The 1015577-nt window shown below is 44.0% G+C and overlaps 3 protein-coding genes and 3 non-coding genes across 7 annotated transcripts; 2 read left to right on the top strand and 4 right to left on the bottom strand.

Annotated features, from left to right (window-relative positions):
- Nucleotides 1–63462: 63462 nt before the first annotated feature.
- On the top strand, nucleotides 63463–67834 carry SERTAD4 (SERTA domain containing 4). Its single transcript, XM_068985598.1, has 3 exons — nucleotides 63463–63637; nucleotides 64826–64941; nucleotides 67067–67834. Exons 1-3 carry the CDS (start codon nucleotides 63463–63465, stop codon nucleotides 67832–67834), a joined length of 1059 nt encoding a protein of 352 aa, XP_068841699.1.
- Nucleotides 67835–151612: 83778 nt separating this feature from the next.
- Nucleotides 151613–513228, top strand: HHAT (hedgehog acyltransferase). Its single transcript, XM_068986339.1, has 12 exons — nucleotides 151613–151715; nucleotides 168951–169083; nucleotides 182058–182125; nucleotides 216862–216975; nucleotides 230371–230565; nucleotides 233359–233574; nucleotides 244396–244567; nucleotides 287150–287300; nucleotides 332579–332614; nucleotides 417505–417706; nucleotides 457595–457739; nucleotides 513113–513228. The coding sequence occupies exons 2-12, from the start codon at nucleotides 168993–168995 to the stop codon at nucleotides 513202–513204; spliced, it is 1482 nt and encodes a 493-aa protein (XP_068842440.1). The 5' UTR covers nucleotides 151613–151715; nucleotides 168951–168992; the 3' UTR covers nucleotides 513205–513228.
- Nucleotides 195379–195493, bottom strand: LOC138090922 (U5 spliceosomal RNA). The gene has a single exon (XR_011145894.1). It is a non-coding gene; the product is annotated as a U5 spliceosomal RNA (small nuclear RNA).
- Nucleotides 495372–495478, bottom strand: LOC138090933 (U6 spliceosomal RNA). Its single transcript, XR_011145904.1, has one exon. It is a non-coding gene; the product is annotated as a U6 spliceosomal RNA (small nuclear RNA).
- A 9270-nt stretch (nucleotides 513229–522498) lies between the features above and the next one.
- On the bottom strand, nucleotides 522499–942826 carry KCNH1 (potassium voltage-gated channel subfamily H member 1). 2 transcript variants are annotated; one of them, XM_068986173.1, is made up of 11 exons: nucleotides 942748–942826; nucleotides 912919–913042; nucleotides 908253–908359; nucleotides 891077–891205; nucleotides 879555–879673; nucleotides 842656–843129; nucleotides 758443–758872; nucleotides 641694–641893; nucleotides 635124–635376; nucleotides 611127–611323; nucleotides 522499–523347 (listed from the first exon to the last, which is right to left on the bottom strand). In XM_068986173.1, the coding sequence occupies exons 1-11, from the start codon at nucleotides 942824–942826 to the stop codon at nucleotides 522499–522501; spliced, it is 2961 nt and encodes a 986-aa protein (XP_068842274.1). The 2 variants fall into 2 exon arrangements, with proteins under 2 accessions (XP_068842274.1, XP_068842275.1); XM_068986174.1 differs by having other exon boundaries at nucleotides 842737–843129.
- On the bottom strand, nucleotides 828221–828292 carry TRNAF-AAA (transfer RNA phenylalanine (anticodon AAA)). Its single transcript has one exon. It is a non-coding gene; the product is annotated as a tRNA-Phe (tRNA).
- Nucleotides 942827–1015577: the final 72751 nt, after the last annotated feature.

Genomic DNA, 1015577 nt, shown 5'->3' with positions numbered 1-1015577 from the left:
TTTGTTTGTATATTCGGATATTGCTAGAATGCTTATTTCCATAAATCTAAGCAGTTAATATTAAATATGGTATTATGTTTAGTGAGAAAATAGTAACTTCCCCTTATCTCTGAGATTTATTGCCTCTCTTGCCTTTTACATCTGGCTGAAGCTGTGAACCTCTTACCAACACTTCATTTGTCAGTCTCTGAATGTGCTCACCTCCTCCAGATGGTATTATTTTCAGTAACAAGCAAACCACTTATACCCTCAAGGTCAATCCTCACCAGTGATTCCTATTCGTAGCCTCTGTTAATGTTGATAAAAGTAATACAAAAGCACCTAGAGGAGAAAAGACCCCTAATGCAAAGGACCAATGTCTTAGTGCCCTGGTATGACACCATAAATACTCAGATTAATACCAAAGATGATTTCAGTTGTAATGGAATAGAAGCCAATTTCTTGGAAATGAGATTTTGGGTCATTATGTCCTAAATTCTCACCTTTTGGTCTTTTCTCTTCCCTCTCTAGCTTGAATTTAAATTTGGTGAGAAAGTCTTTTTTAAAGTCCTGATTTTAAATTGTTACACGTTGACTTAACTGGGCACATTTATTAAAGAAAAAAAGAAAAGGAAGACTGAAGTAAACAGTCATGAGAAGGCTTTGGGCAGACAGGGTGCTGGTCCTGGTGGGGCAGTCTTCTTGCGTAACTACTGAGAGTATTTACAACATTCTACAATAACGTCACATTTGTTTTGTGAGGGGAGACCAAGGTAGCTTTTACATATAAATTGGCTCTCTCAGTATTGAAATATATTTAAACAATTATTTGAAACACAGCTAGGAAATAATGGTGACATTTCTGACAGTATTTTGAAATTATAAATATTACGTTAAATTTACAAGGAAAATTTCCAGTAGTGGCTTGCATTACAAAGTTAATTTATCATGTCTCTACATAATTCTATTGAGATGGCCTTTGTTTCTGTGGTGAAGATAATAATATAGTGGCAACAATTTTGAGGCATCTTTAAAGCTGTCATAGAGGAGCTAGCCAAACTTTGGCTAGATTTTTACTAGAATGTTGAAATTATACATGTATCAATATACTTTTCAGTTCAGTTAGCCTTGATGAAAAACAGTTATTACATGAGTTTAAGGGTCTTGATAAATGTTGGCATCTGTTTTTTTCTAAAACTCATGATGGTCATCACAGCTCAACACTCTTGTATTACATATTTGTCAACATAATGTAATTTTTATGGAAAACTCAATTAGTGGAATCTTTTATTCAATATTCCCATATTTTGCTTCTTTCCATCATCATTTCTCTTCCTTTCTTCTTTTGTTGAGGCAAGAAGCTTAATAGTATAGTTTCTACAGAGCTTTCTTACTTATTTTTCTAATAATGCATATAACTATGTGATGAAGTTTAAATGCTCTGTGAGCAAAACTCTATTAAACAACCTGAAGAAATGCACTGCTGACTAACATTTCCCTTGGTCTTAAATTGTCTCCGATGTATTTTCTAGAGTCTGCACCATTAATGGATCTTATTAATATAGCGTCTGTATGGTTACCAACAGTGCTGTATTATTGCCACATATTAATTTGCATTTTTGATCAAAAATATGAACAGATGCGTGTGTGAAGCAACCCATTTTATAGGATGAGCACATATTTAACCGTTTTCATGTAACTGAAAATGTGCTGTATGTTGCATTTTATTCCCGTATTGACTTTTCTACTATCTACTCACCGATTGTCTCGGTGCCTTTTTCCTTTTGTATTATTGTATTACTGAAAGAAATTGCTGACCTCTGTGTAAACAGTGTAAAATCTGTTAAAATTATTAATCCAAGGAGATTTTAATGTCAGTTTAATTTTCCAGAGAATAAATTTTTGTGTGGGTTACAAGTTACTTTTCTTCACTTTTCTGTAACAAATCTCTTTACATTTTAGTACTCATTTGGAACAGGTAAACATGTGACTGCTCTGTTGATGATACCCAAAAATCAGCCTGAATGCTTATCACTGACAAATAAGTGTTGCTGTGACTGTTACACAAAATAAAATAATGTCGCCTTCATAAGCAGATATCAAGTGGATATATATAGACGTTGTTAAGATCTTGAGTTTAAAAGGAATCTTATTTAAATGTGCTATAAAATATTGCTATCAAGATGTTTGGGTTATATTATTTTCTTTTAATTCTAAGTCAAATCTGACATGCAAAGAAAATAGACCGCAAACAAAGTTAAACAGTTTAAAATAATCTCCAAGTGTTCAAATCAGGAATGAAACTAAGTAGCTTTAAAATGATAATATGTTTAGCTGGATTAGGCACACATATACAGTGTTATCTAGCTTGCTCTTTCATTTATTGCAGACTTGTCATAATTCCTATCAGTACTGTCATTCTGTTTAACAAAATAATTTTCCATTTGGCAGGAATAGTTTGTTGATTTTTAATTCTTTTTTATTAGGTTGTTATTATATGTTTCCCAAAGACCTTAATTTAGATATTTTTCACATTTCATTCCCTTGTCCATTTCATTTCCAGCAACAAAGGTGCTATAAGAACAGACTGAACAAGTACTCTTTTCCATATTCAAAAGAATCTAAACTTCTGGTGTTCTAAAATTTATAGAAATTTAAGTTGCTACCTTCTCTGATCTCTGATTATCTTTGAAGCTTTAGTTCCATAAATAAACCAGAAGCCTTTTTTAAATTAATTTTTTAAATAGTAGAATAGCAATGTCCAATTAATCTGGGTTCTTTTCCTTGTTATTAGTCATCACTACTTAAACACAAGAAAAATGTGAAACACTTCTGCTTAAAATAAATGGGCTCATAATTTAATCTCCAACTAAGTTTACAGAATTTCTATCCTTTCCCAGTGCTTGTTGCTTTGTCCCCCATCCTCTTAACATCCTAGGCTTCCACAGTTAAGACATTGAAGAAGGAAAACTAACAGTCTTGCTTATGAGTTTACTCTGAAAAAAAGTCATCTGGGTCATGACTTGTCCTTCACAGAATTAAAATTAATCTAAAAGTGAAATTCCACCAGAAAATAGATACATCTACATTATAACTAGCAAATCAATAGTCATTTTTTATTGTTACAGAGGAATTGAGTTTATTCATCATACCGTGTGTTCATACTTAAGATTAAATTTTAATTGCAAATTGACTAAATCCTTTATCTTCAATATGCAAAATAATACTTAAGTGAATTTTTTTCTTTCCTAAGATTGATAATCTTATTTATCTTATTTTGATAAAATATTCCATGATGTTTCCCATTTGAAGATAAAGTCATTTCCAATTCAAAACTAAAAGGTCTCAGTTAAATATACGAAATATTTTGTTTGAATAGTACTTTATAATGAAACATAATAGTATAATACACTAAAGGCTTCTATATATAAGTATAAATAAATGCCAAATAAATAAGGACACGTATTAGGAAGGTCTGATAAATTCAATTAGGAAAATGGAAAAACTGACAGCACATTCTCAGCTGATACAAAGAAATATATCTAAAGGAAAACCTTCCAAATAATACTTTAAATATGCCCAGTGTACCAAAATTCGTGTTTGTCCCTTCTTAGCCATATGACCTACTTACATTTCTTGATCTTCCTTAAAATTAGGTATGGCTGTGTGACTTGAGTTCAACCAATGGGATGTGAGCAGAAGGTGATGGACACTGGTTTCAAGGAGGCTTTTTAAGAAATAACGTTGTGCTCTCCATGCCATCGTTCCCTTTCCACTGGAGACAGAAGGAAATGAAAAACGGGAGATGGCAGAGCCACGAGTTGGGAAGACCCTGGGTCACTGACTCACCTCACAGAAAAGCAGGACCGAATACATACGTCTTGGAACGTTAGTGTTAGGTAGGCAGAATAGGAAAAAGGAGTCCCAAATGGCGGTGGCTAAAAGCCAAGGGGAAAGCCCGCGAAAATAGAGCGAAGGAAGGTCCGAGGACCGGAGTGAGAACCTCAGGTGAAACAGACAGCCCTCCTGGCTCGCCCGATTTACTTAGAGCAGGCTCACGGGGGCGGAGACGAATGTATAAAAGGAGGAAGCCTAGGATTGGGACCTCTCGTCTTTTGGGTCAGCCCACCTCCTCGAGGGTGTACTATCCTTTGTTTTTCCTAATGGGACTGAGCTGTGGCACCGATTCTTCTGTCACTTCAGGTTTTTGCGACGGTGAGACAGAACCGGGGAAATAACACTCTCCCCCGATGTTACCATAAATGAGAAGAAAAACTTCTGTTGTATTTGAGCCTTTACACATTTCGGACTCATTTGTGACTGCAAACAATTGAAGCTAAAATATTGGGATCTTCCAGCGGGGTTCTGGGAGGATGAAAATCTGCAATATGGTACATTGGTTTAGCAGCCAAGCAGCCAGAAGAGAGGAAATAGATACAACAGGCTGATAAACTGTAACCCACGTTATGCCAGGGCAAAACCTTTTTACTTGGAAGGGGGTCCCTGTGATTACTGAACCTGTAACTTAAGGAAAATGGATACAAGAGTCAGAGTAACAATGTGTTGAGATGCTTCTTTGCTAAAAGATACTACAAGAAGGCAAGAAATAAATGGTCTTCCAGCAGAGATTGAGGGGAATGGAGAGGGCCCAGAGACTAAGTGCTTTAAGCATTTGAAAAGTCCACTGCTTCTGAACCCCAAATATTGAGATTATACTAAAATGGATTTTGAGTTTAAAAGGCCTATGAAGACTGTGCAAGAAAGCAAAGGGACTCAGCTATGTCGCAAAGATAATTTTGAATGTGTTGCCTCTTATTTTAGAGGAATGCAAGGTAAACGTGTGTGCTCATGGAGCAAACTGAAAGTTGTATAGCTCACAAGAAGGAAATAATTCTCAACACCTACTTGCAATGAAATCATAGCACACAAGAGAAACGGAAAACCTTCCCAGAAGTCAGAGCAGGGAACCATTGAGAATAATGGATAAGGCAGTTTCTCTAGGAGAAGAAATGCAGAGAAAATCAAAACTCCTCTACTAAGAAGGAAGTAGGGGGTTTCACTGTGATGAATCAACTTCTGCTGTATGTTTCTCATTCTCATTTTTTTCAAATGAGAATTCTAATTGCAGTTATCCACTTCCTGTTCCACATTGTATATGCGGTGGAGGTCAGGGGTGGATAACTTGTCTTTAAATCCTGATGTCACTGAATTATCAAAGTCAAACCATCAGGTAAGGAGAGTGCATCACCAGAGATAAAACTTTGAAAGGATTGCAGGAGCTGAATGTGACTTGAGGGTGTCTTCCTTAGGGAGAATGTAAGCTATTTAATAAAATCTTTGTTCTCCTTTTCCTAGACACACATGACTACCTTTTCTGCTCTCTTGCAAATATTTGTGGCTACGTGTTCTAGCCACCTGGATGTGAAAGGAAGCGACACAAGTCATTTCTAGGTCAAATGCCTGCTTCACTGTGTCTCTCCCCATTCATTAGCTGACGGCAGTCGCCCAAAGGGATGGTGCATGCAGGATCAAAGGAGCCTTGGTTCCTGAATCACTGCTTCGAGATCGTCTTACCACCATCTTCCTATGTTATATGAGCAAGAAATAAACATCTGTGTGTTGGGATGTTATACATTTTAGGCTCCTTTTGTTTTCCCAGCACCTACCTTACAATAATAGGTAAGTTCACAGATTCCAAGCTAGCAACTGAGAGAAGTCTGATGTCACCATTGTCAAAAAAAATAAAACTTTTGTACGAGGCGAGGAAGGACAGCCTCTGTCTGACCCCTGATTGTTTAGTGGCCAAAAACCAAAGAATGAGGTAAGTCTCAGGAACACTGCCTGCAGCATTACCTCAAGAAGTTATTTTTAGGAGCCGGTTTTAAGGGTATTAGAGCGATTCAAATTGCTCGTCTCTCCAACTTGACCAGAGAAGCAGGTTTGACTGTGACCCAAGAGATGTGATGAGGTGATGGGTGGAAAGCCTAAAACCTAGGCATCAAACCCAGAGACAGACCGAAAGCAGTAAGAACGCTGGAGAAATACAGCGTGAAGAGAGGAGGAAACCCAGCTGGAACAGATAGTTCAGCAGAAAACATTATGAGAGACAAGGTGACAGATTGTTTAAAAAATAAAAACACCTTGAATCCCGTCCAGAGACTTATGGACTTAAGATTTAGAGTAGATGACTGAGTTTAAGAAGGGTAGGCTAACAGGGGATCAATTAGGAAGCTATTCTTAAAATCTAGATGTTTTACAAATATTAAGTAACTAGATATGAAGGGATACCAGCAGTTTAGCTTAGATGGGTAGAGAAAGTCTTAAAAATGAGATTGGTGAAGGGATTTCCTGGTGGTCCAGTGGTTAGGACTGTGCTTTCCCCACCAAGGGTCTGGTTTCAGTCCCTGATTGGGAAACTAAGATTCTACAAGGCACAAGGTGTGGTCAAAATAAAATGGGATTGGTAAGACACTGTTAAGGGAAAGTTTCTAGAGCTTGATGAGTAATTGAAAGGGCTGGTGAGGACACTGCATGAGAGAGGATGGGATTGAATAGCATGATTTTTGAGGAGCAGGTAAGTAAGGAGTAGGGCCATTGATAATGGAGTCCGGAAAAGAAGCTGGGTTTAGAAGGGTTGGTTTCAGCTGTGTTGACTTCCAAATGACATTTTGTGGAAAACGTCCATGAATTGGAAATGAAGGACTGGAATTTAGGAAAAAGATACAGACTAAAATGAGTTCGGGGACTGGTGCAAAGCCATAAGTCACAGGAGCCAAGAGCCAACCCATCATCGTGCTAGAATGTGAGTCCTCTGATGACAGGAACTATTTATCTGTTTTGTTCACAATTGCATTCCCAGTGCCTAAAACAGAGTCCAGGGCATAATAGATATTGATGAATTTCTGTTTCTGACTGAGTTTGAGATCTTGAGAAGTGTGGATGAGAGGATTTTTTGGTGGGTCTTTTTTTGGAGGGGCGGGGTTCTTTGGTTTTGGGGAGGTTTTTTGTAATTATTTATTTCAATTGAAGAGAATTACCCAGAAAGGCTCTATTTAATGTGCATTATTTACCAAGGCAAGAAAAATATACGAACACATTTTAGAAACCTAGTACCTGAAATGAAAAAATTTCTTGTCTAACCATGAAATTTGATTTATGAAGCCCCATGACACATACGATTTCTGGTTCATTTAATTGATAAAAATTCCATTCCTGACATAGTTATAATTGTTAACAGGAAATAGCATTATTATTAAGCTAATATTAGTGCCTAACAACTAACTAAAGGTTGCTAATGTTTTAAATTTTAGAACAGTTTTATGAGGGGAGGATAAATTAGTAGTTTGGGATTCATATATACACACCACTATATATATAAAATAATCAACAAGGCCCTACTATATAGCCCAGTATACTACTCAATATTCTGGGAAACTTGAATATTTTCAAGGAAACTACTCAATATTCTGTAATAACCCATGGAAAAAGAATCTGAAAAAGAATGGTTATATGTATGTGTATAGCTGAATCAGCTGTACATCTTAACACTGTAAATCAACTATGCTACAATATAAAAGTTAAAAAAAAAGTAAACAACCCAAAAAAATCAGATTTACAGAAAAAGAATAGCAAAATGAGTCCCTGTATATCCTGTACCCTGTTTTTTCTATTATTACCATTTTTTATTTGTTGCAATTAATGAACACATATTGACATATTCTGGTTAGCGAGAGTTCATCATTTGATCAGATTGCCTTAGTTTCCACTTAATGGCCTTTTTCTCTTCCAGGACATCACACTGCATTTAGCTGTCATGTCTGCTTAGGCTCCCCTTGACTGACAGTTCTTAGTTTTGATGACCTTGACAGTTTCAAGTAGTTACTGGTGAGGTATTTTGTAGAATGTCCCTCAATTGAGCTTTTGCCTAATGTTTTTCTCTTGAATAGACTGAGGCTATGGGTTTGGGGAAGAAGACCAAAGAGGTGAAGTGCCATTTTCAGTACATCTTATCTAAGGTACATACTATCCACATGCGTTATCACAGGTTATGCTAACTTTTGATTGTTAGATTTCTCCACTGTGAAGTTTTCCTCTTTCCTCTTTGTATACTGTACCATTTTGGGAGGAAGTCACCCTGCAGTGACCCTTAAGGAATGATGCTCCACCTTCTTGAAGGCAGAGTATCTGTGAAAATTACTTGAAGTTCTGCACAGGAGATCTGTCTCTTCTCCTATTCCTTCCTCTCTCTCTTTCATCCTCTCTTTCTAGAGCCTCCTTACTTTCTGGCACTATGAGATGCCCCAGCTCAGATCGCCTTGTACATTTCTGGCCCCAGTTCTGAATCAGCCATTTCTCCAAGAAGTCTGTGTTCCTGTTATTAGGGAAAGGTATCAGAAACCACTGTCTGAGCACTAGATATGCTTTTTGCTATTGTGATCTCATTGGGTCCAAGCCTTCTCAGGGGAGAGGAAATAGTGTGTATACTAACCTATGTATACACACATCTACAAATATGTGTTTTACAATCTGTGTCTGTATTAAGCTAAACATGCGTTCATACTGTCTTCAGCTCTAACCATTACCACATGGATCTTTCCAGCCTCCTCTCCTCACTTGTCTGTAAAATCCCACTGCGTCAGTGAGCTTTCACCATCCCTCTGCTATAGTGAGAGTGAAAGTCGCTCAGTCGTGTCCGACTCTTTGCAACCCCATGGGCTCTTGCTGGATCTGTTCAATTCTAGTATATACGTATAGCATATCACAGCTGTTACCCCATACCCCGTGAATAGCAACGGCATCAACTAGGGAACGGTACAGCTTCTTTTCTTTATTCTTTCTTTTTTTCCAGATTTTATTTTATTTTTTTACTTTACGATATTTATATTGGTTTTGGGTCCACTCATTTTCAAAGCTACTTAAGTGAGCACCTTCCCCCCCTCCCTTCAGTGAGGTTGTCTTATACATTCCTAATACACTTATTTTATCACATCCTGCATCCCACCCTGGGATTCCTTGACCACTTGAATGATTTTTAAATTTTTTCATACATTAAACTTCATTCATCATATGATAAACATCTACAGGTTTTAATAGGCTGATAGTGTCATGTATGGGCTTCCCCAGAGACTCAGCGGTAAAGAATCTGCCTGCAATGCAGGAGTTAGTTGCAGGAGATGGGAGTTCGATCCCTGAGTCGGGAGGATCTTCTGGAGGAGGGCATGGCAAGCCACTCCAGTATTCTTCCCTAGAGACTTCCATGGACAGAGGAGCCCGGTGGTCTACAGTCCCTAGGTGGCAAAGAGTTGGACACAACTGAAGCGACTTAGCACACAGTGTCATGTATCTATCATTACAATATCATACAGAATAGTTTCACCATCCTGAAAAAAAGAATTCTGTTTAACTACTCAACCCTCTTCTTCTCACCTCAAGCCTCAAGCATTTACTTTTTACCATCATTTTTTGGCCTTGTTTAAAATGCCATATAATTGGAATAATATTGTGTATAGCCTTTTCAAACTGGCTTCTTTCACTTAGCAATATGTATTAAAAAATTACCCATGTATAGTTTATCCATTGTTTATACCTTCACCTACTGAAACACTTCTTGGTTGCTTCCAGTTTTTGTCAACTCTGAATAAGGCTGCTACACAAACATTTATGTGCAGGTTTTTGTGTAGACATTAATTTTCAAACTAAAATTGGGTATATATCTATGCATGCAATTGCTGGATTGTATGTTAACATTGTGTTTAGCTTTGTAAGAAACTGCCAAACTGTCTTCCAAAGTGGCTGGAGCATTTTGTGTTCCCACCAGCAATGAATGAAAATTCCTGTTGCTCCACACCCTTGTGAGCAATTGGTAGTTTTGGGGATTTCAGTCACTCTAATAGGTACATAGTGATATCTCACTGTTGTTTTAATTTGCAGTTCCCTACAGATGGGATATATGGTTTCCATCTGTACATTTTCTTGACTGAAGTATATATTCAGATCGTTGCTCATTTTTAAATTGGTTTGTTTGTTTTCTGAATGCTGAATTTTAAGGGGTTTTTGTGTATTTCACATACAAATCCTTTATCAGATAATATGTTGTGCAAATATTTTCTCCCAATCTGTGGCTTGTCTTTTCATTCTCTTAACATTGTCTTTCATGGGCAGAAGTATTTAATTTTAATAAAGTTAAGCTTACCTGTGCTTTTCTTCATGGACCATGCTTTTGGTTTTCTACCTAAAAACTTTTGACCGAATCCATGGTTACCTGATTTTCTCCTTTATTTTCTATTAAAATTGTTATTGTTTTTGCATTTGATTGTCCAATTATCCCACCACCATTTGTTGAAAACACTATCTTTTCTCCATTGAATGGCCTTTCTCCTTTTTAAATATAAGTTGACTGTATTTGCATGGGCCTATTTCCAGGCCCTCTGTTCTTTTCCATTGAACTGCAAGTCCATTCTTTGACAAAAACCATGCTGTCTTAATTAGTGTAGCCTTACAATAAGTCTTGACAATCAAGTGCTGCACATACTCTTATCTTCGTTCTTCTTCAGGATCATGTTGGTTATTCCAGATCTTTTGCCTTTCTGTACAAACTTTAATATCAGTTTGTCAATACCTACAAAACAGTTCATTGCAATTTTACTTGGAATTGGGTTGGATCTTAAGATCAACTTGGAAAAAACTGACATCTTCATAACATTGAATCTTTTAATTGAGGAACACAAAATATTTCTTCTTTTATTTAGATCTTTAGATGATTCTTTCATCAGATCTTTGTAATTTTCCACAGATAGCTCCTACTTTGGTAGACTCATATCTAATATTTCTTTCTTTTTTGTTTTCTTCATCCACCTTACCACACGGCAGCAGGAATCTTAGTTCTGCAACCAGGGATCGAACCCCTGCCCCCAGCAGTATAGAAGTGTGAATTCTTAACCACTTAACTGCCAGGGAAATCCCTAATATTTCTTTTCTTTCAATTGTTGTGTTGTTTGGTCACTAAGTTATATCCGACTCTTTGTGACCCCATGGAGTGTAGCACATCAGGCTCCTCAGTCCTCTGCTATCTCCTCAGTTTAGCTCAGTCGCTCAGTCACGTCCAACTCTTTACGACCCCATGGACTGCAACACACCAGGCTTCCCTGTCCATCACCAACTCCCAGAGCTTGCTCAAACTCATGTCCATCGCGTTGGTGATGCCATTCAACCATCTCCTCCTCTGTCGTCCCCTTCTCCTCCTGCCTTCAATCTTTCCCAGCATCAGGGTCTTTTCTAATGAGTCGGTTCTTCCCATCAGATGGGCAAAGTATTGGAGCTTCAGCTTCAGCATCAGTCCTTCCAATGAATATTCAGGACTGATTTCCTTTAGGATGGACTGGTTGGACCTCCTTGCAGGCTAAGAGATTCTCAGGAGTCTTCTCCAATACCACATTCAAAAGTACCAGTTCTTTGGTGCTCAGCTTTCTTTATGGTCCAACTCTCACATCCATATATGACCACTGGAAAAACCACAGCTTTGACTAGATGGACCTTTGTTGGTAAAGTAACGTCTCTGCTTTTTAATATGCTGTCTAGGTTGGTCATAGCTTTTCTTCCAAGGAGCAAGCCTCTTTTAATTTCATGGCTGCAGTCACCATCTTCAGTGATTTTGGAGCCCAAGAAAATTAAGTCTGTCACTGTTTTCATTATTTCCCCATCTATTTGCCATGAAGTGATGGAACCAGATGCCATGATCTTAATTTTCTGAATGTTGAGTTTTAAACCAACTTTTTCACTCTCCTCTTTCACTTTCATCAAGAGGCTCTTTAGTTCTTCACTTTCTGCCATAAGGGTGGTGTCATCCGCATATCTGAGGTTGTTGATATTTCTCCCGGCAATCTTGATTCCAGCTTGTGCTTCATCCAGCCCAGCATTTCGCATGATGTATTCTGCATCTAAGTTAAATAAGCAGGGTGACAATATACAGCCTTGATATACACTCCTTTCCCAATTTGGAATCCGTCTGTTGTTTCATGTCCATTTCTAACTGTTAGCTTCTTGACATGCATACAGGTTTCTCAGGAGGCAGGTCAGTCTGGTATGCCCATCTCTTGAAGAATTTTCCACAGTTTGTTGTGATCCACACAAAGGCTTTGGCGTAGTCAATAAGGCAAAAATAGATGTTTTTCTGGAACTCTCTTGCTTTTTCAATGATCCAGTAGATGTTGGCAATTTGATCTCTGGTTCCTCTCCCTTTTCTAAATCCACCTTGAACATCTGGAAGTTCATGTTCTGTTGAAGCCTGGCTTGGAGAATTTTGAGCATTACTTTGCTAGCGTGTGAGATGAATGCAATTGTACGGTAGTTTGAACATTCTTTGTCATTGTCTTTCTTTGGAATTGGAATGAAAACTAATCTTTTCCAGTCCTGTGGCCCCTGCTGATTTGTCCAAATTTGCTGGCATATTGAGTGCAGCACTTTCACAGCATCATCTTTTAGGATTTGAAATAGCTCAACTGAAATTCCATCACCTCCACTAGCTTTGTTTGTAGTGATGCTTCCTAAGGCCCACTTGACTTCACATTCTAGGATATCTGGCTCTAGGTGGATATGTGGCTCTATCCATGGAATTCTCTAGGCCAGGATACTGGAGTGGGTAGTCATGAGCCACTAGCAGGAAGCCCTGCTAACTCCTGGGTTTGCTTAAATTCATGTCCATCGAGTCAGTGTTGCTATCTAACCATCTCATTCTCTGCTGTCCCTCTTCTCCTTTTGCCTTCAATCTTTCTAGCATCAGGGTCTTTCTTTTCTTTTTAGTCCTATTATGAATTGCATTGTCTTTAATTCAATTAATTTAATTTCACATTCCAGTTTTCATTATTCATATGTTGGAAAACCACTGATTTGTATATTAATCTTGTGTCCTGTGACCTTTCTACACTCACTTAGTAGTTTAAGAGTATTTATTGTTAATTCTTTGAGATTTTCTACATAAACAGTCAAGTCATCTGCAAACAAAGATAGTTTTATTTCTTCCTTCTCCTGTGTATATGTTATTTCCTTTTCTTTCCGTACTGCACTATCTGGGACTTCCAGGAAAATATTGAAAAGGAGTCGTGACAGAGGACATCACTGCCTTGTTCCCAATCTCGGGGGGAGTTTGTCTAGTCTCTCATCATAAGGATGTCAGACTGTAGAGTTTTTGTGGATATTCTTTCATTTTGAGGAAGTTCTCCCTTGCTACTAATTTACTGAGAGTTTTTATCATGAATAGGTTTTCAATTTTTTCAAATGCTTTTTCTGCATTAATTGATACTGAGCATATGATTCTTCTTTAGCCTTGCATATCTGGAGCAAATATCACTTGGTCGTGGTGTATAATTCCTGTTATATATTGTTGTACTCAATTTGCTGATATTTTGTTGAGCATTTTGCGTCTGTGTTATGACAAATGTTGGTCCGTAGATTCGTTCTTTGTAATGTCTATCTGGTTTTTGTATTGAGGTAATTCAGCTTCATAAACGTTTGTTAAAGTTCATCTGTGAAACTATCTGGGCCTGGTTCTTTCTTTTTTTGAAGGTTTAAGTTACTGATTCAATTTTTTAATAGGCTAAGCCCTATTCAGATCATCTATTTCCTTTTGTGTGTTTTGGTACTTTGTGTCTTTCAAGGAATTTGCCCATTTCATCTAAGTTATCACATTTGTGGGCACAGAGTTGTTATAATTATATTCCATTATATTTATATATAATTATATTTGTATAACTATATTCTATTATTATCCATTCAGTGTACATGGGACTTATAGGGCTGTTCCTTCTTTCATTTCTGATATTAGTAATTTGTGTCTTCCTTTTTGTTGTTCCTATGATAGCTGGCCTAGAGGTTTATTAATTTCATAAACATTTTGTGAGACCATCTTTTGGTTTTGTTGATTTTCTCTATTGATTTCTTATTTTGTTTCATAGGTTTCAGCTGTTTTTATTATTTATTTTATTCTGCTTCCTTTACTTTTAAATTGGTCTTTTTTTCCCCTAGTTTCCTAAAGGTGGAAATTTAGATGATTGGTTTTATAACTTTCTTCTTTTCTAGTACATACATTTAAAGCTGCAAATTTTCCCTTTAAGCACTGCTTTCACTATACCTCACAAATTTTGATAAGTTGTATTTTGGGGTGTTTTTTAGTTTTTGGCCACCCCAAGCAGCCGTGTGGATCTTGGCTCACTGACCAAGCATTGAACCCTCACCCCCTGCATCGAAACATGGAGTCTTAACCACTGGACCACCAAGGAAGTTCTGATAAACTGTTATTTTTTATTTTCATTTAGTTTAAATATCTTTTAAAATCCTCTTGAGATGTCTCACCTGTCATATGTATCATTTAGAAGCATGTTATTTAATTTCCAAATCAAGAAAAGTAGTTGATTTCCACTTTGTTCCATTATTTCTTATTTTAAGGATATAAGTGACAATTTCCAAGCTCTATATTTTGGAACTGAAACCAGAAGTCCTTGGAAAGGTTTTAAACCTTTGAAACTATTTTTTTATCTGGAGATATGACTTAACTGCTGGGCTGCATCACACAGGCTTACAAGGCATGAGCTTGCCCAGCTTCAAGACTGAAGAAAGTGCCTGGAGTCAGCAACAGAGATGTCAGTGGTTTAATGAGTGGGGGAGCCTGGTGATGGGCAGGACATGGTGGCAGGCTTGCTCCTGGGGGGTGGAGGGTGGAGAGATTACCAGTTACAGGGGAGTTATCATTGATGTCAGGTGGGCTCATTAGTTATTAGGGAAATCAGTAAAGAGGAACACCCCTCACTACCCCTTTGATAAGAATAATCATTATCTGGGGCAGAGGCAAGTGTGTAGGAAGGTCAGTCATGTGCTGGTCAGGCGGGGGATAGACAGAGAGCAAGAGGACAGCCATCTTGAGAGGCCTGACCATACCCTTACTCAGCATAGTTATGAGTTTTAAACGACTTGGCTGAGATTATCTAGCACTTACTTTTTAAATGTTTATGTACTTTCATTTATTTCCATCTTTTCAGGCTTAATGGAAGGAAACTCATGAGCTTTAGCATAGTAACTTCATATGCTTGAGAGACATTATTAAATCAATGATTTTTATTCTGAAAATACGAATACCTTCTAAAAATCCTATTTTACAGCTTTACCATACTCTAGATCTTTCTGAACTACCTTAACATCATCATAATTTGTGAGATCAAAACCATTACTTAATCATTTATTAAGGGTCATGACATGATAAGGGCTAACCTCATGACTCTACATTTTATACCACTCATTTTCTTTATTTCTGGATCACAAAATGATTATAAGGATTCAATTTTAATTATTTAAGAAATTCTGAGCTAAAGTTTTATTTAAACAAACCAAAAATTTTGAGATTTATTTTTAACCACTAGGCAGTATTTTGCTATAGCTGTCCTTAAACTATGCAATACAGATGTTCACCCAAATTAGTTTCATGTTCTGTTAACTGGAAGTTGCCATATACTGCATACCATACATGCATATAGATACATATAGATATCCAGAGAATTTGAAAGCAAAAAAACTATGTTAAACTTCAGTGGAGATTTTATTAATGAATCAGAAACAGTATTCTAGAATATTAATTTTGAATACCAGCTTTATAAGTGATAGGATTTCAGACTACATGTGTGAGTATGTGAGAGAAAGATTGAATGTATGCAAAATTTTTCTTTATAGAAACACTCATACTGTCAAAGGACTTTAACCATTTATTATCTGAATCTATACTATAGATTTTATGATATCAATTTTTTATTATTTGATAAAAGTGAAATATTTTTAAAAACCTACTTTAATTTTACTTAGGCCTGAAAACCAACAAGGCAAAAAATTGTTAAGGTGCAAGGCTATAAGTCTGTAAATGGTATCCAGGCTTACAAAAGCTATAATAGTTGGTTCTTTAGGATTGGGGAGCGGGGAGGGCAGAGTGGAGTTTTCAACAAGTATCTAACACATGAGTACAATCTGAAAAGAGAAGTACCTATTGTCTAGGGATTGTGATGAAGAAGTAGCAGATTGAACACAGGCATGAAGACATAGGCAGCATGCTTCTTTTGGATTACCATGCGTCCTTGATCATGGCTGGAACATAACATGTGAGGACGCAGGATGAAAGATAATGCTGGAGAGACAGCCAAGGACTGGCTCATAGAGGGCTGTGTTTGCCTCTCTGAGAGTTTCCTTTACCAATGGGCAGAGGAGGGTTTCTGAAGAGTGAAAAGTTAGATAGCAACAGGATGAGATTTTCATTTTCTTAAGACCATCCTTGCAGCAATTTGAAGGATGCATTCAAGCAAAGGGAAAAACTAGAAGCAGAACCTCCTATGCATAGGTCATTGCAGTAATCTAGGTAAGAAATGTTTGGACTTGGGCTAGGATAATAGCAGGGGGGGAAAGGAGAAAATATTCAAAAAGACAACAGGCCTTGGTGAGTGACTAGATGTAGAGGATTAGAGAGGGAGAAGTAGAGGAAGATACTCCATTTCTGGTTTGGACAGATGGATAGGGGATGTTGCTGACTACTGAAGGAGGGAGAACAAGGTGAGCCTCTCTCAAGGTAAGTTTGTTTCAGATGTCTGTGGGGATAGCCCAGAGATTTCCAACAGGTTGTTGCATATGTAGGTCCCAAGTCTGGAAGAAAACTCTGAACCGAAGAAATGAATTTGTGGTTCATCAAATTGCAAATTATCTGAAGTCTAGATAAATGGGGTTTGTTACATGCCAATAGTATATAGGACAAGCAATATATGCTACATGGGTGAACATTTAAAAAACATTTAGGCAACACTAAACCCAATGGGAAGATGGCATAGTGTCTAACCAACACGCCTGCGTGCGAGCATGTTTAGTTGCTTCAATCATGTCTGACTCTGTGCGACCCCATGGACTGGAGCCCGCCAGGCTCCTCTGTCCATGGAATTCTCCAGGCAAGAATACTGGAGTGGATTGTCATGCCCTCCTCCAGTACCAACACTCTTACCACTCACTGAAAAGGACTATTATAAATTACTTAGAAGAGACTTCAAATAAATTAAATGACAACAAAAATTTTTGCACTAGAATGTAGAGCCACCATAATTAATTAATTAATTAATTAGTGTTTTTACTTAAATTGCTGTTGTCCTTCTGCCAGTTAACATCATTTTCAGGAACTAGTTCTTTTTGTTTGTTTCATTTTTATTTTGTTTGTGTTTTTAATTCTGTTTGGAACTAGTTTCTACCATTACTGTTCTATAAATGTTTGCTGGATGGACAGTAACTACTAAATAAATAATGAAAATTTTATGGGCTGATTAAAGTAACATGTTGAACAATATAAAATAATAAAACTGATTTTAAAGCAAAAACAGTTACACATTACATCGAGTGTTGTGCTTTGGTAGTCTTGAAATATAGTGTGCAACTCATCCATCTGAGTAACACAGCCTTATTCAAAACATTTTAAAAACATATTCTTTCAATATTTTCAGAGCTTCCCTAGCAGCCATACAAGAAAAAGACTTCCTTGTTTTATAGTCAAATTTCATTGTTTATAAAAATCAGACTGCTTTTCCTTTTTGAATGTTTTATTATGGGAAATTTAAAACAAATACAAAGTAAACAGAAAAAAATGAACTTTTATGTACAGATTTACTACTTATCAACATTTTGTTGTTCTTGTAGTATCTCTACGTTCATATACATGTCCCACTCTCCCTTAATTTTTATTTATTACTTTTTAGTTTTTTAAGGTAAATTTTTGCATACATTGAAATGCGTGAATGTTAGCAGTAATTTAGACAAACAGATGCATCTTTGGAACACCACACCTCTATTGTGATATAGACAGTTTTCATCCAAGAATGTCCCCTGACGTCCATTAATCAGTTCCACCTAAAAGCAACCACTACTGCCATAAATTTGTCTTATATTAATTTTGCCTATTCTAGAATTTCAGTTAAGTGGAATCACACAGTCTGTACTTCATGTCCAGCTTCTTTTGCTGAGCACAAGAGCTATGAGATTCATCTTTGTTGTTACATGTATCGGCGCATCATTCCTGTTTATGGCTGGATAACATTCCATTGGATGGATAACCCACAATCTGTTTATCCATTCTCCTTGTCCCAGTATCTTATGGTTACATAACAAACCACTTCAAATGAAAAGCAGCTTAACAACTGACCACCCTGTATTTCACTCATGAATCAGCACTTTGTGAGTGGCAAGGAAGGGACAGTTTCTCCCTGTTCTACATGGTGTCAACCGGGGTGCCTCAGAGGCTGGAGGTCACTTGAAGGCTAGAGGCTGGAATCCTCTGAAGGCTCATTCCCATGCCTGACAGTGGATGCTGGCTGTCAGCTGGGAACTCAGCCAGGCCCTTGGCTTCCCCACAGCCGGGCAGCTGGGCTCTGAGAACAAGCATTCCCAGAGAGCAAGGCAGAAGTGTGGCCTTTTTAGGACCTAACCTCAGAAATCACAGAGCATCACTCCCTTCATGCTCTGTTGCCCATCACAGTCATAAAGTTCTATCTGTTCAGCAGAAAAGCACATAGACTTCATGACTCGGGAAAGTCGATGTCACACTGTAAAATGTGTGAGATATAACACGTCATGATGGCCATCTTTGGATAGTGCTATCTGCCACAGTGCCTATTCTGGCCACAAGAGTTCACATCCCTTCCACATACAAAGTACATTCGACCCCTGTTCCAAGAGTCCTAAGCCTCTGACCATTACGGTATTCACTGACAGTCTGAGCCTCATCACATCATTCAGCTCTAAGCGTGGTTGAGGCTTGGGAGCAGTTCCTCGAATTCAGCTCCTTGAGTAGAGTTCTGAAGAACTATGAACTAAAGAGACAAGTTATATACTCAGTATAGACTCCCCATATAATGATGGTTCAGGCAGAGGATAACCACTCTAAACCCTGCTGTTCAAAAGAGAGTTCTGCTCTCTGAGTAGTCCTTTCTTTGCCATTTAATGTAGAAGGGCTTTTCTTAAAAGCCCTTCTCGACCTAGGAATCTCTGTGGGGCTGCTATGAGACAAGGCCCTCAAGATCTTTAGAAAGATTTTTTTGTCTATTTGAAAAGGTTCATAAAACACCATCTTGTCTCTCTGAGGTCTTAACAAAGAAATTTCCAGTCATGTCCTTGGTTTCATATTTAGACCACATTTTTCTGCAGCACCATTGATTTTCCTAGAAGCCATTTCTTAATTTGAGTGTCATTTACCATCTGGAGAGGCTGAAAATGAGAAAGTTCAATTTTTGTACCCAGCAATTCCTGGTTTCTTCTAAGTTTAAACTGTTCTTTCTCTCATCGCTTTTTTAACGCACAGCCAGCGAAAGGTCAAGTGGCATGTTCACTATCCTACCTGCAAATCTCCTTAATTAAATTATTGACTACGTTAGGTACATTTCCTATTTTCTCTGTTACTGCAGGTGACTTTGGGGACAACTCTCCACCACTATAAAACAAAGGACTTTTCCCCCCAGCCCCCAATAACATTTCCTCAATTTCTTTTCAGTTGATAATGAGCTGTCAGCTAGGACGCTTATGCATGAATTTGTCTTGTTTCCCAGCACCATAGTATCTGGGTTCAAACAGCCAGGGTCCCAGGAGAACTGGCATTTGTATGACCTAGCCTGAGAAGTCACATAGTGTCACTACCTCCGTTTTCTGCAGGTTGACACAGTTGCAAAGGTCTATACAGGTAAGAGTGGAGGGAATATGGGAGGTGTAATATGAAGTGGCAGGCATCTCTGGGAAAGAAAATCTGCCACACTACTATTGAGAGATATTACTTAGTTTTCCTGATGGCTCAGATAGTAAAGAACCTGCCCACAATGTGGGCGATCCCTGGGTCAGGAAGATCCCCTGGAGAAGGGAATGGCAACCACTTCAGTATTCTTGCCTTGAGAATCCCATGGACAGAGAAAGGAGCCTGGTGGACTACAGTCCTTGGGGTCACAAAGAGTTGGAAACAACTGAATGACTAACATTTTCACTTTTACAGTTTTAACTTGTATCTTACTCACAAGTCTGGGTCCCAAATGATATTTTTATATTTCTGAAGATCAAACCCATTTTCAAGGAACTATAACTAAGGTAGTGAGAAGAATTCAGTGGAGGCTTTCAAATACCAAGAGCTTTTATAAGTATTTTGAACAAAGATATTGGAAAGACTGTCTGAACCTATATTTAATTCTAACTCAACCCTTTAAAATAGATTGTTTATCCAAGTAATTGACTGCACTGTCTACTTTGACTATAAAGATGAGATTATCACTATCAAGGAGGGAATTAAATTTTCCTGGCAAGGGACAGACTAGTTAATTTCCCAAGCTCCCTTGTGCTGAGTCACTCAGTTGTGTCCGACTCTTTGTGACCCCATGAACAGTAGCCCACCAGGCTCCTCCGTCCATGGGATTCTCCAGGCAAGAATACTGGAGTGGGTTGCCATTTCTTCTCCAAGCTTCCTCCCTAAAACCTGCCAATAATTTTATGAGACCTTTGATATTGTTAATTATTAGCATGCTTGATTTTTCTTTCCCATTAGCACTTTTCTATGAGGAAAGTCAACTAATACATACTTTCCATGAATAGAGCCCAAGAGTATGCAACAATCTAATTGTATGCTTAATTCTTCGAAGAGGTAGCTTTTTAAAATTTGGTTGTAGGGTCTGTTGCTAAACTCTGTATCCGGAGGAGGACGTAACTAATGCAGACTTTTAGGGCATCCCTGAGAAGTATTTAATATAGAATCCTTTCTGCTATATTTGAGACTCTCAATGCATGGAGAATATTCTATAGATATATGGAAGAGGCCTCTCCTCTTGAAAACTTCTAGCTATAAATAAGCTATCAGTGGGGAGTATATACATTCTTGTCACCCCTCTGTCATTTATAGGGAGAAAAGCAAGGGAAAAAATGGAAATGTCAGGTATAATCATTTAGTCTTATTAGTTGGGACCAGTCAGAAAAGAATAATCATACTTACTAAAAGAGTGACAGCCCCTCTGGCTACAAAAGAAAAATAAGCACAGGATATGGTTGCTTGGGGTGGCCACAGATATTCTGGATCTTTGCAGTCACCCTGAATAGGATTTTTGACTTAAAAGTAAGAGAAACAGAAAGAGTAATAAAAAAAAAGTTTCTTACTCAAAGTTGATTAATGAGGTATATTTTAGTGAAAATTAGCAGGTTTTACTTGGGCGTTTTTCTTTATATACTTGCTAGATAGGTATAACAGTTGAAATCTTGTTAGTAATAGTTACAAGCTCCAACTTTTAAAACACCTGAAACTAACAAACACAATCCAATAATTTAAAAAAACAACAACAACAACAAAAGATTTTAAAAGAAAAGGTTGCATATGTACAATGTCAAATAAGCATGCTTGGAATGACAGCCTTCACTTGGGACCATGTAACTGTTACCAAGAACTCAATGCCATTCACTGTTGCTCTATTCTAATTGTAGAAGGAAGGGAATACCTAACCTTTTGAATATCAGATTTGCAAATACAGCCATAGCAAGGCTCAGATGGTAATATGATTTTAGAAAATAGTGTAAGTAAGTCTTTAGAGAAACTGACAGATTTTTCTCCTAGCTACATTATGTGAGCCATCCTTAGGAGGGTTGCTATGGCTCCTCAGCTTTCTCTTCTAGATTTAAGCATCAACCTATTTTTTCCAAGTCATTTGACCTTCTCTTTTCACTGATTCTTCAATTGACTCTACTTTGTCATTGAGAACAAGGAGAGAGAGCCTTATGGAGATGGTGGGAGTTGAAATACTTCTTAAAGGATAATAAGATATTTAGAAATATAATTTAGATCAATTTGATTTTGAGTCATTGTAGTATCTTGATTAATGAATTGTTCTATAAGCCAAAGAAGGCTGAGCGCCAAAGAATTGACACTTTCAAACTGTGGTGCTGGAGAAGAGTCTTGAGAGTCCCTTGGACAGCAAGGAGATCAAACCAGTCAATCCTGAAGGAAATCAATCCTGAATATTCATTGGAAGGACTAGTGCTGAAGCTGAAGCTCCGATACTTCGGCCGCCTAATGCAAAGTGCTGACTCACTGGAAGAGATCCTGATGCTGGGAAAAATTGAGGGCAAGAGGAGAAGGGGGCGACAAAGGATGAGATGGTTGGATGGCATCACTGACTCAATGGACAGGAGTTTGAGCAAACAGGAAGATAGTGATGGACAAAGAAGCCTGGTGTGCTGCAGTCCACGGGATCACAAAGAGTCAGACACAACTTAGCGACTGAACAATGACAAAGTAAACTTAAACTAGTCATACTAATTAGTAAGAAATAAATACCGATTTTACTAAAATATACTAGTATATTTAATAGTAATAGAATAGTAATACTAGTATACTAATAGAATAATATTACTATTACTAATAGTAATATTAATAATAGTAAAATATACTAGTATATTTTGGTAAAATATACTGAATATATGTGTACTATATATATAAATATACTAAAATATTATTAAATCAGTATAATCACTCACTATTATACAGAGTGAAGTAAGTCAGAAAAAGAAAGATAAATACCATATTCTAACACATATCTATGGACTCTAGAAAAATGGTACTGAAGAATTTATTTATAGGGCAGCAAGACAGAGAGAATAGACTTATGGACATGGGGAGAGGGGAGGAGAGGGTGAGATGTATGGGAAGAGGAACATGGAAACTTACACTACCATATACAAAATAGATAGCCAATGGGGATTTTCTGTGTGGCTCAGGAAACTCAAACAGGGCTCTGTATCAAGGGGTGGGATGGGGCGGGAGATGGGAGGGAGATTCAAAAGGGAGAGGATATATGTATACCTATCGCTGATTCATGTTGAGCTTTGACAGAAACCAACAAAATTCTGTAAAGCAATTATCCTTCAATAAAAATATAAATAAATTTTTAAAAATTAAAAGTCTTTGTTCTTTTGAATCATTATTAAATATAGATAGATAATAGGTAATAAACCTTCTTTAACACTATATTGGTAGGTGATAAGGAATCTTAAAAGGTAAAAATGAATTTTGTTATTCATATTATTCAAAGTATGTTCTAGATTTTTGAGTCCGTATTTTCTGAAAACTATTAGGGAGGTTTGTCATTGCCTTCTCATTGCCACTACAAACACAATCACTTTTTTCCCAATAAAGTTATTTCTGATTCTCTCCTTCATTTTGATTTTGACTTTGTTCTAAATGGATCTCGCTTTGACAGCAATGGAGTAAAATTTCTTGAAGGGGAAATTGCTCCGTATGATAGTTTTGAAATAAAATACCTGCCAAATTGGATTGATTGGAGCTCTGAATGCAGCAATATTAAGTGAAGAAGTTATCTTCCATAAAAACCTTTGGGTGAAATAATATGTGAGTTACAGGGTTATATTTCAAGATGTCAAATTGGGGTTCATGGTATGAAAATGAAATGCTAGCTGAAGTAATGCCAAATGCACTAGAAACTAGAGACGTGTGCCTAGGGCTTGAGACATAGAAAAGAAAGAAAAATCATTTTGATTATTCAAGGCTTTTTAGTCATTTTTTCTTGAAACCCATTAGTGGATGGTCACCTACATACTCATTACTACTACAAATCTAATCACTTTGTTCCCAATAAAGGTGTTTCTGGTTCTCTCCTTGCTTTTGATTTTGTTCTAAAGGAGTCTCTCTGTGACAGCAACAGAGTGGAATGTCTCAAAGGTCATTTGAGACATCAGGTGGTAGGTGAGGGGTATACGGAAAAAAAACCAGGCATCACAGTTCTTAAATCAGCCACTCTCAGACTTTCATGTGCTTGAAAATCACCCTGGGTAGAGGGGAGTGGGGAGGAGTGTTAAGCATACCGATTCTCCAGCCTCATCCTCGTAGCTGCATCCCAAGATACCGCAAAGGTCAATGAGTTTACCTCTAAGGCCACCTGAGTAATTCTTGACTGCATCTAGGCATCAGTTCCTCTCGAGGAAAATTATCCTTTCTGGTTCCTTCCTCTGAAAGCACTTTTTATGTTTCTTCTGACATCTGTGAATTCTGATATCATCTAGAAAAACTTCAGGTGCAGCATTTACTCTTAAGTGTCTTTAGGGTTTGAATGAGTGTGTATACTCTGGAGTTCTAAAAATGTTACCTGGCTTAAATGTTGACTATGAAACTGAAATATACTTCTTATCATTAAATATTGTTTTTAATCACTTCAGTTCATGTATGTGTTCATTAAATATGTTTGCTCTTAGCAGGACATTTTATTTGGGCAGGAGCTTCTCATTAACCCTTGTCACCACTAGAATATTTTTTGACCTGAGCCGAGTTTATAGGTACTAAAGAGTAGGTTCAATCAGCTTGACTTCATTGAATTGCCTTGCATCCATTGATATACGCATGGACTGAGGCTCCATTCCATAGGGGAAGAGGCAAGAATGAACTGCCATGCAATGCAGTTTAAGGATAAAACAACATTTCTGATGAACTGAGGTAGGACCAAACCAAGTCCAGATCACGAAATGGCTATGGGATCCCTGAGAACAAGGGGGGATGTTTTAATTATTGTTAAATAAAAAGCAACCCTCAAATTATATGCCTTATTAGGAAAAAAAATCACATATTTTGCTCATAAATCTATAGGTCAGGAATTGAGACAAGGTGCAAAGCTCATGTGTGCTCAGTGATTCTGAAGGTCTTAGCTGGGACGATCCTAAAATTTGGAGCCCCCACGACCTCCCCTAGCCCTGTCTCTCTCTCTGCACCCAGCCTGTCCCAGCTTGAGCATCCTCAAAGCATGACAGCCTCTGTATTTTCACACTTTTTACATGGCAGTTAGGCCTCTGAGACAAGTGTCGTCAGAGGCCTGGCAGAAAGCTGCAAGTCTTCTTATGAACTAGCCTCAGAAAGTCCCAAAACATCATTTCTACCATCTTCTATTTGTTAAGTAAGTCTGTAAAACCAGGCCAGATTCAAGCAGAAGGAAATAGACTCTGCTTATCAGTGGTCAGAGTGGTGAGGAATTTACAGCCATCTTCAGACTTCCATTATTTGTCCTCTGGCCACATTATTTACATTTATTGAAAGTGCAAAATACGCTTACCCCCTCCTAAGAATCCCCAAAGTCTCATCCTATTTCAGCACTGACCCAAAGTCCAGCATCTCATCATGTATATCAGAATGAAGTGCTTCAATGCCACTGCTTAAATACAATTCCTACCCTTCTGAAGACCTGGGAAATAAAGATACAAGCTATCTGCCGTAAGGTAACTCCAATAAACACTGCCGTTCAAAAGAGAGAAGTTTGGAAGAAAAGGCTCATAATAGTCACTGGTTCACAGTAACCATGAGTTCCATCCAGATCCATATCAAGAGTTCATTTGCTCTGAAGCCATTTCTTACACTGAGAATCTTCCGCTGAAAGAATCTGGGGATAAGATGGTTTTATTTTCAAACCTACAAGAGTCCTGCTCCTTAATAGGTTTCTCTAGATTCTCAAAAATTGAACAGTTCCTTGAACAGTTCCTTCTTTAATTTTTTCCCCTCACTCCTCATATTTTGTAACAGGCAACTAGGAAAAGCCAAGTGGCATTTTGAGGATTCTGCTTCAAAATCTATACAGCCAGATGCTCAAGGTCTCTCTCCCACATTACCACAGGCAACAGTTTGGCTACCAGGAGAGAATGTGTGTGCCCTTTCTTCCTGCCTCTGGTAGCATTCCCCCACCATTATTCAAGGCCTTATGAAGAGTCTCCTGAGCCCTTTCCAGTTTCCACCTACCACCTCGTCCCAAACCAGCATCCCATTCTTGACACCAAATTCTGTTCAGGTATCAATGCTGTGCAGCTACTCAAAATAACAATCATTTGTTCTGCTCATGAATCCATGGCTTGGAATTCAGACATTAAACAGTGGGAAGGGTTCATCTCTACTCTGGATGTCTGGGGCTTCAGCAGGTAGAACTTGAAGGGCTGGCTGGAAGCTAAAACAGAGTAGGAGCTGGGCTTGGGTATCCTTACAGTGTAGTGGCCTCAAGGTAGTCGGACTTAAAATTAGTAGCTCAGGGGTCCACGAATGAGTGTACCGGGGCCCAGGAGGAAGCTCCAAGGCTTCTCTTGACACAGCCTCAAAGGTCCGTGAAGGTCACTTTTGCCTTATTGTATTTGCCAAGTAAGTCACTATGGCCAGACCAGGTTTAAGGGGAGTAAAATTAGATTCTACCTGTTAAGGGGAAGAGTAGCAGAGAATTTGCACCCATCTTTGTTTGAAAGAGATCTACTTTTAGAATATGATTTCATTACTTGGAACATGAACATTTGTATATATTGCAATATCAAATGATAGAGAATGGAAGGTAAATAGGTGATTGACCATAATCAAGAAAAATTTAGACCACTGGATTGATGAAGCAGATACTGCTATGCATTAGGTTTCATATTCGGATTCTTTTAACTTTGCAAACTTCTCTCAAATTTATTTAGACACAAGGTGTCAGCACAACCTTGAACCTTTAATTCTCATCAAAATATCCAGGTAATTGAGTAAGGAAGAGTTGGTCTAAAGAAGGCAATGTAGTTTAGTTTCTCTATTTTGTTTGTCATTCAACTTAGTTATTTAGTACTGATAATTTCTAAATGCTGTAATATAAACTCAAAGGGGTGCTCAAAAATGATATTAAGAAAAAGCACAAAACTGTAGGAAGGCAATTAAATGTATCCAGCGGGATAATAAATCATATGAATTTTACAGAAATAATTTTTATGGTAAAACCCTTAATATGATATGAACACTGTGTAAAGTTTACTTTTGTTGGTTCTGTGACTAATGTCAGAAGTTATGCCTCTCAGACTGTTGATAATAGGAAGCTGTCTCTACAAATATGTTTTTACTAACAGGTACCTGCTCTTGTTTAAGCAGAATTCATGCAACTGTTTTTAGTAATAAGTTAAAGAACATATTTTTCCAGGTTTTCACTTGTTATAACAGGAACTGATTTATTTGTATCCCTCCATTGATTGACAGAATCTTACTTCATCCAGTCTTTAGAAACAAAGCTGGACCTTACTTACTGATAAAAGTGTCAATTTAACAACAACAAAAAATCTAACAATCCCAAATGTATATGCACTAAAACCTGAATATTTGCGTTCATCCTCAGTTATTTTCTTAGGATGAGTTTGCCAGATCTAGGTATATACATTCTTAACCTTCTGATAAATCATGCCCTATAGCTCTCCAGAAAGGTTGTACTAACTTTCACTCTTAGCCAGAAGTATATGAAAAATGCCTGCCTCTCTTTATTTTCACCAAAATCAGATGACCATTCCATCTAAAATAGTTTTAAATGTGGTTTTATTACTCTTGATTTCTCCGATGATAGTGACTGCAAAAGTCTAGGAATATTTTTATAAACAGATTCATATCTGCTTTCAAAAAAACAATGAGAATGGTGCTATTTGTATGTAAACCTAGTGCTTTGAAAACGCTTCAGAGCAGCTCAAAACTTTTCTTTAAAGTTTGATATGGAATGGTCATGTCACATAAACATGTGTATGTGTGTGTGTGAGAGAGAGAGAGTGAGTGCTGAGGTAAGTAAATTCACCCCTCACAGCCTATGTATCTATTTCTATCACTAAACTGTTACATCATTTTATATTAATAATAATCAAAGTGTATGTTTTGTCTGATTGTGACCTTCTTAAAGTCACAGATTTTTGTTTTATATGTTTTTGAACTATCTCACAATTACAGAATCTGGTATGATAACCATTCAACACATATTTGGAGAAGGAAGGCTACAATGAAAGAGGAAATGAAGGAGAGAGATGTGAATTTCGACTTGGTCCTTGTCCACAGAATCACAGATTTCACTTAGCACAATCCTATTAAGGAGGTTAACTGTATTCTTTTAAAAATTAACGTGTTGAGCTCTAAATTAATCAGTTATAATAAAATCCATATAGAATGCCTACCTAGAGCCCATCGGAAAGTTCTCTCTTGTCTGAGTCTTTTCATAAACACTAGCCAATAATCAGTAATTACACTAGCCAGTAATCCAGGTCTATGGCCCAACCACCAATGCCAAAGAAGCTGGAGCTGAACGGTTCTATGAAGACCTGCAAGACCTTCTAGAACTAATACCCAAAAAAGATGACTTTTTCATCACAGGGGACTGGAACGCAAAAGTAGGAAGTCAGGAGATACCTGGAGTAACTGGCAAGTTTGGCCTTGGAGTACAAAATGAAGCCAAGAAAACACACTGGTCATAGCAAACACCCTCTTCGAACAATACAAGAGACGACTCTACACATGGACATCACCAGATGGTCAATACCAAAATCAGATTTATTATATTCTTTGCAGCTGAAGATGGAGAAGCTCCATACAGTCAGCAAAAAGACCAGGAGCTGACTGTGGCTCAGATCATGAACTCCTTATTGCAAAATTCAGATTTATATTGAATAAAGTAGGGAAACCCACTAGATCATTCAAGTATGACCTAAATTAAATCCCTTATGATTATGCAGTGGAAGTGGCAAATAGATTCAGGGATTAGCTCTGATAGAGTGCCTGAAGAACTATGGATAGAGGATCATAACATTGTACAGAAGTTGGTGATCAAAACCATCCCCAAGAAATTCAAAAGGCAAAATGGTTGTCTGAGGAGGCCTTACAAATAGCTGAGAAAAGAAGAGACGCTAAGGGCAAAGGAGAAAAGGAAAGATATATCCATCTGAATGCAGAGTTCCAAAGAATAACAAGAAGAGATAAAAAAAAAAGGCTTCCTCAGTGATCAGTGCAAAGAAATAGAGGGGAAAAAATAGAATGGGAAAGACTAGAGATCTCTTCAAGAAAATTGGAGATACCAAGGAAACATTTCATGCAAAGATGGGCTCGATAAAGGGAAGAAAGAGTATGGACCTAACAGAAGCAGAAGTTATTAAGAAGAGGTGGCAAGAATACACAGAAGATACAAAAAAGGTCTTCATGACTCAGATAATCATGACGGTGTGATCACTCACCTAGAGCCAGACATCCAATGTGAAGTCAAGTGGGCCTTAGGAAGCATCACTACAAACAAAGCTAGTGGAAGTGATGGAATTCCAGATGAGCTATTTCAAATCCTAAAAGATGATGCTATGAAAGCGCTGCACTCAATATGCCAGCAAATTTGGAAAACACAGCAGTGACCACAGGACTGGAAAAGATTAGTTTTCATTCCAATCAAAAAGAAAGGCAATGCCAAAGAATGTTCAAACTACTGCACGATTGCACTCATCTCACTTATTAGCAAAGCAATGCTCAAAATTCTCCAAGCCAGGCTTTGACAGTACATGAACCAGAACCTCCAAATGTTCAAGCTGGATTTAGAAAAGGCAGAGGAACAAGAGATCAAATTGCCAACATCCATTGGATCATCGAAAAAGCAAGAGAATTCCAGAAAAACATCTACTTCTGCTTCATTGACTACACTAAAGCCTTTGACTGTGTGGATCACAACAAACTGTGGAAAATTCTTCAAGAGATGGGAATACCAGACCACCTTACCTGCCTCCTGAGAAACCTGTATACAGGTCAAGAAGCAACAGTTAGAACTGGACATGGAACAATGGACTGGTTCCAAATTGGGAAAGGAGTACGTCAAGGCTGTATACTGTCACCCTGCTTATTTAACTTATATGCAGAGTATATCATGCAAAATGCTGGGCTGGATGAAGCAGAAGCTGGAATCGAGATTTCCAGAAGAAATATCAATAACCTCAGATATGCAGATGATACCACCCTGATGGCAGAGAGTGAAGAGGAACTAAAGAGCCTCTTGATGAAAGTAAAAGAGGAGAGTGAAAAAGCTTAATGTTCAAAACACTAAGATCACGGCATCCAGTCCCATCACTTCATGGTAAGTAGATGGGGAAACAATAGAAACAGTGGCAGATTTTATTTTCTTGGGCTCCAAAATCACTGCAGATTGTGACTGTGCCACAAGATTAAAAAATGCTTACTCCTTGAAAGAAAAGCTATGACAAACCTAGACGAAGGTTCATATAGTCAAAACTACGGTTTTTCTCTTGAGAGTCCCTTGGACTGCAAGGAGATCCAACCAGTCCATTCTAAAGGAGATCAGTCCTGGGTGTTCATTGGAAGGACTGATGCTGAAGCTGAAACTCCAGTACTTTGGCCACCTCATGCGAAGAGCTGACTCATTGGAAAAGACCCTGATGCTGAGAGGGATTGGGGGCAGGAGGAGAAGGGGACGACGGAGGATGAGATGGCTGGATGGCATCACTGAATCGATGGACATGGGTTTGACTGAACTCTGGGAGTTGGTGATGAACAGGGAGGCCTGGCGTGCTGTGATTCATGGGGTCACAAAGAGTCGGACGCGACTGAGCAATTGAACTGAACTGAACTGATGGTTTTTCCAGTAGTCGTGTATGGATGTAAGAGTTGGACCATAAAGAAAGCTGAGTGCCGAAGAATTGAAGCTTTTGAACTGTGGTGTTGGAGAAGACTCTTGAGAGTCCCTTGGACTGCAAGGAGATCTAACCAGTCAATCCTAAAGGAGATCAGTCCTGAGTATTCATTGAAAAGACTGATGTTGAAGCTGAAGCTCCAATACCTTGGCCATCTGATGCAAAGAACTGATACACTGGAAAAGACCCTGATGTGGGAAAGGTTGAAAGCGGGAGGAGAAGGGGATGACAGAGGATGAGATGGTTGGATGGCATCACTGACTCGATGGACATGAGTTTGAGCAAGCTCCAGGAACTGGTGATGGACAGGGAAGCCTGGCGTGCTGCAGTCCATGGGGCTGCAAAAAGTCGGACACGATTGAGAGACTGAACTGAACCCAATAATCTGCCTTTCACACTAGTGAGAGACTTTGAACTGGAGTGTTAAGAGTGCTGGTTTTCCTTGTCAGAATGTTATTTGCGAACTTTCTCAACCCAAATATAGGGGATTTACATCCCTTTCTTTCCTGGTTAATTTTAAAATTTGGCTTTGTTTTATTGAAATGAGGGTAAATTTCTCATTACAATTAGAATTTTGTGTAAAACACTTGTAAAAGCCAATATAATGAGGATTTTACTAGTCTGAAACCTGTTTAACCAGAATTTTGCTAGGCATTCATAATGATAACACTGTGCATTGCTTTGAAATGCACTCTGAATTACCAAGGACTTAATTATATTTAACACAGGCTTATACATAACATTCAAATAGTTCAAAAACTGATGTTGCATGCAGAATCAGGAATAATTTTAGAGCAGTAGTTTATTTTAAAGATTATCAAACTGTATCATTATACTCATGAGAGAACAGAGGCCCCAGATAAGTGAAGTCATTTGTCTAAAGTCACACAGCTTGTTAGGGTCACAGTGGAGCTGGATCCCAAGTCTATTGAATTTGAGTCAATTACTGTATCCATTGATTTTGCTAGGTTGACTAACAGAACACTTCTCTCTTCAACTGATCATATTCCTTACCTAGAGAATAGTGAGAATTTTCTGTAATAATAATACAAAAGAATTATAGGCCAAATGGCCAGTCACACAAAATATATTAGATCTCCACAATAAAGAAAAGTTAATTACCTTAGGTCTGAATATTTTTAAATGGAACATCTCAGAATTACTTCTTCAGCCTAAATTCCCCCAATTTTTTTTTTTATAACTATAGTTTGGGCACAATGATAAGCATCTGGTAGCTACTTGTTAGCTAACAATGAAGAATGATAAGAAGTAACAAGAAGTAACTTCGTCCTTATTTTTCTTCCCCTTAATGATCAAGCTGAGCAACTTTATCTCTGATGAGAGATATTAATGAATATCTGACTGTGAAATCCCTTGGCACCTGAAAAGACTAGAAATTTATTTATTACTGATAGTATATGGTACTTGATTGTGAAGCTTTCTGCTGGCAGAGGTTTTTTTTTTCAAAGATTCATCTTTCTCTTGGAGTAAATATCATATTTTTAATTATTCATAATGTTTTTCCTGTTTTACCACAAGCTTCCTCAGAGGACAGAGTGCATTAAGGCTCATCTGTTACTATAAGAGTGTGAAGTGTGAATAGGCTATATATATATATGTATACATATATATGTATTAGCATTTCATTGTTATTCTGAGCAAACAAAATTAAACGTGATTTGCAAATGCTGCAGTCAGAAACAACAAAAGGGGTAAAGTGAAGCAACAAAGTTTATACTGCATCCACACCAGAAAAAGTAAATGAAAAATTCTCATAGCTGAAGTGGAAACTAGGAAGATTTTACATCCTTAACATCTATATTAGGGAAGTAAAAATGTGAGCATGCCTATAAATATGAACAATAAAGCATTATTTAGATTCATGCTACAGACTTACTCTACAATTGTGGGCATCTTCTATTCAAGCTAAGTTTGGTGACCTTCTTTTTCTCATATTGAATATTGCTGCTCATATTGAATATTTCTAAGTCTGACTCTTTGCAACCCCACGGACTACAGCGTGCCAGGCTTCCCTGTCCTTCACATCTCCTAGAGTTTGCTCAAACTCAAGTCCATTGAGTCGGTGAGCCACCTAACTGTCTCCTCCTCTGCTGCCCCATTCTCCTCCTGCTCTCAATCTTTCCCAGCATCGGGGTCTTTCCCAATGAGTCAGCTCTTCGCATCAGGTGGCCAAAGTATTGGAGGTTCAGCTTCAGCATCAGTCCTTCCAATGAATATTCAGGGTTGATTTCCTTTAGGAGTGACCAATTTATCTCCTTGCTCTCCAAGGGACTCTCAAGATTCTTCTCCAACACCACAGTTTGAAAGTATCTCTTCTTCGGCACTCAGCTTTCTTTATGGTCCAACTCTCATATCCATACATGACCACTGGAAAACTATAGCTCTGACTATATGGACCTTTGTCGGCAAAGTAATGTCTCTGCTTTTTAATATGCTATCTAGGTCTGCCATGGCTTTTCTTCTAAGGAGCAAGCATCTTTTAATTTCATGACTGCAGTGACCATCCACAATGATTTTGGAGCCCAAGAAAATAAAATCTGTCGCTGTTTTGATCGTTTCCCCATCTATTTGCCATGAAGTGATGGGATCAAATGCCGTGATCTTAGTTTTTGGACTATTGAGTTTCAAGCCAACTTTTTCACTCTCTTCTTTCATCCTCAAGAGGCTCTTTGGTTTCTCTTCACTTTCTGCCATTCTCATTGCCTTTCTTGGCTTATGTCTTTTAGGAAATTGCTTTATTTCATGTTGTGAGGTCCCAGAAGGAAGTGGAGGTAAACATATGTCCTTAATCTGTCACATTGGTTATATTATTGTTGTTATTAAAATAGCAGTTTGTGTATAGGAAACCAAGTTGCCAGGAGCCAGTCATTTGCAGACGGTGTTCCTTATTTACTCTCAAGTATGAAGAGATTATGGAGAAGCCAATGGCACCCCACTCCAGTACTCTTGCCCGGAAAATCCCATGGATGGAGGAGCCTGGTGGGCTGAAGTCCATGGGGTCACTAAGAGTCGGAAATGACTGAGCGACTTCACTTTCACTTTTCACTTTCATGCATTGGAGAAGGAAATGGCAACCCACTCCAGTGTTCTTGCCTGGAGAATCCCAGGGACGGAGGAGCCTGGTGGGCTGCCATCTCTGGGGTCACACAGAGTCGGACACGACTGAAGCGACTTAGCAGCAGCAGCAGCAGGAAGAGATTAAGCTTTATCCTTCATGACCCAGAGTGCAAGCCAAGACATAACCAGAGTCTCCTTCAATCCATCTCAAGCTTCTCTGATCTAGTGTGCACACTCTCACCCTTAAGCCCAGGAGTAAGATCGCCGGATCCTGTCTCAGGAATCTCTGGTGTCTCCACGCTCATCTTGCACCTCCTGAATCTTCCTCCTTCCTCTTACTCCATCCTTCAGCTGGAAATGCCATCCACTTCCTCTCCAGGCAAGGAGACATTGCTTTATTTCATATTCCAAGTTCAGTTATGTTGAACTTTATGTTCAGATCTCTGAGCTTTGGTTTTGGTATGTGAAGGGAAGCCTTGACATTTTCTCTCTCAACCACGCCTGGCTTTTAAGATGTTTCTCTCATTCAAATGCAAAAAATGACAGTCAGAACTGAACAATAACTTTGTTTTTCTAGCTGTATCTGCCCGCTCCCTAAAACAATGAAATATTGATTCAGTGAGTTAAGACATCATCCAGTGAGCTTCTCATTTTAAGAGAAATTTAAAACTGCATTAAACTCTTCAAAATTATTATATCTATTACAAATGTACCCGAAAAAGCCATTTCAAATACAAAATATCAGGGAATTTAAAATTGTTTTAGATTGTCGATCGTCGATGAGAATGAGGAGAAGCAGACATTTTCATACATTGTTTTCGCACATTTCTGGTGGCTGATGAGTATAAATTTACTAATGAATGAATCTATAGGTCATTCAGTCTATAGCGGTTGCCTCTACAGTTCAAAACTGGCTCCTCTCTGCTCATCTCTACCTAACCCTTTTCTCTCTTCTCTGAAATTTTAGACAAGTGACAATAGAAAATCTCTAAACATGGAGAATATTAAGAAAGAAATTAATTGGCTAATTTTCTCTTTTATAAATAATTTAGATTGCAAACCAATTTACATACATGAAGGGCATAACTTTCTGTTACCAATTATGTTTTGAGACTGGGGACAGGTTATCTAGTCCATTCATGTCAAGAAGCATGTTGTTGTGAAATGTATAGATTCCTTTTCATTTTGGCCATCTTGATTGTATTTTTTAATCTATTAGTTTAGCGAATTTCTAATTTGCTAGAGATGTTGATGCTTGAGGCCTTAAAAGATTACATTCATGTAGGATATCTTGATGCAAATTTTCTGTTCTCTGAGTAGTAAGCTTTGCATTTCCATCTAGATCTACCCTATAGGCCTAATGGGAGAAATTTTTTTTCCTATTCCATATCTCTTAGAATGAAACTTTAAGAAGCAAAAGAGACTTATGATCAAATTACATGACAGATTAAGCACATATGTTTACCTCCACTTCCTTCTAGAACCTCACAACATGAAATAAAGCAATTTCCTAAAAGGCATAAGCCAAGAAAGGCAATGAGAAAGAGATAGGAGATAGCATAACATGTTAGAATTTAGAAAGTAGATAGATGAGTGGCAAATGACTTACTAGATAAAAGAATGCTGAAACTTAAACCAACAGTGAGGCAAAGTAGGGTTCAGTTCAGTTGCTCAGTCATGTCCAACTCTTTGCCACCCCATAGACCACAGCACGCCAGGCTTCCCTGTCCATCACCAACTCCAGGAGCTTACTGAAATTCATGTCCTTCGAGTCAGGGATGCCATCCAACCATCTCATCCTCTGTCGTCCCCTTCTTCTCCTCCCTTCAATCTTTCTCAGCATCAAGGTCTTTCCCAATGAATCAATTCTTTGCATCAGGTAGCCAAAGTATTGGAGTTTCAGCTTCAGCATCAGTCCTCCAATGAATATTCAGGATTAATTTCCTTTAGGATGGACTGGTTGGATCTCCTTGCAGTCCAAGGGACTCTCAAGAGTCTTCTCCAACACCACAGTTCAAAAGTATCAGTTCTTCAGGGCTCAGCTTTCTTTATGGTCCAACTCTCACATCCATACATGACTACTGGAAAAATCAAAGCTTTGACTATATGAACTGTTGTCTAGGTTTGTCACAGCTTTTCTTCCAAGGAGCAAGTGTCTTTTAATCTTGTGGCACAGTCACCATCTGCAGTGATTTTGGAGCCCCCCAAAATAAAGTCTGTCACTGTTTCCATTGTTTCCACATCTACTTGCCATGAAGTGATGGGACCAGACACCATGATCTTAATTTTCTGAATGTTGAGTTTTAAGCCAGCTTTTTCACTCTCTACTTTCACTTTCATCAAGAGGCTCTTTACTTCTTTGCTTTCTCCCATAGGGTAGTATCATCTGCATATCTGAGGTTATTGATATTTCTTCCAGCAATCTTGATTCCAGCTTGTGTTCCATCCAGCCCAGCATTTTGCATGATATGATATACTCTGCACTTAAGTTAAATAAGCAGGGTGACAATATACAGCTTTGACCCAGAAGCAAGACAATGAACTCCACAGAACCTCAGAAATACTCAGAAATTATGGGTATCATATACCTCAAAGTATTGGTTAGGTGGGGCTAAAAACAGGACCGGGTAAATCCATATTGGAAGCAGTTACAGCATTCAGATTCCTTCCTTCCCTCAAATAGTGACTACTTGTGAATCATCCCAGTGGAAGACTGATCTGCTCTCTGAAGGTGGCACAGTAGGTCATTCAGGATATAGGATATTGGGAAGTCAGAGAAGGGATACCCTGCTAGTAATGAAAGTCTATATATGAAAGATGAGAATCTCATTGCCTTTCTTTATTCTGATGCCCAAGAATGCTGGCATCCAGGCTGATGCCCTGAAGCAGAAGATGGGAAATTTGACCAACGCAAGAGACTTGATACTGATTACAAAGGGCACTTATAATACCGTACACCCTGACCACCCTGTGTATCCCTGTCTTTGACTTCCCAGTGTCCCTTGTCCTGAACCCTAGGATGAAGATCACCATTCTAGAAGTACCACCAGCACTCGCACAAAGACTTGAATACAGCATGCTAGTGCCTCACTCTTCAGTAAAAACACACAATAACGGAGAAAGATTGTGAGATGGAGTTGACTTACTGTTGCAGAAGGGGGAAAAAAGGACTGAGATGGAAAATGAGAGGGGAAAATCAGAAGACCAATGTGGAGTAACAAGTAATCCATGTAATAGGACTTCTAGAAGGAATAAGCAGGGAAAATGAAGAGGAGAGTGTTATTACAGAAATAATCCAAGACAATGTCCTAGAGTTCAATGACATGAGTTTTCAGATTATGCTCAACACTTACCCATGCCAGGATACATCATAAAACATCAGAACCCTGGTAATAAAGAGAAGATCCTAAAAGCTTCCAAAGATGTTTTAAAATATATATACAACAGATGAGGAGCCAGCATAGCATCACATTTCTCCATAATAACAATGGAAAGCAGAAAAATGTAACAGTATTCAAAATCCTAAGGAAAATGATTTTCAACCCTTATTCAAAGTTATTTTCTACCTACCTTGGTTAGACAGAATTCTCTAACTAAACCAAGGATTTAAATAAGAGAATAAAGACATTTTCAGATGTGCAAAGTTGGTATTCTGACTGAGACAAGGAAAATTTATTATGAAGAATTATTTTTTGTAGATAATTAACTATTAAATGTGATTTAAAAAAAAGAATCCTAGGGGAGGAAGGATAAATTAGGAGTTTGGGATTAACATATATACATTCCTATTTAGCACAGGGAACTCTACTCAATATCTCAATATTTTGCAATAACCAATAAAGGAGAAGAATCGGAAAAAGAGTGTGTGTATATATGTATACACACACACACACACAACTGAATCACTATACTTGAAACTAACACAACATTGTGAACCAACTATACTTCAATTTAAAAAAAATAAAAATAAATCCCTTTTTAAAAAAACCTAAAGCACACAGGAATACCAAGTTATTTCTTCTAGGGCTGAGGCAGAGTACCCCAAACCAAGGAAGGAATAAACTCAGAAGAGCCTCCTCTCCCTCAGGCTGAGATTCAGACCTCATCACAGAGGGCGCTGCTGAGGCCCATTTGCTGGTGGAGATGTTCCCCAGGGTACCGCAGGGCAAAGCTGGTCCATAGGAAGCTGCCCACCGGGATGTGGTGAACTACAGCCAGCATGCAGGGGCCACCCACTGGAACAAATTGGAGCTGGCTCACTAGATGTCACCTGTTGGAAAACTGAATGAACTCACTGGAAGTGAGTGGAGAAAATTATTAGAGGGCCAACTACAAACTATTGAAGGGAAGTTTCTACTCTGGCAGTGAGTTTGGAGGTGAATTAACAATAGATGCATAAAAAACTAAGCAAAAGAAAGAAAGGTAGGAAAGAAGAAACTGAACCTTGACAATTACTAATATAAGAGGAAAAAAAACTTCTTTTATAAAAAAGGTTAACTACATGGCTACTTGTGGAAAGTTTTTGCATAATCATAAAGATCTAAATAAATATTCAACTCACCAAAAATCATGACATTACTATATTAGGAAGATGAAAAGAGAAGAACAAGAAGACATATGTGAGCTCTGAAGCCTCATCTTACACAGAAATCAATAATAAATGATATTCAAAGTGAAAAATATGAAGAATAAACATTATAAAGTGTTATTTAGAAAGAAGAAGAGAAATACTAAAAGAAAAACATAAAAGTGTTACAAGTGGTTGTTTCTGGGTAGTAATAATTGAGGGTAGGGAACAGGTGGGATTGGGGCTATTGATTTTAATTTTAAGAATTATAGAATATTGACATTTTGAACCGTGTATGAGTATCCTCAGTAGAAACCAGGGGAAAAACAAGCAGTTAAAGTAAGTTCTTCTTTAAGTTTGTTCAGAGCTTAAGTCTGGGTTAAACATATTCCCTCAAATTATTTCCATCAAAGACTGATCCCAGGGTCTGTCTCCCTGCTTTGGACACATTCTCAGAAGAATAAAGTCTTTAGGCAGTAAGGACACCCTCCTCCAATTGTGTGATAGTCAAAACCAATATATTCTAGAGGGAATGAGAAACTGCAAGATAAGCATGATCCATCTTTACAGTGGAGAGTCAAGATTACCCAAGTGTAACCCATGGAAAGCTTTGCATGTGTTAGCAAACATACCTATGTTATGGAGGATGGCAGAACATTCATATATGTCTTCAGATAAAACCCCATGAAATGTGTTCATTCTTTGGTGTTACAGACACTGCAGAATAAATATAAAGTACAGCTGCTAGAAGTTACTTTAAGGAAGGATAGAGATTTGTAATACTTTAGCTGCTAAGATATACACATGGTTACACTGTCGTTAGAACTTCTGGGGAATCTCTCCTTCCATATACATGACCCTCTAGCTCTGCAGATGGTGACTGCAGCCATGAAATTAAAAGATGCTTATTCCTTGGAAGGAAAGTTATGACCAACCTAGACAGCATATTAAAAAGCAGAGACACTACTTTGCCAACAAAAGTCCATCTAGTCAAGGCTATGGTTTTCCCAGTGGTCATGTATGGATGTGAGAATTGGACTATAAAGAAAGCTGAGCACCGAAGAATTGATGCTTTTGAACTGTGGTGTTGGAGAAGACTCTTGAGAGTCCCTTGGACTGCAAGGAGATCCAACCAGTCCATCCTAAAGCAGATCAGTCCTGGGTGTTCATTGGAAGGACTGATATTGAAGCTGAAATTCTAATACTTTGGCCACCTGATATGGAGAGCTGACTCATTGGAAAAGACCCTGATGTGGAAAAGAGTGAGGGCAGGAGGAAAAGGGGACAACAGAGGATGAGATGGTTGGATGGCATCACCAACTCAATGGACATGGGTTTGGGTAGACTGTGGGAATTGGTGATGGACAGGGAGACCTGGCGTGCTTGGTTCATGGGGTCGCAAAGAGTCGGACATAACTGAGCGACTGAACTGAACTGAACTAGCTCTGCAGAAGTACATTACTTTTCAATTCAGTGTGTCAGATGGATACTGAACGCTTGATTGTGTGTTACGGGTTGAACTGGGTCCCCTCCGCCACCAACATTCATAGGTTGAAGTCTTAACACCCAGTGTCTCAGAATGTAGCCTTATTTGAAAATAAAGTCACTGCTAATGACTAATAAGGTCATTAGTTACCATGAGGTCATTAGAGTGGGCCCTAATCCATATAACTGGTGTCCTTATTAAGAATGGAAATTTGAACATAGAGACACACACAGGGAGAAGATGAAGGCTTGTGAAGATGAAGGCTGAGATCTTGGTGATGGTTCTACAAGCCAAGGAATGCCAACTATTGCCAGCCAACCATCAGAAGCTAAGGGCCTGGCATGGAACAGATTCTTCCTCACAGGCCTCAGAAGGAATCAATCCTGCCAACACCTTGCTTTAGACATCTAGCTGCCAGAACTGTAAGAAAATAAATTTCTGTTGCTTAAGTCACCCAACTGGTGGCAATTCATTATGGCAGCGCTTGTGAACCAACACAGTATGTAATATGCTTTCTCTATGAAGTGAAGGTCTAATTCCCAGATGATCTTTTTGTTGCAAATCTTTTCCAGAGAGTTAATATAGGTATGGTGTATCTTCTCAACATAAATGCATCACCAACTGAGTTAAATTCCTTTTTAGAGTTACATTCGTATAGTTGTGCACGAAGAGTTGGAAGGGGGGTGGGGGGAGGATGGGAGATAGCAGAGAGAGAAAATGTAATTACAGATTTCTTTAGACTGAATGAATTCATTTATTTTTACACCAGGGAAGGAAGGGATCAGATTCATTAAGACTTTCCGATTGCATTCTTTATTTGATTGTCTACCTAATCCATGTCCTTTCAGTTTACATTCGTTTGTAAGTTTTCTTCAAAGATGACTGCACATAGTTCTGTGTAGAATGCTTAATATCTATACACTGCAAGGCAAGAGTAAGGCTGCCTTTCCATTTAAAATACTCTGATACCAAAATACTGAGCATCCAACTAGATAACACTGTCCTGAGACATATGTGTTACACAGAAGTTCAAGTGGCTTAGGGAGCTGTGGAAACAGATGAAGCTGTTGCCTAACACAGAAGAATTTTCTAATTAATGACATGTACATGTTTCAGGGCAGAGTCAACCACGGATGTCTTTAGAACACATGGTCTACCTTAGTGCACACATCCGGAGTATCTCTGGAATAAAGGTCTGAAAACACTCATTCTTCTTAGTAGGGAAAACTTCACTGCTGGCACTTCAGTCTATACATTCAAAGTGGAGTTGAGAACTGTGATACAGCTATGCTGATAATTCAAGTCAAAATCACATTTTCTTTGATTGTCTGGGTGTTACAGGCAAACATAGGAAACTATTAACATGAATTATTATCCAGAGAATTGATTCAGTTTTTCATTTCACTTTATTCATGTAAGCATGATCTAAATCATTGAGTGAGAAATATTCCTAGCAATGAACTGCATTTCAAACCTTGGTAAAAAGTCATTTTTTTAATCAAATGGTCAAACATAACAATAATAACAGTGATTCCTTACACATACATGGTTTTGCAATTTACAAGCATCTCCCTATGTGTTACCAAATTTGATCTGCTCAATTTGTCCCCCAAGGTGGGAACTGGTCAGAAAAGTGAGGAAACTAGGGGTCAAAGGATTGAATAGAAACTGGTGGCTCAGATGGTAAAGAATCTGCCTGCAATGCAGGAGACCCAGGTTGGATCCCTGGGTCGGGAAGATCCCCTGGAGAAGGTCATGGCTACCCACTCCAGTATTCTTGCTGGAGAGCCCCATGGACAGAGGAGCCTGGCAGGCTACAGTCTATAGGGTCACAAAGAGTCAGATACAACTGAGCAACTGACACTTTCACTTTTCACACAATTTAGGACTTATGAGTGTTTATTCCACTACATCAAGTGTTCTAAAACTTTTTTGTACCACAAGCCTCTTAAGAAATTTGCAGAAGTCTTTAGACCCCCTTCTCAGAAAAATGTTTTTGATTGTGTATTAGAAGCACCATATGATTACAAAGGATATCAATTAGATTAAAATACAATTACCAAAATATTTTCAAATGTTTGATTCAGTGATATATGTGCTTCTTTATTAATGTATTAAATATCAATATACAGCAGCCAACCTCATAATTACCAAAATTTCAAAGATATTGAAATTGATATATCTCCAACAACTGCCCTGTGATATGCAAGTGCCTGTAACTCCTACTGGTGACCACATAACTGGCACGGCTACATATGAGACCTTGGGAGTCCCCAATAAATAGTAAATCAAACCGGATGTGATATTAGAGTTTTGAATGGAAATAATTATTTGATCAGTTTCTGGAGTGGTCCAGGAACTCTAGCTGGGTTGCAAAGAATGTAGTAGCTCGCAGTAGCTTCATGTTAGACCAAGGTGCAGGGTATCATCCCTGGAAATTCTGGAACCCAAGCTGAGTTATACTCATCCTAGAGCCAGAAAGTCTCCTTCAGTGTATATGGTGGTGGCATTTTTTCTATCAACAAGGATTATTTACTGGGAACCAGGAACTAAGTGGACCCTTCCTCAGTATCTCGATCCTATCTTCAGTTATTCAAAAGCCAGTTAAAAATCCAGAGATTAACAGGAAACATTTATCGTGATAATTGGGTTAGACTTTCAAGAGAGGGACATATATTCTACTCAAACCATTGCTTCTTCCAATAATCTTGATCAATTCACCTGAGAGAGGGACATATATTCTACCCATACCATTATTTCTCCCAATAATCTTGATCAATTCACCTGTGTGCCTGTGTGTGAAAATATTTTTATAGATTTTTTTTCTTAGAAGTCATAGATTTGCCAAAGGGCATTGAGAAGATAGTATGAAGGGCTCCCACATATCCCGTTCTTAGCTTCGCCTATCGTTGGCATCGTATACGTGCTCGGTTGTTTTTGTTGTTCAGTTGCTAAGTTGCACCTGACTCTTTGCAACCCCATGGACCGCAGCGTCCTCTGTTTCCCACTATCTCCTGGACTCTGCTCAAATGCGTGTCCATTAAGTCAGTGAAGCTATGTAACCGTCTCATCTTCTGCTCCCCCTACTTTTTGCCTTCAATCTTTCCCAGCATCAGGGTCCTTTCCAATAAGTCGGCTCTTCACATCAGGTGCCCAGAGTATTGGAGCTTCAGCATCCAGGCAAGACACTACAACTACAGAATGTCTGGCTCTAGGTGAGTGACCACCCATCCTGGTTATCAAGACCTTTTTTGTATAGTTCTGTGTATTCTTGCCACCTCTTCTTAATCTCCTTCTGATAGGTTCTTACCATTTCTGTCCTTGATTGTGCTCATTCTTGTATGAAATGTTCCCTTGATATTTCCAGTTTTTTGAAGAGATCTCTAGTCTTTCCCATTCTATTATTTTCCTGTATTTCTTTGCATTGTTTATTTAAGAAGGCCTTCTAATCTCTCTTTGCTATTATCTGGATCTCTGAATTCATTTGGGTGTATCTTTCCCTTTCTCCCTTACCTTTCACTTTTCTTCTTTCCTCAGCTATTTGTAAAGCCTCCTCAGACAACCACTATGCCTTTTCGCATTTCTCTTTTGGAGGGACGGGTTTGGTCATTACCTCCTGTACAATGTTATAAATCTCTGTCCATAATTCCTCAGGCACTCTGTACCAGATCTAATCCCTTAAATCTATTTGTCACTTCCACTGTACAATCAAAAGGGATTTGATTTAGGTTATACCTGAATGTCCTAGTGGTTTTCCCTATTTTGTTCAATTTAAGACTGAATTTTGCAGTAAGGAGCTCATGATCTGAGCCACAGTCAGCTCCAGGTCTTATTTTTACTGACTGTATAGAGCTTCTCCATCTTTGGCTACAAAAAAACATAATCTGATTTTGTTATTGACCATCTGGTGATGGTCATAGGTAGACTTGTCTCTTGGGTTGTTGGAAAAGGCTGCTTGCTATGACCAATGCGCTCTCGACAAAACTCTGCTAGCCTTTGCTCTGCTTCGTTTTGTACTCCAAGGCCACACCTGCCTGTTATTCAGGGTATCTCTTGACTTCCTACTTTTGGATTCTGATCCCCTATGATGAAAAGGAAATCTTTTTATAATTATTATTATTATTTTAGTTCTAGAAGGTGTTGTAGGTCTTCATAGAACTAGTCAACTTCAGCTTTTTCCACTTCAGTGGTTGGGTCATAGACTTGGATTACTATGATGTTGAATGGCTTTACCTTGGAAACAAACGGAGATCATTCATTACCATTATTATCATCATTAGTTTGGTACATTTTACAATGAATGAACATATATTGATACATTAAAATTAATTGAAGTTCATCATTTAATCAGATTTCCTTAGTTTCCACTTAATGTCTTTTGGGGTTCCAGGATACCACACTACATTTAGTCATTCTGTCTCTTGAGAAATCTGTATGCAGGTCAGGAAGCAACAGTTAGAACTGGACGTGGGACAACAGACTGGTTCCAAATAGGAAAAGGAGTACATCAAGGCTATATATTGTCACCCTGCTTACTTAACTTCTATGCAGAGTACATCATGAGAAACGCTGGGCTGGAAGAAGCACAAGCTGGAATCAAGATTGCCGGGAGAAATATCAATAACCTCAGATATGCAGATGACACCACCCTTATGGCAGAAAGTGAAGAGGAACTACGAAGCCTCTTGATGAAAGTGAAAGAGGAGAGTGAAAAAGTTGGCCTAAAGCTCAACATTCAGAAAACGAAGATCATGGCATCCGGTCCAATCACTTCATGGGAAATAGATGGGGAAACAGTGGAAACAGTGTCAGACTTTATTTTTGGGGGCTCCAGAATCACTGCAGATGGTGACTGCAGCCATGAAATTAAAAGACACTTACTCCTTGGAAGAAAAGTTATGACCAACCTAGATAGCATATTCAAAAGCAGAGACATTACTTTGCCAACAAAGGTCCGTCTAGTCAAGGCTATGTTTTTTCCTGTGGTCATGTATGGATGTGAGAGTTGGACTGTGAAGAAGGCTGAGCACCGAAGAATTGATGCTTTTGAACTGTGGTGTTGGAGAAGACTCTTGAGAGTCCCTTGGACTGCAAGGAGATCCAACCAGTCCATTCTGAAGGAGATCAACCCTGGGATTTCTTTGGAAGGAATGATGCTAAAGCTGAAACTCCAGTACTTTAGCCACCTCATGCAAAGAGTTGACTCATTGGAAAAAACTCTGATGCTGGGAGGGATTGGAGGCAGGAGGAGAAGAGGACGACAGAGGATGAGATGGCTGGATGGCATCACGGACTCAATGGACGTGAGTCTGAGTGAACTCCGGGAGATGGTGATGAACAGGGAGGCCTGGCGTGCTGCGATTCATGGGGTCGCAAAGAGTCGGACATGACTGAGCGACTGAACTGGACTGAACTGAACTGAACTAAACTGACTGGGATAGTTTCTCAGACTGTCCTTGTTTTTGATGACCTTGACAGTTAAAAGGGATTCTGGTGAGGCATTTTTAGTCCCTCTGTTGGGGTTTGTCTGATTTTTTTCATGATTAGATTGCAGTTATGAGTTTGGGGTAGGAAGACTGCAGAGATGAGGTCCCGTCTTCATCACATCATATCAAGAGAATATACTAGCAGCGTGATTTATCACTGTTGACGTTGACCTTGATCGCCTGGCTGAAGTAGTGGCTATCAGGTTACACTATGGTCACGTTACTTTTTTTCCCTCCTGACAATTCAATTTTTACATTTCTGTAATTAATTAGCAAAGAAAAAATGACTCCAGTACAGCATGTTAATCTAGTCCTTTATAGAAGCATAGACGTAGATGAGATTTGGGGAGATTAGTTAGTTCAGTCTTTGGGCCCAAGCCATCCTGCACAGATGGGTTTCTGGCTGGCCTACTTTTAAAGATAAAAAAGGAAGGGAACTCCACAGCAAAAGAATTCTGAACTCTTGACAGTTGACATTCTACAGCTCAATCAACAAATAAGTAGAATGTCCTCACTATGTGCAAGCTGCCTAGATAGGTGTGTAACTCCAAGGCCTTTATACTATCTTAGATGTTTTCCGGAACAAGTTGGTGTATATGTAAATAAATATATGAGTAGAGAGAGAAATGACTGAATAAAATACAATGCAGTATATAACACAGTGGGAGTCAGGACGAAAAAATTGTACTGAGCAGTTTTAGACTCATAAAATCTAAATTTATGTCCTGGGCCCACCAGATTGAGGTATACAATTGGAGACCAGTCATTTAGCCTTTTTAAACCTCAGCTTCCTTAACTGTAAGATGCAGATAATCATACCTGCTGTTAAAAATCTGTACAAGCCAGATGACATACAGAAAGCATCAGGTATGAAGGAGGCCCTCAGGGCACCATGGCTATTGTTGCTGCACAAGGAATAACCTGGTGAATCCCACGTTAGAGTCATTCTAAATTAAGTGGAATCTGTTTTAGGGGCATTTTCCTCTACTGAAAGTTGAGTTTAGGAGATGCACAGTGTACATTCTTCTCAGTTCTAGTCCTGATTTCCACCTTTCTCTGCTCCTTTCTTTCTCCCCTCCCCCTTTTTTTTCTCTCCCCTCCCTTTTTTGCTGTATTCTGTCATCTCCTTGCTGTCCCCTTCGAGTTGCTGATGCCATCACCGACTCGATGGACATGAGTTTGAGCAAGCTCTGGGATTTGGTGATGGGCAGGGAAGCCAGGCGTGCTGCAGTCCATGGGGTCACAAAGAGTCAGTCACGACTGAGCGACTGAACTGAACTGCTGCTCCTTTAGACTGCTGGAGCGTTCACATCATCTCCCAACGCCAAGCCCCCATCACAGGGGTATCTCTGAAGCAGCAGTTTCTTAGTGCCTGGTAGAGAGAGGCAGAGAGCTGGAGGCCGGGGGCAGGGGGAGAGGGAAACATTTCTGTGCCTTGGATTCCTGCATGTGTTTGTTTTGTTTTAAGTGGTTGCTTTGCTGATCCTATTACTGTAAAGGGTAATGATATTTGGGAATAAAAGTCTATGAATAAGTAATGATAATAGAAGTAAGAACCAGAACTGTGGGATACAAAGCGTGTGTTAAAAATAGTCTGTCATTTTCAACTCTGCCTACTAAGCCTTTTCCTAGATGGAAAGACACAGAGCTTTTGGGAGAAGAACAGGCAGCCTGAGAGCCGGACCACAACCAAAGGCAACCGCCACTCCACAGCAAACCAACTTCTCTATTGTGGTCAAACTCTATCTCCACCAACACCACCGGGGTTCTCTGTTGCAGGCAAGGCAAGTTTTTGTTTTTTTTTTTTTTCAAAGCTAAGTAACCAGAACAACAAACATAAAATGTGTTGATTTAAGAATAGCATTGAAACATGTATATTACCATATGTGAAACAGATCGCCAGTCCAGGTTCGATGCATGAGACAGGGCGCTCAGGGCCGGTGCATTGGGATGACCCTGAGGGATGGAATGGGGAGTGAGGTGGGAGGGGGGTTCAGGATGGGGGACACATGTACACCCGTGGCTGATTCATGTCAATGTATGGCAAAAACATTACAATATTATAAAGTAATTAGCCTCCAATTAAAATAAATAAATATATTTTAAAAAGAAGAATGGAAACTGCAACATGAGAACATTTTAAGGTCCACTTTGAGAACCTGATGTTTCTTGGGCACAGTTATTCTTCTTGCGGAGCATCTGTGGTTGTGTACATTGCTGTAATAGGAAGGCCACCCAGGGATCCAGTTAAAGCGCAGACATGAGCCAGGCTGAACCATAAGGAAATATGAGGAGAAGAGACTGTGGCTCAGGGTGAGAATTCAAACCCGAGCATCTGAGACATCATGCATTCCATTATCCAGAGTCCTGAAACTCAGCACAAAGGGCAGCCAAGTCCCAGTTCCAGTGAACTAAGAAGAAACAGCCAACTTACAAGAAGCAAGGACTCTGTGCTCAGAACACCCAGCCTATGGTCCACAAAGGCCAGATCCTCAGGCAGCAAGCCGAGACACTGCAACTGATGTGAGCGATTGCTCTGGTGCCAATGGTGACCTCAGATTTATTGCTTTAGAGGCTAAGGTCACAGGCTAAGGCATTCTCCAGATTGAGCACAGACATGCCACCCCCTCCTGCCTTCCCCCCATCAAACACCGGGAGTCTGTTAGGGCAGAACTGCACAAATGGGAAACACCCATCAAATGCGGCAGGAATATTAACTTCACTGGGAAGCCTTTATATGCCATTACTTTAGAAAGGATTCCTTGTTAGTCCTACCATTAAACAATTAAATTGTCAGAGATGAATTCTGTGCATGTGTGTGCAGAGCGGGCGTGTGTGTGCGGGATGTGTAATTTCCCACTCAGGTGATGTCTGCGGCAGGTCGGTCTCTCTCTCTCTCTCCACCTCAATTGAATGCTTTCCCCTTTACATTGTTGAAAATAAATACATCTTCCTGGTGGCATAAGCAGTTTTTGTTATGAACTTTGATATGCCTACGCATTTTATACCACTCAGAAACTAGGAGTACAAAATGAAATGCTCAAAGAGGAATCTGTCTTCAACTAGCCCCCTGCTGAAACATGATTCCTTACTCCCCTTTCCTGACACTAGTTATTGACACAATCAGTTTACTTCACTGGCATTGTGTACACAGATGTTGTATGAAATTATCTAAATCAAGCTGGTGCCTACAGATGGGCAGAGGGATGACCATGTGCCATAATTCCCTTACACTTTCATCCTAATTAGAGCTTTAGGCCCTCACAATACCGATTTCCTTCTCCTTGTCTGTTTTAAAATGTTTGATCTGTGGAAATCAAACAGGCTTGTGAAAAGCACACACATTCTGCTTAAATCCATTGTTGATTTGTTCAGTAAAGAGAGAGCATATCACTTACAACAAATTGGGTAATATTTAATAAATAGAATTAAGGTCACAGTTAAATCTCTATAGTTTTACATAGCTTAAAATTTTACTCAATTAGATTATATCCTTGCCTTTGTCGGCTACCAAAATGCTTCTTTGAGGCTTTAATATTTTTAAAACAGCAAAAAGAAAAAAAAATAGAATACACCAAGATGAAAAGACCCCTGGAAATTACACATATATAAGGCAAAAAAGCGGGCCAAGAAAATAAAGCAATTTCTATAAATCCTCAAGCTTCTGAAATAACCATGTTGGATAATTCTCTATATGCCAATGGACTTATTAGTCACCTAATAAATGCGTCGTGCTATGATGGCATCAGTTCAGTTCAGTCAGTCACTCAGTTGTGTCCAACTCTTTGCGACCCCATGAATCGCAGCATGCCAGGCCTCCCTGTCCATCACCAACTCCCGGAGTTCACTCAGACTCACATCCATCGAGTCAGTGATGCCATCCAGCCATCTCATCCTCGGTCGTCCCCTTCTCCTCCTGCCCCCAATCCCTCCCAGCATCAATCTTTTCCAATGAGTCAACTCTTCTTATGAGGTGGCCAAAGTACTGGAGTTTCAGCTTTAGCATCATTCCTTCCAAAGAAATCCCAGGGTTGATCTCCTTCAGAATGGACTGGTTGGATCTCCTTGCAGTCCAAGGGACTCTCAAGAGTCTTCTCCAACACCACAGTTCAAAAGCATCAATTCTTCGGTGCTCAGCCTTCTTCACAGTCCAACTCTCACATCCATACATGACCACAGGAAAAACCATAGCCTTGACTAGATGGACCTTAGTTGGCAAAGTAATGTCTCTGCTTTTGAATATGCTATCTAGGTTGGTCATAACTTTTCTTCCAAGGAGTAAGCGTCTTTTAATTTCATGGCTGCAGTCACCATCTGCGGTGATTTTGGAGCCCCCCAAAATAAAGTCTGACACTGTTTCCACTGTTTCCCCATCTATTTCCCATGAAGTGATTGGACCGGATGCCATGATCTTCGTTTTCTGAATGTTGAGCTTTAGGCCAACTTTTTCACTCTCCTCTTTCATTTTCATCAAGAGGCTTTTTAGTTCCTCTTCACTTTCTGCCATAAGGGTGGTGTCATCTGCATATCTGAGGTTATTGATATTTCTCCCAGCAATCTTGATTCCAGCTTGTGCTTCTTCCAGCCCAGCGTTTCTCATGATGTACTCTGCATAGAAGTTAAATAAGCAGGGTGACAATATACAGCCTTGATGTACTCCTTTTCCTATTTGGAACAAGTCTGTTGTTCCACATCCAGTTCTAACTGTTGCTTCCTGACGTGCATATAGGTTTCTCAGGAGGCAGGTCAGGTGGTCTGGTATTCCCATCTCTTTCAGAATTTTCCACAGTTTCTTGTGATCCACACAGTCAAAGGCTTTGGCATAGTCAATAAAGCAGAAATAGATGTTTTTCTGGAACTCTCTTGCTTTTTCCATGATCCAGCGGATGTTGGCAATTTGATCTCTGGTTCCTCTGCCTTTTGTAAAACCAGCTTGAACATCTGGAAGTTCACGGTTCACGTATTGCTGAAGCCTGGCTTGGAGAATTTTGAGCATTACTTTACTAGCGTGTGAGATGAGTGCGACTGTGCGGTAGTTTGAGCATTCTTTGGCGTTGGCTTTCTTTGGGATTGGAATGAAAACTGACCTTTTCCAGTCTTGTAGCCACTGCTGAGTTTTCCAAATTTGCTGGCATACTGAGTGCAGCACTTTCACAGCATCATCTTTCAGGATTTGAAACAGCTCCACTGGAATTCCATCACCTCCACTAGCTTTGTTCGTGTACGATGGCATAGCCAATATCAAAACATAACCTGTTGTTCTAATATTCAGCATCATAAAATGTTTAGCTTATCTGTTTTATAACAATGTGAAAGTCAAAGTGTTAGTTGTTCAGTCATGTTGGACTCTTTGCAACCCCATGGAGCCTGCCAGGCTCCTCTGTCCATGGGATTCTCCAGGCATGAATATTGGAGTGGGTAGCCATTCTCTTTTCCAGGGGATCTTCTCAACCCAGGGATCGAACCTGGGTCTCCTGCATTGGAAGTCAATTTTTTACTGTCTGAGCCACCAGGGAAACCCTTATAACAATGTACTTATCTGGAAATAAGTAAAGGGATTTTGAAACCAAAATATAAATAGCTATACTTTCTCCACAGACTGCTCCTCTTTGGGGTCTCATTCCCCTTTGCTTATGTGGATTTTTTTTAAAGGATGACAAAATTATGAATTTTAGATCCTATCCTTGTTTATATGGTGAGATTTCTATTTAGGCTTTAGATGAACTGGAGTCCACTCTGCTGGCCAGCTCTGGATCCCCTCACATGACCCTGCCACCCCCTCCCTGACCTCACCAAAATCTGTCTTCAAGTTACAGATGGAACACTGCACCATCTGTACTAGATTCACACTTCTGAACTAGAGCTCTGGCATAGCTGGACCCATGTGTTTAAGTTTTTGGTCAAGAAAAAACATTTGGGTCAAGAAAAAAATCAATATGCCATTGATCTCAAAGGAAGGAAAGGAATGAAGGTGAAAGAGATAGTTGCTCAGTTGTGTCTAACTCTTCGAGACCCTATGGACTGTAGCCCACCAGGCTCCTCCGTCCATGGACTTCTCCAGGCAAGAATACTGAAGTGGCTTGCCATTCCCTTCTCCAGGGGATCTTCCCAACCCAGGGATTGAAGCTCAGTCTCTTGTGCCTCCGGCGTTACAAGCAGATTCTTTTCCATTTGAACCACCAGGGGAAGGAATATGAGTAGAGAAATCTCCTTGGAAGAAGAAAAAAGAAAATAGAACAGGAAAAAGTGAATACCCAGAAAGTATTCATGCAACCATTTTTCATTTATTTACTATCTCGGTTCAAATGTAAAACATTAAAATCACCCCGCCCCCGACATACACATACTTTGACCGTTTCCTGCTCACATAATTCTACCTTCTGACAATAGCACTGCCATCTTTCCATATATGAAGATTTAAACCTTAGAGCTAGTTTCAATCAATCCAGTCCCTTATCCCTTGACCACACCATCTAAGCACTTGCTGTTAAACCTCACGGGGGTGGGGAGGGTCCTCCCTCCCTGTCTCTGGTCTCTGGTTATCCAAGTTCCACCCAACTTTCATGCCTCACATGACCCATCTTTTCCCTGAAGACTTGGGAAGAATATACACTTGGGGGTGATATACACCCAAATACCACACTCTTGTATCTAATATAAGATTAACCGCATTAAAAGTGTTTTAACAGAAACTTTTGAGTGGCAAAAGTTATCAAATTTGTGGAAAGAACATCTCTTTACAAATTCTTACTATTCACTATTATAGGTGCCCATAAAATGTACCCCGAACAAGGGATCATATATGTTGCGTGATTTCCATTCAGAAATAATACTTATTGGCTCATATTATATCTGAAATCATGTCATTAATTATTAATTACTTTGATTAAAATTTGTGTGGGTATTTAGGAGATTCCTATTACAGGACAAATATCCCTGAAAGAGATAACACTCCAAGCTCATTATCAATGATTTACTTCTTTTCAGGGATTTTCTCGGGATTCTTGGATGAAATATCAAATCCCCTTCTACCTGTGATGATAAACCAGTAGATTCAGTCACATGAGAAAACACAGCATGTAACCACTTCTTTACTGGGATGTTGGGACAGCAGGAAAGACTGGCTGCTACCCCACATCCACCACCCCCATTCCAAATTTCTTCTTTAAATTTACTCCAAAGGAGACTTAGTACACCATAAAATACAAATATCCCTAAGAGAGGTCACACATAGACCAAAACAGTATTTTCACCTCTGAATAAATGCATTTATCAGATTCTTCAGGTGTTGACTCAAGCTTTTTAGTCGTAAATTCTCTGTCATGTCTTCAATTACTTCATCAAGTCCTAAGACTTCAACCTCCACAGTTATTGAAATCATCCTAAATTTTTATAATTTCCTCTCAAATTCTATCCTTGGCCACCCCAGAATATTCAGATGTCTGTCTGTCGGATATCTCTGTCTGTTCCATGAACATTTCATACTCAGTAGAAGCAAAAGCAACCCACTCTAATCCTTTCAAACTTTCCTCTTCTCAATTGTCGCGGGTTCACTGAACTACTTGGTACCTCTAGTAGAAACCTCAGTTACCTTTCACTCTTCCCGTCCCTACAACCAATGAATGATAATATCCTAAAGATTCTAACACTGCAACATCTCATGTCTGTCTCCTTCTTCCACTTCAGGGACCACCACTGTAACACAGACCTCCATTTCCCCTCACCTGGGCTGCTGAAACACCACTCTGCACTACACGCTCATCTTTCTAAAGCTGGACTTCGGCTCTGTCATTCTCCAATTCAAAATCCTTTATTGTTCCCCATGGCTTATTAAATTAAAATCAAACTCATCTTGGCTTTCAATGTTTATTATCCTATGACCTCATCTACCTTCTACTTTCACATACTTGTTTTTTACCCCTCCAGTAAAACTGGAATACTCCCTGTTGTCTGAATATGGCTTTTGCTTTCCAACCTATGTGCCTCAAATGGCTTCCTCCACTTGAAATACTTTCATCCATTTTCCATTTCCACTCATTAAGAGCCTATCCTTCAAGATCAACTTCAGATTTTACTTGCTTCACTAAGTCCACCTGAAGTTTCCCACCACTGATCTATGCCCTGAATTACTAAACAATACCATTATTTTATGTCTGCCTTTTGCTGTGCACTATGTTGACAACTCCCTAAGTCTGGGAAGTGTCTTTTTCCTCTCTACCTCACCTGCAGTGCCTAGATCAATGCTCACATATAAAATGCACATAAGTCTTGAAAGTTTCTGAGCAAGTTTGCATGGAAGATGAGAAAGACAATAGAGGAGTTCCTGGCTTCTGAAAGGGCGGCTATGCGAAGAAGTGACTCTACAGGGTCCTGGAGAAGACCTTTACACACAGTTTGTAACCTGAAGACTATAGCTTAGGACAAACATCTCGGCAATGGGTGGAAATCTGCATTGCGGGGAAAGGCAGGCCAGTCCAGAGCACTAGACCCACTTGGATGAAAACATGGTACTGGGAATTTTCAAGGAAGATGGCAGCATGAAACAGTTTGGGTGCTTGGGGATCTTGGGAGTGTCTTCAAGTCCTCGAATGCTCCAGGGCAGATAAGAGCACTATGTCTGTTTTAGCCTTGTTTGGGTCTCTGTACACATGTGAAACTGTCAGTCAATTGCTCAATTAATCAGTAAATACTTCTTGAGTGCTTTCAGTATGCCAAGCATTGTGCTAGGTGCTGGAGACAGGTGAATAAAACAGACAAAACGCCCTGCCCTCAAGGACCTTTTTAGTGAGAAGTGATAAATAGAATAAATGCATAAAATACAGAGCTTGTTAGAAGGTGATAAATTCTCTGGATAAAAATAAGATATGGAGATGAAATGTTAGTATTTTGAGTAGAGTAGTCAGGCTTTGTTAAGGTGATATTTGAACAAAGACCTGGAAAAGGTAGAGCACTGATCCAGGCATCTGTCTGGGGAAGGAGTATTGCAGACAGAGGGGACAGCCGGTGCAAATGTCCTGAGGTGAACACAGGCCTGACACCCCAGAGCCAAAGTGGCTGGAGAGTGTGGGGTCAGAGGAGTCAAGGAAGACGTTCAGCCTGTGTAGGCCACTGTGGAGATGTGGTTTCTACACTGAGTGGAATGGAGAGCATTTAGGAAGAGTCTGAGCAAAAATTGACATCATCGGCTATTGGGCTGGGATTGAATACAGAAATGACAAAAGACCAAAGCAGGGAGACCAGGTAGGAAGCTATTGGAATATCCCAGGCAAGAGTGATGATGGTGGCTTGACCCAGGATGGTGGCAGCAGAGATAATGAGAAGTCATCAGAGTCTGTATGTGTGTCCTCAGTTGCTCAGTCACATCTGACTCTTTCACGACCCATAGACTGTGGCCCGCCAGGCTCCTCTGTGCGTGAAATTTTCCAGGCAAAATACTGGAGTGGGTTGCCATTTCCTACTCCAGAGGATCTTCCCAACCTAGGAAGATCCCAACTCAATGTCTCTTGTGTCTCCTGTATTAGCAGGCAGAGTCTTTACCACTGCGCTACCTGGGAAACCTCTAGAAAAACATTAAAGCTAGATCCTTAAGGATTTGTGGGTATAGCAGATATAGGGTGTGAAGGAAAACAATGTCAAGGACGACTCCTATGTATAGTATGGTTTATTAACTGGAGTGGAGACTATTAAGGAAGGTGTAATTGGGGGAACGGAGACAATTACGGATTTTGTTTTCGATCTGTAAATCTTCTGATGTCTTTAAACATCTAAGTGGAGTCTGGAGATCAAGAGAAAGGTCTCAACTAGAGATCTAAATTTGTGAGTCATTAGAATGTAGACAGTATTTGAAACCTTGAGACTGAGGGTTTTCCACACAAGAGTAGTTTCAAGAAGAGACAAGGTTCAATGACTGGGCTTTCAGAGGTCACAGAGAATCAGTAAAGGAAACGGAGAAGGAAGAACCAGTTAGGTAGGAGGAAAACCAGGTGTGTATGTTGTCCTGGAAACAGAATAAAAGTCTTCAAGGAAGACAGAGTAATCAACTTGTTCAAATGCTGTTTACAGATCAAGAAAGATGAGAACCAAGAAAAGCCCTTTGGATTTAGCGATGTAGAGGTCACTGCTGTCATTGACAGTGATAGTTTCAATGGAGCAATGGGATAAGAAAGCCTAAACTAGAAAGGGTTTGAGAATAAGAGAAGAGGAATTGGAGAGATTTAATATTAGATATCTCTTTGTGTTGTTTTTTTTAAAAAAAAAGATTGCACTTAAAAAAATGCCAGTAATTCATACTTCTTATAACCCAAGTGGGCACTGTGTCCATGGTAATCTGAATATGTCAAATTTTACTTGAGAAATTCCCCTTTCAAATGACAAGTTTTTGAGAAATGAATTTCAGCAGTTTTAAGTCTGGCACTCTCTTTGTTCACTGAGAAAAAACAATCACTGTCTTCAGTGAATTTGCAGCTCAAGATATTTTAAGTTTCATAATCAAACTTCTGTCTTGGAACTTCATACACACACACACACCCCCATCCAAGAATGATGACATCATAGCTCTCAGGTTGAATATTTCAACTCATAAATTACATTCACTCATTCCAAATATGTCATTATTGATTTATAGTGAGTCTTTTCCTTGTGCCATAGCCACCACTTACTCACTTTAAATTTTTAAATGACGTTTCTTGTCCCACGGACATCTGACTGCCTCCTCTACTTGCAGACATTAGTTCACGCTGTCAACAGTTGAGCACCAAATCTCGACTAACATTAAGCTTGAGATTAAAAGGAGACCAGGGAAAGCTTTCAGTAAAACATGCTAACCTAACATATCTGAACAAGACAGGGTCAAGTTCATACTCAGAACCACAAGGGTACTGTGAAGTAAAATGATATCATACTTCTGTTATGATGTCATTTTTTATAACATTAAAGCCAAGAGTCCTCCCCACCCAAGGCCAATGCCAGTTTCCCAGAAGGCTCATTTCTCAGAGCCAAGGCTCCAAAGATGCCAGTGCAACCCATGCTGATTCTTAGGTCTCGTGTTATTTCTCAATTTTATGCTTAATTTGCTCCTTTTGGTTTTACGCATTTTGACGCAGCCAAGGGTATGTGGGGATTTCCCCATTGTCCTTTAAATGCTATAAAACTTTAATATAGCGAGATAAAAACAATAATAAGCCATGCCTCCAAGCCCTCACATTTAGTTCTTTGAGTTAGACACTTATTTAGATTTTCAAGTACTTGTACTGCTTTAAATGTCTTTGTGTCTTTCCTTACCCTCTATCCCCTCTGAAATGAAAATTACATTTTTACCCATAGAATGTTTACAATTCCTAAATTATCATTATAATGGCCTATACATGAATCACCCAATGCAATTTAATCTGGTTCAGGATAAAGCCAAGATGGATGCCCAATTCCCAGTTTTAGGCTTGCAATTCTGAAACATCTTTTGGAAAAAAATGAAATAGTGCTCCTGGAAGTCTGTTGAGTTAGTCTGTTTTCAGCATAATTGCCTTCTCTCAGCTTCCTAATACCCTTAAAACCTCTGAGAGTCTTTAATGTACAAAGTTCAACAAAAATACCTTCAAAGCAGATTAGTTCTAATTATGTTTAATATTTGTTTGCTGCTTTATTGAATAAACTACATTTGCTTTAAGAAAAAAAAATTTCACTTAACTGCACGTCAGTCACCCAAATTTTAAGCATAGGAATGAAATGGAAAACATTTATTACACAAATTTAATTACAATTCTAAGAAATAAACATGCAAATTAGATAGGGTTCAATTTGCAGATGCTAATCCTCATCCTTGATCTTGTTCCTTTCCTCCCTGATTTTCAGTCTGTGCCTCTTCTTGATTCCTAGGGAGCCAGGCAGCAAGAGGTTTGGTTTTTCACAGTCGGAGGATCACTGTTTTAAAGAAGTGTTATATTTAGCACATCTGGCATAGTAGCAGTAAACAAACATTATAGTCTTTGTAACACTTTTGCGCAGGTGCCTTCCCCCCATTTTATTAGGTCTCTGCCTTCCAAGTCTCTGCGTTCATTGCACCTGAAATGACCCATCTCGACTATGGAGGGGTCCCTAGACAAAAGTTATGAATTAATGTTTCCAAAAAACAAACTCCAGTGGAGCCCAATATAGAGGAAAATTACTATTTGCAAAATAATGTGATTCCGGAGCTTATATTACATTCTCTTGACCAAGAACAACCTCCTTTATTACTTTTTTTTTTTTTTTCCTGGAGGTTTTCCCCGGAGGCTCCCCCACCCAGAAAGAGTTGCCAATTCCAGTTGCAGTCGGACCAAGGGTGCTTTTTTGATACACTACACACACACAGCTCCGGCGGGGAACGGGCGGGGGCGGGGGCGGGGGCGGGGGCGAGCGGCGAGGGGAGAACTGCTCGGGTCCTGCAAACACAGCTGTTTCTCATCTCCGTTTGCTGTGGCAAAGGAGAAGAAAGTCTTTTGCAAAGGGTGGGAAAGGCGCAGAATTTTTTTTTTTTTAATCACACGCATACACAACAACAACAAAAGTAAACCAAATTTTTTAAAAAGAGAGAAGACATCTCAGAAGGTTGCAGGGTGAATATAGTCTTCGGCTGCAGCCGAGCCCCCCCAGGGCGAAGGGGCCGGAGCCCGGGAGCGCGTGGGGTCGGGGCTGCAGGCTGGAGCTGGGCCCGCGTGTCCCCGGGCACCGGGAGGGGAGGGGAAGGGAAGGGAGGGCGGGAAGGAGGGAAGGAGGCAGGGGGCGGGCTGGGGTGGGGGCGAGGGGAGGGCGCCCCGTGTGCTGCCTGAGGAGCGGCGGCGGCGGCGGCGGCGGCGGCGGCGGCGAGAGGGAGGGAAGGAGGGGGGCGAGCGGGCGCGCTTGTCATGTTGCCTCGCTCACCCTGGGGGCATCGTGCAGAACCTCTCCTCGGAAATCCACGGGGAAATGGCAAACAGGATTGACGGGTTTCACACGCTCCTCGCTAGACAGAGCCGCTCATTACCATAACCGTCTGCAGCGACGGCGGCGCGGCGCCCCAGTCGCGGCGGCGGGACCTGCCGGGACCCTCGCCCGCCGCGCACCCGCGGCCGCCACCAGCACCAGCACCCGCACCTCCCCGAACCGGGCCGGGCCCCGCACGCGCGGAGTGTGCACCGGCGGCCGGGCTGGCGCCGAGCTCGGAGCGGGCCAGCAGCAGCTCGAGCGCCGCGGCCGCCGCCGCCTCCCGGCTGACCCCGCGGTAAGAGCCGGGCTGGGCGCGGGCGGCGGGCAGCGGCCGGGGGCGGAGAGGCCGGGCCGGGTTGGAGGGCGACGGCCGGTCCCCTCGGGGGTCTGCGGTGGCGGACCGGTTCCCCCGCGACCCCCGCCGGCCGGGCGATCGCCGAGTGGGCGCGCACCGGCCGGAGCGGGACCCGGGCGGCCGGTGGAGGGGGTGGAGGGGCGGAAGAAGGGGAGAAGCCGGAGAGCCTCTGCGCGCGGAGGCGGCGCGGGCTTTTCTCCGCGGGGCTGGCGTGCGCCGCGGAGCCTGTACCCGGGCGGGAGCGGCCGCCGCCCGCACGCGCACCGAGCCGACTCTAGGGGCCGGTGGGGACCGCGGCTCCGGTGACACCCTGGGGTCCTCAGTAGCTGCTTAGTCGCCTATCCCCGGGTGCAGAGTCAGTAGGAGGTATGCCCCCCCCCCCCACCATCCCCAAGGTCTGGATAACGCGGCGGTTGGCAGGTGGGGAGGGAAGGACGGTGGATGTCAAGAGCGCGCGTTTGCAAGAAAAAGGAAGAGCTGCAAGAGCTGACACCTTCTGTCCCCCCCCCCCGCCACCTCCGCCCCCGCACCCTCCCCGGCAGCCGGGCCGCGCTGCGGGCGGCGGCGGCGGCGGCTCCTCTGTCCTCAGCTCACCTCCCTGGCGGGCCCGGTTGCTGCCCGCCTGGTCCACGCCTCCGCCTCTCTCCTCCCTTCCTCCCCTCCCGCCTCCGCGGCCCTAGCAACTTTCCGGAGTGTGCCCGGCCGGGACCGCAGAGGCGGCGGGGGGCAGGACGAGGAGGGGGGAGAGGCGGCCGCGCGAGCCGAGGGTGGTGCGGGCCGGGCGGGAGGTGCGGGCCGAGTCCCGGCCGCTCGGGCCCCGCGGAGGCGGAGGGCGCTCCCGCAGCCCCGGGGCTCCGGGCGGGTTTGGCCGGCGAGGGAAGGGAGGGCCGGGCAGGCATCTGCTGCGGGCTGGAGCGCGGGCCGGGGCCAGCCTCGCCAGAGCCCTGCCAACCGCCGTGAGTCATTTCCTTGGAATCCTACCTTTGGTGTTTATTTCCCTTAGAAGGAAACTTGGTTTAAAAAAAAAAAAAGAAGAAGAAAAGAAAGAGTAATCATAGCTCTTATTCTTCAGGAGAGGCGCACGGCTCCAGCACCGCGGAAAGACAACTTGCCTTTGTTCCCAGACACTTGGGGTGGTGTTTACTTTCTCCCGCGGCGGATGGCCGGCGGAGCTCTGCCGGCTTTCCCCCGAGAGGGGCTTGGGATGGGGCTCCCGACCCCCGGGGGTGTGCCACTGTGGGGACTCGGACATCGGCTGCTGCCCACCTGCAGAGGGTGGGTCTCCAAACCTCAGACCCCAGTCTTGGGCGTGGGATGGGGAGACCTGGCACCCCGGGCTGGGCTTGGACCCCCGCGTCCCCCACCCTCATCCCCCTCTGGTTTGGCGCTCCCATTCCCAGCCCCAGGATCCGACCTAAATCTCTTGGCCTTTCAAAGCAGCAGCTGAGAAATGTATCTCCCAGGGCAGACAGGTGTACCGCAGAGACTGCTAGAAAAGCGACATCTGCCTGTTTGGAAGGATTGAAAGGTTTTTATGCCACTCACCCAGACCCTGCCACCACCAACCCAAGTTTGTTGATAGCTTGTTAGGGACAGTGTCAGATCAAGGGCTTGATTCCACCTGGGCAGGATATCTAAGACTGACAATCTCAAAGACATACTGAAAATATCAGCTCTTTTATTTCCGTGCTTTTCAGTATTGGATTTAGACCTCTGAACTGCTCTAATGCTCTTCATAAAATGTTTTCCAATGATGGATGAGAGGGATGGGGTGGGCAAAGAATGACTGAGATCCCCTGTTGGGTGGCAGGCATCACTGAATCTGCAGCTACCCTGTCCTCTGTGCCAGCCACCCCTATTAGCATCATAATGGCTCCTAGGAGAGAAGCAGCCCAACTCATCTGGAAGAACCATAGTGTGTAAAACCAGCTGGTAACTTTACTGTGAACATTTGCTGGCAAAACTTGACACCTTAGCCCTGGGCCTTTGGGGAATGCTTGAGGTGTCATTCTGCTACCTTGGCTGACAAAACAGACATGCAGGAGCCTGAGGAGAAAAGATTAAGGGCTTTCTAGTTTTTATTTTTTAAACCCTCTTATAGACAAAACACACTTTAACACCTTTCTTTTGCATCCACTCACTTCTGATGTTAAAAAAACAAAATCTACCATAAATGTGCATCTCTGTAACTTTATGTAGTATTCACAGCTGATACATTTGTGAATTTCAACTTCTGAACTCAGTGGCAGAATTACAATGTAAATCTCATTGTACTGAGAAAAAAAAATGACAGTTTGGATGTGTACACAAAATACAAATAAAACAATCATGCGATATCATGGCTTACTGCCCCATTCTCCAGTTCTTCATGAACATTGAACTTGCCTCCTTAATTTACTAACATTCCAGTGTAAGTTCTAAATGGACTAGGAAGACTCAATTGCAAAATTTCCTCCCCGCTCCCAAATAATTCCAACTTATTTATATTTTATTCAGACTTTTATAAAGTACTTGTGGAACTCAGCCCCTCCAGTTGAGGATTTTGTGTGTAAAAGTTTCCCATTCAAAAAAAAAAAAAAACTTACTGAAACTAGATAGTATAAAAGAAAGAAACAGCCAAGATAAAAACTATTATGCCATGATTCAAGCTCTAATGCATAAGAGTAGAATTTCATGTGCCGGAAACAATACTAACAAATAGAAACACTGAAATCCTTAACCAAAAAACTATACAAGGATAAGTCATTAAAATATAAACAAACTCTTACTAACATAAAACAGCACAGGGCCCATATAATGTCCTATTAAACAAAGGTAATTGCTGCTAGGGGCCTGCAAATGTTTCCCTTGTCTTAGGGGTATGGATTTGTCAACCTGCTTTAGTTTATATGTAATAAAATTTCCACATAGGCAAAAAATGTGGATCTTATTCCCAGAATCCAACACAAAAATAAGTGTAAATTTCAAGTGAGAAAATAACTGTTGCAGTCAATGAGACAGGGCTATGGACTCTGAGAAAAAGCTCTGTAACTCTTGTGCTCCTGGCAGTGGCACTTCCTGATAACAATTGTCTCTTCGAGTAGGGTAAGAAATTGGACCATTTCATGAGAGTCTTCTAGGGAACAGATTATCATGAGGCTTGATACCTTGTTTGGATGCTGAGTTTGAGCATCCATTCTTTTGGGTGATAGAATGGCTTAGTTTGTGAAATCAGCGTGATCTAAATTTCTTGATTGATGACTCAAAGAACAGAATATATGGTGTGTCCGACCATTTCTTTTTATAGAACTTTTTTTCTCTTGAAATAAGGTTTTCCAACAAGTCCTTGCTGCCACTTTTAAAAGAAAAGGGGTGGGTGGTTCAGACAGGGAGGCCTGGCTTGCTGCAGTCCATGGGTTGCAAAAAGTTGGACACAACTGGACAACTGAACAACAAAGGTGTGTTAGTGGCCTAAATCAGCTGGGTCCTCGTCATAGCCGCTGACCTGGACTTCTCCGCTGTATGTCAGAAGGCCAGGCTTCCTTCTCCAGTGAGGTTGGGGAAGAATTTCAGGTCTCAGGGAGAAACCTGGGTGGTGGATGGAGTCACTGCTGCGAAGAGCTTCTCGCATGGCCAGAAGGCCATTTCCACTCAAGCCATTTCCCTTTCGCCTGCTGCCTTTCCTCCTTCACCTGGAAGTGGACCCTTGTTTTAACATGTAGGTAATAATAGTCTCCTACAAGACAACAGTAGATTACCCTTACCCCCCAAACATTACAAGCTGTATAATTTGGAGAAGAAAGCAAGAACTAGACCCTTAGCGTCTTTCAAAGACAAATCAGTCTTCAAGAAAGCAGAGGACTGCTCTGGTCACATCACTTTTTTTGACCATTCTTTAAATGGCACAGTGATAGTGGAGGTTTGGGTCTCAACAGAGTCAGGCGGCTAATAAGGCACTGAGGCTGCTGGCTGTCACCGCCGATCTATGGCCACGAGGCCTTTTGGCTTCTTCCCCCTTGCACTCACTCTGGACCCCACCTCAAGCCCTACTTAGGACCAAGTAAAGACACTGAGCCCCCAGGAGAACGGCCCTACCACCCCAGGTGCAAAGTAGCCCAGGGCGCATCTTAAGGGCAGAGAGGTCTCCCAGTCTCCCCGCAGACCTTGGGGAAGGGTGTGAACTGCCCAGGAGGGCAGTGGTGTGCTGCCTCTTGGAAAGTTTCTGCCTTGTGTCTGAGCTTTGCGGTGTGGAGTTGTCGGCTGCCTCTGGCCCTGAAGCCCTGGCTCCTGTTTAATATTCCGCCTGCTCCGTTGATGTTGTGCTTGGCTCCTGTGGGACTGCAACTCACGGCTGGAAACTGGAGCCAATTTTCTGTCTTCATCTCTCAGTGTTTTGACTGGAGGCAGATCCAGTTCAGGCCGATCAGGGCTGGTAGAAACAACTACCAAGTGTGTCTCTGTCTGCTTCGCTTTGGGAGAAGAAAGTGGAGGGAGCCCCAACATGTTGTAGAGGAACTGGCCCTGCGGAAACCGAGGAAGAGGGGGCCACGGGCAAGTGGAACAGACCAAACCTGAGAGCATCAGATGGAATTCCGCTGAAGATTCCTGCCTCCCCCAGCCTTTTCTTTTGATTGATTAGTGGATTTCATCAAAGGAGACTCTCGGGGGACTTGACTAGAAAATTGATTTTGCCTTATTAATAGAAAGGAAGCGGCAAGGGTTTTGGCCTTGGCTCTTAGGGGTACATTTTCTGCGGGAAGGTCAGGAGGAAAATGTGTTTAGAAGGCAAGGCAGCTGTCTGGAAGAGGGCTGAGGGGAATCTGAGAACAATAAGAAATGGGGTTTTAAAGATCCGCCCATGAAATGCAGATTGCTGAACACAGAGGCTGAGCTAATAGCTGCAAGAGAGTTTACCGAGATTTTTCTTTGAAAAAAATTATGTTTCAGGGCAAAGAGGAGGAGCAAGATGTAAAAGTTTCCCAAAGCAAAGGAAGGAAGATGCCAAGGCCGTGCTCTGGCTTGCTCTTGATTAGGGCTCTTTTCTTTCTTTTTTTTTTTTCTTTTTCTTTTTTCAGATCTGAGGCTGTCAGAGATGACTCTGGTTCTGTCCATGAATAGATTCTGCGAGCCCATTGTCTCGGAAGGAGCTGCTGAAATTGCTGGGTACCAGACACTATGGGAGGCTGACAGCTACGGAGGCCTGAGCCCCCCGGGGCCAGCCCAGGCTCCCCTGCAGGGAGACCGGGGAGCCGGTCCCCCCCTGGCAGGTACTGCCTTTGACCTTTCCCTGCTGCCCTCTGTGGCCAGACTGGTAGATGAAGGTGGTGTCTAGGGTGCCCTCAGCTCAGGAGGGTGCTCCAGGGACTCCAAGGCCCCAAGGAAAGGGCCAGGAGTGATGTTAATTGCATGCAGACCTGAGTTTCCGTCAGATGCTGCTTCAGGTAAAAGTCAGGCATTTGTATTTTTAAGAGACCCAAAGCAGATCTTGAAACTCTTCAGTCTGACTTTCAATTTTCTACCTTCTGGAACTGTATGGATCTCTCAGTGCTATGCAAGCCCTCCGTGGGCTTGACAATGAAATCTTTATCCCATGAGACATAAAGGAATGTGCCCTTTGGGCCAGCAGCTATGTGGCTCTTCTTTTTATTAAGCACACAATTGCCTTTGGTATTATAGGTAAAAAAAATTTGTAAGCCCAGAAAAAAATATGTCCTCCCTGATTCATTAGCCCTATGCTCTAAGGTGAGCTCCTTTGGATTTTTGTGTGCTACTAGACTGGAAAAAAATCCAAAACCTAACATGAAAACAAATACTTGGTGATCCCCGATTGGCTAAAAAGGAGTAAAAGCTTGGTCTTTGAAAATTAGACCCTATTTCCATTCATGGTTGATATGTTGGATTTTTGAGAGCAAAGAGGACTTTTGTTACCCTGAAGTTTAATTTTAAATGAAAAAAATTTGAATTTCATATTTCGAAAGAAGGAATATTATAACTCCAGTGTACAGATAATCGTTTGTTTACTTACTGAGAGCCAGTAATATTTAAAAGTTGTTCAGTTATTAGTCCTTACAGTTAAAGATACATACGTTTGAAAAATGGTGTTATCATGAATTTAAGTAAATAATCTGAATAAATACAATATTATTTCAGTTATTACATTACTTCCCTTTTTGAATTTTACTGTTTCCCTGTGCATAGAATTATGATTCTGAATATTTTATAAATGCTAAAATGTGTCATTTTCCTCTATAATTGTCTAGAAATCCTTGCCTGGCCTGGGTCACAGGATTCCTCATGATAGCAACTATTAAGACTAATGTTCATTTTTAATCACCACATGTACAGACAAATACGTAGCCAAGTTATCTTCTAGAAGGCAAGGAAAGAAAAGCATTTTGTTTGGAGAACCTCTGGCAAACCGCATGTCATTTGTCATATCTGATTTATTACCACAGGATCACATTACAGGGGAATTTCAAATCCTATAACAACATCCAAGATCACATACTTTAAGAGGAAGTATGTGGAAGAAGAGGATTTTCACCCACCACTCAGCAGCTGTAGCCATAAAGTATGTTTTTTTAATAGTCATTATTTTTATTAAGAGTTTAAGATACTTAGTAACAGTTGCTTGATCCATTTCCAGAAATTAAATTGTTCCACCCAAGCAATGAAAATGAGCCACTTCTCAGCAGAGCCATATTAATCGTTGTCACTTTTTGGGGTCCTGTGTTATTTTTCACAAGTATTTGAAGAAAGAGCCAGCAAGAACTCCTCTGTCCAGAAATAACAGAATTATATAATCCAAGGAATGCCTTTTTTTTTTTACTAATGATTTCATTTTTCTCGAGTTGCATTAAGGGTTCGTGGTAACTGGCACTTTCACATGTGCAGAAATGCACTTGTTCTTTCCAGACCTGCTCCCCGTCTCTGAGCTGAGGCTCCCACGGCCAATGCCACCTCTGTGCCCACACGGGGGTAGTCACCCAGGGGTTTTCCTGACTTCTCTGAGGTGGACTCCCTATCCTTTGAATGTGTGCATGAAAGTAGCAGTGTCCTTCACGGTACATTCGTTACATGTTTTCTTTGTGAAAATATATAATTCATTCCCAAGAGAAAAACCAAAGCTAACTTTTTTTGCATGAAGAAGAAGGAAATGACAGGATCGGGAAAGCGCACAGAAGTCTAAAAGTGGCTGTCTAAGCTTTTGAAATACCAATGCCTTTTCCTATGGTTACCTTCTTTCAAAAACTATGTGCTGACTTAGTCGAGGAGAGGATAACCCAGGCCGTAGTTGTCTGAAATGCAGAGAGGATGTTTAATTTCTTTCTAATTCATCTCCCTCTCTTCTCACTCCATCGCCCTCCGGCCAGCCTTTCAGTGTTGCTCTGCCCCTGCTCATAACAGGACATCAGCACGCATTGGCAGGCGCTGGGCTTTCCCGTGTATGTGTAGTTCCTGCCTTTGGTCAGCTTGGGCTGGTTTAATTCACAGCTCCTGAGGTTAGCTTTTTTTTTTTTTTTTTAAATGACCTGGAAGAGGTGGGCCCCAGGACAGAAGCATTTTATGTCCATTTTGGTTTCTGTGCTGTGGCTGTAGCAGTTTTCCAAACTGCTGCCAGTTTGTGCCAACCATCACACGGTAATGGCATCACACAACCTGGGAGCGAGTCCTCTGATTTCTGGTCTGCATCTCTCCTGCCCAATTCTAGAAGAAGCCTACTGTGGCGCTGCAACCAGCAGTTCCCTTTAGGGTTTGAACCTCTTTCCTTATTTTTGTCCCTCTATCAGGCAAAGATAATTGTAAGAATGAAACCCAGAAAAACAGCACAGGAAGCGTGAGCTCATACTCCTGATGTCTTGCCAGGGTTTGAAATATGATTCTGATGACCTGCAACTTGGCATCTTCTAAAAAGCATTTATTGACATGGAATAGATGAGTATGTGTGTGTGCATGTATATTTGTATACACACATATAAAGGCCCAGAGTTTCCCAGGTGGCGCTAGTGGTAAAGAACCCACTTGCTCATGCAGGAGACATAAGAGACACAAGTTCGATCCTGGGTCAGGAAGACCCCCTGGGAGGGCATGGCAACCCACTCCAGTATTCTTGCCTGGAGAATCCCATGGACAGAGGAGCCTGGCGGGCTATGGTCCAGAGGGTTGCAGAGAGTCCATAGGGATGCAGAGTCAGACAGGACTGAAGCAATTTGGTATGCACATTAAGGCCCAAGTGTCATAAGAGTCCAGCTTGATGAATTTCACAAAGTGTGAAATAGCCATGTAACTGGCCTCCAGATTAAGCAGCAGCGTAACCAGCAGCTTAGAGCCTCCCCAGTGTCCCTTTCTAGTCACCATTTCTCAGCTCTCCGAAGAAACTCCCCCTCACTTGTAACAGCATAGGTTAGTTTTGTGCATTTCACTATCCCCCTCACTGCACCATAAGAGAGCGGACATCCTGACCTGCCCCTGCCGAGGTCTGAGTTGTGGCTGGATTCCCCAGTGCTCAACATCACCAGTCAGTCTGCTAGGAAGGGGAAACATTAGCAGCCCCCAGGAGAGCATCGCTAAATGAACCCGAGGGAACCCAGACCCCAGCATCCCCAGGCCCAGAAACTGCCAAGAGAGAAATATGCTGGGATGAGATTTTAATAAAGGCCACTTCCTAAGCTTTCTCTTCCCTTTTTGATTTTTAGACCATCTCGATCTTTGAGGAGCGAGCCCACATCCTTTATCTGTCCTTAGAAAAGCTAAAGTTTATCGATGATCCTGAAGTGTACCTCCGAAGATCTGTGCTTATAAACAATCTGATGAAGAGGATCCATGGAGAAATTGTCATGCAGAATAACTGGTGCTTTCCTGCCTGCTCTTTCAATGGCGCCTCTGCCCAGGAGTGGTTTATGGCTCAAGACTGTCCTTACCGGAAACGACCTCGGATGGCCAAAGAGGAGTGTGAAAAGGTCCATGCCTGCTGCTTGTACCAGGAATGTGGTGGTCACTACCTAAATTTACCCGTTTCGGTCAGTGCTAATGTCGGAAGTGCCTCCACCACTGCCTCCTCTTCCTCCCCCTCCGCGTCTTCCTCTTCCTCTCCCCCTCTGCCTTTGCCGAGCTGTTCCCACCAGGTGGATTTTGACATAGGCAGCACACCTGTTTACAAGGGTGATGGCCAGATACCTGCCAGTGAAATCTTTGTTACTAACGTCCGGTCACTGGGTGTTCAGGAAAAGGCCAAATTAAATGATGAGAAAGTAAATGATGATACCAACAGGGATGGTGGCCCCCTGAGCCATGGACCTGTGGGCAACGACCTTGCTTTTGAGGGCAAAGGCCAATTTTATGATTATTTTGAGACTGGATATAACGAAAAAAGCAGTGTAAGTGAGTCTTGGAAGAAGTCCTTAAGGAAAAAGGAGCCTTCACCGAGTAACAAACTGTGCTGCAGCAAAGGACATAAAATATGAGCCGTCTTCTCACGCAAACGTTGAAGCATGCACAGCATGATCAATTAGCTCTCATAGATTTTATTTTGAATGGATTTTATAGTTTTGTACAACTGATACAGTTATGCCATGAACATGCCGTGTCGTTTAAATGCCTGGAGAGCAGATTGCATAAAACATCTGTATTGTAGGCATCGGCAAGCTACTCATAAATGTGGTGACGTTACCGAGAAGACAGTTGACTTAATGCTTAAACGTATATCTTAGTTTTTTTACCGAGAAGATCAGCAGATTAGACTGGGGGACAGTGTGCCCTTGTGCTATTTCCACGACCCGCAAGGAGCCTGTCGCTAGCGATGAACCTTCCACCTGTTTGCCAGTTAATTAGGTAGTTATTTGGTAAGCAAATCAATATAACCAGCAAAGGATGTCTGCTACTTCTCTGTGATACAGTATTTTTTTCTGAATAAAAGACTGAGGACAGGGAGCTAGAAGAAATGGCTTCCTGGTGCTGTTAAATATTTGGATTCAACCGTCTTGTGTGACAGAGGAAAATAGGACAGGAGGAAATGAAACACCTGACCAGGGGCAACAATCAAGGATATGAGTAGAGGGTGATCCCTGCAAGTTCCTGGCTTGCCTGTGATGGGTGATGAGGCTTTTAGAAAGGTGTTATACAGGGCGATTTTTGGTGCCTTACTTTATCTTAATTTTTGCCAATGTGAAAATTAAGGATAAATCAGAGTACAGCAGGGATTTAACAAACAGGAAAAAAAATACAAACAGGGTGGATCAATATTGTTTGGAAATCTTTAACGTCGAACTGTTGCGTTCAACTTTTGATTCAACATCTCTATTCTTCCTTTATTTTTTGATGCCCAATTGCTTTTGGATTTGGCATTTTTAGAAAGGGATGGAGGAAACAATAGAGAGAGCTGTTAGAGACCAGCACTAGCTGCTCAAGCTTTTCTATGGCAACGGTCTGTTGCTGGGGTTTGGGTTTTCTGGGTTTTGGGTTGTTTTGTTTTCTTGTCCAATGCAGTTCATGAACCAGTAGCATGCATCATACTTTAATCTGTTTTGCATCATTTCACTCGTTTAGATTATAAAAGCATGTGGTTTTTTATATATGACTTTTGCTGTTGATTACGAAGCACAATGTTAATACACGATGTGGTGATCAATAAGGTTTTATCTTAAAGAATGTAAAGATTTTCGTTTGGGGAAAGTTATTTTGGAGAAATGGGACTCAGTCGGCAAAAGCTCCTATGTATTTGGCCAACATTTTTCTCAGTCGTTTTTTTTCATGTGTACGTTGGCAAGAGTGTTCAGAGGGGCCCCTCTGACCATCCTTCCTTCCATGCCAGCTAACTCCTCCTGCTAAACTCTATTTCCATTTCCGAGGTTACTGACTGACTTGGGCCTCCTTACACAATACTTCACAGGAACCAAATTCCAAATGGAGGAAATAAGTTAAGTCCTCCCTGTTTCTCCAAGATAAAGCTTTTTTTATTATTGCTATTAATATTAAATATAGGTCTCATTCATACAGTGTATGAGTAGGATCGTCATTTGGACAATGTCCACAAGGACCAATTTTTAAAACCCGTTCTTGTGTAATGGCTGAATAGTCTAGTGATGTTTTGTCCTTTATTTTCAATATTTGATAAACATTTGATGTTGAAAACTTAGATGATAGATGCTTGTATATGAATGTGTTGTAATAAAGTGAGGTTTTCTTGATATATATTTATTAAAATGATCAAAATTCATTCAGATTTTCGTATTTTAATGACTGTTGGCTGTTTCTCTTTTCCGTTGCTCATTCTCCTTTAAAAGAAAAACTCAAAGTCGCTAGAAATTGTCACGGACAGTGGCCACACAGGCATTTTCAGAGTTAGAGAGTGCTTTTTGAGAGGCCCATCCAACAGGTGTTTTAGAATGGTCCTTGTTTGTAGGTTTAGATTACTGTTGATTTAAGAGCATAGTGTTAATATATGACATGGTTAGTGATGGATAAGGTTTTATCTTAAAGGATCTGAAGATTTTTTGGCTTTTGTGAAGTTTCTGAAAAAAAATAGCATAATATGAAGTCATAAATATTGAATCCTAACTGATTCTTTTTGAATTGTCAGGTTGTCAATTGACAGTTGTCATATATAAGTGGTTAAAACAGCTGTGGAGGTATTCCATTTAATTCTGTATTATTGTTGTTCTTAGAGGCTAATATTGCACTTGGTAAGAGAGGCGAGCTTGGAACTTCCTGGTGGTCCAATGGTTAAGACTCTGTGCTTCCATGGCAGGGGTGAGGTTCAGTCCCTGGCGGGGGAACTAAGACCCTGCATGCCACCTGGTACGGCCAAAAATATCTTTTTAAAGGGAGTGGGCAAGCTAGTTGGAAAGTAATTTGCCAAATGCAGCATTCTTATTATGAGCATACTACATCATGGAAATTTGAATATGAAAGAAAGGACTTTTGTTTTTAAACCCCGCCGCTGCCCGCCTCCCGCCCCCACCAGCCCAGCGTTACCAGATAATGGTGGCCAAAGCTAAAGATAATGGTGAAATGATGGAGTTGGTGATTTTCTAGAGAACGCACTAGCGCTTCTCTGAAGGATGAGACCTGCCTTTGAATCCAGTAGCATTAAAATGCATCATAGTTCGTAATCAAGTTTTTGACTGTAGGACAGTTCCAGCATACTTAAAGGAATACATTTTCTTTAAAGAAAAAAATAATCCCTAAACATCCATCCAAACATCAAAAATGTTCCTACTGTTGTTATGAAAGCATTATGGCCTCCTGTGTGATATCTACTCAAGAGATATTAACTTAGATTTTCCTGAGTGGACAAGGCTCCCCTTCATTGTAAGTTAAGCCTCTGAACTGGGTTCTCTAGTTATATCCTCAAGAGATGGGAAAAGCTAAAACTGCCCTCCACACCACACCGCTGTCTCTCTACCTGGAAATAATACTCTGCTTTCTTTGCTTTAAGGAAAATCTCATAGGGCCAGAATCCAGACTTTTAAAATTTAAATGAGGGGAAATCTTCACTCCAGAAAATGGCCCAGCTCCCCAGAGTTTGCCTTTAATTGCTACTCCCCTAGGCACCTAGGTGCCTGTCTTTAACCAAATCATTAACCTCCGCCTCTGGTCCTTCCTCTCTTCAAGCGGGTGATTTGTAGATGAGAGCCTGGCAAAGGCTCTTTAAAAGGGCAAAGGTATCATCATCTTATGCTTTGATTCTTAAAATCCTATTATTCTATAGTTCACCTTGAAGGGAATAAGACTGTAAGGACAGGAACCTGGGGGGAAAGTAGGAAAAACTTAAACCAGGTGAAAATAAATGACCCTAATCAATAATAAGGGTCAAGGATCTTCCGCCTGATATTTGAAGACAATGGAAATGTTTATCAGGCCAAAGATCCTTGACCCTAATTTGTTACATAGATGCTGAAGCAAGTGCATGTAATAGTCTTGGCTTTTAGAGCTCATAGATAACTTCATCAAAGCATGGCTACCCGCCCCTCCAAATGTGAACTTGTATTACAGCTTTCCTTGAGTACTTCCTTTCTGTATATCCAGAGCAAAGAACAACTTGCAGAAAACATGGGTGTTAAAAGGTATCAAACTCACAATAAATATCAGGCAGGGATATGAGGACATTTGCAGTGCAGCTAAGCTTTTATATCCTTCAAACAAACTATGAGCAACAAAAGTTTCTGAAAATAGTTGTGCAAATCCATTTTGATGACAACCCCTGAAATTTGTAGTCATTGTATTTGTAGTGCAATCACATTGCTGCCAGTTTTACTAGGCCTTTTCAAAAACAAGGATTTGGCATGGCATTAATGATGGTTTAAACTAGATGCAGAAATGTCCCGTGAAGATAAGAATGACATCAATATTTAATAAAAGAGACAATATATGTTTTCTAGGAATTCATTTTAAGATTGTTGTGTTTTGATTCTGTGGTTTAAAATAAATGCATTAAGGATCTTTTAAATGAACTACACGATGCCTCCGGTGCTTTCTTAGAGTTATATAGTATAGCGAATAAGCAAGGCATAATCTCTTCCCTTGGCTAAAACTTCTCCATTTTATGTGATGTAGCTACATAACCTGAGGTGAAACAGTTACTAGTTTAGAGATTGTTTCCAGCCTTGTGTACTTGCCATATTTTAGCTGGGAGAATTCACTTAGGAAAAGCACTTGCAAAGATGTAAGTTATGAACACTTGAATCTCGCATCCTGCCATAAAGTGCATCAGCAAGTGAGTTTAATAAAACATGCTGTTTAAAATAGTCTGTAATTTCCTGTTTCTGCATTTCCCTTCACTATCTGTGACAGGCTGAAGAGCGATGACTAAACGAAGGGGATTTACACAAGCTAGTCTGGTGGTGTTTGCAAACCATCACCATGAGATTCTTCTTCTTTGGTAAACAATTCTCTGGTGGGCTGTCTATGGCTGTTTTTTTTTCCCCTTGGTGTTGGTCCAATTTGTTAATTTTTAAAATGCAAACCACTTATTCACAGCCTGGAAACACCTGCTTTTGACCGCAATGAAACTGATGGAACGTACAGAGATGAAATTAGTCATTTCTCGTGAAATTTCCCATATTTCTCAACGCCTTTCGAGGCAACTATTGCCTTGATTTGAAATTATGAAACCTCATAAAATGCCGTATCTTGGGGGGGAACACACACAAAAAAAGAACTTGCAGAGATGCAAGTTGTGTCCCTGGTATTTTCCAGGCAAGAGTGCTGGAGTGGGTTGCCATTTCCTTCTCCCGGGGATCTTCCCCACCCAGGAATCGAACCTGGGTCTCCCGCATTGCAGGCAGATGATTTACTGTCTGAGCCACCAGGGAAGCCCAAGACAGTGGGTAAATAGCAGAACCTTGGGGAGGGGGGCTGGCTTTCAACAAACATTACCACCATCCAGGTCATTCCATGGGAGCAGCTGAGTCCAGGCATCAGGTGTGATTCTCCACGACACTGTCAGATTGGTCTGCTCGCACCTGAACCCAACCTGGATATTTCTAGACACGGTGCTTTTCTGCAGATGTCTTCTGAGGCAACTGCAATGTGCTAAGCTCAGTTCAGTTCAGATGTGACATAGCCCTGGTATTCTGGCCATCTAGAAGTGAGCAGATCTCTCTGAAATGCACCTGGCACAGCACCCTGGCATCTATACCATCCTCAAAACTCATACCACCCCTGTCTGCATAATAAGGAAAAGACGGAGAATGACAGGCAGCAAGGCAAGGGATTTCAGCAACAGGTTGGGGAGTTGATCTCTGATGGAGTGGAGGGGACGAAGTCTGAGGAATGCAGCCCTCTGCATGCAGAGTGTACTCTCTTTAAGGACCAGTCTAAAGATTAAAAAGGAAAGAAGGTGATTTCGGGGGGAGGGGTCAAACCTCTTTATAAAGACAGGAAAAACCATTTCAGGGACCTAAGGATTTCCTTAATGTTTTTTTCAAGAAGAGAGAAATGGCTAGTCTGTCCTTTCAGGGGGCTGGGAGGGGTTCTCCTTGTTGTTCTTCAAGCCTGTAATGCTGTGCTTTTCAGACAACCCAGCAAACTGTCTTTGTGAGTAGGTAAAGGCATTAGCTCATCTCTCCTGTTCTGTTCGGGCACAGGGGTTGTGGGTTTCTCGTGAAACTGGAATGTAGCACAGAATTAAGAGAGTGGGATTTGGAGTCAAACTCCCCGAACACAAATTCCAGCTCTGCTAATGTAATGCGATGTGGAAACTTGGCCTTGGTCAGCAAGCCTTTTTACTTCCTAGTGCCTCACTTTTCTTATCTGTAAAATGGGATGGTGTGCAGTACCCACCTTGTCAGGTTGTCAGGATTCAAGACTTTAATATTAGGGAAGTGACTTGACTGCCTGGGTACACAGTGTGGATGTAAAATAGCCTCCATAACTTCTCCACTAATGTGCCTGAATCCCTTGAAGCCTGGAGGTGACAGTACCACACCCTCTCTTTGGGGAAAGTATTCTGCCTCCTAGATTCTGTACAGCAAATTTGAAATTAAACAGGGGGATGGTGTCAAACCTTCGAACCTAGTCAAACCTGTGAACCCAGGGTGCTTAGACAGCTAGGAAAGCAGTCATTCTGAGATATTTTTAATATTTCAAAAGCTTATTGGAAATCATAATGTTTCTAATAAGCAATTGTGCAGGAAATAGTCACATTTCTGTACCTTGTCATATTTCTTTACCATTGGTTAGAATTAAATCATCTCTGAGTTAACAGATCAGACTGGGAAGAAACTCAAAACATGAAGGCATTATCTTTAATAAATGCAATTTATTTTGAGGATAAACTCTTTGGCTATGGGAAAGGAGTAAGAGGTATCCTTTACAAATGAAAAGATTAAAAATGACTAACCTCTGACTCAACCCTAGGATTTGCCAAAGATCAGGTTTATCCAATCACTGTATTGAATGATTCTCTTAGACCTGATTTTTACTCAGAAAAAAAAAAATACAGTATTGAGTAAATAGATTTATTAATAGATCAGCATTATTCCTCATGGTTCTATACCTGATCATGGAGGCCAAAGCAGAATTTTGTGTATAATTATAACATTGAGGATGTGGCCTCAAAGTAGTTATAAAAAAAAACTATGAAAGTTTCCACTTACGAGACCTAAGTTTAAAAAGTTCAGCTAAGGAGTGCTTGTCCCTACTTCAAACTCTTGTATTTTCCCTATGTTGTCTATAAACTCAGAGTCTTCACTGATGACTTACATGCAAATAGGGTTTCATATTTAAAAAATTACATTTCTATCTCTCTCAATGTTCCAAGAGTATTTTCCCAAAAGGTCAGGTATACCTGTAGTGATGCTCGTTGATTGTTAGGACTGAAATGACCACAAAAACTGAACCATATTGTTTGAGAAACAGAAATTGGTGCCAGAATGAGAGAAAATGCAGTGTTGTGCTATGATGGCTCCAGAGCTTCTCTGGGACAGATTCTTCTCCTACCCAACCGGGCTCTAGGATCTCATGGGTGACACTAGTAGCTGTCATTTGAGCCAGCAAACAGCTGAAAGGGGCATGGGGGAGGGGTGGGAGAGGCAGGACACCTTAGCTTACCCAGGGAGATCTGGGCTGGCCAGCTCCAGACTCCTGTTCTCCCCATACTTGGCAACTCAGCAGCTGGAGTAGGTTTTTCGTTTTTTCAGTGAGTAGGATTCCTACCAATAAGGACAGTCAATTAGAACTCTTAACTAGTCCAGCCTTAACCTTTACTTTTAGCCCAGATGACAACATACAAGGGACATGAAGCATGGGGTTGGGGGGCATGTATCTATCTGGAAATGGTACTAGTCCTGCACAGGAAGGACCCATAAGGAAATCTGGGGGCCATAGGTCCATCCCGGTGTTGTAATAGATGATGAATGAATAGATAAAGGCTCGGAAGAACCCTGGGATGGAATTTGCAAGACCTGATTGATTTCCAGTTCTGACTGTCACTATAGAGCAGACAAGGTTTAACTCAACCATTCTAACATGGTGTAACTTCTTGTTTTCTTATGGTCCCTTCCATTGGTTTCTGATCAAATGACTGCTGTTTCTTAACCATAACATTATAACCAACTTAATGTTGAGAGCTCTAGATTAGGAGCTAGGGGACAGGTTCTTGCCTGGCTTTAACTACTCCCTCCGCTACCCACTAGCTGCCTAACCAACTATAATACCCTAACTTTTCTGGGTCTTAATCTCCCATCTGTCAAATGATGAAGCTGCCCTCAAAGGGCCTCTAAGATGGGTCTCCTCTGGCTTAACATCAGGGACTCAAAACAAGCAGAGAGCTTTCCAAGATTTTCACTAGAATTTTGTATCGGCTCACTCCTTCCTTTCCTTCCCCAGGATGCCCTTATTATTCGCCTCCCCGCCCCGTGAACCCAAGACATTGCTTTGGGATGTTTCTTAAAGAATAAATCTCTTGAGTTTTCCGGTCCAGATGATTGTTTTCTGCATATAGCTGCTAACCAATTGCCTGAAATACATTCCTGCAGATACGCCACGCTCCCCCGCGGTGTCTCAGTACACGTACCCTCCCCCTTCCCAGAGAGGTCTCTCCCCCACCCCGACCTATTACATTCGCAGCCAGCCAGGCACAGCGCCGCTCCGCCTGATGCAAAGATTGTCCTTCCCTTCAAGCAACCAGCCTGCCTGCACTACGCAGGCAGGAGATCCGAGAACCCTCTTCTCTCTCGTGTTTACGAGTAATAAAATAGCGGACTTTCCCCCTTCTTTTTATGAAGACAGTCCTTGCAGCTGTGACTGTAACTGTTGTTGGGATTTTTTTTTTTCATATGAGCCAAGATTATGGTCCCGTAACCCAATTAGTGTCATTTGGTGGTGGTCCAAGTGCTTCCCCTGCTCGAGTTTTAATTTGGGGATCCCCAGAGGCTCCACATCTGTAGCCGGCCTGTTCTTCCTCTCCCCTTATTTGCTCGAGGTTTATGGGAGGATTAGCTGTGTGGTCTGGGAGGCGGCTGCTTCCCTTTCATCCACACGGCTCTCGAGCCGCCGAGGAGCCTTTTACTTTTCATCCAGCCCTGGCACCTGGAGGCGGCAGCCCGGACGACTGGAATGAATCAGTGGATGCCCGGCAGGTCCCGAGGGGCGCGGCCCTGCAAGCGTGGGGGAGGGGAGGACGCGGGGGAGGAGGGAGCCGCTTAGGAGTCGGGTTGGAGTGGGCGGGGGGCGGCTCACCACCCAACCAGGCTGGGCCAAGCTGGGATCCAGAGCGCAGGTCACCGAGCACACCCCCTCGCCACACACACACAACACACACACACACCCCGCCCCCACTCCCTGGCTGGCGAGGACTGGCGAGGGCTCGGGGCGCTCATTGTGCAGGCAGCTGGCACCAGCTGGGAAGGGGAATTAGCATAACAAAGAGCCAGAGCGAGTGCCGCGCGGCCCGGCGGGGGCTCTGCGCAGCGCCCCAGGCTCGGAGGAGCCGCGCTGTCACCCAGCAGTCGCGCGCCCCGGCCGCCGGGGGCCGGAGACCCTCGGGGTTGCGGGGCGGGACCCCACTGCCGGCATTCGCGCCCCCTCGCCAGGTCGCCCAGAGCCCCAGCCGCCAGAGGAGGCAGCCGGGGCGGGTGTGAGTGTCGGCGAACGCGTGAGCAGGCGTGTGTGTGTGTGTGTGTGTGCGCGCGCGCGCGCGCGCGGGCATGGATGCTGCGGGCCCCTCTGAGTGTGCGCCTGGGCGTGCCTGTGACTCCGTCCGAGGCCACCTGCACCCCGGAGGGGACCCACTCGCTCCCTCCCCACCTAGGCCTCTTTGGTTTTTGCTTCCCTGGGGCGGAAAGGAGTCGCTGGTTCCCAACGTTGGCGGCCCCGTGGAACCTTCTGGGGACCTTTTACAATCCCACCCACCACCACCACCACCACCCCCCGGCCACTGCACCCCAGACTCGCTAATAACAGGACCTCGGGGCTGTCCAGCGCGGTCTCCCACCCGTCCTAGGGTGAGAGTCGGGCAGAAGCGCTAACCAGGCTCCCAGCCAGCGCCCGAGGAGGCGAAGGCCGCCGACCCCTGAGTTTGGGGCCTCGGAGCTTCGCCCTGGCCGGCTGAGGTCACGTGCACAGTCCTCCCACACTACCGCTCGGGTCTCAAGCTTCCGACTGGGCAACTTTATCGCCGTGTCTGCAGAGCATCCTTGGGGCTGCCCGTGGGAAGAAAAGTATCGGAAACTAGGCCTCTGTTGAGTCACGAAAGGTCAACAAAGCATCAAATTCTGCCGACCGAACTGGAGCCCGGGACCGGGGGACTCGAGGCCCACGATCTTGCCACTGTGACATTAAAAACAAACACGGATGTTTCATGCGCAGCAGAGCTCAGACTGACCAGCCCGGTCCCTGGAAGGACCCTGGGAGGACGGTGGGGAAGAGTGGACCCACGGCCCGAGATGACACAGACGGGAAGACATCCCTAGAAGATGCCCGCGGCCTCTCCTCGAGGCGGGATGACTGCGCCACCTTCGGCCTGACCGCCGCCTCCTCCGCTCGGCCCCGCCCGCAGTCCAGTCCCCTGCAGACCCCGGCTCCCAGCCCCCTTCCTACAGGAAGGAAAAAGGACTGCACAAGCCGTTCGCCGCCACCCAGGAGCTGTCTGCAGCTGCGCCGCCGGGGGTGGGGCGGGGTGGGGTGGGGAGCGCCGCAGCTCCCACCCAGGGACCCCGGAGCGCCAGCTCCGCGCCTCGGGGCCAGCGCCTGGGTCGCGCCTCCCTGCCCTGCGCACGCTCCTTGCTTGCGGGCGCCGGGCGTCTTTGAGGTTTCTCACGAGTTCCGTGATCGCAGTCCCTGGCCTCGGCTGCGTGCACAAGCCCCCAGGAGAGGGAGAGGAGGAGAACTGTAATGAGCTGCGGGGGACTGTATCAGTCCCAGGCTCCCCCGCCACCCGAGGTGTGCGTTTCCAGGAGTGCAGCCTCCATCAGGCGCTTAGCACCAGCATGCTCTGCAGCGGAAGGGGCCTCTGTCTCAGGCTTTCACTCGCCCTTCTCACAGTCCGGGGGACCAAGGTGCAGGGAGGTGAAGGAAATCTCCAGGTTTCACAGCCCTCTGACTGCCCGCTCAGCTTCGCTCAGCTGCACACCAAGGCTCTTTGATAGGCCAACCCAACCCGGGTGCTTATTACCAGGCCCCTATTCTACAGTCAGAGCCCCAGCGCCCAGGAAAGGAGCGGCCCTAGAAATGCAGGCCGCAGTTGCCCTTGGAGGTTCCGTGGAGAGCAACCGTGTCGAAACCCTGAGCCCCTAGCCTGAGCGCCGGCCCTTCTGAGTTCAGGAGTGTGGCAGGTGCAGTGGTCTGAAGGGGCTGGTGGTGTCTGATGTTGTTATTATTAAGAGTTCAGAATTCTCCTAGGTTCTAACAACTGCATTCATTCTCAATAAATGGTTTCTTAATAATCATTTTAATTAGCAAAAAGGCTGTCTTATTAAAGCTAATTAAAGGCAATTTGGGAACCTTATTTTCATACAATCATAAAATTAGAGAAACAAGAGGATGGAGAAAAGGGGAATGTCTCAGTCTTTCTGCAGAGGGGGCAGGGAGGAGCTGGCAAGGGAGACCCTACCCTCAAGCTAGGCCTGCAGGACTGGAGTGCCCTGGGGGATGGGCAGGGACCCTCAGTCTTGCGGAGGCTCCTGATGTGCTGGGGACAGCTTCTGGGAGCGAGCCTGTGTCCACATTCTCCAGCTGGACTCTGAGTCCCCTGACCCTCTCCCTCTGACCCGTAATTGGCCGGTTTTCTCCCTCTAGGTATCTCTAAATGGGAATGAACTGCCATTACAGACCTCACTCCTTCTCAAAAGCTCCCTGTCTGTCGCCAGGCATTCTTTCCCGTCCATTCTGTGGCTGACTGTCCAGAATCACCAGGCTACCAGTTTTCTCCCCTTCTCAGGCCTCTCAATGCCCTCCAGATCTCAGCCCAGGCCGTTTGCCCAACCCCACCTTCTGCCCAGCCACTTTGTCTCCTCAGTATTCTCCCCTGCTGACCTGCTCCTTCTCATCTCACAGCCGTCACCCCAGCTTCTCCCTTAGCCTGGGGTAACCTTGCTCCGTATCCTCATTTATGCAAAGAGTAACTTCCCCTCAAGGCCCATTCAAGGTCCACATTTTGTATGAAAACTTTCCAAGCTGGTCCACGATATATGAAATGTAACATCCCCTCCCCTATCTATAATGACGTTTCAACTAGAATTTTTTTTTAATTATAAATTAGGAATTAATCATGGGTTTTAGCATTAGTGACCTCAGTTAAAATCCTGGCTTTCCATAAATTTGGGAAGTGGTTTACAGGCACATCCTCGCTATAAGTACCTTGTGTCTAGAAGGTGCCTTGACTTTCCTGAGCTCTGGTTTCTTCAGGAGGAAATGTGTGTGTGCGCTAATTCATTTCATTCGTGTCCGACTCCTGGCGGCCCTAGGGACTGTAGCCCACCAGGCTCCTCTGTCCATGGGATTCTCCAGGAATCCTGGAGTGGGTTGCTGTGCCCTCCGCCAGCATGAGTAAATGAGGCTAATAGTAATACCTACACTACCAGGTTGTGTGTGTTAGTCGCTCAGTTGTGTATGACTCTTTGTGACCCCATGGACTATAGCTCACCAAGCTCCTCTTTCCATGGAATTTTCCAAGCAAGGATACTGGAGTGGGTTGCCATTTCCTTCTCCAGGGGATCTTCCCGACCAGGGATTGAACCTGGGTCTCCTGCATTGCAGGCAGATGCTTTACCATCTGAGCTACTAGGGAAGTCTGTACCAGTCTGGGATATGTAAGTAGATAAGGGTGTAAGTCATTCTATATAATGTAGGCATATGATGCTAATAGCTCTGTGATCATTGTCCTTGTTGATGTGGGACACAATTCAGTGGGTATGAACAAGGGATTCCCTGGCTGCCTGAACTCCTGCCAGCCTCGTCTCTAGGGGTTTCAGTGCCTCAGATCCTCCCTTTTCATCCCTTCTCTTCAGGGTTCCTTCCAAACCTTGGAATAGGATTCTTCTCTGTGGACCACAGGACAGCTGTTTGTGGGCACATACTTACTACCAGCGTCTAGCGTCAGAACTCAGCACAAGATGACTGAACGTCATCTTGCTTTCTTGCTTTAAGTTGCTCAGCCACCATCTTCAGCAATCCTTTCTATAAATGAACTCATTCTGACAGTTAAAAAGAGCTCTCCAGTAAATGCTACTGTAACACAGACAATTCTTGCCTGTGCTTGAAAACGTAGCTTGGGATATCTGCAGAATTTGCGCAGCAGACCTTGCACTTGTCCTTATCTGTTGCTTAGGCTGCAGGATAGGGAATGGCTGTGGATCAGCCAGAGCCTCCCCGCCTGTTCACCCCTGAGCATCTTTTCCATGAAGTCTTAACCGTGGCAGACCTGACCGCAGAGGATGGACAATGAGCAGATCACGACGTGCTAGTGTTTAGCCGCCTGTTCTCCAAATAACTGTCTAAATAGGACCTCTGCCTTGATAATAACTATTATCCCCAGACCTTATGTTTATTAATGTCTCCTTAACCAGAAGGAAGCACAAACCTATGACACTCTCATTCTGATCAGCAGCACACTTTCACCTACCAGGGGCTGTACTCAAAGACACAAATTAGCCAGCAGTCTGCTGCATATCAGACACACTATATATTTTCTTCATCTCAGCCAAGGAAGGGACTCATTTCCCATCCCTGAGCATCAGTGGCTGTGTGAGCCCCACCACAGCTTCCGATGGGGCTGGGACTAGCCTGACATGGATGATTAAAGCTCTGTGTTATACAGCAGTGGCTGTGTTTGCAAGGAGATGGAGGAAACCTCACAGGACCCCTGGGGCAGGACACAACGCTGCTCCTCAGAAAATCCCCTTTAAAAAAGTTGTCATGAAATCCAATTAACCAGCTGGAAGGCCAGCATGGGCAGCCCTCCTCAGGGTTAATAAATAATAGAACATGCCCTGCATTAGAAGGGGTATCTCTCTTCTCTGAGCTCAAAGGCTGTGACAAGCCCTCTCAGCAGGAAGAAATGGGTAACACCCCTACCACCACCCCTCTCCCCCAGTCCTTGAAACCCCAATGGGTCCAGCAGGGAGGTCCCCTAGACAGAGGCCCCAGCATCCCCGGAATGGGGAAGGGGCATCTCCTTCCTCTCCCTACACGACAAGCTGCAAGTTCATCAGTCCAGCCCTGAGAGTGAGGGAATAAGGGCGCTCGTCTTGAGAGGATCCAGCATAGGAATGGGTGTCCCGAGCTCTAGTCCTAGTTCAGGTCAGGCCCATTCTCAGTTCTGCGGAGGCTCCTAACCCCAGCTGAACTTCATAATGAGTCCTGTCAAGGGGCCATAGCAGGCCCTTCCTTGCTGGTCCTGTCTCCAAAGCTGACCGCCCTGGACTTTGCTTCACTTTTGCTGGACCAACACTCTTCCACAGAAATATAATGCGAACCAGGTGCATGATGTTAAATTTTCTAGTGGCCACATTAGAAAAATTTTTTTCAAAGAAATGAAGAAGTGAAGTAAAGTCACTCAGTCATGTCCAACTCTTTTCAGCCCTGTGCACTGTAGCCTACCAGGCTGCTCTGTCCATGGTATCCTCCAGGCATGAATACTGGAGTGGGTCGCCATTTCCTTCTCCAGGGGATCTTTCCGACCCAGGGATTGAATCTGCGTCTCCTGCATTGCAGGCAGATGCTTTACCCTCTGAGCCACCAGGGAAACCCTCAAAGAAATGGGTGACACTAATTTTAATAATTTTAATAATATAGTTTATTTAACCCAACATGTACCAAACAGTATCACTTCAACATATGCTCTGACTCTTTGCAACCATGTGGACTGTAGCTCACCAGGCTCCTCTGTCCATGGAGTTTTTCAGGCATGAATACTGGAATGGGTTGCCATTTCCTTCTTCCTGACCCATGAATCCAACCCAGGTCCCCTGTATTGTAGGCGGATTCTTTACTACTAGCACCACCTGGGAAGCCCTCAAGATGTAATCCACATAAAAATAATGAATGAGATATTGCATATTCTTTTCTGTTGTGTATTAAGTCTTTGAAGTCTGGTGCGTATTTTACACAACACATACCACTTAGGACAAGACACATTTCAGGTGCTCAATATTCACAGGTGTCTAGTGGCTACCAGCAGTTCAGTTGAGTCACTCAGTCGTGTCCAACTCTTTGCCACCCCATGGACTGTAGCACACCAGGCCTCCCTGTCCATCACCAATTCCCAGAGTTCACTCAAATTTATGCCCATTGAGTCAGTGATGCCATCCAACCATCTCATCCTCTGTCATCCCCTTCTCCTCCCACCTTCAGTCTTTCCCAGCATCGGGGTCTTTTCAAATGAGTCAGATCTTCACATCAGGTGGCCAAAGTATTGAAGTTTCAGCTTCACCATCAGTCCTTCCAATGAATATTCAGGACTTGATTTTCTTTAGGTTGGACTGGTTGGATCTCCTTGCAGTCCAAGGGACTCTGAAGAGTCTTCTCCAACATGGCAGGTCAAAAGCATCAATTCTTCGGCACTCAGCTTTCTTTATGGTCCAACTCTCACATCCATACATGACTACTGGAAAACCATAACTTTGACTAGACAGACCTTTGTTGGTGAAATAATGCCTCTGTTTTTCAGTATGCTGTCTAGCTTTGTCATAGCTTTTCTTCCAAGGAGGAAGCATCTTTTAATTTCATGGCTGCGCTCACCATCTGCAGTGATTTTGGAGCCCATATTGTGACCACTATATTGGACTGTAATACTGGTACCCTTGGGCTAAAGCCTAGCTCTGGGTCTAAGCCTGGATCTTGCTGATCTCTTATACAAGGAATTATGAAGCTCCCACCTGGCTCACCATTACGTCCCTTTTCCTCCCTGTTGTCCTGGCACCATATTCATGCTTCCTGGGGACCTCCAGCCCCGCTCTCTAGTTCAAGGCCATGGGACCACAGAAAAGCACTGAAAGCTCTCCCACTCTCAGCAATTTCCAGTGAAAACTCCCAGCACTGGAGGGTTAACGTCTTGGGGTGGTCTGGCTCTGGTCCATTTCCTCCTCCCATCATCCCCACTCCCCAGACAGGGACACATGGGCCATCCTAGCATGAGTAGAGCCAGGACTGGGCAGGCAGGGGATGGGAAGGGGCTGCAGACAGCTGTGTTCACAGGGTGGCAAGGGCCCCTGTCAGGAGCTGAGTGGTCTTTAATCCTCTGTGCTACCAGAGAGGCAGGATGTGGGTGGCAAGTAAAGTCTTGTCAGGGAAAATACTGGCAGGAAGGTAAGCCACATGCCCGAGTGACTGCCAACTCTACCACACCCCTCCTTTGAAGTCGTGCCTTGGTGCCATGCAGGCCAGGTCAAGCCTGTGACAGACAGCCCTCCCCGAGTGCGTCTAACTGGGTAAGAATGTGTGTGTCCTAACTTCTAATCAGGGTGCGTGTGCCTGTCTCTGCATCCCCCCCAGACTGTGAAGATCCCAGGGGAATGAGTCCCGGGTTCATATGTTCTGAGCCCCAAATTTCGACATGAAGTCTGAGAAATAGGAATGTGATGGAGAGAACCACAGGGCTGGGACATATGGCACTGTACTTACCAAGTCTGCCCTCCCTCCCGACTGCTCCCTGCCACCTTGTGGAACAGAACTGGGTGGGTGACCATGTGACGGACTGTGCCCATGGTCGATGTGTTGAGTGGAGGGACGTGAGGGTTACAAGGAGCAGACAGCTTTGATGGAAATGATGTTCACAGGCCTGGACTGTGGAACGTGACACAGCCTCGCTGAAGCCCTGGGGGTGGGGAGAGGACCACTGGTCAGTAAGGGAACACAGGTAGGTTTCACCTCTCATACCAGGAATTCAGTGAGTTCTGGCTGGAGGTCACAATCCAGCCCCTAGGTGTTAGGAAAGGAAAAAGTAAGCCGGTTAATTGAGCTCTCACATTTATAAAACATTTTATGGTTTATAAAACCTTTTACTTCAATTATGATATAACTCTCCTAACAATCCTATAAGGTTGCTAGGGCAGGTATTACTATTTTTATTTTACAGATAAGAAAACTGTGGCTCAGTGGAGCAAAAGACTCCTTCCAGGGGCAATGCCAAGATAAACAGGCAGACAGGCCTTTCCAGCTTCGAATTCTCCAAAATCATCACCCATTAAGATCTTAGAGCAGGGTTCTTAAAATTTGAGGGTTTTAGTTTTGGGGAGGAATCTGGTTAAAACTTTGAATCTCCTCACTGAAAATATGGACTTTAAATGGTCCACAACCCCCTTGAAATTTTACAGAACATATTATATGTCTGTTATGGGGCAGAGTACATCATGAGAAACACTGGACTGGAAGAAACACAAGCTGGAATCAAGATTGCTGGGAGAAATATCAATAACCTCAGATATGCAGATGACACCCTTATGGCAAAAAGTGTAGAGGAACTAAAAAGCCTCTTGATGAAAGTAAAAGAGGAGAGTGAAAAAGTTGGCCTAAAGCTCAACATTCAGAAAACAAAGATCATGGCATCTGGTCCCATCACTCCATGGGAAATAGATGGGGAAACAGTGGAAACAGTGTCAGACTTTATTTTTTTGGGCTCCAAAATCACTGCAGATGGTGACTGCAGCCATGAAATTAAAAGACGCTTACTCCTTGGAAGAAAATTTAAGACCAACCTAGATATTCAAAAGCAGAGACATTACTTTGGAGATTAAGGTCCATCTAGTCAAGGCTATGGTTTTTCCTGTGGTCATGTATGGATGTGAGAGTTGGACTGTGAAAAAGGTTGAGCGCCGAAGAATTGATGCTTTTGAACTGTGGTGTTGGGGAAAACTCTTGAGAGTCCCTTGGACTGCAAGGAGATCCAACCAGTCCATTCTGAAGGAGATCAGCCCTGGGATTTCTTTGGAAGGAATGGTGCTAAAGCTGAAACTCCAGTACTTTTGGCACCTCATGCAAAGAGTTGACTCATTGGAAAAGACTTTGATGCTGGGAGGGATTGGGGGCAGGAGGAGAAGGGGACGACAGAGGATGAGATGGCTGGATGGTATCACTGACTCGATGGACACGAGTCTGTGTGAACTCTGGGAGTTGATGATGGACAGGGAGGCCTGGTGTGCTGCGATTCATGGGGTCTCAAAGAGTCGGACACGACTGAGCGACTGAACTGAACTGAACTGATGGGGCAGGAGGGAGTAGAGGGAAGGAGAAACAGGATCAGAGTTTTAACAGAGTCTATGATGTCCAAAAGGTTAAGAATTAGAGAGCTATTCCAATGCCTTTATTTAGCAGATAAGGAAACTGAAGCTCAAAGAGGGTCAGTGAGGTACCCAGGATGACTCCCCCTTGGGGCAGAGGTGGAACATCTGAGTCAGGCTGCTCTTTTCACTGTTCACCAAGCTAATGAGGTGTACCGGGACCCTGAGCTGCTCTTGGATCCAGGAAATCCCAGCTTGGGAAGCAATACAAAGACTAAGAATGGATGTACAAAAGCAGGAAGCGTGATGGAGCTCCCGACTTGTGGGACAGCAGAGGGAAGGACAGAGGGAAGCAAGGGGATGTGCACCCCAGTTGAAGAGGCCAGGGCGGGGCCCTGGGTAAATGAGGTGGGCTTGCTTTAGAGTCCCACTTCATTCCCTGGCTTCCCTGGTGGCTCAGACAGTAAAGAATCTACCTGCCAATGCAGGAGACCTGGGTTTGATCCCTGGGTTGGGAAGATCCGTGGAGAAGGGAATGGCAACCCACTCCAGGATTCTTCCCTAGAGAATCCCATGGACAGAGGAGTCTGGTAGGACTACAGTCCATGGGAGTCACAAAGAATTGGACATGACTGAGCAACTAACACTTTCATTCCCCGGAGCTAAATTTCCCCCAGGATGAGCCCCTTTCCTCATACTGTGTAGCCACAGTCTCCTCAAACTTTGCCCCTGTATCATCTGAAATAACAGACTCCTTCTTTGTAAAATTAAAAAAAAAAAAAAACCTGAAATTTTCTCCATCTGGTTTAAGTATAATGAGATTTATTATGGACATTGGGAAGACTGAAAAAATAGACTCCAGCTGAGTTTCTAGGACAACTCCCAGAGCCACGCTGCAGATCTGGCGGTCACGGGAGCCGCTGCCCATGTCAGGAGCAGGCGGGTGCTGCCTCCAACCCGCAGTGGGCCTGCCCCAATCTGGTACCAGCAAAAAGGATGACCCCTGTGACATCCCGTCTCTAGGTAACACTGTTCTCAAGAAAAAGTGTGTCTGACTGGTGGAACTTAAATCCCTTACCTGCCTTCTCAGAGCAAGGGAAACTGGAAAACAAGAGCAGTTTCATTTTATTTTGCTTCCCTTGGGAAGGTGGGGTGTATACCCTGAAGAACTGTTAGAATATCGAGAGGGTGTCTTAAAGATTTTGAGCAACCACAAATAACGTACATCTATGATAGTGCACCTTAGGAAGCAGAGGACATAGTCCCAAGAGGTTTGCTACGAGAATTAAGTTTTTTGAGGTCTCTCATTTTAATTTAAATATTTTTTGAAAATTCATGAAACTTCTGTATTTTATGTGTATATATCTCAATCTATCTACCGATACAGACGTAAGTATGTATATATGTTGACAGAGCGCACATATATACTCCTAAGTATACACACACACACTTCCCTCCTAGCTCAGTTGGTAAAGCATCTGTCTGCAATGCAGGAGACCTGGGTTTGATTACTGGGTCGGGAAGATCCCCTGGAGAAGGAAGTGGCACCCCGCTTCAATATTCTTACCTGGAGAATCCCATGGACAGAGGAGTCTGGTGGGCTACAGTCCATAGGGTTCAGTTCAGTTGCTCAGTCATGTCCAGTTCTTTGCGACCCCATGAATCACAGCACGCCAGGCCTCCCTGTCCATCACCAACTCCCGGAGTTTACCCAAACCCATGTCCATTGAGTCGGTGATGCCATCCAACCATCTCATCCTCTGTCATCCCCTTCTCCTGCCTTCAATCTTTCCCAACATCAGGGTCTTTTCAAATGAGTCAGCTCTTCACATCAGGTGGCCAAAATATTGGAGTTTCAGCTTCACCATCAGTCCTTCCAACGAACATCTAGGACTGATTTCCTTTAGAATGGACTGGTTGCATCTCCTTGCAGTCCAAGGGACTCTCAAGAGTCTTCTCCAACACCACAGTTCAAAAGCATCAATTCTTCTGCGCTCAGATTTCTTTATAGTCCAGCTCTCACATCCATATATGACTACTGGAAAGAGTCAGACACAACTCAAGTGACTTAACACAAATACATATACACTATGTATCTATATATAGTAATGTTTCTATAAAAATCATCAGATAGAATTAAGGTGCTGAGGAGGATATTTGAAGCTAATCTGGTTTTCTTAAAACCTCAATTGCGCACACACCTAGAGCCTTAAAGATTTTAGGAAGGGATAGTAGCAAAATGTCCTGATTTATCTGGAATAGGCCTGGGTCAGGCTTGTGGGCCCAGCATAACCTTTAGTAACCTCCCTTCCCCTCTCCACAGCGTCCCCATTTCGATGAGCAATGATAAGTCATCTGATTCCTGGGGGACACTGGACAGGTCTCTGGCCTCTAAGGATGTGCTCACAGAGACGTCATTGCAGCCTGCCCCGGCGATCCCAGCGGCTGGCTTTGAATCCCTTGGGGAAAACTTGTCGGTCAGTCGATTCATCTTCATTCTCCTGCTGTCAGGTATTGGACCCCCAGGCCCTGCCTCACCACCCCGAAACAGTCAACTGGAGACCTCCAGAGATGTGAGCTTCTGACTCCCGCTCCCTAAGAACTAAAGCTACAGCTCACACTCACACTCAGCCTGTTGTTCTATTGTCCTCACCGAGCCATGGCCATTCAGCTGCTCAAAACTGCCTTTCTGTAGGAACCACCCCTAACCCCATCCCACTGTAGGTGTAACCCCTTTACATAGTATTACTAAATGTAATTCCTTTAGCATGGCCTCACTTCGCGCAAAATTCACTGGAGCCTGTTTTCATGCTAATCTGATGAGTTTCAAATGTGTTTCATTTGCTACAGTCCTGCCTCCCCAATCAGACTGGAGTCTCCGTCAAGAGCTGTCTAGTGGGAGATCCCTGCATTCAAGGATTGAGTTTTTCCCAATGAAACTGAGGTTCCCTGAGGGCAACAAACGGTCTCTCCTATCAGATAAGTGCTCCCAAAGACCCAAATCCTATAATCGGGAAGATAAAGATTTCATCTCCTCCTGGTATAGCCTTCTATGTCCGAAGTTAGCTCCCAAGACTCTGGGGCCGTTTTAAGCACGAAGCTCCTTCTCCTAACTCCTCACCCACTTGGGCTGGGTGCAGGGGTGAGATTTGTCCCTGTGACTCCTGCTCAAAGCAGTTCTGATTTTTCCAGACTGCCTGGGCCTCCGGGCTGCAGAGCGGACTCCTTGCTTAATGAAGCGCATTCTCCATCTGTGGTCTGGCCCTCCTGGCAGCCCCAGCTGCCTGGGGCCTGACTTTGGGGAAAGCAGTAAAGAAGTCCCCTCATCCCCGCCCCCCCACCCCAACCAAGTACACACCAGGGGATGCACTCCTTCACAAGCCAGCACTACCCCACCCATTTTAGGCTAATGAGATCCAGAGCCCACACCAGGGCTGCTCTGACTGGTTTGACCTATTTAATGAAAACAGCAGCTTCCAAAAATGGAGGCTCTGCTCCAAGGCTCTGCCCAGGGCCACAGAGACAGACTTGGGCGTCTCTGGCCAAGCTCGGACTTTGGCATTCCTTCTCAGCCCCTGACTTTCTTCTCTCCCCTCCCTCCTTCCCTCTTCTCTGTTTTCCAACATCTGTGTCCAGAAAGGAAGAAAAACCCTGTTTGGACTGGCTTCCTTCCATCTGTCATTTTTTTTCCCCCTCTTTCAAACGTCTTGTCTAAAGCAGAGTCAGTTACATAAACATTCCACCTCTTTCCATAAATTGGCCGCAGTTTCTGAACAATAGAGTTACTGTGAAGGGGAAGAGAGAGCCCAAGGCCACACCCCACAAGGGCTGGTCCCCTAGCCAAATAGAACCAGAGACTTATTCTTTCAAAGAACCAAAGAGGAAATCCAGAATCTTCAGGCGAGAGCTCTTCTGTTGTGCTTGGAACCGTTTCTTCACCAACCCCCTTCTTGCCCTGCCCCTCCCTCTGCCATCCTTCCATCTCTTTAGCTACAAGCTGTTTGAGCGGCTGCCCGATTTCTGTGTTTTCCCTCAACGGCCTGACAGTGTGTGTCAGTGTACATCCCTGTCCTTAGGGCAGAGTGTGTGGATGATGGACTTGGTGGCGGTGTGTGTGTGTGTTTTCTGGCTTGATTTTTGGAGGCACGCCCTGAAGATTTTGTTGCCTTTTTCTTTAAATAGAAACAGTTGGACCTCACTAATTCAGACCAGTTGGAGAACAGTCTGGAGGGGAAGGAAAAAAAGTCTGACTCTAACATAACATGCTGAAATGTAGGCCTTCTTATTTCTCCCAAGTTCATTGAGTTACTGGAACTGGACTAGCCACACTGGCAGATACGGTCCTGCCAGACCTGCTTCGTGTATCAATGGAGTTTGTTATCAGCATCCTTTTGAATATGTAATTAAATCTGAGGGTTGCTCAGGGTGTGAAAACACATTGTTTCATAATAGGTCAAATATCTTCAACATGAGTAGCACTTCTCATTGGCTTAGGAAACTGTCTTCTTAGCCAGGCTGTGTGCTCTTTAAGGACAAGTTCCATATCTTATCCATTTGGTGAAGTCACTCAGTCGTGTCCGACTCTTTCTCACCCCATGGACTGTAGCCTACCAGGCTCCTCCGTCTATGGGATTTTCCAGGCAAGAGTACTGGAGTGGGTTGCCATTTCCTTCTCCAGGAGATCTTCCCAACCCAAGGATTGAACCCAGGTCTCCCGCATTGTAGGCAGATGCTTTACCATCTGAGCCACCAGGGAAATCCATGTGGTACCTGGGGCCTATTGCAGCTCCCACTAAGTGTGCAAAATATGTATTGAATAGTGGATGGATGAATGAGTGGATGGAGGGATAGACTGATAAGACGAATGGGCAGGAATGGAGGCGTGGGAAAGGATCCTTGGTAGGAAGGTCCGTACAGAACTTACAGTGGCCTCACGGATGTGTGGGAGAAGTGGCAGAGATCTACGTCCGAGCAAAAGCGAGTAACTGAGAGCCTTCCCACAGCTCCTGCAGCAAGTGGCAGGAGATGACGAAGGCAGAGATGGTCGGGATGCGGCTGCGGCCGTGAGTGAATTCTGAGAGTTCAGGGGAAGCAGAGGTAAGGACGGCTAGGATGGAAGGTGATGGGTGGGCGCAATGTAATCATGCGAACTGGATCTGTGATTATAGAGCAGGTCTGGGGCTGGAGGAAGACGTGGGTGGGCAAAGGTGAAAAGAGATTAGTCTGTTTTGAGTAAACAAAGTTGGGGGATGCTGTATCACTTAAGATGCTTTTTGACTACAAGTAGCAGTTAAGCTCAGCTGGCTTACATCAGTGGTTCTCAACAGGGGATGATTTGATCCCCTAGGGAACATTTGGCACCGTTTGGAGACGTCTTTGGTTTTCACAGCTGGGACTGGGGCAGGGTGGGGGCTGCTACTAGGATCTAGAAGGTGGAAGCCGGGGGTGCTGCTCAATATTCTGCAGTGTGTAAGGACGGCCACCCACAATGAAGGATTACGTGGCCCAAAATGTCAGTAGTGTTGTCGATGAGAAACTCTGGCTTAAACCATTTATTGTCCCATATCACAAGCAGTTCTAGGTCAGTTATTCTGTTCTCTCCATCCATTGGCTTGCCTCTGCCATTTATGGGACCGGTGTTCTCTCTGGACCACAAGAGCCTACAGTGACCCCAATGTTACATCTTCACCCAAGAGCATCCTCCTGTCCCTTTTTAAAGCTCACCTTCCCTTCTTGTCTCACAAGCCTTGTACCCCATGCTGACTCCTGTCTCAGTCCTGGGCAAGGGGATGCCCATGATTGGTTTTAAATTAACTGTGATTTGTCACCCCTATCCCCCTCCCCCCACACTGGTGCTGGGTTCTGAATCCCAAAGGCAATTTATATTTTAGAAAATATTGTGTCTTCCAGAGAGGAGAAAGTGTGCCGAATAGTTCATGAGAAAAGCTCCTAAAACTGAGAAGGCTGTCCGTGATAGCTCAGTTGGTAAAGAATCCGCCTACAGTGCAAGAGATCCCAGTTTGATTCCTGGATGGGGAAGATCCCCTCGAGAAGGGATAGGCTACCCACTCCAGTATTCATGGGCTTCCCTGGTGGCTCAGCTGGTAAAGAATCCACCTGCATTGTGGGAGACCTGACTTCGATCGCTGGATTGGGAAGATCCCATGGAAAAGGGAAAGGCTACCTACTCCAGTATTCTGGCCTGGAGAATTCCATGGACTGTATAGTCCATTGGGGGTCACAAAGAGTCTGACATGACTGAGCAACTTTCACTTTTCTACTTTCACTTTCTAAAACTGAGAAGTGTGCTCCTGGCCCTCAAGGCTATAGCTTGCCACTCACCTATCCACTTTGTATCCTCTGCTCCCTAAATCATTCGTTCCATAAGTGGTAGATGTTACAGAATGCCTTCTCCTGTGCTAGGGGTGAAACAGGTATGGTTGCTGCTGGCCCAGAGCCTTTGCTCTTGAAGGGGAGATATTGATCAAACGATCTCATGGAGGATGTGCAATTACAGCCAGAGATATGCTATGGTTTAAGAGTATCTGGAGCTGTGACAGCATTTGACAGAAGATCTTACAGGGAGGATCGGGGAAGAGTCACATCTGAAAAATGAATAAAAATTGATTAGGTGAAAGATGGGGAACAGAGGAGATTTTCCTGGGAAGATGAGCACTTGTGCGTGTCCCTCTGTCAGGAAGAGCACAGCTCAGTCCCGGAACTGACGAATGGCGGTGGGAGCGATCTAGGGGAGGATGGCCCAGATTTTGAGAGGCTGGGCAAGGGTTGGATCTCCTATGGTCTTGTATTATGTGCTAGGTATTCTAGTCTTGATCTTAAGGATGTAGAAATGTCATTTGAGTGCTCTACTGTGCTGATGGCAGTCTGAAGAATGACCGGGAGAGAATCAAGTGAGATTCGGAAAGATGGGGAACAGCAGGTCTAAAGGCAGGTGAGGAGGGTTGGTGGCTTGAGCCGGGCTGGTAGTGAGGGTGAAGAAAAGGTTGTTAGATGAGGGAGATATTTAAGAGCGAAAATGACAGAATTTGTTGTGGGTCGAGGGAGAGAAGAAAGGGTTACAGATGAGCTCTAAGTTTCTGGATTGTGAAAATGGTAAGACGGTGGAGCCATTTGCTGAGAAAGAAAACACTGGAAAAGGAGCACTCTTGTGGGAAAATTAGAGTTCAGCTCTGGACATGGTGGGATGGCAGTTCCCTTGAGACCTCCATGTGGCGATGATGAGTAGGCATTTGGAATATGGCTCCAGAGATCAAAGGAGAAGACTGGGATGGAAATATATGCGTAGGAGATATCAGCGTACAGATGGTGTAGTGGTTGTCTATTAATGAGTAACAAATTACCTCAACTCTTAGTGACTTAGAACAACACCAGTCATTTATTATCTCTTATGGTTTGGGTCTGTTGGGACTTTGGACAGGGTACAGAGGGGATGACTTAACTCTGTTCTACAATGTCTGAGGTCTCAGCTGGAATTCTCCATGGCTGGGAGCTGGGAGCTGGAATTATCTGATGTTGATGTTGGCTCTTGGCTGAGACCTTAGCTTAGCTGTTGGCTGTAACACCCACATGTGGCTTTCTCCATGTGGCTTGGGCTTCCTCACAAGGGGATGGATTGGTCCTAAAAGCAAAAATCCCAAGAGAGAGAGCCAGGTGGAGACTGTGTCATTTACATGACCTAACCTTCAGTTCAGTTCAGACCTAACCTTAGCAGTCATATAGACTGTCACTCCCACCATACTTCACTGGTCCAGGAAGGCATAAGCTGCCACCTGGATTCAAGGGGAGGGAACTCAGATCCCACTTTTTGGTGAAAGAGTGTCAGTTACATTGTAAGACGAATATGTGGGATGGGATAAATATAAAAATGTGTCTATCCTTGGATTATACAATCTGTCACAGATGAGAACTGCAGGTAATGAATAAGATGTCCCAAGGAAAGAGAATCTACATGAGAAAAGAGCCTAGAATGGAGGCTTGGAGTCATCCCCCCACGTCAGTATGCAGGAGATGAGTCTATAGGAGAGACAGAACGAGCAGACGAGGAGGCAGGAGGAGCGTATGGCATCACAGAAGCCAATGGAAGACAGTTCATTCACTCATGCACCAGACTTCCTCAAGTATCTTCTGTGCCAGCCTGTTCTGGGTGCTGGGACTATAGTAGTGAATGCAGAATTCTCTGACTTCATGACGATTACATTCTAGGAGAGAAATATCCAGTTAATTGAGGATGGAGAAAAATGTGCCTGGATGTAGTGTCATGAAGATCAATGGTGACTCTTTTGAATATGATGTTATTTGGAAGCCAGATTGGGAAGGTGAAGGTAGCTGCAGGCTTCTGGAGGTAAAGATGGCTGCCGCAGAGCCCCGGCTGGGCATAGCATCCTCTCTATAGTCCTGCTGTCAGTCTGGGTGTCTGTATTGGCTCTTCACGCCCAGGGACTCAGAAGTTGAAAGGGGTTGAAGCCCCACTGAAACTGGAAAGGGACCTGGATGAATTTTTCCTGGGTTCCACACACTGTTGTTTGGGAGGGAACTGAGAGAACGCCCTGCCTTCTGCACCCCCTCCTGCCAAACCTTAGCCAGCAGCTGTTATCTTGCTTCCTGTCACAGGGTTTTCCCTGGATGCTCCTTGGGTACTGCCTGGCCCCATTCAGAACCCGCAGCCCAGACTCCAGCCCTGCTGGTTTCCTTGCAGGCTATGCCTGGTCATTCCTTTGATGTCTGGACTCCCTTCTTCCCTCCCTCCCTCCTTCCTTCTTTCTACCCCTCCCCCCGTGAGGCCCAGTTCAATACTCCTCTATGGAGAGACACCCGCTCCAGCCTTCAGGGATTCCCTTACCCACTGCCCTGAAGCTTGGCCCTGCACCTGCTGTGGTTCTGACTAGCCCATGATGTGTGTGTCCTATTTAGTCTCCCCAGACTACATGCAAACTCCTTGAAGAGATGTTCCTTATGTCTTCACAGAGACCCTGAGCAGAGCTCAGCATTGAGCTAAGCAAAAAACTGAGGACCAATATTTGTTGCATGCATTGAATCAATCAGTGCAGACCCCCACTGTGGCCTCCCACACTTGCCCAGAGTACACATCCTTTGAGTTTGTAGCAATAACTGAATCCAGGAAAGGGATCTGGGTGATTTTTCAGGAATCTGCTTCCAGAACTCCTGGGGAATAATAGGATATGCAGCCGAAGAGACCCTTTTTATGACTACGAAGCTTCTATCTGGGAACAGGGGATGGAGTATATGGTTCCCCAACCCCCAGAACTGTTCTTACATCAGGTAGGCAAAATACATGAACTCACAGCAACAGCTGAGCAAATCCATTTAGGTACAGTGAATAAATACAGACTAAAGTTTCAGCCAAAGCCTTGGACTGTGAGGATCACAATGAACTGTGGAAAATTCTGAAAGAGATGGGAATACCAGACCACCTCACCTGCCTCTTGAGAAACCTATATGCAGGTCAGAAAGCAACAGTTAGAACTGGACATGGAACAACAGACTGGTTCCAAATAGGAAAAGGAGTACGTCAAGGCTGTATATTGTCACTCTGCTTATTTAACTTCTATGCAGAGTACATCATGAGAAACGCTGGGCTGGAAGAAACACAAGCTGGAATCAAGATTGCCGGGAGAAATATCAATAACCTCAGATATGCAGATGACACCACCCTTATGACAGAAAGTGAAGAGGAACTAAAGAGCCTCTTGATGAAAGTGGAAGGGGAGAGTGAAAAAGTTGGTTTAAAGCTCAACATTCAGAAAACTAAGATCATGGCATCTGGTCCCATCACTTCATGGCAAATAGATGGGGGAACAGTGGAAACAGTGTCAGACTTCATATTCTGGGGCTCCAAACTCACTGCAGATGGTGACTGCAGCCATGAAATTAAAAGACACTTACTCCTTGGAAGGAAAGTTAAGACCAACCTAGATAGCATATTCAGAGAAGGCAATGGCACCCCACTCCAGTACTCTTGCCCGGAAAATCCCATGGATGGAGGAGCCTGGAAGGCTGCAGTCCATGGGGTCACCGAAGGTCGGACATGACTGAGCGACTTCACTTTCACTTTTCACTTTCATGTATTGGAGAGGAAATGGCAACCCACTCCAGTGTTCTTGCCTGGAGAATCCCAGGGATGGGGGAGCCTGGTGGGCTGCCATCAATGGGGTCAGACAGAGTCGGATATGACTGAAGTGACTTAGCAGATAGCATATTGAAAAGCAGAGACATTACTTTGCCAACAAAGGTCCGTCTAGTCAAGGCTATGGTTTTTCCAGTGGTCATGTATGGATGTGAGAGTTGGATTGTGAAGAAAGCTGAATGCTGAAGAATTGATGCTTTTGAACTGTGATGTTGGAGAAGACTCTTGAGAGTCCCTTGGACTGCAGGAAGATCCAACCAGTCCATCCTAAAGGAGATCAGTCCTGGGTGTTCATTGGAAGGACTGATGCTGAGGCTAAAATTCCAATACTTTGGCCACCTCATGTGAAGAGTTGACTCAATGGAAAAGACCCTGATGCTGGGCGGGATTGGGGGCAGGAGGAGAAGGGGACGACAGAAGATGAGATGGCTGGATGGCATCACCAACTCGACGGACATGAGTTTTGGTGAACTCCAGGAGTTGGTGATGGACAGGGAGACTTGGCATGCTGTGATTCATGGGGTCGCAGAGTCGGACACGACTGAGCAACTGAACTGAACTGAAAGGTTTAGCTGAGGCAGGGTAGTCCTCTCTAGCAGTATTCTTCCCAAGTGACATGTCTTAAATTTGATGTGAGTGAAATACAAAGCCTCACCTGCTAGCTGCATTGCATTGTGCAAACTGCACAACCTTTCTGAACTTCAGTTTTCCAGTCTTTAAAATGGAATAATTCGTACCACAAGGGATTGTTAAAACAAGTGAATGAGATCATGGATGGTCAATTCTCATTATTTGTGGGGTTCTTTCTGTCTTTGCAAATCCAACCTACTCACTCAAATTTGTAAACCTAAAATCCATATTTGCTGTGTATTTAAGATCATTCTTGGACATGGATAAAGATGCAGAAATTTTGAGTCAGTTGATATGCACGTTTCCAGCTGAGGTCAAATAAGGCACACTCTGCCTTCTTTTTCCTCTCTCATGCTATAAACAAGTGTCTGCTTTGTGGTTTATTTAGTGCCATGTTTTTGGCATTCTTGTGCTTTTTGATGACAATTTCTCTGTTTAAAATGGCACTTTTAAACAGCGCCGCAGTGCTCCCTCCAGCACAAGGCGGCTGTGATGTGCCTCACGAAGAAAAGACGTGGGTTAGACGAACTTCACTCAGGCATGAGTTATGGTGCTGTTGGCTGTGCATCCAATGTTAATGAATCAAAAATTCATGTTAAATAAACACATAAAACAAGGTCGTGTGTTGATTGGTCGATGAAAATGTAGCCAGAGACCCACAGGAATCTACCACCATATTTCCCCCAGGAGTGATGGTTCAGTGTTTGCTCATTTGAGGGTCACAGCAGCTTTACAAATGAGATGACCACAACACTGAGAATGGACAGCGGAGGAGCGCCAGAACAGCGTCTGGTGTAGACAAACGTTCTGGAAGCGTGGACTCTGAGCCTCAGTGAGAGGAGGGCAGGAAGCACTCCAGGTAGTTTATTGCCAGAGTTGTTCATGCCTTGCCAAGAAGTTGGTTTCTGCTGCTGCTGCTGCTAAGTTGCTTCAGTTGTGTCCGACTCTGTGCGATCCCATAGACAGCAGCCCACCAGGCACCCCTGTCCCTGAGATTCTCCAGGCAAGAACACTGGAGTGGGTTGCCATTTCCTTCTCCAATGCATGAAAGTGAAAAGTCAAAGTGAAGTCGCTCAGTTGTGTCCGACCCTCAGAGACCCCATGGACTGCAGCCTACCAAGGTCCTCCGTCCATGGGATTTTCCAGGCAAGAGTACTGCAGTGGGGTGCCACTGCCTTCTCCAATGGGAGTTTCTAAGAGGGTCAAAAAACTGTTTTTGCCTGTCGCTGCCCTTCTCTCCTGGCAGAGGCAGTATTACAACCATGGGATATAACCAGCCTTCAGAGCTCTGTCTGGTGCTCACATTATGTTCTTGTTACTAGGTTTCTGTCTTACTCCTCTTCTAGCATTGGATGCCTCATATTTCTGTCCCCAGACAAGGACCTCGGGGCAAGGGCTATGTTGTCGCAGCCTGGGAGCGTGAGGCTCTTTGGTGTGTTGTTTCTGCCCTCATTTCCTCTCTGTCCCATCTCTCTTGTATTTTGTTGCTTCCACTTTTGTTGTTCTTCCCAGAGGAAGAAAAAAAAGAAACAAAAGCCTTGTCTCCATCCAGGTTTTTTGCGCAGGGCGAGGACCTCTCTGAACTCCAGCCCTGGAGCAGGATGTTGAAGAGTGGGGGAGGGGAGGGACTCCGGCCACCAGGCTTCCCCCAGAGGAAGCCCCCCACCCCGATCGGGCCACTCTTGTCTCCTCCCAGGCCTGGTGGAAGCAGCAAGAACAAGGGGAAGGGGCGTGAGGTTTTCTCCACACCTGGATCTCATTAGACTCCCATTCCCGAGACTCTGGGCTCGCACACTTTCTCTCCAGGCAGCCAGTTGCAGAAAATCTGTAAACCTGTGTGGAGGCCAGGCTTCAGGAGGCAGCTCTGCCTGAAATGCGAGGGCTGTGGGTACTTGATCTTTATCAGAGCCTCTCTGCCTTCCCGGCCTCCTGCCAGCTCCCCGTCGCCCCCAGCCAGGATCCTCAAGGAATTCAGAGCCTGGGGATTGTATTACCTTCTGAATTCTATTAGCACAGTCTGGCTGGAGTGGGGATGGGGGGCAAGGGGGATAAGTGGGGGGGCGGGGGGCATCCAGCAGCCTCTGGTGCCAAGCAGGCGCCTTTGGTTGCTTGTCTCCGTTTCTCCAGCTTTCACTCCTCCCTGCCCCCATCTCTCAGGTTCTCTGCAGGGAAGGATGTGGATTATGTATATATAAACTAAGATATGGGTTTTCAGATGTTCACAGTAGAACAGAAACTAACAATGATAGTAATAATAGCAAAACTGTGTGCCAGGCACTAGTTTAATTGCTTTGTATATATCAGCATATTTAATTCCCAAAATATCCCTATTTTACACCAGGAAACAGATAGACCTATATGACCTCCAGGACATCAACAAATCCCTGTTTTGAACTGCTATTTTGTCATAACTCTAAAGAGGAGTTAGATGAGATAAAGCTAAGGCACTTTTCATCACCAATTTCTTTTTTCTTTTTTTTTTTCTCTTTGTTGGTCTCTTTTAGTAACAAGGAGGAGGAAAAGGAAGGAGAAAGAAGAACTGAGTTCTTGCTACAGAGTTCTTGTAACAGAATAGGCAAATACTTTTGTGAAGAGCCAGACAGTAAGTATTTTAGACCTTGAAGTCAGTGCAGTCTTTGTCCTCTGTTGTCACAAATACTTGGCTCTACTTTCCATGGCGTGAAAGCAGCTACTGAAATACGTGAGCCAATGAGCATAGGTGTGCTTCAGTAAAACTCAACCAAATAGGAAGAGGGCTGGATTTGCCCCTCTGGCCAGGTTGCTCTCTAAGAAGCCTGATCACCCAGGCAGGGGCCCTGCCGGCAGAAAGCTTACACTCTGCTCCAGGCTTCATCACGGGATGCATGCAGGTGACAGACAGATTCCATTTGTTAACATGTAAATTGCGTACACGTGTAGACATACATACACATACACACACAGTTCCTCAGGTTTATGTCCATTTACACAAACTAAGCTCCTTTTTGCACATTGTTTGGCAGTTTGCATTTTCAGCTGACATTTGAACAACATGAGTTTGAACGGCCCGAGTGCACTTACACAAGGCTATTTTTCACTAAATGCATACTATAGCACCAGGTGATCTGTGGCTGGTTGAAACTGAGGATGCAGAATTGTGGGTGTGGAGGGTTGACTGCACAGTTACGGGTGAATCTTCTACAGCTCTGAGGCGGGTGCCTGTAGCTCCCTCGTTCTTCAAGGGTCAACGTAGTATTAAGTTGCCAGTTACTGCTCACTCTGTGTGCCAGCCGCTGTCCTCAGAGCTTTTCATATATTATCTCGGTTCAGCCTCCCAACCGTTCCATTGACAGGAATTAGGATCCCTGTGTCAGTTTGCTAGGGCTACCATAACCAAGGACCACAGACTGGCTGGCTTCAACAACAGAAATTTATTTACTTTCTCACAGTTCTGGAGGCTAGAATCCACAACTAAGGTGTTGGCTTCTTTTAAGGCCTCTCTCCTTGGCTTATAGATGGCCATTTTCTCCCTGAGTCTTCACATAGTTGTCATTCTGGGCCTGTCTCCCCTGGTCTCCTCTTCCTTATAAGGATATCGGTCATAACGGATTCGGGCCCACCCATATAACCTCATTTTACCTTAATTACCACTTTAAGGACTCTTCCCTCATAGTTCAGTCGGTAAAGACTCTGCCTGCAATGAAGGAGACCTGGGTTCCATTCTTGGGTCAGGAAGATCCCCCGGAGAAGGAAATGGCAACCCACTCCAGTATTCTTGCCTGGAGAATCCCAGGGACAGAGGAGACTGGCAGGCTACATACAGTCCATGGTGTCGCAAGAGTTGGACACGACTTAGCAACTAATTCATCACACCACCACCTCTTTAAGGGCTTCCCTGGTGGCTGAGCTGGTAAAGAATCCGCCTGCAGTGTAGGAGGCCTAGGTGCGATCCCTGGGTTGGGAAGATCCCCTGGAGAAGGGAATGGCTACCCATACCAGTATTCTGGCCTGGAGAATTCCATGGACTGTGTAATCCATGGGGTCGAAAAGAGTCGGACACGACGGAGCGACTACCCTATCTGCAAATACTCACATTCCGAGTACTAGGATCAAGACTCCAACGTGTGGATTTCAGGGATTAGAGTTTATACCTCAGCCCTCAACAATTCCTATCTATAGACAAGGTAATAAATAACCTGGAGGACAGAGTATCTGCCTAAAGGTCACACTGTTATTTGAATACTTTGCCCCCAAACCCATATTCTTAATCCCTTGAAGGGAGTTTGGTTGTCACAGGAAAATCACAGCATTTTTGGAAATCAGAGATTATGGTTGCAGAGAGCTTTATGATTGAAGGCTTCTCTATGAAGAACCCTTAGAGTAATAAACACCAACTTGGCCCTTTCTGATACTAGACATATGGTCACTTTCAAGAGGAGGAAACTATCCCCTCCCCTGACCCCTCACCCATTAGGAATTGGCCTGGAGCCCACCGCATACCACCACTGTCTTCCTCATCCTGTTCCTTTCTCTCCCACTCCCTCCTTGTCCTTCCCCACTCCCCTGACACCCTCCCAGGGGGAGAGATTTCATTCTAAGGGCCCAGTGAAAGGCACCAGGCCTCAAGAGATATACCCCTGAGACAGATTAGGGCTTTCTTAGGACCACTTTAACCATGGCCCCACAGGGATGCACCCTGCCATGTGAAGTGACCACTGAGCTATAGGGCTGCAGCGGCCACAGGGCAAATTCAGGGCGACTGTTGTCACTAAGGTAAATAAACAAGGGATTGCGTGGGCTGAACATATTTCTTGGATGAGATAGAATCACTCACAACTCCTTGATGCCTAGTAAGTTTTCCAGGAGATTCTTTGGGGGTACTCTATACACCATTCAATCCATACCCTGACCCCATTCTCCTCCTTCCTTGAAAAATAATAAACTTCCTTTTACCATGGTCTTTTTTTTTTTCCTTCTAACTTCATGTCCTTTCTTTACCTGTGCAGTTTGTATGTATTCATCCCACTGACACTGGTGTCTGTCCTGGTCTGTCTTTTCTGCCATTCTCCATGTCCGACTCAGGATTCCCTGCATTGTGTCTTGTGTTTTGTTTTTCTAAAGTTGGCATAATTCATATTCAATGAAACGCACAAATCTGAAGAATTAAATTTCTGTGAATTCTGACACTGGCCTAAGCCACTCCTTTCAAGACACAGTAACTTCCATCACCCTAGAAAGTTCTCTCATATGCCCTTTCCTAGCCAGTCTTCCTTTTCAGCTACACTCCCATCCCCAAGCAACTGCTATCTGGATTTCTTTCACCATTGATTAATTTTGCCTCTTCTAGAACTTCATACAAAAGGAACATAGAATATGTATTCGGTTTGTGTGGTTTCTTTGGTTCAGCATAATGTTTTGGGGATTTATCCATGCTTATTGCTTTCTATCCCAGCAGTGTTCTCCTTTCTATTTCACTGAATGCATATATCACTGTTTTCTTATCCATATTTTTCTCTGATGGACATTGGCGTTGTTTGGGAGTGAGTGAAGTTGCTCAGTCGTGTCCGATTCTTTGCGACCCTACGGACTGCAGCCTACCATGCTCCTCCGTCCATGGGATTCTCCAGGCAAGATACTAGAGTGGGTTGCCATTTCCTTCTCCAGGGGATCTTCCTGACCAGGGATCAAACCCGGGTCTCCCGCACTGGAGGCAGACGCTTTAACCTCTGAGCCACCAGGGAAACCCCATAGTCATTCAGTTCAGTTCAGTTCAGTCGCTCAGTCGTGTCCGACTCCTTGCGACCCCATGAATTGCAGCATGTCAGGCCTCCCTGTCCGTCACCAACTCCCGGAGTTCACTCAGACTCGCGTCCATCGAGTCAGTGATGCCATCCAGCCATCTCATCCTCTGTCGTCCCCTTCTCCTCCTGCCCACAAAATCAGCCACTAGGATGCAAGAATCAGAAAGTCATGCCTGTGCGTCTGAGCTTTTACCAACAGCCTTCAAATGGTAGGTATTTGTCTTCAGAACACAAGTGACTATGCCTCTGAGAAAGAGTTTCAGCATATTTTGTAGCAACTTCAGATGAGCAACTGCTTTTGGCAAACCTCTTGGCTTAAACAGCCTGAATAGTTGAAACCTGGGTGTGGCTTTTAAGGGAGTTAATAATCTAAACATAGGAAGCAACCAAGGAAGTCTTTCATCTGGGCTCTACAGACCTCCAAAGGAGTCCCCGAGTACAGCTCGTTCTTAATATGAGACAGGCTGGGACCTGGACCCTTTGCTACAGTGCTTGCACCTGGACAAACATCTCCTCTAGTCAACAAAATATTACAAAGACCCTATGAGGGACTAAAAATAGCTGTGTGCATGTGCAGTTGGGGCAAACTGTGAGCAACAGGATACAAAAAGACCAAAAACCCAACTGCCACTGCTGAAAAACCAGGAGGAAAAGCAAGGTACATTCATAACCCCTGCACTCACCACCACCAAAGAGGTGGGCAAACCACCTAAGCTACCCCTCCAGCCCTACCCCTGGACAGCTCCTGCCCTCAGGTCAGATAAGGAGCCAGCTTGATCCCACCCACAGGGAGCGAGCCTGCAAGAGAAACTTTTCACTTATTCTCACTCGCCCACACTGCAGCAGGGGCGCCAATAGAGTGTTGCCTCAATCTCTTGTCTGGCCTCTTATCAATGCCTATTGATTGATTATGGAGGCCAAGCACCCTGCTCGGTAACAAATCCAGCTGGTTTCCTGGGTAATCCCATGTATTTATCTTACATATTTGAAAACTATTGGCAGAAGGGGTCCCGAGGCTTCACTAGTCTGTCACAGTTGACCATAGTACCAACAAAGATCAAAAGGTTAAGAATCCTTGGGGCCTCTCTCCCTCTCGTCTCTCTTTTCTCTCCTCTCTCCTTTGTCAGTTTTCCTAGCAGCGCAACCGCAGGACAAAAAAAATGCCCTCGGACGCTAATAGTGATCCCTTCTCAGAGCGTACATTTGATATGTTTGTTTAAAAATGAAACATCCCTATCAGGGGAGAATGGGGAAAAACAAAGGTGCTGACCCCCCTCTCACTATTTAATGTGGAAGAATTTGTATCCCAGGCTTATTTGTATTTGATGGCTTATTTGTATCCCAGCTCCCTCCAGAAAGGACTTGCAGCAAATAAGAATATTTCGACATAAGCAAACCAAAGTCTTGGGCATTGGACAGCAGGAGAGAGAATGCAGAAATGATCCTGGAATAGGCTGGCACAGACCCGCTCAGCTGTCGAAATCAGCATTAGCATTTGGCTCTGTTCCAAAAAGTTCCTTCCTCATCTTCAGAGCATATCTCAGAATCTAATAATAATCTATGTGAGTTATTTTTTGTCAAACTTAAAAAGCTTGGCATGTTCTGTCCTTTAATAATCCTTTCTCAGAAAAGGTAAAAGTTGCTTAATAAATCTCAGGAGTGATGGATGGGATCAGTCAAGAGGAAGAAAGTTTACTTAACAGTCATTTGAGTTAATCAGTCTTCAAAATATTTTTCCTGGAGAGGAATTGGACACTTCAAGACATTTTCTATCATAACAGTGAGAAGTGGCTTTGGTACTTAAGTAGTAGTGGGATCATTGTAGGACACTTCCAGATCCCAACTCTGGGTACAGTTTGGCCTTTTGAATACTAGTCACAAACAACACGGTACAACTTTGCAAGGTATTATCAGAAATAATCACGAATAAAAATTCTACTCAGTCCCAGAGATATGCATTAGTCCTCTAGTCTATTGGTTTGGCCCTAATACCCAGGTCCCTTCCTTTCTATAGTATAGGATCACCCAGATTTATCTGAGATGGGGACTTCCCTGGTGATCCAGTGGTTAGGCTCAGATTCAGTCTCTGGTCTCGTGTGTGTACCCTGTTGTGTCTGACTCTTTGAGACCCTATGGACTGTAGCCCACCAGGCTCCTCTGTCCATGGGATTTCCTAGGCAAGAATACTGAAGTGGGTTTCCATTTCCTTCTTCAGGGGATCTTCCCAACTCCGGGATCGAACTTGCATATCTCTGGTCTCTTGCACTGGCAAGCGGGTTCTTTACCACTAGCGCCATTTCAGTCTATGCTCAGGGATCTAAAATCCTACATGCTGCCCCTGCAGCGAGGCAAAAAGAAGACGAAGGAGGAAAGAAAAAGGAAAAAAAAGATTATCTGGACACATTTCTAGCCTCTTCTGCACCTCAGTAGATGGTAAGGAATCCACCTGCAATGAGAGAGACTAGGTTCCATCCCTGGGTTAGGAAGATTCCCTGGAGGAGGGCATGGCAACCCACTCCAGTATTCTTGCCTGGAGAATCCCATGGACAGAGGAGCCTGGCGGGTACAGTCAATGGGGTCACAAAGAGTTGGACACAACTGAGCAACTAAACACAGCACAGCATAGCAGCATGAATGTGTGGCTGAGCCTTGGCCAATGAGAAATAAGCAGAAGTGATATCATTATTTTAGCAAAAAGCTGGAGCCATCATTACCTCTTATCCCCTTCCCACTGGCTGGAAGATAGAAGTTATGGCAGGAGCTGAAGCAGCCATCTTAGACCAGGAGGTAGCATCACAACCAGCAAGATAGAAGAAACCTGGCTCTCCAGGAAGGAGAAAAAGCCTATATTACCAACAACAGAAAACCATGCTCCCAGCCCTGAATCATCTACCCTGATCTTTATGTAAGAGACACCATTATTTTGGCCTTTAGCATAGTAGCCAAATCTCTATTCTATCCCATCTTGGCCTCAACCACATTTCTTCCTGCTCCTTGCTACTTTTATCCTCTTCTAGGCTCCATTTCATCCGGAAGTGGGGGGGGGGGGCAGCATCTGACATGTTGCCACCATGATCCTTACCAATGTTTCCCCTCCCTCACTCACTGTAGTTTGTATCACTTCCCCATCCGATCCCATCCTCAGTTCTCCACCAAGGCCTGTCTCTAGACAATCTGTGATCTCCAACTTCTGAAAAGAATCCACTGAAATAAAAACACAAATGCTGATAACATTTATTCAGCGCTTACCATATGCCGGTTTCTGTTTTAATTACTCATTACAGTAATATCTAAGCTAATTACATTTTAACCTTTCAACAACCCTTTGAGGTAACATGTTTTATTCCATTTTGGAAATGAGGAATCTGAGGCACCACATGATGCCACAGATCATACGAGGATCCTGATTCCAGAAATCTGAAACAGAGATACGCAAGGAGAACGTCCTTGAGGTCACTGGAGAGTATGAGAGCCAGGATATATAGGACCAGGGAGGCCCTGGAGCAGCTGTAGCTTCTTTGATGGCCCTGAAACCCACCTGCTGAAGACAGAGTCTTCCTGCCCAAGTCACTGTAGGTGACCAGCAGAGCCTGAAGGAGCTGGCCCTGTTACTCCAGGCTGTCAAGTTTTGCAGGACAAACTGAAGGGAATCCCCAGGAAGACCTTCCTAAATGTGTAATTCCACATACCATGCCCGCTTCCCATCCTCCAGCACTGTCTCCATAGCCCCTCTCCCTAGACCTAGCTTGGTCATTGACCAAATCAGTCTTCCTCCCCGTGGACCACCAGGCCCAGAATCCCCGAGCAGGTCTTAAGCTTAGCAGGGGATTAACCACTAGTACTAGAGATGGTTCTGGGAAGAACCCTAATAGGGATGTAGAGATAAGCTGAGAAATTTGGGGGCCTCCTCCTGCACCTCCGGTTCTCAGGAAGCTGCTCCACTGCTCTCAGGGTACTCCCTGCTCTGCCTTCCCCTCCTTGCTCCCCTCACAACTTAGTTCCACTGTTGTTATAAATGGGGTTCTCCCCCAGGGCCCCCAAGAATCCTCCAGCTCCTACCCTCAGGCCCTCTCATTATATCTAATTATTTTTTTCTTTGTCAAGCTTTGTGTTTAATTAGAACCACATTCTAGCAGAGAGTAGCTCCCCAAGCCAGACCCCCAGAGGGCCCTAGGAGGAAGAACTGGTTCTCTTCTCTTAGCCTGGGGACAGCTGGGTCCTTTCCCTACCCCATACAACAACCAGCTGAAAGATGCCCAGTACAGGCACGGAGAAATCAATCTGCAGTTAAACATGCCTGCTCAAAACGGAGACTCCCTCTCTCTCTCTCTCTCATCCTTCCTCTTACCACCTCGAACATCTCTGTTTCTTGCCCCGCTTGCAGCTGAGGCAAGGACGGTGTGTCCCCCCAAGTGAACACAGTGTGGTTCCTCCTCTGATTAAAGTGGGGAGTTGTTTGTCCATGGGGGGAATTTAACGCTCTCCTACTAGGGGTGCCACAGCTTGTTCCTTCTGCTTTAAACTACCATAGAGTCAACGAGACGTATGGGCTCTATTATTGCCGTTCTGCCAAAATGGCTGAAAGGACAGCATTGATGATGGTCGACAGTTACTCTGTATTTATTCCACCTTTCCAAGTATGACTTCCTGGATTACAGGGGCTGATCAATTAAACTCTGTTTCTCAGACTGCCCTGCAGCTGGGATTCTGGATGAGGATTTGGTTCTGCCAATCTGATGCACTTGATGCAAATAGGCAAAGGCCCTCTTCCGGCAGCTTTGGCTACCTGAGAAATCTACCCAAGAACCAGGCATTCCAGCTCATCTGACCTCATGGTCTTGCCCAGAGTAATGCTGGAACGTGCCGTGAGCGTGGCTGTGTAGACACCGTGGGTTCTGCAGCAGCCCTCCAGCGTTTTGTCACCAGTCTAGTAGGTATCAAGAGGCAGCAGCTGTGCTGGTGGTGACAGATTCCTGATCCCTGCATCCAGCTATAGCCATTGCCATGTGGGTATTTTAATTCATCAGCTTCAGATTCAACCTCCTGGATGTCATCTCCCCTGCTGGGAGAGTTCTGGAGGGCTGTTCTGGGAACTATTACAGAGATATCATCTAAGCCTCCTGCTTCAGCCCCTTCAACAATTTTTTGAGCAACTAACTTCCAACAGAGGATGGCGGTGGATGAGGTGGTTGGATGGCATCACTGACTCAACAGACATGAGTTTGAGTAAGCTCTGGGAATTGGTGATGGACAGGGAGGCCTGGTGTGTTGCAGTCCATGGGGTCACACAGTCATACATGATTGTGCGACTGAACTGAACTTCCAACAGTAAATCAGTTATAAAACTTCCAACAATAAAACAGTTATAATGGTTTCTGTTACTGATACAGCTGAACTCTTTTGAAGTAGGAAGCTTTGAGAGAAAAGAGAATTGAGAACTTTGGGGAAAAAAAGTTTTAGATTTGCCAATGGAAAGGGAAAGTCATAATAGTCTTCTTGCTGAAATGCCCATAAAAAAAGCAAGAAAGGTATTTCTTTATGCCAATATTTATTACAATTTGGAAAAAGGATTTAGATTTCAAGCTTACCCAAGGAAAGTTTAATTCATTCATTCAACACTTATTTTATGCTGAGTCTAGTTCAGGCCAGGGAGTCAAATGAAGAATAAACCATGATCTTTGCCCTCCAAGTACTTGGGGAAAACATCCAAAGTTAGAAAAACAAAAACAAGGTAACTTGGAAAGGGATTCTAATCAAACTTTGAGAATAAGACCAAGCTTAAATTGTGATTGATGACTGTTAAAATTAACTGGTTCTGTATAGCTATTTCCCTGAAATCCTTTTTGGAACTGACATGAGTTAGTCCTTGCCTATGTCCTTGCCTATGTTTTTCTTTATTGAAAAGCTTGCTTCCTGAGCATTTTATGTAAATAATTCAAATTCACAGCAAAAAATTATAAATTTCATTTTTAAAGTATCTAGAATTTTTACCATTCCAAGCTAGACCTTAGGTATAACACACACACTGTAGTTTGGAATGTGATAGCAAAGTATGTGCCACCAGCTGGGTGCACAGCATTCCAATTCTGGGGAAAACAGAGCATCCTGAGAATATTTGTAAAACTAAAGTTTTAAAGGGACAGCCATAAAGGGCTACTGGTTAATGTTACATCTACATAGCCAAACTTTTTTTTATAATATTGACCAATTAAACCCACTGGTTTATAGCAAGTTCCCACTAGCTATCTATTTCACATATGGTAGTATATATATGTCAGTGCTAATCTCCCAATTCATCCCACCCTTCCCTTCTCCCAGCCACTTCCACAGATCTGCTCTCTACATCTGCGTCTCTACTCCTGCCCTCGAAATACACTCATCTGTACCGTGGGTGGGATGGGGGGGTAAGTGGGAGGGAGGTCCACGAGGGAGGGTGTATATATATACATACAGCTCATTCACTACATTGTACAGCAGAAAGTAACACAACATTGTAAAGAAATTATACTCCAATGGAAAAAAAGAGCCAATTGCTTATTCTAACAGGTACAAAAAAACCCTTCTCCAAATTTTTCCCTTCCACAGGGCAGGGACCTTATCTATTCTATTCAGTGCTGAATCCCTAGCAACTAAAATAGACATATGTGTGTGTTAGTTGCTCAGTCTTGTCTGACTCTTTGCGATTCCATGGATTGGGGCCTACCAGGATCCTCCGTCCATGGGATTTTCCAGGCAAAAATACTGGAGTGGGTTGCTATTCCCTTCTCCAGGGGATCTTCCTGACCCAGGAATCAAACCCAGGTCTCTGCATGGCAGGCAGACTCTACTGTCTGAGCCAGTAGACATAGCTGGGCTCAATAAATACTTTTAAAATGTTGAATAAATGTTTTAAAAGGATCCTCCTGGCTACTGGGTGAAGAATGAAAGGCTATGAGGAGCAAGATGGGAAGCAAGGTGGCCATTTTGTGGGCTCCAGGTGTGGATGGTGGTGACTTGGGTTAAGGTTGCTGATGGAGATAATAATAAGTAGTCTGATTGGAGATCTCTTTAGAATGTGAACCTGTCAGGACTCGCTAAAGGACTGGCTGTGGAGTGTGGGAAAAGAAAAGGAGTCAAGGATGACTCTTAGATCCAGGGGCCAGAGCAACTGTATGAATCATAGGTTCGCTGATGAGAACTGCAGGCCTAGGCAGGTGTGCGCTCTGCTTGTTCAAGGAAGAACAAGGAGGCCAGTGAGTGAGCTAAGGGGAAGGTGGTGAGCTGAGGTCACAGAATGGCTGGAACCAGATTCCAGGCAGCGTGGTGGCCAAAGAAGACGCTGAGTGTTGTTCGAAGTGATGGCAAGGTCTTGGAGGGTTTTGCAGGTTGTTGTAACATGACCTGATTTGCATTTTAAAAGGATCACTTGGGCTACAAGTGTAGAAAATCAACCATAGAGAACAAGAAACAGAAATTAGGGAGACCAGCTCCAGGTTATGGTAGTGAGCCAGGCAGGAGAGCGGGAGAGTTGGACCAGGCTGGCAGCTTTGGTGGGGAGGAGACAAATGCGACTGGGTCTCCCCTGTGATGAAAACTTGCTTCTTCTCAAGCACACCAAACTCACTCTCTCATCTGGGTCCAGACTGTGTTTCGCTGTCTCATTTCATGCAGGTCTCTGCCCAAATACTACCTCCGTGGAGGTATTCTCTTAATCCTTTTTTTTTTTTTAAACTGAAACATAGTTGCTTTACAATGTTGTGTTAATTTCTACTATACAGAAAAGTGATTCAGTTATGCATATATATTTTTCACATTCTTTTTCATCATGGTAGGATATTGAAGAGAGTTCCCTGTGCTGTACGTTAGGATCTTGTTGTTTATCCATCTACATTTTGATGCCTTCTTGAATTTGGTGCCAGATACCCTCTTTTCTTTCACTCCCTTTCTCTGCTTCTTCATTTGTTGTTGTTGTTGTTGTTTTCTGTTTGTTTCTTTTGTCCATGCCATGTGGCTGGTGGGATCTTAGTTCCGTGACCAGATATTGAACCTGGACCCTTGGCAGTGTAAGCGAGGAGTCCTGACTGCTGGACGGCTAGGGAATTCCCTCCCTGCTTCATTTTTATTCACCTTTTGTTCTTATTTCATTTCCTCGCTTTTATCATCTGTCTTCAAGTTACACGAGGGCAGGGTCTTGGTTTTTGCCTTTAGTTCAGTTCAGTTCAGTCGCTCAGTCGTGTCTGACTCTTTGCGACCCCATGAATCGCAGCACGCCAGGCCTCCCTGTTCATCACCAACTCCCAGAGTTCACTCAGACTCACGTCCATCGAGTCCGTGATGCCATCCAGCCATCTCATCCTCGGTCGTCCCCTTCTCCTCCTGCCCCCAATCCCTCCCAGCATCAGAGTCTTTTCCAGTGAGTCAACTCTTTGCATGAGGTGGCCAAAGTATTGGAGCTTCAGCTTTAGCATCATTCCTTCCAAAGAAATCCCAGGGTTGATCTCCTTCAGAATGGACTGGTTGGATCTCCTTGCAGTCCAAGGGACTCTCAAGAGTCTTCTCCAACACCACAGTTCAAAAGCATCAATTCTTCGGCACTCAGCCTTCTTAGGCCAGTAGCTATAAACGGACTCTCCATAGTTCAGTTCAGTCGCTCAGTCGTGTCCGACTCTTTGCGACCCCATGAATTGCAGCACGCCAGGCCTCCCTGTCTATCACCAACTCCCGGAGTTCACTCAGACTCACGTCCATTGAATTGGTGATGCCATCCCACCATCTCATCCCCTGTCGTCCCCTTCTCCTCCTGCCTTCAATCTTTCCCAGCATCAGGGTCTTTTCAAATGAGTCAGCTCTTCACATCAGGTGGCCAAAGTATTGGAGTTTCAGCTTCTGCATCAGTCCTTCCAATGAGTATTCAGGACTGATTTCCTTTAGTATGGACTGGTTGGATCTCCCAGTAGCTATAAACAGACCCTCCCACAGGTCTTTGATAAACAAAATGAAGCACTAGTGTAGGAGCTGGGAGGGTTTTCTTTATATAAGAACAGGGTTTCATATGCAAATGTATAGTGGAAACATGCTTTACGGGCAGGGGAATATTCAAACCATCTTAGGGAAATTTCTGTTTTAAATACCTGTTGACACACAGCTAACACAATGGGAGCACCAGTTGGTCCTTACGTGGATGTGAGCAATTTCTTGCATCTCAACACAGGTTTAAATGAAAAGACTATTTTAGGTAACTTATGACTGATTAATCATCTAAAAATAGCACATATCCACAATACATATCTTTATATAAATGCACGTGTCAAATGTGTATATGCTCTTTTATTATTTTTTTTAAATGCTGTCTTACTTTTCATTTCCTTTTTGTATGGTCAGCCCTAGCCCCATTTTCTACCCACCTTCCCTGGTGGCTCAGACAGGTAAAGCGTCTGCCTGCAGTGCAGGAGATCTGGGTTTGATCCTGGGTCAGAAAAATTGCCTGGAGGAGGAAATGGCAACCCACTCTAGTTCTCTTGCCTGGAAAATCCCATGGACAAAGGAGTCTGGTAGGCTACAGTCCATGGGGTTGCAAGGAGTCGGACACGACTGAGCGACTTCCCTTTCACTTTCATAATGCCTTTAAGATAGAGCATGCTTTTCCATGTTTTCTCCAGGCTCAGATATTTTACACAGAAAATATTCATATACACATACTGAGGAGAGGCTATTCCTTGGTTCGCAAATGTGGGATCATAGTGAAGTGAAGTCGCTCAGTCGTGTCCGACTCTTTGCGACCCCATGGACTGTAGCCTACCAGACTCCTCTGTCCATGGGATTTTCCAGACAATAGTCCTGAAGTGGATTGCCATTTCCTTCTTCAGGGGATCTTCCCAACCCAGGGATCAAACCTGGGTCTCCTGCATTGTAGACAGACGCTTTACCATCTGAGCCACCAGGGAAGTCTATATATACACACCTTTTCTCCCCACACCTTACTTTTCTCCCTCAGTGATATCTCATAGAAATTCCTTTATGTAATCTGGCATACCTCTGATTTTTCATGTTCATTGGTTACATACGGTTGATATTTCATGGTGTGGATGTACAGTAATTCATTCAGCTACTCCCTTTTAGAAGGCATTCTATGTTTTCTGTTTTTTTGCTCCTTTGAACTATGCTACACCACCCATCCTTGAAATGTGCAGTGAGTTTCAGAGCCAGAGGTGAAGTTACCTATTCTTTCATTCAATCCCATAGCTTTTTTTACAACTGAGGCAATGAAGATCAGAAAGGGAAAAGAACGTGCCCAAGATCACACAGCTCTTTAATATTTCACAAAAATTGGAATGGCCATTATTTCACGGAATCTTCACAAGCAAGGAAAGTATTATCATGTCAACCTTAAAGGTATAAAAACTGAAGCCAAAGAGACTAATTGCTTTGATTTCATGGTCCGTGAGGGCAAAAGCCAGGGGTGATAGCCAGGACTTTTGATTCCTGATCCCAGTAGATTCTTCCACTTCTAGTTTTCTGGATGCCATTAACACAAACTGTCTTCAGCTCAGTTCACTCGCTCAGTCGTGTCCGACTCTTTGCGACCCCAAGAATAGCAGCACGCCAGGCCTCCCTGTCCATCACCAACTCCCAGAGTTCACTCAGACTCACATCCATTGAGTCAGTGATGCCATGAGCCATCTCATCCTCGGTCGTCCCCTTCTCCTGCCCCCAATCCCTCCCAGCATCAAAGTCTTTTCCAATGAGTCAACTCTTTGCATGAGGTGGCCAAAGTATTGGAGCTTCAGCTTTAGCATCAGTCCTTCCAAAGAAATTCCAGGGCTGATCTCCTTCAGAATGGACTGGTTGGATCTCCTTGCAGTCCAAGGGACTCTCAAGAGTCTTCTCCAACACCACAGTTCAAAAGCATCAATTCTTCGGCGCTCAGCCTTCTTCACAGTCCAACTCTCACATCCATACATGACTACTGGAAAAACCATAGCCTTGACTAGATGGACCTTAGTTGGCAAAGTAATGTCTCTGCTTTTGAATATGCTATCTAGGTTGGTCATAACTTTTCTTCCAAGGAGTAAGCGTCTTTTAATTTCATGGCTGCAATCACCATCTGCAGTGATTTTGGAGCCCCCCAAAAATAAAGTCTGACACTGTTTCCACTGTTTCCCCATCTATTTCCCATGAAGTGATGGGACCGGATGCCATGATCTTCATTTTCTGAATGTTGAGCTTTAGGCCAACTTTTTCACTCTCCTCTTTTACTTTCATCAAGAGGCTTTTTAGATCCTCTTCACTTTCTGCCATAAGGGTGGTGTCATCTGCATATCTGAGGTTATTGATATTTCTCCTGGCAATCTTGATTCCAGCTTGTGTTTCTTCCAGTCCAGCGTTTCTCATGATGTACTCTGCATAGAAGTTAAATAAGCAGGGTGACAATATACAGCCTCGACACACTCCTTTTCCTATTTGGAACCAGTCTGTTGTTCCATGTCCAGTTCTAACTGTTGCTTCCTGACCTACATATAGGTTTCTCAAGAGGCAGGTCAGGTGGTCTGGTATTCCCATCTCTTTCAGAATTTTCCACAGTTTCCTGTGATCCACACAGTCAAAGGCTTTGGCATAGTCAATAAAGCAGAAGTAGATGTTTTTCTGGAACTCTCTTGCTTTTTCCATGATCCAGCGGATGTTGGCAATTTGATCTCTGGTTCCTCTGCCTTTTCTAAAACAAGCTTGAACAACAGGAAGGTCACGGTTCACGTATTGCTGGCTTGGAGAATTTTGAGCATTACTTTACTAGCGTGTGGGATGAGTGCGATTGTGCAGTAGTTTGAGCATTCTTTGGCATTGCCTTTCTTTGGGATTGGAATGAAAACTGACCTTTTCCAGTCCTGTGGCCACTGCCGAGTTTTCCAAATTTGCTGGCATATTGAGTACAGCACTTTCACAGCATCATCTTTCAGGATTTGAAATAGCTCAACTGGAATTCCATCACCTCCACTAGCTTTGTCCGTAGTGATGCTTTCTAAGGCCCACTTGACTTCACATTCCAGGATGTCTGGCTCTAGGTGAGTGATCACACCATCGTGATTATCCGGGTCGTGAAGATCTTTTTTGTACAGTTCTTCTGTGTATTCTTGCTACCTCTTCTTAATATCTTCTGCTTCTGTTAGGTCCATACCATTTCTGTCCTTTATTGAGCCCATCTTTGCATGAAATGTTCCCTTGGTATCTCTAATTTTCTTGAAAAGATCTCTAGTCTTTCCCATTCTGTTCTTTTCCTCTATTTCTTTGCATTGATCGCTGAAGAAGGCTTTCTTATCTCTTCTTGCTATTCTTTGGAATTCTGCATTCAGATGCTTATATCTTTCCTTTTCTCCTTTGCTTTTCACTTCTCTTCTTTCCACAGCTATTTGTAAGCCCTCCCCAGACAGCCATTTTGCTTTTTTGCATTTCTTTTCCATGGGGATGGTCTTGATCCCTGTCTCCTGTACAATGTCACGAACCTCATTCCATAGTTCATCAGGCACTCCATCTATCAGATCTAGTCCCTTAAATCTATTTCTCACTTCCACTGTATAATCATAAGGGATTTGATTTAGGCGATACCTGAATGGTCTAGCGGTTTTCCCTAGCTTCTTCAATTTCAGTCTGAATTTGGTAATAAGGAGTTCATGATCTGAGCCACAGTCAGCTCCAAACTGTCTACTGGATGGCTTTTGTTAATTTATTCTAGACTTTAACGGGGCACCCTGCCTGCATAAAAGTTTTGCTAAAAGAATGACACAGTTTGGATTCAGAACACACTTTTCTTACCTATTCAGGTTGAAGTCATGGTTGAAGTTGTTAAAAAACAGACTTTGGAACCAGACTGATTTCATTTGGAGTGCTGGCTTTGGCACTAACTTTCAGCATATGAGTCAGAATCCCTGAAACCCAGTCTCATCTGTAAACTCGGGATATGATTGTACTGCTCCCACCTTATCAGATGTTGTTAAGATTAGACAACACAAGATGCTGCTGCTACTGCTAAGTCGCTTCAGTCGTGTCCAACTCTGGGCGACCCCAGAGACGGCAGCCCACCAGGCTCCCCCGTCCCTGGGATTCTCCAGGCAAGAACGCTGGAGTGGGTTGCCATTTCCTTCTCCAGTGCGTGAAAGTGAAAAGTGAAAGTGAAGTCGCTCAGTCGTGTCCAACTCTTGGCGACCCCATGGACTGCAGCCCACCAGGCTCCTCCATCCATGGGATTTTCCAGGCAAGAGTGAGTACTGGAGTGGGGTGCCATCGCCTTCTCCAAACTCAAGATGTGTGGGCAGACAGGACAGTGCCTGGCCATAATAAGTTCTTGATAAATATGAGCTATTATTTTGGATGTTTGGCGCCACCCAACTGACTGGTAGATATCTATGCTTTCTAACTGTTCTTTATCTGAGGTAGGAACAGCCTTTCTCATCGCAGGCCCAGGATAGGATGTCTTTGATGGTTGCCCTCTGGTTTCTTCATAGGCATCAAGTAAGAGAGACCGGGAAAGAGTTTTCCCTTTTTGCATTGCTCAGTGCCATGAAGTGGAGGGGAATCTGCCTCTTGAAAAGGAAAGTAGGAACATTCTGACCTTCCTGAGTGTGCCTGCCTGTGTGAGACACTGCGAGTGCAGACATCTTTTAGCAACAGAGCATTAACTGTCAATGGATGTGTTACAGCTACTTGAGTGCCTTCTCCTTTCCAGGAGAAAAGCCATTTTCAAGCCAGTTGCTTGCAATGCATCAAGTGATGAAATACAGATAACAAATTGTGCATTTGTTTGGCTTCATGCTTATTACACCCCCGCTTCTGGAAAGCATTGCACTTAGCCCCTTAATAATCCCTCTCCGGAGATCAATTACCAGGATTTATCTGGTTCCTCGAGCATAAAAGTGTTTTATTGTTTTTACTTTTGCTCCAAGCAAAGTGTGAGGGGGTAGGCCAGGTTTAAAGGGACTGTCCCAGGCAAGAGTGTGAAGCTGGGATGATCTGCCTTGCTTTCCTGTCTACTAAATCCTCCTCAACAGGAAAGTAGGGAACACTTGGAGGCATTCTCCCTGAGGAGGGACCAGGCCCAGATGTTCTCATCTCTGATTATTCGCTCATAGATCGTAGGCTTGCAGGTGCCTGGAAAGGTGGGTGCCACTTGAGGGGAGAAGCTGGAAAGTGGAGCTAAGTCACCATTTCAGACCAAATCATTTTTCCTCTAAAGTTTCGCTGTAATCCAAACCAGTTGAGCATTTGAGAAGAAGTAGGTACCATGAAAAGGGGTAATGGAATTAGCTTTCATGTTTTTCCAGGACTCTAAACCATATTTCCTGTCACAACTGTACATTATTAATACAAGGCATCTGTTAGCACAGAACTGCCCGAAAATGTGCACCCAAAACCTTACATCTGGTTTCGATAATTTATTTCTGACATTTGTAGTTGGTGGGGAAGAGGGGGAGGATGGGAAAAAAGGGGGGAATTAAACCAAGATGTTGCCTTTAACCCATCAGAAGCTCCTAGTCTGAGCCAAAAGCCTGAGTTCTTAACGTGGTTTTTGCATTAGGTAATATAATTATATTAATTTAGCAGCAAATAGCGTGACTCCAGGCCTGGTGGGTGTGGGTCCACGCTCGCTTTTATCCTGCCTGCTCGGGCTGCAGCAATTAGCTTCCTCTCGCGAAGGGGATTAGCAGGACCACCCCCCGGCGGCGGGGGTGGGAAAGGGGGGGGCTCGCTCAGAGCTGTCAGGTGTCCCTCGGCCTTCCTGGGCCCCCTCCCCCGCCCCGCCCCTGCAATTAATTCCCTCCCCTGCTTTGCGCGAGACAAAGCGGTCTGATCCCGAGGTGTCCGACCTCCCGCCCCCTCGTCGCGCCCCAGACCTGGTTCCTCCAGCAGGAATCGCCCCAGGCGCTGGGAGCCCGAGCCGACCGGCCGGGTCTGAGACCCGCCCCAGACTTTCCACGATCAGATTTCAGCTCGACTAACGAGGAGAAAAGAAAGAAAGAACGCGCGACTTCCTCGAGCCGGAGCCGCTGGGGCCCCGGGGAGGGGCGAGAAACGCGGCCGCGGCGGGAGGAAGACGCCGGGAGGCCCCAGGCCCGGCAGGAGGATGGGTCCGTCGGGCACAGGTGCCCGAGGCGAGCTGCCCTTGACGCAACGCGGGCGGGCCCTCTGAGCCTCCAGCTCAACCGTCGTCTCCCCAGAAATACCCCCTGCTTCTGCCGGGGCGTCAAGGTCGCTGATGCTCGTGTGCGACGAATGTCCGCTTAAACCCGTGGTCCTGTCACCCCGCCGGGGCTGGGGGGCAGCGCCCAGATTGTCAATAGAACACTCACAAAACGGGGGCTTAGTGGCCTTTGGAGCGGGGGGTGGAGTGGGGGTGGGGGTGGGGGTGGGGTGTCTTTTTTTAAAGGCAAGAGACTTTCTCTAGATTCTTTAGCTTAGAAAGACAGGTTTTCCGTATGTTTAATATCAGGACCTCAAAGATCAAGTCAAACGGCCTTCTCCTTTCCCAGATGAGGGAACTAGAAGCCAAGAGAGAGGGTTTGCGTTCTGCTCAGGGTCACATAGGTCACGTTTGTGGTTGGGCTGAAACCAGAGGAACCAAGTCTGTTGAGCCCAGTTCAGTGCTTTCTGCAACTATGATGAAAAAAAAAAAGCTTGGCTCTGTGGGGAGGAACGGGGAGACATCCAGGCCTGACTTGGACAGCCAGGACTGAGGCTTAGTCCGGGGTTCAGATTTTCCTGGAGCCGGTCCACCAGCGGTCAGGCCACATGTGAGTAATAAAGGATTGAGTGTTGTATACTTTAGACTGGTTCCCCTCTTCTTGGCCCCCTTCCCCGGCCTTAACTTCCTTTTGGAGTCCCTACTGACTTCTGGGTGTCCACCATGGGCCCTGTTGGAAAATTTTCAGCTCCATCTCAGAATAAAAGGAATGAAAACCTGGGGAAAGCAGCCAAGAAGGAAAGCCACAAATACGCATCTGGCTGCAGCAGACGGAGCAGCTCCGAGTGTGCAGCGATGCACCGTGACGGCACACTGCAGACGTGGAAGCTGCTTCCCCAGGACTGTCCCTGAGAAGTGAGAGCTGCCCCAGCGGCAGTCCTCCTGCTGCCCACCCAGGCCCTGCCAAGTTTCTGCAGACCGTGCGAAACAGCAAGAGCCGTGGGAGTCAGCCAGCCATGAGCTGGTATTCTGACTCCACAGCCCACTGGCTGGGGCCTTGAGCAAGTTGACTTAGCTTCTCTGAGCCTCAGTTTCTTTCCTGTTTACAAGGGTAACAGCAGGACTGCTGTTGTTCAGACGCTCAGTTGTGTCTGACTCTTTGCGACCCCAAGGACTGCAGCACGCCAGGCTCCTCTGTCCTGTACTATCTCCTGGAGTTTGCTCCGACCCATATCCATTGGGTTGGTGATGCCATCCAGCCATCTCCATCCTCTGCCACCCCCTGCTCCTTTTGCTTTCAACCTTTCCCAGCATCAGTCTTTTCCGCTGGGTCGGCTCTTTAGCCACCTGATGCAAAGTATTGGAGCTTCAGCTTCAGCAACAGTCCTTCCAATGAATATTCAGGATTGATTTCCTCTAGGAAATAGGACTGTGGAGACCCACAGCCATATTGTAACTTTCATGAGTCCTAGACACTTTTTTGCCTTTGTGGCTGTGGGCCCCCTCCTCGAAGTTTTTTTTTTAATAAAACTATTTTATGATTGCATGAGAATAAAGATGAGTGTACTCATGTATTCTAACATTTTTAAAATCTAAAGCTTTACTGTTCTGTTTCTACAAAGAAAACATTTTCATAGGCCTCCAAAAGTACTGTGGACCCTCCGTACGGATAATCCTAATGGCGAGTGGGCCCTGTTTGTACCCATCAACTCAGAGTCTGTTTTGGGGGCAGCCCAGACTAAGACATACTAGGTTAGAGGAACTCCCGCAAAGAGGCTATTGAGAAGGGAGTGTGTGGGGTTGGGGTTGGAGGAAAGAAAGGAGCAGCTTCATAAACTCATCACCCATCTCTCCCTCCCATCCAGTCTCCACCCCGTGCAGGCTGTCATGCCACTGCCCTGAAGGATGCGTCAGACCATGCTTCCTTTACCCGAGGTGTTCCCTCTGCACGTCCACCCCTCTGCTCATACCAGGCAAACAGTGAGGCCCAGCCACTCCTATAGCCCTATCTCCTCCATCTCTTTTCAGGGACAGGCCTCTATCCTGCCCCTGCTGCGGGGGGACAGAGGGGGCGCTGCATTTCTCAGAAGGCTCTCTCATTGCCTGCCTCCTGGCGTATCTGGCCATGCCCTCTGCTACCCCCCCGACCCTTCCTGGAGCAGGCCCCCTCCTCAGCTTCTGAGAGTCTCAGGAGGAGAGTAGACAGGAGGAAAAAAAAAGCCGCTCTTGTACGATATTAGCCTTTCGCCTGTCTGAGGCTGGATCCTGCCCTCCCTGGGGGGCTCAAAGCTCTTAGGCTTCTCTTCGAGCTACCAGGCAACTGGCAGGGACTAAAGAGCTTATGTTTCTTAAGTGGGAGTGGCTGGTGTTTATCAAAGACTCATGTGCGGGCTCCAGAGGCCCCTCTAGACGGTGGCGGAGGCCTGTCCTGAGCTCTGTGGAGGCAGGAAGTTCCCGGCTGGGCTGGGGCTTGCTGGCTTTGCTGGAACACTGGCAGGATCTGAGGGAAGCATTCCTCACGAATGTCTCCTTCAGAGGCTGCTGGATTCCTTTAACAGCTAATTAGTGAGAAGTCGCTACTGTGATGGGGGCTGACCCAGGCCTTCCTCCACCTCCTCCTAGGGGTCAAGGCCCCTGGGGAGGCCAGCCATGCTTTACCACGGCCATATTTCCTCCCCGACGTCAGCTGTTTCTTCAGGAGTCATCTCTCCAGCTTTCAGCCTTTTTTTTCCTTCAGAAACAGGCTTTTCCCTGACAAGTTTGCAGCTCAAAAGGAGCCGGCTCCTCTTAACTGTTGAAATCAGGCGCATCTGGAAGCAGTAAACTTTTCAACAGGCTGAGAGGAAGAAAAGACATATTGCAGGGGATGGATTCACCTCTGGGACTAATTATTCTTTATATTTCACCCGTCACATTTACAATCTTCGTCAGAGCAAAGAGACAATAAATGATCTCATTAAAACCCAGAAAGATGCTTCTCCCTATCGAGAAGAACCTTGTCTCAACGCCCTGATCTCTGAGAGGGTCGTGTCAAGGAGGCTGGCGTGGGGCCTGGGGACCAGGGATGGGAGGGGCAGGGCTCTGCCAAATGTTTTCCCTTGTTTGAATACAGTATCTTATTTTTTTCCGTCACTGGAAATATCCTTTTGAGTCTGAAATCAAAATCTTCTCCAGCCACATTTTTCCCCGAGGCAGAATCCTGTCGGGGGTGGAGGGGGTGGGGAACACAGTGACCCAGAGAGAGAATGGGATTGTCAGGTTTAAAAAAGTATCTAAACCAAGAGAAAAAGCAAGAAAGGGAGAAAGAGAAAGAAAAAAAAAATTATCTCAATCACCTCATCTCTCTTCCCTATCAAAAACCCATCCTGGTGGAAAGATTCCAGAGGAGAAAGACACTGCATGAGAGTCTTCCAGGGCTGGGGGGACCCCCACAGAGCCATCTCCCTTTTCCAACTATATACAGGGGTGCCCAGACAGGGCCACCACTCCCTAGAGTCCTCCCAGTCCACAACTCCTAATCCTTCACCAGCCCCAGTGGCTTTAGGGCAACTTAGAAGCGATTCCTCAGCTCCTACTCGAATCCCCAGTCCCGGGTATGTGTGCAGGAGGAGAAATTCTCTCTCTTGGAAATCTCAGGTGTTGGCCTCTTGGTGGCCATGCTGCTGGGAAATCCTGCCAAAGGGGGCTGATGGGTTCTAGGTCCTTGCTATTTAAAGTGTGATCAGAAGCATTAACATCACTTGAGAGCCCCTTCCACGCCCACATCTAGGACATTTTAACAAAACCTCCAGGTGATCTGTATGACTACTAGAGCTTGAGAGGTAATGCCCGAGGCCAGTAGTTCTCAATTTTTCTTTTGGCTCAGCTCACCTGGAGGGCTCTTTAAACCTCAGGATGAGACCCTTAACCTCAGAGATTCTGACTCAGCTGAGTGGAGATGCTGCAAATTTGCATTCAGATACATCTCCAGGTGGTATGGTTGCTGCTGGTCCAGGGACCACACCAAGCTGATTCTCAAGCCTAACTGCACATGCTTAGGAAATATTTTAAAATACCAATTCCTAGGTGCCACTTGAAGAAATGCAGATTCAAAGGTCTGGTCATCTAGTAACAGGGTCGATCGAACAATGTGCATCTAACAGCTGACAAAGCACTGACAGTATTATACTTACTCTTGGGGAATGAGACACTTCTTACAAGGGATGAGGCAGTTCAGGCTCTGAGAGCTTATGTGAATTACCTAATGTTTTTTAGACACTGAGTGAATGAGCCAAGATTTGAACCCAGTTATGCCAGACTTATGCTTTCTCACCTCATCACAACTTGCCTTAAGAAAATAATTTTCAAGATGGTGAGTCCATTTCAGTTATTTTAGCTTCATGATCATACTTGAGTCAACTGTTCATAGGGTTTCCCAGAGGTGATTTTATGGGTCTCTGGAGCCTGGTTAATGAAAAGATAAGACTGTTTGGTACTGAACAGCATCCACTGCGATGCAGGTAATATCCTACAGTACTTAGACGCATACCAAATAAATTCAGTGTGTTTTCTCTGACCTTGCCTACCCTTTCAATTTAACCTTATGAAGATTTTTTTTTTTTTTAAGAAAAAGCAAAAAGACCTAACCCTTTCTTTGAAGGTCAAAATGATCAGCTTTTAATTTAGCTTGTCTAAATTGATGAGTTCACTGTGTATCCACCTCCAGTGCTGATCACTGCTATAATGCCCAGTGAAGCTTTTTTTTTTTTTTTTAACGGCATTTGCTTGCATTGTAAGTACTAGCTGTTGATGGAAAGGAAAAAAAAAAAAAAAAACCCACACAACATTGTATGCCTCAGGCCATATTTATGGGGAAAAAAAAATCTTCCCCTGAATCTGTCCTCAGATCTTTTTAAAAGTTCAAGTTGAGATTTCCAAGCTGGCTCCAAAGGAGAACAATGCCCTCTGGGTGTGGGTATGGGATTGGGTGTGGCTTGTCTTCCGGCAGCTTTTGAACAGGTGTCAAAAAAAAAAGGCCAGTTTGAAATAAAGGCTCTTTTTGCCTCAAAGAGAGCCATAACCAGGTCAGAAATGTCCAGAGGTGTCTTTGAAGGAAACAAACAAGCCAATTTTCTGCTCCTTGGGGTCTGGAAGGGAGCAGAGCCGGTATTCTCCCATTGCCCGAGCACTTTCTCCCACAGGTGTTTCTGGAAGCACGGAGATCAAACGACTAAGCCATTTTCTGCCTCACAATTACTAAGTTGGGTTTTTAACTTGTAAAACTTTCTTCTTTCAAAGCCTAGTGCTACTTTTATTTTCCCTCCCCTCCCTCACCCCACAGGGGTGGGAATCAAGGTGTCATTAGCCATCCCCAGAAAGGGAGCCAAGGGTGCCTCTGAGATGTTGTAGCCAGGAAATATTTTTAGAAATTAAAAAGAAAAAAAAAAAATCTCCTGGGCAAATGGTGTCGATCTTGTGCTGTTTGGGGAAAGTGGCTCATCAGAGTAAATGCCTCTTTCTCTGATGCCTTAAGTATCCTCCCTGCCTCAGATGAGCGGGTTATTAAGGTAATGTTACCCTTTATTGCTGAAAAGCAGTGTAAATAGACACCCAGACTACAGAGATTACCTGCTTTCAAACTGCAGAAATGAGACACTTTCTCTTACAATTTCCTTTTCCACCAAATAGCATACCCTGTTTACTTGGGAGAATAGTCACTTTCTTGTAATGACCACACCCATTCACTCAGACAGCAAAAGCTGGCGAAGTAAGTGTAGCTATTATGTGGGCAAATCTTTGTGTGTCTTGCTCCTCCTGTGTGCTCTGCTGAGTGCTCACTGCCCTCTGTTCACTCACGTACAGAAAGTACTTTGTCTTTTCTGGTGAGCACTCCTCGACAAGGCTCAGAGAACTCCCCGTCCTAGGACAGAGGATGCCTCTTGACTAAAGTACAGAAAGTACTTTGTCTTTTCTGGTGAGCACTCCTCGATAAGGCTCAGAGAACTCCCCGTCCTAGGACAGAGGATGCCTCTTGATTAATGGGAAGCAAGCAGTGCATGAAGCCTGGAAACCCTGAGACTCGGGAAACCCTGAGACTCGGGGAGAGACACAGCCACCTGCAGTTGGAGAGCCCCTAGTTTGAGGAAGAAGGCACAAACCTGCAATGAGGAAACTCACATATACACACATATACACCTAGGCACACATAGGCATACGTATCAACATCGTTGTTTAGTTGCTAACTTGTATCTGACTCTTGTGACCCGACAGACTGTAGCCTGACAGGCTCCTCTGTTCATGGGATTTCCCAGGTAACAATACTGGAATGGGTTGCCATTTCCTTCCCCGGGGGATTTCCCAACCCAGGGATTGAACCTGCGTCTCCAGCAGCACTGGCAGGTGGATTCTTTGCCACTGAGCCACCAGGGAAGCCACCAGAGTTGTGCCCATATGTATGTGTACACGTATGTGGGGCTTCACATACATATGTGCACAACCATATATGTTACATATTTCCACTAAACATTATATTAAAATTTTTTCCTTAGAATGCATATAGGAAAGTGACACTGATAAATAACGTTGAGACTTAATAACAAGGACATAATTAGTATCAGTTGACCTAAACGCTGGAGTTAGTGCTGGAGAAATAGGTCTTAAAGGGAGAGAGCAAAGCCTGGGGATGCGCTGAGGGCTTAATCTCAGGCTAGGAAAGAATGGCAGAAACCCCGCCTGCTCCTTCCCAACAGAGATCTCTTCATCACCAAAGCACAATAGCTTCACCCAGCCCACTGTAACAGGATAAACAAGTTTGATGTAACTTCCAAAGCTATTTTCTATTGTAAGTTCCGTTTATTGAATAAAATAGCAATTCAACATGTTTGCAAATCATGGCGCTGTTAGATGCCAACGCTGGCAGAGATTCATGTGTTTACTGTACGGCTCGCCTGGATAGGCTCTGAGACGCAGCAGAGCATCATTGTGGAATTCCAAACAGCTGCAAGGAATAAGTTGAAAGCAATTTCAGCTAATCTTTCAGGGGGCTGTGTGGCATGGTGGAAACTGGTTCCAGATAGCAGAAGGTACTTATTTTTAGTCTGAAGACTCAGAACAGCTTCTGGACACTTGCTTTTTGGACTGATGAAAACAAGAGCGAGACTGTGACATGGTACCTCGCATTTAATATTGTCTAAACATGAACCTGGAGCTTTCCAGGTGGTGATAGTGGTAAAGAACCTGCCTGCCAAGCGGGGAGACATAAGAGAGGCAGGTTCGATCCCTGGGTCTGGAAGATCCCCTGGGAGAGGGCGTGGCAACCCACTCCAGTATCCTTGCTTGGAGAATCTCATGGAGGAGGAGCCTGGTGGGCTATACAGTCTACGGGGTCCCAAAGAGGCGGGCATGACTGAAGTGACTTAGCACGCGTGCACGCAGACATGAACCTGGGTTTGCTTTATGTTCGAAAACTTCTTTTCAGCGTTCTTTGGGCCTGGTTCCCAGGCTCTGGGAAAATGTATAAAAAGTAAAGATGTGATCCACTGATGGAGGGGAATGGGAAAGCTAACACTACCTCCTCAAGCCTGTCCAAAGGATTCCAAAGTTCTGCAGAGACCTTGTCACGGAGCTAGGGTGAACGTACTCAATAGAATTCACCTGCACGTATTGGCCAGAGAAAGGTTGATCTTGCTTTCCTCGTCAAAGCACATTTTCAAGATGGAGACACAGACTTTGGTGGTGTTCCACCAAGAAGTCCCCCTCATGTTATGCTGTCCAAATTTGGCCACAGTAAAACCAGGACTCTGCAGGCCCGATGCTTGAGTACTGTGTTTTGCAATGATTCCCAGCCCCATCCCACCACCATGTCTTGCCTACAGCTCATGGAAGCTCAGCCTAGAGGCCGCGTTTCAGTCGCATTGAGACAAGGATGGGACCCTCTGCTGCTGCCTTTTGCCAGTAGCTGGAGCACGGTGAACACAGCCTTGGAACTCACTGTAAAGTAGAGGAAAAAAAAAGAAGCACACAAGTAGCCAGGCTGTCTGCCTCTTCCCTTCTGCCCCGGTCTTTGGCATCGAGGTAGGCCTAGCCTGTGTTCCCGCGCCTGGCTGCTTGCTGCCAGTTCAGTTTCCCAGGACTTGGGTCTGATCCCAGTCTCACGCCTCACATGGAGCTGGCTGGTTCCTGTTAGCATTTCAGTCTACCCCTAACAGTGAGCATCGTGGCTGCCAAGATCTCATGAAACTGGATTCCCATTTGGCCCCTTCTGATCAGACCCTGCTGGATCACTTTGCCTGCCTAGAAACAGACGGTGGCTGTGCCACGTCTCTTGGACCAGTCTGTTACAGCACAAGGAAGGCTGCATCTGGTCCATATATTCTGATTCAAGTTACCTCCTGTCTCCTCAGCTTGTGGTGCAACAGGCTCTGACCTGGAACTCTGTGTAATGCTAGCCCCCTTTCAGAATAGTTCCTGAGAGCTATAACCTGTGCTAAACAAAACAATTTCAAGTGAGGAGACTTGAAGGAAACTTTTATCTATTTTTCAAAGTCTCCAGAGAAAGTTCCCAAGAACATTCTAGAAGATAACATGGTTCTATTTGCTTAGCACTTTAGCTTAAGTCAGAGGTGATTTATGACAAAGCCTTTTTCAAACACGTTGATCTGGTGTTCTGGCTAGCTTTGACCTGCCCTCAAAAGAATGTTCTGCCCTGAAGCAGGCCCATCTGGTCAGACATAGTTACACAAATGTGTAGGTTCTTGCAAATGGTCCATCAGCTTCCAGAGAGAAAAACAACCAGCTGAGTCGTTAGTTGTGTCTCAGAGTACTGCTATTTTCAAAGCTATTTTCATTGAGACCGTCTGCCTGGAGGAAAACACTTAAATCTGTGTGTTATGAAGTGTTAGGCTAGTGACATTCAAAACTGTTAACACTTAGACAGTTTTTAATTTATTAATGGACTTTTCATCTTTTAAACTGGCTTTTTCAAATCAATAATAATCTCTGTTAATCAAAATGCATACGGAAACACAGTTTATGAGTTGGTCATTATTCTTTCTTGCTATGGAAAATTAGCCAACAACTGTTCAACAGACCCACACAACCAGCAATAACTTTGATATATAGTTAATAACAAATGTATTCATGATTTTTCACTATCTTCCTTGTTCTCAGTGATAAGAATCAATATAAATGTCTTGCATTAAGATTTGTGTTTGTTCATTTCTGGTGTGTACAAAAGAAATAAAACAGTATTCCCAACAGTTAATATTTTAATTGCTTTGTTCTTTTCAGTGTATTTTAGAAATAAATCACTCTGGTCTTATCCATTAATAAAAAGTTATTATGACTTCAAATCCTCTTTTGGCTACATTGTGCATACAAATAAATATAGAATCCTTTGAAAATCTACTACATACAAGTCATTTAAAACAGAGCTGTTTTCAAGACCTTTCTACTAAGCTGTGGAGACCTTTTTGTTAATTTACGAAGCCTTTCCTATGACAGGGAAAGCAGATGAAATAGTGACAATCATGGTTGAACTGGTGGTGAAAAGCCCAGAGCCTGCCAGGAACTACTCCCGGAATCTCAAGGTCTCTCTCAAGGGTCACCTCCAAGTATTCAGGCTACCGTGTAGCACAGTAAAAAGGCTCTAGCCTGACAGGCAAAGTGTAATTTCAACCCTAGCTCTTCCTGAGTACCAAGGGGCGGTCACCTTAACAGCATCAAGCCAAATTTTACTGATTCTTCTTGCCACATATTTAACGAGGACATTGGACCTATTTCAACAAAGTCCTACCCAGACTCCACAGAGATGTCTCACGTGTCCTTATGAATAGTGACCATGTTATCAAAGACAACAGGCAGAGTCTCCCAGGTACATCCCCTTGCCCTGGCCCTGGCCCTATCCAAGGTCCTCTGGCCACAAAGCCTCTTTGAGGGTGCCTCCCCATACTCCAACTTCTGGCCAGCTTAGTCAGAATTTCAACATTCAAGCCAAAGCAACTAAAGTTAGAGTCCAAAACTGGCAATCCATAAGGGCTAGAAAGGGCTGTGTTCTGGCCCATCTGTCCAGCAGCCTGTGTCATGCTGGTCCCTTGGGGATATAAGAATGATACTGTTGGGACTTGCCCAGTGCAGTGGTTAAGAATCCCCCTTTCAATGCAAGAGGTGTGGGTTCAATCCCTGCTTGGGGAACGAAGATCCCACATGCCACGTGGTGTAGCCAAAAAATTAAAAATAATAAAAGATAAGTAAATAGAGGGCTACTCTTGCTTCAGGCCTCACAGCGTCCTTCCTGAAGACCAATCTTACAGCTTTGGCTCAGGCTCTCTTCTGCAGGGCGCAAACACCAAGGAGGAAACACAACCCATCCTGGCCTTTCATTTTCACCCCACCCTTCATCACTAAACTTCCTCCCTTCTCTTTCAACCCCATACAACAAAACCACGAACAGACTACTCTCATCCACTCAGCAATTTAGGTACATTCTGCAACACGTGTGCACCTCCATTTGGGCTCAAGATGGAATTCATCCGACTATGTTACTTGGAACCAAGTGTGATATCAGCTGTCCTGCTTTTTCTAGAATGAGACCATTGACTTGTTCAAGCCACGGCTCTGAGCCCAGCCCCCGAGGTGCCATGAGCTCAGACAGGGAGAAGTGCTCAGGACATGAGGCAGTTTCAGCAAACACGTCAATCCCCTTGGCTCTCTGAATGAACATGCAACCCAAAGGGCAGCTACCGTCTTGATTATGTTTCCCGGAAAACTACGAAGAAAAACAAACAAACCAGGCAACCACAAAAGCTATTTCCTGGCTCTCCCAGCAACTCTGACTTAGTTCTGAGTGGTTGTTGTGTTTTTGTTTTTGTTTTAAATCCCTTCCTTTGGGGAACAAATTAAAGTTGTGTGTTTATTTCTGCAACACTGAGAAACACAAAGAGAAAGCCTCCCGAAAGGATGATCCCATTTCCCGTTTCAGAGATTTGCCAACAACACATGAAAAGGAAAAATAAACTTGAAAGGTGTTGCATTATATAATAGATCTGCCCTTTCATATTCCTTATAAATCCATTTCTATTTTAAATTCACTCAAGACATGACTGTCACCAACTCCCCTCATCCCCTTCCCTGCCAAAAGACATAGACAATAAAGTGAATGATCACTATATACCTAGTATATGTGTTACGTAGTAGTTCCCATTCTCAGGTTCCTCAAAATATGGCATAAACGTGTTTTTCCTGATGTCTACATGAGTCAGTCCAAACCTTAGGGATTTTTTAAATGACAATTTATATTCCAACAATGTCATGGTCTCACCCATGTCTGCGAGATTAGGTGCGATACAGATCAAACTGAAATATTATCACATGCACTAGATTGTTAGGGAGAGATATCCTTACTGTGGCCTCCCTGGCTGGTCTAGGCTAGTCCTGATCTTTGTGTCCCAATACACAAGTCACATACGTAGACTTATCCCAGTCAATGTGGGTTTCCTACTCGGTCCCTGCTCCCGAGGTCTAGAGGCTAGATTGCGTGAGTGGATAGGAGGCAATAAACCTGGGCTATCAATGCAACAGGTCTTTGAGCCTTTCCTGTGCCACCCAGTGGAAGGTTCCTGCCCTATTTTTCCTGGTGGGTGGCCCCTGGGATTTTCAGGGGATTGACCACAGCCTGGATGGTAACAGAAGCCACTTAGCCCACAAGTTTCCCCAGACGGAGGGAGATCTGCGCCCAGTGAGGATGCACTGGCTGATCCAAGATCTCCTTGGGAGGAAGGTACTTTCTAGAGAGAGCAGCAGAGGGCATTGGAGCATGAAGGTAGCATGCCCCACTGGCCTGGAAGAACTTAAGTGTCAGTTTCCTAGGGTGGGAGAAAAGTTGGAAAGACCCTGAACATTCTTTTCAGGGAGAGACTCCCCCTTCTTGAGTACTTGTCTGGGTTGGTTACAGTTAGTGGCTACTTGTAGTCCAGCATTTTCAGATTCTTCCAAGAACAGCATTCTAAAGCAGTCTTTCTTCCATCAATAGCAGTGGCCTCTCATAACTGTGATGTGTTAAAAGTTATGAGAAAGTTATATGTTAAAAGTTCTTTTATGGTAGTAAAAGAACTCCTTTCCAAGGTGAGGGAGGGATGGAACAAAGACAGTAGAGGGAACTGAGAGATACACATGTGCTAGGTTGCTACAACAACTGTAATAAATTATCCTAAACTTGGTAGCTTAAAACAATAGAAATTTATTCTTTCACAGGTCTGGAGGTCAGAAGTCCAAGGTCACGGTTCTTTCTGGTAGCCCTGAGGGAAAAAAATCTGGTCCACACCTCCGTCCTAGCTTCTAGTGGCTGCTGCAATTCTAGGCATTCCTTGGCCTGAAGAGGCAACACCATAATCTCTTCACAGTACCTTCTTTACTGAGTGTCTTCTCTCCTGTGACAAGACACTTGCCATTGGATTCAGGGTGCACCCTAATTAAGATCCTTATTTAACGACATCTGCAAAGTCTGTTTTTCCAAACCAGGTCGCCTTCACAAGTTCTAGGTAGACATCTCTTTGGGGGGAGATACAATTAACCAACACAATACGTAAAGGAAAAGCAAGTAAATTCAAATATGAAAGGTAACCAACATAGCAATAACAATTGTAAAACAGATAAAACAGATCGGAGTTATGAACTGGGAGTGACAATATTGAGTTATAGTCCTAGTTAAGAGTCATTAATGACCCACTCCAATATTCTTGCCTGGAGAATCCAATGGACAGAGGAGCCCGGTGGGCTACAGTCCATAGGGATGCAAAGGGTCAGATACAACTGAAGTGACTTAGCAAGCCTATACACACAGTAGTGATTCTGCAATCTTGGGCAAGATCCTCCCTTTTATAGACTCAACTGCTACATCTTGAATATGAGAAAATAGATTAAATGAGCTCTTCCAGCTCTGCTGTCCGATGGTACCATTTGAGAGTCTTCCGTCTCTCATGTGTTCATATATGTGTATACACATGCACACACACACACGTGCATGCAAAGCACACACCTCCCTACTGCAGATCAAGCTAGACACCTTGCAGACATCCAACTGAGTCTAGGATTTATACTTTCTTATGTGGGGAGTCTGGAATCTCACTTCCATTGTGTCATGTTTGACTTGGCTGGAGGAATTTATTTGGCAGCGCTTAAAAATGCCACACCTTTACATGCTGAGTTTTTCCACAATCTTCTTGTCCTGGATTTTGGAACACTTCCTTTCCTCTTTTCCATTCAAGGATTTCAGTCTCTGGTCTTCAGTGTGTCGACTGTTCCCTCTGCCCCACGAGTGGTCACGTCTCAGATGGTGTGTCCTGGCTCTGGCAGATCACTGAAAAAGAGGGTGATGGATAAAGAAGAGAGGCTTGGGAATTCCACAGCTTTGTTTCTTCACGGAATTCCTGATGGTATAATGATCAAGCACTGGAATTTACATCACAACCTTACTCCAGAAAACATGCATCTAATTGGGGTGAATTAACTGTGTCTTACTATCCCACACAGCTACATGTGAGGGCTGGGCAAAGGAAGAGTGTAGTCATGGAACACAGGATAAGAGCTGGAGAAACTGTGTGCAATTGTCTCTATGTGTATGAATGCTTAGAAAATATAAGTTTTGTGAGAGAACAGAGGTTACTATCTTGTTCACACCTGTACCCTCAGCACTAGCTGGAGGTGTGCACATTGTAGGCACTCTTTAATTTCTGAGTATGAATGAAAATGAACATACGGATCAGTCTCTTAGAGGAGTACAGATCCCATGCAATGCCTTCATTTCTGATTCATTTTCTGTAGACAGAAGTGTTAATAGGCTGACACTTATCTACTAAATAACTGATGATCTCAAAATGATTAAAGGTATTAAGGGAATACCTTCTGTTCCTTATTAGGTCTGGTGGTGGTTTAGTCCCTCAGTCCCACTCTTTGCCACCCCATGGACTGTAGCCCATCTCTGTCCACGGGATTCTCCAGGCAAGAATACTGGAGTGAATTATCATTTCCTCCTCCAGAGGATCTTCCGGACCCAGGGATCAAACCCAGGTTTTCATGTGCTGCAGGCAGTCTCCTGCACTGGAGGCGGATTCTCCACTGGCTGAGCCACCAGGGATCACCGTCAGCTCTTGAGTCAGTTCAGCTCAGTCGCTCAGTCGCGTCCGGCTCTTTGCGACCCCGTGGACTGCAGCACGCAGGCCTCCCCGTCCATCACCAACTCCTGGAGCTTGCTCAAACTCATGTCCATCGAGTTGGTGATGCCATTAGCTCTGAGGTCCTTCCATTAACAGGTTATTAAGAAAAATAACCCTCTACTTACTTGTTTTATGAATTTAGGTATTTCGATGTTGATTTTTCTTAAACTTCTCTTTGCCTCCTCGTCCTCCTCACTGGGCACGCTCCTAAACACACACACACACACATCACACACAGGAGTAGTAGAGAAGGGCCGGGTCTCTGCCACCAGCTTGTCCGCAAAAGAAACAAACAGGTGGTCTGTGTGGCCACCTAGTGGATCCTCTTCATCCCTGCAGCTCCTCAGAGCTGCTGGAGGCGCTGAGGGAAACTGAAGGCGCGAGGTTCTCGGAAGATTCCCCCGACGTGCTTGGGGGCTGGGGTGGGGGAATGTTTGCCTGAGGAGAAAGGAGGCTGAGAAAGAAGGCGTGCCCGGCTCGGGGGGCCGCCCCACTTCCTCAGGGATGGGTGACCAAAGGCTGCCGCGCGCGCCTGAGGCTGGGCGAGCCTGACCCAGACGGCGGAAGTGACGTCATGGCCTCCTCCTCGGAGAAGCCTTTGAAACGGAGGGTGGGGGTGGGGACCGTGGAATGAGTGCCAGGGCGAGACAGAAAGTCCTTGTTTCCCGGGAAAGGTCAGCCTTTGAGAGACTTTTGAGCAAAGATCACTCGCCTCAGTGTTCAGCTCTCCATTCTAGTTCCTTTAGAGAATTGTCTGGGGACAGAGAAACCGCAGTGATGATGGAGGACAGAGAAGGAGCACGAGGTGGTGCTCAGAGAACAAGGCCGGCAAAACTCAGCAGCTGCTGGGAAATGGAGTTTGAATGAAGAGTTACGGCCAGGAACGAGGCTCCTAGGAGAAGGCGCTCTAGAACCTTCGCACAGGGTCCTCAATTTGCATGGATCTTTGCTGTTCAGTTGCTGAGTCTTGTCCGACTCTTTGTGACCCCAATGGATTGCAGCACGCCAGGCTCCCCTTTCCTTCAGTATCTCCCAGGGTTTGTTCAGATTCATGTCTATTGAGTCGGGGATACTATCTAACCGTCTCACCCTCTGTCACCCCCCTTCTCCTTCTGCCTTCAATCTTTCCCAGCATGAGGGTCTTTTCCAGTAAGTCGGCTGTTATCAGATGGCCGAAGTATTGGACTATAAGGAAAGCTGAGTGCTGAAGAATTGATGCTTTTGAAATGTGGTGATGGAGAAGAATCTTGAGAGTCCCTTGGACTGCAAGGAGATCAGTCCTGAATATTCATTGGAATGACTGATGCTGAAGCTGAAACTCCAATATTTTGGCCACCTATGCGAAGAACTGACTCCTTGGAAAATACTCTGATGCTGGGAACTATGGAAGGCAGGAGGAGAAGGGGACAACAGAGGATGAGATGGTTGGATGGCATCACCGACTTGATGGACATGAATTTGAGTAAGCTTTGTGAGTTGATAATGGACAGGGAAGCCTGGCATGCTGCAGTCCATGGGGTTGCAGAGAGTTGGAGACGACTCAGCGACTGAACTGAACAACTTGCCCCTGCCTCTGGCAATCACAATCTGTTCCCTGATCTATGAGCTTGGTTTTTTGTTTTGTTTTGTTTTTTAGATTCTACATATAAGCAAGATCTTACAGTATTTGTCTTTCTGTGTCTGACTTATTTCACTTAGCATAATAACATCACCAACTTGAAGGATGTGAGTTTGAGCAGGCTCCAGGAGTTGGTGATGGACAGGGAAGCTTGGCGTGCTGCAGTTCATGGGGTCGCAAAGCGTCAGACATGACTGAGCAACTGAACTGAACTGAATGGCCTCAAGGTCCATCCATGTTATTGCAAATGGCAAGATTGCATTTATTTGTTTTTAAATTGGTGTATAGTTGATTTATTAGTTTCAGGTGTGAAACATAGTGATAATGATATTTTTATAGATTATACTCCATTTAAAGTTATTATAAAATATTGGTTATACTCCCTGTGCTTATATTAATGTTTGTATCCTATTTATTTTTTATTATTTTTAAGATAATTGTATTTTTATATATTTACTTATTTTTGTCTGTGCTGGGTCTTTGCTGCTGTGTGGGCTTTTCTCTAGCTGCAGCAAGCGGGGCGACTCTCTAGTTGCCGTACACGTGCTTCTCATTGCGGTGGCTTCTGTTGCTGATCATGGGCTCTCGGGAGCTTGGGCTTCAGTAGCTGTGGGTCCTGGGCTCTAGAGCACAGTCTCAGTAGTTTGGTACCTGGGCTTAGTTACTCTGTGGCATGTGGGATCCTCCTGTGTGAGGGGCTGAACCCGTGTCCCCTGCACTGGCGAACAGATTCCTCACTGCTAAGCCACCAAGGAAGCCCCTCTATTCATTTTATACTGAATGGTTTGTACTTCTTAATTCCTTTCCCCTATCTTGCCTCTCTCTTTTGTTTTTTATATCTCGGAGTCTGTGTCTGTTTTGTTATATTCATTTATTTTCTTTCTCAGATTTCACATCTAAGTGAAAACATGCAGTGTTTGTCTTTCTCCATCGGATTTACTTCACTAAGCTTAATACCATCCAGGCCCATCCTTGTTGTTACAGATGGGAAGTTTTCCTTCTTTTTAATGGTTGAGTAACGTTCCATTGTACGTGTATGCCACATCTTCTTTTCCCCTTCATCTGTGGATGGCTACTTAAATTGCTTTCATATCTTGGCTATTGGAAATAATACTGCTGCGAACACTGGGATGCAGGTGTCTTTCTGAATGAGTGGTTTTGTTTTCTTCAGTGCATACCCAGGAGTGGAATTGCTGGATCGCATGCTACTTCTGTTTTTAGTTTTTTGAGGCACTCCATACTGTTTCCCATAGTGACTATAGCAATCTACATTCCCATCAGCAGTTCACTAGAATTCCCTTTTCTCTACATCCTCGCCATCTGTTATCTGTTATTTTCGATGATAACATTCTGACAGATGTGAGGTGGTATGTCTTCGTGGTTTTGATTTACATGTCCTTGATAATTAGTGACGTTGAGCATCTTTTCATGTGCCTGTTGGCCATCTGCATGTCTTCTTTAGAAAACTTTATTCAAGTCTTCTGCCCATTTTGTAATGAGGCTGTTTGCTCTTTTCATATTGAGTTGTATGAGCTCTTTGTATATATTGATGCAAATATCTCCTCTCATTCAGTAGGCTGTCTTTTCATTTTACTGATGGTTCCCCTTGCTGTGCAAAAACTTTAAAATTTAATTAGACCCCCTTTATTTATTTCTGCTTTTCCCTTGCCTGAGGATACAGATGAAAAGGAATTATCACTAAGACTTAGGTCAAAGAGTGTCCTGCCATGTTTTCTTCTAAGAGTTTTTATGGTTTCTAGTGTTACACTGAGGCCTTTAATCTATTCTGAGTTTTTTTGTATATGGTGTGAGAAAGTGTTGTAATATTGTTTTACATGGAGCTGTCCAGTTTTCCTAACACCATTTATTGAAGAGCCTCTTTTCCCCATTGTATATTTTTGCCTCCTTTGTTGTAGGTTAATTGACCATATGTGCGTGGGTTTCTTTCTGGGCTTTCTGTTCTTTTCCGTTGCTGTGTGTCTGTTTTTGTGCCAGTACCAAATTGTTTCTATTACTGTAGCTTTGTAGCATAGTCTGAAGTTAGGTAGTATGATACCTTCAGATTTGTTCTTTTTTCTCTAGATAGATTTGATTATTTGGTGACTTTTGTGGTTCTAAGGAAAATTTAGTATTGTTTGTTCCACTCCTGTGAAAAATGTCATGGGTATTTTGATAGAAATTGCACTAAATCTGTAGATTGCTTTGGTTAGAATGGACATTTTAACAATAGTAATTCTTCCGATCCATGAACACAGGGTAACTTTTCATTTATTTGTATTGTCTTCAATTTCCTTCATCAGTGTCTTATAGTTTCCCAAGTATAGGTCTTTCACTTTCTGGGTTAAGCTTATTCATGGATATTGTATTCTTTTTGATGCAATTTTGAATGGTATTTCTTTCTTGCTTTCTCTTTCTGACAGTTTATTACTAGTGTACAGAAAAGCACAGATTTCTGTATAGCAATCTGTATCCTGAAACTTTACTGAAATAATTTATTAGTACTAATAGTTTTGTGGTGGAGACTTCAGGGGTTTCTATCAATATATATGCTATCATGTCATCTACATAGTACAGTTTTACTTCTTCCTTTTCAATTTGATGCCTTGTATTTCTTTTTATTGCTTGATTGTTGTGGCTAGGAATTCCAATACTGTGTTAAATAGAAATGGCACAAGTGAGCATCCTTGTCTTGTTCCAGATTTTAGAGGAAAATCTTTCTTTTTTTTTTTTTTAACCACTGAGTATGATTTTAACTGTGGCTTTGTCATAAAAGGTGTTTATTATGTTGAAATATGTTCCCTCTATACCAACTTTGATGTGAATTTTAAAAATCATGAATGGTTGCTGGATTTTGTCAAATGCTTTTTCTGCATGTATTGAGATTAGTATGTGATTTTTACCCTTCATTTTGTTAATGTGGTATGTCACATTGATTGATTTGGAGATATTGAACTATCTTTGCATCTCTGAAATAAATCTTACTTGATCATGGTGTATGATCCTTTTTATATATTGTTGAATTCAGTTTGCTAATAATTTGTTGAAGATTTTTGCATATATTTAATTTTGTGATTGAATATATTTTTGATTATATATATATACTTAAAATAAGTAATTTATATATATATATAACTTCTTTATCCATTCATCCATAGATGGACACTTTGTTTCCATATCTTCAGTTCAGTTCAGTTGCTCAGTCATGTCTGACTCTTTGCGACCCCATGAACCGCAGCATGCCGGGCCTCCCTGTCCATCACCAGCTGCTGGAGTTTACCCAAATCTATGTCCATTGAGTCAGTGATGTCATCCAACCATCTCATCCTCTGTCATCCCCTTCTCCTCCTGCCCTCAATCATTCCCAGCATCAGGGTCTTTTTAAATGAGTCCGCTCTTCACATCAGGTGGCCAAAGTATTGGAGTTTCAGCTTCAACATCAGTCCTTCCACTGAACACCCAGGACTGATCTCCTTCAGAATGGACTGGTTGGATCTCCTTGCAGTCCAAGCGGCTCTCAAGAGTCTTCTCCAACACCACAGTTCAAAAGCATCAATTCTTCGGCCCTCAGCTTTCTTCACAGTCCAACTCTCACATCCATACATGACCACAGGAAAAACCATAGCCTTGACTAGACGGACCTTAGTCGGCAAAGTAATGTCTCTGGTTTTGAATATGCTGTCTAGGTTGGTCATAACTTTCCTTCCAAGGAGTAAGCGTGTTTTAATTTCATGGCTGCAGTCACCATCTGCAGGCTGTTGTAAATGATGTTGCAGTGAACATGGGGGTATATATATCTTTTTGAGTTAAACTTTTCATTTTCTTCAGATAAATAGCCAGAAGTGGAATTGCTGAATTATGATACTTCTGTTTTTATTTTTTTGAGGTATCTGCATACTGTTTTTTGTTTGTTTGCCTGTTTCCAAGCTTTTTCTTTTATTAACTTACTTTTCGCTCCACTGAGCCTTTGTAGCTGCATGGAGGCTTTCTCTAGTTGTGGTGAGCGGGGGCTACTCTTTGTTGTGGTGTGCAGGCTTCTCGTTGCAGTGGCTTCTCTTGTGGCCGAGCATGGGCTCTAGAATGTGGGCTCAGTAGTTGTGGTCCCGGACTAAGTTGCCCTTCAGTATGTAGAATCTTCCTGGACCAGGGATCGAACACGTGTCCCGTGTGTTGGCAGGTGAATTCTTAACCATTGGACCACCAGGGAAGTTCCCTCCATGCTGTTTTCTAATTCTGTTTTAAAACAGGATTAAAATATAATCTCTTTTGGGTAGCTATTTGGGAGTTTTCTTCTCTTTAGTCCTTCTTCTTTCAGTCTTTGTAGCTGTAGAGGACATCTGTCTGGGGATTAGAGCTTATGTCTACCCTGTTTTGGGGAGGAAAGCAATGTCTGGCTCAACATGATGCTCTGTCCACTGATGGCAAATCTTCCCACATGGCCCCATTATTCTGAGCCAGCATCAGTTCCTAAGTCCAAGTTTCCATCATTACTTCTCCTCGCCTATTTCATCCTAGTCTAGACTCTGGGTTTTTCATGTCTATTTGGCTCACTCAGGGTCTCATATTCCTTTCTCATCGTGGCCACAACAAATTTTCACATCTTTTCCCACCTTGGCAAGATGCCTAGAACTCTGTGTAACCATCTAGGCTACCGTTTTTGTGTTCTCCTAGCACCATTCTGGATGTAGCAGTTCTCCCAGGAGCTGTTGTTCTTCCTGGGACATTCTGAGAGGACAGACACATGTGCCCTCTGCTATGGCATTCCTGGCATGTGCAAAGTTCATTGACTGTGGCTACAGTAGGGAACACATTTCATATCATGACCGACTACATGCGTACAACAGCTTGATGAAACAATATTTAGCATTACTCCTTGCAACGTAGTCTGGTATTTTCTATTGCATTCCATTCATTCTGGTTTTAATGCATTCAATGCATCAATTTTATTATCCAAGAGTAGGTCTCAACCCACAGTTTGAAAAACATTGCCCTAACAGTGAGTTTCTATCAGTCATTAGTCCTGGGATTTGGTTCGTGGGGTGTACACTGGGCCCCACACCAAAAATCAGGAAATCATTTCACACTTGTTTTGTTCTTTCTTAAAATGCACAGCTTTTGGAATAAAAGAAAGTCCTGCTTTTCAAGATGCTGACTCTACTACGAGTTTAAAATAAATCCATTCAGACCTTCAACAGACTTTTTATTTTCAGCTTTTTCCACTCCTTGACAGAGAAGAGTATGCATAGAATATGACAGAATGATAGAGGAAAGAGGAGAGGAAAGAAGCAGAAAGAAATCAAACCTCAGTTAATATTTCCAAACATCTTCTGTTCTATTGCTCATGGTAATAATAATAGTTGATAATGACTGAGTGCATATTATCGGTCAGGCACTGTGCTTAGCATTTCACATTTATTATTTCAGTTAATCCTCATACCATCTCAATGATATGCTACGAATATTATCCCCATTGTATAAAAAAAAAAAATGAAGGCCAACCTAAATTTGACTCTGTTTCCTCCCTCAGCATCTAAAGACCATTTCTCATTTCTACTTCCTACTTTAGGCTTATTCTACCTCCATAAGATGAGGGATGGGGACTAGACTGTCTCAGCTAAAAAAGAGCTCAACAACCCTACACAAGGCACAGCTGCTTTCTATGAAGTCTGAAAAGTAATGGTCTGTTGTAAGCTTGCAGTTTGACCTGCACACAATCTCTCCTCTTCTCTTAGTCACTTCCCATCCAGTGCTTCCTATGGTCTAGAACACAAGGTCATCTACAATTCCCTCCCAAACTAAGGAGGGAGCCCTTCCTGGTTCTTATCAACCTGGAGGTCCTCACAGGAAATGACTCTTGCAGCTTTTCTTTATCTTTTCTAAAACCTACATCTATCAAAGGGGGAAAGATGTCTGGATAATGGAAACAAGAGATAAATCACAGACTGTTAATTCTTGCCCTTTCCAAATTATCTAGTTCATGTATTCATGTTTGTTGACTGTGTCCTATGCACTATGCTACGTACTTCTGGAGATTCGGTGGTGAACAGGACAGGTCAAACTCTTGCCCTTCTGGAGTTTAGATTCTAAAGGCTGGGGTCTCCAACCTCTGGGCGAGGACCAGTATCCCCCGTCAGATCATCAGAAGCATTAGATTAGAAATAAAGGGCACAATTAATGTAATGCACTTGAATCATCCCCAAACCATCCCCTCCCCTTACTCAGTCTGGAAAAACTTCCATGAAGCTGTTACCTGGTGCCAAAAAGGCTGGGGACAACTGCATAGGGGTTGGTTTCAGGGCAGGGTAGACACTGATAGGTCAGGTGCTTTTTGACCTTCTCTCAAATCACACCTCCCAGGAAGAATGCTTTTTGCATAACAGAGAAGTTTATTCCTTCTCTTCTCTTTTCCCCACCCAACAAGATAAAAAAGTTTTGTAAAATAACACTTACTTTTACTACGTTAAAAAAAACGTAAAATTGCTGCGATTCATGGGGTCGCAAAGAGTCAGACATGACTGACTGACTGAACTGAACTGAATACTTGAATGCAGTGTAGAAAAAATGCCCAAATAAGCAATACAAAATCAAAAATTGGGCAAGATTTTATTTAATGCACTAGGTGCTTGTAAGCCTCTCAGTTTATTCCTATCCAGAACATACAAGGACAATACTCTGTGTATGAATGCACAAGCCTGTTTCTCTCCTTTGTTTTAATCAGTTTTAAAGTTTGAAAATCCTGGTTCATACCATAATGGTAATAGTGATGTACTCTTTTTACCTGGCAATGGGGAGTCTTCTTTAATCCCACCCTAAAATTGGTAACAAATTTAATGCCTTATGATCATCCTTTAGTGAAAATGAAGAACTAAGCTGCAATAATTCATCTGCCTCTTTGGGGCACCAAGTTTAGGTCAATGATTCAGAATTTTCAAAAAGAAAATAGTTTTTTTCATCTGAAGGAATTTTCCTAATATTTATCATTTCTCTGCTGGAAAGTAATGATTACAAATTTGAAACTGAGACATGGAATGTAACAATACCCCTACCCAGACAGGTTCCAAATTGGGAAAGGAGTACATCAAGGCTATATATTGTCACCCTGCTTATTTAACTTATATGCAGAGTACATCATGTGAAATGCTGGGCTGGATGAAGCACAAGCTGGAGTCAAGATTGCCAGGAGAAATATCAATAACCTTAGATACACAGATGACACCAACCTTATGGCAGAAAGCGAAGAGGAACTAAAGAGCCTCTTGATGAAAGTAAAAGAGAAGAGTGAAAAAGCTGGCTTAAAACTCAACATTCAAAAAATGAAGATCATGGCATCCGGTCCCATCACTTCATGGCAAATAGATGCGGAATCAGTGGAAACAGTGAGAGACTTTATTTTCTTGGGCTCCAAAATCACTGCATATGGAGACTGCAAACCATGAAGTTAAAAGACTCTTGCTCCTTGAAAGAAAAGTTATTACCAACCTAGACAGCATATTAAAAAGCAGAGACATTACTGACAAAGGTCCGTCTAGTCAAAGCTATGGTTTTTCCAGTAGTCATGTATGGATGTGAGAATTGGACTATAAACTAAGCTGAGCACTGAAGAATTGATGCTTTTGAATTGTGTTGTTGGAGAAGACTCTTGATAGCCCCTTAGACAGCAAGGAGATCAAACCAGTCAATCCTAAAGGAAATCAATCCTGACTATTCATTGGAAGGACTGATGCTGAAGCTGAAGGTCCAATACTTTGGCCACCTGATGCGAAGAACTGACTCCTTGGAAAAGACCCTGATGCTGGGAAAGATTGAAGGCAGGAGGAGAAGGGGATGACAGAGGATGAGATGGTTGGATGGCATCACCAACTCGATGGATGTGAGTTTGAGCAAACTCTGGGAGTTGGTGATGGACATGAAAGCCTGGTGTGCTGCAGTCCATGGGGTTGCAAAAAGTCGGACATGACTGAGCAACTGAACTGAATTTGATTTCAGTCTCTGTCCTTACTGTCCTTTTCAATATGTTGCAACAATACTGGGAACAAAAAGGAGCTAGGGTGATTGCTTTCATGTCTTACTTGCCATAACAACATGTCACTTGGAATCCTGAACATGTTTAGCTTGTTGAATTTTTGTGTTGTTTTCTCCCTGAAGTTAGAAATTTCAATTCATTAAAAATATCAATATCAGTTAAATATACTAATTCTAAATCCCAAACATCATCTCTAAAAGTGAGGTTGCTTGCCAAATGAGATTGCTTTTTCACTAGAAAAATGTGACTGTCATTTCTGAGTTTACTTATTATGCTTAATACTTCCCCTTGGGTTCCCTTAGGACAGTCAATGAACTTTATTCAGTATGCTTCAGCAGGAGGGTCTGGCAAACTCCAATCTGAACAAAACACATCAATATTTTGGCTAGTCCATGACCTGTCTTTAATATATATAACAACCTCCATCATGTTTTTTTTTAACACTTCCATGAGATCCAGCAGAATAATTTCTAGATATAAGTAGAATTCCTACGATGCTGATTTCTAAGCACAAGTGTTATTAGTAGATTTAACAATATTCAAATAACTTTTTGTTTTCTAGCCATTTCTGCTGGTTCCATTTCTCGTACTTTCTTTATTATTTTTCCAGTTTAATAGATATTGATCAATGAGGCATTTTTTCCAGTTTTGTTAATATATCTGATCCAATGTGTGTGGAGTTAAATTTAGACTCACATAGACACACATGCACACACACATACATCCCTTGTCATCTTGCATAAACTAGAAGAGCTGAGTAACTTACATAACAAAATAGCATCCATGCTATTTTGGGGATGGATCTCAGACCCAATACTGGATTTTAACCACATGAGGAGCATGACTTTGGAAGATTCTGCAATAATGCAGACCCAACTAGAAACAGTATTATCCCAAAGAGTTGTAAATTTTAATTTATCAGCTGGTTTAGCATTAAAAAAATCACATGCATCATTTCTTTTCATATTAGAGTAATGTTTTAACATCTATATGAGCCATTTTCTCTTTTGCCAAACCATATGCAACAGAAATCTTATTAACAATCTAAAACAACTAAGAAATTGTGCCAATACTTACTTGCCTTTTGTTTTCATTTAAAAGTGTTTGAGAGGCTTGTTGACAAGTTCAGTATGCTATGCTTCAAAGAGTCCTCTTAGTTCTGAAGGCGTCATTACAAATAATATATTGGGATTTGTCACTTTTGTTGGATTTTACTCACTGAAAAAAATACTGTAAATCATCTGCCTCACAAAATCTTCTGATCTTTTTTTCTTTTTAGCATGCACCTCCAACGAAGTTGAAGCTTACTATTAGAGCTGATATTTTTCTCAAGATTGTCTACAGTTCTAGATATCTGGAGGTTGAACTGGGATGTTCCTCTAATTTTCCCTCCATCATTCTTTTCTCTTATAATGATAGGGGGAAATCCCATTAAAGGGAAATCATGCTAATTTAATTAAATGTACATTTGATGCAAATCTGAAACATATCCTATTTGATAATGTCCTTTCAGAAAAATGTTTTACAATGAAGTCTGCATAATGTTAATATAAAATATATTTTGTTAATTGTCCTGTAATGATGGTCATACCCACATCGTATACCAAAAACTCAAATGAGATATTTATTAGTAGAAGACAGAATAACTTGTACTAGTCAACTGAAATTCATCATAACCTTCCATTATTTCTCTTAATTCTGTTCACAGCAACCGGATTCAGTATTTCCGGCAAGTTCACAATTCTTAATAAAAATCCAATGATGTGTTCCTTCTATTCTACTCTATTATATTGCACTTTGTTAAAAAAAATTAAGTCTGGTTATAACCCATTAGCTTTATTTTACAATCTATAAATGTATTATGTCTTGCCATTAGCCTGAATAATACTGGCATAGATAATAAACATGAAAAAAAAAAAAAACACGAGAGGTTCAGAGAGAGGTAGTGCTACAGGAAAATATTTAAAAAATGACATGCTAGCATAGCGAATGACTGGGTAAGGAGTAATTTTGCCAGTATGGTCAGGAAAGGTTTCTTGGAGGAAGTGACATTAAATTATGTTCTGTAGAATTTAGGCTACTGATATGAGCCCATGCTTCAATATTTATGGATAGTTTGAACCCCAGCTACACTACAACCTCCTGCAGGACAAGACTTTTTCCACGTGAAAGAAAACTCCCCCAGCATTCAGTCTGTGCTGTGTGTGAAATAGCTCAATGCTAACTATTGCAAACCACCGTCTAGCAGAGCTGACATCCTCGCAGGTGGAGCAGATGAGAGCCTGTGCCAGGCGGTGAGGAGGGTTGAGAAGACCCTTGAATCTTCTCCATTATTGCCTATGCCTGAAATTTCTTAATTAGAAATTCACTCCTTTGTCTTCAAGCCTTTATCAACTAAGTCTTAACAACCATTTATGCCTCTGTGGAATCAGTATAATTTCTATGAGTCATAGTTGAATTTACAAAGAAGAGTTGGCTGGCTAATCCCTCCTAAGCACTAGTCCTGCAGGCTGGAGAGTGGCTCCCAGGTGCTCAGGGTTGCCTGTCTAGACAGGAGGCCCCACCAGGCTACTCAGGCCCCACTAACTGAGAGGTCTAGAGAGAAAACAGACCCAGTGAAGGCACCTGATTAATGACTTCAGGATTAAAATAATGGTATAAAGAGTGACTGACCATTAATTACCCACATTTACATGCTAATTTTGATATTTTTACTTTAAAGAGACATAATACCAAGTCAGAAATTAGTTTCCTCTTTGAAACCTCAATTATCATCAATTTTGGTCAATTTACTCTAGCCTCGGTTTGCTTCTTAACTCCAGCGAGGAATCTCTCTGGCTTTACTTGAGTGGTCAGAACAGAAGTCTTCCAAGGCAAGGCAGCTCTGGCAATATCTGGGCCCTGGACTGGCCCTTCAGCTGGGAATCAGAGAACGCCAGAACCCTGATGCTTTGCTCTGAGACAGGCACAGATCACTGAAGGTCAGATAATCGCACCTGTGTGTAAAGCATTGTGTGTGTGTGTGGAGGGGCAGTCCTCTTCTCTTCTCTCAACTTTTCTCCTGGTGTTTAGATTCTGATCTATCTTACCTCTCACTTCCAACAGGAACTGAATATCCAACCATTCATTCTTTCCCCTCTACATACTCTGGTGTTTCAACAAATGGTGTTGAGAAAACTGGAAATTCATATGCAAAAGAGTGAATCTGGACCCTAACCTTACATCATATACAAAAATTAACACAAAATGGGTCAAACGTTTACTCTAAAGTACACAAACTATAAATTATTAGAAGAAAACAGGGAAACATTAGGGGGAAAAGTTTCATAGCCTTGGATTTGGCAATGATTTTCTGGGTATGACACCCAAAAAGCTGACAACATAGTAAAAAATAGATAAATTGGACTTTATCAAAATGAAAAAGTCATAAAGTTGGGACTTCCCTGGTGGACCAGTGGCTAAGATGCCTCACTCTGAAATGCAGGGGGTCTGGATTCAATCCCTGGCCAGGGAACTAGATCTCATATGCTGCAACTAAAGATCCTGCATGCTACAACTAAGGCCCAGTGCAGCCAAGTAAATAAATACAAATAAATATTTTTTTTAAGCCATAAAATTAAAATATCTGTGGACACAATCAACAGAGTGAAAGGGCAACCCACGAATGGGGAGAAAATAATATATTTGACAAATCATATACTTGCAAATCATGTATCCATCATGTATCTGATATCTAGAATATATAAAGATCTCCTCCAACAGTTCAACAAAAAGACAACCTGATTAAATAATAGGCCAAAGAGTTGAATACACATTTCTCCAAAGAAGACTTGTAAATAGTCAATAAGCACATGAAAGATGGTCAGTATCATCATTGCTATTGTTCATTCTCTGAGTCCTGTCTGATTGCAGCACAACAGGCTTCCCTGTCCTGCACTATCTCCTGGAGTTTGCTCAAACTTCTATCCATTGAATTGGTGATGCCATCCAACCATCTCATCTTCTGTTGGACCCTACTCCTTTTGTCTTCAATCTTTCCCAGCGTTGGGGTCTTTTGCACTGAGTTGGGTCTTTGCATCAGGTGGCCAAAGTATTGGAGCCTCAGATTCAGCATCAGTCCGTCCAGTGAATATTTAGGACTGATTTCTTTTAGGATGGGCTAGTTGGATCTCCTTGTTGTCAAAGGGTCTCTTAAGAGTCTTCTCCAGCACCACAGTTCAAAAGCATCAGTTTTTCAGTGCTCAGCCTTCTTTACAGTCCAACTCTCACATCTATACACAACTACTGGAAAAACCATAGCTTTGACTCTACAGATATTTTTTAGCAAAGTGATGTCTCTGCTTTTTAATACGCTGTCTGGGTTAGTCATAGCTTTTCTTCCAAAGAGCAAACTGCTTTTAATGTCATGGCTGCAGTCACCATCTGCAGTGATTTTAGAGCCCCCCCCCCCCCCAAATAAAGTCTCTCACTGTTTCCATTGTTTCCCCATCTATTTGCCATGAAGTGATGGGATCAGATGCCATGATCTTCATTTTTTGAATGTTGAGTTTTAAGCTAGCCCTTTTCCACTCTCCTTTCACCCTTATCAAGAGGCTCTTTAGTTCCTCTTCACTTTCTGACATTAGAGTGGTATCATCTGCATATCTGAGGTTGTTGATATTTCTCCCTGTTATCTTGATTCCAGTTTGTGATTCATCTAGCCTGGCATTTTGCATGATGTACTCTGCATATAAGTTAAACAAACAGGGTGACAATATACAGCCTTGACATATTCCTTTTCCAATTTTGAACCAGTACATTATTCCATGTCTGGTTCTAACTGTTGTTTCTTGTCCTGCGTACAGGTTTCTTAGGAGGCAGGTCAGGTGGTCTGGTATTCCCATCTCTTTAAGAATTTTCCATAGTTTATCATGATCCACACAATCAAAGCTTTAGTGTAGTCAATGAAGCAGAAGTTAATGTTTGTTGTTTTTTTTTTTTAATCCCCTTGCTTTTTCTATGATCCAACAGATGTTGGCAATTTGATCTGTGGCTCCTCTGCCTTTTCTAAATCTAGCTTGTACATCGGGTAGTTCTCAGTTCATATACATTTAAGCCTAGCTTGAAAGATTTTGAGCATTACCTTGGTAACATGTGAAATGAGTGCAACTGTACAGTAGTTTGAACATTCTTTGGCATTGCCTTTCTGGTTGGAATGAAAACTGACCTTTTCCAGTACTGCAGCCACTGCTGAGTTTTCCAGATTTGCTGGTATATTAACTATAGCACTTTAATACTATCATCTTTTAGGATTTTAAATAGCTCAACTGGAATTCCATCACCTCCACCAACTTTGTTCATAGCAATGCTTCCTAATGCTTTGACTTCACATTCCAGGATGTCTGACTCTAGGTGAGTAACCACACCACCATGGTTATCTAGGCCATTAAGACCTTTTTTGTGTAGTTCTTCTGTGTATTCTTGACATCTCTTCTGGTTCTGTTAGGTCCTTGCTGTTTCTGTCCTTTATTGTGTCCATCTTTGCATGAATTGTTTCCTTCGTATATCCAGTTTTTTTTGAAGAGATCTCTAGTCTTTCCCGTTCTGTTGTTTTCCTTTATTTCTTTACATTGTTCACTTAAGGCTTCTTCTCTCCCTTGATATTCTCTGGAACTCTGCATTCAGTTGGATATGTCTTTCCCTTTCTCCTTTGCCTTTCAATTTTCTTCTCTTAGCTATTTGTAAGGCCTCCTCAGACAACCACTTTGCCTTCTTGCATTTTTTCCCTTGGGGATGGTTCATTAATTATTAGAGAAATGTAAATCAGAATCACAATGATGGGATCATCTCATACCCATTAGGATGGTTGCTATCAAAAATCAAAGAAACAAAAAACAAATAAATTCCAATAAAACAGCACTGGTGAGGATGGGGAGAATTTGTAATTCTTGTGTACACTGGTGGGAAAATAAAACGTAAGAGTGCAGTGGCTGTGGAAAACAGTATGACTGTTCCACAAAAATATGAAAAAAATAGAATTACTGTGTGATCCAGCAATTCCGCTTCTCCTTATCACCCCAGAAGAATTGGAAGCAGAGTCTGGAGGAGGTATTTGTATACGCATGCACATAGCAGCATTATTCATAATAGCCAAAAGGCAGAAGCAACCCAAGTGTCCACTGACAGAGAATGGATAACAATTGTATATACGTAAAACGGAGTAGTATCCAGCCTTACAAAGGAAGGAAATTCTGATACATGCTACAATAAAGCCAAGCCCTGAAGGCATTATGCTAAGGTAAGCAAACCACTCCTAGAGGACAAATGCTGTATGATTCCACTTACCTGAGTGACCTACAGTAGTCAGATTCATTGACAGAAAGTAGAATGGCGTTCCCAGGGACTAAGGTAGTGGGGAGCTACTGTTTCATGGGCACAGAGTTTCAGTGCTGCGAGAGGAAGAGTCTGGAGTGGTATAACAAAGGGTATAGACTTAACATTTCTGTTGAGCATAACTGTATGCTTAGCAATAACTATGATGGTAAACATTGTGGTATTTTACTACACAATTTTTAAAAAGTCCATGCAATTAAGCTTGCCCCCGTTGAGAATGTAATTTGAGGGGACAAAAACCCGAGGCTTCATATAATTTGCTAAATTTAAAAAATACTTAAGGCACTTTAATTTTATATGGTTATGTAAATGACTAAGTAGATAAATTAAGCGTAGAACAATTTGCTAAGATAGATCCTAGGTTAACAGATAATGTGCAGAGTTGGTTAAGGTGTTTCTATGTTTATATTTAGGGAAACTGTTTTAACTATTAGATAGTTTCAGCATTTAATGCATGAGTGTGCAAAGGTGAGATTTTAGAGTTTTAAAACTGATAAGTCCTTTGTTTTTTAGGCGGCACCACGTTGAGATTTATCTATTATCAAATTAATTAATCTCAACAAAAATGTAAAAAAATTAAGAATAAAGTTCTACCACCCAGATTTAACTTTATTTCCTTTCCAGTCATTTTTCCATGCATAGATATAAAAAGAACTTAGTTACGATCATATTACATATGAATAGTGACCATTATTTTTAAAAGGTTGCAAATATAATAGATCACAAAATGTGTAAATTTTTGTTTAATTTCCACTTCTTTATGTCTGGAAAATTACAGAATTTCAGGATATTCCCCCTCTTCTCTAGTATACTTTGGTACATTATAATATTTTCCTTATTATAATAAAATTGAAATGATGTAATTTAAAATTGAGGGACTTCCCTGGCAGTCCAGTGATGAAGACTCTGTGCTGCCACCGCAAGGAGCACAGGTTTGATACCTGGTTAGGGAATTAAGATCCTGAACCCTGCGGCCCAAAAAATAAATAAAATTAAAAATGTAAAGAGCATTTTCTAAGTTATGGATTATTTCCTTAGAATCTATTCCCATAAACAAAGTTCAAAATCAAAAGATTTAAACATTAAGGGTTTTCATAATTGTAAGGGTTTTGATGCTACCAAATTGTTTACCAACCTAAAAAGTGTCTGACTGCTATCACACAGCACCCTTGCCAGCCTTTAAAATTATTAATTTTTGTTAATTTTTTTGGTGAAAAATTGTTATTTTACTTTGCACTACTTTGAACTTTTTGCATTATGTTTGTTTCCTAATTGTACATCCTATATTTTTCTCTTTCTCTTTTTTTTAGTATTTATTCATGTGTCTTGCTCATCTACAACTGGCTTCTATATTTTAGTGATTGTATTTAATCTATACTTAGTAAGTAATAACACTTTGTATCATAGCTTCTGCAAATACTTTTCCCAGTCTATTGCTTACTTTTAAAATTTGACTATTTTAATTTAATTGACTTTTTAATTTACCTATGATGAAATCAACTCTTATTTTCATTTTGTGTTTTCCAGGGAATATGTTGTGTGTGCAGAATGGGGTTAAAGGTAAATGACAATGAACCTACATTACTATCCAATTGCATGATTTAGAAATAACACAGGGGCTGTTACATCATTCCTGACCCTGAGTCTGACACTTGCTCTGCTGAGTTCTTACTCCATCTGTCTGTCTGCCAAACCCTTTGGGTGAGGGTTGCCAAATCAAATACAGGATGCCCAATTAAATTTGAATTTTAGATAAACAACAAATTAAGAAAAAAATCAGCACATCTTAAATATTTCATGGGCCATACTGATATTTTGAAAAATCATTCTTTGTTCATTTGAGATTCAATTGTAATTCAGTTCAGTTCAGTCCAGTCACTCAGTCGTGTCTGACTCTGCGATCCCATGAATCGCAGCCCGCCAGGCCTCCCTGTCCATCACCATCTCCCAGAGTTCACTCAGACTCACGTCCATCGAGTCAGTGATGCCATCCAGCCATCTCATCCTCGGTCGTCCCCTTCTCCTCCTGCCCCCAATCCCTCCCAGCATCAGAGTCTTTTCCAGTGAGTCAACTCTTCGCATGAGGTGGCCAAAGTACTGGAGTTTCAGCTTCAGCATCATTCCTTCCAAAGAAATCCCAGGGCTGATCTCCTTCAGAATGGACTGGTTGGATCCCCTTGCAGTCCAAGGGACTCTCAAGAGTCTTCTCCAACACCACAGTTCAAAAGCATCAATTCTTCGGTGCTCAGGCTTCTTCACCGTCCAACTCTCACATCCATACATGACCACAGGAAAAACCATAGCCTTGACTAGACGGACCTTAGGCGGCAAAGTAATGTCTCTGCTTTTGAATATACTATCTAGGTTGCTCATAACTTTTCTTCTAAGGAGTAAGTGTCTTTTAATTTCATGGCTGCAGTCACCATCTGTGGTGATTTTGGAGCCCCTAAAAAATAAAGTCTGACACTGTTTCTACTGTTTCCCCATCTATTTCCCATGAAGTGATGGGACCGGATGCCATGATCTTCATTTTCTGAATGTTGAGCTTTAAGCCAACTTTTTCACTTTCATCAAGAGGCTTTTTAGTTCCTCTTCACTTTCTGCCATAAGGGTGGTGTCATCTGCATATCTGAGGTTATTGATATTTCTCCCAGCAATCTTGATTCCAGCTTGTGTTTCTTCCAGTCCAGCGTTTCTCATGATATACTCTGCATATATGTTAAATAAGCAGGGTGACAATATACAGTCTTGAGGTACTCCTTTTCCTATTTGGAACCAATTATAATTAGGCAGCCTGAATTTTTGCTACACCTGGCACTCCTACTTGGGGCTAGGTTATTAACACTTGCTTCCTTAAAGTCATCCTCTATTACGGTTGAGGGTGGGGATGGTGGGAGCTTACAGGAGCTAGTATCTGTTCTCAGAGAGTTTGTACTCTGGTTTCTCGCAGAATTTTTGCAGTCAGAAACATAATCTCCTGGACTATATCAATGACTGCTAGAAGAAACTTAAGAGCACTGTGTTTTCCTGCTACCTAATGACTCGATGGACGTGAGTCTGAGTGAACTCCGGGAGATGGTGATGGACAGGGAGGCCAGGCGTGCTGCGATTTATGGGATCGCAAAGAGTCAGACACGACTGAGTGACTGAACTGAACTGAATGCAGAGTTACCCACATGTATCTGATCACAGAATCACCTGAAACTCTCTTCCCCTGGGGAGTCTGATTCTTTCCACGAGAAGAAGGATCCAAGTGCCAGCAGTTTTCACAAGAGCCCAGGTGACTCTCCTGCTCAGATAAGTCTGTGGAACTCTGGCAGCCCTGGCCTTGGAGGCCTCTGAGTAACACCTGGCAGGAAGTCACGGTCCCAGACAGATTCAGATCTCCCACTCTTACAACCTATTCAAAATCACTGACAGAACATTCCGCAGTGCTGATCATCCTTGTAAGTTGCTTTGTCGTTCACAAAGTTCATCCCTTTTGGTCTTCACTCTTAATTCTTCAGGAAAGCAGGGAAGCTTATTTCCGCTTTACAGAGGAGGACAGGGAGGCTCACAGGGGCTAAGATCACACGGCAAGCTCTAGAAGCGGTCCGAGCAGCAAAGCCCGCCTTCTTTCCACCCCACCAAGCTACCTCCTTTAGCCTGCAAAACGTCCGTGGGGACCACTAGAGCCGGATTTCAGGTGACTTCCGTTCTCAAATCTGCTGGCAGCCGCAGGCCTGCAATTAACAAACGAGGTGCATAGATCGGTGCCTGCAATTAACAAGGGGTGGAGTAGAGATCGGTGCCTGCAATTAAAAACAGAGGTGGAGGAGCGATCGGTGCCTGCAATTAACAAGGGGTGCAGCGATCTGTGTCTGCAATTAACAAACAGGGGTGGAGAGATCGACGCGCTGCTAAGCGCAGGCACCGGGGCCCGCCGGCGAGCGGGGGCTGGACCCCGGTGGGCCGGCTCCGGGCTCTCCCGGTGCGGAGGGGCGGGCCGCCTTCCCACTGGTCCGCTCCAGCCGCGCGGCCTGCTGGCCACAGTTCCCAGCGGGCACCACCCGCTCGCGAGCCCGGCAGCCCGGGGCGGCGCGCGCCGGTCCGAGGGCGGGGACGTGCTCCGAGGACGCGCGCGGGGCTGGGCCTCCAACCGCCGCTCGCAGGGAAGAGGGCGGCTTCCCGCAAAGCCCGCCGCCGCCGCCGCCGACTCGGAGGTGCCGAGGGTTGTGGGGGAGCTCGGGGCGCGCGGGAACATCGCCGTCGCCCGGCGCGGCCCGGAGGTTGGTAGCTGGTGACCGTAGAGGGTCCTAGGGAAGTTAGGCATTGACTTTTTGCTTTAGGTTGGAAAACAAAAAGAAACGCACCAGACGCTTTCCGTTTCCCATTCCCGTGCCTACGTGCGCGCCCGGAGGCGGGGCAGAGGACGCGCCAGGTCCCGCGCTGGAGACAAAGGCGGCGGCGGCGGCGGCAGTGGCCGTGCGCCCTGATCAAGGCCGGGCTGTCCGCGGCCGGCCGAGTCCGTACGCTCCCCTGCCCCGGCCCCCTCTCCCTGGCCTCGTTCCAAGTTGGCATTGTTGCGGGAAGTGTGGACGCTCGACCCCTTGGCGGTCTTAGAAGTTTGCTGGCCTGACTTGCTGCGGCTCCGGGGACAAGCCCCCCCCCCCCCCCCCCCCCCCCCCCCAGAGTTAGAGACTTCTTGCTTTCTACTCTCCGGACTCAAGTTTCCCTCTTTTCTTTTACGCCTGACCTTTAGGTGGCACAGTCTTTACGTGGAAGGCCCTCCTCCCCGCAGTTCCTACCAGAGCGGGCGGGAGAGGTACTAGGATGGATGGCATTGGCGTTAAGAAATGTACCGCTTGATTGGTTCGTGGCTCTTGGATCAGGGTGGTCAGGCCATTGAGTTGGCATCCCGGGTGGTTTGTATCATGTGGGGATGAAACTCATTGTTTCTGTCTTACTGTGCCTCCTTCATTCATTCGCAGAGCTGTTTGCCGCCACGTGATAAATGCTGTGGGAACGCTAGGAGAGGAGGGGGAAAGCTTTCCTGAGGAGGGGACTTTATACTGGACTTTGAAGAATGATTTTTTTTTCCTTCCCGTGTTCATGGTCCATCTTTTCTGTATTTTTTTTTTCTCCCTCTTATCTCAGTGACAGACTATAATTGTCATTAAGTGTTGGATCAGAGCTCTGACCTGAAAGATTTAACTAATAGTAACAGGGATGATGTGCTTGTTAGGTGCTTTAAATCCAGCATTTCTAAACCTTGCAGTAACCGGGAAGGATAGTATTAACCCTTGTCACAGCAGAAGAAAGAAAGGCTTAGAGGAGATGCCAGAGCCACAGAGAGTAGGTGTTGGGGTCGGGTTTTGCACTTCTCTTTCTGGAGCAAAGCCTATGCTTTATTTATTGCTTATTTTGCCCCCTCCTTGGGAAGTAGGTTATGTAGACTAAGGGTGAAGGCCAAGTCTCTGGAGACAGCCGTCATTTTTGCGGGTGGCTCTGTGTCGGTGTTAACTCTGTGGGTGATGTCAGGAACTAGCCAGGCTGATGGGCTGCTCTGGGGCTCAGACAGTAAAGGATTCACCTGCAATCCTGGAGGTCCAGGTTTGATCCATGGGTGGGGCCTCCTCTCTCTTCCCCGGAGAAGAAAATGGCAACTCACTCCAGCATTCTTGCCTGGAGAATTCCATGGGCAGAGGAGCCTGGCAGGCTACGTCCATGGCGTCACAAAGAGGTGGACAGAAGTGACTAGTGCTTTCAGCCAGGGTGAACCTTACTCATCTGTGTCTCCTTCCAGGGCAGGGCCTAGCCGAGGGGAGGCGCTTCTTAACTGTTGCCTGGGAGCTCCCTGGCGTGGGTGAGATCCTTGATTCCTTGTTGGGTGCTTTACCCATTTTTTTTTGTTGCCATGGACTTCTTTCAAGTCTGCTGCTACTGCTGCTACTGCTGCTGCTGCTGCTGCTAAGTCGCTTCAGTCGTGTCCAGCTCTGTGCGACCCTATAGACAGCAGCCCATCAGGCTCCCTGTCCCTGGGATTCTCCAGGCAAGAACACTGGAGTGGGTTGCCATTTCCTTCTCCAATTCATGAAAGTGAAAAGTCAAAGTGAAGTCGTTCAGTCGTGTCCGACTCTTAGCGACCCCATGGACTGCAGCCCACCAGGTTCCTCCATCCATGGGATTCTCCAGGCAAGAGTACTGGAGTGGGCTGCCATTGCCTTCTCTTTCAAGTCTGGGGAAGCCAATTTTTAAAAAGCGTTCAAAAATACATAGTTACAAGTTCTATTGAAACAGCAATCATAGTAGTACAAACCCCCACAATTATAATGTATTTCTTTTTTTAAAAAAAATCAATCCATTAAATAGCAAAACTCAGTGCTGTATCAGATAAGGTCTCAGGATTTCAAAGTAGTGATGCCTGTGTGAGGGATATTTTGCAGTATTTGCAACAGCTGCACTGTGGCATGACGGAATCTGTGACTCTTATTGGTGACAGTCACTGGAAATGCTCTGGCTCTCCACATATATAATCAAATGAACTCCTGAATTTCAGAGGTTCGTGAAAATAAAGATGTATGAAAAAAGGCATTGGCGTTCATGGGTGGAATTCAGGAGGCCATGAACGCCTTGTGGATAGAGGGCTGCGTGTCTAGGTTACAAGCCAGGTTAGCCGTGGTTTTGCTTCCTGCACTGTCTTGCTGGCCACACAAGCATTACAGTTTGTTTCCTTCTCCTTCACTCCCTGTCTCCTTTCCCTCAGGTCCACAGTTGTTTTTGATGGTCAAAGCTGTTGCAAGAGAATTGCTGGATTCTTTACCTGCTCCATCTGCGCTGGTCTTGCTCTGCATAATTCTGCTGGAGAATATTCCCACAACAGTGGTTTTGTTATCTAAAGCATGACCATCTTCCCTTCTTTCCTTCCGTCCAATGATGTATGATGTTACCAATGTCAGGCAAGAAGGGAGTTATCACTACATGTCCTACAGATGTTTTAAAAAATCTTCAGATGTTATTGTGAACAATTTAATGGTAGTACATTTAAATATTCAAGTGACATGGACAAGTTTTTTGAATAAAATATCTCAAGACACAAGAGCTAGAAAATTTGTATAGTTCCATATCTGTAAAGAAATTAAATTTGTATTTAAAAACCTTTTCAGAGTATAATTTCCAGGCCCAGATGGCTTCACTAGTGCAATATTACAAACATTTAAAAAAATAAAAAAGAAGGAATACTCCGTGACTGCTTTTATGAGGCCAGCATAACCTTGTTACTAAAGCTTGATAAGGAGGTTACAAGAAACTCTAGGCCAGACTCTCATGGAAAAGACACAAAAGCCCTAAAAGAAAGTATTGGTAAATCAAATCTAGTGACCTATACCTGTATTTATGGGACCCTGCTTATTTAACTTATACGCAGAGTACATCATGAGAAACACTGGGCTGGAAGAAGCACAAGCTGAAATCAAGATTGCTGGGAGAAATATCAGTAACCTCAGATATGCAGATGACACCACCCTTATGGCAGAAAGTGAAGAGGAACTAAAGAGCCTCTTGATGAAAGTGAAAGAGGAGAGTGAAAAAGTTAGCCTAAAGCTCAACATTCAGAAAACTAAGATCATGGCATCTGGTCCCATTACTTCATGGGAAATAGATGGGGAAACAGTGTCAGACTTTATTTTTTAGGGCCTCCAAAATCACTGCAGATGGTGATTGTAGCCAACGGTCATGTGTGGATGTGAGTTGGACTGTGAAGAAAGCTGAGTGCCGAAGAATTGATGCTTTAGAACTGTGGTGCTGGAGAAGACTCTTGCGAGTCCCTTGGACTGCAAGGAGATCCAACCAGTCCATCCTAAAGGAGATCAGCCCTGGGTGTTCATTGGAAGGACTAATGTTGAAGCTGAAACTCCAATACTTTGGCCACCTCATGTGAAGAGTTGACTCATTGGAAAAGACCCTGATGCTGGGAGGGATTGGGGGCAGGAGGAAAAGGGGATGACAGAGGATGAGATGGCTGGATGGCATCACCGACTTGATGGACGTGAGTGAGTGAACTCTGGGAGTTGGTGATGGACAGGGAGGCCTGGCGTGCTGTGATTCATGGGGTCACAAAGAGTCGGACACGACTGAGTAACTGAACTGAAGCTGTGACCAAGTTGGATTTATTCTGGGAATGTAAACTTTGTCTAACATTAGAAAATCAATAATTGTAATTTAGCCACAGAATAAAGGAGAAAAACTACTCAATAAAATTCAGCACCCATTTGTGATAAAATTTCTTTGTAAAACATTGAGAGATTTAAAACACTTAAAATAATAGAGGGTAATCACTGCTCCACAGATAACTCTGTGGATTCATTATAAGCCCAATTGAAATCCCAACAGATTTTTTTTCAAAAGTAGCCAATAAGCTAATTTTAAAATATGTATGGAAATTCTAGATGATCTTAGTAAAGGAGCAAAGTTGGAAGATTTAAGCTGCTAGATGAGTATGTAGTTTGTCAGTGTGGTGTGGATACAGTGCCAGATAGACCATGGAACCGGGTAGAGAATCCATAAACAGGCTCACAGGTCTGAGATCTCTTGATTTATAACAGAAGTGACTCTGCAGTGCCCTAGGGAAATGAGAGTCTTTTCAGTCAGTGTTCCTGGGCCAACTGGATATCCAAATGGACAAGGTGAATTTTGATCATCTGCCTCACCCAGTATACAAAAATTAATCAATATGTCATACGGCTAAATGGGAGATCTCAAACAAGAAAGCTTCTGGAAGAAAGCAAAGTAGAACACCTTTATGTCAAGGTTTATTGAATAGGACACAAAAAGCACTAATTATAGAAGAAAATATTGGTACGAACTACTGTTCATCGAAAGATTCCATAGAGAGAAAAGGCAACTTGCAGGATGGGTGAAGGTCTATTTGTAAGGGCTATATCCAATAAAGGACTCATTCCCAGAATGTAGATACAGTTTTTCACAAATCATTGAGAAAAAGATAGCCCAGTAGAAAAATGGGCAGGTCACTCCCAAATAGGATTTTCAAATACACAATAAACATATGAAAAAGGGATTGACCTCATTAGGAATCGCTGCTGCTGCTAAGTCACTTCAGTCGTGTCCAACTCTGTGTGACCCCATAGACGGCAGCCCACCAGGCTCTGCCGTCCCTGGGATTCTCCAGGCAAGAGCACTGGAGTGCATTAGTAATTAGGGAAATACAAATTAAAACTACAATGGGATATCACTCTACTCACCAGAGTGGCTGAAAAATACAAACCCCTGTCAATGCTGAGTACTGGTTAGAATATGGAAAACTGGACCTCTTATACATGATGGTTGATGGGTGTGGAAGTTAGTATAACTGTTTTGGAAGTTGTTTTGAAGTATTGCAGTATCATTACTAAAACTGGGCAGATGCATCTCCTATGACTCAGCTGCTCCGTTCTTGATAAACTCTGAACAGTAAGGCAGATACATTTGCACCGAAAGACATGTAATAGTATGTGCAGAGCAGTATTATTCCTAATAGCTTGAAGTTAAAAACAACTCACGTGTTCATCAATAGTAGAATGGACAAAATTGTAAGCAAATTGCTTATACAATGGAATACGCCACAGTAATGAAAATGAACAAATCTGCTTAACACACAACATTGGATGAGCCTAGCAAAGGTAGAACTGAGAAAAAGGTGGACACAGCAAGAGTTAGTGCTTTGTGATCCATTTTTTTGGGGAAGTTCAAAAATGGACAAAAGTAAATAAACTAGGGTGTTTAGGAGTCCTGCTAGTGGTCACCTTTAGTGGAATTGAAAGGACAGAGAGGGAATTCAGTTTTTTATCTAAGTAGTAATTATTGGAATGAGTTTGCTTTTTGGAAGCCTTATACTTAAAAAAAAAAATTAAGCCTACTGTAATACAAAATTCAGTTAAATATATTATTAAAATTTTTGATTCATTCAGCTGCCCCTAATCTGGGGAGTGTAAGATGTGGTGAGCATGAGTCTGGTGATTAAAAAGGCTTCAAATAGGTTGAGAATTTTACCGGGAAGGGATGCAATATCACATCAGTAACTTTTCTGAGCTAGGGGCTGATAAATCTGCCTCCTTTTCTTCCAGTCTTTAACAGCAGAGATCTGGCTCAAGGGCAGTTCATATAAAAGGACTTAGAGTTATGTTGCATATTAAGATTGACAGCAGTGGGAGATGGAAGCTGAAAAATGCTGAGTTGAGAACTGAACACAAAGTTTTGTTTTCAGGTTTCATTTTCTTGCAGCTGAAGTTTTTAGTTTATAACAATTAGATTAAAATATTCTGATGTTTTATATAAATCCTTTTAATGAAGTACTTTCTTCCCACTTGACCATGAACTAATTGAGGTTAGGGGTGGCATATTAGTTTCCTATTGTTTCTGTAACGAATTACCATAAACTTAGTGGCTTAAAACAGCAGAAATTGGTTATTTTATAGTTCTGGAGATCAGAAGTCCAGACTGGGTTGTCGGGGCAGTATTCCTTCTAGAGATTCGGTGTGGTCGGGGGGTTGTCTTTTTTTTCTTTGCTAATGTTCTCTGTCGCTTACATTCCTTTTATTCTTGGCCCCTTCCTCCATCTTCAGAGCGTATTCCTCTGACCTCTGCTTCCGTCATCCTCTCTCCTCTCTGTCCCTGACCTGCCTTCTTCCCTCTTAGCAGGGCTCTGTGCTTACATTAGGCCCATGTGGATTATTGGGGATAATGTCCCCATCTTGACATTTTTAACTGAATCACATCTGCAGAGTCGCTTTGCCATGTAAGGTAACATATTTACATGTTCGGGAAATAGGGCATGCACGTTTTTCTAGGGGAGCCATACCTGGCAGATCCTCCAGATAGAATCTATTTTGTCTTCACAAATAGCACAGGTCCTGATTCTCTGTAGGAGCTCATTGATGTTTGTCGGATGCAGGAATGCGTCCCGGTTTTCACTGTTGGAAGTCTAGCTTCCCAAGAGGAGAAATGATGGTCTTGTCCTGCTCTGGCTCTGCACACCTGGAATTCTGTGCTCAGCTCTAGGCACCTGTACTGTAAAGAGACAACTGACAGCTGATAAAGGCTCTGGGAACCAAGCCATGGAAGAAATGACTGAAGGCAGCCTGGGGTTTGTCCTGGCAGAGGGCTTGGGGTGGAGCGGATGGCATTAATTATCTTTCAGTATTTATGAGTATGATTGGCAAGAATAATGGTTATTCTTTCAGCATACTTAATAATCATGGGAATAATACTAAAGACAACAAGAATAAGCATTTTAGAGCTTACCATGGTCAACGTAATGTTCTATCTCTTTGTAAATGCATTTAGTCGTCACGCCAACTCTCAGAAGATAGTTACCATCTCTGTTATATAAGTAAGGGCATTGAAGCACAGAGAGGTCATGCAACTTGTACGAGGTCACACAGCTAGAAAGTAGCAAAGCTGGGATTCAGCCTTTGGCGTTCTGACTCCAGAGCCATGCTTTAAACTATCACACTATCCTGCCTCTGTGCTTTCAGTTTCTCCAGGTGCAGTAAGACTAGTAGCAGAATGCTTTTTAGAAATGGAGGGGCAGATTTTGACTCAGTTTAAGAAGAAAAGAGAGAACAATAAGAACTTCTTTGAAATAGAGTTCCCCTGCTTTGCAGTGTTACTGGACATGGTCAGGTAGGGTATTGTACTGAGTCGGCCAAAAAATTCATTTGGGTTTTTCTGTACCATCTTATGGAAAAACCTGAACAAACATATTGGCCAACCCAACAAAAGAAATTCCCAAACTGGCTCGATCAGACGAGGCGACAGTACCGATATTGAGATTTGGTTTGGGAAGGTAATTCTTTAAAATATATGTCTCTCAACCTTTATGGCATTTTACCTAATAAAGATCTGTGAGATGTAGTTTTCCCATTGCCTCTCCAGATTTTACTTATTAGCAATTCTAACATCCTCGTGTGGTAAGCCATGTCTCTGCCCCTTTTTAAGATACTCCCAGCTGGCGCTAAAGAACTTGCAGACAAGAGACGTGGGTCAGTCCCTGGGTTGGGAAGATCCCCTGGAGGGCATGGCAACGCAGTCCAGTATCCTTGCCTGGAGAATCCCATGGACAGAGGACCCTGGCGGGCTACAGTCCATGGGGTCGCAAAGAGTGGGACGCAACTGAAGCGACTTCACATATACAGACTCCTCCAGTAAAGAGATGGAAGCTGTTCTCTCTTTCCCCCTGAGTCTGTACTGAGCTTTTGACCAATAAAACGTTCTGTGAATTCTGGAGCCTGGTGCTCAAGAGACCTTGCCCCTCTTGCTTTTGTGCTTTTAAGACCCCGGAGCCACCGTGCTATGAAGGCCCAGCCTACTAGAGGACACATGCCCACGTGGAGGAGAAGTAAGGCACCTAGGTGATGGCTGGCACCAAATGCCAGACTTGTGGGTGAGATCATTGTCCCCTCCAGCTGCCTTGAGCCAGAGCAGTGACAGTCATGTGAGCTGATGCCAGGTGGATCTGCAGAAGAATTGCTCAGATTGCCACCCCCCCGAATCACAGGAGAGAATACAGCTTGTTATTTTAAGCCTCCATGTTTTGGAATGATTTATTGCACAGTGACACATAGCTGATACCTAATATTTTGGAGCATATTTGGACGTCGTGATAACGTATTTTTAAATATTCAGTAATTAGACTTTTGCCCAGCCCAGTGGACCTCTCCAATCACAGCCGATCATTCCAATGTATTGATGAAGCCTTTCTGGGTTTAGGAAAGTGTTTCTCTTTAGAATGATGTGGGTAGAAGAATGAGACTTTTAAGCATGGTTGGGAAAACACTGTACTATGAGAAGACTCCATGAATCTGGGCTTGGTTTTTCTGGTAGAAGTCATGTAATTTATATTCTGCAAAACAGGTCTCTGTTTCAACAAGTTGGACTTGGAAAAGAGTAAAAGTCTCCTAACATTTTCCCCAAATGTGCTAGAATATTGCTCTGCCCTGGCATTTTCTTTTCTGTAATGCCTTTGTCGTTTCAGTGGGCATGAGTTTCTTTTGCTTTATTACTTTGTGGTTTCCAGAGTGCTCATTTGTTCCTAAATGTAGAACTATTTCAAGTTTACTCAACCCTTATCTCTATATAACTGCTGACTTTCCCCTCATATCCGAGGTAAATTGGTTTAGTTCGTCTTCTTCAGTAAATCTCTTAAGAAATGTGTGAGTTAGAGGTTTCCTGTGTATTCGGATTACATCTAGTTGATTTTCTTCCTGGGGAGTATCTATACTATATGTAACTTTAAATTCTTTTCCATGTGTATAGCTTGTATTGTCTTCTAGCTTTCCTGACGAATTGATTTCATCATAGATGCTGAAAAAAATGAATCGGGTGAACTTGAAGAATAGGGAGGTGGGTGAAGGAAGGCTCTGGAATTAGACTTGGTGAGTATGAATCTAAGCTCTGCTGCTTAGATTTGTGTGATTTGGGGCAGATTTCTTGATCCTTCCGGGCTTTGGTGGTCTTTTGTGTTAATGAGGTTACCAGAAGTACCAACCTCAGAGCTGTTATGGAGATTAAGTGAAAGAATACTTTTAAAGTGCTTTCTCAGCGTAGGTAATCAGTCAATACTACTTATTAGAGTACAGTTGAGTTCAGTTTACTTTCGCTTTTCACTTTGATGCATTGGAGAAGGAAATGGCAACCCACTCCAGTGTTCTTGCCTGGAGAATCCCAGGGACGGGGGAGCCTGGTGGGCTGCTGTCTCTGGGGTCACACAGTCAGACATGACTGAAGCGACTTAGCAGCAGCAGCAGCAGTTCAGTTCAGTCGCTCAGTTGTGTCCAACTCTTTGCGACCCCATGGACTGCAGCACCCCAGGCTTCCCTGTCCATCACCAACTCCCGGAGCTTGCTCAAACTCATATTCATTGAGTTGGTGATGCCATCCAACCATCTCATCATCTGTCGTCCCCTTCTCCTCCTGCCTTCAATCTTTCCCAGCATCAGGGTCTTTTCCAAGGAGTCAGTATTAGAGTACAGCTGTTACTTAACTCTGGGTAAACTCAGTAGAGAAATATTTCAGTTTAGTTAGTTGGGCATGATGATGGTGATGGTGCTGGAGATCGTTAGCTTCATGCTGAGGTTGCTGTTTTAAAGTCATCTGGTGCATGGGAGTATTTGGCTCCTCTGTCCGTGGAATGCTCCTGGCAAGAACACTGGAGTGGGTTGCCATTCCTGTCTCCAGGGGATGTTCCTGACCCGGGGATTGAACCCAGGTCTCTTGAATTGCAGGTGGATTCTTTGCTGTCTGAGCCACCGTGGAAGCCCAGGTGCTATTTAGACCCTATTTAGTGCTAAATACCAAGGGTGAGGAGCAGGAAAGAATTTAAAGAGGAACTGTTGGAATCCATTTGTTGTACTTAGCAACAGTAAAGATAAAGGACTTTTGAAAAGAGATTGGAAATCGCTGGGGAAAAGCATCTTACAGAAGTTGTGTGTATGCACACTTCAGGCTTTGGCACAGTGAGCTGTCCTTTTCTGCCAAGAGTAAGGAACAGGATTTCTGCCTAAGAGAGTGGGAGTTGAGAACTTGGGTTCTGTTTTTTGCTCCATTGCTGGCTTCTCTGGGTCCTTGGGCAGATTGTGTCTTTTCTCTGAGCAGGACTCTGATCCCTGAAAAAAGAGCTAACTGTTATTCCTCCTGGTGAGAATGAGAGTGGATGGCATCTTTGAAAGCAGGTGGAGTGTTAAATTACAACATGAAAGCAAATGTACATTGCTTCAGTATAGAAAACTTTCTGTTCCTGGAGGAAGTCTTGCTGTTTTCCAGCTAAGATTTTATTATGTGGGCCCCATGAGTTCTATAGTTCCCAGATAAATATAGTACTTTTTGGAACTACTCAGCCTGGGGCTCTTCTACCCAATACAAAGTAGAGAAATCCTGTTCATCCAGTCTGACTTCTTTCCCTTAATCCCAGGAAAACCTTTGCCATGGTTTTCTTCCAAGACCTAATCTTAAATGCATTTTCTCTCTTAGTCTTCACTTTGTGCCAGTTCCTTACTCTCATCAGTAATACCAGCTTTGAGATAATGTAGTCTTAACAGCTTTGGAGATGCTGTTTTAGGTCCTTTATTCCCCCTCCACCCCACTGCCTCCTGGACTAGTTTGGTGCCATGTGCAACTTGATTTTTCCTACTGTGTTGCATGGTTCTAGAATTTTCTCTCCACTTCCTACAAAGGGCCTGAGTCGCTGACCTCCCTGCCTCTCGACGCTACCACCATGTCAAAGGTCTTCTTCCTGAAGCTTCACACAAAAATTAAATGTCATATATGTTTAAGACCCTTTGCCACTTGGCTCTAAAACTGCCCACATTGTTTCCTTCTCAAGGTCCTGACCAGTATTCCCTCTGAAGTGGAAGTGCTCTCAGGCACATCTTTACCATCAGATCTCCCGGTAACCCTCCTTAGCTCTCACATCAGTAATGTAACCTCCTTTATACAGATTGATCAGGTAGATTCCTACTTTAAAACAGTCCGTGGTGTTGTAGCTTGGCTGTTTCATATAGAAATCATGATGTAAATGGTGATGAGTTTCTAGGCTATTGAATATGCGAGTGTTAAGTCGCATCAGTCGCATCAGTCATCTCTGATTCTTTGCAACCTTGTGGATGGTAGCCTGCCAGGCTCCTCTGTCCGTGGAATTATTCTCCAGTCAAGAATACTGGAGTGGGTTGCCATTCCCTTCTTCTCCATGAAATCTTCCTGACCCAAGGATCAAACCTGGGTCTCTTGCATTGCAGGTGGATTCTTTGCCGTGTGAACCACAAGGGAAGTCCAGGCTGTTGCATGGATGCACACTTAACTGATAATGTTGCTGCAGCCCTGAATCTATGCATGCAAAACAGAAAAAAGGCATTACTTACACATTTGAGTAAGGATTCCTTTAATTTCATTGTGGTAGCTTGTGCCTAAAGAAGAGCATAGTCACATTTAGAAAATTGAAACATTAGAAACGAGAATTTTCTGAGCCTTTAGGAACCTTTGTGAGTTTGGACATTAAAAAAAAAAAAATTCTAGTTATATTCCCAAAGGTGCAGCTTTCTTTTCTTTGATACTGTTGCATCATTAAATTCCTTAAAACATATCTACCCTGATTGGCTCTCTGAGTGCGCAGCTGAAACTAACAGAGGTGGGGAGAGAGCTGGAGAGAACAGTCTTCTTGAGATAAGTGGACAAGAGTTGAATTATTAAGGAAGAAAGATCTGTTAAGGACAAGTGGGTGTGTGTGTGATGGTGGTGTTTTGAGATTACATTCCTGGGATTGTGAATGGTGAGGCAAGAAGAGTGAATACTTCATAGAATTCCTTTTGGGGCTAAGAAAAGAGATGGTGAGAAGAGACGCTGGGCAGAAAGCTCTCCAGAGGGCCCCCAAGGACACATTGTTGCTGTCTGGGGTAGCCTTGGGCTGGATGTGGGGACGGGAGGAGGATGAGACATTAGAGAGAGCTCTTGGGGGTGCGGATGAGCAGAAGAAGGCCCCGCAGCGGGTGGGATGCTCAGTTCCTCCTCCCATGGAAGGTCAGTTGCTGCTGCTGCTAAGTCACTTCAGTTGTGTCCGACTCTGTGCGACCCCATAGACAGCAGCCCACCAGGCTCCCCCGTCCCTGGGATTCTCCAGGCAAGCACACTGGAGTGGGTTGCCATTTCCTTCTTCAATGCATGAAAGTGAAAAATGAAAGTGAAGTCGCTCAGTCATGTCTGACCCTCAGCGACCCCATGGACTGCAGCCTTCCAGGCTCCTCCATCCATGGGATTTTCCAGGCAAGAGTACTGGAGTGGGGTGCCATCGCCTTCTCTGAAAATAAATTAAATTCCTGAGCCAGTCAGTGGCAGAGCCTGGTTACCCCCCAGGTCTGCCTGATGCAGAATCCACTACTGTTTGTCAGCAGGAGGCCGTTTGGTCCAGTCCCCAAATGTTAAATATGAGAACACAGCCCTCCGCTTTGTTGCTTGTTACTGAGTATCTCTGTGTATATGTCTGCAGAATGTATACGATATAGCCAAGAGCAGCGTCAAACATTTGAGTTTTCTAGTTTTCTGACAGTTAAGTCACTAATGCAAGAGAATTGTCCTCGAAGGAGAATGTTCACTAAAAGCTTCAAAACTGCAGGAATTCTGGAAGTTTTAGTTATTCTCCAAGATTATTTATGTTCAAATTTCAGTAGCTTTTGAAGGGGGTTCAGCTCTTTGCCAATTGAGGAAGTTATCCAACAGAGTAATACCAGCATCCTTGGGAAGGAGAGCAAATACAAAACTCAGAGGTTGTAACAATGACGCACTGCATAGGACAGGGATCTCTGTTCAGTGTTCTCTGGCATCCTGGATGGCAGGGGGGTTTGGGGGGAGAACGGATACATGTATATGTATGGCTGAGTCCCTTTGCTGTTCACCTGAAATGATCATAGTATTGTTTATCACCTGCATGACAAAACAGAAAGTTAAAAAAAAAGCCCAGAGGTTGAAATTTACTTATCACTAAATGGAAAATTACTAATCCTACAAAGTCCCCCAAAGAAATCTTAACAGATTCTGGAAGGTGCCAGGTATTTAAAAATAAAGGGTTGTCGTTGTCAAGTCGCTTCAGTCGTGTCTGACTCTGCGTGATCCCATAGACAGCAGCCCACCAGGCTCCCCCATCCCTGGGATTCTCCAGGCAAGAACACCGGAGTGGGTTGCCATTTCCTTCTCCAATGCATGGAAGTGAAAAGTGAAAGTGAAGTCACTGAGTCATGTCCAACTCTCAGCGACCCCATGGACTGCAGCCTTCCAGGCTCCTCCATCCATGGGATTTTCCAGGCAAAAGTACTGGAGTGGGGTGCCAGCGCCTTCTCCAAAAATAAAGTGTAGTGGTTCTGAAAAGTACTAGGGGATCCCACGAAGGCGTTGTTGAAATTCCAGGGCTTAGAGAGATTGGCCGTGGAAGTATGAGTGCCAGATTCTGGGTATTCTAGGAGCTCTGTGGGAGAAACTCATGCCTCGGCAACTTGTAGGTAATTACCAGGGGATCATCTGGCTGGAGGACCACTGATTTCTGACTTCATATTTTATGAAAGGGAACGTTTATGTCCCTTCCTGCTGTGACTCCCTGAAGAAAGGGGTTTGTGAGTAGTAGGTTCTGAGCTAGACTCTGAGGGCAAAGAACTCTGTGAACTGGTACTAAAGGGGCTCCATCCCTGAGGGGTGAGGGGGGGGGCCCAGGGGTCTCAAAACCTGGATTTGAGCCCTGGCGCCCTTATTTCTGATTGAATGACCTCACCATGTTCACATTCATCATCTATAAATGCCTGCCTCCGGTGCTCCACATACTTCACCCAACTCTTGTGAAAATACAATGAGCTCATGGGTGAGATCTGAGTTTTGGCATTACTGTCACGTATTAGAAGTGCTTGGTGGGGGCTTAACATTTTGCTCTTGTTTTAATTTGACTTTGACATATGTGAGAGGTTTAAGTAAAGCAATGACGGCCATAGAGGGGTTTACATTTAGCTAACTCTATGTCATTTGGGAACTGATCATTTAATTTGCAGAATTTTAGGACTTCCTGTTACCTGCTTTATTACTTAAGAGTCTAGACATGGCTGCCGTAACAGAGAGCTTTAGAATGGCACAGCCTTAAACGACCTGGGAATGCATTTCTCTTTCATGTAATAGTCCAGAGATGTAAGAGGTCCAGGGCAGTTTGGGGGGTGGGGTAGGGTGGTACATGCAGTCAGGAACTGAGGCGCCTCTGTCTTGCTTTTCTCTGCGGCTTTACCCTCCTGGTCTAAAGGTGGCTGTTCCAACTCCACCCAACAGGAAGAGGATGACCGCAGCCTCAGCGCCAGAACTATTCAAATATCCACCCTTGGATACACTGTATGCGCTCAGCATCCTTGTGTCCAGATAAAAATTCAGGTCCTGTGCAAGAAGGGAGACTGCGTATACAGAGTGCGCAGCTCACAGTCTGCCAGTGGGATCAGGCTGTTAGCTTCCCTTTAAGAAGCGCCTGGAAGATGGAAGACACGGTGGTTTTGTTAATCCAGTTTTATAAACCACTGTTGGGATGACATTGGAAGGGGAGAGCGAGGAGGATGAGGCTGTTGGGTTAGAGGAGGCTTGGAGGTGGTTTGTGCTTTTGCATGTATTAACTCGGCTGCTGGCTGGATCTTTAGTTGCGGCATGTGAACCCTTAGTTGCAGCGTGTGGGATCCGGTTCTCTGAGCATGCAGTCCTGGCCACTGAACCTCCAGGGAAGTCCCTGGGGCTCCCTTCTCTTCAGGCTTTTGAACAGTAATCTTTTATTTCTGGAGCACGGGGTGGTCCCATCCTGCTGTGCTCGGTGCCCGTGCTGGGTTCTGTGGACTTACGTCGTGGTCCCTGCTCTCTAAAGGTCCGCTCTGCGGGGAGACGGGTGTGGCAGCAGTGAGGACAGATGTGGCTGGTGTACACTGTGCTGGAGGCAGGCGGGCGGCGTGGGCTCAAGGGGAAGACCTGCCACCCTGGGCAGGCAGGGTGTGTGTGTGTGTGTGTGTGTGTGTGTGTGTGTGTGTGTGTGGTGTGGTGTGTGTGTGGTGTGGTGTGTGTGTGGTATGGTGTGGTGTGTGTGTGGTATGGTGTGGTGTGTGTGGTGTGTGTGGTGTGTGTATGTGTGTGATATGTGTATGATGTGTGTGTGATATGTGTGTGTGTGATGTGTGTGTGATCTGTGTATGTGTGTGATGTGTGTGTGATATGTATGTGTGATGTTTGTGATATGTATGCATGTGTGATGTGTGTGTGATGTGTGTGATGTCTGTGTGATGTGTATATGTGTGTGATGTGTGCATGTGATATGTGTGTGTGATATGTGTGTGATGTTTGTGATATTTATGTATGTTTGATGTGTGTGTGATACATGTCTGTATGATGTGTGTGTGATGTGTGTGATGTGTGTGTGATATGTGTGTGTGATGTGTGTATATGTGTGTGTGTGCATGATGTGTGTGTATGATGTGTGTGTGATGTGTGTGATGTGTGATGTGTGTGTGAGGTGTGTATGTGTGTGTGATGTGTGTGGGGTGTGTGTGATGTGTGTGTGTGTGATGTGTGTGTGATGTGTGTGATGTGTGTGTATGTGATGTGTGTGAGGTGTGTGTATGTGATGTGTGTGATGTGTGTGTGTGGTGTGTGTGTGTGATGTGTGTCTGTGATGTGTGTGTATGATGTGTGTGTGATGTATGTGTATGTGATGTGTGTGTGATGTGTGTGTGATGTGTGTATGTGTGATGTGTGTGAGGTGTGTGTGAGGTGTGTGTGTGTATGTGTGTATGATGTGTGTATATGTGTGATGTGTGTGTGTATGTGTGTGATGCGTGTGTGATGTGTGTGATGTGTGTGATGTGTGTGTGGTGTGTGTGTGTGATGTCTGTGTGATGTGTATGTGTGATGTGTGTGAGGTGTGTGTGTGAGGTGTGTGTATATGATGTGTGTGATGTGTGTGTGTGGTGTGTGTGTGTGATGTGTGTATATGTGTGTGATGTGTGTATATGCATGTGTGATGTGTGCGTGTGTGATGTGTGTGTGTGTGATGTGTGTGTGTGAATGTGTGATATGTGTGAGGTGTGTATGAGGTGTGTGTGTATGTGTGTATGATGTGTGTATATGTGTGATGGGTGTATATGTGTGTGTGTGATATGTGTGTGATGTGTGTGGTGTGTGTGTGTGATGTGTGTGATTTGTGTGTATGTGTGATGTGTGTGAGGTGTGTGTGTGATGTGTGTGTATATGATGTGTGTGATGTGTGTGTGTGATGTGTGATGTGTGTATATGTGTGTGTGTGGTGTGTGTGATGTGTGTGTATGTGTGTGTGTGATGTGTGTGAGGTGTGTGTGTGATGTGTGTGTGTGATGTGTGATGTGTGTATATGTGTGTGTGGTGTGTGTGTGATGTGTATGTGTGTGTGATGTGTGTGTGATGTATATATGTGTGTGTGTGATGTGTGTGATGTGTGTGTGTGATGTGTGTGTGTGGTGTGTGTGTGTGATGTGTGTATATGTGTGTGTGGTGTGTGTGTGATGTGTGTGTATGTGTGTGTGATGTATATATGTGTGTGTGATGTGTGTGTGTGATGTGTATATGTGTGTGTGTGATGTGTGTGGTGCGTGTCTGATGTGTGTGTGATGTGTGTGTGTGGTGTGTGTGTGTGATGTGTGATGTGGGTATATGTGTGTGTGTGATGTATATATGTGTGTGTGTGATGTGTATATGTGTGTGTGTGATGTGTGTGGTGTGTGTGTGATGTGTGTGTGATGTGTGTGTGTGTGTCTGTGTGTGTGTGTGTGAGATGTGACCAGGCGGGATGAGGTCATGGCGGCGGAGGTGTCCCTGGGAGGAGAGCTTGCGTCTTGCCGAGTGATGGTCCCTGGGAGAACAAGGGAACTAGCTGGCGATGGGGATGCGGCGTTGTCCTCTGGTGTGTGTTTTTGGCTTACGGCTTTTATTTCTGTTTCTCTTCCTAGAAACTCTCGGCGTGGGCCACAGAACTCTTTGTCACAGAAGCAATGCTGCCCTGGTGGGAACTGTCCTTTTACCTGTTAGCTTCCATAGGCTTCCACTTCTATTCCTTCTATGAAGTCTACAAAGTCTCCAGAGGTAAGGTCCTAATTTTTCTAAATTTGTGTCAGAAAAGCAAGGTAGGGGCGGGAGTGCTCAGAGGTGGAAGGTTCAGGAAGATGGCCTCATGGGCGCGGGATGGCTTGAGCTCTGCTTTGCTTTCCCCTGGTCTTGGACAGTTTGAATCGATGACCTGAGTCGGTGGAGTTTCCACCCTAATCTTGGATCTTCTAGGTGATCCTGTGGCTGGTCCTCTGAAGGAGGAAGGTTTGGTTCAGTGGCTACTGAAGGCCGTGGAGGTGCTTGGCATTGGTAAATAGTAGTAACCTCTTAAATTTCTCCCTTGCCACTGCTCCTCTCGGCCACGTGGAGGCTGCCCACGGTGTCGGAGGCCTGGACTCCCTTCCTCTTCTTGTCCTGCTGTCTGCTGTGCTTTTGTGCACATGTTGAAGAGGAACTGTTACCAAGCCCTTGGAAGGGGGATGGGCGCTCCTTTCCTTTAAGGGCATCTTGGAACAAACATCGCCATGTCACTTCTGCTCACACCAGTTGACCAGCGCCAATTCCCGTGGCCCCAGCTGGTAGGCTGGGAAATATTGTGGTTCGCTCGGTGGCCATGTGTTACATAAAACTTCCCTTACTGGGGAGGAATGGAAGAGAGAATTTTTGCGGGTCCGTGAGTGGTCTCTTCCATAGCCAAGGACAGTTTCCTAGAGGTGATGGTGAGCCTTGTCTTAAGGAAGAACAGAAGTCAGCCAAGTAGAGAAGAGGGCAGAGGCTCTGTGGACAGAGGTGGGTTTGCAGGCAAATGGACAACCGTGTGCCATGCCGCTGGGGTGTGAGGAGACACAGAATGGCCTGGGAACTCCGCACCGTTTGGTAGGGCTGGTGCTTGGAGGGAGGGGCCCAGGGGTTAAGCTTAGATCAAGGAGTGGGGATAGGCTGTGAATGACTCTGTGTATTCCTTTGGCTGAGGCTGCTGCTGCTGCTAAGTTGCTTCAGTCGTGTCCAACTCTGTGCGACCCTATGGACAGCAGCCCAGCAGGCTCCTCTGTCCGTGGGATTTTTCTAGGCAAGAGTACTGGAGTGGGTCGCCATTTCCTTCTCCTTTGGCTGAGGAGTCTGGACTTTATCTTGAAGGTAGGAGAGTTTGCTGAAAGTAATTGTGCTTACTGAAAATGGCAAAGGTGGGTTTGAGGGAGCACAGTTGGCAGTGCTGAGCTCTGGGTGTCTGCCTCCGCATGGATCCCTGGGCTTGGTTTGTATCGGCGGGATCAGCCTTGCTCCCATTCTACACATGTCTCGCTCAGAGCTGTGGGCTTGGTCACAGAGACTGACCGTTGAAAGTAGATGAAGACGGTTGGGTCAAGGCCATCCGAATAGCTGCATTCCCCTGCTGGAGGCTCTTAGCTCTCAGGCCCCATGTGCACGGAGCTCATCTGCTCTGTGTCAGGCACCTTGTTAGATTCTTTCTGTACCTGTCTTATTCCATCTTTAGGGCAGCCCTGAGATGTGGTGTATTACTTGGCAGACAGGCTTGGCTGCAGAAACACAGCCTCCGCAATGACTGTAGTCAGGGCTGGTGTGGTGTCTGGAGAGCACCCACGACCTTGGCTCCTTCTGCCACGTTCCCCTGCCGTCCTTGACACGTGGTTCTCCTCTCATGACATGAGGTGGCTGCTCCAGCTCAAATGCCATCTTCACTTCTTTTCCCAGAAGGAAGCAGGGAAGGGATGGGGAGGACAGACCCTCTTTTCCAGAGCATAACCCTGAAAGTTCCTTTATCGTGTTCATCCAGGTACTGTTCCCTAGATCCTAGCCCTGTGGACTCAACTGTGAGGGAAGCTAGTAAATGTAATCTTTGGTTGGGAGGCCATTTTTTTCCCCCAGCAGAACTGAAGGGTTCTATTATAGAAGAGGAAAGAAAGAATGGGTGTTAGCAGTTAGTCATCAGCCTTTTCCATAAATGGAGTGTCTTTGTTATCCATTGTTACATAACAGATCACCCTGAAGCTTTGTGATTTAAAACAACCACTGCCGTTTGCTATCAGTCACTGTTCTGGGAGTTTTTTTCCCCTTTTAAATAGACTGTTTTTTTAAAAGCTGTTTTAGGATCACAGCAAAATTGGGCAGGAAGTACAAAGAGCTTCTATGCACTCAGTGTCCCAGACAATCACAGCCGCCCTGACTACTAGCGTCCTGCACCAGATTTGTTACAGTTGACAACCTGCGTTGATATATCATTATCACCCAAAATCCATAGTTTACTGTAGGGTTCATTCTTGGTGATATTCATTCTGTGAGTTTCGAGAAATGTAAGTTACATGTTTACATCATTATATCAATAGTATCTTACAGAGGAGTTTCATGGCCCTAAAAATCTTCTGTGCTCTGTCTGTTCATCCTTCCCTCCTCTAACCACTGGCAACCACTTATCCTTTTACCATCTTCACAGTTTCACCTATTTTCATTTAAAAAAAACATTTTTTTTTTTTTTTGCCACACCATGCAGCTTGTGGGATCCTAGTTCCCTGACCAGGGATCAGAACCTGGGTCCCCTGCAGAGTCTTAACCACTAGACTGCCAGGGAATTCCCCAATTTGACCTATTTCAAAATATCATATAGTTGGAATCTGAAATCGTGTCTTTCACTTAATATGCATTTAAGTTCCTCCTTGACTTTTCACAGCTTGAGAGCTTATTTCTTTTTAGTGATGAACAGTATTCCATTGTCTGAATATAGTGGTGAACAATATTCCATTGTCTGAATGCTCATTCACTGATTTAACGGCATCTTGTGGCCTCCTAGTTTTGGCGATTCTGAATAAAGCTGCTGTTAAATCTGTATGAAGGTGTTTGTATGGACATTACAATACCCATTACTCCCTTTGGGTAAATACCGAGGAGCAGTGGTTGAATTGTACGTTAAGAGGATGTTTATTTTTTATAAGAAACTGCCAGTTTTCTTCCAAAGTAGCTATATATCATTTTGCATTCTCACCAAAAATGGGTTCCTGTTGTTCCACATCCTTGTAAGCATTTGGTGTTGTCAGTGTTTTAGATTTTGGCCATTGAATTATTGTCTTAATTTGCATTTTCCTGATGATGTGTACTGTGGAGCATATCTTCGTATGCTTATTTGCCATCTCTATAGTCCTTTGGTGAGCTGTCAGGTCAGGACTTCTACCCATTTTAAAATCAAATTGTTCATTTTCTTATTGTTGATTTTCAGCAGTCTTTTTTGTATCTTTCAGATAATAATCCTTTATCAGATATCTCTTTTGCAGGTATTTTCTCCCAGTCTGTGGCTTACCTTCTCATTCCCTTGACTGTATCTTTCACAGAGCAAAAGTTTTTAACTTTAATGTGCCCAACTTATCAATTTTTTCCTTTCATCGGTTATGGTGTTATATCTAAAAAGTGTATCTATGGTGTTTAATCTAAAAAGTCATTGCATACTCTGATACTATCCTTTAGGAGTTTATAATCTTGTGTTTTACATTTAGATCTGTGATATCCATTTGTGATATCCATCTGTGTGTGTCTGGATTCTTTTTTTTAATTTTTTTTTTGCATGTGGATGTTCATTTGTTCCAGCATCACTTGTTGACGAGATACTCCATTGTATTACCTTGGCTCATTTGTCATAAAGACTGGCTGAGTAAACTTATGTGGGTCTATTTCTGGGCTCTCTATTCTGTTGCGTGGATCTCTGTGTTCTTTTACCAATACCAAACTGTCGTGCATATCATAGCTTTATAGTAAAGTCTTGAAGTTGGATTGTATTGGTCATTCAATTTTATTTTTCTCTTTCAATATTATGTTGTATATTCTGAGTCTTTTGCCTCTCTGTGTAAACTTTATTTATTAATTTTTTTTCTGTGTAAACTTTAGAATCTGTACCAAGAAGATACCAAGTTTGTTGGTATCTACAAAATAACTTGCTAGAATTTTGATTTGGATTGCATTGACTGTATATAGGTCAAGTATGGCAGACCAGACACCTAGACAATATTGTCTTTCTATCCATGAGCATGTAATACATATATCTCTATTTATTTTGTTATTTGATTTCATTTGTCAGAGTTTTGATATTTTCCTCATATAACACACATATTTTGTTACTTAAATATTATATTTTGAAGGTGCTGTTTTTAATTTCAAATTTTACTTGTTCATTACTGATATATAGTAAAGCCATTGACTTTTGTATATTAACCTTGTATCCTATAACTTTGTTACAATTGCTTATTAGTTCCAGGAGTTTTTAGGTTGATTCTTTGTTTATTCTAGATAGACAATCATGTTATCTGTATACAAAGACAATTTTATTTCTTCTTGACATTCTGCTTACCTGCTATTTCATTTTCTTCTCCTTATTGCATTAGCAAGATTTCCAGTACAGTGGTGAGAAGGAACATCCTTACCTTTTCCTGATCTGAGCAGGAAAGCTTCTAGCTACTCACCATTAAGTATGATGTTAGTAGGTTTTTGCAAATTTCTTCACCCAGTTAAGAAGGGTCCTCTCTTATTTCTAGTTTGCTGGGAGTTTTAAGTCCTAAATGGGTATTGCATTTCTTTTTTCAATGGTTTTTGTGCAGTCCATGGGGTTGCAAAGAGTTGGACACGACTGAGCGACTTCATTTACTTACTTACTTATTGTTTCTTTAGATTTGCTCTGCTCTTTCTCATGTCAACTTCATGAGTTGAATGCTTGTTTATTTTGTGAGAAATCTGTTTGTGCTCTTGTGTCTGGTTGTTTTTCTCAGAAGGATTTCCAGAAGAGGAATTACAGAGTCAAACTACATGAAAAAGATTTTAAGGTTCTTGATAGATAAACCCGGATCATTCTCCAGGAATTCTTTGTCAATTAACACTCTTTCTGTTGGAGGATGTCTACCTTATTGTAGTCTCAGCCTTTATTCTTCAGTCCATCTCACGTGTATTTGATATATGGTATGAAGTGAAGAGTTGAGTTATTTATTTTCCCACCTAGATAACTGAACACTGTAAGTCTTTCTTTACTGAATTTTAATGCAATCTTGAGCATGTACTAAATTCTTTTATGTATACACACGCACACATGTGCACACACACAATTTGAGGGCTGTCTTTTCCGGGGGCTGTCTCTTCTGTTTCATTGTTTTTCAATCAGTTCTTACATCAGTACTGTGCTGTTTTAATTATTTTTGCTTTTTGAATGTCTGAGTATCTGGTGGAGTAAGTCACCACTCTTTTTTCTTTATTTCCATTCTCAGCTGTTCTTACTGATTTACTCTTCGAGATATGTGTTTGAAATTGTCAAGTTTGAAAAAAATGTCATTAAATAATTTAAACTCTTGTAACATTGTGTCTTTTCATCAAGGAGTATGGTATTTTTTTCTCAAGGTTTCTCTTATTTCCCGTAGTAAAAGTTCATGGTGTCTTCATAATAGGGCCTGTTAAAATTCCTGTTAAGACCGTTTCTAAGTCTTTTTTTCCTTTTGTAATTGGGATGTTTTCTAGTTGTATTTTCTGTAATTTCTAGCTGATTATGTCTGGTCTGTAGTAAAGGTGTTTGTTTTGATTTCTCTATTTTATGTTACAACAGTTATTTAATTCTCTTAGTGTTTGACGTTTATCATTTGATTCTCCTGGTTTTCTGTTTAGATAATATCATCCATACGTAATGATAGTGGTTCTGCTTCATCTGGGCTTCCCTGATGGCTCAGTTGATAAAGAATCTGCCTGCAATGCAGGAGACCCTGGTTTGATTCCTGGGTTGGGAAGATCCACTGGAGAAGGGATAGGCTACCCACTCCAGTATTCTGGCCTGGAGAACTCCATGGACTGTATAGTCCATGGGGTCGCAAAGAGTCGGACACCACTGAGCACCGTTCACTTTTTGCTTCATCTGTTACTACTTAACCAGGACTACTAGAACAATGTAGTAGTTGGAAAAGAATGCTATGCTTATTTTAATCCTTACATTAATGGAAATCCGTATATTGCTTTACTCTTAGTGATAACTGAATAAGCTTTGGTCTGGGGGAAAAAAATCACGTTAAGGTATACTTTGCTCCCTTTTACTAAAGTTTTAAGATAAGCAATATATGTTGAATTTTATCCATTTTTTAAAGTATCTATTCAGATGATCACATAGTTTTCCTTTCTCAGCCTATTGATATTGTCACGCAAGTGTATGTTCCTCGATTCTTTGTCCCATCACAACAAAGATTTGGAGTGACGGACATTAAAGCCCCCTCGGTGAGTCACAGCTCTCAGGTCTGGGATAGACCGTGTTATAGCTCTCAGGTCTCACATGGACCGTGTTATAGCTCTTAGACAAATCAGTGTTACAGCTCAGTGTTACAGCTCTATTTTATTTAGAAGATAGCAGGAAAATCCATCTTCGAGGCGTGAGGGCACGTCGATCTAAAGACACGGGAAGAGCGCCCCAGCGCCCGGGAGGGAGAGAGAGAGCTGGCTCTGGCTCCTCTATTTATACGTTTCTCTCTCCCTGGGCCTGTCCTATGTAAACTGGGCCAGCCAGGAGTGTTGCTTGTTTTACCTGAGGTCCTCACTCCGGCCCTCAGACCTTCTTTTGTTTCATTTTCGCGGGCTTTTCCCTTCCTTCTCTGTAGCCACCGCCATTTTGGACTCCTTTTCCCTGTTCTGCCTGCCTAACAATATCACTTAAAGATTTTTCCATTATGGTTTATATGGATTCCTACAACAAACCTACTGTGACTAGCGTATTCTTAAATACACTGCTTATTTCCTTGTTTAAAAAATATTAATAATTTTGAAATGAGATTAGTTGGCCTACAGTTTTGTTGTTTCATCTGCAGATTTCAACATCAGCATTTTATTAACTTTCTGAAATGAATGAGGACGCTCCCCCTCTCGTAACATGGAATGGCTTAAGCAGTGTCAGATTTTGATGTTATTCACTTGTAAATTTGTCTAGCCATGAAGCCTCTTTTTAAGTAGATTCATTAAAAACTTTTCAGTATCTTTCAGGATTCTTGGTTTATTTAGGTTTTCTTCTCAAGTCAGTGGCATTTTATTTTTCAATTTCATTGACGTTTTCAAATGTACTGACATACGGTTGTATATCATATTCTTAGAATGTCTTGAATCCCACCTGTCTCATTTCTCTTGTTTTAGGAAATTTACTAAAGGTTTTGTCTATTTGATAGATTGATTCTCTCTTTGAAGAACAAGCTCTTGGATTTATTTATAAATTCTACCATTTTTCTGTTGTCGGTGATTACTTTCTCATGAACAGCGGCTATCTTAGGTCATTTGGGTTCACAGAGCCCAGGCTCACCTCTCATGGAATAGCTGTCTTCCTGAAAAGTCGCAGTTAAAGACATTTTATAAAAGGAACTATGCTTTTTATTGAGTTATTTCACAGATATTTTAGTTTCATTTCTTTAATCTTCAGTGACAAGCAGTTAATGTTTTGCCAGATAAACTCTGTGACACCAGGGAGCCCTGATATTTAAGCAAATATGGAGCAGATTATTTGAATTAACCGCCTCCAGTTTCTTTTCTTTCTCTTATATATATATATATATATATACACACACATAGTAGGTGGTCTTAAAGTGGGATGCAAATATAGTTGAACATATTCATCTTTGGGCTTTTGTTTGTTCCTTTGCACACCTGTTCTTATCACTTGTCACTAATCCCAGCTAGTGAGAAAAGGATACAGCAGCTCATTGATAGATGAATTCTTTCATGTTCATTTAACACACGGACCTTTCATGAAGGATGGGCTTTGCCAATCGGAAAGTAATTTTTGCCACTTACTTTTGTGATTAGAGGAGTTTGGTTGCAAGATGGCTGGTTAGTTATGTGGGGCCCCGTTCAGGATGGGGATGAAGGCTACCAATCCTGTGTTTGAACAGCTGGCCTTGCCCTTGGAACCAGGGAGCTCGCTGCCCATGGAGAGGGCCACTAGAGTCCTGTCAGTTAGTAAAGCCTTGTGGAAGGACCCAAGTGCCTAGACCCTGCAGGAGGCAAGCCTGTCTAGATAGCCAGCAAGGATAGTGGGTGTTATGACTCAGCTGAGGCTCCGAACATGCAACCTGGTAGGGCTGCATGTTATACTTGACCTTTGTTTTCTATGTGGCTTCCCTAGTGGCTCAGTGGTAAAGAATCTGCCTGCAATGCAGGAGACCCGGGTTCGATCCCTGGGTTGGGAAGATCTTCTGCAGGAGGGCATGGCGACCCACTCCAGTGTTCTTGCCTGGAGAATCCCATGGACAGAGGAGCCTGGTGGGCTATAGTCCATGGTGTTGCAAAGAGTCGGCCACGACTGGGCAGCTAACACTTTCCTATGTTACTCGTGGCCAGGGTTGTGGCAGATTGTCAACTCCCTGCCTTCCTCCTGGGATTCTGAGTCTCCTGGCCCACTCCTTCCTCTCAGGCTTACACCGGTGTTTCCTTCCTAGGCTGATATTGTGGGGAGGGGCTCATGGGGGCCAGCAGAGAGTCTGCTTTCTTAGTGCCTGAGATAAACCTCTGGACAGGGTGGGGCTGGAGGGCTTTTGAAGGCACCCCTCAGGGTTAGACTCCATAGCGCCTCACTCCTCAGGCCCCCTGCTTCCTCAGCCGTTGCTCTGTGTTGGATCAAACACAAGGACATAGCTTATGCGTTGCTCTCTGCTGGAGCGTCTCCGTCTCAGGCTGGGGCTTCTGCCTCTCCGGGAAGCCCTAAGGATTCCCATGCAAATTGCATGCCTGGTGCCTGTCTGGATAGACCCCAGAATTCCTAAGGAGCTGTAGATGAACTGCTCTGTCTGTGATGGAGGTTTGAAGGTCATTTTTGTCCTATGTTGCTTTGCACCCGATTTACATATATGATACGTGTTTACTTGGGCCATTTTAAGACCACTTTTTTTCGTTCCCTGAGTGGGAACTGGAATAGAGGAGAGGAGGCCCTTGGACCATCTCATGGGAAAACCAGCACCTCGTCTCTCGCCTGTGGTCGCGTCTGTGAGCACATCTGAGAGCTGCTTACTGTTAGATTCTTTTATCTTTAGAAGCCCATCCTTTCTGCTCCCTTCTCCACTTTCATTCACCACCACATTCTTCTACAGCTACCAGCTTCCTAGAGAAAGAACAATCCCTAGGAGCTGAATGGAATTCCTCAGATGCTAGAAGCATTTGAAGGACAGATAAGCCACAATTGGGCATGCTAGTCTCTAGCAGTGGCTTGAGTCAGATGAGGGTATGTGTGTGTGTGTGTATTTCCCTTGCTTTTTACAACAGTTAGAGATTACAGTCTCTAATTACCCCTGCCCCACCCCAGAATTGATTTCCCATCAAACTGTTGATGGTGAAAGGGGTAGTTTAGTTACAGGCTTTAAGTGAACAGTTTACACCAGCCCTTAAAATGCAGATCTTCTCAGTAGGTGGAACAGGGCTTTGGTGTATCTTTTTGTCAGGCGGTGGTTGGTGGCGGAGGGCTGGGGGAGAATCAACAGCAGACTTCATATTGAGCGCTCATCTGTCGAAAGTGCTTCATTTCTACGCTCTCGGGCAGTTCTGTACAGCACTGAACTTTGGGAAGTGGAACCAGGGCATCTAGAAGAAAGGGCTGGCTCTGCTCACAGTCAGGCCTGTGTGGTGTGGAGAAAAATCACTCAGCCAAAGAAAGCTGGTTTCTGTTTGCAGTGTACTTTTGCTTAAGAGTGTGAAAGGGTGTTGCTCGGTTGTGTCCAACTCTTTGCGACCCCATGGACTGTAACCCGCCAGGCCCCTCTGTCCATGGAATTCTCCAGGCAAGAATGCTGGAGTGGGTTGCCATGCCCTCCTCCAGAAGATTTTCCCAACCCAAGGATTTAACCCAGGTCGCCTGCATTGCAGGCAGATTCTTTACCATCTGAGCCACGAGGGCATCCCTGAAGAATGTGTGAGTTATGATGAAATCTCTTGCCCAGGAGGTTCCTCACCTAAGAAGGTAGAATCGGAGAAGTTCTAAGGGCCATCACTGTTTTCCAGAAAGACCTCCTGCTGCTGCTTGGCAGCTTCCATTCTCCTGCTGCTGCTGCTAAGTCACTTCAGTCGTGTCCGACTCTGTGCGACCCCATAGACAGCAGCCCACCAGGCTCCCCCGTCCCTGGGATTCTCCAGGCAAGAGCACCGGAGTGGGTTGCCATTTCCTTCTCCAATGCATGAAAGTGAAAAGTGAAAGTGAAGTCACTCAGTTGTGTCCGACTCTTGGCGACCCCATGGACTGCAGCCTACCGGGCTCCTCCATCCGTGGGATTTTCCAGGCAAGAGTACCTAGGTCAGCTGAATCCTATAGCAATGCATTTCAGCTGAATCAAGACAGTCTGGAGACAGCGACCACCAAAGTATCACGGATGGATTTATGTTGTAATGAATGTCATGCAGCGTTTGTTTGTGTCGAGAAATCAGACAAAGGTGACTGTAGGGTAAGGGAATTAGAGAAGGTGAGGTTCAGAAAAAGAACGAGACCAGCACTTTCTAGGAACCTTTAATGAAGTGAGAAGGGGCAGCAGTCAGATTTGTGAATACTAATCAGTATTAGAGCTGCAGCACTAACCCAAGAAAAGAGTAAGTACATATAGGCATATATGAGGAACTCTGCTGTCTTAAGGGGGCCTGTTCTTCTCCAAGGTGGTTCGGAGTAGTTCTCTTTTAAATGGCTGGGCAAGGAATTCTGGAGATCAGCCAGAGGCTGGACCGGCTGGGAGCTGAGTGTAATCAAGCTTAATGTCCATTTTTTTCTTCGGGTGAGAGAGTTCTTTGTTTTGCACAGAATGGTGGGGAGGCCCTGGAGGGGAGTCTTAACTCCAGGCTATTTTGAGCCTCATTTCCTTCAGTGACTGGTAGAAATTCTCCAAAAGCTGAGGGAGGATTTTGGTCTAGGATGATACTGTTGTGGCCGTAGCCACAGGTGAGCTCCTGGGATGTGGCTGCTTCAGATTGAGATGTGCTTTAAGGATAATGTGTCCATGGAGTTTTGAAGAATTAGGAAGAAAAAGGAATTGTGTAATTGTTTAGCGTTGATTCCGTGTTGAAATAATATTTGGATATATTGGGATAAATAAGATATATTGAAATTAACTTCACCTTAAATTTTTGTCTTTTTTTTCTTTTTACAGTGTGGCTACTAAAAATGTTAAAATTATAAATATGTCTCACATAGTATTTCAGTTGGATGGTGGCAGGATGGGGTTTCATCTTGATTCTCCTGTCTACATACGATTCCTTTTTTCCCCACTAGAGGGCGATGTGTCCTAACCTGGGGGCGTCTGGCGCTTCCTGCCGACACTTCCATGCTTTGGAATGTACCCTTAGAAGAAAAGAACTCCAATTTTTTGCTTTCTTTCAATTCTGCGTAATTCTGATGTTTCTGGAGGTTGCACTTTGTAGGAAAGTGAAACCGAAAGAGAGGAGTCAAGAAAGCAGAGGGGTTTTGCCCCTTCTTATTGATAGCGTTCAGAGGGACCTGCTGCTGTGTTGGGTTGTTGCAGCTTGCTGGTGGTTCTGGGTTGGCTTCCTGGAACTTGAGTCTGTGTACACCACCACACACATATACCTACCCAGTGTGGCACGTGTGCAGCTGCAACAGAAAGGACCGGGGCAACCACACACTGCCACGCCACCCCCTGCACCTCGTGGAATTCAGTGTGAGCTGACCTAGAGCTGGGGCCTGGGGGCCCTGGGCCCAGTGCTCTGTGGACCTCCTTTTCTGTCTTCCCTGGAGGCAGTGCTGCCTGCGCTTGGAGGATGGAGCTGCTGTTCGCTTCAAGTGTGTGTGTACATCTGCCCTTTGACCCTACTCCGAAACCAGCATCATTTCAGGATTATGAAGTCAGGTTTCCTTTGATCTTTCTTGGTTCTCCCTCGTGGTCTTCTGTGTTTTTTGTTTGTTGGTTGGTCTGATAAGAACTGGATTTTTTTTTTCTTCTTGTCTATGCAGTCTGTGCCCTTTTGGTTGATCCCAGCCATCTCTGGAGGCTTCATCACTGCCCTCATACCGAGGACTTTTCTAAGTCTTTCCCTCCAGCTGAGGCACTCTTTTGAGCTCCATCCAGCTGCCTATTAGACATCACGTGTGTGTGTGTGTGTGTGTGTGTGTGTGTGTGTGTGTGAGGTAGTTGCTCAGTCGTGTCTGACTCTATGATCCATGGATTGTAGCCCACCAGGCTCCTCTGTCCCTGGGATTCTTCAGTGAAGAGTACTGGAGTGGGTTGCCATTCCCTTCTCTAAGGGGAAGGGAGTTGAACCCAGGTCTCCTGCACTGCGGGCAGACCCCTTACCATCTGAGCCACTGGGGAGCCCACATAGACACCCGGAGAGGTCAGTCACTTAGACCCCAGACTCAGCCCCGCAGCTGAGCGTCCTCACCTCCCACGCATGGCATCCATCAGCATCGCTGTAGTTTCTTACTGCTTGTTTGTGTCTCTTACCCAGGATACAGCAAGTCCCAGGAGGGCAGTAGCCGTGCCGGTCATGTTCTGCTTCCTTCCTACCATTTCACACTGTGCCTGGTTATTGTTCATTTTTAAACATTATTTGAATGAAAGTTTTAAAATATTTTTGTTTTAAACCAATTTTACTGTTCAGTTATAAGCATATGTATTACCATTATATAATTCCATCAGTGATCTTGTTAGCATTATGCGATAGGCTGTGATCACCATCATTTTGTGCCACGGTCTGTTCAAAAACTTTTTTTCACCATCTGTGCAAGTGAGGCATTTGCCCTCATCCCTCCTGTGGTCCCCTGCACCGGGAACTTTCACTCTTGATCCCTCTCCTTTTGTGACCCTTATGGCAAGTTAAAGGGACGTTGCCATCAGCCCCTTGTTTTTCCAGGAACCGAGGTCACAAAAATGAAGGAGTGTGACACCTCTCCATGATTGTAGCTCAGTCCAGAGGCAGCTTTTCTAGGCTGTATGCCAGTTTCTTTTAATGCCTCTCCTATTAAACCAATGCAGTTTTATTTAGATTTATTGACTAACAGACCCTGTTTTTCTTGTCAGAACATGAAGAGGAGCTGGACCGAGAATTTGACCTGGAGACTGGCACTTTATTCGGAGGATTAAAGAAGGTACAAAGCGGATTAATGATAAAACCTTTTCAGTTTTCAAACCTGATCTCAATATTTTGCATCACTTTTGTATTTGGCGTTGGCCCAGGCATGGTATTCAGCAGTGACTGGAAATTAAATACCTTTCTTGTTGAAAAAGGTGTGTGCACACGACGTGGAGTATGGGCATTCTGCACGCTCTATCTTTATGTTGCCTCATGTTCTCCTCCCAGAATACTAGACATGTGGATCAGTAACCAATTTCCCTTTTGTAAAGATGAGAAAGTTCCTTCCTGATCTAGCCATACAGTAAGTCCCCTACATATGACCCTTCAAGCTGCAAACTTTGAAAGATGCCAGCTTGTGTTGGCATGTCCAATCACGCAAGTTAGTGTACATGTCTGTAAGAATCCTGTAAGATTAAAAAAAATGTTTTCTCTGTTTGTGTTTGCTTTTTTATATATTATTTGTGTGAAAAGTATTATAAACCTATTATAATGCAGTACTGTACAGCCAGTTGTGTTAGTTGGGTACCCAGGCTAGCTTTGTTGGGCTTGCGAACAAATTGTATTCATGTGCACACTCTCGGAATGGAACTTGTTCGCATGTAGGGGCCTGGACACTCCCTGTGCCAACTCTGGGCAACTATAGACCTGCTTCCTTCCTGCCTCTAGTGGCCCTGGCCATCCTGCAGGGCGTGCTGGGCATCGCCCGCCCCTCTGCCCCCTGGTTTCATGGCAGCAGTGAGCTGGCTCACTTCCCCTCCTCTGCAGCTCATTGTGCCTGCTTAGACAGCAGGCAGGGTGGCTGCCGTTGCTTTCCTAGAGGTGACAGGTAGCACTTCTGCTGGTGGCAAGGCAAGCAAGAGTCAACATCGTCAACCTTCTGGTTCCAGCTGGTCTGGGGTCTCCGTGCTTGCAGGCAGCACAGTTACCTTCTTCCACCCAGTGGGGGTTTCAGTATCTGCAAAACAGCTCGAAAGATATGGCTCAGACTCTATCTATAGACTTTGTGAAGAAACGGGAGGTCCTTGACTTTGTCTAGTGGGTAAACTATTATTGTTTTGCCTTGTTTGACTTTCCTTTTTTTTTTTGCATTTTTCTCACGTCTCTGATTAGACTTATTCTCTGGCTAAAGCTTTCCTACAGACAAGAGGCAGGTGGAGGACGTGGGATGCAGGGAGGGGTCTGTCCTGTGAAGGCCCCACAGGGTCCCGCTCTGGTTACAATGGGAGCTAGTCCTTGTGTGCGTCTTGAATCTACTCTTCAGAAATATGCCGCTGTTGGGCTTCTTGCAACAGGACATTTTTTTCTTTCTTAAATTTTAGAGTCATCATTCAGACATTTCAGATAATAACGAATTGTTTGCCGGGGACACAAATAAGTAAACTCATTTTAGACTAAGAGACTTTTCCTGTGAGAAGCTGAAGGAGGATCAGGCCCCACGGATTTCACTGTTGCAGGCTCAGCCCTCCTGGGTGTCGCTGTTGGAACCCCTGGACAAAGGGCCCTTGTCTGCACTGTCTTCCCAGCTCCCGCCATTCCTGCCACTCTGTCACAGTCAGCTGCTTGACTTCCTGCCCAGCCTTTAGAGTCCTGGGGACGTGACCTCTTCTGTGCATTCTTTGTGACAGGCCGCTGTGATGGGCACGGTCAGTGGGTGTCAGCATTCAGGCCGACTCTGCCTTTGGGGAAAAGTGTGCAAGGCCCAGGGAAAAGCTCCAAGTTCAGTTCAGTTGCTCAGTTGTGTCCGACTCTCTGTGACCCCGTGGACCGCAGCCTGCCAGGCCTCCCTGTCCATCACCAACTCCAGGAGCTTGCTCAAACTCGTGTCCATTGAGTTGGTGATGCCATCCAACCGTCTCATCCTCTGTCATCCCCTTCTCCTCCTGCCCTCAATCTTTCCCAGCATCAGGGTCTTTTCCAATGAGTCAGTTCTTTGCATCAGGTGGCCAAAGTATTGGAGTTTCAGCTTTTCAGTGAACCTAAAATGTTCCAAGGTTCTGAAGTTCTATTCTGAAAGGTCTCTGTCCCTCCGTCCGGCTGGCCATCCGTCTGTCCGTTCATTTGATGCTGTTGAGCCCCTCTTAGCCTCATCTTTCTGTGTCTCATTACCCTGCATAGGGAGTGGGTAGTTTGGGGTCTTCGAATGTAGAGGGAAAGTGATGAATCAGGGTGGGTCGCCAACAGACAAAGGAAATTGATTCTGTGTGCTTGGAGAAGACCATGAAATAGACCCAGGGGCCATGTGTAGCAACAGGAGCTGCTAAAAGTCTCATTTCAGCTAAAATAAAAGCTCAGTTGGCTCTGAGTGTTTCCTTTGGAGGTTATGGGAGGGGATAAGCAAATGCTATTCTGATCCAAATTCTAATAAAAAAACAGTATTAGGTGTGACTAGAAATGGTGAACTTTGGAAGGGAGTTTTCATGTCCTTTAAATATTGCCAGACCTCAGCACTGTTGTAGATGGCGGGCAGGGCAGGGGGTGGGGAGCTATTCTGTAACTTGTAAGGTGCTGAGCCGCATCCCTGGATTCTGGATGCCTGGAGTCCCTGCTGTTCCAAGTCATGACAGTCGCTAGTGGCTTCAGGCATTGCTGCATGTGCCCTAAGGACAGAACTGCCTCTCTTTGCGAACAGCTGCGCAGTAACAGAGAAGGGCTCTGTCATGCTGGTTCGGCCGTTTCTTTCCTTTGCTCTTCCCGTTTCCTCCTCTGGCTCGGACCTCACCTCTTCCCTCTCAGGTCTGCACTCTTGCTTCACATCTGAGCTCCGGTGTCTCCTGTTGCGGAATTTTTACCTGGACCTCTAAACTGGGCTTCATGCTCATAGTTCCCAGCCCTTCTCTGCCTCTCTTTGTATCACCTTCCACAAATGCAGCTTTTAATGAATGTGTTCTGTGCACAAGCCCATACGGGGTGCTGGGGACACAGCAGTGAGCCAGACAGACAAGGCTCCGGTCCCAGGGTCTCCTACTGGGAACAGACCGACCATAAATAAAGAAATAAACGTGACAGCCGCAGATTGAGCTAAATGATATGAAAGAAGTGAGCAGGGTGATGTGCACTAATGCCTTGGATCGCATCTTTACACTATTATGATAAGTATATTTGCACAACTTTTGTCTTGTATTATCCATCCTCTGCCAGACTGTGAGTCCCACAGGGCAGGGCTGGGATTTAATCAGTCCTGTATCTTCAGTACCTGGAACAGAGTTGGTGAGTATTTTACTGAATTTAACTGCCGGAAAGAGTGAGGAACACTGTGCCAGACTGCACCATTGGAATAAAATGCGTCAGTCCTAAGGTCACCTAAATAGACGCATAGGTAAACGCTAGGTGGGACAGTGTTGACAGTCAGAACAGGGCGGCACCCCTGCGGGCACAGGCGGCACCCCTCTGCTTCTGGGAGAGGAGGACGACCTTCAGCTGAGCGCCTCAGAACGGGCGGGCTTGGCAAGGTCCCCAGCAGCGAAGATGTTCTTCCAGAGGAAGAACTGTTTTTGGAAAGGGGATGAGTGTGTTAGGGTGATGGTGACTCAAAGCCAAGCTTTGGGACAGTGAAATGGTGTTGGGCCTGACCACAGTCCCCCCAGTTGTTGCTTAATGGTAGAGTTTGGAGGATTGATTGTAGCCCAAACCAGGAATACCGCTGGGTCTTGTCATTCCATCAGAGTAAAGCTGCTTGCTTTCGCCAAGAGGCCAGGGGCGGTAGCTGCAGCTCTCAAGGACTGTTGAGATTCCATATGCTGTGGTGTGTGCCTCCTGTTTTGTGACGTCTCTCCTTCCAGGCTTGGCAGTGCCTGCCCGCATGGGCTCCAGTGGCTTCCTGGAGCGGTCGTGTGCAGAAGCCTGTGTGTGGTCAGGGAGCAGTCGAGCTCGACGCCTTTCCGGTTCTGGCCATCTGTCTTGGTGTTTGCTGGTTCCATTCTCACTCCCCCCACCCCCACCCCTGCCTAACATTCTTGCTCGATGTCCTAAGAATATAAAGAAGACATTTTAGTGGCTGTGTTTCTTGCTTGGTGTCTCCAGATAGTAGGCTCTGAATCAACTGATCATTCGTGAATGAAGCTCTATGTTGGGCTATGTTGTCATGAATTTTTTTCCCTTTATATTTATTTCTGATTCAAGATAGTTGGCATAATGGAAAGAGCACAGGTTTGGGGTTGGATGGACTCGAGTTTAAACTGCAGTTTGCTCCATTTTGGAAAATCATTTACCCCATTTGAGCCTTAGTTTCCTTTTTTGGAATATGGGCATGGGAGGTCTTGTTGTAGAGAAAGAGATAATGGATATAAAACACCCAGCATGGGGACTTCGCTGGTGGGCTCTAAGACTCTGCTGTCGATGTAGGGGGCCCAGGTTCAATCCCTGGATGGGGAGCTAGATTCCACATGCCACATGACACAGTGAAGGTCAGATATCCTGAGTGCTGCAACTAAGACCTAACACAGCCAAATAAATAAAAAAATATACAAAAAAACCCACCCAGCATGTACGTGCTTGGTACAGAGTGGACCCCCAGTCCATGCGGTGGTCATCATTTTATCCTTCCATGGTTGATGACATGCTTGCTTTAGAGCTAGGATTTGTTGATTCCCCCCTCTCTAGCAAGGAGGTAATGTTCTACAGAGGAACATTTCAGTCTAGAAGGAGGTGGTTGCTACTGAAAGGAGCTCTCCAAAGCCTGATATGTTATGAAGGATTTTGCATGTAATCAATTACAATTCTTGCATGTAATCAATTACTCATTTCTTTCCCGAGGACACCTCTTCCTGTGAAAGTTCTGAAACTGGGGTCCTCTTGTAAATAAGTTCTTTCAGAAGTAAAATCAGAGAGGAATTTTCAGTGCCTGCCAGAAGGTTAGAAATAAAAGACAAGTCAGAGAAGGAAGCTTGACCACTAATGTCTTTGAATATTAAGAGAGAAAAGGTTGTTTCTGAAGTAAAGATACAATTTTTAGCTACTAAGTTTTATCCATCAAAATTTTAACATTCAGTTACTTATAAATTAGTTTATATTTTGATACCAAAACCCCCCCCAAAAAACCCAGAAAGCTCTGTGCTGAATCATTTAACAAGTATTCCTTGAGTGGCTACTGTGTAAGAGGCTTCCAGGCTGGGTACTAGGAGGCTGTGACCTTCCAGGCTCTGTCTCTGTCCTCACTGGGCCTTAAATTCAGGGGGCAGTGATGCTGAGGCAGTGAGGTAAGTGATGTAACCACTCGCCGGGCATGGAGAAACAGAAGCTGCCTGTCACCCAGACGCACAGGAATCAGAGGTGAGGTATTGCGGAAAGAAGGAAATAGCAGGCATAGAGACTGGATTTCAGAGAGTCAGTCAGCCTGGCTGGGAGGTCGCATGTGAGAGGAAGAAATGATACAAGATAGAGTCTGGAGCATAAAGGCCATCGGGTCCCGTATGTGGAGTCTGGACTGTATTCAGAAGCAGAGGATGGTTACTGAAGGGAGTGAGGGCATTGGCGTTTCTTCTGAGGCCTCTCTCAGGAGCCCTGTGCTTTCCCCTGCCTTGCCCGTCTCTCCTGATCTATCCCACTCAGAGTCTGCATATCCCTGGAGTTAACACTCTGGAATGTAGAGCTCAGGCTTGTGTGCTAAGTTGCTTCAGTCGTGTCTGACTCTTTACAACCCTGTGGCCTGTAACCCTTCAGGCTCCTCTGTCCACGGGATTCTTCAGGCAAGAATACTGCAGTGGGTAGCCATGCCCTCCTCCAGGGGGATCTTCCTGATCCAGGGATCGAACCTGCCACTCTTAAATCTCCTGTATTGGCAGGCGGGGTCTTTACCACTAGCCCCAATGGTGCTCAGAACCCACGCATGGCTCCCCATTTCTTACCATGTCAAGCCCACGCTCTGAGGCTGACATTCAGCCCCTTTCCATTTGTCCACTGGCCCGGCCTTGTTCCAGCAGCCTCAGCTCCTGTGTGGTCCCTCTGAGCTTCCAAGTAACAGGACCGTCTGACATTCCCCAGGGACATCTTGATGTTCCTCCCCGTGATCTTCATGCAGACTGGTGGGCGCCTCCCTCCTGCTGGAGGAGCAGCCCGCGCAGAACCTTCCCTGATGCCGCTTCCTGGCTCGTCCCCCTGCTGGCCTGGGCTTCTCCCTCCCACGAGCTCCATTCCTACGACTCCGTCCCGAGCTGGTGTTACATATTTATTTATGTGACTGCACCGGGTCTTCGTTGCGGGGCGTGTGGATCTATCGTTGCCGCACGTGAACCCTTGTGGGATCCAGCTCCCTGGTGAGCGATTGAATGCAGGCCTCCTGCACTGGGAGCAGAGTCTTAGCTGCTGGACCACCAGGGAAGTCCCAGGAGTTACCTCTTTTAGACATAGGAGGATCTTTCATCTCTGCCTGACACAGAGTAGGCATTCAGGAGTGGCTGTTGGAAGGTGGACACGCCTGGCTGGTCGGGACTTGCTGGGCAGGAACACTGGTCCCTTGGCAATGCTTGCCGAGTTCCACGTGTCTAACGTCTGGCGGGTTTAGACAATGTAGGCCGTCCATCATTTTTCCTTAAGCCGTAGCTCCTCAAAGACAATTCTGGTGTGCTGGTTATGTCTCTGCCTCCCTCCATCATATGGGGACAGATTAATAAGTGGTTTGGCTGTGCATGTGAATTTTCAGCCTGTCCTTAGTATCAGAAAATTGGATTTTACGCAGCTTTGCCCTTTCACAAGAGGGGCTGCTCAACAGAGGCAGAGTCCTGTGTCCTGTGCCAGCCCAGGAAGAGAGAGAAGGGGCTGGGGGGGGGGTGTGTCCTCCAAATGGGGGGGCAAGAAGCCCATGGACTAGTGATGGGAGAAAGGGCCCCGAGCACACGTTGGGCTTGAGTCCCTCTCGTCAACACAAAGAACTCCTGCCCTTAACCTGCCAGTGCACTGTCTCTCGTCTAGTCTCACCCCCACCGGCCGCTGGATGTCCTTGATGTGTCGGAGATTTGCAGCCAGGCGGGGGAGAGAGTGAGGCAGCAGTGATTTCTCGGGGAGGGCAGGAAAGGGAGGCTCTGCCTTGTGTAAAAATAGGGTCTGCAGTGCAGACGGATAAACATCAGATTTGCATTGTTAGCTCAGCCGCTAAGTCCCCTGCTCAGCCCTCCTCTCTTTTTTTATATCTTCTAGCTCGTGGAAAATATGATTTATTTCATTCAAAGTTTCTTGAAGGAGCCAGGAGAAGATAAGGTGAAGTTAGAACCAAGGGTTTAGCCCTGCAGAACTAGAAGATCAGATGTATGTGTGTGTGTGTAAGAGAGAGAGAGAGGTTCTCCATGAATACTTAGTAACATCTTGAGGTGGTGATATAGATTTGGAATTGTGAGAAATTTCTCAACCACAAACCAGTCAGTTTACGAATTCTTTGCTAACCAGCTGGTTTGCAGTAGGTTCTGTGGGCTGAGGGAAGTGAGAAGCATGGTTCCTCTCCTCAGGAAGCTTATACTCCACCCAAGAATGCCAGGCTGCCATGTCCTTTTTGTAAGGATGATGTTCTGGTTATTTAACCAAGGGCAGCAGTGTCAGTTAAGCTGCAGAGACAGCAGGTGTACACAGCTAGGACGACCGGCCCTATTTGTCTGTCCTGCCTGAGAATTAGCACTTGCATTACCTTTTCCAGAGTATTTCCGTTTGTATGAATGTCTCGGGTTGGTATGTTCCTGTGTGCTGAGTCACTTCATTAGTGTCTGACCCTTTGTGACCCCGTGGACCGTAGCCCGCCACGCTCCTCTGTCCATGGGATTCTCCAGGCAAGGGTAGTGGAGTGGGTTGCCGTGCCCTCCTCCAGGGGATCTTCCCGACCTAGGGATCGAACCTGTGTCTCTTACGTCTCCCTGCATTGGCAGGCGGGTTCTTTACCCCTGGTGCCACCTGGGAAGTATACTGGTTGGTATAGCCAAATGTTTCTGGGAGAATTTCTAACCTTGGAATGACAGGGAGGGTTTCCTGGAGGAGGTGGATCTGACCTGAACCTTGAACAGAAGGATTGTGTGTCACCTTCTTTGATTTCACTCTTTGTAGCTCCTGGTATTTGGAGGTGGGAGAATTAAATATCTTCCGCTCCTACAGTCTCGCGGCCAAGTGATACATCGGAAGGAAAGAGTCCAGATCTGAATTCTGCCACGTGTGCAAACATTTATTTAGTGGCAGGTACAAAATCTGCCACTGAACCTGTTCTCTGTCTTGAGGCTCTCCAGCAAGTACCTTGTAGGAAGGATTCATCTGAGCTTTGGCAGTTCTACTCTGTGGGCTGGAGCAGACACCCTGCTAGTCTGATGGAGGGGCAGAACTTTGAAGTGAAGGGACAGAGAAGCATGGGAGGGAGTGTTAGGAGAAAGACGAGCTAGTAAACTCTCACATGCAGCTTTAGATACCAGAATTGAAATCGTTTGAATTGTGGCCATGTCTGGAACTGAATTTCCGACTGGGACCATTCAGATGCTAGCTCAGACCTTGTGGAATGTGGATTCTGCATTTGGGCATTGTTAGCTTAAAGAACTGGGTGTTGTTTTTCAAATCCTAGAAGATGATGCCAGATGCCTCCTGAGAAATCTGTATACTGGTCAAGAAGCAACAGTTAGAACCTGACATGGAACAACGGACTGGTTCCAAATTGAGAAAGGAGTGTCAAAGTTGTATATTGTCACCCTGCTTATTTAACTTTTATGGAGAGTACATCCTGTGAATTGCCAGGCTGGATGAAGCACAAGCTGGAATCAAGATTGCTGGGAGAAACATCAATAACCTCAGATATGCAGATAACACCACCCTTATGGAAGAAAGCAAAGAGGAACTAAAGAGCCTCTTGATGAAAGTGAAAGAGGAGACTGAAAAGCTGGCTTGAAATTCAGTATGCAAAATACGAAGCTCATGGCATCCGGTCCCATCACTTCATGGCAAATAGATGGGGAAACAATGGAAACAGTGACAGACTTTATTTTCTTGGGTTCCAAAATCACTGCAGATAGTGATTGCAGCCATGAAATTAAAAGACGCTTGCTCCTTGGAAGAAAAGCTATGAGCAACCTAGATAGCATGTTAAAAAGCAGAGACATTACTTTGTTGACAGAGGTCCGTCTAGTCATTTCAGTTCAGTTCAGTCGCTCAGTTGTGTCTGACTCTTTGCGACCCCATGAATCGCAGCACGCCAGGCCTCCCTGTCCATCACCAACTCCCGGAATTCACTCAGACTCGCGTCCATCGAGTCAGTGATGCCATCCAGTCATCTCATCCTCTGTCGTCCCCTTCTCCTCCTGCCCCCAGTCCCTCCCAGCATGAGTCTTTCCAATGAGTCAACTCTTCGCATGAGGTGGCCAAAGTACTGGAGTTTCAGCTGTAGCATCATTCTTCCAAAGAAATCCCAGGGCTGATCTCCTTCAGAATGGACTGGTTGGATCTCCTTGCAGTCCAAGGGACTCTCAAGAGTCTTCTCCAACACCACAGTTCAAAAGCATCAATTCTTTGGTGCTCTGCCTTCTTCACAGTCCAACTCTCACATCCATACATGACTACTGGAAAAACCATAGTCTTGACTAGACGGACCTTAGTCGGCAAAGTAATGTCTCTGCTTTTGAATATGCTGTCTAGGTTGGTCATAACTTTTCTTCCAAGGAGTAAGCATCTTTTAATTTCATGGCTGCACTCACCATCTGCCGTGATTTTGGAGCCCCAAAAAGTAAAGTCTGACACTGTTTCCACTGTTTCCCCATCTATTTCCCATGAAGTGATGGGACCGGATGCCATGATCTTCGTTTTCTGAATGTTGAGCTTTAAGCCAACTTTTTCACTCTCCTTTTTTACTTTCATCAAGAGGCTTTTTAGTTCCTTTTCACTTTCCACCATAAGGGTGGTGTCATCTGCATATCTGAGGTTATTGATATTTCTCCCGGCAATCGGCTATGGTTTTTCCAGTAGTCATGTATGGATGTAAGAGTTGGACTATAAAGAAAGCTGAGTGCTGAAAAACTGATGCTTTTTTGAATATTCATTGGAAGGACTGATGCTAAAGCTGAAGTTCCAATACTTTGGCTACTAGTTGCGAAGAACTGACTCACTGGAAAAGACCCTGATGCTGGGAGAGACTGAAGGCAGGAGAAGGGGACAACAGAGGATGAGATGGTTGGATGGCACCACCGACTTGATGAACATGAGTTTGAGTAAACTCTGGGAGTTGGTGATGGACAGGGAAGCCTGGCATGCTGCAGTCCATGGGGTCGCAAAGAATCAGACACAACTGAGTGACTGAACTGATCTTTAAGAACAGTCCCGTGGGGTAGATGAGGTTGTTTACACAACACATCCTGTGTGAGTGCTCCAACAGATGGGGTTCTGAGGGTAGGAGGAGCAGAGTTCAGTGAGGCTTGGAGCTGAAATCTAGGGAGAGATGTGAGGGAGTGGGGAGAAGAGGAAACACTTCCTTCTCCCAGTACATCCCCTAAAAGTGGTGCCTGTCACCATTCTTAAGAAGGTTACTACCTTTTAAAATCATGACATGATAGATGATAAGTCTGTTAAAAAAGAAATTAGAAGCAGCCTCCGGATAACAGTGAGATCATGGGCCCGTGGGAGATGTGAAGGGTGGCATCTCTGTGTGCGGAACTGACTGAAGCTACTTTGAGGATCACAGTGGCTGCTGAAAAATTCAAGATAAGTGAGGGTTATTCCATCATAATTTTGCTCTTGGGTTTCATGAAGGCAGTTCTCCAGCTAAATTCAGTCACACGTGTAGACATTTGTTAGGCAAGTGGTGGAAACTGGTTCATACCTGTCCATCTCATGGGCCCAATGAGGTCGTTTTAGGGGCTCCTTTTCTTTTAGGAGCCACCTCACGCGAAGAGTTGACTCATTGGAAAAGACTTTGATGCAGGGAGGGATTGGGGGCAGGAGAAGGGGACAACCGAGGATGAGATGGCTGGATGGCATCACTGACTCGATGGATGTGAGTCTGAGTGAACTCTGGGAGTTGGTGATGGACAGGGAGGCCTGACATGCTGCGATTCATGGGGTCGCAAAGAGTTGGATATAACTGAGCGACTGAACTGAACTGAACCATGCATGGAGTGTTACTTCCACGGATATTTTTACTGAGTCTAAGCTCAACAGAGGATGAGATGGTTGGATGGCATCACCGACTCAATGGGCATGAGTTTGGGTAAACTCCGGGAGTTAGTGATGAACAGGGAGGCCTGGCGTGCTGCCGTCCATGGGGTCGCAGAGTCGGACAGGACTGAGCAACTGAATGGAAGCGAAGCTCGCTTTGCTTGCAACGTGTCAGACCAATAAATCAGATAAGGTGTTGAGGCAAGGAATACAACTTTATTCGGAAAGCTGGCAGGCTGAGAAGAGGACAGCCTAAGGTCTCCAAGTAACCATCTTATCAGGCGCTGGATGCGTTTCTTTTGTAGAACTCGGAGGGGGAGGAGGTGAGGAGGTACAAAGGCCATTAATTCTGTCAATCTCGAAATGGCTATCCTGGGGGAGGAGATGTGTTTCTTATTTCTTGCAGCCATTCATAGATGTAGAGAGGGTCAGGGTGTTGCCCTGGATAAAAGAAAGGCATTTTGGTTTAACATTCAGGCAGAGGGGCAAGGTTCCGGAGGCGCAGGCACACCATTTTGTACAGACAGGACCCTTTCAGTAAACAAAAGCAACAGGAAGCAAAGGTTAAAGTAAACACATGAAATCAGATCCTATTCTTCCTGTAACACTGTGACATGATGGACAGAGAAACAATCTGATGTCAGCTGCCCTGAAGTTCTCCAAACGGTAGATTTATATGAAGCTTTTGGGCCTTTGAAGGGGTCCTCAGGGCCATCACTGAGAGTGTGTGTGTGTATATATATATATATTTTTTTTTTTTTTTCGAGTTACTTTAACAAATTAATTTTATTTTTAATTGAAAGATAATTGCTTTATAGAATTATGTTGGTTTCTGCCAAACATCAACATGAATCAGCCATAGGTATACATATATCCCCTCCCTCTTGAAACCCCTGTTGGGGGGAGTGTGTGATTTCCTCCCTTATGTCTTGCTGCAGCTAAGATTTGAAATGTTGGACCAGTGTTACAGCTTGGTTACAGCTCCATTTTATTCCAAAAAACATAGTACCCTTGAGGTGTGAGGGCAGGCCAACCTCAAAAAAGGAGAGGCTCAATATTGGCTCCTTTTTTTATATGTTTTGGTTCCTCCCCCGGAGCCTGCCCTGTATAAACTGGGCTGGCCAGGAGGGCTGTTAGTTTCATCTGAGGTTCTCCGGCTCAAAATCTTCTTAGGCTTTTTTTTCTCTGTCTTTTGGCCACTGCCATTTTAAACTCCTTTTTCCTATTCTAGCTGGCCCTGCCCCGCCCCGCCCCGCCCCGCCCCGCCCCGCCCCGCCCCGCCCCGCCCCGCCCCGCCCCACCCATTTAAAATTAATTTTTAATTGAAAGATAATCACTTTATAGAATTGTTTTGGTTTCTGCCAAACATCAACATGAGGTCAGCCATAGGTATACATATGTCCCCTATAAAACCCCCTGGGTAGGAGTTCCCTGAGTGATACAGCCAATACCGGTTGGCTGTACATTTTACATATGGTAATATAAGTTTCCATGTTAACCTCTCCATATTCCCCATGTGCTTGCACTCTTGACTATGTATAGGGTAGAGAAGAGAAATGATTTTCAAGTTGTTTTAGTGTGTCTGATAGGAATCACCGATAACTGGCAAGTCCAGACTTTACCTGGTATTACTCACATGACTTAAACCTGTGATATTTTTACAGTTTTACAGATATTTTTACAGGACTTCCCTGGTGGCTCAGACGGTAAAGCGTCTGCCTACATTGCAGGAGACCCGGGTTCAATCCCTGGGTTGGGAAGATCCTCTGGAGAAGAGAATGGCAACCCACTCCAGTACTCTTGCCTGGAAAATCCCATAGACTGAGGAGTCTGGACCATTGGGTTGCAAAGAGTCAGACTGAGCGACTTGACTTCACTTCTGTCAAACAAAAATACCCAATGGAGCCTTGCTTTGTAAAGTTCACACTTAGACAGCTGTTCTTTTTTGGGGAATTCTCCTGGCCTGGTTAGGTTGTTGTTTCCTTCTCCGGGAGAATTTTTCTGGCCAGAGTATTGAACCCGGGTCTCCTGCATTGTAGGTAGATGCTTTACCGTCTGAGCCACCAGGAAAGCTCCAGCTACACTGACTAAAACACAATGCTGACAAACCCAAATCATAGGGTTCTTCTTACTAAAAACTGTCCTTTCTTTGTACCATCAAAGATCAGCCTTGTTAAAACAAGGCCTCAAAAAATTAGTTTAACTCAAGGTTGTTCCTCTCCACGGAAATCTTTAGTAAAAGACGAAAGATTTATACGATTATGAAGAGAAACCAGAGTATACTGTTAGTTTGCTAAGCTTGCGCCTCCCAGTAACTGCAACCCCTACTTCACTGATGGTGGTTCGTTATCCCAAGGGTTACTTCCTGCCTAAAGTTTAAACAAGGAATTGTGTAAGCAAACTTCTCATAGTTAGAAGTGTTGAGCTGAAAAAAAATATTATTTTAGGCCTGAAAAGATAGTACTCTGCAGGGCATGACGGGTATGCAAATGAGAAGTCTGAGTCCTCAACTTCCCTGCAACACCTTCGTCTTTATAGCTGTACCTCTGGAGCCGCCACTAGGGGGCGAATCAGAGGTCCACGTGGCTGGGCGCTCAACCTCCTCGTGGTTCAAGCACGGAAACCGCAGGTTTTCTAAATTGTGTATTGTGACTTCGAATGTGCTGCTTTTCCTTTTCTTTCGCTAACCATCAGCACAGTTAAAATACAGAACCAGGAAGAACTCCCTTGCTGCTTCTTTCTAGTCATACCCATCCTGTTCTCCCTATCCTTTTTTTTTTTTTTTAAGCATCAATTAACCATTTATTGGATGCTAAAATTGGGCAAAAAGTCTTTTTTAAATATTATATTGGGGCATAGTCATCCTGTTCTCCCTATCCTTAACCCTCGGAAGCCACTGTTTTGTTTTCCATCCCATGATTTTGTCTTTTGAGAGTGTTCTATAAAGAGAATCATACGGTATGTAACCTTTTGAGACTGGCTCTCTTCCCGCCCCCCACCCCCCCCCCCCCCCAGGTTAATGTCCTTGAGATTCATACTTATTGTGTGTCAAGAGTTTGTTGCTTTTCTTTGCAGAAAAGGGGTGGAGCGCAGTTTGTTTAACCATTTGATCCTGCAGGACATTTTGTTTGTTTCCAGCTTTTGACTATTGTAAACCTGATGTGAATATTTGTGTACAGATCTTTCTGTGGACTTGTTTTATTTTCTCAGGGATAAATACCCAGGTATTTGATAGCTGGATTGTATGATAAGTTTATGTTTGATTTTATAAGAAAACTGTACAAACTTTTTTCCAAATGGCTCTACCATTTTATATTCCCACCAAAAAAATGTATGAGATACTTAGTTTCTCTGCATATTTGCCAGTACTTGGCATTATTAACAATTTAAATTTCAGTTATTCTGATAGGTATGTAGTGATATGTCATCATGGTTTTAATTTGCATTTCCCTAATGGTTAAAAGCTGGTTTTAGAAAAGGCAGAGGAACCAGAGATCAAATTGCCAACATCTGCTGGATCATGGAAAAAAGCAAGAGAGTTCCAGAAAAACATCTAGTTCTGCTTTATTGACTATGCCAAAGCCTTTGACTGTGTGGATCACAATAAACTGTGGAAAATTCTGAAAGAGATGGGAATACCAGACCACCTAACTTGCCTCTTGAGAAATCTGTATGCAGGTCAGAAAGCAACAGTTAGAACTGGACATGGAACAACAGACTGGTTCCAAATAGGAAAAGGAGTGTGTCAAGGCTGTATATTGTCACCCTGCTTATTTAACTTCTATGCAGAGTACATCATGAGAAACGCTGGACTGGAAGAAACACAAGCTGGAATCAAGATTGCCGGGAGAAATATCAATAACCTCAGATATGCAGATGACACCACCCTTATGGCAGAAAGTGAAGAGGATCTAAAAGGCCTCTTGATGAAAGTGAAAGAGGAGAGCGAAAACGTTGGCTTAAATCTCAACATTCAAAAAACAAAGATCATGGCATCTGGTCTCATCACTTCATGGGAAATAGATGGGGAAACAGTGGAAACAGTGTCAGACTTTATTTTTTGGTGCTCCAAAATCACGGCAGATGGTGACTGCAGCCATGAAATTAAAAGACGCTTACTCCTTGGAAGAAAAGTTATGACCAACCTAGATAGCATATTCAAAAGCAGAGACATTACTTTGCCGACTAAGGTCCATCTAGTCAAGGCTATGGTTTTTCCAGTGGTCATGTATGGATGTGAGAGTTGGACTGTGAAGAAGGCTGAGCGCCAAAGGATTGATGCTTTTGAACTGTGGTGTTGGAGAAGACTCCTGAGAGTCCCTTGGACTGCAAGGATATCCAACCAGTCCGTTCTGAAGGAGATCAACCCTGGGATTTCTTTGAAAGGAATGATGCTAAAGCTGAAACTCCAGTACTTTGGCCACCTCATAAGAAGAGTTGACTCATTGGAAAAGACTTTGATGCTGGGAGGGATTGGGGGCAGGAGAAGAAGGGGACGACCGAGGATGAGATGGCTGGATGGCATCACTGACTCAATGGACATGAATCTGAGTGAACTCTGGGAGTTGGTGATGGACAGGGATGCCTGGCGTGCTGTGATTCATGGGGTCGCAAAGAGTCAGACACGACTGAGTGACTGAACTGAACTGAATGGTTAAATGAGGTTGAACATGTTTTCATGTGCTTATCTGTCATCTCTATATCCTCTTTGGTGAAATTCTATGCATATCTTTTGCCAATTTTAACTTGGATTTGTTTGCTTTATTTTTACTGTTGTGTTCAGAGTTCTCTATATAGTCTGAATACTAGTCCTTTGTCAGATGAATGGCTTGCATATATAATTTCCCAGTCATTACTTTGAGTTTTTATTCTCTTAGTAGGGTCTTTCACAGATGTCCGGTTTATCTTTTTTTTCCCTTACAGACTGTGCTTTTGGTGGCATGTCTAAGTGTTCTTGGCCTAGTTATATGACCCAAAGATTTTCTCTGTTTTTCTCAAAAGTTTCCAAGTCTTGCATTTTACCTTTAAATCTAAATCTTTAAATCCTTTAAATCTGTGATCCCTCTTGGATTAATTGTTATATTAATTTAGGTAGAGATTTCTGTCCAGTTGCTACTCCACCTTTTGTTGAAAAGACAAATTCCTCTATTGAGTTGTTTTGCATCTGCGTCATAAATCAATTGGCCAAACTTGTATGGCTGTATTTCTGGGTTCTCATTTCTGTTCCATTGATCTATGTATCTGTCTTTACACTAACAGCACATTTTCTTAATTACTGGTAAGTTTTAAATAATATAATTTAACTTTATTCTTTTTTCTCAAAGATTTTTTTTAGCTCATTTTAGCTCATTTTTTAGCTCATTTGTCATTCCAAATATGCTTTAGAATACGCTTTTCTGTATCTACAAAACATCTTGCTTGGATTTTGATAGAATTCTGGTAAACTTAAGATCTATTTGAAAACCTGATGTCTTCTTTATATTGAATTTTTCAATCCATGGACAGTGTATGTTTGTAGATTTATTTACATCTTTTTTGAATTTACTTCATTAGTATTTTGTAGTTTTTAGCCATCTAAATTCTATGCATTTTTGTGGGGTTAGATTTATACCTAAGTATTTCTATTTTTTAGTTTTTATAAATGGTTTACATTTTAAATTTCAATTTCCACATGTTCTTTGCTAGTATATAGATGTACAATTGGCTTTTATTGAGTTGACCAAAAAGTTCATTTTGGTTTTTTCATAAGATGTTATTAACATGTTGATCTTAAGATCATAACTTTATATTCTGTAAGATTGTAACTGGTCTTTAACTTTTCTGGACTCATTTAGTCCTAATTATTATTTTTTTTTTTAAATTTCTTTTTGGCAGACTTGTTGAGTTTTTCTAAATAAACAATCATGACATCTACAAATCAGGACATTTTCATGTCTTCCTTTTCGATCTATGTAACTCTTATTTTCTTATTGTGCTGGCTAGGACTTCCTGGACAATGTTGAAATACGAGTTGAGAGTGTACGTCTTTGTTTTTTTCCCCAGTCTTAATCGTTCAGTGTTTCCGCATTATGTATGATGTCTCTAAAGGTTTTTTGGCAGATGTTCATCTATCAAGTTGAGGAAGTTTCCCTTTATTCCTAGTTTTCTGAGAATTTTTATGAATTAGTGTTGAATTTTGTCCGATGTTTTTTCTGCATCAATTGATATGATCGTGTGATTTTTCTTCTTTAATTAAGAATGTGTTAATATGTTGGATTACTTTGATTGATTTTTGAATATTGAACCAGCCTTGTATCCCTGGGATTAAACTCCACTTGGTCTTGCTGTGGGCTTTCCTAATAGCTCAGTTGGTAAAGAATCTGCCTGCAATGCAGGAAACCCCAGTTCAATTCCTGGGTCGGGAAGATCCCCTGGAGAAGGGATAGGATACCGACTCCAGTATTCTTGGGCTTCCCTTGTGGCTTGACTGCTAAAGAATCCTCCTGCAATGCGGGAGACCTGGGTTCAATCACTGGGTTGGGAAAATCCCCTGGAGGAGGGAAAGGCTATTCACAGTCCATGGGGTCGCAAAGAATCAGACATGAGTGAGTGACTTTCACTGGTCCTGGTGCATACTTTTTTTAGTATATGTGTCTGGACTACATATATAAAGATCTTTGATTTTTGTTGTGGCATGCGGGGTTTTTAGTTGAGGTGTGCAGCACCTTTAGTGGTAGCATGCAAGCTCTTATTTGCAGCATAGTTCCCTGACCAGGGATCAAACCTGGCCCCTGCATTAGGAGCTTGGAGTCTTAGCCACTGGACCACCAGGCAATTCCTGACAATTTTCTTGTCTGTGTTCATGTGTTCAGTGTCTGAATTTGACTGATTATATATGATCTTGTATTTTTACTTTCAGATTTCATGTGTTTATTGTTATGCTCATAAAAGGAGTTGGGGAGTATTTCCTCTTTTAAAGAGAGCATCCTTAGATGTCAGGTAGATTTCTTCAGTGAAACCACATGGGACTGGAGTTTTCTTTTTGTGGATTTCAAAACTATGAATTCAATTTGTTTGGTTAAAATGATGTGTTCTTATTGGGTGTGTTTTGGTAGTTTGTGCTTTTTGAGGAATTAGGCCATTTATTCTAGGTTGTCAAATTTATGTATGTAAAGTTTTTCTTAGTATGCCTTATTATCCTCATAAGATCTGTGGAGTTTGTAGTGGTATCCTTTTTATTCCTGATTTTGGTAATTTGGGTCAGCTTCTTTTTTATTTTTGTTTATTTTTTTAGAAGTTTGTGAACTTACTGACTTTTGCAGAGAAAACCAGCTTTTTGTTTCATGAGTTTTTTTCTGTTTTGGATTTCATTGATTTGTGCTCTTTATTTCCTTCTTCTTGCTTGCTCTGTGTTTGTTTTGTTCCTTATTTTCTAGTTTCTTAAGAGTTTTGATATTTTTACTCTAATAGAACTGTTTAGTGTTTTGTATTTTCTAAGCAGTAACTTAGCTAATATTTTGATAAATTCTTTTTAGTTTTATTCAGTTATAATTATTTTTTATTTCCCTCAAGACTTCCTCTTTGACTTGTGTTGTTTAGAAAAGCATTTGGAGATTTTCCTATTATCTTTTTGATACCCTGGTGGCTCAGAGGGTAAAGTGTCTGCTTGCATTGCAGGAGACCTGGGTTTGATCCTTGGGTCGGGAAGATCCCCTGGAGAAGGAAGTGGCAACCCACTCCAGTACTCTTGCCTGGAAAATCCCATGGACAGAGAAGCCTGGTAGGCTACAGTCCATGGGGTCACAAAGAGTCGGACACGACTGAGCGACTTCACTTTCACTTTCTAGTTTGATTCCATTGTTGTCAAAGAGCATACTCTGTTGAAATTCTTTTAAATTTGTTGGCCTTTGTTATTTGGCCCAGAATATCATCTGTTGTGGTTGAATGTTCCATGGGAGCTTGAATAGAATGTGTATTCTGGTGTTGTTGAATGGCATATTCTATAAATGTTGATTAGATCCTGTTGGTTGGTAGTGGCAAGTGTCTTTGTATCCTTAATGATTAATCTGGTATGACTAATGGTTAATCTTAATGATCTGTTTGGTAGTTTTATCAGTTGCTGTGAGAGAAATGTTAAAATCTCCAACTATAGTTGTGGATTTCTCTGTTTCTATCTGTTCTATCAATTTTTGCTTCATATATTTCAAAGCTTTGTTATTTGGTGCATACATGTTTAGGGTTGTTGTGTCTTCTTGATGGATTGATTCTTTTGTCATTACTTAATGATCCTTTTTGACTCTGGTGATTTTCTTTCACTGAAATCTACTTCATCTGATAGTAATGTAGTCACTACTGCTTTCTTTTGATTAATATTTGTAGTTTAGTTCAGTTCACTTGCTCAGTCGTGTCTGACTCTTTAGGCAGCCACCTACTGGACAAAGGGGACAGAGTGAAAAGATACATGGGAGAATCCTCCCACCTACTCGTTTTTCTGGTCTTTTATGCAGTACGTAAAATTCAAAGAGAGAGATGGCAAGTGAGATTATGAGAAGCTCCCATCCTTCCCACTGGGCAGATGATGGCAATAACGTCAGTTTTTCCTTTTTCTCTCTTTTATTATTCTTATCTTTCTTCATTGACCTTCCCCAGGGCCCTTCAACATTTTGGGATTCCATCTGGAGTTCCAGTTTGTGGGTATTTGCCTACCACAGAGATGTTACATATTAATGAGCTTTCTTTTTTTTTTTTTTTTCTTTTTAAATAAGGAGCATACTTTATTTTAATATCAGTTGCTAGAACTGAACAATGGGTTTCTGGGTACCCAGAGGCAGAAATAAAGTTTCTTTTCATAAATTTTTCTTGACTGTATGAAGACTCTCTAAAAAGAAAGCAAATTCTTTAAGCATGGGGGGCATTTTAGGGGCCACGGCTTCCAAAAGCTGTGTACATGCATGCTCAGTTGTGTCCAGCTCTTTATGACTCCATGGACTGTAGCCCACCAGGCTCCTCTGCCCATGGGATTCTCCAGGCAAAAGAATACTGGGGTGGATTGTCATGTCCTCCTCCTGGGATCTTCCAACTCGGGGATCAGACCTGTGTTTCTTGCACTGGCAGGCAGATTCTTTACCACTGTGCCACTTAAGGGCTAGGACCATTTTTTTCTCCATGTTACTGTGACTTTGTCTTTTTGTTATTCTGGAGAAGTGACACTAATGAGATGCATGATTTATTAGCATAGTTTATAGCTGGGAAATCTTGTGAGTTTATATAATTTGCTGTCTAGTGATTCTATTCTGTTGCTTTTTTTTTTTTTGGTCTTGATCCCTAACTTATTTATCAGCTTTATTACTTATTTACAACTATTTCTCCACATGCCTTATAGAAAATATGGTTAGTGTTTTTCTAGTTTGAGAGACATGGGGAATAAAATATAGGTTTTGTGTCTTTGATTTCATACTAGAATTTAATATTTCTTTAAAAGAAATTGGTTCTTTGTTAGCTTTAGGAAGAAAGGGAGAAATATGGACTAGATAAAGTGGGGAGAGAGAATCTGTAGATGTTTTATCACATATGCTCACGTGTCGTGAATAATCTGGAGCAACTTATAGAAAGTAGGGAAATGGAGGAATGGCCAGAGGATGTTACTGAGTTTGGGTTGGCACCTAGGTTGAAGAGATCCAAAGAATACATCCACATTAATTAGGACCCCTTGACGAGTGAAGTCATCTCGAGAGGTTTTTACTTCCCTCCTTGTGTGGAAGACCTCCCTCCCCCATTACACCCTGGCCCCATGTCCCAGGCTTAGATCCTGAGGGCCAGTTAAGAGACTGGATGGTACATGGTAAACAGTGCAGTTTGTGTTGGTCCTATTGACGGCATCCTCACCCTTATGAGCATCTGCATCTCCTGGGCAGATGGTAAAGACATTTAAGCAGAGATTTGCTGTTTATAGGAGGAAAAAAAGTTTTGTTAGTGGAAACATTTTATCTTTCAGGAGATGTTGGTTGGGGAAAGAGTGTTGTCTCTGGGAACTGTGGGCACTAAAATGATTCAGTTCAGATTATTTTAGAAATAGCAAATCATCCTTTGGAAGATAAAGAAAACTCTTCCAATCATTGCTAGATTAATCATTAGCCTGAGTTCACCCAGAGAACAGTACTGCTTCTGTGCAGAATCCCTACAAATTAATCCTCTTTTTTTTTCTTTTCCCTTTGGAAGTTTATAGGCCATTAAGGTGAGCTTGTTGCCTTTGAATGTGCAGGGGAATGTTTCTGGATTCAAGTATCTTATAAAGGTCTTCTCTATTTATAGATAACTTTTCTCAGTGTGTTTGGGAGTTAGGTATGGTCTCAAAGTAAATAATATGCACATAATGCTGTTTAGGAAATAGATACGCAACAGCGTTCAGTATTTCTGCTCTCCTTGTTTTCCATATTTGAGGAGAAAATAGTTATGGTAATGAAAAATATAAGACTAGTGGGTAAGGTAGATAGTTTCTTATTTGGGTTTTGAAATACAGAAATAGATGCACTTATGAATATGAAACACTGCCTTCATTATCCAGTTCTAGAACACTCCTTGGTGGAGAAGGCAATGGCACCCCACTCCAGTACTCTTGCCTGGAGAATCCCATGGATGGAGGAGCCTGGTAGGCTGCAGTCCATGGCGTTGCTAAGAGTCGGACACAACTGAGCGACTTCACCTTCACTTTTCACTTTCACGTGTTGGTAAAGGAAACGGCAACCCACTCTAGTGTTCTTGCCTGGAGAATCCTAGGGACGGAGGAGCCTGATGGGCTACTGTCTATGGGGTCACACAGAGTCAGCCACGACTGAAGTGACTTCGCAGCAGCAGCAGCATTAACAGCAGCAGAACCCTCTTTGGACTTATCTACCTGGTGTTTTTTTCCCTCCATTTCATTTCTCTCCACTGAATAGACTTATTTCAGAACAGTGTTCTTCACGGTGAATAACTTTCATAATGCTTCTGTTATAAAACTAGAGCTGGATTGCAGTCAGAAAACAAATCCTTTCCAAAATATGTTGACCAGGGTTCCACTGCAGACAACAGCATCCACTCCAGCCAGCTTAAGCAGAAGGGACTTTATTGCAAGGATTTAGACATTTCAGAATAGTCAAAAGGACTGTGGGGACAGGTAGTAAGTAAGCTCCTGGAGAGCCACCCTTTAAAACTGTGGCTTCAGCCCAGCTCCCGGCTTGAGAACTGAATGCTCTGGTGCACTCGCGAAAGCTGCCACATCACATACAGCCCCTCTGGACTGACTGGACCCTGGTGGCTCCACCATGACTCGTGCAGGAAAACAAGGGCCTGTGCCAGCGTTCTCCCAGAATTCTCAAAGCCCATACACTTTTGTGTTCATTCTCTCACCTTCGAGTCTTCATGTATGTATTTCCTCATCAGAAACTAAGTCCTAAGGAGACATGCTAGCTACACGGAATTTTGGGAAATGGAGTTTTTTGGCTTCTAACCTCTGATGTATAGGATCATGCTAGGAGGGGTTGAGGAGTATTGATTGAGGCTCCCACATGGAGCAGATATTTTATTTTGAGGAGAAGGTTAAGATGGTCGCTATCCCATGGCCTTTTAGATGTTGCCCTTTTCTGAATTCAGATGTTCCTCTTTCGTTAACCATGGATTCATTCCTTTTCAGTCTGGTTTCTAGAACCTTTCTTCTTTCCTTTCTTTTGACTAGGTTTGAGGGAATCTTGAGCAAGTCCACTCCCTCAGATTTCACCTATGAATATCTCTGCCTGTTTCAGGACACAGAGCTGAAAACTTTTAGATTTTTGTTTCTTGGGCTATCAGAGTAAAATAGAGTTTGTTGATTTTTTTTGTTTGTTTATATATCATTATTTACTTAACAAACATACAAAGTACTTAAGAAGTATTAGGCCCTGTTCCAAGTGTTTTCCATATTTTAATTTATTTAAATCTTATAATTAAACCACAAGATAGGTCCTCTGTTATGACCACTCTATTTTGTCCATCTCTGTAGAGCGAGTAATTGATGTAACCAGAGAGTGGGCCTTGAATTGGTGAAGGTCATCTGCAGAGCACATCATCCACGAGAAATATTCCGTGAGTTTGTGTTCTCCAACTGAGATTGTAAAGGCCTTTAAGGACAGGTATCATTAAGGACTGTGCTTACACTAGATTCTTAAAAATGATAAGACTCTTCATACATCATTCAGGTTATGCAACAAGCTTTTATTGAGCATCAGTATGTGTTGATTTCTTGGAGGATGTGCTGTTGCTTAATCGCTCAGCTGTGTCCGACTCTTTGCGACCCCATGGACTGTAGCTCACCAGGCTCATCTGTCCATGGAATTCTCCAGACAAGAATCCTGGAGTGGGTTGCCATGCCCTCCTCCAGGGGCTCTGACCAACCCCAGGCATTGAACCCAGGTCTCCTGCACTGCAGGTAGATTCTTTACTGTCTGAGCCACCAGGGAAGCCCTTCTTGGAGGATACAGTGCTGAATGCATGTAGTCCCTGTTACAAGGGGGATGCCTCAGTTTGGAGAGGCAGCTCAGTAGCCTACAATTCAAGCACAGTGTGATAAGTTGCCGTGATATGAGTAACCATGGTGCATCATGGACGCATAGATGAAGGCCAAGGAGTCCATAATATAAGTGAATGGATTAGGAAAGCTTTTCCTGAGAGAGCTTGCTTGACCTGAGGCCCGAAGGACAGACAAGCCATCATTATCGTGATGTTTGAGGGCAAGTTTTTCCAAGTTAAAGGGAGCAAAGGGTGGGAAGTTTCAGCCATGGACACAGCATATTTGGGTAGTCAGTGATGCTTTGTTGAGGAACTGGGGAAGAAAGGTTGAGTAGGATGATGAAGGGGTGGGCAGGGCCAGGAGGAGCTGCATGCGTCCTGCTAATATTTCTCTGGAGTGCTAAGCGGGGAACCTGAAGAATATTAAGCTGGGGACTGGCTTGATCGCAGGTGGTGTTAAAGCACCGTGAAGAGGAGATTGGATGGGGGAACAAGCCTAAATGTGCACATAATAGTCCCTGCCTTCGAAGTGTGTCCAGCAGAGTACCGGGAGAGAGAAGATGTGTTTTCCCTGGATAACCCAGGCTCATGGGAGGGTTGCGGCTGAGGCGCCCATGGCCTTCCTCTGCGTCAGCTGCAGAGTTCAGAGCTGATTGTAAATTAACAAAAAGTGCCATCCAGATGACCGACTCTCACTAATAGATAAGTGGTGGATCTAGGAGAAATGGTAAGCCTTTGGACCATCTCAGGCCCTTCACTTCTTTTTGGGGGCATGGCTCTTCCCATTTGTATATGCCTTCCACGTGGCTGCCTTTGGACTACGCCATCACAGTTGAGTAGTTGCCACAGAGACTGCGAGTGGTACCTAACCTTTTTGACACTAGGGACTTGTTTTGTGGAAGACAGTTTTTCCGTGGACTGGGAAGTAGGGGATGGTTTTGGGATGATTCAAGCTCACACGTTTATTGTGCACCCTATTTCTAATCTAAGGCCCCTGTAGAGCACAGGTCCTGCTGTATAGCACAAGGAGCTATCTTCAATATCCTATCATAAACTATAAAGGAAAATAATGTGAAAAAGAACGTGTATATATATATGTATAACTGAGTCACTTGCTATACAGCAGAAATTAATTCAACATTGTAAACCAATTGTAAACCAATTATACTTCAGTAAAATAAATTTAAAAAATTCTAATCATATAAAGAAGGACTGACCAGCCTGAGGTCACATAAGGGTAGATGAGAGAAGGAACTCAACCCTGGACCCAGGAACTCAAACCTGGGTCTCCTGAACACAGTCTGGTCTCTGCCACATACAGCTCACCACTGGCTGTCTCAGCCACTTGGAGAAAAAGGTCACTTTCCCTGCGTTGTGATAGACAAACTCGAGGGAATGACCCCGTAGTCCATGGGGTCGCAAAAGAGTCGGACATGACTCAGCAACTTTCACTTCCACTCCAAATCCATCCTGCTTATTGCTATCAAAATAATCACACTGAAACAAGGGCTAGCAAGCTTTAATAAAGGGATAGATGGTAAATATTTTCAGCTTGTGGGCTATACCAGGGATCTCCAACCTCCGGGTTGAGGACCAGTACCTTTTGTCAGATCAGCAGGGGCATTAGATTAGAAATAGGGTGCACTATAAACGTGTGAGCTTGGATCATCCTGAAACCATCTCCCACTTCCCATGGAAAAATTTTCCTCCACAAAACAAGTGTCTTGTGTCAAAAAAGGTTAGGTACCACTTGCAGTCTCTGTTGTGAAATTTCCAAGTTTCTTCCACTTGGAGAAAAAGGTCCCTTTCCCTGCATTTTGATAGATGCAAACTCGAGATGACTATAGTACCTGCTGGAAACAGGGAGGCCTTCCTCTGAGGCCATCCATTATAGTCACTTTCCGTCATGTTCAACATCAGAGGGATGTTGAAGTCTGCCATCTCCCTGTTAGTGATGTTGACCCCCTCAGTTAACTCTCTGAGCCTCTCCACCCATGCTCCCTTCAAGACCCCAAAGAGTGGAGAAATCAACGTCAGATGTAACTCTGTTGAGTCAGCGGAAGTAGCTGAACATTTTAGCTAGGCTGCCAATGTTTCCCTAAGTCTGAGGAATTGAATCTTGCAATTCTAAGGTCCTGAAGCCTCCTCCTGTAGGCACTGAGCCAGGACTGGCTGCACCTGGAAGATCTCTGTCAAGTCCTCTCAGTTCTTGACTGCGTTTTTGGACGGTAGTCACTCTGCCAGTCAGGGCTGATGTCCTCGTTAAGTAAATGGCCATGTTGGCCTTTGTGTTGGTCTTAACAGGAAGAGGAGTTCAGACAAACTGAAAGAATTACTGAATTGAAAAAAAGATTCAGGTGCAGAGTCCTGCAGACTGACAGGATTAACTTTCCAGGGAGCACTTTGTATCATAAGGTATTTTCCAAGGCTAATTCTCACCCCCTTATTTCTAGCCGTTTCTGACGTTTGCCCCCAGGATGAAATTGGCATGTTACAAGCAGCAGATCTCTAAAGGGTCTGTCTTAGGAGGCAGGCAGACTCGGGGCAGGAAAAGACCTTGCTGAAAGACCCAAGTTCTCTGTGATGCTCGTAACTCCCTGTGGGCAGAGGGTCAGTTTAGGAACCCTTTTGTTTTTGGCCTTCTCAAACTTGGTGTAGACGCTGTGGAAAACATGGAAACATTAAACATAGAATCATGAGTTGGCCCAACAGTTCTACTCTTAGGTATATACCCATAAAAATTGAAAATGGATATTTAAACCAACACTTGTACACACGTGTTCACAGCATTATTCGCAGTAGACAAAAGCGGGAAACAGCTGAAGCATCCATTGATGAATGAGTAAACAGAGTGTGGTATTTCCCTACAATGAGATGTGATTCAGCTATAAAAAGGAATGGTGTACTCACACGAGTTACAACGTGGATCAACCCTAGCAACATTGTGCCAGGTAAAAGAAGCCAAGTCACACAGTGTAGAACTCCATTTAGATGAAATTCCCAGTGTAGCCAAGTCCATAGAGACAGAAGGCAGATTTGTGATTATCAGAGCCTGCAGAAGAAGGGGGATGGGAATAACTGATTAATGGGCACAGAGCTTCCTTTTGGGGTGATGAAAATGTTCTGGAACTAGATAGGGGTGGTTGTTGCATGACATTGGGAGTATAAATGCCACTGGTTCATTCTGTTATGTGAATTTTACCTTAAAACAACAATAACAACAAACTGCCCAACTCAAATGTTTTCAGAATCCCTAAGTTATGGAGTTTCAGTTTGATTAAATCCTGGCAAATAAGCTTCTAATATTTGAGTTAAAATTTCAGCTACTGGCAAGAGCAGTGATTTCCTGAAAAGCAGGCAAAGTCCTGGGAGAGTCTGGGTTAAAAAGCCACTGGTGGACTTGGAGTAACTGAATTTATCTCTGGGATGATTTTCTCCGCTTCCCTTGGGGTGTCTTGGTAGGCGCCTTGGAGCTTTCCTTGGCACTGGGTGCTTAAACATTTCAGTCCAGTGGCCTGGCCTTATTAGCCATGGGATTGTGTTATCTTCAGCCAGTGTTAATTCAGCATGGTCTGAGGAATGCAAGAAAAAGCACAGAAGGAGAGTTTTGGCCATCCCCCTGTGATAACAGTGCAGGACTCCAGCTAAGAGGCCAGAAGTGAGTGCTGTCATTTGGTGAGTTTCAAGGCTGATGAGATTTATGGCTAGAATAAGGAAAACTTTGCTCAGTGGTGAGTTGGCAGTGTGAGATCTTCATTTGCCAGGTATTTTTCTCTTTTAACTTGTTGTGCTTGAACTACCAGATGATTTTGAAAGCGATTTAAACTGCCAGATACAAGTACACATGTCACTTGGCAACATTAAGGAATCACTGAGAATTCAAAACATTAAAAAGTAAACATTTAGTACACCCATGTTCATTATCCATAACAGCCAAGAGGTAGAAGCAACCCAACTGTCCATCAACAGGTGAATGGATAAACAAGACGTGGCGTGCCCATGTGATGGTGGAGAATTACTCAGCCTTGGAATGGAGGGGAATTCTGAAGTAAGCTACAACGTGGATGAACCTTGAGGACATTACACACATGGAACAAGCCAGACACAAAAGGTCAAATACAGTATGATTCTACTTATACGAGGTGCCTATGGTAGTCAAATCCGTAGAGGCAGAAAGCAGGAGAGTGTGGTCAGGAGCCGGGGTCAGGAGGAATGGGGAGTTACTATTTAAGGGGCACAGAGTTCCAGTTTTCAAGACAAAAGGAGTTCTGGAGATGGATGGTGGTGATGGTTGTATACTAATGCGAATGTTCTTAAGGTCACTACACTATGCACTTAAAAATGGTTAAGATGGTAAACTTTATGTTATATTTATTTGACCACATGAAACACAGGTTTTGCAGCCTGAGGACCTGGGTCTTTAAAGTCGGGCTCTGTCGTATATTAGCTGTGGGACCTTGGACACGATATTTAACCTCCCTGAGTAGAGTTTTCCTTCTCTTAGGTTATGCGGTATGATTCTGCCTACAGCGTAGTCAGTCTGTGTGCTGTAGTAGTTTCTTCCCAATCTGGAGAAGAGGCTGGACGAGGGGGAACTTTCTGGAGCAGGGTAGGCTGGCAGTGTGGATGTGGAAGTTGGAGGCCTGGATTGGCCCCATGGACATGTGAGGGGGAATCACCCCCACACCCTCCAATGATGGGCAGTCAGTCAGGATGCTGTGTGTAGGTGAGTCACAAGCTGTTCTCTTAGTATTTCTTTCCTTTAGCCTGGAAAATAGTTGCTTTTTCCACTCTCTGAAAGCCGTCTGAGGCGTCTGCTTGTTCTGCCCTTCATTTTACGCACAGGAAGGCTCAGGGCCAGGTAGTTTAAACATGACTCATTCAAGTCTACAGAGGGGGAGAAATGTGATGAGAACGTGGGTCACGTGATTTCACACCCCCACTGTTGTGAAGGCTCATTGAGTGTTGGGCATTCATTATACAAATTTGTGCTTAAGTCAAGGTTCTTGCTCTCAGGAGCTTACCATTTTTTTCCCCTCTAGAGAGAAAATACATGAAATAGCTGGAATAAAGAGGGCTCGCATAAATGTACTGTCGTAAAATGTGCTGGGATTGAGGTGTGGATGACAGAGAAGGGGATGCAGCGAGGTCCACCAGGAAGGGCAGAGGAAGCTTCACACCTGAGCTGACGTGTCTCTGGTTATGGGGCGTTAAGGAGGTGACTGACCCTGGTGTTGGGAACAGTTTGGTCAGATGGTGGGTGTGTGTGTGTGTGCGGGGGTGTCTGTGTGGGTGTGTGTGTCTGGGTGTGGCAGAGGAATCCAGGTGGAGGGCTTAGCACAAGTAGAGACGCATCATGGGAAAGGGCTGGCCCTCTCTAGTTGTGGCCAAATAATTTGCCTGCTCTGACCACCAGTTGATTCATCTGTAACATGGATTAAAAAAGAAACAAGAAACTACCTTAAGCGATACCCAGAATGTTAAGTAGTGATTTGCATGAGAGGGAGGTCTCAGTTGTATCTCTAGGTATGTAGATGGATGACACCACTGGTCCCTGTCTTGCTTTGCAGTGGATTTCAGAGTGTGGAGAGTTAGTGTTGGTACCGTGACCTCCTCAAGGCTGAGGAATTCATATTTCCCCACACTACCTACTGTGGAACTCTGCTGTCTGTAGGAAGAGAGGCTCAGATCCTTTTTCTTGTTGAGTGTAGGAGAAACAGTGTTTCACCAGGAAGTTATAGTCACTGTTGAAGAGACGCAGAATCATCAAGGCTTTGTGCTTAGACTTCTCTGTTCTTGCCTTGTTGCAGATGAAAGCCTCAGAATGAATAACCGTGCTGCTCACTCAGTGGACTTTATGCTTGAATCTAGGTGCTTTCTATGGTGAGCAGGATGGTGCTTGCTCTGTTTGTGAATATTAGGTGGTCTAACTCTATTCCCAGGTCCTCGCCTGGGAATGGCGAGGGGTGGGGTGAGCTGTTAAGGATTCTCTGGGCTTACAAACAACGTAGGGAATCTTAGATTGATGATGTCGATCTCTGCTACTGGAAATGTGATCCTCGGGCCAGCAGCGTGGCGTCACCTGAGAGCTTGTACCACAGAATCCCAGGCCCCATCCCGGATTTCCTGGACCATAATCCACATTTTAGCAACACCTGTAGGTGGTTTGTATAGCCACTGAGGTTTGGGAAGCACTAATGTTGAAGACTGGATGTGAATCTTAGAGTTCAGGCTCCCCTTTCTTTGTGGAGGAGCCTTAATGGTTCTGTCTGGCTAGAATTTATCCCTGGTTTATATCTGACTCCCTTACAGACCTGAGGAAGAGGTTTCTTATTATTTTTAGTTTTTATTTTGTTATTTTGGCCACACAGCATGTGGGATCTTAGTTCCCTGACCAGGGATTAAACCTGTGTCCCCCTGCTTTGGAAGCGTGGGGTCTTAACCGCTAGACCACCAGAGAAGTCCTAAGAAGAGATTTCTGATTGACTAAAAACTGTGGGATCGAGATAGGAAATGGGGAAGGAACAGAAGATGAAAAAATTGTTCCTGACTTGACACTTTAAGATTTACCTTAAATTAGTGATTGAGCTCAGGGTCTGTAAGACTTTGCTTACAGAATCCGTCAGGCAAGTGTATGCTCCTCGGTTTTTGTCTCGTCACAACAAAGACTTGGAGTGATGGACATTAAAGCCCCCTCGGCGTGTCACAGCTCTCGGGTCTTGGACAGACCGTGTTATAGCTCTCAGGTCTCGAACAGACTGTGTTATATAGCTCTTAGGCAAATCAGTGTTACAGCTCAGTGTTCCAGCTCAGCGTTAGAGCTCTATTTTATTTAGAAGATAAAATCCATCTTCAAGGCATGAGGGCACGTCGATCCAAAGATGCGAAGAGAAGAGTGCCCCAGCACGCGGGAGAGAGAGAGAGAGAAAGAGAGAGAGAGAGAAAGAGAGCGAGCGAGCTTTGGCTCCTCTTTTTATTTGTTTTTCTCTCCCTGGGCCTGTCCTATGTAAATCGGGCCAGCCAGGAGTGTTTGTTTTACCTGAGGTCCTCTCTCCGGTCCTCGGACCTTCCTTTGCTCTATTTTCGTGGGCTTTTCTCTTCCTTATCTTTTAGCCACCGCCATTCTGGACTCCTTTTCCCTGTTCTAACTACCTAATAGAATCAAGTGAGTCAGATTCTTCTTATCTGAATCATTAACTGCTACTTATTGGCCATCTTGCTCTATTCATTAACTTGGCTTTTCTGTCTGGTTATTTCCTTTAGGTAAATATATTTTAAATAGATGTAAGAGAAACATTTTTATTTCCTTTAAATGGCCATTTTTCTGAAAGAACTAGTGATGAAAGACTGTGTCATTTTATTGATGGGATTTTACCAGCTCAGTGTTTTCAGTAGTCCTGGGCCTTAGGATGAAGCATAAAGAATTTTTTGTTGGTTTGTTTCCTTTCTAAAAAAAATTTTTAATGTTTTTAAAATTAATTTTTATTGGGATAGAGTTGCTTCACAATGTTGTGCTTCTATTGCCCAGCACAGTGACTCAGCTATATGTATACATGTGCCCCCGCTGTTTTGGATTTGAATGTTGGTTTTTAGTGTCTTTTTTCCTGCACCCCTGTTACAAAGGGGCCTGTTGCTAGCATGCCCTCATCACATGACCTTTGTGCCTTTAATCAGTTGGTTGACTCTCCACTGATTTGACATTTTTGAGATGAGGCACTGAGCTGTGGACCAGGGGTGAAGCCGGGCTAACGCTTTGAGTTCTTTGCTCTGTGCTGCCTGGGTGGGCAGTGTGGGCCTCCCAGGCCCTGATGCAGCCAGTCTTTAAATGGAAGGAATTGGACCGAATCTATGACTGTCATGGGATACGGGCTGAAAGGTTGTTGCTGAGCTGTGAAAGACGCTGGGATTCTCGGCCTCCAGAGGAGAAGAATTCAGTCTGGGACCAGTGACGAGGCTTGATAGCTCAGAGCTTTTGTGTAATAAAGTTTTATTAAAATATAAAAGAGATAGAGGAAGCTTGTGACATAGACCTCAGAAGGGACAGAAAGAGTGCCCCCCTGCTAGTCTTTAGCCAGATGTTGTATAGCTACCTAGTTCAGTTTAGTTCAGTCGCTCAGTTGTGTCCGACTCTTTGTGACCCCATGAATTGCAGCACACCAGGCCTCCCTGTCCATCACCATCTCCCCAAGTAGCTACTGGCAGTCTGCTAATTAAAGAAAGGAAATGTCTCAAAACTCAGCGATTCATACCAGGCTCCTTACCCACAACATGCATTTTGAGATAACACTGGCACAAGGTGAATTGTCCCGGGCCATAAAATGATTGACATGAATCTTGAAGAAAGGCAGGCTTCCAAGCAAATACAGTCTCATTAACACAGCTGAAGAGAACATTTGCATGAGTAAAACATACTGGTCTGTCAAGTCAAGTCGGTTCTGAGTCTTAGGCAGAACCGACTTGAAGACAGAGACTAGGGTAACATTAACATAGCTCAAGACAAACAGTTCATAAGGAAAATGCATTGGTTAGCTCAGGGTTGGAGAAAAGTTCAGTTCAGGTGGAACCAGGTATCGTCATGGCAACACAGAATTTTAAAAGAAACCTCTTTTTAAATTTGTGTAGAAAAAAGGGAAAAATCTAACACTTGTAGCTTGCTTCCTCCTGCCGCTTGAGAGAGATAAAAAAAAGTCTGACACTGGCAGCCTGTTTCCTCCGTTTGGAGACCCCTGGCCTTCCTGCCTCTTATCCTCTCAGGGCTGTATGAGCAGGTTGTGTGTGGATCAGGATCTTGGGTGTGGGGAGCACATGTTGTTTCAGAAGCACAGTACCGTTGTCTGTCTTTATTTGGAAAATAGAAAACACTTTTTTTTTTTTTTTGAAACAAGAGGCAGAATGTGAAAGCATGATTTGATGTTAGGGGGTTCACATGGGATGGAACGCACGTGGGACCACCAGTTAGCAGCAAGTAACAAAATTTTTAGTGACCACAGAGTGCCAGGTATTGTTTTAAATTATCAATATGCATGTACTCTCCCTTAAACCTCACAGGTCCCTAGACTGTCAGGCCTGATAGCATATAGACAGGCAGAGAGGTGACGTGTCTTGCTCACGGTCATCACAGCCACTGTGTGGGTGGATGTGGGATCCAAACCCAAGCTGAGTCGGCAGCTTGACTGCGTATCTGCTACCTCTGCTTCCATAGTCTGATATGAATCAAGATCCCTTTAATCTGTCCTTTACCTTCTGGAAAAAAGAGTTTTGTAATGTATGTAACTTGTATGAAATTGCCCCTCAGTCCTCACGTGCAGGAAAGGAAACAAACAAAAATCCTGTTTTCCTCTAAATCCAATTAAAAAATTGGTTCAGGGAGTTCCTTGGTTGTCCAGTGGTTATGTTGTAGCCACGCGTTCCGGGAAACAAACTCACTCAGAAGGACAATGCAGATCAGTTCAGTTCAGTTCAGTTGCTCAGTCGTGTCCGACTCTTTGCGACCCCATGAATCGCAGCACACCAGGCCTCCCTGTCCATCACCAACTCCTGGAGTTCACTCAGACTCACATCCATCGAGTCAGTGATGCCATCCAGCCATCTCATCCTCTGTCGTCCCCTTCTCCTCCTGCCCCCAATCCCTCCCAGCATCAGAGTCTTTTCCCATGAGTCAACTTTTCAGATAGTGGAGTGCAATTTATTACACCGGCGGGCCCAAGGCAGAGTCTCCTCTTAGCCAAGGACCCCAACCAGTTTTTGTGAAAACCTTATATACCGTAAGTATATGTGCTGAAACCCACTTCCCCAAATTCCCTGAAGCTAGTCTGAACAAAGGAAAATAAAGATACAATCAAAGTTAACCTGTGAGTCATATGCCTTAAGCCTAGGTAGATAACAATGGATAATTGTCAATAAGCATAATAGAATTTATGATTCTATTCAGTTACGTAGATAATTAGGATATTCTTTTAGGCAACGGAGAGTCTAGGTACGAGCCCTGGGGCTCTTCCATCCAGGGGATCTGGTTTTCCAGTTGATATGTCGTTTCCATAGATATTGAGCGTAGCACAAAGTCCACAGTCCAGCCCACGATGGAGTCCTGCTTTCAAGATTGAGCCTGTTCTGTCTGTTTCCTCCTTCAGTTAAGACTCTGTACTTCTACTGCAGGGGGCACTGGTTCTATCCCTGGTCAGTGAACTAAGATGCCACACACTCCGTGGCTTGACCAAAAAAAAAGAATTGGCCTAAAGTTCCACACCTAGGGAGGTGTTTAGTATCAGTGGATCAATAATCAGTGGAGGATTCCTTCCCCACTGATCCAACTGGATAGAAACTGAGGGCTTCCAGTCCTCATTCCTGCTTGTGGGCCATTTGAGAGTGGCCAGTCACCGTGTTTTCTCCCTCCATGCTCAGCTTGGCTGCTGCGATCTCCCTGGGGCTCCTGAGGCCAAGGCTCTTGGTTGTGAGTCCCCAGGTGTCCACGAGTCCATTCTCGCCAGAGGTTTTCACCTGCCCCTGTCGGGGAGCTGGGTAGATAGCCTAGAATGGGTACAGACATAGGATGCTGGTGGACACAGAGCTTCCCGAGGGGAAGGGAAGTGTATCTTTCATTCTTTCCTCATAAAGCTTATAGGGAATGGGTCAATTTCTTTATCAAATTATCCTCCGGCCTGTAATGACAGCAAGATTTAACATGACTGATCTTATACAATTTTATTAGTATCCAGTGTACATTTCTCTTGTTGGTGAAAGCAGCTAAGTGACCAAACTGAGATAACCTCATTAATTATTTGTCCTATCCGCTTGACACTGAGGATATAAAGGGAATTCTTTAAGTCTATGTTACGTCTTTTATAACATAGGGTTAATAATAGTTTCTGTCCCACAGAGGGTCCTGGGGTGGGGGTGGGGATCAGCTTTAACAAAGACCTTTGAGACTGGCCAAGCTGGAGGGAAGCGTATAATAGTGGTGTGTGTGTGTGTGTGTGTGTGTGTGTGAGAGTGATGGAGTAGAGACTGGAAATGTTGTGTCAATGCCGTTTTATAGCATTTGAACTCACATTGGCCTTTTCTTGCAGTTATTTTATTAACTGGAGTTTGTGTTCTGCCTCAAATATGTATGAAGATCTCTCTGATAAACTGCTGTTTCGACCTGTTTAGGACCCGACCGACTTTGAGTGGAGCTTCTGGATGGAGTGGGGGAAGGAGCGGCTGGTGTGGTTATTCCTTGGCCACATGAGCGTGTCTCAAGTCGCCAACCTGCTTTCGAGGAAGGTACGGTTATGTGCATCATTTCCAGTTCAGCTTCTTCTTTGCTTTTTGTCAAGAAGGAACCCTGAGCTAGGAAATCAGGGGGCATGGATATTGGCCTTTGAAGCCTGGAAAAGGTGAGAAAGGTTTGTTACTGGTCAATAAGAGAAATTACCAGATAAAAAAATAAAAGCAAGACGTAAAAATAAAAGATAAAGATGTGATAAATTGTTACTGTTGGATAGATACTGCATAATGACTTAACATACATATGTTGTGAAAAGATTACCATGATAAGCTTAGCTAACACGCATCATACAGGTACAAAAAAAAGAGAAGAAAGAATGTTTTTTTCCTGTGATGAGAACTTTTAGGATCTCCTTGCTCAGCGGCTTTCAAGTATATCATCGCAGTAGCCACAGTTGTCATGGTGTACACTACAACTTACTTTTCCGATAATTGAAAGTTTGTACCTTTTGACCACCTTCATCTAATTTTAAAGAAGCTTCCAAGCACACCTAATAATAAAGAATACATGATTTTGCATTCCTAAACTGATAATGAATATACCTACCTCAACCTCCATTAATGAGTTTCTTTTCTTCCACAAGTTGGTTTGGTGGTTTGTTATGACATCAACCTTTCTAGAAATTTAACATTTTTATTTCTAACACAAAGCTGCTCTGCCCATACGTGGGTGACTTACTACCCCTAGGTCTCAGCTTTCCCTCTGAGCTATCCCTAAAATGAGTAGCTCAGTATCTGTATTTTCTTTCCCTGTTGCGGGGAGAAGAACTATTTTGGGGAGGATCTGTGAAATGAAGCTGTTATCATTACCGCTGCTGTGGGAAAGGGCCAGCTGTTGTGGAGTGGAAGAGTCCGGGATGACGGATTAGTTCCTGGACTTGCTCACTTGTTAGCTTTCTGACCATGGAAAGGCTTTTCACCACCGAATCTTAATTCATCATTTTCTATAAAGTAAGGTTAATGAAATAATAAAATTTTTTTTCTTTTTAAAAAATGGTGGGCTTCTCTCTGTTTACAATAACCAAGACATGGAAGAAACCTTAATGTCCATTGACAGATGAATGGATATAGATGTGGAAATGGACTGTCATGTTAGTTGCTCAGTCGTGTCTGATACTTTGCAATCCCATGGCTCCTCTGTCCATTGACCTCTCCGGGCAAGAATACTGGAGTGGGTTGCCACTTCCTTCTCCAACAGTGGAATAGTACTCCGCTATAAAAAGAATGAAATAATACTAGCTGTAGCAACAAAGACAAATCATTCAGTGTCACAGTAATCCAAGTCTGTGCCCCAACCACTGATGCCAGACAAGCTGAAGTTGACCGGTTCTATGAAGACAACACCTTCTAGAACTAACACCAAGAAAGGTGTTCTTATCACCACAGGGGATTGGAATGCAGAAGTAGAAACTCAAGAGATACCAGGAGTTTGGCCTTGGACTACAAAATGAAGCATGGTGAAGGCTAACAGAGTTTTGTCAATGAGAACATGCTGGTCATAGTGGACACCCGTTTCCAACAACCCAAGAGATGACTCTACACATGGGCATCACCAGATGGTCAAAACTGAAATCAGATTGATTATGTTCTTTGCAGCTGAAGATGGAAAAGCTCTATACAATCAGCAAAAACAAGACCTGGAGCTGACTGTGGCTTAGATCATGACCTCCTTAGTGCCAAATTCAGGCTTAAATTGAAGAAATTAGGGAAAACCACTAGCCATTCAGGTATGACCTAAATCAAATCCCTTATGATTATACAGTGGAGGTGATGATTAGATTCAAAGGATTAGATCTGGTAGACAGGTGCCTGAAGAACTATGGACTGAGGTTCATAACATTGGACAACAGAGGGTGACCAAAACCATCCCCAAGAAAAAGAAATGCAAGAAGCCTAAATGGTTGTCTGAGGAGGGTTTACAAATAGCTGAGGAACTAAGAAAAGCAAAAGGCAAGGGAGAAAGGGAAAAACATTCTACTGAATGCAGATTTTCAGAGAATAACAAGGAGAGATAAGAAGGGCTTCTTCAGTTAACAGTACAAAGAAATAGAGGAAAACAGTAGAATGGGAAAGACTAGTGTTCTCTTTAAAGAAGTTGGAGATAGGAAGGGAACATTTCATGCAAAAATGGCCACGATAAAGGACAGAAACGGTAAAAACCTAACCCAAGCAGAAGAGATTAGGAAGAAGTGGCAGGAATACACAAAACTATGCAAAAAAGGTTTTAATAACCTGGATAACCACAGTGGTGTGGTCACTTACCTAGAGACAGACATCTTGGGATGTGAGGTCAGGTGGGCCTTAGGAAGCGTCACTATGAACAAAACTAGTGGAGGTGATGGAATTCCAGCTGAGCTGTTTTCAAATCCTAAAAGATGATGCTGTTGAAGTGCTACATTCAATATGCCAGCAAATTTGGAAAACTCAGCAGTGGCCACAGGACTGGAAAAGGTTAGTTTTCATTCCAATCCGAAAGAAGGACAATGCCAAAGAATGTTTAAACTATAGAACAGTTGCATCATTTCACACGCTAGCAAGGTAATGCCCCAAATCCTTCAAGCTAGGCCTCAACAGTACGTAAAGTGAGAATTTCCAGATATACAAGCTATATTTAGAAAAGGTAGAGGAATCAGAGATCAAATTGCCAACAGCTGAAGGATCATAGAGAAAGCAAGGGAATTCCAGGAAAACATCTACTTCTGCTTCATTAACTATGCTTAATCCTTTGACTGTGTGGATAACAACAAACTGTGGAAAGTTCTTCAAGAGATGCGTTTACCAGACCACCTTACCTGCCTCTTGAGAAACCTGTGCGGGTCGTTAGAACAACTGGACGTGAAACAATGGACTGGTTCAAATGGCAAACAGCCATCTGACTGTTCAAATGGCTCAGATGGTGAAGACTCTGCCTGCAGTGCGGGAGACCTGGGTTCTATCCTGAGTTGAAATGATCCCCTGGAGAAGGGAATGGCTACCCACTCCAGTATTCTTGCCTGGAGATTTCCATGGACAGAGGAGCCTGATGGTCGCAGAGTTGGAGCTGACTGAGGACTAGTACTTTCACTTTTTTTCAGTTCAGACAGTGTGAGAGGCAGATTAACCATCTATTTGTGGCCGGATGGGCCTCCTCCTCTCCAAATTCGCTCCATTTTCAGCTCCTGTTTTGCACCCCCCACTATCAGAAAACTACCTAGTTTAGGATATAGATGTTCCTCTGGTTAATTTGCTTGTGGCTCTTACTGTTAGGAGACCCTATTCAGGATGGCTCAGAGCTCCTGGCTGAAACCCAGCTTTGTCACTTTCAAGCAATGCAGTCTTGAAAGCCAGTTAGTTAATATCTCGGAGTCTTTCGCCTCATTTTGTGCATCAGGGATGGTACCGCTTGCTTCCGGGGGTGGTGGTGAGGGTCTAATAGTTCTCAAGGTTGTGCTAGCGTATGATGGTAGCCAGTGAAGAGGTGGCTGCCGCGGGGGCCTGCTGGCGTTCGCTGTGTGCCGTGACTGCGGTCTGCGTGGGCTCCTGGGAGCAGTTCCCTCCGCGGTGTTCAGAAAGGAGGCATCTGTCTGAGATTCTGAAAGCCCAGAGGGCAGAGGCTGTCTCTTCAGCCATACCTACATTCCTCTCCCGCGTGGCTTTCTCTGACCCTGTTTCAAGCTTGTGCTGGCTTGTGGGAAGAAGGACAGGGAGACACAGACCAGGAGCTGAGTGAGAAGTGACACCAGAGATGCCTCTTGGGAGGAGTGGGCCACATCTGCCTGGGGGTGTCAGGGAAGCCCCCCCCCCCCCCCACCAAAGGAGGTGGCTTGAAGAGGGTGGAGCCGTCTGCTTATTTCAGCCTCCTGCATCTCCTTACAGGCCTGGGTGGACAGGTGGGCTTGACCTTTTATCTGTAGTGCACATCTTAGGCAAACTCAGTAGGCAGTTTTGTTTGCAGTTTTCTTGGAATGAGGCAGAGTTCGCACTGAGTCATCTGTGTGTGTGTGTGTGTGTGTGTCCCATCCCTCTGTGACCACAGGTTTGATTTGTGCGACAGCTGTTGGGCAGGGTTCTGTGAGGCTGGAGCACACTGCTCTCTTTGTCCGTGTCCGCTTGGTCCTTATGTAAGTATGAACCTCAGCTCTGGCCCCACCACCTGGACTGAGCGTCCCAGATGGCCTTAATTTGGGTGGCTGTTTTTGGTACTTTTTCAGGGTGGAATATTTGGGCTGCACTTGTCTTTTATCTCCCTGTCTCAGGGGCATCATGAACTGTGGATGATGCTATAGAGACAGGCATTATCACTGCCTGTGGTTCCAACCCTGAAGGATGCTTCTGGGCTCCATACTCTGTCTCGTCCCATCTCTCCCTTTGCTGGCCCCAAAGAAGAGGTTATTTTCAAACGCGTGATTTTCTTTTTCTTCTTTTTTTATTTTTGCCACGACAAGTAATAAAAACTTTCCACTGGGCTCCCCAGCCAAAGTTAAACGCCTTTTCTCTGGGTTGGGCTCTCTTGTTGGGTTTTGGCAAGGCTGGGTTGGGGGCAGCACCCAGGGAGGGGAGGCTGAGGAACGGCTCTGAGCTTTGGCTGTGGGTTTGTTATGCTTGGAGCGTGTGTGGGGCGGGTCAGACAGTGGCCTCCTTTCTTGAACACCCTCACCACCTGAGGCATAGTGTTTTCTGCTCTCAGAGCCAAAAACACCCCTGGGTGAGCTTTTGGATTAGGCTGGGTGCCCTGGCTGACCACAGGGTACCTTCTCACCCAACCTTTGACCGGCAGAACCCACATTGTTAGCGCTGGGCCCTGACCAGCTGAGCTCATCGGCTTCAGGCCTTATGAGCGTGGTCCCGTGGCGTTGGCTGAGATGAGGAAGCTCACCTCTGGAAAGCTGTGGTGCTCCTTTCCAGCATATCGTCAAAACCACACACCTAATAGGAATCTCACGCACTAATGGGTTTCTTGGAGCCAGACTCCTCCACCTCCATCAGGGCCTCTCTTAAGAGGGGTGAGATTGACTTGGTTTGGGCCCACTGGCCTTTGCCCCAAGGAAAAGCAGGCTAGAATGCAGTTGTCTGGACTCTGGGATGGCTCTGGGATTTTTTTTCCTGTTTATATATCTCACCTATATTCATATGAGGCTATATCACATATATTGACATATATATACTGGTAGCATCTGCAGTTGATTATGTAGTGTGTAATAAATTATGCCGTGCATAAGCATTGTTGAGAGACTTCTTTTATTTATTTCTCAAACAATGCCCGCTGAGTGGTTTCTGGGCAGATGTACAAAAAGAATGAGTGCACAGCAGTCTGGCCCAGTCGCCAACAGGAGTCTTCACCAAGGCTTAACGGTTTCGCTCCTCCCTGCGGAGGTGAGCTAATGAGGGAAACCACTCAGGCATATCCTGCTATCACTCAGCGCCCGCAGCCGAGAGCAAGCTAAAGCAGGCGGGAAGGAGAGGGGGCCTGAGGGGGGCACGGCCAGCCCAGCTCTCCCTGTAGCTGAGTCCCGGCTCCCCGCGAGGAAGATTTGGAGACTATAGATTTGTAAAACGAAGGGCCACAAGTCCGTGGTTTTTCCTCAGGTGCTGATTTCGGCCTTTGGAATGTGCCAGTTGAATTTGTCTGTCTCTCTGAAGCCTTCCCTGGCGTGGGAGGACTCAGGTTCTCATTCATAGGTGGGTGCCTGTGTTTTCTCAGCTGAGCACTATTTGAGGCTTCCCCCAACACACGATTTGTAAGAGACCTCAGTAAGTGAAAACTGGAAGTAGGCAGTGAGATGCGGCATAACCCCTTCCTACCTTATTTGGAACAGCAAAGCAGTCTTGGTTCATAAGGGGTTAGGTGATACAAGCAGACACTTTGGCAATCAGCCAGTTTTCACATTAGTGACTAAAAAGCCCCACATTTTGGTGCTTATTTCTTGTTCTCAGTCATAACTGCCAGGTTAATTCCCAGTACTTGCAGAAGCATGTCCATCTATCCATCTACCCATCCATCCATCCACCCATCCATCAATCTACCCATCCACCCATCCATCCATCCATCCATCAATCCACCCATCCATCCATCTACCCATCATCCATCCATCCACCCATCCATCCATCCATCCATCTACCCACCCATCCATCCATCCACCCATCCATCCATCCACCCATCCATCCATCTACCCATCCATCCATCCATCCACCCATCCATCCATCTACCCATCCACCCACCCACCCACCTACCCATCCATCCATCCACCCATCCACCCATCCATCCATCCATCTACCCATCCATCCATCCATCCATCCACCCATCCATCCATCCACCCACCCACCCACCCACCCACCTATCCAGCTATGCTAACCGTTCATTTGTCTAGCATTTCTGAAACACTTGCTGTCAACTAGATACCCTGTTAGATTCTAGGCTAACATTACTGTATGACAAACAAGACAGGATATTGCTTTGTTAAGGGAACCTATGCAGAGAGAATCAGTTGTGCCCTGTTTTAAGAAGTGGTTCGGTGTTAACACAAGGAGCAGTAGCAGCAGAGGGCAGGTTTGCTCCCCGATTTCAGTCTGGCCCAGTGCCATCAGAAAGTGCCACAGTGGTTAGTCCTGCCTTGTCCAAACTGCCACAAAAATAGAGTGCAGTTTCTTTCTTATCGTTTGTTAGACTTTAAAAAAGTTTCTCCTCTTGCCCTGCCTTCTTTTTGTCTCTTAACCTGGAATAAAGAGCATTAGAGGGGTCAGGATAGTTCTGGTGGGCTGGCATCCTATGCTCCAGCAAAGTTCACTCAACCCATCTTATTGATGCAAGTTTCAGGTTGCTCACACTTTGATCCCCTTTAAAAGAGCATGGTAAATGCAAGTTAAAGCCACTACCAGAATGGTTCAGACAGAAAACAATAACACCGCCAAATGCTGGTGAGGAAGCGGCATAAACTGGATCGCAAGCATGTTGCTGGTTTTTGTTCAGCTGGCCATTTGTGTCCGACTCTTTGCAACCCCATGGACTGCAGCACGCCAGACTTCCCTGTTCATCACCAACTCCCCGAGCTTGCTCAAACTCATATCGATTGAGTCGGTGATGCCATCCAACCATCTCATCCTCTGTCATCCCCTTCCCTTCCTGCTTTCAATCTTTCCCAGCATCAGGGTCTTTTCCAGTGAGTCGGCTCTTCTCATCAGGTGGCCAAAGTATTGGAGTTTCAGCATCAGTCCTTCCAGTGAATATTCAGAATTGATTTTCCTTAGGATTGACTGGTTTGATCTCCTTGCAGTCCAAGGGAAACCTGGGATTGAACCAGGGACCTTTAGATTTTTCAGTCTAATGTTCTCCCAACTAACCTATTTCAGCTCTGTGTTGCTGGTAGGAATGTAAGATGGCCACTCTGGGAAATTGTTGGACAGTTTCTTATCGAACTAAACTTGTAACGACCATGGAGCCCAGCAAGCTCACTCTTGGGCATTTATCCTGGAGGCATGAACACTTGGTTTTACACCAAACCCTGCGCATATATGTCCATTTCAGTTTTATTCATAATAGCCCAAAACGGGAATACAGCCCAGATGTCCTACAACAGGTGAATGGTTAAAGAAACTATGGTTCATCCGCCCCATGGAAACTACACAGCAATAAAAAGGGGCAAGCCTTTGATACTCACTGCAACTTGGGGGGAGGGGGATTTCAGGGAATTATGTGGAAAAAGCTAGTCCCGAAGGTTACATACTGTGACTAGAAATGACAATATCTTAGGAATGGAGACGATATTAGTGGTTTCCAAGGGTTGGGGATGTCAGGAAAAGGGAGATGCATGAGATGCTTGAGGGATGGCATGGTTTGGTGTCTTTCCTATGGTGGATGATGAATCTATTTGAGATGAAACTGTATGGAATTAAACATACACACACGAATGAAAGTGAAACTGGGAAAACCAGAATGCTTGTGGGTTATAGCAATGTCAACGTCCTGGTTGTGATATACTTTGGTTTTGCAAAATATTACAGTAGGGGGAGATTGGGTCAAGTATCCATGGGATCTCTCTGTATTATTTCTTTTAATTCCAGGTGAATCTGCACCTATCTCAGTAAAAATCTCAGTTAAAGAAAAGCATCGTGTTGAAGTAATACTTGATTAGAATTTAAATCTCTTAGTTAGGAAGATCACATTTCAGTTCAGTGCAATTCAGTCGCTCAGTCGTGTCTGACCCTTTGCAACCCCATGGACTGCAGCACTCCAGGCCTCCGTGTCAATCACCAACTCCTGGAGCTTACTCTAACTCATGTCCATTGAGTCCGTGATGCCATCCAAGCATCTCATCCTCTGTCGTCCCCTTCTCCTCCTGTCTTCAATCTTTCCCAGCATCAGGGTCTTTTCCAATGAGTCAGTTCTTTGCATCAGGTGGCCAAAGTATTGGTGTTTCAGCTTCAGCATCAGTCCTTCCAATGAATCTTCAAGGTTGATTTCCTTTAGGATTGACTAGTTTGATCTCCTTGCAGTCCAAGGGACTCTCAAGAGTCTTCTTCAACACCACAGTTCAAAAGCATCAATTCTTGGGTGCTCAGCTTTCTTTATTGTCCAACTCTCACATCCATATATGACTATTGGAAAAACCATAGCTTTGACTAGATGGACCTTTATTGGCATTAAATTAAGATTATGTTTTATTTGTACATGTTATGTGATCAGCATAACTCTTTGTGCCTCATTTTAAGTTCTCAATCATAACTGTCATTTGAACCTCTTAAATGGATTGGTTTGTTTTGACTTTTAGGCAGAGTTTTAATTAGTGAGTTAATTTTTTTGGCTGCGCTGCACGGCTTATGGGATCTTAGTTCCCTGACCAGGGATTGAACCGGGGCTCTTGTCAGGGAAAGTGTGGATTCCTAACCTCTGGATTGCCAGGGAATTCTCTAGGCAGACTTTAAAACCTTGAGCTTGACATAAAGTACATGTGTGACCAAACCTGTGCGTACCTGCCCAGATTGCCCTGGGAACCTGGGAAAAATGTCTTTAAAGTCCTTCTAGGAGGAGATGAATCAGAAGTATTGTTTTGGAATAAAACATAGCAGACTTTCTTCTTTAGTTTTAAAGAGTTAGCAGTTTCCTAGTATATTTGATGTCAGAGGCTCAAAATCTAACATTTAAGCATTTTCACTTATGAGGTAGACACAGGTTTGATAAATACGTAAGTACTTTTGGAGTAGAAATAGGTAGGGCGGGGCTGTCTTTAGGCCTTTGCGTGTGTACAGGGTCTTCGAAACCCTTGGAAGAAGCCCTCCTCCTCCTCCTCAGGGCAGCACGCCTCCCATGCTGCTGCCTTACTGCTGGGCAGGGGTTAGTGTCCATCTCTTGCCCTCTCTGCCTGGCTTCTTGCAGGGGGTGTGTGTGTGTGTGTTGCTGGGGGTGGGGGATAGGGTTGCAGGAGTGTGCCTTAAGGCAGCAGTCGCCAACCTTTTCCGCACCAGGGACTGGATTCATGGAAGACAGTTTTTCCACAGCCGGGGGTGGGAGGAGGGGCGATGGTTTCGGGAGGATTCAAGTGCATCATTACGTTTGCTGTGCACTTGACTTCTACAGTTATTATTACATTGTGACATATAATGCAATAATTATACAACTGACCATTAACACAGACTCAGTGGGAGCCCTGCACTTGTTTTCCTGCAGCCCGAGGGTCCCATCTGGGGGTGACGGTAGGATCGCCTGCCACTCACCTCCTGCTGTGTGGCCCAGTTTCCGTCAGGTCACGGACTGGTACTGGTCTGTGGCCTGGGGGCTGGGGACCCCCGCTTTAAGACTGCATTGATGGTGGGGACTGCCCTGCACTGGTGACAGAGGGCAGGGCATGGCCGTCTAGTCGCGCTGCATCAGCATTTTAGCCCTGTTTTGGAATTTTCATTGCAGCTGTGTAGGTTGCGGTTACATTCACTTTACAGGTGAAAAATCAATATTTCTGTGAGGTTCTAATTTACGTAAGGGCTTCTCAAGTGGCACAGTGGCAAAGAATCTGCCTGCTAATGTGGGAGGTGCAGGAGGTGTGGGTTCCATTCCCGGGTCTGGAAGATCCCCTGGAGAAGGGAATGGCAACCCAGTATCTCCAGTATTCTTGCCTGGAGAATCCCACAGACAAAGGAGACGGGCGGGCCACAGTACATGGGGTTGCAAAGAGTTGGACATATCCGAGTGAGCATACACAATTTATATATGTTTGTAAAAATATTTTATTTTTTAATTTATTGCTTAAGGCTGTTGCCGTGTGTGGGCTTTCCCTAGTTGCAGAGAGCCGGAGCTACTTTCCACTTGCAGTGCGTGGGCTCCTCATTACAGTGGCTTCTGCCTGGAACACGGACTCTAGGCAGGTGGCCTTCAGTAGTTTCAGCGCACAGACCTAGCTGCTCCATGGCACGTGGGATTTTTCCCAGACCCGGGATTGAACCTGTGTCCGTTGCATTGGCAGACAGATTCTTTACCACTGAGCCACCAGGAAAGCCCTATACAGGTTTTAAAATAGGTAACTCTTTTTAGATTTTTCACATTGCTCTGTTTTATCACCTGACCACTGTGAATGCATATGGTGGAGTTGCCTTTGCCCGTTGGGGTCAGTGAGTGGGTAATAGGGATTTCAAGAAGGTAAGGTTCACATGAGCACATTTGCTGTGATGTCTTAGAGAGAATGGTACTGAATGTTGCCTGCCTGTACTCTGACAGGAAGAAGATGGTGAGGGATGAGAATATAGGATGACCTTGTGAGCCCTCAAAATAGCGTCTGTGAGCTCAGGTGAATTCATCAGACTCTTCGGAGCAGATGGAGTTTGCACAGCCCTGCTAGTGGTTCCTGAAGGTTCCTGCAGCTTTTCCGAGTTGAAGCAGCTTAAGTCCGTGGCTGAGTTCCCAAATGAATCCCGACAAACAGGCTTTTTCCAAATGGATCAAATAGCACTTAATAAAACATAGCTGTGTTACGGGTGTGTGCGTAGCCACGCACACATGGGAATGGATTCCAAGTGGTAAATGTTGTGGATCCTGTTTAAAAAAACACCCCCCCCTTTTTTTTCATTTGTTAAAGCTACTTAAAATACTGTTGGCAACCTTTTTCCTTATAATTGAACTCTGTCCAGAGGTGAGTTTTTAGGGGAAAGTGTGAAGCAAACTTATGTGCTATTTAATGTGGGTAGTAGGATGGAAAAATAGTAAAAATGAACTGTAGATTTCTCTGATTTTCTTGGAACTTCAAAGTGGCTGACCCAGTTGTTCATTTAAAATGTTCTCCCTTGGGTTAGAGTATAGATTTGGGAGATAATTCTACTTCGGCAATATTTTGGAAACGTTACCATTGAAAGACGGGATTTATAATTTGCAGTCCACATCTGTCTTTCCCTTAAAGAAATCATTTTTTCCATAAGAAGACCCAATTTTAAGTAGTCCTCACTTTTCAAGTCAGTGCATTCATGGAAATCCTATCTATCTGTGTGTGTGTGTGTGTTTGTATGATGTATATCATTTTTAAAGTCTTTATTGAATTTGTTACAATATTGCTTCTGTTTGATGTTTTACTTTTTTGGCTATGAGGCATGTGAGATTTTAGCTCCCCGACCAGGGATCGAACCCACAGCCTCTGCATTGGAAGTCGAAGTCTTAACCACTGGACTACCAGGGAAGTCCCTGGAAATCCTGGTTTTGAATGCCCATCAAACAGACACATCATGTTTCCCTATAGGAATAGCTGCTAGTATTTGCAGTGTATGCAGACACTGCTGTAAACATTTTACACTGTTAATTTAGTTCTCACGACAGCCTCATGAAGCAGATGCCATTATTCTAATTTTATATGTGATTTAAAAGAGAGATTTAGTAACTTGTCTAGGGTTAAACAGCTAGTTAATGGGGACATCAGAATTTATTTAGGCAATTAGACAGCAAAACTTGGTAATTCTACCCCAAAGATAATTGCCTCTCAAACACTGTTAAACTGTTATTGTGGGTTTTTTTAAAGTAAGGATTTACCAGCCAGATATGACCAAGAATGTATTGTAAAAGCAAAGACATGTTAGTTTTTTTAAACTTTTTAGTTTTGGGGCATAGCCAATTACCCTAATTCTTTACCAGCTGAGCTGGTAAAGAATCTCCCTGCAATGCAGGAGACCTTGGTTCAGTCCCTGGGTTGGGAAGATCTGCTGAAGAAGGGATAGGCTACCCCCTCCAGTATTCTGGCCTGGAGAACTATACAGTCCGTGGGGTCGCAAAGAGTCGGACACGACTGAGTGACTTTCACTTTCATAGCCAGTTAAATGTTAACGATAGTTTCAGGTGAACAGTGAAGGGACTCAGCCATAGGTATACATTATCCATTCTCCTCCACACTCCCCTCCCATCCAGGCTGCCACATAACACCGAACAGAGTACCATTTGCTATACAGTAGGTCCTTGTTGGGTATCTGTTTTAAATATAGCAGTGTGTCCATCCCAAACTCCCTCTATCCCTTCCCCTATCCTCCCCCCGACCATAAGTTCATTCTCTGAGGAAAAAAACATGTTAATTTATCTATTTAGTTATTCAATGTCAATAACTATAAAACTTGAAATAGAAAAATTCTCTCCTAAGGTAGTAATAGATGTATTAATCAGATTTGCTAGGCAAAGGCCTCAATCTCACCCACTGAAAGCAGGTACTTTTTCTGTGACCTAAATTTGACTGTGAATAATATGCTAATGAAAAAAAATGTAATTAGATATTTACTTTTAAATCTGTGGTTTAGACTTTAGGAAGCCTTTTGTGGTTTGGATGGCCCAGTTTCTAAAGAAGACTCCCAAGAAATGTACACCAGTGCTTTCTCTCACCTTCGCTTTCGCAGAATAGTGCAGGTAGTGGCTGGTGTGCCAGGCTGGCACTTTTCCAGCTGTCTTCTGGCTTCCGTAATGTCTGTTGGAATGTCAGCTCTGTGTCTTATTGCTGTGGGATCCACTGGCCTGTGGCTTTGGCTGAAGGCAGGAAAGTAGCTCCTTGCTTCTGGGTGAATCTGGTGAAGTTCTTAGGACCTGGGGGTGGGCAGCCATCACTCTGGGGAGGGGTCCCCAGCCTCCAGGATCTAATGCCTGATGATCTGTGGTAGAGCTGATGTAATTGACAGAAATAAAGTGTACAATGCATGCAATGTGCTTGAATCATCCTGAAACCACCCACACACCCCAACTCTGGTCCATGGAAAAACTGTCTCCACTGGTGGCCAAAAGGTTGGGGACCGCTATCTGGGGTTAATATTGAAGGTCCTTCTGAATCCTCTTCGTCTGTGTTAACACTAAACCCCCAGGACAATGAGTTTGGTTAAAGGGTCACAAAACAGAACCTTCAATGGCAAAGGCTGTTAGCTTACTTTCTCTTTTCTGTCTCTCTCTCTCTCTGGGTCCTTCTCTGTCTGCAGCACAAACCCTGGATCCTCGCAGCCTATGGGATGTGGGCCTGCCGCTGCGTGCTGGGGACCCGAGGCACCGCCATGGTTCTTATTCACACCACCGTCTCCTTCTGTGTTGCTCAGTTCCGGTCTCAGTTCCTATCATGGGTGTGTTCTCTCTCTCTGCTCTCTACACTAAGACTGCAAGATGTGGAGGAAGTTAAGGTAAGAGCCTCTGTTTTTTTTTTTTTTTTTTTTTTTTTAATATACCAACGGGAAGGAGAAAACCTGTTTCGCAATGCCATTATCCAGGTAGATGCCTTTGTTTTCAGATAAGAGTCAATCCAAGAACTGGGATGGGGCTCCCCCTCGTGGCCGCAGAGGGTGTTGCATCCTGCAATCCTTTGTATCTGACTTTGTCTTAGCCCTCCAGACGTGACTGAGGGGCTAACACGCTTTAGCCCTTGGAGGCTGTCCACGGCCGACCCTGTACCTTTCCTCCCAGTTTCGGTAAGCATGGATGGTGCCAGATGTCACAGGAACAAAAGGAAAAGGAAGCAGTAATCCCCTTGTTGTTTAGTTGCTAAGTCACGACCGACTCTTTCTTGACCCAATGGACTGTAGCCTGTCAGGCTCCTCTGTCCGTGGGATTTCCCAGGCAAGAGTACTGGAGTGGGTTGCCACTTTCTCCTCCAGGAATAATCCCCTATGCTTTTAATAAAAAATCATCTGTAAACTTCTGCAGAGTTTATAGGGAATTCTCACATCTTTATTTCATCAGAAGCCCACGGTGGTCCCTGAAACAGGTAAGGTATTTTCCTTGCACAGAAAATCTTGGGAAGCTTCTGATAGTCTTCCTTTAACCACGTGTTCCTGTGGCATTTTAACTTTTGTCCATTTGTTCACCCATTTGTTCACTCATTTATTGATTCATACGATGGCAGTTAGAGTTGGAGAGCCCTGGGCTGGCCCAGACGTGGGAAAGGACACAGCAGGAAGAATGAGCCGGTGGTTTTCTAATCTCTTCTATTTGCTATGTGTCCTCCTCTTAAAACCAGAGGCAGTATTTGACCTCTGAGTCTCAATTTCATCATTTGGAAAATGAAGGTACGAGCTGCTCTGCCTTCCTCATGGAGTTTTCTGAGGACCTAACAAGATAATGTGTTAAGCAATTTTGTAAAAATGGTAGCATTTTGAAAATTCAAGTTTGTTTTTCTTTTTTGCTGTTGTTAGGCTCTCTTAATTCTTTTTTTCACTCTCCCCAGTAGACTGGCGTGAGTAGGTCAGGTGGCAGCTCTCTCCTAACAAAAGATACTTAACTTCCCAGAACGATTAAGCTACCTGATTATTTAAATAAGTGTGCTTAAAATCAGATTTGCGATAAAAATAAAAACAAATCCACGTCTAACTTTTGGGGGATCTGGCAAGTATTCAAAACAGTCTCCGATTGTAATGATCATTTATTTGGGGACCACTAGCATCAGTTATGGGCATTGGTGGTGAATAAATTATGTATGTTGGTAGTGTGAAAACTATTGCCAAAGAGGAGGGAGCAAATGACCAGCAACTAGTTGCGCTGGGTTTCCATACTTTCACACATGCAGTTTTCTTGATTTTTCTTGGTGGCTGCTGAAGTCTTGGACATGGAGTAGAAACACTGTTCAGTGCTTAATTTTTCTGTGTAAAGTCTTGAAAGACTCTCATGGGTCAAATGAACTACTCTGTCCTTTGTCCCAATTCTATTTTTTGTACCTATTTTCATCACCTAGTTTTCTCATTAAAAAACAATACATACATATTTTAGAAAATATGGAAAATGTAGAAAAATAGATTATAAAATGATCCATAATTTTACTCCCTCAGTAGTCTCAAGATTTTATCACAGTTGCTTTTGGTCTTTTGTTCTTCGCCTAGTTTTGTACAAAGTGCTTGTTATTTCTTATTTCATGCTGTCTTGTGTACCTGTCTCCTGTGTGAGAATTCAGGTTCATTGAAGGCAGGGACTATTTCTTTTGATGATGTGTCTCTAAAGCTTGTTTGGAAAATAATCCTCCACTACACGTGAAGCCAAATTAATGACAGAGCCAGAGGAAAAATATGTTGAAGACATAAATCCCATGTGACGTTTACAGACACACATCATTTTATTGTGCCTTGTGGGGATTACTCTTCTAACAAATTGATTTCCTGGCACACCTTTCTTGTGGACTTTACTCCTGTGCACTCCCCATCACCAGCGCCACCAGCTCAGCTCCACCACAGATCATCGGGCATCAGATTCTCACAAGGAGTGTGCAGCCTCGGACCCTGGCACGCACACTTCACAGTAGGGCTCGCGCCCCTGTGAATATCTAATACCGCTGATCTGACAGCAGGTGGGGCTCAGGCAGTAACGGGAGCCGTGGGAAGTGGCTTGAAATACAGGTGAAGCTTCGCTAGCTCACCTGCCCTTCCCCTCCAGCTGTGTAGCCCGGTTCCTAAACTGGCCACAGACCAACAGTGGCCTGTGGCCCAGGGGTTTGGGACCCCTGTAGTAAGCTGTAGAATAGTGTAAACCTAGCTTTTATGTGCAAATGGGATACCAAGCAAACTGTGTGACTCATTTTATAGCAAGGTTCCCTTTATTGCGGGGATCTGGACCTGAGCCCCCAGAGTCCCGAGATCTGTCTGGATAGGTCTCTCCGTGTCTTCAGAGTTGTGGAAGGGGCTTTCACAGTACCCCTCGGATGTAGCTAATCTCCGTGCTATGCACTGGTGTGTCGCGCGGATGCGTATCTGGGAAAACCCTCACCCTCTGTTGCATCAGGCTTAACGCGAAGCCGATGGCCGACGTTAGGGACCCTCTCCTGCTCGTTAACTGCTTGCTCTGATGATGCATGATGTTTACCAGCTGTTGGGTGGTTCTCGGCTCCCGGGGTGGGACAGCCGCTCTGCCCGTGGACGAGAGCTCCTCCCCTGGAGATTGGACGGTGTCTGTCCGCGACACTCAAGGGCTGTTCTCTGCTTGTGACTCCGCAGAGAGGGTGGTGCACGACCGAGAACGAGTGCTACCTGCTGCAGTTCACGCTGGCCGTGCGCTGTCTGTGCTACAGCAGCTTCAGCCTGGAGCTGTGCTGGCGGCCCCCGCCGGCCGAGCGGCCCTGCTACTCCCTCCCCTGGATGCTCGCCTACGTCTTCTACTACCCGGTCTTCCACAACGGGCCCGTCCTCAGCTTCCCGGAGTTCATCGCACAGGTAGAGCCTTCCGAGGACTGCACGGGCATTCCTGCCGGGATGCTTCTGTCCTTGTTGCTGTGGTCACTCGTGAGTCTTTTCACATTGTCGCTCAGTCGCTCAGTCGTGTCTGACTCTTTGCAACCCCATGGATGGTAGCCCGCCAGGCTCCTCTGTCCACGGGATTCTCCAGGCAAGAATCCTGGAGTGGGTTGCCATTTCCTTCTCCAGGGGATCTTCCTGACCCAGGGATTGAACCCATGTCTCCGGCATTGGCAGGTGGATTCCTTACTGCGGAGCCACCAGGAAGCCCATACTTGGTTGCCCACAAATGTACAACACACATGGTTGTCGTGAATTCTGACAAGAAGTGAAACACTGTGGGGAGATTAGCCTCCGGATGAAGGTCGCCGTGTCTCTTGCGCATGTCGGGTGTAGGGGCCCCACCCAGATTCCCAGTGGACTGCGGTAGCCAGAAATAATTACTGGGCACAGCCAGGAGCTTGGGCGTGGGCATCCCAGGCAGGCCAGCCACAGAGAAGGAAACCCGGGTTTTCATGGACTTACTGGGAAAATGGAAGGAGACACTGACTAAGCGGTTGGTTGGCAAATAGTTGGTGCCCTTTTATTTTCACAAACTGCTTCTGAAGTAGCTCTTCTGTGGCTGGGGGATTGTTCAGGGGGACCTAGGTGGGATGACAGAGTGAGGTTGGAGGGGGTTTGAAGGCAGTGCAGTGGTGTGTCTGCAGGTCTGGGTGTCTCTTTCTGCCCAGGACCGTGCCTGCCTCCTGGACAGCAGTCTAGTCCGAGGCTCACAGCAAGCTGCCTTCATCATTCCCACCTCATTTTCCCTCCTACTTTGGATTCCTTTCCTCATTCCACAGCCAGCGTCGTGGAAGATGTGTACTAGGTTAATTCACCCAAAGTGTGAGTAATCAGTGATGCCTAAAAACAGGATTTCTCCAAGAATATTCCTGCCCCCACCCCCCCTGCCCAACAAGAGAATCCTCATGGAGGTGAGAATAGTAAGTGCTTGCACGTGTGTGTGCAGGCACACACATGTATACACATGGGCACACACGGGGGGCCTGGACATGTTGAAGAGCAGGGCCAGCAGCACTGTTTCACATTTCTGGAGCAGGCACCCCGAAAGGTGCCCCCTGCACAAATAGGAGGGTGCTTAGAAATCCCTTATTTTGCCTTAAAAATTTCACATTGTATTCAAACATTACATTTCTGCATTAAACAATAACTTAATACTTAAAAATTGCCAGTTAAATCATTAAACTTTTTTCCCTCTGCAAATGTTTAAGGGAAATTGATATTCTAGGTGGATGTATTGATATGTTTAGCATATGGTTTCTCATACTTCAGTTTGGGTTACCTGGGAGCATTCTTTTGCCATGAAGGAATTTAAAATCCGTGTTTGAAAATCATGGTTGAAGTTGTTGTGTAAAAGCCAGAGGTGGTCTAGTGATGGCAGCTGATCTTCCAACTCAGTGATTTTTTTTTTTCAAACTTTAAACTTTTTATTTTGTTTTGGGGTATAGCCGATTAACAATGCTCTGGTAGTTTCAGGTAAACAGTGAAGGGACTCAGCATGCATACACATGTCATTCTCCCCCAAATCCGTCTCCCATCCAGGCTGCCGTGTAACACTGAGCAGAGTTTCATGTGCTGTGCAATAGGCCCTTGCTGGTTATCCATTTTGAATACAGCAGTGTGTACATGACCTTCCCAAAGTCCCTAACTATTTCTTCCCCCCCAGCAACCATAAGTTTGTTTTCTAAGTCTGTGAGTTTCTTTCTGTTTTGTAAGTTCATTTCTATCCTATCTTTTTAGAGTCCACATAGAAGGGATGTCATATGATAATTTTCCTTCTCTGTCTGACTTACTTCACTCAGCGTGACCATCTCTGGGTCCATCCGTGTCGCTGCACGTGGCCTTATTTCACTCTTTTCAATGGCTACCGACTCAGTGATTCTTAAAGTGGGGTCCCTCGACCCGTGGCTGCAGCCTCACTTGAAACTTGTCAGACATGCAGATTCTGAGGCCCTGCCCCAGACGTTCTGAATCAGAAACCTGGGGGGCGGGGGCCCTGAGTGTGGTCCTGATGCTGCGAGGTGGAGAATCACTTTCCTAAGTTTTTTTAGAAGAAGAACTTCTTCTCCAGAGGTGGGGGCCCTCCTGAGAAGATTGGGGTGGGGTAGGCCCAGTGTAGGGTGGGTTCAGTTCATCCACATTTTGTCTCTTTCACAACCTCCTTGTTGTTGGAGAAGGAAATGGCAACCCACTCCAGGATTCTTGTCTGGGAAATCCCGCGGACAGAGGAGCCTGGGGGCTACAGTATATGGGGTCGCAAAGAGTCAGAGGCGACTGAGTGCGCACACATGGCGTGGCCATCGTAAGTTTCAAATTTTAACATTGCAGTCAGTAGCTTTTGGGCTTAATATCCGCAGCACACCCCCACCCTTCTCTTGAAGACAGATAATAATTCTCAGAGAAACACAGACTAAACCCATTAAGAGGAAACAAATTATTTTCCAAACCGCCTCTTACCCATTAAGGAGCTCATTCCTGTGGGATCCGTACTTCGCTGTTTGGCAGATCACCATTCTTGTTAGTTCTTGTCTCCTCCTTTCTGACTGTCCCCTGTAGTCTGGAGGGAATTTGAGAGGCGGGTTGCAGGGTCCCGAATCTGTCGTAACAGAGACGAGCTCTGAGGGCATCGCTCACCTGAATCCTTAGCCACAGGCTCTCGATCTCTTGAGTTTCTGCCAGTAGAGGCTCAGGTATGGAGACTCTGGGCTGCACCTCTGTCTATTCTTTCTCCTTTTTTTTTCTTTACCCCTTTCAAAATGGTAGCAGTTGCCAAAAGCAGAAACACAAAGAGGCAGATTGAAGCCTTTCTCTGTAATCTGGGAGAATTCCTGGAAAAGTCAGCTTAGAAATGGCAAGATGGTTAATAAGCTACAGGGCAATAAAAAGACAAGTGATTTCTGTGGTTGCTGGGGGTATTTATGGGCACTCAACTCCTATGAGAAAAACGGGTCTAAAAGGAGAGCAGTTAAACTACTAAGGAGCTGACCTCATAGCGTGAAAGGATTCCATCAGAGACGCCGGGAGGGGAAAGACTGGGAGGGGATGGAAGAAAGCTGGCCGGCAGAGCTTGTAAGCAAGGTATGCTCTGAACAATGCTCGCGTGAATGAGTAAACATCATAGGAAACAGAAGAGTTGAAATTTGGTCCTTAGCCTCTCAGGCCAGCACGCCCAGTCTCTGAAGGACAGGAGAAGACTTGCCACCAGGGGGCAGCAGAGCCTCACTGTGGAAACCCACTCAGCCCCACAAACCACAGTGGTTAAAATGAGAGCCTTAGGTCCACCCGAAGAGACTTCTTTCGCTCAGTTTTTGTTTCCTTTAGTGTGTAACTTTACATGCCCAAGATGAAGCAAGCATAGAAGAGGTGCCTCTGTAATGCATGGCGTGTGATATGTGTACGCATCAATCACCAACAGGGAAAGCTGGGCCTGTCAACAGGCCCCAGTGTTAACTCAAAGGCCATCTCTAATGGCATTTGGAGTCTCAGAAATATGGGCCCCGTCTGTGTTTCTCCCAGGGGTCTGTGGAACTCAGATACTGAGCCAGGGGTGAGGTGGGGGACAGCGTGGGGGAGGTCTAGCGAAAGACAGGAAATGCTGTTTATTTGCTGAGCTTGGAGCCTGGGGCCACCCTGTCCTACTCTGAGCAGGCTGACTCATGCAGTGAGGAGCTGCTGTGTGTGCTGGGGGGCACTGGAGGGGACTTTCCTTGCTGAGGGCTGTGCTCCTGCCCCAAAGGGAAGAAAGTGAAAGTCGCTCAGTCGTGTCCGACCCTTTGCGACCCCATGGAGTATACAGTCCGTGGAATTCTCCAGGCCAGAATACTGGAGTGGGTAGCCTTTCCCTTCTCCAGGGGATCTTTCCAACCCAGGGATTGAGCCCAGGGCTCCTACAGTGCAGGTGGATTCTTTACCAGCTAAGCTACCAGGGAAGCCCAAGATTACTGGTGTGGGTAGCCTATCCCTTTTCCAGAGGATTGTCCCAACCCAGGAATTGAACCAGGATCTCCTGCATTGCAGGCAGATTCTTTACTAACCGAGCTATGAGGGAAGCCCTGAGGGAAAGACAGTGCTTAAATAGGGAATGTGGTTGATGGTTAAGAGCAAAACTCCCGAGCCCAGCCCTTTAGTTACAGGGTTTGAATCCCTGCTCTGCTTTGGCTTGAGAGCATTTGGTGAGTCACTCACCTTATTTGTGACTGCATTTCCTTTTATCAGTATGATGGGAAAAATAATACCCCCTAGATAGGACTGTTGTAAGGACTAAATGATTTCGTCTAGGTAACGTGGCTTGACGTGTTGTGCACTCTGTTATTGTCGTTACTGTTATCCACAACTGAGTGTCATTTCTGGAGTATGTTGTTGGAGGAGGTCACTGAAAGGCTGGGATCACTGGTTGACCCACGGTCTGGACCTGGGCAGTCAGAGGCCCCTCACCCCCCCCCCCCCCCCCCCCCCGCCCTTGGATTGTACTTTCCGCCCATGATTCCCAGGCTGGGAGCCGTTTCTGGGGCATAGCTTTGACCTTGAGAGAGGAAGGTGTCGTTGAGACCGTCTGAACTGCCCACGTGACTAAACCCAGGAAAGGCCTCTGTTTCAGCTTTGAAACTCTGCCGGTGGATGCAGAGATCCGCTGGTGTTGCGGCGCCCGTGACGATGGCTGCCTGTCAGCTCCCTGGGTTATTAACCCTGCCCTGCCAGTCCAAGCAGCCCACTTGTTTCCTTGGTCTCTCCTTATAAACGCTGGGCTGGAGGAAGCATAAGCTGGAGTCAAGATTGCCGGGAGAATATCAATAACCTCAGATAAGGAGATGACACCACCCTTATGGCAAAAAGTGAAGAGGAACTAAAGAGCCTGTTGATGAAAGTGAAAGAGGAGAGTGAAAAAGTTGGCTTAAAGCTCAACATTCAGAAAACGAAGATCTTGGCATCCGGCCCCATCACCTCGTGGCAAATAGATGGGGAAACAGTGGAAACAGTGGCTGACTTTTTTTGGGGAGTGGCTCCAAAATCACTGCAGATGGTGATTGCAGCCATAAAATTAAAATATGCTTACTCCTTGAAAGGGAAGTTATGACCAACCTAGGTAGCATGTTAAAAAGCAGAGACATTACTTTGCTGACAAAGGTCTGTCTAGTCAAGGCTAGTTTTTCCAATGGTCATGTATGGATGTGAGAGTTGGACTATAAAGAAAGCTGAGCGCCGAAGAATTGAAGCTTTTGAACTGTGGTGTTGGAGAAGACTCTTGAGAGTCCCTTGGACTGCAAGGAGATCCAGCCAGTCCCTCCTAAAGGAGATCAGTCCTGGGTTCTCATTGGAAGGACTGATGTTGAAGCTGAAACTGCAATACTTTGGCCACCTGATGCAAAGAGCTGACTCATTGGAAAAGACCCTGATGCTGGGAAAGACTGAGGGCAGGAGGAGAAGGGGATGACAGAGGATGAGATGGTTGGGTGGCATCACCAACTCGATGGACATGAGTCTGAGTGAATTCTGGGAGTTGGTGATGGACAGGGAGGCCTGGCATGCTGCGGTTCATGGGGTTGCAGGGAGTCGGACACGACTGAGCGACTGAACTGAACTGAACTATTCTCTGGGAACCAGGGGCCAGTTTCAGGTCTCACCTGGGGAGGCTCCCATGGATAAGAACTCACATCTGTTTATGCCAGACCCGAGGCCCTGGGGGTCCTAGCTGGTAGATGAGGGTGGCAGTGGGGGCCATTCTGGGCACGATTCTGGGCAAGGGCCATCCCAGGCCTCAGAGGAGGTCAGCGGAGGATAGATGCAGGCAGTGGCTACAGGGGTGGGCCCAGTCCCTGAGCGACCAGGGCTGGCAGTCACTGTCCCAGGCAGACCACTCAGGGTTTGGGGTAGGCTCCAGAAGGCACCTGCGGTGATGCTAACCATGAGGAGGAATACTCACTGAGCACTCACCCCAACCAGGCTTTCCGTGTTCTAACACGTTTCATCCTAGCAACAGCCCGCGGAGTAAGACACTTGTTATTCCCACTTCACAGACAGTAACACGGAGGCAAAGAGAGGCTAATGGAGTGCACGTTGGGGTGGGGGAAATAAAGACTGGAGCTTTGTTGCCAGCTCGGTGACCCTCACGGGAATTAGAGTGAGGATGCAGTGTGACGTGTGGACGTGCGGGTCTGGACCCTCAAGCTGGCCAGGCCAGGTCCCAGTTCTGCGGCTGCTACCCCGACTTCAGGCTCCATTCGCTGTTCTGGCAGAGACCAGTGGGTACCACCTGCCTTGATCTGGATGCAGTGAGGGTCTGACTAGGGAATCATTTCCTGGGGAAGGGGTATGGCCTGAGACCGTGGGCTGGAGAGAAACGCCTTCATTATAAAGCAACAAGACTTGGGCTACAGTGCCCTGGAGCCAAGTACAGAGGCTGGGGTGGGGGTGACTCGGTTGAACAGTTGTGTCTGGGGAAGGCTTCTCTGGTGCTCTCCAATGTGGGTATTATTCATGTGTGAAAGAACCTTTCAGCTTTGAGAACTGTCACCTTGAATCATTAGAAAATCTCTGAAAGGCTTTGATATTCCTTTTTATGCAATTTGCATGAAATGAGCTTTTAAAATATAATGTGTTTTACAATGCACTTTGCAGATGAGTTAATGTGTGTTTTATCGTGGAGTCTTCACTAAAAATTCCCATTGGTGGCAGTTTCCAGTGGTCTTAAGGTTGGCACTGCCCTCGGTTTAAAACATCTCTGGCGAAATGCTTTGCTTGCCGAAGCTGAATAATGAGCAGCCCTGCTCATTAGGTGAGCTGTGTGTGGTGTGTCTTTTCTTCCTGCTGGATCGACAAGGGACAGATACAGTTTTTTAAATAAAAGGGAGTCAACTCGATGGAAGGTATACAGGGGTTGTAATAAAGACACGACTCTAAAGAAAAGCTGATATCCATTCTTTTTAAAGTAAAAACAAATAGAGTGAAAAACTGGGTTGTTTTCCTTCTGCTGCATTTGCCGGTGTGATTAAGGAATAGACATTTCTCATACTCTGACTGGGGAGGCATCCGGCATCAAAAAGGCAGCACTGCAGAGAGAAGTCCAGCCCTTCTGGTCCAGGATGCCACATAATTATGCCTTTCTCAGCCTGGGGAGGAAGTTGGGCCCTGGGAAGGATAGGTAAGTCATTAGCTGGAAGCCAGTCAGGGACACACGCACCTTGTGTTTCTTCCTAATTACAGATCTTCGGGTCCCTTTAGATGGTGCCCTGTGTGGGGAAGGAAAGGAGGGCCTGTGGGCTGCCCGTGGCACATGGTCGCCTGAGCTGCAGGCGATTGGCCAGACTTACCTTCCCGATCGCCTGGCGGGACCCTTTGTCCTGATCCGGCAGAGGCTCTCCTGTCTCTTCTCTGCTCCCGGGGACAGGACTGCGCACCCAGTGATGCCTCGCGACCACAGGTGCAGGTCTGGTCCTCAGGGGACCTGAGCTGGGGCTTAGCTGTCTGCTCATGGGCCTGCAGGTCATGTGCACCGTTGCTTATTTAGAAGCTGGAGACAGTTGTGCAAAGATGGTCTTCGGTCAGTTCTGCTTGTGAGTTGTTACCATGTTCAATCAGGGAAGCTGCTTTCCTCCGAAAGTCTGGCACCAAGAAAGGCCTTGCCCACTGGCCTGGAGAGGAATTAGGTGCCTCTTGTGTCTTGGCTCAGCTGATTGCCTTGGTGTGAACTGTTCTAGCTGCCACAGGCTGATGGACACTCTGCCATTATTTCTTCATTTGCTGATGCTCATTAAGTCCAAATGCATTTGCTTTGCTAGACAGTGTTTGTTTCCTCTTTCTTGCTCCACTTTGTATGGCAGTCTGTGTGTCTCTTCAAAGGACCCAATTTTGTTCTTTTTAATGGCTAAATAATATTCCATTGTGTAATATATGTACCATATTTTTTATCCATCCATCTGTTGATGGATATCTAGGTTGATTCCATGTTCTGGCTATTGTAGATAGTGCTGCAATGAATATTGGGGTGTATGTGTCTTTTTGAATTTTGAGCTAGAGAAGGATTGATTTTGAACAAAGGGAAACTTAGCATATAGCTAAGAAAATCTCTGAGTGAGGTGGGAAGGTAGTTGTTTCGTCACTAAGTTGTGTCTGACTCTTTGCAGTCCCATGGACAGTAGCCCACCAGGCTTCTCTTTCTGTGCATTTTTCCAGGCAAGAATACTGGAGTAGGTTGTTATTTCCTTCTGCAGGGGATCTTCCCGACCCAGGGATTGCACCTGAGTCTCCTGAATGGCAAGTGGGTTCTTTACCACTGAGCTGCCGGGGAAGCCCCAAAGTGGGACGGTAAGGAGAAATAAAGATGGGGCTGGCGCAGAAGAGAGAGAGAGGCAGGCCTTCTCGTCGAGGATGCCGCGCTCCCCAAAGCATTTTTGACAAGAAGGGTGCAGAAGCAGAGCGCTTGTCTCTCTATTGGAGAGGACCAATGCCTTCACGCTATTGGAAACGTTCATTACTTTCCCCCCAGTTACAAAAATAGTAGCAGTTTAAAATAACCGAAGACCCTCACCATCCAAAGATTACCATCACTGCTGCCATTTTGGTGTCTCTCTCTCTCTCTCTCTCTCTCTCCAGCCTTTCATGATTTATGCAGATTGGTATCAAAAAATAGCGTTTTTGTGACTATGTATGATTGAGGTGCGCGCATGCATGTAACCAAGCCCCAAGCCCCTACTGTTGGACCTCTGCCTGATTTCCTTTTTCTTCTCAAGTAATGCAGACACAAGGGATCAGGCAGGTCAGGGGTCTCTTAACTGAGGATTTTGCCATCCACTGGTTCACTGATGCTCTGCTGTGGACTTTGTAGGGTCTCGCAGAGCAGGCACGCTTGAGGTAAGGATTCAGATGAAAACCACCCTCAGTTATTCTTGGAGAAGGGAAGGGGGGTGGGGGGCGTTGCATTGGCTGTGGCTGTAATTACAGTGAACTGTGATCCATGCCAGACTGCAAACCGAGGCTTAGCTCCCTGGATAACCTCGCCAGCCAGCACTTCCCCTGGCAAACCTGGTGGCATGGGTCTTTCAAAGCAGTTATTAATACTTTCGTTTCCTAACATGTTATCTTTCTCAAGTGAGCTGAAGAAAACGAAAGGAAAAAGGAAATTCCCGTAGTTTGATCGGCTTACGTTAAAAAAGTAAAACCAACAGCTTTCCTGGGTGTAGCTAACCCAGCAGATGACAAAAGGGTGAAAGCCATCCACGCAGGTGATTGCAGTTTCTCTGTGCCAGCCCGAATTTCTTGGTCTGGCTTCTTGCTGGAAGAGGAGAGTTTGAGACCGTGGTAGACTATATGCTCAAGAATGGAATAAAAATGAATTCCTGGGAGTGCAGGTCACCCGTCACCTCTCAGGGCTGTGCCTGCAGCCTCTCCTGGCTGCAGTGGGGCTCGGTGTGCCCTGATGGTTAGAGGAGAGGAGAAGTCAGAGAAGGACGCCCAGATCAGTTTCCCCAGGGCCGGGCCTCCCTTGTTTTTGTGGTGTCTGGAGCCGTTCTTGTCAAAGGCTGAATCGAGTGCATATCTTCTGTCCTCCAATGTGTGCAGCTACAAGTTCGCAATTAAGGCATCCACTTCCCCTCTGCATTTCAAGGCAGCCTTCAGCCTAATAAAATCATGTCAGTGTAACATCCAGAAAACTTATGTATGCTCTCTTGGCTTTTCGTTTGCTTGCTTTGCCTTGTTTTTTGATGGTGCTGGGTCTTCATTGCAGCATAAAGGATCTAAATTCCCTGAGTGTGGATCACACTAGGGCCGCCGGCACTGGGAGTGCAGAGTCTTAGCCACTAAAGTACCAAGGAAGTCTCTCTGTTGTTTTTGTGTGTTGGTCTAGGATACATCAGGAATGACCCTCTGCCCTGGATTTTTGCAGGGGTGAAGGGTGCAGAACCCCTTCTTGGTTTTCTGCGTTGGGCTAGCTTGTGGCCCCCACAAGCTATATTCTTACTCTGGGACAGAGTATTCTAACTCGGACGTGACTTTTAAAAAACTTTAATTGAAATATAATGTGATTTACAGTGTTGGCAGTCGTTTCAGGTATACAGCAAAATGATTCAGTTATTTCTGCTTAGTCACTTCAGTTATGTCCAACTGTTTGTGACCCCGTGGACTGTGGCCCGCCGGGCTCCTCTGTCCATGGGATTCTCTAGGCAAGAATGCTGGAGTGGGTTGCCATTCCCTCCTGCAGGGTTTCTTCACCCCTTCCAGGGATCAAACCCACGTCTCTATGTCTCCTGTACTGGCAAGTGGGTTCTTTACCACTAGCTGTCTACTTGTTTACTCTTTTTAAGATTCTTTTCCTTTATAGGTTATTACAAGATATTGAATATAGTTCTCTGTGCTATACACTAGGTCCTTGTCTGTTACCTATTTAATATATAGTAGTGTGTGTCTGTTAATCCCAAACTGTTAATTTATCCACCTCCCCCCGCCCCCCTTTCCCCCTTGGTAACCATAAGCCTGGTTTCTATGTCTGTGAGTCTGTTTCTGTTTTCTAAATAAGTTCATTTGTATCCTTTTTTAAGCTTGCCGGTATATGTGATATCATATGAGATTTGTCAGACATGATTCTTTTCACCCAAGAGCACTGAGTGTTCCCAAGGCAAACTAAACGAACTCTCCATTCGGAGATAACAGCGATAATGAGAAGTTATAAAAAACGTTGTCTGGGGGACTCTGAAAGGTTTTAAAAATGGTGGTGCCATCCGATGACTTCTTTCGTTTCCCCTTTAGATGCAGCAGCAGGAGCAGAGCTCGCCGAAGACCAGCCTTTCCATCCTTGCCTTGGGGCTGGGCCGTCTCCTCTTCTACTGGTGGCTGGCAGAGCTGATGGTGCATCTCATGTACATGCATGCCATCTACAGCAGTGCCTCCCTCCTGAGGGCCGTCTCGAACTGGACCTTAGGTAACTGGTGAGATCGCCGGCGGTAGAGCAAGCGTCAGGAGCGAGCTTCACGGGGAAGCTGGTCAGAGAGCAGACAGGGGTGTGGTTGCCTTCAGCAAACCCTGTATTTTTTAACCATGTTCCTCTTGTGGCCAAGATGACGCATGAGTGAAGTGGCTGACCGAGGTTAGGGCCAGGTTTGTGGGCTGGGAGCCAAGGATGGTAGCAGCCCCTCTTCCTGATGGAATTCCTGCTAAGCTCAGCTGGGTCTACATCTTCCTGGTGTGGCCAGCATTGCACTGGACAGGAGTCCCTGCTAAGAGCTGGTGCTGTAAGACCGAGTTCTGTAGTCATCCTTGTTTTCGTGTAGGATGTAAAGCAGAGTATAAAGCTTTAGAGTCAGACAGATACAGGCTTTATTTTCAGATTGAAGTGTAGTTGATTTACAACGTTGTATTAGTTTCGGGTGTATAGCAAAGTGATTTGGTTGTACATATGTGTGTGTGTGTGTGTGTGTGCGCGCATGAGCACGCACGCACGTGTGCTCTGTGCTTAGTTGCTGAGTCGTGTCCGACTCTTTGTGACACTATGGACTGCAGCCCGCCAGACTGGGCTCCTCTGTCCATGGGGATTCCCCAGGCAAGAATACTGGAGTAGGTTGCCATGTGCTCCTCCAGGGGATCTTCCTGACCCAGGAATCAAACCCAGGTCTCCCGCATTGCGGGCAGATTCTTTACTGACTGAGCCAGCAGGGAAGCCCATATGTGTATATATACACTCACACACACATGTGTGTGTAGGTAAATTCTTTTTCAGATTCTTTTCACTTATAGGTTATTACAAATATTGGGTATGCTGCTGCTGCTAAGTCACGTCAGTCGTGTCCGATTCTGTGCGACCCCATAGACAGCGGCCCACCAGGCTCTCCCGTCCCTGGGATTCTCCAGGCAAGCATACTGGAGTGGGTTGCCATTTCCTTCTCCAGTGCATGAAAGTGAAAAGTGAAAGTGAAGTTGCTCAGTCGTGTCCGACTCTTTGCGACCCCATGGCCTGCAGCCTACCAGGCTCCTCTGTCCATGGGATTTCCCAGGCAAGAGCACTGGAGTGGGGCGCCATTGGGTATAGTTCCTGGTAGATCCTTGTTGACCGTCTACTTTATGTATAGTAGTGTGTGTCCGTTAATCCCAAATCAGTAATTTATCCCTCCCCTCAATTTTCCCTTAACTATAAGTTTGTTTTCTATGTCTGTGAATGTATTCCTATTTTGTCAAAAGTTCATTGGCATCATTTTTAGACTCCACATGTAGGTGATATTGGGCTTCCCTGATAGCTCAGTTGATAAGGAATCCGCCTGCAATGCAGGAAATCCCGGTTCAATTCCTGGGTCAGGAAGATCCCCTGGAGAAGGGATAGGCTACCCACTCCAGTATTCTTGGGCTTCCCTGGTGGCTCAGCTGGTAAAGAATCTGCCTGCAATGCGGGAGACCTGGGTTCGATCCCTGGGTTGGGAAGATCCCCTGGAGAAGGGAAAGGCTACCCATTCCAGTATTCTGGCCTGGAGAATTCCATGGACTGTATAGTCTGTGGGGTTACAAAGAGTCAGACGTGACTGAGTGCCTGTAACTTCACGTAGGTGATATCATGATATTTGTCTTTCTCAGGCTCACTTCACTTCGTATGATAATCTCTAAGTCCATCCGTGTTGCTGCAAATGGCAATATTTCGTTCTTTTTATGGCCGAGTAATATTCCACTGTGTGTGTGTGTGTGTGTGTGTGTGTGTGTGTGTGTGTGTATATATTTGTATAAAATATATACACCACATTTTCTTTATCCGTTCACAGTCAGCTGTAGGTTTGAGCCTCGGCTCTATCAGCCGCTAGTGGGCAGCCTTTGACAGTTTGCTGCAACTCGGCGTCTTCGCCTGTTCAATGAGCAGACTCACCTTTGCAGGATTGTTTGGAAGGATAAGTGAAACCATGTCTGGTAGATAGAATTAATGGTACATGCTCACGTAGGCCCCTCTGTTGGCCCTTATTTCTTATCTACCCATTTCTTTTGAAGGAGGGCATGGCAACCCATTCTGATATTCTTGCCTGGAGAACCCCCATGGACAGAGGAGCCTGGCAGGCTACAGTCCATGGGGTCGTAAAGCATTGGACATGACTGAGCAACCAAGCACAGCACTCATTTCTTTATATCTGCATGTAGGTGGGGTGGAGGTCTTATTTCCTCAGCAGGACACCCTATTAAGTCTCTAGTAAAAGACTTCTCCGTGTAATGCCACTGTTCTTATTCCTCTGGCAAAAACAGCAGAGAACATGCTCCTTTCTGAACAAAATCTCCCGTTTCTTTGTTTGTGTTCCTTTCAAGAGCTTCCGCGGTGGCTGAATTCAGCTGTGTGGTCTGACCTCCAGCCTGGGGCTCCGATGGGAAATGGGTGGTCTTCCGGTCAGATTAAGCTGCTCTCTGCCGGGGGCAAGAGTAATGGCCTGACTTCTTATCTATTTGGTGATTTATAGATTTTTTTTGTTTTTTAAAGAGAAGTCTTGATTGCCCTTGTTATCACACAGGCTTAATCAGAATGTTTTAAAGGAAGATGCCTTTCAGGATTGGGAGAATGCTGAGTCGTTTTAATGAGAGTCCCTTCTTCCCAAAGAAAATCTTTTTTTTTCTTAGTTGGAAGCAACTAATAATCTAAGGCTTTAATGATACACTTAGGCAAACAAAATAGGATTAAATGATGGCTTGTGCTAAATCAGATCCCAATTGTACTGCATCCAAATTAGGAGATTATCCATTTGGATGATTTTAACTATGAAAACTGGATAGCAGAACTTGAAATGGTGCTTAAACAGTAAGGAAGAGCTGTTGTCTCAGACAGCTAGTACTCTTAAGGTCAGAGCTAAGGGTGGTAACTCCAGTGGCTAAAAAGTCATCAGTGATCCATTTGGGCGCTTATCACTCAACTGAAGAACTAACCAGAATCCTAGAAGTCCTTAGTTTGTACCCACAATTCCATCACTTTTCACCCCCCTCCACAAAGTAACCTGATCTTAGGGTTTATCATTCCTTTTTTTTTTTAAATAAAAAAAAATTTATTCTTAGAGCCACTTTAGGATTAGAGCAAAACTGATAGCTCAGTGCAGGAATTTCCCATCTGTCCCCTGACCCGCACGTGCACAGCCTCCCGCAGTATCAGTGTTCCCACCAGAGTACATGTTACCGGCGATGAACGTACAGCGACACGCCATTGCCCAGAGTCCCTCTGTGTATTAGATCTGACTCAGTGTTATATACAGTCCGCGGGCTGTGCAGGATGTGTCCACCGCTCTGATACACGCAGAGAAGTTTCAGAGCCCTGACAATCCCCAGCGCTCTGTTCATTGCTCCCTCCCCTTTAATCCCCAGCAACCGCTGATCTTTTTAATGTCTCCATACTTTTACCTTTTCCAGAATGTTGTGTAGTTGGAATCATACAGTATGTAGCTTTTTCAGGTTGACATCTCTCAGTTCAGTTCAGTTCAGTTCAGTTCAGTTGCTCAGTAATATGCAACTCAAGGCTCCTCCATGTCTTTTTATGGTTTGATAGCTCATTTAATTTTAATGCTGAATAATATTATCTGGATGTACCAGCGTTTATCTGTTTGCCTAGTGAAGTATGTCTCAGTTGATTCTAAGCTTCGCGGTTATGAATAAATTTGCTACAAACATCCACATGCAGGTTTTTATGTGCCTGTAAGTTTTCAAGTCCTTTGAGTAAATACCAATAAATAACCACAAGGGCTTGATTTTATGGTAAGAATATGTTTATTTTTGCAAGAAACTGACAAACTGGTCGTTTTTTCCCAAACTAGCTTTTTTTTTTTTTTTTTAGTTTTCCAAAGTGGTTGTATCATTTTGTGTTCTTACCAACAAAGCATGAGAACCTGTTTCACATACTTGTCAGTATTTGGTGTTGTCAGTATTTTGGATTGTGGCCGTTCTAATAGCTGTGTAGCAGTATCTTATTGTTGCTTTAATTTGCAATTCTCTAGTAACATGATGTAGAACATCTTCTCATATGCTTATTTGCTCTCTGCATATCTTCTTTGGTGAGCTGTCCATTCAGATCTTTGCCCGTTTTTAAATTGGATTGTTCCTTTTTTAATTGTTGAGTTTTAATGGTTCTTTGTATATCTTAGAGGCCAGTCCTTTACCAGATGTCTCTTTTCAAATATTTTCTCCCAGTCCGTGGCTTATCTTCTCATTTTCTTGACAGTGACTTTAACAGAGCGAAAGTTTTAATTTTTATAAAGTCTAGCTCATCAGTTATTTCCTTCATGGATCTTGCATTTGGTGTTATATCTTAAAAAGTCACCACCATGTCTGAGGTCGCCTAGGCTTTCTCCTGTGTTATCATCTAAGAGTTTTATAATTGTGTGTTTTATGTTTAGGTCTATGAGCTATTTCAAGTTAACTTTTGTGAAGGGTGTAAGAAATTAGACATGAATTTCTTCCAGCACCATTTGTTAAAAACACTATCTTTGCCCCATTGTATTGTCTTTGCTCCTTTATCAAAGATCGATTGACTGATTTATATTGATGAGTCTATTTCTGGGCTCTCTACTTGGTTCTGTTGATCTTTTTGTTTATTCTTTCACCAATATCACACTGTCTTGATAATGTAGCTTTAAAGTAAGTCTTGAAAGAAAAGTAAGTCTTGAAAGGAAGGCAGATAGGTGCAGGCCTTCACCTCTCATCGTTTCTTCCAATGCAGGTAGATTATTCTGAGTCTTTTGCCTCTGCATATAAGCTTTAGAATCAGTTTGTTGATATCCAGAAAATGACTTGCTAGGGTTTTTATTTGGATTGCATTGAATCTATAGATGGAGTATGGAAGAATGAATATCTTGAATATCGTGAGCTTTTCTTTCCACGAACTGGCTATTTATTTAGTTTTTCTTCAATTTCTTTTTCTTCAGAATTCAGTTTTTCTTCAGACTTTTATAGTTTTCCTTCAGACTTTTATAGTTTTCCTTATATATAACTTGCATATATTTTCTCATATTTTTACCTAAATATTTTTTGGTATTAATGTAAATAGTACTATGTTTTTAGTTTCAAATTCTATTTGTTTATTGTCAGTAAATAGGAAAGTGATTGACTTTAATATATTAACCTTGTCTTCCCTAACCTTTCTACAATCTCTTATTCCAGGAGATTTTTGTTGTTGTTGTTGTAATTGTTTCTTTGGGATTTTCTACATTGACACTCGTGTCATCTTTAAGCAAAAGTAATTTCTTCCTTCCGAAAATATATAGGACTTCCAGTATTATATGGAAAAGGAATGGTGAGAAGGGGCAGCTTTGCCTTCTTCCTGATTTTCACTATCAAGTATGATGTTTTTAATTCAGTCTCAAACTAGAAAGATTCTATTTTCTTGCCATTAAGTATTATGTTCGCTGTAGGTTTTTTGTAGATGCTTTTTCTACTAAGTTGAGGAAGTTCCTTTCTATTCCTAGTTTGATGAGAGTTTTTTATCATGAATGGGTGTTGGATTTTGTCAAATGCTTCTTTCTTGCATATATTGATATTACCCATTTTTTCTTCTCTAGCTTGTTGTTGTGATGGATTGCATTAACTGATTTTCAGATGTTGAATCAGTCTTGCATACTTGGATAACTCTCATTTTTCATGGTGTATAATTGTTTTTATATATTGATGGATTGGTTTGCTAATATTTTGTTGAGAATTTTTGCATGTATGTTCATGAGAGATATTGATATGTAGTTTTCTTGTAATATTCAATTCAGTCGCTCAGTCATGTCCAACTCTTTGTGACCCCAGTGTATCCTTAAGAGTTGTCCTAAATGAAATGGAGACAAGCCTTTAGGCCCACGTGTCCTTTAGCCACTGGATGTGGGCTATGTCAGAAAGGGGTATGACCTTGGATGAGCCAGGTTTCTCGAGGAGGCAGTCCCCAAAGCAGCTAACAGCTGAGAGTTTTTCTGGTCACATTTCCGTCGACTGGGATAACAAGCTCTTCCTTCCTGGAGAAAGATCTGATTAGGATAGCATGGTTTCCACCACAGCAGTTTTCCGTGGAAGTGTCCCCTTGGTCGCTCAGAGCCTTGCTTTCAATAGCTGCTTCTTTCTAGGTGATTACACACAATTATGATTTGATTAGCCGTTTCAACACGGTGCGCGGAACTTCCAGAGTCTCGCTGATTATTACTAGCTGGATTTTTACTGCCTTAAGCCTCCAGGAATCCGGATAATCAAGATTTCCTAGCTTTCCCCTCTAGTATCTGCTTCTTAATCAGTCAGTTTCTTCCTTGGAAGTAGCAAAAAAACAACTTTGGATGATTGATGCAGAAAATCAAATGCCTTCAAAGGAAAATGGGTAGGTAGGTAGTTCACAGAATCACAGGGAGGGCTGGACACCTGAATTCGGGGCAGGCAGCCAGGAATCCAAGCCCAGAATATGCCACTGGGCTCTTCCGTGAGGGGGCCACTGCCCTCAGCACAGCCTCCGCTGGCACCACTCTCTGTACCCCGAACTGTCCACATCGTCACTGGCCTTGGGGTGCCATTTTTAGTGGCAGTGCCACCAGAGTGTCCCTGTCTAAAGGGCAGAGCCTAAGTGGAGTGCAGGGGAGTCTGGGGAAGCAAGTGTCTGGCAGAGTCTACTTTTCTAGTAGGAAGATTGCACCCACGACAAGGACTTGTCAGATGGGGAGTTAATTCCCTGAACACAGCAGGATAGATGCTGGGCCTCTTTACGCCTTCCCAGGAGCCTTCTGTCCTGTCTCCATCTGGGTTTGTTGATTTCCACGCCTGCTGCTTAACTGCTGTCCAGGGAAATTCCTTTCTTCGTTATCCTGGGGATTCCTTTTGCTTCTTGTGTGTGTCGGAGGCTTGTTCCCCGGCATACGCGTATTCTTTTAGTTGCTCCGCCTGTTTTGACAAAGTATATCCCCCAGTAACCTTTCTGAAAGAATATGCAGGGGAGGTCAGTTAGGGATTTCCTACATGTCTGAAATGATTTTATTCTGCCCTCTTCATGCTCTTAAAAAGGTGGTGAAGTGTGGTCCTCATGGTTGGAAATCATTTTTCCTCCCCAGCGTTTTGAGTGCGTTGCCCCGTTATCTTCTGGCTTGTGGTGCTGCAGTTGAGTCTGATGTCATTCATTTTCTGCATCTTTCGTATGAAATTTGACTTTTGAGCCTCCTTTCTGGGAGCTTTTAAAGTCTTCTCTTTGTCCAGGTGTTCTTAGTCACCCAGTTGTGTCCGACTCTCTGCGACCCTGTGGCCTGTAGCCCGCCAGGCTCCCCTCTCCATGGGATTCTCCAGCCAAGAATACTGGAGTGGGTTGCCATTGCCTCCTCCAGGTTCTTCCCCACCCAGGGATTGAACCCATGTCTCCTGTGTCTGCTGCATTGCAGGCGAAATCTTTACCTGCTGAGCCATCGGGGATGCCCTCTGTTTGTCTGGAATGCTCTAAAATTTCATAATGTTATGTCCTGGTTTGGGACTGTTATATTTTCATCATTTGAACTAGATAGAGGTTCTTTCGAAAAAAGAAGCTCATTTCCTTTAATTCTGGCTAATATTCTTGAATTATTTTGCTAATGCTTTCCTTACTTCCATAATTTAATTTTAATTTTTTAGCTCTTTCTTTGATGCCTCTCATTCAGTTGTTGGACCATTAATTTTCTAATACTTTTTCTTTTATTTTTTTCATCTCTCCCCCCCCCCCCACTCTGTTTTCTGGGCTATTTTCTCAACTGTCTCCTCTTAATCCATCTATTTCTTTTTCTTTAAAATTTTTAGCAGTTTTAATTTTCATGAGCTCTTTTTGTTCTTCCAGTGTTGGTCTTTCCTAGCCTTCTGTTTTCACGGATCATGGTAGCTTTTCTTAACTCACTGATGATGTTACTAATGTGTTTGAAGGGGACAGTTCTTCTAACTCACTGATGATGTTGCTAATGTGATTGAAGGGGGCAGCTCTTCTCTTTGCATTGCTCCTCCTTCCAGGCTCCTGCTTTCTCCTTTGTTTCGTTGGCCTTTCATGTTAATGAATGAGTCACTCTTGACCCTTTATTTTTGAGAGTGAGGCTCGTAGAGGTAGGGACAGAGTTTCTTGCTTCAGTTCAGTTCAGTCGCCTAGTCGTGTCTGACTCTCTGCGACCCCATGGACTGCAGCATGCTAGGCTTCCCTGTCCATCACCAACTCCTGGAGCTTGCTCAAACTCATGTCCATCGAACTGGTGATGCCATCCAGCCATCTCATCCTCTGTCGTCCCCTTCTCCTTCTGCCTTCAGTCTTTCCCAGCATCAGGGTCTTTTCCAGTGAGTCAGTTCTTTGCATGAGGTGGCCAAAGCGTTGGACCAGATTTCTCTCTTACTGACTGTCGTAGCCCCAGTTAAGCTGCACATAATGGAAACCTGACTGCAGCAGTAGCACGACCACGTAGGCAGTTGTTTTTCTCACATAACAAGAGATGGAAGGATGGGCAGCTCAGTGCTGGTGCAGCTTCTTACTGGAGTGGGTTGCCATGCCCTTCTCCAGGGGATCGTCCCAACCCAGGGATCGAACCTGGGTCTCCTGCATTGCAGGCAGATTCTGTACCATCTGAGCCACCAGGGAAGTGTAGCTTCTTTAGGGAGTTACAAGTGACCCAGGCTCCTTCTAGCTCTCTGTAGCTTGTGGTCTCACAATGTCTCAGGCATTATAAGAAGAAAAAAGTTGGAAGACACAAAGGTTAAAGGTGAGTTTCAAATCAGCTTTACCTTTTATTGGAAAAGCAGCAGTTTTCCCAGAAGCCTGATGGAGTGGAAAGTTGGTTACTACGCACATGTCAAGAAAGGGAGACATTTAAAAATGGGCCTGTGAGGTTAGCTGTGAGATAACGCTTGAGATAACGCTTGAGAGCCGGTCTTTCTGTGACTTTTTATTCTCATTATTACAAATCGTCATTCCCAACTATGTGCTTTCTTGCCCATTCTCCACTCCTGACCATAACTTCTCCATGATTGTATGGTCCTTTGCTTTCTCACAAGTTGAAGAGAGTGTATATGAGAGTGTGTGTGTGCGCGTGTGTGTGCACTCACGTTGTATTTGTATGAATGTGTGTATGTATGTACTCTTTGAATGTCTCATACCTGTATGCTTGTCCCAGTGTATCTGTTTTTAAAATTTTTATTGCAATGTAGTTACTGTCATTTGGATTATACAGCAAAGTGAATCAGCTATACACATACCCCCTCTTTTTTGGATTTCCTTCCCATTTAGATCAGTGTGTCTGTTTTGAGTGAAGCTGTGAGAAGCTGAGAACACTGCTTCCTGTTATTGGGAAAAGATCTCTTCTCGTTTTCTGAGGCGATTTCTTTGTGGCAGCCCCCTTTGCTTGGGGCTTCACTTTCTTTTAGGACCCAGACTTTTGAGAAAAAGGGAAGAAAAAGACTTTTGAGTGGCTACTGAAACTTGGAGGCCAGATGTTCGTTGTCAAGTTTTGAGGGGGTCGGGGTGGGGAGCTTATTTTTCTGACAGACACCACCTGAGAACTTTTCCCCAGCAGCAAAGGCTTCTGTGTACATATTTGTCAGATGTTGATGCCTCTGAAGCCAGAGCAAGATGCAAAGATTAGAGTAGCTTGTTCTGTAAAAATTTCTTATGCAGCCTGGAGGATAGGTAGACGGGACCACTCAACCAGCAGACCCCTAGAGCAAGTCATCTGAGACTGTCACTTGTAGCCTCTGTGGTTATACTCGCCTCTCTAATTATCCCATCTCCTGTGGCATTCTTTTTAGATTCTCGGTCATTCTCCGTAGCCAACAGTCCTCAGTGGTTAAAGTCTGAACTTGGGTTGATATCCCTAAGGGAAAAATGATTAGGTTAGCTGTGTTAACATTTCTAGTCCACTGCACTGTTTGATTTGTGGGAAGTGAGACCTTACTTCTGGATATTTTTGGGTAGTTAAAATTCACTAAGAAAATGTACTCAGCCTTCAGAAGCATGGATGATGAATTATTTCCTTCCAGCATTTCTTAGCAGGATCTCAGGCTCACTCAGTGTCCTTACAAATAAATTAAAAAAAAAAAAAATCAAGACGCGAGATCTTATCATGCTAACAAATCTCTTTCCTTGTCTGCAGACCTATGACCAAGAACATAAATACTATTTGCTCTTGTGCTCTTTACCCTTGAGTCTGTCTCCAGCCATGTTCCTGGCAGTTCTGCTGCAAAAATTATGAACATTAGAATCTTAGGGATGGAAACCAGAAATTTCATAGAGCTTCAGTTCAAGAACTCCTTATAGCATCCAAGGCTAAAGGTATAGTTCCAGGGCCATAAAGATGGATCGGCCGAATACAGCTAGTCCCAAATTATTGTCCAAGACAGGAGAATAGAAGCCAGGGGTAGAAAGTCCAGTAGGCTTTGAGTTGGGTGACCAGGGTCATGAGAACTAGGAGGCTGTCCTGAATTGCTAGAAAGGAGTTCTGCAGGTGAAGATGAGGTTTTAGGAACAATACTGACTAAACGAAATGATGAGTTTAAAGCTACAGTTACAAGGCTTATTGCTGCTGCTGCTGCTAAGTTGCTTCAGTCGTGTCCGACTCTGTGCGACTCCATAGACGGCAGCCCACCAGGCTCCCCTGTCCCTGGGGTTCTCCAGGCAAGAACATTGGAGTGGGTTGCCATTTCCTTCTCCAATGCATGAAAGTGAAGTTGCTCAGTCATGTCCGACTCTTAATGACCCCATGGACCGTAGCCCACCAGGCTCCTCCATCCATGGGATTTTCCAGGCAAGGGTACTGGAGTGGGGTGCCCTTGCCTTAATAGCTTATTAGAAGTTATCAAACTGGGACTACAAAGAAATTATAAATACACAGAATCCCTCAGATTTCTACCTGTAAGGCACTCAAGGGGTTCTGCAGCTGATCAAGGAAAAAGACTTGGGCAGGAGGTGGAAAAGACTTGGGCACGGAGGGGGCAGTAGTGTAGCAGCTTTATCTGGGTGATGCTCTGGCAGGCTGAGCTCAGGGGAAATCCCTCACGGTGTGAGGGACTGTATTGTGGAGGTCCAGAGGCCGTATTGTGGGGGGTGTCCCCATTCGGAAAGGGAGGAGGGCAAGAGAGCCTGAGAAGAGTGGAGTCAGGGAGGAGGGGGCGTCTAGATGATGTGGCTTAACACGATGCCCCCGAGGCTTTGAGTCCCAGCACCGAAAGGCTGCCGTGGCGTGGGGTCTTTGTCGCCCTGAGGTGTGTCTGTCTGCGGCTAGTAGGTCTCAGCACAGTTTCACAGGGTGTGCAAAGCAGGCACGCTCTAGGTGGCAAAAGTGTCTGCTTGTTTAGGCTATGTTTAAAATAACTGGATGTATAAAAGTTTGAGTTTGGCACTAGTGGGGATTTGGACTGATGGGCCTCAGCCAATGTGAAGAAAGAAACGATGTTTAGGAGTCAGTACACAGAAGCCAGTGTCGGCTCACTTATGTAACGCTGCCTCCTCTCAAGGTGGTGCTATCAGTGCGTCGGCATTCTGGATAGGTCCAGCGGAGGGGACAGACCAAAAGCAGGTCACGACCCACCTTGGGTCGGAGAGTATGGCCAGGAGGTGGAGCCCTATATCAAAGGAACTGTGCTGTCATTATTCACAAATGAGCTAAGTGATTCTCACCTTCTTTGGTTAGGTAACAAGGATGTCAGGGTGAATAAGGCAAATTCAGCCCCTGTCCTGGCATAATGCATGGTTTAAACAGTGGTTTTAAAAAATTAAGGGGAAAAAAAACCAATTCAGGGTGATAGGTCCTGTGCTGGTGGGAGTCCAAGGTGCTGTGGAAGCATAGAGAAGTACATAGCTCAGTCTAGGGGGGTCTGGAAAGGTCTCTCAGAGAAAGTGATGCCGATGAGGAAACCTGTAGGGTGATTAGGAATTAAACAGATAATGGAGGAGGGAAGAAGGATTGGGAGAAGGATGCTCTAGGCGGAGGAACCAGCGCATCCAGAAGTCTGAAGACGAAAGGTCTACGGGCGTATTTGAGAGGCAGAGAAGGAAGTTCAGCACGGCTAGAAGCTCTTGTGATGTGTCTGTATGTGCATTTTGATGGAAAGCAAGATTGAAGTGGAGGCAGGCAGACAAGAGGTGATGGAAAGTTTCATGCTCTGTGATAATGAATATAAAAGCAGATTTGGGAGATTCATGGGGTAGAATTGACTGGCATTGCTAAACCGTTGGCTCTAGGGGGTGAGAGAGACAGGGTGGAGTCAGGGAGGGAAGGCTGGAATTCGGCCTTGGGCATCTACCATCTACCTTTTAATTCACGTATACTGAGACTCTCTACCCGGACACCCTTGCAACTAAACACATCTCCCCAACTCTCCTGGGAGCCGCTGACAATTACAAGCAGCCTCTATCAGCTTCTCTGGGGGTGGTGCACTGCATGGACGTATGTGCTGGTGTTTAAAGACAAGTCTGAAGTTAAACTAGCCGTTGCCTGTGTCGCCTTGAATATGTAGAGAATTTCTGAAAACTCAGTGCAGGGTACTTAGTTTTCTTTTGTTCCTGGTTCTAAGGTTTCTCGGCATTTGAGATTGGATGTGAGTTCTCAGTTACTCCATTGCTTCTGAATTTTGGCTGATTCTAAGGGGTGGGTGGGTACAGTTAATTAATCACAGGCAATAAGACGGCTTCCTTTCTGGCTTCTGGCTTCAGACATTCTTATCCTTTGGTCTTTGAATCTTTTTGAAAATTTCAGGTCAGTTTCATAAATTTTGTTAGTTGCTCTGAAGGGTCATGAGGAAGACACAATGTCTATTGTCTGTGAATTTGCAATGTTTTGGAAGGGACAAGCAGGTGGATATCCTGCTAATACTCATATTTTTCTGTGCTCTTAAGGGTTAAGAGCACAGAATAGAACCTGTCTGGGAAATAGGTTTGTTAAATCCTTTCGCTAATATCTGTTAATGATGAGCGGATATGGATCGTGACCTCCATGTGACTGGGTCTCTCTTTCATCGTTGTTTGCCTGTCATAGAATAAGTGCTCCGTACATATTTGTTAAAAGGATCAGCAGCGAACAAATGGATTCTTTTGTTGACTTTTCTGTTGTCAGCCATACGTTTTGCTTTTTAGTTGATGTCTTCTTCAAGGCATTAATGATGCAGGGAAATTAATGGAGGGTGATGGTTCAATGCTAAAATGAGATTTTTCTTACTCATAATGGCTTTTGTTGAATACTTGCAAAAAAATTCCTCTGTGTGTGTGTTTTATGGGTTGTAAAAAATGTTGCCAAACTAAGAGCACCTAATGGGACAGGATGAAGGAAAGCACTTTAACTAAGGACAGAAGTGTCTTGGAGGCAACTCAAGGAATCCGTTGTTGGTGATCTGCAGATGCTTTTGGTTTGAGCAGCAGTGTGTGTGCAAGTCAAAAAAGTGTTATATTTTGTTCTGATGCCGAGTACAGAGGGTGTCTGGCAGGGGAGGCAAACTCAAAAGAGAGTATGCTGAGAGAGAATGACCAGCTGACCTGGTTTGTCCGGGATGGTCCTGGGTTTGGCACTGAGAATCTCCTCCTGGAAAACTCCCCAGCCCTAGACAAACTGGAATGATCGGTTTCCCTGTATGAGAACTCAGAGTTGAATAGAGAGCAGATGGAAGTGGTACTTCCGCACACTCAGGCCAATGCGTGTTTAAAGGAGAAGGGTTGTCAAGAATGGCTTCCTCAAGAGGCCTATGGAGGAGGCACCCAAGCTGGTCCTGCAGAGTCCAGTTTTGCACAGTGAGAATTACTCTCAAATGGAATGGTTTGCAAAGACCCCCTGGGCACCTGGTACATTGGGCCATCATCCCCTCATGGTCCAGGGATTTCTTTGGAGGTGAAATATTTGGAAGATTTTGACCTCTGAAACTTTAGAGCCAAGTTTGACCTACAGATTGTCTAACACGAATTCTACAGATTAGCAGGCTCCGAGAAACTCAGTGGCCTTTTCGGGGTCACTGGGGGTTGGTGGCCAAGTGTGGGTCGGAGCCAAGTCTGTTGATTTCCAGGCCTCTGTTCTTTCTGCTGCGCTCACCAGTGCATGAGTGTTGCCAGCCAGGGCTGATGGAGGTGTCCTGTGAAAGGGGTGAGACTGTGAACCGGTGCTTTCTCTGCCTTTGTGATGTGGATGGATGGTAAGGAATGAGGACTAGGAGGGGGCCTGTGGTCACGTTTTGCAAGTGCAGTGCTGATTTTAGACAACAGCAGCTTGTTGAATGGCCTGAGAATCTTAAGAGCTGCTCCGGGAGGCCTCGGGAGGTAGGGGTTGGTTATTAGGAAATCTCATGACTGCTGGGCCTTCCCAGGCAGGCAACTCGGTGGCAGTTTTCACAGAACTGCAGGTCCAAAGGTCTCTGCCAAAAGAGGCCTTGCTTGCTTCCCTGGTTGATCTTTCTCTGCACCCTCCTGAGGCCAGTATCTTACGGAAATGCATTTCTAACAGCTGCATGCTCACCAGTGAGTCTGCTAGCAGTGCAGAGAGTTAAATCTGCCAGTTGCCTTCCACTTGCCCCATTTCTCTTTTGTTTCTCATCCAGATTATTTGCAGAGATTTGCGTGTTGCCCTGTTTTCCTTCCAACCTACTTTTTAACTGAATGTATTCTGAATTTTTCCGCATGTGATGAAATAGTCTTTTAAATTCTATGCCCTCAGAGGATGGCTTTTGCTAGTTTGATCGCACTTCTTCCTATGATTTTACTGTATTGAGTAAAAATCAATTTTACTGTGGAAAATTCTGCTCTCTTGCAAATAAAGCTTCTGAGAGCGTATTTGCACAAGCCTTTCTGAGCTCATCCCTCCTGATGGTCCTGAGGGAGGCATCCTAGGTCAAAGGTTTTGGCTCCTGTGGCCAAACTGGTCTTTGGAAAGAGAGGCCATTTTTCTTCCCCTGGGTCAGCAGTGTTTAAGCGTGAGTGTGGAGGGCAGTGATTTTTTGGTGCCATTTGTATGTAGAAGGCGTGTATCCTCTCTGCCTTCACCCCTTCCCTCCCCACGCCTCCCCGCTTCTCTCTTCCTCTCCCCCTCATCCTCTTTTCTTGACTCTCTTCCTCTGCCTTCCTCCTGGTGGGGGGTTGAACATCTCTTTGCCATAGGACAGCTGTTAGAGGTTTTATCTGAGAGAGTTCTGGAAGAAATGGCTGTCAGGCTGCCATCCGAGCAGTGAACTGTGGCAAAGCAGGATGGCCGTGGGCCTCGGGAAGATGCGTTGTCAGGGGAGGGGAGGTGAGTCAGGCAGTTTCTCCCCACGTTTCTGAAGCGGGCTCTTCTAAAAGACAGCGCTCCCCTCATGGGAGGTTTGCTGAGTATCCTGGAGCTCCACTTACCTGACCGTGGAGGTCATGAACCCATCACTTATCTGTACGGGTTTTCATAGATAGGATTCCCACCAAAAATAATCCATAAACAGTCTATAATAGGAAGAGCAAAGAGTTTTATTTGAGCCAAGCTGAGGACTATAACCCAGAAGACAGTCTTCCAGATTACTTGAAACAGCTGCCCCAGAGAAGTGTGGTTTTCAACACAGTTTGACATCTTGTCAAAATAAAGAACATCAAATAAGTCAGGGATACATGTATTCAAGGTTAAAAAATAAATGAAAGATCATGTACGCAGTGAGTCAGTATGGCTTTGGCACCTGGGAACGTAGTCTGATCTTTGAGGGAGGGCCAGCATTGGCATCCCAGGACAGGGATGCATCAGTCTTTATTTTTAACATGAGATTCTTTACTACTAGTCAGCGTGCCCTTTTCTTTAATAATCAAAGCAGATGGGCAATGTATGTTTGATAGGCTACAAACAGGCTGTTTTAGTTAGCATAAAATTCAAGTTAATACCTGTATAAGCCAGAATGACTTCCTCAGACCTCACTATATGAAAATTTCTTTGATCACCACCAACTTTCCTCCTGCTCCCCAGATAACCTGTGTTCCAAGCTTTTCACACACCTCTTACCCGTTTATGGAAAGCATTGTAAGTTCATCAGAAACTTGAATTGTCGGGCACTAGGAATAGCGAATGAATTGAGACTTTGAAATTCTGGGGTGTAAAACCTGTTCTAGAACCCTGCGACTTCTGTGAAAAGCGACACCTTTCCACAGTGGAGTGATAGATTTCCACTGTGCTGAAATAAAATCAGACTGATCCTCTTTAACAAAGGCCGTGTGACTTGGCTCCTCCCCACCTCCCGAGTAGCCTCTTACTACCCTGTGCTTGCCCTCTCTTCCCCACCAGGCTGAGCTTCTTGTTCTTTTTTAGACGTTGCCAGTGTTGCCTGATTTCAGGGGACCATGCTGGGCTCTTCACTGGCTCTTCCGGTTGGAACGTTCTTCCCCTTCATCATTGTCTATCTTCTTGTCATTTGCACCTCAGCTTAAAGGTCCTTTCCCAGAGAAGCTTTCCAAATGGAAATAGCCAGTCAGCGTTTTACATCACCTGATTTTATTCTCTGCTCGGGGCTGATCGCTGTCTGAATTTTCCCTTGTTTGTCTCTCACCACTGAATATATGTTCCATGGAATACAAACCTTATTTAAATTCATCATCCTTAGCCTGTATGAGAAAAGAATCTGAGAAAGAATACATATTTGTATATGAATAATGGAATCACTTTGCTGTACACCTGAAACCAACACAGCGTTGTAAATCAACTATACTCCAATAAAATTTTTTAAAATGTGAAGTAGAAATCTTAGATCAAAAGATTCATCCACACTGTAGCATGGAAAAAAAAAATTGTCATCCTGGTGTTTCCAGTGCCTAGAGCTATAAGTTGCTGATAATTGACATTCCGTGACTAGTTGTTATTACAGGAATAGGGCTGTTGGTCAGGCAAAATTCCTTTATGTTCACTGCTGAGAGCTGGCTTCCTTTGTAGACTGGCTTGGGGTTCAGAGAGATGAGTTTTAGTCATAATCCTGCACGTGTGCTAAGTCACTTCAGTCACGTCTGACTCTTTGCGACCCCGTGGACTGTAGCCCACCAGGCTCCTCTGTCCGTGGGATTTTCCAGCCAAGGATACTGGAGTGGGGTGCCATTTCCTCCTCCAGGGGATCTTCACAACTCAGGCATCAAATCCACATCTCACCGCGTCGGCAGGTGGGTCCTTTACTGGTAGTGCCATGTGTAGTCACTAATTCTGCGATCTTGGAAAAACCACTTTCCATCTCTGATTCTCAGTGTCTTTATCTGTAAAGTGAGAATCATAGTATTTACCCAAAGAACCCCAAAGGGTGCTTGAGAGGAGGAGTTGTGGTAAGGGCTGTACAAAATCTGTGTAAACGTCTAATCATTCAACAAATGGGAATTATCATCACTTATTTATTGGAAGGACATGGAACTACCATGATGCCTCTAGAAGCTGGGGAAAAAGGACAGGGAAGCCTATTATAAACAGCAGGGCATGGTGTCAGCGCACCGTGGAGCAGAGATGTGGGTCTTGGTCAGCACTGGACTGATGGGAGCTTCACTGGAGGATTTATCATCCCTGTGAAAACCTTCTGCCAACAGAAAGGGAGGTGGTTTGGCCAGAACTCACCTGGGAAGTATCCAAAGTCTTGATAATACTCATTTAGCAGTTGACTGGGGAGGGATGAGCCACTGTTCCAGAGATTCGCGTTGTCCCATCCAGCAGCAGAATATTCCAGCTGTGGGCAGACGATGCCATCTCTCAGAGCCGGATTCATTAAAAGTGCCCTGGTTTCTTCTCACTAAGCAATTCTTAGTGCCTGATAGATTTTCTGTGTGGCTGACCAGAGAGAAAAGTGGCTCTCTTAGGGAGAATAATGAGGGCAGAGTTACCTTGCATGGATGCTATGCATGCTAAGTCGCTTCAGTCGTGTCCAGCTCCTTGTGACCCCATGGACTGTAGCCCGCCAGCCTCCTCTGTCCATGGGATTCTCCAGGCAAGAGCACTGGAGTGGGCAGGTGATAGTTCTCACCCTATCTTGGTACATTGGTGTTCGAGTATTAGAGTCTGTCTCTGTGAGCTCGGTGGATATGCATCTGCCCCTGGGCCCAGATCTGCCCTCAAGGAGCGTCCAGATGGGGGTGGTGTGGAGCAGCCTGGCTGGGGTGACCTGCTCAGGGTACAGCTGCCTTGTCCAAGGGCACCTACTCGGTATCACGGCTTTATATTTGCAGTGTGATCTTGGTTTAATCTGATGTTCTTTCTAGCTGGAGATTGCTGAATGTGGCAATAGATTTGTGTGTGTGGGGGGGGGATTATCTGCATCACTAGTTCAGGTGGACGTACTAGAAAGGGCCAGGAGGTGGCAGTAAAAGCTAGGCAGTCATTTGAGCAATTCCAAGTAGACCGCGCTTTATTAGTCCAATTTCAGCCTCTCCTGGGCAAATTTACAAGGTCTGGAAAGTGGGGGTAGAGTGGTGGTGCCTGGGAAATCCTGTGGACAGTGGAGCCTGGCCGTCTGCAGTCCATGGGGTTGCAAAAGAGTCAGATAAAATTTAGCGATTAAACCACCACAACAAAAAGGGTGGTGGTGTTGCTGCTGGACCAGAGAGAGGTAGTCTTATCAAAGTGACCATTCCTATCCCATCATCACAGTGTCCATGAGTCTTACCACTCCTAAGTTCTTCTCATGAAACTCTGTAAAATAATAAAAAATCTTAACATACTCTAATATCCAGATTTTTTGGTAGAACATGTGTATATAGGGTGTCGATCAGATTTCACTGGATTTTAGCTGTGAGTGCCTCCTAGCCCCTTAGCTTCTAGAGAACATGAGCTTGACTTCTCATCTCATTGACTGAACAGAGCCCAGTGCTCTTCTGAGACTTCCAGTTCATGGCCTCCCCTGTCTCTCATCTCTTGCTTTGGCGGAGTCTATTCTGTTTATTGAATTTATTTATTTACTCGATAGCAGTGATCATTATCTACTCTGACAGCCATTTCGTATATATTATTTTTAATTTTAATTTCGTGGCTGCACTGGACAGCATGTGGGATTTTAGTTCCAGTTCCCCTACCCAGGGGTGGAGTCTGCACCCCCTCACATTGGACGCGTGGCGTCTCAACTAGTGGACTGCCTGGGAGGTTGAGGGATCAGCTGCGGTCCCCGCTGTGCATTGCCTTCATTATCACTGGGTACTCGGTTCTTTTCTTTGCTTAGTGCATACGCGTGCGTGCAAACACTCGCAGACAGACAGATGCACGTACAGACACCACCTCGCCCCTCCCCACATCCCGAACTCAAATCTCTTCAGGCAAAGCGTTGGTGCGTTTTAGAGGATTTTAGTAACGGTTTGGCAGAAAGTCACATGAACAACTTGAAATGCACAGCTGGCGCTCCCTGGTTCCTCTGCCGGGTCTGGGACTCAGGCTGTGGTCCCGGCCATGCTGCTCCATTCTTCTCTCTGCCCTCCTCCTCCTCCTCTTTCCGCCCTTCTCCTCTCGAGGAAAAAAACGACCCCCCATTTTCACATAGGTAGATCTTTCTGAAATAAAGCAGATCACCTCACTTCCTGCTTGGTTCCTCAGGTCTTTTTTACTGTGCAGTTGTGTTTCTTAGCGGACGGATGACCCTCTCTGATCCCGCCTTTCCCGGCCCTGAAGCTGCAGCCCCATTCCTGGCAGTACTTCTCCCCCTGGCAGATTGGAACATTTAAAAACTTTTATTGAAATATAGTTGTTTTGCAGTGTTGTGATCATTTCTACTGTAGAGCACAGTGATTTGGTTATACGTATGTATACGTTCTTTTTCATACTCTTTACCATTATGGTTTATCCAGGATATTGAATATAGTTCCCGGTGCTGTCCAGTAGGACCTAGGTGTTTATCCATCCTGTATACAATAGTCTGCATCTGCTAACCCCAAACTCCCGATCCATCCCTCTTGCACACCCTTCCCCTCTTGGCAGCCACAGGCTGATCTCCATGTCTGTGAGTCTGCTTCTGTTTTGTAGATAGATCCATTTCTTGGACCATTACATATCCTCACGCTTTGTGCACGTCGTTTCTTGAGGTTTCCTTCATCTGACTAACTCCTCCCTCAAAGCAGCTCACTTTCTGGACTCCTTCCCCAATGGCTTAGATTCTGACGATGGCTCCTTCCAGCCCCAGTGACTGGGATGAATGACTTTTGATTAGGAGAGCGAAGTTGAGTGTTCTGATCCCGAATGGTCACCAACTTTTAACTCTGTGCATATTATGGGAGTTGAGATGGGCTCACTGATTGTGAAATGTCGTGTAAGTGTGAACCGTGCTCAAATCGGGTTGTGGTCAATGAAAAAGTAATGGTCATTTCATTCACGTCAGTTCAGCAAGGTTTCATTCAGCCTCCAGAAGGGAATTCCTATCCACTCATTCATTCTCCAGACCTGCATTAGGCACATATGGGATGCCAGCTACTGTGTAGGGGCCAGAAGTACAGAGATGAAGTAGAGGTGTCCAGGGCCAACTGCATCTATAGTTTTTGAATTCAAGAGAAATATCGGTGTTAGAGTTGCGTGTTTGGGGTTCATAGTGAATGGGTGGCCATTAAAGCTGTGGGAGCAGGTGATACCAGGTGCGGAAAATGCAAACCGCGTAGATCGCTGGGGTGCTGGGCATAGCCTGCTTTTCAGATATTTTTTTCTTGTGAAAGGAAAGGTGCCCAGAGTGAAACTTTTGTTTTCTGAAAGGTTGAAAGAAATCATTTTATATCTTTTATCATTGGTACCTTTTAAATCATGTTCACATACTCTAAGGACTATCACAATAGCAGAGGGAACATATACTGTAATGAGTCTATAGGTTAAATGAACACATCGGTAAAATCTAGAAACATTTTTTCCTGAAATGTTAACAGATTTGATAATTACCTGAGGATTTACTATTTGAGGAGGCTTTGATAATTTTCAGTGACTCCTTACACTATGAAATAGAATGGTGTTAAGTTTTAGTAAGCGATTTGAGCACGACTTAAATTTCTTGGTTATGTGTATATATTTTATTGAAGTACAGTTGATTTACAGTGTTGTGTTAGTTTCAGGTATACAGCAAAGTGATTCAGTTATATGCACATAGATGCATATATTCTTTTTCATATTTTTCCATTGTATGTTATATAAAGATTACAAGATATTGATATATAGTTCTCTGTGCTGTACAGTAGGTCCTGTTGTTTATCTATTTTATGCATATGTTAACCCCAAACTCCTAGTTTATCCCTTCACCCATCTGGTCCCATCACTTCATGGCAAATATTTAGGGAAACAGTGGCTGACTTTATTTTTCTGGGCTCCAAAATCACTGCAGATGGTGATTGCAGCCATGAAATTAAAAGACGCTTATTCCTTGGAAGGAAAGTTATGACCAACCTAGACAGCATACTGAAAAGTAGAGACATTACTTTGTCAACAAAAGTCCATCTAGTCAAGGCTATGGTTTTTCCAATGGTCATATATGGATGTGAGAGTTGAACTATAAAGAAAGCTGAGCGCTGAAGAATCGATGCTTTTGAACTGTGGTGTTGGAGAAGACTCTTGAGAGTCCCTTGGACTGCAAGGAGATCCAACCAGTCCATTCTAAAGGAGATCAGTCTTGGGTATTCATTGGTAGGACTGATGTTGAAGCTGAAACTCCAATACTTTGGCCACCTGATGCAAAGAGCTGACTCACTGGAAAAGACCCTGATGCTGGGAAAGATTGAGGGCAGGAGGAGAAGGGGATGACAGAGGATGAGATGGTTGGATGGCGTCACCGACTCAAGGGACATGGATTTGGGTGAACTCTGGGAGTTGGTGATGGACAGGGAGGCCTGGCGGGCTGTGGTTCGTGGGGTCACAAAGAGTCGGACACGCCTGAGCGACTAAACTGAACTGAACTGAACTGAACTGAACCATAAGTTTGTTTTCTGTGTCTGTGGTCTCTTTCTGCTTTGTGTATAGATTTATTTGTGTCATTTTTTAAGATTCCACATATAAATGATATCATATGGTATTTGTCTTCTGACTTAATTCACTTAATATGATAATCTGTAAGTCCATCTACGTTGCTACAAATGACATTATTTCATTCTTTTCTTATGGCTGAGCAATATTCCATTGTGTATAGACACCATATCTTTATCCATTCATCTGTGGATGGCCACTTAGGTTGCTCTTCCATACCTTGGCTATTGTAACTTGGCTATAGAGTAATATGACTTTCTGAGGAGGTATTTATTTTACTAGAGCTCTTTGCAGAGAAACCTGGGGCTTCCTTTGAAGGTGGAAGATGAGAACTTTCATCCTTTGGAACTTCCATTCACGTCCATTGAGTTGGTGATGCCATCCAACCATCTCATCCTCTGTCATCCACTTCTTCTGCCTTCGATCTTTCCCAGCATCAGGGTCTTTTCCAGTGAGTCAGTTCTTTGCATCAGGTGGCCAAAGTATTGGAATTTAAGCTTCAGCATCAGTCCTTCCAGTGAATATTCAGGACTGATTTCCTTTAGGATTGATTGGTTTGATCTCCTTGATTGTCCAAGGAACTCTCAAGAATCATCTCCAACACTGCAGTTCAAAAGCATCAGTACTTCAGCACTCAGCTTTCTTTATAGTCCAACTCTCATATCCATACATGACTACTGGAAAAACCATAGCTTTGACTAGATGGACCTTTGTCAGTAAAGAAATGTCTCTGCTTTTTAATATGCTGTCTAGGTCGGTCATAGCTTTTCTTCCAAGGAGCAAGCATCTTTCAATTTCATGGCTGCAGTCAACATCTGCAGTGATTTTGAGCCCAAGAAAATAAGGTCTGTCATTATTTCTATTGTTTCCCCATCTGTTTGCCATGAAGTGATGGGACCAAATGCCATGATCTTAGTTTTTTGAATGTTGAAACTCTAAGTCAACTTTTTCACTCTCCACTTTCACCTTCATCAAGAGGCTCTTTAGTTCCTCTTCACTTTCTGCCATAAGAGTGGTGTCATCTGCATATCTGTGGTTATTGATTTTTCTCCTGGCAGCCTTAATTCTAGCTTGTGCTTTATCCAGCCTGGCATTTCATATGATGTACTCTGCGTGTAAGTTAAATAAGCAGGGTGACAATATATAGCCTTGACATACTCCTTTCCCAATTTGGAACCAGTCTGTTGTTCCATGTCTGGTTCTAACTGTTGCTTCTTGACCTGCATACAGATTTCTCAGGAGGCAGGTAAGGTGGTCTGGTATTCCCATCTCTTTCAGAATTTTCCACAGTTTATTGTGATCCACACAGTCAAGGGCTTTTGTGTAGTCAATAAAGTAGAAGTAGATATTTTTCTGGAACTCTCTTGCTTTTTTGATGATCCAGTGGATGTTGGCACTTTGATCTCTGGTTCCTCTGCCTTTTCTAAAACCAGCTTGAACATCTGGAACTTCACAGTTCATGTACTGTTAGAGCCTCGCTTGGAGAATTTTGAGCATTACTTTGCTAGCGTGTGAGATGAGTTCAATTGTGCAGTAGTTTGAGCATTCTTTGGCATTGCCTTTCTTTGGGATTGGAATGAAAACTGACCTTTTCCAGTCCTGTGACCACTGCTGAGTTTTCCAAATTTGCTAACATATTGAGTGCAACACTTTCACAGCATCATCTTTTAGGATTTGAAATAGCTCAACTGAAATTCCATCTCCTCCACTAGCTTTGTTTGTAGTGATGTTTCCTAAGGCCCACTTGACTTTGGACTCCAGGATGTCTGGCTTTAGGTGAGTGATCACACCATCGTGGTTATCTGGGTCATGAAGATCTTTTTGGTGTAGTTCTTCTGTGTATTCTTGCCACCTCTTCTCAATATCTTCTGCTTCTGTTAGGTCCTTACCATTTCTGTTCTATATTGTGCCCATCTTTGCATGAAATGTTCCTTTGGTGTCTCTGATTTTCATGAAGAGATCTCTAGTTTTTCCCATTCTATTGTTTTCCTCTCTTTCTTTGCATTGATCACTGAGGAAGGCATTCTTATCTCTCCTTGCTATTCTTTGGAACTCTGTCATCAGATGGGTATATCTTTCCTTTGGTGGCACAAGATTTTCCTTTGAAATTCCCTGCATATTCTCTTCTTGGATAACTTGGCCATGAGTGTCAGAATGAGTCTGAAATGTTACCTTTGAAGATCTGTCTTAGAAACAAGAGATTGAGCAAGAGAGCTGTCTTTTTCTACACTTGAAAATCAGAAAATAGGAGTGAACAGCAACAGGAAGTTAACCTCACTTTCCCCAGGAATATTGCTTTTGACAGTTTGGTATTTGTGTTTAAACATGGGGAAAGGGAGTAGGAGGCGGATCTTCTAACTGGGAATATCTCAGACCTGACCAGACGTAACCTCCCAGGACTTGTTCTGCATCCAGATTTCAGGGCTTTAACCCAAATCTACTGAATCACAATCTGAAAGGAGAGGCCTGGGAATCTCTGGGATTAACAGTTTTCTCAAGTGATTTTTTGGACCAAATAAACTGGATAAATACTGTTATCGATGAAGCTCGTGGGAGGGCATCTTGTTATATGGAGACATACTTCTTGGGGTGCAGTTCCTGGTGATTCCAGGACTGATAAGCATGTTCATTATTCTGCCTCATGTCATTCTCTCTCTTCCCCTTCTTATAATTGGCCCTCTCGATTTTTCCCCTTTCAGACTTTCTGTGCTCACAGGATAAGAAGGAGTTAGAATTGTGCTGGTGTTAGTCCATCTTGTTCACTCTGCCCTGCTAATGCGTTTGGTTCGTGGGTGAGGAGGAAGTTGACTATTTCTGGCTAAAATTCAGGGTTCTAATGGGGGCTCTTATTGCCTTTATTTTAAATTAGCTGATACTTTGGAAAAATAAAAAGCATAAACATATAATTAACCCCTATATAATCATCAGCCAGGTTCAACAATTATCAACTCGTGGCCATTTTTCTTTCATCTGTATTCTCTCCCTTACTATTCTGAAGCAAATCCCAGATGTTTTATCATTATGCATAAACATCTCAGTAATATCACTAAAAGATAGTAATTCGGCTTTCCTTTTCTTTTGTTGTTCATTAAAAAATACTTTTTTTTTTTTAAATAGTGTTTTCAGGTATACAGCAAAATTGAGAGGAAATCACAGAGATTTCCCATATAACCCCTGTTCCTCCAGCCCATCCACTATAAACATCCCCTATCAGATAGGGTACATTAGCTACAATTGATGAAGCTACAGTGATGCATCATTATCACCCTAAGTCCATAGTTTTCAATAAGGGTTCATTCTTGGTGTTTTATATTCTAAGGGTTTGCATAAATATATGATGACATATATCCTCACTTTCTTTTGAACATCAGAATCTCATAAGAAGACAAAATATGTCAACCTGAGAGTATCCATGAATTTGAGTTTAGGAGTTTAGGATCAAGAAGGGCAAAGTCAGTGACTTATGGCTTTTCTTTAAAAGACCTCAAGAAGATCACATTTCTCGAGTACATTACTGAATCATGATTCACCATGGTAAATCCAGGTAAATGAGGTTATGGGGATAAAAGAGAGTTTTGGCAAGGGGTTTGGGAGTGATTGAAGGGATGGTGTGGTGAAAACAATGGCAAATGAGTTGTTCCTATCTTATAGGTAAAGATACAGTGGAGCTCTGCGGAATGTACATTAGAGTCTTTTTTGAAACCTTAACTCTTCACTGGTTGGACTTTAGAGGCCCGTCTCCTAGGCGTGCGCAGTCAGAAGGTTGTGTAGCTGTGTTTAAGCGCCAGCTGTTGTTGAAATAATGTCCATGCACCTATCTAAATGCTAATGAAATGCTAACAAAGCCATCCATGGGCTTTTTCTCCTTCTACAACATCACAATGAGGGAAGAGGGATCAGACAGTTGACATCTGATGTCTGGCTTGAAAGCGGAGGACGCAAACATATGTCAAATAGCCTAAGGGTTTCTTCATTTTTTTTACCCTTTGGAGGCATGAGATATTCCAAAGTTTGTTAAGATACACCAGAAAAAAAATAGTTTTTATAAATCCTCTCCTTGGATTAGAACCCTGAAGTTATTTGAAATTAATTCAGTGTGAACCCGAAGCTACCCTGGGATTTACTACTGTGGGACTTCGTTCAATTACAGATGCTCCATGTGGTGTGAGGGTAATTTCATGGTGCATGCTTGCAGAATGGGTGAGATGGCTGCTCTGTGCGGTATCATAAAGGGTAGCAAGTTGCACCACAGTTATTTAAAACACTGACTATCCTTTGCCTTCCCTCTCTCTCCCCAATATTCCTCAGAATACTCTGATCTTTGCTGATCCCTACCTAACCCATTATTGTGCCCAGGTAGCTTAGCGTACAGATAACTTCTTACATAACATAAGTATATTTTTCTTTTAAGCAAAGTTGCTGTATGGAAACCTGAACTGATACTTTGGGGAGGCAGTTATTTGCTTCCTAAAGGGATTTTTTGACTCCTGGAGGGTTCGCAATAGAATAGTTTAAATAGTAGTTAATTTTCAACTCTTTTTGCACATAGATTTTTGCAGAGCACTTCTTTTGGGCAAAGTGAGTCACACTGAGGCATCAAAATTCAAACAGTAATCTACACCTGGTCTCTACCTGCAAATTTGCTTTTCAGAGTTTTCAGGTCACTCAGCTCCATGTAAATTTCCCTCGTTTTCCCACATGACTTCATTAAATCTTACAGAGCTGTATGTATAGTAGGACTTTGCTTTTGCTGTGTAGGGTCTTCTTCCCTCACAGGTTTTTGATGGAGAAGGGCTTTTGTAGACTTAAATTCTTAATTCAGTATGTCTATTCTGTTACATGACAATGATCATTTTGCAAAGATTTTAAATTCATTTTACCATTTAAAAATGCTTCTGGAACACCTTGATATTTGTTAAAGATTTATTTTGTGATGTTTAAGATTTATTTTGATTTTGTGCTTTATTGCGGTTTATAGGTTTTCCCCTAAAGATATTAACAATTTTACAGTTAAAGAGGACAGGCAGGGACTTCCCTGGTGGTCCAGTGGTTAAGAATCTGCCTTCCAGCTCAGGGAGTACAGGTTTGATTCCCAGTCAGGGAACTAAGATCCCAGGTGCCACGGGGCAGCTAAGCCCGTGTGTTGCAACTCCTGAGCCCTTGCACCACATCTAGAGAGAAAGCCTCATGCCGAGGTGAAGATCTGGCATGCTGCAACTTCGACCCAACAAAGCCGAAACAAAACGAAACAACAGCAAAAAGAGAATGGGCAAATAGGATTTGGTATTCTATCCAGATAACCTTTTTTTCCTCTAGCAACAAACCCTTTCTTTGAGGAGAGGCATTGTGGGGGTTTGTACTCTAACAAGAAGAAAGTTTTGAAAACTACCTTTTGAGTTGACTTATATGCCCAAAGATTAAGCATTTTGGAAGGTAAACTCTCTGAGTTTCTGAGTTAATAACTACTTATTTTGATGCTACAGGATCAGGATTCTCAAACCTGTGAACCCAGATCTGCTCAGCACAGTGCGTTTGTTTCTTGCATATCTTTGTTTACAGTGCGCTCCTCGAGGCTGGCTGTTCTGAGTATCTTCAAAGCGCTGTCTCTGCTTGGTTTTTTTTTTTTTTTTTGGCCCCTGCTCAGAATATCTCCTTCAGCTCCTCGTGACTGTGCCCTTGCTGTCCTGTCATCTGGTCTGCCTCTAGACTCTGCTCTGGGCCTAGTCTCAGGTGGATGTGAGTCTAGTCCACGTGGTGACCTGGAGGCCGCAGATCCAGGTTCGCGTATTCTGACTCGTATTTGCGTGTGCTCTTAGGCGAGTTTTGTAACCTTCTTTGCTGCTCAGTTTCCTATCCATAAAATGTGGGTCATAATAATACCCATGCCCACCGAGAGGTATGCTGTGAGAATTAAAAATGATGATGCGCACAGCCTGACATATAGAAAGGGTCAGTACTTCGTAATCAATAGCTGCTATTGTTACGCCAGAATGTATTCTCAGAAACTAGTTTGTTGGTAAACTTGCCCTGACAGTGAGGCGATATTTTATGTGCATACACACACTCATGTGTGAGCTATTTAAACAGTCATTAAAATACAGTGAATGTGTTTACCCATCACTTAGTTTGAAAAGTCTTACCGACATAGTTGAGCCCCCGTGGAGATCCCTCCTGATTGCCTTTTCCCTCCTTCCTTCTAAATGGTAACCATCGTCCCAAGTTGGGTGATTTTCACGCTCATGTGTTTCCTTACACGCTCACTGCACGCGTGACTTTGTTTTAAAAATAGCTGTTGGTAATGAATACGACCCCTGGAAGAGACCCTGAGTCATTTGGGGAGCCACATGTGAAGGGTGCAGGAGGTCCCGTTGTCACTATCGTAGGGGGAGCAAAAAGGGCAGAGCTCTGACCCACCCCCCGTCAGCAGAGCCCAGGTCTTCGTCCCCTTGCTTGGCTGCTCCCCCTCCTGCAGTGAGGACCCACCTGAAGACTATAGCCTGGCCTGTATGTTGCTTGGAAAGAAATTGTGTGGCCAGAACGTTCCATCTTCAAGATGACTCTTGAATGACTTGAGTGTGTTTTTGCTTCATTTGTCACTCACTCTCTTGGCTCATCTCCTTTTGAGGGTTTGGGCACTTTGATAAGTGCTCCTCTAGCCTCTTTTGCCTTCTTGCCTTCTCCACGCTCCTTGGTTTGGCATTACTTGCACTGAATACTCAGTATTTGCACTTCTAAGAAGCAGGATTCTGTGAAGTGCTCTTGGGACGCACTGGGACGACCCTCCTTTTTGAGCCTTGGAGGGCCGGTTGCTTGGTGTGGGTGGCTTTGTCATTCTCAAGTACAGCCAGTTATTTAGTGCATATTATCACTGTAGTATGAGCGGGGAATCTTGTTATAGAAACCATGCCCAGCTAGGGAAATGATGGGTGTTTACGTTAGTTAGAGATTCTGCTCCGAATGGTGTCGTGGGTGAAGTCTAAACTCATTCAGTTCAGTTCAGTCGCTCAGTTGTGTCTGACTCTTTGGAACTCATTACTGGGTTCCAGCTGGTTTCTCCTGTAGCAGCTCAGTTATCCATTTAGCACAGGAGCTGAGACATTGGCACCTGCCTGGTGGGGGCTACAGGTTCAACTTGTAATCCTTAGGTTTAGGTTGAAACTACAGAATTAGCTGTAGTCATTTATTCCCAGAGTTCAGTGCCCAGGCATAATCGAAATTTCCTTTCTCTCCTTGGCCTCGGCAGGCTGGGCAAGGCTCACGAGCACTGTTGGCATCTCTTACCAGCATGCTGTTCTTTCCTTCTTGACTTGAGTGCTTGCTCTTCTGGAGCTCTTGGTAGCAGTTCCTCAGTTTTGTTATCTCATGCCCTTCCCCATCAGTCATGTTTACTGACTTGGTTTCTCAGCCCCAATTCATTCCCCTGACAAAGAGCATTATAGAACCACCACGAGGCAATAGCAATCTTTTTTTTTTTTTTTTTTTTTTACTACATGCTGAATGGTCCTATTGACATAAAAGACAAAAACAGACAAAACTAGTGGATACTATGAGAAGCCAGGACAGTAGTTGTCCTTGGAAGAGTGAAGTGACAGGTGCGAGAAGGGGTTTCTTGGACACCAGTAATGTTGTGTTTCTCAGAGGTCCTGGGGCACAGGGTGGGTTCAGTTGGAGAAAGTTCACTGAGCTGTACACTTACGCTTTATGAAACTGGCAATAGCTCTCTTTTCTTCAGTGTCTCTGGGGACCTGTGAACATCACAGTAATTCTGACCACTGGTGTTGACCTTCCCAGCACGTGAGCTTCCCTTCCTCCCAATGTTCCCAACGTGGAGGGAAAAATCTTACAATTCTATATGATTCTACTTCCTCTATGTTACGGTTCCTGGTCTGTATTCTGGTTGACTTTATCTTTGTACTTCTAATACTTAACCCAGCTTTCATATATGAAAGGTTCCGTTTTTATTATTGTGGTAAGAACACTTAGCATGAGATCTACACTCTTACTCATTTTTAAGTGTAAAATACAGTATTGTTCACTGTAAACATGAAACATTCTTATAAAGAACTTTATGCGAGAAGAAACGTTCATAAAATATCTAGGCCTTCTAATCTGAGCAGAATAGTTCACAGAATAGTTGAACAATCACAGAATAGTTCACAGAATCTAGAATAGGTTAGAGGTGGGCAAGATGAAAGTGACTGGAGTCACTGGCTTTGGAGCAGAAAAGGTCTAGTGGGGAGGTCAGGGCATGGACTGAGGCAGGAGCCCAGGACAGGTGGGAGCGGTGGGTCAGGGTGGCACAAGCTGGTTGGGATGGGTACGACCGTGTGTTGGTGCAGAGACCACATGCCTTCTGAAAGGGAGTGAAGCTGGAGCCAGTGCCTTTCCCCAATGGCGGGCATCCCAAGGACAAGGGTCAGACGGGCAAAGATGGCCAGCGGAGGCAAAGGTGACCAGCGGAGCCAAAGGGTGTCTCTCTCCAATCCTTGGCAAACCATGCCATAAGACATGACTCGATCCATTCTCTGGTGTGTGAAGGCTTTTCACCAGCAAATGCTGAATTATTCTTCAGGTCTGTAAGGGATCTAACAATTCAAGGGGGATCTAGTACCACTGAGACTCTTGTTTACCCCCAGGAAGAACTTCCAACCCGTAGCAACATTCGATGGATATGTGATTCTGTACTGAGCACCTGCTTCTTAAAGGTCCTCATGTTCAGCCATGTGGGGATGGGCTTTGAGCACCTGGCCTGCTTGCAGACAATATGAGCAAGTTCACAAATGCCCAGAAGGTAACATGCAATGCATGTGTTAATGCCACTTCCTCATGTATGCTACAGGTGATAGGATACTAGATAGATGATAATTTCATAACTAGAAATTATGAAATATTTAAATGAAATATATTTTTTTAAATCTAAGGATTTATATAAAATCATCTTATATATTACAGGAAGAAAAACTTACACGCTTATAATAAAGATGAATAGAGAGAGTTTACTTTGGAAGCATGGCCTTTAGAGTGGGAGAGGTCATTGATTTTGGAAACAAGAGACCAGGGTTTTAAGATCCGGTGTTTATAACCCCTGATACTTGAGGAGGTCATACTTCTCATAAATGTTTGTTGTTTTAATCTGGCATATGGGAGTAATACTTATGACCCAGGGTTGAATAAAAATAGCAGTGGGATAATATGCATGAAAGTGCATGTATTTTTTCAGTCCATTCCTTCACTCAGCCAATAGCCATTGATCCTGTCCATGTGGTGCCAGGCACTGCTTGGGACTAAGGGGCTGGAGGTAGAGAGGACAGCTGTGGCCCCTGCCCCATGGAGCTTATAGTGACCAGACAGAAAGCTGCCCCATGCTATGAACTTGCAAGGACGCATGTGACTGTTTTGGCTGGAGCTTTTAGGAAAACTTTGTGAAATAACGGCGTTAGGTGGGTCCTTGAAGGTTACAGTTTCTGCAGACGAAATGGAGAGAGGAGGACTTCTAGGCAGAGAAATGACTGTGAGTGAAGAGAAAGTAAAAGGTGCAACTGGGTAAAATGAGTAATTCCAGGAGGAAAAGTGAGTTGGGCCTGACTCATTTTCCCTTCACACCCTCCCCCGCCCCAATATGAGATTCTTCAGCCTCTTGTTTGAGGACCAGAAGTGAAAAGGGGGAAAACCCACATGGGAGACAGTCACCAGCTGCTTTGTATAAATTCAGATTATGGGAGGTTGTATCGCATGCAGAGAGAGTACGGATGGCTGGGTAGATAGGGTGTCAGTGGAGGAGGGGCTGAACACCGGAGAACCGCCACATTTGGGCCCTTTTCTCAATCTCCTTCCACAACTCTTTGTAGAATTAATCTCCTCCTATCTCAGAGGTCTGCTTTCTTTCTAGTTTTGAGGGAGAGAAAACCTCATTCTCTTTTGGTGTGAATTTTTTAAAAAAATTCCTGGTTTCATTATTTATTACTGTTTCGGCGGTGCTGGATCTTTGTTGCTGCATGGGGTTTCTCTAGCTGTGGCCAGTGGGGGCGGCTCTCTGGCTGTGGTGCACGGCCTTCTCACTGCAGTGTTTCCTCTTGCTGAGGAGCACAGGCTCTAGGCACACAGACCTCAGGAGTTGTGTCTCCCAGGCTCTGGAGCTCAGGCTCAGTAGTTGTGGCCACAGACTCAGTTGCCCTGTGGCACGTGGAATTTTCCTGGACCAGGGATTGAACCCCTGTCCCCTGCATTGGCAGGCGAATTCTTTACCACTGAGCCACCAGGGAGGCCCCGCCTCATTCTCTTCTGGACAAGCTGAATTTGAGGCCCTTCCATTTGGAGGTGGCACATGGATGATAGAATTCACCACACAGTCACTTTTAAGGCATTCACAAGCAGGCAGCTAGGACTTTTCTTTCTTTCTCCCTTTCCCAGCTTTGTTCTTGATGCTGGGAGATCCCATACATGTGAAAGATTCTTTATCTTTTAAAAAAATAACTTTGTTTTTTCGTTTTTGGCCTTGCCATGCAGCTTATGGGACCTTAGTTCCTTGACCAGGGATTGAACCTGGGCCCTTGGCAGTGAAACCATGGAGTCTTAACCACTGGACCACCAAGAAATTCCCATCACAGAAGATTCTTTTACTTGGTGGCAGATCTGAATTTCAGTAGTGACTTAATCCTCAGAATACAGGAAAGGTTTTAGAATATCAGTCTACCTCCCAGAAAAACTCTGTTATCAAGGAGTTTTCATATGACAGGATAAATTATCAATTTAGTTACTTTACATGGAAACATTTATTGAGCATTAATTATAATGGTGGTTTAGTTCCTAAGTTGTGTCTGACTCTTTGTGACCCCATGGACTATATCCTGCCAGGCTCCTCTGTCCATGGGGTTCTCCAGGCAAGAATACTGGAGTGGGTTGTCATTTCCTTCTCCAGGGGATCTTCCTGACCCAGGGATCAAATCTGGGTCTCCTGCATGGCAGGTGGATTCTTTACCCACTGAGCCACTAAGGAAGCAAAAATGAAAGTGAAAGTTACTCAGTCCTGTCCGACTCTTTGTGACCCCACGGACTATAGAGTCCAGGGGGTTCTCCAGGCCAGAATACTGGGGTGGGTAACATTTTTGCTTCTCCAGCGGATCTTCCCAACCCAGGATTCGATCCAGGGTCTCCTGCATTGCAGGTGGATTCTTTACCAATTGAACTATCAGGGAAGCCCCCAAAGTGAAAGTGAATGAAAGTCACTCAGTCATGTCCGACTCTTTGCAACCCCAAGGACCGTGCAGTTTATGGAATTCTCCAGGCCAGAATACTGGAGGGGGGAGCCTTTCCCTTCTCCTGGGGAGCTTCTCAACCCAGGGATCTTAACCCAGGTCTCCCACATTGCAGGTAGATTCTTTACCAGCTGAGCCATAACGGAAGGGCAGATATTAATTAGGTGCTGAGTACAAGAGGCATAAGATATAATTCCTGACCTTGAGAAGCTTGTGGTCTCACAGGATGGGTACAGTTGTGGTCTGCTGTGATAATTATATGGGGCTTCCCAGTTGGTTCAGATGGTAGAGAATCTACCTGCAATGCAGGAGACCTGGGTTCAATCGGGAAGATTGCCTGGAGAAGGGATAGGCTACCCATTCCAGTATTCTTGGGCTTCCCTGGTGGCTCAGATGGTAGAGAGTCTGCCTGCAATACAAGAGACCTAGGTTTGATCGCTGGGTCAGGAAGATCCCCTGGAGAAGGGATAGGCTACCCACTCCAGTATTCTTGGGTTTTCCTGGTGGCTCAGGTAGTAGAGAATCTGCCTGTAATGTAGGAAACTTGGGTTCGATCCCTGGGTCGGGAAGATCCCCTGGAAAAGGGAATGGCAACCCACTCCAGAATTCTTGCCTGGAGGATTCCAGGGACAGAGGAGCCTGGCGGGCTACAGTCCATGAGGGCAACACAGACCATGAGAACATAGTTTGGTGAGAGCCTGGAGAGAGCAGGGGCCTGCGTGGCTCACCCCCTCACCTTCAAGTTTTTGTGTAAATGTCCTCTTTTCGGTGAGGACCACCCTGACTCCCCTTTAAACAACAGCAGCACTCGCCACTTCTGAATTCTGAGTTCCCTTATCCTGTTCTTCTTTTTTTTTTTTTTCTTTTTCCATTGCATTTGCCACCCTCTGTCCCAGTTGGCTGTTGCTGAATAGCAAACCATCCTCAAACTTGGTTGAAAACAGTGATTTCCTCTCTCGCTCTTCTGTTGGTTGACGGAAATTAGTTGGGTGGTTCTTGCTTGGGTGGTTGGTGGTTCTTGGTTGGTGGTTCTTTCCTTCTCCTGTGGTTGCTGCCAGATATCAGCTGATGCTTCAGGCATCTGAAGGTTCTACTGGACAGGACATCCAAAGTGGCTTCTCACTCCGTTGCAGTTGAGGCTGACTTGACGGGGAGCTCAGCGGGTGCTGTCCTCTGGAGCATCTTCACGTGGCCTGTCTACATGCCTCAGGTATCTTGCAGCCTGGCAACTGGATCCAAGGGTAAGCATTCCAAGGGGCAGCAAGCAGAAGCCACTAGGCCAATGGCAGGCTGCACTTGGAATTAGAACAGCATCACTCTTTCTGTCTCTCTGGGTCCTCGGATCTGCCCAGATTTACTTTTGATGGGGGAGTGGAAAGATTACATTATAGAAGGGCACGTGGGAGAGAAAATAACATTGCAGACACTGTTGGAGAATACATTCTGCCTTGCTTTCTTAGTATTCGTATAGCATTTGCTTATTTTTATGTCTGCTTTTTGTTGACTCCTGTGAAGGAGGAAGCCCTATGAAGGCTGGAATATCCACTGAATAATGTGTACCAAGCATCTACAGCCTTACTTGGCACAAGGAATAGTTGTAAAATGTTCTAAGAAATGTGTCTAATCCATTGTGTTCAGATCGTCGCCTGTTATAGAGGTGTGGGTTTTTTTTTTTTAACCATGCTTCTGGTTTACATTCTTTGCTGTCACTTTTAACTGACTCTATAAATCAGGGACCTCATCTCTTTATTCAACACTGTATCGCTCAGTACCTGGTAAGTGGTTGGTGCTCAGTAACTATATATTAAATTAATGCATAAGTTATTGATTCTGCTTGAAACAGAGAAGTTATGAAGAATAAACTATATTTGAACTGGGATCTGAAGGGTACATGGGATTGTTTCAATGGAAGGAGGAATAGGGAAGAAAGGGAGAAGAAAATGCTGAGAGCCAAAGGGAAGGATAAATGGGACTGTGATGAAACTGACGTGTGAGTCTCCTGAAGCCTGGGTTCTCCACATGATATGACCCCCAGTCTGCCTTTGATAACATCACCTGACCTGCCTCTTGAGAAACCTATATGCAGGTCAGGAAGCAACAGTTAGAATTGGACATAGAACAACAGACTGGTTCCAAATAGGAAAAGGAGTACGTCAAGGCTGTATATTGTCACCCTGCTTATTTAACTTATATGCAGAGTACATCATGAGAAACCCTAGGCTGGAAGAAGCACAGGCTGGAATCAAGATTGCTGGGAGAAAAATCAATAACCTCAGATATGCAGATGACACCACCCTTATGGCAGAAAGTGAAGAGGAACTAAAAAGCCTCTTGATAAAAGTGAAAGAGGAGAGTGAAAAAGTTGGCTTAAAGCTCAACATTCAGAAAACGAAGATCATGGCATCCAGTCCCATCACTTCATGGGAAATAGATGGGGAAACAGTGGAAACAGTGTCAGACTAATTTTTTGGGCTCCAAAATCACTGCAAATGGTGATTGCAACCATGAAATTAAAAGACACTTACTCCTTGGAAGGACAGTTATGACCAACCTAGATAGTATATTGAAAAGCAAAGACATTACTTTGCCGACTAAGGTCCATCTAGTCAAGGCTATGGTTTTTCCAGTGGTCATGTATGGATGTGAGAGTTGGACTGTGAAGAAGGCTGAGCACCGAAGAATTGATGCTTTTGACCTATGGTGTTGGAGAAGACTCTTGAGAGTCCCTTGGACTGCAAGGAGGTTCAACCAATCCATTCTAAAGGAGATCAGTCCTGGGTGTTCATTGGAGGGACTGATGCTGAAGCTGAAGCTTCAATACTTTGGCCACCTCATGCGAAGAGTTGACTCATTGGAAAAGACTCTGATGCTGGAAGGGATTGGGGGCAGGAGGAGAAGGGGACGACAGAGGATGGGATGGCTGGATGGCATCACCGACTCGATGGAAATGAGTTTGAGTGAACTCCGAGAGTTGGTGATGGACAGGGAGGCCTGGTGTGCTGCGATTCATGGGGTCGCAAAGAGTGCGATTCATGGGGTTGCAAAGAGTCGGACACGACTGAATGACTGAACTGAACTGAACTGAACTAGTGATTCAGCTGTCAGGCGCTTGGGACATGCTTGTTGAATGAATGAGCATAGCATATGAACTCATCTATAACTTTTTTGAGAGAAAGGTGTTAGGTTAGGCAGAAACTAAACTTAACTCCTGATAGTGAGGGGTCTTTTAAATATAAACTCAGGAAAAAATATTTTAAAGTATTTTAAAATAGCTAAATTTTGCAGTTTTGAATATGACAAAAGTGAGTTCAATTTATGTATGTCGAATAACTTTTCATCAGAGCACAGTCACTTGTCTTGTTTCTTTTTAAATTTTTACTGGAGTGTAGTTGATTTACAATGTTGTGTTCAGTTCAGTTCAGTCACTTAGTCGTGTCCGACTCTTTGCAACCCCGTGAACCGCAGGATGCCAGGCCTCCCTGTCCATCACCAACTCCCAGAGTTTACCCAAACCCATGTCCATTGAGTCGGTGATGCCATCCAACCATCTCATCCTCTGTCATCCCCTTCTCCTCCTGCCCTCAATCTTTCCCAGCATCAGGGTCTTTTCCAGTGAGTCAGCTCTTCACATCAAGTGGCCAAATTATTGGAGTTTCAGCTTCAACATCAGTCCTTCCAATGAATACCTAGGACTGATCTCCTTTAAGATGGACTGGTTGGATCTCCTTGCAGTCCAAGGGACTCTCAAGAGTCTTCTCCAACACCACAGTTCAAAAGCATCAATTCTTCGGCACTCAGCTTTCTTTATAGTCCAACTCTCACATCCATACATGACCACTGGAAAAACCATAGCCTTGACTAGATGGACCTTTGTAGGCAAAGTAATGTCTCTGCTTTTGAATATGCTGTCTAGGTTGGTCATAACTTTCTTTCCAAGGAGCAAGCATCTTTTAATTTCATGGCTGCAATCACCATCTGCAGTGATTTTGAAGCCCAGAAAATAAAGTCTGACACTGTTTCCACTGTTTCCCCATCTATTTCCCATGAAGTGATGGGACTGGATGCCATGATCTTCGTTTTCTGAATGTTGAGCCTCAAGCCAACTTTTTCACTCTCCTCTTTCATTTTCATCAAGAGGATCTTTAGGTCTTCTTCACCTTCTGCCATAGTTAAGTCTCTTGTATATAGCAAAGTGAATTTTACATACACATGTATCCACTCTTTTTTAGATTCTTTTCCTATATAGATCATTACAGAGTATTGAGTAGGTTTCCCTGTGCTATTCAGTAGGCCCTTGTTTGTTATCTATTTTATATACAGTAGTATGTATATGTCAATCCCAATCTCCCAATTTATCCCTTTTCCCTATCCCCCTGGGTAACCATAAGTTCATTTTTTTATATCTGTGATTCTGTTTCTGTTTTGTAAACAAGTTCATTTGTACCATTTTGGGGGCTTCCCGGTGGCTCACATAGTAAAGAATACATCAATAATGCAGGAGACCAGGTTCAATCCATGGGTTGGGAAGATCCTTGGTGAAGGGAATGGCTACCCACTCCAGTAATCTTGCCTGGTGAGTTCCATGGACAGAGGAACCTGGCAGGCTACCATCCACGGGATCGCAAAGAGTCTGACACAACTGATTAAAATTCCACATATAAGCAATATCATATGATATTTGTCTTTCTTATGTTGCCTTCTAACATATCATATGCTTAGTGGGAGATTGGTAACCCTTAGGGTTAACCGCGAAACCTTAGACCAAATCTTACACCGGAAAAACTGATCTTTAGGTCAAGGGGAAAGAAGAATGAGCCATGCATCCGTCGTAGGATGATGCAAATCAGTAGCGAGGAGGCAGGATTGTTAAATTCATGGATATAAACACATTTTTTTTCCTGAAAGACTAAGCAATACAGAAATTACAGTTATAATGCTTTTACAACCACTATTCACATTTCTTTTTCTATGAGCTTATGAACCAGTTACTGAAATGTCAAGAAAAAAAATAAGCCTTTTGTATCTTAATGCATAAAAAATAATCAATATCAGATAAATAGGGCAGTTGTTGCATATTGCTAAATATGTGATTTCTTATGCTTTCCATCTGTATTGAGGAAAAAGTCCCCAGTAATCTTATCTTCAATTAGATCTAGCCATAGAATGCTATTAAACATCTGTACAAAATTAACCCTTCCCTCATAGCCCAGTTCCATAGGACGTGAAGTCGCTCAGTTGTGTCTGACTCTTTGCGACCCCATGGACTGTAGCCCACCAGGCTCCTGTGTCCATGGGGATCCTCCAGGCAAGAATACTGGAGTGGGTTGCCATTTCCTTCTCCAGGGGATCTTCTTGACCCAGGAATGGAACTTGGGTCTCTCGCATTGCAGGCGGTGGATTGTTTGCAAATGCTGAAGATTGTTTGCAAATAGTGATCCATGAAAATGTAGATTCAGCTATGGATTGTAATTAATCTGCCTCATGTATAACAGCTATACAAAAATAATGTCAAATTAAAGGCAGTATTTGAGACAAGGAATAGCCCATTCTCCCTGATCTTGTACCCTGTTAACAAGGAAAAGAAACATCTGATGCTTCATCTATGAAAGACCCCTGGGTGGCCTTAACCTTCCTGAGCTTCAGTAGATACACTCTTCCATAGGCCCTTTGATATCTTCAGTTCTTCAGACTGATCTTTGTCAGCTCTGGAAGCTTTATGCCTTTCAATTAGTCTTTCTTACTATGTCCTGCCTTTTGGTAGCTCTGGGATTTTTCTGACTGGAGTCTGGGGGTTCATATTGGAATATTTTATAGTTTCCCTCACTGCCATATTAGACAGTGCAACTGATTTCTTCACTATTCAGTATATTCCTGTGGCACTCCGCCTGCCCAAATGCTTTTAAGATGGTGTTAACACACATCTCCCATTTCTTGTGTATGTACACACACATACACATACACATTCACACACATACACACACTAGCTTTTTTCTTATCTCTTTTCATACATCCAAGAAGGCTACCATTTTATAGCAACTCTTGCAACAAATAAGACCATAGTCTGGTTTCCAAAAAGAACATTTTTGATAACTCCTGAGTGGGACTGACACGTGGTGATTCCTGGGGTTTTCTCCTTGTAGGACATGTAGAACTGGAGCCAGGACAGGCTCTAAGGGGCAGGCTAGGCCTGAGGTTTAGTCTCTAGGAAAGCTGAGGCACTGGAAACTCCCACCGGCAGTGTAGCTCGACCTATCAGAAAAATTCCCGTAGCCCCCCGCCCTCGCCAGACCCGAGCCAATCCAGATAGGGATGCAAGGTTTAATAGTCCCATGCGTGCATACGGTTTAGCCAATCAGCTATGCTGTTACAGGAACAAAGAATCGTCTGTATAAATGTAGATGTGATTCAGAGCTCGGGCTCTTGTCGGATTCCACTGTGCTGGATGAGACCTGGGCCCTAGCTCGAGCTAGCAATAAAGCCCTTTATGCTTTTGCATTGCTGTGGACGTCTTATTCTCTCAGTTTTGGGGACTTGGACTTCGGGCACAACAATGTAGCTCTCGAATTTGAACTGCTGTTTACCTTTGTTCAAACTGTTTATTTGGGCTTCCCAGGTGGCACTAATGGGAAGAAGCCACTTGCTAGTGCAGGAGACATAAGAGACATGGGTTCAATCTCTGGATCGGGAAGAGATTACACTCCATTATTCTTGTCTGTAAAATCCCATGGACAGAGGAGCCTGGTGGGCTACAGTCCATAGGGTTGCAAAGAGTTGGATACGACTGAAGTGACTTAGCATGCAGGCATGCACACTGTATATTTAGAAAATGGCTTATGTATTTTCTTCTGGCTCAGAGTTACTTTTTACAGCCACACATTTCATGGCAGTGATTGCCATGTAACAACAAAAGGACCAGGCAGTAGCATCTCTTGCTACTGCTAATTTAAGGCTTGGTTATTTCCTTAAGCCGATCAGCCCTGTCACTGTCGCTGGCCTGCTTCATTTCCCTGCACACTGGGGAAGGTGAGTTTGGAGGCTGGACAGCACGTGGCCACAGGTCATCTACTCCAGGGTTTCCTCGGGCACTTTGCCCTTGTTCTTCTCCTGGCTTCACCTCCTCACCCCGCTGCTGAGGCCAGCAGCTTGCTCAGGTTGATGGTTCCCCACAGACGGATAGCTCAGGTTCCCATCCTCCTCCCAGGGTGAAGAGGCGGGGGCAGCTGGCTCAGAAGCCCATGAGGGTGTGTTGATCAGTGGAGCATCTTGAGCTCTAGCTGGAGACGCGGGTCCCGCTCTCAGAGGGGCAGGTGGACGCCCGTGGGAGCAGAGCGTGTGTCTCCGCCTCAGATCTCACTCTGTGCCCACACTCTGAGTTCCTTTCCTTCCAGAGAGACATGATTCTGGCCAGGAAGATGCTGGTTCTTGCAGCTTGGGGCCCTTTTTTTTTTTAAGTAGCTTTATTGTGCTACAGTTCATATATCATACAGTCCATCCATTCAAAGTGTACAACTCATTGGCTTTTAGTATATCGCGGATATACTATCCATCCGTGATACGACAACTATCATCACCATAATTTTTAGAACATTTTCATCACCTCAAAAATAAGCCCTAAGGACTTCTCTGGTGGTCCAGTGGCGACGACTCCGAGCTCCCAGTGCAAGAGGCCCAGGTCAGGGAACTAGATCCCACGTGCTGAAATTAAGAGTTGGCAAGCTGCAACTAAAGATCCCACCTGCTGCATCTAAGACCTGGTACAGCAAAATAAAAGGAAACCCTACTGTTTAGCTACCATCCCGCATAATCTCATTTCCCAGCCCCTCAGTGGTAAGGAACCAGTAATCACCTTTCTGTCTCTATTTATGTCTTTCTTTTCCTCTTCTGGAGTTTCACATGAATGGAATTGTCACACGAGTGTATGTCATAACAAAGATTTGGAGTGATGGACATTAAAGCCCCCTCGGCGAGTCACAGCTCTCAGGTCTTGGATAGACCATGTTATAGCTCTCAGGTCTCGAAAGGACCATGTTATAGCTCTTAGACAAATCAGTGTTACAGCTCAGTGTTACAACTCTATTTTATTTAGAAGATAGCAGGAAAATCCATCTTCCAAGCATTGAGGGCATGTCAATCCAAAGACGCGAAGACAAGATCGCCCCAGTGCGCGGGGAAGAGAGAGAGAGCTAGCTTTGGTTCCTCTTTTTATATGTTTATCTCTCCCTGGGCCTGTCCTGTGTAAATTGGGCCAGCCAGGAGTGTTGTTTGTTTTTCCTGAGGTCCTCACTCCTGTCCATGGACCTTCTTTTGTTCTGTTTTCCCTTCTTTGTCTTTTAGCCACCACCATTTGGGACTCCTTTTCCCTATTCTGCCTACCTAACAATCATACAATATGTGGTCTTTTGTGGCTCACTTCACTTAGCATGATGTTTTCAACATTCATGTTGCAGTGTGAATCTTCATTATTTTTTTTATGGCTGAATAATATTCTCCGGTATGACTTACTATGTTTTGTTTATCCATTTGTACATCAGTGGACATTTGGGTTGTCCAACATTTGGGCTGTTGTGAATTATGCTACTGCATACATTTGGGTGCAAGTTGCTGTGTAGACATCTGTTTTCATTTCTCTTGGGTGTAAGCCCAAGAGTGGAATTGCTGGGTCATATGGTAACTGTGGGTTTCCCAGGCAGCGCTAGTGGTAAAGATCCCACCTGCCAATCCAGGAGATGTAAGAGACGTGGGTTCCATCCCTGGGTGGGGAAGATCCCCTGGAGGAGAGTACGGTAACCCACTCCAGTAATCTTGCCTGGAGAATCCATGGAGAGAAGAGCCTGGTGGGCTACAGTCCATAGGGTCACAAAAAGTTGGACATGACTGATGCGACTTAGCATGCATGCATGGTAACTGTATGCTTAATTATGTAAGAATTGCCAAATATTTTCTAAAGTGGCTGCATCATTTTACTTTCCTGCCAACACACAGTGTATGACGGTTCCAATTTCTCCATATTTTTGCCACCCTTGTTGATCTGACTTTTTACACTTCTCGCCATCCTAGTGGATGTGAATTCATGTGAGATTTTGAAAGGACTGGGGAAGGATTTTTTTCCTTTCTAATAGTTTTTAATGCCATGTATGTGTGTATACACACACACACATATTTATGACTTCAAAGTGTGCCCTTTGCTAGTGTCTGTAAAAGCACAGCTGCTAAGGGGTCCTATTGCTTACAGTAATAAAGCAGATTTCAGTATTTGTTAATCCAAAAATCTCACCACCCAGAACCGTCGTGGGAGACAGTGAAACGTGTGCATTGAGAGGAGGAAGGGGAGTGGTGGGAGAGGCGGGAGCAGGTGGTGAGTTTCCTGGAACGAGCGTCCTTCCCAGGAGATGGCTCCACTTCTTGTCTCTGCGTCTGATGGGTCCCTCTGTCTTGCAGGAGGTCTGGCGCTGGCCCAGGTGCTCTTCTTCTACGTGAAGTACTTGGTGCTCTTCGGTGTCCCGGCTCTGCTCATGCGCCTGGATGGACTCAGGCCGCCGCCGCTCCCTCGCTGTGTGAGCACCATGTTCAGCTTCACGGGGATGTGGAGGTCAGTGGCTCTGTCTGTCAGGCTCCTTCGGGGATATCCGGTGGGAGGAGCCACCATCCTTTCTCTGCCCTTCGCTCAAGTCCCCTTTGGCACTTAGGTTTTTTTAATCTAACAGATTGATAATCCATATTTTCCGAACCTCTCAAACATAATGTCAGGCTATGAAAAGTTGGGAGATAAAGTTTCTCACCCAGTTTGTGTAAAGATGCACAAAAGGCTGTGCCTAAAGTGGTTTCTTACCAACTTGGGACATAATATATATACTGATGATTTTATTGCTGTCTGTTTTTCTTGAAAATGACGTCTTTATATGTGGGACTGTAGACTAAAAAAATAGACTTAATTTTATTTTTTATTTTTCTTAATACCAAAAACGTAAAAAAAAAAAAAAAAAAAAAGAAAAAATAGATAGACTTAGTTAATAGTACAGGGCAGGCATTTAGCTCTCAGATCCAGAGCAACATACTTCAAATGTGAGTTTGTTTTTTGTCTTTTACATGGTAATAAAAATGATAATGGTACTGATAATACTCATCTCTGAAAGTCGTTTTGAAGATTAAAGAAGCTGATACATACATATAAAGCATCTGGCACACAGGAGGTGTCTACGAACGTTAGCTTTTATCCTTCTAACTCCTGTACTCACGCACTTTGGATAGGCTGGTGCTTTTTCTGAGTGTTCTTAGTCTTCTTGATTTAGCCCCATGGACATACAGTCTGCCTGGAGTCTCTGTTCTAAAAGATCTCTCGGCCCCCCTGCCGTTTCTGGCTGTTGCTCTCCAGATGGGCTTGCTTGCTGCTGGGTTTTATTGTCGCTTCCAGTGTGGAACCGGTGGCAGGCTGGTGCTTGCAATTGCAAGCCTAATGTAAGAACCTGAGGGTGGGAACTCACGCATCTGTGGGAGGCAGTATCTACTTAAACTGTGTTCTTTAGAAGCCTCCATTTGGCAGCCCCCTCGTCCTGGCCCTGCTCAGAAAATCCATTCTGGCTCATCCAGTCTTATATTTCATCCCGGAGGTCAGTGAGTATTGCTCTCTCTAATGTTGCTCTTGCAAAAGGGGGTAGCTAACAGGCAATATCCTAGTTTTCCATCATAATTTATTACAGGGACTGAATTGATCTAAGCCTCTGTGAACGCAGTTTATTTTTGCTGCCATCTGCTTCTTTGGATTGGAAATACTATCTGATTATTGTAAAGAATGTAAGTAATTTCTCTGATTTGTCTTTAATTACTTTATCGAATATCATAGGTTGCCCAGCTGTAATGGCAAATTTAGGAAAAGGGGCTCTCTCTAGCCAGGGAGCCAGGAAGTGGTTTTGTTTGGAAGGTGAGCCTGATGGGAAGGCTTTATTCATTTTGATGTGTTCATAAAAGTAATTTACTGAATAAATGGGTTTGGACCTAAGCATGACCTATGGGTATGTCACAAGTCCCTTGTGGGCACCCGGCAGGGTTCCTCGGCCTGCTTGATGTGAATGCCTGCGCTCAAGCATATCTTGGGAAGCATGTTCTCCTAAAGAGCTTCTCTAGTGTTGGTTGGGGTAATAAGTAATCTTGACTCTTGGCAGCCATGCTGGCTCTAGGCTAATTAATTATTTTTTGTCCAAGATCCTCTGTTGTGTACAAACCACTGAGGTGCAGAAAACATATCTACCAAGACCTTTGTCATTCTTGTTAGAAACTAGACTTGAATAGTGTGGACCCTGAGTTGTTGAAACCTTCTCCTCCATATCAGTTACTGTGGGCAAGAGAGTGATCATGAAAAGTTTCTCCAAGTGACTCCTTGGAGTGATGTGCTTCTGAAGCGAGCTGTATACAAGGGAGTGTGTGGAAATGGCAAACACGGTCCTTCCTGGGAGTGACCTCAATGTGTGTCCTGGCTTCTTTCAGCTTGCGTGGGTGTGGATTTCTCCCATCACATTTGCTTTAGCTTCTTAAGGGTTTTCTGATTTGCCACTTGTATTTAGAGACACTCAGGGCTTCACTCTTGGTATACAATAACTATTCCACATGAAGTTGTTGAATTTAGGAAGGGAGATGAACTCTTTTTGAGGAATTTGGTGCACAGTTTAAGGCTCAGAAGAAGTAGTTTTTAACTGAGAAAAGAAGGAATGAAACTTACAGATTCTCCTTTGCACGCTTTCCTCTATCCTTAGTTTATCGTGTTCATAGTCAGGATCTGGTCGCATAACCCTATAGTGGTCCTGGTCCTCATCTTCTCTGACTTTTCTCCTTAAGAAGACATGTCAAGGGAAGACAAAAATTTCAATTTGTAATTTCTATTTACATCTAATATCTCTGGGCCATCACTGAGGCATTGCTGCAGACTGGGCATTGCTCCAGCCCCTTCCTGGGTTTAGGTTCAAGTTGAATTGAGTCATGAGCAGCTGGGAAAGCTGGTGATGCAAATTATTCTGCTCCACTGTGGCCGCCATTCATACAGTGACACAAAGGGCATGGTGGATGGGAAGTGGAGGAAAGAGGCTTAAAAACCATCTCCAGAGATTGTTTAATGGCTACCTAAGCTTCTAGAAAATCCACACTGAATGAGGTTTAGAGCTGAGGGTGAGAGATGGATTTTTAGCCCCCCATTTGAAAGGAGCCGTACACATCTGAACTCCATGCTGATGGACCGCACTCTCAGTCCACGTAGCAGCGAGAGAAGACTTGCAGCCAGCAGCCTACTGTAGCAGAGGAATCTGAGCTCTACATCACACAGGAGGTAAAACTGGCCATCAGCTGAGAGATAATGTTCCTTGACATGATAGTTCAAATTGATCACGAAAAATTGCTATTTGCAGAGACGGCTCAAACCTGAAAGTTAGGACCTGACTGACAGATTTATTATATATATATATATGTATATTTTTCCTATTTGCTCTTCTGTTTTGTATAATTCTTGCTCAAATATTTGCAGGCAGAACAAACCGCTAAGGAGTCTGTGTTTTCCCACTTGTGTGATTTTTCTGTGGCTGTACAGACATGAGAAATTGAGAATTTTCTGCTTAATTTTTGGGTTTCATGGTTTAATTTAGGTAGGCTGAGGTCTGTAATGAGCATCTTTTGCCAGAAGTCATTAAAGATGACACTGCGTGTCTAAGGTTCGAAATTAGAACTCTGATTTGATTTCTAGCTGTGGAAGCAAAGTGTGCAAAGTGATAGAATTTCCCATGGTGGCTGGTGAGTTACAGGTCAATTTCAATTATCCCCGGAATTTCTCACAGCTTGCCCTCTGAATTTCCTGAATTATGATGCTCTCTGGTCTTCATAGGCAAACTCACCACTACTTATTCCAGAGGGATCTGGGTACTGTTGGTGGCGACTAGGCCTTAATATATGGGGACATCTATGAGCTGGGATGGCAGGAACCCAAGCCCCCCTTTTCAGTGGGGCTTTGAGTTGGGGCTTTCAGTGGGTCAGTAGAAGAATTTAGGTCCTGATAGCTCAGTTGGTAAAGATTCTGCCTGTAATGCAGGAGACCCCAGTTCAATTCCTGGGTCAGAAAGATCCCCTGGAGAAGGGATAGGCTACCCACTCCAGTATTCTTGGGCTTTCCTTGTGGCTCAGCTGGTAAAGAATCTGCCTGCAATGCAGGAGACCTGGATTTGATCCCTGGGTTGGGAAGATCCCCTGGAGAAGGGAAAGGCTACCCACTCCGGTATTCTGGCCTGGAGAATTCCATGGACTGTATAGTCCACGGGGTCACAAAGAGTCGAACACGACTGAGGGAAAGTTCATATCAGTATCAGATAGAGAGTTGGTTCAGGCCTGCAGTAGGTGATAAAACCAGCCACACTAACTACTGGCTTCGCTTGAGTCCTACCTTTGAATCATGTTTAACCTCAGGTTGCAGGGCAGGATGGCAAACATGGAGTTTGTGAAACACTATCTACCAGCATGGTTGGGTGGAAAGCAGGGGAAGTGTGAACATAAAGGAGAAAAAGATGCTTATTAACAGGTGCTGTTAATAGGGGCTCACTTTTTTTTTGAAGATAACATAGTAACTAAGGGCTTCCTATGCAAGGTACTAGCTGTGTAATATGGGCAAATAATTAAAATTCTCCAGGTGAATCTTTTTGTTTCTAAAATAGAGATAAGAATAGCACTTGCCGCATAGCAGTGAGCTGAGGGGTGATTAAGCCTGGGGTATAGTCGGTCTTCAGGAGGTGATAGCTTCTTACTGTTTTGCGCTGGAAAGTGTAGCAAAGCCAGAGGTGCCTGAGAGATGGGCAGGGCTGGGGAAGCAGCAGGCAGGGATGGGACTGGCTGGGGAGAGGCTCTGGTCCAGCTCAGAGCCTGAGATGTAACAGTTCAGGGAGCCGGAGTGTGGTAGACAAGAGACGGGCTCTGCCCTCAGTGGGTAGCTTGATCCAGTCACTTTTGCCTCAGTTTCCCCATCTGTTAAATGAGAGCCAGGCTCTTTCACTAGGTGATGGCTATGATCCCTAGTTCTGTATTAGCCCCACACTGGATGGATATGAGACCACTAGTATCCTGGTGCTGAAGTACTCCCAGCCCCCTCCCCTCTATGTAGTTGGACTTGTGATTTAACCTCCTTATGCTTGCATTTTCTGGGGTATTAAAATGGGGCAAACCATAGTGCTTGTCTCACTGGGGAAGTACGAGGATGAAGTGAGCTCATGTACTAAAACAGTGAACACAAGCAGGCAGCATAGATACGAACATATTAGCTACTAATCGTAATTGCAGACATGAGGGTGATGGTGGCACTGTTTGTTTTCTAATTTCCGAGAAAACACAGGCCTGGGAGGGTGAGTGGTTGAGGAGGTGGACAGTTGAGGGGGGGGCGGGGCAGAGATAATGTATGGAAGGTGTGGGTTTCAAAATGGAAGCATGGGGTCCCCAACATCTAGACCATTGGAACCTCCCTCTCACCCTTGTGGGAGTTCTCTTTGCAAATAGTTTCCACTACTGGGCATTTGCAGGAGTCTAGATGGGAAAACAGTGGAAACGGTGCCAGACTTTATTTTTTGGGGCTCCAAAATCACTGCAGATGGTGAGTGCAGCCGTGAAATTAAAAGATGCTTGCTCCTTGGAAGGAACGTTATGACCAACCTAGATAGCATATTCAAAAGCAGAGACATTACTTTGCCAACAAAGGTCTGTCTAGTCATAGCTATGGTTTTTCCAGTGGTCATGTATGGATGTGAGAGTTGGACTGTGAAGAAAGCTGAGTGCCGAAGAATTGATGCTTTTGAACTGTGGTGTTGGAGAAGACTCTTGAGAGTCCCTTGGACTGCAAGGAGATCCAACCAGTCCATTCTAAAGGAGATCAGCCCTGGGATTTCTTTGGAAGGACTGATGCTAAAGCTGAAACTCCAGTACTTTGGCCACCTCATGCAAAGAGTTGACTCATTGGAAAAGACTCTGATGCTGGGAGGGATTGAGGGCAGGAGGAGAAGGGGACAACAGAGGATGAGATGGCTGGATGGCATCACTGACTCGATGGACGTGAGTTTGAATGAACTCCGGGAGTTGGTGATGGACAGGGAGGCCTGGCGTGATGCGATTCATGGGGTTGCAAAGAGTTGGACACGACTGAGCGACTGAACTGAACTGAACTGATGGCTTAGTTGTAAAGCATCTACCTGCCAATGCAGGAGATGTGGGTTTGATTCCTGGGTGGGGAGGATCCCCTAGAGAAGGAAATGGCAACCCACTCCAGTATTCTTGCCTGGAAAATTCCATGGACAGAGGAGCCCAGGGGGCTACAGTCCACAGGCTCGCAAAGAGACACATCTGAGCTATTAAACAACAACAGCTGGGCATTTGTACTACCTCATGCTTTGGGTACCTCTGTTAGTCTACCCTTCTCTCTTCTGAGTCCCATCTCCACAGACTCAGAAGACTTGTTTTCTTTCTTCTTACACTCATACTTGAATCCCTTCACCTTTTTCTCCAAATGCAGACTTCTGTAAATCAAAGCAGGAAGGGGACCTCAGGTTGAGGCAGATTTTAGGAACTGTCATTAGGTTTTACTTCCTGGATTTACTTTGACTTCAGAGACAGTTTCTCTGCTCTTCTCTCTATTTTCGTCCTGTGTGGGAAGTATTTTCAGTCCACATACTACTGAGCGACCCTCAGACTTCTTAGAGTAAGGAGCGCTTTGATGCAGGGAACTCCAGAACATTCTTCAGATGGAAGGCTTTCGTTGGTCACTGGTCACCAGAGCCTAGACGTGGAGTCCAGCTACCTGCATTTGAATCCTGGCTCTGTTCCCTGTTACCCAGTGACCCCTCCGTGCCTTAGCTTCCTTCTCCGGAAAGCGGAGATGTTACAATACTCACCTCTGGGAACAGCCACCCCGCGCTTGTCACAGCGGCAGCCACGTTCCATGCAGTAGTTGTCTCTTTACTTGCTCACTCTCCAGCAGATGATGAGCTTTTGAGAGCAATGATCGAATCTTGCTTTGTTTCACATTATGTCCCCAGGTCCCTCCGGGTTATCCAGCCTGTAGTGGGCACTTTGTAATTTTGGACACGGGGTCTGAAGAGCCAGATTTTTGGATAGTTTGATCTGAATTCGGGATGGTTGCTCTGTGTCACCTGCACTGACATGTCCTTGCTCAGGTGCATACGCACACCTTGGCCTCTGTCGGTACCCCGCCCTCTCCATCTCTCTGTTTTTCTCATTAAATGTGTGTACGTGGCATGTCAAAATATTGCGTCTTCTTGCAATTTTCCTGAGAGTGAATCTGCCGGGTGAGGGATGAGGGACGCCTGCCTTTCTTACTTAATTATTATTGTTATTTTATCAGACCTTGTGCCACATCCTTGATACCAGGTGACGGGGAAAGGGTGCAAAACTTATAGGAAGAAAAGAGATTCCATTCAGACGTGGATGTGAGAGAGGAGTTTGACAGCTGTTTGTCTTGGGAGACAGGATTCTTCCGAGGCAGGGGCTTACCGTGGCAGATGAAGACTGTGGAAGCAGGATGGGGACGGAAGTGCTTTGAAAACATGCCCTCCCAGTGAATATGGTTGACCCCTGAACAGTGCATGGGTTGGGGTACTGGCCCTCCTGATGGTTGAAAGTCCACATATAATTTATAGTCAGCCCTCTGTGATTCTGCATCCTTGGATTCAGATACCCTTGGACCACGTAGGACTGCAGTATATATTCCTGAAAGAAATCAAGTGTAAGTGGACCCACACAGTTCAAACCTATGTTGTTCAAGGGTCAGCTGTAATAGTAGGAATAATAATAATAGTATTAATAGCAGTAATGGCAGCTGCAGCAGCAAACTCTAAGTGCATACCTCATGCCAGGCACATTTCTAAGTGCTTTTATGTATTTATTTAATCCTCACAAGACACATATGGTGTAGGTTCTGTCATCCCCGTCATTCACAAATGATGAAACTGACAGAATCACACAGTTTAAATCCTTCAGTGACACCTCTGGTGAGTGGTGGCACTGGGATTTGACCCCAAGCATGTGGCTATAGCGTCTGTGACCGTGATCGCTGCCTTTCACCATCTCCAGTGAGATGGAGCTGGGGTGGGTCTGGAGTGAAAGGCTTGTGTGGTGGGTTCTGGGACTCAGGGGTACCTGAGGATGATGGTGGCTTCTTTACTGGCTCCCTGGGAAGTGAAGGACTCCAGATTCCCCAGAGCCCTGCCTGATCTGGCCCCTGCTACTGGCTCTCATTCTCTGTGTTTTGAGCACTTGCCATGGGACAGTCTAATGGGGACGAGGATGTGAATTTAAAGATGAATAGAATTGCATTGTGACAGTGGCTGTGAAGGGGAGATCCCTGGTGCTCTCACAACCTGTGTAGAGATTTGTTCTCGTCAGAAAAGCTCCTCTGCTGAGATGTGGATTGTTGAGGGGAAGGGGAAAGAGTATTCCAGGAGGAGGGAACGGCATGTCCAAAGGCCCTGTGGTGGGAGGCCATGGCAGTTCTCTGGCCTAAAGAAGGCCATCCTCCTGGACTCTGCAGGGGGTGAGAAGAGGGGGCAGTCGGGCAGTGGGTTGACCTCCCTGCACCAAAGGGAAGAGGAGATAGGGAGTCGCCACTTAACCCTGGAAAACCGCCTTAGGGACTGGTGTGGAGTCCCTGGGGCTTCTGTTGGTACCTTACCTCATGTTGCAAACGGCAATCCAGAAGCAGCTGTCTCAGTGCGGGGTGGGGGGGGTGGGGCCTTCGCCTGCGGCCGCATAGACACTGACTTTGTCTCCTGCATTGTCCCCTCCTGTGTCTCCCGGCCCCTGGCCGCCCTGCTGGCTGTCCTCCTCCTGTGTTTCTTTACCTTACGTCAGGCTGGGTCATGTCCTCTTTGCCGACAAGGATGGAAAATTGCTCCATATCTGCTGATCTTTAACCTTCTGGGCCCTCAGCATGATCTTATTTCTTTTTCACACCCTCCCTTCAGCAAACTAGTGTTGCTTTTTGCCCCACCTCAGTTCTGAGGATTAAATTCAAAGTGCAGCCTACTATTTCTCTGAAACATTTATAGGTATTTTGATATTTCAGTTTTACATTTGTGTGTGGTCAAGTCTCTTATTCTTTTCCTGTATAGTTCCTACCTCTGGTGATAATTGAAGAAAGTCCCGTTGACATTTATTTATTTTTGTATAAGGCAAGAAGCTTTCATTTGGGAATATACAAGCTACTGAAAGTATTTTTCTGTAGATTCTCAGAAACCTGCTGTCTGTAGTCTCTTCATCAGGTAGCATTGGACCTTGGCACATAGTAGGCCCTCAACATCTGCTATTTCCTAAATGTAAGGTAATCCCCCATGGCCCCTACTCCTTTCAAAGATAAAAGGGAAATTGGCTTACATGTGAAGTGTGGGTCAAATTTCATTTATTTCCGATGGCTAACCTGCCATCCTGATGGCATTTATGGTGCATTTATATTAATAAAATGCTGCCTATTCCCATGTAATCTATTGCTTGTGTGATACCTGAGGTTCTTTTTGGCACGCCACCCATAGCACATCTTGAAAATGTCACATTTCTATCTTTTCTGTATCGAATGACTTACTGTTAGAATCCAAGAGGGAACTTGTGTTTCTTTATTGGGTCTGGTGCAGAAAAGACAAGAGGGTGTGAGTAAAGATAACAGCTCTTTCATTCCTCCTCATTAGAAGCTAAAAACCCGCAAACCAATCAGCCACCATCACCACCACCACAACAACACGAAAAGAAAAACTGAAAGGACTTTCGTTATTTCTGGGACAATAGAATAGAGAGAGGCTGTCCTCTTGCTTGCAGTGGGTGGGAAGGAGAGTGAAACCCTCATTGTGAACCATCAGTGGTGTTTGTGCGAAAGCAAAGGATAAGGCTCCAATTTGGAGCCTCTGAGGACAAGAAAGGGGCTGAAGTAGGCATCATCTGGGATGGGAAGATTATGCCCACGGAGGTCTGAGTCACTGAACCTCAGATTCTCATCCCGGGACCCCCTGGAGCTGTCCCTCCATTGCTTCTCCTCTCTGTCTTCGGTGCCCATTTTGTATAATATAATGTGTCCTGCCTATGGCCTGGGCTTGGGAGGAGTACGACCAGCTTCCGTAGCTGTCAGTTGAGGGGAAACCAGGCTGTTGCTTCTCTGTCTTGACTGAAGATTGCTCCTGGCATCACAGATGGCCCCCCGCCCCCCTCCCCCTCCCCCCCATTGCATGTTCCTGGGAAAATTTGGTCTAAACTGTGGTCAGATTCCACATTACTCTTGCTAGTGGACTGCGGAATAGGCCTCAAATGATAGTGTGTATTAGAATCATTCACAGGGCTTGGCAGAGTAGGAGGTCACATCTAGATTCTGTTTGAGTAATTTGGGGTAGGGCCCACAAATCTGAATTTTGTCAAGCAACTAAGGAGCTTGTGTGGTGCACAGGCTATACTTTGAGAAGCAGCCATCACCCTTAGCCTTAGGAAGGAATCCAGGTTCTTGCAAAGTCCTTCCTGGTCTGGCCCCTGCTACTGTCTTTCATTCTCTATATTTTGACCACTTGCCATGTGACAGTCTAATGGGGAAAAGGGAGGTGAATTTAAAGACAAAGAGAACTGTGCCATGACATGTTGTGAAGGGGATATCCATGGTGCTCTTTAGAACCTCATCACAGAAAGCTCCTCTGCTGAGATGTGGACTGACTTGAGATCTGAAGGTTGAGGTGGAGGGGAACGAGTATTCCAGGAGGAGGGAACGGCATGTCCAAAGGCCCTGTGGCAATTCTCTCATGTGCGTCTGGTCTGCAGACAGCACGTGTGTGGGCATCATTGGAGATGACGTTGGATATAGGTGGCACCTCTGACCAACGATGACCTTGTTGGCTCAGGGAGGAGTTTAGAATTCAAACAAGGACTGAGATTTTAGGACTTCAGCACTTTCAGCCTGGTTGAAGAGGTTTGAGCCTGTAAAGAGATAAAAAAAGGGTTGGCTAGAGAAGGCAATGGCATCCCACTCCAGTACTCTTGCCTGGAGAATCCCATGGACAGAGGAGCCTGGTGGGCTGCAGTCCATGGGGTCGCTGAGAGTCGGGCACTACTGAGCGACTTCCCTTTTGCTTTTCACTTTCATTCATTGGAGAAGGAAATGGCAACCCACTCCAGTATTCTTGCCTGGAGAATCCCAGGGACAGGGGAGCCTGGTGGGCTGCCGTCTATGGGGTCGCACAGAGTCGGACACGACTGAAGCGACTTAGCAGCAGCAGCAGCAGAGAAGGTCAACTTCTCTTGATAAATAAAAAAGAAAAACTGGAGAGCATGTTTTACGAAGAAGAACCAAGAGAGTGTTTTGAGAAAAGAGGAAGTGGTCCCCAGAGCCCAGTGCTTCTGAGAGGTTGAGGTTGATAAAGCCTTTGGGGTTTGTCAACTGGAGATTATTACTAACTTTATCAAGAAAGCTTGTTTCAGTGGAGTAAAGGGGCTGGAGGCTGGATATGAAGGGTTTTAGTGTGAGTGGGGAGGAAACCCTTGTCTCCTTACAGTCTCTCCCTCAATTCCATGTTCTGGCTCTGTTGGACTATTTGCTGCCCTCCAAGGCTCTCTGAATGCAGAGTTCCAAAGAATAGCAAGGAGAGATAAGAAAGCCTTTTAAAGTGAACAATGCAAAGAAATAGAGGAAAACAGCAAAATGGGAAAGACTAGAGATCTCTTCAAGAAAATTGGAGATACCAAGGGAACATTTCATGCAAAGAAATGGTAAGGATTTAATGGAAGCAGAAGAGATTAAGAAGAGGTGGCAAGAATACGCAGAAGAGCTATATAAAAAAGGTCTTAATGACCCGAATAACACAATGGTGTGGTCATTTACCTAGAGCCAGACGTCCTGGAGTGTGAAGTCCAGTGGGCCTTAGGAAGCATCACTGCAAACAAAGCTAGTGGAGGTGATGGAATTCCAGCTGAGCTATTTCAAGTCCTAAAAGATGATGCTGTGAAAGTGCTGCACTCAATATGGCAGCAAATTTGGAAAACTCAGCAGTGGCCACAGGACTGGAAAAGGCCAATTTTCATTCCAATCCCAAAGAAGGACAATGCCAAAGAATGCTCAAACTACCACACAATTGTGCTGTTTTCACTTGCTAGCAAGATAATGCTCAAAATTCTTCAAGCGAGGCTTCAACAGTACATAAACCGAGAATTTCCAGGTATACAACCGTATTTAGAAAAGGTAGAGGAATCACTCCAGTATTCTTGCCTGGAGAATCCTAGGGATGGGGGAGCCTGGTGGGCTGCCATCTATGGGGTCGCACAGAGTCGGACACGACTGAAGCGACTTAGCAGCAGCAGCAGCAGAGGAATCAGAGATCATATTGCCAACAGCCGAAGGATCATAGAGAAAGCAAGTACATTCCAGAAAAACATCTACTTCTCCTTCATGAACTGTGCTAAATTCTTTGACTGTGTGGATCACAACAAACTGTGGACAGTTCTTCAAGAGATGAGAATAGACCACCTTACCTGCCTCCTGCGAAACCTGAACGCACGTCAAGAAGCACCAGGTAGAACAAGGCATGGAGCAATGGCCTGGTTCCAAATTGAGGAAGGAGTATGTCAAGCCTCTGTATTGTCACCCTGCTTCTTTAACTTATATGCAGAGTACATGATGCTAAATGCTGGGCTGGATGAATCACAATGTTTGAGCAAACTCCAGGAGATAGTAAGGATAGGGTAACACGGTATGTTGTAGTCCATGGGGTTGCAAAGAGTTGGACACAGCTTAGCGACTGAACAACAACAACAATATATATGAGTGTGTGTGCGCTAAGTCGCTTCAGTTGTGTCCAGCTCTGTGCGATTCTATGGATTCTAGCCTGCCAGGCTCCTCTGTCCATGGGATTCTCCAGGCAAGAATACTGGAATGGGTTGCCGTGCCCTCCTCCAGGGGATCTTGCTGACCTAGGGATCAAACCCGCATCTCTTTTGTCTAACTTGCACTGGCAGTTGGGTCTTTACCACTACTGTCACCTGGGAGTGTACGTACATATGTGTATGTGTGTAAATGTATATATATAATTATGCACAGACACAATTATAAAATATGTATGTGTGTATATGTGTCAGGTAGGGCTTTGTAAGCTATCATGCATTTTATCTGAGTTAGATAGTTTACTATTTAGTATTCTCCAGAGAAACAGAACCAGTAATACGTGTAGTTGATCCTTGAACTGTGAGGTCTGTTTATACACGCATGGTTTTCAATAGTTAATACTAGAGTTGTGGTAAATACTACACTATCAATAGTAAATGGTAGACTGTCCACAGTCGGTTGAATTCATGGATTTGGAGGGCAGACTTTAAGCTGTGTGTGCATTTTTGATGGAGGCAGTGGGTTGGAGCCCCTACCCCCACAGTGTTCAAAGGTCAACTGTATATATGAGGAGATTTATTTTTTTTTTAGGAACTGGCTCATGTGACTGTGGAGGCTCAGAAGCCTCACCGTCTGCCATCTGCATGCTGGAGGCCCAGGAAAGCTGGTGGTGTGATTTAGTCTGAGTACAAAGGCCTGCTAACCAGGAGAACTAATGGTGTAAGTCCTGGTCCAAAGGCCCGAGAATCTGGGGCTGATGTAAGAAGTTCTGAGAATCAGTAGTATGTGTGTCTGAGGGAAAGAAATATATGTCTCAGCTCCAGGAGACAGTGAATTCCCCTTTCCCCTGCATTTTTGTTCTATTCAGAGCCTCCATGGGTTGGGTGATGCCCACCATTGCTGAGATTTGTTGTTGTTAAGTTGCTCAGTTGTGTCTGACTCTTTGCAACCCCATGGACTGCAGCATGCCAGGCTCCTCTGTCCTTCACCATTTCCCAGAGCTTGCTCAAGCTCATGTCCATTGAGTTGATGATGCCATCCAACCATCTCATCCAACCATCTCATCCTCTGAGGGTGTATCTTCTTTATTCAGCTTACTGATTCAAGTGCTAATCTCTGGGAAACACTCGCAGGAACACACCCAGAAATAACATCTTACCAGTTATCTGGGCATCCTTTAACTCAGCCACGTTGACACAAAGTGAACCATCCCTGATGGGCAGTCATGGAAAGGATTTGAGCTGGAAGTGACATTGTGCTATGTTAGGAGACTAGTCCTTAGGGGTCAGGGCAGGAGCAGTGAGCAGGTAAGAGGGTGTGGCTGTCACCCAGAGCCAGGCCTTGTCATTGTGATGCTCACAGCTTACTTTCCAGCCCCTCCCCTGCCCCTAAACCACTCCCACTTTACAAAGGGAGCCCAGCCTCAGGAGGAACTGAGGGCTGAACCGCAGGACTGCTGTACCCAGTGCTGCGGGTGCCCGTCTAGACAGAGGTGGGCTCCAGGTTGAAACTGAACTAATTGAAGCTTTAGTTTCTGTGAAGTAGTTTGGCAGTCTGCACTGTTGGGCTTGCACATTCAAATTACTTTAAATCCAGGGCGCCAAGTAATTAGATAGAAAAGGACTCAGTTCATTGTTTTTCTTAATGGAAGGTACGTACGTATTCTTACTCTTTTGACTTAACTTTTCACAGCCACGATCACAGCCCTTGAGAACCACACCTCATTCCCCTTGACAGGGAAGGGGAACGTGGCCAGACAGATTGCCTGCGTGGAGGTGTTTGCAGCCAGAGTAGAGTGTAGAAAGAATTCGTGTCACGTTGCTGCAACGCTCGCATGAATACAGAGAAGACTTTGGGTGATGCATTATTAAAGGCACGCGCGGCCTTGTATACAATTTAAGTGTGAACTTATTAGCATTTCAGGCTGATGCCACTTTTAGATTTAATTAGGTTTCAGGCTTCAATCGATTTATTAAATGAATTTCTCACTGCTTAAAAGGTGTAATATGTTCACGACAGTAGCCTTTCATCACTCTCTCCTCATTTCCTCATGCACTCAAGCAGATCTTGACTTCCCATCTTGGATTTAGAGCCCGGGGTTCTTTCCTGAAGATACCGTGTTGTTTGGTGGAGCCTCTGCATTGTCCGACATAAATGCACCTCTTGTAGAGTTACCACCAGTAAATTTAGCTAGTGCGCAAATAAGAGCGCTGTTTTCTGTCTCGGTGGCCGTGTGTCACTGTGAGTCTTCCTACTGTTAGGTTGGCATGGAGTCCACGGACCTTTATTTCAACTCCTAGGAGAAAAGCATTGAGACTGTTCAAATAGTGGAAAATTACATGTAATGAATCAAACCATATTAGTGATTCTCAGGATGGGCTGCAGAATTAGACCATAACATGCAGTCGTTTACAGTGATGGTGACCTTCGTGTGGAAGAGTACAATGAACGCCTCTCTGAGCCTCTGGAGGGTCCTAACCCCACTGTTAGTGTTGCCTGCCTGCCTGAACTTGAGTCAGCTATTGGGCCACTGAGCTGGGACTGCCTCATCTCTGAAGTAGGGCTCCTGATACTTCAGCATCCTAAGGCAGGGAGGGGTCTGCTTGATTTCTAATGGTTCCTTCCAGCTTTTTGCCTTCCTTGGTGGCTCAGTGGTAAAGAATCCGCCTGCAATGCAGGAGACCTTGGTTTGATCCCTGGGTTGGGAAGATACCCTGGAGAAGGGAAAGGATACCCACTCCAGCATTCTAGCCTAGAGAATTCCATGGACTATATAATCCATGGGGTTGTAAAGAGGCGGACATGACTGAGCCACATTCACCTTCACTTCCAGCTTTAGGTTTCATGTATGTGTGTGTGTGTGTGTGTGTACACACACCTTAGTATGGGGGAAGGGGAAATGGTATTAAAAATAGATACGTTTCTGGTTGTGTTTAATAACTATCTAGACAGTATCTGTAATACAAAGTAGAAGAAGTAATGTATTTCAGATTTCTCACAAACTAGGACCTCAGCTCCCAGAAGAAAGTTGTTTGCATTACATGTACTCTGTATCTTCAAATGTATTGCATTTTGAAAGTTCAGTCGGAATGGGGATTAAGACACAGCAACCAAAGTAGGATAAGTATAAATACACATTTCTATAGCATAAATCTCTTTCTGTAGTATACAGATAAATCCCTTTTTACCACAGAGCAAAAGTTGTGTTCAGAATGCTATGAATTCACAATATAGGGGGAAAAAAAATGAGTAAAGAAGTAAAGCCCAGAGGCAGAATGGGATTGTGGCTGATTGGCAGGCTCATCTTTGAAGAGAGGGCTAATTTTATTTATTTTTTGCAAAACTCAGCATGGGGGATAGGATATATAAGAGGTCTGTGAATTAAAAAAAAATAACTTCAGATTTTCCACCTGTTTATTGTTCATGTAGGAATGATAAACCCTATCATTAACTCCACTCCTGATGTCTTCCAGAGGAGAGAAGTGCTGGGCTGCCATGGAGCTGTAGTTGTAGGGTTTCCTATGATCTGGAAGATTTCCACAGCCCTTCTGTCTTTTATGACTTTAAAGAGTTTGATTCTCCCTTATTTCATAGGACATTCCCCATTTAAAATTTGTCTGCTGCTTCCTTGTGAGTAGATTTAGGTTGTATCTGATTTGGACATCATGTATGGAGACAGATCATGTGCAGCTGTGCCAGTGGTAACGTTAGTTTCCTCCATCCTGGAAGAGTAAACTGGACACGTCAGTGGATAATGATTAATATCCTGTATGTTGTTGTTTTGTCGCTAAGTCGTGTCCAACTCTTTTGTGACCCCATGGACTGTAGCCTGCCAGGCTTCTCTGTCCATAGGATTTCCCAGGCAAAAATACTGGAGTTAAACAAATGTGGGAGAGGCTACTGTTTCCAATAGAAGGCCGAATGCTAACTAATTAGTGTCAAAGTTGGAAAATCATCTTTTTACATCTTTCTCCTCCAGGGAGTCTTCCCAACCCAGGGATCAAACCTGCATCTCCTGCATTGGCAGGAGGGTTCTTTACCCTTGAGCCACCAGGGAAACCGCAATCTACAACACAGTTACTACTATATGCATGCTAAGTTACTTCAGTTGTGTCCAGCTCTTTGCAACCCTATAGACTGTAGCTGGCTTGGCTCCTCTGTCCATGGGATTCTCCCAGCCAGAATACTGGAATGGGTTGCCATGCCCTCTTCCAGGGGATTTCCAGACCCAGGGATTGAACCTTGCTTTGGCAGGCAGGCTCTTTACCACTGGCCCCACCTGGGAGATGAAGTTACTACTATAGTTACATTTTTTGCCCTTGTAACTCATAAACATTCTGTGGGAGACATATTAGTATCATACCAATATTCTACTCTTCTTCAAGACTTTCCCCCACATTTAGCATTATGTGTGATCCTTGCCCAAGCCAGTCTTTACATAGTGGTTGTAAAAAGATGATTTTCCAACTTTGGCACTAATTAGTTAGCACTCGGCCTTCTATTGGAAACAGCAGCCTCTCCCGCATTTGTTTCACTCACTATTATCTGTATCTGTATGGTTACAGCACTTTCTATTTTCCAGAGGTTTATAATTTATTACTGTACTTAATTTTTTAGTGCTCACGTTGTTGCAGCCTTAGCTGGTGGGGGCCCCATCCTCCTGCCATGGACATGCTCAAGTGGTTGGGCTGGATACTTCCTATGTCCAAACCCTGCCTGCCATCACCTCTCCCTCTGGGGTCCCAGAAGTGTCTACTTGAACCTCAGTGTCTTGCCTCAGGTCTGGTGGCTTTGAGAAGTAGAGGGAGGGAAGCAGGTATGTGAGGATGTGAGTGAGGAAAGAGAGAGAACAAAGCGGCCGGACCTCCCCCGTGCAAGAGGGGACCCAGGACGTGGATGAGAGTGGGAATGAGGGACACACCTGTGTGCTTGACCGTTAATGCAGGAACTCCTCCCTGTCGTACATGAGGCACAGTCAGGGTCCTGAAAGATGACCACTCCGAGACTAGTCCTCTGTGGGTTCAGGATCTATAGACTTCTTCACCAGTTGCCTCTGCTCAGAGCTATGGCCTCATCCTTGCAATCACAGATGTTTAAGAACTTGGCCTATTTAATCGCTTCCTCGGGTGCCCCCACCTGAACCGACACGTGGACGTCTTCCACCAGCCATTCTTCACGTCCCAGGCCCGTTTGGTCCATGAGATCCAGGGCTACATGTTGTTTGTGTTGTTTTGTGTTTCCAGGGCCATCTCATAAACTGTGATGTTGGGCCTTAGTTTCTTTTAATGCTGCAAGAGGGAATAGAATTATGATCATCAGAATCCTCCTCAGCCTTAAAAGTCTCTAATTCTGAAAACTGAGGTAGGAATTTTATATGCCTGAATTGATATTGTCACATATCTGTCCTTTCCCCTCAGCCCAATAGATTCTGCTCTTGGGTCAAGCAAAATACGCATTTCACAAGGTTACCTTCTTTCATAATGTCTTATTCTCCAAATTATCCCTGATGATAGAAGGATAATCAGGATGTTAATTAATGCATTTGCAGGCTGTAACATAGATATGTATAGGCACAAAGTATTCTCATAAGAAGGGAAATGGATTTCTGTAACAGTCTGTGAAAGGGCACATTTCTGAATTCCTCTGAAGGCTACATTAAGTTAATACTTACCGTAATGAAGCCACTCCAATCAGCTTCTCATTTCTTCTTCGCTCATTTTGAAGGATTGTTCTGGAGATGCTGAAAGTGCCATTCACGTTATTAATAATCGGAGCTTTTGACCAGAGACTGGGCGCTCTTCCTGGCTCTCTGACCATCTGCAGCCCTGTGTCCTGATCTGCTAGGTGATGGTGGGACTGGCAGAGGGTGTGTCCATTCAGGGGACAGTCAGGGTCCACCCACAGACCCTCAGTGTGGGAGAGGAACAGCGGTATATCAGTGTCGTACACCCATATATCACACCTGCTCCTGAGGCAGGTAAGGATAGCGGATTTGTCCCAGTATTCTTTCTGTAGTTTGTGTACTTAAGAAGTTAGGGACTTCTGCAAACTCAGGAGTCAAGAGTATCCAGCTCAGGAGTCAGTGTCATCTAAGAGCAAGCCTCTTGGTTCTCTTCTTGTTGGTGTCAGTGACAAGACAGCAAGTGTCCCCTCCTCCATGTCGTTAAATCCTGCACCGGCTGCTGGCCTAAAGGAAACCTTGATTTACTCTTCATACTGTGGCTTTGAAAACCTCATCAGCTGTTTTTCAAAAGGAGGGGGAAATCTGCCCCTGAAGACGATGAAAAGGAGCAATAACAAAGCCCCCCAGTCCCTCTCAGCCTAAAGCCATGGAATTATTTTATGTTGTTTTCATTGAATGTGCTTCTTGCCTGTGATGGGATTTTTCAGGTTTCACTTCCAAGAAGTCCAGACCTTGGGGCAAAGGGTGGGAGAAGTCAGAACAGAACGGAGGCTGCCGTGCATCTGAGTGGCTGTAGGGGAGCCTGAGCCTCAGCCAGATGGCAACACAGCAGGTGTGAATGGCGAGAGGCGCTCAGGACCAAGGATGAGCACACCGGGCTTTGCAGAACTGGGAGGGTGTGGTGCTGGCTACGTATGCCCAGGATCAGTGTAGACTCAAAAATAATGGAAAGCAACCAAGAAGGCTTTTTCCCAATGGAAGAAGGTAGACACGGTTTCCTGCAGAGCCACACAACACCTCTTTGAGTTTCTTCCTGGACTTCAAAGGGAGTGATCTGTGGGGCATCCAGGGGGAAGACAGGGATCAGGAGTGTTCTGACGGAAGGTTTGTGGAGGTTGCCCGGAGCACCGTCCTCCTCCACGCTTGTTTCGACGACCGGGAAGGATGGATTTGTTTCATTGTGATGAGCTACAAGGGATGGGTCGTGAATAGTTTGGAAGAGGGGTGCAGAGTTGCTAGAGAACTGGACATTGCAGGAGTTCGTAATCCAGAGGGACACCTGTAAAAGTCACCTGACTCTTCCTTCCTTTCTCCTGGGCTTCCTCTAAACCTTCTGTATCACACATTGCCTCATCTCCTTCAGGTCTTGACTCAGGGGTCATCTTCAAAGTGAGACTCAGCCTGACCATCCCACCCATCTCCCTTAACCGCCTTTATTCTTTCTGTTGGCTCCAGTATTCACCAGCCCCTAACATGCTATAGTACCTGTAATGTGTGTTGATTATTGTGTCTCTCTCCTTGATGGAACAGAAGCTCCATGCTTGTCTGTGTTGTTCACCGATGCCTTCCATGGGCCCAAGCAATGCCTGGCACCTAGTAGGTGTTCATTTATTACTTGCTCAATGGGTGAATGAAATGACTAAGATAGAAAACATTCACAGAGAGCCAAGAAGCTGAATAAGATCTTGGTTTGTGTTATTGTTTATTTGCTCAGTTGTGTCTGAGTCTTTGCAGCCCTGTGGACTGTAGCCCTCCAGGCTCCTCTGTCCATGGGATTTCCCAGGCAAGAATACTGGAGTGGGTTGCCATTTCCATCTCCAGGGGATCTTCCCGACACAGGGATCAAACCCTTGTCTCTTGCATTGGAGGCAGATTCTTTACTGCTGAGCCATTCAGGAAGCCCAAGGATCCTGCTGCTGCTGCTGCTAAGTCGTTTCAGTCGTGTCCGACTCTGTGCGACCCCATAGACGGCAGCCCACCAGTCTCCCCCGTCCCTGGGATTCTCCAGGCAAGAACACTGGAGTGGGTTGCCTTTTCCTTCTCCAATGCATGAAAGTGAAACGTGAAAGTGAAGTCGCTCAGTCACGTCCGACTCGTCGCGACCCCATGGACTGCAGCCTACCAGGCTTCTCCATCCATGAGATTTTCCAGGCAAGAGTACTGGAGTGGGGTGCCATTGCCTTCTCCACCAAGGATCCTGGAGGAATACTATTATCAAGATTGGTGTAAGACTGGTATAAGAAGGAAAGGGAATTTCCATAACCAAAGATGGACAACAAAAGCAATGCTTTCATGAATGGTTTACCATAAATTCTAGCAACTGTTTTGCACCAGTGGGTACTTGTTCACTCAAGACTCAATCTCTTTGATTTAAAAAAGGCATTACTTTGATTTTATTCATTTCTGGTACAACTGAACTTGAATATGTTATTTCTTTCAAATATGACAGTTTTGCGAAAAGGTTGTGTTACTGCTGGAAATAGGTTTCTGCTGGCCCTAAAAAGCCAGGTGGAGGAAGTGGGGAGGTTGGTGAAGCTGGAGGGAAGGTAGTGGAGGAGCAGAGAAGGAGCCCAGGCCTCGGGCTGCACTGGGATTCTTTAGAAGGAATCGCGGAGAAGTTGCTCGGAGGCCCTGTCAATGTAACTGCATAATTGCTCTCCATAATTAAATACAGACATGCTGTGTAAACACTGATTAAACTCTTCGTGAGAGGGAAGTAGGACTAATTTGAGGATCTGATTTTGTGCTCCTTGACTGGTGTTTATAATTGTCCCCATAACATTATTCCATTTGTTCTCAGCCTCCTCAAGTTTTTGTTGTTGTTGTTGTTTATGGCAGTTCTTCTTGACCAGGGTCTCTTTTTGTAATGTTCTTTGTCTCCTCCATCACAGTTGGCGTTCAGTATAGTCCTGGTGACTGTCAGCTGCTGTGTTTCATTCCGTTTCTTATTTGGAGCTTACAAAGCTGAGGTTATAGATCACGTGTCCTACATGCTGACTAATCTGGAAAGTCCAGGAAAACTGCCCCTGACCGTACTAATCAGAGCACAGACCTCTCGAATGCATGCCTTGAGTTAAAGAGGGGCTCAGTGGAAAGTTCTGGAAGCTTATCCCACTTCAGGGGCTTCCCAGGTGGCTATCCCACTCCCAAGGATTTGCCCCTACTGGTCTGTAGTGCTCCTTTTGGGAAAGTCATTATATCACACCCTGTTATTTCAAATGAGCAGAGTGGGCTTATCTGTAGGAGGCATAGTCCTTAAACATTTTTCCACATCCTAGCACAACCACTGAGATAAGGAAACAGAGAATCTTATGAGCCCATTTTATTTACTTATTTTTATTTTTGGAAGTTGATTGTAGTTGATTCGCAGTGTTGCGTTCCTTTCTGCTGTACAGCAAAGTGGCCCAGTTATGCGCGTGTATATTCTTTGTCGTGCAGTTTTCCATTATGGTTTATTACAGGGTGTTGAATATAGCTCCCTGTGCTGCACAGTGGGACCTTGTTGTTTATCCATCCTGTATATACTAGTTTGCATCTGCTAATCCCACACTCCAAGTCCTCCTCTCCTCCTCCCATCTCCCCCTTGGCAACCCTGCAAGTGTTTTCCTTATGAACCTATTTTAGAAAGAAAAGTAACTTGACAAAGTCCATGATGTATCTGAAACACACCGTTCTGAGATCTGGTGATCAGTCAAGAGGCCCCTAAATCAGCCCAGGTTTGGCATCTGAGGTTGGCTTCCTGAAGTCTGATAAAGAAGCAGACTCTGGGCTCAGAGACTACCAGGCCTTCAAGTTACACTGTGCCTCAATGAAGTGATGAGCCAAGTAATGTTTTAGAAGAAGGGGAGACAAATAGATTTGTTAAAGTAGAAGAGAAGTAGGCTTTAACATATTCTAAAGAATAAAAAATGGTAAAGAATCTGCCCGCAATGCAGGAAACTTGCACGAGACTCAGGTTCGATTCCTGGGTTAGGAAGACCCCCTGGAAGAGGAAATGGCAGCCCACTCCAGTATTGTTGCCTGGGAGAGCCCATGGACAGGGGAGCCTGGTGGGCTCCAGTCCATGGGTGTTGAGGTCCTTTAATGGACCGGAACCTGGTGGTCCAGAGTCGACTGATAAGAAAGTAAAGGAGAGAGAAAGAGGCTGATATTCCTTGGTTTACGCAGAAAGCCAGTAAAGCCCCTGGCACGAGGCTTGTCTGTTCACGAAGGCCTCAGGCACCCTCTCAAGGGGGTGAAGGCACAGAGCGCCTTCTCGAGAGGGTCTTAGAAGCCTGGGCAGGAAAGTGAACCCAGAGGACCTCTGTGCTCCAGGGGATCAGCTGAAAAAAGAGAGAGAGAGAGAAAGAGAAAGCAAGACATGGGGAGCAAAGCTCTGATGGAGCAGAGGTGTTTTATTCAACATTGTTTAGGTATTTATACTGTCTTACAAGATAGCTATTTTCAGCAGAGATAAAATCAGAATTTACAAGGAAACATGAGGTCACCCATATGAAAGAGAGAGGATTGTAAATAACCACTTTTACCATAAGGTTCATAAAAAGGAAGAGGGTACTTATCACCACATAGAAAAACTAACGAAGGAAATGCCTGGATTCCTCAGCCCCCAGGAGAGGCTTGCCTCTCCTCTTGATTCCTGAATATTCAGGAATTACTAAGGAACAGAGGATTCCTGACAGATCCAAAGCAGCACACAGGGAGCCTCCTGTTAAATGCTTCCTGGTACATGGGGTCGCAGACAGTCGGACATGACCGAGCAACTAAAGAGCAACAATAACAGCAAAGAGAGAAAAGTGTATCCCTGAGCATCTCAGAGAAACGTCAGTCACCTGCCGACACTCTGCCAGAAGTAAGGATCACAGATTTAAGTGACGAGGACATGTCTTTACTGATTTTCTTGAGCCACCTTCATTTGGCCTTGAGACACCCTTACTTAGTCTCGGCTCCCGGGAGAATTCTCTAGAAGATATCCCCTCTGGTCATGAAAAATGAGACTCAAATACCAAATCTGAGAAAGTTCATGTTCACCCAAGAGGTGGTATTCTAGCTGAATCAGATGCCTCATAAAAGTTCCCAGGTTTGACATGCCTCTGTGTCCTCAGGCAAATGTCTGTAATGAGATTATTGGTCAGAACTCATGTTCTCACAAAAGGGATGAAACAGGGCCCACAGACCTGACGGTGGCATTCTCCTGGAAATCAAACTTGCGGTCTGTGGCATTTAACCTGGGCGTCATGTTTTAATTTTTGTCAAGTTCAAGCTCAGTATTGGGAAAGATGGTGAAGATGTTGATCTCCTAAGAAAAACATTCCACAGGAGAGATTTTTTTTTTTACTTTCAATTTAGAAGAATACTTAAACTTTTTCACACCAGAGACAAAAACAAAAGCACATTGCAGGGAGCAGGCAAAACCCAGAAACTACCTAAAGAAAAAGTTGAGAAGAGCCAACGTGTGTTTAGGTTTCTTCACTATGTAACCATCTCATGTAACCTGCCCAAAGACACCAGTTTTTTATGAGGTTAAATGAAGCCCTTGGTTGGCAGTGGGAAGCGATGGAAGAGGGTGTTTTCTTTATGTGCTGCCAAGCCTGGCCCAGGCCACTCAGGCCGTTCTCAGCAGGACCACCACCGGCCCTCAGAACTGGCCTCCACACCGCCTCTGTCCCCTCACGGAGGCCAGGGTGGGATCCTCGTAGAAAGGGAATCGCTGGTCTCTCATTCCTTTGCTTAACCATGTTTAATGGCTGCCGCAGGCCCTTAGGATCAACCGCAGACTCCTCTGATGTGCAGGCTTCTTGAGAGGCGGAGTAAAGGTGAGGTTACTGCTGTGGGCTCTGGAGCCTCCTGGCCTAGGATTTGCCTCTGTTGCTTCCCAGCTGAGACCCCTCAGGCCAGCTGTTTGTCTCCTGGGGCTTCTACTGCCTCCACTGTAAAATGGAGAAGACAGTAATAATAGAATCCTTCGGGGCTATCAGTTCAGTTCAGTCTCTCAGTTGTGTCCGACTCTTTGCAACCCCATGAATCGCAGCACGCCAGGCCTCCCTGTCCATCACCAACTCCTGGAGTTCACTCAGACTCACATCCATCGAGTCAGTGATGCCATCCAGCCATCTCATCCTCTGTCGTCCCCTTCTCCTCCTGTCCCCTATCCCTCCCAGCATCAGAGTCTTTTCCAGTGAGTCAACTCTTCGCATGAGGTGGCCAAAGTACTGGAGTTTCAGGGCCATAGTGAAGACTAAATTAGTTCTAACACATGCCGAACACACAATAAACTCTATCATGATGTCTGTTTATATTCTATTCTCAGTTTGCCTGTGCCCCTCGTTTGTACCAAGGAAGCAGATTCCTTCCCCACCTCCATTCACCTACTGGGACATATTTCCTTCGGTCTCTTGATTCTGTAAGCTGCTTTGTTTTTCTGGAATGTTGCCATACACACACTCTCGTACACATTTATCTCCATCCTCTGCGTTCATCTACTACATCCTCTGGCTAACTCTTCAACCTCCAAAGCTCGGCTGCTTTACTCTGATCAGCCCACCTGGATACTGCTTGCATCTTCTTGACTCCACTGCTCCAGGTTTTCCTTTAAACACACCATTTATCACATAATACAGTGAGGGCCTGTTCACAGTGAAGTCTTACTGCTCTTATCTTTGTGAAAGAGGAATTTGTCTTGCTCACGTCTGCATACTCACTGTCTGAACACTGTGCTCATAAAGGACGGCTGGCTGGATGGTTGAGTGGAGGTTACCAGTGAAATCTGATCTGGTGATATGATAGGAAATTTCCCAGGGCAGCCCCTTTCAGTTCAATTCAGTTCAGTCGCTCAGTCGTGTCCGAGTCTTTGCGACCCCATGAATTGCAGCACGCCAGGCCTCCCTGTCCATTACCAACTCCCAGGGTTTACTTAAACTCATGTCCATCGAGTCAGTAATGCCACCCAGCCATCTCATCCTCTATCGTCCCCTTCTCCTCCTGCCCCCAATCCCTCCCAGCATCAGAGTCTTTTCCAATGAGTCAACTCTTCGCATGAGGTGGCCAAAGTTTTGGAGTTTCAGCTTTAGTATGAGTCCTTCCAATGAACACCCAGGACTAATCTCCTTTAGAATGGACTGGTTGGATCTCCTTGCAGTCCAAGGGACTCTCAAGAGTCTTCTCCAACACCACACTTCAAAAACATCAATTCTTAAGCACTCAGCTTTCTTCACAGTCCAACTCTCACATCCATACATGACCACTGGGAAAACCATAGCTTTGACTAGATGGACCTTTGTTGGCAAAGTAATGTCTCTGCTTTTGAATATGCTATCTAGGTTGGTCATAACTTTTCTTCCAAGGAGTAAGCGTCTTTTAATTTCATGGCTGCAATCACCATCTGCAGTGATTTTGGAGCCCAGAAAAATGAAGTCTGACACTGTTTCCACTGTTTCCACTGTTTCCCCATCTATTTCCCATGAAGTGATGGGACCAGATGCCATGATCTTCGTTTTCTGAATGTTGAGCTTTAAGCCAACTTTTCCACTCTCCTCTTTCACTTTCATCAAGAGGCTTTTTAGTTCCTCTTCACTGTCTGCCATAAGGGTGGTGTCATCTGCAAATCTGAGGTTATTGATATTTCTCCTGGCAATCTTGATTCCAGCTTGTGTTTCTTCCAGCTCAGCGTTTCTCATGATGTACTCTGCATAGAAGTTAAATAAGCAGGGTGACAATATACAGCCTTGAGGTACTCCTTTTCCTATTTGGAATCAGTCTGTTGTTCCATGTCCAGTTCTAACTGTTGCTTCCTGAATGTTAGGTCCATGAATCAAGGCAAATTGGAAGGAGTCTAACAGGAGATGGCAACAGTGAACGTCGACATGGTAGGAATCAGTGAACTAAATTGGACTGGAATGGGTGAATTTAACTCAGATGACCATTATATCTACTACTGTGGGCAGGAATCCCTTAGAAGAAATGGAGTAGCCATCATGGTCAACAAAAGAGTCCGAAATGCAGTACTTGTATGCAATCTCAAAAATGACAGAATGATATCTGTTTGTTTCCAAGGCAAACCATTCAATACTACAGTAATCCAAGCCTATGCCCCAACCAATAACACTGAAGAAGCTGAAGTTGAACGGTTTTATGAAGACCTACAAGACCTTTTAGAACTAACACCCAAAAAAGATGTCCTTTTCATTATAGGGGACTGGAATGCAAAAGCAGGAAGTCAAGAAACACCTGGAGTAACAGGCCTTGAAATACGGAATGAAGCAGGGCAAAGGCTAATAGAGTTTTGCCAAGAGATTTCACTGGTCATAGCAAACACCCTCTTCCAACAACACAAGAGAAGACTCAACACATGGACATCACCAGAGGGTCAACACTGAAATCAGATTGATTATATTCTTTGCAGCCAAAGATGGAGAAGCTCTATACAGTCAGCAAAAACAAGACCTGGAGCTGACTGTGGCTCAGATCATGAACTCCTTATTGCCAAATTCAGACTGAAATTGAAGAACCTAGGGAAAACCAGTAGACCATTCAGGTATAACCTAAATCAAATCCCTTATGATTATACAGTGGAAGGGAGAAATAGATTTAAGGGACTAGATCTGACAGACAGAGTGCCTGATGAACTATGGAATGAGGTTCATGACAGGAAACAGGGATCAAGACCATTCCCATGGAAAGAAATGCAAAAAAGCAAAATGGCTGTCTGGGGAGGCCTTACAAATAGCTGTGAAAAGAAGAGAAGCCGAAAGTAAAGGAGAAAAGGAAAGATATAAGCATCTAATGCAGAGTTCCAAAGAATAGCAAGGAGAGATAAGAAAGCCTTCCTCAGCGATCAGTGTAAAGAAATAGAGCAAAACAACAGAATGGGAAAGACTAGAGATCTCTTCCAGAAAATTAGAGATACCAAGGGAACATTTCATGCAAAGATGGGCTCGATAAAGGACAGACGTGGTATGGACCTAACAGAAGCAGAAGATATTAAGAAGAGGTGGCAAGAATACACAGAATAACTGTACAAAAAAGATCTTCACAACCCGGATAATCACGGCGGTGTGATCACTCATCTAGAGCCAGACATCCTGGAATGTGAAGTCAGGTGGGCCTTAGAAAGCATCACTACAAACAAAGCTAGTGGAGGTGATGGAATTCCAGTTGAGCTATTTCAAATCCTGAAAGATGATGCTGTGAAAGTGCTGCACTCAATATGCCAGCCCATTTGGAAAACTCAACAGTGGCCACAGGACTGGAAAAGGTCAGTTTTCATTCCAATCTCAAAGAAGGGCAATGCCAAAGAATGCTCAAATTATCGTACAACTGCACTCATCTCACACACTAGAAAAGTAATGCTCAAAATTCTCCAAGCCAGGCTTCAGCAATACGTGAACCATGAACTTCCAGACGTTCAAGCTGGTTTTCGAAAAGGCAGAGGAACCAGAGATCAAATAGCCAACATCCAGATGCTGGATCATCAAAAAAGCCAGAGAATTCCAGAAAAACATCTATTTCTGCTTTATTGACTACACCAAAGCCTTTGACTGTTTGGGTCACAATAAACTGTGGAAAATTCTGAAAGAGATGGGAATACCAGACCACCTGACCTGCCTCTTGAGAAACCTATATGCAGGTCAGGAAGCAGCCCATTTAGTTATAGTTAAAATTCACCTGCAGATGGACTCACTCCATCATGTTTTCTAAGCCGTTACTAATCTGTAGTAAACTTAGCTGGTTTGCTGTGTCTTCCATCCTCTCATCCTGGCTGTTACCCTCTAAATATGCTCCTCTGTCATCAATCTTTCTTTAAAATAAGCATTTGAAATTGAGGGTGACGTTCCTGGTGTGGTCTAGTGAGCACAAAGATGCATTATCCGTTCTTCTGTTCTTCTATTAAAGTGGACAAATGCTAGCATTGTTATTATTCTTTGCTTCCCAACTTTGATGATTATTGAGCTCACTGTTAAGTAAACTCCCCAAATCTTAAGGTGCTTCTCTGATACTACCTTGCCTGTATCCAGTACATGCAGGGCTTATGGGCCATAGTGAAGACCTTGGCTGCTCTTCTGAGTAAGATGGGAAGCCATTGTTGGGTTTAAGTAGAGGAGAGAAGTGTCCTGCATTTTTAAGAGATCATTCCAACTGTACTCTTGATAATGGCCTTTAGGAGAGCAAAGGGAGCCCATTAGAAGGCTATTAATGAAATAGAGGTGAAACCTTTTCAAATTCTGAATATAATTTAGAAAGTAGAGCTAACGGGATTTCCTGATGGATTGGATATGGGGATTAGAGGGTCAAGGATGACTGCAACGATTGTGGCAGTGGCATCTAGAAGGATAGAGTTACAATTAGTCGAGATGGGGACGTCTAAGGGAGGAGAAGATGCAAGGGGAAGATCAAGAGTTTAGTTTTGGATATGTTAAGTTTCACACTTCCTTCAGACATCCAAGTAGAGATGTTAAAAAAGGAAGGAGATATATAGGTCTGGGATGTAGGAAAGAGGTTTTGGTTGGAAATACCAATTTGGGAGTTTCTAGCATATAGGTAGCATTTAAAATTTGGATATAGGGAAAAAAATTGGATATAGGATTGTGAGATTGCCAAGAGAATGAATATATAGCGGAGAGACGAGGACCAAGGACTGGTGAGCTCGAGCTCTCTCATCTGTCAGGTTGGAGTTGGCAAAGCCACCTGAGAAGTAGCAGCCAGTGGGTTATGAGGAGTGACTAAATGAAGGTCAGGGAAGATAATTATATAATAGATTACAAATTTAATATTAGCATGCATCATATATAACAGTTGAGTATGTAATAAATGCTTCATATAAACATATGTTTCAGTTCAGTTCAGTCGCTCAGTCATGTCCGACTCTTTGCGACCCCATGAATCGCAGCATGCCAGGCCTCCCTGTCCATCACCAACTCCCAGAGTTCACTCAGACTCACGTCCATCGAGTCAGTGATTCCATCCAGCCATCTCATCCTCTGTCGTCCCCTTCTCCTCCTGCCCCCAATTCCTATGAGTACAACTATATATACTTCCCTGATAGCTCAGCTGGTAAAGAATCCCACTGCAGTTCAGGAGATCCTGGTTCGATTCCTGGGTTGGGAAGATCCGCTGGGGAAGGGACAGGCTACTCACTCCAGTATTCTTGGGCTTCCCTGGTGGCTCAGCTGGTAAAGAATCTGCCTGCAATGCAGGAGACCTGGGTTCGATCCCTGGGTTGGCAAGATCCCCTGAGAAGGGAAAGGCTACCCACTCTAGTATTCTGGCCTGGAGAATTCCATGGACTGTATAGTCAATAGGGTCGTAACGAGCCAGACATGACTGAGTGACTTTCACTTTCACTTTCTTTCATAAGTACAAATAGATTAGAAAGTGTATGTAATGGATTACATCTGGGGAAATAACCAAGAATCAGAATGCCCTGGGTATTGTGCTCAGTTCTGCTGTTCTTAGTACTTAGATTTTAGGCAATTTAAATAACTTTTTTTTATTTTAGCAACATTTGTAGTTCATCTGGAAAGTGGGGATTTTAATTCTGGTCTTACTATCAGAGTTATTGTGAGAATCTGTTGAAGTAATGGATATCAATATGTTTTCTAGCACATGCTTCCTCTCTCATCTATTTTGTATGTATCCATATACACACATACATGCATATATATGTGTATTTATGAGTATATGTGTATTTATGAGATTCCACATATTTGGTATATTGTTAATGTGTCATGAATCACTCAGGTTATGACCTTTGGGCAGGTTATAATCATTTTAGTAGGTTGAAGACAGTGTTTTGAAAAATAGAATAGAGAATATCACTATGAATTGCTCAGAGTAAAGGTAAGTCAGATTTCTCGAAACTCTGTTTCTGTTACATATCTGTAGTCATTATCTATTCCAGATTGTCCCAAAAGTTAGCAGTTTAAAGTAACAAGCATTTATTATTTCTGAGAGTCGGCGACTGCCGAGTTGATGGTTTGACTCAGGCTGAAGGCAAGCTGTCCTCTAGGTCTTCGGTCAGAGACTTGACTAGTTTGGAGGGACCATTTCCAAGCTCGCTCTTGAATGCGTTGGCTGGAGGCTCTGTTCCTGGTCAGGTGGGTCTTTTCTTCAGGCCACTCATAGCTGGCTTCCACCAGACCACATGATCTGAGTGAGAGAACAAGAGAACATCCCCCAGACAGAAGCTACAGTTCTCTCATTACTTCCACCATGATTCTCTTCTATTCTCCTAGTCACACAGACCAGTCCTGGCACAGTGGGGTCTACACAAGGCTGTGATAGCCAGGAGGCAAAGACCATTGAGGCCCATGTTGGAGAGGGCTACCACAACCTCTCTGTGTATTTGTGAATACTGGCTTGAGATATAAAACTTATTTCTTAATGTGGATCACGTGAAAAAAATTTTAAGAAACACTGCCCTGCGGTGTCTCATACTGTGTGCCGTTGAACAGAGGCATATGTTAGCTGGCAGAAGCCCATTTAAGAAGCTCTGCTTTTGATACTATTTTATACCCATGGTTAGTTACTAGTGACTTTGATCATGAACCAGTGACTGTTTTTTTTTAACAATGAAACAATACAAATAAAGTCTAAATGGACTATTCATCTTTAACCAAAATGAGCCTGTGTGTGAGTCTTGTGTCCTTTCCTAGCCCCCCTGTCAGATTCCTGTAGTGCTGTGTCATTTACCCATCTGGTCATCTGCCAGCACCTGGGCTGTTTATGGCTCTCACTTCAAATCTGTGGCCATATTTTATGCCAGCTGTGTGACTTGTTTCATGTATCTTGTAGAATATGATAGCTGGGTTTGTGATAGTAATTATATTTTCTGCTTTTTTTTTTTTTCTGTTTAGTTATTGGCCTGTGAGTGTGGTTTGAATTATGAGGTTGTAGGAAATTTTACATGTAGATAAAGGGGTTTCAGCTCAGTTCAGTCAGTTCAGTCACTCAGTCATGTCTGACTCTGGGACCCCATGGACTGCAGCACACCAGGCCTCCCATCCATCACTAACTCCTGGAGTTTACTCAAACTCATGTCCATTGACTTGGTGATGCCATACAACCATCTCATCCTCTGTCATCCCCTTCTCCTCCCACCTTCAGTCTTTCCCAGCATTAGGGTCTTTTCAAATGAGTTAGTTCTTCACATCAGATGGCCAAAGTATTAGAGTTTCAGTTTCAGCATCAGTCCTTCCAATGAACACCCAGGACTGATTTCCTTTAGGATGGATTGGTTGGATCTCCTTGCAGTCCAAGGGACTCTCAAGAGTCTTCTCCAACACCACAGTTCAAAAGCATCAGTTCTTCAGTGCTCAGCTTTCTTCACAGTCCAACTCTCACATCCATACATGACTACTGGAAAAACCATGGTTTTGACTAGATGGACCTTTGTTGGCAAAGGGGTTTACTTGTAGCTAAAGAGAGAAGTTTATACCTAAACTTTTGCTTTGCGAAGAAGGCTTATTACATACATAACAATGTGCCTGATTTAAAGGACTCTTATGGAATAATTGTAGCTATGACTTATAATGTAGCCTGCTTTGAAAAGCAAATCTGTTTTAGCTTTCTTGACTGATTAAAAAAAAATAGCGTTAAGTGACTGACAAAGAACAATCTTTGAAGCACTAATAGACTGTAAGCAGGCTAGGAAGTCTCTAGGTAAACAGTTCAGAGACCAGTGGACGCACAGCACTAAGTAAAAACATATGGCCACTGGCTTCAACTAAAACTGTGGGGGTTTCACGATGGAGTTGCTTCTTAGGGGGCAAAGGGAGTGCTGTCAATTAACTGGAAAGTGGCTATTTTGCAAGAAGCCTCCTGGTTTGTTCTCTGCTCTGTGTGCTTTGAAATGCTCATGCTGCTTTTCAGCCCTGCAGCCTCCGGTCTCTTCTGACTTGTTGAGATCACCTGGCTGAGGGCTTCTCTCCATCACCAGTCACAGGGGAGGGTCACATGAGGACTGTTATTGTCAGCAGGCTCCCAGGGACAGAGGCCCCTTAGTTCTTAAAACTCCCCTAGCATCTTGGGTTTACTGTGATTTTCTATGTATCAGTTGCCTCCCTAAGCTGTAAACTCTCATAAGTGGACACGCTCCCCAGCACCTGCCAGTCATTGGCCCAAGGTGGGGACTAGACACAGGCTTGTTGAAGAGAGGAAGAAGTTCAATTTGTTATTCTCTTGAATGGGTTTCTGTTCAGAAAAACCAGGTTTGTGGTGGTAATATACACGATGCTGCTTGTTCTCAGTGATCCTGTTAAGTGTAGTAAAATTTAACTTTCCTTGAAATATGTGACCTTAAAAGTGTTGAAGACTATTTATAATACCGCCTCTGTTTCTTTTAAAAAGTGTTTATTTCTTGATTTTTGACTACGCTAGGTCTCAGCTGTGGTGCGCGAAATCTTCCTTGTAGGGTAGGCTTCTCTGTAATTTCAGCGTACGGGCTCCAGAGGGCCTGGGCTCTGTACTTGCAGCTCTCAGGGTCCCTAGCTGTGGTGTGTGGGTTTAGTTGCCCCCATGGCATGTGGGATCTTCAATCAGGGGTTGAACCCGCCTCCCCTGCATTGACAGGCAGATCCCCAACCCCTGGATCACCGGGAAAATCCCTCATTGCTGTTTCTTGAAGTAAGATCCTTCTTTCCCCCTTAGAAGCCTATGTCATTTTCAGTAACAGCCAATGGGCGGAGGACTTAATTTTCATAACAGGAGATGTGGCCCACTGATGGCATGAAGGAGCTGGTTGAGGACTGCTGAGCTAGAGAACTGGAGATCTCTTGAGGTTCAGAGATCTCTGTGTGTACCCCTGAAGGCCAGAGTCCTTGTAGACTGGGCAGCAGCATCAGTCAGCTCTGTGAAGTGCCTTCCTCTCTATGTTACCGAGCCAACCTTGGCTCCTCTCACGCATGTGCTGTAAAGCCAGTCTACCTATGCTGGGTTGTGGTGAAGGAAAGTGCAGTGTTTATTACAAGGGGCCGACAAGGAGTCCCAGAAAGCCGGTGCTCAGAAAGTCCCGACTCTGCAAAGAGTTTCAGCAAAGCATTTTTTAAAAAATCCAATTCGGTTTTTAAAGCTTATTTATTTATTCACTTTTGGCTGAGCTGGGTCTTTGTGGCTGTGTGGACTTTCTCTGGTTGCAGAGATCGAGGGCTACTCTCTAGAAGCGGTGTGCAGGCTTCTCATTGCTGTGGCTTCTCTTGTTGCTGGAGACCCGGGTTTGATGCCAGAGCGTCTGCCCACAATGCGGGAGACCCAGCTTCGCTCCCTGGGTCGGGAAGATCCCGTGGAGAAGGAAATGGCAACCCACTCCAGTACTCTTGCCTGGAAAATTCCTTGGACTGAGGAGCCTGGTAGGCTACAGTCCATGGGGTCGCAAAGAGTCGGACACGACTGAGCGACTTCACTTCACTTCTCTTGCTGCTGAGCACTCTAGCGGGGTGCACTCGGGCGTGAGCAGTTGGGGTTCCCGGGGCCTAGAGCACAGGCTCAGTAGTTGTGGCGCACAGGCTTGGTTGCTCTCCGGCATGTGGGATCTTTCCTGACCTGGGACTGAAGCCATGTCTCCTGCGTTGGCAGTTGGATTCTTTATCACTGAGCTACTAGGGAAGTCCCTAGCAAAGCATTTTTAGAGGCCAGCTGAGGGTAGGGGAGTTCTAGGTCCTGTGATCAGCTCCTGCACAATTCTCTGATTGGTTAATGGTGAGGTAACAGGGCAGTGTCACAGGGGTTAATAACATGATCAATCTTGAGGCTCCAGTAGACCTGGAGGCTATATGCTCATGGTCATCAAGTATTTAGTTTCCATTTGGTGGGGCTTTTCCATGTCTGTAAAACAGCTTAGGAAATGTGCACCGAGTATAGTTACCTAGGTGCTTCAGAGAGGAACTAAAGGAGAGGATATGAGGCAGGGGGGGCTCTGTCCCTGGAAGCTTCCATAGGGTCCTGCTTGGTTACATCCAGAACACTAAACAAAGGACCGCCAATGAAGTTGCTATAGGTTTGGCCCATGGACCTGGCGTTGGCACTATAACTTTGGGAAGCAAAAGCAAATGTTTGCACGATGGTCTATGGAAAGTCCAGAGCTTTGGTGTGCATTGGCGCTCTGCCTTGCTGTCTCTTGACTTTTCTTGTTGGCTCTGCAGGCTGGTCAGCCCCAGGCAGTATGTCCTGTCTGGTTTGGGTGAGACATCTGTGTCCTGCTGCTTCAAGCCTCGAGCCTTGGACCGTGATGCAGCCCTGCAACGCGCCCTCCTCGTCGGTGCGTGTCTGCGCTCCGCTCCCCACTCCCTACACAGCACCCCCTACACCTGCGTCTGTCTGCTGGCTTCCCTTTGACAGATACTGCTATGTAGCCTCTTTGTTTTCCTTCTGAATTTCAATGAAGAGAATTTGTTAGAAAGTTGCGGAAGGAAAAATAGCCATGCTCTCTTTGATTAGTTGGAGCCATGTAGGTAAAAGAGATGCCTAAGGAGAGGCTATGTCAATAACCTGAGAGAGGCCACAAAGACTTGGGGACCCATTGTTTTAAAACCCTGAACTTCTGCTTTTATTTTGGACAGTCGAGGAGGAAATAAATGCCAAAGGGGCATTCTCAGCCAAGTTCCCATATGTAATTAGTATGAAAATAAGGCTGAAGAGGGAAAGGATACAAATTAGTGAGAATGACACTAATATCAAATTTATTTATCAAACATCATTTTTAGGTATAGTGACCAGTTTCTTTGAAATTCAAATTATGATAATGAATCTGCTGTTTTGGTATAAAGAAGAACCTGTGTCCCTCACCCCACTAAACACACTTGGGTCTTATTTCTTTTCAGACCTATTGGCCTTAGATTACTAGGAGTGGCAGAACCAAATGGGTGACTGTCCCAGGGAGTGAAACTAGATCCTTGACAATCATGTGATGCAGTTTTTCAAGCCATAATGAACAGCTTCAGCAAGCACGAGGCATGAGTAATCACTCATTGTCACGTTGTAGCCACAAGAGAAATGCTGTGCGGTGGAAGATTTCAGTCAGATGTACATGTACATGTACAGAGAAGACTTTTCAGCTTTTAAGACTGTGTTAACATCTGCTCTGTGTTAAATTCCTGTGTTTTGGTGGCATTTAGAGGATAAGTATTGACTTTTTAAATTGTATAGTTCCCAATCCCAACCTTTTGAGGCCTGAGCTGCTTTATCGAGGTTCCTAAAACACTGAGTATCTTGGGTCCAGTTTACTTTACAGATTAGAAGCTGAGGCCCCTGTCTCTGTATAATCTTTCCTAATGGGGAATAAAAGGCAAAGGTCAGAGGTTCTCATTCTCTTTTTGGAGATAATTCAGTAGTTGTGTTCAGGGGCAGCCTGGGCAGAAAGATCAGTTGAGCTGTATCAGCAGGGATATTCCATCAGGGATATGATTTCTCTCCTTAATCTTGTTGCTTCTGGTTGCATTCTGGCCATCATCACTGCACATGCTGCCTTGCAGAAAGAAGAGTACATTTATCATCATCTCCAGTGGCTCTGGAGCCAGCTGTCTTCTTACTCAGCAATATTTTAGATTCCAATCCATAGTGATATTCTGTGAGGGTTCTAGCAACTGGCTTCCAGGGAGAGGAGTCTAAGTACTTTGGAATTGACATGCTCCCTAGAGAGCACTTCCCACCCCCTACTAGCCAATTGCTATTTATCCCAGCTAGAATATTACCTCCTCTGGGAAGCCCTTCCTGCATGCCTCCCCTGCTGTCATAATGTAAATACTTCTTTCCTGAGCTGCTAGACACTGTGTTTGTTTTGGGTTCTTCTTCTTCTTCTTTTTTTTTTTTTCCACAAGACCCTGTGCATCCCATCAGTAGGTGCTTTAACTTTATTAATGCGAGGGGACTCCCTCTTCCATAGTCCTACCTCATAACTAATATCCGCTATTAAAGCACTCACACATCACTGTGTTTCAGGTTCCCAAAGCCTAAATTGTATTTTTGTTAAGAATAAAAAAAATTGTCCTAGTGTAGAAATTACAAACATAATCTTTCGATAGGCGTATCTCATATTGATTTACAATATATGTCACTTAAAAAGCCCTGAATTTTTAATGAGATGTGAGTTCAAGTTGAAATTTTAGGAACATCCTTGCTTAATTGTAAGCAAGTCTTTTAATCTTCATTCTTGTGTTTGTTTATTCATTCACGCATTTATTGAACCTGTGGCATAGGTCCTGTTAGACACCCTGTGTTGGCTTCCTTAGCTAGAAAATGGGCCTAATATTCAAGCTCTACCTTCCTTGCAGTTTGTTAAGAATTGTCAGACAGTGCTTTGTAAATGTAAAGCTCTATTGAGACATTATTATTTATGATTATTTTAATAGACAAGGACTTGTGTGCAAAAAATAGAATAGAACAAAACAGCAGATATTTGCTTTTTTGACAGAATTTGTTATAGCCACATCAAAAAAGTGTTATGGACATATCAGAGAGCACCATCTGGGGTGAATCAGCCGCAATTCTTCTTTCTTTCTTGCTACCTACATTTGAAATATAATCCTGAAAATAGGAATCCTACTGGCTTAGTCTGGGTGTCCTTCTTATCCTTCTCAGGAAAGCGGGAACAGGGACTGACTATCTCACTAGCACTGGACACAGTGGGTGAGAGGTAAGTCCCCAGAAGGATGTCAGACCTCCCCTCAAACAGGCAAGCAAACAGAAGCAGCAAACGTCTACCACATAAATCTTACCCATTTTTTCCCCAGCGGATGACTTTGTCTCATACTCTGGTATAAGGCCTCCGTCTACTACTCTGCAGGCTTCTGCACACATCACCTGTCACAGTGGAAAATTTACCCCTGGATGAACAAACAAAACCACCTCATTTGTCTCACCCTTCTAAAGCTACTCTCCTCCCTCCTCTCCTTCAGGACCACACCATGTATACAGCATTGGAGTTATTCGTACCCACTGTCCCTGCTTCCTCGCCTTCCCATTCAGTCTTCTCTCTGGCTTGACTTCCACTTCAGTCACTTAGTGAGACTGCACTGGTCCAAGCTGCCGAGGACCTTCATGTTAGCAAATATGTCTCGTGGGTATTTTTACGTGAAGACATGACAAGCAAGATGAGCTTAGACCCCTACCTCATGCCATGTGCGAAAGTTAACTTTCAGATATCTTAGAGACTAACACTGAAAGCGTGGTCCATAAAAGAAACACTGATAAGCTGGACCTTGAAGAACTCAAAACTTCTGTGCTTTAGAAGACAATTTTAAGAAAATAAAAAGACAAGCTACAGACTGTGAGAAAATATTTTCAAGTCACACATTGGATAAAGGACCTGCTTCTGGTATGTACACTGGGGTAGGAACTTAGCTTTCTTGTTCACTGTTGTATCCTAAGCATCTGTTGCAGTTCATGACATTTGGAAGGGGCTCTGTACATATTTGTAGGATAAATGAATGACTATAGCATTAATGCAGTTCAGGGAAGACTTTTTAGGAACAGAATAAAGTCGGAGGAGGAGAGAAAATAATCTTGAACGTTTGTAGAATGTCTGTGAACCACTTGTAACCGTGCTAGGTTTGTTCCTTTTTGGATCCCCATGCCATAGGGAAGGAAACAGAGACCAGCAAGGATGATTTATTTTTTTGCCCAAGATCAAATACGACTAAGTGGGAGAATTAGAGTTCACACCTTGGTTTCTAGTTGCGCATCTAGTGGGCTATGGTTTCTACTCTAGTTTAGGAAAGGTCTTCACTCCTGAGCCATCTAGGCCTGGCGCTGTGCCTTCTCTCTGTCTTTCTCCACCAGTGTGACATGTCCAGATCTCCAGGCTTTGGGGCTATTTCCCCAGAATTTGCTCCCTGATAATCTGGTGGTGAACACACGGGTCTGATGCAGGGAAGAACTGTCGTGTGAAAACCCAGCAGCAGCTTTCACTCTGTTGGTTTTGGAGAGTATGTCCTCCCAGGACTACAGTTCTCATGTCCTAACTTTCCATCAAACTGTATTTCCGCAAATATGTTTTGGCCGCCAACTGGGGTCTGACTGGCCTAAGTTCACTTTTACTTTTTGCTGTTTTCCCTGCAACACTTTTTATTCTTGACTGTGCAGGCTCTGAATCTCAGATTGATAGGCAGGCTAGATCCAGACGGGACCAGACTATGGAAAAGCATGAGAAAGTCAGGGAATGGCATGCTGCAGACTGTATACATGGCTTGTACAGATGGCAGGGGAGATGGCATGACCTGATGCCAGTTATTCTATGATGTCAGCAAGAAGCCAGTTCTAAGTATTGTGTCTTGGGCATTCTCAGAAAATAAAGACATTGATTGAGGCTGAGAGGAAGGCAATATTGTGACATTTGAATAAAGAACTGGGTCTCCAGGAGATCTGGACTGTTAGACTCAGCTTTGCTGCTAGCTGTATAGTTGCGGTTCAAATTATTTCATCTTCCTTATCCTCTCTTGCCTAATCTGTCAAGTGAGAAGGTTAGAGCAGATAAACTTTAAGGCCTTTTCCACTCTTTGACATTAAATTAGATAGCCCAGCCAGAACTAACCAGGGCTTCTTGAGCATATAAACTTTATTCTCCTGGTGATTTGATTCAATGTTTACCTCCAACTTTCTACATCAGTCTTCAGACTTCCCAGATAGGAATGTGACAGTTATACTTTGGCAGTCCATTTAGGGGATAAACAAGTCTGGAGGTGAAAAACCATAAGGGTTGTACATTGAAGAAGACAAGGGAAGGACTGAGATCTGAACATGGTACCTCACCAAATACTGCCCGCCTGTGTCATGCTAACTGGCCACGACAACAGAGATTCTAAAACATATCTCACTGATTATAGGACATTTGCAGCTTCTGGCCACAGTTTACTACTTTTTTGTTTGTTTGTTTTTTATTCCTAGCTCCTAAACAGCCAGGATCAGCCTGGGAGGAAGGACCAGGCCTCTGAAAGGCAGACAGCCTGTCAGAGTAGAATCGATTCTGGATCTAACTGTGGGCTCTGGCCCGAGTTCTGCCACGGACATGCTGTGAAGGCCCGACGCCTCCTTTCTCAGAATGGGTGCTCTGTGAGTAGGCGTGAGGGCACCACCACTCTGGCAGGTTGTTGTTGCTGTGTTCAGTTGCTAAGTTGGGTCTGACTGCACCGTGCCAGGCTCCTCTGTCCTTCACTGTCTCCCGGAGTTTGCTCACATTCATGTCCATTGAGTCAGTGATGTTCTCTGACCATCTCATCCTCTGCTGCCCCCTTCTTCTTTAGACTTCAGTCTTTCCCAGCATCACGGTCTTTTCCAGTGAGTCAGCTCTTCACATCAGGTGGCCAAAGTAGTGGGGTTTCAGCTTTAGCATTAGTCCTTCCAGTGAATATTCAGGGTTGATTTCCTTTAGGATTGACTGGTTGGATCTCCTTGCAGTCCAAGGGACTCTCAGGAGTCTTCTCCAACACCACAGTTCAAAAGCATCAATTCTTTGGTGCTCATCCTTCTTAATGGTCCAACTCTCACATCTGTACTTGACTACTGAAACAACATAGCTTTGACTAGATGGACCTTTGTCAGCAAAGTAATGTCTCTACTTTTTAATATGCTGTCTAGGTTGGTCATAACTTTCCTTCCAAGGAGCAAGTGTGTTTTTATTTCATGGCCGCAGTCACCATCTGCAGTGATTTTGGAGCCCAAGAAAATAAAGACTCTCACTGTTTCTATTGTTTCCCCATCTATTTGCCATGAAGTGATGGGACCAGATGCCATGATCTTCGTTTTCTGAATGTTGAGTTTTAAGCCAACTTTTCACTCTCCTCTTTCACTTTCATTAAGAGGCTCTTTAGTTCTTCACTTTCTGCCATAAGGGTGGTGTCATCTGCATATCTGAGGTTATTGATATTTCTCCTGGCAATCTTGATTCCAGCTTGTGCTTTATCCAGCCCAGTGTTTCTCATGATGTACTCTGCATATAAGTTAAATAAGCAGGGTGACAATATACAGCCTTGATGCACTCTTTCCTGATTTGAAACAGTCTGTTGTTCCATGTCCAGTTCTAACTGTTGCTTCCTGACCTGCATACAGATTTCTCAAAAGTCAGGTCAGATGGTTTGGTATTCCCTTGTCTTTAAGAATTTTCCACAGTTTGTTGTGATCCACACAGTCAGAGGCTTTGGTGTAGTCAATAAAGCAGAAATAGATATTTTTCTGGAACTCTTGCTTTTTTGATGATCCACAGATGTTGGCAATTTGATCTCTGGTTCCTTTGCCTTTTCTAAATCCAGCTTAAACATCTGGAAGTTCATGGTTCACGTACTGTTGAAGCCTGGCTTGGAGAATTTTGAGCATTACTTCACTAGCATGTGAGATGAGTACAATTGTGTGGTAGTTTGAGCATTCTTTGGCATTGCCTTTCTTTGGGATTAGAATGAAAACTGACCTTTTCCATTCCTGTGGCTACTGCTGAGTTTTCCAAATTTGTTGGCGTATTGAGTGCAACACTTTTATAGCATCATCTTTTAGGATTTGAAATAGCTCAACTGGAATTCCATCACCTCCACTAGCTTTGTTTATAGTGATGCTTTCTAAGGCCCACTTGACTTCACATTCCAGGATGTCTGGCTCTAGATTAGTGATCACACCATCGTGGTTATCTGGGTTGTGAAGACCTTTTTTGTACAGTTCTTCTGTTATTCTTGCCACCTCTTCTTAATATCTTCTGCTTCTGTTAGGTCCATACCATTTCTGTCCTTTATCGAGCCCATCTTTGCATGCAATGTTCCCTTGGTATCTCTAATTTTCTTGAAGAGATCTCTAGTCTTTCCCATTCTATTATTTTCCTCTATTTCTTTGCATTGATCACCGAGGAAGGCTTTCTTATCTCTCCTTGCTATTGTTTGAAAGTCTGCTTTCAAATGGGTACATCTTTCCTTTTCTCCTTTGCCTTTTGCTTCTCTTCTTTTCACAGCTATTTGTAAGGCCTCCTCAGGCAACGATTTTACCTTTTTGGATTTCTTTTTCTTGGGGATGGTCTTGATCACTGCCTCCTGGAGGCATTAGCCCAGGCTCAGTCTAATTCGCTGATGGTTATCAGACATGAGTTGCTTCTATGGGTGTGACTGAATATTTGGAGATGCTTCCTGAAAGTGACTGAAAGAAGGAGTCAGAAGCCTGAGGCTAGGTGGCAGCTTTAAGTTCATTCATTCCGGTTTTCTATATGACGGTTCAGTCTCCTCTACACACCCTTTGAGTCCATGCTTGAACTCACCTTGTAGTGAGGAACTCCCTGCCTTGCTAGGATATTGTAGCTTGCTCCACAATTCGTTTTCCTCTCTCAAGCTGCTCCTGCTGTTGATTGATGTTCAGACGACAAGAATATCCACATCACACACACACACACACACACACACATAGAAGATTTCCTGTTTTTACTTTCCAGAAAGAATCAAGAATAATATGCGCAGGATCACTGCTTATGTACCCTCATAAAGAAATCTTGGTTTATTGTGAGGAGGTGGCTGTGAGAGATTACTTTCTCCAAAGGAGAGCAGAATAATTGTACTACAGTTTGGTAGCTATCTTATTTCAGGAGAGAAGCCCCACTTCTATCCGTGGGTATTTATTTTATGTATTTACAGGTTATACTTGGTGTGTTAAATAATTACTTTTGAGCATCTCCTATCTGCAGTGTCCTGTGCAAAGGACCAGGGCAGACAGCGGCGTTGGTGTTTTATTACAGCATGTCAGTCACAGGTTGATTTGTTATCCACCCGGATTCTTGGACTCTAATGAGTAGAAATTGAAAAGAGGCCAGATGAGAAATTCGGAAAGGGTGTTGTTTCGACTCCTGCTGCAACATGATGGAAGGAAAACAAGTAACAGGTTCGCTTGCTTACTCTCAAGGAGGGGCCAGCTGGTCCCTTAAATGGAGTGAGGGTTGGGGTGGATCCCTGGTTCGGGCTGGAGGAGTGGCTTGGGTGGTCTGCCCAGCCCCCCGTGATGCTCTGTGCAGGGGATCATGCACAGGACCCTTCCTTTTGCTCCAGGCACCTCAGAAGGGACAGTTGGGTTTTGGCCTTTTTGTATCTTTTCCATAATCTGTCCCAGCTGGCCATGCACACATTTATTTTTAATCTGTTATAGAATCTTTGTATTCTGTTGCTCAAGGAGATGTTTGTCCAGGTGCAAGCACTGCAGTAAAGGGTCCCAGGTGCCAGCTTGTCTCCGATTCACCAACAGCTATTTGTTGAGAATCTGCTTCGTGGCTGCCTCGGGTTCTTCCCCTTACGGAGTTTGCCATCCGCCGAGGGAGGCAGTGTTTGATGTCGATCACACTGTATTGAATCATTGTTGACTTTGCCACCTCTTCACGAGGCTCTGCTCTCCTTGAAGCGAGGTTACGTGCCGTGCATTACTAAATTTCCCCCACCTGGCACACTCTAGGCAGAAGGTAAATATTTGTTAAATGAGTCAGTGGCTGGATACATGAAGGGAAAAAACACACACTTTGGCATCTGGTGCTTTAAGCTAGGTCTCGACTCAACAGTTTGCCAGCTAGGTGGCTGGGGATAAGGACAGGCAGTTTTATAAAATAGGAACCTCTTTTGCAGTGTGGTTGTAAAGATTAAAAGAGGGAATACACAGAGTGCTTCTTATGCCTGCATACTAAGTTGCTTCAGTCATGTCCAACTCTTTGCAGCCCCATGGACTGTAGCCTGCTGGGCTCCTCTGTCCATGGGATTCTCCAGGCAGGAGTACTGGAGGGGGTTGCTGTTTCCTTTTATGTCCCTTTTTAATTTGACGTCTGCCGATTTATTGGGAATGGGGCTTCCATTAAAACAACTCTCAAAAATTGGAGGGAAGGAGAGTACTATTTATTGAGTACTCTTGATGCATCAGGCACTGTGCTCAGCTCTGCATCTGTTCTATCACTGAATTCTCATAACCTCCCCAAACACCATGGACTGTAGCCTGCCAGACTCCTCTGTCCGTGGGATTCTCCAGGCAAGAATATTGGAGTGGGTTGCCAATCCCTTGCCCATCCCTGTGAGTAAAGGACCTCCGTTCTCCCTAGGGAAGCTGGAGGCCGGAGCATTGCCATAGCTTTCCAGAGCCTGGCTGACTCTAAGACCCAAGCAGGTAGACAGTGCCTGGATTGCTAAAGGGAGCAAGGCAGGTGGGCTTACTCGGGGTCGGGCAGCCACGTTGGGAGAAACTGAAATCAGGTGGAGGTGGAAAGGGAGCAGGTACTTCAAATCAACGGCCATTTTCAATGAGTAATCATGAGAGGCAGCGAGAGCTCGTGATTTTAGTGGGAGGAGCAAGTAACTTGAGGCTTTTAGGGCTCAGTTTGACTCCCAGCTTCATCCTGTCCTAGCTGTGAGCTTTGCGCCAGTTACTTAGCCTCTGTAGTTCCTTCACCAGAAATAGAGACGCCAGTACCTACCTCCCTGACAACCACATGTGTCTGTGAGTAATGAACCCAGTAGTTGCCACCTTCTAGATAAAGGATAATTCGTGTGAATATTATTAGGTTTTTCATGATGCCTTCGGGGCTTCTTCCCCTCCCCCACCTCTGTTCTGGGGGTCTCTGGGATTCCCTCTGTGTCTGTTCCATCCTCTGCTGCCTGCAGCACTGTCCATTACTTTCTGTAGGTGGTGTAATTGAAAAGACAAAATCTTTGTTTTAACCCATACACACTGCTGCTGCTGCTAAGTCACTTCAGTTGTGTCTGACTCTGTGCAACCGCATAGATGGCAGCCCACGAGGCTCCCCCGTCCCTTGGATTCTCTAGGCAACAACACTGGAGTGGGTTGCCACTTCTTTCTCCAATGCACGAAAGTGAAATTACTACCTCCTATATCGCAGTTCTGGCAAATTTACAATCACTGTCCGTCATATCAAGATTTTACTTACATGGCTGAGCAACGTAGCCTTGGTTTCGGTTGAGACGAGGGAGCATTTCTGTTTGGTTGTTGTTGTTAAATCTGTGTTAAATATGATTATAGGAATTGATCTCATCCAGGTCAATATAAAATCAGCTGAAACAAATCAGCTCTCCCTGCAGGTATATCCCCCTCTAGAGCTCTGTTCAGAGACTTATGAGTAAATGGAATTTAGGTATCTTGACTTTGATTTTCTCTGAATTATAGAAATATTTCAGGTGAGTCACAGAGTAACTGAAATACTCATATTTTGGCTGTGTTTCTCTCTCCTCACCTACCCTGTGTCTATAATCTGTAAACAGATGCTGGAAAGCATCTTGTCATTTAAAGGTATCCCACAAGAAATTGTATTTAGTATTATATGTCAGGGGGGTGAGCTGAGATGTTTTACGGTCAGCGCTAGGGTAGACCCGGATGATAAGGGGACAGTCAGGGCCCGGGCAGTTGGACCCCTCTCTAGGGTGAGTTTTTGTGTCCAGTGCTCTTTCTCTAGGGACAGAATTGACCCAGGCTGGTTGCTAACCTGGGAGGCCAGTCTAGTGGATGGGACATCACCACCACCATCAGGTGTTAGGAGTAGCGATTACTTCCTGGTGGGCAGAGGCCACCAGTCATTTTACTCACAGCCAGACCCGGAGGTAAGAGAGGACACCAGCTAAGTGGTTGGAGGTTTAGGGGGAGCAAGCATGGCCATTAGGGAGAGCAGAGCAGCGATGGACTGAGTGAGTCTGGTGGTGTCGGGGGAGGCTGTTACTGAAGGGGTCCACCACCGCCCTGGGCCTGCTGGATGCTGGCGTGAGGCCCAAGCACAGTGGCTGGCATGGACACGCGTTCTCCCTTCCCTGCTAGAACAGACCTGGATGGGGCCGGGTGGTGCTCTCCTATGAAGAAGCTCCAGGGACTCGAGCTGGGCGGAGATGGAGGCCTAGAGGTGACCATTCCCCACCCCTGTCCTTCCCTTTGGCCAGGGTGGTTTGCTGTTTTTAAACCATAACTTCATTAATTTTTGAGTAAATGAGACAGCTAGTATTATAAAAGGACTCCCTTTTTTTTTTTTTTTTAAGTGGTGAAATCCACTCTTTTGGACTCTAAGAGGAGGAGGTTAGCCTTGTAGAGACAGTTTTCCTATGGTAGAGCAGTGAGCAACTCTGCATTAGAATCACCTGGCAGGCTCGCTAAATCTGATTGCTGGGCCTCATCCCCAGAACTTCACAGTTGGTGTGTGGGGGTGGGCTGAGAAGTTGCATTTTCAGCAAGTTCCCAGAGCCTGAGGCCATGGCTGCCCCAGCGGACATACCCGGGGAATCACTATCATGGAGGAACCCGTGTGTTCCCCATGCTGCAAATGTAAGTGATGGCTATTTCGTCAGCTCTGCCACTGCTGTGACTATCTCCTATTGATATGCTTCTCTTTGTCTTCCTTCCACAGGCATTTTGATGTTGGACTACATGATTTCTTGGTTAGGTAAGCCAATAATTTTTATTTTAGATATCATTGGCATAGCCTGTCTATTATGGAATACTGAGATGAAAATAAAGCCCTTGTAAATATCTTGATGAATAATGGCAACTGTATAGTTGTTAGGAACACACTGCCAGCACTGTTGTGTGTGTGTGTGTGCTCGCGCCTCCCAGAGTCACACAAGGATAGCCAGCCTCTTTAAACAATCAAAGGGATTTATATCTGAAATGGTAGTTACCTAACTATTGGGCTGCTGCAAAGACAAATAGAAAAGAGAGCCAGCCCGCATTCATACATTAAACAACCATCTTGACCAGTCTGCCCTCCACTGAATTTAAGCTTTTTAAAAACAGAATCTACTGGTGGTTTTGAGCTTCCCAGGTGGCTCAGTGGTAAAGAATTCACCCACCAATGCAGGAGATGTGGATTCAGTCCCTGGGTCAGAAGATCTCCTGGAGGAGGAAATGGCAACCCACTCTAGTATTCGTGCTTGGAGAGTTCCATGGACAGAGGAGCCTGGCAGGCTACAGTCCATGGGGATGCCAAAGACTAGGATATGACTAAACGGCAACTGGTTCTTCTCCAGTCATTAAGACACCAACTTTGTTCATAATTCAAAGAGATTACAGATAGCCGTTTATATCCTAGTATATTGGTGATTTGTTAACCGAGTTGACTTATGGGGTGTATTAATGCCAACTAGTTATTAAACAGAGATTAAGTGGAAACATACCAGAATATTAAGAGTTGCTAAGAATATGCATCATATTTTTCCTGCTGTAAACTTTGTTGTACTTTCTAGATTTTCATTATACTGAGCATGTATTTATTATTCCAATAATGCTGGGAAGTGATCATTAAAAGTGCCTATCAAAAATATATGTGGAAAGCAATAATGGTTGCAGAAGGACTGTAAGCTGAAGATTACAAGGAAACCAGGAATCATGTAGAGTCATTTGCTTTCTGAAACTGTGTGGCTCTAAATGCTAATTAATTCTAAGAGTCCACTAATAAACAGTCTTGTAAATCACATGTGATTATTTCTGGGTAGATGTTACAGTGGTTCAGTTCTCTGCGAGGCACGGCCATCTCCTTGTGGGTAAAATGCTCTCTGAGGAGAAATATACATCTTTGGCATCACCTCGATCCTAAAACAGCAGCATTTCCTCTGTGCCAGATTGCATATGGTGGTGTCCCAAGAGGGGCCATGCCTACCTTGTCCTTTCTCTAGGTCCTTATCCAAGGCTGTGCAGTGAAATTGCACAGTGAAATTCCTTGGCCTGGGGAATATGGATTATGCTGGCTTTCTCCAAGCTCTCACACATGGAAGGTTGTGTGTAAACTCTTACCCGTGATACATCAAGGGTAAATGTATTTTAGCAGGAGGGATCAAGGGTCCGTGGTCACAGGAAAGGAAGGCATGAGAATTTTGTGTCTAAACCCATCATAAAAGCCGTCTGAATGAACTTCAGGGAGTAGATTGGAGCTTTTGAGTCAGTGTCATTGGTATTTCGTGTTACTCCTATACTGCTATTCACAAGAGTGCTGTGGTGCCTGCAAGTTTGTACTTGATAACTTTCTGAGTGCTGGGAACACGTCTTAATCCCCTTTTCATAATTTAGTTATATAGAGAATCAACCCTTCAACAAAAATTTGTGTAGGGGTGACTGAATGAGTAAATGCATGAAATGAAGCAGAAAGGACTGGAGAGTGAGGATTACAAGAAGCTGTTTATTTAACAAATAATTATCAAGCCTACCATGTGCCACTTGGTTATTTCTGGGAATACCATGGTGAGAAAGGGAGACATTTGATTTAAAGCTTGCCCTCAGCTCATTGCTTGCCAGCCTTGTGGTTTGAGCAACCTGAAGTGAGGAGGAGGGGTGGTCCGCTTCTGGGACCCCTCCTTTCTGTCCTTTTTCTGGGCGCCAGCTGTGTCTCCCGTGGTAGGGGAGGAGATGGAGGGAGTGGTTAAGTGTCTCTAATGTAATTGGCGTTGGGATCCCCTGACTTTGGCAGAAGGCTCTTTTGTGTGAGTGCTAGTAAGATGCTCAATGAGTCACCTTAATCTGTTCTGAGAACCAAGCAGAACTGGGGCTTCTTTCCACCCTACCGTCTTCCTGCAATTCCTTTCCTTTACTCTGGTCGGGGGCAGAACAAACCAACACGCCTGTGGTTATCCACTCGGGGAGTGAGAGGTCAGTCTCTCCTTCTGGCAGGCATGCCCAGTCTCTGGATGAAGTGTCTCTATCGCCTCAGCCACCTCCCAGCACATGTCAGCACTCCCCACTAAGCCAAGAGCCTAAGGATTCTAAATCTCTTCCTGTCTTGCTGTATCTCACTGGTCGCTGAACCCAGGGTGGCAGGGCTCGAGCTGGGAAGCCAGAAGAAAACTCAAGGGGTGGTAGGAACTGCAGACGTGTTTATTCTCTAATGGCGGGTACGGCAGCAAAAGGGTCTTCTCAGGTGGGGCTTATACATGTTTACAGAGCAAAAGTGGTCCATGGCTGAGCGGGTACATCGTGAGGGACATGCAAGGTGCTCTAAGTGATCTCAGCTGTCACGTGACCATGTATTTACAAAACGTGGAGCGAGAGGCCTTGAGGGTGAGAGAGCCTGACCACTGCCATCTTGGCTCATTTGCTGTTTCCCTGGACTTCTGTGGCCTCCTCCCAGCTTGGGGATGGGGTGGGGCAGGGTGTGGGTGGGGGAGCTGGTTGAGGGGAATAGTCATTTCTCCATCTCCTAGGAATTCCAGGATGGTGTGGGGGGTGTGACCTCTTTATTTGCAGCTGTTTTTAGAAAGCGGATCCTTTCTGCGCCCATGTTGTGGGTGGGCGTGGGGAGCAGAACGCAGACCTGGTGGGGACTTAGTGAGAACTTGGGGACTTGGGCCCTTTAGTGAGAACTGTTTCATCAGCATGTCAGTGTGAAAGCCAGGTTGAAGAGATGAAAGCAGGAGGTTGGGGAATGGCAGCCACAACTCTTTTTAAAAGTTAAGCTGTGATGGGGAGACAGAAAGACCAGGCAGCTGGTGGAGAGGGTGGTTTGCAGGAGGATTTTGTTTTTCCTTTTTAATTGGAGGAACATTTAGCCAGCAGAAAGTCTTAAGTGCCCTTTAGACTTAAGAAGGTGGTTTCAGTTGGGTGGAGAGAAACAGCACATAATTGCCAGGGCAGAGGAAGGGAAGCCTTGAATGGTGATTTAGTGACCTCAGAGGGCCTTGGCATATCAATGGAGAGATTGATGTATCAATAGAGAGATCCTTAGAGGATTAGAAGAATGAGGGGGGTGGGGGGGTTAATACTCCAGGAATCCTTCTCAGTCTGTGATGACCAACAGAAGAAAATATATTTCCATTTCTAAAAAGAGGACATGTTGGAGAAATTGGCATAGACTTTTTTTTTTTAATTAACTGCAATTATTGACTCCAACTAACTCTTAACATGTACTCTGGGTTGTCAGGCTGTATTGAATGCTTAGTGTTTGGCAGGAAAGAAACTGCAGCATGCCTGAAATTAATCAGCTTCATCTTTTACGTTGATGGAAGCAATGTCAGCTTCTCTGGAATGACATCAATTTCCACAAAGCCAAGAGCCCTATCTGTGATCTCAGCCTAGGCAACTGCAGGGAGGGACATGTTCCCTTTTAAGTTGTTGGCGTGTTTCACTGGGCTGTGGGGCAGGAAGGAGCTGTCACAGTTAATGAAATGTGAGCATTTCTGGTGTTGGCGTTTTATGACGACTGTGGGAAAATTCTGTGCACTCAATCCTTCTGCATCTTATAGAAACCAAAGGGAAGACTTCCTGGAAACAGTAGTCACAAATCACTGAAGAATATTCTCAGAAGAGCATTAGCTAGAGTTCTTAATGTGATGCTACCAAAGAAAAAGGAAAAAAGTGGCCAATCTAGGAAGAGAAACACAGAAGAAAGTTGCTCTTTGATTTTAAATAGGTAACAGGAAGGCTTGTTTAAATTTAGCTGAGTTAAGTTTTGGCAAGAAAGTAGAATTGATTAGTGATGTTTGGTTTGATTCTTGCTCTTTTATTTTACCCATAATTGTAGCCAGCCCCACCCCTTTTATGAAAGATACACTGTATTTGCTTTGTATCTACCCACCTGCCCCCTTCTAAGTACCTCAGATCGAGGAATCATTTTAAGTGATACAAGATGCTCTCATGACTTTTAAAGGAAAATCTCAAAACATCCTTCTTACATATTGTCTGAAAGATGAAATTTGTCAGGGGTTTTGTTTTTTAAACAATTACTCCTATGCTTGTGCATGTGAAAAGCAGAAAAATGTTCACCCATGTTTTCTTCTTGCTTTCTGTGTTATTTATATTTAGCTATGTAATCCATTGTAATACCTATTTCAAATAAGAGTCTAACTTAAATACTGGGACTTCCCTGGTGATCCAGTGGTTATGATTGGGTGCTTTCACTGCTGTGGGCCCAGGTTCAGTCCCTGTTTGGGGAACTAAGATCCCACAAGCTGGGAGATATAGGCCAAAAAAAAAAAAAAAAAAGTAAAATATGTTTTCTTTACCATCACTTTCCCTTTTTGTTCTAAAGTGCATGTGTGAGCACTTCAGAGCCACTACTTTTGTCCTTAGGACAATTTTTTTTCGTTGAGTATATTTTTATTGGAGTATAGTTGCTTTACAATGTTGTGTTAGTTTCTTCTGCTTAGGAGACTGTTTTGATATTCTGTCAGGACCAGCAGAAATGCCAAGTGTGGCGGAGATGCCAGGGGTACATTTTAGGCAAATAGAAAAAGGCAGTGGGCCTCAGGCATGGCCCTGAAGCTACTTGAGAAGCTCTCTGGAGCTGACACAGTCATTGAAAGATAAATTCCTTTACATAAGCGAGCATATTCTGCTTAGAGATCCTTCAACATAGTGCCGATTCAATCCTGTACAAGTGCTAATGTTTCTATGAAATAGCTCCTCTGTGCGCTTTTGAAGCGTGATTTTGTTCCGGTGAGAGAGAAGGTAAAATGGGCCAGCCGCTCACTTCTGTAGTGTCCTTTTCTCCTGAAGGTTGATCCTGGGACCCCGCCATGGTCGGGACTATCTTTGAATTGTCGGAGGGCAGCACACTTCAGTGATGTCAATGAATGGTTCATGGAAATCTGAAATGAGCAAACTGGTTTTGGTTTTCTCTTGGTGACAACCTCTACCTGACCCAGTCACAACACCAGCCCCACAGCAGAACAGAAGTGTTGTTTGGGTTGAAAACATTAGTGTTTTGAGCTTCATGAGTCATAGGGTAGTCTGTAACCTCCTCTGTTTTGAGCACCCTGAAGTCCACCACCACATTTGCTGCAGTTTAACAGTAGCAGTCACAGAGTTGGTAAAGAAGTCTGCTCACCATCATTTGAAATTATGTTTGGGGTCGTGTGATGCTCACCTTGCATCTTTAAGAAGCCTAGTAGCCAGATGACTCGTCAGTTTAATTCAGTTGGTCAGTCATGTTCAACTCTTTGCGACCCTGTGGACTGCAGCACACCAGGCTTCCTTGTCCATCACCAACTCCCAGAGCTTGCTCAGACTCCTGTCCATCAAGTTGGTGATGCCATCCACCCATCTCATCCTCTGTCATCCCCTTCTCCTCCTGCCTTCAGTCTTTCCGAGCATTAGGATCTTTCTCAATGAGTCAGTTCTTCGCATCAGGTGGCCAAAGTATTGGAGTTTCAGCTTTAGCCCTTCCAATGAATGCTCAGGATTGATTTCCTTTAGGATGGACTGGTTGGATCTCCTTGCAGTCCAAGGGACTCTCAAAGTCCGGTTGAGTCTGATCCCTCGCCATCTCTCACATCACATTTTCCTTTCTGCTTCTGGAGAAAGGATATTCACCTTTGTCTGTGCTTTGGGCTTCTTACCTCACAGAGTTGTAGTGGGGTATATAATATATGCCACACAGTCAGCTCCATGCCTGGAAACAGTAAGGACTTAGTAGGGGTTAGTTTTTTCCTTCCTTTTCCCACCCCCACTTCAACTCTGGAGTCAGGGTAACAGGATTGAGTCCTGGCCCCTCTCCCACCTTGGGGTCACTCACTAACCCTTTCTGAGTTTTTGATGACTTCTCTGACGCTGTCTCTCCCTACTCAGAAGTAGTCAGTGATTCTCTTTTCCTGGGTCAAAGCCAGACTAACCCACCCTGTGTAGGGCCCACAGCAGTAGGTCTTCAGATTCATTTGTTCCATGGCTTTCTCCAGGAATCTTCCAAGCCTAGGGATTGAGCCCAGGTCTCTTGCAATGCAGGCGGATTCTTTTACCATCTGAGCCACCAGGGAAGCCCTTTTCCATCTCATCTCACCTTTAATCTTTTGTGTCACTGCCAAATGGGTCCTCATGCTATTTTCCATCTTTCTTCCCACTTCCTGGCTGCTTTTCTTGGCTTGTGTGTTCCCTGTGCGTGAAGTGCCCACCTGCCCCCATATTCAAGTCCATCTCAAACGCTGCTTCCTCCATTCTTAGCACGTGTCTCCATTTTGGGCCCATTGTCTTTTTTTTTTTTTTTTAACATGTTACGCATCAATTATCTCAGTTTTTAAATAATGCAGTGATTGTTCCCGTTTAAAGAAGAGTAAAGCTACGGACTGGGAAAGCTCACTTGCTCGGTGACGGGGCTGAAACCAGTGTCCCTTATCTGCAACCCAAAGACGCAGAGCATGGCGAAGGGGCTGAGCATTTGGGACCATGAATTAAAAAAAAAAATGTTTGAATGAATACATCTTATTTTTCAAAAATGGAACAGGACTTAGTAACTATCTCCTTTTCATTAAATCCATTTATTTATGCAACCAATTAAGTGGTCTAAGCACTGTTTCAGGAACTGGGATGAAAGCAGTGATGAGCTAGACAAAGTCTCTGCCCTCCCTTGCCTGCATGGCAGTGGGTGAAGCCAGAGAGGAAATGAGCACAGCATTGCCCGTGCTGCGATGGAAGGGCAAGGCGGGGAACCCCCTTTGATGGCGTGGGCAGGAAGGGCCTCTTGGAGGCAGTAGGTGACACTGAGTGAGAGGCGGGTGAGCTGAAGGAGGCAGTAGGGGAGATCTGAGGCCAGGCTGCTTCAGGCACCAGGGCCCTGAGACCAGAAGGAGCCCACTGAGAAATGGGAGGAGGGGGGAAGCTCGTGGGGCAGGAGGGTATGGAGCGAGGAGCCAGGAGTCCAAGATGAGTCTGGAAGAAGAGGTGACAGCCAGGCTGTGAAGAACGGGTTCTCTTTCCGATGCAGTTGGTGCCACAGAAGGGTTTTAAGTAGGGGAGTAACAGGATGGATCTGTGACAGGCTGAGCTAGAAATTTAGTGACGTTAGCCGTTACCATGCTGTTCCCCTGCAAGCTGGAGCTTGGTGACCCAAGAGAAGGCTCTTTGACAGCCAGCTCCTGTGAAAGCCACTCTGTGCTGAGTAACAGTAGCCCCAAATGATCCTTTAATTTCTTTCTGCTTTTGTTTTCTTGCTGTGTTGTACAAGGCATCATGATACACATGGCCGTGAAACTGGAGGCAGTTGGATGGTGATGGAACCCGGCAGTACGCCTTTGGAGAGAGTGGGCTGGCTCTGGGAAGCCCACTGGGACGGGGTTTGCAGCTTTCTCGTGGGCACGTGTAGCCGTCTTGTCATTTGAGCTCCCTCCCTGTGGGGTCTCTGAAGGCCTGGGTCTTAGCCCTCAGTTTCTGTCTCAGGGTCGCTGCTTTTGTATGTCAGCCACCCTCAGGACAGGAGACCTCCGTCTAGAGCACCGATCCCCGCTCTGGGCGGCCGGAAGGAGAGCACCATCTGGTTTGCACATGAAAGCTGCTGCACGATGAGTCGGGATATTCTTCCCTCCGTATTCTCCGCTGGTATATTCTCAGTTTTTGTCGAGAACACAGCCGCTTCCTGGCTTCCCCAATCACGACTCCTGTCAAAGACAGCGTTTCTCTTTCCCTAGACTCAAACACCTGGAAGGATCTGTGGTCCTTTCCTTTGGAGAATTTTAGGGGAGAAAAGCCTTGATGACTGTGTCCCGCATTACAGTACTTTTCAGGTCTTAGACGATTTCTCAGATCCACTCTCGCTTCCTTCCTACTCCTACCATGTCTGAGGAAAAACGTTGCAGAATTATTCATCTTCATGGCTGCACTATATCGAGTTGTTATTTAGAAAATCGAGATTAAAAAAGAAACTCTTTATCCTCCAAGAGTTGAAGTGCATAATTCACTTCCCACCATAGATAGCCTTTATCAATATAGATTTTCTGGTGAATAAATGTATCCTTTAAAAAAGTTGAAAGCCCCTGGTGAATTAATTGAGAAAATCTGCAATATCGCCGCATAATTTTAAGTGCACAAAGCTCTGGGTCAAGGATGCTGCTGAGCAGGATGGACTGTAAGGTCTGTGGTCCAAACCAGCGAAAGCAGAGTATTTATTTAACAGGACATTTGGTAAGCGGTGGTGGTGTCTTTTTTTTTTTTTTTTTTTAACTCTTCCTGATTGCTGGGGATTGTTCTGACTTGTCAGATTTCTGCACCGGATAGAAGCCAGAAACTTGCTTTCCTTTGTAATAAAAGTATCAGATTCCTTATCCCCTCTATTTATTTTAATTTTACTTATTTTTTAATTGGTGGAAAATCGCTTTACAATGTTATGTTGGTTTCTACCATACAACATTGTGAATCAGTCGTATATATATTCCTTCCCTCCTCAGTTTCCCTCGCCTCCCCCCATCCCACTGCTCTAAGTCATCAAAGAGTGCCAGGCTGGCTTCTCTGTGTTATTTAGCAACCTCCCACTGCCTATCCATTTCACACATGGTAGTGTATATACGGTCAGTGCTACTTTCTCAGTTTGTCCACTCTCACCTTCCTCCGCTGGGTCCACAGGTTCTAGATTCCATATGTATTTGTTCATATGTGATACTTGTTTTTCTCTTTCTGCGTAGCTTATGCTGGGAATGACACAGGAAGGGAGGGGCATGTGGAATGCGTTCTGGTGAGCCAGGCGGCAATGCCGTCCAGCAGGTGTCTGGGAGGAGCCACTCGTCTGAGCCCAGTGGCAGGCACAGTAGAGTCCGCATCAGAGCCGTGGTGGTGGGATTTGTCAACAGTGCCTGACTGCCCAGCCCTAAGCCTGGCTTCCAGACCCTCTCTCAGAGGTTGTGCAAGCTGCTGATCCTTCCTTACAAAGTTCCTTTGCTGTTAAAACTAACCAGAGTGGATTCTGTTATTCGCGATGAAAATATCTGCTGTAGCTACTTAGCCAGTGATGTTTGGGATGTCTCGCTCAGCAGGGGGAGTCCGTGATCTTCACTTGGCTTTGCCCGCCAGCTGCATCGATTCCACGCACCAGAATTGAGCAAAATTGCAGCTATTTTTGCATAACAGAAGCAGCCTATGGAATGGAAAGGGCAGTGGATCAGATACTGAAGGCCGTGGCTCTCGTCTGCTTTACCACTCTCTGGCTGCAGTGATTCTGTGCAAGTCACGTCTCCCCTTGGGGCCTTAGTTTTCTTATTTGTAAAATGAGAAAATAATATACCAAATGAACTCTAAGGTCCCTTCCAATATCAGCAGCCTCTGAGCAGCTTTTATTATTACAGAGCTGCTTCTGTTGTCCAGACCTGCACTACTTAATACAGTAGCTACTAGGCACTTGTGGCTATTAAAGTGTAAATGGTTTAAAATCCAACAGAATTACAAATCTAGTTCCTTAGCTGCACTGGCCATATTTTAAGTGCTCCATAGCCATGTGTAGCTACTGGCTATCATCTTGGACAAGGCAGATAATAGACCATTTCCATCATCATAGACATTCTCTTGAGGAAACACTGGTCTACATGACAATGACATTTGTCTGCTTCCTTTGTAGAGATGCTGGGTGTTCTGTTGTATTTCAGCCTGCTTGCTTGAAAGATCAACATCCGTCTCATTAGCCACTCATGATTCTTCTCATGGGTGTGCATGCCAGCTCAGTTGAGTCAGACTCTTTGCCACCCTGTGGGTTGCAAGCCACCAGCCCTCTGTCCATGGGATTCTCCAGGCAAGAATACTGGGGTGGGTTACCATTGCCTTCATTCAGCTTGCCCCGAATAGAATTCCTTATCTACTCTTCCCCTCTCCCAACCCTATGCTTTGTCCCATCCCTATTCTCCCCGTCATCTTAAAGAGTGGCTCCTCACCCATGTTAACTAAGACAGAAACCTTGGGGTTGGGTTGGAAAGGCCCTTCTTCATCATACCCCCATATCCCCCATTTTGGCCCCTGAATTACATCAGTTCCTCCTGTTAAACATTAACTAACCATGCCTTGTTGGCCCCATTCATATTGTATGCACCATGATTGACCCTCTCATCGTCTACTTTGCTTCCACTGTGAACCTCATCTTTGCTTTCTTCCTCATTCCAGCCTGTCCCCTCAGCCCACCCCCAGGAGAACTGAATCAAAGTACAGTTTACAGAAAACCCAGCAAAAGGCAGTTTTAATCAGCCATTCTCCTCCCTTCACAGCCTTTTCCAGACTTAACCATTGGCCTCATGAGCAGCTGTGTTAAACTTCTTTCTGTTCCCTGAACGAGACTCGCTCATTCATATTCTTCTTGGTATGTGTGTTTGCTTCCTTCTGCCCGTATAGACCTTCTCAGCACCCAGTCTGGAGGTCACCTCTTTTGCAGAGTCCTTGCTGACTCCCTGGAGGAGTGAGGTGCTCCCCATGGGGGTGCTCTGCATCTCAGAGGTCATGGTCGGTGGCTTGGGGCTCAGACTCGGGCTGCCTGGGTTCGAATGCTGGTTGTGTCACTATTGACTGTGACAAATTTGACATCTCTGTGCTTGACTTTCTTCATCGATGTAATGACTGTTCATAATACCTAATTCATGGGCCTCTATGAAGATTCAGTTCAGTCGCTCAGTCATGTCCGACTCTTTGCAACCCCATGAATCACAGCACGCCCGGGCTCCCTGTCCATCACCAACTTCCGGAGTTCACTCAGACTCACTTCCATTGAGTCAGTGATGTCATCCAGCCATCCCATCCTCTGTCGTCCCCTTCTCCTCCTGCCCCCAATCCCTCCCAGCATCACAGTCTTTTCCAATGAGTCAACTCTTCTCATGAGGTGGCCAAAGTACTGGAGTTTCAGCTTTAGCATCATTCCTTCCAAAGAAATCCCAGGGCTGATCTTCAGAATGGACTGGTTGGATCTCCTTGCAGTCCAAGGGACTCTCAAGAGTCTTCTCCAACACCACATTTCAAAAGCATCAATTCTTTGGCACTCAGCCTTCTTCACAGTCCAACTCTCACATCCATACATGACCACTGGAAAAACCATAGCCTTGACTAGATGGACCTTAGTTGGCAAAGTAATGTCTCTGCTTTTGAATATGCTATCTAGGTTGATCATAACTTTTCTTCCAAGGAGTAAGCGTCTTTTAATTTCAGGGCTGCAATCACTATTTGACTTAATATGTTTAAAGTGCTTAAAATGGCGCTCAGCCTAGAGCAAGCATTTAATAATTGTTCATTGTTGTCCCTATCAGTGTACTGTACTTGACTCCTTCATGTACTGGGATGATAGCAGACTGAATGGTAAGTGATCACACCATTGCAGTTATTTGGGTCATGAAGATCTTTTTTGTACAGTTCTTCTGTGTATTGTTGCCACTCTTGTTAATCTCTTCTACTTCTGTTAGGTCCATACCGTTTCTGTCCTTCATTGTGCCCATGGTTGCATGAAATGTTCCCTTGGTATCTCTGATTTTCTTGAAGAGATCTCTAGTCTTTCCCATTCTATTGTTTTCCTCTGTTTCTTTGCATTGATTACTGAGGAAGGTTTTCTTATCTCTCCTTGCTATTCTCTGGAACTCTGCATTCAAACGCGTATATCTTTCCTTTTTTCCTTTGCCTTTCACTTCTTTTCTCAGTTATTTGTAAGGCCTTCTTGGCTGACCATTTTGCCTTTTTGCATTTCTTTTTCTTGAGGATGATCACTGCCTCCTGTACAATGTTATGAACCCCTGTCCATAGTTCTTCAGGCACTCTATCAGATGTAATACCTTGATTTTTTTTTTCACTTCCACTCTATAATTATAAGGAATTTGATTTAGGTCATACCTGGATGGTCCAGTGGTTTTCCATATTTTATTCAATTTAAGTCTGAATTTTGCAATAAGTAGTTCATGACATGAGCCATGGTCAGCTCCTGGTCTTGTTTTTGCTGACTCTATAGAGCTTCTCCGTCTTCGGCTGCAAACAATATAATCAATGTGATTTCTTTTGACTTCCTACCTTTGCATTCCAGTCCCCTGTGATGAAAAGGACATCTTTTTTGGGTGTTAGTTCTGGAAGGTCTTGTACGTTATCATAGAACTCTTCAACTTCAGCTTCTTTGGCATTAGTGCTTGGGGCATAGACTTGGATTACTGTGATGTTGAATGATTTGCCTTGGAAACGAACAGAGATCATTCTGTCATTTTTGAGATTGCACCGAAGTTCTGCATTTCAGACTCTCTTGTTGACTACAAGGACTACTCCATTTCTTGTAAGGGATTCTTGCCCAAAGTAGAAGATATAATGGTCATCTGAATTAAATTCACTCATTCCTGTCTATTTGAATTCGCTGATTCCTACTCTTGCCATCTCCTATTTGACCACTTTCAATTGATCTTGATTTATGGACCTAACATTCCAGGTTCCTATGCAATATTGCTCTTTACAGCCTCAGACTTTAGTTTCACCACCAGACAGTCACAATTGGGCATTGTTTCTGCTTTGTCTCAGCTTCTTCATTCTTTTTTTTTTTCTTTTTATTTATTTTTTAATTGAAGGATAATTGCTTTACAGAGTTATGTTTTCTCTCAAACCTCAACCTGATTCAGCCATAGGTATCCATATATCCCCTCGCTTTTGAACTTCCCTCCCATCTCCCTCCCCATCTCACCCCTTTAGGTTGATACAGAGCCCCTGTCTGAGTTTTTTAGCCATACTGCAATTTCCCGTGGCTGTCTATTTTGCATATGGTAATATAAGTGTCCATGTTACTCTCTCCATACATCTCCCCCTCTCCCCTTCTCCCCGTGTCCATAAGTCTGTTCTCTGTCTGTTTCTCCACTGCTGCCCTGTAAGTAAATTCATCAGTACCATTTTTCTAGATTCTGTGTATATGCATTAGAATATGATATTTATCATTCTCTTTCTGACTTACTTCACTGTGTATAATAGGTTCTAGGTTCATCCACCTCATTAGAACTGACTCAAAGGCACTCCTTTTTATGGCTGAGTAATATTCCATTGTGTATATGTACCACCACTTCTTTATCCATTCATCTGTTGATGGGCATCTAGGTTGTTTCCATGTTCTAGCTATTGTAAATAGTGCTGCAGTGAACAATGGGATACTTGTGTCTTTTTAAATTTTGGCTTCCTCAGGGTATATGCCTAGGAGTGGGATTGCTGGGTCCTATGGTGGTTTTATTCCTAGTTTTTAAAGGAATCTCCATACCGTCTTCCATAATGACTGTATCAGTTTATATTCCCACCAAGAGTGCAAAGTGTTCCCTTTTCTGCACACCCTCTCCCATCATTTATTGTTTGTAGACTTTTTGATGATGGCCATTCTGACCAGTGTGAGGTGATATCTCGTTGTAGTATTGATTTGCATTTCTCTAATAATGAGCAATATTGAGCATCTTTTCATGTGTTTGTTAACCATCTGTATGTCTTCTTTGGAAAAATGTCTGTTTAGGTCTCTTTCCCACTTTTTGATTGGGTTGTTTGTTTTTCTGGTATTGAGTTGTATGAGTTGCTTGTATATTTTGCAAATTAATCCTTTGTCAGTTGTCTCATTTGCTATTATTTTTTCCCACTCTGAGGGCTATCTTTTCACCTTGCCTATAGTTTCCTTTGCTGTGCAGAAACTTTAAGTTTAATCAGGTCCCACTTGTTTACCATTGTTTTTATTTCTGTTACTCTAGAAGGTGGGTCATAGAGGATCTTGCTTTGATTTATGTCATTGAGTGTTCTGCCTATGTTTTCCTTTAGTAGTTTTGTAGTTTCTGGTCTTACATTTAGGTCTTTAATCCATTTTGAGTTTATCTTTGTGTATGGTGTTAGGAAGTGTTCTAATTGCATTGTTTTACATGTAGCTGTCAAGTTTTCCCAGCACCAGTTATTGAAGAGGGTGTCTTTGCCCCATTGTATATTCTTGCCTCCTTTGTCAAAAAGAATGTACCCATAGGTGCATGGGCTTATTTCTGGGATTTCTGTCTTGTTCCATTGGTCTATGTTTCTGTTTTTGTGCCAGTACCATACTGTGTTGATGACTGTAGCTTTGTAGTATAATCTAAAATCAGGAAGGTTGAGTCCTCCAGCTCCATTCTTCTTTTTCAAGACTTCTTTGGCTATTCAGAGTCTTTTATGTTTCCATATGAATTGTGGAATTTTTTTTCTTCTATTTCTGTGAAAAATGTCATTGATAATTTGATAAAGATCATGTTGAATCTGTAGATTGCTTTAGGTAGTATAATAATTTTCACAATATTGAGTCTTCATATCCAGGAACATGGAATATCTCTCCAATCTGTTTATGTCATCTTTGATTTCTTTCAACAGTGTCTTATAATTTTCTGTGTACAATTCTTTTGTCTCCTCAGATAAGTTTATTCCCAGATGTTTTATTCTTTTTGTTGCAATGGTGAATGGGATTGATTCCTTAATTTCTCTTTTTGATTTTTCATTGCTAGTATATAGAAATGCAAGTGATTTCTGTGTATTGATTTGTATCCTGCAACTTTGCTAAATTCACTGATTAGCTCTAGTAATTTTCTGATACTATCTTTAGGATTTTCTGTGTACAGTATCATGTCATCTGCAAACAGTGAGAGCTTCACTTTTCCGATATGGATTTCTTTTATTTCTTTTTCTTCTCTGATTGCTACAGCTAGGACTTCCAGAACTATCTTGAATAATAGTGGGGAAAGTGGACACCCTTGTCTTGTTCCTGATCTTACGGGGAATGCTTTGTTTTTCACCATTGAGAATGTTTGCTGTAGGCTTACCATACATAGTAAAGGCCATATGCCTTTACTATGTTGAGGTACGTCTTTCTATGCCAGTTTTTTGAAGAGTTTTAATCATAAATGGGTGCTGAATTTTGTCAAAGGCTTTTTCTGCATCTATTGAGATTATCATATAGTTTTTATCTTTCAGTTTGTTAATATGGTGTATTACCTTGATTGATTTGCATATATTGAAGAATCCTTGCATCCCTGGAATAAACCCAACGTGATCATGGTGTATGAACTTTTTGATGTGTTGCTGAATTCTGTTTGCTAAAATTTTGTTGAGGATTTTTGCATCCATGTTCATCAGTGATATTGGCCTATAGGTTTTTTTTTGTGTGTGTTGTCTTTGTCTGTTTTGGGTATCAGGTTGATGGTGGCCTCATAGAATGTGTTTGGAAGTGTGTTCCTTCCTCTGCAATATTTTGAAAGAGTTTTAGAAGGACAGGCATTGGCTCTTCTCTAAATGCTTGATAGAATTCTCCTGTGAGGCCATTGTTGTTTTGAGAGATTTTTTTTTATCACAGTTTCAGTTTCAGTGCTTGTAATTGGTTTGTTCATAATTTCTGTTTATTCTTGGTTCACTCTTGGAAGACTGAAGTTTTCTAAGAATCTGTCCATTTCTTCCAGGTTATCCATTTTATTGACATATAGTTGTTCATAATCTCTTATAATCCTTTGTATTTCTGCATTGCCTGTTGCAGTCTTTCTTTTTTCATTTCTAATTTTCTTGATTTCTTCACTCTTTTTTTCTTAGTCTGGCCAAAGTTTTGTCAATTTGTTGAACTTCTCAAATAAAACCAACTTTTTGTTTTATTAATCTTTGTTAACTACTGTTTCTTTCATTTCTTTTTCATTTAATCCTGCTCGGATCTTTATGATTTCTTTCCTTCTATTAATTTTGGGGGTTTTTTGGTCTTCTTTTTCCAGTTGTTTTAGGTGTAAAGTTATGTTGCCTATTTGATGTTTTTCTTGTTTCTTGAGGTAGGATTGTATTGCTATAAACTTCCCTCTTAGAACTGCTTTTGCTGCATCCCATAGGTTTTGAGTTGTTGTGTTTTCATTGTCATTTCAGCCTCTTCATTATTTCTGGAGCTATTTCTTCACTCTTCTCTAGTAGTATATTGGGAACCTACTGACCTGGTGGGTTCATTTTTCAGTGTCATATATTTTTGCTTTTTGGTACTATTCATGGGGTTCACACTGAAACCCATGGTCGACACCGAAATTAGATTGATTATATTCTTTGCAGTGAAAGGTGTAGAAGCTGTATACAGTCAGCAAAAACAAGACCGAGAGCTGACTATGGCTTGGATCATGAACACCTTATTACCAAATTCAGACTGAAATTGAAAAAAGTGGAGAAAACCACTACACCATTCAGGTATGACCTAAATCAAATCCCTTATGACTATACAGTGGAAGTGAGAAATAGATTTAAGGGACTAGATCTGACAGACAGAGTGCCTGATGAACTATGGATGGAGGTTTGTGACATTGTACAGGAGACAAGAATCAAGACCATCCCCAAGAAAAAGCAATGCAAAAAAGCAAAATGACTGTCTGGGGAGGCCTTACAAGTAGCTGTGAAAAGAAGAGAAGTGAAAAGGACAGGAGAAAAGGAAAGATATAAGCATTTGAATGCAGAGTTCCAAAGAATAGCAAGGAGAGAGAAAGACTTCCTCAGCAATCAATGCAAAGAAATAGAGGAAAACAATAGAATGGGAAAGACTAGAGATCTCTTCAAGAAAATTAGAGATACCAAGGGAACATTTCATGCAAAGATGGGCTCGATAAAGGACAGAAATGGTATGGACCTAACAGAAGCAGATGATATTAAGAAGAGGTGGCAAGAATACACAGAAGAACGGTCCAAAAAATTCTTCATGACCCAGATAATCAAGATGGTGTGATCACTCACCTAGAGCCAGACATCCTGGAATGTGAAGTTAAGTGGGCCTTAGGAAGCATCAGTACAAACAAAGCTAGTGGAGGTGATGGAATTCCAGTAGAGCTATTTCAAATCCTGAAAGATGATGCTGTGAAAGTGCTGCACTCAAAAATGCAGCAGTAACCACAGGACTGGAAAAGGTCAGTTTTCATTCCAGTGCCAAAGAATGCTCAAACTTACCGCACAGTTGCACTCATCTCACAGGCTAGAAAAGTGATGCTTAAAATTCTCCAAGCCAGGCTTCAGCAGTACGTGAACTGTGAACTTCCAGATGTTCAAGCTGGTTTTAGAAAAGGCAGAGGAACCAGAGATCAAATTGCCAACATCCACTGGATCATCAAAAAAGGAGAGTTCCAGAAAAACATCTATTTCTGCTTTATTGACTACACTAAAGCCTTTGACTGTGTGGATCACAATAAACTGTGGAAAATTCTGGAAGAGATGGGAATACCACACCACCTGACCTGCCTCTTGAGAAATCTGTATGCAGGTCAGGAAGCAACAGTTAGAACTGGACATGAAACAACAGACTGGTTCCCAATAGGAAAAGGAGTATGTCAAGCAAGGCCGTATATTGTCACCCTGCTTATTTAACTTCTATGCAGAGTACATCATGAGAAACGCTGGACTGGAAGAAGCATAAGCTGGAATCAAGATTGCTGGGATAAAAATCAATAGCCTCAGATATGCAGATGACACCACCCTTACAGCAGAAAGTGAAGAAGAACTGAAGAGCCTCTTTATAGAAGTGAAAGAGGAGAGTGAAAACGTTGGCTTAAAGCTCAACATTCAGAAAACTAAAATCATGGCATCTGGTCCCATCACTTCATGGGAAATAGATGGGAAACAGTGGAAACAATGGCTGACTTATTCTTCTGGGCTCCAAAATCACTGCAGATGGTGATTGCAGCCATGAAATTAAAAGACACTTACTCCTTGGAAGGAAAGTTATGAGCAACCTACCCACTCTGGTACTGTTGCCTGGAAAATCCCATGGACGGAGGAGCCTGGTGGGCTGCAGTCCATGGGGTCGCTAAGAGTCAGACACGACTGAGCGACTTCACTTTCACTTTTCACTTTCATGTATTGGAGAAGGAAATGGCAACCCACTCCAGTGTTCTTGCCTGGAGAATCCCAGGGATGGGGGAGCCTGATGGGCTGCCATCTATGGGGTCGCATCTATGGACATGACTGAAGCGACTTAGCAGCAGACAGCATATTAAAAAGCAGAGACATTTCTTTGTTAACAAAGGTCCATCTAGTAAAGGCTATGGTTTTTCCAGTGGTCACGTATGGATGTGAGAGTTGGACTATAAAGAAAGCTGAGCACCGAAGAATTGAAGCTTTTGAACTGTGGTGTTGGAGAAGACTCTTGAGAGTCCCTTGGACTGCAAGGAGATCCAACCAGTCCATCCTAAAGGAGATCAGTCCTGGGTGTTCATTGGAAGGACTGATGTTGAAGCTGAAACTGCGATACTTTGGCCACCTGATGTGAAGAGCTGACTCATTTGAAAAGACCCTGATGCTGGGAAAGATTGAGGGCAGGAGGAAAAGGGGACAACAGAGGATGAGATGGTTGGATGGCATCACCGACTCGATGGACATAGGTTTGGGTAGACTCCGGGAGCTGGTGATGGACAGGGAGGCCTGGTGTGCTGCAATTCATGAGGTCTCAGAGTCGGACACGACTGAGCAACAGAACTGAACTGATGGGGTTCTCAGCAAGAATGCTGAAGTAGTTTGCTATTCTCTTCTCCAATGGACCACATTTTGTCAGAACTCTCCACCATGATCAGTCTGTCTTGGATGGCCCTACACAGCATGGTTCCTAGTTTCAGTGAGTTAGACAGGATTGTGATCCATGTGATCAGTTTGATTAGTTTTCTGTGATTGTGGTTTTCATTCTATCTGCCCTCTGGTGGATGAGGATAAGAGGCTTGTGCAAGCTTCCTGATGGGAGAGACTGACTATGGCAAAAACTGGGTCTTGTTCTGGTTGTCAAGGCCATGCTCAGTAAGTCTTTAATCCATTTTCTGCTGATGGGTGGGGCTTTGTTCCCTTCCTGTAGTTCAGCCTGAGGCCAAACTGTCGTAGGGGTAATGGTGGTAATGGGGACCCCTTCAAAAAGACTTATGCTAGCCTCCCAGGACTATTGTAGTCAGTACCCCTGACCCCGTGGCAGGCCACTGTCGACCCTTGCCTCTGCCAGAGATTCCCAAGCACAGACAGGCCAGTCTTGGTCAGTCTCTTGTGGGGCTGCTGGCCCTTTCTCCTGGGTCCTGGTGCACACACGGTTTTGTTATGCCCTCCAAGAATCTCTGTTTCCCTAGCCCTGTGGAAGTTCTGTGATCAAATCCCACTGGCCTGCAAAGTCAAATTCCCTGAGGGTTCTCAGTCCCTTGGCCATATCCCCTCGTTGGTAAATCTGTTGTGGGGCCGGAACTTTCACAGCAGTGCAAGCACCTCTTTGGTATAATTGTTCTTCAGTTTGTGGGTCGCCTGCTAGGTGGCTCTATGGGGCTAATGGTGACCTCCTCCAATAAGACTTAGACCACACGCCATGCCTTCCAGGACTGCTATAGCCAGAGCCCCTGAGCATGTGCAGGCTACTGCTGACCATGCCTCCACAAAAGTGAAGTGAATTCACTCAGTCGTGTCCAAGTCTTTGCGACCCCGTGCACTGTAGCCCACCAGGCTCCTCCGTCCATGGGATTCTCCAGGCAAGAACACTGGAGTGGGTTGCCATTTCCTTCTCCAGGGGATCTTCCCGACCTAGGGACTGAACCCAGGTCTCCTGCATTGCAAGCAGACTCTTTAACCTCTGAGCCACCAGGGAAGCCCAGTGCCTCCACAGGAGACCCTCAAACACTCAAAGGCAGGTCTGGCTCAGTCTCCTTTGGGTTTCCTGGGTCCTGGTGCACACAGGTTTTGTTTGTGTCCTCCAGGTGTCTCTGGCGGGTATGAGGTTGGGTTTTAAACGTGATTGCACCCCTCCTCCTGCCTTTTGCAGCTTCTCCATTGCCCTCGCTCATGGGGTATCTTTTTTTGGTGGATCCCGACCTTCTCCCGTCAGGGGATGTTCAGTAGCTAGTTGCAATTTCGGTGTTCTCGCAGGAGAAGATGAGCGCACGTCTTTATACTCCACTGTCTTGGATTCCAGATTCCTGGGAAAGTGTGGCTGTAGTTAAAAATTACTTATGCATATGTTACCCTAGCATGTCTGACGTCCTCACTTAGACAGTGGAATTGATGTATTGAAGGGAGAAGACCTTCAGTAGAAAAATGCATAGTGTATCCTATTAATTAATATACTAGAATGGGAGGGTACTTTATCACTGATAAGTCAATAACTGTAATAATGTCAACATTTAAGATGAATACTCTTGTATTAATCAGAGAAGATTCATTTGCAATCAGAAAACCTTTACCCAAATGAGAAAAATGGATGATCGTACCATCAGTGAATTAGGAGTTTGGCATACCCTGCAGTCTGTAGGAATGAGAATGTGCTGATGTACCAGGGAGTATGTAGGAAGCTTCAAGTCAGTGTAGTTAGTGAGTCTCTTTTGTTTTGGGGGATTGTCAAAATCCTGGTGTGCTTGTGGGAATATGTTACTCATTTGAACATTAACAGTGAATAAGTGCCGTCTTGGAACCTTGGGGATGGTTCCAAATGTTAGTTGCCATATAAGATCAAGGTCTGTTTCAGTGAGGATGATTTCTTCTGTTAAGCTGGTGGACATCACACAGAACATCAAAGCAAGAACAGCTATGAGGATAGGGGTCAACCTGCTGTAAGGGAGGGACTTGGTCAGGCACCGCCTAGTTCCAAAAGATCAATGTTTTCCAAGAGTTGTGGGAAAAAAAAAAATTGCTTTCTGAGTGTGGTGGACATTTCCTTCATACTCTGGCTGTTCAGGACCTTTTGAACGTCTTTCTGGCTTTGCAAAATGCCTGGCCTTCTGAACTCTGCTTCCTCAAAGTACAAGTCAGAAGTCACTTTCTAGGTCTCCTTGGCAGCTCGTGCCAGAACGTATCCCAGGCTCTGTATCTCAGATGCATCCGAAGGATAGCTTTGGACGTGAGTCAGGAGAGGCGTCCCATGGAAATGGTTCTGGCGAGAGTGGCGATGGCATCTGCAGTGGGGTCTGCTGGAACCGGCTGGGATCAGTTGTCTCCCAGCCCGAGTCACTAGCCCACCAGATATCCTGTGACCTGATGCCCTGTAAGAAATTTCTGTTCTGCCTCAGTTAGCCAAAGTGGATTCTATTGTTTACAACTAAAAACTCTGAATGGTATATGAGACTCTTAAGCATGAACAGGATCAGGCCATAACCAGTTCTGTTCTCACAGCAACTCCCCATGCTGCTGAGGGACCATGAGAATCTCACGGTAATTGGATAAAGTTTCATCCCTTGGTTGTGCTGCCAATTCAAGGCGTTTCTGCTGTAGTGTGAGGCATACAAACTTGAAAAATATGGTTTCATGAAATGGCACACAAAAAGGATCATAGGATTTATGGAAAAACAGAGTTGGATAGGTCTCCTCAAATATATGAAACACCATCTAGAACACTAAGAAAAACCATAATAATCCTAACAAGACTGTCAGCTCAGTTGGAAAGTCACACTGAATTGCTAGGCAACAAATATTCTAGGAAGTATAAGCGTTTGCCTTAAAAGGTGAGGGTATGCATGGATAGAAGGGAGGGATGGAGGCTGCTGAGTTCTGAAGATGAGGGTAGAGGGAGGTGGGGATAAGTACTTGGAGGCTTTACACAAATTTGAGTGTTGACAGAGAAGGCTGCCCCTGGACGCTTGTTTTGTGGTGGCCTTTTACACTGCGTCTTTGAGAACTGTGTGCTCCATGCGTCTGTGAGAGAACACGTGACCCAACCAGGCCAGTGGGAAAACGGAGCAGAAGAACGGGTACCGGGCACAGTGATGTAGTCGGCTTTGTTTGTGAGCTTTGTGTTCGGAGGCTTTTATGTGTATTTACATGCTAGGGGCCTTCTCTGGTGACCCAGTGGCTAGGACTCCAAGCTCCCAATGCAGGGGGCCTCGGTTCAATCCCTGGTGAGGGAACTAGATCCCACAGGCCACAACTGAGAAAGATTCCATGTGCCGCAACCAAGACCAGGCACAGTCAAATAAACAAGTAAATATTAAACATATGCTGAGAACAAATACATGTCAGCTGATACAATTTATGTTTTCTCTGGACACTGTTCTCTTATTATCAATGACAGATACACTGTGGTATTTAGAGAAATGTGCTGTAGTAGGTGAGAGTATACTTCAAAGTGTTCTGTAACCCTTAAAAGCTAGAGGACCCTTGGCCTGTAGATAAAGGGACTGTGGGATAAAGGATTATTTAAAAGGAGGAACCCCAGGAGAAGTGTAGACTGTGTTATTGCTGAAGGCAAGAGCTGTGACCTCGCATAGCAGTTAGAGACACAGGCTTTGGATAGACCACCTGGGTTTGAGTCCCTCTTCTCCCACATGCTGGGTCTGAGCCCTGGTTTGATCATCTGTAAAATGAAGATTATAATAAAGATTGTACCTTAGACTTGTTCGCACATGCGAAGTCCTTGGGGCAGTCTCTTGAATGATGGCTGCTGTTGACTTTTCATCCATCATCTATGTTACAGTTGGCTTCAAGGGTAAGGAAAGCTTGCGTGGAAAACTTGCTGTCAGGGTCTAACCCATAATAGGCATTCCGTCCACATCTGTTGAATTTGAATCCAGTGAGAAATATCCACAGAGACTGCAACCCCACTGTTTCCTTTCTTCCTACCAAGTCAGTGTGGAAACCGTTTTCTTGGCCAGGACGGGATGCTGTATTGAGGGAACTGATCAGGGAGCACGTGCTGGACTGGTGGTCTGTGAGTCCCAGGTGCCTGGGGATAACAGAAAACCCCAGGGAAGGTCAGACCTTCAGAGCAGAGCCTGAGTAGGAAGAACAGTCTGCCACCAGCTTGGTTTCCATTGTGATCAGGCCATTTCAATGAAAAGCGCTTTAGATGCTGGAAGCCCACAGCATCTGTTTCTAGTTGAAAGGTTATTTACAGACAGTATGTTCTTCACAGTGACATTTGTATGTGTTTATTAATACAGAGCCTACTGCAGTAAAACTCAGGTTGGAAATGGAAATAGATAATTATTCTTGAAGCTTTTAATCATTTTTTAAGCAAAATAATGAACTGGAAAGCATTTAGCTGAGGAAGAGCATCTGATTCCCAGGCAGATTATTCAGTTGGGATGAGATGCAAATATATATGGTCTCTTTCTGCTCTCTGCTCTCCTCTCTCCCAGGGCAGGGAAAGGGGAGGCTCCTCATTTTATCTGTAGGTTCTGTGGTATTTTTCAGTCATAACTGATGCTTCAGAGGCCCATGATTCTTGTCCTGGCTTCTCCATTCATCTCATGGCTTTGGGAAAGTCACTTTATGTTTCTGGGCATCAGTTACCCATCTGTAAAAGACCTTATGGTCTCTTCTAGCTCTGACCCAATGTCACTGTAGAATTCTGTGCCTTGGTAAAAGTGGAAAAAGTCCTGTAAGCACTTGAGCTGTCCAAGAACTCTGTCTGGTCTTTTTGAAGCCCCAGACTGGAGTAAAGATGCTAGATTTTCTGTTTGATTCAGCGCCATCCACAGAGCTCCTACAACATGCAGAGGATGTTAAGACCAGTGAGGGGACAGAAGAATAAGCAACTGCTTGAATTTCCTGTGGTCTAGTTGGAGAGGGAAAACAAACGTTTATGACATAATCAGAAGGATTAAGCCAGCTAGAATTGCCAGGGCTCAAGCTTTCTCTGTTGTGGAATGTGGAAGGAAGAGAGTCCTCATGGGCAATCTAGGGCATGGGACAAATCCCTAAGGACAGTATTTACAACTGAACGATGGGGCTTGGTTTCCTGCTCTCCTTGCTGAGCCAAACCTAGGCTGTTCCTTTCTTTCTTTTTTTAATTGAAGCATGGTTGATTTACCCTGTTGTGTTAACTCTGCTGTACAGCAAGGTGACTCAGTCACACACATATTTTCCATTATTTTTTAATCTTTTCCATTATGGTTTATCACAGGATCTTGAATATAGTTCCTTGTGCTATATGCTAGGACCTTGTTGTTTATCTTAGACTATTTATTTTCTGTCATTTTTTAAAATATACTTGAGTGGATCTTCTTCCCTCCCTCTTTTTTTCTCTAGAGTTTGAAAAGCCCATGGCACCTAGGGCAGCTCATTGTTTAATATAAATGTCCCGAATGGTGGAACCCGCCTCCGCACCCCGCCAATCCTCACCTTTGAGCCCCACTTTTGTTACTGGCACCTGACCTTGAGCATGACCAGGGCATGAGATGCAGGTGACTGGCACTGAGGGGCCTGGCCCTCTGACCACGCTGCTGTTTGAGCAGTACAGATGCTGGCAGCTGCTTCTAAAGATGGCATTTCTGACAATGGTCACCTTCAGGGAAGTGGGTGTGGTTGGAACAGCTGTCTGCCTGGGAGCTGCCCTTTGATTTATGTCTGGAGATAGCTTTGCAATGTGTGAGTATGTTTTTAATCACATCTGGAATTGATAGACAGCCTGAAGCTTTCACCTGCCCAGAGCTTCACTATCCTGTTACATGCTGGGGCAGCAACTTTCTTAACCACTTGTATATCATGGGTTCTTAGAAATGTTTTCAAGCCCAAAGAAATCCAGCTTAACATCACTGCTTTAAATCAGGGATATTTAAAGGGGTTCTGGAGTCCTGCCAGCAAAGCTCTTGGCTAAAATGAAGTTTGGGGATTTTGATATTCCTGCTTTTCTCTAATTTTTTAAAAAATTAACTTTGATAATTCAGTTTTGCTAAATTTCTGAGAAATCAATCTTGACTCTAAGAAGGGAACAAAACACCCTAGTTTATTTTTTTGTAATTTTTCAAAAATTTCAAAAATTTTTATTTTTAATTGAAAGATAATTGTCTTACGACGTTGTATTGATTTCTGCCATTCTACAACATAAATCGCCACAAGTGAATATCCCCTCCGCCTGGAGCCTCCCTCCCATCCCACATCTCAAGGGCATCACAGGGCATCCGGCTGGGCTTCTGTGTTATATAGCAGTTTCCCATCAGCCTTCTAGTCTAATCATGGCAGTGCATATATTTCAATGCTATTCTCTCAATTCATCCCACTCTCCTTTAAAGAAGCCCTAGTTTAAATGAATCTGTGTTGGTACCTGGCGGGTGGGCATAGTCACGGTGCAGAAGCCTAATGTCCCTCTGGGGAGATGGGATTGGGTCAAAGATCACAGGAGGTGGGCGGGGGTGGGAACTGTTGCTGCCTGCCAACCCCGAAGAGCCTGGAGGCCACTCAGGAGTGCCAGACTATGGTTCACGAGGAAGAGCATCTTTGCACACCTGCTGGCTGCCCAGCGCTGGGGCCGACTGCCCCTTGATCTGCCGACTGCCCTCCTGGGTGCTGCTTTTGCTGCAGCTGGGCTGGTGCCTGTGGGCCCACGGTGGCATCCAATTCCTTCCTGGCCCCTCCGACCCACACAGAGCCTGATGAATTTTCTTTTTAAATGTCACACTGTGTCACTGCATTAGTGCCCTGGAGGATGTGTGTGCTCCTGTTCTCACATGGTTACCTGAGGCCATGAGGTAATGATTGTTCACACCACAGGGAATAGAGATTTATCATCATTATCATAGGGCCTCGTATTTCACTTATTTTTTATTTTGCTGCATGCTCTTTTTATTAAAAAACAAGTCTTCTCTTCCCTGGGCATGCAAGTAGTCATAGCATTCCTAGAGAAAGCCCAGATATACAGGGTCAGGTTTTCTGATCACATCAGTGCTAAGACAGAACTCTATCCCCTGTGTCTGACTTTCTGATCATCAGCAAGGACTGTCTAGATTGGGGTGATCTTTACTTTCTATGCACATACTTCCATACAAGTAGGATGCACTTGTATCCTTTTGGAAGTCATTTTGGTAGAGCCTTGGCTTTGCATCCAAATTTACATCACTAGTCTCCCTGATCAGGCTTCTGCTTTCTGTAGGATTACCCAGCTCTGTTGAGGGGTCAGGGAGTTGCAGAGCGGCCTCCCTGGGATAGAACCAATGGGCAGATGGCCTCCTAGCCCTGATGAGGGCTGCAGCTCTGCATAGAGCATTGGGTTACAGGACTTGGTCTCAGATGCCAGCATCTTCGCCGCCTGGCTATGTGGACATGCCTGTGTAACGATCTCCTCATCTGCTGAGGGAAGACAGTATCCAAATCTCAGGGTTTGGGGAGTTTGGGTTAGGTGACCTCTGCTGAAAAACTTGATACCCTTGTAAAGTATCATGAGGTTAATTACCAGCCCACTGTTCTAACCCACTGTGTTGTAATTCTGTGTTGTAATTGGAGAAGGAAATGGCAGCACACTCCAGTGTTCTTGCCTGGAGAATCCCAGGGACGGCAGAGCCTGGTGGGCTGCCATCTCTGGGGTCGCACAGAGTCAGACACGACTGAAGCAATTTAGCAGTAGCAGCAGCAGGGGGCTGATAACATGGTGATCAGTTGCCCCTTGCTGTGTTCTAAGGTGAAAAAAAACAAATGTGCCTTGCTTTCAAGGATATAAGAGAAACATTTTAGATATATAAAAATAGTCTTTTATTGTTGATGATTCTCTGGACATTGGCTGGAATCCCTGTGGTTAGGGGAGGGAGAATAGTTAGGAGAGGAGGGCCAGTCAGCTTGACATACAGAAGCTCTGTCTATACACTGCACATCAGACATGGATTGGCCTTTTATAACAGAAGCTACTTTGAGGGCGCTCTTGCTGGTGTGTGTGTGTGCGCACACACATGTGTGTACAGCAAGGGTTTTGATTGACTTTTTTGAATGGAGGAGAATCCTTGTATATAGCATACCCATGGGTGTATTTCCAAGAGCCAAAACCCAAATAAACAGTGTTCCACGCAAAACTAAAATGACAGCAGAAAACATGCAGATTTCCGAAGACTGTTGTAACCAATAGCATGACCTCCTCAATTCCAGAGCCTGGTAGAGCATCCTAGAAGGGGGGCATGGGGTCTCAAGGCTTTCAGCAATTACTCAGCCAGGTCCTTAACTCAGAGCTGCTCCAGAGGGACCTGGAGCCCAGGCAGTGCCTGGCCCTGTCCATGACCATCAGAGTGCTAATGGGTAGCTGGTCTGATTCTGTTAAAGTGGTAGAATTTTTAGAAATATTTTCTTTGTAATTGGGGAAAATACTTTTAGAGCTTTAGTTAGGTAATCACTGAAGCTACCGCTATGCCATATATAAATAACTATCTGAAGGCTCTGAGACATCTGTATAAATTTAGCCCATTGCGTCACACAGACTCGCACCATCCCCAAGCCATGCAGCCCGGAGGCTCTGACTCCTGTTGGTTCACAGCTGCTGCTGGTATTTTGAGGATGAGCCTCAGAGCATGTTTCCAGTGTTCTTTCAACACCCTTTGTCTGATCAGACAAAATATGTCCAGGTTGTCCCAGGTTCCCTCTGGGGAACCCAGCTGTCTGCTGATTTTGTATGTGGCTGCCCCAGTCATTCAGGGTTCAGCACCATGTTACTGCTGGTGGGCTGGGGGCTTCTAGGGACTGTCTCTCTGCACTGCATCATTAACTCGTTCAGTTCTTTCTGTGCATTGACTGAGAACAAGAGTTTGGACTCTTGTTTAGGAAGGCAGAGAACAAAGTGAAAGGCAACAAATTGTTCCCTTTGTCTTATTCTTCCTTTTTTGAAAATCCTTATTGGAGTATAGTTACTTTAGTTATAGTTATTGCTATTGTTATAGTATATAGTTATTATATACTAAAGTATACAGCTATACTTTAGTATAGTTACTGGAGTATAGTTACTGTAGAATGTTGTGTTCCTTTGCTGTCGTTCACTCACGGCCGACTCTTTGTGATCCTATGAAATGCAGCACTCCAGGCTTCTCTGTCCTTCACCATCTTCCGGAGTTTGCGCAAACTTGTGTCTATGGAGTCGGTGATGCCATCCAACCATCTCATCCTCTGTCCTCCCCTTCTCCTCCTGCCTTCTATCTTTCCCAGTATCAGAGGCTTTTCTAATGAGTTGGCTGTTAGCATCAGGTGGCCAAAGTATTGGAGCTTCAACTTTAGTCTTTCTAATGAATATTCAGGACTGCTTTCCTTTAGGATTTACTGGTTTAATCTCCTTGCTGTCCAGGGGACTCTCAAAAGAGTCTTCAACACCACAGATCGAAAGCATCAATTTTTTGGTGCTCAACCTTCTTTATGGTCCAACTCTCACATCTGTACATGACTATTGGAAAAACCATAGTGCTAACTATACAGACCTTTGTCAGCAAAGTAATGTCTCTGCTTTTTAATATGCTGTCATAGCTCTTCTTCCAAGGAGGAAGCATCTTTTAATTTCATGGCTGCAGTGATTTTGGAGCCCCCCCAAATAAAGTCTCTCACTGTTTCCGTTCTTTCCCCATCTATTTTCCATGAAGTGATGGGACTGGATGCCATGATCTTCATTTTTTGAATGTTGAGTTTTAAGCCAGCTTTTTTACTCTCCCCTTTCACCTTCATCAAGAGACTCTTTAGTTCTTCTTGCTTTCTGCATATCTGAGGTTATTGATATTTCTCCTGGCAATCTTGATTCCAGCTTCTGCTTCTACTAGCCTGGCATTTTGCATGATGTACTCTGCATATAAGTTAAATAAGCTAAGTGACAATATACAGCCTTGACATACTCCTTTCCCAATTTTGAACCAGTCTGTTTCATGTCCAGTTCTAATCTGTTTCTACTGTATAGTAAAGTGAATCTACTGTGCGTATACACATATATCCTCTTTTTTGGATTTTCTTCCCATTTAGGCCACCACAGAGCACTGAGTAGGGTTCTCTGAGCTATACAGTAGGTTCTCATTAGTTAATTTTTTCAACTGAAGAACAGTTTTGAGCAACTACAGTCATTTAAAGTCTTCCTACATTATTAATTTTGTAGAAAGTAATCTTTTGGGTCTTTTTATAGGTAATTAAATGCTGTGAAAACTTTTAATAATTTTCTTAATAATTAGACACAGGGATTAGAGCATCTTTTATATTGCATGACATTTGTTCTTTCAACAGTTGTTCAGTTCAGTCATTCAGTTGTGTCCGACTCTCTGTGACCCCATGAACCATAGCACACCAGGCCTCCCTGTCCATCACCAATTCCCAGAGTCCACTGAAACCCATGTCCATCAAGTCAGTGATGCCATCCAGCCATCTCATCCTCTGTCGTCCCCTTCTCCTCCTACTCCCAATCCCTCCCAGCATCAGAGTCTTTTCCAATGAGTCAACTCTTTGCATGAGGTGGCCAAAGTACTGGAGTTTCAGCTTTAGCATCATTCCCTCCAAAGAAATCCCAGGGCTGATCTCCTTCAGAATGGACTGGTTCGATCTCCTTGCAGTCCAAGGGACTCTCAAGAGTCTTCTCCAGCACCACAGTTCAAAAGCATCAGTTCTTCAGTGCTCAGCTTTCTGTATAGTCCAACTCTCACATCCATACATGACCACTGAAAAAACCACAGCCTTGACTAGACGGACCTTTGTTGGCAAAGTACTGTCTCTGCTTTTTAATATGCTGTCTAGGTTGGTCATAACTTTTTTCCCAAAGAGTAAGCGTCTTTTAATTTCATGGCTGCAATCACCATCTGCAGTGATTTTGGAGCCCCCCCCCCCAAAAAATAAAGTCAGCCACTGTTTCCCCATTTATTTGCCATGGAGTGATGGGACCAGATGCCATGATCTTAGTTTTCTAAATGTTGAGCTTTAAGCCAACTTTTTCACTCTCCTGTTTCACTTTCATCAATGAACTCTTTAGTTCTTCTTCACTTTCTGCCATAAGGGTAGTGTCATCTGCATATCTGAGGCTGATGTTTCTCCTGACAATTTTGATTCCAGCTTGTGCTTCCTCCAGCCCAGCATTTCTCATGATGTATTCTGCATATAAGTTAAATAAGCAGGGTGACAATATACAGCCTTGAAGTTTGTATTCTTTGCTTTTCTCCGTATAGATTTTAATCAGAATGGATTAATTTTTTGCCATTATCAGCTATCATACTACATCATGAAAATGAGTTATTTCCATCTCAGAAACTGAATGCAGTGTATAAAAAAGTAAAATGCAATATGCTTTTTGCTAGGTATCAAATTTTTAATAGATACTGAGTCTGAATACATTTCACTTCATCTAGGGGTTTATATATAGAAAAAATAGTATGTAGCCATTGAAAAACAGCTGCACTATAAAACAAAGGGCACACCACCCCATATCTCAAAGGAAGAGTACAGACCTGTAAGGTGATTTTAAATATTTCTCCTGTTTCTTATGATAGAATTCTTTACTCAGAATGAAACAGGAAAATGTGGCATGTAAGAGCTAGGAGTGGTAAGCCATAGATAGAGGACAAGAAGGGACAAAAATGGAGTTAAATGAAATAATAAAGGATTACAGGAAAAGCAAGGATGCTATCACATAATTAAAATTCACTTGGAGAATGTAAAGATCACAGTTGACTCTTTAGAATCTTGACTCATACGTGGAAGGCAGTCTTGAGATGTTCTTCCACATTGAAGTAGAAAAAAAACATGACCATTATGAGAGAAAATAATAAATATGAAGAATAGGCATCAAATTAGGGAAGTTCCTGAATATGAAGCCAGAGCAATGAGAGCAGAAATCATTTGAAAAAGGAAAAAAGAAAACTTTCCTGGGCTTAAAAGGACTAATCATATTATAGACAAAATACACAGAAAAGGAGCCATATGGAGGCACAGTCTGCCATAATTTTTAAAATTCCTGAACCAAGGAAGGATCTATATAAAGATTCAAGCAGAAAACAAGGTTGCTTATGAAGACTAAAAGGAGGTCAGACATCTGTGTGATAATACTTCATGCCAGACACAGTGAAATGATGTTTCCAAGTCCTGAGAGGACAAGATGGTGATTTGAGAATTCTTTCACTGGAATTGTTTTCATGTGGGCAGTCAACAGAAGGACTGCTCTAAATATGCTTTGGGGTGCCTGCCATGGTCAAGCAGTCTTCTTGTTGAGTCGTCTTCGGCCATAAGGACACTGAGGTGTCGATGGACACTTTAGCCACCTGATGTATCATCTCCAGCTAACCTGGTTGAACCAGGAATGGACGTCTCTTGGAAGTAACTTAAGAGTTGGCCAGCAGAGATGAGCCGAGCCTGTGAGATTGTTCACGGATTTTAGAGGAGAGAAGATGTTATGGTTGGTTTGAAGACTGGAGCTAGAAAGTCACAGGGATGAGAGCATTGTTAGCACTGTGGCAAGTCAAGCCCTGTGCAGACTACCTTCTGGGAGAAGCAGAAGCTACGAGGAGGCAGAGAAGCTGATGTGGGGAGAGAAGGGAAAAGAGACCAGAGAAGCTGTGAAAGGAGACGGAGTTGCTGCCTCAGGTCCTTTCTTGTTCCCACGAAGCCCCTTCCTCCTTTGAGTTTTATCCTGTGTCCTTACAATCAGTCCTCTTGGACTTGAGCAAGTATCTGTTCCTTCCAGTCAAGAAAAGTTCTACTTACAAGGGCATTTTCAGATTATCAAGGACTTAAGAAGTACTACCTTGCAACCTGGAATTGAAAAGGCTGCTTGAAGTAGAACAAAAATTACAAATCAGATAATCAAACACTATGTAAAATTTGGATTGCCCTGTGGGCCTGTCATCAGGCTTATTACTCAGTGTATCACTAAAATCTTCAGGCCACTCATGACCTAGAGAACCGTCCTGATGGCTCCTAGCCACTATCACGACATAGAAGATGGCAGAGCATTTGGTGCTAATTTTCACAGTGGCACCAGGATGAAACTTTAAAGAATGTTGTTAGGAATCATTATTCCCATTAATAATTTAGGCAATAATTCTGTAATCTGACTTAAAAGATGTTCCAGAACAGCTTCTCTTCAGGGTAACATTTATTATCAGGACTTTCAGCAAATATTTACTGAGAATTAACAGTGTGTAGTCTACTTTGTTAGCTAAAGGTCATCTGTTGATTAGAATGATGGTTAGAAGAGAAATAATCATCTTACAGATTTTTCATAGGGAGTTATCTTTTTAAAGAATTACTTTTTGGAAAATTGAAGCATTGTTGATTTACAGTGTTGTATTAGTGTCTGGTACACAGCAAAGTGACGTAGTCATACATGTAACATATATGTACATATGTTCTTTTCCATTATGGTTTTAAACTGTAAAGCTCAGAGGAAAACAGGCAGTATACTCTATGACATAAATCACAGCAAGATCCCTTTTGACGCACCTCTTAGAGTAATGGAAATAAAAACAAAAATAAACAAATGGGACCTAATTAAAGTTAACTGCACAGTAAAGGGAAGAATAAACAAGATGAAAAGACAGCCCTCAGAATGGGAGAAAATAATTGCAAACAAAACAACTGACAATGGGATTGATCTCCAAAATATTTAAGCAGCTAATGTAGCTCAGTATCAGAAAAACAAACAGCCCAATCAAAAAATGGGCAGAAAACCTAAAAAGACATTTCTCCAAAGAAGACATACAGATATCTGTGAGGTATCACTGCACACCGATCTGAATGGCAGTCATGAGAAAACCTACAAATAATAAGTGCTGGAGAGGATGTGGAGAAAAGGGAACCCTCTTGCACTCAACAGGAAGACAAGAGTTGGGAATGTAAATTGATACAACCACTAAGGAGGACAGTATGGAGAAACCTTTAAAAAGTGAAAGTTACTCAGTTGTGTCTGACTCTTTGCAACCCCATGGACAGTACAGTCCATGGAATTTTCCAGGCCAGAATACTAGAGTGGGTAACCTATCCCTTTTCCAGCAGATCTTCCCGACCCAGGAATTGAACCAGGGTCTCCAGCATTGCAGGCAGATTCTTTACCAGCTGAGCTATACCTGGGAAGCCCACTAGGAATAAAACCACCATATGAGCCAGCAGTCCTACTACTGGACACATAGCCTGAGAAAACCACAGTTGAAAAAGACACGTGAACCCCAGTATTCATAGCAGCACTGTTTACAATAGCTAGGACATGGAAGCAACCTAGATGTCCATCAAGAGATGAATGGATAAAGGGGTTCTGACAGGCGCGTTTTTTGGGCTTCCTTGGTAGCTTGGACAGTAAAGCATCTGCCTGCAATGTGGAAGACCTGGATTTGATCCCTGGGTCAGGAAGATCCCCTGGAGAAGGAAATGGCAGCCCACTCCAGTATTTATGCCTGGAAAATCCCATGGACCGAGGAGCCAGGTGGGCTACAGTCCATGGGGTGGCAAAGAGTCAGACACAACTGAGTGACTTCTCTTCACTTCTTCACATATATACAGTGGAATATTTCTCAGCCGTGAAAAGAACTCATTTGAGTCAATTCTGGTAAAGTAGATGAACCTGTTACACAGAGTGAAGGAAGTCAGAGAAAAACAAATCATATTTTCACACACATATATAGAATCTAGAAAAATGGTATTGATGAATCTATTTGCAGGGAAGGAACGGAGACTCAGATTAGAGATGGACTTGTGGAGACAGTGTAGGGAGGAGAGACTGGGGTGAATGGGGAAAGCACTGGAGCATGAACGCATGCACACTGCCAGGCTAGAGAGACAGCTGGTGAGAAGTTACTGTGAAACACAGGGAGCCCAGCCCCACCCTTGGTGATGACCCAGAGGGATGGGGGAGGGGAGGAGAGAGAGGCTCAAGAGCGTGGTTATGTGTGTATAATTGTGGCTGATTTGCGTTGTTGTATGGCAGAAATCACCACAATGTGGTAAAGCAAATTTCCCCCAATTAAAAATAAATTAAAAAAATAAATATAACTGCAACAATATAACAGGAATCCACAGTGTAGCCTAGGAAGGAAAGGGAAAAACATACCAAAATAACTGACATGATTTTCTTTGGTGGTGGGGCAGGAAGTGTTTTCTTTTTTTTTCCTTTTCTCTCTCATATAGTTTATATGTGTATGTTAGCTTCAGTGAGTAAGTACTGATTTTTAAGTGAAAGATAAACTTTATATTAAAAGTTAGAAATAATACTGAGCAACATTTCCAAATAAAACCATACTTATGGTTATCATAGTGAAGTCGTGCAATTGTGTCTGACTCTTTGCGGCCCCATGGACTGTGGCCTACCAAGCTCCTCCATCCATGGGATTTTTCAGGCAAGAGTACTGGAGTGGGTTGCCATTTCCTTCTCCAGGGGATCTTCCCGACCCAGGGGTCGAACCCAGGTCTCCCATATTGTAGCTAGACGCTTTGCTGGCGGAGCCACGAGGGAAGCCCCAAAACAGTATTAATGACTTACTGAAAACCTGCTCCTCATTGGGTACCTTTTTTGGGGTTTTTATAGGCATGTCATCCTAAATCTTGTGAATCCAATAGAGAGAATGTGGTTATTGCCATTTTCTAGATGAGGAAATGCGTGCTGTTAGAGGTTGAAGACTTGACAAGGCCTCACAGGCAGTAACTGGCGGATCTGGGGGATTTGAGTCCAGATCCATGCTCCTCGCCAAGTCCTCTCCCTAGCCCACAGCGCTGCTTATTCATTTCTGAATAAGCCAGGGATTGAGCTGGGACTTGGCAAGCTTGCATCATGGCGCTGGAATTAATCGCTCGGAAGAGGAATAGATGTTGGAGAGAATCCAGGTTTTTGAAGAAAGATTATTTAGAGAAACCACCAGGTATATGATATGGAGCAAGCCATCTTTGTCTGCTCCGCTGAAGCTTTAGTTTCTTTGTGAAGCTAGGGACTTTGGTCATTCAGTTCCTTAAGCATCTTGTCACTCTTATATTCTTGGGCTCATCTAAGCAAGTACACAGACCAAAATTGGGCTCATTTCTTTGCCATTGTTGATGTTTGTTTTTGCTTTAGCAGGTGTTTGAGATTGGAAGGAAAAACTGATGGGCAATGGTTTCAAATAGGAAAAGGAGTACATCACGGCTGTGTATTGTCACCCTGCTTATTTAACCTCTATGCAGAGTACATCATGAGAAACACTGGGCTGGATGAAGCACAAGCTGGAATCAAGATTGCCGGGAGAAATATCAATAACCTCAGATATGCAGATGACACCACCCTTATGGCAGAAAGTGAAGAGGAACTAAAAAGCCTCTTGATGAAAGTGAAAGTGGAGAGTGAAAAAGTTGGCTTAAAGGTCAACATTAAGAAAATGAAGATCATGGCATCCAGTCCCATCGCTTCATGGGAAATAGATGGGGAAACAGTGAAAACAGTCTCAGACTTTATTTTTTGGGGCTCCAAAATACTGCAGATGGTGACTGCAGCCATGAAATTAAAAGACGCTTACTCCTTGGAAGAAAAGTTATGACCAACCTAGATAGCATATTCAAAAGCAGAGATTACTTTGCCGACTAAACTCTGTCTAGTCAAGGCTATGGTTTTTCCAGTGGTCATGTACGGATGTGAGAGTTGGACTGTGAAGAAGGCTGAGCACCAAAGAATTAATGCTTTTGAACTGTGGTGTTGGAGAAGACTCTTGAGAGTCCCTTGGACTGCAAGGAGATCAGCCCTGGGATTTCTTTGGAGGGAATGATGCTAAAGCTGAAGCTCCAGTACTTTGGCCACCTCATGAGAAGAGTTGACTCATTGGAAAAGACTCTGATGCTGGGAGGGATTGGGGGAGAGAGGAGAAGGGGACGACAGAGGATGAGATGGCTGGATGGCATCACAGACTCGATGGACGTGAGTTTGAGTGAACTCCGGGAGTTGGTGATGGACAGGGAGGCCGATTCATGGGGTCGCAAAGAGTCGGACACGACTGAGCGACTGAACTGAACTGAAAGTTATATAAAGTACAAGAGAGTTCAATTAGAGAATATTGAAGTTAAAGTCTGAGAAAGCAGTACTAATCATGCAATACATAATCTGGGGTGAACAGTGATTTACAAATATGGGATTACTTTTTCTCTTGAGTTGTACATTTTAATGGAAAATTCTGATTTTTTCATCCTAACCAGAATCACAACAGATGTTGCAGTATGGTCCTTAATGACACAAATTGCAGACATCAGTTCAGTTCAGTCGCTCAGTCATATCCGACTCTTTGCATTCCCATGAACTGCAGCACACTAGGCTTGCCTGTCCATCATCAACTCCTGGAGCTTGCTCAAACTCGGGTTCATTGAGTTGGTGATACTATCCAACCATCTCATCCTCTGTCATCACCTTCTCCTCCCACCTTCAATCTTTCCCAGCATCAGGGTCTTTTCCAGTGAGTCAGTTCTTCGCATCAGGTGGCCAAAGTATTGGAGTTTCAGCTTCAGCATCAGTTCTTCCAATGAATATTCAGGACTGATTTCCTTTAGAATGGACTGATTGGATCTCCTTGCAGTCCAAGGGACTCTCAAGTCTTCTCCAACACCACAGTTCAAAAGCATCAGTTCTTCAGCGCTCAGCTTTACGGTCCAACTCTCACATTCATACATGACTACTGGAAAAATCATAGCCTTGACTAGATGGACCTTTATTGGCAAAACAATGTCTCTGCTTTTGAATATGCTGTCTAACTTGGTCATATCTTTTCTTCCAAGGAGTAAGTGTCTTTAAATTTCATGGCTGCAGTCACTATCTGCAGTGATTTTGGAGCCCAAGAATATAAAGTCTGTCACTGTTTCCATTGTTTCTCCATCTATTTGCCATGGAGTGATGGGACCAGATGCCATGATCTTAGTTTTCTGAATGTTGAGTTTTAACTAAATTTTTCACTCTCCTCTTTCACTTGCATCAAGAGGCTCTTTGGTTCCTCTTCACTTTCTGCCATAAGGGTGGTGTCATCTGCATATCTGAGGTTATTGATATTTCTCCCGGCAATCTTGATTCCAGCTTGTGCTTCATCCAGCCCAGCGTTTCTCATGATGTACTCTGCATAGAAGTTAAATAAGCAGGGTGACAATATACAGCCTTGACGTCCTCCTTTCCCAATTTGGAACCTGCCATGTCTGGTTCTAACTGTTGCCTCTTGACCTGCATACAGATTTCTCAAGAGGCAGGTCAGTGGTCTGGTATTCCCATATCTTTAAGAATTTTCACAGTTGTGATCCACAGTCAAATGCTTTGACATAGTCAATAAAGCAGAAGTAGATGTTTTTCTGGAACTTTCTGGCTTTTTCTATGATCCAACGGATGACAGCAATTTGATCTGTTTCCTCTGCCATTTCTAAACCCAGCTTGAACATCCGGAGGTTCGCAGTTCACATACTGTTTAAGCCTGGCTTGGAGAATTTTGAGCATTAATTTGCTAGTGTGTGACATGAGTGCAATTCTGTGGCAGTTTGAACATTCTTTGGCATCATTGCCTTTCTTTGGGATTGGAATAAAAACTGACCTTTGCCAGTCCTGTGGCCACTGCTGCGTTTTCCAAGTTTGCTGGCATATTCAGTGCAATACTTTAATAACATCTTCTTTTAGGATTTGAAATAGCTCAACTGGAATTCCATCACCTCCACTAGCTTTGTTCATAGTGATGATTCCTAAGGCCCAATTGACTTTGCATTCCAGGATGCAGGTAAGGATCTAGCTGTAGGTAAGTGATCCACACCATCATGGTTACCTGGGTCATAAGACCTTTTTTGAGTAGTTCTTCTGTGTATTCTTGCCACCTCTTCTGCTTTTGATAGGTCCATACCATTTCTGTCCTTTATTGAGCCCATCTTTGCATGAAATGTTCCCTTGGTATCTCTAATTTTCTTGAAGAGGTCTCTAGTCTTTCCCACGCTATTGTTTTCCTCTCTTTCTTTGCATTGATTACTGAGGAAGGCTTTCTTATCTCTCCTTGCTATACGTTGGAACTCTGCATTTAGATAAATATTTCCTTTTCTCCTTTGCCTGTAGCTTTTCTTCTTTTCTCATCTATTTGTAAGGCCTCCTCATACAAACATTCTGCCTTTTTACATTTCTTTTTCTAGGAATGTCCTGATCACCGCCTCCTGTACAGTGTCACAAACCTCCATCCATAGTTCTTCATACACTCTGTCAGATCTAAATGCTTGAATCTGTTTGTCATTGCCGCTGTATAATCGTTAAGGGATTTGATTTAGGTCATGCCTGAATGGTCTAGTGGTTTCCCCTACTATCTTCAGTTTAAGTCTGAATTTGGCAATAAGGAGTTCATGATCTGAGCCAGTCAGCTCCCGGTCCTGTTTTTGCTGACTGTATAGAGCTTCTCCATCTTTGGCTGCAAAGAATATAATCAGTCTGATTTTGGTATTGACTATCTGGTGATGTCCATGTGTAGAGTCGTCTCTTGTGTGTTGGAAGAGGGTGTTTGCTATGACCAGTGAATTCTCTTGGCAAAACTCTGTTAGCCTTTGCCTTGCTTGTTTTGTATTTCAAGGCCAAACTTGCCTGTTACTCCAGGTATCTCTTGACATCCTGTTTTGCATTCTAGTCCCCTATGATGAAAGGGACATCTTTTTTGGATATTAGTTCTAGAAGGTCTTGTAGGTCTTCATAGAACCGTTCCACTTTAGCTTCTTTGCCTTTAGTGGTTGGGGCATAGACTTGGACTACCATGATATTGAATGGTTTGCCTTGGAAATGAACAGAGATCATTCTGTCATTTTTGAGATTGCACCCAAGTACTGCATTTTGGACTCTTGTTGACTTTGATGGCTACTCCATTTCTTCTAAGGGATTCTTGCCCCCAAGAGTAGACATAATGGTCATCTGAGTGAAATTCACCCATTCCAATCCATTTTAGTTCACTGATTGCTAAAATGTCGATGTTCACTCTTGCCATCTCCTGTTTGACCACTTCCAATTTATCTTGATTCATGGACCTAACATTCCAGGTTCCTATGCAGTATTGTTTTTTACAACATCAAATTTCACATCCATCATCAGTCATATCCACAACTGGGCATTATTTTTGCTTTGGCTCTTTCTCTCAATTTTATCAGAAGTTATTTCTCCACTCTTCTCCAGTGGCATATTGGTCCCCTACCGACCTGGGGCGTTCGTATTTGAGTATCATATATTTTTGCCTTTTCATACTGTTCATGGGGTTCTCAAGGCAAGAATACTGAAGTGTTTCGCCATTCCCTTCTCCAGGGGACTATATTTCATCAGAACTCTTCCCAATGATGCATCCCTCTTGGGTGACCCCATGTATCATGGCTCATGGTTTAATTGAGTTAGGCAAGGTTGTGATCCATGTGATCAGTTTGATTAGTTTTCTGTGTTTGTGGTTTTCAGTCTGTCTACCCTCTGACAGGAAAGAATAAGAGGCTTATGGAAGCTTCCTGATGGAAGAGACTGACTGTGGGCGAAACTGGGTCTTGTTCTGATGGACGTGGCCATGATCAGTAAATATTTAATCCAATTTTCTGTTGATGGGCGGGGCTGTGTTCCCTCCTTGTCATTTGACCTGAGAACAAACTATGGTAGGGGTGATGAAGACAGTAGCGACCTCTTTCAAAAGTCCTTGAGCACACACGGTTGTATTCAGTGCCGCTGACTGCAGCAGCCCACTGTCGACCCACACCTCTGCTAGAGATTCCTGGATGCTCACGGGCAAATCTGGGTCAGTCTCTTGTGGGGTCACTGCTCCTTTCTCCTGGGTCGTGGTGTGCATGAGGTTTTGTTTGTGCCCTCCAACAGGCTGTTACCCCAGTCCTGTGTAAGTTCTATAATCAAATCCCACTGGCCTCCAAAGTCAAATTCCCCTGAGGTACTCAGTCTCTTTGCCAGATCCCCAGGTTGGGAAATCTGTTGTGGGTCCTAGAACTTTCTTAACAGTGCAAGAATTTATTTGGTATAATTGTTCTGCAGTTTGTGGGTCGTCTGCTCAGCAGTGGCTCTGTGGTGGGGTTAATGGTGACCTCCTCACAGAGGGCTTAAGCTACCTGCTGTGTGACCCAGGTCTGCTGCACCCAGAGCCCCTTCCACTCTCCCCCTTTCTAAGTGGGCAACGGCTGGTTTCTGGGACTCTTTGTTGTTGTTCAGTCGCTTAGTCGGGTCTGACTCTTTGAGACCCCATGGACTACAGCATACCTGACTTCCCTGCCCTTCACCATCTGTCCGAGCTTGCTCAAACTCATGTCCATCGAGTCTGTGATGCCATCCAACCATCTCGTCTTATGTTGTCCCCTTATTCTCCTGCCTTCAATCTTTGCCAGCATCAGGGTCTTTTCTAATGAGTCAGTCATCTCTATAATACTGGGGATGGGGGCCTTCATGGCAGGAGCTGTGCTTCTAAATTTTGACAGCCAGTTATTCACCTCTATCATTGGTGGTCTCTACCTGTTTGCAGTAATTGTTGATGCTTAGGGTCAGGGAGAGGCCTGAAGCACACTCTCCCTATAGACCCATCTTGGCTCCAACTTTAGCCGAGGTTTCTTCAGTTAATTCCAGAGAGCTTTCTGCATTCCACCCCCCCACCCCCACACACAACATCTCTGCTTTGCCCTGGACTCTCCCAACGTCCTTCCAGCAGCCTTGTGACTTGGGCAGGTGAGAGTGATGAGGAAGGTTTACATGAGCGAGGCAGATGGTTGAAAGCCTTGTCTTCTGGATCCAAAACTGTACCTGCCCACCTCCCCCCTTTCTAAGTGTTTTGTATGTATTATTTCAGTTAAATCTCAGGACATCCTTTGGAAGCTGGAAAGTACTATTGACTCCACTTAAAGTTAGAAAGCTCAGATAGTGTCAGTAACTGTGCAAAGCTGAACAGCCAAACATTCACTTAAGTAGTTCAACTCCAGGACCTGAGTTCTTGGGCATGTATATCAAGGCCACATGGAGGTGGTGGAAGAGTCCCTGAATAGCCATGCATGCGTGGCTGGGGTAAAGAGCTGCAGGGGTAGGTCTGTGCCTCTGAAGACGGCTTAGGGTCATCCCCTACGATTGGGATTTATGCAGTACTTGTGAACCCACACTCTGAAAAAATTACACATTACTCATAAAGATTGACTGTCCGCAAAAAGAATATCCACATCCACAGGGAACTTCTGAGAGCTTACGTGGAATCGTCAGCATCGTGGTCTGAATGAGTCAGCCCAGGGTCCACACAGCGTTCCAGGTCAGTCACGTGACTCCTTGGTGAACACCTTCTTGGCTGGCCAGGGGCGTCTGTCAGGGTTCATTCCAGTGGTTGCCCATAGTGCCCATGTGTCTCAACAGGGCAACTGACCAGTTGGTGGATTCATCTCGCTCTTTCCCCTCCCCGCTGAATATCTTTCTGGATGCTTTCTCTGCCTTTAGCCCTGCTTTTTGCATGGCAAAGAAGGGTGAAATTCAAACCATTTCAAGAGGTGCAAGAGGAGAAGCTGTCACTATTGATCGACACGATGCCTTTACATCCCTATAGCCCTTGACTATTCTGCTTTCCCATCTGCCAGACTCCTTCCTGGAGATGGGAAATAAACAGAGTGGGGAGACTGGCTTCCACTACTAGACTCCTCTTGCTGTCACTGAGCTGTTAGCCCTGCATTACCAGAGTCACGGTTTTCCTGCTGGTATCATTGTATTTGAAGAACTCACCCTGATACCTCCCCGATCCAGCAGAAACATTCCTTTCTTCTCCTGTTTTTGCTGTTTCAGTGTTAGGCTTAGGAAATTAATACAATTCTGGAACTGTTCTTGCTGCCTGAGTGTTTTGTGTAAAAGAATCATATTGTTCTAAATCATACCAAGTATGTATTATATAGATATTACATACATGTGTGTGTAATTATATATTTTTGATTTTTTTACATTTGCAAAAGGTGTAGGTGCTGTTCTTAGAGCTGGTTGCCAACAGAGGTGGTTTAATGTGGCACTGTTCCTCACAGGCAGGCCTCATGGAGAAAATTATGTTTACTTCACTGTAAGAATTGGAGTTAAGCAGAGGTTTTAATTTTCCTGTTCCAAGGTCTCTATAAAGCCTCAGTCCTCCTGAGAAGAGGGAAGACTCATTTAGTGAAACCCTGATCAGGAAATAACAAACTTTTTTAAAAAAAAAGCAGATGTGTTTTGAAGGGAAAAAAATTCATTTTCATAAAAGCAGGCTAACTAGAAGGATGGGGGAGAAGGTGAGAAGGAGGGTTAGCCTTATAAGTGGGATGGTTCTGCATGCTTTATCTAAAATACTGAAGGGCTTGCTCGAATAATCTCTCAACACTTCTAAACTCACATTTTATGAATTATTGTATTTTTTTGCTTCATTTAATTTGCTGTGAGGCTGTTACCATTTCTTCATAGGATCCTTCCATTAACCTCCTCGCTATGTTCTGGTTATTGCCTGCGTTCTTTTCCCTTTTAGTCCATCCTTTGCACTGTCTCATTACCTTCTCAGAACATGGATCAGAGTCTCCTTTGAAAGTTCCCCTGTGCCCACGGGATCAGAGGCCTGCCAATCAGAAGCTTTCATGTCGGACCCAGCTCACCTTTTCAAACTTACTTCTCGATGCCTGCTTTCCCCATCTTGCACTTAACGTTGGAGCTTAAATGCATGTTGGTCCAGAAGACGTTGTTGATGGTTCTCCCCTTCGTACATTTGGGTTGCACACGACCTGTGAACTGTCTGTAAGATTGAAGATCTGCCTGTTTTGTGGTCCGTGGCTCTCTCTCGAACACCAGACCCTGATGAAAGGACAGAGGAGGAAGGGGTCTGCGCTCCCATCCCCTCTGTTCTCCACCCCTGGCCCTAGGGCAGGATCCTTTCAAACTCCAGGCGTCTCCCTGGAGAAGAAGGTAGCTGTGAGTACACACAGTCTTCATGGCTTTTGACCCTGTGGATTCCTGTTCAGTGACCTTATCAAGTATCTTTATCCAGGGACAGTTAGGGGTCTGGTGGGGCTCCAGGGTGTCTTCCAGAGACGATTGTGTCAACTATTCACAATCCAGTTTTTACCTGGGTTCAGGCCTCTTAGATGTGGCTCTCTCCTTGTTCGTCCCAAATGTATTTGTTAACTACAGCTCATGACATTTCCGCAAGATCTGATCTCTTCAAGAGTTGTTACTCAGTAAATGGTGCCGTTGCTTCTCCTGGTACATGGACCAGCCTGCAGGGGTCATGTCTGACATCTCGTCCTCACCTCCACGTGAGTCTGTTACCAAGCCTGTGGATTTTAAGTGCTTAACGTCTCCCAGATCTGCCCACCGTCTCCAAGTCTCTGCTGTTACCCTCCCCACTTGTCTGGACAATGGAAATAATTTCCTGTCGGATCAACCTCCATTTATTCCCCCAGTCCATTCTCCATATTGTAATGAGAATACCTTTTTACATACACAGTTCTGATCTTGGCATCCTTTGCTTAAACACTCCAGTGGTTTCCTTGCTTTGAGGATGAAGACAAAATTCTTGAACTGACCCGTAAAGATCAAAGAGACTTCTTTGCTTTGGCCTCTCACCTCTCTTACCCCTCCAGTCTGATAAGCTACTGAACATCCCTTGCTGTCTGCCCTTCAGCCTCGTCAATTTTCTTTTTGTCCTTGCATGTACGCGTCCCCTTCCTGCCACAGGGCATTTGCACAAGCTATCCCATTTGCTTAGAACATTATCTCTCTCTCATTTGCTTAATAAACTTTAACTTTGGAACTCAATTTAGGACTTCCCTGGTAGTCTAGTAGTTAAGACTCTGTTTCCACTGCACAGAATTTAATCCCTAGGGGGAACTAAGATGCCACGTGGTGCAGCTAAAAAATTCAAAAGAAAAAATCCTTCAATTTAGTCATTACTTCTTCAGGAGACCCTTCTCTGATCTTCAAGTCAAATCTTGCTAATATTTCTCTCTAAATAGTGTGTTGTACCTCTTTGAGGCCTTATTTCAGTTTTTCATTTATTTGTTAAACAGTTCAGTTGCTTTATTTCCCTGTTGAGCCGTAAGCTCCATTAAGGCAGGGAGCTGTCTGATTTTGCTCATTATTGTATCACCAGTACTTGGCTCAGTACCTGGCACTTGATAGCTGCCTTTAAATGTTTGTTGAAGGCTACGAGGAAGGACATTTACAGTACACTTAGTTCATGTTGCTTTCTCACTGAAGCTCCTCTTTTTCCTCCTCCTACTTAAGGTTCAGTCTAGATGCCTGATCCTAGGTTCTACGGTCCTGGTCCCCAGTAGCCTGAATTACTCTGTAACTCACCTGATGAGTTGAGCTAACATCGTCTCAGGGTCTGCTATACCTGGCAACACGCTGCTCCTTGGGGGTGCAAAGATAGAAAAGACGTGGTCCGTGACACAGAGTAGCCCGTAGCTCAGCAGCCTGCACTGTGACTGAGTGCCATTCTGAGTGATAACACAGAGTGATGGTGAGATGCAGAAGAGGGGCATCAGCTCAGCCTGGGGAAACCAGGGAGTGTTTCAGAGACCGCCCCAGGGGCTGGGTGTGAAGATCTGAGCATGATCTTGCTGAGCACGGTGAATGCGGGAAGAGGGCATTGTTGGTGAGGAAGGTGTGGGCGCCGACGTGGGAAGATGCATGTGTGTTTGGAGAGAATGAGGGGCAGTGTGGCTATGAGCAGAGGTGTCCGGCCACGTGGGGGCCTGTGGTCGTTACTGACCAGGGTTCTTGGCCTCCTTAATCAACAGGAACTGATCAGAGGCCGGACAGGAAGTTCAGGTGAGTCTTGATTGGGTCCCCTGTCGCAGCCGTGGGGAGGGAGAACAAGCAGCTTGAGCGTTCCCTTGCTCCCTCACTTTCCAAGGGGGAGCAAGCGTCTTCTTTCTAAGGGATGAAGGTAGGGCTGTGTCTCTGGGCTGGGCTGAAGTGTGGCTTGGGTGGTTTGCCCACCTCTCTTAGCTGGTGGTGTGTGCAGGGAGCATGCGTGGTACCCTGCCTTTGCTCCAGACACCATAATTTTGCCTCCAGCTCCTCAGAAGTGGCAGTTGGGTTTTTGGTCTCTTTGAATCTTGTTGTCCACAATCTCCCCCAACTGTGCATGTACAGTTATTTTTAGTCCCTTGTAGTTTCTTTGTATTTTGTTGCTCAAGGAGATGTTTGTCCAGGTATAAGCACAGCAGCAAATGATTCCAGGTCCCAGCCTGTCTCATGGTGAAAGGGGAGCCGTGAGGGTCAGGCCAGGGAGCTGGGACTTAATTCTACCCAAGCAGTGTGGAGCCTCTGCATGGCTTTAGATACAGGGTTAACAGGATCAGATCTGTGTTTTATATTGATAGCCTCTATCAGTATGGAGAGTGTGGCATCTGGTGGGAGCAAGGATGGAGGCATGGAGATAGGTGAATGGGTTGTTGCCATGATCTGGACCGTAATGAAAAGGGCTTGAATCTTTGCCATTGAAGCGGCCGTGGGCAAAATGGAATGATACGAGAGACATCATGAAAGTGGAAGAGACAGGACTTGATAATGAGTGAATCTTGATGGGTAAGAATGAGGGGAGAGTGGAGTCAAGGATGGCTTGGGGCTTAATTAAAATAAGGTGATAGATAACAGTGCTTTGAAATGAGCTCGTCAAGGCTTCTCTGGACCCTTTCAAATGGTCCTGGGTGGCCTTTGTGGTCTGTAGGTAGCAGGTTGGGTTGAAATACAATACAGGAAATTAAATTTAATAGATTGCAAGGAAAAACAATTTTTTTGATAATTTGACTACAGCCTGAGCAGAAACTTGAACTGGTTTTCTATGAAAAGGTAAGGTGTCTGACTTGTTAATAGTATTAACAAGAAACGGCAGGGGATGATCCTGTTAAGAATCTGGAATCTGGGCCCTAAGCTATACTCTTTCTAGCTGTGATGAGGGCACATTGGTTTTATCCTGTCATTAAGGCAGGTCACAAGGGCCTCTGGTTAGCAACCCTCCAATAATCTGGTTACTATTTTTATTTTCTGAACTTTCAGACCCCCACTGTGTACAGAGCATTGAGTTGGGAGCTGTGAGGAATACGATTGACCTGCAAAAACCTCATGTCTTCTAAAGCCTCTGGTGACTCAGACTCCCAGGTGTTCCCCTGGACAGCTTTCTTTTGTCAGTCTGCCCAAGTACCCCCAGGGACTGCAGAGCCTCCCCCAGGGACTCGTTGCCCCTGGCCTGCACTGGAGCCGGGCTGTTTGGGCAGGTGTGTGACCCTGCCCGGGTGCTGGTTCCTGTATGTGTATATATGTGTGTGTGTGGAGAGCTCAGCAGATTGACTCTGAAGTGCTGATGGCTGGAAGAGTCACAGTGTGAAACTGTCCACGTAAAGGGAGTGTCAGCAATAGTGTGGGTGTTCACACGAAGGTTCGGGGGGGACTGGCGAGGCGGCTGCGCTTGTCTTCCCGTCTCTCTCGCTCTGCTCACGGTCACCGGAAGTGATGGGCCATCCTGCCGAGTCACTGAGGTCTTATTTGAATGTTTCCATCTGCTCGGTGCCCCCTCGGGGAACGCTCCCACAGACACCGCAGAAAGGGATCTGACCCAGTCACCCAGGCCAAGTGAGCCACCGTGAACTCAGGCCCGATCGTGATTGTAGTCCGTGTTTGTGTCCCCGACCCAGGTGTGGTGGCAGACAGAGGAGGTGCAGGGCTTCTGGGGGCTCTGTTTGAGGAAATATGACATCAAGCTTAACACAGACAGCAGCTGCTTTGAAAGCCTGTATCCCCACAGCCTTCAACAAGCCCTGCTGCTGCGAAGTCGCTTCAGTCGTGTCCGACTCTGTGCGACCCCATAGACGGCAGCCCACCAGGCTCTCCTGTCCCTGGGATTCTCCAGGCAAGAACACTGGAGTGGGTTGCCATTTCCTTCTCCAATGCATGAAAATGAAAAGTGAAAGTGAAGTCGCTCAGTCGTGTCCGACTCTTAGCGACCCCATGGACTGCAGCCTACCATGCTCCTCTGTCCATGGGATTTTCCAGGCAAGAGTACTGGAGTGGGCTGCCATTGCCTTCTCCACTCAACAAGCCCTAGAAAAGAGTAAATCTTTATTACTTATTTGTGAGCTGAATGAGTGAACAAATGAATAAGAACAAACAATTGAATGAATAAATCAGGGTCCAAGCCAAGGACCCAGAGGAGGAGGCGGGGGACTTGATGAACCAGTGATGCAGGTGGGTAGAGGAGCCTGGGGCCAGGCTGCAGCTTGATGCCCAGGCCCTCTTCAGGGCTCTGATTGTCCTGGGTGCCCTGGGGAGCAGACAGACCGTCCTAGATCCACTCCCCAGGACGAGGGTATGCAGTGCTTCACCACGGCCCTCTGGTTGGGCGGGGCCTCCCAGATGGTAGACGACCGTGCAGTACTTAGCATGGACTCTGGCGCCTGGCTCCCAGCTTTCAGTCTTGGTCCCGCCACTTACTGCCCCGGGCAAGTAGGTTCTTAGAATGAAGGGCCAGTGTTGAGCCACTGGCAGCGAGACCTTTTAAGGAATGCCTTTTTTTTTGTTTATATACAGAGGATGGGCTGGCAGAGTGCAGGCCTGCGATATTCGGTCTCTAGGGAGTTCATGGTAAGCTGGCAGGGGTCCTGAACCCATGAAGCTGCATGAAGAAGAGTGTGAGGAGAATCCTGGCTCTAGGCAGTCCTCTGTGGCTATTTCGTGGGAAGCCATCCCTGCCCCTGCAGAGTGTGGCAGTGAGAAACCCCGAGTCTCAAGTCCTGTATTAACTTGGGGCAGTTGTGGGCCAATTAGGCCTTACTTTTCTTCTCTTTAAATGGAACAGTGTAATACATGCCCTGTTAACTCTACGGCATTACTACAGCATAAAAGTGAAGAAGGGGATGGTTTGAAAACATTGATGTCTATAGATGCAGTTTTATATTTTCATGAAGTTGGATCCCACTCCTCACTTCCATTCTACCTTTTAAAGCAGCACAGTTATCATCAGTCCTGGGACACATGTTCCAAAGGCTCATTAAGGCCAACAAGGAGGTAGTTCATTGTCAGTCCGCGCTCCCTGTTGGCCATCCTTCGCGTGCACCAAGCTGATTCCCAATGCAGACCTTGCCACTGGTTCCTGAAGTGCTTTAGTCCCTACCTCTCACGATCTAAATGTGACTTTCCCTCATGCCCAGCTTACGTCTCACACTCTGCTCCAAAGCTGTTTGACTCTTCTAGCCGCAAGGAGTTCTCTCTTTTCTGAAATCCACAAATCAGCATTGCCGTATGCTTCAGCTGGTGTGGGCTTCTAACAACTTGGGTATATGAGCCACGGTTAACATGTGTACATCCAAATCAGTCCAGCAGGAAAAGCACTCTCAGTCTTGAGATTGGAATCTGCTTGTCACGATCTCTATGTCCTTGTGTGAGTAACTTAAGCCCTGTGAACCTCAATTTTCTCAGCTGTGAAATGGTGATACCAATACCTACTTGAGGGTTAACTGATGCAAGCTGAAGAAGGGAATGGTTTGAAAATATTTACCTATAAATGTGATTTTTTATTATTATTAGGTTGGATCCTACTCTTCACTTTCATTCTGCCTTTTAAAATAGCATAAATAGTTACCAGTTCTGGGACACATGTACCAAAAGGCTCATTAGGGCCAATGAGGTGCAGCTTAAACAATGGAAAACTGAGCCAGGGTGACGGGCATGTGGTAGGCATTCAGTAAATGCTGCTTCAGTTCCCTTCTGCCCTGCCTGGAATGGCTTAGGGAGTTGGGGAGGAAAGGTGGAAAAGAGATATTTTTAACCACACCAAAACCCAACATCTGCTTCTCACTGGCTTGTCTCGTCTTCAGAAGTGATGATTTCTCAACAGGAATGAGGATGTTTTCTGAAGACCGACATGTCTATAGTTGCAGTTCTCATCTATATGCCCACAGGTGGACTCAAGAATCCTACCATTAGCCAGAGGGTGCTTTTCAGCAGAAGTCTTGGGTTCCTTGTATGATGGGCTTCCCTGGTGGGGCTCAGATGGTCAAGAATCTGCCTGTGGTGTGGGAGACCTGGGTTTGATCCCTGGGTTGGGAAGGTCCCCTGGAAAAAGGAATGGCAACCCACTCCAGTATTCTTGCCTGGAGATCCCCATGGACAGAGGAGTCTGGCAGGCTACAGTCCTGGGTTGGGAAGGTCCCCTGGAGAAAGGAATGGCAACCCACTCCAGTATTCTTGCCTGGAGAACCCCATGGACAGAGGAGTCTGGCAGGCTACAGTCCATGCGGTCGCAAAGAGTCGGACGCGAGAGGGACTAACGTTACACTCTAGTGAACACATTAAGTGCCTGCAGAGGTTCTTGGTGCCGCCCTCCTGCAACCCCCTGTGGAAGTGCCAGGCCTGAAACAAGAGAAGCTTTGCCCTCCCCACCCCTTTCCTGTTCCATGACCAGCTGGAAGGAGGGCACCCAGCCCTCCGTGTCCCCATTCTGATAATTCTGCACCATTTTAGAGACAGCTCAGCTTTAGTAAATCTGCTGAAAATTCTAACCCTGCTAGAAGATTGGTAGTTTGTTTTTCTGATTGTGCTTCTGAGTAATCCCCCGGGAGAGGCAGCCGGGCTGCTGGCTTCCCAGACTAGCCGCCAGTGACTTTAAAGTGATGAATGCTTTCCCCCTTCATTATTCAAGATAAAACTTTATCATCACAAGGAACAACTTAATCAAAATGCCAGGAATCCTCTCGGTTATAAGAAATGTATTGGAACGATTCTTTTTTAATCTCAAGTCATAAAACCATTTTAAACTTTAAATGTCATGGCAACGTTAATGAACGATTTATGGAGGGGAAAACAAATTGGTTTATCGGCTCCCGGGCTCCTCTGGTAACCAAGGTATCTTGAGAAGCCTTTGTCTTTGTAAATAGACATGCAGGCTTTGCAGAACGCCTGAGCTCCTGAAAGTTTTGTAGTGTTGAAGTTTTGGAAAGGCGAGGTGGTTGTTTTAATTCACTGTCAAGGCCATTTCAGTTACACCTGAACTCTGATTTTCTGCAAAGTGGCAAAACCGGACTTTGATAGGGGACAGACTGTTCTTATTGACAGTGGACTACGATGTGAAGAGCTCAGTTTCTTTTCTTCTTGCTTCATAATTCATGACCGGCGGTTAAAAAAAAATTAAGAAGTTTGCGGTGACTTTGTTCCCTCAGCGTTACTGATTGTCTAGAGAACAGCTTTCCCCACGTGTGTATTCTTCGTGACAGCGCTCTGATTTTCTTTCTGTGGATAAACAGAGTCATGAAGAATGAAGGTGGTCCACAGGGAAGCAGATGGTGGGAATAAGTTATGAGAGAACTCCTCTGGGCGGTAGAATTTTCCGTTTAGATTCCTCTAAACCTCTCATAACTTTGAATGCTTTGGGAGAAAGTTTCGTCTTTGACAAATAATGACTGTTTTCCATGTTTAAAATGTAAATCCTTTAGACGGTGTACTTATCTCTTTCAGAGATGTTTTTCCCCAAAGCCTGCCTGTGTCCTGCACCTGGCTGAGACAGTGAGTTATCTGGGAAACAGACTCTCAAGTGGAGATTGGAATGCAGATTCGTGTTTCCAGCAACCCCCAACCTTTGTTTTTGTTTTTTGTTTTTTTTTTTTTTAACGTTGTGGAAGTATAGTTGATTTACAATGTTATGTTAATTTCTTCTGTACAGCGAAGTGACTCAGATATATATTCTTTTCCACGTTCTTGTCCATGATGGTTTTTCACAGGATGGATAAACAGCCGAGTCCTGCTGTACAGCACAGGCAACTGTGCTCAGTATCCTGAGTGAACGTTCTTTCCTGGGAAGTGCTCTTGGGACAAGCACCCTTGAACAAGCGCAGGCAGCGGGTTGCAGCAAAGGGGAGACTGATCTGCTATCATTTGCACAGAGGCCTCCCTGAGTGAGCCCGGCGGGTGGCCCTGGAGCTGGGATGCTCTTCCCAGCTGAGACAGAGGCTCGACCTTTCCAACCCTCTGCTTCTTGGCCAGTTGCTGGATGCAGCTGCCTCCAGGGAGTGGCTGGGCTCATGGTAGCTCCCTTTGAGGGCCATTCCTGGAGAGAGAGACTCCGCTCCCTACCATCAGTGAGGAAAGCAAGTGGACGTGGCTGTCCTGTGCGGTTGCCCTCAGCATCTCTTTGAGAAGCGTTCTTCCCCTTTCCCCCCTCTTGGGGTGATTCCTGTCCTCGCTTGTACTTGGCCTCTGCGTGACCACGGCTGCCCCTCCCTGTCCCCCCCTCCCTCTCTCACCTCTTTGTTGGACCATGAGCTCCCTGAGGGCAGAAATGGGTCCTCCTCCGTCTCTGGTGCTGGAACTTACTGCGGTCCCTGGGCTCAGTAAGCGCGGGTTGAATGAGGGGCTAAATGCAGTTGCCCGTTATTGCAGCAACTGTGAACTATCTGCTTGTTCTGCAGCGTCTTGTTGTTGCTACAGCAGACGGAAGTGCTGAGGAGCAGGGAGGAAGCGCTGAGGAGCAGGGAGGAAGCTAGGTGCAGACCTGTGGGAGCTTTCCTGCCCTCAGTGGCTCCAGGGCTGCCCAGAAGGATGCCATCAAGGCTGGCCTCTTGGCCCACAGCAAGAAGGGTCAAGCCCTGCGATGCTGGATCCCATGCTGAATGTTCTGGCCCCTGCCGCCTGTCTTCCTCAGCTCTCAGCTGAGGTCCCCTCTCTGTACTCTGCCTTCGAGGCTCCCAGAGGGATTGGGGCCCAAAGAGGCGGCACAGCTTCCCCTGCCTCAGGAACCATCCAGGAGAGAGGTGGGGCGTTATTTCTTCCATCGAGGGGCTTCTAGGATCATGGAGAAGATAGGCACAACCCCATGCAGGCAGAGGAGACTTTTGACCCAAGAGCATGAGCAGGGCCATGAAGCCCACAGCCCTCAGCATTTTGGAGGGCAGCTTGCTTATCTGGGGGGGTTTCACCGCCTCCTCCAGGTTCTGTCCTACCTGCTAGCCACCCACAGAGCATCCTACTGTGCTTTGCTCTGAGGCCAGGGTTAAGCATCTTGGTCTTCAGGACAAGCTTAGTGCCCTGAGGTGTGAGCTTCCCAGGTCACCTCTCTGTGGACCTCAGTGTCTCCCTCTGCAAACAGGCCTGGGCTCAGAGCTGCTGGGGCCACTGCTCCCCCGCCCCCCGCCCCCTCTGGTTCACCCTGGGCCCTGGATTCTCTGATGCTGGTGCTTATCCGCCTCATTACTCCCCAGCTCCCTCCCACCCCTGTCTGGGGTTGACGTGTCGTAAGAAATGGCCCTGAAATTGTTTTCTTCCCTGGGTAAAATATTCATCCTGTAGATCTGTATTTTTATTGAAAGTTTCAAGAGGCGCAGGCTCCGTTTATGTTGTCATATATCACAGGCACGTAAAGCCTTGCAGTGAATGAGCGAGTGGAACCGAGGGCTGACGGGGTTTGTGAGCAGTGTGTGTGGACGGGCAGGTGAGTGCCTGTGAGTGCTGGCAATTCAGTAGTAGTAGTGGTAACATTAGAAGTAAGAGTAGTAGCAGCAGCAGCAGTAGTAGTAATAGAGTAGTAGTGAGAACATAGGTGAATAATTTTAGAATAAGAGTGAAAGCTGCCCAGTCATGTCTGACTGTTTGCGACCCCATGGACTATGCATATACAGTCCATGGTATTCTCCAGGCCAGAATACTGGAGTTGGGTAGCCTTTCCCTTCTCCAGAGAATCTTCTAACCCAGGGACCAAACCCAGGTCTCCTGCGTTGCAGGTGGGTGGTTCTTTATCAGCTGAGCCACCAGGGAAGCCAAGAATACTGGAGAGGGTAACCAATTCCTTCTCCAGGGGATCTTCCTGACCCAGGAATCAAACTGGGATCTCCTCCATTGCAGGTGGATTCTTTACCAGCTGAGCTACCAGTTCAATTCAGTCACTCAGTCCTGTCCGACTCTTTGTGACCCCATGAATTGCAGCACGCCAGGCTCTCTGTCCATAACCAACTCCCAGAGTTCACTCAAACTCACGTCCATCAAGTCGGTGATGCCATCCAGCCATCTCATCCTCTGTCGTCCCCTTTTTCTCCTGACCCCAATCCCTCCCAGCATCAGAGTCTTTTCCAATGAGTCAACTCTTTGCATGAGGTGGCCAAAAGTACTGGAGTTTCAGCTTTAGCATCATTCCTTCCAAAGAAATCCCAGGGCTGATCTCCTTCAGAATGGACAGGTTGGATCTCCTTGCAGTCCAAGGGACTCTCAAGAGTCTTCTCCAACACCACAGTTCAAAAGCATCAATTTTTCGAGCCCATAATTTGCACAGTTGGAGTTTTGTTCACTGCTATCTCCTCAGTAGCCAATACAGTGTCTGTGATAATATAATGGTTTAAAATATGTTTGAATGGGGAATTCCCTGGTGGTCCAATGGTTAAGTCTGTGTGTGTCCAATGCAGGGGGTGCAGGTTCAATCCCTGGTCAGGGAACTAAGATCCCACTTGCTGCATAGCCAAAAATTTAAAAAAATATATTAATGAATGAATGAGTGACTTCCAGGAAAACCATAACTCTGATTCAGAGGACAAAGCGTCAGTTTGCTGCTCTGTCCTCCTGGCTTGGCAGACAAGCCTTAGTTCCATGTTGTGCTTCAGTGATGCTGTAACTCTGAGGGTCAGGGGAGTGATTTCACGGTTCAGTGAAGTTTGGGTCAGAGCTCAGTGTATGGTTTAGGCCTTGAAGGTTGAGGATTGGGTCGGGGGACAAAGGCACCAATCTCTACCCAGCAACCAGGCCACCCTCTCTGAGTCATGGGTCAGTGTGTGTGAGTCTGTGGAGGTGCTGTAAGCATGTGTATCTGGGGAGTGCTGGGGAGGAAGGGGTAGGTTCCAGCTTAAGCCCATAAAGGTGCTGTGGTTGTTTAAGTGGGAAGATGCCATCCCTACACCATGGCCCGGAGAGTGAGGTTTCCTGGATTTCCTGTCTTTGGGGATGAATTTATACTCTGGTCTTCCTCAGAGTGCCCCATGTGACGAGTGGAGGTCTGAGTGAAGGATGAGTAAACTGGTGGAACTTGATGCCAAGCGAGGTTTTGCTTTTTATTCTGGAAAGCTGGTGAAAATCCACAGCTGGGACAAGAGGCAGCGACTCCCACCTCTCCCACCCTGCCAAGTTCAGAGTGCGCTGCCAGGGCTTATTGAAAGTCCTGAGTCAGAGAAGCAGCACGGCAAGCCCCGTCCCACCACCCGCCTGTCAACATCAAGGGACTGGAGAGAGGAAGGAGGGCTTAGGAGAGGTGAGGTGTTCATAAATAGAGGCTCTTCATTTCCTCATCCCCACTCCTGCAGGAAGGAGAAGGTATATCTCTGTGATGCTAAGAGAGGAGGACCCCAAGAAAATAGCTGATAAAGTTTGAGAGTGCCACCAACTCTTCCCCCTCGGTTAACTTGTGACTAATGATTATCTCTGAAAGTTGTCGAGCCACCAGGTTTGCAAAAGTCTCAAAGTTTCTGTGGTTTAGAGATGGGCTCAGGAGAGAAATGGAGGGTTTGGAATGGGCGTGCCTTCCAGCAGTCAGCTCTGTGGCCACCTGGCAAGGCTGGGATACCTGAGCTTCATGTCTGTTGGATGGGCCTCCTGGAAGGTGGCTGGTCTTGAATCATCTTGCTGGCATCTTCTCTTCTGCCCTTCTCCTGCTTTTCCTTGCAAAAATAGCTGTCCACTAGATAAGGGATCCCAGAAGCAAGAGCACGTGGTCTCTCTCTCTCTCTGAGAGACCAGAGGGTGAATGGGAAGTCGAAGGTGAACCCTGAGTGCACATCTCACACCCGGATGCTGGAGGAGGGGATCCCTGCTAAACACCAATAACAGCTGACCACAAAAGCCTGGCATTTAGGACCCACTGCCACAGGGAAAAACTAACCACCTGCCAATCTGGAGAAGCAGGAAGAGCCCACAGAAAGGGGACTGCCTCGTACTGTAATCACTCATCTGAGAAGGACTCGCTCTTTACCTGTTTCTCCCATGACCCCACTCTGACCCCGGAAGTGAAGCACACACCAGGGTAGAAGAAACATGTGCCTAAGAACCCACTTCCCCTTCTCTCTGAGCTGGGAGAACACTCAGCAATTCCTGCCTCTGCTGGGGGGACAGGAAGGAGATGAGCTTTAATTCACGTTTGAGATTGGAGTCGTAGGTCACGTGACCTGGGAATGGCACTGAACAGTGGGAGTTCCTGGGAGGGTAGAGATGACAATGAATAGCCGGGGCTGTTAGGGAATTGTCAGAGAGACCGTCGGTAAGCCACTGTCGGAACAAGTCCTCTGGCTCTTTGTTTTCAGAGGGGAGTTTGTGCTGTTTCACACTAGCCAGTCGTTTTGCGTGTCACCCTTAATAACCATCAGATACCAGGACTTGGCAGCATGGAGTGATCACACAGGAGGGTTGAAGCCTTTAGAGGCTCGCCGCCAAACCAACTGAACTAATGGCCTGAGCCTCGTGTGTGTTTGACAGTCAGGGACGGAAATGCTCATTGGGTGCTGTGGAAACCTAGTGATAAATTCTGTGCCGGCAGCCTCATTAGTATGCATGTGTGTGGACTCCAATTGGATAAGGGGCAGGGAAGTGTTATTAAACCCGGCAAGGAGAAGTGGGCCAGCTGAGCCTGGTTAGTATTGATTGGAATTTCTTCCCACCAATTAATCTGCTTATTAATGTCAATGTTTGGAGTCTCTGTTTTCATAGGAGCCGCCATCTTTGTTCTTTTTCTCTCTTGCCCTTCCTTCCACCTGATTTTTTTTTTTTTTTTTTGCAGTGACAGTTTTCATTTGAAAAAGTAATTTGTGAGTGAGGACTCAGCCCTGTAGTCTGCAGAGAATTTGGTCTTTCGACTCTCTTGCTCCTCTTTTCCCCTACCTTGTCTTTTTTCCCCCCATTTTTTATTGAAGTATAGTTGACTTATAATGTTGTGTTAATTTCTATTGTACATCAAAGTGATTCAGTTATATATACACACACACATATGTTCTTTTCCAGTATGATGTCACAGGTACTGAATACAGTTGCCTGTACTATACGGTGGGGCCCTGTTGTGTATCCATCCTACAAATGATAGTTTGAATCCGCTAATCCCAATCCGTCTCTCCCTTCCCCTTCCTCTTGGCCCACCTTGGCAAACACAAGTCTGTTCTCTGTGTCTCTGAGTCTGTTTCTCTTCTGTAGAGAAGTTCCTTTGTGTCATAGTTCAGACTCCACATATAAGTGATATCATATGGTATTTGTCTTTCTCTTCCTGACTCCCTAGAGTATGATAATCTCTAGGTCCATCTGTTGCTGCAGACGACATTACTTCATTCTGTCTTTCTTTATGACTGAGTTGTATTCTATTGTAGATAGGTACCATATCTTCTTCATCTATTCATCGGTCAACAGACATGGAGGGTGCATCCGTGTCTTGGCTTTTGTGAACAGTGCTAAAATGAGCACTGGGCTGCCTGCATATTTTCAAATCATAGTTTTCTCTGGGTCGATGCCCAGAATTGCCACCATCACCACCCTGTCTTTTCTCCACTAGTCTGCCGCTCTCAGGAGGGGCATGGGGAGAGAGTGGCCTGGGGAGGGGGCAGCAGCTGCAAGTCACAGTGCCACCAACCACCTCCTCGTGTCACAGCCTGCAGAGAGAGTTTCCTCTTAAGTGGCATCTTTTTTCTAGTCTTCTTAAAATAAGTAACCCCCACTAAACTTTCTATAATTTGACTCCATCTTTGCTAAAATGGCCATTCTACTAAGTCAGTGCTGTGTCCTTTTTGCTTATCACTGCATGCCTTATCTGTGGTCACCCCTAGACACTGTTAAGTGCATGAACATGTGGAAGTGTCCAATCCCATCCTGTTTCCCACTTCTCCCCACTTGGATGCTGGGGGCTGCCCTCCTTGCCGTCTTGCCAACACGTGGTGCCCCTTCCTCTCATCACCTCCCTACCCCTGCACATCTACTCCTTTCACTTAGACACATGTAGATCATCCTGCCAGCCCAGAAGCAGTCCAGAACCCGACACGACAGCACTGCTTTTGTGCCCACGTTACACTGATTGCTGTTTGGCCGATGCTATTGATTAGCTCTTTGAGTTGAAAACTGGAATTGAAGAGACCAAGACTGTGGGATCTCACTTCATGCTATTTGCCCCCAAATAGCAACTCATTGACCACGTATTTTACTGCTAAACAGGCCAGTCACTCGCAAATGGGTATAATTTGTTCTAGAAGAGTAAGTGTGTCAGACTTACCATAATTCAGTACCACCAGAAAAACAGCTCAAAGTCCATGACCTCCTGCAGGCCCAGACAGGCATGTCATCTTTTTGTGTGAGGAAGGGGGCAGCATCATGGCTGCAGAGGCAGGGGACCCAAATCGTCGTGAGGTTTCCTTTAGACTGTGCTGCTTGTCATCCACACTCAGTCCTTACCCCTGAGTGTGTTGAAGGAGTGTGGAGAAAGCCCAGTGACACCAAAGACTCTTAGATGACAGAGACCTCAGGAAGAGAGGCTATATTTTCTTCGAAGGAGATAGTTCATTGAAGGAATAAAGTACATTGTGTTATTAACTGACACTTAGCAAATTGCTGGATAAATGATACAGAAAGAAGGTCTTATGAGTCAGGGACTGATTCATTATAGTAAATACCCCTGCAAGTGTCAGTTTCCTTGGATGACAGATGAATCCCAAGTAAGCCAGCTTCCCCACCCTGCCTTTTCAACTGCACAATCCCTGGTTCAGAGTTGAAAAGTTTTATAATCTTGCTAGTGTAAAGATCATAACCCAATCACATTTCTGAATAATGTCTCCTGCTTTGGTGGTAGATAGCAGAGGGCCGGTTATTTGTTGGCTGCTGTCAGAGAAGTGGGTGAGGTGTTAGCCTATTATTCGGGTGCACAGGAGCTTGTCGGCAGAGCAGACCAGATGACACTGTCCACATGAGCTTTCAGACACATTTCCTAGGAGGGCCAGAAGAGCAGTCTTCCCACTTGGCCTTCAACTGTGTCTTGGGCAGATGTTTACACTTCACATGGCCCTGGGTCTGCAAGGAATTTTTTCTTCCGCTTAGGCGATGACAGTGGTTGGTTCCCCTTTGTATATGGAAGTAATTCCATATTGAGGGCTTCCTGGGTGGCTCAGTCGGTGAAGAATCTGCCTGCAATGCAGGATATCTGGGTTCAATCCTGGATCAGGAAGATCCCCTGGAAAAGGAAATGGCAACCTACTGGGGTCCAGCCCCAGCTGGATCCAGGGTATCCTCAGGGGGATGGCATCAGTGACCTAGACGAATAATTTATTTAGAGATATAGAGAGAGATAAAGAAGGAATATAGCAGTTAAGAAAAGATAGGAGATAAAGAGGCTAATATTCCTTGGTTTACGCAGAAAGCCAAAAAAGTCTCAGAGAAGAGATTTGCTCTGTTCATGTAGGCCACAGGCGCCCACTTGAGTAGCGGAGGGTGCCCTGCCTTGGGCTCCCTCTTGTGTGGGTCTTAGAAGCCCGGACAGGAAAGTGAACTCAGAGGGCCTCTACGCCCCAGGAAGTCAGCCTGAAAAGAAGACAAAGAAGGACACGGGGAGACCAAGCTTCAGTAAGCGAGGCCCAAACTTTATTTTCCAGGGAAGCTTATATACCGTGAGTTGTACGTTGAAAATAATGGAAGATGCATAGTCATGCAGGGTCAGCAGTCCTGACCCTTATCGGGACCAGGCGTTCTCCCTGCATTCCTTCTGATATACAAAGATCTTGGGTGATTTACATCATCTTCTGGCCAGGGGGCCTTCTAACATCTTATGACCTTTTCTGATAATGATTAGTCAGCAAGAAAACTCATATTCTCCAAAGGTGATTTTTCTAAAGTCGGGCGCCACCCTCCAAAAGCACTAGATAAGGTTGTATTCCTATAGGGTAAAGGTGAAGTGGGCTACAGCATGGGAGGAATTTATTAACTCAAGGTCTAATGTGGTTAAATCAAAGGACATTGTTCACAAGCTTTAGAGAAAGGTGGTCAGGGACAGCCCCCCGTTAACATCAGAGGTGTTGGTGAGAGGCATGATATAGTAAAACAAACAGATTCTGGTTTTGGGGTAGATGCTCGAGAGGGTTCAGGGGGTCCCTTGAGGCCTGATCTTATCTTTGCCCGTCAGGTCTCTTCCTCATGACCTTTGCCATGGGTGGGATCTCCTGTGCTGGCTCCCGGCAGCAACCCACTCCAATATTCTTGCGTGGAGAATCCCCATGGACAGAGGAGCCTGGTGGGCTGCAATCCATGGGGTCACAAAGAGTTGGACATGACTGAGTGACTAAGCACAGCAATACTACAGAAAGGATCAAGGTAATGAGAGCTTGAGCTGAAGGCTGATGATTTTGTTTTGCAGAGTGCTATAGTCAGAGAGTTCTCCTGCCTGGATGACCCTGCATTTATTTCTCTTGTTCCTTTACTCGAACACAAAGGATGCATTTGTCTCAAAGGTCAAACATTTGCCCCTGCCAGGACTTGTCTTTGGGTCTGTGTATCTGTTTCTGTTGGCTTGAGTGGTTTGTAATGTTTAGTGATTCTGGTGGGAGAATTGCTAGGAAAAAAGAATAGGGAAGGGAGAGAGCTGTCTGGCATTAGGTAAAGGAGTTAGTAATTTTTCTTGCTGCTCCTGGTTGGTTTTGAGGTATTCCTAGCTGAAAGGACTTACATGTTTTGGCAAAGTGAGGAGGGAAAATACTTTCTTTTCTGTGTGGCTGAACAATATCTGCTCTTTTCTTCATAGCTGCAGAGTAGCTCTGTAGGTAAAAGGTTCTTGCAGGATTAGGTATCTATAGTTTGGGGTCAGATGGTTGGTATGTGGTTTACTAGGACATTCTTAGGAAAGATGCCCAAAGAAATTGAAATGGAAGGCTACATTCTGTCTTGGCCTCAGATTAGTTGCAAGTATATAAGTTGCTGAGTATATAAGATACTTCCTGGGCTGGAAGTAGTGAGGAGACTGGATCTGTAAAGTTTCTGTGTATTTCATAATGATGTCCAGTAGTAACTCATGAATGGGATAACATCTAACTTGGAAGATTCCTCTTCAGCCAGTTCATTATTAGTCAGTTGATAGAAATCTACCTGCAATGTAGAACACACGATTCGATCCCTGGGTCAGGAAGATCCCCTGAAGAAGGGAATGGCTACCACTCCAGTATTCTTGCCTGGAGAGTTCCATGGACAGAGGAGGCTGGTGGGCTACAGTCCATGGGGTCACAAAGAGTTGGATGTGACTGAGCAACTAACACTCACTTTCAGTTGATAGGAATTTGCTGAGCATTTGCTGTGTGCTTTGCACTTGTAATGGATGTCATAGGGAATAGAGACTTACAGGCATGATTTGTGCACCCTAGAAGTGTATCTCCTAGTTCAAGATAGAGTAACATATGGGAAAGAGTAGTAATGGGCTTCCTTCATGGTCCAGTGGTTAGGGTTCTGGACTTCCACTGCCAGGGGCTCAGGTTCAGTCCTTGGTCAGGGAACTAAGATCCCACAGATTGAGCAGCATGGCAAAAAGAAAAAAAGATAAAGATGCCAGGAAAGAGTAGTTCATAACAGTGAGTCATCTATGCATGCATGCATGCTAAATCACTTCAGTCATGTCTGACTCTTTGTGACCCCATGGACTGTAGCCTGCTGGGTTCCTCTATCCATGGGATTTTCCAGGCAAGAATACTGGAGTGGGTTGCCATTGCTTCCTCCAGGGGATTTTCCTGACTTAGGGATTGAACCTATGTCTCCTGCGGCACCTGCATTTGCAGGCAGATCCTTTACCGCTGAGCTACCAGGGAAGCCCCATGTCATCTATAGTGAGATTCTAAATTATGTCATCAGACTCAGTCTTGCTTTATTTTTTCACAGAAAGCATTATTAATTTTGTTAATAAATGGGTAATCAAAATTATTATGGATCAAAGTATATCACCTATTCACCTTTTAAGAGTCCTCCATCAGAACCCTTCATGAGAGCAGAGGCCCCGTCTCTTCTGTTCACAGTTTTCAGATAAACAGTTTAATCTCTGTCTGCTTGGCCCATATTTGGCACTCAATGTTGAATCAAAGGACTGGACTCTAAGTGCTAGAGGAGGGGATTGCCAGAAAAGGCCGATGTGAAGCAAGACTTAGTAATAGGTCTAATCTTTGCTTCCCTTGATGGAGAAGGAAATGGCAACCCACTCCAGTATTCTTGCCTGGAGAATCCCATGGACAGAGGAGCCTGGTGGGCTACAGTCCATGGGGTCGCAAAGAGTCGGACACGACTGAGCGACTTCACTTTCACTTTTCTTTGCTTCCCTTGAGCATATAGCTCTCTGCATCCACTGTATATAGCTTTTAGCTCACTTTGCAGGGTTAACACTGATGTTTGGAGTGGTAGAGCTGGGGATTTGTATCCAGGTCTGTCCGGCTCCTAAACCCCCATATTCCTGCTACATGATGCTGCCATCCACAAAAATGGCCACGTCTTCCCCGCTGCCCCTGAAAGGTCTGGGAGACCACAAGTCAGAGACAGAGATGTGCTCGACCCGGCTTTAAGTCGATTTAAGTCGATCGCCATGCTGTGCTGGCTGCTTTGCCGTGACATTTTTCAACCATTTAGTAATTTTGCTACCCAAGAAAATTGAGGTATTTTTTTGGTGTGTGATAAAGTTGAAACAGTGTATTCCAGACTCCATAACTTATTGTCTGAGAAATTATAGCATTTCTCCCCAAAAATATCTCTAATGAAGCCAAGAACCTGATTAGTCTGAAATAGTTTGGGTAGTGGTCAGGAGAGCTAGGGCTTTGGTCCACTCTGACATTGGAAGGTCCCACAAGGCTGTTCAGTGGGACCCAATGTTTGTTTCTTTTGGTTTGACCACCTCATAGCTCTGTAAAATGTTCCTGTACTTTCCTGTCTCATGAACCTTAAAATCATGTGAAAATGGGGGTATTGAGTCCTCCAGTTTCTCTCTGGCATCATTCTAAGGACCAAGCCCCACCTTTGAACTGGTATTTAGTTCTTGAAGATTAAATAGAGTTCTTATTCTCTTTTAGAAATGTGAACAAAGAAGAAAAAGGTGAGAGTGTATCTGACATCTTGCCTGTCTCATATATTGTATCATATCATAGCTATCTCTTGCCCCTCTCATATTTTGTGGGCTTTCCCCAAATGGGATTATTCTGAGACATGTTTGTGGTGCAGAGCACTTAAGTATAGTTTAGAAAGAGCCAGTGGCGAGGGGGCCGCAGTGGCATCATCGGGTAGCATGAGCAGAGGGCAGCATGATGGATCCCCATTTTCTCTTTTCCTTTTTGGTTTTGAAGGCTTGCAGATTAAGAAAAGCTACACTGTGAACTGTCCTGACTGTGGAGGTGGAAGGAAGCTATGTCAGTCCCCTCGAGCTCTTGGGTGGATTGTAAACAGCAGGCACTTATTTCTCCCAGTTCTGGAGGCTGCAGGTCTGAGATTCGGGTGGTGCCAGCATGCTCAGGCTCAGGAGGGGGCCTCTTCAAATTGCAGATTGCTGGCTTCTCACATGTCCTCGATGGTGGAAGGGGCAAAAGAGCTTCCTTTTATAAGGGCACTAATCCCATTCCGGAGGGCTCCACCCTCATCATCTAATCACCTCCCAAATACCACCTCCTAATACCATCACGTTGGGGGGTTAGGATTCAACATATGGATTTAGGGAAGAGAAAAACCAATCCATTGCAGAAGTTAATGATTACTGAGGGCAGATTCTCTACAAGATTCTTTCATATGGCTTTTCTCAAAGAATTGAGGGAGAGATCGTGACGTGGCCACCCTTCCTAGTTTAAATACAGACTCAGCTGCCAGCCTTCAGTCCCCAGCTGAGGTTTGGGGCAAACTGTGGAACCAGGTGGTTTGCCTGGCCTTATGCTCTTTGGAGTTGTGTTACAGCCCCTGGGTGATCATGGGCTACTTTTGGGGGCAGAGAGTGGGGCTATTGGCTTGGTCATAATGAGTTTATAGGATTAAAAGTAAGACTGTTCATGGTCTTGAAATAAAAGCAAGGCACTTAACCATTCTGTACTCATCTTGCATAAATTGTGTATAAATGAGTTGTAGGTGAACCAGTTGAGCTATGAGTTAACATTGTACGGTGACAAGATGTCAGTTTCAGAGAGTTCTGAACCCAAGTCTAAAACTCACTGGGTAGTTTTCCTCTACTGAAAAGTGGGGAGTTTTTAACTAACCTGATAGGCTTAAATGTGGCAAGTGCCCAGCCAGGTGGCTGGCATATAGAAGGTGATGGATGAATGTTCATTTTTATTCCTCTTTCAGAGCTATTCACACTGCCTTACACTGCTGTCTCTTTGAACATTTGTTTCATCAGTCAGGTTGTCAGTTCCATGGGGTTAGGGATTGTGTCTCTAGCGTGCTTTTATTTCTCATTGTGCCCAGTGCAATGCCTGATACCTAAAAGCCATTTAATAAATCCTTAACTAAGATCATGGGATCCAGTCCCATGACTTCATGGCAAATAGATGGGGAATCAGTGGAAACAGTGTCAGACTTTATTTTTCTGGGCTCCAAAATCACTGTAGATGGTGACTGCAGCCATGAAATTAAAAGACGCTTACTCCTTGGAAGGAAAGTTATGACCAACCTAGACAGCATATTAAAAATCAGAGACATTACTTTGCCAATAAAGGTCTGTCTAGTCAAGACTATGGTTTTTCCAGTGGTCATGTATGGATGTGAGACTTGGACTATAAAGAAAGCTGAGCACTGAAGAATTGATGCTTTTGAACTGTTGTGTTGGAGAAGACTCTTGAGAGTCCCTTGGACTGCATGGAGATCCAACCAGTCCATTCTGAAGATAAGTCCTGAGTGTTCATTGGAAGGACTGATGCTGAAGCTGAAACTCCAATACTTTGGCCACCTGATGTGAAGAGCTGACTCATTGGAAAAGACCCTGATGCTGGGAATGATTGCAGGTGGGAGGAGAAGGGGACGACAGAGGATGAGATGGTTGGACGGCATCACCAACTCGATGGACACGAATTTGGGTAAACTCTGGGAGTTGGTGATGGATGGAGAGGCCTAGCGTGCTGCAGTTCATGGGGTTGCAAAGAATTGGACACAACTGAGCAACTGAACTGAACTTAGTGATAGTGGAATGAGCACTTTCTGGTCCTGTGACATTTTCATGGAGACACTGTTGAAGTGTGTGTATCTCAAGCACTTAGCCCAGTGCCTGATGCATAGTGGATACCCAAAGTAGGGAATGAATGAATGAATAATGAGGCAGAGATTAACTGAGTATGATGAACTTCATCATATTAAATCAGCCACTACAGAGCACAGGCATTGCAGGGACTAATGCAGCCTTAATTACAGGATTACAGCTCACAAATACCATGCAATAAGCCAGTTCAATTTTAGGTAGCTATTGAATGCTTAGGAGATTGGGAATTATTGCTATTTCTAGAACACCCTTTAGCATAAAATATACTAGCCATACAAATCATGTAAACACTAATTAGGGTACTTGGCAATAATGTGTATTTTTTCTAATCTGAATTGTTGACGTTTGGGACTCCCACTTACCAGCTTATTAAGGAATGTAATGCTCATAAAGAAAAGAGTGCCTTGTAGAAGTTCTGTTGAATCCAATCACAAAGGGTAAAGAGGTGGGGATAGGTATAAAATTCTGAACTTGCTGTGGATGTGATGACATTAATTCCTTGGACAAGGAGCAGGCTGCTTTGTTTTCTCTTTGAAGAAAGTGTCTTCTTCTCAGGTGTGTGCTCCTTGTCACCACGGCCATCAGATATCTGTTGGGTGCTTGCTGTATGCCCAACACTGTTTGAGCTCTTTACTGTCCAATTCCAGTTCATCTTTATGACGTGTCTGCATAAAGTGGATTTTATTATGTTCATTCTACCAATCAGAACCCTGAGATGCAGAGCCTCACAACTATTAAGATTGTTTAAAAAGTTTAAATCATCATAACTAGACACAAATACATCTTTATTAATCAAAATAGGAACTGTTTGAATCAACACATTTTTGCCAGTGAGAAATAAGTTTATTGTTCTAACATGAAAATCTGTGCCTCGGGATTCAATGAACTCTTGGAAAACATTTTCTGCCTCCTGGTTGTCAAAGCGTTTTGCCTGCCATTAGTTGTTGAGATGCTTGAAGAAGTGGTAGTTGGTTGGCAGGAGGTCAGGTGATTACGGCAGAGAAGGCAAAACTTCATAGACCAATTTGTTCAACTTTTGAAGCATTGCTTGTGTGACATGTGGTTGGGCGTTGTCATGGAAAAGAACTGGGCCTATTCTGTTGACCAGTGCTGTTGGGAGGCATTGCCATTTTTGGTACATCTCATCAATTTGCTGAGCATACTTCTTGGATGTAATGGTTTGGCCAGGATTCAGAAAGCTGTAGTGGATCAGACCAGACAGGGACCATCACTTTTTTTGGTGCAAGTTGGGCTTTGGGAAATGCTTTGGAACAACTTCTTGGTCCAGCCACTGATCTGGTCATTACCAATTGTATACAATCCATTTTTCATCGCACATCACAATCTGATTGAGACATGGTTTGTTGCTGTTGAGTAGAATAAGAGAAGACGACAGTTCAAAACCTTTTTTTTTTAATTTGCAGTCACTTTATGAGGCACCCAATTATTGAGCTTTTTCAGTTTAGTTCAGTCACTCAGTCGTGTCCAACTCTTTGTGACCCCATGAACTGCAGCACACCAGGCCTCCCTGTCCATCACCAGCTCCTGGAATCCACCCAAACCCATGTCCATCAAGTCGATGATGCCATCCAACCATCTCATCCTCTGTCCTCCCCTTCTCCTCCCGCCCTCAATCTTTCCCAGCATCAGGGTCTTTTCCAATGAGTCAGCTCTTTGCATCAGGTGGCCAAAGTATTGGAGTTTCAGGTTCAACATCAGTCCTTCCAATGAACACCCAGGACTGATCTCCTTTAGGTTGGACTGGTTGGATCTCCTTGCAGTCCAAGGGACTCTGAAGAGTCTTCTCCAACACCACAGTTCAAAAGCATCAATTCTTTGGCACTCAGCTTTCTTTACAGTCCAACTCTCAGATCCATACATGACCACTGGAAAAACCATAGCCTTGACTAGACGGACCTTTGTCGGCAAAATAATGTCTCTGCTTTTTAATATGCTGTCTAGATTGATCATAACTTTCCTTCCAAGGAGTAAGCGTCTTTTAATTTCATTGCTGCAATCACCATCTGCAGCGATTTTGGAGCCCAGAAAAATAAAGTCTGACACTGTTTCCACTGTTTCCCCATCTATCTGCCATGAGGTGATGGGACCGGATGCCACGATCTTAGTTTTCTGAATGTTGAGCTTTAAGCCAACTTTTTCACTCTCCTTTTTTACTTTCATCAAGAGGCTCTTTAGTTCTTCTTCACTTTCTGCCATAAGGAAAACAATAAAATGTGAGCTTTTTCACCTTTCCAATTTGCTTCAAATGCCAAACGACCATAGGGTGGTCTACGCTGAGTTCTTTGGCAACTTCTGTAGTTATAAGAGGATCAACTTCAATGATTACTCTCAGTTGGTCGTTGTCAACTTCTGATGGCCAAACACTGTGCTCCTCATCTTCAAGGCTCTCACCTCCTTTACAAAACTGCTTGAACCACCACTGCACTGTAGGTTCTTTAGCAGTTCCTGGGCCCAATGTGTTGTTGATGTTGCGAGTTGTCTCTGCTTTTTGAACTCGAGTAAGAAAATCACTTGAATTTGCTTTTGTGTAATATCATTTCTGTAATCTAAAATAAAAATACACACCAACTAATAAGTCATTAGTGAAAAACATAAAGCAATAAATGCACATTACAATGATGTGCAACATTACCACATTTAAGAGTATATTCCAATAGCAAACAGCAAAGCTCAACAGTGCAAAACCGCAATTACTTTTGCACCAACATAATAGGGAAGGTGGGATATAGAAGCCAGGGGAGGAGCCATGTTCTCAACCACTGTACTTTAAGGCCTCCCTTATTTCACTGCCCCTGGATCAGGTGATTCAGCCTGTGGGGAGCATCTAGAGGGAATAAGCATGTCTCCTGGGCTTTTGGGGGTATACATATAAGTAACAGACTGGGTCTCAACACTTTGGCATTCAAGTGTACTAAAGAAAATGAAGCAATTGAAAACATACATAATTATAAGCATTTAAGAGTAGCCGAAAAATTGTGTGGGAGGTCAGGGGTTGTCCTTTGGGTTTGGCAGCTGAATGATTTAATCTGGGAAGGAGCTGCAAAGTGAAGCTGGGGAGGGTGGGTGGGTTAGTGGAAAGCAGTTTCTGAGAGAGTGGGTGGGGAGAATTCTTGAGCTCTGCAGAGAGGGACATCCAGGGAGTGCTTCTTCAGGGTCGCCTCCTGAGGGTGTCTGTGGCCAGTGATTCTGGAGACTGATGGCAGGCAGCTGGGAGCTGCTTCTTGCGCCTTCAGGAGTGCATGCAGCCGCTGTACGACAGATCCAGCTCTCAGCAAAGGTGTGAAGGAGAGAATTTGGTCTTGGTGCTTCTCTGTCATTTTTTCCTTAACCCTTCTTTCTTCTTTTCTTTGCTCTCACGTGGGTCTTCACCTGTGCAAAATCATTTCCCCAGCAGTACGCCTCACCAGAGCCCTCCTATCCATTTCTCTTGGCTTTGACGAGTGTAGCAGAGCATCGTCTGTATATTATCATCTCTGTGTACCTGTTCTGTGTGGGGCTGGCTAGCTGACTGTGACAAATGAACCCACAGTCACTGATAGTTTTGTCAATGAGCCAGTGAAGCCCCTCCCCCCAGCTTCACACGAGTGCCTAGAGGTCTGGGGACAGAGCCCCCTGAGAAGTTGCTGACACTTTCAGAACGAGGCAGAGTGAGAAGCCTGCAAAGGAGACTGAGAAACAATGGCTCTAGGGATAAAAGGAAAATGGAGAGTGGTTTCATTGGAGCCAAGGGAGGAAAGAATGTGAGTAAGGAAGGTGAAAACACGGAAGGATGCTCATGATAGATTAGGTCAGTTGAGGGGTTTCCTAAAGTGGTACATATGAGTATTTATAGAAAGATGTCAGGACACAGACAAAAAGGTCATTGGTGGTGGTTTCTGGATTTTTTATGTATCTCTTTCCAAATTTTCTATTATGAATATCAGTAAAATCATCAAAAGAGGAAAATGGAAGGCATAAGCAATGCCAAATGTAACAGACAACTAAGAGAAAGATGTAAATATATCCATTGGCCTTGGCAATCTGGAGACTGTTAATGACCTTGACAGAAGTTGTCCCAGTGGAACGTGGAGGGACTTAAGTCCGATTGCTACCAGTTCAGGAGCAATTGGGAGGGGAGGGCTTGCAGACTTTTCTTTCAAGGATTTTGAAATCCTTGACGGTGAAAAAAGGAGTTGGGATCCAAGGTGAAGAAGTAGATGTTGTGGGGTAAAAGAAAGGTGTTTATAAAGTACGAAGGATTGGAATATGTCTTTGAGCTAAGGAAAGAACCAGTTCCATTGAGCTGACAAGGATACAGGGTGACTGATGGAGCATGGTACCCTGGGAGGCAGAAGGGTATAGAACCAAAGAGTAGAGTTAGCCTCAGTCATGGAAAGGACATCTCTTCCACTGTGGATGAATGAATGGATAGGTACCAGCAGAGATCAGAGTGTATGTGGTTAGAATAGGGCACTCATATATGATGGTCCTGACTTTCTCAGAGACATAGTAGGTTCAGACTTTGGTATGAGATAAGGCTGGCTTGGAATAAATGTCACAGTGGGCTTCATCATTATAGTAGGTTAGATGTAGGCTCTATGAGGGCAGTTTTCTGTGGCACATTCCTGAACGCCTCCTCTGCTAATCATAGTACCTGGAATATAGTAAGTTTCGTTGTTGTTATTTACTAAGTTGTGTGCAACTCTTTTGCAAGCCCATGGACTGTAGCCCACCAGGGTCCTCCGTCCCTGGGATTCTCCAGGCCATAATACTAGAGTGGGTAGCTGTTCCCTCCTCCAGGGGATCTTTCCAACCCAGGGATTGAACCTATGTCGTCTGCCTTGCAACTGGATTCTTTACCACTGTACCACCTGGGAAGTCCAATATGGTAAATACTCAGATAATTGTTGATGCTGTGAATATATGATTAGAAAAAGAATGTGGTATTCCCACTCAAGTTCTTCATGACTCAGGTCATTCCATAAATGCAGTCTTTTCAGATATCACAGTCCTGGGGGGAACACAGACAGATGGGAAATTGTCTAGAAAAAGGGAAACTGCAATTTGGAACTGGGTGTAAAAGAATGAATAAAGAAACTGAAGATATGTTGTGTCTAAAGTCAAGCCTTTGGAAAGAGATGAGAGCCGTCATCAGGTGTTGTGACAGACTGCCGGTTGAAGACCGGGTACCCATGTTCCATATTGCTTCCGAGAGGAGAACCATGGTCAACAGAAGTATAGAGAAGCATGATCTCTTTTAAGTTGTCCTAAAAGGGTGGAAAAGACTGTTTCAAAAAGCCATGACTTCTTGGTCACTGAGAGTGTTGAGGTGCAGGCTGGATGGTATCCCTCCAGTCTCCAGGGTCCTTTGTGACAACAAGAGGGGAGCATTCTGACCTCGAGACTCTGAGGTGTAATAATACATTTCTACCAGATTTATTGAGTTAGGGGTACATGGGATTTTTGTCATCTCATCGTGATTTGGATGCTTATCTAGAACTGTTATGCTTTGCAGCTGCAAAAATAATTTAGGTTCACAGAAATGACTCTGAGGCACTAAAAAAAATGCTGAAGAGACATCTAAATCAAATGAAATACTGTAGAATGCCCTGAACCTAGTGATTGAGACCTATTAGGGACTCAGTAGATAGTTAAGAAGTATTAGATTAAATACTATCTATCTTTTTAATGTTAAGCATACAGGTTATTTATACCTCATATCCATAGTTATCGTGGGGAAACCACTTGATCCATTGAAAAGAGCATGCATTTTGGAAGCACATCCGAATCTCCTTACCACTCCACCATTAGCTGTGTTTCTTCTCATCTTTCAGACAGCTCAGCGTGATCCCCTGTGCTTTTCACCAGTTGGTCCCCACTTGAGAAGGAGCCTGGGGAGCAAAATCCCATTTTGACGGCCTACATCTTTCTCCAGTGCTTGGGATGTGACTGTTTCCTGGCATGGATGATCATGTTAATATCCAGTTCCATGGCTGACATCTTTGGACTTCTTAGGATTTTTCTGTATGAATGGTGGCATTTTTAATCTACAGAAGACTCTGGATTTTGTGACACACGTTGGGTGTCATCCTTAGACTGTCTCTGTAGGATGCCAGCTCTTAAAACCCTAACCTCTCAGTGTGCACCCAAGACTTCCTGCGATTACTGAAGCTTCTTTTGAATAAGCAGCATTGTCTGGACGTCATCCTGGCAGCTCTCGCTGCATTAAGGGGAACATGCTTGTGGGGCATAGTTTCCCGGCCATGGGATGATATTCTTGCTTTGTTTCCGTAAGTGTTGCACTGGCGTGGCTTTGTTGGATGCTGCTGCAGATTTATCGTCATTCATGCTTAGACCCAAGCGTTCTCAGTTTTCCCTCCCAGTGGCCAAACTTAAAAGGCATCATGTCTGGTAAGGGATGATAGGTCATAATCATGATAAATGAGAGGCAGCTGAAACAGTTCTGTCAAAGCTGGTTTGTCAGAGTGCTGATTTCAGTCCAGTGAGGGAGCAGCCTCTTTATTACCACCAGCAGCCGTTTCTCTTTGATTCTTTTTAAAACAGCACTTCAGCTCCTGAGACCTTTGTTTTTCTTCCTCCTGGAAACTGTCTTCAGCGGCAGTGTTTCTGACAGGGGTGCCTGTAGACCTGCTGGCATTTTCTCCTGTCTCTCTCCCTTTCTAGCCATTGGATCCCATCTATGGTGACCTCTGCCAAACATTTTTATTACCAATGGCTTGCTGCTTGTTAAGAAAATTCAGAGTGCATAGGTTTGCATTGACAAAGCAGATACATTGTGGGGTGGGGGTGGGGGTGGAAATTTGCTCTTAGGAAAGGATTTGTCACCTTGAGTCAAGATTCACTGCAGGTTTCCTTCAGATAATGCTTTCCCTGTGCACTTTGCATTAATTCCTAAGTTAGCTTCATGGCAGCAGAGGGGTGGGGAAGTGGCAAATTCAGAGCATAAGTTATGGTTTTAGGAGCTCTATGTCCTGAAAATCTATTAGAGAAGACAGATCTTTCTGTTTTAGTAGAGAACAGAAGCAAAACAGCACACTGTCATAATTGGTCATAACCTTTCGAGAACATTCGCCCCTACGTCCCAAATGCTCCAAACTATAATACAGAGACCTCACCCCTAGTGGGCCCCTAGCCCTGGAACTTCTACCAGTTGTAAATCAAGGCCTAGATAAGAGACCCTCACTGACATCTGTGACCCTGGCCTCCGCATCCACCTTCCACAGAGACTGTGTGTGTGTGTGTGTGTGTGTGTGTGTGTGTTTGTGTGTGTGTGTGTACTTGGAAGTGATATTCATGGCAGAGGAAGTGATTTTGTTAGCAAAGTTAAACCAAGTGATCTAGCCAAAGCCACACTCCTGTTGGTCTCATGAACGCCCTCCCCTCACACGTATCTAGTAATGATGAGCGTGTCCAGGGTTTCATTTGAGACTTTTAAAGTTAATATCACAAACCTTAAACCTCCCAATTTGGGTGCTTTGATATTAAAAACATTTAACACACTGAAGTTTTGCTCTTTGGTTAAATCCCCTTTTTTCTTCTGGGTGCTTCCAGCAACTTCCTGGGGAAGTTGAAGTTGGTGTGTCCCACCTCTTGCTCCCCTCACTTAGGGGAACCTGTGGTTAGCATCTGTGATTTAGTCTGACTTTGTAAATATCAACCCGTAAACCCCACAGCACTTTAAAGAAGAAAGTGGCGGACCAGACAGTGAACAATGACGTTTACTCTTGAGGTCACACTTTAAGCTGGAGAGTTCTCTTTTGTTTATAGAGAGTTTCTAGGAAAAGAAGGGAATGAATGAGTCAGAGAAATGAGGAGGATGAGGAAAAGAACAGGAAAAGAAGGCAGTTGATCTGTGTGTGTTAAGCACCTCCTGAGTTCAGAGTTTACTTTAGACTCGGTGTGGGGGGGCGGGAATAAAGAGAGAAATGCTACAATTCTCTGATCAGTGTCTTGACTGCGAAATGGGGAGTCCCACATACCCTCAGACCTGATGTAGTGGCTTAGAATTGGTAAGAAATAGCACATCAATTGGTCTGAAAGGAATAACTCAGTCCGAGATGAACACCTGAATTTTGCAGAGATGAAGAATCGGCCACCCACATTCAGTGGGATCAGCTAGGGAGATTTTCCTTGAAGTGAATGCTGAGCCCATTTTGAAAGATCAGATGGTGGAAAGAACAGCCAGGGATCTTGTCTGATTGAGGGGTGGACTGGCATGGTTGTGGGGCTCAGACATGGGAGAGAATGAAGTCCTTTAATTGGAGTGGAGAATCTATTTTGGAGACTCACAAGATGGAGTTGATGGCATAGGAGGGAGTCAGCTGGAGAAGGATGTTTAAAAAGCCAGGCTGGTGAGATTTAATTTAGGACCTGATGCAGTGGGACCACGGTAAGCAGGACCCCTTTGTCAGACTGGATGCTTCTGAGGACAAAGAATTGGCCTCTCCTTTGCCCGAACAGGTCACTTCTGCTTTTGCCTGGTTGGCCAACCTACCGTGCCACCATGGAAATACAGAGTTCACACCTGTCAAGACTGTGGGCCCTGACCAGCATGGCTGCCTCAAAATCATCACACCACAAACCCAGAAGAATGGAACGCTTCAGCCTCCAGCCAGGCATTTCTTCAGTGCACTTGTGTTCAGAGCACGTTTGCCTGGAGACCCCTAGGGCATTGTACCGACACAGTTGTTTTTGAGTGGTACCCGTTTGTTTCATAGTGAACCTCTTCCTAACCGCGGTTATAACAGTGAGAAGATGAGGACCGGCAGGGGATGGGGGTGAGAGGCAGGGATCAGAAGGGAGCCCGGGGGAGACATGGCACAGCTGCTGATAAGAGGGGGCGTGTGCCCCAGAAGCGGTGGTCGTGTGGACCCTGGGTTTGGGATCTGCTGATGGGGCAAAGGTTGAGAGGGGGGTTAGGAGCAGGGAAGGACACGCTCTCCTCTCAGCCCCCTCCCTCGGTGAAACAGGGAAGCACAGGTACCTGCATCCTACAGACATCCGAGTTTGCCCCACGCAAACCGCTGGCTCTTTGTACCCTCCCTCTTTTAATCCGATAGCTGCTTTCAGCATCCTCTCAGGAGGAAGGTGGGAAGACAGGCAGGCAGCCAGGAAATCTTGGTGGTTATTAAACTGAGGCTTTGAGGACCTTTTTATTAGCGTTGAGACTCAGCTCTGCAGCACTAAAGAGCACAGACTCCCGCTCTCTCTCCTCTGCTCAAACCTCCCAAGAATCTATTTTATGTGGTGTTTATCTGTAACTTGAAATAGATGTGTGCCCAGGGGCCCTGGGGACTGCTGAGGCTTCAGCGTGCTCTCAAGCAAAGAGGGTCAGCGGCCCCGAGGGGGCAAGTGGGGCTCCCCTTCTGTGCTCCCCTCCCGCGGGCCTTCCCGTCTCTCATCTGTGACTGGAAGCTCATTGTGAAGGCTGGCGTCTTAAAGACTTGCCTGGTTTTCCAGTCTCTGAATGTGAGGACTGTGATATTGTGAGGACTCATGCGTCACTGAGACTCTAACCTTTTGGAACATTAGTTAAGTGTATACATGCCCACTTAGTTGGCTGTGTCTGACTCTTTGCAACCCCATGGACTGTATGTCCTGCCACGCTCCTCTGTCCATGGGATTCTCCAGGCAGGAATACTGGAGTGGGTTGCCACTTCCTTCTCCAGGGGATCTTCCTGACCCAGGGATAGAACCCCCATCTGCATTGGCAGGCAGATTCTTTTAACATTGTGCCGCCTGGACAGCCTTCTGGACCATTAGTAGGCAGCTTTAATGGGTTGAATGAGTAACCTGCATAGTATTGATACTTTCTGGCCCTGCCCACCCAGCAATCCCTCGTTATAAGGAAAGGACCTGGTCACCTGACTCTTGTATCTGTACATAAGAGGGGACCACAGTGGAGGATCTGCAGTGGTTGGAAGGTGAGGTGTTGATAATGGACCAAGTTGCAGTAGAAGCTACTTTACTCTGACCCGCCCGCACAGCCTCTGCAGGCTCATCTGTAGCCGGTATCAGAGGTTTGGAGAACAACTGGCTGTTCTCTGGGTTAAGCTTAATCAACAGATCTGCATGCTTGTTGAATCCATAACTTTTGAAGGAAAATTGAATATGCCCCTCCCCCAAAGATGCCACTTTGGCACGTGGATTATTCCGAGCCGAAGGCAATCAAGATCCAGCTGACTCAGGAACAACGTTTCCCTCTAACTTAGCTATCTGAAAGAATTTGGGTAGGGGGCCTGTACCAGAAAAAGAGCTATTACCAGAGAGAACATATTTATCTGAAAGACCATCTGCAGGGCAGGGCAAGGCTCTAATTGCCCTAACATCTGCTCTTCTGGTACTCCTGTGAATTCCCTTCCTGCACGTGGAAGCCCCAGACCCCATCCCATTCCTCAGATCAGGGCATTCCTTGACTCTCACTGTCTTGTGGACTCCCTGGCATATGTAATGAAATTTGTTTTTCTTATTAATCTGTGTTTTGTTACTGTTAGTGTTACACCAGCCAAAGAACCTAGAAGAGCAGGAGAAAAAATTTTCCTCCCTTAGAGCTTCATCGCCTGAGCACTAAGTGGCCTGGTTCTAATGAAGGCATATTTAACGCTAATGGTTTTAAGTGAAAAACATCCCTGAGCAAGCAAGCCCAGGGGTCTTGGTGTCTTCATGTGGTTATGAAGAGTATAGGGATGCTAATCATTATGATAATGGCATCCTGTTTGTTCCTGAATGCAATAGGAGTGTTAGTCTCCAGATTCCTTCAGTTCAGTTCAGTCTCTCAGTTGTGTCCGACTCTTTGCGACCCCATGAATCGCAGCACATCAGGCCTCCCTGTCCATCACCAACTCCTGGAGTGCACTCAGACTCATGTGCATCGAGTTGATGATGCCATCCAGCCATCTCAGCCTCTGTCGTCCCCTTCTCCTCCTGCCCCCAATACCTCCCTGCATCAGGGTCTTTCCAATAAGTCAACTCTTCTCATGAGGTAGCCAAAGTATTGGAGTTTCAGCCTCAACATCAGTCCTTCCAATGAACACCCAGGACTGGTCTCCTTTAGGATGGACTGGTTGGATCTCCTGCAGTCCAAGGGACTCTCAAGAGTCTTCTCCAACACCACAGGTCAAAAGCATCAATTCTTTGGCACTCAGCTTTCTTCACAGTCTAACCTCTCACATCTATACATGACCACTGGAAAAACCATAGCCTTGACTAGATGGACCTTTGTTGGCAAAGTAATATCTCTGCTTTTTAATATGCTATCTAGGTTGGTCATAACTTTTCTTCCAAGAAGTAAGTATCTTTTAATTTGATGGCTGCAATCACCATCTGCAGTGATTTTGGAGCCCCCAAAAATAAAGTCTGACACTGTTTCCCCATCTATTTCCGATGAAGTGATGGGACTGGATGCCATGATCTTCGTTTTCTCAATGTTGAGCTTTAAGCCAACGTTTTCACTCTCCTCTTTCACTTTCATTAAGAGGCTTTCTAGTTCCTCTTCACTTTTTGCCATAAGGGTGGTGTCATCTGCATATCTGAAGCTATTGATATTTCTCCCAGCAATCTTGATTCCAGCTTGTGCTCCTTCAAGCCCAGCATTTCCTATGATGTACTCTGGATATAAGTGAAATAAGCAGGGTGACAATATACAGCCTTGACGTACTCTGTTTCCTATTTGGAACCAGTCTGTTGTTCCATGTCCAGTTCTAACTGTTGTTTCCTGACCTGCATACAGATTTCTCAGGAGGCAGGTCAGGTGGTCTGGTATTCCCATCTCTCTCAGAATTTTCCACAGTTTCCTGTGATCCACACAGTCAAAGGCTTTGGCATAGTCAATAAAGCAGAAATAGATGTTTTTCTGGAACTCTCTTGCTTTTTCGATGATCCAGTGGATGTTGGCAATTTGATCTCTGGTTCCTCTGCCTTTTCGAAAACCAGCTTGAACATCTGGAAGTTCACGGTTCACATATTACTGAAGCTTGGCTTGGAGAATTTTGAGTATTACTTTACTAGCATGTGAAATGAGTGCAATTGTGTGGTAGTTTGAGCATTCTTTGGCATTGCGTTTCTTTGGGATTGGAATGAAAACTGACCTTTTCCAGTCCTGTGGCCACTGCTGAGTTTTCCAAACATGCTGGCATATTGAGTGCAGCACTTTCACAGCATCATCTTTCAGGATTTGAAATAGCTCTACTGGAATTCCATCACCTCCACTAGCTTTGTTTGTAGTGATGCTTCCACTTGACTTCACACTCCCAGGATGTCTGGCTCTAGGTGAATGATCACACCATTGTGATTATCTGGGTCGTGAAGATCTTTTTCGTACAGTTCTTCTGTGTGTTCTTGCCACCTCTTCTTAATATCTTCTGCTTCTGTTAGGTCCAGACCATTTCTGTCCCTTATCGAGCCCATCTTTGCATGAAATGTTCCCTTGGTATCTCTAATTTTCTTGAAGAGATCTCTAGTCTTTCCCATTTTGTTGTTTTCCTCTATTTCTTTGCATTGATCGCTGAAGAAGGCTTTCTTATCTCTCCTTGCTATTCTTTGGAACTCTGCATTCAAATGGGAATATCTTTCCTTTTCTCCTTTGCTTTTGGTTTCTTTCTTTTCATAGCTATTTGTAAGTCCTCCTCAGACAGCCATTTTGCTTTTTTTTGCATTTCTTTTCCATGGGGATGGTCTTGATCCCTGTCTCCTGTACAATGTCATGAACCTCTGTCCATAGTTCTTCAGGCACTCTATCAGATCTAGTCCCTTAAATCTATTTCTCACTTCCACTGTATAATCATAAGGGATTTGATTTAGGTCATACCTGAATGGTCTACTGGTTTTCCCTACTTTCTTCAATTTCAGTCTGAATTTGGCAATAAGGATCTCGTGATCTGAGCCACAGTCAGCTCCCGGTCTTGTTTTTGCTGACTTATATAGAGCTTCTCCATCTTTGGCTGCAAAGAATATAATCAGTCTGATTTCAGTGTTGAGCATCTGGTGGTGATTCCTTACCCCACATGTATTTTATCAGCTGATCTTTACAGCAGTTCATACTTGAAGGTGATTTCATTCCTCCGAGTATATGTTCAGTGTACGGACTTAAACAAAGGCTTATTGACAGGATCACGGGTGCAGGCACTGGTAAGTGGCAGAGGAGGACCAAGGCCATGTCTCTAGCTACCAAGTGCTGCCTTCCTGCTTGTCTGGTGTTTTGCTGCTGTTGCTGCTTGGGCGTGGTCTAGTGTGGTAAGGGCAGCCGGGCTGAGCCTCTCATGATCTTTCAGCCTCTTCTGCAGAGGGGAAGATAGAGTTTTGGAGGAGCTAGAGTTTGGGTTTTGATTTATGAGGGAAAGCTGAATGTTTCTCTAGGATGGAAGTTACAGGCTTGGGATCATCAGCACAGTACTTCAACCCCCTGATCTATTGGCTTTGTGGTATGAAAAAGTTAATTTTTTTTAAGGGTGTTGGCATCTAATGAGATGAACCTAGAGGTTTAAATGTAGACTGAATATGTTCACGCATGCACACTCAGTCATGCAGTTATGTCTGACTCTTTGCGACCCCGTGGATTGTAACTGCCAGGCTCCTCTGTCCATAGGATTCTCTAGGCAAAAATACTGGCATGGGTTGCCATTTCCTCTTCCAGGGGAGCTTCCCAACCCAGGGTTCAAACTCACATCTCCTGCATCAGCAGGTGGATTCTTTACCACTGTGCCGACTAAATATAGCTGGAGTTTAATCTCTATTTTATAAATTCCACAGTATTCTGTTGCAAAATAGGACATAGCATTTTTAAATAGGCAGTTTTTCATAGCTGCATGTGAAACTTTCATCTTTCAGTAAAGATGTTGGCAATTAGCTCAGCTCAAATGTGCCCTCTGCTTTGAAAGTGACCTCTCTTTTAGCCTTCTGGAGAGGTAAGGTTTGCAGTTGCCCGTTAACCAACTGCTGTGCTGTGCTTAGTCACTCAGTCGTGTCCGACTCTTTGCGGCCCCCTGGACTGTAGCCTGCCAGGCTCCTCTGCCCATGGGGATTCTCCAGGCAAGAATACTAGAGTGGGTTGCCATGCCCTTCTCCTGGGGCAGCAGCTCTGAACAGCACAAATTTATTCTCTTGCAGCCCTGGAGGTCAGAAGTCTGAGATGGGTCTATACCAGAGGGCTATAATCACGATGTGGCTGAGCTCCGTTCCTTGTGGAGTCTTTAGGGAAGAGTCTCTGTGTTTCCTTGCCTTTTCCAGTTTTGCTGGCTTTTACTTATTAAAATTCCATTACGATGTGTGCTGGGTAGAAAGATACTAAAAGCAAATCATATTTTCTGCATGTCTCTTCCTTTGAAAACTTTTAATAGTAAGTAAGTCGCTCCCTTTGTGAAAACTAAACACCAGTCCTTTGTCCACCAGCTAGAGAATGAGGCTTTGACTGGTGGGTCATCACAGGCTTTGGCTGATAGAGAACTCGGATGTGGCCAAGGCCAAAGCTAAAGCCAGGCTCGAGTCACGGGAGCCACTGCCCCTGAGAGCTGGGTTTAGGGCATCTCTGCAGAGAAGCCTAATCCGGAACTCGGGGGAAGCCCAAGTGAACCCTGGTGAAGCGAAGGTGAGGTCACCTTACTGCCGATGCAGTGCAGCCACATGTCTTGCCCTTCCCAGCTGCTGAGGGCTCTGGCCTTTAAAGGGCCAGTCCTTGCAAGTTTTGACATTTCTTGAAGTTGGAACAGCTCTGGGGGCTGCGTGACTGTGACTTTAATGGGGGAAGGAGGATTACAGAGCGTGGTGAGACCGCAGGGTCCTCGGGGGTCTGTGTTCCTTAGGAATGGGTGTCTTCTGAAGTCTCTGCCAGTAACGGGGGCAAGTCCTTATAACCCTTCCGTGTTTGCTAATCGCTCACAGTGTGTCTGTGGCAGTGGTGACAGTCTATCAGAAATGTAAAAAGCTACTGGAGACTATGAAAAGTAAATGAAAATTAGTGTTAGAGATATAAATACTGTTGACCGGTAGCTAATAATAGCGCATGTGGGCATGCGCATATATATATACACTCACACACATCTAAAACTGCCGAAGGGAAATTTAGTTGAAATGACCATCATAATAGAAGAGATATCTTCTGATGAATAACTGTTCAGTGCAGTGGTACAAACAGTAGGTTCTCTGGGTTAGAGACTGAGAATATTTAAGAGAGACTTTATAGAGGAGTTGGGAAACCAGAGAGGGTAGAGGATGTGAAAATGGTGTGCTCAGAGGCACAGAAGTGTGAAAGCCCCATTTGTTCAGGATTTCAGGACTGGTGGGAAATAGGGTGGAAAGATAGAGCAGAGCTGGAATAGAATGTCAGCCACTGCCTGCCCCATCCCAGCCAAGAAATAGATCATTGCAGATGGGAAGTCAGCAAGCCCACCTCGGCTCAGTCCACAGGGCAGTGAAAACCAAGGTTTTCTGCGTCTTAGGTGCCTCATCCCCTTATCTTGCTGGGGTCTGGAGTTCATGGCTAAGGGTTTGACAATAACTTGGCAAGCCGGGAAGCTGTTGGGGAAGTCCTGGGACAGAAGTGTTGTGATTTTAAGAGTAATGTCTTTACCACGTGGATTCTCACCACCCCTGTCCCAACTGCCAGACACATTCTTGAGTTTTTCCTAGTGATTATGAAGGAAACAGCTACTTTGTTTCCCCTTCACATACATCTGCTCAGTTCAGTTCAGTCTCTCAGTCGTGTCCGACTCTTTGTGACCCCATGAATCGCAGCATGCCAGGCCTCCCTGTCCATCACCAACTCCCGGAGTTCACTCAGACTCATGTCTATCGAGTCCGTGATGCCATCCAGCCATCTCATCCTTGGTCGTCCCCTTCTCCTCCTGCCCCCAATCCCTCCCAGCATCAGAGTCTTTTCCAGTGAGTCAACTCTTCGCATGAGGTGGCCAAAGTTCTGGAGCTTCAGCTTTAGCATCATTCCCTCCAAAGAAATTCTAGGGCTGATCTCCTTCACAATGAACTGGTTGAATCTCCTTGCAGTTCAAGGGACTCTCAAGAGTCTTCTCCAACACCACAGTTCAAAAGCATCAATTCTTCGGCGCTCAGCCTTCTTCATGGTCCAACTCTCACATCCATACATGACCACAGGAAAAACCATAGCCTATTCAGCAACAATCCCCAAGTATCAGCCTCTTATGCCCAACTTCTTACACAGTCAGACTTCTGCACGAAGCCTGCCTCGATAAGGTGTAGTCTCTGCTTGTGGGGCAGAAGGAAACCGTTTAGTCTGTTTTTAACATTTTACTTGTATTTTGGCTGCCCTGGGTCTTGTGGCAAGCCGGGGCACTCTCTCGTTGCGACGTGCAGGCTTCTCACCGAGTGGTCTCTCTCGTTGTGGAGCAGGCTCTCGAGCGGGCCCCATAGTTGTGGTACACGGACTTTGATCTCGGCATGCGGGATCAAATCCTTGTCCCATCCTCTGACAGGCAGATTCCTAACTGCTGGACCACCAGGGAAGTCCCTATTTAGTATGTTTAAAGCTTGAACTGTGGCTTTCTGGCCCAGAGTTCCTTGGCTTAAGTGTTAGTCGCTTAGTCATGTCCAATTCTTTGCAACCCCTTGGACTGTATCCCACCAGGTTCCTCTGTCCAATTCCCTTCGCCAGGGTATCTTCCCGACCCAGGGATCGAACCCGGGTCTCCTGCATTGCAGGCAGGTTCTTTACTGTCTGAGCCACCAGGGAAGAAGCCCTCCTTGGCCTAAACGCCTTTGTAATTCATGAGCACCTTTCTCCCTAGTAAGATTTCTTTTTGTACAGAGGCTGTTTCTTCAGTTAATAAAATGCTGGTGGATGTTTCTGTGGAAACTGCTTTGCAGATGTGGTTGAACAAGAGGAACATATTACCAAAAAAATGCTCTCACTGTGGTAAATAGCTTCGTAGAACACAGACCTGGGGGATTCTGAAACTAGAACATTCTAGGTTCAGATTTTACCTCTTCTGTATAAAATAGGTCTGGTTATTAGTTCTTCGCAAAGTTATTGTAATGATTAGAAACAGTATACATAAAAGCACCTGATATTTAGTACAGAGTAGACATGGTAAATAACGTCTACATTTTATATCAGTTCCTCCTCCTGAGCAGGGGTTTGCTATGTTGCGTTGATTCTGTTTGAGATGGTTTTAAATTAAGAAGGTGGCACAGTTGATGGCAACCACCCCAGGCAATGTTCTTTGCAAGCAGTGACCCCACGAAGCCAGCAGGCAGGGGTAGGGGGCAGGCCTTGTGCAGACTCAATCTCCCACAGTTGCTGACAGGAAAAAAAAAATCTTTTTAGTTTTGCTTTGCTGAGAAGGTGGTGCTGAATGCTTTTTTCCACTGGGAACTCAGTTTCAGTGTGCAGCGGATCTCAGTAAGTGGGGTCACACCGCTGCTTTTCTAAAAGGAGACGCGTTTCTGTTTTTATTAATCATGGAACTGACATGAGCCTGGTGGGATTTGTGAAAGGAAACAGGTTTATTTTCCTTCTTGCTTTATCCACTGCCTTCTAGAAATTAAGAGAGAGGAAGGGAGTTTTTTTGGTTTTCCAGTCGGGAGACCATACCCTCTTCTGGTTTAAAACAAGCAAACTCATATTGTTGGAGACCTGCCATTTGTGAGTTTCTGGAATAAAAGAAATTCTCAGATTTTTGTCGGCTGTCATTATTGAAGGAAAGTAGCAAAGCCATGATGCCAAGAGATGCCTAAAATAGCTGTGCATGTAATTATGGGACTAGATACTTTGTCGTCACAAGCTTGGAATTATGTTCTTTTGGGAGTTGAATCTAATATTAAGGACCATTGATGTGGATGGACAAGGAGAGGTTTTTATTCTATACTGAGGTTTTCTAATATATATTCAGTTCAGTTCAGTTGCTCAATCGTGTCCGACTCTTTGCGACCCCATGGACTACAACACACCAGGCCTCCCTGTCCATCGCCAACTCCCGGAGTTTACTCAAACTCATGTCCATTGAGTCAGTGATGCCATCCAACCATCTCATCCTCTGTTGTCCCCTTCTCCTCCTGCCCTCGATCTTTCCCAGCATCAGGGTCTTTTCCAATGAGTCAGTTCTTCCATCAGGTGGCCAAAGTATTGGAGTTTCAGCTTCAATCTCAGTCCTTCCAGTGAAAACCCAGGACTGATCTCCTTTAGGATGGACTGGTTGGATCTCCTTGTAGTCCAAGGGACTCTCAAGAGTCTTCTCCAACACCACAGTTCAAAAGCATCAATTCTTTGGCGCTCAGCTTTCTTTACAGTCCAACTCTCACAGTGCAGCTCATTTTGATAAAGTGAGATACAACAACAATCTCAACATAAAACCAGTGTTGGGTGAGAAGAGTATTAGGATTGGAATGAACTTGTTTTATAAAAACTATTATCTGCAAAATTTCTGTTAACAGCAGTTACTCCTTATCCTTTTGAACTTGGTTTGACCACTCCATTTTTTTTTAACATGCAACCTTCTTACACACACAACTGATTGTATGACGTGAAGGACAGCCTCATAGAGCACCATGATGGAGCGGTGATTATCTTTTTGCAAGTTGGAGGCTGCAGAGGTTTGTGGTCCTTTTTTTTTTTTTTTGGTCTGTTGAGTATTCTGCAACAATAACCAAGTAGCCTCTAGGGGGCAGCACAACGCCAGTTAAAACCCTTGTGCCTGGGGCTGTCGGTGGGGTTTTTCTGACTCATTGTCCAGCCCTTCTTGGTCCATGATGCAGCGTCCTGCTTCTCCTGGCCAAACTCGCTCGCTCTCTAGACCTCGCCAAGGTGGGGGTCTTTACCATTACGCCTCTAACACCCTGCTTGCCTCCACTCACCCTGTTCTTTCCATACGCGTAAGCTCCCCTGGTCTACTTTGTACCATATGATACAGCAAACAACTCCCACGTCAGCTTAATGATAGAATTTCTTTGCTGTCGTTTCACAACCAGCTGTACCTGTCCTATGGGCAGGAGCAACCTGTTATGTCTTTGTGTGTCTCATAATACCAGCACTCCTCTGGAGGCCTAAGTAAATCCCTGGCCACAGCTGGATTATTTCTTAGTCTGTAGTGAGTGCTTGATGGGTATTTGCTGACTTGATTGTTGAGACGGTCTTGTTTCTGAACAAGAGAAAGTATTTTCTTTGCTTCACTTGTTTCTGAAATGCGTGCATTCTCACGTGGTTTCTGGTTTGTTTCAGATTGAGATGCAAGATAGGAGGGCTTTCAAAATAAGCCCGGAGGTGCAATGGAAAACATTAAGGCTGGTGCCAGAGATGCATGTTTGCATCTAGGTTCTTCTGTTCTCAGCCCCCCTTTTTCTCACCCAAAAAGTGGGGCTGTCTAAGCTGATCAGATAATTTGCCATCTGACCTGGAGTATCTTTGAGAGTGAAGGAGGACATTTAAAAATATTGATAATCACATAGTTGTTGCTGTTCAGTCGCTCAGTCATATCCGACTCTTTGCAACCCCATGGACTGCAGCACGCCAGGCTTCTCTGTCCTTCACCATCTCCCGGAGCTTGCTCAAAATCATGTCCATTGAGTCGGTGATGCCATCCGACCATCTCATCCTCTGTCATCCCCTTCTCCTCATGTCTTCAATCTTTCCCGCATCAGGGTCATTTCTGATGTTGGCTCTTTGTATCAGGTGGCCAAAAGATTGGAGCTTCAACTTCAGCATCAGTCCTTCCAATGAATATTCAGGACTTAGTTCCTTTAGGATGGACTGGTTGGATCTCCTTACAGTCCAAAGGATTCTCAAGAGTCTTCTCCAGCACCACAGTTTGAAGGCATCATAGTCCTTAGAAGTATTTATTGACTGGGGAATGGTTTTTATATTGTATCTTTTGGCTTACCTATGAAAGTGTTCTATTTAAAAATTATTTTCAAAATAACATTTCCAACAAAATATTAAAATAATAAATAGGACAGCCTGTCAGTGGGTTCGGTGGGTTGGCATGCTAGAACAGCATATGGTGTTTCAAAGAATCGGGTCAAGTGATACATATAAAGTGCCTAGTGCCATTCTTGGGACACATGGTGTGTTTAGGAAATGATCGTTTCCTTTTCCTTTATGGAATAAGGTTGCACAAAGAAGCACTGACAGCAATAAACAAGGACCGATAGGCTTTTTAAAGAGACCACTGCAAGGAGGGTGTTTTTCTAGCTCTCCAGATCCTGACAACACAATGTGAGTTTGGTCCAGCTCTAGCAGGAAAATACTGATTGAAGAACACAGTTCTGCTTGTATGTGGTCAGACAGCTGTCTCAGCAGTAGAGAACTTACCCAAGGGGGGCTCTGCCTTCTGGCTGCCCTGTGAGCACAGAGCTCTTCTCCTCACTTGTGAATTTGTCGCTACTTCTGGGCAACTTGCCTGGAAAGCTGGAGGAATCCAGCCTTGGCACCCTTCGTCTGCAAAAGCCATCCTGCCGTTTAGGGGCCTGAACTCAGCAGTTGTGCTTAAATACTGGGTCTACCCGAAACTTGATAGTTTGAGCTGTAAAATACATACCTACCGTGAAGGTTGGTATCCCCCGCTCAGTCATGCCTGACTCTTTGCAACCCCATGGATTGTAGCCCACCAGGTGCCGCTGTCCATGGGATTCTCCAGGCAAGAATACTGGAGTGGGTTGCCATGCCCTCCTCCAGGGGATCTTCCTGACCCAGGGATCGAATCTGCGTCTCTGACGTCTCCCTGCATTGGCGGGAGAGGCTTCTGTGCTTGCCACCTCCTGGTGTGATGGAGCATTCAGGGAGCGCCCTGTGGCCTCCTGGATGTGGGGGAAGGGTCTGCATACGGTGAATAGCGATGTGTGGCAGGAGAATCAGGCCGGGAGCGGGTGGTGCTGGGGGCCAGCACTCCGCAGGGCTCCTCACGGCCTCCTCTTTCTCCAGGTACGTGTACATCCCAGCGGGCGGGTCACAGCATGGCCTGCTGGGGGCCCTCTTCTCCACTGCGATGACTTTCGCGTTTGTGAGCTTCTGGCACGGCGGGAACGACTACCTGTGGTGCTGGGCCACCCTCAACTGGCTGGGGGTCACCGTGGAGAACGGCGTCCAGAAGCTCGTGCGGAGGCCGCGCGTCCAGCACAGCTTGGTGAGCAGGTGCTGCCTTGTGCGGCAGGGACAGCCAAGATGGGCGGACTGGGTTTGGGAGGGGAGGAGGTCATCACGTTTACCTGCAACGTGGGCCATTTCTGCCAGATTGACTCAACATCCAGTGTGTTCCCGGAGCCAGCACAGCTGAATAAGAGGTGGTGGCTCAGACGGTAAGGCGTCTGCCTGCAATGCGGGAGACCTGGGTTTGCTCCCTGGGTTGGGAAGATCCCCTGGAGAAGGGAAAGGCTACCCACTCAGTACCTTGCCTGGAAAATTCCATGGATGGAGGACCCTGGTGGGTTACAGTCCATGGGATCGCAGAGTTGGACACGACTGAACAACCTCACTGGTTCACTGGCTGTAACTATAAAATAATACATATTTATTCTATGAGAATTAGAAAATTCAAATGAGTATAAGGAAGATGTCTCCTGAAGAGAAACCACTGTTAAATCCCTTCTAAATTATTTTTTTGAACAAAACCTGTTTTAGTTACTGTGGTTTTGACTGCTCGGTGTCATCTTTGCTGTGTGTGGACTTTTCTCTGGTTGTGGCGAGTGGAGGTCTCCTCTCTTGTGCACAGGCACAGTTGCCCCACTGCATGTGGGATCTTAATTCCTGGACCAGGGATCGAACCCATGTCCCCTGCATTGCGAAGTGGATTCTTTCTTTCATTCTCCAATGAAGGGTACTTATGGCATTGTGCTGGTTTCTGCCATACAGCAGCGTGGATCAGCCGTAGGTGTACGTATGCCCCTTCCCTGTTGAGCCTCCCTCCCACCTCTCACCTCCCACCCCATCCCGCCCCTCTGGGTTGGCCCAGAGCCCCGGTTTGAGCTCCCTGAGTCATACACCAAATCGCCACTGGCGCTCTATCTTGCAGATGTTGGTGTATATGTTTCCGTGCTCTCTGTGCCCATTTGTCCCACCCTCTCCTTCCTACCCCCGCCCCCACCGTGTCCAGAAGTCCGTTCTTTGTGCTGCACCTCCATTCCTGCCCTGCACATAGGTTCATCGGTAGCAAGGTGGATTCCTGACCAATGGACCACCCTTTCTTCTAAATTTTTTCTCTCCTCTCTATACACACGCACACACGTACATCGCACACACATACATGTATAACACTTAAAACATACCGTTATCCTAGAGATACAGTTGTATCAGGACTCTCTTCTATGTCATCAAATACATTTCTAACAACCCTTTTTAATGGCGTTACAGAATTCCATTATGTGGCTATACCATAATTCATTTAACCAGTCTCTTATCATTGACATATTATTCTAACTTTTTTTGCAGTTAGCAGTTGCATTGAGATGACTATCATAACGGGTGAATTCTTGAATGTTTAACATTGCTAAGTTAAAGATTTTTCTTACCTTTAAAGTTTGCATGCCTGCTGCTTACCTGTTCCTTAACTGCCCAGTAGATCAAGTTGCCAGTTTGCATTTCTACCAAGAGTGCCTGAAAATGCCCTTGCCAATCCTGAGTAGTACTGGTATTTTTAATCTTTGCTGTTTCGATAGGTTTTAGCACCATAAAAATCAGCTAAGGATTTAAGACACATTCACACCCTTTAGGAAAATAACTTGGGAAATTAAGCATTTTTCTTTACACACGTATAGGTGATTTAAAAGTATGAGCAGATGTTTTGCCATGTAAATGTGGCAAAGGACGTATTAGAATCTTACAGGAATCTTCAATTCTGAATATGCCGCTATATTCCGATAACTCTGACAAAAGTAGCTAAAAAGAAATATGCTATTATCAGTGTTGATGGCAGGCAGTAAAACACAAAAAATTTACTGGGAAACGATGAAGTAAACTCCCCCAGTATTTGCAGCTAAAGCAAATATATTTCAAAAAGTCAACATCACCAAAATAGAATACATTTGAGTGTTTTTCTATAAAGATAGCTGTGTGTGTGTGTGTGTGTGTGTGTGTGTGTGCACACTCAGTCGTGTCTGACTCTGCGACCCCATGGATTGTAGCCCACCAGGCTCCTCTGTCCAAGGGATTTAGATTTCAATAAAAACTGAATCAAAGCACATAGCAAAAATATCACTCCTAAAGGAATTTAAGTATGTGCGTATATGTTTAAAGATAAATATTTTATTCAGTTCTAGTACCCAGCAACCAGCGGGAAAGAAATGTCAGTGAATTCCAATAGAAAGTGGAATTTCAATAAGAGTCATGGCTTTGTAACACAAAGAAAAACCATAAAAAGTGGTATAATAAAGGTTACACACTTCACCCTTCAAATCTGAGTAGTCTTCCCCAAAGCAGGAACCACATCAACCATGAAGGCCAGAAAATTCTTTTCAGCCCAGATTGAAGCCCTGTAAATGTACCCTCATAAAGGATCTGACATTACCCGTGAACTTAATCTTAAGAGTTCTGTGGACTTTGAGCCATGGATTATATTACTAATAAATCCAAAGAATCTAAAATATTAAATGAGTAACCCAAACTGTGCGATGTAACCTATGACTTATTAGAAAAAAAAGTGTTAGTTGCTCAGTTGTGTCCAACTCTTTGCGGCCCCATGGACTGTAGTCCACCAGGCTCCTCTCTCTGTCCATGGGGTTCTCCAGGCAAGAACACTGGAGTGGGTGGCCTTTCCCTTATCCAGGGGTCTTCCCGACCCAGGGATCCAACCCAGGTCTCGTTCATTGCAGGCAGATTCTTTACCATCTGAGCCACCAGAGGAAGCCTTACGGCTTATTAGTTTGGGCTAAAAATGGAGGAAGGCAGTAAGATGACTTGCTCACAGGGTGAAGCACTTGAATGTCTGCTGTACCACATCACAGCTCATTCCAGGACCTTCACGTGTTTACCCCATTTGAGCTTCTGCCCACAGTTCAAGCACCTAGGTGTACAGTAATTTTTGAACATGCAATTTTTTTTGGTGAGATATATATCTTGTATATTGCAGGTGCGGTGTTTACTTATTTATTGAGCAAGGACACATTTTGTAAAACCTGTTTTTAGCACCTGTCTTGCCTCTTGAGAGCCTGGTGATTACTTACGGCTACTTAGACTCAGGAGTTCCTTAAGTTCAAGGTCAAGACCCTGTTATTATTTGTATTCTGTATGGTTAGCTGTGTGTCTGAGTTCATTTCAGTACGTCAGTACACAATTAAGGCTTCTAAATTGGGCTTCTTCTTTAGTTCTTTTTCCACCTGTCCACTCAAGGAGTTTTCCTCCGTTGCTCTTTTTCTTATACAGTTCAGTACAGATGCTGTTTTCCTTCCAAAAAACATGGCTGGCATTCCAGATGTACATAGCCTTCTGAGTAAACAGTTTCCCTACTTGGGTTGCCTCCTCCTCTCTTTTTATGAATCCATTTCCTATTCTTTTCTTTATTGAGATATAATTGCTGTACATTATGTAAGTTACAGGTACACGAAGTACAACATAGTGATTCACAATTTTTAAAGGTTACACTCCACTTAACAGTTGTTATAAAATAGTGGCCATACATTTACCATTTGGGGGACCACAGTCCAAATAAAGACTTACTGCCTCCTTGGCACTTAATTTCATCTGATTTTAATCTTCCCGATGATCTGACAGTGTTTTTACAATGGGAGCGCACTCCGCATGGCCCTTACGCACTCTCCCCATGCGTTCATCCTTCATCTGTTTTTTTAAAGTGATGGATTGAAAAGTATGTGAATAACAAGGATTATCATCCCTTCTTCTTTTGTGTCTTCTTTAACCTCAAAGCTTTGCCTGGGGCACAAGAGATAGTAAGATTTTTTTTTTTTTTTTTGCCATGCTGAGCAGCTTGTGGGATCTTAATTCCCCAACCAGGGATCAAACCCAGGCCTTTGGCAGTGAGAGCACAGAGTCCTAACCACTGGACCACCAGGGAATTCCCTGGAGTGGGATTTTATTTCTTGGTGACCATGGAACACTCAGTCAGAGCTGAGTGTTGAAAATCAGAAGCCCTCTGACGTTCCAGGCAAGACTCTCCCCTGAACTTTATGCAAGAGTGGAAATGTCCATTGTGCTGTCCGATCCGAGTAGTCATGAGCCACACTGAGTGCTTGAAGTGCGGCTATCATCCCTGAGAAACTAATTTTTAAATTTATTTAATTAATTTGAATCTAAGTAGCCCCTGTGTTCTTTGGAAGGAATGATGCTGAAGCTGAAACTCCAGTACTTTGGCCACCTCATGCGAAGAGTTGACTCATTGAAAAAGAGTTTGATGCTGGGAGGGATTGGGGGCAGGAGGAAAAGGGGATGACAGAGGATGAGATGGCTGGATGGCATCACCGACTCGATGGACATGAGTTTGGGTGAACCCTGGGAGCTGGTGATGGACAGGGAGGCCTGGCGTGCTGCAATTCATGGGGCCGCAAAGAGTCGCTGAGCGACTGAACTGAACTGAGCCCCCACGTGGCTAATGGTTTCCGTTTTGGGCAGTATAGTTCTAGAATGTATCCCTTTTCTAGAAAGAAGAAAAAATAGAAGAATATAGTATTTGACTCTGCTGTAATTTAGGAGGGTTTTTATTGCTGGTGGGATGCCTCCTATATGCAACTGGCTACTGAACCTCTCCCCCCTTGATCATCTCACAGATGTCTCAGACTTAGCATGAGGAGTACTGACTTGGTGAGCCACCCGGTCCCCAGTAACTCCAGCTAGCTCCTCTCCCTCCAGCTTTCTCTGCTTCTGCAAAAGCCACCGTCGTCTTGCTGGTCTCTCATGGCCTGGCCCCTCAAGGGGCCCTTTGTGCCTTCCTCTCTCGAAGCCCTACCTGTATGTGCTGTTCTTTGCACCTCCCAGGTAGGTCTTAATTTCTAAAAACCGTTTCCATTTCCACTGAGTCATCCTAACCCCACTGTTACCATTTCTTGCCCAGTCTACCAAAGAGCTGTGAACTGGTCTCCCTGCTTCCACTTCTGCCTTCTTCAGCTCATTATCCTCACCGTGCTGAGTGATGCTTCTCAATACATGACCTAACCAATTAGCCTCCAATTAAGATAAATAAATTCAAAAAATAAATACCTAACCGTGTTGTTGTCCTTAAAAATCTCTAGAGGCATCCCATTTTCTTGGGACTCAGTCCCCAGTATTGAAGATGACCTGTAAGACCTTGGCTGGTCCTAGTCTTGCTCCCTCTCTGCATGCTCTCTGGCTCTCTCCTCTCACACCCGGTTCCTCCTCCTGTTCGTTTTCACACCTGGCCCCTCCAGCCCCAGCTCCCTGGCACAGGCTCTTCCATCTCTAGGATGCTCCTATTCCTTTCCCTCCTTTTCATCCTTCTGACTTCAGCTTGAATGACAGCTTGCTTGGGTACCATTTACTGATCCTCCTAAGTCAATCCGGTCCCAACTGGTAACCCCTTTGGGGTACCTTGTATGTGGTCTCTTCAGCTGTACTTATCACAGTTACAATGAAATGTTCTTTATACAATAGCTTGTTTAATCTTTATCTCCCTCTCTGAACTGGTAAGCCTCCTGACATCAGAAATCTGTATCTGTTGCCAAAAAATCTTGGCTCTGTGTGCACCAATGTCAAACAGAAATATGGAGACAGAGTTATGGAGGAGAAGGAAAGAGTGGTTTTATTACTTTGCCAGGCAAAGGGGGAACACGGTAGGCTGGCACCTCAAGAACTGTGTCCCCCTCCTTGGTGAGTTGGGAGAGGTTATATCGTCAGACAGGGGTACGTGATAAGGATCAGGGCAATAACAGTCTTCACCCCTTCTGCAAAGTTTCAAAAGGATGGCGTTGCTGACTGGATTTCAGTGTCATGGAAAGTAGATGGAGGAAAAGTGGAAACAGTGACAGATTTTATTTTCTTGATCTCTAAAATCACTACGGATGGTGACTGCAGGCATGAAATTAAAAGATGCTTGCTCCTTGGAAGAAAAGCTATGACAAACCTAGACAGCATATTAAAAAGCTGAGACATCACTTTGCTTTCAAAGGTCTGTATAGTCAAAACTGGTTTTTCCAGTAGTCATGTATAGGTGTCAAAGTTGGACCATAAAGAAAGCTGAGTGCTGAAGAATTGGTGCTGTAGAACTGTGGTGCTAGAGGAGATTCTTGAGAGTCCCTTGGACAGCAAGGAGATCAAACCAGTCCATCTTAAAGGAAATCAGTCCTAAATATTCACTGGAAGGACTGATACTGAAACTCCAATACTTTGGCCACCTGATGTGAAGAGCCAACTCATTGGAAAAGACCCTGATGCTGGGAAAGACTGAAGGCAGGAGAAGGGGATGACAGAGGATAAGATAGTTGGATGTCATCACCGACTCAATGGACATGAATCTGAGCAAACTCCAGGAATTACTGAAGGACAGGGAAGCCAGCATGTTGTAATTCATGGGGTTGCAAAGAGTCAGACACAATTTGGCAACTGAACAGCAACAAAGGGCCTTACACGCTCCTTCTCCTAATCTTGACGAACCTTTCTGGCCCCTTTAATCTTACCTCAGGTGGCTTTATTGCTGCTTCTCCTTTGATTAGCAACTATTCTACCTGTTGGAACTCAGAGAAGGTCAGGGAGGCTGGAGTCTTCAGGCAAAGGAGGACAAAAAGGCTTCTGTGCCCAGGAGGCCCACAGGGCCCTGCTCGGCATCATATCCTTGACACACATCATGATGCCTGGCACAGTGTAAGCATGCAGTATATGCTTGTTGAATGAATGAAGGAGTGAATATATTTTCTGACTTTACTGAGGGGCATGTAAGAGGAAATAAGCTTATGCAGCAGCTTGAAGAATGTAGATTGGATACTGGAAGAACTCACTAAAACTGAGGCTTATTGAATGTTATATGGGGAGATTCTTTCGTAGCAGGATAAATACTAATTGGTCTAGTGATGGTAAAATGCTATTTTAATGTTCACTGTGTGTGTGTGTGAGAGAGAGAGAGAGAGAAAGGGGTAGGGAGCAATTAACCTTCCTGGTACCCTGCTGCTTTATGATAGAGGGGGATTATTGGCTGTGACTCACTGAGGCCCGGAGCTGCAGGAAGCTGACAAAAGGCACTTTGACAAAGTACCAAGCAGGGTGGATGAAGAGAAGTTACTGCTAAAGCAACATGCTTTTTCTCTGTATAAGTACTCTCCTGGGGAACTAGAATTTGTGTTCAGCATGGAAATCTTTTAATAAGTGGAAACATTTTGAAGCCTCAGTAGAGACACACTACTTGCCGATTCTTGGTTTGATCTCTGCTTTGAAAGAAGACACCTTCAGGCTGCTTGTTAGTCATTCCTACACAAAGGACAATCTACATCCCAAGCTGCTCACCCATCACACCTCTGATTTCCATTTCACTGAATAATTTAAATATGTCCTCCTCCCCCAGCCCTTGTCCCTTCTTCTTTGCCCCAAGAGCGTCCTGCTGAGCTGACTGATGTTCTTTCTGAAGCAGTAAAATATCTACGTAGAGACTTAATTAGGAAAACAGGCCACCAGTGAAAGGCATGGAGGGTCAGTCCCATGGTTTTCAGAGGGACCTGATGCTTTTGTGTGTCAGAAAGACTGCAGAGCTCTGTGGTGATGTCCATTTCAGTTTATCAACTATATTGATCAGTTTGATTTTGAAGAGGAAATTGAGAGATCAGTCAACTAGAGAGGATAATAGATTGTAAAACTATTGACATGATCTACCCAGTGATTTCCTAGTTCGGTGGAATCCTAACTCATCAACAGGCAGTTGGCTTGGCTAGAAAACCTTTTCACTGGAAGTCAGTAATCACAGCCCCAATTAACTCCCTGAAGAACTACAAAGCAAACTGGTCTGAGAAGAGTTATTCTGTTGGACAGTGACTCATGATCTTCCATTCGTCCTCCACTTGGATCCATTTCAACAAAGATCAAGTGCTACCAGTCAATAATCACTTTTCGTCAGACCATAACCCTTCTTAGACTGAGCCCATTTCAGTTCAGTCATTCAGTTGTGTCCGACTCTTTGTGACCCCATGAATCGCAGCACGCCAGGCCTCCCTGTCCACCACCAACTCCTGGAGTTCACTCAGACTCACGTACGTTGAGTCAGTGATGCCATCCAGCTATCTCATCCTCTGTCGTCCCCTTCTCCTCCTGCCCCCAATCCCTCCCAGCATCACAGTCTTTTCCAGTGAGTCAACTTATTCTCATGAGGTGGCCAAAGTACTGGAGTTTCAGCTTTAGCATCATTCCCTCCAAAGAAATCCCAGGGCTGATCTCCTTTAGAATGGACTGGTTGGATCTCCCTGCAGTCCAAGGGACTCTCAAAGAGTCTTCTCCAACACCACAGTTCAAAAGCATCAATTCTTTGGTGCTCAGCCTTCTTCACAGTCCAACTCTCACATCCATACATGACCACAGGAAAAATCATAGCCTTGACTAGACGGACCATAGTCGGCAAAGTAATGTGTCTGCTTTTGAATATGCTATCTAGGTTGGTCATAACTTTTCTTCCAAGAAGTAAGCGTCTTTTAATTTCATGGCTGCAGTCACCATCTGCAGTGATTTTGGAGCCCCCAAAAATAAAGTATGACACTGTTTCCACTGTTTCCCCATCTATTTCCCATGAAGTGATGGGACCGGATGCCATGATCTTCGTTTTCTGAATGTTGAGCTTTAAGCCAACTTTTTCACTCTCCTCTTTCACTTTAAAGAGGCTTTTTAGTTCCTCTTCACTTTCTGCCATAAGGGTGGTGTCATCTGCATATCTGAGGTTATTTGATACTTCTCCCGGCAGTCTTGATTCCAGCTTTGTGTTTCTTCCAGCCCAGCGTTTCTCATGATGTACTCTGCATAGAAGTTAAATACGCAGGGTGACAATATACAGCCTTGATGTACTCCTTTTCCTATTTGGAACCAGTCTGTTGTTCCATGTCCAGTTCTAACTGTTGCTTCCTGACCTGCATACAGATTTCTCAAGAGGCAGGTCAGGTGGTCTGGTATTCCCATCTCTTTCAGAATTTTCCACAGTTTATTGTGATCCACACAGTCAAAGGCTTTGGCATAGTCAATAAAGCAGAAATAGACATTTTTCTGGAACTCTCTTGCTTTTTCGATGATCAGCAGATGCTGGCAATTTGATCTCTGTTTCCTCTGCCTTTTCTAAAACCAGCTTGAAAATCAGGAAGTTCACGGTTCACGTGTTGCTGAAGCCTGGCTTGGAAAACTTTGAGCGTTACTTTACTAGCATTTAGGCAGAGCCAACCGTCAGTTTTCATTCCAATCCCAAAGAAAGGCAATGCCAAAGAATGCTCAAACTACTGCACAATTGCATTCATCTTACATGCTAGTAAAGTAATGCTCAAAATTCTCCAAGCCAGGCTTCAGCAATACATGAACCGTGAACTTCCTGATGTTCAAGCTTGTTTTAGAAAAGGCAGAGGAACCAGAGATCAAATTGCCAACATCTGCTGGATCATGGAAAAAGCAAGAGAGTTCCAGAAAAACATCTATTTCTGCTTTATTGACTATGCCAAAGCCTTTGACTGTGTGGATCACAACAAACTGTGGAAAATTCTGAGAGAGATGGGAATACCAGACCACCTAACCTGCCTCTTGAGAAATCTGTATGTAGGTCAGGAAGCAACAGTTAAAACTGGACATGGAACAACAGACTGGTTCCAAATAGGAAAAGGAGTACATCAAGGCTGTATATTGTCCCCCTGCTTATTTAACTTCTATGCAGAGTACATCATGAGAAACGCTGGGCTGGAAGAAACACAAAGCTGGAATCAAGACTGCCGGGAGAAGTATCAAATAACCTCAGATATGCAGATGACACCACCCTTATGGCAGAAAGTGAAGAGGAACTAAAAAGCCCCTTGATGAAAGTGAAAGAAGAGAGTGGAAAAGTTGGCTTAAAGCTCAACATTCAGAAAACGCAGATCATGGCATCTGGTCCCATCACTTCATGTGAAATAGATGGAGAAACAGTGGAAACAGTGTCAGACTTTATTTTTGGGGGCTCCAAAATCAATGCAGATGGTGATTGCAGCCATGAAATTAAAAGACGCTTACTCTTTGGAAGAAAAGTTATGACCAACCTAGATAGCATATTCAAAAGCAGACACATTACTTTGCCGACTATGGTCTATCTAGTCAAGGCTATGTTTTTTCCTGTGGTCATGTATGGATGTGAGAGTTGGACTGTGAAGAAGGCTGAGCCCCGAAGAATTGATGCTTTTGAACTGTGGTGTTGGAGAAGACTCTTGACAGTCCCTTGGACTGCAGGGAGATCCAACCAGTCCATTCTAAAGGAGATCAGCCCAGGGTGTTCTTTGGAAGGAATGATGCTAAAGCTGAAACTCCAGTACTTTGGCCACCTCATGCAAAGAGTTGACTCATTGGAAAAGACTGTGATGCTGGGAGGGATTGGGGGCAGGAGGAGAAGGGGACAACTGAGGATGAGATAGCTGGATGGCATCAGTGACTCAATGAACGTGAATCTGAGTTGAACTCCGGGAGTTGGTGATGGACAGGGAGGCCTGGCGTGCTGTAATTCATGGGGTCGCAAAGAGTTGGACACGACTGAGCAACTGAACTGAACCTTGTTGCTCATTAAGGGAAATATTTCAGCACCCTTTGCGGGAGACACATTGCAGCTGGAGAACTCGTCTTATTGAGACGTGTCCCGTCCCCCCTGCCTTTTTTTTTTTTTTTTTTTGCATATTCTTTCGGTGCTTCAATGCATACTGTGCACTGGTGTATATAGTGGTAGAGTCTATTATTAGTCAGTTCCACCCGCTCATGAACAAGGTATCTTGCCTGATCTCTTGACAGGATGATCATCTTTGCAGTAGCTGCTTTGGATTAAAGAGGCAATGAACACATGGAATGAGGAAAACCTTTTCTTTGTGAGGAGCTAAGGGTTTATATTTTAAAAAAATGGACTTGTCTTTATAAACATCATAAAATACTGATTGACCTATTCTTCTCAGGCATTGTGCAGAACAGAGGTCTGGGCTAGAGACAAATGTTTGAGAGCATGTAGCTTATATTTTGGAGCCATGAAAATGTCTGAGACTTTCTAAAGAGAAAGAATACAGAAAGAGAAGAAAAGGTAACTGCCTAAAAATGAATCCAAGGACACCAACATTTAGAAGTTAGATGGAGAAAGAGGGGCTTAGAGGTGGGAGGGAAATACAGAGGATGATCTCATAGAGATGAAGGAAAAGAAGGTATTTCAGAGAGGGAGTGGAGTGGTCCACGGTGTTGATGCTCTTAGGGGGCAAAGTAAGGTGAGATTAAAGAATGATTATGGCTCCATGTCAGAGTGCTAACAGTAAAAGAAAAGAGCAGTGAGTTGTTGTCCCCAGCCCCGTGAGTTTGTGATTTGGTTGCAGAGGCAAGATGTGTGCAAACCAGCTGAGGACCAGTATTAAGACATTATGTGCAGAGTCCTGGGGGCAGCTGATGTTCCTGAGGTGGCAGAGTGAGCCGGGCTTTTAGGAAGGTTTATTTAAAGAGCTGGGGCTTGGGTAGGACTCGGAAGATGTAAGATGGGATTATGATAGGTCAGTAGAGAGAAGACACGCTCGAGGCCCAAGGAATAGCACACACGACCCGTAGTCAGGAGTGGGCACGCTGTGTTCAGGTGAGGAAGCTGCCTTGACAGTCAAGGGGCTGTCATCAGGGAGACTGGAGGAAAAGAGGTTAGAGAGACCAAGCAGTCCCCACTCTAAAGAGATCTGAATGCCAGATTTAAAAATACAGAAATGCAAGCCGCTTAACCAAACAGGAGAGCATTAAGTTAACATATTGATCCCACACGTCCAATTAGCCTGTTGTACCAGCTTGCTCGCCCTCACCAGGACCCCTAGGTCTGGAAAGAGCAGTGCCCATTGTCGTGAACAGTGTGTTCCCTGGTGGATGACGACATGTTGGCACCTCCCTCATTGTCTGCCACCCCGAAGGACCATTAATGACGTGGGGAGGGCTGCGCTGTTCCCTGGCTGTACGTTTTCTTCTCTGGGGGAATACAAACCCATGCTTTAACCCCTCTTGGTCTGAGTGGGAGAATTCTGCAAATCATTCCACCTGTTAGTTCAAACATGTTTAGAAAGACAAAAGCACTTTTAAAGGTTCTCGTAAACTTCCCATTACTGAGTCCGCTGACAGCATAGAGTCTTGGAATAGAGTCAGATTTCAGGGATTCAGACCCTGGGGTCTGGCCGGCCCTGGAGTTTTCTGCTGCCTCGCCTGTCCCTCCCAGTTTAGGCTTGAGCTGGGCAGCGGCTGCTGTCTCATTGTTGCTGTGGTCCTGGGACTCCTGTCCGTTCTCCCCTCTTAAGTGCACATCACAAACCCTTACCCTGGGGAATTGTAGCCTTGGAAAAGAATACTGAGCCAAAGATGAGATCCATGGCTTGAATGGAAGTAGTTGAAACAGGCTTGTCTAGGTGGCTTGTGAGATGAGGTTCTTTACCTGAGAGACCCTGATTTCTGCTTCTACAGCACAGATAAGTGGTGGTCCCTCTGATCAGGCTTGCTTCTCTGATAGCTCAGTTGGTAAAAGAATCTGCCTGCAACGCAGGAGACCCTGGTTCGATTCCTGGGTTGAGAAGTTCTGCTGGAGAAGGGAATGGCTCCCCACTCCAGTATTCTGGCCTGGAGAATTCCATGGACTGTGTAGTCTACTGGGTCGCAAAGAGTCGGACAGGACTGAGCAACTTTCACTCCACTCTGACCGCAGTGTAGTGCCTAGCAGTTTTCTAGGGATGGACTTGGGAAGAAACACAATCTTACTATGTACCTGCTAAAGTGTTGGATATGTCTTTCTGAATCTGGGTCTCTTTTTTTCCTCCCAGAAAATCCAAATTACTGACTGAAGGTGTCAGAGCTTGAGTTTCCAGTGTTCCTACTATCAGTGGAGGGGTAAAATAGCCCCTTCTTCCCCAAATAATATGCACATACTTAGCACAATGTGTTTTTACAATGTGTATTTATTTACAATGTATATATATTATGTATAATATATGTTGGGTATATGTGTTGTGACTGTATATAGCATATATATACAGACACACATACACGGTGCATTTTTATATGTGCATATATATGTGTGTATATATTCATTAAAGCTCTGAGAAGTCAGAAATGTGCAAGACTTCGAAAATATCTCACATTCCTTCCAGGGCCTAGAAATAAAAGCTGCTTAAAAAAGCATATTGAACAGCTGCTGGCCTTGTTTGAGATGAGCTGGATTGGAATAAATGTACTTGTGATCACCAGCATATATAGAAACACAAATTTAAGGTGGCTCTTGCTTTTTCTTCTGCTGTCAACCCTGTAATTGACTCAGTGGGCCAGAGTAAGTGTTGGAAGGGTCACTGTGTATCCCCTGAAGGGTGACAGGAAAGAATATAATAAGAGGTACAGGACATCTACCAAGCCAATTATTCAGCTATTGAAACTGATGATATTAAAATACTTTTTACTGTGAGAAGGTGAAGAGTAAGGATAACAGGTACAATAAAAATTCATCTTCTATTTAAAAATACAAACAGAAGTGTGTGGAGGGTTATACACTAAAATGTCAATGATGGCTAACTAGTTACTGGTGGGATTATTTGTAATGCATATTTTCTGGTTTTTGCTCACTTACATTTTCAGCCTTTTCTACAGTGAATAGGTATCATTACCTAATCAAAGGTTATTGAGAGAAAAGGGAAGAGAGGAAACCCACTGTCAGGAAGCTTTGCTTAGCTGACCCTGGATGGTTGGTTTATGTTAGAAATTGGAGGTTAGTCCTTCTCCGGAGTAGATGAACATGAGACTATTGTAAGTGCCATGCTCTGCCATACAAGGAACTCTGCCAGACTGCACAGAGATCTTTCTCATTCCTTACGTTATCTACCCATCACAGCAACCCTCAGGGCAAATGTTACTACCTCCACTTTTATAGATAGGGAAACTAGAGACTGGGAATGTAAGTAATTTGTTTAAGAACAGATGGTTGGTTTGATTAGAAAGGAGTCCAACTCGGTCACACATGATCTATTCGAGCTTCTTTGACTGCAGACAAGGAGTCTTCCTCCATCCTCTAGCTGCTCAAGTAACTCATCTACGCTCCATCCCCTGACACTTGTGCACTCTGGCATTAGGTGAACTGACAAAACAGCCCTCAGTTCTTAGACCACCTGTGTTTTGAGTGGCTCCACACAGCCTGTCTGTGGAATAGCTCTTCTGGAAAATTGGCCCAAGAGAAGTGAAAATGTTCCCCAAAGCACATCTACCGTGGGATTTTAATAAGTGTTAGTCACTCAGTCGTGTCCGACTCTTTGTGACCCCATGGACTGCAGCCCACCAGGCTCCTCTGTCCATGAGATTTTCCAGGCAAGGATACTGGAGTGGGTTGCCGTTTCCTTCTCCAGGGGATCTTCCCAATGCAGGGATCGAACCCAGGTCTCCTGCACTGCAGGCAGATCCTTTACCAACTGAGCTTCAAAATAAGTAGCATCATTTTCCCTGTTATACAGCGGGAAGAACTGAAACTCAGGAAGTTTAAAAAATATGTTTATGATTCAAAACTCAATATTCCACAAGCTTTCATTTAGATAAATAAATAGAAGAGCAGTCTCCATTCCTCCTGCTCTTTGTTCTTAACCCATCAGAAGAAACTAAGTTCTCTTAATTGTTTCTGGTATTTACCTCTGTCTTTCTAAAGTGAAGTTGCTCAGTCGTGTCCGACCCTCAGCGACCACACGGACTGCGGCCTTCCAGGCTCCTCCGTCCATGGGATTTTCCAGGCAAGAGTACTAGAGTGGGGTGCCATTGCCTTCTCCGTTGCCTTTCTAAAGTATATTCTATTACTCTTCATTTATAAATTATAAATAGTAACTACTTTCTACATGAGGTTTTAACCTCTTCGACCTACTCCCCACTCCTCCTAATGCAGTAATCTCTATATTTTTTGTTAAATCAGAAGTCATTGTTTACATTATCATTACTATGTTAAATGTGGCTCCCCCATTAGCTTCCAAACCAACTAGTGTACTATAATTGCATTTCCTTTCTTAGTCAACTGTCTCCCCAGCCCAGATTAAGAATCGCCTTGCCTGTTTTGTTTGAGTAAGTAGTTTATTGTCGTCATGTCTTTCCAAACTTTTCAGATGTGGTCAGGCCTCTCTGGCAGTCTGTCAATCTCTTCTTCAGCTGGAGAATCTTTCTTGAAGACCTCCCACCCTCCCTTCCCATCTGGATTATTTATCGTCAGATCTGCTGTACAGCTGTCATCATGACATGTCTCCCCTCCTTTCTGCTAGGTTGTCTTGGCCTCAGATTTCATTGTTATTTTCCCCCTTCCTTTGATTTTCTGGGTCACATCCTTCAGTAGCTTCCTAAGAAAAGAATCATGGATGATATATATATATATATATATATAGAGAGAGAGAGAGAGAGAGTGAGAGAGCGCGCGCGCACACGCGTGCTAGTAGTTCTAAAACTCTCTTTATACCCTCATATTTAATTGATTATCTGAGCACTGAATTTTAGGTTGAAAGGCAATTTATCCTGAAAACTTTTCAAGATACTGTCTTCTAGTTTTTAATGTTACTGTTGAGAAATGCCATTTGATTCTTGATTCTTTGTGTGTAATCTGTTTTTCTCTCTAGAGGCTTAATGCAGGTATCTTTGGTAATGCTGAAATGTCACTCTACTTACTGTCCTTGACTTTAGAATCTGTCTAATGCTATTTATTTATGGGAAAAAAGCTTCATTATGGATTGGGGTGGGGAGAAAGAGGGGCTTTTATCTTTGTGGCCTGTATGCTCATAACCCAGCTTTTTAACCAATCTCTTTGTGTTTTCCCCACCAGGGTTTACTGTGCCATCTGTGGTATATGGTGTCTCTAATGCCTGTTACTTCTGGGGACCTGGTGTATGAATGACTTTCTTCTCTTTGGCATCTAGTATTCAGGTTTCTCAGCTCTGTTAATTTATCCATCTGCTTTCTATCTTATAAAGATGGTTTGACTTTGCTCATTTGCTGTTCACTGTTCACTATTTGCTTCCATTCCCTGACTGTGGGAATTATACCTTTAAGAAGATTTATACCTTCTTAAATGTTTACTCCTCATTTTAATGGGGTTTATAAAGGGAGCAGAGATGTCTCATCTACTGTGTTTAACTGATTGTTGCTAAAAGAATTTCCTGTGATGTCATTTGGTGAATCACTTTGAAATGCTTTACCTATTTGTCAGTTGTAGGTTTTTAAATATCAAATTTGCTTTAAAAGCAGGCCTTGCCCTTAAGTGGTTGCTTTTGTGTTTGAACAGGATATAGCTGAGGCCATAGCTGTGACATCCTAGGCTTATTTAGTTGCCTCCAGGGACCTCAGTGCTGATTAGAGAGGAAGGCTTTCAGTACCATGAGCAGTCATGACTTGGGTGTGATGGTCATCTCGATTCTATCATCCCACCCATGTTCTTTGACTTGGTACTCAAGGGGACATGGCCCAGCTCTAAGGTCATTCATTGGAAAGATTCCTAGGTTTCCTTTTTTATTCTTTATGGAGTCATTCATGACCATATGATCTTGGAGAAAAATACAGATATGGCGGAAGTTCCTCTAAGATACCCATCACTTTGCTCATTCGCTTCCCTCTCATGAAAATTAGCCATTGTTATCAGATTGCAGGATAGCCTTGCTCAGCCTTCCTACTTTGTGTATGTGTTTCTGTAGTGTGATTTAGAAATATATAAATATTCTAACATTTGCACTTCTTTCCTTCCTTGTGGTATGTTTTAAAGATATTCCTCTATTAGAGAATGCAGAGCTGCATAACTGGACATATTACGGATATATCATAAATTGATTTATTCTATTGTTCAAGTTCTTCTATTGAAAATTTAGTTTGCTTCTAGTTTTTTTTCTTTTGAAAACACAGCTTCAGTAGGATGCCTATCCATGCCTCCTTTTCATAAAGTGTTTCTTTAGAGTAGATACCAAAAATAGAATAGAGCAGAAGTTGGTAAACCATGGTCCAGGGACCAAATCTGGTCAGCTTCCTATTTTTGTATGCCTTCCAACAGGAGTGCTCTTCACATTTTACAGCTGTTTCATTCAGTGGTCTGTACCTCCCTCACTGATTTCAGATCACCTTCACTATATTGTAAATATCCGTATACACGTGGGTTAATTTGGGGGTTCTCTTTTCTGTTGTATTGATCCATTTGATTATTGCTGTTTTAAGCACTAGAGTTTTGAATGTCAGAAATGAAAGTGCTATGCTCCTTTTCATTCTGTTTCTGAGTTACATTTGCTGTTTGTGCACATTGCTTCTTCTATAGGAATCTTAGAATTCCTGAAAAGTGAAGTTTCTCAAAACACCCTTTGGCATTTATATTGGAATTTATCAGATTTGCTTTTAATTGTATCTTTATTTGAGTCGACTTATCTATGCTGCTGAGTCTTCCCAGCCTTGAATACTTATTCAGGTCGTCCTTTATATTCTTACATAGGGTCCATCATTTCTTAGAAGACTTGTGCATTTCTTTTTGGATTATTGTTGTGTGGGAAAGGTATTGATTTTTGTTTTCAGTTGATCATTTTGCATCTACTTTAGATAATTTTTTTTAGCTCTAGTGATTTTTCAGTTGTTCCTATTGAATTTATTAGATTAATGGTCATATCATCTACAAATAGTGGCAGTTTTGTTTTTGCCAACAATTTTAGCTTATATTGCATTTAATTGTCTTACCCGTGGTCCATTAGTACAGTTTTGAAAGACAGAACAAAGTATTTCTTTTTCTTGAATCTAGTGGGAATACTTTCTCTGGATTTTTAACATACCGTCTTTATCAACTTAAAAAAGCTTGCTTTACTGGCATTTATTGAGTGATCATGTGATTATTCTCCTTTATTTACTCCCATGAGTTACATGGATTTGTAATAATTTTAATAGTGAATCATCCTTCCATTCTGGGGATAAATCTTACTTGATCAAGAGTTCTTTGAACCATTCCCATATTTGATTTGCAGCTATTTAATTTAGAATTTTTTAAATTGAAAGATAGTTACTTTATAATGTGTTGGTTTCTGCCGTAAAATACCAATCAGCCATAAATACACATATACCCTCTCCCTCTTGAACCTCCCTTCCACCTCCATATCCCACACCTTTAGGTCATCATAGAGCATGAACCTAAGCTCTCTGTGCTATACAGCAACTCCCTACTAGCTATCTATTTTATACATAGTAATGTATATATTTCAACCTGACGCTCTCAATTCATCCCACCCTCTTCTTTCTCCACTGTGTCCACAGGCCCATTTTCTGCATCTGTGTCTGTATTCCTGCCCTGAAAACATGTTCATCAGTACCATTTGTCTAGATTCCATATTCAGTTCAGTTCAGTTGTGCAGTCATGTCCAACTCTTTGCGACCCCTTGGACTGCAGCACACCAGGCTTCCCTGTCCATCACCTACTCAAACTCATGTCTATCACATCAGTGATGCCATCCAACCATCTCATCCTCTGTTGTCCCCTTCTCCTCCTGCCTTCAATCTTTCCCAGCATCAGGGTCTTTTCCAATGAGTCAGTTCTTTGCATCAGGTGGCTAAAGTATTGGAGTTTCAGCTTCAACATCAGTCCTTCCAATGAACACCCAGGACTGATTGCCTTTAGGATGGACTGGTTGGATCTTCTTGCAGTCCAAGGGACTCTCAAGAGTCTTCTCCAACACCACAGTTCAAAAACATCAATTCCTTGGTGCTCAGCTTTCATTATAGTCCAACTCCCACATCCATACATGACTACTGGAAAAATCATAGCTTTGACTAGATGGACTTTTGTTGGTAAAGTAATGTCTCTGCTTTTTAATATGCTCTCTAGGTTGGCCATAGCTTTTCTCCAAGGAGCAAGCATCTTTAATTTCATAGCTGCAGTCACCATCTGCAGTGGTTTGGAACCCCCCAAAATAAAGTCTCTCACTGTTTCCATAGTTTCCCCATCTATTTGCCATGAAGTGATAGGACCGGATGCCTTGATCTTAGCTTTCTGAATGTTGAGTTTTAACCAACTTTTTTCACTCTCCTCTTGCACTTTCAACAAGAGGCTCCTTAGTTCTTTGCTTTCTGCCATAAGAGTGGTGTCATCTGTGTATCTGAGGTTATTGATATTTCTTCAGGCAATCTTGATTCCAGCTTGTGCTTCATCCAGCTCAGCATTTCTCATTATGTACTCTGCATATAAGTTAAAGAAACAGGGTGACAATATACAGCCTAGATGTACTCCTTTCCCGATTTGGAACCAGTCTGTTTTCCATGTCCAGTTCTAACTGTTGCTTCTTGACCTACATACAGATTTCTCAGGAGGCAAGTCAGCTGGTCTGGGCATTCCCATCTTTTGAAGAATTTTCCACAGTTTGTTGTAATCCACACAGTCAAAGGCTTTGGCGTAGTCAGTAAAGCAAAAATAGATGTTTTTCTGGAGTTCTGTTGCTTTTTCGATGATCCAGTGACTGAGCGACTTTCACACACAGTGGACTTGTCCAAGGGCTGGCTATTCCCTTGGAGATTCCATATACATATGATAATATATATTTGTTTTCATCTATCTGATCTACTTCACTCTGTATAACAGGCTCTCAGTTCATCCACCTCAGTTCAACTAACACATCCATTCCTTTTAATGGCTGAGTGATATTCTATTGTATATATGCACCACAATTTCTTTAACTATTCATCTGTTGATGGGCATCTAGGTTGCTTCCATGTTCTGGCTCTTGTAAACAGTGCTGCAGTAAACATTGGGATACATGTGTCTTTTTGAATTATGATTTTCTCAGGGATTATGACCAGTGGTGAGATTGCTGGGTCATATGGTGATTTTATTCCTAGTTGTTTTTTTTTTTTTTTAAAGGAATCTCTATACTGCTGTCCATAATGGCTGTATCAATTTACATTCCCAACAACAGCACAAGAAGGTTTCCTTTTCTCCACATTCTCTCCAGCATTTATTGTTTATAGAATTTTTGATGATGGTCATCTGACCAATGTGAGGTGATACCTCATTATAGTTTTGATTTCCATTTCTCTAATAAGCAATGTTGAACAATCAGAAAGATAAGTTAAGGAAACTATTCAATTCACTATTGAAGTAAAAAGAATAAATACTTAGGAATAAACCTACCTAAGGAGACAAATGAAGATCATGGCATCTGGTCCCATCACTTCATGGGAAATAGATGGGGAAACAGTGGAAACAGTGTCAGACTTTATTTTTTGGGGCTCCAGAATCACTGCAGATGGTGACTGCAGCCATGAAATCAAAAGACGCTTACTCCTTGGAAGAAAAGTTATGACCAACCTAGATAGCATATTCAAAAGCAGAGACATTACTTTGCCAACTAAGGTCCGTCTAGTCAAGGCTATGGTTTTTCCTGTGGTCATGTATGGATGTGAGAGTTGGACTGTGAAGAAGGCTGAGCCCCGAAGAATTGATGCTTTTGAACTGTGGTGTTGGAGAAGACTCTTTGAGAGTCCCTTGGACTGCAAGGAGATCCAGCCAGTCCATTCTGAAGGAGATCAACCCTGGGATTTCTTTGGAAGGAGTGATGCTAAAGCTGAAACTCCAGTACTTTGGCCACCTCATGAGAAGAGTTGACTCATTGGAAAAACTCTGATGCTGGGAGGGATTGAGGGCAGGAGGAGAAGGGGACGACAGAGGATGAGATGGCTGGATGGCATCACGGACTCGATGGACATGAGTCTGAGTGAACTCCGGGAGATGGTAATGAACAGGGAGGCCTGGCGTGCTGCAATTCATGGGGTCACAAAGAGTCGGACACGACTGAGCGACTGAACTGAAGGAGACAAAAAACCTATATGCAGAAATCTGCAAGACACTGATGAAAGATGACACAGAGAGATATATCATGTCCTTGGATTGGAAGAATCAATACTGTAAAACTGACTATACTACCTGAAGCAATCTCAGATTCAATGCAGTCTCTTAGATTACCAATGGCGTTTTTCTTAGAACTAGGATAAAAGATTTCACAATTTGTATGGAAACATAAAAGATCCCAAATAGCCAAAGCAATCTTGACAGAGGAAAATGGAGCTGGAGGAATCAACCTTTCTGACTTAGACTATACTACAAAGCTATAGTGATTAAGACAGTATGGTACTGGCACAAAAACAAAATGTAGATCAATGGAACAAGATAGAAAGCCCAGAGACAAACCCATGCACCTATGGGCAACTTATCTTTGATGAAGGAAGCAGAAATATATAATGGAGAAAAGACAGCGTCTTCAATAAGTGGTGCTAGGAAAACTGCACAGCTACATGTAAAAGAGTTATTGGTTCTGCATGGGATACTCCCAACAAGAATACTGGAGTGGGTCACCATGCCCCCCAACTAGGGGATCTTCCCAACCCAAGAATAAAACCCAGGCCTCTTCTATTACCTGTACTGGCAGGCAGAATTTTTACCACTAACACCCCCTGGGAAGCTATGGTTTTTCCAGTAGTCATGTCCAGGTATGAGAATTGGACCACAAAGAAGGCTGAACCCTGAAGAATTGATGGTTTCTAAGTGTGGTGCTGGAGAAGACTCTTGAGAGTCCGTTGGACAGCAAGGAGATCAAACCAGTCCGTCCTAAAGGAAATCAACCCTGAATATTCATTGGAAGGACTGATGCTGAAGCTGAAGCTCCAGTACTGGCATCTGATGTGAAAAGCCGACTCATTGGAAAAGACCCTGATGCTGGGAAAGATGGAAGACAGGAGGAGAAGGGGGTGACAGAGGATGAGATGGTGGGATGGTGTCACGAACTCCATGGAAGTGAGCTTGAGCAAGCTCCGGGAGGCAGTGAAGGACAGGGAGGCTGCAGTCTTGCTGTTGTTCAGTTGTTGAGTTGTATCCGACTCTGCGACCCCATGAGCTGCTGTAGTCTATGGAGTCTCAGAGTTGGACATAGCTTGGCAACTAAGCAACCACAACATCAGAGTAACGCTGTCATCATCGAGAGGGTGGAAGCTTCCCATGGTTTTCTACTCTCTGAAACTGCTCCTATGAAATGGTAATTACCTGTTCCTTGAATATCAAGTAGAATTTGCTCAATAAGCACATCTGGGCAATTTTTCTTCTAGTGTAGAGCTTTGACCCCTGTCTCAGTTGTTCTATGTTTATGCTTTCTTTTAGTCTTCCGACTTTTTCTATGAGAATTTTAGATACTTTATACTTTCTAGATAAATTATCTTTTACCTAGTTTTCCAAATATTTGCCATTTATTCTCCAGTGATTTAAAATGTCTTATATGTCATTTCTTGTTTTTTATTTCACCTTATTTTCTCATTTGGTCACACTTGCCAAAGATTACCCATTTTATTGTTCCCGTAATCCAAGCTTTTAGTTTAAGTGAGTCTAATTTAAAGTAATTTGCTGGTGCATTAATTTTTGCTAAGCTTTGTTGTTGGTGAGCATACACTTCTTGATAAATTTTTAAAATGTTTTTACACTGCTTTTTTGGCTTAGTACATGTACAGTTTGATTATGGCCCACATGTGTATGAACATTGTGTATATTCACTGTTCAGCAAATCTATTAGACAAGGCCTAATGATTCTTATGATAACCCGCAAATGACAGAAACTTTACCAATTTAATCATTTTTAAGTGTACAATTTGGAGTCATTAAATACATTCACATTGTGCAGCCATCATCACCATCAATATCCAGAATGTTTTTTACCATCCCAAATTGGAACTCAGTGCCTGCTAAACAATTACTCCTGTTACCCCTTTCCCCTCATCCCTGGAAACCACTATTTTCTTTTTCTATGACTTTGACTATTCTAAGTGCTATATATAAGTGGAATTGTGTAATGTTTGTCCTTTTGTGTTATGATTATAACTTTCCATGTTGTAGTATCTATCAGAATTTCCTTTCTTTTCAAGACTGAGTAGTATTTCCATTCTACATATATATCCTAGACTGTTTACACATTTATGCATTGATTGATATTATGATTGTTCCTGACTTTTGTCTATTGTGAATAACACTGCTATGGATATTGATATCCAAATATATGCTTTGAATATATACCCAGAAGTGAATTGCTTGATTATATGATAATTCTATTTTTAATTTCTAAGAAACTGCCATACTGTTTTCCTCAATGGCTACACCATTTTGCATTTTCATTAAAAGTGCATAACGATTCAATTTTTCCATATCCTCATTAGCACTTTTTTTTTATTATAACCATCTTCATAGGTGTGAAGGTGTGGTTCTTGTGTCTCATTGTAGTTTTTATTTGCATTTCCATAATAGTGACGTTGAACATCTTTTCATGTGCTTATTGACCTTTTGTATATCTTTGGATAAATATCTAATCAAGTCCTTTGCCCATTTTTGAATTGGGTGGTTTTTCTGTTGTTGAGTTGTAGGAGTTCTTTATTCTGGATATTAACCCACTATTGATATGCAATTCTGAACATTTTCTCATTCTATGGATTGCCTTTCACTCTGTTGATAGTGTTTGATGCAAAAAATTTTTAATTTTGGTGAAGTGTGTAATTTATCTCTTTTTACTTTTACTTGCCTGGGCTTTTTGGTATCCTATTCAGAAAATCATTGATAAATTCAATACCATGAAAATTTTTTTCCTATATTTTCTTATAAGAGTTTTATGGTTTCAATTCTGATGTTTAGTTTTTGGGGTTGTCTTTTTGGCTGTACCACACAGTGTATGGGATCTTGTTCCCCAACCAGGATTGGAACCCACACCTCCTGTATTACAAGAGTGAGGTCTTGTACTGGATCACCGGGGAAATCAGTGATGTTTAGATTTTTGATTCTTTGAATTAATTTTTGTATCTGGTATAACGTGAGGGCTCAGATGCAGTGCCTTGCATGTGGATATCCTGTTTTCTTAGCACCGTTTGTTGAAGAATTTAACTACCCCAGCCTTTTTTGGTTTACATTTTCACAAAATATATTTTTTTCATCCCTTCACTATGCAGGTCCTTAATGCTGAAGCGAGTCTACTGTAGGCATGATATAGTTGGATCTTGTTTTATAATCCATTTAGTCACTCTGTTTTTTGATTGGATAATTTAGTTCATTTACATTTAAAGTAAGACAAGGCTGTGGTTCTAGTGTGATTAGATTGACTAGTTTTCTGTGAGAATGGTTTCAGTGTGTCTGCCCTCTGATGCCCTCTTGCAACACCTACCATCTTACTTGGGTTTCTCTTACCTTGGGCTTGGGGTATCTCTTCAGGGCTGCTCCAGCAAGGCACAGCTGCTGCTTCTTACCTTGGACATGGGTTATCTCCTTACCGCCACCATTCCTGACCTTCAACGGGGGATAGCTCCTCTAGGCCCTCCTGCGCCTGCGCAGCCACAGCTCCTCGGGATGCTCCTCCCTGCCGCCGGCCCTAGCCTCAGGCTGGGGTGGCTCCTCCCAGCTGCTGCCCCTGGCCTCGGGCTCAGGGTGGTTCCTCAGGGTCACTGCCCCTGGCCTCAGGCGCGAGGTGGCTTCTCCCGGCCGCCCCTGACCTCGGACGTGGGGTGTCTCCTCCCGGCCCCCCCGACCTCGGACGCGGGGTAGCTCCTCTTGGCCGCCGCACTGACCTCGGACGCGGGGTGTCTCCTCGCGGCTGCCACTGACCTCGGACGCGGGGTAGCTCCTCTCAGCCACCACCCCTAACCTCAGACGCAGGGTGTCTCCTCCCGGCCGCCGCCCCCTGACCTCGGGCGCGGGGTAGCTCCTCCTGGCTGCCCCTGACCTCGGACACAGGGTAGCTCCTCTCCGCCGTTCCTGTGCTGTCGCAGCCTGGCACTCTAGGCCGCTGCCCCTGATCTCGGACATGAGACAGCTCCTCTCACCAGCTCTTGCAGCCACCTGCGCTTAGTGCGCCGGCACTCACAGCCCCCTGTGCTTAGTGCGCTGGCTCTCGTGTAGAGTCTTCTCTTGTGTTGTTGGAAGAGGGTGTTTGCTATGACCAGTGCATTTTCTTGGCAAAACTCTATTAGTCTTTGCCCTGCTTCATTCCACATTCCAAGGCCAAAAATTTGCCTGTTACTCCAGGTGTTTCTTGACTTCCTACTTTTGCATCCCAGTCCCCTATAACGAAAAGGACATCTTTTTTGGGTGTTCTGAAAGGTCTTGTAGGTCTTCATGAAACCATTCAACTTCAGCTTCTTCAGCATTACCGGATATTATCATAACTGTGATATTGTCATTTTTGAGATTGCATCCAAGTACTGCATTTTGGACTCTTTTGTTGACCATGATGGCTACTCCATTTCTTCAGAGGGGTTCCTGCCTGCAGTAGTAGATATAATGGTCATCTGAGTTAAATTCACCCATTCCAGTCCATTTTAGTTTGCTGATTCCTGGAATGTCGACATTCACCCTTGCCATCTCTTGTTTGACCACTTCCAATTTGCCTTGATTCATGGACCTGACATTCCAGGTTCCTATGCAATATTGCTCTTTACAGCATCGGATCTTGCTTCTATCACCAGTCACATCCACAGCTGGGTATTGTTTTTGCTTTGGCTCCATCCCTTCATTCTTTCTGGAGTTATTTCTCCACTGATCTCCAGTAGCATGTTGGGCACCTAATGACCTGGGGAGTTCCCCTTTTGGTATCGTATCATTTTGCCTTTTCCTACTGTTCATGGGGTTCTCAAGGCAAGAATACTGAAGTGGCTTGCCATTCCCTTCTCCAGTAGACCACGCTCTGTCAGACCTCTCCACCATGACCCGCCGAAATCAGATTGATTATATTCTATACAGCCAAAGATGGAGAAGCTCTATACAGTGAACCAAAAACAAGACCAGGAGCTGACTGTGGCTCAGATCATGAACTCCTTATTACCAAATTCAGACTTAAATTGAAGAAAGGGAAAACCGCTAGACCATTCAGGTATGACCTAAATCAAATCCCTTATGATTATACAGTGGAAGTGAGAAATAGATTTAAGGGACTAGATCTGATAGATAGAGTGCCTGATGAACTATGGAATGAGGTTCGTGACATTGTACAGGAGACAGGGATCAAGACCATCCCCATGGAAAAGAAATGCAAAAAAGCAAAATGGCTGTCTGGGGAGGCCTTAAAAATAGCTGTGAAAAGAAGAGAGGCGAAAAGCAAAGGAGAAAAGGAAAGATATAAGCATCTGAATGCAGAGTTCTAAAGAATAGCAAGAAGAGATAAGAAAGCCTTCGTCAGCGATGAATGCAAAGAAATAGAGGAAAAGAACAGAATGGGAAAGACTAGAGATCTCTTCAAGAAAATTAGAGATACCAAGGGAACATTTCATGCCAAGATGGGCTCAATAAAGGACAGAAATGGTCTGGACCTAACAGAAGCAGAAGATATTAAGAAGAGGTGGCAAGAATACACGGAAGAAATGTACAAAAAAGATCTTTACGACCCAGATAATCATGATGCTGTGATCACTAATCTAGAGCCAGACATCTTGGAAAGTGAAGTCAAGTGGGCCTTAGAAAGCATCACTACAAACAAAGCTAGTGGAGGTGATGAAATTCCAGTTGAACTGTTTCAAATCCTGAAAGATGATGCTGTGAAAGTGCTGCACTCAATATGCCAACAAATTTGGAAAACTCAGCAGTGGCCACAGTACTGGAAAAGGTCAGTTTTCATTCCAATCCCAAAGAAAGGCAATGCCAAAGAATGTTCAAACTACCTCACAATTGCACTCATCTCACATGCTAGTAAAGTAATGCTCAAAATTCTCCAAGCCAGGCGTCAGCAATACGTGGACTGTGAACTCCCTGATGTTCAAGCTTGTTTTCGAAAAGGCAGAGGAACCAGAGATCAAATTGCCAACATCCGCTGGATCATGGAAAAAGCAAGAGTTCCAGAAAAACATCTATTTCTGCTTTATTGACTATGCCAAAGCCTTTGACTGCATGGATGACAATAAACTGTGGAAAATTCTGAGAGAGATGGGAATACCAGACCACCTAACCTGCCTCTTGAGAAACCTATATGCAGGCCAGGAAACAACAGTTAGAACTGGACATGGAACAACAGCCTGGTTCCAAATAGGAAAAGGAGTACATCAAGGCTGTATATGTTCACCCTGTTTACTTAACTTATATGCAGAGTACATCATGAGAATCACTGGACTGGAAGAAACTTAAGCTGGAATCAAGATTGCCGGGAGAAATATCAATCACCTCAGATATGCAGATGACACCACCCTTATGGCAGACAGTGAAGAGGAACTTAAAAGTCTCTTGATGAAAGTGAAAGAGGAGAGTGAAAAAGTTGGCTTAAAGCTCAACATTCAGAAAACGAAGATCATGGCATCCGGTCCCATCACTTCGTGGGAAATAGATGGAGAAACAGTAGAAACAGTGTCAGACTTTATTTTTTTTTGCTCCAAAATCACTGCAGATGGTGATTGCAGCCAGAAAATTAAAAGACGCTTACTCCTTGGAAGAAGTTATGACCAACCTAGATAGCATATTCAAAAGCAGAGAGATTATTTTGCCAACTAAGGTCCATCTAGTCAAGGCTATGGTTTTTCCTGTGGTCATGTATGGATGTGAGAGTTGGACTGTGAAGAAGGCTGAGCGCCGAAGAATTGATGCTTTTGAACTGTGGTGTTGGAGAAGACTCTTGAGAGTCCCTTGGACTTCTGAAGGAGATCAGCCCTGGGATTTCTTTGGAAGGTATGATGCTAAAGCTGAAACTCCAGTACTTTGGCCACCTGATGCAAAGAACTGACTCATTTGAAAAGACCCCGATGCTGGGAAAGATTGAAGACGGGGGGAGAAGGGGACAATAGAGGATTAGGTGGTTGGATGGCATCACTGACACAATGGGCATGAGTTTGAGTAAACTCTGGGAGTTGGTGGTGGACAGGGAGGCCTGGCGTGCTGCAATCCTTGGGGTTGCAAAAAGTCGGACACGACTGAGCGACTGAACTGACTGAAATGACTGAATGTACATGTTTCAGTGGTATTCTCTCAAATCATCCCACTCTCACCTTCTCCAGCTGAGTCCAAAATTCTATCTTCTTTGCTGCTCTGCATGTAGGGTCATTGGTACCGTCTTTCTAAATTTCATATATATGCATTAATATACAGTATTTTTCTCTTTCTGATTTAGTTCGCTCTGTGTAATAGGCTCTCGGTTCATCCACCTGGTTAGAACTGACTCAAATGCATTCCTTTATATGGCTGAGTAATACTCCATTGTGTACATGTACCACAGCTTCCTTATCCACTCATCTGCCAGTGGACATCTAGGCTACTTCCATATCCTAGCTATTGTAAACAGTGCTGCAGTGAACATCGGGCTACATGTGTTTCTTTCAATTCTGGTTTCCTTTGGGTGTGTTCCCAGCAGTGGGATTGCTGTGTCACATGGCAGTTATAATCCCAGTTTTTGAAGGCATCTCCACACTGTTCTCCATAGTGGCTGTACTAGTTTGCATTCCCACCTACAGTGCAAGAGGGTTCCCTTTTCTCCACACCTTCTCCAGCATTTGCTGTTTGTATACTTTCTGATGGTGGCCATTCTGACCAGTGTGAGATGATACCTCATTGTGGTTTTGATTTGCATTCCTTTTTTTTTTTTTGCATTTCTTTTTCTGGGTTTGAGCTGCATGAACTGCTTGTGTATTTTGGAGGTTAATTCTTTGTTAGTCGTTTTGTATACTGTTATTTTCTCCCATTTTGAGAGCTGTCTTTTCACCTTGCTTATAGTTTGCTTCATTGTGCAAAAGCTTTTAAGTTTAATTAGGTTCCATTTGTTTGTTTTTGTTTTTATTTTCATTATTCTGGGAGGTGAGTCATTGCAGTACTTGCTGTGATTTATGTTGGAGAGTGTTCTGCTTATGTTTTCCTCTAAGAGTTTTATAGTTTTTGGTCTTACATTTAGGTTTTTAATCCATTTTGAGTTTATTTTTGTGTATGGTGTTAGAAAGTTTTCTAGTTTCATTCTTTTACATGCAGTTTTCCCAGCACCACTTGTTGAAGAGACTGTCTTTTCTCTGTTGTGCATTTTTGCCTCCTTGTTCGAAGATAAGCTGTCCATAGGTGTGTGGATTTATCTCTGAACTTTCTATTTTGTTCCATTGATCTGTATTTGTCTTTGTGCCAGTACTATACTATCCTGATGACTGTAGCTTTTAGTGTAGTCTGGAGTCAGGAAGGTTGATCCTCCAGTTCCATTCTTCTTTCTTAAGATTGCTTTGGCTGTCAGGGTCTTTTGGTTTCCATACAAATTGTGAATTATTTGTATCAGGTAGTGTATTTCTTGGTTGGCAGGGTTTTCCCTTCAGTTGTTTGAATATATTGTGATATTGTGCCAATCTTTCTGGCCTACAAAATTTTTGTTGAAAAATATGCTAAAAGTCTTTCGGGAGTTCTCTTGTACATAACAAGTTGCTTTCTTTTTCTGCTTTTAAGAGCATCTGTCTTTAACATTTCACAGTTTAATTATGGTGTGTCTTTGTGTGAGTCTCTTTAGATTTATCTTACTTGGTACTGTTTGGGCTTCTTTGATACAGATGTCTGTCTGTTTCCCCAGGTTATAGAAGTTTAGTTTGCCATCATTGCTGTGAATAAGTGTTCTCTCCCTTTCCCTTTCTCCCTTTTCCTTATGGGATCCCTTAGTACTTTAGTCTGCTTGATGGCTTTTGTTAGTCCCTTGAGCTCTCTTCACTCATTTTCATTCTTTTTTTTTTTTTTTTGGCTCCTCTGAAGTCTACTGTCCTTTGAGTTTGCTGATCTTGTCTTCCTCTTGATCTAGTCCATTGAATTTTTCAGTTTAGACATTGTATTCTTCAGCTCTGTGATTTCTCTTTGGTACTTTAATATATTTTACGGATGTCTTTCACCCGGAATTGCTCCATGCCTAGCTGTACATTTGGTGCCTCCATGGGAGGAGAGGAGTTCAGGACCTTCTCATGCCACCATCTTGATTGACTTTCCTATTCTCTTTCAAGATTGGTTTGGTCATTCAGTTCAGTTCAGTTTGGTCATTCAGGGGTCCTTGAAGTTTCCATACTTAGCTTATGTCAAATTTTTCTATTTCCGGAAACAAAAAGGTTTAGAATTTTGATAGGGATTTCACTAAATCTGTAGATAGCTTTGGGTGGTAATGTCATCTTGACAATATTAAGTATTATAACTCATAAATATGGGTGTCATATCTACAGTGTTTTGTAGTGTTCAGTATGTAAGTATTTTGCCTCCTTTGGTAAGTTTCTACCTAAGTATTTTATTCTTTTTGATGCTATTGCCAATGGAATTATCTATTTCTTTTTCAGAAGGTTTATTGTTGATGTATAGACATGGGATGGATTTTATATACTGCAACTTTGCTGAACTTACTGGTTGTAACTTTTTAAATAGATTCTTCAGTGCCTTCTACATATAAGATCATGTCATTTCTGAACAGAGATCATTTTCATCCTTTAAATTTGGATACTAGCCCTGTTCATTTTTATTCAGCAATTCTGTATTCTTACTTTTCGCCTCTGAGGTGTCATTTTCTTGGGAGATATATTAACCCCCCTTATGTAATGGTGAATTCCAATTACTTTTTAAAAATCGAATTGTTGTTGCTAATATTGAGGTCCTAAAATTGACAGTTAGTGAGTATCTGTCAACTGTTGCTAAAGGAACACATGCATGAAGTATTTGTGGAACAAACATTTCTTGAAAACCTACTTTGTATCTGACACTAAAGAGTCAAATTTCTTGAAGATTTCAGTCTTAAGAAGGGGATGCTCACTGTTAAACATAGACGTGAAGTTGTAGCAGGGAGTATGAAGACATTGAGTTAGAGAAACCCGTGTGAATCCCTTCTCTGTGCTTACCAGTGCATGGAACCTGAACCTGGGGCCAGTTTACTTAGTTTGCCCTTTTAGTCCCTTCTTTGTGAAATGAGAATAATTGTATGTACTTTGCAATATAGCTAGAACTCTTCTCATGGTGAATTTTATTACATTAAAAAATTGTGTTATCTAATATCTATAGATCAGTGCTACCTATCCCTTAGGTTATATGCTTATTCACTCAGTTGTGTCCGACTCCTTGTGACCCCATGGACTGTAGCCCACCAGGCTCCTTTGTCCATGGGGATTCTCCAGGCAAGAATACTGGAGTGGGTTGTCATGCCCTCCTCCAGGGGATCTTCCTGACCCAGGGATGGAACCTGAGTCTCCCACATTGGCAGGCGGATTCTTTACCATCTGAGCCACCTTAGGTTAGAAAGAGAAAATAAGTGGCCAACTCTGCCAGATTTAGGACAGCCTAGAGCCCTGCGGGCTACAGTCTATGGGTCACAAAGGGTCAGACACGACTGAGCGACTCACACACACATAGACACGAATTATCATAAGCAGCTGTGAACTGGGTAGAGAGCCTGAACTTGCTCTGGGCAGCACAGTTAAGAGGTGGAAAGCCAGAACCTGAACCCAGTTTGGGCTGGTCCAAAGCTGTTGTTCTCCTGAGCTGACATTGAGCTGAAGCTTGAGGAAAGAATAAGGAGACCACATTCTCAGTAGAGCAGCTTGTGCAAAGGCACACAGATGTAAAAGTGCCTGGATAGCAGTGACTAGTGATGCTGTGTCACTGATAAAGTATGGTAGGACTTAAGGTTGGAAAGTGAAATGGGCTGTAATTGTTAAGGGCCTTCCCAGTTTGGATTTTAGTCTGTAAGCAATGAAACAACCACCAAAACACTTTGCATAGTGGAGGGTTAGAGTGCATGTGCTTCGTGAAGTAGAGGGAGAAAGGTCAGAGGCCAGCATGTCAGTTAAGAAAGAGACTTCTACGGAATCCAGAGCAGAGATGAAATACACTGGATGTGTGTGTGGCTGTGCTCAGTCACGTCTGACTCTTGTGACCCCATGGACTGTAGCCCACCAGGCTCCTCTGTTCATGGGATTTCTTGGCAAGGATACTGAAATGGATTGCCATTTCCTACTGCAGGGGACCTTCCTGACCCAGGGATTGAACCCATGTCTCTTGCATCTCCTGCATTGGCAGGCAGATTCTTTACCACTGAGCCACCTCAAAGGTGGGTAGTTGGAAGAGTGAGAACACAGGGTGAGACAGTTTTGTCAGCCATTCCAAAACTTTTAGCAGGAACCTAGCCACTTAATATACGGCTTAAGCTTTCCGATTGTGCCAGGAACCAGTTGTTTGTTTAGTTATTTGAAATTCTTTCATAGGCTGCATGGATTTGGATCCCGAGTTATAGCCTCTTTTTTTTTTTTTAAACTCAGCAGGACATCTAAACTGTGGAACAACTTAAATTGTTCTGTTTAAGTAAAACCAGCTTTGTCTTTACCACTGCAGTGACTCTCAGGAGTGTCACTGATAGTTCGATCTAAATCGAACTAGCAAACAGAGCTTAGAAAATTTAACTTCATTGGCCAGTGAATTTCTGATGCTCTGTACACACACAAGAAGGAAGTGTTACTTTCTGACTGCTTTTATATATTTATTTGGCTTGGCTCTAGGATGGAGATGGGATAGTAAGGAAGTCAGGAGATTCTGGAACTTACGTAAGGCAAAGGGAGAAACAGTTGTAAGATAATTATTGAGCACACACAGAGTCTGAGTGGGCCTTCAGTGCACAGATTGAAATACAGGCCACACTATCCTTCAGGAACTTACCATGCTGGTGGGAACATGAGAGAGAAGGGTAACTGGTAAAACGCCAACCTTTAAGTGGAAATGACTCAAGTGCCTTGAGAAAGGAAGCAAGGGGAGCAGTGTCCTGGAAGGTTGGAACAGAGATGGGCAGCAACCCTGGAATGACTTTGGGGTTTGGGTCCTTCTAATCCTGAGCGTTTCACTCTGGCCACCGTTCTCTTTCACAGGACGCATCATTTTTCTTTTGCTGTCTTCGATCTCCTTTTTCTGGCCTGTGGGATGTCCACCCCTCGTTTTCCCTCCCTGGTGTGCACCAGTCTCCCCCTCTGCCATGTCCTTGTGCATCCTCTTACCCTCTGGTTAGCGTTTTTATTAGAAAATGAAAAACTTCAGTGATGATGTGGAAGAACTGTGTCCAGCTGCTCAAATCCACCCAGTTCCTTTTTTTAGCTTCTCCCCGACTTAAAAATAAACAGCATCAGGTCCCACTTGCCAAGCCTTTGTCACCGTCTCCAACAGCCATTCCTCCTCCCCATCTGCTCCCCCAGATGCTTAGCCCGTCCCCTCCTCCTGTCTCAGCCCCGTGTGCGGTCCCTCTGTGGACAAGTGTGGGGCCCACAGAGCACAGCAGCCCTCAGCCCTGATGCACCATCTGCCTCTCAGCCCCATGGCCGTCTGAGCATCCATTCTGACCCAGATTCCATGGACTGCAGCCCCCCAGGCCCCAGCTTGTTTGCCTGGCCAGTCCTGTGATTGCCAGGGACAGGATGTTGACTGGAAAAGATAGAGGAGTTGCCATGGAGATAAGAATAAACAGACATGTTGCGGCAGGAACTGCAAACTCGAGCGACAGAAGTTTAGTTGGGCCCTAGGTTTCCTTTGTTTGGGTTACACGCCTCACCTTTGGAATCAGTGTTTTAGATGGAAGTTTAGAGCCACCACTGAACCGTCGTTAGAATGTTTCCGCCTGCCAGCTCTTCGTTTCTTCTGTCAGAGACAGCGAGCTCGCCCAGAGGAATGAGAGGTCTGTCCTAGGCCTGTTACCCAGGGAAAGTGAAAGTGTTAGTTGCTCAGTTGTGTCCGACTCTTTGGGACTCCATGGGCTGTATGTAGCCCACCAGGTTCCTCTGTCCATGGGGGTTTTCTAGGCAAGAATAATGGGGTGGATAGCCATTCTCTTCTCCATGGGATCTTCCTGACCCAGGGATTGAACCCAGGTCTCCTGCATTGCAGGCAGATTCTTTACCAGCTGAGCCACAGAGAATGTACTTCTGGATGCTGTGAGGGGTTCACTGTATCCAGGCCCCAAGCCCACTACCCATTTCTGGATCTGAAGAGTGGATTATATTGATGTTAACATGGAAAGAAACTGCCCCAGCCTGTCACCTCGGTCAGAGTCTCTACGGGAAAACTGGTCAACCTCATTGGAAAACAAAGTGGTGCCTTTCCGTGTGCTCAGCCTCCAGTTCTTCCTCTGTGCTCTGGGTTTCAGGGCTGTGGGTGCGAGGAGATTGGAACTGATGGTACAACTTGTCTGAATGTGACTGAGGGGGCTCGGGAGGGCTCTCCTCTCTCTCATTTGATGCCAGATGGTAGAGAGGATTGGTTAGGAGGGTCTGGCACTGGGGTGTTGTAAAGGAATGCTTTCTCTGACCTGGGATGCAGTTTTCTAGGTCCCAGGGGGCACGTTTTTGGCATTGCTCCTAATTAGAGGGCATCTCTGGTGGCTCAGTGGTAAAGAGTCCACCTACAAAGCAGGAGATGCAGGTTCGAGCCCTTGGGTGGGAAGATCCCCCAGAGAAGGAAATGGCTACCTCCAGTCTTCTTGTCTCAGAGAAGGCAATGGCACCCTACTCCAGTACTCTTGCCTGGAAAATCCCATGGATGGAGGAGCCTGGTAGGCTGCAGTCCATGGGGTCGCTAGGAGTTGGACACGACTGAGCGACTTCCCTTTCACTTTTCACTTTCATGCATTGGAGAAGGAAATGGCAACCCACTCCAGTGTTCTTGCCTGGAGAATCCCAGGGATGGAGGAGCCTGGTGGGCTGCCATCTATGGGGTCGCACCGAGTTGGACACAACTGACGTGACTTAGCAGTAGCAGTATTCTTGCCTGGGAAATGCCGTGGACCGAGGAACCTGGTGAGCAACGGTCCATGGAGTCACAAAGAGTTGGACACAACTTGGCAATTAACAACAGCCTAATTAAAGAACAGGGAGCTTCTGTGCCCCATAGTCCTAGAGGGAGGTTAGCTCTGTATTGAGTTAGAAGAAAACCTTTAACCCTTTCTCTAGAGGTCACTGTTGTCATTCTAGGTAGAACGATTCTGTCCCACTCATTGCATTGTGTTAATGATCTTTGGCCCCTGCCTATCAAATGCCGCAGTTACCTTTTGGCAATTGTGTTGTCCTTGGGACGACCAAAAATGTCCAGCAGTTTCCAAATGGCCCCTGGGGAGCAGTGCCACTCCCAGTTTTATTTTTTTATTTTTTGCTGCCAGAATATTGGATGGACACGATCTCATCTATCCTCTGAGAAGAGACCATGACCAGATGGGGCTCTCTTTGTCCTGATACATTGATGAAAATGAAATTCTGTTTACTAATCATTGCCTTATCTGATCAAGTTGGCAGTTCTTTAGTGACATGATGGATCTTCATTGCACAATGTTTTTTTCCCCCTCCCGATTTAGTTTACAATTCCTCAACCTGAGTTCTCCGACCAAGGGAGTTTACAAGCACCTAAGCCATTCAGAAAACTAAGATTATGGCATCTGGTGCCATTGCTTCATGGCAAAAAGATGGGGAAACGATGGAAACAGTGACAGACTTAATTTTTTAGGCTCCAAAATCACTGCAGATGCTGATTGAAGCCATGAAATTAAAAGATGCTTGCTCTTTGGAAGAAAAGTTATGACCAACCTAGACTGTATATTAAAAAGCGGAGACTTTACTTTGCTAACAAAGGTCCATCTAGTCTAAAGCTGTGGTTTTTCCAGTAGTCATATATGGACGTGAGAGTTGGACTATAACGAAAGTTGAGCACTGAAGAATTGATGCTTTTGAGCTGTGGTGTTGGAGAAGACTCTTGAGAGTCCCTTGGACTGCAAGGAGATCCAACCAGTCCATCCTAAAGGAGATCAGTCCTGGGTGTTCATTGGAAGGACTGATGCTGAAGCTGAAACTCCAGTACTTTGGCCACCTGATGCGAAGAACTGACTCATTGGAAAAGACCTTGATGCTGGGAAAGATTGAAGGCAGGAGGAGAAGGGGATGATAGAGGATGAGATGGTTGGATGGCATCACCAACTCAATAGACATGAATTTGAGTAGACTCTGGGAGTTGGTGATGGACAGGGAAGCCTGGCGTGCTGCAGTCCATGGGGTCGCAAAGAGTTGGACACGACTGAGCACCTGAACTGAAGCCAGGAGGATGGGTGACTGACCTGTGAGGCTTGACCCTGCACATGGACCTGCATCCCAGAGGATAAGAAGGATCACAGGGGTGATGACAGTAGTCATCACAGAACTTTGCATCTCTTCATGGTGAATCAGTGGGAGGGCAGAATGATGGGCCAGAAGGAAGAAAAAAGAGAACCTGTCTGGATGACCCACAGGAGGGCAATAATTAATAGTAAAGGGGGTGCAAATCTTGGCTGCATCCCGTCTTTAGTGTACAAAGAAACAAAGTGCTTAAAGCAGAAAGTTTGACCCCGAGGGTCCCAGGGACTCAGAAAGTTGTATTTATTGATGGAGCTGGCTGGGCCAAGGGAGTGTACCCTTCCAGCCTTGCCCAGATGGCATTTTTGCTTCTGGAAACCTTGAATATGGTACTTAATCCCTAGGATTCTTGAAAACCAGTGGCAAATGCCAGATGGTGCCCAAGATAGAAATCCCCGATGTCAAATCTGTCACCTTCCCCAACATGTCCAGGGAACCTGAAGAGGAAAGACGGGATGCAGCCAAGATTTGCACCCCCTGTGCTATTAATTATTGCCCTCCTGTGGGTCATCCAGACAGGTTCTCTTTTTTCTTCCTTCTGGCCCATCATTCTGCCCTCCCACTGATTCACCATGAAGAGATGCAAAGTTCTGTCAAGTGCGCTTCTTGTTGGCAAGGCTAATTTTGTCAGTTCAGAGGATGGGGCTTTTAGTTAAAATTAGGTTTCTGGCTTTTCAGTATCATCATCTATTTTGTCTGCCACCCACGTGCCCCGGGGGTAATTAAGAATTGCCTGTGAGCATCTTCATTTCTCCTTAAGTCTTTCTAGCTTATTGGTTCCAACAGCCCATGCCTTTAACGTTCTTGTTAGTTTTCTAAAATAAATGAACTGTTTCTAAAGATTGAATTGAAGTGTGTCACTTCCGATTTTGCATCTTCCCTCTTGTCTCTGAGATCAGAGGCTCCTTTGCATTTGCTGTTATTCTGAGTTTTGTTTTTCCTAAGCCGAAAGAGGAACTTATTGAATCATGTAGCTGAGAGAGATACTGGGGTAATCAGAGAATCAAAGGAAGAGCCGTAGGAACCAGGGCCTCAGGTGCTGGAAAGAGGATCCCTGTGTGTCCAGCACTCACTCACCTTGGCACTTCTTCCCTTGCTGTGTCTCCTGGCCCCCCCCAGCTTCTGTCTCCTGCCCCCCACCTGCCTCTCACCACACCCTGACCCTGGCCAGTACCAGGTAACCTGGTTGCTAAACACAGCCCCGTTTAGCAACCCAAGACAAGGGGTATTTTCCTCGCTCGTTATCTCTGTGTTGATTATTTAATATTTGTTATCATTTCCCACAAAAGGAGAACCACTTTGAGCTTTAACCAGGCAACTTGTGCTCTTCTGGTAATTGACATTAAAAGGGGAAAAATCAATAGGGCCTTTGAATTCCCATAACAGGATATAAAGTTGGGGAAGCCTGATGGGGTTTAAACAGAAGTTCCTCATGTTCCTTACACATCAGCTGTGTTATCAGTGGTGCCTGTACCAGAATTATTTGGGCACATTTATGTGGATTGTAGCCATCCATATTTTCTTGATCTATTATTCTAGATTTCCCCCCTTTCTCCCCTCTTCCCCTTCCCCTGCCTTCTTAGTCACTGCTAACTGAATCAGTAACACTCAGGAAGTATCTTCCTCTGCTCAGAAATGTGGAAACTGGAAGATCAGTGTCTCCTCATTCTCAGAGGTTCTTTTTCTGAACTTCTTTCTCCATCGTGTCTGACTCTTTGCAACCCCATGGACTATACATGGAATTCTCCAGGCCAGAATAGTGGACTGGGTAGCCTTTCCCTTCCCCAGAGGATCTTCCCAACCCAGGGGTTGAACCCAGGTCTCCTGTATTGCAGGCAGCTTCTTTACCAGCTGAGCCACAAGCAAAGCCCACAGATACTGGAGTGGGTGGCCTATCCCTTCTCCAGGGGAACTTCCCAACCCAGGAATTGAACTGCGGTCACTTCCCTGGTGGCTCAGACGGTGAAGCGTCTGTCTACAATGTGGGAGACCTGGGTTTGAGTCCTGGGTTGGGAAGATGCCCTGGAGAAGGAAATGGCAATCCACTCCAGTACTATTGCCTGGAAAATCCCATGGACAGAGGAGCCTGGTAGGCTACAGTCTATGGGGTCGCAAAGAGTAGGACACGACTAAGTGACCTCACTTTCACTTTGACTTTCTCCTGCATTGCAGGCAGATTCTTTACCAACTGAGCTATCAGGGAAGCCCTCTCAGAGGTTAAGAGTGCTGAATTACACACTTCATCTCCATTTCTCCTTCATTACCAGTTTCTATGCTGTGTAGTTATCTCTGATCTGGTCCTGTTTGACAGCATCCGCTGTACTTGCTTGTGGCCTCTTAGAGGAGGAGAGAGACTAGAGGTCATCTTGTCTGATGGCCTCTAACCAGGGGCATGTCAGCATTGCTTGAGAGCTTTCCAGAACAACCAGGTGCAGGCAGACAACTTAGTCAATGCCTGCTGTACAACTTATCTATGAGAAAGCCACGCCTCTCACATATGGTGGCAGCAAAACCATGCTCCAAAATTATGCTGGAGGAGAGAGCCATGGATGGGGAGCCATAGGGCAGCAGGTATATCTGAGCATGCAGACCAGACCTGGGGCTGGCGGGAGAGAAACGGGAGGGGTCGGGAATTCATTCCGCAGCACTTTTCAGAGGATGCTGATCAGGGCTTTCAGAATAGCCACAGGTCATCCTCAGCAGGGTCGCCAGGAATAAGTGTTTCCTGCTGGAGACACCCTCTGGCTTTGTCCTTTTGCCTGCTATAGATTCAGGTAATTCAGAATTTTGTTTGCCACAGCTGAAATCAAATGTAAGTGACCCCAGAGATGAGCAGGCTTCAGGAATGTGTTCAGGAATGATCTCTGGAACCTTTGCTCCCTCTCTGTGTCTCTGGCTCAGGCTGTGGTATTTGTCAGAAACCCTGGGTTGTGCTCCACCTGGTTCTCATTCGAAATCTGCAGTCCTGAAGGGCATTCCCTGTGCACGTGCTGCTGGGGCTCAAACACGCCAGGCACGTCACGGTGATCTCACTCAGTAGGGTACCAGAAAGATGAACCCTGAAGAATAAAGGCTTTGTTTACTTTATGAAATCCCTGAGAAAATATTAAAAGGGGCGGGGGAAATGCAATGAAGACCTTGGATGGATGAGCAGAATTCTTTACCATCATTACTGGAAAATGTCTCTCCAGTTTCTGCGTATTTCCAGCGCCGGCATTACCCACGATTATCTCATGCTCTGACAAGTTCCCTGTCAGGGAGTCTGGCTCCCTGAACTCTGATTCCAGAAATGGGGTTGGCTTGTTCTGATTCTGCTGCCTGCTCTTAATGGGGTTCCTCCTTAATAGTGGGTCAGATTTATGGGGGAGGGCCTTCCCAGGGTCTGGTTAACTCCCTCAGAAGATCGCCCTGATCTTGCCTCATCACATGGCGTTGTTCTTGTTGTCATGGAGAGCAATTTAAACAGTTCTTGTACCTGTAGATTTAATGTGTAGAAGACGTGTGGAGCCATTTCAGCTGGATCCTAAACAACTAGTTTTGGTGTTTGTGTTACACGTGTCAGAAGGAAGCCCGTTTTGGCAGTAAGAAGCAACTCGGGAGTGTGTCACTGCGTTCCTTAGACCAGAATGAGCATCTTGCAGAAATAGTAATTTTTCAAAAAAAAAAAAAAAAAAAAGCTGTTTAAATAACAATCTACCTCAAGCTCAAGAAGGAGGCATCCTGCGCTGGTAACAGAAAGGCTGCGTGACATCTCAGCCCGATTTCTTTCCACCCTTGTGATGAGATGCCTTCTCGCCTTTTCCCCCAGGCCCAGTTCCTCTCCCCAGGAGCTCGCCGGCGATTGCATGCCGCTCTTGCCTCTTGTTCCACCTCCATGCTGATCCTGTCCAACCTGGTGTTTCTTGGGGGCAGTCAAGTCGGGGAAATCTACTGGGATAGGATCTTCATACAAGGTAAGGTGCTGTTTTCAGACAGCTGCTTGTTTCCCGCATTTATGCAGTCGGTATCACATGTGGGGCAGGAGGAGGCATTCCTTGCCTTGTCCGCGGTGTGTGACCTGTAAAAACACCAGCCAGGAGCAAAGTCCTGGGTTTAGCTGTGGCTTTAGCTGTCCTCTATTTTGATGTACCTCTTGTCTGCTGTGGTGATACTGAACTTCAAGACGTACCATCCAAGTCTCTCAAAATCTGTCTTTCCCTGCTGCTAGGTTATGTCTCCAACTTAAACATTTTTCCTAATCTTCCCTACTGTCTGTAGATCAGCCTTCATTATACTGCAGAGTCTGACTTTGTTCCACTGATGACTCTGACAGTCCTACCAGGAGAATGTCCTAGAAGCCCCTTTGTGGTCTCCTGCTGCTGTGGGCACAGTGCCTGGTTGGCCACACCTCTTTGTTGCGGATCTTTTTGTCCGGACACTGGTTCGCTGGCACCAGCAGCCAGCCTCATGTTTAATGAACATGTGTTCAGTGTTCATATATGTCTCCACGTCCACAGCAACGTCACACCTGCAGCAGGTAAAGTGCTAGTTGGTGGGCATTATTGTGAAAAGACTGCATTAATAGTTGGTCATCCTTTATTTGTGGTCACCATCTCCTTTGGGCTAAAGCTGAGCATTACATCATGTCCTGAAAAGAACTGGAAGAACAGGAACGACTCACAGAGCACATTACTCAGCCAGTTCACTGTGTGTTCAGAGCCAAGATCCCTTGTTCTCTTGCCCTGACCAGTGACATGCTTTTGTGCTTTTGGTTTGGCGAGTTTTGCCAAGTGGTGATGACGTGACCCGGTCATGGCTAGGGTGTTACCTCTACATCTGGGTCCCCAACGAGCCAGTGATGCTTTTCACATCAGCAGTAACCCGACACAGCTGCATGGTCCCAGGGTGCCAGGTCGTGTGTGTAAACTGTGGCAGGCTTGGGCGAGCCAGGCTCAGAGGGACCAGGAGAGAGCCCTGTTCTGCTTTCATCTTGTCACCCCCATACCCCTTTGATCTCGCTCTCAGAGAAGTGTTTTCACTGATAGTTCTTGAAAAGACCAGGTCATTTGTACATGGAAGCTGTCCTTGAATGAAGATGGGAGGTAATGGGGCACAGAGGACTGAAAGATAAAAAACCGTCCTCGAGGTGGGCGACAGAGCTGTTGGCTTTTCTTGCCTCCTCCCACCATGCCTAGCACAGTGCAGAGACCACGATGACTCTGAAAATACTGACTCGCGCTTTGCTGGTCACCTGAGCCAGAAGGCTCTAATCTTGGCTTCAGTAAAGAAACACTCCAGGTGTTTGCTGCTTGCAAGGCACTGAGGAGACAAGGGTGGAAGAAGCACAAATGAGGGAGCCAGATGTGCAAATAGATATGTGTCCGTAGAGTCAGATCACCGCTGGGCCGAATGCACGAGCGACTGCTGGAGGTCGCAGAGTGGAGGGCTGACCTTCCCGTGGTGGAGCCTCACAGAGGAGGGGACATTTGAACTGGAGTTTTGAGCAGTAAGTCGGAACTTGCCAGACAAAGAAGGCAGGTATGTGGGGGTAATTAACGTTAGGGGCTTGGTCAGATCACCCCAAACTCTCAGTAATTTTTTCCCCATAGAACTTTATTCCTTCAGCAGTTCAGTGAGGGTCCAGAGACTCTTTCTAAGCAGTGACTTCGGGACCTAGACTGTTTTTGTTCTGATTCTTCACCTTCTTGTTCTGGCATCACGGAGGAGATGAGAACACAGAGCGGGTGGTGTTACCAGGTACTAAATGTCCCCGCCGGAAGTGACACTAGCCATCTCTGCTCACATTCTACTGGCCAGAACCAGTCATGTGACGACCCCCCCCCCTCCCCAGGTGCAGCGGAAGACGTTGGGGAGTGCACAGGTACAGTGGACTGTGGCATGGCCGGACAGGGCTCATGAGACAAGCCCTGGAAGTACCCAAGAGGCAGTTAAAAATGTGAGCTGGCATAGGGCAGGAGGGGGGCACAGAACCACTGCGACGTGGGAGACAGGGCATGAAGGTGGCGGTGAGGCCATGGGAGTGAATACAGTTCACCAAGGAGCATGCCCAGAGTGAGAAGAGACGAGGTGGGTGGTAAAACCTGGGAATGCTGGCCTTTGAAGGGACAGAGAAGAGGCAGTAGCAATAAGATGTTTATCCTCTTTCTCAAAGGCATGAAGATCAAAGCACGATTTGTCCTGTCCCCCCTGGAGCTAATAGCAGGCACATTGGGGAGCGGGTGTCAGGGCTCTGAAATACCTGGTCTGCTTCTGGCTTGTGGCTTCTATTGTGATCTGCAGCTGGCTCTCTCTGTATCCTCCTTGGAGCTGGGCGCTAGAGTCCCAGGGCAATGCTTCTCTGAATCTGGAGGGCTCTAGATCCATTCATTCCTGTCTGGGCTTTGAGGCCAGGGAAGCTCAGCTCAGAAGGCATTGTCTATGTCAGAGATTCTTCGCATCGGCATGGCCCCATCCCAGCTAGTCTGTCCCATGGGTCCCCTCAGTAAGGGTAGGTTTCCTGGAATTTTAGCAATTACAGTCCTTGTTTTCCCACTGTGGATGTTTTGTCCCCGAGTGATTGAATTTAGATATCTCTTGGAGGAACATGAACCAGATGGTGCCAAACCCACTATCCTTGAGAAGTCTGGATTTCTTTTCATAATAAAGCTGATTGACCTGATAGAAGATTAGTATGAATATTCATGTTTTGGTACAACGAAGTATTCATGCGTTTATAGGATGCTTCCTCAGACTCTGCTGGGGATATCATGTTAGTTTTCTTTAAAAAAAAAAAAAATTGAATTCTGAAACTCATCTGGCCCCAAAGGTTTCAGATGAGGGACTGTCGAGCTGTACCTGAAGCTGCTGATGGATGAACCAGGACCTCAACATCCTAGTTGTCTTGGACCGCTTCCTTTGGCCATGTGATCAGGACCTGTTTTTCCAAGACCCATCTCTATACGTTGAGGAAAAAGGGACAAAGCGAGTGAGGAGAGGTCTCTTTGTAGAGAATGGAGAGCAGTTAAGCTCAGTCTTTAGATTTCCAGGTTTCTTGGGGAGGTAGCCCTTCCGCCAGGGTAACCACCCTGGACCCTCTGTGCCTTGGTGGGCTGGGACTTGCCGAGACAGAGAGGGATGGTCCACCACCTCCTCCCAAGGTGCTCAAGGGGCACGGGGATCTTGGAGGAGGTTCCCAGTGCCCCTCAGTGAATAGGATGTGCATGCACACACGTCTTTGAGGACAGCCTCATTCATTCTCAGGAGCCTTTGCCCAGAATCACTGATGTCCCTAGAAGGATCTCATGATTAGCCTGGAGAAGCTGTCTTAAGGTCGGTATCTCCATCTCCAGTTCACTGCTTTAGACATGGACTTGTTTGCTTTAAGCTACAAAGCTTGTTTTAGTAAATATCTAAATATTTAGCTTACATAGATAGCTCTCTCCTGATCTCTACACCGTTGGTGATGTGAGGCTATTAAAACCAGACCCTTCCCTTTCTGCTGTGCACAGTGCCCTGCTGTCCTTAAAAGTGGGCAGTGCCAGCCACAGGGTAGAAATGCTGACTTGACCCTCTAGGGGTCTCCTGCATGTCACACACAAGCCATCTGTGTCAGTGTTATCTGTGCTGTGGAAATTGGAAAAGTGATGTTCAGTTAATTCAGTGGAGAATAAAGATAGTATATCTTTGCCTTCAAAGAAAATCCTCCAACCTTTACTTTTGAAATTTACTTCAAGCAGCTTGAGGAATGTGAATATTTAAGCCTATTTTATATGTATTTACAGGAACTTAGCTGTGTTTAGGGTTCTGAAAAATTTTGGGTGAGGATTTGGTCCCTGAGCCTGTTGTAGAAGGGACCCTGCCGTATCATGCTTTGCAGAGGCAAAATTCAGTGGCTCTGAAAAGCATTTGTTGATGGCAGAAGCTTTCTCATGTCTGTCTTAAGTCCTTGACATTGAAGTGTGGGTTGATTTCTTGAACAAGCAGTTGATGAGTACTCTGTAACTCAAAAGTATCATTGCATTACGACTCCAGATCTGCAAGACCATAAACCAACTGTGTCTTAAGCATCCTAGCAGTGCTTTGTTGTCCAGACACAGTGAGGAGGAAACGCAGCCAATAGGGATGGGTATTTAGAAAAGAGCTGGATTTAGAAAAGGCAGAGGAAGCAGAGATAAAACTGTCAACATCTGTTGGATCATAGAAAAAGCAAGAGAGTTCCAGAAAAACATCTACTTCTGCCTTATTGATTACACCAAAGCCCTTGACTGTGTGGATCACAACAAACTGTGGAAAATTCTTCAGGAGATGGGAATACCAGACCACCTGACCTGCCTCCTGAGAAATCTGTATGCAGGTCAAGAAGCAATAGTTAGAACCAGACATGGAACAACAGACTGGTTCCAAATTAGGAAAGGAGTACATCAAGGCTGTATATTGTCACCCTGCTTATTTAACTTCTATGCAGAGTACATCATGAGAAATGCTGGGCTGGATGAAGCACAAACTGGAATCAAGATTTCTGGGAGAAATACCAGGAACCTCAGATATGCAGGTGACACCACCTTTATGGCAGAAAGTGAAGAAGAACTAAAGAGCCTCTTGATGAAAGTGAAAGAGGAGACTGAAAAAGCTTAAAACTCAACATTGAAAAAACAAGATCATGGCATCCAGTCCCATCACTTTGTGGCAAATAGATAGGGAAAGAATGGAAACAGTGAGAGACTATTTTCTGGGGCTCCAAAATCACTGCAGATGGTGACTGTAGCCATGAAGTTAAAAGAAGCTTGCTCCTTGGAAGAAAAGCTATGACCAACCTAGACAGCATATTAGAAAGCAGAGACATTACTTTGCCAACAAAGGTCCATCTAGTCAAAGCTATTGTTTTTCCAGTAGTCATGTATAGATGTGAGAGTTGGACTATAAAGAAAGTGGAGAGCCAAAGAATTGATGCTTTAGAACTCTGGTGTTGGGGAAGTCTCTTGAGAATCCCTTGGACTGCAAGGAGATCCAACCAGTCCATCCTAAAGGAAATCAGTCCTGAATATTCATTGGAAGGACTGATGTGGAAGCTGAAGCTCTGATACTTTGGCCACCTGATACCAAGAACTGACTCATTGGAAAAGACCCTGATGCTGGGAAAGATTGAAAGCGGGAGCAGGGGATGACAGAGGATGAGACGGTTGGATGGCATCACTGACTCGATGGACATGAGTTTGAACAAGCTCCAGGAGTTGGTGATGGACAGGGAAGCCTGGCATGCTGCAGTCCATGGGGTCACAAAGAGTCAGACGTGACTGAGTGACTGAACTAGAACTAGGGATGGGTACGTACTGGCAATCCATCTGGCCTAAGGGCACCAGGAGCTTTATAGTGTCATCTGGGTGCAAAGTTGTGTTCCTTTTGAAAAATCCATCTACTCCTGTCAACAGAAGACATGAATTTTGTAAAAAAAAAAAAAAAAGGCAGGGGACTAATCATTTCCTAATTGTGGAGCCACAGATTCTGCGTTTGTTGGAGGTGGTAGAGCCCTGGCTTCCATCAACCATTCTTCTGCCTAACTACACACACACGTCTTAGGGTATATATAACACACACACACGTAACACACACACGTACACACATGTAACACACACACACTTTCCCCTCTTTCTTGTTGCCTGATCTAGGTTGGCAAACTCCATCTCAGCGCTTAGCTCCCAAGGGTCCCCTGTACCAAGGCAAGGAAAATTTGGTTGTTTTCCCTCCAGATTGCAATGAGAGATGAGCTAGTCATTTTTTTAGACAGGTCAGAACCTTTACACTCTGCGTATTTGCTTTGCTGTCTCTAGCAGAGAAAAGGGACAGTGTATTTTCTCCATGATTACTAGCTTGTCCAGGCAGTTTATTCATCTCTTAGCTCAAATGGCTCTGGACAGGTATTTCATTTAAAGCCAAGCTGGGATATTGCACTGGAAATTCCAGAAGGTTGTGGTTAAAGAGAAACTCGTTCCCCTCACATCTTATTACATTCTTGGGACTGAAATTTCATCTTTGATGAGAGAAGATAGAGGGCACATGTCACTCACTGTCTCGGACATCTTCTTTGTGTTGACTTATTTCATCTTCTTCACTGGCCCTGCTTTTGACATGGAGTTTTCATTGCTCTGACTGATTCTGCTTCTGCCCCACTGGATCATATGCAATTTCCAGAAGAATCTGAGGAACAAGAGCTTCCCACCCATTGTATTGGTGGTGAAGTCAACATGTTGGTATAAATTGAGCAGTTTCTCCATGGGTTGCCGATTGGTCCATTACAGGCCATTCTTGGAATTTGGATTTCAGGCCTTGTAGATGCCTTTGTTTCTTTCTTCTTTCATCTTTGCCACATGGTCACCCAGATGTTGTGGACATCGTCTTTCCTAAAAGTATTTCAGGCCAGGACACCAGACATAGGGCATGAGGAATAGAGAGTGGGAGTTCTTATCCAGAAGTGCACCTGGATTATGGGAAAGCTGAGAGAATTTCTATTACGATATCTCGAAGGGAGTTTGAATCGTCATTCATCTAAGTCCTACTTTCTGGGAGGTCATGTGACAACTTTTTCCTGTTAACTAGGAGTTTTTGTGAATTCATTTGAGAAGAGTTTTATGGAATTTGTGGACATTTTAAAGTGTCTTTAGGTAGAATATCAAGTGAAGACTAGTATGGTTAGGCACAGTTCGTTGAATAGAAAGAAAATGATGATTCTTACTGATTTGAAGCCTCTACCTCTCATTGGCCCCCAGTTATTTATATGCAGTGTGAGATCCACGTGCACATTATAATCAGATCATTGTGTGTACACTTTAATACAATATTGTATGTCAATTAAAGCTCAATAATTATATGTCAGTTATTTCTCAATAGAAAAAAGGCACATTACAAACGCAGTAGTAGAATTAAACCAAAATAATTTTATAAAAATTTAAACATGTCCCCTTTGTCTTCTAACTAAATCTGGTATGTACTTGATATATAAGAGGATATCTGTACCAGGATTCCCAAGTCTGTACTCTAAGGCCCACATCAGGAAGTCATGGGATTGCTGTGCAGATGTGGTTTCTGAAATGAACACACATCCTGGAATTTATATTATTATTTTGTTTGCTTATTGCAATTACTGTTTTACTTCCAAAGGGGTATAGAAATAGCGTAGCACCTGCCCTGCAGGCTGAGGATGGGAGGAGTGCTGCCCTGGCAGTCACAGGCACTGAGACCCTTTCACCTCCTCAAGTCACCACGGGACAGTTTTTACAGTGTTAGAAATTAAGAATATTTAATTTGGAAATCAGTAACATTTTTGTAACCAAAGGCAGAATGTAGTGGGAGTCATCATTATCAGGTTTGTTTCTGTTTGCTGGTGTACTGGGCACTGACCGCTCGCATTATGCTGACACTCGTGATCATTTCCTGTGGCCTTGCTGGCTTCAAAGAGCACAGTTTTATCTTCTTCTGTTCCTGAGGCTTTCCAGGTGGCTCTAGGGGTAAAGAACCCACCTGCCGAGGCAGGAGACCAAAGAGATGCAGGTTCGATCCCTGGGTCGGGAAGATCCCCTGGAGAAGGGCATGGCAACCCGCTCCTTGCCTGGAGAATTCCATGGATGAAGGACCCCGGAGGGGTACAGTCCATGGAGTCGCGAAGAGTCAGACATGACTGAAGCCACTTAGCACGCATGTGCGTTCTGGAGACCGGAAGTCTGAGATCAGGCTTGCTGTGCTAAAGCCGAGGCATTGGCAAGACTGGTTCCTCTGGAAGCGCAAGGAGAGAGTTTGATTCCTTGAGCGCTGGGGGCCAGCTGCAGCCCTCGCCTCATGTGCTGCTGCTGCTTCACGGTCAGGCCTGTAGCGTCTTCGGATCTTCTCTGCATCCTTTCGCTGCCCTCATCTCGGCACCTGCCATCTGACTCCTCCTGTGTCCCTTCCATAAGGACCTTTAGGATTATGAACTCCACCTGGATAATCTAGCATAATTTCCCCATTTCAGGATCCTCATTTCACGTGATCACACCTGCAGTGTCCCTGCAAAGCCCGGTAAGCTAACTGACGTGAGTTCCAGGGTTTGAGACGTGGCCTTCCTCGGAGGAGCCGTCCCTTTGCCTGCCACAGCACGATCCAGTAAAAGTTGCTATTTCACAGAACGTCCCTTTTGTGGCACCATGGCAGTAGCTTCTTTCTCAGGAAATCTGATTATAAAATAGCAATTTGGATATGCCTCTAGTCTTATTAAAATAAGAATCTGCCTGCGGAAAGAAACGATGCTTAATTTCACAGAAGTACACATGTGAGATTTGTTGTCTTAAGGGCATTTAGACAGCAGTATACGGAAAGGCTGCAGTTTTACTTGCTCAGCATTTGCTTCCCCCTCTTTGGGACCAAACCTTTCTTACCTCACTCTCAGTCTGCATCAATCTGAGATCTAGGGGTTAGCACGTGAGCCGGACTGGCTCATCTGTACGGTCCGTCTCCCCACGTGGTGCAGTTGGGGTTTTTGTTGGAAATTGTCAGGAAGGAGAAGCTCTCTTTCTTTTGTTGCGGAGCTGTCAGGATATTGGGTTGGAGCTATTGGGAGCCCTCTTGCTGCCTTCAGGAGAGAGCCAAGTAGAGAGGGAAGCCGACTTTGAAGACAGCAGAATTGACTGTTGGAAAATCTGTTTCAGAGATCGTATTCCGAGACAAGCCACTGCAACATACTCTTAAGCACCCTATAGCCGGGAGTTCTTGAAGCCAACCCATATACCTGCTTTTCAATTACAAAAGCTGTTGTTTCTTCTTCACTCATTTCATGTTGGGAGACAATTCTCCGAGGCTCTCTTGTGTTTCTGCATGTCTTATGCACAGATTCACTGACTGCTTCTGTTCTAGGCTTTATTTCCAAGAATATTTGTATGGCAAGCATCTTTGGAAAATGGAGAGAATGTCTTCCTCTGAAGTAGAGGGTATTTGATTACTGTCCAGTGAATAAAAATAACCTCCCTCTGGGGCAGAGGTCAGGCAAGGCTTACTGCCCATTATAAAATATTTAGATTCCTGTGGCTGGGGTTAATCTCTTTATCATATGACCCTCTACATGCGCAGGTATCGCCTGGCCCTCTTGACGTTGCATTCTGGCATCTGGGGCTCAGGGAAATGGCACAGATGCTCTGGCTACTGTTATTACTGAGTGATAAAGTCTTTCATCTCTGTCCCAGTAGTCTCCTGTCTTCTGCCTACATGCATGAAACTGGGAGGCTAATTTGTTGCAAGTAGAGTTAAATCTCAGATCCTTCACTTACTGACAATTCTGTTTGGTTAGGTTTCTGTAACTTGTAACCAGAAGCATATGACTAATGTAGCTTAATGAGATAATGCAGGTGGCATACAGCACTATCACAGGGCTTTGTTGTGATTGTTGTTCAGGCCCCAAGTCGTGTCCTACTCTCTGCGACCCCATGGACTGCAGCACCCCAGGCTTCCCTGTCTCTTACCATCTCCTGGAGTTTTGCCCAACTTCATGTCCATTGAGTCAGTGATGCCATCCAACCATCTCATCCTCTGTCATCCCCTTCTCCTTCTGCCTTCAGTCTTTCCCAGCATCACGGTCTTTTCAAATGAGTCAGCTCTTTGCATCAGGTGGCCAAAGTATTGGAGCTTCAGCTTTAACATCAGTCCTTCCAGTGAATATTCAGGGTTGATTTCCTTTAAGATTGATCTGTTTGATCTCCTTGCTGTCCGTGGGACTCTAAGAGACTTCTCCAACACCACAGTTGGAAAGCATCAATTCTTTGGTGCTCTGCCTTCTTCATGGTCCAGCTCTCACATCCATGCATAACTACTGGAAAAACCATAGCTTTCACTATATGGACCTTTGCCAGCAAAGTAATGTCTCTTTTTAACATACTGTCTAGGTTTGTCATAGCTTTCCTGCCAAGAAGCAGTCTTCTAATTTCATGGCTGAAGTCACCATCTGCAGTGATTTCAAAAGGCAGGAAGAGGAAATCCGTCCCTGCTTCCACCTTTTCCCCTTCTATTTGCCATGAAGTGATGGGACCAGATGCCATGATCTTAGTTTTTTCTTTTTAACATTGAGTTTTAAGCTGGCTTGTTCACTCTCGTCCTTCACCCTCATCAAGAGGCTCTTCAGTTCCTCTTTGCTTTCTGCCATTAGAGTGGTATCATCTACGTATCTAAAGTTTTTGCTGTTCCTCCTGACAGTCTTGATTCCAGCTTGTAACTCACGAAGTCCGGCATTTAACATGAAGTATTCTGCATATAAGTTAAATAAACAGGGTGACAATATACAGTCTTATTGTACTGCTTTCTCAATACTGAACCAGTCAATTGTTCCATACAATGTTCTAACTGTTGCTTTTTGACTTGCGTACAGGTTTCTCAGGAGACAGGTAAGAGGATCTAGTCTTCCCATCTCTTGAAGAATTTTCCACACTTTGTTGTGAGCCACACAGTCAAAGGCTTTAGCATAGTCAATGAAACAGAGGTAAATATTTTTCTGGAATTTCCATGCCCTCTCTATGATCCAGCGAATGTTGACAATTTGTTCTCTGGTTCCTCTGCCTTTTCTAAACCCAGCTTGACATCTGGAAGTTCTTAGTTCACTTAATGCTAAAGCCTAGCTTGCAGGATTTGAGTGTAACCTTACTAGCATGGGAGATGACTCCAATTGTCTGGTGGTTTGAACATTCTTTAGTACTCCCCTTCTTAGGAATTGGGATTAGGGTTGACCTTTTCCAGTCCTGTGGCCACTGCTGGGTTTTCCAAATTTGCTGACATATTGAGTGCAGCACTTTAATAGCATCATCTCTTAGGATTTGAAATAGCCTGCTGAGATTCTGTCACCTCCACTAGCTTTATTGGCCACAGTGCTTCCTAAGGCCCAATTGACTTCACACTCCAGAATGTCTGACTCTGTGTGAGTGACTGCACCATCGTGGTTGTTTGGGTCATCAGGATCGTTTTTGTACAGTTCTTCTGTGTATTCTTGCCATCTCTTCTTGATCTCTTCTGCTTCTATTGTATCCGCACCATTTCTGTCCTTTATTGTGCCCATCTTTGGATGAAATGTTCCTTTGATATTTCCAATTTTCTTGAAGAGATTTCCAGTCTCTCCCTTTCTGTCATTTTCCCCTGTTTCATTGCATTGTCCATTGAAAAGTCCTTCTTGTCTCTCCTTGCTACTCTCTGGAACTCTGCATTTAATTGTGGGTGCACCTTTCCCTCTCTTCCTTGCTTTTCACTTTTCTTCTTTCCTCAGCTATTAGTAAAGCCTCCTCAGACAACCACTTTGCCTTCATGCATTTCTTTTTCTTTGGGATGATTTTGTTCGCTCCTCCTGTACAGTGTTATGAACCTCTGTCCATACTTCTGTCCATAGCGTCCAGAGTTCTTCAGGCACCCTGTTTACTAGGTCTGATCCCTTGAATCTATGTATCACCTCCACTGTATATTCATAGGGGATTTGATTTTAGTCGTACATGACTGGCCTGTGAATTTTCCCTGCTTTCTTTAATTTAAGCCTGAATTTTGCTATGAGGAGCTCATGATCTGAGCCACAGTCATCTCCAGGTCTCGTTTTTGCTGACTGCATACAACTTCTCCATCTTTGGCTACAAAGAATGTAATCAGTTTAATTTCAGTATTAACCATTTGCTAATGTCCATGTGTAAAGTCATCTCTTGTGTTGTTGGAAGAGAGTGTTTGCTATGACCAATGTGTTCTCTCGGCAGAATTTTGTTAGCCTTTGCCCTGCTTCATTTTGTATTTCAAGGCCAAACTTGCCTATCACTCCAGATATCTCTTGACTTCCTGCTCTTGCATTCCAATCCCCTGTGATGAATAGAACTTTTTTTTTTTGGTGTTAGTTCTAGGAGGTCTTCTAGGTCTTCACAGAACTGATCAACTTCAGCTTCTTTGGCATTAGTGGTTGGGGGATAAACTTGGATTACTATGGTATTGAATGGTTTTGCCTTGAAAATGAACTGAGATCATTTTGTCACTTTTGAGGCTGCACCCAAGTACTGCGTTTTGGACTCATTTGTTGCTTATGAGGGCTAGTCCATTTCTTCTCAGGGATTCTTACCCACGGTAGTAGATATAATGGTCATCTGAATTAAATTCACTCATTCCTGTCCATTTTAGTTCACTGATTCTTATAATGTTGATGTTTACTCTTGCATCTCCTGCTTAACCGTGTCCAGTTGACCTTGATCCACGGAGCTGACATTCCAGGTTCCTATGCAGTGCTGTTTTACTTTCGTCACCAGACACAGCCACAACCGAATGCCGCTCCTGCTTTGACCCAGCCGCTTCCTCCTCTCTGGGGCCATTAGTAGCTGTCCTTTGCTCTTCGCCAGTTGCATATTGGACACCTTCTGATCCGGGGAACTCGTCTTTCGGTGTCACATACTTTTTGCCTTTTTGTACAGCTCACGGGGTTCTCGCGGCAAGTAATCTGGCCTGGTTTGCCAGTCCCTCCTCCGGTGGACCACATTTTGTCAGAATTCTCCACTAGGACCTGCCCATCTTCAGTGGCCCTGCGCAGCCTGGCTCATACCTTCACTGAGTTACACAAGCCCCTTCACCAGAACAAGGCAGTGATCCCTGAAGGGGTACAGGTCCTTAAGGGAAGGGTATCTGGGGAGATTTTTTTTTTATACTGAATCACTTTTAGGTATAATGTTTTTTTGCTTATGTTCATCCTAATAAAGTAACGTTGAGGAGCTACATACCCTGCTGTGACTTTTAAAGTAGGCACCTAACTGTTTCTATTGTAAATTTAAATAATTATAAAAGACCTAATTTTTGTCATATTATAAATGCTGATGTTTAAATGTAAAACTGATAGCTCTAAATAATATAAATGATAAATAAGTGATTTAATGTTGACCATCATCCTTTTAAAAATATAAATGAGCAAGCCCTTCTTTCATAGTATTTCCTTGATATCATATTTCTATTTCATTTCTTCCATAGAATTTTGTCTCGTCTCAGTTATTTCCTTATTCAACTATCATACTTCTCTGTAGCATTGATTTTGTTTGTTTTTCTATCACCATAAGGCTAAAAATATAAACGTATTTCTCCTGGGTTGAGTTGTCATTACAGTTCTTATTAATGCATAACTCAACTTAAAGGTGATACTTTTGATAAATATTCAACATAAAAAGTAAAATTTCTCTTGAAATGGATGAAGTAGGGATTTATGGTTATTTGATTAAAGGAATTATCTAATTGTTGCTTTAGTTTGTTCCACTATTGTAAAGCTTTTGATTTAAAATATAGCCTAGCAAAGTGCTAATATCTTAAGAAGTTTCTCTAGGCAAGCACACATATATATCCAGCACCTAAAGGATGCTTCTTGTGACCCCTGCCTTGCCTTGTTCTGACATCTAAATGTATAGCTTTCTTGAGTGGCTGGTTTGTTTGTTTAATGCACATACACATGTATTATGTGATTCTACAACGAGAGGGAATTACATAATATGTATTCTTTTTTGTCTCAATTTTTTTTTGCTCAATATCATGTTGAGAGATTCATCCATATTTTGGAGTGCGGTTATAGATTTTTTCCCCTTCTTGGTACTATCATAAAGTGTTTCATTGTATGAACATGCCAGTTTATCCACTTTACTGTTGTTGAACATGATAGCGGTGAGGTCCTATGGACTGTCATATATATGACGTGGTGAAGATCTGTGTGCGTTTTTGTTGGGTTTATAACTGGAGAGGGATTGCCATGTCACTGGATGTGCATATATTCAGCTTTCGTAGACGTGGTCAAATAGTTTCTCAAAGTGTTGTACTGATTCCCTTAAGGGTTATACATCCTAGAGCAATATCCTGAATAAGAAGAATGGGGAAGAGGCTTCTCCTTTGTTTTTTTTGTGTGTGTGTGTTTTTTTTTTTTTGGTAAAGTGAGATGAAAGCCATGTGTGTGTGTGTGTGTGTGTGTGTGTGTGTGTGTGAGACAGAGAGGGAGAGAAGGAGGAGAAAGGGCAAGGAGAAACTTAGCCTCAATTTTTAGGATCTGGAAATTCATTCTTCTAAAGTTTTCCGTGTTGTTTAGTTGTATGCATTCCCAGTTTGAAGGCTGCTGCTCTAAAGGGAAAGAAGGTCACTTTGTCCTTTGAGTCCCACCTCATCATCTTTATTCAAGCCCAAAGGAAAAGAAGTGTTAATATGAACTAGACAGTGGTTGAGGTTAGCATGTATCAGTTAGCCACTGCTACGTAACAAAACCACCCCAAAACTTAGTGGCTTAAAAGAACAAGCATTTATATAATGCACAAATCTCTGCCAGCTGGAGTCTGGCTTATCTAGGAGAGCTGCATGCATCCATCTGTGGGTCACCTGTGGTTGCACTGGATTTGCTGATCTTAGCTGGGCTGTCGTGTCTCTAGGGCCTTCGCTGGGATGAGTTGGCTGAGTCAGGTCTCTGTGTTGATTTCTGACCCTTCAGCAGACGTGTCCCGGCCTGTTCATGCGGCAGTCATAGTGGTTCAAGAGAGGGGGCAGACAGTGTGCAGAGCTTTTCAGGTGCAGAACCATAATCAGTCTTGCTGCATCCTTTGACCAAAGTGTGTGGTATACTAGCCCAGATGCAAGGAGAGAGGAAATAGATTTCATCTCCTCATAGGAAGAACTGCGAAATCATATTGTGAAGGGTGTTGACACAAGTAGGCGGGAAGGACTGTGACTGACCATGGTTTGCAGTCTGTCTTCATTGCTTATTAAACAATTAATAAGAGGCACAGAAGAGCTGACAGAGGAGCATGGTCATTTAAATGGTCCCAATTTGTCATCTCTCCCCTGGCCTCTTTCCAGATTCTCTCCCTCTTCTCCCTGCAGAGACTTTCTCTGCCTCCTATGTGGTCACTTGGACCCTTTGGTTGTTTTGGTTGGGGAAGGGCAGGAGTGGGCCTGGGAGCTAAGGCCTTGGCCAGTTCTGCGTCTTTCTGTAAAATAATTGATAACGTGTGTGTGTGTGTGAGACAGATAGGGAGGTGTCCATACTGTTAAAGTCTGGGACATTGAGACATTCAAGCTGATCTGACTTAAAGGAGCTTCCTAGTGGTCCGGCCTGGAGTCCACGTAGGGCATGGGGCCAGAGCCCCAGCTACTAACTAAGTTTTCCTTTCCTTTCCTTTGCATATATGCCTAGGCTATTTAGAGTTTCCTGAGTTCTCTGACTCAGTACGATTTAATGATTTTTAGTAGTGTCCATTATTACTATTTTAGCTCTTTACTGTTTGTTAAGTAATTTCCGGGGCACTAGTTCAGGTGGTTTTTTCTACAATCCCCTGTGAGATAGCTTAGGCAGACATCATCCCAGTATTACTAATAACCAAGGCTCAGAGAGGTCAGGAAACTTGGTCATAGTTACGCAGCTCAGAAGCTGAGGAACCAGGTGAGTCAGAAGCCTTTTGACTCTAAATCCCATAGCTTTGCATTATACCACCGTGGCCTCTCTGTGAGGCCTAAGCTATAACAGAAGACCCCCGTTTTCATCACAGAACATCCCCGAGTGTCACTGTTGGAGACACAAAGTCCCGGGTGCCTGGCTTGTTCTGTTTCTGATAGTTACCAGTATGGGGGCTGGGGAAGAGACCAGACCTCCAGTTTTTGGGGCTGATAGACCAGCCTCCTGACGCCTAGATGGGTGGCCCCCAGCTGGTCTGCATCTCTCTGCAAGTAAAGCCGTCCCTCCTTATCCTCGGATTCACTTTCCTCAGTTGCCTGTTGGCAACTGTGATCTGAAAATATTAAATGGAAAATTCCAGAAATGAGCAATTCTTAAGTTTTACATTGCACGCTGTTTGGAGTTAGTGTGGTGATGTGTCTTGCAGCCATGCTCCATCCCACCCGGGACATGAATCATCCCTTTGCAGAGTTTGTCCCTTCTAATCACTTAGTATGGGTCTCGGTCCCCAGGTCAGCTCTCTGTGTTACAGTGCTCTGTTCAAGTAATCCCCCTTTTACTTAATACTGGTCCTGAAGCGCAAGAGTAGTGATGCTGGCCATTTAGCTATGCCAAGGAGAAGGCAGTAAGTGCTTTAAGTGAAAAGGTGAAAGGTTTTGACTGAATAGGGGAAGAAAAAAATCATATGCTGAGATGTGAAGAGCTACAGTAAAAATGAATCTTCTACATGTGAAATCATGGAGAAGGAACAAGAAATTCATGCTAGTTTTGCTGTTGCACCGCAAACTACAGAAGTTATGGCCACAGTGCATTACAGATGGTTAATTAAGATGGGGAAAGTATTACATTTTACAATAAGATACTTTGAGAGAGAGAGAGAGACCATATGCACATAATTTTTATTGCAGTGAGTGAATGTGAAAGTGGCTCAGTCATGGCCAACTCTTTGCGACCCCATAGACTATATAGTCCATGGAATTCTCCAGGCCAGAATACTGGAGGGGGGTAGCCTTTCCCTTCTCCAGGGAATCTTCCCAACTCAGGGATCGAACCCAGGTCCCCCGCATTGAAGGCCGATACTTTACCAGCTGAGCCCCAAGGGGAAGCCCTTTATTACAGTATACTGTTACAATTGCTGTATTTTATTATCAGTTGTTGTTTATCTCTTATTGTAAATTAAGTGCCTACTTTTCAGATTTAACTTTATCACAGGTGTGTGCACAGGGGAAAAGAGCATCTGTGAGGTTTCGTACTGTCTGCAGTTTTAGGTGTCCGCCGGGGCTTGGAACGTGTCTCCTGCGTGTAAGGAGGGACTGCTGTAGTTTCACACTGACCTGCTCTGTCTGCAGTTTTAGGTGTCTGCCGGGGCTCGGAGCGTGTCTCCTGCGTGTAAGGAGGGACTGCTGTAGTTTCACACTGACCTGCTCGGGTGATGAAGGACTCCGGCTCTCCTGACCCCAGCCCTCAGGGTGTCGGTTTTGCCTCTTTCTGGCTCACTCAGGCATTGGACTAGCTTGCCCTTTGTTTCTCGTCATCCTTACTCAGACCAAGAAAGCAGTAGAGGAGAAGATGGTTTTGTTTGGGCGTGCTGTCTGGATTACCAAAGAAACCAAGCAGTCTCAGGAATGGCTGCTGGAAGAGCCCGTGATCATGATGTATTATGCTGTGCGGTGCTGGAAACGCAGCAGAAGGCAGCAGTGTGGGCTGCTTGTGGCTCTTTTCTTTGCAGTAAAGATCAGAAAGTGGAATCCATCCAGGCAAACTTTCCCTGGCCTCAGGAATTCTGTCGGGCACTGCGGTCCTCTCCCAGGAGTGTAACTAAAGTAGTCAAGTATTCCCCTGAATACTCAGTAAATGAGAATGAAAACTATGAAGAAAAACTTGTCAGTGTCTTAAAGGTAGAAAAAAAAAGCAGAGTCCTGTTTGGGGAGCAGCTGTGTGGTTCCACAAAGGATTGTGTGAGAGTTAGAGCTTCCTGCCGACAGGCATTTGAGTCGTATCTGGACCATTTTTCTCTGTGCTGACCCTGTGACGGATTCCTGCAGCCTACCAGCTGCCCCTGCCCCACCCCACCCCCAGCCATATTTCCAGCTGCTCTAGAGTATTCTTTACAAGGGAACCTACTTAGAAGAGTATGGCAAAGGAGGTGCTATGGATTGAATTGTGCCTCCAAAACAATATATATATGGAAGTCTGCAACCCATGGCATTGCTGATATAGGAAGCAGCAGGTAGAGATAACCGGTCTGGAAGTCTGCATCTCCCTACGTCAGGCTGGCGGATCGAGGCTTCCAGGGCAGGTGGGCAGGGCCGATGCTCCGCTCAGGAGCTGCCTGGCATCCAGCCAGCCCCAGGCTTGAAGCCTCCGTCCCCCGGTGCCAGCCCAGCAGCGTGACCACAGCGCCTCTCTGCTCCCCGCTGTTCTCCTCTGGGTATTGTCACAGTCCAGCTGCTGCCAGCTCTTGCCCAGGGAAGGAGGCAGCTGCTAATTTTAGCCCTATTTAGGTCTCTCGGCAGCACGTTTCAGGACGTTTATTTATTTTTCTGGTGGCATTTTCATGCGACCTTGGAGGGGAAAAAAAAAAAAAAAACCTGAGAAGATTATCCGTAAAATAAAAGGGAAATCGAATATTCTGTTTTAAATGATGATTGTGTTCCTTTGCTGTTAGAAAGGGCTTCCTAGGTGGCGTTAGTGGTCAAGAACCCGCCTGCCAGTGAGGAGATGTAAGAGATGCGGGTTTGATCCCTGGTTTGGGAAGATACCCTGGAGGAGGGCATGGCAACCCACTCCAGTATTCTTGTCTGGAGGATCCCATGGACAGAGGAGCCTGGTGGGCTACAGTCCATGGGGTTGCAAAGAGTCAGTCTGAAGTGACTTAACAAGCATGTGCACTGTTATAAGACTTCCAGGGGCCAAGGGTATATATCAAAGGGAGTTACCTATAACTTACTCTGGCTTTTAGAGGGAGCAGAAAGCAAGTAACTGAGGGTTGAGCTAGGGGATGTAGCGCTCTTCCCAGAAATTATTAGAAAGATGTCCCTGGCTTGCTTGCAGAAGGCCAAGCCACCTGGTTTATGACATGAAAACATGGAATTTTGCTTGATAAACCAGATCTACCTTTCGGCAACGTTTGTCTCCACACTGGGTGAACGGAACCACTCTCATTTATCTTGGTTCCAAGTTGGGTTTCCTGTATGAGAAGGATTTTGAGCCATTTGTTTTTTGTATCCTGAAGGCTGTCAGTCACAGAAGACCAAAAAGATGTCGGATAATGTAATGAGTGCTATTACTTGGCTGACTTTCAAGTGATAGATACAGACAAACGGTGGTCACACAGACCTGTCTTTGGAGCCATGTCTTTCCTCGGAAGGTCATTGTTTCCTGAGCTAGAAGAAACCAGATAACTTAGAATAAAAGGGTTTTCTGCTCCAGTTTTGTAATTCTGGTTGTGTCCACAGTTACCTATCACTTACTTTCTCATTCTTGAAGCTTGCCTCTTGATTAATTTTCTTCATGGCTGCCTCAACAAGGTGGCTGGAGGGGTTGGGTCCTACTTTTTGCCTTGCTGTAAAAAAAAAAAAAAATGCTATCCTGGGGCGGATCTTCCTAAATGAAGCAAAAGTGCATAGTAAGAAAATAAGATGTGTGAAAAGGGTCTCTGTCTATTTGATTCAGGAAAAAGAGGCACAGTGGTCAGATGAGTCTGGATAAGGCTAAAATCATTTTTATATTTTAAATTAAAATTTTTTTTTTGGCTGTGCCTGGTCTTAGTTGCAGCATGCGGGATCTTTCATTGTATCATCCATGCTCTCAGTTGAAGCACGTGGGTTCTAGAGATCGAACCCAGGCCCCATGCGCTGGGAACATGTAATCTTAACCACTGGACCAGTAGGGAAATCCCTAGGCTAAGGCTTTTTTTTTTTTTTTTTTTAAACAGAGAAAATTACTTTTAGGAAAGGGCCTTCCTGTATTCTTGCTGGTCGTTGTGCTGGATGCTTGGGATACAGTGAAAACCAAATATGGCAAAATATTTCACAGTGCTTTGGGACATAGTGCTTAGGGACACAGTGCTTTGGAGACAGAGAGGCGAATGGTTAACTTTATCTTCTGGGTGAGAAATTCGCCATGGAGGAGGGGACAGAGTTGGGCTTAACGGGATGAGTAAGTATCAGACTTGGGGGATGGGCACAGCTTACCCAAAGGCATGGAAGCATAATATTGCACATCCAGAAAACTGCAAGCATCTTAGGATCACAGCAGGAGAATATGAGAAGCTTGATGTCAGGGAATAGGCTGGTTGCGCCAGGGAACGCCAGAAAGGTAGCTGGACAGCAAGGTAATGAAGGCCATTCCAGCCATGCCGTGAAGCGTGGGCTTCATCCTTAATAGGTTGCAAGTAGGGTTGGGTCCCAGGAAGACTTTGGCCAGAGTGGCACAGATGTCATTTATGAAAGATTGTAGAAGTAATGTGGGGACTGATTTGGAGGAAAGCAGTACTAGGATCAGGAGGGCCAGCCACGTGATGAACGACAAGGGCTCCTGGTGTCAGAGGACAGGAGAGATGGCAGAAGGGACCTTCAGAATTCTCCCACAGAAGATCTTAGGGGGTCACTAAGTCTTCACGTCTGTGCAGTTTAATAGTTTTGGCCCCTGAGTCAAGGACAGAAATACTTGAGGTCTATCCACTGTTTTTGTAGTTCCTCCTGGTTGTAAGTGAAAGCCGTTCAGTCGTGTCCGACTCTTTGTGACCCCATGGACTATACAGTCCATGAAATTCTTCAGGCAATAGAGTACTGGAGTGGGTAGCCTTTCCCTTCTCCAGGGGATCTTCTCAAACCAGGGATCAAATCCAGATCTCCCGCATTGCAGGCAGATTCTTTACCAGCTGAGCCACCAGGGAAGCCCTTTTGTAGCTCACATAGATTCATTTCTGCATTTTGGAGAAAGAATGGCCAGTACACATTTTCCCTCTGTTTCTTTACCTTTGCTCCTGAAGTAGTAGTGGTAAAATTATTAGCATCGTTGTGCTCACATGGCCCCTTTATCTTCTATCAAAAATATTTTGGGGAATATCCACATGCAAAAGAATGTAGCTGGACTCTCACCTCATCCCATATATAAAAATCACCTCAAAATGCATCAAAGACCTAAATTGCAAGAGCAAAAATGATAAAGCTCTTGCAAGAAAGTATAGGGATCAATGTTTGTGACCTTGGATTAGCCAATGGTCACTTTGATATGACACCAAAACCACAAGCAACAGAAGGAAAAAAAAATAGATCAATTGGACATCATCAAAATAATTTTTGTGATTGATAGGACATCAAGAAAGTGAAAATGCAACCAAAATATAAGAAAAATTTGCAAACCATATATCTGATAAAGAATCTGTGTCAAGAATATATAAAGAATTATTATAACTCAATAGTAAAATGACACATAGCAATTTAAAATTGACAAAAGTGATTAGACATTTATCCAAAGAAGATATTCAAACACCCACAAGCACATGACAGGATCTTCAAAATCATTAACCATCAGTAAAATGCAAATTAAAACTACACTGAGATACCACTAAGATGGCTGTAATAACAGGTAAAAAATGGAAAATAAGTGTTGGAGAGGATGCAGAAATAGCCAAACCCTCATACACTGCCTGTGGGAATATAAAGTAGAAAACAAATGCTCTGGAGTAGTCTGGCAGTTCTTCAAAAAGTTCAGCATGGAGACTTCCCTAGTGGTCCAGCAGTTAAGATTCTGTGTTTCTACTGCAGGCGTGCAGGTTCAATCCCTAGTTGGGGAACTAAGAGCCTACATACCACACAGTGCAGCCAAAAAATAAAAATAAATAAAAAATTTAAAAATAATAAGTAGGAATTTTAAAAGTTAAACATAGAATAACCATATGGCTCAGCAATTTAATCCTAGGTATATACCCACACCAAAAACTTTGTACATGAATGTTCATAGCAAATTATTGACAATAGCCAAAAAAGTAAAAACAGCCCATAGGTCTATTGATGAACAGATAAATAAGATGTGGTATATCCATACACTGGAGGGCTTCCCAGGTGACTCACTGGTAAAGAATCTGCCTGCCAATGCAGGAGACAAGGGTTCGATCCCTGGGTCAGGAAGATCCCCTGGAGAAGGCAGTGGCAACCCACTCCAGTATTCTTGCCTGGAGAATTCCACGGACAGAGGAGCCTGGTGGGGTACGGTCCATGGGGTCACAAAGAGTCAGGGATGACTTAGTGATTAAACAACAGCAGTATCCATACAGTGGAATATTATTCAGCAATAAAAAGGAAAGGGGTATGATTCATACTATGATATAGGTTGCCAGGGTCCAGCACCCACAGGATCCAGGGGAACCTGAAGGAAAAACGGCATTGGCGGATGATTTAGAGAGAGAGAAGGAAAGAATGTTGTAGATAAGAAAATAGAGGAGACAAAGAGGCTGATATTTCTTGGTTTACATAGAAAGCCAATAAAACTCCGAGACAAGGAGTTTGCCCTGTTTACGGAGGCCACAGGCGCCCTCCTGGTCTCCCGAGGGAGTGAAGATGCAGAACGTCTTCCCGTTCAGGTCTTAGAAACCCGGGCAGATGAGAGAGAGAGAGAGAGAGAGAGAGAGAGAGAGAATGATTGATGCGGGGAGACCAAGCTGCTTCGGTGAGCAAGGCCCATTATTTTTATTTTTAAAAGGGTCTTTTATACCTTTACTTGTACATAGAGGGAAATGAAAGATGCAAAGTCATACAGAGTCAGCCCAAACATTACATCTGTTTTGTCTTTATCAAAACCAGGATATTTTCTGCAAACCTTTCCCATAAACAATATTGTGTACATTATCTTCTGGCCTTGGAGGCCTGTGGACATTTTATGACCCTCTTTTCATAAAGGCTGCTCAACCAAAAAACTTATTTTCCCTTGAAATGTTTTTTCTTTATATTTCTAATCTATGTCAGCCTCAGAAAATGCTAAACAGAGTTACATTTCTCACAGAGCAAAGGTGTAGTGAGTTACAGCAAAGAAAGAACTTATTAGTTCAGAAGTCTGATGTGGTTAATTTCAAAGCTACACTTGTTTTTCTTACATTCCAACTATGTTAACTAATACACTCCCAGGTGCATAGTGGGTAAGAGATATGGGAACTTAGCAGCAAGCATTGGCCCAATAATGAAATCTTACACCAGCACTGCTCTAATAACTTTTAACTCTTTAAAAGGCTCTGTTTTAGGCTTTCCATGCCTCTCACAGTTGGGAGGCTGTGAACAATCATATGTGTAGCTGCAAGAGTCTGGATAGACCTGCCAAGCAAGCTACAATGCTAACAGAGGGGGTTTGATTTGAAATATTTCTCTCATGTCCAGGAGACTTACTAGCTAAAGCCCTAAGTTGATTTTCTCCAAAAAAAAGTGGTCAGGGATAGCCTCCTGTTAATGTCAGGAAAGTTGGTAAAAGACACAAGACAGTAAGACAGACAGATTCTGGTCTTAGGGTAGATGCTCGAGCAGGCCCAGACAGACCCTCGAGTCCTGAAGCCTTGCTTAACAGTTCTCTTCCACATGACTTTGTCATGGGTGGGATCTCCTGTGCTGGCTCCCGATAATAGGTGAATCTTGAAAACTTTATTATAAGTGAAAGAAGCCAGTCATTAAGGACCGCATATTGTATGATTTCATTTATATGAAATGTTCAGCATAAGCAAATCTATGGAGACAAAAATATGTTAGGGCTAAGAGGATTGGGAGTTTGGAGGGTGATGGCTAATGAGCTTGGGGTTCCTTTTGTGGGGTGATGAAACATTCTGTAATTGATTGTGGTGATTCCTATGAGTATATGAACAACCATTGAATTATTAATATATATATATATATATATATACTTTACATGGGTGAATTGTGTGGTATTTCAATTATGTTTCAATAAGCCTGTTAAAAGTAGTTTAGAGGTAAAAGATAGTTGATCTGACATGGTTCTCCTCTCTTTTCCTCCAGACGTCTATCCTTCCACTCATCCGTCTAACCTCTGTCTGTCCATCCATCCTCCCTTTATCAGTCCACGCATTTACCTATTTACCTTTTCTTCTATCCTCTTATCCCACCCTATCTGATTTCTCCTTCCTCACTCACTCTGTAAATCCAAAAAAATAAAAAACTCATCCGTCATCTGCTCACGTCCAGGAGTCATTCTCGTCCCTGACTTTCATCATGTTAGTTTGGTATTTCTGGTGTCCTTACGCTTTGCAACTGCCTAGCGTAAGGTGACTTTTCCAAGCTCTCCAGAGAAAATAACCCTTTATCAATCCATCTGGCAAACAGATGGATGCATGGTTATAGGGAAAGTGTAGAAATTGATATGTAGCCAGGGACATGTTAAAATGGTAGGAAACGTGGGTCACATCTCACCTTCTGGTAAGTCCTCAGACTGGTGTGTAGGACAGTTTCTGGTTTTGTTTATTTGCTGTGACAACTCAGTGTTAAATATATGTGACATTCTCTCCTGCCTCCTGTCTGGCTCAGTGCAGGTTTGATGCCAGGTTGCTGCACTTCTCATTATTAACACAGTGCTGAGTGGTTTCAAGGTTGACCTGGTCTAACACAGCTCTCTTAATGAGAGTGCTCCCCTTGTGTCATCATTAGTCAGTGATGTCAGCCTCTCTCTTGCCCAGCTCCGGCACAGTAGTTTCAGAACATTATTGCCCATCAGAACCACCTGACAAGCTTATTATGCATGACCCTGAGATTCTGTAAGAGATTTGGATTCAATAGGTCTAGGGTAGCACCTCAAATCGGAGAAGGTGATGGCACCCCACTCCAGTACTCTTGCCTGGAAAATCCCATGGATGGAGGAGCCTGGTAGGCTGCGGTCCATGGGGTCGCGAAGAGTCAGACACGACTGAGCGACTTCCCTTTCACTTTTCACTTTCACGCATTGGGGAAGGAAATGGCAACCCACTCCAGTGTTCTTGCCTGGAGAATCCCAGGGACGGGGGAGCCTGGTGGGCTGCTGTCTATGGGGTCACACAGAGTCAGACGTGACTGAAGTGACTTAGCAGCACCCCAAATATGTATTTTTTTAATGAACACTCCTAGTGATGTCACCCTTAAAATACTGTCATCATTTGACCTATTAATACCCGCATTGGTTAGCGATATGGGAAATTTCTAGTTTCCCTTCCAGTGTCCTCCTCTTCAAACCTGGAAGAGTTGTACTATGGCTGAGAAGCAGCAAGCGCTATTCTATGTGTGACCCTTTCCCACTGAGTTTAGTGGGTAGCATTTATAGTGAGCTTGGAGGTTCTGGAAGGAGTTAACAACCCAGCAGCTCGAGGAGACATTCACATATCCAGTGATGTGGATAATCCAAACAAACATATTCAAATAATCAGCATCTGTATTTAGAGGCATATTTTTTAGATATCAGATTTTTGTACCCTCTTCAATTTGATTGGATAGGAAAAACAAACTCAAAATTTAGGAGACAGGATGGTGGGGGGTGGGCCTTAGGAGGAAGATGAACTGGGGTCGGGGGGAATGGAATGGGGGCGATGTTAGCTGTGATGAAAACTTTTCTCTCTAAACACAGATAAATGAGTATTGACTCCAGCATGGTGGGCATGAGGCTTTACAGTGTCTCTAGATCCGCACATACCTCCAAATGCCGTGTGGACATGCGTTTTCCTGATGAAGACGTTAATCCATCAGAGCATGAGATTCCCTCACTACCGTCACCATCAAAATGCCTTTGTGAAACCCCTCATTACATACGGGGCTGTTATTAAAAATCAAGGCTAATGCCAGCCACCCTTGTTATTTGGAATTTTGGTGTCCACAACATCGTTGATGTACACCAACAAGGAAAGAGGAGGCTTAAGCTAAATTTCAGTTAAACACAAGAGAGAAAAGATTGTATTGAGATCTTCTGTATGTATCTCTCTTTACACTCTGCAAAGCACTGGCATTTGCATTGCAGTCCTGTAACACAGATTGAACAGAATTATTATACTTATTCAGTGGGTGCGAAAACGAGAACTTAGATGAAGTAACTTGCCAGACCCAGTGAGCTAGAAAATGGCAGAGCTGAGACTCGAGCCCATGTCATCTAGCTCCTTCCTCAGTGCTAGTCTCTCGAGATCACATTGCTAAGAAGATGCTGGTGTTTTCTGCTAAAGTATCTGTCTGGAGTTGATAATTTAGGAATCCTACTTTGTTATTCTTCAGGGTATGCGTATAAACCACTGAACAACGCCTGAAAAGAACCATAGAACTGTGACATGAGTATCAGTGATCAGTGTACCCTAGTGTGTTTTGTGAGGAAATGGATGTCTATCCCGTGGGGCAGGAAAATTTCAGTACTTATCCTGAAAGCCCAGGAAGCCTTCCTAAAAGTGGGTAGATTTTGTCTTTCAATTTGTAAAGTTTTCTTGAACGTTTATTTAAAACTGTAACATACGTAAATTAAAGTGCATTAATCTTAAGCATACACTAAAGCAGGATGACTCTGAACATACCTCTTTAGCCAATACCTCGTGCTCTAGAAGTTTCTCCTTGTGATCCCTCCTAGTCACAAGCCGCTCTAGGATAAGCAACAACCTGATGTGTAACATCGCTGATTAATTTTGCTTTTGTTTGACCCTTATTTAAATAGAAGAATAAGATACTGTCAGTTCTGCTATAGTGCTTGTCTTGGGGAATGCAAATTTCCATCCTGACTGATACATTAGGGAACAATTTGAGCATAATGCAATTTAGTGTTTGCTTATGCACAGCGTTGTCCTCAAGAAACTCTAGGTGAATGCCGAGAACTGCACCCAGCTGAGCTGAGCCCAGTAGGAATACACAACACGCACACACCTCAGCTCTACCAGCCGCCTCAGTTCGTCTAGCTTGTTACGAGCCACGCCCAGCTACCCTGTCTACTGTTGTAACACTCCATCCAGTGTCAGCTGACCCTCCTTCCCCCTCTTCATGATAACTTGCAAGCTGCAACCCCTCTGACACCTACTTCCATAAGCAAACAAGATCTTTGTAAACCTGAAGTACTGTTTGTTTTAGCATTTGTGTGTGTGTGTGTGCATTTGTATGTGGTCGGTCAGTTGTGTCTGACTCTTTGTGACCCCATGGACTGTAGTCCACCAGTCTCGGCTATCCATGGGATTTCCCAGGCTAGAACACTGGGGTGGGTTGCCATTTCCTACTCCAAGGGATCTTTCCCACCCAGGGATCAACACAGTTCTTAACCATTTTACATGTGTGAAACCATGTTACTACTTTGATTAAATGTCTGTCTCTTTTTTTGTCTTGTGTGTGTTACTGGCAAGGCTTTTGAGTGCTATGCCCCTTTGTTTTTTCCCCTTAGGCCCTATGGTGTTAATTGCATGATTCTGCATAGTGTGGTGATTTTTAGGACCACATAATCATGTTTTAACAGATCTGACTGCATTTCTCTTTTGTGTCTTCTTTTAACATTATGTTTGAGAGATTCATCGATATCATAATGTATAGCAATGGTTTTTTCACTTTCATTGATGTGTAATATTTCATTGTATGAATATACCACAATACATGTATCCCCTCATGTAGTAGCCTGTTGATGGAGTTTTAAGATTGTTTTTAGTTTGAGGCTGTTACAAATAATGTTACTGTGAAATATCTTGTACAGACCTTTTACTACACATATGTGCATATTTCTATTGGGTACGAACCCAGGAGTGAAACTGCTGGGTCTTAGGATATGCATGTGATCAGTTTCAGTGGAAGTCACCAGTTTTCTTATGTTGTTGTACCAATGTATTCTTTAGCCAATATACACACGTGAGTCTAGTGATTCTACATCCTCTTCAAAACTTGGAGTTGTCCATCTTCTTGATTTTAGCTCTTCTACTATGTGTGTGTTGAGTGTGTGTGTGTGTTATTTCATCCTGAATGTACTTGCATTTCCCTGATGACTAAAGTGTATATCTTTGCATATGTTTACTGACCACTTGTATATTCTCTTTCTTGAAATGCCATTAGAAGTCTGGCTATTTTAAAAAAATGGAGTCAGTTTCCTTTTTCCCCTTGATTTGTAAGCATTCTTTAAACGCTCCAGGTTGAGAGGCTCTTGTTGGTTTCATTTGCAAATATGTTCTCCCCATCCATAGCTTTCATATTTTACCCTTTTAATGATGTTTTCCGATGAACAGAAGTTTTTAATTTTCATTAAGTCCTGTTTACCAGTCTTTTCCTTCATTGTTAGTGGTTTCTGTGTCCTCATTTAGAAATGTTTGTTTACCTAAAGATCATTAAGGTATCACCTTATATTGTCTTCTAGAACTTGTACTTTTTTACTTTTCCCATTTAGATCTCCATTTAGAATTAATTTTTGTGTATGCTATGAGATAGGGATGCACATTTTTTTCCTGTGTGAATATCTAATTGACCCAGCAACAGTGATGGAAAAGATCATTTCCCCACTGATGTGCAGTGCGGTCTTTGTCAAAAATCAGATGTCCAATGGTTTCTTTGTTTCTTGGGCCAAGACTGCAATGTCTTACTAAACAAAGTGTTCTAAGTCTTGTCGATAATGTAATTTTAGTAAGTAGCAGAAGACAGAGGCAGTAAGTAAGTTCATGTGGTCGTTGCAGAACATCAGTTCTCTGTTGACTCTTACTAAATATGTTTGATTTTTGTTGCAAAGACACTTATAAGCAGCTGGACGTGAAGGCTTGTTTGTGAAAACTCCCGAGAATGAGAAGACTATCCATGTTATACGAAATCAGAGAAGATTACCCTCACACTCTCTAGTCTGAACCTCTTGTGCTGGCAGAATAAGTTCATTTTTTCCAGTTTCTCAAGGGTGTTCCTGCCACTGCATGCCCTAATCCAGTCCTTTCAGGCCTAATCAGCAGGCTATGAACACACCCCCAAGCCCCAGGATTAGAAGTCAAAACAAAAACCCATAAAGACAAGGCACTGAATCTTAACTTTTTTTACTTTTATGAAAATGATAATATCTCTGGGAAGTAAAGTATGTTCCTTTTGGAAATGCATTTTTATTACAATGAGGAACTTTTAAAAGTTACAAAAAAAGAAAAATTACCTGTAATCTCATTATTGTTGATTCGGTAAGTCGTGTCCAACTCTTTAGGACCCCGTGAACTGCAACACACCAGGCTTCCCTGTCCTTCACTATCTCCCTGAGTTTGCTCAAACTCATGTCCATTGAGTCAGTGATGCCATCCAACCATCTCATCCTCTGTCATCCCCTTCTCCTCTTTCCCTCAGTTGTTCCCAGCTTCAGGGTCTTTTCCAATGAGTCAGCTCTTCACATCAGGTGGCCAAAGTATTGGAGCTTCAGCATCAGTCCTTCCAATGAATATTCAGGGTTGGTTTCCTTTAGGATTGACTGGTTGGATCTCTGCAGTCAAAGACACTCTCAGGAGTCTTCTCTGGCACCACAGTTCAAAAGCCTCAATTCTTCAGCGCTCAGCCTTCTTTATGGTCCAACTCTCACATTCATACATGACTACTGGAAAAACCATAGCTTCGACTCGATGGACCTTTATCAGCAAAGTGATGTCTCTGCTTTTTAATATGTTGTCTAGATTTGTTATAGCTTTTCTTCCAAGAAGCAAACATCTTTTAATTTCATGGCTGCAGTCACCATCCAACAATGATTTTGGAGCCCAAGAAAATGAAATCTGACAGTTTCCACTAGGCCAGAAATAATCATTGTTAACATTTTGTCTTTGCTCACAGATCTTGCAGAAATTCACTGTTTATCTTCTCTATTTATGAGTTTTTTATACTATTAACAATGGAGTATAAAAATTAGTATAAGCCAAAATCCTAGATATTTTATAGAAAACGTCTTCTCATTCATATTTAAAATAATTTTGAGGAATTAAAGGGTAATTGGCACTATATGAAGGTAATTGGGTCATCATTGTGAAAGTGAAAAATGAAAGCAATCCCCAGTTGTCCCAATCTTGAGTAAAATTACATGCTCAAATCTTCAAAGAAGGAAAAAAGTGAAAGTAACAGGTGAGTTTTTTTCTCTATGGTATTATCAATAGGTCCCTAGAGCTGATGTAACAGAGTACCACACACAGGTTGGCTTAAACAACAGAACTGATTCTCTCACAGTTCTCGGAGCCAGAAGTCTGAAACGAGGGTGTCAGCTGGGCCATGCTCCTCTGAGACCCTGGGGAGAATCCTTTCTTGACTGTTTCTGGTGGTGGCTGGCAATCCCTGGTGTCCCCTGGCTGGCAGTGCGTCACGGGAATCTCTGTGTCTGTCGTCACACGGCAGGCTCCCTGACTGTCCATCTGTCCTGGTGTCTCTTTTTCTTCTTTTTATAAGAACATCAGTCATATGGGATTTAGGACCCACTCCAATGAACTATGACCTCGTCTTAATGATTACAAGTTGACTTGGATTACTCTGCAAAGACTGCATTTCTAAATAAGGCCATATTCTGAGACAGTGGGGATTAAGGCTTAAACGTGTCTTTTGGAGGGCTACAGTTCAACCTATAGCACCATTTCCTGTCTTCACCCTCCCCAGTGGGTAAGGTGTACTTTGTCTTGCCTGGACACCTGCCTGTCACTCTGACCAGCAGAGATGCTTCAGACAAATATGTTCTGTGATACTTCTTGGGGGTGTCACCCTCTGCAGTGACCCTTTTACCACCACCAACCTTATAGCCCCTTCTACTCACCTTTTCTCACCCCTTATCCCAGTTTTTTGTTGTTCATTCTCTAAGTCATGTCTAACTCTTTGTGACCTTACGGACTGCAGCACACTGGCCTTCCCTGTCCTTCACTATCTCTTGGAATTTGCTCAGACTCATGTCTATTGAGTTGGTGATGCCATCCAACCATCTCATCCTCTGTCCCCGCTTTCTCTTCCTGCCTTCAGTCTTTCCCAGCATCAGGGTCTTTGCCAATGAGTCAGTTCTTCCTGTCAGGTGGCCAAAGTGTTGGAGCTTCAGCATCAGTCCTTCCAGTGAATAGTCAGGATTGATTTCCTTCAGGATTGACTGGTTTGATCTCCGTGCTGTCCAAAGAGTCTGGTAAATAGTTTCAGGAATCTTCACTAGAGCTGGTGGACTCACTCTGGTTTTCATAAGAACACAAACTAAAGGTAGAGAGAGTATTCTGTGAAGGAAACAGATTTTTCTTCCCTCAAATTTCCAGATTGAGATTCAGAAACAATTATTGAGCATCTGTTATATGCAGGCGCTGGGCCAGTTTGCTTTGATATGTGTGACATTTATTGTAAATGTTATACAACTTTTACTGATGAGAGAGTTTAAGGAGGTTGAGTCACACAGTAGGTAAACTTCAGAGTAGGGTTTTAAATCCCTAAATGACAGGTCGAAGGTAGGAAGATTGTAATAAATATTCTGGCTCCAGTTTTGGTGTTTAACTGCTGACAAAATTCAAGCCCCACCCTCCTTCATCCCTTGGGCAAACCAACAAGAAGACAGACTCTCCTTCCCTGGGTGCTGGCAGCAAGTTCAAACCATGTAAACCCAGCCGCTATCCACCCTAGCCCTGGCCCAGCCATGTGCGTGTGTGCTGAGTCACTTCAGTCGTGTCTAACTCTTTGAGACGCTATGGACTGTAGCCTGCCAGGCTCCTCTGTCCATGGGATTCTCCAGGCAAGAATACTGGAGTGGGATGCCATGCCCTCCTCCAGGGGAATCTTCCCAACCCAGGGATCGAACCTATGTCTCTTATGTCTCCTACTTCGGCAGGCAAGTTCTTTACTGCTAGCAGCACCTGGGAGGCCCAGTGGAAACCAAAGTCCTTCCCTTTGTTTAGGCAATTGCAGAATGGCTAGGGTGCCTGCTTTCCCCCAGAAATCCTCATTGTGTGAATAGTGAAACTCTTCTTACCTTCTTGGTGCATGTGTGGCATCAACATTTCTCAGCCCCTGAACCACTTTTGCAGAGGGTTGGTGGTGCTCTGTGGGGCAACCACAGATAAAAATACTCAAGCAAATTGCGTGCTGCTGTGCTGATCTCAGAGGACTGTCGTGAATACATAGTCAGCATACGTTTGGCTGAGGAGATGTGAAGCCGTGCGTTTATGACTCAGGCCCTTTCTCCCCTGGCTGTCTACTTGGTGGGGGTGGGGAAGATGTTCCCCCATTTGTATTTTTCTGCTGTCATTTCACTCCTCTGGGTTCATTACTCATCAATAAAGGTCTTCAGTTTTGCCCTCAGTATCCATTCTGCTTATTCAGTGCTATCAGGTTATTATCCCAAGACCCTAAATCCATATGCATTATGTGTAAAGCCCCGCAAGCTGATTGATATGCATACCACCATAAGCATTCATTCTCCAGCAGTTTTTTTTTTTTCCTCCAAGGGAGAATATATTTGTTCTATAGAGAAATTAGTGGCTGTATGTATTGCACGTGTCTTAATACAAAATGCAGGATTAATTATTAAATTGCACAGAGGTCTGAAAGTGCATTATGCAAAATGCAAAAACTGGTTGTAATATAAATGTTTGAATTAACATGCCTGCATGCAGAAATGTTCAGGGAATTTGTAGTTCAATTAAAATGGCACCAGAATTGAGCCTTTTAAAAACAATACCATTCCCAGCATAATGATTTTAAAATTTATTCAGACTCAGGCATCTACCACCGTTGAATTTTGGGTTAAATAACCCAGTTGGGGTATATGAAAACAGCTTCCAGTAATACAGATCCTTGGAGTAAGCCCAACTGTATCATCTTGGCCTCAGCCACATAAATACTTGAGGAGGGTACAAGGGATATTTAGCATATTTTTGGCTGTAGATTCAACTCTAGTACATAAGACATGATTATTCTTAGACACCTGGCTGTCTTCAGATAGCATTTGAATCCCATTCTGGGTGCCTCTGACCACCCAGCATCCACAAGGCATCCCTTATCCCCCTGACTAAATGGTCTTAGGAACGTAGACTCACTTCCAGGAGTCTAAGCATAGCATGGTTAGAACAAGCCATGACTACATATCAGCTCCCAAAGAGTAACCTAGATCGGTCTGTGTTGGTCAGACCCAGGCAGCCCCAGCACAGTGCCAGCCTCACTGAGTCCAGCAGTGATTGGTGTCCCTGGAGGCAGATCCTGCCATGGCCGTGGTAGACCTTTCTGTGCAAAGATGACCCTCAGACCATAGGATGCAGGGAGTGCAGTATTTTTCCATCTATGAGGCTGAGCTGCTTGGAGCCATCCACACGGCCCACCCTGTGCCTGAAATTGTCTCAGGCAGTGGCTGCGTGGAGGTCAGTCACGTGTAGATGTCAGCCAGCTTGTCTGGCTTATGTGAAATGGGAAGGCAGCACGTCGAGATGCTGGGCACGGGCATCCAGGTTGGTGCTCCAGGAATCGTGCTGTTGACAAACAGCAGTGCTGATGGGATGACAGGTTTAAATAGCAACAGCAAGTCTGGGATTAGAAACAACAAAATAGCAAAATGTTTATGCAGGCAGAGTACATTCAGGGTTTGTGGCTCCATATCTCTTCAAGCCAGAAATGGGCCTGTTCAATGGCAAGTTTTAGGCATAAGGAAACCTGTTTGAACTTCAGAGTTTTGAGATGTGTTAAGTACATTCTTGCCAGAATTTTGCTGTCTTCAGGCATCCTACTGAATGAATGGAGACTCATCATGATCTTGTCAGTATGATTCTGGTTTTAAAGCATACAGGCAGTACAGAGAAGTTAGTATATATAGATAACATGAGGTGGAAGTCAGGATTCCTGAGTCCCAGGGCAGGACCCACTTCTGGGGCTGAGAGTTCTGGGTCCCGAAACTGGCCCAGCCATGGCGGTAGGTAATATTACTCCTCTCTGCTTTATGGTTCCTCATCCTAGAGAGAGGATGGAAGTAGAGAGGCCATTTTCAAATTTATTTTTAAAGATTCTATTAAACGGGTGCATTCTTGGCTCTAACAAAGGGGAGAGCACAGTCTGATTATTTTTTCTTAAAAGGACAAAGAGAATACAAAGGCTTTCTGTTTCTACCTTTGGGATTTAGCCAGGTGTAAACGCATATAAGGGGAGTCAGCTACAACTCTCTTTTCAGAATGTTTGGAAGTTTTTGGAAAAAGGGCTATTTTGTATTTGAAAATTAGTTTATTTACAGAATTGTGTTAGTTTCAGGTATTCAGAAAAGTGATTCAGTTATGTATATATGTATTTTTTACAGATTATTTACAGTCACCAGTGTGGGTGACTGCAAGATATTGAATGTACTTCCCTATGCTATACCGTAAATCCTTATTGCTTATCCATTTTATGTATGGTAGTTTGTTAATCCTCAACTCAACAGTGGCCACAGGACTGGAAAAGGTCAGTTTTCATTCCAATCCCAAAGAAAGGCAATGCCAAAGAATGCTCAAACTACCGCACAATTGCACTCATCTCACACGCTAGTAAAGTAATGCTCAAAATTCTCCAAACCAGGCTTCAGCAATACGTGAACCGTGAAGTTCCAGATGTTCAAGCTGGAACAGAGGAACCAGAGATCAAATTGCCAACATCCGCTGGATCATCGAAAAAGCAAGAGAGTTCCAGAAACACATCTATGTCTGCTTTATTGACTATGCCAAAGCCTTTGACTGTGTGGATCACAATAAACTGTGGAAAATTCTGAAAGAGATGGGAATACCAGACCGCCTGACCTGCCTCTTGAGAAACCTATATATGCAGGTCAGGAAGCAACAGTTAGAACTGGACATGGAGCAACAGACTGGTTCCAAATAGGAAAAGGAGTACGTCAAGGCTGTATATTGTCACCCTGCTTATTTAACTTCTATGCAGAGTACATCATGAGAAACACTGGACTGGAAGAAGCACAAGCTGGAATCAAGATTGCCGGGAGAAATATCAATAACTTCAGATATGCAGATGACATCACCCTTACGGCAGAAAGTGAAGAGGAACTAAAAATCCTCTTGATGAAAGTGAAAGAAGAGAGTGGAAAAGTTGGCTTAAAGCTCAACATTGAGAAAACGAAGATCATGGCATCCGGTTCCATCACTTCATGGGAAATATTTGGGGAAACAGTGGAAACAGTGTCAGACTTTATTTTGGGGGGCTCCAAAATCACTGCAGATAGTGATTGCAGCCATGAAATCAAAAGACGCTTACTCCTTGGAAGGAAAGTTATTACCAACCTAGGTAGCATATTCAAAAGCAGAGACATTACTTTGCCAACAAAGGTCCGTCTAGTCAAGGCTATGGTTTTTCCTGTGGTCATGTATGGATGTGAGAGTTGGACTGTGAAGAAAGCTGAGCAACGAAGAATTGATGCTTTTGAACTGTGGTGTTGGAGAAGACTCTTGAGAGTCCCTTGGATTGCAAGGAGATCCAACCAGTCCATTCTAAAGATCAGTCCTGGGTGTTCTTTGGAAGGAATGATGCTAAAGCTGAAACTCCAATACTTTGGCCACCTCATGAGAAGAGTTGACTCACTGGAAAAGACTCTGATGCTCGGAGGGATTGAGGGCAGGAGGAGAAGGGGACAAAGGATGAGATGGCTGGATGGCATCACTGACTCGATGGACGTGAGTTTGAGTGAACTCCAGGAGTAGTTGGACAGGGAGGCCTGGCATGCTGCAATTCATGGGGTCGCAAAGAATCAGACACGACTGAACGACTGAACTGAACTGAATTGATACAGTCTCATCTCTGGGGGAAGAGAAGAACTAGCTCAGAATGGAGCCCGGAGCAGTCCGAAAGAAACAAAAACAGGTCGAGACTCTGACGTTGGGAGAAATAGCACTTGAGTGAGAACTCTACAACTGATTCTCTTTAAAGGGCGAGCCCCCAGAATCCTGGGTCCCTCCTCTGTGCATGGCAGTCTACCCCATTCATCTCTCCAGGCTCACACGGTTATCCTTCCCTAGTCTTCCTGCTACGCAGGGAGCACTCATCAGCTCGGGACTAAAAGTGGGAGTTAAGTGAGGCACAGCATCAAGGTCTAGTCAGGAAGAGAGATCGTGCCTGATATTTCAAACAGAGGGATTTAATACAGAGAGTTACACCAGTATTAGAAGACTGAAAGAGCCGAAAGGGACCCTGGAATAACCCAGATGTTAGCCACCATAGGAAGTGGCTACTAAGCCGCGGGCTGGGGAATTTCAAAGGGAGAGGTGGGATCCCTGGATTGTGGGAGCTCAGAGAAGAGGCGCCTGGAGGCTGTTCAGATCTCGGAGGGTTGCCCTCTGGCTTGTGCTTGAACCTCAGACCAGGTGATGCTGTGGCTGGTTCTTAGACCTCCAGGGAGATAGATGCTGCTGAGGTTGAGAGTGTCAGTAGAAGCTGGGGTTTGGAGCTGCGACTGCCTTCTGCTGCTGGAGAGATACTGACAAGAATGGAAAAGAGGAAGGAGTCCATTCATCCTCCCCTCTTCCTCCTTCATTCCAGTAGAAATTGCTCAGAATTGAAGAGTAAAACAGGCTTAATGATCCGTCCTGGACCATCTTCGAGAGGAACGCACAAACCAGCTTTCACAGTAATAAAGCAAGCACCCGGACTTGGCCACTTGGTAACCTCTAGGCCAGGGCTTGGTTGCCAGTAAAGGAAACCCAGAGAAGGGGCTGGTGGAGTGAGAAGGAGATGGAAGTCTTACAGCAGCCCAGACAGAGTGCTCGCACCAGGACGCATTGCCTAGTGTGTGTGAGGCTAATTTACATAATCCTGGCTCCCATCCATTGTAACTGGCTCAGAACTGAAGGAAGACCTAACTGTCAAGGAATGAGGAGGGTTTAAGTAATTGGAACGGAAGCTAGATACAGCTTCCCAGGTGGTGCTAGTGGTACAGAGGCTGCCTGCCAGTGCAGGAGACTTAAGAGACACAGGTTCGATCCCTGGGTCAGGAAGACCCTGTGGAGGAGGGCATGGCAACCCACTCCACTTTTTCCTTTTCCAGATGGTGTGTGTGTGCTTTTTGAAGAAGAAACAGTCAATTTTATTGGGCTCAGACTAGGAATCCAAGGCCGTAGATATACATATATCCCCTCCCTTTGACCCTCCCTCCCATCTCCCTCCCCATCTCACCCCTCTAGGTCAATACAGAGCCCTGTGTGAGTTTCCTGAGCCATACAGCAAATTCTCATTGGCTATCTATTTTGCATATGGTAATATAAGTTTCCACGTTACTCTCTCCATACATCTCACCCTCTCTTCCCCTCTCCCTATGTCCATAAGTCTATTCTCTCTGTCTGTCTCTCCATTGCTGCCCTGTAAGTAAATTCTTCAGTACTGTTTTTCTAGATTCTGTATATATGCATTAGAATACAATATGTATCTTTCTCTTTCTGACTTACTTCACTCTGCATAATAGGTTCTGGGTTCATCCAACTCATTAGAACTGACCCAAAGGCATTCCTTTTTATGGCCAAGTAATATTCCATTGTGTAGATGTACCATGACTTCTTCATCCATTCATCTGTTGATGGACATCTAGGTTGCTTCCATGTTCTAGCTATTGTAATTAGTGCTGCAGTGAACAATGGGATACATGTGTCTTTTTCAGTTATGGTTTCCTCAGGGTGGATGCCTAGGAGTGGGATTGCTTGCTCATATGGTGGTTTTATTCCTAGTTTTTTAAGGGATCTCCACACTGTATCAATTTACATTCCTACCGACAGTGCAAGGGCATTCCCTTTTCTCCACACCCTCTCCAGCATTTATTGTTTGTAGACTTTTTGATGATGGCCATTCTGACAGGTGTGAGGTGATATCTCATTGTAGTTTTAGTTTGCATTTTCTAATAATGAGTGATGTTGAGCATCTTTTCATGTGTTTATTAGCCATCTGTAGGTGGTCTTTGGAGAAATGTCTGTTTGGATCTTTTTCCCACTTTTGGATTGGGTTTTTTGTTTTTCTGGTGTTGAGTTGTATGAGCTGCTTGTATATTTTGGAAATTAATCCTTTGTCAGTTTCATTTGCTATTATTTTTTCCCATTCTGAGGGTTGTCTTTTCACCTTGCTTATTGTTTCCTTTGCTGAGCAGAAGCTTTTAAGTTTAATCAGGTCCCACTTGTTTACTTTTGTTTTTATTTCCATTATGGTCATAGAAGATCTTGCTTTGATTTATGTCATCGAGTGTTCTGCCTGTGTTTTTCTCGAAGAGTTTTATAGTTTCTGGTCTTACATTTAGGTCTTTAATCCATTTTCAGAAAAATGTGGGACGCTTCATGAATTTGCATGTCATCCTTGTGGAAGGGCCATGCTAATCTTCTGTGTATCATTCCAATTTTGGTATATGTGCTGCCAAAGTGAGCACCCACTTCACTTTTCTGGCCTGGAGAATCCCATGGACAGAGGAGCCTGATGGGCTACAGTCTATAAGGTCGCAAAGAGCTGGACACGACCAGAGGAACTTAGCACACACACATCAGTCGCCAACTACACTGGGAAATTTGCATGAGAGAAGGCTTCAGAGCTAAGCCTTGCCTGCCCCCCCAATTCAGTACTAAAGTAAGCAGTGATGGGATGGATAGAAGGAAAAGAGGGGAGGGGAAGGAGACAAAGGGAGAGAGCAGGGAAGGAAGAAAAGGATGGAGGGAGGGGGAAAAGGGAGTAGCAGGCAGGCTAGTAAGGCCTTGCTTCAGTTCCCAGCTGAAGGGCCAAGTGGAGTGAGAGTAGAAATAGGCTTTCCTGCCCGGCTCACTGAGCACACTCTGCAGAGATGACAATGCTCTAGTAGTAACGAAGTTTGTCTTGATTTCTTCACTTAGTGAAGATTCAGAAGCAGTGGACACTGGGCTGCTGTAGGAGACAGAAGCTGGTGCCGGCTGTGTTCTTCTGGCCACCGTCCCAGCACAGGGGCCCCTGGAGTGCTCAGGGTGGCCGCTCCCATCTTGGCAGCTTGTCCCCCAGCCTGTCCTTGCCTGTGGCTGGCTTCCCACCGACTCAGTGCCCTTGACCTCACGCTTGCTGATGGTTGCAGAATGCCTGTCAGGCTGCTGCTGCTGCTGCTGCTAAGTCGCGTCAGTCGTGTCCGACTCTGTGCGACCCCATAGACAGAAGCCCCCCAGGCTGGGCAACAGTAATAACCACTCTCACCCCTAAAATCTGGGAGAAAAAGGCACCCACTTAGTAGAAACATAGCAAAAGGACTTGAATAGACAGCTCTCAGAAAGAGGAAACACAGATGGCTCTAAAATGAATGAAAAGATGCTCACTTTCTTTTATTTAGGTGTCATTGACATATAAAATTATATTAATTTCAGGTATATAAGGAGTCAGTATTTGTATATCAACCTCAACATGGGAAAGGTAATTTACAAGCTCTAGATTGCAAAGATCAAAAAATTTAGCCTCATATATTTAGCGCATGGTAACTCCTGTGTAGGTAATGGTTTGGAAATATCTACCAAAACTGAGGCAGCCATTCTACTTCTAGGGATTTGTCATTCAGATACATTTTTATACATGTGAAATGAAATATTATGCAAAGATATTAATTGCAACATTGTTTATAATAGCAAAAGTTAGAATGGGCCTAATGCCCATCACAGGGAGTCAGGTAAATTATGGTACATAAATTGAGAAATTTCCACAGCCATTAAAAAGGATGAAGTGATGTTACATGTATCTACATGGAACAATGCCCAGTAATTAAAACCTTAAAAATAAGGAAATGAACAGTGCATGTAGTATTTGTGTTCAAGATAATATATATTTCAGAATGCAAAATTTAAAACCATTTAAAATCTTTGTGTATGTGTTTGTGTACATGTGTGTATTTGGATATGTGTGTTATGCTTCTGTGTGCATAGAATATCCCTGGGAGTAGAAACACGGAACTGAAAACAGATCTTCTAGGGAGAGAAGGGTTAGGTGGACTGGACATGGAGGTTGGAAGATGGAGATTTACTTTTCCGTGCTTACTCTTTGGAACATTTGAATTTTATAATTGTGCGTTACCTGGTCAAAAAATGAACAGATTAGAATCTGGGGTGAAAATCCATTCTAAGTCTTGCTGGGTAGACGGTCTTTCTGGAGGGCAGGCCTTCTTCCATTGAGGGGGAGTTCATCCAGAGGCTGGAAATTACTGGAAGGCATGTGCTTAGGAGAGTGGACTAGCTCGCCATGGCTGCCTTCCGGCGCAGACAGGGTAATGGTCGGAATCCAGGCAGTCCGCATTCGCTGCGCCCTGTCTGCTCCCGCACCCTTCACAGCCAGGCTCTCGGTGCTCTGGGTCCTCTTCTCCAGAACGGAGCTCTCTGAGCACGAGGCCAGTCCCCTGCCATTTTACCCAGCCCTCAACATGACATCCAGCTCACAGAAACATCTTCCACATTGGGAAACACCTTGTGGTCATGACATCTTTATACATGGAATTCCTGTCTCTGTAACCATAAGTCAGCCTTTTAATGTCTCCAGCATCTCTGGCATCACCCAGTGTGTATGTACTAAGAGCTCCATAAGTATCGAGTGATGAGTCTCAAGGATGAGTAGTTTATGATCAGATCCTTCCCAGCCCTTACAGTAAGGATGGAGCCAAATCTTCCCAAATGGGACCCAGGGCAGCCCCCTAGGGGAGGGAGATGGAGGCCCCGCAGTGAAAGATGCCAGCATTATAGCTCAGACCTCCAACCCAGGGGTATCATGGGAGACCCGGAGAGGGGACCATCACAGTCCCCTCTTGCATCACCAACTCTGTGGCTGGGACACAAGTTCGGAAGGACTGGATGAATATGATGGGTCAGATGGAGGGAAGTCCAGATCCACGCCGTAGAGCTGACCCTTGCAGACGCCGCCCTGTCCCTGTAGAGGAATCCGAGAAAGTGCCTGGCGGGCTGGTTCCACGCCCTGAGCTGACCCACACCGTGGATGCAGCTGGGAACTCGGCAAGGAGTCTGGAGTGTAATAGTGCGCTCCGAGGTCACAAACAGAACTGCGTCAGAAAGCACGGCAGCTGAGATCTCTTCCCTGGAGGCCAACAACTAATCCCGTGGAAAGACTACCGGGAAGAGTGTAAACAGTGGGGTGAGTTTCCCCGAAGGAGCCCAGCCTCCCACCCCTCCTGCTGGCTAAGCAGGAAGCCCAGAGGACTCAGCAGGGAAGCGTGCACAAATCTAATTAGTGACTGCAGCTGAGTGAAAGCCACTTAGTTGTGTCCGACTCTTTGTGACCTCATAGACTATACAGTCCATGGAATTCTCCAGGCCAGAATCCTGGAGTGGGTAGTGTACCCCTTCTCCAGCGGATCTTCCCAACCCAGGAATCAACCCGGGGTCTCCTGCATTGCAGGCCGGTTCTTTACCAACTAAGCTATCAAGGACTACAGCTAACTATTTGTTAATTCCTAACATCCCTGAGAGATCCAGGCTGCCCTTGCCTTGTTCCTCCTCGGCTCCCCATCAGCAGAGCCCTGTCCTGTCTTCTGCGCCCCCTAAAACACTGGTTTCAGCTGTGCGATTCTGAGCGGCTGGGCAGGGGAGGAAAAGAACTTGACCTGGGAGCATCCCCCGTGAGTCTGCTGAAGGTTTGCTCCCTGCCAAGGCTTGCATGGGCTCGGGTACATCCGGGCTGCCCAGGTGAGTGGGGTGCCAGAAGAGACCCTTGGCCACGAGGGTCACATCCCACCCTGGGCTTGGAGCCGGGCAGTGCTGACCTGTGGTTCCAGGCAGACCCCCACCTCAGGGCCATTGGCCAGAGTCGGTAGCCTGAGGGGAACACAGTGTTCTTCCAGAATGGCATCTTTAAGGCACAAAATGTTCTCTGTAATGAAAAGAGTCTGAGTCACTTTATTTTTCTTTGTTTATATCAATTATCTCTTTTTTTATAAAGTTCTGATAGTAGGGCTTAACCTTTGCCATTCGTTAAAAAGTTCTGAGCGGAGCTTTCTCAGACTACGTTCCTCTGCTACCCCTAAAACAAGGACAGCGGATTTGTGCGAGTCACTTTATATGTCAGGTAAATAAATACCTTCGTAAGCCCCTCACTAAGAATCTCCTGCATCTGGTGATGTTTCCAGACTTCTGTCCCAGCCCAGACCGGGTACCCTTCCCTCCCCACTCCTGACTGCGGGGGTCTTTCAGTCTAACTTCAGTTTTTGCCTGTACCTTTCCTGGGGCAGGGGGAGGGGAAGAGGATTTGAAGAGTTGAATTTTACAAGGCTGTAATCTCTACGATTCCTGCCAAGAAGCAATTGTCTTCTGATTTCATGGCTGCAGTCACTGTCCGCAGTGATTTGGGAGCCCAAGAAGAGGAAATCTATCACTGTTTCCATCTTTTCCACTTTTGTTTGCCATGCAATAATGGGGCTGGATGCCATGATCTTAGTTTTTTGTTTTTTTGTGTGTTTTTTTTTTTAATATTTAGTCTTAAGCTGGCTCTTTCACTCTCCTCCTTCACTGTCATCAAGAGGCTCTTTAGCTCCTCTTCACTTTCTGCCATTAGGTATCATCCGCATAACTGAGGTTGTTGATGTTTCCCCCACCTATCTTGATTCCAGCTTGTAAGTCATCCAGCCCGGCATTGCTCACCATGTGCTCAGCATATAGGTTAAACAAACTGAGTGACAGCAGACAGCCCCGTCGTACTCCTTTCTCGATCTTGAACCAATCGGTTGTCCCATACGGGGTTCGAACTGTTGCTTCTTGACCTGCATACGGGTTTCTCAGGAGACAGGTAAGATGGTCTGGTGTTCCCATCTCTCTAAGAGCTTTCCAGAGTTTGTCATGATCCACATAGTCAAAGGCTTCAGTGTAGTCGATGAAACAGAGATAGATGTTTTTCTGAAATTCCCTTGATTTCTCTGTAATCCAGTGAATGTTGTCAATTTGATCTCTAGTTCCTCTTCCTTTTTTAAACCCTGCTTGGACATCTGCAGGTTCTTGGTTCGCATAATGCTGAAGCCTGTCTAGCATGTGAGATTGTAAGCATGGCCTTACTAGCATAGGAGACGAGTGCAATTGTCTGGTGGTTTAGCACGTTCTTTGTTACTACCCTTCTTGGGGATTAGGATGAGGACTGACCTTTTCCAGTCCAGTGGCTGCTGCTGGGTCTTCCAGATTTGCTGACGTAATGAGTGCAAAACCTTGGTGGCATCATCCTATAGGCATTTGAGTAGTTCTGCGGGAATTTCATCTCATCCACTAGCTTTATTAACAGCGGTGCTTCTTAAGGCCCACCTGATTTCACACTCCAGAATGTCTGGATCTGGGTAACTAACCACACCATTGTAGTGTTCCGTTTCATTAAGACCTTTTTCATACAGTTCTTCCATGTATTGTTACCATCTCTTCTTGATCTCTTTAGCATCTACTAGGTCTCTTACCATTTTTATCCCTTATTGTGCCCATCGTTGGGTGAAATGCCCCCTTGATGTTTCCAGCTTTCCTGAAGAGATCTCTAGTCATTCCCTTTTCGTTCTTTCCTTCTATTATTAAGCATTGCTCGTTGAAGAAGGCTTTCTTGTCTCTTCTAGCTGTTTTTTGGAATTCTGCATTTAATTGGGTGTATGTTTCCCTCTCTCTCTTGCTTTTCACTTCTCTTCATTCTTCCACTATTGGTAGAGCCTCCTCAGACAACCACTCTGCCTTCTTGCTTTTCTTTTCCTTTGGGATGGTTTTGTTCGCCGCCTCCTGTACAATATTACGGACCTCTGTCCATAGCTCTTCAGGCACACTGTTAACTAGATCTAGTCCCGTCAATCTATTCGTTACCTCTACTGTGAAATCATATGGGAATTGATTGGCTGGCCTATTGTTTTTCCTGGTTTTCTTTACTTTAAGCCTGAATTTTGCTAGGAGAAGCTGATGATCTGAACCACAGTCAGCTCCAGGTCTTGTTTTTGCTGACTGTATACAGCTTCTCCATCTTCACCTACAAAGAATGTAAACAATTCAATTTTGGTATGGACCATTTAGCAGGAGAAAAATGACAAACCTAGACAGTGTGTTGAAAAGCAGAGACGTTCGTCTGCTGACAAAGATCTGCATAGTAAAGGCTATGGTCTTCCCAGAGGTCACGTATGGTTGTCAGAGCCGGACCGTAAAGAAGGCAGAATGCCAAAGAATTGATGCCCTTGAACTGTGGTGCTGGAGAAGATTCCTAAAAGCCCCTTGGACTGCAAGGAAGTCAAAGCAGTCAATCTTAAGGGTGATAAACCCTGAATATTAACTAAAAGGACTGATACTGAAGCTGAAGCTCCAGTATTTTGGTCATCGGATGCGAACAGCTGACTCATTGGAAAAGTCCCTGATTCTGGGAAAGATTGAGGGCAGAAGGAGAAGAGGGTGTCAGAGGATGAGATGATTGAATGGCATCATTGATGCAATGAACTTGAGCTTGGCCAAACTCCGGGAGATGGTGATGGACAGGGACGCCTGGCGTGCTGCAGTCCATGGGGTCGCAAAGAGTTGGACACGACTGAGTGACTGAACAGTAACAATCTCTAAGGACTGGAAGGGGCCTTGAAGGGGGCGGTCATCTGGTTTCATCCCCCATCCAAGGCACCACCCTCTGAATGCTATCAGGGATGGGAATCCAGGGAGGGGAGTGTGTAACTGTTACAGGCTCCTTTGGGTCGTAGCCAAAAATCTGCCCCTGACTTCCATCTCTTGGCTCCAGTTCTGTCTTCTGGGGTGACTTAGGACAAATCTAATTAATTCTCTATGTGGCCCCGTGGCCTTTTTCCAGGCTAAACTTTAACTTATTAGCATGCCTACCCTGAGGAGCCCTTCCAGACCCTCCTTGAAGTGGCTTCTGCATGCAGTGTCTTTTGTAAAATATGGTGCCTAGAATGGGTCCGCCTTGCCTGAGTCGACATTCACATGTGGGTGCTTTCTCTTACTCTCAGGCCGAACGCTCATCTCCCCCGCCAGCCCCTGGTGGCCACATGGCCTGAGGTGATGGCACCAGTGACCAGGGCTACTGCGCTTCCCCCATGTTTCCGCAGGACGTGGCCTTGCACTCCCGTGGCCTTGCACCCCCGCAAAGGAAGAGCAGCCGTGTGTGGGTGGGGCTGCTCGATGCCTCTCTGCCCACCATCAGCAGTGCCCCGGGTCTCCAGGGTGTGTGGGTTTGACGGGAGGGGCCCTATGGGATCTTTCTGTGTGTCTTTTCCCTCCTTGGAACAGCGACCTAAGAGCTCTTGCCCTGTCCCGTGGAAGCGCTGATGCTTTTTTCGCAGAGGGGAGCCCTGGGCTCCCTCAGACCGTAGCTGGCCGTTCCTAGGGCCATCTTCACTTGCTGTCGGGACTGCCCAGGTGCTTCGTGTTCCTGCAGGGTGAGCAGGCTGTCGCCCGCCCCCACCCCAAGCCAGCTGGCCGGGTGTGGAACCGTCGACCCTGCCACCAACAGCACAGGCCCAGAGCTTGGGCGCCCGTCTCGCCTCTTTTCCCCACAGCCCTCCTCACACCAGCACCCTGGTGGCAGCAATGCCTTTCCCAAATACCGTTTATGAATATTGCGGCTGCATCGTTTCCGAGCTCATCTTGGAACTGTTTCGTGCTTTGGGCTTCTGTCAGTTCCTTTAAAAAAAAGTTGATACAGGTGCTTTACAATGTTACGTTAGTTTCTGTTGTACAACCTCGTGAATCATTTGCATGTATACATATATCTGCTCTCTCTTGGGCCTCGCTCCCACCACCTCCATCCTCCCCTCTTTAGGTCATCACAGAGCGCTAAGCTGAGCCCTGAGGCCTTGCAGTAGCTTCCTGCTAGCTCTCGGCTTCATCCATAGTAGTACACATATGTCAGTCCCTTTTGAAGAAGGCAAGAGGCAGTTCCAGTGGTTAAAGTCAGCATTAGAGACGATGGCTTAAGTGGTAAAGAATCCACCTGCAATGCAGGAGATGCACGTTCAATCCCTGGGTTGGCGAAGATTCCCCTGGAGAAGGAAATGGCAACCCAGTCCAGTATCCTATATGGAAAGTCCCATGGACAGCAGAGCCTGGTGTGGGCTATAGTTCATAGGGTCGCAAAGAGTTGGACACAATTGAGCATGCACACACAATGAGACCAGATCCGTGGGCTCTGAACCCATAGAGAGAAACTGCATCCTGGCCACCAAGAGCGCCCCAGGCACAGCCAGCCTGCCTCTGACCAGGCAGGGGGAGCAGGCACAGCCCCGGGATGAGAAGCAGCCGCCACTCAGGACAGTGTGCAGACAAGCTCTTGGCTCCACGGCACCCCCTGCGCTCAGTTGGATCCCTCCCTCAGCGTGGAGATGAGCACAGCCCACAGTGAGTGGGAGCAGTGAGGTGAGAACAGAGCTGGCTCTGCCAGGCAGGAACAGTTCCTCCCCTTCCCCTGGGGTGGCTGGCGTGTCTAACCTGCGGTGGCGTCTGAGAACTCCAGGAGAGATGCTGCTGTCTCCGCCAGGAGCTTGGTTGTATCATTGCGTTCTTTGCTGAGAAATCGAAGTAATTTGGAGTTGTTTACCTAGCAACAGCTTTAGGAAAAGAACATGTCAGAGAGATGTGCTGACATCACCCTTTCAGAGGTGCGTGTGGTGGAGGTGCCGTGTCTTCTCTCCCTTTCCAGCTCCCCTGCTACATTCCTTTCGTAGCGACAGGAAGCAGGAAGCAGGATGACTGGGGCGACCTTCCTGACCCACTGTCCTTTGTTAACGTCTAGGTGTTCTCAGCCAGTCCCTGCCAGGCGCCCCTTCTCCTGGACACACACACACACAAGTGGAGATGATGCTTCAGCTGTGGGCACTTCTGTCCATTGGCTGCATGGCCCACGGTGGGGGAAATAGAGGCCAGATGTGCATACCTAGGGTTTCTTGATTGGGGATTTTGCAACAAGTGTCATTTTTGATTAGGGATCTGAAAGTCTTGTGACTGAGTACTCATAAGGACTCAGGCACCCATATATGTTTATTCAGTGACCGTTCTAACCACGGGCACCCTGGTCCCAGGGACCTGGGAGGAAAGGAACCGGTTCATGGTCTCAGACTTGCGCCGCCTCCCGTCCGGAAGAGGCATCTCCTCGCGGTCTGTCCTGCCTTTGCTGCCTTCCCGGGACGGGGATGCACAGAGGGTCCTGAGCGCGTCCCGGGATGAAGGGCTTCAGCTGCCGGCGAGTTTCTCTGCCTGCAGAGTGGCCCTCCCCTGCCCACCGCCCACCCCCATCCTGCTTCCAAAGCTAGCCTGTTCTATATTTGCAGGTGCTTCTCTTCTCTTCTCCAGAGTCTCTGTGATTCCAGACAACAGTGCCAGGCTGCCACCCCGTGCCATGGTTCCCAGACCACCACTGTCCCGTGTGTGCATATTTGGATGAGAAGGAAAAACAAAACCATCTAAGCTCAGCTGTCTCCATCCTAGCGCCATGTCAGCTTACTCGCGTCAGCCCATTGTCCTGGTGATCCAGGTGTTGAGACTCTCGTCTCTGTCCTCTGTGTTTCCCAGAGCGGGAGCCGTAGAGCCAAATCTCGAGGGTAGGTGGGGAGTTGGGGGCCCTGAGTGTGCTTTTAGCCTCTGTGAGCCTATTTTCACGGGCCTCAGATGAAGCTCCGTGTGATGCATGTCCAGGCCGCCTGTCTAAATGCTGTGCACACGGTCAGCGCTTCATAAATGCCCGGGGTTGGGGGGGCGGTCTGGGGGCTTCCCTGATGGTCCCATGGCTAAGACTCTGCACTTCCACTGTAGGACGCGCAGGTTCGGCCCCTGGTTACAGAACTAAGATGCCACATGCGATGCCACGGTCAAAAAAGAAAGACTGTCAAACTGTCTTAAAAACTGCCCGCGTGGGTGAGTGGTTTTCCGGGCCTGGTGGCAGGGAGCCTGCCCCTCACTGTCCCCATCCCTTTGTTTTTGGGAGGCAACTTCCAGGAGTACATTTGCTGAGCTCTCTCCACTGTGTTACATAGCATGGTTGTGAGTCAAGGATAAACAGTAGCCTGAAATAGGCTGTTTAAATTAAAAAAAAAAGGGACACGTTAAGGAAGAGAAGCAGGTAGGGAGTGTGGTCCGACTGGGCAGTGTCTGGCCCTGGCGGCCAGAGTGGAGATCCTGGCAGCGGCGGCAGGGACGGGCTTCTGGCAGGCGGGCCCCCACTCATCTGGTTCTGGAGAGAGAACATGTGTGTTTTCTTGGCACCTCTTTCCACCTGCACTGTCAGGATAAGAAGCGGCTCCGGTTTGTTCTCCCCACTTCCTCAGTTTCACGTGAAATGATTCTGCTTTATGGAAGCGAGTGCTTCATGAAGTGCCCGCTCGCGGGGCCTGGGCTGGGAGGTGGGCAGAATGCAAACCACAGCGCAGGTTGGCTTCATCAGAATGTGACACTGAGTGTGAACAGCGTGATTTGTTAAGGACCGCTGTCCGTGCCAGTTAAAGTGTGCACAGCACACCCAGCAAACGACTCTTGCTTGGGACGGCAGGAAGGCCCCCAGGGCGGTCAGAGTTGCCCCTTCCTTCCTCTCTGTCTCCCTGCTGGGTGCCCTGTGGAGGCTAAGCCTGTGACCAGGATCAAATACCTGTGGCTCTATGTTGACAAAAGACCATCCAGGCACTGGGAGCATGCGCCTCAGTGGCCCCGGTCTGAATTAACAGTTGCTGTGACAAGGCACGCAAACATGTTCCTCCATGCTTATTCCCCCCATTACACAGATGGAGAAACTGAGGAGCCCCGGGAGAGGTGGTGACCAAGCAGCTTAGTGACCGTGATGCCTGAAAATACGAGCCTGCTGCTTCCTGCTTCCTGTTTCCTTAGCACCATGAGTAGAGGGGATGAAATGAGATTTGGAGGCAGAAGAGTTAAAGGCACCAGGCTGGGAAGCAGGGCTCCGTGTGAGCCTCCCCTCCACGTGGTCCAAGGCCCTTTACCGTTTCAGAGCGCAGGCGGCCGAGCACACCTGGAGCCACACAGCCCCAGGCTCCAGGTGCCACTTGGTGACCCCTTAGCTTTCAGACCTTGAGAAAGTTGCTCTGCCCCTCTGAGCCTTGGTTTCCCTTTCCATGAAGTGGGGCTAATAATTCCTCCTTGAGAGGGTGGTTGTGAGGATGTGGCATGCCTCCAGCAAAGGCCCTGGTGACCTTTAAACGCTCAGTGCTCATCTGTCCCCTTGCTCAGTGTGTGAACCACCGCTGGGTCCTCTGCAGAGTCCCCTGGAACAGGGGGCCCGGAGGCTGGCCCTTGGACCAGCAGCATCCACGTCACCAGGGATCCTGGGAGAAACGCAGATCTCAGGCCTGCCCAGGTGTCCTGGGTCACGACCTCTGGGGGACGGGACCGTGGATTCTAACACGCCCTCCTGGTGATTACAGTGTGGCTCCTGTTTGAGAACCAGCCCTAGGATTTCACATGTCAGCTTTGAACAAATTAGAACCATGTCATTCTTTTTCATGAGAGGGTGTGAAAGAAGCAGTTGAGTGTTTTGTTGTGTTTTTTTTTTTTTTTTTTGAAAAACACCAAGGCCTCAAAAGCTAGGTTTGAGGCCCAAGTTTGTAAATTACATGAAGGTAAGAAATGGTTCCTCCAGCCCTGGAGTACCTCCTGTCCGTATTCCCATGGGTTTGAAATCAGACCTGGCAGTTTACAGGCTTGGAAGCCTGGGCAGCTGTGGTCCTGCTGGGTGTCTTTCAGTAAGGTAGCCCGTGGGCAGGGAAAGGCTCCTGCCCTGTAGATTTATCAGATGAAAGCTCTAAATTGAGCTGTGAAGGAAGGTCTGAAAGTGCAGGACCATTTGATGAACTGCTCCACAATCTCTCTAGGCCGGGGCTACCGGAAATAAAGCTACCAAAACCCCTTATTATTTCTCCCCCGTCAGATCTGAGTATTGTTAAACATCAAGTGCTGTCAGGAGCGGGCTGTTTTAATGAAGACAGCACATAAAGTCCCTCTGAATAATTAATGAAATGACGGTGGCTGAAGCCAGTACAGTGGTGCAGAGTGCCCTGCTGCTTCTCAGATCCTGAGCCAGCCCCCGGGAACCAGCCTGATGTACGAGCTCGTTCTCAAAGGAAAAGAAAGCACTCAGCCTCCTCTGTTCTCAGAGTAGAAAATGGCACCAAGGCAGACCAATACATATATATGTGTACACGCACATGAACACACAGGGTATGGGGCTGGGGTTCACAGTACCTACCAGGTGGAAAGGCACAGGTGCAAGCCAGTCAGCTCAAAGGAGCCTGTTACACAGAGTGAAGTAAGTCAGAGAAAAACAAGTATTGTTTATTAACACATATATATGGAATCTAGGGAAACGGTACCGATGAGCCTGTTTGCAGGGCAGGAACAGAGACACAGACGTAAAAAACAGACTTGAGGACACAGTGAGGGAAGCGGAGGGCGGGATGAACTGAGAGAGTCTCACTGAAATATACACACTACCTACTGTGTGTAAAGCAGATAGCCAGTGGGAAGCTGCTTTATGACTGGGAGCTCAGCCTGGCGCTCTGTGATGACCCAGAGGGGTGGGATGTGGAGGTGGGAGGGAGGCTCAAGAGCCGGGGCATGTATGTATACTTACAGCTGATTTCACAGTGTTGTATGGCAGAAACTAATACAACATTACAAAGAAATTATCCTCCAATTAAAAAGAAAAAGAGATGGTGGCCAAGTGTTAGGGCACTTCCTGGTGTCCCCGACAGAACCAGCTTTCCCCCCTTTCAGCGTTACAGCAGAGAACAGGTCCTGAGGGGACCCTGGGACCGGGCCTTTTACTGTCTAGTAGAGTAGCCCTTCCGTCCGTTAGCATACGGTACACAGTCTCTGTAACACACACCAACTGGCGTCAGTCCCGAGGGTGCTGTCTGAGGCAGTGGGCAGGGTCATTGAGAGGGAATATTTTCTTTGGCCTCAAAATCCATCAGTCACCGCATCCTGTGACTCTTCTGCAGCATCTCTGAGAGTCACCTCTGCATTCCATTTCTCTTTGGGGTATCCTCCAAGCCTGCCCACTCAAAAAGGCCCTCTGTGGAGGCGGGAAGCCCTCAGTCTCACATCTGGGATGGTGATGTGGGATGTTGAATGTGAACCTGCATCCCAGGGATGCGGATGGATATGTTGGTGGTCCTTGCTGATCAGGACCACCACATTTGTGTTCTGGGCTCCGGCCAAGGCAAGCTTGTCTGGGAGGTGAGAGCCATCTTCCTTTGTAGCATGACGGCACTCAAGATGGGAAACTCGTCTTTTCCCTGTCTTAGAATGGCTGAGAGTCAGTGGGTGACATTGCTGCTTCATGGGGCCAGAAAGTGAGATTCTGTCTGTCCAGCTGTAGGGACCCAAGAGCCAAGCAGAGAGGGTCACGATGTTCCTGACCCCTCAGGAGAACCAGCAAGGTAATGACTGAGCATTGGTTGAGCAGGAGGGGCAGCAGGGTGTCAGAGCCTCTGGCTAGAGAACTTGCTGAGTAGATGGAGGGAGGAAGCTCTGTCCAGTTCAGTTGCTCAGTCAGGTCTGACTCTTTGCAACCTCATGGACTGCTGCACGCCAGGCCTCCCTGTCCATCACCAACTCCTGGAGCTTGATCAAACTCATCCATTGAATCAGTAATGCCATCCAACCATCTCCTCTGTCGTCCCCTTCTCCTCCTGCCTTCAGTCTTTCCCAGCATCAGGGTCTTTTCCAGTGAGTCAGTTCTTTGCATCAGGTGGCCAAAGTATTGGAGTTTCAGCTTTAACATCAGTCCTTCCAATGAATATTCAGGACTGATTTCCTTTAGGATGGACTGGTTGGATCTCCTTGTTGTCCAAAGGACTCTCAGGAGTCTTCTCTAACACCACAGTTCAAAAGCATCAGTTCTTCTGTACTCAGCTTTCTGTATGGTCCAGCTCTCACATCCATACATGACTACTGGAAAAACAAGAGCTTTGACTAGACAGACCTTTGTTGGCAGAGTAATGTCTCTGCTTTTTAATATGCTGTCTAGGTTGGTCATAGCTTTTCTTCCAAGGAGCAAGTGTCTTTTAATTTCATGGCTGACTGAACTCAACTGAACTGATAGATATTTGTAGGTAAAGCTAAAGGACAGACTTAGGTCCTTCAAACTGTTCTCCAAGCAGGATTCAACCAGACCACCTGGGCTTGGGTTGTGGTCTCTGGACCCTTTTGAGGCAATAGAGCTTCAAGCAAGAATATTAGTATAAGTGAGTAATTTCTATCTCACAGCGTTGTGCGAATTCACCAAGTTTGTGTATTCTTTGTAAACTGTATAGCAGATTGCATATTCTTTGTAAACTACTCACGTGTGGACAGAGACTAGGGTTCTGGTTGCCTGGAAGGAAGGATGAGAAGAAAGCATTGCTGCAGTTTGTTCATATTCTTCTCACCAGCCATTTTCTTCTAAAATTGGTCAGCAGTGGGCTGTGGGCTTTGAAAAGACCTTGTTAGAGCCAAGATGGCGGCCACAGGCTCAGCAGTGTGGCCCGACCTTGACAGCAGAGCGAGCCTTTGATGGGGTGAGTGATAGCTCATTCAGCAGCTCAGCTAACTCCTCTCCCATTAGGAAGGATTGGTTTCTTCCCCAGGATAGGGATAGGGATTTGTGCTGATTCAGCAGCTGAATGAATCTGCATGGATGAGAGAGTTTCTCTGGTCGTCTTTCTCAGAGGGTCCAGTTGAAGAAAGAATGATTAGGGCAGCCCAGTGTTCAGTCCCACACACGGCAAGTTGTTCTGCTCCCAGGGAGGTGAGGGACTAAAGACTCAGCATCGTGTAAAAATGAACTGCCTCTTCCTACTATTTGAATTTGAATACCTTGGGCATAGATAGCCTAGGACATTGCAGCCTAGTGCTGCAAGTCTGTGATTTGCTGATGTCCCCAAAACACCTTTAGAATGGCAAAACTTCATTGAGAAGTAATTTCTGCACAATAAAATATATCCATTTAATGTATTTTCCAGTTGTATATACACTGAACAGCAGTCCCCTAATCAAGATGCTCAACATCTTTATTATCCCCAGAGATTCCTAGAGCCCCTTTGTGGTCTGATTCTCCCTCTGCTCCAGCCCCAGGCGACCACCGACATGCTTTTTGTTACTACAAATCAGTTTGCATTTCACACAAATAGAATAATACGGCGTGTATTCTTTTGCTGAGGTCTTCTTTCACTCAGGATACATTTTTTATTGTGGTAAATAATATATAACATGAAAGTTACCATTTTAGTAATTTTTAGGCTACAGTTCATACTCACATTGTTATGCGGCCACCATCCGTATTCAGAACAGTTTTACCCTTGCAAAGCTAAAACCCTGTGACCATTTAACACTAACTCCCCTCTCCTCTCAACCCCTGGCAACCACCACTGTGTTATCTGTCCTTGTCGATTGGACGACTCTAGGTACATCAGATGGGTGGAAATCTTGCCATATTTGTCCCTTTGTGCCTGGCTTATTTCATTTAGCACGTCTTCAAGGTTCATCCATGTTGTAGCCAGTGTCAGAATTCCCTTTTTACAGCTGATTAATATTCCACTATGGATACAGACCGCACTTTGTACACCCATTCATCGCGCAGTAGACGCTGGGCTGCGTCTACCCTTGTGCTCTTGTGAGCAGTGCTGCTGTGAACTTGGGTGTAGGACTCTGTCTTCTAGTTCTTGCTTTGAATTCTTGGGGGCATGTGTGTGGTAATTCTGTGCTTGACTTTTTGGGGAACCTCCATACTCTTTTTCCATAGTGGCTGCACCAATGTACAATTTCAAACAAAGTTTTGCCTTAGACTTGCTGATTATCCCTTTCTGTTCCAGAAAACCAATTAGACATATCCTTTGACTTCCCATAGCCCTGCATGATAATGGTCTTTTCCTTCAGTATCCCGAGCCTCTGCCTTTTCAGTGCTTCATACTGATGTAATTGCTCAGAGAATGGCTCAGCCTTAACAACCTCAAGTGAAATTGCACGGCTCACTTTCTGTTAGCTACAGCCGTTCCCCTTGTTAGCTGTAGTTATTATGCATCCTGTTAACTCCTGTTACACCCCTGCCTTGGTCCTTTTCATTGAATCGGTTGTGCTATACATCCTACGTGTATGCATGTAGCTGTAACTGTTAAATAATTTGGCCTATTCACTATCCCCCACTCTTTTGCAACCATTATCTGACATCCTATTCATAACATCTTCAGTGCTGACTCACTGTTCACTTGTTGTTAAGTCCAGGTATCAAAAGCCTACCAGGCAGCTGCACACATCGATTCTGGGGGCCTAGCTCTGAATGTACAGTGTGTGCAGGGGCCTTAGTGTAGGATCTTTTCCTTTGAGCAGTACGGTACAGCCCACCAGTCAGCAGAGAGAGAGAGAGAGAGTGTGTGTGTGTGTGCGCACGTGTGCATGTGTTTGAGGATGTGGGGATAAGGGAGTCTTCCGGACACACAGGATTGGAAAGCCGGGTAAGAAGGGACAACACGGAAGAAGACTACTTACTGGGAAAGGCGGGGGGGGGGGGGGCGCGAGAGGACTGCAGGATGGTGTCAGTGCTCACTTGGCGGGACAGAGCCCTTTTCAATGCCACTTTTTCCACTCACGGTTGACAAGTCCGGATGACCATGCGGCATAGCAGCCCTTGGCATGTTGCCAGAATGGCTGCCCACCCCAGGTTCTTTTCAGTTTTATGATCCTGTGCTTATCTGAGCTCTGACGAAGGGGGCGCTCTGCCCCTAGCACGCCCCCTACACTTGAGCCAGACCTGCTTGGTTAGCAGCTGCTGCAGGTGAAGACCTTGTTCCTTCAGGTGAGCACAGAGGAAGACGTTTACGTCTAGAACAGGGCCAGGCCCACAGCAGATGCCCATCATGTGTTGGTTGAACGCGGTGGAAGGGCGACTTGTGGAATCCGTCTTTGCCTTGTCATCACCGATCTAAACTTCTGAGGTCAGGAAAGGAGAATGGGTTCTTGGCAGCCATCTGGCACACACTGGGGTGACTGGCTGTAGACACACGTGTGTGATAAAAAGACCAGTGAGCTGTGTGGACATAAGAGAGTTCCCAGGAAATCCTTTGCCTTTCTGAAACACTTTTTAAAAATGCTACCAAGCCTGTGATCTTCTTTGATTCCACATGCTTTCCTGTATGTTGGGCCTCCCATTGTGTGGATGGAGAAGCTGAGATGGTGCTGGGGTCTCCGAGCGGACTGCGGCCGTCTCGCTGCCTCTCTGCCTGGCATGCAGTGACACAAGGGGGCATTTTCAGGGCCCAGCGGTGGTCCAGACTGAATGCACCTCTGGTCAGGGCTCCCTACACCTGTGTGTGCTGGGCAGAAGCTTCCACGCGGATGTCCCCTGACAGCCATAGGGCCAAGCACAGCTGTGCATCAGTCGCCACAGCCCAGCTTTGTATAAGAGAAACCGCTTTGTTCTCCCGCCTCCACAGCCAGTCTCTGGCTCCTGTGTTTACCAAACACCTGCTGATGCCTCACCCTACACACAGCTGAGTCCGGGGCTGCCTTCTGTACCTGAAGGCCCACCCCCACCGCCTCTTCCTGCTCCCTGAGGTTACTGAGGACCAGATGTAACAGGTCCCCTGACATCTGGGTCTGAGCCACGGTGGTGACAGACCGGAGGGCCTCCAAGCAGGATGGGTCCATCTTGAGGCTGAAAAAAGTACCTGGTTGTCCTGGGCTTCTGTGTGCTTGTGGTTGGTGTGCGATTCAATGGTCAACATATATTTTGCGATTTACTGTGAGTCTCGTGGACTTTTCATCTTTTTTGGTTATTAAATGCTTTAGTCTTCTACATATGTATTCTTCAAAAGCTTGTCCTGTTTCTTAACATAGTTTGCGTGTGTGATAGGGCTCCCCTCATTTTATGATGACCCCGGTGGGCATGTAGGGGTCCACTTGCTGCTGTTCCAGTTTGAACACCATGAGGTGATCTAGGAGACGTGTGTCTTAATGCCTAAGCCGAGGCCCGTGCTGCTTCTTAGGCTGCCTTCTCTGGTGGGGACGGTCTGCACCGGTGGGAGGTCCTGCCCCAGGCGTGTCTGACCGCTCTCCCGTCTGCCGCCCTCCTGCAGGCTGGCCGTGTGTGACCCTGTCTGTCCTGGGATGCCTGTACTGCTACGCGCATGTGGGCATTGCCTGGGCCCACACTTACTCGGGTAACTGACGGCGCCGGGCCCAGGTCCGCCCTAGTCACTGGTTTCCAGGGCACGTGCTCCACCCTCACCTCGGACCTCAAGGTAACCTCCAGGGGCCCTGCTCATCTTTTGTTGACGTCACCTCGCTCCAGGACTGGAAACTTGAGCTCTCGTAACTTTGGGAACTTAGAGACCCTCTTCGCAGCCTCCTCCTTTGCCTATGGAGTAAGCTGGACCCCAAGCAGTAAAACATCTGGCCTAGCTGTAGACGGTGATGTTGTGGTCCAGACCTCAGGTTCTTTCTCCTTTACCAAGAATTAGATGCAGTAGACGTTTCTGGATTGAGGCATATAAATTCTGATTAGTGATAGGCCTGTCTTCCACTGGGCAGTGTTTCTGAAACCTGTTGGGTCAGTGGCATTTAAGTGACCCCTTGCCTGCTTCCTGCAGTGCAGTTTGTAGAGCCAGCTCTGAGGGTCACATCACATTCAGCTCCTCGGCAGGGGGGTGGCAAAGCCACAGCTGTGTTGCCGACTACTGGGTCCAAGGAGATCGAATATAGACGTCAGGACCCAAGGAGGGCTGCTACTTGAGTTCATCATTCATCAGGGTGACCGCCATGTGGCTGCTTGTTCCCTAGATTTGCAGGAAAGTATAAACAGAGGAGTTCCTCTACCTGACAGTTAATTATTTCCTAGTAAAGAAGTATAATTTTAAAAAAAGAAAACAAACAGGGAGTAGTGTATGACAGACAGGTGCTATGGGGCAAGGCAAAGAGGACTTCCTGTGGTCTCTCCTCTCTCCATGCAAGTCCCAGCAGCCCTCTCCCCCTGAGTGGGTCAGACTCAGTGGTTTACACTCAGCGGTTGATGTTGTTTGTTTTGTTTCCAATAAAATGGAGCCCTTTCTACCATACAGATACTTCATATTTTTGTAAAATTGTCTTGAATATTTTTTGAAGAAAATGTTTAAAGTTGAAACACACTTACTTAATTCTGAATTATTCACTCTTCTGGAAGGATGCTAACAGGCTGCTAATGGCCTCAAGTGGTAGATAATTCAGAATACTTCCATTTGGCTTTGCTTTTTTTTTTTTTTTTTAATTTTCTGAGGGGGTAGAGGGTAAGTGAAGCAGCTTTAAAATTTGAATCCATAGTGTACCCAATTATGGGAGAACAGAACAACATCTCAAGCACATGAATTAATTGTCATTGAGTAGAGGGTGCATGCGGACCTGGTCTGTCCCCACCGTCTCCCGTTAGTCATTTGGTATTATCCTTGTGTCCTGGCTGCGGTTATTAGCTCAATGAGATTTAAACTTGCGGAGTGCAGGACCCGTCAGTTTGCTGGCGTCCTTTCTTCCCGGCCACTCTGCTTGGAGGCGAGTGGGGAGGGGACCCGATGTGGGTGGCAGAGGGTAGGCACACTCTATGTTAGCTGCAGCAAAGGGCAGAGGCTGGAGGGGGGCAGGCAGACCAGGGCAACAGTGGCCTTGGCAGCTGGCCTGATAAAGGAGGAGAAGGAGACACAGGCTGGCAAGTCCTTGTGCTTGGAAGTTTTCAGGAGGAGATGAGGTTGAGGAAGGGTGAGCAGTCAGATGAATACAGTAAAACTTCAGGGACTCTTAAAACGAATTCAAGATTTGTAATCAGCCAGAGGTCTTTTAGCTGAAGTTTATAGAGGAACAAAATCATGTGAAGATAATTGCAGGGAAATGTCTAATGTATGGGGTTCCCAGGTGGCGAAGTGGTAAAGGATCCTTCTGCCAGTGCAGGAGATGCTAAGAGATGTGTGTTCAACCCCTGGGTCAGGAAAGTCCTCTGGAGGAGGGCATGGCAACCCACTCCAGTGTTCTTGCCTGGAGAATCCCATGGACACAGGAGCCTGGCGGGCTACATTGCCTGGGGTTGCAAAGAGTCAGACACACCTGAGCATGCACACACACGCCTAATATATGTGTACATATAAATATATAAACAGTGTATATCTATCTATGTGTTTAGTCGCTCAGTTGTGTCCACTTTTTTGTCACCCCACGAACTCTAGCCCACCAGGCTCCTCCGTCCATGGGATTCTCCAGGCAAGAGTACTACAGTGGGTTGCCATTGCCTTCTCCCAGGATTCGAACCCGGGTCTCCTGCATTGCAGGCAGATTCTTTACCATTTGAGCTACAGGGAAGCCCTTATAAATATAAGTAATGCAAAATATTTTCAACTCTGGAGATGCCATTTTTATAAAAACAAATAGGCTTATTTACTCATTAAGCTATACTGGAAGAATAAGTGAATATATTTGAAAGTAATAATCCTGAATTTCTTTCAGCTATTGTATGATTGAGTGGTTCTCAGGAATGAGTACATGATTATTGTGTTTAGCTGTATATTTGAGGCCTAATTAACCAATATGTGAATAACCATCCAGGACTACTGTTATCTTAACCTTAACCTCTTGCTTTTCTCCCACTGTAATATGAAAATAATGTCTGTTTCCATGCATATGAACTCAAATTCTTGGAGCTGGTTTAAATGAAGGACTCCTGAGGTGTCTGAGCAGACAGAGCAGTCGCAGCTAAAGGACATCTGACATGTCACTTTCCCTACTTATCAGCCCGGGGCAACTTCAAGCATGGGACAGGGACAGGTCCCAAGGTCACTTCTAGCCCCAGGATCCTCTGACTCGCTCCAGGCATGATTGCCATGATGATTTCCAAGGAGGCCAGGAACACGTCGGAAGGACAGCCAAATATTGGTCATCTTGACGAATTCCTGGGACCGTGCAAGAAGATAGAAAATTATTTTATTGTTTCCTCAGATTAATTTATTTGAAAAGAGACAGCAGAAGCCCTTTGTTCTTAATAGTAAAGACTGTAGACTTAGAAAATAAATCAGTCATATGTAATATGGTATAATCTATATATTGGGAGAATGGTAATTTAGTGGCAGGGAGTTTCCCCTTAGAGAAAGAGCCTACTCATTGCTTCTTTATTTAAACTAATATGATGATTGACTAAGCAGTATACGAAATAAATATAATGAATTTCTTTTCTAGCAAATGTCCCAGAACATCTATATAGAAAGGCCAACTACTGAGAAGCCAGATTATCTCAGTGGTGCTGTCCTTTCTCAGTGTGTGTTGAGATGCCTCTCTGAAGCCTTTCTTTCATTGAAATTGTTATATTTTTGGAACAAGCCAGCAAAATTCCTTTTTTTTTTTTTTAATTGAAACCCATTTGGCATCCAAAATGTAACATCTTGGCTCTGTGTTACTTAGTCCTTGTGACTAATTATAAAAACCATATTTACAGAGAAAGATGTACTCTTTAGAGCACCTCAATAGTGAAAAACAATATTTAGTGTTTTACTAGGTGAAACTTTTGAAATGAGCATCAGTCATTTGGAACTTTAAAAAAGCCATCACCCTTAGTTTTATTATGCTTTCCTATAGTGTTAAAAAAAAAAAAGGGCATGTAGAGAAAGTCACTAAAAATGCTAGATTTATACTGCAGCCCGATGAAATCAAGCAGAGGCCTGAATGTGGCTTGTGGATCACAAATTCCTCATCCCTGAGGTAAGTTCTACCGTCTGTCAATAGAAAAGCACCATTTGTGAAATGCGATCCATTGGTATGAAATAAGGGCTCCTGCAGGCAGTGTTGTGGAGGATTGTGCTGTGAGCAGGAGGCGGTATCTGTTACAACCACAGCAGAGCTGCATCAGTGCTGGGATACAGCACTACCGTAGGGACACGCAGTTTTCTACCTCCATCACTTCTGAGACCATCAGTGAAGAAAGCACAGGTCAGAACTCATATTGTTGGCACTGAGTCTTTCCAGAAAGACTTGGTTTTTGACAGTATGTTTTAAAAGGCAGCAAAGCACGAACATACAGATTGCAATCCAAATTGTTCAGGATTGAAGCGTTCAGATCTAGGTGGGAGGTCAGCTTCAGCTCTGTGTTCAGTCAATATGCTGTACCACAACTGCCCAGCGATGCCAGGTTCGGAAGGCATCTCTGTATGTCTCATAGCATTGATAGCACAATTTCAAGATCATATGTCAAAGCACCTTCACAACCATTCTCTCACTGTGCAGAACTCTGGCACACAATCTTGGTGTCTCTAGAATTTTAAAATTCTCCAAAAACCACAGTCATAGGTGCTGTCCAAATTAGAGGTCCCCAGGCTTTTGAAAAGGTCTATGAAAGTACCACCTAGTTCTTTTATCTTAGGTCTGAACCCCTAATTCAGTGCCTGGAAGTTTATACAAGGAAAGGCAAAAGCAGTCATGTATGATCATTATAAAATAGTTTATTTACCATAATAAATAAAATTAAACTTTTTTTTTTCTTTTTACAAATATCACTTGTGCTTATTTAAAAATGTGGAGAAGGGAATATCAGTGGTGGGGCCACCCATTCCTCTTCACGTCCCCGGGTTGCAGTCAGACAGCGGAGTTTTGGCAGCGTCCTCAGCTGACCACAAAAATAGTATCAGCTCATTTGCACTTCCGTTGATTCATGCTTCTTTGGACTAAATGACAGATACAAAGGAAGAAGAGAAACCCAGTGGAGGATTTGGCAGGACTCAATGGCAAGAGTGTTAATACAAGGAGGAGTCCCAAAATGACGAACCGCTCGTGAGCAGAAGTGTCCTCAAAGGACTGGCGAAATGTGGGACAGTCTCCGACGGATGCACACACACAGTGTCTGAATAGTGAGAATACATTCATGGGGGGGCAGGGGGGTTGCATCTTTCTTCATATAAAAGCAGTTCATATCCTGATACAAGATCCATGAACATCTCCTTGAGTGACTAGGGGATCTGTTGGCTGACTCTGAAGTCACAGATAAAAAGACAGTGGCTCCAAGAAACGCTTCCTGGCGAGTATTGAGGGAGGGCACCCACCGGTCTGGCACCTGTGGGGTCGTCAGGTCCAGTTCTAGAGGTTCCAGAATAAGTCCGATAGGCTCATGTGAGAATGAAGTTTCATTTGAAACAAAGTTAAGCTGGAGGCACAGTCAGTCAGTTGAAACATCTCAACATGAACACCCTGGGTGCTGTCTCTGATGGCTGCGGTTCGTGCTGGGGGGACACTGAAATCTCATCCAGTTAGAGGGCACGAGAGCTGGTGAAGGTCATTTTTATTGACGCGAGCAAGAAGGCAGTGCAGTGACAGAGAGACAGAGGAGAGGCCGTGCGGGGGCCTGAGCAGGCCCTCGGAGGTCTCCTCTTTAAGCAACACTACGTGAGGAGGGGGAGAGGGAAAGAGAGTGTTGGCAGCGCCATCACGGTTGGAGTTCCATTCAAAGGTCTTAAGGCTAAACATCTGTAGAGCAAAACACTCTACAGTCTGTTCATCAAACGCACGTCAACTCGAATGGCCGCTAGGGCTCCTGACAGTCCTCGGAGGGTGCCTGTGCCATCTGGTGGTGAACGCAGCAAGGGTTTCTGAGGCTCCTTCCTACACCTGCCTGGGGCTTCTAAGGCATTCATTTCCTCCCCACCCAGGCTTGGGTGCAAAGTTTAACAGCTGGCTTAACACTTTCACCTTCCACTTACCGATCCAGGAGAGGCAGGTCGCTGGATGGTGGCGTGATGGAGGGCGTTTTTACTCTGAGCTGGCTGAAAAAGGATTCCAGGAAAGGGCCCTGCTGTTTGGCCATATGACGCGCTGTGTGTCATAGCACTTAGGATGATCTAGAAGGCTGAAGGTAAAACAAGCCCAGGGATTGGATAACAAGAACTGGAAACAGCACTGAAACACGTGGGCCCATGTGGCTGTGGCATTTTTGGAAACCAGTGGTTTCCGACTACTGGCTACAAACTCTTGCGCACACAGGTTTAATCTGAGGTCCGGAATATAAAGAAAAGTCTTGGAAACAATCAAGCCAGAGGATGTGAAGGTGAGGGAGGGGAGGGGATGGGTGATGGTGGAGCTACAATGATTGTGCGCCAGACCAGGGCTTCTCAACCAGATGTCTGCGTCCGGCTACTTCCTACAGGAATCTCCTCCTACCCAGAGGAGACGATGCCCTCCGCCAAGAATGTGCATTCCATCTCGTTGACCATCATCACAGACTCAACCCTCACCCCTCACCTCCGTCAGCAGGGAGGGAGGGGTACAGACAAAACCTCCTTCTCCAACACGTGTCAAGGATACTCCCTGGGAAATGGGGGCTCCCTATGAATGACATCCAAAGTAAGGAACTGATGATGTAAAAGATTAGGTAACCAGCAATTCCTGGGCAATGGTATGAAGACACCATGTCGCCTTCCCTCAAAAAGGAGAAAAACAGCTCAGGTTAGTCCAAATCCCTCAGCATAACTTTTCTACACTCTAAAGGTCGGGTCTAGTACCCAAACAGTTTTTGTTTTCCCTAATCTCTCTTCAGCCACCAGATAATGGTTTATAGTGGAAGGTTGAGTTGGTGGTATCTGAAGCTTGTGGTCCTTGCTTGGGAAGCCAGAGCAGCATCTGGGCAAAGGTAGGTAGTAAGCACAAAGCAGCCTGTGGCCAAGTGCATGTCATAAAAGTACAAGTAAAGGTTTGGCTCATTAAAAAAAATTTTTTTTTTTCAGAGAATCATTATAGCAAAAATCCCACAAATCCTTAAGTGGGGAAGAGTAAAAGCATATACAGCCCTGCCTGTGTTGCTCTGTTACCCCCAGGAGCATGGGTTGTGGGCCCTGTGACCCCCAGATGAGTGGATCCAGGCTTCTTGCCATGAGCTCAGTTTGAAACCTAGGAGTTGATCAAGCAATGTATTCATGAAGCATTATTTTTCTCTCCAATCAGGTCTGGACTTCAAAGCCTCACACATGAGCATCCTTGCCCCTCAGGCAGAGCTGGAGGGAAGGGCCCACCGGGTCCTAGGCAGGGGCTTCTGAATCTGGGTGTTGGTGTTGTCAGGGCCCTCATCCTGCCTTTCCTGCTGGCTCAGATGGTAAAGAATCTGCCTGCAATGCAGGAGACCCAGGTTCAATCCCTGGGAGAAGGCAATGGCACCCCACTCCAGTACTCTTGTCTGAAGAATCCCATGGACAGAGGAGCCTGGTGGGCTACAGTCCATGCGGTTGCAGAGTTGGGCGTGACTCAGTGACGAACACTTTCACTTTTCCCCTGCCTTACAAGTGGTAAGTCCTAAACTTCGGGAGCAGGTTGGGAGGCATGTTTAAGGAATGGCAAACTGGAACATTTCAGGGACAGCTGGCAGATGTGATTCCAGGCTCAGCCCCAAGGACTAGTTGGCAGCTTCTCAAAAGAGGCTGAAAGCCCCACAGCTTACCCAGAATCATTAACAGTCATGACTCTCGGCCCTGGGGAATTTCACTCCCACCCGCTCTGTTTGCTGCCATATGAGGCTGAATCCAGTAATGTCTCAGGCTCAGGAAGCCTGGGGGCACCCATGTAAACCACCTGAAAAAGCTGGACAAGTGTGTGTGGCCCCTGAGGAAGGACCCTCACCTGGACCTCAGTCTCTGCTCTCCCGGGCAGGCTGTGCCAAGCCAGCAGCCGGGTGAGGACAGCCCCATTCCACAGGGACAACTTAGGTCCAAGTCCTGGGTCAGGCCGTGGCCACTGAGCAGGACTGAAGGGGGAGGCGGGCCCAGACAGGCGGCTTTCAGAAACGCTAAACATCTTTGGGCAGGTCCTGACCTGGCAGGTTCGCCTCAGTACTGAGGGAAACCACCACTGGGACCTAGCCTGTCTCTACGGCAAAGCGACGCCAGCAACGCACAGGACTGCCACAGGGCAACACATGCAAAAGGTGAGCCCTGGATGATCCCATGCTCACTCACAGTCCAGATCACTTGCCCTCCTAACTCCGCTCTCTCCAAGGTGAGTTTTCTGAACTTCCAAACTTGCTTATCAATTTTTAGGGTCCTGATGATCCCTCTTTCCTTTCTCAGATGCCCCTGAAAGGAGCCCAAGCATGGGAACAAACGTGACCCCAGGTAACTGTGAGGCAGTGCAGTGTCCTCTGAGCATCATAGTTTAGGGACGTGGATAGCCCACAGCTGGCTCCATGATCATCGTTCTCAACTCGGACCTTCCTCGTAGACGACAGCTCCACAGTCAGCTCTCTGTCGCTTGACACAGACAATCTGGAAACACCTGCCTCTTTCTCTCTTCTCTCCTGAAGCAAGTACAGTCATAGACCTGCAGTCTCTTGGTTTCTTTCCAAGTCCTACTGACTTTCATATGAGATAAAAAGATTAGCTTTAAAATAAGGCCAAGCACGGCTCCCAAGTGTCCTATAAATGAACCCATGCAGTGGACAAAATACAAACTTCTCTAGGGGCAGTCCCAGTGAGAATCATCATATAAACATTGCTCTTGTTACAATCAATCATTTTACTGAGGTTTTGTGTGTGAGTGTCTATGTGTCTGTTTTGCTAATAAAGCAAATCCAGGCTCATCACCCTTCCTGCCGATGCCCCGTACCCTGAGGAATGCCACAGGAACACTTAGGAAGAGGTCAAGAAAGAACAGCAGCAAGGGGCCTGTGTGATGTGGCCAGTGGCATGGAGCCGGGCCAGAGATTCATCTGGAGCCCACAGGGCCCTCCCCTTCTGCGCTCCCTTAGCAGCTAAGGGCTGCAGATCACAGCCCAGAGAGTCTCTGGCTCCCCAAAGCCAGTCTCCAGTTCTTGGCTCATCTCTTTGGGGAAAACAGACCTGAAGATTCCCGGCTCTAAGTCTAGAAGAGGCACCCAAAGCTATCTCAGCTGCTTTTCAGCCTTAAATGTTCGAGACAGGAAGTCAAGAGGTTCTGCCCTCCCTCCAGCTCCCCTTGTCCCAAGCTTGTTACAAATGATGACGGTACAAAAATAGACGGTGACATCAGACATAGGCTGTCCAAGGACAGGGAACACTCGGAACTTCCTGTGCCTACCGCAGTCTCTGGGGGGGCCTTGGCAGAGAAGCCCAGTGTGCTAGTACACACGAGGGGTCCTTGCTGCTGTCCCAACCCATCCCCAGCGGCTGCTGTTTCTTTCCTGGTAGTTTTCATGTTGTTACAAATATCATGGCAGTAAGAAAAAAATAAAAAGGAAAATACCCTTTAGACGGCATGCCCCCCTCTTCCAAAATTCTGCAGAAAGAGTTCAGATGCAGCTCCCATCTTGCAGGGTGGGGGCGCATGCCTCTCCCCAGAGAGAGCGAGCGGAAGTGACTGGTCCCACTTGCGTTTTCTGTTGAGAAAAGCCTACTTTGAAAGTTGTTGGTCATGTAGGTGTGTGTGTGTGTGGCGGTGTCTAGGGCAGGACGGTAGGTTTTTGTCATCTTGGACTTTCCTTTTTTTTTTTTTTTTTACAGCAGACCTCTCAGCTTGCGCCAAAAATGTCTCTCTCTGATTCTGGGGACTGGGGCCTCGATATTTCAAACAGCTCCTGAGGCGACTGAGAGGACCTTCTGGAAGTTAATATCCTGAGTATCTCAGAGAGCTGTTTCTCAATGCTCGTCATCTTGGTGCTCAAGGCCTTGATGTCCTCCTTGAGCTCGTGCTTCACCTCCAGGACGGCGGCCTGCAGCGTCTGCTCAGGGATGGGGTAGAAGGAGTGCTTCACCTCCGCCAAGATGGGGCTCCGGTCCTGGGGGCTTCTGGCCTCGCCCACATTGTCCAGACGCAGGTCGCTCTTGGTGATGCCGCTGTCACACGAGTCCGTCTTCTTGAGCGTGGCCTCGCCGGCGGCCTTCGTCCTCTCGGGGAGCGTCTCCATGGACTCGGCCTTGGACACCTTGCTCCAGTCCTCGGTTTTCCCGCTGGCATCCTTGAAGCGGGCCCAGCCCTTGCGCTTGGCGCAGTCGGCCCCGCCGGCCTTGGGGCCCAGGCCCTCGGCCCCAGGCGCCTGCAGCCGGGCGTGATCCAGGCCCGCCGGGGCGGCCACCGGGAAGGCCACGGGCGTGGCAGGGCTCTCTCGGACGGTGACGACGCTGGCCTTCGCCAGGCCGTGGTGGCTGTGCTCGGTGAGGACGCTGCCCTTCTCCACGTCCAGGTCGTCCAAGTCCCGGCCGCCCCTCTCCGCGGCCAGCCTGGCCTCCTTCTGCTGGCGGAACCTCTGGAAGAGCCTCCGGACGGGGTGGTCGGGCGGCAAGATCAGGGGGGCCTCATTCTTCCGCTTCATGCGCTCCTCCTCCTCCCGTTTCACGTCACTGATCTTCCGGAACACGATCTGCGGGGAGACACAGTACAAGCCATGTTAAGCCAGCTGTGGTGCCAGACCACCTGACCTGCCTCCTGAGAAACCTGTATGCAGATCAGGAAGCAACAGTTAGAACCGGACATGGAACAACGGACTGCTTCCAAATTGGGAAAGGAGTATGTCAATACTGTATATTGTCACCCTGCTTATTTAACTTATAAGCAGAGCACATCATGGGAAATGCCAGGCTGGATGAAGCACAAGTGGAATCAAGATTTCAGGGAGAAATATCAATAACCTCAGATATGCAGATGACACCACCCTTAGGGCAGAAAGTGAAGAGGAGAGTGAAAAAGCTGGCTTAAAACTCAACATTCAAAAAAAAAAAAAAAATGATCATAGCATCCGGTTCCATCACTTCATGTCAAATAGATGGGGAAACAATGAAAACACTGACAGACTTTCTTTTCTTGGGCTCCAAAATCACTGCAGCCATGAAATTAAAAGATGCTTGCTCCTTGGAAGAAAAGCTATAACTAACCTAGACAGCATACTAAAAAGTAGAGACATCACTGCTGACAAAGGTCCATCTGGCTAAAGCTGTGGTTTTTCTAGCAATCATGTACAAGATGTGAGAGTTGGACCATAAAGAAAACTGAGTGCTAAAGAATTGATGCTTTTGAACTGTGGCACTAGAGAAGATTCTCAAGAGTCCCTTGGACTGCAAGGAGAGCCAACCAGTCCATCCTAAAGATCAGTCCTGGGTGTTCATTGGTAGGACTGATTTTGAAGCTGAAACTGTAGTACTTTGGCCACCTGATGTCAAGAGCTGACTCACTGGAAGACCCTGATGCTGGGAAAGATTGAGGGCAGGAGGAGAAGGGGACAACAGAGGATGAGATGGCTGGATGGCATCACCAACTCGATGGACATGGGTTTGGGTAGACTCTGGGAGTTGGTGATGGACAGGGAGGCCTGGCGTACTGCGGTTCATGGGGTTGCAAAGAGTCGGAGGCTACTGAGCGACTGAACTGAAAACTGGTGCTCGAGAAGACTCTTGAGAGTCCCTTGGACTGCAAGGAGATCAAACCAATCCATCCTAAAGGAAATCAGTCCTGAATATTCATTGGAAGGACTGATGATGAAGCTCCAATACTTTGACCACCTGATGTGAAGTGCTGACTCATTGGAAAAGACCCTGATGCTGGGAAAGATTGAAGGCAGGAGGAGAAGGGGACGACAGAGGATGAGAAGGTTGGATGGCATGATTGACTCAATGAACATGAGTTTGAGCAAGTTCCTAGGAGACAGTGATGGACAAGGAAGCCTGGCGTGCTGCAGTCCATGGCTTCGCAGAGTCAGACAGGAATGGGCAACTGACCAACAGCACTGGTCCAGGCACCAGTGATGGGGTAAGTCTGGATCCTCCCTAGCCAGACAGTCCTGACAGCCCACAGGAATGCCTGATGTGTTGGGCATGGGAGGCCCATGCTGAATCCTGAACAGTATAGATGGGGAGACAGGATGCCCCAGGGCAGAGGTGGCTGCTGTGCCTCACTCATCTCTCTGGAGATCCCTCTGAAGGCTCACTGAGCAGTGGGCCTTAGTAGACAGTCCGGGAGCTGAACTGAATTGGCACCCAGTTCTTCAGATTGCAGGGCTTCCTGAGCAGTTGTTTTCAAGTTTGTTTGAGAAGGTAATTCTGGGAGCTGAGGTGAGTCAGCACCCTTGACTGCCTCTCCTGGGTTGCATTTCAGGAGGGCCAAGCCCCAACCAGACCCAGGGAAGCAGGGTCCCCGTGACAGGGTCCCCACAGCACAGGGCGGGGAAAGACGGGCCTGGAGGGAGGTGAACCACCTGGAGTCCTGACAGCACGGAGGATGGGAGTCCAGTGGCTTAAAAGGGCTTAGATTGCGGAGTAAAAACATTTATAAAATGTCAATTTTCAGTGGTTTGAGTAAATACAGAGACTGAGGTATGAATCATAGCAAACTGTGGATAAACCAAAAGAGATTTTGGTTTTAATTGAATTTAGACATATGTCCCAAATCTGAAACACATAGAGAAGAGTAGAAAGAAAACTCTGCCACTGACCAGCTGTGTGACCCTGGGCAAGTCACATCCTTCCTTGGCCGGACCAGATCAACAGCTCTCAAATTGAGCTGCACTTCAAAACCACGTCAAGGAGGAGGTGGTCTCTACTGAGGGAGACTTCTCCGTGGCAGGGTCAGAAACTGGCATTTGCAGCAAGCTCCCAGGTGCTGCTGACCCAGGCAGCTGAGGCCAGCACTGCTGACCAGGCTCTCAGAACGCCAGGGCTGACAACTAGTGAGGTCACTGTGCTGTCCTCCGTGTGTGCACCTGCTTATGCGTGAGTGTGGTCACACACCAGCTCTGCACCCTCCTCCCCTCCTCTGTGATGCTGAGACTGAGCTGGTGCAGAGTGGGGTCGTGGGAGAGGAGGAGGAATGACCCCAGTGAGCCCCCAGTCCCTGAGGACTGAAAGGCGACTGACTGGCAGGCTTTGCAATCACTTATGCCACCTTTTTCCTCTGACTGGACAAAAGGCTGGTTTGCTGTTTGGGGTGGAGGACACCAAGCCAAGCAAACGTGCTGAGCACCGACTGTATGCAAGGCACATACCTATAACCACTCCATGACAGAGGAAGGCCAGGCCTTTTTGCCCAGAGCTGGAGTCTATGCTGGCACTGACTCAAGCCACTTAGAGGGACAGAGCAGCATGGGGTCAGGAGGAAGGCCCACCCGAATGGCCCTAAAGGCCCTGGTGATGCTGATTTCCTCATAGTTTGCTCAGCCACCAGCCCCCTCCACCAGTAGCCCTGCCTGGTTTTATGGCAGAGCATAAAGCATGAAGATTAATGAACTTGACCATTTAAGAAACTGAAAACGCAGAAAAACAAGCTGAAGATGAAGAGATATGATGAGGCTTTTTGAAAAGGCTGCTTCTCAACCCCCTCAAGATGGCCATTTCTGTTTCCTGTGGAATCAAATGCTACATTTTTCTCTCAGCAGCATCAGGAACATATGGTCCATGCAGACGCAGAGTCTCAGAGGGTGCAGGGCTCCCAGAGAGACCGAGGCCAGTCCAGGTCAGTAATCCCTCCCTGAGCTAAGCCTGTGTGCTCCCGGCGCCTGGAGCTAGAAGGGAGAAAAGCACAGCGCTGCGCTTGAGGCAGACTCGCAACTGAAGTACAAGGGGCTGAGCTTCCCGGAGAAGGGTCGGGGGGTGTGGGGCGGGTGCAGTCACGTGGAGTGATGGGCACATGAGCACAAGTTTTGGATCCCAGGCAGGCCTAGGACCATGGTCCTCAAGCTTCAGTTTCTTTGTCTGTGGAAGCAGATAGCACTACTGGTTCCCTGGTGGCTCAGATGTAGAGAGTCTGCCTGCAATGCAGGAGACTAGGGTCGGGAAGGTCCCCTGGAGAAGGAAATGGCAACCCACTCCAGTACTGCTGCCTGGAAATCCCATGGACAGAGGAGCCAGGCGGGCTACAGTCCACGCGGTTGCACAGAATCCAGCATGACTGAGCAACTGACACTTAGTATCATGAGGATGAAGTTGGGTAATAGAGTCTTAAAAAGAGTTCTTGACATTCAGTAGTTGCTGAGTAAATGTATTATGTATCATACATTGTGGGGGCAACCCTTGAGATGATTCTAGAAGGATGAGTTGGAATTAGGAATAAAAGGTGAAAGACTTGGGCAAAGGTGTTCACACGGGAAACAGCGCATGTACTGACACAAAGGTAGAAAGGCCACCCAGCAGAGAGCTGTGTCTTCATGGCAGCAGTCCCAGTGGGAGGAGATGACTTTGTTCAATGTTTGATGATGTGCACTATCTCACATCATCCTTGCAGCAGCCCCAGCAGGTGGGGACAACCATCCTCATTATTTAAATGAAAAAAACAAGCTTAGAAAGGGTAGCTGACCACCTAAGGGCACTGACAGAGTGGAGCTAAGACACAAACGCTGGCCATCTGATCCCCCATCGTACCCATGTTCTGAGTTGTTCAGCTAGGGACATGCCTTGATTTTAGGGAAAAGGATGATTTTCCTCTCGGATGTGTTGATTAACTCCACCCCTGCCCCACCACCTCTCTCGTAGTTTCTCTTACTCTCTGTCCATCAGCGAGCTCTCTAAAGAATTCAGGGACAGCATTGTGAAGCAGAGGGGTCTGGCCAAGGGGCAGTGAGAGACCATGAAGCTGAGGCTCTCAAAGAATCTAAGAGGAGGAGGACTCACTAGATACATTAGAACCTATTAGTGTGGTCCTTGACTTCATGTGAGAGCCAGGTTTGGAGTGGTTAAGGTGAGAAAGAAGACCTGTGAGGACACAGGAGCTGAGTATTTTGTTTCTGGGAAAATCTTGCCTCCCTGGAGAGTGGTGAGGCCATCAGTTATGCTCAGGGCATGGCCTCAGGTAGGAGGAGCAGGAGTCCCGGTGGATTTTGTCCACAAAGAATCTAGAGACCAGCAGTCCTCTGGGTCCATGGCACCCAGAGTGCAGCTCACAGGCCAGCCCCTCCCATGCACCATCTGCAGTTTCCTCTGGCATAAATCAAGAATGACCTTGTCAGACCCCTTAGTGACATCCCATGAGGACTGGCATCATCTCTTTCACTCTTTTAAGGGCCCCCACTGACAGCGAGAGGATCAGCAAAGTCTTCTGTGGACAGACTAGCCTGGGTCTGTTCATCTGTCATCAGGAAGGCTCAAACCCAAGAGTAACGAGGATCCCTTCTTCCTAACACTACCAAGTGAAGGAGACGCACCCCTTGTTTGCTGCTCAGAGAAGAGATGCTGCTGTTGTGTGGGTGTCACTGGCCTCGAGTGTTTCTCTGAGGTCATATTTCTCATTCTCTTTCTCACCTTGTGAATTACAGGCACCAGAAGATACATCCACCCGAACCTCATGATGTGATGTTGTTTGGGCTTAGGGTCTTTGCAGATGTAATAAGGTAAGGATGTTGAGGTGAGATCACTCTGCATCAGGGTGGGCCCTAAATCCAAGCATGAGCATCCTTCCAAGAGATAGAAGAGAGAAGACATAAAACAGAGCAAAAGGCCGCATGAAGACAAAAGTAGACATTGGAGTTTTGTAGATATTGGAGTTTTGTATTTAGCTACATCACTTTGCCCACAAAGGTCCATCTAGTCAAAGCTATGGTTTTCCAGTAGTCATGTATGGATGTGAGAGTTGGACCATAAAGAAAGCTGAGTGCCAAAGAACTGATGCTTTTGAACTGCGGTGATGGAGAAGACTCTTGAGAGTCCCTTGAACAGCAAGGAGATCAAGCCAGTCAATCCTAAAGGAAATCAACCCTGCATATTCATTGGTTGGACTGACACTGAAGCTCCAATACTTTGGCCACCTGATGTGAAGAGCTGATTCACTGGAAAAGACCCTGATGCTGCGAAAGATTGAGGGCAGGGGGAGAAGGGGTGACAGAAGATAAGATGGTTGGATGGTATTATCAACTCAGTGAACATGAGTTTGAGCAAACTCCAGGAGATAGTGTAGGACAGGGAAGCCTGGAGTGCTGCAGTCCATGGGGTCACAAAGAGTCAGACACGACTGAGCAACAACAATTTAGCTACAAGCCAAGAAATGCCATGGACTGCGGATAGCACCAGAAGCTACGAGAGGCATGGACTGGTTCTCACAGCCTCCAGGAGGAGCCGGCCTTATAGACACCTTGGTTCAAGTGTCTGTCCTCCACACAGAGAATACATTTCTGTTGTTTTAAGCCACCCAGGTTGAGACAATTTGTAGTCACAGCCCTAAGACAGACTGGGTTCCTATACAGCTTCTTCTTATTCCCATCCCCTGAGTGTGGTCCTCCCCCAAAGCCCTGCCCTATTCTCTCTCTGCTCCATGAGGTCTTTCTGCTTCACTGCCCACCTCACCTTCATGTGGCTAAGAGCCAGCAGAAGTGCTGACAAGACAGGTACAAGCACCCTCCCTGCTGGGACCCTGAGAACATTTCTCGTTCTTTCTAGGCTTCAGTTGTCTTATTGACAAAACTTCTTACTTTGAGCCTTGCTGCAGTGATGTGATGAAATGACAAGAAACCACTCCCTCCCTTCACATTCACAAGCAATGCTGTTTTTCGCTCTAGCCCCAGCTCTAAACCTGAGTCTTCCCATAGAGCATGGCTGTATCATTGCCTCATTGACTCCTCAACCTCCACTCTCCCAGCCAGAGCAGCCTCCCTCCCACCCATCTTTCCTGTGTGTGAGCCAAGCCACCAGTCAGGCAGGAGGAAATGGGGAGCTGGGGACAAGCCTCCCCCATCAAAGACACTCCAGGATTAAGACAAGTGGACCAGTGTTTGTTTATCCTCCAGCACTCCCTCAACAATGCCTCCCTCCTGTCTAGGGAAGCACTAATCATGACCTGTGAAATGAAGTTAACACTACTATTTCATGATTCCACAGGAAAACTTAAAAGTGGAAGATGCTCAGAACTAGGACAAATAATCCTAAAATTTATATGGAACCACAAAAGACCCCAGATTGTCAAAACAATCCTGAGGAAAAAGAACAAAGCTGAAGGCATAACTCTTCAGGCCTTCATTCACACAGTGCTACAAAGTCACAGTAATCATAGTATTGGCACGAAAACAGATAGATATATAGATCAATGGAACATAATAGCACAGAAACAAACCCACACACCTATAGTCAATCTACAAAAAGGAGGCAAGAATATATACAACAGAGAAAAGACAGACTCTTCAGCAAGTGGTGTTGGGAAAGCTGGACAGCCACCTCTGAATCAATGAAATTAGACCACTCCCTCACATCATATACAAAAATAAATGCAAAAAGGTTTAAAGACCTAAATATAAGACATGACATCATAAAATTCCTAGAAGAGAACATAGGCAAAACATTCTCAGGATATAAATTTTAGCAATATTTTCTTAGATAAGTCTCCCAAGGCAAAAGAAAAACAAAAATAAACATATGGGACCTAATGAAACTTAAAACCTTTTGCAGATTAAAGGAAACCATCAACAAAATGAAAAGACAACTTACATAATGGGAGAAAATATTTGCAAATGAGGCAACTGGCAAAGGCATCATCTCACACCTGTCAGAATGGCTTCATCAAAAAGGCTAAAAGTAATAAATGCTGGAGAGGGTGTGGGAAAAAGGGAACCCTCCTACACTGTTAGTGGGAATGTAAATTGGTGCAGTCACTATTGAAAACAGTATGGAGGTTCCTTTAAAAGTAGAACCACTATATGATCTAGTAATCCAACTTCTGAACATATATCCAGAGAAGACCATAATTTGAAAAAATACTTGCATCCCAGTATTCATAGCAGCACTATTTACAGCGGCCAATACATGGAAACTACCCAAGAGCCCATCAGCAGATGACTGGTTAAAAATACATGGTATATAATATATACACTGGAATATTATTCAGCCATAGAAAGGACAAAATATTGATATTTTCAGCAACATAGATGGACTTAGAGAATATCATATTCAGTGAAGTCAGTCATAAACAAATATCTGATATCATTTATATGTGGAATCTAAAAATTGAATCTACATACAAAATAAAGAGAGACTCACACAGGAAAGAAACTCATGGTTCCCGAAGGGGAAAGGGAGGTAGGTGAGGGATAAATTAGGAGTTTGGGATCAACAGACACAAAGTATTATATATAAAATAGATAAGCAACAGGGTTTACTGTATATAAATTTACTGTATATATCACAAAGGGCTGGGTAGATTTGATATCCTGTAATAATAATGGAAAATAATCTGAAAAATATAACTGAATCATTTTGCTGTACATCTGAAGCTAACACAACCTTGTAAATGAACTATATTTTTTAAAAAGGCAGAAGATGACTTGTGACTTGCAAAACTCAAATCCACCACATACTCCTCTGCCTAAACATTTAGGTCACTCCCTACTACTTCCTTCAACCTATACTCCTGCACAAACCTGCTCACCACAGCTCTGGAAAGTTTTGGGACCACATTTATCTCCACCCTAAGCATAGTCTTCTGAACATTCTTTTTGCCTCTGATCTCAGACAGAGGGAAAGTAGGGGTATTTGTCCTGTAAACAGCAGCAAAGGGAACCCTAAGGTGGGGGAGCCACTGTGGGCACTGAAGGTTGACTTTTTCTTTTTTCTACTTTAAAAACTTTTATTTTATATTGGAGTATAACTGATTTCCTATGTTGTGTTAGTTTCAAGTGTATACCACAGTGACTCAATTATGTGTGTGTGTATTCTATTCTTTTTCAAATTATTTTCCCATGTAGGTTATTACAGAACATTGAGTAGAGTTCTTCGTGGCATACAGTAGGTCGTTGTTGGTTATTTTATATATAGTAGTGTGTACACATTAATCCTGTCCCTAATTTATCCCTCCCTCTCACCTTTCCCCTTTGGTTACTGTAAGCTTGTTTTGTAAGTCCATAAGTCTGTTTCATAAATATGTTCATTTTTATCATTTTTTAACAAATAAGTGATATCATATGTGCTTAGTTGTTCAGTTGTGTCCAACTCTGCAACCCCATGGACTGCAGTCTGCCAGGCTCCTCTGTCCATGGGGATTCTCCAGCCAAGGATACTGGAGTGGGTTACCATGCCCTCCTCCAGGGGATCTTCCCAACCCAGGGATTGAAGCCAGTTCTCCTCCATTGCAGGTGGATTCTTTACCATCTGAGCCACCAGGGAAGCCCTGTGGCTCATATGCTGTTTGTCTTTCTCTGTCTGACTCGTGCAGGTTGACATTTCACTGCCACCACTTCACATCTGATCACTCTACCGTGTTTCCACTCCCTTCCTCAGCTGAACCTTCAACAAGAAAAGTGGCCAGTACCAAGCAGGTGTTCAATGAAGCACCAGATATTGGGCTAAGCACTTTGTTTGCATCAGTAACCCACTCCTCACCACCACCCGGTGACATGGACAAGGAAGTCACTCACTCAGGCAAGTCTGCACAAAACACACAAATCCCTTGCATTCCTATACACTAATAATGAGAAAATAGAGAAATTAAGGAAACAATTCCATTCACCATTGCAACGAAAACAATAAAATACTTAGGAATATATCACCTAAAGAAACTAAAGACCTATATATAGAAAACTATAAAACACTGGTGAAAGAAATCAAAGAGGACACTAATAGATGGAGAAATATACCATGTTCATGGATCAGAAGAATCAATATAGTGAAAATGAGTATACTAGCCAAAGCAATCTTGAGAGAGAAGAATGGAACTGGAGGAATCAACCTGCCTGACTTCAGGCTCTACTACAAAGCCACAGTCATCAAGACAGTATGGTACTGGCACAAAGACAGAAATATAGATCAATGGAACAAAATAGAAAGCCCAGAGATAGATCCATGCACCTATGGACACCTTATCTTTGACAGAGGAGGCAAGAATATACAATGGAGAAAAGACCATCTCTTTAACAAGTGGTGCTGGGAAAACTGGTCAACCACTTGTAAAAGAGTGAAACCAGATCACTTTCTAACACCATACAAAATAAACTCAAAATGGATTAAAGATCTAAACATAAGACCAGAAACTATAAAACTCCTAGAGGAGAACATAGGCAAAACACTCTCCAACATCACAGCAGGATCCTCTATGACCCACCTCCCAGAATACTGGAAATAAAGGCAAAAATAAACAAATGGGACCTAATTAAACTTAAAAGCTTCTGCACAACAAAGGAAACTATAAGCAAGGTGAAAGACAGCCTTCAGAATGGGAGAAAATAATAGCAAATGAAGCAACTGACAAACAACTAATCTCAGAAGTATACAAGCAACTCCTGCAGCTCAATTCCAGAAAAATAAATGACCCAATCAAAAAATGGGCCAAAGAACTAAATAGACATTTCTCCAAAGAAGACATACAGATGGCTAACAAACACATGAAAAGATGCTCAACATCACTCATTATCAGAGAAATGCAAATCAAAACCACAGTGAGGTACCATTTCATGCCAGTCAGAATGGCTGTGATCCAAAAGTCTACAAACAATAAATGCTGGAGAGGGTGTGGAGAAAAGGGAACCCTCTTACACTGTTGGTGGGAATGCAAACTAGTACAGCCACTATGGAGACCAGTGTGGAGATTCCTTAAAAAACTGGAAATAGAACTGCCTTATGACCCAGCAATCCCACTGCTGGGCATACACACGGAGACAAGCAGAATTGAAAGAGACACGTGTACCCCAATGTTCATTGCAGCACTGTTTATAATAGCCAGGACATGGAAGCAACCTAGATGTCCATCAGCAGATGAATGGATGAGAAAACTGTGGTATGTATACACAATGGAGTATTACTCAGCCATTAAAAAGAATACATTTGAATCAGTTGTAATGAGGTATATGAAACTGGAGCCTATTATACAGAGTGAAGTAAGCCAGGAAGAAAAATACCAATACAGTATACTAACGCATATATATGGAATTTAGAAAGACGGTAACGATAACCCTGTATGTGAGACAGCAAAAGAGATACAAATGCATAGAACAGTCTTTTGGATTCTGTGGGAGAGAGCGAGGGTGGGATGATTTGGGAGAATGGCATTGAAACATGTATAATATCATATGTGAAATGAATCGCCAGTCCAGGTTCGATGCAGGATACAGGATGCTCAGGGCTGGCGCACTAGGATGATGCAGAGGGAAGGTATGGGGAGGGAGGTTCAGGATGGGGTACACGTGTACACTCGTGGCGGATTCATGCTGATGTATGGCAAAACCAATACAATATTGTAATTAGCCTCCAATTAAATTTATATTAAATATTATGACCTATTAAAAAAATAGGCAGAGGACTTGAATAGACATTTTTCCAAAGAAGACATACCGATGGCCAAGATGCACAGGGAAAGATGCTCAGCATTGCTAATCAACAGAGAGATGCATATCAAAGATACCACCTCACACCTATCAGAATGGCTATTATAAAAAAATAACAAGTATTGGGCAGGATGTGGAGAAAAGAGAATCCTTGCGCTCCATTGGTGGGAATGTAAATTGCTGCAGCCACTATGGAAAACAATACTGAGACTCCTCAAAAAATTAAAACAGAGCTACCATATGACCTAGCAATTCCATTTCTGTGTTTTTATCCAAAGAAAATGAAGACGCTAATTTGAAGAGATATATGCACACTAGTGTTTACAGTTCAGAGCAGCATTACTTACAATGTCCACAATATGGAAGCAGCCGAAGTATCCACTGATGGATGAATGCATAAATAAGATGGGGGACACACACAATGGAATACTACTCAGTCATTAAGAAAATAATGAAATCTTGCCATTTTTCAACAACGTGGGTGGACCTTGAGAGTATTATGCTAAATAAGTCAGAGGAAAACAAGTAGTATATGATTTCACTAACATGTGGAATCTAAAAAATAAGACAAATGAATAATCAAGATAAAACTCACAGATACAGAGAACAGATTTCTGGTTTCCAAGGGGACAATATTGGGAAGCGGGTGTAATAGGTTAAGGGGACAGATGCTTAGTTAAACTAGTCATCGGATATAATGTACAGCATGGTGACTGTAATCAATAATATTATATGGCAAATTTGAAAATTGCTCTCATCACACACACCAAAAAAAGTTTGTAATTTTGCATGGTGACAGATGGTAACTAGACTTATTGTGGTGATAATGTCACACTGTATAAAAATATCAAATCATTATGTTGTACAGCTGAAACTAATGGGATATTGTATGTCAATTATGCTTCAATTTAAAAAATGATAATTCCACTCAAAGTAATCTATGGATTTTAGTACTATAATGGTGCTTTTACACAAATAAACTAACGTACCCTAAAATTCATATATTCTCAAGGCATTCTGAATATCCAAAACTATCTTGAAAAAGGAAAGCAAAGTTGGTGCGTGCATGCTAAGTCTCTTCAGTCATATCCGACTCTGTGCGACCCCATGGACTGTAGTCCACCAGGCTCTTCTCCAGGCAAGAGTACTGGAGTGGATTGTCATGCCATCCGCCAGGGGATTTTCCCAACCCAGGGATGGAACCCATGTCTCTTATGTCTCCTGCACTGGTAGGCAAGTTCTTCAGCACTAACATCCCCTGGTTAGACCTGGAGGTCTCATACTTCTAATATAAAATCTTACTACACTGCTACAGTAATCAGAATAGTGTAGCACTGGTAGAAGGACAGATTTATAGGACTACAAAGAGAGAATCCAGAAATAAACCCTCATCTACAGAGTTAATTATTTTTGACATGCCTGCAAATGCAGGAGATGTAAGAGACATGGGTTTGATCCCTGGGTCAGGAAGATTCCCTGGAGGAGGGAGGGCATGGCAACCCACTCCAGTATTCTTGCCTGGAAAATCCCATGGACAGAGGAGCCTGGCAGGTTATGGTCCATAGAGTTGCAAAGAGTTGAACATGACTGAATTAATTGAATAGTTAATTATTTTTGACAAAGGTTCCTAGGAAGGACAGTCTTCATCAAATGATGCTCAGAGAAGTGGATATCCATACGCAAAACAGTGAAGTCAAACCCCTTCCTTACACTGCATACAAAAATTAACTCAAGATCACAGATCTAAATGTAAGAGGTAAAGCCATAAAATTGTTTGAATTTTACGTTAGGAGAAAACATATGGAAAAATGTTCACAATATGGACTTGGCAATGATTTTTTAGCCATGGAACTGAAAGCGTATGGAACAGAAGAGTCTGGGATGGACAGGACACTATTTCAAATGGATAACCAACAAGGACCTACTGTAGAGCACAGGGAACTCTGCTCAGTGTTCTGTGCTAGTCTGGACGGGAGGGGAGTCTGGGGGAGAATGGACGCATGCATCGTTATGACTGAGTCCCTTTGCTGTCTACCTGAACCTATCACATGGTTAGTCGGCTGTACTCCAAAATAAAGTTTTTTTTTAAAATGAAAGAAAAAATGTCTACGCATCCCACCCCCACCTTGAATTCCACCTCTCTGAGAACCAGTGCCCTAGCCTAGAAATAAAGACATACACTGGGAGACAGAGCAAGACTGCTCTGGGCACATATTTTGCATCCTTGTTGAGAGGCCATGCGCGTGTACATACTTACCCACATATTCTCAGGAGATAGGCTACACCTGCTCCGTGCCTGTATCCCAGCTGCACACACACAGCCCCTCACCTTTCCTGGCTACGCCAGTCCTCTGACCCTCTGAGCTTCCCACTTGGGCACCAGGCATCATTCTCCCCACTTCCCAGTCCCAAGTTCCATCCTGGGCAGAGGCCAGGATACAAAAATAGCTCTGCTGGTGATTTCTATCTGTACTGCCTGAGCCCTGGGCCTGCAGGGCATGTGCAGGTGGGAAAAAGAGCCACACCCTGTCCCCCAGGTAGGAACTCTCAGCTGGAGGGTCTGCGGCTGTAGGTACCCTAGCATGCATTGGGCCTGGGTTATCTAGCCCCTTCTTCTGATGTCAGGCCCCATTGAATCACCCATGGAGCTGGGCCGCCCCAACCTTGACCCCAGACCTTGACAGAAGAGCAGCCTGGGGCCTTCCATGCTCAGGACTTCCTTCCTTAGGAAGAAAGACTTCCTTTCCTTCTCCGGAATTCCTCGTGCTGCTTTTAAACCTCATGTTCTGTCTTAGAGATGACACACCCCTCCCCCATCCCCAGACCTCATTCCACAAGGAAATAGCTCTGAGCAGCCATTCAAAAAAGCCTTTGCTGAGTATGTGAGATGGTCAGCCCCACCTTTAAAGAAAGCAGAGAGAGCCTTCCCCTTGGGAGCTGATGGTCCAGGGGCTTTACTGGCCTGAGCGGATCTGAGGCAGCTGCATTTTACAGGGAGAATGAGAAAGGAAGAGGGGGGCTGGGAGCTTCTCCCCGTGGTCCTGGAGACAGATGAGACCCTGTGTGTCTACCCTACTCCCATGATCCAGAGCAGCCCACCTGACTCTCCTCTCCAACTGAGCACCCCCAAGCAAAGCTCCACCCCAGAGCTCTGGAGACAAGCCCTGGGGTGTCCCTTCTCAGACCTCCCAGCACCAGGCATGTAGCATCCTTCCTTGGAGGTCTGGCACCAGCTGCATGAAGCACCCCCTCCAGAAGCTAGGCCCCTCTCTGGCCTCCCAGGATTTGACAGTGCCACATTTTCCTGTCCCCATCCCTGGGAAGGGGAGCTGCTGCTTCTAGTTGTTAATCTGAGCATCTTCGACTTTTCGTTTTTGCTCTTTCACCAATTTCCTCATTCAAATCCTCTCAAAAAAATGAGTGCAGTATCAAAAACAACAAACAAAAAACCTAACTATATGCTGCTTTCAAGAGATCTATTTTGAATATAATGATGTTACATAAAGATGAAAAGATAGAAAGTGTAAACAATAAAGTTGATGTGGTAATACTAACATTGGACAAAAAGATGTTAAAGGAAGCAGTATTGAATCCATGGACAGAGGAGCCTGGCAGGCTACAGTCCATGGGGTCCATGACTTAGCAACTAAACCACCACCATTACCAAAGATAAATATTATACCCTTGCTGCTGCTGCTGCTGCTAAGTCGCTTCAGTCGTGTCCGACTCTGTGTGACCCCATAGACGGCAGCCCACCAGGCTCCCCAGTCCCTGGGATTCTCCAGGCAAGAACACTGGAGTGGGTTGCCATTTCCTTCTCCAATGCATGAAAATGAAAAGGGAAAATGAAGTCGCTCAGTCGTGTCTGACTCCCAGCGACCCCATGGACCGCAGCCCACCAGGCTCCTCCGTCCATGGGATTTTCCAGGCAAGAGTACTGGAGTGGGGTGCCATTGCCTTCTCCGATTATACCCTTAGCGAAAAAGAAAAAAACTTAGTGTCATTTTAATTTTTGTTTTCCTGATTGAACCATCATTGGTGGGGGGAGGGGCGGGGGAAGCCCTGAAGGGAGAAAGTTCAAGTTGAAACCTCACTACATATGAGACAGAGGAGCTTGAACCCCTACCTGGTGACCCACAGCCTCTGTTTTGTTCACCCCCGGCTGCCAGTGGCGGCTGGGGCGGGGACCCTGGGTAATGTCACATTTGTCAGTATCCTTGGCACTTTCGTTTCTCTCTCTGGAGCCTGTGAGGGCGACAGTCAAGGCCTTGACTTTGCTGGTTCTCTTGGCTACAACACAGGGTCCCCTCCCTCCCTCGGCACTCAGTCTACCCTCATCATCGACAGAATCTGCTCTTTTCTAGTTTCTGGCAAACGGTGTGCAGCAAGGCCTGTGCGGGGACGGCAGAGGCAGATTTTTACCCAAGTCTGTCTTTGGAGGAACCATCCCTTGGGCAGCTGTGTCCCTGGGTGAAGTGTGATTCACAGCCTTCTACTGAGCCAAGCCCAGTGCTAAGCCTTTACATGCCTTAACTTTCACCCACAAGCCATGAAGCTGGAACTATTATTGGCCTTCTTTCAAAGGTGAGGGGCTCCGGCTCAGAGAGGGTAAGTCCTCTGCTGACACTTTACTCAGTCTGCAAACCCAGGACCAGAGCCCACACTCGGTCACCGGAGTTGGGATCCCTGCAGATTCTAGAGTGAAGGCACCTTGGGGAGGGCAGAGGTTCGAGCTCCTCTGCTCTGTAACATAGGCTGGGATGGTCTCCAGAGGGCTGGGCACCTGGGGGCTAGCAGGACTTTCCTGGTAGACTGGACACAAGAAACATGGCAGGATACCTACTTGCACCAGGCTTTGAGCATGTTCTGGGCTAAGCACCTAACCCTAACCCCTGAGGATTAATGAGGTCATGATAAAGGAGGACCAATGTCAATTACCCAGACCCAGGACTGACTGCTGCACTGGGGCCCGGCTCCAGCCCTGGGGGCTGAGAAGTCAGTTCAGCCCTCAGGAGCGTCCCTCTGCCTCTCCATAAGGCCCTTTAGCCTAATGCAGACATAGCGTGTGTTTATTTCAATCCCAAAGGACTCCTCATTCCTAGGGAGCAAATGCAATCATTTGTCTCCTAAACTGCACATTCGCACAAAATTACAGAATGCATGCTGGCGCTGCAGTCACTCACTGCCATAGGGTAGGGGTCACTCTCCTTCCGGCCCACGGATCTGTGCAGAGCTCAGGGACCAGCTTCTCACCAAAGAGGCCTGGCCACACAGTCTGCTAAATGCCATCTTTTCCAAGGACCTTCATCTTGCTCCCATCCACCACCCCCCACACCAGGCAAGGCTGTTCCCGGTAGAGTAATGCCCATCAAGGCATCTGGGGAAGTGACGTTTTAATTTTCAGGAAGCAGTTAATTAGGGGGCTTGCAGAGGTCAACCCTGGGATTTCTTTGGAAGGAATGATGCTAAAGCTGAAACTCCAGTACTTTGGCCACCTCATGCGAAGAGTTGACTCATTGGAAAAGACTCTGATGCTGGGAGGGATTGGGGGCAGAAGAAGAAGGGGACGACCGAGGATGAGATGGCTGGATGGCATCACTGACACGATGGACGCGAGTCTGAGTGAACTCAGGGAGTTGGTGATGGACAGGGAGGCCTGGCATGCTGTGATTCATGGGGTCGCAAAGAGTCGGACACGACTGAGCGACTGAACTGAACCGAACTGAACTGAACTGCGGGGCATGTCAAGTGGTGACATCATTTCCATACCCTTTCCTCTGCATTTTCTTTCACACGATATTACAAGCCCATGGTGCATGGATAGTTTGCAGACTATTTCTCTCCTCCTTTTGATATCCAGATGGCAGGAGCTGGTCCTGAATCCCACGCAGGGTAGGAAGGCTGGTTGGTTGGGCTGCAGAATCCAGCCTTCAGCATCTTCAGTTTCGCAACATTTCTCTGATGAAACTTTCACTGTAGGGACAACTTTTGGTGTTTGAGCTGACCCAGAAACTGACTGGACAATTTGTCATTCCCTTCTCATGTCTATATCAGCCCACAGGCTTGAAGCAAGGATGCCTGCGGTATTCTTGGCTTTCCTTGGGGAGGGTAATTGGGGGTGGAGCGTAAGTGCTGCAAACTGGCCCTACTTTGCTGTGACTACCCAGGGCTGGTGCCTCCCACAGCTTAGCCTGTGGGAAATCTCCTGCGAGCAAGAAAGGGGCCGCGGGGCCCAGAGGAGGCGGGGGAAGTGAGCCTGGAGGATGCCTGCTCCCTCTTAGGAGGAACCGGGCACCTGGGATGGATAGAGGCCCAAAAAGACAGACAGATGGAACAGAACGGTGCAAGAGAGGGAGAGAAGAAGAGAAAGATGAGAAGCCTTTGCAGAAAAACCTCGCAGAGAGGAAGAAGAAACAGCTGGAGAAAAGGCAGAGGAGAGAAGGCACCGAGGCATCAAGATGGCAGAGAAATGAGCTTTCATGTAGCCAGTCCACCGAAGCAGAGAGGCAGGAGTGGCACCCCGAGAGAGGACCCAGAATCATTTGATAATGACAGTGGCCAGCAGCCACGGCACGCTCCCTGTGTATCAGCTGTGGGTCTCACACTTTGCACACATGATTTCAATGAGTCCAAGTAACTCTATTGTCAGGGGAAACGCACTGACCTAAACTTCCCCCCTCTTACCCTTCACTGGCCAGGCACCACAGTAACCATTTGCATGAGTTATTTTAGGGCAGGAGGTCCTGGCAGTGAAGATGGAACTAATAAGCCACCACCAACCAGAAGAGTTTGGGAAAGGTCAAAATGAGACTCCATATGTCCCTCCTCTCCCAGAATCCTCCACGCTGGTGTCCATCTCGGCTGAGCGTTGAACGCACCACCAGGAAGCACCCTGAGTCAGAAAGATTGGCCAGAGACAACCCGGAAACTAATCCCATCACCATAAAACCCAGGACTGCGAGCCATGTGGGAGAGCAGTTCTCCTGGGTTCCCTTACCCCCTGTTCTCCACTTTGACGCCCCTTCCCAATAAAGATTCTTGCTTTGTCCATGCACGTGTCTCCTCAGACAGCTCATTTCTGAGTGTTAGACAAGAGTCCACTCTCGGGCCCTGGATGGGTCTCTCTTCCTACAACAGATTGAGGTAGCTACTATTATCATCCCATTATTCAGATGAGGAAACTGAGGCTGAGAGAGGGTGCACAGTGAGTGAGGGGCAAGCTCAGGCTTGTCTGACCCCTGAGGCTGTGGGCTGTAGCATCTGCCAATCTTCCAGCTTGAGCCTCCTCCACGGGGCACAGTCAGCTGCTCTGTCCTCCTTGATTCTCACTGGGAGAAGAAAACACCTTTATTTGAAAATGCGGCTCACTTTCCTTCTTATCAGTCTTACCCATAGCCTGCTGTGTAACAAATCAATGTAGGTAAGCTTAAGTCTTGTCAACAAAAACATACTGATTGCCATACCAGCAAACAAAAGATGGTGTAGTTGTCAACCGTTACAGCTGCCCCCACGGTGAGACCTGATGGAACTCAGGATGAGAAAGCACAGGACGCTGGCCCATAGAGCTGAGGTGCAGATCAAAGGGATGATTTCGCCGGGCCTAGACTCTTGCATCTTCCCATACGTGTACATAGAAAAGAGCTAGATTCACTCAGATGTCTGGTTTTCTTTCATTAACAGTAAGAGATCAAATTGCCAACATCCACTGGAGCATTGAAAAAGCAAGAGAGTTCCAGAAAAAACATCTATTTCTGCTTTATTGACTATGCCAAAGCCTTTGACTGTGTGGATCACAATAAACTGTGGAAAATTCTGAAAGAGATGGGAATACCAGACCACCTGACCTGCCTCTTGAGAAACCTATATGCAGGTCAGGGAGCAACAGTTAGAACTGGACATGGAACAACAGACTGGTTCCAAATACGAAAAGGAGGACGTCAAGGCTGTGTATTGTCACCCTGCTTATTTAATGTCTATGCAGAGTACATCATGAGAAATGCTGGGCTGGAAGGAGCACAAGCTGGAATCAAGATTGCTGGGAGGAATGTCAATAACCTCAGATATGCAGATGACACCACCCTTATGGCAGAAAGTGAAGAGGAACTAAAAAGCCTCTTGATGAAAGTGAAAGAGGAGAGTGAAAAGTTGGCTTAAAGCTCAACATTCAGAAAACGAAGATCATGGCATCCGGTCCCATCACTCCATGGGAAATAGATGGGGAAACAGTGGAAACAGTGTCAGACTTTATTTTTGGGGGGCTCCAAAATCACTGCAGATGGTGATTGCAGCCATGAAATTAAAAGACGCTTACTCCTTGGAAGGAGGGTTATGACCAACCTAGATAGCATATTCAAAAGCAGAAACATTACTTTGCCAACTAAAGTCCATCTAGTCAAGGCTATGGTTTTTCCAAGAGTCATGTATGGATGTGAGAGTTGGACTGTGAAGAAAGCTGAGTGCCAAAGAATTGATGCTTTTGAACTGTGGTGTTGGAGAAGACTCTTGAGGGTCCCTTGGACTGCAAGGAGATCCAACCAGTCCATTCTAAAGGAGATCAGCCCTGGGATTTCTTTGGAAGGAATGATGCTGAAGCTGAAACTCCAGTACTTTGGCCACCTCATGCGAAGAGTTGACTCATTGGAAAAGACTCTGATGCTGGGAGAGATTGGGGGAAGGAGGAGAAGGGGACAGCAGAGGATGAGATGGCTGGATGGCATCACTGACTCAATGGATGCGAGTCTGAGTGAACTCTGGGAGTTGGTGATGGACAAGGAGGCCTGGCGTGCTGCAATTCATGGGGTTGCAAAGAGTCAGACACAACTGAGTGACTGGAATGAACTGAATCTTTTGATACTGAGTCTTTGTTGCAAAAACTCTATTATCCTGACTCCTCCTCTGCCTCTTTGGAGCAGTCCCTTCAAGCTGTCTGAGCTGCATTCCAGGTTTAAGTCCTCAGTTTTGTCTGCAGAATAAAACACTATTCTCAACTTTTTGGTTGTGCATTTTTGTTTTTTTCAATCAAGAGTCTCCAGGCCAGATCTCTACCTGTGCTCTCTGGACCCTCTTCTCCAAAAGCAGGTCTCTCTGCCATTTTTATACTCAGTGTAAAGAGAACAACATGCTTCTTGGGGTGGGCATGTGTATTAAAGGAGATCTAAAGGGGTTTCCCCGGTGGCTCAGTGGTGAAGAACTTGCCTACAAGGCGGGAGTTGCAGGAGACACAGGTTCAATCCCTGGTTTGGGAAGATCTCTGGAGGAGGGCATGGCAACCCACTCCAGTATTCTGGCCTGGAGAATCCCATGGACAGAAGAGCCTGGCAGGCTACAGTCCATGGGGTTGCAAACAGTCAGACACGACTGAAGCAACTTAGCACACACGCAATGTATACACAGCATTCCCATGCCCAGTAAGTGCAGCTCCCACCCAAGGACGCCCTGGATTTGGACAAGTAATAGTCCATTCTTAGGCTAAACCTGTCATCTTGGGCTTGTGCTCCTGGTTTCTCATTTTGCTGTAAATGGTCCCCTCCCCAAAGCAGAAAGGTGCAGGTCAGCAGCTAAGATGAGCCACAGGAATCCAGGAGCCAGATACGGGGCTCACGTTCAGAGACGGAGCTCCAGGGCAGCAGTGCAGACGGTAGCCCCATCAGCAGACAGCCCTGTGAGAGATGGGGCCCACCACTCCACCACTGCCAAGCCTGCCAATCACTGATGTCCCACTGTCAGCTTAAGGAGGCAACTCCTGGGCAGGGAGAGGTGCCCTCGACCAGGGCAGATGCCACAAGGCAATCTCCCTGGGTCAAGGGTCAGGGAAGTTTCCTTTCCAGCACCTTTCCTGGTGCCACCTGAGAACACATTTGCAGCCACAGGGGCCCTTCCTGCCCGCTGCTGGGAAGTCCAGGGGAAGGGAGGGGTGAGAAGCAGAATGATAGAAGTCTTGACTTCCTGGCCATTTCAGTGTTTAGATTTTAATCATCCTCCTTTCTAATAACAACGGCTAAACCTCAAAGATTAGAGTCCTCAGACCCTGACACAGCCTTTCCGCCAGACTCGCTCCCATCCCTCTTTTGTTTCCCAGTGGCCGGGGCTCTTCTGATAACAAAGGCAGAGCAGGCGGTGAGTGATGCTGGAGTCAGAGGGACCTGGCCCTGTCCTTCAGCCTCAGGCCAGGGACCTTCTAAATGAAACCATTCAGGGCAGGCCGCCACCGTGCCTGGCATCATTAACAACAGGACAACCGACATTTGTTCCCTGCTTATGGTCGACAGAAAGCTGGCACACGCAAGTCTCCTTGGGGATCACAGTGGCCTTGCAGGGCATGTGGGGCAAGTATTCTGGCTTTGTATAGACGAGGACACAGGCTGAGAGACACAAGGCCCCTGCCTCTTCCAATCCTAAACGCGACTTTTGTTCTCAAAGGGCCACAGAGTCAAGTCTGTATTTAATCACCCAACGACCAATTATATATACACACACACAGTTTTGTCTGCTTTTATTTAAATCCAGTTCCACTTGCTCATTGCTTCTCAGACCTGGAGAGCAACTGGTCACGGCCCTTTCTTCCTATGTACATGTTGCAAAGTCCAGGACAGTAAACGATTCATTCAGAAGCCTCCTCCTTGCCAGGCTACAAACTCAAGTTCTCTTACCTCCCCAGTGAGCAGAGGTCTGTGGGGGGTTGGAAGTAGGTCGGGAGGGGCTTCATCTGGGTTCTCCCAGGTGGGAGGGAGGAGAGTGGGGAAGGACGGACGGGGAGGTGGGGCAGCGCCTGGTCTGGAGATGGGAATTTATCTCATCCGCGTTGATAGTTTTGGAGAGAGCCACAGACCTCACCATCCCTCCCCTCTGCCTCCCTGCCAGGTGGAGGGTGCCTGTCGAAAAGGTCCTGGAATAAGTGAGGCCTGCCAGCCTCTCCATGGAAGGAAGCCGACAGCTCAGGCCCTTGGTAAAAATGCCCTTCCTTCAAAGTCTTTTGATCTGAACTCTCCTGTGCCTGGCACACTCTTGCCCAGCTGAGGAGCTGACAGAGCTGGCAGAGAATTACAGGCCTCTCAAGTTTCTCTTCCCTGGGGGTTCAACCCTCATCCTGAGGAATGCATGGAGGTCACTGGGCAGATGTGGGTGTTGGCCGTGTGGGTTTTGGCTCACCAAGCAGCATTCATTCAAGCGACAGTGACAGTCTCGGGAAGGGCATACGGGAGCTGGAAGGCTGAGCTCTAGTCCCACTTAAGTCACAGGTGCTCTTGGGGACCCCGGCCCAGACACAGAGTCCATCTGGCTGCAATTTCCATAACAACAGCAACAAAGCTAGAATCCTCTGATCTGATGGCTCTGGAGGTTTAAGAGAAGGAGAGGAATCAGAAGACAGAACCCAGGACTCTCAACTCCAAGAGACTCTCAACTCCTCATCATCTCTCCTCTCCCTGGTGGTCCTCCCCTGGGGACCCCCTGGCCCTGTAGTTCTGAGTCAGGACCCTCCTGCCAGCCCACACTCATGCCCTTAAGATTACCTTTCCTCACATCCTTCCTCCCAGGCTACACTGCATCTCTCCTCTATGGTGGAGCCTCCTAATTCCAATTCCCGGTCTTTATGCCATGACAAGCCCTAAACAATGCTCCCCCCACAATACTCATAATCAGCAGCAGCATTACTGACTGCTTACTGAAAAGCAGGTGATGCGCCTGCTTTTACTCTTTGCATATTGTATTTGATTTAATCCTTTCAGTACTGCTAATGAAGGTTCCATCGCTAACCCCATTTTACAGATGAAGAAACCGGGACTTGGTGAGGTTCAGTGTAACAGAGATTCAAATCCAGAGAACTGGGCCCAGTTCCTGTCTTTTTGGCAATTAATTCTACTCGTCACTGTCACTGTTTTCATTCATCCTGAAATCTCCTCTGTTCCAGGAAGCCCTCTGTAGCAAAGGAAGAGGGGATGCCTCTTCCAGATGCACTCAGCCTTTGCCACTATCAGCTTCATGAAATTCAGACACCATTGTTCACAGCCAGGACAGTGTCAGGTGGAGAACATTCCCCAGAGGGCAAGATGTCACCTGTCCTTACTCGAAGTCACTGATGTATTGAGGGGATATAAACAAAGCAAACAGCCTTTAGTATTTGCCTGAGCAAAGTGCCATGTAGACAAAGTAAAATCTATCATAAGATAAGCAAAATGTCTGAAAGTCAAATAAAAATGACCTTTGCTTTAGTTTCTACTTGGGATTTGTGAGCCATGGCTGGTGACTCAGAACGTGGGTGGTTGGTGCCTAATGATCTAATTAGAACCACAAACTGTCAGGCCTGGAAAGAACCTCACATATCACTTTGTTCAGGTTCTCTGTGTCACAGATGAGGAAACAGATTCAAATCTGGAGACCTGGGCCCCAGGTGAGGTGGAGCGGTTTCCTCCAGGTCCTGTAGCCAGGAAATAGCAGCCTGAACTGGGGAGCACTCAGCTCTCCCAAGTATCAGACCATCCCTATTATCATGAAGGCAGAAGGCAACAAGAGTGCTTACTAATGACACATGCTAAGCCTAGTGGCTAATTCTCACCACACTACCCAGGTGGTGCGATTGTTTCTATTTCACAGATGAGAAGACTGAGGCTCAAGGACACATCAGCACTAATAGAGGAGTCTGAGCATGGGTTGTGGTGTGGGGGGGGGTTCCCTGATGGGTGCCTCCTGCTCTCCCTCTATCACCTCCCATTTGATGGGTAGGCCTTGGACAGAAACCTATGACAAACCTAGACAACATATTACAAAGCACAGACATCACTTTGCCATCAAAGGTCCATATAGTCAAAGCTATGGCTTTTCCAGTAGTCATGTACAGATGTGAAAGTCAGATCATAAGGAAGGCTGAGCACCAAAGAATCGATGCTTTTGAACTGTGTTGTTGGAGAAGACTCTTGAGAGTCCCTTGGACAGAAAGATCAAACCTGTCAATCCTAAAGGAAATCAGTCCTGAATATTCATTGGAAGCACTGATGATGAAGCTCCAACACTTTGACCACCTGATGTGAAGAGCTGACTCATCGGAAAAGACCCTGATGCCAGGAAAGATTAAAGGCAAAAGGAGAAGGGGGCCGGGGAGGATCCGATGGTTAGCTAGCATCACTGACTCAAAGGACATGAGTTTGAAAAAAGTCCAGGAGATAGGGAGGACAGGAGCCTGGGGTGCTGCTGTCCATGGGGTCACAAAGAGTTGGTCTAGACTTAACTACTGATCAACAACTAAACCCAAGTGATGTCAGAACCACAGAGAAGGTTGGGTGTGAGGCAGATAGGATAGTCTCTGCTCTCTGGGAATTCAAGGTCATGGAGAACAGCAGTATTGGGGGAGAGGGAAGGGAATACGTGCAGGGACGGGTACCAGAAGACACCGAGGTCCACTTTCCATTATACACTGTTGATGGACCAACATCCCAGGGGAGTCTGGGAGGTACAGGCAAGGGCAGAGGGGACAGGAGGGGATGCCAGGCAATCAGTGGCCAAGCAGGGCCCCACCCCAGCTCCAAAGTGAGGTGGCCATCCCTGTGCTCCCCGGACTCAGAAGCAAAAGACCTTAACCTCCACCAGGCATGCAGAGGGTCAACTCATAATGAGGTGGTGGGCATCACTCTGGCTTGTCCCAGACTCTGCTCCCAAAGAGCGCATTTACATCAAGAATTGTTCAAGGAGAGGGACAGCACAAGCAATTACTGGCAGTAAAACCCCAGCCCAGCTCTGTTCTACTCCCCCGTCACTGTGTTTTACGTGGTCAGTGAAGTGGCCGCCCGATCTGAGTTCTCGGCAGAGATCTCAGGTGTGAGTGATCATCCAGGAAGCCACCGGCCATGCAGGGGAAAACTGATCATCTTCTCCAGGCAGCTGGGTTCACACCTGGACCTGGGGGCAGGCTGTGCGATCTAGATGTGGCCTGTCCACACGAGCATCTTCTAATAAACCCTTCCATGCTAACAAAGGTGAAAACTCCCACAGTCTGGTCATTCTTTCCCCTTCGGAACCTATTAAAGGGCAATCAATGCATCTGGTCCTGGAGACAGAATAAATAAAAGGGGCCTTCCCTGAGGTCCCTGCAAATGTCAGATGAATCTGTTCAAGCAGATACAATTTTCAGAGTTGCTGCCGAGGCCTTCCTTTCGGCCTTGTACCCATTCTGAAGTGCGGTCAGGCTATGGTACAGGTGTGTGATTGGGGCACATGGTGCGAACGGGCATGATGCACAAGGTACAGACACATGGACACAGTACAATGCCTGGGGCAGCGTCATGTGTGTTCACTACAGCCCTTAATCTCCAGGAAAAGAGGGACTCCATGCCAAGTGCCCACCATCCGCCCCACTCCAGTTCATGCTGCCCTCAGACTGGACTGTTCTCTCCTTCCCTCAAGCCCGTTTCCACTGGCTCAGATCTAAGCCCTGCAGCAAAGTCCTGAGGAAAATGCCACTGCCTCCAGGAAGTACTCAACTCTTCTCTGAACACAGCCCCACCTCCACTCTGCTCTAATTATAAACAACGCTTTCCACCCTGAATTAGCCTTCTGTGTAGAAATCCGTGTTCCTCTACTATTCATCAGCCCCTCAGAGCAGAGTTCATGGCTGATTCATCTCAGCATCCGCCACAGGGCTGAGCACAGTCCCAGGCCCCTGGCAGGAGCTCAGCAACTGTCTTTTGAATGAATGAACACAACATTCTTACACGGACGCACACCAAGAGGGTGTGAGGGTATCAGGAAGTGTTTCTGGTTACCCTCACCTATTTCACTCCTTTTCTTGTTCACCCTTGTTTAAAAAAAATTTTTTTTCCAATGAAGCATTGGATTTCATTTCAAATTTGTGCAGTGAGTAGTAGCAGGCATTAGCGAAAAAAAAAAAAAAAAAGGTTGTTGTCTGGGAGTCAAGTAGACGCTATCTCTCAAGACTTGAAAAGTCAGCATCTTCTCCCTTGGAAGAACTTAAAGTCCACTGCGGTTCTCTGAGGAAAGAGCCAGGACTCTCGAGAGGATGCTGAGTTGTTGTTCAGTAGCTCAGTCGTTTGCAACCCGATACTGCACCACACCAGGCTTCCCTGTCCTTCACCATCTCTCAGAGATTGTGCAAACTTATGTCCATGGATGTCATCCAATCCTCTCATCCTTTGTCCATCCCCTTCTCCTCTTGCCTCAGTCTTTCCCAGCATCAGGGTCTTTTCCAATGAACTGGCTCTTCTCATCATGTGGACAAGCATTGGAGCTTCAGCATCAGTGCTTCCAATGAATGTTCAAGACTGATTTCCTTTAGGATTGACTGGTTTGATTTCCTTGCAGTGCAAAGGACTCTCCAGAGTCTTCTCCAGAACCACAATTAGAAAGCATCAATTCTTCATCACTCAGCCTTCTTTATGGTCCAACTCTCACACCTGTATATGACTATTGGAAAAACCACAGCTTTGACTATATGGACCTTTGTTGGCAAAGTGATGTCTCTGCTTTTTGATATGTGGTCTAGATTTGTCAGCTTTCCTTCCAAGGAGCAAGTGTCTTTGGAAAAGACCAAGGGGTATTGGTCTCAAGAGAAGGGATTTCCCAACCAGTAGAGTTCTACAGAGGCGAGCTCTGCATGCACAATGATGGGGAGATAGGTAGGAAGGCTCTGGATATCCTGTGAGCTCCCAAGAGTCTGACACTGAGACCACATTAGCCTGAAGCCGACGGAGGCTGCAGAGCTATGCCCCTGCCTGCAGTGAGGCATGGTACAGAGGCCTCCATGCCCTGTAGCACCCAGAGCACATGTCATATGTGAGAACCCACAGTTTCCTCCACCTACAAAAACTGTCACTGTCTAGGAGTCCTGAGCCTCTAAAGTAAGAGACATCTTTTCTGTTCAGTTCAGTCCAGTCACTCAGTCGTATCCCCATGGACTGCAGCACACCAGGCCTCCCTGTCCATCACCAACTCCTGGAGCTAGCTCAAACTCACGTCCATTGAGTCTGTGATGCCATCCAACCATCTCATCCTCTGTCATCCCCTTCTCCCACTTTCAATCTTTCCCAGCATCAGGGTCTTTTCCAATAAGTCAGCTCTTCACATCAGGTGGCCAAAATATTAGAGTTTAAGCTTCAGCATCAGTCCTTCCAATGAATATTCAGGACTGATTTCCTTTAGGATGGACTGGTTGGATCTCCTTGCTGGCCAAGGGACTCTCAAGAGGCTTCTCCAACACCACAGTTCAAAAGCATCAATTCTTCGGCGCTCAGCTTGCTTTATGGTCCAACTCTCACATCCATACATGACTCTTGGAAAAACCATAGCCTTGACTAGATGGACCTTTGTTGGCAAAGTAATGTCTCTGCTTTTTAATATGTCTAGGTTGGTCATAGCTTTTCTTCCAAGGAGCAAATGTCTTTTAATTTCATGGTTTCAGTCACCATCTGCAGTGATTTTGGAGCCTAAGAAAAGAAAGTCTGTCACTGTTTTCATTGTTTCCCCAGCTATATGCCATGAAGTGATGGGACCGGATGCCATGATCTTAGTTTTCTGAATGTTGAGTTTTACTGTGTCTGGATGTTTAATGAAAGAGTAATCATCCCTAGATCTTCCATTGACATAGTTACAATTGATAAACAGCTTTCATATTTACAGGCATCACAAATTAACCCCTTATACTTGTTGACTACTCCGATTAGATGGAGTTCCCTTCCTCCTGCAGGCTTACTGGACTTCACCAAGAGGAAGGGCCCTCTCACTCATTCCCGCCTGCACTCACCCATTCGGGCACAGCACTGAGGCTGCAGGCTGAAACAAGCAGGGATATGAATGGGATCAGGCTGCTCTGTATGAAGGTTTCCTGCAAGGACAGAACATTTAGTCTTGTTGCAACATTCAGTTTCCCAATTCCAAAATGAAGTCTCAGCTTGGTTACTTTACCAGTCTCCAAACTCCTCCCACCAGCACAAATCTCATTTCCTTGGAAGGAAGGACAAGGCCGGGGCAGGGTGGAGGGTGAGATCTGTGTTTGAGACCCTAGATCAGAGGTTATAGTACCTGGGAGGGGTCTGTGGACTAAGGGAACCCTAGTTATTTTCTTTCTTTTGCAAATGGGGAGACAGCTATAAATAACTCAAGATGAGGCATTCCAAGAGATAGCATTAACCACTTACATTTTAAGTCCTAGCAAGTCAACGTTGTGGATTCAGGTTCTAGGTCCTCATTTGACTCAAATCCCCCAAACCCCACCTCACTGTGTGGCCATGACCCTACACAGCCAGGTCACAAGTGCGCAGGCATCTGGATAAGAGAGTGGGAGACCGTTATGGGTTGAATTTTGTCCTCCAAAATGCATCTGTTCAAGTCCTAATGCCCAGCACTCAGAATGAAAGTGGAAGTAGTGTCACTGCAGATGTGAGCAGTTAAGATGAGGTCGTACTGGAGGAGGCTGAGCCTCTAATTCAGTATGACAGCTGTCCTGATAAAAAGGGGATACTTGGACATAGAGATAGACACGCACAAAGGGAGGATGCCCCGTGAATATCACAGTGACACAGCAGAAGCCAAGGAATGTCAAAGAATTCCACAAACCACCGGAAGCCAGGGGACAGGCTTGGAGCAGACACTCCCCGTGCATGCTTAGTCTCAGTGTTCGACTCGTGGCGACCCCGTGGACTATAGCCCGCCAGGCTCCTCTGTCCATGGGATTCTCCAGGCAAGAATACTGAAGTGGGTTGCCATTTCCTTCTCCAGGGGACCTTCCTGACCCAGGGATCGAACCCCTGCATCGGTGGGTGGATTCTTTACCCTCTGAGCCACCAGGGAAACTGGAGCAGACGCTCCCTCTCAGCATTCAGAAGGAACCAATCCTGCTGATACCCTAATCTCAGAATCCAAATCCTTGAGACTGTGCAACAATAAATGCTTATTATTTAATTTTCATATGTTTTGATCGTGCCAAGTAGTCTATGTGAGATCTTAGTTCCCCAACCAAGGATTGAACCCACACTACCTGAAGTGGAAGTGTGGAGTCTTAACCACTGGACTACCAGGGAAGTCCCCAGTAAATGCCTGCTCTTTAAGGCACGCTGTCTGTGGTACTTTGTTATGGCAGCTTTAGAAATTAACAGAGTTTTAAGACAGACCACTGGTGATGATGGTGACATCATGAAGCTAAGGTAACTAAGGATCAGAGCCACAATTCTGTTAGTTTAAAATATAGACATAGAGATAGAAATATACACACATACATTAAGGAAGCTAGAGATGGATGGATGGATGGATGAATCAATTGATCCAACAGCTGTACAGGCCCTCCCCAGCCTAGCAGCTCTCCCACACGGAGCTGGAGAGAGACTGCACAACTGCTCAGTGAGCATATCACAGGGAGAAAATGGACTCTGTGCTGCCCAGTCACTGTGCCAGTCAGTCCTCCTGAACACCCTGTGGCATAAATATGCTTATCCTCGTTTTACAGAAGATGAAGCTCAGATTGGTTATGGCTTCTGCCTAACAAAATCAGGTTAGAAAGTGGCAAGGCTGGGATTCATGCTCAGGTCTGCCTGGCCTCCAACACAGGCTCGTTTGTCACACCTGCTGCTTTGCACAAACCCTGCCCTCATGGATCCCACGTTAAGACAAGGGAGCTCAACAGAGTTGGCCAGGGATCCAGAATGATCAGGAACGGGAAAGCTGTATCTTCACTCCCTGTAATCCAGGCCAGCCCACATTCACTCCTGCAGCAACTGAGGATGAGCACGGTCATCACGAGGCCCCTGCCCTCTGCTCCAGGAGTCCAACCTGCTTCCCTTCAAAGTGCCAGCCCATCCAGCCCCTCCTGGATTCTGCTCTTCCGCAGAGGCACTAGCTCTCTTCTCTGGTCCCAGAGCCTCCCTTTATTTTGGTAGCTCCAGTTCTTGGCCCATGGAGGTCATCCCTAGTCCACTCCTAGCCATGCCAGCTAGCCCCTGACCCCTCCAAGTGCAAGGGTGAGGCGGTCAAACACGATGGTTGATGCAAATGCCATCACACTGGCAAGTCAGAAGTCTTGCTGGGCCTCACACTGGAGCTGCTGCCTGGGCCTCTGCTAAGATGTGTATGAATCTTAAAACCTTGGGGAGCTGGAGGGGCCCCCTTCAGGGCCCAGGCCTGGCTCCCCATTGTCTCCCCAGACCGCACTCCCATTCTCAGATCTCAGCCTGTAAGGCGTGTTTGCTTTAGTCCTAGCCCTGGCTCACATCTCACCTGGCCCTTTTTATGCTGCTTTTCCTAGCAATCATGCCAGGCTTCCAGTAGCCTCTGAGATGCCTTCATGCTGTTCCTTTGGCCTGAGTTGCTTTTCTTCCCCCTCTTGAATTTACCAGCCCCTACCTTCCGGTTCTAGTTCAGACGTCATTTCCTCTGGACTCAGAGCTCCGCTGGATGTCTCTCTCTCATGCCTCCTTATCATCCAACAGTACTTGTCGGAGCACTCCTGAAGCTCTGCGGTCACTTACTGAAGTTCTCGCCAGCTTGTGACTGGGACAGGCTGGGCCTCTGCCTGCCTGGCTTACACCGTGTCCCCTCAGCCCACAAAGAGCGCAGACGAGCACAAAGTGATCACCCAAAAAGAGCTCTACCATTCAAATCCTTCAACTTCTGTCTCTAGGATCCAAGAAAGGAGCACGGCTATGCTCCTGCAACCAGAGCGAGGTTCATCCAAACTACAGCTCACGAATACAAGCAGGACTTCTGTGAGCTACATGTAGAACCAAGGCCAGGGTGGTCCTCAGTGAAAACTTTGATGGGTTTCCACATCAAATCAACACCTTCTCAGGGGCTGCTTCCTGACACCTCCTGATACTTGAAAGCAGAAGTCTGATGGGCTAAGAGCTTAGAGAGAGAATGGAAAGAGAGGGCCCAAACCTCTCACAGCAGAAATGGGGAGGGATGGTTGGGGGGCAGGGAAAGAGAGAAAGAGAGAGTGTCTTCCTGCTCTTTCTATATCTGTTTGACCCGGAATCTATCCTTTGCCATATGGCGAGGGAATTCTTGCTGCAAGACCTACATTGACTTGCCATCTTCCTCCGCAGCCTTGGCTGTCCATTCTCCCAAAAACAGTACTGAAGGAAGCAGGAGGTGATGTCCAAACCGGCTGCTGCCGCCATAAATAATCCAGCTTCCTTTTTTTTTTTTTTTTCAGAAGACTCAGCTTTGCTTTCCTGAAGCATTTGCTCCTAATGCCTGGGGCCCTCATGCTTCTGTCTTAAGTTCACTAAGGGTTCTGAGAGCTGCACATGAACAGGAATCTGCAAGTCTGCACCTCAGTGCCAAGGCCTCGGAGAAACTGTGAACGGTCTCCTCCCTCTGCACCCCAACCACAGAACAGGCCTCCCTTCTACCCGGCTACCCCAACACCTGTTCAGAGAGCTCCCTGCATGCTTCTCGCCCGCCTTCTCCCTCAGGAGGAGTGCTCCTATGTAGGCAGTAATCTTTTACTTAGATTTCCTCCCATGTTAGCCAATTTATTTCATTCACCTTGAAAAATTCTCTCCCCAACTCAGGTCAAAACCAACAGATTCCTAGGTGCGTTTTTAGATGTGTAAAACACACGATGATAACATTAGCAAGAAAATGAGGACAGAAGGGAAACAAAGGTAGCAAATGAGATACAGGGGAAAGCTGACCACAAGGTTCTAAGATGCCATCGGTCTAGTTCTGAGTCTCCTAGAGGCCAAAGCAAAGATAGCAATAGGTCCAGGCACAAGTTTGGAAGTTCCCAGCCCTTATCACAAAGAGGTCAGCAAGGTCCCAGATCATGCTTTCAGCACTAAAAATGCAGTTGTGATCTGGCCTTGAGGAAGGCAGTCCATTCTCTCTTTCGTCCATAAACATTAAATGCACTTCTTCTAACGGCCAAGTCTGTAGACTCTGGGGGTACAATACATATCAAGATGTGTTCCCTTCCCCGATCTCCTTAAAGAAATGGATTTGCCTGCCCAATTATCCTTGGCTTTGGGGTTATTGCCCAGAAGTGTGGGGGTCAGGGAAGTGGTTTTTGGGAAAGAACAGACTTTCTGTCTTAGCTTTTCTCAGACTGCAATGTCTGGTCCTTCATCCTCTGTCCAGAGAATCCCTTCACAGCCCAACTCAAATGCCACCTCCTCCAAGAAGCCTTCCTATGTATTTCCAAGCTAAATTAATTGTTTCCACATCTCATGACAATTGCTTCGACATATTAGCACTTATTCATTTTTCCTTTTGCATTGACTTTTCCGCTCTTCCCTCTGGCCTATCTTATCCTTGTCTCTATTTTAAGGACACAACCCAGGGCCAGACCCATAAGCAATAATCAATATATACCTACTTGTGTTGCCTTAAAGATAATCTCTTTTCATGAAGTGGAAAGTTCAGAGGTCAAACACACAGAAATTAACTTCATTCAGGACCAAGGTGGCTCTGCCTGGTGCTAGCAGGGATTCAGCAGCAACAAAGCAGACCTGTGTGCTGGGAGCCTCAGTGACGGTTCTCCCACCACTCAGCGGGGCGGCTTCCCACAATTGTTCTAAACTAAAGGGTGTGAATACTGACAACTTTCTCCAAGCTCCAGGCCAATAAGCTGCCTGCAGTGATCCCACTGTGAGAAGGGAAGAGGCTGTCTTGCGTGCAGTGTGGTGGGGAGGCATGGAGGTCACAGAAGGAGCTCTGGGCTGTGGAACTGCACGTGAACCGTGATGCAGTGGCTTTGTGCAATGACTGATGGCTGTGTGTGCCTAGGGCCCATCACGAAACCTCTCTGAACCTCAGTTTCTCATCTTTCAACAAGAAGAGTAAAGTCTACCTCATGGAACATTAAGACAAACATTATAAGGTAGATGGAAGGGGTTTAAATGAAATCTGGTTTGGGATAGGTGCTTTTTAAACATTTTCCTCTGTCCTTTTTTATTTTGCCTTTACCTAGGGTTTGGGGCCTTTGCTACTTATGTACCACATGACTTTAGGCAAATTGTTCAACCCAAAACTCAGCAAAGTCATCAGCAGAATGGGCTACTGAGGACTAAACGTGATGATACATGCAATGAGTTTGTTGCACTGCACAAGAGGTCAAAATCACATGTTTACTATAGGGGTCAATATACGTGCATGCCCTAATTCATGAATTATGATCCTAATTCATCCATTCACCCAAATATGTAGCCCCCTGGCTCCAGTGTGCTGGGCTATATTCTGGAGACACAATGAGATCACCGCAGCAGCCCTGTACTCAAAGAGGATGTGGTCTCTATCCTTTCTGCCTTCATCTTTTGTGCACTCCAGCTGCTCTCTAGGCCATTTGCCTATCTAGGTATCCCTCCTCTGGAGCAAACCACCCAGAAGGTAGGAAATGAATGTGAGTACTTGATTCAGCCAGTGCCTGTGTGTGGCTGATGCATGCTCCCACTTGCCCGGGCATTGCTCTAAGAGGAGACCCTTGGAATGTTCTGGGAGGCACACTGTCTCCTCAGACAGAGGACTGGTTCCCCAAGGCATGATCCATGGTGATGTCTGACCAGCACAGACTTCTCACTGGAGGCTTGCGTTGGTCCTGGAGGGAGGGCATAGAGCAGTCAGACCTCAGAGAAGAAAGGCTTGGGATCAAGTCCATGGGGAAGATCCGCCTTCATGGGTAGGCTGGACAGCAGCAAAGACCAGTAATGACTCGGAGAAGGTTCTAGAATAGAACCCCCAGCTCCCTCCATTAGGGGCCAAGACAGGCTTCCACCTACTCTGGCAGGTTCAGGACCATTTCTGGAAGAACAGATACACTGTCTGCACCTGCTGACTCAGGCCCAGGCACTGAGCACGCCTCTGGCCAATCCCTGCCTGTGGACCATGAGGGACGCAGAGCCCAGTTTTCTTTTGCTGAGCCACGACTGTCAACAGCCAGATTTACACAACTCACAGTATAAATCTTCATAGCATTAGTTGGGCTTGTTTCAACTTTGCATCACTAATCTCTCACAGCAACCTCCCCAGGATTTTGCATCATAATCACTAGGGCATAATTTTCCTATAAAGAGCTAATTGTTACAGACAGTCACGAGTCACTGTAATTTTTCAGGGCTGAAAAGAAAAAAAAAGAGGCTCAAAGTTCTAATCCAACATCAGCAACAATAATCATAAAACCAGCCTATGTGGGGCCTGGCAGAGAAGTGCAGTCTGAGGCATGTGGTCAAACAACACAGCTGTGTTTTTTGGGGTGGTGCTGGGATTGGGGTCTTCCTATCATCAGCACAGACTCCAAGAGCTGGGCGGCAGGACAGATCTTCAGATAGAAATTCAGAAGATGCTCCAAGGGGCCTGTTTTCCTGGTCTTAGGGCTCCAAAGGAAGGCAGGTCTTGGGACAATGGGAGTATCCTTCAGAGAAGGCCACCAGCAAGGTGACGCACTGGATTTCCTGACATCTGTTTTCTAAGTGCTCCCATCCCTGCTCGAAGACATTCCATTTGCATCGCTCAGATGGGTCTTGTTTTAAGAAAGTGTGTGACACACACACAAAAAAATTCAGATTTTTTTCTGGAAACCCCCAACAACTGTATTATTGAAGGATCTACCTTGCATAATAATTTGCTACAGGGTTCCTCTAACAGTGGGGTCTCCCTTACAGGCATTTAAGATGGAATTTGACTTCTGAACTCCAACCTGTATGGAGCCCTATCTTCCCCAACAAGTCTACTGCGTTCACCGAGGTCTCCTTTCCTTATCTCCAGGCATTTATGTGTTCCGCCTGCTGCCGTCCAACCAGACTCCCTGAGGACTCCTGTTCCAGCTATGGAGATCACTGTGCGTGCATGCTCAGTCATGTCTGATTCTTTGCGACCCCGTGGATGGTAGCCTGCCAGGCTCCTCTGTGCATGGAGTTTTCCAGGCAAGAATATTGGAATGGGTTGTCATTTCCTCCTCCAAATCTTCCTGACCAGGATCAAACCCCTATCTCCTGCATCGGCAGGTGGATTCTTTACCACTGTGCCACTTGGGAAGCCCTAGAGACCATTAGAGGCTCTAAGAGTAGGTGCCAGGACACAGTTTATTGACCAACTTAGAACAACGAAAAGGGCGAGTTTATGTCTTTGGTCTGCATTTTCTCTTCTATTTGACTACACACTGATTCATTTATAAATTGCTTTACAAGTGGCTCCTCTTTGCTTCCCAGGGAGCCTCTGGGATTAGGTGAGACACTGTTCTCACAGGCCCAGCTTTAATTCAACAGGCATTCCCCAGAAGATTTTGAAGGGCCAGGCCCTCAGCGAGGTGTGAGATGAGAGAGGGAAGGTTTAATCGCAGACCTGGGGACTGAATGCTTTGACTGGGGGTCACAACTAGAGCTGGGCCGTGTGGGGGATGTGATGGGATTCATCAGTGAGACTCTCATGGGTCAGGATATGAATGCACTTCAGTCTCCAGACTGCCCTCAGCAGGCCCCTGCTGCTCCCTGCCCTCAGGGACCCAGCTTTTCATAGGTGAGACAGGTCCCACCTTAGGCAGAGGCTGGCTGTACGTCTCCCTCCCCTCAGGAACCTCACCCACTCCTGGGCAGCCCTCAGCCTGCAGGGAGGCTCCAGTCCACACTGGGAACCCCCTTCTCTTTCAGAGTTCATGGGAGAATCCAGTTGCTGGGTGGGGAAGTAACATTGCGAAATATGTATTTCCAGTTCCACCTTGCCCCTTTCCCATCCGGACGGCCAGACTCTTGGGGAATGGATTTACATCTCCCTCAGGAGGCTCAGAACAGCACACTGACTCCTTGAGCTGTGCTCCCCAATAGACGTGAGCCACAGATGTGAGTCACACGTGTGAATTTTCCAGACCTACATTTAAAAAGTAACTTTATATACTGTATGCATAAAATACATACGGGCGGGAGAATGGGGAGGTACAAACCGTGGGGCGTAAGACAGGCTCAAGCATGCACTGCACAACGTGGGGAATATAGCCAATACTTCTGTAAAAACTCTAAATGGAAAGTAACCTTCAGAAATTGTATAAAAATGAAAAAAATTTTAAACGAATTTATAACAGAATAAGGGAGAAATCTAAAAAAGAGTGGATGTGTGTATATACATAACTGATTCACTTTGCTATACAGCCCTGAAACTAACACGACATTGTAAAGCAATGTATACTCCAATTACATTTCATAAATAAGGGAGAATAAAAACAATTGAAACTAAACAAAAAATAGCAATTTTAGTTATATGGTATTTAACTTTTATGTCCAAAATATGGTCATTTTAACATGCAGTCAACAAAAAACAAACTATTAATGAGAAGTGTGTTATTCTTTTTCCCACTAAGTCTTCAAAATCTATTTTTTTTAAGTTATTTATTTTCTAATTGAAGGATAATTGCTTTACAGAATTTTGTTGCTTTCTGTCAAACCTCAACATGAATCAGCCATAGGTATACATCTATCCCCTCACTCTTGAACCTCCCTCCCATCTCTCTCCCATCCCACCCCTCTAGGTTGATACAGAGCCCCTGTGTGAGTTTCCTGAGCCATACAGCAAATTCCCGTTGGCTATCTAATTTTGCATATGGTAATATAAGTTTCCACGTTACTCCCTCCATACATCTCCCCCTCTCCCCCTCTCCCCCTGTCCATAAGTCTATTCTGTCTCTCCATTGCTGCCCTGTAAGTAAATTCATCAGTACTGTTTTTCTAGATTCTGTATATATGCATTAGAATATGATATTTATCTTTCTCCTTCTGACTTACTTCACTCTGTACAATAGGTTCTAGGCTCATCCACCTCATTAGAACTGACTCAAATGCATTCTTTTTATGGCTGAGTTAATACTCCATTGTGTATATATACTGCAACTTCATCCATTCATCTGTTGATGGACATCTAGGTTGCTTACATGTTCTAGCTACTGTAATTAAGTGCTGCAGTGAACAATGGGATACATGTGTCTTTTTCAGTTTTGTTTTCCTCAGGGTATATGCCTAGAGTGGGACTGCTCGGTCATATGGTGGTTTTATTCCTAGTTTTTTAAGGAATCTCCATATTGTCTTCCATAGTGGCTGTATCAATTTACATTCCCACCAACAGTGCAAGAGGGTTCCTTTTTCTCCACATCCTCTCCAGCATTTATTGTTTGTAGACTTTTTGATGATGGCCATTCTGACAGGTGTGAGGTGATATCTTACTGTAATTTTGATTTGCATTTCTCTAATAATGAACGATGTTGAGCATTTTTCATGTGTTTGTTAGCCATCTGTATGTCTTCTTTGGAGAAATGTATATATGTTTAGGTCTTTTTCCCACTTTTTGATTGGGTTGTTTGTTTTTCTGGTACTGAGTTGTATGAGCTGTTTGGAGTTATATGAGCTAAGCTATGGAAATTAATCCTTTGTCAGTTGTTTCATTTGCTATTATTTTCTCTCATTCTGAGGGTTGTCTTTTCAGCTTGCTTCTGGTTTCCTTTGCTGTGCAAAAGCTTTTAAGTTTAATCAGGTCCCACTTGTTTACTTTTGCTTTTATTTCCATTACTCTAGGAGGTGGGTCACAGAGGATCTTGCTTTATGTCATTGAGTGTTTTGCTTACGCTTTCCTCTAAGAGTTTTTTAGTTTCTGGTCTTACATTTAGGTCTTTAATCCATTTTGAGTTTATCTTTGTGTATGGTGTTAGAAGGTGTTCTAATTTCATTCTTTAACGTGTAGCTGTCCAGTTTTCCCAGCACCATTTATTGAAGAGGCTGTCTTTGCCCCATCGTATATTCTTGCCTCCTTTGTCAAAAATAAGGTACCTGTAGGTATATGGACTTATTTCTGGGCTTTCTGTCTTGTTCCATTGGTCTATATTTGTGTTTTTTGTGCCAGTATCATACGGTCTTGATGACTGTAGCTTTGTAGTATAACCTGAAGTCAGGAAGCTTGATTCCTCCAGCTCCATTCTTTCTCGAGAGTGCTTTGGTTATTCGAGGTTATTCGGTCTTTTGTGTTTCCATATGAATTGTGAAATTTTTTGTTTTAGTTCTGTGAAAGATGCCATTGGTAATATGACAGGGATCACATTGAATCTGTAGATTGTGTTTGATAGTATAGTTATTTTCACAATATTGATTTTTCCTATCCAGGAACATGGAATATGGCTCCATCTGTTTATGTCATCTTTGATTTCTTTCAACAGTGTCTTATAATTTTCTGTGTACAGTTCTTTTGTCTCCTCAGGTAAGTTTATTCCTAGGTATTTTATTCTTTTTGTTGAAATGGTGAATGGGATTGATTCCTTAATTTCTCTTTCTGATTTTTCACTGTTAGTATATAGAAATACAAGTGATTTCTATATATTGATTTGGTATCCTGCAACTTTGCTAAATTCACTGCTTAGCTCTAGTAATTTTCTGATACTATCTTTAGTGTTTTCTATGTACAGGATCATGTCATCTGCAAACAGTGAGAGCTTTACTTCTTCCTTTCTGATCTGGATTACTTTTGTTTCTTTTTTTTATCTGATTGCTACAGCTAGGACTTCCAAAACTATATTGAATAACAGTGGTGAAAGTGGACCCCCTTGTCTTGTTCCTGATCTTAGGGGGAATGCTTTCAGTTTTTCACCATTGAGAATAATGTTTGCTGTAAGCTTATCATATATGACTTTTACTATGTTGAGGTAGGTTCCTTCTATGCCAATTTTTTGAAGAGTTTTAGGCATAAATGGGTACTGAATTTTGTCAAAGGCTTTTTCTACATCTATTGAGATTATCATATGGTTTTCATCTTTCAATTTGTTAATATAGTGTATCACATTGATTGATTTATGTATATTGAAGAATTCATGCATCCCTAGAATAAACCCAACTTGATCATAGTGTATGAGCTTTAGATGTGTTGCTGAATTCTGTTTGCTAAAATTTTGTTGCTGATTTCTGCATCTATGTTCATCAGTGATGTTGGCCTGTAATTTTCTTTTCTTGTGTTGTCTTTGTCTGGTTTTGGTATCAGGGTGATGGTGGCCTCGTAGAATAAGTTTTGAAGTGTTCCTTCCTCTACAACATTTTGAAAGAGTTTTAGAAGGATAGGCATTAGCTCTCCTCTAAATGCTTGATAGAATTCTCCTGTGAAGCCATCTGGTCCTAGGCTTTTGTTTTGGGGGAGTTTTTTTAATCACAGCTTCAATTTCAGTGCCTATAACTGGGTTGTTCATAATTTCTATTTCTTCCTGGTTCAGTCTTGGATGACTGAACTTTACTAAGAATCTGTCCATTTCTTCCAGGTTATACAATTTATTGACATATAGTTGTTCATACACCACTCTTATGGCAGAAAGTGAAGAGGAACTAAAAAGCCTCTTGATCAAAGTGAAAGAGGAGAGTGAAAAAGTTGGCTTAAAGCTCAACATTCAGAAAATGAAGATCATGGCATCCGGTCCCATCACTCCATGGGAAATAGATGGGGAAACAGTGTCAGACTTTACTTTTTTGGGCTCCGAAATCACTGCAGATGGTGACTGCAGCCATGAAATTAAAAGACGCTTACTCCTTGGAAGGAAAGTTATGACCAACCTAGATAGCATATTCAAAAGCAGAGACATTACTTTGCCGACTAAGGTCCATCTAGTCAAGGCTATGGTTTTCAAAGTGGTCATGTATGGATGTGAGAGTTGGACTGTGAAGAAGGCTGAGCGCCAAAGAATTGATGCTTTTGAACTGTGGTGTTGGAGAAGACTCTTGCGAGTCCCTTGGACTGCAAGGAGATCCAACCAGTCCATTCTGAAGATCAGCCCTGGGTGTTCTTTGGAAGGAATGATGCTAAAGCTGAAACTCCAGTACTTTGGCCACCTCATGCAAAGTGTTGACTCATTGGAAAAGACTGATGCTGCGAGAGATTGGGGGCAGGAGGAGAAGGGGATGACAGAGGACGAGATGCCTGATGGCATCACTGACTCGATGGACGTGAGTCTGAGTGAACTCCGGCAGTTGGTGATGGACAGGGAGGCCTGGCATGCTGCGATTCATGGGGTCGTAAAGAATCAGACACGATTGAGCAACTGAACTGAACTGAACTGAATAGTCTCTTATAACCCTTTGCATTTCTGCATTATCTGTTGTAACCTCTCCTTTTCATTTCTAATTGTGTTGATTTGATTCTTTTCTCTTTCTTTCTTGATGAGTCTGGCTAGAAGGTTTGCCAATTTTGTCTTCTCAAAGTATCAGTTTTTAGTTTTATTAATCTTTACTACTGTTTCTTTCATTTCTTTTTCATTTACTTCTGCTCTGATTTTTACCATTTCTTTCCTTCTACCAATTTTGGGTTTTTGTTGTTGTCATTGTTCTTCTTCTTTTTCCAGTTATTTTAGGTGTAAAATTAGGTTGTCTATTCGATGCTTTTCTCGATTCCTTGAGGTAGGATTGTGTTGCTATAAACTTCCAGCTTAGAACTGCTTTTGCTGCATCCCATAGGTTTTGAGTTGTCGTGTTTTCATTGTCATTTGTTTCTCGAAATTTTATGATTTCCCTTTTGACAAAATCTATTGTATTTTTAATATTTACAAGAGATCTCAATGCTCACTATCTGCATTTCAAGTGCACAGTTGGTACACATGTCTAGGGACCCCATGTTAGACAGTGTCATCCTTGAACCAACAAGGTGTGGAGAGGTGGTGAAGAGGGAGCCAGTCCAAAGTGGCCCAGGGTCGGGAATGGAAGGAGCCCAGGGGCCTACAGGGACCAAGGCCTTGGCCATTTCAATGGAAACAGGATCATTATCAAGTTCCCAACGTGGTAAGTGGTGGTTCACAGGATAAGCCCTCAGTCAAGACCCACCAAAAAAAAGCCTTTGTGCCATGATTTTGCCCACAACTGCACTGTTCAATATGACAGCCATTAGCCATTGATGGCTAGATCATATCGCTGACTCAATGGACATGAATTTGAGCCAATTCCAGGAGATAGTAAAGGACAGGGGAGTCTGGCGTGCTAGCCCATGGAGACACAGAGTCGGACACAACTTAGTGACAGCAGCAGCAGCCACACGTGGCTGTTTAAATTCATTTAAATAATACTAAGAAGTCATTGGCTCAGTTCATCAGCCACTTTTCAAATGCCCGTTAGACACCTATGGCTAGGAGCTAGTGCTCGGAGCAATATAAATATACTTCTACCGTCACAGAAAGTTCTACTGCATGCACTGGCCTAAATTTGGGTCAGTCCCTGAAAAATGTGGGGAGTGGCCCCAAATTTCCTGAGATGAAAGTTCTGCCACTTATAGTTGTGGGGACTTGAAATAAAACCCAAATTGTTTTATAAGAAAATAAGGTCATTTTCTTACATAACTGAATCTGTGGAATGAAATGCTTAGTTCTTTTAACTGACACTGTTTTTAACTCTCGGAGCATGTTGCTTCATTTATAAATTTGAAAGGCAATCCATACCACCCCCCAAGATGATACAAGGGATCAAATGAGATAAAGAAGTTTAAATGGCCAGCCCGAGTCCTGGCACACGGGGCTCCCATCCATCCCTCCCTCTCCTAGGATTCTTTGTGTGTGTGTGTGTGTGTATGTGTGCCTCTGGGTCCTCTTTCTTCCACTGCATTTTTGGGGACTGTGTCCTGAACCCTGCAGCATCTTATTTCCCCAACCAGGGATTGAACCCTCACACCCTGCGGTGGAAGCCTGGAGTTTTAACCACTGGACCACCAGGGAAGTCCCTCCTCTACTCCTCTTGAATGGGGAAACAATGAGCAGATTTTCAACTCTCCGAAAGCAAGGGCCGTGGCCACATCACTGCCATACCCCGAAATCCTCACAGCAGCAGGGCAACTCTCTGGTCAAACAGGACTCATGAGAAGGCAATTTTCCAGCTAACAAGTGGACAGAATTAACAGGAGGAAATTGCTTTACCGAAGGTAGAAAGAGCATCAGGATTTATAGAAGCAGTGAAATTAGTATGGTGAGCTAGAACTACTGGAGAGAAAACAGGAAAATAAAGATGTGTGGGAAGGAATGGGAGGTGAGGAGAGAACTAAGGAATTCTTTGCACTCTTTTGGCCAAAATATGAGGTGAACCAAGAGGACAGCTGGTTTAACCGAACAGAATTTCACAAAGGCTGCCACTGCACCGGCTTATCTAGGCCACGAAACCCCCGTCTGATGGGCAATCATATCAAAGTGAGAATAAGCAGCTGCAGTTAGACAGTGAAGAAGCTGGAGCCACTCAAGGTCAGGCCCCCTGGGGGGGGGCAAGTCAGGGGAAGAACACAGAACAATCCACGCCAAAGATAAAGGGAAAAGTCAGAAGGGATAGAATTTTAATTATATCTAAATGGGTTAACTTGAACCTGCTTGCTCAAAAGAGCTGGGAACAATACAGATCTATTGTTTTTTCTCACCAACTCTGGCCAAAAATGGCATGTTAATGAATCATGCAGTGGGATCGTAACACTGTTTCACCTGTTCTCCTGGGCTGAATCCCTGCCTGGAGGGACCCTGGCTGGGAAAAGGTGGCCTGCCCGAGGAGAGGAGCAATTATAGCAGCTGAGATGTTCTGTCTGCTACTCACTGCTCAGAAGTTGGGCCTCCTCGGGGACAGTGGAAGAAGAATTGAGTCAACACAAACTGGGTGTCATCATAGAAGGATGAGCCCTGACACTGGTGTCACTGCTCTTCTGCAGCTGCTTCCTTATCATTCCTGCAAGCCCCACTACCGTCCCCGATGCGCTTAGAACTAGGACTCAGTGACCCAGAGAGCAGGAGTCAGGTGCCAGCCCTGCACCGGAGCCCTGACCTTAGTGGGGAGCCCAAGCCATGCCTCCTGGCCAGCTCATAGCTCTCTCCACTGCTTCCTGTGGCTTTTCCACCTGGCCCTGGATTTGCACGCACAATACATACTTGATGCTCTGGTAACTAAAAGTACCTAAATTTAACTAGCATGACCCAGGTCCTGCTGCCTTGGCTCTTAGCCACCACTGGCCTGATTATCAGAGTGGTTTTTAATTCTAATGAAAATTCTTCAATACAAGAGCTCAGGCTCACAAAGGCTGCCACAGCTTTATGAGCACTTGGTGGTTCAGGTTAATAAAATGTTTAGCTCTTATAAAATGCCTTTTCTCTTGAGGTATTTTTGTTTGTTTTTAGAATAATGAGATCCCTGATATGACTCTGAGACTTATGCGTGTAGAAATGGATGGCTGGAATACAATTCAGACTCCCTCCATGGATGAACACAATTGCCTCTGGGCAACGAGGCACAGAGTAGACTCTGTCTCAGCAAACTGATTGCTTTCTGAGACATGTCAGAAGCTGCAGATAGAAGCTGTCAGAAGCCAATTCCCTGTGGCTCCAGGAGAGACCGCAAATCTGGCCCAGCTTTTTGTCCTCAGGTCTCTGAGCTGACTCATGGTCTGCTGAAGATCGCTGACCCCCCATTTGCCCTTCCCCTTCCCCCCATGCCCATCCACCCATAACCAGGCACAGGGCAAGTTCCAGTGGATTCCAGCCCCAGATTCTGTAAGGAAACCAATGCCCCTGAGCTGCAGCCTCACAGGAGACCACAAACATTACAAAGACAGAAAATAGAAAATCTGCTCTAAGGCCAAGAGATTGGACCTTTTTTTTAAGACTACTCATGAGAACTTTATCAGATATTAGACCCAGGCAGTCCCTGAAGCCCCTGCTTCCTGTGTGAATAGGGATAATGATCTAGGCTGTGCTGTTTCTTGGGCTGGAGTGAAGCTCAAAGGTGAAGATGGGAAAACACTTGGAAAAGATGAAGCTGCACAGATAGAAAGGACTAACAGGTCATCCCCAGAAGGGCTCCTGAGGCTCCAAGGGCTGTTTCGGCTTTAGTGCTTGCTGTCATGTGTGCTTGCAAATAATCACCTCGTGCATATTTCACTCTTGCCTTTTGCAGGAGTAAATGCAGGAGTCCTCCTCCCCCGTTATTCTGGCCATCGCAGACAGACTGCAGCTGTCTTGTTAACTGCTGTATCCTTGGGGCTGAGAGCAATGCCTGGCACATAGCAGGGAGCCACTGAATAGCTAGGGAATGAAGAAAGCCAGAGCTCCTTGAGAAGGGATCAGTTTTCCTGTGCCCTAGGGGAGTGAGTAGCAGGGGAGGGCCTGGTGATGCTGTTCAGTCGCTCAGTCATGTCCGACTCTGCGACCCCATGGAGGTGATGTCGGTAGCACAGGTGAATTCTGCACCCCATCACTTCTGCCTCTATGTTCAACATGTTCATATATGTTCATCACCCCTGCCCCATATTCATTGCCTTTATTCTTTAGAATTATGAGAGAGGGGTAATACTCCTCTTAGCTACTTGAGTTCCTTGGGATCTGATTCATCTTCCATCCCTTGGCTTGACACCGCATATGAACTCAGTAAAAGTTGGTGGAATGTATGACTATCTTTCTTTATGAGTATCTGAAATACCCCAGACCTGGTCTAGTAAAATATAGGAATCTGAAGCCTGAGGGATGGTAGAAGAGAGATTCAGTTTACATGATGAATGGAGGACAGTGTCTCAGAAATTGGATCACTTGTTTTAACCCCATATGTAGGGGAACCAAGGCATTCCTGGAAAAATCCCACACTAGCCTTACCGGGATTAAATGTGTTTCCTGTTCCTGATAGGCCTCCAAGGAGACAACTTATCCTGATAGAATCAACACCCATTTATGGAAATGTACACAGACTTCTGAAGGGCACTCAACTGTAAGGGTAAAATTAATCAGTAAAGACATTCAACCAAAGTACTTAAGTAAGGTGGGCAGATCAGACAGAAAACCCAGACAGGAAACCCATCTGGCCCCACCCACATCAGATGTTCTCTGAAAATTCTCTAATCCCTTTTCTTTCCTAGAGGTGCGGGGGCGGGGGGGAATAATAACCTTACATTTTTAAACTTAAAATCTAAAAACTATGTTACATATAATAAATATCTACTATAGAGCAGAGAACTCCATTCAATATTCTGTAATGACCTATATGAGAAAAGAATCTAAAAAAGAGTAGGTATATGTATTGGGTTGGCGAGCTCAATACATGTATAACTGATTAACTTGGTATACCTGAAACACAACACTGTAAATCAACTGTACACCAATAAAATTTTAAAAATAAATATAAAACCTTGCACTTCTCTGTAAAAAAAAAAAAAAAAAAAAACTACCACCATCACGACCAACATTAAAAAAAACTGTTACATAGAGTAAAAAATATCACATCTATGAGCCACCAGGAAAATGTTTTGTTAGGAGGGTCACGGCAGTCAGGGCCAATCATGGTGCTCAGTGCTAACATCTCTGCCCTAGAAGTGACCATGGCCCCTGGGGAGAGAAGTTCTCCTTTATAGGTCCAGCTACTCCTCTAAAGTGGAGAAGAGGAAGGAAGGAAGGGTCCATCCTGTCACCCCAAGAAGCTCTCTACAGGGAAACACAGAAAATACTCTTTCTTAACATACCTCTCCTTTAAAGCAAAGCTGATTGGTAACTTGATGACCTCACAAAAACAAAGACAGGCCTTTTAACGACAGTCTGGGGACTATCAGCCAGTAGGTTGAGCAACAAAGAGAAAAATAACAGCAAGGTGTTCTGGCTCCCCTGGCTCTTCTGGCTTCAGGTCCTGATTTCTCAAAGATTACAAAGAAAAGACAAATAAGAAATCAATAATTCCAGAACATAAAAGACAAGCTAACTATCTGAGTGGAAAGATCCAGCCCTCAGAAGGTTAACCGAGGGACACCTGTGAGTCAAAGACCTTTGGTTGGGCGTCATTGGACATCCTCATGTGGCAGGAAGGCCTGTGATCTGTCCTCGCAGTGAGCTGAGCACTCCTAGCGGTACAGCAGACACGGGCTTCACCAAGCCATCCACAGCCGCTCATGTGGTCCCTGCCATGGCTGGGAAAGAGTGTGGCCTGGGTCATTCACAAGAGAGACGCAAGGTCACCAGCTTCCATGGGCTATCCATGATCCTATCTTTAGCAATGTGGTAACAGCGGTCAGTAGTCATCACTCAGTGAACAGACCTTATCCGATTCCAGCCTCACGATTCTATGAGTTTCATACTATAATCTCCAGTTTGTGCTGTGTTTAGTCGCTCAGTCATGTCCAACTCTTTGCGACCCCATGGGCTGTAGCCCGCCAGGCTCCTCTGTCCTTGGAATTCTCCAGGCAAGAATACTGGAGTGGGTTGCCATGCTCTCCTCCAGGGGATCTTCTCAACGCAGGGACTGAACCCAGATCTTTTGCATTGCAGGCTGATTCTTTTCCATCTGAGCCACCAGGGAAGCCCAGTGTACAGGCAAGAAAAAATAAGACCCAGAGAGGCTGGGTAACTTTTCCAAGGTGATTCTTTGAATATGGTAGTTCTCAACCAAGGCTTACCCTTACAACCCCAAATCACAGTGCCCAGGCTGCATGGTCAGCCAATCAAACTAGAATCTCTGGGGCAGAGTATATTTAAAGCTCCCCAGATGATTCCAGTCCCACTCACTCTCCGCTTTTTTGCCATCCTCCCTTTGTCCTACCAAGTTTTGTGTGGTTCTATATATACTGTTCCGGTGGTCAGGAACTCCTGCCCGCTCTCAGCTGCGTTCTGCAAGATCTTCTGTGTCTGGAGGTGTATTCCTGATGTATCCATGGAGAGAGATGTACTCCAAGTCCACCTACTTCCTGGATCTCCCCCAGATGACTACAATGAGCAGCCACGGGTCTAGTATTGGATTGGCCAAAAAGTTTGTTCAGGTTTTCCACCCACTCTTATGGAAAAACCCAAATGAACATTTTGGTCAACTCTACAAATAGTAGGATTAGGATTTGAATCTGATTCCAGGTCTTTGCTTACTTTTCTCTGCAATACTGCCAACCGTGAAGTAACAATCCAGAAAATTTTTTTTTAAGTCATCAAATGGCTTTCATACTGGACATATTGGGAGACCTGGGATTCAGAAAAAGGAAATCTCATTTGACATCATGTTTACTTTCCTTATAAATAGGATTAAAAACAAAACAAAACAGGTTGAGGGCTAAGAGTCTTTCCTATACAGCAGAGTGCATGGGCTTTGTGAACAGGACTTTCAGACATTCAGAATGTTTTTATTTTACTGTCCAGTTCCAGCCACGTAGTTTTGGAAGGCTGAGCTGGAGTTTGACTTTAGGGTCTCCAGCTGCCTTTTGGGGCTCACAGTGAGTGTGTTGACTCACGAAGGTACCCATGACCAATGTCATGCTCATATCTCATCTGCTCAGACAGATGGGTCCTGTCTGCCAATTCCAATGAATGCCTCAGTTAACAGCACTCATTTTCTAGGGCAAAATCATCAGGATTTAAACATCCTCCGCCGAGTGCCATGTGGAACAGAACATCCCATCTTTGTGACTTTTCCTGTCATAAGGAAATGATGGAAAATACTTTTTCATATTAAAAACGTTTGCTTTTCTGAGGACGAGAGCCACCATGGCCACTTCAGCTGAGACAGCTAGCTTGGGTTGTATAATAAAGACTTGTATAATCAGAGCCTTCAGCCTGTCACTGCCCTCCAATTAACCCTTTCCTCTTTACCCTATTAGATTATAGCTTGTAATTGCCTAAAGCCTCCCTAACAGTTTATCTCATGCAACTTCTGTTCTCACTAACCATAGCCCATAGCTGTACAACACAGATATATTTTGCTGCCTCCTTCAATAATACATGTTAGGTTGCATCTTATAGGGGAGTATAAGGCACTCCTTTAGTTTCCATACATTTATCCAAGATACACTTACTGAGTAGCCTTCCTATGCTAGATATGACCCAAGATACTGAGTGAAAAACACCAGTAAGGTCCAGCCTCTAACATGAGCAAGCTTGCAGTCCAGTGGGGAAGTTGGATACAAAAAAGGCAAGTAAAACCCAATGTAGTGGCTACATGATGGACCCACCAGTACATCACTTAACTCAGCTGGGGAAGAAGGGGTGAAGGTTGACAGAGAAGGGCCCCTGAACAAAAGGAAGTCTAAATGAAGGAAATCTGCGAAGAGACATCGAATATGATCAGGGGCTGAACGACCGACTGAAGAAACTCACTTTTGCAGGGCAGTGAGGATAGCATTCGCTTCATGCAAATGTTTTCAGTCATCCTAAAGGCCCCTCACAAAATGTCTTTCAGCCCCTTCTCCCTCCTAGTCCCCTGGGTCGAGTCCCACAGCACTACTCACTGTTCCCCAGCCAGACCATGTGCGTTCATTCATACGTTTCTGTTCTTGCCGGGCCTGTGTTCTTTGTTAGGAATGCTCATTACTCCTCTCGGTCCAGTGGGTGCCTATGAACCCTACGAGGTCCAGTACAAACGGCACCTTCTCTGTGAAGATGTCCCTACCTCTGGGCAACCATAGTACATGTGACATTATATTACAGTTATCTGATTGCCTCTCTAGGCTGTATGTTTCTAGAGGACAGGGGTGTGTGCATGCAGGCTAAGTCTCTTCAGTCGTGTCCGACTCTCTAAGACCCTGTGGACTGAAGCCCGCCAGGCTCCTCTCTGTCCATAGGATTCTCCAGGCGAGAACACTGGGGTGGGTTGCCATGCCTTCCTCCAGGGCATCTTCCTGACCCAGGGATCGAACCTGCATCTCTTTCATCTGTCTCCTACACTGGCAGGAGGGTTCCACTGGGACCACCTGGGAAGTCCGAGAGGATAGGAACCGCATCTTAATCATTCTCACATGCCAAGTGTTTAGTAGCCAGGAGACACGTCATGTGCCTTCTTTTTGACAAAGGAATGAAGGAACAAAGCAAAACATTAAAAATTTGCATGAGGGACTTTCCTCTCCTCTGTTTACTCTCCCCTATTCATTCAAGTGTGCAGGTTCCAACACAGACAGCCCTACCCAACCCTCAGTATAGAGGCGGATATGGAAACCCTCCCCGTGCTTTTCACCATAAACGCAGTGAGAAACCAGAATGAGCTCGGAGAGGCTGAGGCCATGGCTTTGTCATCACGCTCAGACTGGTCCAGCCACTAGTCAGCATGTGTGACAGGGGCAACCAGCGGTGGTCCAGTAGTTAGGACTTGGCCTTCCAATGCAGGGGCTATGAGTTCGATCCCTTGTTGGGGCAGTGGGGCCAAAACAAACAAACAAACAAACCAGAAACAATATTCTAACAACTTCAATAAAGACTTTAAAAACAGCCCACATCAAAAAAAAGTTTTAAAGAAGATAAATAAACAGACCAAAAACTCACAGGAACTAAGACAATTCAAAGGCACAAGCACAGTCTCCCTAGCACAGGCTAATACAGGGGTGACTTAACAGAAGGACGCCGGTATCAGCTCCTGGCAAGACAGGCAGAAGCACCAACTTCTGAAAGGACGGCTCATTTGGCGATCGGCACGTGTGCAATTGCGCCATAAGCAGATAGAGAATGGGGAGACTTGGAAGCAAACTGATTATTCATGAATCTAATCACAAGTAACAGCTCAAGAAAGGCCCTTCTGAGATGCCTGTAATAATTCACGCTGAGGACGGAGGGCACCCTGCCAAGTTGGCATCTGGACCTTGAGTATCACGGGGCTCAGGCTAGCATGCGGTGAATCATCAGAGGCAGGCCAGCTCAACTCCTTAGACCCAGTGCCGACAGGACCATGGTCGGGGTCGGGTCTTCTCAGGCCGCAGCGAGGCACACTTTGCTGTGGCCAGAGCCTGCATTCCTTTATCCAAGCCAGGCACTCCAGCATTTCTCTCATTTGAAAGACAGCACCTTTAGAGGCGGGATGAGGTGATTAAGGAGATGGATTTAACAAAACATGTTCCTACTCATACACTGCACTGAGCCTTCAAACAAGCTGAGTCAAGTGATACAAATGCCCAATGTTTAGGGACCCCGGACAGCGCCCAGGAGGGGTGCAGGCTCAGGCTACTCTCCTCTGTTCATTCAAATGTGCAGGTTCCAACACTGACAGCCCTACCCAACCCTCAGTAGAGAGAGAGGTGGGTATGGAAACCCCACCCCCCAAGGCTTTTCACCATAAACACAGCGAGAAAACCTCAGCTCAGGGAGGCTGAGGCCACGACTTGGTCATCACGCTCTGTCTGGTCCAGCCACTAGTCAGCATGTGTTACAGGGCCAACCATGGTTAATGATGAGGAATGGTAATTTATGTCTTGATGCTGTGTGGGGTTAGGAAGGGCACAAAGTCTGTTCATGCTCTACTGTGAGATGCCTGTACTACAGAAGAAACTATTCTGGCCACCAGAACAGAGATGGGTATTTCAAAGAGGAAAAGACATGTGTCTTTCAATACCGAAGCCCTAGTTTTAATCGGCAAAATCAAAGCAGGTTCCCATAGAACCTTCTACATGGTAAGTTTGTGACAGTTTCAACGTGCACACAGAGGCTTCCCTTACTCAAGAAGCCCATAAGGCACAGAAACAAAGCCTCTAGTTAACTTTTCGTTGTCCAGGATGAAATGGTGCAAGGGGTGTGTGCAACTATAGGTATGAGAACAAGCTGAGATATTGATAATCTAAAAAAAAAAAAAAAATCTAGATGCTCTGCCACCGGATATCAGAGATTATCCTGACTTCAAACAAAACAAACTCATTTCAGTCAAAGCATGAGAGAGTCTGATTCTTTGAAAATGGCTTGACAAGCCTTCTCTGGAGTCTAGCTTCCGCTGGCCTGCAAGAGCCAGGTGCATTTTCATCCTCCCTCCAGTACCCAAAATAGTCCAGAAGATGGCTGTTATGGGATAGGAAGCAGCAAAACACTTAAAAACAAAGCCCCTCAGAAGCCTGTCTCCTGTCTCTAGGGATTTGATGATTCTCCAAACAAGTGATTGATTTGAACCACAAAGCAAAGTGAAACAAATGTGGATAGACCACTCTAAAGGATAACAAAGGAGGCTTGGAGGTTCTAAACTTATATTCTCTATGGTCAGAGACCATGTGCATCACAATCAGCTGGTACGTGATTTAAATGCGTTAAATGTGTTAAAAATGCACACTCTTGGGGAACACCCCATATCTACTGAATCTTAATCTCTAGGGGTGGGCACAAGAGCCTACATTTTAAAATAAGCTCTTCAGGAACTAAAGTTGGCAGACAACTTCTCCAAACCACAATGAACTGAGGTCTAAGGGTCTGAAGACTGTTGGTACCTTTGTCCTAGTTCTGATAAGCTCTGTGTTCTGAGATTGAGTTTGTGCCATTTTTATTGATAATTTCATAGCCTGAGTCCATTTTAAAGAGACTATGTCTGCTCTTCCCAGTGTCTGGCACATAAAGAATTATCAGTGAATGGTGGTGGAATAGGTGACTAGATTATATGAGTAGGTCACATATTAGAACAGGTTACTGGATGAATGAAATAATGAACGATGGAGGCTACTAGGGAAATAATAGATTTCAATATAGTAATTACCAAACATGAACCTGGAGTGAACTTTTTGCCTTGATCACATGGAAATCATAGATAAATTTCTCTCTGGTCATTCCATGTCATGCAGTTGAAACAGGAAAAGAAATAGTGTAGACCACCGGTTTGAAGTATGTGTGCAGGCGTGCGCCGTGTGCATGTCCACACACTCACATACACGCAGCTAGGGATCTAGCTGTCACATTCAATACTGATCAGTTCAGCAGGAAGAGCCAGCTGCAAATGTATTTACAATGGAAAAACTCGGCCTTGGGGGACTTCCCTGGTAGCCTAGTGCATAAGAACCTGCCTTGCAATGCAGGGGACACAGGTTTGATCCCTGCTCAGGGAAGTTAAGATCCCCATGTTTCATGAAGCAACAAGCCCATGTGCTAAGCTGCACCACAGTGAAAGATCCTGAGAGCCGCAATTAAGACCCCACGCAACCCAATGAGTAAATACTAAGAAAAGAGCAATTCCGCCTTGGATAGACAGCCCTTTAGGCAGGAGGTGCAGTCCTGCATCTTGATGGCTTTGCCCTTAACCTGGGGGCAAAAACAGAGTTTGCAGGTAATCTGCTAGACTGGGCTTTGGCTCTTCTCTGGTCCTTAGCCATCTGTATCCCAATCTGCCAAAGGGCTTTCATTGGAAGTTTTCCTGTTCAAGGCATCATTAGAGCAATTCAGATGTGGTCCCAGCCCCCCAGGGACTCACAAGCCCAAACAAGTACTGCCAGGTAAGAACAAAAGGCTACCAAATTGAAAGGAGAGCTCAAAGTAAACAATAATGTGGCTGAGTTTGGATTCTAGACAGACTGAGATGCTAGGCTTTGATTTGGGCAAAAAAGGGTTAGGAGATATATTCACTTCTCTCCAATCACTCTGTATCTTAAAATTCCCCAGCATTCCCAGAGGGGAATCGCATTTAGAACACAAGGTACATTTATAAATCAAGAGATCAAATCATGTATGGCATAAGCCAACATAATATTGTAAAGTAATTATCCTCCAATCAAAAACATATTTAAGAAAAGATCAAATCAATCATAATAAGTGGCTTCTTCTTTAGGTTTCCTTTCATTTTGTATTTCCTTATTTATCCTGCTAGTGGTCTGAACTTCGGTTAAGAGAGTCTCAAGAAAAAACTCACCTGTCTTTCCCACATACTTCAAATTCAAAGGGAAACTTCAGGTGGAAGTTCAAATCTAACATTAACTACTTTGAGCAATAGGGTCCCCCTAGGCAGCAAGGGATGTTCAAACTCACTGTACATTGCACGCGCCCAACCCCACCCCCTCCACTGGCGAGCTGTAATTCCCCATTTCTCTCCATCATGAAGGAAAGCTGAAACATGGATGAGTGAAATGGCATGACTATAGGCATAATCCTGAATGCAGTATAATTTTTAAAGGAAATCATCTGAAAATAATTGTTGTTGACTGTCATTAATGATAAGTTGCTTTCAAAACAGCTCATAACTTATTGGGGAAAAGAAATCAATCTGTCTTACTCAGTAACAGATGGAATACTTGTTTCCCAGGGCATGGAAAAAAAAGAAAATTCCTAGCAAACTGATAAGACCCTTCCCCCTGTATAAAGATGGGGCTTCCTTCAAAAGCATGTTATCAGTGCTCTACAAATAGCTTTCAAAGTTTGCAAGTGCAGAGTTAAGTCAACATCAGTGCATTGTAATGTAGCTTGGCCATATCACCTTCTTTGAGACTTACCCATTAGCTAAAGAATAGCTAAGGAATATCCATTGTCTTTTTGCCCACCCCACCCTCTTTTATGGATACAGACAACTGACCTGGGCCTGGTGAGGCCAGTAAAGGAAGAGAGATTGGAGAGGAATGGAAACTGGAGAGTCCCCCAGCTTCTGGCTGGGCCCTCCCTATTTATTCCTACAGGCATTTCTCACTACAGCCAAAAGTCTTACTCTGAAATAAGGGTCCATCATCTTATTTTCCACAGCACTTGTGACACAAAGGTTAAAATAGTTACATCTGCGAAGTGCTGAGGATAGTCTCTGATCCACAGTAAGAGCTGTGTGACTGTTTGCTACTACAGTGATGACAACATCTCCAAGCAACAGCTGAGAAACATCACTGCCTAAGATTAGGCAGGAAAATAATCCAAATTCTTTTCTTTCCAAAAGGCAGGTGGTACCAGTTCTCAAAGGGACATGGTCAGAGCTAAACTCCTGGTTATCAAAGCATAGCTCATCTAACTCAGAAAGAGCTCTTGATTGAAAAGTGCAAAAAAAGGAGTGAAATGGCCTAAGTCATTCACCAGGTGACCTTGGGTACCATGGCAACTTCTTTGCAAGTCATTTTTTTTAAGGACAGCAAACGGCTTTGAGATGAGAAGCAGCTGAGTGATAACACTATCTCATTCCCTACCTCTGACAGCCTCCAATTTTGAGTGTATCTAGTAATCAGCGATGAAACATGCCAATATTTCCTATGCTTCTCTAACTTGTCCCACTGCATTTCTTTTGGTGTCTTATGACTTTGAAGGAGAGTCACAGGGTGAGTAGGGGCAGGATGGCTTTCTGAGAAGGCAGGAAGTGTGACGTGGCAGGAAATAAAAATGAATTCAAACAGTCTAGATTCCTGGCCTGGCCTCCAGGGCTGCCTGGACCTGCAGAAAGCCTCTTATCCAGGCATGAGCCCAGCGAACTCTTGTGTTTAATCCTTTCCCAAAGATGCTTCAAACAGTTTGGAATGCTCATGTTGCCTACTCATGCTCCATCACAATCGAACCAAGTGGCTTTCCATTTTCAACTGTCATCTGCAATATACTCAGCGACCATTCTAATCCTCTCCCCTGGACACTATCCAGGCAGGCACCTGGACATTTATCTTACTTGTCCTGTCTTTTTTTCATCTTTATTGTGTTAACTTCTCTGTCACAGAATCAACTGTGTTGTAAACAACAGAATCCTCATCTTTAATAAAGGAGAATTAAAAACATAGGAGAAATATATATATTATATGTATATATGTGTTTTGTTTTTTATAAGACAGTTGAATCTATGACAGAGAAGGGGCCAACTGATTACAGAATAGAGAGAGAAGATTGGAGAGTTGTCTCTGCCCTGTTATATTCTTGCGTTTTATCTTTCCAACCACACTGCACATTTTTTAAGAGCAGAAATGATGCTGAAGTATTTCTAGCTCTTCCATCACTTTCCCTAACTTCCTATGAAATATTTGTAGTTACAGTAATAATGTGTACATGGCTTTTTGCATTTTATAAAAGGCTCTAACTCTTGGGATAAAACTCTTTTCTGCCACTTACCCCAGAGACATTAAGAGACCTTCCCATGTCAGTACTACCCAAAGCAATCTGCACATGACCACATTATCATATTACCAGATAGGAGGGGCAGAGTCAGCACCTGGACCTAGGTGGTATGGCCTCAGAGCCTGCATTCTGAACCATCACTATACAGCCCCTCACAATGGTGGGCCCACTTCTATCACAAGACCTTCCCTCTCCATACAATTTATTTACAGAGGCTTAAAAGAGTGAGCTCAACAAAGGAGCACGTTACTGTAAGGGGAGGAACTCAAGGTCTTATTTCCAGTTACCAGGGGAAATTTTATGAAAGAGGTAGGCTTGTTACAAAATGCCATAAGCCCTTTGAAAAACAATGGATGGTATAAATTCACTTTAAAATTACCCCTTTCAAAACATATATGTTGCTGTTCAAATATACAACTGTCCTAGGGAGGCTCGGGTGGAATTCTCAGGTAAAGTAACAGAGCTCCAGGTACATGTATTAAACCCACAAATCATCGTCTGAGCAAACACTGGGCAAGTGAGAGAACTAATATAGGAAAAGTCAGTCCTGCCTGATCTTGCTCTTGGGTCAGGAGGCGCCTCAACACCCATGCCCAGGAGGAGAGAGATCATACCTTTTATCTCAGCTACTTCTGATTTTCTCTGCAGAGCTCACTTGAGTCAGGTTGTAGCAGATGAACACTCTCCTGGAGCCCAAGGCCTGGGGTGCCAGAGAAGCAGGCACTGCCTTGGCATCTCAGAATCATTTAGGAGCTCATCAGAGGGAGCTCAGGCCAGGAGTGGCCATAAGAACACTGACAATAGTGGCGGATGCTCCTTCCACCATGAGGCCACAGACCTGAGAGGGGCCGGCTGGCTGAGGATAAATTCCGCTCCACTCTCACAGGTAACCAGGCAACCCTGTGTGGGCTCCTCCTATGATGCACCACTATCAGCCCAGCAGCCTCACGTTCAGAAGCCAAGTGGCCCACGGAGAGGCCATGAGCATGGCAGGAGCCGTGCCCGGGGACGTGTGGGTCAGACAAGACAGGGCACATTTGCTGCACAAGTGCGCGAGTTCTTTCCAGCCTCTGGAGTCTGCCTTGCCCTCCCTTGCAGAACTCCTACAGCAGAGCATCCTTATTTTGCAGCCACAGGCCTGGCCATCTTATCTCATGTGTTCAAGGCTCAAGGGCACAGCTCTTCTAACTGCCTTCTAGGACAGAACTCCCCTCAGCCGTCAGCACACAGGAGGCCCCAACACTTTCTGGCTTAGGTGATGGCTCATTCAGAGTGCAGGGCGCAGCAGCTCTCTGAGTCGAATCCTTCAGATGCCCAGGGCCCTTCTATCTGTCAGAGTTGAAGAGACAAGCTCTTTTCTACTTGGCTTTTGGTGACAGAAGAATCAGGAGATCAAATTATCAATTAAATGAAGCAAGCTAAATGGAAAACAAAGTATCGTTTGACAAGGCCTAATTTTTCCTTTCTTTCTTGCCTCAAGTTTTTGAGAGAATATACCTCTTTCCCTTCCAAGAAAGTTGTGCAAATTGTATAAAGATTTTCTGAGTAGGACTTGAGTCGTGAGCTTATGTTTGGAAAATGTTCTGACTTGGGAAAGAAGCAGCAAAGCTCATGGGAACTTGGCGAAGTGCTGGAATTTACCTTAAGGTTAATCTGGACTATGGGGGGTGGCTACAAGGCAGCCCAACACTTGTCAGTTCCGTGCAGATGAAGGAGGAGACCTGGGAGCCCCCACGAGGTTCCCGTCACCCTCAATTACTTTCCATACCAACTTGTCAAAAAAGCCTAAAATATCACACTACTTACAAACAATTGATAACGTTCTGCATTAACATTTATGTTTTAATTTGAACAAATTCAAGATATCACTATAGGTAGTAAAATGGCATTGCCTCCTGAGATGGGTAAGCCACACCAACCATGGGCATGTACCAGGGCTCTCTTGATGAACTTTGTTGCCTAAGAGGAAGACCTCACATGACTCACACTCAGGCAACAGGACACAGATGCTTCTGAAGACAGCAGATTTGGGCAGGGCTGTGAAGAGAGAGACAGGAGTTGGGGGGGGGGGTCCAAATCGGTTTGAGGTACATAGCAAAGAGGGGAAGATCATGAGAGGAGAATGCAGGAGGCCAAGTCTTAGCTACTTCATTGTTCTGCCCTGTGCACGCTCTGGTCATAAACACTCTTTTACCTTTTAGCCCCAAAAGGTCAGTGCCTGGAGTACCTTCTACGAATCTTTCTATTTCTCACATTTCAGAATTCACACTCAGCTCTCCTAGAGTCAATAAGAAATCAGTCCTGGCTCAGCCAGCTCTGTCTGTGGTGCCCTCAGACCAGGTTCAACATGGATGGACCTCGAGAGTGTCATACTGAGTGAAGTCAGTCAGACAAAGACAAATATGGTATCACTTATATGTGGAATTTTTAAAATGGTACAAATGAACTTACCTGCAAAACAGATATAGAGTTATAGATGTAGAAAACAAACTTATGGTTACCAGGGGGTTGTGAGAGTAGGCGTAAATTGGGATATTGGGATTGATGGATACACACCACTGTATCTAACATAGATTAATAATAAGACAGCGTATTTAGCACAGGGAACTCCACTCAATACTCCTTAATGGCCTAGATGGGAAAAGAATCAAAAGAAGAGTGGAAATATATATATATAAGTGTGGCTGCATAAATGATTCACTTTGCTGTATATTTGAAACAACACTGTAAATCAGCTATACTCCAATAAACATTTTTAAAATAAATAACATGGGGGGAAAAGGAATCATAGCCTTAATAAAAACAACCCTTCAAGTTTACATTTCTATCATTATTTATATTGAATTCAATGTGGAAGGGTGATGAACTTACAGAGCTGATGGACGGGGGGAGTCACGGTAACGGTCCCACTCCTCGGCTGATCCCAGCTACTCTGAGGCCGTCCCCACCTGCAGAGACCTCACTAGACGTTGTTTCTTTTGTGGGGATCAGAACAATGGTTTCCTGAGCTTCTTAAACCTTCCTACCAAAATGTTCCAGAAAGGGCAGGAGGTGACAGGGGAAAGAGAGGTCCAGCTCAAGGCCCATCAAAAAAAACAACATTTTTTTCTTTCATCGTACATTTATCTTATAATTAGACAAAGTTCACATCTACTATAAAAAGCATCTGCTTTTACTCTTACATAATTCTTCCCCCACTCCAAAATTTCTGGGTACAATGGATACTCCAGGAAGCAGCTGTTTGGAACAGAGGCAGGGACCTTCTTTTTTGCCATCTGAGCCACATGTGGGCAGAAGCTAAGCCCTGTGACAGCGGGACACCAGTGAAAACTGCAGGCCTTGACTCTGCAATGACCCCCCAGCTCATGAGGCCTCTTAGGACCTGGAGAGGGTGACCATTTAAACACAAAGCCCACAAAGCTGGTTGAAGGATGAAAGGAAATGATACACGTGACACACTCCATGCTAGGCACTCAAGAAATGTTAACTATCACTATTTCTCTTCCTCCTATCTAGTTAGAAAAGACCACATCCTTCCCCTATTTACAGCCCTTTAGAGGCCCCTCAGGCTACAAAGCTCTTCATGATGGGCCACCACCGAACCCTCTGGGCTCATTTTCTGCTTCTTTCCCCAGTCACTCATGCTTGGACCCCACCATTTAGTCTGGGATGATTTACAGTCCCCACACATCTGTATTCTTTCACACCCCAGGGGTCCTGTGGGTTCCGAGTGTTCTCCCTGGAAGGCCTCCATACCGCCCCCCATTCTACCTGTGACTCCCCTCACCTGATCAGACCCAGAGGAGGCAGCACCCTGTCTGTGAGACTTCTCAGCCCCTTGTGCCTCCACGGACCTAGGGTCTGCCTCCGAGGCAGCAGGCATCATGCTCAGTTCCTATCGCTGCTTGTTCATCTCATCTTTCAAGTGTCCTGCTCATGGGGGAGTAAGACTTCATCACCCCATGCCTTGTCTGCACACAGAAGGCACTCAACAAGCATCTGATGAATAAATGCATGTGCGTGGGCATGCGGGTGGGAGCATGAATGACGCGGGGGATGGGGCGGTGGGTGCCGCGGAAGACGGGGGATATACTTGCCCAGCGCTGGAGCCTGTACACGGGCTGTCATGACCCCTCAGCCCAGCGCTGCGGGTAAGAGGCCACCAGGGAGGTTTCCATAGCTTGACTGCAGTGGATAGAGAGTTTTATTTGCCCAAGTCTAACTATACCATCTTCTCCCCCCCAGCTAAATACCAAGATCCAGGAGACACACAGGTGTGCACACAGGCACAGTTCCTACCGCTAGCTGTTTCCTGCCACTTCAATTTTGCCAAAATGCTTTCCTTACTCCTGCATGGGCATTTTGTTCAAAACTTTGTGTTTTTTCATTTTAGTCACTTTCATTATCTTATCCATTTTGCTTCCTGAAAGCTGTGTTTTATCTTACAGTCTTTGTGTTATTTTATCTATTTTTTAACTTTAGATTTTTAAAAAGGGAGTTCTTCGGGGAAGGGAGCAACTTCAAGGTTACTTAGGACCAGGACACAGAGGTTGCATATAGTCTGTGCCTTTGGGGAATTCCCAGATTCATAGGAAAGACAAAAAAACAAACCCTAAAAAAGATGATCTATCAACTCTCAAAAGGCACACAAAAATAGGCCCCAAATAGTCTCCAGCACCTCAGCACCCGGGCTGAATGGAGATGAGTGAAGGGGGAGGCCGGACGGCAGCGGCGGTCAGGGTAATCTCTCACATGGTCATGAGATCCTCCCAGATTGTCTAGGATGTAATTCTCACAATACGCGCACCCTCTTCCTGGTTTTTTCACACAGCACAGGCAATCACGAGGCAAGATTACAAGAGGTGGGGCTCACCCAAGAGTATTTATCCCCTCCCTCCCAGGCATCATCATCATTTACACTGAATTACATGAATCAGCACTTCCTAAAGGGGGTTCCAGCCATTTTCTGATACAGGACCAAAACAAGGAAAGAAAGGCATCCTAACAGAGCCAAGAGTGGGGTCAGATCTTTTCTTTCCAGCCTTTCCATGCCCTGACACCTGGATTCCTACCAGAGGATTCTCAGTGGGAGGGAGGGAGGGAGAGGAGAAGGGTGCTCGCTGGGCAGCCAGCAGCCCCAGCCACAAGCGTCTGTACTTGATGCTGGTGGGAAGTGGTCTCTGATACCTGGTTCAGTCAGAGAGACAGCAATGATGAAGACAACCGAAGGGAAGAGACTGAAGGGAAGAGACTGAAGGAAAGAAAGTCATCAGTGCGTAAAGAGAAGGGGGGCTCTTCTAGGCTTGGTGGATGTTTTTATTATTTTTCTCCAGGAACAAAAGACTCTATAATTGTCTGCTATCTTACCTCTTGGCATTTAGAATTATAGACATTAATCCTTCGTTCAAGTAGTATTAGGTCAGTTAACATTTATACTCAGTGACTTCCCTTTCACTTTTCACTTTCATGCATTGGAGAAGGAAATGGCAACCCACTCCAGTGTTCTTGCCTGGAGAATCCCAGGGACGGGGGAGCCTGGTAGGCTGCCGTCTATGGGGTCACACAGAGTCAGACACAACTGAAGTGGCTTAGCAGCGTCAGCAACTCAGGGTGGGGCTAGTGGTAAAGAACCCACCTGTCAAGGCAGGGGATGTAAGAGACATGGGTTCAGTCTCTGGGTTGAGAAAACCCCCTGGAGGAGGTCATGGCAATCCATTCCAGTATTCTTGCCTGGAGAATCCCATGGACAGAAGAGCCTGGCAGGCTACAGCCCATGGAGTGGCAAAGAGTCTGACATGACTGCAACAATTCAGCACGTGCTCGGGGTGGAGACCTCTTTTCTATAGGTACTTACTCCCCAAGTCATCTCATACTCATATGTCATCCAGTCTGGTGGCTCTGGAGAGACAGATAGGTCTCAAATTTATATAGCCTGTCCAAAATTTCCTTTTGATCTCTGAGTCTGAATTCTCAACTCCACCTGCCCTGACACATCCCTCATACTTGGTCCTCTAGAAGTCTTTGTCAGCTTAGTGACGACTCTTTCCTTCCATCTAATCAGGCCAAAGGCCTTGCAGATGTCCACCACCCTGTCTCACTGCCCCACAGGGAATCTGTTACGGCATCCAACCACTTCTCCTCACACGTCTGCTGCTCCCATCCTGCGCTACGTCACCATTATTTCTTATCTGAACGATTACAGTGTTCTCCTCGCTGACCTCCCTGCTTCCACTCTTGCCCTACTTTGCTCTCAAAATAGTTATCAGATTGAGGGTTTCATGATCTAAGTCAGAGCACATGACTCTCCAGCTCAAAATCCTCTAACCGCTCCACTGCCCTAGAGTAAGGGTCACCATCCACATACTGCCCTACAGGGGTGAGCCTGCCACCCCCACCTCTCTGATTTCATCTGCAAACTCTCCTCTCACTCATCCCACCCCAACAATCCTGGCCTCTGTGCTTCCTCTTGGATGTACCAGGGCCTCCGCACTGGCTGTTTCTTGTGTGTGAATGCTCTTCCCCAGATATCTACACAGCCTACTGTCTCACATAATCTGAGTCTTTCCTCAAATGTTCCCTAATCTGTGTGACGGCTCCTCTGACCCCTCTGCATCAAGTGATCCATGAAGGCGCCAATTTTGTTCACTGATATATCCCTGATATATCAAAGACACTCATTTCATGCTTCTGAACGATGAGGAAATGGAGCTATAGATGGTCATGTGATCCAAGCTTGGACAACTGGCCTTTCTCTCCTGGGTCTGTGAATCCTGAAGGATGGTGGGTTGGAAACATGTCCCAGAGTGTATCAATCCCAGCAGTGGGGCCCTGACAGTCTTTGCCTGATACCTGGGCTGTCCTGGATCCATCTTTTTCTCAGCCTGATTCTGCATCAATACTTTCAATTCTGTGAATTACTCTATCTCCTTCCAATAAATTCTCCCCCCTTTTCAAATTAGCCAGTGTCATTTTCCATTACATGAAACTTAACAACTCTAACTGATGGGCCATCTCATTTCCCAATTCTTGTTTTCTCCTGTTCTGGGTTCTCCAGCCACTCAGTAAAAGTGATACATGTTTCAGGAGAGTTCCAGCCAGACTAGTCTTATCATTGACATTTTATGACTCCCCTAAAATCCCACTATTGTACTAAAAATAATACTGACAGGTTCCCATATTCCTTGATAGCTCAAAAATTTAGGTTAACTTATTTTACTGAAAAGAAAATGGAAGTCCAAGAAATGAAGTGGCAGATTGTGTGAAAAGAGAGTCTAGAGTTTAATGTTTGGTTGCTAAAGAAAGAAAACAGAATTCAGAGGGAGAGTGGCCAACTCTGTGCTCAAAAATGCTCATTCTCAGTCCTGGAAAATGCCAGAACAGTGCAGTCAGTTATCGTCTTGCACAGTGTCCATTCCTCCTAAATCATAGTTGCTGGACTATAATGCACCTCCCACCCCGCAATAGCTGAAGGCCCCCATTAGAGTGCATGGTTTGCTTTCTGCCCTTTGCAAGGCCATGTCTGGCCATGGAAAATCCTCAAAGATGATGCTCACCTGGCAGGACCACCATGAGCCAGGTCTGTTCAGCTGATCCTGTACAATTCCTCTGATATCACCAGGCGTGTTTTCATTGGAAGGAGAGCAGTAGGGGTCAGGGAGAAAGAAATGCTGATAAAAGCTCTTTAACATTCTGGCATGAGTGCCCAGGGATAGTGTTTCTCAGCTCTAACTAAACATGCTTGCAGTTTTGCTTGGACATTGGCCATAGGGCCTTAGCCAAGATGAATTTTCAGTCTAAGATAACTGGAAGTTCAGTGTGTGCACACATAGTTGCTCAGTTGTGTCCTACTCTTTGTGACCCCATGCACTGTAGCCTAACAGGCTCCTCTGTCCATGTGGATTCTCCAGGCAAGAATACTGGAGTGGGTTGCCATGCCCTCCTCCAGGGGATCTTCCAGACCCAAGGATGGAACCCAGGTTTCCCACATTTCAGGTGGATTCTTTACCATCTAGCCACCAGGGAAGCCCATGAATACTGGGGTGGGCAGCCATTCCCTTCTTCAGGGGATCTTCCCAACCCAGGAACTGAACCGGGGTCTCTCGCATTGCGGGCAGATTCTTTACCAGCTGAGCTACCAGGGAAACCCAGAAGTTCAGAAGTTATCTTAATCGAATGACAAACAGTTGATCAGCACCCTGGACAGTGTTCTCCAGGAGCCCAAGGAGGGTTGGGCTGCAACCTGAAACCAGCTCCAGGACATGGGGTCCTATGAGCTACAGGGAAGAGCCCAGCTGTTCCATCTTAGTGCCTGTCCCCAAGATATCCTCAGGATACCAGGAGGAAAAACAAACACATGAACACAAACCAAAAAAATCTGTAGCAGCTCTGTAAATACTGGGCTGCCTAGAGGGATAAGAGCTAAATAAAGATAGTAGAGCTTTCTGGAAAAAGAGACATAATCAGGATTTTGAAGGAAGGGAGGGACTTGATGTGATAGAAAGAAAAGTGTACAAGGCAGGAGGGCGTAGATAGATAAAGACGAACAAGACAAGTCTGACAAACTGATTCCCATCAATACATCTGAAGTGGTCCCCAGCACACCAGGAAATACCATTTCTGAAAAAAAATGTCCCACCCTATCTTCTTCAAATTATATTCAAATATATTCTTCAAATAGTCTCAAAATCAACTCTCTGATAAAGCCCTTTTCATTCTCTTTTTCTAAAAATAGACTTTTACCTTCTAACAATGATGACTATATTTAGACCTGATGAAATGTTAGCCATGGCTATGAGACCTGCGGTTCCTTTCCTGATTACCCAACTCTATTGTTACTGGTGCATTTTTCCTTCCTTTTTTCCTAGATCCTCAGTCCTACACTTTGCCAGAACTGTTCTCTTCTGGAAAGCTTTTAGAATTTGATTTACAGGCTGCCAGTGTCTTATTTCTTTGGCCTTTTTTCTTTACCTGTTAGGATTTAATTAGGCGAATTAGAAATAGTCATCTCCCTTTCTCCCTCCTTTGAGGAAAAAGTCTCTGATTAAATTTTATGATTAGAAAGAATTTTTCTTTATTCAAAAGCCTTTTGAGGAACTAAACTCAGACTAGTTAGAGCCAAAACACACTCAGCACTTCTCTTTCATACAGTAACGGCAGGCAGCGAGCAGGAGGGAGAGAGGCATGAAGAGCATTTCCACAACAAGGGACAAAGTATCATCAGGCAAAGCCAGTTCCAGGAGCTAAGACATGGGAAAGGTAAGCTGTCCTGAAACCAAAACTGAAGCAACACCTTCAATCACTCCGAATCAGAGTGATCAAGGTATCTGCTTTCTCCCCATAAAAATCAAGTCTCTAAAGAGACTAAATAATTTCCACCTGAGAGGACACATGCTCATTTACATCGGTCCACTGGGGCTTGGATCACATGTCACTCAGTTCAGTTCAGTCGCTCAGTCGTGTCCGACTCTTTGAGACCCCATGAATCGCAGCACGCCAGGCCTCCCTGTCCATCACCAACTCCCGGAGTTCACTCTGACTCACGTCCATCGAGTCAGTGATGCCATCCAGCCATCTCATCCTCTGTCGTCCCCTTCTCCTCCTGCCCCCAATCCCTCCCAGCATCAGAGTCTTTTCCAATGAGTCAACTCTTCGCATGAGGTGGCCAAAGTACTGGAGTTTCAGCTTCAGCATCATTCCTTCCAAAGAAATCCCAGGGCTGATCTCCTTTAGAATGGACTGGTTGGATCTCCTTGCAGTCCAAGGGACTCTCAAGAGTCTTCTCCAACACCACAGTTCAAAAGCATCAATTCTTCGGCACTCAGCCTTCTTCACAGTCCAACTCTCACATCCATACATGACTCTTGGAAAAACCATAGCCTTGACTAGGCGAACCTTAGTTGGCAAAGTAATATCTCTGCTTTTGAATATGCTATCTAGGTTGGTCATAACTTTCCTTCCAAGGAGTAAGCGTCTTTTAATTTCATGGCTGCAGTCACCATCTGCAGTGATTTTGGAGCCCCCCAAAATAAAATCTGACACTGTTTCCACTGTTTCCCCATCTATTTCCCATGAAGTGATAGGACCAGATGCCATGATCTTCGTTTTCTGAATGTTGAGCTTTAAGCCAACTTTTTCACTCTCCCTTTTCACTTTCGTCAAGAGGCTTTTTAGTTCCTCTTCACTTTCTGCCATAAGGGTGGTGTCATCTGCATATCTGAGATGATTGATATTTCTCCCGGCAATCTTGATTCCAGCTTGTGCTTCTTCAAGCTGCTCTTGCCTTTTGAGACAGACTGCATTCTTTCTATGGAAAATGTATCTCTCTAAATAAATCCACTTCTTGCCTAACACTATGCCTCACATTGAATGCCTTCTGAGCTGAGATATAAAGAACCTGAGCCTCCCTAAGCCTTGACACTGGGTGAATGATTCTAATTATAAGACCATTGGTTCAAGTCCCAGCCCATGGTTTTAAGTCCCAATCTGAGGTGTGTGGTTTCCAATCTAATTTTCAGGCAACAAACTGAGTGTACAGCCAAAGTTCTGTGTGCCAGACTGGCCTTAGCTACCAAGTGGCAAGAGCCAACCTCCCACCAACCTAAAAGGACAGCCCAAGCACTTGGGGACCTCTGCAGTGAGGGTCTGCATTAAGTAACTGGAAATCAATGCAGAAGTGTTCTAAAGGACTACATTAAAAAAAAATTGTTGGGGGTGGGCAAAAAAGCACAGCTAGGATTAAAAGGATTCCTGGCAGGCAAGATATTATTTAATTTGCCTGAAGCAAATTGATTACTGATGGTACTCCCGTAACTCCTGGAAGGAAGACAACTCAGTGAGCTGCCAGAGGCTGAGTCAGGAAGTCACCTGCCAGAGACCAGAGCAAGAAGGAACTGTAACACGTGGACGCAGGCCTCCTCAGAAGCACCAAGTTAGGGCGCAGGAAGACCGAGAAAAAAATAATGGAGAAAAAGACAATGGAGCTGACCTGGGTCACCATGAACTCTGCAGGAATTCATCTACTTCTGGGAATTTAGCTGGAACAAATATTATTTTATTCCTGATAATTCAGCTGGAGTAGATCTTAGCAAAAGGGGACCACTGACTCAAGGTGACCTTTGGTCGAAGGGAGGTGTCACGAAAGGATGCCCTTCATTCAGCCAGAAGTCCTGACACTCTAGCCCTCATGGCTTTATCTCTAAGTTCCCAGGCGAATGAGTAGTATTCTAGCAGATGTGAAGTGGGATTTCTGATCTGAGAGTCCCAAACCCTCCACTTCCTAAGGGCTTGAGGAGGCAACACCCAGACTCCCGTATCACTCAGATTTTTCCTTTCCTAGCACACAGCAATACCTGCAGGATGGGGCTGAATCTGAGGGAGGGCATTGTGTTTCAGGTCTTAGTTGGTTTCTGCTGCCTCAGGCACTTTCCCAGTAAAGGACAGTAAATAAAGATCCTCACCAGGCCCCTCATATCCCATCCTCCCAACTCTCACCTGTGGACATGGTCATGAGACACCGTCTGGAGGCTGATCGCTTCTGGAGCGGATTTAATGACCTGTGGGAGCCTGATACAGAGTGGGAGGAAGAAGGATGTGCCCGAGGGCTTCAGGTTATGGAAGCAGATCAATGAGGCTCAGTTCGCGGGGGGTGGGGAGGGGGTGGGGGGTGAGGGGGTGGGCTGGGGTGTGTGTGTGTGTTTGAATCTTTAGGGGTAGAGGATATACAGAAATACTTCAAAAGCTTTGTTGATGGCACTTATTTGTGGGTCCCAAAAACGTACTGCAGCAGGAAAGAAAGAAAGAAGACAAAGATTAAAAAGCACTGAGAAGAAATTAAGGGTCAAGGAAGGGAGCCATTGGTATATGTTTCATGTGATAAAGAGACGACGTCACAAAAGATGAAGGAGGAATGTGGACTTCTGGCCAAAGCAAGGGGCGCGGGGGAATAACGAGATGAGAGCCTGGGGTTGGGGGCTTGAGACAGCTCCTGCTGTTTCCTCTAGGTGGCAGGGAAGGCAGTGTAATCAGTTTCCCTCCAGTTGTTCAGAGACTTCTAATTAAGCAGTAAAAGTCAACCAGAGTGCCCCGAGAAGTGCCCTGGGAGAGGCTCTTGGGAGAGATGGTGGGATCCAGGCAGCAGCAGCCCTCCCTGGAGGGTCAGCCTGCCTTGTGGAAAGCCTTTGGGGCTCAGGTCTTTAGACAGCCCTTCCACTGGGGTACAAAGAAACACTCCCAGTCACTGTCTCTACCTGGGCAGTCCCGGGGCAGAGGGACTGTGCCCGCTGGCCTAAGTAGGCCGGGCAGCCTGGGGGTGCTGGTTACAACCAGGGCGGTGGGACTGAGAACCCTCAAAGCCTCCCAGGAAGCCAGGCTGACAGCGCGGGAGTGAGGAGTTGGGAAGTCCAACACAAGCACCTGCTTTCAGGTGCAAGGACAGGGGCTGATGGAGCCTCTGGCCTGCCCATCAGGAGAGATTGTTATACTTAGGTCGTTGAGTAGCCAGGAGTCTGCTGGTGAGCAGCCCAAACCTCAGGAAAGCAGGATCAGCCTCAGAGTTGGAAGAAACCCTACTTCTTCACCCCGAAGAGTTTGAGTGCCTGCTATGTGCCAGGGCTGTGAGCAGAGCTGCCCCAGGGATGTCACTCTGCACAGCCCGGGCAGTGAACCAGCTGGGACTGGGAGCTTCCCCCTCCCACTGTGGGCAGGGCCGCACCTAAGCTCAGCTTCCCAGGGGCTGGGGCTTCTGCTGTGTTGACGGAGCAGGGTCTACAGCTTCTCCTGGGCCCTAGGGCTCTCCAGGTGCGGGGCCGCTAGCTTTCCCTTCTATGTGTTATGTTGGTTCCTTGGTCATGTCCAACCCTTTGTGACCCCATGGACTGTAGCCCACAAGGTTTTTCTGTTCATAAGGATTTTCCAGGCAAGAATACTAGAGTGGGTTACCATTCCCTTCTCCAAGGGATCTTCCCGACCCAGGGATCAGACCCAGGTCTCCTGCATTGCAGGTGGAGGCTCTACCATCTGAGCCACCAGGGAAGCTTTCCCAGCCTACTCCTGTAATCCATTAGCTCCCTGGCCTGCCTCTGCCAAGGCCCTTCTGTGGCCCTTCATTACCAGCTTGCTCTCTCCCTCGCTGTATAAGAGGGAAGATGCTCAAGGGCATGGGGTCCCTCCACTGGAATGAGCACCCAGAATGCCCCCTCACCTCTCTCTGAGATGTCTCACTTCTCTCACTGACCTTCAGCCCATGTAAGGCTGTTCCTTAACCCATGCTGTATGACACTGAGGAACTGGTCCCAGACCCCAAGGCAATGGTTCTTCAGATTTAGGGGCATTAGAATCGCTACAGGAATTACCATTATATGGGTTTCTGGGTCCGGTTCTGGAGATTCTATGTCAATAGATCAAGTATGGGGCCAAGAACTTGCCTTTGCAACCAGAGACCATACCTTGGGAACCACTCCCTAGTGCCTGAGGGACCCAGCCTGCAACATACAGGTACCATTAATTACGGGGGATACAGCAGGGGACCAAACATCTCTCAGAAGCAAGTCTCAAACAAAGATTGTACATTTAAAATTATACACTGCTTAGGGCTATGAAGGGAAAAAAGAGTGCTCTGAGTAAAAGTGGATGGAAAAACTAACTTGGAATGGGAGCATGAGGGTCAGGGAACGTCTCTTGGAAGCAATGCTTTAGGCGTGCATTGTGTGTGCGTGCTCGGTTATGCCTGACTCCTTGCGGCCCCATGGACTGTAGCCTGACAGGGTTCCTCTGTCCATGGGATTTTCCAGGCAAGAATACCGGAGTGGGTTGCCATTCCCTTCTCCAAGGAATCTTCCTGACCCAGGGATCGAACCCAGTCTCTCATGTCTCTGCATGGCAGGCGGATTCTTTACCACTGAGGCATCGGGGCAAAGCCCAGTGGGTGCACTGTATCCCCTCAATTTCCTGGGGCAGCCAAGTTATAAATATTCCCCATTTAAAAAAATATGGAAATTCTGTATTTGGCATATTCAAGCTCTATTTTCAGATGTCCATTTGTTCCCGAAAGTAGCTGAAAAGACCTTTGCTATGTAGGCTGGTTGAGAAACTATGGTCACCAGACTTAAAAGTCATCTACCCAGAATAATGAGATGCAAAGCAGAATTCATGCCAGAGCATGCCTTGGCTCTGCTCCAGGGTAGAGTTGATTTCACTCTGCCAAGGGGCCACGGCTGCAAGGAGGCCAGGCCCTGGGGTGATGTACTGTATATAAGGCACAGGAGGCCAGCAGGACCCACCACGCCAGGCTCCTGAGTCCAGCTGGACTCTAAGGATGGAGTGGGAGGGTGGGTATTTGGATTTTTTAATTCCATGATCTCCTCTACTTCATTCCCCAAAAGCAAAACAAAAGCACCACACTCAATGTGCCTCACCGACAGCCACTTTTAAAAGATCAGGAGAAAGAAATCCTCGGTTAATGGAGGAGTTATTGAGTGACCATTATGTACAGATACATATAATCCCCCAAACATAATCCTCGCCCTTGAAATCCTTAGATTTGTTTTAGAAACAGTGCCTAGCACAGGGCTGCATACTAGGAAGAAACTCAGTACTGGGAAATGGTAATAAAAAGGACCAACAATAATAAAATTTTACAGTATTATATAAATTACATAACCATAATCGTCACTGCACCAAAACACATTGCTCCCTTGGGAGGGGAGTTCCCCAGGCCAAGATCAGCAAGCACAGGGCCTTCCAGTGGAGACTCAAGCCCTTGTACCGGAGACCCTCCTGGCCCATCCCACGAGTGCTAAGCCACTCAGTCAGGTCTGACTCTGCAGTCCCATGGACCGTAGCCCGCTGGGCTCCTCTGTCTATGGGATTCTCCAGGCAAGAATATTGGAGTGGGTGGCTGTGCCTTGTTTCAGATGGTCTTCCCCACCCAGGGACTGAACCCATGTCTGTTACACCTACCTGACTCTGGCCCCTGCAGGACCACTTGTCTTCACCATCTGAGCCCTGGGTGACAACCATGACTGTGTTTCTACACAGGAGCTCTCTCTCTTCACCCCAGGGATCAGCATCCTTGGGCCTCTCAACAGCCTCGGCCACTTGGGGAAGAACAGTGGACTCCCAGGTACAGGCCTGGGAAGACACAGATTTCCCGTCCTTCCGCCTCTGCAAGCATCAACCAGGGCTGCCTACAGTCCTGCCATTCCAGCATGATCCTCAAAGTGTCGACAGCTGCTACACAGGCATCACCACCGGGGCACTTGTTAGGAATGTAACTCTGACCCCTCCCTGAATCTGACCAGCTGAATCAGAATCTGCATCTTAACAAGATCAGAGCTGACTTGTGTGCACACTGAAGACTGAGAGACTCTAGTTTACAAAACCAGGCTGGGGAAGAAATAGCTCTCCTCGGCCGCCTGTCAGCACAACGTTCTTAAGGGCCCCTGTACGAGGGAGAAGTGAGGCTGCTCAGTCCCCCTCTGCAGACCCATATGGTCGGGTGGGCTAGTGGGAAGGACTTGGGATTTGGAGTCGGAAGACCTGAGTTCCAGCTTTAGTTTTGGCACATAGGCATCACCGACTTGATGGACATGAGTTTGAGCAAGCCCTGGGAGTTGGTGATGGACAGGAAGCCTGGCGTGCTGCAGTGCATGGGGCTGCAAAGAGTCAGACATGACCTAGTGAGTGAACTGAACTGAACTGAACCCACCTTTCACTCCTCTGAGCTTCAGGTTTTGCATATGGAAAAATAAAAGAAATAATAGCATCAGCCTCACAAAGTTATTGCAAGGATCAGATGAAATAAAATATATGAAAGTGAAGTGGGTGTAGACATTCAAAGAGTGTGTGCACTCCCACACACAGATGTGCACATGTGATCGAGCTTGAAGCAGAAAGTAACCCTGTCCATTGCTTCAGTAGACTCAACTACATCCCGGGGCAGCAACAAGCAGATCCTGGCGAGCTCATCTGGGGCACAGGAGGGGAAAACCAGACACAGCTTTGGGCCTGGTGGAAACCAAGCCAGGGACACGGCTCAGGGTTTGAACCTCTCCTCCTCAATCTCCAGTTCTGTAAGCCAAGTCAGGGGAAAGGAATCCTGGCCTTTTAATTGGACTTTAAAATCTCTTAAGCTGTAGGGAGTGGCCTTTTTGTCCCATTCATAGACAGGCCAGGATGGGATTATGGGGAATCAAAGGATACAGGTGAGAATTACAATTCAAGCAAGGACAGGTGAGGGGGATGTGCCAAGATGGTGGAGGCCTCCTGCCCATGCTGCCTGGCTTAGGACATTGTACCCATGCTCTTCAGAGCGGAGAGGGTAGGCAGATACCCCTAGAACTCAAATTCGATAAGGCTGATAAAAGTATCAGCCTTCACCTAATGTTCTCATTTTACAATGAGTAACATCAAGGTTAACAACTTGGCCTAGAGGAAATACGTGGTAGAACCCAGGTCCCGACAACAGTCCAGGGCACAAGGCACTTTCCTCAAGATGCCCTGCTCCGCTGAGTCACTCAGGGGCCCCCAGAGCGATGATGGGGGCTGGTGGTGATAAGCTGGCAGGGAGGAGTTTCCTGAGGAGAGCGTTATGGAGGAGGCATCTCTGAATTGTGGCTCCAGAGAGGGGAGGGTTCCGTGTGGGGTCCAACCCTCCCAGGCCCTCTTTGATGTGATAAAGGCAGGAAATCGGGAGCTGGGAGAAAGGACGGGTTGTCTGGGAGGGACAGCTACTTGGATTAGGTTAGGATTTGGGCTATGGTGGAGCAGAAGAGACAGCAGGCTGATGAGGAGGCTGCCGAGCTGGTGGAAAGTCCACAGTCACATTTAGGAGACTGCATTTGGGGGAAGCCTTGGGAAGGCTGTGCATGGTCAGAAAGATCCCCTCCTGCATGTGAGGAAAGCAGTTTTAGTGGCTATATGACAAAGAGGGAATCACTATGGCCCAGCTGGTAAAGAACTCGCCTGCTAATGCAGGAGACAGGGGTTCGAAAATTAGCAGACACTGAGGGCCAGGCACTAGGTAAAGAAATGCAAGCAATGAAAATACAGGACCCCCACATTCAGAGGAAAACTTACATATATGTTTCATTATTCTACACAAAACTATGAGTGGTAGCTTCTTTAAAGGACAAACAGAATAGCAGAGAAAGACAAATTAGAGGAGAGAGAGATTCTAGCTGGAAGTAGACTGAGAAGTGGGAAGGAGAGGCTGAGCTGGGCTTGAGGCTGGCTTGGGTTTGAAGGGAGGTGGTGAGGTAGGGTGAAGGCCATCCCGAGAGAGAGGACACGGACAAAGTAAACACTCAGCAGGATGCGTAACTGTGGGGGTGGCCGGAGGACAACAGCAAGAAGTACAGTTTGTACTGCAGCCGGAATCTGGGCTTAGAGGAGACCCCTGGGTTGGACTTTATTCTGAGGCTGCAAGGACCCATCAAAGGTTTACAACAAGAAAGTGACAGAGATCAGAGCTAGATAACCAACAAAGTAGTGTTCTTAACCATCCGCAGGGAAGGGGAGTCCATTACCCACTTAGGTCTTTTACTTATCGCCTCTCCTCACCTCTCCCAGCAGGAAGCTCTCTCTAATGTCTGACACAAAGCTCTTCCCTGTGATCTCGATGCTTCCTGTGCCTTGTGAATCTCTATGTCAGAGTATTTCACAGGATTCAAAGGAGACATCACTCAAGAGAAAGCAAAGGAAAATGATATTCTACCCGGAGACTCAAAGGATTAACCAAATAACTTGGACTTTATCCCAAGAACCATCCAGGAGAAGAAACATAACTCACATGAGACTATTACTTATGGGAAAAAAAACCATCTTGTGCTGGAAAGGTGCTCAGAGAGAGAAGAAGGGAGAGGAGGAAAGGGGAGCAGAGAGGAAGATGAAGAAGGATGAAGAGCAGAAAGAGGAAGAGAAGGCAGACGAAAAAGAGGAAAGGGAGGCGTGCGAGTGAAGCTGCACCCACCCTCCTGCCAATATATCCAAGTGCTAAATCCTAATGCTTGTGAACGTGACCTTATTTGGAAATAGGGTCTCGGTGTATGTAATTGATTTAAGGACCTCGAGATGTGACCATCCTGGATTTAAGGCCCCACATTCAATGACTGGTGTCTTTACAAGCAAGACAAGGACGTTCGAGGCGCAGAGGCAGAGGGCGAAGGCCACGCAGAGGCAGAGATGGACGTTAGGTCTCCACCAGCCAGGAACGCCAGGAGCCATCCAGAGCTGGAAGGAAGGACTGTCCCCCAGAGCTGTCAGAGGGCGCAGGGCCCTGCTGGCATCCTTTCGGACCCGGGGTCTCTAGAAGTTGTGAGAGAATAAATTCCTGTTATTTTAAGTCACCCAGTGTGTCGTCATCTGTACAAGAGCCGCCGCAGGAAACTAACACACCTGGGGATCCCCCATGCGGGTGTGCGTGGGGAGATGGGGGCAGCCACAGTGTACCACCCTCAAGATGCTTCTGGTCTGATGGCGTGCTTTACCCTGGGAAGGTCCAGCCAACAAGGGAAATCTGAGTCTGCCAGGCCATGCAGGACGTGTGTGAATAACCGAAAAAGACACTCAAAGTGGAATCGAGTAAACAATAAGTGGAACTTGGTGTTCGAATGCCTCTGATGGCCTAAGGAAGTGGAGGCCAGGCTTTTCCATGGGGTGGGCCTTGGCCTTGCGGTCCAGTATGTACCCTGGACACATGCTTCCCTCTGTCTCAATGGAGGAGGGTCTTCTGTTTCCTGAAGCCTTAGGATCATAAATAACCCATAGAAACCCGGTGGCAGGGGGAGGGTTTGTAGGCATGAATTATTTGTAACTGTCATGGAAGGCCCCTGCCGAGAAGGCCCTACACTCAGAGTGCATTACATGCACAGTGGTTCCTAGCCTCCCCGGGCTCTTTGCCTCACCTATTCATAGCCTACAAGGGATCTGGGGCTGAAGCAAATGGCCCTAAATGAGGACATTTACCCTCGATAAAGTACACACGTAGATGAATAGCAATTGACTACCACATGGCATGTGACAGGGTTTCTGAGCTTGCAGATGACAGGTTAGACTTTAATGCAAAGGAAGAGAAAACAAACAAATACTTCCCTAGCCAAGCAAAGCAGACCCAGCTAGTGAAGAAACAAGATGCTTGGGGTGATCGGATGCCAGAAACGGGTGCTGGGTTACCCAGCTCTCTTCTCCCTGGCTGTCTCCTTTAGGACTAGTCATTGATAGGATGCACGTGTGCCTGAGAGTATACACACACACACACACCCCGACAACAGCAACACTGCTGGCAGACAGCCCAGCCCATGGGGAAGCCTGCAGACTTCCAGCCGAGGCTGTGAGAAGGGTGTGCATGCGCAGGTGCAGACAGAGCCTGGCTCCGCAGAAGGACACGGTAGCCCAAGTCCATGCAGGGACAGAGGGGCAGTGGCTTGCACTCTGGCCCCTCCGTGGGCCCTGCACACATGAGCGGTAGCAGAGGGGGGAGGAGGGAGCGTGGGGCACAGGGGGTGTCGCCCCTGCAGGGGAGGCTGTGCAATGGCAGCTGAGTTGGGGCTGGGGGACGTGGAGTGACTGAAGGGACTGATTACAGATTCCAAGGCGTTTTGTCTCTGTGGCCACATAACGAGAAGCTGCCGCCAACACCAGTCAACAAGCCTTAAGATGAGAGCACCCTGTTTCAGGTTCTAACCTGAGAGGAACGTCAGGGCGGAATTAGGAGGTGCTCAAACAGAAAGCCCAGGATGAAAACCCTAGCGGCTTCCCAGCTGCCCCGACACGCAGTGAGACACAACAGCAAAACAAAGCCGCTCTGCTGCTGGATTCATCTGGCTTTGAGGCGGAAGGATGGGAAAATTGAATTTGGCATGCCCACTCTGCCCTGGGTTTTTCCTTCCAGCCCAGCTCACAGTTTGGGGTTAGCAAAGGCATCTGACTCCCTGCGTGAGAGTTCAGCAGGGCGAGGACCAGGTTCCTCTCTTCAATAAATCATACTCGCCAAATCTGCTCCTGAAAAGTCACGGGTATGCTTTGCCTTTATTTCTCACTCCCCATTCTTTTCCCAGTTCAATCCTTGCTCCACACCCTCGCTGTCCTTGGGCAGAAGAAAGTAGCTTCCACTTGGAGCAAATTTTCTGGAGTCTTCCCAAGTCAAGTGAAAAATCAAACAGAGAGGATGTCAGAGAAAGTGGCATGCCTCCAACCCCACCCCAACCCCGAGCCTTGTATAATCATTTCATCATCTTGCTTATGAAATCAAGATAAATCAAATTCCTGTGGCTAAATTCCTCCAAGTGCTTGAGAATGGGCCTTTACGGAAGGAAAGGTCGGCGATTTACTGCACGGCCTGCTGCTAGCTAGAGCTCTGTGTGGTATACTTTGTCAGGAGTCTCAGTATTGCTTTCATTGAGATATGATTGACACGTGCCATTCAGGGGTACAGTATGATGATTCAGTATTTGGATACACTGCAAAACGGTCACCACCATAAGTCCAGTTTACATCAGTCATCAAGGATTTTAGTTATTTTATGCCATTTCCTAGCTCTGCATGCCTTTTCTTCTTTTTCCATGTCCTTTCCCCACCCTCCATCATCTACCATAGAATTTGACTTGGGCCCTCTCCCTGTTTGAGTCTCTGGGACCAGCTTCACTTTTCTGAGCATCCGGTTGGTTACGGAGTGCATGGTTAGATGCACTATTACACCTCACCAACAGGAGGCGCCAAATATACGATGTGCTCCAGAAGGAGCGCAGGCTTTTCCCTGAGACAATACAACCAAGTGTCCTCTTTTAAAAATTCATACCCTGTGAACCAGAAGCTATTTTCATGTCTGGCTTAAGTATTTGTGAGGAGCGTGCTGGGAAATGCAGCAAAATGCAGGAGCTGTCTGCAAATGGATCTCCGAGGAAAAAGGCACCATCCTCGGCATGCTGCTGGTAGCAAGGGAGTTTTTAAAAATAAAATCTACCACAGAAAATATGCAGGCTCTTGCTGCTATAGGCAGCTCAGGGACAGTCAGGTGGATGTAAAAGCCTGGAAAGTAAAAGGTTTGAGGAATTGCTGGGTCCCTGCAACACTGCTGGGTAGCAAGCTCACTCTGGCCCAAAGACAGCATCATTTCCTAGTCCATGAAGTGAGTGAAAGTGAGTGTTAGTTGCTCAGTCGTGTCCAACTCTTTGCGACCTCATGGGGTGTGTAGCCCGCCAGGCTCCTCTGTCCATGGAATTCTCCAGGCAAGAATACCGGAGTAGGTAACCATTTCCTTCTCTGGGGGCTCTTCCTGACCCAGGGATCAAAACTTGGTCTTCTGCACTGCAGGCAGATTCTTTACTGTCTGAGCCACCAAGGAAGCCTATCCTAGTCCATGTTGATCCATTTCTCCATGGGGTCTCTAGATACCTCCAGGAAGGGGGAGTAGCCTGTAAGTCTGGGACAAACTCCCTTTTGATGTCTTCAAGCAGCCTCCTCATAGGTAAAACCAGGTGGGGAAAGGGCAATAAAAAAAAAACTTGTGGAGTTAGGAGACTGCTAGTGCCTCCCTCATAGGCCCTCTGTTCTCGAGCCTTACTGATTCAATTCACTGTTTTCCTGTCATCCATGCAAGAACACCTTCCTGATTAAGTATCAGCCACTGAACCAGTCATCTCTGAGCCCTGTCTGTGAGGTGTGAAACCAAGAAGGACCCTGTGGGGCTCCTGAGCCTGGAAGCCTTCCTGTGCCCCCCAGTATTTATTTGTAGGGAATAGACTTCTACCTCCTTGACCTTCCCTGAGTCCCAAAGGGCAGCTTTGAACGGTTGATAATCAGGGAAGAGAAGGGATACAGAGCCAAGGGAGGCAGAGTCAAGAAACAATAGTGCAGGCCTGAGGCCGGGATCTGATCACACCTCAAGGGACACACAGAACAGTATCTTCCACTTTACAGAAGTAAGACCCCAAATGGAAGATGCAGCATTCTTCATTCCAGAGAAAGCCAACTGAGACCAGATTAAAAGGAAAATAGAGAAGCTCTTTTGGAGAAGGAAATGGCAACCCACCCCAGTGTTCTTGCCTGGAGAATCCCAGGGATGGCGGAGCCTGGTGGGCTGCCATCTATGGGGTCACACAGAGTCAGACACGACTGAAGTGACTTAGCAGCAGCAGAGAAGCTCTTTAAGAGATTACCTGAGGCCAGATTAAAGGCTTGAAGACCCTACACAGACCATGATCTTATCAACAATCCCACCCTTGAACTATTGCTATATAAGAAAGAAAGAAAGAAAGAAAGTGAAGTCGCTCAGTCATGTCTAACTCTTTGCGACCCCATGGACTGTAGCCCACCAGGCTCCGTCCATGGGATTCTCCAGGCAAGAATACTGGAGTGGGTTGCCATTTCCTTCTCCAGGGGATCTTCCCAAACCCAGGGATTGAACCCAGGTCTCCCACATTGCTATATAAGTCCTCACCAAATCCTCTTGGGTTGCAACACATAGTTTTGGGGGCACAAGTCCACTGTCCCACTTTGCCTGGCAAAGCAATAAAAGTGTTCTTTCCTATTTCACCCAAAACTCTGTCCTTGAGATTTGACTCAACAAACTGTGGAAAATTCTTAAAGAGATGGGAATAGCGGACCACCTGACCTGCCTCCTGAGAACTCTGTATGCAGGTCAAGAGGCACAGTTAGAACTGGACATGGAACAACAGACTGGTTCCAAACCAGGAAAGGAGTACATCAAGGCTGTATATTGTCACCCCGTTTATTTAACTTATATGCAGATGCCGAGTACATCATGAGAAACGCTGGACTAGATGAAGCACAAGCTAGAATCAAGATTGCCGGGAGAAATATCAATAACCTCAGATATGCAGATGACCCCACCCTTATGGCAGAAAGTGAAGAGGAACTAAAGAGCCTCTTGATGAAAGTGAAAGAGGAGACTGAAAAAGCTGGCTTAAAACTCAACATTCAAAAAACTAAGATCATGGCATCCGGTCCCATCAGTTCATGGCAAATAGAGAAACAACTGAAACAATGAGAGACTTAATTTCCTGGGGCTCTGAAATCACTGCGGACAGTGACTACAGCCATGAAATTAAAAGTCACTTGCTCCTTGGAAGAAAAGCTATGACAAATACAGACAGCATATTAAAAAGCAGAGACATTACTTTGCGACAGAGGTCTGGTTAGTCACAGCTATGGTTTTTCCAGTAGTCATGTGTGGATGTGAGAGTTGGACCATAAAGAAAGCTGAGCACTGAAGAATTGATGCTTTTAAATTGTGGTGTTGGAGAAGACTCTTGAGAGTCCCTTGGACTGCAAGGAAATCCAACCAGTCCATCCTAAAGGAAAGCAGTGCTGAAAATTCATTGGGAGCACTGATGCTGAAGCTCCAATACTTTGGCCACCTGATGCAAAGAACAAAGAACTGACTCCTTGGAAAAAACCCTGATGCTGGGAAAGATTGAAGGCTGGAGGAGAAGGGGAGGACAGAAGATGAGATGGTTGGATGGAATCACCAACTCGATGGACATGAGTTTGAACAAGTTCCAGGAGTTGGTGATGGACAGGGAAGCCTAGCATGCTGCAGTCCGTGGGGTCACAAAGAGTTGGACATGACAGAATGACTGGACTGAACTGAGATTTGATTCAGCACTGGCGCACAGAGGTCAAGATTTTGGCATCAGGCATAGGGAAAAGAGATAGTGTCAGATGACTATCCCTTAGGCTATGGTGTGGGATTTATGGGCAAAGCTTCTGAGATGGAAAGAAAGGGAGGTGTCTCTGTGGATGCCATCTTACAGTCAAGGTTTCAAAAATCTATAATAACAACAAGAGAAAGGCATGTGCCCAATAAGTTGATGGATTTGTAGGTTAATTCGTTGGTTGTCTGGTTGGTCAGCTGCTCTGTTCATTCACTCACTCATTCATTTAGTTTTAAATGTTTACCATTTCCCCGGTGGCTCAGATGGTAAAGCATCTGCCTACAATGCGGGAGTCCCGGGTTCAATCTCTGGGTCAGGAGGATCCTCTGGAGAAGGAAATGGCAACCCACTCCAGTATTCTTGCCTGGAAAATTCCATGGACGGAGGAGCCTGGTAGGCTACAGTCCATGGGGTCATAAAGAGCTGGACACGACTGAATGACTTCACTTCTTCACTTGTACCAAGCTCTAAGAGAATTGATCAGGACAGAGGTGAGTTAGTCAGACAAGGCTCAGCCCTTAAGGAGCTTCTAGAAAGGCCCATAGTTTAGAGTTACTTGGAAGTATAATGAGAGCTATCAGTGAGGTGACCAGTGCTTATTGGATCAGAGGGACAGGGGGCCTCACCAATACTAGAGAGGCTGAAGAGAAGACAGATGGAGTCCAAGCGCACCAGTGGATTCACTTGAGAAGTTTAAATTAAGTAAGGGCAGGACAAGACCATTAAGTGACACCGGTAACAAGTAAATTACAACCGACAAAGTTTGCTGTGAGAAGCATCAAAACTGGACTGCTCCATGACACACATCACAATAAAAACCATCTGCATGGACATCTGGGCTGGGGCAGATTTGTGTGTGAGCTCCTGATGCAGGCGTCCGAAGGGCTGAACTAACATTTGTTTCCATTACTCTAACATCTTAGAAGGTAGTTCTCATTGTGACAGGCAGCCTAGTTTGAAATCCTGACTCTCCAGTTATAGGGGAGCAGGGGCTAGAATAAAGACCTCCACGACTCACTGGCAAATTTTATAAGGATGAGCTTATAGCCAAAGAGACAATTTTAAAGAGTAGGAGGAACATTTAAATGGGAACTAGGAAGCACAGACACGTGGCAGATGAGGTAGGAACGTGAAACTTGACCGAGCCAATAAAACAACCAGGAAGGCATCGGAAGTCAAGGAGACAATATGTCTCAGCAGCCTCCTATTAGCATGTGAGTGTGCTCAGTCGGGTCTATTCTTTGTGACTCCACCGAATATAGCCTGCCGGGCTCCTCTGTCCATGGGATTATGCCAGCAAGAATGTGCTGTCAAATGCTCTTTGACAATGTAAGGCTGGCTGCGCTTTAGAAATCAAATGGGCTACAGGGCACTTGTAGGGAGTGAGGGAAAGTTGAGTTTAGGAGGATGTTCAGAAAGCAGGGAGACTCTGCCAGCAATCTCTGCTCAGGATTTACTGAGGACCCAGCGAGCACCCCTCCCTTCCCGCCCCACCCCTCCCCCCCACACCACTGAGTGACTTTGGCTTCCTGATGTTTCACAGACAAGACTCATCTATTCTGCAGGTCACTGACCACTGGAGCCGCAAGAGATTAAGGGTCGGTAGTTCCTGTTTCCCAACGATGCTCTGCAAAACGCTCACTCTGACAGATGTTAGTAGGTGTACTAAAATAGATAACAGATACTAATTGGTACAATTCAAAAAGTGTTCAGGGGCCAGATGAATGTGAGAAATAGTGGGCTAAACATCTGAGGCTTCAGGATGCCAACCTGCTCACCTGGGGATGAGCCCCTAGTCTGGGACTCGTTAGCACCACCCTAGTTATTATCATTAATTACAACATACTTCTAAGAAAATATTAGGTAGGTACATTAATCTCCTAAAGATTGTTTTGGCATGGCAGTCCTCTACAGTAGGCCAGATCCTTTCTAGCTCCTAGTAAACACACTGTGCCACGGACATGATGTTGATAAGGGTTAAGATAAATTACAACGTCCCTCCCACCCCACCTCCCCCACACTGAGCCCTTCCAGTTCCTCCATCCATTCTCTCCTGGGAGGAAATTGGATCTGTGATGAGTCCAGCAGCACTATTCTTTCCCAAACCTCCCTGACAAATCACCTGGTCCTCTGGTACAACTTGAGGGGCCCAGGGACAGATTTTGGAATCATCTGTCTGGGAGATTTCTACCTGTTCAAATTTAGCCCCTATTCCCCTTTTAAAACTTTCAGCACCTGATAGGACCTCTGCATTTCCAGAAAAGCTAAGCTCATCAATAACAATAACGATAGCTACACATAACATTGAGAACATTCTTCCTCAAAGCATCCTGCTAAGGTACGATTACTGCTTCCGTGTTAGCAGTGAATGAACTGGGACCCAGAGAAGCTAGGTAACTGGCCCAGGGTCCTGAAGGAGAGTCAGGATTTGAAAAGTACTTTTCACACTAGAGTCTACATGTTAAGCCACCACTACCTACTGCCTCCATATGAGTGTTCAGTTCAGTTGCTCAGTCGTGTCCGACTCTGCGACCCCATGAATCGCAGCACGTCAGGCCTTCCTGTCCATCACCAACTCCCGGAGTCCACCCAAACCCATGTCCATCGAGTCGGCAATGCCATCCAACCATCTCATCCCCTGTTGCCCCTTCTCCTCCTCCCCTCAATCTTTCCCAGCATCAGGGTCTTTTCCAAAGAGCCAAACTATTACAGCCCCCGCTCTCCTTTGCTCTGCAGCCCCCACACCTACAGATAACGGGAGGGAATTCATCTGACTGTGTACCTACCACCTGTAAGGCCCTGTGCCTTCCACCTGGTCATCCTGCCACAGCCACCCTGTGGGGCAGACAGGATGAAGCCACAGAAGAAGAGAGCTGTACTTACTCAAATTCCTCCCTCACTGCTCCCGCCTTCCCAGCTAACAAGTGGCTGAGTCCAGGTATGAGGCTCTAGCTTTAAACCCCATACTTCTTCCAGAACTTTATTGCTTCCTTGGAAATGGCTGCAGATTTATACATAATGAAGCATGGGGTCCTTTCATTATCTCTCACCTTTGTGATCATATGCTTTGTAGGGGGGAGACTAGGGAGGATCCCTGAAAATCCATGGAAGGCCTCACAGGTCCCTAAACATCACTCCTGATCCTCTTGAAGGAAAAAGGGACTCAATTTTGATTTATATTTTGTTGTCCTGAAAGAATTATGGTCTTATCACTCACACCCATCTCTTTCCTTCCCCATCCTTAATTTCAACACCCTGATTTTAAAATGATCTTTATAGCTTGACAGTTTAATAGATGATTTTCATTCCACAGAAGCCCTCACTGTGGAAGAATGACAAGGAAAATATGGGCTGTGTAGAGATCATTTTAAAAACTTAGCGATGCAGTGAGGAAGGGGACGTATTTCCAAGCACCTGGCTCTGCAGTCTGTCTTTGCCTCTTACCAACCTTCCATGAGAAATTGTTTGGGGAGGAAACTGCAAGGCTTTCCAATGCCAGCTACAGCCAAAGCTCTCTTCACGCCTCCAAGCTTTGATCTCCTCTTCTCCAGAATATTAATAAAATCCCCTTTGGTTAAAGTGGGCTAGAAATGTACTTATAGTATTCATCACAATTCACTATGGCAACCTCCGTTTTAGAAAACAGGCGTCAGGAGGCTCCTGCTTTGAAACCACCAGTAACTATTGTCCCAGGTCCCTCCCAAACTCATTAGGTTGACCTTATCAAGCCAAGGGAAAAAAAAATCTATCCTGGAGCAAATTACTATATGCAAACATGATGCAAAACATACTCAAAAGCACAATCTTGACTTTAAAAATAAAGCCCCCCACACAGAAAATGAGCGCCACCCTACTAATAACCTACATGCCAATCATCCCATGCACTGACTGCTGTTAATTACCCAACTGCTTGTCTGCAATACGTCAGTTACTTGTGATCCATTTCCTCTCCTGTGCCAACAATGGGCAGGAGGACCGATCTCCTAGCACCTGGGAGGTGAGAGCTTCCCTCCGGTCACAAGGAGAGTAGAGCCAGGTGAAACACCAACTCAAGAAGGGGTCTGGTTATAAACAGCACAGCAAAGGGTGAACCCAGAACTTCTTGGACTGAAGGTGGAGGAGAGAACGGGTGGTGGGGAAGAGAAGGGAACGAATATGTAGTGAGTGGTTCCTACAGGAACTACGTCAACTGTGTTTGTTTTAATGTATGTGATCTTCCCATTAAACCTAGTTAGGAGGGAATCCTATTAGACCCTTTTTACAGATGAGAAAACTGAGGCTTAGGCTATTTTAGTAACTTGCACAAGGGCACACAGCTAGTCAGGAGTCACACCAGGGTTCAAACCCAGGTCCTTAGCTCTTCCTAGTTACTAACACCAGCCAGGCTGACCTGCTGGTCCATGCCTCTCTGGCACACCCAGCAATGGTGTGGCTGTCACTTTGAGGGGAAACCTTCTCAAGTCTCACAACCTGAGATATGACTGCAATTTACTGTACAATTTTTGGAGTGTGCTGGAGAACAACAAAGGTATTAGAGGTATTTTAGAGACAAACTGTGCCACCTCTGAAAAGTCAACAGATTGAGAGAAAGCAGAGGCCGAAGGAGAATACTCATATGGAAAAGCTGAGCGCCACAGGTAACCAGGGCCCCACCACAGGATGTGATGCTGCTTACCAGGGAGGGGGGCATGTGCGTGGTTTGCAATCTACCACTTACAAGTGGGTGACCTTAGAAACGTGATTCTGTTCTCCGTGGGGTCCTAGTCTATTCCCTTGAGAAGTGGGGTTGGTACAGGGATATCAGAAGGCTGTTCTGAAGATTTAATAGGCTGACATAAAACATATACTGACACTGTGACTAACTGGAGTTGGGAATAATGTTACTATTAATAGTGTGCAAAGCTCCAGCTGCCTGTAGGAAAACGTCCAGAGAGCCTGACACCCTAGAAAGCCAAGGATCTGGGATGGGGACCTTTTACCTCCTTTTTATCATGGACAACAATATGCTACCTCCCTCAGAAGAAAGGAGGAAGCTGTGCTTTCCTCTTGACAACACAGATGCCCTGGTGACTGACTCAACAGGTCAGAACAACCTCAGCTTTCCCTCCATGAATGGAACTGGCCAAAAGACTGGGTGAGGGTCGACGCCACCACTGACCAAAGCAAAGGGACAAGGAGGCCAGAGCAGCTGGCCCCTCTGCTGCAGGAGGTGCAGAGATCCCGGGGGGAGCATCCACCCACAGAACATGCTGCAGAGCGAGTACCCTGACGTTCTGAAGGATGAGTGCCCTCTACACGCAAAGGCAGAGGCATGGAACAAGAAAGAAGAGTGTCACGTGGACACAACAAAACAATAATAACGCACAACTTAATTGCACATGTACTATGCTCCAGACCCTGTGTGTGGGAGCTTTGCAATAGTATCTTATTTAATCCTCCCAACAATCCTGCAAGGAGACCTTTCCATCAGCCCCATTTTACAGATGGGGAAGGCAGCATTTAGGGCTTGCAGAAGCACAAAGTGGCAGAGCAAGATACAGACTGAGGTCTCATCGGGCTCAGAGCCCAGAGACAAGGAAAACCCAAGGTCAACAAAATGCTGGACCAGCCTCCAGGTTCTGCCTCCTTCATCACTGCCTATGACCCCAGGTGTCTTGGAGGAAAAGGTAACAGGTCCTCCCCGAGTTGGATCCCAAGAGCAGTGCCCAAGGCTGAGGGTGCTCAGACATATGGACTTAGGGGTGAGAGGGTGAGGCTTGCGATGCAGAGGCCAGGGTCAGCCATGAAGCTGTGAGAGGCAGAGAGAAACCTGGCCAATGAGTCGTTTCTGGCTCCAGTTCTTCCCTTACTCATCCAGCTCTGTGAACTTTCTATGCAACGTCACGTTTGTGAAATGAGGGTGGTGGGGAAATGGAGGAGAGACTGGATAGAGTTCTTGCTGTGCACTGGAGGGCGTCCACAAGAGCAAACAACTCCCCAAGCTGATGTCAAAGGCACCGTGTTCTCAGGCATCTTTGCAGAATAACACAGTCGATTTTGCCAAGATAGAAACAGCCACAAGCATACACTTTACTTGGCCAGAAAAAAAATAGCTACAAGAATGATTCATGCATGTAATGTTCTCATCTTCTATGCCCTATGTAACTAGGAATTAATTCTCAGAAGGACACAATGAGAGACTGCAATGGATATACCAAAATGACAAGCCTCTTTTATTTTTATTTTTCCCAAGAAAAAGAATGGCTATCTCTTTATAGCAAAGAACTCACTAAAATTCTCAGATCCATATCAGATTTATAGGCATTTGAGATTGGAAGGACATTTGAAGGTCAACTGATCTGACTCTCCATCGGATGACTAAGTCCCTTCCACAGTGTTTCTGAGAGGGTCTCCAGAGGATGGCCAAACACCTTCTGGACAAGAAACCAGGTACCTACTGCTTTCATTGAGCAGCTCTGATCTTCTCCGAGGTCTCTCTCATACTGTCTACAGCTTTGGTTCTTCCTCTGTGCCCCGTGGCCATACAGACCATGCCAGCTGCTCCTCCAAACAGCCTTTCAGAAACACACCCCCCGAGCCTTCTCTTCTGCAGAGCTGTCCATCATTCTGCACTTACAAAAGCAATCTGACCACTGACGTGCTGCTGTTTGGGTTGCCGTCCTTGTTTTTCTAAGACAGATTTACTTGATCCACAATTATTCCAAGATGATTAGTCCTCCAAATAACCCAAAATGTACACTTTTCCCATCCTATATTATCAGCAACACTGAAAGCTGATTATAATCAACTTGCTTTCATAAAAAGAAGGAATCAATCACATAACAGACTTTAAGAGAATCCACTTAGCTAAAAGTATCAGCAGCAGGCATTCCACGTTTGCAGATAAACGAGGAGGAACTGTGAATGCACATTTCTCCCCCACTTCCCATTCCCCACTGGAATTTAAATGACCAGTTTTCCAATCACAGAGCCAGAAAAATAATCAATCATCTTGGCCACAGCCTCACATTTTATGATGTAGATGCTGAGACCCAGAGCTCCCATCTCTTTCTCCATGCCATCCCCAGATGTTTGTAAAATTCCCCGTTCTGGATTAGGCACTGGGATACTGAGCCCTTGCCCTCCCAGATCTCTGAGCAGAGACTCACAGGGCAATGCAAGTCAAGGAATTTAAAACAAGCGGAAGCACATTGTTGCGATAGCCCAATGACAAGTGTTTGGAACTTTGTACCAAAAACCTGGAAGGCAAAAAGCTGTTTCCTTTCTTGTGCCTTGACTCAAACTCCCCTCCTATTTCCCTTTGGCAAACTGATCCTTTAAGACTCAGCTCAGGTCTCATCACCCACCCCCAGTACTTTCTCTCTGACTCCTTTAGCTGCCCTCCTCCTTTATGATCTCGTAACACCTTGTACAAATCACACTCAGGGTACTTAGCATCATGTATTGCACTCATCCCTCCTGTGTGCATCTTCGCCATTAGACTTGAGGTTCCTGAAGCTAATAGCAACTCACTCCAGTATTCTCGCCTGGAAAATCCCATGGACAGAGGAGGCTGGCAGACTACAGTCCATGGGGTCGCAAAGAGTCAAGTATGACTGAAGGACTTCACTTTTTTTCTTTTCTTTTCCTGAAGCTAGGGAGCTGGGTGTTAATTCAGTTTTATACATCTAGTCTAGTTCAGTTGGCATGTATGGGATTTATGAACAAATAAATATTTCAGCATACCCTTAAGGGTTTGAGCATTAAGAAGCAGAGACATTACTTTGCCGACAAAAGTCCATCTAGTGATAGCTATGGTTTTTCCAGCGGTCATGTATGGATTTGAGAGTTGGACTATAAAGAAAGCTGAGTGCCGAAGAACTGATGCTTTTGAACTGTAGTGTTGGAGAAGACTCTTGAGAGTCCCTTGGAATGCAAAGAGATCCAACCAGTCCATCCTAAAGGAGATCAGTCCTGAATATTCATTGGAAGGACTGATGCTGAAGCTGAAATTCCAATACTTTGGCCACCTGATGTGAAGAACTGACTCTGGTGCTGAGAAAGACTCTGATGCTGGGTAAGATTGAAGGCAGGAGGAAAAGGTGATGACAGAGGATGAGATGGTTGGATGGCATCACCAACTCAATGGACATGAATTTGAGCAAGCTCTGGGAGTTGGTGATGGAGGGAAGCCTGGTGTGCTACAGTCCATGGGGTTGCAAAGAGTTGGACACGACTGTGTGACTGAACTGAAGGGTTTGAGAGCAAAGAATTCCAGGCCAGGAAGCCCATGCAGAGACATGGTGCTCTGAAAGGGTGCAGCGTGTTTACAGACCATATGGGTCATTTTCCTGGTGAGAATGCTGGGTGCAGGATGACTGACTGGGGTTGGGGCTTAGGGGTTAAGTTTGGGCCAGATGTGGAAAACCACATAAACCGTGTGGGAGTGAGCGGACATCATGCTGTAGTTAGAGTGGGGCAAAAAGCCTTTAGGGAGGGGAATGACATCATCCCAGTGGTCACATAAGTGGCCAGCGGGGAAGTACTGCATTGAGGAAGCGCACAAGACGGAAGAGTGGGTTTGGGGCCTACTGCTTGGTCCAGGACGGGAGGAGACGCTGTATCAGGGGTGCTGCGGTCCAAGAGCTCAGGGAAATTCCTGGGGAGGAGAGCAGTGTGGACTGAGGTTTGAGGGTACAGGTAGAAGCAACGGGATGTGATGAGTAAACGGAAGCATGGGAGACAGGGAAGAAGCATTGAGGATGATGGCAGGGTTTTCCAACCTGGAGCCCCAGGGCGACACAGACAATGTCAATAGAGACAGGGACCATGAAAGAGGAGCAGTTTGAGGGGTGGGGGAGATCACGAGGTCATTTCTGCAAAGATTCCTAAGACAGTCCTCCTGGATGAATTCTACAGGTGGAGAGCTACCTGCTTGACCAAAGGAGATAAATGAAATGCAAGAACATCGGTCATGAAAACCCCAAGTATAAGACACATTGTCTAATCCTTGCAGAGACAGATGGAGCAATTCTGATGATTTGAGGGTGAAAGTAACAAGTTCAGATGAGAGATCTTCAGGTTCTTAAAACCACAAATCATTTCTCCGTCAGGTAAACTGACATCTGTATATAAAATAATCTCCAGACAATCAAATCCCACCTCTTATCTTCTGGACTCAACTGACTCACTTTCCTATCTTTATTTTTTTAAAAAATATTATTACCAGCTGGCTAACAGCCTCACACCACTTAGTGTGTTCTAATCAGCAGGGAAAATTCAGTTTACATTAATTAAGTGATTCCACTCAACCATTTTATTGACTAACAACCTCATTTTTTTTTTTAACTCATCTTTTCAAAAATGCTAGAAGGTGAGGATTTTACTGAGGAAAAGCCCACAGACACACTCAGGAGCAAACCTTTCTGCCCCAAAATCAATCCATCTTTTAATCAAGCAACGTCCTTTTCTCTCTCATTTTATAGCATAAGCTCCAAAGAGCAAGCAACAAGCAGAACCTCTACAGAATCAGCTACTCCATTTAAATAGACAGCGAAAGGACTTCCTCAGCCCACGTGGTTGTCCTAAGAGCGCAGAGACTGCTCTTGGTAGAAAAGAGACGGAAACTGCACACTCACCCGCTTCCTCAGGTTGTAGGTGAGAATAAGGTTCCGGGAGAAGGAGTGGGAGAAGGCCGTGTAGAATTCCAGCACTTTCTGCAGGGCGTCCCGCTTGATCACATGCAGGTCACAGTAGGTCAGGGCCCTCACATTGGCACAGGACTGGGCAAGGGTGGCTTCCTTCCAGAACACGTCTCCAAACACGTCTCCTTTCCCTGAGGAGAGAACGCGGTGATGAGCAAAGTGCCCGCCAGAGCAGTCTGGCCGTCGATGCTGGCTTTCCACCATCTCCCAGGACTACTGTCCGTTCGGCATTCCACGGCTGGGGCTTAGAAAAGGCCAGAATGGTTTTAATTTGGACCTTAATGACATGCAACTTCAGAAAACTAAAAATACCATAGGATACATGTCAAAGTTCAACCAATAACTTCGGGATCACTTGTGACCTCGCGAGCATCCTACGTGAAACTGGAACCCCATGTTATTCTTTGTCACCCCTGGTTTTCCAAAACACTGATCATCATCTGTAATGATGTTACTTGTTGTCTGTCTCCCGGCATGAGCTCTCCTGCGTCCCGTCCCTCCACTAACACAGAATCTGGCAACACAGTAGGGTTCTCACAATGTCTGCTGGCAAAAGAGAAGGAAGGTAAACTGTAGGTCTACATTAGTGTGACTGAGAGGCACACCGTCAGCTGCAATGGGGAGGGTGTGGACTCTTCATTGGGAGCTGAAAAACAGGAGGTGTCTCCCCTGATTAGCATGACATACATGGACGAAATCAGGCAAGGGTGAAGCTCCTCTTCCTCCAAACTCTGTCCACCGCCGTGAGGTTTATGTGTGTGGTGCCTCATCCTCACTCTCTCTCTCTCCCCCATCCCTCCTTCCATGTTCCTCACCTTGCCAGATGCCCTCCTGGTGGTATAAAACTATGGGCCCTATATAAGTGGCATCTTGAGGATCCTCTTATGCCTAGCATTCCACAAGACTATATTTAATAATACGTCAATAGAGTACTCATCCCACGTTGCGGTATTCTGGGTCAAACTTCTATCAATCTCCTCTAAATATTTGTTTTTCTTACCTAGGGATATTCTTCCAACCTTTCCCAGAGACTGAGCTTTTAACATATGTCTAGTGCAAAGCTTAGTTCATTCCTGGCACAGCCTCTGGTTATATATCAAATAGCTTGAAACATTGTTTCTCTTGCCTTTAAATTTTCAGCACAGATAAACACAAATCTGAATCTCCAGGGAGCCAGAGAGAGGTGTTTGGGAAGGAAGGAAACAATGCAACCAGGGTGAAAACCAATGCAACAGCCCCTGAGAGAGTTGTCAGCCCATGCGTTCAGAACAGCCGCCCTCTACAGCTAGAGCCCAGGTGCCTGCGACTCAGTGCACTTTACAGGGCAGCTGTTTTCCTAATTCAGGCGAAGGGACGCAATTAGGGCTTTAAGCATCTGGACAGAAACTGACCTCCTCTCAAACACCAGAAAGTGTCCACCCTAAGCACATAAAGTACTCCACGGGTATCACCCTCTCAAGCACCTCCATGACATGAGTTGAGAAGCAGATGTACTGGGCACATTACTGCACACATTGCGTGTTTGTGAAATGAAGTGCAGCTTTAATTTATGAACATAGCTTCATCATACAAGTGGGATACCAGGTTGGAGTAGCTCTCAGGCAGGTATGTGCCAGTGCTATCCCTTACCAGGTGGCTTTTCAGCCATCTGTAATATGAGTGTGGTGATGCAGAGCAGGAGCCAGCCGATGGGAATGTCTCTCTCTGTGGGGTGCCACCCGGCCTCCATGGGGAGGGGTTCATTCAGTGTGTCCCCTAGCATGCATGGAGTCCTCATCAACAAGGCCGGCCAATTCACTCATACATGTGGAGCGTACTGCAACCCCTCTCTACTGCTCTGCCACGCCTCTCATGCCTTTCATAATTATGTATTCCTGTTCCCCTAGACAATGCGCTTTTTCTGGCATGCAGTATGGCAGATAGTCAAAACATAGACCCTACTCTCATATTTCAACCTATGTCAAGAAAAGTGAAAGTGTTAGTCACTCAAAAGTGTCCAACACTTTTGAGACCTCATGGAGCCCACCAGGCTCCTCTTTCCATGGGGATCCTCTAGACAAGAATACTGGAATGGTTTGCCATTCCCTTCTCCAGGGATCTTCCCAACTCAGGGATCAAACCCAGGTCTCCCACACTGTGGGCAGATTCTTTACCACCTGAGCCAGTGGAGGTCTCATTCTGTCAAGAGGTGAAGCCTAATTCCCTTTCCTTAAACCGGAACTCACTTTAATCCCTTGCCTTGGCCAACAGAATGTGGCAGAAGCGATGTTCTGGGATTTTTCAGGCAGGGTCATAAGAAGCCTTGTAGCTTCTGCCTGGGTTTCTTGGAACACTGACCTCTCAGGATCCTCCCTCTTGGACCCAACCACCATGTTTTGAGAAGAACAAGCCACATAGGAGGTCACACAGAAGTGCTCTAAGAGTCCAGCTAACAGCCAGGCTCTGCCAGTCTCGTAAGCAAGCCATCTTGGTCCTCCAGCCCAGACAAGCCTTCAAATGACTTCAGCCCCAGCCAGCACTGGACTGTAACCATGTGTGGGAAGTTCAAGGGAGAACCAGCAACTGAGCCAAACAACCCACACAGTCATGAGAAACAATTGATTCTTTAAGCCACTAAATTTGGGAGTGGTTTGGTCAGCAGATATAGATAACCAGAACACACAGAATCACAGAGCTCTGGGCTGAAGGGCCCATAAGAAATTACTTAGTGGTTTAAGTCAGAACTATTGAGAACAGATTGGCAACCCTGCCTGATTCTTATTAAGATTACTTCATCTAAGAAACTTAAGCTTCCATCAACAGATGAATGGATAAAGAAGATGTGGTATGTATACATATAGGCAGGCACACACACACACACAGAACATGGAATACTACTCAGCCATAAAAAAGAATGAAATGTTGCCATCTGTAGCAATATGAATGGACTTGAGGGTACTCAGTTCAGTCACAGTCGTGTCCAACTCTTTGCAACCCCATGAATCGCAGCACGCCAGGCCTCCCTGTCCATCACCAACTCCTGGAGTTCACTCAAACTCATGTGCATCGAGTTGGTGATGCCATCCAGCCATCTCATCCTCTGTCATCCCCTTCTCCTCCTGCCCCCAATCCCTCCCAGCATCAGAGTCTTTTCCAATGAGTCAACTCTTCGCATGAGGTGGCCAAAGTACTGGAGTTTCAGCCTCAACATCAGTCCTTCCAATGAACACCCAGGACTGGTCTCCTTTAGAATGGACTGGTTGGATCTCCTTGCAGTCCAAGGGACTCGCAAGAGTCTTCTCCAGCACCAAAGTTCAAAAGCATCAATTCTTCGGCGCTCAGCTTTCTTCACAGTCCAACTCTCACATCCATACATGACCACTGGAAAAACCATAGCCTTGACGAGATGGACCTTTGTTGGCAAAGTAACATCTCTGCTTTTGAATATGCTGTCTAGGTTGGTCATAACCCTCCTTCCAAGGAGTAAGCGTCTTTTAATTTCATGGCTGCATTCACCATCTGCAGTGATTTTGGAGCCCAAGAAAATAAAGTCTGACACTGTTTCCACTGTTTCCCCATCTATTTCCCATGAAGTGATGGGACCAGATGCCATAATTGAGGGTATTATGCTACATGAAATAAATCAGAGGAAAAATGAATACTGGATGATATTATTTACATGGAAACTTAAAAAAATACAACAAATTAGTGAATGAAACAAAAAAGAAGCCGACTCATATACACAGAGAACAAAACAGTAGGTACCAGTGTGAGCAGAGGGAAGGAGGCGGGGCAACACAGAAGCAGAGGAGTAAAAGACACAAAGTGTTCAGAAAAGCTACAAGGATATACTGTACAATGTGGCTATTATCAAATAGCCACTGCTTTATAATAACTATAAATGGAACATAAATTGTGTTAAAAATTGTGTATCTATACTGTAACCTATAATATTATAATACTGTATATCAACTATACATCAATTTAAAAAGCTATGGAAAAAATATGAGGGGAAATTGTTGAAGAAACAAACTGGAGAAATATGGATTATTTAGCAATATAGTCATTATATTCCCATGTCATAAAAATAGACATGAAAAATAATCAAAGGAAATATATCAAAATATCAACTGTTATCTCAGGATGGAGAAATGGATTTACAAATCGAGATTTTCCTTGTTTATACTTCTACTCAAAGTATAATATTTTCTAATCAGAAAAAATATTACTTCATTTAAGCAAAACCCAATATGTGAACATTATATATCTCAAATGAACTAGGAGTAGTCTAATGATAAAAGGACCCATAAAGTAAAATAATAGCCCCCCCATGTATATTTAACATATGAGTTTATTTGTAAAAATTCAGTTTTTTACCAAAAAAAACAACTCTTCAGGGGCATATCCATTGTTACCACAAAAAGCAACCATATTGTGTTTTGAACATACCAAGAAATCAATCACACGTCTTTAGAAATGACAATATTCCCATTGTGAAGAGTTTTCCAATCAAAGGTTTCGACAGCCACAATAAATAGAGACTAGCTCCTACTACACCAAGTATTTCACAGTGAGATAGTCACGATTAATCTGTAGGGTCTAGGAAGTCTCAGTGTTGTCATAACTTGCATCTGATTTTCAGCCCCAACTGAAAATCATACTATCTTTCTTCCTGTCAAGGCAGCCTTTTTTGGTATAAATGATCTGTTAGTGAGATTTAAGAAAGAGGTGTCGGAGGACCTGTCAGATTCAAAACAAACCCAGGACTATTCTGGCAAATGAGAAATGAATTTATGACACGCAAAACTGTCAAAGGGAAGGATGCGGAGCACTTGGCAGCTGCCTGTAAACCACACACACTGCTGGAATCATGACTTCCGGGGTCAGGGTTACGCATCAGAGGCCAGGACAAGCTTATACCCACATTCATCTCTGTTCCCTAGTGTGAAACGATTGCTTGCTGAAGAACAAAAGGTACCCCCATGCACTCAGCAATCAAACTTCTGCAGGCAATCAGCTTATTGATTTATTTATTACACTGAGATGCTGGGTGCAGAATGTTAAACCCTAATGTTCTAGGATTCGGAAAGACATACTAAGAGGATGTTCTCAGCTGGGAGAAAAGAAAAAAGGAAAAACAAAAGGGAGAGCGGAGTAAGGGAAAGGTAGTCTCATTAAAACTCCAAGCAAACATCCCTGTGGTAGTCAATCCTCCTCCCTCCCACCCCCAGTTATACACAGCTTTCTTTACTGCACCTCCTCCTGCTGTAAACACAAAAAGCCCTCTGGGGTACAAACGTGGGGCTGAGGAACAGTCGCAAAGCAGAGGTGGGAGTTGGACACAGGGCTGAGGTGGCCCCGGGAGAGGGAGGGGAGCCCTCCGCAAGGAGCCCAGCACGGGAGGAGTCCAACATCCCGTAGAACAGGGGTCCCCAACCCCGGTCCGCAGAGCAGAGATGAGCAGCAGAGTGAGTGAAGCTTCATCAGTATTTATAGCCACTCCCCATCGCCGGCATTGCCGCCTGCGCTCCGCCTCCTGCCAGAGCAGCTTAAGATTCACGTTGATGGATGGCAAAACCCATCACAATATTGTAACAGAATTATCCTCCAATTAAAATAAATAAGTTAATTTTGCAAACAGATTCTCATAGGAGTGCAAACTCTGCCGTGCGCTGAGCATGTGAAGGATCTAGGTTGTGTGCTCCTTATCCCCCGGCCACCATCCATGGAAAACCTGTCTTCCATGAAACTGGTCCCTGATGCCAAAAAGGTTGGGGACTGCTGCTATAGACAATTTGATGTCATGAAGGCAGAGGCTGAAGCAGAGAGGACAGTGGGAGTGGGGAGGTTGGGAGGGTTAAGAGGAGTGATCGGGGAAAATTCAAGAGGTGCTGGGACTCACAGATCTGAGAAGATCCGACAGCTGATGTCTGAATGCTAAAGAGCTGCAGAAACAGACAACTGAGTTTACAACACCCCAGAAAAAGCCCTGTTTCTCAGACTGGCTGTAAGTGAGCTTGGAGGGGTCAGAGCAAAAATGAAATTCCAGCTGCTTCTTGTCACTATTCTCTATTATGTCCTCTCATAAGGACCACTCAGACTGGTATCCTGTACTAAGCAAAATGTAATTCTGCAGTTAAAGTCATCATATGCTGCTAAAATCATCAGCCACTTCTAGGCCCATACCAATTGGAAAGAACTGATTCAGTTCCTCATGCGGCTCTCAGCAGGTGCTCTTCTGGGTGCTGAGGTCTAGAGCAGCAGGATGGCGGAGGCAGTGGAGGGAGAGAAACAGAGCAGGTGATGCTAACACGCTAGGGACTACGGTGGGAGACAGAGAGAGGTGCTCGGCTCAGGTTCAAAGGGCAAGGGAAGGCTTCCAGGGACATGTGGCATCTGAGCTGAGACCTAAAGGAAGGGATCGGTTGAGCCAGCATGAAGACGACGCACACACTGCTCTTACAGTGAAGAGTCAGCCTTCCACAATTCCTCGCTGAAATGTTTGCCTTACTCTTTGGACCTTGATGCCTTCAAACTGTGGTGCTAGAGAAGATGCCTGCAAGTCCCTTGGACAGCAAGGAGATCAAACCAGTCAATCTTAAGGGAGATCAACCCTGAAGACTTGTTGGAAAGACTGATACTGAAGCTGTAGTATTTTGGTCATCTGATGAGAACAGTCGACTCATTGGAAAAGTCCCTGATGCTGGGAAAGATTAAGGGCAGAAGGAGAAGAGGGCATCAGAGGATGAGATGGCTAGATGGCATCACCGATGCAATGGAGGTGACTTGGGCAAACTTTGGAAGATGCTGATGGACAGGGAGGCCTGGCGTGCTGCAGTCCAGGGGGTCACAAAGACTTGGACACGACTGGGTGATTAAACAGCAGCAATAAACACCCTGATCGACATGCTTCTTAGGCCCAGAATGAATATATACCTAAGGAGTCAGAGCAGTTTCCCCAGTTGGGCTACTCTTGTCTTTGACATTCCTGCTTCATTCTTGTTTTCACTTTCTGCAATTTTGAATTTTCAGTTTTCTCTTAGTCATTTCTGCTCTCTAAGGGGACTATCTTAGGCTTTTCAACTTAATGCATATTTCTATCTTCACAGCCTAAGCCTCAGGTAGAAAAAATTAAGCACAACAGTTAGCTTTGACCTCTTTGAAAAAGTTATAATTATCTAGGCCTTGCTGGAACCCTGAAAGCTAATACTCTGATTTTTTAAAAATGTTTGTTTCTTCACTGCTTAGGTCCTGAGTCACACTCAGTCAAATTAGGTTAGTGTTGTTACTATTCTTTTAAAATATCAAATCTACATTTGTATTTGACCATCTATGAACTCCAATGATCTCATCTATAAAATGCTTGAAGTAGGAAGTACCTACATCCAAGGTTTGTAGAGAGGATCAAATGAAATGATATATTAAAGTATTAAAGTGCTGTGCAAACAGGAATAAAAAAAAAGACACAGCAGAGAGATGATTTCAGGGAGCGGGAGCAGCATGTGCAAAGGCCCTGAGGCACAGGATGCGGCTCTCCAGCAGGACTGAACGCTCTCTGTATTGCCCCATGTTTTGGCTCATCTGCTCCCTCACTAGCCTGAGCGTGGACAGCCCATTTTGTAATCCTCTGAGGAAAGTGCCTGGTCTCCTCATTCAGCTGCAAACTCGTCTAAGCACCTTCCAGACTCTACAGTGAGCGTGTGACACGAACACTGCCGCCCACCCCTCCCCAGGATGCTGAGAGAGACGCCACGAGTAGCGTGCAGTGAGGGCCAGCCCGAGCGCCTTTATTCTTCTTCTCTGGGGCATCGGGAAGTCTTACGCCCTCGAGCCATTTGAAGACTAGAGGCACCTTGCCACTCACTGCATCAGGAGGGTAAAATGTGGCAGCAGAGATCCTGGCATAAGCAGAGAGGCTCTGAGGGAGAACCACTCTCTCTCCCGGCCCTTGGGGGTAATTCTGCTTAGGGGACATAACATGGAAGCTGGAACAACCTGTCCAGGCAAGCCCCGAGCAGACTGCGCACACCCACTGAACTGGCTAGCTCAGGAGGATTAGAATGAGGAAGCGGAGAGTTCTCAGACCTCCTGGACTCAGGATACACACCAGGCTTGTGCAATCCAGGTCCTCGCCGTGGTCCTCAGACTGTCTAAGACACAAAGAGAACGGGCCAAAATCTCCTCCTCCCTGGTACTTCCCCTGGGATGAGTTATGTTTGCAGAGTGCCGAGGGCACAAATATGATCAAGGGGTCAGGGAGGAGGTGTGGGTGTATTTCCAGGCATGAGAAGGAGTTATCCAGACCAGGAAGCAGGGCGGAGTGTCTGAGGCTGTGCTGGGAAGGCCCAGAGGGAAGTGGGGAGCCGGACTTGGAGGAAGTCCAAGAACCCGTGTGTCATATGACTGGAGGTAGAGAGTCAGGAGGAGGGGCCAGCCGGGTCCTGCTGGGTCCTCCTGGGTTTGTTGTTCTCAGATTTATTTCTATTCAATAAATATGTGTTGCATGCCTATCATGGCATTGTGCTAAGTGCTGAGGGATATGATATCAAGAATGAATTAGTTCTTAGCCCCACCCTCCAAAGTATATTGAAGAGTTACGGTAAGAGTAAAGATAATAGGAAGCAGAGTGCTATGGGGGAGAGGAGATGCTGGTGGGAACCATTCTCATAAAGAGTGCCAGGGATAAGAAAGAAAAATTTAAAGCATGCATAATCAATTTTCCTGTTCAATATAAAAAAAAAAAAAGAAGAGTCCTCTGTAACAGCCCTGTGATGCAAATTCCACAGGGATCGTCAGTCCCATTTTGACGAGAAGAGTGAGCTCTAGAGAGGTTCAAATGATGGTCCGTGACCCACAGACTTTCTCCACACCCCGGTGCAGCCTCCACATGGAGAGGGGCTTCCCAGTGATCCCAGTGGTCATCCTCTGCAACCTCACCACCCCCCCCGCCCCCCCCCCCACCCCGCCCGCCCCAAACAGCTTCCTCTTCTGTCAACACTTAGAGACCTCTACCTGGGGCAGGCACCAAGCTGGGTGACGGGTAAGAGGATAAATCAGAGGCTGCTTTAGTCTTAAGGAGCCACGGCCAAGGAATTCACATGTGCCCCAGCACGACTTCTCTGTTACGGAAATGGAATCCATGACCCTCAGCTGGGCACACAGACGACCAGAACCAAGGCTGCACCGCACTTAAGTGTGGCCCTCTGCCCGAGCTCTGGTTAAGGCGAGGGGTGCGGAGGGGTGGGTGCCCCCCGTGGGTCCTGCCCTGCCCTCCTCTCTCACTGCCTCCTCCTGACCAGAACAGGATGGGAGCTCCCTTGGACCAGGGAGCCCAGGTGCCAACCTAGTTAGGATGAAGCAACAGGCTAGAAGGAGGCTGGCTGCCTGACACCATGAAGTTGCCATTTCAGGCCCCTATACCTGGACTTCTGGCTACATGAGACAAAACAAGCTTCTGTCTTATCTACTATTTCAGGGTTTTGCTGGATCGACCGAACCTACCTCCTAGCCAATTTAGGAGTCCACTATCCGGTGGGGCTGGAATGTATTTGTCTCTATGGGAGTAGGTATATACACGCCTATTTCCTTCACCTGTTCCAGGAAAAAGCATGGACTTCCTTATGCCTGAAGGATCGGACAGTAACACGACGGTGGAGGCTCTGACAGCACATTCAGAGCAAAAGCTCCAGCGACTTGAGCTAAACATCTTGGTGGTACCCACTGAGCTCCGACCAGCCCTGACTGTGGACGTGGGGCCAGGATCTGCTGAGGAGTCCCGGTGCATCAGGCCAGCAGCCAGCCAGGGACCCTGCTTCAGGCATCCACTATGTACCTCACCCCAAAGCTGCTAAGATCTAGGCTTTCAAGCTAATTCTGGAATACTGAACTCTCCCTCATGCATTTGTAGCCATTTCCCTTGCATTGTCTGAGCCCATGGAGGAGCGAAGGTAAGCAGAGTTCTGACACCTTGTAAATCTTGCCTCCTGTCTGTAGTGAAACCACAAAGCCCTTGTTCTTACTGAGGGGGGGTGGGGATGCTGCTGGCAGTCTGTGATCTCTGCTTCCTCTCCTGCAGTTTAGAGACATAAGAATGTACATCAAAGACAGACAGACACCGTGGAAAGCTTATCCATTTGCTTTCCTGTCCAGGCCATGAAGATCTGTTACTAGGAATAAAGCCTTAGCTTTAAGTGTCAGATCTTATCAGATTGTGCTGTGGTGTTGGGTGCTTAGCCTGTATGTTTTATTGGATTTCTTTTGCCAGAAAAGAAATCAGGGAATGGAGAGGCTCAGGAGATCGAGGCTCCAGGGAGAGGTGTGCAGTTCATCCCAATTCTCACAGGGATGTCTCCTTCTAGAAAGGTTGGTCTCACGTTAGATTTTGTAGGAGAGCTCAGAGACGTTCAAGAAATACTTGTTTTCTTTGGAGGTTGGTATAAAGGAGAACAACTGTTTCCTGCAAACTATCTCTGTCCTAGAGATGGGACACTGGTGTAGTTCAGCCATATATCTGGTTAATGAAAACCAAGCAAGAACCTATAGCATCATATACCAGGTGCAATGTGAACTGTCTCTGACTCTCCCAGGCAGTTACTAGATTGGGAGTTCCCAAAGGTGGGGTTACATCTCACCACCCTTTTGCACACAGTTCAATCCAGTTCAAGATTTGGCCCAACCTATTACAGATCAGGCAGTGTTCCAGGAATTAAGGGAGATAAAACAAAAAGACAGGACTTCATTTCTACATTCAAGGGGCTTACAATGTAAGGAGACAAAACTTACATGTGTGAAGTGATGAAGTCAAAACAAACAAAAGTGTAAAACCAAGATATGTGAGAGGCTGCTCTAGGAAATCAACCCGGAATATTCACTGGGAGGACTGATGCTGAAGCTGAAACTTCAATACTTTGGGAAGAGCCAACTCACTGGAAAGGACCCTGATGTTGGGAAAGATTGACGGCAGGAGGAAAAGGGGGTGACAGAGGATGAGATGGTTGGATGGCATCACCAACTCAACAGACATGAATCTGAGCAAACTCCAGGAGACAGTGAAGGACAGGGAGGCCTGGCATGCTGCAGCACACGGGGTCACAAAGAGTTGGACATGACCGAGCAAGTGAACAGCAACAAATCTAGGCAGAACTACTGAGACTTCACAGAGAAAAAGAGAATGGAGCTGGCCTTCTACAGGAAGGCAAGGGGATTTAGACACATGAAAGAGACGGATAATCCCCCCAAGCAGCAGGGGGAAAAACTGGATGGCTGGGGATAAAGAGAGCTGGTTTGGGCTCTGCTCTCCTTTCTGTAATGGCTCAGGTTCTTGGCGGTGTTATCTACACTGTCTCCATGTTCTCACTGTTGAAGGGGAATGACTGGTCCCTATTCCTGATGGCTCCTGCCTGGAAGGCAGCTCCAGGGGCACCACACTCCTGGCCTCTGTTGTGCCCTCATCTGACTGATGAGTTTGGAAGGAAACCCTGCACGTGTGCAGGCCAGCCGCTTCTCTGTCCTGGGGATCTGCCTGCTGGAAGCTTATCCTCTCTTGTCTCTCTGGTGGTCCCTTCTGCCAGCAGAACAGAGCTATAGGACAGAGCCTCCCAGGTGTAGGCTTGTGCTGGTCAGCAACACAAGGGTGGGTCTAACCCTGGCTCTTAACATTGGGAAGCCTTCTTGGATGCAAATATAATGCGTATTCTCCAATATCAGCTTTATCACAAAAGTGAAAGGTGATCTTTTGACTGGTACCCATCGTACGTATTGTCTCTCTCTCGGTTCAGAACTCCAGGAGAGATGAATACAAATTATGAAGCACCCCTGAACCAACACCTGCCTCTCTTCATCTCTCAGGCTCCTCTAATCGTGCTTCTGACCATACTCTCAACTCTACTCACAGTAGTCAATAACTTCCCCTGATAACAGCCTAAAAGATATTTTTCAGTCCTCAACATATTGCAGCTCTTTGATTCTAAGATATATTTAAGCTGGTCGGCATGCTTTATCTCTGAAATCAGAACATATTTTACAATCAATGATCTGTCGCGGTTTAACTGGCAGCATTTTTCGTCGGTGGGCCATAGAATGTTGGTGCGTCTTTATCATCCACAGCATCTGCTAGACAACGGAAATGTAGTTCTGAAGCACTTGAAAATGCCCTTTTCTGCCCCTCCTTGGCTTCGGTGACATCCCACTCCCCTGGTCTCTCACCCTCTGCAGGTGGTCCATTTCAGGCTCCTACCTGTGACCCATGTTAAACAGTGTCCTTTGGGGCTCTGCTTGAGACCTGGTTGTTTCTTACCTTCCCCTCTATCTCCAAGTTTTCTCAGCCTCTCCTCTAGCTTCGGGTGCCATCAGGATTGCAATGACCCCCAAGTTTATACCTCACGTTTTGATCTCTCTTCTGAGTCCAGCATCTCCCATCGGTTACTTGAACTTAGCTCAAACCCACAGACCCAAAGCTGGAACTAGTCCTGCTCCCAGGAAAACCTGTGCCTTCTCGAGGGAGTGTCCCCTTCCCTGTGAAAGTAGTCCAAGTCACTCCAGACTCCACCGTCTTGCTTGTCTCCATATTCAATAAATGACCACGCTCTGATCATTTGAATCTTGGATCTGTTTACTTTTCTCCACCCTGTGAAGTCAGCTCAGGCCTCTCTCATCTCTCAGCATCCTCCTCACCAGCCTCCTTGCCTGCTTTCCTTTCTCCTCACAGCAGCCAGGATGATCTTTCTAAACACAGATCGATTCTGTCACTCTTCTCCTTTAAAGTCTCTGTGGGTGCTGCCCTTCTGCCAGGGAACACTCACTCTTAAATCTCCCATCCTAGTCCCTAGCCTACTTCTCTGCTGCACCTAGTGGAATTCAGTTTGCCATGAAGTCTCAGTTCAGATGCCACCTCTGTCAGGAAGCCTTCCTTGATTTCTCCTGGCTGGGCTGAATTAGATGCCTGTCTTACAGGCTCCCATAGTATTCAATTCTTTGTCCTATTATAACTCTTGGCATTCTATTAAATAACAGAAGTGAAACTGCATATTCACTTGTCTGTTTTCCTGGTGAGACTTAAGCACTACAGCTGGTTTGTTTATGGAATGAACAAATCAATATATGAAAGATGGATCTGAGTGGAATAATATACAGTGGGCCAGGATCTAAAAGACTGAGAATGCCCTAGGATGGATGACTTTGAGGACAGGACAGATCCCTGGTCCAAGTATCCTCAGGTGGCTATGTTGTCAGCCTGACTCTAGAAGGAATTTGCTGACCTGCTCAGAAACACACCCATAATTCACTCTGATCCAGCTTAATGCTGAGCTGAAAATTTATGGACAGATCTAAAAAGAAGAAATAAAAATGATGGATGTTAGAAATTATCCTATGATATAACTGCTTTCCTTAAAGGAATTAAAATCTCATCCAAATATGGGTCACTGGCCTTCCTGGTGGAGACTCTACTTTTCACAAACAACATTGGCATCATTCTCTGAATGGGGGCACCACACATAAATGGTTACATTAAACCGATGGCTTGGAAACATCACGACAGTTCTCCTTCTGTTCTTCACAACTGCAATCAGATAAAATTAAATTAGCCGAATGTTTCTCCACTAAGTAAACAGATCACAAATCTTCCACTGAAAGCAGGTGATGATTTTCTAAGATTGCTACAGATAACAATTCAAAATTGACTTGATTTCCCTTCTTTTGTTTATACAATATGTATGCATTGTAGAAGATAATTGAAAAATATTGAAAAATAGAAAATATGGGCTCTGTGCTTTTGACCGATAGAAAAGCATGCAGAAAGCTTCAGTTGACACTTTGGTACACGCTCCATCTTTCTTCCACTCATATGCATTTTTATGTAAGTTAAGGTTACTACATATATACTTACATATTCTGTTTTTCCACCCCCCCACCCAGTTAACATTATATTGGAAACATTTTGCATTCCAATAAAACTTCTTATATCATAACAATTGCCCTTGATTTACCATAATTTTTTTAAACCAATCCTCTCTGTCTGGGCTCTACAGTTATGAGAATTTCCTTTAGAAAGCTCTATTAACTCTCCTAACTATCAGTGTCTTCACTGGGACTACAGGGACTACAAACCAATCTTTTAAATTGCTTAAGCAAAAACAGCATTAGGAGCAAGAACCTGGTCGTCCTTCCCACCCCTCACTCAATGCATACATTACCGGATACAAATGGTTCTGCATTTCTGAAGTTCTGTTCACGCTATGGCTCCTGGCTAGGAGTGCGGATTTAATATAATTGCTTCGGCTGATGGAACAGCTATATGAATATTAATGTTGGCTGAAGTGTTTAGAGAGACACTTAAACAAAGCTTCCTCCCTTTGTGCTGAGCACGAGCAAGAGGTATTATTATATGGTTCACAGCAGCAGTGGTCACGCAGCCACTTAGCAAGTTCCCGGGGGAATGTGGAGGAACATCGCAGAAGACGGAGGTGCAGGAAGCGGAGGGTGGGGGAGGGGTCTCCCCTCAACCTCAGAAGGGAAACGTCTCTAAAGGATTTAGCTTCTCTGTCTCTAACACAACTAGGATTTACACAAAGTTATTGCTGCTTTTTCGACTTTTGTTAGATAACCAGTCTGCTTTTGTTGTCTAGTGGTTCTGTTTTCCCACAACTGTTTGAAGGAGGAGTTGGGCGGACCTGCTAAGATTAATGCTACTTTTTTCTGATTGGATGAGGAGATAACAAAAGAAATGCTGTCAAGATTTCTTTTGAAAAATAAAATGTTATTTTTTCAGGCTGCATCCTAATAACTGAAAGGATATGTGAAACTTGGAGCAATGCTTTCTCAAGATCTACTTAAAAAAATTTTTTTTAATTTTCCTGATTTTGAAAGTAGCATACATTCTTTTAAAGAATACTTGAAAGACAAATATAAAAAAGAAAATGAAATCCCCTGGCACCTCAAAACCAAAGTCACCAACTATAACGTGGTGATGAAGCTGTTGGTGGACTTTTATCTATGAATGTTTCTTCCCACATAGCTGAGGTCACATTACATTAAAAAAGTGTATTTTATTAATCTACTTATCATAGGAGCCTCTAATATCATTTAAAATTCCTTGTGAGCATTTTGAATGACTACACTATCATTTCTTTTAAAATGCTCTGAAATATTTGGTCATTCAGCTAAGCATCCATATATTCTTTCTGCACCTATCTTCCCCTTGATTTCCTATTCCTACCTCTGAATCCTAAATCTGTCTTGAGCCCTGGTTTCTTTTCCCAGTTCCAGATGCACCTTTCTGAATAGCTGTGGAACACTCCACTTGGATACCCAACTGCCCTTTAAATGCAACAAGTCAAAGCCAAGCTTGTCATTCCCTCGCACCACCCTTCCTCCTGATTGGCTACTTCTGTTGCTGGTGCCTCCATCTCCTCACCCACCTGAACATCAGTCACCTCTCTCACCTCCCCATATCTGCTCCCCACATCCTATCGTTTACGGCCCTTCAGACTCTCCTCCCAGAAGGTCTCAGCCACCTGTCCCTTGCATGCCAAACTTAGCAAATACAGGATACCCAGTTAAATCTGAATTTCAGATAAATAGATACATTTTTAGCATATATATGTATATCAGTTCAGTCTCTCAGTCATGTCCCACTCTGCGACCCCATGAACCACAGCACGCCAGGCCTCCCTGTCCATCACCAACTCCCAGAGTTTACCCAAACTCACATCCATTGAGTTGCTGATGCCATCTAACCATCCTCTGTCGTCCCCTTCTCCTCCTGCCTTCAATCTTTCCCAACATCAGGGTCTTTTCAAATAAGTCAGCTCTTTACATCAGGTGGCCAAAATATTGGAGTTTCAGCTTCAACATCAGTCCTTGCAATGAACACCCAGGACAATTTCCTTTAGGATGGACTGGTTGGATCTCCTTCAGTCCAAGGGATTCTCAAGAGTCTTCTCCAACACCACAGTTCAAAAGCATCAACTCTTCGGTGCTCAGCTTTCTTCATAGTCCAACTCTCACATCCATACATGACTACTGGAAAAACCATAGCCTTGACCAGATGGACCTTTGTTGACAAAGTAATGTCTCTGCTTCTTAATATGCTATATATATGGCCCATTCAATATTTAGGAAATATTTCAGCTAAAAATTATTCTTTGTTTATATGAAATTCAAATTTAACTGGATGCCCCTGTTTTATTCAGCAGCCCAAATCCTGTCTCAGTTTCTCCTGCCCACACCTTCACACCTTTCATCCATACTATAAGCCATAAGTCACTGAATAACCTCTTTGTCTCTACGTCAAATTCATTAATTTTTGCAAATCGCAGCTTTAATGGTACCGCACTTTACTCACCACCCTTGGCGGTTTCCCACTGCCTAGCCCCTCAGGCTCCCATTTAGAAACAACAGGCTAGCGCACACTGCCTCTCCAGCCCACGTCCCCCTGCTGCCTCTTGGGTCCAGGGCAAGTGCTGGTCTCCTGGTTACAGATCACCCCACACTCTCCATTCCCTGGCCGCTCACACGGTTCTCTCCATCTATGATACCCTGCCTCACATGACCAAATGCCGGCTCCACCTCCACAAAGCCACCACCCTAGGCTCAGCCTTCACCTCCTTGTACACAGATCATGAGTAAGCTTATACCATCATCTTGGCAGGTCGGAAATAGTTGAAAGTCAGCAATTGCACATGGTTTTGGCTAGTGTCATATAGGATCCCCTCTCTGGTGCTTCCCTGCCTTACCATCTTCCCCATGTTCATTTCTTCAGCCCATCCCACAAAGAAAGAATATCAAGTAGTGACTGGCTACAGCAACATTTCTCAAGTACAGTCCTCTGTCCACCACAACACGTGACATGGAACCGCTCCATGGAGTGAGGCAGGGAGGGCAGATGCCAAGGCCCCACCCTGGAGCTGCAGAATCAGAATCTGCAGGGAGGGCCCGGGATCTGCATTGTGATCATGCTTTCCAACCAAGATGTCTGCTTGCTAAAGCAGAGGACCACTGCCCTGCACAGAATGTCTCCTCCATCTATTCACACTGGTCCCTGGATATGCCACAGGGTTCCTACCTCTAACGACCCTAGAGACTCTTGAGGATCCTTCCAAACCCAGGCCAGTTTCTATCTCCTTCATAAACACTTCCCTGTTCACACAAGGAAGTCTAGAGAAAGAAGTACTGTGTCACCTGTCACTAATCATGCATTTTTCTTCCCAAAGGGAATAGAACATTCATCCACGATGAGGACTTTTCTCCACACCCCTACCCATCCCAAAGAGACCAACACCAAGTTAGGCTGTGACAGATGCTAAATAAATACCTGCTACACTAATGTCCATTCAAGATCAATGGACCCAAAGAAACCAACTCTCTAAGCAAAGATGAAAGTACCTTCCAAATTAGGAACTGTGAGAAGGGAGTATTTTATTAAGAAAAAGAAAGATTCCACCTGTGAACAAGCGTTTACAACTTTATGGATACATTTAAGGAGAATGTCCATGTCAATCCTAGTTCAACAATGACAGAACTGCAAGGAGAAGGTTCATCCAGACTTACTGTGCCAGGGCCTGCCCATCAACCTCCTCCCTGGCTGCTCCCTTCCTTAAGCAGACTCTGGCCCATCCACAAGTCAGAAGTGCCTCCTCTAGTTGAGCACCACGGCTAGATCAATTCCAAAAAGACACTGGACTCAACAGAATAAATGCATCAGCTTTCCTCCCTCTCCCCCTCTGACTCTATTGCTTGTCAGTTGCTGCTGGAAACTATTCTCTCTCCTCACCTCCCATCTCCTGGAGGTCCTTCCCCTCCTGTTCTTTCTGGCACTTCTTCCCCATCTCCTTTCCATCACTTTACTCAGGTCCTTGTGATTTCTCAACTGAGCCTCCTGACTAGCCTCCATGTCTCTGTATTTGTGGAAACCAAATCTTCACATCTTTCCCATGTTTAAAACCCTCTATGGGCCCCTTATCCCTCTAAGATACAGTCCAGATCCTTATTCTGGACCATAGGGCCCTTCATAGTCCTGCTTTTCAGTTCAGTTCAGCTCAGTTCAGCAAACAGCCCCCACTGTCTTCCATGTGCTGGGCCATGCCAGACATCTAAAACCAAAGGACTCAGCTCACAGGTGACAGAAAGGTAAACGTGCACTTGATGCAGTGTGATGGACTTAGCAGACCACAGGAGGCCTTGGAGACCCAGCCACGTGGTGGCAGCTCCTGCAGGAGTTAGTGAAGGACAGGGCTACAGTTAGATCTCCAGTTCCACGTCCAGGGCTCTTTCCACTACTCAGTGTAGCCTGGCAACCAAGATGTCTGTCTTGCCCAATATGATGAACCAAAACACAACAAAAACGGAAGACGTGAGGTGATCCATGACTAAAATATGAATTAAGTACTAAAATGCAAACCCCATAAAAGTTACCACAGAGATGCTAAATCACAGTGAAACAGAGACATTTAAATATTGCACATATAAGATGGAAACGGAGAGATGGATCACACTCAAGCTTAGCCCTGAAGAAAGCTCATCACTCACTTATGTTGGTCAAGTAACACTGAGATAACAACTTACTTGCAGATGCTAAGAGTGCCACTTGGGCAGCGATGACATGAGTTCTTTTTATTCTGGTATCTATGAAAAACTTAAAAGAAGATTACTTTAAAAATCTAATGAATAAAACACACAGGCTAAAGACTTGAATTCATTTCAAAGAGCCAAGTAACTAAATTAGAGAAGCCATGAAGTGATTTCTAAAAGAATTCCAAAAGGAGCTTAGGAGGATATCATCTCAAAAATCAGGCAGAGAACCTCACAGGGAAAGGAGAACACAAGAGATTATCTGGTATATTCTCTGTCCTTGGGGGACAGCATGGCTTTCAACCCGAGAGAGATGCTATCTATGTCTGCAGGACCATGTTTTTAAATTGCAGGCTGACAGCAGGTCAAGACAGCAATTGAGCGGGTCATGACCGTCAGTTTCTTTCTAAATGAAAGAGAATAGAATCTAGTAGAAAATACGAGGTTGCATCTCACACAGCAGCATTAAATACTGGGTTCATGTATAACTGTGTCTGTGCACATGGGTGTGTCAGTTCACAATGCAATATATACTGAGTTGCAGTCAAGAAAGTGTGACACTCTTCTAGAAAACTTTTATCAGAGAGGGTTTCATTTTTAATACATATGAAACACATTCAGTTAAGAGTCCTGACCCTTTTCCTTGTTCTTGGAGTCTGTGCTAAAATTAAACAGAGAATGGGGGTGGAATATCAGAACTCGGAGGAGGAAGCAAATTAGCAGAGTGTAAATGAGAGAACTGGTAACAAAAGGCCAGAGACCAAAGGAATGAGATGGATGAGTTCTGGGTCTTTTCTGAATGCCTCCTGCTTTATGGTAACTAAGGATTCCTCGGCTATTCTCATTGGAGCACTGGTTACACAGTAGTTTCTCAATAGTTACGTGTCCCATAACCTTCAAGAAGCACCTGTATTCTCTCCATGGCAACAGTTAGCAAGCAGTATGATTGGTGTCTTTTTAATAATGTCCGTCTCCACCATGTGCAGCCGCTCCTTGAAGGCTGGACTCACATCTGGTCCACTGTTTCATCCCCACCTCTATGACAGTTGACAGTAAATTTCAAGTGGACTGAAGTGAAAGGCATCAAAGGACCATAAAGCTCTAGTTCTAATATCTGCTGGATCCTGAACCCTCTTCGCAAGAACAAACTGATTTCAGTCCATTGAGCGTAGGATATTCTAATTCGAGAAAAACAACAACAACAACAAAACTCTGAAGTTTCCACGGAGAAAACTGCTTGGACTCTCGTATCTCTCGGCCCAGAGGCTCAGTTCATGCAAAGGACTTGTGCCATCCTTTTATAGAGTAAGCGTGTTTTGAAATGTCAAAGATTCTTTAGGAGGTCAAACTAGGACCTACTGTTTGGACTCAGTCTGGCTCCTGAAGATACCTGCTTTTTCCAGGCTGGACAGCCTGAGGGAAACAACCATGCTGAATCTGAAGCTGTTGAGCTATTTCAGAGGTCCTATCCACACTGCCAGCTGGAGCTGGCAGGATGCCCAAGAGGGCCCAAGGCAGAGGGCTGGACTTGGAGAAGCAGTCAGTTGACCAAGGAAGTCAACAATGAAACAAGGTCTGGTTGTGTGTGTGTGCTCAGCTGTGTCCGACTCTTTGTTGCCCCATGGACTGTGGTCCACCAGGCTCCTTTGTCCGTGGAATTCTTCAGGCGAGAATACTGGAGCAGGTTGCCATTTCCCACTCCAGGGGATCTTCCCAACCCAGGGATTGAATCCATGCCTCTTACGTCCCCTGCATTTGCAGGTAGATTCTTTATCCCTGCGCCATCTGGGAAGCCCAAGCTCTGGTTGCTTCGCCACAAGAGGCCCAGCCTGAGGCGATATGAGATGGAGCTGGGAAGCAATCATTTGCCTTCCTCACCCTCTGCAGCTCTTCCAACCTCCATGCCTCGGTGGCCAGACCCAACCCCTAATAGTGCAGCGGTTTAGCTTGGGGTGGGGGTAGGGGTGGGGGCTGATTAGGAAGCCCTGAGTGTGAGTGTATAAGAGGGATGGTACTGGTCTGAGGCTACACTCCTTGGAAAGGCATATGGGAAGTTATCAGGGAGGGAAATGGGTGAAAGACACCCTACACCAAATGATCAACTCAAATTCAAATTCAAGAGAGAGCCCACTAGTTGCTAGTTACCCTTCTTCTCAGCCAGGCAAATGTCCAGAGAGTTATCACTGAAGGAAAGTCCTCTTTACTGGGGACACTGATTAGTATTAAAGGTAGAGATAAATCATCTACCTTTAATAAATCTACCTGCAGCAATACTAAAGCAATGGTTTAACCCTTTGTGTGTGCTGTTCCTTAAGCACAATCAAATCTGACATCTCTGTGGATGAGGAAGGTAAGGGACAGAACAACTCTGCAGAGCTCAGTGGGTACTAGGAATCCAAATTTTACTTGAATGAAATTTCAGCCTCCATCCCCTGCTGAATCTCTGTCTCAGTCACCTTCCCACCATCTGCCAGCGTATGCTAAAGGAATACCGAGCATCTTTGGGTTACCCTGAGTGGAATGTAATCAAGAGGGCAAGTGGACTCAGAGCCAGGGGAGAAAAGAGGCTGGATATCATCTACTCCCAAATCAAGCGAAAACAAAGTTCAGGCTTTAACAAAGGATATTGTCCATGCCTGGATACTTAGTTTGAATCTCAACTCTAATTCAGTGTAACAATCTCTCCCTGTCTCAGTTTCCTAAGAAGGCACACCCAAAGATTAAAAAAAAAAAAAGTCCACAATGTGTAGCAGTGTCTGGCAAACTGAATGAGCCAGCAAACTACATATGTTACCATCAGGACCGCAGTATTGCTCAGTGGAGGTTCTAGAGTTTGAGGCACTCCAAGATGCTGACTCCATGGACCTCATCAACCCTGAGGTCCTAGGAAACTTCTCTAACCTCTCTGAGCTTTCATTGTCTCACCTACACAATGGTGATAATAAAATCACTTTGTAGGGTTACTGTAAAGATGAACTGAGGATCTGTATGCGAAACGCCTGGTGCAGAACAGATGACCATAAATGGTGGGTATTATTGTGGCGGCTCGCCCCCTCGGAGAGGCAAACATGCCGCCTAAAGAGGCGTTCTGCAGCTGCCACCAGCAACCAGATGAATGTCTCCAAGGCCACAAGTGCTCAAGCACCGAATACACACGTGTTCCCCCATGCTCCCGCTCCCCCGCCACACTCGCTATCACAGGGCATGGCACTCCAGCTCCCCAGCAGATCCTGCAGTCCTCATCCACTGACTTCCTTCTCCCCCACAGCCAATCCACCATCAGGTGCTGTTGATTCTATTTCTCAAGTATGTCAACTCCATGTGCTCCTCTGCATCTGCCCAGCACAAGTAATAGTTTAGGGCACCACCAGTTTGCCCTGAGATAACAAACTACCGCACAATTGCACCCATCTCACATGCTAGTAAAGAAATGCTCAAAATTCTCCAAGCCAGACTTCAGCAATATGTGAACCGTGAACTTCCTGATGTTCAAGCTGGTTTTAGAGAAGGCAGAGGAACCAGAGATCAAATTGCCAACATCCGCTGGCTCAGCAAAAAAGCAAGAGAGTTCCAGGAAAACATCTATTTCTGCTTTATTGACTATGCCAAAGCCTTTGACTGTGTGGATTCACAATAAACTGTGGAAAATTCTGAGAGAGATGGGAATATCAGACCACCTGACCTGCCTCTTGAGAAATCTGTATGCAGGTCAGGAAGCAACAGTTAGAACTGGACATGGAACAACAGACTGGTTCCAAATAGGAAAAGGAATACATCAAGGCTGTATATTGTCACCCTGCTTATTTAACTTTTATGCAGAGTACATCATGAGAAACGCTGGACTGGAAGAAACACAAGCTGGAATCAAGATTGCCAGGAGAAATATCAATAAGCTCAGATATGCAGATGACATCACCCTTATGGCAGAAAGTGAAGAGGAGCTAAAAAGCCTCTTGATGAAAGTGAAAGAGGAGAGTGAAAAAGTTGGCTTAAAGCTCAGCATTCAGAAAATGAAGATCATGGCATCCGGTCCCATCACTTCATGGGAAATAGATGGGGAAACAGAGGAAACAGTGTCAGACTTTATTTTTTGGGGCTCCAAAATCACTGCAGATGGTGACTGCACCCATAAAATTAAAAGACACTTACTCCTTGGAAGAAAAGTTATGACCAACCTAGATAGCATATTCAAAAGCAGAGACATTACTTTGCCAAGTAAGGTCCATCTAGTCAAGGCTATGGTTTTTCCAGTGGTCATGTATGGATGTGAGAGTTGGACTGTGAAGAAGGCTGAGCACTGAAGAATTGATGTGTTTGAACTGTGGTGCTGGAGAAGACTCTTGCGAGTCTCTTGGGCTGCAAGGAGATCCAACCAGTCCATTCTGAAGGAGACTGATCGCCCTGGGATTTCTCTGGAAGGAATGATGCTAAAGCTGAAACTCCAGTACTTTGGCCACCTCATGTGAAGAGTTGACTCATTGGAAAAGACTCTGATGCTGGGAGGGACTGGGGGCAGGAGGAGAAGGGGACGACAGAGGATGAGATGGCTGGATGGCATCACTAACTCGATGGACATGAATCTGAGTGAACTCAGGGAGTTGGTGATGGACAGGGAGGCCTGGCGTGCTGTGATTCATGGGGTCACAAAGAGTCGGACACGACTGAACGACTGAACAGAACTGAACAAGTCTCCAGCTTCATCTCTCAACCCCCGCCTTCCCTCTTCAATTAACTCGGCAACTACAATCACCTTTCTAAAGTGTAGATCTGATCATGCCTTTCTCTCGCTTGAAGCCCTTCATGGCTCCTCAATATAACATCCCAGTCCCTAATCTGGCTTCCAGAGCCTGACACAATTTGCCTAGAGCTCAGCTCCCTTCCTGACCCCACGTCTCACCACGCCCCTCCTTGCTGTGTGTTCCAAGCCATCTGAGCATGGCAGCTGTACAAATGAATCATGCTTGCTGTCTCTGTGTAGTGATTTCACACATGCCTTCCCCTCTGCTTAGAATACTCCTGTGTCCCTTCTCTTTTCAGTGCTAACTCCTGCTCAAGTTTTAGCTTTCAACTTAGGTGTCATTTCTTCCAGGAAGCCACTCCCAATCCTTGAATCCTGGGCAGGTGTCCCTGCCACTATATTCAAATGTCTGCTTATTGTTCCTCCCCCAGCAGAGCTCCTGGAGGACAAAAAGAAACATTTTTGTCATTGAAGGATCCTGAGTGCTTCGAACATCACCTGACACAAGACAGGCACTCAGACATGTGTTTGTTGGATAGATGCCTGGATGCTAACCACTGGGCCAGCCCTGTGAAGCCATCTCTGGTTGAAGGAGGCAGCGAAGCCAAGCCACCAGGAGGCCTCCACCCAGCAAAGGCAGTACCTACCTAGAATGGCCACCACCTCGTCATCCTGGATCACCTCCAGGGAGCCGGAGACCACGAAGCACAGGCTGTCGACGCTCTCCCCTGCGTGGTAGATGAGGTCCCCGGGGGCGCAGTGCACCGTCTGGAACTCCATGGCCAGCGCCCGCAGGCAGCCGTCGCTGGCCAGCCGGAAGGCCGGGTGCTCCTTGAACACCTTGCGGTTCAGGTGCACGCAGATGTCCGCTCTCATGTCCTTGGGGCAGATCTGCAGGACCTGGCACGGGAAGAAAAAGCATCAGCATCCTTGCTGTGGCCTCCAGCTCGCTGCTCTCTCAGCTCCCCAGGGGCCGAAGCGACACCCGCTAGGCTAGACCACACTCTTCAAGGCACCAGTGGACAAGACAGCCTCAGTCCCTGTGGGAGAGAGAGACAGGGGCCCCCAAATCTGTGCTAAATGCTCAGATCAGGGACTTGAGAGCCAAGGGGCTGGGAGTATGTGAGACCCTTTCGACAAGGAAATCCACGAAGGCCTCCCTGAGTGGGTGACAAATACAGTGACATCTGCATTGGGAGCCCTATGAAAGAAGAGTCCCAGCTGAGTCGCAAAGGCTGCGAGAGGACCTGAGCAACAGCCCGTGTGAATCAGGGGAAAGCTGGACGTGGGAGAGGGGGTTTCAGGAGGACGACAAGCTTGAGGATATGGAGACTTACGTTATGAAAAGACTTCGATTTTGCTTCTGAGTGGGATAGGGACACATTGGGAGACTCTGAGCAGGGGAGGGATGGGGATCCTCTATATTTTAAGAGGACTGTGGCAGCTCCAGAGTGGAGTTAGTAGGCCCTGACTGTCGGATGGCAGGAGTGGAGCCCAGGTGTTGGGTTAGCCCACTCCTGCAGGCCTCCGGGGAGTGGGGAGGGGACTCGGACTGGAATGTTGCCAGGGGAGCCAGAGAGAAGTAATCAAATCCCGAACATATTTTGAAGATACAGCGGACATGGTCTGCTGATGGACTGAAGGTGGATTGATTCGAAGAGAGATATGAAGTGATATTTACTGAGCACTTCCTTAGGCATTGCTATACACTTTGGAGTCATTCATTCATTTCATACTTAGCTACTGAACACCTTAGTGTATGCCAGGGATCATTCCAGGCTCTGAGGATGTAGGCAGCAAACAGAACGCCCTGCCTTTGTGTGACTTACTAGTGGGAGGGGACAAATAAAAAAGCAAAATGAGTAAAATTCAGCAGTAAGTGCTGGAGGACGATAGAGAAGGAAAGCAGAGGGAACGTCAGGAGAGGTGTGATTTTATATTTTCAAGTCTTATGTGCACCAGCTAATTGAATCCTCACATAAACTCTCTGGTGTAAGTGCTATTGTGGTACCATTTTACAGATGAGGAAACTGAGGCACGGGGATGATCAATAAGTTGCCCGAAGTTGCACAACCAGGAAATGGTAGAGCTGGACGCTGACAAGGCAGTCTCACTCCAGAGCCCAGTTTAGATACCAAGCACTTCCTGTAAGATACACCTGCCCCAAACCAAAGGGCTTGCACTTTGGCTCTCAAGGAACTCAAGGCAAACTGGGAACTGTAAGAGGCCATGTGGGTCTCACCTCCCCAAGAAATAAAAATTTCTCAGTCTTTCCTACAGGGAGAAACACTTCTCTGGACTAAATTTTTGCAAGAAACCATTCGTGGCCCCCTTACACAGCAAGAATGAAGTAACACAAGGGGACACCTCCAAGTGGACTTTTCCCGAGAAAGCAGGAATGTCCCTAAACTAACCTTTTCTCCCATCCTAGCCTGTGAACAAAACTGGGGGTATAACATCAAATGTGCTCAGTGGAGACATATCCTGGCGGTGCTGGTCACTTCCCCATCCTTGCTCCTCCACCTCAGCACAAACCGTCTGCCCGTGCTCCTGGTGCTCACCTCCATATCTGCAAGTCCCGCAGCCTCTTTCAAACCCAACTTCAACCTCACCTTGTCCTGGACAGCGCTGCCCCACCCAGCCCTCTGCAGAGCCGTGAGCTCTGCATTGGAAAGCGGGGGCCCGACACTCGGAATCTCCGTCCTTTGCTCTCTCCACTGCTCTACACTTCAGTGTCTCTTTTTTCCTCTTTATTTTAAAAAAAATTTTTTTTAACTGGAGGAAAATTGCTTTACAATGTTGAGTTAGTTTCTGCTGCGCGTGTGTGTATTAAGTCGCTTCAATCATGTCTGACTCTTTGTGACCACCATGGACTGCAGCCCGCCAGGCGCCTCTGTCCATGGGACTCTCCAGGCCAGAATACTGGAGTGGGTTGCCATACCCTCCTCCAGGGGATTTTCCAAACCCAGGGATCAAACCCACATCTCATGTCTCCTGCATTGGCAGGTCGGTTCTTTACCACTAGTGCCACCTGGGAAGCCAGTTTCTGCTGTACAACAATGCAAATCAGCCTAATTGTAAGTACATTCCCCTCCCTAGGGAGTCTCCCTCCCCTCCCTGGATCCCACACCTCTAGATCATCACAGAGAGCTAGGCTGGGCTCCCTGTGTTGTTTCTGCTGTTAAAAAAAAAAAAAAAAGCACGCTGCCAACATTGGGCTTCCCTGGTGGCTCAGCTGGTAGAGAATCTGTCTGCAATGCAAGAGACCTGGGTTCGATCCCTGGGTCAGAGGATCTCCTGGAAAACGGAATGGCAACCCATTCCAGTATTCTTGCCTGGAGAATTACATGGACAGAGGAGTCTGGCGGGCTACAGTCCATGGGGTCTCAAAGAGTCGGACACGACTGACTGACTAACACTTTCATTTTCGTCATTGCCTTATGATGATTGAGGGCTTCCCTCAGCTCAGTTGGTAAAGAATCCACCTGCAATGTGAGAGAGCTGGGTTCAGCCCCTGGGCTGGGAAGATCCCTTGGAGAAGGGACTGGTTACCCACTCCAGTATTCTGGCCTGGAGAATCCCATAGACTGTATGGTCCATGGGGTTGCAAAGAGTCAGACACGACTGACTTTCACTTTCACTTTCACTATGAGGATTAAATGATATTATATCTACCAGTGCACCTGGTATCTACCCCTTGCAACACCTCATGGCCCCAGCAAGGCACTCAATAAATGCAGGTCCCCTCTGTTGCTCTGCAGTGGCAGGATGCCAAGGAAGCGAGCATGTTCTCTGGGGGTGGGGCTGGAGGACTGACCGAGGCAAGGGAAAATCAGATGGCCAATACTTAGGCAGAGTGCCCGTTAAGTACTTCCCCTCCTTCAGACTCATTAAAGCATGACTCCTGGAAAAAGGCAGATTTAATTTAGATCCTTTCTCTCTAAGCAGAACACCAGGGAGTGGGGAACACTTGCTTGTCATATCGAAACTGTGCCGGGGTCTGAAACTAAGACTTGTTCTCCAGGTGAGTTCACCTTTCAATATTTCCCTTCCCTCAGGCTGAGCTTTGCTGGCAGAGGCATGGAGACAATGTTTTATTCATGGGCCCTGTTCCCAGAGCCACGGGAAAGCATGTATGAGGAGGAGAGGGGACTGGAGGGGAGAAATCACAGACCCTCTCAGCCACCAGCACCCCCATCGTCCTTGCGTTGGTCCTACATCGGCAGGGGCTTCTGAACACCTCTCTCTGAGGGAGGGTATCAGCTTGAGACCCTGCCATCTTCCTGGGTTACTTGCCCTTCTGCTTGGTTTGAGGAGAGAAAATTCTTGCTGGTCTCTGAGGCCTCAGAAGCCCCGAGGAGATGCCACCATGGAGGTTCATGGAGCCTCCCTGGGGGAAAGGGGTGGTGGGTGCAGGATGGGTACAGCACGGGTGCGGGAACAGGCTTCAGGATGAAGCAGATCTGGACTCCTGGCTTCCACTTGTTGGAGTCATGTGAACTTAAAGCTCTACTTTCCCCGAGTCTTCTTGTTCTCACTGGTGTACAGAATTCTTTGGAAGAGCCCATGCGCTGCGGTGTCAAAGACTTGGTTTGCTGCATGTGACTGGGTTCAACGCACAAGGGCTCTCATTTAGGATGGTGCCGTCACAGCAGAGCAGCAGGTCAGCCTGAGGGAGGCTTTGGAAGTTCTGGACGTCAGAGTCCAAAGGGTCTGAGAGGTCGGCCGTAGCCTTACAAGTCATCTAGTTGCCATGTGTCACAGACAAGGAAACTGAAGCTCAGAGGGACCCATGGTGGCCGAAGGTCCAAGGTCGTCAGCTAACTACTGTTAACGTCAGACTTGCCCAGCACTCCCACCCTTCCACTGCACACACATCCCCTAGACGCCCCGGTCATCACTGACCATTCCAGTCTGGAATGGAGGCGGCGAGGGCAGACAGGGCACTGGGTCTGGCTCTCTCCCCAGTAACTGCCTGCCAAGGAAGAGCAGCCACACCAGGCCGGGCTGGGTTCTGCCCTGAGCTGCCGCAATAATTCCTCTTCCATCAGGACCTAGGGAAAATCCCAGAGCCCTCCAGGGAGACAGCAGGCAGGGGAAGGGAGGAGCAGAGCTGATGAGTGCTGTCTCCCAGGGGCAGCCGCCCAGCCCAGCCTTGCAGTGAGGGCAGAAGAGGGCTTCTTTCTGGACAACCAGATTCCAAAGGCATCCTGGCCCCTGGGAAAAGGAGCCCCAGGGCTGAGCAATCCAAGTTCCTTTCTGCTCCATCAGCTGCCAGGCACCCACAGAACCTCCAGGGGCTGGGTTGAGACAGCAGAATAGAAAAACAGGAGCAGTGGGGCCAGTGGGGAGCAAAGCCAGAGATGAAGTCCCTCCCAATCAATGCCTGCCCGTCTGAGAGAGGAGGGCACTCCCATCTGGACTCGTCCTTCCCTCCAGTCTGTGTTTTACACTTGTTTTTTTTAAAGCAGTAGTAGGAAAAAGCACAAGCTTTGAAGTCAGACAAAACTGGGTTCAAATTCAGACTTTGCCATTCTCAACTCTGTGACCGGGAGCAATTAATAAAGTTAACTGGGCTGCTGGGTCCTCATACCTAAGAACAGTTCCCTCTCCAGGGTGGTTGTGAAGCATGTGAAGCAGGAACGCAGGGCCAGAAGTGCAGTTAGGTATCTGCTCTTAATACAACTTTAAGACGTGCTAGCTGGTATACGGTATGGTTTTGTTATCACTATTATTATAGCAGATAGTCAACAAAATCAAAGTATCCTCCCTTTGAAGGTGGGATCAGTTAAATTTAGTTAAATTTTTCCATTTAAACTGTCAACTGTCAAGGGACCCTTCTAATGGAGAAAGACCAGAGTGTGAAGAGCGGACTCCCAAGACACTGAATTTGGCTTTGAAGGTGTCTTAAGGCATTTTTCAACAGTAATATCATTCTGTTTGCCTCACTCTAACAAGGGAAGGAATCTGAATTCCCTGAGTACTTAGGGAATGGTGATTAAAGAGAGAAAAGCCATTCCAAAGACATAAAAAGCAGAGAAACACTAACCTAGGATTACATCTTTGATCAAAGAAAATATTACAAAGGAGATCATTCACAAATGATCATTCTCAAATATCTTTGTTCTTTCCAGCACCACCAAATTTTCTTCCGTTTATTGGAATGCATCTAGAATAATGCAACTTTTGGAGACTGGTAGGGATCTATTGCCATTTCCACTTCACAGGAACATCTAGAAAAGAGCCTAAGGGATGCTCTGGTCAAATCAACTGCTTATTAAGTAAAAGCCCTTGGTCAGTATCTCCCAGACTTGTCTAATGAACAGGACCCTTGTTCAAAATGCAGATTGTCCGTCTATATCCCACCTCATTCCTCCTCACAAAATTCTGATTCCAAAGGTCCAGGATGATGACTGGAAAACCGTTTTTAATAACCACATCCTAGGAGTCCCATCAGGGCCAAGACTAGAGTAAAGCTATAGCCTCGGACACAAAATTTAAGGAGATGTTAAAAACTCCGTCATCAGGACAAATCATGGGTTCATCTCTCAGTCGTGTTCAACTCTTTGCCACCCCACAGACTGTAGTCCGCTAGGCTCCTCTGTCCATGGGATTTCTGAGAAAAGAGTACTGGAGTGGGTTGCCATGGCCTTCTCTAGGGGATCTTCCCAACCCAGGGATTGAACCTGGTCACCTGCATTACAGGCAGATTCTTAACCGTCTCAGCCACCAAGGAAGTCCCCAAACAAATCATGGTGTGGTGCAATAGTCTGAAAATCAAAATTCATGCAATGAAAAATATATAAAAAATCTGAATTGGAAACTTTGAATCAAAAGTGGACTAGCAGCAGAAATATGTCATCTTGGGGCCTGAGGTGAAAGGAAAATCAGTAATACTGGCCATCTCACCCTGGGGGGCCCTGACTCTTACCAGCATATCAGCTGATAAGGACATCCTGCCATAGACAGACTGCTAGTCCATCTCCTCTTCCAGAGATACTGATACAATCTGCCTTACCAGTTTGTAAAATCTCTCTTAATTGCTGGTCCTTCAGAAAGGTTGATGGGCAAGCAAAGTTTCTGGAGGTGGGACCTGGGATTCCAAAACTACATCCAGGTGAGTTCAGATGCACAGCCGGGTGTGAGAACCGTCCGAGGTGAGGCTCAGGAATCCCTGGGAAGGCTGAGGGGCGAGTGGTTTGCCTGAGCCTCCTTACCTTCTCCGTGTCAATGCCCCTGGACATGGACCAGGTGGACACGATGTAATCCATGACTCGCTCGCTCAGCCCCTTGGGCACCTGGTAGAGCTTCAGGAAGTCCCGGACACTGTTCAGCATCTCATGGTACCTGTTGGTGTTGGCGTACATCTGTTGGAAAATGGTCGTCACGTTCCCAAAGATGGTGGCATAGAGGAGGGCTAGCGGCAAGAGGAGGAGAAAAACACACACGTGAGTGGTCCCTGAACAGGACCCAAGAACGTCAAACTTGCTCAAAGCAGGCCAATGGCCAGAGTGGCTGCTCCAGAGCAGACGGTCCTGACCTTCTCAGGAGAAGCTCAGCCCAGGAGACTCTGGGATTGGACCCAGAAAGAGTCAGGTGAGACTTTTGGGAGACAGAGAGAGGGTTAAGGGAACTGGTATGACTGGGGCCAGAACGAGGATACAGATAGCAGTGCGGGCTGGGGACAGGACGGTTGAACTGCTTCACGTATACTTGTCACAAAAAGTTTGAGCCATGCCTGAAGCCGCTAGGTCAATGTGTTCTTATACGCTCTGTACCAGCCCAAATCCAAGGATTGAGGTCACTCAGTCATGTCCAACTCTTTGTGACCACATGGACTGTAGCCTCCCAGGCTCCTCCATCCATGGGGTTTTCCAGGCAGGAATACTGGAGTGGGTTGCCATTTCCTTCTCCAGGGTAACCCAAATACAAATCAGCAAATCAACTTTTTAAAACTGTGCTGTCTGTCAACGACACTACCTGCCGGAGACAGGATGGGGGAACGTGTCCCTCAGTCCTGGCTCTCACACAGCAAACAACACAGCAAAAAGACAGACTTATAAAAATGGAATCACAGATAATTAAATAAGAGCAAGCCTGCCGAGAGCACTGAAGGATGTTAGATCTTTGTTTCATTGTTGAGGTGCGTGTTAACCCAACACGCCACTGCATTGTGATGCGGCTCCTGGGGGAAAAGCATCACTTTGATATGAACAGAATAGTCAGGTCCCCTCTGAGATGTAACAAGCACATACTACGTGCTACTGCTGCTCCCCCTACGTGTCCATTATGTCATCAGAAAACCCCACATTCTATGTGTAAACTGTATCTGCCTTTGGATGCTACCTCTTCCAGGAAGCCTCCCCAGCACTCCTTCCCTCCATCTGTCCCCATGAGGGTGACTATGAGACTTCCCAAGCATACAAATCTAACTCAACTTATCACACACTTACATCCAGATAAACTCATCATAAGTTGGAAATGTCTTAAGTAAAAAATGCACTTATACATGTAATCTACCGAGCATCCTGAAAGTGAAAGAAAGTGAAAGAAAGTGAAACTGAAGTTGCTCAGTCGTGTCCGACTCTTTGGGACCTCATGGACCGTAGTCTACCAGGCTCCATGGTCCATGGGATTCTCCAGGCAAGAGTACAGGAGTGGGCTGCTATTTCCTTCTCCAGGGGATCTTCGAAACCCAGCATCATAGCTCAGCCTAATTACCTTAGACATGCTCAGAACACATACATTAGCTTACAATTGGACAATGTAACACAAAGTCTATTTTATAATAAACTGTGAAATATCTTATGTAGTTTATTAAATATTGTACTGAAAGTGAAAAGCAAGATGGTTGTTTCCCTTTATGTTTGCATGGCTGACTAGGAGCTGCAGCCACTTGCCTAGCATCCCAAGAGAATCACTCTGTACATCACTAGCCCAGGAAAAGATCAAAATTCAAAACTGGAAGTACAGTTTCTGAAGGCATATCAATTTTGCACCACTGTAAAGCCAAAAAATCCCAAGTCAGAGACCGTATTTCTGTCGAGCTCACTCTGTACATACCATTTCGCAATTGCATTCTTGCTCACCTTGCCCTTACGGGGTGGTCCTGCAGGCTGGACTCAGCTTTTCCTTGCCACTAAACCCTGGGGGCTAGAGCTACACTGGTGCCCAACAAATGTGTTTGTCACATTAATGAACTGCATATGTTTTTGCTATGGCTTATTTTAAAAAAGAAGTGACTGAAATACAATGACAGCATATTCAAAAGCAGAGACATTACTTTGCCAACAAAGGTCCGTCTAGTCAAGGCTATGGTTTTTCCAGTGGTCATGTATGGATGTGAGAGCTGGACCATAAAGAAAGCTGAGTGCTGAAGAATTGATGCTTTTGAACTGTGGTGTTGGAGAAGACTCTTGAGAGTCCCTTGGACTGCAAGGAGATCCAACAAGTCCATCCTAAAGGAGATCAGCCCTGGGTGTTCATTGGTAGGACTGATTTTGAAGCTGAAACTCCAATACTTTGGCTACCTGATGTGGAGAGCTGACTCACTGGAAAAGACCCTGATGCTGGGAAAGATTGAGGGCAGGAGGAGAAGGGGATGACAGAGGATGGGATGGTTGGATGGCATCACCCACTCAATGGACATGGGTTTGGGTGGACTCTGGGAGTTGGTGATGGACAGGGAGGCCTGGTGTGCTGCGGTTCATGGGGTCACAGAGAGTTGGACACGGCTGAGTAACTGAACTGAACTGAAATACAATAAACTGTACATGTTAAAGTATACAACTTGGTGGGTTCTGACACATATACACCCATTAAACAATGAGCACAATCAAGACAGTAGCATATCCATCACCCCTAAAAATTTGGTCATGTCCATTTATAATCCCCCTGACCCTTCTATCCCCAAGAAACTGCTGATGATTTCTGTAGACTAGCTCGCATTTTAAAATATTTTATATAAATGCAATCGTATGGCATATACTCTCTTTAAACACCATACAATACCTCCATTTAAAGTGTACAGTTCAATGGCTTTTAGTACATTGCTCGAGCTGTGCGATCATTACCACAATCTAAGTATAGCATATTTTCACGCTTTGCCGAAGGAAACCCTGTTCCCATTATTAATCATTCCTCATTTCCCCCCTAATCCCCTAGCCCTAGGCAACTGAAAATCTACTTTCTGTCTCTATAGATTTGCCTATTCTGGACATTTCGTACAAATTAAATAATACATGTGGCCTCCTGTAACTAGCTTCATTTAGAATAAAGTTTTCAAGGTTCATCCACGTTGTAGCATGTATCAGTACTTCATTCCTTTTTATTGTTGACTAATGTCCTATGGGATGGATATTCCATATTTCATTTATCCATTCATCAGTTCATAGGCACTGGGGCCTTTCTACTGATAAATAATGCTGCTATGAACACTTGTGTGCAAGCTTTTGTCTGAACATGTTCTCAATTATTTTGGAGTAAAATGACTATGTCATACAGTAATTATGTTTAACATTTTGAACCACAGCCAAACTATCCTCCAAAGTAGCTGCACCATTTTACATTTCCACTAGTGGTGGAAATGTCTCCACATGTCTCCACATCCTTATCAATACTTGTTATCACCTGTCTTTTTGATTATTGCCATCCTAGTGAGTGTAAACTGATCTCTCTCTGAAGCTTTGGTTTGCATTTCTCACATGACTGATGATGTTAAACGTCTTTTCATGTGCTTAATGACCAATGGCATGCTTTCTTCGGAGAATGTCCACTCAAATCCTATGCCCATTTTTCAACCGGACTTGTCTCATTATTACTGAGTTATAAGTTGTTAATATATTCTGGATATAAATTCTTTATTAGATACGATTTGCAAATAGTGTCTCATATCATGTGGGTTGTCTTTTCACTTTCTTGATGGTATGGTTCACAGCACTAAAGGTTTTAGTTTTGATGTAGTCTAATTATCTGTATTTTCTTCTGTTTCCTTTTTTGCTTGGCTTATTTCATTCAGTCTAATTAGTCTGTGAAGAAGGCTGAGCGCCGAAGAATTGATGCTTTTGAACTGTGGTGTTGGAGAAGACTCGAGAGTCCCTTGGACTGCAAGGAGATCCAACCAGTCCATTCTGAAGGAGATCAGCCCTGGGATTTCTTTGGAAGGAATGATGCTAAAGCTGAAGCTCCATTACTTTGGCCACCTCATGCGAAGAGTTGACTCATTGGAAAAGACTCTGATGCTGGGAGGGATTGGGGGCAGGAGGAGAAGGGGATGACAGAGGATGAGATGGTGGGATGGCATCACTGACTCAATGGACCTGAGTCTGAGTGAACTCCGGGAGTTGGTGATGGACAGGGAGGCCTGGTGTGCTGCAATTCATGGGGTCTCACAGAGTCGGACACGACTGAGCGACTGAACTGAACTGAATTAGTCTGAGATTGATCTGTGTTGTTGCATGTATCAATAATTTGTTTTATTAAGAAAAAAAGTGTTACCTTAAAAGTAATTATAAATTCACAGAAATCTGTAAAGATAGTACAGAGATCCATGTGTGTACCCTTCACCTAACTGCCTCACTGGTTACAGCTTATATAACTGGAGGATAATAGAAAAACTGAATGACTTACATTGTTATAAAGCATAGCTATAGTTCTGCATCATTTGATCACATGTGTACATGCATGTGTACCAAGCACCACAATCAAAATACAGAAATATTCCATCACCACAGCCATCTCCCTTTTGCTACCCCTTTATACTCACTCCCCCAGCAACCACTAATCTCTTCTCCCTTTGATAATTACGTCATCTCAAGAACATCACAGAAATAGGATCATACAGTATGAGCTTTTGAGACTGGCTTTTTTCACCGACTAAAATGCCCCTCACGTCCATCCACACTGTTGCATGTATCGACAGTTCATGCCTCTCTACCGATGAATAGAACCCATTGTACAGACACACCCCAATCATCTCTTTTGAATAATCTTCCTCGGGTTGACAGACTAACGGAGGGAAAGTAAAAGAAAGGCAGAGATATGGAGGGAAGGGAAGGAAATCTTCAGGTAAATCTGTCTGGCAGCATTGGACACGGCTGCCTGGAAAACTGAAGACACAAATCGATCCAACAAGAATTGTAAATGAGGGTGGGAAAGCATGCTGCCAGCTCTGGACAGGTGCCAGGAGTGGTACCCATCTGAACAAAAGGAGCCAGATGAAAAGCAGAAGTCATCCAACCTGAAGAATGCAGACGCCAGCTCTTCTAAGCTTGTAAATAACCTCTAATACAAGAGGGGCCACAGCTCCTCCTGTCCAGCAATGCCACCAAGCGTGATCAAGGACAGTTTCGTTCCCAGGGAGTCTGACTCTCACTCAATGAGCCTGCATGGCAGTCCTGCCTCAGCTCGGTTTTCTGGTCCACTATGAACCAGAGGTCATCCATGCCGAGTAGAGGACCTTATTCAATTATTATTTACTATTATGAAATATCATTATTATCAAAAATGGGTACTTCTTCTCTCAATGTCCCTTCTCTAATTTTATGTGAAGTGGGGTTTATTGTTGTTCAGTTGTTTCTGACTCTTTGCAACTCCATGGACTGAAGTGTGCCAGGCTTCCTTGTCCTTCACTGTCTCCTGGAGTTTGCACAAACTCATATCCATTAAGTCGATGCCATCCAACCGTCTCACCCTCTGTCTCCCCCTTTTCCTCTTGCCCTCAATGTTTCCCAGAATCAGGGTCTTTTCCAATGAGTCGGCTCTTCACATCAGGAGTGGCCAAAGTATTGGAGCTTCAGCATCAGTCCTTCCAATGAATCAGGACTGATTTCCTTTAGAACTGACTGGTTTGATCTCTTTGCAGTCCAAGGGACTCTCAAGAGTCTTGTCCAGCACCACAATTCAAAGGCATCAATTCTTTGGTGCTCAGCCTTCTTTATGGTCCAACGGTTATATGCTTTGAATGTGTGTATTTTATTTACTGATGTCTATATATGATGTATTATGCCCTTAAATACTCGAAATCGAACTGGAAGACTTGAAGTCGAGCTATGACTTGAACGCATGTTTGAATGAGATGTGGGGAGGGAGAGAGGGAGACGGTCACGTCACTGTCAGGGCTGAACTCCACAGTGTGGGGAGCGCCCTGGGTGACTCTCACTGTGGATCAGTTGGGTCCTCCCAAGATGGAAAAGAAGTAAGAGGGCCTTTGCCAACCCCAACCCAAACTGTGGATTTGGATAAGAGCAGGTTAAAAAAAAGAGTTAAAATTCTATCACACTGAAGCTCTGTGTCCCACCCAGAGAAAAATAAGACAATATTCTCTGACCCTTAATTAGAAATCTCTGCATGGACTTTGGGAGGAAAGGCAGCAAAAGTTTTCATCTCTCTTTAGAAAGTTTAGTAATTCTTTTTGTATACATTATACATATACACTGTTTAAAGAGTTAAGTGGCTAAGATTTCATAAAATCCTTAGTCCCCTCAGCCTTCTTCCTTTTCACCCTATCTCCTCTTCTGCAGAAGCACCCACTTTCAAGTAGCTGATTGCTTCGCTACTAATCTCCGCATTTGAATATCATGCTCAGATCGCTGTGTCCAGATACTTTAGTTTCAGGTGTTATCCACTGATCTCTGGGAATTTAGCTTCCATTCACTTCCCCTTCCCTTACTTCCAATCTCACACTCAAACCCAATACATTTTCCCATTGTCCCACCCTCCCAAAATATTAGACCATCATTTTGGTTAGACAATTATCTGTTTATATTACAACTAAATGAATACCAGTCACAGATAAGTCTTGTGGTTACATTTCATGTGACGACAGTGGTTACTTTTCCTTTCCTGCAATGTTTTCTAATAATAGACTCTGTCTTTTCATTTGCTTGGTTTAGCTGTCACTAATTTGACTCGACTCCCCACAGATAAATACGTCTCTTCTTAATATGTTAAAACCCATTAGTTCGTCTATCCACTTCATTTCCTCAAAGAAGTCCTCCCTAGAAGCTTCAGAACTGTTCCACTGTCAGCTGTGTGGATGCGTCCACCCAGGAAGTCACTCCACCTATTGAGTCTGAGCCTTCGATGCCTGCGTCTTGTGTCTTCTGTTTTGGCTTATTCCTTTTTGTTGGTCAAAGACATCCTCTAACAGCTTTCTGAGAAGGGAGCAAAACCTTTGAGACCTAACATGTTTACTCATACTCAGTTAATAGCTTGTCTGGGTGTAGAATTCTAGATTAGAAATCATTTCTCCCAGAATTTTGGGGGCATTTCCCCAGTGTCTTGCTGTTGAGAAGTCAAAAGTATTCAGACCCTTCCTCTTTCATACTGAACCTGTTTTCTGTCTCCTCTCTAGAAATTCATTTCTTACAATGTTCTAAAAATGCATAAAGATGTACCATCTGCTCTGGTTCAGGTTCTGTCCATTGTGCTAGGCTTTCAATAAGCCTTTTCAACCCAAGAATTTATGCCCTTCATTTTAAGAAAATTTTCTTGGGTTATTTCGTATACTTTTCTCTCTCTCTTCTTTTGTTAACTTTCCTCCAGCAGATCAAAGTGATAAGAAAAGGAAAAGAGAAGAGAGCAGAGGGCAGGTGAGAAAGCAGATGAGCAGGTGGTGACAGCAGTCATGGGGCATGCTGATGGAAGGACCAGCATTAACAAGGACACTTTTTAAACTTCTAGTCAGCTTTCTTTTAGCACCTGGATAAATTTCTTCACAGTCCCTCAAAAGGCAAGGGAGAAGGGAAACTGAGAGTTTGTTCTGTGAGCCCCAAATATTAGGAAGCCCTAGTTGGACACAATGTATTAAAGGCAATGGAAAAGGAAGGAGGCAGCACAACCCCTAGGATCTTTGGTGGGACAGAAAGATGTTCGAGGAGGGAGTCTGCGCTAAGGAGTGTTGAACAGGCCTCAGCTCCTAAGTTGCTGGCTATTCTCTGCAACAAATAACAGACTTTTATCAGCCACACCCCTTCCCCTCTCCTGTCCCTCTTTGGTACGCCTACTCCAGGTGCAGCTCATCTACCTGCTACCAAGGGGAAGCAAAGAAGGCAGGAAACTGTCCTGTTGTTAGAAGGGCATCTCTGGAATGCCAGGTGACCAGCTTCTGCAGAGCTGTCAACTCTCACTAGCACACTTTTAATAGAACAATCTAATTCTTTGTTTTCTTTGATACTTATTTTTGGGCAGTGCCACGAAGCATGTGGGATCTTAGTTCCCCAATCAGGGACTGAACCTGCACTCCCTGCACTGAAGCACGGAGTCTTAACCACGGGCTTGCCAGGGACGTCCCTAGCATACTTCTAATAATCAATGGGCTAAACAGACTTGTAGGCTTCTCCAGGAAGTTGGTCATTATTCATAAAATTATTCCTGTTGGAGTATGCACTGCAACTTTTAATAAACAAACTTGCACGGCATAGTGGACTTCAAAATTCAAGAAGAAAAATAACTGTAAATAATAAGGTGCCCCTACAGCTGGCAAAGCTTATCTCTATCAACACTTAGAGATAAAGAATATGAATCTTTTTCCTTTCTGTAATCATTTAAAAATCATTGCCCCCTATTGGCAGTTTATGGGTCTATCCACTCTGACTTAGTTCAATGTGGAATTCCACATAATAAACTAGAATGTAAAGAAGACTCTACCCTCAAACCTATGTTTGTTTCTGTATTCTTAACACCCAGCAAAAGTTCATCAGGGTTTTTAACAGTTTGAGGGGGCCTTAACCCTAATTTCTGATTCAGTAGGTATTCAGTGGGCCCGAAAAAAAAGAAAGTTGCTCAGTCGTGTCTGACTCTTTGAGACCCCATGGATTGTAGCCCACCATGCTCCTCTGTCCATGGGATTTTCCAGGCAAGAATACTGGGGCGGGTTGCCATTCCCTTCTCCAGGGGATCTTCCCGACCCAGAAATGGAACCCGGGTCTCCTGCATTGCAGCCAGATTCTTTACCATATGAGCCACCAAGGTGGGCCCTAGAGAGTTTTCATTCTAACAAGTTCCCAGGTGATGCTGCTACTCCTGGGAACTTTGGGAAGCATGCTACTAAGTCTATCTTCTATTGCAATCCAAGTTTTAATTTACAATATGTTGTCAAACTCTATGGACATGAACATTAGTTTTGATTTCCTCTTCAAATAAACACGTTGGGTATTCACTGATTTTTCTTACTTCTTTTACGTGCAAAGGTAGATGGAAAGAGTTGCTTATCTATAAAAAGCCAGTTTCTGAATATAGACTATAACATTCTCTCTCCCTCTCTCCCCTCCTTGCTTCTTTAAGGCTTCTTCCTCTCTGGCTACGCAGCACCCTCAGGTTTCATAGGTACCAACAAGAAAAACTGAGGAAACAGAAGCTATTTCTAAATTTGCATTAAACTAGATAGTGCCTGAAATTCAATATCCATTAAGATCATGCCTCACTACAGCTCTTTTTTTTAAAATGAGGCTTAATTTCTTCTTTTTTTTTTTTGGATAAAAAGGAAAAAGACTTATATGAATTTCCCTTAAAACAAAATCACCAGTCTAGTCGGACACGACTGAGCGACCTCACTTTCACTTTTCACTTTCGTGTATTGGAGAAGGAAATGGAAACCCACTCCAGTGTTCTTGCCTGGAGAATCCCAGGGATGGAGGAGCCTGGTGGGCTGTCGTCTATGGGGTCGCACAGAGTCGGACACGACTGAAGCGACTTTGCAGCAGCAGCAGCAATCCTTAATTCCCCATTAGCCACCCATCTGATGAGCATGAAATGCTCATTAAGTCAGGTAGCTATGCTGGTGGGTTTGGAGGGAAAGTTATTAACACACCTAACATGGGCATTGAGATTTCCAAGCAGTTCAGAGACATTCTCCCACTTCCACGACATGAATGACATACAGAAAGTAGAGTCTAAGAAGGCAGAGAAAGAGCTCAGAAGTTGAATATTCTGCTTCCTACGTTAGGTGTAGCCCAGTAAATCCTGATCAGTGAATGCAGAAACCTGTGCACCCATAATGTTATCTGAAGGAAAGATGCTATCCTCAGAGTTACACCCTCCTGGGTTGAAATGTCAGCTCAGCCACTTAAGAGCTGTGTGGCCAGAGGCAAATTACTTCCTTCCCCCTTCATTTCTATTCATCTGACAGCAGGAAAAATACCTGTTTACCTCCCTGGATTGTTAGGGAAATGGGATACTGGGTTAAAGTGTCTGGAGTATGGAACAGGAACATACAGACCCCCAGTGTATCTATCTTTACAGCTCACTGTCCTGTGAAAAAGTGAAAGTGAAGTCGCTCAGTCCTGCGGACTCTTTGAGACCCCATGGACTGTAGTCTACCAGGCTCCTCTGTCCATGGTATTTTCCAGGCAAGGATACTGGAGCGGGTTGCCGTTTCCTTCTCCAGGAGATCTTTCCAACCCAGGGATTGAACCCCGGTCTCCCGCACTGTAGGCAGATGCTTTACCGTCTGAGCCACCAGGGAAGTCCTATAGTCACCTGTAAAGAGTACACACACCCGAGAACCTTTCCTCAAGACAACAGCGAGGAACAGTAGTCTGAATGGAGTCTGTCTTTTAACTGCATACTGTGCTGTGCTTAGTTGCTCAGTCGTGTCCAGCTCTTTGCGATCCCATGGACTGTGGCCCGCCAGGCTCCTCTGTCCACGGGATTCTCCAGGCAAGAATACTGGAGTGGGTTGCCATGCCCTCCTCCAGGGGATCTTCCCAACCCAGGGATTGAACCCAGGTCTCCTGCACTGCGGGCACTTTCTTCACCATCTGAGCCTCAGGTGGACTCAAAATTTATCATTACAGGAAAATACGGCAGTCCAGAAGAGACATGTCTGAAACCACCACATAGTGTACAAACAGATGCTTTCAAAGGAATCTCTAAAATCCATAAATGTTGAAGAACTTGGACATACCAGCTGACAGAATGACTACTGAGTGGTTCTGAATGAAGCCGCTTGTGGATTAGGAAGAACCGAAGGATGAGAGTAAGTGGTCGGGTGGGGGCAGTGGAGACAGGAAGAGAGGGTAGGGAATGAGGCCTGGAAAGCAGATCTAGCCCTTATTTCATGTCATCTGGCCCACATGACAGCAACACATCTAATTTTCTTAATGTATTTTTGGTCTTTGCTGCTGTTATTGCTTTTGCTTATTCTAATGGGATAATGACAGAGTGGGCGTGAGGATGTTTATATTGGCATGGTGACTGGCAACTAACTTTCAAAACCTTAATTCCTGTGATTTGAAGCCCATAGCTATGAAACTCATTGTCTGGGAAGAAATGGGTAGCAACAAAGGGGAGGAAAAGAAGTAAAGGCTCCTGGCCATGCCAGCAGATCAAGCCAGCACAGGAGAATGCGGTTTGCGCTTTAGACAAAAAGGTGCAATTTTCAAAAAGGAATCCTAGTTCCACCCCCAACCTTGAGATGATGGGTTCACCCTCTCTAAATTTCATCATATATAGTAGACTTTAATAATTGCCTTTTGATTTTTAAATAAGTGGTATAATGTATATAAATTGCTTATCACAGTACCTGGTACAAAATAAATGCTCAATATAAAATAACGAGAATTAATTGCAGAACGGTTAAGGACCATTTCCAGGTTATTTCCTGAAAATGTTCCTTCACTAAGTTAATCATCAGATGTTTTAAGTCAACAAACGTTAGCTCAGTACTCAAGTGAGTCATGCGCTGGGAAGCAACATGGTTCAGTGAACACAGCTCAGGCTCCAAAGGGAAGGAACCAAGGGGTTGGATTATTGGTCCTGCCACTAACTCAAGTCATAAGAGCCTCAGTTTCCTCATTTATGAAAGGGAGAGGGTAATCTCCACCTCTCAGAGTCCCAGTGAAGATTCAATGAGTTACCGTGATAAATGCCAGCAGTGACAGATGCTAACCACAATGCTGGCATGGGGTGGGCTGGAAATCAATCTTAGTTTCCTCTTTTGAACCACCCACTGTGAACATCCCTCCATCAATCACCCCTGACTCCAGTCTCCTCAGTCCTCGGCCTTGGGTGGGTACCTTCTCCTGCAGTATATAGGCTTGCGCTTGTCCTTAAATGGTGACTTTCCAGACTGCAGGAAGTGGTGGGGTCATTTCAGGGGCATATTTCTTTGCATTCAGTAGGTGCTCAGTAAACACAGTTGACTAACACTTGAAGACACTACTCCAAAAAGGTGAGTTTGTCTAGGTTCAATTATACAAGGTACGAAGAGAACTAGAACCTGGGCTTCCCAGGTGGTGCGAGTGGTAAAGAACCTGCCTGCCAGTGCAGGAGACATAAGAGACATGGGTTCAATCCCTGGGTTGGGAAGATCCCCCTGAGGAGGAAATGGCAACCCATTCCAGTATTCTTGCCTGGAGAATCCCATGGACAGAGGAGCCTGGTGGGCTAGAGTCCATAGGGTCACAAAGAATCAGACACAATTGACTTTAGCACACTCAAAGAGAGCTAGATCCAAACACAATGTGGGTTTGCTTTTCCCACATGCCATCACCAACTCTCCGACACCAACTGGATGTCTTACAGTTCAGCTCAATTTCTGAGACCATCAGATTCCAATAAGCTGAGGGCTCAATCCAAAGACAGCCCTCTACTTCAGTTCCCAACGCAAGTCTAGGTTGTCACCTGTGCTTCTGATTGTCTGGTTGTACATCAGAGAGTCCCACTACATCCTCTTTGTATTAGATTCATTTGCTAGAGGGGCTCAGAGATCCCAGGAAATTCATTTACTCAGTTCAGTTGCTCAGTCATGTCCGACGCTTTGTGATCCCAGGAACCACAGCACGCCAGGCCTCCCTGTCCATCAGGAAATTAAGGGATACGAATCAATAGCCAGATGAAGACACATATAGGATGAGGCTCCAAACAAATAGACTTCTGCCCCTGTGGAGTTTGGGGTCTAGCATGGTGGTACATGGAAGCATTCGGGTTCACGAACCTGAAAGTTCTCCAAATCCATCCTTCTGAGTTTTGATGGCAGATTCATTATATAGGCATGCTTGATTGCATCGCTGGTGACTGAACTCAGTCTCCAGTGTCTCTCCTTTCCTGGGTCAGGGGCGGGGCTGAAAGTTCCAAGCCTCTCACATGGTTGGCTCCATCGGCAACCAGCCTCCATCCTTCGGTGGGGCCCACAAGTCACCCCATTAACACATCAAGAGACACCTTTATTGCTTTCATCACAGAAAATGTCAAGGGTTTTAGCAGCTCTGTGTCAAAGATAGGGACAAAGACTAAACATGCATTTCTTATCATGAATCATAATATCGCACAAGAGCTTCTCAAAGTTTGGTCTTGGGCACAGGCATTTGGTAGAAATGCAAGTTCTCAGGCCCACCCCAGACCTACTGAATCAGAATGTTTGGGGGTGAGGTCCAGGATTCGTGTTTTTTCAAACTCTCCAGGTGATGTTGATGCCCTCTGAAGTTTGAGAAGCTCTGCTTTACCTCATACTCATCCTCAGTATTTCCCTAATAAGTTTTAAGCATAAGGCCTTACCCCAAGGGAGGAGAATGGTCAGAGGGGGAAAAAAATAGTGGGCCATATTGAGGAAGCACTGGAGGCTATGAAGGCAGCCGACCTTATTCCACTGGACTGAACAATGGCAATAAAGCCAGGAGAGAATGAGAGAGTAACCCCAGGTCAGCGATACCTTGATGCCTGGGACACCAATGGAAACACTATGCTCAGCTCTGAATTTCCTGCCAGCACTATGCCCTCTTTGGGCCACCTACTGTGAAGAACTGACTCACTGGAATAGACCCTACTGCTGGGAAAGATTGAAGGCGGGAGGAGAAGGGGACAACAGAGGATGAGACAGTTGGATGGCATCACCGACTCAATGGACGTGAGTTTGGGTGGGCTCCGGGAGTTGGTGTCGGACAGGGAGGCCTGGCATGCTGCAGCTCATGGGGTCGCAAAGAGTGGGACACACCTGAGCAACTGAACTGAACTGAACTATGCCCTCATTCCTCAAGTTGGACAGCTATTCCCCCCAAATCAGAGAATATAAAACCCTCCTAACATTCCCCATAACAAGAAAAGCCTGCAAACTCTCATTTAATATCTTGCTAAGAATAGCACAAATTCCTATACCACGTTAAACCTCTGCCGTGGTGGTGACTGTCACTTAACAAGCAGAATTCTTACAGGGAGACAGAAGGTTATTTTCAGCTATTTCTCATCTGTTGAATAAAAACAACAGCTCCTACCCCATGGTAACCCATTAACAATGCAGCCTGTGCCACCTCATTTCAACCAGTGTTTTAATAGCACCACAGATAAAGGCCCAGCAATTTCCACAGGCAATTACTTCTGCAAATGAATCAAGAAGGTCAGACGCAAGTTGAAAAGGTCTCCAAATAATTTGCTACTTTCACTTATTTTGTGCTTGCTGAGTTCTTGATTGCAAAGAGATGACCCTTAAGTACAGTCTTACCTGGCTAACAGTAGGCTGCCTTGCAGGTTTGCAAATCCAGGCCTTGCTTTACTTCACAATGGGAGCCCTATTTCTCCAATATGAGTCACCAAAAAGAATCTAATTAGCAAAGCCATCTAAAAATGACACATACTTTTTGAAGTCATTTAAGCAAGCATGTTAACCTTAACTGGGGTCATTTTCAGTTATGTCTACTCCTAAAGTTATAAGCTCATACAAAGCTCAAACTTTTTTTTTCAAAACCATCTCAAAATGGAAAAAAGAAACTATTCAGAAGGTACTACTATCACCATGGTGAACTAAATTGGACCAGCACAATGACCACAGACAGGGCCTCTTATACCTCCTCCAATAATAACAACAGAAATTGAAATCACTTTCTCATTGTTGACGACTCTGATCTCAGCACCTCGAGCATCTGCTGATTTTCCTCACTGAACCACCATCAGTCTCTTAGCTTTTCAAAAGCAGAATTGGAGGAATTTAGTTGCCCAGTGACACTGTGGGTCACAGTGCCTCTTTCCACCTTCCCTCCAGAATGACAGATCCCCCAGCTTCACACTACCCAGGATGCCAAGAAGTCGAGAGCTGTCAACTATCCCACCAGACAGAACTGTCCTTCTTTCCTGACTCAGTGGTGCTAATCCCAAGTCTACTGTCTCATAGCTGTAAGGCAAGTGACCCCACCCATTTGGGCACTGGGGACCCAGATAGTTACTTAATGGACGAATAAATAAGGAATGATGACGGTAACAATGACAACTAGCATGTACATGGTTTTACTATGTGAGAGTCATTGTTCTAACCATTTTGCATACGTGGTTTATCTTAATGGTAGCTACTACTATTATCTTCACTTGACTGATAAGGAATCTGAGTCAAGAATGTTTAAGTGACTGGCACAAGGTTGCGCAGCTGGTAAGAGGCAGATGGAAGATTCACGCCCCGGCTGGCTGGCTCTGGAATGGCCTCCACCACGGTACCAGATGCCTCTCTAAACACAGGTCTGCTGGATACTATTCCAATGCTTCATATATATTGAATATTTCAGTCTCTTAACAGCCCTCTAAGGTAGGGTCCATCATTAACCTTAATTACAGACGGGCCAAGATCACACAGCTAGCTAGTACAGAGCCGGATTCAAACCAAGGCAGATACTAAGATACTAAGTCCATGCCCCCAAACTGTACACCAGAGGTTTTCAGCCTCTGTGCCATCAGTATGCTGGTCCAGCGAATTCTTTGCTGTGGGAAGTGGTCATGTGCATCACAGGATGTGTAGCAGAAGCTCTAGCCTCTACCCTCTGATGCCAGGACCACCCCCGATGTGGTCAAGAAGAATGTCTCCAGCCATTGCCATGACCTTTGGCAGGCAAATTCACAGCCAGCTGAGGACCACTGCTCTACACTCTACTTCTTTCCCTTCAATCAATAAACCTGCCGAGTGATGGAGTCAGACAAGAAACAGGACTCATGGGATCTGAAGTCCCTGTAATCTCCCCCAAAATGGCTGATTATGAATTGTGGACTATGGGATTAAAAGGAAAAATTGAAGTGGACACTAGTCCTATTCCTAATGACAAAAACTTGGTCTTTCTCATTTTCTTAGATACATAAAGGCAATTGTATCTATAAAGACACATAATTTACATACTAATGATGATGTCCATAATTGACTCTGAGGAGTTCTTATAAGCCTAGACCTCTGTCTTCCACAAAGATTTTAATCAGATAGAAAATAATTCTCTTACCAATACATTCATCTTGAATGTCTGCTGCTTCCTTTTCACTAGGTCTGAAACATCTCGCAGTAGAGGCTTGGAGTCACATGATTCAGGGGTTAAATACCAGTTATCTGCTACTCATTTGCTGTGCAACTTTGGGCAAAGCACTTAACCTCTCTGACCTCTATTTCCCTCATGCATCAAAAGGGGATAATACTCTCTCCCTTACGGTAGGATTTCGGTGAGGATTAAAGGTCTGTCTAGTCAAGGCTATGGTTTTTCCAGTAGTCACGTATGGATGTGAGAGTTGGACTATAAAGAAAGCTGAGTGCTGAAGAATTGATGCTTTTGAACTGTGGTGTTGGAGAAGACTCTTGAGAGTCCCTTGGAATGCAAGGAGATCCGACCAGTCCATTCTAAAGGAGATCAGTCCTGAATATTCATTGGAAGGACTGACGCTGAAGCTGAAACTCTAATACTTTGGCTACCTGATGCGAAGAGCTGACTCACTGGAAAAGACCCTGATGCTGGGAAAGATTGAAGGCAGAAAAGAAGGGAATGACAGAGGATGAGATGGTTGGATGGCATCACCGACTTAGTGGACATGAGTTTGGGTAGGCTCCGGGAGTTGGTGATGGACAGGGAGGCCTGGCATGATGCGGCTCATGGGATCACAAAGAGTCAGACACGACTGAGCGACTGAACTGAAATGTGATGTTGTCCGTGAAGTACTCCATGTAGCACAAGCCAAATACAAGTCAGTTATTGCTGTTATTATCATTCAAGATCCAGCTCAAAATGTAAGTCTTCCAGAAGCCTCCCAGATCCTGCACATCTAACTTCCCCACTGTGCTTGCTCTCCAGTGTAATTCATGTGTGAAATCAATGATAACTCAGATGGGCCCTTCTCACCCAGAACTCCATGACCGTGATTCTCAACCAGGGCCCTATTAGAATCACTGAAAGAGCTCTTTAAGATTTAGTTTCCTAGGTTTTGCTGTACTCAGGGGTGAAGTGGGGTAAGAAGAGGGTGAACAAGTAGATGTGGTGGAACTCCCCCTGATTCTTACAGGCATCGCTATCTCACCCCCATCTGCGAACGTCTAAATTCATCCGTGAGCAACCACTAGATGCATCGTTTTCAGAAAGCTTGGTTATGTCTGACTATTTTTTAAAATGTTCCAGGAAAAGAGTGTGATGTCTTTATGAAACATATTATAAAACAATATCCCTAGCCAAGAAGTACTTAGTACTACTTGGGTACTGGTGATTAAAAAATAAAAGGGGGAAATAGTTAACTGAAGAAATTAGGACTAAGTTGATAAATGAATTTTCCCTAGTTCAGAAGAAATAGCCTTAGGCTAGATTCAGTTTTTACAGAGACTTGGGTTTGATCTCTGGATTGGGAAGATCCCCTGGAGAAAAGAATGTATCCTCTTCTCCAGTGTTCTTGTCTATAGAATTCCATGGACAGAGGAGCCTAGTGGCTACAGTCCATGGGGTGGCAAAGAGTTGGACATGACTGAATGACTAACACTAACTTAAGGAACTTTTAGGCCTTGAAATAGCAAGGTTATTATGTCTCGTGAAGAGAGATGCTAAGGAGATTCACCAAGTGTCAGGGGAGGAAACAGAACCTTCACCAGGGCTTGGAACAGCCAAGCTTTGAGTGTCTGCTATGACATTTAGGACAGGCCAAGGGCCCTGGGCTCCCTGCCCTGAATCACTGGGGCTGCAAGACAGTCGAAGTTACCCTGAGGGTAGGGAGAAAGATAAAAAAGTATGCTTAGCAGTAGCGGATATATTGAGCTCAGGGAGGGACAATATCAACATTCATCTTGTACTTAGCTTATTAAGTGATATATTTACATACTGTGATAAATCTGTCCCCAAAATAGCAATCAGAGATTAATGGGTTTCATGCATTTGTGCTAAGTCGCTGCAGTCATCTCCAATTCTTTGTGATCCCATGAACTGTAGCCCACCAGGCTCCTCTGACTATGGGCTTCTCCAAGGCAAGAATACTGCAGTGGGTTTCCATGCCCTTCTCCAGGGGATCTTCCTGACTCAGGGATCAAAGCCACGTCTCTTACCTCTCCTGCACTGGCAGGTGGGTTCTTTGCCACTAGCGCCACCTGGGAAGGCCTTACTGGGTTCCATCGTTCTGTGAATAGTGCTGCTGTTAATGGAACAGCTGTGAGCTCCTCTAGATTTCTTAGTTTCACCACAGCCTCTCCACTGAGCAGTTGACTTGGCAGTAGTTATCAGAGACTGAGAGAACACTGCTTAGAAAAACACAATCGGCCTTGAGATGAGTAGAAGAAACCACCCCGAGAGAATTCTGCAGGAGGGGCAAGGCCAAGGTGAGAAGGAAGCATGTGGGAAGGTGTCCCAGACAACAGAAATGATGTCTGCACAATGGGGTATCACTCAGCCATCAACAAGAATACACTGGAATCAGTTCTAATGAGGTGGATGAAACTGACAATGGAGTATTACTCAGCCATTAAAAAGAATACTCTGGAATCAGTTCTAATGAGGTGGATGAAACTGGAGCCGATTATACAGAGTGAAGTAAGCCAGAAAGAAAAACACCAATACAGTATACTAATGCATATATATGGAATTTAGGAAGATGGTAACGATAACCCTGTATGCAAGACAGCAAAAGAGACACAGATGTATAGAACAGTCTTTTGGACTCTGTGGGAGAGGGCGAGGGTGGGATGATTTGGGAGAATGGCATTGAAACATGTATAATATCACATAAGAAACAAATCGCCAGTCCAGGTTTGATGCAGGATACAGGATGCTTGGGGCTGGTGCACTGGGATGACCCAGAGGGATGGTACGGGGAGGGAGGAGGGAAGGGGTTCAGGATGGGGAACACGTGTACACCCATGGCGGATTCATGTTGACGTATGGCAAAACCAATACAATATTGTAAAGTAATTAGCCTCCAATTAAAATAAAAAAACTTAAATTAAAAAAAAAAGAAATGATGTCTGCAAAGGAGCTGAAGGCAGGGATAGGGCAACGTGACTAGAAGACAGCTGCAACAATACATGAAAACAGAGACTGCATCTAACTAGTCTAACTGCGCCAAGAAAGACCTCCCGCGTGAGGAGATGTCAGAACTCCATTTTAATTATTCTGGTAAATGAGGGAGTGGGAATACACGGGAAATTCCAGACAAAGGAAATAGGATGGCTAAGATGGGAAGTTTGAGAACAAATTTTGTGTGACGAATTGCACATCTCTCAGCACACCTGATGCCTAAAATTCAAGGATGGTGGTGGGGTGATCCGAAGGGGAGAGCCTGGTGTGTGACAAGACCCGCCTCATGTAGGGTGTCCTTGAGTTTTATCTGGAGGGCAGTGGAGTTCCTTTTCTATACTTCTCTCTCACCTTGGAATCAGCAAGACAACAGCCACGACCCACTCCACCAGCATCCCAGGATGTGAATGCTGTTCCTTCTGCTTGTGAGTTTCAAGAGAGGGTTCAGAGCAGCCACCCACTGGGTGTGCATCCTGATGGTTAGCATAAGGCCAAGAAAGACACTGACCACCTCCATGTTTATGAGTGATTGATCCACTTAGCATCACCACATCTTTTAGACTGATAATTTAGTTTGGTATCAATATACATTATAGAATTAACTTGCCAATCCCAATACAAAATGTTCACTGGTAAAAATTTCCCAATTGCCATTGCTTCTGTAACTTCAAATATTTTCCAACTTTATTCAGAACAAGGGGAGCAGTTTCAGGAAGTTATTTTTATTGATTGAGGTCTACATGTGCCGGTTAATTAGAAGACAAGCAACAGGCCCGCCTCTCCTCCTTTAGACATCATTCACCCACCACTACAGCATACACACAGGGCAGAGGTCCTGGCTCCACGCCAGCCCTCCACCTCTCTTCTAAAATTGAGAATCCAGTTCTACTCAGAGAGGCTCTTCTGAGCCAATCAATTCTCTGGATGGCCCCCTGAATCTGAAAAGGAGGGATGCAAAGAACCCAAGAAGTGATAGGGTTGGCCCTGGGAGCATGGCTACGACACCGCCATCAATATGAGGAGGTCCAAGGAAGTTCAAAGGGGCCCAGGGTTTAGAAAGAGCAGATAGTCCATATTCTTTCCTGAGAGGCCTGATCAAAACCTTGTGCTATGCCCCAGCAGGGCTCATTAGCTCGCTCTGGGGGACCAGTGGCAACAGTCTCTGAAGGGGGGAGTATTCTATCACTGACACATTTAGACCTGCCCACTCAGGGTGATCGTAGAAATAGTCCAACTTTCATTCAATATTTTAATATTTTCAAATATTAAAATCCCAGGATGTGGACGCTGCTCTGCTTGCAGACAAATCACTAGTGTGGACACTCCCGGCCCATCTCTCATTTGGGGCAGCCCTGTTCCTTTCTAGTCTCTGGTTACAACAGGTGGGTCTTGCTGTCAGAATGATCAAACCGAACCCCATTTGGCATTTGCTTGCTCTGTTGCATAGAGATTTCAGATCTCCTGCCCATTCTGGGACTAAAAACAGTACAACTACTTAACTTAAATTGAATGAGTTTTCAATCACTTCAGTCCAATGGAAAAACTGGATCTCTCTATTTATGCCACAAACATTTGCCAGGCATCTCTCTTGGGACAGGTCTGGTACTATTGCTCAGATGCAATGTCTGATAAGACCTGGTCCCATAAGGAACAAATGAGCCATGGTGTGGTCAGGGTGCAATCTAGACTGAGGGGGGCACAGGCAGGCAGGGCATGCAGCATGCTCAGAGAAGAGTTTTGAAAGATAAATGGGAGCTGGGGGTATGGCAGCAGAGTGGAGAAGGAAGACTCGCTAGCAAAGGCAACCGGTTCAGCCCTGGAGGACCAGGTATGGATGGGAGATGTTCAGTTAATCAAGACTTGCTCACCGAACTATGAGTGTGTGCTATGAACCCACGGACATTTTCAGAACTTCATTAAATATAATGAGGGCACAGGGACTGCCCTTTGCTGAAGAATGCACACACACTCAGTCATTTCCACAGTTTCATTGCTTTGGTTAAATAAATCCTAGGACAGCACTGAAATCACTGCAGATAATCAGCCAGTTGGTCAAGGAGCATGGATTGAATGCCTGAACTCCTCACCCACGAACTTCCCTTCAGCTCTTCTCATCAGTCCCATCGTGCAGGAGAAACATTTCGGTACCATTTCTGCACGTTCCTCCCCTCACTCTTCTCCTTACCTGGCGTCTCTACTTCTGCTTAGTCTCTGCTCCCCGCTTTCTCCATTCCATCCCCGCTGCTTCTTCTAGTGTTCAGAACCACTCCTCAAAGGTCCACATTTCTACTGCTTCCCAAGCAGTTCCTCCCAAACCACCCTAAATCCTGACTCTGCACTGCAGCGGCCATCTGTCCAAGGCATTCTTTTCGATATCAGTCCCGGCTCTGAACTCAGGGATTCCCCGTCCAGCCCATCCTCCGAAGCATGGTGCCCAAGCATGTGGTCCAGCTGTAACAGGGGAGAACAAATCTCCCTCTATATTAGATCTGTTCCTTTCCTTTAGCCTTTGCATTCTAATGCTTTTGCTTTAAGTTAAGAATGTTGCCCCTAGCCTAGAATATACAGGATAGCCTATTCTCAGGGCTCTGATCTTTCAGAATCCTTTCCTATGGAGAAAAAGTTGCAGAAATGAGACTAACATTTGTCTTACACGAAGTTTACAGCAACATTGGGTCCTGACCTATGCAGGCAGCTGCAAGAACCAAGGATTCCTACCTGCACCAAGACGTTTACAACAACTAACCACGCCCCTCCCTCAATTACCTTTACAAATGCTTTGATGAACTCCTTTGGTGAGTTCCAGGTTCTGGGGGGCATGAGCCACCCATCTCTTTACATTTCTCTGTTCCAAACTCCGACTTTTCAGTTCGTTTGGCCTCACATGAACTTGCATCTGGTAACACAACCTGCCTTTGCACACTTTCTTTCCATCACTCACACAGCGATACTTCAGACAACTCTGAATCCTTCCCTTCCTTGTGTGTACCCTGCACTGAGGACTAGCTCTGTGGACATACAGCTTGTGCAGTCACGTGGCCTCTGCCCTTAGGAGGCCCCACAATTGGTTAAATGCTGTGCTGTCATTGACTTGACATTCTTAATGATTACTGAACAAGAAACATTTTGCACTGAGTCCCACAAATCATGCTGCTGATGCTGCCTGCTTTAAACATTTTTTGTCCAATGCCAAACGAGAACACTTTTAGATCCCCAACTAAGGATCGAACCTGCATTGGAAGTACAGAGTCTTAACCACGCGACCGCCAGGGAAGTCCAATGCTGCAAGTTTTTTATCCCTACTTTTAACCCCATGTTATTCTCTCCACAGAAAGACCTTTATGTGTCCTTTCCTACCTGCTAGAAACTGACCCCACTTTCAAGGCTCAGCTCAAATGCCATCAGGTCTTTGCCAGACTCCTCAAGCCTGAAGAAGGGTCTCCACCGGGCTCCCCAAACACTTTGCTTTTACTTCTGTTTTAGCACTTGTCACACACAGCTCACAATATAGTTATTTGCCAACAAACCTCAGTCTCCTTACCGAAAGGACAGGCAAAGTTCTCTAAGACGGGGGTGAGAAGTACACTCTTTAACCTTTGCTGCTTTCTTGGGACCTGGCACAGAGTAAACTCTCAGCACATTATTGATGAATTGAACTTCACTCTCGGTAATAACCCAGTGATTTCGAGGCCCCCAATGCTCTTTGCCCCATGGCTACTCCCAGCCCAGCCCAGTTCTGCAGACTGTGCCCATGGTAACGTTCGGTCATCTCAGAAACTACGGTAATGTAAAAACAGGCACCAGGCTGCCAATCACTTGAGGGGAGTGAAATGATTTTGTAACTAGTAAAGCACATGAAGAGCTTTTTGAGTGAAAAGAAGAAGAAGAAAAAAAAATCAACCCATATTTGAAAGTTAATAGGCCAGCAAAATTTTCCACAGAAGAGAACTCATTCCCGGGTGTATATAAAATCACTCCTACAGTGAGTGATGCGCTGGGATGCCCAGGAGGTTTTGTGAGGTTGAGGACTTCCATCCCAAATATACCCCGTGGAACTCAGATGTGTTTTCCTCTGAGGACCATATCACATTAAGAAAGGTCAAAACGACAACACGTGCCCTCCATATATTTTATTTACAGAACATCTTACCCCAGTCGTGTCTTTTTCTCTCTAAAAACCCTTTCAGTACTCTCCTTTCTAGAGAATAGAGCCCAAACACCATGGTATAGCCAACATTTATGGAGATCTTTCTTTGTGCCAAATACCACATTGAGTATTTCACAGAGATTGCGTCATTAAATCCTCATAGACTTAAATACTAGGTGCTGAGACAGGCTGGGACCTGGGACCCTTTGTCATCCAGTGCTCACACCTGGACAAACATCTCCTTGAGCAACGAAGTAAAAAGAAACTACAAGAGACTAAATATAACTGCACGCATGCGTAGTTAGGGCAAATTACGAGCATCAGGATACAAAAAGACCAGAAATCCAACTGCCACTTCTGAAGAGCTGGCAGCAAAAAGCAAGGTACTATGCATGCCACCTGCACTCAATACCAAAGGGGTGGGAAGACCACCTAAGCCACGCCTCTGGCCTAACTCCGGTACCCACCCTTGCCATCATCGAAGGAACCAGCTGGTTGCCCCTCTCAGGGAGCGAGTGAGCAAGCAAAGGAGGTTGTTCTTGCTCCCCCCTGCCGCGGCTGGAGCCTCAATAAAGCCTTGCCTAAATTTTTTGTCTGGCCGCTTCTCAGTTTCTTTTGATTAAGGGGGTCAAGAAACCTGGTTGGTAACAAAGCTATGATTACCCCTGTTTGAAAACTACGATAACAGAGAGGCTAAGTAATTTGCCCCACATCACATGGGAACCAAGTGGTCAAACAAGATTTGAAGCAGGCCGTCTGAGGCCTCAGCACTTTATCACAGCTGTCCCCGCCCACCAACCTGCCTCCTCTCTCTCTGCCCCGTCGTCTACCCTGCTCTGGTGCCCATCTGAACGTGCACAGTCTTCTGAACTGCCCAGCGCGCTCACTGGGACTGCTGAGACTTTGTTCCCAGCATGCTCATTATCCCGGTGAATGCGATCGCCTGAAATTTGGGCTTCAAATTTGGGTCTCGGGTCTCCTTTCTACCCTTAAAAGATTGTGCACCACAGACAGCGTTAGTTTATATGTCCTATGCCTATCACTGTTTACCACATTAGAAATGAAATCTGAAAAAATTAAAAATATTTGCCTATCCACTTTAAAAAATAAGAAACTCATTATATATTAACATAGATAATACTTTTTATGAAAATAGCAATATTGTCCAAAACATTAAAAAATTAGTAAGAATGTTCAGTTCAGTTGCTCAGTCGTGTCCGACTCTTTGCGACCCCATGAATTGCAGCACGCCAGGCCTCCCTGTTCATCACCATCTCCCGGAGTTCACTCAGACTCATGTCCATCGAGTCAGTGATGCCATCCAGCCATCTCATCCTCGGTCGTCCCCTTCTCCTCCTGCCCCCAATCCCTCCCAGCATCACGGTCTTTTCCAATGAGTCAACTCTCTGCATGACATGGCCAAAGTACTGGAGTTTTAGCTTTAGCATCATTCCTTCCAAAGAAATCCCAGGGTTGATCTCCTTCAGAATGGACTGGTTGGATCTCCTTGCAGTCCAAGGGACTCTCAAGAGTCTTCTCCAACACCACACTTCAAAATCATCAATTCTTTGGCACTCAGCCTTCTTCACAATCCAACTCTCACATCCATACATGACTACTGGAAAAACCATAGCCTGGACTAGACGGACCTTAGTCGGCAAAGTAATGTCTCTGCTTTTGAATATACTATCTAAGTTGGTCATAACTTTCCTTCCAAGGAGTAAGCATCTTTTAATTTCATGGCTGCAGTCACCATCTGCAGTGATTTTGGAGGCCCCCAAAATAAAGTCTGACACTGTTTCCACTGTTTCCCCATCTATTTCCCACAAAATGATGGGACCAGATGCCACGATCTTCGTTTTCTGAATGTTGAGCTTTAAGCCAACTTTTTCGCTCTCCTCTTTCACTTTCATCAAGAGGCTTTTTAGTTCCTCTTCACTTTCTGCCATAAGGGTGGTGTCATCTGCATATCTGAGGTTATTGATATTTCTCCCAGCAATCTTGATTCCAGCTTGTGTTTCTTCTAGCCCAGCGTTTCTCATGATGTACTCTGCATAGAAGTTAAATAAGGAGGGTGACAATATACAGCCTTGACGCACTCCTTTTCCTATTTGGAACCAGTCTGTTGTTCCATGTCCAGTTCTAACTGTTGCTTCCTGACCTGCATACAGACTTCTCAAGAGGCAGGTTAGTAAGAATGTTACTGCTTCACATTTTTCTAAATCTTTTTAAGGTCTGACTTCAGAGATAACAGACTTTTATACCTGCTTTTGCATTCAATCTGAAGCAATACGTTGTTGTAGTTGAAAGGAAAATTCAGTTTCACATAGATATGTAGATAGAAAAGAAAGAACTACTTTTTGGATAACTGAGAACATTGCTTTTGATACTATCCTAAAATTCAATGAGTGGTAGTGTCTTACAATGTAATGTGGAGTCTGAAAGATCAGTAAAATTCTCATACTCCGTTACATTAACCCATTGTTCTTTGTCAACTCTTTGAATGGATCTTTTTACTTATGCATGATTTTGAACATTGTGCATTGGTCATTTGGAAAATATGGATTCACTGTGTTATAAAGCTCTTCCAAAAGTTGCATTTCTTTGTGCCAAACCAACACATTTCATTAAAAAAGATCAAAAAATCAATTTGCTAATCGTATCAATTGCATCAAACCATTCTTTGGAAACCATTAAATTCATGTTGGCAGATATCAGTTTTTCACAATACTAATGTTTGCTTGAAAGCTTTAATTTCATAACTGGCAACAAATATTGTCAGTTGTTTTCCTTGAAGTGACAGGCTCACCTCATTGATTTTCAAGAAAATGTCTGCCAAATACCCAAGCTTGAATAACCCGAGTTTGTCCGTCAGTTGTTCTCTCAAGTAAAAAATGGCACTGAAAACAGCAGCTACTTCAGCTAGGAATTCAATTGCACAAAATCGTTTCCTTGAAACAGTCATACTATTTCAGGATGCAAAGTGCTTTATGCATAATTCTCATTTTGTACATGGGATATTAAAATATGTACTCAGGAATTGAAATTTAATAAATTCAATTACTCTGGCTCCATCATGGGCCTTCTTGAGTGAAACTAAATTTTTTGTTGATGAAGAATATGAAGACTACAAATACAGTTCAACACTGCCTCATTCGTGCTATGCGGCTCTTTCACACACCACTGCTTTTGTAAATATCATCAGTGGACACATCTACACAGTCAAACAGACTGTGTCTGAGTATTATTACATCCATAGTTTTGACCTCACAAACTCCCTGAAAAGGTCAAAGGACTCCCATGGACACACAGATCATGCTTTGAGAACTATTGCCCTACACACCCTTTGGGAGTCATCGTACATGTAACTTCTCCGAGAAATTTTACCCCTTCTTTTGTGTCACCATTTAATTTGTATAAACTTCGGTATAGTACTTACATTTTATTATACATAGTTCATTATATTATCTCTCTCTCTCCTAAAACTGATAGTTCCTTTAGGGCAGAAACCATCTCTGATTTATCTTTGAATGCTCAGTCCTTAACAGACCAGGGACATAGTAAGTGCCTAGTGAATATCTGCTGAATGAATAAACAAGTGACTTGTATGGCAGACTGTATTTTCTAAAGATGGTTACAACAATATGTCCCATCACTCTTCTATATTCTTGCCATATACCCATCAATAGGTTTGTTCCCTTCTCTTTTAACTTGGCAGGTTTTTGTGACTGCCTATAAAGGCAGGTCTTTATACAACTTCTAAAGCTGACAGAAGACATGTTATGTGACTTCTGAGGTCGGGTCTTAAAAGTGCCATGCCTTTCTGCCTTGACCTCTTGAAACACTCACACTTGGAACCCAGCCATCACACTGTGACGAAGTCCAAGTATCCTATGCAGAAGCCTGCACGGAAAGGAACCTGAGTCCCCGGCTCAAAGCCCCAGCTAAGTTCCCAGGCTATAATTGGTCCCAAGGACCAATCTGCTGCCCATGTAAGTAAGCCATCTTGAAAGAGGAGCATCCAGTCCCCATTTAAGCTGAGCCTACTGACAACCTATGAAACAGAAGGGAGACACCCTGGTGAACCACTGTCCAGACGCAGATGTATGAGCTAAATAAAGAAATAGTTACAGTTTGAAATCACTAAGCTTTGAGTGGGCTTCCCTGGTGGCTCAGATGGTAAAGAATCTGCCTGCAATGCAGAAGACCCAAGTTTGATCTGGGTTGGAAAGATCCCCTGCAGAAGGAAATGGCCACCCACTCCAGTATTCTTGCCTGGAGAATCCCATGGACAGAGGAGCCTGGTGGGCTATACTCCATGGGGGTGCAAAGAATCGGACATACTGAGAGACTAACACTTTCACTTTAAAGCTTTGAGTAATCTGCTATGCAGCAACAGATAATCAATACATGTTATATTTGCCAGGTCATAGATGACAGATGCTATGACTGACTTACTCTAGTATTCTCTACTACATCTATCACAGGGCCTGGAATATTGTAGGTGCTCAAAATGTATGTGTTGATCTGAAGCCATCACATTTTTTGATACCATATATCCAGTTAAACATAATCAATATAATCATGGATCTTACACCTGGGATGGTGAAAATGTCTCATTTCTCCAGGACACGGTTAGATACTATCATATTCCTTAGGAAATAACATGAAACATAAAAGACATGAAATCCTGGTTTCCCTACTTTTTCCATGAATTAGGCTATAGAGGGATTTTAAACAATTACTAGAGAAACATCTTCCTACTCAACTCCTTGACAGCTGAGATGAGAAGTGTCGATTAGGAAGTCAGATGAGAGAATCCACAGAAGACAAGGAAGATACAAAAAATGTTGGAATCGACTTACTTTTCTAACTTGTTACTCTCGTGATCATTTCAACTTTTAATCAAACTTGCTTAATTTGTAGCTTAACATTAGCTTAATTAAAAAAGGAAAAATTGTATTATATCTTTTTATTTCTAATTTCAAACAGTAGAAGAAATTCCACTTTACTCGTTTGTTAGTTTCAGTAAAAGATATACTTTATCTGAATGCATCAGTAGAAGGAAACCAAATAATAGCAAAGGAAGTGATTCCAAAGAAATAGAGACTAAAGACTTTGTGCTAGTTTTATTCAGGAGGATCACTCCTCATATACTAAGTTTGAGTTGAGTTTGCAGCCGTGTTTGAGGGTGGCCTGCTAAACCCAAAGGTCTGCAGCCATTGGCAGAGATGTTCCAACTAATGATTCCTTCAAAACTTCTTGGGCAACAATTTACTCATAAAAGGCTGGGGAAAAAAAGCTCAAAACTAAAAGAATTGTTTGAAATTTAAAAGTATTGCATTAGAAAGCCACAGAAGCAAATGTTCAATATTTTACATGTTAATGCTTATGCACTTCTACTAAAATAGCACTTTGGGTTGCTAAGGAAAAAAAAATAACCTGTGCAATCAATGAGGCATTAGTGACAATCTGCAACAGAGGTGTTTATTTGGAAACATGAATCTATGGCAAAGAAGGGAAGTCCACTACCACTTTCAAATGACATCACAGATTAACACATCAGGGAAATGATAAGATCAACTCATTGCCCAAATGAAGCAAGAGAAATGTTTTTCATTGCACATTAATATGTGCCCTGCCAATTCGGCAATCTTGCAGTACGGATGTAATTTGGGCATGGTGGCGATACGAAGGAAGGAAAAATGTTTTTCATGCTCACTGCCAAAAGATACCACTAGATTTCAAATGTATTAAGCTAAAAAGAATTACCACTGTCAACAGATGTGGTTTGGAGTTTAAGTTCTATGTGCAAGTATATTCTGATAGCACAGCTGCAATGATAGGAAAACATTCTGGAGTGACTACCCAGATTAATAAATTTATACCAGAAGGTAAATGAAGGCACTGCTGCCTTTGTTGAGAATGGCTGGCTTCAAAAACAAGTCAGCTAAACATTGTATTTAGTGACATAGCAAAAATCGTGAAATACATAAAGGTAAGTGAGTTAAATTCACGGTGACTCTGAATGAACAATGGAGAAGGCAGCTAATCATAAACAACAATATTGTATGTTGACGGTTATCGAGAGGAAAACCCTGTCTTCTGATCCTACCCATCTAGGTCATCACAGCGCATCAAGCAAAGCTTCCTGTGCTCAGTTCCCACTAGCTATTTTTTTTTATCCTTACTGTTTTAATGATCTTAATACTGTCATGCTAAGGAGAAACATTTTTTCAATGGCAGATAAGACTGAAGACCGAAAATGAAAGCTAGATGCTTAAAAGAACAGTTTCCATGTTTACACCACGTTCTAGACTTTAACAGTTATCAGTGAAAGAGGTGATGATATTGATACAGCACATCTGCCAAAAATTACTGCCAAGTATTTCCTGAATTTGATAGAATATTTTGAATCTTTTTTCCTAGGTTTATGCATAAAAATTCTACAGATTCATTTTTCATCAAAAAATAATTTAAAGTTAACTAATATATCTGGAACTGGCTAGTGATGAAGACCTGAAAGTGAATTTTGAGAACACAGCATTACCTGCCTCATTTTAGAAAAAAAAAATGAATTATATAACAGCAAAAGAAAGGAGTCAGTTCTCCAAGAAGTCATAACAGCTCTCAATGTGTATGCACCTAATAACAGAGCATCAAAGTACATAAGGCAAACACATAGCGCTGCAAGAGAAACATGAATCTACGATCATAACTGGCAATGTTAATATCCCTTTATCAGAAATGGACAGATCCAGCAGGGAGGAAATCAGTAAGGACCTGGTTGAACTCAACACCATCAATCAACCGGATACAATGGACATCTCCAGACTACAATCAACAGCACAATACACACTCTTCTCAAGCTCACTTGGAATATTTGCCAAGAGAGACCACATTCTGGGTCAGAAAACACCCTTTCACAAATTAAAAAGAACAGAAATCATATAACAATGATTGCCATACAACAATGGAGTTACAGTAGAAATCAATAAAAGACAACTGAAAATCCTAGAAAGACCCATCTAATCATCAACAATCTACCTAATTCAGCACGCTTTAGTTGAGTGTCAGCTACATGGCATGTTCCAAGGGCAAACACCATGGCTGTGTCCTTGCTGCCCTTACTCTCTGACTCCATGATCTCCGTCAGTATTTCTATGGTAGCTAAGTTTTAGGAAAAATATGGAAACTTACCTGGAGTTCATAATCTACTGGTGAGAGGTGAGGGTAGGGTGGCCACAGACCCTATTAATCACAGCATATTCCACACATGCTCTGAGACCTAGACGTTGCTATGGGAACACTGAGGCGGTAGTCCTCATCAGTGCCCGACCTGTCACTTTCATTTTACTGTGTTACATCCTTTGTCGACTTCTCACTGTATTGTGAATTCCTGTGTTTACGTTATCTTCCACAGAGTGCAGTGTAAGTGGGAGCTTAATAAAGTATTCTTGATCAAGTAGTGATACCCAGCATCACTTACTAAGCTCCTGCCACCTCCACATTTTCTCAGTTAATCTTACAATAGCCTATGAGGCAGATGTTGTCTCCATTTTATAGATAAAGGAAGCAGAAACACAAATAGGCTGATATGTCCAAACTAACCAGACAAAGGGATGACTACTGGAGCTGGTTCTGAACCCAGATTCAGCTGACACCAAAGTTATGCTTTTAGCCAGCACTATGCTCTGGATCTGCCATTTGTGGTGTGAATGGAAGATGATGATTTAATACATCCGATTCTCCAGTTCCTCTTTGGAAAAATGGCAATAACTCGTCCTTGCCTAGTTCACTGGGATGAGGGCAGCTGTGATGTTCAAATGTAAACGGTCATGTACAAATAAGAGGTATTTAAGGAATTACTTATTTGCCATATAACAAACACTCCTTTAGGTTGGATACCTTCATCTTTGAGCTTTCCAGTTCTCCGCCTAGATCCTTGAAACACAGAGGTACTTGTTAATGTTTCAGTTCAGTTCAGTTTCTCAGTCGTGTCCGACTCTTTGCGACCCCATGAATCGTAGCACGCCAGGCCTCCCTGTCCATCACCAGGCCTCCCTGTCCATCACCAACTCTCAGAGTTCACTATGACTCATGTCCATCGAGTCGGTGATGCCACCCAGCCATCTCACCCTCTGTCATCCCCTTCTCCTCCTATCCCCAATCCCTTCCAGCATCAGAGTCTTTTCCAATGAGTCAACTCTTCGCATGAGGTGTTAATGTTTACTATACGATAAATATGGAGTTAAGGAAAGAATACATCTTCAAGAAGGATTTTGCCAGCTGATATTTTTAAAAGGTTAGAACTGTATCTATGAAATTGAAAAAGTACATGTATAATCCATCCTGGTTTAAGAACCTAGCTCTTTGATGGTGAATGTGTTTCCTACCAGACTTTGAGTAGCCAGATGCCAACTTGGCAGGCCCAGGACAAACCTGGAGAAGACACCACCCAGGTTCTGTGCCTACACAGCTTTGTCAGGAGGACTAGTTAGTTGTTCACTGGGCTCTGCACACAAAGGCACATTTTGCAAAGCTGCTTTTTGCACGTTGCCAGTTGCAAATGTTAACTCTCAGAGTGTAAGTCATTTTAGTTTATATGTATTCAGACTGACTGCAGAATTGCTTTAACAGATAATTTCATGGTGAGAAGAAAAATGCTTCTTAGATATTCTCAACTGAAATCCTGAAAGCTGAACTGGAGGTTGTCAGCTTTCTTCTTTTGATGGCTGTGCTCCCTTTAGAAAGAAGGTAAAAGAAAAATAACCTTTAAGTTTGCCTTCCCATGAAGGGTAAGATGCTCTGCCTCCCACATTGCTTGACCTTGGGACTGACTTTTATAGTTGGTTTTATTGTCTAAAATGAGTTGGGTGATGGGAGGTTCTATCTTTATTCTTTTCACTGTATTCTTTGTGGGCAGCTTTACTGACTCCACGGGCATAGGAGAATGGGTGCAGATGGCGCCCCATAAGCCCATTGTTGCAAGTGGAAAACAACTTGGAGCACCCCTACTGCTGATGGGTCTGGACAGTCTCCACAAATAAGAAAGAAAAATAGTAGCATAGTCCCTCTTCTTAGTTTTCTAGTTCAGTGCTTTTCAAGCTACCTCTAGTAAAGAATTCATTTTTAAAAAATATCCAACCTATCTCAGATTAATACTTGGGTTGAAATAAGTTAAATTCAGAAAAGTTACATTTTGAAATGATGAATGAAATACAAGCCTCAAGTTTTAAATTGGATTCAGCAGACAAAAATGTATATTTCAGTAAACGTATTCAGAATAGACACCAAGAAAAAGGAATTACAGACACTGTGCACATTTTTTGACATGTATACACAGGTGATAAATACAGAAAACTGCTATTACACCTGTACTTTCATCATTCCAGAATAATTAAACACAGTTACAAGCAAAATAGCATTTCTTCATATTAAACAACTATATGCGCACTTTGAATGAACAGCATGCATATATGAGCTTGCTTCTTGTTTGCTAACTGGTCTAATCTAGGTAGGACTGACAAGTGCTCAGGGGAGAGATGATAGAGCTGGAAGTGGGTCCATCAAGGACACAAGTCATGGTTCAGGCACTCAACAAAAGCGTGCTGTATTAAAGCAGGTTGTTGGCGACCAGACAGTCCTTTCTGAACTGCAGTTCTGGGAACTGTTCACCCATGTCAACGATCCCTAGGGCTCCACTCCAGGGGGCCAAATCTTTAGGGCAGCAGCAGCTAACCCTCTGAGCCATCCTCAGCTAAACCCCACTGTTCAAGGGCAGACTCTTTCAGAAATGATTTGCAATGTCTTTCTGAGTAACAGTGAATCATTATTACTGAAGAGTGGAATAAAACTGCTCCCAGGATGAAGGAATAGAACATTCTCCTTCTCTAGGGTCTGAAGATGGGAAAAGAAGGTCATCATGGAAATGTGTGGCTTACGTAATCAGGTATTTTGTGAAGGATATTCAAGGTCATTCAGGATCTGGTCCTGTGTTTCCTCTCAGAGCAGTGGGACTGAAGCTTGGCTCTCTGGATGGTCTGATTCAATAAGAACCCTAGTCTATGGAGGGGCTGAACTCCAAGTGGAGGGAATCCTCTCTTTCCTAATTCTGATAATTCCGCTCTGGCCCCACACTGTAGCTCATACTCATCAAAACAAACAGTCCACAGTTCACTAGCCCCATGGTCCTCAGAACACACTGAGTGGCTATCTCTGTTACCCAGCCAATCACATTCTTGATTGAGGGTGAGTTCTTAAATTTTCTTTTCTTTAAAAAAGAAATTTAAGTTCTTGATTAAATTTCATTGATATGAACTGTACCTTCCCTGAGGTGAGTTCTAGTAGGAACAATCTCTTCTTTAAAAAAGTGCTATTTCAGTGCCCTTTACAGGTTAGTATCCTGAGTAGCTGTTCAGCTTGCTGCCTTTTCATACGGCTATTTGTGCTACCCCCTAAAGTCTATTCTTGGTAGAGCAACCAGACTGACCTCTTCAAATCTAAGTCAGACTTCACAGCCCTTCAATTTTCTCAGAATGAAGGCTGAAGTCCTTATGATGACCTTCCATCTGTCCCCCTCCCCCATCTCCACAACCTCATTCTCCCATCCTTTCATCCTTACTATTTCCTGAAGACAATCTCCAGTCTTAAGGTCTTTGCACTGATTGTTACCTGCACAGAAAGGTGCTTTATCAAAATAACTGTACTGTTAACCCCATATCCCTTGCAAACCTTTGCTCCATGGTGCTTCTGGAAAAAGGCTTCTCAAAGACATTGTGACATTACTACCTATCCCCTTTGGCATTTTCAATTTTCTTTACAAACTCTATAATCCCCACCTCCACCCTAGACAACACTTATTGCCTTCTAACAAACACACAAAATTATTCAGTATATCAAATATTTCAGTTCAGTTGCTCAGTTGTGTCCAACTGTTTGCAACCCCATGAACTGCAGCATGCCAGGATTCCCTGTCCATCACCAACTCCCAGAGCTTGCTGAAACCCATGTCCATCGAGTTAATGATGCCATCCAACTATCTCATCCTCTGCCGTCCCCTTCTTCTCCTGCCTTCAATCTTTCCCAGCATCAGGGTCTTTTCCAATGAATCACTTCTTTGCACCAGGTGGCCAAAGTATTGGAGTTTCAGCCTCAGCATCAGTCCTTCCAATGAACACCCAGGACTGATTTCCTTTAGGATGGACTTGTTGGATCTCCTTGCAGTCCAAGGGACTCTCAAGAGTCTTCTCCAACACCACAGTTCAAAAGCATCAATTCTTCGGCACTCAGCTTTCTTTATAGTCCAACTCTCACATCCATACATGACTACTGGGAAAACTATAGTTTTGACTAGAGAGACCTTTGCTGGCAATGTCTCTGCTTTTTAATATGCTGTCTAGGTTGATCATTGGAGGAGGCAATGGCAACCCACTCCAGTACTCTTGCCTGGAAAATCCCATGGGCAGAGGAGCCTGGTAGGCTGCAGTCCATGGGGTAGCTAAGAGTTGGACACGACTGAGCGACTTTACTTTCACTTTTCATTTTCAAGCATTGGAGAAGGAAATGGCAACCCACTCCAGTGTTCTTGCCTGGAGAATCCCAGGGACGGGGGAGTCTACGCTGCCTGCCATCTATGGGGTCAGACAGAGTCGGACACGACTGAAGCGACTTAGCAGCAGCAGGTTGATTATAGCTTTTCTTCCAAGGAACAGGTGTCTCTTAATTTCATGGCTTCAGTCACCATCTGCAATGATTTGGGAGCCCCCTGCCCCCCCCCAAAAAAAGTTTCTCACTATATAGCCCTTATTATATTCCAAGAATTGTTCCAAGCAATTTAGAAAGGACAAACTTAATACATGAATTATACGTATCAAATGTTTTCTGAATCTTCCCTCCAGCATATCAGTTCCATAAGGGCAGGAATTTTTTTCTTACTTTACTAAAGTATTTCTGGTGCTTAGAACAGGGCTGAGCAAATCATGGGTACTTAATAAATATTTGTTTGTAAATAAATGATTCTCACACTAGTTCTTTTCACAGAACTATCCTTGAGTTTCCTTCAGACATCTCAAGTCCGGAGCTTCCCTGCACACATGCCATTCCTACTCCCTGAAATGTTTCCACCCTCATCCATGCCACAAACTCCTACTCATCTTCTAACTTCATTTAAGCATCACTGTTCATGAGAACTTTCTCTTGACTGTATACAGACATAGACAAGAGCTCCTTCCTCAGTGTACCCAGCTCAAACCAAAGATGCTTTCCTGAAGAAACATAGTTCTAGCAAATCATCTGTGTTTGCCTGAAGGAGACATTTTCTCAGAGGGCACAGAAGTGATACCTGAGTTTCAAGCACAGGGTGGGTTGGAGAACATCAACGATAAAACGCTTGCCTAAAGTATGTTTGACCTCCACCAACCAGATAGAAGTAAACCAGAGTCTGTACTGAATAGGAGAGGAGAGAGAAGAGAAAACAGCTGCTTATAACATCCACCACCAAAACAGCAAACTAAAAGACGTTAAAAATAAACAATTAAGGTTAAAAAAAAAAAAAAACCAGGCAATGACTTTCCATGGAGAGTTTGGAAAATGGCAAGGTCAGTCGGAGACAGCTGTCAGTCTAGACCACAAGCTGCCTCCAGTGACTCTACAGAACTGCAATTCATTTTCTCTCTTCACCTCTTACAGACGATCCTAATGTATCTAATGAGTGTCATTTTCCTTCTCTGGTACTCTTGGGCAGTCCGAGAGTGTCATTTCAGAACTCCAAAAGACCAATAAAATTGCCCAGGCTTGACCAGAATTGAGATTCTTAAGCAAGGCAATACATCAAGCTTAATTAAGGAATGTGCTCAGGTAACTCCTCCTGGTTTCAGATTTCCAGAAATAATTATTTGAGTTCTCAGGCAGTCTCTTCAAAAGCTACTAAAGAGCTTTATATATATAAAATACCTTCTCACTATGGTCCCTTGACTCTATATGAATTCGACCAAGTATTTGAGAAATCATGGCTTTGCCATTAAGATACCCTGCAAACACAGATCTCTCCAGATACAGATCAACTGTTTACTTTGTGTCATATCCAAGGAAAAATTGTTGCCAACTGCTAATTGATATTTTATTCTGATTAAATTAAAGTGTTTTAATATATAGAGTCTTAGATAACTCAAGCCTACACAGGGTTAGAAAACAAAGTCTTTTCATTATCCTCATTCCTCATTCACCTGAATTTAAACTCAGAAAATATATCCCCATTTTGGGATTTCCGGAAATAATTTCTTTCTAGGCATAATTCCATTGAAAGGTTTTCATGAGCTTTGTAAATTACCAACCTCCCAAGGAGGGTTTAAATCAGATTAAAACAGAATGGATTGCATTGAATTTGTAAATTGCTTTGGGTAGTATACTCATTTTCACAGAAAAGGGAACCCTCCTACACTGATGGTGGGAATGCAAACTAGTACAGCCACTATGGAGAACAGTGTGGAGATTCCTTAAAAAATTGCAAATAGAACTACCTTATGACCCAGCAATCCCACTGCTGGGCATACACACCGAGGAAACCAGAATTGAAAGAGACACATGTACCCCAATGTTCATCGCAGCACTGTTTATAATAGCCAGGACATGGAAACCACCTAGATGTCCATCAGCAGAGGAATGGATAAGAAAGCTGTGGTACATATACACAATGGAGTATTACGCAGCCGTTAAAAAGAATTCATTTGAATCAGTTCTGATGAGATGGATGAAACTGGAGGAGATTATACAGAGTGAAGTAAGCCAGAAAGAAAAACACCAATACAGTATACTAACACATATATGTGGAATTTAGAAAGATGGCAATGACGACCCTGTATACAGGACAGCAAAGGAGACACAGATGTGTATAACGGACTTTTGGACTCAGAGAGAGAGGGAGAGGGTGGGATGATTTGGGAGAATGGCATTGTAACAGGTATACTATCATGTAAGAATCGAATCGCCAGTCTATGTCTGATGCAGGATACAGCATGCTTGAGGCTGGTGCATGGTGATGACCCAGAGAGATGTTATGGGGAGGGAGATGGGAGGGGGGTTCAAGTTTGGGAATGCATGTACACCCATGGTTGATTCATGTCAATGTATGGCAAAACCAATACAGTATTGTAAAGTAAAATAAAGTAAAAAAAAAAAAAAAAAACCAGAATGGAGAGAGGGAGCTGAGTCTAGGGTACTTTCCATCACACATGATGGTGGGGCTGCAGAGAGTCTAAACAGATGGCTGGGTGGGCTGGCTGGGCTATGGCTGGGGGCTTGATGTGGACAAGCAAAGTCTGAAAGCGGGATGCTGCAGGAGCCATCTACACATACTTCCTCTATAGCGTCCTTGACAAGGGTCTCCAAGAGGGGACATTCCCGCTCTCAGAGAACTTCCGACTCTGCTTCTTCTGTTACTGGACTACCTCTCGTGTTGGAACATTTCCCCTCTAGTTCTTCTCCATTGGGCAAAACTGCACCTTCTGGAGATATAAAATTTGAATTTGTTCTTTTGATAAACATGAAATCCCTCAAGTACTCAGTGCAGTTATATCTAACAGAACTTTTTGCAGCAATGGAAATCTGTGTGTTGTCCAAAACGGTAGCTGCTTGTTCATGTGGCCACTGAGCCCCTGCAATGTATAGGTGTAAGTGAAGAACTAATTTTGTGATTTTTATTTAATCTTAGTTACTTCAGTCACGTATGGTCAGCAGCTGTCTTATAAACGGTAAAGACTGAGACATTTTTCATGATCTCTACCAAAAATCTTCCTCTTTCCAGATAAGTAGTCCTTGTTTCTTCAACAGTTCCTCAAACAAAACGGCTTCCAGAACCTTCTCCCTGTAGTTCGCCCTCTCTGGATATGTCCTGATTTGCCAAATTCCGACAAAGTACTAAAACAGAGACCTTTTGGTGCTGCTGCTCCTGCTGCTAAGTCGCTTCAGTCGTGTCCGACTCTGTGCAACCCCATAGACGGCAGCCCACCAGGCTCCCCCGTCCCTGGGATTCTCCAGGCAAGAACACTGGAGTGGGTTGCCATTTCCTTCTCCAATGCATGACAGTGAAAAGTGAAAGTGAAGTCGCTCAGTCGTGTCCGACTCTTAGCGACCCCATGGACTGCAGCCCACCAGGCTCCTTTGTCCATGGGATTTGCTGAGGTCTGCTCAAAAAGATCATGACCTCTTATTTAATTCTGCTCAGATATTTAATAATCTTCTCCTTGAACCTTACCTAGTTAGTACATTTTTGGCATATACTGAGCACTCAGTAAATATTTGAAGCTCAAATGAATATTCCAGGTATCTTGGTGTAATCTGATAAGCCCATTTTCACAGTTCTTCAGAATCTTATCAAATTATCTACCTTTTATGTTCGTTTCTCCATTAGGATCTATCTAATGGATCTATCTATTCTGTTGGCTTTGGGGATTTGTAACTCTTAAGAACATCAATATTCTTATATTTAAATTGTGTAGAAACATGAAAAATGAATATAAATACGTTCAAGGATACCCAGGGTTATTTTGTTTCTTTCCCTCTAGGAGTCAATAGCAAAAAGCAACCTTCTTGAAAGAAATTAATTGTTATTGGGGGTGAATGAAACTTCGAGATAAGCACCTCCCTTCAGAGATCATAAGCAACACTCAACAAAGTGAGAGAACGTTAAATTCTCTATCCCTGCTTTCTCACTGAGCCCTGGAAGCCACTGAGAAGGGGAGGCAGATGTCCTTCTATTCCAGAATTGTCTTATAAATTACACAGCGAATCAAACATCAGCATGTTACAATTGCTATATTCTTTAGACAAATCATAAATGAGTGTTGCATTCCTAAAAAAAATATATATATATGTATAAATTGAATCTGAGAAACTTAAATTATTTCAGACTCTTAACCACCTTTGTGGATTGTTCTGCAAAGAGTCAGCAGATCCTTAAACATCTTAGCTCTCTGTGTTTCTCTTCTCCTTCGTCTAGATTGTACATGATCTGTAAACAGTCCCCAGGAAGCATTCAGAGAGGGCTATTTTCAGGAATTAGGATAAATACACTTACTTTCAAAACCCTCTTTCAAAGTAAATAATCACCCTTAATAGAGCTGAGAATTACAGAATATAAAGTGTCTATGAATCAGGTTTTTCTAAAATGGGGCACAACCTTAGCATTACTGGACAGTAGGAATTCATTACATAGCCACCAAACAGGGCTGACAGACAGCCCTCACCCCAACCCCTGGTGGGCTTCTGAACATGACTGGTAAAGCTTTCTGAAAACAGGTGGGGAGAACTGGACTGAGACAGAAGACAGAATTGGGCAGACCACCTTTAACAAAGTGCCTAAGAACTCACACCCATAGACTGCCTTTCATTTCTTCTAAAAAGTAATCCTTTACCAAATTTTATGTACACAAATCCTTTCTCTGTGCTCAAGAATAATAAATGACTACATTTTCATACCTTGGCACAAACAAGCTGAGGTCTCTTTGATCTCTTTAAGCCTCTTGGTAATCCTGAAAAATCTTTAGGCCCAGAGTTCAGCCTCTTTTTCTGTAAGGCCAAAAATTAATTTTAACACATTTGATAGAAGCACAATGGCCATTAAATATAGCCACATGTGCCAGAGCTCCATGGGGTATAATTAAATGTTAACAAGAACAATAAACTGCTTGAATTCAAGGAAAATGTTACCTTAACATTTATCCTTTCAAGGAAGTCTTTTATCTAAACGATGATTATCTCTCAGTTAAGGTCTTGGTAGGCATCTACTGCAAGGTGGAAGCTTGTCTTCCAGTCATTGCTGGAGAAGGGCATATGAGAAGCTGGGAGGAAGGCAGAGGAGAAGCCAAATCCCCCTCTGACTGGCTGGAAGACACCAGAGTCAAAAAGTGCTGGAACATAAGAACAAAGCCTCTAAGTGGCTGTGAAAAGCTCCATGTAATAATAGTGTGAAATTTAGGAGAAATTGGATCAAAATGAGCAGTTAAGAGGGAAATGTGGATGGTCTTAATTAGTGCTTTCCACAATCCCTTTACTTAGGGGTGAGGAGGAGGTGGAGAAGAAGACAGCTGGACATGGCTTCCGGTTCCCCAAAGTGGCTCTGGCTTCAGCAAGAATAGTTCCTTATAAAAATCTGATTTCTCTATCTGGCTCCCATGGAGGCTTTCACATTTAAAAACATAAAGAAATTCTGCAAGCTCCTTAGCTAAATGGACAGCCCTCACACAACTTACAGGGAGGAGAGCAGGGTTTCACTTACTGGTTAGAGGGTGAGTTCATACTCCAGGAGACGGGTGCTAGAACCATGTTTCTGCTTCCATCTTTTTTTTTTTTTTTGGCTATTCCTGTCTTTCATTATTTGTGTTGAAGCCTAATTTGTTTTTAAGAGATGGCACAGAAGTTGTGTAAACATTACTAAGAATAAACATTAGACCTGCCAGGAAATTACCTTAAATCCCAGAAGAATTCTAATGCATTCTGGCAGAGTCAGAGTAAAGTCATAGGCAATTCTCATCAGTCAACATCGTTCAATTTTCCTGTAGAGCAAAAGACATCTCCTCCCTCATCCTTCCTTTCCAACAGCCCTCTTAATCCTTGGCAAAAAAGACCCTAGACTATAGCCACACCAAACTGATCTCCATCATGAACTTGAAAAGCACGTACCAGACACAGTACTTGTACAGTGAGAATAAAGATTAAAAAGATACCCTGGCTGCCTCTGAGGAGCTAAAAGGAGAGACAGGTACACAGATTGCAGTTCAGGAAGACAAAGAAAGGGATGAAGGTTCAGTAGCTGAATGGACAGCCAGGCAGACGTGCTGGCTGCTGAAGGCAACGGAAGAATCAACTAAGTGTATCCTGGAGAGACAGAAAAAGCTTGACTCACTGCCTCTGCCTTAGGTCAGGACCCCATCATTTCTTATCTAGACAATTCTAATAGCCTCCTAAATGGTTCTCCTTGCCTCTAAACCTCTTCATCTATTCTATACCATTCTCTACACCACCTGCTCAAAATTCTTCAATGACACAGCCCATCACAGAGCCAGTACTGCTCACAGCGACTAACAGCGTTCGTGATCAGAAGACTGGGATAGTGCTCCATTCCCAGGGTTCCCAGAACACATGTACTTTGCCCTAGTAGGACGTTATTCACACTGATTGCATCTGTCACTGTGTTTTATCTAATTCCCCAGACTCATGCTGTAAAAATTTTAAGGGCGGGAAGTTCATTATCTTTGTACCACGAAATGTCATACAGCACCCGGTACATAATGGGGACTCAATGGATGATTTGAGCTCAATAAAATATTGACCTAGATGCCCATGACATAGAGTGGGGGAAATCAGTAAAAAGAAAAGGAAAAACGTCAAATCTTTCTATGTCACTTCTGGTTGAAACATCAGAATTGAGTCACTTAATTGCTCTGAAACAGCATTCTTGCTTGATGCTAATGATTAAGAGAGAACACGGGACGGTGGGAAGGACAAAAACCTGGATGTCAACCATAACTTTAGCTGAATCTTTTACCTTAGCACTTACTGGTTGTGTGACTTAGGACAGTCATGTAGCCCTCTGATGCTTCAGTTTACACATCTGGAAATGGAGATAATAACAGTCCCTATGCATAAAGTTATTGAGAGGATTAAATGAGCCTGGAAAGCACTACAAACAGTGTCTGTCACATAGTCGACAATGGGTAAACACCAGATATTGTTATTGTCATTGTTATTACTTTGTAAGAATACTCTGTAAAGGGCTAAACAAATGCCTATCATTTTTAAAATAAAATTTTCATGAAGTCTTTCCAAGTTTACAGTAAAGAAAGTCCTCAATTTTATTGGAAATATTCTGTGTATCTTTTAAAAGAAGACTGAGTAAAAATTTGTGTTTATAGCAGAAGGAGTTGACTTTGCACTCAGGCTGGATTCTGTCTTCTCTGAAACAAATGAAGGATCTCTTCACTATCTACCTAAAAAGGGATCTGGCTGGAATAAGGCAGTGGTTCTGGGACTCAAGAGCAAGCTAACCAAGGCTGGCAGAGTGAGGAGTGTGAGTGTGTATCCACACGCATACACACTGTTTTTAAAAGGTTTCTCCAAGAAATATCTGATCACATACTAATTGTTATCCGCCTATGACAACATGGACCCTGGAATAAATGTCTCTCATAGCATTGGCTGAATTAGGGCACTTTTCTTTCAATAAAGGCAAGTGAAAAGTGAAAGTGTTATTCAGTCATGTCAACTCTTTGAGACCCCATGAACTGTGGCCCACCAGGCTTCTCTGTCCATGGAATTCTCCAGGCCAAAATACTGGAGTAGGTTGTCATTTCCTCCTTCAGGAGATTGAACCCACGTCTCCTGCATTTGTAGGCAGACTCTTTACCACTGTGCTACCTGGGAAGCCCATTCATTTCACATTAGCTACCCCGTGGACTGTATTCTGCCAGACTCCTCTGTCCACGAGATTCTCCATGCAAGAATATCTGAGTGGGTTGCTGTGCCCTACTCCAAGGAATCTTCCCTACCCAGAGACCGAACCCAGGTTTCCTGCATGGCAGGCAGAGTCTTCACCTTCTGAGCCACGAGGGAAGCTTCCAGTAAAGGCAAAGTACACAGATAACGGCTGTGGGGTGGTTTCTCTTTCAAAAAAAAGCAGCCTAGATCAGGAAAAAAACAATACATAGCTGCTGTTCTCTTGAGGGTTTCCAGGTTTTGAGAGGGTTAAATGAAAGACCAGGAAAAGAAAATATAACACAAGGGGGAAAAACATGAAAAGCAGAACTGGCTGGAGCAACCCCTCCTGGTTCCAGTACACAGGCCCAAGGCCAGGCCAAAGATGCTCTTAGCTGTGCTGAAGCTCTCCTCCGTACCATGTCAGCTAAGATGGAAATGGTAACATCACACCAGGTGGGCCTGGGATGAGTTTTGGAAGTACTCGCTTCTAGCTGTTTGCAGACTGGAGTTGCAAAAGCAAGTCTGACGTCTTCCCTAGAGACACCGAAGAAAGCTATTGTCTGTTTTCAAAGGATGGTCTAAAGGCAAGTGGATGGTCTGAGTCAGTATTCAATGTGTTCTGTAGGGGTGTCATTACAGACACACAGGAGTTATCTCCCCTGCAGCTGCCTGCCTGCTACTGTTGAAATAGCAAAACTCAAACAACTTCCAAAATCACCCAAACCAGCAGGAAGAATGATGCCATGGTTTACACCACTAGTAAGCACACTTCTAATGAGGTCAGACTCGAGGTTTGCAATCTTATGTTGGCCTATTACCTTTCTCCTCATAAATGGACACCAGGCCAGATGTCCTGCAATGTGGGTCAGTAAACAGAAAGATGATCAAGCAACACAGAGCCTCAGCGTCTGCAAAAATCTGTCCCTGCCACTTAAAAAAATGATTAAAGGGACTTCCCTGACAGTCTAGTCACTAAGAATCCGCCTTGCAATGCAGGGGACACGGGTTCAATCCCTGGTTGGGGGACCAAGATTGTACAGGTCTCAGAGGAGCTAAGCCTACACGCTACAACTACTGAGCCTGTGTGCCACCAGAGTCCATGTATGCTGGGTGCTGAGTCCGTGTGCCCCAGTTAAAGACACACAGGATACAACAAAGATCCCACGTGCCGCAGCTAAGACCTGATGCAGACAAGCCAACCAATAAACGTTAAAACAAAAAAAAATGATTCAAAGCCATAGTCCCCAAATGGTCAGTCATCACCAATGGGCTGTTGCCTATCTAATATCATTCAAGAATTTGAAAGACTCATTAGCTTAGGCTTCACCCGCCTCCTAGCTAACTCTTGTTTTAGTTAAAAGTATTTATACCTGTCTTCTAAAAGGGAGCCATGGGAGGCTGATACCATTAATACTGTAACAGATCAGCCTCCAAGGTCTACTGTAAAACCCAGAGACTGTAAGCTGGTACCTAGTGCCTTCCAGCCCTAAGCCTCTGGGATCCTCTGTAATGTAAAGACAGCCATCAAGGAATGGGAAATTTACTCCCCTCACAGTAAAGGCTGAATTTTACAATATAAGTCAGGCTGGGAAAAATCATAATTAATTGTGAGATGGTGACTTTTACATCCCTATAAAGCTGGATTAAATGTAGATGCTCTTAAGACCACTTAAGAAATTTATGTTTCTCTCCACCACCCACTGTGACGACTTAACCAATCTTCTGGGATAGGGGGAAAAGGTAAGTAGGCCAGGAGGGTCCAGAGTTTTAAATCTTTGTTGAAATAATAGAGGCTAACATAGTATACCCTCAAGGCTTCCACAATCTCTTATTTTAATACAGGAAAACTGTCCGCTAATAGACGTTTCCCCCTTTGTACATCAAGAGGCTGGTTTGTTTTTTCTCCTCTAAGAGCCAGTGAATCTGCAGGAGCTCGTGACCCTCGTGGACTGTAACTACAACTTGCACTATTACAAGCACAAGTGGGGAGGGCCAGGAGTGCAGGGGCAGAGACTGGATGTCTTCAAACCCCATTTACACTCTGTTGGGGATTAAGAAATATATGTGGAAAACATAGTGTGAGAGAATCCTAGAAACTTCTGAAAAACAGGTTTTAAATTGGATACAACAAGAGCTCTCTCTTTAACAAACTCTTGCAAAGAAATACCCCACTGAGTGACCTAATTCCACTGACAGACCCAACATGCCCTTACATAGTAAATCTAACATGTGTGCAAATCTGGTTTTGTATCCATCAGGTTTGGATTTTCAGTAGCTCCATTAGCCGAAAATAACATGAAGGCACAAGGGTACATTGTTTTCTCCCCTACTATGACCAAGCTCATCTATAGAACACGTAGTGTCCTAATTATCTTGATAAGACACTAAATGATAATACTTTACAGCACTCCACCTTACTAAAATCCCAAATATAAAAGTGTTGTCTAAAAAACTGAACTCTTCATTTAGAAATATGAAGAAGGTTTTCCCAGGTTGGCAGATGGACAAGGAACACAGATGGTGAGAACTGAGCTAACAAATGGACGTGATGAAAATACCTATTATATTTCAGTCAAAGGTACAATGCCTTTAATGATGTGAGGCTTCAGGGATGATGGGGAAATTGAACTACTATTTACTGAGTGGCTACTAGGTGTCAGGCACAGGGCTAGTTCCTTCAATCATGACATTTATTTGTCATCATCCTTGTGTGATGTCACTATTTTCAGATTCAGGTGACAAAACAGCTGGAGTTTAAGTAAGGCAGGCTGAAAAAAAATCCCTAATGATGGTGGAGTTGACAACCCTGATAGACTGCAAGAACCCTAAGCAGCTGTTGTTTCCCAGCAGGGGATGGGTGCCCCACTGCCCACATCCCCTCATTCACTGCGTCTGGTAACAAGCCAACAAGCCACAGTTAAGGAAAAGTAGTTTTTCCTCTAAAATGTCTTAAGTGAAACAAATAAGGAATGTGCCTGCCTACAAAATATTCAAAATCATCCAAGGTGGACCCATCAGCAGATCTGCAGACGGTAAGGAGAACTCTCTTAGAAGAAATGGGTGGAGGGGAAAAAGATGACATTTCAGTGTATCAACTGAGTGGTACATAGCTCTGTTCCTTCTCAGGTTGAATTAATGTGCTTTCAAGAAATACAGAAGTGGCATTTCTAGACCACTGGACAATTCTGATGGACCATTAGTGGTGCTAACTGTGCTCCATGAGGCCGAGCAACCACCTTCAGGAAATGGACCCCCTGGAACATCCTGTTGTATAATTTATTAGGAAACCGACCACTAATATGCTCACCTCTTTAGAAGGCGGAAGAACCAAGCGGGCCGAGTGACAGATGTTTATGCTCCCCCGAGTCAGGCTGAACACTGATCTCTCCTCTGGTAACTCTACTCTGGGGCCTTTTCTCAGCAGGTCTTCGGGTTGGCATTCTTTTGTCTCCACAATAAAATCTTCCAGCACCCAACACAGTAGAGATGAATTGCCCTTAAGTGGACATTGTTTGGCTCCTACGTGTTCTTATACCTTAGCCTGAACCAATGTAGGCCTGGGGAGGCCAAGGCAGATTTAAACCAACCAAATGACTGACAGTATTTACCAGAGAGTCACAGGATCATGTTCATTTAATGTATGTCTGTGTATGAAATATTAATATTCCATTAATATATTGTTATATCTATTAACATAATTGCTAACATTAATATAATTAATATATAATATATTGATACCTAATAATATTTTAGTATAGTATTCAACATATAATCATTTTGAGTCAATATACTATAAATATATTATTATATTATTGCAAATCATATTAACTATTACCCACTAATATTCACATTTATTGTGAGGAATGAAATGGGGCTGTTTGCTATTTGTAATCGCATTTTGTTCTAGAAGCACACTTGCCATGGTGTCACCCATTTCATCCTCTTTAAAGCACAGACATACTAAGGAGGCAACTTGCCTCCTGTCTCTGCCTGACAGATAATCCTGTTTTAGAAACAGTCAGCTACCTCGTCTAGGTGAATAGCAATTGACTCTTGTGTAAATAAGAAATAATAAGGATTGGGTAGATCAATCAGGCTTACGGTCAGTTTATCATTCAGGAGGCCCCAACCCTTTAGGCACCAGGGACTGGTTTTGTGGAAGACAATTTTTCCACAGGCCAGGGGTGGAGGGAACGGTTTCGGGATGATTCAAGTACATTGCATTTGTTGTGCACTTTATTTCTATTAGAATTACATCAGTTCCACCTCAGATCATCAGGCATTAGACCCCAGAGGTTGGGGACCCCTGATCCAGATAACTGTTTTCCCAAGAGGTAATAATAACTTAATGATGAGCCCACAAAGAAGGGCTTCTGCTAAACTTGTTTTTATCAATCCCCTTCAGCAGCATTGGGCCCCTTCAGGGGTTTCCAGCAAGCCAAGCTGCAATTTCCTTCTGGCTTCAGCTGGCTTTGGTTGAAAACAACCTGCTGGGGCCAGGGAAAAAGCACTTTGGTAATAATATGAGATGGCGCGTGTGATAGCTCCCAACATTGTGTCAGGTGTAAAACTGCCACTGAAATCATGTCCTCCTTTTTCCCACCTCGCACCTTGCCAGTAGATTGTTGTTTTACATATTTGCTATTGCAGCTAATGAGAAGACTTCCAAATCATTTGTACGGGCTGCTGCTAAGTCGCTTCAGTCGTGTCCGACTCTGTGCAACCCCATAGACGGCAGCCCACCAGGCTCCCCCGTCCCTGGGATTCTCCAGGTAAGAACACTGGAGTGGGTTGCCATTTCCTTCTCCAATGCATGAAAGTGAAAAGTGAAAGTGAAGTCGCTCAGTCATGTCCGACTCTTCGCGACCCCATGGACTGCAGCCTACCAGGCTCCTCCACCCATGGGATTTTCCAGGCAAGAGTACTGGAGTGGGGTTCCATTGCCTTCTCCAGTATGGGCTAGCAATTGTAGGTATTTGTTTTGTAAGGAGAATACATTTAGAAGCCACTGGAGTTACCATCGTGGCTTTTCCAAGCTATGTTCCTACCTGTTTGACTCAATTCAAGAAACATTTACAAGCACTTGGGATACATCACAACTATGCTGGGGGTATGAGGATGAAGAAGCATGGCCTCCGCTCCATGTGCTCTGAGAACCACAGGGAGGCAGCTTCAAGATGCACATGTGCAGAGATGCAAAAAAGAAAAAAAATTAGTGAGTGACTACTCTCCAGGACAGGAGTTTAATTAAGATAATCAAAGCATAATGAGACTAATTGTAGCTTGCAAACATTGCCAATTAACCCCAAATCTCCAGCTTTCCCACAAATTTAAAAATTATAGCCTTTTCCAAGATTGAAGGAAGGCAAAGGGAGTGTCAACAAGAAAGACAAGTTCTTTCCATATTTTTGTGGGGAAGTCAAAAGGCATCCCTGCCCCTCAAAATCTGCCTGCAAGGCAGGTAAACATTTCAAAGAAAAGTGACAAAATCTCATCATTAGGTGCAGAGCAACACCTATTTCAAAAGTTAAAATGGCCCCTTGTTCAATGTCATGGCTAAAGAGCAAAATGTGGGCACCAATGATGGCCTCCACTCATTAGGGTCAAGTTACTCCCACTACAAATCCTAATCGCTGGATAATTTCATTATGATCATTAGTGCCTATGAAAAAATTACACATTAAAAAAAATTTCATCTTCTAACATCTCCCACAGGGACCAAAATTAAGTCAATCTCTCATGCAGTAATTCTTGTAACACATGAACCTAGCACTTTTTCACCAATGTTTAGAACATTTCTGCCATCTTTCTGTGACAAAGATGACCAGGAACAAAGTTAGGTAGAACATAGCCAGTCCCCAAACCCTAAGAGTACAGGTCAGGGGTGAAGAGTAGAAAACCGAAAGACAGGACTTCCCCGGTGGTCCAGTGGTTAAGAAGTCACCTGCCAACGCAGGGGATCTGGGTTTGAACCCTGATACGGAAAAATTCCACATGCTGCAGGGCAACTCAGCCCATGTGCTGCAACTATTGAGCCTGCAGGCAGCAACTACTGAGCCCATGTGCCCCAGCTACTGAAGCCTGTGAGCCGCGAGCCTGTGCTCCGCAACAGGAGAAGTCACTGCAACAAGAAGTCTGTGCGTGACAGCTAGAGTCGCCCGCACTCATTGCAACTCGAGAAAGCCTACGCACAGCAATGAAGATCCAGCCCAGCCAAACATGAATAAGCTAATTAAAAATAAAAGGACAACAGAGTGGGCCACGTCCTGGAAGGCAACTGTCCTTGAAGGTGAATATGAGTTATAATCACTGGGTAATCTCAACCTGGAGGACATTAGAAGTTGATACGGTCCACCTATGTGGTTAAGAATTGTTGAGTCAGGAAGGCCACAAGTGATAGGTTCTGGGAAGGGAGAGGCCACATCTTATGAATCTTAATACATTCTAACCAGGCTTAGAAATGTGTCTCCTAAACAGTAGTTGTTGTTGTTGAGTTGTTAGGTCATGTCTGACCCCATCAGGTTTCTCTATCCTTGGGATTTCCCAGGCAAGCATACTGGAGTAGGTTGCCATTTCCTTCTCGAGGGCATCTTCCCAACCCAGGGATAGAACTCATGTCTCCTGCATGGTCAGGTGGGTTCTTTACCCATGAGCCACTAGGGAAGCCCATAAACAGTGGACATTCAATGACGGTTTATTGAATTACATTACACAATATACAGTTTCTCCTATCATTTTACACCTAGAAGATGTAAAAAATTTGGGGCATGAACAATAGAAAGCTTCCAAGGCTCATGTCTCTCTCATTGGTCATAGCCTGCTTTCTGCTAAACCTTGTCTTATAAATTCAATTTAATGCAATAAGCATTTGAGTTGGGTTCTGTCAAGATTCAACAGTCCTTATTAACCACCTATTAGTACAAAAGTAAATGATATTTAGTACCAAGAGTGATCTCCAGCAACCCAATGTATTGGTCAGCTTGGGCTGCCAAAACAAATATCAAAAACCGGGTGGCTTAAAGAACAGAAATTTATTTTCTCATAGTTCTGGAGGTTGGAAAGTTCAAGATCAAGGTCCCCAAGTTCAGTTTCTGGTGAGGGCTCTCTTCCTAGCTTGCAAATGGCCATCTTCTTGCTATGTGGTCACATGGCCTTCCCTCAGTGCAATCATATGGAGAAAGAATATGATCTCTTGTTCCCTTTTTATATAACCACCAATTCTATCAGATTAGAATTCCACCTTTATGAATTCATATAACTCTAATTACGTCCAAAGAGGTAAATCTGCAAATAGCCACATTGGGGGATAAGGTTTCAGCATATAAATTTTAGGGGTACATAAAGGGATACATTTAGTCACAATCATTCTACCTTTGGTCCTACGAAATTCATGCCATTCTTCCAAGGGAAATATATTAATTCCATTCCAACAGCCCCTAAAAGTCTTAGCTCATTCCAATATCAATTCTAAGGTTTAAAGTACATACACACAATGGAGTATTACTCAGCCATTAAAAAGAATACAGTGGAATCAGTTCTAAAGAGGTGGATGAAACTATTATACAGAGTGAAGTAAGCCAGAAAGAAAAACACCAATACAGTATACTAACACATATATATGGAATTTAGAAAGATGGCAACGATAACCCTGTATGCGAGACAGCAAAAGAGACACAGATGTATAGAACAGTCTTTTGGACTCTGTGGGAGAGGAAGAGGGTGGGATGATTTGGGAGAATGGCATTGAAACATGTATAATATCATATATGAAATGAATTGCCAGTCCAGGTTCAATGCATGATACAGGATGCTTGGGGCTAGTGCACTGGGATAACCCAGAGGCATGGTACCGGGACGGAGGTGGGAGGGGAGTTCAGGATGAGGAACACGTGTACACCCGTGGCAGATTCATGTTGATGTATGGCAAAACCAATACAATAATGTAAAGTAATTAGCCTCCAATTAAAATAAATAAATTTAAATTAAAAAAAATAAAGTCCAAAGTCTCATCAAAATATCATCTAAATCAGGTATGAGTGGGGGTTGAGACACAATTCGTCCTGAGGAACAATATCTGTCCAGCTCTGAACCTGTGCAACCAGGCAAGTCATCTGCTTCCCAAACACAATAGTGGGATGCGCATAGGACAGGCATTCCAACTCCAAAAGGGAGAAATTAGAAAAAAGAAAGGAGGGGATAGATCCCAAGCAAGTCCAAATCCTAGTTATCAAACTTTACCAGCTCTTAAATCCCAAGAATAATCCTCTTTGATTTGACACTCTGCCCTTCAGGCCCACGGGGGTGGCAGCCCCTCAGCTCTAGATGGGGGTCCTACCTCTGATGCTCTCTCTGTTAAGCCAGGTCCTGCCCCCAAGTTTCCACCCCATGGTTCTGCAGGACAATCCCACCTCTTTCCCTTTCCCATCTCTTTCTCTTTCTGATCATTATTGCCTTCTTGGAAGATTTGAACTAGACCAGAGATCATCAGATCATGTTTTCAAGCCAGGAACCCGTTAATCAAGCAGTATCTTAGATGGAAGTTCAATACGTAAGCAAGTAAAGAAGGGCAGTGTAGACAGGAAGCGAAAGGAGTTCCATCTTCCCTCAGCCTTCCTCTCACTGGTCAGAGCCCCTTGGGCTTCACAGACTCCAGGGTGGAGGCCCCAGGAGATGCTCATCGGAATCCCTTCCTGATGTCACTGTCTGTGATTCGAGTCTCTCTATGGAGAGACACTAGAGGTCAAAAGCCTGGTCTAGAAGGAATGGCATGTCATGTGAGGCTTGGAATCCTCCCTGGGAGCCTCCCCTGTATTGGAGAAGGAAGCCAGACACATGTGAGCAGGAGGTAAGCAAAGTATTCATGCAAGGACCTGTCCCAGGAAGAAAGGCTTTCAGAAAAGGAAGTCGATGAGAAATCAGAGAAGACATCAGCAGCAAGAGGGTAAAGCAAGCCATGTGCTTTTATCTAAAAGCATTTTGATTAGGATTGAATGCAGAATCCAGAGATCAACTGATGAACTGAAAGTGGGTGCCCAAGACAGCAGGCATATCACCCTGCCTGCAGCTCTGCTGGCTCGGCCTGAGCAAAGCAGGGACTACTGAGGGGCTTCGGGGCATCAGCTCAGGTCTGATGCTGCAAGCCAAGAGGCAGAACAATGCCACTCTAGTATCAGTGATTTGCACTGAGTCAAAACCACAGTAACAGCCTTTCATGGGAGATAAAAGGAACATGGGCTCTTCCGTCAGCATCCAGGAGCAGAGCAAAAGCCCACTTTCTAGAGCTTGTTCCAGATGTCCCTTCCACCTCTTTAGAGCCCACTGGCCTCCAACCGCCCATGTTCAGTGTCGCCTTTCATGCACAAAGAAGTCATTTCAGATCCAGGAAATGAGATGCAGTTCTTTGCCCACCAAATTGCCTTCTTGCTCACCTACAGGGCTGTTCAAAATCAGTCTTCCAGGCACACGGACTCTCAGAAGACAAAGCCATGTGCTGTCTGCTCTGGGACAGAGAAGAAGTGAATCCTGGCCTCTCTCTGGTCATGACGCTGCTAGCCTTTGGACAGCTCTGCCTCCTGAGCCCAGGGAGCTTCCCAGTTTCAGAGGACACGCTCTCTCTTCTTGCTAAGTGTTCTCAGTCTGAGGTGTCCAGGTGCCTCATTTGGTACTTTCCCTAACCCTGTGCTAAATATCGCTGTAACAGCTAATAGAATCTGCTTCCATTATCCCATCAATGAGGCACAAAAAAAATTACATTCTCTAAATAAAAGTCATCAGCACTGGAAAGCAAAGTGAGCGCTGGATTAACTCTGTCATTTGCCGGATGAGTGACTTCGAGAAGGCACATTACCTCTCTGACCTTCGGGGCATCAACCTGGGATTACAATACACACTCCCAAATCAGTAAATATTTATGCAGTGCCTGCCTCCTGTGTGTCAGGAGTCGCTACTTGCTAAGGATGTTCTGGTGAACCAATCAGACATGGCCTTTGCCCTCACATAGCTTAAAGTCTAGTGGGGGAGAAAGAAACCAAATCAGCAAAAAATACATTAATCGCCAATGTGATGTGTTCAGAGGATAGAAAAGTGTTTGGAAAGAAAGCAAGATGGGGTTGGGAATGGACTTTCTTCCTGCTGGAGAATGAAAAAAAGCATCTCTGAGGGGAGAGATGAGAAAAGCCAGCTAAGGAAAACAGCAGAGAAGGAGGATTCCAGGCCAAAGGAACATCACTGACAAAGGTTCAGAGGGAAGGAAGGGCTTGGTATGCTTAGAACTTGAAAAAGCTCAGGTGTTTGGAGCAGGGAGCTTGGGAACAGGAAAGGCTGTGAGACCGAAGGCTGGAGATGTGGCTGGCCGAGTGAGGGCACTTCTGGAAGATCCAGCATATTGTGCCAAGCACAAAGCAGGCCCTCAGTTAACTTGGGCTCCATGTAAAGGCTTTGCTTAGCTGGTAGAGGACATTTTAATTTATAATCCAAGTGATTTCTAAGAATCCTTCGATTTCAATGATTCTAGTCCACAATTTGCTGATGAAAACATTTAAAAGAGTCCCTTGTTCTTTGTAAACCACAAAACCAGCAGAACAATGGTGGAAAGGGAATTCCACCCTTAGAGCCATTCTCCCATCCACCCAAAGGAACAATGCACTATATAAATGCTGTTGAGGCCAACATGCTTGGTCCAAGGGAAGCAAGAAATGCTTCTACATCTACAGCCATTCTGCAAGGTTAACATCATTTCATAGTTCCCATTCTTTCATGAAGTTCTAGTTGCCTCACCACACCAAGAATAAAGGTTGGAATTGCTTCAGTTCAGTCGCTCAGTTGTGTCCCATTCTTTGCGACCCCATGGACTGCAGCAAGCCAGGCCTCCCTGACCATCACCAACTCCCGGAGTTTACTCAAACTCATGTAGGTGATGCCATCCAGCCATCTCATCCTCTGTCGTCCCCTTCTCCTCCTGCCTTCAATCTTTCCCAGCATCAGGATCTTTTCCAAAGAGTCAGTTCTTCGAATCAGGTGGCCAAAGTACTGGAGTTTCAGTTTCAGCATCAGTCCTTCCAATGAATAGTCAGTGCCGGGGGCCAGCGTGAGGAACTCCGCCCATGGCAAATGTCATGAGGAAGGAGGCTTGGCATACGCAAAGGCGTGATCAAGCCTCAGGAAACCCCCTGTTCCCGAGCATCTACCCCAAAACCAGAGTCTGTTTTATGCTCTCACCTACGCCTCTGACTTTACGGGGGGCTCTCCCCCTTAACCGTTTCTCTCGGAGAAGGAGTAAACGTGAAGCTCCAAGGCAATAAAAATTCCTGGGCGTGACAAGAGTGTTTCAGCTTACGGACTCCTCTGAAGGTTATCTAGCCCGCCTGTATAGGTTCGTCTGGCCACATGTGATTGTTTACAGCCTCCCAATCTGAGAGGCATGAGATGTTTTAGACTTACTAAAGGCAAATTCTTTTGGGGGGTTGGAAATTATTAGTATAGTGGGTTGGTTAGGAATTATATTGGTGAAGGGTTTTTTTCATTTGTTGTGCCAATAATTGCTGCTAATTCCCTGCTCTGGGTGGGACAATGATGTCTCAGGTCAAACCTCTCTGCTGACAGACTAGCTTGTGTGACAGGATTATCCATACTCCTGCCACTATGCACATGATTGTTTACTACCTCTCAACCATAAATAGCACAGAGAGTTTTGGAGTATTTTGAGAGTCTTAATTAGCATAGGGCTTTTTCTTCTTGTTGAGTCAATGATTGCCGCCAGGTCTCCATATCCTTAGGCACCTGGGAATATATTAATCAATGTATTTGGAATATAGAAAAGGAAATATAGTAGTTTTTGATGTTAGCAATACTAGACTTTTTGAGTTAATGGATTTCCTCTTTTGTAATAGATCACTGTGCTTTGTTATAAATCACTGCGTCCTTGCTATGTAAAAATGTAACTTTATCACTATCTTAAGACTACATAGATCTTAAGGGGAGCATTGATGAAAGGATTTTCATTTGTTGGGCTGATGTTTGCTGCTGAATCTCCATGTTCCCTACCCTTATAATGAATATAACTAACATATAGGAGAAATAAGTATTAACCTTTAAACATATAGGAGAAATAAGTATTAACCTTTAAGATTAATCATGTTAACCTTGGGTTAGATAAATTCCTTTCTTGATTGTAACTCACTACACCCTCACCCTATAGGAATGTAACTTTATTTGGAGGGTGGTGCCTGGTTTAAGAAAAAACACCCTTGGAAAAAATAAGTTTTTGGTTATCAGAAAGAAAGGATCATAAAATCCCTAAGACCTTTTTATGTGAAGCACCTGATTTTGATAAAGGTCAGGACTGCTGACCCCCGCGTGACTCTGTATTCATCCCTATGTGTAACAAAAGGTATATAAGCAAACCCAAAAATAAAGAAATCGGATCAGTTTCTGGAAAGACTGATTTCCCCATGTCGTTCTTTCTTGCTCCCTGTTTTTCTGGCTGAATTCCCATCTGGAGCATGGATGTTATTCCACATAATCCAAGTTATTCAGCCCCTTTTCTCCACTAATCTTCCTACTACACTATCCGTTTCTAATCTCTCTATATATCTGTGATTAAATATGTATTTTTCCAAGGATGCTGACGCCGTCCCCACCTTCAAATCACCCTGGATCCACTGGGGCTGGATCCTGGCAAGTCAGGACTGATTTCCTTTAGGACGGACTGGTTGGATCTCCTTGCTGTTCTAGAGACTGTCAAGAGTCTTCCCCAACACCACAGTTCAAAATCATTGATTCTTTGGCACTCAGCTTTCTTTATAGTCTGGAATTGCTGAGGTATCCCATTAAAAAGACTCAGACAGTCAAAAGCAATTTAGAAGATTCTAGGCACAGCTATAGCATTCACTTATGCTCAAAAGCATTAGCTTTCACAACCACATCTTATCTGAGTGCCATGTCCTCTTCTGATGACCCATGTCTTCTTTCTCTAGTCCCAACATTTCTATCATTCAGTGGCAATCAAGCATGAATACAGGGCCACTGAAAAGGCAGGATTAAAACCACAAAAAAGTTCATTTTTCTAGGGTAACATCTGTTATTTGTGATAGAGCAAGGGATTTGCAGTGAGACAGAGTTGGATCCAACCCACAGCTTTGCCTTGCAACTGGCCATACAAACTTCTGTTCTTTTCTGAGTCTCAATTTCCTTTTCTGGCAAACAGAGATAACACCTAACTGGCAGAATCTTTCTGGCTTTAAAAAAGATCACATCTAAAATGCCCTAGCCCTGTGTATGACATACAACAGGCACAAAGTAACAAAAGACCAATGTTGGAAGGCAGCCCATGCTGGGGACACAGCAAAGCCCTTCCTGGCAGGGTTGGTCCCCAGAGGCCTGGCCACCAACACAGATGATACACAGAGAGAGCTAGGGCTCGCCAGGAGAGACCCATGCCATTGAGCTCAACCCCCTCAGGGACTCTGTCCTACAGGAAAATAAGAAAACCAAGGGCTCCTGTGTGGGCAAGGGCACCAGGGACACCCACAGAGCCCAAACTCAGCCTCACTGGGTAGAGCCAACCAGACAAGTATCCACCGTTAAAGACTTAAACAAAACTACAACTGTTCCTAGTTCTATGCCAGAGAAACACAATTTCCGGGAGATTTCTCAGGTTTTGCCACCACCCTGGCTCACTTCTTTTTTGCCAGATGGATCCTTGTTTGTTATTCCTGTTCTTTCTGATCAATACCCTTGTTAAATTCTGCCTATAGACTCAAACCTGGTTAAAATCAGCCCAATTCTCTTTTGCCTCTTGTGAATTCTTGGTTTAGCATTTCATTTCTTCCTCTAGGAGACTGATGAGTCTCAATCTGAAACATTTTAATTTCCTAAGAAAGCGGTTTATTCAGTTAAAAATGAGACTGAAGTCTTATCAAGTGGCATAATGTGCTCGATCTTCTTGATAAAATAACCGAGGATCAAAAATCACATTATTCCAGCAATGTGCCACTCTCATTTATATGATTATGTTAAGTAGGAAAACTTTAGCAAAAGGAGAAAGGAGCCTTTATATTTGGCATTCACACGTTAACTTGAAATCCACAAAGCCGAGTGTTATATAACACAATAATGGAGTCTCTTCCCAATCTCCATTTATTACCAAGTCATAATGAGAAAGCTTTTACTTCATTTCACAGAATAACAAAAATAGAGGGAAGAGCCCTTCAGTTTACAAATGAGGATATCACGGCTCAGCTAATTCATCTAGTGCAGGAGGAGGGGAGAATGAACAGGGCTGGACTCCAGTATGGCCAACAACAACGAAAAAGAAAAAGACCGGTAAAATCCACAACCACGGCAGGATGAGCAGGGCAATGGCAGAGCTTGTCTGGAAGGCCTGAAGACCAGACTGGCAGCTGGTGGGTATCCACCAGTCACAATCAGTAACAACAGAGTGTATCACCAACCTGGCGCCAGTCCATCTGGGTACAAGCTGCACCTTGTATCAGCCTGTATGAGTACCGGGAATCGAGCACTTATCCTTAGCCCTGGTTAGTATTATGACAACCTCAGGGAGAGGAAGTCTAACTCAATAAATATTTAGCTAATGCTAGAAATACCTGATGATCACCCCCAGCCTACCTGCTGCAATTTTCTTTTGAAACGACTGCCCTCCTTATTCATTTTAACCTTATTACACTTGGATACAAATACTTAGTGATGAAGGAGAAAGAGGGCAAAGGTGCCAAATGTGGGGAAATTCGGAAAGCTGACTCTCAAAGGCATTACCCAAAGAATTATCTACCTCCAAACCAGTCCACAGCTCAGTCCTGGGCAAAGGCAGCTACTGAGACCAGCGGAAGGAAGCACAGCAAAGAAGGGTAGAAACTGCAGCAAGGCGACCAAGACTGAGTCGCTCAGTCAACGTTCTAACCTAAGATTTAAGAGATGTGAAGCCACACTTTCTCAAACCTCTCATTATCTCTGTGAGCTTCCTCCCTCCACCCAAATAACACTTCCTCCGTGTGGGCCAAAGGCGCCACCAAAGGTGTGAGCACAGTGGCTGTGGCTAGAGGCAGCATGTGGGGAGAAGAGGGAAATCCAGGCCCTAGACGTCTGTTAATTTTTAAGGATGGCAGATTGACCATATTCTCCGTTTTCAGGCTGGGAACTAACCATGAGACGCAGAGCAGATGAGTGGAACAACAATACCGCTTAGCCAGAGGTGGAAGCTGCTCCATTAGCAACACGGAGAGCAGGCCCAGTCTCAGTAAGACTCATGGGATGTTCAGGGTCCCCAGCTTGCCCCACCTACCTGCTGATTTTCTAGGGCAGAGCCTCACGGCTCAGCTGGAAATGCTGGCGAGGTTTCCACACATGGTATAGGTGGCTGAGTTCTTCTGTAATTTACTTTTTCTCTTAGTACTTTCTCCCTCTATGACTCATTTCACCTGCCAGTACTAGAACTGTAGTTGGATAGCTCTATTTCAAAGAATGGTTTCATAAGCTTTTTTCTTTAAAAAAAAAAAAAGTCAAGAAATTACCTTACCCTTATCTATAAGCCCGTTGGCTGGCAGGTGACCTTGTGTCCCAGGCAATGGTGCTGATATCCTGGAGTCATCCTTGCCTCTGTCCACTATATGTCACTTTACCTTGAACATCAAGACACTCCAAATTCCTCCTGAGTCTTGAGTGCTCAGCTCAGTATGCTATAGAAACTCAGTGGGCAGCTGCCATCTAAAACCCCTAGTTTCCATATTTAGCTAGAGTCAAAATTTTTCATTAAACTCATGCTTAGCATGAGTATCAAGCACTCTTTAGAGACACCTGTGAGGGGCGTTTCATGTAGTTTTCATAAACCAGAGCCTAGCCGGAATAATCCCTGTTATTCCCCCAGGAGAGCCAGACACATGTCCTCAAAGGAACTGAATTTCTTCTGCTTCTCTTCTCTTTGGATGGATGTTCAGAGACACGTCTTCCACCCAGTCTCCAACCCACACCTGTTCCCCCACTGCCCTCTGAGCAGCCTACCTAGCAGACTACTTGGGGCTCAGGGTGGGGGGTGGCAGTGAAAAGTTAAGTAGGATGAAACACTAAAGCCCCTGAATATAGATGGAGGCAAGGATGCTTGCCTGGCTTCTCCCTTCTTCCTTTTCTGTCAGCCATGTGGACAAATCACCCATTTGGGCACATTCTCGCTGTAGAACTCTAATTTCTCTTTGTTTAAGCTTTTGCAGTGATCACCACATAGTCACCCCTCATCCCATGCCCTGCTAGATCTTCCAGTAACAGAAAGTGTTTTTTGGGATGGTTTATACTCGGGCCTGGTGTGTACTCTAGAGAGGCTCACCTAGTACCTCTAATAATGAAAGTCTTAAATCTAAACTTTGTATAGCATCATAGAAAATCTGGATACAATCTCAGTTGAGAAGCCCCCAGCTTAGAGCCTATATTAGTTTACCAGGGCAGCCATAACAAAGTACCACAGGCTGAGTGGCCTAAACACAAACATTTATTTCTTCACAGTTCTCGAGGATAGAAGTCTGAGATCAAGGTGTTGGAAGAGTTGGTTTCTTCTGAGGCTCTTTTTCTTGGTTTATAGATGGATCCACCTTTATTGCTATGCCTCTGTGTGAGCCTGTGTCCTAATTTCCTCTTCTTACAAGGAAACCGGTCATACTAGATTAGGGTCCATCCTAATAGAGAACAAACCAGTCAATCCTAAAGGAAATCAACCCTGAATAGTCCCTGAAAGGACTGATGCTGAAGCTCCAATACTGTGGCTACGAAGAGCTGATGTAGAGAGCTGACTCACTGGAAAAGACCCTGATGCTGGGAAAGATCAAAGGCAAAAGGAGTAGGGGGCAGCAGAGGATGAGATGGTTAGATAACATCATCAACTCAATAGACATGAATCTGAGCAAACTCTGGGTGATAGTGAAGGACAAGCAAGCCTGGCGTGTTGCAGTCCTTGGGGTCACAAAGAGTCGGACACGCCTTAATGACTGAACAACAACAACAATAATGATCGCATTTTAATTTAATTACCTCCTTAAAGACCCTATCTCCAAACAGAGTCACACTTTGAGATACTGGGGGTTAGGACTCAACATATGAACTTTGAGGGGACACAAGTCAGCCCATAACAGAACCTTTCATTCATTCACAGTATGGTCCACAGGCCAGGAGCAGCAGCATCACTTGGGAGCAACATAGAATGACAGAGCCATGAACTTCATGCCAGGCCTACCTCATTAGAATCTGCATAGTAACAAGATCCGCAGGTCGCCTGTATATATATCAACATGTGAGAAGCATTGACTTAGTGCACATTTGGGTCAACCGATTGTTGTGCACACCAATGACTTCATTTAATATCTTTTAATGAAAGGCTTTACCACCCCCCCACCCCATTAAAAATTTTCTAGCATGTAGAACCAGAGAGAGGAAATACATCTGAAGAAAATGAAAACTCAAATTTGAAAGGACACATGCACCCCATTGTCCACAGCAGAATTAGTTACAATGACCTAGACATGGAAGCAACCTAAGTGTTCACCAACAGAGGAATGGATAAAGAAGATGTGGGGTGCATACAAAAATACACACACAGTGGAGTGTCAGTTCAGTTCAGTCGCTCAGTCGTGTCCGACTCTGCGACCCCATGGACCGCAGCACGCCAGGCCTCCCTGTCCGTCACCAACTCCCGGAGTTCACCCAAACTCATGTCCATCGAGTCAGTGTTGCCATCCAGCCATCTCATCCTCTGTCATCCCCTTCTCCTCCTGCCCTCAATCTTTCCCAGCATCAGGGTCTTTTCAAATGAGTCACTCAGTCATAATAAAAGAATGAAATTTCACCATTTGCAATAACAGAGATGGACCTAGAGAGTATTATGCTCCGTAAAGTCAGAGAAAGACAAATACATTATGGTTTCACTTCTATGTAGAATCTAAAAAAAAAAACAAGCAACAAACAAACATAACAAAAGAGATACAGACTCATAGATAAAGAGAAAAAACTAAAGGTTACCTGTGGGGATAGGAAAGGGAGGAGTATGTTGAGGAAGGGAGTTAAGGGGCACAGTTGACTAGGTACAAAATAAGATATAAGGTTGTCATGTACAGCACAGGGAATACAACCTATATTTTTAAATAACTTTAAATGAAGTATGATCTATAAAAATACTGAGTCACTATATTGTGCACCTCAAACTAACATAACAGTGTTAATCAATGATACTTCATTTTTAAAAAAAGGAATAAATGAGGGTCCCAAATCACTCTAGAAATCACACCGTGAGAATGGATGTCTATTTTGTTTATGCATGAGGCCAGACCCTTGGATGAAACCAAGTCGTACCACCCAGGGATCTGAGTCTCAGAGCAAGAAGGTTTACCTGGTTATCTTCAATACTTAGAGATAGGACTGGTAAGCATTCCTTCACACTTTACCTAAAACATCCACGAGCATCCACTTTCGCGATGGGTATACTGTGCATACAAACGAACCAAAACCCAGTCCCTGACCTCGTGCGAAGGGCAACATTAAAGAAACTCTTAGGGAACACGGAGGAGAGATTCTTATCCCAATCTGGGGACACCTCAGCTCCCCACTTATTGGGAACTTCTAAATGTATAACCTGATAGGAGTGTCCCCTTCCTCCACTCAGATGCCCTGGAGCCAACAGGCTATCTGGCAAGAAATCCAAATGCTGATGGAAACTCTCCTGTCCTAGAATGTAAGAGGAGGGACATTCAGGGCATGCATGTTGAGTTCAGCTGTGATGACTTCCACTGGAAGGTTAAAAGGGAGCAGTCAACTAAGTTCCCAAGAAAGTAGAGAGTAGCCGAGGGAACTTCCTCGAACCCATGGAGACCTTCCCAAAGTGAAAGTTCTACGTTCAGACCTGCCAAGGGACAGAGATACCTGATCTGACCTACCCGGTGAGCCTGTCAGTGCACCCACCAAGCTCATGCTCTTTCCCTAGCAGAGTCCTGGGCATGGATTTCTCACAGTGCAGAGAGCGCGCCAGGTCTGGACCAAGTACTTTTGTATGACAGCTCATTAATTCAGTCCTCACAATAATACTGCAAGGTAGTTTATCATCATCCCATTTTATAATTGAAATGGAACTCAAACGGTTTAGATAACTTGCTCAAGTCATGCAGTTTTTAAGCACAGAAACAGTATCAAATCCAGATCTAAATCTGTTAACAACTTGCTCGAGCTCAAAGCTTGTAATCTTTCCAGAACATTATGCTGCAAACAAAATGATCAGGTTCTAGGGCAGTGGGAACAAGATTTTTTTTTTTAAAGGGCAGCCTCTTATTCATCAGAAATTGTCCATTTGATGCCTAAATGTTCACAGTGTACACACAAGGCCACAGTTAAGCCTTGCAACTCATAAATGCTATTTTTCTTGCTAATAAATGCATTTTGTGTAATAAATAGGGACTTTGGAAAGCAGTCCCACTCCTTCCAGATGGGATGGAAGCTAGGTGTGTGGGTTGCCCTGCTGGTCCCTCCCTAGCTTCCTCCATTCTTGTCGCATTTCCCAGAGGAGAAGGGCACAGCTCAGAATTTCTGTTCTTTAAAATGGAACAAAGGCTGTCTCTTACTTTTCCCCAACCCTTAAGATAGACACTTTTATTTAGAAATTTAGCCTGTGGGAAAAACCACAGTCAAATAAAATAGGGAAATTCCCATTTTGATCCTTATTGTTATTCTCTTTCATAGGCAGCTGATGGATGCATAAGCTAAATATGAATCCAACAGTATGTTAGAGACCAGATTTAGGTTGTTTGTTTTTTGTTAATGCATGTAGTATACCAATACAATTCAATGGGGAAAGAATAGTTTCTTAACAAATGGTGCAGGGACCATTGGATTATAACATACGAAAGAATGAAGTTGGATCCCTTTCTCATACCATACAGAAAAATTAATCAAAATGAATCATAGATCAAAAAATAAGAGCTAAAACTATGAAACTCTTAGAAAAAAAATATAAGTGTATATGTTTATGACCATAAGTTAGGCTGCTGCTGCTGCTAAGTTACTTCAGTCGTGTCCAACACTATGCGACCCCATACACGGCAGCCCACCAGGCTCCCCAGTCCCTGGGATTCTCCAGGCAAGAACACTGGAAAGGTTTGCCATTTCCTTCCCCAATGCATGAAAGTGAAAAATGAAAGCTGAAGTCACTCAGTTGTGTCTGACTCTTAGTGACCCCATGGACTGCAGCCTACCAGGCTCCTCCGTCTATGGGATTTTCCAAGCAAGAGTACTAGAGTGGGGTGCCATTGCCTTCTCCATAAGTTAGGCAAACCCTTTTTAATTATGACACCTTATGGCAGTAAGTAAAGAGGAACTAAAAAGCCTCTTGATGAAAGTGAAAGAAGAGAGTAAAAAAGTTGGCTTAAAGCTCAACATTCAGAAAACGAAGATCATGGCATCTGGTCCCATCACTTCATGGCAAATAGATGGGGAAACAGTGTCAGACTTTATTTTGGGGGGCTCCCAAATCACTGCAGATGGTGATTGCAGCCATGAAATTAAAAGATGCTTACTCCTTGGAAGAAAAGTTATGACCAACCTAGATAGCATATTCAAAAGCAGAGACATTACTTTGCCGACTAAGGCCTGTCTAGTCAAGGCTATGGTTTTTCCAGTGGTCATGTATGGATGTGAGAGTTGGACTGTGAAGAAAGCTGAGCACCGAAGAATTGATACTTTTGAAGTGTGGTGTTGGAGGAGACTCTTGAGAGTCCCTTGGACTGCAAGGAGATCCAACCAGTCCATTCTAAAGGAGATCAGCCCTGGGTGTTCTTTGGAAGGAATGATGCTAAAGCTGAAACTCCAGTACTTTGGCCGCCTGATGCGAAGAGTTGACTCATTGGAAAAGACTCTGATGCTGGGAGGGATTGGGGGCAGGAGGAGAAGGGGACGACAGAGGATGAGATGGCTGGATGGCATCACCAACTCGATGGACTTGAGTTTGAGTGAACTCCAGGAGATGGTGATGGACAGGGAGGCCTGGTGTGCTGCGATTCATGGGGTCGCAAAGAGTCAGACATGACTGAGCCACTGAACTGAATGCACAAGAAAAAATAAATTGGATTATATGAAAACTAAAATTTTTGTGTTGCAAAAAATACCATCAAACAAGAGAAAACACAACCCACAGAAGAGAAGAAAAATATGTATGAACCATATATCTGATAAGAGATTTGTATCCAGAGTATATAAAGAACTTACAACTCAATAATTTTAAAGATAACTTAATTACAAAATAGGCAAATGAACTGAGTAGATATTCCTCCTGAAAAAGATATACAAATGGTCAATAGACACATGAAAAGTTGCTCAACATCATTAATCATCAAGGCAATGGAAATCAAAACCACAATGAGATACCACTTCACACCACTGGAAGGGTGATACTCAAAAAGGCAAGTGCTGAGCAGAGTTCCAAGTGCTATACAATAGGTTTTTGTTGGTTATCAATTTTAAATACAGCAGTGTGTACAAGACCTTCCCAAAGTCCTTAACTATCCCTTCCCCCCAGCAGCCTTGCTTAGAGTTGTGTGCCAGCCTGAATGGAAGTGGGGTTTGGGGGAGAATGGAAGCATGTGCATGCATGGCTGAGTCCCTTCACTGTTCACCTGAAACTGTCTCATTGTTAATTGGATATACCCCAATACGAAATGCTGTTGGTGTTAAAAAAAAATCAAAATTAAACAAACAAACAAACAAAAAGGCAAGTGTTGGTGGTGATGCAGAGAATACTGGACCCCAGCACACTGCTGGCAGGAATGTAAACAGCTGCAAGTGCTTTGGGGAGCAGCACAGCAGTCCTCCCCATCAAGTCCACTCCTCGTATACACCCCAAAGAAACGGAAACGTGCCTCTGCTCCAAAGCTTGCACACGAATGTGCATAGCAGCATTGCTCATAGTAGCCAAGTGATGTGTAAACAGCTTATATGTCCATCAGCTGATGAAAGGGGGAATAAGCTGCAGAAGACATCCACACAATGTAATGTTATTCAGCAATAAAAAGAAATGAAGTCCTGATACATGCTACAACATCAATGAACTTTGAAAATATTTTAAATGAAATAACCTAGTCAGAAAAGCCACATATTGTAATGGTGTAATTCATAGGAAGTGACTGCAAATGAGTATGGGATTTCTTTTGAGGGTTATCAAAGTATTTTAAAATCATCAGTAGAGATGCTTTCACCACTCAGTGAACTTTGTAAAAACTGTTGAATTGTACACTTTAAATGTGTGAATGATATGGTATGTGAGCTTTATTTCAATAAAGCACATGAACATATGTGCATCTATATATATAAAACACATACAAATATATGTATTAAAATGCCATATAAAACCTAGGCAATATTAAGAATGGAATGAAGCACCTCCAGGCGCTCTGGTTCAACCTGGTGAATGGGGCTGTGTGCCAGACACAGAATGAAAAGCAACTAGATAATGTTGCTTTCTAAAAACCAACTTTATTGAGGTGTAATTTATATGAGACAAAATGTCCCCATTTGAAGCTTCTGGTTTGATAAATTTTGACAAAAGTAACCACCAACATCATCAAGATAGAGAATATTTTTATTACCCCCAAAAGTTCCCTTGTGCATATTTATGCCCAAAGCCTCGCTTCAGGCAACTATCGATCTGCTTCAGGTCCTTATAGGACAGTTTTGCCTTTTCCATAATTTCACATAAATTAAACCATACAGTGTGTACTACTTTGGATCTGGGTTTTAAACAAACTCAGCCTAATATATGTGATATTCAACTGTGTTGTCATGGGTATCTCTAGTTCATTGCTTTTTAAAAACTTTGTTGATAATATGACCCCATATGAATATATTAAGATTTGTTTATCCATTCATCTGCTTATGAACATTTGGGATTTTCATGATTTGGATTTTTCTGATCATTAAGGTACAAGTTTAGTGTGGACGTAAGTTCTCAATGCTTTTTGGTAACTACATAGAAATGGGATACATAGGATTTTATAGTAAGTATATGCTTAACTTTATAAGAAACCATCAAGTGAAGTGAAAGTCACTCAGTCGTGTCCGACTCTTTGCAACCCCATGGACTACACAAGTCCATGGAATTCTCCAGGCCAGAATACTGGAGTGGGTAGCCTTTCCCTTCTCCAGGGGACCTTCCCAATCCAGGGACTGAACCCAGGTCTCCTGCATTACAGGTGGATTCTTTACCAACTGAGCCACAAGGGAAGCCCTGATTCCCAAAATATTCAATATCATTTTGCATAATCACCAGCGATAAATGAGGGTTGAAGTCTTTTTAATTTTGGTCATCCTAAAGTGGGTATCTCAATGATTTTAAGTTGCATTTCCTTGATGACTAAAGTAAATGGAGTATCTTTTCATGTGATTTTTGGCCATTCACATACCTTCTCTTGTGAAGTGGCTGTCCAAGTCTTTTGCCTATTTAAAAAATTGAATTGACTTTTTATTACTGAGTTGTATGAGCTCTTCATATATTCTGGATTCAAATCCTTTACCAGCTAAGTTATTTTCATCTATGGCTAGAAATTTCATTTTCTTAATGGTGTCTATTTAAATAATGTTTTTGATGAAGTCCAATGCATCCATTTTTTTCTTTAATGTTTCAAATTTTATGTGCCCTAAGAAATCTTTGCCTACCCCGTGACTGCAAAGATTTCCTACGATTTCTGTAAGTTTTATAGTTTTGTAATTTTATATATACTTCAAGTTAATTTTTGTGTCTAGTGTGAATCAAAGGTTGAGGTTCACTTTTGAGTATGAATAACTAGTTTTTAGCGCTATTTGTTGAAAAGATTATTTCTCCATTGAAGCACTGTCTTAGCACCTTCTCCAAAACAAGGATTCCTCAAGTTTTCCTTGTATATCCACACACACACTGCCCTCCCACTTTCCTCCCATGCCCTCTCACTTAACTACAGCAACTGCCAATCTGTTCTCCATTTTGACCATTTCATTGTTTCAAGAACGTTATATGAATGAAATTATAAAGTATATCACCTTCTGAGGTTGATTTTTACTCTGCTGTTCTGTATTTACCCACACATAATGCTCTTCCCTCACCTGTGGGGATCTAAGTTTCATTGATATTAGTCACCTTGCATCTTAAGAATTTGCATTTCAGGTCTCCTGGTGAAGGATTTTGCCAGCTTTGCTTCTCTGAAAAAGTGTTCATTTCATCTTTGTTCCTAAAGGCTATTTTTACTGTCTATAGAGGTCTAGGTTAACAGTTTATTTGTAGTTTAGGTTAACAGCTTATCTGGGCTTCCCTGGTGGCTCAGCTGGTAAAGAATCCACCTGCAATGTGGGAGACCTGGGTTTGATCGCTGGGATGGGAAGATCCCTGGAGAAGCGGAAGGCTACCCACTCCAGTATTCTGGCCTGGAGAATTCCATGGACTATATAGTCCAAGGGGTCAGAAAAAGTTGGACACAACTGAGCAACTTTGACTTATTTGGTGGTTGATTTTGTTTCAGCGTTTTAAAGATAACATTACATTTTCTTCCATCTAAAAAAGTTTCTAACAAGTATCTGGACATTGTTATCTTTATTCCCCTGTAAGTAATGCTTTATGTCTGTACATAGTATTTTTCTGTCTGTTCTTAAAATTTTCTATTTATAAACTGTTTTCAGTAATTTGATCAGTAATTCTTTTGATGTAATTTTCTTTTGTGTTTATCCTGATTGGGGATTGTTGAGCTGCTTGGATATGTGAACTTACAGCTTTCATAAAACTTAGATTTTAGCCATTATTCCTGTTTTTTTCTACTCTCCTCCCTTTCAGAAGCTACAATTACATGCATATTTATAATAGCTCTTTTAATGGGCTTATCTGCTCATTATATCTTAACTACCATTTTGAGCCTCTTTCTATTAACTGATCTTTCTCTTAATTATGGACATTTTTTTTTCCTCTAATGCATGTCAAATAATTTTGGACTGGGTACCGGAAATTGTGTCTTTTATGCTATTGAACATTGGATTTTATTGTTTTTAATGAGTTCTGGGCTATGTTCTCTAAGGCAATTAATTTGCTTGCATATCAACTTGATCTTTTAAGTTTTATTAGAACCTTAATAAGCAGAGTTTGGGCTTCCCTGATGGCTCAGATGGTAAAAGAATCTGCCTGCAAAGCAGGAGACACGGGTTTGATCCCTGAGTTGGGAAGATCCCCTGGAGAAGTGAATGGCAACCCACTCCAGTATTCTTGCCTGGAGAATTCCACAGACAGAGGAGCCTAGTGGGCTACAGCCCAGGGGGTCACAGAGTCAGACATGACAGAGTGACACACAGGCAGAGTTTACTCTAGGACTCATTTAATTCTATTCCTAAGCCTTGACTCTTTGGGGTTTTGGATTGCACTCAATCTTCATCAAGAAGCCTCCACTCTGGCTGATTAGAACTCACGCTTCTATAGCCCTGTACTACCTCTAGGAATTATTCAACTTACAGGTATTCAGTCATTCTTTGCCTGCCTCACGTGCTTTCACCCTACAGTTAGTACTCAGAAGTAAATGCAAGAGGACCTCTATGCAAATCCTGAGAATTTTCTACATAGCACACTCCAGCCACCTCCGCCTCTCCAAATTCTCATTTCTATCTCCTAAATTCAATGATGCCACCAGGCTAAGCCTGAGTCTGTACTGTGGTCCAGAAAGTGCCTCCAGACAGAAAGCTAATACTCCCATAGGGCTCATCTCACTTGTTTCCCTTCTCAGAGGGGTCAGAAAACTGCACTGCCTGCTGTCTGGTATCTGAAAAGAGTTGTTATACAGGACTCTGCCTGGCTGGTCTCGCTTTTTCAGTAGGAAAACAAGTCCAGCCCAGTTACTTCCTCACGAATAGAAGTAGAAACAACTGACGCCATGAAACGGCCTAGTGCCGTCTCTCCCACCCACCCCACCCCCAAAACCGTTTCTGGCGGTATTCAACACCCAAGACGTGATTTAGGTTTGATGGTTTCCTCTGAACCCAGAACACTGTGGGCTTTCCCAGCACAAGAGTTGGGATGAAAAAGCATAGGGTACTCTCCCAGCAAAGATTTTCAGCTCCCTTTTCCCATTGTGAGCAACATTCATCCGATGCCCTCCCAAAACCCTATTTGAAATGTACTTAGATCTCTGCTAACAGCTGCAGCCTCTATTAGTCAGCTGGCTTCCCCCAGTGTTCTTATCCTGGTCCCAGCATTATCATACCTCATTAGTGGCATGTCAAGTCTCCCATCTTAGGTCCTTTCTTTCTTAATATCCATTGTCAAGGTGAAGATCTCTGACAGAGGGGGATGAGAACCGGCCCACTACAGAGTGAACCTTTCTGATATCACTGTGGTCCTCGGCGATAATTATACATTCTTCCCACGCTAGGTGCCTGTTTCTCTCCCTTCTCAGCACCAACAAGCTTCATAGTTGTGAGATCCTTAGGCTTGAGGGTACATAAATCATCACTGCAACTCCTCACTCCTCCACACCATCCTTCCTTACGATGACTAACACTGCCTTTGGATGCTGGTACCAGCTCTGCCACTTATTAGCTGGGTAGCCCTAGGCTAGTTACTTACTCCCCGCGAACTTGTGTTCATACTTTGGTACACAGATCATACATTCTGTATACTTTTCCAGTTATTTGAAGGCTTAAGCAAGATAATCCATAGTAAAGTACCATACCTGGGCCACAGCAAATGCTTAATAATGTTAGATGTGGTGGTGACGATTACAGGTAGCTTTTCATCTTGTCTACATACCATCCCTCTGCCCCACCTATCACAATGACTCCTTAACTAATGGTTATGCATGTTCAGAATCATTTCATGTCTACTCAGATTTTCCATTTTATTAAAAAAAAAAGAGTATGTTCTTTTCTTCCCTTTTCCAGCTCTTCATAAACATGGCTTATCAACTCTGAGTTCTGTACCATCTCATTCTTAACTCCCTCTAATCCAGCTTTTATCTGCCAACACTTTTTATCTCTTCTAAAAATCACCAGTGGCCTCTAGGCCATATTAAGACTTTAAAAAAGCCTACTAGTCCATGGCCTTTCTACAGCTTTTGACAGAATTTCCCATTCTCTTCTTTGGCTACAAGAACCACTGAATTGTCCTTTTCACTTCCTGCCTGAGGTAGACTGAATCACTGGTCTTACTCGTTCATTCTCCTGTGCAGTATTATTACACTCACCCCAACAATGGCCTTATGGTAGGTGTAATAAAAGTGTGTACTCCTTGTGTTTGGACTTAACTATGTGACTTCATCTGAAAAATGAGATGTGAGAAAGTTTACCATGCACTCGGGCGTGCAATGTGCTTGCACAGTTGGGATTTCCCTCTTGCGCCCAGCCTTGGGCCATGAGAGGAGCACGCCACTGATTCAAAGGCGCAAAAAGAAAAGAGAGGACCAAAGAAACACAGGAAGCGGCTGAGGAGAAATTCTCCTGATACAGCTGACAGTAAATAATCGCAGCGACTCGTGATCATAAAAGACACAAACCAAAGAATTTAAAAATTAAGACAGACCAACAACCCCAAACGACACTGAGAAGGTAGTAAGGAATTTAGATAAAATATTAATAAATACAGTTCAGATAAGCTAATGTGCAGCCAGGTTTAAGAGTTACTCATCAAAACCACTTGGGATGGCTTTGTTTCCCTTGGCATGCAATGTGATTATGCCCAGTGAGGCACAGAAGGGTCTGCTGAGGGTGGAGGTGGAGTTTTGGGGAGATGCTTCCTTACTTTTAAACAGTCAAAGGGAGCAAGTTGTTATCTACTTCTGCTGGGCACTGCAGTACCTGCATGTAAACCCTGGAACTCTGGCCAAGGGCAATGCCAATGTGGAAGACGCCAGAGAAGAAAGACGGAAGGAACCTGATAACTGCTGTTGAGCCGCTGGATTAAGCAGTGTGCAGAAGCTCCATGTTATGGCGTCTTATCGTGTAAGAGAATCAAGTTTCCCAATGTTTAAGCCAATAGGAGTCAGAAATTTCTGTCTATAGCTGAAAGCATTCTAACGGATGACCAAGTAGGACTGTTCATAGAACTATAAGAACTGGCTAATATTAGAAAACCTAGCAAACTTGCCACACTTTCATCTCTATATATTATAGATTCCAAAGGTCCTATGGAAACATGAACAAGGATATTCATCACAGCACTGTTTGTGGTACCAAACCATGGGAAGTAACCTAAGTCCATCATTAGAGGACTGGGTAAGTAAAATGTAGTTTTCTGTAACACTGAATTCTCTGCATAACCACATGAGGAGTAATATAATAGATTTCTGTCATATTACTAAAGGCAACTAATTTTAAAATTATGTCTATGTGTATGTAGTAGTATAGATATAATAATGCTGAAGACCACAGTGTTGAATGAAACAAGAAGACCATGATGATAGCACAATAACTTCCATGTGAATTAAACACGAACACCCAATATACGACACCTGCTGTCTCTCAAGGATACGCGTATCTCTAGATATACAAATAGCAGGTGAAATGGGAGTTACAGCGAAAAGCATAGTTAAAAAAAGGACCTTGACAGATCAAGGCTGGGAGTGTCCCGTACTTTGGGGAGTATAAGTAACTTAATTTTCTCTACCTGAGATAAGGGGAAGAAGAGAGGAGGAGAGGGAAGAGGGGGGAAGAAGGGAATGAAAGAAGGGGAACAAATACCTGTAAATGTAATTTACATTAATAGACTGAAATGAAACACAGATGCTTCCCAAGAGATACAGAAGCAGCTTTCAATAAAACTTACCATGAATCATTCTTAAGAAGACAAGATTAGAAAAGCACTGCTTTAACCTGAAAAGGGCATCTATCCAAAACCTAGAGTCAACATTATTCTTAACAGTAGAACCTTAAAAGCTTTGCTTTTAAAGTCAACAAAAGAAGAAAGGCTAAAATGACGACCTCTGTTGACTATTGTATGGAATGTGCCCCAAATTTAATAAGAACAAAAAATGATGATGATTAGAGCATGAATTAAAATTATATAGAAAACACAAGAAAATCACCAGAAAACACTAGAATAGAAAGGTGCTAGATATAAAATCTACATGCAGAAATAAACAGCATTATTTTGAGAAACAATATCAATTAGAAATTTTAATAAGGAAAAAAGAGAACATTCATGAGAAATAAACACCGTAAAACATCTAGGAATAAACTAATGAGAATGTGTAGAACATTTATGGAGAAAATTATCACATCTATATAAGAAATTTTATATTTAAGATTTTTAAATATATTGATTATATTAATATATATTAATATATTATACATTAATATGTTAATATAAGAATTTATGTTTAAATTCTTGAATAAACGGAGAAATAAGATATTATGGTAAGACTCAATGTTATTAAAAAAAATTAAGCAAACTCCCAACAGTTTTTAGGGCACTGTAACTCATTTTAAAATTTCAATACAAGAATAACAGTACATGAATAATTAAGATAATTTTTTAAAGAATGGCAAAGAAGAAAACTGGTCAAAATACATTGAACACCTGCATTAAAGTAGATGCTTATGCCATGATACACAAATAAATTGGTAGATCAGATTAAACAACCCTGGGCACAATTCTCTTTGACATCTCAAATTTAACAAATACAAAACTGAACCCCTCATCTATCCCTCCCTGCCCGTAATCCTAAACCCATTCTTCCCCCATCTCCCCCTTTCCCACTGACAAACACTCTTTGGAATTTGTCTACCAGAGGAGGAAAAGTGGTTTCGCCCATTTCCCTAAGATTCAATTTTTCGCTCCTCCATAGATAGGGATGCACCCAGACTTATTCCCTGAAATCATACTAAAATAGCCAGGAGTAAATAGGCCTATGGGAAAAACTAAAATCTCTTTCTTGCCCTTTTCCCTACAACGACAGAGGTCCCTTGAGTCCCGATCTCTGTGGGGCCTTTGATTTTACGGGCTTCTCTTTTTTTTTTCTTCTTCTTTTTTTTTTTTTAAATTTATTTTTTTTTTAATTTTAAAATCTTTAATTCTTACATGTGTTCCCAAACATGAACCCCCCTCCCACCTCCCTCCCCATAACATCTCAGTGGGTCATCCCCATGCACCAACCCCAAGCATGCTGTATCCTGCGTCAGACATGGACTGGTGATTCAATTCTTACATGATAGAATGCCATTCTCCAAAATCATCCCACCCTCTCCCTCTCCCTCTGAGTCCAAAAGTCCGTTATACACAGCCGTGTCTTTTTTCCTGTCTTGCATACAGGGTCATCATTGCCATCTTTCTAGATTCCATATATATGTGTTAGTATACTGTATTGGTGTTTTTCTTTCTGGCTTACTTCACTCTGTATAATAGGCTCCAGTTTCATCCATCTCATCAGAACTGATTCAAATGAATTCTTTTTAATGGCTGAGTAATACTCCATTGTGTATATGTACCACAGCTTTCTTATCCATTCATCTGCTGATGGACATCTAGGTTGTTTCCATGTCCTGGCTATTATAAACAGTGCTGCGATGAACATTGGGGTACATATGTCTCTTTCAATTCTGGTTTCCTCAGTGTGTATGCCCAGCAGTGGGATTGCTGGGTCATAAGGTAGTTCTATTTGCAATTTTTTAAGGAATCTCCACACTGTTCTCCATAGTGGCTGTACTAGTTTGCATTCCCACCAACAGCGTAGGAGGGTTCCCTTTTCTCCACACCCTCTCCAGCATTTATTGCTTGCAGATTTTTGGATCGCAGCCATTCTGACTGGTAGAGGCAAGAAAATGCAGCAGTATTTAACATCCACAAACAAAAGAAATCAATGCCATCCCTGTTTTTTCAAGGAGCACTGAAGCAGCAAGGAACACAAACCACTGGGCTCTGTGTGGGGCGGCAAAGGGCATCCAGTTACCTCACAGAATCCCTTAGTGCCCTTCATGTAACTTAGCACCCCTATACCCTTTCTCCAACATCACAGTTCAAAAACATCAATTCTTCGGCGCTCAGCTTTCTTTATAGTCCAACTCTCACATCCATACATGACCACTGGAAAAACCATAGCCTTGACTAGACGGACCTTTGTTGACAAAGTAATGTCTCTGCTTTTTAATATGCTGTCTAGGCTAGTCATAATTTTCCTTCAAAGGGGTAAGCATCCCTTGGACTGCAAGGAGATCCAACCAGTCCATCCAAAAGGAGATCAGTCCTGGGTGTTCTTTGGAAAGACTGATGTTGAAGCTGAAACTCCAATACTTTGGTCACCTGCTGCGAAGAGCTGACTCATTTGAAAAGACCCTGATGCTGGGGAAGATTGAAGGCAGAAGGGGACAACAGAGGATGAGATGGTTGGATCACTGACTCAATGGACATGGATTTGGGCAGACTCCAGCAGTTGGTGATGGACAGGGAGGCCTGGCGTGCTGCGGTTCATGGGGTCGCAAAAAGTCGGACACGACTGAGCAACTGAACTGAACTGAACTGATACCCTTTTCTAAGTGCTGGTCAAACACAGCAGTATTAGCTCTGCCTCCGGCAGGTCACAGTAAAAATCAACTCAAAGTGGATTAAGTGCACAGGCTTGCCCTCTCCACCCCTCCTTCCCTAGCACTTAACCCTAGCTCTCAGCTAGAGTTAACCAGTTCTCAAATAATTTGGTGATTCGTCTTTCTCCAGGGAAATTATAAGTCAATTTAGGGTGCAGCTTTTCCCCAGACTGAAAAAAAAAAAATGGCTGATACCACCAAGCCTGACTTCCACAGCTCACCAGTGAGAATAAATGACTTGCTCCAGGATTTGCTACTGGAGGCAGAAAGATGCTTTTCAGAATTTCAGCTATGCCATTCCTAATTAAAGGTGTAAGTGATCTGCTCATTTGTGTGAAAAAGAAGAGAGAAGGGAGCGAGCGCAGGTGCACAGCAGGAGGAAAAAGATGGGGCCACAGAATCTGAAGCAGGGCGCTCAGTGCAGTGACACAGAACATCTCATCTGTTCCTAAATCAAAGGGAAAAAGTGGTTCTGAAGCCCAGCTCCCATGGGGCTGTGGATGAAACTGCAACCTCAGGAAGTGAACAGGCTGTCAAAATCTATAGCCAGCAGGATGCAAGATGTCCGATTTTCCACACCTGCATCAACACCCACCAGCTTCACTGGCAACAGTAACTGACAACGACAGCCCCTGTGAACACCCAAAAGTTTCTCCCCAATCTGTGCCCATTTTTCCACTGCACTATTGCATGCAAGTTAGTTATTTGTTCTGCAAATAAACAACTTCTACATACCTATCGCTATACTGCCTTCAGAGAAACATAGACAAGGTATCAGACTTCCCCAATAGCTCAAGTGATAAGGAATCTGCCTGCCAAGGCAAGAGATGTGGATTCAGTCCCTGGGTCAGGAAGTTCCTGTGGAGGAGGAAATGGCAACCCACTCCAGTATTCCTACCTGGGAAATTCCAAGAACAGAGGAGCCTGTGGGGCCACAGGCCCTGGGGTCCCAATGAGTTGGACATGACTGAGCACACAAGCATATTCTGGTTGATTTCAGTATTATTTAGTTCCAGGTATAAAACACAGTGGGATTTCCTGGTAGCTCAGCTGGTAAAGAATTTGCCTGCAATACAGGAGACCCCACGGGGTTTGATTCCTGGGTTGGGAAGATCCCCTGGAGAAGGAATAGGCTACCCACTCCAGTATTCTTGGGCTTCCCTGGTGGCTCAGATGGTAAAGAATCTGCCTGTAATGCAAGAGGCCTGGGTTTGATCCCTGGGTTGGGAAAATCCCCTGGAGGAGGGCATGGCAACCCACTCCAATACAGACAGAGGAGCCTGGTGGGCTCTAGTCCATGGGGTCAAAAGTCAGATGCGACTGAGCAACTAAGCGCAGCACACATACAACAGTGATTCTTCAGTATTTTTATAGATTATCCACATAAAGTTATTACAGTGTATCAGTTCAGTCGCTCAGTCGTGTCCGACTCTTTGCGACCCCATGAACTGCAGCACGCCAGGCCTCGCTGTCCATCACTAACTCCCGGAGTTCACTCAGCCTCAAGTCCATCGAGTCGGTGAGGCACGCTATATGAAATACTAAACAGTGTATGCTATATGAAATACTCTTGTTGCTTCTCTATTTTATTCACAGTAGCTTGTTCCTCTTAATCTAATACCCCTATCTTGCCTCTCCCTGTTTCCCTCTCCCCACTAGTAACCAGTGTATCTGTGAGTCTGTTTCTATTTTATTTTAAATACATTATTTTTTAGACTCCACATATGAGGGATAACCTACAGTATTTGTCTTTCTCTGTCTGACTTATTTCACTTAGGATGATATTCTATAGGTTCGCCCATAGGAACCTAAGGTTGCAAATGCATTTCATTTTTTAGGGCTAAATAATATTCCACTGCATATACCACACCGTCTTTACCCATTCATCTGTTGACAGATGTTGGCAATTGTAAATAATACTGCTCTTAACACTGGAGTGCATGTATCATTTTAAAATAATATAATAATGTTTTCATTTTCTTCAGATAAATACTCAAGAGTAGAACTGTTAGATCATTTAGTATTTCTATCACAAGTTTTTTTAGGAACTTCCATATATTTTTCCATAGTGACTATACCAATTTCCAATCCAGCCAACAATGTAAAAGGATTCCCCCTTGCCACACCCTTGCCAACATTTATCTGTGGTCTTTTGATGATAGCAGTTCTATCTTTTCAGGTGCCTGTGGGCCATCTGTATGTCTTCTTTGGAAAAATGTCTATTTGGGTCTTCTGACCATTTTTAATTGAGTTTTTTGTTTGGTATTGAATTGTATGAGCCATTTATGTACTCTGGATATTAACCTCTTATTGATCATGTCATTGCAAATATTTTCTCTCAATCTGTATATTGTCTTTCATTTTGTTGATGGTTTCTTTGGCTGCACAAAAGCTTTTAAGTTTAATTAGGTCTTATTTGGTTTTTTTGTTGTTTCTCTCTGTTTTTTGCTTTTATTTTCTTTAGGAGACAGATTTTTTTTAAAAACTGTTACAATTTACATTAAAGAGCAGTATGCCTATGCTCTTTTCTGGGAGGTTCATTATTTCTGATCTTATATTTAGGTCTTTTATTTTCTTCTGGTATTGATCCCTTTATAACAATATAATGCTCTTCTCTTTGTTTTGATATAGATTTTGTTTAAAAGTTAATTTTGTTCTATATGAGTATTACTATCTCGATTACTCATCATCTGTTTGCATGAAACATCTTTTCCCATCCCTTCACTTTCAGTCTGTGTGTCTCTAGCTCCAAAATAAGTGTCTCACAAGCAGTAACTAGATGAGTCCCATTTTTTTATCCAATCAGTCACCCTGCGTCTTTTGATTGGAGCATTTAGTCCACTGACACTCAAAGTATCCGCTGAGCTCTCCCCTCGGCCACTGCCACCCCTGCCCTGGTTTGGAGCGGTGTTGCAGGGCAGGCTGGGTGCCCACTATGTGGCTGGAACCACTCACTCCAGGTAACCTCCTTTTCTCTGAGCCCACTCCTAGGGGCAGCGGTCCCAACATAATCCTGTCTCTTCCCTTCCCATCTGATTCTGTGGATCTTCGCTATAGTCTTGGTTGTACAGGAATGCCTCTGTCAGCTTCCAGTTAATTTTCAGGGAGAATTTTTCCACATCTAGATGTGTTTCCAATGTGTTCATAGGGGGAAGGCGAGACCCACCTTCTCCTACTCTGCCATCCTGACCTCTTCCCTCCAGTTACTATTTACTTCATCCTGTTTCTCCAGCCGATGACAGGGACCTCGTTTACCTTGCTCATCACTGTATTCCTGATAAGAGACTGCCTGGAAGACAGGTGGTACCAAATGAATAAGTGAATGCATAGTCCCTTTCCTCCTGTCATTGACAATATAAGCCCAACATACAAATGTAACTGAAAATTACTTAAATGCATAAATATTGAAGTCACTTAGTTCTGATTCTGAGTTATAAATTTGGTATATGAATTCAATATTGTACTCAGTTATTTCTGTATGTTGGCATCTTTGGACATTATAGAATCTTTAGATAAAAGAACTCCTTTAGATGATTTAAAAAAAAAAAAAAAGGCAGTGACCCAAAGGGTGGTTTTCCTTGCCATGTGTAATCATGGACGCACATTATCAAGCAAGTAAGTGATCTTCTAACAAAACAGTAATTGGGCAAAGCCCACCCTCATGTGAATATGAAAGAAAGACAGATTCTAATGAGGAAGACCTCAGGATAGATTCAGAGAGTTAGTTCTGGAAGGAATCATCTGACACCACCACCCGAGAACACACCTGACCCAGTTCCTCAGACTGCAAGATCAAACTCACCCTCAAAGATCCTGAGTGACGAGGCCTGGGCTTGCAGAGACTGGGCTCACATGGTAAACCCAGCGGCCTCTCCATTACTCCAAAGTATGCAGCAAGGTTAGCAGGGGAACCTGTTGTCTCCTTCGCTGTGTCAGAGACGCTCTCAGTGTGCTTGTGAGCAGGGAAGATGGGGAAGAAAACACAAACATAAGGAGGATGAGGAGTAGGAGGGCAATCTGTCCCATTTCAGGCTGCGTGTACTTGCTGGGGAATTGCTGAGGTGTTTCTCTTTGTTTGGAAGGAAGAAATCGATGCTTGTATCTAAACTCTAGCCTAATTAGAAGCCACAACGGGCAGAATCTCTAAAGCTTTTCAGCTCTGAAAAGAAAAACCATCACCACATTATCACTCTGCAAAATGGAGTCATTAATATCCAGTAAAACACAGAAACTGTGAAAAAGACTGTGAAGCATGCAGCCACCAACATTTAGCAGGAATGAGTAATAAACCCAGGTAGCAGTGGCGAGGGGTTAAAAGGAATAAATTCTGCCCCCCAAAACAGAGTCACCTAATTTTCTCCCTAAATTACAAATCCAATAGACCAGAAACAAGCGCTAGGTATGAAGTAGCGGGGGAGGGAACATGTAGAAAAACTTTGAATCAGAGTCTAGGCCTTTACAGAGAAATGAATGTAAATTAATTCAGCCATAGGTGGTAAGTTCAGTGCTTTAGTGCAGTGAATGTGTGCTAATGAAGAAAAAAGATGCCATCAGGGATTTGCTTCTTTGCTTTGTACAGAGAAAAGCTCTGCTTTCCTGGCTGATATGTGGGAGGCTAACCAAGTCAGCCCGTCTCCTGCATGTCGGCACTTGACTACCAGACAGACCAGACCAGATCTTAGAACGAAGGAGTCTCTCTACAAACCCACTTGTGACCTGGGAACACCACAAAGCACACATCCTACCAGTCTTTGGCTTTCCTCATGGATAAGGTGGGACTTCCCTGGTGGCTCAGATGGGCAAGAATCCACCTGCAATGCAGGAGACCGAGACCCGGGTTCAATCCCTGGGTCAGGAAGATTCCCTGCGGAAGGGAATGGTCACCTACTTCAAGTATTCTTGAGCTTCCCTTGTGGCTCAGCTGGTAAAGAATCCACCTAGAATGCGGGAGACCAAGGTTCGATCCCTGGGTTTGGAAGATCTCCTGAATAAGATCCCACTCCAGCATTCTGGCCTGGAGAATTCCATGAACAGAGGAGCCTGGCGGGCTACAGTCCGTGGGGTCACAAAGAATCGGACAAAACTGAGCTACTAACTGAGAGACCAACACACTAACGGATGAGGTACAACGTATCCTGTTACGAATGCCATCAGGGATTTACTTCTTGATGGCAAAATGGCACTAGGACTCTAGAATCAGAAGGCAGGATTGAATCAGAGCCCATCTCTTACTAGCTGCACAACCTTGACCAAGCTGCTTAATCTCTTTTCATTCCAGCCAGCCTGTCTTCAAAGTGCACATAAATTACATCGCATACTTTATAGTGTCATTGAGAGTATCAAAGGCAGCCATGAGAAAGCATTATAGTGTATAAAGAAAGAGCTATAAAAATTCATAGGCTTATGATAATTCTGTCTCGGCCATCCAAGTTTCATCAATTCCAAGCAAATCTGGTAAAATTTGGACAATTCAGAAAAAGAAAACAGGATCTAGTACAGAATCTAAAATAAAGAAATGCAAGAGAACTTTACTGCAATGATGAATGATTAACTGGACAAGGTTCAAAGGTTTAAACATCTTCATCCCAGCCCAGGCTCTGGACAATGATCCATCAGCCTCTTCAGTTCTGCAGCCACTAACAGCTCTAAGCTGTGCCTTTGGATGCCTACATCACATCTAGGGAGGGTTATGGACGGAAAAAACCCAACAACGACAACTGGGCAGCAACAAAGACAGGACAGAGAAACTGTGGCACCCACAGCACACACACACGCTGAGCCAGGGCCATTACCCTTGGCAAAGAAAGAAACCTTGCTCTAATGCCAGGTAAGGACCACACCTGGCCACCTTCAGCTTTACAGCATCAAGCCCAACAATATGGTACCTATGGCAAAGACAAAACTTCTCTTACTTGGCCCTAGACTGTTACTGAAATCTCTGAAGGGCAATTTCTCAGTTTAATTAAGTATCTGAAACCAACCTCATTTCCTTTTTGCCTTCAGGAGGCACTACTGAACACAGACCAAGACTGACGTCAAGGATAAATGCTCACCATGAGCCCCTGTCCCCTTCTCCCACTCACACTTGATCATTCCCTGATGCCTGGAACTCCTCGGCAAACCAGACTCACTCCAGTTCCCCTCTGCTAGGTACGGGCTTCCCTGCTGGCTCAGTCAGTAAACAAACCTGCCTGCACTGCAGGAGACCTGGGTTAGATCCCTGGGTCAGGAAGATCCCCTGGAGAAGGAAATGGCAACCTACGCTAGTATTCTTGCCTGGAAAATTCCACAGACACAGGAGTCTAGCAGGCTGCAGTCACAAGACTGGACATGAGAGTTGGACATGACTGAGGGACTAAGTCACCACCCACCTGCCAGGTACAGACTTTCTCCACTCTCTGCCTACTCAGGCCCAGAGGCAATCATTTCCAGCGCTCTTCATTCCTTTATGTAGACCCATATTTCCACCCAGAACCATTTTCTTTTTTGTTGGTCTGAAGGGCTTCTGTTTACACTTTTTATAGTGCTGGTCTATAGGTAATGACTTTCATTCAGATTTTATGTATCTTAAATGTCTTCATTTCACCTTTATTTTTGAAAGCCACTTTTGCTGGATACAGAATTCTAGGCTGGTAGGACTTGCTTCCTTCCCCTCTCCTTTCCGACCCTTCTTTTTACTGCTTTATAGTAGTCTTGGCTATATGCCTCTCTAGTGTCTTCTACTTGTATTTTTTCCAGTGAGAAATCTGATCTTCATTCCCTGATATGCAACGTGTTTTTCTCTATGGCTGAATTTGAGTTTCCTTCATAATTGATTTTGAGCAATTTGATTGTGCCTTGGTATAGGTCATTTCCCCTCATATTTCTGGTACTTGGGATTTCCTGGGCTCTTGGATCTGTGAATTCACAGTTTTCATCAAGTTTGGAAATTTTTAAGCCATTATTTCTTCAAATACTGCCACTGTCCCTTCCTTTCAAGGACTCCAATTATGTGCATATTAGCCCCTTGATGTTGTTCCATAGCTCATTGCTGCTTTGTTCATTTTTTAAGCTCTGAATTGGATAGCTTTTGTTGCCATGTCTTAAAGTTCATTAATCTTTTCTTTCATAGTTTCTAGCGTCTACTTGTACCATTAATCTGATCCACTGCATTTTTAAACATCAGATATTGTACTTTTCAATTCTAGAAGCTTGATGCAGATCAAAAAAAGAAAATCTTCCATATCTCAACTTTTGTAACTTATGTGATATAATTAGAATAGCTAATTTAGTGTGTTTGTCTACCAATTCTAACATCTGTATCAGACCTGGGTCAGGTTTGATTAATTGATTTTTCTTCTCATCATGAATGCTACTTTCTTAGTTTTTTATTCAATACCAGACTTTATGAAAAAGTAGGAGAGTTCCAGAAAAACATCTACTTCTGCTTCACTGACTATGCTAAAGCCTTCACTGTGTAGATCACAACAAACTGTGGAGAATTCTTTAAGAGATGGGAATGTCAGACCACCTTATCTACACCTCTTGAGAAACCTATATGCAGGTCAAGAGGCAGCAGTTGGAACCAGGCATGGAACAATGGACTGGTTCAAGATTGGGAAAGGAGTTATGTCAAGACTATATATTGTCACCCTGCTTATTTAACTTACATGCAGAGTTCAGTTCAGTTCAGTAACTCAGTCGTCTCCAACTCCTTGCAACCCCATGGACTGCAGCATGCCAGGACTCCCTGTTCATTACCACCTCCCGGAGTCTACTCAAACTCATGGCCATTGAGTCAGTGAGGCCATCCAATCATCTCATCCTCTGTCATCCCTTCTCCTCCTGCCTTCAAACTTTCCCAGCATCAGGGTCTTTTCTAATGAGTCAGCTCTTTGCATCAGGTGGCCAAAGTATTGCAGTTTCAGCTTCAGCATCAGTCCTTCCAAGGAATATTCAGGACTGATTTCCTTTAGGATGGACTGGTTGGATCTCCTTGCAGTCCAAGAGTCTTCTCCAACACCACAGTTCAAAAGCATCAATTCTTCAGTGCTCAGCTTTCTTTATAGTCCAACTCTCACATCCATATATGACTACTGTAAAAACCATAACTTTGACTATATGGACCTTTGTCAGCAAAGTCATGTCTCTGCTTTTTAATACACTGTCTAGGTTGGTCATAGCTTTTCTTGCAAGGAGCAAGCATCTTTTAATTTCATGGCCACAGTCACCATCTGCAGTGATTTTGGAGCCTCCAAAATAAAGTCTGTCACCATTTCTGCTGTCTCCCCATCTATTTGCCATGAAATCATGGGACCAGATGCCATGACCTTCGTTTTCTGAATGTTGAGTTTTAAGCCAGCTTTTTCACTCTCCTCTTTCACTTTCATCAAGAGGCTCTTTAGTTCTTCTTTGCTTTCTGCTATAAGGGTGGTGTCATCTGCATATCTGAGGTTATAAATATTTCTCCTGGCAATCTTGATCCCAGCCTGTGCTTCATCCAGTTCAGTATTTCTCATTATATACTCTGTGTATAAGTTAAATAAGCAGGGTGACCATATACAGCCTTGACGTACTCCTTTCCCAATTTGGAACCAGTCTGTTGTTCCATGTCGAGTTCTAACTGTTGCTTCCTGACCTGCAAACAGATTTCTCAGGAGGCAGGTCAGGTGGTCTGATATTCCCATCTCTCTCAGAATTTTCCAGTTTGTTGTGATCCACATAGTCAATGGCTTTGGCACAGTCAATAAAGCAAAAGTAGATGTTTTGACACCACCCTTATGGGAGAAAGTGAAGAGGAACTAAAGAGCCTCTTGAGAAAGGTGAAAGAAGAGAGTGAAAAAGCTGGCTTAAAACTCAATATTCAAAAAACAAAGATTATGGCATCCGGTCCCATCACTTACAGTGACAGACTTTCTTTCCTTGGGCTCCAAAATCACTGCAGATGGTGACTGCAGCCACCAAATTAAAAGACACTTGCTCCTTGGAAGAAAAACTATGACCAACCTAGACAGTGTATTAAAAAGCAGAGGCATTACTTTGCTGACAAAGGTCCATATAGTCAAAGTTATGGATTTTCCAGTAGTCATGTATGGATGTGAGAGTTGGACCAGAAAGAAAGCTGAGTGCCAAAGAACTGATGCTTTTGAACTGTGGTGTTGGAATAGACTCTTGAGAGTCCCATGGACTACAAGGAGATCCAGCCAGTCAATCCTAAAAGGAATCAAGCCTAAATGTTCACTGGAAGCATTGATGCTGAAGTCAAAGCTCCAATACTTTGGCTACCTGATGCAAAGAAGTGACTCATTCGAAAAGACCCTGATGCTGGGAAAGCTTGAAGCCAGGAGGAGAAAAGGAGGACAAGAAGGTTGGATGGCATCACAGACTCAATGGACTTGAGTTTGCACAAACTCTGGGAGGTAGCCAAGGACAGGGAAGCCTATCCTTGAAGACTGGTGTGCTGCAGTCTACGGGGTCGCAGAGAGCCAGACATGACCGAGCGACTGAATGGCAAAGCTTTATGAATCTGAGCTGTTGGGATGCAGGATGTTTTTGTATTCCTAGAACATGCTCTTGAGACTTGTTCTGGGACTTAGTTTTGTTACCAGGAGACAGTTTGATTCTTACAGGTCTTGCTTTTGAGATTTGCTAGATTGGACCAGAGCAGTATTTAGTCTAAAGCTAATCATTTCTCATCACTGCGGAGAACCCTCCTGCAAACTCAACTCAATGCCTATGAGTTCAGTCTGTCTGATGGGAATAGTCACTATTCTCAGCCCTGTTGTGAGCACCAAGCACTATTTCTTTGTTTTTGGGTAGTCATTTCAGTAGTCTTGAGTCGTTATTTCATTGACATGGTCTACTGAAGATTCGAGAGAGAGACACCACAAATCTCCAGAGTTCTCTATGCAGTCTTCTGTTTGATACCCTATTCTGTGAGATCTCACTGCCTTGGTTTGCCCTAGACTCTCAGCTCCAATTCTCAGGCTCTGTCTCTACCTGGGTTTCCTCTGCCTGTACCCACAGCCCAGAAATTTCCCCCAAGGCAGTAAGCTGGGAGAATCACAGAGTTAACCCCATTCATTGTTTAGGTCTCAAGGATCAATGTCCTCCATTGCTTGATGCCCAGTATCTTGAAAAGTATTGGTTTATATATTTTGCCTGGATTTTGCCTTAGTTTTATTTATTTATTTATTTATTTTTCAGGAAAGAAGGTTAATCCAGCCTGTTACTCAATCTTGGCCCAGTCAATCACACTGTTTAGTAACACTCGATTTATACGTCCATTATCCCACTGGACTCTGAGCTCCTTAAAGATAGGCCTGGGTTTATTCATCTTCATATCTTCACACATGTCTGGCACAATAATTTGCAAAGGCTCATGGAGTGTCATAGATGTAGACTGCCTTTGCCATAGCTTTGACTACAATATGGGGTGGCAAGGGTGATGCATAGGACACTTACAGCATCTCAGGGTTGAAAGAAATTACAGGCCCTCTGTTTTATCTATGACACATGGAGTCTTCTAATACATCCTTAACAAGGCATCAGATACTGATATGGTATTTAGGTGGGGAAGGAAAATGAGAGATAAGGTTCATATCTCATCGGCATGTAGAATGCAACAGAAGGCCTCTCTGGCTTATCATCATCTTCCCACACACTCATTACCAAACAAGATCTGGAGTCAAAGACACCAGGACCCCCAAATATAGGGAAGGGATAAAAGTTGAGAGCAGAAGACAGGGTACTGATGGTATCAGAGAAGAGTTATAGTCCAAACCAAAGAAACAGGCTCTTTGGAGGAGGTTGCTTAAAGGAAGAGGAAGGGGCTCCTCATTGCTTGGCTTCATATTCCTCGCTGGTTCTCACACTGCTCTAACTTAGCAGGACTACCTCTGTGTTTTATTTCTCCAAGAGAGACCAGTCACATGCAGGTTCATGCATGCATGCCCACACACTTCCTAAACTTCACTGTGCAACTGAGATTAATATAGACAGATCACCAGACAAGAAATCCTGTGGCAATACTGCAGACAGCTACCAGATATCCAGGTAATACAACATGTCAACAACTGTTACTGGTTCCGCTTATCATGAGCAGGGTGTGTGAGAAGAAACTTTATGTGAGCTACACAGGGAGCTTTTATACTAATGATCTCCGTGAGTCCGCCCCACTCCTGAACCTTAGTTAAGACAGGACCACGCTCCCTCATTTTACATACAGGAACAACAATCCAAAATGATTAAATGACACAGTCTACAAGTCGTTTCCCCAGTCCTTAATTCTAAGATCTTAGACTCAGCTACCCCCTATCATGGGGCTTCGCCAGTGGCTTAGCAGTAAAAGAACCCACCTGCAATGCAGGAGACACAGGAGACTCGGATTTGATCCCTGGGTCGAGAAGATCCCTTGGGGGAGGGCATGGAAACCCACTCCAGTATACTTGCCTGGAGAATCCCATGGACAGAGGAACCTGGCGGGGAACAGTCCATAGGGTCGCAAAGAGTTGGAACAGCTGAAGAGAAAGAGCAAGCACCCCCTGTCATAGGTAACTGATGAAATTGGTGTCATTAATGTATGGGGTCTTTTTAAAATGTTGACAAACTCCTGCCATCAAAATCAGAGGCCACAGAGAAAACCTAACCAGTAACCAGGCTGCTGGAAGTTGCCTTCAAATTCTTAAGCAGTTCAAGGGTAAAAGTTGTGATAAACGTAAGTTCACAGCCTTCCCCCTAAAAGACCAGATTTTTCTTCTTTCAATTTACCTGTCTCCACCTTGGATAGACTGGCTGAGGAGCAAAATTTGGTCAGCAAGAAGATAGAATAAGGGAAGAATAGAGTCCTAGGTCCTAGAACCTCAGCTAAATCTCTGAAGAACAGAGTTTATTTTATATATGAACCAAAGATCTATGGATAAAAATGAACACCTCTTCCAGAAAGCTCAGCTGAACCTGCCTAGCAACCTGATATGAAGACATTTCAGGTTCCTGCTTCCAGTATCCCAGGCTCAAGTTCAGCTTTCTCTAGAATTCATGCTGATCTGATACACAAAGAGAGAAGGCAAGAAGGAAGAATGGAATGGAATGACAAATCAGGGAAGTAGGGAGGAGGAAACAACATGAACAAAAAAAGAAGAGAAAGGAAAAGAAGAAAAGGAAGAAGACAGACTTTTCTTTCCTATTCCTATTATTCCATGGAGGGGGTTGTGGATAAATAGCACATCAGTAAAATGACATCTTTTTCTGGGTTCTTCTAACAAACAAGTAGTAGAATGGTATTCCCCTGTGTGCGTGTTCTTGCAGTATTTTCAAACCAGCGTATCTGGTTTTGGCAGACACAGCCTTGCTCATAACCAGTGCACAACTTTCAATGCAATGATCTTCTTCAGGAAGAAGCATTCCATGCCTCAGGGTTTGTGCCATCACAATCAAATCAGAATTGAGCTCTGGCCAAGCCAGTACCATGATGACTAACACCTAGATGATTCAAAGGCAACTTGACCGCAGAGATCAAGACGACAGACAGGGGTTGTCTTCAAGCCAGTGAAGGTCCAGTAAGAGAAGGAGGTCAGCAAGTTGTGCTTCCTTCAGCAGAAAAGAGAAGTGGAGTCCTCTTATCTGGCAGCAGAGGAAGCTATGTGAACTGAACACAAAACTGGGCAGGCGAGAAGAGGGTAGAGTGTCTGGCTTAAAAATCTTTAGCGAAAGTGGCTCAGTCATGTCTGATTCTTCGTGACCCCCCATGGACTGTAGCCCGCCAGACTCCCCTGCCCATGGAATTCTCCAGGCAAGAATACTGGAGCGGGTAGCCATTTCCTTTTCCAGAGGATCTTCCCCCACCAGGGACTGAAACTGGGTCTTTTGCATTGCAGGCGGATTCTTTACCATCTGAGCCACCCGGGAAGCCTAAAAATCTTTAAACCCAAGACAAATAATTACCCATTCTGTCTGGGCTGGTTATAATCTCATCAGGACACAGGAGATTAGAGGGGGTCCATTTTAGGATCTGCCTCCATCTCAAACACTCTGCGGTGCCCTGCACGAGGAACCAAGGAGATCAATTGTCCTCTCCCAGACAAGTGATGATGGTCTCCATCCAGGACTCCAGCAGACTCCCGTGGAATAGGAAACCAGAGAAGAGCCCGTCTATGATCCTCTAACGAGACAGGGTCATTTACTGAGCTATTAATTTGGATATCGCATGGCTCTGGTTTTCTCTCCCTTGCTCCAAGCAGGTACAGGCTTCGCACGCACACCTGCCTTTGCAGACACGTGGCAGGAAGGGTGGTGCACTTAGATGAGCAAGAAGCAAATCCTACCTCCCAATACCTTTCCTGGGCTTCTGTTTTCTGCCATTCTGAGGACTTTCAGGGGATCAAGTCACAGAGTGAGGAGCAGGCAGAAGCAGAAAGCGCCTGCTCCAAGACTGGAAGGGGATACCAGACTGCAGGCTCAAAGAAGACAGGGTTTCCTTAAAGATCTGGGGTGATGAGGATGCCCCTGGGGGGAGTGGCTGCTTAGTGAGTGGCCAGGCCCACCTTTCAGATGCCTCTTCCAGTAACACCTGGTTTAGTCTAACACCTTTCTAAATAACCAAGCCACTACATCCTTTTCTTCCTCTCTGTGAATTGTGCTATTTTAAAAAATACTCGAACTATGTCTACCATTGGCAAAGGCTTAGCAATTTCCTTTGTTAAATAGATGTGTTTGCACAAGCCATCTTTTGTCCATGGATCTGACCTGCCTGCTGATTGTCACTTGTTGATAATACCACTTTCTAAGGGCAATAATATTTCCTTGTACAAATGGAGTATGTCATCCACTGAACTGTTCATCCGGAAAGGTCAGAAGATGCACAAAACAACACATATTTATAAGCTTCAGCCCCATGGAAGGTACAGAAACATTAAGAGGCATGGTTTTGCCTCCTGTGTCTTACCATCTTGAGAAACTTACTAAGAAACAACATAGGGACTTCCCTGCTCGTCAACTGGCTAAGACTCCATGCTCCCAAGGCAGAGGGCCTGGGTTTGATCACTGGTCAAGGAACTAGATCCCACATGCCCGCAACTAAGACCTGGCACAGCCAAATAAATAAATAAATATTTAAAACAGAAGAAGAAGAAATAATACAGCCTGCAGGGAAGCAGTAGATACAAATGGTATTGACTTTAGGTACCATAGGGGTTCAGAGGAGAGGCATTTGGTGATGCCCAGGAGTGAGCTGGTAGAATTCAGAGGATACGGTAACCACGGTGAACCGGGCTGTGTGCCAGGTGTGTGGCTTTGATCTCATTAGAACTACAAGAGCCCTGAAGAGAGTCCCAGCAACCCCCTTTTAGAGATGGGCAGCCAACGCCTCATGGAAAATGAAGCTGGACTGTGTAGCCAGGTCTGGATGACTCCAGAGTTCATGCTTGTTCTCCTACGTCACAGTGTCATACTCCAGAGAGACTCTTGGAAAGGTCAGGAGGTGGGTAATTAGAGCCTGGACTCAGGTGCAGACAAAAAGAATGGAGAAAATAAAGGTGATAGAAGACTCTTTAGAGAGCTCCCGAACTGGCCAGATGCCCAGATGAGGAGGAAAGATTGACCTGAAGATGCTTAGACTTTGAGATTCATGCAGCGCCTTACGGGGCTCAGCACACAAGGCATGTCTATCAGTCTCATTGATTTCCTCGCTCAGATTAGCCCCAAATATCCAACTATGATTCTAGTTTTGGAAACCCAATACCTAGAGTAGCCATTCTCAAAAATGTGACCAGGCAGAATGGCCATCACTAAAAAACTGCAAATAACAAATGCTGGAGAGGGTGTGGAGAAAAGCAAATACTCTTTTACTGTTGGTAGAAATGTAAATTGGTGCAGCCACTATGGGGAAAAAAATATCACTGCAGATGGTGACTGCAGCCATGAAATTAAAAGATGCTTGCTTCTTGGAAGAAAAGATATGACAAACCTAGATAGTGTATTAAAAAGCAGACACATTACTTTGCTGACAAAGGTCCATGGAGTCAAAGCTATGGTTTTCGCAGTAGTCACGTATGGCTGGACGAGTTGGACCATAAAGAAGGTTGAGTGCCAAAGAATTGATGCTTTTGAACTGTGGTGTTGGAAAAGATTCTTGAGAGTCCGTGGGGCTGAAAGGAGATCAAACCAGTCAATCCTAAAAGAAATCAAGCCTGATTATTCATTGGAAGGGCTGATGCTGAGACTCCAATACTTTGGCCACCTGATGGAAAGAGCACACTCATTGGAAAAGACCCTGATGCTAGGAATGGTTGAAGGAAGAAGGAGAAGGGGGCAACAGAAGATGAGATGGTTGGATGGCATCACTAACCCAATGGACATGAGTTTGAGAAAGCTCTGGGAGATGGTTAAGGACAGGGAAGCCAGGCATGCTGCAGTCAACGGGGTCACAAAGAGTCCGACATGACTGAGGGACTGAACAACTATGGAAAACAGTACGGTCATTACGCAAAAAACTAAAACTAAAGTTATATGATCCAGCCATCCCTCCTGGGCATATATCTGGACACAACTATCATTTAGAAAGATACATGCATCCCTATGTTCATTTCAGCACTATTCACCATAGTCAAGACATGGAAACAACCTATATGTCCATCGACAGATGAATGGACAAAGAGGTGTCACACACACACAATGGATTATTACCCAGCCTTAAAGAATGGAATAACGCCATTTGCAGAAACGTGGATGGACCTAGGGATTATCATACTAAGTGAAGTAAGTCAGACAGAGAAAGATAACATCATCTGATATCACTTATACATGGAAACTAAAACACACCGCAAATGAACTTACCTATGAGACAGAAACAGATGCACAGAGAAAGAAGACACTTGTGCTTGCCAAGGGGGAGGGAGGGGGAGGAGGGACAGATTGGGACTTTGGGATTAGCAGGTGCAAACTGGTAAACACAGAATGATAAACAACAGTCTTACTGTAGAGCACAGGGAGCTATGTTCAATATCCTGTGACAAACCATAATGGAAAAGAATATGAACAGGAATGTCTATGTATGTACAACTGAATCATGTGGCTATATAGCAGAAATTAACCCAATAGAGTAAATCAGCTCTACTTTAGTAATATGAAGTTTTTAAAAAATGTGACCAGGGATCCCTGAGAGTCTCCAAGACCCTTTCGGACAGTCCTAAAGTTCAAAATTATTTTCAGAGTAACACTAAGACATGACTTTCCTTTTCCACTCTCATTCTCTCTCAAGCATACAGTGAGTGGAGTTTCCAGATGCTGCATGGTATGTGACAGAGCTATGGACTGAACACAGAGGCAGAGCTGAGACTTCAGCTGTCATCTAGTAAGGCAGGATCAAAACAATACCCCTCTTGATACTATATCTTTTTGCTTTGTCAAATATAGCTGTGGTCAAATGCAATGGCCTTATTATTATTTTTAACTTCTAAAACAGTAATTATTCATAGATATAACTCATACAAACAAAAGCTCCTTGAGATTCTGGGATTGTTAAGATTATAAATGGGTCTTGAGACCAAAATGTTGGAGAATCACTAATCTAAATAAAACAATGGTAAAGACACATTCAAAATGTATCTGTGTTTAACTACCACTCATTGGTGGGCCAGGCCCTGTACTAGCCATTGTATATTTGAAATCTCATTTGATCTTGCAATAATACCTTAAGGTATGAACCTGTCCTCATTTTGCAGATGAGAAAAAGGAAACACAGAGGTTAAGCAGCTTGCCCAAGGTCATACAGCTATTAGGTGAGTAGAATAGGATTGAGGCTCATCCCTATCAAATTCTAAGGCCCAGGCTGTTAACTACTATCTTCCTATTAAAAAAATCAATCCTGCATGAAGTGAAAGTTACTCAGTTGTGTCTGACTCTTTGTGACCCCATGGACTATACAGTTCACGGAATTCTCCAGGTCAGAATGCTGGAGTGGACAGGACTGATTTTTTAAAATGCTGCAGTGGCATACAAACTAAAGTCAGATTTTTAAAAAGCCAAACCTATAACAGTGGAAGTAGAGAAGATCTACTGTGAAGGAAGGTGCTTAGGATAAAGTGGTAGTAAATTAGTGTAATTCTTTAACCCTTAATACCTGTTACCTGCCGGGCACTGTCTCATGCCCAGAGGGTGTTAGCGTCAGTTGCATTAGTCCCTCCGTCATATCCGTCTCTTTGCCGCCCCAAGGACTGCAGCACACCAGGCTCCTCCATCTGTGGGGTTTCCAAGGCAAGAATACTGGAGTGGGTTGCCATTCCCTTCTCCAGGGGATCTTCCTGACCCAGGGATCGAACCCACGTTTCCTGCATTGGGAGATGGATTCTTTACTGTCTGAGCCACGGGGAAAGCTTCCTAAATTCATCAGTAAACAAGACGAGACCTTTTTCCTTCCTTTTAAGGAGCTTACAGAGGGGAGGACAGGGCTTAAACAGATAATTAGTTGGTTGGTTAGTCGCTTAGTCACATCCAACTCTTTGTGACCCCACGGACTGTAGCCCACCAGGCTCCTCTGTCTATGGGATTCTCTAGGCAAGAATACTGGAGAGGGTTGCCATTTCCTTCTCCAGCGGATCTTCCTGACCCAAGGATCAAGCCCGGGTCTCCTGCATTGGCAGGCAGATTCTTTACAATCTGAGCCACTAGGGAAGCCTAAACAGATAATTATACAAACAGAAAGCAGTTCAAAAAGAGCAACGTCTGGATGGGACTGGAGTTTGCTCAGCACAGTCCCTGCCAGTGTACTGAGAGCTGGGAGGACAGAGTCACATGGCACAAACCATCCCTGAGCGCCTGTCAGACCCGAGCTGGGGCTGTTCACACAGTGCGCTTGAGCAGAAGCGCATTTCAAAGCTCCTTGATGATTCTTCAGCCACAGCCACCCCTGGTCTACTGCCTCCAGATCAGCCAAGCTTCCTGTTTGCTCTGAAAGGACAAATATGTTTTGTGAAGCCTGGTGGGCCTGGAAAGGCTGGGGGAGGTGTGAAGCACGTGGGCATGTTTGCTCTGAAGAGAGAATTTCTGGAACAAGGCTCCAGGCAGAAGCAGGAATAATACCCAGGCCGGTGGGTGGCACCGAGGTGGGTTGCTGCAATTAGCTGCACTCCTCGCCACGGTGTGCAAACACTGGGCCGAGGTCACGACGGGGCGAGGAGAGGGTGTGAACGGCCCACAAAAACGGCCTCTGCAGGGCTGACAGAAGGGCCAGAGTCACTGTCACAGACGTTGATGGAGCAAGAGTTCCCTCACTGACGGGCTTTTTCTTTTTAAACTACAGATGGTTCTTTGTTCTCCATTATTCCCACCCTCCTCCTCAACCTAGCCAGACAGAAAGAGGCCAGCTTCATTCCCTGTCACAGTCACGCCCCGCTCACACTACCGGAGTAAAAATAAAACCCCCACACTGCCTCCAAGGCCTTCAGGAGGGAAGCTGCATTTAACAGCACATTCCCGGTTAACATCCTGATCCAACTGGGAAGCCATGTGCTAGCAACGCCCAGATTTCCACCTCTGGGTCAAACCTCTCTCCATAGCCCCGGCCTCACAAGTCAGTGCTCCATGACATCTCTCGGGTAACTCAAATGCCATGTATCCGGACCCAAGCTCACAATCTACCCCTGAAAAGGGCTCCCACTCCCACGTCCATACCCGGACCACCTCCACCGACCCAGTCAACCACTAGTCTCACAACCGGATCCCCCAACCCTTTCACAGAGGACAATCCACTTTCTGATCCAGGAATCGAACCGGGGTCTCCTGCATTGCAGGCAGATTCTTTACCAACTGAGCTATCAGGGAAGCCCAGGCAATCCATTACCTGGTCCTGTTGGTTCCACCATGAACACCTATCCAGGCTCTTCCCACTTCTCCCCACGTCCGTTGCCACCAACAGTGCTCACCGGCCTCTCACCCGGAACTGCACTCCCCACCTTTCAGCACTCTGCCTATTCTACCCCCAGTCTCTAGTGCAACCTCCAATTGGCAGAGGGGAGTCAGGTCGAGAAGAGGAAAAAAGCAAGACGCGGGGCTCAAATCAGGAGGCTCCTGAGGTACTCCCATGAGGGGGCCAGGATCAGGGAACAGAGTGGGTGGACACCAAGTTCTTACAGAGGTGACTCGATAGGCTTTCCAGGGAGGAGATGACACAGGAAGGGAGGGGAAAGGCCAGGGGCGGAGGTGGGGCTTGGAAGCTGGGAGTACTGCTGCTATTAGCTGAAAAAGTCAGAAGGAAGAGTGGCTTTCGGGTTGCAAATTCAGGTCAACCCTGTGGACCCTGAGATGGTAGAGAACAGCTTCACGTAGTACCCATTGCCCTGTGTATGTGTTTTATGTCAGGAGCTAATCGTCACTTGGATGATGAGCCACTTGGGGCCAGGACCCCATCTCCTAATACTTGGCATCCCTAACATTGCTTCTTTTCAAAATGTTGAGTTGGCCAAAAACTTAGTCTGGGTTTTTCCGTAGGACAGTAACAAAAACCAGAACTAACTTTTTGGCCAACCCAATAAGAAACTAAAAGGCCTCTCCCTGCTGGTTCTGCAGCTTCATACACGACATCACTGCAGCCCAGGGGGACCCACGTGCCCCTCACACTGGCATTCCTTGGCTGTGAGTGACCCGTATATGCTGGCTGTTCTGCTTAAATGTCTGCTAAGCCCACTACATGGGCTTTCTCAAGCAGGCAGGACCCCTGACTCTGCCCCTTCTGGCTGCCTAAAGGCTAGCGTTCATCTAGATGGACAGAGAAGGGCCCACCTCCCCCATCCAAATTATATGGAACCTTCTTCAACACCCACATCAACACTACACGTGCACAACACAACCAACCCTGCTTCTCCAGTAATGACAATACCAAACCTCTGAAAAGCTCCTTTCCATTAACACAGCACTCTCCCAGGCCTGCTCTCGTAGCTGCAGAAGGCATTGCTTCCTCAAAGCCATTTCTCAGTTTCTGAGCTCCTGTAGCCCTTTCTCCAAAGACCTTTTCACGGCATTTATCACACCCACTTTGAGAATGATTTGCTGACCACTGGATGATGGGTTCCTTGAGGGTCGCCTCTGAGAGCAATTCATCCCCAGGATCCCTACAGCCTGACTCAGCCCTGGAATGCAGGACTCCACACACATGTGATCAACAAAGAAACGAGGAAAACACCATCCACACAGACCACTCTGTGGATTTTAAAACCTGAGTGAGGGACTTCCCTGCAGCCCAGTGGTTAAGCATCTGCCTTCCAATGAGGGGACACGAGTTGATCCCTAGTCTGGGGCTTCTCAAGCGGCACTCGTGGTAAAGAACCCGCCTGCCAATGCAGGAGACCTGAGAGATGTGGGTTCGATCCCTGGGTCAGAGAAGATCCTCTGAAGGACATGGCAACCCACTCCAGTATTCTTGCCTGGAGAATCCCGTAGACAGAGGAGCCTGGTGAGCTATGGGGCATAGGGTCGCAAAGAGTTGAATAGGACTGAAGCAACTTAGCATGCACACACAGAGGCAACTAAGATCCCACATGCCGCTGGGCAACTGAACTCGAGCACTGCAACAAAGATCCTGCGTGCTGCAATTAAGACTTGACCCAGCCAAAAATAAATAAGTATTTTTTAAAAAACAATAAAACCTGAGTAATGGCAGTGTGGAGACAATGCCATCAGATGAAGACAAACAATAGTATTATGCAGATAGAGACAGTGGGAAGGAGCATGTCACAGGCTGATGAGTCATGTTCGTGTCACCCCTGCTGATGACACCGGCAGCTGGGTGGATGCACGGAGCAGGAGCGAAGCGCTCAGAGCCAGGGTCCTCTCCCTGCACCCCACCCAACCCCAGTCCTCAGAGAGAACAGTGCTCATCTTCTATGCATGGGGGTGGGACCAACTCCAAGACAAACATCAACGAGCACACAGAAAGAAGAAACACCAAGATAGGCAGAGAGCAGGATGTCTGCAGCCTGAGGGCCAGGGCGCCACACTGGGTCTCCTGGGGCTACTGTTCCCACCTCTAGGTGGGCACGGTCAGGCCAGAGGGTGCCTCCACTCCTGCCTGGCTCTGCAATGGAGTCTCAGCAGCATGGACGCCATAGGGACAGACCTAAGTGGCCCTTCCCAACCACTGTGGGTTCCCAGGTCTTGAAGTGCTGCAAAGGCAGCCAAGCTGAACAGGAGCAGCAGTGACGCACCAGTCACTTCTCCTGACGCTAGAAGGGACAATCCTGAATCAGATCCAACCTCTCTGTTTCTAGGGACTTCAAGGAGGGCAGCTTGGGGCATCACGGCTGAGGTGGGGTAGGTGGAGGGCACGTGAGTTTTAGGAAGACTGCGTCTATGGTGCTTCTCTCCACATCAGCAGCAGTCAGTCCTGCATCGGATAAAGGAGATCGGGAAGCAGGAGTCTTATTTCACAACTAACGAAGGGTCAAGGGCCCTGTCTGGCTGGCTTCAGAGGCTGGGATCTGGACGCTGCTGAAACTGGGTCCCCGATGAGAGGCTGAGACCTCACCGGGGACCCTGTGAGGCTGAGACCCCGGCAGGGTCTCTGACTTCACAGGCAACTACCCCAGTGCCACCTTCAGCTCAGAGCAAAGCACGGGCCCAAAGTCTAGCTGACGGGAGCCAAGAATCTCTCCTTCACAACCCAGCAAAGTTGCTGGAAACACTTCTGCAGCTCAGAACTGAAGGCCCAGAGAGCAGTGGGAAAGAAAGGCAGAGAGCCAGAAGGAAGGAATGCAGAACTTGGAGACCGGCAGGTTCTGAGTGTGGTCACTCCCACAGGTGGGAGGAGGGGCCTGAGGTCAGTGAGCAATACAAGCGTGGGTAAGCCTGGATCCCGGGGCCTGCGGCCTTTCAACAAAGTCCTAGGGCCCCAAACGAGAAAATCAGAAGAACAAACACCTCCCGATCCATCCCACCCACCTCCTTCCCCCCTTGGCTTTCATTCGTTTGTTCTCTATGTCTGTACCTCTCTCTCTGCTTGTACACCACTATGAAGAAGACAGATAACTAATGAGAACCCGCTGTAGAGCACACGGGACTCTACTCAATGCTCTCTGGCCACCTAGATGGGAAGGAAATCCAAAACAGAGTAGATATATGTATGTGTCGGATTCACTATGCTGTACAATAGAAACTAACACAACATTGTAAAGCAACTATACTCCAATTAAAAAAAAACAACAACAAACATCTCAGACCTCCCAACCTCCGGCATCCGGAGGACAGGGGGTGCCTTCCCTCTCCCAGCTACCACCTCTCAGCTGGAGCTGAGGGCTGGTGACCCCACAGGGGCTGGGCACCTTCCAAGGTGCACAGGTGAGTGGCCCAGAGGTGTGTGGGGCCCTGGGGGAGACCGTGATGAACTGAACCTGAGGAAACATCAACTGTGAGCACAGGAGCCGGCAAGGGGAGGGCGCGGCGGGAAGAGGGCTCCCTCCCCATGCACGGGCCCCTCACCAGGAACAAAGATCCTCATGTGGCGCTGGGCTGGGGAGTGAGTCTTAGGATCTAACCAACGATTCCTTTAGTCAAATAATCCCCCAAAGAAAGAGCATATCTTCAGTTTTGCCCAGAGAAGCTCACGTAAAGGGCGCTGCTGGAGAAAGAACAAATAAATATGCTGTTGTGCTGTTGACAGCAGTGTCTCTCCACCCCCGGGTGACCCCCCGGGGCCCTTGCGCATGGGGGCTGTGGGCAGGGGGCCGAGAGGGAAGTCTTGGCTTCGGGAGCGCACTCATCCACCCTTGCTGCTGGCTGGCCCCCGGCTGTTCCCCACTGTCACTGCCTGGCCACCCACAGACCCTCCATATGGCTGGAAGAGACTTCCAGTGAAGCAAAGTGAAAGTCACTCAGTCGTGTCCGACTCTTGGTGACCCTATGGATCACACAGCCCATGGGATTCTCCAGGCCAGAATACTAGAGTGGGTAGCTGTTCCCTTCTCCAGGGGATCTTCTCAACCCAGGGATCGAACCCAGGTCTCCTGCACTGCAGGCAGATTCTTACCAGCTGAGCCACCAGGAAGAGACGTCGGGGCACTGTGAAAATGTGCTTCTACCTGCCTGGCTGGGAAGGAAGCCCGCGGAAAGGAAGGCAGCAAGCACTCTGTCCCCAGCCCCAGACAGGAGCACGGGCAAGAGCTGTCCAGCTACTTTCTTAAGATTTTGCAAACTCTCCGCCTCCCCCATCCTCACTACCACGGCCTTAGCTCAGACCATCCACATTTCTCCACTGAAATAGTACAGAACACCCTGTTGCTTCTGCCTCTAGCACCGTTGCCCTCCATTCGATTCTCTGACGGTAAGATTCCCGGCTGAATATCTTTGGATAGTCCCTCCTGCCTTCAGCCCAAAGTGCAAACTCTTTAGCACTTAAAGCCCTTTCTATTGACCCTACTTTCTGCTGGAACCTTGGGGTTTGCTAGTTGAGTTCTTTCCCACCACATTTCAGCTATGTGAACTCACTTCATTCTCTGCAAATGCTCTCTCCTCTTTGGACTGCCTCTACCGCCTCCATTGCTTTTCACCTGGTTAAGTCAAGCTGGCCTGCAGGTGACAGTAAATCCATTGCTCCTTGAGCCCTAAGACTGGCTTAGGTAATCTCTACCCACACCTCCCCTTAAAACTCCAATCATACGACTTCTCACCTGCATTTAAATTGTCTGCTCCCCCTTCTACTGTCACCGTTTTGCAATTTTGTTTTATTTATTCTCAGCTTCTAGCTATCTTTTGATTAAGCAATCAAATAAATGAAATATTCTCATCAGTCACAGGCAGTAAATGGGCAGTCTCCCTGGGAGGATGTAGCAAGGGCTGATGGCACCACAGGACCATGTCAAGCCTCCAGAAACACAACTTAGGCAAACGGATTTGTCTTTACTTGGATAGCTCAGCAATATTCCCAGCGTCCGCCTAAGCACGGGGGGTAGACGCACTAAGTCTTTCATTACATCAGCAAATAGCAAAAAAAACTGTCATTGATATGCCGGCTGAGAGAGAAAAAAGGTCTGTTTGGTACCTGGAAATACCTATGGTGTGTCTTTGCACACAGTAGGCTTTCAATACAAGTTTAGAAACAATGTAACGCCATAACCAAGAGATTAAGCCCCTGTTTACCTCCTGTTTAGAGGAACATACACAAGTCAACCCTTGAGGCTTTTCCCACTGAAGACCTTGCTGGGAAGTTCTGAATCAGTGATAGAGCAGATCTCAAATTCACCCCCAAGTATTTGCCTCTCTCAGGAAAGAGGAGATGGGGTGATTTTTCCTGTAGAGGTGGTGAATGAATCAGAGAGGCACAGATAAGCAGAACTCCTTGGGGGCAGACATAGAAGTGGCCCCACCACTAACACTGCTCTCTTCTCATCTCTACCCCTAAGCGGGAGACAGCTGAGCCAAGACACCCAGCCCGAGGACAGCGAGCTGCGGTCAGCTTGGAGAAGCCCGTAGCACCCCAGCACATCTCCTGTTCTCTAACCTTTTTCCATACCTGGAAACACGCACCCATAAACCCAACTCACAGCCTCTAAGGAACCTGGGAATGTTAGCAGGCAATGGCAAAGCAATGCCAAGTACTTTTCTCACTAATATGCATAATTAAGGTCATTAAGTTATGAATGTGAGAACATTCCACTGGAGGTTATTTAAATAATGAGATAACTGCTCTGCAAGAAGCCTGATTTAAAAGGGGAGAGGTGCAGCTGAGTAAGCCCTGCAAGGTGGTGACCTCACAGGAGCCTCCAGGTGGAACAGAGCATCCTTCTCAGGCTCTGCCCCTGCTGGCCCCACGACCCTCTCCCCGGGCCTCCTGTCTCTCCATCCCCACCATTCACAGCCTCCATCTCTACTGAAGGTGTAGCCAGGGAGGGAGGGGTGATAGACTCAGAGGAAGGTATGGAGAAACTCTCTTTGGGGGCACTGTTATATATCTCAAAGGCCAATGGTATGAATAAGTGAATGATGCCTGCCATTTCATAACAAGAGGAGAAGGCTGTGGAGTCGGGCTGCCTGGGGCCAGGCCACCTGCTCATACTTCCTGGGTGCTGTTTTTTGAAAGAGAGCATAAGGTCAGACAAGTTTTTGCTCAGTGATCAGTAACTCCAGCCCTATTTATTTCCTTCATTACTCTGTGTCTGGCCCCCTCTTAGGGTTTCACAGGGATAACATCTAAGTCTCAAAACCACCCTGCCAAGGAGACAGCATCATCTTATTTTGCAGATGAGGACACTGAAGCTCAGAAGTTAATGGGTGCTCGGAAGTTCGCAAAGTTGCAGGAAGAGTGAGCAGCTAAGGGAATGTGAAAAGCACATCTCTCTTGCCTGTTTTCACCCGAGGGTCTCCATCACTCTGCCCTCCCTCACAGCTCCCCACATCTTCAGCCCCTTGAAGAGGCAGAAACGGGAGCAAAGAGTCAGTTCAGAGGGAAGAAAGAGCCAAGCCCTGAAAACTGCCTATACCCCGGGTTCTGGCCTAGGGTGAGTCTGAGTACCTGCAGTTGGAGTCTATGAATCTGAGTTTCATCACCTGCTAGTTGATTTGAAGGAAACAACTTCCCACTGTTTTATGCCTCCATCTTCATTTCTGAAAAATGGGAATGATGATGATAGTCCCATCTCAGAGTGCTGAAAGGTTTAAATGAGCCATTAGGAGTCCCTGGTGTTTAGTAAGTGTTCAATAAAGCTTAGCTCTTAATAGCATCGTCAACGATGTCATTATTCTGACTGATCCAAACACAGAAAAACAAGACATACTGGTACTGCTGAGCTTCCAGACACAGAGCACCAGGGCACTCTGGTCAATTCTCCTCCCTTAGATTAGCCACGGGGCAAGTGGCCAAGGTAGACATCTCCCCAAAGCAGAGAACTGGTCCTCCTCTGGGGTTACTCGGCCTTCAGTACCCAACATGTGGCTCTGAGGTCAGTGAACTCAGACTACAGCTAACAATAAGAGTTTGAGCAAGAGAGCTCTTTGTGAGACTCACGTCTTTCATCTCAGTGAAGAAAGAGCTGAGATATAAAAGGTGGAACTGGCCCAGCTGCTCCTTGTTCTCAGTGGGGTTCCCAAAGGGGCAGCTGTGGGGTGCTGAGGGGACACCTCGTAAGACTTGGATGTAAGCTCAGTAGCTATGTCATGTGACAAAGTCAGCCATTCTGAGCCTCATTTAAGCTCTGTTAGTACAAGCATTAGTGGCATAGTGCGTACAACACACTGTTAGCCACAAAGCAGCATACCAGTGTGGGAGATGGGACAGACAGATATACACTACCGCGGGGAGTAAAGATCGCTGATGGGAGACTGCTGATAACACGGGGAGCTCAGCTCAGTGCCCTGTGATGACCTAAGGAGCAGGATGGGGGTGGGCGGGAGGCCCCAAAGGGAGGGGACACAGGTATACAGAGTTGATTCACTGCCTTGCACAGCAGAAACTAACATTGTAAGGCAATTATATTCCAATAAAAAAAAAATAGGGGAAAAAAAGTATGGGGAATTAGAATTTGTCTTCATTCTCCCTGAATCTATCCCATTAATTCCAGAGTATGTATGTACTTCCCATCAGTCAGGCCTGACCCGCACACTCCTCTCTCTGTCTCAGCTGGCTGCGGGGTCTCGAGGAAGCAGCCGGCCGAAGGGGCAACGTGGGCTAGAGATGCAGAGTCAGGTCTGATCTCCTGGAGACTGAAGTCCCTCCCGGGTGCTATTTTCAGCCGGGCTGGCTGTGGAAAGGTCAGCCTGTGACCTCATGGGAGTCCCTTCCCTGCCCCAAGCTTCATGCTCAGCTTCTAAGCCTGGAGATTAGAAACAGCCAAGTCTCCAGGGCTGAGCTGACTGTGAGCATCAGGTCTGTGACTGAACACGGGATGAGCAGCAGCTCTGGGCTGCCAGAGCCTCATCGTAGATGTGGTGTCAGGGGAGTGGATGACAAGACGCTGCCGGGTCAGGTAGCCCCTGCTCAAAACCACGGGCCGCCCAACCCCAGGCTCCGGTAACACTCGGGAGCCTCCCCTGGAGAGCAGTGCTGACCATCACTCCACCCAGGGACCATCTTGGCTCCAGCTCGCAGCAGTACCCCAGAAAAGTTAAGAGATTTTCATAACCGTTTCCCACGTCTCCTTCTGCTCATGGGAATAAGAAGCATTCAGTGGGTGAAATTCACACAACAGTGTTTCCAAGAACCCTATCCATAATAAAGTTGTGATTTTATGAGCTACATGTCTTGCTCTTAATTCAGCACTTTCGGCACATTTGCTCTGATTCCAGCAGATTCAGGAAGCTTCCCTGTAAGTTTCTGAAGTGGTGGAAGGAGGGAGTTATTTCCAGAGCATGCAATGTTAATAACCATAACCGACCAATGGGTAAAGATCACCATCCTTGAATATGGCAAAAGTGCAAGAAGCAAAAGAAAAAAAAAACCAGAAACACTGGATTTTATCAAAATGAAAACCTCTGTGCAAAGGACACCATCAAGAAAGCACAAAGGCAGCCCACAGAGTGGAAGGAAATATTTGCAAATCACATACCTGACAATCAAATAACCAAAAATAAATCCAAGAGTGTAATTTGGTCAAAACTGTATCCAAGCAGATGAAAGCATAAATGCTGACATTTACGTGTAAGGCCACAGGAGCTGCCCAGCTGAGAATGGATCAGGGAAACGCAGTGCTTTCCAGGGTCAAGGTTGCCAAGTAGTCAGGGAACAACGGCCCTCCTTAAGTATCAAGAAGCTGCACCCCAGTGTCGAAGCGTTTTCCCTACTGCTAGTCATGGAGTAGGGTCCCAAAAGCCAATCGTAAAAGCAAAGAATGGTAGAACTATAGTTTCTGCATATACAGATGCTTGCCAAGCACAAGTTTTGTCTAGGAACTTTAGGAGAAGGTGAGATTCTGTGAGAAAGCAGGAGAGAAGAGTACAGCATATGGGGTATCGTCTAGCCTAAACTAAGAGCACCAAGGTTTAAGAAAAGAAACTGGAATAAAAAAAAAAAAGAATTTAAAAAGCAAGCCAAATGAAAATGCTCTATTACTGGCAACATGATGTGATCCTGTTCTGCCCTGGTGCCAGGGTGTAGCCCAGGTGGGAGTCGGGCATTTCGCTCACCCTGGAGCAAAGTCCAGAGCTTCCACCTGTCACTGTCAGTGTTGTGGACCGAGCAGCATCGGCGCTTTGGCAGAGAAGAAGATCCACAGCTCAGCAGGGTGGGGGTCCCAACTGGGGAACCACATGGTCAGTGATGGCAGGCACCAAGGAAGGAAAATGGATACTACCTACCAGGTGGAAGCAGAGGGCATCTGCAGTCACTCCTGAGTGATCACGCGACATCACTCACACCTCTTACTCCACAAGCTAGGTTCTAATGATTTGCTGAAAAGTGAGAGGAAAAGGACTCGTCGTTTTGTTCCTACTGCTATGACTTTGTCCCATGACTATATCCCCAGATGGGCGCACCCGAGGGAAACGGGGAGACACGTCTGGATAAGCGTCAGATCACGGATCTGGATCCAAAAAGCCAACTGGAAGAGTAACAGATGGCAGAAATGGAGTTCGCAGTAGAAGCTCTGGAATAACTGAGGCCTCCTGCTGGTGCCAGTGACCCTTAGCTAACGGCACGTGTAGCAGTCAAAGACACAAGCCTGAATTAAGAGCAGGCTAAAGAGACGTATGGATGTGGTGGAGAGTGACGGAAAGTGCTCAGACCTTGGAGAACTGGGGGTTTGGGAGACCTAAGTCTTTTTCTTGCGCTGCCACTAATTGAGCATCTCCTCTCTCTGCCTTTTCAACTGCTCGATGGTGTTGTTGGAGAACAGTTTCCAAGACCCCTTCTAGTTCTGATGCTCTTTCAATCTATAAATGTAGGTTCACACGAGGAAAGCAATGGTCCCAGTCAGTTCTGTTCTAGTCAAACTGTAGTGAGACAATTGAGTTTAGTCCTGGGCCCCTCATAAGAGAGATACACAAAAATATCATTACTATCTAGATAGAGAAAGTTCTCAGAACCACACAGAAGAAGTTGGTTTTACCCACCTAAAAGAGGTGACACCTCAAGGCAGACATAGTATTTCTCAAATATGTGAAGCACTGTTGTATAAAAGAAAAGTTACATTTCGCTGGCAAAGTCCCAGGAATCCAGTCAAGAAGAAGGGGGTGAAATCCACGGGGAGGGAATTTTAGCTTTACGTAAAGGGAAATTCTCATCCTTGAGCTTGTTTGGAAGCGGAAAGGCCCCATCCTGGGGACAGTCAAACTTTAGGCAAGAGATTCTCGGATCTACCTGCAGGTGACCTTGATGACATCTGAGTCCTGATCAATTCCAGAATTCTGTAAGTACCCACAAGGAAACTGGAGATTCGGTTAATCATCACAGGAAAGGGATGACTGGTTATCCGTGTGTCCTCACCATTTCTAAAGGCTTGGCAGGCAACAGGGGGTTCATGAATATTTGTGGCAGGGAGGGAGGGAAGCTAAGATAGCAGGCCCGGATCACACATTCCACTGTGTGCTCAGAGAGGCCTTTGCTCAGAACGCTGCCTCTGTCTACTTGTGGAGGCCCCGGATTCCAACCAAGGTCTCCAGTGTCTGCCTGTGAGCACTGCTCAGTGTAATTAAATACCGGAGTCTCTCAGAACGGATGGAATCAAAACAAAACAAGCAAGCAGGGAACAGCCTGCAGTCTGTGCCTCTTCTTTGCCTTCCTGTTTGCTTCATGCGGAGGCTGGGCCTGACAGGTCCGCAGCCCTGGAGCCCCTCTCGCTTCGTGCTGTCTCTGCAGAGCTGTGGTCAGCCTGCTGTCCTCTGTTAGGCTGTGCGTTTGTACCTCACTTTGCAGGCAACCCTTTAAAGTTTTTGTCATTCCTTTCTCCAGTGCGTGCACTTTGCTTCCCTCATCCCTAACCCTAGGAGCTCTGAGAAGAGGGCCTGGTCCTCAGCCCTGCAGTTATGATCGGGAAGAGGGACCCCTCCCCTGCTCTAGCTCTCCACCCCCATTCCAGCTCAGCCCAGCCCCTCTTCCCATCCCCAAGGAAGAACAAAGAGTCCCCTGCTCCAGACGGTTGGTGCTACAAGGAGGGCACAGTGCTTCTGCAGAACTCACCAGCAGCTTTCCACAAATTTGATTTTCTCAGCCTCCTGCTCTTTCATTTTGCTGTTCCTACCAAGACCTCTCTCCTTGCCAAGCTTTCTTGAGGCGACAGTGGGTTTTTATCACCACGTAGCTATGATTCAGAGCCAGACCTCTAGCTGACAAGAACTAAAATTATTCTCTCTCACACACGCAGAGGACCACAATGGAGAAAAGTGAAAATGGAAATGCTTTTTAAGTTTGCAAAGTCACTATCAGGTGAGGATTTATGGAGTCAGCCCTGACAGCTCCTTGCTTTGCACCATCTTCACTAGAAGATTTTTGTTTTGATGTTTAGTTCCACCAACAAACCCCTGTCAAGCTCTTCCATGTGCAAAGCATTGTGCTACCCTATTCCAAGACCACCTTTGCACACAAAACCTCCTCCTCCTCTAAATCCCCACCAACGCCCACCAGTGTCTCTGACTCAATTGCTGAGCAAAACATGCAGACCAAGGGTGCTGGGAGAATGGCATCACCATCAACCAACTCACCATCTGGGGATCCAGACTGGGCACCAGGCAGAACATGCTGAAAGCGAAGACCCTTTACTTTCACTTATACCACTGAAGGGGCATCATCTCTATTTTGCAAATGAAAAAACAGGCTCAGGAATCAAGCAACCTGTTCACTGGAGTATTCAGTCACGGAATCAGGATTCATACTCGTGCTTATCTCTTTTGGTCCTGTGGATGGCCTCTCTTATGATTTTAAAAATTAAAATTATGTTCTTGACCCAATTCATTTGCATGTGCAGCTTGACAGATTCTGATGGCAGTGAAGATTAGCTTTCAGAAGCCATCCTCCTTATCTAGTCTCCTCTCTGGCAGCATCATTTCAGAAGCAGGCTATCCAGGACTAGGGGACAGTCTTTGATGGGGACAAGCTGATTAATACTGTGGCTGTAGCAACTTTAGTCTAACGAACTGAGTGACAGAATCCAGAAATCAGTGGTGGTATCCTCCAAGTAAAAAAATAAAATCTGCACGCAGGTGGCCTCTTTCTAAATGACACACTGAAAGACTGAGATCTGGATGTTCAAACAACTCAGCAGCTCAGCCGGACAGCTTGGCATGCGACGGACTGTCAGAGGTGCTCACTAGGCACTAGCTAGCCTCTTGCAGGAAGGAATCTAACATGTTGACAAGCCAGGAGGCTCCGTGTGGCCACTCAGCCCCTCTCAGACCAGCACACCTTTCCTTCCTGCCTTTCGTCCTCTCTTTTCACTCTCCTACTTGGCAGGAAGGGACGGTGCTGTTTTCCCTGCAGCTTTCTGCTTCACGGCCAGGATCCTGGGGTGGCAGTGCAAACTGGTGAACAGACAATGAACCTGGAGTCAGAGGTCTAGGCTTCAGTTCTGACTCTACCAGTCATATTAAGGTTGACCCAGAGAAATCTAACTGAACTCTCCGAGCTTCAGGTCCCTCACCTGGAAGACTAGGGTAATAATACCTGTAACAGAGCATTGTCAGGAGACTTAAGGAAGAATATGTATAAAGTGTCCTATACAGTATATTCTAACATCATTATTAGTACAATTCTTATCTCTCTGTCTGAATGCCACACAGACCCCACCCATCATCCACTGGCCAAGCAAAACCTCCTTAATGCCGCTCTTACCTCCACTTTATAGAAATGCTCCCCAGCTCCCAGGGGTCTGAGAGCACAGATGGGCTCTCCTACTTATTCCACGAACATTCACTGCTTTCCAGCTTCACGTGGTTTCTCCTGTTCACATGAATGCTTCCCAAACTAGATTGTAAGCAGGCTGAGGAAGGGGTGACGCCTTATTTTAACCCCCTTACTACATTCATTCACTATTGACTGAGCCCTCCGTGGACCAGGTAATGGCTCACACAGCCCCGAACCTAAGGCAACTGGAAGTCTGACTGGAGAGACATCTGCAGAAAAGATGGAATGAGAAAAATCTGAGGAGGAACCTGACCCAGAGGTCTGCCCAAATAAACAGGGTGTGTACCCCCTGACCCTCTCTACTTGATCCCTGACTGGCTGAGGAGCCCTTGAACATGTTCCCATAACAACCTGTCCTTAGCACAGACTCATCTCACTTTACAGCCATTTCTTATTTACTGATCTGGTACCCCCAGCAGATCATCAGCCATGGGAGGGCAGAGCTACATATCTCATTCAATGCTCCATCCTCAGCCCCGATGGTATCTGGTACACCATCGGTGTACCTCAGTACACATCGGTGAAAGTGAAAAGTGCTCAGTCGTGTCTGACTCTTTGCGACCCCATGGACTATACAGTTCATGGAATTCTCCAGGTCAGAATACTGGAGTGGGTATCCTTTCCTTTCTCCAGGGGAGCTTCCCTACCCAGGGACTGAACCCAGGTCTCCCACATTGCAGGCAGATTCTTTACCAGCTAAGCCACAAGGGAAGCCCAAGAATGCTGGAGTGGAGTAGCCTATCCCTTCTCCGGGGGATCTTCCCGACCTAGGAATCAAACCGGGGTCTCTTGAATTGCAGGCAGATTCTTTACCAACTGAGCTATCAGGGAAGCCCCACATCATCCACAGTAGACACCCAAAAATGTCTCTTAAACAAAGTTACTCAAGACTTGACTGATTGAGGTTCTGGGGAATTGGCAGGGAAATCTAATGTTTGTCTTCTCAGGGACCATACTTGTTCAAGTATTTTTTAGAAAACATCTCCCTGGTGAGCTTTCCTCCTGACTAATTTTAAAGAAGGAACAAGATCTCCTCCCCTGTGTGATTTCACTCGAGCTGTCTGTAGTCGTCAGCCTCGCATTTGAGAGCCACAACAAAGGCTGGATAAAAAGCAGCTGAAGAGGTGTGAAACTTGATTAGCCGGGTTCCTAGGCTGAAAATAGAATAGAGGTAAAGCACCCTTCACCCACCCTCACCTCTTCTCATCAAGCTCTGAGGACATCCCACGAAGGAACCAGCTGCCACAGTCTACTGGCATAACTTGCGATCCGGAGCTACCAGCACCAGCCGCTACCATGGTGATCAGAAGTGCGGGAAAGCGCTGAGCTGGGGGTGATGATGCGGGCCTGAGCCCAACCTTGCTTCTAACCAGCTGTGTGACCTTCAACAGGTTACTCCACAATTTCCTTATCCAAAAAAAAAAAAAAACATGGAGAGAATACTACCTGTCCCATGGGGTACTGAGAATCTCAAAGAAGACAATAGTCACAGAATCGAAATAGAAACAAAAGCCTTGACTACAGCAACATGTCCACAGGATAGGTCCCACTTGGATGGAAATATGTGAAAAGAAAAAGAAAAGGATTTTGCAAATGACATGGGCAGCCACAAGGTCAGCGACAATACTCCTCATCCATCTGGCTTCCCACTGGCAGAGTTTCCTCAGATTTAAGACCTCTGTTGCAAACGCTTCTCTCTGTGCGGTAATCCAGGGATGAACAAGGGTCATGTTGTCCCAGAACACACATCAGATATTTTGCCACCATAATTATCATTGAAAATTACAGACAAGGCTTCCAGAAAAGCAGGCTTCCCAGGTGGAGCTAGGGGTAAAGAACCCACCTGCCAATGCAGGAGATATGAGAGACGTGGGTTCAATTCCTGAGTTGGGAAGAACCCCTGGAGGAGAGCATGGCAACCCACTCCAGTATTCTTGCCTGGAGAATCCCATGGACACAGAAGCCCGATGGGGCTACAGTCCATAGGATCACAAAGAGTCAGATATGACCAAAGCAACTTAGCACGCAAGCATCAGAAAAAGCACCCCCTCTCTGCAATTCTTCCACAGCCCCTTTCTCTTAACAACTTTTTTCCCTGCCCTCAACAACATACACCCTGAAGAGAACATTTCCCCCCACTGACATCCCAAAATAAATCAGCAACAGAAGCAACAAAATGAAACTTTGATGTTAGATAAAACTCTGTTCCAAACCCAGTTAAGCAACCTCTTAAACTGTGACCTCAGATAACTTAATACTTTGTGTTTCTGAACCTTGGTTTTCTTATCTACAAAACAGGAATAAGAGAGTCAACGTATGAGGCTGTTGAGTGAAGTTCAAGCACGACAAGGCAGGTCCTGGTGTTCAGTGCGTGAGTGTTTCCAGTCCCTTCTCTCCTCCAGGGAGAACACTAACACTCCACGTGGTACCACTTCCTGTCCAGTGAAAATCCTGCCAGTCAGCTCTGGCAGGTGATGCTTCCTGATCGCACAGATGACTCTCTCCTCCTTTAAGAGCTTCCCCTAACTTGCTCTGCAGTCAGGCCATTTTTATTTTTTATTTTTTTTAAAGAGAAGCTTTATATCTAGGAAACTCCAGATACACATATTTTAATGGCCTGTACTTTAAATACAGCAATGCACCTGATATTTTATACAAGTTCAAATTTGTATAAAGCAGAGCACACTCAAAGGACTAACAAAGGATTGAGAAGCATCATAGTTGGAGGAGTGCTAGAAATGTGCTGCAAGAGTGGAAATGGAGGGCCAGGGAGAGAAACGACCGTTGTTAGAACACCCAGGTGTGAAGCACCGTGTTAGGTACATGGCATCATTTTATGTTTTTCCACCCTGAAAATATGATCAAGGAGAGGCTGGTATGTCCATTTTCAATGGAGGAAACTGCCGTTAATCAAGAGTTCTATGCAACTAGACATTATTATGGAGAAGGCAATGGCAACCCACTCCAGTACTCTTGCCTGGAAAATCCCATGGACGGAGGAGCCTGGTAGGCTGCAGTCCATGGGGTCGCTAGGAGTCAGATACGACTGAGCAATTTCACTTTCACTCTTTACTTTCATGCATTGCAGAAGGAAATGGCAACCCACTCCAGTGTTCTTGCCTGGAGAATCCCAGGGACGGGGGCGCCTGGTGGGCTGCCGTCTCTGGGGTCACACAGAGTCGAACATGACTGAAGCAACTTAGCAGCAGCAGCAGCAGACATTATTAATCAAGAGTATGCAACTAGATATTATCATACTAAGAGAAGTAAGTCCAAAAGACAAATATCATATGATATCACGTATATGTGGAATTTAAAATACAGCACAAATGAACCTACCTAGGAAAGAGAAACAGACTCAGACATAGAGAATAGGCCTGTGGTTGCCAAGGGGTGGAGAGGTAGGGAGAGGGATGGATGGAAAATAGTATAACGTAGGATGGATAAACAAGAACTAATGGGAATCATACTGAATATCCTGTGATAAGCCAGAGTGGAAAATAATTTTTTTTTAAGTATGTATTTATCTGAGTCACTTTGCTGTACAGTAGAGATTAGGCTTTCCAGGGGGCGCTAATGGTAAATAACTCACTTGCCAATCAAGAGATGAAAGAGATGCAGGTTTAATCCCTGGGTCGGGAAAATCCCCTGGAGGAGGGGATGGCAACCCACTCTGTATTCTTGCCCAGAGAATCCCATGGACAGAGGAGCCTGGCAGGCTATAATCTGTAGGGTCGCAGAGTCGAACACAACTGAAATGACTTAGCATGCACATGTGTTTATGTGTATAACTGTGTCACTTTGCTGTATGGCAGAGACTGGCACATTGTAAATCAACTATACTTAAATTAAAAAAAAAATTTCAAATAGTACAGGTCTAAAGAACCGGTTGGTTCCAAAGCTTGTGTTTTTTCTCACATTTCAACAGCATGTGCCCAGACAAAGAGGAGAAGTGAAAGGGCAGAGAGACAGAGGTCCTGCCCTCTGGGAGCCTAGAGTGTCATGGGAGATGGACAAAAATATACTGAAGACAACAAAGATAACTCTGAGGTCATAAGAGTGTTATAGAGCAGTGTGATTCTAAGTGCAAGCAAGTAAACCCAAAGCAGGGTCCATCAGCTTTAAAAGTATGATGACAATGAAGGGCTGAGAGCCGGGAGGTAATAAGCAGAGATGGTCTCCTGGAGAAGAGCAGGCAGGGATGCAGAGGACAGAAAGCTCAAGGTTGTGTTGAAGATGGAGATGTCACCTGAAATGAGAATGGTAGATAGAGCTTTTTAAATAATCAGGGTCTAGAGAAGAAAAAAACCACCGATTTGCTAGCTAAGAAAAAAAAAATCTCTAAGAATAAATGTGAAATGAACAGTTATTTCTGCCATAGCACTCTGGACACGGCCCCATTTCCCAAAATGAGCATAAACCTAAAATGAAACTAAACAGCAGTCCCGTGTTCCTGAGAAGGGAGCAGCAATTATTATTTTCTTTTTTTCTAAGAACAGGAAGGAAAATAACTGGGATGAGCAAGAAACGATCGATGTTATTAACAAGAAAACCATGATGTCTGAATGTAGATTTTCAGCTTTTCAAAGAGCTACCCTATGTGATTATTTCAGTTAGTTCTCACTTCAACCAAATGAGATGGTCAGGAGAGCTTCTTACCTCTAATCCACAGGAAATGAAAGGTACAGACTAAAGCAGAGAGGTACAAACTATTGAGGACTTGAACCCAAACCCCTCAACTAGCAATTCAGGGACAAAGTTCCAACGATACCTACCTGTCATAGAGGGCTAATGTTTGCTGGTATCAGTTGAGGGGAGAAGAGGAGAGGGAGAAAGGCTGAAGTAGACACACACCGCTGGCTATCCCTCACTAACTGTGTTCCTTATCTGTATCACTGCATTCCTACCTGGATGCATGACCACCCAGAAGAAGACTACATTTCCCAGCCTCCTTTGCAGCTAAGCATGTGGCCAGGTTACCAAGTGCCAGCAAAAGTGATATGAACAAAGGTAACAAGCACAACTTCCTAGTCTTGTCCTCAAAAGGAAGACACTTCAGGGAGCTCAGGAAGAGAGTTCAGTTCCACCCCTGTCCTACCCCACCCTATTTTCCGGAGAAAGAACATATGGCCAAAGCTGGGACAGCCATATGGGATCCCAGTATGGATGTCATGAATTTAAGACAGCAGAGAAACCTGGGCTTTGATGACTGCAGAGCAGTCAGTCCAGCCCTACACATTTAGGAAACGTATGTCCCATCTCTGTCCAGCAACTAAACCTATATCCTAACTAATAAAGAAGTTTTGCCAGTAGCACTGAACACCATTTCTAAAACTCCAGAACTTTCTCAACGGTTCAGATTCAACATGACCATAAATATTTTATTAAGAGTCTGGTATGTGTTTGAAGTCTCTTAAGAGCATCTTACAGCCTCCAGGGAGACAGGCCCAATCCTTTTTGAAAAACCAGTATAATGGTATAGAGTGCAAAAAGGCATATTCCATAAAGGTGAATGAAAAGAAATAAGAATGCTTAAATAAAGTCCTGAAGGAGCCAGGGTAAAGTCCCCATTTGCTTGCAAATAACAATCTAAGCTGAAAAGGGGCCACAAAGCATATTGCAAGGGTGGCGGTAGTCGGGTCAAATTGTGCAGGGTGAAGTTACTCGGGGAAGGCACTGGCGACCCACTTCAGTACTCTTGCCTGGAAAATCCCATGGATGGAGAAGCCTGGAAGGCTGCAGTCCATGGGGTTGCTAAGAGTCAGACACGACTGAGACGACTTAGCGGCAGCAGTAGCAGCAGGTTATTAGTGTCCCTTCCTGCCAAGAAAGAAGGTGATGTAAGGAAACGCTATGGTTGAGTCCAATAACTCTCTTGGAGCTCTCAGCCCCCATGTGGGGGAGGGAGTGGGCAGAGGTTGACTAAAGCCCTGAGCAGGATGAGATCCAGCCCAGCAGAACTAGGAGGCACTGCTGTGGACTCAACAGATGCTCACAAGAGTCCCCTCAGCACTCACACTCTGCTCTGGGTTTAAGGAGCTGAGGCAGAGGAGGACAGCGGGGGAAATATGCAGAGAACAGCAAGGGCTGGGCTTGGGGGGTGGAGGCCGTCTGGAGGAGGAGTGTGATGTCTAGACCCCCTGCCATCATCAGAGAGACAGGAAATGAATGTGGCTTAATTACAATGACAGGATGACAGCAATGACATTATGAGGAGAGAATCAGGAAAGTGCAAAGCCCACATTAAGAAAACGAGAACTGCTGCTTCACCGTCAAATCCTCCCTGGAAGAGATCCCCCCAGACACAGTCATGCCCCTGAGACTGAGACCCCAAGATAAAGGGACTCTCCCCTCATCCCTGACAATCCTACCTTTGAGGGTTCCCTCAGAAGCCCCAGAAGGGCTCAGCCCACAGTGAAGTCTCCATCTCCAGGCCCTATTCACTGGTTGGTGGGCGACAGGCCCACAATTCCCAGTGTCCACCCCCTAGACCTCGGACTCCTGGGAGTGCCACCCACAGAGACACCTCCATCCTCAGAGGTCTATCGAGGGAGGCACTCGGTACGTGGCTGCTAAATGAGGCCACCTCTCCCAAATGTCACCCTGAGGGCCAGAGGGGCCTTGTGCTTCTCTCAGCATCAACACACAGGCCACCTACACATGTAAAAGAGGGGTCCTCCCATCACCCCACAGGGTGAGCCTTGCAGGAGACCACTGAGGACCTGTTCAAGGATGGCAAAGGGATCAGGGCAGGGCTGACTTGTCAACACCTACAACTTAGACATGAAATCCAGGAGGTGGACACTGCAGATCCCCAACATCCAGAGACGATCACAAATGCTCATTTTAGCCAAGTCTTCTCTTCCTATTGCAATTTTTTAAAATCAGAATTGAGAAACGTGAGCAAACTTGAAAATACTTACTTTTCCTGCTTCCTGGCAGCCTCTGGGGAGTTAGCTAAGTTACCATAAGATGTTCAGTGACAGAGAACAAAGAGGAGAAGCAACGGAAGGCTTCTGGATAATCTATATCACGGTTAATATGTGGCAACTGAATAACCAAGAAATACTATTAGTGATGCACATAAAATTCAAAGCAAAAAGGAGAAAATCACAATGTTACCAGTACTTCAAAGCTCATTGGCTTTATTTCCCTCTACTCCCCTTGAAGAATGCTAGTCTGATTCTGGGGGACTGGGGAGGGAGAGGCATTGACCCCGGAGCATAAATGCAGGGTGTGGTCAGTGCTCCCTGTTAACCAAGATCCCAATTCTGGGGTCATCCAGTCCCATGAGCCATGCAGTAAGGATGCAAGTGCGCACGTGTGCACACAGGCAAAGCAAGATAAAAGAGAGCTCCGTAAATCGAGTAAGACATCAGCAGCTGTCCTGAAAAAAGGTTGTCTGGCATGTGAGTTTACAAGGATAATTACCAGCGCATTACACAGAGGGCAATAGCGTTGTTGTTAGCACAAGAATTTGTCAGACTTGTCACATGGAAAGGGGAACAGCTGTAACTGTAAGTGACAGGTTGCTGAAAAAATGGTTGGTGTCTGAAGCACCTGGTCCCCCGAGTTTCTACCGTAAACTTGTTCTTAAGTTAAAATAACAGGCAAATGTACAAATACTTCCCACTGTAGAAATTGCTGGCTTGTTCAAGTTTATGGAGAGAATTTTCAAAGTGTGAGTGGTGTGCCAGAGAGGACAGGCTGATGAGGTCTGCATTCTCAGTCCACGCCATCACAGATGGGCACAGGGGGAAGAGCTGGGCTTTTAATTCAGAGTCCCAGACACAAATCCTGTCTTTCCGACATACTAGCCATGCATTCTTGGCAAAGGAGTTAGCTTCTCCCAGCTTCCATTTCCTTGCAAGATGTCCTTAATAATCTCTAAGGCACAGGGTTGTTGTAAACAGGAGGGTTTGCATATAGAATATTTAGCACAGCACCTGGCAAACAGCAAGTGATCAGGAAACAAAGTAACAATTAAGCAGACTTGCCTACCGAAATATCATACTTGGGGCATATTGCAGTGGTGACTGCCTCTGTATTACACTTTAAAAAAGAGAAATAAATGGAAACACTACAAAGCTTTGAAAAGGTGGGGAGAGAAAAGAGGTGACGCTAATTGTTTGGGTTTTCCTTTAGAGACTATACCCAGGAAATTATTTTCTCTGGAGAAGGATGGCTTTGGAGAAACAGTTTATCCTCATATGCCACCAGAGCTGTTTTCTTATCTTTTCTTCCAGGTAAAAAGTTGCAAGGAAGTCTCCTCATATTTGAAAGCCGTCAGGGAGCTCATGAAACGGAGCCTATTTCCTAACTGACCACTCTCAGCAAATTTTCTGTAATGCATATAATGAAGTATTTCGATTGACAGAGCATCTCATCTTCCCCCTAAGAGACAGAAATTGTGCCCGGAGCATGGTGCATCTGGTTGTTTACTGGTGCCCCAAGGCTCACAAAATGCTGCAAGCACTGCCTAGAAAACTAGGAGATGTTAAGGCTGAAATAGTTCTAGAAGAGCAAAGATCTTAAATCCTTTTACACGACATGAGAAAGCACCTCGAGTTCTAATTAAGCTAAAGCAATTAGCCACCCACAGATACTTAATGCTGCTCCCCGTGGTCAGGCAATCATCTCTATTAAAACCCATTTTAAAAAAAGAGTGGACTCAAAAGTTCCCCAGCACAACTTCCCACAAACTAGTTAAGCCTTAGACACATTCGGTAAACACACAGAGCCGGTCCCTGGGTATGGCAGAGGGGCTTTTAGGAAAGGAGTACATCAGACATGATGAGGTGATAGCAAATAAAAAGGAGGCAAGCTGCAAATGGGACAAAAGGGGGAACAAAATCCACTTGCCAAGGGGTCCCTGGATCATGGATGGGCTGGACAAAGCCAGACAAACTGAAGCCTCAGTTTCCCTGAGGTCTTAGAACTCCCTGGTTGGTGTAACAAGATGTCAACTCCACCCCGAGGAAGCACGTCACGCAGCAGGGTTTCTGCCAGCTGGAACTAGGGCCCAGCTGCATCACCTGTGACCAGACTACCGTCCAAACCCATGCTTCATGGGAGGCCTGTCCTCTCTCACACCACAGTGTGTCCTGGAAGCACCAACAGGGTGCATTTGGCAGGTTCACAATGAGTCCAGTCCACTCCAGTTTGCGTGCTTTCCCCAGCCCAGTTAGGCCTAATCTTCCCCAAGACTCGCTTCAGTGAGGGGAGTTCATTCTTGTTTACAACCCAAGGCTGTTTCGAGACTTGGTAATAGTGGCAACAGCTGCAGAATGGTCAATGGTCAGGCATTTAAAAGGTTAGGGCTTCCCTGGTAGCTCAGCTGGTAAAGAATCCACCTGCAAAGCAGGAGACCCTGGTTCGATTCCTGGGTGGGGAATATCCCCACTCCAGTAGTTGGGCCTGGAGAATTCCATGGACTATGTAGTCCATGGGGTCCCAAAGAGCTGGACACAACTGAGTGACTTTCAGATCCTCCCTGGTGGCTCAGATGGTGAAGTCGTCTGCCTACAATGCAGGAGACCTGGGTTCAATCCCTGGGTCGGGAAGATCTCCTAGAAAAGGAAATGGCAACCCACTCCAGTATTCTTGCCTGGAAAATCCCATGGACGGAGGAACCTGGTTAGGCTACAGTCCAAGCGTTCATTTTCACTCCTCTGTCCATAGGGAATTGGTTCTAGGACCAACTGATTAGAAGATATGAAAACCAACAGATTTTTAAGTCCCTTATATAAAACGGCATAGTTATTTGTCTATAACCTACATATATCCTTCCATATACTTTAAATGATCCCTAGATACTTACAGTACCTAGCACAATATAAATGCTATGTAAATAATTGCCTGTATGTGGCAAATTTAAGGTTCATGAATTTTCTGGAAGTTTCTCTTTTTAATATTTTCAATCCATGGTTGGTTGAATGCGAGGATGCAGAAAGCATGGACACAGAGGGCCAAGTGTACTTTCCTCGAGAACTAGGGTTGTTTCTGCTTTTCAGTCCAGTGAAGTTAATCCAAAACCCCATTAGTTCTCAACTGAACAGGAGCTGTTTATTCCTGTAGGTATTTTTCTTTTGGATTTAGAAAATCTCTCAATCACCAACCAGACATCAAAAATATTGATCTAGCTCAGCACTGTTCAATAGAAATAAGATTTAAAATTTTCCTAGGATTCGCATTAAAGAGTAAAAATATATACAAAACTATTGTACTAGAATATTTTACTTAACCCACTCTAGCAAAACCATCACTATTTCTAGATATAATCAATACAAAAGATTAATGAGATACTTCTGATTTTGTTTTCATGCATCCTTTCTCTAGTACCACACTGAAGTGTGCAATCTAGAGCTATTTTTAAATTGCCGAGGAAAAACTTCCACAATTCACGGTTCTATGAACAAGAAGGATACCAAAATGTATAATAGCATGATCTCATTTTAAATATTAAAATGTGTTATCTGTGTGTTCAGATATGGATAGACAAAAATCTCTAAGGGAAACACCAAAAGTGAACAGCAATTTTAAGAAACAGAATTATGTATGGTTAGCCATTAGTTTCTACCCCGTGCTCTTTTGTTATTTTCTGAATTTCTGTGCAGTAAATATATACTGTTTAACAGGAAAACTATAAAGCTAGTCTTTAAAAACAAAAAACCCTCCCTTATTTTAAGCCATAACACCCCGATCCTACGGCACTGTAACCATTGCCCTATTCCAGCTAACCGAAAGGATGGACAAACTTAATGCCCCACCCCTTGCCCAGCCACTGTGATACTTACAGCCAATCATCATGATGGCCACGGCAAAGATCTTCTCAATGTCTGTGGATGGCGCGATGTTCCCAAAGCCCACGCTGGTGAGGCTGGTCATGGTGAAATACAACGAGGAGATGTAGACGGAATTCTTGCTGGGACCCCCTTCCCACTTCCCTGAGCCGGACCCGTTAAACTGGTAAGGGGTGCCAGTGTCCACGGCCAGCTGGTAGAGCCAGCTGTTGTTGCGGATGGTCTTGGTGTCCTCGTCGAAGATCTCATAGTCCCCGATGCTGTACCAGATGCAGGCCATCCAGTGAGCGGCCAGCCCGAACACGCACACCAGCAGGACCAGCACAGCAGCTCCGTACTCAATGTAGTGGTCCAGCTTCCGGGCCACTCGCCCCAGACGGAGCAGCCGGACAACTTTCAGGGAGCTGAACAGGCTGCTGATGCCCTGGGAGGAAAGGGGCACAGGGTCAGAGCTGAGAACAGAGAGAGCACCAACTCCGTCCCGCCACCTCCCAAGAGGCTTCCTTCAGCACACGTATCCCATGAGATGCTGGAGTATGCAACCCTTAAAACATTGCTTCAGAATAAGTCATGACATAGAGAAATGCCCATATATACTTTTATGCTTAAAGTCAATATAATAAAAACTTTATTCCAACATATACGGAAGGAAGATTTCCATTAGTTTTTTCCTACATCCTTTAAAAAGCAAATAAAAAGCTAAAATAAAAAATAAGACAAATAAAATTTGAATGTCATTCTAATTATATTGTATATATGTATACAAATACAAATATGAGCATTTTTCCATCTATTCATTTTAAAACAGTATTAAGGGTTGTGTAATATTTCATATTAAGTAATATGAAATATTTTTAGAGTTGCATATTTATTTCCTATTGAAAAATGGTCAGGAAACACACATGGAAAGACATAGAAAACATTAACAGGGATAATTGCTACACTGTCAAGTTATAGAATTACAGGCAATTTTTATTACATTTCATATATATTTTTCTTACATTTGCATATATTTACTTAACTTCTACAATTAAAAATTGTTACCTTTACAATTACATATTTAAAGAACAAATAATTTTTTAAGATAAAAATAAAGGAACAACTTAAAAGAATAAAGAACTGAAATTCTGTTTTCCCAGGAAAGTTACAAACTCTTGGAAGGTTACAGCACTTCAGTCAGGTCAGGGATACAGCCAGACAAAATGTACTTAATCTCAGTCAATCAGGGAATCTCAGTCAATCAGGAAATCTCAAAACCAGAAGGAGCCTTCTGATTTCATCTGCTTAAAGCCTCTTCCTTCAAATCTCACCGGGACAGGGCTATTCGCCAAACAATTCTCTAGGGAATAGCACTGTGGTAGGGCAGGAACACTAGCGTAGAAATCTTTAAAATGGGGTCTACCACCCAGGTAGGTCACTAACTTACTGTGTAAATTTGGACCATGCAGTTACCTCTCAGTTCACCTGTCTGGACAATGCGGGAGATGGACGGGAAGAGCTACACAACTTCTGCATAGGCCAACTTACTCTTTCTTATCTCCCAAGGGAGCTGAAACATATTACAGAAGCTATACCATTCAAATCTCAAACTCCCATTCCAAAATGATTCCAAGGTACAAAGAAAGGAGATTTCCATTAAAATTTCCCAAATTCTATTAAAAAGCAAATAAACATCATAAAGACATTTCTTTGAATGAAGACTTTGGTCTCCCTTACAGAGCAAAAATCTAACTGCAGAATGAGGCCCTTCGCCAGGCAGAGCAAATGACTTGTCACTACTCTAAGCACTGGACAGGTTCCAGTTCACTGTTTCCTCTTTGGTCCTCCATACTGTTAATGACAACACTCAAGGGTCAGGTTATGTCGCAGACAGAAGGAAAACATGTAGAAGTTTCCTGGTGAGTCTGTGTCAGACTCACCAAGGCTGCCTCCTCCCGGACACACAGCTAACCACATTTTCCAGCCTCTTTCCATCTGGGTGGGTCTCTGGAACCAGGTCCAAGCAATGGAATTCGAGGTGTAAGAAGTGTCTCTTCCACGCCAAGGAGCTAACTGTTAGAATACTTTCTCTACAAGTTCTCTCCTCCCCAGGGCATGCCTTCTTTGAGGTCAGGTACTCAACATTCAAAAACCTAACATATCTGGTATCTGGTCCTATCACTTCATGACAAACAGGTAAAAAGTAGAAACAGTGACAGATTTTATTTTCTTGGGCTCAGATCACTATGGATGGTGACTGCAGCCATGAAATTAAAAGATGCTTGCTCCTTGGAAGAAAAGCTATGATAAACCTAGAAAGTGAAAGTGAAGTCGATCAGTCGTGTCTGACTCTTTGCAACCCCGTGGACTGTAGCCTACCAGGCTCCTCTGACCAGGGGATTCTCCAGGCGAGAATACTGGAGTGGGTTGCCATTTCCTTCTCCAGGGGATCTTCCCGACCCAGGGATTGAACCCGGGTTTCCCGCATTGCAGGCAAATGCTTTAACCTCTGAGCCACCAGGGAAGCCCATGACAAACCTAGAGAGCGTATTAAAAAGCAGTGATATCACTTTGCTGACAAATGTCTATCTAGTCAAAGCTATGGTTTTTCCAGTGGTCATGTACGAATGTGAGAGTTGGACCATTAAGTAGACTGAGTGCCAAAGAATTGATGCTTTCAAATTGTGGTGCTGGAGAAGAATCTTGAGAGTCCCCTGGATTGCAAGGAGACCAAAGAAGTCAATCCTAAAGGAAATCAACCCTGAATATTCACTGGAAGGACTAATGCTGAAGTTCCAATAAATGCTTTAGCTACCTGATGCAAGGAGCCGATTCATTGGAAAAGACCCTAATGCTGGTCAAGATAGAGGGCTGGAGGAGAAGGGGGTGAGAGAGGATGAGATGGCTATATCCACTGGAGACACAGTGGATATGAGTCTGAGCAAATTCCAGCAGATAGTGAAGGACAGGGAAGCCTGCTGCAGCTCATGGGGTCACAAAGAGTTGGATACAACTTAGCAACTGAATAACAACTGAATATGGTAGACACAGCACGGAAGGGGCCTGAGTCCCTTGGAGGTTATGTGGAATATAGCATCCCCCAAATCAGCTTGAATCCTATCGTGATGTCAGTGAAAAAAGGAACCTCTTACATAAGCCACTGAAACTCTGGGGGTATTTGTGACAGCCCCTATCATTAGCCTTCTCTGGCAAATGAACACACAAACCATATGCAGCACAGCCTTGGCAATAAAACCAAACATGTTATTTCAAAACCACACAAATAATTTCACTGAAGTATGGGTGGAAAAAAAGTGAAACTGAAAGTTTTAGTTGCTTGGTCGTATCCAACTCTTTGTAATCCCATGGATTGTAGCCTGGCCAGGCTCCTCTGTCCATAGGAGAGGAGGAGTGGGTAGTCATTCCCTTTTCTAGGGAATGGAGTGGGTAGCCATTCCCTTCTCCAGGGAATCTTCCCGACCTAGGGATTATTCTTTACCACTACCACCATCTGGGAAGCCCTTAAAAAAGAAGGTTTTGTAACCATGAATTTCCCAACAGAAATAATCATTTTTGGCCCGACATACACCTGCCAATACATAATAATGGATCTTACTAGGCAAAAGGGACTACAGAGCCAGGCGGTTCATCCAAACTGCTGACTTTGACAAAGTTTACCTGTGCCGTGTCCAGTATTCATCCCCTAGACTCCCTTCCCCTCCATGTGCTTTTCTCAAAAATCTGCCATGAGAAATGGTTGGGAAAATCCTCATATTAAGGTGCAACAGACTGATGATGGCAAATGGATATCCTCTCTCCATAGGGTATTTGCATTTTAACAGAGGGAAATCAGCTTCCAATCGTGGAATTAAAAGTACCCACAGCCTGGATGAAGGAGATATTTTGGGAGGCAAAGAAGCCTTTTTGATGACTCAGAAATCAAACACATGTAAGCAGCCACCTACTCGCCACCTCCTCATAAGGAGGTTCCTGAAATCGTCTTTCAAAGCAGCTCTACTCTGAAGCAGAACTCATTACCCTGGGCAAAGTTGCCTTGTCATGTTTCCCTCACGTTCAACGCAAGCAACATTATGGGGAACTGACTCTGTAATCCTTTGCTAAAGCTACAAGGAAGAGAGGAAAATGGTGCTTTGTCTTGCTCACTATTGGGTCTTCAGGGGCTGGCAGGTGGAGGATGCTAGAGAGAAAGAAAGAGAAGAGGAAGCAAAAACCTGATTACTAATAAGAGGCGAAATACAGTTCAGTTCAGTTGAGTTGATCAGTCGTGTCCGACTCTTTGCAACCCCATGAACTGCAGAACGCCAGGCCTCCCTGTCCATCACCATCTCCCGGAGTTCACTCAGACTCACGCCCATCGAGTCCATGATGCCATCCAGCCATCTCATCCTCAGTCGTCCCCTTCTCCTCCTGCCCCCAATCCCTCCCAGCATCACAGTCTTTTCCAATGAGTCAATTCTTTGCATGAGGTGGCCAAAGTACTGGAGCTTCAGCTTTAGCATTATTCCTTCCAAAGAAATCCCAGGACTGATCTCCTTCAGAATGGACTGGTTGGATCTCCTTGCAGTCCAAGGGACTCTCAAGAGTCTTCTCCAACACCACAGTTCAAAAGCATCAATTCTTTGGCTCTCAGCCTTCTTCACAGTCCAACTCTCACATCCACACATGACCACTGGAAAAAACCATAGCCTTACCTAGACGGACCTTAGTCGGCAAAGTAATGTCTCTGCTTTTGAATATACTATCTAGGTTGGTCATAACTTTTCTCCCAAGGAGTAAGCGTCTTTTAATTTCATGGCTGCAGTCACCATCTGTAGTGATTTTGGAGCCAAAAAAAATAAAGTCTGACACTATTTCTACTGTTTCCCCATCTATTTGCCATGAAGTGATGGGACCAGATGCCATGATCTTCGTTTTCTGAATGTTGAGCTTTAAGCCAACTTTTTCACCCTCCTCTTTCACTTTCATTAAGAGGCTTTTTAGTTCCTCTTCACTTTCTGCCATAAGGGTGGTGTCATCTGCATATCTGAGGTGATTGATATTTCTCCCGGCAATCTTGATTCCAGCTTGTGTTTCTTCCAGTCCAGCGTTTCTCATGATATCTGCATAGAAGTTAAATAAGCAAGGTGACAATATATAGCCTTGACGTACTCCTTTTCCTATCTGGAACCAGTCTGTTGTTCCATGTCCAGTTCTGACTGTTGCTTCCTGATCTGCATACAGATTTCTCAAGAGGCAGGCCAGGTGGTCTGGTATTCCCATCTCTTTCAGAATTTTCCACAGTTTATTGTGGATCCACACAGTCCAAGGCTTTGGCATAGTCAATAAAGCAGAAATAGATGTTTTTCTGGAACTCTCTTGCTTTTTCCATGATCCAGCAGATGTTGGCAATTTGATCTCTGGTTCCTCTGCCTTTTCTAAAATCAGCTTGAACATCAGGGAGTTCATGGTTCACGTATTGCAGAAGCCTGGCTTGGAGAATTTTGAGCATTACTTTACTAGCATGTGAGATGAGTGCAATTGTGCGGTAGTTTGAGCATTCTTTGGCATTGCCTTTCTTTGGGATTGGAATGAAAACTGACCTTTTCCAGTCCTGTGGCCACTGCTGAGTTTTCCAAACTTGCTGGCATATTGAGTGCAGCACTTTCACAGCATCATCTTTCAGGATTTGAAATAGCTCAACTGGAATGCCATCACCTCCACTGGCTTTGTTCGTAGTGATGCTTTCTAAGGCCCACTTGACTTCACATTCCAAGATGTCTGGCTCTAGATTAGTGATCACATCATGATTATCTGGGTCATGAAGATCTTTTTTGTACAGTTCTTCTGTGTATTCTTGCCACCTCTTAATATCTTCTGCTTATGTTAGGTCCATACCATTTCTGTCCTTTATCAAGCCCATCTTTGCATGAAATGTTCCCTTGGTATCTCTAATTTTCTTGAAGAGATCTCTAGTCTTTTCCATTCTGTTGTTTTCCTCTATTTCTTTGCATTGATCACTGAAGAAGGCTTTCTTATCTCTTCTTGCTATTCTTTGGAACTCTGCATTCAGATGCTTATATCTTTCCTTTTCTCCTTTGCTTTTTGCCTCTCTTCTTTTCACAGCTATTTGTAAGGCCTCCTCAGACAGTCATTTTACATTTTTGCCTTTTTTTTTCCATGGGGATGGTCTTGATCCCTGTCTCCTGTACAATGTCATGAACCTCATTCCATAGTTCATCAGGCACTCTATCTATCAGATCTAGGCCCTTTAATCTATTTCTCACTTCCACTGTATAATCATAAGGGATTTGATTTAGGTCATACCTGAATGGTCTAGCGGTTTTCCCTCAGTTCAGTTCAGTCGCTCAGTCACGTCCGACTCTTTGCGACCCCATGAATCGCAGAACGCCAGGCCTCCCTGTCCATCACCAACTCCCAGAGTTCACTCAGACTCATGTCCATCGAGTCTGTGATGCCATCCAGCCATCTCATCCTCAGTCGTCCCCTTCTCCTCCTGCCCCCAATCCCTCCCAGCATCACAGTCTTTTCCAATGAGTCAATTCTTTGCATGAGGTGGCCAAAGTACTGGAGCTTCAGCTTTAGCATTATTCCTTCCAAAGAAATCCCAGGACTGATCTCCTTGCAGTCCAAGGGACTCTCAAGAGTCTTCTCCAACACCACAGTTCAAAAGCATCAATTCTTTGGCTCTCAGCCTTCTTCACAGTCCAACTCTCACATCCATACATGACCACTGGAAAAAACCATAGCCTTACCTAGATGGACCTTAGTCAGTAAAGTAATGTCTCTGCTTTTGAATATACTATCTAGGTTGGTCACAACCTTTCTTCCAAGGAGTAAGCGTCTTTTAATTTCATGGCTGCAGTCACCATCTGCAGTGATTTTGGAGCCCCCAAAAATAAAGTCTTTCTTTGAATCTGAATTTGGTAATAAGGAGTTCATGATCTGAGCCACAGTAAGCTCCTGGTCTTGTTTTTGTTGACTGTATAGAGCTTCTCCATCTTTGGCTGCAAAGAATATAATCAATCTGATTTTGGTGTTGACCATCTGGTGATGTCCATGTGTAGAGTCTTCTCTTATGCAGTAAGCACAGGCGGTTGTGAGCCGGCGCAATAAGCGCAGGCGGCTGCGAGCCGGCCAAGAGGAGCTACCCCACGTCCGAGGTCAGGGGCAGCAGCCTAGAGTGCCAGGCTGCGACGGCGCAGGAACGGCCAAGAGGAGCTATCCTGCGTCCGAGGTCAGTGGCAGCGGCCGGGAGGAGCTACCATGCGTCTGAGGTCAGTGGTGGCCGGGAGGAGACACCCTGCGTCCGATGTTGGGGGTGGCCGGGAGAAGCCACCTCACACCCGAGGCCAGGGGAGGTGACCCTGAGGAGCCAGCCCGAGGCCAGGGGCAGCAGCTGGCAGGAGCCGCCCAAGGCCAGGGCCGGTGGCTGGGAGGAGCAACCCGAGGAGCTTCGCAGGCATAGGAGGGCCTAGAGGAGCCATCCCACGTTGAAGGTCAGGAAGGGTAGCGGGAGGAGATACCCCTCATCCAAGGTAAGGAGCAGCGGCTGTGCTTTGCTGGAGCAGCCGTGAAGAGATACCCCACGCCCAAGGTAAGAGAAACCCAAGTAAGATGGTAGGTGTTGCAAGAGGGCATCAGAGGGCAGACACACTGAAACCATACTCACAGAAAACTAGTCAAACTAATCACACTAGGACCACAGCCTTGCCAAACTCAATGAAACCAAGCCATGCCTGCGGGGCAGCCCAAGATGGGTGGGTCATGGTGGAGAGGTCTGACAGAATGTGGTCCACTGGAGAAGGGAATGGCAAACCACTTCAGTATTCTTGCCTTGAGAAGAACCCCATGAACAGTATGAAAAGGCAAAATGATAGGATACCAAAAGAGGAACTCCCCAGGTCATTAGGTACCCAATATGCTACTGGAGATCAGTGGAGAAATAACTCCAGAAAGAATGAACGGATGGAGCCAAAGCAAAAACAATACCCAGCTGTGGATGTGACTGGTGATAGAAGCAAGGTCTGATGCTGTAAAGAGCAATATTGCATAGGAACCTGGAATGTCAGGTCCGTGAATCAAGGCAAATTGGAAGTGGTCAAACAAGAGATGGCAAGGGTTAACGTCAACATTCTAGGAATCAGCGAACTAAAATGGACTGGAATGGGTGAATTTAACTCAGATGACCATTATATCTACTACTGCGGGCAGGAATCCCTCAGAAGGAATGGAGTAGCCATCATGGTCAACAAAAGAGTCAGAAATGCAGTACTTGGATGCAGTCTCAAAAACGACAGAATGATCTCTGTTCATCTCCAAGGCAAACCATTCAATATCACAGTTATCCAAGTCTATGCCCCAACCAGTAACGCTGAAGAAACTGAAGTTGAACGGTTTTATGAAGACCTACAAGACCTTTTAGAACTAACACCCCAAAAAGATGTCCTTTTCATTATAGGGGACTGGAATGCAAAAGTAGGAAGTCAAGAAACACCTGGAGTAACAGGCAAATTTTTTTGGCCTTGGAATGCGGAATGAAGCAGGGCAAAGACTAGAGTTGTGCCAAGAAATACAGTTAGTGAAGAGATATGTCTACCTAATAGTCACAGAACTTGGAGCTGAGACGCAGCACAGAAGTCGTCTCGTCCAGCACCTCTGAGCCCAGCAGTGTCCTCTAGAGCTCCCTTAGGAATGGTCCTTGAGCCTCCGCTTGAACCCTCTTCTACCTCTTGAAGATCTAATTCTGTGGCAGGCATTCACGGAGATGAACTACCAGGCTCTGTCACTTTTCATACTTCCTGTGTGCTCCACCTGCACTTCCTCCTTCCGCTCCATCCCTCCCCAGTGGCCACCACGTCACATGCAAGCCCTACCCACAGGCCATGCGATCCCCTGGCCTGCATGAGCATCCCACACACTAGACACACGCTTGCATCTCTGAGCCTGCTCAGACAGGTCCCTCAGCCCAGAGGGCCCAGTTTCCCAATTTATGCCAGCTGGTACACTAGTTATCCTTCAGGTCTGCCAGATCTCCAGCCTACAGCCTTCCCAGAGCCCCCGGAAGTCACAACCAGCCACTCACCCTTCCGTGTGTTCACACTATCCTGTATCCATCACTTTGCATTAAAGTTTCCTACAGCCAGTTCCCCAGCTACATCAGGAACTACATCTTCCTGAAGATAGAAGCCACTTGTCACTCATTTTTGAAGTTTCTTACATTGGGTTCAATAATGTTCCTCCCTAAATTCAAGTCTTTCCCAGAATCCTCGGAATGTAACCTTATGTGGAAATAGGGCTATCATTCCAGGTATACTTAGCTAAAATAAGGTCATATTGGAAAATGGCAGACCCTGAATCCAGTATGACTAGGGAAAATTCCCTGGACAGAGGAGCCTGGCATGCTGCAGTCCATGGGATCGCTAAGAGTCAGACACGATTGACTGACTTCGCTTTGACTTTTCACTTTCATGCACTGGAGAAGGAAATGGCAACCCACTTCAGTGTTCTTGCCTGGAGAATCCCAGGGATGGGGGAGCCTGGTGGGCTGCCATCTATGGGGTCACACAGAGCCGGACACGACTGAAGCGACTTAGCAGGAGCAGTGTCCTCATCAGACAGATAGAAAGACTCACGTGACTATGAACGCAGAGGTTGGAATGATAGGTCTTCAAGCCAAGCAATGTCAAGGATGACTGGCAACACCAGAAGTGAAGAGAAAGGCATGGATCAGATTCTTTTCTAGAGCTTCAAAAAGAGCATGGCCCTGCTGACACCTTGATTTTAGATTTCTAGCCTTCAGAACTGGGAGAGAATAAATTTCTGCTCTATTGAGTTCTTGGTAATTTGTCACAGCAGCCCTAGAAAACTAATATATCTATACACGCTTTAAAGCCAGCACCTTCTCAGAGAGGGTCTCAAATATTTTCTAAACTGAATTGAAGAGTTTGGCTTAGGAGAGAATTTCTTATTTTCAGGAGCCTCTGGTACTGTATAAAGTAAGCCTCTCCTCATTGTGTTATCTGTGTGCACACGGATGGCCTGTTACACAGTTTTGCATTAGCTCCCTATTGCCCTAACAGCTGGAATTTTAGCTGTTTAAAAGCATTTCAAGCTACTAATTTGTTGTTTTTTCTTATTTGCCTGAAGCTCAGTGGATTAGCTAAAAAGAATATTCCAAACTTAAAAAAAAAAAATAGTATGCTAAAACATGACAGCACCATTTGGGAGCCAATCACATCTCCCTGGGGACTTCCCCCCCCACCCCCGCCCCCCCAGGATTTCTTATAGCAGAAATCCTACCTCACATTCCAAATAGTTCCAGAGAGTTCTTTATCAAAATCTTAAGGTTGTGAAGACCCAAGAATTCCAGGTTGAATGCACACGGCCAAAGGCCACTGAGGAAGGCTGGTAAGCCTCATCACTGAAGGCCAACAGGTACGACTGGAAGGAAGGCTTCTGCAATCTCAGTAACCTCAGCTGTAGTGATTTTGACGCAACTCAGATTGAAGTAGACATTTGGCAATTATCAGGTTCACTTGTGCACGAGCAAGCTTTGCCTCTTCGCCAGGACTAAAGAAACCATTCTGTTAATTCCAGCTCCACTTTGCTTCCTCAGCTAGCCAAATTCACCAGTTTTCGGCTCTTTCATCATTTTATTTTTTCCGTCATACACACAAAAAGCAACCCTCTCACAGACTGATGACATTGTGTTATTGAAAAGAACAACTCTGTCTTTCTCATTCTTGAAAAGTGTCTCCAGGCTTCCAAGTCTATGTGGTGACACACAGCATCCAGAGGAAATTCTGCAGTTACACTTGATTTTTTAAAATTGTTTTCAACCCCACATTACCCATCATTACTCTTCTCCTGCACCTTCCTCCAGCTAAAGGTCTCATTCACTAAAGGTCTCTGAGTCATCTGGGAACCTGTCATGATATGTAGAAAATTCCCAGCCTCAGTGTCTTCAGGGATTGTTCCCACCACCTTCCTGCTTTAGCTGAAACTAGCTCTCACAAGCACCTTGCTTTTTCCCGTCCTGGAGTTAGGAGTAGGGAGTTTCAAACTCCACACTTCATGTTCCAAATAAGAGTTGTTTGACACTCAAAAAAAAAAGAAAAGAAAAGAAGCTCCCCTTCTTTAAGATTCATGTACCAGAAAATAAACAAACAAAAAAAACCAATTAATAAAGATCCCCTGAAACTACCACACCCCCATAAAAAAAAAAATTCGTGCCCTTCAGCAATACCATTACTGTTATCTGATTACTGATCGTTAACATCTATTGAATGGTTACAAATATGCCAGAATTTGGGCTTCGTCTTTCATTTACTCTCCCATTTATCAAATTCTCAGTCCCTCCTCTTCATTACCTGGCCACAGCCCATCTCCTGCTATCAGCAAGGGAATCTTCATGTTCAAGGGGAAAAAAATCATTCAACAGTCCAGCCTCTCTATTCCAGTGACGTTCACTTCCTCTCCATATCCTGCGCCTGGTTATGACTGGGAACCGCTTCATCTCTGAAAGCTTACACACCAGCACTCAACACAAGGACTATATATATTTCCATTCCTTTCATCCTTCCCTTTATCCCATCCAGCCTGCTCTTGGGCTTTTCTTTGATATCTCTATCCCCATCTTTTTTCCCCCAACCATCAACTCTCCAGATTTTACTTCCTTTCCCATTTCACTAGACCCTGCGACATCATTTCAAGTACCCCCTCCCACAACCCTCACCATCTCTCTCTCTCCTTGCCTTCCTATTACACTTGTCCTACAAAATGCAGCACCATATAGATTCAACAGCAGACCCTGGGCTACTATCTCCATTCTCAGCTGGGACCTGTCCTTTTCCTCTTCCTCTAACAACACTTTCCTTCCCATCAACAGCTATTCCAAATCTTTACTACTCTTTTCAAGATCCTACCTGACCCGTGCCTTCTTATTCTCAGCCAACACCACCTCCCCATTTACAGACAGAGCAGGGGTCGTTAGTATCGATTCTCACCCACATTCCTCCTTCACAAACATGAGCATATGCATTAGCACCATCCTTCCACACTGAATCAAGACTCACTCCTCACCTATTCAGGAACCCCACCACCTCAACTACTTACCCTTCTCTCTCTATTCCCTTCCTTCATCTTCAAATCTCCCTTTCAGAGACTCATTTCTGTTAAAAAATAATCATACTACTGTTTCAAGTTCTATATACCTCCCCACTCTTTCTCTCCTGAAACCATAATCAACACACAATGGCTCAGATTCCTCCTTTCCTAGTCATTTCTCAACCCACTGTACTCAAAAGTCCACTCACTCTACCCAGAGACTACTGTCTCAACGGTCACCAATCACCTTCTAATTGTCATATCCTCAGCATCTGTCACCTGTAATGGGCATGTGACATTCTTCATGGCCACACAGGGTCCACACTGTCTATGTTTAGGGAGTCACCACCTTACAAAGTAGACCTCCTCTCCCACCTAGAAGCTGACAACACCATAAACCTTCCTTCTGCAGCCAATGTGTGAGCACATGACCGAGAACCTGCCCATCAGAGACACCCATCCCAGTCGCTGGATGGCATCCCATGGAGGAACTGTGCAAGGCCCCTTTTGCAAGAGCATGGCAGTGTCACCCAGTCCCAGAGGCAGCAGAAGTGGTTCTGGAATTGATACCCATGGTCCACTGATGGTCAGGTCAACACTGCACGTTTTGAATCCACATCCAACAGCAACAGCAGTGATACGCTCACAGGACCAGTTCTGCCACAAGGCTTGAGGCAGCAAAGCTTCCAAGTGTTCTCCTGGCTGTCCCCAAAACTCTGAGCACACAACATCCTTGAGCCCTCATTCCCACCACCATATGAGATGGACTCCCCTCCCTCGGTTCTCTCAATACAAAGCAAGGCACTGTTCTTGGTCTTCTTCTCTTCCCAATATACTCCCTTCTCTGGGAAGCTGCATCCATTAATGTAGCTTTAACCACTGTCTATATACTGCTACTGCTAAGTCACTCCAGTCATGTCCGACTCCACGTTAACCCCATGGACAGCAGCCCACCAGGCTCCCCTGTCCCTGGGATTCTCCAGGCAAGAATAACATGCTTTATATCCATCTTTCCATACCAGACATTTCTCCTGACCCTAAGACCCTCTATGGACATGTCACTGGGATATCCCACAGCTTCCTCAGCCTGCCACATCTAACCCTCAGCCCAGCTCCTATTTCCCAGCTTGGAGAATGTGCCTAACGTACACAGTCTCCCAAGTGAAAAACTAAATATCATCATCTTTGCTGCCTATGCAAACTTTTCTTAACTGGAACATTCTTTTTAGAAGGGTGATGTTAAGGTGTATCAGTATTCCAGTGCATAATTTACTGCCACTTGGATAAGAATAGAAAAATATTTTCTTGTCTCTTGGTATAACATTAATAAGATATTAGAATGAACATAGGTACTAGAATATACATAAGACACTAGAAACATGGATGATCCCAAGAAGGGAGATTCTTCATTGTAATATCCTTTTGAATGCTATTCCATATGAATTTTTGTTTACCTTAAATATTTAAAGATTAAATTATAAAAATTAAAAGTAAAATTTAAAATATGACCCAGCACTGCTTAGACCCATTCAATGGCTTTCATCGCCTTCTGAATAAAGTTCCATTAGTTTAGCAAACAAAGGCCTTTGTAATGTCGTCTTAGACAGCTTCGTCACTCGCTGCTTCCCTCCCAGGCACCCCCTGCTTCCATCATATCGGATTATTTGTGGTTCCACAATCACTCTGTGCCCTCACATCTTCACACATGCTGTTCCGTCTGCCTCAAGCACTGTTCTCCTGGTTGTCTGCTTGGCAGATCCCTACCCATCCTTGAAGACATTCCTCAATACCCATGTGGCAGGATGAGTCACATATTACTAAAATTCTGACTTATCAAGTGTAAAAGTAGTTTATCTTTTAAAATAATTCTAGTTCAAATTTACCCCAATGACATCACTGTCATCTGAATTCCAACGTTCTTTCTTGACCTGTGGGAAAAAGAATATAGACATGGCAACAACCTAGACACTGTGGATCTGAAGTCATGCACAGGAACCTAGTCCACTGATTATGTTCATTTTCTGTGTCTACTGGTGAATTTTCTGTGTCCACTTGACTGGGACACAGGTGCCCTGATATCTGGTTAAACATTATTCTGGGTGCGGCTGTGAGGGTGTTTCTGAAGTGAGATTAACATTTGAATCAACAGACTGAGGAGAGCAGGTCACCCTCCCTAGTGTGGGTAGGCCTCACCCAGTCCACTGAAGGCCTGCATGGAACAGCAAGTTGGATAAGGGCGACTTCATGCTGACTGCTTTCAAGCTGGGACACCAGTCTTCCGCTCTCAGACTGGAACGTAACCACTGCCTCTCCTGGGTCTCCATCTTACCGAGGGTGGATTTGGGGCTTCTCAGCCTCCATAACTACCATAATGCTAATTATACAGATAATATTTACTTATAACATATACAAACCCTACTGACTCTGTTTCTCTGTAGGACCTTGACCCATACAGGGTCTTAACAGGAGAAAGGTTGAGAACTGCCAGCCTAAGACATAGCACAAAGCCGTCTCTCCCCTGATGTCTTTGCTAATACCCACAGGCAGAGCTCAGCCTGCCCTGCACTAGACTCCCGCTACTGTTCCTCGGTTCACTCTTCCAATAAATACTTACTGAGCATCTTCCATAAAGCAAACACGGTTTCAAACACTGATAATAGATCACAGATGGACCAGACCAACATCTTTACCCCGTGGAACTGAGATAATAAGCAAAAAGAAATGGTATGTTATATGACAGTAAGATGAAAAATTAAGCAGGAAATAGATAAGGCGTGCAGGGAAGTGGGCTGGCAGAGTGTTAAATGGGACTATGAGGGAAAACGCCACCAAAATCTCGGCATTTAAGTAATGACCAGGGGAGGTGAGAACATGAGCCACCAGGGCACCTAAGAGAAACATGCTCCAGACAGGGTCAGTTCAGTTGCTCAGTCGTGTCTGACTCTTTGCAACCCCATGAATTGCAGCACATCAGGCCTCCCTGTCCATTACCTACTCCTGGAGTTCACTCAAACTCACGTCCATGGAGTCGGTGATGCCATCCAGCCATCTCATCCTTTATTGCCCCCTTCTCCTCCTGCCCTCAATCCCTCCCAGCGGGTCAGTAAGTACCAAATATCCCGGGTATGAAGGTCACATGGTCTTTATATTAGGCTGTCAGGCCCTTGGGATCAAGAAGCACACCTTCCATGGAAGTAATAGTTAATTATTTCAATTAAAATAGCAATTTTATTGAGTACTTACTAAATGCCAGACACAGTAAGGACTTTACAAGCATTATCTCACTTAATCCTCATCATTTTGAGAAGTAGGTATATTATGCACCCAGTTTACAGATGAAGAAACTGATAAAATTGTTTGTCTAGAATGACACAGAAAGTAGCAGAACTAGAATCTGCACCCTGATCAACCAACTCCCAAGATTATGCTTTTATCCCTCTGCTTTAGAGACTCCACCTTTAATTTCCCATTTTTAGAGTTCTGGTTCCCCACAGATGGTTGATAAATGTTTATCAAATGGAAACTCACAATGAGACTTACTTGAAGGAGGCGGCCTAGCAGTCTGTTTTAGGGATTTACTACTTTATTAACAGAGCTTGATTTGTCTGTTGTCTTTAAAACAGGGATGACTTCAAGAATAAATATTTCAAGATAGTCCCACCACTCTGCAGATTCATTTCAACTGCATAATGGAATAAACTGGCTTCCCAGATCTCATCGGAAGTTACTCCCTGAAGCTTAAATGTAATTTGCTTCCCTTTCATCACTTCAACATTTTACTTTCGTCTCAGCTGACTCAGCAGGCACTTCCTGAAAACCTAGTATAGGAGGACACAGCCCAGAACGACCAGTGATACAGAAGCAGAGAAGACACCGTCACCTGCCCTCACATTGCCTACAATCAGACCACAGAGAAAAACAGCCCGCATGACTGCAATGCAGCAGCAAGCATAAGCTAGCTGCCACTGTGAAGACTGAACAAGCACAAGGCTGGGAGCCATGCATAAAGGGACTTTTTTCCTAGTTCACTTAACAGTTATGTTGACCATACTCAGGGGGAGGATGTGGTTACCAAGTGTAGGGGAGCTTTTAGCCCGAAATGGGAGAGCTTGAAACCTTTCATTGGTTTAATCCAATGCACCCAAAAGACACAGCTGCAGTCTCCTTAGAAAACAAAGGAAGTATAAAAATTTCACTTAAAACTATCCACTTTCCTTTTGTTTACAATTCAAACTATAAAATAAACTGTGTATTTAACTGTGATATTATACCATCAGGCTCTTTTCCTCTCTAGAGGCTTTGAAAATGGAACTCTATCACTGGCCAAATAAAATCCAAAGAATATAATGTACAGAATTCGGTTTTATCAAGCCAGGTCTCTTTCTCAGAATAGTAATCTCAGGTTTTCCTCTACCAGGGAAGTGAAATGAACCCAAGTAGCCCAGATATCCTAGACTGTACTCTCTCTCCTATGAAGCAGGCAAAAATCTCTGCAACTCTGACATTGATGCAGAACTAGCCAAGCCTTCAATCTGCTTTAGGCTGATTTAAATTATCAGAGAGTTTAAGTCAAATCAATGGTACAGGTGAAAATCCCCGTGGCTTACAGGAGGGTCATCTCTGTAGGAGTTTTCAGCACTAGGGCCTGAATAGGGCACCGGTTCACTTATCACTGCCTGGCCGGAGCTCTCAACATGAAACAGGGCTGATACTATGAAAGCATCACTTTAACTGGTAACATGTGAGGGCCTGGTTGGGGCCTCATGACCATGGGTAACAACCCTCTAATTCACGCAGAGGAGAGGTGCAGATAATTTCCTGAGGAGTTTAATTCGGCTTAAAAGACACCCTCCCTCCCCAAACGCAACCCATGTCATTTTCATCCTCACTCCAAACCAAGCTTCAGTAAGAAGGTGGAAGCCCCCAGAAGCTATAAAGTAGCCCCCAACTGCGTAGCCTCATGTCAAGCACTGGGAATGTGGGGTACAGCCTGGGGCGACCTCGACCAGGGTGGCAAGGACAGAAGACTCATGCGGCTATTCTGGAGGTAGGCAAGGTTCCCCAGGTTTGGGGAGCTGGCAGAGCAAACTGCATGCAAGCCAGCAGCCCACACAACTGGGCTGAATCTGTGAGAACTGGGGCAGCTGTGAAGTATTCCCAGCGCTCAGGATCGAGCTCACCTGCACGGGGCAGCAAAATCCCCGGGATCAGAGCATCCTCTGAGGAGCTACATAAGCTGGTGGGCACACTTCTGAAGGACCACCACAAGGGGAGCTCAGAGCAGGGTCCCTGGAGCAGGCTACGAGGTGGGCTTAGCCTCAGGACACTTCTCAGTGTGACCAATACACGGACACAGAGAAAGGGACGGGGGAAACAGACCCTAGAGAAGATAGTGTGGCCCTAACTTCGGGGATTCCTAGGTTGAAGGTAATAAGAATTCCGTTTTGGCTAGAAGGAGGGTCCATGCTTCCCGTTCAATATTGTTCATGGTTTGAACTCTATCACAAATAGATTGAAAACCCTCAAGGGCTGTTCCTCCTTGCAGCCTCAGCACTGAGTGGTGACGGGATCATTCTAGACTCTTCCATCCTGGGAAGCAACTGCCATATACAGAGCTTCCCTCGACTACCTTCTGGCCCTCTGAGAGGAAGTCTCTGTAGGAATAATGTAAGGAAAAGTTATGGCTCCTTTAAGAGGCTTCTGGTAAATTCAGAGTTCCAAACTTTCTGGAAGCAGGTGGAGGTAAGTAATCACCATTCTGTGTGGTTAGACTAATCAGTAACTACAACTTTGGGGAATAACAAGCCATAGAGAAAAGAAATTGTCTTCTCATTACAGGAAAATAAAAACTACCTAGAGGAGGCCCTTGCACACCCAGAGCCACATGTAGACATCGGGCTGGGACCCACGTCCTGCCTCTGGCACACTCTTACTAAATAGGACCCTGGGAGTCTACCCAACCTCTCTGAGCTTCATTTATTCACCTGTAAAGCACAGGAAATGCATTTTCACAGGATTAATGTTCACAGAAAGTTTTAGTTGTTGGGACTTCCCTGGTGGTTCAGGGGTTAAAAAATCCACCTGCCAATGTAGGGGAAACTATAGTATGATCCCTGGCCCCAAAACTAAGATCCTACACGTTGGAGCACAGCTAACCCCGTGTGCCACAACTACAGAGCCCACAGACCCAGAGCCCGTGCTCCACAAGAAACACCACTGCAATGAGAAGCACACACACCACAACTAACGGGCAGCCCCTGCTCGCCCAACTAGAGAAAGCCCACGCGCAGCAACGGAGACCCAACGCAGCCAAAAAAAAAAAGTATTAGTTGTTGTTGTTACTCAAAAAATGGTCACCTTGCTTTCCTTCAGCTGTAAAAATTCAGCCAAAAGTGTAAGAGAAACACAAAGGGGAGAAACTATTTGACCTGGGTTAAAAGAAAAGAAAGGATCTGGAAATGTCAGAAAGAAGTCACCACTAGGTGGGAATTAATAAAGAGGGAAACTAATAATCCCTCTCTGAAAAGTTGCAAACAAGCAGTCAAGTATCTTAAACAGTCGAGGGTATAAGATTAAGGAAAGAGGCAGGGGGTCCCAGCCTTGTGCTTCTGGACTCGCAGAGCTGCAGGGGTAATTGAAAGTCAGCCTCACCTGATATTGGGCTGCAACCCACAGGCCGGCAAGCCTTGTAACTGCCCAGCGTCAAGACCAAAGAAGAAGCCCAGAGACCACAACAGAGACATCAGTGGATTATTGGACAAGGGGCTCTTACTCAGCTGAAGCAAAAGGTCCTGGAGCGACACCCCACCACACACAGCAGGCAGTCCGCAGAACAGGGTGGCACCTTAGGCTACCATTTACAGGGGGAGGAGACGTCAGGCTGGCTCATCAGTTACCAGGGAAACCATCTGGGGCACGTCCCTCACAGCCCCTCAGGTTAATAACCATCACAAGGGCAAATGTTTCCCTTTAATAAACTAGCAGGTGGAGCTGTTTTGGCCTAAGGATTAGAACAATCACTAGCTGGGCCAGGGGCAAGCACGTTTGTGTGAGCAGGGTACAGGTGAAGCGGGGACTGGTCAGGCAGGGGGTGTAAAAACAGCAAGAGAATAGCCACATTGAGATGCTGGGCCACATACTCGATAAGAATATGAAAGCCCAGGGATATTTGGAAAACTAACAGAATTGTCATTTACACCTAGGTATTTGTATTTTAAATGCTCTTTACGAGATCTGGTACTGTGACTACAATGATTAGAAATCATTAAAATAACAAATATGCCACTTAGAAGTTTATTTTAATGAAAAAGTAGTGTATAGACCCCAACCTGTCAACCCCATCCCGCTAAGTCATAGCAAATAATAACCACAATAATTTATGAAGCATTTGCAGTATGCCAAGCAGTTCTAATTCTTAGTCTTACATATATTAACTCACTTGACTCCTGTAACGATCCTATAGGATAAACAGTATAATTTTCCCTGTTACATATAAAGGTATGGATTTTTCAAAATGAATTAACTGATGGGCAAGCAGCCAGGAGGGTGATGAGTTACAATCAGATTTCAAAAACAAGCAATAAAATCAACCTCTTCTGTGGCTGTTCCAAGACACAACCAGCATACTCCTTTCCTCTTTCTACTCAGGAAGTCCTCCCCCAAAGCCAACCTGGCTACTGTAGGAGTGATGACTGTCATCTCTACAAGCGGCGAGAAGGCTGTGAGTACACATAGCAAGTAGCAGAATGAAGAAATGAAAAACAAAAGCAGGCGTAGAATAAAAAGATGATGTTCCTTCCTGAAGACTAATGACATGAAAAAGCTTAGAAATGAAACCGGCTGCATTTCTATAGACTGAGGACTCTGGGTTCGTAAAAGATGACCTGCAGACAGAAATGATGGCATCTCAGGACTACCCAGGGTAGTACCTTATGCACGATCCTTATGTGAAAGTCGCTCAGTCATGTCTGATTCTTTGCGATCCCATAGACTACAGGCTGCCAGGCTCCTCTGTCCATGGAATTCTCCAGACCAGAATACTGGAGTGGGTAGCTGTTCCCTTCTCCAGGGGATCTTCCCAACCCAGGGATCGAACCCAGGTCTCCCACGTTGCAGGTGGATTCTTTACTGTGTGAGCAACCAGAAAAGCCCACGATCCCTGCAGACTGCTTAAATAAGGGCTCCCCATACATTGCAGGCCCAGGGACGGGAAGCTGGCTTCCGTTCTTTAGATGCAGTTTACTCTTCAAATCACTTCACCAAGGCCACTGATGCCCAGAGAGGGGAAAAGACTTACCCAAAGGCCAGGGGACAAGCTGGGGCCACTTTACAGATCTCCTAGGGTTTCCAGGTGGCACTAGTGGTAAAGAACCCACCTGGCAATGCAGAAGACATAAGAGACATGGGTTCGACCCCTGGGTCAGGAAGATCCCCTAGAGGAGGGCATGGCAACCCAGGAATCCACTCCAGTATTCTTGCCTGCAGAATGCCACCGACAGAGGAGCCTGGCGGGCTACAGTCCATAGGGTCTCAAAGAGTCGGACACGAGACACGTATGCACACAGCTCAGCTGGTTCACAGAGCTATACTGAGGCTACAGCGAAACAATTCACAGGGACATCTTTTGGAAAGTTAAAATCAAAAGCTCCACAAGTGAGCGCTGGTGGCACTGGTGATATTATTTAGAGACGATTTTTAAAGTCACGATGCATTTACAGATGATAATTTAAATCCCTCCCTGGTGATAGGACACAGTGCCATATTTATACAGAACAGAGTTTCAGCTGCAAAAGCCTCCAGGAAAGCGAACAGAGCCATGGTTCTCCGGCCCAGAAAGCAGATGGCCAAACGAAGCTGCCAAAGGGTGGGACCGCTAAATGGCCCATATCTAAATGCGGGACATAAGCCTTGCTCCAGAGTGCTGGGATAACAGCTCTTTGGATCAGGAGGGGATCCCAAGGATCACAGCCCACACCCAGCATCTTACAGGCAAGAAAACAAAGGTGCAGGAAGTGCTCACTGCACAGTGTCTGTGAAGCAAGGACTCCCCAGTCTCCCCTCCCTAGACCCCGGAAACCTCAGACCTACCTCTGTCTCTAACGCATCCTATATCTCCTTCTGTTTCATGTTTCTCCAAAGCATTTATAGCAGTTCCTCCTTATCTGTGAGGATACACTCCAGGACCCCTGGTGAACGCCTAAAACTGCAGACAGTACCAAACCCTATTCAGTCGACCCTTAAACAACACAGGGGTTGGGGGTGCTAATCCCCCATACAGTCGGAAATCTGTGTGTATCTTTATGGTTGGCCTTCCATACCCACAGTGCCACGTTGGTGGGTCCAACCAACTGCAGATTAGGTGTTGTGTTATTTGTTCTATCATGTCTGACTCTTTGTGACCCCATGGACTGTAGCCCATCAGGCTCCTCTAGTCCATGGAATTTTCCAGGCAGGAATACTGGAGTGGGTTGCTATTCCCTTCTCCAGAGGCTCCTCCTGACCCAGGGATCAAACCAGGGTCTCCCGCACTGAGAGTGGATTCTTTACCATCTGAGCCACCAGGGAAGTCTGTAGATTGGGTAGTTCCGTAGTACTTATTTTTCAAAATCTGCATGTAAGTAGACCTATTGAGTATGTAGGGGAAGAGCAAATGAGTCAAGATGGCACTGTCAGGCTCTCTCGCCCACGGCCTCTCACTCTCACCCCACGTGCGGTAAATACATGGTGATGTAACAGCTGAGAGCACTCAGAGCACTGCGCGTGCATCTCACGATGTACTTTTTGGCCACGGGCCACTTTTGTTCTGAAAACATATATAAGCTCCACCTGGAAAGCCCTTGCGGCTGCATTATGGCTGTGTCCGCTGGGTCAACCACAAGAGAATGCAGCATGTCTGTGGCTGCTAAGGCTGCTAGTGCCAGTGAGGAGAGAATAAACATGTCTGCAGTTCCTGCAGCCCCTTGAGTTTTCTTCCAGCTTCCCACTCACTCCTTGTCTACCCTGAGTTCAGCAAGCAGTGAGATACAGCAAGACAACTGCTGTAGTTGGCAGGATGATACAGCAAGACACAGTTCAAATCCGTGTTGATCAAAGGTCAACTGTATATGTACTATATTTTTTCCTACACATACATATCTATGATAAAGTTTAATCAGGCAGTTGAGAAATTAACCAAAATGCCAGCATCACTGCCTTTGTGCTTTGGGCCGATATTAAGTAAAATAAGGGTTTCGTGAGCACAAGCACTAGGGTACCATGATGCTATGACAAGCTGTCTCCTAACCGAGCTGGCTACTAAGTGAGTAGCAGGTAGGATATTCTGGACCAAGGGATGATTCACGTTCTGGGTGAAACATAGCAGGATGGCATGAGATTTCATCCCACTCCTCAGAACAGTGCACAATTCAGAACTTAAAAAGCACCATTACTGGAATTTTCCATTTAATATTTTTGGACCACAGTTGACCACGGGCATCTGAAAATATTGAAAACAAAACCACAGATACAGAGTAGGAATAGAGTAGTACTTTATAGGCTTTGCATTTAACATACTCTAGGCTTTACGTTCATTTATTGGCTGCCTCCTCCGCTCCCTGTACTAGAAGGTAAACACAATGCTAAGGGGCTCTGCTATATCATTAGCCTGTGGAACACAGCAGCAGGCTCTCAGTAATGACTGGTTGAGTGGATGAATACATTGCATCCACCAAGCCCTTAAGAATTTATAACATATTTCCACAAACATTATCCTTTGTGGTTTTCATTTAATCGCTGGAAATGTTTTAGAAGAATCGCACCACGAAGGTCAGACTTTATAACTCCCCGTGGTGTGGAAGCAGGTCCTGGGGGCTTGAGGCAGGGCTTGTACTTTCCTGGAGGAATTAGGGAGCCCTGGGCCAGAAAGTAGCCCAGGATACCTGCCGATCCTAGAGGCCTGGGTGCAGACCAGTCTGCCCAAGGGAGGCAAGATGACCTGCCCCTCCCTGGTGAAAACCCAGAGGCAAAACTACATTTCAGAATTGTAAATCCTTTTCCATTTGCTTCATTCAGGAGCAAAATAGGACACCCGTTCGGGAAGCAGACAGCCACTGGGGCACTCCTGGCTTTAATGATCCTGAGCCAGCCTGAGCTGCAGGATACAGAGCACTGCCTTCTCTGGGGCCTCCACTTCAACCCGAAAGGCAGATCTCAGAATAAACAAAGGAGTACCAGGTCCCCAGACTTGTGTTTTATTCCCCACCTGGACTATTCTCAGCCACGTGGCTAAAACTTTCACCCTTTCTCAATAAAAACCAGCTCAAACAGCACCTCTTTAAGGAAGCCTGGTCTGAATCTACCCCCTTCCCCACCCACTCTATTTAATCAATCTCTTCTCATTGAATTCCCACAGCATTTGGTACCATTATTACTACATTCATCATGCCCTAACGTTTTGCTATCTATCTTGACCTCCTATTACATATATAAATTCTTTCTTAGCTACAGAACGTAGCACCTAGACATATCTCTGAGGCATCCAGCACAGTCCCAGCACATGGCAGACACACAGTAATTGATTCCTGAATGAATAAGCAAACAATCAGCTATTGAGGAGTATGATAAGTTGTGCTTCCCAGGTGGCACAGCGGCAAAGAATCCACCTGCCAATGCAGGAGACGTAAGTTTGATTCCTGGGTCGGGAAGATCCCCTAGATTAGGAAATGGCAACTCAGTCCAGTATTCTTGCCTGGAAAACTCCATAGGCAGAAGAGCCTGGTGGGCTACAGTCCATGGGGCCGCAAAGGGTCAGACACAACTGAGTGCCTCAGCAAGCACGCACATGACACATTATGGCTAAAACCCTACCATATCCTCAGCCTGGATTCATCCAAGCTCACTGACTGAATCTGACCCACCCATTTCTACCATCTTACACTGTTTTTATCAAATCATTCTGTTGCACAAATATCCATGTATTGGTATTCTAAACTGACTGCCTCTTTGAGAATGTACTACCCTCAAAATATATCAAGAGTCTACAAAGATTACTTACCAATAATCTGTTAACTGGACACTAATAGATGGAAAAATATCTAAAATGCAAAAATCCCTCGTTTTAGAACGCTGGCTGTTATCTTTGTTTGGATCCTCCTTGTCTCTCATTCCCCGCGGACGAGCAGTTGTACAGTTCTATTAACTGTGCCCCTACCTGTCTCTGGAACCAGCCCGGCTTTCTCCATCCTCACCGACATGGCCTCTGCCGCTGGACTGCTGCCCCAGCTGCCCTAACTGGTCTCGTGCCTCCAAGCTCACCCCGACGCAACTCCTCCTCCACGCCGCAACTCCCCTGTTCTCTCTGAAAGGCAATTCTGGTCACATGTCTCTCCAGCTCAGACTTTTTAACACCCTCATGACATATAGTCTGTGCTCCCCAATGGGGCACACAAGGCCTTGGCCATCTGTCCCTTACCTGACCCTCCTGCCTTCTCTCTCCCCACCTTCTCACACACCTACACTCCAGCCATGCTGTGTGCACGCCTGCTAAGTCGCTTCAGTCATGTCCAATTCTTTGCGACCCCATGGATGGCAGCCCGCCAGGCTCTTCTGTCCATGGGGTCTCCAGGCAAGAACACTGGAGTGGGTTGCCATGACCTCCTCCAGGGGATCTTCCCCACCCAGAAATCGAGCCCGTGTCTCTATTGTCTCTTCGCTGGCAGGCGGGTTCTCTATCACTAGTTCAGCCACCCCAAACAACTTGAATTCGTCAGGTGTGCCGCGTCTGTCTTACCACCCACCTGTCACGTAGACCGGTCCCCTTGCCTGGAATGACGTGCCCTCCCACTGTCCTCTTCTTATGCCTCTTCGCCTGGTCAACTCCCAACTAGTCCTTCATCGTAAGACTCTTCCCTGAGCTCCCAGCCAAGGCGGCCTGCTGCCAAGCATCCAGATGGCAACCCCACCGACTCACCATGCTAACCATCACAGCCAGCTTACCTGTCCCCTTGCCTCCCATATGTGACTTAGCTTCCTGACAGCAAGTGCCCTGGCAGTTTCAGAATCTACCTGGCCCTGTGCCTGGTGCTAATAGGAACCCACAAATAACCACAAAAGGACTTCGGAAATTAGATCAGTCTCTGAGGAGGCAGCTGCTGAACAAGGGTGAGACCACCAGTGTGTACGTGTGCGTGAGTCCTCAGTCATTCAGTTGCATCCAACTCTTGGCGACCCCATGGACTGTAGCCTGCCAGGTTCCTCTGTCCATGGAATTTTCCAGGCAAGAATACTGGAGTGGGTTGCCATTCCCTTCTCCAGGGGATCTTCCCAACCCAGGTATCAAACCTATGTCTCCTGCATTGGGAAGCAGAATTTTTTACCCCTGTACCACCTATTATGTTCCCTACCTACAGTTCAATCCCTACCCTATTCATACCACTGGAATTCTGAAATCAAATTTAAAACAAATCTAAATTCTCCCCCTTAAAATAAATAAAAGACAAAATAAGTCATATAATTGACACTACTGGTCAAAGGGAAGAAATGGGGCAACCGATATATGTAACAATGGAATAAGTAAAAGAATAGAAATAATTTACATTAACTTTGGAAAATTATACAATTATCAGTAGAACAATTGTAAAATAAAATGAATAAGGGATCTGGGGTCAGAAATTCTGACTTGCGATATCTGTATGACCTTGAACTTGTCACTCAATCACCAAGTCTCCCTCTTATCACATGGGTTGTTGTGATAAAACAATGGATATAAGGCATTTCTACATTTTTAAAGCACTACACAAATACAAGCTCATTCAAATTATAATTATGATGACTTGCAGAAAAATGTTTATGACACAGTAAGAAAAGTTGTATACAAATATGTGTACAACCGTGTAACTTATGTGTCTGACTCTTTGTGGCCCTATGGACTATAGTCTGCCAGGCTCCTCTGTTCATGGAATTCTCCAGGCAAGAATACTGGAGTGGGTTGCCATTCCCTTCTCCAGGGGATCTTCCTGACCCAGGAATGGAACCCGGGTCTCCTGCATTTCAGGCAGATTCTTTGCCACCTGAGCCCCCCCAAAATGGAGGATGTTAGCATTCCTCAGCCCAGAGAAGACCACCCGAGACTGGGTTAAAGGAAACACAGAGGCTCATTAGGAGACCACTTGAGGTCAAATTAAAGGAATGCAGGTCCTACATACACCCTGATCCTTACAGCAGCCCTGCCCTTGAACCATTGCTATAAAATTCCTCATCAAATACCCTGGGGTTGGGACACATAGTTTTTGAGGGCACGAGCCCACTGTGTTACCTTTTGCCTGGCAAAGCAATAAAACTATTCTTTTTTACTTCACCCAAAACTCAGTCTCCAAGATTCGATTCAGTACTGGTGCACAAAGGCTATTGTCAGCATCATGAGCAATTTCTTCAAGACCCAAGCTCTAGGCTCACCTTCTCCTAGGAGTCTTCCCTGTGTGACCACAATCCAAACAGATCACTCTTTTGCTTTCTAGTTTGACTATAGCTTAAAAGACAAACAAACAAACACTGTTCCCAATTGCTACATCCCAGTGTGTTCTCTCTCCCAACAGGACAGCAAGACTGAGGGCAGGACCCATGCTTTCTGCTCCCTTTCCACCTCCCACAGTGCCTCCTTGAAGACTTCACAAATGCTAGTTGAATAAGTGGTGAGAAGAGTATCCGACCAATGAATGCGGTGCTCCAGGTTTATGCTGTTGATTTCAGTAACGATACAATTAGCACTTTCTGAAGATCTGCCACAATGAGCCGTATCATCCATTGTAATTGTTCATCTGGTCATTATTTTGGCACATTCCAAGCTGCAGGATAAGTAATTACATTCTGTGCACAGAGCCACTCACCTCAATTACAGGCCTTGGCAACTACATTACGAGATAACATTATACAAAGAGGCTATGAATCAGTCGGCTGGGTACAGGGAGGATTTTTAAAAGAAAGAACAGTGAACCAACCATGTAAAGCCTGCTTTAATCAAATACAGTATTCTTCTGAAATCACAAGTCAGTGAGGAAAAGATTATCAAGCTACACAGACACAGAACAAGAATGAAAACAGATGTGATGAAATAAAGCTTATATTTTAAGGTAAGATGAGAAAAATTTAAACATAAAATTTTTCTCTGCTCCCTCAGGCCCCCCCCAATGTGCACTGATTAACATTTGCATTATGCATTAACCAGACCTTCCCGACAGCAGAAATACCTGCTCAACCATAAAGATCAACTCTTGTTCTGGTGCCAACCATGTAACTCCTTAGAAGATAACATTCCTGTCTTAATCCTGTAAGGGGTCACGATGACCCACCACTCACCTTGTATGTCCAGACACCTTTGGTAAGCTTTATACATAACACCAATATATCATTTCCCTTAAAGATAGCAATGAGGGAAGAGCAGGCTGGGTCAGATGACTTGTGTAAATACAGCACTGTATCTAATGGAAGTTCTTAGCTTAAATACTTACAGCTTCATTAATGTTACTAGCTATATTTCTTCTATTCTGCCTCTTTACAAGATGATCGGTTCTTGCATTGCCAAATGTGTGGCTGAGCCTCCAATAAAAATAAGGATGACTAGGCAACTTGAAATGATCAGCCAAATATATAGTTCTATAAGTTTAATGATTATAATAACCTGACTCTGGATAAGGGAAGAAGCAACAAGAGGGAGCCACTTCCCAGACCATAACAGACCAGCAAAACCAGAAGTACAGAAGCTGTTGGTTGCTGTTAACAGGGCCTCGTCCAGTAATAGCACATTGAGGGACCTATCAACAAAATCCTTGCCTGATCTAGGAATGAGCATTCCTAACACTGAGGGGCAAACAGGTCATGAAATCCTTCCCAAACCCTGGTCAAAATTATGGCCCAAAGGGAAAGGATGGTAAAAATAATGAATGTTGGCCATCATCCAGTTCTATAAGAATCAAGTCGCTGACCACTACAGTCACTGACCTATAACACACCCTGAAGGGAATTAAGGGTGAAGATCAGAATAAGACATGGGAAAACTGGAAGAACTAGTCCTCAGAGAGTTAAGATATTTTCAGAAGAAAATTTTATGAATCCAGTTTCTTGCATCTTCCAATACTCAAAGTGGAAGTGTTAGTCGCTCACTCATGTCTGACTCTTTGCAACCCCATGGACTATAGCCTGCCTGGCTCCTCTGTCCACGGGGTTCTCCAGGCAAGAATACTGGAGTGGCTTGCCATTCCCTTCTCCAGGGGATCTTCCCAACCCAGGAACTGAACCCAGGTCTCCTGCATTGCAGGAGGATGCTTTACCATCTGAGCCACCAGGGAAGTCCTGCCACACTCAGAAAAGCACTAAAACCATTAACCACAGTGTCTGTTCCTCACAAACAGGAGGAAGCTTCTACCAAGATGTCTGCTTGACTGAGCGCAGCCCCCTCATCAAACTCACAGATAATGGCCTCCCCCACTATCTCTTTGGAACAGTTCTCAAAGCTCGCTGAGAGACTGTCTTCCAAGTTAAAATCCTCCAGTTGGCTTGAATAAAATTTGCCATTCCTTTCTTAGACTGACCATTGATGAATTTTTTTGTCAACGAGTGTATAAGTAGGGGCGTTTCTTCTCCTTGTGTGTACCCCTGTGAGTTTTGTGCTTAGTCGCTCAGTCGCATCTGACTCTTTGCGACCCCATGGACTGCAGCCCGCCAGGCTCCTCTGTCCATAGGGATTCTTCAGGCAAGAATACTGGAGTGGGTTGCCACACCCTCCGCCAGGGGGTCTTCCCCATCCAGGGATCGAAGCTGGGTGTCCCTCATTGCAGGCGAATTCTTTACCATCTGAGCCACCAGGGAAGCCCAAGAATACTGGAGTAGGTAGTCTGTTCCTTAGGGGATCTTCCCGAGCCAGGAATTGAACCAGAGTCTCCTGCATTGCAGGTAGATTCTTTACCAGCTGAGCCACCCGGGAAGCCCTACGTGTACCCCTAGCTCCAGGTAATAGAACTCCTACAGAGCGCCCCCTACTGCTCAGCATGGGGAGCAGGAAGCTGACAGCTGCTATTTCTCACTTCTGTCTCAAGACGTTTGGTTGCTAAGTCGTTTCTGACTCTGCGACCCTGTGAGCTGCAGTATGCCAGGCTTCCCTGTTCACTGTCTCCCAGAGTTTGCTCAAATTCATGTCTATTGAGTCAGTGATGCTATCCAACCATCTGATCCTGTAGCCCCCTTCTCCTGCCCTCAATCTTTCCTAGCATCAGGGTCTTTTCTAATGAGTTGGATGTCTGACGGGCAGGCCCTAAACAAGTACCAGAATGTGTCCAGTTCCTTGTACTACCTGATACTACATACTGAGGCTAATAACTAATCTGCCAAATACCGTGTTGAGTGCTTTCCATGCATCATCTCATTTTATCTTCACAGTAATTCCATGAAATTGCTTCTTTATCCTCATTTCAATAAAGATGCAGGAACAACTGGTTTGAAACATCTACTTACTCAGTGGTCCCAATTTGCCAGAACTGTGCAAGGCCCTGGGGACCCAATGTTAAGCAAATAAAACCAGCTCTACCTTCATGGAGCTCACTTTCTAGTGGGAGAGGCAAAAAATGAGGGATGGAAAAGAAGTTTAACAAAGTAATAGCTAAATGTGTAAAGTTCTATAAAGGACATAAATTGGTTACATGGGGAAAGGACTATTTTCAATGAAAAGGGAAGAGGAGTTTCCCCAGATACCCTCACACACAAAGCGAGACTCTCTGTAGACTCCAACAGGACCCTCAGAAGGGCTGGGAACAAGACCAAGGCCTCTCTGTTATCAGGACTGTTACAGAAGAGCCCCTGTTTAGGTGTGCAATGTACAAAAGGGAGAGACCTATGCCTGTGTAAATCCAGAAAAACTGGGGAAACACACAAAGGAAAATACAGATAGGGTTTGGAAAGCACAGGATCCGTTGGAAAAAGTGAAACAGAGACCCTTATGTTAACCTACAACAGAGAGAACATTCCTGACGATTTTACCATTTAAACCTGGTACGTGTAATTTATGTACCAGGGCAGGACTGCCGAGATGATGCTACCAGGTGCTGTGACATCTGCTCGTAACTTGTGAGATTAAGCTGTCTGGCAGAAGCAGTTTCTTTCAGACATTCTGCTGGTCACAGTTCTAGGGTTAATGGGATAAGCCTTCCTCAGACATAGAAATGGGATAAAATGGGATATCAGTAATGGGATAAAAACCAGCAGATTATGCTTTTTCTATAATGGTGTAACTTTATTAAAATATCAAAGCAATATTATAACTTTTGACTAGTTACTGTATAGGCCGTTCAGGGTAAGGGAAAAAGCAACAAAGCCACCTTGATACAAGCAAAATAGCTCCCCAACAGACTCAGGCTCCCTCCCCCACACTCTCTTAAAATGAAATCAGCTGTATGTCATACACTGTATATGTACACGCTGTATGTACACTATATGTGCGTGTATGTATACACACACACTATCTATAGAAAGTCCCCTACATACGAGACTTCCAGTTGTGAACTTTCAAAGCTGTGCACGCGCGTGCATCGGCATCAGGCGCTGCGACGCGGCCGCCGGCCCTCCGTCCCCCGCTGCTGACGCTCCCTCAGCCCTATCATCTCCCACCTCCTCTCCCTTCTCCGGTCAGGAACCATTCTCGCCCAGTGCCGGCCCCTGGATGCCAGCTGTTGGACGGTCCTACTATACTTTTCAAGGTACTATACTGTAAGGTTTAAAATGTGTTTTTTGTTTGTTTTTTGTATATTTTCATGTAAAGAATATTATAAGACTACTACAGTACAGTACCAAATAGCCGATTGTATCAGTTGGGTGCCTAGGCTAACTTTGCTGGACTTTGCTTACAAACAAATTGGACTTAACGAATGTGCTCTCAGAATGCAACTTGTCAGTATGTAAGGGGACTTGCTGTATACACACACACTTACTATATATATATATACATATATATACACACATACACACATATATGCACTGTATGCCTTGGTCTTCCTCCTCTTCCTCTTATCACCTCCCCTCTTCCTGAGCCACACCTGAGGCTTTTCTACTTCACAGGGTTATACTCATTTCTAAGACCTCAAACAATTCCACGCTCACCTCTGGCCACAAACCCTTTCCACCTCCTTCAGACCTTTATTCCTACTTCACCAGTCCTTGAAACACCAGTCCTTGAAACATCAAATGCGCTCTGTATCTTTTCTTTTCACTGTGGTCCCTAACCCTTTGATGATGTAACTTCCTTCCCCATGTAGCCTTGACCTTATTTGGGGAGGAGTATGTGGTTAGTCACTTAGTCGTGTCTGACTCTTTGCGACCCCCATGGGACATCACCCACCAGGCTCCTCTGTCCGTGGATTCGCCAAGCAAGAATACTGGAGTGGGTTGCCATTTCCTTCTCCAGGGGATCTTCCCGACCTGGGGAATGAACCCAGGTCTCCTGTACTGTCTAAGCCGCCAGGGAAGGAGAGAGACAGGGAGGAGATGAGACCAGATATCTGACCTGGAACAGAAAGGGAAGTTCAGCATTCTCATTGCCCTCAGTCATCTTTAACATCCAGTCCCTTGTCCTTCTACTCCATGCTCCCAAAAGTCCACTAACCTTGGATATTTGGGATCAATCCAAAAATTCACTCTTGAGAGAAAAATCACACAAACAAGGTGATGGTTCTTACTATAAACTTAGAGTTGCTAATCTCAATCTAGCCGGAAGCTAAGACTGCCAGGTATAGCTGTTCAGGCTGCATATGTCACAACCCTCTAGGGTACCATTCACACAGACTACCATGAGAATACTGGTGCTTCTAATCTTGCGCTGTATGTAACCAACTATATGCAATAGCCCTAATCACAGCAGTCATGTTATGTTCATTTGTATTTTCATTGGTCAGCTCCTTCTCTAATATGTTATTACAAGTATTCTCAACTTCCAAACTTAATTCCAAAAGCTAACTCAACTCTTATCTGACCAAGATAATCAAAATTATCAGATACCAACTCCCTCAAATTTCATCTACTATACCTCAATTATATCTATACCTGAAGCCACATTTGCCTCTTTATTAGAGGCTTAGAGAAAGTCTTTCCTTCCATCCAGGCACAGAATGGTTTTTAGAGATAGAATTTCTCCCCCAGATCTCTACTTTCTCACCACTTAAGCTGAATCCAAGCAAGCTGGCACTCACCTTTACGACCCCAGCTGGACTCACCGTATGACTTCTTTCAGATCTACTGATAGCTTTTTCAGTCCTGTAAGAGTGGGACACGACCGAGCGACTAAACTGAACTGATGTCTGATCCCCTGCAGCACGCATCGTTGCTGACAATCATGTCTTTTCTTAAAATTGTCTCCTCGCTGGCTTCTATGACATTCTCCTTTAGTTTTTCTTGTACTTTTCTGGAAACATCTGGTATGTATTCATCCCTGTCTCTCCATTCCCACAGCCCTCATTTTCTCTTGCATGGGTTATTCCAAGAGCATCTCAGCTGGTCCCCTGGGTCCCCTTCAGTCTAGCCTCCATAAGGTGAAAGTTTACATTCTTTCTAAACTCTAACCTAATCCTATCTCCTCCATGCATGAAACCCTTCAGTGGCTTTCCAGTTTCTACAAGTAAAGTTCAAGTCCCTCAGTATCGGACTCAAGGTCCTCTCTAACCTGGTACCTATCAACCACCTACATCTTCTCTCTTCTTAATTGACCTCTTCTGCCCTCATCTCCAGATATATTGAACTACTTGAAGTTATCTTTATGAGCCACGCTTTCTCTTGCCTTCATAACAACATAAAATGCTTTCTCTACCAAAAATGTTCTTCACAGCAACACTGTATTAAATTTATTATCTAATTTTCACATACATAAAAGAACTTTATAAATATACATGTTACTAAAAACAACAAACCACTACCCATTCTAAGAACTAGAACATGACCAATTCCATCACATCTGCCTATGTGGTTCCTCCCAACCTTTTTCAGAAGTAACCACTATCATAAATTTTAGATTATTTATTCTCCTCCTTTACACTGAGGCAAAATTAATTTTTGCATGTTCATCAAACCATCACCACAATCAAGATAATAAACACATTCATCACCCCAAAAGTTTCCTTTTGTAATCTCCCATCCCACAGCCTGCGTTCTCCACTCATATGCTTTCTCCCAGTATAACTTAGTTCACATTTTCTAGAATTTCTATACGAATGGACTCACACAGTATATACCCTGGCTTCTTTCACTCAGCAAAAATATTCTGAAATTCATCTATGTTGCTGTTTATATCCATAGCTCACTCCTTCGTGTTGGTGGTAAGTAGTATTCTATTGCATGAAAATGCCACACAATTTGTTTATGCATGACCTACTGATGAGCTTTTGGACTGTCTAGTTAAATACAAATAAGGCTGCCAGAAAGATTTGTGTTCAGACCTTTATGTGGTCATATGCTGTTTCTACTCCTTGGCAGATGACAGGTGAACAGCTATAACTGGTGTTTTGTTTAACTTTTTAAGAAACTTCCAGAACGACTGTTCAATTTTACTTTCCTCCCAGTAGTCCAAAGGGCTTGCCTGGTGGCTCAGATGCTAAAGAATCCCCCTGCAATGTGGCAGATCTGGGTCCGACCCTTGCGTCAAGAAGATCTCCTGGAGGAGGGCATGGCAATCCACTCCAGTATTCTTGCCTGGAGAATCCCATGCACGGAGGGGCCTGGTGGGTGCAGAGCTGGACAGGACTGAGCAGCAGCAGTCGTCTTCGAGAGTTCCGAGTCCTCCACACCCTCATCAACACTTGGTGTGATTAGTCTTTATCGGTGTGTAACGATACTTTTTTTTTTACTTCAGATAAAGTAGTTTTCATCTCTAGAAATTCAATGTGGGTCTTTTTATATTTTTCACAACTCAACTGCTCAGTCTTTATTCATTTCTTAAACATATGGAATACAACTATAATAATTACTTTTAACACTTTATCTGCTAACTTTACCATCTATATAATTTCTGGGTCAGTTTTGATTAACTGAATTTTCTCTTCCTTGTGCATCATATTTTACTATTTCTTTGCATGACTGTCAATTTTTTTTTATTTGATGCCAGACATTGTGAATTTACCTCGTTTGAGGCTGGATATTTTTGTGTTCCTATAAACATTACTGAGCTTTGTCCTGGGACACCATTAAGTTACCTGGATATACTTTGGACTCTTCAGGTCCTGCTTTTAAGATTTGTTAAGAATGTCCAAAGCACTGTTTATGCTAGGGCTACTATTGTCCCTCTCTCTATTTTCCTTCCTTCCTTCTTTCCTTCCTTTCTCCCTCCCTCCTTCCTTCCATAAGTAATAAGTTACTTAGCTTTGCTCGTTCTTGAGCTTTATACATATAATAAGTGGAAGTTATACATTCTCCTGAGTTTTGATTTGATTTTAGTTAACATTATATTTTTAACATGCAGTCATGTGATTGCAAATAACTTAAATTTCTTCACTCTTACCAGTGAGCAACATTCCATTGGGTGAATTATACCACAATGTATTTTCTGCTTTCCCACTGATGGGGATTTGGGTTGTTTTCAGGTTTTTACTCTTAGAAACAATGCTGCTAAGGACATCCTCGAACATGTCCCTTGGTGCATAAGATTGCAGGGATTCTAGGATTCTAGTAGTAGGACTACTGAATATTATACTCGCCCATCACATTATTGTCACTTGATGTTGTAAACTTTCTTAAATTCTGTGAGCCATTAAGTATATGAGTATCTCCCTGTAGACTTACTTCTATTTCTCAATAGAAGTTTACTTATAAGGTGAAACATCATTTTCTATACTGTTAGACCATTTGTGTTTCCTCTTCCAACATCTATTCATATGTTTTGCCTTTCTCTTATTGTTTGTTTAAAAATAGATATTCTGAGTACTTATATTTCAATAATTACAAGTTTTGCATAGATCTCTCAACTGGTGATTTATCTTTACATTTTCCTCATGCTGTCTTGGAGAAGGCAATGGCACCCTGCTCCATTGGACGGAGGAGCCTGGTAGGCTGCGGTCTATGGGGTTACTAAGAGTCAGACACGACTGAGCGTTTTCACTTTCATGCACTGGAGAAGGAAATGGCAACCCACTCCAGTGTTCTTGCCTGGAGAATCCCAGGGACGGGGGAGCCTGGTGGGCTGCCGTCTATGGGGTCGCACAGAATCGGACACGACTGAAGCGACTTAGCAGCAGCAGCAGCAGCAGCATAAGAAAGTCTGAGTATCTGTTAAAGATTATCCTCCCATTTAATTTGCCTTCTTTTGTTTCTTCCCGATTCTTATATCATTTCTTCTTTTTCTCTTACTGCACTGGCAAGGATTTCCACTACAGTGTTGACTTGAAGCTATGATGGTGAGGATCATTGTCCTGATTTTGTAAAGAATGCTTTGTAAATGTCCCCATTAGAATGATGTTTTCAGAGGTTTTCAGTACATATTCTCTACCAGATTAAGAATGTTCTCTTCTACTTCTAATATGCTAAGAGTTTTGATCATTAATGGGTGTTGGCTTTTAATAAATTGCCTTTTCTGCATCTTTCATATAATTGCACTGCTTATCTCCATTTATCTATTAGTGTAATGAATTAGGCATAAATTTTCTAATATTAATCCACCGTTGCATTCTAGGAACAAAACTGAGTTCTGAAATAATAACTTTTCTGTATAGTACAATATTATATTTACTCTTTTTAGGTCACAAAGTGTACATTCACATTCGTGAATGAGTTTGGCCTGTAATTTTACCTTCCCACACCACTCTTGTGTGTTTTGGTATTGATTTAACTGGACTTACAGAATAAATTAGGAGGATTCTCCTTTCTCTATTTTCTGAAAAACTCTGAAATAAGACTGAAACAAGTCTGAAGACTATCATGATATATATCTTAAAAAATTAATATCTATAAAATCACCAGGTATGGGTGTTTTTCTCTATGAGAAGTTTATTAAATAACACTCATTATTAAAGTTTATAAAACAATTGAGCTTTTCTATATCTTTTATTGAATCCATTTTAAATCCCCCTCCCCCAGAATTTTATTATTTTTTCCCAAATTTTCAAACATATTGTTGTTAAGTCCTCAATTTCCCCCTACTCTTCTCCACATCTCTGTTACCTCTACATACATGCCTTATTTTTTACTTTTTTGTTTGGGAATTCTCTTGTTTTCTGAATTAACCTCAGCAAAGTTTTGTTAATTTTGTGAGTCTCCTCAAAGAACAAACTTTTGACATTGATGATCTTACCTTTGTATTTCTGCTTTCATCTATATCATCTTTCTTCTATTTTTTAAAGGTTTATTCACTTGTTTTTCACTATCTTGAGTGCTTCTTTCATTATTTTTTAATCTTTCTTCTTTACTAAACGAAGCATTTTACATTTCAAATTACCATGTAAGTAAGAGCTTTGTCTCAAAAGTTTAGCTACATAATAGGTTTATAATTTTATAGGCCTAAATATTTTCTGATCTCCATGTTGGTTCATCTGTAACCAATAAGTTATTCCAAGCACTGTGTATTTGAACCAGCTCACATAGGCTCAATTGAGCAACTGTCTGACTTTCAGGAAGTCTGAGAGCTAGTTGTTAAAACACAAACAGTATGAAAAATAAAATTTTATGAAATAATATACATGTAATAAACACTCAAAAGTCATTACTTTTGATGTTATTCCACTTTACTACTGTCCATGCTCTCAAGGTTCTTTACTTTTACTGTGTCAAGATCATGAAAATATTATATGATGATGCACTACTCTGCATTTCTTCCCAGATGACACTCAGTGCTCTTGTGTTCATAACTGCAAATTGGCTATGGAGGAAATATTTATACATGGATATTAGTAAACAAATTAGGATATTTTTTCTTTTGGATGATGAAATGTTAATAAATTAAACATTTTTATATCTATTTTCTAATATACTATTTTATAGCCTAAGGAAACTTTAAATATGCTATATACTCTTGTACTAAAGCCCTCCCCCCTCCAAAGTGGGGAAATGTAGCAAAACTGTTAGGTACATAGAAATAAAAGCAGCAAATTAGACAAAATGAGGTGACGGGAGAACCTCCAACCTCCCAACACAAAGAATGTTCCAAAAGAAGGAACAAGATAAAGCCCCAGAAGTAGAATTAAGTGGAGTGGGAATAGGCAATCTGTCTTAGAAAATATTCAAGGTACTGATTATAAAAATGATCAAAGGAATGGGGAGAAGAATGAATGAAAAGAGAAGTTTAACAATAAAAGATAAGGAAGAACCAAAGAGAGGTGAGGAATGCAAAAACTGAAATGAAAAATACACAGGAAGGAACCAACAGTAAGTTACATGATACAGAGGAATGATCAGTGAGTTGGAAGACAGAGTACTAGAAAACACTAAGCTGGACAGACAAAAAAGGTTTTTAAAAATGGGGACAGTTTAAGAGACCTCTGGGACAACATCAGGCATACTAGCATTCACATTATAGGGGTCCCAGTAGGACAAGAGAGAGAGAAAGGGGCAAAGAGCATTTTTGAAGACATAACAGCTAAAAAGTTTATGAATCTAAGAAAGGAAACAGACATTCAGGACTAGGAAGCATAGAAAGTCCCAAACAGGATCAACCAAAAAATGACCTCACCAAGACACAGTGTAATTAAAATGGGGAAAATTAAAGAGAAAATAAGAAGGAGCAAGGGGAAAGCAGCAAAATTTGTACAAGAGGACTTCCATAAGGCTACAGGCTGACGTAGTAAAAATTCTGCGAGTCAGAAGGGAGTGGCGTGATATATTTAAAGTGGCAAGGATGTGACGAAAAGGAAACTCTCGTACACTGCTGGTGGGAATGTAAATTGGTGCAGCCTCTGTGGAAAACAGTATAGAGCTTTCTCAAAAAAACTAAAAATAGAACTACCCTATGATGCAGCAATTCCACTCCTGGGTATGCATCTGAAGAAAACAAACTTTTAAAAAATGCTATATACTGAGAGAAATGGTGGGGTTAGTGTCCATCCAATCTATTACTGGGTTTAGCAAACAGATGTGATAAGCAGCATGAAGCAGTTCACGTTCAGGATCAAGGGAAGGCACAGATAAAACCAGCTGGTCTCTAAAAATCCACCCAGGTGCAAAGTCAAATGACCTTCCTTACATAGGCTGTCGAAGTTCTATGTATGCACATGGATGCATGCTCCCTACCCAATCATAAAGCATTTTTCCCCCACTATTTTTCCCAAAACACCACCTATCAAATTCTAATAATATCATACATTTGAATAGTGCTTGATTGATAACCAAGTATTTTTATATACAGTCTCTCTTAACACTAGTGAAGACCCCATGAGGTAGGTATTGTCAGCTAGAAGACCGCCTCTCATACTGTGTCTAAGATGCACAGACCAGATTGTTTCCTTGTAGCTTTTGTCAGTTTAGACTCCAATTCTAACCCGCTCCACCACTGTAATTTCAGACTAAGGAGTTTTAATCTTTTTGTCGGTCCTCATCTGGAAACCTCTCCATCTCTTTAATGATTTTCAGTTGCCTTAAAGTTATTTTTTTAAAGGCTTATTTATACACTGGGAGAAAAGAAAAGATAAAACCCTGCTTTTAACAAAGAAGCCGTCAAAATTGGCATGCTGGTTTGTTTTGTGATGAAGACTCATTGTAAGAGGCAGTAAAATGAGAAATTGATTTTTAAAATTCTTTTCTCGCTGCAGTAGAAAATTATTATTAGGGTAACAGTCATTTCAGTTACAGAACACAATGAAATTGAGTTTGCTTCATCGGGAAAGGTCTACATCTGCCGGGCATCTGTGCATTAAAGTCAGAGGGCCAAGTGCAAGGGCATTCACAGCAGTAATGAAGCCAGGTGGTTCTTCAAGCAACAATAAACTTCAGCCTAAAATCTTAAAGAAAATCTCTAGGGCAAACCCCCTGTACAGTCTTGCTACTGACTTTTGTCTCATCTTTCTCCTTCTGTGCATGTGTGCGTGCTCAGTCACTTCCGTCACATCTGACTCTGTATGACCCCATGGACTGCAGTCCGCCGGGTTCCTGAGTTCATGGGATTCTCCAGGCAGGAATACTGGAGTGGGTTGCCTCTCTCACTGCTAAATATCTCAAAATAACATTTAAACAGGTCGCCTGCTCCCCATCTACCTAGACCTTTACGCTTTGACATCTGGCCTCCATCAGCGACTTGATCTTCCCTCTTACATGTCACCGTGATGCCTAATCTTCAACTTTAGTGACGTCCTCATGTTCTAGCATCCACATGCATATGGTTCCCATGTCTCTCCTTTTAGCCCAACTTCTCTCCAAACTTACGTGCGTTCACTTCATCCTGACCTATGGACAGCTCCACCTGGAACTGATTTCAGGTGGCACTTCAATCTCAATATATACAACAGAGAAATAACGTTAACTGAATATATTTATTTCATGTGCATGCTCAATAACATTAAAAAAAATGGAATTATTTTCTTTACCTGTGGCTCTTGGACCTAGCATCTCCTAGTTATTCCTTTTCTGTTAACCACTATCTACTGAGACAGAGATTCATTGTCAACAGAGGTTCTCTTCTCTCTCTCAACCCCATACCCTAATCAACCACCAAACCACCTCCATTGAACCTATAAAACAAAACTCCTATCCCTTCATTTATCCCTTCTTTTCTATTCAAATTTAAATATCTCCAATACTGTTAGGTCATTACTTTTCCTCACAGTGCCATATTTGTTTGACAATTTTATTTTGACAATTCAATAGCAAGAGTAATGAAAAATTTTAAGGTAAAACAAAGTTAACTTCCCTTTCACATAGGTCCAGGATACATAATTTTATACAATTTTAACTATAGCCAAAATTTAATTTTAAAGCCTGTTTTGATTACAATACCACTCATATTATCCATGTCAGTCTTTGTAGCTATCTTTAAATGAAAACATTAATCCAAATGACATATTAAACATTTCACTATTATGAGACTCTTCTGTTGTTTCCAGTGTTACATGTCAGAGATAATGCTGCAAGGAATATTCCCCACACATGGTGGTTTTTTCCTTCCTTTGAATTATTTTCAGTGAATATTTTTAAGACCAAATTAAGTCCAAAAGTTGACATTAATATTATTTTTCCTAGCCATCTATTACTACATTATTTTCTCAAAGGTTCGTAACCATTTTCAAAGTATGAGTTTGTCAGTTTAACCACGACCTCTCAAGAAGGAGCACTATTTTGGGTTAAGTGTGTCAACCGATGACTAGTAAATGTATAAGGTTGTGCAACCATCATCACAATGCCACTTTACTACATTTCTGAAAAGTGAAAGTGAAAGTCATTCAATCGTGTCTGACTCTTTGCAACCCCATGGACTGTGGCCCACCAGGCTGCTCTGTCCATGGAACTCTCCAGGCCAGAATACTGGAGTGGGCAGAGTTCCCTTCTCCAGGGAATCTTCCCAACTCAGGGATCGAACCCAAGTCTCCCACATTGCAGGCAGATTCTTTACCGTCTATACTTTACTAGTACATTTCTAGTATCCTCCAAATTCTTGTTAGTTCATCAGCTGAACATTTGGGTTGTTTCCAGGTTTTCAGTCATTATTAAAAATATTGTTAGGAACACTTGCAAATATGTCTTTGTGTGAACATAAGCCTTCACATATCCAGGAGTGAAATTTCTCAGTGTGTAGCAAATTTATATTTAATTTTTTAGAAATTGCCCAAATACTTAACTCAGTCTTAAAAAATATTCACTGGAAATAATTCAAAGGAAGGAAAAAACACCATGTATGGGGAATATTCTTTGCAGCATTATCTCTAACATATAACACTGGAAACATCAAGAGACTCAATTTTGAGTCAGTGCTAATGAGGTGCATGAACCTAGAGCCTATTATACAGAGTGAACTAAGACAGAAAGAGAAAGCAAATATCATATTTTAATGCATATATATGGAATCTAAAAAGATGGTACTGATGAGCCTATTTGCAGGGCAGCAGTGGAGATGCAGACAGAGAGAACAGACCTGTGGGCACAGTGGGGGAAGGAGAGGGTGGGGCGAATTGAGACAGCAGCATGGAAACACATACAGTTACGTTGCCAAGTCGTGTCTGACTCTCTGCAACCCCACGGACTCGCAGCACACCCGGCTTCCCTATCTTTCACTGTCTCCCAAAGTTTGCTCAAACTCATGTCTATTGAGTCAGTGATGCCATCCAACCATCTCACCCTCTGTCGCCCCTTTTCCTCCAGCCCTCAATCATTCCCATCATCAGGGTCTTACCGTATGTAAAATAGACAGCCAGTGGGAAATTGCTGTGTGATGGAGGGAGCTCAAACCAGTGTTCTGTCACAACCTAGATGGGTGGGATCGGGTGGGAGGTGGGAGGGAGGTTTAAGTGAGAGGAGACATATGTATACCTATGGCTGATTCATGCAGATGTACGGCTGAAACCAACACAATATTGAAAAGCAATTATCCTCTGATTAAAAATGAATAAAGTTTTAAAAAATCTTTTGCCAATTTTTAACCAGATTGTTTAACTGACTGTTTAACTGAATTGTAAGAGTTCTTTGTATATCCTAGGTACAAGTACTTTTTTGGTTATACGCTCTTCAAATATTTCTTTAAGTATGTGACTTGTAGTTTCACTTTCTTAATGGTGTCTTTTGAAACACAAATATTTTTAAGTTTGAAAAATTTATGTTTTTTCCTATGTGTTGTATTTTTGATATTGTATCTAAGAATTCTTTGCCTAACTCAAGGTGGCAAAGATTTTATCCCACGTTTTCTTCTAGAACTGGTATACCTTTAGCTCTTACATTTACAGCTATGATTTATTTTGAGTTAATTTTGGTGTATGGTGTGAGGAAAGGATAAGGATACCTGATTGCTTCAGCAACATCTGGGGAAAAGACTGCCCTTTCCCCCAGTGAATTGTTTCAGCATCTTTGTAAACATAAATGTAAACATAACTGTAAAGGTTTATTTCTAGATTCCCAGTTCTATTCCATTAATCTGTATGTTTAAATGAAGTGAATGTGAAAGTCACTCCGTCATGTCTGACTCTTTGTGACCCTATGGACTGTATAGTCCATGGAATTTTCCAGGCCAGAGTACTGGAGTGGGTACCCTTTGCCTTCTCCAGGGTATCTTCCCAACCCAGGGATCAAAGCCAGGTCTCCTGCATTGCAGGAGGATTCTGTACCAGATGAGCCACAAGGAAAACCCAAGAATACTGGAGTGGGTAGCCTATCCCTCCTTCAGCAGATATTCCCAACCCAGGGATCGAACTGGGATCTCCTGTATTGCAGGCAAATTCTTTACCAACTGAACTCTGAGGGAAGCCTATATTTCTATCCTTGTGCTAATTCCATGCTTTGTTGATGACCATGGCATTATAGTAAATTCTTAAATATATTAGTGTAAGTCATTCAACTTTTATTCTTTTTGATATTATTGTAAATAAAGTTGTTTACCTAATTTCATTTTTAGGATTTTTTGTTGCTAATATATAAGAATGGAATTGATTTTTATATATTCATTTTGTTATCTTGTTAAACCTGTTTATTAGTTTTGGTAATTTGTTGATTCTTTGCTGTTCTACAAAATGAATCATTTCATCTACAGATAAAGGTAACTACTTTATCTCCAATCTGAACGCCTTTAACTTCCCTCCTTCACCCTATCTCTCCTTCTTTCCTTTCTTCCTGCCTTCCTTTCTTTGTTCCTTCCTATCCTCCTTCCTTCCTCTGTTTGCTTCTTCCACATCTTAGGGATAAAGCATCGAGTTTCTCACCATATGGTGCTAACTGTGGGCATTTCACAGATGCTCTTTACCTTGTTGAGGGAGTACCTTTCTATGGCTGGTGTGTTGAGAGTTTTATCATGGGTGGCTGTTGGATTTCCATGCTTTATTTACATCTATTAAGATGATCGTGTTGCCTTTGTACATTATTAATGTGGTATATTACAGTAATTACATTAATGCTTGGATGTCAAAACAGCATGCATTCCTGGGATAAGTTCCTTTTGGTCATGGTGAATAATTATTTTTACATGTGGCCAGACTTGGTGTGCTAGTGTTTCATTGAGGAATTTTTATTTATGTTCATAGGAGATATTGGTCTGTGGTTTTCTTATATCTTCCATTGTCTTTGTTATTATTAAAGTACTACTAGTTTCATAGATAAAATGGTCTCTATTCCGTTTGGAGTGTTTCCCTCTTCTGTTTTTAAGGGTTTTGTGCCATTATTGCCATACATATCACATCTATATATGTCATACAAATAGTCAACAATACATAATTATAAGGGCTTCCCTGGTGGCTCAGATGGTAAAGAATCTGCCTGCAATGCAGAAGACCTGAGTTCGATCCCTAGATTGAGAGGATCCCCTGAAGAAGGAAATGGCAACCCATTCCAGTATTCTTGCCTGGGGAATCCCACGGACAGAGGAGCCTGTGGGCTACAGTCCATGAGGCTGCAGAGTCAGACATGACTGAGCGACTAACACACACACAAACACATGATTATAACTTTCAATATTATGTCTTTTAAGGAAGCTAGAAGAAATAATAAAGAGATGCCTTTAATAGTCTTTAGAATACATATATTTACCATTCTGACATCCTTCTTTTCTTCCTAGGAGTTCAAGTTAAATCTAATGCCATTTCCTTTCATTCTGAAGGATTTCATTTAATATATCTTATAAAGCATGTATGCTAGCAACCAATTCTTCCATTCTTTGTTTACTGAAAATGTTTTCATTTCACTTTTATTTGCAAAGGATAGTTTCGATGTATATAGGATTCTTGGTTGAATTTGGTTCAATAGAATTTTGCTTTTGTTTTTAATTTTATCACTTTGAATAAATCATTTCATTGTTTTCTGGCCTCGATTGTTTCAGATGAGAAGTAGGCCTTTAATTATATCAATAAGCCCATTAGCAACTTTTTCTTGCAGCCTTCATGATTTCCATTTGTCTTTTACTACATAAATTTTTCATCATTCTTTTTTCTCTTTGTTCAGATCAAATCATTTCTATCAACCTATCTTCAAATTCACTTATTGTTTCTTCTTAAATCTCTTATTTATTCCCTATAGTGAATTTTTAATTTCAATTACTATATATTTCAACTCCAGAATTCTAATTTAGTTCCGTTTTATAACTTCTGGCTCCTATTTTGTTGAATTATTTCTTTCATATTCTCCTTGAATTCTTTAAATAGTTTCATTTAGCTCTTTGAATTTGCATGTAACTTCTTTGAAGTCTTGGTTTGCTAAACCCATATCTGAGGATGCTGGGAGGCAGTTTCTGTTGACAACTTTTATTTCCTGAGTATGGGAAACATTTTACTGTTTCTTTGTGTGCTTCATCATATTTTGTTGAAAACTGCACATTATAGAGACTAAAACCATAAAATCATAGCAACTCTGGATACTGATTTTCCTGCCTTGAAGGTTACTGTTGCTTGTTTGTACCTTGCCTTAGGGAAATCTGCGAATTCTGTCTCCCTCATGGTGTGGAGTTATGTTGCCTTCGCTGAGTTGTATTTTTTTAAACTTTTATTATTATCATTTTTATTTTTAAGACTGGATTCTTAGGAATCACTCCTGCATCTACATAGCTTGGCAGTCAGTCAGTGATCGGATAAAGGATGTGATCAAGCACCTGAAGCCCGTATGGTTTCCATCCTCTGCCAATGAGTATACATCTAGGAGGGAAGTCCATTCGAAGTTCAAGCTATTGCAAATCTGCCTAGTATTTTGCTTGCTGTTAGACCTTTATTGTCTCCTCTGCTCACGCAGACAACCTCAAGATTATCCAGGAGTATGTGGATACTTTGGGCACTCTCTGGTCTTTCTTGCACGCTTGTCCCAAGTGCAACCTCAAACTACCAGAGATGGGAGCTTTTCCCATTCACCCTACCCCTGAGATCACCACTTCCATGAAAATCCTGGAAGGTGTGGGCATCAACAGTTAATCCAAATCAAGGGAATCCTCTTTTACTGTGGCAGCACAGTTGTGGGTCCTCAACATCCTGCCTTGCCCTGGCAGAAGCACGACACCAGCAGAGCTGTAGGGGGACAGGACATTAGAGGAGCCCCAGGTTAAAAGGCCATAAACTGCCACCGCTTTTACCTGAAGTTCTGTGGGATTTTAATTATAAATGTTTCTCAGATTATTGTATAACTTAGCCTAATTTCTAGAGCACTGAAACTGTTATTTTTGCCAATTTTGTCAATTTTAGAGTTACTTTTTAGGAAGAGGATTTGCCCACCTCCTCATTCAGCCTTGCTGTTGTGCTCTGTCATGTCCAGCTCTTGGCGACCCCATGGACTGCAGTCTGCCAGGCTCCTCTGTCCCTGGGATTCTCCAGGCAAGAATACCGGAGTGGGTTGCCATGCCCTCCTCCAGGGGATCTTCCCAACCCAGGGATCAAACCCAGGTCTCCTGCGTTGCAGGCAGATTCTTTACTGTCTGAGCCACTGGAGAAGCCCCATTCAGCCTTATGTAGCCCATATTTTTAATTTCTCATTATTGTTTCATTTAGCATTTTTAATTATTATAAAGGTTGAACTTCTTTATTTATTTGCATTTCCCACTGAGTGAATTTTCCACTCTGCTATTTTGCTCCTACTTATCTTTCTCATCTCTATAAACTATTATTATACCTCTTAAATCTTTGCTTATATATTTGATGCATTAACTTCAATTATTATTCTCATATTCTCTTTATAATTTTCCTCAGAAGCTTTTTATTTCAAACTTCAGAGTGTTTTCTGGTGCTTTAAACCTGAGGATGTTCCCCAGTTACACTCTACTAAAACCAGTTTTAGTGGCTTCTCAATTAATCCTTTAATCTTTCACCTCCAGTCACAAGTCTATACAGTACTTTTATTATACAAACAAGACATTCATTAAGTGTTTAATGAATTAAATTTTTTGCAATAGGAAATTAAAATTAATGGGGGCAAAATTAATTAGTGAAATCCAAATTAAAGCATATAATTCAGTTTTGTCATATTTATTATATTTATGCACTATCCTTAGCATCTCAAAAACAGTATCAAGATATTCTGGCAGAATAATAAATGAAGACATCTGTAATTTGGCAACACCATTAACATCTCAAAAAATGTCAAATTATTTCAGGAATTTGGGACCAAATATGCTCTGTCCACCTCTTCATCTGTTTCCTTTGAAGTGGCTTCCTTTGTGGTTGGCAAGCTTTAGTCCAGGCTTCATCTGAAATAGTTGCTGAGTGAATACAACCTGAAACTGGTAGCTGTTCAAGGAATATGGGCTCAAATGGAAACTTGATCACCAGATGCAGGTCAAGGCAGCCATAGTAGAGAGGACTAGTGGGGCCTGTCAGCCAGGGAAGACCACCTTCGATGATGAGTGCTGAAAAGGATCTTCCCACTGATAACAGGGCTTGCTGCCTGAAGTAATCATCCCATCATTAACTTACCCTATCATTGGATTTCCAGACGGCACGCCGCTGACAGCCCGATATCCCTACCCTCTAATGCTCTATCAGGAAGCTATCCACCCAGGAAGCTGTTGGGGTAAATGTCTCATAAACTAAGAAACTATAACATTATATATGCATACTGGTGAAAGATGGCATAGGCATGGCATACACTAACTAACAGGTGGGTCAGCAGAAAGCCCACAGAAAAGAAAGAAAAATGAACAGTTTTATGATATTATCTTGGCTGAAAGAGATTCTGTTTCAGCTGAACTAACTGGTCATGAAAAAAGTATAAGCAAGGATAAGCAGAAAGAGTCCATCCACTTCTCTGCTCTAATCCTAGGCTCTCCATCGGGAGATGGCACCCGATATTCACTGAGAAGCAACAACGTAAGAAACTACAGAACAGGCATCATGATGTATTAGACAACAGGCGTGTGTGCGTATAGGCATGCGTCATCTATATATCTCGTCACCTATATATACGTGTGAGTGTATGTATGTGTGTGTGTGTGTATAGGCATGCGTCATCTATATATCTCGTCACCTATATATACGTGTGTGTGTATGTATGTGTGTGAAGAGGCTTCCCTTGTGGCTCAGACAGTAAAGAATCTGCCTGCAATGCAGGAGACCCAGATTTGATCCCTGGGATGGGAAGATCCCCTGGAGAAAGAAAAGACAATCCACTCCAGTATTCTTGCCTGGAGAATTCCATGGGCAGAGGAGTCTGGTTAGCTACAGTCCATGGGGTTGCAAAGAGTTGGACAAGACTGAGCAACTATGCGTACTTATATACATATACATACATATATATAGATGACAAGGCATATATTGCCAACTGAATTTTACATATAAAGACAAGGAGGCTTAGTTATAACTGTTATTCTGGTCATCTAGCTCCAAGGCCTATGTATTTCCACTATGACAATTTTTGTAAATCTTTATTAGGTATTTTTAAACTGCAAAAAGGGTTTCAATAATGCCCCATTGTTGGAACTTTTATATCTCTCTAATTCTTTGGCATTCAGGAACAAATTTTTTATGAATGTGGTAACATGTGCTAAAGTCATTCAGATAAGGTCACTCAAGATCTTTCCCAGTCCAGGCAGACTGTTTATAACATAGTTAGGCCAGATGGGAACAGGCAGAGAATCTAACCCAGGTCTTAATCTACACATTGACCATGCTGGACTGATATGTGGGGAACTGATTGCTGAAAAGAAAGCTGAGCGTGAGGTATGATTGCTACAGGAACTACATCTAGTCCAAGGGACTCCTCAGCCCATAAATGAGTCATGAAAGAAACTGATAAAATGAATCATCTGTTATCACACCATGGCTATATAAAGAAAATCACCACCCTGAAAAAAGAAAAGTCACTGTTTGTTTGGCTTTCTTAGTGATTCCAGTGAATTTGTGACTGTTTCAGGAGAAGGAGATGACAGAGGATGAGATGGTTGGATGGCATCACTGATTCTATGGACATGAGTTTGAGCAAGCTCTGGAAGTTGGTGATGGACAGGGAAGCCTGGCATGCTGCAGTCCATGGGGTTGCAAAGAATTGGACACGACTGAGCAACTGAACTGAACTGAACTGTGACTATTTCAAGTGATTTAGGTTATTAACATAGGGGAAATTTTTCAATATAAAAATCTCTTGGTTGGCTAGCTATAAATCCTATCTCAACAAGGAGTGACATAATCTGAAATCAGGTTCTCCTTCTTTGTAAATACATTTAAATTGCCCAAAGTCCATCAACACTGTCAAAGTGAAGCAGAAATGGGGCCACAATCTCAGTGACTCAGGCAGAATTTCCTGAGAAATGTCCTAAGTTTTTTTTTGTCCCAAATAAGAATCATTTCCTTTATTCCAACTGCCTTCATTTCCTACTTTGTTCTAGATGGGAAGACTGGGGACAAAGCGAGAAGCTAAAATTTTCAAGGTTTGATGAGGAGCGAGGGCAAAGGTAAATCCATACCAGTGAACACACGCTTATGTGAACATACTATGTAGTTTGGGGAGAAACTGTAGTCTGAAAGAAGATGTCCAAAACTACATACCATATCAATCACAAGAAGCAGCTCAGGAACCAGCCAGGCAAGAATCAGAAAACTGGTCTAGAAGTCAAGAAACCTGATCCTTAGTCCCATCAGCAACAAGGCTTTTGAACAAGTCAATCGCTCCTGACCCCTGGCTTCCTTTTTCATAAAATTTTCAACATCCACAAAAGGATGTTAAAAACAAAATTAAATACCAGATAGGAAAAGGATGTGAAAAGTAATAAGAGATTTATTACTGCAAGACAGGCTGAGAATTGTTTGAAAATTCAGATGACCCTAAAATAAACTAAGCACCGTAACACAAGCCAGCACTGTTGCAATAAGCCACCACCTGGGAAATTCATCTCCTGATAGTGGGATAAATATTTAGGAATAACACATTTAAAAGTGTTGCCCCAAGACATAATAAATGGTCATGATGATTAATTTGGGGAATGAGAACTGTGAATTGGATTCTGTGAGAACAGACACTTATAAGCACTTGATACAAATATTTCTGTTTAATAGATGAGGCTCAGCAGGGGAGCGATGCCCATGCTTTAGCAGAGTGAAAAACCAGAATCTTACTCTAGGATCAAAACAAAATAAAATAGGTGCTATGCTTTATGTTGTGCCGCCTGCTTGAGATTAGACTTGACAACATTCAATAAAGCAAGAAGATTTCCTTCCTGGAACGGCAGTGCTTCCCCGACCGGCTGTGCGTGTCTCTACCCGGCCTTGCAGAGGATGTGCTTAGTAGGATGAACAAAAGGTGGTCAATGTATCTCCTTAGGTTTTTGCAACAACCAGGGAAAATGCAGAATAAATGTAGCAAGGTGTCCGACAGAAAATAGAACTAGGGAGCTCTGTTTTGTTTTCTTTTTTCTTTTTGACAAAAAGAGTGCTACTGTCATGCGTTTTAGATTGCTTTCCCAGGAAAGGAGTTGGCCAAACGGCAGCAGTTGCACATCCTCTTTATGTGTTCCTGGGATCCTGGACCAGCCCACCAGTGGTAAAAGAAAGGAGGGGAAAGCTTTGGGTTTTTCAATGCATCCTCCCGGAATGAGGGTCACACTCTGTTACTATGTTCAGGATTCTTAGCGCTGTGAACTTGTGTTGTGACTGAAATCTATGGCAGACTTTCAATGTACTTATGAAGCAAAAAAACAAAGGTAAAAGACAGCAAACACTAATTTTATAACAGTAACGGATGTCAAAACGAATTTGTGAACTTCATGATAGCCATGAGCTGATATTTGCGCCCCAGCTGCATATATACAAACAAACCCAATATTAGAGTCTATCCATTTAGATACTTAAATATTGGGTTGACTCTGACATCTATGTAGCCAGCCACCACAAGGGCATGTCCTCCAAAATACCGAGTGAACAGAGCCACATACCTCATGTCCCCTGGTGCCTACTGAAATCAGGCTATTAATAAACATTCGCTTTGATAGGAAATAAAAACAATGAAAAAAATGCAAGGCAATTATCATCTAGAGCATCTTACATATAGCACTTCCGGAAATTGGAAACAGTCAAACTTATCAAATGCTATGAAAACCATCGGGTTACTAGAATAATCTACAGATGTCAGATACCTATGCCTGGACCAAACTCCACCCTTCCTGAAAAATCTTTGGTAATTACCTGAAGAGTCACTTACATTGTTTTCCACTCTTACATTTCAGCTGTTTGGCTTTTGTAAGGGACCCTTTGTAACTAACTTAATTTATGTTTAAAGTTTCTAAGTGCTTTCTCTTCCAGGTCCCTACTATTTCTTCTGTGCACTGTGGAAAGCTGCTGTGTTATGAACACATGGCCCTGCTCTGTCTATCCAGCTGCCTGGGAAAATACTCAGCTCATCTATATTTAATGTGTCTTTCCTGCTGATCCTTCAGGGTGCAAATCTCCCCCACCACATCTAATAAGCATGATGGATTATATTCAATTTAGCTAATGCCAGCCTATAACTAATTACAGCAGCATCCTCAAAGCAGGCTGGAGTTAGAGCCTTGTCAAAGTGCCCTTTATAAACAGCGTGTTTCTGGGGATTTACACAGCAAGTATTGGTGAATTCAATTGTACATATGAAAAGAGTATAATGACTATACTGCCAACACTAGGAGCTTTGAGTCCAAACTAGTAAGGGAGGCAGGACCGTGGATCCTTGGAGAAAATGAAGAACGAATATTGCAACATCCAGAGGGATCAGCTGGCCATGTACTCCTACCATGCTAAGTGTTATGCCAGGGAAATCTAGAAGCCAGAAGGCTGCTTACAAGTGGAAAAAAAAAAAAACAAACACTCACAAGAATATTGACAAGCTACCGTTTCACCATTTCAAGTGTGACTCTAGACATTAGGTACCCCTTTAGGAAGATGGGGTGGCAGCAGAGTTTGCTGGAAAGAACACTGACTCAGTAGTCAAAGACAAATGTGATTTCCAAACCCAGCTCCACTCCTAGCGGCTCTATGAGAGAGTAAGTTACTTAGCCTTTATAAGCCTTGGTTTCCTCAAGAGCAAAACAGAAATAACCACAACCACCCTGTACAACTGGAAGGGTTCAGAGTGATACAGTTTATGCAGCACTGGCCCAGCACCGAACACATACTAGGAACTCAATAAGTGATGACTGTTAATGGTTCCAAGATCAATATTCCATCCATTTCAAAAAAAAGAATCATTTTTTAAATTTAAATTTATTTATTTTAATTGGAGGCTAATCACTTTACAATATTGTATGTATGGTTTTGCCATACATCAACATGAATCTGCACGTGTACACGTGTTCCCAATCCTGAACCCCCCCTCCCTCCTCCCTCCCCGTACCATCCCTCTGGGTTATCCCAGTGCACCAGCCCCGAGCATCCTGTATCCTGCATCGAACCTGGACTGGCAATTTGTTTCTTATATGATATTATACATGTTTCAATGCCATTCTCCCAAATCATCCCACCCTTGCCCTCTCCCACAGAGTCCAAAAGCCTGTTCTATACATCTGTGTCTCTTTTGCTGTCTCGCACATAGGGTTATCGTTACCATCTTTCTAAATTCCATATATATGCATTAGTATACTATATTGGTGTTTTTCTTTCTAGCTTACTTCACTCTGTATAATAGGCTCCAGTTTCATCCACCTCATTAGAACTGATTCCAGTGTATTCTTTTTAATGGCTGAGTAATACTCCATTGTGTATATGTACCACAGCTTTCTTATCCATTCATCTGCTGATGGACATCTAGGTTGCTTCCATGTCCTGGCTATTATAAACAGTGCTGCGATGAACACTGGGGTACACATGTCTCTTTGAATTCTGGTTTCCTCGGTGTGTATGCCCAGCAGTGGGATTGCTGGGTCATAAGGCAGTTCTATTTCCAATTTTTTAAGGAATCTCCACACTATTCTCCATAGTAGCTGTACTAGTTTGCATTCCCACCAACAGTGTAGGAGGGTTCCCTTTTCTCCACACCCTCTCCAGCATTTATTGCTTGTAGACTTTTGGATCGCAGCCATTCTGACTGGCATGAAATGGTACCTCATTGTGGTTTTGATTTGCATTTCTCTGATAATGAGTGATGTTGAGCATCTTTTCATGTGTTTGTTGGCCATCTGTATGTCTTCTTTGGAGAAATGTCTATTTAGTTCTTTGGCCCATTTTTTGATTGGGTCATTTATTTTTCTGGAATTGAGCTGCAGGAGTTGCTTGTATATTTTTGAGATTAGTTGTTTGTCTGCTTCATTTGCTATTATTTTCTCCCATTCAGAAGGCTGTCTTTTCACCTTGCTTATAGTTTCCTTTGTTGTGCAGGAGCTTTTAATTTTAATTAGGTCCCACTTGTTTATTTTTGCTCTTATTTCCAGTATTCTGGGAGGTGGGTCAGAGAAGGCAATGGCACCCCACTCCAGTACTCTTGCCTGGAAAATCCCATGGACGGAGGAGCCTGGTGGGCTGCAGTCCATGGGGTCGCTAAGAATCGGGCACGACTGAGCGACTTCACTTTCACTTTTCACTTTCGTGCATTGGAGAAGGAAATGGCAACCCACTCCAGTGTTCTTGCCTGGAGAATCCCAGGGACGGCGGAGCCTGGTGGGCTGCCGTCTATGGGGTCGCACAGAGTCGGACACGACTGAAGCGACTTAACAGCAGCAGCAGCAGCAGCAGGGAGGTGGGTCATAGAGGATCCTGCTGTGATTTATGTCGGAGAGTGTTTTGCCTATGTTCTCCTCTAGGAGTTTTATAGTTTCTGGTCTTACATTTAGATCTTTAATCCATTTTGAGTTTATTTTTGTGTATGGTGTTAGAAAGTGTTCTAGTTTCATTCTTTTACAAGTGGTTGACCAGTTTTCAATAAAAAGAATCAAAACTGAGATTTCATTTGGAAAAAAGCTACGTTATGGTACAGCAAAAAAAACTTTAAGTCCTAAAGCAGTTAGAACTCCACAGTAACCTGGACAACCTATATTTTGTTATACCAACATGGATTATGGGAAAACAGCAAGATAACTATGTGAGATGCCCCCCAAAGGCCTTTACTCTGGCCCCTTCTATAAGCAACTACCCGGGCCCCTACTAGGACTTCCCTGGTGGCTCAGACAGTAAAGCATCTGCCTACAATGCGGGAGACCCTGGTTTGATCCCTGGGTTGGGAAGATCCTCTGGAGAAGGAAATGGCAACCCACTCCAGTATTCTTGCCTGGAAAATCCCATGGACGGATGAGCATGGTAGGCTACAGTCCATGGGTTCGCAAAGAGTCAGACACAACCGAGCAACTTCTCTTTCACTTCTTTCTGGCCCCTATTATTGGGGCAGGAGAGAGCTCTCTGCACGAGACACACTTCTGTCTTGTGACTAACCCTAAATCAGGCACCCCCATGTTCTACGCATCTCCAGCCTTAGCACACCTTTCAGATCCTTCGATCACGCAATACGTTGCCTAACCTGTTGGTTCTTTCCATAGATCAAAGAAGCAAAAGTGAAGAATAAGTAACAGATGACCAGATCTCTTCCCCAGCTTCTCTTCCAGTAATCTCCCAAATAAACTGTGTGAACAAGCTGTGGGAACAAGACAGCAGCTGCAAGGCTGCAGGACAAGCCTGTACACGGGGGACAGCAACAACTCTGACCCCCATCTCAATGATGAACTGAGATTCTGTCCCCTTTTTTCCTCGAAACCTTTCATGGCCAAGCAGAATCTTGGGAGGTGGTTGTGCGGGACACTGAGTTCACCACCTCCCCCAGACTACCAGCATTCTGATTAAAATCAGCTTTGCTTTCTACTAACATTTGCCTCTCTTGAGTATTGATTTCTGAGTGGCGAGCAGCCAGATCTGATTCTGTAACACTACTGGACAAGATGATATAAAACCAATATCTGTAAGAAACAAATCGCCAGTCTAGGTTCAATACAGGATACAGGATGCTTGGGGCTGGTGCACTGGGATGACCCAGAGAGATGATATGGGGAGAGAGGTGGGAGGGGGGTTCAGGATTGCGAACTCATGTACACCTGTGGCGGATTCATGTCAATGTATGGCAAAACCAATACAGTAAAGTAAAATAAAAAATAAATAATAATTTAAAAAAATATATCTGTCACTGGAGTTAAAGTCTAGGAGAAACACTGTGTGTACCACTGTCAAAGCGGTACCCTGAATTCAGAGCCCTCTTTGATCCAGTACCACCCCACCACTGAAGGCTCGTCTCCCACTTTCTTCCTCACACACTATGCTCTCGTCCTCAACAAGGCAGCTCGCTGTGCACTGGACATACCATGCTGTTTATGCTCCAGGCTGTGGCTGAACTCTTTGCTCAGCCTAGAAAGTCCCCCTTCACGCCTGCCTCCTGCTACTACTTTGCCCCTGGTTAAACTTCATCTTCAGCATTCCTGACCCCTCTCTGAGGGAGACCAGCCTCAAGACACACTTCCCCAGATGGTCCTTAACAAACACAGGCCGTCTTTTACACTGGGACACCTCCATTTCCTCTGAAAGGTTTTAAAATCTAAATATTTCTATATGATTTCCACATTTGAAGCTCCATTTAATAAACCATGGCTCAAGGAAGTCTTCCATCAATATTAGCTAAATCATATCAATAGATACCAAAGGTAAGCTAAACCTCACCCTGATATGTTACAACATTAAAAATCCTTAGTGGATTGTTGGCGTCATAATTCACAACCATCCTCATTGCAGCAGGGGAGGAGAGAAAATCTGCCTGGTTACAGCATCATCAGTCAAAACAAGACTTCTCCCTCAAGGCATTGACCATTTATGACCTCCACTACGAAATCCCCAGAGTGTCCATCTAACAAAGCCTTCCTCTGCACTCTCAGAGCACTTTGTAACAACCTCAACATCCGTTTGTTCACTTTCCCTACACTGAAGGGTGCATTTAGCTCAGGCAAGGAGTTCTAAGGCAACTATATGTTCAAGTCCCCCTGATCTATCAGCAGAGATTGATACAAATATCAACCACTGGATCAACAAACTGGTGAAGAGCAGGAAATTGAAGTCCAACAGTGAGAATGTCAGCTTCACTCCTTGGCCAGCTGTCACTCTAAGCCTCCATCTCCTCTCCTCTAAAATGGAAGTAAGAGGACTTCACCAGCAGTCTAGTGGTTGGGACTCTGTGCTTCCACGGTGCAGGTCCTGGGTTTGATTCCTGGTCAGGGAACTAGGATCCCGTATGTTATATGGAATGCCCTAAATAAATTAAATAAGAGTAAGACGAAGAGGAACTAAAAAGCCTCTTGATGAAAGTGAAAGTGGAGAGTGAAAAAGTTGGCTTAAAGCTCAACATTCAGAGAACGAAGATCATGGCATCCGGTCCCATCACTTCATGGGAAATAGATGGGGAAACAGTGAGAGACTTTATTTTTGGGGGCTCCAAAATCACTGCAGATGGTGATTGCAGCCATGAAATTAAAAGACGCTTACTCCTTGGAAGAAAAGTTATGAGCAACCTAGATAGTATATTCAAAAGCAGAGACATTACTTTGCCAACAAAGGTCCATCTCATCAAGGCTATGGTTTTTCCAGTGGTCATGTATGGATGTGAGAGCTGGACTATAAGGAAGGCTGAGCACCAAAGAATTGATGCTTTTGAACTGTGGTGTTGGAGAAGCCTCTTGAGAGTCCCTTGGACTGCAAGGAGATCCAACCAGTCCATCCTAAGGGAAATCAGTCCTGAATATTCATCGGAAGGACTGATGTTGAAGCTGAAAGTCCAATACTGTGGCCACCTGATGCGAAGAACTGACTTGTTGGAAAAGACCCTGATGCGGGGAAAGACTGAAGGCAGGAGGAGAAGGGGACAACAGAGGATAAGATAGTTGGATGGCATCACCCACTCGACGGACATGAGTTTGAGTAAACTCCAGGAATTGGTGAGGCACAGGGAAGCCTGGAGTGCGACAGTCCATGGGGTCGCAAAGAGTCGGACACGACTGAGTGACTGAACTGAACTGAAGACTCCTTCATTGACTTGTGAGGGTAAAATAAAATTAGATGATGAGCATAAATCAGTTAGACCAGTACACACTTGGCTCTGGTAAGTGCCCAAGAAATAGCAGCTATTTTATAGTTTTTATTATCATCACCACAAGACAAAGAGGTGTCTGCAACAGAGCAAAGGCAGCAAGAACTCTTTTTCCTTCTGTTTGCTCACCTTGCCTCTCTAAAGTTCAGCAAGTGTTGATTCAAGTCCGGAGGGGTGGTAAAGGACTCAGAGAAGGCAAGGCTGTGAGACAGAAGGGGAGCCAAGGCAGCCAGAAGATCAATGTTCAAAGAGATTCCAAGATTGAGGAAAACAGGGGAGAAGCAGGTAAAGCCTGGAAGGTAAGTGAGGAAACTTTCCCGCCTGACAGGAAAATTTCCAAGTGGTCTGAGGTGACTCCAAATGCTAGTCAGAAGCCAGGGTGGCTACAGACAAACTGAGGAGAGTTTTAAAACTGATTTTCAAAACTCAGATTCAGCTAGACTGGGATAAAACCTGAGAATATGTATTTTCAACAAGTGACCTAGGTGATTTTTTTTAAAAATTTTATTATAATTGATTTACAATGTTGTGTTGTGTTAATTTCAAGTATACAGCAAAGTGATTCAGCTATATATGACTATTCTCTTGCAGATTCTTTTCCATTAGAGGTCATTACAAGATATTGAGCATATAGTTCCCTGTGCTATACAGTAGGTCCTGCGGGTTATCTATTTTATAGATAGGAATGTGTATATATTAATCCCAAACTCCTAATTTATTCCTCCCCCCCCCTTTCCCCTTTGATAACCATAAATTTGTTTTCTATGCCTGTGAGTCACCTTCTGTTTTGGAAATAAGTTCACTTGTATCATTTTTTTCAGATTCCACATTAGCAATATCCTGTGATATTTGTCTTTCTCTTTCTGGCTTTCTTCACTTGCTATGATAACCTCTAGGCCCATCCACATTGCTACAAATGGCAATGTTTCATTAGTTCATTCTTTTTTATGTCTGAGTAACATTCTGTTGTGGGGTTCCCTGGTGGCTCAGTGGGAAAGAATCCGCCTGAGGATGAGGGTTCTGCAGGAGATGGGGGTTCAATCCCTGGGTCAGGAAGATCCCCTGGAGAAGGAAATAGCAACCCAAGAATACTGGGTTCTTGCCTGGGAAATTCCCTGGACAGAGGAGCCTGGTTGGCTACAGTCCACAGAGTCCCAGAGAGTCTGATGCAATTTAGCAATTAAACAACAACAACAACAACACAATATCCCATTGTATATATAGACCACATCTTCTTTCCCATTCATCTGGCAATGACATTTAGAACAAGCAGCCTAGGTGGTTTTCATGTGCAGTCAGGTGATACCCTGAATCAAGAAGCAGAATGAGCCCTCAGCATGGCCATTCTGGTCTTTAGAACTGGCTCTGGGTAGGATCTCTTCTGCAACTGGGGCCTCTCACTTTAGCCAAGGCTCCATAAGGGACTGAGTGTGAATGAGCATCAGGTGGTTCATGTCGGTAACCACCAGAATAAAGATGAGCTTCCCAACAGCAATATTTCCAAAAGCTAAGCATCTTTGTGGGGTTAGATCTGGTTTTAGATCAAGGGTCCCCAACCCCCGGAATCTAATGCCTGATGATCTGAAGGTGGAGCTAATGTAATAATAACAGAAATAAAGTGCACAATAAATGTAATGTGCTTGAATCACCCTTAAACCATTCTCCTAACCTCAGTCTGTAGAAAAATTGGAAAAAATTGTCTTCCATGAAACTGGTGCCAAAAAGGTTGAGAACGCTGTTTTAGATCATTTCTGAGGCTAACAACAACAGTAGAAATAATAATAGTGATACTAGTGACCAGGTGCCAACAATGTGCCAGGCAGTGCACTAGTCTACAGGTTATCTAACTTAATCTCCCCCACATCCGGCAAGATACACACTGCCCTCATTAAACGTAAGAAGTCAAGGTTCAGAGAGGATACTTAATGTGCCCAACATCAGACAGAGAGTAAAAGACAGAATCAAGCAGGCAGTTGGTTAGTCTGTGATGAAAGGTGCTGCTGTTTGACTGAACAACAATTCTCTCTGACATCTCACATGTGCATGCTCAGTCAGTCGTGTCTAACTCTCTGTAACCCATGGACTGGAGGTTGCCAGGCTCCTTTGTCCCTGGCATTCTCCAGGCAAAAATACTGGTGTAGGTTGCCGTTTCCTATTCCAGGAGATCTTTCCCACCCAGGGACTGAATTCACATCTCCCACGCCTTCTGCCTTGGCAGGTGGATTCTTTACCACTGCGCCACCTGGGATCCCTGCCAATCTCAGGCTATTCCTTTTTTGCAGACCTGGCTCAAAACTGTCCACCTGAAGAAATTATATTTTTTCTAAAATTCCCAAAGCACTAAACACAGAGCTCTATTTCTGGTGCTATTCAATCAATAACCAGCGAATAAATAGAAGTGTGGTAATACATTTCTGTCATACCTTTTCCCAAAGAGCACAAAACACATTTATATTTACTATCTCATCTGTTCTAGTAGTTGCTTTAAAAAAAACAAACACTTTTATTGGATTGAGACATAAATAAGGGGTTCTGTAAAACATTTAAAGTGACATCTTTTACAAGGTCCCATTCTTTCCTCGAAGTGCTACCATACTGTTAGTTGCTTTCTCTATTCAAATAGAATCTTTTCATTTTTACAAATCCATTTCAAAGAAGTCTGGTTATATAAAAATGTAACTAAAAAAGGAATTCTCCTCTATTGTTTAGCATTTGTTATCTTCTATTTTTTCATTATGCTTCCCTTTAATGTAGTTTCAGCCCTCTTTCCTAAACAGCCCCAAGTGACCTGTCAATCTGTTTACAACACACTCAGATCTACACTCACTATTTGCACTGCTTTCACGGGGCCACCTTTGGACCACTGGAACCATCCATGTCTCTGAGGTAGGTCATACTTTCAAAAGCTCCAGGCTGGGCCCCTGCCCCTCATGGCTGGGGTCTGACCATGGAGCACACATTCTTCTCCCCTGCTCCCTGAAGTTTATGAGAGACCAGGCCCCCACCACTACCGTCACAATTATAATGATTGCAAATTCATGCAACATTTTAAGGTAACTGGGTTTGACCATAATTAATCATGTAAGAAAATGATATGACTATATCATAAAGATACTTCATATCTTTTGTATGGGCATAGATATTTTGTATCTTTTGTATGGGCGTAGAATAGTGTAGAAATGTAAACAAGGAAGAGACCGTATCAGCACAGGAAGGATCTCCGTGGAGAAGGTGATATCTCTGCAGGGTCTTAAAGAATGGGCCTCATGTGTAAAATAGATATCTAGTGAGAACCTGCTATAAAACACAGGGAGCTCAGCTCAGTGCTCTGTGGTGACCTAGATGGGCAGAACTGGGTAGGGGGAGGCCCCAGCTGAAGGGGGAATATGTATACTTACACCCGATTCAACAGTTAGAACTGGACATGGAACAAAAGACTGGTTCCAAATAGGGAAAGGAGTACATCGAGGCTATATATTGTCACCCTGCTTATTTAATTTATATACAGAGTACATCATGAGAAATGCTGGGCTGGATGAAACACAAGCTGGAATCAAGATTGCCAGGAGAAATATCAATAACCTCAGATATGCAGATGACACCGCCCTTATGGCAGAGAGCAAAGAGGAACTAAAGAGCCTTTTGACGAAAGTGAAAGAGGAGAGTGAGAAAACTGGCTTAAAATTCAAGTAAGATCAACTCAACTAAGATCTCTAAGATCTCAGAAAACTAAGATCATAGCATCTGGTCCCATCATTTCATGGCAAATAGATGGGGAAACAACGGAAACAGTGAGAGACTTTACCTTTTTGGGCTCCAAAATCACTGCAGATGGTGATTGCAGCCATGAAATTAAAAGATGCTTGCTCCTTGGAAGAAAAGTTATGACCAAACTAGACAGCATATTCAAAAGCAGAGACATTACTTTGCCAACAAAGGTCCGTCTAGTCAAGGCTATGGTTTTCCAGTAGTCATGTATGGATATGAGAGTTGAACTAAAAAGAAAGCTGAGCACCAAAGAACTGATGCTTTTAAACTGTGGTGTTGGAGGAGACTCTTGGACTGCAAGGAGACCCAACCAGTCCATCCTAAAGGAAATCAGTCCTGAATATTCATTGGAAGGACTGATGTTGAGGCTGAAATTCCAATATTTTGGCCATCTGATGTGAGAACTGACTCACTGGAAAAGACCTTGATGCTGGAAAAGACTGAAGGTGGGAAGAGAAGGGGACGACAGAGGATGAGATGGTTGGATGGCATCACCAACTCAATGAACATGTGTTTGAGTAAACTCTGGGAGTCGGTAGCGGACAGGGAGGCCTGGCATGCTGCAGTCCATGGGGTCGCAAAGAGCCGGACATGACTGAGCAACTGAACTGAACTGAACAGCTGATTCACGTTGTTGTACAGCAGAAACCAACACAATATTGTAAAATAATTATCCTCCGATTAAAATAAATTTTACAAAAGGGATGGGCTCCTTTCCAAGGTCTTGCTAAGGAAAACCCAAGGATCAACAAAGGGAGAAGAAACCCATAGCATGAAGTCAGTGGATCTGTCTAGCCAGACACATAAACTAAACCACTTAGAAATAATGTGGCAGGCCCAGGGAAGTCCAAACTCTTATTTTTTTACAATCAAATTGGTTCGCAATCTGGCGTCTGTCTAGCATTTCAGTGTTATACCCTAGCAGATGCATAGCAGACTGGTTGAAAGTGTATTCTAGACTCATACAAGCCAGTATTCCAATTCCACTCAAGTTTCAGTACTGCTTTGGACAGATGACCAAACTCCCCAGGCCTCACTTTCCTCATATATAAGATGGGGTGCTGATGTGCCAAGTTCATATGATTCTTATGATAAGGTGTCTCATTTACTAAACATTTATTAAATTCTCAAAAGATATTTCTTACTATAGTCAGGACTGCTAACTGTCTACTCAGTACGTATTTCCCCTTTCTATCACTCGGGACTCTCTATTTTATTGAGGCACAATGTACCAAGCTAAAAACTACACTTCTTTCATTCCTTTATAGAGAGGGGTAAAAATATAACACAATTCTGACCAATGAGATATAAGCAGAAGTCATTGAATAGACTTCCAAAAATCTTCCTAAAGGGGAACAGGTTCCTTTTTCCTGCTTATTACATGACCGTCCATGATGGCTAGAGCTATAGCAGCCATCTTGTGGTCATGAGGAAAGAGCAAGAGAATCATAGAAATATCAGCCCAGACAAAGTTACATCACTAAATCAATATTAGCAATTGTCCACCAATATATTTGTAATGGTGAGAGAAAAAAATAAAGCCCTATTTCCAGGCCTGTTGTTTGAGTTTTCTATCACTGTTAGCCAAATTAAATATATGTGTATGTATATATTAATTTAAAACACGTTCTAAGAAAAAGAAACTGAACTTAGTACTACAGACATGCTTCCTGCACTTAAAATACATACAACTACCTAATACATCGGAGAAGGCAATAGCAATCCACTCCAGTACTCTTGCCTGGAAAATCCCATGGACAGAGGAGCCTGGTGGGCTTGCAGTCCATGGGGTCGCTAAGAGTCGGACACGACTGAGCGACTTCACTTTCACTTTTCACTTTCATGTATTGGAGAAGGAAATGGCAACCCACTCCAGTGTTCTTGCCTGGAGAATCCCAGGGACGGGGGAGCCTGGTGGGCTGCCGTCTGTGGGGTCACACACAGTTGGACACCACTGAAGCGACTTAGCAGCAACTACCTAATACATACAGGTCCAAAATGACTTACCCAAACACTCAGATGGGTTTCAGAATTCAGATAGGTAATAGAGTCCATATACTATATATGACCAAATACCCCTGAGCAGAGTTGGGCAGCACCATATTTTCATGCACATAAATATTTTTGCAGAAAGACGTGAGCATTTATACTAAGTAAGATACATGAAAACTAGAAGTATATAATCCACATCAGTTCAGGTCAGGTTTATCTAAGTACATTCAGGTCAGTGGAGGTTTTGCGATGAAATGGGTTTCAATTTTCACAGCTTTATAGATTTTGGAATTGTGGATAATGCACAATGGATCTGTAGTACAAGACAGAATTTAGCTATGATCTAAGTCTGAATAATATTCTATGAGGGTTGCATAGTGTCAGTTTGGGCTGACTGGGTGGCTTATCAACAACAGAAATTTATTTCTCATAGTTCTAGAGGCTAGAAGTCCAAGTTCAAGTTGCCAGCATGGTGGACTTCTGGTACTGACTTCTCATTTGAATCTTTGCATGGCAGAAAGAGAACTACCTAGGTCTCTGGAGCCCCTTCTTATAAGGGTTCTGCTTTGGGCAAATGGCCAACCCCTCCTTACTTTCCTCAAATAAAGAAGGAAATTCTCTTGGTTGGAGAATTGTTTGGACAGAGGAGCCTGGTTGGCTATAGTCCATGGGGTTGCAAAGAGTGGAACACAACTGGTGTCCTGTGGCCCACCAGGCTCCTCTGTCCACAGGATTTCTCAAGCAAGAATACTGGAGAGGGTTGCCATTTCCTTTCGCAAGGGATCTTCCTGATCCAGGGATCGAACCCAGGTCTCCTGCATTGCAGGCAGATTCTTTACTATCTGAACCACCAGGAAAGTATAACTAAAAGAATTATAAAAGTAACATTCACTCAAATATTTTGTTATCCCAAGCACTACTCTACTCCCTTTATCTAGATTGACACATTTAAACCTCACTTCTACCCCATGAGGGGGGTATAATCTTTATTTCAATATTCCAGATGAGAAACTGAGCACAGAGAAGCTAAATATAACTGCTGCAGGTCACGTGGCTACTAAAAGGCAAAAGCTGGATTCAAACCTAGACAGCATAAATGACAGTCCTAATAAAATCTCAATAGAATCCTAATTTAGACCTATCTAATTTTAAATAATACCTGATGTTGTTGAGATATGAGAAAACTAGCCCAAATTTTTATACAATCTTATTGGTTGACAAGCTGGTGGTGTTTATCAACAACTTCTAAAATGTGCATTCCCACTATCCTAATAATTCTGTTTTTAATAATTTTCCCAAAACAAATAATCTGGGCCTCTGATAACAGTGGAATAAGAAATTCAGACAAATTCTTCCATTGAAAACAACTATAAATCCTAGACAAACTTTTTAAAAAAAATCAGCTTGTATACATCAGTAAGCTAGCAAGGCAGTAAAGAATTATGGACACAAATTTAGAAAGCGATAGAAACCCAAACAAGTCCAGTATTTGAAATGACTTTCTTCTAGAGCAGCGATCCCCAATCTTTTTCGTATCAGAGACCAGTTTCGTGGAGAACAGTTTTTGCATGGACTGAAGTTGGGGGGTTGTTTTGAGATGAACCAAGCACATTACTTTTACTATGCACTTTATTTCTACTACTATTACATCGTCTCCACCTCAGATCCTCAGGCATTAGACACAGGAGGCTGGGGATTCCTGCCACAGAGTATCTGCCAGTTCTATAGAGGCAGCTAAGAGGCTGAAAGTGAAACAGTGAAAGTGTTAGTCACTCAGTTGTGTCACAGTCTTTGCCAGCTCCTCTGTCCATGGAATTCTCGAGCCAAGAATACTAGAGAAGACTCCGGGACTGAACCTGGGGCTCCTGCATTGCAGGCTGATTCTTTACCATCTGGGCCACCAGGGAAGCCCCAAAAGGCTAAATATCTGAGCATTGATTTTCACAGCCTCTCGGATTTAAGAGAACAAAAATTAAATCTGGAGTCTTCCAAAGAAAAGGGTCCTGGTAATCCTGCTTTTGGCTGAAGTCACAGCGGCAATTCTTAAGAGTAAAGTAAACTAGGAAATGTATTGAAGAACAGCCTCAAATCACTTCAATCCTTAAATTTGTATTCAGGGAAGTCTGGCTGCTGGTGCTCTGATAAGTCACCTGTAAGAAGCATGACTGGGTGAATCAACAACAACAACAAAAAAGAAGCAATGTTAATGTCCTCTAGAGGAAAAGAATGCCATCCTGAGACCCACACTATTTTATAGTTTTTGACATATAATGTCCACTACACAATCAAAAATAACCAAGCGTGTGAAGAGCTGGAACAGTATCTAAACAAATTAAGAGAAACAATAGAATACAACAGGACAGGACCTACAGAGACTCCAGATTATATAGCCACTGAATACAGACATTAAAATAATTATTTGACAGAATAAAAGGCAGGATATCAAGAATTTCAGCAGAGAATCCGAAAGTATAAAATAAGGTACTGACAAGTCTAACACTAAAAAATACAAATATGCTAAACAAAAATAAACCAAAATAATGAATGCAATAAAATCTTTTAAAAGTAATTAGGCAAAACTAGAGAGTGAATTGGGAAATGGGAGAGTAATGGGAGAGTAATCAGAAAAAATATGCCAATACAACATAGAAAGACCAAAGGTCAAAAAAATACAAGAGCCAAACAGGAAACATGGAGATTCAGTGAGAAGAGTTGACATGTGCCCTGGGAATTCCAGAAGAGAGGAAAGAGAAAATAGAAATAAAGTTATAGAGCACTATTTACAGTAGCCAGGACACGGAGACAACCCAAATGTCCATCGAAAGAGGAACGGAAAAAGAAGATGCGGCGCGTACGCACGATGGAATACGACTCGGCATAAAAAGGCAACTGGGCCACTTGAGAGACGTGGATGCACCTAGAGACTGGCACCCAGAGTGAAGGCAGTCAGAAAGAGAAAAACCAACACTGTATGTTAATGCATATATGCGGAATCTAGAAAAATGGTACAGATATTCTTAATGTGTGAAGCAGAAATAGACACAGACGTAGAGACCAAATCTATGGATACCAAGGGGTAAAGAAGGGTGTGTTGGAGGAATTGGGAGATTGGGATTTTCATATAGACACTACTGATACTATATATAAAATAGATAACTAACGAGAACCTATGTATAGCAGGGAGCTCTACTTCATGCACTGTGGTGAACTGAATGTGAAGGAAGTCCAAAAGAGAGGGGATACACAGTCAGTCCGCGGGGTCGCAGAGTCAGACATGACCCAGCACGCATATGTACATATATGGCTGATTCACTTTGCTGTACAGTGGAAACTAACAAAACATTGTAAAGCAACTATGCTCCAATAAAAATCAACTTAAAAAATAATGTTAGCAAGAGGTAACAGCTGAGAATTCCTCAATATTGACACCCCCTCCAAAAAAAAAACAAAAAAAACAACCCTCTCAACCCATAACAGGGGTCAGCCAAATTTCATGAGTCACCTATTTCTATATGGCCTGTGACTTAAGAATAGTTTTTATATTTTTAAAGAGTCAGGAAAGAAGGAGAGGGAGAGCAGAGACCGTATGTGGCCCACTCAGCCTAAAATTTGTTTTTGCTCCTCTACATAAAATGTGACATCTGGGCCACAGATTCAAGAATCCCTATGAACTCCATCGTTGTCATCATCTAGTCGCTAAGCCATGTCCAACTCTTGCGACCCCATGGACTGTAGCCCGCCAGGCTCCCCTGTCCATGGGATTCTCCAGGCAAGAATACTGGGGGGGTTGCCATTTCCTTCTGCAGGGGATCTTCCCGACCCAGGAACCGAACCTGGGTCTCCTGCATTGCAGGCAGATTTTTTTTACTGACTGAGCTAGGAGGGAAGCCCCAAATGCACATACAAATCTATTCTCATGCTTAGTAGCCCAGGTTGTCATAAGGAGATTGGAGGGTGAAAAAAGGAAAAGGGAGATCAGGGCATTTATTTCCCCAGCTGACTCCTAGGTCACCATAGGTTGCTTGCATTTCTTGGCCAAAAGTTACAATTCCTATAAAGTGGTTTTCTCCATATTGTCTCTCAGCTTCCAGCTTTTAGTAAAAGCTCATCTTACTCCTTCATGCTAGGAAGACTCCCAACTCTAATCTTAATCCAGCCTCATTCTATTTAGTTCAGTTCAGTTCAGTTGCTCAGTCGTCTCCGACTCTTTGTGACCCCATGAATTGCAGCACACCCGGCCTCCCTGTCCATCACCAACTCCTGGAGTTCACTCAGACTCACGTCCATTGAGTCAGTGATGCCATCCAGCCATCTCATCCTCTGTCGGCCCCTTCTCCTCCTGCCCCCAATCCCTTGCAGCATCAGAGTCTTTTCCAATGAGTCAACTCTTTGCATGAGGTGGCCAAAGTACTGGAGTTTCAGCTTTAGCATCATTCCTTCTAAAGAAATCCCAGGGTTGATCTCCTTCAGAATGGACTGGTTGGATCTCCTTGCAGTCCAAGGGACTCTCAAGAGTCTTCTCCAACACCACAGTCCAAAAGCATCAATTCTTCGGCACTCAGCCTTCTTCACAGTCCAACTCTCACATCCATACGTGACCACAGGAAAAACCATAGCCTTGACTAGACAGACCTTAGTCGGCAAAGTAATGTCTCTGCTTTTGAATATACTATCTAGGTTGGTCATAACTTTCCTTCCAAGGAGTAAGCGTCTTTTAATTTTATGGCTGCAGTCACCATCTGTAGTGATTTTGGAGCCCAAAAAAATTAAGTCTGACACTGTTTCCACATCTATTTCCCATGAAGTGATGGGACCAGATGCCATGATCTTCGTTTTCTGAATGTTGAGCTTTAAGCCAACTTTTTCACTCTCCTCTTTCACTTTCATCTAGAGGCTTTGTAGTTCCTCTTCACTTTCTGCCATAAGGGTGGTGTCATCTGCATATCTGAGGTTATTGATATTTCTCCCGGCAATCTTGATTCCAGCTTGTGATTCTTCCAGCCCAACGTTTCTCATGATGTACTCTGCATAGAAGTTAAATAAGCAGGGTGACAATATACAGCCTTGACGTACTCCTTTTCCTATATGGAACCAGTCTGTTGTTCCATGTCCAGTTCTAACTGTTGCTTTCTGACCTGCATACAGATTTCTCAAGAGGCAGGTCAGGTGTCTGGCATTCCCATCTCTCTCAGAATTTTCCAGTTTATTGTGATCCACACAGTCAAAGGCTTTGGTATAGTCAATAAAGCAGAAATAGATGTTTTTCTGGAACTCTTTTGCTTTTTCGATGATCCAGCGGATGTTGGCAATTTGATCTCTGGTTCCTCTGCCTTTTCTAAAACCAGCTTGAACATCAGGGAGTTCACGGCTCACATATTGTTGAAGCCTGGCTTGGAGAATTTTGAGCATTACTTTACTAGTGTGTGAGATGAGTGCAATTGTTCGGTAGTTTGAGCATTCTTTGGCATTGCCTTTCTTTGGGATTGGAATGAAAACTGACCTTTTCCAGTTGTGGCCACTGTGGCCACTGCTGAGTTTTCCAAATTCTCATTCTATTACTAGGCCCAAATCTACACTACCTCCCACTGTTTCGCAGTATATTGTCCAATGCCTTTGTCGATCATCTCTTCATTAATTATCTCTTATCCACAAGGTCCTCAACATCCCTGAGGATGCTGGTCATCCTCAGGTATTTCTCTGTAAAAGTACTAGAAGAAGGAGAAGGGGGTAGGAAGAAGGAAAGGGGAAAGGAGCGGGAGAAGAATAAAAAGGAAAAGAGAAAGTATCTTAAAAGCAACCACATGAAAAAAGACAGAATTCCTACAATGAAACAACAATTAGTCCCAGAACTGAATTCTCAAAAAATAATAGAAGTCAGATGATTAAGAAAGTACATCCAAATAACCAAAAGGAAGTAATTTCCAACCTTGAATTTAATATCCAATGCAAACATCTTTCAAGAATTAAAGCAACATAAAGATATTTTCAGACAAACAAAACTCAGGAGAATTCGTCACCAGCAGACTAAATTAAATATTAAAGGGTATTCTCTGGCTTGAAGGAAAAACTTTTCAGATGTAAACCAGGAGATGGTAGAAGGGAGAAGGAACAATGAAAGAGAGTATAGATACAAATGAATATTGGCGTCAAAACAATGAAAATACATATAGAACTTATATACACTTGATGATAACAGTTCATAAGTGAAAAAGATAGTAAAAGAATTTAAAGTCTTTTAAAATCCTTGCAACATCTATGAAGAGGCATTAAGCATTAATTTATAATAAGTGGAAAAATTATACTGTATTTTCCAGAGTACACATTAAAAGAATAGTAAGAGAAAATAAAAGGTTAATAGAGGGCTGGAATAACACAAAATTATCAATACCAAAAGAAGGCAAAAAATGAGATGAAAAAAAAGAAAGAAAGAACAGATGGGACAAAAAAGAGCAAAATAAGATAGAATATATAGACCAAAATATCACATTAATTAAATACTTCAAATTAAAGGCAAATGTGCCAGACTGTATCAAAAATAAGCTGCTTAGAAGACACATGTCTAAAAATAAAATATAGCAGGGTTTCTATTAAACAAGGGCAAAATACAATATGTAAATATTAAAAACAACTGAAAAAGTTAGTATAGCTCTATTGTGTCTTAAGTCACTTCAGTCATGTCCAACTCAGTGCGACCCTACGGACTGTAAACCACCAGGCTCCTCTGTCCATGGGATTCTCCAGGCAAGAACACATGGATTGCCATGCTCTCCTCCAGGGGATCTTCCTGACCCAAGGATCAAACACATCTCTTATGTCTCCTGCACTGGCAGGCAGGTTCTTTACCACTAATGCCACCTGGGAAGACTTCTAGAGTCAATTTTGTAAACCATGTTTATTATGAATTTTCTATAGGTTTCAATTTATAAAAGTTCTTAGCATACAGTTGATAAATAATATCCTTATATCTTTTAATGCTTGTAGGACATTATAGTTGTGTCTCTTTTTTCATTTTTGATCCCTGATATTGGTTATATCCTCTCATTTTCATTTCTTTGCTTTCTCTTTTTCTTCCTAATTGTGTTGCCAGGGGTTATTAACTTTATCACTAAGTGTTTTCAAAGAAACAGCTTTGTTTTAGAATTTTGAAAAAATTATATATTTCTGGTGATTGAATTTTAAAATTATGAAATCTATATGTCTTATAATAATTTTCCTTTGAAGTTCTTTTTGTGTAATATTAATAGAGCTATTAATATTAGTAGAGGAATAAAGAAACCTAAAAACAGATATGAGAAATAGAAAGCAAATAGCAAGATGGCAAAATAAAACCAATGATAACAATGGGACTAAAATAGACTAAATATTCCAATTATCTGGCAAATATTGATGGACTAGATTTTCAAAAAATATAAAGACCCAATTCTTTGCTATTTAGTTACAAAAAATATCCCTTAAAAATAAGGACACAAGAAATTTAAAGGGAAGAGATAGAAAAAGCCATGTCATACAAACACTATCTAAAAGAAAGCTGATGTCTATATGAATACTAGACAAGTTAAAATTAAAAAAAATAAAATTAATGCAATTGTTGTTCAGTCATTCAGTCATGTCTGGCTCTTTGCAACCCCACGGACTACAGCACTCCAGGCTTCCCTGTCCATCACCATCTCCCAGAAGTGAAGTGAAGTGAAGTCGCTCAGTCGTGTCTGACTCTTTGCGACCCCATGGACTGTAGCCTACCAGGCTCTTCTGTCCATGGGATTTTCCAGGCAATAGTACTGGAGTGGATTGCCATTTTCTTCTCCAGGGGATCTTCCCAACCCAGGGATCGAACCTGGGTCTCCTACATTTTAGACAGACGCTTTACCGTCTGAGCCACCAGGGAAGTCCATCACTATCTTCCAGAGCTTGCTCAAACTCATGTCCATTGAGTCAGTGATGCCATCTAACCATCTGGTCCTCTGTCATCCCCTTCTCCTCCTTTTCCAGTGAGTCAGTTATTTGCATCAGGTGGCCAAAGGATTGGACTTTTAGCTTCAACATCAGTCCTTCCAATGAATATTCAGGACTGATTTCCTTTAGGATTGACTGGTTTGATCTCCTTCCTGTCCAAGGGATTCTCAAGAGTCTTCTCTAACACCACAGATCAAAAGCATCAATTCTTCAGTGCTCAGCTTTCTTAATAGTCCAACTCTCACATCCATACATGACTACTGGAAAAATCATAGCTTTGACGAGATGGACCTTTGTTGGCAATGTCTCTGCTTTTTAATATGCTGTCTAGGTTGGTCATACTTTTCTTCCAAGTAGCAGTTGTCTTTCAATTTCATGGCTGCAGTCACCATCTGCAGTGATTTTGGAGCCCAAAAAATAAAGTCTGTCACTGTTTCCATTGCTTCCCCATCTATTTGCCATGAAGTGATGGGACCAGATGCCATGATCTCAGTTTTCTGAATGTTGAGTTTTAAGCCAACTTTTTCACTCTCCTCTTTCACTTTCATCAAGAGGCTCTTCAGTTCCTCTTTGCTCTCTGCCATAAGGGTGGTGTCATCTGCATATCTGAGGTTATTGATATTTCTCCTGGCAATCTTGATTCCAGCTTGTGCCTTATCCAGCCTGGCATTTCTCATGATGTACTCTGCATATAAGTTAAATGAACAGGGTGACAATATACAGCCTTGACATAGTCCTTTCCCAATTTGGAACCAGTCTGTTGTTCCATGTCCAATTCTAACTGTTGGTTCTTGACCTGCATACAGGTTTCGCAGAAGGCAGGTAAGGTGGTCTGGTACTTCCATAAATGTAATAAATATTAAGTAAAATGGGAATATTTCATAACAAAAAGACTCATTCACAAGAAGACATAACAATCCTACATGTGTATTCATCTAACAACATAGCTCTAAAAATACACAAAGCAAAAATTAACTGAACTAACAGGTGAAATAAACAATTCCACAATCACAGTTGAAGATTTTACAAACCTCACTCAGTATGTGATAGAACAAACAGACAAAATTCAATAATAATATAGACAATTTTTAAAACTATTAATCTACTTGACCTATTTATCATATAGAGAATATAACACTCAACTGCAAAATATACATTTTTTGTAACTTCATATAAAATATTTACCAAAATAGACTAGATATTTAGCCATAAAGCAAGTCTCAATAAAACTCAAGGAATTAAAATCATATAGTATATTTTCTTACCACTAAAGAAATAATCTAGAAATCAATAATGATTAGAAAATTATCAAATGTTTAGAAATTAGGCAACACTTTCAAATAAAAGAAAATCACAATAGAAATGAAGTATAAGAAAGTGAAAATCACTCAGTCATGTCCAACTCTTTGTGACCTCATGGAGTATTACAGTCCATGGAATTCTCCAGGCCACAATATTGGAGTGGGTAGCCTTTCCCTTCTCCAGGGTATCTTCCCAATCCAGGGATCGAAAGCAAGTCTCCCACATTGCAGGGGGTTTCTTTACCAGCTGAGCCACAAGGGAAGCCCAAGAATACTGGAGTGGGAAGACCATCCCTTCTCCAGGGGATCTTCCAGACCCAGGAATCAAACCAGGGTCTCCTGCATTGCAGGCAGATTCTTTACCAACTGAGCTATCAGGGAAGCCCTAGTAAGTAAGTGAAAGTCACTCAGTCGTATCTGACTCCTTGCAACCCCATGGACTATACAGTTCATGGAATTCTCTAGTCCAGAATACTGGAGTGGGGAGCCTTTCCCTTCTCCAAGGATCTTCCCAATCCAGGGATTGAACTGGGGTCTCCCGCATTGCAGGTGGATTCTTTACCAGCTGAGCCACAATGGAAGCCCAGCATACTGAACTGAAATAAAAGGATTTTAACATTAAAATTTGGGGGATGTTTTCAAAAAGTCTTTAGAGAATAAAACAGCTTTAAATTCATATATTAAATCTTTGCTCAAATGATCAAAGATTCTATCCCATTAGGCTGGGTGGGAAATAGACTAAGTTTTTTTAAAGTGCAAGAAAGAAAAATACAAATAAGAACAAAAATCAATGAAATAGAAAACAGACAATTAGCTAAGTCAAAATTGGTACCTTTAAAAGATTAATAAAATTGACAAAACCCTGCCACAACTGACTAAAATGAACAGAGAGAAGATTCAAATGACCAATGAAGAATAAACAGATATAATTCAAGAAGACACGTGCATCCCTATGCTCACAACAGCAGCATACAGAATAGCCAAAACATGGAAACAACCTAAATGTCTACTGACAGAGCAATGGATGAATAAGGTGTGGCTGCTGCTGCTGCTGCTGCTAAGTCGCTTCAGTCGTGTCCGACTCTGTGCGACCCCATAGACGGCAGCCCACCAGTCTCCCCCGTCCCTGGGATTCTCCAGGCAAGAACACTGGAGTGGGTTGCCATTTCCTTCTCCAATGCATGAAAGTGAAAAGTGAAAGTGAAGTCGCTCAGTCGTGTCCGACTTAGCGACCCCACGGACTGCATCCTACCAGGCTCCTCCGTCCATGGGATTTTCCAGGCAAGAGTACTGGAGCGGGGTAGCACTCGGCCATTTGCAGCAACATGGATGCGACTAGAGGTTACTATGCTAAATGAAGTAAATCAGAAAGAGAAAGACTAATACCATATGATGCCACTTACATGTGTAACCTAGAATATGGCACAAATGAATCTATTTATGAGACAGAAACAAGCTCATACACAGAACAGACTGGGGTTGCCGACAGAGAGGGGAGTGGCAGGGAAAGGCTGGGAGTGTGGGATTAGCAGATGTCAATTCCCATACATAAGACAGATAAACAAGGTCCTACTGCACAGCACAGCAACTATACTCAGTATCCTGTGATAAACCATAATGGAAAATATAGATAAAAGAATGTCTGTATGTTCATAATTGAGTCACTCAGCTGTACAGCATAAATTGGCACAGCACTCTAAAATCAACTATACATCAGTAAAAAAAATAATTCATGTTGAGGTTTGACAAAAAGCAAAACTCTTTTAAGCAATTATCCTTCAATTAAAAACATAAATTAAAAAACAAAATTAAAAAAGAATAAATGAAGAAAATCACTTTAGATTTAACAGACATTTAAAAATAATAATTGTATATTATATGTAACTTCTTGCCAATAAATTTGGCACACTAGATGAAAAGGGTAAACCTTCAACAATGTAAAACCGACACAAATGAAAAAAACAACATCTGTATAGTTCTACACTTCCTAAAGGAATTGAAATCATAATTTTAAATCTTCCCACAAAGAAAATTTCTGAGCCAAGCAACTTCATTGATAAATTATTTAAGGAATAAATAACATCAATGTTATAATTGTTTCAAAGGGTACACTTCCCTGTGTATCCTTAACAAGGACATCACAAGGAAAAAAAATGAAAGGCCGATATCTCTCATGAACAGAGATGCAAAATGCCTAAATATTAATATTAGAAAATCATATACAAGTATATAAAAGAGTATAACATATCATGACCAATTAGGAGTTACTCCAGGAATGCAGGGTTAATTAACATTCAAAAGTCAATCAACATAACTCATCACATTAACAAAAGAAAGGAGAAAAAAATATTATTTCAATAATTGTAAAAGCAATCTGGTAAAATTAAATACTTCTTAATGATGAAAATTCACATAAAACCAAGATTATGAGAGACCTTTCTTAACCTAAAAAGCAGTATGTATTTGTAAACTAAAATCAATTAAAGTCAACAAAATACTGAAGGTGAAATAGTGAACATATCCCCCCATGGTTAACAATAAGACAAAATTGTCTAACCCGTTTCATTAGAGATCTTATCTAGTACTAATTCAAGAAAAAGAAGTAAAAGGCATAGATTTTGGAAATAAATTCACAAAGACATCACTGTGTATGTAAAAATACAGAAGAACTTACAAAATATTCAAATTAATAAGCAAAGTTGCCAACTTTGCTGCAAAATCAGTAAACAATTTTAGTATATGTGTTACCAAAGCAAGCATCAAAGTCAGTAAATAAAATAGTTTATATCAGCAACAAACAATTAAAAACAAAAAAATTTAAATCCTACTGACAACACATGCACTAAAAACATCAGATATCTAGGAATAAGTTTAACAATAGCACTTTAAGAAATGTGTAAGACACTGACGCTGAAAACCACTAGATACTGCTAAGAGAAATTTAAAGACCCAAAGATGTGACTGGTTGATGGTCATAAAGTAGAAAACATAATATTAAGATTTTCATTCTCTCCAAATTGGTTTTTGGATTCAGTATAATCCCATTCAAAACCCCTACAAGATTTTGGTTTTGTGTTCTTTTTTTGGTGGGGGGTGCGGTGGAAATTAAAAAGTTAACTCTCAAATTTTAGTGCATGTACAAAGAAACTAGAATTGACAGGGTAGTCTTGAAGAAAAAGAACAAAGACAGTAACTGATTAATAATTACTATTATGCTATCACAATTAACACAGTACAGTCCTGCTGTAAGAATAGACAAACACGCCAGTGGAACATCACAGAGTCTAAAAATAAACTCGAACATGGACAGCTCAGTGCCATGGTGGAGGTAACAGCTCGACGGCAGCCAAGTGATGTTAGAACAGGAGGAGTGGAAGTGGAGGCCCTTTCCCTCTCCTTCTCACCACTGCTGTCTGGGAACTCTTTCGAAAATCAAAATCAGATCGTGTCACACACCTAATGGAAACCCAGGGTTGCTTCTTTTTGTCTGTGTGACAACACGTAAACTCCTTGGCAAGACCCTGTGTCACCACCTTGCTCCTGCTCTCAACCCTTCCCCAGGGCTGACTCTCTGCTTTGGACATAATGAACGCCTTGCTAGTCCCTGACAGCTCACCCCTCTGCTCCTGATTGCTCCTCTTACAAGACTCTCCTCCTTACCCCTCACCAGACTAACCCCGGTCATCTCCTCCAGGAAGCCTTCCAGCTTCTCTCAACAGGTTACATGCTCCTCAACAGCAAGAAATAACACCCTGAGCTGACCCTTCTCACATCCTCTGCTGGCGTTTATCATTCATGGTCCCCACTAGACTGGGAATAAACTGAAGAGTTGTACCCCCATCCCCTACCACTTCAGTCAGTAAGTTTTCTTTAAAGAAAAATCACCCTAAACAGGGGTTTATAAACACTCTCAACAGGGTTGATAGCTGATAGCTCAGCTGGTAAAGAATCTGCCTGCAGTGCAGGAGACCCTGGTTCAATTCCTGGGTCGGGAAGAGCCCCTGGAGAAGGGATAGGCTACCCACTCAGTATTCCTGGGTTATCAGATCTACTGTTGTTGTATCACAATGCTTGTGTTCAAATAACCTTTACTGGGCTTCCCTGGTGGCTCAGACGGTAAAGAATCCGCCTGTAGTGCAGCAGACCCAAGTTCAATCCCTGGGTTGGGAAGATCTCCTAGAGGAGGGCATGGCAACCCACTCCAGTATTCTTGCCTGGAAAATCTCCATGGATGGAAGAGCCCGGCGGGCAACAGTCCATGGGGTCACAAAGAGTCAGACGCAACTGAGTGACTAAGCGCAGGACAGGACCCTAAACAAGATTCGAAGAAATGTTGGTAGAGAATTAAAAGTAGAACTGGGGTTGGCCAAAAAAGAGACTGGGGGGAAAGAAAAAGGACAATGTGTGAGCAGAGGTGAGCCAGGCACATCTCTCGAGTCTGTTCTGCTCCAATGTACAATGCTCTCAGAGCATCACTAAGTTGCGTGTCTGATTCTTTCGCAGTCCCACAGATTGCGGCCCGCCAGGCTCCTCTGTCCATGGGACTTTTTAGGCAAGAATAGTGGAGTGAGTTGCCATTTCCTCCTCCAGGGATCTTCCTGACCCAGGCAGCAAAACCACATCTCCTGTGTCTCCTGCTTTTAGAAGGCAGATTCTTTACCACTTGAGCCACCTGGGAAGCCCGTTAGACTTAATAGCTTGAGTTAAACATTTTCAGTTTGTATCCAAGAGACAGCATAGGCTGCTGAGATGGGCTGGTCTGCATGCCAGTGTCTCAGCTCTTCCACACTCTCCATGTTCCAGGGGTCCACGGGAGGAGGAAAGCCCAGGAGCAGACCTGTGCTGCTGCTGCTGCTGCTAAGTCGCTTCAGTCAAGTCCGACTCTGTGCGACCCCATAGATGGCAGCCCACCAGGCTCCCCCATCCTTGGGATTCTCCATGCAAGAATACTGGAGTGGAGTGCCATTGCCTTCTCCTGGCCTGTGCTGATCAGGCCTAAATAAGCAGTGCTATCAATAATGGAGTTTTTTAATAGCTATTTTGTTGTTGTTGTGAAATACATAAATTATAGTACATCCATACAATGGAATACTATTCAGAAATAAAAAGAAATAAGCTATCTGATAGTCCCCAAAATACATGGAGGAAACTTAAGGGCTTATTTCTAAGTGAAAGAAGCCCATCTGAGAAGGCTACATATTATATGACCCCAACATTATGACATTCTGGAAAAGGTAAAATGATAGACAGTAAAAAGCAGTTGCCACGAGGTAGGGGGAAGGATGGGATGAATAGGTGGAGCACAGAGATGTTTAGGGCAGTGAACCTGTTCTGTATGATACACAATGGTGGACACATGTCATTAGCCATCTGTCAAAACCCAGAAAATGTATACTGCAAAGAGTGATCCCTAATGGAAACTATGGACTTCAGCTGACAATGATGCATCCTATTGGCCATAACGGGGCTTCCCTGATGGCAGATAAAGAATCTGCCTGCAATGCAGGAGACACAGGAAATGCAGGTTTGATCCCTGGGTCAGGAAGATCCCCTGGAGTAAGAAGTGGCAACCTATTCCAGTATTCTTGCCTGGAGAACCCCATGGACAGAGGAGCCTGGTGGGCTACAATCCATAGGGTCGCAAAGAGTCAGGCACGACTGAGTGGCTGAGCACACTGGCCGTAACAAGTGTACTACATGCATGCAAGGTGTTAATAACAGGGAATCTGCCGGTGGTGAAGGTCGTCTTTCTATTTCTATAAACCTAAACTGCTCTGAAAATTAGTCTATTAATAAAAAATAAGTGCTATGATAAACCACAGGAAAATACATAAAGAAATTATAGTACATCCACACAATGTATTGCTGAAAGTCTAGGATAGAAAACTCTCAGTCATTTCATGACATTCAGCCAACAGCTTCCTCTGAGATTTCAGCTGGAAAAGAGGTGTCACCTGTATGGGAATTGAACCAGTGTCCATCCACCTAAATAGAAAACACAGGTAAGCCCTGAAACCTACAAATCAACGGGATGATCTGTGTACATAGATCCACTTTGATTTCAGCTTCAGTGATAGGGAAATCACAGAAAAGCTAGGAATAGTGATCCTAGAAGGACCTTGGCCCATCCGCCAAGAAGAGAGAAGGAGGACAGGCAACCAGCCCTTTAGATTTACTTCTGACCCCATGCTCACTGTCCAGCCCTATGCGTATGCACTAGGGACCTCAGTTTAGGGTCACCCAGGCTGACCACTCAAACCTCTCACCCCTTGGAGGTGGGGTGGGGGGCAGGCAGAAGGGGCCAAGTTGGGAACAATTCACAGAAGGACTTGAGGAATATCACACACTGCTTGGCTCATTCTGTCTCCAGATCTCTGATGAGGCGGCATGACTTGCAGGGAAAAGTACAGACCTAGGAGTTATGACACCAGAGTCCAGTTTTACTCTCTGGACAAGCTGGCCCTTTCCCCTCATCTGCAAAGCAGGGATAATCTTTCCTAGAGCCACAGAAGGTTTAAGCTGAAATAGACCCATCTTACAGGTGAGGTAAGCAAAGTCCAAGGAGACGAAATGACTTCTATAGGTTTGCACGGCTGGAAGCCGACAAGTCATCTTCCCCTCAGTTAAATGCAGTTTCTTTACCACCACAGAGCTGAAACAAAGGCCCTCTGCACAACAAAGAATACGGTCAATAATATTATAAAAACTTTGTATGAGGACAGATGGTTACTAGATTTAGTGCAGTGAACATTTTATAATGTTTGCAAATGTCTAACTACTATGGACTACACCTGAAACTAACATAATATGGCAGGTCAACTACATTTCAATAATAAAAAAGACAATCCGCTTGAAAGTGTTTGGGAAAGGTAGATGCTCTAGATGGAGGGAAGTCGCTATCAGCGCTGTTATCTTTCCATCAGCATGCCCCGGTCCTCCTCTGCTCCAGGTGAACGTCTCCCATGTGCTTTTGGCAACTGTCGGCTGTGACCGGCCCTAGCTGGTGGTGCTGCAGTCTGAGGTTGCAGGGCCAGGGACAGAGGAAGCTCTTGGCCCCAGGCCTCAGGGCACCAGAATTGTGACCCAGGTGGGGGCACAACTGGCTCATCCCCTGTTTGCACTTCTGCACTCCACTGGATAAAATTAGGATTCCTTATGTTTTGTGAATAATAATTCTATCTTTAACCCATGACACACACCAGGGCAATAATCCACTAAGTCAAGGGTCCCCAACCCCCAGGCCACGGACCAGGTAGCAGTCAGTGGCCAGTGAGGAACCTGGCCACATAGCAGGCGGTGAACAGCAGTGGGCCAGCCAGCGAAGCTTCACCTGTATTTGCAGCCGCTCCCCATCACTCGCATTACCTACTGAGCCCCAACTCCTGTCAGATCAGCAGCGGCGTTAGATTCTCGTAGAAGCGTGAACCCTACTGTGACCTGTGCATGAGAGGGACGTAGACTGCTCACTCCTTATGAGGATCATCCCCACACCAGCCCCCCTGCCCTGCAACACTGGTCCATGGAAAAAGCGTCTTCCAGAAAACCAGTCCCTGGGGCCCAAAAGGTCGGGGCCTACTGCACTAAGTGCTTGAAAGAGACCCCCTGGGCTTTTGCTCTAGCACACCCATTCCGAGCTTCCACTTACTCCGTTTCCAGACCTTCTGTCCTCTCACCAGTTTAACTAATGCGCAAACATACTCCCAAATGGCCTCCAAAACGGATGATTACCAACAGACTGGAGAATGACGCAAACGCAGGCCATCTACATAAGTGAACCAAGCTGGGGCAAAATGGATTGCCTGTGTGGCCTAAATCATGAGGTGGGCTCCATCCAAACAGGGCTGAATTCACAATTGCTGGCTTTTTAACCTAATTTCCTGAGCCAAGATTGGGAAGGTCCAATCCTTTCACTTTAAGAGCCCTCTCCCCGGTACCCACGCCTATACCCTAACCCCTACACACACAGATGGCAAAGGCCCCACTGCCCATCTGCCGCTTCCCTGGTGATCTCCACTGCAACACAATTCCATTGGCATAACTAAAAGGATACCAGAGAGAGGTCTGCTCCATTACTGTTTATGCGAAATGAATCAATAATTCCCTATTTCTCCCCATTCTCTAGTCTTAGATGAGCAACCCCATGGCAGAGCCTGGGGAAGAAGACAACGTATGGTGAATTAATCAGAACTCTTCTAATGAAGCAATTTTCCCCACCTAACCCAGGTTCCAGTTGAGCTATTTCAAATCCTAAGATGACGCTGTGAAAGTGCTGCACTCAATATGCCAGCAAATTTGGAAAACTCAGCAGTGGCCACAGGACTGGAAAAGGTCAGTTTTCATTCCAACCCCAAAGAAAGGCAATGCCAAAAAATGTTCAAACTACTGAACAATTGCACTCATCTCACATGCTAGTAAAGTAGTGCTCAAAATTCTCCAAGCCAGGCTTCTGCAATACGTGAACCATGAACTTCCTGATGTTCAAGCTGGTTTTAGAAAAGGCAGAGGAACCAGAGATCAAATTGCCAACATCTGCTGGATCATCGAAAAAGCAAAAGAGTTCCAGAAAAACATCTATTTCTGCTTTATTGACTATACCAAAGCCTTTGACTGTGTGGATCACAATAAACTATGGAAAATTCTGAAAGAGATGGGAATACCAGACCACCTGACCTGCCTCTTGAGAAACCTATATACAGGTCAGGAAGCAACAGTTAGAACTGGACATGAAACAACAGACTGGTTCCAAATAGGAAAAGGAGTACGTCAAGGCTGTATATTGTCACCCTGCTTATTTAACTTCTCTGCGGAGTACATCATGAGAAACGCTGGGCTGGAAGAATCAGAAACTGGAATCAAGATTGCCGGGAGAAATATCAATCACCTCAGATATGCAGATGACACCACCCTTATGGCAGAAAGTGAAGAGGAACTTAAAAGTCTCTTGATGAAAGTGAAAGAGGAGGCTGAAAAAGTTGGCTTCAAGCTCAACATTCAGAAAACGAAGATCATGGCATCCGGTCCCTTCACTTCATGGGAAATGGATGGGGGGAAACAGTGGAAACAGTGTCAGACTTTACTTTTGGGCTCCAAAATCACTGCAGATGGTGATTGCAGCCATGAAATTAAAAGACACTTACTCCTTGGAAGGAAAGTTATGACCCACCTAGATAGCATATTGAAAAGCAGAGATATTACTTTGCCAACAAAGATCCGTCTAGTCAAGGCTATGGTTTTTCCAGTGATCATGTATGGTTGTTGAGAGTTGGACTGTGAAGAAAGCTGAGCACTGAAGAATTAATGCTTTTGAACTGTGGTGTTGGAGAAGACTCTTCAGAGTCCCTGGGACTGCAAGGAGATCCAACCAGTCCATTCTAAAGGAGATCAATCCTGGGTGTTCATTGGAAGGACTGATGCTAAAGCTGAAACGCTAATACTTTAGCCACCTGATGTGAAGAGTTGACTCATTGGAAAAGACCCTGATGCTGGGAGCAGGGGACGACAGATGAGATGGCTGGATGGCATCACTAACTTGATGGACATGAGTTTGAGTGAACTCCGGGAGTTGGTGATGGACAGGGAGGCCTGGCATGCTGTGATTCATGGGGACACAAAGAGTCGGACACAACTGAGCAACTGAACTGAACTGAACCCAGGTTCAACAGGTGGGGTGCCCTTCATGGCCTCTCCAACCCACTCTAAGCACCAGCAGCCCTTCTTGCCCACTGATTTAATGGTGCCTTTTAACACAAAAGTCTGTGCCTGGAAAATGGTGCTATCCCTTGGTGAGCATCTTAAACTGCCCATCTCATCACCAACCCACCTGCCTCAGGGAAACTGCCTCTTCCCATCTCTTGGTACCCAATACCCAGCCTCCCCATCAAAACAACCAAGCCAAGGGTGAACCACACATATCAGGAACTTCTTGGTCAGTTCTGACTCAATAGTATCCTTCTGTGTTTTCTCCCTGTTTTACCAAAACTGTCATGGAACAGACCCAGAGAATATGACTCATTCAAGATGGCACAGCAAATCATATGGTCACAGTAATACTGAGTCCCCTTGTGATTCTTCTCTGTTCTGTTTGTGAGTTAAGAAGGTAAACCATATGACAGTTCTATTGGGCTCTGACCTCCAGTCGGTCTACTTATCATGAAAAGAAAGGGATGTTGCTCAGTCGTGTCCAACTCTTTGCAACCCCATGGACTGTAGCCTACCAGGCTCCTCCATCCATACAGTTTTCCAGGCAAGAGTACTGGAGTAGGTTGCCATTTCCTTCTCCAGGGGATCTTCCCAACCCAGGGATCAAACCTGGGTCTCCCACATTGCAGGCAGACACTTTACCATCTGAGTAACCTGCTAAATATTCCCTTCCCACCCTACCTTCCTCTAACTTCCACCAGAGTTAGGAAGTCAGGGTGCTGAGTCTCTCATTTTTACAGTCAGTCTGGAGGTGAGACTAACACCAGGGACTCTGAACTCACCAGGTTTTGCAACTGACAGGGAACTCAAATCCACAGCCCAAATATGATGCGTTCAGGCAGGTGAGGTGGTATCATCCCCTAGCTGCAGCTAGCAAAACTGGGGTCCAGAAAGGCTATATGACGTGCACAAGGTTCTCAGCTGTCCTTATAGGTGAGACCAAGAGGACCAGCAGCCAAATCTTCAGTATTCTTGTGTTTCCCCAACTCTACCACAACTATTACAGAAAGGTTTTATTTCAGGTGTCAGCCAAAGCTCTGAAAGGAGTTATCAAATATAAAGTCAAGTCTTTACAGAAGCAAATCATAACTATAACCTCTTAATGTTCATATTATTATCCATGATCAAGACACAGTTGTAAGAACTTTAATGCTAAGACCCTTTGCCAACTATTAATAGAAAGCTATAGAGAAATTACAGCTTCCCAGGTGGCTCATTGGTAAAGAATTCACCTGCCAATGCAGGAGCCACAAGAGATATGGGTGTGATCCCTGGGTCAGGAAGATCCCCTGGAGTAGGAAATTGCAACCAACTCCAGTATTCTTGCCTAGAAGATCCCATGAAGAGAGAAGCCTGAAGGGCTACAGTCCATGGAGTTGCAAAGAGTTGGACAGGACTGAGGGACTGGTCACAGAGAAATTATAATTTCCCTATCTACAATAGATTTCACAAATCTGGACATCAGAAACCATGTCAAGGGTACTCACAATTAATGGCAAAGGAATTCTAACCCAACATACACAGTGCATAGGAAGAAGCTCTATGCTCTGCTAACCTACAAGGTAATCTTGACACATTTACATATGTGTTTACAGCTCTGCCAGTGTTTAGTAAGAAACCACAGAAGCCAAAGAACTGTTCTATTTATCTGCAAAATTTCAATGTCATTGCTGTAAATAGCAAATGGCTTATTTTTAAAACTCAACCAGTATTTTTAGAGTTAAAACTCATTTCCCATATGTGCATAAGAAGCTCTTTTAGGTTGAAATAATCAGTTAAATTATCTAAGCCAAAATGATCATATTTTCCTCGCTAACTAACATAAAATTTACTAGAAATGTACTCACAGAGGAAAATAGCACTCCCAACATGTACTAAAATTCACATTTAAGAATCCCAACATTCACTTTAGGGATGATTTCACTCTTCTAAATGTCTCGACTCATTTAATCCCCCTACAAAATCCACACAAGCCACCCGAAGCATTATTTCTCAGGATTTTAAAGTCTATTAAAACACGCCACACAGATGAAAACAGGGACTGTTCTGAGTCTGGAGCATCTGAACACCAGTTCCCCTTCGCTGGAGAGCAAACAGTAGGAAGTTGGATTCTCAGGCAGGGGCTGGAATCCTCGCCCACTGCTGGTGCTGATGTGAAGGTGAGAGGCACCATTATGCCACCAGCAAGACGTGGGGTCACTGGCAGTCCCTGTTATCCTGGCAGGGAACTGGCTGTCCCTTCCCACTATGTCAAGGTTGAGTCCTACTCGCCCTTTAGCCCTGAGAGCGAATCTTGATTCACTTCAGCCTCCCGACAACTTCCTGATGACCCACCCACACAGCAGCACAGCCAGACTGAGGCCTCGGGGACCCTCTGCAACCCGAGGCAGTGAGGGCCACTGCTACCTGAGGCTGAAGACCTACTTACCAGGTGTACTGAACACTCAAACTAGATAAGAATCTGACATTTTCCTTTGCCGTGATATGACACCCTTGCTTTTTTCAAAGGAGAAAATCACTTTAACCAGCCGAGTGGCCCCTTCCTGCTGCAACAGGTCCCAGCACACATTCACTGACTCTTTAAGCATGTCCTGATTTTAGCCTGTTTCAGAGCATTTATCTTCTTTTAATTCTTCCCATAACAACCCAAAGCAGTGTAGTCCAGTAACACTTTCCTCTTGCCTGACTTAACCACAAGAGTCAGACTTAACCACAGCCTGACTACCTCAGTAAATTTAGGCAAGGGACAGCATGGACAAGTGAATGCCATTGGTCACCTGCAAAATTCATTTTAGCGAAGAAATCAACTCATTGTTTCCTGACACTTACTAGAGAAAAAGGAAAAATAAAGGCAAGCAACCTTAGGGGAGAGTAGCATCCCTGATTTCAAGAGTTAATGAGTTTTGAAACAGCCAAAGGTCAGCAGCAGAAAATGGAAAAGTCCCCATAGTGAGAATAATCAGTAGGTAGGCATTCAGCAATTGCATACCAAGTGTAAGATTCACCAGTGCAGTGGCAATGCATGCCTGCTTCTGCAGCCCCACCTCCCAAGCCAGCAGCTTGCACTCCACATGAGGAAGAGAGAAGCCTCTGGTCTCCTCCACACCCATCCATTGACATGCAGGGTTCTCCACACCTCCAAAGGACAAGAGCAGCAGGCAAGGATGCTGACCAGGCATCATGCTCCCTCTGTTTCAGACACCAGTCGTACTAATTCCCACCCATTCAAGTACTCTTCTGTTGAGCATCCACAATTAAAGACATGACAACAAGGTCTGAGATTTGAGGGATGTACCTGACTCTCTCTCCCCTCCAGGGGTGGTGGAATCTGATCAGCAAAACCAATCTTCCCTGGATCACCCATAAAGGCACTAACCTCATCCACGTTCTCAAAAGCGTTGATGACGTCATAGGGCAAACAGGACAGAAGATCAATCACAAACCACGTCTTCAGGTAGTTCATGCGAATGAGTTTGGGGTCAGAAATCACCTCCCCAGCGGGTCCAACAAAAGTGGTATGAAAATTCAGCACAATGTCCACCAAAAAAATGACATCCACGATGCTATCCACAACCAGCCAGGCCACGTTGTTCTGCCTGGTTTTAAAGGAGACATTGTAAGGAACCAGGATGGCTGTGTAGAAGGTTAAGATCAGGATGATCCAATCCCACGTGGTCTTAAAAACACAGTAATGTAAGATGATGTGCGGGGGAGTCTTTGGCGCCTCTTGCTTGTACTGGGGAAGGATGTCTGAGCCCAGCTGTAGAACCTGTGAGGAAAAATACAGCCAAGAGAGAACTAGGTGAGGATTTCATCGCAAGCATCAAACCAGTCAGCCTCTGTCACGGACAAACACTCATGACATTCCAGATGGATCAGGAAGTACAAAAACAGGAACCGGAGGACTATGGGAGAATGGAGTGGGCACTGAAATATAAGTGATCATAATGAAACAATAAATATGCCAAGTAGCTCACAGACATTGATTACCTCACAATTCTAAATACAACCTTGTTTGATTAGCCAGTTATCATTCCATGTCACAGGAGAGAGACTGGGGCACAAGAGAATTAAGCAACTTTACTCAACCAATATTGATTACTTTGGGACCAGAATTGTTCTAGACACTGGGCAAATAGCAATGAAGGAAACAGCATGATTCTTGTTCTTGGAGAGGTTAGTCTAGTAGACAAATCAAGACGATACCAAATTGTAAGAAGAGATAGAGTGGATATATGTTTACATATAACTGAATCACTTTGCTGTACAGAAGAAATTAACACAACATTGTAAATCAACTATACACCAATAAAAATTAATTTTAAAAAAAGTAAATGCAGACAACAACAGTACCTACCTCACAGGGTTGGGGGAATGATTAAATATGTTAATATATGCATAGAGCTTAAAATTGCCGTTGTTATTTTTGTTTAATTGCTAACTTGTGTCCGACTCTTTTGCAACCCCTGGTGGGTCTGTAGCCCACCAGGCTCCTCTGTCCATGGGATTCTCCAGGCAAGAATACTGAATTGAGTTGCCATTTCCTTCTCCAGGGGATATTTCTCACCCAGGGATCGAATGCTCGTCTCCTGCATTACAGGTGGATTCTATACCACTGAGCCAATAGGGAAACCCACAGAGCTTAAAATAGTGGCTAATAAAGAGTAAGTGTTTTAAATAATGATGATAACAATAACTTCATTACAGGTTGCTGTCAAGTATAAATTAGACAACATACATAAAAGTACCTAGAAAATAAATCTGAGTACTTGTAAAAAAATAAATTTAAATTATCATTAAATTTCACTATTGACAAATTTTAATCAAAGGATTGTGACTGTATTCTAATAAAACTATGTACAATGAAATTTTACTTTCAAAAAATAAGAGGCTGGGGGACACACAGTGTTTTGATAGAATGTGACTTGAGGAGTAGAGCAGAGAGTGTTTGGACTGAAACCTGAATAAAAGCAAGACACCAGTCATTCAAACTTTGGATGAAAAGTATCCAAGACAGAGAAGGTAACCAGCGTAATGGCCTCAGGGTAGGACAAGTGAGATAGTTTAAGGAAAGGAAGAAAGTCTGGTATGACTAACGCATACTAAACGAGGGGGAAAGGGGTGCTAGACAACTCGACGGGGAAGCAGAAACCAGACCACGCAGGCCCTAGTGGGCCATGCGGAGGTGTTGGATTTTATTCTCAGTGTGTCTCAGTGTAACTGGAGGGTCCTGAGTAAGAAAGTAATAATCAGATGCATGTTTATGAAAGAATAAATTGAGGCAGAGGATTAGAGGGAAGAACAGAATCAGAGAACTCACTATTATAGTCTGGGGAAATGATAGGGTGATGGAGAAAAGTAATCCAATTTTGGATATATTTTTGAATTAAAACCAACTGGACTTGCTATTGGCTGGAAAGTAAAGGGAGAAGGGGTACTCATTACTTTATTCCCCAAACACAGCACAGTGACTGGTCCACAGTAGGCAGTACAGGACGATTTCTAAGTGAATGACTGAGCTTCAAGGTCATACAGCTAGCAAAAGATGGGACTAGGATCCCAAATGAGATCTAGCTGGATTAAAAACATGTGCTGCTCCACAGCAAGATTATATTTCCCTAAATAACAGGCTTTTAAGGAATCAGATTCAGTAAACAATGAAATATAGAGAAGCCTGGTTCCAAGAAAGTATTGAGCATGGTTCTCACCCTCAATAATCAAAGGCAAGAAGCTCTGCTTTTAGAAGCCAGGCCAAGTTGCAGGGACCCACCATACACGTCCCCCAGCTGCTCCTCTGTGGCACTTAGGTGGTTCTTAGAAACATCTAGGTGAAACTTCCCCTTGTGTCATGGGAACGTCTTTGTACCTCTAGAGAATAAAGATCCCTTGTGCTGTGCTGTGCTTAGTCACTCAGTCGTGTCTGACTCTGTGACCCCATGGACTGTAGCCCACCAGGCTCCTCTGTCCATGGGGATTCTCCAGGCAAGAATACTGGAGTGGATTGCCATGTCCTCCTCCAGGGGATCTTCCCAACCTAGGGATCGAACCCAGGTCTTCCACATTGCAGGCAGATTCTTTACCATCTGAGCCACCAAGGAAGCCCAGGAATACTGGAGTGGGTAGCCTATCCCTTCTCCAGGGATCTTCCCGACCTAGGAATCCCGACCTACTACAGGTGGATTCTTCACCAGCTGAGCTACCAGGGAAGCTCAAAAGATCCCTTAATGAATGTGAAATAATCTGAATATCTCTGGTCCCCCTCTAGTTGGCCCCAAGCCTTAAAGGTGAGAAAAAGAAAGCTATAAATTCAGAGGGCCCAGTGTGTAATTGGGGTATGAAAACTGTTTCTACCCATCCCACCAATGCACAGAGCTCTTTGGGATTTTAACTTTCCTTCCCCATGGAAAGCAATTTACGCAAGTTTGATTAAGGATACTTGGACCTGAGACCTCAGGTAGGAAAAGTGATTGGCCTGTTAGAATAAACCAAGTAAAAGCAAACTGGATGAGACTTCCACTTTCACAAATACGGAGTAGACATACTCCTCCCTATTCCTCACTCTGCTCAGTGTGGTCAGTCGCTCAGTTGTGTCCGACTCTTTGCAGTCCTATCAACTGTAGCCCACCAGGCTCCTCTGCCCATGGAATTCTCCAGGCAAGAATACTGGAGCGGGTTGCCATTTCCTACTCCACAGGTTCATCCTGACCCAGGGACCCAACCCGCGCTCCCTGCATCTCTTGAACTGGGAGATGGATTCTTTACCACTGAGCCACCTGGAAAGCCTGATTCCTTGCTCTAAGTACCTCGAAAAGTTCTAGACATTAAAAAAAAAAAAAAAAAAATTAAACAAACACTAAACTATTCTGAATGGTGGAGAAAGGAAAGCAAACTGGCTAGGAATAACAGTGGTGAGTTCTCTGGCTTTATTTTCCGCCTCATATATTCCTAGACTTGGAGCTGAAGAAGGCAGCAACATGGAAATATCAGTGGGTGTAGACGGAAAGAGTCCCAAAAAAAGGCCAGTCTCTCTAGCACAAAAACTGGGAAGGGGGCCTCAACAGACAGAACACTTTAGATAATAATCGCTCTACCTGTCAAAATACAATAGAAAACTTGTGGCCCCACTCCCATCTAAACCAGCAAGGGCTACTGGAAAGCCTAGATTTCCCCCTTCTTGAGGCTGTAGTGAAGCATGCAGCCTCCACTTTGTTCCTACTTGAGTATTACCAGAGAAGGCCCAGCAGGGAGCACAGACTTCCTTTCACTTCCCCCAGCAGCAATAAGGCCCACCACCACTACAATGCACAGAGGAATCAATGTGAGCTTAGCAGGGAGCTCTTACTCTTATGCTCACCCATCACTAACAAGGAGCCCTAACAAGTGTCAGTGAAGGCTGAGTTGGAAACTCGGACTTCCACCCCAACCTGGTAGAAATGAGGGGATGCCTACTCCTTCCTCTATCTGTATCTGTCTCAAAAGTAGCCATCTAAAACCAAAGGTTTAAGTAAGATCCAGAGTCTCACAATATAATATTCAAAATGGCCATTTCAACAAAAAATCAGTCACTATATGCAGAGTACATCATGAGAAACGCTGGGCTGGAAGAAGCACAAGCTGGAATCAAGATTGCCAGGAGAAATATCAATAACCTCAGATATGCAGATGACACCACCCTTATGGCAGAAAGTGAAGAGGAGCTAAAAAGCCTCTTGATGAAAGTGAAAGAGGAGAGTGAAAAAGTTGGCTTAAAGCTCAACATTCTGAAAACGAAGATCATGGCATCTGGTCCCATCACTTCATGGGAAATGGATGGGGAAACAGTGGAAACAGTGTCAGACTTTATTTTTGGGGGCTCCAAAATCACTGCAGATGATGACTGCAGCCATGAAATTAAAAGACACTTACTCCTTGGAAGAAAAGTTATGACCAACCTAGATAGTATATTCAAAAGCAGAGACATTACTTTGCCAACAAAGGTCTAGTCAAGATTATGGTTTTTCCAGCGGTCATGTATGGATGTGAGAGTTGGACTGTGAAGAAAGCTGAGCGCTGAAGAATTGATGCTTTTGAACTGTGGTGTTGGAGAAGACTCCTGAGAGTCCCTTGGACTGCAAGGAGATCCAACCAGTCCATTCTAAAGGAGATCAGCCCTGGGTGTTCCTTGGAAGGACTGATGCTAAAGCTGAAACTCCAGCACTTTGGCCAACTCATGCAAAGAGTTGACTCATTGGAAAAGACTCTGATGCTGGGAAGGATTGGGGGCAGGAGGAAAAGGGGACGACAGAGGATGAGATGGCTGGATGGCATCACTGACTTGATGGACGTGAGTCTGAGTGAACTCCGGGAGTTGGTGATGGACAGGGATGCCTGGTGTGCTGTGATTCATGGGGTCGCAGAGAGTTGGACACGACTGAGCGACTGAACTGAACTGATACCAAGAATCAAGAAAACACCAAACTGACTGAAAAACAGAAAATCAATGGATGCCAAGAATCAAGATGACAAAGATGTCAGAAGTATCTGACAAAGATTTTCAAACATCCATCATAAAAAAAAAAATGCTCGAATGGGCAATTACAGACACACTTGAAACAAATGAAAAAAGAGAAAGTCTCAGAAATAGCAAATAAATGGAAAAGAAATAGCAAAGAAACAGAAAATCTCAACCAAAAAGAGAATACATAAACCAAATAGAAATTTTAATACCAAAAATGATGACAACTAATTTTTAAAAGTCAATGGATGGGATCAACAGCAGAATGGAGGGGACAGAGGAAAGAATCGGTGAATTTAAAGACAAAACAGTAGAAATTACCCAATCTAAACAACAGACACAGAGAGGCACACCACAAAATGATAAAAAGGCAAATTCTCCAACAAGATATAGAAAATCTTAATGCTTATGCACCAAACGAAAAAGTTCCAAGCATATGTGAAGCAAAAACTGATTGAAAGATGAAACAGACAAATCTACACACTTCTTTTTCAACCACTGATAGAACAACTAGACAGAAAGTAAGCAAGGATATAGAAGATCTCAATGACAATATCAGCCAACAGAACTTAATCAACATTTATCAAATGCCCCACCCAACAAGAATTTGCAGAATACACATTCTATTCAAGTGCACGTGGAACATTATTCAAGACAGACCATACACTAGTCCATAAGACAAACCTTGACACATTTAACAGAATTTAAATCACACAAGGTATATTCTCTGACTATAATGGAATCAAACTAGAAATCAATAACAGAAAGATAAGAGGAAAATATCCAGATACTTGGAACTAAATATCCAACACTTGGAAACAATTCAATTCTAAATAATCTATGATCTAAAGAAGAAGAAGTCTCAAGGGAAATTTAAAAACATATTGAACTCAGTGAAAATGAGAACATAACATATAAAAATTTGTGTGATGCTGCTAAAGTACTACTGAAAGGAAAATTTATAGCACTTAAATATATGCATAAGAAAAAAGAAAAAGTCTCAGATGAATAATGTGCATTCTCACGTCAAGAACTTATAAAAGAGCAAAATAAAACTAAATCAGCAAGCGGAAGGAAGGAAATAACGAGTAGAAATCAATGAAATTGACAATAGGAAAACAATAGAGAAAATCAGTCATTTTTAAAAATAAATAAAACCAAAAGCAAGACTGAAAAAAAAAAAGAAAAGAAAAGCCTCAAATTACCAATATCAGAAATTAAACAGGAAATACAAGTATAAACTGTAGACACCCAAAATAGAATAGGGAATGCCACAAACAACTCTACACATAAAAATTTTACTACTTAAATGAAATGGTCCTTGAAAAATACAGACTACCACAATTCATATCCCTATAAACTACGAGAAAATTGAATTCATAATTTTAAAACTTCTAAAAGAAATCTCCAGGCCCAGATGGTTTTAATGGCATCAAAATTTAACCAAGAATTAATGACAATTCTTCCAGAAAACAAAAGTAAAAGGAATACTTTTGAATTCATTTTGTGAAGCTAGTATTACCCTGATTCCAAACCAAGACAAAGACAGTACCAAAAAAGACAACTACAGACTAACATCACTTATAAATATAGCTGCAAAAATCCTTAACAGTAACAAATAGAATTCAGCAATATATAAAAAGAATGACCAAATGGGTAAATTCCAAGGCTGGAAAGCAAATTCAATATTGAAAAATGAATCAGTTAATAAAAAAAAAATTTGACAATAGTCAACATTTATTCATGATAAAAACTCAGAAAGAAATAGGAATAGAGGAAATTATCTTCAACTTGATAAATAGCATCTATAAAAAACTTAGAGCTAACATCATATTTAATGATCAAAGACTGAAACCTTTCCCCCTAACATCAAGAACAAGGAAAAATATCAGTTTTTACTACTATTATTCAATATAGTGCTGCCTCTGCAATAGGCAAAAAAGGGAGAGAGAAAGAGAGCAAAAAGAAAAAGAAAAGGAATAAAAGGCATTCAGATTTGGTAGAAGGAAATAAAAATATTCCTATTTGCAAATGACATAATGAGATACATAGAATATCCCAAGGAATCTACATTCAAACTCCTACAGTTAGCGAGTTCAGCAAGGTCACATAAGATAAACATACAAAACTCATCATATTTCTTACACTAGAAATGAAGACCAGTGTTATACAATACCATTTATAATCACTCAAAAAAACACTTAAGTACAGGTATAATAAGCTTCCCAGGTGGCTCAGTGGTACAGAATCTACCTGCCAATGCAGGCGATGTAGGAGACCCAGGTTGGATCTCTGAGTTGGGAAGATCCCCTGGAGTAGGAAATGCAACCTGTTCCCGCAATCTTGCCTGGAAAATTCCATGGACAGAGGAGTCTGGCAGGCTACCGTCCGTGGGGTCACAAAGAGTTAAACATGATTGAGTGATTGAGCACACAAGTATAATTAAACATACAGAACTTGTATGCCAAAACAAAAACAAAAGCCAAAAGGCTAACTAAAGAGATTAGAGAAGATATAAATAAATGGAGACACGTGTAAATTAGAAGACTTCAACATACTAAAGATTTCCATTCTCTCCAAATGGATACCGGTTTAGCATAATTTCTATCTAAATGCCAACAAGAGTGGTAAATTTCCACAAGATTATTCTAAAAAGTTATATGGAAAGGCATAGGAATGGGAATAGATAGAACAATTTTAAATAAGAAGAATAAAGTGGGAGGAATCAGCCTAGTCAATTTCAGGACTTAGTACATAGCAAAGTAATTAAGACAGTGTGATACTGATAGAAAAAGAGACTCACAGATTAATGGAACAGATAGAGAACCCAAAATAGATCCACACAAATACTCAACTGATTTTTTACAATGGTGCAAAAAGCAATTCACTGGAGGAAAGACAGCCTTTTCCACAAATGATGCTGGAGCAAAGGACATTCATAGGCAGGAAAAAAAAAAATGAGACTCAATATGTCTTACACCTTACACAAAAAGAATCACCTGCAATGCAAGAGACCTCGGTTTAATCTCTGGGTCGGCAAGATACCTTGGATAAGGAAATGGCAACCCACTCCAGTATTTTTGCCTGGAGAATTCTATGGACAGAGAAGGCTGGTGGGTTACAGTCCCAGGGGTCACAAAGAGACAGACACAGATGAGTGACCAACACTTGCATAAAAATTATCTCAAAAGGATTGTAGGCTTAAATGTAAAATTATAAAATTTTCAGATAAAAACATTTAAGAAAATCTTTAGGACCCAGGGTAGGTAAAGTATTTTTAGTCTTGAACCCAAAGCACACTACATGAAAGAAAAAAAATGAATAAATTGGGCACTACCAAAAGTTAACAGTTTTGCCTTGCAGAAGACTCTGTTAGAAGTATAGAAACACAAGCTACATATAACTTGGAGAAAAGATTTGCAAATCACATATTCAACAAAGAAATAGGATCCATGATATACATAATTTACAATATAAAAATCTCAAAACTCAACAATAAAAAACAATCCAGTCAGTTCAGTTAAGTTCAGTCCCTCAGTCGTATCCAACTCTTTGCGACCCCATGGACTGCAGCACACCAGGCCTCCCTGTTCATCACCAACTCCCGGAGTTTACTCAAACTTATGTCCATTGAGTCAGTGAGGCCATCCTCTGTCGTCCCCTTCTCACACCTTCAATCTTTCCCAGCATCAGGGTCTTTTCTAATGAGTCCATTCTTGGCATCAGGTGGCCAAAGTATTGGAGTTTCAGCTTCAGCATCAGTCCTTCCAATGAATATTCAGGACTGATTTCCTTTAGAATGGACTGGTTGGATCTCCTTGCAGTCCAAGGGACTCTCAAGAGTATTGTCCAACACCACAGTTCAAAAGCATCAATTCTTCAGCATTCAGCTTTCTTTATAGTCCAACTCTCACATCCATCCATGACTACTGGAAAAACCATAGCTTTGACCAGACAGAACTTTGTTGACAAAGGAATGTCTCTGCTTTTTAATATGCTCTCTAGGTTGGTCATAACTTTTCTTCCAAGGAGTAAGTGTCTTTTAATTTCATGGCTGCAGTCACCATCTGCAGTGATTTTGGAGCCCCCCAAAATAAAGTCTGACACTGTTTCCACTGTTTCCCCCCCCCCATCTATTTGCCATGAAGTGATGGGACCAGATGCCTTGATCTTAGTTTTCTGAATGTTGAGCTTTAAGCCAACTTTTTCACTCTCCTCTTTCACTTTCATCTAGAGGCTCTTTAGTTCTTCACTTTCTGCCATAAAGGTGGTGTCATCTGCATATCTGAGGTTATTGATATTTCTCCCGGCAATTTTGATTTCAGCTTGTGTTTCATCCAGCCCAGCATTTCTCATGATATATTCTTCATATAAGTTAAATAAGCAGGGTGACAATATACAGCCTTGACATACTTCTTTCCCAATTTGGAACCAGTCTGTTGTTCCAAGTCCAGTTCTAACTGTTGCTCCCTAACCTGCATACAGATTTCTCAAGAGACAGGTCAGGTGGTCTGGTATTCCAATCTCTTTCAGAATTTTCCAGTTTGTGGTGATCCACACAGTCAGCTTTGGCATAGTCAATAAAGCAGAAATAGATATTTTTCTGGAACTCTCTTGCTTTTTTGATGATCCAACAGAAGTTGGCAATTTGATTTCTGGTTCCTCTGCCTTTTCTAAATCCAGCTTGAAGATCTGGAAGTTCATAGTCCATTGTGAACTGTATTGTTGAAGCCTGGCTTAGAGAATTTTGAGCATTACTTTACTAGCGTGTGAGAGGAGTGCAATTGTGTGGTAGTTTGAGCATTCTTTGGCATTGCCTTTCTTTGGGACTGGAATGAAAACTGACCTTTTCCAGTCCTGTGGCCACTGCTGAGTTTTCCAAATGTGCTGGCATATTGAGTTGCGGCACTTTCACAGCATCATCTTTCAGGATTTGAAATAGCTCAACTGGAATTCCATCACCTCCACTAGCTTTGTTCCTAGTGATGCTTTCTAAGGCCCACTTGACTTCACACTCCAGGATGTCTGGCTCTAGGTGAGTGATCACACCATTGCGATTATCTTGGTGGTGAAAATCTTTTTTGTACAGTTCTTCTGTGTATTCTTGCCACTTCTTCTTAATATCTTCTGCTTCTGTTAGGTCCATACCATTTCTGTCCTTTATCGAGCCCATCTTTCCATGTAATGTTCCCTTAGTATCGCTAATTTTCTTGAAGAGATCTCTAGTCTATCCCATTCTATTGTTTTCCTCTATTTCTTTGCATTGATCGCTGAGGAAGGCTTTCTTATCTCTCTTTGCTATTCTTTGGAACTGTGCATTCAAATGGGTATATCTTTGCTTTTCACTTCTCTTCTTTTCACAGCTATTTGTAAGGCCTCCCCAGACAGCCATTTTGCTTTTTTGCATTTCTTTTTCTGGGGCATGGTATTGCTCCCTGTCTCCTGTACAATGTCGCGAATCTCTGTCCATAGTTCATTAGGCACTCTATCAGATCTAGTCCCTTAAATCTATTTCTCACTTCCACTGTATAATCGTAAGGGATTTGATTTAGGTCATACTTGAATGGTCTAGTGTTTTTCCCTACTTTCTTCAATTTAAGTCTGAATTTGGCAATAAGGAGTTCATGATCTGAGTCACAGTCAGCTCCTGGTCTTGTTTTTGCTGACTGAATAGAACTTCTCCACCTTTGGCTGCAAAGAATATAATCGATCTGATTTCAGGATTGACTGTCTGGTGAAGGAGTCCATGTGTAGAGTCTTCTCTTGTCTTGTTGGAAGAGGGTGTTTGCTATGACCGGTGTGTTCTCTTGACAAAACTCTATTATCCTTTGCCCTGCTTCATTCTGTACTCCAAGGCCAAATTTGCCTGTTACTCTAGGTGTTTCTTGACTTCCTACTTTTGCATTCCAGTCCCCTATAATGAAAAGGACATCTTTTTTGGGTGTTAGTCTAGAAGTTCTTGTAGGTCTTCATAGAACCATTCAACTTCAGCTTCTTCAGCACTACTGGTTGGAGCATAGACCAGTCAGAAGCATAAAGCTCCTAGAGGCTAACATAGGCAGCACACTCCCTAACATAAATCACAGCAAGATTCTCTATGACTCACCTCCTAGAATAATGGAAATAAAAACAAAAATAAACAAATGCTAAGCTGCTAAGTCACTTCAGTCGTGTCTGACTCTGTGTGACCCCATAGATGGCAGCCCACCAGGCTTCCCTGTCCCTGGGATTCTCCAGGCAAGAACACTGGAGTACGTTGCCATTTCCTTCACCAATGCATGAAAGTTAAAAGTAAAAGTGAAGTCGCTCAGTCATGTCCAACTCTTAGCAACCCCATGGACTACAGCCTACCAGGCTCCTCCATCCATGGGATTTTCCCGGCAAGAGTACTGGAGTGGGGTGCCATTTCCTTCTCCGATAAACAAATGGGACCTAATTAAATTTAAAGACTTTTGTGCAGCAAAGGAAACTATAAGTAAGGTGAAAAGACAACCCTCAGAATGGGAGAAAATAATAGCAAATGAACCAGCTGACAAGGGATCAATACCCAAAATATACAAGCAGCTCATACAGCTAAATAACAGAAAACAACCCAATCAAAAAGTGGGAAGAAGACCTAACTAGGCATTTCTCCAAAGAAGACATGCACTTGGCTGATAAACACAAGAAAAGATATTCAGCATCGTTCATTATTAGGGAAATGTGAATGAAAACCACATGAGGTATCCCCTCATGGCCATCATCAAGAAACCTGCAAATAATAAATGCGGGAGACGGTGTGGAGAAGAGGGAACCCTCTTGCGCTCTTGGTGGGAATGTAAATTGATACAGGCACTATGGAGAACAGTATGGAGATTCCTTTACAAAACTAGGAATAAAACTACCAGAGGACCCCAAAATCCCACTACTGAGGATATACTCTGAAGAAACCATAATTGAAAAAGACGCCTGTAGCCCATTGTTCACTGCAGCATTATTTACGATAGTTAGGACACAGAATCAACCTAGATGTCCATCAACACATAAATGGATAAAGCAGCTGTGGTACATATATACAATGGAATATTACTCAGCCACAAAAAGGAATGCATTTGAGTCAGTTCTAATGAGGTGGATAAACGTACAGCCTATTATACAGAGTCAGAAAGAGAAAAACAAACATCACATATTAATGCATGTGTATGGAATCTAGAAAGATGGTACTGATGAACCTAACTGCAGAGCAGCAATGGAGACACAGAGAAAACAGACTTGTAGACACAATAGGGGAAGGAGGGGGAGGGACAAATTGAAACAGTAACATTGAAACGTATACACTGTGTGTGTGTGTATATGCAAGATATTACCATATGTAAAATAGATAACCATTGGGAATTTGCTATACGATGCAGAGAGCTCAAACCTGGTGCTCTGTAACAACCTAGAAGGATGGGAGTGGGTGGGAGGTGGGAGTGAGATTCAGGAGGAAAGGGATATACAGGTACCTATGGCTGATTCATGTCGATGTGTGGCAGAAACCAACATAATATTGTAAAGCAATTTTGCTCCAATGAAATGTATTTTTTTAATGAGATTTTAAAAAAAGAAAAAATATTTACATTAAAAAATAAAGTACAAAATATGACTTTGAAAAAAAGAAGGAAATGAGCAAAAATTATGAAAGGACATGTTACCCAAGAGGATACACAGATGGCGAATACATGAAAAGATGTTCACATCATTAGCCATCAGAGAAATGCAATGAGATATCACTATGTACATAACACAACAGCTAAAATAAAAAATAGCATTTGACAACATCAAATGCTGGTGAGACTGCAGAGAAGCTGGATTTCTCATATATCACTAATGGAAATGTAAAATGACACAGCCACTCCAGAAAAGAGTTTGGCAGTTTATTAAACAACAAAATATGCAACAGTAATTACACTTCTGGGCATTTATCACAGAAAAACAAAAATTTAGATTCAAACAAAAACCTGTACATGAATGCTCACAGTAAGTTTATTTGTAATACCAAAAAACAGAATCAGCCAAGATGTCCTTCAAGAGATGAATAGTTAAACCGTGGCACATCCATACCACAGACTGCTGCTGCTGCTGCTAAGTCGCTTCAGTCGTGTCCAACTCTGTGTGACCCCGTAGACAGCAGCCCATCAGGCTCCCCCATCTCTGGGATTCTCCAGGCAAGAACACTGGAGTGGGTTGCTATTTCCTTCTCCAATGCATGTGAAAGTAAAGTCACTCAGTCGTGTCCGACTCTTAGCGACCTCATGGACTGCAGCCTACCAGGCTCTTCCATCCATGGGATTTTCCAGGCAAGAGTACTGGAGTCGGGTGCCATTGCCTTCTCCAATACCACAGACTACCACTCAGTAATAAAAAGGTGCCACTACTGATACACCCGACAAGCTGGATTAAATCCAGAGATTTACAAAGCCTACCTCAGACAACACACTACATGATTCCATTTATATAACATCCTTGAAATGACAAAATCACAGAAATATTGAACAAATCAGTGTTTCCCAAGGGTTTAAGGAGGGGGTGAGGGCAGGAAGAGTGTGGCCATAAAGAGGCAACGTGAGTTATTATGGTGATGAAAGCGTTCTATATATTGACTGCACCAATGTCAATATCCTGGCCATGATACTGAACTACAGTTCTGCAGGAAGTTACCATCAGGGAAACTGAGTAAAGAGCACATGGGATCTCTGTATGATTTCTTACAACAGCACATCAATCTACAATCATCTCAAATTAAGTCCAATTTTTTAAACAATTAACTGACTAGAGATGAATCACAAGCATTGTAAGGAAGGAGTCCTGGGCACGGAGCTAAGTGCAAGGCAGGGGAAAGGGAGGTGAGTTAGTTAGGAGTCTACTGTCTGTTTGCAAGATACAATCTGGGCAAGAAGACTATTCAGCAAGAACTCAAACCGCAAGTACGCAGCCACTTGCTGACCGCACACCAGAGTTGCCTGGAGTTCCACGGAGGAAATGTCCTCTTACAGAAAAGCGGCTGTTCCTGTGACAGTCTGATAAAATCCATAATGATTCCCAAATAAGATTTCCCATTCTGAAGCTTTCAGGACACTCTTAGGCCCTGCTTGAGTGAGGCCTGAGTCAATAGTGTCCTCAGACCTCCCAACAGTGCTGCTGACCACGACTCGCCCTCTGAGGCTACTGCTGCTAAGCCAGACAGGCAGGGATGTTAGGCCTTGTGTTCAGTTTCCGCTTCCCATCTCTGGGATGCAGCCTTCCACACTGAAATCACATGATATCTGCATTCTACAAGAAGCCTGGAAATCAGGACATTTGATCAGGTTAAACGTGACACATTCTCTTTCCAAATCTTTAAGTTAAAGCCTGCAAACTGTTCCCCTCAGGCCAAGTTTTTAGAGTCTGACTTGAGATCCTCTGTGTTTCACTCTAATATGAACTCTTTAGCAATTACATGGAAAGCAAAAGATGGAAATTCCAAGGAGTGAGTTCTTCACTACAGAAAAATCAAGATTCTTCAGAAAATGTCCCAGACCAAAAGAGTACTTCGCATCCAGTAAACTGACAGTCTTTTCAGAGTGCAGTGACAAATGACTAAGGATCCGTGTTTATCAGAAAGATTCCCAGAAGACTGACCCACTGTCCCCCTCACAAGTGTTCTGGGAATGGATTCAGACCAGAGCAAGTGGTAACAGAACGGCTCTGATGAGCTCCGTGGCTGCCACCGTCAAAAGGAAAAGCATTCCAGGGATCGTGCACAATATTTCTCCACTGGGAAAGCGGTCAGCGTCCACCAAAGGGAGAAGTCTCTGGGTGTGGAATCAAAACAGATGGGACACCAACCTTGTGTCCAGTCATAACAGTTGGGCCAATGTTAGATGCTCAGTGATGCTTCAAAACTTTGCAGAGAAACAGCTTCAGCGGACGTGGAGACAGAGCCTGCTCTGGTGCTCTCAGCGGCCACCCCTTGGTTAGTCCTCTCCCCTACCTCTTTTCTACAATTATCAGCATGAGCATATGCTTCTAGTTTCTTCCATTTGATAAGTTTTGTACCATGGAAGCCTCCAAAGGCAGAGAGCTCACAGCCCTTCCAGGATGTCCTTCCTAAGAGTGCGACTGCATCTGTCCCACGTGCCCAATCAGACAGGAGTTCCCCCAAATGCAGACACACTCTTCCAAGTGTGATGTTGTTGTTCACACTTTCCCTGACTTCTCCCTACAACACTCAGGCTCTGCCCACACGAAAGCTCATTGTAAGCCATTACTGATGAAGTCAAAGAATGCCCATGAACACAGATGGATTCTGAAGAAAAATAAGTTAGGTCCTTCCCCTAAATGAAGAATAAGGAATTAAGACTGATTATCCCATTTCTCTAGCACTTTCACTTCCAAAGCCCTCTACTGTGCTTCTGAATCCTTACATTCACCCTGTGAAGGTGTTCTACAGACGGGAAAACGTAGGTTCAGAGCCGCAAAGTGACTCACACTGAGTCACACCGGGGCTGAGTAAGCAGAGAGCTGGGAGTACAAGCCAGGCCGCCAGCTCCAAGCCTCTTCACAAATCTATTTGTACAGCCTGAAATGCCTTTCATAGAACACTGACATATGCCGTCACATCTCACGCCACCTCATGAAACAGGAAGGCTGGTGTTTTTTTCTTTCACAGACTGGGAAAATAAACTCAGAGTAAATGGTTTGCTCATAGTCACATAGCAAATGACAAAACAGGACCACAAGCTCAAGTCCAGTTTCCTCAGTTCAGTCGCTCAGTCATGTCCAACTCTTTGCAGTCCCAGGGACTGCAGCATGCCAGGCCTCCCTGTCCATCACCAACTCCTGGAGTTTACCCAAACTCATATCCAGTTTCCTAATTCAATGCTTTTCTTCTGTTGTATACTGACTCTTCATGAACTACTGTTTCTCCATAGGACTTCTGAATGATAGCAACAAGACACCTGTCATCAAAGGCACCACCTCCCGTGATGGACCTTCTCCAGGACTTTCCAATGAAAGTCCTGAACCAGCCACACTGGCCAGAGTCTATCTTCCTGAAGAGTAACCACTAGTCCCCAGGCCACACCTAGCTAGATTAAGAAAGAAGTAGGACCACATCACAGCCAGTTCAGTTGCTCAGTTGTGTCTGATTCTTTGAAACCCCATAGACTGCAGCACACCAGGCCTTCCTGTCCATCACCAACTCCCGGAGCTTACTCAAATTCATGTCCATAGAGTTGGTGATGCCATCCAACCTCTGTTGTCCCCTTCTCTTCCTGCTGTCAATCTTTCCCAGCATCAGGGTCTTTTCAAATGAGTCAATTCTTCACATCAGGTGGCCAAAGTATTGAAGTTTCAGGTTCAGCATCAGTCCTTCCAGTGAATATTCAGGACTGATTTCCTTTAGGATGGACTGGTTGGATCTCCTTGCAGTCCAAGGGACTCTCAAGAGTCTTCTCCAACACTACAGCTCAAAAGCATCAATTCTTCAGCATTCAGCTTTCTTTACAGTCCAACTCTCACATTCATACATGATCACTGGAAAAACCATAGCTTTGATGAGATGGACTTTTGTTGGCAAAGTAATGACTCTGCTTTTTAATATGCTGTCTAGGTTGGTCATAGCTTTCCTTTGAAGGAGTAAGTGTCTTTTAATTTCATGGCTGCAGTCACCATCTGCAGTAATTTTGGAGCCCAAAAATATAAAGTCTGTCAGTGTTTTCATTGTTTCCCCATCTATTTGCTGGATGCCATGATTTTAGTTTATACTTACCTTGAAACCCTTCAGTGTCAAATGAATGTTACCATGCAAAGTGATTTTTTGCTGATGTGGATGAGAGATTGCAACATCTCACTAGAAGCTCTTAAGTGCTTCCCTGCTTCACCTCACTCTTAGCTCATGTTTTTTACCTAATGAATCACTGAAAGAAAAATAACAAAAACAGTCTTCCAATGGTCATGTATCTATAAATCAGTCTCTATCCTTACCCACCTGCCTCCTTTCTGTTTCAACAGAGGAAGTGCCTTGTTTCTATCAAAGGTCTATTTCTCTCATGTGTTTTGAATCTCATCCTGCTCCCCCTCCTCAAGTTCTTTACAACACCCATGATTCCCCCCATTTTGTTCCCGTAAACCTTTCCTTGGACACAGGATCATTCCATCAACATCTTTAAACATCAATCAACTCCCTTTTCTTGCTTGATTCCTTTTGCTGCTCCCCTTTATAGCCAGACTTTTTTAAAGAATAATCCAAACACAACATCTCTGCATTCTCTCCTCCAATCACCTTCAGCACATCCCAATCTGACCTGTCTCCACTCTCTAATCAAATAGGTATTGTCAAGGTCACCAACAATCTCAGTGGTGCTAAATCCAATGGATGCTTCCATCGTGATCTAACTCATGCTCTCAGGAGCTGTTTACAGATGTTCACATGTCTTCCTTCTTGAAACACTCTCCTTTCTTGGCTTTCTTAATGCCACTGTCTCCCGCTGTGGTACCTCAAGGTATGGAGCTGCCATAGGCTTTCAAGAAAACTCCAGAACTAAACCACCAGGGAGTTCTGTTGCTTCTACCACCAAATACCTGTGACTCGGGATCCATTCACCATTTTCCAACTCCCTTCTACCACTACCCATATAGGAGATTATCAGTGAGATATTTTACATTCCTTTTCTCATAGTGATTAAAATACAGTAAGTATAATACACCTCTCAGTTCAGATGAACCACATCCCAGCTGCTCCACAGTCACACACAGTCACAACACTGGACAGCAACAGTCTAAACCACAGCGTGACATTGCACTGTTAGGAATGTCCCAAACCAGCTGAAAGAGATGTAGGCGTGGAGCTCAAGAGCAGACCTGGAATGGAACCACACAACCAAAGCACTGATTGAAAAACATGACTCACAGATGTGTACACATGGAACTGTGTGTGAAGTTGGGGGTGGTGAGAAGGGAGGACGTTAGACAGCAGACTGGGGAAACCGTTAGGGACAGGGCAGCAAACAGTAAGTCAACCAAGATACGGTTCTAGCAGGCTGAACTCAGCTGATTCCAGTCTTGATTTCACAGTTGATCAGCCTTTTTAAAAAATTTGCTTTATTGATGTGTAGTTGATTTACAATGTTGTGCTAATTTCTGCTGTATAGCAAAGTGAGTCTGTTATATATATATATATAATTTTTCATATTATTTTCCATTATGGTTTATCATAGGATATTGAATATAGTTCCCTATGCTATATGGCAGGACCTTGTTGAGTATCCACCCTATATATAATAGTTTGCTGACCCCAAACTCCTAATTCTCCCTTCCCTCACCCCCCTCCTCCTTGGCACCCACACGTCTATTCTCTGTGTCTGTGGGTCTGTTTCTGTTTGGTAGAGAAGTTCGTCTGTGTTCAATTTTAGATGGCACATATAAGTGGTACAGCTGATCAACCTTGAGCAAGGCAAAGTCTCCATGCCTCAGTTTCCCCACCTGAAAAATGAAGTTAACACTACTTATGTGTGTGCTAAGTTGCTTCAATCATGTCTGACTCTTTGTGACCCTATGGACCATGGCCCTCTGTCCATTGGATTCTCTGGGCAAGAATACTGGAGTGGGTTGCCATGCCCTCCTCCAGATCTTCCTGACGCAGGGACTGAACCCATGTCTCTTACATCTCCTGCATTGGCAGGCAGGTTCTTTTCCACTATACCCACCTGGGAAGCTCAATACCAGGCAGATATTGTGAAGGGCAGATAAGACTATAGATATACATGTGTGTATGCATACATAAATTATTCTGGCAAAGAGTTAAGTAGTATTCAAACACTAGTATTTTTGTACAAATAAAGAAAGGATTGGTTCAGGGGATTCTCAGTGAGAATCAGGAAGGCTCAGCTCCTACAGTACATCCTTTTTACCTAAAGGCTTGGACTTCCTCAAAGACTGGGGACCAAGAAGGGCAAAACTAACATGGCCTGAAAAGAAAAGTAGATGGATAAAATTAATTTATTGGGGGGAAAAAAGGACAAAATAGCTTCAGAGACCCCAGCAATGCTATGGACCTATTCTGATAAAAAGAGCCATGGACTCTTGGACACCAGAAGTTACCCACAAATAGCCAAAGATTCCATAGTTTAGAGTAGAAAAGAGATGTGCAAACAAACTGAAAATACAATACTTAACGTCATAAGAGACTCAATGGACAGAAGAACCTTAAGAGGAAAAGAGACAGCAACTTGACTTCAGTCATCAGAAAAGCTTGGAGGCAAGGTGATGGTCCCCATTTCCAGACAGACAAAATTCTGGACGTTTCCAGCAGGCTGTGTGTACAAGCTGAGACAGGTAACGGAAGTAGTGTAAGAGATCAGTGTGGGAGAAGCCTGCTGTGCTGAGGCAGAGGAAGTCTTTGCTTTCTGTCGTGGCTATTCTCGTGTGGTGGTGGCAGGGGTGGGGGGAAGGAGAGGGGATATAGAGAGGGTAATGTTGAGAAATTAAGCTAAATATAAGGGAGGGGTCAAGCTTTGATGTGCTGTTTATGCAATGGTAAGAACTTTACGTAAAGGAGGTGCATAACCAAACTGCTCTCTGCGAGGATAATCGGGCCTCAGTGGGGAAGAAGGATCAGAAGAGGCAAGTCCAGAAGAGGAGGCCTGCTACACGGTGCTGAAGAGCTCCAGGAAGGAGGGGGTGTGGGTTTGAGCCAGAGAGCAGCACAGGACAGAGCAGCATGCAAAGTCTCCCTGGGAGCCCGAACACTGGGCCAGTCCAACATAGCCAGGAGGAACCCGAGCAAGAGTCAGAGGAGCCAGCCACCTCAAGCCCACCATCTCATGGGGGAGGTCAGCGTCATCTCCCTGGATGACGGCAGAAGAAACCAGGGTCAAACACAGAGAACGAGAAGTTCCTCTTTCAGGGAAGCCCTGGGGAGCTCACCACTTTACCTTCCAAACTGGCTTCGTTTATCGATCAAGGCCACAGACAGAGCCCGCTCCACGAACCCCACCATCACCCTCATCTCTCACAGCTGCCTCAGACACCCTCCCACTGTGAGTGAAGTGAAATCCTGCTTTCCTTAAACCGCTTATTCCAGGCACAACCCCGCCCTCAGCACCTATACCTGCATCTCTTTCCCTTTCCCCAAGTACAGCTCCAAAAACCTCCCCTGCTTAGAAACAACATGGGTTTTTTACGACCACAGAATGAGGACAGAGTCTGTTCTCATCAGAAAAAGTGTATTCCAATAAACAGGGCACGCTGGATGCTAAGTGAGGCCCCGGCCACAGAAGAAAGCCTGATTCGGGGCTTAAGACATGTGAGCTAAACACGTGCTTAATTCCCGTCATAAACACCCTTCTCCATAAACCAGGCAGGCTCTATTTTTAGAACTTTTTCCATGATGCACTTGTTCTTTAATGGGAGAGATACAGGCAGTGGGAGGCAATTAAAAGTATTAACCAATATACTTTATGTCACAATAGAGCACCAGCCCATGACGCCTCCACAAATATATGCCCACAGTGAAACGCAACTGGGCAACATTTTTGTTCCCTATTCAGCTGAGGAGTACTTCAGTGCTCTTCTTTTAACATTTTATTTTGAATTCTTCAACTACACTTTTAAAACTCTAGTTTTTGAGTATTAGTGATGAGGTGGAATCATGGAAACACTGCCATCGTTATCAAAATCAGCTACAAATAGTTGTCCATTATCCACGATCGAGGCAGACAACTTTCAGGTGGGGAGGAAGAGGTTAAAAGTGAAAAGGAATCAATATTTACTGAGGGCCTACCAAGTGTCAGGCACTGAAATTAAGTGTTTGCATCCTTCTTCATTCATTCATTCCTTTAATGAACACTTACCAAGCACTTACTGGGTGTTGGTACTATGTTCAATGGTAGAGATGTAGAATAAACAAGAGAGATACTGTCTTCACAGACCTTTCATCTATTGGAAGAGGCAAATATTAAACAGCAGCATTCTCAGGGCATGAGAGCTCGAAGAGGAAACTGCCCATGGCAAGGAGAGCCTCTGAAAGTGAGGCTTACCTGCCTGAGGTGGGACAGGGCAGTTGAGAAGGTCTCACAGGGGAGGTCTGAAGTCCACCTTGGGGCTTGAAGCATGGGTAGGAACTAGGCCAGCAGAGAGACACAGCAAGAGTCGCAGGCACAAGAAGGGCATTTCCAAGGCCTCAGGGACAGTCTGACAAGCATATGCCACTGGCTGACATTGAGTGTGAGCATAAAGCTGGGTCAGGCTAGAGAGGGGGTTAGGTCTTGTAAGTCACAATGTAAATTTTTAAATTATCCAAAGAAATAACAAGACGATGTTAAAGGAGTTTTAAGCAGGGAGCAGTAAGATTGGACGTGTCTTGGAAGCGTCACAAATCCTCATGATGGTCTTTCAGGGTAGATAAGTAGCATCTTTAGTTCATGAGTATGAGGAAAGATGAGTGAGGTTAAGCAACTTTTATGAAATCACACAGCTGGAATGCAGTGGAGTTTTGGACAGAACTCGGGTCAGTCTGACTCTAAATCCCTTCCACTTTCCACTACATCATCCTGTCTCTAAGGGTAAAAAACCTGCAAAAAATCCTTAAACCTCAATTAAGCTGTTCATTGACAAGTTTGTTTTTTTTAATCAAAATCAAGTGTAGAGTTGATCCCTGGCATCACTGAACGTGTGAGGTTTCCCTACCTGCTTGGATAAACGATAGGGCCCTCCTAGGAAAAATGCAAACAGTCCCGCCTCTAAGACCTCAGCCCTGAGTGCAGAGTGCTGACTGGAAGGAATTCTGTGGCCCTGAGGGCTGGTGGAGCCACCAGGCACAGGCTGCCCTTCAGGGCTGGATGCTAACCAGAGGCCATTAGTCCAGCCACACTTCAAAACTCACCGTCCATGTGCCATCGAACGGTCACCCAACACACCTCCAGAAATGACAAGCTCACTACCTAAGCGCAGCTTGTGGCATACTGAGATAGTGTGAGTATTCAAAAAAGACTGTATGAGAGACAAAACGAGCTTCAAACCCAGATAATTGCGGCAGAAGTTCCTGTTGCCAGTTATTAACATATTCATGTACAAAACATCAGAATACGAGGTTGCATGGTAAGACACCCCTGAGTGTTGTCACTTTCCCCTGACTCTGAAGAATCAAATGAAGTCAACATTCCCCATTCCCCCCAAAGAAATAGTGGAGTGGGAAATGTCAAGTTCAAGGCACATGAGGTCTATTTCTCAGAAAAAAAACACCTTTGTTCACATACAATCTGGCAGCCTCTACCAGTGATTCTGGCTTGAGGGACCCTATTACTGGCTCCCTGGTGGCTCAGCTGGTAAAGAATTCACCTACAATGCAGGAGACCACCTGCAGTGCAGGAGACCTAGGTTTGATCCCTGGGCGGGAAGATTCCCTGGAGAAGGAAACAGCAACCCGCTCCAGTATTCTTGCCTGGGAAACTCCATGGACAGAGGAGTCTGGCGGCCTACAGAGTGCATGGGGTCGTAAAGAGTGGGACATGCCTGAGTGCACACACACACTACCAGCTTGGCCTCCACAAACCCACCTTCCACTCTGTCTCAGCCAAGGACAGCGTGCCTGCTCATCAGCGTGGAATGTGGAGAGCAAGCCCAGCTGTGCGGGTGTCCAGTAAGTAAAGTTCTGGTCTCTGCGTCTCTGTCCAGCTGCCGTGAGATGGTCAGCACAGGGCCAACTAGTGTTCCTCACATGGGCGGCCATGACACCACTTCCGTGTGCATAAGGAAAGCAGCTTCTGTATTGATTAGACCAAACCCGTGCACAGTCATTGAAAAGTAGGTGTCCTTCCTTTAAGAATTAACTGAAATGCTAAAACTTAAGACCGAGTAAAAACTGATGGCAATTAATATTGGTAATGGTGAGAGAAGAAAGAAATTGGCAAACTGGCATAACCTTGTTTGAACTTGGCAGTTTCTATCCCAGTTTGAAATGTTTCTACCATCTGTCTCCTTAATTCCACTCCTAGTAATCCATCATTTTTATTCTAGCACAAGTATTTAGAGAGCTAACAATCAATAGAAGGGACTAAGAATGGTAACCCATCCATTTATACCCAACACACTGAGACAGTGTTTAAAAATTCAAACAAACGTTTCAAAAGAAACAATAAAGTTCAAAATCTTAGGTGCCAGAACAGTAAAAGAAATGCAATACCAAAGCTGCCAGTAGGAGCTGAAACGAAACAGTCCAGGAGTTTTTCAGAAACAGGGCTTATCAGAGCTGGGTATGCACCGGATGGGACTGGAAGGGAAACCACATGCTCTTGCTGGGGCGGCAGAGCGCTGCCCTGACAAAGAGGCGTGGAGCAGAAAACCATTAACAGTGCTTCAGAGACGTAAAAAGGAAACTGGTCATCTGTCCGGCCTTTTGGATAGAAGAGGATTACATGTAAGAGATCAGAACCCCAAGTACCTGCCATATATGAGTGTGGGGCCAAACTCCTGCTGTTCACATGGTTGGGAGCCCCAGGGCTAAAAACATGTACAGGAAAGTTGGTCTGAACCAGATGAAAGTTTATGAAACTGGCGGGCAAACTCAACCACCACATCCAGATGCCTCATCGACTAGGGGCCCAGTGGACTCCCACCAACAATCTCAGGTCGGGCATAAGCTCACTATAAGAGGAAAGTAAACACCAAACCAGAGGATTTAAAGTAAGCTGACATCTCTACATAGAGCTGATTCACTTTCTTGTACAGCAAAAACTAACATTATAAAGCAATTATACTCCAATAATAAAAAAATTAATTAAGCTGACATTTCTAAGGCAATAAAAAAGGAAGAAATATTAACAGAACTCAGAAAATGGGCAAGAGACATGATCTGACATTTCACTAGGTTGGAAATATGGTTGGAAAACAAGCTCATGAAAAGACATTCAATATCTCTAGCCATTTAAAATGCAAATTATGACCACAATGAGCTATCACTACATACTTAGTAACCTGGTTAAAATAAAAAATAGTTGCAATGTCAAATGCTGGCAAGGACAGAAACTGGATGTTTCCTATGTAAAACAGTACAACCAGTTGCAATTGGCAAATAGTTTGGAAGCTTCTTGTGAAACTAAATACATACTCACATGTATACATTGTACAAAGGCACACACACACACAAATGAGTACATGTAAAGACTGATGAAATCTGAGTATGATCTTTAACTAACAATACTCTACACATGTTGATTCTGAGCATGTTCAAAATTCTCCAAGCCAGGCTTCAGCAATATGTGAACTGTGAACTTCCACATGTTCAAGCTGGTTTTAGAAAAGGTCGAGGAACCAGAGATCAAATTGCCAACATCCACTGGATCATCAAAAAAGCAAGAGAATTTCAGAAAAACACCTATGTCTGCTTTATTGACTATGCCAAAGCCTTTGACTGTGTGGATCACAATCAACTGTGGAAAATTCTGAAAGAGATGGCAATACCAGACCACCTGACCTGCCCCTTGAGAAATCTGTATGCAGGTCAGGAAGCAACAGTTACAACTGGATACGGAATAATAGACTGGTTCCAAATAGGAAAAGGAGTACGTCAAGGCTGTATATTGTCACCTTGCTTATTTAACTTACATGCAGAGTACATCATGAGAAATGCACGGCTGGATCAAGATTGCCGGGAGAAATCAATAACCTCAGATATGCGGAAGACACCACCCTTATGGCAGAAAGTGAAGAAGAACTAAAGAGCCTCTTGATGAAAGTGAAAGAGGAGAGTGAAAAAGTTGGCTTAAAGCTCAACATTCAGAAAACTAAGATCATGGCATTCAGTCCCATCACTTCATGGCAAACAGATTGGGAAACAGTGGAAAGAGAGACAGACTTTATTCTGGGGGACTCCAAAATCACTGCAGCTGGTGACTGCAGCCATGAAATTAAAAGACGCTTACTCCTTGGAAGGAAAGTTATGACCAACCTAGACAGAATATTAAAAAGCAGAGACATTACTTTGCCAACAAAGGTCCATCTCATCAAACCTATGGTTTTTCCAGTAGTCATGTATGGATGTGAGATTTGGACTAGAAAGAAAGCTGAGTGCCAAAGAATTGATGCTTTTGAACTGTGGTGTTGGAGAAGCCTCTTGAGAGTCCCTTGGATTGCAAGGAGAGCTAACCAGTCCATCCTAAGGGAAATCAGTCCTGAATATTCATTGGAAGGACTGATGTTGAAGCTCAAAGTCCAATATTGTGGCCACCTGATGTAAAGAGCTCACTCATTGAAAAGACCCTGATTCTGGGAAAGATTGAAGGTGGGAGAAGGGGACGACAGAGGATGAGATTGTTGGATGGCATCACCAACTCAATGGACGTGGGTTTGAGTAAACCCCAGGAGTTGGTGATGGACAGGGAGGCCTGGCGTGCTGCAGACAGTGGGGTCACAAAGAGTCGGACAGGACTGAGCAACTGAACTGACCTGAACACATGTTGATCTCCTATAGTTATACGTCGCACTGTGTACTATTAGACTGTAGTTTATAAGATGCTGCCCTGAGGGAAGCTGAATGGAGGGTACAGAGCACCCTGTGTACTAGTTTTGTAACCTGTTGCTGTTGTTTAGTTGCTAGATTGTGTCTGACTCTTTGCGACTCCGTGGACTGCAGCCTGCCAGGCTCCTCTGTCCATGGGATCTCCCAGGCAAGAATACTGGAATAGGTTGCTGCTTCCTTTTCCAGGAGACCTTCCTGACCCAGGGATTGAACTCGTATCTCCTACATTGGCAGGTGGATTCTTTACCTCTGAGCCACCAGCAAAGCCCTGCAACTTACTGTGAGTCTATAATAATTTTAAAATAAAAAGCTTTCAAAAATTAATGTTGGGTACAAAATATGTCATAAAATATGATATAATCTGTGAACACACATTTTTAAAACTACAAATCAGTATATATGTTTATGAATAAAAATATAAGTAATAAAAATATTAAAACACCAATAGCAAGGAGACATACAGCTTTAGGGCAATGTTACCTCTGGGAATCAATTCTAAGAGGACCTCAACTTTACCTGTAATATTTTATTTTATTTTATTTTATTTGGCTGTTTGGCCACCTGATGCGGAGAGTTGACTCATTTGAAAAGACCCTGATGCTGGGAAAGATTGAGGGCCAGAGGAGAAGGGGACAACAGAGGATGAGACGGTTGGATGGCATCACCGACACAATGGACATGGGTTTAGGTGGACTCTGGGAGTTGGTGATGGACAGGGAGGCCTGGCATGCTGTGGTTCATGGGGTTGTAAAGAGTCGGACATGACTGAGTGACTAAACTGAACTGATCTGATGCAGCTTGCTGCTGCTGCTAAGTCGCTTATGGGATCTTAGTTCCCTGACCAGGGATCAAACCCAAGCTCAGAGCAGTGAAATTGCTGACTCCTAACCACTAGACCACCAGGGGGTTTCCATGTAACATTTTAATTTTTAAAAAAGAATTTGGAGTGAGAAATTGTCAGCATGTACTATATAAACAAATTAGGTAAATGAAAACTTGTTAAATTACTCTTTACTACTCTGAATGTCTTAAGGTTTTCTAAATTAAAACAAAAATATACATACAAAGAGGTTCACTGAAGCATTATGATCTGTAATAACCAAAGACTGGTAACAATCTAATTATGTATCAACAAGGGGACAGCTAACTAAACAGCTTTAGATATAGTCGTGCAATGAATACAAAGCAACCATTAAAAAGAATGAAAGGGATATGTGCTCTTAGGAAAATATCCCAAATACGCTAGGAAGTGGGGGGAAAGGCAAACTGGAAAATAACACATACAGAATTATGACAACATTTTGTTTTTTAAAAAATCAATATAAATATATATGAACACTATATATATGAAATATATATGTATATATGAATCCAACAAAAAACTTGTTTTACTTCTGAAAATTGAAATTTTTTTCTTACTGAGAAATGTAGGATGACATGTAACATCCTATTTCCTGTTTATTAGATACCCAAGTAAGAATACTGGAGTGGGTAGTCATGCCCTCCTCCAGGGATGGAACCCAGCTCTACTGCATTGCAGGCAGATTCTTTACCATCTTTGTCATCAGGGAAACATCCTATTAGTTTCAGGTGTATGGCATAATGATTCTTTATTTATATACAATGCAAAATGGTGTCCACAATGTCGAATTAACATACATTGTCACGTGTAGCTACAAATTTTTTTCTTGTAGTAAGAATGTTTAACTACTCTTTTGAATATACAATACAGTATTACAAACAATAGGCACCATGCTTCATTACATCACCAGAACTCATTTACTTTATAACTGGTAGTTTGTACCTTTTGACTGACTTCATCAATTTCATTTGCCCTTATCCCCTGCGTCTGGCAACCACCAACCTGTTGTCTGTTATCTATGCAGATCAGGAGTTTTTTGTTTTGCTTTGTTTTATTTCCACATAAAAATAAGATCATACAGTATTTGTCTTTCTCTGTCTGACATATTTCATTTAGCACAATGCCTTCAAGGTCCATTCAGTTCAGTTCAGTTGCTCAGTCATGGCTGACTCTTTGCAACCCCATGAACTGCAGCACGCCAGGCCTCCCTGTACATCACCAACTGCCGGAGTTTACCCAAACCCATGTCCATTGAATCAGTGATGCCATCCAACAATCTCATCCTCTGTCATCCCCTTCTCCTACTGCCCTCAATCTTTCCCAGCATCAGGGTCTTTTCAAATGAGTCAGCTCTTCGCATCAGGTGACCAAAGTATTGGACTTTCAGCTTCAACATCGGTCCTTCCAATGAACACCCAGGACTGATCTGCTTTAGGAAGGACTGGTTGGATCTCCTTGCAGTCCAAGTGACTCTCAAGAGTCTTCTCCAACACCACAGTTCAAAAGCATCAATTCTTCGGCGCTCAGTTCAGTTCAGTCACTCAGTCGTGTCTGACTCTTTGCAACCCCACGAATTGCAGCACGCCAGGCCTCCCTGTCCATCACCATCTCCTGGAGTTCACTCAGACTCACGTCCATCAAGTCCGTGATGCCATCCAGCCATCTCATCCTCAGTCGTCCCCTTCTTCTCCTGCCCCCAATCCCTCCCAGCATCAGAGTCTTTTCCAATGAGACAACTCTTTGCATGAGGTGGCCAAAGTACTGGAGCTTCAGCTTTAGCATCATTCCTTCCAAAGAAATCCCAGGGTTGATCTCCTTCAGAATGGACTGGTTGGATCTCCTTGCAGTCCAAGAGACTCTCAAGAGTCTTCTCCAACACCGCAGGTCAAAAGCATCAATTCATCGGCGCTCAGCCTTCTTCACAGTCCAACTCTCACATCCATACATGACCACAGGAAAAACCATAGCCTTGACTAGAAGCTTTCTTTATAGTCCAACTCTCACATCCATACATGACCACTGGAAAAATCATAGCCTTGACTAGACAGATCTTTATGGACAAAATAATGTCTCTGCTTTTTAATATGCTATCTAGGTGGGTCATAACTTTCCTTCCAAGGAGTAAGCGTCTTAATTTCATGGCTGCAGTCACTGTCTGCAATGATTTTGGAGCCCAAAAAAATAAAGTCTGACACTGTTTCCACTGTTTCCCCATCTATTTCCCATGAAGTGACGGGACCGGATGCCATGATCTTCGTTTTCTGAATGTTGAGCTTTAAGCCAACTTTTTCACTCTCCTCTTTCACTTTCATCAAGAGGCTCTTTAGTTCTTCACTTTCTGCCATAAGGGTGGTGTCATCTGCTTATCTGAGGTTATTGATATTTCTCCCAGCAATCTTGATTCCAGCTTGTGCTTCATCCAGCCCAGCATTTCTTATGATGTACTCTGCATATAAGTTAAATAAGGAGGTACTCCTTTTCCTATTTGGAACCAGTCTGTTTTTCCATGTCTAGTTCTAAGTGTTGCTTCCTGACCTGCATACATATTTCTCAAGAGGCAGGTCAGGTGGTCTGGCATTCCCATCTCTTTCAGAATTTTCCACAGTTTATCATGATCCAGATAGTCAAAGGCTTTGGCATAGTCAATAAAGCAGAAATAAATATTTTTCTGAAACTCTCTTTCTTTTTCCATGATCCAGCAGATGTTGGCAATTTGATCTCTGGTTCCTCTGCCTTTTCTAAAACCAGCTTGAACATCTGGAAGTTCACAGTTCACGTATTTCTGAAGACTGGGTTGGAGAATTTTGAGCATTACTTTACTAGCATGTGAGATGAGTGCAACTGTGTGGTAGTTTGAGCATTCTTTGGCATTGCCTTTCTTTGGGACTGGAATGAAAACTGACCTTTTCCTGTCCTATGGCCACTGCTGAGTTTTCCAAATTTGCTGACATATTGAGCTCAATAAAGGACAGAAATGGTATGGACCTAACAGAAGCAGAAGATATTAAGAAGAGGTGGCAAGAATATACAGAAGAACTGTACAAAAAAGATCTTCATTACCAAGATAATCACAATGGTGTGATCACTCACCTAGAGCCAGATATCCTGGAGTGTGAAGTCAAGTGGGCCTTAGAAAGCATCACTATGAACAAAGCACCCCTAGGAAACACCCATCACCTGCCCAGATATCTTACACCACACGAAAGGCCTACTTACCTGAGTTCCTTTTACCCAGAACATTATGCCTGGATTTTAACAAAAAGTAGCAAGACATACTGAAAGCCAAAAAACACAGTCTAAAGAGACAGAGACAGACCTAGATATGGCAGGGATGCTGGAATTATCAGACCATAAATTTAGAAATAAAGAATGCCTTTGATGGGCTCCATAGTGGACAGGACATGGCAGAGGAAAGCATTTCTGAGCTTGGGAACATGTCAACAGACACCTTCAAAACTGAAAAGCAAAGAGAAAAAGACAAAAAATTAAAGTAAAACTGGATGTCCAAGGACTGTGCAACAACTCCAAAAGGCGTAACAAATAGGAAATGGGAAAAACAGAAGGGGGAAATGGAAGAAATACTTGAAGCAATAATGACAGATAATTTCCCCCAAATTCATGTCAGACACCAAACCACAGAGAGTGGAAACTCAGTAAACACAAAGCAAGATAATGAAAAGAAACGTTTAAAAAAAAAAAAAAAACCCACTGAGGCATAGCATATTCAAACTGCAGAAAATCAAACAAAAATTCCTCAAAGAGTCCAGGGTGCGGGGGCAGGGAAGGGGGTGCATAGCAGGTGGGAGTGAGGGGAAATCATAACCTATTAGGAGGGAAGATAAGAATCACACCATAATCCCACTCAGAGGCCACACAAGCAAGAGAGTAGAGTAAAATATTTAAAGTGCCGAAAAAGCAAACACCAAACTAGAGCTCTATACCTTGGAATGTTATCTTTCAAAAGTGAAAGGACAAATAGACTCCCTCAGATAAAAATTGAGGGAATTTGTTGCCAGCAGAAATGCTTTGCAAGAAGCGTATAAAGAAGATGTTCAGAGAGAAAGAAATATCAGTCATAAAGTTGGATCTACTTAATTAAAAAGAATAGTGCACACTGCATAAGGAATAAGGGAAGGTAAAAGAAAACTTGTTTCATTCTTAATTGATCTGACAGGTAACAGCTTGTTCAAAGTAACAGCAGCAATGTATGATAATATGTGTGTGTGTATGTATATAAATGCTTATGTACACTTATGAATAAGTGAATCACAGGAATAATACAAGGGACACGACAGAACAATTAGCAGAGCATTTAATTACAAAGCACTTGCACTGCTCATGAAGCAGTATATTACAGGGCATGCATGCTCATCACTTCAGTCCTGTCCAACTCTGCGACCCCACGCACTGCAGCCTGCCAGACTCCTCTGTCCAAGGGATTTCCCAGGCAAGAATACTGAAGTGGGTTGCCATTTCTTCCTCCAAAGGATTTTCCCAACCCACAGTTTACAGCGGGCCCTCTAAATCCATGGTTTTCACGCCTGTGGACTCAACCATGTGCAGATCAAAATATTCAGAAAAGGAATTCCAGAAAGTGCCAAAAAGCAAAACTTGAATTTGTTGCTCCACCAGCAACTATCTTCACAGCAGTTATATTATATTTACAACTGTTTACAGAGCATTTACATTGTATTAGGTATTATAAGTAATCTAGAGATGATTTAAATTATATAAGAGGATATGCTTAGGTTATATACAAACACATGCCATTTTATATAAAAGACTTGAGCATCCATGGATTTTGGTATTTGTGAGGGGTCCTGGAAAAAAGTCCCTTGTGGATACCTACGGATGACTGTATTTGAAAGTGGACTTGGATTACTTGTAAATGTACACTGCAAACTCTAGGGCAACCACTAAAAAAAAAAGTAAAAAAGGAAGTATAATTGATATCCTAAGGAAACAGGAAAGAAATAGAATCATATAACATGCTCAGTTAAACCATAAAAGGCAAAAAAAGTGGAAGACAAAATAAGAACACAGAACCAAGGACAACAAAGAAAAACCAGCAACAAATTCTGTAGATATTAATCCAATTTTAATCTGACTTTAAAGTGATTATCTGACAATAATCACTTTAAATGTCAATGATTTAAATAGGCCAATTAATACAGGGATTATCAAAGTGGATCAAGAAATAAGACCCAATTATATGCTGTCAATAAGAAACCCACTTTAAATACAGAGACACAAATAGATTAAAACAAAAGGGTAAAGAAAGATTTACCATACTAATGCTAAGCAAAAGAAAATGGGAGTTGCAATATTCATTTCTGACAGACCAGAAACTTTATAGCAAGAAAAATTATCAGGGATAAAGAATGGCATTACAACACATGTGTCTTTTTCAATGGTGATTTTCTCAGGGTATATATGCAGTAGTGGGATTGCTGGGTCATATGGTAGTATCATTCCTAGTGTTTTAAGGAACCTCCATACTGTTCTCCATAGTGGCTGTATCAACTTACATTCCCACCAACAGTGCAGAGGATTCTCTCTTCTCCACATCCTCTCCAGCATTTATCATTTGTAGATTTTTTGATGTTGGCCATTCTCATTGGTGTGAGGTAACACCTCATTATAATTTTGATTTGCATTTCTCTAATAATGAGCGATGTTGAACATCTCTTCATGTATTTATTGGCCATCTGTATGTCTTCTTTGGAGAAATACCTATTTAGGTCTTCTGCCCATTTTTTGATTGGGTTATCATGTGTAAAATAGCTAGCTAGTGGGAAGCTGCTGTATAACACGGGGAGCCCAGCCTGCCGCTCTGTGATGACCCAGAGGAGTGGGATGGGGGAGGGGAGGAAGGCTCAACAGGGTGGGGATATATATATAATTATGGCAGAAACCAACACAACATTGTAAAGCAATTATCCTCCAATTAAAACATAAATTTAAAAAAAATAATGGCATTACATAATGATAAAGGAGTTGGTTTTTCATGAAGACATAACAATCCTTAGTACATAGGCACCAAGCAACAGAGCATCAAAATATTAAATACCTGAGGCAAAAACTGAAAGAACTGAATACCTGAGGCAAAAACGAAAAGAACTGTAAGGAGAAATAGATGAATCCACTATGATAGTTAGAGACTTTAACAGCCCCCTAATGGAAACATGCAGATCCAGCAGGCAAAAATCAGTCAGGGTATTGTTGAACTCAACACCGCCATCAATCAAGTGGATAAAAAGGACATCTATAGACTGTTTCCTCTAATAGTAGCTAAATATACATTCTTCTCAAGCCCACATGGAACATTCGCCAAGACAGACCACACACTAGGCCATAAAACACAAATTTAAAAGAAAAGAAATCAAACAATGTCTGCCCTCAGATGACAACGGAATTAAACCAGGAATCAGTAACAGAAAGATAGTTGGAAAATCGCCAAATACTTGGAGATTAAACAACACTTCTAAGTAACACATGGGATCAAAGAAAAAAATCTCAATAGAAAGCTTTAAATATTTTGAACAAAGTGAAAATGAAAACACAACCTATCAAAATTTGTGGGATGCAGTGAAAGCAGTGTTTAAAAGGAAATTTATAGGATTGATATATTAGTAAAGAAGAAAGATCAAAAATCAGTAAACTGAGCTTCTGTCTTAGGAAGCTAGAAAAAGAAGGGTAAATTCAATCCAAACTAAACAGAAGGGAAAAAAAATTAGAGCAGAAATCAGTGAAATTTAAAACAGGAAACCATTAGAGAAAATCCACAAAACCAAAAGTTGGTTCTTTGAAAAGATCAATAAAATCCATAAGCCTCTAGCCAGGCTAATTAAAATTTACTAGCCCCTGGGAGAGGACCCAGATGTTTGCCTCATATTGCCAGTCAATCAGCACTTACTCATGCCAGACAGGTAGACAAAAACACCAACATCATTTCCTTTCTTTTATCCATTTGATCAATTAAGAAAAAAAAAAACACTTATGAGCATCTACTATGTGCCAAACACTGTTTTTAAATGCTGGGGACATATCAGTGAACAGTAAGTACAATAAATAAGCAAACTGTATAGCTTCCCTAGTAGTTCACAGGGTAAAGAACCTGCCTGAAATGCAGGAGACCTGAGTTCGATCCCTGGGCTGGGAAGATCCCCTGGAGAAGGGTATGGCAACCCATTCCAGTACTCTTCCCTGGGAAATCCCATGAACAGAGGAGCCAGCCAGGTTACAGTCCATGGGTTCACAGAGTTGGCTGAACATGACTAAGTGACTAACGATTTCAATTTCAGAGTATATCAGGAGATGTTAAGTGGAGAATAACAGAGGAGGTTAAGGAGAAGATTAAGAGGTATGAGTATTTCTTATTTTGTTATGAATGTTTGCATGTATCTGTGTGTGTGTGTGTGTGTGTGTAGGCAATTTATTTTATTTATTACTTTTATTTTCTTCCCTCTTATTCCTTTGTCATCTAACACAAGACATATTGATAGAAATTAAGTTTATATCACACTGTTTAAGTTACAGGATGTCAAGGATCTCATTCAAGCAGTTTTCATCCTCCTCTGGGGGAGGGTTGGTATGTTTTGATTATATGCAAGAGAATGGATACAGGTATATGTATGGCTGAGCCTCTTTGCTGTCCACCTGAAACTATTAATATCACAACACTGTGAATCAGCTATATTTCAATACAAAATTAAAAGTTTAATTTAAAAAGATAAGAGGATGATATTAGGTGGAAGTATGACTTTGTTATTGTCTTTCAGTCAGTTCAGTTGCTCAGTTGTGTCTGACTCTTTGCAACCCCATGGATTGCAACACGCTAGGCTTCCCTGTCCATCACCAATTCCCGGAGTTTACTCAAACTCATGTCCATTGAGTCAGTGATGCCATCCAACCATCTCATCCTCTGTCATCCCTTTCTCCTCCTGCCTTCAATCTTTCCTAGGATCAGGGTCTTTTCCAGTGAGTCAGTTCTGCCCGTCAGGTGGCCAAAGTATGAGTTTCAGCTTCAGCATCAGTCCTTCCAATGAATATTCAGGACTTATTTTCTTTAGGATTGACTGGTTTGATCTCCTTGCAGTCCAAGGGACTCTCAAGGGTCTTCTCCATTACAACAGTTCAAAAACATCAATTCTTTGGTGCTCAACTTTTGTCTTTATTTGGAGATTAAACATGGTTTAAGGAAATGTACACAGGTACCAAATTGACAAGGAATAAACCATAATGTTCAGTTTCATGTGTCAGCTTGGCTAGGCCATGATACCCAGTTGTTCAATCAAACACTAAGTGCTTCTGTGAAGATATTTTGTAGATGTGATTGACACCTACAATCAGCTGACTTTTAGGAAAGGAGATTACACTCTATAATCTAGGTGGTCCTCATCTAATCAGTTGAAAGGCCTTAAAAGCAGAACTGAGGTTTCCTTGAGAAAGAAGAACTTCCACCCATGGACCTCAGCATCAGCTCCTTGCAAGAGTTTTCAGCTGGCCAACCTGCCCTGTGAATTATGTACCTGTTCAGCCAGCCCCCACCACCACATTAACCAACTCCTTGCAATCAATCTCTTCAAATATAAATATCCTACTAGTTCTTGCAACTCTTACCGACACAGATAGCCACAAAAAGAAAATGACATTTGAGCAAAGACTTGCCATCGGTGAAGGAGCTGCACACAGATATCTACAGGCAGAGCAAGCCTGTGCTGTAAGAGGAACAGCAGGAACGTGGCTGGAAGGGAGTGAGCCAGGTGGAGAGCAGTGTGAGAGGAGGGAACTTTGTTAACCAAAAGCAGCATCAGGGACAGACAGTACAGGCTGTGAGCTGAACGGTCTCCTTTTTTTATCATAAGATGAGCCCACATCATGATAAAAATGATGCTGCCATCATCCAAGGTCTCACCTGCTCCAACATGACAGAAATGAATGTCCCATTCCCACTATGGGCAGAAGCTTTTGGCTGCTATACATATAGGGACATCTTCTGTAGTCAGCTCGTTAGACATTCGGTGCATATGTGCAGAGCACCCACTGTCAGCTGCACCATGCAGGGAGCATCTCCCTCAGGGATATGGGAGCCAAGAGGCAAGTCAGGAAGCACCCTGCCTTCTGCGCTCAGATTAAGAACTGACAGGCCACCACCAGGCAGAGAGACAGCTAAGGTATGTCATCTTTGGGTATGATGGAAATGTGCTGTATGGAAGGTGTAATGCTCTTAATTGGTCTTACTAATTAACTAGACCTTAGTTGGTCTAGTTGGGAAAAATACCAGGCACCACCACAGGGAGATGAGAGTGGTTTGCAATGCAAAACAACCAAAGACAGACAGTAATCATGGGGGTGCACTAAGCCTGATCAAACATCTTGTCCAGGCTTCCCAGACTCTCATTTGTCCCAGCAAAAGGAGGAACACCATCACCATGAGTTTTCCTTACTACAAAGGTTATGGAAACAACAATAATATTAAGTATATTTATTATCCAGGAAAACTTTCGTAATCAGGTTTCCCTGGTGGCTCAGATGGTAAAAGAATCTGCCTGCAATGCAGGAGACTTGGGTTTGATCCCTTGATCAGGAAGATTCCCTTGAGAAGTAAATGGCTACCCACTCCAGTATCCTTGCCTGGAGAATTCCATGGACAGAGGAGCCTGGTGGGCTACAGTCCATGGGGTCACAAAGAATCAGACATGACTGAGCAGCTAACACTTTCACTTTTTTTCCACATGTTGATAATTATATAAAATGAAGAAAAGGCAATATAAGCCACCTTAAATGCACATGCTGATTCTTAGATACATCTCAACTCCATTAGAGTAAAAAAATACATTGCTTAGGCTTGAGGAAATAGAATATTTCTTAAATACAAGGAAGAGTAAAGGCAAGCCCATAAAAAATTCTAACAATGTTACCTGTTTAGTGGGATTCTAAGTGATTTTTATTCTCTTTCTTTTTGTTTCCTGTATCTTCTTTTCCTATAATAGTATGCATTGCCCAAACAGCAAAGGTTTATAAGTAAAGCTCCCTTCATATATATGGCACTACTACTTCCCGAGTCAACTGACATCTTTTATCTCAAGCAATTTCAAATGGAATTTGGAGTTCCCTTTTACATACAGCAAAGTACAAAGCTCACAAGAGTTAACTCACTTACCCAGAGTCACACATTGTGGTATGCAGCTCAGCCAAGACAGGAGTCCAGAGTCCTGAAGGTCCCATCCAAGCCAGCACCCTCCCTGGGGACCATTTTCTCAGCCCAGGGACCCCCTGAAGTGAGGGGAGGGTTAAGCTGAACTAAGCCCTTGCCCTTACCTCGGCCAGACGGGAGTGCTTGTGGACGTTCTCGCCTTTCTGCACGCTGGGAGCCAGCTGCTGCAGGACACCCCTGCTGCTCGTCAGTGCTCTGGTCAGCCGAGCGAACTTCCCCCAGCCTGGAGCATGCGGAAGACAGGAGAGACAGGTTCACGTGGGTCCTGAAGGCACTCGGACATTCACACGAGTTACGCTGTCAGATGCAGATTCCCACCCCGCCCCGCCCCACCCCACCGCCCCCCACTGCCCCCCACACCCCCCACCCCACCGCCCCACCTTCTTGTGCACCCATGAGTCACTCGGCCATCCTCGCCATCAAAACTCACTGCTCAGAGAAGCCCCTGGACATGCTGAAATCTGGGCAGTGGTGGACTTTTCCTTTGTACTTTCACTTGATCCTAATCATAGCTCTGTGGTGTAGGGAAGGCAGGTTTTAATAGTAGCATTGTTTTACAAATAGGGAAACTGAGGCACAGAGTGTCCAGGCAGTTAAAGAGTCTAGAACCCAGATCACTCTACTCTGGCCCAAGGCTTTTCTGCCAGATAATACCAGCCAACCGAGATGTTTCTCTGAATGTATGGCTCAGGCTGTTTGCAAGCCCCATGGCATCTGATTCTAGCAGAGACCAAGCTGGTTCTAGGTTTTAAATAACTAGACAAGCTAGTCAAATGGTCATTCCATGTACTACATTCTCCAAAGCCAGGGGACTAAGAAATGAATTTAACCCCTGGAGAGGTGGGGAAATAATACTGGTTGATTTTAGTCTTCTCTGGGATGAGGGAAGGATAGTTGATGGCATGTAGGTCCCCTTAAAACTAGAAATTCGATGAGCCTAGCACTGAACTTGGAATAAAGAAATATGGATATAAGTCCCAAATCTGCTTGCTTGTGACCACCAACAAATTGCTTAAGTCACCTGAGCCTCAGTTATCTCACCTGTAAAGTGGAACTTAAAATACTCTACCTACATGCTTTAAGTGCAGGATGCATTTTCCTGGTAAAGCAAACTAAGTTTAGCAGGCTCTGAGCAGCAGTGGACTAAAATAAACACTGTCTTGAGGCCTCCTTGGCCCTTTGGACTAGTTCCTCCAGGGGCAGTAAAACATTGGTCTTTTTCTAATCCTCCCACTCCATACTCCAAAATCTAAAATGAACAAGTGATCTTTACTAACAATTTAAGATACATGAGGGATGTTTTAAAGGTCCCCAGAGACAAGTGTCCATTCCAACATTCAACAAGCCTTCTGCATCAAGCTTATGACCACAGCAATTGTCTCATGAGACTCCTGAAAGTCTGTAGGGGTTCTCCAAACCAGGCTTGGGCTTGGAAGCACCAAAGACCTGGAGAGAGGTGTATATTAAATAAACAGAGCAGGTAACTATTTCTACATGACAGCTAAAAGCAAGACTAGGCAATATTATATTTCATCCTTTAGAGTTTAGTAGTCAGTGCCTAGCAGCAGAAATCTCATTTACCACATTTTACCCTGGAGCACCTTTCCAAGACAGACTGAGAATCCAGAGGACAATGGAGTCAAGCAGAATGATGGCTCTTTTTTTTCTGCACAATCTTTAAGGATCATAATCTGTACAAATTTTTGTCAATATAGCAAGAATGGCAAAATAGGTCTTTTTATCTCCTCCAGAAGTTTGGGGCTATAATAAAAGGTAGTGGCATTTTCATCCATCCCAATGCCATTAGGCAGAGAAATGGGACTTGCTGGGGTCAGTGTGAAAAGAGACTCATGGTGATTGGGCTGCGGGGAGTCCTGCTGGTGTTGACAGGAGGAACAGCCCAGACTCTCCAGGGGTCTTTGACATCTTCCCCCAAATCGGCCATTTATGAAAGTGCTCATTGGAATTTGCTTGTGTGAACCATGGGCTAGAATATTTTAAAGTTTCTTTCAATTAAAAAGATCATACACCATTACCAAGTGGGCTTTATCCCAGGGATGCAAGGATTCTTCAATATCTGCAAATCAATCAATGTAATATACCACATTAACAAATTAAAAAATAAAAGCCATATGATTATCTCAATAGATGCAGAGAAAAGCTTTGACAAAATTCAACATCCATTTATGATAAAAAAAAAAACTCTCCAGAAAGCAGGAATAGAAGGAACATTCCTCAACATAATAAAAGCTATATATGACAAACCCACAGCAAACATTATCCTCAATGGTGAAAAATTGAAAGCATTTCCCCTAAAGCCAGGAACAAGACAAGAGTGCCCACTCTCATCACTACTATTCAACATAGTTTTGGAAGTTTGGGCCACAGCAATCAGAGCAGAAAAAGAAATAAAAGGAATCCAAATTGGAAAAGAAGAAGTAAAACTCTCACTGTTTGCAGATGACATGATCCTCTACATAGAAAACCCTAAAGACTCCACCAGAAAAGTATTAGAGCTAATCAATGAATATAGTAAAGTTGCAGGATATAAAATCAACACACAGAAATCCCTTGCATTCCTATACACTAATAATGAGAAAACAGAAAGATAAATTAAGGAAACAATTCCATTCACCATTGCAATGAAAAGAATAAAATACTTAGGAATATATCTACCTAAAGAAACTAAAGACCTATATATAGAAAACTATAAAACACTGGTGAAAGAAATCAAAGAGGACACTAATAGATAGAGAAATATACCATGTTCATGGATCAGAAGAATCAATATAGTGAAAATGAGTATACTACCCAAAGCAATCTATAGATTCAACGCAATCCCTATCAAGCTACCAACGGTATTTTTCACAGAGCTAGAACAAATAATTTCACAATTTGAATGGAAATACAAAAAACCTTGAATAGCCAAAGCAATCCTGAGAAAGAAGAATGGAACTGAAGGAATCAACCTGCCTGACTTCAGGCTCTACTACAAACCCAAGTCATCAAGACAGTATGGTACTGGCACAAAGACAGAAATATAGACCAATGGAACAAAATAGAAAGCCCAGAGATAAATCCATGTACCTATGGACACCTTATCTTTGACAAAGGAGGCAAGAATGTGCAATGGAGAAAAGACAATCTCTTTAACAAGTGGTGCTGAGAAAACTGGTCAACCACTTGTAAAAGAATGAAACTAGATCACTTTCTAACACCATAAAATAAACTCAAAATGGATTAAAGATCTAAATGTAAGACCAGAAACTATAAAACTCCTAGAGGAGAACATAGGCAAAACACTCTCCAACATAAATACCAGCAGGATCCTCTATGACCCACCTCCCAGAATATTGGAAATAAAAGCAAAAATAAACAAATGGGACCTAATTAAAATTAAAAGCTCCTGCACAACAAAGGAAACTATAAGCAAGGTGAAAAGATAGCCTTCAGAATGGGAGAAAATAATAGCAAATGAAGCAACTGACAAACAACTAATCTCAAAAATATACAAGCAACTCCTGCAGCTCAATTCCAGAAAAATAAACGACCCAGTCAAAAAATGGGCTAAAGAACTAAATAGACATTTCTCCAAAGAAGACATACAGATGGCTAACAAACACATGAAAAGATGCTCAACATCACTCATTATCAGAGAAATTCAAATCAAAACCACAATGAGGTACCATTTCACGCCAGTCAGAATGTCTGCGATCCAAAAGTCTACAAGCAATAAATGCTGGAGAGGGTGTGGAGAAAAAGGAACCCTCTTACACTGTTGGTGGGAATGCAAACTAGTGCAGCCCCTATGGAGAACAGCGTGGAGATTCCTTTAAAAACTGGAAATAGAACTGCCTTGTGACCCAGCAATCCCACTGCTGGGCATACACACCGAGGAAACCAGAATTGAAAGAGACACATGTACTCCAATGTTCATCGCAGCACTGTTTATAATAGCCAGGACATGGAAGCAACCTAGATGTCCATCAGCAGATGAATGGATAAGAAAGCTGTGGTATGTATACACAATGGAGTATTACTCAGTCATCAAAACGAATACATTGGAATCAGTTCTAATGAGGTGGATGAAACTGGAGCCTATTATACAGAGTGAAGTAAGCCAGGAAGAAAAACACCAATACAGTTAACTAATGCATATATATGGAATTTAGAAAGATGGTAACGATAACCCTGTATACGAGATAGCAAAAGAGACACAGATGTATAGAACAGGCTTTGGACTCTGTGGGAGAGGGCAAGGGTGGGATGATTTGGGAGAATGGCATTGAAACATGTGTAATATCATATATGAAATGAATCACCAGTCCAGGTTCGATGCAGGATACAGGATGCTCGGGGCTGGTGCACTGGGATGACCCAGAGGGATGGTATGGGGAGGGAGGTGGGAGAGGGGTTCAGGATGGGGAACACATGTATACCCATGGCAGAGTCATGTTGATGAATGGCAAAACCAATACAATATTGTAAAGTAATTAACTTCCAATTAAAATATATAAATTTATATTTTAAAAAATAAATAAAGTCTCTTTTGGAGTCAGGCTCACCTTCAGCTCAAAACAAAGCTGGAAATGAATTCTGCAAAGCTCTTCAAGAGGAGAAGAAGTATATTTTCCAGGTGGGGAGAAAACAGTTGTGCACGTAAAAATCAGCAAGGGCTCTGCACACCCCCCATTCAGTCCTACCCACCTACCCACCACTACCACCTCCACCATGATCTACACTCTGGGACCAATGATAAGAGGGACTTGGCAGGGCAGATATCTCAGACCCTGCCTGGCAGGGATTGGGATCCTGGTCCATCCGATGGCATGGCACAAAACATTAAAAGAAAGATTCCTGGACTTTTGGGCATTTCCCTAGGCCCAGGCTAGTCCCTCACTCTAGCCCTGATACTCTGCTCTCGACTGACTGTGAAGGGCACAGGAAGGTGAGGGGATGTTGGATGGGGAAATGGACAGGCAACATGAAACCCTCCATCGCATCTCTACCGGGACGGGCAGACTCTGCCTCTTCTGAAGGGAGGCAATAAGTCCTTTCCCAAGTTCCACCCCCAAGTTGTTCTTTCTGGGCTCTAAAAACTTTGTAATAGGAATCATGCTGAGTCAGATGGAAGAACATCATTCATTCACATATTAATTCCAAACATAACGACTATGTACCATCGAAGTGCCAAGTACCAGGGACGCTAAGATGAGTAAGGTACAGATTCTGGCCTCAAAGGGCTTGTATTCTAGTACAGAAGACTGATAAGTAAATTAAAAACCATGATAGAGTAAGCTAAATTATATAATACATGATTACAGGATGCTAGAGAAGCATCTCAACTGTCCAGAGGAGGCATAACAAATCCAGGCTGGGCTATCAGGGAGGGCTTCCCACAGGAAGTGATACTAGAGCAAACTTTGCAAAGATGAGTAGGAGCCAGCTGAACTCAGGGAAAAAAAAGACAGACAATCCAACACAGAAGGAACAGCACCCAGAAGGCATAAAAATCATAGAGCAGAATAACATGTCAGTGACCAGGAAGACCTTCTAAATAGCTAGATGAATGGTGCATAGCATGCAGAGGGGAGGAGAATGCAGGCAGCGGCCTGAAGTGATGCTAAAGAGGTCATCAAAGGTCAGACCGAGAAGAACTTAGGTGCGAGAACCTAGATGGCAAGCTAACAAATTTGAACTTCAACCTGAAGTCCCAAGGGAATCCAGTAAAGGAGTTTAAATATGGTGGGGGCATTTTAGGAGAGAATGGCAATGTGGGAGTGGATAACAGATAGAAGACCAACCAGAATCCCAGGCAAGACATCATGAGGGCCTGGGCCAGTGCTGTGGCCTGAGCCAGGAGACAAGGGGAGACGAGAACAGCTGCAAAGGAAGAATCAATGACTGTAGAAGGAGAGAGGAGGCAATCCAAATGGCCTCTGGGTCCCCGGTTAGGGTGACTGGGGTGATAGCCACACAATAAGATTGCAAACATGGGAGAAAGTAAGTCAGACTGAGACAAACAAGTATATGACATCACTTATGTGTGGAATCTAAAAAAAAAAAAAGTGACACAAATGAACTTATTTACAAAACAGAAACAGACTCACAGACGTAGAAAACAAATTTATGGTTGCCAAAGGGGACAGTGGGGAGGAGTTAGGAGTATGGGATCAACAGACACACATCACTATACACAAAACAGATAACCAACAAGGATTTACTGTACAGCAGAGGGAAACATATTCACTTGTAATAACCTATAATGGAAAAGTTCTGAAAAAGAGTATGTATGTATATACATTCATATATTAATATATCTGAATCACTTTGCTGTACACCTGAAACTTACATACTACTGTAATTATACATCAATAAAAATTTTAAGAAAACACAGAAGAGAAGCAAATGGGTTTGGTAGAAGATAAATGTACAATGTGGACCAACAATGTCCCTTACAGCAGAGCATCAGGAAAAACGCTGCTGGAAAAAGTCAATTTCCTATTGTCCAAGGGGCCAACTGGGGGAGGATAACTCAATGAGAACTGAGCTTCAGGTGATCTTGTTAAGGGAAGTCACTTCCACAAGGAAAATAAGGCAGCTGGGAGACCCTCTGCCTTCAAGAAAGCCTTTCCCTGATACCACCTACCCCCAGCCAAATCACCGGCTTCCACCTATGTACCCCTATTTGCCTTAGGCAGACTCCCATTAGATTATTGGTTAGGCTTCTTTGTTCTTATTTGCTTACCTGTCTGCCCATCTCCCAAATAGACTACAAGGAGCAGGGTCTCTGTCTTACATTTCCTTACTGTCAGTGTCGATCATAAAGCTAAACATCCCTAAAGACACCCAGTAAGTGTGTATGCTGAATAAACGTGGATGAAGAACAAATTGTTTTCTCCCATTGTCCTACTTCTATCTGGGTTTCCAGTAGACATAAAGTCCCAGAGGAAAAGTAGCCCATTTTAAAAACTCTATTCAGTTTTAGGAGGTATTTCTGCACACACCCTTCCAATTATATCCCATTTGGGAGTTCAACAGGGAACTGAGCTCAGATGAAGAAATCCCCAGCTCAGGGTTCTTCTAGCTCTGTCTTAAAGGTCACCACATGGCAGGTAGGGCTGGGTGTGTCAGGGGGCGATCAAAGCATCACATGATCAGGCAAGATGAGAAGGGTAAACGGGGTGGGGGGGGGGGGGGGGGTGTGGGAAACAAAGCATGAATGGAGAAGGCCAGGAGAAGGGGAACGCAGTTTGCACTCTAACAAGCAGCTAGAAAGTATTCACCGAGTCCTTTCTCCATTCAGTAAGGACAACCCTCTCTCCCTTACTTGAGCCCACACTGGCTACTGGCTTCAGCTGGGGTGAGTCCCCCACTAGGCTACTTTAGCCCATACATCCCTGTATCCTCCCTAGGCCAGAAGAGATGGTTCTAAGAGGAGCTGAAATTGCAGCTCCTCCCAGGGCAAGTCCAGAGATACTAGAAAACACAGATCTAGAGGCCCCTCCCTGGGAAACCGCCTGGGAGCACTTGGAACAGAAGTCGCAGAGGACTCCTGGAAGCACCCTGGGGGGCAGAGGCCAGGACGCAGGCACCTCCTGAGCTGCAGAGCCACGGAGTCCCTGAGAGGGGCTGGAGCCGTAATCCAATACCCAGCAGGGAACCAAGGACACGCGGGCCACCAGTGTGGACACTGCCGAGGTGTCCTCAAGTCTTCCTGCCCCCAGATCATTCTATCGATGTACCAACAACCAAACCTCTAGAATGGCTTCTTCAAGCAGAAGTCACTACATCATCACCTTCCAGTCATCCCAAGTGCAGAGAGAGAAAATCTGACTTTTGAAGAGGGAGGGGGCCTGTGCTTTGTATCTATTACCCTCTTTCTTCCCTGAGAGCACCTCATATGTACCCCACGTGAAGATTCGTGGAGAAGGGTCAGCAGTTAGGGCAGCTTGCCAGAGCCTTCAGCCCTGAATATTCTATATCTTTGGCCTTTACAAATCTCCTTCAGAGTTTTACATTCATTTTGTTGTCCACTCTTGGCTCAATTTTAACCCTGAATTTAGAAGTAAATGTGTGGATCTTTGAAAATGAATTCGCTCCTTTAATGTGAGATTATTCAGTGGGGTAAGAGAGCAAACCAGAGGGGTGACTCATTGTGGGGTGAACAATGTGGAAAAAGCCTCTGAGCCCTACACTCTAGTTCTTCTCTACCCACTTGCCTGGTTTACAAGGGCAGATTCAACAGAGAAAAACACCCTGCAGCCCACTCCCAATTATCCACAGAAACAGAAAAGCAAGAGATGGGGAACAAGTGAAACCCCAGAGCGTCCCTGAGTCTCATTTCAACCAAGAATTCCCACCTACTCTCTCCTTCAGCCTTTAAACACACACACATGCACACACACTAGAGCTGTTTCCAAACAGCAAACCTAGCTTGACTTTTATCCCCTTGCTCCATGCCATTTGTGGGCACATTTTTAATCGGAGAACAAGGGAAACAGCCAAAAGATGAACAGGAAAGAAGAGATGAGGCAATCAGGGGTCTAGGTAATTCATGAAAAGGGTCATGAGAACTGATACACTAAATAAAAGAAGAGGCTTAGAGAGCATACCCAGGGCCCATCACATGTGATTGGAGCTTAGGGCCAAAGGGGAGTTACTTTGTGTCAGATGCTAAAATAGTCTATCACCAATGATCCTGTGTGTTCTCCCCTTTGTGGGTTGTTCATGGAAAAATGTTAGGCTCCAGCTGGCTTCTCGAATTACTGTTAGGATACACCCATCCCACTCCCGAGCCCCAAAGTTAGGCACAAAGCCATCAGAAAAAACAAGGTCATTTTAAAGACAATCTAAGCATAGCTGACTTTAATGGGAAAACATCTCATATTGCTAGGCTAAGGAGCAAATATCTGGGGATTTTCTGGGGTTTTCAATTATCCATCCTTCCATTACACCTCAAAAGTGAATTCTAGGGGCTTCCATGGTGGCTGAGTGGTAAAGAATCTGCCTGCCAATGCAGGGTACATGGGTTTGATCCCTAGTCCGGGAAGATCCCACATGCCATGAAGCAACTAAGACCAGGTGCCACAACTGTTGAGCCTATGATATAGAGCCTGGAAAACCGCAACGATGGAGCCCACCGGCTACAGCTGCTGAAGCCCACACGCAGTAAAGCCCACACTCCGCAACAAGAGAAGCCATCACAGCGAGAAGCTCACACGCCACAACCAGAGAGTAGTTCCCGCTCACCGCAATTAGAGAGACGCCAGTGCAGCAACAAAGACTCAGCACAGCCCAAAATAAAGAAAACTTTTTTTTTTTTAAAGATGAATTCTACACAAGCCTGGGTCACCAACACTCAGACTTTTTATGCTGATTGAGGTGTTGCACTGAAAGCGCAGCTGGACAGGCTGGAATCTCACAACGTGAGAACACTTCCAAGGAGAAATGTCAAGTCAGGAGAATCACCCAGTCACATGGCCGTGTATTTTCCATCTACAAGATGTTTGCCCACCGTTATACTGGACCCTTGCAGCCAGAACTGCAGTTTATAGACTTACAACGAACAAGGCCGGAGAATTATCATGCTCTTCCATCATCAACAGATTAGTATAAAACCTGACCTCATCCTAAACAGACCACCAAACCCACGTGGGTCAGGGGCACGGTGACATGACGAATAGGAAGGTCTAAACATATCTGCCATCGCATTTGAAGTGGACAGGCTGATAACGTCCCGTCTCGGAGGAAACACTGAACATGATCCACTATCTGCATTCTTATATTGAGGGACAAACAGTGTGTACTTGTGTGTGTGTGCACACGTGAATATTTTAAATTTTTAGGAAGCAAGCCGCATATTACTCCTATGTATTTCATGGACAAAGAGAATTAATATCTGGTTCCCTTGGCTAACAGGGAATAGGGTGTGCGTGTGTGTACAAAAACTTTTATGCGCAAGGGAAAGGCATGAGTGAGGCAGGACAAATGAAGTGGAGCATTTTATGCCTGAAAAATAAACCTCAGTGAGTCTCCCTGCATCAGTCTGATTTATCTCTTCTTTCAGGCTCCCCGAGAATGCCATGCAGACACCCTGTGGGGGGTACTCTAAGTTGACTCAGCTCTTCCTGCTAAACAGTCCCTTCACATCACCTGAAAATGTTCCAGTGGTGATGATAAGAAACATTCTGACTCGACCACATCCCCTAGTTCACATTTTTCAGAGAAAACTTGCAAAAATGAGTGTCAAAATATCAGATTATCTTTAAAATGCTATTTATGTGTTTAGCCAGTTAAAAAAGCGAATGACCTCTCTAGATGGTAATGGATGACACTCATCATGAGTGAGTCTATCGCCCAGTGATAGCTACTGCACTGAGAAATCTTCAAGTCAGAAACCAGAAATCAGGGAATCACAAATCTGCAGGAAAAAAAGGAGACTGTGGGAAGCTCAGACAGTGGAGAGACTTTATTTACATCTCCTCTGGTCTTGAAATCCAAAGGCAGGGTGTCATTGATTTATTGAGCTATAGACAGTAAAAAAAAAAAAAAAAAAAAGGATGCACTGGTATGCACAGCACTGTGCTCTGAACTCTATAAAAATGAGCATCCAAACGTGGTAGGACTTTATACGCCCTCAGAGGACACAGCCCCAGAGGGAGCAGCCAAGGAAGGCTTTTTATTTCTTCCTTTCTTGCCACTTAACAATCACAATTTGTCACATCAAGGATAACATGCCCCAGTTTTACTCTCCCTTGAACTTCACTCCTATCTCTCTGCTGCATCTCAGAAAAATGCAAGGAGCAGGGTCTCAGGTAGAGCTGGAAAATCAGCCACCCAGCCAGGAAATACTGCCACGAGAAAGAGCTCCTGGCCTCTTGGCTATCTTGGAAAAGAGTGCTCTGACAACCTCCTAATTCCAGACTTCTGGGTTTGACAGCCTGATGGGCTGGACCACTTCAGGAGTATCACTGTTTTAGAAATCCTGAGCCTTCTCCTCTCCTAGGTCCCCAGTGTTATTCAAACAATACGTGTGTGTGATACGGCTGAGGTGAGTGCTAAAATCTGCGGTTCCTGAGCTGATTAAATGACCCATATGGGAATGTTACTGAAGACACTGGCCTCATTAATGCCATGTTTCCAATGAATTAACCAGCCACAGACTTAATCAACCACAGAGGGAGCGATGTGCTAAAATCTGCTTTAACACTCTGAAAATGCTAGAACTTGAATTTAAAGAAGTGTACATGGAAGTAAGATGAATATGGTCATGAGCAGCTCATTTGGGTAACTGACATCTGTCATGTGAAAACCTGCAAAGGTTCCAAAGATATCAGAAGTGCCCAATTACCTTCTTCTGTCTACTTGGAAAGGGTTAATCTACAGAGGTATGAAATTGATTAAAATGCCTTCCTAACCAAAGCTTTTTTTCCTTACTTTCTTTTCCCTCAGTGCATTCCAGAATGATACAATGCTTTACCCAACACAAATTAAAGTTTAAATATTGGTCCTTGTGCAGAGATTGCTGTGGCAACCTCAAATTCTCTGTAACAAAGAGTCACACTATAGGCAAAAAATAATAGTAATAATAATAATTCTTTTTGTACAAATCAGAATTACAAACCTTTACATGAATCATCTTCAATCGGCTGTTTGAAAGCGGTTATGTCACTGAAAGTGCAAAGAAATAAAACCACTTTATCCTGTTCGTTTCGAATTGGAGCAATTTTCACAAAGAACCACACAGGTGTCCCTGAAAGAAATACCAAAAGTTGGTCAGTAATTTGCACTCTCATTAGAGGGACCAACATAAGGACTTGGGAACAAATCGGTACAAACATTAATTCATTTTTAGAATGGCTTCATTCCTTCAGGTTCTGGGGGTTTACACCACTAATTTTTCTTCTTGCTGGAATAAAAGTTTCATAGTAACTACTCAGTGGAGGAGGTTCTCCTGTTCAAATAATTCTGTAAGTACAGATTTCTTAACCCTTGTCAAATGGTTAGAAAATGGGTTGGAAATCCCTCCTGATCTTATGGAAGTAACTAAGGGACAGAGACCTGAAGACTTACCTTAGAGCATATAGAGACCAAGCAAGGAGTGGGGGCCAGTTGGGTAGCACCATCCATTGTTAGCAGACCACAAAACTCAAATTTCCATTACTAAAGACTCCGGTGCCAAAATTTGGTTTGGGAACCCATCAATGTGACTCAAATGCTTAATTCACCATAGGCTAGAAACTATGTTTCTAAGTCTTTCTCCCCAGAATAAAAATCTCAAAGGTCCAACACGATGGCAAAAGAGGACACACTGAGAAAGGAGGGAAATCCCAGCCAAGGCTTCCCCAGAAAGGGAGGTCTCCAGAGGGAAGGGTAAACAAGCTCTCCCAAAGCACTGCCCTAAACCCCAGAAGGAGAAGATGCGCAGGGCTCATGTGACTGACCTCTCCGAGAGGCCACCTACTCGGGGATCTATGGACAAATATCTGCACAAAATTAGTCTCTGGCTCCCCGCCCCCCCAAAAAAATAAGGAAAAGAAATAGATGTTTTCTGTCTATTGAGGACATCATAGCAAGATGCACCAATCTCTCCTGTGTAACAAAAGTAAATGCAGCACAGAGCAACAGAGGCTCCCCCGCCCAGCTCTTGTACCTAGCTCCTAAAACAGCATCTGGATCAATGGAACTAAACAACTATTTGGCTGGGATATTGCTTTACATACCATTCTATAACCTCTTTCAAACTAAAATACAGTAGATATTTCTCCGTGTTGTTAAGTCTTAGAGAAGCTTCCTTTGCACAAGGCACTGGGCTCAGCATTTTACCTTTATTGTTTTATTTTAGGAGATAATGGGCAGGTGGAAATACATTCTCAATTGGTCACCTAGATCTCTCTGCCTATAGTTGTAACAAACTCTACTATATGACATGGACAGACAGACGTCTCTGATTAACACCTGGATTAATCAGTTTAACAGTAACAAGCTCATATATCTGCTGCTTGTTCATATGTAAGTATGAATAACCGCACCATGTATGGTCAAACAGGCAGCAAATGGATCAGACAGGACTACATTCTTCCTAAATTTTGATTGCCTATGTATCCATCCACAGTTAATTTTAAAACCTCTATTGTCCCTTCCCTTTATACCTACCAGTTTCTGGGTACTCACAGAATACACCATAATGTCACCCTAAGAAAAATGTGTTTTGAAAGAAAAAAATTCACCTTACAAAAATCAGGAGTTTTTGGCAGTCCAGTCGTTAGGACTCCATGCTTTCACTGCCGAGGGCCAGGGTTAGATCCCTGGTTGGGCAACTAAGATCCTACAAGGTGCATGGCACAACCAGAAAAGGAAAAAAAAAAATCAGAGTAATTCCAAAATCAAAAAATATATGGTCTCTGAATTATGCACGGTTTTTGGAAGGCCTGTGTTACTATTCCTCCCAGGATGCTCCTTAGAACCTAAAGTGGATTTTAACCCACTTTCAATTAAACGACAGAAAACTCAAGAAAAATTGAGCCTACATACACACAGCTCTCGGTTGTATACTAGCTGATATAACAAACAGAAAAACAAAAACAGAACACTTTTCTTTTTGCTCTAAAGAAAACTAAGCTAAAAGCTATATTTTTTCAGCTGGGTAAATGACAAAGCACATCCGATTTATCAAACCAGTAATAAGTCAGAAGAGAGGCCCCCCATCCACACTGTCTCACACCAGGAGCCTGGTCTCGCTGGAATCCCCAGAACCACCTCCTTCACAGCTGCCACCTGTGGGCCTTCCATGGGGCTGCACCAGCTGGCCTGGTGTCTACGAACTTGTTCCAGCTGGGGCTGTGCCATCTAATCTTTATGACCACTTAGACTGCTGACACTAATTCACATCTCCCAGGTCACACAATAGCCACTGTATCTGTCATGTTGGGAGGCCTTTTTCATTTAACCATAGTTCAAGCTCCTCAAGAACTTTCCCCCATTTCTATATGTTTAAAGCTATGTGCCCATCTCTCTACCAAATGGCCCATTGCTTCCTTCCGGAAATGTTCCCTGACTAAACATGTGCTATTCTGATCATTCCTTTTCAATATCTAAATCTGTTTCTTGTGCCAAAAATTCATATAGTCAGCATCTATTACTTTAAGAGTTCCTCTTCAGCTGATCATCTGGGCTTGTTGAGGGTGAACCTGGTCCAAGGGATTTCCCAGGCGAGAATACTGGAGTGGGTAGCCATCCCCTGCTTCAGGGGATCTTCCCAACTCACGGATCAAACTCAGGTCTCCTGCACTGCAGGCAGATCCTTTACCATCTGAGCCATCAGGGAAGCCCTCCTTTTCCCATACCTGGTGTTTTTTGTGGAGGGACACCTTCCAGTGTAACCCTCCAGACCTTTCCCCTGGGTTGGCAATATGGGGGATAAGAACCAGACATGTGTAGCCTGGCCACCTTTTCTCCTCCGCTGTCTTAAGAGATTAGGGAGCACTCTACTCCATTTCCTCATTCTGTAAATGTTAGGGGAGAGGTCAGAGGGCAGGGGGATAGCTGGCAGGAGAACACTGTGGTTCTCTCGTGTTACCTGTGTGAAATGAAATGTTTCCTGCCATATCGGTGGGCAACAAATGTCACAGCCATCAGCGTTTCCAAGCCGCCATATGTGAATGAAAGTGTTAGTCACTCAATCATGTCTGAATCTTTGTGACCCCATGGACTGTAGCCTGCCAGTCTCCTCTGTCCATGGGATTTCTCAGGCAAGAATACTGGAGTGAGTTGCCATTCCTTTCCCCAGGAGATCTTCCCAACCCAGGGACTGAACCCGGGTCTCCTGCATTGGCAGGAGAATTCTCTACCATCTGAATAGATGAAGGCTCCCAAAAGGGTCTGCAATTCAGCAAATGCTGTCATCCCTAACAGTGATTGCTGAAGAGCTGAGGGGCTAAGTAGGGGCAGGATGTGAGAAATCAAAACAAAACAAACAAACAAACAGGGTTTGGCCTTACATAGCTTAGGTACATAGGAACGGAATGAATTCAGTGAGCCCAGAGGCTTGCCTCTTCTCTTACATAGAACACCAAATCCCTTAGCTTGATATTTGGTTTTCCTTACAATTTAGCAGTAATCTTTGATGGTCAGACTCCCTGCCCTCTTTGTTGTGAACTTATATATAACCTGACTCCCACTCCCACCTCCTCAGAGCAATTTTCTCAGGACTACTGAGATTCTGCCTCCTGGACTCGGAGTCCCTAACATTCCCACCAAATAAAATAACTCGCTACTTTCAGACTGTGACTAATTTTTTTTAGTCAGCAGCTGTGTTGAGTGGATAAGTCTGTTCGATTCTAATATTCACTTTTAAAAACTCACCTTCCCATAGATATAAAATACATCCTCTAGGATCAGATTTACCAGTCATAAAGGTAATATTTGAACTTTCCTGATGCCTGAATTTCTCTCAATTGCTTCTGATCACGGGCAGGGAAAGACAATGTCGTGCACTGATCCCCATCAAACCTTAACAGTTAAGGACTATTTCTTTAGGGCTCCCTGATTCATGGTAAAGAATCCACCTGCCAATGCAGGAGACATGGGTTCGATCCCTGGGCCAGGAAGACCCCCTGGAGAAGGAAATGGCAACCTGCTCCAGTGTTCTTGCCTGGGAAACCCCATGAACAGAGGAGCCTGGTGGGCTACAGTCCATGGAGTCGCAAAAGAGTCAGACATGACTGAGCAATGAACAATAACAATGTGCTCCAAGGGCAGGAGGCCTGATCTCTTCCTGTCTCATGGTCCTACATCCCTAGTCCAGTGCCATCCAGAGCAGTGTTACCCAGGGGTCACAGGAGGCGACTATGCTGCTCAGCTCCAGGAGGTGCCAGCCTGGAGCTGTGAAAACCTAGCAGGCTCTAGGCATGCCTGCTGACTTTCAAAGAAAGAAATCCTACTTCCAGTGTCCTCACAGTTACTCAGACCTGCCTCTCTCTCTCTCCCCCAGATTATCACTAGCCAAAAAATCGAGGAAAGCAAGAAGAATGGGTTCAAATTTTTCATTTCTGAAATTTTTCCAAAAGAGAATATATGAGTCCCTCCTAGGTAGCACAGTCAGTCATTTCAACCTTTTGCTTCATAAGAGTGAAGCATTTTTAGCTAATGAAATATTACTCAAAGTCTCAATATGGGAAACAGCTTTTTCGAGCAAACATGAAATATCCAGAGCCTAGAGCCCCACCCATTCAGGTTCCCTTACACCCTCCAGATGCACCCAGGGTATATTCAGAAATGTTTTGTCTCCATTCAGATGAAGACCTGTCTGGGGGCAGCTGGCCTCTGGGGATCTCTTCTAGAGCCCAGATTCTAAAGCAGGATTTATTCCCTCAAGATACAAGAGAGACAATGAATGCACAGATATACACACACACACACAAAATCAGCAAGAGGTTAAAATTCTGCCTCCTCACCCAAGTGGCTACCATGGGAAAACCAAAAAAAGCAAGTACTTAATGTTTTTTTCTGTGAAAAGAACCAAGGGTCAATAATAAACTTTCTATTAAAGGAAGATCAATACACAAATCCAGGAGAAACACATCCCACTGATGGCAAAGGCTGCAGCTCTTTTCTGGCTGAGGATGCGCCGTGGAAGGGCAGTCCCAGGTTAGGCTCCTCCTTCTGGCCACTCTGTGACGGTCATCCCTTATGTTGCTCCCTTGCATTGTGCACTAATGAACCCGACAACCTAATCTCACTGTAGAGCTTCTCAACCACAACAGTCAGATAACAAAACAGCAAGGTGCAGGTGTATGACAGGATTTTTGGCCTCCATCAGTCTCCCTCTGACCCTGGACATCCTTCCAGGCACTTTCCATAGCCAGACATCCAGGCCACTTTCAAATTTAGATGACATGGGTGCATGCTAAGGCACTTCAGTCATGTCTGACTCTTTGAGACCTGTGGACTGTAGCCTGCCAGGCTCCTCTGTCCATGGGATTCTCCGGGCAAGATACTGGAGTGGGTAGCCATTCGCTTCTCCAGGGGATCTTCCTGACCCAGGGGTCGAACTCACATCTCTTAAGTCTCCTGTACTAGCAGGCGGGTTCTTTACCACTAGCGCCACCTGGGAAGCCCCAGGTCACATTCGAACGCAACAGAATCCACCAAGCCACTTGACTGGCCCTTGGGAAGGGCTGCACGTGCTGGGCCATTGGGATGAGTCCAGAAACTAGAGAATAGCAGTCTGCTCCGGGAAACAGACCAGCAAGGTTTTGGTCAACTTTACTGAGACAAACGACAAGTGTGAGAAGATGAGAGAGGATAGGGGAGGTAGTGACCACTAGTCTTTAGGACATCTCATTCAGAATCCCAAGCCCTCTGTTTGAGTCCCGCCTTCACTTATTGTATGCTTTGACCATGTCACTTGAACTTCACCCAGAATCAGTTTCCTTATTTGTAAAATGGGGATAATAGACCTACTTTAGCGTTAATCTACTTTAGTGTGTTAGATCTACTTTAGTGTGTCAGAGTCCTGTCCGACTCTTTGCGACCCTATGGACTGTAGCCTGCCAGGCTCCTCTGTCCATAGAATTCTCCAGACAAGAATACTGGAGCAGCTTGCCATTTATTTTTCCAGGGGATCTTCCCGACCCAGGGATCGAACCCCGGTCTCCAGCATTGCAGGCAGATTCTTTACTGTCTGAGCCACAAGATTGACTTTAGATTAAGTTGAAATGCGTGATACATGGATATATAAAACTATTACTTTCTTTCCTTCTTTCCTCATCTATAAGTTTGAAATGTTCAATCTCACCTCACAGGGGTGTTTATATGACTGTAAAAGACAATGTATCTTAAGGAGTTTAATGAAAATCCAAAGCTGCCTTCACCTGTTCCTAAGGAAAAGAGCCAGTCTCAACCATAACAAGGGAAAAGCTAGAAAATGCAATGCTTAAGTCTCAGTGTAATTTAAATTTGATTAAAGAGCAAAAAAACAAAACCTCAATAAAGGAGAGAGTTACACTGTTTATAGATGAGAAGATTCAATTCTGTAAGATGTCAAACCTCTTCTTTCAATATATAAATTTAATGCAATTTCAATCAGAATCTCAATTGTTTCTTTTTTCATTTGTTTTTCTCAGAGCTTGATGAATTGACATTCAATTCAAATAGAAAAATAAAGGTGGCAGAACAGCCAAGAAATTTTTGAAGAGAAAACTAATGACAGGGGTTACTTACTATAGTAATTAGGAACCATAGTAATTTCCATAGTAATTAGGAACCAATGGCAGTGACCCTAAAACAAGCAAAAATGAAAACAATAATATCATTTACTGAGTGCTTACAGTGGGGCCAAACCCTGACACATCATGGTTTACTTTTCACAACTCTGTGAGATGGAACTGCTACTGTGACATTATCTTTAATTTAAATATGGAGAACCCAAGTGGGAAGGCACTTTAACCAAACTCACAAAGCTAATAAGTTACAAAAAGATTCCTGAAAAAAAAAAAAAAGAGGAGGAGAGACACAAATACATGAATGTGAACATTTAGCATTTTAAAAAAGAGCATTTCAAATTGGAAAGAAAGAGATTGATGATAACAAATAGTGCTCTAAAAGTACCAGAAGGGAAAATGGAAGAATATGTTTATTATTTAGGCAAGGAGAAGAGCTTCCTGAGTATTATATAAAGGTTAGAACCATAAAGGAAAAGACTGACAAACATTTTTTAACTTACATATGGTATTTTAAAAGTCTTTAGTTAAAGAGAAAAAAATTTAAAGGTGGTGTCAGAGAAGACTCTTGAGAGTCCCTTGGACAGCAAGGAGATCCAACCAGTCCATCCTAAAGAAAACCAGTCCTGATTATTCATTGGAAAGACTGATGCTGAAGCTGAAACTCCAATACTTCAGCCACCTGATGGGAAGAACTGACTCACTGGAAAAGACCCTGATTCTGGGAAAGAATGAAGGCAAGAGGAGAAAGGGAAGACAGAGGATGAGATGGTTGGACGGCATCACTGACTCAAAGGACATGAATTTGAGCCAATTCTGAGAGATGGTGAAGGACAGGGAAGCCTGGCATGCTTCAGTCCACAGGGTTGCAAAGAGTTGGACATGACTGAGCAAATGAACAACAACAGATATGGTATTTTTAAAGTCTTTAATTAAAGAGAAAAAATTTAATAGGCAAAATAGCTTTCAATATGTGTGTGATTTGGTATCAATATCCCTTATATATAAACAGCTTCTAGTACTGAATAAGTGAACGATCTGTTGGTGGTAGTGGTAACGGATCTGCCTACCAATGCAGGGGACACAGGTTCGATTCCTGATCCAGGAAGATTCTACATGCCTCAGGGCAACTAAGCCTGTGCGCTACAACTACTGAACCCAGGAGCCCAGGGGCCACAGCTACTGAAACGCATGCATAGCCATGAGTGCTCAGCAGCGAGAGAAGCACCGCGATGAGAAGCCTGCGCACCACGGCTAGAGAGCAGCCCGAGCGCAGCAATGAAGACCCGGAGCAGCCAAAAATGAATTGGAGAAAAGAAAAGACAATCTGTTGGCAAACTAGGCAAGCGATGATTTGTCCTCATAACGAGACTGCCACCACCTCAAGGCAGAGTAGGTTTCTCACAAGTGGATCTCTGCGGTTCAAACCCACAGGCCTGCAGTAGGTAATCAAGGACTGGCCGGCAGCTTCTCCTGGCTCTAAGCTGCCTTTTCCTGCACTTCTCTGCTGGAGAAGCTGATGCAAGGCTTCCAAACCTGGGCTTCCAGTCACACCACGAGTTGCAGAGTTACTCACATGCTGGGGAGTGTTGTCCTGAGGGTGGAGTACTTTCACTCATGACTAATACTTCTTAACTTTGGGCTGGTGCATTGGGATGACCCAGAGGGATGGTACGGGGAGGGAGGAGAGAAGGGGGTTCAGGATGGGGAACACGTGTACACCCGCGGTAGATTCATGTTGATGTATGGCAAAACCAATACAATATTGTAAAGTAATTAGCCTCCAATTAAAATAAATAAATTTAATATTTAAAAAAAAAAGAAAAATGGAGAAACTAATTGGCCAGCACAAAAATGACCACCTAAATATTTGCTAAATGAGTTCATGAATGATGACTGTCACTAATGTAAGAAACTTATCCAGCATACTGAGAATGAGTTAAGGAATGATACAAAATATATAGCAATACCAAAAGGTCCAGGTTTACTGATTAGACTGCCCAATAAATAGAAAGAAACCTTTCAGATAAGCCAGTCTCCAAGATACATAATAGTATTCCATACACTCATTCCAAAACACACCATGAAGCCTTCTGCTAATTATTCCCAACTCCCTCAATGGTAACAAAAACATGAATGCCTATCAATAGTTAGATCTTTTCTACAAAGTTGTCCTTGCAAATACTAATGGGGGGGGTGGGGGGGCACAAACCAATTTATTAAAAGTTTATGAGGAAAACCAATGAGAAAATCGCAAGAATTAAGTAGAACATATGGCAAAGAATCTGAACAATTAATATAAAAAGTAATTTTAAATGGATATTAAATAAGAAAAAATGCTTCAGTCGCACTTGCATTAAAAATACTTGTTAAACAAAAAAAAAACTGTAATTGTAGGCAATTTGATCTTTTAAAATGATTCAATATTCAATGCTGGAGCAGTTCAATGAGTCAGACACAGTCTGCAAGTGAACTTGGAAATGGGTTCAATTCTGAAACACTATTTGGCAAAATGTCTCAGGAACCTTGGTTCACATTCTTTGACACAGTAATTTTCAACTTCTAGGAAATATTTCAGAATGTCAACTAATATCTTTGCACAAAGATTTTCATGCCAGCATTGTGTTTAATCAAGAAAATTTAGAGTTCATAAATATCCAGCAATAAAGGAAGTATTAATAAAATTCCTTCTAAATTATATTTATGGGGAATTTTTATAAGGATATTGTTATGATGCTTTCATGATAAAAGATTAAAGGTATTATTTCATATTGAATACATGTAGAAGTTTCAATTATGTAACATCTGCAAGTGCAGAAAGTGTAAGGTATAGTAGTATTTCTTGGAGTCTTTGAGTCTTTGGGGTGATTGATTTTCTTCTTTAAGCCTTCATATGTGTTTTCCAGCTTCCCTGGTGTCCATAAGGAATCTGCCTCCAATGCAGAAAACCCGAGTTTGATCCCTGGGTCAGGAAGATCCCCTGGAGAAGGAAATGGCAAGCACGCCAGTATTCTTACCTGGGAAACTCCACAGACAGAAGAGCCTGGTGGGCTGCAGTCCATAGAGTTTCAGAATCAGACATGACTTAGAGACTAACCCATCACCAATGTAAATATCAGAGAAAAAAACATTCCTTTAAAGAGTGACATTTCACATTTTAAAATCTCAAAGGAATGACTTTTTCTTCAGGGCACTCTGAACAGCTTTAAAATGCTGAAGGTTTCGAGCTACTGAACTGCAAATTGTGAAAGGAGCCACAGACTCGGCCTCCTCCTTCCCCTCCTCCCATCCATCTCTGTTCAATCTGTTCCTCCCAGGCCACTGCTGGTCAGTTCAGACTCACACAGCTTGCTCCTTGGCTCTGAAGTGCTTGCTCTGAGTCACTCATTGGTCACCCATTTGTTTCTTGGTAAATATCAGCTTCATTTAAAGTCACTCAGTAAACCAAGCACCTCCTCCAGGAGGACTATGAGCTAGATACTTGCCCATCAGAAGGCAGCACCAGAAAAATCCCTACACTCAGTCTCCTCCCATTTCCCCAGACACCTCTCCATCTCAACTGCCTCTTCCCCATCCCTCCGCCAGCAGCCCACAGCCATCTTGTCACTGGGGTGATTCTTAACAAGCCCCCCACCTCCTGTCTCCTATGTTGTATTCCATCGCCACTCTCTGATGAAGTTGTCTCTCTGAAATGAAAATCTGATTAATACACAGTTACCCCTGCAATGGCACCCCACTCCAGTACTCTTGCCTGGAAAATCCCATGGATGGAGGAGCCTGGTGGGCTGCAGTCCATGGGGTCGCTAAGAGTCAGACACGACTGAGCGACTTCACTTTCACTTTTCACTTTCATGCATTGGAGAAGGAAATGGCAACCCACTCGTGTTCTTGCCTGGAGAATCCCAGGGATGGGGGAGCCTGGCGGGCTGCCGTCTATCGGGTCGCACAGAGTCGGACACGACTGAAGCGACTTAGCAGCAGTAGCAGCAGCAGCAACCCTGCAGAGCCATCACTTTGCCAACAAAAGTCTGTATAGTCAAAGCTATGGTTTTTCCAGGAGTCATGCATGGATGTGAGAGTTGGACCATAAAGAAGGCTGAGCAGAAGAGTTGATGCTTTGAAACTGTGGTGCTAGAGGTGACTCTTGAGAGTCCCTTGGACAGCAAGGAGATCAAACCAGTCAATCCTAAAGGAAATCAACCTTGAATATTCACTGGAAGAACTGATGCTGAAGCTGAAGCTCCAATACTTGGGCCACTTGATGTGAAGAACTGACTCAGTGGAAAAGACCCTGATGCTGGGAATGACTGAAGGCAAGAGAAGGGGATGACAGAGGATGAGATGGTTGGATGGCATTACCGACTCAATGGACATGAGTTTGAGTCAACTCTTGGAGAAGGACAGGGAAGCCTGGCATGCTGCAGTCCATGGGGTTGCAAAGAGTTGGACACAACTTAGTGACTGAACAAAAAACAAACCCTATTTAAAACCCCTCAACGCCCCTCACCCCACTCTCTGGTCCCACCACCTCTACCCTTAAGATAAATTCTAAACTCTTAAATGTGGCTGCATGACTGGCCCTTCCCAACCTCTCCAGGTTCACTGGTGACTCCTCATTTATTCAAGAGATAGTGCTCCATCAATTCAGGTGGAGCACCTTCTGTGTCAGGCACCGCATTGGGTGCCGCAAAAGAGAAAGGCATGGAAGTCAGCTTTCACTGAGGCTGTTTTCTGTCCTTGCTCCTCAGAGTGTGATACTTGGCCCAGCGGCACTGGCAGCACCTGGAGCAGAATCTCAGGCCCTTTGGTAGACCTATCTGAATAGAGATATACAAATTTTGATCTGTAGGTGATTTCATATACACATCAAAGTCTGAGGAGAGCTGTTCTGTGTCTCTTCAAACTTCAGCGCTCCCTCACTGCTGTTCTTGTCTACACTTTCCTTTCATCAGCCTGGGATATTCCCGGCCCTTCTCTCTGCCTAACTCAGCACTACCCTTTTGGTTCTGCACGAATTTCCCACCTGTGAGGAAGACTTCCCTCCCTGACCTCCTATGTTTGGAGTGAAGAGACAACCCCCAGGTGTGCCGCTATCAAAACACTTACAGCTCTAACCTATGGATGCTGCCGCTGACTACTGCAAACACTGTGAGAGCCAAGGCTAGGTCTGTCTTTTCATAACCGCATTCCTAGGAAGAAGCCCAGGGTCTAACAGAGTACAGGCAGACCTCACTTTATTGCGCTTCACAGACACTGCATTTTTTTTTGAACAAGTTGAAGGTTTGTGACAACCAACACTGAGCAAGTCCATTGGTGCCATTTTTTCAACGGCATTTGCTCACTTCATGTCTCTGTGTCATATTTTGGTAATTTTTTTGCAGTATTTCAAACCACCTACCAACGAAAAGATTACAGCTCACTGAAGGCACAGATGATGGTTAGCAATTTTTAGCAATAAATTAGTTAATTTTAATGAAGGCATATGAACCTTTTTAGACATAATGCTACTGCACACTTAATAAACAGCTATGTTTACAGTTACAGTGTAAACATAACTTTTACATGCACTGGGAAATCAAAATTTGTGGAATGGGACCTACAATATCTCTGAGGTATATTTTAGTTGGTCATTAAGAAGTTGTTGGGAAAAAGGCACAGAATTTGGTGCAACTGTAAAATTTCCAAGCTTAAAAAAATAATTTACAGTTTCTAAATTCCTCAAGAAAGGGTAGGATTTGGAGGAGTTGCAGCAAAGAACAGAATCCTAGGAAGAAGCCAACACTATCTGCATCCATTTCTGCCCCATGTTGAATACAGAGTTCCAAAGAATAGCAGAGATAAGAAAGCCTTCCTCAGTGATCAATGCAAAGAAATAGAGAAAAACAATAGAATGGGAAAGACTAGAAATCTCTTCAAGAAAAGTAGAGATACCAAGGGAAAATTTCATGCAAAGATGGGCACAATAAAGGACAGAAATGATATGGACCTAACAGAAGCAGAAGATTTTAAGAAGAGGTGGCAAGAATACACAGAAGAATTATACAAAAAGATCTTCATGACCCAGATAACCATGATGATGTGATCACTCACCTAGAGCCAGATATTCTGGAATGTGAAGTCAAGTGGGCCTTAGAAAGCATCACTACTAACAAAGCTAGTGGAGGTGATGGAATTCAGCTGAGCTATTTCAAATCCTAAAAGATGATGCTGTGAAAGTGCTGCACTCAATATGCCAGCAAATTTGGAAAACTCAGCAGTGGCCACAGGACTGGAAAAGGTCAGTTTTCATTCCAGTCCCAAAGAAAGGCAATGCCAAAGAATGCTCAAACTACCACACAATTGCACTCATCTCACACGCTAGCAAAGTAATGCTCAAAATTCTCCAAGCCAGCCTTCAACAGTACATGAACCATGAACTTTCAGATGTTCAAGCTGGATTCAGAAAAGGCAGAGGAACCAGAGATCAAATTGCCAACATCCGCTGAATCATAGAAAAATCAAGAGAGTTCCAGAAAAAACATCTACTTTTGGCTTCCCTGGTGGCTCAGAGGTTAAAGCGTCTGCCCGCAATGCGGAGTACCTGGGTTCAATCCCTGGGTTGGGAAGTTCCCCTGGAGAAGGAAATGGCAATCCACTCCAGTATTCTTGCCTGGAGAATCCCAAGGACGGAGGAGCCTGGTGGGCTACAGTTCATGGGGTCACAAAGAGTCGGACACGACTGAGTGACTTCACTTCACTTTGCTTTATTAACTATGCCAAAGCCTTTGACTGTGTGGATCACAACAAACTGTGGAAAATTCAGAAAGAGATGGAAATATCAGACCATCTGACCTGCCTCCTGAGAAATCTGTATGCAGGTGAAGAAGCAACAGTTAGAACTGGACATGGAACAACAGACTGGTTCCAAATTGAGAAGAGTACATCAAGGCTGTATATTGTCACCCTGCTTATTTAACTTATATACAGAATACATTATGCAAAATGCCAGGCTGGATGAAGCACAAGCTGGAATCAAAATTGCCAGGAGAAATACCAATAACCTCACATATGCAAATGATACCGCCCTTATGGCAGAAAGTGAAGAAGAACTAAAGAGCCTCATGATGAAAGTGAAAGAGGAGAGTGAAAAGGTCGGTTTGAAACTCAACATTCAGAACACTAAGATCATGGCATCTGGTCCCATCACTTCATGGCAAACAGATGCAGAAACAGTGACAGATGTTATTTTGGGGGGCTTCAAAATCATTACAGATGGTGACTGCAGCCATGGAATTAAAAGACACTTTCTCCTTGGAAGAAAAGCTATGACCAACAGCATATTTAAAAGCAGAGACATTACTTTACCAACAAAGGTCCGTCTAGTTCAAGCTATGGTTTTTCAGTAGTCATGTATGGATGTGAGAGTTGGACTATAAAGAAAGCTGAGCACTGAAGAATTGATGCTTTTGAACTGTGGTGTTGGAAAAGACTCTTGAAAGTCCCTTGGACTGCAAGGAGATCCAACCAGTCAATCCTAAAGGAAATCACTCCTGAATATTCATTGGATGGACTGATGCTAAAGCTGAAACTCCAATACTTTGGCCACCTGATGCGAAGAACTGACTCCTTGGAAAAGACCTTGATGCTGGGAAAGATTGAAGGCGGGAGGAGAAGGGGAAGACAGAAGATGAGATGGCTGGATGGCATCACTGACGTGATGGACATGAGTTTGAGTAGGCTCCGGGAGTTGGTGATGGACAGGGAAGACTGGCGTGCTGCAGTCCAGAGTCGCAAACAGTCAGACATGACTGAGCGACTGAACTAAACTGAGCCTTGAACGAAACCCCTGCAAACGCACTGGACATCCTTGTGTAAATTAGAAAGAGAAGGTCACCCCTCAGCATAGGTGCAGTTTTAGGTCAGGGTGCTCTGAGGACTCAGCAAACTGCTTTCCAGTTGTCCCCTATGCAGGGTTGCATCATCATATGTGGTGGTCCTGCCCTGTGCCCCCACTAAATCTAACCCAGTCTGGAGAGAATGGTCATAGGGAAGCACTGGAAACCAGGTCCTGGCTGTGCATGACCTCGGGTGAGGAATTTACCTTCTTATACAATGGAGATGACATCCGCCATGCCCCCCTCACCGGGCTTAGAGAATCAACATTTTAAAATAGAGTGGAGTCATACCTTCCACTGAGTGTATTTCCTAAAATTAAAGGGTAAGGTAAAAGTTTCACAGGACCTCAATCACCCTTGAGAATGCCTCCATATCATCCACGAAGTAGAGTCCATACCCAGGCTGACATGCCACTCCAGGGACGGGCATGTCTCTCTCAGTAAGCCCAGCACAACCTCCAGGGAGGGGAGAGATGCTAATAATTTGGTAAAAACATGAGCTGCACTGACCTGCTTCCATGCATAGCCCATGTCTACCTAAGGTACAGAAACAGAAATATCAGAATCATCTTTAGTGCAATGAGATACAATAGGATTGGGGTATGTGTCCACTGAGGACAACAGCAAGTGGAATCGCTGCTGCTGCTGCTGCTGCTGCTGCCGCTGCTGCTGCTGCTGCTGCTGCTGCTGCTGCTAAGTCACTTCAGTCGTGTCCGACTCTGTGCGACCCCAGAGACGGCAGCCCACCAGGCTCCCCCATCCCTGGGATTCTCCAGGCAAGAACACTGGAGTGGGTTGCCATTTCCTTCTCCAACGCATGAGAGTGAAAAGTGAAAGTGAAGTCACTCAGTCGTGTCCGACTCCTAGCGACCCCATGGACTGCAGCCTACCAGGCTCCTCCATCCATGGGATTTGTCAGGCAAGAATACTGGAGTGGGTTGCCATTGCCTTCTCCGAGTGGAATCGCTAACTTGGTTTTAATTTTGTATCCCTCTCTTTCTCTTTAGTGCCAACATGTATAGTGGACTTTGAGCAAGTTAAATGCATAGTCTATCAAAGCATGAAAACTCTGAAGCAAAATACAAATGCAGGGCATTACCTTTGAGATCTATGCTGTGTATATCTATGCTTGGTCATTCACTCGTGTCCAACTTTTTGTGACTCCATGGATAGTAGCCTGCCAGGCTTCTCTGTCTGTGGGATTCTCCAGGCAAGAATACTAGAGTGGGTTGCCATTTCCTACTCCAAGGGGTCTTCCCGACCCAGGGATCAAACCTACGTCTGTTGTATCTCCTGCACTGGCAGGTGGGTTCTTTACCACTAGCGCCATATGGGATCCCAATTTAGTATTCTGTGATGTGAGGAAATCTATGCTGTTCAGGACACAACACTGCCAGCATGGGAAACCTGTAAGTCACTCCCTTATTTCAGGGCACACAGGCAGAGTCCCCTCTCCCATGAGAAGGCACTGCTGGCATGCTCCTGGGAAGAGCTGTGGCTTTGAGCTGTGTTCCCGTAGAGGAAGGGCTGGCATAGAGCCGGTCACCATCTTTCACTTCATTCCTCTCAGCCCTGTTTGGCAAAATGTCTCAAGACAGGAACTAGGGGAGGTACAGGGTAGGAACGAGGTCTACTGGCTGAGTGGGTGAAATGAGCAAGGTAGCAGCTCTAGAGAGAAATCACGGGACCAGCCCTCGCAGAGTTGCTGACGCTCAAAGATAATCTCTCGGCTCGGCATCCGCACCAGCCATCCAGGAAAGAGTCCTCTCAGTTGTCTGCTCCAGCACTCCAGACTGAAAAAAGGCCCCAGGTCCTTCTGGATAAAAGTCACATGTGCCCTTTGCTTTCCAGAGTGAAACACATCACCCTGAATGCCACCAAAATAAACATGTTTCCTCCCGCGCCACCTGGGCTACTCCGGACATTTTCTAGTGAACCAATGACCTACCTAGTTCAATCCTATATATAAAGAACAGGATTCTTTACAAACCAAATAGTGTTTCAAAAAGAGAAAGCACCCTTCAACACATCTGCACCCTGTTACTGCCATGTCTCCACATGCCCTGCTTTTCATACTTCTAATATAATTAATCTCCACTCAATAGGAAACCTCTAAGAGAAAAGTAAGTTTTATACTTGTGTATGGCTATTGACCTAGATTCTTCATTACTATACTTTTAGAAGTGATTATAGAGAAAACAAATATAAATTAACAATACAAACACTATGACTATTAATACTGTCTCTTACAGAAAACTGGGGTCACCAGGGAAACAAAATTTTATTCAGAAATTCTTAATTGGGCAATCAACTCATAATACCTGCTGTGCTAAGCGCTATAGGGAGATAGATATGAAGGTGAACTGCACAGAGAATCTGACCTACCTCCTCTCTTCCAGTAAAATAGCCTTTAAGTCTACAAGTATCTTAAGCCAGCAACTCATCATAAGAAAATCAATAGGAAAAACACTAACTCTTGGCAGAAAAGACATCAAGAAGTCTTAACTGGTTAGTGAGAAGTACAAATGCTCCTGTGCAGGACTGAATTCATCAAGCCATACCACTTAGTCCAACGTACACAATGGCTTCAAGACACAACATTTAGCTGATGAGAGAAAAGAAAACCCAAGACAGCGATAGAGAAAGAGTAGCTATGCTCTTCCAAGCACATCAAGGTATGATTCAGAATGTTCTGAATACTCACTGTTCTTCTTGTACATCAGAATTTCAAAGGAATTCATCTCATAGTTCTCAAAGGTTTGCCGCACTTTTTCAATGGTATCTTTATCGGTCAGCTCCCCATACATAAAACTGCAAAACAACCAAAGAGCCCGAGTTAGATGAGCAAGTATTTGTTATTCTACAAGCATCTGTTGAATACCTGCTATATACCCAGCACTGTGCTATGCACTGTGAAACACACATACACACACAATGAAAACATGTGTGCCATCAGAAGAGATTTACTAACTGAAATGGGATCAACACTCCATCACCATCTCCCCCCCAGAAAACTAATGGTCTGATAGGAGAGACACACTAGAAAACAGCGATCTAAATAGCAGATTAGAAAACAGTATGACCCTACACAGGAATGACAATACAAACAGTAGACACAGAGCACCGAGTGGTCAGACAGGCTTTCCAGAGGCAAGGAGAAATGAGATCTAAAGAGCAGGTGGAAATTCGCTGAAAAGGGGAGTGAAAAGAACGTTCTAGGCAAAAAAGGAGCATTGCAAAGGCACAGGGGTGAGAGGGAGGTTAATCCTGGAACCTGAATACGGTTCAGGTCAGTATGCCTGGAATGTAGATACTGAAGGGAAAATTTGCAACCGATAATATACAGAAGAAAGCAGGAGTCAGGCCATGGAAGAGACCATGGCATTATAGACCAGGTGAAGTAATTTAAACTTTATCCCAAAAACAAGGCAGAGAGAGCCACTGGAGGGTTTTAAGCAAAGGAGTTGCATGATCAAATCTGCATTTTAGAAATGCAATTCTGGGAGACTTCCTGAGAAGGACAGAAGAATAAATTTGGACTACAGATTTTTTTCCTCTCCTAATTCCCAACAAAATAAACAAGCGAATAGGAAAAAAAAATCACAAAAAGTCACCAATCAAACAAGAAAAAGGGTGCAATTTGATGCTCTACGCAAGATATAGCTAAGGAAAGAAAAGAAGATTCAGCAAGTCAGCCACTGTCTTTGCAGCTCCTTTTCCTGCCCACCCCCACTAACAAAGAAAGCAGAGAACTGGGTTCAAAAAATCAAGATGATAAAATTCTACAAATTCTTCCTAATTTCCATACTCCTTGCATTTGGAGAAAAATAAACCAAAAGGGTTAATAAGTTTAAAAAAAGTTAGTAAGGGCTACCTTGGTGGCTCAGATGGTAAAGAATCTCCCTGCAATGCAGGAGACCCAGGTTCGATCCCTGGGTCAGGAAAACCCCCTGGAAAAGGGAACAACAACCCACTCCAAGTACTCTTGCCTGGAGAATTCCATGGACAGAGGCGTCTGCAGGCTACAGTCCATGGGGTCACAAAGAATTGGACATGACTGAGCAACTAAGACTTTCACTTTTCATTCTTCACATTTGGAGAAAAGTAAACTAACAGAATTAATAAGCAGCATGAAAAAACAATTAGGAAAAAACTCAGTAGTAGAAGCTCCTGTCTAGTAATACTAACTCTCTGCGAGGCAGTAACTGCCAGGACCATCCACTTTCTTGGGCCTCACACCGAATATGGTCTGAAGACCAAGGTTTATTCCTCTAGGAATGGGTTATGCTCCCCCCCAACCAACAACTTGGTAGAGTGAACCACGGCACAGGACACTAACAGAATGCAAGAGAAGAAAATCCATCCCTCAATGGGGCTGCAAATGCCAGTCCTCTGACAAGGCTGCCAGTGGACCCTGCGAGCATGTCCCCCCTCCAGGCCTTCAGGTGACACCAACAAGGAAGAATGGCCACACTCAGCCCGCAAGGCTTAGGTGATGTAGAAGCCGCGGCATGGGTTCCCCAGCAATACGCAACCCATCTCCTAAAATTGTGCACACCTAGCTGTGCGACCTAGCTTTTTGTTGATGACTTGAATCATAGAATCAAAGAATTTCAGAGCTAACAAGAACCTCAGAAGTTAGGAAGCACAGTTCCCAAACCACTAAGTCAATCATCTGTGGTTCCCTGTGTGCCCATCTCCTGTAATGCGCTGCGTTCTTCAACTATAAATCAGGAAGAGACAACCACACTTGGTGAATTACCTTTAAAAAGAAGGATAGATCAAAACTAAATTAGCCGTGCCTGAGAACAAGAGGATTTCTTTCTCTTCCGAAGTAAAAACTTATGCTCTATTACCATTTCACTTAGCCAGTTGCTCAAAGGCCTTTCTAGCTTCCTCCCACTTTCCCTTTCTGAATGGATTTGCTAGATAAGTGACCTCCATTTAAGTGATGTGATGGTATACAGGCTGGCAATTTCCTTCACAAGGTAAAATCAACCCCTGCTAAACGGAGTCTTCACACAAATGAAGTGCCATCATTACATCCAGCTTTCCCTATTCTGTGTGCTTTTTCAGGCTGAAGTTCAGTGGTAGAAACAAGTTTCCTTTCTCTGGACATTAGATTTCAGATGACTGCGATGCAGGAAATCAGCCAAAGGCCCCTGAGCTATTAGGGATGCAGCTAACACAGGGCATGCTACCTTTCCTGCTAGAAAAGGGACACCTTCAGAGAAATAAGTAAATTTCTTAGTTAGAAACTTACTAAGTTCTTTTATCTGCATAAAAATTATCCTGTACTCTTATCTGATTTTCTTAAAGTGTTTGATGATAGTCAATAAGAAGCAAGACAGGTAAGGAAAGATTGCTCAAGCCACACTAGAAAGCAAAGCTCACTCTCCCAATGTGTTCAGATCGTGTTTGTACACATACAGATGAACACGTAGACGCAGACACACAGACACCTCAGAGGATAAGAGCACACCAAGAATGTAAGAGAATTCTACTGTAATACCTGCGTCATAATTTCTAAAACTTTGAGGGAAGCTTAAACCTTCCATTTCCCAGTCCCCAAAACCTAAGATTTAAGAAAATGATGACATTTTCAAAACATTTAATCCTTTTCACCAAATGAGTTACTTGGTTGGTTTAATACAAAGAATAGGCAACTTCTGAAAACCAAAGACTATGCCTGGGTTGAACAGGTTTTTCCACCCTTTGGAGATGAGTTCATTTTTGGCTCTAGCAGGTTTAGGAAGAGCTTCCTGGGTGGCTCAGCAGTAAAGAATCCACCTGCCAATGCAGGAGATGCAGGTTCGATCCCTGGGTCAGGAAGATCCCCTGAAGGAGGGCATGGCAACCCACTCTAGTACTGTCTGAAGAATCCCATGGACAGAGGAACCTAGTGAGCTGTGGTCCATGGGGTGGCAAAGAGTCAGAGATGACTGAAGCAGCTAAGCACAGCACACAGGTTTAGGAAGATGATTCCACTGCATGCAAACACCACTGAAGACAGACGACCTTGAGGAAGGCAAAGAGTGAGAAGAGCAAAAGGCGATGGAGCCAAGACCTTGCTGAGACAGCACAGGGTCTGGCCCACAGGCTCCACTCAGCACCTTGAAGATGCTCTGAAAGCACTTTTCTAGTGACACAGCCCAAGGGCACTACTTGGCTAGTAACCCTGTCAAATGCCCACGCTGCATAGCACCCTTCACTTGCATCTTTGAATCAGTGGTCAAAGACAGATGTGGCAACACCAAGACAGCAAAACATGTCCTCTTCCCTTTTTCTGATGAAAAGCCCTATGAGCATGGCCCATGTCTCCAAAACGGTATTTATTCTTCAAAAATGGCTGGACAGGGACTTCTGTGGTGGTCCAGTGGTGAAAGCTCCACACTTAAAATGCAGGGGGTACAGGGTCAATCCCTGATCAGGGAACTAGGATCCCATATGCCACTTGATGTGGCCAAAGAATAAAAAAAATTTTTTAATGACCATATATTTTAAAAATTAATTTAATGACCTAAATTTTTATTTCATCTTCATTTAACTTTGTTTAATCTTCTAATTTTCACATAATTTCCATCTGCTAAGCTGCTAAGTCACTTCAGTCGTGTCCAACTCTGTGCAACCCCATAGACGGCAGCCCACCAGGCTCCCCCGTCCCTGGGATTCTCCAGGCAAGAACACTGGAGTGGGTTGCCATTGCCTTCTCCAATGCGTGAAAATGAAAAGTGAAAGTGAAGTCGCTCAGTCGTTTCTGACTCTTCGCGACCCCATGGACTGCAGCCTACCAGGCTCCTCTGTCCATGGGACTTTCCAAGCAAGAGTACTGGAGTGGGGTGCCATTGCCTTCTCCATCTAAAACCTTAAAATTTTGAGTTGACATTTTACTGATAAAATGACTTTCCTGAGCTTTTCTAGGTTTTCCCTCATCTCACTGACTGTAAATTCATTAGTTGTAGAGACCATGTTATAGGCCTTCTTTCATTTTCCCAGTACAGTGTGTGAACTAGAGATGACAGTGTGATAAGTATTCCTGAACGTGCTTAGTCACTCAGTCGTGTTTGACTCTTTGCAACCCTTTGGATTGTAGCCCTCCAGGTTCCTCTGTCCATTGGATTTTTTAGGGAAGAATACTGGAGTGGATTGCCATCTCCTCCTCCAGAGGATCTTCCTGACCCAGGGATCAAACCTGCATCTCCTGTGTCTCCTGCAAGGGCAGGCAGATTCTTTACCACTTGTGCCACCTCGGAAGTACATTCCTGAATGAAACTGCTTGAAAGGAAATTCTCAAGTTGAGTATGCTATTTTCTTTTTCCAAAAAGATACCATGAAACAGTGTTCAACAGAAAAAGCCCAAACATAAATACCTGCAGGTACTGCTTTTTTGCATCACTTCCGCCCTGTGATAGCCAGACAGCTTGCAAAATCCATCATTGCTGTACACGATAGGCCAGTCCACTATCTGGGCATTCCCCAACACAAAGTTAGTATCTGTTGAAAATATAAAAAGGAGAAGAAGAGGGCACATGAGGCAAGACATTATTGAGACTCAATGAGGACATAAATAATAACCAATCCAGGTATTTTTTGTTTCCCCCCAAAATAGTCTCTTGAATAGGAAACTGGCCCTCTGAGAAACACAGAAGAACAGAGCTCTAAGACTGAATATTTGGAAAGCAAATGCTGAGGTTCAGTTTAGTTCAGTTCAGTTGCTCAGTCGTGTTCAATTCTTTGTGACCCCATGAACTGCAGCATGCCAGTCTTCCCTGTCCATCACCAATTCCCAGAGCTTGCTCAAACTCATGTCCATTGAGTCGGTGATGTCAACCAACTCTCTCATCCTCTGTCATCCCCTTCTCCTCCTGCCTTCAATCTTTCCCAGCATCACGGTCTTTTCCAACGAGTTACTTCTTTGCATCAGGTGGCCAAAGTATTGGACTTTCAGCTTCAGCATCAGCCCTTCCAATGACTATTCAGGACTGATCTCCTTTAGGATGGACTGGTTTGATCTCCTTTCAGTCCAAGGGACTCTCAGCAGTCTTCTCCAACGCCACAGTTCAAAAGCATCAATTCTTTGGTGCTTAGCTTTCTTTCCAGTCCAACACTCACATCCATACATGACTACTGGAAAAACCACAGATTTGCCTAGACAGACCCTTGTCAGCAAAGTAATGTACTCCAAAGGAAGCATGCTTAACCAACCATTTCCTGCAGAAATCCACTGATTTCCATAAGACATATTCAAGTTCTAATTTTTCATCTCAGTGAGAGTATGCTAACGTGGAGCTAGCGAGAAACTGAAAGTAATTTCTTCTGAGTTCCATACAGCATCTTAGCTTGTCAATCTTTTGGGCAGAAGTGACAAATTGGCCTTACTCACCCTGATTAGCAATTGCCAGTCCATGGAGGAGAAGGCCTCCTTAGAGAGGCAAAGGGGACAGCAGCAGAATGCCTCATGGAACACACATATCAGAGACCCTTCTTCTTGGTGAGGAAGTGACTAGATCCCTAATCCTGGGGCTCTGTGGAACCTGATCAAGATGCCAGGCAATGACAAACCTTACTGATTCGAAACCCTGGAGCCACAGAAGGCACAGTTCAGACCTCTTTCACGGAGCACTAGACCACCATTCACTCAAGATGCAGGGATTAAGTAAGCCAGATATGTTTGGTTGTCGGGCATGTTCTCACCACTTTCCACATTTTTAAAGATCAAAAGTCTTCAACACCTTTTGTGCTCAGGAAATCACGTATTCCTTTTCTCTTTTCAAGACCTTAAGCAAATAACATCCAGAACTTAAATATAATCATTATTTTGGCTTGACGCTTTCCTTTCCACAGAATAATCACCCCTTCCCCACCTCCCCCTACCCAAAAGGAAGCAAAGAACACCCATACAGACCCTTCCTTTGTTGGAAACCAGAGGAGGGTTGTTTATACACGTACTCTCTGTGGAGTGGAGTGGTGGTGACATGCAATGTCTTCATTTAATTGGGAGGTTAATTTGGCTCTAGTATGTCACTCACAGATTATTCACAGTATGGGTAATCATCCTTTCCTATCTATGTGAGAAGGAACAGAGGAAGGAGACACAGGAGGAATAGCTAAATATAGTAAGCAACTCTTTTTTCGTGACATTTGGTTTGTTTATTAACACCTGCAAACATTTGAGAACTTTTAGATTCAAGTGGGCAGTTTAGCTGCCAGCAGCTTTGAGAAGCCTCTCTGCAGTGCTCCAGCCACACAGACAGTGTACCTGGATACCTGTTCCTTTCTGGTGGTCCAAAAGGTGGTGGTGGTCCACTGTGCCCTCACTATCTGCTGGAGCCCCTCCTGGTGAAAGGTGATGTCTCTGCTGGGTGGTCTCCACCACCAGGAGAGCTGAAAGCTAAAGGGTCGTTAGCATGACTTCCTTCCCCAAGAGAGACCTTACCTCAGCTAGCTGGGCCCCACACACCCGAGCCTCTGCCAGTGGACACAAGCAGGAATGGCAGATGGTCACCTGGTGAACATCCATCCACCCTGTCCCGCTGTGAGAGCAGGGCTGCGTCCCTTACCCTGCCTACAGATGCTTTCAAGGGCCACCTGGGCTCCTAAGCCTGACTCCTCAATCTAGGGCAGGTGCCACGGCTCCTTCATTTCTTACTCGAAATTTCCATTTGCTCCAAGTAATCAGAGATCATCTCTGTATTGGAAGTAAGACTTCTCCCTGAGAACCCCTGGGTGTGCCGAGGTGGGCACACTGCTAACCCCATGGGCTATGGCACTTGCAGCCAACCTGAGCCTCAGAGGGTCCGAGATTCAGCATCAGATAAAACAGTATTGGTCCGATGGTCAGAAGCAGCAGAATTAAAATGAAAGAAGAGCTTATTTACTTAGTTATTAGCAATGGAAGCGATGCTTACTGTCAGCCTGAGCAAGCATTTCCACTCAGGGAGGGATTCATTTTATGAAGATCCAAAGCTTCAAAGTTCTAACCCCTGACTGAATTTAGAGAGTGTCTACTACTTGTTATTTGTTCCGCTTCTTTCTCTTTGCTGAAGATACGTGTCTATGTACATATCTGTTGTGATACACACATTCATATGAGGTACACAGTAATCTACTCTTGAGAATGCTTTGGTATATTGAAAACGAACAGAAAATAGCACCTTCATAAAGTGTATCTACAAACCCACTAGCCTTATAAATACACCTTTAATAAAAATCTATGGCTGGTCTTTTCTTCTATCCCTCCCAGACATACATAAATACTTCTGATTCCCACTAGGTACAACACACAATGCGAAACCCTGGGATATCCAGCTTGACAAGACATGGTACATGTTCTCCAGGAACTTACCAGGATAAATAGGCATGCATACAACTAACTAAAGAAACAGGGGATAAAAGGATTAACCTGTTCAAGGGAGGTAAAGGATTGTGTCTCAGAGTGGTCATGAATAAACCTGCTCTAGTCTGGAAGGATGAGTAAAATTTGGTTAAACATTTTCAATGCCTAAGATATAACTACCACAGATGATACAAAAAACAAGGAGATATAGAAATGAAAATATGAAGCCTGCCTTCGGTGAACTCAAGAAGATGTGGGAGGAAGGGAACATTCCAGGCAGGGGACCCAGCATGAGCAAAGGTCTGGAGGCATGGGACACAAAGCAAACTAATGTAGACAGACAGGGCAGCCAGGAAGACGAACAGGAGAGGAGCCTGGAGACCAGACTGGGAACAGTCTTGAGTGTCAAGGACTTCTGACTTTATTCTGAAGACAGGTAATCCCTATACGTTGGTCTTCTCTCCCTGAAAAAAACCCTCACACTTCTTGACCTGAGCCACTAAGCCTTAAAATAAGTACAAAATTGACTGAATTACCCCTGAGTGTTTGTGAAGTCGAGTGGCTTTAACTCTCTCTCTTGTTAATGCCTAAACTGTAATAATCTCAGAAGACTTGGGTAGGAGGTTAAAACTGAGTGAAATTTTCATGGGTCCCAGTCCCAGTAAGACTATGTGCTGAGAGGGAGGAATAAATAATAGTTTAACTACATATGTTTATATTTCTTTCCTATCTTAGGCCACCCTAAAAGCAAATTATTTAAAAGGTAAACACACATACCAAAAAAATAAAGTGAAAGCAGAGGGAAAAAGACTAGGAAACAGAGAAGAATTAAAAAAAAAAAAACACATAATTAGTAGACTCAGAAAGGCTCAAGAGATAATATATCCATAAAACAAAAATAAGATGTGGGGGACACGTGAGGAAGATTCATTAGAGAACAAATGAACAAGTAAATAAGAGCTCCTGTAAATTAAAACTGAGTAACAATTTAAAATTCAACAGAGAGAGACATAGAAAACATAAGAAAAAAACAAGACAACAGACCAATCAAGAAGAACAGCATGCATCCTAATAAGAACAGCAGAAAGAACAGCACAGAATAGGATAGAAGACATTTTTAAAAATTAACCTATCTTTCTAAATTCCATATATATGTGTTAGTATACTGTATTGGTGTTTTTCTTTCTGGCTTACTTCACTCTGTATAATAGGCTCCAGTTTCATCCACCTCATTAGAACTGATTCAAATGTATTCTTTTCAATGGCTGAGTAATACTCCATGGTGTACATGTACCACAGCTTTCTTATCCATTCATCTGCTGATGGACATCTAGGTTGCTTCCATGTCCTGGCTGTTATAAACAGTGCTGCGATGAACACTGGGGTACATGTGTCTCTTTCAATTCTGGTTTCCTCGGTTAGAATTTAGAAAGATGGTAATGATAACCCTGTATGCGAGACAGGAAAAGAGACACAGATGTATAGAACAGTCTTTTGGACTCTGTGGGAGAGGGAGAGGGTGGGATGATTTGGGAGAATGGCATTGAAACATGTATAATATCATATATGAAACGAATCACCAGTCCACGTTCAATGCAGGATACAGGATGCTTGGGGCTGGAAATTGATGTTCCATATATCCTTTCTCAGGAAGTTAACTTGATGTGTATCAGCAAAAAGAGGTTGTAAAGCAAGAAAGAAGACCACATGGGAACTAGGGGGAAAGTGGCTCCAAATACAGAAAGCAGGGAAGGGGGCTGCTATGAAGTATTCAATACAGAATGGTTCCGAGAAAAGAAGTTCCAGAACAGACTTATCTAGAGATAAAGGGAGTCAGGATCTAATGATATTCTTGAAAATTTGGAATAACATAAAAAGTTTAGTAAAGGTATATAATGGGGGGGCAGGAAAGGCAATTAGAAACAAAGAAAACAAAAGCTGTGCAAGAAGGGAAGCCAAATCATACTATATCACATCGCCGTCATCATGCAAACATCTTAAGTTCCAATTTTTCAAACCAACATAGTCAAAGTATGCATGGAATATTTGACTGTAAGTGACTCAATAACCTCATCAACTCTAACCTCATCAGTTCTGTAAAAATACAAACGATAAGCTGAGAAAGAGGAGAACAATCATCAGATGGTCTCTAGAGCTGATTTAATTTTTTTTAATGTATAAATATTTCACTGAAAGCTGCAAAGATAACCAATAAGGGAGTAATATAATTATATTAGGAGGATGGATAGGAAATAGATAACGTGAGCTGAAAGCTCAAATAAATTAACAGAACTCAACAGATATCTAAAGTTGATTAACCTGAAAATAGCTACAACGCATGTTGTCTTAGAGACACAGCAGAAACTATAAGAAGTAACAGCTGTAATTAGAAAGTGTGGCCTCCAGTGAGCAGGATGGGTGAAAAGACAGGCATAGGACAACTGTTTTCCTCATAGGCTCTTCAGCTTGGTATTTTTACTCATGAACGTATACTACTTTGATAAAAATAAGTATATTCTTAATTTTTAATGAATTTAATCAGAAGAGGTTAACATTGATTAAATTTTTCAATTACTAAAAAAAAATGAGAATGAAATATAGTTCAAGCTCCAGATATCACTGTAATTTCTCATAAAAGTAGTCTGGTCATCTTTTAAACGTATTCATTATTCTCAAGCACTCCAAGTGTTCCTGGGGTGCATATTACAGCCTTATCTGGGAAAAATCATGTACACTAGCATCTTCTTTAACCCACTCCAGTGTTCTTGCCTGGAGAATCCCAGGGACGGGGGAGCCTGGTGGGCTGCCATCTATGGGGTCGCACAGAGTCGGACATGACTGAAGCGACTTAGCAGCAGCAGCAGCATCTTCTTTGATTTTAGAAAGGAAACATCTGTCCATTGACAGATGAATGGATAAAGAAGATGTGGTATACACATACACAGACACCTGCACACAGTGGAGTATTAGCCATAAAAAGGGATGGAGCAATGCCATTTGCAGCAACATGGGTGAACGTAGAGATGATCACACTAAGTGAAATGAGCCAGAGAAAGACAAACATCAAAGGGTATATGTAGAATCTCAAATATGATACAAATGAACTTACTTATGAGACAGAAACAGACTCATAGACATAGAAAACAAACTTACGGGAACCAAAGGGAAAACGTAGGAGGAAGGGGTAAATTAGGAGTTTGGCGTTAGCACATATAAACCACTATGTACAAAATAGATGAATAACAGGGTCCTACTGTATAGCACGAGGAACTACATTTAATATCTTGCAATAAACTATAATGGAAAAGAACATGAAAAATTATAAATATATGTATAACTGAATATCTTTGAGTACACCAGAAACTAACACAATATTGCAAATTAACTATTCAATTAAATAAACAAGCAAATAAATAAATAAAACAATATGCCTTGGGAGAAAGAGAACTCCCTCTTATTCACGGACTTGAAATGAATGAAAGAATTTTAGTTCCAGTCACAAAGCCATTTGCTTCTAATACCAGAGAAACCAAGCATTTAGAAATTCTTTCCCCTTCCCCACCACATCCACAGCACACATGTGTACCCTGCTATGGTTGGCTAAAAAGAACATATTCAATTTATAACATACAAATGTGTGCCTGCATGCTAAGTCACTTCCGTCGTGTCTGACTCTTTGTGACCCTACAGACTGTAGCCCACCAGCCTCCTCTGTCCATGGGATTCCTTAGGCAGGAATACTGGAGTGGGTCAGTATTTCCTCCTCCAGGGGATCTTCCCAACCCAGGGATCGAACCTGCCTCTCTTACATCTCCTGCATTGGCAGGCGGGTGCTTTACCACTAGTACCACCTGGAAAGCCCATAAGATACAGTAAATAACCTATAAATTACCTTCCAGAGTACAATCTCTGAATGTGTAAATTGAGGGATTGCCCACACAAATAACAGCTTCCTAGGTGGCGCCAGTGGTTAAGAACCCACCTGCCAATGCAGGAGATGTAACAGACACTGGTTTGATCCCTGGGTTGGGAAGATCTCTTGGAGGAGGAAATGGCAACCCACTCCAGTACTCTTGCCTGGGAAATCCCATGGACAGAGGAGTCTGGCGGGCTATAGTTCATGGGGTCACAAAGTGTCAGACATGACTTAGTACCTAACAACAACATTACTTTATTGAATGAAGTGTCGTGGATTTTATCATTTTACTCAAGAAAAACTAAGTCTCTAAGGACCCACTCAGTTACAGCAGGCTAGAATTGGGGTTTGAATCTGTTCTGCTGCTGCTGCTGCTAAGTCGCTTCTGTTGTGTCCGACTCTGTGTGACCCCATAGACAGCAGCCCACCAGGCCCCCCCATCCCTGGGATTCTCCAGGCAAGAACACTGGAGTGGGTTGCCATTGCCTTCTCCAACGCATGAAAGTGAAAGGTGAAAGTGAAGTCACTCAGTCGTGTCCGACTCTCTGCGACCCCATGGACTGCAGCCCACCAGGCTCCTCCGTCCATGGGATTTTCCAGGCAAGAGTACTGGAGTGGGATGCCATTGCCTTCTCCGTGAACCTGCTCTATCTGACTTCAAAATCCACGTTTTTAATCATTATATTACATAATCTCCTCCTTATTCCACTAAGTACTAAGATCAGACCATTTCTATGAAAAATCTTTGTAACACATTAGATTTACGTACCTTTCTGCTAAAATACTAAGTATAATGAGACATTTAATTATGAGTTAACTACCATTATTGCCGTCATATATTATGATTCTTCGTTGTGATACACGATGATGCCCGCAGGAAATATTGACGTGGGTAGAACTAATTGCTCTTCTTCTAAATGCTTCAGTTCTCCTGTCTATCTATTCAGTGTGTTTTCTCTTCCCTCACTTGCAAACTATCACTTCGTACTTTTTAATACTTAGTGTGCCAAAGTATTTCTAGAACACTCTTCTTTCCACACAATGACAGGAGAGAGGAGAGGTTGTGCCCAGATCCCCTTTTGAGACTCAGTGATGGGAGAGAACACCACACTGGTGACTCAAAGGCGCTGGTCCTGCCAGCACCCCTCAGCCTTCCAGAGTCCCCACGGGGTCTGGAAAAGACCTAGAAGGTTCCAACTGCTCCACTTCTGTGTAGCTGCCTAAGCAGATGGTTGTCCCCATCATGTCAGTGATGACCATGTAGATAAAGACTGCTCCTCATACTGTCCAAGCCTAAGATCAACTTGAGGGCTCAGCAAACTATCAGCGGTGAGCTACAGAGCCAGTGAGAGCCTCGATTAGATCAAGTTTTATACACACACACACACAGAGTATTTTGGGGCAGAGCACCAAGTTCTATTCCATCAAAGAGAGAACCTAAGTCCTATGGGTAGAACAAGCATCTAAACACAAATCAACTGAGTTACCCCCCAAAATGAAGTTGCTCAGTCATGTCTAATTCTTTGCAACCCCATGGACTGTAGTCTGCCAGGCTTTTCTGTCCTTGGGATTTCCCAGGCAAGAATACTGGAGTGGGTTGCCATTTCCTTCTCCAGGGGATCTTCCCGACCCAGGGATAGAACACAGGTCTCCTGCATTGCAGGCAGACTCTTTACCATCTGAGCCACCATGGAAGCTCAAGTTACCCCCAAAAGACCACCTAAACTGGAAGAGTTTGAGATGCTATCTGGAAACTTCAGAGTCCTCCCGGAACGGATTTCCCCTTGCCAGTCAGTGTGGTGGGAGCCTGTGAGGGAACTAGAATCTGTTAAAATACAGAAGTGAACCTAGGTATGTCTGAGTTAATTTGCCATTGTGCCTCTAAAAGTATATCTGTCATAAGAATAGACAGGCTCAGAAACTTAGACTCTCCTGACAAAACAAAGGTGCATAAATTCTGGTGCAAGGACTCCATGATAACAACTTTGCTAAGCCAAGGTTCCTTAATTCCTCTAGGTGGCTGGCTGTATTCCCACTGGTTAAGAATGCCAAATAAGTGGGCTCTAGTGAAGTGACACAGGTCTTCTAGCCCAATGCAGAGATGTGCATTCCACGTCCAACCATAAACAACTCTGGGATTACTTATCATTTTCCAAACTCAATAAATGAACATTTATTTTGAAGCCAAGCAAAACTTAATTGGGAAAGTAACCCACTGCATGGAGAAAATATTAAAAATATATAATCTCCTGAGACTGCATCAGAATTGACCAGATCTGAGAAATTCCCTTGGCAGTCCACCTGTTCGGATGCTAGGCTCTCACTGTCGAGGGTCTAGGTTCAGTCCCTGGTGGGGGAACTAAGATCCCACAAGCCACATGACATGGACAAACACTCTCTCTCTCTCTCTCTCTCTCTCTCACACACACACACACACACACATACAGAACACACACACACAGAACTGACCAGATCTGGATCTAAGAGATTTGGAGATTTTAAACCGAGAAATGTTAGGCTATCTGACATTCTTTATCTATGAAGACAGCATCATCACCATCAAGACCACATGTGTTAATACTCACCCATGAGGTGGGCAGGGCATGAGTATTATCCCATTTTTACAGATCTTGTGAAAGAGCTTAGGGGCTTCCCTGGGGGCTCAGCAGAAAAAAATTTGCCTGCCAATGCAGGATATGCAGGTTTGACCCCTGGGTCAGGAAGATCCCCAGGAGAAGGAAATGGCAACCCACTCCAGTATTTGTGCCTGGGAAATCCCATGGACAGAGAAGCCTGGCAGGCTACAGCCCTTGGGGTTGCAGAAGAATCAGACACAACTTAGAGACTAAACAATAACAACAACAAAGAGAACTTAGCAAATCAAAGGAACTCTTTCTGCGTCCTACATCTGTTGGAGTAGCTACTGTCTCATATCTAATACTCTATTAGTCAAGGCTACCCAGAGAAACGGGAGCGATAGGAGATAGCAACAGGAGAGAGAGAGAGACAGAAAGTCAGATTTATTGTAAGGAACTGGCCCATGTGATTATGGATGCTGACAAGTTCCAAGGTCCATAGTTGGCAAGCTAGAGATCCACAAGAGCCAATGGTATGGTTCCATTTCGAGTCTAAAGGCCTGAGAAACAAGAGAATTGATGGTGTAAGTTCCAGTCTGAAGGCTGCCAGGTGCAAGACCACAGAAGAGCAGTGTTTCCATTCAAACCCAAAGGCAAGGGGTAAAAAAAACAATCTCCCAGCTCAAAATCGGTAAGGCATGCCCTCTTACTCAGGGGTGGGTCAGTCGTTTGCTCTATCAAACCTTTAACTGATTGGATAAGGCCCACCCACATTAGGGAGAACAGTCTGCTTTACCTAGTCTATTGATTTAAATGCTAAACTCACCTGAAAACACCTTCAAAGAAACATCCACAGTAATGTTTAACCATATATCTGGGCATCCCATCACCCAGTTGACACATAAAATTAACAATCACAAGCACCAAAGCCAGTGTTCTTCACTGTATACCATTCTGCAACAATCTTTAACAGAATCAGCAGAACCAGAGCTTACAAATTCTTAGACTCCCTCAGAGTCCTTGGAGGTACTCTGGGACTCTAGGTTTGGCAGAATACAGTAACTCTATAAAGCTCTATTTTAATAAAAGGCTTTTATAAAGGCAACACTTCTCCTTTTACACCTAGGCTTTCATTGAGGTGTCCACTCACCCCCAGAAAGAAATGTTGTAATGAATACTTTTGCCTCCTTTCTCCACCTCCCTCAATTATGTCTCCCTGAGTAGATTCATCAAGCTATCAGTAGGCATCTCAAGAGCAAGAGGCATCCACTATGTGTCTTGGCCCCTCAAGCTAGCCTGAGCCCAGTATGTTGGGAGAAGACAGAGCTTGCGTCAGAGCTACTTGTCTCCTCATAAGACACACATCCCACCTGTGATGGGCCCTGCCAGCCCCCTGCTCTATCAGCTCCAGATTCGTGACCTAGGAGAAGGTCAGCAACTCACAGCCTAGAAACCAAAGCCTAGGCTTGAGGAGGGAGACAGATGGCACGGCCATGTTCTCCAATCTAGTTTAACAATAAAAAAGCTGATATTGTATTTTGACCTTCATCTGGCTCCTTCAGCCAGTCTCCAATGAGGATAAAATGGTCTCTGGTGGCTCAGACAGTAAAGAATCTGCCTGCAATGCGGGAGACCTGGGTTCGATCCCTGGGTCAGGAAGATCCCCTGGAGGAGGACATGGTAACCCACTCCAGTATTCTTGCCTGGAGAATTCCCGTGGGCAGAGGAGCTGATGGGCTACAGTCCACGGGGTCGCAAGGAGTCAGACACAACTGAGCGACACACACAACATATGAATGGGATCAAACTTCTAGTATCCCAAAGGGCACTGAGAGGTTATTTGCTTTCCTGCCTTCTGGCGCTACTGAATCACACCGGTAAGAGTCTTTACAAACTCCCTACAAAACAAGAGACAACACAATCCCTTCCTGAACACCAACAGTGCCTTGCCAGACCTTTTCACTTTCTCTCTTCTTAAAAAAAAAAAAAAAAAGATTTTTAGAAAGACCAGCCCTTTACCTGCGTCAGACTCTCAACTCTGTGGTAGCTGGTACAGTCAAAGCATCACTGTAAACAGTTGAAATTCTACTGGTAGCCCCTGATAAACCATGACTCCTTGCACTCATGCTTTTCATGTGTGTAGGGGTGTGTCGGGGGGGGGGGAGGGTATGTGTGTGTGTGTGTATTCTGTCATTGAATGCAACAACATGAACAAATCTCAAAAGCATGCTAAGAGAAAGAATCCAGCCTTTAAGCGTACATTCTGTATGATTCATTTATGTGAGGGGTGAGGGCAAGGGAGAGTTGCAAGAGTATAGGAACCAAGATCAGATTCAGAGTTATCAGGGCCCTTGAGCTCATGCTTTTGTTTTGTCCCCTTGAATCTAGGTGAGTCTGTGACATGCTCTAACCAACACATTGCAATAGGATGGATGTTGCTCCACTTCCATAAGCATTACGGTCCAGCAGTTTCTGCTTCCATGCTCTTGGGAGCCCTGAGCTGCTATGGGAGAAGTCCAGCTACACTAGTGGAGAGGTCATATGGAGACCCTACAAGCAGAGGTCCCATAGTGAGAAAGAAGTCCTGAGATGACATGTAGAAGCACCAAGGAACGCAATCAACAAAGGAACCCAATCAACAAAGGACCAAAGAACCCAATCAACCAACCCAACCAACAAAGAAACCCAGCGGGAAAATGAGGGGTAAGCACCACCTTATTAATTCACCCTTCCCCAGTAATCCCTAGGAGCCCAGAGCACCATTTGAAAGACTAACACTGGAAACAACAACAAGTTGGGCTCAAATGGAAGTGTTGTCCCTGAGGAGCTGTGTGGTCAGTCACTTCAGCTCTGTGAGTCTCTATGCAGGCAAGCTACAAGGTCTCCATGCTTCTGGCAGCAATCAAATCTGATGCTCTAAGTCAGGGGTCCCCAACCTCTGGGATCTAATAGCTGATGATCTGCGGTGGAGCTGAGATAATAATAGAAATAAAGTGCACAATAAATGTAATGTGCTTGAATCATTCGGAAACCATCTCCCCCTCCCTAGTCCATGAAAAACTGTCTTCTATGAAACCAGCCCCTGGTGCCTAAAAGGTTGGGGACCGCTGCTCTACATAACTGGATTCATAACAAAGAATGAGTCAGGTGACACCTTGGCCACCTGCAGGCCTCACACCCACGTGGAGTAATCAGCCAGCCATCACCTTGAAATATCACTTCTTCAAATGATGGACTCTGTAGAGCCTGGGTCATTTATAAAATAGTAGCAACCCCTTCTAAACTTGACTCAGTGGAAAGTGACACTCACATTTTAGGTGAACTGTGTTGTACCGGCTTTTGTCAGTGGAATTGTTTGGATGTGAAGATAGGATATGATGTGCAGTGGGCTTCCCAGGTGACACTAGTGGTAAAGAACCTGTGTGTCAGTGCAGGAGATGTAAGAGACACGGGTTTGATGTCTAGGTCAGGAAGATCCCCTGGAGGAGGGCATGGCAACCCACTCCAGTATTCTTGCCTGAGGAATCCCATGGACAGAGGAACCTAGTGGACTATCGTCCACGGAGTCACAAAGAGTCGGACATGAATGAGTGATTTAGCACGCAAGCATGATGCGCAGTATTAATGTAAAAACATCCTGTCAGGGGATTTTACAGCAGCAATAAATCACATATCGGTGTTTCCATTTCTATATACAGAAAATGCCTAAATGTGCCTTTGGAATCAATAATATCCAGATAAGACAAATGCCTTTGACATATACATATATATCTTGTGTGTGTCTGTGTGTGTACACACACACACATATAGGTTTTTCAGGAAGAATGTGTAACTCCCCGTTAGCCAGCGGCCCAGCTGAACCCCTAAGCCTACCTCCAAATTCCTATTTTCTGAACTGAGTCCCTCCCACATTGTTCAGTAAAACGTGGAGGTTCAGCCTGGCTGCCCTTGCCATGATTTATTCATTGGCTCTCATCTGAAATTTCCCAGTGTCTCCAGGTCTTTGATGCAAATCAACCCGGTTCTCCAGCCTCCCTCAGATGCCTCTTTACTTCCTGAGGGTCTTTAGCTGGAAGACTGAACGCAATTAAACGTAAGGCTTCCTGAATTCAACCTTTCTCAGCCCACACGCAGTCTTCCTCCCGTTGGTGGAATGAAACGTCCTCTCAACATTGGAGAGCTCTCCTCCCGCAAGCATGTAAGGGTTCTTCAGGGGATGGGTGATGAGCCAAGCCACACTGCAGTCGTCAGGTGTGTCAAAATCATCCCAAACCTACCATTTGCCCATAAAGCATAACACAGAGACACTCGAAAAGAAAATTATTGGAAAATTGCTTTTCATCATAATTACCACAAATAACAAAGGAGAAACCAACTAAAGCAATGACTTAGAAAAGTGACTCAGTTTGGGCAATTACACAGATAAAAGCTGCATTCAGCGAGCCGCTCACACAAATTTATTGTTCCCTGCCAACACTGATTATTTAGAGAGCTACAGTAAATATTTCACCATATGCTTCTAATAACAGAATATTTTTCTTAGAAGAGAACACACCTTCAGGACACTCTCAACATTGTAGATTACTAAGGGTATCAGCACTCTTAGAGAAAGCAGGTTTGAGTAAAAATATTAATACATTTTTCTTCCTTTTAGAGCAATAGAAGACTGATTGAGATACATGGTGAGGACAAGAGGCATGAAGCACTAGACAAAGACTGGGAAACAACGATTTTATTTGCCTGAACCTAAATAAAATCTATACCAGAAATTAATTTTTATAAAAACAAAAAACACCTAATCAAATGTAGGACTCACGCTATCTGGAAGCTTCCCAAGTGGCTCAGTAACAAAGAATGTGCTTGCCAATGCACAGGACATGTGGGTTGGATCCCTGGGTCGGGAAGATCTCCTGGAGTAGGAAATGGCAACCCACTTATAGTATTCTTGCCTGGAGAATTCCATGGACAGTGGAGCCTGGAGGGCTACAGTCCATGGGGGTGCAAATAGCTGGACACAACTGAGCATGCATGCAGGATATTTGCCGACTGTAGTTCCTTTCCTACAGATATCCAATCAATCAATTAATTAAAAAAAAAAAAAACAACTTCACCTGACAATACCTGTTTCCTTTTCTCTTACTTTCTCCAAGCACTTGACACCATCGATATGTTGGACACCTAGATGTTTGCTCATTATCTGCCTCCCCCGTAGAATGCAAGCTTCATGAGAGCAAGAGCCTGTTTTCCCTCTCCCACTGAAACTCCAACATCTAGAACAGTACCTTAACACCCAGAAGGTAGTACAGAATGTTTGATGAATGAATGCACTTAGAACAGTACCAGACATAACCTGATGTTACCCATTTCATTGTTTTCACCACCTTTATTATTAACTCACATGAACTGCAATTTCCCTAGATTGTCTCTGAAATATCAGTAGCCCAAAAAAGTTCTCAACTCAATTAGAAATGACAACTGATCTTTATACTCTCTTTGGGCACTAGTCATCTTTTACCTACAGCTAGTAGGTGATTTTGCTACTTGTATATTATGATATGTCAACAACAATCTTTATAATATAGTTAAGGCCTGGCTTAAGCAATATTGTGAAGCAGATTAAGTTTGGGATACTTCATCCCCTCTTTCTGTATTTTTCTCTCTTTTCTGAGCTTTCTGTTACTTAAATCAATTTATTTCTCCTATTGTGGAAAAGAGTTGTCTTATAAACAAATTCAGAGTTCCCTGTTGGTTATTTAAAGTACTGTCTCTCTCAGTGTGTTTGAATTTAAGACAGGACAATAGAGATACAGTAATTCTTAACCTGATGTTCAGAACCCCTAACTTTTGGAAACTGTTACCCTGTGGTGGGTAGAGGAGGCAGATAGGGTTGGGTCTTTCCATCACATCTGAAGTGACATTACTAGGGGGACTTTGGCCCATGATAGTTACAAAGAGCTGGACACGATTTAGCAGCTGAACAACAACAAGAAGTTAGTGGCTTAGATCACCTCATCTTTCACTTACAGGCTCACTCCTTCTAACAAAGTATGAGAGGGCAGAGGATGATGATGGACCCCAATAACACCAAAGTGTTTTCCAATGAATGCTTTCATTCTTTCAGACAAAACTCATGCAGTGAAAACAGCATGGGATTGTGAGTTAGATAGGCCCTGCCTCCCATTAAGAAACACTAATATTTCAGTGCAAAGGGCCTCAGTCACCCATGGATGGGATATGATTCCTAAATAAATAAATTGATAAAATTTTAAAACAAAACAGACAGATCAAAAGATTTGGTAATATTTAGGAGAAAGGAGAGGAAGGGATGCGAAGAAGCAAAGTCAGTATGGTACAGCTAAAGCCTTAATATCAGCAAAAGTCATTTTGTGGCTGTATTGCAGTTTCTCAGCAATAAAATTCCATGAAAATGACTCTTCTAAATTGTCAAGGGTGCAATCTTTGCACTATACAAACCAAACTCCTAAGAGATTCAATAGTTGTTTGTTTTGTCTCTGGTTTTAATATCCTACAGTAATACATTTTGATTAAGTCAGTAAATTACAATGGGGAAAGAGATATCAATTTCAAAAGCAAACTCAGACACTTCATTGACTGGATGGTTACGCCTAAGCACATGGCTTCCAAAGCCTGACTTCCATCTTCACTCAGCATCAAATTAAAGGGTTTTAAAACAATAAAAATACATGAATCCCTTTCAGAAGCAGGATGGAAGTGAATGAGGATATACCTGAAATAGTTTCAGAAACACAGACTCTTTCATTACTCAATGATATTTTTTACTTAATAAAGAAGAGGTCAATGATATGTTGAATTACTGCTAAGAAATATTTATCTGTGTGATCAATTGCTTAAAAAGTGGTGCAATAAATTAATCAGTCAGGTGCTTTATTCTCATTTTTACAGCCATAATAATTTCTTAATGCACATCTGAACGTAATATATGCACTTTAAACAAAACAACTAGACCATCACTGAGTAACATAAAAATTTGATTTCCAGAACTAAAAAAAAAAAAAAACTGGCTCAAAGTAAGCAATATAAAAATATTGAATGGCATAGAAAAAGATTTTTTTTTAATTTTAGAAAAAGATCTTTTGAGTTAGCTTTACAATTACCTCCCGTGTTGTTTCACTACTTTCATGGCAAATGGCTCAGTGTAGACAGAGTATAGCATTGGGGTGAATGGGAGAAATCTCAGAGCAGCTAGCTTTCATACAACAAATATCTGAGTATCCACTCTGTCCTAGGCATGATGGGAGTACAGGGGACGCTTCTGTTCACTGGAAAGCTCTGCTCCACTTCCCTGCTTAGCTTTATCTGTATATCACATAACTCTACACCCTGCTCCCCCATCCAAGACCCAGACACAGCAGACTAGACTAGCAGAGAACAACCGGCCGAACAGCCCACAGGCAGGCTAGACCAACAGATTCTCCCTCCAGAACACAAACTAAGACACTGAAGCTGAGAGGCCGGCAGAGCTGACCACATGTATGCTGGTGAGTAGGTGGAGAAAGGCCGTCCTGCAAGAGAAATGGGAACCTCAGACAGGTACATAGAAGGCAGTGACTGAGGCAACACGAGGGGAGAAATGCACACACAGACAGACCGGGTAGAGATGGATAAATAGAGACAGAGGCTACAGACAAAGACGGACAGCAACAGGGAGAGACGGAGAGAGATGACAGAGACTGACCAAGACAGGCGGCAGCAACAGTCAGACAACAGAGACGATTGGTGGCAGGCAGCAACTCACAGCGACGAGCAGGGAGAGAGATGCGGAAAGAAGAGGAGAGAGGGTGGGGACGGAGGGGCATGGGGCAGGGGTGAGGGGCAAGGGGAGCCAACACAGAATGAGCCGGAACTGAAGAGCTGGCGGCCCCGAGCTGGCTGACCCACAGCCACATCTAGAGAGAGAGTGAGGAGAGAGCTCGAGGCCCTCAGACTTGGTACAGGAGAGACAGACCAAGGGCCAGAGGGAGATACAGAGAAGAAAACCAGAACATTCCAAGAAAAGGCACTGCTGGAGACAAGTGAGAGGCAGGCGCTGAGAAGCTGGGAGAGAGAATGGCATAGTTAATTCCTGTATCAGGACCCAGGGAACAGGGTCAACAGATCTCAACCTAAGTCAGCCTGCAGTGATGGAGACAGCTCACTGGGGCCCTGGTCACAGTTCTGCAACTCGGCTACAGCTGGCTCACCTGACCCGAGAAAATAGGACCAGCCAGCCTTAAAAGGAAATCTCCAACCTGCCAGCCAAACATGCTCTGGGTCTGAGATGCCTCTCCTAATGCTCCATAAAATTCTCTCCTGGGCTTCCCTGGTGGCTCAGTGGTAAAGAATCCACCTGCCAGTGCAGGAGACCTGGGTTCCATCCCTGGTCTGGGAAGATCCCACATGCAAAGCAGCTAAACCCGTTCGCCACAACTATTGAGCCTGTGCTCGGGAGCATGAGAACTGCAACTGCTGAAGCCCACGTCTGCCCTGGAGGGCTCAGCAACTAGAGAAGCCACCACAATGAGAAGCCTGCACACCACAAGTAGAGAGTAGCCCCCACTCACCACAACTAGAGACAAGCCTGCACAGCAACGAAGACCCAGTGTGTTAGTCGCTCAGTCACATCCGACTCTCTGCGAATCCATGGACTGTAGCCCACCAGGCTCCCCTATCCAGGGGATTTTTCAGGCAAGAAGACCAGAGTGGGTTGCCATTCCCTTCTCCAGGTGAAGCCCCAGTATGGCCAATAAATAAAATTATTTAAAAAAAAAGAAAAGCCTCGCTCCTAACCCCAAATCCCTTGGAAAGCATATTCTTCCACCATAGGTGAGCCCTGCACTCCCACAGTCCATGGGTTGTTTTCCCTTAGATAAAGGACATCAGAGTCGTTACTAACTTGCTTTAGCTTCATCATTTGACAAGCGTAACAGAGAAAAGCGGCCCAGTGAATGAAGTCAGGCAGGAGCACAGCCCCCGAATGGCCCAGCCAGGTCGGAAAAGTATCAAGGGGAATTTCGCTGACAGAAGAATGACTCGAATTTAGAACCTCCTCCATCTTTAAAAACTATCAGCTATCACTTCAAAGTGGCAGGTCAAGAACATGTATTTACTTCCTCATCCTTGAATGATGGCTGGAAAATTCAAAGGGATATTCCCACAGCATCAAAGGGAAGGGTCACCAGTAGGCAAGAGCTAAGTTTCTGGAAGATGAAGGATAAGTGGAGGATGAGATGCAGCAGAGGAAGCCATGATTTTAAAATTCCAAAGCGATGTGGACAAGGAAGGGGCTAATGAGACGCAGGACACTGAACTGTTAGCTACTATCTAAGGCAGGAATGGGATTTGAGCAAAAACTGGGAAATCAATAGAAAGCCAATAGAGAAAAGTCCACTCAGCCTCCGACACATACCCTCCATCCATACTCCCTGGAAGCCATGCCTCTACCTCTCAAGTAAAGAAACACACGGGGCTGGCTCAGAAGCAGTCGTCTGCCAACTGCAACATCCATCAGAAGTGCCTGGAGAACTCAGTGAAACACAGATAACGAGGCCCCATCCCCTGAGTTTTTGATTCACTACCTATAAGGCTGTTGTTATAATTGCTAAGTCGTGTCCAACTCCTTTGTGACTGAATGGACTGAGCCCACTAGGCTCCAACGTCCATGGGATTCTCCCGACAAGAACACTGGAGTGGGTTGCCATTTCCTTCTCCAGCGGATCTTCCCAACCCAGGAATCAAACCCACGTGTCTTGCATTGGCAGGCAGATTCTTCACCACTGAGCCATCAGAAATAAGATTTGCCCCAAGAATTTGCATTCCTATCAAGTTCCTAGAGGTTCTACCACTAGAAATTAATGAAGGCAATTTTACTTAATCTTTTTTAAACCTCAGTTTCTGCAGTAGTAAAACAGAATAGTGAGAGTGCTCACAGAATAGTCTTAGTGAGATCAGAGGAGATGATACATGTGAAATCTTTGGCACAGTGCCAGACACACATATGAGAAAGGTTTTTTAATTTGCCCAAGTCATGATTATAACCAGTGATTATAATGAATGCTTTTAACAAGTATTTGCTTGCTTCTAATGTTTTTTGAATTCTGAGAATTTGAAAAGTGAAAAAAGATGGAAAAAGAACATGGAAATATCTCATCAAGCCTATAGGTGACCAAGTTGTTGAGCTGAAAAGCAAGGACAGGTGCGTGCTACCTTCACCAGGGAGAACACAGATATTTTTCGTTCTGTTGAAGAGAAGAACCTGAATTCATATCTTCTCATCAAGTTCATGCCCATGACTGATACTGGTCTGGACAACAGGCTACTGAGAAGGTACTTGTCCAGGGAATGAGTAACAGGTTCTATGGTCAGAGTCCCAGCAGGTAAATAATGACACATTTAAGCGTGTAATTAGAAGAGGGTTTAATCAAGGAACTATTAAGAAAAGCATGGGTCAGGTGGTAAACCAGCTCTCTCGAGAAGAAAAAGCTCTGATTTATATCATTTGACAATTTCTGAGGGGTAAATATTCCCACATGGCAGAGTTCAAGCTACCAAGTTCCCTGAACTAGGAATACGGAAAAGATGAGCATAGCCACATTTTGAGAGATAGTATTGAAACCAGCCAGCTGCACCTGCCCCAGCACACCATGGGGGAAGACTTCAGGGACAGTGCAGGACCCCCAGTATTAGTAACCTTTGCAAATTGCAAGGTTTACCCAAACCCAAAGAGAGTGAGCTGCAGATATAACCTTTACTCAAAGTAAAACAGATAGGCTACAATGATGACCTTGCAGGGAGGAAACTAGGAGAATAAATACTACAATCTCCCCCTGCTCCTTCCCCATCTCATGGTGGTATGAAGCCAGCCAGGAGTCAGGAAGCAAGGGAGCCTACAGACACAATCCACATAGGTCACCCTCCCAGGATGCAGAGCAGGTCACAGAAGAAAAAAGCCTGGCCCAGCAATAAAGAATCTGCCTGCCAGTGCAGGAGATGCCACAGACGCAGGTGTGATCCCTGGGTTGGGAAGATCCCCTGGAGTAGGAAATGGCACCCCACTCCAGCATTCTTGCCTGGAAAATCCCATGGACAGAGGAGCCTGGTGGCTACAGTCCTTGGTGTCGCAACGAGTCAGACCCGACTGAGCACAGCAGAAGATAAAGCAGTATGCTGGCCCTTGTAGGAGCTCAAAGCACAACCTTCAAGATTGCAGCATAGGATGCTAATCAATTCGGTCCCAGCAATGCTGAGAGGAAACTCAAGAAAATCAAAACATAAAAATCCATGTAGATGAAGTAAATATATTTTCTTCGCCAGTTATAAAGCTCTAGTCTAAAATACACTTTCCAAATTCACTCTTAATAGAAACTGAAGTTAAGCAGTAGATAAATATTGGTAAAATTTGCCCAAATAGTATCATCTTTCAGATGCTGACTTCAGCACTCTGAGAACGCTGGTGGTGGGTGCCTACATCACTGCTGTAAGGAAAGAGGGAAGTAACTAGAGGCCAGCCTCTTCTTTATAAAAGTGCCTGAACTGCGGTGCTGGAGAAGACCCTTGAGAGTCCCTTGGACTGCAAGGAGATCCAGCCAGTCCCTCCTAAAGGAGATCAGTCCTGACTATTCATTGGAAGGACTGATGCTGAAGCTAAAGCTCCAGTACTTTGGCTACCTGATTCAAGGAACTGACTCATTGGAAAAGACCCTGATGCCATGAAAGACTGAAGGCAGGACGGGAAGGGGATGACAGAGGATGGGATGGTTTGATCATTGACTCAAATAGACATGAGTTTGAGCCAGCTCCAGGAGTTAGTGAAGAACAGGGAAGCCTGGTATGCTTGGGATCCATGGGGTAGGACACGACTGAGGAACTGAACTGAACTGATGTCACCAAAGACCCTTTAAAAAGCTATGAGGAATGGGAGCTTTGAGGCACTCTCATTTAATAATTAACATTAATAATTACAAGATTAACTCAATTTCAGAACATCAGTTTTACGCAACATAAGACTAATAGAAAGAGCTGTCATTTTAATTGATAGAATGAACAATCTTAGGATGAGTAAGCAAACAGATTCTGACTAGTAGCATAATTCTCTAATGCCTAATCAAAAGAGCTGTTTAAGTAGTTTTTTCCCTCAGCAGCCACACAGGACTGTTAGAATAGAGACCATGAGAACTGAGGGAGATGCCAAAGTTGGCCAGACTGCAATCTGTTCAGCAAGGCCGTACTTGCACAGAGAGCAGCCGGGGCATCAGACAAATCCCAGCATCTAAGATAGGCTGGAATCGCACAGCAGTGGATGAGCACTTCCACCACCTCAAAACAAAGCTTCATACATCCTGCAGTTGTCCCCTTTAAATTGACGTAAGGGACCTGGTCATCCCATATCCAATCTCACAAAAAAAAGAACGAGCTATAAAATCTAAGAATAAGTTTGGGTGAGATGTTCATAATGGAAAAAATGTGTGGTAAGTACTGAGTCGGCAGAGCATCTCTTAAATCTTTGCTGAGGTTTGCAATGCATGTTGGTCTTCATCCCTCTGCAATGAGCCCCAGAGTCACAAACATCACATTCATTTTGAGAGTCCCAGGCTCAAGCACAGCATCACGCACAAGGAGGTCCACCATGTCTATGAAACTGAGCTGGAGGCTAGCCTTAGCTTTTCAGTTTGTCTTTGATTTTTGATTCCTCCATGATATCACTGCCCCCACTTCAGTCACTTTATTTCTTTCACTAAAATAAACATGTCATTCACCTCCTAGTCCCTTCTCACTTCCAGCCTGAATTCTTACATATGTCCCCAGAGTTTTTCCATTGAAGAAAATGAGTCTCTCACACACACACTCGCATGTGTCCTTTGCACACAATTCTAACTGTGTGAGTCTTTCATATCATTTACCATCACGGTGCGGGAGTTCACACTATAGGAATATTTAAACACAGAGTAGATAGTGAGAGCTGGACAATAAAAAGAAGGCTGAGTGCTGAAGAATTGATGCTTTTGAACTGTGGTATTAGAGAAGACACTTGAGAGTCCCTTGGACAGCAAGGAGATCAAACCAGTCAATCCTAAAGGAAATCAAACCTGAATATTCATTGGAAGGACTGATGCTGAAGCTGAAACTCCAATACTTTGGCCACCTGATTCTTTTCATTGGAAAAGAATCTGATGCTAGGAAAGATTGAAGGCAGGAGGTGAAGGGGATGACAGAGGATGAGATGGTTGGATGGCATCACTGACTCAATGGACATGAGTTTATGCAAGCTTCAAGAGATGGTGAGGGACAGGGAGGCCTGGCGTGCAGCAGTCCATGGGGTCACAAAGAGTCAGACATGACTGAACAACCGAACAACAAGAAGATAGTGAAACCTCCCAAAGGACAAGGGTTTTGTTTTCATTTCATTTTGATCACGTGCTCACTATTAACGTGAGCTTTATTGGTTACTAGATTGTTTGGGTAGTGCCATTATTAAAGGAGAAAATAGCATGTGTCAACAAGGGTGTGCTGTGGAGTGCTGAAAAATTTCATACACTGCTGGAGGGAGTGAAAAATGATACAAGCCCTTTGGAAAACTGTTTGGCAGCCTCTGCCACAGTTAAAGACAGGCATCCTATGTACACACTCAATATATGCCCAAAAGACATGAAAAATATTTGTAGCAGCATTAACAGCAAAAATCTGCAAACAACTCACACGTGGCTGGACGAGGTCAGCGAGAGGACGTGACCGCTAGCTCACCATTGAGCTGGACCCAAACAATCAGAGGCTCCTCCCCTCTCCCTATCCTTGGGATGTACACTCCGCCTACTGCTCCCCCAGTAGGAGCCATCCCAAGGAGAGAGGAGGGTGTTGTTGAGACCATCTAGACAAGTGGTCCCCAACCTTTTCGGCACCAGGGACTGATTTCGTAGAAGAGAATTTTTCTACAGATGGAGGGGGGATAGTTTCAGGATGATTTAAGTGTATTACATTTATTGCGCACTTTATTTCAATTATTACTACCTCAGCTCCACCTCAGATCATCAGGCATCAGATCCCAGAGGTTCGGGATCCCTGATCTGAGTGAATATGTGACTGAATCCAATAAAGGCCTCTTTTTAACGTTTAAATTTTGGCAGGCAGTTGTGGAGATCTACTCACACTGCAATGCCCAAGACAAACCCAATGAGTTCCCTCACTTATTAAAGCTGCTGCCTACCAGTCAATAGTGGGCTGCCTCTTTCTTCCATCTCTCCTTGCCCTCCCTATAAGGGAGCCAGTTTGCAAAACAACACGTATCCATCAAAGTAGAATGGATAAATACAATGCATAGTGGGGTCATTCCATAAAGTACTACATATCAGTGAAAAACGAACGATGAAAGCGCATGCAACAACAGCACGGAGGATTCATCAGCTGATGGAGGATCCATGCTGTGCGTCCCATGCACACAGAGCTCAAAAACAGACCACGTGGACTACAGTGTTCAGGAATGCAAAACAAGTGAAATTATGGGGCAGAATATGAAGAAATCATGGTCACCATGGACTCAGGCGATAGCTCCCCTTGGGAAGTAATGAAGATGGGAACAGGAAGGTCCCAGGAGTCCTGGAGTGCTGGCAAGATCTCACTAAGGCGGTGACAGAACATTATACAAATGTATTAATCTACACAAAGTGATTTCATGTGCATTTTTATTATTTAAAACAAACAAACAAAATGTTTCTAAAAAAAAAAACAAGGAAGAGGGGAACTTCCCTGGTGGTACAGTGGATGAGAATTTGCCTGCCAATGCAGGGGACACAGGTTCAATCCCTTGTCCAGCAAGATTCCACATACCACAGAGCAACTAAATCCTGTGAGCCTCAACCACTGAGCCCGCATGCATAGAGCTCGTGCTCCACAACAAGAGAAGCCGCTGTAACGAGAAGCCATATGGCAGCTAGAGAGTAGCCCCCACTTGCTGCAACCAGAGAAGGCCCACGTGCAACAAAGACCTGGTATGACCAAAAACAAATAAATACATTTTTTAAAAAAAGAGACGGGGAGAGGAATTAAGTAAACTGTTAGTAAACTACTCCCCAAACAGTTTTCAGGTGGAAAAAGGAGTGGGCTAGGTCTGTTTAGTTCTACAGGGCAGACTTGGAATGAATGATATCTATAGGAGGGCAGATTTTGGTGAGACCGGACAATAACAAGAAAGGAGGAGAGGAAGGAGGGAAGGGAGGGGAAGAAACCAGGTCACAGTTACAGTTGCTTAAGACAACATTCTAGTAAGAAACTAAATGTCCCATCTTGAAGCTCTCCAAGCATAGGTTGCAGAACCACTGGAAGGAATGCTCTGGAGAAGATTCAAATACTGGAAAAGGAATAGCAACGTGTGCCCCTTCAGATTTCAGATTCTCGCTAGTTATAGGTGTGGCCACTTAGAGGAAAAACATCACCAACCATAGTCCAAAGATCCTGAGTGTATAACACAGACACGTTAGGAAAGGGCTTCTTTGAATAAATAAGTAAAGTATATTTTAAACGTTTCTTTACAAGTCATTAACTAACCAAAAATAAAGAGGCAGGGAAGAAACAGGGAGCTTCAAGGTAATGCTGAAGAAACCACTGCCAAATGGAGTCCAATCATCAGTGAAGAGTTAGTGTTGGAAAGAATGAAGCCAAAGAGTCCATTTATCACAATGTTCCTCAAAGGCATCTATTTTTTTATGATAGATTATTAAAATATGTGGATTTCATAAAAGTCAGGGAGTTTGGAAAACTTGTTGCCTTACATTAAATCAGAGGCTCTGTCCTCTCAATCTCCCAGCTACTGTCAGCCAATAGATTAAACCTGTGAGCCTTTCAGAGAAAGCGAACTGAGCCAAGGTTGAGGATTATCTTCGAACTTACTACAAGGGGAAAAAAAAACAACAATTCTGTTGAACTGGTAATAATTCAAATTACCACCTACTCCACATTCAGAGCAATAAGGGACTTTAACCAGTTTTCTGTTTCATAAATACTCCCATGGCTCAACACTTTCTGAGGAGACACAACATTACCCACGGCTCTCATTCTGTTTGCTAAGTACCTACATCAACAACCTGAACCAACTTAACGCCGTACAAAAACACAGCTGATTTAGCAATCTGTAAATTATACATGTACATAAATCTGTACCAAATGTGTCGCGTTTCACTCCTGCTAACATGCATGGGTTCTTAACTGGCACCTACAATTGTTTGATATAGGTTTACGAACACTAAAACATATGTTCTGCCTAGAATGGGACCATTTAGGGTAATATTTTTGTAGTTTCCTGGCACTGAGATCTGACAGCCTCCCTAAGACAGATCTATTTGCTTCAGCAAGCATTCTGACAGTAAGTGCTGCAGGTTTAAGGAACCATCAAAAAATATTCTGGAACAACACTTTTCAAGCATGAATATCAAGAGAAACAGGCTGGCTTTGCCTAAGTGGCCACGAAGTCAGTAGAAGGATCTGAAATGATGATAATCAAAATCAAATCCAATCCGGGGTGCTAATTATGCCCTCTGACTACTTACAGCTAAGCAAAAAAAAAAAAAAAAAAAACAGGTAATTTCTTTCAAATGGTTTCAGGCTATATAGAAGTAAATTAAACTAGGTTTAAGTCCCACTAAGACCAGGAATCTTTTAAACTTTTTTAGAAATAAAATGTCAGATCTAAATAAGAGTTGTAGCCAGGAAACACTGTGGATTTAGAGCGGGGTCCTTGGACCCAGACTCACTAGAATGTAACTTACTAAAAGTAAAGAGAATCTCCTGCTTTCTAGTATATCCCAAGCATTCAATAAATATGCTCAATAAATCTTTGTTGAATGAACAAACCAGTAACAACTGTTGACTAGTCCCTGAGCTGCCTCTTTCTAACTAAATGTAGGTAAATGACTTAACCTGAAGATTCTTAATCCCTGAATTTCTAAAATGGAGACACTGCACCTCCTTTGCCGGCTTATGAGAATCGAAGGTGATATTCCATGGAAAGTGACTTAACATTTTACAAAAGGCACACAGACAAGTGCTGTTACCCTGCCTGTGACTCCAACTAAACCACTGACAAAGGTGAAAATACTGCCCTTCCTTGAAACAGAATTACCTTGTCCTTTACCCTATAATTCTGCTTGGATGTGGCAGCATGGCTGTTAGCCAAAATAGATGCTGTTCTTGTTGTTGTAACATTTTATTTAATCTCCACTGGGAAATTGTGCTTCTCTAGAGAAAATAATGGTAATACAAGGAAGGTCATTTCAAGGTATAGTATAAGAAGCATGACACTGGGGTCAAAGGGCTTAGTGGTTCATTAGTTCTGCCCTTAAATCTTTGAGAAAATTCACTTGCTTTCATTTCTCCATTTATACCGTGTTAGGGAAGGAGAGGTAGACGACAAAGCATCTAAGGCCTGTCTCAGTTCTATGATTTTCCAGATACCAGATATTCAAATGCCCCAGAACAAAGCCAGTTCTATTATCCATTAGCACATAATGAGAGATTTTTTAAAGGATGATGAAAACAGTTCTACAAGCTAAGTCACAATGGCTGGAGAAACAATGATGCTATAAGAAAGAGGAATGATTCCTTCTAGAGCTGCCTCAGGCACTGTCTGCCTGCCACTTCCAATAAGTCACTTAACATTCCTGGGACTCAGTGTTTTGATCTGCAAAAGAGGAACAATAATACTGCTTAGGACCACTGGGAGAAAATACCTGAGAAATGGTCAAAAAGTACCGCTATTTTAAGGTAAATGCTATTTAAACACTTTCATGCCCCCACCCCCAAAACGGCTGGTGGATTCTAGAAAGAGACAATCAATATTTTTAAATAGATTTTTTCCATCACAGTAAAATAACATGATGCTGGTAGATATTGTGATACTTCCAAGAGTCCAGATTGTTTTTCCTGTTTGGGCTCAGGATATATGAAGACAGGGGTCACTAAAAACTGAAATCTCACAACCTTGAAACAGTAGATCATTTTAAATGTTCATCCGTCTCTCCCCCCAAGATATTTTGGTTTTGTTGTTGATGTTGCTTTGGTTGGTTGGTTAATTGAAGTCAAGCTGTTGGAATTGGAGCTGAAATTAAAGCACCAGTGCTAATAATGTTGCCTGCTACTTATTCTATTAACCTTCCATGTCTGCCTACAGAGGGGAGGAAGCTCCAAGATCAACTAAATCAGAAAGTATCCCGCCTTCTCAGTTCCAGGAGTTTTTGTAATTGTGTCAGCTCCAGAATTCGTATCTTTTTTTTTGGTCATTTTACTGTGGTTATTAGTTCCATGATTCTTCATTTCCTCCTATAAGCCTTAGGAATCTTGTGACTGTCACTTTTAAGATTCTCTTACCACTCTCTTCACTCAAAAACATGATAAGGTATACATTAGATATAGTTTTCCCTCATATTTAAAGGGCACTACCTCTTCATCAAAACAATACAGTTGTCATTGATTCTTTTTTTTTTCTTTTTTTTTTTTATTAAATTTTAAAATCTTTAATTCTTACATGTGTTCCCAAACATGAAACCCCCTCCCACCTCCCTGAGAAAGTTGATGTCACTGTCAACTGGATCCTCAAATAGCACAACTCCCTTGATAACCCACAACAGGCCAATAACAACAGCAATCACAGCAAATTAACTCTTAAACAGCGATTTTACTTAAATAGCCATGATCACCTGCAGCTTTTTCACTGCAGAAGAGTTCACTGTGGCTGTTCACATAGTGATTAGCATTCCCTTCTCTCCTCAGGTAATGGCCGGGACTCTGTTCGAAAGCTACCTTAGTTTGAGGAAGCCCTTGAAAGGAAAAGCGCTTCCCTTGTCGCTCAACTGGTAAAGAATCCGCCTGCAATGCGGGAGACCTGGGTTCAATCCCTGGGTTGGGAAGATCCCCTGGAGAAGGGAAAGGCTACCCACTCCAGCATTCTGGCCTGGAGAACTCCATAGACTATATAGACCACGGGGTAGCAAAGAGTCAGAGGGGACAGAGCAACTTTCACTTTCACTTTGAAAGGAAAAGTGATTGACCAGAAATTCTTCAAGAGGCACATTTCTAAAAAGTGCCTGAATAATACATGATGATTTGCTGTCCCAGTTGCTAAGTTATTTATTAGAAGATAAATTTAAATCTGTTTTTAATTATAGAGAGTATTTTCTAGTAGCATAAGTCACTTTCATGCCCTTCCCCTGAATCCCAAACTAAATTCTAATAGAAGTGCAGAATTTTAACACAATTTCCTGCAGGCTCGGGAACAGTGATATTTACACATTTTAAAAACCCATTTCCTGAGCTGGCTCTTCACCTCCTCCCAACAGAATGTCATTTGTCTCTGGAAGAAGAGGGGACCAGGAGCCCGTATAGAAGGTCTCTAGGCGTGTCCTCTGTCATTTTAGCCTGTTTGATGAACGGCTGTGCACTGCATTTTCCAACTGCTGAGCTCTCCCAACTGCCCTGTAAACACTTTACCCTGGAAGCTCTGCTGTGAGTACTAAGGGCGTTTGAAATGATTGCATTCTATCCCTGCTCCTAGGACTTCCCACCACCTCATGCCATCTTAACGCCACTGGGAAAGAGAGGGGCTGGAGCTCTGGTTTATCGAGCAGTGGATACACTGACAGTTTGCGTGAGTTTGAGAATCTACAGGGGAGCAAGAGTTATAAAACGCTGCTGTGGTTTGGAAGAGAGAAATGATGACAGGTTTGTACCTGCGCCCCTCCACTTTGCACTCGAGTTCAGGAAACTCTGCCCTTCATGAGCCTTAACTTCGAAGGGTGTGGGTGCGTGAGGAGGTGGAATCCGGCAGCCTGCAGCACGTCCCTAGGTTCCCACATCCCTACCCCTCCGACTTTTCAGCTGCCTGGGTGGGAGGTGGAAGCAGCCGCATCCTCCCATCCCTGGGGACCGGGACTCGGAGGTGCCGGTCTCTCAAGGGGCGCTCTCTCCGGGGGGAGGCGGCGCTGTGGGCAGTGGCCAGAGAACCCGGAGAGCCTTAACGGAGGGGAGAGCAGTACCGATGGGGAAGGCGCTGCCGTTCCGGCCGCGACCAGCTTCCCATCACTTTTCCCGGGACTTTGCTCATCAGCGGTCACACTCCCTGGAGAGGAGACTGAGAAGGCGCGCGAAAGGGGCCCAAAAGCGACCCCAGGAGAGCTCTCCTCTTGGGATGGGGACCCATTAGACCCCACCCCACTCTACCCACCCTTCCCAGCCCCCGGGAGTCAGCCCCGCGCCGCGGTTCCCAGCAGAGCCCCGGGGTTCTGCTGCATCTGCTGGTGCCGAGCGGCGGGAGGCGTCTGCAATAAAAGCACGGATAAAAATCCGGGGTGTCAAATCCGAATGCACCTCTTACCATTGGACCGCCGGACAATATTCTCCAGAAACGTGTTTTGCGGGGCCACCAGTCCCTTCCTGCCCCCAGCCATGGTCATCCTCCCGACAGCTCGCGGTCTTGGGGGGCGTCCCGGCACGGCGACTCACGGCAGCAGCAAGCCGGGCGCGGGGCCCGCGAGCGATCCCGGCTGGAAGCGCCCCATGCGCTCCACGGGGACCCGGGCGGGCAGGGGCGGCGGCGGCTCCCTCCGGCTGCCACCCTCGCGCCCTCTTCGCGCCTCCCTCCCCGCGGCCCGCCTCGCTGTGTACTCGCGCGGGGCTCGCCGCGCCGCAGCCGCCTCCGGGTGGGCGGGGGGGAGCCGCAGCAACCCGGCCCGCGGCGCCCCCTACCGGGCGCGTGTACCCCGCCGGCCTGCGGGAGACCGAGCGGGGCGCTCCCGCAGCGGCTGGGAAGCCGAGCTCCGCGGCGGGCCAAGGCTGGACCAGCAGCGCCGCGCTCTGGCCGCAGCCGGGAAGCGTGCTCAGGGCGCGCCTTGGGTTGGGCGGCGAGGGGCGTTGGAGCTGCTGTCTCTCGGCGGGTTCACTCCCAGCGAGGTCGCAGGGAGTTTTGGAGGACCGTGACAGTGTACCTCTCCTGCCTTGCTCCGTTCCAGGCCGGAACCCTTGGGACCTCTGAAACTCTTGAAACCCCTTCCTGCTGGCCCCCTAGGGTCTCTTAGCCTCATTTATGAAAGTTACCCTACCTGCATTCTGAAGCCAGTGTTTGACCATTAACTAATGAAGTACTTAAGGGCTCAGGCTTGCAGAATGACTAATTGGTTGGACTCCAGAAGAGCTGTCTTGGGTTGCTTTTAAAGGTAACCTAAAGTCAAAACCGGAGAAGGAAATGGCAACCCACTCCAGTGTTCTTGCCTGGAGAATCCCAGGGACGGGGGAGCCTGGTGGGCTCCCGTCTATGGGGTCGCACAGAGTCCGACACGACTGAAGCGAGTTAGCAGCAGCAGCAGCAAAATCAAAAACGCACGCTCCAGACGTTTGACAAGTTTGCGGGCTCATTGTCTCCATTTCCACTCTTATCCAGTGAATATTTCAGCAAAGACCAAGAAAATACATGTATATATACAGAAAGGTTTTCTGTTTGTTTGTTAGCAGAATCACAACCTGTTATGATCAGTGTGTAAGATTAGGAAACAAACAAGCTGTCTGACAAACATCCAAACAGGCAGGATGGGGCTTGTCCCTGAGGGCAAATGCTTGGAGGTTGGGGTTGGGGTGGGCAGCTTCCCCAGGCATTTGACATCAATGAAAAACCGCAGAGGACTCCCCAGCTGGCGCTAGTAGTAAACAACCGGCCTGCCCTGCAGGAGACGCGAGTTTGATCCCCTGGCCAGGGAGATCCCCTGGAGGAGGGCATGGCAACCCACTCCGGTATTCTTGCCTGGAGAATCGTATGGACAGACTAGCCTGGTGAGCTACAGTCCATGGGGTCGCAAAGAGTCGAACACTATTAAGTGACTTAGCACACAAAAACGCAAAAACTGCAGCCTTGACAGGCACACTGCTATATTTAAAATGGATAACCCACAAGGACCTACTGGACAGCACAGAGAACTCTGATGGATGTTATCTGGTTCACCGAATGGGAGGGGTATTTGGAGGAGAATGGATACATGTATATGTATGGCTGAGGCCCTTAGCTGTCCCCCTGGAACCATCACAACATTGTTAATTAGGCACACTCCAATACAAAATTAAAAGTTCAATAAAAAATAAATTAATTTTTGAAAAGCACAGCCTTGACTTGATGGATGGGCCACCCTGTTCAGGATGCCGTGTTGATCTTCACACCTGCCTCCTGGTATAAGAAGAATTATATCAACTCAAGATTTCTGGGCAGGAGCTCAGAATGTTTTAGGAGATTTTTGCCTGCACAGTGGCTTTATCTGTTTCTTCACTGTGTGTCCCAGAGAGTGTATGGCCAGAGACTAAAGAGCTGCCCCACAGAAAGAATGAGTCGATACTTTCCTGGTCAGTTCCATGCTGGACAAGCAACAGTGACACAGGAATGTAAGAGGCGAAAAACTGACTGTGCAACCTCGGCTGTCCAGGTTAACTATCCTGATGCATCCTAATATTCTGTAGATACCTTCTCAGTTTATTCATCTTTCAAACAGAGGAACTAATTCTTGCCCAGTAATCTCTCAGAGATGCCTTGAAGATCAAACGTGATTGTTTAGGGGAGCGCCCCCTAAATTGTAGAGTAGTATACCACAGTCAGACGTCATTGTTAGAGTGACCAAATAAATCGGGCCGTTACAGACATCACCCTGTGTCTCACCCTGTGGAGACACAAAGTGAATGGATGGGAGCTTTTCACAGTTAGGGAAGGCGTGCGTGGGCTTTGAAACCAGTAATGATATACTTCTTCCATAAGGTAACATTCTACCAGGCACATCCGTCACCCAGCTCAGAGCAGTGATTTCTTAAACCCTAGCTCCGTCTAGTGGTTCTTTGCTCTATTACAAATGAAATAACAAGCAGTGTGGATGAGAACTTGAAGATGTATTGATGCTGAGTTGGTTCGGAGGTGTCTGCCTACTTCATTTGAATCAATTCTTTTGAATAAGGCTCTTAAGGTTATGTAATCTACTGCAGGCTCAAGGGGAGATTTTTCATGATGATATTAAATCTGTCAAGCAACCTCATAATCCTTCTTGTGAAAGGAAGATAAAAGAATGGGTGGGACGGGAGAGCGATCAGAGAGAGTTAATAAAATTTCTCAGATTTTAATGAGCTCTCGTGTTCCAGGGCTCGGGTATAAAGGAAACAGATGATGTTCATTTAAGGTGAGAGATGTTAAAGCCGTGGCAGGATACCTGATAAGAAAAAGGGGTGAAGAGATATCTTCCATTTTTAATTTCAAATGTACTACTACTACTGTGGTTCTCGGCGTGCACTGTGTGTGTGTGTCTGTCTGTCTGTCTGTCTGTCTGTCTGTCTGTGTGGGCACCAATTTGAATACTGTCATTTTTAGTGGCACTCTTGAAGAGATTAAAAGACCTAAAACATCACTTAAATGGTCAGAAATCTAACCATTATCTCTACTCAGCGTGAGGATACCTCACGGCATCTACAAAAGAAAAACACATCCTCTGTCCTGCATTCCCTTGGCCGACCCTCAACACTGCCTGACTGTAGGAATAAAGCCTTGCCCAGGTTCTCTTTGCTATCCGCAGGCCTAGGCTGCATGTGTTCAGGAAACACACCCTCTTTGTTGGGACTGGCTAGACAGTACAGTATATTATCCTCCTTGCCTCTTACTTCCCACCTTTTGTTCCCTACTCCATATTCACTTCCAGGAGCTGCTCAGCTTAAAGTTCTGTCTGAGATCTAGCACTATAATGTAGGAAAGTCAGCTAGAACAAACTTTAATCTTACAAATTTGTCAACATTGCTAACACCTTTGTAAAAGTCACAGTACAGCAGTGTACCTCTGTATTTTTATATAACAGGCAAAGCCACTTTTTATTCAAAGGAACAACTTTAAATGACTGGGACCAGAGTTCCAGTTAGACTGCCTCTGTCCCTCTCTGCAGGAAGTGGGCTACCTCTGTCCAGAATGTCTACCAAGAACGATACAGAGTCCGAAATGAAAACTTCTAAAATTTTATACCACTGTCTCTAACCAGTGTCTCAGTGGTCTTCCTTTCCTATGCCCTCAGTATTGTGGTTACCCCTGGATTATAACACGTGGTTTGTCTGTCTCATACAATAGATGGTGAGCTGAAACACAGATGAACTTCACGAATCTTTGTTTTCATATATATAATGAGTTCAGTTCAGTTGCTCAGTCGTGTCCGACTCTTTGCGACCCCATGAATCGCAGCACGCCAGGCCTCCCTGTCCATCACCATCTCCCAGAGTTCACTCAGACTCACGTCCATCGAGTCCATGGTGCCATCCAGCCATCTCATCCTTGGTCGTCCCCTTCTCCTCCTGCCCCTAGTCCCTCCCAGCATCAGAGTCTTTTCCAATGAGTCAACTCTTCACATGAGGTGGCCAAAGTACTGAAGCTTCAGCTTTAGCATCATTCCTTCCAAAGAAATCCCAGGATTGATCTCCTTCAGAATGGACTGGTTGGATCTCCTTGCAGCCCAAGGGACTCCCAAGAGTCTTCTCCAACACCACAGTTCAAAAGCATCAATTCTTCGGCGCTCAGCCTTCTTCACAGTCCAACTCTCACATCCATACATGACCACAGGAAAAACCATAGCCTTAACTAGACGGACCTTAGTCAGCAAAGTGATGTCTCTGCTTTTGAATATGCTATCTAGGTTGGTCATAACTTTTCTTCCAAGGAGTAAGCGTCTTTTAATTTCGTGGCTGCAGTCACCATCTGCAGTGATTTTGGAGCCCAAAAAAATAAAGTCTGACACTGTTTCTACTGTTTCCCCATCTATTTCCCATGAAGTGATGGGACCGGATGCCATGATCTTCGTTTTCTGAATGTTGAGCTTTAGGCCAACTTTTTCACTCTCCACTTTCACTTTCATCAAGAGGCTTTTTAGCTCCTCTTCACTTTCTGCCATAAGGGTGGTGTCATGGTAGAATTGGTGAGTTCACAAAAGTAGTTCACAGCGACGGAGGCACTAGAGAGAGAGCATGGAAACAGAGCTCTACAGAATGGCTGGGAAAAGAGTTCTGGAGAGGACAGAAAAATCTCAAAGCCCGACAAAAAATATCTATCAAATGAAGAGGAAGACAGTACCGCACACCAGGGATGGGGGAGGGGGAGATCACATCATGCAAAGACAGGAATTACACTTTTTCCTTTCAATAAGACTATGAAGTATAGGAACGGATTTCAAAAGCTAAGACCCTCTCAAACATAGGAGAGTCGCCCATGAGCCCTGGAAGTTCTCAGAGGAAGAATGGGCAAACAAGGGTGTTTCCTCTTCGGAAAAGAATAAGCATCAGTAGGAGAAACTGAACCCAGAAGTGACTTCACCTTCCTGGCCACCATGAGTAAGATATCTAAAAGAGTGGGAATATGCAGCATGCATGAGAAATTTCAGCTTCTATGACCCAGTAACTGATTTATTATATGCAATTTCTGTTCGCAAAACGTATTTTCTAATAGACGTACGGGAAATGTGTTGGGGAGGCCATATCCACTGGAAAGATCTGTTCTGTATTATGGGGCTTTCCAGGTGGCTCAGTGGTAAAGAATCCTCCTGCCCATGCAGGAGACACAGCAGATGTGGATTTGATCCCTGGGTCAGGAAAATCCCCTGGAGGAGTAAATGGAGGAGTAAACCAAGTCCAGTATTCTTGCCTGGAAAATTCCATGGACAGAGGAGCCAGGTGGGCTATAGTCCATGGGTCACAAAGAGTTGTACTCGACTGAGCACATACACAGGCATATTCTGTATTATGAACACCTACCTCCACCAAGTGCTGGGAAAAAGAGGAAAGTCTGCCTCCATAAGAATCGTAGCCTATGAATCTAATTGACTGGAGGGTGTCACACTGATGTAGGTGCTACGCTCAACTGTGGCTAACCCAATAGGCATTTTTAAACATTTGCAGAACTGGGTTATATCCTTCTAAATGCCCAAAGCCTATTATCCTTCTCTCTCATTTCCTCCTATCAAAAGAGAACAAGATCTTTTATCATATCCCTCTCAAGGAAAATAATGAAAAGCATTTACAACGGTCTCATTTTATTATGCGAACATCCGCTCAGAGTCTAGCATACACCAGATGCTGGAATAGGTTCTAAGGATGAAAAGAGGGTTGTGATTGGCATCTGCCCCCATGAAGCTCAGGAATCAGTGAGTACTTAGCTTCTTTATGATTTCTCTCCTTTCAGCTACTTTCCTCTCTCAGATGTGTCCTCCAAACCCTGCTATCTTTGTCCACAAACTACATTTCAGCTTGATCTTCACACTGAAGACTTTCCTTCCTTCTCTTCATTGAGACTTGTCTCTCCCCAAAGGTCTTGGAGTCCCACAGATCACACTCCTTTAGAAGATATTCATCTGCCATGGCCCCTGCTCCTAGAAGCCAGAAGTGAAGTGGGAATTCATCAAGAGTAGGTAGTTGGACGCACAAGCACAGAGCCCGAGAGAAACATCTAGGCAGAGCCAGAGATTGAAAATCACTAGCTTATAGCCTTCAAAAGAGAGTGAGAAGGAGCAGCCTAGAAAGTAGGGGGAATTGGGATAAGCCATTTGAGAGAAGTCTTTAAATGGGAAGCGTAATGAACACCAATGTATGTGCGGACTAAGTTGCTTCAGTCGTGCCTGACTCTTTGCAACCCTATGGACTGTAACCCGCCAGGCTCTTCCGTCCATGGAGTTCTCCAGGCAAGAATATTGGGTTGCCATTCCCTTCTCCAAGGGATCTTCCTGACCCAGGGATCAAACCCGTGTCTCCTGAGGCTCCTGCATTTCAGGCAGATTTTTTATCACTAAGCCACCAGGGAAGCCCAGATTTATTTATTTATTTTTTCTTGGCCATGTCATGTAACATGTGAGATCTTAGTTCCCCAACCAGGGATTGAACCTGGTGTGGAGAATGTCCCTGGGACAGAATGATCAGTTGGTCTTTTGAGACCTTAGTGGAAACGTTTTCAATGGAATAGTGGGGACAAAGCCACATTACAATGGGTTTAAAGAACAATGAGAAAGTTACAATCCAGATAGCAGACTGAGCTAGTAAAAATTGCCCTTCTAACTCAAACATACAGAAATGCCAAATAAATTGTTTTTAAGCTTATCTTCAATATACTGCCAAGATCAAAAGAAGTCAAAAATAGGCAGGAATCCATTGCAGTTGTGGGAATACATGGGGAGCATCAGGGGAGTGTAACCTCCAAAGAAACGCTCCTTGGGGTGTCCAGTTTTGGTATTTATGTGACGGTTCTGAGGACAGAGGCCCCATTCATGGTGGGGAAACTGGAGCTGAGTCTCTGCTGGACCCAGGAACCTGGAAACATAAAACCCACAAGCCTGAGCTCTCAGCTGGTCCAGAACATGGGTGGAAACAGTAAACCTTCACAAATCAGAACTCCTAGACCACTAAGTCTCACATTAATGGGACAGGATTCTCCCAGCTTCCCTCACAGTGTGGAATCTTGTGCTAAGAAATTTATACAGAAATGTCACATAGCCCCATCAGAAACCAGTAAGAAACTGCCACTACAGGAAAAACATATACCAACCAATATACCTTAAGATCCAACTGATAAAAATTACCCCCAATAGAAAGCATACAGACATAATTATAAATCATACCAAAAATAATTCTATATCATAAATGAAGTCAAATAAAAAATTGGAGAAAACAGCAACTGAGAAACAATGCAGGTTGCAGCAAGTTGAGATGTGTATTTTATGTATTCAGAGGATAAGAAAGAAATGTAAACCTTAGGGTGAAAATAAGACACTATGACAAAAAAACAGGCAGATTTTGATCAAAATTAAACAAAATTTAAAACAGTCATGGAAACAAAAAGTCCCCCAGGTATATTATTCAGTAGTCTACACCCAATTAGCTGGAAAGGAAATTACACAGAACATAGCCTATAGAAATAAATAGATGGGGAATGTAAATGATAAGTGGGTAGAGTGAAAGGCTCAGACATATGTGTAAAAAGACTCCTCTAGGGAATAAAAACATATATGGAGAAGAAGCAATATTCAAAGGGACAATGAGAATAAATTTTCCAGAATTAAAGAAATCAAATATCTCACAATTAAATTCACAGATTGAAAAGGCAGGATAAATGAAAACAAATCCAAACCTAATCATATAGAAGTGAAACTCCACAGCGTAAAAGGAAAAGAGGAAATCTTAAAAATTATCATAGGAAAAAAATAGATCATCTACAACAATGTGAAGATGATATTGGCAAGAGACATCTCAATCTAACAAGAGTTAAAAATGATGGAGTCAGAGGGAGAGGGAGAGGGTGGGATGATTTGGGAGAATGGCATTCTATCATGTATACTATCATGTAAGAACTGAACCGCCAGTCTATGTCTGACGCAGGATACAGCATGCTTGGGGCTGGTGCATGGGGATGACCCACAGAGATGTTATGGGAAGGGAGGTGGGAGGGGGGTTCATGTTTGGGAACACATGTAAGAATTAAAGATTTTAAAATAAAAAAAAATAAATAAATAAAGTATGCTCTAGAAAAAAAAATAAAGAACATGAAATGAAAAAAATAAATAAATTAAAAATAAATAAATAAATGTCCATCAGCAGAGGAATGAATAAAGAAGATGTGGTACATATAAACAATGGAATATTACTCAACCATTAAATGAATGAAATAATGCCATTTGCCCCAACATGGACGGACCTAGAAATGGTCATACTGAAAGAAGTCAGAAAGAGAAGGAGAATATCACATGACATCCCTTATACGTGGAATCTAAAAATAAATGATACAGATGAACTTACTTACAAAGCAGAAAGAGACTCAGATTTGGACAACAAACTTATGGTTGCCAGGGGGTAGGGGAAGAGGTCGCTGGGGGGAGTTTGGGATGTATATGTATATACTACAATGTTTAAGATGAATAGCCAACAAGGAACTACTGTATAGCAAATGGAACTGTGTTCTATGTTGGCTGGCAGCCTGGATGGGAGGGAAGTATAGAGAATAATGGATACATGTGTATGTATGACTGGGTACCTTCGCTGTTCACCTGAAACTCTCACATCATTGTTTGTTAACTGGCTATACCCCAACACAAAATAAGAGCTTAAAAAAAAAGCAAAAATATGGGGAGGGAGGTGGGAGGGGGGTTCATGTTTGGGAACACATGTAAGAATTAAAGATTTTAAAATTAAAATAATAATAATAAAATAAAATAAAATAAAATATGTAAAAAAAATAATACAGAAAAAAAAAAGCAAAAATAAACAAAAAATAAAAATGATGGAATATGCCAGTGGTTCCCAACACAATAGCTAAACTTCAAAAGACTGACAGGGCAAAATGTTGACAAGGCTGTGGAGCCAACAGAACTCTCAAACATTGCTGTGAGAGTCTGAAATGATTTTTTAAAAATCACTTAGGAAATAGCCTGTCAGTTTCTTACAAAACTATCAATAACCATTCACCCATCCCACACCCCAGAAATTCCACATACATTCAAAAAAGATTTCTTTGTATCTGCTTCATTCATAACAGTCAAAGACTAAAGCAGCATGTGTCCATCACCAGCATAATAACAAACCATGGGGTACCAATAGGATAGAACACTGCAGAGTAACAAAATGAGACAAACTACAGTTAAAGGCAAACAACATAGATGAATCTCAGCACATTACACTGAGTGAAAAAGCCTTAGACTAAAGAGTATATGGCATGTTATTTCATTCATACTAAGTTCTAGAACAAGCACACAAGGTGAAAAAGAAATCAGAACAGTGTTTGTCTCTCAGAGGGGAGACTGAGGATTGCCTAGGGAGGGACATGCTGAAATTTTCGGGAGTAATAGCAACATTCTATATCTTCATGAAAGTGTGGGTTATGCATGTATATGATTTGTCAAAACTCAAAAAATGATACATTTGAGTTTTATACATTCTGACTTTTATTTCAAAAATGAAACTCTACATATTGAACCCTAGCTAGTTATATTCAGGCTAACCATTTAGGAGTGAAGTATATGGATATCTCCAACTTATTTTGAAATGCATCAAAAAAATAAGATAAATAGACACGATAAAACAAAAACATCACAATGTAATGATAGTAGAATCTGTGTGGTTGCTATGTAAGTGTTCACTATACAACTCTTTCAAATTTTCTGTGTATTTGAATCTTTTTCATATCCATCTGAATCCATTTTAAAGGGAGGATAAAGTAAAGACATTAACAAGACAGGCTAAAACTTATGGACATTTGCTGAAAAAAACTAGTTAAGAATTAGGAAAAAAAGAATGAAGAAAAAAGTGGATTACATGATGCAATAATGAAAGAGAAACTGGTAAAAACGTGGTAGTAGACACAAATAAACATTGACTTCTAGAAACAGTGAGGACAATAACAGATAAATTAGAGAAGTGTTAAAAATATGGTGACAGGAAAATACTTGACAACAGCAGAATGAATAATGGAAACTGAGATCTTTCAAAATCTGTCTTATAATAGCAAGACTGCTAAAGTTTAGACTCTGTTAGAAAATTTATAACTTTCAGACCAGTGAGGGTAAATAAGAGTGGGCATAAAGAAAATATAATCAAATCAAAATATGCCACGTAAAGAGAGAAAAGATGTAAAGAATTAATATGGTAGATTAAAATACATTAAAAGTGGCAGAAATACACCAAAATATGTCAGTAATCACAATGTGTGTATGTGTGTGTGTGTGTGTGTCTGTGTGTGCCCGTGTATGCGAACAGGTAATTGCTTCAGTTGTGTCCGACTCTTAGCAACCCCATGGGCTGTATGTAGCACACCAGGCTCCTCTGTCCATGGAATTTTCCAGGCAAGAATAATGGAGTGTGTTTCCATGCCCTCCTCCAGGGGATCTTCCCGTCCTAGGGATCAAACCCATATCTTTTAAGTTTCCTGCATTGGCAGGTGGGTTCTTTACCACTAGCACCACCTAAATTTTCTTATTAAAATAAACACTTATATCAGATAAAAACAAAACAGAATCAAGCTTGTGATGGTTTAAAAAATTCTCACTTGGAACACAGAAATGTTTATGATAGAGGGAGATAGAAAAGGATATAGTAAGACTTCGGATTTGGGGAATACTGTAAAACCATCCCATCACAAATATCAAAACATTCTGAATAAAATTAATAAATGATAGAGTTATATGTATATATTATATATATGCACAACATACTACATGCACATATATATTTATATTTTCTTAATTTTTAGTTTAATTTTTTAGTTTTGGAGCATAGTTGATTAACAATATTGTGTTAGTTTCAGGTATACAGCAAAGTGATTCAGTTATATGTATACATATATATATATATATATATGCTTTTAATTGAATAACTTTCACATGAAATGAAACAAATTCCTCGAGGACCAAAAAACAAACCAGAACTAAAACCAAAGCAATGAGCACAAAGATGTGACAGTGTTGCTGCCCAAGCAAGGTAGGGAGGAAAGGGTAAAAACCCAGATCAAGGCCAGGTCAGGAAAAGCTTTGTCGTCATGCTGAGTCTAGCATTTAGAACTGTAAAGGTCACTTTATCATGTGAACAGTCTGTAGGAATCAAAGTTTAAGCAGGTGCATGAATAGCTCTAGGTTCTGGAGATACAACAGTGAAGAAAAGAAATATTCTGCTATCAAGGAGCTAAATCTAGTTGGGTGAGACTGGCAAATATAATAAACATTATTTTGTATCTTAAAACATAGATAATTTTCACTTGCCTTTATTTACTTGGTGCTATAAGAGAATGATTTAGAGTAGGTTCATATCACAGGAAACATGAGCTATCAATATTACTTTCCATCATGGGACCCTGGAGATGGGTGCTTTATGCTAAGTTGAGGGGCTGTCTTCATTGTTCTCAGCCTTCTCAAAAGATCCTTTGATATTTCCTCTTCCAGTTGACTTCCTCTGTTCATTGGTACAACTGGAGCCTATAAAAAGTTGTTGTTTAGTCTCTAAGTCATGTCAGAGCCTTTTGCGACCTCATGGACCACAGCCTGCTAGGCTCCTCTGTCCATGCGATTTACTGGAATGGGTTGCTAGTAAATACTGGAGTAGATTGCCATTTCCTTCCCCCCAAAAAAATTGTTTAAAAGAATCCTAAAAAAAATAAAGTCTAATATCAACCTTAATCAACCAAATATCTTCATCAAATATGACACACAAAGCCATCCGAGGATCTGCCATGTGGTTATATTGCTGGTAAAGACCATGAATAGATCAACAAGTGAGAAACAGATCAAGATGTGTGGCATGACCTATAGGGGGCTCCAAGATTCAGTGTGATTTCAATAGTACTGAAACTCAGTTTAGTATCAAATGCTAAATCAGTATTTCCGGATATGACCACTTGCAGAAAAACATGGCTACTCTTCACACATGGAATTTATTCTTTCAGAATTAAAAAAGGAAATAGGGTGGGGATGGATGCTTTGGACTCGGTCAGTTCAGTCGCTCAGTCGTGTCCGACTCTTTGTGACTTCATGGACTGCAGCACCCCAATAAGGAAGAAAGTGAGGAGGAACATAACCAAACCATCTAAGGTTTCCAAGTAGTTCACGTTTAGAAAGACATAAACACAGAAATGACCAAAGTTAAATGCCAGAGAGTTGTTTCAACCTGTGAACCAAATGTCAGAAAATGACTTCTTTAGTATTCTGAGAATTATGGAAAATTCAACCAAAATCTTATTCTTAGAACAATTAAATCCTTGTATAAGGCGCAGGAGAATCATTTGGAGAATATGCATCCATACAAATGTAACATGACAAAAAATGGGATCTCTCAAGGTTTCTTTTGCTGTTACCTTCTTTGTTAAAGAGAATACTATTTAAACTGGAAATGGCAACCCACTCCACTACTCTTGCCTGGAAAATCCCATGGACGGAGGAGCCTGGTAGGCTACAGTCCATGAGGTCACGAAGAGTCAGACATCACTGAGCGACTTCACTTTCACTTTTCACTTTCATGCATTGGAGAAGAAAATGGCAACCGACTCCAGTGTTCTTGCCTGGAGAATCCCAGGGACAGCGGAGCCTGGTGGGCTGCCGTCTATGGGGTCGCACAGAGTCAGACATGACTGAAGCAACTTAGCAGCAGCAGCAGCAGCAACTTTCTAAAGTCACAAAGAAATTGAAGTCTAAGACCTGGGAATATATGTTAAGAAACTGTACAAGTAGTTAAAGAAGTTGAAGGGGATCACAGAGGACAAGATGGTTGGATGAGATCACTGACTCAATGGACATGAGCTTGAGCAAGCTCTGGGAGATGGTGATGGAGAGTGTTGCCTGGAGTGTTGCAGTCCATGGGGTCGCAAACAGTCAGACAAAACTGAGCGACTGAACAACAAGTTAAAGTTAGTTCAAGTCTCCATGCCCAGCTGCATGAAACGTTACAGGCACGAGAAGCCTAAGCACAAGAAAATATTTTCCTGATTTTATTCAAAAGGAGAAAGAACCTAATACCAAAACCTGACAAAGATGTCACAAAAAAAGAAAACTACAGGCCAATATCACTGATGAACATAGATGCAAAAATCCTCAACAAAATTCTAGCAATCAGAATCCAACAACACATTAAAAAGATCATACACCATGAGCAAGTGGGCTTTATCCCAGGGATGCAAGGATTCTTCAATATCCGCAAATCAATCAATGTAATTCACCACATTAACAAATTGAAAAATAAAAACCATATGATTATCTCAATAGATGCAGAGAAGGCCTTTGACAAAATTCAACATCCATTTATGATAAAAACTCTCCAGAAAGCAGGAATAGAAGGAACATACCTCAACATAATAAAAGCTATATATGACAAACCCACAGCAAACATTATCCTCAATGGTGAAAAATTGAAAGCATTTCCCCTAAAGTCAGGAACAAGACAAGGGTGTCCACTTTCACCGCTACTATTCAACATAGTTCTGAAAGTTTTGGCCACAGCAATCAGAGCAGAAAAAGAAATAAAAGGAATCCAAATTGGAAAAGAAGTAAAACTCTCACTGTTTGCAGACGACATGATCCTCTACATGGAAAACCCTAAAGACTCCACCAGAAAATTACTAGAGCTCATCAATGAATATAGTAAAGTTGCAGGATATAAAATCAACACACAGAAATCCCTTGCATTCCTATACAGTAATAATGAGAAAGTAGAAAAAGAAATTAAGGAAACAATTCCATTCACCGTTGCAACGAAAAGAATAAAATACTTAGGAATATATCTACCCAAAGAAACTAAAGACCTATACATAGAAAACTATAAAACACTGATGAAAGAAATCAAAGAGGACACTAATAGATGGAGAAATATACCATGTTCATGGATTGGAAGAATCAACATAGTGAAAATGAGTATACTACCCAAAGCAATCTACAAATTCAATGCAATCCCTATCAAGCTACCAGCCATATTTTTCACAGAACTAGAACAAATAATTTCAAGATTTGTATGGAAATACAAAAAACCTCGAATTGCCAAAGCAATCTTGAGAAAGAAGAATGGAACTGGAGGAATCAACTTGCCTGACTTCAGGCTCTACTACAAAGCCACAGTCATCAAAACAGTATGGTACTGGCACAAAGACAGACATATAGATCAATGGAACAAAATAGAAAGCCCAGAGATAAATCCACACACATATGGACACCTTATCTTTGACAAAGGAGGCAAGAATATTCAATGGAGTAAAGACGATCTCTTTAACAAGTGGTGCTGGGAAAACTGGTCAACCACTTGTAAAAGAATGAAACTAGATCACCTTCTAATACCGCACACAAAAATAAACTCAAAATGGATTAAAGATCTAAATGTAAGACCAGAAACTATAAAACTCCTAGAGGAGAACATAGGCAAAACACTCTCAGACATAAATCACAGCAGGATCCTCTATGATCCACCTCCCAGAATTCTGGAAATAAAAGCAAAAATAAACAAATGGGATCTAATTAAAATTAAAAGCTTCTGCACAACAAAGGAAACTATAAGCAAGGTGAAAAGACAGCCTTCTGAATGGGAGAAAATAATAGCAAATGAAGCAACTGACAAACAACTAATCTCAAAAATATACAAGCAACTTATGCAGCTCAATTCCAGAAAAATAAATGACCCAATCAAAAAATGGGCCAAAGAACTAAATAGACATTTCTCCAAAGAAGACGTACAGTTGGCTAACAAACACATGAAAAAATGCTCAACATCACTCATTATCAGAGAAATGCAAATCAAGACCACAATGAGGTACCACTTTACACCAGTCAGAATGGCTGCGATCCAAAAATCTGCAAGCAATAAATGCTGGAGAGGGTGTGGAGAAAAGGGAACCCTCCTACACTGTTGGTGGGAATGCAAACTAGTACAGCCACTATGGAGAACAGTGTGGAGATTCCTTAAAAAATTGCAAATAGAACTACCTTATGACCCAGCAATCCCACTGCTGGGCATACACACCAAGGAAACCAGAATTGAAAGAGACACATGTACCCCAATGTTCATCGCAGCACTGTTTATAATAGCCAAGACATGGAAACAACCTAGATGTCCATCAGCAGATGAATGGATAAGAAAGCTGTGGTACATATACACAATGGAGTATTACTCAGCCATTAAAAAGAATTCATTTGAATCAGTTCTGATGAGATGGATGAAACTGGAGCCGATTATACAGAGTGAAGTAAGCCAGAAAGAAAAACACCAATACAGTATACTAACACATATATATGGAATTTAGAAAGATGGCAATGATGACCCTGTATGCAAGACAGGAAAAAAGACACGGCTGTGTATATCGGACTTTTGGACTCAGAGGGAGAGGGAGAGGGTGGGATGATTTTGGAGAATGGCATTCTATCATGTATACTATCATGTAAGAATTGAATTGCCAGTCCATGTCTGACGCAGGATACAGCTTACTTGGGTTGGTGCATGGGGATGACCCACTGAGATGTTATGGGGAGGGGGTTCATGTTTGGGAACACATATAAGAATTAAAGATTTTAAAATTTAAAAAAAAATTAAAAATTAATTAAAAAAAAGGAGAAAGAAATTAATCATTTTGCAAACCACTGCTTAGCTTATAGTTATTCTGAAAAACATTGTTGACAGGCTATTAAACATGGGTTGGGAGTGTCTAGAAAGAAACGAATTAACCACTGGGAGCCAATATGAATCAACCAAATGGGGGAAAAGAGGAGCAGAAGATGGTAGAAAGAAAGACACTATAAAGAAAAATTATGAAAGCCTCAGAAATGAACCCGAAAGACTGCAGAATGTCTTCAATGAAAACCAGGTAGTGTCTAGCACATCAATCCAAGGTGTCTGGTTTATGTGGTCTCTGTGTCTTTTGTGATCTTTGAGCTGTTTACAACTCTGTAATTTGTAGACAGCTATAGCAATGCAAATGATTCTTGTCCAGAGATGTACAAATGGATTCTTTCCTGATGGAAATTCAATTGATTCTCTTCCTCTAATGTGGAATAAGCCAGTTTAACATTTTTGAAGGAAATTTAGTTAACTATTCCTAATGAGCTAGGTATGTTTCTACTCTTTAGATTCTCCTTTGAACTAGTTGTAGCATCTAACTAGCTTCTTCATTAACTGAACTAAATAAAATCTTTGATGTGCTTTTATTTTATATTTGTGTAAGAAGAAAAGTTATGACCAACGTAGATAGCATATTGAAAAGCAGAGACATTACTTTGCCAACTAAGGTCCGTCTAGTCAAGGCTATGGTTTTTCCAGTGGTCATGTATGGATGTGAGAGTTGGACTGTGAAGAAGGCTGAGTGCCGAAGAATTGATGCTTTTGAACTGTGGTGTTGGAGAAGACTCTTGGGAGTCCCTTGGACTGCAAGGAGATCCAACCAGTCCATTCTGAAGGAGATCAGCCCTGGGCATTCATTGGAGAGACTGATGCTGAAGCTGAAACTCCAGTACTTTGGCCACCTCATGCGAAGAGTTGACTCATTGGAAAAGACTCTGATGCTGGGAGGGATTGGGGGCAGGAGGAGAAGGGGACGACAGAGGATGATATGGCTGGATGGCATCACGGACTCGATGGACGTGAGTCTGAGTGAACTCCGGGAGATGGTGATGGACAGGGAGGCCTGGCGTGCTGCGATTCATGGGGTCGCAAAGAGTCGGACACGACTGAGCGACTGAACTGAACTGAACTGAAGAAGCATAAATTCGTGTATATATATATATATATATAATCTTTTTGGGGAGACTGGAAAGGGGCTTTCAGAAGAAGTAGTAACATGTTCTTAAAATAGGGGAATGAGGAAGGACATGGTGTGTTGATACGGGAAACAGCACATGGCGTGGTAGGGAGATGAGACTGGACAGATATGCAAAATTAGGTCAAAAGGGCTTTGTGATTTAATGGAATTGAAAAATCCTCTTTGACTCAGATAATTTTAAAGCCAAATCTATGGGCTTCCTTAAGTGTTTGTAGAACGTAGCAAGCAGAATTACCTATCTGGTTTGCCACAGAAGTACTATCCACTAAAACCCAGGCCAAGAAATAAGAGTGGTCATGTGAAAGATTTAGACACGGAAATCTGCAAGAGGAACTTGGGTTCCTGGGGTTTGGGGTGAACTTTTTAGGTGTCGATGGGTAAATAGATCTACAACTGACCCGTGGGTTACATACATAAACCAAGAATAAAGTTTCTACTGATCTTGAAGATGATAGGGAGCCACTGAGGTTGCCGGCATGGCAAGACAGGCTTGCCTAGAGCAGGAAATGACATGAAAATAGGTGATCAAGTGCTCAGTTGGGGTTGGGAAGGTGAAAGAGGAAGAATTGCAGATTACAGGCATCTTAGTTTGTGAATGGGGAAAATGACTTTACATGTGGCCATTGGAAATAAAGTCATAAAACACAGGACAGAGAGCAATGCTGTGATCGACAGAGTGATGCAGAGAAGGTAAGACATCTGTTCAAATCACCAATTCATGATTTCATACTTCTAATTCCTAACAGAGAGGGAAAGACTAAAATTAGCTTCTCACATATTGTCAGCATTTAAGCAATCATTTTAGCATTAGTGCAGGGGGAAGTGGAAAATGATGTGTGAATTGGTTCCTGAGGAACATCAACATTTTTCTCCTATGATTCATGGGAGGACCATCTTTCTTATTAACCACATTTTTTGAGAATCAACTTATACTAAGACACTCTTGAAACAGAGCAAAACCCTGTGGTCCTTGCCCCCCTCCCCCACCACCACCAATCATGTCTTCTGCCTGTCTTTCATCTGTGGAAAGCTTCAGTCAAAGAATAAGTTTAATTAGAGAAGTGAGAAATATGAAAACAAAGAGAAACAGTCAAAGGAGACCAGCTAATAGTAATGTAGTCATTAAGCATAGTCAAGGACTTGTAGTTCCTTCTCAAGGACTATGGATGATATTCCAAGCCATACCCTGTGATCTGTCTTACAGATACTGAAACCCCAAATGGGAGGAGTTAACTACATGGTGACCAGACTGTACCTAGGACACGAACTGCCACAATTCCAAGACCTGGGTGCAAAGAAATGGGAACAAATGGACCCTGGAACTGAAGATGAACTGTACCTAAAACAACGAAGATGATGCTGGTCAGATCACTGATGGTCAATTTGTAGATGACTGTTAGAGGTGACTGTGCTGTTTCGGCATGTAGCCCCCACCACCAATTCTGTCTATAAAAACTCTCACCTCCTGCTTGTGGGGAGGGGTGGTAGTGGGCCTTTGGACAGATGTCCACCACCCTCCCCCTCTGCAATTGCCAGCATCTGAAATAAAGCAAACTTTCCTTATCAACCAACCTGGCTTATTGAGAGGCTTAATTGGCTTTTGAGAGGTGAGCAGCCAGACCCCACTACACACTCTTTCGGTAACACTCTGACAGATACAGTTGATTTAGAGCTAACAGCACTGAAGAGGTTTCCCAGGTAGCACAGTGGTTCAGGCCCTGGGTCAGGAAGATCCGCTGGAGAAGGGTATGGCAACCCACTCCGTTATTCTCGCCTGGAAAATCCCATGGACAGAGGAGCCTAGCAGGCTACAGTCCACGGGGTCACAGAGTCGCACACGACTGAGCACAGCACAGCACGCAGTACCGAAGAGCAAAAAAGTAAAAGTAACCTTGACTGGAGTCACATCGGCCTTGTGGTTGAAAACAGAAGCTTTAGAGGCAAGCAGAACCAATTTAAGGGTAATTTTAAATCTCACATATTTACCCAAAAATAAGTTAATTAATATTAGATTCGCTGGGGATTTTGTCAAAATGCAGATTCTGAATAGTACCTAAGTTTCTTCATTTCCAATAAGATCCCTAGTTGTTTTTTTTTTTTTAATATGTTAAGGAAAAAAGTAACAAGGAAAGATAAGAGTAATTACTAAATGCAATTGGAATGAGCTTTCCAGCATGGTACAGGAACAAGAGGCTATTGTGTCACTGTCACTACTAAATCTGAATGATCATGTCTAAAACATATATTAAAACTTCAGTTTAGAAGTCTATTATTATAGCTTGCTTTTCAGAGGACCAGTATGATGGGAATATAAATGTGTTTTAATTTATGCATGATGTACATTGCTGATTAATATGATAATGTGTAGATTCTTATGTTTCAGGTATATAAAGAGTAAAATAACGTCTGTTTCAAACTCTATCTTACAGTCTCTTATCCAGCCACATTTCATGCTGGATTCATTCACACACACAGAACTATGGACATTCAAAGGAAACTTTTCCAAAACAAAGGAAACTGAAAAATTCTGTAACAATAGAAATGTACATTGACATACAACCAATTATAATGAAATTTAAAATCAATAGTATTAACAACAAATATTTTATGGCCCAGGTCAAATATTGTAGATTAAGATATTCTTGTTGATAGTAACTTGAACATTCAAATAAAGTGCTCTTTACCAGGAAATGATAGATTAACAGTATGCCAGAGTGTAAGTCACTTAACATTTCAGATGAGAACATTAACCAGCTCTATGAATTCTTCATATGTATGAAGTGAGTAATAATAATGTTAGTACGTGGAAAATGAAAAGGCATTACAATATTTTACAAGTAAAAATAAGAGAATAAACTGAAACCTGAAGGAATGACCCACTTCAAGGATCAGTTGGTGGGGAGAGGAAACAGAAGGTCAAGAGATGGTGCAGCCTAACTAGGAGTGTGAGAGGAGGCGTGGGTAGAGATGTGTTTGGAGAGATGGAGGGGTGATCCTCTCAGTCCTCGTTAGCCCTGTTAAAGATTTACTCTCTCAAAGAACAACAGAAAGCCAGTGAAGGATTTTAAAGAGAGGAGTCACAGGATTTGATCTGCATTTTCGAAAGATCATTTCGGCTTCAATGTAGAAAATACATTCTCAACACGGGCTAAGCCTGGAGACAGTGACGCTAGTTGGCAGTAATTTGGCAGCAATGAAAAATTAAGGAAGTTACGGGAAGTTTACCACTTTGCAGGAAGGGGTGTGACAGCAGCTGAACCAGGCAGAGGCAAATTTCATGTAGGCATTGAAAAGTCACTTGACTACTTGCGAGCTTAATTTTCTCATCTTAGAAAATGGCATCATACCTGGCCCTGCAGAATCCCCCTCTCTTATCATAATGATACCAAGCTTATTATGTGAAAGGCACTCAGGGTAGAGTAGACTTTTAATATTCCCTCCAAAATTTAAATTGTTAAAGATATACTCCTTCCATTTTTGTGAAATGCCTCTTTCCTAAGGAAACACACTTTATTAACATTTTCTTCTAAGCCTAAAATTCCCTATGAAGCTGGAATAATCAATAAACACAGTCAACTGGCTCAATAACAGGGTTGAGCATTCTCTGATTTATTGGGAAACTTTTCAGAGGGGGAGGTGGTTCTCTCCTTTGAGGACTTTCTACACCATCAACACTGATAAACCAAATGCACTCTCCAGGCCACCTCAAAAGATTAGGATACATGTTTGGGAGGATGTATAAATCAAGGATTTATAAATCAAGAGGACAGTGAATAACTGTGATTTAGATTTTATTTATAAAAGGTATATATGTTTTTCAGCTTACTATTAGAATAATCAACATTGGTATCATGTCATATATACATTCCCTAAATGTTTTTAGTTGAGAATAAATTGATGCCAATTTTTAAGCATAGTTGAATCATAATTGGGAAAGGAAAACTGAGCAGTAGCCACCGGAGTGGAAAAGGTCAGTTTTCATTCCAGTCCCAAAGACAGGCAATGCATTCACTCATTGCACTCATCTCACAACTGCACTCATCTCACACGCTGCAAAGTGTAATGCTCAAAATTCTCCAAGCCAGGCTTTGACAGTACATGAACCTAAAACTTCCGTATGTTCAAGCTGGATTTAGAAAAGGCAGAGGAACCAGAGATCAAATTGCCAACATCTGCTGGATTATCGAAAAAGCAAGAGAGTTCCAGAAAAATATCTACTTCTGCTTTATTGACTACGCCAAAGCCTTTGACTGTGTGGATCACAACAAACTGTGGAAAATTCTTAAAGAGATGGGAATACCAGATCATCTTATCTGCCTCCTCAGAAATCTGTATGCAGGTCAAGAAGCAACATTTAGAACTGGACATGGAACAACAGACTGGTTCCAAATTGGGAAAGGAGCACATCAAGGCTGTATATTGTCACCCTGCTTATTTAACTTATATGCAGAGTACATCATGTGAAATGCCGGGCTGAATGAAGCACAAGCTGGAATCAAGATTGCCAGGAGAAATATCAATAACCTCAGATATGCAGATGACCGTAAAGAAAGCTGAGCACCGAAGAATTGCTGCTTTTGAACTGTGGTGTTGGAGAAGATGCTTGAAAGTCCCTTGAACTGCAAGGAGATTCAACCAGTCAATTCTAAAGAAAATCAGTCCTGAATATTCATTGCAAGGACTGACACTGAAGCTCCAATACTTTGGCCACCTGATGCAAAGAACTGACTCATTAGAAAAAACCCTGATGCTGGGAAAGATTGAAGGCAGGAGGAGAAGGGGACAACAGAGGATGAGATGGTTGGATGGCATCACCAACTCCATCCACATGAGTTTGAGTAAGCTCTGGGAGTTGGTGATGGACAGGAAAGCCTGGCATGCTGCAGTCCATGGGGTCTCAAAGAGTTGGACATGACTGAGCGACTGAACTGAATGAATCATAATTATCACATCTAAAATTACAAGGAAATAGATTGGTTTGTTGTTAAAACTATGTCTTGTTAGTTCTACCTTTTCCTAGGAGAGCTATACCTAGACTCTTGAATCTTTTATGCACTCATAAAAAAGTGGTTCTGTTTTGAGAATATATAGTGTCCATATATTTTAATTAAATATATACAGAATTCATAAGGAAACAGAAAACAATACAGCTTTTTCAAGGTAAAAAGTGAAAGTGTTAGTCATTCAGTCATGTCCGACCTCACGGACTATAGTCCACCAGGCTCCTCTGTCCATGGGGTTCTCCAGGCAAGAATACTGGAGTGGATTGCCATTCCCTTCTTCGGGGGATCTTCCCAACCCAGGAACCGAACCTGGGTCTCCTGCATTGCAGGTAGATCCTTTACCATCTGAACCAGCAGGAAAGCCCCTAACTCTTTCATATGCACATATATATTATATGCAAACACTATTCTAGGAAAAGAAATTAACTTTGGTGGAATATTTGTAATTCAGCCCTTAAAACATTAAAAGGTTATTTGAAATCTAGAATCTGTATCAGATTGTGAAGTTAAGCTATTGATAAGCTCTCTGATGTGAAAGGGGATTAACATACCAGAAGGGATAGCTTCGAGATTCAATGTCAACCCTAGGGTTGTTAACTTATGATCACTGTGATGATTAAACAGCTGAAATTCATTGCAGTATAGTCCAAGTAGCAAACCTAACTACAGAGGGATAGGAGGTAGGTATTACAGGAAAAGTGCCCAAATGCTAGAATCAGCCAAGAAGAGCCTAAAACACAGTAGATAGTAAAGGAGGGGGACCTCTAGAAAAGCAAATGTACTGTTCCCCTATCATACCAAATAAGACCTATAATTGAAATGCTCTCACACCCCTGAATGTTACATGGCTCCTTGCAATTGAGCTGTCCAGGTTTCAGTTCTGTAGCTCTGTCCATTTGTTTTTTCAGCAGATACTGAACATCTTAGTGTTCTAGTCTCTGTACTAAGACCAGAGATAATGAGTTAAAAGATGCTTAAGGGGTCTTGGGCTAAAATGGGAGCAAGCCAAGGAAAAAGAAACAGGGAGTATGCTTGAGCAAAATTTCACAGAGTACTCAGGGTTGGAAGACAGTACAGGAAGAGCAGTAAAAGTAGGTGCGTTTACACTTACATGCCAGGCACTGTCCTAAACCTTTTATGTGCATCAATTCATGATATCTTCACAACAGCATAAGAAGCAGGTACAATTATCATCCCCATTTTATAGAGGAGGAAGCATAATTTCACAGAATTTACGTGACCTGCCCAAGGTCACACTCAATTTCCTGCCAGAAGTTCAGGCTGCTTCCAGAAAAATGTTCGGATCACTTCCAAGAAAGCAATACAGATAATGATTATAATGATAATAACAATAAACATTTATGCAGTACTCACAATGTAGTAGGCATTTGTTCTGTTTTATTTATAATAACTTCACATCCTCCCAATAACTTGCTCTCATTTTTTTTTTTTGCTGTTGACTTTCCTTTTTAACAAGTATATTTTCTTTTTTAGAGCAGTTTGAGGTTCACAGGAAATTGTGTGAAAAGTGCAGCATCCCCTCATATGTCCTTGCTGTCTTCCACATTCACCCCACCATGCACACAGTTTTGTTTATTATTAATATTTTGCATTAGCATAGTACTTTTATTACAACTGATGAGATAATATTGATATATTATTATTAGCTATAGTCCCTAGTTTACATTAGGGTTGATTCTTTCTGTTGTACATTCTGTGGGTTTTAACAAATGTGTAATGACATGTATCCATCATTTCAGTATCATACAGAAGACGTTCACTGCCCTAAAATTCCCCTGTGGTCCCCCTATTCTTCCCTCTCTTCCTAACTCTGACCCCCTTGGAGTCACCACCATTGCCACTTTCTTCATAGTTTGCCTTTTTCAGAAATATCCTATGGTCAAAATCCTATAGTGTGTAAACTTTTCAGCTTGATGCTGAATAATATTCCATCATATGGATGTCCCAATTTTTCTGTCCATCTACCCATTGAAGGGCATCTCGGTCTCTTCCAAGTTTTTTACATTATGAATAAAGCTGCTATAAACATTCATGTGCAAGTTCCTATATAGATACAAGTTTTCAACTCCTTTGAGTAAATGTCAAAAAAGGATGATTGCTAGATCAGAATGTAAGAGTAGCTTTGAACTGTCTTCTAAAGTGGCTGTATCAGTTTGCATATCCCCAGCAATAATGAGAGCTCATGTCGTTCCATACCCTCCCCAGCATTTGGTGTGGTGAGTGTTCTAGATTTTGGCCATTCTAATAGGTGTTTGGTGGTATAGCTCATTGTTGTTTTTATTTGAAATTCCCTAATAACATTTGATTTTGAGCATCTTTTTATATACTTACTTGCCATTTTTCCAGATATTTTGCTCATGTATTAGCTGGGTTAAGAATCCCATTTTCAGATAGGAAATTGAGGCACAGAGGGGCTCAACAAATTGCCCAAGGTTACACAGCCAGGAAAGGGAAAAATATACCCAACTGAATGCAAAGTTTCAGAGAACAGCAAGGAGAGATAAGTCCTGAAATGAACAATGCAAAAAATAGAGGAAAACAATAGAATGGGAAAGACTAGAGCTCTCTTCAAGAAAACTGGTGGTATCAAGGGAACACGCCATGCAGGGATGGGTACGACAAAGGACAAAAGCGATGAGGACCTAATAGAACCAAAAGAGATTAAGAAGAGGTGGCAAGAATGCACCCAACTATATAATGACCCAAACAACCATGATGGTGTGGTCACTCACCTAGAGCTAGACATCCTGGAGTGTGAAGTCAAGTGGGCCTTAGGAAGCATTACTAGAAACAAAGCTACTGGAGATGACATAACTCCAGCTGAGCTATTTCAAATCCTAAAAGATGATGCTGTAAAAATGCTGCACTCAATATGCCAGCAGATTTGGAGAACTTGGCAATGGCCTCAGGACTGGAAAAGGTCAGTTTTCTTTCCAGTCTCAAAGAAGGATAATGCCAAAGAATGTTCAAACTACTGTACACTTGCACTCATTTCACATGCTAGCAAGGTTATGCTCAAAATCCTTCAAGCTAGGCTTCAGCAGTACCTTAACCAAGCATTTTCAGATGTACAGGCTGGGTTTTGAAGAGGCAGAGGAATAAGAGATCAAATTGCCAACATTCACTGGATCATGGAAAAAGCAAGGGAGTGCCAGAAAAACATCTACTTCTGCTTCATTGACTATGCTAAAGCCTTTTACTGTGAGAATCACAACAAACTGTGGAAAATTCTTAAAGAGATGGGAGTACCAGACCACCTTACCTGTTGCCCGAGAAACCTGTATGCATGTAGGTCAAGAAGCAACAGTTAGAACTGGACATGGAACAACTGACTGGTTCAAAATTGGGAAAGGAGCATGACACAGCTGTATATTGTCACCCTGCTTATTTAACTTCTTTGCAGAGTACATCATGTTAAATGCCAGGCTGGTAGAATCAAGATTACTGAGAGAAAGAAATATCAACAACCTCAGATATGCAGATGATACCACTCTAGTGGCAGAAAGTAAAGAAGAAGTAAAGAGCTTCTTGATGAGAGTGAAAGAGAATAGTGAAAAAGTTGGCTTAAAACTCAACATTCAAAAAACTAAGATCATGGTATCCAGTCCCATACTTTGCAGCAAATAGAAGGGGAAAAATTAGAAGCAGTGACAGATTTTATTTTCTTGGGCTTCAAAATCACTGCAGACAGTCACTGCAGCCATGAAATTAGAAGACACTTGCTCCTTGGAAGGAAAGCTATGACAAAACTAGATAGCGTATTAAACAGTAGAGACATCACTTTGCCAACAAAGATCCATATAGTCAAAGCTATGGGCTTCCCTGTTAGTTCAACTGGTAAAGAATCTGCCAGCAACACAGGCGACTCCAGTTCAGTTTCTGGGTCAGGAAGATCCCCTGGAGGAGGGCATGGCAACCCACTCCAGTATTCTTGCCTGGAGAATCCCCATAGACAGAGAAGCCTGGTGGGCTACAGTCCATGACTGGGGGTCGCAAAGAGTTGAACACAACTGAGCAACCAAGCAATGCACATAGTTTTTCCGGTAGTCATGTACAGAAGTGACAGTTGGACCATAAAAAAACTAAGCACTGAAGAATTGATGCTTTCAAGTTGTGATGCTGGAGAAGACTCTTGAGAGTCCCTTGGACAACAAGGAGATCAAACCAGTCAATCTTAAAGGAAATCAATCCCTAATATTAATTGGAGGACTGTTGCTGAAGCAGAAGCTCTAATACTTTAGTCACAAAATACCAAGAGTTGCCTCACTGGAAAAGACCGTGATGCTGGAAAAGATTGAAGGCAAAAGGAGAAGAGGGCGGCAGAGGATGAGAAGGTTGGATGGCATCACTAATTCAATGGACATGAATTTGAGCAAACTCCAGGAGATAGCGGAGGACAGAGGAGCCTGATATGTTACAGTCCATGAGTTTGCAGAGTCGGACATGACTTAGCAACTAAACAACAACAACACAGTCTGGGCTGAACCAGGCAGGTGGACTCAAAGCCCATAGTCCTAACCTCTAATCTGTGAATCCTTCAGGATTCAGGTCTTAGAGGTTAAAAACAACAACAACAACAACAACAACAACAACCTGGGTCTCAGTGCTTGTCTAAGCTGGGATGTTATTTAATCTCTCCAAGCCTCAGTTTCTTCTTATGTAATATAAGAATAACAGGTCTCGTTGTTTTCATGAGGATGAGAGACAAAGTAGAGAAAGTGCTTAACTTGTTGTCAGAACATAGCAGCTGCCAATAAATGGTAACTATTATTAGTCCAATGTCACAGGAGAGAGTGAAAGAGGCCTGCAGTAGCCACAAAAATTAACACCTGCCTTGAAACTAAAATAGATCAGTCTGGGGCTTTAAATTCTACAGAAACCCAGACATTTCTTGGTGAGGTTTTCATAATCTATTGTCAGCTGACACCTCCACTCATATCTAGTGCCCGTGAATGAATAAAGGTGGTTACCATTCTTAAAAGAACAGCATTGTACTGTATTCAATTTCCTTTTCCTGTTCATCTCACCCTCCTGCTGTCCCTGAAAGAAGAAAAAGCTGCAGTTGTATTATCCTCGTAGCTAACGAAGCATGCCTGCAACCAGATGTGCCCTGCTTGCCTCCACTGAAACTGGGATGTTGGTAGAAAAGAAAAACATCCGAGCAAATGCACCCGATGTGTGGGAATGATTCTCAGAGGACATCCGGCTCTTCTGAAATCATAGGAGTCCTGGGTTGTACATGCACTTAAGCCCTTTATCTTCAGAGGGTGATTCTCAGACCTGGTGGATAGCCTCAGTATTTCCTGAGGAGCTTCTTAAAAGAACAGATTCCTAAATGCTTGGTTTTGACTTAACTGAATCAGAATCTAGGGGTTGGTGAGGAGAGAATGGGACTCTGACGTGTATACTTTTACAGTTCTGAGAGGCTCTAATGATCAGGGAACTGCAGCTCTAACGTCATTCCCATCTAATGGTTGGATCCTCCTTTTGTGTGGGGGTGGGGCGGAGGAGAAAGCAGGTGAGTGCTGTGGGAAAGTAGAACATGTTAGGATATGAGAGACTTGATCAACGAAAGTAGATGTAAAGTGAGTGAGCAGTTACCGAAATGGTTTTCTAATGAGAGGAATCAAAAACAAAGACCACATTCAAAGAGAGAAGAAACTGCCTAAGAAAGAACCTGATAGTCAGAACTCCCACTTTATTCTCATGCTGCAGCATCTGATTTCAGTTTAGTTTAGTCACTAAGTCATGTTCACCTCTTTGCGACCCTTCAGACTTTAGCCTTCCAGGCTCCTCGGTCCATGGGATTTCCCAGGCAGGAAAGCTGGAGTGGGTTGCCATTTCCTTCTCCAGAGGATCTTCCCAACCCAGAGACCCAACACAGGTCTCCTGAATTGCAGGCAGCCTCTTTACTGACTGAGCCACCAGGGAAATAATGACTCAACTAATTTGGATAATTTTTTTTCCCCCAGAAGAGTTCACAAAGTTGAAATAATTTACCTAAATATTTGGGATCAAATTTTAAGCTCTTTCCCTTAGGTTTTCAAGTTTTCAGAACTTTGGTACATTAATGAGAAAATTACATTTGGTAAGACAATAAATTAACTATGTTTGGAAAAACCAAGTCTCATGGGATTAAATTAGTATTAAAATGCTACAAAGTACTTTGCATTTGATTTTCTTAATTTTATCTTTTGATCTTCATTTACTCATTCAACATACTTTATGAGTACCAATACTTGGGATATCACTGATTTAGATGTTATTAATATGAAGATGAGACCCTCATGTAAGCAGAGAGGAGCAGCTGGGGTTAGAGAGAGAGAAACTAGCATTTTAATGAGCACTTAGTGCCAGCTTCACTTATATATAGTATTCTATTTAATACAACAACCACTGACATAGTTTGATCACTGAGAACACTTCCTAAACCCATATTAAACAGCCCTGAAACTAGACGTCTTCCAGTCCCCATGATAGCCAGTACAGAAAAGAGGCAAAAGCAACCTAACCACTTGCTTCAGGAAAATAAGACTATGAACTAACTAAAATAGGTTAATTCCAAGATGAAAAACGCCTGCCACACTGGGGCCACAATTCAGAGCTATTATGTCATAATTTCTGCCCATCCTCAACCAATTCTCCACCTTAAAAATCATCCAGCCTAACTCTAAATCCTTTAAATATCCTTCCTGGACATCTCCCCTCTGAGATATTCCTAAGTCTCTGTCAAGGTGATGTTCACCCTTACCACAGTAAGTCCAATATGCATAGATTTGTTTTGATCCATAGTTGTTTGTTTTTCCTGGTGGACTTCTGGAGAGTCAACAGTCAATATCACTGTTCTTTGATGAAGAGATTTGCTCAAACTCGAGCAGCTATTATGAACTTTCTCCAAGAGCCAGGTGGTAAACACAGCTGTGACTGCCACTGAAGTTCATATTCTATCCACGTGTGCATACGTTTAGGCGTAAGTGCTTAGGTGAGATAAAGGACACAGATTTTTACTGCATAGTCTCACATGTTTATAAGCAAGCAACTTTCAAAGAGAAGGCAGCATTAAAAATGGCAATCCATAAATGCAAGGGAAATTCAAGTCCTTAAATCAAGTCAAAATTTATTTTCTGCCATCTGTTCTTCATAGTGACACAGCATTAAATGAATAAATAAGTGACTTACAGACCATAAAAGAATTGCCTAAACAAGTCCCATTAAACAGATGCAAACAAACAAGAACTGAAATCTAGCTACTGATTGATAACAGTAATTAAAACTCAGAATTTCGCATAGGATCCCAAGAAAATGGCATAAGGCCTCCTCTGTCAGTGTTCCATGTGCTTATAACCCTAGGCTTTTGAGGCATAAGTCTTTGAATGGGTATTGGAAAATATAAAACGTCAAAGAAAACTGCGAAAGCATTTAAGTTTCAGGCTTCCCAGGTAGCTCAGTGGTAAAGAACCCACCTGCCAATGCAGGAGACATGGGTTCTATCCCTGAGTTGGGAGGATCCCCTGGAGAAGGAAATGGCAAACCACTCCAGTATTCTTGCCTGAAAAAATTCCATGGACAAAGGAACTTGGTGGGTTACAGTCCATAGGGACACAAAAAAAAAAAAAAAAAAAAAAAATCAGATAGCACTTAGCCACAAAACAACAACAAATTTAAGTTTCAAATGTATTGAAGACAAAATGGAGTAAGGTAAGCTGATGCTGAAGCTGAAACTCCAGTACTTTGGCCACCTCATGTGAAGAGTTGACTCATTGGAGAAGACCCTAATGCTGGGAGGGATTAGGGGCAGGAGGAGAAGGGGACGACAGAGGATGAGATGGCTCGATGACATCACTGACTTGATGCAAATGAGTCTGGGTGAACTCCAGGAGTTGGTGATGGACAGGGAGGCCTGGCGTGCTGCAATTCATGGGGTCGCAAAGAGTCAGACATGACTGAGCGACTGAACTGAACTGAACTGAACTGAAGCTGACAAGTTTTCCGGGACACAAGAGGTGGAGTTTGGGCAGTAGTCCCAAACAGCTTGATTAGCTCTAAAAGGAGGTAACGGGACTTCCTTGGTGGTCCAGTGACGAAGACTGCACTCCTAATGCAGGAGACCCAGGTTTGATCCCTGGTCAGGAAACTAGATCCCATATGATGCAGCTAAAAGTTCCCTTGCTGCAACTCAAGACCCCACACACCACATTGAAGATCAAAGGGCCCAAGCGCCATAGCTAAGACCTGGTGCAATCAAATAAATCAATAAATTAAAAAAAATTTTTAACTTTTTAAAAAATAAAAAGAGGTAAAGAAGAGGCCAACATCCTAAAGGCAGAGTCAAATGAAGAAAAAACAATGAGCCATTTGCCAGAAAATATCAGAGACATCCTCATTATGCTGGCAAGGGCTCCCAGCTCAGCCAGTGGGGTCCAGGACTAGAACTAAAAGCTGGGGTTAGGCCATGTTGGGTACTGACGCTCTGCCATTAGGGAGGGACCCGAGGGACACAGGCTAAAGTGAAAGTGAAAGTCGCTCAGTCGTGTCTGATTCTTTGCAACCCCATGGACTACACAGTCCATGGACTTCTCCAGGCCAGAATACTGGAGTGGACACAGGCTAAGGGATGGGATAAGCAATTTCCAGGGTAGGGAAAGTGTCTCTCAGCTCCTGGGAGTGAGATGCACCATGGAGTCATTGTCATTAATATGGAAGGATGCACATTGTACTCTTGATGAATGAGTTAATAACAATAACAACAACAGTTAATACTTGAATGTCACACTTGTTTTGTACCAGGCACTGTTCTAAGCATTATACACATGCTAACTCATATAAGGTTCATTCTGTGAGTACCTATAAGGTAAGCACTGTTATTATCCTTATTTTACATAGGAGGACACTGAGGTGCAGAGAAAGTAAGTGACTCATTGAGGGCTTACAGCTAGTAAACAGCAGTGCCAGCATGAATCAGTTAATTAACAATGAAGCCACTTGTGATCCTCCCAGACGGCACCAGTGGTGAAGAATCTGTCTGCCAATGCAGGAAACATAAGAGACACTGATTTGAACCCTATGTCAGGAAGATCCCCTGGAGGAGGGCATGCACCCCACTCCAGTATTCTTCCAGGAGAATCCCATGGACAGAGGATTGACTGCCCTGGCAGGCTACAGTCCATAGGGTTGCAAAGAGTCAGACACGATTCAAATTGTTCAGTTTGAAATGTTTTCTAGTTCCCTCTTGATTATTTTCTTTGAAACAAGGGTTAGAGAAAAGTGTGCTAATTTCTAAATATCTGGAGTTTCTTTAGATATTTTATTGTAATTAATTTTTAATTTAATTCCATCATGTTTTGAGAATATACTCTGTAATATTTCAACCTTTTAAATATGCCAAGAATTGTTTTATGATCCAACATATAGTTCAACATAGCAACCATATTCACTTAGAAGAAATTAATATTCTGCAGTCATTGAGTGAAATGATCTATAAAAAATTTCAATCAAGTTGATTCACTTGTCTTCTATGTCCTTATAGACTTTTCTCTTCTTGCTTTATTCACTTACTTACAAGAGAGGTGTGTTAAAAATTGTGGATTCACATATTTCTCCCTTTTCTTCTGCCAGTTTTGCTTCTCATATTTGGAAGTTCTGTTATTAGGTTGATAGATACTTAAGATAGATACACCTTACTAATGAACTGATCCTTTTATCATTCTAAGATGTTTTTTCTTTACCATATGACCCAGAAATCCCACTCCTGGGCATATATCCAGAAAAGAAGAAAACTCTAATTTGAAAAGATACATGTACTCCAATGTTCACAGTAGCACTGTTCACGATAGCCAAGACATAGACAAAACCTATGTGCCCATCAACAGATATGGATAATGTAATGGAGGATTATTCAGCCATTAAAAAATAAAATAATGCCATTTGCAGCAACATGGATAGACTTAGAGCATATTATATAAATGAAGTGAGTCAAAGAAAGAAATATCATATGATATCACTTATATATGGGAGCTAAAAAATGATACAAATGAAATTTATGCTTATAAAACAGAAATACTCACAGATATAGAAAACAAACTTGGTTAAGAGGAGGGGAGACAAATTAGGAGCTTGGGGTTAATACACGTCTATAAGTACTGGAGTGGGTGCCATTGCCTTCTCCAATATATAAAAATAGATAGATGACAAGGGTTTATATTATAGCACAGGGAATATTATATATTCAATATCTCATAATAACCTATAACAGAAAAGAATCTGAGAAAGTTTTATATATATGTATATAAAACTGAATCGCTTTGTTGTGCATCAGAAACTAATCCAACATTGGAAATCAACTACCATTAAAATATGTTTCTCTTTATCTACGGTGATATTCCTTATCTTTAAGCCTACTTTGATATCAGTATAAACACAACTGTTTTATTATACTTATTATTTGCATGGTGTAAGTTTTCTCATTCTTTTACTTTGAACTTATCTGTATGTTTGTATTTGGGCTTCTCTGGTGGCACAGTGGTAAAGAATCTTCCTGCAAAGTAGGAGACTTGCAAGAGACACGGGTTTGATCCCTGGTCAGGAAGGTCCTCTGAAGAGGGAAATGGCAACCCATTCCAGTATTCTTGCCTGGAGAATCCCATGGACAGAGGATCCTGGCAAGCTACAGTCCATGGAGTTGCAAAGAGTTGGGTGTGTTTATATTTACAGTAAATTCGCTTGTAGGCAGATGGGTCTTTTTTTAATCCATTGTGATAATCTTTTCCTTTTAATTGAAGTGCTTCATCCACTTATAATGAATATAATTATTGATATGACAGTTGGGATTGAGTTAAACATTTTGCTTTTAGTTTTCTATATGGCCCATCTATTATTTCATATCTCCATCCTTTTTTTTTCGTCTTACCCCAGTCACTTGATGCAAAAAGCCAACTCATTGGAAAAGACCCTGATGCTGGGGAAGATTGAGGGCAGGAGGTGAAGGGGATGACAGAGGATGAGATTGTTAGATGGCTTCATTGACTCAACGGACATGGGTTTGAGCAAACGCCAGGAGATGGTGAAGGATGAGGAAGCCTGGCATACTGCAGTCCATGGGGTTGCAAATAGTCAGACATGACTGAGTGACTGGATATTTTTAATATTATATTAAAATATTAATTATTTTTAATTATTATATTAAGTATTTTTAATATTATATTTCAATTCTTCCTTTTTTGTTTCTTTGATTTTAGGTACATATCTTTGAGTTATTTTCAGTCATGATTCTAGGAATTACACTGTATAATTTTAACTTACTACAGCCTCATTAAGGTTAACATTATACAATATAAGAAGAGTATACAGTATGATTTCTTTCTTATCCCTCCATATTTTGTGCCATTTTGTGATATATTTTATTGCTATATGTTATAAATTCCAGTATGCAATGTTACTATTTTTGCTTTAAATAATATGCTTTTTAAAATAAAGTAAGCAGCCTAATGTGTGTAATTGGAACCCCAGAAGAAGACAATTGGAGAAGGCAATGGCAACTCACTCCAGTACTCTTGACTGGAAAATCCTATGGATGGAGGAGCCTGGTGGGCTGCAGTCCATCGGGTCGCTAGGAGTTGGACACGACTGAGCGACTTCACTTTCACTTTCATGCATTGGAGAAGGAAACGGCAGCCCACTCCAGTGTTCTTGCCTGGAGAATCCCAGGGACGGGGGAGCCTGGTGGGCTGCAGTCCATCGGGTCGCTAGGAGTTGGACACAACTGAGCGACTTCACTTTCACTTTCATGCATTGGAGAAGGAAACGGCAGCCCACTCCAGTGTTCTTGCCTGGAGAATCCCAGGGACGGGGGAGCCTGGTGGGCTGCCGTCTATGGGGTTGCACAGAGTCAGACACGACTGAAGTGACTTAGCAGCAGCAGAAGACAATGAATGGGGCAGAGAACACATTTGAAGAAATAATGGCTACAAAGTCCACAAATTCTGTGAAAAAAACATGTTTTGAGACACATATTTACCTAAGAAGCTTAGTTAACAGCAAGTTAGACAAATTCAACATAAACACACACACACACACACACACACACACGCACACACACACACATCTAGTTGGAGAAAAAGAGATACATTACATAAAGGGGAACAATAACAAGAACCATCAATCACCTAAATTCTTATTAGAAACAATGAAGGCCAGAAGACAGTTAACACATCTTAAAGTGTTGAAAAGAAACAAGAAAATCTGTTAGTAAAGAATTCTAAGTGGAGCAAGAACACTTTTAAAAAATAAAAATGAAACTCTGGTTTCCCGTATTTATGGGATGACGTGTTCAAGAAAATTCTTCCACATATAATAATTATGACATCTAGATGAAATGTTTTTTAAAAACCATTATTTAAAGACATTCAAAAGAAACCAGATGAGAATTTATACTTGAAAATCCACAAGTGAGATGAGTTAAGAAAACGAGTTCCTGGTGTTTTTGCCTTAAAATATTCCCCTAAACTCTGTAGTTCTAGAAGCAGAAAACTGAAGCATTACTCATTCAGTGTGACAGAGGATAGAGTTCAAGGATGAAAGAACAGCTAGAAGTTTAGGAACACAATCCTAGAAGTGCAAAAGTGTCAAAATAGGAATGTAAATCTGCCCATATTCCTGGCCACCCACTAGTGTAGGAGTGCACAGAAGATACCAACAGGATGACAACTGTTTGGGCCCAGTCAAGTTAACTGCCTATTAAAACAAAACCCCAACAATCCTTAGAAAACTATAAGAGTACCCAGTTTTAAAAACAAAACAAAAACTAAAATAAAAATAGTAGTGTTGCTACAATGTATTATCTATAATATTCAGTTTTCAACCAAAAATTACTAGCTGTACAAAGAAACAGGAAAGGAGGACCCACTCAGGAGAAGTCATTTAGACAATGATCCCAAGTGGGCCTGAATGTTATATATAAAAATCAAAGATACCAAAGAAAATACTGTAAAGAATTAAAATAATATGTGTTCAAATAATTAAAGGAAAATGTGGTCTTGATGTGTGAACAGATAGAGAACCTCAACAGACATGTGGAATTATTTTTTTTTAAAGAACAAATAAACAGTAGAGTGATAGAAATGGAAAGTTTACTAGATGGACTCAACATCACATCTGAGATGGCAGAAGAATCAGTCAACTCTAAAAAGATTAAAAGAAATTATCCAATATGAAAAACAAATAGTAAGAAAGATTGAACCATTTCAAAAACCTATGGGACAATGTACTTGGCATCCCAGAATAAGAGAAGAGAGAGGACGGGATAAGAAAAATATTTGATGAATAATAGCTGAAAATTTCCCAAATTTGGTGGAAAATATTAACTTGCAGATTCAGTAAACTCAGCAAACCTCATCAGGATAAATACAGTGAAAACCACAGCTAGTTAGAATATCAGGGTCAAACTACTGAAAACCAAAAATTAAGAAGTATCTTTAAAACGTTTTCTTATTGTAGGTGGAAATTCGAGAACAATTATTGCAGTGATGATTGGAAGTAAAAGTTTTATACATTCCTTTTAAGTCTGGTTTTCACAAGACCAGCTGATCTACTTGTACCATTTCCACCTTTATTTCTCTTATTCTCTGGCTACCTGTCCCATCATGTACTTTTAAGATTGGTCTTGTACATCCCATGACTACTACTCTCTTGAACCTAACTGTATTAATCAGCTCAGGCTGTTATAACCAAATATCAGGACTTACTTGGTGGCTGAAACAACAGACATTTTTTTAATCAGAGTTCCAGAGGCTGGGAAGTCCAAGATCAAGGTGCTGGAAGATTCAACTACTGGTGAGGACCCTCTTCCTGATTGTAGATGGTTATCTTCTTGCTCTGATGGTGGAGGGAAAAAGAACTCTAGTGTCTCTCCCTCTTCTTATAAAGACACTAATCCCATCACACTAGATTTTGCATGATCTAATCCAAAACCACGTGGCTCTAGTGGTAAAGAACCCGCCTGCCAATGCAGGAGACATAGAAGATGCAAGTTTCATCCCTGTGTCAGGAAGATCCCCTGGAGAAGGGCATAGCAACCCACTCTAGTATTCTTGCCTGGAGAATCCCATGGACAAAGGAGCTTGGACGGCTATAGTCCATAGCATCGCAAAGAGTTGGACACGACTGAAGTCACTGAACACACACCATCTAAAACCAATTACCTCTCAAAGACCCCACTTCCAAATACCATCACATTAGGTATTTTGGAGGGACAGGCATTCACGTCCTAATACTCTCACTGGTCTCCTTAAAACAATGAAAACTATCTGAATTGTTCTGCTACTTTGGTCAGAGTTTTGGTTATGTTCTCAATGTTTAAAAAATAAACTTGGAATTCCCTTAAGGCAAAATAAACTTTGTGGATTTTTTTTGAGAAACAAGATGCATTTGAGGACTTGAATTTAGGAAGAGCAATTGGAGGGATGTTGTCATCTAACTCAGTTGTCAAACATTCCCAAATAGTTATTCGGCTGAATCTTTCCTTTCCTTCTTTTCTCTTTCTGGGTCACTATCTTGGAAACAGGAATAAGAATATGGTTTAACATATTGTTAAGATAATCACCTAAAGCATTCTGCTTCCTTTTCCCACCCTCATTTCAAAGCCTCAGATAATAGACTGTGGTAACATCTTCTCAAGCATGTTCATAAGTAACATCTTTTTAAACATCATCGATTTGGTACTTTCCAATCTGCTCTTACTTTATCAGAAGGAAAAAATTCTTCTCTCAGTGAGACCAAATACAACACAAAAATATTTATTTAACTGGATTCATCCTTTTATTTCTAAGGCTGTTTTAACTGTGGCAGCCTGGCCTGACACTGGAACAAAACAGAAACAATTGAAATCTGAAAGCAAATTGCACACATTTACTGAATTTGAGTACTGTGTTTAATGTCACTTCAAATAAATTTAAAGGATTTTAAAAGTACTTCACTAGTTCAAATTGGAAGTCTGTAGCTATATTTATAAAACTGAGTCAATTTGGTCTACAAAAATACTCTCAATACAACCTAAGTGAAAGTCACTCAGTCATGTCTGACTCTATAGTCCATGAAATTCTCTAGGCCAGAATACTGGAGTGGGTAGCCTTTCCTTTCTCCACAGGATCTTCCCAACCCAGGGGTCAAACCCAGGTCTCCCGCATTGCAGGCGAATTCTTTACCAGCTGAGCCACAAGGGAAGCCCCCGTACAACCTAAAGAGAAGTGATATTCATGTGGTTAAGTCTCTGCCCCTTGATAAGGGAAGGTAGCACTTCTACCTCGAGTATTTTACAGAGTGTCTCCAGCAGAACTGGAAGTTTTGTTTCGCTTTTGTTTTGTTTTAAAGACATTACCGTCTTTACTAGAGTGCTGAATGTCATGCTGTTAGGGAAGAATAATGGGTGGAAAAGTTGATGGAGAGACGGGCAATGTTGGAACTCCCTGGATCTAGCTGCAGCACAGTGGCATTCCCCCAGACCAGTCAGCACATTTCAATAGAACCAGACTCTAGTCTGAGTTTGGTAACTTGTGTTTTCAGTTGTAATTCTAATCACATTTTTCATTTGCTCTGCACTTTCTTCTTGGCACTCAGTTATTGGCACTAGGGACAAATTGGTCAAATTTGTGGCTAAAAATTGGGATGCCTTGTACCTGATAGGACTTCGTGTTTATCTTTTATAGCCTGGAGTTTAAGACTCCATCCAAAATTGAGCAAGTGAGATGTTTAAGATGAAGTGGGTAGAAATGGAATTTTCCAGCCCTTAAGAAGTGCAAGAGGACAAGAGATACATATTTTGGTACTTTTAGTTTAAGTTTACTTTTCTCAGCACATTTTACCCATGTGAAATACGAGAAGGAAATTACTTTATGGTTGTAAATTTCAAGTTCTTTAGGCTGTAATACAGAGAAATTTTGAAAACTGGTCCAGATTGTTAAATATCTATCAGTTTGGTTTTGCTCCTCCACATTGAGACAGATTTGACAATGTTGTTAGAGGGGCTGTGTCTTCCTCAGTTTTCCTCTACTTTTCTCTCTCATGGAGTTCCCTTCTTGCATATCCAAGCATTCTCAACCTTTTCTGTCTTCCCTATCCCCCCAAATTCTGGACATTAGTTTCTTCCTTGTTTTTTCCATCTGTGTGAAAGAGGGAATGCAAGAAAACTGCTATAAAATTAGCTTTATCCAAGGGTTTCCAAATGTGGTAACCATTAGAATTAGTTGGGAAGTTGGTGAAAGTTCTGATTTCTAAGCTCCATGTCATGAACTTGAGTTAGCAACAAGGCTTTGAAATTTATATAATTTGAAAAGCCTTCTGAGGGATTAGAGATCTGTTAGATTCTGGGGATCCACTGCTTGAGTGTATTTTTTATCGTGGTGGTGGTTTAGTCACTAAAGTAAACCACTCAGAAAGTTCAACTTTTGCGAGCTCATGGATTGTAGTCTGCTAGGCTTCTCTGTCCATGGGATTCTCCAGGCAAAAATATTGGAGTGAGTCGCCATTTCCTTCTCCAGCGCATCCTTCCCTCCCAGAAACGAACCTGGGTCTCCTGCATTGTAGGCAGATTCTTTACTGACTGAGCTATAAGGGAATAAAATAATCATTAAATTAAGTTAGAATGATAATATATCAAGTTATAGCTGAGTATCTACATGACTCAACTCAGTGGTTTTGCAAGATGACAGAAACTATTTTGCTTAAGTTATTTATAATTCAAGACTGTGTGTCAAGCTGGCCTGACTTCGGAGGGCCTTCTCTGCTTACACTGTTCTTCCGTCTCCTCACCAGCCCCTCAACTGAAAAAAAATTAGTTTTACTCCTCAATAAAATATCTTCTTTTTTAGAGTTTATTTTCAACTGGAGGATAATTGCTTTACAATATTGTATTGGTTTCTGCCATACATCAACATCCATCAGCCATAGGTACAGGCATGTCTCCTCCCTCCTGAGCCTCCCTCCCACCTCCCAACCCATCCCACCCCCCTAGGTTGTCACAGAGCACCTGATTGTAGCTCTCTGCGTCATATAGCAAATTTCTGCTGACTGTCTAATTTTACGTATGGTAATGTATATGTTTCAATGCTACACTCTCAATAATCTTATTGTTATTTTAAGGTTATACAAAGCAACGGTATACAGGGCAAAATTTAAACAATACATAAGTAAAAAGGACAAAAAGTAAAAACAATTTCAAAATCTACCCTGGTCACAAAAATCCTATTAATTTGGGGTTTATCCTTTCATAAAACTCTTTATGTACAGATAACAATGTGTAACTCTAAGTGTATATTTACATTTGTAGATTAGATCAGAATGATTAACTCAGAGAGAGCCACACTGAGTAATGCCTTTCCTGCCAGCCCAGTCAAGCCACAGATAAGAAAGGTAAATGAATGCCTGTCGCACAGTATCAATAAGAGTTTGCAATTCTTTGTCCATACATCAGGAGATAGGCAATGAAAACAATTTTAATACTAAATTGTATAATATCCATGCATACAGGGACATCATATTTTTCCAGGTTGCAGGTTGTTGATTTGGGGTTTTGTTTGTTTGCTTGCTTGCTTACTATATCTCTCCCACTCTTCTTACTGGATCATCCCTTCCAGTCCCCATGTAACCAATGTTACCAGTCTAAATTGTCTTTCTATACCTTTCTCCATTTTCATACTGTTACATACAAATATACAGACATTTATATAAGGGAGGATGTAATGGTTTGTTTTACAAAAATAGGATAATATTACAAGTGTGATAGGTCATGAGGAAGTATGAAGTGAAATGAAGTGAAGTGGCTCGTGTCCAGCTCTTTGTGACCCCATGGACTGTGGCCTACCAGGCTCCTCCATCCATGGAATTTTCCAGGCAAGAATACTGGAGTGGGTTGCCATTTCCTACTTCAGGAGATCTTCCCGACCCCGGGAAGAATGAGAAAGTATAGGAATATATATACATACACACACATATATGCATGCTAAGTTGCTTCTGTCACATCCCAGTCTTTGTGACCTCATGGACTGTAGCCCACCAGGCTCCTCTGTCCATGGGAATCGCCAAGCAAGAATACTGGAGTGGGTTGCCATGCCCTCCTCCAGGGGATCTTCCCAACCCAGGATCAAAACCACATTTCTTATGTCGCCTGCATTGGCAGGCAGGTTCTTGACCACTAGCGCCAGCTAGGAAGCCATATAGATAGCTGGATCAGTCAGTTCAGTTCAGTTCAGTCTCTCAGTCATGTCCGACTCTGCGACCCCATGAACTGCAGCACGCCAGGCCTCTCTGTCCATCACCAACTCCCGGAGTTCACCCAAACTCATGTCCATCGAGTCAGTGATACCATCCAGCCATCTCATCCTCTGTCGTCCCCTTCTCCTCCTGCCCCCAATCCCTCCCAGCATTAGAGTCTTTTCCAATGAGTCAACTCTTCGCATGAGGTGGCCAAAGTATTGGAGTTTCAGCTTTAGCACCAGTCCTTCCAAAGAACACCCAGGACTGATCTCCTTTAGAATGGACTGGTTGGATCTCCTTGCAGTCCAAGGGACTCTCAAGAGTCCTGTCCAACACCACAGATGCAAACCTCTCTCAGAATCAGGAAATGCTTCCCTGAAGAAGTGCTATTTAAGCTGAGTGGACTAAACTGTGTCTCCTCCCCAAAATTCGTGTGTGGAAGTCCCAACCTTCAGTATCTCAGGATGTGCCTACATTTGGAGATAGGGTCTTTATTAAAGGGATAATTTAGTTAAAATGAGGCCACTGGAGTGGCCCTAATCCAGTGTAACTGGTGTCCTTACACGAAGGGGAAACTTGGATATAAACACACAGAGTAAAGACCATGTGAAGACACAGGAGAAAGACAATCCTCCGCCCGCCAAGGAGAGAGGCCTCAGAAGAGGGCAATACTGTCGAGAACTTGATCTCAGACTTCTAATCTCCAGAAACGTAAGAAAATAAACGTCAGCTGTTAAGCCCTCCAGTCTCTGGTACTTTGCTATGACAGCCCTAGCAAACTAAAAGAGATTTATAGGCATAATTCATTACAGGGATATAGGAAAAAAAATACTTACACATTGGTGTGGAAATGTGAAATATAGTAGTCTTTTTGGAGAGTAACTTACCAACAGCTATTAAACATTTGTTTCTGTGGACAAATTCTCAAGAGTGGAATTTCTGGCACCAGATCATTTTTTTAAAAAAATACTTTTCTTGTGGGTTACCCCAGAGATCTGTCATTGCTGCAATTACATTATAAAATTTCTGCTTCCAAAATATTTCATTTTTGAAGACTCAAGCAGCATATTAAGTATGAAAATCCCTTAGGAAACTCAACATCAGCAAAATAAAAAGTAGCAAAATTCTGTAACAATGCAGTGTACATTTTCTATTGCTACCTAATAGATTACCACAAACTGAGTGGCTTATTGGAGTTTATAAATGGCTTAGCTGGGTCCTCTGCAAGGCAGCAACCAAGGTGTTAGCTGGGCTGTGTTCTCATCAGAAGCTCAATTCAGGGAAAATCTGCTTTAAAGGTCATTGGAACTGCTGGCAGAATTCAGGGTATTGTGAGGACTTTCCTGGTGTCCAGTGGCTAAGACTTCTCACTCCCAATGCAAAGGGGGTGGGTTCAATCCCTGGTCTGGGAACTAAGATCCCACATGCTGCAACTAAGATCCAGTGCAGCCAAATAAATAAAAGTAAACATTAAAAAAAAGAATGCAGTGTGCTGTGGCTATAAGACTAAAAGCCCAGATTCTTACTAGCTGGAGGCTACCTGTAGTTTCTTGCCAAGGAGGTTTCCCCAACACTGCCATTTACTTCATCAAGGCAGCAAAAAGAGCCTGCTAGCATTGTTATAGGAGTAGTCACAGGTGTAGCATCTCGTGACCACTGTCATATTTTATTTGTTAGAAGCAAGTCATAAGAACTGTCTACACTCAAGGGGAAGGGATTACACAAAGGTGTAAATGGAGACAGAAGTCACGGAGTGAGCTTACAGTCTGTTGCCATACAGATTTAAAACCTTCTTTGTCTATGAGTTAAGATGTACACTCTTTTTTCAGTGTAACTGACTTACCAAAACAAGTCAGTAACGTTATCTTGTGTTTCTTGCTTTCTTCCTGGACTTTCTATGGCTTGATGTTGCTTTCACTTGGTTTGTTATAATTAAATTCAAATCAGCAAACATTTGTTGAGTATCTTCTAAATGGCAATCTTTCCAGAGGTTGCGGAAGGTCTGACAACTTCCATCTTTTGAGGCTACTATTAAATGAAGGAATGCCTAATAAGGGTTGCAGCACTGTTGCACATTTTGGGGGGGAATTTTAGAACTGAAAAATATAATATCTGAAATTTAAAAATTCACTGGGTGAGCTTAATAGCAGAACAAACATGAGAATAGAAAGGGTTGGTTAATTTCAAGTTAGATCAATAGAAAATATCCAATCTGAAAATGGAAGGAAAAATTATCAAAAAAAAAAAAAAATTAGCAGAGCCTTAGGAACCTAAGGGACAAAACCAAAAGATCTAACACATAGGCAACTGGAATTTCAAAAAGAGAGATAGACTTGGGTAGGAAAAATATGTGAAGAAATAACGAGAACAAACTTTCAAATTTGGTGAAAACATACCTTTACGAATTCTGGAAGCTGGCAAACCCAGTCAGGATAATGATACACAGTTTACGTCAGGGTTCCCAATGACCAAAACCTCCTAGTATTTATTCTTCTGTGTAATCCCTCCCCTTGAATGTGAGCTGAATCTTAGGACCTGCTTTTGGTGGACAGAAAACAAAAAACCTATGGGATGTCACTTCTGTAATTAGGTAACAAAAGCTGGGGCCCTTGGCTGTACTCTCTCTGTCTCCCACCAACCACTTGTTTGCTTTCATGAGACAAAATGCCATGTTGTGAGATGCTCTATGAGAGGATCATGTGACAAAGAACTGAGGGAAGCCTGTGGTTGATAGTTTACGAGAAACCAAGACATCTGACTAACAGCTCGTAGGGAACAGAATGGTGGCAACTATCACATGAGTGAAGTATGTTCAGGGTCCTCACAGTCAAACCTGAGAAGACTGAAGTGTGTCTTCTAAGACTGAGAGACTTAGAAAGCTGTGCCCAAATTCTGGGTTCCTGGTCCATGGAAACTATGTGATAATAGACCTGTATCATTTTAACTGGTAAGTTTTGAAATGATTTGCTGTAGGGCAAATCATAGATAACCAATATGCTGCTGAAATCAAAGAGAGGAAATTATAGAAGCAACCAGGAAACAAACAAAAAAACAAATACATTACGCACAGGAAGAAAAGTATTCAGTAACTCTGGACTTTTTCAGAAAGTATGGGGATCAGAAAAGAGTGAGCAGTATTTTTCAAGTACTTAAAGAATGAAATTATCAATTTATCACACTGCATCTAGCAAAAATCTCATATGAGAACTGTGCCATGCTTAGTCACTCAGTCATGTCTGACTCTTTGTGACCCCATGGACTGTTCAGCTCTTCTGTCCGTTGAGATTCTTCAGGCAAGGATACTGGAGTGAGTTGCCATGCCATCCTCCAGGGGATCTTCCCAACCCAGGGATTGAACCTGCAAAAGTCTCCTGCATTACAGGTGGATTCTTTACCATCTGAGCCACCAGGGAAGCCCATATGAGAATCAAAGAAAACTAAAAACAAAAACAAAAAAATTCAAATTAAAAAAACTAAGATATTTCACTACCACTGGAGGTATACTAGAAGAAATGCTAAAGAGAGATCATCAGATTAAACAGAAATGACACCAAAGTAAAGCTTAGATCTTCAGGAATGAATTAGCACCAGCAGGAATGGTAAATACCTGATAAATTTATATGACTATTTTCCCTATATTTTATTGAATATGATTGTTTAAAGCAAAAACTATAGCATTATCTTTGGGGGGATTGTAATGTATATAGACGTAATACATATAATAACCAGTGTTGAGGCAGTTGATGGTGGGTTGGAAAAGAATTTCCAGATGCAGAGCACTTCAAAGGAAGTGAATTTGAAATATGAAAAGGAACAAAACATTCGTAGTTCTTGCCCTTAAGAAGCAGTCCAGTGGGATAAATAAACATTTTAAAATTTCTCAGATAATTATGTAATAACACATGATGACAAGCGCTAAGCCAGAGCTGCAGGGGACTTCAGCTGAGTTCCCAAGCTTCATCCGTTTGGAGTGCCCCCTTATCTTCAAGTACCAAAAACAAAAGCTCAAGGAGTTGTAATAAACCTCATTCCCCATGCTAGCATCAGTTTGGGGCATTGGGCTGAATTTGTTACAAGAAATTTCCGTCCTTTAGAATTCAGGGGGGACATCCCTAGTGTTCCAGTGGTTAAGAATCTGCCTGCCAATGCAAACGGGGACATGAGGGTTTGATTCCTGGTCGAAGAAGATCCCTCATGCTGTGGGGTAACGAAGCCCATGCATCGAAACTGCTGAAGCTTTTACCCCCAGAGCCTGTGCTCTGCAACAAGAGACGCCACCACAATGAGAAACCCGCGCAACCGCAACTAGAGCTCGTAGCCCCAGCTCTCTGCAACTAGAGAAAGCCCACAAACAGTGACAAAGATCCAGCAGAGCCAAATACATAAATAAATAAGAAATAACTTCAAAAAGAAGAAATCAGTGATTATATACTACCTTGTTCCTGTTTGAACAGGGAAGCCTTATATTGCAGCACATGCTGCTCACCTGGGATCCAGCAGGTTTGGAACCCCATTGATATCACTAGCAGCCATCCTCTGTATAATTTTACTGTGAGGTAAACCTATGGTACTGCTTATGGAAGAAATAAGATGGCACACAATGCATCAGTGAGGGTCCAACAAGAGAGAAACTACACAAACTATTCAATGGAGAGAATTTAACTTAAATAGTTGTTAGTCATTTGTAGGAAACTGAACAGGCAAATATGGAAGCTAGGGTTTTACAAATATAATAGTTAAGGGAAGCAAGTACTACTCTTGGGGATGAGGAAACAAAAAGAAGACACTGGAATAGAGGTTTAGATGAAGAGCCCCACAGAGCTGGGACTTAGTCCTTTGAGGAAGGACACTGTCAGCTGATTAGTATCTCTGAGTTTGCGGTAAGGCTGGTACTGGTATTACAGAAAAACTGCAAATGGAAACCAAATAGTACTACAGCAAATCAACTGTCACTTTTAAGGTGAAGAATCACTGCTTGGAGACAATGATAGTTAACAGGAAGGGGCAAATTTCTTTTCCCTCCAGACATCTAGTGTCCCTCTAGCATCCTCTATTATCAAAGCCTAGGGTGGACTGAGTCGCTGGTAAAGGAAAAACTGCAGGAAAACAAAGCAGAGAATAGAATGGTGGGTCTGGAGAATCAACTAGTTAATAACTGTCACAAGGTGAGAGAGCCAATCAAAACTACAGAACCCAGGTTGGTAGGAGTTTAGGAAGCTGAAGGTGGACTGACCAGCTCATTGAAAAGTTGAACAGCAGGAAGTCTACTGACTTTATCCAGTGATTGGTATTCCTTTCCCACTTGTTCTTTATTATTTGGGAACTAAAGGCAGAAATTGCCAAGAATGAGTTGAAAAATACTCTTAGGTTTGTCCTTATTCATTCGTATTACAGTATTTTTTTTAGCTAAGGCCATCTAAAATATACCAAAGTGCTTATCCTCCCCCTAGTTACCCCAACAACGTTGTCTGAACTTTCTCTACATAGATATCACCCTATTTATCCAGTACTTAGACTACTAGGAACCCCTACTCTGGAACACCTGTGAGCCTGATAAAAGGCTTAAAGTAAATGCAGAAAGTGCCTGAAGCTAGTTTGAAATAGATGTCATAAAAGTCATGCACCCATATACTTTATCTCTAGCCAGATATTTAAATTAATATTACACTTAATACTTACTTATCTGGTTTCCATTAGCAACTGTGAAGAAGTGGCTGAACAAAAAAAGAAGAGAAAAAAGTTAGATTGTTCTGGCAACTTCAAGAAGTTACCACGGAGAAGACAAATGCAATAAGAAAGGAAAAAAACATTATCACCAACAAAAAGAGAATAACAGCATGCAATGTGGAAAAAACCCTACAAACCACACGATTTCAAAAACATCAGTGAGAGAGAAGACAGGCCAATTATAACTCAAGACAGTGCAGCAGTCTGCTAGTATTCAGGGAAAAGAATGGTTCGGTTCTACATCCCCATGAGGCATGTCACTTTTATCACAAACTAGAACGGCCGTGTGTCTGTTTACCATTGTATGCCCAATGCCTGAAACAAGATAGGCACTCAATCAAGGAATCATCGATAACCATATGGATGCCAAATCACAAAAAGATTTTAAAATTATGGTGAATATATTCCAGTGGCAAATGAAAAGATGTATCAGTTGCATTTTTGAAAAGTCACTATTATGGTAAGCCACTATCTGAGGGCTATAGAAAGTAGGATCAGAGAAAGTTACTTACTTCAAGAATGAAAATGCACTACCGTAGGCCACTGCCCTGATTCTAAATGGGAAAAAGCAAGACTTTGATTCAGCATAATTTACTTAATAAAGCACTGTATTTCTCTCTCTCTACTAATTTGGTAGCTTTCACTTCATTGCTGTTCAAAGACTCTTCTACTGGGACAGATGCAATAAAAGACATAGATATGAAATATGATGAAATATGAGGAACAGGAAACAAAATGGGATAAATGAGTTGTTCTCCACCAATTTCTCCTCTGAGGGCATTTTCCATTTTATAGCTAGGAGATGGAAGTACAGCAAATGGCAGTGGCCAAGAGCTTTCAGCAATCTCATGGGGATGGAAAAGACCAAAGTTGGAATTTGGACAAGTAGAGACGCCAAGACTTGAACAGCCAGGATCGCAGAGAGAAGATAATCATTGAGAAATGGGTATGCAAGGATTTTACCTCGAAGAATGTTCTGAATCCTAAGTCTCTGAGAATGAGAGAAGAAGGAGGAATAGTTGCAGTAAAAACAAAAACTAACACGTGGAACTCTGCTCAGTGTTACGTGGTAGCCTGGATGGAAGGGGGGTTTACGGAAGAATGGGTATATGTGTATATATGGCTGAGTCCCTTTGCTGTTCATGTGAAACTATCGCAACATTGGTAATCGGTTATACCCCAATACAAAGTAAAAAGTTAAAAAAAAACAACCCCACAGTTATTAAGATGTTTAAAAGATCAGTAGAGGTTTGGGCTGTCTCTTGGAGCTCAACATACAAAAGCAGGAGTTCAGAGCCTGAAGTGGATTAGGAATCCTAGGCAATATGCCAGTTTTCAAACCAAGACCTTTGAATAACTATTCCCTAGGTTAAAGGCTACAACAGCAATATGTAATCCCACACAAAGTTTTAAACAGAGTCTCCAATCATCTCAAAGCCTAATGGGAATTAACATAAACTGTATCTAGTCTTCTTTGGAGGAAGATAACATCATCCAGTGTCTCTAAATAATTTCATACACAATGTCCTGCCTTCAACCAAAAATGTAGTAGGCCGAATGACTGAAAAACAAAACAAAAACAGACAGTAGAACCAGATACTCAGAACACCCAAATTTCACAGTTATTAGAAATATAATTTAAAATAACTTGATTAATATGCTCAATAATATGAAGGGAGTAATACAGAAAATAGATGGACATATGGAGAATTTTATTCGAGATCTGAGATATATAAAAGTAAATCAAATAGCAATCTTAGAAATTAAGAATAAAATTGAGAAATAAATACTCAGTGTATAAAATTAACAACAAATTAGAAAAAACAGTAGAGATGATTAGTGAGCTGGATAATATGACATAAGAAATTATACAGATTATAACAGAGATAAAAAGATTGGAAAACAAAATAAAAAATTATAAGACTTGTAAAACATCATAAAAATATCAACATATGTAGTCCCAAAGGGAGAGGAGAAAGAGAATGAGCAAAAATTCAGTTTGAGGAGATGCTGTCTGAAAATTTTCCAAAGTTGGTGAAAGATAGTAGGTCACAGATTTGAAGAGCTCTAAAAACTGCAGGCAAACCAACTACAAAGAAAACTATAACCAGACAAATCATAGTAAAACTGTTAAAAGTCAAAGAAAAAAGGAAAGAAGTCATAAAAGCAGCACAGGAAGAGAGAGAAGCATAATTTTTGTTGCTGCTATTTAGTCGCTAAGTTGTGTCTGACTCTTTGCGACGTTATGGACTCTGTGTAACCCACCAGGCTCCTCTGTCCATGGGATTTCCCAGGCAAGAATACATTTCCTTCTCCAGGGGATCTTCCTGACCCAGGGATCGAACCCACATCTCCTGCTTGGCAGGTGGATTCTTTACCACTGAGCCACCTGGGAAGCCCAGCATTTCTCTTACTAGATTATCAGTTTATTATAAAAGGACATAATTCAGTAACAGCCAGATGAAAGAGATACATAAGGCAAGGTATGTGAGAAGGGGAACGGAGCTCCTGTGCTCTCTCAACATACCCCTCTGCTCCCGTTGCCAAGTGTTTACCAGCCCAAAACCTCAGCGCTTTTTGTGGAAGAGTTTTGATAGAGCTTAATCTAGAGCTGCCCTTCTCTTCCTCTTCCCAGAGGTTAACAGGTGGCTCTAAAAATTTCAGCCATCTAATCATTAGTCTTTCTGGTGACCAGTCCTATCTCAAACCTCTCTAGGGACTCCACCCTAAGTCATCTCATTAGCATAAACTCAGGCACACTCAAAAGAGATAGTCAATAAATGACAAAAGACACTTCTATTGGTCATGAAATTCCAAATGTTTTTGCTGGGAACAAAAACCACATATATTTCTTATACCGCTCTAGTATACACTACCTCTTATTTATCAGATGAGGCTATTATTAGACCTTGCCCAAAGGAAAAACAATGTCCTTCATGCCATTGATATATATATATATATATATATATATATATATATCAATGCTTCAGTTTCATAACCAGAGCTGACCCTCAGCTAATACCTTCAGAGAAGTTATACTGGTTTCTCACACTGGAGTCGATTTTGATTAGCTTAGCATTTCCTCTGATTGAATGGTGACCGTACCTAAATAGTCGTCAATAACTATGGAGTTAGACCATAGTCTATCTATCAGCCTATAGTCAGGAAGAAGAAACCTCTCTAGGCATTTCAGGCAGGAAAGCATTTAGTAAAAGGAATTAGGTGTTTACAAAACTTTTGAAAGCACCAAGGAGGGCAACAGACAGTGAAAGTCATCAGTTATCTTCAGAAATCAGAAAACTGCAGGAATCACAGGAAACAGCCGCTAATGATTTCAATAGCCTATTGCACCAAAGCAGATGGTGCTCAGCAGCAAGCGTAGAAGTCACTGCAAAATCTCACATCTGCTGTCTATTGAAGACCACATGCCTGCTTGCTGAGGTTGAACAATAATGATTTCTGTTGTCTTCCACCTTACAAAAGCTAACATGAATAACTCTTATTGGAAGAATCAAAACCACAACCCTGCTGGTAAGAGATTCTGGGTAATATAGTTTCCAGATTCTGGCCACTATAATGTGAGGGAGCTCTAAGAAGGACAGGGATGATGCTGAGTTAGCATCAGACAATATCTGGCAATGCCAGAAATCCCAAGAGATAATTACAATTTTTTAACTGAAATATACTTAATTTACCATGTTGCATTAATTACTGTGATACAGCAGTGATTCAGTCATACATACATATATATATATACATTTTTAGAATATTATTTTCATTATGGTTTATCTCAGGATATTGAATATAGTTCTTTATGCTATACGTTTGGAACTTGTTTGATAATCACAAATTTAAAACAAGAAGAGAAGGATAACTGTTCTTCAGTGTTTTCAGTATTTTGCTAAACTATGCAAGCAAAAAGCTGGAGAGTAAATGTGAGAATGAATTCTGAAGATATTAGAACAAGACAGGAAGGGTATAATCTTAGACACTCAACGAATTTACTAGTCAACCTAAATAAAGAAGTAAACTAAGATATTTCAAAGAAATGAGTCTCCTTGGGAATAGCAGAGAAGTTGCAATTCAGGACACACAAACTGTAGCAAGCTACAGATGATGAGTCTGCTGAGGGCTTGGGATAGGCTGTATTTATGGGAAGGGAATGTAAAGAGGGGAGAGTTCTATTGGAGTTTGTTAAAACGAAAACAGACAGAGACCAGCTTTGCAAATTCCTCGAGCAGACAAAACCAGTTCAGTCATACAAACAAAGCTCAATTCAGCTCACTTGGCAAGACCAACTCAACCTGAGTCATTTCCCATTCATGCCTCTGGAAATCATAAGCAAAAACTTTCCAAAGTTGATATGAGGCAAACCCTGTTTAACTCCCTATCATTTAAGAAAATTCCAATATAAATCAGTTTTCTATAAATTAGGAAATCAGTTTTTCATTCCTTAAGTTTTGTTTTTCTGAGGGCACGTGAATGAGACTTTGCATTTTATATCCACTGGTTCCATTTTCAGATTGATATTCTTGCATATGTTGATGTTGATAGCAAATACACAGGATACAAATACATGCTGGAGTGGCTGTGGAGAAAAGGGAACTCTTCCAACTTATCTACAAAACATAGAGAATAGACTTGTGGTTGCCAAGGGGTAAGGGGGTAAGGGAAGGATAGATTGGGAATTTTGCGTTAGCAGACGCAAACTATTATATATATAATGGATAAACAACAAGGTCCTACTGTATAGTACAGGAAATTATAGTCAATATCCTGTGATACACCATAATGGAAAAGAATATGAAAAAGAATGTATACATATGTATACCTAATTGCTTTGCCATACAGTAAAAATTAACACAATATTGTAAGTCAACTATACTTGAATAAAATAAATTTTTTAAAAATAGGCAGGCTGGTTTATGCTGTGGCAACAAAACAGCTGACAATCTTGATTGTTTACTTTGTGTTCACAACCCATATCCACTGTAGGTCACCAAGGAAACCTTTCTCACTGTAGACACTCAAGGACTCAGACTGATGCAGGTCATCTTTATACAAGATTCCACAAAAGGTGAAGTGAGGAAAATATATTGTGGTGCATCACATGCAGCTCTCAAAATTCCTGCTGAGGGGCACATGTTACTTTAACTCATAGCACATTGGCAAAGCAAGTCATTTGGTATGGAGGCGAATACAAATATTATGTTGGATTTATCCTGCTCAGTGTGCTCTCCAAACTCCTAAATTATGTTCCTTGACATAATTGATAAGAGCAGCATACACATTTCTTAAAAGCATGTTTTTGTTAAGTTTGTGATGCTAATTGGAGACGCTACAGTTGGACTGAACTACCCTATACATGGAAAGATAGGAGGATCCTGGATTGAGAGAGGCCAGGTAGATACACTTTACCACCTGAAGTGGGAGTCAGTCTATGGAGGAAGTTCCAAAGAGTCATAAGATGATAAGGTTTGCAGAGTAGACTCTCAATCCACTTTTCTAATCAGCTCCATGGATTAGGACTTCAGTCCTACCCGACCCATCCAGGTGCAGATGGATCCAAGAATTGTGGGCATCCATTGTCTTTCAAGGCAATGACTTCATTCAAAAGTAAATGTCACTGTGCTGCTTCCTGCCGCTGCTGCTGCTGCTAAGTCGCTTCAGTCGTGTCCGACTCTGTGCAACCCCATAGACGGCAGCCCACCAGGCTCCCCTGTCCCTGGGATTCTCCAGGCAAGAACACTGGAATGGGTTGCCATTTCCTTCTCCAATGCAGGAAAGTGAAAAGTGAAAGTGAAGTCACTCAGTTGTGTTCAACTATTAGCAACCCCATGGACTGCAGCCTACCAGGCTCCTCTGTCCATGGGATTTTCCAGGCAAGAGTACTGGAGTGGGGTGCCATTGCCTTCTCCGGGTGCTGCTTCCTAGAGTTGCCAAAAATAAGCTATCACAAACGTGATGGCTTTAACAACAGATATCTATTATTCAGCCAAAAAAAGGAGGAAAGCCTGCCATTTTCGACAATATGGATGAACCCAGAAGGCAATATGGTAAGAGAAGCCAGTCAGACAAAGACAAATACTATATGATATCACTTGTATATGGAATCAGAAAAAAAAATCAGACTCACAGGAAAAGAGATTAGATCTAGGGTTACTTTCCTGGTGGTTCAGATGGTAAAGAATTTGCCTGCAATACAGGAGACCTGGGTTTGATCCCTGAGTTGGGAAGATCCCCTGGAGAAGAGAACGGCCACCCACTCCAGTACTCTTGCCTGGAGAATCCCATGGACAGAGACGTCTGGCAGGCTACAGTCCATGGGCCTGCAAAGAGTCAGACATGACTGAGTGACTAACACTTTCACTACAAACTTACAACACTGCATATCAATTATATCTTAAAAAAAAAAAACTGGAAAAAATCCCTTTTAAAATTAGAACAAACAACAGCAGTAACATAAATCTATTCTCTCACAGACCTGGAGCCCAGAAATCTGAAGTCAATGCGCCAAGATCTCTCGAGGACAATTCTTCTTCATGGCTTCCAGCTTCTGGTGGCTCCTAGCAGTCATTGGCTGTAGACCCATCATTCTCATCTGTCTCCATTTTTACATTAACTTCTCTACTGTGTCTCTGTGTGTCCAAATCTCCCTTCCCTCTCTTTTATAAAAACGCTAGTCATTGGATTTAGAATCCACTCTATATTCAGGAAGATTTCATTTCAAGATCTCTAACTAATAACCCACCGTTCAAACAAAGGTTACAGGTGGACACAAATCTAGGGGAGGGATACCAATCAACCCACTGCAATAAAATTCTTCTCAATCATATGTGCTACTCTGAGGGAGTTCCCCCTAATGGAGTAGTAGAAAGGTGATACATGTTTGTCCTCTCTGACCCAAGATGAGAATGTGGGGAGAGAAGATGCTTCATGTTTCCATTACCTTGTGCTACATAACAAGGTATTTCTCCAAACTGGAGACTTAAAACAGGAACAAATTATTATTTCTCACAATCTATGGGTTGACTAGATGGTTATTCCACCTAATTTGTGTCTCCTGTAGTGCTGGGTGCTGAAAGGTCCAAATAGGTCACATGACTGGCAAGTTGGTACTGCCTGTTGACTCAGCTGGGGCTCTTTCCCAGGGCCTCGATTCTGCTCCATATGGCCGGTCCAAGAGGGCAGCTTGGGCTACTTACAGGATGGCATATGAACTACTCCAGGAGTGCAAAAAGTAGAATCTTTCAGTACATCGTAAGCTTCAGGACTGGAACTGAGAGCATCTGTTCCACGCAGGTCACCTGGTCAGTTCAGATTTGAGGCAAGGAGGTATACAAGGGTGTGAACACCAGCATGGTTCACAGAGGCCCACCAAAGTTCCAGTCTACTAACTTTCCTTCTCCCCTAGAACTGTGATTAATGTGGACCATTTCAAGTGGCTAGGAATTTGCAAAAATAAAATGTAGGGGTGCGTTAATGGGGCTAAAGAACTTTAGGCTTTGATGTCGGATCGAGTACCTGGGATGTTGGCAGACTTTGGAGTGAAAAAGCTGTGAGGCAGAAGTCAAAGTTTTCATTGAAATAGGAGCTGCTGCTGCTGCTAAGTCGCTTCAGTCATGTCCAACTCTGTGTGACCCCATAGATGGCAGCCCACCAGGCTCCCCCATCCCTGGGATTCACCAGGCAAGAACACTGGAGTGGGTTGCCATTTCATTCTCCAATGCATGAAAGTGAAAAGTGAAAGTGAAGTCACTAGGTCATGTCCAACTCTTAGCGACCCCATGGACTGCAGCCTACCAGGCTCCTCCATCCATGGGATTTTCCAGGCAAGAGTACTGGAGTGGGTTGCCATTGCCTTCTCCTGAAAGAGGAGAGCAAAGAAATAGAAGAACAGAATGGGAAAGACTAGAGATCTCTTCAAGAAAATTAGAAATACCAAGGGAACAGTTCATGCAAATATGGGCTCGATAAAGGACAGAAATGGTCTGGACCTAACAGAAGCAGAAGATATTAAGAAGAGGTGGCAAGAATACACAGAAGAACTGTACAAAAAAGATCTTCACAACCCAGATAATCACGATGCTGTGATCACTCATCTAGAGCCAGACATCCTGGAATGTGAAGTCAAGTGGGCCTTAGAAAGCATCACTACGAACAAAGCTAGTGGAGGTGATGGAATCCCAGTTGAGCTGTTTCAAATCCTGAAAGATGATGCTGTGAAAGTGCTGCACTCAATATGCCAGCAAATTTGGAAAACTCAGCAGTGGCCACAGGACTGGATAAGGTCAGTTTTCATTCCAATCCCAAAGAAAGGCAATGCCAAAGAATGCTCAAACTACCGCACAATTGCACTCATCTCACATGCTAGTAAAGTAATGCTCAAAATTCTCCAAGCCAGGCTTCTGCAATATGTGAACTGTGAACTCCCTGAAGTTCAAGCTTGTTTTAGAAAAGGCAGAGGAACCAGAGATCAAATTGCCAACATCTGCTGGATCAGCAAAAAAGCAAGAGAGTTCCAGAAAAACATCTGTTTCTGCTTTATTGACTACGGCAGAGCCTTTGACTGTGTGAATCACAATAAACTGTGGAAAATTCTGAAAGAGATGGGAATACCAGACCACCTGACCTGCCTCTTGAGAAATCTGTATGCAGGTCAGGAAGCAACAGTCAGAACTGGACATGGAACAACAGACTGGCTCCAAATAGGACAAGGAGTACATCAAGGCTGTATATTGTCACCCTGCTTATTTAACTTCTATGCAGAGTACATCATGAGAAACACTGGGCTGGAAGAAACACAAGCTGGAATCAAGATTGCTGGGAGAAATATCAATAACCTCAGATATGCAGATGACACCACCCTTATTGCAGAAAGTGAAGAGAAACTCAAAAGCCTCTTGATGAAAGTAAAAGAGGAGAGTGAAAAATTCAACATTCAGAAAATGAAGATCATGGCATCCGGTCCCATCATTTCATGGGAAATAGATGGGGAAACAGTGGAAACAGTGTCAGACTATTTTTGGGGGCTCCAAAATCACTGCAGATGGTAATTGCAGCCATGAAATTAAAAGACGCTTACTCCTTGGAAGGAAAGTTATGACCAACCTAGATAGTATATTCAAAAGCAGAGACATTACTTTGCCAACTAAGGTCCGTCTAGTCAAGGTTATGGTTTTTCCTGTGGCCATGTATGGATGTGAGAGTCGGACTATGAAGAAGGCTGAGCGCCGAAGAATTGATGCTTTTGAACTGTGGTGTTGGAGAAGACTCTTGAGAGTCCCTTGGACTGCAAGGAGATCCAACCAGTCCATTCTGAAGGAGATCAGCCCTGGGATTTCTTTGGAAGGAATGATGCTAAAGCTGAAGCTCCAGTACTTTGGTCACCTCATGCAAAGAGTTGACTCATTGGAAAAGACTCTGATGCTGGGAGGGATTGGGGGCAGGAGAAGAAGGGAACGACAGAGGATGAGATGGCTGGATGGCATCACTGACTCGATGGACGTGAGTCTGAGTGAACTCCAGGAGTTGGCGATGGACAGGAAGGCCTGGTGTGCTGCGATTCATGGGGTCACAAAGAGTCGGACACGACTTAGCGACTGAACTGAACTAAACCTGATAAAAAGGTCAGTAATAAAGGAAGTCAGACGGTAAGAATTCCAAAGAAAGAAGTATTATCACATAACGATAAGAAAAGTAATGGTCTACAACATGGCAGTAGCAGAATGTTGACTGCCCCAAGACCCTTTGCTATGGAAATGTTGAGGATAACTTCCACTCAAGTAATCTTCCAAAAATATTAGAAACAATACATGCCTTGGCTACCTAAGGAAATAGAATGCTTTTACCAGGTTTCAGCAAAAGCCATTGATCAGAATCCCTCCAAGCACTTGTGAATGCTTTTCTAAGTAACTGTCACATCAGCATGGTAGTGTGACAACTCGAGGGAATCAAGATTGATTTAGGGAGCAAAACTTAGAAAAGATAGTCTAAATCAACCCAATAAATGTATGTGGCTTCACTGAATAGTACTTGATAAAGTAGTTAAATTAACTCCAGGTGAAAGATATAGTCCTCCCCGACTCCCGCAAATCCTTAAGGTAGTTGACTAGTGTACAAAAAGGCAAAATTTGTAATTGGCTGCTTTCTTCTATATACTCAAAAGTTTAATATAAAGAAGAAATTTTTATTTTCAAAAATGAGATGTGGTGTGGAGATCAAAATATGAACTTTTACTATTAAACTCACTATAAACTTTACCTATTAAATGTATCCACCAAGGACTGTGTGCCTCTTGTTGTTGAATCAGTCACTAAGTCATGTCCAACTCTTTGTGACTCCATGGACTGCAGCACACCAGGCTTCCCTGTCCTTCACTGTTCCCTGGAGTTTGAACAAATTTATGTACATGGAGTCCATGATGGCATCTAACCATCTCATCCTCAGCCTCCCTCTTTATCATTTGCCTTCAATTTTTCCCAGGATCAGGGGCTTTTCCAATGATTTGACTCTTCATATCAGGTTGCCAAAATACTGGAGCTCCAGCTTCAGCATCAGTCCTTCCAATGAATCATCAGGACTCATTCCCTTTAGGATTGACTGGTTTGACCTCCTTACAGTCCGAGGAACTCTGAAGAGTCTTCTTCAGCACCACAATTCAAAAGTATCAATTGTTCAGTGCTCAGCCTTCATTATGGACCAACTCTCACAACTGTACATGACCCCTAGAAAAACCATAGCTTGAATTATATGGACCTTTGTTGGCAAAGTGATGCCTTTGCTTTTTAATAGTCTGTCTAGTATTGCTCAAAAAGTAATGCTCAAATTCTGCAAGCCAGGCTTCAGCAGTACATGAACTGTGAACTTCCTGATGTTCACGCTGGTTTTAGAAAAGGCAGAGGAACCAGAGATCAAATTGCCAACATCCGCTGGATCAGCAAAAAAGCAAGAGTTCCAGAAAAACATCTGTTTCTGCTTTATTGACTATGCCAAAGCCTTTGACTGTGCAGACCACAATAAACTGTGGAAAATTCTGAAAGAGATGGGAATACCAGACCACCTGACCTGCCTCTTGAGAAACCTATATGCAGATCAGGAAGCAACAGTCAGAACTGGACATGGAACAACAGACTGGTTCCAAATAGGACAAGGAGTACATCAAGGCTGTATATTGTCACCCTGCTTATTTAACTTCTATGCAGAGTACATCATGAGAAACGCTGGGCTGGAAGTAGCACAAGCTGGAATCAAGATTGCCAGGAGAAATATCAATAACCTCAGATATGCAGATGACATCACCCTTATGGCAGGAAGTGAAGAGGAACTAAAAAGCCTCTTGATGAAAGTGAAAGAGGAGAGTGAAAAAGTTGGCTTAAAGCTCAACATTCAGAAAATGAAATCATGGCATCTGGTCCCATCACTTCATGGGAAATAGATGGAGAAACAGTGGAAACACTGTCAGACTTTATTTTGGGGGGCTCCAAAATCACTGCAGATGGTGATTGCAGCCATGAAATTAAAAGACGCTTACTCCTTGGAAGGAAAGTTATGACCAACCTAGACAGCATATTGAAAAGCAGAGACATTACTTTGCCAACAAAGGTCCATCTAGTCAAGGCTATGGTTTTTCCAGTGGTCATGTATGGATATGAGAGTTGGACTGTGAAGAAAGCTGAGTGCTGAAGAATTGATGCTTTTGAACTGTGGTATTGGAGAAGACTCTTGAGAGTCCCTTGGACTGCAGGGAGATCCAACCAGTCCATCCTAAGGGTGATCAGTCCTGGGTGTTCATTGGAAGGACTGATGCTGAAGCTGAAACTCCAGTACTTTGGCCACCTGATGTGAAGAATTGACTCATTGGAAAAGACCCTGATGCTGGGAGGGATTGGGGGCAGGAGGAGAAGGGGACGACAGAGGATGAGATGGCTGGATGGCATCACTGAGTTGATGGACGTGAGTTTGAGTGAGTGAACTCTGGGAGTTGGTGATGGACAGGGAGGCCTGGCATGCTGTGATTAACGGGGTCGCAAAGAGTCAGACACGACTGAGCAACTGAACTGAACTTAGTTCTGTCTAGGTTTGTCATAGCTTTCCTTCCAAGGAGCAAGCATCTTTTAATTTCATGGCTGCAATCACTATCCTCAGTGATTTTGGAGCCTAGGAAAATAAAATCTTCCACTGTTTCCACCTTTTCCCCACCCATTTGCAGTGAGGTGATGGGACCAGATGCCATGATCTAAGTTTTTTAAATGTTGAGTTTTAAGCCAGCTTTTCCACATCTCCACCTTCATCAAGAGGCTCTTTAGCTCCTCTTCACTTTCTGCCATTAGATTGGTATCTGCTTATCTGAGGTTGTTGATATTTCTCCCAACAATCTTGATTCCACCTTGTGATTCATGCAGCCTGGTATTTCACATGATGTACTCTGCATATAAGTTAAACAAACAAGATGACAATATACAACCTTGTCATACACTTTCCCCAATTTTGAACCAGTCGTTCCATGTAAGGTTCTAACTGTTGCTTCTTGACTTGCCTAACAGATTTTTTGAGAGACAGGTAAGGTGGTCTGGTATTCCCATCTCTTTTAAGAATTTTTCCAGTTTGTTGTGATCCACACAGCCAAAGGCTTTAGCATGGCCAATGAAGCAGATGTTTTTCTGAAATTCCCTTGCTTTCTCTGTGATCCTGGTAGTTAAGAGAAAAAGAAGAGAACACGCCCTCTGGTGGACTGGCAGAGCCTCAAAGATGGTGCTGAGCCAGGGGCAGGTTATGCGTGCTAAGAGAAGCAGAACAGGAAAAGGAGACTTGTAAGCACCTACAAGAAGGTGGAGGTATCATATGTGGGCTGATAAAATGTTTTCCTCCATAGCTGGGTGTAAGAAGAGCCACTGTTGGAAATGTCCACTGTATAGAGAGAGGAGAATATATATCTCCAGGAGACAGCCAGGTTTTAGTTAAGGCAAGACTTAGAGATAAGGTCCCAGTCGTAGTGTAAGGTAATGGTGGCTTGTTTAATTGGTGGACTAGGAGTTCCTAAAGACGCAGTAAAATGATCTGGGGAGAAGAAGGAAGTAACGTTTACGACTGTGTCAAGGACAAGTTAGGCATTGATTAATGAGAACAGGGATGAGCGGCAAGGTGAATTTAATTCTGACAGTTTCTTTTAGGATGACAGGCAGCTGGTTTACTTGGCTAGAGGGCGGCTTTAGGCACCCCCCATGCAGCTGGAGCTCCTATCACTCCCAGCAGCAGTTCTCATATCTGTTTACTCAGATTTTTCATCAATGATCAGTCTCAGCTCTTCAGAAAAAGACAATTGGATGTATAGCTTATGGTTCCTATATTCTAGACTGATTATCTCTAAAAATTAATCATGCATTCCTCATGGTGCTTAAAACATCCATATAGAAGAATTTCTCTACGGATTCATGATAATTAGCAAAGAAGTGACTGAAGGCGACAGACAGGAGATAACTTGAGTCTGGATGCTGTAGAGGTCCTTTGCAGAATTTCCCTTGCTTTTTAAAGTGTAAATTTATTCTATCTATAAAAGCAAATTCTATTCTCAATGCAAAAATAGAATTACTTTCTATGCGTAAACTTCTCTCTCTGATGCCCCCTACCGTGGTTTCCTGTTAACCACAGAAATATATCAAAACCTGAAAGAAGTTAGCAAAGCTTACAATTTCTGGAAGAGTACTTTTTCAAAGACTGGGTCATTATTTAAAACAAAATAAAACAAAAACCTTACTTAACTCCCTGGGTTATAAATTGTTTTTATCAAAAACCCTGCAAAACAGTTGCAATCAAAGTAAATCTTTTTCTCCTTAGTCTTAGCACACAGTACATTAAAATGCATAAGAACACGTGACAGGTGAAGCTTAGTTCTTGAACAACCCCCTGTATGCCTGCAGATCTAATACTTAAAATTATATTAAGTTCAAGGCTGGGAAGAATTTTCTTGTTTCAAAGTTCTTCCATATTAGGCTTTTACCAACAGTTCTTGAGACAATTAATACTATGACATGTGCAACAGAAACTAAGAAAGGGGGTGTAATCACTGTTTCAAAAGCAATTACTCTTTTTAAGGAATCTAACATTTTTAATAAAATTATTTTAAGACAAATTATCAGGGTCTTATTAGCACTTGATTCTTGTTCAAAATAGTTATTTGCCCCCTCCCCCAACACCAAACTGGGAAAACTTCAGAAAATCCTTTTCTGACCTCATTTAAAATGTATTATTATTTTATATGCCCCAAACCTACCAAATGAATTTGCTTATACAACAGTGAGTATAGAAATGTGCTCTACTTTGGAGGAGTTTTTACAAATGTGGAATATGCCCAATGTCTGTTGCCATGTAACATAAAGAAATTGTTTTCAATAATCACAATTTTGTGATTCGTAATACTCCCTCAATGGTTTTGCCTGTATATGTGCTCAGTCACTCAGTCATGTCCAACTCTTTTCGAGCCCATGGACTGTAGCCCACCAGGCTCCTCTGTCCATGGAAGTTTCCAGGCAAGAATACTGGAGTGGGTTGCCATTTCCTCCTCCAGAGGATCTTCCAGATTGAACCCACATCTCCTGAGTCTCCTGGTTTGGCAGGCGGATTCTTTACCACTGGGCCACCTGAGAAGGCTGCTGCTGCTGCTAAGTCGCTTCAGTCATGTCTGACTCTGTGTGACCCCATAGACGGCAGCCCACCAGGCTCCCCCGTCCCTGGGATTCTCCAGACAAGAACACTGGAGTGGGTTGCCATTTCCTTCTCCAATGCAGGAAAGTAAAAAATGTCACTCAGTCGTTTCCGACTCTTAGCAACCCCATGAACTGCAGCCTACCAGGCTCCTCTGTCCATGGAAGTTTCCAGGCAAGAATACTGAAGTGGGTTGCCATTTCCTCCTCCAGAGGATCTTCCAGATTGAACCCATATCTCCTGAGTCTCCTGCTTTGGCAGGCGGATTCTTTACCACTGAGCCACCTGAGAAGCCTAGCTTCTTATTTTTTAAAAAAATTTAATATGTATTGTTGCTGAAAGTTTTTAAGTTGCTAAATCCAGTGATCAGTTCCCTGTCCTCATGTCATTCAACTGTCCAGCAGCATTTAATGCAGCTGGTCACCCCCTCCTCATCTGCTCTCTTGGCTTCTAGGACAGGACACATCCAGGCTTTCCTCCTACCTCTCAGTTTCCTTGGCTGGCTCCTCCTCATCTCTTGAATCTCTTCATTTCAGGATGCCCCAGGAGTCAGTGTCTGGTCCTCTTCTCCACCATGTTCTTTCCTTTGATGATCTCATCTAACCTCATGGCTTTAATTATCATGTATATATATGCCCATGATGCCCAAACAAGGCTGGTTCTATGGACTTGCAGCCTGTACCCTCCTCAGGAGGACCCCACACTCGGCTAATGCTGTTGTCACAATTTTGAAAATTCTTAGTAATTATTTAACAAAAGCCTCTCCCTTTCATTTTGCCTTGAGCCCTGTAAATTAAATGTATGTCCTCCTCTCAAATTTATATATCCAGACTAGCCATCTCTCTAGACTTGTACACCTAACATCTCAACCTGAATATCTAATAGTCACACTTAGTAGGAACAAAACTGAACACTTGAATTTTCTTCCCCAAACCTGCATCACCTCTAGCCTCTCCAGACTCAGTTAGTAACATCTTCATGTTTTCATTTGCTCAGATAAACAGATTGGAATTATTTTTGATTCTGCTGCCTCTGTCATGTTCCACGACCAATCATGTCATGTTCCATCAGCCAATCATGTTGTCTCTGTCTTCAAGACATTTTCAGCATCTAACTGTTGTTCACCACCTCCACTGCTGCCATCCTGATCTGAGCCACCACCAGCTTTTCCTTGGATCACTGGAGATTCCTACGGGCCTATGGTCTATGCTCAGCACAGAAACCACTACGATCCTTTTAAGCAGAGGCCTGCTCACATCACTCCTTCAATCAAATTCCTCCAGTGCTTCCCTATTTCAATCATAGTAAAAAAGGACAAAGTCTTTATCAAACCACCTCCCCCGCCCCACCCCGCATACACACATTTCTCCAGGATCTTGTTCCACTGCCAGCACGACTCCTTACCCTATTCTTTGACCTCCTCTCCTATTATCTGCTTCTCAATCTCCACTCAGGCCATTCTGGATCTCTTGCTTTCCCTTGAAAATGCCATCATCTTCAGTTCAGTTCAGTCGTTCAGTCGTGTCCAACTCTTTGCAACCCCATGAATCAAAGCACGCCAGGCTTCCCTGCCCATCACCAACTCCCGGAGTTTACTCAGACTCAAGTCCATCAACTCAGTGATGCCATCCAGCCATCTCATCCTCTGTCGTCCCTTTTCCTGCCCCCAATCCTTCCCAGCATCAGGGTCTTTTCCAGTGAGTCAACTCTTTGCATAAGGTGGCCGAAGTATTGGAGTTTCAGCTTCAGCATCTGTCCTTTCAGTGAACACCCAGGACTGATTCACCCTTAGGATGGACTGGTTGGATCTCCTTGCAGTCCAAGGGACTCTCAAGAGTCTTTTCCAACACCACAGTTCAAAAGCATCAATTCTTTGGCACTCAGCTTTCTTCACAGTCCAACTCTCACATCCATACATGACCACTGGAAAAACCACAGCCTTGACTAGACAGACCTTTGTTGGCAAAGTAATGCCTCTGCTTTTCAATATGCTGTCTAGGTTGGTCATAACTTTCCTTCCAAGGAGTAAGCATCTTTTAATTTCATGGCTGCAATCACCATCTGCAGTGATTTTGGAGCCCCCCCCCCCCCGGCAAATAAAGTCTGACAGTGTTTCCACTGTTTCTCCATCTATTTCCCATGAAGTGATGGGACCAGATGCCATGATTTCGTTTTCTGAATGTTGAGCTTTAAGCCAACCTTTTCACTCTCCTCTTTCACTTTCATCAAGAAGCTTTTTAGTTCCTCTTCACTATCTGCCATAAGGGTGGTGTTATCTGCATATCTGAGGTTATTGACATTTCTCCCGGCAATCTTGATTCCAGCTTGTGTTTCTTCCAGCCCAGCATTTCTCAGGATGTACTCTGCATGTAAGTTAAATAAGCAGGGTGACAATATACAGCCTTGATGTACTCCTTGTCCTATCTGGAACCAGTCTGTTGTTCCATGTCCAGTTCTGACTGTTGCTTCCTGACCTGCATATAGGTTTCTCAAGAAGCAGGTCAGGTGGTCTGGTATTCCCATCTCTTTCAGAATTTTCCATAGTTTATTTTTTCTAAAGGCTGTTTCCAGAGAAGGCAATGGCACCCCACTCCAGTACTCTTGCCTGGAAAATCCCATGGCTGGAGGAGCCTAGTAGGCTGCAGTCCATGGGGTCGCTAACAGTTGGACACGACTGAGCGACTTCACTTTCACTTTTCAATTTCATGCATTGGAGAAAGAAATGGCAACCCACTCCAGTGTTCTTGCCTGGAGAATCCCAGGGACAGGGGAGCCTGGTGGGCTGCCGTCTATGGGGTCGCACAGAGTCGGACACGACTGAAGCGACTTAGTAGCAGTAGTGGTAGTAAACGCTGTTTCCTCTGCTAGAAATGTTCTTCCTTGGCTCACTCCTTTAGATCTTCTAAAATTCAATGAATTCTCTAGAGCCACTGTGAATATCCTACTTAAAATCACAAACTACTCACTTCTAGAACTCTCAACGCCCCTTATCATGGCCATACTTTAAAAATTTCTTCTACAGCCCTTATCACCTTCTAATGCAATATAAAACAAAACTATGTTTTGTAATATAATACACTGTAATGTGTATACATACACATGCAAATAGGACAAGGAGTACATCAAGGCTGTATATTGTCACCCTGCTTACTTAACTTACACGCAGAGTACATCCTGAGAAACGCTGGGCTGGAAGAAGCACAATACTATATGTAGTATTTTGCACATATTTATTAATTTGTTTATTGTTCATTGTATCTCCTTTCTAAAATATAAGCTCCACTAGAACAGGGATATATGCTAAGAACAGTATCTTGCACATAGTAAGCATTCAATACATATTTGCTATTAAATGAATAACCTATAATACAAACCAAATTTATCATGGGAAAACTTTAAGCAAGGGGTTTCATCAACATGAATTATTCATTTATATAGAGCTCAAGTGATCAGTGTAAACTCCCTCCCCAATATTTAGCATGATGCAAAAATACTCTCCTTCAGTTGTTCTTTATTCAGTTATTATTCACACAAATGCTACTCCCCTCAACTGTTCATTATTCAGATAAATGTTATTATTCTCCAAGATGGTGTAGTGGGAGTGAGTGGAACAAGAATACAGTAAATCACTATTAAGGGGGATGCTCCAAGATTGGATGCAATAATGGTGCCAATTTAGTAGCATCTGCTACAGGAAGGAATTTTGAAGTAACTAAGTATAACAACCTCTTTAAGATCCTAATACAAATACTTACTAGTCTGTAGATAGTGGACTTCTCTGAGAACTAATTATTCCTGCTGAGTAGTAAGGCAATCATTCACATGAAGGAAATATAGCTTTTCCCAACTTCAAAACTTTCCAAGTTTCTTTTGGTGGTGAGAGGAAAGAGCTAGTTAAGCCACTATTATTTAAACAATTTTGAAGCTAACTTTTTTGGTGGTTTCAGAGAAAAGTTACACAGAAAGTTGCAAGCTTGAGCCTAATGCTACAATGAGGAAAATGCAAATAAGCAAAAGAATGCTCCATCCTTCTAAAGACTAGTCAGGCACAGGGCAGCCTGAAGCAGGCCTCGGCAGTGTGTCCTGTCTGGTATGAGGACAAGTGTGATCTAAAGAGTCAGTGGAGGGCTATATTTCTGCCTGCAGTTTAATGGGGTTTCAAAAAAACAGTATCAAGAATTTATGTGGTTGGAAACGAAAACCTATCAAGAAAGGTTCACAGATTTAGGACGATCCCCTCTGGGGAAGAGAAGAGGACATTTCTTGTCTGTAACTGTAGCTCTTAAGATTATTTTGTGCAGCATCCTACAATTTACATTTTGTTTTCACATACATCATCTTGTTTGTGACTAAGCTGCTTAACAAGTTAGATAAGAAAATAATCAAAATGAGTTTTTCCATTTTAAATGAGTTTTAAACATAATTGTAAATAATTTTTATAAGTATAGACTTCAGATATATTAAATTTCAAAATTATTATCAAGGCATAAAGACTATAGCTTTTTATTACAAAGCACAGATGGTCCTCAGTTTTAGACATGGTTGCAGTTAAGGAGAAATACAGCAGAGCTAGCCGACTGGCTGTACCTTCAGGAAGCACAATCTGTCCCTGAAAATGTCCACAACTCAATTTCATTGTAATATCCAGAGTTGGTGCAGCTTTCAAGTTCTTCCCCACACTAAACAAACCCCTCGGCAAGCCTGAAAGGAATATTCCTCCATTATAATTAATAAAATTGCTTCCTGTTTTATAAATATTCAAGGATTTTGTGACACAATAAAAGGAGACAGACAAATACATCATTACAGTAAAATGTTCTGATTATTATCACCAAGTCTGCACAATCTACTCCAGGGAATAAACTTAATTTCCCTGGGGTGGAATCAGAGATGATCTTGAGAGAACTGCATCTTAAAGAAAAAATCATCACAACACCAGAGGACAGGAATAACAGCAGAACTGGAATATTTGATTCAAGTAGTAACTAAAGTACTAGTATTTTCTATTTTGAAACTTTTTAATCCATAAAATTAAAATGTTAGACTAGGTATTTGATGCATTTAAAATTTTAAAATCATACACTAAGGAAAATGAAAAATTATAATAATTTAAATATAAATCATTACTAATATCAGTTGCTGGCAGGTAAAACAAGGTGTTACAAACAAACTAACATAAACACTATATGAAATAAAGAAAATGTAACTAATGATGATTAACAGAAGATGACATGTAATTTAAAAGAAAGATGTCTCTTTAAGTGTGTCAACTGGTCTTTATTAGATAGTGAACTCATTTTTGTGTACATTTTTTCAGTTGCTGAAAAAGCTCTGATTCTAAACTAGTTGGAAGATAATATCATTTTTATCAGCTAACTCCAAACATTTCCTTTTTACTCCATCTTCAAACGATCCCTGTCTCTGTCTCACTGTCTCTTGCTGACTTTGAGGACATATTTTTAATAACTATTTTCTCCATGGGTTGCAGTCTTTTTATTGACATCAAGCTGTGTTCTAATTCTTTCAGAAGAGATATCACGTGTCTCTTTTGGCTTCTTTAGTTTCATGGGCAGCTTCCACACGGAGTTTCTCGCATTAGTTTCAGCACTGGCATTTTCATATTCTATTTGTTCAGAAGGGCCTGGAACTCAAGTATTAGTCTTCTAGTAGAAGCTTCTCCTTTCAATTCTCATTAATTCTTCCTCTCAAGAATTATGGAGACAGAGAAGAAGTTCATCTAAGCAAGTAAAACAGTTTAATTAGAAACTGTAATGCAATATAATATGTAAATAACTCAAATCGTAGAAATTTTTAGAATAATGGTTTTACTCCAACAGAAAATACTGATCTTCTGGTACCTTAAAATATCATAGTATATGAAACACTAAAATTAAAAAAAAAAAGAAACTGATATTGCATTGATATGAAACACTAAAATTAAAAAAAAAAAAGAAACTGATATTGCATTTCCTTGTAAGCTATTACATAGCTTACAAGTGAAATGTAATCCACAGAATACAAGGCAGACATGCAGTTCAGTCCTGGTATTAAGAATCACAAACCTAGCAACCTGAAGTAGTTCAAATAGAGATTCAGATCTTTACTATACTCTCTGAAGAAAATCCCCAAGGAGAAATACTTATGTAAAACTTCATTAAAATCCACTTTCTTTATCCCAAATGCCTGGAACACATCAAAAGTCTTCTTTGTTCATTACCAAAGCTCTCAGAACTTTCATTTGAACCCATATAGGGTGAATTTCTGTGTTCCCATTATCCTTTACCTTCCAGAATTACCATTTGTTATTTTTTCACTTGTAACCCCTTTCCCATGAAGGTCCGCTGGGTCCTCAGCTTAAGGATGGAATGGGAGGTCAAGGGACTTGTTGTTCAGTTGCTAAGTCAAGTCCAACTCTTTGCGACCCCATGGACTGCAGCATACCAAGCTCCTCAGTCCTTCACTAACTCCCGGAGCTTGCTCAAATTCATGTCTATTGAGTTGGTGATGTTATCTAACCATCTCATCCTCTGCCTCGCTCTTCTTTTTGCTTTCAATCTTTCCCAGCATGAGACTTTTCCAGTGAACCAGATCTTCACATCTGGTGGCCAGAGTATTAGAGCTTCAGCTTCAGCATCAGTCCTTCCAATGAATATTCAGGGGCAATTTCCTTTAGGATTGACTGGTTTGATCTTGCTGTCCAAAAGTCTCTCAAGCATCTTCTCCAGCACCACAAATCAAAAGCATCAATTCTTTGGCACTCAGCCTTCTTTATGGTCCAACTCTCACATCTGTACATGACTACTGGAAAAATCTTAGCTTTGACTACATAGATCTTTGTTGGCAAAATGATGCCTCTACTTTTTAATATGCTAAGTTTATCATAGCTTTCCTTTCAAGGAGCAAGTGGCTTTTAATTTCATGGCTCCAGTCACCATCCACAGTGGTTTTAGAGCCCAAGAAAATAAAATCTGTCACTGCTTCTATTTGCCATGGTGATGGGACTGGATGCCATGGTTTTGGTTTTTTGAACGTTGAGTTTCAAGCCAGCTTTTTCACTCTCCTTTTTTACTCTCAAGAGGCTCTTTAGTTCCTCTTCATTTTCTGATATTAGAGTGTTTGCATATCTGAGGTTGTTTATTTCTCCCAGAAATCTTGATTCCAGCTTTTGATTCATCTAGCCTGGTATTTCAGGACTTGATGTAGGTCCTATATTCTCTTAAGGAGCAAAACTACATTGAGAAGGAGGAAGACAGAGAAGTAGCCTGAGGACACAATGCTGAGGGAGGGATTATTTTTTCCATTGTTCTTGAATATAAGAAACATTAAGGTGTTTATAGAAGGGGCCCAGTGGAAAAAGAGACATTAAAAACACAGAAAAGATGAACTAGAATAAGCCACAGATGGAGGTCCAGGGCCTTGGCACATGCCGTTCCTCTCTTGCCCAGGACTCCCTATTTATGCCATCTGGGTGTGTACTGCTTGTTCTTCAGGACTCAGAAATCAGGTCCTACAGAAAGTCTTACAGGATCCCCCTCCATGTTTCCATAGCTACTGAGACACATCCTAGTGTGGCCTGTATTTAATGGCCTCAGGCACTCACAGACACTATCACTAAAGACCAGGTCTAGTAGATCCTTGTAACCTCAATCGCAGGCAGACGATATAATGCACACAGTAGCAGGTTCTCATAACAATTGTTAAATAAATGAATGAATATTTTAAGGAGAGGAAGAGGTGATCACACAACCATAAAAACAAGATAAGTCTTCTTTGAAAGAAACTACTTAAAACCATCATTTTCGTGGTCTCTGTTTAGCTAAGATGGAACTCTGCATGCTCCCAAAGAGAAAGTATAAAGGGAACTAAATATTCTACAATTTAAAATGACTGATTCCTAGAAGGGTGGGTTATGGAAGGTTCAGTTCAGTTCAGTTCAGTCTCTCAGTCGTGTCCGACTCTTTGCGACCCCATGAATCGCAGCACGCCAGGCCTCCCTGTCCATCACCAACTCCTGGAGTTCACTCAGACTCATGTCCATCAAGTCAGTGATGCCATCCAGCCATCTCATCCTCTGTCGTTCCCTTCTCCTCCTGCCCCCAATCCCTCCCAGCATCAGAGTCTTTTCCAATGAGTCAACTCTTCGCATGAGGTGGCCAAAGTATTGGCGTTTCAGCTTTAGCATCATTCCCTCCAAAGAAATCCCAGGGCTGATCTCCTTCAGAATGGACTAGTTGGATCTCCTTGCAGTCCAAGGGACTCTCAAGAGTCTTCTCCAACACCACAGTTCAAAAGCATCAATTCTTCGGGGCTCAGCTTTCTTCACAGACCAACTGTCACATCCATACATGACCACTGGAAAAAGCATAGCCTTGACTAGCCGGACCTTTGTTGGCAAAGTAATGTCTCTGCTTTTCAATATGCTAATGCCCACTTCAAATCCTAGGTAGCCTACTTCAAATCCTAAATTATGCCCTTCTTCTTTAAGGCATTAAGATTTACTGTTCCAGAGAGGTAATGTTTTTCAGCAATAGATTATTTCATATAATATGTATTATCTCACAGTTCACATGGGTCAGGAATTAGAGAGTGGCTTAGCTGGGTCCTCTGGGTCAGGGTCTCTCATAAGGCTGCTGTTATAGTATTGGCTAAAGTGAAGTGAAGTGAATTTGCTTAGTTGTTTCTGGCTCTTTGCGACCCCATGGACTGTAGCCTACCGGGCTCCTCCATCCATGGGATTTTCCAGGGAAGAATACTGGAGTGGGTTGCCATTTCCTTCTCCAGGGTAACTTCCTGACCCAGGGATCGAACCTGGGTCTCCCGCACTGTAGGCAGACACTTTACTGTCTGAGCCACGATGAGCTGAGCATGTGGGTGCAGAGGTGACCCTAAGCACAGATGAGGAAATGTGAAAGGTGAGACAGGGGATGGAGAAAAGTCAGGAAGTGTGCTTTACCGAGCAGGGTTAACAAGTAGGCTGGTAATGAGTGGGTTCCCCTGTTAATAGCCTCACTGAGGGTTCAACCCCACTGAGAATCCTCTGAGAAACCATGTGGAACACATCTAAATATTGTCCCTCTGGTGGTGAGGAGCCTGGGGCATTAATTCACCCACTCTATCCACAACTGGTTAAAGACTGTGACCACGGGTAACTCCCCCTCCACACTTGTGTGCTGCACCTGCCTATAACAGAACAAGCTCCCGTGGGGCCAAAGAGAGATTTCAGGCAAAGAAGAGAGACATGGAGCTGGAAGTAAACTCTCAGTGTGTGGAAACCATATTTGTGCTGCACTGAGGAGAGCCAAGGGGTTGTGACGCAGGATACTATCAGTGTTTGCTACAAGTAGTTTTCCTTTGGATTCATGGAGAGGCTTATACAGTGCAGGGCTTTTGGTCTTTACTCTCCAATGTTGTCTTGTGGCTCAGCTGGAGAAGAACCTGCCTGCAATGTGGGAGACCTGGGTTCGATCCCTGGGTTGGGAAGATCCCCTGGAGAAGGAAATGGCACCCACTCCAGTATTCTAGTCTGGAGAATTCCACGAACTGTATAGTCCATGGAGTCGCAAAGAGGTGGACACAACTGAGCGACTTTCAGTCTCCAATGTTGTAATTCCACTTTTAAAATCAGTTCAACCCATCAGTAAAGAGATTCACATATCTTCAGTCTGTGATCTTGGGCAGACTGAAGTGGTAGTCTACTTCAATCCCTCTTCTCTGAAGGACACAGTGTCCTGGATATTCTCCCAGTGATCAGCAGTGCAAAGAACAGTTACACACAGCTGATCAGAGGAAAGGATGGGAGCCTAGGAGATACTGAGTGGGCAGCATAGGGGAAGTATGAGACAGGATCTTCCCCACGATCCCTACACTGACCTCTGCCAAAGAAGGGGTGATGGAGGCTTGGGTTACAACTGGTGGCAGTGTGTTTGATGGCTTGTGGCTAAGGATGGGGTTGAGGTCAAGAGAAAGGTCATCTATGAAGAATAAAAAGAGCCTAGTAATGGAGTTGGAGAAGTGAAGATGATGGAGAAAATTTGAAATAGCTCTTGTTGAAAATGAGAAGACTTTAAAAAACAGGGTTGTCATAGGAGGTGTGGAGGGTCATACTGAGGATGGTGCCAGTTAATCACTAGGGTAGTAGTTTGCCCAGTGGCATAATTATCTGGAACTGGGCTCAGACCCAGGTAGAGATTCACAAGGATGAGTGTCACCTTTGTGGGTTTTTTCTTACTGGTTACACCATTCATTATAATTTGTCCAACTGGTTATGGATTTTTGTGTCTAATTCTCCAATGGAGAGGCAAAGGGGTGTGTGACTAGACAGAGACCTTCTAACCCCTGACATTCCAGAATTATGTTTTTGGTTAAGTCTCTTTCTCTTACAAGATTATGAGCCTGTTAAGGCCATAGATTATACATTATTCATCTTTGGTTTCAAAATTATGATGCATAAATGTTTGTGGAATTATGATGGAATACATTTTAAAGCCTCCAAATTTATTGAACGTACTTTGTGACTTACTTGCTATTTCAAACTAAGAAACTGAAGAAGTAGAAAAAAAATTTAAGAACCAGGAAAGCCATTTCTGCTTTATTAATAAATAGGAAGAAAAATATGAAGACTGAGTTAGTCTGAAAACCTAACAACTTAAGACACAACTAACAACTTAAAACACAACTTTTGACTTATAAGAAAGTTACAAATTTTAAACATTTGGCTGGTTAAAATAATTGTATGTATATTTAGTTTATTCCCTTCCATAGGAACTAGGAATAGTTTTATGTGTGTATATAGAAAAACATTATACAATTACATAAGACTCTTGTTTAAAATAGTATTATTCACAGTGAGGTGTTAAACTCCTAAGGTCATTCAGTGGTGATTAGCAAAACTTACAAAGCAAATACGCCATATCTTCCAGAAACGAGAGTGCTACAATGATTTTTATTCAGCGAGTGTGGGAAAGGAGCAACCTGAGAGGTAGGTTGGGTTGATTATGGTTCTCTTAGGAATACACAACATAGATAGACTGTGATAATTTTTCATGTGTCGACTGGTCCAGAGGGTACCCAGATACTTGGTCAACCATTATTTGGGTGTTACTGTGAAGGTGTTTTTGGATGAGAGTAACACTTAAATCCTTAGCCTGAGTAGGCTGTTCTCCCTAATGTGAGGGGGTCTCACCCAACCTGCTGAAGACCTGAATACAACAAAAGCATTGAGCCTCTCCCAAGTGAGAGAATTCCTTTTGCTTGATGGCCTTTGAAATGGGACATTAGCCTTTTCCCTGCCTTCAGACTTGAGCTGAATCACTGGCTCTTTGGACTAGACTAGACCACTTACTCTCCTGGGTCTCCAGCTTGCCAACTCACCTTCCAGATCTTGGGACTTTCCAGCTTCTATTATCACAGGAGCCTATGTAGATAGATAGATGGTGGTATAGTCACTAAGTTGTGTCCAACTCTTGTGATGCCATGGACTGTAGTGCACTAGGCTCCTCTGACCATGGGATTTCCCAGGAAAGAATACCGGAGCGGGTTGCCATTTCCTTCTCCAGGGGATCTTCCTGACCCGGGATTGGCCCTGGGTCTCCTGCATTGCAGGTGGAATCCTGCACTGCAGGCAGATTCTTTACCAGCTGAGCCACCAGGGAAGCCTAGATAGATAGATTGATTGATCCATCTGTTTCTTCTTGGAAGAATCCTGATTAAAACAGAAGCCAAGAACATATATACCTGACCTGTTTAATTTGAAATAATTCTCTTCCTAAGTCTTCACGAGTATTTATTAATACTAACTTCAGTAATTAAAATAATAACTATACCATTTCCAGGCTGGCCTCAAACTGAAATTGACATGACATAAAAATAAATTGTAGAATCCAAGAGGTATGTAAATTAATTCTCGTTGTATAAATTCTTTCCACTTTTCTGTACATTTAATAATTTTCATAACAAAACATTGAGGAAAATAATTTGAAATGTATAGGTTGTGGAAAGTAAAATGTTTATAAAGTAAATAGAATCAAGTAGCACAAAATTCTTACTAGGATTTTAAATAAACTGAGTTTAATTCAACTACCCCAATTCCAAAACAGCAGTAACAAGATGCCATCTCAGCAGATGACCTTGACCCTTACTTCACAGGTAAGAATGATACCTTTATGAAATACCCCAAATGTCCAACCACCACTCCTGCAAACTTGCTGT

This window comes from Capricornis sumatraensis, chromosome 14, assembly GCF_032405125.1.
Source record: "Capricornis sumatraensis isolate serow.1 chromosome 14, serow.2, whole genome shotgun sequence".
Taxonomy (NCBI): Eukaryota; Metazoa; Chordata; class Mammalia; order Artiodactyla; family Bovidae; genus Capricornis; species Capricornis sumatraensis.
This window is presented reverse-complemented; position numbering and strand designations above follow the sequence as displayed.

What these genes read in the sequence shown, in the direction of transcription:
- SERTAD4 (XM_068985598.1), top strand. Translation starts at nt 63,463, where the DNA reads ATGACTCTGGTTCTGTCCATGAATAGATTCTGCGAGCCCATTGTCTCG. An exon ending in AGCCGGTCCCCCCCTGGCAG is followed by an intron (nt 63,638 to 64,825) that starts GTACTGCCTTTG and finishes TTATTACCACAG; the next exon opens with GATCACATTACAGGGGAATT. An exon ending in TCAGCAGCTGTAGCCATAAA is followed by an intron (nt 64,942 to 67,066) that starts GTATGTTTTTTT and finishes TTTGATTTTTAG; the next exon opens with ACCATCTCGATCTTTGAGGA.
- KCNH1 (XM_068986173.1), bottom strand. Translation starts at nt 942,826, where the DNA reads ATGACCATGGCTGGGGGCAGGAAGGGACTGGTGGCCCCGCAAAACACG. An exon ending in TGGAGGGGAGAGAGAGTCAG is followed by an intron (nt 758,873 to 842,655) that starts GTACATCCCTCA and finishes CTTTCCTCCCAG; the next exon opens with GGCATCAGCAGCCTGTTCAG. An exon ending in GGGGCATTGACACGGAGAAG is followed by an intron (nt 635,377 to 641,693) that starts GTAAGGAGGCTC and finishes TTCCCGTGCCAG; the next exon opens with GTCCTGCAGATCTGCCCCAA.
- HHAT (XM_068986339.1), top strand. Translation starts at nt 168,993, where the DNA reads ATGCTGCCCTGGTGGGAACTGTCCTTTTACCTGTTAGCTTCCATAGGC. An exon ending in AGTCTACAAAGTCTCCAGAG is followed by an intron (nt 169,084 to 182,057) that starts GTAAGGTCCTAA and finishes TTTTCTTGTCAG; the next exon opens with AACATGAAGAGGAGCTGGAC. An exon ending in CCAACCTGCTTTCGAGGAAG is followed by an intron (nt 216,976 to 230,370) that starts GTACGGTTATGT and finishes CTCTGTCTGCAG; the next exon opens with CACAAACCCTGGATCCTCGC.